Source organism: Leiobunum rupestre, chromosome 6, assembly GCF_980474605.1.
Source record: "Leiobunum rupestre chromosome 6, qqLeiRupe1.1.hap1, whole genome shotgun sequence".
Lineage (NCBI taxonomy): Eukaryota > Metazoa > Arthropoda > Arachnida > Opiliones > Sclerosomatidae > Leiobunum > Leiobunum rupestre.
In genome coordinates, this window is record NC_143389.1 from 43,180,086 (window position 1) to 44,315,174 (window position 1,135,089).

The 1,135,089-nt window shown below is 37.8% G+C and overlaps 32 protein-coding genes, 1 long non-coding RNA gene and 2 other non-coding genes across 77 annotated transcripts; 18 read left to right on the forward strand and 17 right to left on the reverse strand.

Annotated features, from left to right (window-relative positions):
- The first annotated feature begins 1,125 nt into the window (after window positions 1-1,125).
- On the forward strand, window positions 1,126-12,896 carry LOC149941074 (uncharacterized). 6 transcript variants are annotated; one of them, XM_090177356.1, is made up of 24 exons: window positions 1,127-1,309; window positions 1,375-1,426; window positions 1,504-1,741; window positions 4,095-4,482; window positions 4,829-4,988; window positions 5,080-5,243; window positions 5,323-5,370; window positions 5,465-5,604; window positions 5,684-5,841; window positions 5,912-5,950; window positions 6,024-6,188; window positions 6,260-6,444; window positions 6,510-6,630; window positions 6,697-6,806; window positions 6,883-7,605; window positions 7,916-8,267; window positions 8,338-8,586; window positions 8,687-8,864; window positions 8,931-9,475; window positions 9,540-10,673; window positions 10,734-10,950; window positions 11,023-11,166; window positions 11,235-11,335; window positions 11,405-12,895. In XM_090177356.1, exons 4-24 carry the CDS (start codon window positions 4,337-4,339, stop codon window positions 11,963-11,965), a joined length of 5,640 nt encoding a protein of 1,879 aa, XP_090033482.1. In that variant the 5' UTR covers window positions 1,127-1,309; window positions 1,375-1,426; window positions 1,504-1,741; window positions 4,095-4,336; the 3' UTR covers window positions 11,966-12,895. The 6 variants fall into 6 exon arrangements, with proteins under 6 accessions (XP_090033486.1, XP_090033482.1, XP_090033481.1 ...); XM_090177355.1 differs by having other exon boundaries at window positions 1,375-1,741; XM_090177360.1 differs by having other exon boundaries at window positions 1,126-1,741; window positions 8,937-9,475; window positions 11,405-12,896.
- Window positions 12,897-14,400: 1,504 nt separating this feature from the next.
- LOC149941075 (U5 spliceosomal RNA) lies at window positions 14,401-14,519 on the reverse strand. Its single transcript, XR_016481475.1, has one exon. It is a non-coding gene; the product is annotated as a U5 spliceosomal RNA (small nuclear RNA).
- A 926-nt stretch (window positions 14,520-15,445) lies between these two features.
- Cadps (calcium-dependent secretion activator 1) lies at window positions 15,446-38,822 on the forward strand. Of its 5 annotated transcripts, none has more exons than XM_090177698.1 (31): window positions 15,447-15,721; window positions 16,211-16,645; window positions 16,721-17,177; window positions 17,259-17,339; window positions 22,822-22,991; window positions 26,460-26,579; window positions 27,009-27,099; window positions 27,245-27,366; window positions 27,440-27,551; window positions 27,618-27,757; window positions 27,837-27,903; window positions 27,990-28,098; window positions 28,173-28,364; window positions 28,440-28,576; window positions 28,644-28,831; window positions 29,834-29,872; window positions 31,148-31,249; window positions 31,318-31,381; window positions 31,465-31,588; window positions 31,653-31,765; window positions 33,380-33,536; window positions 33,612-33,753; window positions 33,833-33,988; window positions 34,068-34,185; window positions 34,335-34,370; window positions 34,462-34,536; window positions 34,616-34,699; window positions 34,766-34,891; window positions 34,969-35,073; window positions 35,145-35,290; window positions 36,597-38,822. In XM_090177698.1, the coding sequence occupies exons 2-31, from the start codon at window positions 16,218-16,220 to the stop codon at window positions 36,796-36,798; spliced, it is 4,203 nt and encodes a 1,400-aa protein (XP_090033824.1). In that variant the 5' UTR covers window positions 15,447-15,721; window positions 16,211-16,217; the 3' UTR covers window positions 36,799-38,822. The 5 variants fall into 5 exon arrangements, with proteins under 5 accessions (XP_090033828.1, XP_090033824.1, XP_090033825.1 ...); XM_090177699.1 differs by having other exon boundaries at window positions 31,656-31,765; XM_090177700.1 differs by lacking the exon at window positions 34,335-34,370.
- A 215-nt stretch (window positions 38,823-39,037) lies between these two features.
- Window positions 39,038-41,074, reverse strand: LOC149941077 (T-cell immunomodulatory protein). Its single transcript, XM_090177703.1, has one exon. The coding sequence runs from the start codon at window positions 40,947-40,949 to the stop codon at window positions 39,171-39,173; it is 1,779 nt and encodes a 592-aa protein (XP_090033829.1). The 5' UTR covers window positions 40,950-41,074; the 3' UTR covers window positions 39,038-39,170.
- Window positions 41,075-60,480: 19,406 nt separating this feature from the next.
- Window positions 60,481-214,459, forward strand: LOC149941078 (A disintegrin and metalloproteinase with thrombospondin motifs 20-like). 5 transcript variants are annotated; one of them, XM_090180208.1, is made up of 33 exons: window positions 60,481-61,735; window positions 77,645-78,117; window positions 145,148-145,343; window positions 192,476-192,747; window positions 197,375-197,458; window positions 197,671-197,795; window positions 203,468-203,508; window positions 203,579-203,684; window positions 203,760-203,924; window positions 203,993-204,248; window positions 204,307-204,464; window positions 204,533-204,596; window positions 204,671-204,773; window positions 204,889-205,025; window positions 205,092-205,209; window positions 205,270-205,365; window positions 205,433-205,599; window positions 205,774-206,027; window positions 206,095-206,317; window positions 206,386-206,550; window positions 206,619-206,783; window positions 207,047-207,322; window positions 207,461-207,628; window positions 207,690-207,899; window positions 209,093-209,431; window positions 209,493-209,663; window positions 209,728-209,955; window positions 210,022-210,157; window positions 210,216-210,399; window positions 210,474-210,610; window positions 210,679-210,857; window positions 210,922-211,025; window positions 211,863-214,459. In XM_090180208.1, the coding sequence occupies exons 1-32, from the start codon at window positions 61,429-61,431 to the stop codon at window positions 211,015-211,017; spliced, it is 5,799 nt and encodes a 1,932-aa protein (XP_090036334.1). In that variant the 5' UTR covers window positions 60,481-61,428; the 3' UTR covers window positions 211,018-211,025; window positions 211,863-214,459. The 5 variants fall into 5 exon arrangements, with proteins under 5 accessions (XP_090036334.1, XP_090036335.1, XP_090036336.1 ...); XM_090180209.1 differs by having other exon boundaries at window positions 205,273-205,365; XM_090180210.1 differs by having other exon boundaries at window positions 205,092-205,200; window positions 205,273-205,365.
- Window positions 214,460-216,807: 2,348 nt separating this feature from the next.
- LOC149941079 (caveolin-1-like) lies at window positions 216,808-240,514 on the reverse strand. 3 transcript variants are annotated; one of them, XM_090178548.1, is made up of 4 exons: window positions 240,354-240,514; window positions 228,163-228,682; window positions 218,217-218,459; window positions 216,808-217,666 (listed from the first exon to the last, which is right to left on the reverse strand). In XM_090178548.1, exons 2-4 carry the CDS (start codon window positions 228,571-228,573, stop codon window positions 217,547-217,549), a joined length of 774 nt encoding a protein of 257 aa, XP_090034674.1. In that variant the 5' UTR covers window positions 228,574-228,682; window positions 240,354-240,514; the 3' UTR covers window positions 216,808-217,546. The 3 variants fall into 3 exon arrangements, with proteins under 3 accessions (XP_090034674.1, XP_090034673.1, XP_090034672.1); XM_090178547.1 differs by lacking the exon at window positions 240,354-240,514 and adding an exon at window positions 239,474-239,528; XM_090178546.1 differs by lacking the exon at window positions 240,354-240,514 and adding an exon at window positions 228,985-229,037.
- Window positions 240,515-242,273: 1,759 nt separating this feature from the next.
- LOC149941080 (uncharacterized) lies at window positions 242,274-250,079 on the forward strand. The gene is made up of 4 exons (XM_090178549.1): window positions 242,274-242,649; window positions 242,711-242,835; window positions 248,598-248,679; window positions 249,517-250,079. The coding sequence occupies exons 1-4, from the start codon at window positions 242,574-242,576 to the stop codon at window positions 249,684-249,686; spliced, it is 453 nt and encodes a 150-aa protein (XP_090034675.1). The 5' UTR covers window positions 242,274-242,573; the 3' UTR covers window positions 249,687-250,079.
- Window positions 250,080-268,724: 18,645 nt separating this feature from the next.
- LOC149941081 (uncharacterized) lies at window positions 268,725-279,406 on the forward strand. Its single transcript, XM_090177918.1, has 20 exons — window positions 268,725-269,163; window positions 271,136-271,362; window positions 271,422-271,809; window positions 273,810-274,100; window positions 274,167-274,277; window positions 274,339-274,422; window positions 274,483-274,734; window positions 274,799-275,136; window positions 275,200-275,337; window positions 275,443-275,531; window positions 275,618-275,855; window positions 275,927-276,107; window positions 276,167-276,289; window positions 276,564-276,658; window positions 276,736-276,860; window positions 276,929-277,200; window positions 277,263-277,332; window positions 277,411-277,621; window positions 277,756-277,927; window positions 277,998-279,406. The coding sequence occupies exons 1-20, from the start codon at window positions 269,103-269,105 to the stop codon at window positions 278,789-278,791; spliced, it is 4,260 nt and encodes a 1,419-aa protein (XP_090034044.1). The 5' UTR covers window positions 268,725-269,102; the 3' UTR covers window positions 278,792-279,406.
- A 4,251-nt stretch (window positions 279,407-283,657) lies between these two features.
- LOC149941082 (uncharacterized) lies at window positions 283,658-284,655 on the reverse strand. Its single transcript, XM_090179415.1, has 3 exons — window positions 284,527-284,655; window positions 284,136-284,334; window positions 283,658-284,094 (listed from the first exon to the last, which is right to left on the reverse strand). The coding sequence occupies exons 1-3, from the start codon at window positions 284,653-284,655 to the stop codon at window positions 283,658-283,660; spliced, it is 765 nt and encodes a 254-aa protein (XP_090035541.1).
- A 10,647-nt stretch (window positions 284,656-295,302) lies between these two features.
- Window positions 295,303-299,879, reverse strand: LOC149941083 (uncharacterized). The gene is made up of 4 exons (XM_090179416.1): window positions 299,851-299,879; window positions 296,930-297,325; window positions 295,747-296,261; window positions 295,303-295,583 (listed from the first exon to the last, which is right to left on the reverse strand). The coding sequence occupies exons 1-4, from the start codon at window positions 299,877-299,879 to the stop codon at window positions 295,303-295,305; spliced, it is 1,221 nt and encodes a 406-aa protein (XP_090035542.1).
- Window positions 299,880-305,628: 5,749 nt separating this feature from the next.
- Window positions 305,629-420,614, reverse strand: Pka-C1 (Protein kinase, cAMP-dependent, catalytic subunit 1). Of its 6 annotated transcripts, none has more exons than XM_090179690.1 (14): window positions 420,531-420,614; window positions 389,898-389,982; window positions 340,301-340,516; window positions 336,099-336,353; window positions 312,786-312,847; window positions 312,595-312,723; window positions 312,392-312,490; window positions 310,749-310,831; window positions 309,570-309,696; window positions 309,407-309,502; window positions 309,216-309,338; window positions 308,985-309,149; window positions 308,516-308,692; window positions 308,233-308,355 (listed from the first exon to the last, which is right to left on the reverse strand). In XM_090179690.1, exons 2-13 carry the CDS (start codon window positions 389,938-389,940, stop codon window positions 308,561-308,563), a joined length of 1,530 nt encoding a protein of 509 aa, XP_090035816.1. In that variant the 5' UTR covers window positions 389,941-389,982; window positions 420,531-420,614; the 3' UTR covers window positions 308,233-308,355; window positions 308,516-308,560. The 6 variants fall into 6 exon arrangements, with proteins under 6 accessions (XP_090035819.1, XP_090035820.1, XP_090035816.1 ...); XM_090179692.1 differs by lacking the exons at window positions 310,749-310,831; window positions 420,531-420,614 and adding exons at window positions 311,030-311,112; window positions 416,738-417,057; XM_090179688.1 differs by lacking the exon at window positions 420,531-420,614 and adding an exon at window positions 416,738-417,054.
- Window positions 420,615-421,092: 478 nt separating this feature from the next.
- LOC149941085 (uncharacterized) lies at window positions 421,093-443,074 on the forward strand. Of its 6 annotated transcripts, XM_090179685.1 has the most exons (15): window positions 421,094-421,331; window positions 436,153-436,291; window positions 437,879-438,192; window positions 438,250-438,723; window positions 438,806-439,009; window positions 439,081-440,987; window positions 441,052-441,210; window positions 441,296-441,383; window positions 441,471-441,620; window positions 441,741-441,839; window positions 441,906-442,019; window positions 442,080-442,280; window positions 442,346-442,444; window positions 442,514-442,608; window positions 442,675-443,074. In XM_090179685.1, the coding sequence occupies exons 2-15, from the start codon at window positions 436,204-436,206 to the stop codon at window positions 442,712-442,714; spliced, it is 4,032 nt and encodes a 1,343-aa protein (XP_090035811.1). In that variant the 5' UTR covers window positions 421,094-421,331; window positions 436,153-436,203; the 3' UTR covers window positions 442,715-443,074. The 6 variants fall into 6 exon arrangements, with proteins under 6 accessions (XP_090035808.1, XP_090035810.1, XP_090035811.1 ...); XM_090179682.1 differs by having other exon boundaries at window positions 421,093-421,331; window positions 442,346-442,608; XM_090179684.1 differs by having other exon boundaries at window positions 421,093-421,331; window positions 438,836-439,009; window positions 442,346-442,608.
- Window positions 443,075-444,478: 1,404 nt separating this feature from the next.
- LOC149941086 (tyrosine-protein phosphatase 69D-like) lies at window positions 444,479-885,428 on the reverse strand. Of its 3 annotated transcripts, none has more exons than XM_090179681.1 (23): window positions 884,768-885,428; window positions 624,080-624,382; window positions 474,441-475,085; window positions 473,582-473,875; window positions 471,386-471,688; window positions 456,501-456,622; window positions 454,585-454,804; window positions 453,707-453,815; window positions 452,169-452,312; window positions 451,882-452,098; window positions 450,220-450,374; window positions 450,056-450,156; window positions 449,801-449,913; window positions 449,068-449,158; window positions 448,924-449,000; window positions 448,591-448,854; window positions 448,373-448,527; window positions 448,018-448,303; window positions 447,856-447,949; window positions 447,583-447,791; window positions 447,379-447,513; window positions 447,024-447,311; window positions 444,479-446,501 (listed from the first exon to the last, which is right to left on the reverse strand). In XM_090179681.1, exons 1-23 carry the CDS (start codon window positions 885,048-885,050, stop codon window positions 446,418-446,420), a joined length of 4,692 nt encoding a protein of 1,563 aa, XP_090035807.1. In that variant the 5' UTR covers window positions 885,051-885,428; the 3' UTR covers window positions 444,479-446,417. The 3 variants fall into 3 exon arrangements, with proteins under 3 accessions (XP_090035807.1, XP_090035805.1, XP_090035806.1); XM_090179679.1 differs by having other exon boundaries at window positions 450,050-450,156; XM_090179680.1 differs by having other exon boundaries at window positions 450,050-450,156; window positions 454,585-454,799; window positions 456,496-456,622.
- Window positions 640,860-643,929, forward strand: LOC149941087 (uncharacterized). The gene is made up of 12 exons (XM_090177491.1): window positions 640,860-641,013; window positions 641,070-641,598; window positions 641,654-641,801; window positions 641,852-641,990; window positions 642,045-642,363; window positions 642,422-642,522; window positions 642,578-642,886; window positions 642,940-643,149; window positions 643,202-643,312; window positions 643,420-643,562; window positions 643,622-643,873; window positions 643,918-643,929. Exons 1-12 carry the CDS (start codon window positions 640,860-640,862, stop codon window positions 643,927-643,929), a joined length of 2,427 nt encoding a protein of 808 aa, XP_090033617.1.
- Window positions 651,573-652,261, reverse strand: LOC149941088 (uncharacterized). The gene is made up of 3 exons (XM_090177497.1): window positions 652,251-652,261; window positions 651,637-652,192; window positions 651,573-651,581 (listed from the first exon to the last, which is right to left on the reverse strand). Coding segments are annotated over exons 1-3 (567 nt in total). The 5' UTR covers window positions 652,253-652,261.
- Window positions 693,278-694,497, reverse strand: LOC149941089 (death-associated inhibitor of apoptosis 2-like). 2 transcript variants are annotated; one of them, XM_090178069.1, is made up of 2 exons: window positions 694,062-694,497; window positions 693,278-693,856 (listed from the first exon to the last, which is right to left on the reverse strand). In XM_090178069.1, exon 2 carries the CDS (start codon window positions 693,852-693,854, stop codon window positions 693,471-693,473), a length of 384 nt encoding a protein of 127 aa, XP_090034195.1. In that variant the 5' UTR covers window positions 693,855-693,856; window positions 694,062-694,497; the 3' UTR covers window positions 693,278-693,470. The 2 variants fall into 2 exon arrangements, with proteins under 2 accessions (XP_090034195.1, XP_090034194.1); XM_090178068.1 differs by having other exon boundaries at window positions 693,278-693,861.
- Window positions 703,133-704,898, forward strand: LOC149941090 (death-associated inhibitor of apoptosis 2-like). 3 transcript variants are annotated; one of them, XM_090178107.1, is made up of 3 exons: window positions 703,133-703,247; window positions 703,577-704,067; window positions 704,315-704,898. In XM_090178107.1, exon 3 carries the CDS (start codon window positions 704,322-704,324, stop codon window positions 704,703-704,705), a length of 384 nt encoding a protein of 127 aa, XP_090034233.1. In that variant the 5' UTR covers window positions 703,133-703,247; window positions 703,577-704,067; window positions 704,315-704,321; the 3' UTR covers window positions 704,706-704,898. The 3 variants fall into 3 exon arrangements, 2 of the variants coding, with proteins under 2 accessions (XP_090034233.1, XP_090034232.1); XR_016481230.1 differs by lacking the exons at window positions 703,133-703,247; window positions 704,315-704,898 and adding an exon at window positions 704,268-704,301 and having other exon boundaries at window positions 703,362-704,067; XM_090178106.1 differs by lacking the exon at window positions 703,133-703,247 and having other exon boundaries at window positions 703,362-704,067.
- LOC149941091 (uncharacterized) lies at window positions 829,230-830,397 on the forward strand. The gene is made up of 3 exons (XM_090178513.1): window positions 829,230-829,571; window positions 829,636-830,051; window positions 830,116-830,397. The coding sequence occupies exons 1-3, from the start codon at window positions 829,335-829,337 to the stop codon at window positions 830,333-830,335; spliced, it is 873 nt and encodes a 290-aa protein (XP_090034639.1). The 5' UTR covers window positions 829,230-829,334; the 3' UTR covers window positions 830,336-830,397.
- A 332-nt stretch (window positions 885,429-885,760) lies between the features above and the next one.
- LOC149941092 (uncharacterized) lies at window positions 885,761-888,643 on the forward strand. Of its 2 annotated transcripts, none has more exons than XM_090178930.1 (7): window positions 885,761-886,851; window positions 886,910-887,101; window positions 887,164-887,292; window positions 887,351-887,517; window positions 887,585-887,901; window positions 887,957-888,218; window positions 888,284-888,643. In XM_090178930.1, the coding sequence occupies exons 1-7, from the start codon at window positions 885,796-885,798 to the stop codon at window positions 888,636-888,638; spliced, it is 2,478 nt and encodes an 825-aa protein (XP_090035056.1). In that variant the 5' UTR covers window positions 885,761-885,795; the 3' UTR covers window positions 888,639-888,643. The 2 variants fall into 2 exon arrangements, with proteins under 2 accessions (XP_090035056.1, XP_090035057.1); XM_090178931.1 differs by having other exon boundaries at window positions 887,957-888,145; window positions 888,284-888,384.
- A 39-nt stretch (window positions 888,644-888,682) lies between these two features.
- On the reverse strand, window positions 888,683-890,032 carry RpL15 (ribosomal protein L15). 2 transcript variants are annotated; one of them, XM_090178937.1, is made up of 4 exons: window positions 889,909-890,032; window positions 889,527-889,715; window positions 889,216-889,352; window positions 888,683-889,028 (listed from the first exon to the last, which is right to left on the reverse strand). In XM_090178937.1, exons 2-4 carry the CDS (start codon window positions 889,696-889,698, stop codon window positions 888,723-888,725), a joined length of 615 nt encoding a protein of 204 aa, XP_090035063.1. In that variant the 5' UTR covers window positions 889,699-889,715; window positions 889,909-890,032; the 3' UTR covers window positions 888,683-888,722. The 2 variants fall into 2 exon arrangements, with proteins under 2 accessions (XP_090035063.1, XP_090035064.1); XM_090178938.1 differs by lacking the exon at window positions 889,909-890,032 and adding an exon at window positions 889,767-889,872.
- Window positions 889,991-892,840, forward strand: Nup62 (nucleoporin 62). Its single transcript, XM_090178932.1, has 8 exons — window positions 889,991-890,252; window positions 890,326-891,387; window positions 891,452-891,682; window positions 891,744-891,957; window positions 892,018-892,168; window positions 892,239-892,535; window positions 892,597-892,663; window positions 892,722-892,840. Exons 1-8 carry the CDS (start codon window positions 890,129-890,131, stop codon window positions 892,811-892,813), a joined length of 2,238 nt encoding a protein of 745 aa, XP_090035058.1. The 5' UTR covers window positions 889,991-890,128; the 3' UTR covers window positions 892,814-892,840.
- Window positions 892,841-892,850: 10 nt separating this feature from the next.
- On the reverse strand, window positions 892,851-896,230 carry LOC149941095 (uncharacterized). 2 transcript variants are annotated; one of them, XM_090178939.1, is made up of 5 exons: window positions 895,864-896,230; window positions 895,695-895,788; window positions 894,682-894,827; window positions 894,422-894,560; window positions 892,851-894,333 (listed from the first exon to the last, which is right to left on the reverse strand). In XM_090178939.1, the coding sequence occupies exons 2-5, from the start codon at window positions 895,711-895,713 to the stop codon at window positions 894,101-894,103; spliced, it is 537 nt and encodes a 178-aa protein (XP_090035065.1). In that variant the 5' UTR covers window positions 895,714-895,788; window positions 895,864-896,230; the 3' UTR covers window positions 892,851-894,100. The 2 variants fall into 2 exon arrangements, with proteins under 2 accessions (XP_090035065.1, XP_090035066.1); XM_090178940.1 differs by having other exon boundaries at window positions 894,428-894,560; window positions 895,695-896,050.
- Window positions 896,231-897,101: 871 nt separating this feature from the next.
- RhoGAP93B (MyTH4 and RhoGAP_KIAA1688 domain-containing protein RhoGAP93B) lies at window positions 897,102-947,640 on the reverse strand. Of its 5 annotated transcripts, none has more exons than XM_090178927.1 (16): window positions 947,500-947,640; window positions 906,849-906,950; window positions 904,664-904,802; window positions 902,600-902,695; window positions 902,433-902,531; window positions 900,825-902,175; window positions 900,501-900,758; window positions 900,194-900,381; window positions 900,015-900,131; window positions 899,804-899,956; window positions 899,506-899,732; window positions 899,195-899,438; window positions 898,972-899,129; window positions 898,646-898,904; window positions 898,379-898,569; window positions 897,102-898,270 (listed from the first exon to the last, which is right to left on the reverse strand). In XM_090178927.1, exons 1-16 carry the CDS (start codon window positions 947,511-947,513, stop codon window positions 898,258-898,260), a joined length of 3,609 nt encoding a protein of 1,202 aa, XP_090035053.1. In that variant the 5' UTR covers window positions 947,514-947,640; the 3' UTR covers window positions 897,102-898,257. The 5 variants fall into 5 exon arrangements, with proteins under 5 accessions (XP_090035053.1, XP_090035052.1, XP_090035050.1 ...); XM_090178926.1 differs by lacking the exon at window positions 947,500-947,640 and adding an exon at window positions 912,182-912,451 and having other exon boundaries at window positions 900,194-900,291; XM_090178924.1 differs by lacking the exon at window positions 947,500-947,640 and adding an exon at window positions 912,182-912,450.
- A 35-nt stretch (window positions 947,641-947,675) lies between these two features.
- Hou (GID complex subunit 8 homolog protein Houki) lies at window positions 947,676-949,721 on the forward strand. Of its 3 annotated transcripts, none has more exons than XM_090178934.1 (6): window positions 947,676-947,730; window positions 948,071-948,230; window positions 948,293-948,415; window positions 948,479-948,675; window positions 948,737-948,934; window positions 949,504-949,721. In XM_090178934.1, exons 2-6 carry the CDS (start codon window positions 948,206-948,208, stop codon window positions 949,678-949,680), a joined length of 720 nt encoding a protein of 239 aa, XP_090035060.1. In that variant the 5' UTR covers window positions 947,676-947,730; window positions 948,071-948,205; the 3' UTR covers window positions 949,681-949,721. The 3 variants fall into 3 exon arrangements, with proteins under 3 accessions (XP_090035060.1, XP_090035061.1, XP_090035059.1); XM_090178935.1 differs by lacking the exon at window positions 947,676-947,730 and adding an exon at window positions 947,811-947,826; XM_090178933.1 differs by lacking the exon at window positions 947,676-947,730 and having other exon boundaries at window positions 947,881-948,230.
- Window positions 949,722-950,004: 283 nt separating this feature from the next.
- On the reverse strand, window positions 950,005-951,260 carry Nup35 (nucleoporin 35). The gene is made up of 6 exons (XM_090179417.1): window positions 951,162-951,260; window positions 950,817-951,101; window positions 950,528-950,758; window positions 950,341-950,469; window positions 950,147-950,275; window positions 950,005-950,082 (listed from the first exon to the last, which is right to left on the reverse strand). Exons 1-6 carry the CDS (start codon window positions 951,258-951,260, stop codon window positions 950,005-950,007), a joined length of 951 nt encoding a protein of 316 aa, XP_090035543.1.
- A 151-nt stretch (window positions 951,261-951,411) lies between these two features.
- Window positions 951,412-954,913, reverse strand: LOC149941099 (nuclear pore complex protein Nup98-Nup96-like). The gene is made up of 2 exons (XM_090178929.1): window positions 954,774-954,913; window positions 951,412-954,517 (listed from the first exon to the last, which is right to left on the reverse strand). The coding sequence occupies exon 2, from the start codon at window positions 954,422-954,424 to the stop codon at window positions 951,725-951,727; it is 2,700 nt and encodes an 899-aa protein (XP_090035055.1). The 5' UTR covers window positions 954,425-954,517; window positions 954,774-954,913; the 3' UTR covers window positions 951,412-951,724.
- A 709-nt stretch (window positions 954,914-955,622) lies between these two features.
- LOC149941100 (uncharacterized) lies at window positions 955,623-959,443 on the forward strand. The gene is made up of 9 exons (XM_090177922.1): window positions 955,623-955,737; window positions 955,805-955,993; window positions 956,069-956,236; window positions 956,330-956,503; window positions 956,772-957,043; window positions 957,104-957,224; window positions 957,284-957,406; window positions 957,469-957,536; window positions 957,615-959,443. Exons 1-9 carry the CDS (start codon window positions 955,668-955,670, stop codon window positions 958,758-958,760), a joined length of 2,331 nt encoding a protein of 776 aa, XP_090034048.1. The 5' UTR covers window positions 955,623-955,667; the 3' UTR covers window positions 958,761-959,443.
- A 191-nt stretch (window positions 959,444-959,634) lies between these two features.
- On the reverse strand, window positions 959,635-968,058 carry LOC149941101 (uncharacterized). The gene is made up of 11 exons (XM_090178661.1): window positions 968,002-968,058; window positions 966,260-966,340; window positions 966,141-966,200; window positions 966,006-966,063; window positions 965,672-965,906; window positions 963,973-964,090; window positions 963,833-963,911; window positions 961,659-961,710; window positions 961,488-961,597; window positions 960,915-961,162; window positions 959,635-959,913 (listed from the first exon to the last, which is right to left on the reverse strand). The coding sequence occupies exons 2-11, from the start codon at window positions 966,263-966,265 to the stop codon at window positions 959,689-959,691; spliced, it is 1,191 nt and encodes a 396-aa protein (XP_090034787.1). The 5' UTR covers window positions 966,266-966,340; window positions 968,002-968,058; the 3' UTR covers window positions 959,635-959,688.
- Window positions 965,104-965,243, reverse strand: LOC149941102 (U4 spliceosomal RNA). The gene has a single exon (XR_016481782.1). It is a non-coding gene; the product is annotated as a U4 spliceosomal RNA (small nuclear RNA).
- Window positions 968,059-968,142: 84 nt separating the features above from the next.
- On the reverse strand, window positions 968,143-970,730 carry Aatf (Apoptosis antagonizing transcription factor). The gene is made up of 11 exons (XM_090177573.1): window positions 970,574-970,730; window positions 970,233-970,409; window positions 969,906-970,169; window positions 969,748-969,846; window positions 969,547-969,684; window positions 969,204-969,492; window positions 969,025-969,133; window positions 968,720-968,958; window positions 968,566-968,646; window positions 968,421-968,492; window positions 968,143-968,356 (listed from the first exon to the last, which is right to left on the reverse strand). The coding sequence occupies exons 1-11, from the start codon at window positions 970,653-970,655 to the stop codon at window positions 968,263-968,265; spliced, it is 1,644 nt and encodes a 547-aa protein (XP_090033699.1). The 5' UTR covers window positions 970,656-970,730; the 3' UTR covers window positions 968,143-968,262.
- A 6,583-nt stretch (window positions 970,731-977,313) lies between these two features.
- Window positions 977,314-1,030,384, forward strand: LOC149941104 (uncharacterized). Its single transcript, XM_090180113.1, has 8 exons — window positions 977,314-977,736; window positions 986,313-987,651; window positions 1,025,567-1,026,306; window positions 1,026,380-1,027,337; window positions 1,027,429-1,027,607; window positions 1,027,673-1,028,277; window positions 1,029,301-1,029,508; window positions 1,029,564-1,030,384. The coding sequence occupies exons 1-8, from the start codon at window positions 977,692-977,694 to the stop codon at window positions 1,029,648-1,029,650; spliced, it is 4,161 nt and encodes a 1,386-aa protein (XP_090036239.1). The 5' UTR covers window positions 977,314-977,691; the 3' UTR covers window positions 1,029,651-1,030,384.
- A 9,169-nt stretch (window positions 1,030,385-1,039,553) lies between these two features.
- Window positions 1,039,554-1,062,533, forward strand: LOC149941105 (KICSTOR complex protein SZT2-like). Of its 3 annotated transcripts, none has more exons than XM_090180030.1 (58): window positions 1,039,559-1,039,586; window positions 1,039,658-1,040,043; window positions 1,040,103-1,040,285; window positions 1,040,349-1,040,426; window positions 1,040,490-1,040,717; window positions 1,040,780-1,040,942; window positions 1,041,001-1,041,227; window positions 1,041,313-1,041,446; window positions 1,041,510-1,041,731; window positions 1,041,799-1,041,960; window positions 1,042,022-1,042,165; window positions 1,042,228-1,042,497; window positions 1,042,571-1,042,685; window positions 1,042,751-1,042,965; window positions 1,043,030-1,043,227; window positions 1,043,298-1,043,376; window positions 1,043,440-1,043,697; window positions 1,048,549-1,048,879; window positions 1,048,939-1,049,562; window positions 1,049,615-1,050,173; window positions 1,050,232-1,050,429; window positions 1,050,500-1,050,674; window positions 1,050,736-1,050,847; window positions 1,050,909-1,051,100; window positions 1,051,176-1,051,365; window positions 1,051,431-1,051,701; window positions 1,051,762-1,052,113; window positions 1,052,171-1,052,577; window positions 1,052,890-1,053,217; window positions 1,053,279-1,053,408; window positions 1,053,474-1,053,570; window positions 1,053,640-1,053,655; window positions 1,053,731-1,053,844; window positions 1,055,586-1,055,750; window positions 1,055,825-1,055,995; window positions 1,056,063-1,056,127; window positions 1,056,197-1,056,350; window positions 1,056,418-1,056,542; window positions 1,056,606-1,056,770; window positions 1,056,829-1,057,108; window positions 1,057,185-1,057,335; window positions 1,057,412-1,057,461; window positions 1,057,532-1,057,784; window positions 1,057,836-1,057,876; window positions 1,057,933-1,058,093; window positions 1,058,159-1,058,306; window positions 1,058,370-1,058,815; window positions 1,058,875-1,059,151; window positions 1,059,234-1,059,295; window positions 1,059,360-1,059,539; window positions 1,059,599-1,059,864; window positions 1,060,283-1,060,508; window positions 1,060,568-1,060,906; window positions 1,060,970-1,061,391; window positions 1,061,451-1,061,673; window positions 1,061,840-1,062,055; window positions 1,062,117-1,062,185; window positions 1,062,258-1,062,533. In XM_090180030.1, the coding sequence occupies exons 2-58, from the start codon at window positions 1,039,876-1,039,878 to the stop codon at window positions 1,062,402-1,062,404; spliced, it is 11,742 nt and encodes a 3,913-aa protein (XP_090036156.1). In that variant the 5' UTR covers window positions 1,039,559-1,039,586; window positions 1,039,658-1,039,875; the 3' UTR covers window positions 1,062,405-1,062,533. The 3 variants fall into 3 exon arrangements, with proteins under 3 accessions (XP_090036158.1, XP_090036156.1, XP_090036157.1); XM_090180031.1 differs by having other exon boundaries at window positions 1,057,842-1,057,876; XM_090180032.1 differs by lacking the exons at window positions 1,061,840-1,062,055; window positions 1,062,117-1,062,185; window positions 1,062,258-1,062,533 and having other exon boundaries at window positions 1,039,554-1,039,586; window positions 1,060,970-1,061,386; window positions 1,061,451-1,061,594.
- An 11,452-nt stretch (window positions 1,062,534-1,073,985) lies between these two features.
- Window positions 1,073,986-1,081,039, forward strand: LOC149941106 (uncharacterized). Of its 2 annotated transcripts, none has more exons than XR_016481231.1 (3): window positions 1,073,986-1,074,145; window positions 1,074,216-1,074,279; window positions 1,080,089-1,081,039. It is a non-coding gene; the product is annotated as an uncharacterized LOC149941106 (long non-coding RNA). The 2 variants fall into 2 exon arrangements; XR_016481232.1 differs by lacking the exon at window positions 1,080,089-1,081,039 and adding an exon at window positions 1,074,975-1,075,015.
- A 10-nt stretch (window positions 1,081,040-1,081,049) lies between these two features.
- On the forward strand, window positions 1,081,050-1,082,378 carry LOC149941107 (solute carrier family 35 member G1-like). The gene is made up of 2 exons (XM_090178120.1): window positions 1,081,050-1,081,379; window positions 1,081,444-1,082,378. The coding sequence occupies exons 1-2, from the start codon at window positions 1,081,112-1,081,114 to the stop codon at window positions 1,082,181-1,082,183; spliced, it is 1,008 nt and encodes a 335-aa protein (XP_090034246.1). The 5' UTR covers window positions 1,081,050-1,081,111; the 3' UTR covers window positions 1,082,184-1,082,378.
- A 13,721-nt stretch (window positions 1,082,379-1,096,099) lies between these two features.
- On the forward strand, window positions 1,096,100-1,099,260 carry LOC149941108 (solute carrier family 35 member G1-like). Its single transcript, XM_090177964.1, has 2 exons — window positions 1,096,100-1,096,436; window positions 1,096,631-1,099,260. The coding sequence occupies exons 1-2, from the start codon at window positions 1,096,172-1,096,174 to the stop codon at window positions 1,097,413-1,097,415; spliced, it is 1,050 nt and encodes a 349-aa protein (XP_090034090.1). The 5' UTR covers window positions 1,096,100-1,096,171; the 3' UTR covers window positions 1,097,416-1,099,260.
- Window positions 1,099,261-1,135,089: the final 35,829 nt, after the last annotated feature.

The window sequence follows — 1,135,089 nt, forward strand, 5'->3', positions numbered from 1 at the left end:
TTAAAGGTACGGATTTTTAAGAGTTCACGAACTGTTATTAGAACAGTCAGAGGTACGATAGTGTACACCGAGTTCGCGGAGTGACTAGCCCCTTGACGCAACCTAAAGTTATTCTTTCTGGAATATCCTTTTTTTTTCTCTATTTTTATTATTATTAATTTTTATTGACATTACTGTTCCTAATATAGCAAATACCTGTGTAATTATTTTTCTTCTAATTTTGAGTATTATTCGTTTCCTTTTAAAGGGGCTCCAAAGTTCGGTGGCAAAATGTGTGTAAAGTTAGTAAAGTGCGAAATTTACGGTTGACTCTGCCGGCCTCTGCCAAGGCCGAGTGAGGGGTTGGGGGGAATGAAAAGCATGCTCAAATTTTTTTTTGCCACCGAACTTTGGAGCCCCTTTAATTTAATTCGTCTGTTTTGTTGTATGTTTGTACAAACCAATAACTGCGATAATTTGTACATGGTACCTCCTTGTACGAAGCTCGTACACAAGCCCTTGTGGCTTTTCGAGCGTTCCTTTCTTGAATAAATAAATAAATGACGTTACCTGTGTCAGTCTTTATTTATTTATTTAACTAACAGGAACTTGACCTACCAAGCCGAGTCCGGCTTTTGCGCAAGCACTTACAGGAAAGTAAAGAATCGTTCGCATAGAAACGAATATACAAAGTACAATTTTTACAAAACCCCAAATAAACAAACAAATGTAATAATCGAAATGGATCAGCATACTAATATGGGGCCGAAACATACAAAGAACTAGATGCGGAGTTTTCTATGGTTGTTATTCTTCTTCAATGAAATGTACCAAAGTCACCAGGGGTCGCTTATAGGCACTCAAATGTCTTTCGAATTTGGTTTAGGAAGAGTGACTTAGTGTTTACAGATATTAAATTTTATATTTAGAGATATTATCAGAGAAATATTTAGAATTTCTCTGTGTTTTTAATTTTCTTTGATAGTGCCACAGAAGCCTCCATTGGCTTAGACACTTTGTGCAAAATAAATAAACTATATGTTGTATAGTTTATTAATCTCTTCCAAGCTGCTATGGTATGAAATATTGTAGTAAACCGTATTCTAAAAATATTGAATCTTGCAAGTAGAATTCTCCTCGTTTCCCTTCTCGGGGGCATCGTGCCATTACGTTTTAAAACCCCGTCGCATCTTCACAATTTCAAATTAAAAAAATGGCTGCCGTAAGAAAGAGCGGACGATCTGCTATAGTTTTGACTCTGAAGAAAACTATTTGTAACATTCGACTTAATTGCAATATTGACAGCTGAAAGTACTGAATTCTCCGGAAGGTTCGATTATGAAATAGTATTCGGAGATTATTTTTGCTAAAAAGTGTTTAAATATTCGTAAATAGTAGGGAAAACATGACGCTTGATTCTGTTCTTGTCATCCCGAAGACCGCCAAGGTTTAGTTGTTAAAGTTCATCTTTTATTAGTTAAGCTAAAGTTTTATTTAAATTAACATTCGCCTTATTTTTAAAAGTTCCGCTTACCGTGTAAGACGCGTATTTAGAGCGGGCAAGTTCTAACAAACTTTAAAAATGAAGAGTGGAGGCACAAGCCAAACGCTTAGGCCCAACGTTGGCGTAAGCCTTGGCATGAGAAAATTACTTTTTATTAATATAAACTAAAATAGAAGCCGTGAATCCTAAGAAACTTATTGCAAGAAAAATATTAAGACCGTTATTATTATTGGTACACTTCTTCCTACAGTCTGAATGGTGAGTTCGTTTTTAATTATGGGCTGGTTTTTTTTTGGGTTAATTTCAGTAATAATACCACAGCATTAAACTCTTTGTTATTATTACTTTTGCCGTGAACTTATTTATTTAGGTTTCAGTTTATTACATACTTTGTTAAAACTTTACCAATTATTCAGGGTCATAAGATTGGTCATCTTGAGACTGAATGCAGAAAATCATTCCAGTTTCATTGGGAAAATAATACGGGCCTAATTAATTTCAGAAGCGTTGTTGGAAGACTGGGGTTTCTTTTATAAATCACAAGGATTAAAAATGAAATTCTTGAAGGTTTATGAAAATATTAAAATGAAATAGCAATGATAAATCAAAGCAAGAAACGTGGTTGTCAAAAATGGCTTCTTGATCTATAGCTTAGATATACTGGTTTTCATTTTATTGGTTTAGGTAATCCTTAATTTTCACATTTATTTGCAATCCATTTTTGATATTATTATTATTATAACACCTGTGCTCAATATTCTAAATTTATAGACTTAAGATTAGTAATTTGAAAATTGGCGCTAGTCCAAATGACATGTAAAAGTAGGATTATCTAGCGCCCTTGTTATTAAAAGAATAAGTAGGCTTATTATTTCATTTGGTAAATGTATGAAATGTATTCCTGTGTGATGGAGTTTCTAGCTTTTAAAAACATGTCATTTAGCTAGTAGATCATTCAACACCGATCTCTGTGATTCTACATAACAAACCTCGTCGCCATGACGTCCCCCTTTCAAGCCCCTAAGTAGCTTCGAGTTTGAGGGCGCATGCGTGGCTCACAAATCGGGCAAGTTTCTTTAGGCCCCTCGTCTAGTCACCCCCTTTAATTCCATTGCTTCATACGTAAGCAAGCCAGTTAGAGTTCGGCGCTTTAAAAATGGCGACCAAATTTGTAAAATTTTTTCCATTAGGCCTATTTTATACAAACTGGGCGTTTTATCTTTTTCTGTTTACATTCCTAAATAAATTGCTTACAATAGTGGAGGAACGCCAGAATTTAAAACTAAAAAGCCGAATAAATTGAAATTAACGGTTTGATTTATATATATCTAGTTTGATAAAGTGATATTTACTAGTAAAATACTTGGCGTAACGTCTCCCAAAATCTGATATTTTAATTCGAAATTAATGGCAGGCAGCAAAGGCTTCAAAAATATATTTTCACGGTTTTATTTAAAATAACGAAAACTATCTCGGTTAAACATAGTTCACATTTTTTCATTAAAGTACAAAGATTACCTGTCTCCAGCGATATTTTCTACCTACCCCCTTTTTTTAACAAAATAATATACAGTGTAAACGCTAAAGTAGGGTGGGGATTCGATTCGGCAGTCCTTAGAATGAAAGGGGGTATCATAACAGTTGGGGAGGGCGAAAAGGCCTGATAATGCGTGGTGTCTACTGCCTATTTTCGTTCTGTAATTTTTTTTTTCGAAACAGGCTCCCCCTGTCGTTCTTAGAATGGACTGGCCCGGTTTCTTTCCCGCTTCTATGTCCCTTCCTTGGCTTCTTACTTTCCCCTTTCTTTTCCTCCTCCCTCCTGATACTACGCATTCAGTTTTCCTCTTTGGCGGAACTTCGACTCTTTGTACCCCTACACATTATTGGTTTGCACCAGCAAATCTAGGGGGAAATTCCATTGAGATCTAGTTGTTATGGCTTAGCTATCTTTACTGAGAAACACATTACATGGGAATTTAATGTTGTCAACTGGAAATAGACTTATTTGGGAAAGAATCAATCATCGCCAAATTTAAAATCAAAATTTTAACCAACATACCAAACTTTCTCTCCCCACCTTTGCTATTTTCTTTTAAAACTCTCCATGTACATTCCCCATTTTCTTTGCCTAAACTCAAAAATTATAGCCATTAAAAATGTTGGTTTTCTCTCTTCAAGGAAGAACGAGAAATTTTTAATGTCTCCTGGGCTGTCTCAAACTTCAGTGACTAATGAGCCAAACCCAATATTTTAAAAGGGAAAAAAACACTACAGCTACCATGTTATTTTCTTTGTGTGGCAGTTTTCTACAGATTGTTTCCCAATCAAAGTAAAGTGGGAGAGACATGGCACATGGTTTTTGAGCATAACATATGTTAAATACACGAATAAAACAGTACACTTAGCTTATATATAGTCTTAATGTTTTTCCATTGATTTGCTGGACTCGAATCTTAATAAAATTACATTTTAACCTAAAATTTAACATGCATTAAAATTATCCAATATTATTTTATTCTGACAATTTAGCTATATATATTACAAAGCTTCAATTCTGTGATAAGCATTGTCAAGAGTTGTTTTATAATAGTTAGATTTATATCTGTTTTAGGTGCTGATCTGGTTTTGGTGCCATGGACCGCTGGTTCACTGTCAGTAGGCAGTTTCGTGTAAAATTCAGTTTTCACTTTGGCCAAATTGTGAGCCTACCATTAGAGTATTGGCTACAAACACGAACTTTTGTGTTAAGTCGCGCTTTATGTGGCCAGAACTGGCTGGCATTTTGTGTACGCGACTGCAACTGCAGGTTTTGGGATTCAAACTTAGTTCTGCCATTTATAAAGGAACTATAACATGAGCCTCTTCATTCATATTGGAGCCTCGGGCGCCTTTGTTCCAGCGCCAGATTGCATAATTGAAACAGAAACTACTCATAATCTGACAACTTCAACCACTACATCAGCAATTATTGTAGCATCAGAGATGGGGCCTAATTTACCGTAAGTATTTGCCTTCAAAATTAATACAGAAGGTTGTAGTTATTTTAACCATATTTGTAGTTCGAAATATCAAAGTATTATACTCAAATTGGGAAATTGAAAATATTTTTTTCCTAAATAAGTGTTATTGCAGCTTGCCTTAGTAAATATTGATTTCAGCTCAGGTTGAACACTGGTCACCTGACTCATGTTCAATTTTGCGAGAAAAGAAAGTTGTGTCATTGATTAAATGTGTAACTCGATAAATGTGAGGGGTGTGTTAGTTTAAGTACTGTGTTGTTTGATCACAACTTATAGGTGTATATTTATTTTTCGACACCTTAAATTAAATATAATTACCTTGCAGACAATTACCGATAACTGCTGGAGACATAAATCTCCAAGTTGGGAGTCTCGAAGAACCATTAGCTTCAGTGCATTCTCCAACTTTTAAGAGCTCTAAATCTCACTTGAAAGAATCTTCTAAGCCGGTTGGTTACGCTAACTGTTTTGGACTACCTTATCAAGTAAGATAATAAAAGCTTTTAAAATATCAGTGTATCTTTATTTTGCTGTTAGTTACTAGATTTATATTTAACACTCATGTTCTCATTTAAGGATCATAATTACGGAGCTCCTCCTCCTCCATCACCACCGCCTCAGTCTCCAAAGCCAAATGATGCCTCAGTAGATGATGATACGAGTTTTTCCATTATTTCCACAACGTCGACCACTAATGAAGATCTGCCTCATCAGGGTGAAAGTATAACTAGGTGTATATGGTAAGTTGCAAAGATTTTGCTTTACTTTTGTTGAAATGTATAGAAAAGGTTTTACAATAACAATTTTTCATAATTTTAGCGGATTTAATCATGATGATGAATACATGATATGCTGCGACAAATGCCTGTATGTCACTTTTTTTATTAACTTTTTTTATCTTATTCTTTGAAAAGTAAAACTACTTGTTGAGAAATCTTGATATGATCCCTTATCTATGTAGGGCGTGGCAACACGTTGATTGTATGGGTCTTGATAGAAACAACATGCCTGATGTTTATATGTGCGAACGCTGTGCTCCAAGGAAAGTTGATAAGCAGAAAGCCAAGACCTTACAAACTAGAAAAAGGGAGAAAATGACTGGTATGTTCAAATTAATTATACAAAATTTTTATTGTCAGTATGTGTTAAAATATATTTATTTAACTCTTGTAAATTGAAGCTGATTCAAGTTCAGATGATTCTGGGGAAGATAATGGTTTAAAACTTGGTGGTCAACATAGAGGTGGAAGAAGAGGGGTTCGAACCAAAAAAGTTCATTTAGATAAATCTGGTCATCATGATGGTATTTGTTCCATTAAGAAGTTCAGAAGCATTAAGGTGGGTTTTTTTTATAATGATATACTAATGGTTTTAAATGTTCAAAATTATAGAATTTTTTTATTTGTAGAAAGAGAAAGATATGAAGAAGGGCAAACCAAGACGAAGGGTGTGTTTTCATTCATATATATATATTTTTTAAGTTTACCAAATTTCACGCTAAAAACATAAAACATTTGCAGACCAAAAGCCGTAGCGATGCTTCAAATACGGTTGACGAAGAGGCCCAAGACGCTTGGGTTTACAGTTTTAGTGAATCTGGAGATAAATATGAAGAAGCTTCTTGTAATCAGTACACCCCGGAAGTACAAATGCTCTTGGCATCATTGAAAATCAATGGACAACATGTAAGACTTATTATTAATACATTTAACTTTTACTGTATCTGAAATATGTTTAAAGAAAAATACATTTTCAGGATGATCATGTTAAAAAGATCTCTGAAATTTTGGATGTACGGTTATGCAGAATGGGAGCTGTGCCTGGTGGTAAAGGTCTCATAACATTGCAAGAAATTGGCGGACATCAGCCCATCACCGAGTATAGGGGAAAAGTTCTCATGCTTTCTCAGTTCAGGCAACAAAATCCAGTTTTTAATAAAAGGTAGCTATCACTTGGGTTTTTGAAGATCTTTATTCAAACAAATATATATTTTTTTGTTTCTATAGGTGCTACCCATATGTTCTGTTTTATAAAATTTACCCAACTGGTGAAGAAATATGTATAGATGCTCGAGAGTTTGGTAATGAAGCTAGATTTGTCAGAAGATCGTGTACTCCAAATGCTTTAGTAAGTTTAATAATTAGATTTGGGTTAATTTGGCCTATTTTTAAATATCGTTATTCACTGGTTCAGATACGTCACATTGTTCAAAATGGATCCCTACGTATTTTTCTGTTCTCTTGTTGTGAAATAAAGAGAGGTCATGAGGTTACAATTCCATTTGATTTCAATTACAAGGATTGGTGAGTAAATTTTCATAGTTCATTTTTAATTATTATTAAATGGAAGACTTCATAGTTTGCAAAATATCATTGACAGTATAAGTGAAATAGATTGCGCTTGTGTAAGTGACGAATGCAGAATTGCCACTTTACATAGCAAGTTATCTGGGAGAGATACTCATTGTGAAACTCGCCATCGGCGAAGAAGGGCCTCCAAAAAAAGTTCTTTGGAAGAAGACAGTAGCCAGTCTTCAATTACCAATGCTCCCACTACTCCCATCACACCAACAACTCCTTTGAAGGGCATTCCAACTATGTCAGTGAAGTCTGAATGTATTAAAATAGAAGATGGTTGCGAAGTATCTTCGACAATTGCTTCAGAAAGAACCCCTGAATTGCAAGATGAACATCAACCACAGTTTCAGACTAGCCAGCATCATGATGAACCGCAAGAGCGTGAAACTGAAAAACAGGCTGCTGAACGAAGGAAAAAAATGACTAGGGAGGAAAGGAAAATTGACGCTTACATGCGTGCTTTCGAAAGAATGGAAAAAATGGCTAAAAGACGTCAAGCAATTGCCAATCACAGAGCTCAACAGAAACAAACGTCTGAATCTGATAAAAATCAACCTTCCACGGAATGTCATGTTAAAGAGGAAGATGACGGTGTGTTGCAAATGGTTTCCAGTACCAATTTGGATAAGAATGGAAATTGCTCTTCAATCAATCAAAGTAATGCCGTAGAACTGTTAACTACAGAGAACAATACAAATGCTAGAGAAGAAACTCCAAGTAGTAAAATTGTCCGCCACAAAAAAGGGTAAGCTAATTATCTTATATGATTTGTCTTGGAATAGAGTAATTTAACTAATTTCAATTATTCAACATTATCAATAGAAAATCTTATCAAAGATTTTATTCATTCTATCTTATCATTACATCCTATTATAAAGTACATTGACTTTTGTTCACTCATACACTTTTAAATCTTGAGATAATGACGAAAAGGAGATACTTATATTTAATCCTGAGCACCTATAAAGTTAGGGATTTTGACAATTTTAGTCACAATCACTATGTAAAGTGTTATGTATATTTATAAATGTACAATGTTCTAAAAAATTCAATAGCAAACGAAGGAGGGGTTCTGGTACAGTTGCCAGGAGAAGAAATCGAACAAGTAGTGGTGGATCAGATATGCTGTCTCCTGATGAAAATCCTTTAACTGTGTTGTGTAACACTGCTGCCGCCATAGCCATGTCACAAAGTATCAGTAGTGGTGGAAGCGTTAGTGGATCTTCACCGGGAACACCCGTTCCAAGCCACCCTTTAAATGGCACTATGTTGAATTTAGTATCTGCCGCAACTACAACCTTATGCAGTAACATACCCGAACCAGCTTCCACTCCTCCTCCTCCTCTCGCTGTTCTTAGTGGGACCGTCACGGTCAGCCCTGAGTGTATCATTCCAAAATCTAAAAGGGTATATTTCTTTTTCTTCACTCTTTTCACATTTAAATCCGTTACGTTTTTAAAATCAATATTTTTAATAGTATTTGATGCGGGGCTGGCTTCAAGAAAAGGCAGAATCTTCTTTACCCTCACCAGTACCTGTTTCGTGCCCATTGTCTGTTAAAACTGAAAACTGGGCACCACCTGCGCCTACTACGTCCAAGCAACCTCAACCATGTTACATTAGATGTACAAAGGACAATACAGCACATGGAGGAATATCAGCTCATTTGAGGAGGAATAGTGCATCAGGAGGAAGACCTGCTACGAGTTTAGGTTCAGCAAAAAAGGTACTGTCTATAATTTTAAAATATTTCCTGTTACAGAAATTGCATACAGTGCTTGAGGGTTGACCATTAGAGTTTTAATTTTGTAAAATTTTGTTATTAGCGATGGTTGAGGCAAGCTATGGTTGAAGGCACTGATGTAAATGAAAATCCCTTAAATTCTTTGGTGCAACATGATGAAGTAGAAAATGGGCATTGCTCTCCAATGCATAATGGCTGTCTTAGCCCTATTCCTAACTGCCATGATGTTGGAAGCCCTAGTAGTATTTCTCCACCTGGAGGTATGTTTTTTTTAACCAACTGTTGAAAAATTTAACAGTTATTGATTGCTCCAAAATTTTTCCAAGATTTAGTGACTCCTTTGAAAAAAAGGCGATTGATGAGAGAATCCTTAGATTCAACATCAGAAATGTTATCACCCGGTTACACCACTACTGAGCGACCTGCCTCAGCATCATCATCCAGCGCCAGTCCTGAGCATCAGCCAAATACTACCTACACTCCAACAACCGGAGATGGAGAAACCTGCAATATCCCATTTAGTCAACAAAGTGAAAAAATGGGCCACAATTATACAAAAATTGATTTTCAAATTTCTCCTCGCTCCTCTGATAAAAAGACTGCTTCAATGCCTCCTTGTGTCAAACTAGTCGTTGCTGAGAACAAATTAGACTTAATTGAAATATCAGCAAATTTACAAGAAGGAACTGGGTGTGATTCATACCTACACCCTGAGGAAGTTTTCGAAATAGAGACTAAAGACTCTGTTAATATTAAAAATGAAGTACCCTCTGCTGATGAGAGTAAAACGGATTTTAAAAGGGCAATGCAAAATAAACTTCTAGAACAAAGGAGCTCTATCGAAAATGATAATCGAGAATCTGCGTGTAAAGTAAGTCCCTCTTTTTTTCGGCTTTGGAATTTAACATTGTAAGCATCTTGGTTTTTTTTTTCAGGTTGAGGCTACAGAGCTGTGGAAAGGAAGTGCAATTTGTGATAAAAGTGCTTCTGATAATTTACAAGGCTTAGCTTTGGTTTGTGAAAATATAGTAGAAACTGATCATTTAAATAGAACTAAAGATAATAGTGACGCTACAGCGATTGAAATATGTTCTGACTTGGGTAAACCTGAACTTATAGTCAATCATTTTGTAAATAATGTAAATTCCGTCGCATCGAGTATGCTACCATTTGTGCAAAAAGACGAAATTCTGAGTCTTCAGGAGAGGAGATCCGATTTAGAAGAACTGCTTCCAATTGCTTCCGCATTGTTGGAGATTCAGACAGTTGGAGAAACTGTGGAAGTATCAGATGGTGCAAAATTCAGCCCAGTTGGTAATTGCTATGGAAATCCTAATTCAGTTGATAATGGAATTTTCGAAGGACATATCTCCGAGAATGTCTTGTTGAATCAAATATGCCAAAACAATTGCGATAATCAACAAGACAACAATTTAGTGGAAGATAAACATGTATGGATCTCCAATGCCGAAGTGGCCCATGTGGAAGAAATTAGTGATCAGAATGAAATTGAATCATCAACATGGAATCAACAATCATATTCAGCATCATCCTCTATAAACCCAGTTACTCTATTATCAACATCAATTTCACCCGCATTATCAACATCAACTTTGTCTTTGGAAACAAGTACTATTCCAAATGTGATTCAAAATGTTTCACCCCAAAAAACTTCTTCATTGATACTTTCTCCATCTCAAAACCCATTGCAATTTACATCAAACCCCACTATTCTTAATTCTCCCGAGAGCTCTTGCATTTCTGTAGCCACAAAAGAGATATCTAATTCCGATCTTGCCATTGTCAATCATTCTTCACAAACAGCTCTATCATCACCATTAAACAATGAGCCCTCACTAACATTCGCATCACCAATGAAAAACATTTATACTAATGCCATAACCGCTTCTGATAGTGAAAATGTTTCGGTTTCAACAACACAGCTAAATTGCAACGATTTAAGCCCCCTAATGAGTGATAGCTCACCTCAAAGTTTATATAAGAAACCACAATCACCACCTATTACTTCACCATCAAGCGTTAGTGTTTCAACCGCCCCAAAAAGAAAAGTAATTTTGTGATAGAATGTCTCTGTTATTGCATTATCTTACTCTTCTATGGTTTTGTAGGTTTCTCTGTCTGAATATCGCTTGAGAATGAAGGAAAATGTTGGGAAAACCAGTGGCAATAATAGTATTACGGAAAGCAATGATGCGAGTTGCAGTAAAACCTATCCTGCGAAAGATAAATTGTTTTCTTCTTTCTCTACAACTCATCTGTTTTCTTCGTCTTCATTTTCTAAAAGTGAGAGCTCATTATTGAAGAGGCCATCTTCCTTATCATTAGGTAATTTCATATCAGCTTGAAATATAATATTCCTAATTGGTAATCTAATGACACATTTTGAATTTTTTTTAGGTCATTCGTCTATTCATAACAGTTTAGGTACCGTGAAAAAATTGAGCAAGGATGTTGAAAATATAAAACACATGTTTGCCAAATCCTCTGAAAAGCTCAAACGTGAAATTAGATTTGATGATCGAGAAAAGTCATCCCATTCTGGTAAGTGTTATTAAATTTAAGTGGTTAAATATATTCAGTTTCTTATCTTGCTCCATTTTAAATCAAAGGAAGCACAAATCACAAAATAAATCATTCAACTGGGGGCTCGCACTATCATTCCCACAAATCTGGCAAATCACCTACTTCATCAAAAATATACCTAATACAGGTAATATAATATAATCATTTATGAGGTTATTTCAACAATGGCATTACATATTTTTTGTTTCACCCACAGAACTCCTCCTCCCCCCTCCCACCCCCTCCTCCCCCTCCACCACTTCCTCCAGTTGGAAAGCCAATCCCAGTTTTATGTTCCTCCATAGTGGCTCCACCAACTGTTCCAAATTCAACCATTTCTCTACCACTTTCTCATCAAATTATTCCCCATCCTCCTTCGATGATATTCGCCGTCCCGCAACAGAGTCTCCGAATACCTTCTGTCTCAATTGCATCAAATCAAACTACCAGTCCAACCAAAATTTCTGGGAAAAATTTAGTCCAGAATGTACCCAAGAAACCTGGAAATCATTTTGTGCATTTGACACATCCACCACCACCCCCTCCGCCACCTCGGCAACCAGCATCATCTCATTCTATACTGATTAACTCTGTTGTTGGAAAATCATCGGATGTCGTTATCACCCCAGAAACGCAGGATGTCAGCAGCTACGCTATGGTGCATAAACTGGCCACATTGCCACCACCTCCACCACCACCTAAACCTTCCAAAAATACAACTACATCATCATCATCCTTAAATTACAAAGAAAACAACAGGCCACAGAGTAAGACGTAGTGAGTTTTTCCCTAAAACTCTTACTGTTTAACATTTGCTCCATTTTTTAAAAAAGGGTGTGATACTATTTTAATGCTAATGATAAAATTTATTAAATTTTTAAAAAAAATTCAAGAGAAAAGGGACGTGAAGAAAGCCTTTTGTTTTAACTTTTTCTTAAATGATTTTGTTTTTAAATACTGGCAATTCCAGAAAAAAAAACTTTACACATTGGCAAATTAAAAACTATTAGAGTAAAGGAGCTGTATAAATTGTTATTGATCCGAAAGTATCCCAGTTTTCAAAGGGAATTTGGGAAGAGACTTGTATATAAAAATAATGTAAAAAGTATATATATATTTTTGTCTGTGTTGTAAATTGTGGTTCTAAAAATGTTTTTTGTTTTGTTTGTAGTTGATGTAGCCGGTTTTTAACTTTCAACTATCTTTTCTGATTAAAACGCTTTATCTTTTTTAAAAGAAATAATTTTTCAACTATACTTACTACAGCTTTTTTACTGAATAACAAAAAATTCTTATATTAACCTTTTTACGCAAATACCGGTGATTAAAAGAGAAAGGTTGATATTTGATGTAGAAATGTGTTACCCGGTTTATATTGTAAGAATTTTCTATTGTTTTCTAGCTTTAACATAAAACTGCTCAAAAAAAAAATAAATTCAGCCTAAATAGCAGTTAAACATTGTTTTATTCTTGAAAGTGTCAATTACTCATCTATCCCTTTACTTTACAAATGTAAAAAAGAACTGACACTATGGTATGTGTTATATAAAAACACTATTCTCATAGAAAACAAATAAGGACAGTTCTTGTCTGTATATATTATAATTAAAGGGACTTTATCATGTGATAACTTATTTTATCATCTTCATTGTAACTTTTTGTAAATATCTAAGTCGACCTTTTTTCTTCCCTTTTTTTACTTTTTCTCAATGTTCACTCATTGCCAGAAATAGCTGTGGTATTAAACAGTGAATTTACAATTTCCTTTGCATTGTTATTAATTTAATGTAGCAGCACCGAACAAGTTTTAGGTAAAAGCCTAAATCTCAACTCTCTAATTTAAACGACGTAATTAGGCATTAGCTGATGTTTAATTAAGGAAAGTGTAATTTCCTCGGAATGCTGATAAAGGTTCGTATTTAAAGCCGACTTTTGACAGGCTTTCAGTTTTGCAGTCGGTTCGCAGCGCCACTGGAATTTTGCGGATCACTTTCAGTTGCAGTGTTGCACCAACCATGCACCAACACTGAGACGCGTAGTTTTTGCGCAGTCTACTCTAATACTACTAGAGATACATTTTGTCTTTTGATTTCAGGTATCGCGGGACAACTTCTGAAAATTATAAAAGGATGATAATTTTTATCATTTGTTAGTGGCGCCATCTAATACTAGATTTTGCAATTCTTCTAAATTTTCATTGGTCTCTATAATTATTTATGTACAAGGAAAGACTACTAATCTAAATAATCTTGTAGGCAGTCATACAGGATAAAGAAAAAATGAATAATAAAAATGTAGGAAAGGTCACAAGGTGATACAATACACCAGAGGAGGGCAAAAACATAAGATTAACAAAATTAAGAATTAGCGAAGGGTTGATAGCTGATAGGAGATGTAGCCGAGCGTGTTTGGAGAAACGTCTGGCACGTAGTACACTAAAATGTTTGTCCAGGGAGAGAATTCCAGTTAGAGATACAGCGGAAGGAAAAGTGGCACGGTCGAAGTTTTGTTTGTTGATTTTTAGTACAATGACCCCGGGTACGGCGTAGAGAGTCAAACTGAAATAGGGTCGAGGAGCTGATGGCCGATTAGCCTAACCAGATGTTCCAAATCTTCACGGCATGTCGAAAAAGCGGCGGGTCAAGCTTGAGGTGGTTGTGGCGGTCGTCAGGGGTGAGGTTATCAATACCCCTGGTAAGTTTGGTGAAACGGTTGTGGGCCTTCGTAAGGTTGGTAGGTTGAATTGGTCACTGAGGGAAGGTAGACTCCAGATCTCAGAGGCGTAGTTAATATGTGGGAGTACAAGGGCATTGTATAGAGTACGGATGAGGCGTGGCGAGCGAAAGAAAGTTTCGACGTGTTAGGCCCGTAATGGAGTTGATTCGTTTGACGATTCTGGTAGTGTGGTTCCCAAAGGTCAAGGAAGGATCGACCCAGACACCAAGGGGGCGTATTGGGGAATCCAAATGGGAAAGTGGCACTCCGGTCAAGGTATAGGCTAAGTTGGAATTGTTGCGGCCAACTAGATGGTTGATACCACATATAGTCACATTGAAGGCCATTCCAGGTTCTGTTACCCAGTGGGCTACTGCGTTAAAATCAGTTTGTAGGCAATCATGATCATCGGACGACGCAACAGGGGATGCTAATTTAGAGTCATCCTCAAAGAGGTAAATAAAGGCATGTTGCACAACGCTAGGCATTGAAAATACGAACTCTACCACCAGGTAGAATTTTCAAAAATAGCTTAAAGGCTCATGATATTGCTCATCCCCAAGGTAATCTTTAGTAAAAGGCGAAAGATTAAAGCGATTGAGGAGAAGCCAGAACATTTACCATCATTTTGACAACCGAATTTATTTTTTTCAAGCTGAACTGCTGCAGTCAATTGATATGACATTATTTGTCAGCGAAGTCATATAAATCAAGCTCATGAGGTTTGCGACCTTATCAAAGCTTGCAGCTCGTAAAATATGAGTATCCTCGTTTGAGCAAACCTAACTAACCTAGTTTAACTTGACCTAAATTAGTCAAAGCATTGAAAAAACCTAGGTCTAGTAATCGAATAGCTAATTTTAGCCCTTTTAGAAATAAATTTTGCGCGTGTAAATAAAGCCTTCAAGACCCAAACATGTAAAGGTGGACCCGATGATGTAATGATGATGACCATGGACACTGTATCTCTAACCGGATTGGAAAAGCCGCCTAGAAGAGGTACCCCCTCACTGTCCGTTTGCGTCCTACTTCGTATTAGCTGAAATAGTCGGCCGTACTCGATTCACAGGGCCGTCAAGGTCATTCGAAAGAATGGAAACCCCCATTTCAAACGGAACGTTTTCTCGACCACGTGCTGAATTATATGGCCTTGACAGCCCGAAACTTTCAAAATGATTGAACCTCCCCCTCCCCTTTACAGAGAGACGGTGCCGGCGGCATGTGATTTTGTTTGGTGGAAGTTACAGCTTTTCCCGTCCGGTTAGAGATACAGACAAGTGTCCATGCTATGACGATGGGAACTGTTGCTACGTTTAGCCGCTAATGCACACGAAGGTAGCGACTGCATCGCTAACCGGTCCGGTTAGAGATGTGTTTCCATGGTAGTTGACAGTGAATAAATCCAAAGATTTTCACCGCTAGAGAGACAGATGGCACCACCAACGAATGATAAAGTTTTCTAATTTAAAGCAAATAGGTTCCGCAATGAGAAGATTTCTGGATTTTCTGTGTAGTTCTAGCAGTCTAGCTGTACTATTCCCAACTCGATGATTATTCCATCATTTTTTCCCCAATCAATTTTATGTGCATTTCTATTTCTCACGGCGTTAGAAATAGTCCGTGATGACTATACGTTCCTTCTAAGTATGAAGGAAAGGAAAAGAAGCACAAAATAACTTTATATTTTTAGTTTTTACGCGTAAAAGTAGGCCGAAATTTGGTTGATTGCTTTGCAGTAAGCCTTGTAGTGAAGTAGGCCACTAAGGCTTTAGCTTTAGGGCAAGGGTAAAATCTATTTTCAGCACTTTGCACTTTTAAGGTTAGTATTTTTATGTTCTACAATTATTCTGTATCTTTAACTATCCTATAAAATAATTCAGATTAAATTCGCACAATACTATCTGTAATTAAATTAAGTCTTGAAAATTCACTATTAACATATATAAATTAAATTATTGATGTATAGGCTATTTATATGTCCGCTATGATATAAATAATAATTTAGTCTTTTGAAATATTACTGGTAAATTATCCTAATGAATGCTGGACCTTTACTTTCAACGTTGTGTTTTCCATTCAAATTGATATTGTTTAAATTAAAAAGAAAATTAACCTGAATGACCCTAATAGCCAACAGACGCTAGTGTCATCCTAGCTGTAAATTTGAATTAATGTTAATAGTGCCTAAATTTAGAATAACTTTTATCTCTTTAAAAAATTCAAGTCAACGTGAAAAAAATACTTTTACTTATATTCGAAATGTAAAAATTGTTTTTTGTATGTCCGCTACCTTTCCTTCAAACTTTAGCTAAAAAATGTTAGATCCATCATCTTCTGAAGAAGAAAGTGAAAATGAGGCAGTTAATGAAGATGAGGGTTCAGGATCTACTATTCATCCATCATCCGCCGCTAGTTTGGAACTGCCTCACAGTGGAAGTGTATCCCGCAGCATATCTCCTGGAGGTAGTACGGTGGATAGTCATGTTGGTGGAATATCAGGAAGCACAGGCGGGAGCTCATCGCTGTCTTCCCGACCTGGTACCATGGTGCGGCCTTCAAGTCCTAGCCCATCTATGGTTAGTGAGAAAGAACCCTCTTCCAGCAAAGATAAACAAGAAGATGCCTTTGAACGAGCTGAGAAAGAAGAAGAAGAACGCAAAAAGAGACTCCAGCTTTATGTTTTTGTACTAAGATGCATTGCTTACCCATTTAATGCGAAACAACCCACAGATATGACTCGCAGGTAACAATTATCCTGCCAAAATACAATTTTTTAACCCTACCAAATCTAAATATAAGCCTATAAACCTTTTTTCAGACAAACCAAAATTACAAAGCAACAGCTAGAAACCATCCAAGGTCGTTTTCAGTCTTTCCTAAAAGGAGAAACTCAAATTGCGGCTGATGAAGCCTTTCAAAATGCAGTTCAAAGCTATTACGAAGTTTTCTTAAAAAGTGATAGAGTTGCACGCATGGTGAATAGCGGCGCCTGCTCTGCCTACGATTTCCGGGAAGTTTTCAAGAATAATATTGAGAAACGGGTCAGAAGCTTACCCGAAATCGATGGCCTGAGTAAAGAGACTGTTTTAACATCTTGGATGACAAAATATGATGCCATTTTCCGCGGAGATGAAGACACGCGTAAACCACAAAGTAGACTTCAGCAAAATGTTGCTTCGGAGCTTATTCTCAGCAAAGAACAGCTATATGATATGTTTCAAAACATATTGGGCGTAAAAAAATTTGAGCACCAACTTCTGTACAATGCTTTGCAGGTAATTTTGTGTGATCAATAACTAATTTATTAGTTTAAAAATAAATTATAAAATTTTAAATGTCATGATGCATTGTTTAAGCTTGATTCTGCAGATGAGCAGGCAGCTGCAATTCGAAGAGAGTTAGATGGGAGAGTTCAAAAAGTAAATGAAATGGAGAAGGTAAGTATCATTTTATTTTATTTTAGTCATAAGAGGGTTTAACTGGGTATTTAAAGACTAATTAGGCCTTAGCGGTCCTTCATTCTAAATTAAAGTCCCAAATCCCCCATCCAAATTCTTGAGCACAGGAGGCCAGGGAAGTGGGTCTGAGGGGCTCCTGTCAAGAAATTTGAGGTATCTTTTTGTGATACCAGAATTAGAAATTAAGACCAGTTCTACAAATTATTTGGCCACGAGGTAGGTTACTGCCTAGGGAGGAAATCCATTTTACCAAACTTAAGTGGCTTGTGGTAAGCCATTTCATTAGAGGGAAAAATAAGAGACGTATGCCAACCACCCATTTGGGTTAATTATAGCCGTGAATATTTCTTAAAGGAGAAATTAGAGCTATATACAGAGTGGCCCTTGGAATTACTACAAGGGTGCAGGTGTGGCATTGGCTAAAAACTTGTAGTTTCCATTGCTTATTATTTATTTATACACCTTTCTAATAACCAACTTATGATGTAGATAAACTAGCGAATCAAATTGTAGGAACTGGAATTTGTAAAAAATGAATTGGGGAATAGGGGAAATTGCTTACTCTAGGGCAAAAATATGAAATTTTTTATTTATTTGCTTCCCAATTTCACTCTTATTTACACTTAGTCTGTAAACTGTTTTTTGGTGTAAAAAAAAATCAATGTAAATAGAAAATGTGTTATTGGTTTGTATTGTACTCTGCTACAGTGTGTCACCCTTAAATTAAATCAGAATATGGCATGTTTTGCTAAAAGCTTGAAACTTACAAGAAAATTTTAAGCGTGTGCTGAATTGGCTGCAATTTTGTTTAATAATCAACTTTTTTGTTGTGGAAAATCTATTTAAGCTTTGAACAAAAATTTCAACAGTATTTAAATTCTTAGGTATTGAGACACATTTATCGGATTATTTTAAATTTTACTCTGAAACTGAAAATCCTATTAAAATTCTCTTTTCTTACTAGTAATCAATAAATAATAAATTTTTTATTTCGTCAGGTAGAGAAAGCTATACACTTATTGTGCCCTGACACCTCTACAACAAAGTGAGAACAAAGTCAAAACAAAAACAAAAATAAGGAATAAAAACAATATATACACACAAAAATTAAACACAAAACAAAAACAAGATGTACACACACTAGCGCGAAACGGGCCTTAAAGGCAAACACAGACGATTTGATTTTAACGTCTGATGGAAGACAGTTCCACGTGTTTATAACGCGTTGGGTGAAGAACGTACGCCGAACCGTACTGAGACATCTTTTCTTGATAATGGTGGGAGCCTTGCTCCCTGTCCATTTGAGGTCAAAAAAGTGCGCTGCAGACACGTCATAGAAGCCATAGATTATTTTGTAGGTTTCTACAATGTCCGCCCGAAGACGTCTTATCTGCTAGCGACATAAGGTTCAGGCGCTTGAGGCGATCGGGGTATGAAAGACCACGTAAGCCAGATACAAGTTTTGTGGCCTTTCGCTGCACCCGCTCTATGTCCTTCACCAAATGAGGGGACCAAATACTGGAGCAGTAGTCGAGTTGGGGACGAATGTACGTACGATACAGGGTTTTAAACGACTTAGGGCTGAAGTGAGAGAAGGATCGTCGGAGCATGTAAAGAGCCCTCATCCCACGAGCAGACGCCACCTTACTGTGCGACGTTCCCAATAGTTGGCCAGTAAGCATGACTCCGAGGTCACGAACTACAGCTTGGGTTTCAATTGCTCCACCACCCACCTGGTACGGAAATTTTGTTTTTTTGCCCCACAGTGGAGCACCATAGATTTGGCGGCATTAAAGCTCATACCGTTGGAAACCACCCAGCGGTCAAGGGCGTCAATATCGCTCTGAAGAGCATGGGCGTCCGTTATAGAGGTGATCCTACGCCCAACTTTATTGTCATCTGCAAAGAGTTTTAGGAGAGCATCACAAACCACCAAGGGCAGGTCATTAATAAATATGACAAACAGGGTAGGCCCGAGAACGGACCCCTGAGGCACCCCGCTAGTGACCTCAGTCCAGGAGGAGCTAGCACCACCAAGGACCACACGTTGAATTGATATTCTTTTGTAAACACTGAGATAAAATGATATAACTCAAAATTTTACTTGGAGGGAAGGCATTATATTTTTATTGAAAAAATAAAGTCAAGCTAATGCTACAATTTCAATGGAATTTTTAGTTTTAGTGCTATGATGTATTCGAATATTTTAATTTTGTCATCCACCAACTGGAATCCAATATAGCTCTCATTTCACTAATAAATTTACAAGTAATTACATAATTCCTATGGTGTTAATGCTATTTGCTTGGAAAGCGAACTCTTTAATTTCTCAAGTTCCCACTGCATTTCAAAGTTTACCTTTATGATTGGCTGGAAAAATTAACCATAAGTAATGTGAGGAAGATCATAATAAATTTCTTGAATTTTATATGAAGGAAAATTTTTATAAATTCAGAAAATGTAATTTCCAAATCTGGAAGAGCTGTAAATGTCGAACCTTAATTTGGTGTATTCTACTAATATATTTAACACAGGATTAATGAAATAAAATAAAGAGGTGAAGCCTGCTCTAGAAAACATGTAGGCGTGTGTACTGCACGCAATAAAGCTACATCTAGGAGATAGCTGGCACATATAAATCAGAGGCACCATTGCCCATACCCATTGTGGCTAGGTTTTTAAGCCAATTTCATATGTCACCTGCCAAGACGATCCACCCTGTGATGATACCACTCTTTCTTTCTTTTGGTGCCTCAGACCATGACATGATTTACGTCACCAGGAAAAAGAAATGCCCTCGAATTAAAAAAATTATATCTAAGGTGAGCGACTACCGAAGGATGAATATAGACAAGTTTATAGGATCTTTAACCACAACACTAAGAAATTTCCAAATGGTCAACATTGACCACGGAGTAGGGCAATTAGAAACGATCATCCTTAAACACCTGGACACACCATTATCCACAAGCGTAAGTCGATCACTACATCCCCTTGGATCACCAACGATATTAAACACCTGATGCACACCCGCGACATGATAAAAAGGAAGTCGCATAAAAACCCTGACCTATACCACAGAGTTACTAGTTTAATCAAAGCCAGAAAAAATAACTATTTTAAGAAACAACTAAATGGTCCAGAAATATGTGGAAAGTATTGCGAACGCTCATAAAACCAAAAACCAACCCACTAACTGCCCTAGAAGTCAATGGCGTATTAATAAATGATCCATCGTACATCCCATTCTGCCTAAATGAGTACTTCATTAATCGTCAAGCACCCAGTCCATTAGGGTGTCATCAAGATCCACTGGCATTAACTGAGACCAGGAACTCTAAATTCGATTTCCAGGAGGTAAGCACCGAAACCGTGTTCAATCACTTAAAATCACTCCCCAACAGTCAGGCCATAGGCACCGACGGACTTCCAGTGTCAATAATTAAAGGACTAGCAATTATTATAGCTCCAGTCCTGACCCAAATCATAAATAAATCTTTCCAACTGGGGTAGTTTCCATCTAGGTGGAAGGAAGCTAAAGTGATACCAATTCATAAAGCCGGCGATCACAAGGACCCGGGAAACTACAGAGGCATATCAATCCTGCAAGCATTATCTAAGACACCAGAACGATGAGCGCATCATACAGCAACTCAAAGCTGACAAATATGTCGTAGTAGCATTCCTCGACACGCCCAAAGCATTTGATAGTGTCAAACACAACACTTTAATTGAAATATTAAAGAGGATTGGTCTAGAAAATGCATCACTGGATTGGTTTAACTCCTATCTTAGTGAACGAACGCAAGTAGTATCAGTCAATGGGAACACCTCTAAACCACTGTTGGTTAAAACCGGAGTTCTCCAGGGTAGTCTGCTCGGACCCCTACTCTTTAACTTATACACTAGTGATAACCACAAAGCATTAAATACATCAAAGTCAATTGAATACGCTGACGATGACACTCTGCTCAATTCAGATAAAAACCTAAATAATGCAATAGGAAATCTAGAGAATGATATCCTCATGTTGCATAATGTATTTCTTTCTAAAGGGTTACACCTCAACATAAAAAAAATCTGCTTTTATGATCTTTTCACCAAATAAGGCCAAAAAACAAATCGCATCAACTATAACGGAGCTGCCGAAAATGGAAATTCGGAGGGTTAATACATTTAAATACCTGGGTCTAATCTTTGACGATGAGCTTAAATGGTCTTGTCACATTGACTATACATTCACCAAAGTAAAACAAAAGTTCTGGCTATTTAAACCGTATATATCAAGCCTCAACCAAGAAACCCTCTGTATCTTGTATAACGCCCTGGTGCAATCAGTGTTTGACTATGGTGATATATTTTACAATGCTGCACCCAACACAAATCTGAAGAAACTACAAACCTTGCAAAATAATGGAGCCAGAGCCATATTACATATACCCCCAAGATCTTCTGCATCAGAAGCAAGAAAGGAGCTAAGTTGGATGAGCTTACAGCAAAGAGCGAACTATCACACCTTACTACTAATGTACAAAATCCATAACAAAAAATGCCCCCGATATGTTTTAGAAATATTCGACTCGTCCCTCAATCAAAGCCATAAGTACGTCACAAGAAACACTAATATTAACTTTAATACTCAGAATTACCTTAATTCATTTAGTAATAAAAGCATAAGAGTAAATTTTATAAGGTTATGGAACTCACTAGAAGCAGTGCTAAAAAGTCTGAACTCTTTTAATATTTTTAAAAAAGACCTCAAAAAATATATAATTGAAAATTGGTGACAAAATTGTAGTATTTTATTTATCCTTTCTTTGGTTTTGGATTTTAGATTTAATTTAAATTAATAACACGGACTCCTATGTAAACCAGTATCTAACTGATAGGAATATCCTGAAATAAAGCTTTTATTATTATTATTATTATTATTAATATATAGGGACATTGTTTTGGGCCAAATGCTCTTACTTCCTGGTCTTCAAATTGATTTCTTCATATTTTGCCATGTATTTGATACATCAGAAGCCATTGAAATACCTAAATTGATAACTCAATATGTGGAAAGTTATGTGATTTCATCAAAAGTGAAGTGTTCTAAAACAAATTGCACTTATATCCCATGGTGGTGATGATGGGGAAAAAATGGCCACCAAATAGATTGAGAAATTGTGTTAACATTGAATTCTGATTAATATTTATGGATAATACCAAAATTTCCGTAAGATATCCCAATACATAAGCTTATGGTAAACTAGAACAGGTTGTATGAAAATTTATTTTAGTTGGTTTATTTGCGAACTTTTCTAACTTGGAAATGGGTTTTCTAAACTTATTTTAAATTTTCTTCATAACAGCTCAATGAGGTGCTTATAAACAGACAACCTCCCACATTTATAAAATGTTTGTGAAATTCTTACTGTCACTTTGAAATTAAAATGTTTGATACTTATAATTACAGAATAGGAAATTGATGCCTAAATTTGTGCTGAAAGAAATGGAATCTTTATACATTGAGGAACTTCGTTCTTCAATTAACCAACTTATGGTAAATTTAGAGAGTCTACCCGTAGCCAAAGGAAATGCTGATGGCAAGTACGGGCTTCAAAAACTTAAGCGGTACAACCATAGGTAAGTTTGGAATATTTGATTTACATTTGTACTTACTTTGTTAGTGAAGAACAGATTTTGGGTCAGTTTAAACACAAGAACATTAAAGACAATTTTTCTTAGTCATCTTCCAAAGATTTTAGCAAACATATATACTGTGTTAATACCTAATGGAGAAAATAGTTTTATCATAGACAAAACTGATGGTACAAAGTTTCATAATTTTGATGTTTAGGGAAACAATTAGAAATAGCACCTAATACTGGAGTAACCTCCAAAGCGCTTTGCTGGTTTCAACACTGGTCTTCATTAAGTACTTCAATTACTGAAAAGGAATGGCTCTCCTATTTAATTAAAAGGTTTTTCTTTAATATTCAATAACTCAGGGAAAACTTTATGAACCAGAGTAACCTTTATCTGGCGCCTTTATTACCAGTGTATATTTAATAAAGAAATTATAATGACAAACATGGGTAAAATTATAACTTTAGAATATCCACAGCAACGGTACAATCCCTTTGAAAATTGTGTTATTTTAGCCTTAATGGTATTTTGATAAATTAAGCATACAAATATTGCTATGCTAGTGAACATGGTTTGTTTTATACTATTTTTGATTGATAATAACCATTTTTGATCCCAAATTTTGATTACCTTGGACCCAAAAAATGACTAGTGTAATGCATATTTCTTGAAATCCCTGTACATTTAATTTTTGATTTCATGGTGAATTTTTACCCTATTTTGATATAATCCTATGTAAATTTAAGCTTTGAGTGATCATTTTATAGCTCCTCTCACAAACATTGGGAATATTAAAAAAAAAATTTAAAGTATTTTCCACATAATAGAAAATATAATTCTTTACCTTTACTGGTCCAAATATTATTAAAGTGTACGTTCTTCAAGTTATGGTATAGTTTAATTTATTCTACAAGACATTTGTTATGAGACGTATTTAGTAATAATATAATAAATAGTTGGGTGCCCTTATTTATATAGGCCAGAATTTGAAGATATAAATCTTCACACTTATTTGTTTATTCTTGTAATGTTAATTTACATTCTCACTTATATCATCTACTTCAAACACCTCTTTTCTCATTCGTTGTGCTTGTTTACTATCAACCCCTTGTATCGTAAACCTGATGGTATATATCACAGTCGATCAAGGTACAGTAATGTTTTCATTCAAGTGTATCCATTTCCAACTTTTTTCCTTGCCTTAAAAAAAGGCTTATAATAGAATTTTAATTTCTTTAAATGGCAATTAGTACTTTACTTACTAGTGATAGTAATGCTATTTGTTTGGATTTTGACTAATGTGCATTTTAAATTAATCACAATTTAACAAATGGAAAAACCCACAAGTTAATTTTTATATTTAGGCGATTGACAATTTTCAGTAAAATTTAAGTGTCAACAAAAAGAATGTTATCAAGTTTGTTTGTACCTAGTTAAAACTACGCGCTCTTTCTCTATCAGCAGCGATAAATTTTAAACTAGTATGAACTACGAAAAGTACTGGTACCATAAATGTTATCGCAAAAAGGACTAGTTTATGCTCCATGCAGTACTAGTATTGATTAGGATTTTATCAAAGCTACAGGCTTTGGCCTAAATTCAATTCATTAAACCTGCATGAAGTTTTTCTTGTAATAGTGTTCTGTTATGTTGACAATTTTTTGGGTACCAGTTATTCCAATTTCCCACTTTAAATTTTTGTTAGGTTGTTGAATTGTTATGCATCCTCTGTGTCAGAATGTCAATGAATTTTCTTCCATCAACTTACATGTACATGTTATTTCCTGGTTCATGTTCTTTCTATCTGTCACTCTGCCTATTTTGGTTCCGCAATACTACCCAATATTCAGGCTTATTCGGAGGGATTACACCAACAATTAAATACCAACTGTCAAAGGTTACATTTTAAGCCGAAATTCAAAATTTAATCAGAAATAACATAATGTGATTATAGCTTTAGTTTAATATTTTTTACTGTCAACCTTTGCATGCTTTTACATCCTAAACATAATTGTTATCAAATGGAAAGTAAATTTGTTCCGCATTCTTTTAGTTTTAGGTTTTTACTAGCGAACGAAAATAGAATATAGTTTGCTCTATATGACTGATTAGAATTTAGACTTGTTTGGTTTATTTAGTTTGGAAAATGTAGGATATAAATATATTATTTTACCATGAATTTTTGCTTATTGATAGTCAAAAGATTTTCAACGTTGTTTTACTTTCATTATTTCTTTTCTCTTATTTCCATGCTGCTTGGTATCTTTTTAATATACCAGTCGGCGTCGTTCTTCGGTATTAAGGCAGGTAGAGCCTCTAATCTTAGGGGCTTGTATTACCGGGTACTATAAAACAGTCTGACTCTATTCTCTTCTTTTAATTTCTTGTCTAAGATTTTTGTGTTCCTAGTTTTACTGTCTTAAGTGCATGAACTGAAGATGCCCTGAAAAAATAAAAATTATACGCTTTGAATTAATAATAATCTTAATCAGTTGATCAATTAAATGATTTTTAAAATAATACTGAGGAACATTTAATAGCATGCGGATTGTGTATTCATCGTTGCTTATTAGCATTAATCTCGGTTTATTAGTGTCACTAAATCTTTAAATATGGCATGGATGTATATTGTTGCAATTTCATTCAGGTGCTATTATTTTTAAATATCACATTGTGTGTGAAGAAATTGCTTATATTAAGCGATAATCTTCATTCGTTCGCTGAATTCAGTGTTCCTAAAATAAAAATACATTTTTTAGCAGGTTGGATGATATTTGCTTTGTGTGGTTTTAATTTTTTTAACTAAGCTTTTATTATTTGGATACTAGAAGAAAAAAAATTTAAATGATTCCAAATTATTGGTAATCATAAAATATAATGTTTATTAAGAGCTACCGTCTGCAACTGTTTCCTCGATTTTTAACTATTCTTAGTGGCCTATAAATAATGTTTTCAATAGTTCTTAGCAATTATTCTTTAAATAATATAGCGTTGAAACAGTATATTTATGGCTACCAATAGTATGCATACTCACGTCTACATGTACAATTTTTTTGGCTACCAATAGTATGCATACTCACGTCTACATGTACAATTTTTTTTTAAAAATAGAGTTAAATCAAGAGTTAAAAAATTATCACAAATTTTTCATAATTTTAATTCATTATTAAGTTGGTTCATATCTGGTATATTTATTTACTGGTATTGAAAAACCAATACTAGTACCGAAAAAATAGTAGAAAGTACAGAACAAACATGTACATGTAAATAGAATACCCATTTCCAAGGCTGAATATTGTTTAGTAAGAGTAGAATTTTATATACATAGTTTTGTTTTTAAGACTTATGACCGTAATCATAGGATTCTGTGATTTTTTTTTAATACTGTCCAGTGAATGTTTTACTTTGAACTATTTCAAATTTATGAAGTAGAGTTTTGAGCTTGGATTTTTGTCTCGCATATAGCTCATTTTATGAAACGGAGACAACTTGGCCAACTGTCAGCTTACAATTGACGGCTCAGTACTTACAAGCACCCCTTTGGGTCTTTTTTTACGATGTGATAACGTGCACTGCTTCTTTAATGTAGGATTTTTCAAGTATTTTAATAGCATATTGGGCGTGTAGTATTTTATGAGATGGTGTTCACGTATTTAATTTTGATGCACAAAACACATAATGGCAAAAACTGCATGTGTATGCTTTTGGTAATGGCAGGGCACTACAATCTATTAACTTCTTTCTTCACTTTTCCTTTGTTTCTAACCAAAAGGCAGTATCAGAGAAGCCAGAACTATTTCATTATAATCTAATTTTAATATAGAACCATTAATAAACATTTAGTAGTTACAATATGTAAGATTTATGGTGTTATGTTTCATTTGTCAATGACCTAATTTAGATTTTCTAAATCATACAAAAAGTATTTTTGCATTCGCTGGCTTCTTTGCTACTTGTCACATCACCCTACCTTTACTTTTAACTAATCATTTTACTAACCCATTACCCTACCAGAAGTCAATCTTCGCTTACCAAAGAAGGTTTATCCGAGGATGCAGACACTACTTTATCTAAACTGGATGTGGTGCTCTCTTTTACCTTAGAAGTAAGCTTATTACTTTTAACACTACTAACACAATGGCGTTACTACGATGGATATGCTCTTAATAAATTCAGGCTCATTACTAGACCATTTTATTACTAATTAAATTATATACGCGAAATTAAAGTGATCAAATTACTATGTTTAGGTTGTGGTTATGGAAGTGAAAGGATTAAAATCATTGGCGCCTAATAGAATAGTCTATTGCACGATGGAAGTTGAAGGAGGGGAAAAATTACAAACAGATCATGCAGAGGCATCAAAACCAATGTAGGATACTAAATGCAAATATCGTCTTTGGTTTCTACAAATACACTAAACTGAAAATGGGGTTACACTTCAGGTGGGACACGCAAGGAGATTTTACAACTTCCCATCCCTTGCCAAATGTTAAAGTTAAGCTATATACAGAAAGCCCGAGTTTATTATCTTTAGATGATAAAGAACTGGGCAAGGTAATATGACAATAATTCTTAATGTCAATTGATAAGCCATCTAATTATTGTCTTTCCGTTTTTTAGGTAATAATTAAGCCAACACCACTAAGTCCTAAAACACCAGAGTGGTACAAAATGTTAGTTCCAAAAAACTGTCCTGATCAAGATCTCAGAATTAAAATAGTTGTTCGTATGGACAAGCCTCAAAATATGAAGCATTGCGGGTGTGTTTCATTTACTTTATAGACCTAAAACCTTATTGAAAGGGCAATGGACTTTATGAGTAATGAACTATAATTTTAGGTATCTCTTTGCTCAAGGAAAAAATGTATGGAAGAAATGGAAGAAAAGATATTTTGTTCTAGTCCAAGTTATTATCTTTTAAGCTTTTTTTTCGATAATTAACTTTTTTCCAAGTAAAGTTTTGGGATGTTATAGGCATATATTGTGTTTTAGGTGTCACAATATACATTTGCTATGTGTAGCTACCGAGAAAAAAAAGCGGAACCAGCGGAAATGATGCAGTTAGATGGTTATACGGTAGACTATATTGAACCCATTCCTGGTACATTTTTTAAAATAATCTTATGCTAGAGATATTTGTCCATGGAATAATCGTAACTATTTTTGGGCTTTTAGAATTGGAAGGTGGCCGGTTTTTTTTCAATGCTGTCAAAGAAGGAGATAGCATCCTGTTTGCCAGCGATGACGAGAATGAAAGTCACCTATGGGTCATGGCTATGTATAGAGCCACTGGACAATCTCATAAACCCACACCTTTAGTTCAGCCTGCCACAAACAAAAATTCTACCATTTCGCGTTTACAAGGAGGTTGTTTATTCTTTTCGGTATCTCTTAGATGCTTAATATTCTAAAGTTAAAAAGGCACAATTTTTATTTAAATAGACGCTGATAGAGCGCGTAAACATGGAATGGATGAATTCATTACGGCTGATCCTGTCAAATATGCCCACCACTCGCTCTTTCGAATGCTCCAATTTTTAACGTTAGAATATAGGCTGAATGATCCATTTTGCTCCTTGGTAAATACTATATTTGTAGAAAACTAGTAGTGTAAATTATTTTAAACAAAATATTCTATTTAATTAGGGATGGTTCAGCCCTGGCCAAGTGTTTGTTCTTGATGAATACACTGCCAGATATGGTGTCCGAAGTTGTTACCGTCACCTATGCTATCTGGGCGACTTATTGGACAGGGCGGAAAAATCAGTAATGATTGACCCCACCCTAATTCACTACAGTTTTGCCTTCTGCGCTTCCCACGTTCATGGCAACAGGTAAAAGATAATCTATTTTTTGAAAAAATTTCCATGTTCTTATTTCCACTTAAGTTAGATGCCTTTTTTATTAAAAAGTCAACTAACTCAGTCTTTTATATAATTTGCTTTAAAACCCAAAACCATATCCCTCTTTGTGGAATCTGAAACCTTCAAAACCTTTCAAGTTTTATTTCTTTGCTCGTAATTGCTTTTTCCCTATTTTTTTTAATCCTAAATAGTTATAGTTAAACTTCACAATTCATGATTATAGTGTTTTAATTGCTTCAAAGATGCGTGCTGGATCTTATTTTGTTATTCAATAGTGAATTAGAACAGCTTATTAGATATTATATTGGAGATAAAATTAGTGCTTACACATTTTAAGCATCTTTAAAACAATTAAAGTAGTGTTAGAAGCGTGTTTTAGAAAAGTAATTTTTAATGTTTGAATGAAAATTTGTGCTGGGTTTATAAATTTACCAACTAGATGTCACTTTTCAGTATAGTGTAGTATTTTGAGGTATCTCTTTCATATCTTAGTAGTTGTATTTTCTCAAAATGATTTCCTTAGTCTGCTTTTTATGTTGTGTTGCGTTTTTACCCCAATTTCTATTTTCTAAATAACTTTTTCTAAATTGACTATCGTTTGTGATATTAAACATATTTAAAAATTGAAAATAGACTATACTTCTATCCTTATATTTTAGTCTACAAATAACGGGATTTTTAACGCAAGCATATAAATGTTAATGAAATTTTCCGAGAATTTTTATTTGTATTCTATCTGATGGAAATTGGTAGGTATGATGTAAGTTTATATTTATAATGCATCACCATAAATATTAGGGATAAAGCGCGTATACCAAATAAACCATTGCCCAAAGGAATAGGGGTGGGATGACCAGTGTGTTTGACGTGTGGTATGAATGACTTGTAGTTCGTGTACCAAATTTAAGTAAAATTAGTTTCGAACAATCACATGATGCTCTCTCTAAAACCTTTTGCACACACACACTAAAGTATTGCACCAGCGTCAGGACAGGTCGCAACAGAAGTAAGGTATGTCTCTCCTCTATCTATCTCTCTCTTTCTTCATACTTAATGAGCTCTATCATCTTCATTCTATGCGCTGATCAATCCTACTTCGCTTCTGTCTTCTTCTTTTTCATGTACAAAATTTGTCCAAACTTGTCGCACAACCCACCAGTATAGCCCCTCTAACACTCTTGAATGTTTGTTATAGTTAATCTGACACAAGATATACTGATTGATTAGCCAATTTGATTGATTTCCGTTTTATCGCATAGTGTTCTTTTTCTTATTCATATGTTATTTCAACTTGAATATTGAATGATTTAGATATGTAAGTTGTTTTTAGTGTGATAGTGTAGTTTTTGATTATTTTTGTTAATATTTTAGTGCCACTGGTATACTTAGCAAGATAAACTTTTACATATTTCTGTTATTTTTCTTTTATGCAATCAATTTTTTTTAGCCTGAAGCCTGAAAATTTAGAGCACTTGAAAAGATGCCTTCTTAAGAAACTGAGTTTCGGGTGAAAAGAGTTATATTTTAATATTAGCAGATATAGGATGAAATGTTAACGAATAATTTTCATTATTATTTGTAAATTTAAAAATACAGAATTCTGTTTGTTTCCAAAATATACTTATATGCATGAATGATTAGTGAGACGTTTATTTTATAGTTTGTAATTGGTTAAAAAAAACTAGTATTCCTTACAAGATTGCGTACTACGCATTTAAAAAAAGCTATTCATAATGCGAGAAATTATATGTGATGTGTGATTATGATGGAAGAACATATCAGCTCACCTAACCAAGTGATTTTTCTTATTTCAATATCGGAAAATTTTTATGCACATTCTGTTAAGAATCCATTTCACTATGGTAAAGAAAAGAGTCAAAAGTCCATATATTTAAAGCCTGCTTTAACACACTTTTTGGTTTAACAGTATTTGAAATAAATGTGTGCCATTCTGATAAAAAAGTTGAAAGAGCATGTACTGTCAACTCACCGTTACCATTTCAAACGTTAAATATGGTACATATGATATATTTGGGCCCCAAAAGAGCTAAACCTTAGGTTAAACCCCAAAAGGCCTGAATTATTATATTTCAAGCAAATTTTTAAAACGTGAAATTTTTGGATATGAATTTAAAGTCTATTTTTAAGGGGCTGATCTACAATAATTCTTTGACAATTTTTTTTGAAGACTTTATTTGATAATACTTTTCCCCCCACCCCCCCAGTATATTAAAACATTTTTCAGTTTAAAAAATTTCATTCTGGGTTTATTTTTTTTTTCTAAAGGCCAGATGGTATTGGTACAGTAACCGTGGAGGAAAAGGATATATTTCAAGGCATTAAAGAGCGATTGCGCATATTATTAGAAAATCAAATTACAAATTTTAGGTATTGTATTAATATTCCTATAAAGTCACTTAAGTTGAAATGAAACTATAAAATGGTTGGAATCTTAGGTATTGTTTCCCCTTCGGGAGACCAGAGGGTGCTCTGAAATCAACATTGTCTCTGCTGGAGAGAGTAAGAAAGGCTAAGATTCTGTTTAATTAATCTTGCGTGTGTTTAGTTTGTAATGTATGTAATTTTGAATACGATATTGATAGGTATTAATGAAGGATGTTATGACGCCAGCTGCCCCAGAAGAGGTGCGTGCAGTCATAAAAAAGTGTTTAGAGAATGCGGCTCTTGTAAATTATCAAAGAATTTCGGAGCAAGCTAAGATTGAAGGTATCTTTCATTGCTATCTTTGTGTTTTTAATTTTTACTTGAAAGAAATTCTCCTTAATTTGAGAAGAGTCTACAAATGACGAAAGTGCTCTTCCCAGTAAAAAACTGGAAGATCTGATTCATTTAGCAGAACTCTGCGTTGATCTACTTCAGCAAAACAATGAGCATTATTCAGAGGTCAGTTTCCTTTGTTTTTTTAGATTGCCTTTTTTTTTGTCTGTTGCTTTGCTAAAATCTTATGTCACTCGCCATCATTTTATACATGTTAGATTTAAAATTTTGAAACTTGCTTTGCTTTATTAATTATGAACTACTTGGGTTAAATTGTAAGTCTTGGTCCTAGGAAAAGGTTTGTTTGTATTTTCTTATCTTTAATCAGGAGTTATAGTTTTACATGCAACAAATGTATATAAATTAGATGGCCCTAAGTATTAGTCTAAACGTGTGAAGGTAAAGTAGGAATGTATAGATGTTAAGCTTGCCATCTTTGGAAATTTCTGTAAATAGATTTTTGTAGATCCCTAAAACTGTCTCCTTTTAGTCTGATAATAGTATATATAAAAGATTAGAAAGTTGTAGATTCGAACAGTCGCAATATAGTTTTAAGCTTATTACTATATTTCCACAATGCTGGTTTGTCAATTTTAAAGGTAAGTTAATGGGTGTAGAAATTTATCCTGAAAATATCAAGAATTCACTGCATGCTTTATTGTAACCTTAAGTCATTCCAACCAAAGCAGATTGTACTTAAACTGTTTTAACCAAGTTCAATGCATGATTTACAGTGTTTAATCCTATATCATTCGTTAAAATGTGATATTCACCAGTGTTGTAATAATGTGAGGTGGTTTTTTTCTTTCCTCATGACCTGTTATCCTCATGACACCTCCTATCTTAAAAAAAATCCCATAAAATGATGTTGTTGCTTCCTTGTCATCTCCTCAATCAGGCCTTCCGATCGGTGAGTGGCTTCCTTACGTGGCTTTGCTTGAGCTTATTTATATTTTGATGCACTTGATTATTATTTACTTAATCACAGAATTACTCATAATTCGGGTTGATGTTTTTATAAAAATTCTACATATTCAAATCTCTTATGTGATAAATAATCTTACCTATTACTTTTCTAAATTACTCCTAAATGTAATATAATATATATAGGTATATTTTAATTACGGAACCATTGATCTTGCTTATTATATTTATCATAATTAATATTATTAAAAACAATATAATGTTTTGACATTAATAATTTAAATAATGGTTTTTATTCATTTTTGGCACTTTTTGGCTGCATGAAACCAATCTTTTCCATTTTTACCTTTTTTCTTTAATTTATCTGAAATAATAGACCAGATAATCCTTCCTCGCATATTATTTTAGTTGATTTAATGAAAAAGTTTTTCAAATGATGATTGAAAAGAGTTTTGCATTCTGGTCTATTATCTTAATTTAATTTTTCTTTTATTTGGTATTTCGTTTAACCGGAAAATGGTGTTGTATTTCCCCTTGCTGTCCCATAATGATCTTTCATGGTGTTTTCTACCGTCTTGTTGCCCATTTGGATATTTTAGGATCGAGTGAGTATGATTATTAAAGACTTAAAATTTTATTTTTCTTTCTATATAGTAATATAACTTAAAATAAAGGGTGTAGCAATGACAATTCCATAGTTAGATGCAATAGCTGGTTTAAAACATAACTTTTAATCTGAAAAAATAATCCTAAATACTTTTGGCTCTCCTTTGTCCCAACCCCTACTCCATCCCATACTTTTAAATTGTCAATTAGGCATTTGCTTGGTTCAGTGACCTTCTCGTTGAACATGCCGAAATTTTCTGGTCCCTCTTTGGGGTTGATATGGATGCAGTATTAGCTGAACAACCTCCAGATACATGGGACAGTTTCCCACTTTTTCAAGTGCTCAATGATTACTTACGCGTAGATGGTAATGGCATTTTAGCAAATATTAATTTTTTTTTCAAATAACCTGGTTAATTGCAATATACCCATCTATTGTTAGAAAATCTCTGTGGAGGGCGTTTTCACCAACATTTGAGGGATACTTTCGCTCCTCAAGTTGTGCGATATGTAGACTTAATGGAATCTTCCATTGCCCAGTCATTACATAAGGGCTATGAAAAAGAACGTTGGGAGCTCAAGGGGTAAATTTTAAAATTGGCCCAGTTGTGACAGGCTGTTTATTTTTTGGTCACTTGTGTTAATATCTTCTCATGATGTAAGTCATGGATGTGCGACATCTGAAGATTTATTTTGGAAATTGGATGCTCTTCAGTCATTCATCCATGACCTCCATTGGCCTGATGAAGTCTTTGGAAAACATTTAGAACAGAGACTGAAATTAATGGCTTGCGATATGATTGAATCTTGTATTAATAGGTGAATATTTTGGTTGTGAGTTACGGTAAATAAAAGGTTTCAAGCTAATTAAAAAAAAATCAATTTTTTTGTGTAAAAGGACTACGCAAGCATTCCAACAATGGCAAAAGAAAGGTAGCAAATGGACTAGTACAGATTATATGGTTCCCTCAGAGATGTGTGCTATGATAAATGTAGTTTTGGAAGCGAGAAATCAGGTACCTTTGTTGGAGGTTTTATGGTATTTTGGGTGTTAACATCAATCTGTGACTGTATCGTTTCTTTGGCCTTTTTCTAATCTTTAAAAATCTAACCCGCCATTCTGGGCATTTCGTTTTCACCTCCTTTTTACCTTTTCCTGTTTTAGTCCCTAAAACTTTGCACGGTTGAAGGTGTGGATATGGTAAGAGATTACTCGCATGTCCCCCGTGCTAATATTTCTGTCTTTTTTAAAGATACGGGTGTTTATACATTTTAAATTATCCAAAATATAGCATCAATATCACGCAAAGATTGATCAACAAGTTGAAAAAAGCTTAGTTGAAATGCAAAATGGTCTTATTTCCAAGGTAGCCCACTTACACTTGTTTCTATTATTCCAAGAATTTTGGAATTTACTAATATTCTCCTCTTTTAACTCTTTCAAAGTTAACAAGTATTTTGGATATGACTTTAAACAAACTTTCTCGTTATGATGAAGGCAGCTTATTAGCCCCTATCCTTTCATTAACGGTAAACAGTTTTTTTTGTAGTTAGTATGTAACCCCTTTTGTTTAATATATCAATTTTAAAATATAGTACCGTCAAGGTGTATCTAGTTCAGGGAAAGAAGTAGGCCAAGCATACATAAATTTTTCAAGGAACAGCATGGAACAGTTGAGGCAGAAAGTTACTGATGAACTTTGGGTTCTATCAGTTTTTGAGGTCAGTTTCCTTGGTGGCTATCTATTGTTTAAATAAGTGTTTTGACTGAATTATGTATTTATTGTAAACTTTTTTAGGTGTGGTATTCTTCACAAATGACAATGATTTGTAGTTGGTTATCTGAACGCTTGGATCATGGCCTACATTCTTTCCAATTAGCGGCTCTTGCTCATATTAGTCGGGTAAGATTACTATTAAGATTTTTAAGTGGTTACGTGCAATATAAAAATCCCATTCTTTTGGTTTCTTACAGAAATTGTATTCAGATTTTGAATTGCAAGGCATTGAGGAGGAAAAATTAAATTCTAAGGTGTACCAGACCATTTGTAGTCGTGTTCAGTTAGAAGAAGCAGCAGCATCCGTCTCGGAAAGCGCCCATAGGGAAAAAGAGGATTCCGAGTAAGTGAATTATATTTTTTGTCTAGCTATTAAGTATAATTTTGTTATTGGGAATTCCTTACTTGGTTGTTTAGAACTTTAGATATTTTAGTCGTTCTTTTAGATAATTGAAAGCTTGTTAAGGATATTTTTTTTTTTGCAGAACAGAAATTTAAATATGATTTTAGTAGTTAAGTCTGTGAGTAAATTAATCAAATTGAGGTGAAGGGTAGCGCAGCATGATAACTTTATGGCCATCTTTATTTGAATATTTTTATTTTATTTATTCACTTTTTGTTTGTTTTTAAGTTCAAAATCCTGTTCAGTGGCATAATGCATTTTATTTTCATAACAAATTTTTTGATTTTTTACAAAAGGTAATTTTTGTTTGTTATATTATAATAGTTTTATAAAATCACTTGTACTATCGTTAATTGCGTAATATTACTAGAGGTTAATTTCTTTTAAGTTCAGCACCTAGATTTAACTTGGGAATTATAAACTGATAAAAGTTAACAAGCAGTTAGAAGCTCTAACAGTATAAAATGTATGACCATAAGTTAATTCTGTTATTGGCTCTTAAAGGGGGGGAAACCTATGTCACGCATTTCAGCCAGCTAAAACTGATGGTTAAGTCTAACAACGATTAACTTAATGGCTTGTGAGAAGGCTGAAATGAGGGATTTCCGAGTGTTGACGTGGAGAAATTAACCCTAACTGACCTAGTCAGTTATCCCATGGAAAAAAGACCTGTATGCTTTTTTAAAATAAAATTTGTATAAAACTTAAGGTTTACAAGTATACGAGGGTTTAGCCTTTGATAGTTGTAACAATGAAGGTAATTTCTAACATAACATTAAGGTCCTCTTTTATGGGACAGCTGCAAAGTGGGCTCCTAAGAAATAGAACAGCCAATTTATTTTAAGTTTTATTAACCTCAGACAAGTGTAAATTTATTGAGGTAGTGCTTCATAAATAAAGGATGTGTCAAGCTATGCACCACAAAAATTTATATTATCTATGTAAAACCCAAATGTTGCTTGGATATGACACCAATTGAGTTATGTCAGTAAATTAAAAAGTTTATCTTGGTTTAAGACCAGCAAAAAATATTTAGTTTTGAGTTTGTTTAGTAATGAAGCATACCCAAAATTTTTGTTTAGTTTTTGTTCGATTAATTATTAAATGAGTAAAATGTTTCCCCATGAAAGATATTAGGTCCTCATCCACTACTGGGTCAGTGATTAGTTTGTTACGCAGTTGTGGTTTTCAAATATCTGGTAGTAATTTATTTTGATTTAACAACATGCGTTAAATGCTTATTTAGAGATTATCCTGAAGCGGGGTTTGACGATGAAGGAGCCAAAGCCAGGAGCTCCATTGTCAGGGCCGATTCGGATAGCGCAGCCGAAGGTTACGTCAGCAGCATAAAGAATGCAACTCAAAATGTTGTTGGTCGCGTTTCAACCTTGGGACGAGGACTCGGAGGATTCGCTAATAAGCTTTCCGGCGGATTTCTCAATTTCTAAGCTTTACCATATGAGAATTTCTCTACAAAACTGGGAAGAAATTTGATAGAGGACATCTCTATACTCGAGAGAGAATGATGGCAATGGATCTGGGGCACAAAAAATAATTTCTTTAACTTATTTCCACTGTGGACTAACTGGCAAAACAAATTTAACGAGTGAATCAGTTTCATAGACAAAATAAGTTAAACTAAAACTTTTCCTCATCCTCATTTTTTACTAGGTTAGTTTTACTTAATTATAGAACAAGTATTCTTTTTCACAAAAACGGGTGACTTTGGAATTTTTTAGCATATTTTTTAATATATGTACTTATATAATTTTAAAGATTACTATGTATAGCTTTTTAACGCCCACAAAACATTCCACATAGACCTATCTACCCGAAAAGAAAGTTAGTTAATAGACTAAATATTCAAAGCGAAAGAAATGATACGATTTACATAAACCTAGTCACTATGCATTTTTCTGCTCCTTATACATTATAAATATATTTAACAAAATAAGCCTAGCAAAAAATATTAAATTTTTGGATACTCTAGGAAGAACGCGTTAAAATTAAACTATGTTGTTGTTGTGTGATGTGTAGTAATAAAAAAGGGAATTGTAAAAATTTGAAAGCCTAAAAATGAAAACGGAGTAGAAATCTTAATATCCTACCAAGCTGATATCAACTTTTTTCCCATGTTTAGAGTATGTGTAGCAAGAGAAATATATTAATCCTATTACCAAGGAAAAAGAAAATTCTTATATAGGAGTTACGAAAATTAGAGCTAAATTATAGACACAAGGGGGTTGATTTATCTACTTAAAGATAATTCCGACCCTTTCAACTAATTAAACACTATCACACAAATAAAATGCCTAGATTACTGGCGATATAGATTTAAATCTCTAAGATATCAAGTTTTTTTTGTTATATTTGGGTGTAAATAAGGGAGTCTTATTTTCTTTATGTGTATTTCTTTCGCAATGTAAATTAACAAAGTTTTTAAGTCACATTTATTTAAAACTGTACAAAGCATTTAGAATATAAGCTTCACGTATATTTAAAGTATAGAAAATTTGCCTACAAATTTTGGAAAACAAATGTTTTTGTTGATAGAGACTCTTGCGAGTGTGTTATAGCTGCGAGTACTTAACTGTTAGATTGGTTCTCAAAGGAAAAAATATTGGTTAACAGCATTACTAGTTTGTGCCTTTCCCAAATGTTTAGATAATGAGGTTTAAATTCTTAACACGCTTCTTTTTCCCTCTCTTTTTGGCCTATATTAAGTGTTTTTATCTAAATAGAATTTAAGAAATTTGTAGCTATAAACCTATCTTGTTCTAAACTTTCTCTCTCGTCCTTAATTACATTAAATGGCGCTGTTTAAAAAAATATTAACTGCTGCCAGTATGATACAACGAAATAACCATTAAAATCTTCCTCTTTGGATTGGTTTTTACATGTATTTATAATAGCAATTAGATTTGCCCCTTTCAATTTAAATTTTTGGTTACATGTTAGGTACACTTAGGAGTTTTTTGACTGAAAAACGTCTCTTTTGAAACTGTCCCTATATCACTCAAATGTTGTTAATTGTTTCATTGTAAATCTAAAAGAAATATTACAAACTGACAAAAACGTTAGTCAATGCTAGACCAAGATAATAAGGAACTTTCGCTAATACGCAAAATAAAGCAATCGGTGTTAGACAAATTTTTGAACACTGATTTTAAATACGTTTTAAGGAATTACGCCAATCTTAGACTCTAAACTAGAACAAAATTACGTGTAATAAGAGAAAAATATCTGAAAGTGGTGACATTTGTAGACCATGTGATTTAAAAAAATGTGATATAGTTTATTCAAAACAGTTTCTCTAACTACATTTAAAGAGGAAATATAAAAGCAAAAGCTGTAGCTAGGCAAGTTAGTGTGCAAAACAAGTCAATGAAATTTCCTGATACCCTTTCATCATTAAATGTTACATGTGTAAATTACATCAGAAAATATCAAATTAAAAAGAAAATTAATTCTCGTGCCTTTGTTCTGAATCCTTACTTAAAAATCCTGACTTTTGAGAGCCTAGATATTTCAAACATTTAAATGTAAATCTGTCGATTAATACTTCAATTGATATAAATCTGACTTTTGTTTGAATGTATACTACCCCTCTTTTTAATTTAAGCGACTGGAATATAATCGCCCTAAGTTTCTTGTAAAATAAAAAGTAACAGTAATAAACGTGCCATATAAATTAAATCAGTATATCACATATTTATTAAGGAGATCTTGATATACAATATTTAAGCCTTTTATACAAATCAATATATATTATATTACAGCATTCTCATATAAATTACAGTAATAAAATAAGTAAGTTCTATTACATTGCGTCAAAGTGAAATCTGTGAGCTTCTAATAATCTTTCTTTTTTGTCTTGCCGCCTTTCTTTCCAGTGAAGAATGCCAATGATGAGACAAATGAAAGTGCACGTTCCAATTAAAGCTGCGAAGGTCATAAGGACTAGATGACTGGGAGTGACAAAGAGTTTTGCAGTCCAATATCTGGGCTTATCAGGTGGGTATGGTATAATTACTATTTGAGAATTTGGTATAATTTGGGTCAATTGTCTTTTACGAACCACCTTATCACTGCCAGGGACTATAACTTCTAACTCATCGACAAAATTAGGTGTTTGTCCGAGTCCAAAAACTGTGTATGGTAGTTGTAAAGGAAAGTGAGCAGACTGGGCCAACTGAGCCGCAGAACCTATTCGAGGATGTCCTTTGGGACCCAAGGTTTTGTACATGACAAATGGCCCTGGTTGATTTGTGCCATAAGGAATATGATTTTTAGGACAATTATCATAACATAGCCCACCAACTACTAAAACTTTCAAGAAATAAGCGTCAGTTGTAAATTTATTTTGAAGAGCCTTGAGTTTATAATCTTTTCCATCCTTTATGGTTAAAAGAACATCCATAATTCCGTCTTCGTATAAATCATAAGCGGCTGCCAGAATTACGTTGTCCTCATTTACGATATTCCACAATATTTCCAGTTTTCTTCCGAATGGACATGAAGAACATTCGTTATTGATTATGACCACTGCTTGGCTTTTCCCTTTAGACTTTCCAGATTTACTTTCTAATACCGCTATGAAATCAGGAGTACCATCCATATTCAAATCAGCACCCCTTATTGCCATAGGAAGTAAAATTGATCCAAATTCTTTAGATTCTCTCTTGAAACACCACTGATCTTTTTCATACTTGAAATCATCGATTAAAATTTCCCATTCTGTGCTGTTGAGGGATCTGGCAATGATGGAGCAGCTTTGACACTCTTGGTCTTTGCAAACTGGTATAATGTGTTCCAATTGTCCATTTCCATCAATGTCTAAGAAAAGGGACTGACCATTGATTTTATAGCCAGAAATATAATCATATTCCTCTCGTTTTACATATTTTTCCGCATGATCTTTTACATAATATTCAATTTTCTTTTCTCCCGTAATCAACAAGTCAGGCACACTATCAAAATCTAGATCTAGAAAAGCATTTGAATGAGGATATTTAAATTTATCATTATCATCTTGTTTTGCAAAGGGTTGTGGTATGAAGGTGCCATTCTCTTGAGCGACCCAAAAATACTTGGTCCCATTTTCAACCTCCGTGAATATATCAGGAATCATATCACCATTTGAATCAATTAAGAGTGGTTGACTACGAACTGTAAATAAAGTCACTTGCGAACAACTGATGTTGTTAAGACTACCCCAAAAAACGCGAACTTGATTCTTTCGTTCTCCACCCTGGTTTTCAACAGTAACCAAAATATCCATCATAGAATCGCCATTGAAATCTCCAGGCATGACGCTCGTAAGCTTTTCTTCGGGACTTAGTTCACATGAAAGTTTAGCATTTTGAAGAAGTGGATTAGTGGAATGTCCAATTAATATTTCTAGGGTTCTCCCGTCATCTTTGATAGAGAACACGTCAGTTAATTTGTCAGAGTTGAAATCACCAAAAGCAGCGAGTAAACCTGTTTGCTCACTTCCAAAAACCTCTTTTGTAACATCAGTAAAATGGATAGAATTACTTACGGTAAAAGCACTTATAAAAAACCAAATGAAATTTTTACTGTTGAGCCTCAACATCATGATTTGTGATAAATTAAAATAATGAGATTTAGTATGGATCGATTTAACAACTAACCGCTCGCAATCACATTACCGTGCTTCTAAATTTCGCCTGACAAAAACAAAACTCGTTAGCGTCATGGGGATTGCCCAATAACCAAAATTTAGAAGTCAAAACCAGCAGATGTCGCTAGCTCCCCATCAACGTTATTTTGCGTCCCATTTTGACAACGAACAATAGACTTATTTTTAATGCGTGTTTACAGGAAAAAGTAGATAATGGGTTATTTAATTTAACGATAAAGTATTAAGTAAAAACTACAAAATTTATAATATACTTTTCTTATGGGATTATTAAATTGATAAATGTTTCTTAAAGTTATTCTCGTCGATTTTCAAACTCATTGGCTGTCTTATCCATTCGTCTAGTTTTTGAGATTAACTAACAGAAAAAAATGTTTATTTTGAAGGGAAAACCGAGAATGACAGGGAAGCTAAGAATGGGAAACAGCTTCAACATTTTTGTCATCGTCTGGCAGGTGCGTTCTTCCTGTTAACAAGTTACAAATCCTCAACAAACACAATGGGACGAGAGCCGTTGCAGAAACCGTGAGTGGGGTGAGTGAACTTTCTTTTTTCGGCTATCAGAGTCTGAATCAATGCCCCTGGATCCTAGCTACGGAAACCGGTGATAAAAGCGGAGGTGTTACGAGCACCGAAAATCTGCTAAAAAGTCAAATTTCTTGGGGACTGAAAGGGGATGATAACAAGTGTTTGGGACGAGTCTCCCAATGCGAATTTTATTAATAAGATTCCCTTATTTCACTCGAGTGGGGAGGGCTTAGTGAAAAGGGAGGAAGTAATTAGCCTAAACGAACTAATGCCACTTAATCTAATCAGGCGGCGGAGGATTATTAGGGAGCGATCTCGCTAATGGAGCGCTTATCGCGTTTCCTCTCTTTTCCGCACACACTTTCTCTCCTCTCTCTTCATCCCCATCCCGACACGTGGCTGTTAAAATTTATAGAGCAAGGATCGTCCCTGCGGACACTACGATATAACTGTTCTCGTAGTTTACGCCGCGTAAGGAAACTCAATCCGGGCAGCGTTCGTTAATTTATTAGGAGAGGACGGTCGAGTGACGCTCGCTTTGACTTCGTCACTCTTCTCCCTTTGTTTTGGCCGACCCCTAATTACACGCCCGGAAACGAAGCCGGGGGGGGGGGATATCGCCAGTCGTTTCCGGGTTGAAGCTGTATTACGACCGAGACATTTCTCGAATAAGCCAAAGTTTTGTTTGGTTGTTTATGACACGAAATTTATTATCCTTTTATTGCTTACGTTCTGTTTGAGATTTCCAAATTTCCCTGGGCGGATAGCCCCAATCACCTGTTATAGCCCGAGATCGACTTAGAAGTTGTTAGTTCATCGGATTAAGCATTTTTAGCCTTGATATTGATGTTGATTAATAATTGGTTTGTCTCGCTTGGGGCGTCCTATGCTTAGGCACTTGACTGGTTTTATCTTGGACCGAAAACCCGCGGCGGTGAGCATAATGCTTAGTTGCCACTAACATTTTGCTTTACGGGTGTCAAAACGTTTGTACGTCTGAAAATTGAGTGACCTAGTAAGCTGGGTTTCCACTAGCACCCGTAACGACGCGTCACTTACTTGGTTTCCACTAGCGCTCGTAACGACGTGTCATTGACTTGGTTTCCACTAGCGCTCGTAACGACGCGTCATTGACTTGGTTTCCACTAGCGCTCGTAACGACGCGTCACTTACTTGGTATCCACTAGCGCTCGTAACGACGCGTCATTAACTTGGTTTCCACTAGCGCTCGTAACGACGCGTCATGGGCTTGGTTTCACCCCGAAAAGTCAGCCAACTTTGACTTTAAATTACACGTAGGGATGGTATTCATGTGAGAAAGAGTTGGTAAACGGTAGAAAAAGCAAATATATATTTGGAAATTATCTATAAACGGTAAATCAGTTGATTTTATTTGAGTGTCCCGTGATTGGTTTTCAGTGTCAATGACACCAGGACACCCCCTTTTTTGAAGTCTGATATATGACTCGCGATATACTGCATTTTTCTTTACGCCCGTAAAAACGTTTGTACATCCCAAAGTTGAAAGACGCGCCGTTACGCGCGCTAGTGGAAACCAAGCATTAAGTCTAATATTTTTTTGCGTTGACGATCACCATTACAGCGTTTTAGCTCTATTGAAAACCAGGCTTAAAGGGCAACGCAATTGGCCTTTTCGCAGAGGAGGGGGTGGGGAAAGTCGTCGGCGAAAGGAAATGTCTGAACGAGCTTCACCCCTTCCGCGGAAAAGAGGGTAATGCAAAAAATCTATCAGTACTCGGAGGCGAAATTTTCCCCTTTAACAAAATACTTCCGAGTGCCTCGGGGAACCGCTCTACGCGTTCACGTTCAAATTCGGCGTGCTTAATGTCAAATTGTCGACCTAGATTCCTCTCTTTGCATAAAGCTAGTTATTGTTCTCCGGCCGGTTAAAAACATTATCTATGAAGCGAGATATAATCACCTTTTGGAGCGATGTTGGATCACGTTTAATCATACAACTAAATTTACCGAGCGTGTATTTTTAATTTGCTCCATAACGATGAGACGTAAAATATTTTAGCACTGGCGGCGACGATATTCTTCGTTTCTCATTTTAACTTCCGCAGCCCGTGATTTGGCAAACCTTGCTAAATTTTGTTGCTTTTTAATACGCAAAGTAAGTCACTTTGAGTGTGTATGGTATGGGTGGAGCCCGGGGCGCCCGGTTAAAAAATATGGAGGCCATGGTCGCGGCTATAAACGCTTCCCGGAAATCGGAGACGGTCTCTCCTTTTTGGCAGCGAAATCGGGGAGCTACGGAGATAAAAACACTCATCGAGAAAGTAGAGTATAAATCTTATATTTTATTTTCGCTGTCTCTCCCTGTCTCGTCGCTTTTAACTTTTAAATTGCGTAAACAAAATTATCCGTACCAAAAGTACGTTTATTTTTTTCATTCTGCCCCTGTAAATTATCTTGTCTCTGAACACCAGTGTACCGCGTGTAGAACACTTCTACAGGCGTTGGTCTAATTTTGATCTATTTTTTTTTCAACTCCAAAATTACGGTTTAAAATTGATAATTCATAATTACCAGAAAGTCCACGAGGAGAAGCGTAATTAAGACAATGATTCTCTAATCCGAAAAGAAACGCGTTTGGGAAAAATTAAACTCCGAACGATTTTTAGTAGATAAACTTGCGTATCATCTTTTTTAATCTAAAGTTCGCGTGATACGTAAAGCGAGACGTATCATTTTAGCTACCTCCGCGGAAAGGATATATTTTAGTCCATATTTTATATTTCTTCTCAGTTTGCTTTTAATGCCGTTTCGCCGCCCTAGCATCTTTCGCGAACAAGAATTTCTTTATCTCGTGGAATTCTAGGTAGCTCGATCATTTTTAGCCGACGTTTGCGGGAGAGAACTAATTTTGGTAAATTATTGTTTCGCGTTTTGAGCAAGATGGACGACACTTCAACGATTCTCTTAATTTAAAGGGCGACAACGGCGTTTGAATTTTCCTAGTTTCTCGCGCGAACTCTAGAGAAATCCCAGAATATGATTGGTCGAATCTGCTATGAGGCTGTTAACAAATTACGTAACGAAAAAGTATACTTTTTTGACGCCACTCTCCTCCTCGTAAAGAAGAGTAGCATTTGGTACGACCCCCAACCCCAAAATTACGTATCAATTACTCAACCCGCCCCCCCCCGCCCTCGAATTACAATAGCACCATGAACCTTAAAATTATTAAATTTTATTCCAAATTCATGAACCTTAAAATTATCAAATTTTCCTTCAAAATTCATGAACCTTAAAATTATCAAATTTTCCTTCAAAATTCATGAACCTTAAAATTATCAAATTTTCCTTCAAAATTCATCAACCTAAAAATTATTCAATTTTCCTTCAAAATTCATGAACCTTAAAATTATTCAATTTTATTCAAAATTCATTAAACTTAAAATTATTCAATTTTATTGAAAATTCATGAACCTTAAAATTATTCAATTCTATTCAAAATACATGAACCTAAAAATTATTCAATTTTACTCAAAACATGAACTTTAAAGGGAATATAACCTCAGGTTTTAGGTGTGGAACACCAAATTTAGACCATTTCCCGCTCCCTCCTTTGACTTTAGATATTTTAGGCGCTGTTTAGTGACTTTCCGCCAAAATTGCTTACATAAAAAAGCATAAAAAACATAAAAAACGACTTGAGGTTATATTCCCTTTAATATTATTAAATTTTATTCAAAATTCATGAACCTTAAAATTATTAAATTTTATTCAAAATTCATGAACCTAAAAATCATTCAATTTTATTCAAAATTCATGAACCTTAAAATTATTCAATTTTATTCAAAATTCATGAACCTAAAAAATTATTCAATCCAGCGAATTTATTTATTTTTTACGTCTAGAAAACTAATCACACTATTAAAAACGACTTGAGGTTATATTCCCTTTAATATTATTAAATTTTATTCAAAATTCATGAACCTTAAAATTATTAAATTTTATTCAAAATTCATGAACCTAAAAATCATTCAATTTTATTCAAAATTCATGAACCTTAAAATTATTCAATTTTATTCAAAATTCATGAACCTAAAAAATTATTCAATCCAGCGAATTTATTTATTTTTTACGTCTAGAAAACTAATCACACTATTATAAATGAGTTAAATGTGTATTAAATTACTAGTCTATCTTAAAATTATTTATAATTTAGGTTCCAGTCGATGGGTTCAGCATTTCCTTAATATCTGTACACCGATTGCAGGCTTATCTTATGAAACCGAGTACCGCCTTTTGTTAATGCTAAATCTGTAATGAGTTACGTAATCACTTTATTACGGGAGTGATCAGTTTCTCGGTTAACTTAAACAATTATGAAATATGACGCAACATTTCACTGACACCCTCCCCTTGGAACGCTTGTACAAACCTTGATCCCCCTTTTACTGCGTTACGTAATTTGTGAACGGCCCCTTATAATCATCAAGGAGCAACAAACACAAGGAGAACGCAGCTAGCCTTTAAACACGCTAACGCAGTGTTGTGTACAAATTTCATTGGATTAACCTTAACGCCGAACGTTTTACGGAAAGGGGGAAGATAATTTCCGAATTTTCCCCTCAGGCCCGTACACAGCCGCCAAAACTCGGGGGGCGCTCAAATTCTTTTTGGGGTGCCAATGCCTTGAGTCATTTTTATCTCCCCACCTATGAAATTAGTAAATTGGGGATGCTCAAGTACTCATTTGGGGGCGCTGAGCATCCCCTGGCGCCCCCCCATGTACGGGCCTGTTTCCCCTTCCGACGGCAGCAGGCGCTTAAGCGTCTAACCAATGAAAATTGTACGCGAGAAAATGCAAGACTTTTGACGGGCTGCGTTCTCCTGGTGTGGGGTGCTGTGTTTGTTGCTCCTAGATAACCATGAGGTACAGAATAGAATTACTAGATTTTTACCCAGATTTTATGGCCCTTTAAATTTAAAATACGATTTTATAAACGTAAATTTTTAGCTCATTTCTTAGACTAGAATTTAAAATAAAAATATTTTTCGAGAGATGACTGTTGGGGAAATTAAGCGAGGTTCTTCAGCGGGAAGCCCCTAAAATAGAGAGCGAAGTGTAGACTCTTATCTCTTTTTCTCTCAGGTTTGACTCGAAGCGTCACGGAGCTGACATTCGGGGGGTGGAGAAAGGGGAGGGAAGGTTTGGTCGCGGGGTGCTATCCAAAAATGAACTCCATCTGTCGTTGAAACGCGATATTTTTGACCCCAGAAAAAAGCGAATATATTTGAAGGAGGCGTCTGTCTGTCAGAGACGAGAGTCTCATCAACCCGCGAAGACGATGTGTGCTAGAAACGGGCCTATCTTCCGTGGCATCGCGGCTTTCATCTCGTGGGAAGAGAAGCCGGTGTTCACGCTTTTTATAGGGCCATAAAATAGCCGGAACAACACAAATTATTGGCGAAATCGATGAAATACTATCGCTTAGAGCGTTTGTGGAAATGTTTCAAAAGAAAATATATCCTGGCATTCTTTTTATCGGTTGGGATGATGGAGTAATTACAGTGGCGGATACAGAAAAAACTCAAGGGGGAGGGCGATAAAAGACATCTTGAGCTGTGGGTGTCACATGCAAAGCATAAGCGTCAAGGGGGTGGGTGCGCACCCCCCCACCCGCGTGTTTTCGCCACTTATAAAAAGCTTCGCTACAGGACGTACTATAGATTTCTGACTTCGCGTTAGTTATTTATTCCAAAATTCGCCCTTCCATCCCCATGCCAAAACTAGACGCCCTTTCATCCCCATGCCAATACTAGACGCCCTTCCATTCCCATGCCAATACTAGACGCTCTTCCATCCCCATACCAAAACTATATGCCCTTCCATCCCCATACCAAAACTATATCCCTTCCATCCCCATGCCAATACTAGACGCCCTTCCATTCCCATGCCAATACTAGACGCCCTTCCATCCCCATGCTAATACTAGACGCCCTTCCATCCCCATGCTAATACTAGACGCCCTTCCATCCCCATACCAATTCTATTCGCCCTTCCATCCCCGGGCCAATACTAGACGCCCTTCCATCCCCATACCAAAACTAGACGCCCTTCCATCCCCATACCAAAACTATATGCCCTTCCATCCCCATACCAAAACTATATCCCTTCCATCCCCATGCCAATACTAGACGCCCTTCCATTCCCATGCCAATACTAGACGCCCTTCCATCCCCATACCAAAACTAGACGCCCTTCCATCCCCATGCTAATACTAGACGCCCTTCCATCCCCATGCCAATACTAAACGCCCTTCCATCCCCATACCAAAACTAGACGCCCTTCCATCCCCATACCAAAACTAGACGCCCTTCCATCCCCGTGCCAATACTAGACGCCCTTCCATCCCCGTGCCAATACTAGACGCCCTTCCATCCCCGGGCCAATACTAGACGCCCTTCCATCCCCATACCAAAACTAGACGCCCTTCCATCCCCATACCAAAACTATATGCCCTTCCATCCCCATGCCAATACTAGACGCCCTTCCATCCCCATGCTAATACTAGACGCCCTTGCATCCCCATACCAAAACTAGACGCCCTTCCATCCCCATACCAAAACTAGACGCCCTTCCATCCCCGTGCCAATACTAGACGCCCTTCCATCCCCGGGCCAATACTAGACGCCCTTCCATCCCCATACCAAAACTAGACGCCCTTCCATCCCCATACCAAAACTATATGCCCTTCCATCCCCATGCCAATACTAGACGCCCTTCCATCCCCATGCTAATACTAGACGCCCTTGCATCCCCATGCCAATACTAGACGCCCTTCCATCCCCATGCCAATACTAGACGCCCTTCCATCCCCATGCCAATACTAGACGCCCTTCCATCCCCATGCCAATACTAGACGCCCTTCCATCCCCATACCAAAACTAGACGCCCCTCCATCCCCATGCCAATACTAGACGCCCTTGCATCCCCATGCCAATACTAGACGCCCTTCCATCCCCATACCAAAACTAGACTCCCTTCCATCCCCATACCAAAACTATATCCCTTCCATCCCCATACCAAAACTATATCCCTTCCATCCCCATGCCAATACTAGACGCCCTTCCATTCCCATGCCAATACTAGACGCCCTTCCATCCCCATGCCAATACTAGACGCCCTTCCATCCCCACGCGAATACTAGACACCCTTCCATCCCCACGCGAATACTAGACACCCTTCCATCCCCGTGCCAATACTAGACGCCCTTCCATTCCCGTGCCAATACTAGACGCCCTTCCATTCCCGTGCCAATACTAGACGCCCTTCCATTCCCATGCCAATACTAGACGCCCTTCCATCCCCACGCGAATACTAGACACCCTTCCATCCCCACGCGAATACTAGACACCCTTCCATCCCCATACCAAAACTATATGCCCTTCCATCCCCATACCAAAACTATATCCCTTCCATCCCCATGCCAATACTAGACGCCCTTCCATTCCCATGCCAATACTAGACGCCCTTCCATCCCCACGCGAATACTAGACACCCTTCCATCCCCACGCGAATACTAGACACCCTTCCATCCCCATGCCAAAACTAGACGCCCTTCCATCCCCATGCCAAAACTAGACGCCCTTCCATCCCCATGCCAAAACTAGACGCCCTTCCATCCCCATACCAAAACTAGACGCCCTTCCATCCCCATGCCAAAACTAGACGCCCTTCCATCCCCATGCCAAAACTAGATGCCCTTCCATCCCCATGTCAATACTAGACGATCTTCCATCCCCATGCCAATACTAGACGCCCTTCCATCCCTATGCTAATACTAGACGCCCTTCCATCCCCATACCAAAACTAGACGCCCTTCCATCCCTATGCTAATACTAGACGCCCTTCCATCCCCATACCAAAACTAGACACCCTTCCATCCCCGTGCCAATACTAGACGCCCTTCCATCCCCAGGCCAATACCAGACGCCCTTCCATCTCCATACCAAAACTAGACGCCCTTCCACCTCCATACCAAAACTAGACGCCCTTCCATACCCATACCAAAACTATATGCCCTTCCATCCCCATGCCAATACTAGACGCCCTTCCATCCCCATGCTAATACTAGACGCCCTTCCATCCCCATGCCAATACTAGACTCCCTTCCATCCCCATGCTAATACTAGACGCCCTTCCATCCCCATACCAAAACTAGACGCCCTTCCATCCCCATACCAAAACTATATGCCCTTCCATCCCCATGCCAATACTAGACGCCCTTCCATCCCCATACCAAAACTAGACGCCCTTCCATCCCCATGCCAAAACTAGATGCCCTTCCATCCCCATGCCAATACTAGACGCCCTTCCATCCCCATGCCAATACTAGACGCCCTTCCATCCCCATACCAAAACTAGACGCCCTTCCATCCCCGTTCCAATACTAGACGCCCTTCCATCCCCGGGCCAATACTAGACGCCCTTCCATCCCCATACCAAAACTAGACGCCCTTCCATCCCCATACCAAAACTATATGCCCTTCCATCCCCATGCCAATACTAGACGCGTTTCCATCCCCATACCAAAACTAGACGCCCTTCCATCCCCATGCCAATACTAGACGCCCTTCCATCCCCGGGCCAATACTAGACGCCCTTCCATCCCCATACCAATACTAGACGCCCTTCCATCCCCATACCAAAACTAGACGCCCTTCCATCCCCATACCAAAACTAGACGCCCTTCCATCCCCATACCAAAACTAGACGCCCTTCCATCCCCATACCAAAACTAGACGCCCTTCCATCCCCGTTCCAATACTAGACGCCCTTCCATCCCCGTTCCAATACTAGACGCCCTTCCATCCCCGGGCCAATACTAGACGCCCTTCCATCCCCATACCAAAACTAGACGCCCTTCCATCCCCATACCAAAACTATATGCCCTTCCATCCCCATGCCAATACTAGACGCCCTTCCATCCCCATACCAAAACTAGACGCCCTTCCATCCCCGTTCCAATACTAGACGCCCTTCCATCCCCGGGCCAATACTAGACGCCCTTCCATCCCCATACCAAAACTATATGCCCTTCCATCCCCATACCAAAACTATATGCCCTTCCATCCCCATGCCAATACTAGACGCCCTTCCATCCCCATACCAAAACTAGACACCCTTCCATCCCCACGCGAATACTAGACACCCTTCCATCCCCATGCCAAAACTAGACGCCCTTCCATCCCCATGCCAAAACTAGACGCCCTTCCATCCCCATGCCAAAACTAGACGCCCTTCCATCCCCATACCAAAACTAGACGCCCTTCCATCCCCATGCCAAAACTAGACGCCCTTCCATCCCCATGCCAAAACTAGATGCCCTTCCATCCCCATGTCAATACTAGACGATCTTCCATCCCCATGCCAATACTAGACGCCCTTCCATCCCTATGCTAATACTAGACGCCCTTCCATCCCCATACCAAAACTAGACGCCCTTCCATCCCTATGCTAATACTAGACGCCCTTCCATCCCCATACCAAAACTAGACACCCTTCCATCCCCGTGCCAATACTAGACGCCCTTCCATCCCCAGGCCAATACCAGACGCCCTTCCATCTCCATACCAAAACTAGACGCCCTTCCACCTCCATACCAAAACTAGACGCCCTTCCATACCCATACCAAAACTATATGCCCTTCCATCCCCATGCCAATACTAGACGCCCTTCCATCCCCATGCTAATACTAGACGCCCTTCCATCCCCATGCCAATACTAGACTCCCTTCCATCCCCATGCTAATACTAGACGCCCTTCCATCCCCATACCAAAACTAGACGCCCTTCCATCCCCATACCAAAACTATATGCCCTTCCATCCCCATGCCAATACTAGACGCCCTTCCATCCCCATACCAAAACTAGACGCCCTTCCATCCCCATGCCAAAACTAGATGCCCTTCCATCCCCATGCCAATACTAGACGCCCTTCCATCCCCATGCCAATACTAGACGCCCTTCCATCCCCATACCAAAACTAGACGCCCTTCCATCCCCGTTCCAATACTAGACGCCCTTCCATCCCCGGGCCAATACTAGACGCCCTTCCATCCCCATACCAAAACTAGACGCCCTTCCATCCCCATACCAAAACTATATGCCCTTCCATCCCCATGCCAATACTAGACGCGTTTCCATCCCCATACCAAAACTAGACGCCCTTCCATCCCCATGCCAATACTAGACGCCCTTCCATCCCCGGGCCAATACTAGACGCCCTTCCATCCCCATACCAATACTAGACGCCCTTCCATCCCCATACCAAAACTAGACGCCCTTCCATCCCCATACCAAAACTAGACGCCCTTCCATCCCCATACCAAAACTAGACGCCCTTCCATCCCCATACCAAAACTAGACGCCCTTCCATCCCCGTTCCAATACTAGACGCCCTTCCATCCCCGTTCCAATACTAGACGCCCTTCCATCCCCGGGCCAATACTAGACGCCCTTCCATCCCCATACCAAAACTAGACGCCCTTCCATCCCCATACCAAAACTATATGCCCTTCCATCCCCATGCCAATACTAGACGCCCTTCCATCCCCATACCAAAACTAGACGCCCTTCCATCCCCGTTCCAATACTAGACGCCCTTCCATCCCCGGGCCAATACTAGACGCCCTTCCATCCCCATACCAAAACTATATGCCCTTCCATCCCCATACCAAAACTATATGCCCTTCCATCCCCATGCCAATACTAGACGCCCTTCCATCCCCATACCAAAACTAGACGCCCTTCCATCCCCATGCCAATACTAGACCTTTTCTAGCGATATTTCTTTTCGTATCCATGGTGATGGATTATCTAAAGTTTTTTTAGGGTTGATGAAGAACCTTTACCTAGAACGCATTAACTAACTAGCTTTGCTAAAGTTTAGCAAAGCTAGTTAGTTAATGCGTGTTAGGATTAGGAAGACGTATAGAATGTTACTGAGCTTGTCTTCGGTTTCTGCACAAAGAAGGCTTAATTAGTGGAAAAAACTTTTTGTTATGCACATGATTGTTGCTGAGTCGCTTTTCTCACTTAAAATCATTTTTATGTCACTAAAAGTCACTTTTTCAAACATGTATCACTTTTTAAGGTTTTGTTTTGCGTTTTTAATATTATTTGTTTTTAAAACCAAACGGAAATGAACTCCGTGTGATTTTTTAAAAATTCCGCGAGTTACTAATTTTGTAGCTTTTTCATTTTGGCGCTGCAGCTGCGCTTGGAAGGAACCTAATATTTTTTTAACTTTTAACACCTTATTTTTCTTTTTGTTTCAATCACTATTTTTACAATTGTTAGTCACTTAAATCACTAAATTTCGGTGTGTGACTCAGCAACAGGCCTGTATACATAGTTAAGTATAAAAATAAATTGTGACTAAACCTAGTCTTTTTACGTTATAAGCCGAGTTCTTTTTACTTTAAAGGTAATATGAATTTCACTTTTCAGCCACCCGGGTTAACTGAATCTAGAGTTAATTGGCGTTAGTAAAGTTAAAAACAAGTTGAATGGCGCTTGATGACTTAGGCCTAAGGTGGTGCTGATTATTATTATTTATTATTAGTTTCTACTTCCTTTAAGTCAAGCAATTCCATTTGAATAAAAGTAATTTTCCTTTTAAGCAAGACCTTGCGTAAGCCCATTTTAAAGCCTCGTATGAGTTGCGTGTAGTTGATAGAATTTCGTGACATGGTACAATCTGTACCTAGTTGGAGGTATAGATAAAGTAAAATCTATAAAATAAATCAGTGTAGCCGATGCCGATGCCGCCGTATTCCACATAACTCTCCAAGAATTAGACTTGGAAGGGCCAGGGATATCTCAATCGAAAGTAAATATGCCCTCGGTAGCCCGCTATGAATTTTGGAGATCGTTGGCCCCCAGGTTGGTCATTTGCCCATTTTAGTGCTGTTTGGTAATATTCGACTTTAAATCTACATACTTTTTTTAAAGTAAGACCGACTTGGTTGAAAATTATATTTTTAGTTAGTACTGATCATTTCTGAATTACGTTTTCGGTTGCATTAAGAAATTTTAATTTTAAGTGAGATTTCTGGCCAAGTCGTGGGACCCCACAACCCGCTATTGTCATATTTTAATTTCGTGCCAATTGATACAGGCGCCATCTAACTCGTTCGCGTTTCGCTACCTTATTTCCAAAACCAGCTAAATTGAAAAATTCGTTTTGTCTAAAGATTAATTTAAATGAACGTGTTCGCGTTTCGCTTCTTTACCAGATAATTTGAAAAATTCATTTTCGATAAAATTCCTCTTGGGTTTATGTACAAGATGATTGTAAATTTGTTCAAATTTAAATTTAATATTTAAAATATAGTTAATACATCGGGGAATTGAAAGTAATTAAATGTCCGTGACATCTTGTTTTAAGCTGATATAAATTTAGAATACTTTTAGTCTGATCTAAGATTAGGTTTAACTCTCGATTTAAAAGTTTCGGTTTGAAAAGGTCAAGTTAACAGAATATCGTAGTAGCATTGACGTCTGATGTACGTTTATATAACGCATCGTAAGATCGCTATTATTTGTTCTCTTTCTTGGGATAAAATATCTTTATCGCATCCCTCTCTACGGAGAAGCAAAATTCTGTTAACAGATGTTGGTTTTCCCAAAGCTCACCGAAGAAAACACGTGGCTCTAACGGCAATAGTTTTATTTCGTCAGTTAGATTTAAAAAAATAAAGAAAGAAAAACGTCTTTGCTGCGTGCCCTTAAAAGAATTGTAACCATATTGTAACTATTATCGTGGAATTTCTGGACGCTGGTGCAATTTAAAGGGTCGTCATAAACCGCGAAATCGCTGTACATCACGCCCGCCAGATATACTCTGTTAGTCGATTGTCCATTATTTTTGTTTTAAAAAAATACTTTTTTTTTACTATAGCAATGATATATTTATTTATACTTTGAGGATAATGACTATTTTCATGTGTTTGAGCTACTTGTATTGTTAGATGATATCGCTTAGCTGTTATTTGTTTATATTAATTAAAGATAGTTAAGAGATACCTAGTTCACTGAATTTTATTTATATCTTTACAGTCCGGAGGCTCAATCCTAACTGCCCTTTTATTTTATTCGACGGGCTTTATTTTTTTGTCTCGAGAGTCGCACGTTCATTTTGAATTTGAAAGCGTATATTTTTCCGAACAAATATATTAATAAAAACACTATAGCTAGAGAATATTACAACCTAGGAGCAACAAACACAGCACCCCACACCAGAAGAACGCAACCCCTCAAAAGTCGTATATTTTCTCACGTACAATTTTCATTGGTTAGACGCTTTAGCGCCTGCTGCCGTCTTAAGGGGAAAATTCGGAAATTGTTTTCCCCCTTTCCGTAAAACGCTCAACGTAAAGTCTCTTCCAAGGAAATTTGTACTCAACACTGTGTTAGCGTCTTTAAAGGCTGGCTGCGCTCTCCTTGTGTTTGTTGCTCCTAGTTACATTCTCCTAGTCATTCTCCATAAGTATTAATAAATCGATTTAATTCTTGATTGCATTTGTATTATATTATTTAGATGAAGTGATTGATTTCAGATTTCTGTGATTTAAATCGAGTGGATGTGATCTTAGCGTAATTAGAAATAAAGTTTATATTTTACGTGAAATTTAAACTTCTATTCAATAAATTAACCGTGGAGAAGTAGGGAAATGAGTGACCTAGTTTTGTATTTTAGACTGCACTAAATCTTCACTCTCAATAATTTACACATTGTATCATCCCTCTCTCTCTCTGACTTTCTGGCTACGCCACGAGCAGTTCAAGCGAAAGAAGATTATCCGCTTTCTAAAGCGCTGCAAAGTAACACCGACTCCAAGTATCTGGGTAGTTTTTATAATCTCAATTTGTGGAAAAATCTGGTAATCGACCTTGCCACCAAATTTTTAGGGCTTACGAAAAACAGCAAATAAAGAGCACGTGTTCGTTCGGATCTCTCTTTGGCACATCACTAAATCGGATTTTCTAGTCGGTAAATATTTTTTGCAAAGTTAGCGTCTGAACGTGGCGTTTAGGGTGTCCTTTCGTCTAAATTTAGAAGCCTTCAAAGCCTCGATTCGAACCAACTGTTACCCGACATTGTCACCAAAGACGAATAAAGGCTTTCCGTTCCTTCGATTTTACTTAGACCACCAACCGTACTCGGATGACGGTAAACCATTCTTTCCCCCGTAACTCGTATTTTACTGGTGACAAAAGTTTACAACTTATTTTTAACGACGCGACGTAAGTCGTAAATAGAGCCAATATTAACCGAAATATTCCCGTAATATTATTCTCATATTTTTGTAGTTTATTTTATAGGTCCTTCTACGAGCGGGAAAGATTTTTCCAACCAGAGCCTTGACTATTTACAAATAAATGTCAACAGAACTGAAAAGATCTATAAATTTCCCAGGGTCTCGCGAAGGACATTTTATTCGGGTCCCGTACTTAATCCATTAGCCCGAGATTTAATTGGAGCCCTCTGTAATAATTCCTGCCCCCCCTCACCGAGGAACTGCGCTAAGTTTGGTCGTTTAGGATCATGCCAGAGTCTAACGCTATTCAATGTTTCGTTAGTGTAATATTTGGAAGACGAGTAAATACGGAGGAATGGAGAGGGATGGGAATACACAAACACCGAATTATAATTTGCTGAAAGATTAGGGCTTCTACAGGGTCCGATAGAGGGAGTGCTTTTTGGGTGTTTTTCTTCTATCTCTAGGCTAGGGTATCGCCACTACGTCGTTAGTTTCTATTTTGAGAGGTTTTCCACGGAAGATGAGAATATGCCCAATTATTTAGATCCAATTTAATACGCGCATCTTTCCGACTAAAATACAGGGTGCTGCTCTACCCATTGTTTTCCAGTCTGATAATCTTAAATTTTTCGAGCGAGGCTGATAATCTTAAATATTTAGACTGATAACCTTAAATTTTAAGACTGATAAAACATTTTTGGCTGATATTCTTCAATATATTTAAAGGGTGGATTGAGTTTGATAATCTTTATAAAAATTTTAGTTTGATAATCTTTATAAAATTTTTAGTTTGATAATCTTTATAAAATTTTTAGTTTGATAATCTTTATAAAATTTTTAGTTTGATAATCTTAATAAAATATTTAGTTAGATAATCTTTATAAAATTTTTAGTTTGATAATCTTTATAAAATAGTCTGATAATCCGTAAAAAATAGTCTGATAATTAAAAAAAATCGATACTGATAATTTAAAAAAAAATTTGATACTAGTAAAATGGAAAAAAAATTCGAATCTTTAAAAAAATTGGACACAAGCACGTTAAGGGCAACATTTTACATGATGACCATGGTAGAAATGGTAGCCTGGCGAAATTGGTTCGCGTCCCCGTGGGATTTTCCCCACCTGGCCACACCGCCACTGGCGGCCCTATAGACTGCTCCGCATCCATCTCATTTCCCGATGCATTTTCCTCCGCATGGAATAGACAAAAGAGCTTTCATTTTGCTGCCGCGTTATAAATGGCTTCCGAGTTAAAAATGGCTTCCGATCCTTACGTTATCATTTGCATAAATGTTTTTCAACGGTCGGCGTTGAATATTTTACCTAGCTAACTCGTTTCACCGTCAATCCTAGATATTTTTTTCCTAAATAAGGATCCGAAATCATGGCGGTTAGAAAGTGTTTCGGTCTAAAACTAAATAAGAAGCAGTCTCCGAAGTGCAATTATTAATAGATCTAGCCGTAATCTATCCGCTCTGGAGCTTTTAATTTTGTACAACTACTTAACATATTCCGTAACGGGGTAGAAACTTAAAATCTACACGGCGGATAATTTTGGGGAAGTAACTACGTCGGATTGTGATAGATGGCGCCAGTGTCGTGAGAAACCTTTTTTAACGGATGCGCGAGAAGCTGCAGCTGATCCGCTTTTGCGTTTTTTAAACGATTTTATTATGCTAAGGAAATTTGTTCTACCCTTTTTTATTTCTCTAAAGTTGAGTTTATATTTATGTAAAAATTTTATAACCCGGCTATCCTTGGGAAGGTTTTTTTAAAGAAGTTTATAGTTAAAAATCGTCCCCCGCGATCGAACGCTGTTTGCATATTATTATAAATATATAACTGGCTCCCGGCAAAGTTTGTCCCATATAGTACGCTGGTTTTTTGTTTCACGCTTCCCGTTAAAGATGTCTGGGATATCAATGTTTGGGGAAGTCAGTACCCGTTTTTAGTAAGACCTTTTCAATCAGTAATGTGTTGGACATGGAAAATCTTCCTGATTTATATACTGGCGGTCTGTCCCACGCCGGGATATTTGTTCTTAAATAAGTCCTTGAAATGCCAAGGCCCGAGGAACTAGGAAAATGTGCCGACAGCCCATAAAATTTCAATTACTTTACCGAATTTTACGACGCGTACGCCGTTTACAAGATACTATAATTTAAAAAAAAACGTTTCTGTTTAATAGATTTTACACTCTTACGGTATTACCCTTTAGGTATTGGCATAAGTGTATAATATTATTACATAAGTGTGACACTTCCTATTATTCACTGAAAGCTATTCACAAAACATTTAGCGTCCGCCTGCTCCCGCGTCACATGTAGCAGGGCCCCCAGAGGTCCTATAATTCCTGTAAAATCCTATATTTTCAAAAATGACCTATAACATCCTATATTTTTAGCAAAATCCCCCAAAAGTCCTATAAAATCCTATTATTTTGATATTCTTCCCATTTCAAATCCAACCACGCAGTGAAATTGCTAGATTTAGCTATAGGATAAATTCCTATACCAAGTCATTCTAGTCTATACTTTTGTTATTGTTAACATGTTTAGCTACTACTATATTTTTGTGATAAAATGGTTAAATAGTTTCTATTTTTAAGTGAAAATCAAAGTTTTATTCTTCTAAATATAGTTTGGTTTTTTAAATGCATAAAGTTAGTAAATGAAATAGCATATATAGTCCTATAAAATCTTATAATTTTGTAAATATAGTCCTATAAAGACCTATATTTTTAGTAATATAATCCTATTTTTCCTATAAAAAATTGAAGATTTGAGTGGGGGCCCTGATGTAGCCTTTGACAGCGCCTCACTAGGGGGAGATTTTCATTTTGTGATGACGTCACTCCGTTACTAGCTCTCAGTAAATTATTCCCCAAAGTGAAAAACTTATGGAACAATATTATAGACTTATGGTATTGTTTAAAGGTTGGCAAGATAATAGTCCATAATTAATGATAGCCACGCTAGTCTTGCAAGCAGTGCTGCCAAATCACGAAACATAAATTTACCTTTCACCGTGTTAAAATTTCCCTTTACGAACCGAAATTTCCCGTGTTTTTCCAATCCTTACAAACAATCATATTGGCCTAAAGATTTACTATAGTAATCTTGAGAAAAGTGGTATTAATTCCTTACGAAATAAGAATCCCCATAGGCCCTTAGTTTTGACAACAGTGCCATCTACAGTCACTATATCGAATTATAAACCCCTAATTAATCTATAATATTGTAGGGGTGTCAGCTCAACCGAATTATTACTATTATAACCTTACAATCGGTTTTAATTATTAGATTCGCTTTAAAATCATCCCAGCTTCGAATTTAACTAGAATTCCCCATTTCTCGATGTGGGAAATTTCCCACGTTCTGGCATCACTGCCCGTAAGTGCTCGCGAATAAAATGCCCCTTCCGTTAGCGTACGTTCTTGTTGGAAATAACCACTTGAATGAAGTCGTTCTGAAAATTATATCTCAAGAGGTTTTAGGAGGAACTTGTAACGTGGAAATACTAGTAAAAATAGGAAATGCTCTTTCCGGTAGGATATACGAATTCCAGCAATTTGCTTAATTGCAATTAAAGGTCTGCGTGTAAAAAGGAAGTTCTAAGGCGTTACTCGCTCGAAAGAAATGGTTTTATTATTTGACTATCGGTAATCTTATCGCGAATTTGTTTTTTTCGGTCAAATTTTTGACAGGCGGTATATAAACACTCGCGAGTCTGGCCTACACTCATCACGCGTTGCAATTAAGATTTCGATCGGTTGAATTCCGACGAAACTCTCTTTAAATTAGCATACTCCTCATCGTCTAATTTGCAATCAAGCCTAACGAACTCCGAGTAACGCCCGTAACTTTAACGATAATTTGTTCGTGGAAGAGTTGGAAATTTTCTAATATTTCAACTCCACGAAGTTAAAACTTAGTATATTCCGGGAAAATTAGAATGTTTTAAAGGTAAAGTTAATAAATTTAAAATTTAAATTTAAGGAGCGTAAGCGCCATTTTTATTAAGTACCAAAAATTAGAAAAATCTGTAATATATGGAAATTAAAAGGTTTTAACGCCCTTTTCTAAGTTATTACTTTATTTAATTACCACGTTATTTATATTTCCGTTAATTAATTAGACGAATCAACGAAACTGATAAAAATGTGGTGTAGTACGGTAATTAATGAAGATTGTAACATTGAAATTATAGGCGTGGGATAAATCGTTTAGTATAAAAGACGATTGAATCGAGACTAACTGCAACGATAGTTCGGACGGTTGGTCCAAGGAGCGATCTGAGAAGGAGCGAAAATCCGAAATAGTTCTCAAAGTGGCGGCTAGATGGCGTTAGCAGTCAACCGACCCTCGGGGAGTTCCTCCCGGTAGCGAGGATATTTTTTCTCTATCTCTCTCCCTTTACGTAACGTGAACGCGTAAGGAGATTCTATAGTGTATTCACCTTCTAGGCTTTCGCTCTGGTATTTTTTCTCTCTGTAGGAGCGAATAGCGTTCTCCTTTTTTTCCCGCCGTTTCCGATTATACCCAGCCTCTATCGAGGTTCGGGGCTGGCGAGACACTACTCTCCTGTTGAACGTGCCGCTGCTGCTGGTGGCCGCGCCGAGTGGGACTGCGTGACTTTGTCTTTTGGGTGCGCTGGAGCCGGTAACGCGCGCTTCTCCTCCGCTCTCTCTCAGCCCGGTACAGTCTCCAGTCAGTGTGCCGCTAGAGTGTCAGACACCGGCCCCAAAAATTATTCTTTTCCAATACCTCGTGCGCGAGACGTTACAAATTTCGCGCGGCTCGAAAAAGCGGAGTTTTATTTTCGCGAAAAGGAATCCAGAGACGGAAAATTTCTAATTTATATTTATTATATTTATAAAGCGCGTCGTTTAAGATGGGCCGAAAAGTTACGCTGATATTTTAACAATATTTTATCTTCGCAGTCGCGGACTTTTTACTATTTATTAAATTTATCTCTTTTTTTTTTGTTGAGAAGTTCGGCTCGTCGTTTTGTGTTGTTGTTTTTCCCGAGATTCGAATGCAGTTTCTCGTCTATTATCGAAAGGATGAAGGTCGAGATACGCGAACTAACTTCTAAAAATTGTCTAAAATGAATTCCAAGGAAAAGTCGACTTCGGAGATGTCGCGATTTTGAAAAATCGTTATATTTTTTTTGTAAAATATATTTTTCTGGCTACTGCCGCCGCCACCGACCCGCTGTTCCTGTCTTCGATGTATCTTCTATTTGCATCGCGTCGATAAACGAAAAAAGAGACGATTTCTCTTCGTAATATAAAAAAAATATATATCAAACGTTTTTTTTTTTCGGTTCGAATATTTTGTCAGTCGGTCGCTTTTGACGGTAGCATGTCGACGTTACGGAAATTAAGGTGAAGAAAGTGGAAAATATTTCTTATTCGTTTTTAGCGTTTCGGTTCGATTAGTATTGACAGTAAAGAAACCCGACGGCGACCGTTCGTCGTGGCGGGTTGTTTTTTGGTTCGGCCGGAATAAGTCGTTGACCAACACCACCACCACGTTCGACGGAACTTGGTGGGCGAGTGGGTGACCCCCGGGCGCCATGCTTGCGAGGTGGCGGAGGAGTCACCTTTGGACCGCCGCGATTTCGGCCCTTCTTCTCTGTTGGTCAGCCGCCTTCGGACGCGCCGGTGACCTCGTTTCGGACAGCTATTACGATAATTCTTCGGTTGTCGGCCATCACCCCGATTCGGCCGTGTCGGACAATCGTTCGACCACCTCCTCGAAGGCGGCCCGCTCTTTTTATTCGCTGGACAGTTTAGCCTCGGACAATGGTCACTCGGTGACGTCACATTCGTCATCGTTGACCCCTTCTTCTAAGGCAGAAGGAAAGGATTTACTACTATCTGGTCAGTTTCCGTTTTTTCTTTCTTTATTTCTTTTATTACGATTGCGAGCGTCAACCAGCGGCTATTTATGGGGTGTTACGTTGTTATTTTGTCCTGTATTGGTTGTAATTTGAGTTTTTCTGCGCGGTTTTCGTGTCAAAATGTACTTATTATGAAATATTGCCATTTTAGAATTGTTTTTTTGGGGAAGGGTGATAAATTAATTTCAATAACGTAGTATTTTGGTATTTTGGAATTACCTCCCTGCCATTCCGATTTCTTAAACCACTTAGTTCGGAAAGACATTATTGAATTTATAAATTTAAATTTATCCTCGAAATAAGTGATGGCTTCTCCCCATCTACGGTGCTAAATTTGCCGTTCAAAAATACCTTTTCATTTTTCTCCTTCGATGCAACCGGACAGCGTGTCTTATGGGGAGAGGTGTGTAATTGTATTACGCAGTCCACCCTGTGGTCCATATCAAAACACCCACCAAAAGTTTGATCTCTACTGTATTTTAACCGTAACATCACTACCAACTATCGAGTAGTAAAATATCGGGGTGGGAGGGGTAATGGTCAATTGAAAAGTATGTATATGTTCAAATCTAAACCCCCTGTGTCGGCGAAAAAGGCAATTATGATGTCAAATTTTAAGGGCTTTTAATTTGTAAAACTTTGGGCAAACCAGTACCGGTCGCTGTTCAAGATTTCGGTGCGTGCCACTAAACCCGCAACAGCTCTCTTTTATGTTATTGAGTTTATCCGGTTTCTCGGCTGATTTTCTGATTTGAACCAACGCAAACGGGGGGAAAGGAAATTTAAAAAATTCATTTTAACAAATTTCGGACCAGATAATTAAAAGCTCAGATTGACAATTTGTGGACTGGCTGGCAAAGTTCGCATTGAGCGAAGTGTAATTTATTTAAAGGACTCGTTCCATTGGTTTGGTAAAGATTTTATATTTATATTTCGTTGGTTAGTTGGCAGTTCTATTAAAGGCGGGACTAGCGTATTTTCTAAGGCGTAGGTTTAACCCACGGTTTACCTTTGTTCATGTATAAAGTGTGGACTTCGTGTATGTATGCAAATGCGCGTGAATAATCAGACATTTTAATTAAATTAGATTGTACTGTCAACTGATCTGTCAAAAAGGGTTACGTGCTTTTATTTGAGGTCTTTCATTAGATTTCGAAGAGTTTTATTGCTGGTGTTTCACGCTTGGGAAGGTGGTGGGGGATGACTGTCGCGTGGACTCGTCAATAAATTGTATTCGTATCGACGCTCCCGCTTTTGTTTTGCCTGATAAATGAAAGGTGTTAGAATAAGACTGTTTTGACACTTCATACATTTTATCTCTAGTTTCTGTTTCAAATAACATTGACTTTTGATTTTGAATCGCGCGAATATTTTCTACGTTATTATAATTTAGTTCCGGAAAATCTACTCATTACGCTTAGTCAAAGTTCCATTTTAAGGGGTTAATTCCTGAATAATCTCTCGGGGAGAACTTGGCGCGGCGAATCAAAGACTTCGCTCTTTTCGGTTTAAGTATGTGAAAAATTGCGGATAATTGAAGTCTGAATTTTGGTGGCAATCGGTGTGCTCTGGTTTTTTTTTTAAAGAAGAGGGGTTGAGAGAGAGAGAGAGAGAGAGAGAGAGAGAGAGAGAGAGAGAGAGAGAGAGAGAGAGAGAGAGAGAGAGAGAGAGAGAGAGGAGAACTTGTCTTTTGGCAAAAGCCGAAAAACTCACCCCTTTATTTTCCCTCCCTCCCTCCAGAGCTTACTCTGTCTTTATAAGCAAAGAAATTGAGATCGGCATCCCACTTTTAACATCTTTCCCTACTCTTCATCCCCCCCGTGTAATTCTTAAACCCCTCCTCGTGCAAACGTCTAATTAGCTTTTTTTCGCACCCTTTTCCCTCCCTTCCCCGCTATTTTATTCATTAGAAAAATTCGCGATGGAAAAAAAATCGCGCGCCACGTGTGCTCCTGCTTTAGGAGTTCTTGTATAAATGCGAACAGGCTTCCCCTGTTGAATCCAAGCCAAAGTCTGGCAAATTCGTCCCCGGCTTTTGAACCCTCGAATTTTCCCCTCCTCGCCGCCTTCAGAATCGAGTGCGCACGCGACTTTCGATTTCTATGCCATTTTAAATTTTAGTTACACCTAGAATACTCTCTATAGCTTTCGCTTTCTACCCCCCCCCCCCAACCTAGCAGGTCTGCCAGTTTGCTGTGCCAGCTGTAAACTAATCGAGACGAACTAGGTTCGCGCTGAAAAAAGAGGACTCTCTTAAAGGGAGTATGAAGGCTCAATGAAGTTAGGGGTGATAGGCGCTAATTACGTCAAAAACAAGCGTTATCGGACGATTTTTCCATTTAGTCGCTACTCCCTTTACTTTTATTAGTTCGTACGGTAGCTCGTTTTAAATACCTGCATTAAATACAGTTAAATATCCCAACACTGACAATGGTACAACTCTAATATTTTTCTTCATAGCTTTAACTCATTCGTTACTTTCTCGTAATTACATAATTTCAGCCCCCTTTTGGGAAATTTCACGGTTTCTACGGTGGGGGGGTACCGCTTGTAGAAGAACATTCACGAACTAATACGCGTAATTCCCGTTAGTGTATTTTTTTCACGTTGGATCCACCCAAGGAAGTGACCCTAAAAATTAAATGACAAAAAAAGTAGCGCCTTTAAAATAATGGCTTTGTAAAACGAAATAACGGTACTTTTTCTTTCACGCGATGCGTTGTTAAATAATATATTTTACGCGTAATTTTGTTCGAATAATTTATTTTTTTTAAATACCCCAGCTCTGTTGAATTAATTTTAAGAATTAATAATAATTTTAATACATAAATTTAAGCCATCTGCAAATTTAATTATCTAAAAACCATTACCACATTTTTACTTAGCGCCCTAAAGTATTTTTTCTACCTTTTTTAGTAAGTTTTATTCGGGTTATTCAACTCGATACAATGTCATTGTGATGTTTTATTTATAAAATCGACTAATGCTTTTAGGATTGTCAACCTTTTTTCCACTTAGCGTTAACTCAATCTCTTAACAAAAACTATAGTAAACGCCATGTTGAATTTTTTCAGTTAGAAGTAAATTTAAGGCTTAAAAATAATGTTGTATATTTCCTGTAAATATTTCTACTAAAAACCATTTCTTCAATAAATATAAATGTAATGCGATTTGGAGGGAATGATATTTAGATGTTAAAATTTTATAAAAAAAAGTTTCGTATTAAACAGTATTAAATAGTATTGTTTTGGGAAAAACTCCATATCCCACTTAATTGTATTTACCATGAAAATATTTAATTTGGCCATGGACAGTAAATTAAGAGGACAGGTTTTCGATACCCTTCCACAGTGCATTTGATTTCTCCCCGCGTATCAATCAGCTCGAGAGACTCCGAGGGAGTCTTGCAAGGTCGTTTGTACCACGTGATCTTAAAATTTCAAAATGGCAATCTAATGCGGTAGATATTGTTACGTAATTTTATATTTTAGTAATTTTTAATTTTGGTTTTTTAATTCAATAAAAACTATCAACTGATATTTAGTATATCATATTTAATCTTTAAAAACGTGAAAAAATACCTTTTGGCGTAAAAATGTACTTCGTGTTTATCTTTTTTCTTTTTTCGAACAGTATCGTCCACTCTTAGCGATTTTTTTAAAATAACCTTGGCCGACTCCCTTAGTGTGATTGGTTTACGGGGCTAAAAACCAGGCTTTTTACTGATCCTCTAAAATCTACTATCCATGATTTGGCAAAACAGTATTATTAAACGTAAAAGGTTTTACCAGGAAAATGTGATTTTTATTCCTTTCATAGGGTAAAACAAATTTTCGAATGGAGTATTTTTAATATATTTTATCAAATATTACCCGATAGTATTTACGTGCACGACCGGAATTATTTTAAGCTAAAAAGTAATGAAAACCAAATATCTGTATTTTACACTTTTGGCGTTATAAGGTTAGAGCATGGGAAATCTTAACGTATATCCATCCAAACTCAAATCTCAGTTATACTAGTTAAGAGAGAAAAATCCATTTAAAACGAATTAGATTTTAAATTGAAGTAGGTCACGGAGCAAAAACCAATTAAAATCAATGGGATGAAGCGAACTTTTTTAATTTCGCAAAAATGGGTGGAAAAATAACTATTTTATCTGTCCAAATGACACGTTTTAAGGAGGGAGGGGGTTAGGCGTACAAGCTTGGAATTGGAAGATATTTTTAATCCCTCGATTGCCTTCCTTTATTAATGCGCGAGCATAAGCCCGCCGAGTTTTTTTTTCGAATAGAGGTTAAGTTCCCGACGTTATGAATGGGAACGCGTAATCTTATACGGCGCTTCGTAGAGCTATCGAAGAGTTTCGAAATTCCCGTTGGAACTTGTACGGTTCTTCGCTTAAGCTCACTACGAATATGTATTCCAGAGAGAGAGAGAGAGAGAGTGAAAGTAGTGGCCTTGAAGCTAATACTCGTCTCGATAGACCGTCCTGGATAAGTAACTTCGCTTATTACTTTCGTAGGAAAAAATATATCCCAGACTCCGAATATATATATTTTTTTGCCTAGAAAGTTTTAGTCGGGTATAACTTTCATTTCTCCGCGAAAGAGCCACTATTTGAATTATTATTGAAGAAGGGACGACCAATGTAGACGTAAAAAATATATTGATGACATAATTACATAGCGGGAAGTTTCTTTCAGTATAGTCTTATAGTAATATAAGTTACTTAGCAGTTCGGAAGACTTTTGGATTGGTGGGTAAAGTTTACGATTATTTAAGTATTGGCAAAGGGTTGTTCGAGAGTACGGTTAGTACGCGTAGAAGGCATTTTATTAACTCCCTACCTACCACCCCCCTTTCTCGAACTCCTTAAGACACGTACTCTTTAGTCTCGAAGATTTGCCAAGTTTTTTTTCTCCCTAGTCTCTTCTGTAATTTAGTCGGCTCCCAAAGAAAAGAGGTTTTTCTTTCTTTGAATTAAGTAAAGTTTCGTCTACTACTTTTCGTATTTAAAGGGTTTAGGGACCCACGTCTTATATCAATTTCTAAATTTAGCCGCTCACCCTTCCTTCAGATTAGGGTAAAGAGATAATTGAAATTCCCCCTCCCTCCTCCTCCTAACGTTATTTTCTCCCCTTCGCTTACCTTTGCTTGTTTATACCCCCCGAATTCTTAATTAATGAGGCGTTGATTTTTTAATTTGTTTGGTGGACTTTTGACTTGGTTTTGGCTGGCCACTGGGGGCTTTGAATCTTTATTTAATACGTTGTCGACATCCTAAGGCCAAGCGCTCACTGCTCTTCGTAACGTTTCAGTCCTAGCCTCCACGAGCCTTTGCTTCGTAACGGAGACAATTCCTTGTGAAAGGCAGGACGGATACGAAACGGAGAACCAGTGGGCGCCTAGCCTAAGGTGGAGGCTTTCGTCATGTGGAAGTGGCGATTTGGTATCGTACGGTGATGTATTCTCATCTTAGTTTGATACGATTCCTTTTGTCCGCAATTTGATATTCTTATTCCTCCTCACTATGGATTTAGGAGATCACGGTTTATTTTTTTAAAGCATACCTTTATGATTTCTGACGTCATTCTGACGTAATTTGCATCGGTTGGATGCAATTTCAGGTGTATATTATGGAATTTTTAATATGATATTGTATGTTTAAACTATAAACTATAATAAACATATTTGTGGACTATTTTTAATTGGAACACTTCGAGGTTTGTTTGTGAGCAACTCTTCACGGAAGGCATGACACTTCTAACTGCAAGTTCAGCTTTTATCTTTTATCTGGGCGGCGTGTATACTACGAGGCCGTTGGCGGTTTTTACGATCTCATTTTAAACCGTAACGTGGAAATCTTATACACTGTGTAAATGACGCTATCAAACTCCGCCCAATTGATAAGTGGCTTCTTTTTTACACACAATCCTAAGGCATTTGTGGGTACTAAGATCACGGACCGTGTTGTCCGCCGCCGTCAACCGATAGAAAAAATCAGGTCCTCAATAGCCCAATATTTTATTTTGCCACTAGGGGGCCCACTAGTTGGCAATTTAACCCATTTAATAATTTAAGTAGATTTTCGACTTAAAATGTACATAACGTTTTAAAGGCAATAAAAGTCGCAAGATGGCTTGGGCCTAAGGTGGTGCCTTGGGTATTAGCCTAGCTGATTATTATTACTATTATTATTATTAATTAAGACCAACTTGTTTGAAAATTATATTTTTTGTTAGTATAAATCATTTCTGAACTACGTATTCGGTTGCATTAAGAAATTTTAAATTTAAGCGAAATTTCTGGCCAATTCGCGGGACTCAACATTCAACTTACGCACTATTGTGATGTTTGAATTTCGTACCAATTGATACAGGCGCCTTCTAACTCCAAAAACCGTTCGCGTTTCGCTACCTTATTTCCAAAACCAGGTAACTCGGAAAATTCAGTTTGTCTAAAAGTTAATTTAAATTACCGTATTCGCGTTTCGCTACCTTATTTCCAAAACCAGGTAACTTGGAAAATTCAATTTATATGAAATTCCTCTTTGGTTTATTAAGTACAAGATGATTGAAAATTAGTTCAAATTTAATATTTGAAATATATTGTTAATGCATCGGGGGATTGTGTGTATTTAAATGTCCGTGTCATCTTGTTCATTGATTTTTTTCCTTCGACTTTTAGCCATTTTCTTAGATCAGATTTCTCGTAGCATTCCCGACGCCTATATCAATCAACGGCCTCACACCCCCTCTTCCTTGTCGTACCCCCACCCCTCCTATTTGAATAATGTCAAACATTTATTTATTTATCCGCCGTATATAATTTAATTTCCCAAATTTGATAAGAACGAATTTTCAAATTCGCCTTATAAAAATCTCGGCTTTTTTTCTAATCTCATTTTCTGTCAAGTATTTTTTTCTTTTCTTACTCTCGATAGTAATATTTTAGCGTACGCTTTACCCCCGTACTCGGCCTTACCTGTACTGTCAAGGTTATCTGGGAGACGGGGGTAATCTAGAGCGCCTTTGAAAAGGTCTAGAATTACGTAGTGTTAGTAGTTCGACGTCACTCTGACTTTGTGATATAAAATATCTTTCCGGCTTTGCCGCTAGAATTTGAAAGCAGGCTGAAAGCGCGGTGGCACTGGCCACGGACGAAGGGTAGGGCCCGGTCCCACTACGCTCGCGATCAAAATGCTCTCGCTCTTTTCCTTTTTTCTCCTCTCCTCCCTCGAGAAGTTTCTTTTAAAATATTCAAAGTTGAGGCTAAGATAAAAACTTCAAAGTGATCGTGCATCCGTGAGCTACGCAATGTGTGTGTGTGCAGCTGCTCCAGGAATTACTGACTCTTATTTTGGGCACATTTTTTTTGTTGGGTCTCAAGGGGTTAATACCCAGGCTTGGTCTGTTTCGTAATTGTCAATAGAGACTATCTTCTCGCGTCTATATTTGGAGTGGGTAGTAGAATGGAATGTCGAGAGACTGGGAATAGTATTTTTACCTCGCGTGGCGTTTTACTCGTGGTTGTCTGATTTAAATTAATTTGATTTAAATTAAATTTCTTTAACGTATCATTGACTTAAATCATATTGTACTACAATGATGTTACGCAATTTTTTTAAATTCAAAACTAACCATATTGATAGTATTTGTAAAAATTAATTAATATTAAAAAACTTTCTTTGCTGATACGAGTAAAATATGGACAAATTTTCCGGAAAATGGCATTAAATTTTAAAAATCTACCAAATGAAAATTCGATTGAAAATATTTTTTATTTATATAAATTGACTCTGCTTCTTGCCAACTTCATCTTCGACCAAAAACTACCCTATGAATAAATTATATAAGTTTTTTTCTTCACTAACAGAGAAAAAAATTAAACTCACTTAAAATTCCGACAAAATATAAATAAAACATGTCGAGGCGTTAAAATATAAACCCTCTAATCAACATATCAACTCTCTACATCCACTCGCGTCCGCGTAATAATTATTAATACAGATTATGAATTTTTTTTCGTCTGTTACGACATTCTGTTTTTTCCGAGGGGGGGGGGGGATGTCGGAAGCCGTGTAAGTGTGTCTTCTATCGAACCTTTTCGGGGTGTGTGTGTGCAGTGCGCAGGAGGGAGGGAGGGCAAAGCGGAGGCTACAAAAAGAATCAGCAAGCCCTTTTAATACCAGTAATAATAAAAAAGAGTTAATATCGTCTAGAAAATATTTCCGTGTCTTTGGGTACGTACATTCCCCTAATTATACGCGAATGTCGCACAATGCCCCCTGGCGGATCTCGTTAAATAGTCCCCTCCCCCTATTTAATACCCCTACTTACTTTTTCTTTATTTTTTTTATCCTAACCGCAAGAAGGGAGCCAAATCTTTCTGATTCGCGGTATGGCACAACTTCGAAACGAATACGTCTGTGGCGATCGATGTAAATTTTATACGATAGTATTACGGGTTAGGTTTTTCGCGGTATATAAGGTACTTGGCGTTTTTTAACCATTTGAGTGGGTGTTTTTTTCACGTAAACGTATACGTTAATAATCTTTCGCTTAAACTTCAATTCGAAGCTTGTTTGAATTTTTCATTCCCTCCCCGGTTTTTTTTGCGCGATGACTTCTAAAAGTAGCGGTCTCTATTGGATAGGAAAGTCCCTCGGGAATGAATGATCCAATATTACGCTTTTTTTTAGGTATTTTTAAAATTCGGTTCTTTTGCCGCCGCCTATGGCGCTATTTGCTTTTTTTACGTAACGATTTCGGCGGCGAGCTGATAGTTTTAAACCAAAATTATTATAATTGTTCCGCGCAGACTTAACCGTGTACGGGTACCTTCGATTTAACTGTCTACTGAATTGTACGTTAGAAGTTTCCGGAGTTATGTAACGGCAGCCACCCCTCCCTCTCCGTTTTCACAATTTGCATAAAGTAACGTCCCCCCCCCCTTTTTATTTATATCGAAGGTAAATCCTCAGCTTCTTTTCTGTTCGGAAAAATGGGATTTGTTAAGATTTTTTGTAGAAACGAAAATGTTTTTCGATTGAAGCCCAGGGTTAAAATTTCTAAAAAATATATATATTTTTTGGTTTAGTCGGTTTTAGCTGGTGTCCCTTGAGCTCGTAAAGTGATAATTTAATAAATTTTAATGCGTATTTGAAGGTATTTCATCCCCGTGAGGGAAATGGCAGCGAAAAATTAATGTAACGTAAGTACATAAGACTCGGAAGAAGTGGAACTGTGGAAAATGCGGTAAATAGGGGAGAAAACTCAAGAAATCTAAATAACTTTCTTAGGGAAAATACGTATTTTTTCCATATAAAGAGGCAGTATAGACGAAACTGTTTATTATACGGAAATATTTCATAGGATATCTTTGTAATGTTAATATTTTGAGTTGGCTTTATACCTAGCTCACTAGACCAAATAAAATATTTAAATGACTTTTTTAATTTAATTCAAAAAATGAAATTTACCCATGTTTTTTAAACTAGAATAAACGCGACTATCCACGAATTTGTCGGAAAATGAAAAATCAAGACTAAATATTTACGTCTAGGCACCTCAGATATTACTATTTTTCCAAGGATCGAAAAATATACAACCTATCCACCGAAATGAAAATGTGGCAGTTTTGGCTATATATGATAGTTTACTCGAGAAGAAAAATTTATGATCATATCTTGAATTTAGATTTGTCTAATCTACAGAAAATAAGTAAAAACGGTTTTGGTGGAGGTCAGTGACTGCGACAGATTTAAAGCGTACCCGATGTGTTGATTCTTCGATTGGCGCGGTCTTATTTTTGGGGTGTCTTGGTAGAGAATTGTATCGGAATACGCTTTTTTTTTACTCGCGGCGGTGATGACTGGCTCCTCTTTTTTGGCGATACGTGTGTAGCCGCTGCAGTGGGTAAAGTGTGTTTGGGTGGTCTCCCGGCCGGGCCCCCAAAATATGGCATTCCTCGGCGTTCCGCTCTCCGTAATTCCAACGTTTTAACAGATGTATTAATTTCTTTCATTTCTATAACAAGACTTCATTAATTCGTATCATTTCGAGGGTTGCGGCGAAAGGAGGGCCGACATACTCCAAAGATGTACCGTATCGTGGGAAAAGAAAGTCTAGCCAATTCAAATCTATTTCGCGCAATCTGTTCTATCGTTACAATTTTTTCTTTATTATTACGTTTTGATCATAATTGTACGTGTAGCTTTTTTAATTGATTTGTACCATTGGTCGACTTTTTCCAATTATCGAGCCTAAATTAATATTTGAGTTTTTTCTTGTATTGAGTTGCGATCTTAGAAAGGTATACTATTTGATGGAATTTATGCAAATATATCAACGTATTGGCGGAGTTTCGAATTTGTCTAGTATAATTTGGTTATTATAAATGTACCCGCGACTTATCTAGGTCCGGATAAACGTCAACTGCGAATTTAAAATCATTTTGTTCTCCTAAAACTCTAAACCTTCGGTCGCAACTGAGTACAGTAGCTTTGCCTTTGCGATGAGGTTTTGAAGGTTTCTCGTACAGCGAAAGAGATTGGCGAAATACGCGGCGTACTCCTCGAAATCAACTTCGAAGAATCACCACCCGGCTTGAATTTCGTGTCGCTAGTCAACCTTGGCGGAAATTGGTGTGAGGCGTTTGACGGCAACGTGAGGGTGGGCCTTGCCCCTGCGTTTGACATTGACGGAACGTTTTGTTTGTTTCTCTAGCTAGTAAATAAAGAAACTTATCGAGAATTAAGGACGGGCGTATATGCAAACTTTCTCAAAACGCGTTGTTTTTCGGTGTTTGTCGTAGACGATTTATTTTATTTTCAATCCGATAATGTGACTGAGCCCTGACAAAAGAGAAGAAACGAAATGGTTTCATTCGGGAGTCGTAAAAACGTTTTCTCTTTCGATACTAGCTTTTGTTATTTTACTACTTCCTTATAACCCTTTATTTCGACGCTATTGTTTCCGACGGATACGATCCAATAAAGCGACTCCGGAAAATCAAACGTTATATACGCGACTTTTACGGCATTTTTCGTCCCACGTCCGGAGATAGTCAAGCCGCGATTGTTATGGTTCCGAAAGGGCATCCTATTGCCCGTAAAACAAACTGCCCATAACTTGATCGCGCCCTCGTAAAGAATCCCCCCGTCTCGTAAATATACAAAATACGGATTAGTCGTAATCTTTCGTACGTTTCAGCGGCTAATATTCGGATTTATTTATTCCATAATTTGAAATTGCTCGTAACGATAAAAGAGCCTCGACTTAATTGCCCTACAGTAAGTCAATAATCTTCATAAGGTATACGGATTATGGTTTTTTTTTCTAGGAACCTTTTGATCGCGATCTAGAAAATGAAGTAGAGCCATGAGCCAATACGGCGACAAATTGGACAAGGTTTTCGGAGTCACTTAGCGGATATTAACTTCTTCGAGGCAGACTCTTTTCGCGGTACAATACGTATAGAAGAGACGATATAAAAGAGAAATTGTCCGCTGCGGGGAAGGATGGATTCCAATACCGAGCTGCCATTTATCGATGACTTATCGTTCTCTTTTATTCTTTACGGTAAACTTTCTATTAGAACGCGAGGGTCCATCGATACTATCGTCTAATAAGAGCGGCGCGTAAACTTTACCCTGAATGTCCCTCTTAACTAAAGTGACAGGACAGCCGACAAAACCTGACGTCTAGTTGAGCCTGCTAAAAATACAAAAGCGCCAGAGAAAAATAATTTTTTCTTCCGCGCGACACATTCTTGGATAGAGAGAAAAATATATCGAATCATTTTCGTCAATCTCTCGCCTATTATAGATAAACTAGTTTTGGTGGCGGAATAGTTTCCTTTTTATATAAACAGCCGTATTGGGAAGGAATAAAAGGGGGTTAGTGAAAAGAGGGGGGCGGAAGGCGAGTTGAAAACTTGTCGTTTATCGAAAATTTCGTAAATCGAAATCGATCCCTTTTTCGTAATTTTTTCTGCCTTTTTCTCTCTCTCCAAAACTTGGGCTTTTACGTCTTTTTTCCCTTGATAGAGCTTTTCAAGTTTACCATCCACTACTTCTCCCTCTCACGCTGTTAAACGGCGATTTTTTTCCCTCAAGTTGTTGCCCTTCGTATTTTTATTTCCATTAAAAGGGAATCGATTTCTTTTATCTTGGATTTTCTCAAATTCCCGCTACCGTCCTTACCTTACTTACCCGCGTTGATTTCCACAATTTCTGCGAATATACTTGACTGTCTTGAATATATTACTAATTTCATAAATCCATCCGTTTCGTTTGTCATTATTGGTGGATTACGCTTTGAAGTAATAAGGCTGGCATTGGATAATTTTAAATTGGGAAAAATGGAACTTATCATTCTCCCCTCTCTCAAAAAGTACCAGTTTTTTCTCGTTTATTAAGGAAACGGGCGCTGTTATGAACGAAATTAATGAATTTGGAAATTAGTTTGGAAGTTAATTATATCATGATTATATCGTTATTTGAAAAATGGATGATCTTGAATTGCTTTTTAGTCCGTATAAATTTAAACGTATACTGGGGGTATTAAATTTATAATATCTGATTTTTTTATTGTTTAGAAAGTTTTTTACTTCAGACTCTCTGAGAATGAAATGCGCAGAGTTGTTTTTTAAGACGATGATATTTTGTTTGGAAAAAAAATTAAATTTTAGTTATTGGATTTTCATTAATTTTTATTTTTATAGTAATTAATTTTTATTTTTATAGTAATTAATTTTTATTTTGATAGTAATTAATTTTTATTTTGATAGTAATTAAAGTTTATTTTTATAGTAATTAAATTTTATTTTTATAGTAATTAAATTTTATTTTTATAGTAATTAAATTTTATTTTTATAGTAATTAATTTTTATTTTTATAGTAATTAATTTTTATTTTTATAGTAATTAATTTTTATTTTTATAGTAATTAATTTTTATTTTTATAGTAATTAATTTTTATTTTTATAGTAATTAATTTTTATTTTTATAGTAATTAATTTTTATTTTTATAGTAATTAATTTTTATTTTTATAGTAATTAATTTTTATTTTTATAGTAATTAATTTTTATTTTTATAGTAATTAATTTTTACACATTTTATAAAAAAATTCCTTGGCGAATTATCAATTGGCAATGAAATTTAAATTAATCATAATTAATTTTAATTATTAGTTGTAATTTAGTTTGCCTATAATAGGAACTAATACAGAAACAACTTTTGTGTACCTTTTCATAAATACATTGAAGTATAATAGAAAAATTAAATAGTATGTTTAGAATTATACGGACCGTTGTAGTTAACGAGGTATTAAAGTTTAATTTTTTTTTAAATGTATTCTCGTTGAAACCCCAGTACATATTACCGAGCAATTATCGATTGGAGGTCGATTGTTCGGATATATGTTATTATTATTATAATCTGTTCAAATTATCGGCTCTCTATAATTTGTTAAAATTATATCTAGCGGGGTTTTTCCCTTTGATCCATTCCACACGCTCTCGTTCGTCCCGAGCCTAGCTCTCTTATGATCGATTCCCCTGAATTGCGAGCGCTACTCGAGACGATTTCCTTCCCCGTTTTCCCCCTTCCTGTTTTTAAATGTCGATTTCCTGGCCATTGAAGAAGAGCCGCGTGAGATATTTCAATTCGTACACTCATTTCTAGCGTTGTTAAATCAAAACCATTTTCTTTCGCGTCCTGATTTTCTTACGCGCGCTAATCGCGCGATTCTACTTGTCCCAATATGTCGCATTATATAAATTTTTTTGTAAAAACTCCTTTAGTCGTTTTTGAAAGGCGATTCACAACCCCTCCGCACGATATGCTCCGGGCTGACAACGTCATTGGAAACAGCACTCGGAGAATTGTACAGGCGTCGGGGTTTTTCTTCGATATCGCAATACATTCGTTGTAAAAGAAATAACCGACTTTACACAGTTTTATTTTAAAAACACTACATGTTTCGACGTGCTCTCACGTCGTCGTCAGGTGCTTGACTGATTTTTCACAATCGGGTTACAAACATAACATGGTGTCGCGTGGTAGGTTTTTAAAATTCTAAACATTTTGGATAATTTTTTGCGATTTATTTATTTATTTATTACTAAATCATGTTTCTTACGTTTCTCAATCTCTAATAGTTCGCGTATGTCTAGTTCAGTAGGGAAAATGATTTCCGCCAATAATTTTACACTTTCAAAATTGTAGCTACCCCCACGCGTTTTCTTATAAGATACAATCTGCTCGTGTTCAATTACCCTGTATTTGAGGCTTCTCCGACCTTCTCTTTGTTTGTCCACGGCCAACTTTGATCACGCGCTGTTCGCGCTACTACGGCCAACACATTCGTCGAAATTCCGCGAGCAAGGATTTTCCCCCTATAAACTGTACTATAATGTGTAGGAGTTCAGCGCCACGCTCGGTGGTTATATTGTCCCCAATGTAAAAACTATACTAAAAATAATAATCCGCTAGGGGCGCTGACGTCATACACATCTTTTGCTCATAGGTTAACGCAGGAACGTCAACGAATGAGATGGCCGCTGTAGCGCGAGAGATGCGCGAGAAATCAAAGTTGGCCGTGGTTTGTCCAACATAAGACATTGGAAACGAATAGTTGATTTTATAAAATAAAAAGTGGTCCTGCCCAACTTGTTAAAATGTTGCTCATACGTCACAAGACCCAGCTTTATTAGTGTATTCCTCACACGAGCGATTTGCAAGCGCGCTAGAAAAACCAATATTTCTTTGGCGACTGTAGCGCGCGCTCGTAGGCTTGTCAAAGTAAGAGACTGTGACGTAAGAGCAACATTTCAACAAGAAGGCCACGTTAGTTTATAAAAAGAACTATTGCACTCAATTTCATAGATTCCGCTCTATTGATACGACGCTAGTTTGTCTTTGCGGGATGGTAAAAACTTGTGACTTTGTTGACGGCCTTGAAGATTGGTACGAAACCAAAATTCAAAAAAATGATCCCCGATTTTTTGTGCTAGGGGCAGTACGGTTTTGTATCATTGAGCGCTAATTTGCTGTTTCCAAACTTATCAGTTAGTCCATTTTTATTAGTTGGATCAGCTCCTTTTATGAAATTCAACTCGTCGTTCAAAAGAGCTTCATTGCTGCAAATTTCAAGAGCTCAAAAGAGCGGAATCTATGAAATTGAGTGCAATTCGTGTTCAATGTGCTTTGTTGGACAAACTAAGAGAAGCCTCAAATACAGGGTAATTGAACACGAGGCAGATGTCCGCCTAAGAAGAAATAACAAAGCCATTGTATCTCATAAGAAAACGTGTGCGGTTAACTACAATTTTGAAAATGTAAAATTGTTGGCGGAAATCATTTTCCCTGTTGAACTAGACATACAAGAATCGTTAGAGATTGAGAAACGTAAAAACACAAGTAATAAATTCGTTTATCCCAAAAAACTATCAAATGTTTAGAATTTAAAAAACCTACCACGTGACACGGTGGAATTTTTTGAAACCCGATTGTGAAAAATCAGTCGAGCACCTGTCGACGTGAGCGCACGTCGAAACATGCAGTGTTTTTGAAATAAAACTTATTGTGTAAAAGTCGGTTGTTTCTTTTATAACGTATCATATGCGCCAGAAAAAACTAATTATTAATAAATTTTATATCTCTACGTGGATGACTCATAGCTTCTCCACGTGGTCGGCATTACGTTCGCTTCTCAAGAGCGAGTAAGCCTAAATTTTAAGTTATATGATGATGTCTGATCAGATATTTTTAATGTTTAATTCTCCATTTGTTATTCACCATAAGCTAATTTATTTCTAAAGACTTTTAGGATTAATGATATTACTTCGAATACTCTTTTCAATGATTATTTGTTCTTTCTAGATAAAGATCTAAATGGTCGGACTAAGGAGGACCAGGACTACAAACGCCAACGAAAACGTTCCCGTTCTGCCAGTAGTCGTCGCCAGACTGTGTATCCAGTCCTGGTTCGAAATGTTTCCTCTACGTGGAACAATATCACGAGCGGTGGCGGAGGACACGACCCGTTCAGCTGGGTGCCGTCGTACCCCGGAAGGAGGCAATCTCAGATTCCGGAAGTGCCGTTGTCCTCGATTCGCTTCTACAGCATCGCCGCCTTCCACCAGACATTCCTTCTACGCCTACACCCGGACTCTCGCTTCTTGTCGCCCAACTTCAAGGGCGACCCCCATTCGGACATCAACTCGACCGTCGCTGCCCATGACGACGAGGAGGGCGTCAAGGACTTTCTAGAGGGACCCAGAAATTGCTTCTACGTCGGGATGGTCGTCGGCGATTTCGAATCTCACGCCTCACTCAGTGTCTGCCATGGACTGGTGAGTCTTGTTGAACTATTTCGTTTAGTATTTGTACTTTTTTTTGTCGTTGTCTCGTCAAGAATTTTGGAAATTTTTATTCGTGACTAGGGAATAATAAACGTATACATTTTGGAATGTCTAAAAATGCATCGGCACAGTGCAGAGAAATGGGCGGGTCCTAATCTACGTCCGATGTAAGAAATTGCGCGTATGTTCAAATTCATTGGATGGCCGCCGTCGTGATATAAAATCTCTGCAATAAACTACGCCCGTTTTTACGATAATATCTTCCTTCCAAGTGTATACGCGTATAATTTCCTGTTTGTACTATTTTGGTTATTTTTTGTCGTATACCATATTGAAACACCGTGACTGTTGCGGTAAAAAATCTAATACGAACAGAACTGTAACCCCTTTTCGGAGCAAACACGCTGAAATCCCCTCAGGGTTCAAAGAAGGTCACTCTAAAGTATACATCCATTCACCGAATGTATAACTAAGTATCATAAGCGTAATAGCCGCCGATATAAACACTTCAGGCAATGATGGAATAGGCATAAGTGCTCGTCACTTATCAATCACGCGATCAGGGCCCTTTGATCGGTTATTCGTTGCGCGCGGTACGGCTTAAGATCGATAACCAGTTGAAACAAATTACGGGCTCCAAATGGGAAATAAATTGAAATTGAGTACGTTTGGGCCCTACACCGCGGTCGTGTAAGAGGTTAAGTGGCCCGGCCTTCCACTTATACAGAAACCGTAAATATCCAGCCCATTTGCTTAAAGTACTTTTCCATTCGAGAATAGGGATCTATATTAACGAGACCGAAAATATGGAAACCCTCGTTGGTAGATACGTCGCGTCTTCGGAAAGGCTACCGCGCCCTATGATGGATGAAGTCGTGGCGTGTGTGACGTCCATTTTTGGTACCCTTTTTATTTCGGCCCTGGACTCACTAGCGCGACCGCCAGCCCCCGATACTTGCCCGCAATCTTTTCCTATAATACAGCTCCGATATATGAATTATTCCCGAAAGTATAGGCCGATACTGGCTCTTCCGAAGAAACCTTCTTGGATCGAGCGCCCATAGTATGCGCGATCATTCCCGACCGTTGTAGCGACTCCAAATTGAATCAACCAACTCAATTTTCCACCAACGCCACGGGATGAAAGGACGCTTTGGTTTGTTTGATCTTGGATTAATAATAGTAGTTCCTACCTGGATATATCACTTGTAGAAAACCTGACCAGCAAATGGCTTTGGCGATAGTAGCGCCGCTTCGGCGAAGTTAACGGAGAATTTCCGAAACTCCCGTAACACGTAGCCTTCTACAAGGCAGAACCCGTAACAAACACTTTGCAAACGCACGCGGAAAGCTATAGTGATATATTCAGGTAGGAACTACTATTATTTATCCAAGGTTTGATTGGAATTATCAATTTCCCGACAATTATCTAATTTATTTGACTATTATTTTTTCGTCTAGACGCGGCGCGCGGACTCGAATGTTAAGAGCGTCTCGAGACGTGACGTCTTTTAAATCTAACGGACATCGGCAGAAACTTTACCCCGTTACTCGGTGAAACTTCGGCTTCGTCCGTTTTAAGACTGTTACGAATTTTACTCCCGATAAAACGAGGTCGTATACGGGAATTTTAGAAGAAAGTAATAGTAGAAATAAAAAGTTTTTTTCTTTTTGAGTGATGCACCCTCGCTCCTCGTAACCCCGGCCCGCTTTTAAAAGTTCTTTCGATATTAAACCCCCCTTATTTTGGCTGGTTCCTTTTCCATTGACGGGTTTTGGCTCGATCCGCCACTTTTTTTGGATGTTAGTGGGTGCTTTTTTTATTCCCGTGGAGGGGATTCTTGTTTCGATAAAAGCCTTAAGAGGCGGCCGCCTCCGAATAAAATGTTGCTTCCTTGTTACCAATTTCTATAAGCTTTTCGTCTCGTTGTTTTCGTCTCTTGCGCCGTCCGCTTCGTGATTTGTAGCCAATGTGTTCGCTACACTTGACCTACTGTTAATTTTTTGCCGCTTCTATTGTATAACTAGGCCGTAGCAGCCAGTCGTTAAGAGTTATAAGAGAAATACGCTTGATGTTTGGCCCAACTTTATTTTATTTTTCTCCCCACTTTTTCTCAATATCTACTCGCAGCCATACGGCTTCGGTATTGGATCATTAAATTCGCCGAGTTTTCCCGCGGAATATGTTTTATCTTGGTTTTTGGCCGTAAAAAGGAAATGACTGTACGCCCCTGTAGCGTTGTTCTCTCGCGGGAAAATATCAGAGTTCGCAGTTCGAACTCGCTAAGAGCCGAAATGTTTCCTTAGATATTTTTCCATTGTTGAGATATTTTCCTTCAATCCTGACAGAAATTCAATTGTTAGCTATTCTTATTCAATTTGGGGTTCGTTTATAAATAATACCCGAGATTTATCAAATTTTATTTGGGGGGAAAAATATATCAGATTTTCGAATTACGTTTTTATCAAAGAAAAATTCTATTCTAAGCGTGCTTTGGCCGAAATTAAGAAAATGAGATTTGGGAAATGGAACGATTGGATAAGGCCCGTAGAAAATTCTTGGAGAATGATTGATTTTTTTTTAAATGTGTTAAAACTCAAATGAGTCATTCTTTTGGCGAACCGACTAGTTTAAAGGGAATGTAACCTTTAATATGCATGAAACCCCCCCCCCCCCCCACAGGGTTCCAATATTGTCCGCTCCCTCGTATGCCTTTGACATTAGTGGTTGGCCGCGAAGTTAATTACTAAAATTGCGGGACTTTTCAATACAGGTTAATTTCTTTTGATTGCTAGAAATCTATCTTTAACATGCCGCAATTGAATGGAAAGACTTTTAGCCGTAGCCATAATCAATAAACGTCAGCGAATCGTCCCTTGTCTTTGAGCTTAGAACTCTGGGGATTCTCCTATATAGGTAAGAGATACGGAGCGGTTTTCCGGTTTTGGGGGGAATATTCTTCGATTATCTCGGAGACTTTTCACTTTTGACGTATCGATGTCTTCGGACGTGAAAGAATAGGAGAGGAAAATAAGGATTTCTCGTTATCCGTTGTTTCTTAGGCTCTTTGATTTCTGGTTTTGAGCCGGTCCCTCTTTCCCTCCTCCGATGGTGGTGCGTCTGAAGCCCTAAATATCAACCCCCCCCCCCCCCCAGCCTCTCGGTTCGACGTTGGTTCCCTTTCCAGAAGAGAGATGCTTTCGAAGCTTTTGGGGATTTCAAAAAATACCAGAAAAGAGCAAAAAGGGTTAAATAAGAAATCCTAAATCCCCCAGCAGACACGTTCCCCTTCGGAAACGAATGACCCAGATTTAGATATTTGCGCTCTGCCGCCGATTCGAGAGAAAAATATATTCGCAGCGCACTATTGTACGGATTCCATTTTCCATATGATTTATTATTAAAAAAGCGAAGGCAAACGAGGCTGAATTCAAAAGTTATACTTTCTATTTACACGGTTGTTTTTTTATTCTTTTCAAAGCTCGCATTCTTAACTAAGAGTCTGTTAAAGCTTTCTGCTTGTAATGATGTATAAATATTTGATATTTTTCATTGTCGGGTCTTAGATTTCAAAAGGGGCTCTACACTTCATCCTTGTAAACGAATTCATTTTTTTAAATTTTTATTAAACTAAGATCCCCACTTGAAATGTTACAATTTTGATCGCTTTTACTGGATTTTTGAATGCACTTTTACTGTTGGAATTTTCAAGAGGTTTTGCCTTATTAATCATTTTTCACCGGTCGTTTCTTCCGACAATTCAACGGATTCAACGTGCTACGAAAATGGCTGATTAAAAATTCTACCGATCAAAATATGATCATATTGCAATTTTAATATTTATTAAATTTCTCATCAAAATATGATCTAGTATTACTTGGTCAAATACAGTGGTTGATTTTATTTTTTTCTAAAAATCTAAATAGATTTATTTTATTTTCGTATTTTTATAAATTTTATTTTATTCGTATTTTTATTAATTTTATTTTATTCGTATTCTTATTAATTTTTATTCGTATTCTTATTAATTTTTATTCGTATTCTTATTAATTTTTATTCGTATTTTTATTAATTTTATTTTATTCGTATTCTTATAAATTTTATTTTATTCGTATTCTTATAAATTTTATTTTATTCGTATTCTTATTAATTTTATTTTATTCGTATTCTTATTAATTTTATTTTATTCGTATTCTTATTAATTTTATTTTATTCGTATTCTTATTAATTTTATTTTATTCGTATTTTTATTAATTTTATTTTATTCGTATTTTTATAAATTTTATTTTATTCGTATTTTTATAAATTTTATTTTATTCGTATTTTTATAAATTTTATTTTATTCGTATTTTTATAACTTTTATTTTTTTCGTATTTTTATAAATTTTATTTTATTCGTATTCTTATTAATTTTATTTTATTCGTATTCTTATTAATTTTATTTTATTCGTATTCTTATTAATTTTATTTTATTCGTATTTTTATTAATATTATTTTATTCGTATTTTTATAAATTTTATTTTATTCGTATTTTTATAAATTTTATTTTATTCGAATTTTTATTGATTGTTTTGGTTTTATGCCTGTTTTGTTTTGACAAAATCATTGATAATTTGAGGGCAGTGGTAATGTAAACTACAATTTTATTTACTCTTGATAAATTTAAATGTGAATTAAAATGAAATTCAATTGACATGGTTAATTTGCTAGAGAACCTACGTTCGTACATTTTATAAAATACATTGAGGGGTTTAAATCAAGGATGTTTTAAATAAATCAATTTGATTTAAATTAGGCGGCCCTGGTCAATTAAATGTTAACAAAATATTGTCCAATATTTCTTGTTGATATTTTGATAAATTAATATTTGACCAATTTTTTATCATAGTTTGATAAGTAAAATGTTTGATTAAAATTTAATCAAACATTTTCGTAAGGGTGGGGAGTCGGAGAAACTGGCCATCCGGGTTTCTGAACCTTCAAGTTTCATTTGAAAGTTCCGATCTTTCAAAGCGTATGATTCGCATTGAGCCAATTCGATTGTGACGAAGAAAGAGAAACTATTTTCCCCAATAATTGATAAAGTTGAGGTCTTAATTACTGGCGCGTTCAGACGCCTAGTTTCGAAGTCCGGCGAGCGTAAAATGATCTAATAAAAGAAAAATCATTAATTAACTGGCGAAGTATAAACGCGGGAAGTCAAAGGCGCTATGAGAGAGAACACGAAGCGCCCTCCAGCGTGCATCCCCGCGTCTCTTCCCTTTTGCTCCGTCTGGTAATTGTTGAAGCGCGGGACACTTTCCCCTTCTAGAGAACGTCCTTGCGTTGCCCCGTTCAGTAATTATTCCAAGGTAAAGTAGAAGAGTCGGAGGAGTCAAAGAAAAAAGGGATAGCGAGAAAGAGAGTGGGAATTTGCCCGCGTGGTCGCCCCGTTAGAAGTAAAAAAGACTTGGGCGATAGTATGCCAAGAAAGGGGGGAGGGGTGGTATTGTGATGACGATGAGATCGGAGGGGTGGGGGGGGGGGGTGGAGAAAGGGGAATTATTTACGCTTCTTTTGTTTCTTCCGTTGCTTTTTTCGTTCCTTTTTCCCCCCGCCTGAAAGGTTTGTGAACCTTTTAAGTTCTAATTATACAGATTCGATCGCGACCGGAGCTCCTCTCCAAGTCAAATATCAAAGAAACCTCCGAAAGTTATAAGGTTAAAAGGTGGAGTGCCAGCTTCCGGGAAAGGATGGCCTATTTGTTTCTTTTCTGGAGAAACCTAATTGGAGGTCGGGGATGGTTAACTTTTATTCAATCGATAAAGCTCTCAAAATTATTTGTAAAATTTTTTGATCAAATAATTTATATTTCTGTATTATCCGATTAATTTTTTGATAAATTTGTAAAATTAATCGGAAAAACGACGTTTTTTTTTCGATAAAAAGCTTAAATTTTACGAATAATACATGTTTTTTAATCATTTTCCGAAATATTAACCGGTAAATTTCTTTGTTTAAATTTTTTCCCGAAAAAAATCAATTTAAACATGGCTAATGATTAACTGTCCTCGACCTCTAAACCTAATAATGGCGACACGGTCCTTTTCATACTTTTTATATACTCTGAATGAGAGAATTACCCATTCTAGTTAAAGAAAAAATAGTTGATACATTCTATATTCGCGAATACCTTTTAGTAGGTGTAATTTGAATGCCGCGAATCCCCTAGAGTTTATTTTTGACATATTTGTGAAATATTCAATTTTTTTATACCCACGCATTTGCATTTTAGACTACGTATAAATCTGGTATTTCAGTGTCGTGGTATTAGTTTTATGGATACGCTTTTGGGTTTGTAGGATTTAAGCAGGTGGGCTCTTTCTCGACGTGATTCGACTTTCTCTCACCACGGCCAGTCAAAGTGGTTGCGAATCTTTCTATTCGTAGGCCTCCCTCAATTTGTTTCCAACCGCAGCGCCAACATAAAGATCGCTCTCCCGCTGTGGTTTCGAGCAGTAACACCTACCGTTCGGAAAAGCGTTCTTTCCAGTTGGGTTTCTCGTAATTTAATTCCGCTACCCACTTCGGGAGCCCTAACTGGGCTGGAGGTGACTCGATTGAGATTCAACGGGTTCTCCTCTCTTCGATTATTTATTGGCCTAGTTCGCTATTCAAACGGGCTCTCCCTAATCTCCCTCGCCGAGGTTTAGCGGCCATAAGGAATACAAATATATTCAATACTAATTAAAATAGCTAAAGATGACGTTATTATCACTGAATGGAGCTAGCGTTTTAATTTTCACGAGTTTTTATTTATGTACAATCATAAGAAACGGAATACCCATAAGTATGTCAATTGGAAAATCAGTTCGGTGATAATTTTGGCCAAGTTATCGCGCCATAAAGGTTTATTTCAGCACACAGCCCCAAAGTGTCGTATTATTCCCAAGGCGAAATATACTACTACCATGGACGATGATATACTACTCACGAGGAGACTACCCGAGGTGATAATCACCGATTTTGTTGAAACTAGGTGGGTATGTAGACCTTATGGTAACATGAAATTTCACCAAGGGAAAAGTTGCAATGGGCATTAGTTTTGCCATCGCAACCGAAAATGTTTTTGACAACACAGTCTGTATATTGTCCCATTGAAAATAACAATTGATCAATTTTTACATATTTTGATCAAATTGACCAAAATTCATCAAAATATCATAAAATTCATTTCATTTGTCAATTTTGATCTATTTTTTTTTGGTTTTGAAATTTGAATTTTTTTAAAAAATTTTCACAAGTGCTCAGATTCCCATGTTATTTTCAATGATTAAATATACATACTGTGTTGTCAAAAACATTTTCGGTTGCCATGGCAAAACTAATGCCCATTGCAATTTTTCCCTTGGTGAAATTTCATGTTACCATAAGGTCTACATACCCACCTAGTTTCAACCAAATCGGTGATTATCACCTCGGGTAGTCTCCTCGTCAGTTCAGTTCCGAGTCCAAGTCGGAACAGGTCAGGGAATTTGAAAGTGTTTCCAAAAGGTCAGGGAATTTGAAAGTGTTTCCAAAAGGTCAGGGAATTTGAAAGTGTTTCCAAAAGGCCAGGGAATTTGAAAGTGTTTCCAAAAGGTCAGGGAATTTGAAAGTGTTTCCAAAAGGTCAGGGAATTTGAAAGTGTTTCCAAAAGGTCAGGGAATTTGAAAGTGTTTCCAAAAGGTCAGGGAATTTGAAAGTGTTTCCAAAAGGTCAGGGAATTTGAAAGTGTTTCCAAAAGGTCAGGGAATATGAAAATGTTTCCAAAAGGTCAGGGAATATGAAAATGTTTCCAAAAGGTCAGGGAATATGAAAATGTTTCCAAAAGGTCAGGGAATATGAAAATGTTTCCAAAAGGTCAGGGAAAAGTCAGGGAATTTGAAAGTGACCCCAAAAATGTAAAGGAATTTTTAAATGATCCCCAAAAAAAATCGGGCAAATAAATTTTGAAAGATGTACCTGATAAATATTTTTCAAGATTTTAACTCAAATCATTCATTTATTCTACAAAAATGGTCCGGGAAAATTTGGCAATTTGTTCAGGGAAAACCTGGGAATGTCAAGGAATTTAATTCCGGAAATGTTTTACGAACCCTGATTAAAAAAATAGTAATAAATTCGGTCAGTTACCAATTATACTAGCTCGGCCGGCGCCTGAAGTAGCTCATGCCAGCAGCGCGCGGTAAGGTACCTTGGATATCCGTATTAAAATAAAATGGAGCTAATTTTTTACCGATTCAGGTGAATACCGAAACGTAAATAACTATTTTGGAGCATTTAAACGTAAATAATCCGATAATTGGAAAAATAATTAAATTGAAAAATATAACTTGAGAGTAGGCCAAAATAGATCACACACTCTTGTTGAAATGTACTGAACGCTCGCTTTTAACAGGATGTAATGTACGTCTTCTAGCCTTTTCAGCCCCATCCCCTTTTCCAATCTTGAGCGAAATTTCAAACGTGTAATAGATATTTCCCATCATTAATTTTGAAACATTAAGGGTCTCGCCCAGAATATTTTGTCGGCAACGTGGGTTAACTGTTATTGCCTATTTTCGCGGTAAAAGTATTAAAGTCAAGGGTGCTGTATTTTAATCCTCCGTCAATTGTGATTCATGACTTGTCCTCGGAGAAGTATTTTAATTTGCCGAAGAGGCTCCCCACCCAAAGAAGAGTAGGCCGGGGTATTATTCTCTTCTTTCTATTTTGTTTTATTCGGTAGCCTTTAAGACATTCGCTCTTGGCCGCTACCTCGTTAGTGAAATTAAGTCTGGGGGATTTGGCTTCTTTTCTCTCTGAATGGAAATCACGGAGGATTCCGTCGCGTTTCGTAGATAGGCGATGCTCCCTTATCGGCTGCCCACGTATATACCCTACTGTCTTTTCAATTTGCCCCAGAGAGAAGATAAATTCAAAGTCATTACGTCGTCCGCCTCTTTTAGCCATTGAGAGACGTTTTAGTGAAGAGCTGGGCCCCGGCAGCCCGCGCGATTTGGCGCTTTTTGTTTCATTCCGCGCGTCACGTGGTGGCCCGTTTTAAATTACTATTAACTAGGCCCGACTTTCTTTTAATTTACTTGGACGAAATTCGAACCGTCTTCTTTTAAAATCTCTTCGCTGAAAATCGAGTTTTCTCTGGAAAGGTTCGATTTCCTTTTCTTCGTCCTTTTCGGCGGTATTTTCTCGATAGGGCGCTATTTTCAGCCTGATACTAGCTGGCAATCGCGTCGTCTCTTCTTCACTCGTTTACTTCATTTTTTACCTCCCTCAACCTTCACCTAGATATTTTGTTCTCTGGCTCGTTTTGTTGGATTGGGCGGTATTGACTTTCTAAATGAACTTCCTTTTTCTATTCCTTTCTGCCGCGAATTCTTCGTCGGCACCTTGAGGTCACCGGATTAATAATTATTTCCGGTCGATTAGGCGTAGTGTAACTGTTCCGCCAGAGAGAGAAAGCCCTCTTTTGTCTGGTCCGCGATGAATTCTCCGAAATTATTCTTGACGATTTGGTCCGGGCGGGGCGCTCCCTTAATTGACTTTGCCTTTGAAACGGAGCGACGTTTTCAATTATAATGACGCCTCAAGATTCCGACCTAATATGATTAAACCTTCAATTCTGTCCTTCGTCTTTCGCCTCTTAAAATCGGCTTCGAGATCATTTGCGCCATTGAATTAATTACCGCTGGTTGCCTCAAACTATCCCCGTTCATATTTAATCGGAAGTCCCCAAAGAGGGAAGAGACTTCTATTTCATCACGTTTTGATACTTCAGTTCGTTATCTGTGTTTTAGGAAGTCGGTGGATCGGTTTGAGAATCACCTGAGACATTTGGCGATCTCTTCTTTGGGGTGGCTTTGTTTAACTTTGAGCATTATCAGGAAGCGCTTAAATTATAAATCTTAGTTTGAAATTTTTTTATGATAAGCTCTTGTTATACCTCAGGATTTACTATAGTGCTGTGAGCATTCTTACTAATTTAAATTGACACGAATTTTATGTTTTCTTGTTTCGAATCATTATTTAGGCCCACTTAATCAAAAGAAAATTTAGGTTACGTAATTAATTTTTCGTGTTTTTAATTATTGTACATTTATAATAATAATCAGCTATTCTAATACCCAAGGCACCACCTTCGGCCTAAGTCATCAAGCGACTTTTAAAAACATTAATTCAGGTGACCGGGTTACAATGCGTAGGAGGGTGGTGGCCTGCCCTTCATGCCACGCGAGCCAACAGCTCCCTACACTCACTATTAATGTTATGGAAGGGCAAACTGAAGAGCTCGAGGGAAAACCCCTTAAACCAGTGGGGAGAGAACTTGCAAACTCAACGCGGAAGGAGTTGTTCCGGGTTTGCACCCAGTGCCACAAGCTGGGATCGAACCCGGCTACGCTTACTGCGAGGCGCGAGTGCTTACCACTCCGCCGCTCCAGTTAGATATTTTGACACTAAAGGTTTTTCCTTCAAAATTCCAAAATATTTCCCGTTTCAATTTATATTTGTTTATTGTCGAAGTTTAAATAAGTCTTATCATTTTGAATCTGGATTTATTTCAAATTCTGACCGAGGCGTTTCAGCCTTTTGGCCCCGCTCGATTATATAACCGTGTTCCTCTGCCCACGTCATTACAACATGAACACCTCATAAATAATGGAAATCATTCAACTAACCTTTTATATCGAAACCGCGCGTAGGATCCGAACAACCAGACAAATCTCATAGACTCATACTATCTAATTTATACGGATAACGAACTCAATTTCTTAATAGTATAGTTGGTACGAAATCCCTCCAGTTTAATTATCATTATTGTAGATACGTTACTCCGTAATTAACTCGGTTAATTGATTTCAACTTTCGTCATATTTAAATTATTGGGATTTTGAGGACTAGCGTGGGTTTTTCAATTACAAAGGCTAATTAATCCGATAATAAGTTTGCAATCAGCCTCGTAAATGCCAGTATAAAATTGACGGCATAGATCTTAGCGTACACTTTACCACTGTCGTCGCCCTTGACTTAATTGTCACGTTACCCCGTTGTTATTGACTTTTAAAAAAACACGGACACGGTCGCTCGTAGACCCACGCGTCTTTCATCCAAAAATTAGCATATCCTTGTCAAAGTTAGCTAAAGCGATTTTTAGGAATTTATTCAAATTAAGCGTAAACCGACGACATCTTCCCACCCATGAGGTGGTTTTCCCCCCAATCTTTATGATTTTTAAGTTTTAGATCTCGGCATGGGGCTTAGGCCCCCCAGTTGGTATGAATTAATAAACGAAAGGTTAATTTTATTTCGTGGTTACCTTTATCGCGTTTTCATCAATAATTCTTCTTTTCATTAAAGATGTATTTTAGCTTTTAAGTTTTGCCACTAGAAGCTCGAGGCTAAACGCGTAAAACCTTTTAAGAACCCCGAATAAATATTACTCAATCATTAAAATTTAAATTCGATTTGCTATATTCTGTCGGCTCTGGAAAACCCGACGTTTTTAAATTCGAACGAATCGAAGAAGGACCCCGTTCGCACGGGTAAAAGTTGTATCGATCTAGTTCTTATCGATTTTTTTAATTCCTATTTTGTGATATAAATACGTATCGAGCCAAGACCGTTAAGCGCGAACGTAGCTGGAACGCCCGATTTTATTCGAATAAAATAGCGAAATATTTTAATAGCTTTGGTCTGTTATTTTTTCAACTTTTCTCGCTCCAACGTGTTTAAGCGTTTAACTTTTTGGAAATTTAATGTTTAAGGTATTATTTTTAGGGTGCAATAATTTATGCGGAAAAGGTTGGTGTAATTTATGGATTCTTGGAGAGAAAACTACCCGCATTTCGTAAGGTGAAGACACTTTTAAACGATTTGTACTTGAGATTTGTTTCGGAGAAAAGTATCAATGAATGATGCCTCCGGATTTACTCTCGCGAAGGAATGACAGTATAACGTATGCAAAATAGCCCGCATATCGGTAAACACCTAACAACGTCGTTACGTAACGGCTGAAAATAATCGACGTACAGAGATGGTATTCGATCGAACCGTCGTCAGCCAGCCCGCAATTCGTGATCGAACAAAAGCGGAAAATGGCACGCTCGGAGCAAACACGTCTTTTCGGCGATATCGACTCTGAGAGATACATATATCCGTTCCACCTCTCCCGCCTCGTGTCTCAATATCATCACATTTCGTTAAGGAGAAAGAGGTAGCAGGTGGAAACGTTCCGGCGCGGTCTTATCAAGCGATTTCGGGCCCTTTTCACGCGGAGAAAGAAGGAAGAAATACCGTTTTCGGCCCAAAAAGGAGAGAGTTACACTCGCGAATTGGGCATGGGGAAAGAAGACTCCAATAAAGAAGAGGGAATCCTGCGTGGCTAGAAAGACTTTTATATGAAGTTGCGAAACTTCGTGTGTGTTGGCAAATTAATTTTTCAGCCTCATACGTCCTTATCTCTCTCTTTCTGTTCGTTCTTTTCGGAGATGCGAAGCCAAATCGAGTTTTTTTCATTCTTCTTTCCTTCGGAGATTCTTCCCATCTTCGCCTTCGTTCTTTTGGCGCGAGTGGAGCCCCAGAGGTTCTTTCGCGAGATCTTTCTAAGTGGATAGGATGGCTAGTTTCCGAGGGTTGAAGGAACGAGAAAAAGAACCGTATGGTCAAGATATTAGTCGCGTTCTTATTTGATGGAGAAATAGTTCCCGTTTGATGCCGCTCGAGAGCTGTTCCGTCTATGAGAAAGAAACTTTTTTCATCCTTAATTTATTCGCCGCGAATGCGTGGTTACTTTGTCATTTCCGAAACTAATAAAAGAAATTTGACTTTGAAGTTATTCGATGACGGCGGTTCGTTAATTAGCTTTCCCAATATCGAGTCGATACAAATTCATGATCGGCTTCGTTTTATCTTCTCTTTGGGGAAATGCGAACGGATATGTTTTTATTTTTGTGGGTAGAGAAAGAAAGGGTGAAATAGAAATGAAAACGTGCGATGAGTCACTAGACTAGGAATGCCCGTTTCAGCGAGAATGATCCCCCTTTAGCCGGGTCGTGGGTAACCTGCCTCCGTTCATCCGATATCCCGCCTTCCGACTCTAGCCATAGACATAACATTCTGGTAAGGTTACGCGATAGAATATCGTCAGCTGACTGCGCGCTCAAAGGCGGGAAATAGGTTTTTACGCGTTGGCCTCAACCGTCAGATAATTGGGATTCAACCTTCTACGGTTATAACGCGCCGAAATGGCCACATCCACCCGCGTGTCATATACGAGTATAACTTCCTGGGTCTCTCTGTCTCACGACGATTTTAATAGCTTTCCCTCTTCATACCGGAGAATACATTTGTTACCTCTGAACTTACTGCCACCTATAGGAGCAACAAACGCAGCACCCCACACCAGGAGAACGCAACCCGTCAAAAGTTGTCGGATTTTCTCGCGTACAGTTTTCATTGGTTAGACGCTTTAGCGCCTGCTGCCGTCGGAAGGGGAAAATTTTGAAAGGTTCGTCCAACGAAAATTGTACGCAACACCGCGTTAGCGTCGGTTAGCGTGTTTAAAGGCTAGCTGCGTTCTCCTTGTGTTTGTTGCACCCACTCGAAAAGGCGATATTTTTCTTTTACTATACCTATAAGTCGCTATAAGCTTTCGTTGTAGATTTTGGATAGGCCTAATCCTATAAGTAGCTCTTTTTGCTTTCCACATTTTACCGTATCTACACTCGCACGTGTTTACGTATAGGATAGTTCATAATTTTTATTTCGAAATATAGAAACGCGTTTCTCGCCAATCCCCGATAGTCCGCTCCTAAACCTTGAAAACTGCAAAAACTACGATTAGGAGAGAAACATCGTTCCGAGTGATTTATGACGAGCCAACTTTCGGCCAAAACTTCTGGGTCTCCGGGATAAAATAAACCCCCTACCCCCGCTATCCGAATGATCGGGGCTGGAGAGTATGAAAGCCCAAATGGAGAAGCGTGGCCTCTTATATTAATGGGGCTGTTTTGTAAATTACAAGGTGTAATTCTTGGCCGAGCTGTTTTCCTAGCTGGACACGGGCTCTCCCTCTCTTGCAGGGCCCCGTGGGGGCTCGAACCTAGCTAACGTTTTCGGTTCCGCTACATTTCATCACGCGCGTTCTCTTTTTTCCGAAGTTGTAAAACACGAAAAAATGAGAGCCTAAATGATTCATCTACGGTTTTCCCGGATTCTCCGCGTGACCGGCCGGCCAAATCCCACTTGGTTTGACCGCCCGATTCGGACGCGTATACCGTTAATGAACGAATCCATTACTCTTTATGGAATTTTAGGGCTAGTGTAAGTATTAACGCGAGCCTTAAACGTGATTAATAATAGGGAAATACGTGCGTTTCTGAAAATTAAATTAGATTGTGGTGTATTTTGCAATTGTTGAACACAAATTTATTTTATTACTTTGTTCGTATGATTCTTAGTTGCGGTTTCTATAAAATTTGATAAAAAATTCGTAACGTATTGTATTGTATTATATTATATAAAAATTGATAACGTATTGTATTGTATTGTATTCAATTTCAATTTCAATTTTATTTCAAATCTCAGAAGACTTATTACATAGATGCTATAGAGGGCTAAGTCAACTTGGCGACTTGTAAGCCCTCGCGCCGAAAATAGACCAGCAATTAAACATTTAAATTAAATTAAATTAATAAAATAATAAATGAATAAATATAAAAACAAAAACTAATTACTAACAAAAAACAATTACACGTTAAAATTTACAATAAATTAAAGTTGTATATGATCAAGGATATTCATTAGAATACCTTTTTTAGTGATTTTTTTTGAATAATGATTCAGTGAAAATATTTTCAATATTCGGACTCATGTTATTGAAATTTTGAACACCGTTATAGAATAGAGAGGTAAGTTTCTTACTAGTTTTACAAATAGGTTCTTTTAGGTATTTTTTAAAACGTGTGTTAACTTTACTGCTATTTTTCTCAAAAAGACTGTGTATTGTATTATATTATATTATATAAAAATTGATAACGTATTGTATTATATTATATAAAAGTTGATTATGTATTTTATTGTATTATATATAAAAGTTGATTATGTATTTTATTGTATTATATATAAAAATTGAACACATATTGTATTGTATTATAATATAAAAAAATTGATAACATATTGTATTGTATTATAATATATAAAAATTGATAACATTATTTGATATAAAAATTGATAACATATTATTTGATATAAAAATTGATAACATATTATTTGATATAAAAATTGATAACATATTATTTGATATAAAAATTGATAACATATTATTTGATATAAAAATTGATAACATATTATTTGATATAAAAATTGATAACATATAATTTGATATAAAAATTGATAACATATAATTTGATATAAAAATTGATAACATATAATTTGATATTAAAAATGATAACATATAATTTGATATTGAAATTGATAACATATTATATATGATATTGAAATTGATAACATATTATATATGATATTGAAATTGATAACATATAAGAAAAATTGACAATATATGATATATATATATATGTATGTTTTGATGCACTATAAATAAATTATATTCTATATATATATATTAATATAAATTTATTAACATTAAACAATTAATTTAATGGTTAATTTATTTACATTAAACCTTTAATTTAATGGCTAATTTCAGGGTTGGCAATTTTTGGATTTTTTAAAAAAAATCAAATAAATCGATTTTTTTTATTTAAATCGGATTTTTATTGATTTTTTTATTTTTTATTTTTATGATTTTAATTAAAATTTCAAAGTTTTATATAATTTAGTACCATATTTTTACCTAAAACAAATGTTTTAATTTTTAAAGACTTAGTCTATATATATGTATAATGAATTTATGAAATTTAAGCTAATAATCATATAGAAGTTTTAATTTTTTAAAACCTATTTTGGTACTTTACAAATAAAATTCGGCGGAATCTCCACCTACAGACCTAGAATCCAATGCAACATTGGGGTAGAAGTACAAGAAAGATTATATCTTAACCCAAATTATAGCAATTGGCGAGGCTTTTTCTTTTTCAAAAATACTATATAAAAATTAATTTAAATCAATGATTTGTTTTTGAAAAAAATCGTTGATTTAAATCGCGATTTTAATCGTGACTTAAATCAAGTTGATTTAAATCAGCCAACCCTGGTTAGTTTATTAACATTCAACAGTTAATATAATGGTATATTTATTAACATTCAACAGTTAATTTAATGGTATATTTATTAACATTCAACAGTTAATTTAATGGTATATTTATTAACATTCAACATTGCTAATTTAATATTGAATTTATTGACATTAAACATTGCTAATTTATGATTGAATTGATTGACATTGAACATCGTTAATTTACGATTGAATTTATTAATATTTAACATAATTAATTTATGATTGAATTTATTAACAATAAACAGCATTAATTTAATATTAATATTAAATTAATACTGTCAATGCACAATTAATCAACTATAAAGAGTACTTTTATCTGTATTGCGTAGCATTTTAATTTTAATTCCAGGTTAAATATTTTATTTATCAACATGAGGTTTTTAGTCTGTTTTTTAGCGAACTTTCGCAAGTTATTCCAAAACACCTCCATTTTAATATTTTATAAAATTTTCACTGATTGTAACAGATACGGTGAAATATTCCCCTTTTCATCCTTCGTACTGTATAGATAATTAATATCCCGTCGAAATAATCGAAACATTGGCTTCAAGTCTTAAATTCGCTTTTAACCTTTTCTGATAAAAATATTCTAGATTGCCGTATATAGCGAATACAATGAAATACGAGTAGATTCGACTAAGCCCTCGCAATAATTTCAAATAAATCCTGGACTTCCACCCTCCCTCTTTAAATTTTCCGCGTTAGGCTGAAAAGTCGGAAAATCGTATAGACGCGTGAGGTATAATAGCGTACTTGTCGAGGGATGAAAATTCCTCTTTCGGCTCGTTATCAACTGCAATGGGAAGTGCCTTTAAACTCGTCGCCTATAGTGAATCTCTCCTTTTGGACGAGGGTCAACGGCGAGCTTGTCCCCAGATACCAACTTCCACCGAATTTAGACTCCTTACTGGAGTTTCTAGTCTGCAATTTAAAATATCGCGATAGTTTATCCTGTCCTCACACGCGGGGATCATATTCAAAGAGAAGCTGGAGAAGGAGAGATGGGGGGGGGGGGGGGGTTGTCGGAGAGGAGAGAGGAGAAATGACGGCGGAGTGGTCGGACTCGCTCCGGAGTGCGGAGCTGATGACCGTTAAGTATAAAGGCGCCAAATTTCCCTTGAAAAGAGCCCCTTCACATATTTTGCTTCGCTATTTTAGCCTTTCATTAAATATACGTCAATGGGAGAAAAAACACGGGTTTATACGCGCGAATTAAAGCGCCTCAGGCTTGCCAAAAGTTTGGAAGTGAGTCCGAATTTTGCTGGAAACTGTAATAAACTGCGGGGGAACATTGGATCGGTAGGCCGAGGGGGTAGTTTCTTAAGTAATCGTAACTTAGTAAAGGGAATTCATCATTTTAAATTATTTAAAAATGATAAGAAGTCAATAGTAATTTTTATAACGAAACGTGGCCTTCTTGTTTAAATGTTGCTCTTACGTTAGTCTCTTACTTCTACAAGTCTACGAGCGCGCGCTACAGCCGCCAAAGAAATATTGGTTTTTCTAGCGCGCTTGCAAATCGCCCGCGCGAAGAATATACTAATAAAGCCGTGTCTTGTGACGTAAGAGCAACATTTTAACGAGTTGGGCAAGACCACTGTTTATTTTATAAAATTAAATATTGGGGGAATAGCTGGATAAATCAAAAGAAATGTTATCAGATGACTGCGTCCTAGGTTTCAACGTTTTTCTGGGGATAAATAGCTTGTTGATTTTGGGTTTAGTTATTTCTATTTAATTTTTGGGGCTTTACCTGATAACCAAATTGAATAATTCCGTTTGACAAACCCGCGCATTAGGCGGTGTTCCTAGTAGGTTGGGCAACACTGCCCTTCGCATCCGGTTTCGTTGGAGCCACGCTGCCTTGTCTGCGCGATGAAGTATAGGCAGGCGACGTCAGGCACCGGATGCCAGTTGTCCTCGCTCTGTTTACGTTTCGAATTAGCCACGCGCCCGCCGAATAATTGACGCTTGGAAAAAGTGCCCCCTCCTCCCATCTATTAAAACTATAAGGCCTATTCTCTTTAAATTCCTTAATCAAGCGGGCCCCCCTCTTCTCTCCCGCTGGCATACTGCAGCCGTTGTGGCCGCCGGAGAAGGAGGAGCGACGCGTTCTCTTAATGAGCGTCAAAACGAACAGCGTGTAACGACCCCGGAATTACTATTTAGCCAGGCTATTCCATTAACGCGCGCGGCTTCGGCGTTGCGAAGCGCGTGTAAGAACGCGGGTCCATCCGGGCTCTAAAGCCTTTGCCGGGAGTCCGAATCTCGGTGATAGAGCAATTTATTAAATCCTTGGGTTCTCCGATGATGATGATGTTCTTCGTGCCGTCTCTTTGTTCGAAAGCAGACAGATTTTGGTCAGGGGTCAGGAATGGGTAAAATCGTGCGTGTTGGGTGTAGTTGAGAACCCCTCTATTTAGGAGGTACCCCTTTTAAAACTCTCCCTTTTTCGTAGTTTCGCGTAGTCGAGAGCGAATCGCTCTACATTCTTCTTTATCAAACTTTGTTTGATCCATCTCGTGTTTTTGCGCTTTGGTTCATCTCAAATAATTACCGGGTAATAACTTCTTTTGGGACGTCTATACGAGATAAGGCTAGTAAGCGTGTGTGTATTGTAAGAATAATGGTTTTTTACTCCAAATAGCGTCTACGTGCTCGTATCGGTTTGACCCGGTGACCTCCCTGTTTTCCCTCACGTGGGTAGTCTGGGAAGGGTTCTTCAAGATGACTCGGTTGGTTTGTTATTTTTAGGTGAAAAACTCGAAAATCAATTGCTTCAACGTTATGAAAGATCTGACTTTTTCTCGAACTTTTCGCGTTATCGTTTCGCAACTTTTAGAGACTAGTTTTCTGGGATAAATTTCTAATTTAATCGTAAGATTCGTTTCGAGCGATTTTGAAATTTATTTACGAGAAAGAGTCGAAGTTTTGAAATTATTTCTCGGATATTTCGCGCATCCAAACACATTTCGTACAACATAAGGAAATGTTTTCGAAAGTCTTACGTATATATGCGCCGCTTCTACTTTTTGTATATATGTTCTGGATGTGGTATTCCTGTTTACGGAACAGGACTCGAGTCGCGTATTATCTCGTAGAATCTGAACATTTAGCGATTAATATATTTCAAGGGAGGGATGCCTGTCCGCCGCGTGTATCGCGATGGCGGTAACGTCACGCGATGGAAGCGAAAGAGGAGGCTTTCTCCCTGTACATTGTCGTTATCCTTGGCACGACATAGTTCTCGCTCGCTTCCATATTAGCTTTTCGATTAATCAAGCTGGCGCAGATGTTATTCGTTAAATAAGCGTGTCTCTTCTCTCGCTGCCGGCGTCGTATCCCTTGTTAGCGAGCTGAAAGAACAGTTATGTCATCCCCAATTAATATATTGAATCTGAAAAAAATCGAGAGTGAATATATTCTAGTCTACGCTAATGCGTCCCTTGACATTCCCCCCCTATATATACTCTAGAATTTTGACTTCCCGCTAAAGACCGTAATTAAGCTCGTGTTCTTTTCCTCGCACCCGCTAAGTTTTACTATCAAATTATTTTCCGCGTTATATTTCGCGTAATTTAACAGGTTACGTTTGCTGAATTTCTTGAAAGTATTTTGAATTTATCTATCCACTTACAAGGAGACGACCCGAGGTGTATCACATCGATTTTGTTTAAACTCGGGGGTTTGGTAGACCTTCATGTAGCTTGAAAAACACTAGGGGGAAATGTCTCTATAGGAAACCGTTTTGCCATGGCAACCAAAAATATTTTTTCCCCATTGAAAATAACACGGATATCTGACCAATTTTTAGGGTTTTTCAAGTTAAATGAAGGTCTACCAAACCCCCCGAGTTTGAACAAAATCGGTGCGTTACACCTCGGGTCGTCACCTTGTTAGTTTCGTAATCGAAGACGATTTTATTTTTTCAGCAACTTGTATTTTTGTCGCCCCCTCAAAAACATTCGAATATTTGACATTTCCTCCTATGGTTTTTGCCATTTATGTAGTTTGTTTCCGAGGTAATCCATAAAATCGTTGCGTCTTCCGTTAAGATCGCTTTGGAGGTTATACTCTCTTTAGTAATTGTTCAATCACGCGACATATGCTTGACTAATCTTACTCTAGTTCCACGCGCTTTAAGTCGATTTCGAAAGATGGTGTCACTAATTTTGACCCGTAGCCAATTCAGTCCTATTTCGTCGCGAAATCTTACCCAACGTGATCCATCTCCCGATAAATTTCCCATCACACGTATGTTTTCGCCAAACGCGGGCGCCGCTTGTCAAACCAGGAAGAAGATGGATAAAAAAAACAACAATCCTTTCCCTCGAAGCGCGGAGCCTTAACCTCGCCTCTTTCAATTCTCAATTAACAAAACCGTCGTCACTCTCTCTCCTCCGTACCGCGACTCTAAACTGGCGTCCTGGTTGAAGTATTTAGTACTTGATGACCCTAGAGGGTTTTCATCGTGTTTACGTACGCGTTAAACCCTTTTTTCTTCCCCTTTTTGCGAGCGTCCAACTTTCACTGGCTCCGAAGTCATTAGGAGATTCCGGAACCGACTGAGAGAGCCCGCTCGAATGTCGAAAATCATCAAGCCATCTGACTTCCCGCGTATAAGCTCAGCTCGGCAAATCCCTCTCTTTAAGGTTTTTGGGATTTGCCCGCTCCCCTCGCGTCGTCAATCGACAGCGCGTTTAAAGGCGACGGTACGGTACCGTTTGCGTCCGGTATAAGCCGCGATGCCTCGCAACCGTAGTGTCAGGCGATGGCGCGTTCCGGGAATTAAGAGATCGTAGACCAAGATCATCTCCCTCGAGGTCGTCGTCGCGTTATATAAGATCTGTCTTTATCTCGCCTGACATTTTAAACTCGGACATCTCTGCCAACATCGAAAAAGAAAGATGTCGAGGGGGGGTTGGAAAAGCCCTTTCCGTTGTGTCGTCCGCCCCCCCCCCCCTTTCTCAATTCCAGCTCATTCGCTAATTCGACTTTTTAAGGGAGTACGCGCGCTGTCGTAGTATATACGAGTAACGAATTAAAAGGTTTTTAACCTTTTTTGCGATGTCCCATTCCTCCGCGTCACCGATGAAAGACGCCATTTTAAGAAAGCGAAGAGTTCACGTTAATTAATTCGCAATGGCGGCCGTCATTGGAAGGATAAAATTAACCGGTGAAATGAGTCTATTCGCTTTTAAATACCGTGCAAGGCCGACTTTTTGCGAAGGGTGTTGCGAGAACAGCTGCTTCGAGGAACGGTTTGCGGCAGGGAGAGCCGGGGTTTAAGGTTATATTAAAAGAAGGGGCGCGATATTTTTTATCGCCGGTTTTTTCCTACGGGTTCGAGGATGAGAACAAGGAGGTGTTCTTTGATTCGACGAATATCATCCAACGTCCTCGCTTCTCAATTTCTCCAATTTTTTTCTCAACAGTTTTTTTATTTAATGACGAAATAAGCATCAATGCGCGGTACCAAATATATCCTCTGGAGCGGAAGTTTGTAAAGCGATATTTCTTTGATAGTGTGGCGAACTAGAACGGCCTATAGATTACGGATAACTCTACCGGGAAAGATCCAAAGAAACTAGAAATCTGATTATTCCTTAATCATATTAAGAACCCTATAATATTAGATTTTTTTAGTCCTTAAAAGTAAACATTATTTTTCTTCCTGCGGTCTGTCTTTAGGCTGTCGACACCTCCGATGATAACCTTCATTAGCTAATAGTTAAGTCGAAGTATCGGGAGCCCGCGTCAACGGTTCGCGGGACTAGCGGGTAACTGTCATCCCTGGGAGGCGCCTTTTTTCTAATAGAATGAGGGCTACTTTCGCTGTCAATATCCGTTATGCAATCCAGAGATTCGCCCCTGTTTTTCCCTCAAAATACATATCCTCCCTCGGGGACTTGAAGAAAAAAGAGGCGCAAATGAGGTTTTGGACAGCGGCGCGAACGTGGTGGTACGTCCCCGTCCAATTTGACTGAAAACGACGTCTTGGTGGATTTAAATCAGGGTGGTTACCGAGCATCCGCCCTGTCGGAGGTCTCGTATTGTTACGTCTAACGCTAACCCGTAATTAGGGGAGGAAGATTCTTTTGTAGCGCTTTTACTTTTAACGCGGGAGTGAACGGGTCGCTGTTTTTGCCTCGCAAATCGCTTTTTTTCCCAGGACGAGAGACCAGCGTTACTACGTCGTGTAATGTTAGTTTTACGATATTAAAGAAAGCCCACGCGTTACCGTAAGCCTAGGTTTTCTATTGTCCAGTTCATACTTTCCCTCTCGTGGCAAAATCTCCTTCGTACCTTTTCCAAGGCCGGATGTTTTTTGGGTTATTTACGTACGTGGTGTGATCCGCGAGCCATTGGCGCGAGCGTTCCTCGAATTTATGGTCTGGCTGTCCATATTTTGTAGGTGGCGTTACCGCGTTTCGCGCGCGAGGTAAAGGGAAAGCGGCGCGAGTGGATAAAAGGATTCTCTATAACCGTGACAATAAATGTAGTGTCTAGACTGGGGAGATTTTTTATTGGCGAAAAACGCTTAAGCCTTAATCCTAACTGATCGTTTATTATCCGGCGGACATTAATCTTCTTACTTGGCGTCGTTGGCGCTTCCCTTTCCTTCTTCGTAACGCTTTCTTTCGGGGCTATCCTTGGCGGGTGGTGGCGCTGTTGTTGGAACAGCTCTTGTCGGCGATATTTATCGCGGTTACCTTTTTACATATTCAAAGGATTGTTGTACTTTTTCCCCTGTTTGTTTAACGGTACGAAAGCTCAACCTGCCGAGAATGTACACCTTACTCGGACAGTCGGCGTCGTTTCTTTGTCGATGCCGGGTTTTTGTTTACCGTAGCACTCTCCCCTAGTTTACGACCTTTTGATTGTAAGCTTGTCTGATCCTCGTTTGAAATTTATCAACGAGATTTGTGGCGAGTATAGAGTAACGTACTCCGTGACCGATTGGACCAGTCAGGGTTTTTGGTTTCTTAGCGCGTCCTTGTAGGCTTTCGCTCCACTCTCCCCTTCTTTAGAGTCTTTGGCGAACGTGGTTTCGCGTCCGCGGTAAGGTTAGCAAACGGCTGCGTTTGGATTTGATTGCGCCAGGAAATCGTTTCGGGTTCCTCATCTTCGTTGGCTCGCGGTTTTGTTGTATACGCGAGAGGGATGCGCTTTAACCGCCTCATTAGGAGGCTGGCTTCTCCTGTTTCTGACAAGAGGAGGAAAATGCCGTTCCGTGATCCTCGCCTCTCTCTACTAATAATAAAGAAAGTCCCTTTCAAACTTCTTTTTTTTTTGTTCCGCGTCTTCTCCTTTCTGGGACGTAAGCCGAGGTTTAGGGCCCCCGCGTATCATTACATATTTCCAGTCACTTCCCGAGCGCCTCTTTGAATTTGGCGTCCCGTCTCGCCCTATTTCGAATATATTCCGGAGCTCGAGGTATATTCCTTATTTCTCCGCTCTGTAGATACCTCGGGACCCGGATTTCGCGTACCTTCCACCCTGATATCCGTTTACCGGGGCTGCCACCGCCTTAATTATTCCGTCTACGGCGTTGGCCAACTCCTTAAAAAGTCCTAATAATCCGGCACGTCGTTAAGGAAGGACGGAGTTCGCGTTGTTGTTTCGTACTCGCCAACTCCCCCTTTCGCGGGCTGTCAAAGACGCCAGAGGAAGCGACTTTGTTTACGAAGAAGTTGCCCCTAATCTGACACGTACGCCCCCCGTTCGACGAGTTGTTTCGTTCTATAAGCTCCTTATTTGCCCCGCTCTGCCTCGTACCGTTTCGTGTCCCTTGTCAGTCGCCGTCACTCTAATAGGCTTGATTTTCGGCCCTGCGTGCGCGTTGTCTCGCGGTCGGGAATAATTTTGCGTACGACGAATATGATTTCCCTAATTGACAGTTTTTCCAGAACGAAACTCCCGGAAATAATTGCTCCGTAATTGTCGAAAACGCCTACGGAACTATTGCTAAAAACAAGCCTTTGTTGAGTATTTTTGTTCAGTTTGAGACTATAGTAGCGATTGTTTTCGTATATAAATAGACTCAACTAACCTAATTATAGAGATGAGACCAAATATTTAGCGAAATGATGGATTTTGATTAATACAAAATAAATATAATTTCAGTTTCCTTAACGGTAGTTTTATTTACTTAATGTCGCAATCACTATCCCCGGGCTTTCCCAAAACATTAAATTTCCACATTTTCCTTTACGCGTGTAGGCTAAATTCGTTAATTTATACGAATTTCGAGGCAAAAATACGCCACGAAAATCGATATTTTCTTCTTAATTCGCGAGCTTTGTATTGAGAAAATGAAATTAGTATAATATCATTTGCTTTTCACGGAACCGGGTCATTCATTTTTAGCCCGCGGACGTCTATTCCCAAGATAGCCCCACGAAGAAGATAACGTATACGGGGTGAAGAGTAATTCAAAGTGCCATCCCGGATAAAACTGATTTGGGAGATTGTTACCACGCGTAGCGACGTAAGAATCGCCCTGTACCGGTAAGCTAGCGTATGATAGAAATATTCCACTAATGGAATATGCCGACCTCGTCTTCTCGGGAGCGGCGCGCTGCAGCGGCGGTATTGATTATAGCGGCTGCCGGTCTGCCCCTTCTTGGCCGAGTCGGGGGCTAATTAACGCGTCATCTCTGTTTATCCGAACCCAAATTCAATTATCCAAAAAGTCCCTATTAGGCTTAGTAGGGAAGCTGCACCCCAGGCTCACGGGCAGCCAGCCAGAAAGCGGCCAATGTTGGCTATACCGAAAGGAATCCGCGGGTTAAACTTAGACCTTATAAAAATTCCAACGTTATAACTGCAATTTCTCCTTTCGGTGCCCGGCCTTCCGTATTACCCTTTTCCGACGAAATTCGGAAAATTTCGCCGATAATTGATGATGATATTATCTTAGCAAAAATTAAATTTCGTTTTTCTTTCGCGTGTGCCTGTTTTCGATTGAGCCAAGCTTTTAAAATCGATAATTAAATTAACTTAGTAATAATTATTCAACTTCATACGAATGATCTTGAATAATTACCGAGGAGTTGTGCCCTTTTAGTCAAAACTTTTAATAACAAATTAAAATATATTATACGTATAATTTGAGAATTTACCAATTTACATAATTGCGAGAATTACACCGTCATTAAAATTTAGAAATCCAGCGGTAATGAGAATTATGAGGAAATAATGGAGTCTTATTCTAACTAGATATTCTAGCCAATGTAATTTTAATGTACAGCGATGGATCGTTACGGCTAACGACGAGTTAGAATACCTTCACTGGGATCCGGGAACTAAAATGGAATAGAGTCCCTGTTGGATATCCCTATATCTGACTTTCGTAGTCAACCGGCAATGATTTACACGCCGTAGTCTTTGTAACTGGCTTTCCGCGTAGTTATAGATAGGCGTATAAAATGAAAGTCGATAAAGCTTTTGGAAATTAGTCGATTTCACGGTTGGTTAAATCGGTAAGCAATTAAAAATGAAAATCCCCCACTCGCCATTATTCTCAATTGGGCGAGAGTCCCTAATCTGTATATTTTTGGAGTATGACTTTGGCGACATAATGAGTCCCTGCGGAAATGACCCTTTCTCTCGGTGTCCTTTCTCCGCCGAGGATATTGTTACGGATCGCGCTCCCTAGTCCAAGCACGTTTCGGTCAAACGAATCTCCCCGTTTAATGCCTATTTGCTCGCCTTAACCATTTTTCGCCTCCCCAATCGCCCTTCTCCTTTAAGTCTTCCATCCCATTAGCATCGGGAAATTTGTCAAAGTATTAATCGGACCTCGGCATCTTGATTGTTTCGAAAAATCTGCCCACCCATTTCTGCTTCGTACGATTCTCTCCTTATCAGGGCGTTTTTGCCGTTGGAAGAGATTTTGCTGCTCAATAATTAGGGCTATTCTTTGATATCTGGCGCGGTTAGGCGTACTGAAAGGAGTCGTGGAACCAATTGTATTACCTCTTCCAATCCGATATGTCGGGATTATAGCTAATCCTATAAACTGTTCGAAGTTTCAAGGTCAAATTCCGCCCAAGTATATGTGTACAATGCGTCTGTCCTTTTACGAGTTTTGTTTGACTTGAAGAGCGCGTTCCAGTGTCAACCCCGAATTTAAGTCGCCGCGCGACTACTAATAATGGTCTTTATCGCCTCGAAATCCATATCCGCGATCGGCCGAATTGTAAAGCTACTTCGATGAAATGTCAAACGGGTAATTATAGTCTTTTAAATCCATTTTAATAATAAAGGGGGCTTTAACAATAAGCCTTGAAACTACGTTCTCTCAAAGGTAAATATCCCCGAGCTCCCCCGAACATGATCAATGGCGATCATTTTCGCGTGACAATTTGTTGTCGCCCTATTAGCGCGTAGACTGTACCCCGTCGTTGGCCTAGCACTGCCTCGTCGATTAATTCTCGCGGGCCTTCCGTCGCGGTTACATTCGGTTTCCTTCGTTGATTGGAAAATTATATAGGACAAAGTTATCGAACCATATTTAGCCCTGTATTGCGGCTTATTAATTCATTAAATATGTAAATTTCGCCGTCGGCGCGAATTAAACTATCCGAGCAATTAGACTTTCCTCTCTTTTTTATTATTATTATTATTCCGGTTGTCGAAATTATTATTGGTTGACGCGATAATCATCCGAATCAAATTTATCCCATTTAGTCGAAGGTGACTGTAACGATTATCGCGAGAAACTTTTAACGGAGTTTGTTCGATCCGTTAATGGTTTTCGAATGATCAATTTATGTTAAATTCGCTAATTTCGCGAGTTTTAATAAGGCGATTTCCAATCGGGACTTATACGGAAGCCGGTTCTGTATCGAAATTAACTTTTCTAACGAAATGTCCTTCCTTTATTGTATTTCGTCAATATCAAAAGCGCGATATCGAGAGATCATTCAGCCGACTCAGTTTCTAAAGTTTAACACTTTTGATGGAAGCCTAATATAGCGAAATCGGAATTTATATTTTGGTCCCGAGGAATGTGGCAAACCGGGTGTTATCTAAATTTATCGTAAAGCTTTACGTATTTACTGAAATAATTTTTATCGCTAATTAGCTTATATCGTGCTTAAGTTCATTTTCCGAAAGAATTCTTTACTTTTTTTAACTTACAACGTATATAGATAATTTTTTTTATATATATATAAAAGCGCGCAATTGCATTTCTATAGGCTATAATTTCGTGGGTACGTGGCTCCCGACATTAGGTACCCTTTGCCTTATCAATTTTATGACGAGCTTATTATTTTTCTTATCGCAATAAGCGGATCTTGCTCCGCGTGCGGAAAGCGGCGATTACTCTCGTGGCGAGCTTTTAACTTCATTCCGAATACCTAATATCGAAGAGAAGATTCTCGTTCAATTTGGACGAGTAAATTTTACTCGCTTTATGTTATAGCGAGTCCGTCGCAACGTTTTTCCATTAAAAGCTTTTTATCCGAATTTTCTCTTTCTCTTCCTCCCTTACGCCGAAACTTGTCAGGTAGGCAGCTGCTGATGTAGGTTTAAACGCTATTACCCAGTCTGAGCTATACGCGCTTCAGCCCATCTCCCCGATTCCCTTATCCGTCGAAAATGGGAAAGTTAGAGTTTGGGTCTGTCAGTTACCGGACATCGAGCTACAAGGTGCTTGGATAACGGTCGCTTTCGTACTTAGAGTATCCGCTGATCGTGCCAAAGTTTGAGCGTTATCTACCTTTAAGAACCCCGATGTCTCCCTATCTCACTCACTCTCTCTGGCAATTTTCTTCGGTCAATTTCTTTGAGAATTTTGTGGCTATCGAGCCGCATTCCCGGCCTAATAGCGCCGTCTCTATGGGAGTTTTATTCATCAGCGGGAATCGGCTGAAAATAAATTTCGCAATTTCGGGAAGGTGCGGTCGTCTATAATGTTTTTCGCCATTTTGAAAAATGGACTTTTTCACGCCAACAGACCAATAATTTTCGACTGTAGGCCTTCCGTACGAGGGTGTCTGGATCCCCCGGACCCTCCCACCCCCCGCCACGTCGACCATTTTCCACCGTTCTTAGGAATTGCTATATCGCTTCTGCCGATCACTCTTTTTCGTGATTTCTATATACAGAATGGATCGAAATTACAGGGTTACTGAATACGTTTTTTTGTTTGTTTACCTTATTGGAATTGTGTTGTATTGTTTTCCCGTTTGAAAGCCTATTGTTGTTTGGCCCCAAGTATTTGGCTCTTAGGAAAGTATTTGGTATGGTCCTCGGATGCGGAAAATGTTTGGAATTCCGCTCCGGGCTTGGTGGATCTAGATGTTGTCCTTTTAGGTCTAGTTTAGAATTGAAATTTCCACCTATACAGAACCTTTCCAGTAAAATATTTCGTTTTCTCTCGAAAATGTAATTAAATTTAAATTATAGACGCTTATGGCAACTGGTTTAAAACTTCATGCTTTAGTGGTATTAATTATTTTAACGCTAAGTTGTGTGGGGAAATTTTCGTACCGCGAATGGAATGGGCTCCACGTGAAAACTATACCTCTCGAGAACACAATGAGAAAGGATTTCGGTCCAGTAATTCCGAATTACTTTTTCTTGGACCGTATAAATAAAGATAGTCCCGTCTTCTATCTAAATAGAACTAAATTTCACCCCTAAAAAATAACGCGGACATCCTGAGGGCTTTTGTTCCTCTGTCATTTCCCTGGGAATATAACAGCCAAAAAAATAATGTGGAATAAAAATGAATTATGTTTATGATAATAAAGATTTTTTTATGTTTATGAAGTACGATTCCGATTCCAACTTCCAATAAATTAAAATTCTGTAATATAGGAAGTTTTGCGTAATAGCTCCGCCATCTTTGACAAGCCTATAGTGCATCGCCAGTTATTAAAAAGGCACGGAAAGACAAATGGGCAAAATTGTTTCGGACGCGCTCGCGCTATCAATCACGCGAAACTAAATTCCCGCGCGTTTGTAGTCATCTTTTTATTTTTCCCGATAAACCGTTATATTTCCCCCCTGGCGGACTTTTTTGATTTGAAATATTTACTTCTGGGAAATCGCGTTTCCACGTACGGCGTTCATTGTAAAAATGAAAGATTAATACCATTCTCCGCACCTCCTCTCTTTTTATAAGCTTAAGTATTGAGAGAAATAAGCTTATTTTTTTGAGAAGTCTTATAAATTCTCCCCTCCCTATAGTGGATTTCTTTTACCCATGTGTAACATGTCGCTGCGTCGAGAGATAGGAGTTTTTTTACCCTACCGGGGGCCCCTACGCTATATTCTTATCTATTTTCTTGCGCTATCAAAAATGGTCCTCCTCGCGTAGTTTTAAGTTGAGCCTCACTCGATGGTAAAGTTCAAGGCGAGGGAACTCATTGGCGCATTTTCGAGTGAACGTATCTTCAACTATGATCATATTTACACCCAACTGTAAGAAATACTTTCCTCACATTCTCAATGACATTGAACAGTGTATAAAAATGTAATCCGTTTTTTTTCCCGCGAGTTTTTGGTGGATTAATTTATTGGGGTTTTCTTTTTTGAAAACCTTTTATATCGAAATTCGGCGATTCATAAATTTAAGATTAAGGATTCCAGTGAAACAGTTACCTTGAATGCTTTATCGGTTTGTATTTAAGGAGTTTTTAAGTAGATATATAGTGTTAGGAACTGTAAAATATTGGAATGTATAAGAAAAGGTGTCTTATAGTTTTATCACGTCCGCTCAAAACGCGACTCGTATGGAAATAGTTGCTTTATCTCGTAATTTTCTATTCAATTACATTTAAATTTTACATTAACCTTGCGAATATAAAAGACCCACCTTAATATATGTCGCTTTTGACGTTGTTAATTAAAAAAACCACTATCGTACCTCAAAAAAATCTTCTTGGTATTTATTTGAATAAAATTAGTTTCAACCTAATAAATTGCGATTTTTTTGGTTTTGCCTGGGACTGCGACGAGTTATATCAGTTAGTTGGTTTAGTGGTCGCCAAATCTTCGTTTATCTCTTCCCTTGAAAGTGAAATATTTAGATCAAGGATTTATCCCTTATCTTAAGAACATTTCACTAATCATAATTGATTTTGATAGTTTTATTTCCTTATTTCTAAAATTAGCCAATATGGAGAAATGTGTATTTTTGTTTCTCAATGCTGTCTACTATCTATCAACATAAACTTATTTTCTCTATATTTGATTCCCCGTAGCTGATTTAAATCTCGGTTGAAATTCGTTATTTCTCAATTAACCACTAATCAACGGGCGGTTTTCGTTTTGATTATGAAAGAAACTGAGACAACTTCATTCGATATACGCTTAAAAATGAAGAAACGCTGATTTCGGCACCACCCAAAACGTAATTGGAATTAATTTCCACTGACGGTTAGGCTTTCGTTGAAAAAAGTTGAGAAAATATGACATTTGATTAGGAGGGCGGAACCGCGTGATTTCTCCCAGCAGACAATTTCCGATTAAATTTGCATTTAAAACATGTCGCGGCGGTCGATGATAGAATGTGAGATAGGGGGGGGAAAGCTGATACGGGAGCCTCCCCGTTTCAAAAGATTTCTTCTCATCCTCTCAAATTTTCCATACCGCGTATTGATAACGATTTCTCTATTAAAGTCATTGACGCTTCGCGCCCCTAAACCGAATCTTTTCGTTTCGTTTTTAAAATGTCTAGGCACGTCCAGAATCATTAGATTCGTAAACCGAGGCTTAAGCAGTGCCGCTTTATACAGCGCGATGAAGATAAGAGAGAGAAAAACTACTTTTTGGGAAAAAGTTTAAAATGAAAAGTCTTTTAATTTGAGCTGGGTCTAACTCAATTTGTTACTGTCTAATTACGGGCCTCCGCGAGGGTAGGTACCTGGCTCAGTTTGAAGTGTGGGTGTTGTTGTAGCGAGGTTGGGGCCCCTTCGTGGGCTCGTTCGGGTAACCTCGCTATGGGTTTTGCTGTAAATCTCCGACGCGTAAAAGCGTGGACAGAGACACACCCACGGATGTCTGCGGACGCCACCTACCGGTATCGGTTGATATCCTGTAATTAATATACTTTCCTTTTGACGTTTAAAGCTCGCTCTCGTGCCTCTCCGCCGCCACCTCGCTAACCTTCTCTAAAAGCCGCTTTTATGCCCCTATTTAAGAAAAAAAATCACGGTTGAAGATTTGATACAGGTGGGCCTCGCGTAACTAAGTTTTTACGAATCAGCCCATGCGACTTTTTACGGTGGAAGTTTGAAAATATACGCGCACCCTATCATATTTCAATTCCTTCTATTGCCTCTTGTTCTAAACGTTTTATTTTCGATAAATTTGAGTTGAATGACGGATAAATAAATACCCTTTTATTTTATTATATTTGCTCCTTTTGATTGTTCATTGAACGCGTGCAATTTCATAGTACTCGGCAATGGCAATGATCTCTTCGAAATTCACCGTGTAAAATGTAAAAATGCGTTTGTATTGAATCGAAAGTATTTCGTTTATTTGCTAAGATACTTTGCCAATTCCTTTGTCCTTCATTTTTTCCAACGCTATACAGTCGAATCTGGTGAGAGTGCATTAATGAATAAATGAAAGAAATCGCTTTACGGTCTCAATTCCAAAAAGAGGGAGAGAGAGAGAGAGAGAAAGATGTATTTTTTAGCGATCCGTAGACGAGTTTGTAACAGCCACAATTTCGCGATACCTCTGTATACTTCCAGTCAGACTCCACAGGCGAGGCTACGGAGGACTCGAACCAGTACTTGGTCGTTGAAGGAGTCGGGCTGTTACGTGTGCTGGCAATGAAGAGCGACACGACGTTGGGCCTTCCGACGTAACCGCGTCCAATAACTAACTGACAGTTGAAACGAATGCTTCAGGCTTTACCAATCCGCCCCTGCGAGCTTCGCTGCCAGATGACAATGCGCGGGTATCGCGGCAAGTTGCCAATACGGTGTCTGTCTCCTTCTCTCTGGGCTCGCTGAAGGATCATGGATGCTGAGTCAGGGCTAAAAAGGTGCCAATGTCCTCGAGGAGGGCCGCCTCTCTATGTACTCCTTCGCACGCGTTTCTCTCTTTATATTCTGGCTGCGCTGATTCTGTTTTACGGCGCGGACAAGGTCAAATCCCCAGTCACCACGCTCTCTCTCTCTCTCCCTGTTCCCTCATTCCTTCAACGATACGCTCAGTTAACAGTTCTTTATGGCTCTCCAACTAAATATTTTCTTCTTTTCTATTAATTGATTTTTTTTCGTGGTAATATCCTTGGTTTTTGTTTTATGTTGGGTGGCTTCGACGTAATGGTAATTAGGGTAGTAATGTTTATCTTTATTTGTTTTCTTAAATCATCGTTTTAAGATGTATCAAATTGGATTCGCTTTTCAAATCCGAATCCAAATTTATGACTTGAATAAATTATAAAGAAAACTTAGCTTTTATACCATTAAATTTGATATTGTCGTATCAAGCCGCCTTTGGGATTATTTCTTTATCCTTTCACTTTTTGAAAATAATGGGCCCGTTAATTAGGAATACACGGTGCGATGTAAAGAGGCGCCTCGGTTCTGGTAATCGTAGAGATACTTAACGCTCGAAACTAGCCAAACAACTGCGTTAAAAATTCTTCAGTTTCTTATATTGCCATCAGCTCGAGCAAATAATGACTCTCTTATCAAATGAACCCGAAAAGGCGTCAGTTGCCGGAGAATTTACGACAAGACAGCCGAATGAGTGCCCCAGGGAGGATTGGAAAAATATAAAACGCGCGGACATCGAAATGACGAAGACACGCCATTCATCAAACGCGTCCCTGTGTTTAAAACTACCCTCGAGTCACCTGGAACCCTATTCGAATGGAAGACTTGTTGAACGCGCCTTCGAACGCGCTATCAAATAAACTAACCTCGTTTATATCGAATATCTTTTTCCAATTAGAGGAGTTTCTCTTTCTCCCGTCCGAAGGCCTCATTGCGCACCGAGCGCTTTTCACACTTAAAAGATGGAAACGAGGAAACGAATTCATCATAGAGGATGAAAGAACGCCTTTTCTTCCTCTCTCTCTCTCTCTCTCTCTCTGTGGCCATCTTCCTTATCAATATGGTTTCTTTTTCCTCTCCTTAAGGTGATCTGTTGGTCGGCATATTAATTTCGCTCCAACCAACCCCCGTATGTTCTCTTTTCCGCCTTTGTCGAATGTAAAGCGGCGAAAACAGCGCGTACGGGGGGAACGAAAAGATGAAGTATTTTCTATTTTTTGACAGGAACCGTTCTTTTTTTCCTCTTCGCGCAGTTTTTTTTGCCGGCGTCGTTTCGCCCTCGTAAACCAGCCCCGTTTACTTTATTCATTTTTCAAATATTTCTTAAGAATGAAAACAGGCGGTTTTTAGTTTTCTTTCGGAGGTGTCAGAAAAAGATAGTTTTTATACGCGGACTCTTCGTGTTAGATCGCTTTCGTTTTCTCGTTGTTTATGAAACTTTAATCCGGCATTTCCACCTACGGCGAAAATCCCCCATTGAGTTATAGTTCTCTCGTGGGAAACGGGATACTTCGCCCCTATCTCCGCTGATAGGTGTATTTAATAGTTTAGTCTGTAAATGGTGAAATGTTAAATTTCGCGTGAATTGCCAAGTAACGATCGGAGCCGAGGTACCCGTATAATCTTGTTGAACCCAGAATGGCTGCGCTTTAATCTGTCTGTTAGACAGATATGTCAGCGGGGTCTCGTTTTGAGTGGGTATGTATATTCTTGACTCGGTGTCTGTTAATTGTGAGGTGTGGGATTCTTGTATAGAGCTTCTCAATTGTGATGTCCAATCTCTAGATGCTTAGACTCATTGAAAGCTTTTTACATTTGACTGCGCTCGAGTGCTTTGAGATCGCTAGAATCCGATCTGCGGATGTCGACAGATCAACCGATCGTGATTGCTCTCCGAACAATTTATTCGCGTGTTCCCTTTTAGTTCGAGAATAAAATTACTCGAATCTCCTAAACGTGTTCCATTCTCTCTCAATTACATCAGAAGCGTATTATCAATCAAAAATTAATGAATTAATCTATAATGGTTATATCGTACTATGACGCTATTCCGCTTTCTATACCAGTTGAGAGCCCTACTAAGTTCTATGTCAAGGCGCGTCATGGTACTTCCGAGGGCCTCAATGGACCAAATGAAAAATATTTTTGCCTCGCATTGTAGAGATGTTTGTTGCACTATACAACGAACCTTGACTTTATTTTCCCTCAGCCTTAAGCCCTGCCAAGTTTGGTGCCAATGTACTTGAGTCTTTCTCTGCCGAAACCAATCGCCGAGGACCAGCGAACCAATAGCTCGTTATCGAGGGTGTGTATACTTTTTTTATAGCGTTCGCTTTGGTTTGAGGTAAAATAGTCATACCTATGAAAATAAACAAAGGTTTCTTGCTCCTTTAAGAGTCAAGGTTATTTCCAAGTAAATCTTCCGTTGATCGACGTGTAATCCTCAACGTCACAGCTTCGTTGCTAACTTTTAAAAGCGCGGCAATAGTGTATTTGATCCCCGGATTTAAACTCGAGTAAAAACTTTTCCAAGGATTTAGGCTCTCTCAACTTTTTCTTCCCTATACCCCAACAATTTTTCTAATACAGAAAACCACTTGTTCTCTCAGAAAAAGTTCCTCGTGAATTGAGTTTTTTTCCGTCGTATTTTGATATGCAAAAGGGTTTTTATTTTTAGTTTTCATCCCCGTAATCCTTCCTCGCTGTTTTTCTCTCTCCCCTCGCTGTTAAGATATGGGTGTTAAAGACGCCGCTTTTTTTGAAAATAATAAAGGGGGGGGGGAGACTATGATATACGTAAGAACCTTGGGCCCTTGGCCCTCTTTCTTTAGCATTTTATTTTCTGTTTTCTTTCCAATTTCTTATGTAAGTTTTTTTCGCGACTAGAGTACTTGAAAACGCGCTCCTTTCCCTTTCAACTTCTGCGGGGTTTTAGCAAAAACGAAACGAAGGAAAAAAATTGAAAGCGCCAAGAATTTATCCCTTCCTTTACATGGCCCAGTTGGCTGTGTGACTTTAAAACATTTTCCTTTGTACGTTTACACTTTTTGCGCCCCAAAACTAGGCTAGGGACGAATCTCACCCCGTTAATCTTTCAAAGACGCCCGCTCTCTCCCTCTCTCTTTTTTAAAAAAAATGTTACTATCATACCCTTCTTCAAAACGCCACCGAAAGGATGGGGCATTTTTTCGACGCTTCTTAAAAAATTAAGTCTTGAAATATACGGCTCTGCTTATATTTTAAATTTATTTGGAATAGTGTACAAGCGAGGTTCATAGGGTTAAGGAGGACACAAGGGGCAACTATACCCAGGCGAAAGCCAAACAGCGCCACCCAAGAAATTCAGGGGACTTTTTTTGTGAACAAAAAATTTGAAATAGAGACCCAGTTTTGAATTACGGGGTGACCATGACATACTGCCCCTGTAAAGTTGGTTCTGATAAGCTCACATTCACGTTTTGTTTATTTACTTTAGTTTCGTTAGGATAAATTGTCCAGACCGGTAAAGTTGATAAGAATCCTAAAACAGGCACCAGCTTTTTTTAATGAGATTACGAAACTACGTTTGCGCAAAAATAGAAACACTTTTAATTAAAAAAACACTATTACGTAATATCGGTAAAACTGGAAATTTATTCGCTTTATAAAGGACAAAAAGTGATCAATTTGTGCCCACGCTTTCAACTTTTGGAACCCTTTATTTTTTTGCTCGATTAGGACGGTGGCGGCGTCGATAAGAATTTAATTCTCACTTTAACGTGTGGGGCCTTTTTTTCGCTGTCTCGACTGTAGGCTTTTAATTGATCGACCGCGCAGCATACTAATTAGAATTATTTTAATTTTTTGTCGGAAAACGCCCACCCGATCGAGCGAAAGCCGGCACGGAGAAAATGCTCGTTTCTAATAGGAATAGCGACCCATTTCAGTTTCACTTGAACGTTTTTCCCCCGAAAAGATAGATCTTCAGTATTCAAATTTTAATATTCCGATTTCGAATCGCGTTGGATTTAAAAAACGTTAGGCGGCTTTGATCAAACGCATTAGATAATTTCGATCTCTATTACGTTGAGGTGATATCAATTTCTAAACTACCGTAGGATGATATCGCTTTTTCACGAATGTGTCGGCTGAATCCCACGTGCTTACGTTCTTTTAAAAGTGTACTGTGTACGTCTGGAAATAAAGCTGGGGGTTCTATTTTCTGTCCCGCAATATCGATCATTACCGTCAATTAATAGTATACAAAAATACAACGGAATGAAGAAATTTGAAAACTAAAACCCTTCATCTCGGAACAACGCGATGCCACACACCGCATTCGACGTTCTGATAAAATCTACCGGTCATTACGTCGTTAAATTTCCCTTTCGGTCGATCATTTAATTCCCTCGAGGCATTCGTACACCAATTTACTTAATCCTTCCATGTATCCTTTTAATATCCATTGCCGACTTATCTCGTTCCCGATACACTATTAACTAAGGCCAGACTGTACCCCAGTGTTCGAATTTCGTTTTAGTGGCAGCTTAGACGTCTGTTTAACCACTTGCTAAACGATCCTAAATCGACGCGGTTGCTCTTCCAAATTCGTACATACATGTACTACTTTATTCAGTGTGGTTCAATTACCGGGAGTGTATATAGCGCTTACGCCTTCTAAGTACAATAGCGGATGCAATTTCTTTCGTTATAGACATGTATATAGAAAGCCATTATTTTGATAAAGCGGGTATTAATATTGTAATTTTAGGCGCGAAAACCGCCACTCCCTCCGCCCTGATGATTTTGGCCGTGTGTTTTTGGGGGGTTCGTGCCCCCCTTTCTCGTCAAAAGTGAGCCCACCCACTTAGATCAAGAGATGATCGTGATAGTGGCTTTTATTATAAAAGCGCTCTGACACGTCTCCCCCCCCCCTTTCCATTTTCTTTTGGTCGTTTTCACGCTTTTTTTGTTCGTATCAAAAACGCTGTGAAATCCAGTGTTTTCCCAGCGCTGCGTTGAAATAATTAATTCGCATTGTGTAAAAAGGGCTGGCAGATTGGAATTAAAATTCAATTTCTCGAATCTTGGCAGAATCCCACCTCTTGTTTGGAATATTATAGCAAAGGTTAACTGCGGGCTTAATGTATTAGACTCTTTATTTTTCAGTCGCTAACCTGACACATCAAACAAAATAAAAGGCGTGTGATAATGTTAATAATGTTTTAAAAATACCTAGTTTCAATATTTTAATGGAAAATACGGCTATTGTCTAAAATCGCGGTAAAACGTACGTCATACGGGTATTATCCTTCCCGGTTGATAATGATATTAACGCTATGTCATTGTATGACTCGCTTTATGACGCGTTCAGATATTCATCGAAATTTGTTTCATTGTTTATTTTGACAACGTGACTATGTACTCCGTGAAAGGCAATTTCAAACTATTATACAACTGTGTCTTTGTAACGTAAAAAACGCAAAACTTTTTGGTTTCTTTGACCCCTGGGCTTCGTACACCCCGTGACAAACGCCTTTTTCCGGGCCCCTTCACGAAAGATAGAAAGTTTCTTCCAACAAAGCTATTCCAAATTACGGGCGCTTATCTCGCAGATTAAGCCAGCAATGTTTTTATTTTCCTTCTCTCGGATATTTTTGTCAGTCTTCTTTTTGGGACCGTTTCTCGTTCTCCGCGTGTGTGGCCGTAATGTTTTCCAATTTATTATATCATAACAATCCGAAGAGGGCTTCCCTGGCGCTCTTCAATCCGAGATTACGACCCGATTCGGCGGGAACAAACCTCGGAAGGAAAAAAAAAACATCTTACTCCGCTGTTTGCTCTAGAAGTCGAGCTAGAGAGAAGGAATGGAGAAATAGAAGCGAAGATAAAACCTCGCTCGCGTACGGGACCCCGAAACTTAATGGTTTAGAAAGAAAACACAACTTGGTTTTATAAATAGCTAGGTGCACGCGGAAGAGAACTAGATGGAAGCTCGCCGTTCCAACTGTAAGCTGTTAAATATCAGATTAAACCGGACTAAAATTCTTTTTCCCTCGCTCTTTGTGAAAAAATAGAGAAACTAATAATACTTCACGTGGTTTTTTTTAGTTAATCTTTATTTAAGATGATTTAGAACTTTATGTAGCGTTATTATCGTTCTTTCGCCGGTTGCTTCCATTTTTCGCGGCACCTACCCCCGAATATTATAGAAACGTCTGTTCGTGTCATAAGCAAAAAGTGTTTCTGCTGGCTGCTTGCCCAATATTATATTTTAAATCGCGATCTTAGCGGGTAGTTTATGCTCGGGCACTAAATTGTAACGTCTCGTACGTGCCTGGGTATCAGGTGATATTCTTTCTACGCGTTCCTAGTCTGGAGCGAACGCGTACTGTATCGTATGATGCGTTTTACAGTTTGTCGAGTCTGTCCCTTTTTGTTAATCTTCCTTGATATTTATTTTTTGTTATTGTCTTTCTCGGCCCGCGCAGTGTCCAATTTGTCTTCGTTGGTAAGCGTTGACTCACGGCGGATATTCCTCTCGTACTATATAACCAAATTAACTAAGTGGCTCTGCGGCGCTAAAGTTATAGGTCTCCGAACCCTTCTCTTCACCGCCGCGACCTTGACAATTCATTTCTTAATTCAGTCGCAATAGACGGTGCTCTACTTGTACTTACCCGTCAGATGAGAGAGTGATAAAAATAAATTGTTTTAATTTCTCGCGTAAAATTGTAAGGCTGACTGATAGATTTCCGTCCACTTATAAGTTATTGCGTCTATTAACTGGTGTAGATTTGAATTTGGGCGCATGCATGCTCTGTTAAGGTTGCGACTATTCGACCTTGGGTGCGTATGTTTGCTCGCTTTCTGAGTCATTGTCTACGTAGTAATTTTCCCAGTGAGTCTGCTTTTTCGGATTTTGTTCTCTTTTCTTTATTTCTCGAAAGCGACGTAGGAGGGCGGTAGTTTTTTTCCATTCACTTGTCATTCATAGTTGGCGATACGTGTTGCCGAATTAAGCAAATGTCCATCTTCTCCTCGGTAATTGCCGACAAAGCTATAAGTCGCCTTCTGTAATGTTGTATTCCATTGAACCACCCCCGTTTTGTTCAAATACAATACGATGGTCCTTCGGTTTAATTTGGTTAAGTATATGTCAAGTTACTATTGCTCCTGAATGTTGTAACGCGAATTTGAAACGAATTCAATCCGAAAGTAGTCCGAAATCCTTATTTACGCGTCCGTTCCTCGGCAACCCTGGCAAGATTACCTTCCCTCGGGTGCACGCGCTCCGACCAGAACCGAACTCTCAGGGGCTAGAGGACTCGTTATTTCCTTCCGCGGTAGTTCCGGCGTATATTAATCCCCCGTATGCCGTATATTTCTTAGTAAAGCTCCGCCCGCTTTCATATTTCCTTCAAAGTAGCTTCCAGTGTAGAAATCCCCTTTTATCCATATTTCACCCAACCTTGGCAATAAAGAAAACTCTGTCGTACACGTTATAGACCCGTATTTATATAGAGATATATATTTGGCCAGCCCGCTTTTTCGTCTTGCTAGCTGAATTTAATTTGAAGGCGCCCGCTGGTCCCAATTTTTCTTCTTTCCCGAGCTTTTTTTTCTATTCCAGTATAGACGTATTTTTTATCCGTATCCGGAATAAATACATAATCATCGGGATTTATTTAAAAAATAAAGAAACATAAACTGAAGAGATTGCTTTTTCGAAATGGCAAAACATGATTTTTTTGAGCTGAGACACTTTTTAGTCCTTCCTCGCGCTGTCCCTCTTTAAATAAATTACTTTGGCTCGTTTTCAGAAACTTAACGCAGTGTCTGATTTTTAAATATTTCTTCATTATTTTTTTACTTCAATTTTTATCGTGAAATATTTTTTCTGTATTAATTTCTGTTTCCTGGAAGGGATGTCGCATCTTATAGGTCTAAAATTAAATTTAAGCGTTTTTTATTTTTGGTGGTCACGGATATATCTTCTCGAAAAATCGACATCTCTTTTGAAAGTATATTTAAACGCATTGCGAAGTTTTTGTGGGCGTCTAAAGATTTTATGAATGAGCTTCCGTTCTTGATGTTATCTGTTTCCATGAAAAGTTCATTAATGAAGTTATGTGGGTTTTTATATTTGATATTTAAAGTCAAGAGCGCGTGTTACTTTCCTGTTAAGAATAATAGTTTGTAAGATTTATATTCAGTAATCGTTGGTATACTTTGTGCATCATTCATTTCGATTCTATTTGAAGATTTATGATGGTAAATTATGCCAATGAAAAGAAGTAAATATATTTATCACGGAAGCCTACCATTTCTTGGTTCAATCGTCTCCTAATCTTATTATCTCTATTTCGTTTAAATAGATCAGTAAAATGTTAAATGGTTTCGGCGGTGTAACTTTGCGTATACCAAATTTTCACCCCCTTCTGAATTTTTAAATTGCCCGACCCCTCGTTGAAGAATATCTGGCTACGCCACTGAAGGTTTTGAATATATTTGAGGAGACTGTGGGTATAAAATGCACAAAGCAAAAGGTTCAACGACCGTGACGCGTTTATGGCGCTGCACACCAAATTTTTGGCGTATTATAAAGTCTGGTATTTTTCTAAAGGGCAGAGTCTCTCTCTCGCGGCTTCTAAATTTATTCACTTTTTTGTGAGACTGGTTGCTCTCTTAACCGTGGTTTATGCCGCCAAATTAGTTTCTCTTTCGTTTTCTCTCCCACCCACCGAAAGTGCCAGGGATTCCACGCTGTAATACGCGTGTAGGGAAAAGGGTAACCCCTGCCTGGTGCGTACTCGCAACGTTAGAGAGATGAGAATATGGCCTTGCACTCGTGCTGAAAAAAATCTTCGTTGATTAGGTGCGAAACCTTCCAAAGTTTTTGTTTGCGTACCACTGCCGCGTTCATCCGAGGAAGATGTTCCTATCTTTAGTACAGACTAAACACGTTCATTTGCTTATTTTGACAGCGTGATAGCTAGTCAAGATAGATATCCGTATGTATATTATGTAGCTCGCTTTCGAAAATTACTCTTGGCAAAATTGATGAGACTTTTCACGGATATTTTAATTGGTGTACTGTGAGATAGCTCTTCTCTAGTCCCAGGCTCACGGTAGCTTGCCTGGTATGTTTATTCTAAACCTAAATAAGTTCTTGGTCTTAACCAATAAATATTCCCGAACTGTCAAAGTTCAAGGTGTTAGAGCTGGAAGATATTTGACAGACTTTCTTATGTAAAGAACATAAATGTTTTCGACTATTAAAAAGAAAATTCAACAGTACCGAATACTTACGAGTCTACCTTCGAAAGTTAACTTAAAAAATGGAATCATTGAAGCTTTAATTTAAATCGTAATGAATATAAATATTTAGTTAGTAGATAATTATAATTATTGCAAAAAAAATTTAAAACAAGTAGGTGATAGATGACGGTATTGTTACCATTTTCAGTCTTAGGTAGTATTTCTGGCTTTTTCTTAACGGGTTGACTCGTACGATACGTTGTTGATTGCACTTTGCGGCTTTCGTCATGTCATGTCGAGTCAGGAACCTTTAGTGGAAATACTAAATTCTGCCATTATAGTTGAATTTGTCGGCAATAAGGACAAGAAGGATTTATGATAATTAAATTCTTTTCAAAAAAAAATTATTTTTGTTTACCGTAGAACAATATCCACTTATTATACTGACACTCGCGTTACATTTGTTAGAACTGCAAATATATTGAATTAAAAACAATCTATTTTTATGAACGCACTGAAAATAAAACATAAGCTGTCTATAATATACTGCTTGAATTGGAGCATTCGAAACCATATTTGAGGAAATTAGTTTTTCTATACATATATATACATTTCGCCTCCATAAATAATCAGTTGTCGGTAAAGGGGAGGATGCGTGATGTTGCTTTTCGTTGCGCATTTAAATTGCCTTTAAAAATACGTGTGGATAATAGTCCACAGTCGCAGGTGTGACTGGCGCCCCCTCTCGACTAATATACGTACTAAGTTAAGGTCCTCACCGCCGCGAGGATCCTCAACGAGCGCAGGTGTGAAAATAAAATAAGCGGGAGGCGAGAAAAACTTTGGAGAGGTTTCGCGGATGTTTCAAAAAGTAGACCAGCCGAGAGGAGAGAGAAAACCCCATCGAAATAACTTAAAACTCGTGTCGCTATCAATAGAAAAGTTCCCCAATAAAAGTGACATTCTCCAACACGCTTCCATCCCGCCGAAACATATTCTCTCGCACTTGGGGAACTTCTGCATTAATGGGTAAAAAGGTTCTCTCTTTTTTTTTGCCTTACCATTTTTTATTATATTCCCCATTGGCGAGGGGCCCTACGATTTCTTATTTCCAAGTCCCATTCTACGCTTCTTTCAACGTTTCTTTTTTAATTAGAAGCTATCTCATTGTGGAGTCAGTTTTCAATCATAAATCATTCTTTTTTATATATACATACATACTTCGGTCCCGGGACCAAGTTGATTTTTTCTCGGCACTGTAATTAAGATATCGGTAGCGAATGTCTTTTTTTTTTCTTCTTTCCTCGTTGAAGCTTTTGCGCTTTGGAATGTAGCTATTAGAGAAAAAATGTGCTGCAGTTATGACGCGGCGTTATTTAATTGTAATAATGACACCTCGATCGCCGAAATAATCGCGGAGCTATTGGGGCAACCTTAAGGTAATTGGGTTGCCATCGGAAGAATGCTAAATATTTGTAGTTTGGCACTTGTTCGAAAGCGTCTTCCCGAGGCTATAGTTTTTTAGGTATAGCGCGTTGACATTGTCGCTTCGTAGCGCGCTTTCGCTACTATTACATTTTTCAAGTTGGCGTTGAACGCTAACCGTACTATATCGCAATTTCTGACGGTTGGAGGGAAGGGGGCAATGCCGGGGAATGCTCGTTACTATCCGCTAAGACTGGGAAATATTCAATTAGCTCCGGTAATTGGGATCTTTATAGAGCCAGCGCTCGATCGTCTGAACTGGCAGACTGTACTCTTTGGCCCTCGCCACTCCTCGAGTTAATTTCTTTCGCGATATTTTCGGCCTCCAGCCCCTACCCGGTATAATTAAAATTAAAAATCAATTTCTACTTTTAATTAGGTGCTAAGATGGGTATTTTATCCCCCTTTAATATCTTCTAACTTAATAGAAGTTGAAGGTACCCGCGTAATAGAGGGGTTTAAGCACCCGGGACCGTGTAGGCTTTGACAGCGCTGCGCAGTCTTTTTGTCTAGGTAACTTCTGAAGTTCCCGTTAGAATGTTTACGAGAGCTCGCTTAACCTCACTAATATATTATATAGTTAGGTATAATTATCCGTCTACGAGTAAATTTTTGCTCGTCAACTATATTTCCCCGGCCACCCCCAAATCGAGCCCCTAAAACCATTTGTTTCCTTAATGAAGGGGAAACTTATCTCGAATCCAAATGTTAGAATGGAGAACAGAAATAGAACGGTCTCTTTCAATTTGCATCGTTACAACTAGGTATCGTCTGATGGTGATATTAGATTTGGGACTTAGATACCACGATTAGATATTACGTAATTTTGTTTTCATAGCGACGCTTAGAAGGCCGTTTCGTAGAAAGCCCGTCGATCTAAAAGAACAACATTGCAACGATATATAAAGAGGTTTTCAGAGAGATTTCCCCGAACAATGAAAGTGTTTGTTTTTTCACGAAAATATTATTACTCGAATCTCTTAGGAATTTTTATTGTTTTTTCGCTACCGCCTTTATTTATCTGGATTCCTTTTTTTTGTGATTGAGACCATTCTATTGTAGTCGGGAGTTACCTGGAGCACGCTGGATAAACTTTCCCCATAGATTAGACTATCTTTCCTTGTTTTTGAAACTCCAGGGGAAAGACTATAACCGCGAGACCGAGGTTCTCTGAAAAATGTAGTAGCTGGAAGCAGTCTTTAGATCGGAACTCCGTCGAACCGTGCAGGGCGGTTTTTATGCAAAAGAGCGCTAAAACTCATTCCAGGCTATATAAAACTGGGCTGGGCGGTCTTCTATAACTTTTTTCGGTGCCCAAAGAATCACTTTTTTACCGCGCCGCCCAAATCATCTCACCACATTTCCGCTATACTGCCGTGGTAATTTTGTCGATAGCGTAAGTCAAAGGCGAGAGGGTTGTAGAGAAAAATGTCTGCCTAAAATTCGACTCGGCTAAACCGCGACTCGAGGCGGATCCTAACTATAGATGGATCTTTCTCTTCGCATCACCTCACTTTATTTTTGCGCTCGGAAAATATTTTATACCTATCTATTAAGCTTTAGGGCAGGCACTTTTCTTAAACGCTTCCATACTAACCTTTTGACCCCGTGTTACCGGAGTCTATAGAGAACTTGGAGGGGGGGGGGAGAGAGAGAGAGAGAGGAAACTAGTTTTACTTTTTTTCTTCGGCATTTTTGCCTCCTCGGGTTATAGGCCTACCGTTGGAATTTTTGAAGTCTGACATTATCCCGAAGAATTAAATTGGAATCGAATTCTTCATATCCCGTCAACTTTTGGAGTGTGTTTAAACTAAGTTTTAAGGGTACTTTAACGAAATAGAAATTTTTCAATTGCGATATCATTTTCTACGAAATGTTTGTTTTCCGATGTTCTTGTTAAATGTGACATCATGGGTATAAAAAAAATTGTGGAATTTATATATTTTTCTAAGGCTTGGCGAACCATTAACTCCTTCAGCAACGTTGTTCGCGAGGGGCTCTCGGCGTAGCTCGTATTTCTAGGGTGACATTTCCAACGGACATTTCGTAAAAGCCCATTAGTTATAATGGGATGAATGGGTGGTTTTGTCCCGGCACTAATTACATTCAGCCGTTTCCTGCGAGGCTCAGGTAGACTGATATGTGCCTTTTTGGTTGGGTTTCGTGTCGTATCCCTTTGCAAAGTTGAGAAAAGAAAATATCCTCTGTCACTATTGTAAAAATAACGGGGTCCTTAAACCCAAGGCTTGAAATTACTAAAATAACAAGGGCAGGCCCGAGAGAGAGAAGGGAAAAAAGAGTCTGCATCATCAAAGTGATCTGGAAGATGTTTTGACTCAAGGACGGACTCTTGTCTTTTATATTTTTCGCCAGAAATAAAAAAAGAGAAAACTTAGGCCCATCTTTGAGAGCGACGGCGCCTATGTACTATCTCCTCGCGTGGAATATTTTTTTTTGGGCCTGCGGAACATAATTTTTTGAACCTTCCCTTTTGGCCCTGTAATACGATACCTCCCGCGCTCCACTGAGCTTCTTCATTTTTTTCTCCGCCTAATACCGCGTTCCGGCTTACGACATCTAAGTATTTCCCGTCTTTTCCTGTTATTTTGAGTGACGTATGGTTAGCCGCGGTAAAAATAGACCAATTCTTCTTGAAAAATTGAGCTTTTAGATTTGAGGTTTGTCGATGGTGGCGTTTCGGGTTCAACTCGCCTTCGCTGCTTAATTGACTGTTACTATTGCCATCTTATCTTTTTGGTAAAGGATTTATTTACAAAACATATAGCGGAGGAAATTTATGTGAAGAATCCGAGGAGAAAATTTCAGTTCGTTTATATAACTGTTATCTAATATAATTCAATGACCGTGAAAATCGGCCCTTTTGAACACCGAGTGCTTTTTATCGTAATTATTCTGTCGATTTCTAGAATATTTCCGGCTAGATTATAGCTGAAATCTAAGCGATAGTTTAAAGACGCGTACTGTCCTTGTAATAAATTTCCATATATCAAGAAAAGTCTAACTTTTGAGTTTATAAACTGATTCTGTAATGAATGGTGTAAGCGTAGTCTTCGGAAACAACTTTACAGGGGTTTAGCTGAAAACGTCGGCTCGATCTTTAGACACGCTTTAACGCTTAATTGAATCGTCTGATGAATCCGGCAATTAATTCGGCGGCGTCTACTGTCATTGAAATATATCCCCTTTATTACCCAATTAGTAGAAATATACGTCAAATTATTATTTATGACGCTTCTTTACGAGTTCTACAGTAAAAAGAAGCCGACTGAAATAAATCAAAGCCAGGCACCAATCCGCACCACTAGTATAAAATTACCGCCACCTTATTATGAAATTTCATTGGGTTCTGTCGTATCGTTTTCGTGTGTGGTTTTCCCGCGCTTACTAATAATGTTCACCCATTATTTTTATTAGGTTGGGCGCTTCTTTTTTGGCACCTTTTCTTAATGGTACATCGGCCACAAATTGATTTTTGGGGCCGATCAAATTATATGCAAAAGAGTTTTCTGGGAGCCATTTCTCGTGTCCTCGTTTTCGCAGACGCACAAAAGCGCGTAGCGCCTCCTCAATATTTCCCATTCCGTTTGATGTTTTCCGCTGTTTTAGTATTTTCTACGTTTACCCGAATACGGTGTCAGCCCTGTTTTGCGGGCGAAAATTAATATTCAACAGCTCCCCTTTATCGAATAAAGGTTAAATAACTCCCTCTAGTATCGAATTTTTATACTATTTTGACACCTTTATTTGGAAAAATACATGGTTTGAATTCGAACATTACTCTTATGTTGCACCGCCGATTTAGCTCTCTCGATGCTTAAATTTTATATCGATTTCGAGTAGGAAAGCCTCGCGCTTACAAACCTGTTTCAACGGGCGAAATATGAAAAAATATCCAATTGAATTTTAAAATAGCTCCAATTTTTTCTAAGTACCGTGCATTTAACGAATTACCCTTATTATGTGTTAAAGGAGGGCCCCAAATTTCTAGTTTTTTTTGGCTGATAGGGCTATTCCTCTCTTACTAAAACCCCTTAGCAATAATAGCTTTTCATTATCAAAATTTGAGTTTCTTTTTAGAAGTTTTAGAAACCCCTAATTTGCGGGATTTTTTTCTAAGAAAAGAAAAAAAAAGTCCTTTGCTTGTAAAAACGTCAATTTGACTTTCTAAGTAGTTAACTTGTTAAAATTTCGCCGCTTAAAGCTGTTCCTATTTCTTAATAAGACTTAATGGTCTGCGCCAACTATGGCGTTTTGCTTTTTGAAGAAGCGGCAGTTGTCTGTCTAATGGCGTTAATACTTTTACCAAACTGCAGCCGCGTCGCGCCAGTACCCGAGTAAACGCCTATTTTGTATAATTTCATTAAATGAGTTTACCTTTACTTTAAAACGCGAGCCTTCTTACGTTGTTTTTTTAAGAACGTGCGGACTCATTAATGCGGTTACTTAAGTCGCTATACAAATGTCAGGGCTACCGCGTTCGCGTTACTTTGTTATATTTTCCGCATATTTAATGAGCTTCTCTTACGCCCTCGTCCGTAAGATTTTGTTCAGAATTTATGGGCGAAAATTTGTTATCAAACTAGAACCCTATTCGTACGAGTCGACGACAGTTTTGCTCAGCTTTGTTAGAAAAATAAATTTATGACACTTCGTAACACACGTTGTGTTTTCGCTCACACGTTCCAAGAAACGGCGTAAATTACTCTTACTTCGCAACTACCACATATTTCTATTTATAAAGGTGTCTATTATTAATATTTTAATTTTTCTTGCACAATTCAAAATTATTTTAAATGAACTATTTAGCTTGATCTTAAAAGACCGTTCTTCACAATTTGGCCAACAAAACGTTAGTTTGCCAACGTGTGAAAATTTCTCTTCATTCTCACAGTGCAACTTGGTTTCCGACCCGTGCTGACCAGTACTGCTTTGCAAAAATGTTGGATCGTTTCACTCAGGTGTCCAATAAGCCTTTAATTTATTTTACTTATTGTGAAAAATCACGATTGATTTTTATTTTCCTAGTGACTGAACACCAAGACTAACCGAGAAAGATATATGTCATATCCTGTAGAATTTGCGTCAAGTACTATTGATTTGATTTTAAATATTCGGGCTACAGAAATCGCGGAAAATGGGTAAGAGCAGCACGGACTTGTTGCCTATAAGCAGTTAGAATACTAAATAGTTTAAGGCCGTGGATTTTCTAGCGTAATCCCATCGGTGCCATTTCGTTCCTTGTAATCCAAGTTGACAAAGCTTAATACCCCTAATTAAAATCGGTAATATTTTTGTCTTTAGCCGGGTTTGAAGGGAGGGAGAGTCTCGTCTCTGTTCTAAAACTTAATTCCGCGTCGATAATGTAAATTCTCGAATTAGCGAAGAGGGGATGGAAGCCGGCACTAAATAAAGACGTAGCTAGATTGTTAAGTTAAAATCTGCATAATTATATCTTCTGGCTTGTGTTTCGACGGCGCGCTGCTGGTTAGGTTCGAGGGGGTCAGCGAAGATGCCTTCAATTTTGGATAATTGCTGATATTGAATCATTAAGGTTTAGACTTATTAGAATATACGGCGTACAGAGACTAGTCTGTGCGCCGTCTTATTTGTTGTTGATAGATATGCGGAAACTCGTATTTCAAACTCTAGTTATATACTTCCGAACTATTATAAAACTTTAATTACACGGTAGGTATACCCTCATTTGTAGAGGCACTGTCTAGTCTCGGCCAAATTCATCGAATGTCACGTTCTAAGTTTGTAGAATCTTAGAGGTTGATTAGGCGATACAGATTTCACCCTTAAACAACCGCGTATAAGCACGCGGGTATCCCCCTATTAGATTCCAACGGAGAAGTTTCCCGGTAATCTTCCATTTTCTTCGCTTTTAGCGTTTTTGATCGATCGGGAATCCTCGCTTTTAGAAAGCGAGTACGCGTGCCGCGCGGATGCTGGCGTATCGGGTCACGTCAAAGCCCGTTCGCGACGACTCTTGGAATGAGGCTTGACAGCGGTGTTTCGCTTCGTCTTACCATAAGAGACGCATTCTCATTTGCGCGAAGGCGCGGGTCGAAGGAATAGACCATCCGTGGATGGTATTTATATAGGGATTGTACGGGTTGATGGGCTGTCCGCGTGCTTTACTCGATACCGGTAGTGCACTAGCGGTATGAGAGATCAGTAAGGGCGGATCGCTCATTTAAATAATGATTTCGACGGCTCCTTTTGGCGGCGAGAGATATTGGCGCCCCGCGTTAATCAGACGACGTTTCTCCTTTGGAGTTGATATACGGTTATATCTACATTCGTTCGAGAATTCGGAGAAGCGTCGGAGGAATCCACTTTTATCTTTAAAGTCGACGGCGTCGACACTTATCGGAAGCGCGGGGGGAGGGTATCATTTCTTTGACGCGATTTTTTCTATTCTACGACTGTAATAAGAACGACGCTGACTGGAAGGTATGGAAATACCTTTTGCATCCGAGAAAATGAAGTGCCGATGGGAGCCCGCGATTAGTCAGGTTGCTGTTTAAGATATGTTGGGAAAACAAATTCTTTAAAGTATACTTAATGTAACTTAATTGAAGCTTAAACAATTAAGAATAAAGACCACTGTTGCATAGTAAATTTATTTTTAATTGTTTAGTTTTGAATGCATAGGGTTAGTCCTCTTATACTAATAATTGGACCCTCTCTTAGTCGTAATCCGAGAACTCTCCGAAAGCGTAAAAGGAAAAGCACAACGGTTTCAGATCAATAATCTCAGAAAACGAAAGGAGGGCTATTAGCGTATAAAACGGACTGCCGGGTTTCGGTATTCGTAGGAGTAGCAATTAAGGTTGATCGCTACGAGGATGCTACGTGGTGTACGTACAGTGATTAGAAACCCCTTTACGGGGGCAAACCGAAGCGTTACTACGTTCGCTGGACTTTCCGTAGACTGTCAGGTATAATCTCCGTGATGGATGTTAAGGGTGCTTTTCCGGTTAATCTTGAGGAGTCGGCCGAACAATGCTTTGATGGATTCTCGTGTCCGATTCGTTGTTATGGTAATCTGTATGGCCACCGACCGATTAATCCGTTATAGTCGTCGTTTAGCAACCTATATCACGCGTTGCATCGTCTGTCGAGCATTTTCGAAGGCTTTGACTGCGGGCCAACAAGATCGGCGATTTCGTGCTTAACAGACACGCCGTTCACTCTTTCAATGCCACTTTGATTACATTCTCGTCGCTCATGCGTAAAATCGCCGCTAAGCACGCTCTCGACTTTATTGGGTCAAACTGATTGTTATTCGTAACCGCCCTCGATGTGCCGAGCTGTTTAAGACCTTTTAGGACCATTCGTCGGGGCTCCTATTATACTGTATACATAGTAAATTACACGAAAGGCGCATCGCACTTTAAACGATTTATTTATACTTTTATTAGAGCACAAACAGCTGCTGGACGACCTCAATTAGGCAGAACAAGAAATCAGTTTTTATTTCATTTACAAGGGGCAAGAACTTAAAAATACTTTTTAAATATGCACGCGAATAAAGTTAATATTACGAAGTTTAATATTAACGTCTTTGGTTTAGATAAACGGCTTGAAATCGAAATTCCAAAGGTTTAACTCAAAATTGTTTTCCCTGTAAACATTTGGCGAATCTGCCTCTTGCTGTAGCGAAATAAGACATACAATGTAACTGTCTGCTTGACACGTTAGTCTGGTTATGTGTTGGTCTGGTGACTCGAAAGAGACGTAGGTGAATAAAAAAAAGAGGAAAAATGAAGTGAATTATGTAACAGAATTTGCGCTTAAGGTAGGGACTAAGTCTGCCTTTCTCTCCTCCCTGTTCCATAACTTTCCTTTGACACGATAGGCCGCCGAGATATTTGTCACATTTTTCTTTGACCTTAGTCGCCATTTTTTTTCTTCAGAGCGACGATTATCGTTTTGAGTCGTTGTTGTGTTAAACATGAGTCGATCGATTAAAAGGTCGAAATTTGATATTGTTGGAGCCGGTCGACACTTCCTTCGAAGACGCGGTTTTGTCTAGAAAACTATTAATCAAATAATAGCATCGTTCGAAAAAAGAATCTACAATTACCATCTCCCCTTTTATCTTGTTCTGTGGTTTCTTTTAATCTCTTAATAACAACTTGACTTCGCGAATACTCGATTTCCAAAACGTTTTATCTTGTCGATAAACCTTAACCGGTCGTATGGAAATGAATATTGAATTTCACCTATTTTTGATCTATCCTATTATTTTCTTAGCCGTTTCCGCGTATGTTGCCAATTTAAACAAAACCTTCGAAATTAATTTGTATTTGTTAACATAGAATGATCCGCGATCGAAAGTTTAATTAACTCGATTTGTTTCCAGTCTTTGACGTAGTTACGTAATTTCGAAAATACGATTATCGTTCGCGAGTATAAAGGAATTTGTTCAAACAGGGAAATTAATTATATGAGGAATTGCATTATTTCTCTTTTAATTTCTTTCTGATCTCTTAAATTTATAATTTAATTATCTCCCAGGTGAATTGAAAAGAATATAAGAGAGCGTAAACGTTTACAATTTCCAATTTGGGCCGGTTGCTAGCGGACTTCAAAGGAATTTTCCAACCGTGCTATTTTCTCCATTTTCGAAACATCCACTATTGTATTATACGCGTTCCCTTAAAGGATTTCAATTTCGCCAAAATGGAAGAAGAGAAACGAGAAAAATATCGTATTTTCCGCCACTTTCTCGGAAATAAGACTAGACGGGATCCGTATCAAATTTTAGCCAAGTTTATGAATTGTATACTTCCAACTCTGCCTGTGTCGGCTGCATGTCAAGTTGGCGCCTTACAAACTCCGTGTTTTATCATTCTTTAAAAAGCCGAAACTACGGGGTTGCTTATTTTTGTGTTAAAATTATTTTATTTCTTAACCTTTTCACGCGAAATCTTTTTCACTTTCTCCAAGTTTTCATAAAGGTTTTATGTTATTTTATTTTTAACTTTTTTAGTAACTTTCGGCTCTTTTTAATATTACGCGAAGAGACGACGGCGCCGGTTCAGCTTCAAAGTGAAATTTTAGGTCTTTTTATCTATTCTTCTATATATCCTTCTTCGCTTTTCTTTGTCATCCTTAAATTTCCGACTGCGAACCAGCGTGAAAAAGAAGGGTTATACATTATTTATTGGCGCGGACGATCTTTCCCACTGGTCGATTTCATCGCCGCTTCTTCTTTTGATCGCGTTCCATTGTGGCAAGTCTTAACACTTTTTTCTTCATCTGAAATGACTTTCATAATAACCCTTTACATATATTTTAGAAGAGGGACGACTCTTTCTTACGTAAGAGGTACTTCTGTTGAGGTACCGGGTAGAATATGGCATGATCCGACGCGTAAAACAGTCGACTCATTCGCCAGATGGTCGTTTGTATTCCGTTAGATGGGGTTACGCGTAAAAACGCGCGCTTCAAAGCGGATGCTTAGTTGTACGACAATTTGCGTAAACCGAGGAACTGATGCGGGATGTAATTGGCTCGAGCCAATTCAATTTCGACAGGATTCAATGCCTTAACTCTAACCTCTGTTAGTCGCGAACAATGCGATTATATTCGAGAATGCGATTGTTAAACTATTCCGCTTTGTGCGGCTAAATGTTTTCGGACTATTTAGTTAAATACGATCGTATGAATAGACGCTTCCGTGAATTGAATGTACAAACGGAGTGCAATAATCTTAGTATGCTTCTAGATTCTGTAAATTTACGACCGCGATACCAATGTTTTTCGTAACGCCGAGTGTCAAGTGTTTTCGAAGCAACAACTCCTCCTTGTTACGGTAGATTTCCTTCGAAATTTAATTTCCCATCAAAGCAGTCCGGTATATTTCCATTTCAAACAAGTTATTCCATCGAAAATCTTATACACATGTTAATAAACGCTGTAATAACACATAGGCCAATGGTAATATTATTTTCCCAGCTAAATTACATATCGTCCCTAACAATTAAACGATAACAACGGTTCCCCCGCATATTCCGGTATATCATTAAACAGTTAAAGAAACCGACGGGGGGGGGGCTGAAATTGTCAAGAAACTATACCGAGTACCGGCCTCTTATCATTATCGAAATGCTTTGATATTAATTCTAGCCCTAAATCCATAATAAAAGTTATCTGGAGAGTTGACGGAGTTCGTCCCGCGAAGACTCGTAACGCTGGTTTGTCCCGCGACTGCGATACGATGTGAGGTCTACCCTGAAGGGTTGTCATAAAACCTACTTGTCCACCTGGAGAGTAATATGACTCATACACCGTCAATCGCGTAATTCTACACGCCCATACGAATTATTTAATCTTATGGCATAGTCTGTCCCTCGGGCCAGAAAGCCAGAAAAGTATACGAGAAGGAAGGAAAGAAAAAAATGTCGTCTAAAAATTGCCCTTCCCTCTTTAGCCATGCAAGACGTTGCTATTCTAGCGGTTTTCGCTCGTAGTATTTTGCCCCCTTCCTTCGTATTTTGCGCTTCTGTTTTTAAATGGACAAATCGAACTTGACTTAACCGCGCACTTTCATCGCGAATTAGAAAACGTAGCTTTTACCCGTCGCTTAACTTTCAACCGAAGTATTATCTTGTAGCAATTTTCCCCTTGATGCTGAAATGTAGGATAAATGCCTCACGAATTGTTGGGTGCTCTGTTTGTAGGCCTCCAGTCTCGTTTTCTTAAGTAGGCCTAAGCCTATTTTCTATCAATTTTTTCTCAATAGCGATTTTAATGGTACCTTTTACGCCATTATAACTCTTCCGCCTAAAGGTGTGAAAATTGTGATATGGCGGTGCGTTTCATCCGTACTTTATTATAGGGTTTCGATGCTAATCAAAGCGAAATCGGGAAGTTTTAAAGTCCGTCTGTCTTCTGCCGCTTCCACACGCGCTAATATTATTCGCGTTTCGGGGGTCTATTTACGCGGTCTAGGTGTCCGCTTTTTAAGCAGGAATTATTACGCATTATTGTACCACTTGGAAGATTTGGATTTGGGCATGTTTTTATTACCTGGTCTACCTCTTGCGCGGGGTCGTTATATTCTAGTTCGATTTTCGCAGTGTTTTTTTTTTGGCCCTTTGGTAAATTTACTATGAGGAAATTATTGATGTAAATGGTTTTCTTTGTAATTCGGTAACTTCTTAAATTGAGTCCAACGAGTATTCAGCTTTTCTCCTGGTTGGATCGGTAAAAATAAACCATAGCGAAAAGAATCGGCAATGACACGAATACAGTTCGGACAATTCTAGTTTACCTGGCATTTAGAGGAAAATAATATACTACTTTTTTAAAAATACGCCATTCGTGAATATTCCCAAAACAATATATACCTTGAAAACTCATTTCGATATATACAGAATTTTCTATAACTTGGAGCTAAAAGTAAACTATAGTAGTTTTTTTGGGGAGGGGGAGCGTTGAAGCTTTCGAGAACATTTTCAAATTTGCTTCGGATTTGGTATACAACAATTCCTTCATAGGCCTGATTTCTTTCCCTCTTTTCTTTTGAATTTCGGAATATTGGGAAGATTAGGCTCTCTTTTTTTCTCCGCGAGAGGAGAGAAGAACTTTAGAAAGCCATTTCTTGTTATTCTGTCATATTATTTTCCCAACCTTATGTCATTGTTTGGGTGGGCACACTTGGCGTTATTACTTCGTCGCTTCTTTCGGGCACGCAGACTCCTTTTCACTTTTTTGGGGTCTGCGTCCCTTTTCTTCTTTCTTTTTATCTTTCCTTCAATCACGCGATTTTTGAACCAAAAATATTTCCATCACGATATTTTCCTCCCTTTCTTTATTTCGCGCTCCCCCGTCGCCAAGACGAATTTGAAATTTTGTTACGCGCTAGGCAAGAAGGCCCTTTTCGCTCGCTTAGCACAAACTTTCGTGGAGGAGTTTCTAAAGATAGCGCCTCCTTTTGGACTTTTTAAAAAGCTTTTTTCCGTCGCTTTTTTCTCTCTTCTTCCGCCGTCTTTTACTTCTAGAGAGTATACAGCAGCTGGAACCCTCTGTTTGGATGTGAAAAGTCTCGAAAGCCCCGCGCGCAACACACCGGCTTCTTCTACTAGTACTTGGACGCTATAAAAATAAGACATAATTCTCCCGCAGACGACGGAAATACGTGAGCGCTAATTCTGTACTAGGAACCCCTGAAAAAGTCAACCTTAAAACCCACCTCTTTTTCTCCCCTCTTATACTTTTAACGCGGGCGGTGTGCCTCCTTTGTTTTCTATATTCGTTCCGATGCCTCCCTTTCCCCCGGAAAAGCTATTATTGTTGTTGATAAAGTAAACACGATTGTGAGGCCTCTTTCTCTCCCGGTTTCTTAAATTTTCATTAGGCCTTTGACTCTGCATTAAACTTATTTCCCCGCGTGCAGTTGAGAAGGGAAACGTGTTTGCCCTGTAAAGTTGGTTCTGATGAGTGCGCGTACACCGTCTTAGAAATGTTAAGCTATCTTTTATTTGTTTAAAAGTGCCACGCTGAACGTTTGAATGCGAGTTACGCTCTAACTTGGCGACGCGGTTGGAGGTGGTTCGGTTAATGTTTTACTCACTGAAAGGACCCGAGGTGATTTTGAACCAGTTCCATCGAGAGGATAAAAGGAAAAGTTGAAAACTGTTGTCTTTTCGTGCTACTGGATTTGCCACGCGTGATTAGCGGTTTTTTGCTCTTTATTATCTTATTCGGCGTGTACCCCGTTTCGTCTAGGTATTGAAATGAACTCGACCTTTTGGTTATGTTATTTAATTCCTTTTAAATCTCGGAATGATATTGAGGTAGTATTCTAATGGCGATAACCATCTTGTTACAAGCACTCGTAGATTTTGCGAGTTTTTTTCCTTCACTCCAATTTGTTAGTTTGCCACTGCCGTCTGGCGATGTTTGTCGTGATTGGATTTGCCTCTTTCACTACAAAATGTCTTTATTAAAAGCGAATTACAAAAGCCTTTCTCTTCGCTTCTCGCTCGATTTTAAACACTATTATATTATTTCTTAATTTCAAAGGGCGTACGAATACGGGAAAATTCGTGATCAATTTTTAGCGCTCAGAGCGTATCTACATTGTACTGACGACGGATGGTTTTTAAATTACCCACACTTTTGCCATAATACTTAGAGATTTAAAAGTACAGGGTGTTGTATTTTAACTCGATCTTTTACTGGCAAATGTGTTCTCGACTGGTTATTACGGGCCTACGAGAAGATAATTTCCAGTACGCTGCGAGTTGTAAAAACTCGAGAGTTTTATAAAGTACATTTGGCGGTGCGTATAACGGTCCGCTCTAGTTCCGTAAGTACCTGCGGAGTTTTGGCAAGAACAGCGTTTCCCTAGCCAATATTTATGACTTTCTGGCTACGGAGGAAGTAGCTTCCTATATCATTGGATATATTCTCAGCCTCCGAAGTATATAAAACTCTCGTATATTCCGAGCGCATTAATACCTAAGCAGTTTTGCGGCCATGTTCACATTTTTTTTTGCTCTGGTGGTTTGGTGCTATTACCCGTTTCTTTTTCTCGCTTGTCATAAAACGTAAGGGGCAATAACTCTGCGGTTATTAGCTGAATAGCTGTTATATTTCGCTTTTTCAGCAAAAATGCTCCAAGACCGTAATAGTGTAATGGGCGTCTCACCTCGCACCGTACGCGAACTTGAGCTATGGGTGAAATCTGTGATGTTTCACAAGCTCTACGCTTTGTTCGTTTTCTCGCAACCTCTATCCATCAGGGACCTTCATCCTCATCTTCTTTTACCGTAAAGCGTGATTTGTGCCAAGACTGCGGGATATGTAGGTCTATGTCGCCGGGCGTGTGGAATGACGTCGCGGTGTTTATTTTGGAATAAGTGGCGAGGAATTTTGGGAAAGCCCATATTTGTCAGTGACTTGTCCCCCAGTATAAACCAGTACGTGTCAACTAGTAAAAGGTGAAGTCCTTGGGGGGTTTGACTTCTCCATTTGACAAGTTGAAGGATGCTAATTTGAAATAAGTCTTCCGCGACTTCTGTCACCGCTTCTAAATCTACTTATAGCGGACGGTTATTGGGTACTTGGAAACCTTTTCAAGTTACTCAACGTTATTGCTTATTGACTGGTGCTATATTAAGTCTTAATCGCTATAGTGGCTATAAATTTGAATATCCTATAAAGGTTATCTTATAAATTGCGACCGTGATCCAACTTTCAAACCGGTTAAAAAGGTATACAGTCATTTCAATATATATTATTTATTTTAAATAATAGATGACCCTTTCATTGTCAAATTTGTTTGACACTTGGAAAATGGCGTTATTATGCAAGGGGAAACAATAACACTATAGCCACAGCGTGAAGAAAAAGTACCCTTTTTAGTTTATCCAAATAACTTTATCATATCCATTTACCATTTTGGCTTTCCCGTATCAATCCACGACACTGTATATGGTTTTCTGAAAGTCAAATTTGTCCAACAATCCCCGCCTCGGATACAATCTGAAATTCGAAAAGAACTTCAGCCGCGATATCCGACACATTAGTCGAGGCGTATGGCCGCCTTGAAAAATTGAGCCCAAAGCGGGTAGACTGTCATTCGCTTTGTGTTTCAGACAACACCGCGAATTCAAAGAAATAAACTGTATAAATTACGCTATAGCCCGGCCATTCCCGCCTATCGTAATAGAGCATAATGGTCACTGTTTTGTCACGATTATATGGAAACGAAAACACGTCAGATGTTGATGGTGGGCCCCTCCGGAGCGAGAGAAGGCTAATGTTTTAGAGCGCGTATACGCGCATGCACTAACAGTCTTCCACTGTCAGAAGTGCCAATCAAAACATTTTTCCTTGTTCGTTTTACGTAGCATTCGTGAACCCCGGATTTGACCCCGTCGTGTCAAAGGCAACGCCGACTTTTGACACGCTCATTTTCCTCTGCCCCTGTGCGGCTGTTTTTTAACAGCCTTCTTAAAGAGACCCGCCACTTCTATGGCGGCCCCTAAAATTGAAGACATATCTGGAATATTTCTACGACTAGACCTAGTAGTCAGTCTTTCGAAAAGAAACTGTATAAACGAGTACATGGATACTTTTTTTACGTAGACCGTATGTATTTTTTACCATCCATTTTCTCTGTTTCGAGAGATATTTCTTTTGAGAATTGTTTTGACACCCGAAAAACCCAATTGCTTTTGGGAATATGCCTATACTATCGATGATGGTCAACTGATAGTTAATTCTTTTGGCGTTAGCGCCGGAAAAATATATATACTTAGCCTTTGAGCGAAGTGTCTACTAATCCCGGATTCTTATAGGCATCCCGAACTAAAAAAGTAAGGGTCTTTCTCCAATCTTATATTTTCTGTCAGGGCTCATTTTGATTTTCTTTTCTGGCGTTGCGTGTAGTCTACACGAAAATACACCAAACAGTCCAATTTTTGAATAAGGTGGTCCTCTTTATACATTTGTTTTTCTTGTTTGCGAAAAATTCCCATTGTAATCTTGTCAAAAAATGTTCCCCCTATTATTCTGATTATTATTTTAACCTCGCCACTAGCAAAAGTAGTTTTCTTTTGTTAAAAAATACTCTACCTCTGCAGCGACTATTTTGTTTGATATATATTATTTCGATTGAAATTTCGTTGCTGTGGGAATTGTTTTATTCGGAGGGGATTTAGACATTTTCTGGCGTGGCTTAGCGTAATTATGGCTATGGTGAAGGTCACTAGCCACGCAAACCTTGTTCCTCGCCTACAGAAATATGATGGTGGTTTTAACGTGCCTTTTCTGGTATCTGCAGCTAATTTGCGTAAGTACTAAACCAAATAGTTAATTTTAATAAATAAAATCGGGGCGGCGCGTACTTGTCTTAGCGATAGATAAGTTTTCTAAATCGTTGATTTAAATCTCCTATTATATTTCAATATTATAAAATGTACAATCGTAGGTTCTCTAGCAGTGTCAATTCATCAAAAACGGAATTACATTTATTTTTTAATAAAAAAAAATTTATTGACGATCACTATGAATTTTGTTTAAAAAAATGTAAATCATTAACAACTCTCTATGTGGTCGTAAGACGATGCCAATGTTAAAAGCTAATCATTATACCTTACCCTACAGTTATTGTTTGATCGAATATCCTATAACTTAACGTAATTTATCAATTCGGAAATACTTCTGATGTGATTGTCTTAACAGAAACACGGTATAACGAGGTATATGGCGATTTTTTAGAAAATTTGTTTTTTTTTGGAAAAGGGCGTCCCCTACCTAGCGTAGGTTTTTCTTTAAAAAATAATCTGTGCCATGAAACAATTGATAATGAATGTATAAATAATAACTGTAAAAAATCATTATGGGAGATATAATAAACCTAAAAAACACCGGAATCTTCCACACTCAACGACTTGCATAATAGTCTGGGTATCAATTTGTTAAAGAACCCACCAGGCTAGCCAGTAAAACCTTGATAAATCACTGCTATGCAAATGTTGAATTAAACGTAATTGTACATAAAACCTGGGATATAACAGACGATACCCCAATTTAATTTGTCTATAATATTAATAGACCAGCTAAATAGTTAAAATCCTATAGGAATATTTTTAAGTCGTACATAGATAATTTTAGTCTAAAATAAAATCAATCGACTCGGAAAGTCTGTTTATATTTATGAGCAAATTGATGTTAACACTGCTTTTGAACTTTTTTATAGACGTTTTAAAAAAGTATACGAAGAATCTTTCCTCCATATTACTCTTAAAATAAGCCCTCTAGGAAATGGGTTTTTACCAATGCTAAAGAATTAATCAAAAAGAAAGAAATTAAAGAAAATTAGTATTCAATTTCCTACCTAGGAAAATATTAAAGAATACAAAAACCTACGAAACAGGTGTAATAATGTAATTAGAAACGAAAAAAAAAACAATTTATTACGTAAACAACTTACCGGCTCGAATCTAAAAAATGTGGAAATGTGTAAATAATTTTTTGGGGATAAATAACCGTGAAAACAGATAATGAATGTACAGTTAGCCCAAAAACATGTATTAATTTTTTTAACGCGATAGATCGAAAAAACTGATGGTATCGCAAACCAAAACACCTTTCAAAATGTTCAACGTAACTCAAATTCTATGTTTTTATCAGATATAAACGAGATTGAATTGGCAACCTGGTTTAAGAATATTAGAGCTACCGCTGCTCCCGGTCCTTATTATAAAGGAATTAATCTATATAACGAAATGTCCCCGATTAATATTAAAAATATATCGCACTTTAAGTTTGAAGCGAAAAAATATATTGAGGCGTTAAAGCAATACTCAAAAGTTATTAATTAGCTCACCCATTACACATTATAATTCTAAATTGTGTTCACTTATGCCTAAGTTTTTTTTCTAATATAAATTTATAATTATTCCTTTAACTTAAATGTATTATAATCGTTGATACCAAAGGACTACAAGTCATCCATGACTTGGCCTTGAGACCGGAATGGCATGTCAAAAAAAAATTAAATAAACCATTTTTATTTATTATTATGTCGAACCATTTAGGCTAATAATAAAAGTATTTGATTGGACCCTTTAAAATCTCTACTACGGACGTTTCTGGCTACATATTGGAATAATTAAGATATTGGAATTTCAGGGGTTTTTTACCAAAGGAAATTTTTGCTGTTAAGCCTTTGGTGTATCTCCCTATGCTTATCCCGTTCATAAATGAAGAGAGGTTCGGTCATTCTTATCGGACCGTCAGAGATAAAGCCCCTATCACGCCGCCATTTGACCATACAATTGGAAGTTATCGAGATGGTGTAGTCTGCGCGGTCATGAAGCGAAGGGTAGAGTCCACTAACGAGCGAATTCTGTATTAAGGTTCGTGGGAAGCCTAAGCATTCGACCTTGTCCCTTTAATAATTCGTCCTTGGTTTTGAAACAATTTTTGATACGCGCGGGTTCCTTAACAGGAGCACAACGCACGAAGTAAATTTAAAACCTTTTCCTTATGAAGAATTTTCGCTTATATTTTTTTAATCGAAGCTCATGAAAGTATTGATGATTGAGTTTCTTTCAGCGCGGCTATAATCCGCTTTAATTTAAAACCATGACTCACTCTAAACGTGTAATGTATCCGCCAAGGTTGATTCGTGCATGGTTGGGTCCCTCCGCGTTAAGTGTTGCGGGGAAAAAGACCTTCCCATCCCTGTTCTTGACCCCGCTTTTTTTGGGGGGTCACGTACTTTTTTTTTCGAGGTGGAATTAACAGACTCCCTATTTTTTAAACAACGTTTCAACTTTAAATATTTACTTTAATCGGTTCATTTTTTATATTTCCGAGTTGGGCAAGTGCGTATAGAAGTAATAAGTATGCATCTCCATTTAGTGTTAATTTTATTCGCAGATTCCCGTTGCTTTTTCAAAATACGTTTGGAGGAAAATTAATTGTGCGCGGAGAAAAACACTTGCAGTTTATAGGCAAAGTAAATGGGCCTACCTACAGTAATGTAATTTTTACATCATTTTTACAATTCCATGTATTCTTCTCGCGATTTGGGGGGAAATTAGCTTCCAGCCCGCTATGGAACGTTGTCCACTTTTAGGGCCTAGGCGAAAACTTATCTGCTAAGATAGTATCGAGTGGCAGATCACTTCGTTACAAGGTGTCCTAATAATCGTGATTAAAAATTTAATTATGATTTAATCATTTTTAATACGAGGTTGTCCTAATAATCATTGGAGTTAGCTGCCTCTCGGATATTATATACTTTTGCTAAGTGTAAAATTATTCAATTTAAAGACTTAAAACTGAAATGAAATATTGACAAGAATATTTGTTTATTTAAAATCCCAATAATTTCGTGGTTGCGCGATCTTCATTTGGGGTTTCGGCGCGTTGGTGGGAACGAAAACGGAGAGGCTAGATAATAAGGCAATGAAAAATATATGTCTGAGATATTTGAAATTGTATATCGAAAAGCGTTAGCCTTGAATTCTTACTTTTGACTAGTGAAACGCGCCAATATAAGCGCCTTCTTTGTGGTTTTTATGGCTACTTAGTTACACCTAGATTTTTTTGTCCCCCTTCTTTAATCCGAAAAGTTTTCTATGGCTTCGATTATATAAATACTGTAAGGGCCTTTTAGAAGCGGTAAAGGCAGAGAAGAAAAAAAACTGCATAACTGTCACCCTTCTCTTGGCGCCCCTATCTCGAACGGGCCAGTTTTCTTCAGCCCAGTGATTAATGATTATTGTTGGTTTTACGCGCATTTTTTTCGCCTCGTACAATCTGCTTGTGTACACTTACCACGGAACTATAGTCAATGCGAAGTTTTATCAGATATCACGGTCAAGTGCGGGAGTGAGGTGAAATCAGCGCGGCTGTCTTCCAACGCTTTTCAAGTTTACGTTACGTTGAGGTTTCATCCCGCTATAAATCAATCTCGTTGAAACTACAATGCAAAAAAGAAGCGTGATGCACGAGGGATTTTTTTTGTTACTTTCATATTTTTCGTGCAGTAACTTTTCGGTTACTTTGTACCTCCCCTGATAGTGCTCCCCTCTCTCTATTATTCAAGGTGCTAGAATAGATAAAAGCGGCTATTATTCATATTAGAGGCTTTTGTCATTTATTCCCCCCCCCCCCTCCCCATTATTGGAATATAGCACGATAGAAAAATATTATTATAAAACGTAATTTTAAGCCATAGTTATTTTTTAAAAAAACTTTTTTGGCCTAATAAATAATATTTATTACCGTAATTTTCGTACCGGTTTTTATACATCGTTGTATTGTATGCCACGTGGAGAAAAAAATAAGGTAAAGATAGAGCTGAAACCATTATTTTTCATTTTTCGGTCTGTATGATTTGGGTATTATTGCGGTGGCGTACGTAACGCGTTTTGAAGCTCTTAATTTTATCTGTCCGTATTTTTATTTCTGTGTAGGGCGAAAATATAAAATACGTCGTTTTTTTATTCGTATGTAAATTCGAGATAAGAGGAAGCGGCGTTTTTATCATTCGCTTTTGTAAACAGAAACAATAATCTTAACCGCGCCGCTAATTTCTACGGCGTTATTTTCTTTTTAGGGTTTAGGTTGGCATCTGGCCATTTTTACGGCGTTTTAAGGGTCATTTTGGCTTTAAAGTTGTTACATTTTTACGAAAGGAGATAAATTTCGTGATAAAAAAGCAAGCTTGAATCCGAAATTTACAATTTATCTCTTTTGGTCTTGTAACTTTGTCGCAATTGGCATTATGTATTATCCCATTAAAATAATAAACTGTGGTGTGATGGAAGGAAGAATGATGACATAAGCCTTGCCCTTCCACTATAATACATAATTACATAAAGCTCTCCAGAGCGACTGTAAATGATTTCGATTATCATATTTTTATAAAATATTTATATATAATATTTATATATATTTATATATCATATTTATATATCATATTTATATATCATATTTATATATCATATTTATATATCATATTTATATATCATATTTATATATCATATTTATATATCATATTTATATATCATATTTATGTATAATATTTATGTATAATATTTATGTATAATATTTATGTATAATATTTATGTATAATATTTATGTATAATATGTATAATATTTATGTATAATATTTATGTATAATATTTATGTATAATATTTATGTATAATATTTTTATTTTTATATATTTTTATTTTTATATAATATTTTTATATATAATATTTTTATATATAATATTTTTATTTTTATATAATATTTTTATATAATATTTTTATATAATATTTTTATATAATATTTTTATATAATATTTTTATATAATATTTTTATATAATATTTTTATATAATATTTTTATATAATATTTTTATATAATATTTTTATATAATATTTTTATATAATATTTTTATATAATATTTTTATATAATATTTTTATATATTTTTATATATTTTTATATATTTTTATATATTTTTATATATAATATTTATATATAATATTTATATATAATATTTATATATAATATTTATATATAATATTTATATATAATATTTATATATAATATTTATATATAATATTTATATATAATATTTATATATAATATTTATATATAATATTTATATATAATATTTATATATAATATTTTTATTTTTATATAATATTTTTATTTTTATATAATATTTTTATTTTTATATAATATTTTTATTTTTATATAATATTTTTATTTTTATATAATATTTTTATTTTTATATAATATTTTTATTTTTATATAATATTTTTATTTTTATATAATATTTTTTATATTCTTTATATTTTCGTATTTGTATTTTTTTACCCTTTGTTAAATTTACTATGAGAAAATTATTGAAATAGTTTTCTCTGTAATTCGGTAGCTTTGACTATGGCCGCCATTTTGGTTTTGTACCCAAGAAAAAGAATAGGTTTCTATAATGACTAAAATACACTAAAATCTGATAATTAAACTACTATAAAAGAAAATAACGCTCTCGACCTTCAAAATGGCAGTCTTTTAAATTGTAAATTTTGACACCTTTGTTTTAAATCGGATCAATTAACGAAAGTAATTCGTTTTTCTTCATTCGATATTTTTTTTAACATTTATAACACGAAATATTTATGGCCGACCCCTTTCAGGTAAATTTCTGTTTACCGAGCGTTTTTTTATTTGACATTCGGAAGGTAGAGACGAGTGGGAAGTGGGGGGGGGGGGATATGTTTTCTACCTCATGTTTACTTGTTCTAGATTGAATAGGCACGAAGTACCGGAACGACTGGTCACTTTTTATGAGTGATGGTTTTTTCGCGCTCTCCATTGCACTTGTGGCAGTTCTCGCTACTTCTTCTCTCTATATATAGAGTGGAATTTAAAGAGAGATTCCATCGGGCGTTTACTTTATTTTGCGCCCTTATCCTCTCGTACAACTTAACGGTTCTAACTGTAATACTGTACGAAGCTTAAAATGATGAGATAAAGAGAGCATCATTAAATCTTTTTATATTAGATTACGATCCTCTTCTCCCCCCATTTTTTACCGAGTTGCCGGCTGTGTCGTAAAACCGCCCAATTTTGGCGGAGTGTGAAAGGAATTGCGCTTGAAATGAATATAAACTTCGGAGGTTTCGCGAGAAATTGAAACTCAATAATTTTTACTGTTCCGTATTTTCGTTCTAGTGCAGGATCTAACTGCCATTTTTCAATAAAATGAAACCAACCTTGATGAACCGAAAATGGTTTTAATGCGAAGTTGGTTTTCTTTTCAAGAACACGTATTGGTAGTTGAAAAGAGTGCTTAAACTGTTTTCGGTGCATTAAGTTTTGTCCAGATTTATTTATTCAAAACCTTAAAATAAAATTTGCCATAAACAAAAATAGCTGAAAATGTTATTGAATTTTGTGTGCGGTATTGAAATAAATTGGGCTGGATTATTTTTCGTTTGGGCGGAATTATAATTTTACAAGCTGGCAACCACGCGTCCTCGCTTAAGAAAATAAAGAAAACCGACGTCTGCGCTTTTAGGATCCTAACCCCCTTTCCGGCACCTCACTAGCTCCGGCATTCAACAGCGTCCAACGTGAACTGTACCCATACCTTAAGCTAACACCACGATGTCAGATAAACGTCGTACTAGAAAGAAAAGCGAGGGCGGTTGATATGGAATACCGAATAGGGCAGCCACTCCATACACGGAAGCATCGCGGCAAAGTCCCCCGATCACGGAGCTTCGGGAATGGGGAGGCTACCAGCAGGGGCGGGAATCCTTATTAAGTTTCCTTTTCGCGGTTCTCGTAGGCCAAACTCGCGAGCGTCTCCCTGGCTATGGCACTCCGCGTTTAGTCCACCCTCGCCCTACGCCGAAAAATATAGTTGCGCGCCTTAAATTTAATACACTTAAGTGTGTTAGGCCGTTATTGGACTCTATATACGGCCTGGCGGGTCTCTGGGGAGGATCTCGCTCTACGGTATCGAGTTATGTCTGCGGGAAATTCCTGAAATGCTGAACCAACGTAACTTCTTTTCTGGCAAATAGTAGCAAACCCTATTTCGTGGCTACTTTGTCATTAGGTTAGTCATCTGAAATAAACTTCAGCCTCCGTACGAACCATCGCGGCTCCAAAGAAATAACATTTATATCCGCTAGATAAGCTCTTCTTTGAATATAAACCGCTTATGGCATTAGACCTAAGTGCTCGTTTTAGAGCAAATATAGACATTTAGAGTTGATTGCTTGGAAATATGGATGGAGAAAATTATACGTGTGGATGGGATATCGCGCTAATGTTATTTTTGTGAACGATAAATTGAAATTACGCTTTATGGTGGTCGGAAAATCAAATGGACGCGATTGGAAGATATCGTTTTTTTTTGGGGTAGCAATTCTCCGGTAATAGCCGCTTGGGTTGTAGGGTTATTGCTTTATTCGTACGCTTAATCAGTGGTTTTCAACCTTCAGTGGTTCCGCAAAAACATTTATAATATATGAGAAGCTTAAGAACCCAAATAACCAATTTATAATCTAGCTAATCTATTCTATTTTACTTCATATTTGTGATGTTTTGATTAATAAATTAATAATTCTGCAATTTTGGTTTATAAATAATTATAAATATTATTATTATAAATAATAATTTATTTCTTTATACCCTATAATTTAAAAAAAAAACATATATTTGAAATCTGGGGCGTTTTGGTTTTCAAAAATTGGTTTTTCAAATGCGGGTGGCTTTTCCCGCCAACCCCGGGATAATATTTGATTCGTAAAATTTCGGGGTTCCGCGGAAAATAAAGGTTGAAAATGATTGCGTTCCTTTTTGACATATCTGTAAAACTAATCAAGGAACTTCGCGCGTATATCAGGCTCATCTGTAATACCCGCTTATCAATAAGTTTCTCCACGTTTATACTTAATAGCTAAAATTTACATTTCTTTTATCTTTTTCAGTTCGGTTTGATCCATACATCCGATGGAGATTTCACGATTGAGCCCGAGCTGTTCACTAGTGGCCAGTACGGAGGAACTCGGATTCCGCACGTCTTCGCGCGGATATCGGCCAGTTCCCCCAACAGCGCCAAAGATCAACCCTCGCCAGCGTCTATCCTGGATTATCCTCCTCCCAAAGTCACGTGCGATGTTGAGGGTAAGTCTGTTGCTTCTAATTGCCAAACTTCAGAATGGAACTTAGATAGTTATCCCCGCGTAACGTTTCTAGCAGGCTCTCCCCGGTTTGGGAATTTGGAATGCATTACTATCCCGTATATCGGGATAACGCGATTGCCATCTTGCGGAGCTATTTTTCACGGGGACCTCTAGCGGGGGCTCGCGCTAGTTTGGGAGATGGAAAAGCGTATAGTTAAAATAGTCATTTGGTAGTCTAATTTTAGATTGGATTTTTAGATCGCTTACCAGGACCGCTAATGGCAGACGCTATCTGATCTAGACGTACACGGTTACCGTATTACTTCGGGGTTTAAATTGGTTACTTAGTGCGCGAATCAGCCTTATTTTCCATCCCAGAGTCGGGAATTTATTTGGCTACTTAGTGCGCGAATCAGCTTTACGTTCGTTCCAGAATCGGGACTTTATTTGCCTATTTACCCGTGAAATTTGAGACTTTATAAGAGGATATTACTAAAAGATAAACCCGAAACCTTTAAATTATAGTCGGTTTTTTTTGGGGAAAAAAGGAATAGTCTTTGTATCTAACACGAACCCTCGAAATAGCGTGGTATCACCCCTTTTATTTTCGAATAAAATAGACAATTTCTAGCGCGGGTTAGGTTCTCAATTTTGTTTTATCTCACTGACTTGAGTGTATAGACTTCGCTAACAAGCTAGGATTTACTCAATTTTCGTGACTTTTTGTTACGTTTTCTCGCGACAAAAGCTAGAGTTTACCGAGTGCGAGAAAAGCTTTTTTACTCTCCCCAAAAATCGTATCTTTTTTACGAACAAACCCAGAACCGAAGAAAAATAATCTAGAGGTTTTTTAGGAGACTGAGAGAAAAAGACGTAAAAAAACCAGCTAATTTCGACCCTAAAAAGGTCGTTGCACTTTCTCGGCGCAAACTCTCCAAACACATGTTAAAACTTCCCCACTGATATATATTTTTTTGCAATGCCTAAATACCAGAAGCCAGCACCCTTGGTGAGTTCCATCAGGTGGGTGTCTGCGGGACCTAAATCAACGCCTTAGGCGCGTTCCCCCAGACTCGCTGAGTAGTCTTAAGGTCCTTTACATAATGTATGGGCCACACTTAGCGAAGAATGTGGGCTGAGACCACTCGCGCCATCTATATGGGGAGTCTAGCACGTAATTTTTTGCCAATTTAGATCGCCCGGGTAGACAATCTTCCGATAGATTTGTGCTAATACGCTTTTTCCGTACTTTTATGGTCTGTAATTGCGAAGCAATTACTCCCAATTGTGTTTTTCCTTTGGTATAATTATATAGTTTCCTGTAGCTTGGATTATGTTTTTTCACGTAATGACAACCAACAAGCGACTTGTAGTTGCAATCCGATGCAAAGTCCTAGTGTAATTGACATTAAGATTTATAGCGACGGATCTTTAGTAATGTCGCAATGTTAGACCGTATAGTACTGGCTGTGGATAGTCTTTGAGTTTCCAACAAAATCTCAAAAGCCTGATTACTTTCTAATTCGATAACTACCGTAGTGCGAGTATGTAGGGCCTGTAGTTAATCAGAGAATGGAATAATTCAATAGAAAGCTGACCTTCCCTCAGCTTCGCTTGTACCATCACTTCACCTTCGACCCTCCACTATAGTCGTTAAATCAAGTGATTAACGACGCCATCAAACCGGCATTTACGAGAACCGAATAAAACTTTAACAATGGCGGAACTCACTCCTTTCTGGCTTTCGGGGGGGTTTTTTTTTGCACGTTTCTTACGAGAGAGTTAAAATTTCTAGAAGCCGAGTTATCCTAAAAAAACTTGAATGTAACTTTACAGCCTTTCATAAAAAGAAATGAGAAAAAGTAGGCTTATGTAACTCCTCACTCTCTCTTTCTCTCTCTCTCTCTCTCTCTCTCTTCCCAGTCTGGGTTTGAATGAATACCACCTTTATTGTGGAAAGACCTTTTGCCGGGTAAGAAGTCTATATGGCAAACCCGTTTGTCCACTTATATAACTTGTGGTAAACTTAATATGGTAGCCTATTTAAGAAACTATCGTGAGCCGCGGTTGACTTTAGGGACTGTTCATACCAAAATATTGACACTCGAATTGTATTATTCAAATTTATTATTAAGGTTCGATCCGTTGAAGAAAATCCTGACAAATGTACTTGAAACTGAAAAAATGAGAAAACATAACTTTTTTTTAAAGTTAAGCACTTGAAGTAAAATACTAATTTAACCGTTATTTACATATTACACTGAATTTCTTTATAAACCATTAGTAAAATAATCATCAAGTATTAACCATCTTCCCCTTTAAAATAGCTTCTGATCAGTGCGCTCACACCATTTCTGCCCTAGAAATACCATCATTATGATTACGATGTGGAACAAATAAGAGTGAAATAGTGACACTAGCTCGCGCCCCGTATCTTTCATTTGTCATTTTCGTTAAGATTGTGGTGGCATAACGGTTCCTTAATGAAGAATAACATGACGTAATAAAAATTGATAAAAACCGGGGACCACCCCGGTAGCGGAAAAGTCTTCCAAAGATATATTGTTACTCTAATTTGTCCCCCTTTTTCTCTATATCTCTCTACCAATATAAGAATGAACGTATATATTTTTTTGTATGAAGCAATTTAACTTTTAACCCTCGCTCCTCGAAGAAAAACGAACGTGGTCATTAAATCGACTTGTTTTTCCTCGCGCGCGTTTAATGAATGTTATTTAGCCGATCTTCTCTTACCCCGATCATTAGCGCGCCACTGATTTCGCAACGAACCTTTATGAAAATGCCCCAAATATTAAAGAAAAAGTGAGAAGAGATGGAAGTGAAAAGAAATAAAACTAGTCCGCGCACCACCGAACAGCCTAGCCTGTGAGATACGCAACTTTTACCATCCGTATACGTTAAACTTCGCTGTAGAGCGAAGTGGGATTGAACTATTACCATTATTATTCCTTTTAATTTACGGCTACTAACCCCTTCGAGCATCGACAGTTTTTTTCTTCCTCGGCGAATATAGAGACCCTGTAATATATAAAAATCCTTCAAGGCAAAAGTTGTTGGGTGCTAAATAAAAGAACGGACAATAATAAAAATTCGGCCGAGGGGCTCGTGTTGAATAAAGAGAGAGACAGAGAGGGAATATTTTTCTCGAAGGGTTTTTTTTATCTCCGGGGCTGATGGGGTCTAGTCGCGATGTCTGGGCATGGCAGTCAGCATGGCGTTTTATGCGCCGCGGTTTGGCTTTCCGCTCTCCCGAAACTAATACATAGCACTTTCATTATGCGTTTTTACACCTTTTTTTTATCACCGGTCCTCTAACACTTTTTAAAGAGTTTTTGAATGCTTTACTGGAAATTGTATTCTAGTACAGCCAAACACCATTTCATGGCGCTAACTTTATTATTAAAAGTTTTGAGTATGCGAGCTTTGATATAAAGTTATCGGTTGCTGTTACTCTTTTCAACTACCTCTCTTTAAGGGCTAAATTTCTTTAGCGCTTTTGGATCAGTCTCGTATCGCATTTCTGGTTCCATTTCTAATTGAGATGTTACGAAACTGATCTGAGTGAATTCTGGAGCGCTGAAAAGTTGGGGTTGATATCAGTCTCGTGTACGTGGTCTGATCAGAAACAACTTTACAGGGGTTAACGTTTTCCCTTTTATTGAGGCAACTAGGTCATTATATCACGATTCGTCAGAAATGAAGTGTTCGGTAAACGTGCGTGCAGCTTAACACCTATAATATTGGGCGTAAATATGTTTTCATTATATTGGATAACCCATAATTCTCACCGCTTTTCTTATTTAAATTATATATAGAATCTTTAACGCGAAAACGTGCAAGACCATAAAAGTTGCCCCGGTTTTATTTTTTACTTAATTTATTCCCTGATAATTTATCGTTTGAAAATTCCATAATTGTTAACCATTACCCTCCATAACACGTAGTTTAACTTACGCTTGTTCTTATGTAGCTCTAAACAACCGTAAAATTAGCTCGGTGTCTTAAACGCGAAGCTACATACTGCCGTGGTAGTTGCACTTAATTTAGGAACAATTCATTTAATGAAGATAAATGATGTCAACACACGGAAGTCCTTTTTACTTAACATTTGTCAAAAATTAAGAAATTCCCGTTAATGTTTTAACCATTACGCAATGTAATCTGCCATTTCTTCCAGTAGTGTTGAAAAAGCGTTGCTCGGAAGCCGAATTTAAGAATCGTCGGTTTTTCGTCAATAAATGGGTTAATTTAACTTGTTTCATTCCGGTTTCGTTTTAGTTAATGACTTGTTTTAAAAGAGAAAGAGACTAATAACCTCTTCGACGTATAATTTAGAAATAATACATTTTTTGTGTAAATTGGTTGTTATTCAACCGCCCCTACCGGGTGCTACCGGCATAATTTTATCGTTTATAGCTCAAGATGAAGTGTAGAAGTAACTTTTTTCTGTAAGATTCATTCATAAGCTGTCGGCAAATTTAAAAGCGAATAGAAAAAGGGTGCGTACAAGAGGGGAGATGTTAATGAAAACGGAATAATCAGAACGACAAATCTTTGGCGTTGTTGTTGCTTCCCGAGTACTTGGAAATAATTTAAAACCGATTCGTCTTTGACGTTTAACGTGGTTGGAAAACCAGTCAATTCTATTTCGATTGTCGTCTAAAGACGCGATAATTACCAATCTTTGATAAATCACAACTTCGACCGGCGTCTCTAATCAACCGTTAATTTAAAACTTCCGTTAAAATGATTTCAAGTGCCTTATTTTTCCGTCTCATCGACACGGAAATATGTTGTTTTCTCAATTACAGGCTTAATTCGAGTGTAATTTTATCTCGATCTTCGTTAACGAAATGCATTTTAAGTAATTAGCTTATACTAGCATCGCGCGTACGCTCGAGTGTCGTTGAAAGGGCTCTTCTGGCGCACGCAGATACGATTCCGAGGAAGAGTGGATTTAATTATTTAGGCAGCAAGCGGCAACCGGGAGTTTTCCGCAAAATGGAACTTCATAGACTTCCGCTGGCTCCTCACCGTCCTCTCTTATCGCTTTTAATAAGCCCTTCTGCCAATATCTTGTTGTCCATGTATATTATGAAGGGATTAAAATCGGGGTTGCACTCGGATTTCAGTTTCCGTTTATAAATGTAAAATTAGATTCAAAACAACTAATGCTTCGAAATATTACGTTAGAACCTAATGGGAATTTTTATTCAAAAATCCCACAAGTGGGGAAATTTCCCTGAACTTCGAAAACGTTCATATAGTCTACTAGACGTTTTTCGGTATTTGTAGATCAAACACCTCGGTTTTTTCTTGGTAAAAATTATAAATGGTGAATTTGATTTAAAATAGCTAATACTGGATCGATTTCAATTATTTTATATAAATAAAATATATTTTTATATTCCTCGAGAGTATATTTAAATTTACAATTCAATTTGGTGCAATCCCCTCTTCAATAAACCCTGGGCAATTCTACTTCAATATATGTTTATTTCAAAATTTCCATGCTATAACAATTACCATTTACATAATCGCGATTCGCAAAAAAACAGTTTCCAATCGTCTGTTGGGCCGCAAATATGTCTCGTAATGTGTCTAAAAATGTCGTTCTCTCAGTCTGACTCTGAGTCTGGTATGGTTGATTCCCAGGCTCACAATTAACCGTCGTATGTTGCGAGGTTGAATAAAAATATTTCGCTGCGCTTCTCCAAAAAAAAATAATTTCTAGACTTCAATACTTAGTTTTCTCTCCCCGGAGAAAGAAACTCGACTAGTAAAAACAAATAGAAAGAAAAATTTTGTATTTCTTGGCGCGATGGTAGCGCTCTTAGCGAGTTCGAACCTCGCTAAAATTGGCCTATCATTTGATTTCATTCGTTTTTTCTTTCCATGTTGTTTTTTTTTGCCGATGGCTAACGGTGCGTCTCCGGGGATGCTTCTAGTCTGTTTTAGAAAATGCCAGAATAGAAAATACTCCCTTAATTTCTTTCTCTTTTTGAGCTGTCTTATTATAGGATTTTCCTTAGTCGACATTCTTACGTAAATAAACTATACGAGAAATTCTCTGGCGATCATCTGGGTCTTTTGAGATCTTCCTAATTTTAAAAATAAAGCAGTAAAATAGAGTGAGGGGGGGGGGTACCAAATATAAATAAAAAGAAATAACACACGGCCCCTAGTATAAACTTTTAACGATTTGATTAAACGGTTTTACGTCATTCGTATCCGTCAGCGTGAATAGTAATGGATAATGCGAAGCGCGGTTAAAGGTGGACCGAAGTGAAAGTGGGTACCACTCCTTTGAATACACTGTCGATTATATCTTATCACCACTATATCAATAGAAACGACCTTGAAATGACGTAGACTCGCGCAATAGACGTGGGTGTGCGCAACCTCTAGACATACTTGTTAGACATTATCTTTTCTCTTATGTATATAGAAGAGAGTATATAGTTTGGTTTTCTCAACCCGCGTATGTAGCTAAGATTATTGTCTTATTTAAGATCATCTTATATAGGATGTGTGTCTGCGGAAATTGTGAACACCACACTCTCATATCGCCATCGTTTTGTGTCTACAAGCAGACTAACCTTCGCCACAAAGTATGCGAATATGATACTAGAGGTTAGAACAATTGCTTCATATTCTTAGGTACTTGAATTTATTCTTCCCCAAGTTGAACTTTTTCATAAATTTATTTTAAAGAAATTAAAGGTGACGCACCAATCTGCGTATACACTTTGGAAAACGCTGGTCTTTAAGTACAAAATACATTTAAATTCCCCTAATTAGCTATTTCCGTTATAAAATCAGCCCCATTTTGTTTTAATATGAATAGCCTAAACACCCTATCCACAGTTGGCAGAAGACAAAACTAGGTTAATGCTAACGCTAATACTGGCACTTTCTACTTCTCGCGGCGCTATGGTTACAGACGAAATTCGTAAGTCTTAAAAAAAATTCAGCAGAGGGCGGAAATGAAGAAAGTCAAACATTTAAAATTAATTAAAAGCAACCTCTTAATATTACTTTTAACACGACCGTCTTTCAGAGTGAAATTAAATTTTTAATCCGTCTAGATGCTTATGCAACTGCTTAAAGCTTGGAACAAAAGGAAACCGCATTTTTTTAATAAGTAACTTTCATTGTACCACCGCGTTGATATTCGAACGTGATAAATAGCGAATAGGAATTTGACCTCGTGCAAATTTATATTTGTATTAAACTAAATTAATTGACTAATCAATTTGAATTTAATAAATTGAACTGTCGGTGTCTTATTTCAATATATTCGTTGCTCGCCTTTATTAGACGGCACCCACTTTGATGCGCTTCAAATTTAATCGTCACCGATTGAAAATTGACTCTCTACACGAATTGGAAATTGTTTTCGATGTATTGAATCGCTTGATTTTATTTATAGTAACCGTATGAATAGGGGGAGACCCGGGAGCATGAGAAAGGTGATCTAGAACTCGTTTATTTTTTACCTAAATCGATCTAACCCTTTTTTTTTGCTACTAGGGGAATTTGTAACTGGTAATCGGTTGAAGAATGCAGTCGCGCAGACTATATATATATATATATCCGAATTCCGGCGGTTTGTCTTTTACATACTCGTATTTATGCTAATTTTAAACTTGTCTTCTTTTCGTCGTCGCTGGTTGCCGTTGCTGGTTTGCGTCAGTAACTTGTATCCCTAGGCGGGACAGTCTTCTCCGTCGAGAATTAAAGATGATAATGATGCGAGGGGGGGAGGTATCTCTAGAATGGATGTGATTGAAAGGACGGTCTCTTTTTTATTATGTTAATCGAGTAGGTTCGATGAGAATGTGGGAACTATAGACGCTGATTAGAATAATTATTGGTTTCATCCATCTACTTTCTCTCACTTTTTTCGGAACCTTTTTGGTATTCATAAATGAACCTTTTCTAAAACCTACAGTGGCTGACGTTTCCTACAAGATATAAGAATTTTAATCGAATTTTTTGTCTAATGCATTTTATATATTTTAACTTATAAATTGATATTTTGGTATATAGTTACTAAAAGAATGTTTGGGTATTTTATTTGATTGTGAAAGGATCGCTTAATTGTTTAAAATTATTAATTTAAAACTAAATATTTAATGTTATGATGTTGCTTCGTACGGAAGCGGGCCATTTTCAATTCTTTGTTACCAGTATTTTTGCTAAATTATAGTCTTGTAAAATTTACGATAGGATCTGTCTACGTATTGTTCAGTCACGGGGCCATCAGGAACTTTTAAATAAGCGAGAGGCGACCTTGTAGGTCATTCAGACAATCATTCTGAAATTATTTATTTTTAAAAAAGGATAAACAACCCTTTGAAGTTTACAACTTCAATTTGTTTTTGCGGTTCGGCCTCATTTCTACAAATACGATAAAACGAGAAACAAGTTTTTTAGTGTCGGTAAGAAGTATTTATTGTTGTTTATTCTCCTTAGAAGCTTGTCGTCGTAATTCTGTCCCACGTACGCGTCGTTGAGAGGCGATATCCCTTATTAATCATACTTATCAAGGCGATTAGTGAATAGGTACGCTACCGCCCAAGGTTCCGTCACAATTCTTACCTCAGCGTGACACCGTTGAATTCCAAGGCCGATAAGCTCTTTATAAACATTGTTGAATTGACGATTCTTGTTGTTTCAGCAAACATTCGTCAAATCTCCATTCCAACTAATCCGTCTGGGGGGGGGCTATCGTGGTGGATACGCGGACATTAAAATTTAATAAACGTTCCCGTATTGCCGTATTTGACAGATTTATCACTTCCTTTCATTCATCCATTCCCGTTATCTCTTTTGAAGAATCTCCTCGTAGCGGTATTGTCGCAACGTTTGGGAAATTTATTTTTCTAGGTTTATACCTATTTCGGAAAACATTTATTCATCGCGTTTTCTTGCTGTAAAGCAAATGGGGTAATTTGGGACGGTCGGTTGGAAATGGTACGCTGGTATTGCCAGAAAATTATTTCTTAAAGGTTAAGTGAAATCTCTTATTATTAAGCGTTGCTTACAACACTCAAAGTTACGTTTATGATACAAGGAATTTCCGGTAATTTGGAACAGCGGGGTGATGTTATACCCTGGTAAGTGAGATTGATAGTTAGAAAAATTATTTACTTAGAGTCTAGGGATCCTGATTCCTGAACATTTGCCAAAAGGTTGGGTACTCGGGGAAGAGGTTAGAAAAATGTCCAAGCTAGAGCAATGCAAAAGGGCTCATAATATAGCTGAAACTTGGCCATTTTAGGTGCAGTTAGTTATGTTTATGATACATAGAATTTGGAGTAATTTGGAATGCTGGGGTGAAATGATACGCTAGTACGTGAGATTGATAGCTAGAAAATAATTTGTCGGAGGTTAAGGATAAAATAATTTCATTCACGTTGCTTACAATACTTAGTTACGTTTATGATACAAAGAACAGAAAATATAAATTTTCGTAAGACTACGTCTCGTTTTTCGCCGACCGTTCCAAAGACTCCCCGCCATAACTTGTCTTGATACATTATTTCTATTTTATTATTCAATGGTTAGTTTTATTATTTATAGCCCACTATCTTAATCGTATCTCTCTCTTTCTCTTCCGTTCTTTTTTTACGCGGTACTGCGGGGTGGTTTTAGGTCTATTTCTTGATAAATTGTTGCGAGCCGGGAAGATATGTCCTCTAAGAACGATAATCATAAATTTATGGGCTTTTTCTGGCATCGGGGATCCCCCTATTATATTCCGGAAGAAAATGATACATTAAAAAACTTCCCCGGGAACCCATTGATGTATAGCCAAGCGTATATACCTCTTTTTAAATTTCATTTTATAGTCTCGGGGCGTAAAAATCCCGGGTCTCTTTGGTTCCTGACAGTTTTACGTGATCTTAACCATCAAGCTAAGACTTTTTTGATGGAAGGCGGGACACCGTATAAGCGTGGTCTCGCTATTATTCTCAAGAATGTATTAACGGAGAATATGAGCGTGTTCAGGAGTAAAAAAAAAGTCTTAAGAAGTTTTATAGAAATTGGTCGAGCAATTTTCTCTGGAATATAGCGGCCATGATGGTGGTCTTATTATAAATATTATTAATAATAAATGGGTCTTTTATTACGCTCTGACGCCCCACGGAAATTGCTGGTCCTCTTATGTATAGCGTGTTTAAATTTGGGGGGTGGGTAATGGGCAATCCGATGCTGCTTATCGGCTGATAATCTCAGCTTTTCATATTTTAATATTTTAATGGGCTATGAAGGGTTGGATTTATCGTATTTTAATTTTATGGATGTTTTAATTAAAACGTTCGAATTTTAGTAACGTAGATTGATTATAATACTGGCGGAAAGTGTTTTAATAAGAACTTTACTCACGGTGAATATCAACGCGACGTTTTTTTATATCTCAGTTCCAATGATAACACACTGTCAAATATAAATTATCATACGTGTCGCGTCACTTAAAAGCCTAAAGGTAGTTTAAATCAGTGCTAGTTTTCATTTATATCTATATTTTATTCAATTATTTTTGGAAATAAATCATAATTATTAAATAACTAATCTGTGTATTCCAATTGTACTTATATTAATTATATATTAGCTGTATTGAATTAGAATAACTAAGCCAACTAGCAAATTTTTGACCGGATAATATACACCGAAAAAACTAAAAATAGTGGTCATACTGCTGTAGTTTGGCTTCTTTGGTCAACATGTGTACAGGCTTGTTATTTTTAGTACATTTTATGTAGAAGTGTTCAACACGCGATACACCGTTGCTACAAGAGAAGCCAGCTACCAGGATTAGGCCTAATGCATTTTCTATATCGTGTGAATCTAACATCAGTTATACGTAAACTATGGGAACAATGCCGTGTAGATATTGTTATCCGCCCATAAATGTCCATATTCAAATATAGGGTAAATTTGTTCTTGTATAATAGAAAAAAATGTTAAATATCTTTTTTAATACAAAGTCTGTCCTTCAACTGGAAATTAATTTTCAATTCCTTTAAGAAACAGCTCGTAAACCTTTCACGCGAGCTTTCGGTATGTGGCAGAAAGACGTAGCGTCTTACGACGGTTGCGTATATCCAGTAATGTACTTTATGTAGTTTCAGAACCGGATTCTTTTGCAGATTTTAAGTACCTAGTAGGACTTTATAGTCCCCCTAATTTAAGATTTTCTGGAAGTTTATGGAATCCTCCCCCGGCCTCCGCTGTTAGAAATCGTTCTTCACAATACGCATTATTTCTCAGATATAATCTGGAAATGAGCTGTGTGTATAGACCGTATGTATGGGCTGAGAAGCGGAGGGCCCCAGCTCCGTTCAAGGTTGAGAGTCATCGCCGTAGATTTAAATGCTCTCTTCTCATCCTCTTAGAGAAAGTATAAATATTTTTTCTGCTTTTTTTCTCTCATCGGATCCTCCCGATGTAATGTAAAATTCCGTTAGATCATTATCGAAATCTCTTTTTTTTTATGACTTTTATTTTTGGAGGGAGGATTCTAGAGAGAGGGGGGTCCCAAGGAAAAGATAAGTAGAGACTGATATCTGCTTTCTATAACTAAATAACTTCGAAGTCTCTAAGCTACGTTGTTTTATAAAAACTGTGGCGCGCTGTGAAAATTTATCGACCAATTTATAGAACGACCACGGATAATCCCCAAATGTTGCCATCTTTGAAATATATAGCGCGCTTGTTAAAATCAGCGTAGCCAGTTCGCGCGTGTCTCGTTCTGTTTTGAATGTCCTAAACCAGTAATTCGAATAGATTATCTTACAACAATAGAAACGCGTATATCGTGAATTTCGATATTACATCAAATGGAACCGAATTAATCTCATTTAATATTCAATTGTTTTCGGTAAAATCTATCTTTACGCCTCTGGGCTATTGACATCCGCGGCTATTTCTGGCTGGCGTCACGCGCTACAACGGAGCTAATTTACGTAATTAAAGCGTGGAAATTGTTTACTAGCGGAGCGATATCGCAGTCAGTCTATTGCCAAGGTTTTTAATCGTAATGAACGACAATTTGTGACGTATTTCGGTTATGGTTTGTTAAATCCGATTATCCCACACACACCATCGTAAATTGTTATGTGGGAACGAAGCCTAAATAGGAAAACAATTTATAGGAGGAAAAATTGGCGCGACAAAATGATTGACCCCGGTGTCGCGGGGGGACCGGGCCTCCTCGAAGAAGAGAAAGCGCGAAATGGCGCGTCCACCCACGCCCAAAATTTCCAACTCTTTAGAACTTTTTCCTCGCGCTTTAGCTGGGTCGTCAAAAGGTTACGACGCGTTTTATCATAGCGGTACATTCTCTTTTAGCAAAAAGTCGTAATGTCTAACCCCTCGTCAACCCACGTCCCCCGAAACCCCGTCCTTTTCTACGCTTTCAGTCTTCTAGAGGGTCAAAGATTGTGGGCGAACTAAATTTAAAAGTTACATTGCTCCCGAGTACTAATGAGCCGTTGTCAGTTTGTCCTACCAGGGGTCGCGATGGCACGGATCGCGGATAATTATCGCGTCTCTAACTAGAGGTCGCACCAATCGGTATACGTCGATATGTCACTCGAAAATATTTAAATTGACGACTTAATTTTTTACGGCTAGCGTTTTCCAAGGCGGGGAAGAGGTACGTTCCTCTCTCTCTAAATTTATTAGTTTTGATTGCTTTTATATTCCAGCCTGACGTGTAAATATTTAGTATGGGTCTAAAATAATTACGGCAAGGTTATATCCATGAGACCCGGCGGGTAATTTGATCGAATTTAATCAAGTTCCTTTACTATATAAATATATTTGTAAAAGTCATTCTTTTTTGATTCGATTGAATTGGTTGTCATTTAAATTTATTTGATTTTTTTTCCGGCGTTAACTTTGTATGGCTTAAAAGTCTGTTTTTTGAGTGGCTCGTGTCCTTGAACCGGCATTTTGTTTCGCTCTTTTTCTTCCGCGAAACGACCGCTCACAAAAACTTAATTATTTTTCTCTGGCAGCTACGCGCGCGGGTCTTTTATCTTTCGGCTACAGCTTGTTAGTTTTAAATATTTTTATTTTTTTACGACCACCACTAACACGTGGCGATGTTCTTTTCGCGAACAAGACTGCCGGTGCTAAGGGTAGTTGCAAGGTCGTAAAAATGCTGACGGGGCTGCAAAGTTGGCTCATGGGGACCTGCTGGTCTCCGGTTGATGTTTTGTTTTGGGGGGACTTTCTGTAAGGAATGAAACGCCCTCTTGACGTCACAAGCTGCCGAGAGGTGGTCGACGGTGCCCGCTTGGCGCCTTCAGGAGCTAGCATAAAAGAGGTTGAGGACCAGTCGACCTTAGTGACGTGGAACGCAAATGCCCAGTTAGTTTTTACGCACCATCCTAAGGGACTTAAATATACTAAGAAGGAGAGTACCCGAGGTGTTTATTGCCGATTTTGTTTAAAGTCGGGCGTAATGTAGCAGGGGCGTAGGAACGTTCTAGGAGTTGGAGGGGGCAAAGATAAACGAAAAGGGGTCTGGAGAATGGTTTTTAATTTTTAATGGAGTGTAGCTTCTCCGAATGCATGTGTTACACTTGGAATTAGCGGGAGTCCTGGGGCCAATGGCTCTTAATAAAAATACGTGGGCTCTTAAAATAAATCATTCGAACGGGGGTTGCGGGCCACCGGGGCTCTCAATTTAATTAAAAAATATTTATTAAACATTTTACGGAAATTTCTGGAACATGATTTGTACCCTATACGAGAGCGGGATCTAGCGTTACAAATGACTATGTGTGATATTATAATATACTTGCTTGTTTTAAAGTTAATAAATGTTATGTAAGTAACGTAACCAATTTTTATTTTCCAATTTTCCCTACCGAATTTTAAATTTTTTCCCCTAATCCCCCCCCCCCCCGCTTGGGCCAGTGGCTCTCAATAAAAATAAACTTAAGGGGGGTCGGGAGCCCGCAGGGCCCCCGTAAAAAATATCACTATTTCCAAGTCTGCATGTGCCCCCCTGCCCCTCCCGGTTCCTACGCCCCTGTAATGTAGACCTATATGAGATATGAAATTTCCCAAAAGGAGACGTTGCACTACGCATTCGATCTGCCATGGCAACCGAAAATGTTGTTGACCACTTAAAACAAAAATAAGATTTTTTCCTTATTTTACCCCAAACATTGTTACAATTTTACCTAAAAAATGTTCCTATTTACCCAAACTTGATGAAATTCACCTAAATGTGGTCCAAATTACCCATTTCGTGATTTTCTATTTAAAAAAAAAATTCGTAAAACCGAGAAAATCCCATGCTTTTTTATATGGAGATTTTTTTGTTTTAAGTGGTCAAAATAATTTCGGTTGCCATGGCAATCGAATGGGTAGTACAACGTCTCCTTTTGGGAAATTGCATATCTCATATAGACATAACGCCCGACTTTGAACAAAATCGGCAATAAACACCTTGGGTACTCTCCTTGTAAGATTTTGTCACTAGGGGGCCCATTTAATAATTTGAGTAGATTTTCGACCTAAAATGTACACAATTTTCAACCAAGACTCGTGACCCGCGTACGCACGATTGTGATATTTGAATTCCGTACCAATTGGCACAGGCGCCATCTAATTCCAAAAAACATTGCTACCTTATTTCCAAAACCAGGTAACTCTGAAAATTCGGTTTGTCTAAAAATTTATTTCAATTAACGCGTTCGTGTTTCGCTACCTTATTTCCAAAACCAGGTAACTCAAAAAATTAGTTTTGCTTAAAAAAATAATTTAAATTACGGTTTTCGCATTACGCTAATTTTTTTACAAAACCAAGTAACTCAACAAATTCAATTTCGATAAAATTCCACTTGGGTTTATTAAGTACAAAATGATTGAAAATTGATTCAAATTTCATATTTGAAATATATTTAATGCATCGGTGGATTGTGTGTATTTAAATGTCCGTGTCAACATATTCATCTTAGGAAAAATGTCCAGTGAAAGGTTTTTACGGCAAAGGAGCGCCCTTTGGGGTAACTGTATGTGATGTGTTTACAATCACTCTGATATTACCAAGAATGTATTTATTTGTGCTTTGGGAGAATCATCCTCATGCTCCAAAAGTAAGCTCCTTTTGATGTCTCAAAATATCGTTATTTGGATATAATTTATCTTCCGAAAGTTTTATTTTCCTGTATTTTCCTTAAGTGTAACGATGAAAAGAAAACTATTGCCAGACTGACATACGAGTTAATTGGTAAACTTTCGAACTTTATTTTTATTCTCTTAGTCTAAAAAAAAGTTGTCTTGAGAAAGAAAGCGAGAGAAAGAGAGAGATAGAGGGAAATAAGTTGAAATTTGTTTTGGAAATTTACGAGTAGGCTTTTTGTTCCGCGTTTTGGAGTGTATAGCGCCTTTTCTCGTTTTATAATACCCGCGCCAGAAGTAGAGAAAAATAACTTATTTCCCAGATTAGAATCTTTTTTGGCCAATGCTCACCATATATTGTGACTGTCCAGAACTTGACGTGTTGACTGGTTTCTTACACCCAATCTGCACTCTCAATCTACTCGAGAAATTCCTCTTTCTTTCTCTGCCACCGAAAATAAAATAAAAACTTTCCACACTTGATACTATAAAAGAACGAGACGGCGGTAATTTCCAATAGAAGTAAAAAAATATAGAGCTTTCTATAGTCAACATATGCCCTCTCTCTAGAATTATATTGTTTAACTGAGTTTTACCGTCGTTAAAAGCGAACGAAAGAAAGACAAACAAGACAGTCGAGTGATGGCAATACGTGTTTCTCCTATAAGTACTGGTTTCTAAACTTTCTATCGGAGTCTGTGCCCCTACAATTGCGACTGCTGGGAGGATTGAAATATCTTCGCAAACGTATAGGTGTAATAATACTAAGTTAAAAAACCGATGCCGCCTTCTATTTATTTTATTGGGTTGTCGCTGATATATTTGACAATAGATTGTTTTTATTTTAATCGTTTGTCAGCTGGATATTTGTCTCCTACCGCTGTTGTGTATTTTTCAAATTTTTTTACGCACTCGAGCACTAGCTAATAGTTCGATCGTAGGCGTGGAGGTTGGTAAAGTCTACGACCATCGAAGTTGTCAGAGTCGCGATGCGAACTAGCGGGACGAAACCGGGCTTGATTTAGAGCATCCTGACAATAGCATCCTGTCTCACTAGATCAGATTCCTCTCGATGGCGATTAAAATTGAAGTTTGTCGGCGGTGTTTTTGACCTCTAGCTCCCTCGGGTCGACGGTATTATAATTTCCGTAATAACTTGAACCACTGGCCGTGTTTGCAAGCCGCCATGTCTAGTCAGGTTAAATATATTTGACGTGTTGAACTTAGAAAAGAATGCCGATAAAATACAATTGGTGATAAATCTAGTAAACCCTACTGCCTGTATACTATAGCGAACTTTTTATGTCTACGGATTACGGTTTTTTTTAAATACGTAATTATATCTGTTAGAAACGTTAATTAGCTCGTAATATTTTGAAATACATAGCACTTAAGTATAAAATATTGTGGTTTTATAGTTGTGCTGACCGGTTTATTCGAATACCTTATTACAGTTAATTACGTACAATTAAAATTTTATAACATTTTCCCAACAAATACAATTTTGTTAGATATTTTAAACACTTCCTATGATGTAAACCTTCAACAAGATAAGCCAAATTTAGATACTCATTACGTAAATGAACCGGTTGGTAAAATGGTTAATTCCTGTTTTATGCGGACAGTGAAATTCTCGAAATTACTTATTTCTTTCGGACCGTGGGGAAATGTGAATTAATTTCCTTTTGCAGCGCTAAAATGTTGCGTACGCTGGATCTCCTCATTTTAATAGCGCTCTCCGTAGTAGGCGGACTATAGCGGTTCAAAGGAGTTTTCCCGACCGGTCGACTATCCGCGCGCGCGAGGAGAATGTCCATTAGCGAATTAAAATCCACCCCCGCGTATAACTTTTCCGCCGAGAAAACGTGAGTCGACTTGAAGGAAATGTCTCATAAATTTGATTTGAACTTCGAGCTCCTCCGAAAGAAATTGATTATAATCGTATAATTTTGACGCTTAATGTGAAAATAATTGAAAGGCTACATTCGAGGGTTTTTTTTCTCCTTCCAATCCGTAACTTTTTTTTATTTGAAAAGGGTTTTGTAAGAAACGTTTATTTTAAGATGCGCGGGTTTTTGATAATAGAATATATTTGATTGAAACTATCGAAGCTACCCTGATGAAAATTTATTCCAAGGTTGCGTAAAAAAATTGGTAGATTCATTTTTGATTTTGATCGATAATTACGATCCAAAACGTGTTAATTATAACGCGTAAATTTCAACTTTATTAAAAAGTGTTTAGAATTTAAACTGTGTCTTGATTTCAGTTTGACCCAAATGTTAATGTAATTTTCGTCAGGGTATGGTTATGAGTTTTATAAGTAACGGATGTTCCTTTGCCCGAGATCGAGAGCGGAGATACCTTTACCTTGCCTTACTATTTTACAAGCGATAGTCTCGAGAGGGCCCGAATGGTTTTTAAATGAATTTTCGCCACGCCATCTGTCGAATCGTAGCTGAACAAGATTACGTAATTGCAGCCATATTTCGTAGCAATTGCTTTGATAGTGCCCGAGAAAGATAATTGTGGCGGAATCTTCGGATGTTCTATAGCGTGATCGTAATTTCCCCACCACGCTTTGTCTTTGAGCCATGGTCGTCATCTTGTCAAAATTCCAGCGAAGAGCGGCCATATCCCTCTAAACCCAAACTACGAATTGTCGCCTTCAGGGTTGGAAAAACACCGGTTTTTTCTTGAAAAGTCCACTGGTATGGTTTTTTGCCAGATAAATCCGGATTTTTGGAGTTTTATCCGGATTTTTCAAAATCATTCATTTGCCTTGTTATTAAATAAAATCGTGTTATTTTCCGTCCTCCACTATGATGCCCACCCGCTTTTGGCATCCAACACCAGCCTTGGAAATAAGTTTTTTTTAAACTGGTCCTTATGACCAGTGACCCCCTAGCTTATGAATTATAATAACAGTAAATTACTGTTATTACACTTAATTACAACAAATTTGGGATAGTTCCATAGACTAAACTGTATGTTTCCACCAATAAAAAGCTCTTTTTTGGATAAGTATAGAAACGTTTCTTAGTGATTTTTTTTTAAAACAATGAGTTTTTGAAAAGTCCGGATTTTTTCATGGATTTTTTAACGTGGATTAACCCGGTTTAATCCACGTGGATAAAACTGGACTGGTTACCACCGTGCCAACCCTGGTCGCCTTAAGAAAACGTCCTATTAGTGCGCGGAAGTTCTTCCCGTTTCTTTCACACACGCTTAACGCGCGGAGGACGCGAATTAATGCCTTTATCCGCGCTCGTGCTGGAGTTTCGCGTCTTGGAAAAAGCTAGAAAGGCGTTCTCGGCTCCGTCTCGCGCTCACTCCCTGATTCATAGCGCCTCGTAAATTACGGCCTCGCGTAACCCCCAAACAATAAAAGTGAAAGATCTTTTCGTATTAAACGTGTGGTGGATACTCGTTCATTTGTATGTGGGCGCCTTTCTATCCCAACTCTTTCACTTTCTCTCTTCTTCTGTCCTTTTGGTATTCATCCTCGCGTCGGTGGTTAAATCCGATTATGTATTTCTTCGCGTTCAATTCCCGCGCCTCATCCTTTTCTGCAATTATAGAAAGCGCCGAAACTTTTATTTCTTTATTTCAATTTACTCTTATTGGATTATTTAGAGCCTTTCTTTGAATCATTCGTGATCAGCGAACGGAAGAACGCTACGTTTGAAGTTCGTTCTTTTAGCGCGAATTGATCCTTTTTATTATTAATTCATCAGTATTCTACGAATAGGACGCCTTATTTACGTCTATCTAATTTTTGATGACTTAACCGATTTAGAATAAAGTGATATTGTTAATGGAATCATGTTCTCGACGTAATTTTCCAAATGATCCTTCGATAAATGCGAGCCCTACGGCCCAAATCTTCGGGTCTATCTGTACTCGTATCTTCATGTTTTATTTATCACGCGCGAATTAAGATATTATAAACTACAGCGTGATTAGTAATCAGTTTATCTCGCGCGTTTTTTATATAACCTTCAATGCGTTCTTTACGGAATACCCCTCAAGAATTTTAGGGATTACCTCCACCACAAACCGCTGAAAAGCGCCGAAAATCTTCAAGCCTTAGGAGGGAGCGGACAATATTGGACAGGGTGACATAATGTATTAATGGCTATCTGTAACATTCTCTACCTTAGAAAGATTGGTAACCTAAAATACACTTTCTTTTCACCAAGGCAAAGGGGAAATACACTCAAAAATCCAGCTCTGTTACTCAACTGGTGCTAAGAATAAATGATTTAGTTATAGTTTGGTAATCGTGGGTTCAATAAGTGGAATCTTAGGAAGTCAGCTCCAACGTGATCTTGGTGTACGTTTGTGGTCGACAATTGGGACAGGTTAGCAACACCCTGTATGGATTTTTTTTTGTTTGAAATGTCGTTTTCCAATCAAGACGTATGTTAGGAACAAAAATATGAAAGGAGTCGACAAGAAGAGATGGCAATTTATGCGAATTGCCCGTTGCCACACCCGCTTTTGGCCGAGCCAATTCGTATTCCGAGTGGCTTCTTCCAATTTGAAACGCTATATACTCTTTGAGTCTTCGAAACGTGAAATTACCCGAGCGGCGTTTTCTCTGATATTATATATAGAAACTAGCTTCGAATGTACACTTTTTTTTCATTTGGAAGTTCATTTCATCTTTTCTTATATAATGTCCGACAATTATCTCTTTCTGGCCGCGTGCGGATTAAGTTAAGCGTGGCTCTCTTATTTCTCTCGACGCGAATTGGTTTTAATGAAAGCCCTGTTGGATAAATCACGCGGAGGGAGTGGCTTTCGGGGGGTTTTAGGGTTTCACAGAGGGTTTCGCTTCTTCTATTTTAGCCGTAACTTGGGACTGCGAAACCTTCCGGAGTCGTTCCAAGTTTTCGTCGGGCGCCTGATTGAGGGCTGCTTTCCCTTCTGGCTAATTTCGGCCCAAATGCCCCCGCATATTACCGAGCTTCTTAAGAACTTAGTTCGTCAGTTTTCTTATTTGTCCCTTATTTTTTCGTACGACACCACCTTGCTATAGGCGTAACGAATGCGTTGAGGACTGTTGTTGTAGTACTTTAGTGTACAGTGCAGCCAACGATTAGCTGGTTTTGTCCATTATAAATGGTGCCATTTAATCGGTGGCTGCTTTCAAAAGAGTGCGGCGTAATGAGGGACATTTTTTGTATCAAAAGCTGTACACATTTGATATCAACAGTGACTTGCCTGGGTAAACAGCTATTACCACGGAAATTGTCATGTCTTGGATTTAAAGTGCCTAGTATCGTTGTAATTTGACTAGTTAGGGCGTAAAAAGTGACCAAGGTACGACTCAACAGATTTTCTAAGGCTGAATTTTTCAAATGATTCTATAACCCTTTAAATATCGATACGTATTATATACGGCAACCACTCGATGGCTATCATCTCGTAGCTAGAGATCAAACAAAATTTTGAATGTCGTAAAGCGTGGACGTAATATCTTGAGCATCTTTTTTCGAGCGCGGCGAGGAAAGAATGAAAGGGGAAAAAACTCGTATATGGCGGTTGCTCGTATGATGATACGCTCTCGCGAGCAAAAGGCAAGTGGTTGGACGTGCCGCGGAAAAATTACGGTTCCTAAAAACGATTTCGGTGTTGGGTTTTCTTTTGAAGTTCAAAGAGAATGATCTCTGACTGCGGCCTTTCCCAACAACTCCAACCCAAGCCACTCTCCACTCACTCTCCGCAGCCATCGAAGAACAAAACTAGGAAAGAAAAAGAAATATCGAAGGACTATACGCAACCCTGCAGAAGTAGGTATCCTTCTAGTCCTCAAGACGCTTTAGTCGCGTAGAGAAGAAACATTTTCTACGTTTTCTCCCTCGAATGCTAATTCGAAGAGCGCCAACGACTATAACTCGCATCGCGCCGTCTCCAAAAAAAAGTTCTTCGTGGTTTGTTTCCTTGGTACCTTTATTGTCGTTTCAACGTAGCTTCGTCCCAACTTCACCGAGCACTTCATCCGAAGTCACGACGTATTCCAGACTGCGTATCGTCTATTCGCTTGAAACGAAAATTGCGCTTGATAGTTGACCCCGCAACGAAGAGAAGCGAGTATCATCATCTTCCAGAAGGGTTATTTACTCGCTTTTTCTTTCACTCTTCTCCTTTCTTCTCGAAAGCCTCGTTGATACCCGCTTTTCGCTTATTGAGTTTGAAAAGGAATTGAAATGGACCAGTTATGTTGTTTGACCTCTTGACCCTCAGCCGTGTCGTTTAAAGTTGTTCCCTCTCATTTCGTTAATAACGTTTTTCCCCGAATAAATCTCTTCGTATTTCTTCTATTGACGCGTATTCTCTCGCGGGCCGCGCTGACTTGAAAATTGGTCCTTGGATGTTTTTCCTTTTCATTTCCCCCCAACAAAAGTAATCGAGAAAAGCTCCCTTTTGGCACGGAAGGTTAATACGCTTTTTAATCCGGCTTGTAATTTCGAAAACCTACTTTCAGTTTCCTCGTTCGTTTACTCCGTCGTTTCGACATTGTTTTTGCTCTATCTAAAAGCAATTTGTTATCAACGAAGATCGCGTGTCAAATTATCAATTTCACGATGTTAAAGTTCAAATTGATGATTATTTTCACTTTCTTTACACGTTTACGATCACTTCAATCGCCAAAATATTATATTTGAATATTTCTTGGGCCACCCTTTAGTCTCGAGAGCGCTAAAAATTTATTTTAATATCGCCATAAGCGTACTGAGACTTTTTCGTAAGTATCGTGAACTATTTCAACGCGTATGATTTTCGTTCCCGGAACTGCCAAGTCAAACTTTCAAAAGGGGTAATTGTTTAACCGAGTGCCCGTTTTTCACTTAAACTTCCATCGTGACCTTTTCTCGATTGCCAGATCTTGGTGGTCCTTTCTTAGCTGATATCCGAAGCCTGTCATTTTTAACAGAATTTTTTTCCTACTCCTCCCACGACATGTACGCCGAAACATTCGAACTTGTCTAATATATTAATCTTATTATAATTGGCAATGGGCGGCTCTTTATTAGTGGCTTATTTTATCTTCGCGTGTTTTTGGACACTGGCACTATTCCCGCGTTCGTATGTAGCTTATTACTGAAAATGTAATTTACGGTTCAGCATTATCTCGACGTCCCTGAATAAAACCCTTTATTAATTCTCGATTGTTTTCTACCGTTTTTCCCACGCGCCATAAACATAGGAACAGTATTATTACGTTACCGTGATTTCTTTCGTTGTAAACAGCCCGTATACGCAAATATGTTATTAAATAAATTACTTTCCTCACGCGTGTAAAATTATTTCCCGTATTTAATCAGTTTTGCATATTGTTTAAATAATCATAGGGCATATACTTTACACCTTTTCTTAATATCCCGGATACAATTTTAAAATTCGAGGCTACAATGCCACCGTGCTGGCAAATGTGACTGACGAAACTGGTGGGGTTTCAGCTACGTAGATTGTAAGACGTAATGCGTATTTCCAATTCATTGGCTGTAGTATTTGTGACGTAATCTATGTCGTAGGGGCCCGGGGTACGTCAAGTTATTAAGATTTCTTACAATAAATGCAAGATTTCTTGCGATCCTGCTAACTTGACGATTTTCAAAACCGGAAACAAGAACTTTTGATCTCACAAATCCTGCGAGATTCCCAAGATCGCTTTCGAGGTAGTTTTTAAGAAAATTCAAGATGGCGTCGAATGCCAATGAATTATTTGGCGTAGCTCTCAAAAGATGATATTACTTGAATAAATTATAATTTTGAGGTTTCCGCCGAAGAATTCCAACGACTTGTAAATGGTAAATATATTGGTAATTGTTTTTGTCGTTTTTTTTAAATTAAAGCAACATTTCGAACTATTTTTTCCAAAAAGGGTTAAAGTTGTATTACTTATTTTACAAATCCCGCTAATCGAAGAAAATTGATATACAACTTGACACTTTTTTTAAATTCTTTTAACTAAGAAATTGTCTTGCAAGAACAAAATCTTACGGTAAGATTTAGGTCTCGATAACTTGACGCGGCCCTGGTTCATGCGTATTTATTCTGTGTGAAATAAATGAGAATTACCAGGATCACACTGGTCTCGCTTACTAATTCCATGTTATTAGATATATAATTCCCTGATAACACTTAAAAATGTTTTTTGTTTAATTCGTTTGAAGGGTTAATCGTAATTAAGGTCCAGAAAAATACCGTATTTTCAAGTCCGCTTTCAAAAGATCTCGTTGCGGGAATTTTTTCGACATCCTTTAGGTTGGATTTCCTCTTACTTAGATACGAGCCTCGCTGTATCAAACGTATATTTATCGGCGACCGAAAAACTACGGCTTCTCTAATTCTTGGCTTTGTTGACTCGTAGCTTTCTTTCCGCTTCGAGAAATTTGTCTTTCAAGCCGAAACTTGGTACGGGTTCATTACGGGTCACCGGCATTTCGGGGGTTTTGACGGCTAAACGTATACCAACGTACGTAGCGTTCTCGGTGTCAAAGGTTATTACGTTAGTATACACCGTAGCTACCGAGTCAAACCTCCCCCGCTAGTTGTAATTTCAGTGGCAAGACGCGCCACCATTTGGGGGAAATAATCCAAGTCGCTCCTTCCGCGGTAATGGAAAGACCACCCTCGCCTCTTTTGGTTGGGGATATATTTGGCCGTGACAGGGCTTCGTAGCTCCGAACAGAATGGTTTTCGATATCTATTACTTAACTACGACGGTTTTTTGTGTATTTCCTCCTCGATTTCTTCTCTTTTTTACCGGACCAGTAAACGCGGCCCTAATACATTTTCATTGGCCGTGGAATGGGGAACGGGCCTATAGTCCGATTCGCTCTCGCTCGAACGAGTTAAGACGCCACCGTATTGTACGATATACGCGGTTACCCTTTGACTAAAGCGCGCTCCGAGTTTCCGTTGTACTACATATTAGCGGGGAGTGTTGTCGTATAATAAGAGAAAAAAAACGCCAAAGACAAAAACTGTCATAACATCAGCGACAGCTTGAAGTGGCGTTTTTGGTACATCGGGAAATTGGCGATGTTCGCGCTTCGATGAGTTGAAGTTTCCATGACAACGACTTTATATATAACTAAATAATAATATAATAATATCATATTCTAAGCCTTTTGTAAATCTAGTACGCTGATAATATTTAAATGGTCTATAAAGGATGGAAAATGATAACGCTGAGAATTAATATTTAGAGAATGAATATAAATTCAAACGGCCCATCTCGGCCGGCTCTTAAAATTTATTTTGTTTCGAACTTTGAAAGCTATAGAATTCTTTTATTAAGCCTCGCGCTAGTTTTGGAATGAAAAGATCAATTTTAACAGCGAAAACTTTTCGTAATAAAATCGAAAAATCGTCCTTCGGGGTTTTAAAATGGAGTTTTCCTTTCGAGTGTAACATCAAGCTCATCTTCCCGATTTGTAAAAAAGTTTCTCTTTTCGTATACGCCGTCGGCGTTTTCCAACTACGATCATTTTACCTATAGAGGACTCCGCAACTTAATTCCCCTACTTACACGACCCTTCACGCCAGCAAACTTCGAAAAATCTTTTACAAAAATCTTTTGAAGTTTACCGCGCGATTTGAAAATATATTTCTGTGGAAAAAAATATTAACAAAACTCGCGAAAGTTTTGAGCGGCGCCCTTAATACGGGTAAAGGGTATTGAGATTAAGCGTGTTTGTAGCTTATACGGGAAGGCTGAAAGTAAACCATATACATAGACGTTTAAAGTTGCTTATCTTCTTTAGCTTCTTTTCGGTCAAACGTCCTTGCTCGAAGGTAGACAAGGCCTCCGAAATTCAGGAAGGAATCCCTCGAGGTAATGGAAAGCCACGTATTATACTCGCCGGTTTATCTTTCCCTTTCTCTACCCCCCAAAAAGCTTTTTATCGGTTTGCGAGGGAGTTTGCGGATGAAACAAATAAGCGACTACGTTAGTTCGTAGAATGACTTGACATTCTATTCGAGGATGGAAACGGGAATTCGCTCTTCGTTGGATTAGAGTACGGTGGCGATGAGAGACCACCTTGATTTCGATTCTCGCTTTCTCCTTCTTTCGATTTGGATCTGGCGATTTGTCGGCCCAGTTTGGACTTGATGGATATTTGGCTCGGCGCGATTTCTCTTTGTCCCGCTGGCAGTGGGAGGTCTGCGGAGAGCGAAACATCAATTTCGTCCTACTGACGTCCCGCTTTTTGGGTTAATAGAAAGTCGAATCACGAGGAGCGACTCTTCCCGTCTTCGTGTTTGCCAAAGTTTTCATTTTTCAAATCCTTCCACGATTAGGCGTGATGAAATACATCCTTTGATCTTCGTCGAAAGGGAAGCGCCCCAACCTCAATCTGTCCGCTCCATCCGCGTCGCGCTTATAATTAGCCGTTTGACTTAACCCGCGCTCTTCGAGACGATCCCTAACACGAGCGAACGGCGCTTCGGGTCAATTGTCCGGTCGTGTATAGCTCTCTCGACTCTTTCTGTCGATGATATCATCATCTCAATTGGCGTAGCCTTTTTATTCCTTTTCCGTCGGGGTTAACGGCACCCGACTCCATTTATCGGGGCTTTCATGGGCCAGCTTACGAAACAAGACGGTGATTACCACACGCCGGAAGCCTCGTCGCCGGCGTCTCTTTTGGCGGCTTCAATGAAAGGGATATTGCTTCACTCGACATTCTGATACGCCGATAAGAGCAACTCGACAAGTCTCTCGCTCAAAGCGACACGCGGTACGGACTTTACCCGTTTCCCCAGTCACGAACGAACTACCGAGCTATTTACGAGACTCGAATAGACCATTTTCTCGATACGTAACTATGGGCGCCGCCATTAAGGCTGACCTAACTTTTGACGAGGGTTTCTTTCCATTCGCAATGGCGACCTCTATAGGAGGGCAACGCGGCGACGTGAAAAAGGGTCTGTTAGATCTTCATCCTCTTAGTTCGAATCGGGATGCAATTTGAAAAGGAGGACGCGTTAAAGAAAATTGGCGACTAGAGCGGGCTCTGAAAGAGAACGCTCTTCAATTTCCGAAACGTACATTTTGTTGGTCAAGGCGTAAAGAAGCGGGGACGGGCAGAGAGAGTAGAGGGGCACTCAAACTTCTACGCGGAGGGTTAGAACGCTGGCAGGCACACGCGGTTAGGAGAACACAATAGACCTAATTTGCTGAGGAGATCGAAGCGGTTTTCTCCAAATAAGAGAAAAGAGCGAAAACTTTGCGAAGGGGTTCTAAAGATAACCTTGTAACGGAATCCAAACAACAAAGGATTTCCCTCCTGCCCACTAAAATACCAAATTAAAGAGCTCGCTGAGAGGCACTATCTATATGTATATAATCGAAAAAGGGCTAGTCGATCAACAAAGGATTCCACACGCTCGTGGCCTTATACCGAAGAATGATAAAGTTCACGTGGGAGGATAATTAAAAACGTATAATAGATCTGGAGAAATTACCACGTTTTGGCGGATCCGCGGATTACCCTTGCTTTTGTAAAGAGAGAAAGTATTTTTAATTTATTCAAATTGAATTTATTATATTCATCCGATTGATATTGGTGACGGAAAATCAAAAGTTCGTAAATTCTAAGAAGGAAGCTATACAAATATATTTAGGTCAGTAGATATTTTCGTTCGTTAAATCTTGATTTAAATCAAGTGTTTGTTTAAAAAAATCATTTAAATATACTATATTTCAATGGAGAAATAAAAAGGATCCGATACAAACCAACTCTGAGCCGACTTAAATATTTAAACAGCAGTTAAATTTAATTTTTAATTTTAGATTATATAACCGAGAGTAGCAAAGTATCATTTTGACTGTAAAAAGAACTATTAATGGTTTAAAAACCACTAAGTTCAATAAAATGAAATAAATGTTTTGATTTTCATTTGAAAAAAGTCAAGGAAGTGCAAACCCTGTTTAATTGCGTTTAATATTGCCGAACTTTTTAGGTAATTTTCCATCGACCACAAGGTCCGAGCATCCGACGAAATCTGTCCATCCCACGTAATGTCCTTGTCCCGTCCAAAACCCCCGTATACCTCGATTACTGGTGGAACACTTAACTTTTATTATTAGGAAACATAATACGTTGTTAATTTAAAAATAAAAGTTGCGGATAGATATCCGGTTTGGCGTCTGCGGCGGCCCACTCTTCCGCGTTAGATGAATGTGTCTCTACTTTCTTTCTTCTTCTCGACCCTTTTGCCAAGTATATTAAAATATACTGGTCAATGATAAATGAACATTGAGTGGGCTTTAAAGTGTCAAAAACCCCAGAACGTTTTCCTTTTTCATTTTTTACATAGATAATATATAGTTTTCTACTCCCCCTCCCTCCACTCTTTATCGCTTTTTAAAATTCCGCGCGTTGATAATATATTTAAAGAAAAATTTGAAAATAGTTAAACGGTTTTTGGAGGACATTCTTTCCCTCTTTAAGCCTAGTTCCCACTTAGCGAAAAAAAACAATTTTCGCGCTGAAAATTGACGCTCGCGAATAAAATTTGCGATTTTTTTTCAAATTCGCCGCTAAAGTCGCGTCTAGCGAATGTTCCGAGGAATGTTCTATTTTTTGACGTCCACACCTTGGCGATAAAAAGCTTCAGCCAATCAGAAAACGCGTTCCCTCGGTCTATTCCGATCCCGTCCGTCACTTATTAAGCCTAGGTCTTTGGAAAAGCAGCTCAGCCAACTTGACCAAGATTCTGAGTAAAGGTAATTATCTCACGAATAGAATTTATTGAAATTATCAACAGGAACATCCATTTGGTTCATTTTGAACTGATGTTTTATGTTAGGCCTAAAACATAACTAAAACCCGCCCGAGTTGTTTTCAGCGTTTTGAAATTTTCGCGCTAAAGTGAGAACCGCTTCCCCAGCGACCAAAAAAAACGCGTCTTTTTTCGTTGCGCGAAAATTTTATTCGTCTCGAAAATTCGCCAAGTGGGAACTAGCCTTTAGAAAGGCAGCTGATATTTGTTCTTATTTTCGCCAAAAGCTATCTATACTAATAAATTTGTTTTAACCGGTTTATTTTCTATTTCCCAAAACCGCTATTGTTACTTGATTTGTAATAGGAGTTAATTTTATTAAAATCTTTTGGGAGGAGGAAAATAAATTTAAAGCAAAACACGTTGCTTGTTATCACGCAAGTTTAGGCTTTTAGGCCTTAATGGGTTGTACATTTATTAGTCTTCGAGTACTAGTACATATAGCGAGTTAGTCCTCTATATTGGAATCATTGAATCATGTTATCTTACTTTTATCTTTCAATTTTGGTTTCGAAAATAGAGAGTTGCACTTGAAGAAGAAACATTACCGCCTTTTACTTAATTCGAAATTTATCTTTACCCTTACTTAATTAGAAATTGATCTTTACCATTACCTAATTCTAAATTGATCTTAACCATTACTTAATTCGAAATTGATCTTTACCATTACTTAATACGAAATTTGTCTTTACCATTACTTAATTTGAAATTTGTCTTTACCATTACTTAATTCGAAATTGGTCTTTACCATTACTTAATCCGAAATTTATCTTTATCGTTACCTAATTCAAAATTTATCTTTTCAATCGATTACCTAATTCAAAATTTATCTTTTCAATCGATTACCTAATTCAAAATTTATCTTTACCATCTATTACCTTATTCAAAATTATTTACCATCCATTCCCTAATTCAAAATTATTTTCCATCCATTCCCTAATTCAAAATTCTTTTCCATCCATTCCCCAATTCAAAATTCTTTTCCATCCATTCCCCAATTCAAAATTATCTTTTCCGTTCATTATCTAAATCAAATAACCTTTTCCATCCAGTCCCTAATTAAAAAAACCTTTTCCATTAAATCCATAATAAAAAAAACCTTTTCCATTAAATCCATAATTAAAAAAACCTTTTCCATTAAATCCATAATTAAAAAAACCTTTTCCATTAAATCCATAATTAAAAAAACCTTTTCCATTAAATCCATAATTAAAAAAACCTTTTCCAACATTTTCCATCCAGGTCCGTAATTCAAAATTACCTTTTCCATCCGGTCCCTAATTCAAAATTACCTTTTCCATCCAGGTCCGTAATTCAAAATTACCTTTTCCATCCAGGTCCGTAATTCAAAATTACCTTTTCCATCCAGGTCCGTAATTCAAAATTACCTTTTCCATCCAGGTCCGTAATTCAAAATTACCTTTTCCATCCAGGTCCGTAATTCAAAATTACCTTTTCCATCCAGGTCCGTAATTCAAAATTACCTTTTCCATCCAGGTCCGTAATTCAAAATTACCTTTTCCATCCAGGTCCGTAATTCAAAATTACCTTTTCCATCCAGGTCCGTAATTCAAAATTACCTTTTCCATCCAGGTCCGTAATTCAAAATTACCTTTTCCATCCAGGTCCGTAATTCAAAATTACTTTTTCCATCCAGGTCCGTAATTCAAAATTACCTTTTCCATCCATGTCCGTAATTCAAAATTACCTTTTCCATCCAGGTCCGTAATTCAAAATTACCTTTTCCATCCGGTCCAAAATCAAAATTACCTTTTCCATCCGGTCCAAAATCAAAATTACCTTTTCCATCCGGTCCAAAATCAAAATTACCTTTTCCATCCGGTCCAAAATCAAAATTACCTTTTCCATCCACTCCCTATTTCAAAATTACCTTTTCCATCCACTCCCTATTTCAAAATTACCTTTTCCATCCACTCCCTATTTCAAAATTACCTTTTCCATCCACTCCCTAATTCAAAATTATTTTTTCTATCCGGTCCCTAATTCAAAATTATTTTTTCTATCCGGTCCCTAATTCAAAATTATTTTTTCCATCCGGTCCCAAATCAAAATAGCCTTTTTCATCCATATAAAGGATACACATCCGTGAGGTTCTGCGCAAAAATTGTATAATATATCTTTACCAAAAATTTCATTTACATTTCACTCGAGAGAGAAAAATCCATCTTTGACATGAGGTATTTTTTATGGGGTTTTCCGGTGAACTTTGCCATCTTACCGGGTAATACCAAGATGGGGCCTGTTTTGGGGGATTTCATTCTGCAAATCACGGGTATCTTTTTGTATTTCTATCCTTAAATATTGTCCAAAAAATGCCGAAGCCATAGAAAATAGCGTTTAATTATGGGAGGATTCTACGGCAAAAGGAATTTAACCTTTTCCCCAACCTCTGTTTGTCGGCAGAAAGAGCCGCTTTTACTTTTTTCCCGCGCTAGGAGGCCTTTCTGCATTAGTGTCTGTGTATTGGAGGGGAACTATCGGCGCGACCTCGGGGGTTTTGGGGTATATCGGTATTATTTCGCCTGAGATATTGCGTTTCTTTTGTTTTGTCTTATGCTTCGGAAGAATGTGACAAATGCTGGTCTCTCTCTTCTGGTGATAAATATCGCTTTCGCCTTTTATCATTTTGACACTGTTGACTTCTTCCCTTTGCCGCGTTTTGGGTAATATTACTTCTCTCGTTTCTTTGATGCGCCTGCTGAATTTAGTTTTGGGCCTCTAATATCACTTCGAACTCATATCATTACTCAAAAATGTTCATTTCAAGAATTTGTTGGTTTTTTTTCCCGAGGATAAGTTAATAATTTAATTTCGAAACAAATATGGATTGTTTCACGCTAAAATTTAAGCGCCGTTATTTGGTACAAACTGACTATTACCATAAGTAACACTATATAACAATAAGCGTGACACTCAATAAAAATTATAACCGTACTGATTTTCATAGTTATCGCGCAATCAAGGTTTAGGTTAGCATAATGCCCCTTAATGTCTAAGGAAGAAAATATACTATTCATTTTTTATGAGAGTCCAAGTATAAGCTGGACTAAAAATTAGCATTACAACTATAGGAAGTCTCTTACTTAAGTTATTATGTTACTTATGTTATTACGGTTGTTCATTTCTAGTTTGCGTATTTTCTTTACAACTGAGATACAGCTAGAAAAGTACTAATTAATTGGTATTTTGTAAAGGGCAATAATGTCATTAACTATGTCTACATCGAGATAGTGCGAACGAGAGCCTGAAAAGTTTATTTTTTTCAACTGCTTAGTTTTTGTCTTTCCGTTAACAAAAATTACGAGAAGAAAAAGGATTCTGTAATGACTTTTTCGCATTGAATATTGGATAGCTTTCCTTTGTTTATTATCCATCTAGGGGGAAAAACGGGTATTTGGACATTTTCACGTAACATATTGCCACTTCATTATCACCGACCGAATTTACATAATCTCTCCGCGCGTTTTCTTCGCGGAAGTCCCGCTTTTCGCCATAAATATCTCGAACGTTTATTTAGATTCTAAGAAAGATGGACTTTGTTTGTAGTTGGACATAGTTAATATCAAGAATGATTGTTCAGTACCCAGTTCGCTTCTTCATTCCAGATGAAAAACCACGCCCTTTAGCCTTTCCTAGTGTAATATTCCGCTCAGAGTAGGCAGAGAATATCATCCGGAAATCGTGAAAACAAAGGTCATAGTTGCGGCCACACATTCTCCGTTGTTGTTAATATCTTGGCTAGGTAATGGCTAGGTGCGAATCAACAATGTCTACAGTCGTGACCTCTCTCTCCAACCTTTTATTTAAACTAGTTTTATATAAATATGAATAGCGTGTCTGTGGGAGGTTTTTCAAGGCTTTTGTTTCGTCGGAGGTCAAAGTTCGCGATAGCTTCTTTAATCACGGCATTTCATGTACGGGTAATTAATGAAAAATGCTGACGTCCCTGTCGACAACTCGGTTCCAGATCGTGTATTTTTTGATGGAGGGTTTCGCAATTTTATGAAAGGAACAAGACAATTCTTTTTTAATAAATTATTTTTTAAACCGTCACTCAAAAACAGATCGTGTATAATTTTTAGTTTTTTAATAACTTGGGTCTGTACTTCGAAATTACCAAGCGCCGCGCGCTAAAACACCTCCGGGCCTTCTTCGCGAAGCGGGGATTTATAGATTAGTATCTTTTGTTGGACGCCCTCTATGGGGATATACGCAGTTGCTATATGCCATATCGTTTTATTAAGCGCGAAGAGTATTGTACGAAAGACGGGCCGTTATTGATTGTTTTCGGTCAATGAAAGGAAAGCCGCTCGTGATTCCGCTGTAGGTGACCTTTTAACCTTCATTTTTTTTCTCGTACGATTTGTACGTACGCTTTCTTTGTGGTAGCTTCATTCGTGTGTGGCTCCGAAGCGAGTCCGGCCCATCTCGTTAGTTTATTGACCGCCGTTAATTGGCATTGTACGGTATCATTGGCCATCTCGATTTTACCTTCTCCGCCGCCTTTGTACGTGGTATTACTTGATGGCAAATGTACCCGAGGAAGCTTTTTGCTTGTTTTTCGGGAGTCGCTCGTACGAAGTAGCCACGATGGGCAGGTGCTCCTTTTCTATTTAGAATATTCTATCGATTATTCTTGTACGAGAGTAACGCCTATCAACCATTATTTACTCTTATGATACGTCTTTATTAAGAGTCGCCTTGTTTTTCTATATAATTTTCTTAGACTCGACGACGGCTTGTAGACATTTTAAAACGCCTCGTGTTTATCTCGGAAGAACAGAACCTGCCCTTTTATCCTTCGCTTTCTTTTGTTTTTTTGGGTTGTATTCGAGAAATGGGAAAAGCTTTTGTTGACTTTAAGTTGGTTGTTTGCTTTCGGGCAAAAAAAGGACTCCTTTTGGACAATATATTTGGGTTTTTTTCGGGCCTTGTTAATTTTAAAATTTTAACGTCAGGTTTTCTGAGAGTGTATGGTATATACGTATACTTCTTAGAATTGTATATTTATAATTTTATAACGGGCATGTTTTCTCCTTGGCGCTATCAGCTCCTCGTATAACTGTACTTCACCCTGAACTCTGATGTGTTGCGGGCTGAACACTTCTACAGGCGTTTCGGCCTACTTTTCGTCTACAGTGTCTTAAAATTACATTCGAACAATAAAGGGGAATGAATATATTAAAGCGCACTTTTAATAATAATAATTTATATCAAATATATTATATAAACGATGTGGAATTAACTCAATTGTGAAGAATCTCAAAACTTTTTTAATTTAGTTGATCTTTAATTGGGAAGCTTGTAGGTGGGCTCAATTACTTATATCTATCTTGTTTAACATAAACTCCTTTATTAATTTTAATTTCTTTAGTCTTTAAACGGAAAGAGTTCGCTAATAGACCCCTAGCGTAGCATCTACCCCATCCGTACTTTCGACCCTTACTATCCGTTGACTCTCGACGCGCGGTTTAATTGGAGTCTAGAGACTATCTGCATATTTGTCCGGCTCTTTCGCGTATAAAGGCCTTTCTGATGAGTTTTTTCCGGAGGGATCTCGCGTAGGAGGGGAAGAATCCTTTTGTATTTCTTTTAATCTTGGCAAATTACATATAGCGCCCGAATTTTTCTAGTAATTCCTCGACTGCATTCGCGGCGTTCATTCACGCCTAAAATTAATTATTTTTAATGCGGGGCTCCCTCTTAATTGTCCAAATTAAGTTTCACCTCAGCAAAAAAAAACAATGTAATGCGTGGTAATTCTCTATAGGCTTAGTCGTATTGGTTTGGCTGTTTTTACGAAAGAGAAAAACAGCGAAAAAGCTCTCTTTTGTCGCAAAAAAGAGGGGGGAGCCGCTAATGAAATTAAATTAGTTCAGTTTCTTCAATTGCGCCGCTTTCACGTCTCGCCGCCGCGTCCCTCGCTAATTCGCTTAAGATTTAAAAATAATTTGTTCGCCAGTAAATTGAATTAATTCGGAGTATTATAAAATAAATTGGTTTTTATTAAATTAATGTTAATTGAAGGTACCAATTGAGTTCGCACGAATGAAGCACCATGACTGACGTATTCTGTACGTGTATTCCTATTTTAACACTACGTGCGTCGGTGTATATTAATATAATATAATATAATATAATATATAATTTATTGATGTCTTTGTTGTTACAAAATATAAATAAGAGTTTTTTTTTACATCTTCCCATTCCACATAAGCGAAAAAACACTTGTGCGTGGAAGGGCACAGACCAAATATTACATGTTGACTTCGAGACAAAATAAGAAAAAATGTATACAAAATTAGTAGTTACACTATCACATATTAACAACAGAAAAAATCATTATACAAAGCCTAAGAAATCATACTATTTATCATAACCATAAGATATTAACCATTTAGTAATTTTTCTCTTAAAAATATTAATATTATTAATATATTAGTGGCAAATTTTTACTAGATTATGGAATTCGGTTTTAATTGGTTTCAAAATAGCTTTCTAGTTTCGCCGACGATGGCGTTGGAAGCGTAAATATAAAAATAATGATTGATGGGGGCTTTAGTATATTAGGAATATAATTTGTACCGCGGAGAAGTCGGCACCTCATTGTTCAAATTGGTTTTTGTTGGCCCTGTCGGTTCCCGAGAATTATCTCTATTTTTATTATAGTCGAAGTAGTTTAATGAAAAGTAGGGAGGTTTATGGGGTTAGCGGACATGAACCAGGTTTTATTAAGGATTATAATAGGTTTTTTTATCTCGTGGCATTAAGATGAGAGGCGTATGTTGATATATTCTTTTCCCCTTTCTGGCTCTCGTGTCTGTCTGGCCGACACTGAAAAACTATAAAATGTTGACATGTTTTTTATGGCGCGAGACACCTGGAGAGCGTTTTACATCGTGGGAGGCCACGCATTATTTCACGGCTTGCCATTACGACTAGAACATTTTAAAAGGGATTCTTCATAAAGATTCCAAGTAAATTATCCTCGAAAAGTGAAATATCTTGCAAGGAGACATCCCGAAGTGTAACCCACCGATTTTGTTCAAACTCGGGGGATTGGTAGACGTTCATGAATCATGAAAAATCCTAAAGGGAATTTATTCAATGGACAGCCGTTTTGCCATGGCAACTAAAAATGTTTTTGACAACACAAAATATTAAATTTTCCCATTGAGAATAACATGGGATTTTGACCTAAAATTGATCAAAAGTTGATCAATTTTGATGTTTTTATTGTCAATTTTTATTTTATTTTTTGGCATAGGAATCGGTCAGAATCCCATGTTATTTTCAATGGAAAAATTTAAATTTTTTGTTGTCAAAAACATTTTTCGTTGCCATGGCAAAACGGTTGCCAATTGAATAAATTCCCTTTAGGATTTTTCATCATACATGAACATCTACCAATCCCCCGAGTTTGAACAAAATCGGTGGGTTACACTTCGGGATGTCTCCTTGTTAGTGTACGAGTCTATAGTCTCTAATCTAGGAGCAACAAACACAAGGAGAACGCAGCTAGCCTTTAAACACGCTAACGCAGATTTGTGTACAAATTTCATTGGATGAGCCTTTTCGCTGAACGTTTTACGGAAAGGGGGAAGACAATTTCCGAATTTTCGGCAGCAGGCGCTAAAGCGTCTAACCAATGAAAAATGTACGCGAGAAAATGCACGACTTTTGGCGGGTTGCGTTCTCTTTGTGTGGGCAGTGCTGTGTTTATTGCTCCTAGCTCTAATTAATTATTAGTGACACTGTTCGTATCGGTGTAAACTATGGCATTTTCTAAAATGGACTATTGTTATCGTTTCATTGGCGTAGGAACCAGAGGGACAGGGGGCTTATGCCCCTCCCAAATAATTTGACGAAGGAGGCAACTATTGTAATTGCCCGCCAACTTTATGCTCAGTTAAAAATTAAAATTTATTAAGTCAGCTAGATAGCTAGGCTAATACCCAATTCACCACCTTAGGCCTAAGTCATCAAGCGACTTTTATAGCCATTAATTCAAGGTAAGTAAAGGTAGAAACGGTTTAATAGGTAAAATATTAACTACTGTCCTTAATTTTCTTAAGAAATATTGTTTTTGTATCAAAATAAACTTGAATTATCAATTGAAATTCAAGCGGAGGGGCGTGTTTTTTCTTCCTGGAATCACAAGGCGAACAGGCTGCCACGCGCGTACATTCTATGTTTTAGTGATAATTAGATAAGAGCCTGGTATGTTTCGAATTCCATTTCGCAACAGTAACTATCCGTAAAATTTGAGAAATTACAACGTGCCGCTCATTAACTCGAACGATCTTTTTCGAGATGGTTCCGAATCCCGGATGATTTTATTTTTCGTCGCAAATAGCTCGGAAGGTATTAACTCCGGAGACATAAGGGACCGGGTTTCGCAATAACATTGTTTTCCAAACATTAGTTCCGCTTGCCCGTTTAGAGAAGGCCGGTTTTTGTTTTCCTCTACACGAGTGTTAAGGTCTATTTGCGGCCACCTTCGTTTTTTTCCATCCAGCGGAATTCCACCCTTCGCGACGCTCCTGGAATTGTAAATCGTCGGCTCGCGGCAACGCCAGCCATTCCCTCGTTGAGCGACGCTTCTTTCAGATTCCAGACCTAACTTTATATCAAAGAGGAGGCGTATACCGAAGAATATACGCTCTTAAGCGTATACGAATTCGAAGTATTTTACAAGCGCGAAACGTTTCGGAGAGTTGTCTTTTATTTCTGGAACACGCGACGTTTACCTTCATCCGGCGACTCGTCTTCGAAGACCGTATTAAGAGAAGCCGCTCTATGGTGAGGGGAAGCGAAGACAGATTCTAGGCGACTTAGGGGAGCGTCATTTTGAAATATTCCCCGAGCTCTTCTATTTATGACGATACCTCCGTTTCGTCACTGGGTTCCGACGGATTGACGGATACCTAGTAGACTTTACTCCGTTAACCTTCTTTCCATCTAACTGTCCGGTGAGTCGAGTAGACGGTTGAGAAAGCCGGGTGACTTGGCAATCTGATGACGTAACTGACGTGTCTTTCCTCTCTTCGTTCGTCGGTGGAGATCGAGAGTCGCTAACGACAAAAAGGTTCTTTCAGTCTTTTGGATTAAACTCAAGTTTTAATTAGGTTTTCATACTTAGATGACGTATTTTCGCGTATAAATACCGTCGCTTCGTCTCCGCGTTGCTAATAATCTACAGAAACAATTCTTTATCCGTAGGTATGGTAGGGTACTCGACGAAGGTTAATGAATTGTCACAACGCGAAATGGGTCGTTTTATTACATTCTAAACTACTTGGGATTGATGTAATGTTGACGAATTTCGCCAGCCGTGACTATTCGCCATCATACGCGAGATGAGACGGAGGTAGAGTTTTGACAATAGCGGAGTAAGATGCCAAAATAAGGAACATCTCCAAACGGTGAAAGCGGATAAAAATTCACACTGTCTCCTTTTTTGTTCTTTGGGGAAATTGGGATTCCAAAGAAGATGGTTGCTTTGTTTTCGTTCGTCTATAAAGAAAGCGAAGGGACGAGCGGTGGTAGGGGTCGGTGGAAGCAGGTGCGTCTAAAAAGTGGTTTGTCACGCGCTCCCGGTTGACAAGAATGAGATTCGCCGCTTTCGGAGTCTCAGGAAATTCCCCCCAAAAAAACCCGCTGAGAGAGTCCTTCGCGGAGGGTCGGCAGGCGTAAACGCGAAACGTGTTACTTTTACATAAAAGACAATTTCTTCTTTTCGGTGTCGTCTCGCGATGTTATTTAGAAGGGAGGTCTCTCCGTATTGAAATTTCATCCGTATTCCGTGAGGGGAATTCGCGCGCGCAACAACGGACTCCGGAATTTCCCAAACGTTCTGAAAGGACGCGATTTTTTTCCCTTATTGGCGACTTTGGATTTTCCGTCTCCATCCAACCTTGCTCCGGTGTAATTGTATACACGCCGTCGTGTCTACATTCATGATGGCGAAAGTGTCAAAAGCGTTTTGAACGCTATGAGATCGTTGAACGTTTTCGTATTCCGGACAAACTGCGTACAATTCCTTTTTATATACTTTTTTTACAAAAAAAGCGCGTATTAGAGTTCTTAAAATGTTTGTAGAGAAGCTTTTAAGTGCATTTTGGTTTTAAAATTGTCTCACGTAAACTCGAAATGTTGGGAGGTTGCTCCCTCGCCGATTTCTTTTATTAGCAGAAATCCTGGTTTCGATTCATTACAATGAAAGTGTGAGAGTATTTTCGCATTCCATAGTCAAGATTGTATACCGGGTAACCGGGAATACGGAGGCAGCACCCTGTTTTCCACGTGATTCCTGGATGAAAAACCACGCCCCTCAGCCTTTCTTCCCGGAAAGGGGGGAAGACACTTCGATACGACGGCAGGCTTCCACCCCCTCCCCCTTTTGTAGGCTAAGAATCTCTTCGGGGAATCATAGACTAAGAAACCTTTCTTAGTCTATGGGGGAATCGTGAAAATGGAGGCTATAGCCGGGGCTACATATTCTCCGTGCACCAATGAATATATTCTTGTAATAATGTATCCTCACTTAAAAGCTCGAACTTTTTCTAAATTGAAGTTAGCTGTAGTGACTCTAAAAGCGCGCGTTATCGTAATTTAATCGAACTTCGGGGACTTCAAATTTATTCCGGAGTATTCGCAACTTTTTCGTTTTGTAGTTTTCTTTGGCTATTTCTCCTTTTACGATGATATTTTATTCAACGTCTGAAACGATCACTTTGGGCGCAATTCTGATTTTCCGTTTCTAGAGAGAAAATCGGGGTCATTCTGTCTTTGAAGGGCCAACGAAGAGTGCGGAGTATTTTATTAAATCACGAACCCGAAATGCGTAAATAAACCTTGAAGTAATTGTTTATTTTAATATGTAATATCATAAGTGGATAACATTGTTATTATAGACTTATGGTAATACATAATATATACTTGTACCAAATAGGTGCCTGGTCTTGTCAGTAACGCGACTAAAACCATATGGCTAAACCTAATTTCACCTAGATAAATTGTCTTATAATCTGAAAATTTATCACTCGGTAATAAAGCGCTTGATCCAAATGGGAAAATTATCCCAGTCGATATATAATTTATGTTCGTACCTATATAAACGTATCAAACCGTTCCGATTTCGCCATAATTACTGCAAACTTTTAATCGTCGATATAATTATTGATTTTTTCATCAAGTTCTCGAGTATTTAATCCCTTAATGAAATTAACCTACATTTTTTTCTTCCTTTTTTCCCCCCAAATGGTTTTCTAATACGTATACCGATTTTTATTGGAACATTGATTCGATGGAATGAGTTTTGCCCCGTGGCTTTTCTAAACACGAGAAAAACGAATTAATCTGAATTTAAAATTTCGGATATCTATATAAAAAGTAATTGGAAAACTTCGCGAAATTAAATAATTATCATTCGTAATTACTATTTTTATTCTTTTAAAATTTATCGCTTCCTTCAAAATATTAATCTCCCAACCGATTAAATGTTTTTCAATCCACAAGAGTCAAAATTTACCGGTTTTAAAATTAAAGATGAAGTAAAAAGTACGAAAACATTTGTAAACTGTACGCCTGAAGAGGGGTTCCGACCCGAAAGCTAGCGTGTTAAAGTATATTTTAACCATACAATAAAAATTTTAAAACCATGAAGTATCCGTTGCGTAATATTTAAATTTTATTCTACGAAAACATTACCGTAAAAAGATGGATTCCGAAGATTCGAAGTCGCGCTATACGCCGGTTTTTCGCGTTCGAGTTTTTAATTCTCACGTCACGATTGACACGTGAAATGTCCTTGCGTGTGACTTAATTTTCACCTTGACGGACGGAGCCAAATTCGACATTTCCTTGAACTTTTTTCCCCCCAATTCTATACAGTACCACGGCTTTAATATCCAATTTAAATAAACGGCCAGATTTTTTTCCAAGAAGCAATTTATTTTATATTATACCTATTCATTAAATCTCAAACTGACGATATTGGCTTATCTCAATAGGCGTCGCTCGTAAACAGCCGTGTTATTATTATTGTTTTTCGGGCTATTTAACTGGTTTCATAATGCGTAATTTTCACCTTTTTGAAGTGTTGTTCGTAACGATAAATATATTGTATACTTTTGTGTCTGACGCGATACGGCTTGTTATAACAATGGCCTTGTCCCAAGTACTTCAATTTTAACGATATTACCGGTTTGGGATGGTATGGTTGCTTGTTTCTTATCTTAAACACCCGTTTTCAGTTTCTGGCGAAGGTGATATCTTTGACGCGTGAGCTGTAGCGGGGTATATTTCAAGAATGCATTTATTTCTCCTTAGGGAGAATTACTATGTTGAGATGATTTTGAGCGTCACTCCCAATCCCCATCATGCTCGAAAGATAAGCTCCTTCCCCTTAAAAATATCCTTAAGGGGGAAGACTACTGTAGACATTGTCTACTTTCGCGCTATTTCAAGCTGAACTCTTTTAATTTTGTATTTTAACTTATAAAATTAATATTTAAATGTAGAACAGCCTCTTATTTCGTGCCTAAAATAACTTTTACAATTTTACAATTTAAAAGTAATTAAGTTATTACGTTTTAATTCGAGCCCCCGGAGCTAAACAAGTTGGGCAAGCGCCCAAACTACCCTTTAGTTAGGACCTTATATCTCGTTAACTATTGATATTATAATTATCAAAATTATTTCAAGCACTAGAGGAAGGTTCAGCCTAATAATAAAAATATAATTCAATTATGTGATTGTTAAAACAGAAACGTTCAGCTTGAACTAAAAAGAGGCTTTTACTGAATTCTTCCCCCTTAAAACTGACGTCTTTTGAAGCGATTGAAACACACCCCCCTCTTCCCTGTCGTGCCGAGGGAAAATACGATTGTATCAAACTATTATTTTTTTTTCTAATTACAAATAAATAAATTCGAAATAATGAGTAGGAGGTAAACTTCTGTTTGAAACTATAATTTGGCCTCTGCGTGACGCGCTTGTTAATATTGTCGTTATTCCGAGAAGGTGATTTAAATTTAATTGAAATTGCTATCACTAATAAAACAAACCGCTTTAAAAAATAATAGAAATAGTTAAAATGGTTTTCAAAATAATAATAGAGGCTGAAAACTGCCAACGAACTGAGAGCAAATGTCAAGTAAGTCTAGATACGTGACTTTTGAATGAAATTCCAAATAAGAATCCTAAAGTGTTTCCACCTTAGGTTGACTCATTACTTAATTTTTAATACTTTTAAAAGCCATTTATTTACACATTTCATTTATTAGATTATTATTGATATTATTATACAGGGTGTTTCAAAAGATTATGCAAAATTTGAAGGAGTTGTAGGGGGCGAGTTGAGAAGTATGCCTGTTTTATCTCATTTCCCTACTATGAGTTAAAAGAGCGCCAGAGAGCTTCACAGTGTGGCCTACTAGACCCTGGACGTAGGCTGCAACAAGCGCAAAACCAAGCAGAAGGGAAATGCGATTTCAGGGGTATGATGAACTTGCGAATGCGTGGGAATTTAGATAAATAACAAAAATCAAATGAGTAAATAAGAAAAGTGCAATGAGTAGAGGTCGGCGTTTGAATAAGAAATTATACGATTGTTTATATTTATCCATAACCGAGAATTATTCAGAAATATTCGAAAAAATGATTAATTTTGCATGTTAAATCGTTGTTTATTCGTATAATTTATTCGTATAAAACAAATAATACTAATTTTAATGATTAATTGAAATTTTTGCGGTTAATTTATTTGTTCCGCCGACCTCTAGCAATGAGTTTAATTAAACACAAAAGATCAAAGTAGGAAAATGTGTTTCCCTGCTGCTTGGTTTGGCACTTGTTGCAGTCTACTTCCAGGGGCTAGTAGGCAACACTTTGAAGCTCTCTGGCGCTCTTTTAACTCATCGTAGGGAAACGGGGAAATAAAACAGGCATACTTCTCAACTCACCCCTACAACTCCTTAAACCTTTTGCAAAACCTTTTGAAACACCCTGTATATAAAAAATAAATTTATTTTCTCAGACATGCTTGACTTTTGCTTTCGAGTAGCGTTTCAAAACTGGCTTCGATAAAAGGCTCCGTATAGGAATAAGCAATCTGACCGTTTCCAAATGTCTAACGGATAAATATACCAATTTACATCGTGTTTTAATATTAAAATATTTGGCGTGCCTTTCATTTTTGCTTTTCTATCCGATGTACTCGAAGATTAATGGTGCCTATTTTCCATAGCCACACGATCTAAATAAATTCTCCTTGGGATATTGTCGGCTTCTTTACGTCCACGAAATTTAAATAAAGGATGAAAAATGTTTCGTGGCTTTTGATTAACGAACTGCATTCGCAACGTGTTTTACTTTTTTCTTACGTGAATAGTGGAGAAACTACTATTATGGGTGTGTTTAATCAAGAACGTATTTATTTATGTTGAGGTGATCTTTGGGAGTCTAGATTTCCCCAGACACGAGAGGGGGGAAGGAAATACGTCCCCGGTGTGGCCTTCATTCGCGTCGGAAGACGTCGATTTTAGGCCTAAGCAGAGGCGTAGCGAGGGGGGGGCATGGGCGCCGACGGTCAGGGGGTGCCAAAGAGGCGCCTAAAGTATTAAAGCGGATATTGGAAACTTGAAAAAAATTTTATACATCAATTAAATTAATATTTATTTTGTTATTGATAATGATTAGGTTTCGTTTAAAAACAAGGAATTTTATGGCGGAAATTGGGGCCGGCGTAGGAGGGGGGGCGAAAAGTTTGGAGTTTGGCCCCTGGGCGCCAAATAACCTCACTACGCCACTGGGCCTAAGTCATCAAGCGACTTTTAAAGCCATTAGTTCAGGTTGCCGGGTTATGCCTCGTTCACATTACCCGCTTTTTGTCAGCTGACAAGCTACATGACTTCGTCAGGTCAGGGATTGGTCAGAGCAACGTTCGCACTTCCCGACTTAAGTCATGTTGCCCTAATCGACAAGAAATTAAATTAAAACAATTGCGCATGCGTAATATTTTGACGAGCAAGGGCGTACCATTTGAAAGCGTCTGCTATTTCAATTTTAAAAATTCATTGATTACGTTAAAAATGGAAGATTATAATAGGAAAATAGCGTTAATTTCCATTAACCTCATTGGATATCGCCTTTCTTGTTGTCGGGGTGACTTGAATCGGGTGCCTATCCGATTGAAGTCAGACCATTTAATTTGACAAAAAGAAGGTTCATATTGCCCGACTTGTCAGATTGACTAGTCAGGTGGGCCAGGTCAGCTGACACAAAGCGGGTAGTGTGAACGAGGCGTAACAATGCGTAGGATGGTGGTGTCAGCTCCCTAGACTAACAATCTCCTCAAAGTAGAAATTAATACATTATCGGTTTAATCTTTCATTTGTATGAATATTTTATATCTACACCGATGAAATAAAATCTAATGGTAAAATACGCGCGTAATAAAACGACCGCATTTTGATTTTTCTCGATGGAGAAGCGAAAATCCTTTGTAATTTTCCATTACAATAACGAGATAATTAGTTTGTAGGCGAATGTAACGGTGTTTCGGAGCCCTAATTGGTTCGATAAAGCCTGGAGTATCGGATGTTGTAGGTTTTAGCGAACAACGACCAAACAAAGCGAAAGATTGAGGTAGCGCGGGAGAGGGCCGCTCTTTCCCCGAATAACAAACTTTTAATTAAGGCCGGAAAGTGATTTAACATTCCCCAGGAAACCTCAAGCTAAGTACGGCTTGAACCACCCTTCAAATCCCCCTACCCCCGACCCGCTTTTCTTTCTACGCCGTTGAAACCAGCGCCCTCTTTCCTCTATTTCGGCCATTAGCATTCCTGGGATGGAATAGAGTACAATCTAAAGGATTAAATCCACGCTCCCAAAACATTCCAACCAGAAATGCCGCTGGAAAACGGTAAAAGATGGATTAAAGTTGGCCTCCGTCGCATCCAACGCGTCTAGAATCGATGTTTGGTCCAACTCACCCTACTCGCTTCAATCGTAAAAATATTTCGCTAGCCCGCCTAAAATGGTAATGAAAATATTAAAGTTTTTGGTTAATATGAAGCGTCTGATTTCATGATTCCCGGTAGATAATCTCCGCCTACATTTAGAGAGAGAGAGCCCGAGATCGTACCTTAGTGTCTCCCCCCTAACCGGGTGAAAGGAGGAAAGAGTAAACGAGGAAACGTAGAGGGGCGTGGTTTTTCTTCTCGGGAATCGCGTATTCTCTGTTCACCAGAAGGCCTTCATGGTTTATAAAAAACAATTACTATTACGATCGCCATTAACTAATTCTATATCAAATAGGTGAAAATGGCAAATAAAACCGCGCAAAGGAGGGTGTTTTTCGACCGATGGCAACCCTGTTTATGGGCCATATTCGGTCTCTGCTTTCCCCTGAATTAACCCACTTATTTTCCGTTCGATTTGCGCCAGGGAACTAAAAGCGTTTTTCGGGCCGAGCTCTTTTAAGTTTCCTATCGTTAATTCGCCAGGGTTACACCCGCATCCAACCCCGCTCGTCGCAGACTTTACCCCACATCCCCGCCTTTCGCGGAATAATAGGTTGACGTTACCCCGAATTTAATGGCGAAACGTTACTCCGGCGTGTACTTCCATCACATCGACGCTCGGCCAAAATTATAGATTCGAAGACGACCCCAACCCCAACCACCCCCTCCCATCTCCCAAAGCTATAAACGTTCCGGTATCCTCTTGAAGTAGATTAATTTGATTGATGGACTGAAGATTCTCGCTTCTAGATGGCGCACCGAACTTTTTACCCCGACCCTCTTCGTTCCCTTTTACCTATCGAAAAATTTAATGCACGTGCAAAAACTTTGTTGAACCTCTTTTTTTTGTTGTAATCGGAAATTTCCCGCAGCGAATATATTTTTTGCGGACGGGGAAAATTTCATCGTTTTTCTTTTTCGACATCCTCATTTGACTGCCTTGACCTCTATATAGATAAAATAGGACCTCCTACGCTTTTCGAGCGGAATAAACTATGGGTATTTTTATGAATTGATTTTTTCCTCTCTCCCAAAATCCTCCCACTATACCTTGTACCCGAAAACTTACTTATAATTAATATTTTTTATAAATTTTATTTTCTATAAAGTTATTGGTTCTGGGGATAGGGTTTTCTATTATATCTTTGACCCCTGGTATTATATCATATTTTGATTGGGTTCGCTATAAAGGGCTATATTTTATATATTAGTAGTTCAAAGACGTTACCGACAAGATGCGAGACGCCAGATATTTTTTATCTTCAGTTAAATTGAACTAGGGTCATCGATGGGTTACCATTGTGATTTCATTGAAAAATTAATTGCACGTTAGTGTAATAATTTCCAGTATGATTTTCAAAGAATATTTTAGGTACACTTGTGAAGAGTACATATAGTAGCAATTTAAACATACGCAAATCGCTAATGGCCGCGAATCGGCTTAAATTGGCGTTGAAAATATCTCTAATTTTGGCCCTGTCAAGCGTACAATTTGTGTATCACAAGATATTGACCTTTTTTCTAATTTTTTATGGATTCTATCTATAATTTTACCCGCAGGATAATGGGCGTAAAACTCTCTGCCTACATAATTGTAGACAATAATGCCAATTTATCAGACATGTCGAAATTTAATATCTTAATTTTTAAATTGCGCCAATTAATATATTTTTTCTCCACCCAAAAAATCCACAATCTCTCGTAAACAATCTCCAAAAGTTAGATTTTCCACTCGGGGATAATACTGCCCACGTTGTACGACGATACAATCTGTATAATTCCGCGTGTCCAAAACCGTGTTTATTGCGTTAAACCCGACAATCTTCCAAAATTACAAAATTGACGGTAGAAGCGTTTTTTAGGCCATCAAATCGTATCCTCTTCGAAACTTGAAAGGCCATAAAAATCGTTCACTTTCATTTTCCGAAAAAAAAAGCGGGCCTAGCGTATTATTATAACCCCCTCCTGCTAGAAAGCCCGAGAAATTTCGGCAATTTATCTAAATTTCCCGAAGGGTAACCTCGAAATCAAGTTGAAACGGTGAATTTACTTCTTAGTTTCCTTACCTTCCCCTAGATGGAAGCGCTAACGTTTAATTCACCGCCTTACTCGTTGTTTTTACCTGTATGACCTATTGACCCTTCCCACAGTAGGAACTGGCGGTTGGGTTCGTAGTTACCTCGTATTCGTAACGCTGACGTTCGCTCATCTCTACCGCCATTGCTTACGCTATCCGGTAACCATTGGGTTTAAATAGCCGGTACCTCTCTTAATTTGCGCGCGGGAAAATATTTCATTTTGGGAGCCCCTGCCCTTGAATAGGCCCGGCATAAGTCACGAGATTTTGTTTTTATCAGTGATCCCCCGTAGTATAGTTTTTTTGGTTCGGGCCCCATCTCAAATATAAGTTGTTTTTAACGGGCCCCCGTGTTTGAAGTCTGTAGATCTTTCCGGATAACTAACGATCCAATTAGTTTAGGTATAGATAATGCCGTTAGACCATTAATTTAATATTTTGTTAAGGTCAACTTTATTATTTTTGTACAAGTTTTAAGTTATTACCTTTGAACGTAAAGCGAGAAAGTGTAGGCCGTCGCTTTTTAACGATCCGAAGGTCAAGCTATTTCGTTTTTCCTCGCTAATTAGCCTTCGTTTCTATTTTCTTCAAATGAAAATAACTGTTTGCCCTCCCTCCGCCTCCCCTAAAAGCCTCGTTTTGTTTATTAGAATATTTTATAGCTCTTCTGTGTTTATAAATATAAAAATATAGGAAGTCTGGGAAAATGTTTTACGAGAATATTCGGATTTTATGGAGAACGGTAGATCAAAAATAGGTGAAATTTACGAGCGCCCCTTTAGAAATATCGCAACCTCGGCGCTCCGGTGTTCAGGAAGAAGCCGACATTTAGAGGAGTTGTGGAGTTTTTATTCCTTTCCGATTTCTTACGGTTGGCTAGGTATTCCTAATGGATGGAAATACTTGGCCAACCGAATAGGAAAAGCCCGGAATGGTCCGCGTGGTGGTTTAAATTGAATAGAACTTCCGGTGTCTCTCGTGATGGAATTTTTCTACATTTTTTTCTCTCGCTTTCTTTCCTCAACGCAGACTCCGCGCCACCTTCTAAGAGGAAACGGAAGCGCAAGAAGTCCAAGAAGGGCCACTTTAAGGGGAAATGGGAGAATAGCAGCGGAGGCGACGACGACGACGACAAGGGATGGAAGAATAATTATCGGGAGAAGACGACTTCCGGTCGGAAGCGCGGAAAGAGATCGACGTCCAACGAGCTCCATCTGGAGTTGATGTTGGTTACGGACAAGAAAATGCAAGAACTGTATGGCAGGACCCTGGAACGATACATTCTGACGCTCATGTCTACGGTAAGAAAACTACTATATTTCGCATCTTCCTACTGCACCGTGTAAAGAGTTATTGATAGTCTGGGAGAATATTGGGCTCGGGGGAACATATTCGAGAGTCAAAGTATTAGTTTTAAGTTAATAAGAAACCATCAATGAACTATAACGCTTAAAAGTAAGTTTATTATTTTAGGCTATACTTCAGACTAGTGCTCGGATTTCGATTAATTTTTATCCATGAATAAAATAAGCTCGGCGATATTTAAATAATATTTATTTAAATAACCAATAGTTGAATACAAATTGTAAAATGTTTAAACAATCGAAAGTTAATAAGCCTATTATTTAAATAAAACAAACAATTATTTAAATAAATTCCACTTTTATTCAAATAAATGCTTGGTTGCGTAAAAAACATAATTAAATAAGTTAAAATGATAATCTTTTTACCAAAGTTTTTTAAATAAATCGGAAAATTTGTGGATAATGAATAAACAATTCCGAGCACTACTTCAGACGTTCATATTGTACAAATACTTCATTCAAAGCATTCCAACTTCACGTAAAAATACATCGCAATTAACAACCTTTAAATAGCATTATTAATATTATAAAAACTAAACGGTAAAATAGCATACATTTAGTTAAATTTATCTGTAAATCTAGGTGCATAAACTTGTCCAAAATACGCTGTATTAATACAAACTTTTAAACTAAGCCTAAAGGTTTAAAACGGGAATAAAAGACAAACTTCGGAAATTGAAAGATTAGACGATGGCGTTATTTAATTTAAAAATCATTACTAATTAAAAATACAAAAATCCCTTAATAAGAAGCCGTTAAAAACACAATAGCTACCGTGGAAAGTAATTAACCTTTAGGGGTAATTAAGGTTGGGCGGCGTTAGACGGAGGGTGAAATCGAAGGAGAAAAGCTCCGTAATTAGGAATATTATACATTGTTTAGCAAATTTTAATGATCCCAAAATCCCCTCACTCGAGTAGCTTAATGGCTCTTGCGGGTGCAAAAAAAGGAGAGAAAAGGAAGGATAATAGCACCTCACACCGGCCGAAAGTGTTCTTACAGCCTCCTTCACCTCGCGCGCCAAATTGGTCAAAGTATATAGAAAACGTGATTTTAGTCTGAAATTTGAGACACGAAGTGCAAAAGCTGATCGGCGCGGAGAGAAATAAAAAGCAAAGAAAAACCCCTTTTTCCGCTAACAATCAAGTTGACCTTCTCTTGACCCCCGTAACTCTTTCTATTCGCCGCGAACGGTACATTATGGTATTCCAAATTATTTCCTGGTGTGGGATAATATATGAATAAGTCTGGGAAAGGGCGTTCGCTGGAGGTGAGGTACGTTGTTTTGAGGTAGCCGCGTGGCCTTTCTTCGAAATCGTATTATCCGCGGTACTCGGCGGACAGTACTAACGAGGTATGATACGTGTGCTTAAAAATCCATTATTCTTGAATTTATTTTCCAGCCGAATCCCTGACCGAGATAGCGCCTATTATCAGTTTTTTTTATTAAATTTATAAAATGGTTTATTGGTCGGCTTGCCTGATGCTTCTCAAGTCGCCCAATTGCGCGGGTTCATTTTTTAAATTAATAGTTGGTTAATTATTACCATAACATAATGAACTTCTACTAGTCCACGTAAACAGATCGAAATTGAATTGTGTTTTCTAGATCGAGGCGAAATTTTAAATTAATTTAAATTTATATTTTTTGGAAAGTAATTTAGTGATTAAGATCTAGTAAATTTCGTTTTTTTTTTAAGTTTGAGAAATAGTTTGGTCGTGATATTTAATGTATATTTAATTTTTTTAAACAAACATTAAAAAATTTACTGTTTCCATGTTACGTAGAATTGGGTGATGACTAATTTGATTTCGTCAGACGGTAATTTTAGTATAATTCGGCGGAATGTTTTGGGTGACTAACTGGCAACCCTTCCGTCTCGTCTTACCACTCACGTTTTGCGTGTTTTAATCATTAATGGGCGGCTTCGATCTCGGGCCTCGCCGCTTTTTTACGTACTAATCAATCTCATTGCTTCGTTATAATAGGATTTCGGCCCCCTCACCGCGCTTCGGACCCATATACTTAATCTACTCTAAAACGAGCGTCATCGGGTTCTTCGTTCAAATACGAAGGGGAAGGTTGGGTCTGCGCTTAGGAATTCCGTACTCGGGGCGATAAAATAACCTCGTGATCGTGACAAAAACCCGGTTAAGATAGTGTTTTTTTACTGGAGTGTATTTCTTTATATTAGCGCGGCTCGTGGAAATCGGCCCTTTTCTTCGGCTCGGGATGAAAGAGCTCGTTTGGCAAACGGAGGAAATTAGTTGTATAATGACAGGGACCCTTCCCGGCACGTATTCCATCCTTCAGGCTGCGGAGGAGATTAGTTTTCTTCTTTTATATCTCGTGTCTTATGGGGACTCACGCTTAGCGAGCCATCTAAGCGCGAGCTGGCTGCGTTATTCGTCTCGATAATAGGAGTGTCTCTTCTCGGAACCAAGCGGGGGTCTAATGGCTTCGGTCTCCTTGTTTGGGTGGCTGTCTACCGTTTCGTTTATTGGATTCGGAAATGCCAAACTTGTTGGTTGAAGTCAAACGGGGTTTTTTTTAAGTCATTCTAACGTCCTTCGACTAACTGCAGTGGGAAGGTATTTCTTGGAAATAGAACTAATCTATATTCTCCGCGTAGCTAACTCGGTTTGGTATATCCTACTTTTGTAAATTTAAATTGAATAGTAACATCGTGACTGTGAGGTATTTCAATATTCATTGAATTTTTGGGAAGGTGGTTTCGCAAAATAGAGGAATTTTGTAATTAGCGTTTTTCTTACTGTCCCGGATTGCTTCCGAGAAAACCTTAATGCGAAACGGTATCCGGCGCTATTTAATGTGGAAAACATTTGTAATATATTTCTATTTAACTGCCAAATCCTGGGGGGAAAACAAACAAACGTGTTATTCCAGAAAGGATAGTGTTGCAATTTTAAAGAAACCGCGTAGACATGGCCGCAAAACGTTACTAATTTAAAGTTTATCGGGATTAATCCAAAGGGCTTCGCGTCAACGTAGTCATTTCCATTCTATCTCTTATACGCCAATAATAACAATAATAAGAATAATTGAATCTATCTTTCCCATCCTTTGGATGGGCAGCGATTACTATGTATACTGAACCCCGCCGATACATCGACATGGACCGACTAATAACAGTCTTTTCTGTTGATGATTTTCTCTGGGCGAATATTATTCGGTCGGAAGACAGCGTCATTCGGGTCTCGGCCGAGTCATCATTCGTCGACGCTCTGTCATTACCGCTTCACTACCGCCGGAATATGGCAAAGTCACCTTTTTATTATACCCAGCCATATAATAGCCGACTCTTTTCTCATTTTCTTCCACGACGCGGAAAGAAAAAACCCATAACATACCCGCGTTTCCCGTTTCGAGAAACCGCGTAACGTAGGGTTCCCGTAGTTTCCAAGAGTATAAGGAAGTACGGTAAAGAGTCGCGAACAGCGGCGGTCCTGATTGCCCGTTCGTTTTAAAAAATGTTGGTGGGCCTGGGTCCTTAATAACCGCGTCGTATAGCTTTATTATCATCGTCTCCGGGGTAATTCGGCCCTGAGGGGGACCTTGACTCTATTAAAGGACATCATCGCGTACGCCGTATCGCGTTGTAGAGTATACCAGCTTTCGTTGAGTGACGGCCGCTCTTCAGTTATGCAAACAAGGAAATTAAACTGACTCACTGAATAAATAAAGGTTTTTTCTTTCTTGTCTTTGTTATTAGGCGGCTTTGGTGGAGTTTTTTTTTCGGAACAATGTTTTTAAACATTTCCTATAGCCTTTTCTTTCTTAAAATGTTTTACGTAATGGAGTGTGAATTGGCGGGGTAGTTGATGGTGTGGCGGGTCTTCGTATGTCCGTCTGTAGGTCAGTAGGGTATTACGAGTTTTAAACTCGTATTTCTACGTTTTATGGAAATAAACGCGACTATACGAGTTTATTTGAGGTAAATTTTAAATCACAGTTTTATGAATATTTTATACGCTTATTTAGTAAAAGATAAATATTGCGAATTTAACCTCTTTAGAATATCAATATTTCACGATCGTTTAAAACACCTTAAAATTTTCTCTCGTTCCGCGGACACGTTTTGTCGCCAGATTATTTCAAAATTACTGTTTACATTTTCGTTTACAGCGAAACGTTCTTTTAATGGCCGATTCACACTTGCGGTTTCGTTTGTACGCGTTAACGGGGATAGTAAATTTTTTCCAAAAATTATCGCTGCTTCTACTACTACTACTAAATATTTCGTTTGACATTCATGTAGATTATTATTTTCATTTAGCGTTGTTACACTCCGTGGAAACCTTTACTCTATATTCGCGGAACAACTGTAAAAATGTAGTCTCGTGCGAATAGGTCTCGGTGTGAAATTTCATACCACGGTCACGTACTCATTCGCCTTTTTGTCCCTTGAATACGTATGTTACATCTTTCAACGGCGTATACATAATCCAGGCTTTTATGTAATTACGAACGCGACTTTAATCTTATTTTTAAGTAAACACCGTTGGACGTTGGTGCTAAATTGCTTCGTTAATTTGTCCCTAGGTGGCGTACGTCTACAGGCATCCAAGCATCGGCAACGACATAAGCATCGCTTTGGTGAAACACTGGAGATTAACGGACGAAGAGGTAAATGGATCGTCCAGATAGAAAGTGGAAGCCCTAACTCCGGCGATAGCGACGTTACGGAGGTTACCGGCCAGTAGCGGATAAGACATTTTGTCGCCTTATCGGCTCGCACCGTGCTGCCCGGTAACCTTCGTCACGAGCAGGAACCAGAGACCATTTGTTCGCGTCGTTGTTTATTCGCTGCCTTTCCACTCTCTCCCCGCGAACAATAGAGTCACAACATCATCGAATCGACGGCCTCGAAGACTTTGACTAATTTCTGCAAGTGGCAAAGCAACGTCAACAAATTCGACGACAACGATCCCAATCACTTTGACGTCGCTATCTTGTTGACCAGGTATAAACGGTTCCCAATCGTATTGTTCGGGCTAACTCTTTATCTATAGGCTTACGACAACGTAAATTGAAAGCGCTTATACGCGGGGCCTACTATTTATCCACCTCCCTTTGTAGTCTAAACCTAATATTAGCGATTATAATTTATCTTTCGAACGTACGCGGAACATATGGTCTAGTTATGAGGAGGTCGTAGGTCAGAAGCTTAATGAAAAGTTATTATCAAAGTTGACTTTAGTGTTTTTTTGGTAATTGTTAGATAAACCCGTTACGACAATTTCACGAAGTAATAAAAATGAGGCACGCACTGCGTACGATATTATTTTCAGCCTCTAAATTTATCCCATTAAATTCGCTTGCTACGCGAGATATATTTAGTTTTTTTCGGTAATGAAAATTTTATCATCTTCAAAAGAGAGGAGACCTCGAATTTCGGGTACATTTAAGAAAGCTGTCTAACCATTAAGATCGTCTGCTTACTCGTCTAAAATACTGGAAACCCTATCAATTTACCCAATTCCCAATCTTTTTTTTTGTAAATATTTAATAGAAATGTCGTAAGACGCCCTCGTAAATTTAACGGAGCTTCCGAATGATCTTGTGGGAAATCTACATGACCGACTTTTTTATATTTTTTGAACGATAAAAACCCGTCTCCCCCCTATTAATAACCGTCTCAAGTATTACTTAAAACTGTTAAGAAAGGCTGGAGCCTTAAACGTTTCACTAATCCTGCCTTTGGTTCCAACACCCGATTAAGTTGAAAGTCGGGGTGACGAATTAAGCGTCGACGCGTTGGGCTGTTGTACAATGTTATTAACCGCTTTAATGTTTCTAATCTGCAATTAAATTTTCGGGGGGGGGGGGTACCCCGACAGTCGACACTCGCTGTTTTTCTGGTAATTCTTATTTTTTTCCTAATTTGTTATGGCCCGTGTCTCGTATCATTTAACTACACCTAATAGTCGTCGCGAATGAAACAGAAATGTTCGGTGACCCCTTGATGATACAGCGTGTACCATGATTCGTATCAGAAGCGACGTTCGGGCGCCTACTCTATCAAACGAAATGTATACTTTTCTAATCGTAATATTACGTTTCTCTTCGGTTGATAATGTGGCGCTATATTCGCTTTGAGAATCGCGATTATTATTATTTAACACATTTGTATGGACATTTTGTAGCCCCAAATATAAGTTTTTAATTATTTGGCCCCTGAAACGTTGTTTCTGATTCATACGCGTACACTATATTTTCATTAGAATTTCCTGTGTCCCCCGTTGAAACTGGTTGTATAAGCATTATAATACATTTAGTAAGACATTACCGTCACCTAGGGTGGGTCTTTTAGGAAAAGGTGACGATTAATCAACTCCATTAATGGAAGTAAAAAAATTAAAATTATTTCATCAGCGCCTTTATAATAGCCGCAAAATAAGTACAATACACCTTTAATTAAGACGCCATAATTACAAAATAATAGATATTACGTTTGAAAAATAATTACCGGTAGCTAGAGTATAGATTACGGTAGACCACTAATTAATAACCATTTCCTTTTAAAACGTAAAACCTGCTATTGAGAACGGAGGTGAAATTAATCTGAATAGTCCAAATAAACCAGAAATTCGAGCGACGCCATTTAATTCTCTTCCACGTACAGCGAACGTCGTTTCATTAATTAGCATAAATTGTAATTAAAAAATAAATTTCAAAAGCTAGGGGGGTGGCAGGAATTTTTCTTTCTTCCGTGAATTTTACGTAACGGACTTTTCTGAGACGTTTCAAGGGGTTCGAAATGAGTAAAACAGCGTTCGGGTTTATCTGAAATAGTTCGAGAAAATCCCGCCGTACTTCGCAAACTGTGGCGCTGTTGTCTCTAGACTAGGTTTATCCGAGGAAGTGTTTCAAAAATCCCTTTAACCTTCAACGGTTCCCCCGCCTTCATTTTTGTTAATTATGCTTTCAATTAAATAAAGAGAAAGGCGTCTTGCAAATTATTAATTCGTATACAAGACACGGTGGGAGGGGGGCTTAAATTAGAGCCGAGAGGGGGGGTCACTTGCACGAGACACGAGGCCAAAGGAATGTTAATGAATGGTTGTAGATATATATTTTGAAAATGTTCGTTGACCCAAAGGCTCGCGTAACTTCGAAGAAAAATGAAGCGCGAAAAATTGAAAAGCGTTCGTTACAACCAGAAGTAATACGAAAGAAGGCTCCGAAATTGATCTTAGTCGAATATAATTGTTCGAAGCTTTTTTTATTTTCCTTACATTCTTCCAACCGATACCAAACCTACCGGTTGGGTAAAGGAATGTATACTAAAAATAGAAAAAGAAGCCCTCCAAAACTAAATTTTTGCGGTATTTTTTTTATCTCGCTGTGTAGCATTCTTTCGATAGTTTTACCGGTACACGCGACACTGAAACGAATAGATTATTTTTGCCCCTAAGAAATTTTAAATGTCTCTCTAAGAAATTTATTTTAAGATACCCCTATTGTAATTTATTATTCCAAGAATGAGTTTGGGCAGATGTCGGCTTATAGTGTCTCGCGTATTTCGCTTCTGTATAAACGTAAAAGAAATAATTTGAAAATTCCTATTACGAAGGTCGTTTTTGCCTCTTTAATCTTGTCACAAAATTAGCGGCTATATAAATTTAACTTCCAATCTTTTAAATTTTTTGGGAAAGTACACGCGAGGATCGCGTAAATCGTCCACACCCAGCGCGCAACGTTAGTTAATTATTTTTCTTGCGAAAAAAACTTAAGAATCGTCGAAAGATATTCGCGCCCTCCCTCTTGGTTAATAACCCGTTCGTTACAAAACGATGTTTTTTAAGTAGCTTTTACTCGATATTTATTTCTTTAAGGAATTTTTACTTTGAAATTTTGCTAGAAAGTAACTCGGTGTCTTTAAACTTCCTAGTTGGTGTGTGTGTTTTGGTAAAGCTTGTTATACGCGTATCGTCGTAAAGATGTTTCCTCGCGATAATGAGTTCCTCCAGAAGTCCTCCGGATGAAGAGTATATATAAAGATGATGAAATGAATGAAAGGAAAAAGAAGAGGCAGAGATACTTCGGGTTTACTTTAAACTGTTCACTCTCGTTTATCTAAATACGGCGTCGGGGTTTTCGCGATGTTGAGGAGAAGAAGAGATGATGCGCCAGGAAACGGTCTCGCGCTTCGCTCCATCGCCGAGATCCCAGCACCTTAAAAGGTCAGGCAATCGAGTAATGGCCCTAACGGCCTTGCCAAGATCCTCCGGTATATCACTAAATGGCAGGAATGGCCCAGTCTTTCAAGGACGCCTCGACATCCTTCCAGGCGCGTCTTAAATCAGCATCCGCCTCTCGGAGAAAAACTCTATTTATATCGGGAAAGTGTTTATTAAGTAGCAATTTGATTGGTGCGCGAGGGTTGGAGAGGGTGTCAGTTACGTCTTGGTTGCGCTATGGAGGAGAAGCGGATGGTTTCAACCTTACCTGCCAAAGATGAACTGAATCATTCTGAAAATTAGAGTTCGGCGTTTGGATAAAAATTAACCACTTATTTTATTTTTATCCATAACCTACAATTATCCGAAAATATAAATTATTTTTTGCATGTTAAATCGTTATTTATCGATGGATAATATCCATAAATAAACAGTTAACCAAAATATTTACGATTAATCGAAATTTTGTCAGTTAATTTATCTGTTACGCAGAGCTCTACTGAAAATATGATTACGACCCTAGTAGACGCAACGACATAGTGTAAAGAAATGTCTTTACAGATGGATTCCACTACAACGTGACGAGAACCCGTATCTCCGTTGAAAAATATAGCAAAATGCACCATTTTTTATATCCGGACCCAGGTTTAACTTAAAAGCACAGTTCGGCTTCTTAGAAATGAATTTTAAAGGTTTTACCTGAGGCAAACGAAAACGTTTTTACGCAACCGAGATACCAAGAACCTATTTATGTAACTGAGAACGTTGCGTTATATGTTGCGGACTAAGTTTAAAAACATTTCCTTAACAATAAATGGAAATCAATCAACTATTTGCCATTTATTATGAATAAAAAATTAAATCCATTAATAAAGCATTTTATTTAAATTTTGATATAAAATTTAACTAATTGTTAAACGATCTTACGGACGAAATTAGGTGGCGCGATAAAATTTTAGAAACTGGAATGTTTCCGTTTGAGAGGAGCAGGGGCGTGCCAACGTTTTAACGAGAGCGGGGGCAAAAACAATATTAGAAGCACAACTTTGTTAAATAGGCTGTGTCCGAAAAATTGCTGAGAAATAAAAAAAAATACAAGGGGTCGCGTGTTTAGTCAACTTGTCAGGTTGACTATAATTGCGACACCGTAAAAAGTATAATAATAATAATAATATTATTATAATAAGTATAAGGAGTGGATTACAACAATGCGGAAAGTCTGCCCTGGAGAGGAGCTTAATTGCCGAGAATAATAGCGGGACTGGAAGGTAGACTCGAATGTTCTCAGTACCTAAATACGATCTTGATATAACGGTATATAAAGTGTCTCGGAAAAGTTTCCAAAAATTGTTTATATGTTAACCCCATAAACGAAAAGCGAGGAAGGACGGAAGGGAACCCGTATGTACTCTTCACTCGCTGAAATGTTTATAACCCGGTTTCTGGAACTTCCGCGAATCTGCACAAACTTAGGTTTTTTTCCAATTTCCCTTTTTGGTTCTACAGACACAACTCTACACTTTACTTCGCTTTTCTTCCTTTTTTTCATGTTTTTCAGTGAAAATATTTTGCTCTTTATTTCGTTCGCTTTGGCTCGGGGTAAACTTGGAAAACGTGCAATTTTTATAACGTACAAAAAAACACCTCTAATTTTAATAATTTGATGGAAAAGTTTCCCCTTAAATTAATAAATATTCCGGATTTGTCGGCTCTCTTTGAGTCGGTCGTATTTGCCGTGTATCCGGGTGCTAAAAACGCGCCGAAATCTACTTTTGAAACCCATATTTTTTTTGACGGAGCTTGAGTTGAGTTTAGGCGGTGGAGGTGAAGGTGGGAATTTAATTTGATGTTATATTATTGACTTTTTCGAACTTCCAACTTTTATAATAACGTTTTCACTCCGACTCGGGAGAAGTTCTTCTTGAAAAGTTGCCGAATATATAATTAGACGATTTAAACCCGGCCCTTAAAAGTTATTACCATTTTTGAGAGTTTATTTTATGATTTTTCCCCACCTATCGAGCGTAAATTGGAAAAACTTGGGTACACTTTACGCTACTAACGTTAGCTAATAAGACGCTTTTCTCCGGCTCTTCCCAGTTATAAATATGGGAAAATGTCCATCGTTTAAACCTATATTGTTGCGGGATTCGAGTTATGTAAACGTAGGTTGGTCGTTTATTCAAATTGAATTATAGTAGTTTAGAACAAATAATTTTAGGGAAAACAGACGTAAAATGGAATTAAATTTTGTATAGACTTCCAAGTACGCTCGTGTAAGAGCCGGAATTTTGCAATTACGAGCTAATTTTAGGAAAATATCTTTTAACGGTGGAAGAGAATATACAAGAATTCCAATTTACAATAGTGTTGTCCCGAATGTTCTCCGGAATCGTCTCGCGTAAATGTAATCCGATTCGTTTCTAATATCTGCAATCGTTATTTTATGAAGAGAAGACTTGTGCCGGTCTGTAGCGTCATGCGACGTCCTAGGTACGTTCCTTCGAAAGACGGTCAATTTATCGCTAACTGATGTCCGTAACGCGTGTTTGGTTTCCATTAGGGTTGGCTCAAAAGGGTTTGGTCTGCGACCATTCGCACAATTGCGCTATCGTCGAAGATAGCGGTTTGAACGCTGCCTTTACCATTATCCACGAATTGGGACATATGTAAGTAGCCGAGTTCGATCGTAAGGACACGTCGTTTAGCGTACATTAACTCGCCTAAACTCTTCGCGTTATTAGTTTGAGTATGCCTCACGACCACGACACGGACAAAGCGGGCGATTGCACGTCGCATCTGATGAGGCCTGGCTCCAATCTTCACGTCATGTCGCGCATGTTGGATTCTAACAGTAACTCTTGGAGCTGGTCAGCTTGTAGCCGACATCATTTCACTAATTTATTAGAGTACGTAATATATTAACGAGTAATTAGTCGTTTGTTTAAGCGCGTTTAATCAAACTCGATACGTTTAGTTCCGGTATGGGGTTTTGTCTGATGGACAAACCGACCGAGGACATGCTTTCCAAGGCTGGCGACGAGCTGTTTCCTGGAGAAATCTACGATTTAGACTCGCAGTGCTATCTCCAATTCGGACCAAATTTCCGAGCTTGTCGGAAAGACAATACGACGTGCGAGAGGTTATGGTGTAGTCGAGAGACGGATCATTTCACAACTTGCAAAACGCAACATACACCTTGGGCGGATGGCTCCAACTGCACTACTAACCACGTAATTGCGAAAACTAGTAATTAAGGTTGTTGATGTGATATATTTGGCGTAATTTTAGCTGATGCCCATGTGGTGTCAAAGGGGAAAATGCGTCCCAATCGACAAGAATCCGAAACCCCAAGACGGGTCCTGGGGTGAATGGAAGTCAGTCGGTGAATGTTCCAGGCCGTGCGGGGGTGGAATCAAAAAGTCTGTCCGAGAATGTGACAATCCTAAGTGAGTGTTTATTACCGTCATTTCCGAGGTCTTTCTTTAACGATCTTTCCGGGTTTATTCCTTCGTAGACCATCTAACAATGGACGATATTGTTTGGGTGTTCGAACGAGGTACTTCTCCTGCCATACGGAAGTAAGCGCGTTTACTAGTGCTTTTAAGCTAACGAACGAATTAACGGCTGACGCTAAAGTTGGTTACTCTCGCAGGATTGTTCTCCAGATGCTCTGGATTTCCGCGCGTTGCAGTGCGCCGAGTTCAACAGAGGCGGAAACGCACTCGGCCAGGGTTGGATTCCCGAAACCAGATATCGTAAGTGAATAACGCGATATTTTATTTTTCGACTAACTTTGAGAAACCTAATAAGTCACGCGAATAACGATTTACCTCGCGACTTGCGCTAACACCACTGCACTTTTGACCGCAGTTTCCCATTCTGAGATCTGCAAACTTTACTGTCGCCTAGGCAGCGAGGTTCGACGATTACGAGAGAAAGTAATCGACGGAACGCCTTGCGGATCCGAACTTGGCGCTTATAGCGTTTGCGTCAACGGCAACTGTATGGTAAGAGCGTCAACGCTCGGTAAGTTAGGTTGGAACGAATTCTCATTTTGAGCGTTTATTTCGAAGGAAACTGGTTGCGATAGAATTTTAGGCTCTACGAAGAAATACGACATCTGCGGCGTGTGCGGCGGTAACAATTCTACGTGTAAGGTCATCAGTGGTAGCTTCAACCAGGGTATTTACGGTAACTTCCGAGAGAGTACCTCTCAAAGTTCGAGATTTTTTTGACTCCTACTCTTCCTAGTAGGGTATAATAACGCGGTGATCATACCAGCCGGGGCAACGTACATAGACATCAAGCAATTTGGTTACCTTAACCGCCAAGACGACAATTACTTAGGTAAGAATAGCTGTCCGGGAAACGTCTTTTCACTGGTTTTTGAGACGCGTATCTTTTCTCTCTGCAGTGCTGACGGACCGACACGGCGCGAACATACTGAACGGAAACCACAACGTGACGATGACGAAGAAGTTGTTCTATTACGGAGACATCGTCGTTCAGTACACGGGAGCGGCGGTGGTGGTCGAACACATCAACATCACGAAGCCCATTCAGAACGAGCTCATTGTACAGGTTGGTGAGTGAGAATGAAATCACCTTATAAACATTCGTAGTGCCGATTTTTTTAAGTTTGTTAGCGCGTCAACCTTCCGATTCCGTTTGTTGGGGATAAACCGTTTAGTGAGGGGTTTTATCTCATTTACACTCATCACGTTTCATCTTCTTTGTCAATTTTTACCGGGGCAGGTTTTAGTCGTGGGAGAACCGAAACCTCCGGACGTTAGGTACCAATATACGATCCGCATTCAAGACGAGAACGAATTCGACTGGGAGTACGAGGCCAACTGGCAGCCTTGCAACCGGGTTTGCGGAGGGGAACAGTTTCGAGATCCTCATTGCGTCCGCAGAGTCGACAAACTCATAATGGACGAAAGTCATTGCCGCAAAGACAAGAAACTGCCCAGGAAGGCCCAAGCCTGCAATCTCAACTGCGAACTTCGGTATTTATTTTTTTACGAAACTATACTATAGTTACGCGAAGTTTTTATCGTTTGATACGTTTTTTAGGTGGCATCAACACGATATATCCCAATGTAGTTCTTTGTGCGGACCGGGCACTCGCAAAAGAATGATCATTTGCGCCAAAATATATCCCTATGTCAAACCGGAAGTTGCCCACCCGCTACCAGACGACGTCTGCTTGCGGCATCTGGGACCCAAACCCTCGGAAGTCGAAGAGTGCGAAGGCACCTGTACGCGTTCTCATTGGGACTACGGAGAATGGTCGCCGGTAAGCTCTGTCACGCGACCGGAAATCAGAACGACGATTAACGAGTCTCTTGCCTTTCACGACTGAAGTGTTCCAAATCGTGCGGAGGAGGGGAACAGTATCGTTCGGCGCATTGCGTCAACGACCAAAGCCACAATCACGAAGACAGTCATTGCGATCAAAGCAAGATGTTCACTTCGCGGCCGTGTAACGTCGGAGAGTGCCCCAGATGGGAGACGGACAGCTGGACCGAAGTGAGTGTTTCGCGATTAATCATCGAGTACGGCGGAATGGGCCTAAAAGACGCGGATTTCTTTTCTAGTGCTCCGTTTCGTGCGGCACCGGTGAACGCCAACGCCCTTATTCCTGTCAACACGGAGGGCTAAAAGTGGCCGATCACTTTTGCAACGCCACCCCGGTTCCTGATCATAAAGAGTCTTGCGTCGAGCGATCCGGCTGTAGATGGCAGCAAGGTCCTTGGAGTGAGGTAAATCCGTCTCGATTCTTCCGCGACACCGGGCGCTTGTTGTAGTTGTATTTTGCCGTAGTCGCGATTCGGTGTGAAACTAACCGGGGATAGTAACTGGGCTTAGATTAGACGGAGAAGAGGGAGCGGTGCGGGAGTTTCTAACACGCTTTAACCAAAATAAAATAATATTTTAATTTCCGTTAATTTGAATCCGGCCAGAAGCGGGGGAGATGAGTAACTCCTAACTGATGGTTCCTTCCCCCTTGTTGTCGCCAATATAGTGTTCTGTGACGTGCGGCGACGGTATACAGCGCCGCACAGTCCAGTGTCAGTCCGAAAAGGCTCAAGCCGTGAATAGTAGCTTGTGCGATCTTTCCGAGAAACCGTCTAGCGAAATCAGCTGCGGACGAACTCCCTGCTTCGCCGCCTCTCCTTCTCCGGTGCTCGTGCACACGACGATCACACCCAACGATCAAATTCTATCCGAAGTCGAATTGGCCAAATACTCCAAATACTTTCGCGATGCCTTGGTTTGGCGGACGGGACCCTTTGGAGAGGTTAGCTTATTGAAAAATTTACTACGCAATAACATTACTTAATAGCCAAATAAAACTCCGCGACCCGCACGCCGGGCTCTAGCTCCGTCTTTCTAACCGCGACCAACGTCGTTCTCGCTCTCGCTTTTGCCTTTTCAGTGTACTCGACCCTGCGGCGGTGGCGTCATGAGGCGTCAAGTGGTTTGTTCCAACGAGCGTCATCCCGAAGAGAGGCACGCTGACGAGATGTGCGGTAACAAACCCGCCGAGGAGAAGCCCTGCAACGAACACGCTTGCTCGACTTGGTACACCGGATCTTGGGAAAAGGTAACCTTTCAAGACGCCCACCAACGTCCACCAACTTATTATTTATCGTTTGCCCACTTAGTGTAGTAAAGATTGCGGTGCCGGTGTACAGATTCGGGTGGTCAAATGTACCGATCATCAGGGTCAAGCCGTGCCGGAGTTCCACTGCGAATCGAACCAGAAACCATCGACCAGCCAGAAATGTCACGGTCACGATTGCTACAGGTTTTCAACAGCCGTTCCCACAATACCAACCAGCGTCTATCGATGGCATACTGGTACTTGGAGTCAGGTAAGGACTATTTAAAACCGTAATTGCCTCTTTAGAATCGCATTTTTCGGGTTTGACCCCAAAGAAAATGTCTCAATTTTCTTTAACTCGCGTATCTCTCCGAGTAGCTGGTTCTCGTGTACGTGACGTGTGGCTGTCTTAATAAGACTTAGACTTAGCACTTCGGTAAATTTTGGTTTGGGGACGCCTTGTTGGCAAGGTTTTTTTTCTTTCAATTTAAGCGTGTGATTTATTTGGCGTTTAAAGATTCACCTTCGCGAAGGGGTTCGGATTTTCAAAGGTATTTGCGGTTCGTGATCTTAGAAAGTGCTCGTAGTCGAAAACCAATTAATCACAATTTTAACTGGAGTCGGTAATTAAAGAAGCTAGCGAAAGGAAAGTCGTGATAATTTTCTTCCTTATCGAACGGAATTTTTGCGGGGGAAAATTCACGCTTTGGGAATTAGTCTTTAATTATATTTCTTTTCGACGAAAATTTGTTTAAAAAAACATTTTTTCGGATAAGCAACCGGCGGAATGGCGCGGTTATCTTCGCCTATATTACCCGTAGTCCGTTATTATAAAAACACGGGCTAGTTTTAATGGGCAAATGTTTTAATATGTTTGACCTCGAAATGAGAAATCCATAAAAATAGCCCCCCTTCCTTTGCCTTTTGGCCCATAATGAGCGGGGTGGGATTAGTTTATGGCCTTCTCTGTTTTCGTTTCGTTCTTTCTAGCACTCTTTTTTTTCGAAGAAATTAAATTAGGAGCCAGCTACGAGCCTAGTCGGGGGCCGGCCTCGCGGGCCATCTGGCCATTGTAGCTCAATTATATCAGTTCATCCTTCTAATAGCTTTTCGGGTCACTTCTAATGAAAGCCGCTCCGACTCCCCATCATAGATCAAACCTTACTTTCTCCGCGCCCCGGTAAAGAACGTCGTATTTTTCGCGTATTAATCCACTTACTCTTCGCTAACCCAATTTAATTAGATTTATTTGATTCAATTTTAACGAAACCTTGATTATGTTTTTCTTCGGACCACTATATTATCAAACGGTGGTTTCCGCGATGATGTTAGTAAAATACTGCTTTGAAATTAAATGTCCTTCCGCATGTTTAGCCCTTTCTTTTTTATAATTCAATAAACAGTCCGTTCGAAGATCCCTTCCTTATTACGTCGGTATTCGAACGTACTTTTTTCTTTTTACAGTGTTGTAACGGATACTCGAGGAGGCAGGTCATTTGCATTGATCAAAACGAAACTTCGGTTCCAATCGGGCTTTGCGAGGGAGAACCACCGAAGAAGCGTAGTCCGTGCAAGGCCACTCTCTCCGACGCCAGATTGTGTCCCCGATGGGTTTTCCTCGACGAATGGAGTCGATGTCACGGAGCGTGCGGGAATAGCACGCAAACTCAATCCGTCGTTTGTCGAGTTGGTCAGTCCACCGTCGACGCCGATTCTTGCGATCTGCCCAAGCCAAAAGCGGTTGTCAGACCTTGTTTGCACAAACATTGCTCCTATCGTTGGGCCAGAAAGAAATGGAACAAAGTAAATGGTCGCTAGTTAAAAAATACAAAGTTAAAGCTCACTTTCCCGCATTACCCTACAGTGCAGTCCCACTTGCGGATCGGGAAACAGGTACAGGGAGGTGTTTTGTCAAGTGGCGGACGGCTCGAGGATCGACGACAAGTACTGCCGAGGAATCAAAAAGCCAAAAACTGAGAAGAAATGTCGATCTCAAACTTGCCCGTTCAACTGGATCACTGGACACTGGAGCGATGTAAATTTGATATTAATTAATTGCCACCCGTCTTCGAGAGACGCTAATGATTCGTGTCACGTAGTGTTCGCGATCTTGCGGACCCGGAATTCAAAGACGAACCGTCTCTTGCCACCGAGGGAACGCCTACGGCTGGGTGGACCCCGTGACCGTGCCTCAGCCCCAACTTCGAGGGAATCCCAATTCCGTCGAATGGTGTAACGTCACTGACAAACCTTCCGACATCCGCTCTTGCAATATGGGCAGTTGTTTCCGTAGCGTTAACGTCTGGAAGGCTGGACCTTGGCAACCGGTTGGTTTTGATTTTTCACGCTTTTTACGTTAAATTATAGACTTAATCGTAACGTTTATCAAATAGTGTAATGTTGAGTGTGGTCGCGGGCGGCAAAGCCGTCGGGTCAAGTGTTTGGACCGAAGGGGAAGGAAATTGAACAAAGACCAGTGCGACATTAGATTAAAACCCAAGAACAAACGACGTTGCGTTATGAGAACTTGTACGTTTGCGATTATTTATTTTGTTAATTTTATTAAAATTACGTCTTCACGTAACAGGTAATCCTGTAAGCTGCAAGGACATAAAGAAACTCAGAAACGTCAAAACGGACGGGGAATACACGCTAAATGTCAAGGGTAAAAACCTCAGAGTGTTCTGCAAAGACATGCACAAAAGCCACCCCCGAGAGTACATCACTCTCAACAGTGAAAGTGATAACTATTCTGTGGTCTATCGTAAAATGTAACTTGGAAATTTTTTACCAAGTCGAGAGAAACTTTTCCGAAAAATGTTTCATATGTTTTATTGTATTGTAGGAATTCGGTAACGTGCCATATTTCGAGATACCACAGGCCTTCGGACATGTGTGGTTGCCCAGACCAGTACCTCATAGAAGAGGGTAGAACCACATTCAGAAGAATCGCGATAAACATAACTTCCCTTCGAGTATATCGTATGTATTATTTTACATTTAGATCTTATTAACTGCGTATTTTATTAAACAATATATCTGCCCTACAGCTTATGACTTTACGTACAGTCACGGCTCTGAAATTCCTTATGGGCAGTCGAATTGCAGTCATCAGTACCGATGTCCTCAAAGCAAGTTCAGATTGAATTTGCAGGGTACAGGTTTAAAGATCGCCTCAGAGACGCGATGGATAAGTCAGGGTAGAAAAATGGCCATTCAAAGGATTCAAGTAATGTTTAGTAATTTGCATTTATCCAAATATTTCCCACTTAACCGAACATTTTACGGTACAGAATGGCCAAGTTGTTCAAGGAAAATGTGGCGGAGACTGTGGTGGTTGTATTCCAAATCCGGAAATAGGTTTAAGATTAGACATTACACCACCGTGACTATAATGGTAAGATAACTTTATTTTTTACTGTTAACTTTACTGTATATGAACCGAGGATATTGAAATTGGATACATTTTCCTTTAGAGAAAGCTAGTTAAATTGAAATTGAAATTGAAATTGACGTTCAGTTCCTTTGAATTTCCCGCGTAAAATTACAATGCTGCATTATGGGTATTTTCATGCCGCTCAGCGGCTCTCTATTTTGGAAAAAGATCCTAGGTGGTGATCAGGGCTGGACGTAAGGATATTTTTTTTAGTAGTCAGCCTGACTAGACTGAGCCTCCTATCTTAATTTATTTTTACTAGTGGGGGTAAAAAGGGGGGTATACAAATAATAAGGACAGCCATAATTTTTCTTTACCCGTCAGAATTAAAATAGGAGTTCATTATCACTTGAGTTACATGATGTTATTTTTTTAAATGGGATTAATGAATGCTGAATTTATATTATTCACCATTATTTATGAATATTTAGGTAAATTTTTCACTAGTCAAATTGACTAGTGAGCCCCCAAGATTTCGATCAATATTAGTAGTCAGAGCATTTTATTTTAGTAGTTAAATGCCGTGACTAGTGCCCTATGTCCAACCCTGGTGGTGATAGTAAAGCCACGGCCAACTTTGATCACGCGCTGTTCGCGCTACTACGGCCAACACATTCGTCGAAATTCCGCGAGCAAGGATTTTCCCCCTATAAACTGTACTATAATGTGTAGGAGGTCAGCGCGAAATTTGAAAACTGAGTCTCCTAAAGAAGATGTCTCCACATATCTCTGATATCTTCGGATAAATAACTTCTAATATAATTTATATCTCGAATAAAATTAATTTGTGTACATAAGGTCATTTATAGTCACAACTTTTGCTGATGTGCTTCTGGTAAAAACAGTATGAACAATGGGGACAACAATGGAACATTTCTGTGCGTTTCCTCGACAATTCTCTCTCTATATATATATACATATATCTCTCTCTAAAACAAAGGACCATCTCGAGATTTCCACAGTTATGATAATTTAATCGTTTTATTTGTGTACAACTTTTTACCAACGACCTTAACTCCTCGCAGCCAGGCACTGCCATTTCTTTTCGTTCATCTCATATGTAAATAACATTTTGCGTTGCCCTTTCACTCCGTAACACCCTCTCAGCCCAAAAAAAACCTTTTTGCGTTTTAATTTCTCTACGTACAACTCTGTTTTCGTTGCATCAACGTTCTTATATTAGTAAGTTTTTTTTAAATATTTATGTATGATAGCTCCAACTCTTTAAAAACCTCCATCCACGACATATTAGACAAATTATATATATTATTATAGAACAAGGGCTGAAAAATTCCCTTTTTTAGATTAAAGCATTCTGTTTTCAACTGAAAAAAACTAGAAAATTAGCTAAAATACAAGGAGACGCTTTAGTTTAATGAAACTTCCTCGCATCACCTGATAATATAACCTAAAGTAGAATTATATATAAATGTAATCAAACGGAGGGGGTTGGAATAACCAACGTCGCTACTTTTCTTATAGAGCAGTGTGCGATAAAAAATCAGGTGTAAAACAATATATTTAACCTGCTGCGCAGGTATGTTACGAATCTCCTACCCCAAATAATCTCCCACCCAAAGCTTAACTAGGCTTTTTTTTAAATGACAATTGAACCCAACGAATGTTTTTTCGTGCTTATACCCCACCAGTTATCCCAAAAAATAAACAGAGTTGATTTAAATTTATTTTGGGAATAATACTACGCGCTCGTTCCTAAGAGAATTTCGAAAGAAAATTTGAAACGTTTTAAACAGTACAGTGCGGTAAAATGTGTTTTTGGCCTGATCTACTAAAAAAAAATGAAAACAAAACCAGAACGATTGTGGGACTGGAAGTGAAATTGACATTTTAACAAAAATAGGCCAAAATAATAAAGCGTAATAAACGACATTAATGGCAAATCTATATATACGTTTATAAAACCGAAAATTGTGGATAATATTAAGATATGAACACTGAACAGTTTGGTTAATTAAAAAAAACAAAACGTGTGACCAATGGCCTATAACTAATTTTTAGAAATTTGGCTTATTATTTATGTTGAAAATATCAATTGGGGTTGAAAATTTTTGTAATTTGTTTCTTACAAAAACAACCTTGGTTAAAAAAAATTGTTGAAAAAAAGTTAGTTTTTTAATTGTTTAGGATTTTCTTATTTAATCATTGAAGTAAACAAATTTTGGTTCAATGTTGAGAAGGAATAATTTACTACTAAGTTAATTTAATAGACAAAAATCTTGTTTTCTTTTTGGTAGCTTTTTTATTTACTTTCAGCCAAAATTGTACCTTTGATAAAAGTTATTTTATTTCTTTAGTAACAAATATTTGTTTAATTTTCCTGTTTATTTTTTGACAAAGCTTATAGAAGTGTCCTAAGCTGTTATGATTTTAACACCGTTAATTTATTGCTATAGCTACAAATAAATTTTCTATCGAAATCAGTAAATCGTAATGGTTGTGAAAATAAAAAAGTCTATAGTTTGAAATAATTCTAATTTAAATGAACAAATTTTTTTCTACTGTATAGGTTCAAATGTAATAATAGATATAATTTTGGCTGAAGTCCTTAAATTATTTGAATAGAGCCCCTGAGTTAAAGCTGTTTAAATTTAGTTTCCAACAAAATTATTCTGTTTTCGATTGGTTATTTATCAAAATAATCAAACAGTAAAAAAATCGAATAAAATAATCGAAAACAATATTGAAAATTTTTGGGTGTAGTTTTTATGAACGTACTTTATCAACAAACTATGGAGGTTTTAACCGACCTTCGGGTTATTAAATAATATACATAAAAGCTTCAGCCCACTGAAGCAAATAATTCATTCGGATTTACGTTGGTTGTGTGGAATTTATTTTTCTGGCCACCAGAAATTGCTTAATTATTAGAGAAAAGGTTCAACCACCTATGACATGATTTAATTTATTCTGGATGTTAGATTTATACGGATTTTTTTCCCTTTTCCTCCTCCCATAGAAATATACATTGGCTGTATTGACTAGATTTAATTCTCCGAAAAACCTTAAAAGTTAATTCCAACCATTTTATATACTTTAACATTTTTTTCACCCTGCCATTAAACTGCCAATTATTGTTTATGAAAAATAAACTACAGTATTATATTCGCCTTCGTGTTAATTTTTATCGAGCCTAAATTATTTGTGAAATATTTTTTTTCTACTCGCTTATAATAAAAAACGCAGATTAACTTTTCGGCCCCACCCTCAAGATTACTGTTGGAACAGCAGTGGTGCAAAAATTAATAACAATGAAGAAAAACATTTTTTTATTGATGTGTCAAAGAACGTTTACTGTGTACGATATTTTTGATGTAAATAGTGTGTAAAAAAATAATTTCTTCGTAATGAAAAATATAATTGTTATTGGCTGCTTATGAAGTTCATTTCTTTGTATATTTTGTGGTTAATTCGACCTGAAATCGCAATCACTAGGTTTCAAAAATCCCGCCGTAGGGTTCACTATCAAGTAAATAGATGGCGCCAGTGTCTCTGCTGTAAATAATTTTGTTTATTTCGGTTTTTATGAACCATTTCGGTTAATCCTTGGTTAAAATGGGAAAACTAAATCACGTGACTACCATATCACAGCCAACTTCGATTCGGTAACTTCGTTTTTATAGTTGGCCGTGCGACGGTAAAGAAAAAAAATATTCCTTCTAGATATTGCAGAAAGCTAATTAACTTCCACCTTTCTATTGCCAGATGTTATAAATAATAATAATAATTAGATAATTTACATGAATCGATCAAAATTTAAACAGTCATTAGCCAAAGAAAATGAATAATAATTCGTATTTCTTAGGATAGATGGCGCTGCAGTTTTCCTCAAAGTCAAGTGATTACCATCTTTTCAGCGCCCCTGGACTTTATAGTTTCATCTATTGCACTATCCCCAAAAGAGATGATCAAATCTTGGATTAATAATAGTAATTCCTACCTGGATATATCACTTGGAAAAAACCTGACCAGTAAATGGCTTTTGCGACAGCAGCAGTGGCGGACTGGCCATCAGCGTTTCCAGGTCCCAAAACTGAAATTATAGTATCGAAGCCCAAAAATTATCGAATTTTCTAGAAAATTATAGTACACAAGTACGGCCAGCTTTTATTACTCGCTATACCATGGTAGCACTTTATCATAGTTGGCTGTTACTAACATATTTCGTTTTCGTTAGGCTACAACACGCTTGATTAGTTAAGTCAGCCGTATTTTCGAGAACAAACCAAACACTCCGAGTATAATATAATAGCCTACTTAAGAAACTGGAAACGCCGTTCTTATGTAAACAAAAAGGATTTTTCTAATATTTCTTAAATTATCGCACAAATATCGGAAATATAGTAAAACTATAATACAATTATCGCAAAAAGCGTACTATATAGTACGCGATTGAAATTGTAGTACGGAAAAATTCGAAAGGTATAATTATCGAAATGTACTATAATTATAGTACGGTTGGCAACGCTGCTGGCCATAGAGTGAACCTGCGCGATGGCAGGTGGGCCCCACGGACCGTTCATGAAGCGAGTCCCATGTGGGCCCCATTAAACATGATAGCGTTATAGTTGTTAAGGCTGGGGCCCTTTGTCTCCTGGCAGTCAATAATATTAGACCCAGTCCGCCACTGGACAGCAGCGCCGCTTCGGCGAAGTTAACGGAGAATTTCTGAAACTCCCGAAAGACAGAACCTGTAACAAACACTTAGCAAATGCACGCGGAACGATAGAGTTATATATCCAGGTAGGAACTACTATTATTTATCCAAGATCAAATGCTCTTAGCGCTTTCCCTATGCGATGAGTACATCTAAATTAAAATAGGAATGTATTTATTTACATCGCCTAGAGATGGCGCTAGGGCAGAGCTCCAGTTCGCTACTTCTGCATTTAGCATAAGATGCGTCGAAAAAACTGCCTCGGCCGGGAGTAGTGGCGTACTCCTGTAATCCCAAGCGTCTGGGAGGCAGAGTTTGTGGATGGCCGTTTGAGGAAGACCACCAATACCACAACGTAATGACGCTGGCTTCTCTGAGGTAGCGCCTATGACCGAGCATCTGCTACAGACAAAAAAGACATATTTTGAAAAGTTTATTTAAAAAAAAGTTCTTATGTCAAGTAGATGATCCAAAACTTATCTTAAAATGCAAGTATCAAATTTACGAATAACAACGAGGAAAACTATTACCCGCTACCAAATCTAGGTTTCAATGGCGAACCAAAGGGGGAGTAGCGATAGTTTACAGTCGCATAAGCGTTTAACCACTTCCGGCCAGAATTCCGAAAAAATTAGCTCCAAAGTTACCATGGTAACCAACTATGGAATATGGATAAGACCACGGCCAACTTTGATGACGTGCTGTTCGCGCTCACAGCGATCAATCAGAAAGCTTTACAATTCAAAGTCCGTGATTTGATTTACCTAGATTTTGGAATGGTAGCGACTAACTTCGTAGTATATGAATGGAATACGGACTGTCTTGTACAAAAATAATAACCTATAAAATCACAATCCACTATAGGTTATGCATAATATATATCTAAGGTTACACTTTATGAAAAGTATATATTTCAAAATAAAGGAATGATATAATTAGAAATATTTTTGCAATCAATAAGACATCGCTATTCCACCGTATACAACATCTTCTTTAAACATTTTAACAAAAAGGTTTTGTGATGAAATTGTTTTAAATAAATTTATTTTACAGCAAATTTATACCTTATAATAAACATATAGCTTTATTTTTATAAACTTCAATGCTACAAAATGTGTTTTAGAAAACCACTTTGGGGGAAACGGCCTTTAGAGGGAAAAGGCACTTGTGGAGACATTTGGATGGATTTCCAGTTTTAATGTTGGGAAAATATACATTTTTTAAGAGTTCATTATTTTCTTCCGGATTACAATTTTACTCGATGAAATGGCTATAGAAATAATGCGTATAAAAAAGTTACCATACATAAATATCATTAAAAATCGTTAATATTATATTCATTTAAAACAAACGGTTCTTTTTCTAAAAAAATCTTTAATCTACAGTAAAAATAAAAAGGATATAAAAGATACTATTACACTAAAATATTTTATAATAGATTTTATAAAAGAACTATTTGTACACTTTTAAAGGGAATAGCGATATTACAGAAATAGTTTTAAATATCAGCTTTTTTTTCTAAATAGAAAAATTTATGATAATGATTTATTTTTTAAAACGTTTAGAAAATTGAGATTTTTTTTAATTCAGAGCATACTTGTGTCTATAATGAATGATTTTATGAATAAGGCGAGATATATCATTGCGATAGGTAAAAAAGTATAGATACGCGTATAACGTTTATATAATCGATAAATTTACGCTTTTCTACAGGCAGTTTTTTCGCGAGTTTTTTGAGGGAGGGGAACACCCGCAGTTTATCGTGTTTTGGTTTTTATAAAACTGTGTCCATTTAAAAATAACGATTTCAAGGTTCTTTGACGAAATCCTGATGAATGGTTGTTTTCGAAATATGTACCGACGATAGCAGGAGCCCCGCCGACTTGAAAAGGGGGTCCAATATCGTGTGAATCAATCCGCCCCAAACCTGCGGAATAAAAGAAACATTGGTCGTTTTTCAAGAGAATAGGGACCATGGTCGCACCGCGGAGGTCACGTGGCTAGTTGCCAATTATGGTTATAGTTTTGGGGTCGTGATCTCCGCGCGAGGGGTAAGACACTTATGATTTTTGTGTACACCGGGAGTTCGAACTCTGCAGAGTTCACGGGAGTTCGGGAGAGTTCGAGGGGAGTACGAGGAGAGTTCGAGGGAGTTCGAGGGAAATCGAGGGAGTTCGAGGGAGTTCGAGGGAAATCGAAGGAGTTCGAGGGAGTTCGAGGAGAGTTCGAGAGAGTTCGAGGGAGTTCGAGGAGAGTTTGTGGGAGTTTGAGGAGAGTTCGAGGGGAGTTCGAGGAGAGTTCGAGGGAGTTCGAGGAGAGTTCGAGGGAGTTCATAAGAGTTCCAATAGCAAATGTACACCTGAGTTCTTGAGTGTCTTACCCCTCGTCTCCGCGGTACGAATGTGGCGTTATGAACGAAGCTAGTCAGTGTCGTAGCCAGGGGGACACTGAGCACGGCTACTGGTCTATGGCCTTACCCTTCGAACGACGTAGAAGGCAATGTCCAAGGTGCGCAATAGAGGACTCAAAACCCAGACGTGGACGATGGTCAATATGGAAAAGATGAGTCCCCAGGCGATTCCGCACGGCAAAGCCAATAGCGCCGATAGAATGCGATAGACCCACTGCTTGGTGCCTGAGAAGACAGCGTATGTCAGTTTCCAAACGCCGTCGAAGCCCTGAGTCGAGTCCGGTTCGGCCAAGATGTCTTCGAATACCAACTACGGAAAATCAAAGTGAAAATATTAGGACTGATTTTCATTATTATCCTTTAGCGGGGGTGGGTTTGATGGCGTACGAATTTAAGGTACTAACTTATGAGAAAACTCGGTTTATATTTGGTGCGTGCATCTCGCGAAAATAGGCAAATTTAATAATAACATCGGCTCGCTTTGAAAAACGTGGGAAACTGGCGAAGAGAAATATTTACTAACTGACGGTGGGGTACGCTCGAAAAAAGTCAAGGCCCCGTCCTACGCTTTGTGTCGTCGCGCGGGGTTCCTCTTCGACCCCATTTTAATGACGAAGAAGGGTCTTTGACACGCACCGTTTTACCATTGTAATATACCAAGTAGACCTAACGCTTTAGCTACTTCGATTGAAGGCGATGAAAGGCGTAGACTCGACCCCACCGCTCTACGTTGGCTTAAAGTGTCAAGTTAAGTTTAGGATCAACCCTAACCCGCGAATCTAACCAGGGGATAAGGAATTCGTCGCAAAAAACGCATTCCAGCATAACGGAGTGGGGCTCGGATATTATACCAACGGTGGAGGAGTCGCTTTTTCTAGCCATGGCCTTTTTGTCCTCGGCCTGGTATTTGGCGGAGAGATTTCATTCCATTCTATTACAAAGATGTCTGGCTCGCCTATACCGCTCTATATACGTAATCATAATAGAAGTTTGAAGTAATTGTCGATGAATAGCCTCGCCTGAAGTTCGAGGCTTTTTCCATAACATATAATCATTCTTTCGGAAATTCGTCCTAGCTCTCTCACTCCGAAATGATCGGAATTCCGCCGAAGACAAATTAGGTTATTAGAAAAGAGAGCGCTACCACGCCGGCCGGGAATCTCTCATCTGTTTTTCGTCGTCTTCTCATCCCGCGGGAAGAGACGTCTAAGATCGCGTGCACGTAAATCTCGCTTAATCCCTCTGTCATCGTATCAGGAGTATAACTTCTTTATTTAGGAACGAATTTATGAACTCCATATATTCCCCCGGTTTGTAGTAATCCCCTTCTCTCGGTGCGCCGCGAAATTCTTCAGAGTCCTCGGTGCAGGGGCACCCGTAAATATAAATGTAGCGCATTTTAACGAAATTTATAAACGTTTTTTTTCTGGGTTAATTATGTCGGGCGTCTGAAATGGTTTTGTCTATTTTGATAATTGTAATGTAAAACACGACCCCGTGACCAGCCCTAAAAAATCATTTTCTCTTAAATACATCGTACACGTAAGCGGAAGTGTAAAAGAAATATCATCTTTAATTGAACTTGACGGTTTGTGACTGACGCGTTTTCGATTACAACCGCGGGGGGGGGGGGGGTGTACTAATATCAAAGAGAGCGGAAAAACATTTGGAAAATTCGTGGTTCGGATAAGTTCGGGGCTATTGAACTGGCTGGCAGCCCTCTCGCGATAAATAATTTCATCCGCCGCTCGGTTTAAACAGAAGCGCGTGATGCTAACGCGTTGTTCACGAATAATCTATTCGAAGTATTTGACGTATTCCGGTGCGCCCTAATCTTAGGCGAAGGAGGACCAATTAGCCCCCGACGATATTCTAACGCGGCATGAAGCGAAGATAATACGAAACACATGTCCCAAACGAGGAAGATATTTATATTAGCACCGTCTAAATATACCCGGCCTTACTGGCTCCTCAAACGTTACGTACCCAAACGTAGAAACGTACAATGTTTAAATTCATTTGTTTATACCCCGACAATAAGCCGGCGGTGTTTCGGTCTGCTAGCAAATCCCCGGCCGCTTCGCTTTGCCAAATTTTGAAATTGAAGAATGGTTCTTCTTTTAAAGGCGTCTTTGGATGGGGGACGAAAAATGGGCGAACGGGTCAAGGTCTTACCATTATTATTGCCCCCCAAACAATCGTGAACTTGTCCTCTAAACTAAATCCTTATCCTTACTTCTCCTCCTCCGACAGTTAATTTCGAAGTAAGATTAGGGATTGATTTGGTTTTTTTTTTTGGAACTTTTCTGGCGGGTCCCCGTGGTGAAACGCCATTTTAAAACGTTAGCGAGTATGACGGTCGTGATTATCCGGGGGCTACAATGTCCCTCGCTATCAAAAATGACCTTTTTGGGAGTACATCTTTTTAGACTTGACCTAGACACCGTTTTGTAATGGACTATACGAAAGACAGACTTTACCATCGTCCCCACGTCTTTGCCGAACTTTAACTTCGCCCCTCTTTTATTCTTTAGATTCCGAGCTACCGAAACGGGCCTCAATTTTTCCTCTATAATAAGAAAAGAAACTTGGGGGGACTATGCCGACTATTTGACATCGGCCAGAAAAAAAGTGAAGTTGCCGCTATTCTTTGAGGATGCGCCGCAGACGCCCGGGGGGGGGCGATTGAAAGAGGGGACGAAGATGGATTGAAAAAATTCGACTTTCGTACATAACGCGTATTTCATTATGGACTAAATATATTAAAAACGCAAAATATTTAACCTATTTATAAGTTGGGGCTCCTTTCGGAAGTATTTTTATGGTGAAATGACAACGTTATCGGTCCAAACGTAAACATAAACGAGAATGGAATGTAAACCATCTTTCGAAACGCGTAAACGTCGACCCAATATTAGAAACCTAATTGGTGAGCGTATTTTCCCCTTTGGCGCCATTCGCGAACCCCCGCGAGGACCCTCGGTCACTGACGGAGTTCGCGGGGGTCGGCCCGGGTTACTCGAGCCATTGGAATGTTGGCCAGTTTGTAAAATCCGCGAGAGGGAAAACTGGCGAACACTCTCGTCGGATATCTGTCGTTGTCGCGGGAAGCGAAAGGACACGTGCTTCTTGTCAGTTCGTAGATTCCCGCGACTCCGCTTGATACGCTCGGATGGAACGCTGACGCGCTAAGAGATACGCTACGATGCGCGTACCAGAGTTCGTTTACGGGGTCGAGACCTTCGCAGTTTCTCTCGCTCGGCGTGTAGGAGGAGGTAGATTGAAGCCAGCTGTCTTCTCTGTCGAATTCCTCAAATAATTAAACGGATCTATCTTTGGGCCGGGGTCCCCCCCATTTCGGCCTCCTATCTCCGGAACCCCGCCCAGAACGTCCGAGCCATATTGGCGAAGATCGTTTGAGCGTTAAAACTATTCAAACATTCCCGGGCTAAATGAAGAGACGCGGGAGTGACAGGCCCAAAAATGCCCAAAATTGGACGTTTTAGATAGTTTGGTAAATACGGAAAGGAATCTTAGAATTTGGTCTTATCCACCGTGGACTCTTTATCAGTCCGAAAATTGAAGATTCGTAGCTCTGCTTTTGATATGTTAATTAGATATCTACCGATGAATGTAGGATACGGTACCCAGATATCTCCAAAATATTCAACAATTAATGTTTTCCCGTATGAGATTTCCATTCATATATAGATTTTTGAAGTTAGATAATAATAGGTCGTGTATCAACTTCTTCGGAGCGAAATATTCTGCTCTTAAAAACTGTACCCCTTTAGAGTTTAGAGGGTACTTTCTACGGAATATCCGAGGCTTTTAAGAGGCTTGGCCGAATCGTGATGCGTTTAATAGTTCAACTCTCGTGAGAATCAAATTGATCGATGGCAATCTGCTCAAATTTTCTTTTCACATTTTAAAAGTTTTAAAGTTGTGAAAAGCAAAATTTCGATGTTATCTGAAGGTTCTTTTGGGAGGCGTTTAAATATAGAATGCGATAATTATAAAAAGAAAATATTATGATGATTTTTCATTTTTTAAACGTTATTAACTTGTTAATTTATAATTAAAAGAAAGGGTCTACGCTGAATTTAATTTCGCAAGGTTAAACTCGCTACACATTAATGCTAATTATTCGTATTAAATCACTAATATTAAATATGTAACCTCGACTATAACAACTTAATTTAAATAGTCAAGGCTACATTCACCGAAAATTAATGAAAATTACTTAGCCCCTAACTATAATAATTTAAAATTAGCTAACTATACGAACTTAATCAACGCTATCCGAGCTGTTATTTTGATTAACAAATAGATTACGTAATTTTTTTAAAAATGAAATAAGAAATTCTAAAGCATATATTGTTAATTATTTAGATTAACCCTGAAAATATAAAACAAACTAATTTTCTTCCAAATAAAACTGATAATAAATCACAGTTGGTGGCATTATAAAAAGTCAAGTACGCGAGATTAATTGCTAGAGTCAAAAAGTTAAAGCTAGAGCTAGCAATTGAAAACACCCCAAAATGAAAGTATAGGTGAACCGATATTAATGGTGTTTCTTTTTCCTCATAAACGCGAAAGCCAATTTATACACATCCGTTAAATATTGTACGCGGAGCCAAGATATAAAATAATTTAATATAAAAATTAAGCCTCAGTACACGAATTAGGGGTGCTAACTTGTTTTTTCTAAAATAAGCAAAGCGTCGATGCTTTCTGTCAAGGTCTGGCAAGTGGCTGCCATTATTATGGACTCTCCCGCGAGCCACAGGTGTAAATTAGAAACGATCAGTAAGAGTCGGGATGGCGTGAAAACGATTGTATAGCTAAAACCCAATTAGGGAGGGCTGGAAACCGCCGAACTGGGGGTTCCACACCCGCTATTTGAAAATGAAATGAGGTTTATCTCTCCCTCGATAGCGTTAGCACGTTTAATTAAAGATACTCCCGTGTTCTCCCATCTTCCCGCTGAGGAAACACGTTTGGTTGTTCCATCAGCAGATTATACTTCCATCATAGACTCGTATGGGCGATGTTTCATTAAGGTCTTGGATAGTCGCCCTTAATTTAATCGCTAATTGAAATAATTTGTTTCGTTTTGTATCGCGTAGAATACGGTTTCAATTATTGTTTGTGACTAGACTACGAAAATAGTCGACTTTGAGTTCATTTAAATACTAGTTTCGTGGCGTGTTCGTAGTGTTTGAAGGTCGACAGACATACACGCGATCTTCTGTACGCATTAAGTTTGGGCGTGGTCGAAAATGACTAATTTCACATCCGCTATCACGTCAAAGTTTTGATTTTGTACGATTTACCGTTGTTCCCCAAAGAAAGTAATATCTAAATTTTAAAATTAGAAAAGTTTTAGTTAAATTTTTAAAGCAATTGACGTCAACCCTCTCAACTGGTCTACGGTCTAAAATCCCTTCAAACGTAAATAAAAAAATCCTCAAAAGTTTGCTAGGGTTTCTCACCAGTCACCCACAAGAAGCCATATATTACGTCTTTGGTGTTAGAGGTAGCTACTTTTTGTCCCGCGTACAAAAGTCAAAGCGTCGAACCGAGTTGAAAATCACCCTCTGAATTATATACACTTAGAAAATTCACATGTGCATGTGCCAAAAGTTCTCTTTTATACGATTTCTATGGACGAGCGGGCGGGGGAAGGATCCGACCGAAAGCCTTCAGCCCAACCGCAACCCCCGCTGACCTCCAGGACGGATCGGTTCAACGACCTTTTCTACTCCCGAGTCCCTCGCGGCGTTCGCTTAGAGTCCAAGGAGCAATCTGGTATGCAAAACGGGTAAGGTAAAGAGCCAGGGCGTTAGCTCGTAATTAAGATAAAGCTAACCGGGACGGTACAGTCTGCGTTATTCTAATTTAAATTTATTTATTGGGTAACTGTAGCGCGTAAAGGCATATAGTTCCTGTACGACATTGTGTTATTTAAAGTGTAACCCAACTCGAAATGGCCAACAAAAAATACTATCTATCACGCACGATTAACATCGTCACGATTTTTAAAATCGGGTGGAATTCGTTAGTAAAGACGCGAGCTATTTTTTAAATCTGCGAGTGAAATTAAAGCGTACTAGATGGCGCTAGGGATGGTTTTTTTTTTAAAAAAACCTTGGTAAGAGCCTAGGTCTTAACGCTTCCGCCCAACAATGGCGAAAGATAAAAGACTGTCTAATAACGCTTCGCGGGTGATTAGGAGCGCTCCCTTAATGGCTTTAACCCCGAGCCGGAGATTAATTTTACTATTTTTTATAGAATGGCCGCTCGATGGCGCCTTGTGCCGGTGCGTTTTATAGTTCGGGGGCGGATGGCTCTCTCTCTGTCATCGACACCACAAAGCGTGTCCACCTTGACACGGATTTGGAGAATTTTAGTTAGAGAGACCGTACCTCAACTTTAACTCTCATTATTTCAGGATTTTAATAAGCGGAAATTTCGAATTTAATCGGTTTTATGGGAAGTGGGTGGTACGTGGTTGAATTTTAGTTCCGACGGTTTTTTTTTTTGGCTCGTATAACAGCCCAATTGAGCGGGGGAGATCAGGTGCTGTTCATCTAGAGATTCATCTAGTCAAATTTGAAATTAATGATTCTGTATTTATCCTTCGAACAATTTCAGATATTTATGCTACGATTTTGACGTGTAAAATACGTTTTGGTCACCTACACCTGGTAGTTAACGTATCGCCGAATACTGTTGTAGAACACTTCATCCGAATATCATTACTGACTTAAAAGGCTCCAAGCTATCTTAAATAAATATTAGAAAATAATACAAAATGTCGTTGGACATTTCATCAACAAAAGGAACTTGACGCTTTGTATAAATCCAGCCAAGCGTCTAGCTTATAAAAGGAGTGTGTTGGAAAGTAACGAATCCACTTTCTCCATTCGTCTCGGAGTGGATCGAAATATTAAGAATCTCTGTTGATACACCCACACCAATATCGTCGTCAACTTCCGGTTCTCTGGCTGCTTCTTTTGATATTAACGACAAACGGAAGTGGGCCCTTTTGGATGTCCCGCTTGAATAATTCATCCACGTAAAGCCCTCCTTTCCAGCGCACTACTGAACTACATCAGGCCCGCCAAACGGAGAAATATTTTTGGGTGCCATTAGGCTACGTAGTTTATGGCGGTAATATATCTTATTAGCGACCTCCGCGAATTGGGAGAGTGAATTATAATGAAATTAATATCCCATAGTCACCGCGTTATTTTTTTAAATCCCGCAGGCGCCTGCGGGGTGAGCTTACGAAGTGAGAGGACCAAAATTGTTCACGGCGTTAGGTTGACGCTAGCCATATTAGGCGTACGCTAAATCTGTTTTTCGAGACTCAATATTATCCAAATTGAATCTAGATCTATAAATTATTCTAAATAAGGGAGAAGAGACGAGCCACTGGGCCCACGTCTTAAAGAACACCCTCAGCACACGCCCGACCATAGATAAAAGCTTTATCTCAATAGCTTTAAATAAGAGTCGCACCAGAAGCTAGATTATAGGCTCTCTTTTTAAAACCGCCGAAACACACGCGGGAAGAAAAAACGGATAAAACGGATCAATGCCTTCGCGTCCTCTCGCACTCACGATCTTTAGGAAATTGAAAAAATAAGTTTCGTTTTTTTAATTTTCGTTTTGGTCGTTTTCGCGTCCCCCTTTTCAAAAGTTCCTGGCCACCCACCTTTTTCGTTCAGGATGACTCATGCCAGGTACCCCGACTCTCAAAAGACCTTGGTTTTTTATCGCTGTTATGGAAGCCTGGAAGTTTCTGTATATTTATTTTTTATTTTCCGAATACATCCCGGCTAAACCGGTCATTGCCTGCTGCAGACGCCGACACATTAATTTTATCATGAGAGATCCTATATTTTATCAAATCGCCGTAGCGGGTGTTTCTATTGGACGTTGGCCGCTTTAACAGCGCCACGCTATTACTTTGATACTTAGATTGTAGTAACACCCTGTACATATTTTTTAAAACTTCCAACTAGTATGAACTGTCTAGTCCTTAATTATAGCCGGGAAATTTAATATTAGCGTATTAATTTTCCTTCATAAACTTTGGTAGAAGGTGGCGAGAAACGATGTAAGCGTACTGATCAGAATCAACTTTACAGGGGCAAAACGTGTTTAAGCATTTCCACTATATTAAAGATGCGTAAACGGTACCGAATGCTCGGGCTATATTTGAACCGTTTACTAAACCGCGTGTCAAATTGGCCTCTCTTAAGTTAGTTAATAAAGCGCGAGAAGATAACGCTATAAATAAGAGGCGGTGCCTTTGAAACCGGAGTCTATTGATCCTGAAAAATATATTCGTAAACGTGCCGGGTCGCCACTGTCAAAAATACGAGGTTGGGCCGCCACTTTACAAGCCGTAGAACTTGGTTAGGAACGAGTCCTCCCATTAGAATTGTTAATATGGCGTATCATAGTCGCCGTATAATTTATGCGTCTCCTAATTAGTTCTTATTATGTTTTTGGCGTCGTTTACATGCGCCAAAATTTTAAATAAAATTGGTCGGATTGTTATTTACTCGCTTTACAAAGATTACAAAGCTTTTGTTAAAAGTAAGGCAAGAAATACAGGGTACAGTCTACAACTAGGGAAGAGGGCGTGTATTTCGAATTAGTTCCCCAAAAGTAGCACACGCCGTATAACAAAGAACGCGATAGAATATATAATGTACACGAGCTAAGTTAAGCCTAATTCGATCCTTTATCTATCACGCCGAGGGAGTTTTCCCATTTTAGGATGCTCGAAACACTTCGCGTTTTGTTTTTCAGCTTAAAACGCGGGTATTTTTCTCCCGTAGAAAATAGAATCGTGGAAACCGAAACTAATTGTTTTTCTCCACTGACGGCCCAAAAAAGGGTCCCTCTTTACGTGTATAGATAGTAAAAACGATACCCAACGTTTTCCCATCAGTCGCGATTCTTAGCTGATCAACAGATTAAAACGTTTAGATAAGTTCTTGGGTATAAAAAAAAAATATGCCCCAAACCATTCGATACCCAATACCGGTCGGAAATCCGCCAGTTTCCGCCGTCGCGGTGGTCGGTGGGATACTGGTAATCGTGTAGGCTGGGAAACGTAAACCATTTCGAAGATAGTCCTGGATCACCTAATACTTCGATGAAAAGCGTGGTGGTTTGACGATACCGTATCCGTTACGGACGAACGAACTCTCGAGTGACCCGAGAAGGGAATCCCGAAGGGGATATGTCTGTCTTAACCTCATCGCGCGAGCCAGGCCGCGAAAAAAATTGGCCCCGAGTAATTATCTCGCTTCCTGTTATGGGAAATTCGTGACCATTCCTATACGCCCACCGAGACCCGAGATCCCCCGTTCCTTTTCTTTCGATGGATTTTGTTCTGGGGTGAAAGTTGCCGGGAAGGGAGGTTAGAAAGTAATGGCCCGGGTGAGCGCGTCTTGTCTCTTTCGTCCCAACACCCTCGACAAAAAGATCCCTTGTCTACACGCGTCGTTTGTAAATTTCTTTCATCGCTGCCCCAGACACGGATATTTATGTATCTTTTCATCGTAAAACATTTTACAATGGTGGAGTTGGTTTTCCAAATGTGTGTATTGTATATCTCCCTATTGAAAGATGGCACCGAAGGAAATGTTTGTTATTTTAGGTCAGGATCTAGATTGTCCATAAGAGGGGATGGGACTCTGGGAGACGTTTTACCAGGATTCCTGGTTTTACGATTAGCCATTTGCGCGCCTTTCCATAGAAAACTTTTATCGCTTTGATACGAGTTGCTTTAACCAAAAATAAATAATATTACACGCATATATGTAATATTATTTTGCTTTTACCATAGTGCATTTGTTATTGGACGTTATTCATTGTTTAAAAACGTCCTATATCATCAAGACCCACGCGGGAGAGAATTGTAATTTTATCTCGGGGGGGGGGGGGATTGTTGGGTGGTAAAGGAAACAAGTGTAAAAACTCACGTTCACTTGATCATTGATACGTTTCTCGTCTCTGTCGAGAAGGTTGAGTCCGACGGTGAGTGTGTCGGCGCAGGACAGGGTCCTCCGGTGAGTTTTCACCTTATCCTTCTTCTCTTTGGATTTCTCCTCCTTTTCTTTCTTCTCCTTCTTCTTCTTGTCCTTTTTGCTGGTGGAGTTTCCTCCTTCCGCCTCGCCGTCAGTCTTCTCTCCGTCCTCGGCGCGTCCGTCCTCTTTGCCCTCGTCCCCCTTTTCCGTCTCGGAGCCGGACCTCGTCTCCAACTCGATCTTCTCTTTCTCCGGTGTGTCGCCCTTCATCTCGATCGTCTCCTGGTCGTCCAAGAGTGGCAACGTCGACTCGTTCAGGTTACTCTTGGAACCCGACCTGGAACTCTTATCTTTCACGCTTTCCATTCTGACGCTCGATTTGTCGGGATCGGAACTACTCGAACTGGTGCTTGTGTCGCTGGCGCTACTGCTACTTCGACTCACTTTGGGATGCGAGGCGTTGTCTTCCACGTCACTGCCGTAAAGAAAGGGAAAGCGTTTTAACATAGGTCACGAAATGGTATTATCTTCCAATCCGCCGTATACACCATGCTCAATATTAGACAAAACACCTTACTGGAAACTAATTTAGCGCGGGCCCCTAATTCGCGTAGGACTTTCATTACTTAACCTTTCCCCGACGATGAAATTTAACAAGTTAAAAATGGGGCTTTATTTAGCCAAGTTGCCTCCTCGATTAATCATCCCGGCGAAAGATGACGCTCCTTATTTTCAATATCGCGAGTGAGAAGATACCCACGATCCTCCATCGTATACCTGGATTTAAGTCTGTATCCAACGCAAATGGGTGTTGTCGACTGTTCAGTCATCGAGAGAGAGTACCACCATTCGTACGGCTAACTTCTAAAACGGGGACAACCTCGCGACCGACAACGGTATTCCACCAGCCAAAGAAGAACCGTCTTAGGATAAGAATGTTTGTCACTTGATACGGTAGAAAAAGGGACGCGAAACTGAGTAACGGTCGCCTCGCGCTCTGTCCAACAACGTCGTTTTATCTCGGTTAAAAAACGTTCTTTTCCGTTTTAATAGCGCGCAGCGACGGTTTTTCTCTTAATAGAACCCCCCGAAAACTTTGAGGTCGTTTTAATTCTTGGTAATTTTTCACTCCCATGCAGCGACGGCGGCTAGGGCACCTGGCGTCGTAGAAGGACGCTTAATAGTGTATTACGGGCCACGAGGAATAAGGGTGGCGTGTGTTGCCTGTTTTCCAAAACAGACCCCTCGACGATAGGGTGTAGCTGGCTTTTTAGTCCCTATATCTCTCACCCACGTGACCACTGAAGTCTCCCCGCACCCCTTCCTTGACTATAAGCGTTATACGGGTGTCCGCGGGCTAAGTTGCCACTACCCTGCTAAAGAGGGAAGCTGGGTAAAGATTGCGCCTCGGTTACCCTTAACTCTTGCCAAGATAAATTCAGGTTTCCCTCCCCCTATATAGCTAGCATCAAAGGATCTGTATGGATTCTTCAATTTCGCAAATCTCTTTCTCTCTGCCTACCCGCAGTCCAGATCTGGCAGCACCCTCGCAGCCCCTCCCCCCTCTTCGTTGCGAGATATTTCGCGTTCATTTTATTTTAACTTTTTATATTTTGGCTTTTTTTTTTCAGAAAGGCAAAATCTTTTGAATGGTCGTTCTTTGTTTTCGAGCTCGCTCCGTTAGAGTGAGATTCCGCAGAGGGCTGCCGGCCGTTATAACTGTAACTGCGGCAGTCGCGAGAGAAAAATAAAATTTCATTCTTATGAAACTCCACGATGAAAACGAGCGCGTATATTATACGCGACCGGGTTTTTACATTGCGACACAGAGGGTAAAAAAAATTTGACATCAAAGTTAAACTGATTGCGGTTCTCCGCGTGACCCTGTCCTCCAAAAATGAAGGAATGCGAGCTTGTGGCGAACGCGACATTTTTCGTCTATTCCAATTTCTCAGAACTGTTTTGGTAAATGAGGCGTTTCTAGGTTTTTGGAAACGGCGTACGTTTTCCAAGCGAGTCCGAATTTCGAATTGCAGACTGCACGAGGGGCCCCTAAGAGGTGGTATTTAAGGGGTCCTGGTTTAGTTTCTGGGGTCAGGGTCGTTACGACGTTGTCCTTGGAACCGCTTCAACACCTAGAGCTTAATAATTATTGATTGAGACGTACACGTTGCTGTTATCTTACGAAGGAAAAATCTCGCATTTCTGATTCCTATTAGTTCTTATGTATGAAAAACTATTAGTCGTTTTGCCTTAATAGCCTGTAGACGCGGGAAATTATATACGTATACACTGGGAATCGAATAAGGATCCATTGAAACTGTGCCGCGAATGTGTCTTGAGAAATGGGTGGGGTTTAAATTATATCGAATGTAAGACTTTGCGCTATAAACCACGCCCATTTCTAAGCGAATCATCATGCCACAATCCTCATCCTTAGACTCTCCAAGTGTATACGCGTATAATAGGCCCAACTTGTTCTTGAAATTGTTCAGTCAAGTCTATGGACAAATTCACTAGCTTAACTGTTAGTAACCGATCTTACTTGGTACTAACGATACCAAGATATTAGTACTCACAAAAATTTAGATTTTTAATTGGCAATAAAATGGACTAAAAAGTTCACATTTGAATGATTCTTGGTATAATTATTAGTTAAGGCATAAGGAAACTAATTTTCCGGCTACAGATCGGTCTTTTTCCCCGCTGTTAGGAGTAAATGACCTTCCTCCAAAACTCGATGAAGGGTGTTTTGATATCAGCTAGGCTAATACCCAAGCGCGTCATTTGGGTACTTCTATAACAAGGTTCCTTACAAGTAGTTTGGTCTAGTTTGGTTTACTCCATCATAGACACGAAAGTATAAAGAGAGTGGGGGGCTTTTGAGCTACCGTCTCCTCGTAACGAACCCACTCGGATGACCTTCTCTGTTGCTGCGGTTTGCGCATTATTTCTCTTATCTCAACCATCTTTTTAGAAGTCCCGAGAAAATGACCCCGTCACTAGTGAACCTCTTTCCCTTGTACTCCAAAAAGTGTCAAAAAGTATGTTTCTCTTTCGATAGTCCTATTCACACGAACCAACATTTTTTGCCCAACTTTGTTGGTAAGCGAAGTTCTTGACTCGAGTTCGCGGAACACGCGTGTTGCATGAAATACTGAAGTGATTTCACCGTGTTGACTATTTCAAAATATTTCAATTTACATTAACAAAGATGGGAAATATTCATATTTTCATTTAGGTTTTAAGCTCTAGTGTGGCTTAAGCGAGGGGTCGGACATTTACCAAAATCCCGTACACTTTGTCTAAAATCGCAAAATCTTTTAACTCTCTCTATGGTAAACTAACATTGAAATCCCAAAATCACTTCAAAAAGTAATGATAAAACCGCCAAAATCTCTACGAAATCCCGAAATCTCGTACAAAATAATGGCAAGTGTCCGACCCCTCGGGCTTAAGCCTCAGTTCTTCTAGCGTTTATCTGGCGAACTCGTTGTCAAATTTCTTTATCCATTCTCACAAAGCAACTAATAAAGGCCTTTTCACACGACCCAACATTTTGATCCAACTAGATGAGTCAACTTGAGTTGAGTCAACTAGTTGGTTCGTGTGAATAAAAGTTCGATGAGTTGATCCAATAAAAAAATACGCGAGAAAAAAATTGATCCATTTTTGCTGACTCAGCATTTTGATTTGAAAAGTTGGCTCGTGTTGGTTAACAATATTGTCTCGTGTGAAAAGACCTTAACTTGTTTGGAAGAAATATATGGTTGTATGAATAGCTAAAGTCAATTGTGTCCTCATACGCTTCTGAACTGATTTAAATTTCGATTCCATCTTATCAGAATTGTTTTTGTAGAGATTGGCGTTCCAAATGGTTCTCAAAAAATAAGGCGCACAAACTAAAAACCCTCGAGTGGTTAGGATCTGCGTAATTAATATTAATCAGCCTCCCAAAACTAATTATACTTGATCTACATAACTCGTACGCCCTGGTTTCTATAACATTTTGACCTGATTTTCTGAAGTGGAAGACAATTATTTTCTGTCGAATGAGAGGTCTCGAGGTCAGAAACTAAACTATATCATTTGTTCTATACCGCGTATTATAGTCAATTAGTGAAATTAGCAATTTAGTCAATTGTTTCCGAGAAAAAAGAATGAGATGTATTTCGTTAAATTGGGAGAGGATATGACGTTGTTAGAAATATCAAATGTCATGAAATATATATTTTATTTTCAATTTCTGCCTATGTATTCGTGAAATAATACCCTTATGATCAAATCAGGTGAGGATTTTTAATGGATTGAAGTTTGAATTCGTCAAATTGACATTCGAAACTTAGGCAAATAATTAAATTCTTCTCGAATAACTCTAAAGAAGCGTCTCTATAAATAACGATTTAAAAAGCTCAATCGGCCATTTTCACCGAGACGAGGCTTAACGAAAATAAATAGCGCGTATTGAAATGGCGCTGTAAATCTTTGGAACGCGGGGTCGCCTTTATGGCGAGAAATATTATTTTAGGGGTTGCGGCCGTTTCCGTTCGGGGGCGCTCGTTCGTCATCGCTTTTCTAACAAAATGGGAAACTTTGTCATCCCGACAGTCGCTTTGAAAATGTCCTTCCATCAAAATGGGGCGCGAGGGGGAAGGGGAATAAATAGATAATATTTAAGAGTGAGGCTGCCCTTTGTAGTACCGGAGGGGAGGGGAGGGAGTAAGGAATGGCCCATGTGTATCGCATTCCATTTGGAATATATAGTCGCTCTTTTTTTCTTGGTATTGGGTGCCTTTGCCGACATTTCCTCTAATGAGGGTGATAAAATCTTAATTGACGGGAGAAATGACGTAACACCAATTTTAGCCGAAATTACGCGGTCGGGAGCGGTAGGTTTAATAAAGTTCCTTCTCCATTAGTAATTCCGTCGTAGATCGTAAATTTAACGGTAATTCGAGATAGTGTTTGGCTGTCGTTGACTCGCGTATACCACAACTGGCGTTGTTATTTGCGCCCAAGTAAATAAGGGATTAAAATAGTCGTTAAGAATTTGCAAAGTTATGTTTCTTTGTACTACATAGGATAATTTTCACTATAGTCACGATCAGGGTTGAACATAAGGCACTAGACACGGCATTTGACTACTAAAATAAATGCTCTCACAAATAAAATTAATCGAAATCGGGGTGCTCACTAGTCAATTTGACTAGTGATAATAAACTCTTATTTTAATTCTGATGGATAAAGCAAAATGTTGGCTGACCTTGTTTTTGTATCCCCCTTTTTACCCCCACTAGTCAGTGACTACTAAAATAAATTAAGATAGGAGGCTCACTAGTCAAGCTGACTATTAAAAAAAAATCCTTATGTCCCACCCTCGTCACAATATATTTCAATGAATAAGTTTAGTACTGTCGTAAATTTATAATATCGTTCCATAATAATGGCACATTATTCTTCTCAATCAAAATGTTTACTGAAAGCTATTCCAAATACAGACTCTATAGCGAACTTCGTCGCAGTTTTGCGATAACGTGTTTATTGCATTGCATTTTTAATGAGAAAATCTTCTAACTGGTTATATATTTAAAAATTCTTGTAACAGACTTAATAGACACTTTGAAAAAAAGCTATAAATTTATCAATTGAATAGTAGGCGTTTAAAATCTTTTTCGGGCTGAAGGCTATGGTATCTTCTGACAAACAGGGGTCGTTGGCCGCGGAAAATACTCGACCTTTGGCGCTTCGAGATAGATGATGCACTTTCATTTAATTCAGACATTTTTACCCCCGTTTCCCGCCAAACCGATCACCCTCAGCAGTTTTCGGATTGTCATGAAAGCCGAAAAAACAGGACCCCCGCCAGGCATCGCCAACAGTTTACTCGCGAAGACGCTAGAGGTCAGCATCTTCTCGCTGACAGCGGGGTGGATAAACAACAACATCCCATGTCTGGTCGGCTCACGCACTTTCTAAAAGAGAGTCCGTGATGTATCGCCCTATTACGAGGAGCCACGCTGGCGTAAAAATGTTTTCATAGAAACTAAGTTCGGAGAAAATCCCTTAAAAAGACGCGTCTTTCTAGTACGCCGTATCCCTTAGGGTTCGCGTCTCTCCTTCAATGCCCGCGAGTGTGTACCTTCAGGATTTAGGAGGCAGAGCTGTTAGTCCTTGAAATTATATAATATATGGTACCTTCCCCCCACGGTACCCCTAATATAAGGAAAATGTGATATTCCAGAAACCACAGACAATATAATTGACTAAAGAATCTTTGATAACACCTATAATTTGCGTCGTCTCTTTCATTTTTGAAGTCTTAAGAAATCTGTAATGCCCCGCTGTTTTGACCGAGGCTTAGCCAGAGTATTTTCGCGTCCATTAGGCTTAGTAACGTATTACGGGCCTCTTAAATAGAAGTTACACGAGAGACGTTCAGGAAACAACGTTCCAAAATAAGACTTTCTCTCTTTCTCTGATAGTTGGCGAATTCGGTATAAATAATCTTACTATAAGACGGTTTGAAATTTTCAATTCTTCAAGGTCGAATTCTTTTCAGAAATTGTAATCGTGGGCCTCATTTTTTCGCGCTTAATTGGTTCTTGAGACTGCGACGCGCATTAGCGCCCCTCTTCGGGTACTTTCAAACTTCTAGTTATCAAAGAGGAAGCCAAAGCTTAGCCGAGAGGCATTCTGGGAATTCTGCCCAATGGAATTTATTTTTATTATTATTTAGTCTCGAGTGTGTCGTTGGGGGAGGAGGCCTATCTGCGCAAAAGTTTGTTTACTCCCGTTAAATTTCTGTCGCAAATTAAGGAGGCCCCCGAGTCTCAGCAATTTCCCTGGGGCTTTTTGATAGCAATCTCTTCCACTATTCATCGAGGTTTACGTTAGATGTATTACAAACACGTCGCTTTTATTATTAATCTGGCGTTTGAATTGCCCAATTAAAAGCTGAAAGATGTTGTATTAGGAGTCAAACTTATTATATAAATGCCCTGGTAAATAGTTGGATATAACATGTTAATTTTAACAGTTCAATTATTTATGTCCCTAATAAGACTTTAACATTCCTAATGATACTAGGGTACTTTCATTCAGACTTGGAAATAGCGGGAGTCCTGCTGGGGCCAATGGCTCTTAAAAAAATTAGGGGGCCCTTAAAATAAATCATTCGAATGGGGAGTTGCGGGCCACCGGGGCCCTAAAAATTTAATAAAAATATCTATAAAAAAATTTCCGAAAAATAATTTTTTACGCTGTTTTCCTACGCTAGTCGAGAGCGAAACCTCACGTTAAAGTTAACCTTTAAAGTCAATAAATGTTTGCCAAAGTAACGTAACCAATTTTTATTCTCGTATTTTCCCTCCATATTTTAAAAACTTTCCCCCCATTTCAACCCCCCTAGACCAGTGGCCCCCAATAAAAATAAACTTAAGAGGGCCGGGAGACCGTAGGAGCCCAGTTAAAAATTTCAATATTTCCAAGTCTGCTTTCATTTAGCTTATTTTATATAATTAATTAGCCGTTACTTCAAAATAAAGTTAAATTGCCATAAAGATTATTATACTTCCAATATCCTACTTAAAAGATAATATAATCACACTAAATCTATATAAGATTAGTTTAAGTTTAGGAATAAAAAATAATATACTTACAAAACCTATTAAAGTAGAAAATATAACTTATAAATCAGTAAATATTTTTAAACAGTGTAATTTTTTATTTTTTTTAACATAAGGCTGTAATGTATGCTTCAACGCAATAAAATTTTCTTAGAGCCTGCGTAAGCAGTGGGACAAGGTTGGTAGAACTGCAGCTAGCCGGGGGGAATATATAGGCGCACAACCTTTATTATTTTTTCAATTCCATGACCCCCCACCCCGACAAAAATCCTGGCTAATTAAATGCTCGTAAGATATATATTTCAAACGTCTGGTCATATTAAACAAGCCGCTATTAAAATAAAATGCACATTTAATAAACCGGTAGCCCGCAGTCGAAACACATTTTCATACATCTGTAAAACACCGCATATTTTTCCAATTCGATAAAGAACGCGAAGAATTTCAGCTGGGACCCTGAAGCCGCGACTGCTACACGCAACCCCCTACTATCGAAGGATATTTGCGACAATTAAAATATTTAAAAAGGGGACTACCACGAGGAAAAACACGCTCGTATCTCTCTAGCATCTGCCGCTGTTCGTATACATACGCCAAAAAAAAGGGGTTGATGGTTTCTAATTAACTGCAGAACCGCCGCTTCCCAAATAAGTGGGTAAGACCATTCAGAACCCAATCTCTGCCTATCTGGAAAAATCTAAACACCCCCCCCCCCCAACGAGAGAGAAAGGGGGTTTCTTATAGCGTCTTTTCGCTTCCCCCCGGCATCTAAAACGGCGCGTCACCGGAAGTACATGACCTTGAAATCTCATTAAAAAATCGGGAAATATTTTTTTATCCTCCTCTGAAGCCATTCTAATGGCGTATTTTTTACGGGAAGGTGATTCAAAAATCGAGTTTTAAAAAATATCGAAGAATCATTATATTATTAATCCTTATCGGTTTATTATTGTTGAATCTTGTCACGCACTCATCTTTAAAGTTTAAGGAGAAAAAACATGACGTGAGGAACATATTATTTTAGACAGTGTGCATTTTAAATGCGTTTTTAGGCGATTGACCATCTGATTTTTATTACCGTGAATTTTAGTCATCTAGGGTTCATAATCCTACCGATTCCTTCGTAATTAATGAATATTTATTCACTCTTTGTAAAATACTAATCTATTTTTTACCACGGAGGAATTCATTTAATTGGATCCGTAATTAATTAATCTTAATTTTCTCACTGCCCAACTTGGGGTCCTTTTACACCAGGGAGGAGCAAAGCTCGCAGGATTTTTATTATTAGTTTTAACATTAGTTACTAATTTTAACAAAATATAAAATTTAAAAATTCAAGGAAAAATATTTATAAATAAATTGGATTAAAATTGGAAAAAGCGTTGGTGTTCACGGAGAAGCGAATGTACAGGGTTTAGCCTACTAATGGAAAATTGTCGCTCACTCTAAGAATAAAACGCCAATTATTGTAAAATATAATTTCATAAAGAAACCATTCTCGAATTTATCGTTTAAAAAATTATTCATAATTCCTAGCTTGAATTACTGATAAGTCACGTAAAACAATAGCAGTAAAAAAAATTACAGATATTTTATTTAATCTATATAATAGTTCCATCCCATAATTTAACGACTATAAAATCGCCGTTATTAAATGTAATTTGCATTGATTATAAACTGCATGTGATGGAAATATGGTTTCCATTTGAAGAACCACTAATGTCGATTTGTGAAGTAGTCGCAACCATCCGCTCTTCCGGATTTCAAATCCCGTAAATGCATCTCAAGTTTGTAAAAATCCGGTTTGATAGCCGGATTGAGGGGTTGTTTAACGGGCGTGCACCCTTTTATGTTTTCATGCAAATTAGGACCAACTTTATCATTCAAAAACCCGGCTGCGTATACACACTTTTAACATGCACGCGTTTCTTTCCACAAAAAAACAACTATCGCCATTATGCAAACTGACCCAACCGGATAATAATCTGGAAAAAACGGGACTTCATCACGCAAAACCTCCCGCGATAGAGTGATCAGACGGACGTGGCAAAATCGAATTTTAAACGATATCTTTTCGCCCCTCTCCACCCTCGCTATTATGTTGGTTTTCACGGTCTATCACGCAAAATGCGTTAAACCTCGGTTATAGTTCGACAAGAACTCCATCACGCAAAATGCGTTAAGCCTCGGTTACAGTTTGAAAAGGTCGCCGAAGGCTAATATTTTAAGCGTTTATTTACGCAGCTGTTAAAACCATTAATTAAGATTCAGTTGGTGCGTTACTTATAAATATGAACTACCGTTTTTATCCCCCCGAACGTTTTCGGTAACCTTAAACGTTATCATTTGGATACGCCAGGATCTGGGGTAGTGTCGGAACCAGCTACGCAATCCAACATCCGATTATACAGGGTCCAAATACGTTCGCGAAAAAAAAATGCCGTTCTATCACGGAGCGACTACCCCCCACTTTTTGACACCACCCCTAGTCCCAACCCTGCCGTAAAACCTCCTACACCCTAAAGGCATATTCGTCGTAGGGGGAGTAACTGGCCCGTACTTGTCCCCCTCAACATGGAAGCCACCAACATGACGCGTGACGCCTGCGAGGCTGCGTCTAGCGACAACCCAAAATCGAGATGCTCCCCTAGTACCCAAAATCGTGGGAAAAAGCCTCTCGCGTTCGAACTTTTTAGACGTTGAAAAAAAACGCTTCTATATTTTTCTATTCGAGATTTTTCTGGGCCCGGGCTATGTTATTTAGGCAAGTTTATTCCGAGTTGAAGAAGAGAGGGAGAGAGAAAGAAAATGTAAAATTTGCCCCCTTACTTCTGACCCATCGTCGGCTGCTTTTTGGCCGTTCTTTTGTTGTTGAAGCTCGTGAATTTCTTTTTCGCGTTTTGTCAGAGGCTGCATTTATACGGCGCGGCTGGGTCCCGTCCGTCCGTAGCGTGGTCTATTTGGGGATTACTAATGGAGCCCCAAATGGTTCCGAATTATTAGGATCGTTTTTCTACAGGGAGTAGTAGAACTGTTTTCGTCTGGGCGGGGTTCCCTTTTTTGGGCTCTCTTTAGTAACAAATTACTAACAATGCTGCTTGAAATTTTTGGCTACGTGAAACGTTAAAACGAACGCCCTTTATTTAAGTTATTTTTATATTTTTTTGTCAGGAATTGTTTCCCTTGTTGTTTTCAATTAATTTCGAGAATATGAAAAAATAAATCTCAGAAGCTAGAAATATTTCCAAGGTTTAAATTTAAATAAATTAGTCCCTTCAAGCAAGAATAATTCTTCGGATAAAACAAAGAGTTTTAAAAACTCCCTAGATGGCGAAATAGCATTTTGGCAAAATAAAAAAAGGCATGAAGTCATTTTTGGCTTAAAATTTAAAATTTCTCCCGAGCCAAAATTTTGTAAAGAGAAAAACTCATATTACGGTTTGTTACCTTTTACGTAACCATTTTATTATATCATCATTTTAAATTATTATTTCCATCAAAACATTTTAATCGAGTTGTAAAAAAACCTTCGAATAATTCCCGATATAAAATTTAAATTATTCAAATATTGAAATTGCTGAAAAAATATTAATAATCGTTCTATAATTACTTCCATTATAGAAATTAATTCAGCGTACCTCTTTCTAGATGCCATACTAAAATTGCGAAGTTCTATCCTTTCGCACTTCTTTATGCCAGCGATACTTGGCCCGACTACGGAATTTTATTGAGTTTTATTTCTTTAAGGACGGTTATATTTTAGCAAATGATTTTTTAAGTGTCTCAAATAGGAGGAGGGAATAGGAAAATTGGCCTTAATTTGTAACGCCTCTGAAGAAATTTAAATTGGGAGACCCTTCCTTTAATACAACGCTTTACATAAATCATTAACTTTCATTTTAAAATATTTGTGGGCGTTTCGCGGATGTAAGGAACATTTCGTCCTACATGCAAATTTAAATGGCATATCTCTACCGGCTCTAGCTCTTAAAATGATAAGTATTTTATCGAAAGCGTCTCCATGGAAACTCCGCGTTACTCTATTTATCTTTTCTCCTCTCTCTTCTCTTCTCTCTCTCTCTCTGAACGAGCTTTCCTTTTCCTAATAAATAACCGACTCCCAAGTAAAAATCTTTTACATTTAAAAGGTTTTATTTAAATTTTAGTAAGAACATTTAGAATACGCATTAAATCAGATTTCTCCGAGCTACGAATCTTGTAAAAAATATTGTTTGATTTTATTTATTTGAAATAAAAAATACAAATAATTATATGTCCAAAAATAAAAGTAAAATATTTAATGATTTATTCTATCTATTAAAAAATATTTATTTTTATTTTTATGAGAGTAAAAATAATTTTAGTGGAGCATTTTATAATATTATCCACCCGTTTAAATAAATAAATTTTGGATATCGGTCTCATATTTTTATATTAATTATGTTAAAACCGATTAATAATTTGCTATAAACTCTATTCCTATATAAGGATATTTAATAATAATTTTAAAATATTTACCTGGTTCTTCGGAAAGAGGAGACGTAACTTGTCCGGGATCCTGACTATTGGCTACTGGTCCGAGAATAGACGCCGAGTGCAAGTTTGGGTCAGAGCACAGAGGGTCGGGGAAGATGCTGCTGGCTGTGGAGAGAGATGAGAGCCCAATGCAAGATTCTGAAGGCCTACTGGGATAAATAGCCCTCCCCCCCCTTGGCGGAACCCGCAGGGAGGGAGGCAGTTTGGGATGCCCTCCCCCCAACGCTCTTTCTCTCCTTATGTTCCTTCTCTTATTTCCGAGACCAGACAACAGTCTCGCAACCGGGGATCATTTATGAATGATGGAGAATTGTTTATTTGTCGAAAACGGAAAGATCAAAGGAGAAAAACGCATTTTTTATGTAAAGTCCCCCGTTCGTTTTTTCCATTGTGCGTTATATAGTCAGATATCGCACATTCCTTTTTTAACGCTATGAAATGGGGTTGATGTGATCGCGTCCGTTTCCATTTTGAATCGCTCGTACCAGAAGTATATTAACACGTACCTCTTACGAAGTAGTCATCTGGGACGCAAATAAAAAAGGAACACGCAACTTCGCAGGCTCAAGACCGTTTTAAAATGGAAGCTATTTTACTCCGCTTAAGAAAGTAAAATGTAAATATTACACTCCCTATAGAGAGTAGAGACACTAACTTATTTAGAAATTATATTTTTCCTATTAAGTAGTTGTTATAAAATCACTCTATGATATATTTCATGTATTTCATACAAAACTATTATTTATCCTTGAAAAATTAGTGGAGGTACATAGTTCAACGAAAACACCATTAGCGATATGAATACTTAAGAAATGTTTTATATACTTCTGATAGTATTCATTATTATTACTATAGTTTTTCCATTGTCAAATCCGAATCCGGTAACTCTTTTTTTCTAAGAGCCAGTTTTTAGAAATTAATTAGAAATTTAACTTTTTGAATTTATGTTCTAAAAAAAAAAGATTATTTATTAAAAATTAACTTGGTCAAACTATATATATATATATATATATATATATATGAGAAAAAGAAGAACCGTATTCAATATTATCATAAGTAAACTTAGTTTACAAACATAAAATTTGTTGAGGTTAACGGTAATAGTTAGTGTAGGGAGCTGTTGGCATGGCATGCAGGGCTTGTCACCACCCTCCTACGCATTGTAACCCGGCCACCTGATCTAATGGCTTCAAAAGTCGCATGATGACTTAGGCCAAAGGTGGTGCCTTGGGTATTAGCTTAGCTGATGATTATTAATACTATCTAAAGCCAAATACATTATCAACATTAATATTAATTAAATATTTTAGTTCCTAAGTTATATTTAACAACCATATTAAATATTATCGTACTTAAATTGTTTTAACGGGCATATTATCATAATATACCTATTTAACAGCTATATTGAAAGGAAATGTTATTATAATAAGGCTATGAATTAGAAAGAAATATCAACTGATAATAAGCTTCGTGCGTTGTTTAAATTTTGGTCACAAGTATCGCCACCTACCGACCGAGTTTTAAATTGAATATATGAAAGGTGTCAGTTCGATCAAAATTATCTCTGCACAACAGCTGTTTCAACCGAAAATCATTTGAATTTCAAAAGTCGTCTGCTATTTCTTCACATATTTAGTTCATGGATATTAAAGCAGATGGCGCTATATATCCTAACAAACATCGATATAAAAAATAGCAAACATATAGGATTACTACTGACATCTGCTGCTTTATTTCATATATTTAACTAACTAAAAAATATAGAATATTACGTAAATCATTGATGCATAAAAATTTATTTAAACATAAAAATACACTGATAAGTTTTTATTAATTTTGACTGGATGTGTTTTTGTTCCTAGATGGCGCGACTGCGGCTATTTTCTATAATTCTAGGCAGTTTTCGCGTCTTCTGCTATAAGAGGGATGTAGTCGTATGTTTTATTTGGTTACTTTAACAGTTATAATGAACAGAATTATAGGAAATAAATAATAATAAATTTACTTTTATATTCTGTAATAGAAGTACTGTCATAAAAGTTAAAGTAAAATATTCTGTATCGTATTGCAGATTAGATTTGAAGTTGTATTCCTTGCACTAACCAAGGCTTAGATTAGTTTTTGGAATGTTTTATCGCAATTCCTTCGTTAGTATATTTAAGTAACTGTTTCAATTTAGATTTGTAACAGATTTAAATTATAATGGGAACACACGTTAAACTTGGCCTTTTCGCATTCCTCTGTTGTTTGAAATTTCAAAATTTTGTAGAATGCAAAGGTGAATATTTAAGTCTATTGTACTGATTGAACATTATTTACAATGATTTTTTTTCTTTTAGAAAATCCATTGGATCACGTAAAACCTGATGGAAACAATTTCAATTCAAACTTTAAATTTATTCCTTTGATCAAAAGAGATATTCCAATAGTGATAGGGAAGGTATTGGATCATGAGCAATTTAATGTAAGTCCCTTTTGAAAGTTTTGATGAGGTTATTAGAGTAATAATGTATAGGATATAATAGGTGAAATTTCATTAATATTGCTTTTAAATTTTTTTACACCTTTCATAAACACAACCTCACTGTGAAATTTCTCCATAATAAATCCTGCATGGAATGACATTTCCTAAAGTAATTTAAATTCAAAGAATTAGTTGGAAAACTAGAATTCTTTCTGGTTTAATTTTAATTATAAATGTGATTAGGGAATATCCAAAAACCAGCCTATCCCAAAAAATAGTATATAAACCTTAAGAGATGATGCTATTAGTAGTGGTACCGGTTTTGATAGGAATCATTGTTTTCGCCTTCAACTGCCGGAAGACTCTGCACCCTTTTTATCTCAACTACTTTAATTGTCTGGTGCTTGACTCCTCTTATTGGTGGACGGATGTAATGATGTAAAGAACCTCTTTACTGGGAAAGTTGCCCTGGTAACATGCGGGACCTAACTGACTCTCTCCCGTTAAGGACAGTCGCTTGTATCTAGGCTACTCTCCCTGGCAATTATACAAATATTATACGCAATTAGACAAACTTGTTCCTTTAGCTGTTTACGGACCATCATAACTCTTAGCATTTTAAGATATTTATTATTTTGGCAATCTTTGGCTGTCCATATGATCATAAACCTTTTTAGTTGCTTTTGCTCACTTAAATAAGTGAACTATAAAAAACTGCAATAGTATTCTGGCTTTGATCTTTAAGTTTTTGCTTATTTTTAATTGAACAGTAATTCCTTAACTATCCTGTTCAAATAATAAAATTTCCTTGGTGGAACTACTTGTTTTCCTCCATGTCCTCTTTACTTTGCGCTTTGGTATCGCTTCCAAAACTCACTACTATTGACTTAATAAGTACGAAGAGCCCATCCTGAGCGAAAACTTTAACTGTTATTAAGAAAGTTACGTGGTTGGGCGGATTTTAAAAGTAAGAGGGGGGAGATTATAAGCCCACACATATTTAACCTTGGGACGCGGGACTCTCGCTCCTTTTCCACATTGAAATGACTATTTGGCATCCCCCTCTTGAGTCTCGCTTAGCATCTCCAGAGAGAGAAAATTTTCTTTTGGCAAATGAGACCTTAATCAAGTTTTGTATTGTTTCGGCTCGATTAAAATTCTTTCCAGGACCGCTTTTTTAACCTCGATTGCCGTTCAATTATTTGAGAATGTTTATTGAACGATAAACTTGGGACACTTTTACCTCGGTTTAATTTCGTTATAATTATCGTCAATTCTTCTTTTCTTTTAAACATTTTTAAGTAGATTTTGAGGCTACTTTGTGTGGTTTGGTTAATGGGCTTTTTTTTTTAGTGGGTTTTGTTAAAATTATTTCGAACATTCCCGGGTTACCCATTGCTAGTTAATTACCGCCCTCTATGAATTATTTATTTTTGTAAAGAACGAAAAAAATGTCCTAAAAATTCAGCCTCCGCTTTTAAATACAATTGTCGTTACAGGACACTAATTTAGAAAATGTCTATTGTTTTGACTAAAGTTTAATGTAACTAACCCCGAAATTAAATGTTTGTCGATTGCGAAAAGCTGGGGACATATTGCATGAAATTAGTAAGCGTGAAATTGATAAAATTCCGCAATATTTTTCTTTTACCAAAACTGTTCCGCTTGTTTGACAGCTACTTCTTTCATTAATGTCCGTGTCTATATGCCTGAAATGTTTGTTTTCGCTTAATAACTATGTATGTGGAGGCCTGGTCACAAGTTAATCCTTTGATAGCCTTATTTAAATATTCGGGGACCCTGTTGAGTGTAATATTTAAATATTTTAGGGGACCCTGTTGAGTGTAATATTTAAATATTCGGGGACCCTGTTGAGTGTAATATTTAAATATTTAGGGGACCCTGTTGAGTGTAATATTTAAATATTTGGGGGACCCGGTTGAGTGTAATATTTAAATATTTAGGGGACCCGGTTGAGTGTAATGTTTAAATATTCGGGGGCCCCTGTTGAGTGTAATATTTAAATATTCGGGGGCCCCTGTTGAGTGTAATTTTTAAATATTCGGGGCCCCGGTTGAGTGTCATTTTTAAATATTTAGGGGACCCTGTTGAGTGTAATATTTAAATATTTAGGGGACCCTGTTGAGTGTAATATTTAAATATTTAGGGGACTTGGTTGAGTGTAATGTTTAAATATTCGTGGGCCACTGTTGAGTGTAATATTTAAATATTCGGGGGCCCCTGTTGAGTGTAATTTTTAAATATTCGGGGCCCCGGTTGAGTGTCATTTTTAAATATTTAGGGGACCCTGTTGAGTGTAATATTTAAATATTTAGGGGACCCTGTTGAGTGTAATATTTAAATATTTGGGGGACCCTGTTGAGTGTAATATTTAAATATTTAGGGGACCCGGTTGAGTGTAATGTTTCAATATTCGGGGGACCCGGTTGAGTGTAATGTTTAAATATTCGGGGGCCCCTGTTGAGTGTAATATTTAAATATTCGGGGGCCCCTGTTGAGTGTAATTTTTAAATATTCGGGGCCCCGGTTGAGTCATTTTTAAATATTTGGGGCCCCCTGTTGAGTCATTTTTAAATATTTGGGCCCCCTGTTGAGTGTCATATTTAAATATTTGGGGCCCCTGTTGAGTGTCATTTTTAAATATTTGGGGCCCCTGTTGAGTGTCATTTTTAAATATTTGGGGCCCCTGTTGAGTGTCATATTTAAATATTTGGGACCCCTGTTGAGTGTCATATTTAAATATTTGGGGCCCCTGTTGAGTGTCATTTTTAAATATTTGGGGCCCCTGTTGAGTGTAATATTTAAAAATTCGGGGCCCCAGTTGAGTGTCATTTTTAAATATTTGGGCCCCCTGTTGAGTGTCATTTTTAAATATTTGGGGCCCCTGTTGAGTGTCATTTTTAAGTATTTGGGGCCCCTGTTGAGTGTCATTTTTATATATTCGAGGCCCCTGTTGAGTGTAATATTTAAAAATTCGGGGCCCCAGTTGAGTGTCATTTTTAAATATTTGGGCCCCCTGTTGAGTGTAATTTTTAAATATTTGGGGCCCCTGTTGAGTGTAATATTTAAAAATTCGGGGCCCCAGTTGAGTGTCATTTTTAAATATTTGGGCCCCCTGTTGAGTAATTTTTAAATATTTGGGGCCCCTGTTGAGTGTCATTTTTAAATATTTGGGGCCCCTGTTGAGTGTCATTTTTAAATATTTGGGGCCCCTGTTGAGTGTCATTTTTAAATATTTGGGGCCCCTGTTGAGTGTCATTTTTAAATATTTGGGGCCCCTGTTGAGTGTCATATTTAAATATTTGGGGCCCCTGTTGAGTGTCATTTTTAAATATTTGGGGCCCCTGTTGAGTCATTTTTAAATATTCGGGGCCCCTGTTGAGTGTAATATTTAAAAATTCGGGGCCCCAGTTGAGTGTAATATATAAATACTTGGGACCCAATTGAGTAATATATAAATATTTGTGAATCATTTGAGTGTAATATATAATTTTTTTATGGCCGTGTTCAGTGCAATATATAAATATTTGGTACCCTGTTGAGTGTAATAGTTAAATATTTGGGACCATATTGAGTGCCATATATAAATATTTGGTACCCTGTTAAATGTAATATATAACTATTTGGGACCCTATTGAGTAATATATTAATATTTGGGACCCTGTTGAGTGTAATATTTAAATATTTGTGGCCGTGTTGAGTGTATTCTTGAAACAAAATATAGACTAATCTTTATTTTTGTTTGTGAATTAATCCTTTAACACGACCAACATCCCCGCTGAAACGGGATGTCGAAGATGAATATTATTCACATCGAATCTGTTTTTGTCAGCGCGAACTTTTGAAAGTTGAGGGGCGAAAAGTGCCATTAGACATGGCCCGTGAATTGTTCCAACGCAGAATTTGTCGGTAAACCTTACCCCCTTAGATTTTCTACGTAATAGTTGTGGCTTTGGTTCCACGTCCGTGACCAATGACTTGGGTAAACTTTAGGGGCGCCAAACGGGCTAAAACGCTTGATAAGAAATTTTCTGCCGTTTCATTATTTATTTTAAAGTGGCGGGATTTTCCTCGCCTTTTGTTTATAGGCGCTTTTCTTCGTTGTTTAAACAGAGCCCCGGAGTTCCTTATTTCTCGGCTCGCGAGAATTTCGCACGCGCGAACCAATTTTTCCATTACGCCAGAAAGAGACGCAAATATTTGTTTCCCAAAGTGGACGCTCCGCCCCCCCTCCCTCCCCCACCACAAACTCGGAATCTTTAATTAACGCGTCAATTAATTTCCCCCCTAATACCCGCGATACATTTAACCCGAGTTATGTCTGCAATATTTCGCCATTACGGAATTTACATATTTAAATTGATAGTTTAAACTTGTACGAATACGCTAATACTTCAAATCGCGAAACTTTTCCACCAGTGTTAATAAAAAGCCACCTTAAAGTTAAAGAAAACTTCTAGCCAGTGGTTCATAATTCGCTAGAGGGGATATATTGCATTTAAAATGTTAAAAATGACTAGTTTGATAGTATTACTTAAATGATTATTGGTTATTTATGTGGTACAAATATTACAAAAACACTTAAAAAAATATTTTCAAATTTAACAAAAAGGTTATTCTGGTGGAAACTGCGTATTTAACTTTTTGTTACGTTTATTCTAAATCACTGTCGGGACTGTCTTCCAAACAATGATCCTTTGCAATCATTTTATCGCCAAACTTAAGGCAGAATGTTCGTCAAAATAGCCCAATTTAGCTATTTTACATTTATGCAATGATAATTTTTTTCAGTAAACATGATATTAGCCATTATTAGCCCTATTATCCACCAAATGGACTATTGTCTAGGCCGTTAAAAACCATTATTTACCACCATTATTGGACTCTGGCTTTTTCAACCTCGGAACACTGTTTTCCACCCAACTAGAACACGGCTAGATTTCAAGCTAAAGATATTAGGTTTATTTAGCGCTCGTGTTAAACATTTGGGTGGAAAACTTTCCAATATCGGACACGGTGGCGCTAAAAGCGGAGCCCCTCTAAAAGAACTAAGCCAGCAATGTAGATACGGGTCCACTAGTTTATTTGTTCAAGGTCTGGCCACGATTCCAAATGAGAGCTTATTAATAACGGGAAAGCGTTTTATATCTCTTTCGTTACTTTGGACCTTTCAATTTAATTAAATACATTCTTCAAAGTTATCTCTACAACCATCTGCCTTTCTACTTAACGGCGCGCGTCAAATGTTTCGAGGAACCTTTCTGTCAATATACATCGCGTAAAATTTCCAAATATTTGACTAAATTATAGGAAAATCTTCCTCGTACGTAATAGACGTAAATAATAAACAATGACCCCCAAAAAATATAGCTAGGGTTAAAAAGTCATTTCGCCCAAAAAACACTGAAGCATAAAATTTCACGGTTCCTTAAGCCCGGTCCTCTTCCCATTCTTAATTTATAAAAGTCGACATTACTTTATCACCGAAACGTGTGCCCGTCAGGGTTGTGATTTTCACCGTTTTGTGGCGCTTTATTCCCAAAATAACCCTCGAAAATGTCAATTCCCGCTTTCGCTTCTGCCGTGCATCTGTATTTACGTTTTCCTTCAAAAACTGTCGCGTTAAATTGTTTTTATAACCTTTCGTAAGATATACCTGTACCCGCGGATACCTTGACCTAAGCATTAGGTATATCAAGTATAGAATACAATATTTCAATTTTTACATATTTTTTTTTCAGAACGAAGATTCTCCGTACTTGAATAGAGTAGGCTGGCCCTCGCTCAGACCTCTAAGTAGGGATGGGCTTCACGCCGGAAAAGGTACATCAAAAAATTATTATTTATCTCTTATTTTTTTCGCGCTTTTAAAGAAAAAAAAGTGTGGGCTCTAAGAGTTTTTTTTCTTTCACTGTTTTTGAAACTTAAAGAACGAAAACATTTACTCTAACCTTAGCCGCGTTTAGGGGCCATGTAAAATTTACCAAAATCCTACGTAATTACTGTAATTTGTTTTGCTTAAAATATTGGAGGGGGGGGGGGGTGAACGCATTACCGTCACAATGGTATTTTCGTGGCATTTTAACTTAACGAAAGACCTCAAAAATCCCGTACGAAATTCCCAACTCCGAAGAAAAAAAAACTTATTTTTTCGTTAATTAATGATAACCTTAAATAAAACTATACGATTTTAACGACATTTAATTACGTTAAATATAAATTTATATATAAAATATAACGATCATTTTATTTAAAATAACCTTGTTTTTTTCTTTAAATAAAATGAAGCGGGAAAATACTATAATAATCGAATTATAATAGTATAACTAATATAATTATTATCCGCTGATTATAATTTTATTCCCATTTAAAAATGCTTCATTTTTAATGAGGTTTGGCTTTTTTCGTCACTGTTTCCGAACGTTATCCTAGTTAGCTGACAGTTATTAGAAAGCTTGTGAGGCGGGTAAAGTCGATGGTGTAAAATCGTCGAGTAAGGTACGCGATTTAAGAGGGATGTAGTTAGCGTTAATTTGAAACGTGACCTTTAATTAGATAACGGGTAATGTCTTTCTATCTCGTTAGAGAACAATCCTGTTTTTTGACGCGCCATTCTTTAATGGTCGATAATTAATAAGCGCTGATTTATTGCGTGTACAGTGGCGTATCTGGGGAATTCCCCCGATCAAACTTCGCCGGACCGACTCGAGTCTTTTTTGACAAGCAACGCCGATCATCGGGACCAGGAGGACAGTAGTTCCAGAAAATCGAATCTCAATATTTGGTTGACGTTGCTGATCGCCGCTGTGGCAGCCGCCATTTTCTCTTGAACTTCCAAAAAAAAAAGCGACATCTAACGGTGCTTCCCTTATTTATTACCATCATTTACAAAATTATTCCAAAGATCTATAAATACTCCCCATTATTTTAAACGAACGATATAAAAATCATATTTTAAAGTTATACCATAGTTATCAACTAAATTATAACCAATAATCTGGAGTTACTTACGAAAAGACCAGAACTCTGTTGTTTTTAATATATTAGCCATCTTATTTATTATTAAAGTGTCCTCATTGTAATATCTTTTAACCGCGATATTTGGTCCGTATTTTCTAGAGATGGGTTGATGTATCGTATACGGTGTACCGTAATTCAACAACTAACCCGCATTATACAGTCTAGTCACATTATAATGAAAGTTTTTACGTGTAAAAAGAGATAGCAATAAAATGTTATTCAGTATTAATGCGTTATCTTGATTTATAATATAAGTTAATCAGGGTCTGAAGAATCTTAACTGAAAAATCTAAACCAAAAACCCAATGAATAAAAATTCCCAGCATTTGGTTTTGTTTTATTTTACGTAAACACATATTAGGTGTTTCCATAAAATAAAACAAAAAATTAAAAGTTTAAAGTGTTTTTCTCCGCGTCACGAGCTTAAGCTTTTTAGTACTTTATTGGCACGCGCGTTTCGCACGTGGACTTCAAATTCCAAAATGTTTATCGACTCGAGCGCGTGCTCTATCTTCAATAACTATAGCTAAGGTTCGTAAAAAAGGGAACTATAAGGTTGCCTCGATCGCGTGGTTTTTTATCAAAATATTACGAGTTTCGCGTTGCTATGTAAAATCGTGACGTCACCCAGATGAGATCGTATTGAAAAACAACGGAGGCTCATCTGGATGACGTCATCAATTTTAACTCGTACATATATTTTTTCCAACATCTTCTTGATCGAGACCCCCTTGAACTATAGCTAGTGTAGTTGAAAAAAATATTTACACCTATTGTTATTTTATCTACATTTTTAATTTTAAAATTTGTGTATTTCTTTATTTTTCTTCTTTGAATTTCTTTGGTTGAGATTTTTCATACCTAAATTTGTATTTATTTTTTTCGACCGATTATAAGTAAAAGTAAGTAGTATCAATGGTGACGTACTGGCCGTCCTTGACGAACTTGTTTTTAAGCGAACGACTTCCAGATGCTGACGATATTGTGACGTTGATACGGGGGTTTCTTACTGGTGCAAATAATAACGTTGTCCTTAACTTCCCAAATAATCTCAGTTTGGTTTCCTGACATTTCAAAGGAATACGTAGAGTGGGGTAAAGTCACCTCTACTTATATTGAGTAGTTCGTTTTTGTTTCCGTATTAACACGAGTGTGTGCTGGAGGGTGCTGAAGGGGAAAGTTCATTGGCTCGACGGAGTTAAAGATTTTTGACGACATTTCTACCACATTGGACGGTCTATGGTACCCCAGAAAAAAATAACGATTATTCTTAATCGTTCCCAATTAAATCTAATTATTTTCTCGTCGTGTCATCAGAGAGCTCCCCGGGCGAAAATGTCGAGTTCTGTCTCTCTCCGCGTGTCAGCAACGTGGGAGTCGAAATATTGCGTTTAACTTCGAAATTATTGCGCTAACGTCGCTTTAACACTTGATTACGTTATATTCGTCAACTCGAAAATATTTCACTTTTCGACGAAAATAACTAAGAAACAGAAGATCCAAATTCCTCTAGTTTCATTCTTTTTTTTCTGTCGGGCATCTTCCTCAGGGCCTAATAGAGGCTTCTATAAATTCCTCATCAAAGACAAAAGTTCGCGCTACTGCCACTAGACGTTGAAAGCTGTCATCAAAGTTCTAGCAGGTAGGGCAGATAGTCGGGGATGATTTAATGGAACGAAGTATACTATTAGATTAGTAATTAGTGGTAGTACTTGAAGAGCTGCATGGAAACTGTTTTCAACCATTTACCACGGTACCAGGGGTTTTAGGGAATGGATGGGAAGATAATTATTGAGTTCGTTATTGGTCGGTAATGGATTTTCCCTCTGGTCGTGATAATATGAATCGGGAATAAGAATACGTCAAATGGAATGGGAATGGTTGGAAAACAAATATTGAAACAGAAATGGAAATTTCGGGAATGGACGGGAATAAGAATATGTCAAAGGGAATGGGAATGTTTGGAAGACAAATATTGAAACGGAAATGGAAATTTCGGGAATGGACGGGAATAAGAATATGTCAAATGGAATGGGAATGTTTGAAAGACAAATATTGAAACGGAAATGGAAATTTCGGGAATAGACGGGAATAAGAATATGTCAAATGGAATGGGAATGTTTGAAAGACAAATATTGAAACGGAAATGGAAATTTTGGGAATGGACGGGAATAAGAATATGTCAAATGGAATGGGAATGTTTGAAAGACAAATATTGAAACGGAAATGGAAATTTCGGGAATGGACGGGAATAAGAATATGTCAAATGGAATGGGAATGTTTGAAAGACAAATATTGAAACGGAAATGGAAATTTCGGGAATGGACGGGAATGATTTCAAATGGAATAGAAATGCTTGGAAGCCATTAATTACATGGAAATGATAATAAAACGAGTGGGCGGGAATGATTTAATGATTTCAAATGGAATAGAAATGGTTGAAAGCCATTAATTAAATGAAAATGGGAAAGTGCGGTAATGAGAATATCTCAAATGGTATAGGAATGGTAGCGAATGATATAATTTTTACGTTAATCGAATGGTAATGGTAGGGAATGATATAATTTTTACGTTAATCGAATGGTAATGGTAGGGAATGATATAATATTTATGTTAATCGAAAGGGAATGGTTGGGAATGATATAATATTTATGTTAATCGAATGGGAATGGTTGAGAATGGTATAATATTTATGTTAATGGAATGCGGATGGTTGTAAGACAAATTGAATGAAAATGTATATTGTTTGAATGGGAATGGTAACACCTCAGCTTTCAATGCAGCTCTCTTTTATAAAGTTTGACAGTAATTTTTAACGTAAATGTCTTATTAAAAAGGATATTTTTGAAGTTCTAGCGAAGTGCCGTCCGTCATTTTCCTGTAGTCGAACGCCTTTAGCGATTTGTTTTGAAAGATATCAATCATATTAAAGTGGGCTACTGCCTTCCCGAGCAACGTCTATTCCGAAATAAAATTCTAGACGCGTTGAAATTGAAACCACACCACAGACAGAAAGAGAGAGAGTTAACGGGGCTTCCCACGGGGGTTTCTACATTTTTTTTCATCTCCTGTCTTTGACAAGTTAACGGGCTAGTTGAGTCAAAGCCGGCCAGAACGTTAAACCCTACACCGGAGAATTCCACGTTTATTTGTCTTTGTTAGTGTTGTCACTAGCAAATGCGTCTTTTCCGTTTCGCCGCATCTATGATACGTCTTTAAAATATGCTCCGTCGATTATATCTTTTTTTCTTCCTTATAAATTTCCGATAAGAAGTTTAAATCTGTATTGGTAACGGACCGATGGTGGAGGCACGTTTTCGGGTTGCGTTTTACTCATCGACAAATTTTACCGGAATTTCCCGAAATAGATTCGCGCCTGTCCACGGCCTCCTTCGCCTTTTTTTTTAAGGAAGAAAATCATACTTTCTAATCTGTTTGGTATTAAAAGTGAAGGAAACCGTTTCACCGTAAACACGCGCGCGCTGGCTTTCTTTTTTGGTGGCAATGTAACTGATAGGGTTTAATGGATCCCATTACCAGATGGCGTCCCGCTTATCGGTTTTTATTGGGTTTTATTATACATGTTCTTCTATAACGCCTCCTACTTCTTGTACGCCAGCAGATATTTAATGTTGGTATAAGGCTAATAGTAGTAGTCTTATAGGAGAGAGATTTAGCGTTTTTGGGGGGTGGGCTCGTTATCCATTAGACGAAATTAAACGCGAAAGAAACGAGAGAAAAAACGTTCTAGTTAGTTATACCTGAACCCGCGGCTCTGGTTATTAAAGATATCGTTTTACGGCGCTTTTATTTGGGGCTACTTTAACCGCTTGTTTTAGATATGGAAATTTTATCGCGCTAAGGCGGTATAGCGTACCCGAGATCTGGTAGCGGCGAAAATCAATTTAATCTAACGAAGATATTATCTCTTAAGCAAACCAACGCTTCCGGCCGTGTTGTTTTCGTCGTATGGTACGCTGTAATTTCATTAGACAACGCGAGATGTTCCGGACATTTTCTCGTCCGACCTTGAAGACGAATATATCTCGTTTCCCACACTTGTTTTTTCATTTGTTGACATTTTTTGTTGGGATCTACGGCTGAATAATTTGAATGATGTCTCCGTCCGCAACTTCGCTTTCGTTCTTTGACAAAACGGTGTCCCCCCCCCCCCGGTCGCTTTTGTTCGGTAGGACCTCAATAGGAACGAAATCTATTCAGGGAATCAACGACGTAGACAAATGGTCGACTGCTCGCGTGTAAAAAAAACACATTCCCGAAATCGCTAGCTCTTTTATAACGTCAATCCAGCCATATTATTTTTGGTCTGCCGCTTTTTAAACCCGACGTGTTTCATCACGACGATTTCTCGATAGTAGAAATCGCCATTGAGACTATAGGCAGGAATCTATACCTCTATACTTGGAATGCTTATTCTGTCGTATCGCGTATGGTAAGATCACTCTGACGGCTTTGGCCCCACCTTCGAGAGAAAAAATCCCCTCTGCGCGCGCTCCCCTCTCACGTTGTTGTTTGTTAAGTTAACATAGTGACGTCAAAAAAACCGTCAGCTACATCGAGACGAAAATCTGCCACGATAAGCATTCCAAGTAGAGGTATGGATTCCTGGACTAGGCCTTTCAAACGATTGTCGAATAGGCCTCTGATTGACCCCTGTGGTGATATTAGGCAATGAAAACTAACCACGCGGGAATTTAAGAGTATAGGGCCCCCCTTTCGCGATATTAACTATTATTTGAATAGATCTTTTATCGCGTCTGCAAGATTTAGGCCAAACTCTTCTTTGAACAAAAATCCTACGTGACCGTAACGCTGGCAACTTAAGCGGGGAAGGATAACGCCAATTAACTCACTCCTACGACAGATCGTCCCGACATTGGGTAATAGTAAACAACGCCTAATAGTCCTTTTCATTGATAACGAGACATTGATATCCTCCGCTCACACCCGGCCAACAAACGCGTTATGTTAGTTTACAATTGGGCAAACGGCATCATACGCGACGGGGTTTCTTTATCTTTTTGCCCCCGTCACTTAAAGGCAAGACCCGCGTTACGGACTTTTTGGCGTCAATTTCGATCGAGTGTCTTTTCCAATGTAGGCGTCAAACGCTCGGGGATGACGCGTTTCCCCCTCCCCAGACGTGTCACTACCCAAAAACGGTAGGACCTCTCTTCTTCCTGTATGAATTTATTTTTTTCAGACGAAGGAAGTGACAGCGTTTGACCTCTTTGGCTGACCTCACCGCCGGGTTTGCGCCCACCTATCGATACTTTAATCAATCACATACCCGCCCCTATACCATCCCGTGTTTAATTGACAAATTTAATTTTACTAAGTGAATGCGCTTGTTGATTGGATGGCGCGCGCGGCTGTCTCGATGTCCATCAGGGTTACTTAAAAATTCCACGAGATAACGAATTTTTTTACACCCACGGTTGATTAATTCGAGACACGGACTCCTTTCTTCGTCGATAGTTAGGCGTAACGTAGATTATACCCTCACCCCGCCCTTGATTTAACCGCCGACTAACGTCGAAGTTTAGCGCGATAGACGAGCGTCAGTTGCCATATTTCCCTCTTCAAGGCGGTGGAAAGGTACTCATTGAGTTCGTGTTGAACGTAAAGTTGACATATCCGAAATACACCCATTTAAAAACGTGTAATTTATATTGCCTTTCGAGTTTCATTTTTTTTCCGTTCTTTAAAATTCCGGTATACGCTATACGGGTATATTTTTTCCGATAGCGTATACACTCGATACCGGTAGATGGCATTGAAATATTGAAATAAACTATAGAGAGAGATTAGAGACTAACGGCTGATTAAACTCGAGAATTTGTTTCGTGTAAGAATTCAGGTTTTTCAGAGCGACAGCCCTTCTCCCCTTGAGATATTTTTAAAATTAATTCTTCTCTCCCTTTCGCTAACGTGCATTGCCAATTAATTTTACTCTCAAAATACGTACCCGTATATCTTATCGTTTAAATATATACATTTAATAATTTCAACCTTGACTTTTCCGCGGACCCCGACTCACGTCAATGAAATATTTCATTCGCGCTAAATCTACAAATCGGGATAAAAAATATTAATTAAAACACCCGTGCTGGGAATAACAGCGTATACGTCAGAACATTTAAAATTCGGAAGAAAATTTGTCATATTATAAAATTTTATTATTCGTCCCAAGACTCCCAACACACCGAACGACGCGAAGTAATTAAACCAAATTTGGGCTAATTCGCGGTTTGTTTTTATTTAATTATATTTTTTGGCAAACATTTGGAGAAAATTAATTAGACACGGTTTTTATCGCGGCGCCTTAAATTTTACCATTTTCCAGCGAAAGTTGGGAAATAATATTTCGGGGTAAAAAACAAGGCGGTGGCGGATTCTTATCATCAAGAAGAGGGTTTTCTCTAATGAGACTCCAGCTCGAAAATGGAGCTACGATTTTGTTGAGTTTAAAGAAAAGCCCACTTCTCTCTTCTTGTAAATTTGGTTTGATTTCGCTCTCAGATAAGACTAGCCGGATTTTGATTTTTTTACGTATATTAAAAACACTTGAACTAGAAACTTCGAAATATAAAGTGTTTTGTTTGACGAAAAAGGCTCTACGTGGCTATCCTGAAGTGAAATTTTGTCTAGGTTTATGAACCTCTTTTGGGCGGCTGCGTAACGGTGAAAACCGGCTTCTAGGGGGAATACGAATTAGGGGCATAGGTAAAACGCTCAAATACGGTGTTGCTATATTAGGATCAAGATGATGATAGAAAGGTGGGGAATATATTTTTCCCCCCCGACGTTTTAGCGAATGTACGCTATATAGGAACTTTGGAAAGTTTGGAGAGAGATGTTTACTTTAACATGGATGGACGCGGAATCGAGGAGCGTCCGATAAAACCAAAAATGCCTCCTCCTAATGGAGTTTCTATGAAGTATTCAGAGATACACGCGCTTAAGCTGTTCAAACATCGTCCGCGCGTTTAGCTTTCCACTTAAGGATTAGCCGCTCGACGCGACTTCACACGGCGGATAAACGAGACGGAAGGCGGCAACCGGATGTGGTTACGCACTCGCGACGAACTGGGGAACTTTAAAACCCTAATAGTTGTTTAATTTGCGACGCTTATATCTTTATCTATAGCCCGAAGATCTATTTAATTCGGCGGAGGGATATCTCAAACATTTCGTTTCGTATTTGCATTAAATAACTATATAAACTTCGTCATTCTTTCACTCTTGGAAAATTCTAAATAGTTCCTGCCCAGATTTAGAGGTCACGCGCAGAGACTCGGAGAAAAAAGAGCCGAAAAATCGCTATTCCTTAAGGCTTATAAATTTATACGAGAGATAAATTATAACTCTAATGTTCGCTACGTGATAATGCCTTTTTCGTGTTTTAATCTCGAGTTAATACCACGTTGTAAGTCCAATCAGCTGAAGAATGTCGGATCTTAATCTCGCGCCTCGGACCAACGCCACGAAAGAAAAAAAATATAAAATAAAAATTAATTATAAAGAGGAAGCCGTGTTTTTATCTTTGTTAATTTTAAATATACAAGCTACTAAGTTAAGAATTAAAGCAATATTCGCGATTAATTATTATTATTAAAGGGTATGTTCTTCGCGTAGACGCCCTGCAGATAAAAATATCTAAAAGGGGAGAATCGTATAATGAAAACGAAATTATCCCTTCTGCTAGCTCTCGATTCGAAGTGCTTATAAATTATACGTTAGGGGGAGAAAAACCTAATAGACTCAATAGTTGATCCTAGCCTCTTCTTTTTTTAAATTCTTATTGGATAATAATGATTACGTCTCCGTCTTTATATACCCCCCAAGAACTCTAAATTCCTCCATTTTTCCAACTCCCAGACCTACCTCTAATCGTGTAATGCAAATCAATTTGTTTTAGAGGAAAGTAAAAGAAAGAAAAAAAGAGGAGCAGACGAGTTTAAAAAAAAAAGACCGAGGCTTAAGACTTCCGACGCGAAAACTAAATGAGAAATTTCTCAAGAATTGGATTTTTGGTTTGGGCGTATACCTCGGCAAAAGAAAGTTCCCGTTCCAAGGAAGGAAGAAGAAAGTTTTCCTCTTAAGTTTTCCCCACCCCCTCGTTGTTGTTCAATCTTACACAGTCGGCGGAGGTGTCCATTTATTTGTCGAGATTGCTATTATTATTGCCAAAGATAGATGGCGGCGTTGCGGCCCGCTGAATTCCAACGAGAGAGAGAAATAAAGCGGTAGGAGTAATAAAACACGGGCCGTCGAGAGTTTGCGAAAGTCCGCTTTGGGGATGTTTGAAGAAGTGCCTACAATATGTTCTTCTTCTTTTATTAGTCATGCTGGTCGGACACCGAGAATAGATGGCCGGAGTGGGCTCTATTATAGATCACGTCGTTCTCATCCGAGACCACGCCCATCTTAACTACCTGTACCCGGCGTTTATGGGCTGGGATGGGTGGCCGCGAAGGGAAGGGGGTCGAAGTAGGACGCGTTGAATCTTCTTCGGCAAAACGCGTCCTTTTACTCCGTCCCCGAGCTAACGCCCTTACGTCATCGCTTCTTTTCGGCGTTTCGAGAGACGCCGAATTTAAGGTTAACTCTTCTCAGGAATTCATAACGCTACTTGGAATAATCTATTGCCTATATTCCGATGGTGTTTTATCGCGAATCTTAAGTGGGCTGTGGCTAAGAGACGTAAAATTCTGTGACGTTGGAACTTTAACTTTCGATTGGCTGTTAAGAGGTTAAAAGAAGTCTGAACGGTGCCACGTTTATTGTGGATCACCAGGGTAATAGAACCTTTAGGGATGATTGGCGCTAGTTACGTTAAAAACAAGCGGTAGAAGGTTTTAGCAGACTCATTTTTGAGTTAGTTCATACTCTCTTTAACACGCGGTAGCCGTTGAAAAAAATTTACTGTTATGGAATCTAAAAATGGCTTTAAACTTTTACTAATTTAAGACCCCATAAACACCTAATATCATTATGTACCTGATTGCGAAGTTCACATATACGTCACAAGCGAAGTTGACACTGTGTGTAACCTCGGAGCACTAAACACAACACCCTACACAAGAAGAACGCAACCCGTTAAAAATCGTCTATTTTCTTGTGTACAATTTTCATTGGCTAGACGCTTTAGTGCCTGCTGCCGTCGGAAGGGGAAAATTCGGAAATTGTCTTCCCCTTTCCGTAAAATGTTCAGCGTAAAGGTTCGTTCAGTGAAATTTGTACACAACACTGCCGTAGAGTGTTTAAAGGCTAGCTGCGTTCTCCCTACGTGGGTTGCTGTGTTTGTTGCTCATAGGTGTAACAACGACGAGGAATCTCGGGTAATTTTTGCTTGAATCCGAGGTCTACTCTACTGAAAATTAAAATGCTTTCACAAAGAATACCGACGCTTACTACGGTGGAATAATGTCCTACAAAAATCCATACCTCTACCCATAATTGTGTCGGAACATAATATTGACTATTATAAACACGATCTTCGTTTAGCTATCAATATATAATAATAACAATAATATTATATAGTAACTCACTACCGGACGTTCTCAAGAGCAGTGGCGTAGGAACGGGGGGGGGGACCCCCCTTGAAATTTTAAAGGGGTGCCAAGTTGGTTTGAAAAGGGCTCCAAATTGTCTTAGTAGGGGCGCAAAAAGCCTGCCGATGAGGGGGGCGCCAAATTAAGCATCCAAGCTGTACCCCCCTTAATCCAAAACGTTCCTACGCGCCTGCTCAAGAGCATACCAGATCGAACTAAATTCGCTCGTGAACTGAACAATTATCTTGAACTTTGATCTCCCTGTATGTAACCCCTCCTGAAACTCTGTACTCAAGCCCTCTAACGTGAAGGGCATTGCCTTTTGCCGGAAATAAAATACTTTAGAACTGTAGCTAGCCTTTTAACACGCTAACGCAGTGTTGTGTACAAATTTCATTGCACGAACCTTTATGCTGAACGTTTTACGGGCGGGGGGAGACAATTTCCTAATTTTTCGCCTTCAGTCGGCAGCAGGCACGAAAGCTTCTAGCCAATGAAAAAGGTACGCAAGAAAATAGACGACTTTTGACGGGTTGCGTTCTCCTCGTCTGGGGTGCTGTGTTTGTTGCTCCTAGCTTAAATTCGCCAGTGTTGTGTTCGGAAAAGGGTTAATCAGGGGTGCGTCTATTTTGTTAGAATTCTAACTCAGAAGCTAAAAAAAATGCATTCTAAGTAACTAGACACTTTTTCTGACCGGAAATTAAATCATTGCTTTTTGAAATTCCGAGTCAAATAGCCAGAATAGTTTCGACGTACCTTGCCGATAGAAATCAAAATGGCAGGGTGTAGTGCTGCTGATATTGATGTGCCACTATACGATCCCGAAACAGATAGAAATTATACTTAACAAGTAAAACTGTGGGAATACGAAAGAATGGTGAATGTAAGTAATATTTCGTCGTTATTGGTCATTGATTTTTAATGTCTAACAGTCAGTGCCGGATTTAGGTGTTCGTAGGACCTAGGCACTTAGCTCTAGATTGGCTACCGTAAGCTCTTTAAACTCTTTCAGCTCTTTCGTAGGCCCTAAAAGCTTGTTCGTAGGCCCTAGGCACTGTGCCTAAAGTGCCTAATGGTAAATCCGGCACAGCTAACAGTTATTTTATTACCTACTCATTTAAAATTGTGCTCTAGAACCAATGCCTAACAGAAACACGTGCTTCTTTGTTTTGATTTTTTTATGAACTTTATGCGGCAAAGAATTCTTAGTAAAAGAAACGCGTCTGTTTCGAATCTTACGCTAAGAATATTTCCGACTCAGAAAAAATCTTTTCGTCAGAAGATAGTATGACAAACTAGACGCACCCCAGATATGCCTTTCATAACACGACGTGGGTTCCCCCGAAAGAATTTTCCACGAGGCGCTTAGATATTCTCCGCCGAGGGTGTGCTATATCCCTTCCAGCCAGTTTCTCGTTTATAACGGGACCTTCGGGATCGAAATCGAAGCTCGTCTTCGGGACTGAATACGTAAATGTCCCATTGGCGAGGTTAAAAATATTATCAGAAATAAAAGAAACACCCGTCATTACGGAGGGACGACGTTGATGGATTGTCGTGGCCCACCTTTAAACCCCTCCTTTCCCATTTATACGGCGCGTTTTTCTCTCGATCTTTTTCGGCGATATCGGCGCGTTCCTTCTCCGCTTTTCGACCAATTTTCGCTCTCATGTAGGCCAAAGCTCGCTCTTCTCATCAAGTATTCCGTGGATAAATCTCCGGCCGCTAAAGGGCAATTTCGACCTTCGAATCCGGCGTACTCTTTGCTCCTGTGGAACGATGTAACACCCATTTATTTCTCGTTCAATTCTGCCTTCTCTCCCTCTTATCTCGCCAGAAATTGTTGTGGTTCTCCCTCTTCTCTTTGTAGATCCGCGGCTTCAGATAGTGAGGGCACCCTTCGCTTCCCCACGCTCAATATACGTGAGATTATTTAGACCCTAAGAGCGCTTTATTATCAGAAATATCTCTATGTTTATGAAATGTGTTTCTATACGTGATGGAAACGTCAAATTAGTTATTGGGATTTGCTTAATTTATAGTTGGCATTTGAAAACAAATCGTTTATCGTAGTAGACAACATTTCTGGATTATTTGTCAAAATCTTAACCCGTTGGGGTTTAACTTTAAACTATTTTGTCAAAATCTTAACCCGTTGGGGTTTAACTTTAAACTATTTTGTCAAAATCTTAACCCGTTGGGGTTTAACTTTACCCTATTTTGTCAAAATCTTAATCCGTTGAGGTTTAACTTTACCCTATTTTGTCAAAATCTTAACCCGTTGGGGTTTAACTTCACCCTATTTTGTCATAATCTTAACCCGTTAAGGTTGTACTTCACCCTATTTTGTCATAATCTTAACCCGTTAAGGCTGTACTTCACCCTATTTTGTCATAATCTTAACCCGTTAAGGTTGTACTGCACCCTACTTTGTCATAATCTTAACACCTGAAGGTTGAACTCAACCCGTTTTTGTCATAATCTTAACACCTGAAGGTTGAACTCCAACCCTTTTTATTAGAATTTTGGGGTGTAGCTCCACAATTTTTGGATAGAATGTTAGGATACCCCTCCAACTTTTTTGTCACAATGATAGGGTGCAGCTCCTGCTCTTTTGTCAGAATCATATGATGCAGCTCCGCCTTTTTTGCCAGAATCTTAACCCCTTAATTTAAGGTTGAGCTCCAACCTATTTTTTATGAATCTTAATCTTTTCAGGTCAAGTTACTCTATAAGGCTAAGCTCCGCCGTTTTTGTCAGAATCTTCACGCCTTAATGTAAAACTTCACCCCTTTTTATCAGAATCTTGGGTTGTAACTCCACCCTTTTTGGACAGAATGGCTCTGATTTCCAACTGTTAAGAAATGTCAAGTATCTGCTCCTCATAACCTTAATTGTTTAATACAGAAAACCAAGCAGACAAAACATGTTCACCTCTTTTATCTTATCTGATCAGATGATATCTGTTAGCCATATCCGAAGATGGTAACTGATCTCCTTTTTAATTAAAAATTCTGTTTATAAACATTTATGTGGTGCAAATTTGTTACGTTGTCATATTACTAAATGATAAAAACATTTAGAGAAAGTTTTTCTGATTTTATGCTACAAATAAAATCCTTGTAGACAAAATTCGGCGAATCGCCTATAAGAGTGGCGTTTTTTACAAGTTCTTTTGAATACATATTAATATAAAAGTAATTATAGTAGCATTTTAGACTATTTAAAATTTGGTTGTGGCCCTGTGGGCATCGAAGAGTGGTGACAATAAAGTTAATAATTCTGTTATCCCGAACCGTTCTAAGAACTCGACGAATGATAAAAATGTTTTCCGTCGTCGATACCTTGGCAAAATCAAATGATGCCGCTAGCTAGGTACACCGGCGTAACTGCGACGAAAGATTTTTCCGCGGAAAGAAAAAAAGATTAAGAGCACACGCCCAATGTTAACCTTGGGGGAAGAAATACTTTTCCCCGCGTATGAAAATAGCCCCCTTTTTCTCCCTAGTGTTCTCTCTCCGTCGCTTCGTCGAAATCGCCTAAGTTCGAGCGGAAAAGAAAACGTTTAGAAGAAAGAATACGTCCTCTATCGTGTAGCGTGCGCCATACCAGTTAAAACTCTCCCGAAGAGGAGGCCCACTTTTGGGAATTTAAAATTAAAGAAAAAACCCGCGTCTTTGCACTCGTCGATGTTAGCCAAGTGTTTTAAAATTTGAAGGGGCCGAAAGGCAGAAGGTTCTTTGACTCGTGGTTGAACCGAAGGTTTGATCCGACATTTCGTGGCTCCACTCTGGAAGCGAGTGCAGTCACTAGGCTGACGTTAGCCCTCTCCCCCGAAACTAATAGACTGGCTGAAAGATCCCGTGATTTGGCATCGTTCAAGATGGTTCCGATTAATCAAACTTCGCCGGGACCCCAGCTTCGTGGAAGAGGGGGGAAAAACATACAGCCGGGGAAGCGTGGGAAATGATTGAACCTTCTCTCTTCCCTCCCGCGTGTGGCTCTTCTCCTTCGACCATTTCATTTTATTTCCAATTTCGTGTCGCCCGAAAGCGAATTCCACGTAACATTTTTAACGGCGTTTTCGAAAGTATTGATTTCAATATTTCAAAGAGTTTAGGGGACTTAGTCGATGCGCTTGCGGTATAAGAAAATTAATATCTTCGCGAATGTTGGTGATATATCGCTGGTATCTGTATACAATTTAAATAGCTCTTTAAAGCGAAAACCACGTAATACCCGTTACGTGGTTTTTCTACTTCCTGGTTTGGTCTATTAACCTACCAAATATTGATTTATTGAAATTGCCCGGCGGTTATTTTTTTTTGATAAGAGCCAAAATGTAAATTATTGAAGCGCCGGGTTTATTTTGGTCCCGACTCTTCTTTAACAATTTCCTTGGGTGTTGGCTGTCTAAAAATTATTATGAAATATATACTTTATTAAAGTTTAATGCCAGGGTTATTTGTTTCGCTGAATCGTTTAACCTTACGCAATATATCATAGGCATATACGAAGAAGATATTTTCGACCTAGTGCCCTCGAAGTTGACCTTTCTTTAATTACTTTTGATTAGTTGCGGCGCCAGGATATATTTTTTTAAAGTGGACCCTCTTTAACAAATTTTCCAAAACATAAATGACCTTACTTTAGGGCCTAATACATTAACTTTAGACGGCTCTACCGGGGGCCCGAAAGAAAAATGAATAGTAGGCTAGCTAAAGCCTGAGTGGCCTACCCGAGCCTACCCCTCAGTGGAGGCAAACCCTACAAAGGGGCCCCAAAAAAAATTTAAATAATCGAAAATATTCGGGGGTTAACTTTTAAAATCTTTATAATTCTACTCGAAATTATTACAAGGAGAATAGAAACTGAAATTTTGAGTATGAGGACCCAAAAATAAAAATTGAGTACCCCTCCTATACTTGACCTACTTGAAAATTCCTGGTGCCGCCACTGCAATTTACTTAGCAGAGAATGGTCATCGTCAGGAATCCATACCTCTACTCGGAATGCTTATCCAGCAGTATCGCGTAGGGTAAGATCACTCTGACGGCTTTGGCCCCGCCTACGAGAGAAAAAATCCCATCTGCGCGCGCTCCCCTCTCACGTTGTTGTTCGTTAAGTTAACATTAGAGGTCGGGGACGGTTAATCATTATCCATGTTTAAATTGATTTTTTTCGGGAAAAAAATGTAAACAAAGAAATTTACTGGTTAATATTTCTGAAAATGATTAAAAAACATGTATTATTTGGAAAATTTGAGCTTTTTATCGAAAAAAACGTCGTTTTCCCGATTAATTTTACAAATTTATCAAAAAATTAATCGGATAATACAGAAATATAAATTACTTGATCAAAACATTTTTCGAATAATTTTGAGAGCATTATCTATTGAATAAAAGTTAACCATCCCCGACCTCTAGTTAACATAGTGACGTCAATAAAACCGTCAGTCACACCGAGACGAAAATCTGCCGCGATAAGCATTCCAAGTAGAGGCATAAATTTCTGTCCTCGTATATTTTATTACTATATAGAACATTGGTTCCAGAAAAGGAGAGTACCGCGGTAGTTTTCCGAAATGAGTAACACTCGGCCGCATTTAGCTTGTTGGACCAACGAGAAATTCCTGGCCAATTGAGTTACGAGGCGCGCGTGAGGGAAAATTTAAAGTGCCACAAAAGTAGTTGAAAGCCAGTTTTTGTCGCCAAACTTTTGTACGTGCCCGGAAAAGAAGGCACGGATGGAATGAAGCTTTCGGAAGTCTGGACACAAACACCGCCGAAGGGGAAAATTAAGCGCGCTTACAAAACTCACAACACAACTTAGTGCGTCATAATGCGTCAACTTTGCTCGAAAGCGATGAAATCGATCTACGTTTAAAACTTATTTGTAGGACGAACCGCTCCCTGATGGGTTGACTTCACCCTGGACACCGCGTGACGAGGGGTCGGACATTCGGAAAAATCCCGAACACTCACCGGAAAATCCACAGAAAAATTCAAAATCTACGAAAAAATTTTAGATTTTTTTTTATAAATCCCGGTTTTTTAACATATAATAATTATAATTAACAGCCCGGTTAATACCCAAGGCACCGCCATAGGCCCAAGTCAGCTAGCCACAAAAGCAACCGAAAAAAACCACAAAACACTCAACGAAAACCACAAATACACTAAATATGAGATAAAAAACACAAATTTATCAAAATAAATCTCGTAAAATACAACTCCGTTGATTATTTAAAATTACACAAATAAAAAAATTCTAAAATCTGGTAAAAAATCTCGTACATTGTTTTGTTAATTTCCAACCCTTGGTCTACAGAACCTACGCGTCTAAAAATCCTAATCGATAATCACGTTCATCATACAATCTTTTTCTTTTCCCCGCGTTTATAAAAAACGGGCAATTAAAAACACCTTTAATCTTAATCTAAACTCGTTTAAAATCCATAAAAGTAGATCCCGGCGGATATTGTTGGTAAAGCGCGTGTGCACTCCACTCGCTCAGCCTATCAATCTTTCTTTCCATCAATAATTCCTCGTAGAGGCGCCCATTAAATCCGTCCAAACTCATTTGGGGGATAATGATGAGCTAAGCCACTTTTTACGATAGGTAAATTTGCTCAGTTGAGTCCCAGTGTCCCGCCCACCCGGCCCCTTTTATCTTTTTCGTGCTCCGAGATTTCGGTACGCGCAACGCCGTAGTCGTACCTTCGACTATTACTTTTACGTACCTGCCCGAATACGTATAGTCCGGCCGTAACTGACCACGAAGCGCGGTGAATAGCGTGGCTGAGAGTGCAATCTACGCGTGATTAAGCTGACGGGGGAAAATTCCCATTAATCGTCCGCGTGTATGTGATATTGTGGGCGCACTCTAATCCGCGACGTTGAATTAACGGAAGTGGAGATGATGGTGGGGGCTACAATCTTAACCTATATCGTTTTCGGTCCGTGGCGCGTGCCGCGGGGACCCCCTCCCCCCCGTTCTGTGTCAACTTTATTCGGGTCGAGCACGCTATCCCGTCATTGTGTGGGCGTGGCCATTGGCAACCAAAGACCTCCTAGCCGCCTTCGCTGTTCTCTCGTCCATCCTTTGATCTACGCCGATTGACCGTTCCTCTCTCCCCCTTCCCCGCGCGTATCCCATCGTTGATTTCCCTATCGAGATAACCTGCTAACATTCTCTCCCCGTCACCCCGTGACGTCCATCCAGCTTGAATGGACGCCATTTCGTGTGACAAAAAACGAATCTCCTGCCCGTTTTCCCTGGTTTTTCCGCTTCGTTTTTTCCCCGCGATATCTTATCATTTTTCGAGACCTACTAACTTCCGTCATATTTTCAAAATTTCGTTGTTTACTCGGCCTATAGTTTGACATTTTGCCATCGCTATAGCTTATTATTTGCTGTCGTTTCAAGTATTTAATTTATCAGTGGCACGAAAATGACCTTCGAATTTCAAATGCAAGTTTTGTTTTGTACTTTAAACTAAAAATTTGGTATTGTTATGGAATTTTAATAAACCTTCAAAATGTAGTATTGTTATGAAATTTCAATTTATCTTTTAAATTTCGGATTTTTATATAATCCTAATAAATCTTCAAAATTTCGGATTTTTATATAATCCTAATAAATCTTCAAAATTTCGGATTTTTATATAATCCTAATAAATCTTCAAAATTTCGGATTTTTATATAATCCTAATAAATCTTCAAAATTTCAGAGTTTTATATAATCCTAAAAAATCTTCAAAATCGGATTTTTATATTTATAAATAATCTTAAAAATTTCGGATTTTTTATAGAACTCTAATAAATCTTAAAAATTTCAGATTTCACTTTCAGCCCTTTTGACCTTGACCATCGCCTTGACCAGTCACCTCGTATTATTGATGGATCATGGACAGTGACCATAATAAGCATTTCAAATTGCATACAAATTTTAAACACTAACTACAACAATTTTAAATATTAAAATTATTATTGACCTTGGTTTTAAAATATACGATAAAATAATTATTTAAAAATAGAAGAATTACATTTAATTACATATAATTTGATCATTTTAAAGACAAATTTAAGTTTTTAAAATTGAAAATAAATAATTATTTTATCGAACAAAATTTTTGTGTAATATAAAGTAATTCCAGTCACCCATGATATTTCCAATAATTAAATAAATCGCTCAGAAAGTGGACCCACGGACAGAGCTACGGACTGATACTCAAAGCCATAAGTGTATAATATTATCACATAAGTGTGACACTTAATATTCTTCACATGCAAAAGTTTTACTGAGAGCTATTCTCAAGACAGACTGCATTACGGGCTTCTTCGCCGTTTTGCGTCCGCCTCACACGTAGCCTTTGACAGCTACTCGCTAGCGGGAGTTTTTCTTCTTGTTCTCAATAAAATATTCCTCAAAGTGACAAACTTATGGACAAAGAGTTATGACAAAGAGGATAAGATTGATTTTTTTGGCACGAGAGCGTATTTATTAGTAAGTCTTACGGGATTATGTTAATATTATCAGCGAAAGCAGTCTGAAAGCCTACTAAATAACTTCGCGAAAGGTGTTTATCAAATTCTAGACTGAAAGTCGCGCCAGTTTCCATTAAAATTCGATATGTAAGCGAGTAGAGATTCCGCTGATGACGATAAAGAAAATTAAAAAAAGAAAAGTGAGGAAAAGGGCGACCCCTCCCAACGGAATTAATTTAATATTTTTCCCAACGAGGGGAAGGTGCCAAGAATGATCAAAGATCCCAGCCTGTCCGATATACGCGTATATAAAATATACAATTTATATCAATATTTCCTCTCATAATTTACATTTCAAAGTTTCGCTAGACCCCTTCCGCGGAGTTTTTGAGTTTCCCCAAAACCAGCCGAAATGTCATCAAAGTTTAATCGTGTTTTCCAATTCATTCGGACAGGAAAAATAGAAAAGTGTATATCCTCGTTTTTTTCCCAGGCGAAATAAACGTCTTCCATTCTTCTCGGCCAAATCAAGTCAAACGCGACGACCTGCCGGATAATTTCGAGGATACGGTATTCTTATTAGACGCGCGCGTACCTAATACTTCAGACACTCTTTTTTTAACAACGCGGGAAATTGGCAAAGCGTGGGCGTGGTTTAATCGTATACCGTCGGCCAATAGGGGCGCTGTACGCTCCGTAGCAGCAGACGACGCGACGAAAGAAAACAAAGAATTTTTCGGGAGATATTCCTTTAAGCCCCCGCGTGTGGGCCGAAAGCGAGTCTCGCGCGCGATAGTCAAAATATCTAGTTTAGTTCGGAGACGTTTAGTTGCGGGTTTCGCCAGCTTTCTCTCTCTCTCTCTCTTCATTTGGCTCTCTTAAACGCGCCTCTGGAAACCAAGATTCACCGTCCGCGTTTCGCCGTTGGTGGTGTCACTTTGAGATATCGTTGATATCGGAGGACATCGACTAGTGTGGTTTTCTACGAAGTTTATTTTGTCTTCGGGCGTTTTTAAACGTTTCGCGTATTTTAGATTGTTGAAGAGAGATTGTTGGCGAGTTTTAATATGACGAACGGGTAGTTGATTTCGGTGTCGTCACTCTCCCATTTTGGATTAACGCGGGTGAAACCGAACGTGCCGGAAGAAAAAGGAAAAACATGACGACGATTTTGGTGTCCGTTCTCATTGGAATTCTTCAAATCATCGGATCAACGCAGGGTGCGATATTTTGCCGTTTCTTAATTTTGTTAGTCGCGAAAGCGACCGTTACGAGTGGTGGGGTTGCTTCAAAATGTGGATGATTTTTCAATAATAATAAAAAGCTAAGCTAATTCCCAAGGCATCATCATAGGCCCGAGTCAACTAGCCTTGAGTATTAGCCTAACTGATTATTATTATTATTAATGCCATTAATTCAGGTGGTTATACCGCGTAGAAGGGTAGGTTTACAATTTAAATTTTAAGACTTAAGGTAGATCTTTGATTACTTTAATATGGTTAAAAAGCTAATGAAGGTAATTTGAATATTCAGCTTATAATTGAAACTGTAAGACTTAAGATAGATCTTAATTTATTGTTAAAATATTAAATCTTAAAAATATTAAATATTAAATTTAAAATAGATCTTACAAGTACGCTTAAGATTCCTTTATCTAAAATTTATAGTCTTCATAAGGTTTAAGCCTCTTACAAAATTCCTCAATAAAAGAGTTAAAATTGATGAGAATACCAATATAAAGACAGGCCCGTAACCAGCCGCCAAAACTCGGGGGCGTTCAAATTTGGGGGGGGGGGGGGAGAGAGCCAATGGCTTGATACTAAAAATCGTCCTTTGTAACTCCCACTCCTGAAATTTGTAAATATACCGAAATTGTCTTTATTTTGTTTTTGTTTTTTGAAATTATGAATTTCGACTTCGTTGACAACCCAATATTTTATTAAAAATACAGGTAATATAGTTGGTACTTGAGCAATCGATTTTTTTTTGTTGGCTCGTTCGGGTTGGGGATGCTCAAGGATTCATATGGGGGCGCCCCCCCCATATACGGGCCTGTATAAAGAACCATTTCCAATCTCGACATTAGGTAGGATTTATCTTTCATTTTAGCCTAAGTAGTTTCGAGAACTTCGCCTCGTACGATATTATACGGTATATTTTGGAAACGAAAGGATTAAGTTCACTTTGAATGAAGATGAGAAAATAAATATTTCCGAATCATCTTTCGTTTTAAATTATAATAAATCCTGAGTTTAAAAATAGCATTAGAGAGTGACTTTTTCAAAGCGACACTTTTAATCTCGGAAGTAGACTGAATTACAAATTTTCCATCGCGAGAGAGAGAGAGAATCATTTGTTTGACGTGGAATAAAAAGATCAACTTGGAGGACTTTGATATAGAGGCGTTTCAGTTACGAAAGAATAATAATAATAATAGCGGTGATCAATCTGGAAGCTCCTCTTTTCCCGTTACAAAATATAGTATAGTATTAGTGCTTAGCTTTGTCAATGGCCGCCATTTTGTGCGAGTTTTTTTCTATGGGAAAAAAAGCATGGGTGACGTCCTGCCACGTGCGACTGAATTTATACTTTATCCTAGAGCTGTCAAATATTAATCCTATACTCTGACCCCCTCAAATTATAATAGCACCCATACCGTTTTTATTTAAAATTAAGTTTATTTTTGTTTACATCTAATAAACTAGTCATACTATTATGAATGAAAAACGAATATTAAAATAATTGATAATTTATAGAATTACGATATGTGATGATACAGGGGCGTGACGAAGGCTCCTGGGGTCCCCCCACAAAATTAGTTTTGGGGCCTCTTCTTATCATGAAGAACATTTATTTCGTGAGTCGTTTTGGGGCCCCTTATTTGTCTTCGGCCCACCCAAGACAGTTATTTACGCCATTACACTGACGTAACATAGTTCAGTGACCTCTGTCCTTCACCTGTAACATTTAGTTAAGGTTGGACGAATCTCAACTCCTAACCCCCACCCCCCCTTTATGAGTTAGGAAATTAGTGAATGACCCCTAATTTCAAACTGGAAATTTTGAAATTGAGATGCCGTTAGTTTTTGTCATTTTTAGACCAAGATTTCGATTAACATAACACGAAAGAGTCTTATAAATATCGTGTTTGTCTTAGCACGGTCTAATTTAGGTCTGTTTATGAAAATATAGAAAAGCTGGTCTTTCGTCAGTTGTTGCATCCGCCACGCATTTACGAAAATGCTCCACCGGGAGTTCACGTCACGACCGTTCACGCTTACGACCCCGAGTCCCCGCGAAACCAGGTGTCGTACAGAATGCTGGACGTACCGGACAGCGTCTTTTTCCAAATTGACGAGATGTCGGGCAATTTGACCACGGCCAGTACTATCGACAAGGAAGTGGACCAAACGTGCCACGTACGTCTCGAACGTCTCTCAAACTTATCGACGTGGGCTTGAGCCGCTTTCTCTTTTAGGTCATTGTGGTCGCCGTCACCCAGGGCGTAAACAACATCACCAAGATGGACATCACGGTGACCCGCAAGAACACCTTCGCTCCCGTCTTCGACCAAGCGGTTTACAAGGTGGAACTACACGTCAATTCCTCGATCGGGGACCACGTTGTCCGGGTTTCGGCCACCGACAAAGATCCGCTTCCGTACAACGCCGAAATATTTTACCGTCTGGGTCAGGACCCGTTCGCCGCTTTCTTCAATTTGGACATCCACACCGGACAAATAAAACTCGCCAAGACGCTGCGTCCCGGAAGGAAATTTCTTTCTCTAGGAGTGTTTGCGGAAGACGGGGGCTCGCCTCGCCGCTGGTCCAGGGTGACTGTCGAAATCGACGTTAAAAACATTTCAGGTATAGAAAAATCGCCATTTCAATCGTTTTAGTGCTGCCAACCGATTATCCGCCTTTGGGTTCAGATATTACCAGATCATTTAATACGGAATAAAATACAAAACAGTTAAAACCCGAAACTGATCTGAATTCATTGTAAACCGAAAGACAGAATGGTACCAGATGTCAGATGTCTCACTTTTATCGAATTTACGTATAAATTATATATACTAAACTCGGAAAACTGTTCAGATTACTGAATCTGATCAGAAGAATAGTAAATTTTGTAAAATAAAAAGTGGTCTTGCCCAACTTGTTAAAATGTTGCTACTACGTCACAAGAGGCGGCTTTATTAGCATATTCTTTGCACGCGCACTAGAAAAAGCTATATTCCTCTGTAGCGCGCTCGTAGACTTGTAAAAATAAGAGATTGTGACGTAAGAGCCAAATTTAAACAAGAAGACCACGTTACTTTATAAAAAGAACTATTATAGAAAATCAGATCGGTTAATTGGGATATGAATGAAATAATTCGAGTTCAGATTGCTGACTGAGACGAATATAAAAGATTAACCTGATCTGTCTATCTGATTATTTCAGATATCTGATAATTACGACCTGAATAAGCTGATCAGGTGGCCATTCGAAGCACTAATTCATATACACCCATGAATGTAAATCTGAATATGCCATTTACGGCATCAGCCTGTCGCAGGGGCAAGACTTTGAGCTCCACCCGGGCATTGTCACTTTGCGTAGTGGAAATTAAAACACGTGTACTAGAATAATAATCAGCTAGGCTAATACCCAAGGCACCACCTTAGGCTCTCCAATTGAGCGACGCGGCAAGACCATGTCGTTCTTGGCTATTCTCGGACCAATTGCAGAGTGGTATTTAGAGCGTCGTAACTCTGTCTCTACGACAGCCACATAAGGTGGTTTCTTTTCGCCTGTTCTCGGACTAAAAGTGTACTCTTTTTAGCCTAAAACGTTTTATTCGACTGTTCCGGGGATGAGAATTACTCCGCCCCATAAACTATTCGTTTGTTCCGGAGTGTTATAGGGCTACTCTTTTTACTCGTTCTGAAAAGGAGGTGTAAAGGAGTAAATCAGATTTGGTCGTCTGCTAGCCAGAATTTATCTGCTAAAAAGGCCACAGGTAGCCATTTTAGAAAAACGTTTTTACTCAGACTCGAGCTATTCGCCACCACAGAATAGGAATAAAATGACGTCATAGCCTTACTCTTCTTACCCTACTACGAAATCCCGGAGCAAGCGAAAATAAACCATGTACCGTAGTAAAGTAATCTATGTACGTTCTATATTCATAGGTGTTTATGAATAAATTCAGTGTTATAATATGCCTTACGAGGGAAGTATTAGTCTCCCTATAATGGCTCTCATTAATTTTTCAAAATAAGTTTCGGAAGAAACAATTATGCTAGATGAAATACTTTAATTAGAGATTTAATAAACTATTATATTGGGAAAATGTGTTTTATAAATAAGTATAATTTCTATATAATACCATAAGCCTATCAACCCTAAGTTTGAAACGCGCATAGCGCCCTTCGTAACACCACTGGACGGGTGAAAAGGAAGAAATCAGGCGATAGTATCGGCACCTGGTAGAGATAAATTGAAGCTTCTTCCTTCCCTCTTTCTCTCTCTACGCACCTCTCTCTTTCCAAAGCAGCTGGCATCATGCATTGCGAGACGCGTTACGTTTCTCTTTTCCGCCACCGGGTGGATTTAGCGCTGTACTTTCGACAGTAGTTAGCTTGAACCAACACTGCCTTTCGATTCAAACTTAGGGTTGATAGGCTTATGATAATACTGGTAAATCGCGAGCCGTGATGCGGTGTACCCATACGCGGTTTGTCGGAAAATCGTGCCCATTGGAAATGGCCTCGAACATGCTAAGGTACACGTTTCATTTTTAAAGCCTAAATGGATAATGTTTCAAAATATCTTGTCACTTTTTGGTTTAATTTTCATGATATTTCGAAACTTTTGATAGAGCCCGTGAATGTCGAGGTTGGAAATGCCAGTGATTCTACGGTGGAAATTTGTTGGTCCAAACCGGTGTACGGAAACATCTTGGGCTACCTAATCAAGTACCGAGAGGCCGTGACCTCCGAACCAGCTGGACGCGCTTTCGTCTTGAACATAACTTCGGACGCGTCTTCCAAGTGCACGGTTGTGGCCAAACTGAAACCGTGGACTGATTACCAGTACCGGGTTTACGCTTGGAATTTCGAAGAAATTGGACTAGGAAGCGCCATCGGCGTCATGGCAACTAGACCAAATTGTAAATTTAAAATTTTTAAATTCTTTCACCGAAGGCATCGTTTAAAAGCTTCGGTGTTTTGGACAGATTGTCAGCTCGACGTGTGCAAAGTGGGCATATGTCATCCGTTAAACACAGAACCCGGGTTTTATTGCGAATGCGATTTTGGATACTACGGTGGTTCTTGCGACATGTTTGGTAAATAATACTAACTAATGTTTTTTTGTTGAAAACCTTTTTTCTGACATATATTTATCAGATCCCTGTTCAACTTCACCGTGCGAGAATTTTGGAACTTGCCGCAACGTTTCGCACAACGAATACACTTGCGATTGCGTCTCGGGTAAGTTCATCCGTTAACCATCGATTTACCGTATTACGATCGCTTATTTCTACGTGTTAGGATTCTCCGGTCCAAGATGTTCCGACTTTAACCTATGCGCCACGAAGACGAACAGAAATTCTCCGTGTTACAATGGCGGTACTTGCGAAAGTATTACGAGCCACACGTTTAATTGTTTGTGTCAGTCCGGATATTACGGGAAAACGTGCAAGGAATACGACCCTTGCGTCAGTAGTCCCTGCTTAAATTACGGAATATGTTTCAACGTTTCCAGCAGCGAATATACTTGCGCTTGTCGGTCGGGCTTCACGGGTACGGTACTTTAGAATCTTACGAAATAAGAGTTGGAATTAGCGAGTATTTATCTTTATTGCAGGTCGACATTGTAGCGTAAACGTTAACGAATGTTTGTCTATGCCTTGTCAAAATGACGGTAAATGCGTGGACGGAATTGATAGTTTTAACTGCGAATGCCAACCAGGATACAGAGGATCTCTGTGCGAGAACTTGGTAGAATGCCCGACTGAAATTACGTCTTCCGAGAAGGGAATTTTCACGTGGCTCGCCACCGAACACGGGTCAATTTCCAAAGCCACTTGCCCGTTCGGACACCATCCCTCGAATACAAATACGTCGGCGCGTAGACGATGTAAACTTATGCCCACTGGCGAGGTGCTCTGGGGAAAGGTTAATGACCAAGGCTGTCGGGAAGAAGTACGTACTCTCTAGTCTTATTATTAATACACTCGTCATTTTACCATCTGTTTCATTCGAAAGGCCTTTCGATCAGCTGAAATGATGACGGAAAAGCTATCTACATTAACGGAAGATCCCCTAAATATTACGTTCTCCCAACTACGAGAAGCGGTGAGCAGAATAGCAAACGTAGTGGACTATGCCATCAAGGATAAAAAAGTATGTACAATATTAGTTTTCTTTTATTCAACTCTACTCTTATGAGCAATCAAAAACATGTGGTGGTTGTATGTTTTCACACGCCTTCATCTTTATCAATTTTAGCTCGCGGAGGGAATGTTCAATATTATCAGCAACATGTTGGCCGTCAACGACAGCGTTCTTTTGCAAGGATCACACGAATCTTCCCGAGAGTAAACATTAACCATTTCCTAATCTTATAAGCTATAAACGCGAAATGATGGAAGGTCTATATGAAAACCAATGTTTCGTGTTGTAGCGTGACTCGTCAACTTGCCGAGGTAGTCGATCGTTTTGCTTCCGAAGTTATCATCGAAAAGGGAAAAGCGTTCTCTCTGGAAACGGAGAATATCGCCATCAAGGCCCTATCGTGGAGCGTCGACACGGAAGAAGAAATGCCTCTCAGCTTTGCCATGCAAAAATCAGCCCTAAGTGATTCCAGCTTGGATTCCAACAGTGCCAGTTCCCGAGAAGCGCAAGAAACCGTTTCTAAGGATGTAAGTAACGTAATAACACCCGATTCCTACTAGACGTCTAATGCACATCGTACAAATGATCCATTTCGAAGGTGGCAGTGATAAATATTCCGGTAGAAGCCGTCCAACTGGCCCAGTCCAAGTTACGGGGCGAAGAAATTCGATTGAAGTTTGTGGCGTACAAGAACGACAAGTTATTCAGAAACAAGAACACAGCCAGAAGGAAAGAGACGTTGAGCTGTACGAGTGACGGACAAACCTATTCGATGCCAGGTACCAATTTTATTATGAATAAATATCTTAAGATTTATAATGTCAACCATTGTTCTCAGAGAGAACGGTTCTACAAGCGAGCATTCAAAGATACGACGTAAAAAATTTGAGCGATCCCGTAGTTTACGTCATAACGAGTCCACCGTGCGTTCAAGCCGTTTGCGTTTATTGGGATTCAGAATGTAAGTTTAACCCATCCTTTACGAAAATATCATCATCCAATGTCCAAAATCTCTTTGGATCTAATAATTTTGATGAAATCGGAATAAAGATACATTGTAATTGGATCAAAAATGACACATTGTTCGATCCAAATTTCGATCAAAGTAAAATTTGGGCATTAAAAATATTTGATATAGCTTTTAAATCAAATTTGATCAACCATTTTCGTAAGGGTACTTTTCTCGCCATAATTTCCGTTGTCCAATATACATCGCGTTTTCTGTTCTCTATCAGATCAAAAATGGTCAACTGATGGAGTTACTTCGTCACAATCTGGGAACGTTACCACTTGTTACTCTAACCATTTAACCGCCTTTTCGATTCTATTGGTATGGCTAACTAACGACTTGGACATTTTTCCTATCGATTTATTTCCCATTAAGTTGCTGATAATATATTGGTCTAGGATCCAACACCCGACGTCATTATACCCGAGGAGCACAAATTACCTCTTTCAATTATTTCTTACATCGGTTGTGGTCTGTCCATTTTGGGACTGTTGCTCACAATTATCACTTACAGTTTATTCAGGTTAGAAGAAAATTCTAAGAATATATCCGTGTAACGTCCGGTAATGTTTTTTTTATTCTTCTTGACAGGTGCTTGAACAGAGATCGTTCGGGAAAGATTCTTTTGAACCTTTGCATCTCCATGTTGTTGATGAACGCGGCTTTCATTGTCGGCTCTCTGCAAGGTATTCGTTTGGCCGGAATTGACGTCTGCGTGACGGCGGCCGTTCTCATTCATTACTTCTTGTTGACCACATTGGCGTGGATGTGCGTCGAAGCCATCAACATGTACCAACTTCTCATTCACGTTTTTGCGTCTTCGGAATCCAGATTTATGATCAAAAGATGCCTAATTGGTTGGGGTAAGTGATTCACTACTCATTGTACGATTAATTAAATGATTGACTTAAAATTTTATTTGAAGGCGCTCCATTTGTTATTGTGGCCGTAACGGTGTCTCTTCATATGGAAGAGTACTTGGGGAAAAATGAATAGTAAGTTTGATAAATAGCGTTTCTTTGGGAGTTCTAACTTAACTTTTCAAACTTATCGATACGATTATTGTTTTACAGCTGCATGTTGTCTCCCAACAATCCCTACGTTTATTACATATCTTTTCTGGGACCTTCGTGTTTAATTCTGTTGGTGAATTTGACCGTCTTTCTAATGGTAGCTCGAGTTCTTTTTACTCCTCGACTGGCGACGAAACCGGGAATCAGACGACATAGCGCCTCTTATCCCGTAGTCAGCTTGGCACAAGTTAAAGGAGCGTTCACAGTTATGGTAATTTAAATATTTTATATTCGAAATAGGGAATATTTTGCAATAGTTACCATTTCCGTGCGTGAAAAATTTGATTATAACTGAACTAGCGAGAACTAAAGAGTTTTTATACTTCTATTTTTGCTGAATTACAGGTCCTCTTGGGCGTTACTTGGGTATTCGGAGCGTTGGCTGTTGGAGAAATCAAGCTAGTGTTCCAATACATTTTCTGTATCGCCAACTCTTTGCAAGGTTTCTTAATATTCCTGGTGCGTTGCCTTTATTATCCAGAAGCTAGAAACGCCTGGTTACAACTTTTCCGAAATGGTAAAACGTTTTTATGACGAATTAAAGACTCACTCATCTGAGCTTGAACACTCTGTCTAATCCTTGTTAGGAACGTTGAAAAAATATCGTGGAATGGTGCCTCCAGGCGGGTCCTGGTGTGGAAACTCTAGTTCCAATCAAAAGCACAACGGCCATCATCGGTCTGTTCGCATCAACAGTACCAGTAGCGACTCGACCAGCACGGTCGTTTTTAACAGCAACTACTGGAGCCGGCAATCGCAGTACAGGGATAGTGGTAACAGAAATGTCTCTCGCCTGTCGAGCGTCAGCAGCCTCTTAAAATCGGCCAATGGAAATTCCGATTTCGGATGGACGCGCCGACCTTCCACTTGCAAAACTTTCGGTCACCACGTCTCTTTGACCAACGGAAGTTTCACCGCCCAACCGCGAGACCGCGGCTGCGTGGAAAACTCTTTGCTGCCCACCAAAATCACGTGTCCAGTCGCGGGGGTCAAGGGCAACCTAGACCAAGAGTACCCCCAAAAAATAGGCACCAAAAATATCGACCAACTTTCGACGATCGGGTTTATCGACGACGATGTCCCGGACCAATACAAGAGCGTCATCACGGTCGACGGCAATCAACTCAACATCATTCCCAAAGAAAATTCGGACAACGCCGAAGAATCTCCGGATTTGGAATCTCTCTCTTATACGAGGAGATTAACTCTGCCGTTGGTGAAACATATAAACACCGACGCGTCGCTGCCAACAGTCAATAAAGGCTACGCTGAAATCGCGGAACCTTGGCGGTCGCGTCAAAATCAGGAAGCATCGAGAGACGTCGGCGAGATCACCGTCTCGATAGTGAACAAAAGTCAATCCGAAACTGATTCCAAATGAGAAAACTCTTCGGAACTGACCCAATGCGTGTGAAACGCGCTGAGCGTCGAGTTTCGACAAAATGTACGTAACGTTAGCGGATACGTTAGTTGTTCGTTGGTTTTTTCGAGTCACATTTTCGATACGAAGTTCTAAATATATCACGTTCATTTTAATTTAAAACCGAGGATGATTTAATAAGTATGAAAAGTGCATTCCTCCCTCTCAAAATACTCAAAACAGTTAGCGCGGAGAGGCTAGCCCGTTGGTTAAGTTTCGGCATCTAATGCATTTACAAAAAAAAAGTTCCTTTTTGTTCAGCGAAATAGATTTAATTTATTCAAAATCAAAAATGGCAATTTCGAAATTTAATACGGCACTCGCGAATGGTTGGCGAAGCGTTTATTTAAAAAATTGGGGATAATATTATTGAAGATATCAATGTATTATACAAATATAAGCAACGTTTATCGAAATTATTTCCTCCAAAGCTACAGCATTGTGACTATGAATTCTAGAATGTCCTTCACCTTTTTTACCCGCGCCGCTTTCAGTGTTTATGAAGTTTATGAAGTCATTCTTATAAACTTGGTAATCAGTGATTTTGAATAAAGTGCGTTAGCGTCATCATTTTAATTTCGTCTTGATAATTTCGCAGTATTCTAATACAGTTATTGCTTTTAAAATTTGATAAATAATCCTTATTTATCAAACAAATTTGGTCTTAGCCAAGGTAAGTGGCTTACGAAATTTTTAAACATGGCCGCTGCCTTTGATATCTTACCCAATGTACGCAGTCACTGTGATGTCAATTTTTAAATGATAGAAGGATGGGTATAGGCGTTGTGCACTTGTTATAGAAATTCAGTGACATCCAAACGTTTCTTTATTTATTATACTCGAAATCATTGTTACCTCAGACTACTAAATTGTTAAGCGTTCAAAATTAATAATTAATTAATAATTATTATTAATGTTCTTCCTCTACCTTTTTAACGGCGCTTTTTTTAAATAGAGCCCCTACAAAGATCCACAAAAATATTTTTTAATACTACGGAGTTCATTTCCTTAACAGAAAAAAGTTTATCTTAAAAGAAATGGACCAACGTTTCAAATATTAGTAAAATATCGTTTATTAAACTAGTTCAGAGAAATTATTTATTTTATGTGGTATGGAATTCATTTCTTTAATATCCAAAATTAGTAAAATATAGTTTAATAAACTTTCTGAGAAATTATTAATTTGTAAATTATGGGTTAATTTCTTTGAAGAAATTAAGATATATAGTTTGTCTCCAATAAAAAAAATATTCTTATAGCTAATTGGTATAGAATATATATTTCACTATACTATGAATGCTAGAAACATGTTTCTACCGTTCCAAATATGTTTTGGCAGAATAACTAGTGCGAAACGAAATACTGTATACAGTGGCTTTCTAAAAATATTACATCAGTGAATATCCCTACGCCAGGACTGGAATAGCCATTACCAGAAGTATATAAATGAAACAAGAAGTGTACTACTTAGAATTTTCGTGCGCCATGTAATTTCGTTTGCCTTCCCCCTTTCGCGCGGATGGAAATAGTTCGGTAACGCGGCTACAACGATCACATGACTTCATCGGCCAAGTTACTAGGTACATAAGAAAAGTAATGGCGATGAGCCAAAAAAAAATTCCTCGGACGAAAGGCGATTGGTCGATGGATGGTTTTTTTAGCAGACCCCGGAATTTAGAAAAGTCGTAGTAACTAGGCCTTGGAAAAAGGTATGTAACGGTTATTTTTTTCTTATTTATATTTATTTGTCAAGATATTAAAATAATAGTAAGATTTGTATGTATATTATTACTTTTTATTATCGAAATATGGTTGACCAACCCAAATTAGGCCCAACATTTCCTGTAGACTTACGTTAGTAAATTATGATGATGAATTTTTTACAACTGATGTCGATGAACTTCATCGTAGTTTAATAAATAAGTTAGATTGGTTTTTTGGAAGTAACAGAAATTGTGCTGGATTGTTTATACATGGCATTTTAAATCGTCGAGTCTTAATGGCAGAATTAATTATGACGTAATTTTCATGATAACTAACAACTAGTTTCAACCGGTTATAAACTACCACGGTACCACCAAGGCTTAGAGATTAGTTCGAATTAAACACTGTGACAATAAAAACCTTTAAAATATAAATCGTCATTAAAATTAAGTAACACGACTTTTAAAATTATACCTGTTTACTGACCTCGGACACGGCCAACTTCGATCACGCGTACTGCGCTTTAGCGGCCCCGTCCATCGCCTCGCATCTAAAGTTAATTTGCGTGTATGAATAATCCCGATAGGGGCGCTACATACGACCAAAAAACTACTATCACCAAAGGCGGGGAATACAAGCGAAATCGCGGAAAAATGTTTTTTCTTCAGTTTTCCACTTTCCAATTTAGAAAAAACAAGATATAGTAAGTTAAACTATCTTTTCGCAATATATTTATGTATAATTCATAATTTAAAAAAAAATATTACCTTATAAATATTAAATGAAGAAAAAGAGACATATTAGAATACATAGTTTTGAAGGCTGTAGAGGTGTTTAGAGCGTTTTGACGCGTAAATAATGACTCTCTTAAAATTTATAAATCTTTAATAATAACAAATCTTTATTAATAGTATATATATATTTAGCAAATTCACGAGTTTATAACCGTTCTTAGGTAGTATTTTCTGTAAATCTAATTAGTTTTAAGAGTACGAATCTTAAAACTAATATAATTGAAGATAAAAGATGCTTAGGTACATCTTTGGAACTAAATAGTTAAAAGATAGATGGTCTTCAGCCTGCATTTCAAGGAGGATCATTTCTGTTCAGGTTTTTACCTTTATTATGGAAATAATTTCAGTCAGATAAAATTACAAACCGGCCGCGGCCCTTACTAAATATACAATATTATTCTAGGTTTAAAAAGATGGAAGCTTAAAACTTGTTGAAACCTAAAATTATAATTTATTGCGCTTATAATATATTTTAACTTAATATTATTTAATAAAAAATTTTAAAATAATATATTTACCCTGGTGTTACAGTGAATCTTCTTTTCACTTTTTGTTTTATTTATTTATTTACATGTGTTTCAAGTATTAGAGGATGTTCTTGGTTTCTGTTTAACTCTTTTATAATTTATAAACACAGTTAAAAAATTAGAACCATGAAAAATATATTATACTATTAGTTAAATATTAACCTGCATTCGGTTTAATTCAATGTTTTTTTAAATTTATTTAAAAATAATTGTTTTTTGTGGATTTTTCTTATCTGACTAACGTTAAATTTTGGTCGTAGCGAAAGCCTGGTGGGAAAATATATACACGGTAAATTCAGGCGATTTACGGGGCCGCTAAAGCGCGGTACGTGCGATCGAAGTTGGCCGTGCCTCGGAACACTACTTTTTCTAACCTCTATTCTCATGGGGACCTCTATTTTTACCGTCGTCTGCCTAACGTCTGCTTCCAAAATTTCATGGAATGCACGGGGAAGGCTAATAGTTAAGCTATGTACGTAGTACACTTCTTGTTTCATTTATATACTTCTGCCATTACGTAAACAAGCAGGTACTTATTTCATCAACCATAAGAATGCCAATTAGCAAATATTCTCACCGAACTGATTTTAAGAGTTATTGCGCAATCAAGGAATTAGTTCTCAGAGAAGAGCCGCTAGTGTCTAAAATATGCGGAACTTCCAGTTTCCGCTAGATGCGCGAGCGGAGCAATTTTCAAATTAAATTATTAGGATGTTAAAGTTCAACGTTATAGCAAAGAAGCTTTCCTATTGAATTAAAATCGAAGAATTAACAAATAAAGATGTCTAAAATTCCGAAGCACAAATACTTTCTAGAGGCGTATTATTATTATTATTAATAATGGGTGGGGAGAAGGCCCATTCACGCACTTCGACCAATCTTATGGTCCATTGTGCAACTCCAAACCTTATGACTTAAAAAGTCCGATATCCGACCAAAAACGGAGTATCCTTTTGTTTCCAACTGATACAAACCATTGAAACCAAGATGCTCGAACCTTTGGGCCGCGTTGTAATCGCACCTACAAAGTACATGATAGGAGCTTTCCTCCTCGACCTGGCATGCCCTACAGATTGGATCATCACTGACTCCAATCAAGTCAAGATGTCTGTTTAGAAGGCAGTGATCTGTTAATAGGCCAACAACCAACCTAATATTAGATTTGGAGAGCGAGACCACTCCATTGCTCTTTGCCGAGAGGGGCCCGAGATAAACTCTTTAGCCTGCCTTTGGCCATCCATCTCAAGCCAAAGCTTGGGCTGACGGTCAGTCATAGAATTAGAGATAAGGCCGCGCACTATGCCAGAGGGGATAGGAACGGCAGGTTCAGAACCAAAGAACCCAGCCTCTGCCCCTTCTCGGCCAGGACATCGGCCTTCTCATTACCATAGAACCCCCGATGGCCAGGAACCCAATATAGTTGAACTTTATTGTTGGTGCCTAGCTCCAAAAGAAGATTCAAACAGCTATAAACCAGTTTAGAAGAAATCTGAACCTGATTGAGAGCCTTAAGGGCCGCATGACTATCCGAATAAATTTGGATAACCTTGCCATGAAGCTTCTTTTTAAGACAAACGTCAACGCAGAAGCAAATAGCGGCGATTTCCACCTGAAAAACACTAGCATACACACCAAGGCTTTCGAAGAGGCCGAGATTGCTAGTAAGACAATACATTCCCGAACCTGAACCAGAGTGAGTCTTAGACCCATCGGTAAACCAGACGATTTCTCCAAGGGTTTTGTGATTAGACCACTCCGTGCGGCTTTGAAAATATATATTGAGAGGCTTACTAAAATGTAAGTTAGTGGTCCCTCTTGGCCTCGCGGATGGCCTTATGGTAGGCATTGAGGGTATGCTTATAAGCCACCCAGTCACCCGACCTTTTAGCTTTGTTAAAAAGCCTCCTAGTTTCTTTGCGAAGTCTACCAATCTCATGATTCCACCAAGGAACTAACCTTGGCTGGTTAGTACACTTCACCGGACAGTTGCGGTGGTAGGAGTCGATAATGGCTTGTTGCATGCGAACAACAGCCAATTCGAAATCCAGCACCAATGACAGCCTAGGCTTATCATCCATCAGAGGAAAATTTAAATCATCCCTATAACCAGGCCAATTGGTTCGCCTGGGATTGTGAAATTCAGTATTAACCTGAACCAGTTTCATCCTGACTGTATAGCAAATGTGTCTGTGATCCGACATTGACGGTTCACTAGACACATGATAGTCATAAATTAGAGCTGTAAATTTTGTGTGCACAGCATGAGATAAATGACCTCACTTCTGTTACGAGTAACAAAAGTTGGTTCATTGTTCTTATTGAGAATATGAAGTTTGGTACTAACCACGTATTCCATTAGTTTATCACCACGATCGTTGCAGTCACTGCTGCCCCAGATAACATGATGAGCGTTCGCATCACATCCGATTATGAGTTTCTTTCCCGACCGCTCGCAGTGGTTAACCAATTTGGTCACCTCCTGCGATGGTGGGGGCAGGGAAGTAAGCAGATGCCAGCGTGAGTTCATCATTCCCATCAGTAGTAGAGGAAATGATTTTAACCACGGCGGTGTCCCTAGAGTGATAGATTGAGACCGGAAGGGCATGAATATCCTTGCGTACCAATACACAAGCTCTAGGTGAAACGGAGTTATAGTCATAATAGACATTACCTGCACTATTAAGACCAAGGATTCCTGAATAAGAGCAACATCAATTTGCTCCTTAGCAAGCCTTCGACAAAGTACAGCGGAGGCTGCCTTGCAGTGATGTAGATTTATCTGCACCACCTTAATGCTCATGGCGACGGGCCTAGTTTGGAGGTTGACCAGTGTTGCCGCCCTCCCCAGCGGTGAGTGTAGAATCCACACCACTCCCGCTGGTTAGGTTAATTCCACCAGTCTCCTCCACTTTTGCTCGATCTGGCTGAGCCACCATGCCTTGGACCTCTTCACCGTCCAATACGCAGAGGTCTTTGATGCCCTCTGTTAGCGTGTCCTCTTCCGAGTATTCACTTAACAGAGGCTCTAAGTCCTCTAGTCCCGAAATAACCGAGTCGTTAGACTCGGATTCAGCCATAGGTGTAAGGTTAACCACACCCTATGCAGCACTTACGGCTGAGGTTTGATTTGGTTTATCGAGTATCTTAAAGATACCCTATCCAAACCTGTCTCGGCAACAAATCGTGCCTTTTTGATGGCATTGACCGACTCACCATCCATTTGGAAAATCCAACGGATGGCAGTCGGTTCCTCTGAAGTGCCCAGCACCTTCCAACAGTTGGTGTTTAACGCACCGTTGAAAGTTTGTAGACGCCTGAGAAGGACTTTAGGGTCCTTCATCCAGACGTTCCTTGTAAGGAGAGCAACCTTAAAAGGTTTCGGCAGGTCACTGGCTTTTTTAACCAAAAGCCTCGTTCCCTGAAGAACCTGTGCGTTGAGGTCAAACTCCTGAATTAACCAATTACCTGTGAAGTCATCTTTCCATAATCGAGGAAGAGGGTTACCCGAGGGTATTCCATCTATCCTCTCCAGAGCTCCACGCTGAATGGTTCCCATTTCCTGTTCAGTTAAACAGTTCGAAGGTCTGAGATTTAGACCTCTTGGCAGTCAGTTGTTGTGAGTTTGGCGAGTCGTGGTCCGACTCTCTTGATCTCTTGTTCGAAGAGGAGTTACCCTTTACAGAGTCTTCTGCCAACTTCTTAAGAGTCTTGCGGCGCTCATTCCTCTTGCAATTGCGAGCCTTAGAAGCACTTACCTTGCATCCCTTAGTCTCGGTGTTGACTACGGTAGACTCTTGCTCCAAATGCTGGGTACTACCGGAGGCAGAACCTAGAAACATGGGCTCGGTATCTTCCGAGACTGACCCTTGACCTGAACTTGTTGAATGGAGGGTAGTATCCTGAGATACACCCTTCCCCTGGCTAGAGCCGGGTGCTGTCAAAGACAGACCCTTACCCGATGTTTTTTTTGTTTTTGTTATTTTTGGAATTCATGAAGATCCCACGAGTAAAGAGGAAAGTAAAAGGTCACAGTCCTTAATCCTCTGTCCGGGCGGAAGGCTAAAATACAATGGGTTGTCACTTGTTGCCCCGAGGGGATCGTCAACGATACCGTAATTTCACTTCCCCGATACCACTCAGCCTGCTTCTCATACTCTTTTTCTAGAGTATAGGAACATTTTACCTGTCTTTATTGCTGTTGAGCGAGCTGAGTGTAGTTTTAAGCATGATTCGATTTTGGCTCGGCGACTCGATTAAAGCTACACCGGTTCGAGTTCAGCTCGATTGATTTGCTCACGGCATTCGACTCGTTTTAAGTTCGCTCATCTTTTAGCTTGCTCAAATGTGGCTCGGAATAAAATTACTTGGTTCGAGTGTAACGAGGAATTAGCAGAGTTACTGGCTTAGGTCTAAGATTAGTCTTCAAGTGTTTGTTGCCTGGAGACTGTAAATTGAGCCTTAACCCTCGTTGGGAATTCGGCGTCCAGGTGCGCCGTTCCCCGTTCGGCAATGGTGCACTGGCTTTCTCTAATTTCTTAGTTTTCCCATTATTTGGTTTAGAATTAACCAGCCTGAAGGTTACCGAGCCATTTTATTATTTGGTATCTATGTTTATCATTAGTTACTTAAAGGTTAGAATGTCGAACGTCCATCCGGAGGGCAGCGTACGGAGGGGTGTACTTTCACTTCGTAGGGCGGAGGGCCAGAAGGAAGAGAGCAGAAAGTCCATCCGGAGGCACAAGACGGAGGGCCAGAAGGAAGAGTGCAGAACGTCCATCCGGAGGGCAGAGGACGGAAGGGTGTACTTTCATTTCGTAGAACGGAGGGCCAGAGGGAAGAGTGCAGAACGTCCATCCAGAGGGCAGACGACGGAGGGGTGTACTTTCATTTCGTAGAACGGAGAGCCAGAGGGAAGACTGCAGAACGTCCATCCGGGGGGCACAAGAGGGAGGGGTGTACTTTCACTTCGTAGGGCGAAGGGCCAGAGTGAAGAGTGCAGAACGTCCATCCGGAGGGCAGAGGACGGAGGGGTGTACTTTCATTTCGTAGGATGGACGGACAAAGGGAAGAGTGCAGAACGTCCATCCGGAGGGGTGTACTTTCACTTCGTAGGGCGGAGGGCCAGAAGGAAGAGGGCAGAAAGTTCATCCGGAGGGCACAAGAGGGAGGGGTGTACTTTCACTTCGTAGAACGGAGGGCCAGAGGGAAGACTGCAGAACGTCCATCCGGGGGGGGGCACAAGAGGGAGGGGTGTACTTTCACTTCGTAGGGCGGAGGGCCAGAGTGAAGCGTGCAGAACGTCCATCCGGAGGGCAGAGGACGGAGGGGTGTACTTTCATTTCGTAGGATGGACGGACAAAGGGAAGAGTGCAGAACGTCCATCCGGAGGGGTGTACTTTCACTTCGTAGGGCGGAGGGCCAGAAGGAAGAGGGCAGAAAGTTCATCCGGAGGGCACAAGAGGGAGGGGTGTACTTTCACTTCGTAGGGTGGAGGGCCAGAGTGAAGAGTGCAGAACGTCCATCCGGAGGGCAGAGGACGGAGGGGTGTACTTTCATTTCGTAGGATGGACGGCCAAAGGGAAGAGTGCAGAACGTCCATCTGGAGGGCACAAGTCGGAGGGGTATACTTTCATTTCGTAGGACGGAGGGCCAGAGGGAAGAGTGCAGAACGTCCATCCGGAGGGCAGAGTACGGAGGGGTGTACTTTCACTTCTTAGGGCGGAGGGCCAGAGTGAAGAGTGCAGAACGTCCATCCGGAGGACGGAGGGGCCCCGATCTCCAAAATCCATAACGGACTACTGAGAGCATGATTTATCCTTTCGGAGATATCCCTAGCCCTTTTAAGCCTAATTCTTGGAGAGTTATGTAGAAAACGGCGGCGGCCGGCTACACTGTACGTGAAACTAGTAAGCACAAATCCCTACCCCCTTACTAAAATTATCGTCTTCTCAACATCACCCTAGGGAAGGGTATGAACTGGAATTGGGTGCAATGAACTGCTTGTTTTCCGGTCGGTATTCATTGTTTTAAAATTTGTACCCAGAGCAAGATTATTCAACTATAAGGTTGGATAACGATCCTATACCCGCTAGAGAAGCGCCTGTCCTACAAACATTGTCTCTCCCGCCTGAGCAGAAGAGGGGTTTTAAATTAATTTGCCAACAGCTCCATCTTTTGTAGATAAATAAAAACTCGTGAAAAGAAAGAAATGTAGTCAGGAGCCGAAGCATTTTTTAGATCGCTTTCTCAACTGTGAATAAGGTTGGAAAATCGGAAAAACAGACAAATATCAGGGAAATGTTTTGACCAACAAAATAAAACAACTTTAGGAAAATCAAGGACAACCAGTTTTTTAAAAAAAATTAAAAATTTAAAAACTATTTTATTCTTTGGAGCTTTTCTCGAATTTAAAATACTTGTTTTAAAATCAGTCTTTTGTTTAGGCAATAGCTTTTGAATTGCTCTGTCTATAGTTTCTTCAGGCAGTTGATCAAGTAGATTTTTTGTAATGGCCATCTCGCTTTTGAGAGCTTCTATTTTTTTGGTGCATTGCTAGTTTATTCTTTTCAGATTTTATTTATATATGGTTCTCTTTTTAAGTTGTTTAATTAGTTGAATTCTAATAAGTGACTTTATACATGTATAACATTCTCTAGCCTGCACTTTCTCCCTTTTCCTCCGTTTATAGAGGCAATCACGCACTTGTCTGCAAGCTGAATAGGGAATCAGGTTCAGATTTGAGTTCACCTTTTCAGCGCCAATTATTTTACATTGGTTTCCATACCATGTACCGTCGATTAGTGCTCCAGCCTTTTTAAATGAAATTGAAGGAAACTTATCTGCCTGACCAGCTCCAGAACAAACCCAAAGCTTCGCCAATTTCATTGGAATATCTTCTAGTTCTTTGATTTCCTGAATTGACTTTTCTGATTGGGGTATGAAAGTTTGTATATTAAACACACGCTTTTGTCGAATGTAGAATTTCATATTTAAACTTTCATCTATAACCAACTGCTTCAAAGGGTACCAACCGTCATTAGACTGCCGTAAATATTTAGAAATACAAATAACTTTAGCTGAAGAGGGGACCTCCATTAGGGAAAAACCATCTGGGAGAAATATTTCATGTTTTCGTGAGCATAACATTTCAAACGATAAGGTGATCTTGGAATTTCCAGTTTCTTCTGATTGATTATTTTCTATAATAATGCTTGTTGCATCGTTTAGTGTATCTGTAATAAATCGTTCCTCTTCCTGGCATTGATTGGAATTTATTTTAATTCTTTGGATGAAGATGAACTTTGTTCACTCATTCCTGACACTATAAGTTCTGGTCGGTCTACACTTGCGGCTTTGATAGGATTAGATGACTCTGGTTCGGAAGTTAGATTTTCTTGTGGAAGTTTATCTTTAAGTGGGCTTAAGCGCATTAGACTAAAAAGTTCATTTCCTACTCCAATGCATTTAAATGCTGGCCTATTATTTCTTATTCTAGGGCTACAATCGGTCGAAGCTACGTCATTTGAATATTCATTTTCTAAACATATACTAGGCACAGCACCATTACGCAAATCCCATTTGTGTCTGGGCTTATCACTAATCTGTGGTATTTTATAATATCGCATTCTTCAAAGTGTTTGTGACACACTAAAGATGATATTTTTAGTTTCTTGTCCTTTCGACCAATTGTTTCTTCCCAAACGCTAAATGAATTAGCTTCCCTAGGTGCTTTAAAACGATATATCTTTTACCCTCGCTGCAGTACAAAAATTGTGAAATAATTAATCTGATCAAAGACTTTGTAAACAAAGTAAAAGTAAGAATTTATATAGTCTTTGAATCTGATCTAGGCTTGGCTTGGTCCAAGATTCGTAAAAATTTGGCTGGGTCAAGTCTATAGTTCTACACCTCTGGCCGCTCCTGGTGGGGTCTATTAATCCCGTAAGTAAAATATAAAATTAATTTACTTTTATGTACAAAATAAAAATTAAATATTCGATAAATTTATTTGAAATAAATTGCGTAATTATATTTTGTTAGTTTAATCTAGGAGCAGCAAACACAACACCCCACACAAGGAGAACGCAACCCGTCAAAAGTCGTGGATTTTCTTGCGTACGTTTTTCATTGGCTAGACGCTTTAGCGCCTGCTGCCGTCGGAAGGGGAAAATTCGGAAATTGTCTTCCCCCACGCCCATAAAACGTTCAGCGAAAAGGCTCGTGACGCTCGTTTAATGAAATTCGTACACAACCCTTCCTTAAGGCCCATTTTCATGCTCGCTGGTAGCGGATAAAAATCGTCAAAATTCGCATCCGCCACTCGCAAGCGTGAAAATAAAGCTAAAATATCTGTCTGAAACAGATCAACGCGGAAAGCGAAAAAGTGTGTAGCGGAAGCGGATTTTGTCGATTTTTACCCGCTACCAGCGAGCATGAAAATGGGGCTTTAGCGTGTTTAAAGGCTAGCTGCGTTTTCCTTGTGTTTGTTGCTCCTAGGTTTAATTATCTAATATAGTTTGAATCGCCTAGATAGCGCTCGCGTGCAAGAACGACAAAAGCGGTGAAAAGGGGGTGTGGATAGGAAAGTTCCGTCTTACCATAGAGTGTAAAGTCGCTTCGCTATGAGAGGCTTCTCTTTCGAAAAAACGCGTAATGTTTTTTTTAAGCAAGAGCGTCCACAGGTCCCCGTTGACAGAGGGCGCCACCAGCACTGCCAGACTTTTGAAAACGCAAAAACTAAATGCGCTATTCTTTCAATGTTTTGAATAGTTTATTGAAGTTTTAAATATGCCAGGATCAGTTTGTTCAGCGAAAACCATAGAAATTGGATAACAAACTAGAACGCTTAATCTAATGGCTTAGCCCACCGATTAGGTTCTTGGCTAAAACGACAGTAACACCATCTACGCCGCGAGCACGAAACTTATTTTATCTAGTGATCAGGTCTACTTTGTGAATAACGTAGGCACTGATACAAATAACCATTTACAGGTGTTGTTGATTCATTAGTGGTCTTTTCCACTTTCTTTAACGGTTTTAGTTGTAAGTACAAAGCGAGAGAAGGCTGCAACTATCCAGAATGTGGTTTTCGGATTCATATTTTTCGAAAGGTAAATACAGCATTTCTTTGTTATTTTACGAGATGATAGATTATCTTTTGAATAATTGTTGTAATTTATCTTTATTATTAAAAAAATAGTTTACTGTATTTAGGGCTATCTGATTCTGTAACTCTTGTAAGCTAATGTTACCTAGCTAGCTCATATCCAAAAGTTAAATTTTTCTTCACTTTTTGTTAGGGAATTTTATATGGGTCTCATAGGCCTAACTATTTATAATACTTAGTTTATAGTAGGTTTTCAGTTTGCTTCTGTTAAAATTAGAGGTACTTTTGTTTAGAGAAACTGTCTTTGCTAAAGGATTATATAAGGTATTAACCAAGTATATTCTTGCTAGCTCTGAGGTCTACATTTAGCGTTGAAATAATACACAATGTATATACTAATTTAAAGTATTAAATATAATTTATGATACGTTTGATTCGCTGGAACAATCTCATCGGTGTCGTGTATTTAATCCTTACGGCAGTCAATATGAACTTAAATTGAAGTGACCCATTATTCCGAATTTCCCATCATTTTCTCTCTCACAACCTTCACAATAGCTTCATTTTCAAGCGATTTATAAAATAACAAGAGTTAGCTGGGTGGTAAATTTTAAACGTGGTTACATGAAGAGCGGCGGACGCGTTTTAAGTCAACGAAGGCGCAACGTTAAAACCGCGAATACGACACAACGATTGCTCGTATGTAAAATGTTTCTTTGGTGTATTTACTCTTACACGATTTAAATACGCAATTTTGAGCCATTCTCCAACTTTAATTAAACATAAGTCGCTTTAAATATGTCAAAAAAACCGCGTTAGCGGCTAGCTAAAGTCGGCCATTTAATCTTAGGCGAAATAGAGTGTTAGTTCACCAGTGCGACGCCGATGGCGTAACTTTCTTCGCCAGCCTAACGAAAAGCATGGGCCAAAGGCAGGGTTCATTAAAAGTTCTAATCGAACCACGCGACAAAATTTCAGAAATCGTTCTAGTTTGTTATCCGATTTCTATGGCGAAAACCAGAAACTCTCGTTTATCTTTTTAAAATTTCCGAACTAACATCGCAAACAACATTACGTCATCACATTACATATTCCCTCCAAACAAGCGTGTCTGCTGCCCACTCCACGCAAAATCCCGTATTATCCGCCCAGAAAGTAATAACAGAATAACAGGATTGCTTTGATGCCATTGGAAAGTTACCGGGCCTGCATCACATATACCTCAAGCTTAATGCCATTCCTTATGCCACTGCTGCTCGAAAAATTCCCCAGGCCTACCATCACAAAGTCCTGGAAGAATTACGTAAGATGGAAGCTGACGACATAATAAAGGCTGTTTCAAATCCACGACATCTTTCGGTGATTTTACATTTCCAATGGCGGACCTCACTGTAATGTATGTTGTTATCTTGGCTCACTCTCTCGACAGCCTACGTTCTCAGATGTCGCTATAATAGTCAAGAGTTCCTTTCCCCTCAAGCGGAGGCGAAGAAGCGCGCGGCCGGAGGCCGCCAGTGATCAGAGAGAGAGAGAGCGACTGAGTAAGAGACGTGAATAACCGTTAATAAAGATTTAAATATAAAGTATAATATGATTAATCATTAGTAGTTAAACAGTTATAATTAGTTATAGACAGGTATATTACACTCACGTCAGCGGCAGACATGCCTCTTCGGCACATCATCAACGTCCCGACCGACATCTCTAAAGGCGACATCGAGGAGTCGCTAAGGGAGCAGAACGTGACTTTTCGGTCCGTGAGACGTCTGGCTGAAAGATCAAACACGTTGGTTCCACGCAAACTATTCCTCTGCAGTTTGTCGTTTACGGTACTGGAGTACTCCGTCCGCCCACTCCAGTGCTACAAGTGTAGGCACTATGGCCACATCACGTCAAATTGTTGATTTTCAAATTGTACTGTTTTCGAAGGTGTGGAGACTATGGTTGTGAAGCTACTTCTATCCGTAGGCTGGGTGACTCTCTTCAACGTCAACGACCCAAGCGGTGTGGCCCCCAGACATTTCTTCGAGCAGCTTATGAATGGAGTGACGACTCCTTTTATTATTCTGGGCGATTTTAACGCACACAACACCCTCTGGGGTTGTGCCCATACCGACACGCAGGAACGGCTCATCCAGAACTGGTTGGAGACACAAGATAACCTGATCTTGTTAAATACGGGGGATTCCACTCGGCGCCCGACTAGAGGACCGGACTCAGCGTTGGACCTAGCTTTCGTCAGCTCTGAGTTAGCCCTTCTCCTTCCTTGGTCGCTTCTTAATAGGGGCACTATCGACCCTGATCATTGGCGTTATTCCGAGGCAGATTTTAAACGTTTCAGGATAGTTCTGGACGATTCTTTGGGGAAAGTCTCCTCTTCCAAGCGGCGCAAGCAACGATCCCCATGTCACGGGATAGTGGGGCTGCGGCACCCAGGCAACCTAATTGGTGGAACGGCTCCTGTTCGTCTCAGGACAAGGTCGTCCAGAGGGCCCAGCGCTCGGGCCTTCTTTCAGATGAGGTGGACTATAAACGGGAACGCGCTCGTTTTAAGCGTCTCGTCCTCTAATCTAAGACGGACAGCTGGAGGTCTTATTGCAACCGTCTCCATGCCCATACCACTTTGACACAGGTGTGGTCGCAGTCCATCGAAAACGGTCACTCTCAATCACGGTATGGAGGTGATTACTGATCAGGTCGCCGTGGCTGAGTGCCTGGCTCGCTACGCCAGAGCTGATGTTCATCCTCATCCGGCGCTGCGCCCAGACCAGGCGTACTTGCCCGAATTGATTTTGGAGCGTCCTCCCGTGAGGTACAACGCCTCTTTCTCCGAGGGGGAAGTCTACGATGTTCCCACCGGCCTGCGCAATTCTTCCCCGGGTTTGGGCAACGTTTCTAATTTAATAATTAAAAACTCGACCCCATCGTTCCGTACGGCGTTGCTGGCGCACTACAATTCCCTTTGGAGGTCAGGACTCATGCCCTCGCGGTGAAAGCACGCGGTTGTACATCCAATCTTGAAACTCATATAGAGAAATCTCTCTGCTTTCAAACCTGGGGAAAATCAACGAAAAACTTGTCCTTGGCCGCTTCGTTTGGTTCTTGGAGACAAACAAGGTCCTTCCTCCTGAGCAATCCGGTTTTCGCAGAGGTCGCAGGGCTACGGATAATGCTCTAAGGCTTGTTACGGCGGCCCAATGTGGCTTTTCCAGGCAGAGTTGGTACATCGCTGTCTTTTTGGACTTCAAAGACGCTTTTGGCAGCGTCCACCATCAGGCGTTACTCTACAAGCTACAACGCAACAGTCTGGAAGGTAACCTTCTTCGGTGGGTGGGGGATTTTCTGCGTGGTCGTACCGCTCAAGTCATGGTTAATGGTACCCTTTCCACGCCTTTCCCGGTCACTCGGGGTGTCCCTCAGGGCAGCTTGGTGAGCCCCATCCTGTTCAGTGTCATCCTCCAAATTTCGGATTATGGCGTTGAAGTGTCAATACAATCATGGTCTTCTCTCGTGATCAACGTATTCCGGCCGATCTCTCGCTAACCCTTGGACATACTCCTCTGACTCGGGTGTCCACTTATCGTTACCTAGGGTCTATCGCTGCTGTCGTCCCCCTAAAGCGGATTAACCTCCTTCGCTCCATTTCGGCAGTCCACTGGGGTGCGGACCGCGGGGTACTGTGGCTCCTCTACACCAACTCATCCGGGCCAGGCTGGACTATACGAGCCCTCTGTATGCTTCGGCGACTGGCACTTTGCTCCAGAATGCAGCGCTACGAGTTATCCTAGGGGTCCCACGGTCGACGGTGTTCATACTGATGGAAGTGGAGGCGGCCATTCCTCCATTGTGCATTCGCCCCTTGTGGTGCGGCTGACACTCCGGTGTTCTACCCTTTGCTGCTTTTCGATGAATTACCGCCCTTGGAGATCCTAGAGCACCGTTTCCCCTTCCTCCTTCGAGGGTGGCGCCTGGCTCAAAAACTCAACCTTACCTGGTTAAGTGGCGTAGCTGATTCAAAATCCCGTACGAAAAATTTGCAAATGTCGGCCCCTCAGTCTCGGACGATTACCTGTTCGACGCTGAAGTTTCTGGTTCTTTGGTCATTGCCCCGGTCACGTTTACCGTGCACTCTGCTGATTCCTCGCCCGTTACGGCGATTGAGCTATGTGCTGCTTTCGATTCCACCAAGGCTGGTAAGGTTGCTGATTTGCATTTTCTTTCTGAGGGTCGTTTCTGTGCTCAGCTGGTCTCCGCGGAGCAACGACAAGCCCTTTTAAGTTTTCCTGCGTCGGTTGGTGGTCCAGGAAGAGTTGCACCAGCACCTGTTTCATCGTAAGATAATTAATTTCCCGGTTTCCTATCTTCCGGATTAAGTTTTTTGACAACACGTGTTGTGTGGTTACTAAATGTTAAGGAGTGATCTATCCATAGTCCCAAATCGCAAATGGGAGCGTCCGGCTTTGGAAGGGGGGAGCCATCAATGTGATAACACTCGTGGGGGTTGTTGGTGCCCAGATGGTTGACACCACTTTTCTTTACGTTAAATGACATTCCGTGATTATCCGCCCATGTTGAAACAGCCGCCACTTCTTTCTTTAGCTGGGATCTTTCCAAATCAGACGCTACGGGATGCGCGAGTTTAGAGTCATCCACAAAGAGATAGATTCGCGAGTGGTCCAAAACGCGGGGTAAGGAATTAATGAATATGGAGAAAAGGATAGGTCCCAGCACGCTTCCTTGTGGGACGCCGTTAGGAGGCGTTAATGGGGGGGGGGGAGACCTGACCTTGAAGGACGACAGAGTGACGTCTATCTGAGATGAAGTTAGTGAGCCATTGCAGCGCCATGCCTTCGATACCGGCTTCACGTAAGGCCCCAATGAAACCACAATGCGGGATGGTGTCGAAGGCCTTGCTAAAGTCCAGGTAGATCACGTCGACAGGCTGCCCATCGTCAAGCCAGCCCGTCCAATCGGTGGTTGCTTGTAGAAGGTTGGATGTGCAGGAGTGTTTGGCCCTAAACCCGTGCTGGAATGGGTGTAAGAAATTCGAGTCGTCAAGGTGTTTTCGCAATGGTTCTTTAGCTAATTTCTCGCTAATGCGGGCGACATGGCACGTGTTGGCAATTGGCCTGAAGTTATTAGGATCATTGCCGGCTCCTCCCTTGTATATAGGAGTGATGAAGGCTTGTGCGGTACCATTCCAGACTCGAAGCTTTTGGTTATGATCGTGGAAAGAGAGAAAGCGAGGGATGCCGCCAAACGCTTGAGTATGAAGGGGTGAAGCCCATCCGGACCAGGGACTTGGAATTGGTTAAGAGCGAGCAACTGCTTAAGGACTAGACTGTGGGTGCAGGTAAATTCCAATAGTGTCGGACAGGAGTGTGTCAGAATTTATAGCCCGGTGTGCCTAGTAACAAAGACCATACCACCGGAGGCCTATCATCATAGTGCTCTACACCAGCGTCCCCAATCCCCAAGCCCGGACAGGTGACAAATCCAGCATGGGTAGCAGAACCCTACTACTGACGCTCGCACCTTAGATGCAAGCCACTCAACCCAGCAGAAGGTGCAGCAATGGGTGGACCAATCCCCACTTGGCACACAGCAGTGGGAGTAAGAGTGGATGCTATAGCAACTGCAGCCGACACCCTTTGGAGAGAGCTCCTAAAGGGGAACGACGAGCACACAGCAGCCCAAGTAACCCGGCACAGCTGGCACCGGAGATCCCGGTGGGCCCCAAAAGGCCGGGAAACAGGACCACCGTGCCCGCATATGGAGGTTCACAACCCCACAGCAGGCTACCCAATCCGCCGAGGCGGCCAGTTTGCCTGGACCCTCTCCGTTAGCCTGAACCGAAGCTCAGTATCCAGCCCAAACCTGACCGAAGTCAGTGTGCCACCGCCCTTATGGGTTACAAGAGCCGGACCCCGACTCCCCGGTAAAGCCACCAGATATTGCACACTCTAACCCATTTAGGGCCAGTGTCGGACAGGAGCTTCCCAGAGAGATGAGGGGAGGGGATGGAGCTGGGGGTGTTGCGCGGGTTGAAACAGTGACGAAATGGGTATTCAAGACGGCAGCCATATCGGGTGGCGACGAGGTTAAGGACCCGTCTGGACACTTCATATCAGTCAACGTGAATTTGACTTTCTGGAGATTGTAGATGTGACTGTAGAAGGCTTTTGGGTTTGTTGAGATCTTGTCCGTGAGATTGTTCTCAAACTTACGTTTGAAGTTTCGGGAAGCATTGATGAAGGCATTGCGTGCCTTTTTATAGGACGAGTAGGCTTCCTCAACTTGGGAATCAGAGTATTGACGGGTTTTGGCGTGGACATAGTGTTGCCAGGCTTTGGTTTTTGTAACACTAAAATTTTACATACATTCAAAGCACTATTAATATTAATAGTTGGGAAGTATTTTAAATCCATTTTAATTCCTGTCCCCAAAGTCCTCAACATTTCGACAATAGCCAAAAGCAATAATTCACAGGCAGGATGTTTTCTACCTTTTTCCCTAGTAGATTTATTATATTGTTTTCTTTCACTTTGAAACGGGTGTCCAAGCCCAGAATTTTACCATTAGCGCGAATAGCTATAAGTATACTTTCGGTACCAGGTACTACTTCGCGATTTTACCATTCCTAGAATTGGCCCTCTTTGTTATTTTATCTCTCTCCTCGTTTGAAGTGTTTTTTGCGCTCCGAAAGTGACGATATTGTGCGCGAATAATATTTTCCCAGCTCTCTCTCTCTATTCTTCAACATGGCCTCGCTAAAACACTTTGTCTAAAAAGCCATTAAAAGACGCTCCTCGGATCGTCGTTTCCCGTAAAGAAAGTTAGCCCCCACACGTGGACGTTTGACCTTGGCCTAGAGAACCGGTACCGATACCGATACCGACCTTCGGCCGTCATCCCTTCGCTTCCTATAATACAAAAACACTTCCGCCAATTGTGAAATAATGAACTAAAAGTCTAGAATTAAAAAATTGTTTAAAATTTGTATAATTCGCGTAAATATAATTTGTATAAAATTCCTCAATGTTCTATATATATATATATCTGTATAACTAATCCCAACTAACTAAATAATCAAATTAACGTAGGATAGCTTTTTCAGTCGGGCAACTCCTACAAGCCATTTAGCTCTCCCAAATATTTAAATCAAACTAATATCAACTCCCGAGCAGTGTTTCGCCTCTATCAAGCTTCGCTTAACCTTTGACCTTCTCCAATGAAAAACCTGCAGTTCTCCATTTTCAAATTAAAACTAATTCAACGGAAACTGTCACGTGCCAAGGCGAAATGACAAAACCAAGGAGTTGGACGAAAGATTCGGCAGACCCGACCTGGTAGGTCACTGTTTTTGGAAAGAGTCCCCGGGGAAAAGCAGGAAGAAGAACCCAGACCAAAGTCTATCCGCCTAGAGACAGAGGGATCCAAGGCACAGCTATCTGATCAACCCGTCTACTGACAAAAATAAAAAGGAAACAACGAGAACTTCCGTGGTGAGCTAAAGCCAATCGGCATTAACTTTATTCGAGAGAGAGCCCACGTATTCCCCCGTGTTATCCCTCGCGAACTTATTTGCATGTTCATTTTAGTGTCGTGTATATTTTTAATTAAGTGTGTATATTTTTATTTAAGTGTATTTGTTATCAATTCTTTTTATATTATATTGCTTGGACACCCGATCTCTTGCTCATTTATTTATTTAGTGTATAGTCATACCCCTAGACATTCCTATACCCCGAATAGTTTTAACGAGAATCCTTCTTGCCTTTTGCTAAAGCTATTTTTTTTTGTTCAAGAGCAATTATTATCGACATTAAGAAATTAGCGTTGCATTTTATGATGGCGTGATTTTTTCAAATCGAGTAGAGAAGAGAGCAGGGCGAGGTGGACGTAACTTTCGAAAAGGGACGTATAGGTCAATGCCCCGATTCATGACGCTGCGAAAGTTAAGCCAACAGGTTTCCACGTTCTGGGCGCTGAGCTCTTCCGACCAGTCGATTTGCAACAGGTACTGTTCGAAGTTTTCGTAGTCACCGCGAAAAAGTCTTTACTCTGACGAGTTCGGAGCTGGAGCAGTTCATGATTTGGGCAGGCAATAGTGAAAGACAGTACGTTATGGTCACTTTTGGCAAGGGGTGGTTACTGCTCTACATCATAGACCAGGTGCTCATCAAGTGTAAAGACTAGGTCAAGCGTACTAGGTCTCTGGAAGAGGTAGCCGAGACGAGTGACCTCCAAAACGGACTGGATGAGGTGATGGCCGGAGACAGCTTCAAGAAAGGATTTGGTCGCTTGGTCCGCCGGTGGGAACGTTTGGCAGAGGGTCCATGAGATGTAGTAGTAAGGGTTCAGCTCGTGTGGTTGTGCAGTACTGGACTAGGGCGGCTAGCCCTTGTAGGAGCTCACCCAGCTCGTTCAATAGTGTGGGGCTGTCAATTAAGGCGGTCCAAGGAGCGTCTGTTGTCTTTGGCCCGAGTGGGTCGCTTTCCGGTTCCAGCGGTGCTCTGCCACTTTGGTCTTTGTTCTTCTACTGATTGTGATCTGTGTCATGTGACTGGGGTCCTGTCGCATTACTTGCTTGTTTGCCCTGGCACCACTGTCGCCCGTGATATTTCCACAGATCGTTGAGGGCTATTCGTATGCCTCCTGATTTTGGCTCTACATTGTCCTCTTTACTTGCTTTTTCGTTTTTCCCCAAGGATCGCCCTTGGCTGGTATAATTTATGTTCGTTCTTTGGTGGCATTCCTGGCTGCGCTTCCAAGGTTTTAGTTTCGTTGTCTGCTTTTAACTTAGTTTTTATCTGTGTTGCTTGTTTTTACTACTCATGTTATTGTTTTTTTTTTTTTACTTGTTCTAACCATAGGGTTCTAACTTACCAAAAATTTAAATAGTAACCATAGACCATTATCAGTCTATTTTCTACGGACCTTGACCATAGACATTGTCTATGGTTACTATTTTATTTTTTTATTGTATTTTGGTGTCTAAGGCTTTTGGCCGATACAATGAATTTGTTCTCAAAAAAAAATCCCAATTCAATGGTGTCTAAGGCCTTTGGCTAACACCATGAATTGGTTCTCGAAAAAAAACACTGCAGACTGCAGAACCGTCGAGCAGAGAGGAGGTTGGAGCCATTGAGTTGGGAATATTAATCTAGAGATCCAATCAAATCTGCTCCCCGCGAAACAAGTTTTTGAAAAATACGAATGTGCCGTCTGCTCGAAGGAGCAAACGTTATCATATGACTTGTGGCGCCATCCATTATTTTAAAGAAAAACATCTTTTTGCTTGAAAACGCGTCTTATTTGAACGAACCATTGAGAGATAGACGGCGCCACGGGTAGAATGATAACGTTTTCTCGTCATTTGGGACGCCGATGGGAGCAGACGACAGTATTCTTATTTTTAAAAACTTGTTTCGCGAAATACTGAAATCCGACGTTTTGATTGGACTAAGCTTATTAAAAGATAAAATATTAATTAAATCTTTTTATATTATTAGTAAATAAATTTTTCTTCCTTTATAAATATATATTATTAATGTTAATAAAACCCATGTGATTTAAATAATTATTCTTATGCAATTTAGCAAAGGCTTATTCCTCTTTCTATTTAATTTGTACCTTGGATTAATAATATGTTACATATGAATCCAAGATTTGTACAGTATGTTTTCACAGATGCTAAAATGGTAATCTTCCTGGTTCCAACTTGTAATGAAAGTAATCAACCATGCAAAGGACAGAAATAGGCACAACTGAAGGGCCGCAATGCTTCACTTTCCATTCTGTGCCAAAACAAAGTGATATAAGAAGGAAATGGATGTGTGCAATATTCAACAAAGATATTAAAGATGATATTAATGATTTAGAATCTTTAATTGACAGTAAAAGTGAACCCAAAGTTTGCAGTAAACATTTTAAAGCTTAAGACTTCAGTATTTCATGTTAAAATGTTAAGCGTTTGTTGCCCGGAGCTGTACCATTCATACATGAAGATGACTGAGAATTTACAATCTAATCTTAACAATAAAAACAATGAGAGATGTCAGAGATTTAAGATTATCCCTCTCTCTCATTACTAGCACTGTCCTTAATAATGCTAGGCAGAACTTTACCAATACTCTGAACTCTTTAGCTGGGGTTAAAAAAATCTTATTCGAGATACCTTCTAAAGAAAAAGAGCCTTGTGATATAAATACAAAGTATGAATTCAACTGTTTTTCCTCTACCTTCAGTTGAGACTATTTTGAATGAGACGCCTATTAAACCAGCTTTTATAGATGAAGATGAGCCTTGGAAGAAAAGATCTTCATTATTAAACTTCTCAAATGGAATCAAAAAACTTTGTTTGCAGCCCATTCTACTAGTGGCAATACTGAACTAAAGTCCTCTTCTGACTTGTTCAATGATGCCATTTCATTAGATTTAAATCAAACAAATTCTAGTCAAAATGTCTTGTCAATTAATTATAGTTGCTGAATTGATACATCAACTCCTAAGCCTCAAACATCTTTAAGTGACATTATCCCCAAATCAAGAGCTACGAAAGATGCGTCCACACAAGCCAGTTCTTACCCTAGAAGAAGTTCTTACCTTAGAAAAAGAACTACAAAATACAACTATGCCAAAAGTCGTAAACTAGGAAAAGATGACTATAAGCTTAAAAAGAAAATTAAAAGACTACAAACAAAAATCAACCTGCCAACAAACTTTTCAAAGCATACCGAAACCAATTAAAGATAAAAGATAAATCCAATTAAATGAAGTGGTTGATGCCTAACCAAAGCCAATTTTCTGATAGAACAACTAATAGCATTAGGGTAAAATAGCCCCCGAAAATGGGAAATGGCTACCACTATGTCCAAACTAGAAAACTGTCAAACTGAAGACGTTTAGGAGTAAATTTTAAATGATTTGTTGCAACATCGTTTACAATCTATTTAGTAGTTTTTTAATTAACAAACATGTTTCATATTTTTCATTTTTCCAAATCCACCTCAATTTGCCAGCTCTACAAAGCTTTTGGGGGGGGGGACCTCCACACCGGTCCCCCCCCCCCCCCAAAGGTACGTCCCTGAAAACACCCCCATGGTTTTCAATTTTATTAAAAGTATTTTAAATAAATTTACTTCCTTAATAAATTTAATATTTATTTAGTGAGGTTATCTACAAAGCGACAAACGCAGACTTATGCTCAGACATACAGAATCGCGGGATTAACAATGAACAGAATATAAATTTTATTAAAAACAGGTAAAAAAATAATATAGAGATCCAGACAAATAATTAAAAAACAAACATTAAGAAAACAATGAACAAACAAAAAATGATGAGATCGTGACAAGGTCAGGTACAATTTAAAACAATGGCCACGAGTACTGGAATTGACTTGAGGGGTGAAAAACTCAGTAAAGTTAAGATTCAACGGTAATAGCAAAAGTAGCATACTACTTTTGGTAATAGTGAGTGTAGGGAGCTGTTGGCTCATGTAGCATGAAGGGCTTGACACCACCTTGGCACCTTCCTACGCATAACCTGGCCACCTTTTTAAAGGAAATATAACCTATGGTATTTCTGTCGCCCTCCGAGGTTTCCAATATTGTCCGCTGCGTCCTATGGCTTTTCACACCTGCGGCGCTGATAATCGCTGATTGTGAAGGGAATAAAGGAAATTGATAGGGTCTTCCATAACGAACGCGTTTGAGGTTCTATTCCCGTTAAAAGGCATTATAAGTTGATAGATGACTTGGGCCTGAGGTGGATCCTTGGGTATTTGCCTAGCTGATTATTATTATAAAAGAATTTGTGTTAAAGACAAAGGTTATTGTTTTGATGACGCAAGTCAACAGGCTGTTTAGTAAAAAGTTTAGTTATGCGATTCTGTGGCTTTTGTAGAGCAGATAGGTCCGTAGTTAAATGCGAAGTCCAAATATGGGTACAATAATCAAGAATAGGGAGCGCAAGGGAATTGTAAAGCTGCTAATCAAACGAGGGGAACGAAAGTTTAAATTACGGCGAATGAGCCCGGCAATAGCCGAAATACGTTTGGTAACCTTATTAGTGTGCGTAGAAAATTTAAGGTACGGATCGACAATAATACCCAAATCCCTCTCAGAGAGGGAAGAAGAGAGTGGGACACCCTTAATGCAATACGCGAAGTTGGGGTTCTTACGGCGTACGTGGAGAGCAGCACACTTCTTAACATTAAAGGAAAGACCATGAGAGACTAAGTTGCTTTATTTATTAGTTTAAAATTAAGCTTTAAGTTGTGGAAAACCGAATAGAAATGAATTTGGAATTAAAGCGAACGCCATAAAATTCAAATTATGGCGCGAACCGCCAAATATTTAAAAAGTTTTAAAGACAACGGACCTTTATAATAACGTAGGCTTCGCTTAAGCAATCAAAAGCTTCGTGAGTATCAGCCAGTGTTGTTCCGGCCGTTTTCGGGAACGTACTTTGTTCAATCACAAAACGTACTTTCCAAGTATTTTTTTTTGGAAAAACGTACTTTTTGATTTTCCGCTTAGGGCGCCATCTATGTAACAAATTTTCGTTGTTTTTCAAATTTGGCGTGAAGTTTGAATTTAAAAAAATAAATAAATTAAAGGGATGCTGAAGTGGTAAAAAAGTACTAAATATATGCCAAAAACTAACAAAACGTATTTTTATATCATAAATTTTCAAAACGTACTAAATACGAAAAATAAAAACCAAAACGTATTTTCGTATTACAAATTACAAAACGTATTAAAAAAGTACAAATGTACCGCTTAGCACAACACTGGATACTATCAGCTAGGAGCAACAAACACAACACCCCACACAAGGAGAACGCAACCCGTCAAAAGTCGTGGATTTTCTTGTGTACGTTTTTCATTGGCTAGACGCTTTAGCGCCTGCTGCCGTCGGAAGGGGAAAATTCGGAAATTGTCTTCCCCCCCGCCCGTAAAACGTTCATCGTAAAGGCTCGTCCAATGAAATTCGTACACAACCCTTCGTTAGCATGTTTAAAGGCTAGCTGCGTTCTCCTTGTGTTTGTTGCTCCTAGGTATCAGCTAGGAATATGAACTTTGGAGCTCCTTTAAATTTAATATGTGAAAGCTGTCTACTCGTTCAAAATTATCTCTACAAAGCGGCTGAAAGTTTCAAGTTTTCAACCTAAGAACATTGAAATTCAAAAGTTGTCTGCTATTTCTTCACATATTTAATTGACAGATATTAAGGCAGACGGCGCTATATTTCATAAGCTCCAAGGCTTATAATTTCTTAACTTTGCAAAATTCATAACTTTCCAAACTTTGAAAATGACTTTTACTGCCCATAACATAAAATCGTAATTTTTAACTCTCACTCCTGAAATTAGCAAATACACCGAAACTGGCTTTATTTGTTATTTTTTAAATTATGAATTTCTACTTCGTTGAAAACAGAATATTTTATTAAAAATACAGGTAACCGATGTTATATATTGGTAGTTGAGCAATAGTTTTATTTTGGGTCGGTAGGGTTGGGGATGTTTATATTAATTTAGGGGCACTGAGCATCCCCCCCCCCCTATATGGACCTGATCTACTTTCAAATTAGTACTACTCAAATAGCTCCTACGCGGCACTTGTGCATACAAATTTTTTTTATATCCATAAAATTTCAAAATTTAATTTAATACTTCGATAAATTATTAATTTTAATAGCAAATTTCAATTTTCGTAACTTAGTAATTGAGTGAATTTAGTAAATTATTAAATTTATAATATAGAACCACAGACAGAAAACACTGATAAAAGACATGGGGTACGTTCAGTAACACTCTTCGGAAAAAAACCTGATAGTTTTATATATTTAATTGACGAACTTTTTCGCCATAATGATTAATGACGTCGTGAGTTGTAGAACGCTTTTATTCAGTCATCGGTGTTTTTTTTTAAAATGGCGTTGAATTTATTGTAGTTTTACGTCAGTCATCGGAAAAACCGGCTCTTCCAGCCGATGACTTCGGTGAGCAACCCAAGACCATCGCGACGTCAAAACCAGAAACGCGAAAAAGCGTACAGTAGGAAACCGATGACAGCGATTACTAATCGGAGAGCCCTATGAGCGCTGCTGAACGTACCCAAGTACTGTGGTATTGGCTCTTAACCAAACACGCATTTTCCTGCAAACTTGACAACGTTTTCGCTAGCCATTGAATGTTTAAGTCATGGCATATAACCACATTCTTAGCTGTCACATAAGTCATACTAATTGTTATGTTACTTATGCCTGTACTTTATTAATAGTAATACTTTATATTATACTTATTATTTGCTTTATAATATGCCTTTACAAAATCATGAAACTAATTGTGGTTCAAGCAAAATTTCATAAATTATGACAGATTAAAATATTTAAATATCAATATACACCCAACTAATCTTTGACAGTACAATGAAAGTAACATGTGTGGCATTGAATCCCCATTTAAGTCTTTCTGTTAAAGTCAATTTTCGCTTTCAGATAAAGTGACCCATGAATTAATGAAGAAGCTTTGATAAAGTGAAACTAATAATTAAACCTTGATTGTGCTGTCAAAACAAAATTAAATCAACCTATAGGCACAAATTCAGAAAATTAAACTATAATGCAATAAGGTGAACGAAACAAATAGTGGGCATGATATAACAACTTTTTTAATACAAGAACATCATTCTGAAACACAAAATAACAAGTTTACATATTCTTAAGTTTAACAAAGCAAAATGTTTTTATATATATTCCAGGGGCGGTTGTAGGTTGAAATTTTTTACGTTAATGATCTTAAAATTCTGTATACGACTAGAATTCCTGGCATTTTGTGACAAGTCAAGCATTTTTGCTTTTCATTAGTGAAAAGATTGATTTTTTATATCCGCATGAAAACACTGGGTGCAGAGCATTTTAAGATTAAAAATCAAGATACATGGCTTGATCTAAGAAAAATTTTCAAATAAGGTTTTTCCCTCTGCGTTTGTTAATACTCTTAAATATTTTGGTAAATACCTATTTAAATTTTGCTTATTATTTTTGTAGTATTTTAGCTCGCATTTAGGTTTTAGTTTTATAAGATAACACATAACACGCAATAAGATGAGGTAACTTACTGCAAACTCTGAAATTAATATTATATAAATATAGCTATAAAAAAATGTGAGAATGAGGACGGGATAGTTGAGAGATTAATATAATATTTGGCTATTGCGCGACATGGTTTATAAGTTATTTTTATCATTCTCCCCTAAAACTAAAATTAACTAAGTTTGTTCTAAAGAGTCTTTGTACATTTTGTAAGTAAGAAGAACTCTGTTAGACAAAGCAAAACCCTACGAGTAAAAATTTCACCAACAGCATTGTGGCAAAACTTTTCAATTAGGGGAAGATGAAAAAACACTGCACAAAATCTCGAGTTTCTTTTTTATAATCACTTCAATTACAACAAATAACACCTAACTTTACTTTTCCGTCTCTGCACATTTTATCATGAACTAAAAAAAACCACCAGGTATCATTTTAAGAGGATAGTTTTTCTTCAAAATATTTGAAAAATCACTTTCAAGAACGTCAAATACCGGTTTTAATTGATTTTATAGTTTCCTATTTAAGTTTTAAGTTTCTGGGACGAGAAACAAGGGTTCTATAAGATCGAAGCGAAAATGTATGAATACGCAAACAACTACAAATTAACAATAGTGGGATTATTGGAGAAAACACTTGACAAATGTATCTGGCAAAATTTTCTTTAAAAACTTTCACTACTATAATTATGATGGATGTAAATCTATTTACAGAATGTAGGTGGCGTATTTATTTTTCTTTTGTCTGAAAAAATCTCCTCATGCAATATATATACGTACAGTACCTAAGATGAACTGACTTATAATGTTTAACGCTTCAGCTCTTGGACACGAACATTGGCCTATATTTGTTTTCATATATAATTAACTTTGAAAGATCCCGTTTAAATTTTACACTTTAATTATTAATTTAAAACAAAAATCCCTAGGGTGTCCATTTTTAAGGAATTTCTCCTTAGTTTTTAAATCTTGCATGGCACAATAGAATAAAAAGTTATATTACTACCTAAAAACCTTTGAAACACCACCAAATAAAAGTTTTTCATTGATTTTTTTGCATTATTAGATAAATTTTTAGGAGTTTTTGTAATCAAACTATTCATCATTATTTTTCATCTACAAGGAGGAAGGGGCAGCTTCATCAATTACGTAGACGCGATCCTTTAAGGTGTTTTTTCATTAAATAAATGGAACCAGTATAACATACAAATTTAGAGCTTAAATAATAAATCTTAAAAATTAGTTGTACATAAACGCTAACTTCATTGCACCAAGGGCTTATTCTTCATTCTAAACAACCATTCGAGAGTTAAAAAGTCTGGGATAGGGGAGGTTTTTTCACAATGGGAAATTAAAACATTAAGGAACAAGATCTTAACTCGTTGTTGATATTGTAATTTTTTCCAATCACGGGTAAACAATTTCCTTACACAAAGCATTATACAAAGAAAAATATAAGTTAACCAAAACCCAGAGGAATTACTACAGTACATTATCATTAAGAATTCTACAATCTTAAAAAAGAGAAATTAATTACCACAGAGAGATAAATTTTTTCCATCATTCTAAATACTTTAAATTTAAAGAAAAAGACCTATTTTTAGTTAATTTTAATCTTCATTAAATTAACTTCTATAAAAACAAAAGTCCAACTTATACGGGAATAACTTTTAAAAAACAGGAAAGCAGTTTAGGATTAGGAAGAACGTGAGTAAGGAGAAGTTTGAAAAAGTTTTAGCCAACAAGACTTTTTGAATAATTTTCTTTTTAGTAGTTATCGGGGGAAAAATCTCCTTTCAGCTAATAAAACCCATTTGGTAAACTTGGTATTCATTATGACTCTTTTAAGGTATTTCCATTTCATCTGATACTTGTTAAGACAAGCAATATGTTCATACGCAATGTTGACTACAATTATTAAGTCGACAATTTCTTTTTAAAAGTCTAAGAAGTCTTAAATTTCGTTTTTTTTTCCCTTTTCAGTTGATAAAGAAGACAAAAAAGAGGGAGGGGTCGTATTGTTGGTTTTTTTGCTTTTTTCCATTCAATGCCCCTACAGCTTTTCCCCTCCTCCTCTTTTCACAAAGTTTTTTCTCGCAACTCGTTCCAAGAGTTTTTTTTTGCTTTTATTCATATATATTTATAACTATTTCACTTATCTGTTTTAAAAGTCTGCAAACTCCTTGGCACACTTTTCAGTAGATGATATGCGTAGCGCTTCTTCCTCGTAATCATCAAAGTTACTGGTATCACCAGGTCCTTTGCATTTAGGAATAAATGGCGCCTCCACCTTGACAAAATAAAATTCGTTAACGTATTACTTCCGAGACCTCTAGATATGACTATAAAAGTGATGTGTGGTCTTCAAATTGAAATAGAGGGAATTAGTAAATGGATTTAAAACATTTCCATTTGCTCAATATCTTACAATTAACAAAAAGTGTGCGTACCGTTAACGAAATTTAGGGCTTTTAAAAAGATGAAAGAAAACTAATCTAAAATTCAGCAAATTCTTGAGCAAAGGCATCTGTGAGAGTTCGTCTGAAGATATTGCGTGCTTCTTCAAAGTTATCAAAATGGCGCGTGTCACCTTTGTGGTCGATCTTAGGAATTAGAGGAGCTGCGTTCTGGCACCATGCAATAATTTTTTTCAGGCCAAAACACAAAACATAGAAAAGGGTGAAAAGAAAGTGCGTTCATGCAATCATGCAAAGAAAAAGGAAAAAATTAAAATGAAATGAAGTGTTAGTAATTAATTTCATAGATTAGGAGAAAAATAAAATGTTATCCACGCATTGGCTTAATTACTGCGTTAGTTAACCAATGTGCAGATGGTAAGAAAAACCACTTCAGATTGTGAAAAGAATATCATATTGTGGAATACTTAATTAAACGAGGGAATAATAAAAAGAATCTTACTTTTTTCTGAAAAATGGCAATCCAGTCCGTGGAGGTAAACCATTTGTGATTCTTTATATCGTTGACTCCATTTTTCAAATTGCCGTACCTTTTGGTTAGGTCAACTTGGAGAAGATTTTTAAGGAGGTCCTTCAAGTCAGAAGTGAAATGAGAAGGGAAACGTACCTAAAATAAAGGTTATAATTTGTAACTGTGACCAATATAAAATAATTTCCAACAACACTAACAGACCTTTCCAGAGACTATTTTCTCATATATTTGGATGGGCTGATCGGCGAAAAAAGGCGGGTAACCAGCAGCCATTTCATAAACTAAAACACCTAATGCCCACCAGTCTACTGCCTTGTTATAGCCCTAAAATTTCCATTTATTTCAACCAATTAGATAAGTTACGAATAAATAACAGAAATGAAGATAAATACTTTGCTAAGAATTATTTCAGGTGCTAAATATTCAGGCGTTCCACACAACGTCCACGTTCGACCTTTCACCCGCTTTGCAAAACCAAAATCAGTAACCTAAGGAAAAATTCTCATAATTAGTGGTGTATCTAGCATTTAAGCAACTTTTAATTTCCTCAATTACTTTAATATAGCCCTGCTGGTCTATTAGCAAGTTTTCGGGTTTAAGATCTCTGTATATCAAGTCTAGGTAATGGAGGTATTCAAATGCCAGAACAATCTGGGCAGCGTAAAATCGCGAATGAGGTTCGCTGTTAAATGATAAAAGCATTTTAAACCCTTATTCATTGAAAAATCTAAGATAAGACTACCAGTCCCAGTATATTTGAGGTGCATCAAACCAAAATAAACTAAAAATTAAATTATTTAACATGCAATATAAAAATTTAAAATTATTATTTTCGTTGACACTAGCTACGTTAAAAAACTACTAATTCATCCCAAAACTAATTGATCAAAACATGTTTGATATTTATTAAACTTATGAACTAAAATCGAAATTAAAACATTTCTGACCGTATATAACGTTAATACCAACAAGCACACATGCAATGACAAAAGAACATGCGAAGGAAAGGCAGAAAGATAAGCTAAACTAACAAGGAGACATCCCGAAGTGTAACCCACCGATTTTGTTCAAACTCGGAGTTTTGGTAGACGTTCATGTAACTTGAAAAATCCTTAAGCGAATTTATTCAATGGGCAACCGTTTTGTTATGGCAACGAAAAATGTTTTAGACAATACAAAATATTAAATTTTCCCATTGAAAATAACATGGGATTTTGACCTCAAATTGATCAATTTTGATGTTTTTCCTGTCAATTTTTATTTATTTTTTCTTTTTTTGGCATTTTCAAAATTTTGAAATTTGTTGAAATTTTTCACAGGGGGGAATCGGTCAGAATCCCATGTTATTTTCAATGGGAATTTTCTATTTGATGTTGTCAAAAACATTTTTCGTTGCCATGGCAAAACGGTTGCCCATTGAATAAATTCCCTTTAGGATTTTTCATTATACATGAAGGTCTACCAATCCCCCGAGTTTGAACAAAATCGGTGGGTTACACTTCGGGATGTCTCCTTGTAAGTACAAAAGTATATTTCTTATCACCGTGCGAATGTATTAGAAATTAGGTGCACACTTTTTCAAGCACACATTATGGCCTTCCATATATAAAACTGGATTTATGAAATAATTTCAAACCAGTACCAGTAATAGTAAATCAAGGCTATAATGTAGTCTAATCAAATCAATCTTTTACCCCCATTTTTTTTCCATAATGGAAGAAGCATGCACCTTACCTAAACCTTCCGCTTTTCCTGAGATGGGAAAACATTTCACCCCCTGGAACATACTCTAGAACCATGTATAAATTGGAATTATCCTATAAAAAGACCAAAAGGGAAGACGCAAAAGCGAAAGAGATGTCGGGTAGAGGTACAATGTTGATGTAGATATTTCAAATGGAAGGATCAAGATGATATGATGGGAATGGCCAGGTTAAATGGGGGGACAAAGTCAGGACAGGAAAAAAGACAAAAATCGTTTAAACAAAGGCTGGCAAAATTAGAAGTGGCCTTACCTAAAACGCTTAAGTCGGCGATGGTGGGTGAACATTTCACCTCCAGGTACGTAGTCCATCACCATATATAAATTGATTTGGTCCTAAATGCCATATTTAATTTTTTTTGGATATTTTGTGAAACTTTAGTACAACTAACTCAGGCCAAATATCAGAGCACTTGGAAATTTACTTAAAAAGGGATATTAATCAAATTAAAAAAGGTACAGAAAATAGGAGGATTTTTGATAACGAAGGACAGGTTTTTTTCTTCTAATAATGAAATGAAAGTTGGATAATAAGACTAAGATATAAAGCCCTAAGGAATTTTCGTTTGATACCCGGGTTTCACGAATGACCATTTAGGGTAACATTAACTGGTCAGTGGGTTCAATAATAAAAACTATACTCCCATTAAGATGCACTTGGAAAATATGATATTTTGATAAATATAATTCCTCAAAAGGATTAAAATTCTTATATTCTTCGCGTATTTACATTACAGGTGTTTCCTCCCAACCTTAGTGTAAAAAGGAAAATATCGGATATTTTCTATATTTCTCTCCCCCCCCCCCCCTCGTAAATTGGTTTTTATTTCATTTTCAGTGGTTTAAGACTAAAACTTGAAAATATCACCTGATATATATCAAGTGTCATATCTGCTTTGGGGAATGGTATGAAATAGGGTGAAGAACAAAATCTAGCTAATGAAAGGAAGACCATACCTAAAGTTAAGCTATGTATAACATATTTATTACACAAATTGGATCACATTATCTGCTAACAGCGCTGTATTTCTAAAAATTGCTAAATGGAGAAAACCACATGACCACAAGCCACATTTTTCTTTTAAGGTGGGGTAATATAAAAGTCTGTAGTATCTATAGACAGACTAAATAGATCTTAGAATCAGATAATGGAAAGAGGTTTTTGATAAAAATAGCCTGACGTTTGAAGGCATTTAAAATGAGGCAACAAATGATAAGACAATCAAAGAAAAAACCCATTAATAGAGCTATGAAGTTTCAAAAACGTTGGGAGGTTTGGAACTTTAGATAAAATTGTAAAACTCCATAAATTAAGAGAACCTAAGCCATTTATAACTTCCTTAATATAAGCGGGTTACTTTGGCAGTTATCCATCAGAACACAGTTTAAAATCCACTTTTAATTTTTTAAAGCTGACGATTTAAATTTCTTGCCACATTTTTTTAAATGCTAATCTTCCTTTAAAACTTTAAAATAAAGGAACCTTACAAAAAAAGCAAATGCTCCAATATTTGGCCCATGTATTACGAAGAGGGTCTTAAGCATGGTGACACAGTACTCCCCATCACTCGACTTGAGTGAAAAAGCTTCGATAAATAGTGAATAACTGTCTTACCTTAAAATGAAATTCTAATTTTACAAGAAAAGGAAATTTTACAGCTTGCAGTATCCTTTTTTCATTCAGTGTGTGCTCAACTTGCTTCAATTTAACAACCTTGGAAATAAAATATCAAAATTATTTCAATTTAAATATTTAATATTCTGGAACAGATATTACACACTAAGCCGGTATTTAAAGGCCAAAATTGCAAAATATACTTTTTGTTTATCAAGAATTTTCATTGCGTAGTATTCTTTCGCTGCTTTATGTTGAACCAGCATCACCCGCCCAAAGGAACCGGTGCCTAATGTTTTCACTCGATCAAAATCATCGAGTGAGGCAGTGTTCTAAGGAAAACAACGAATTTATATGATAAAGTGACTGATAAGATTCAAAATACAAGACTTGCATGTGAAGGACTATTCCATTTTTCTTCAAACTCCTTTTTAGCTTGCTCTAAGAATATTCGAACTGCAAAGAAGGTAAAAGAAACTTCAAATCAATAACAATTTTTATACCAAAAGGTAGCCTACTGAATATTTACTAGAGAAAATTGATACGGCAAATTTAAATTAAATAAAAAATTCTTATTAAGACATTTACAGCAGACTATCTTTAACTTGCTTAAAAAAATTAATGCAAAAGATAAAAATAGCAACTTTGCAACGAAGCGCAGAAAAATAAGAAAACCCTGAATATAGACAGAAGACTATTTTACTTATATTAGATTTAAGTACAGCGGAAGCCAAAGCGCTAGTAGATACTATGTAGCACAATATTTCAATAATACGTAAAATAAACAAAAAACCCAAATTGAATTATCAACAATGGCTTAAAGTTGCATGCATTAGAAAGCATTTTGTAGGCCTTATAGTGACTTGGATTGTTTTGACACACAAATTGTGCAGCATTGTATTGTAGAGTTACACATTTCAACAGTGGGGTGAAGCCTACATCTAAGACGAATACTCTATAATATTGTTTCGAAACGCTTACCAAACAGTATACCAGAAATATACAAAAACTATACAAACAATACGACCTTGGAGATTATGGCAAAACAATAAAAACGACGCTGTGGTTCAGTGAATTTAACCAGGAAAAATATTTCTATAAAAAAGGACTGTATAGCAAATAGGCCTAAATTGACAGTAATGAATCTGAAAAGGGAGAAGCAGCCCACAAAATTATAGCCCTTAGGACTCCAAACACTTTTGTCTAAAATATTGTGGTTTAACTCACACGTACCTACTAATATGAATTAGTTTTTAGATTTAAAATTAACGCAACACTATTTGAATGTACATATCAGCAAGAACTTAATTAGGTGATACCAGTTATAATATTAACCAGTTTCAAAACAGAAATATGGGATTGCAGCTATTTTGACATATTAAAGAACAAGAACAGTTACACGTACTAGTTTGTAATACAATTAAGAGCTGTTAGTATTAGTTTATAATCAAAAGTGGCATGCAAAGGCCCCCTTTTATTTTTATTTTCAAAAGCTTCAAAAACATGGGTTAAAAATGTGCCAATGAGCCTCAAATAATAGAATTACAAAATCTGATTTTGCAAGTACCCGGTATTACATAAAAAGAATATCATGGTAGTTTTATATTGTATACATTGCACTTACAATGTACCAAATCTGTTTCCTGTGGCTGATCTGAACTAAGGTCCCCTAGAACACCAAGAACATGGGAAAAAATGCACAACAATACATCAATTACAAAAATAAGGAGCTTAATGAAACTTATTAAAATGAAATGGGAAGAAATCTATTTGTCAAAGAGTAATATTCTAGGCAAACTAAATTATAAAAATGCACAATCTGGTAAGAACTTAAAAATGTCACGAATGTCAAGATAAATTTCATAAACTATAGGTTATCTTGGATACTGGTTAATAACTTAATGCATGGGGCATTTTGGGCAGATCCGATATATACTTAAGTTTACAAAAGTAAATATACATTTAGTTTAAAAAGAAATCATATGGAAATTAAAAATAGCAATGCAGGTATGGTATTCAAAATCGGAACAGGGCAATTGTAAGGGTAAAATGGTAGATGTACTTTGTAGTACAAAGTAATATTCATTATCCCATTTGTAATGAAATGAATAGTCTAACGAGAACGTTTAAAACTAGCATTAAAAAAATTGTCAGACTTCGAGCAGATAGCAAGTACTCTGTTACGTTATTGAATTATTACGGAGAAGTTACATATATTAAAGAGTCTTAATTTTCCTAATAATTTCCCCATAAAATCGAAAGTTTGCAAGATCAGTAGATAAAGAATGAATTTATAGCTTAACAATAAGCCAAGATTTATATTTATTGATGAACAGGTTAGGCTTAAGCTTTAGAACCCAGCAACTATTTCTATACATCTTAAATGCAGACAGCATTCTAAATTGGCTTCAGATTTTAATCCTTGAAAACGAAATGGTAAGAATTGAATGTATATTAGTTTTGATAACCTCGGCGCCAAAACCCTTTAAATTCATCACATAGCGATAAAGCATTGGGTTTGAGATATCATTCTAAGGAAGCCAGTGTTTTGCAGTTGCTGTTTCAGAGTAAGCCTAGGTTAAAAACTTTACATCCTTATAGTTAAGCCTTGAGCCTTGGTAAGCACTCGCACTGAATGTGAATTTTTAAAATGCGTGCCATTTAGAAAGTAAAAAAATTTAAAGGTCAGCCCGAAAACCTTTAATTCGGCAGGAACGTGCCTAGGCTTAGCTTAAACGCTTAAGGAAATTACGAGTTTAATGTTTATTCGAGATCACTAAGTTTCGTATTTAGCGGCGCTTCGGGGACGATATTCGGCGGAATAGCCAGCACACGTTCCCCGTCTCATCGGACGATGAGGGTCGGCAAGATCGAGCTTACCATTTTCGGCCGGGTCTCCTTTCTTAGCGGTGGCGGCATTGCCCATGATTAAAGCCTTTGCCCACGTACCAGGTATTATTTCAAACCCAAAAAACGTAATCCACACAAAGATGAAACAAATCCACGTAAAAAATCATTTAAATGTCACCATAACCTAAGTTAAGAAACACTCGCGCTCCGTACCGATAAAGTAACACGCAACGCCTACAGCCTTCGCCGTGTTCCTCCGCCATCTATAGGCAAAACATTACAAAATACCGAAGACCGAGGCTACAGCGACAGACGAGAAAATCGAGAGACGACGATCTCTCCGAGAGGGGGCTAAATAAACTGGAGCAAAAATCCGAGAAAACAATCTCGTTATTTAACGTTTTCTTTTAAAAACTGAAACTTTAACAACGAAATTCGACAATCCTAAAATATTATGAGACGACGGAAACGCGCTAAACTAAAAATAGAGGGAAGAGCCTAAAGGAAAACTCGACGAACTCTTTGTAACCGACGGCGTGATACTGAAATTACATCCAAAACACCGTAATAAGGCTCTGCAAAATGGCGGTTTTTGGCTCGTGCTGCGCCCTGTCTATCAATTATTAGAATCCAAGACAGTTAACTTTCCAAAAAAGCTTTGCCATCAATTTTTTTTATTACTACTCCCCGAAAAACGACACGGTATAACGCAAGGTCGGCGTTCGATGTTTTATTACGAAACCTAAGCAAATAGAAATCGATAAAGCGACTTTTATTATTTCCAGGAAAATAAATATGACAAAACTAAAAGTCATTTATATACATATAAATATATACACGCTAAAATTTATCAGGTTCAATATTCTGAAGCAAAGATAATTTCTATGTCACGTAAAATAAAAAGGGGGAGGGAGATAAATCTAATGTCATTTTATCTTTTTACGTTCCGCGATACATTTATGAATGATAAGAATTAAGGCCGATTAAAAATATTCATCGATATAATTGCGGGGCCTCTGAGCGGAAGTACACAGAAGAGAAGGGACTACCCATAAAGACGCAAATGTTTTAAAAACATTTGAAGGAGCCGATCCAATAAGCAATAACAGGGTTGGTTTTTCGGAGCGCCAGCATTATTTCGCTCGCCTAGGGACAAGACGGGATATCGAGTTACTTAACCCTAAAGGCAAAACAACATTTCTAGCTCAAGAAATTAATTTTCTTTTGAAAGCGATAAGTAATTTACTATTTTTTATAAAAACGTGATTTTTCTGTAAGATCCTTCCTTCGGTAAAATGACTTTTTTGAAATGGAATAAAAAAATACTTCACAAAATCTACTTTTGGCGTGTTTAGAACTACCTATCAACTATATACGCCTTTAAACTGTTTATAGTGACCTTGAATAACGCGTAAATATCTGGCAATGAATTGAATTAATAGAAACGGTAAAAATACCTATTTTTGGTTCAAAGTTATAAGCTATAACAAATTTTTTATATTTTTATACGTGTATAATATTGTACAGAAGTGTGACACTTCCTATTCTTCTTCACATGCAAAGGTTTTACTGAGAGCTATTCACAAGACAGACTGTATTATGGGGTTCGTCAACGTTTTGCGTCCGCTCGCTCCCGCGTCTCAGGTAGGCAGGTAGCCTTTGACAGCGCCTCGCTAGGGGGAGATTTTCTTGTGATGACGTCACTTCGTTACTAGCTCTCAGTAAAAGCAAAGATAATTTAAACTCGTACCCTAGATTCGAATACTGAGAGCTTTCACATTGACGATTTTGTTACGAAGCGTTTACCCTTTTCCGGCATGTGACCTCAGAAAAATCGGGCTCCATCGGTTGCGGCACGGCCAACTTCGATCACGCGCTATATAGCCCGGCAGCGCGTGATCGAAGTTGGCCGTGGTTGCGGTAAGGCGCAAACCATGGAGCGAATTTTTTCTGAGTTCCGGCGGGAAGTGGGTAAACGCTATCGGCAACGCGCGAGAGAGTGATTTCGAATCTAGGGTACCAGTCTAAATTATCTTTGGTAAAAGTGACAAACTTATGAAACAATATTACAGAATTATGGTATGGCGTAGTAGTAATACCACTGACCATGGCCGCCATTTTTGGCGAAATGTTTTTATCTATCGGAAAAAGCGAAGGTTATGTTTTGTGACGTCATAGCATTAATTTAGTCCATAGAATTGTTTCAAAAATTTGGGACGAATTTCTAGTAGCTACTCCCCTTCAGTCACGTGACTCAGTCATTCATTTCTGCTTCCTAAAACAAGTTATTAGTAGCCCCACCCTCAAAATTCAATCGATTCTGAGGGAGTAGAAATTAGATCGAAAAAGCGTCTGCTAACACGCGTCACGGCGCTTTCTAATAGCGTTTTCCATTTGATTGCTCGAGATTCGCTCCGAACCTGTCTCTGATGGGATAGATCTCGCCCCAATCGACTAGAGTAAAACCGCAAATGGAACATAACATTAACATATTCCCGCGCTTTGTTGTCTTTCGTCTGCTAGTAATAATAATTTTCGCGTCATGGTCTGTCATTTTGCAAACAAAACTAAAAGGAGCACGCAAAAATATGCTCCGATCTCGATCTCGATCCGTTGATCTGTCGAAATCGGCAGATCGGTTTTGAGCGATCTCGGAGCGGGAAATGGAACACGCGAAACTTGATCGAAACAGATCCGAGCACGCAAATGGAACATAGATTGTTGATCAGATCGAACTAGAGCGCTCGAGAGCAGTCAAATGGGAAACGCTATTAATGTAATTAACGCCAGTTAACCTAATAGCGTTTTCCATTTGATTACTCAAGATTCGCTCTGAATCTGTCTCTGACGTCATAGATCTCGCACCAATCGACTATAGTAAAAAAGCAAATGGAACATTCCATCATTTCCATGAACATATTCCCGTGCTTTGTTGTTTTTCATCTGCTTGTAATTTGAATTTTTGCGTCTTGGTCTGCCATTTTGCCAAAAAATCTAAAAGGAACACGCGAAAATTTGCTCCGATCTCTATCTCGATCCGTTGATCTGTCGAAATCGGCAGATCGGTTTTGGGCGATCTCGGAGCACCCGAGAGCGTGAAATGGAACACGCGAAACTCGATCGGAGCAGATCCGAGCACGCTAATGGAACATAAAATGTTGATCAGAGCGATCTAGAGTGCTCGAGAGCAGTCAAATGGAAAACGTTATAAGTTTCTGTTAAACCTGGTGGCCAAAGTGTGAAATTCATTGATCCAACTAGATCAGCCACTATTAGTTTTTCCGCATCGTTATGGGTAAATTTGACTTTATAAATAATGATACTTGCATTTTTATATAATTTTTACATCGTTTGCTTATGTTTTGATCAGTTTATTTAAGTAAAAAACGTTCTTATGACAGTTTAATTTGTCTGTAGCAGACGCTATAGATCATAGGCACTACCTCGGATAAGCTAGCGCCGTTACGCCACCTAGACTCGTCCCGGTCGCGAATAAGATACGCAGAAGAGAGAATTATTGTTTCACGAAAGGCGCGTATCGGCCAAGGATTAGGCTTAATTAGGGTCAACGAAACGTTCGGTGGACGGCAGGGGCCATCTCTAAAGCGCTATTCGAAGTCTCGAGTACTTCCAGATGAGAAAAGGAGCTTGATCGGCAAAACCATTAGATTAGACAAAGACAAAAGGCGAACTAAACGAATGGATCGATCTAAGAATAGCCCCGGGATAAAGTCATCTTAAAAGCTCATTCAAGGATGAGGAAGACCTCTGTGACGTCATGGAATCCTTCCTTTCGCTCAATATCACACACTTCCCCCCTTTATGGCAAACACCTTGGAAATAATCCTAACGGCTCCCCTCAGACCAATATAAACGATCAAAATTTGCTACGTATACACACTCAAAGCCAGAACCTCTTTAACTACCCAATAAAATTTGTATAAATATTGGTACGTATAGCTCCAGTTAACTATATATCATTTTACACGATATTGACAGATTTCAAAATTACGTTTTTGCGCATGGCAGTACCTTTACATTGTGCGGTACAGCAGGCATATTTACCTCCTATCATGTCCTAACATGGCGGCGTATTCTCGCGCGCAAAATGAATTTTAAGATCCACCAATAGTCAAGGCCTATAAACGGAAAGTACGTAGAAACCTGGTAATAAGATTTTCGATAATTCCTATTTGCGACCGAAAACTATCGCTACGCCTTCTTTTGATTGCCTTCGAAAACTAGATAAGTATAGCCATAAGTCTATAATATTATCCAGAAGTTTGTCACTTTGAGGAATATTTTATTGAGCTAGTAACGGAGTGACGTCATCACAAGAAGAAAATCTCCCCCTAGCTAGGCGCTGTCAAAGGCTACGTGTGACGCGAACTAGCAAGCGGAAGCAAAACTGTGACGAAGCCCGTAATGCAGTCTGTTTTGTGAATAGCTCTCAGTAAAACTTTTGCATGTGAAGAATAGGAAGTGTCACACTTATGTCAGAATATTATACACTTATGGTATTATGGTTTTGCGTATAAAGGGATTGTTTATTAAATTTTTTTAAAATAAAATCGATTTAATTGATTTAAATCGGATTTTTATTGATTTTAATTGATTGTTTTGATTTTTTTAAGGATTGATGACTGTTTTCTTTAAAAATTGATAAATAATTTGAGTGCAGCGTTAACGTAAACAATATTACAAATTTATCTTTATTAAATTGGATTATTAATTGATAATAAAATTTAATTTTCTCGGAATTGAAATTTATAAAGAAGCTACTTTTGTACATTTTCATATATACATTGAAGTGTAATACGTGAATCAGACAACCCTGAGCATATTACTGTTTCGCAGCTATAGTAGTGTAAGGATTTAAGCTTTTTAGAAGGCTATGATAAATGAAATATAAACTATTCACGACCGAAAACTATCGCTACGCCCCCTTTGTTTCGCCTTTGAAACCTAGATAGGTAGTGTCTAAAGCAGACGCCATTTCTTTTTCCTCATCGTTATTCGTAAATTTGTCTTTATAAATTATAATACTTGCAATTTAATATAATTTTGGGATCGTTTGCTGATATTTTGAAAAGTTTATTTAAGAAAAAACGTTCTTATGACTTTTCAATTTGTCTGTAGCAGACGCTAGATCATAGGCTCTATCAGCTAGCGCCGATAAGTCACCTAAACTCGTTTCGGTCGCGAATAAAAGGTTAATATTTGCATTTTTATTGTAATTTTACATGTTTTGTGTTTTCTCCATGGTAACACGTTGCAATTACGACGCCCAGATATAGCAACATTTATCTAATATGACAGTAGCAGACGCTAGATCATAAACGCTACCTCGGAAGAGCGTGACGCCGCAGCGCCACCTAGACTCGTTTCGGTCGCAAATATTATAATGCAGCTTCCAAAAGTTAGGATAATGAAATATCTCAACATGTTGGGAAATATATAGTTTTTGACATTTTCCCCCGTTTCCCCACATAAAACAAAACAAATAGAATCCTTGTAGAAGACAAGTGACAGGAACGAAGTACTTCTACCCATCTCTGGATTGCGGGCAAATAAAAAAAAGTTTACTGGGGTTCGATATTGTTCGATAGTATTGGAGGGGGCTGAATTTACTTGGATTTATTTTATGAAGGATATAAGTTCTCTCTTCTTCAGCTTCTCTCTCCATCGCCGCCTATCTTTTTGGGAGAAAAGATATTCAAGGTCGCCCGCACGACGACAAGCGAGCGAATCAAGACAGAGGCTCCCCAAAAAATCGATGGCCGATCCCGAGGCAGGATACATACTCTCAAACGGGAAAAATAAGCCCCTTTATGGTGGTCTCCCGGACCTTCGTTTTTGGTTGCCTTTACTCCCCTCCCTCCCCGCAAATAACACTGCAAATAGGGGTTTATTTGTTTTAGCGCGACATCGCGGAGTGGAACGTTTTAAAACGATTATTCACAACCGAAAACTATCGCTACGCCCCCCTTCGATTCGGGATTGAAAGTTTTTGAAACCTAGATAGTTTTACCGCATCTTTATGGTTAAATTTTACTTTATAAATTATGATACTTGCATTTTAATATAATTTTGGCATCGTTTGCTTATATATGATAAGTTTATTTAAGAAAAAAACGTTCTTATGACGCATTAATTTGTCTGTAGATTGTAGCAGACGCTATAGATCATATGCGTGGAGTCATAGCCCTAGTCCTAGTCGATACCCCCAGGGAGTACGCCGCGAGATATAAAATTTTCACTTTTTTTCAGTGGTATTTCTCAGCCTTATTTCGCTGAGTAAAATGCTTTTGACTGGCAACGTTGTTTGAACCAAAACGAAAATGGCGTTCGCTGGTCGGCAGGTTGTTAGACCGTTATTTTAAATTATCGTCTGCCCGAAAATCAAACGTTGATGTTTATTTTCACTCTGTTACCGATGTCTACTCGTCGTGTGGAGGATAGTGTCATTTCGAGAGTTACGTTGGTTGGTTCGAGGCGTTGAACTGATAGGATCCCCCGAATTAATGAACTAAGGAAACCTAGCAATGTTCGGGGGAGTCTCGGCTCTCGCTCGGAATCGTGGGCGTGCGGTAATCGTCGTTGCTACAGTAGGTGTAGCTTTCCCCAGGCTGGTATAATGGGGTTGATGGCTCGACTGGTAATTATCACCCGCCCCGTAAAAGGTCAGACAACGATAGAGAGCGATGTGGTGTGTATTAAGCGAGAGAAGAAATTACCGATGTTAAAGGAGTTAAGTGGGACGTTGCTAAATACGAAAATGTTATTAGTAGTAATTAATTAACGTAGTAGAAGACGAATGATATAATAGTCCAGTTAACGCCTTTAGATGTATAGGCTTTTCAAAACTCCTTTCTCCCTTACCCAAACCAAGGCGTAAAGGGTTAACAATTTCGGGGGTCAAGTATCAAAACCGTGCTACGTTTTTCATCAGCCTTCTAAAATCGTCATATTTTGAGGCGAGTGGTAAATCGATCTTTACGAAGGGCCCCCGTTTTTCTTCGGGATAAACCTTTACCCAGTTTTGGCGCGGCAGATGTTTCAAGCTTTTCCTCCCTAAACAACACGTGGCCCTTCTGTTATTTATTAATCAAATCTTTTATTTTTAAATCCCCATTGTTGTTTTAGATCCGTAAAGGTAAATGGGGTAATTTTGAGTGACCATTGGGTGGGAATAATATTGAACCATAAGTAACGTAATAATAATTAGTATATATCGATTTATCTTGACAATGGCACCTAGGAGCAACAAACACACCATGATTGCTGTGTTTGTTGCTCCTAGATGGCACCATGAAGGTAAGCCGAAACCGCTGTCGAGTTTTTTAATAAACTTTTTAACACTTGTGTACGATAAAATTTCGTAGTATTATTTTTATATAATTTTTTTAACCAACCTTTTTTCTACACTGACACACTCGCCCAGCTTTGATTTGGACTCGCGATTGAACCGAGAAGTATATTGTCGTCCTTGGTATTAATATATTTCGAGTTGGGCATATTTGAAAACTACGGGGATCTGTGTTGAACTAAACTTTGATAGCGCAATAGCTCTGAAAATCTGTTCGGTGATAATTTTGCGATTTGTCATACTTATAGTTGACAAGAATAAATTCAGGTACCTAAGAATGGGACAGCAGAGAATCTAAGCCTGTTCTCGGACTAAAAGTGTACTCTTTTTACCCTAAAACGTTTTATTCGCCTGTTTCGGGGATGATAATTACTCCAGCCCATAAACTATTCGCTTGTTCCGGAGTATTAGGGCTACTCTTTTTACTTCTTCTGAAAAGAAGGCGTAAAAGAGTAAATCGGATTTTGTCATCTGGTATCCAAAATTATCTGCTAAAAAGAACACAGGCAGCCATTTTTACTCCGACTTAAACTATTCCCCACCAAAGAATCGGAGTAAAATTACGTCATGGCCTTACCAAGAATGTATCAGGGAGACTATCGACGGACACGTTGAGGCCCTAACCCCGTCACGCTAAGGGGGGGGGGGAAGGAGGCGGTCTTATTTTTTGCGTCCTCGCAGCAGCGTTAATCGCGTCGAAAAACGTTATTTTAAATAGCAGTTATCCTACGAGCTTCAGCAAACGAGGAGGGACTTTTTTTAAAAATAAAATGTAGGTTATTTCCAACTTATGTATGGTCACGTCACACGAAAATAAAACTCATCGGTGACGGTGTTTCAAGATTCGCCCATGTTCTAAATCCTACATGGGGGCCTACTCAACTCGAAAATAAACAAAGGCCCCATTTATATTTACGAAGTCATGAAAAAAAACTAAATAGAGAGAGAGAGAGAGAGAGAGAGAGAGAGAGAGAGAGAGAGAGAGAGAGAGAGAGAGAGAGAGAGAGAGAGAGGAGTCTGGTGACCTGGAAATGGCGACCTCTAAAAAAGCTATTTCAAAAATCAATGACTCGTCTATTAGAGAATTTAAGAGAGAAAAGGCGAGCCAGGAAGATGAGGCATGGATGGGATAAATGAATGAGATAAAAGGAGGAACCGTTCAGAGAGAAACCAATGTCATAAACAAGGGGGAGGATGCCATTTTATAGTCTAGATCATCCCACAGTCTTTACGGCCATTACCAATTTGCCACACACTAAAGTAGAGAAACAGACTATACGCTTTTTCATATTTCGACGATCGTAATACTTCTGCAAAGCCTCGCTTCGCCACGTAACGAAATAAGGCACTCTTGGCGTTGCGAAATTGCGTCGGAAGTCTAGCCTTACAAGCCCAGAGTTTTAATATTTACGGCGTGGAATGGGAAAATAGTTCTCTTTGATAAATGCGAGCGTAACGGCAAGCCTTTCTCTCGCTCGCCCATGCAATTCCAAAGAAGGGGGATACGCCAGGGGGGTGTAACAGGCCCCGTTTCTCTTCCCCCCTCTTTTTAACTATTAAGGAAGGCTGGGTGCTATTTTTAGAACGGGGAGGAAGACGGTTACAATTCGGGAGCCGAGGTTCCCCCCCCCCTTTTCAGATTCGTCTCCGAGCCCGTTCCTCTCCCCCCCCCCCGTCGGGTTCCCATCCATACAACCTCGCGCGTCACCTCTCCCTCCTTCGACTGAGGCTTTCCCTTCAGACACGCATCTCGGGATAGGCGCATGCGCCGAGCTACTTTCTTTACCCAGCTAACGCCTAACGAGTAATGTATATAGAGAGTTATATCCCGAAAGACAACTTTTATACGCAGAATGGTAGGAGGAAAGAAGCTTAAGCCTTGGCGCTACTTTTACGAGGGAATTTTAATACCCGGGTCATTCCGAAAGTGCCGAAGGAATATAGGGAAACGAATTCAGGGGGAGCGGAAGAATTTTGGACGAAAAAGAAAACATTTTGAATTAAGAACTACGCCCTTTTAAATGAGTCAATCCAGATTTAATAAACTAGAGTGCATCTGGCTTTTATTTGGTTTATTTTATTTACAACGTATATTTTCGTTCGCTTGGGAGAAACGTATTTAAAATTTTCATCGAATTCGAGCCAGGTTGATCCTTGCAATCTACGCTAACCCTGGTTGCTCGCTTCTCCCTGAACACCGGTTTGAAAACAAGCCTACACAATTTGGAGGAAGTTGATCAAAGCTAACATATTCGCCGATATAGTTCGGAATTCGCGATAAATATACATAGTTTAAACCTATTAGAATTTTAGAAATGAAATGATTAAATTAGCGTGATTTTGGAGACGCGTTTAAAATCCAGCAAGAAAAACAGGGCCGTGCGAAATGCATGGGCGAAACTGAGTGCGGCACTCCGGTATATACTTTCCTATGGTAAAATTTTTGCAGCCTTGGCGGCCGCCCACCTCGCCCCCTCCCTCTTAAGCAAGGCCCTGGAGGAAAAAATGGTTTCGTGAAAAATGAAAATTAAGCCTTTGCATTAGAATAAAAAGAAACCGGAGAAGGGGCAAAACTTCGCGTTTCTATTTATATCAATGCCAAGGCTTGACTTTCGAAACTAAATTTTAGGCTAGTTCAATCCGAGCGCTAGTGAATGGATTTCTCTGGAGAAGGAGAAGATGGGGGTAGTGGCATGATCTACCAATTATCTCGTCCTCCGATGAGATATTGCCGAATTAAACAGCGGAATAGAGCCAACGTCGGAGGCTCTCGAGTACGGGACGCAAATCGAACGTCTAAAGCTGGCTGACTGGCGGTCGCTTTAGCCTATTCTAGGGGGAATATACACACACTGTAAGGCTTGACGCATACACGCTGAAATAAGGTGAAGGGGGGTGGGACCGCGTACAGATTGATACGTGAATTGATTATCTAAAGATACGCTCGGTTGAAACCCGCGGAAGCACAGTGAATAAAGAGGAGAGGATCGAGCATTGAAATCAAAAGATATAAATAGAAGCCTTCATCCCATGCAATACCCCCGCCCTCTCAATACACCGTTTTCATAAATCGACCGCCATTTTTCACTTTTTAAAAAAAAATAGAGTTAATACCCAAGGCACCACCTTCGACCACATAAGCAATGTTGCTTGCGCGTGATCAAGTAACAGGTGGCCGGGTTACAATGCGTAGGAGGGTGGTGGCAAGCCCTTCAAGCCACGCGAGTCAACAGCTCCCTACACTAACTATTACCGTTAACCTTAGCAAGTTTTTATGGGAAGGGGAAACCGAAGATCTCGGGGGAAACCCCTTTAACCAGTGGGGAGAGAACTTACAAACTCTACGCGGATTTTCACCCAGTGCCACTAGCTGGGATCGAACCCGGCTCCTCTTGCTGCGAGGCGAAAGTGCTAACCACTCCGCCACCCCACTTTAACACACATTTCGACTATTCGAAGCAGCAACATGTTTTGCTCTAAGCCCGCGTTTTACAAAAACGATACTGAAAATCTTTACGGGCGTTGCTGTGGTTACGAGCGTTTGACGTTCAAATCGTTCTGGACAAGCTATTAGCTAATAAGGCGTGTGAGATATGATCAACCCAAACATTTCAAGGCATTATGTACAAAAACAGACACGCGTACAACATTTCAATGTCGGCGAAGAACAAACCGAGGAAAAGAGCGATTATACGCAATCAAGATAAAAGTCGGCTAAAATCAAACTATAACGCGTGCGTTCGCGAATGATTCTACGGCACATGCACTACCAATATTTGTATTCCACTTATCACGGAAGACATGGCAATCTAATCGAAAAACGGACTGATATAGAAGTAGGCGTTTAAAGGGACACTAGATAAAATAAATGGGGGCGAGAACTCGGCTCGGAAATCAAAGGTATAAAAAAATATGAGTAGTCACTTTAAATTTTCCAGATCGTTAAGCGGATACCGCTTCCCACCAAAACACGCCGTCTGCACTAGACTACCCCCCGTTCCCTTTCTTTCTGCAGGCAGAGAGAAGCCCCCGAACGACTAATATATTAAATTTATTGGAAAATGAGGCTAACGGACGAACCCAAAGGACGTCTATCTTTAGAGAGGGAGTTATATTTTCTTAAAGGGAAAGAAACTTCGAAGAAAAGAGTCAAAACGGTGCTAGGTGGTCGCCTTTTTTTAGACGCGAAGACATTTTTGGTCTGGTAATTGGGATTCTTGCCAAAGGTTAAACAGATAAGCTAGAAGCAAAAACAACGCGGAGGAGAGAAATGCGAGGCATGACGAAGTTCCAATTTTTTTAATCGCGATGACTGTGTGTAGAAAGACTAAAAGTCATTCTCATTCTTTTTCCATCTATGCTCCGATCGTCTTTCCAGCCTTTTAAGACTACCCGCCTAATACGGCGATAAAACCACCCAATTAGCCACCAAACAGCCTAAATCGTATTCTTTATTTATAGTTCCACTTACACCACACGCTGTTAATAGATTTAATTATAATAAAACACATCAGTGTTAAAAAATATGAATCATTAATGGTGGATAATTGAACAGTTTAAAATAATACCGCCTTATTATTTATATATCCCGCGCGATTGGGCGGTTTCGATATCAACGCGGCAACCCGGTTGAAAGACAGCGAACGCTAGAGTGAATGGTCCTTTTGGCTTCCGTCGACGCGATCCCCGCGTCTCTTCTCCCTCGGAATCTTCATATTAGCCTCAACGCGTTTGTAAGCCCGCAGCCAAAGAGAGCCGGGGAGGAAAGGGTTCGTTTCATCCCCTTAAATGAGATTTCATCTTTAGAATTAAGTGAAACCCCCAGTTTTAAGCTCTTCTTGGCACGAGAGCTCCCCGGAGATATTATACGACACGTCATCAGACAACGGTAGATTTTAAACGAGAGCGAGTGAAAGGAAAAAGGGGTTATTATCCAAGGGATACGAAATTATACGATTAATAAATAGTAGAATCAAGAACTTATTTAAGTTACTAAGAACGTACGAGTTTACCTTCCCGGCCCGTTAACCTTATCTCAAAGGAATACTTCATTTTTCCTATTGTATCACGCCATCTAGTAGCGGCCGTAAGAACTTATTCTTTCGACAAAATGTTCATAACTAGTTACGAAAAGTTAATTTAGTTAGTGCAACTTTTAATTTAACGTGCTGTATTTAACGATTTTATTTTATAAAAAAAAATAGTTAAAAGGCTCTCAATAAGGACTAGGCGCTACGACGTCATAGAAAGTAAGCTATTCGCGACCGAAACAGCTCTAGGTGGCGATGCGGTGCCTTAGTTTTCCCGCCACTTCTTGTGTGTGTAGCGTCTGCTAGAGCCGAAAATAAATACATCTGGGGTCTATGACGTTCTGTGTTGTATTCTAATAATAAAACTAGTAACTTCTGAGGAAAATATTATATATTTTTATATATTTCAGCGCGATTTAAAACTTTGATTGTTAGTACCGTCTGTTAATGCGCGACCTGTTACTGCTTCCGTCTGCTGCCGAATGAGGGCGTATCCATAGTTTTCGGTCGCGAATAGATAAAACATAGTATATCAACATGGAAGCCATGGCTATAAGCTATGAATTGTCAAGAATAATATTTTAAAGACAGATCCCCGACTGAATTGGTTATTATTGAAATTCGCATTGCGATTTTCAGTTATGCTTAGGGAAGACATACGTTCTCATTAACCTATATAAGTTCTTATGATCGCTGAAACGTCTGGGTAATCAAAATGAATTGGTTACATTTTTTACCTACCAAAATTAGGGTATTTCTTTTAAATCGAATGGAGAATTTATCCATTTTTCTTTTAGTAGATTCCCAAGGTAGATAGTCTATACTATATTAAAGTTTTAGGTTTGCAGACATATCGATCGAAACGTGATAAACAACCCATTTCGACACCCAATAAATTTATTCCAATATCTAGTGAGAAAAATACGGTGACCGTTATACACCCCAGATATACTATTAAAAAATATGTCTATATAATCCGGTATGGATTTTCTACAATAAGCAAATCGATCATTTATTAAACGCTATTTTCGACTATTTTTTATGAAAGATATATTGTGACATTTTTATAAACCACCGTTTTCGGTGACACCATTAATTTTATCGCAGTTTTTTTCTTTAATATTTTGCAAAATACCCACACATAATAAATAAAACATGAAGGCATATATACGATTTTCCCCACTTAAAACTAAACTCCTACGTTAAGCGTAATTTTTTGTAAGACTAATAAATTGAATTAAATTCAATAAAAATATATTTAAAATCGTATAAGTATACCATTTGATACTTTACAAGTTCGTATCAATTAAAACGTTTAACGATTAACGATTAGATTGAATTGAGTTACGAATACGATAAAAACTTGTTTTTGGAAAAGCTTTGAAATTAGGTCGATGGTTTCTCAATGGAAAAATAAGTTAAGTAACGTACGAATTTCAATAACTGGGATGAGGCTGACGGTAAAATGTTACAACGATAGCGTACCAAAAAATTGGACACTCGCCACGAAAGATAAGAAAAACCTTGACCGCAGCGCGCTTAGGGTCAACGTCTTCTCTATTAGCTCGTTTAACTGATGATCCTACACAAAAATAATACGGTAATATATAATGGCTACGCGCCGGGTAACAATTTTGAAGAGAATCAATATAACAACGTATAGCAGATTCCCAGATTATACAATGGCGTACGGCTATCAATATTTCCTCATATATAAATCTTAGAGATAAGTTATTTGGTTTATGGTTAAATTTTCCATTCAAATCCTAGGCTGGATCTGTTTTGACAGGCCCTCAAGGGGTCGGAGTGTGCAATAACTGGTGGCTTTACCGGGGAGTCGGGGTCCGGCTCTTGTAACCCGTAAGGGCGGTGGCGCACTGGGAGATGTTAGCTCCGTCCAAAGGGTCCTATCTCCGACCTCCGACTTCAGTCAGGTGTGGGCTGGATACTGGGCTTCGGCCCAGGCTAATGGAGAGGGGCCGGGCAAACTGGCCGCCTCGGCGGATTGAGTAGCCTGCTGTGGGGCTGCGGGCCTCCGTATGAGGGCACGGCGGACCCATCTCCCGGCCTTTTGGGCTCCCACCGGGATCTCCGGTGCCAGCTGTGCCGGGTTATGCGGGCTGCTATGTGCCCGCCGTTCCCCTTTAGGAGCTCTCTCCAAAGGGCTTGGCTCCCTGCCTTTGTAGGTGGGGTGTCGGCCGGAGTTGCTAGAGCATCCGTTCTCTATCCCACTGCTGTGTGCGAAGTGGCGGGCTGGTCGCCCCATTGTTGCACCTTCTGCTGGGTTGAGCGGCTTGCGTCGAGGGTGCGACCATCAGTAGTGGGGTTCTGCTACCCATGCTGGTTTTGTCACCTGTCCGGGCTTGTGGACGCTGGCGTAGGGCATTCTGATGATAGGCCTCCGGTGGTGTGGTTCTCTTTACCGGTACACCGGGCTATAAATTCTGACAACATGGATCTGTTTTGACAAGAATGTAATTATTTATGCTTGGGGAGAATTACAGGGTTGCCACAAAAATTTCAGATTAAAATTCCCTGACTATTCCCTGTTTTCCCTAACCATTTTAAGAGATTTTCCCTGACTTATTAAGGCCAAAATTTTTCTTTTATATTTTACTTTTATCAGAAGTTAATAAATTTAGATTTATATTTCAGTAAAAAGGTTATTGCAATTTTGAAAAAATTATCCAAACTTTCAAGGAAATAAATGGTAATCGTAGAATTTGTCATAGATCTAGAGTTAAATTACCTTCAACAAGTGCCAAGATAATTCCCTGACTTTTCCCGGAATTTTTACCAATTCTTAAAATTCACTGACATTTCCCTGACTGTTTAGGCCCATTTTTAAAATCCCTGACTTTTCCCTGATTTCCCTGTTTTCCCTGACTTGTGGCAACCCTGAATTATGATCACAGGCGCGCGCTTCAGTCGAGTCGGAAGACGCGAGATACTCCTTGGTTTCGTCTATGATTTGTCAACGTTACGTCGGGAATTCAAAGAGAGGGGTTTTCAATTTACGAGTTTCACAGAGCCTGAAGACATTATTGTTAACACTTTTACAACTCATCTGCCAGTCAATTTGTTTTTTTAACTTCTAAAATTGGATTTCTTAGAACGAAGCTAACACCAAATGTTAGCGATCGTAAATTTGTAAAAACGTCCGCGACTTTTATTACTTTTTGGAATGCGATAATTTAAAGCCGTCTTAAGCCTTAAACATTTGTTTTTATAAACCGTTTTATTTTGAAAAACCAACCTTGTTAAAACGAATTTTACATATTGCAAATTATCCTATAATGAACCGTTTAAACCCTATCATATCAGTAATTTTACTCGGAATTATAACCCTATAAGCATAAGTAACATAGTAATGATCAGTATGACAATTAGCTAATTTTCCGAGATATTGCGCAATCAAGGTTTAGTTCAGCACAGCTAAAAGTGTCCTATTTGATTTAATCGATTATTAACCGTTTTACTTTATCTATGATTAATTGTTTATTAAACATTGTCATGGCAAACCTCAATCCGAGTCTTCACTAGTATCTATTAAGCTAATTTAATTTAAATGAAATCCCCTAGACATCAAACTGACCATATATTGTAATTTCCTTATGTTAACTCGCCAACCCCAATAGTGGAAGTTGAGCGAGCACCCGGGCCATAATTTATTGATGTAGTCCTTACATGATTTGGCTCCTTCCTCCTTAAAGGACCTTCCCGAGACCCGATACGTCCTACCGAGGCGTGCAAAGCCTACATTTTTATTTCTCTAAAAAAACTAGAGAAATAGTACAGTTTATTAACTATTAAAAATAGAGCGTGGAAGAAGAGAAGTTGCAGACCTTTTCACGAAACATAAAAATCGTTACAATCTAAAGCAGACCGGGGATGTCTCCGAAATAGGAACGTTTGTCAACGTTACGGGAAGGGGGTGACGAAAGGTAAAATTTGGGGTTGCGAGAAAACGTGGGTGGACGCCCCCAACTTCCTTTTGTTTCCCCCCCCCGGGGGATCTCCCCGAGAATCATTTCTGAACCCCCCTCGTAAAATCTGCAATCGAAATGCAGTTAGAAACACCTTGCCGATAAAAATAAGTCGTGGCAAACTTGCACGAGGCTTTTAAATGAGTTTTCGATCGCTCTTCACCCCTCTTCTCTCAATCCCCGTTGAAACCTGGCCGGGTCGATAACTTTCATTCACTAGCCTACGTTTTAGTTTAGTCGAGGACTCATAATAACCATCGAGCTCACTCTATCCTTATTAAAGGTAGCTCGCGACCCACTTTCCTTCCTAATTCTTCACTACCAAGTTACAACGCGGAAAATATCCATACGAACAATGGATTGCTACTCAAATACTCTCATGGTAAATAATGGAGAAGATAGATCCGTTGCAATGGATTACTTTGCATATACGAGAAATTGATTTATCAGAAAACATCAACCCGAACGGACGAAAATGTTAACTGAATAGGCTTTAACGTTACAAACTGAGGCCAGTAGCGTAGCCAGGATTTTGTTTGGAGGGGGGGGGGGGGCACGCCATTGAAAAAAAAAGTAAAAAATAAAAATATTTGTACGTACAACCATACGTTTCGGGGGGCATGTGCCCCATGTGCCCCCCCCCCCCTGGTTACGCCACTGACTGAGGCCCAAATTCCTCTTTCATCTGTTAATTTTTTGACAACGCGACTTCGCATAATCCCCCATTTTCTATCTCGGAATTTTTGGGCGATGTCCCAGGGTCATTTATTATCGATTTTGATCGCAGAGGGCGTTGAAAACTGATTCATACGAGCACCGGGCCTCTTCGATATCTCTCCCTCCTTTAATTACACATTTTCTATTTTGGGAAACAATACTATTTGTTTTAGTAGAGTGTTAGAAATGTTCAAGAATTTTTTCACCCCCAACAAAAAAGTGCCGCTCGTGATAAATATTGATAGACAGGTTTTTAACTGATACGCGTCGAGTTTATTAATTTGCGAAGGAAGTCGGTGTCTGTCGAATACGCCTTTGCACCTCTTACTTTTAGCGGGTATCGTTAGAATAAAAATCCTTTTATCTTTACCGCCTTTTATTTTACACAATTACCCCGATAACTCGGTTTTGAAGGAAATTTTTTTCATATTTTTAAGAAAACTTTTTAGACAATGAAAAATATTTTTAAAAGCGTGGACAACTACAATGAAGGAAAAAATATCAAATTAATGGATTGTAAATGATTAAATCCTTATATAGTTCCATTGAAACAAGTCTTTTTTTTAAATAATCCGTTAATATAAAAATGTCGTCTTAATTTAAAAAAACTTTCACAATTTTCTCTAAAATAAAAACTAATATAAAATGGTTATGTCCTCTTTTAAAAATAAAGAAACTCGCGCCACAAAGACGAGGTTAGAAACACAGGTCCTTTCATGGACGCTAGCTGTTGCGAGTTTTGCGTCTAGTTCACGCTAGGCGATCGATGTCTTTAACTTGGCCTTCGAGAAATATTATATAAGCCTGAAAAAGGGACCTATTAGGAAAGACGGCGGTTCAACGTTAAAAGAAATTGCCGTAAACATAACACCCGCGACGCAAATACCACCAAAAATGGCTTCGTAGGCCTTGGCGCGAACAAAGGCCTAAATAGAGAGACCCGTTATGAGTTTGACAATTGTATAATAATAAACGAGTGTTCAAGCGCCATAACCCCAAATATTTTGTTAAATTCTCATACAAAGACTTATATCGAGGTGAGCGGTACGCGAAAATTAAGCCAGGTCTTAGCCAAATAACTAGGCCAAGGCTGTTTATTTAACGCGATTTATTAACGACCCCTTTTCGCGGTTCTCATTCTTTTAAGACTAGCCCGCCATCTGTAGCCGTATATCGGAGAAAAATAATTTATTTTTTAAATATTTTAAAAAGTTAATATATTTAAAGCTAGATTTCATAAAGCTGATCGATGAACGGTAGAATCGATTTTTGCGAGTAAAAGATTATGGATTTATCCATTAGAAAGAACCGAAAAGGCGAAACTACCGCCATCTGGACGGAGATTGGTAAAACTTCTAAAGGGCGCGAATTTCAATTTTCACTTTCATCTCCCAATAAAAAACCCCGAAGAAATACCTTCGTTCCACCCATTTTTCAACCCTTCTTAATTATACTTTGATAGAGCGCTCGATAAGAGGAGTAAGCTGAAAAACGCCTTACATTAAAACTGGAAATTAAGCGCTGCGGGGCAGCTTCTCCCCAAGTAACTAAAAAGAGGGCCCGAAAAGACGATCAATATTTCGATCGCATCTCTTTCCACATACCATTATAAAAAAGGTCCCCCGTTTCGGTTGCCCCCTTTTAAAGATTAGAAGATTGGAATTGCTAATATAAGCGCGGCATCTTCCAAAATATTACATCTATTATTCATCACTCGCCGCGTTCTCTTAGCTTTTCGGCGCAATAATAACTATAATTATAAATTTACCACCAGATTCGGTTTTTTTTTCGCCATTTCTTCTCTTCGATTACGAGAGAGACTTTTAAAAGGAATCAATGGGGGAAGTTTTCAGTCCGTACGCCGCGGGAGAGTCACTCTTATTTTTTACGAAGCTAGAAAACTAGAAGACACATTTTGAAAGTCCCATACCTTGATGCCAGTGTAGACATAACCTAGAATGGTAATAGGTGGCAGCGAAGGTTTCAAAATCCATCGATTCTCTAGAACTCGTCGATTTTGAACGTGGCCAAGAATTAGACTTTGAAATTACGCGAAATGGGAATAGCATTTAATCGGTCTTTTTGGGCTCAATTTTCAGATGTCTCGCGACATTTTGTTCCTCGTTTTTCAAAATAAATATCAATGGCCGGACCTCGAAGAAAATAAAAGTTAAAATTCTGGCGATAGGCTGAAAACCGGAAAAAAGCGACTACATGATTTCCGGGATGTGACGTTTACGGATCCGTTATTTTTCAAGTCATTTTAACGAATATACGGAATATGAGAAAATATTCTGAAAGGGAAACTATTTCTTTACAAAAAAAGACTAAAGTAAAGGTCACCTAGGAAGTTTAAATAAAGAACGAGATGCGAACTTTGGCCTTTCGAAACTACAAAGGGAGGTAGTTATTACACGTTTTGTAGATTCTTATAAAAATCTTCTAGCTTCGGTACTGAAGCGAAGTAATGAGAATCGAAGATAGGTAAACCCTTGTCCATCTAGGGAATCGTATTTAGTTTCGTGATGTTTCGATGGTACATTTAAATATTGTAAACAGGAGACCACTGTTTACTTATACAAATACAAACAAAGCGCGGAAAATACCGCACCTTTAGACTACATTGTTTTCAATTGAGTAGGCGTGTTGTAGAGCGTAAAAGGTCGTTTTCATCAGGGCAACACCGCACAGACGCCGAACGTCTACGCAAAAATATTGTATTACACCTAATGGGGACTTTTTTTGCGTCGACTTTAAAATATTTTATTAGCCTTGGTTTCCATTAGCGCGCGAAACGGCGCGTCACTAAACTTTGGGACGTAAAAACTTATTAATGCGCGTAGCGAAAAATATATTAAGACGGGAGTGGAAACCAAGCATAAAGCTTGGTTTCCACCAGCGCGCGTCAAAAAGCGACACTCAGCTTTGAAATGTGCAAATGTTCTTACGCGCGACAAAAAATTTACATTATGACGCGCTCTTACGCGCGCTAGTGGAAAACAAGCTTAAGCCTTGGGTTTCCACTAACGCGTCAATTAATTTAGGCCCGCACAAATATTTTACGCACGTATAGAAATACGGAGGATTTTTTCGCGTCGACGCATATATACAGGGTGTTTCAAAATGTTATGCAAAAATGTTAAGGAGTTGTAGGGGGTGAGTTGAGAAGTATGCCTGTTTTATTTCCCCATTTTCCTACGATGAGTTAAAAGAGCGCCAGAGAGCTCCAAAGTGTGGCCTACTAGCCCCTGGAAGTAGGCTGCAACAATAACAAAACCAAGCAGCGGTAAAATGCTAACATTAAGGTTTGGGTTCGTGTGATAGGTGAAAAAGGACTTTGTAAACAAATCGAGGTAACCAGCGTAAAAAAGTAAACTTAAACAAGCGCTTGGTTTTGCGCTTGTTGCAGCCTACTTCCAGGGGCTAGTAGGCCACACTTTGAAGCTCTCTGGCCCTCTTTTAACTCATCCTACGAAAATGGGGAAAAACAGGCATACTTCTCAACTCACCACCTACAATTCCTTAAATGTTTTGCATAACCTTTTGAAACACCCTGTATATTGCATTAGGTCTAACGGGAATTTTTGGTGTCGACTTTCACCATCGTGGTGTTTTTGCCCTAGTGAAAACCAACCTTAAGTTGCTTGGCATTGGCTTAGCGAAACCCCCGAAGTTAAAGCGAGCTACAATTTGCGCGCGCAGTAAAGCCCCGGACAATTTGCAAAGGTCGATTAGAAATAATAAAAGGAACTTACAATCAAAGGCTGGTTCCTTGGCATCCTTGTCCGCCTTGGTTTTTGGCATCTCGGCGGATTTTCCCAGGGGAATCGACTGTCTTCCGGGAGATTTGACCTGATGCTGGTCGCCACCGGCGCTGACCTTGCGAGGGTGGCCAACGGTCAAAGCCGAGGTGGTCGAAGTTGTCGAGTTCCTTACTTGATTGTGTTTGTGTCCAGAATGGACGTGACCCGAGGAGCCATGGTTGCTCTTCGATTCCGATCGACCAGCTCCTGCGGCGGGAAGAAGGACGACAGAGTTAATCACCATTCTCCGACTCGCAAACAATGACTTTAGCAGCCCATGAATAATAATTACCGCCATTTGAGTTTCTAAATGAAGAACCTAATAGCCTAAAACCGATAACTCACCGTCTACTGTCTAATTTCACCGTCAAATTGGAAATTGTAAATTAACTCGCGCAATCTTTCCTCCGTGTAAAAAAATATTTCACTTCGTTCTGCTCAAGTATTTTAAAGTTATAAATATACCTATTTTTAATAAATATTGTTAATTAATAGCAATTTAACTTTGTCAGTAAAATGCGAACAAAATTGACACATGGGGGCGTATCGGTCACTAGTTTTTGGGGAAAAAACATTTGGGGTTTGATATGAAACGCGCTCTTGACGTCCAGGGCTTCCAATAAGTCTTTCTATAGGGAAATATTACTCCGTAGCTTTGAGCATGGCCGCCATTGTGGGGGGAAATTTTTTATCAATAGGAAAAAGCACGTCATACTGTAAACTCCCTATAAAGTAACATTGGTCTTCTTGTTTAGATGTATCGGGCGCGTCACTCGTGGCGTTTCACTATGATAGCCAATTAAAATTCGACGACTAGCCCTTTTTAAAAAGATCTAACCTTCAAAACTGAACTGAACTCCTACGTATCTCGTGACGAAAGTGATACATTAAAACAAGTTCGGCAAACGTAATGACTTTATAGAAAGGCTTATTTAAAGGCCGACTACATAATTATTCGGTTTATTCTGTCTTTCACTGGAAGTTGGCTCGCTGCAAGACACATGTGCTATGCAAGCAACCAACTACCAGTGAAAGACAGAGTAAACCGAATAACTATGTAGTCGGCCTTTAAGGTATTTTATCACTTTTTGGGGATTTTCCGACCTCAAAGGGATTTTATTTTGGAAGATAGGCAAAAAAGGGAAATTAAGGGATTTTTCGAAAATTAAGTATTTTAAGGATTTTGGGAATTTTCCAAAATTTAACCAGAAACATTTTGGTCCAGTACTTCAAATACCGCGCCTCGACATCCGTGGAGTCCAATAAACTGAGATTTCAGAATTAAAGGCGGAGGCGTACCTGCACTTGCTCTCAGTCTCCAAACGCGCCATTCTGCCAGTGTCAGCTAGGAGCGACAAACACAGCACCCCACACAAGGAGAACGCAACCCGTCAAAAGTCGTGGGTTTTCTCGCGTACAATTTTCATTGGTTAGACGTTTTAGCTGCCGTCGGAAGGGGTAAATTCGGAAATTGTCTTCCCCCCGCCCGTAAAACGCTCAGCGTAAAGGCTCGTCCAATGAAATTTGTACACAACACTGCGTTAGCGTGTTTAAAGGCTAGCCGCGTTCTCCTTGTGTTTGTTGCTCCTAGGGGTCACAAATTTTAAGAGAACGTTTTTCGTTACATAAGGCCAAAAAATTATAAATCTTATTGTTTTAGTTTTAAAAAAAAATAATTGGGAGAAAAAACTGGATTTTTCTTTGTGAAAGGGATAAAAATGGATTTATTAGAACCGCCAGAGGGAGAAATGAGATTGTCGAAGTGAAAGCACTGTTGACGTCACAAGCTGCCGGGAGCGAGAGGGAGAGTAGGATGCCCGCCTGGCTTCGTCAGGCCTTGGATTAACAATAGTAGTGCCTACCTGGATATATCACTTGGAAAAAATCTGACCAGCAAATGACTTTTGTGACAGCAGCGCCGCTTCGACGAAGTTAACGGAGAATTTCCAAAACTCCCGTAACACTTAGCCTTCTACAAGGCAGAACCCGTAACAAACACTTAGCAAATGCACGCGGAACGATAGAGTGATATATCCAGGTAGGCACTACTCAAGGTTCGTAAAAGAAAAAGGCACCACTATTGTTAATTCAAGGTCAGGCGGTACGAGAATGTAAGGGTGCGACAACGCGCCCTCTGGTGAGGTCGATCGCACCGGCGCGGTTCACGTTTTACACACAATCCAAGGGATTGGTTTCACCATGGACCAAGAATCTAAAGAGACTCACTCTTTAGCAGTTTAGGATTTAAAAAGCACACGTTAATACTAAAAATAGGAAAATCACCGGTAATTTTAGTTCAATGTGGACAAACTTGGCGTCGCTGAAGTCGATTTCCGACGTCGTTTCGTAGAAAAGCTGGAGCGTTCACGTTCAATTTCGACAAAATGGCGCCGTTGTTGTAGGTTAAATGATTAGGCTTAGTAAGTTTTTGACCTTTTATTTTTGAATTTGGGCCTTTAAAAGTTTAAGTAATGGTAATTAACCATTGTGTTAAGTAAAAATAACCAGTAAGCCGCGTATGGCTGTAGAGTTCTTCAAATTTATTGGAATCCATTTAATTTCTAAACTTAAAAAAATTAATGAACTAAGCCTAACCTAACTTTATCGCACGTACAACCCGCAGTGATAGTTGAACCAAAGATAATTTAAACTCGTACCCTAGATTCGAAATCACTCTCTCACGTGTTGCCGATAGCGTTTGCCCACTTCCCGCCGGAACTCAGAAAAAATTCGCTCCATGGTTTGCGCCTTACCGCAACCGATGGAGCCCGATTTTTCTGAGGTCACGTGCCGGAAAAGGGGAAACGCTTCGTAACAAAACCGTCAATGGGAAAGCTCTTAGTATTCGAATCTAGGGTACGAGTTTAAATTATCTTTGGTTGAACAGAATTCTTGGGGCGCTTCAAAGCGACTGATGTACCTCAGTAAACCTTCCGATTTAGGCCACGCCTACCGTGTCAAAATATCAAGAACAGTGAGTTCACTTAAATTCTTGGTCCATGGTTTCCTGTATATATAATTTCGACTGGGGCTACCATTTTTATTATTTTCCCCGTTACGACCCCCCCCCCAAAGTCACCTTCACTATGGGTAATCCCCCCAATATCACCTTTAGTAGGATCTTTCAGTAGGATGAAAAAAGAATATTTCTTCCCACGGGAATCCCAGCTGATTACATTGTAGCAGAGACATAGAGACCACGTGAGCGATTGTAGATTCTAAGCCTTGCCATTTTAGCCCGTGTACTTTTCCTAATTTTGATCCTTTAAAGCTTTTAACTCATAAAACATAAAAACTAATTAAGCTTACCTTTAATATTTGTGTTCTCTTAAATACTAAGGAAATGAATTGTAAATCACAAAGCCCTAAAAGTGATCTCCCACGCTACAACTATTTTTTAAAACTAATAGGATTAACAGTAGGATAGTAGATACTGTATGGAAAACAGCTTTTCATCAACAGTGCTACCAGAACATTTTTACGAGCTTCAATTTCAGACGCCTGCAAAAGGTCTATAGTGTCGGCCGATTCCGCCGTGTCGTACTTAACTCTTTACCAGTTAGGGTTATAAATTTCAACGATATCTAGTTCGAAGCTAAAACCGGGCTCAGATTTAATATATATACATATATACATATATATATATATATATATATATATATATATATATATATATATATATATATATATATATTAAATCTGAGCCCAAGAAGTTAATCCTTTTTCCATTTAAGTGGTTTTTCGCGATTTTCGACTTTAAATCTACATACCTTAAGACCGACTTGGTTGAAAATTATATTTTTAGTTAGTACTGGTCATTTCGGTTCTACTTTTTCGGTTGCAATAAGAAATTTTAATTGTAAGTGAGATTTCTGGCCAATTCGCGGGACCTCCTAACCCGCGTACGCACTATTGTTATATTTGAATTTCGTACCAAATGATACAAGCGCCACCTAACTCCCAAAAAACATGGCTACCTTATTTAAAAAACCAGGTAACACGACAATTTCATTTTCGATAAAATTCCTCTTGGGCTTATTAAGTTGATGTACAAGATGATTGAAAATTTGTTCAAAGTTTAATGTCCGTGACATCTTGTTCTTCTCCTTGCCCAAATAAGTTTGGAAAGCCAAGAGGTGAAGATAAGAACTTACCGGAATTCGCGGTTTTAACTTTAGGTGAGTGATGTATGCAAGTTGGGTGGTGAAGATTCTTAGTAGTTCTTGGGGAATCCGACCTGACCGGAATTGAGGATTTGGTCTGGTTGTTGTTATTGCGGGTCTGTGGCGTGTGCGGGGAAGGAGGCGCCGAGTTGCTGTTAGTGAAGGACGCGGTGTCCGAAACCGCCCGGATACTCTTTATCTGGACATCTGTGGGGGAAAAACACATGATCTTAAGAACACTTTTTTAAACTGATAATTATGACGTTAAACCTAAGAGCGGTATTGGCCTAACAGACTTCAAATAGAGCCACGGCGATTTCGCTCTCGGCTCAATTAAGGCGAAAGATTTAATTAAAGTTTAATTACGGGAAGGCAGGACGAGCTATCCATGGGATTTCCCGGGCAATCGCTATGGGAGAAATTTAATAAGTGGAGCGTTGGTTCCGTTTTAGGACGGAAGAGGGCGCGTGTCAAATGTGTTGGCGAAATGGACGACCCCCCCCCCCCCTTGCATCTTGGTCGGTGGATGTAGAAAAGCGTACGAGTGTTGACGTACGACCGAAGCCCCTCAAAAGACGAAAGGTCGAAGGTCGCAGTCGGGAAACGAGCCTCGTTCCCCCGTCCGAGAGATTGGGCTATTGCAAAAATCGGACACGCGGGCTTTCCTATTCAAAGCGACAGACTCAATATCCCGACTTTAAATATCCTGATACAAGACTTCTTTTTTAATCGGCACTATAAGTCATAAGGAGGGCTAATTTATTAATTTATATATATTAAAATAGCCACCACTATCGCGAAAAGCGTTGTAGCTCTCTCCGTTTTGAATTAAGTACGATTTCAAAAGAGAATAGAGATTAAGCCGTAACGCGTTGAACGCCAACGGGAAGACCCTTAATCTCATTATTGACAAGGGATAACTCAAAACGTCAAGACTGGTTTTAAATAAGTATACATATTCTTCTAACTCGACGCGTGAAAAATAGTTGGTTTTTGGATCCTGGCGAAGAGGATATTGTACAGGGTGTTTCAACAGGTTATGCAAAAATTTTAAGCAGTTGTAGGGGTGAGTTGAGAAGTATGCCTGTTTTTCCCCCATTTTCCTACGATGAGTTAAAAGAGCGCCAGAGAGCTTCAAAGTGTGGCCTACTAGCCCCTGCAAGTAGGCTGCAACTTGCGCAAAACCAAGCAGCGGGGACTTTAAATACTGTTTAAGTTTACTTTTTTACGCTGGTTATCTCGATTTGTTGTCCTTTTTCACCTATCACACGAACCCAAACCTTAATGTTCGCGCATTTCCCTGCTTCTTGGTTTTTTTATTGTTGCAGCCTACTTCCAGGGGCTAGTAAGCCTCATTTTGATTCGACGTGCAAATGAATGCTGTTCCATACCGGAATTCGGAGAATTTTCCATTAAAACCGCCTCGCTCTCCGCTTCATCCCCATCTCCATCCCCCTCTCTTCATCGTTGGAACTATATTCAATCCGTTTAGACAAAGATAAAGCCCACAGGGTAATCCTCGTACATCAATCCGCGGGTTAGAATGAGCCCTTAATATATTTCTTTATCTAACACACACTGATTCGCCATCCTCCCTCAAAATTTTGCAATCGATTTCGTTTCAAAAATAAACCCGGGAGGGAATTGAAATAAATTAAAATGTCTCGATAATTTTATCGACTTTCTGTCAAATATTTAAGACAGTCGCTTTAAATTGTGTCCAAGTTGGGAGTATAGCTATTTTGCTTGTCTTTCGCGTAATAGAGAACAATAAATGAAAATAGGTCAACCTTATTTTCGATTTGCATTCTTTACCCCGGGGGAAATTTCAAGACATATTGTCCTACCTTGTTCAAACTATACCCCCGTGGATTTTGCGAAAATGTCGATTCTAGGGTTCTGTAGGAACATAACATAGAGCTCTGTGCGATTGGAGATAGTGGAAATAATGTATTTATTTTTATTATTCCATTTTCAGTAATTTTTTGGGTTTAAATAAGTTTGACCTTTGACCCCCTAAAATAGCGGTGTTTAATAATAATATTTTTTATCCGCTCGAAATTTAACGCTTTTTTTGTTGTTAAAACGAATTTCACCTCAATGATTTTGCAATTTAGTATAAGCAAATAACCATTTTAGGGGTCAAAAGTCAAACCTTTTAAACCCTCGAAAGTCAGAGAAAATGGAACGATACGAAGGGTAGAATAGACCAGGTGGTCCGAGTTAGAATAACCTGCCGGAGACCTTTTCTGTCCCATAAACGAGACTGTTTTCGATAAATGCGGGAACTATTTTAGCCGACACTAGAGTTCGACTACTTATTTTTTGCTTAGTACGCGGGTTTCTTTATTTTTGCAGCCATCATTTGTCCTGTCGCGGCATACACCAAAGCCTATTCCACTTTGCAGCATCCGAGCATCCCCATCCGGAGCTTCTCCCCCTCTTTAAAGAAGAAGCCGGTTTAGTAAATAAACGAGTTATGAGAAAAGTCTTCGCTATTTTAAAGAATCCGTCAAGCGTCAAAACAAATAGGTCTACGCTACAGATGGGAGGCGCAAAAAAACAACAATTTCAAAGGGACTCCAACCGATTCCGTAAATTAGTTGCCGAAAAGAGTTCAGAGATGGCGATAGCGCCTCGCGAAAGTTACTACACTAACCCTCGAGGATAGAAGAAGCTTTCGCCGAAGAGAATTTCAATTACGTTACGCGTTCTTTGTTTAGCCGTCATTTATAATTCATGATTGCTAGCACGGATTATATTTTATTTTTAGCATCGCGCTTCTTGACAGGTAACTTAAGTAAGAATAAGAGACTAAGGTAAATATATTTTCTTCATTAAATCCGATCCAAAATATAAGTTAATTTATACTTTACCTCCTTACTACTTTGTAAGTTTAGTAAACCGCACTCTTACAGCGCATTCGCGATCAAAAGCTAACGAAAGGTAGGTATAGAAAACCAGCGCTAAGTCAAGCGCGAAACGCGACGGAAGCGGGGAGTCTATGTATTTATTCCGTATAGAAGCTACTCTCGTCGACCGGTATTACTGCCAAGATAAAGTGACGTCCGCAAAGCCTAGTCTTTCTCTCTTCTTCCTCATCCTCATCCAGCGCTTCCTCATCCTCATCCCGCGCTTCCTCCCAAAAAGCCGTAGAGATAGATACGCAAAAGCGGAAGCTCAAGTTCGTCGCTTCCGCAGCCTGCTTTTCACCTTTAACGGGAAAAGGATGCGAGAAGGGAAAGAGGGATTTGGGGGCCAGCCCTTACCCCTTGTTCGAAAGGGGGGTCCTTTCCCGAAAAGAGGCCCGAGATTCCCCTCTCTTTCCCAACCGAATTTCCCATCTTGTCTACAAACGCATTAATATTCGGGCGAGAGGTCAAAGGTGAGCCTTTTCCCGGGCATCCGCATCCAGCGCCATCTAGCGCCGAGCTGCAGTCGGAAATAGGCGATATATTCGCGAGGCACAGAGCAGAAATAATTGTTTTAAAAATGAGCCCTGGTGTTAGTGGTTAATTCGTTTACGCCGACTGTGCCCGCCCGCCCCCCCCCCTTTCTAGAGTTTGTCTTCGCTACGAGCTTTAATAGGGAATGCGGGATTGATAAGATGGTGGAGTTTCTTTTTAACTTCCGACTAAAACGACGTTTTCACTGCCACATATTCACCGGAATCCGATTTCCGACAACGCAAAAATTAGTAACGCGGAGAGTCTGTGCCAAAATTGGGAGGTGTGAATGCGCGCCAAGCACGCTGGATTATTCTCTAATGAGTGGCTTAATGGATGCGATCGCGAAAATAGAGTTGGTAATATATATATATATATATCTAGCCTAGCTTATTGTACAGTACACGCCGGTATTCCAATTATTTTCAGCCAGTAGCTATATTTAAATTGACGTCGAAGCTCGAATGCTATCTGTCGCTCGTTCCTTGTCCTTCTGCCAAAGACTTATTCTCTTTTAAACGAATTCAATTCTTTTGCTATTAAGTGTTTCCGTAGAATTAAAATACCTCGCTTTTTCATCTTGAATAAATTTGGCATACATTCACATTTGGCGAAATAACGCTAGTCTAAAGAATGCTTAGTGCATTCCATCGAAATTATCAGTACAATTACGTTCATGATGGTAAATCCAGACTAATAATGATTTTTTTACTTAGCATCAAGATTCCTATTCGTAATTCTTGAAACGAAAATTCCGAATACGAATAATAATCAGCTAGGCTAATACCCGAGGCACCACCTTAGGCCTAAGTCATCAAGCGACTTTTAAAGCCATTAATTCAGTTGGCCGTGTTACGACGCGTAGGAGGGTGGTGGCAAGCCCTTCGAGCCACGCGAGCCAACAGCTCCCTACACTCACTATTACCGTTAACATCCACAAGTTTTTATGGAAGGGGAAACCGAAGAGCTCGGGGGAAAACCCCTTAAGCCAGTGGGGAGAGAGCTTGCAAACTCAACGCGGAAGGAGTTGTTCCGAGTTTTCACCCAGTGCCACGAGCTGGGATCGAACCCGGCTCCTCTTGCCGCGAGGCGAAAGTGCTAACCACTCCGCCATTGCGATTTAGGAAAACTAAATTAATATCAAAATAAAAATATTGTTTCATTGGCGACTATAACATTTTCATAAGAATATCACAGTTATAATAAAGATTTGGTTGGTCAAAAGGTTTAAAGGAGACTAACGGTCAAAGGTAACCTAGTCCCGGTACATCCGACTCGAGAGATGGAAGTTGCTTGAGGCCCGTACATCCCGGTTGGTCGAGCACGAAGGAAAAGCCCACTTCAAGGAATCGATCCGACGATCTGAGAGAGGAGGCAGGTAGCCCACAGCGATGGAAGCGAGAAAGGAGCCCTGAAACTGAAGGTGCGTCGTCTACGCCAGGAGGCCAGCCAAAATGAAACCGAAGTGCAGTGATGATGGAGCAGCCCGCGTTGAAGTATACGTTTCGCGACCGTACCTAGCCAGAATATGTCGTACCGCCTAGCTGACTTACACCTCGATAAGGCGTGAAAAAATACAACCCAGTCCAGGGCTTGGAGACGGTACAATCCGCGACTCATGGATGAGAAACTTTAGGAAAAGGGAAATGAAAAGAACGCTATTTTATGTGGTTTGGCGTCTAAGAACGGATGACTAACTCAACCCTATATTCCTTTCGTTATATGATTAGGAACGTACCGAAGAAATGATCCAAATCAAGATAACGTTCGTATACAAGACTCGCGTATAAATACACAAACCATCCCTCTCCATCTTCCGGTGAGCTTCTTCTCCGGGATGCCCGCGGATAAGACGATGGAGAATCCCCAAAAACGTTATATTCGGGCGCAAAATAAGCCTACCACCAAAAAAAAAAGAATATTCCCTCTATTGAGGAATATTTTAGGATTTTTAGACCAAGGCCGCTCCTCAGAATGCACGCGGCATATATATATTTTATCCCTCGTAGGATAAGACGAAATAAAAAAGGAATCTCCCCTTCAGTTTTAAGATCGAAAAGTTCTAAAAGCAAAGCCCCCCGAGAAACGGGATACGTCCAAGGGAAATATATTTCCCGGATTATATATTGCAATGAAATAACTTATCGCCAGGTTACTGGGAATTGCCCAAAAAATATCAAATTTCCCAAGTATATAACCATTGGTATTATTTATTTAACGTATTTTTCATACGTATAAAAACTTAAATTTTATTTTATATCTATCGAAATATTTCGAGGCATTAATAATATTTGTAGTGTACGGTGATTCTACAAGTACGCGGGGATATAAAAGCATTACCTTTCAAGATAATAAAGGTAGACTAGATATATGATCTCATTTGGAATGATTATTAAATTAAAGTAGATATTATGTTTAAAAAAATCAAATATAAATTGTCATTTTTTTTTTCAAACTTCGTGTTTACCGTTTCATAGAGTACATCAATAGTAAACCATTGTAATTACAGCAGAGCTAAGGCTTAAGTTTCATCTAGTTTTCTTTCTACGATAGAATCCCCGCTGTTCTACAGGGTGTTTCAACAGGTGATGCAAAAAAATTTAAAGGAGTTGAAGGGGATGAGTTGAGAAGTATGCCCCTGGAAGTAGGCTGCAACAAGTGCAAAACCAAGCGGCAGGGAAATGCGAACATTCAGGTTTGGGTTCGTGTGATAGATAAAAAAGGACTTTGTAAACAAATTGAGATAACCAGCGTAAAAAAGTAAACTTAAACAGTATTTAAAGGCCCCGCTGCTTGGTTTTGCGCTTGTTGCAGCCTACTTCCAGGGGCTAGTAGGCCACACTTTGAAGCTCTCTGGCGTTCTTTTAACTCATCGAAGGAAAATCGAAAAAAAACAAGGCATACTTCTCAACTCACCACCTACAACTCCTTAAAAATTTTGCATAACTTGTCTATTCCTTTGGGCTCAACTATCCACCCACGAAATATTTTCATTGTGAGGATTGTCAATTTCCAAGGGTGAGAGTTGTTTGTGAAAAAAAAAAGGCTCTGGGCCCCTAAAAAGAAAGATTGTGGGTCCTTTTCCACGGGGCCCCGGTGATTTTGGCTCTCCCCCCCCCCTCTGCACGGTCCTGAATAAAGAGACTTTGTAGGCATTTCTTTTTGTAAATACGTAACAGACGAAATCGTTATCTCTATGCATTTCTTACCGTTATTTTATATAAAGGTCTCAACTCTAAGAAATAGCAACAAAAATGATTTCTTACGAGAGTTCTATGGAATAGTGCTCCAGAATAGATTTCGTTTCCGCGGGTAATTTATTACCTTTTTTGTTGCTACGGAAGAAAAATTGTCCCAGTATTTCGGTGGATTCTTCAGCTAGAAAGAGCGGGCTTTGTCACCGTGGAGGATATAAGTGATTTATTGAGTTTGTGTTTCTTTACGGTTTGTGGTTCTGGATCAAACACTCGCATTCATACTTAAGAAAGAAAGCTATTTCCAACGGAAGGATTTACAAAAAGGGATCGTGCACGGAAAATACTCTTTACACTATGGATTTTACTTCAATTCGCTTAAATAGAAGACTCGTTCAATCCTAAAATGGACAACTGACGAAGGTTAATTTACAGCCGTACGTGGTTGGATTGATAAGAGCGTAAACTGGTTTCATGATCTCCATCTCAAAAAGAAAAAGCGATTTCAATCATGGTGAAAAAGATACAAAATGGAAATTGTTACACTACCAAACGGAACCCAAAATAAATAAGGGCGAGGGTTATAATTGAAAACTTTCTCTCCATCGGCATTTATCAAACTTTTCCAAAAAGAACACGCAAATCCAATTCTAGCGAGAGTAGTAGTATCAGGAGTTCATGAAACTTTGGAAGTTCCCAACTGCAGTTTAATCTTGGACGAATAATTACTGGACCCGAAACCAAATGGCGCGCTTGGTGCTTTTACGTCAGCGCCGCTTGTAGCGCCGTTGTGTCAAATATTGGAAAGATTTCTATCCAAATACTAAACATGTGCCCAATATTAATTAGCGGACGACGTTAGGCCTAGCGTTCTTAGCTCGTCCCTGTCGTCAATGCGTACACCTTTATTTCCATTTTGACTAGGCATTTTTAAATTTATAATTTATTTAAACCTTCACACAAAATATATATGCAAAAACACTTCCTATTTAAATTAATTTAATCATTACCATTTCATTTTTATTCCAATACAATTACTACTGAATAATCTGAAGCCTATTAAAATTCCGAAAGCCTCACATCTATTAAAAACAGCAGAGCAGACGACGGAACGCGGGTCATCTGACATTTTTACGCGCGTGTTTTGTATTTGGATAGAAATATTTCGCGATTCTCTCGGTAGGAGCGCTGCCGGGCGATGCCAATTGCGGAACCGGGGATTTTGCTTAGGTTTCGAGTCCAGTAATTATTCGTCCAAGGTTTAATCTTAGACGGAAACCATGCCTAATCCGCGACGTCGTGTAAATTGTAGCGTTCCAAGCGCCACCTGTTGCAATTACAGTTAAGCTAAGATTCAATTACCTATCGCGCGATGGCAGCAATTAAAAATTACGGTAATACGCCTAATTTGTTTTTAAATAAATATTTTATCGGGACCTTTAAGTTTTACCCTCTAACCAACAAAACAAGTCAGGCGCAACAAGAAGTCTGACCCCCATTTAATTCCTCCCTTACTTTAAAATATTTCAGGTATCGTCTCGCGTTGACATATCCGATATCCCGCCTTCAAAGTCTAATACTCCTAGCTCGATGAACTAATGGTAACACGGAATATCATTTACTGAGCTGGCTTTAGTAGGCGTGTTACGGTCGAGAAGATAGATGCCAAAGCGAAATTGATTCGGGACACCTTTCGTAATAAGTCTCGGAAATCCGATCCTCTCTAGCTCTCCGAGACAGGAGGGGGGGGGGGGGGGGGGGGGTTGCTGTAATGAGCGGAGCATTAGAGCCGACAGGGAGATCTTCATGTATGGACTGGATAAGGCCCCCCCTCGCGGCTGATATAGAGTCGCCGCTGAGTTGGCCCATACATCATCCGGTTCCCCGACACACCTTCCGATGCAAATCGACCGAAATGAAATCGAGAACGACGATTTTGATCGAACATACATTACGTAAAATCATAAAAGCCGAAACTATAATTTTACAACAGAGGGGCTAAAGTCTGTTTCGTAAGTTCAGATAATATAGCGAAGTTTGAGTTTCCCTCAAAATTAATTAAACTCAATTCCCTGTAATTATCACTTGGAAATGATATTAATGCGAATTTTCTCGAACACTAAACTATTATACATAGTATAACGGTAGGTTATAAAATTCCTTTATTTGATAAGCCTTTCCTTAAAGGGAGCCGGTTTAAGTTATAAAACTTTTTAATAAATAAAAATTAATACAAATATTGTTTAATATCTTACTAAGTGACCCGTTAGTTGTCATTAATTTATGTTGAGATAATCAAAGAACAATCTTATTTTTAACAAATTTATCAATACTTATTGATTTTACAATTCATTCGCCTCGGCTTCAATTAATACACTAATCGTTCACTCTCATTCTTCACTCTTCTTTTTTAAGTTTATAATTGTTAATATTATCTTTTGGGCTTAAGTTTAATGCGCCATCTGTACTATGATAAGGAACGTACAACGGCCCGCGGGGTATATATAAACCTGTCCGTTGTAATATTTTATGGGATCTTTTTGAACAATGTATTTAGAATAATTCCAGTAATATTTGCTTGTAGAGAGTCTAATAGTTGTCAAAATGTTAACAAGAATATATTTATTTACACTTGGGGATAATACCTATTTTGAGAAAAAAAACTATTAGAATTTCGGAATGTACGGAAAATCAATGTTACTATAATTTGAATTTGATTTTTAGATTTAAGATTAAAACGTTTGGATTTTTAAAAAAAAAATATTAATATTTAACGTTATTCAACGTTACTAATCCTATTAATAATCTGAAATTTATAGCGTATACAGACTGCCGCAAATTACGATACAAAATTTCCATGAAAAAACGCAAACTAAAACAACATCATTAAACCGGCGGCGAAATCTCATTTACCAAACGAATTCCTGAAATCCAAACCTACAATCCAAGCATTCCTAGCGGCTATTTTACTATTCACACATTCAAAAATACGCCCTCCGACGCCGTGAGAGCGGAAGGAAGGGTACACCAATTCCTTATTAATTAAAAGCGGCTAGAAAATTAAAATAATCCCTGGCAGGCGGCGCTAGTGTATACACGAAGGGCGAAACCGCCCCCCTCCCCACGCAACTAATAGATATGTAGAAAGAGGGGGAATGAAGGCTTTATAAAAGAGTTTAGCGAGTCCAACCGTTCCATCGGAGCGATTAAGTTTGTTTAGCAATTTCGGGAACCCCGGGAAGAGGTCCGATAGCAGCCGCTATTGAACTAAATTTGTAAGCTTAAATTAAAACCGAGTCTTTGATTATTGTTTGAAGTCCCCTCGGAAGGATTCCTAACTCAGACGCACTCTCTCAGCGAGAGAGACTGGAGAGGAGAAACTATCTCGATTACCTCAGTTTTCTAAAAATAGCGCTCGCACCTGGACACCCCTTGGTCTCTCGGGAGGCGGACGAGATGGGATTTCCCTCAGCCCGAAACCTTCGGATCAATCGAAGTGGCTCCAGCCTCGGCTTCCCCGTTTCCACCCGGTGGGAGGGGGCCTTTGCCTGCCAAAAGCTTAAAATCAATACGTCATTAACACTGACGTCCCCCCTCGCTTCCCCTTCTTCAATAACTGTCGATTCGGCCCCTCGGATAGCGTCGAATATCGCTCCTTTAAGGACAGGGGCGCCTGCCCCTCCCGCGTTCCCCAAAAACCGGGATTCTCTAGTTAGCTCTAGGCCAAGAGGTTAGGAGTTTTCGATACGGCGTCAATGAGGGTATACCTACTAAATATTCAAGCGTTCGATTTCTTTTTCCGGCGACGCGAAAGGCGGGAAAGCAATTTCGTCCTGGAAAGGGGCAACGCAATGGGTCCTCTTTGAGCTCGCTCTTTACGCCGATAAAAAGAGAGAAGCATTTATTCGGTTTGTCGCCTGTCGTAATATTTCGATTTAAATGCGCCGAAATGAAATGTGCCGGCGAGTTTGGGAGCATTTCGCGTTGAGTAAACGACTCGAATGTGGCAGGGAGAAATATACTAGTTAAATGACGCGTGGGACAAACAAAAATATTTTTAAACCGCTTTCCAAATGGTCCATTTTTGGTTAAAATTAAATAATTTTCCTATATTTTGTTCGTGAAAATGGATTTAATTTACGTGGCTTAAAATTTTGTTAGCGCGTTCTCTAGCGGAAAAATTAGTTTATTTTAAAGGATACTACTTTAAATAGTCGCGGAATCGATTTGGAAAAAATGTAATGTCAAAATTCTCAAAGATTGGTTTTTTTAGTCCTAAAACTAATTTTAGACTGCGTTCCTAAAAGGGAATATAATAATCAGCTAGGCTAATACCCAAGGCACCACCCTAGGCCTAAGTCATCAAGCGACTTTTAAAGCCTTTAATTCAGGTGGCCGGGTTACAATGCGTAGGAGGGTGGTGGCAAGCCCTGCAAGCCAACAGCTCCCTACACTAACTATTACCGTTAACCTCAACAAGTTTTTATGGAAGGGGAAACTGAAGATCTCGGGGGAAAACCCCCTTAACCAGTGGGGAGAGAACTTGCAAACTCAACGCGGAAGGAGTTGTTCCGAGTTTTAACCCAGTGCCACAAGTTGGGATCGAACCCGGCTCCTCTTCCTGCGAGGCGAAAGTGCTAACCACTCCGCCACCCCATATAACCTCTAGTATCCCCACAAAAGGTTCCAATATTGGTCGCTGCCTCCAGTAGCTTTTGAGATTTTAGGCGCTGCCTAGTGGTTTGTTGCCAAGGCGATCCTTACACTTGTTGGGGTTTTCGATAACGAACGCGTTAGAAAATACGTTCCCTTTAAGCAAAACTAACTTAACCTTTAGGATCTCATCATTGAAACACTGTATTTTGGTTTGTTACATTGTAAAGTTGTCTTTGGAAAATTGACCACGGTTATGCAAACAAAATATTTTTAACTAAAATAAGCGGAAGTAAATTTGACACCGCACACTTAATGATGTTCGTAATGGTCCAGCTTATGTTATTAGCGGTTCAAAGTACTGGTACAAAATTTACAACTTTACTGAGATAATCGAAGCGGATTTTTAAGTCGAAATAAAAACATTTAATTGCTTTCCACGAAATAATTTAAATTTCAAAACCATACGAAAAGACAACATCACGTGCAAATCGTAACTTTTATCAAACAAAGCCTGAAAACTTTCCTTATTAGCGTTCGTTTTCGTAAATCACTTCTGGGTAAGGAACAGTTAGAAATCTTCACTATACAGACAATGAATTATAAAGAAGCAGGATGTAATTTTCCAGAATAATTAAACAAGCGAAAAGCCCCCCCCCCTTAATAAAAAGAGTATATGTTTGCTAACCGCTATCAATAAACCAAGATGGCTAGTCCCTAAAGGTCAGACGAGTCTAGAAAAGTCTGGTAAAAATCCAAATTAACCCGAACGAATCGAATTCCAACTAGGGCTGCGTACAGAACCAGGGCGCCTTATTACGCGTTCAAATCGATTTAAAAATATCGAGCGACCCTTTAAAAAAAAATCCCGTACCTTACGTAATAACGCGTATCTTGCAAAAAACAAATTGTCGAAATATGCAAACCTTCCGATGCATTATTACCGAGCCGCTTAGCGAGGAACGTCATTAAGGGTAACTCATGGGACACTAAATTTAATTTATCACGTCTCATCAGTTTAAAGTTACTTTTATGTAAATACCTTATTAATTTTTGCTGATAAAATGGTAAATGCTATTATTATAAGTACTTTTAACACACCGAATTATCTTCAGTCGCTGCAGTTAGCTAACATTATGAATATTTAATATTTAAATTAAACTTTAGCTAGAACCCCGAGTAATATAAAAATATGACAATTATTAATCAGTTAGGTTACTAGTCCAAATCGCAACGGCACTTACACTTATAAGTGATGGCAGAATGGTTAACACTTTCGCCTCGCGGCCTCGCTCGCGGCAAAAAGAGCCGGGTTCGATTCCAGCTTGTGGCACTTGGTGAAAACCACTCCTGCATAGAGTTTGCAATTTATCTCCCCACTGGTTACAGCGGTTTTCCCCCGAGTTCTTCGGTTTCCTCTTTCCATAAACACTTGTAGAGGTTAATGGTAATAGTTAGTGTGGCCTGAAGGGTTGGACGCATTGTAACTCGGCCACCTGTTTAAAAGGCATTATAAGTCGCTAGATTAATTGAGCCTAAGGTGGTGCCTTGATTATTATTATTAAATGACTTCTAGCATCATCAGGTCCGAAGGGAAGCCAAACTATTCGTCATTTATTTTAATTAATAAAACAAAATACACAGAAATTGGTTGTTTATCGTGATTTACTAAACAATTAAAAGTCGTACTTATGATTATTAATTTTATTATATTACTTACGCTATTATTAATAAAAAAAGGTAAAACTATGCGCGCGCATAGGGCCCCAGATTTTTAAGGGGGCCCCATTTTATCCAAGCGATGGGGAAGAGATTGGGGTGCGAAAAACAATAAGGTCTTTAGGGTCCGTTGCAAAACATAAATCTCAAAAGGGGTGTGCGAAATCTTCGCCGAAATCACGTCTAGAGGCCTCCTTGGGCCTCGCATCATTGATAGAGAACATCAAACCAGCTTCATTTCACCGCTAATAAGTCAATATAGACGGTTATGTGGCAGGCTACGATAAGAAGTATACGGATCACGTCAAAGAACAAAAATTATCCAAAAAGCGTTGGAAAGTTCCGAAGATATAGCGTCTTTAGTCGCTGGCTTTCATTTTTGCTGCCCATCGGAAAGCTTGTGGAAACAAGAAAAGGATTTTCTCGTAAATTGCGTATAGTCCCAACTCGAAAAGATGCCTCGAAGGGGCAGGAGGGGGTTTACAGACAAAAATCAATTTCGATAGAAAAACAACAATGCGCCGAGGGCCTCGGATTTTATTTTATTTCGGCTGGGGCCCATTTCCGTCGCTACTCCGCTCAGTGGCGCTTCCGAGGACTTTCCAAAAAATCACAAGAGAAACTTACATAGACAAGTCTAACAATAAAAATAATGTATATACATATAGTTTTTTATCTAACGCACGCGGAAGTGAGTTATTCCAAAACAACAGGCTGGAAAAAACAAATTCTGGCTTTAGAGCCCCGCATTTTTGCCAAGTTTTATTTATTTCGCTCTCTTGGAGCCAAAGAGGTTTCATTCCTGGAAAAACTGCTTTCAAGAAACAACTACTCATAGATAATAAATAACTTTGGGAGCTTTCACCAAAATATAGCCATCGTTTGAACGGCTAAATTAACCACTGGGTCAAAGCGATCAGAAAAGCGTGTCATTGTTGAAGTTTACGCAGTTTCGGTGGTTTTATTTTTTTGAATTAACTGTCGATAACTGGGTTAAAAATAACACTCGGTGAAGCGTTTTGGCACGAAGCAAGTGCCATAACCTTGCCAGACAAAGAAAGGATTGTTGTTGGAATTTATAAGGGTGACATGGACAAGTTAACGAGGTTTCCCAAACAAGAGAATGTATTGTAGAAGTATAGAAAGCTCTCGCTGCGCCAATATAATGGTTTTATTCTATGGCTCGGTACTTACAGGTAATAAATGTTTTAAGTACTGTAAAAGACAATTTAAAAGGTATCTTAGAATAGTTTTTGAATATGCCAGGTAAATGACGCGTGGCTAAATTATATTTGAGAACAGTGTACAACATTTAAGATACGTTTTGAAATTTAAATAATCAACTCTATACCTAAATAGATGATTAAAAAGCTCTTACCAATTAAACATTGGCGTTAAATTACATTTGAAAACCGTGTGCAACGTTAAAATGACGTTTCAAACGAGGACTCCGACTAGGCTGAAGATGGCGCCACACAACAATAGGGAGTTTCTGGTTGCTATTTAGTACTTTCTTTCTCGCATGCTCCGTGGCACGTGTTAATTGGAACGTGGTACGGAGATGCGTCTAGCGCAGTTATTAAATAAAAGTCGCCTTTTTAAGCAAAGTATTCCTCATGAAACCAAAAGTGACATAATTACCAAAAGTGTGTCAATCGGCCCTATTTCTGAATGAATGTTACGAGCGAAATACAAGTTGGGAGGGGAGAAGGGAAAGTACGCCTTGGGGAGGGAAGGAGGTTAAAACCAACAAATAACGCCTCGTAGTGAGGAACGGAGGAACTAAGTAGCACTGGTCAAAGTTAGTGTATTTTTGGATTTTTCGTCGTTCTATGAAGATGCTATCGCCACCTACCTACGATATAATACCATCTATAGATTAAAAAAAGATCCAGAAAGGCGACAATAAATAGTCTTTTATGTGGTCGATCTCGAGACGAGCATTCATTAAACCTTTAGCGTAAGAAAAGTAGAGGGATTGTCACACTTTTGGTAATTATGTCACTTTTGATGAAACGTTATTTCACGCACTTAATACCTAAATATCCTTAAATTGAATAATGATTAAAATAGATAGTGTTGTTAATTTTCCGGAAAAATAAATTGCGGAAAAATTTCCAGAAAAACAAATCGGAAAAATAAAAAAATTACTTTTTAAAGGTTTTTTAATGTTTTTAACTTTTTATCGATATAAAATGTCTAATATCAGTAAACATACTACAAAACATTAATAGTGTTACATTGTTAATCAGTTTAAACTAGTCTAGAGGTTTAGTTTTACTTTTAGATTCGAATAAATTAGGCGAAAATGCCGCTTTATTTAAATCTGCAAACAATATATTAGACTAATCATGGAATGAAAACTTTTGTTTATTTTTTTCGGAAAAATACGGTCATTTTCCGACTTTCAACACTAAAAAAAGATTATTAAATATATTTTCCAAATAAAAAAACGACGTTGATCCAAGGTTTCCAAGTCAACAAGGTTCTAAACCTAACGTGATTATATTAAAAGAGGCGAGGCAATACGAGGAAGAGGCGAAATATTGGAATTCGGCGGAAATAATAAAACGATGGGAATTATTTTCGGTTGAAAAGGGCAATAGCGCTTTTTGGCGTGGGTTTATTTATAGGATACGAAAGGACGAGGGGACAGAGAGGTCATCAAGGGCCGCAGTCCACCGGTATACGTGACGCAGCTTCCTTCCTAATTGGATGACGGAGGAGAATCGCAACGACGGACAGAAATTGCGGATTTGCCAGCTCGTTCGCCCAGATATGCTTATATTGTGGCCGTTATCGCCGCGATTCTCGCTTTTTTTCCCGTATTTGCTTTATCAGCGCGCGGAAAGCGAGCAAACCAGCGGAGCCCAAATAATACGGATACAAAATACAAGAGCTCTCTCCTCTCCGGATCTGAAATTACGGAGGTTTCATGCCTAGTTACTCTCTCGGTATATATTTTTATCGGGGGATCTGAGCGTGAGATTGTCAACGAAAGAAAAGCAATACACGAGGTAGACTAACGTAGTTAACAATTATTCCGATTATTTTTACTTTTATATAATGGGTTTTCCCGGCCTCTCACTGTTAGTAGATAATTCCTTTAAAATTGACAAAAACCCTCTTAGTTACCTTTCTCCGAACACCGATGTAACATTTTACTACTCTAGTGGTTAATTCTTTGAAATTAGTAACCCAACACTTTGGTAGTAGGCCTTACCCTGAACACCGATATAACGGTTTTCCCTAAAAGTAGATAATTCCTTTAGAACAGTCAAAAACCCTCTTAGTTACCCTTTCTCTTTTCGAGGTTAACGGTAATAGTTAGTGTAGGGAGCTGTTGGCTTGCGTGGCACGAAGGGCTCGCCACCACCCTCCTACGCATTGTAACCCGGCCACCTGTTTAAAGACATTATAAGTCGCTAGATGACTTGGGTATTAGCCTAGCTGATTATTATAATTCTTTGGAAATATTATCCAAAACTGGTGATAGGCCTTTCTCTGAACACTGGTGTAGCGCTATTCAAATAGTAGATATTTTCTAGAAAGGTAGTATGATTTTATTTATCGGTAGATAATGCCTTTAAAACAGACAAAACTCTGTTAATAAGACGTTCTCTGAACACCGGTATAGCGATTTTCCCGGCTAATAGATTATGCTTTGAAAATAGTATCCAAAAACGGTGGTAGTAGGGATTTCCCTGAATACCTTTGTAGCGCTTTTTCCTGCTAGTAAAATTTTTTCTTGAAAATAGTAGCCAAACACCTTGGTAGTAGGCCCTTTTCTTAATTGAACACCGGGGTATATATCACCCCTGCTGGCGCTATAGTAGGAAAGTATATCGCTAGGCCCAAAAAAAAACCTATAATAAAAATAAACCTAACGTTAGACGATTGTCGCATTTCTGTATTGTTTTTATCCAGTCACACTTATTTTTCAAGTGTAATTTGGAACTTAACCATAACCAACCGCTATCCGCAAAAGAAAAAAGTTTCTATTTCTGTACACACGGGGAAGAAGAAAAGTTGAAAAATTTATTATTTATTTACGCGCTTAAATTTTCACCGTAGACAAAACACTTAAACCACTCCCCGCTTAAACCATAGACTATGCTTAAACATTTAAAGTTCTCGAGCAGTAGAGCAACGCGGAACGCTCGCGACTTATTCATTTTAGGGTTATACGCGAATTTACGATCGACGCCTTCACTATTTAAAGAACGCGCGATTTTACGTTCTTAACGAAACGATAGTTAGTCAGCTAAAAAAAACTCCAAAAGCAAAAACAAGCGGGCGTAATACGTTATAAAAAATACATAAATCTAAAAGGGGGGGGGGGGGATGAGAACCCCGACAATTGGTAGCAAAAATCCCGCAAATAGTTTTCAACAAACCCGAGGTAAACGGAAAACCTTTTAATCCAAATAAAACTTTGTCGACGCCAAGGCTTAAGTTTTCAAAGTGAAGTAATTCCTTTCATTTAATTAACTCCCCTTCCCCGTGTCGACTTAACGAACTAATTAAGAGGGATTCTTCTTCCCGTCGTCTGCTTTTGAAATTATCCGTGATGATAACTAAACGTCCGAGGCTTAGCAACTATTTTCATTCCATAGCAAAAAGGGGTTAGTTTTGTAAAGGCTGGCTTTCACTATGCAAAGGCGTTATGGCGACCGTCGACGCAAAAAATTTTCGTTAGGCCTAATAATTGTTTTTTTTGCGTCAACATTCGTCTTCGTGGCGTTTTTGACCGAGTGAAAACCCAAAACCGGCCTTAAAAGGAGCAAAACTGCGCCGGCGGTTTTGAAAAAGGAAAAGATGAATAATACTGGGATATAGATCGTCGGAGGATGGAAGATGAGGAGGAATAGTTGATTTTATAAAATAAAAAGTGGTCTTGCCCAACTTGTTAAAATGTTGCTCTTACGTCACAAGACCAAGCTTTATTAGTGTATTCCTCGCACGAGCGATTTGCACGCGCTCTAGAAAAAGCTATATTCCTCGCGACTGTAGCGCGCGCTCGTAGACTTGTCAAAGTAAGAGACTGTGACCACGGCCAACTTTGATTTCTCGCGCATCTCTCGCGCTACAGCGGCCATCTCATTCGTTGACGTTTCTGTGTTAACCTATGAGCAAAAGATGTGTATGACGTCAGCGCCCCTAGCGGATTATTATTTTTAGTATAGTTTTTACATTGGGGACAATATAACCACCGAGCGTGGCGCTGAACTCCTACACATTATAGTACAGTTTATAGGGGGAAAATCCTTGCTCGCGGAATTTCGACGAATGTGTTGGCCGTAGTAGCGCGAACAGCGCGTGATCAAAGTTGGCCGTGCTGTGACGTAAGAGCAACATTTCAACAAGAAGGCCACGTTAGGTTATAAAAAGAACTATTGACATGTAAAAAAGGGGGGAGAAGGAAGACGTGGGATCAGGAAGTTATAAAAGACGGGACTCGGCTATTTAGAGGCTCAAGTGCCGCTATAACACGCTTTGGCAACAACTGTCAAAAAGCGAGCGAAATAAAAAAGAATCGGTTGGAAGGAGTGCAGGCGCGGGTCGAAGAACTCTTGGCACATTGGGCGCATGTTGCCGACAACATCACAGGAAAAGCCGAAAAATCCGCGATAGCCACCATCCCTCTCTCCTGATGTTTCTATACTCATAAAACCGAGGATAAGGTTTATCGGGCACTGACATACATTTTATACGACTGTCTACAAAATAATTTATACCGCGTCGTCATAAAACACCTAGAAATTGAAATTAAAGGAAAACTGTCACCACCCGAAAATTGGTTAAAAACCATTTAAATTGATAAAGGACGTCCGAAAATGGTTAAACAAAAAATTTCGTGTTAATATTTCCAGTATTTGATTTATTAGAAGCAACCAAATTTCGTGTTTTATCCCCCCGACTGGAGAATCTCAGAACCGATTGGTTGAACCTACCTGCAGCGCCATCTCGTGAACGAAATATGTTTTCCCCGGTTTTATCGTTTTTCGGTCGGAACTGTCGTCTGCTACGACATTATCCTTGGCTTTTTAACCTAGTTATATTGGTAGATTGTAATTTTTAAAATACTTTTCCAATAACTAAAATTTCAGGGACATAATTATTAATATATTTTCTATCTTTCTGTAAAAAAACCTCATCAATTTTGGTTTTGGTGACAGTTCTCCTTTAAGAAAATAAGGAAAATTGTTATTGACATTTAAAATCAAATTTCAGCGTTTTACAATATAATTTACATTTAATATCGCGACTGAATTAGTTTTAGGTATTCTATACCTTAATTTACATATTACAACCTTTTCGTACATTCTAAAAAAGGGTAATAATTTTTATTTATTATCTCGAATTTAAACATTTTGTATTCCGAGTTGGCTTTTCATTTAAACGCTTTAGACGGTTCACGGGACAAGTTGGATTGTATAATTAAGTATTTAAATGTAATTTAAATACCCTTTGACGGTGGAATCCGTATACTTGGGTCCCTAATTTATGGCCAAATTATACCGCTCGAGAATTCGGGAAAAATTTTAATGGCGCCCCGAAAGTGTCAAAAATTAAAGAAAAGAAATTATTATTCGCCCTCTAGGAGCAATAAAAGGTATTAAAAATTTAGGGAGCCAGGCCTATTTTAGACCAAGGAAACGAGTCTCCAATAACTCAATTAAAAACCAGAGCTATAAAAATTACCAGTTTCTTTTTTCTTTAAATATTTTTAAAATGAAATAAACTGATCAAAATTATATTTTTTTGGTAATATAAATTCCCAATTACAATTTCGCAAATTCGCATATAAATGTGTATAAAAAATAAACAGAAAAATAATATACCGCGTTGCCCCTTTTTGTCAAATAAATATAAGAAATTAAATATACAGTTTTTCTTTATTCCAGTAAGCCACGAGGGTTCTAGATTGGGAATTTCAAGCACGTAAGTTTCACCAATATTTAATTAATCCGTCTGAATATTAGTTAAGTAACGATTTTTCCACCCTCCCTCGAAAACTGGAAGGCGTATCGAAATTCTTAATAAAAAAAATATGGAACCTACTCACATTCGATATTTTTTTCGACAAAAATTTCATTATGGTAATTTGCCGAGACTCCTTTAAAATTACGTAAATTACACGGTTGGAAGTTTCCGAATTGACTTGGAAGTCTCCCCAGACATTCCGTACTTGAATTACGAGTAAACCTTACCCGATTTTTAATTATACGTTAAATTGTCAGATGACTAGCGAATTTATCTTCAGGCTATATATTAAAGAATGACAACCGTGCGATAGAAAAATAAATTCGAGAAATTATCGCCAAATTGCGTCGATACCGGCGTTTGAATATATGTATTTTTTTGGCTTGAAAAATAACACAGCCACCACTCCCATGTCGTTTTAGCTTCTTAATACGTATTGCTAATTATCCATATATCTCGCCTCGAGTAATTTTGTTTTTTGTCAATTGGGATTTTTTTTGCGAATTAAATATTTGAAAAAATAAATCGCCCACCTACAGTTATTATCAGGTAAGAGCATATCTAATAACTTCAATGATGCTGCTAATATTGGATGACTGTACGATGAATTTCATTTTTTATTTCAAATTTAAAAATGAGACCACCCATTTAAAAAAGTTTGGTGAATTTTTAATTTTATCGCGCGATTATTAAAACAATTATCGACTATTTAAATCCCTCTCGTCTAGTCACTTATTTAGCGATTTTTATTCCATTATTATTATTAGAAATATTTTAAAATTTACATATTCACTAGGGTAATAAAATTGAACGGATTTTTATATTTTTTATATTTCTAGGTTTTTCCACTTATATTTCCTTGTTTTTTTTTCCAAATACACTTACCATTACATTGCTAACTTGATCAATATTTTTATGACGAGGTGTAGATTACTCATTTAATGATTGACGTTTTAACTAAATTGGTTACATATTGTTAAAAATTAAATAAAATCAACGTATTTAAGTGCACAATATTTCGAATATTAAAACACTTAATTTTTTAGAAACAATAGAAATATATAAAAATAAAACTAATTTAAACCGCGATGCTGGACCCGACGCAGAGAACATTGTACCCTGGACTAGATTTTTTTGATAAAAAATCGTAATTTTTTTCATGACATGTACGCGTTTTTGATACGAATCGATTTTTCTTAATCATTCCTGATGATGGCAGCGTAAGACGCAACGCCGAAACTGGTAGAGTTAATTTTAATTTTGGTTTTTAAAATTAAAGCTTTTATAGTGCACTTAAATACGTGGATTTTATTTAATTTTTAACTATACTAATGCACTAGTAAGTAGTATTTTTATAATGGTTATATATTATTATAAGGTAAGTAATAAAGGTCAATCTTTCAAGTTTGTAGTCTCAATTCAAGTCATTTTTTATTTTAAACAAAAGGTTTTTTTTTACATCGAGGCGATTTGTGCCCTTTTAAAGCAAACTTTCTAAACTAACAGAAATTTCCCCTTTTTCCGTGCTTTTTACTAAAATTTGGGAATTTCCCCTGTCTTTTCTGTCAATATTCCATTTCCCTGATATTATCTAGGTTCAGATTTTCCAGATCTGTATGAATTCTAAATTTTAAAATTTCATTGGGGTAACCAAATTGAACATTTTAAATATGGATTCTGAACTAAACTATACTAAAACTAGCTAAAATGAATTTTCCGTATTTCAGAAGTTACACCGTAAATTTAAAAGAAAAAAAATTAAATTAAAATCTATTTCTAGAAATAAGCTAGTATGTTTTTAGAAGTTTCGCTAACTAACCGCGGGATCTCGTCTCGGCCTAATAAACGCGCCAGAGTTTCCGATATTGAAAAGAAATAAAATCTTTGATAATAAGAGTAAAAAATTATCTATTTTGGCAACTACAAGATTTAAAAATAAAAACTTTTCATACTTTCTAGCGCGAATAAAAAAATGTCAAGGTAATCCTGGGTCATGCCATAAAAATACGGGAAAAAAATTGTCGCGCCTTTTTATATCAAAGTGAGAGCTAGATGATTCAGAGCCAAGAAAAAAATGTAGTCGTTCTAACACGCCCGTTTATAAGAACTTTCCTAAAAGATGAAGTTACTCCTATGGCCAGATTTTAGACAAATTACTCCATCAATCTTATTCTTAAAGCTATATATATTATTTCTTTTCCCCAACCTTGCATAGATATAAATGCGAGGTTAACTTGGCAATTTTAATAGAGGCGAGCGGAAGGTGAAGTTCGTTTATAAAATCCCGATACCGCCGCGTACTTTACGTAACTCTTAAATAACAATTTTCGACGTTGAAAAGAGACACGAAGATATATAAGATCAATGGGTGAAAGAATGTAATGAAAAATGGAACGATGGATGCTATCCTCGATTTACATCACCTTCAATAATTCCATCCTTGCTGATTCAGGGATTCTGCTTTTGGGTTGGGATGGTTTTTTTATTTTATATATAAGCTTCTATATAAGTTCGTCCCAACCCACCCTTTTTTTATCTCATTTTTTTTCGGCGTAAAAATAGACGAAATTTAGCGTAACAGATTAGTAATTCTAAAAATAAACGTCTTTTACGATGTTAAAGTCTAACGTAACATTTTGGCCCCGAGTTGTAAAGATTTCTCGCGATTCAAAACTTAATCGAGCGAGTTTTACCCAGCAATAACCCGTGTAATGTTTAATTATTTTTGTCCGCGAGCGTAATGAAAATTTTGTTACTATGTTGTATTTTAAACGTATGGGCTCAATCTTCAACCATTAAACTAATGGACGCGAATCTTAAGCAAAAAGCAAAACTCTTCAAATTGCGCCGCCCACCAACGCTCCTAGCGAGATAATCGCGAAACGTTTATACCCAAATACAAATAACATTCGTATAAATTTAAATTACGTTAATTGAATGAGATTTTATTATTTGCGTTCTTATCTTTCGAATACCGCTGTTCTTAAAGATCTAATAGATCCAGTAGTTTCATTTTTCCAGGTTCAATGCACTTTACAACTACGATAGATCTATTAGCGCCTAATATTTACATTGTAAAGATAATCATTTACAAACCTGTATAAATACGTATTTTTCCATATTTAATACCCTTATAAGTTTATCAAACCCATATTATTAATTTAACCAATAAATTTCGTTAAATTAATTACGCAATCATAACACGAACCAACGACGGCGAAAATGTACTAAGTTTCGAGTAGGCAATATTTCACCTGAAAATTTATGGTAAATTTGAAAGATATTTAACAACCCGTGCCAGTCTAATATAAATATAATAACCACTTGGGAGCTCCTGGAAGTACCAGAGTGTTTTTTCAGAAGTCTTTGAGAAGATCCAGATCACGGTAATAATAAAAGAAACAGAACCTATATATATATATATATATATATATAAAATGAAACTCTCCCCATAAAAAGAAAGGGGGAAAAATCAACAAAAACACGTAACTCATTTTCGGCAAGACGAATAAAATGTAACAGATGGAGGAGAGGATTTTTAATAGTGCGACGTATAACTAAGAAAAATATACCGATGTCATAAATCTTCCCAAGCCGACCGAGAGTAAGCGCAGACTTTACCGGCATCCCTCGCCCGCAATCGAATGCGTACCTTCGAAAGGAAAGCAAAGAACTGAGAAGAGCTATGGAGTCCCCGAGAAGGATTAAGCGAAGGTATCAACGGGAATGGAGGAAGAGAGTCGCTCATTAGTTGGAAAACAGGTCATTATCGAGACAAGCTTCCGGAAGACTAGGATAAAACGACAGACATTGCGATGAGATGAGAAAAAGAGGAGGAGAGCCGTTACGAATCGAATAAGCCTTTTCCTTTCTCTTATTCGATCTCTCTTTTACCGAGAAATTCTCAACGCCTTCAAGCCGTTTGTTGTAAACGAACTGTAAAGCTCTATTCACGCGAGCCAGTGTTTTTCCAAAGCGTCATTATTAAACGGTTTTCACGTATGAATTAATATGTCTAAAACGTGTTTGGCAGATTGAACGCTATTGTTTGGCCACGTTTCGAAGAATAGTAACACTTTTATTAATTTAAATTGGCATGTTTTGTAGTAGTAGAGATATTTAAATGGGGTTATAGGTGGATGAGTGTACCTTCCATGTTGATGTAATTTATTTTATTGGAGTAGATTAGTTTGAATGTGACAGAGGAGGACAGCTTGAAATTAAAATTTGTTAGATATTCTTACAAAATGAAATTTTATTTGGTAAATTTTATACTCATGTATCTAATGTATAAAATTATACATTAGATACATGAGTATAAAATTTACCAAATAAAATTTCATTTTGTAAGAAAAATCATTTAAAATTTATTTTATGTAATTTTAAATGATTTTTCCATTAATTTTACCAACGCATTCTTATACTTAAAGAAAAATATTAATATGGTACAAAACGACCCAAATTATATTACTAAGCCTTTAAAGATACCATAAACTGAAAATATTGATAATTTCATTCTAGGAATTTTTTTTATAAATTGCCAAATAAAGCCGTCCATCTTTAAAAAATATAAGAATTATAAGTAATATACTTTGTCGCTTAACGTGAGTAACCTATGCAACTTGTCTTAGAATTTCTGAAAAATTTTATTCCTGCAGCTTGAACAAATGAATTCCTGACAGCAGGCGTGTAGGAACGTTTTCGATTAAGGGGGTACATTGTACGCCTGTACCCCCCGTTCCTACGCCACTGCCTGACAGTAAAAAATAGTCGCGTGTATATCATAAACTTCGAAAAGTTCGCCTATACTTTTGTGAGCCAAATGCTAGTCGCCTGTACATTATAAACGTTCGCCTACGCTTTTGTGGGCCAAATGCTAGTCGCCTGTAGATTATAAACGTTCGCCTACCCTTTTGTGGGCCAAATGCTAGTCGCCTGTACATTATAAACGTTCGCCTACACTTTTGTGGGCCAAATGCTAATCGCCTGTATATTATAAACGTTCGCCTACGCTTTTGTGGGCCAAATGCTAGTCGCCTGTACATTATAAACGTTCGCCTACGCTTTTGTGGGCCAAATGCTAGTCGCCTGTACATTATAAACGTTCGCCTACCCTTTTGTGGGCCAAATGCTAGTCGCCTGTACATTATAAACGTTCGCCTACACTTTTGTGGGCCAAATGCTACTCGCCTGTACATTATAAACGTTCGCCTACACTTTTGTGAACTGCGGGGCTGGTTTTAACGGCTAATGAAAGCAGCGGCTGACTAATTCATTGGAACTAAATTAGGGTCCGCGCTAATTGTCATTTTTTTCCATTAATTTTATTTTTATCCAGCTGGATTCTTAATAAAGAATCGGGGAACTTTTGGATGGGGGTGGGGCGAAACGAATTTAATTAAAATCCGATAATTTTTTGGGGTCGCGCGCAAAGTATAAAGATTGGCGGCGGGTCACTATTAAAAAGTAATTCAGCGATAATTGGGCCAGAAACGAGGCCGCGAACTCGCGTGGGAAGCCCCCATCGCGGGGGAGACGGAGCGAGAGTTTGTTTTCCACTTCGAACGAAAAATAGTAATTAGTGAAATTAGAATATGAAAAGCTGCCGGGGAAGGATAAATATTTTTTCCTCTGCGTTTGATTTAAGTAAAAAATCGTGTGAAATAACGTACTTTTTTCGTATCGAGGGGATAACCACTTCCTTAAATACTATACACCGATTACAGTGAGTACTGCCTTTGGTAGTGCTAAATCATTAATCGATTACGTAATCACTTTAGTACAGTCAAAGCTACGGGCTTTTACACCGATTAAGGGGGAAGACTAAAGTGGCCATTGTCTACTTTTACGCTATTTCAAGATGAACTCTTTTAATTTTGTATTTTAACTTATAAAATTAATATTTTAATGTAGGACAGCTAGGCTAATACCCAAGGCACCACCTTAGGCCTAAGTCATCAAGCGACTTTTGAAGCCATTAATTCAGGTGGCCGGGTTCCAATGCGTAGGAGGGTGGTGGCAAGCCCTGCATGCCACGAGATCGAGCCAACAGCTCCCTACACTAACTATTACCGTTAACCTCGACAAGTTTTTGTGGAAGGGGAAACCGAAGAACTCGAGGGAAAACCCCTTAAACCAGTGGGGAGAGAACTTGTAAACTCAACGCAGAAGGAGATGTTCCGGGTATCCACCCAGTGCCACAAGCTGGGATCGAACCCGGCTCCTCTTGCCGCGAGGCGAAAATGCTAACCACTCCGCCACCCCTCTTGTTTAGTGCTTAAAATAATTTTGACAATCTTAAATTTAAAAGTAATTAAGTTATTACATTTTAATTCGGACCCCCGATGCTAAACAAGTTGGGCAAGCGCCCAAACTACCCTTTAGTTGGGACCTTATATCTCGTTAACTATAAATATTAGAATTATCAAAATTATTTTAAGCACTAGAGGAAGGTTCAGCCTAATAATAAAAATATAATTCAATTATGTAATTGTTAAAACAGAAACGTTCAGCTTGAACGAAAAAGAGGCTTTTACCGTATTCTTCCTAGAGGTCGGCATTTGAATAAGAAATTATACGATTGTTTATATTTATCCATAACCGAGAATTATTCAGAAATATTAGAAAAAAAATTTGCATGTTAAATCGTTGTTTAATCGTATTATTTATTCGTATAAAAAAATAATACTAATTTTAATGATTAATAGGTCTTTCAATAAAAGTTACGTCCCCCTTCCATCCCGCCCGCCGCGTAAAACCGGAACTAGGTGATTTAATTTCTGTTACACGGCTACCAGATTTTATCGGGTAGTTGTACAGCCAACCCTTTTGAAACAGCCAACTTCAATCCAAAATTTCGCTTTAAACTGTAAGCCTCGGCACACGCGTTACCGTTCTCTGTGGACCTTCGTTAAGATATTTAACGTTGGGTAAGTTAAAATTTTAATTAAATTAAATTAATCTAATGTAAATAACTTAATAATTTCTAGTTTCAGTTAAATAGAGAAATATGGAGCCACTAGACGGTAATAAAACCCCAAAACCAGCAAAAGTACAGTTAATGCTCAAATCTCCGAATATATTGAAGGAAAATTCAAAACTGATACTTTCACAATCCGGAATGCAACAAGTGTTTCCTTTAACCCGCGTAGCTTTTTTAGTCATTTTAGAAGAATGAAATCCCGACTTATTATCTATATCTATGATCCCGAATTCCAACTTAGGCCTAACGTTCACAGCGTTAAAAATATTTCCTTATTTCAGGCACCAAGCGCCCACAAGTGACGAAGACTATACAACAAGGAATCTGTTAGTCCAGGCGCGGAATGTTAATACTCCTTGGCGAGTGCTGAACAGGTTTCATTGAAAGGCCTATTGAAATTTTTGCGGTTAATTTATTTGTTCCGCCGACCTCTAATTCTTCCCCCTTAAGGATAGTGGTCAGCCCCTAAAGAGGGGTTTATAAATAGGTTTAGGTCAGATGGCCGGGTTACAATGCGTATAGGAGGGTGGCAAGTCATTCACGCCACGCGAGCCAACAGCTCCCTACACTAACTATAGACTATCCTTAAATGGTATGATTAAGTATCATGCTTATGTCCATAATGCCAACTTAATGTACCCGTTGTTTATTGTATTTAATAGTAAAAAGATCTGCCATTATTTTACTCGTTAATTCCTTGAGTTTTTAGCGAAAGTGAGGAGTTAATAAATTCATTTATTATGATTGGAATGTACCAATAACTTCAGAGGAAATTGCTTTCTGACCTTTTAATATTACATAGACAGTTTCGTTCAGTTTCAATAGTTCTCGAAAGTGTTAAAAGAGAGAAAATCCTGAAAAGAATAGCGAAGGGGTGAGTGTTTTAAGAGGGGCAGGAGAAATTCGGAAGGGGGCGCTCAATTCGTTACGTTAATAGCGCGGAAAATTATAGAGAGGTAGATATCTTTATTAAAAATCAACGATCTTATACCCGAGCAATGAACTATAAGGGTACTTTAGCCTTTGTTAGTGGTAACAGGTAAGATTTGGAGTATAGTGACCCACCCTCTGCGCCAACCAACTTCGGTACTTTCTTTTGAAAAATGTGAATGGCTCGAAAACGGTGAAAAGAAGCGAGAGAATGAAAAGACAATGGCGAAGCTAGATTGGTCCCCGCAGGCACTCGCCAGAAGAATAGGGACTCCGTTGTAGGGGCTGCCCAGCTTTACACAAAAAGAAGGGAAAAAACCAGCAGCTGCCCCCGACTAAATGATGTCGAGATAGCCAGTCTCACGCACGCCCATACATTTTTGATACTAATTAAAAACCTATTGTAGAGTCAATCGAGGCGACGCTAGCGCCCCCTTGTATTAATGGCGTCGTTAAGCCTCGCCGAACGCCCACCCGCCCGAAGCTTGAACTATACGTTCCAAATATACTTTTACGTTAGTTTGTCCAGACTAGGGTTCCGAAGAAGTTGCAAAAAAAAAGAGTCGAATTCGTCGGAGACACGAGTTCCAGCAATAAAATTTGAAGCTTTAAGAGCACTTTTTTCCCATCGCGATGGCACTCCAAAGCGTCCTATAAACTAAGGTTACCTAAGAGCGAGTTCGCGGAGTACTAGAGGGTGTGAAAACCCTTACTGGCGCTCTTAGGTAACAGTGATTAAGTGGCGATTGTAGTACTCCGGGGAGTATCGGGACAACGCTGTCTTTTTCTTTCACCTTCTCACGGCCGAAATTGTCAATGATTTATTTTTATCAAGATAGATGGGGCTACGGTAGCTTTCCCTCTTCTCCCTTCGCGTACGTCGTCTTCCGCTTCCTTCCGTTTGCAACCTTTATTAAATCGCCGTGTCGCGTGCTGCTAAAAGAAGCGACGAGCGACGCCTTATTTAGACAAGACCCGCCCGTGTCTAGCAGCTTACTGCGATTTATTTCTTATTCTCGAGTCCCGCCTCGTTACGCTGTTTCTATAGTTGGCCAAAAAAAGTCCAAAAGGCATCCGGGAAATGTTTCCAAAATACCCTTATTTTTCGAAAGAGAAAGTTTGTACCTTAGAATATACGCGTCATTAAAATTGTTAAGACGACAAAGATAAAAAGTTTCGGATTTCGTAATCGTCTTAAGTTATTTAAATTCGCTGCAAAATCAATATGGCTAAATATAACGCGAAAGCTATAAGAATTTCTTTAGAAGGTAATAGAGAGGTTAAGAGAGCACCCAAAATCGTGTAGGTGTGAACTTGTAAGAGTGCAGACGTACCCTTTGCTCGTATAGCCAGCACCTCCTACAAGTCCCCCACGTTTTCTGGAGCCGCCAAATAGCGAAAAAGTATCGAGGAACTCGTAGCTTTTTTTAGCTATCCCAACTTATGGTAAAATTTCCATAAAGCCAGGAATAAAATTTCCCTAATAAGAAACGAACTATTCCTCGGAGGAAAAAATAAATTGCAAAAGTGAAAAAGAATGGAGGAGGGGAAATAGGCAAAAGCGACAGGACGTAAATTTGCCAAAGTAACTTGTCAAAGTCTCTTTGGCTTCACTTCCGTAGTAATAGCCGAGAGAAGGTAAATCCACTCTGTCCGACCCTTTGACCCCCGCCCCTACCCTCCTGCTATAGTAGATTCCCGTTAGTTTCGTAAATCGAAGCGAAAGACATTGAATATAGGTAAAAAAATATATTCCTCTTTATTTTCACATTTTTGGTCTCCGTCGCTATAGCAACCTCATCCCCAAAACCCTTTAGCTCATCCGCAACCTAACCCGTCAGACTTGTCAGAACAGGACGGTTGCGGATCTAAATAAAGTATCAGCGGGGGAACTTTAGTCGGGAAGGTAAAAGGGGATAAAAGGAAGCTCAAGACGGGCCGCGGCGGCAGACGCAGATGTTTCGGGGTTGCGAGGGACCCATTGGGACTTGGATGGCGGAGAGAGCAAAGTTTACCCATTCTTTCCCGGCTCCATTTTTTATTCCTCGGGAACCGGCGCGGGCACCCGGGGCTGTCTGTCTGCTCAAGTATTCTATTTCCTCGCGTACAAAGAACTTTCTCAGTCGGGGAAAAAAGGTGTTGGGATATCTATACATTTGAAGCAAAGCTGATGGAATGCCAGACAAGAGTGGAAGGTGATCCGAGTTTCGTGGGAAGAGTGGGCGTGCATATTTGATAAGATTATGTATATAAGAAAGAAGGACGTAACGAATACAAATATGGTCACGAGAGAGAAGAGGAATGCCCACACGCGTAAGAAAGCCCAGGGGCTCTCTCTCTCCCATTGCGGTTGCTTGGGACCCGAGGGTTCGTTCTTGCTGTGGTTCACGACGAGAAACTGCATCGATAATTTGGACTAGACTCTCGATGCGGGTGTATGGGTAATCAAAGTTACAAGTTGCATTATTCAATACGATCAATGGTTATCGATTGAATATGCGTAATTAAAAAGGGCGAAAAATATTAAGACCAATATTTAAGCACCATTAAACACAGTTATTTGCGTGAAAAATCGGAACCACTCCTTCCGCGTTGAGTTTGCAAGTTCTCCACCCCACTGGTTCAAGGAGTTTCCCCTTTCCATAAAAACTTGTCAAGGTTAACGGCAATAGCGAGTGTAGGGAGCTCTTGGTCCGCTGGCATGAAGGGCTTTCTATACACCCTCCTGAGCTGTGTAACCCGTCCACATGAATTAATGGCTTCAAAAGTCGCTAGACGACTTTGGCCTAAGGTACTGCCTTGGTATTAGTCTATAGCTGATTTTTTCCTTTCTTTCATGGGCAAGAGATAATTTTCTTTTCTTTCATGTGCAAGAGAGATTTCCTTTCTTTCATGTGCAAGAGAGATTTCCTTTCTTTCATGGGCAAGATATAATTTTCCTTTCTTTCATGTGCAAGAGATAATTTTCCTTTCTTTCATGTGCAAGAGAGATTTCCTTTCTTTCATGTGCAAGAGATAATTTTCCTTTCTTTCATGGGCAAGAGAGAATTTTCTTTTCTTTCACGTGCAAGAGAGATTTCCTTTCTTTCATGTGCAAGAGATAATTTTCCTTTCTTTCATGTGCAAGAGAGATTTCCTTTCTTTCATGTGCAAGAGAGATTTCCTTTCTTTCATGTGCAAGAGATAATTTTCCTTTCTTTCATGTGCAAGAGATAATTTTCCTTTCTTTCATGTGCAAGAGATAATTTTCCTTTCTTTCATGTGCAAGAGATAATTTTCCTTTCTTTCATGTGCAAGAGATAATTTTCCTTTCTTTCATGTGCAAGAGAGATTTCCTTTCTTTCATGTGCAAGAGAGATTTCCTTTCTTTCATGTGCAAGAGATAATTTTCCTTTCTTTCATGTGCAAGAGATAATTTTCCTTTCTTTCATGTGCAAGAGATAATTTTCCTTTCTTTCATGTGCAAGAGATAATTTTCCTTGCTTTCGCGCGCAAGCAAGATTTTTCCTTTCTTTACTTGCAAAATTAAGAATCGTTATTGGCAATTAAGATTATTTTAAATAATTTTTAACATACAATTAAATTCTTCGGTTAACTAGCTAATGTTAAACCATTAAAAAAAGAGGTAGAGTGAACCCATTGCGAGATAAAGATCTCATTCCCAAAACAAAAACCATCTAACAAAGGATAGAAATTTGCGAATGATTCCCATTATCTTTGGAATAAACCCAGCGAATACGATATCCTTAAAGCAGGCCACACCGGAGTGGATTCCGAATTCCATCATTCATACATTTCATCCTCATCCGCAATTCAATGAGATCCCGGAAGAACAAAATGCTCTTAAAACCTTAGCTCCATTCCAAGCCCAGCAGGATGACGAGGTTAAGCGATACCTCTTATAGACGCCTTCGCGGGGACTTCTGCTGCCTCGCACTGTACTGTCAAATTAGCTCGAGGAAACGTCTGCCGGGAACCGTAGAAGCCTAGCTTAACCTCTCCAAAGCATAACCAATAAGGAACGGGTAGGCGTACTTCCCCATCAGTCGCCACTGTCTCCGCTCGCGTGACCGAACGCACCGCCGAGTTTCTCTCCAAGAACACGAAGGCCCCTTTTTCTCGGCACCAGAAATTTTCCGCTTCGAATGGTACACAGCGAACCCCCTTTTGCATCCATCCGACTGGCTTCTTCCTTTATGTTGCACTAACAGAAATCGCTTTCTATTTCCAGAATAAAAAGGATCGGAAATATAAATATAAATTTATATATATATATAGTATCACCGCAGTGCCTTCTATAGGTCTATAGAATATATTTTATTGAATTCTCACGTCAATATAAACATATCAGACGCAAAAAAGAACGTAAATTTTTTTAAAAATGGCTACCAAAAAGGAAAAGTGATATTACCGAAAAAGCTTTTTTTTGAATGAAATACGTTAAAATCGAAACACGTAGATATATATTTGGAAATAGAATACGTACTACCCTAAATTTGAGAGGAGCTCCGAACTTAGTGTTACTGTAAAGAGGCCCTTAAAGGGGAATGCACGCTTCGGAGCTAATGTTACTTTGCAGAGAAGAAAAAGCGGGGAAGTGGGGGGCTATCCGATCACTTTGTTAGTCGTAGGGATCGACTCTACAAACAGAAAACGTGATGTTGGGAAGCGCAACTCCGAGGAGTAAAAGATTAAAACATAAAAGGAAGACGATGGAGGCGGCGGAGGGGGAGATAGGGAGAGTGGAGAGCTTTGATCAACTGAGTCGGCTAAATTCTTCTTGGAGGACTAGTCCTCCTCCGATTCCTCCCTCTTTGATCAATAGTCGAGCGCGGTAAAAATTTGCATGAAAGGCGGAGAGGAGTTTTAAAGCTCGCCGAGCCGCGTGTTTTCGACTAAATTGAGTCGATATTGAAATTCTACCATTCTTAAGCCGCGTGTGTACGACTGTACTTTTTTACTCCTTATCGGGAAGTCTACCATCTTGGTTCTTTCCACCATGATACCCCGTCTTTTATTACGCAAAATCTACCGTTGATTTTAGTTAAACCATTAAGAAATTAGTTAAAATAATCAGCTAGGCTAATACCGAAGGCACCACCTTAGGCCCAAGTCATCTAGCGACTTATTATGCCTTTATGGTACTATAACTAAAGATAATATAGAATTCCGTACCCGTAGATTCGAATTCAGAGCTTTATAATTGATGATTTCGTAACGAAGCGTTTACCCACTTCCGGCACCTATACCTCCGAAAAATCAGCCTCCATCAAATGCTATATAGTTTGGTTCCCATGGTAGCTACGATAAACGCTATTGACTATATGCGCGAGGCAATGATTTCGAATCTAGGGTACGTTTTAGTTTTTAAAATAGGACTTTAATATTTTACAATTACATATACATTGTACATTTCATACGTTTCGCGGTTAATATTTCAAGGGAAACTTTTGGTTATACCAAGTTCAGGTATGTAAGTGTTCGGATTCGGTGCGCGTTCCCGGTGTGCACACACACGCGCAGTTACAATTTGTTTAACTTGTTTAAAAATTTTGGCACTTTGGACGTTAAAGTTAAAATTTACAAAACGAGGTCTATATTATCTTTGCTGTAACCTAAGCCGTATTACATTACTTGATAACTCATACAGGAGAGACAACATTACATATTCTAATACACATTTAAAATTAATTCAAGGAAAAAGTAAAAAAATAATACTTTTCTTTTGACTCGTTCATACAGTCATATATTTTCACAAGTAAAATAACTGATAGTGTGAACGAGACTTCTAGTTATCGAATAACCACGTCTAAAATCTCTACTTTTCTAAATTAGGAGAAATATTTATAGGATTTATATTTGGAGAGTAACAGCGTTTGCACTTCGAGTGGAACATTTCAATTCTAGGGGTCAAATTGAGTTAATGGAAAAGTAGGATTCTTTTAAAATGCAAATAGAGCAGAGGCAAATATTCCGCGCGCTTGCCACCAAAACATTGATAGGGAAAAAACAAGCTACAAACACGCCGGACTCGTATCTAAGTCACGTCTGGACCTAAACATATCTCGCTAAAACCCACGTGGTGAAAATGTTGCGTCCCTCGCCCGGTTTCGAGATTCTCATTCTTGGTGTCATTAAAGTGATATTTACAGTAAAACTACTCTTCCAACGCGGAACTAACTTGTATTTGAAAACTGGGAAATATGGATTAAAATATTAAATATTAAATAACTAAAAGTTCCCGTAGATTTGTCCTATACTATACTATACTAAATACAGTTACATTCATCACCGAACCTTGAGCATACATATTTAAATTAATTTAAGGTTACGCTCGTAATCTTATTTTCGTAAAGTACTCTGGATGACCCGAATTGCTTTGGGTTGCTTAACTATAGCAGTCGCGTCTCTCACATTCGCCACTAGACGCCTGGCCGTTCAAATAATTTGAGTGAAAGGAACAGAACTCCCGTTAAGAATTTAATTAAAAGCAAACGTCTCATTTCGGCCGACTAAATGGAAGAACCCAGGCTTAGCATGGACGGGAGTTTCGTACGAAATCACTTTTCCTAAAGGCTGCCACAACGTTTCCGAGACCAACCGACATTCTTACAATTTCAAAGATTCCAGATGCAATTGTGTGATTAGTAAGGATAAAAAAACCGACAGATTCTAATGATTCTATGGCCTCCATTTAATCTACCGATATTGCATGTTTTTAAAAATACGATACTATAAACTAGTGTTGTAAGTCGAAATATTTTCCGGAAAATGACCGAGACCTATTTTCCGGAAAAAAATAAAAAAGTTTTCATTCCATGATTAGTCTAATATATTGTTTGCAATTTAGGTAAATAAAGCGGAATTTTCACTTCATTTTTTCGAATCTAAAAGTAAAACTAAACCTCTAGACTAGTTTAAACTGATTAACAATGTAACACTATTACTTTTTTGAAGTATGTTTACTGATATTAGACATTTTATATTGATAAAAAGTTAAACACATTAAAAACCAGTAAAAAGTAATTTATGTTTCAATTTTTTTTTTAGCGGACGTTTCATTCTACAAATTCGAGCCGTACAAATTTCAATTTCTACGCTCCTTGTAATAAATTTCAGTAAAATATTACTTAATGTAGCAAATGTTTTCGATAAGTTTTTTTGGACCCCCTTTCGTAGGATTTAGTGCCACGATTAGATTTTCAAGGATAATTTCCTCTAAAATGGTACCGTGAAAATTGCGTAAAGTATTTTAAAATGAAATTAACTATCGATGGAAGTAGGATGCGTGTCCCGGAGAAAAGTAATTTTGCCATTTAGAAACTATACACAGATACAAAACAATTCGAAATTTTCCAAAGCACGTTACTAATAAAAACAAATGATAGCAAATATCACGCGATACCCTGGACTGAGTGGTCTCTCTGCTGGAAAAATATTATTCACGTTCGTAACAAAGAAACGGACGCATTTCGAGCATTTTATCCCGTTATTAAAAGTTCCAAGGCACGCGACATTATTGAAACGGGAAGATAAATCACAGTAAGCCGCATACTTTTCCACGCAACAAAGAGTAAGCCGCATACTTTACCCTTTCCGTGGCTTCTAGGGCGCTGTCCTTTGTGTCGAAGCCCGAAGTACTTAGCAATACACTTACATTAAAAATCGCTTACACTATTAGTTTCAACCTATTTTAAAGCCCAGCAGATATCGAGACAAAAGAAGTCTTACAAGACCTCAGATTTCTCCTCTCTCTCTCCCTTTCTCGTGCTAAGCCTAATTTTTAGTTGGCGGAGGCGGGGGTGCAGAGCGCCGCGAGTTTTTTAAACCTTTGAAAAAATCCCTTTAAGTGTATGTGACGACATAGTTGTAAGAATTTTATCCTAGCTTACAACCTATATCGCAAACCAGTTTGGTGTATTAATACACGAAGGTCGCTGGTAAAAATTATCCGCGCAAGAAAAGTCGCCTTGACCTCGTCGTCAATGCGAATAAATTATACGTTTATTATATTTTCCCTTTTTTCACGAGCAAACCTCCTTAAGACCCTCGTGTACCGCCTGCCAAGCTTTCGTTATATACGCTCATTTTATGGGAACGTATTTTTTAATATTTCACCCCTACACCATTATTTGACAATAGTTGGTTATTTTTCGCCTGTTCTGGAATTTCTAAGTAGGGTATTTAAGTGGCGTCATTTTACTACAGTTCTGTCCTGGTGAATAGTTCGAGTTGCTGTAACATAATAGGGGTAAACACATATAAAATAAATAGTGGATGCTTTATACTTTTCGCCTCTTCTGGTCGTAAAATAGGCGATTCTGAAATATAATATCGAAAAATACACGTATAAAAGAGTTATATTTTTGGAAGTATGCTCCCGATATATTAGTAGATTGTGGCTCGCGCGCTTAAAAACTTTAACCATACGACAGAAAGCAACCAAATCATGTGACCACCAAATATTTTTCGGAATCATCTATTGTACACAGTTTCGAAATTATTTAGCAGATAAACTTTATAGATAAGCGAGTTTCAATAACCACACAGCCATTCTTTGACTTTAAAAAATAACTATACTTGTCGAAACAAAGAGAAGCCTAAGCTGACGTCATAGGTCATCAAGGTCACGCTGAGGTGTGACGTCAAAGTACCATCCTCGTCTCCTTAACTGCGCGTGTGTCAGATATTATTGAAACGGGCTTATTACAACTCTTTACTCTAATTTTTGAGGTGTAATAGAAAGTGTAGTTCAAATACCAGCTACTCTCGGCTAATAGCTTAATTTTTTTTATAAAAATCAAATCAATGGCTCTTTTCCTGTATAATTACCGGATATTTTACTTTTATCAGTTAGCTAATATTGAATTAACTACAATCTTAACTAAATCTAATTATTATTTAATATTCACTATGGATTAAAATTTTAACCTAGTTATATTATTAGATTGTAGTTAATCGTGTTTTTAATATGCCTTACACGCCGCCCTTCCTCAAATTTTTGCCGCTTCATTCTTTTGGCGCTGCACGTAGGTTCAACCGCGATTTCTGAAATTTTTGGAGCCGTTTGATGTAGGTTGCGGAAAAAGTAGCGTAACTTTTTAAATACTTTTCCAATAACTATAAAATTTCAGGGACATAATTATTAATATATTTTCTATCTTTCTGTAAACAAACCTCGTAAATTTTGGTTTTGGTGACAGTTCTCCTTTAAAGGTTTAAGTAATGGTAATTAACCATTGTGTTAAGTAAAAATAACCAGTAAGCCGCGTATGGCCAAGGTTTTTTTTTACCAAATTAACTGGAATCCATTTCATTTCTCAACTTAAGAAATTGAATGAACTAAGCCTAGCCTAACTTTCTCGCACGCACTGTCGCCTAAGCCCCGACTAAACCTCTCGTAGTGATAGTTGAACAGAATTGTTCCGATTTAGTCCACGATTACAGTGGCAAAATATCGGAAAAAGCGAGTCACCTTAGATTCTTGGTCCATGACCACATTTAAGCGAAAAAATTTACGTTCCCCGGTAATTTACGCAACATAAACTAATCAAGAGCTACGATTCTACATCGCGGTGTCAAAATATTTTCCCGGAAAAGCGACATCTGGCGATATTTTTAGTCGCCACAAAGAGCCAGAGAGCGAAAATTAATGTTCTTGTCGAGTGGTTAATTTCACGCCACCGCAGTCGCTGTGGTCTCTCTCGTATACAGACTAAGCCCCATCGCTGATGTTACTGTAAGGGGATTTACCAAAATCCAGGAAAAAAAATGTCGGGGAGAAACCAGGATCAAGAAGAGAAGAGAGGGAAAGACGAGATACCAATTTATTTTCGGTAAATCCCCCGATAATTTTCGGTGCCATTATTTAGCTTTAGCGCAGTTCAGCTGCCGTACGACTCTATTTTAAAATATACGTTTCTTCAAAAAGCTCTAATCGCTCCAGACCCTTTTTTTCCGTTCTGATCCGGGAAGGAACTAGCCTTAAGCCTAATTAATAAATAATAAAGAAAAAGCGTGTCCGGTCTGCTTCCGGAACTTGTTGTGCCAGCGATTAAAGATCAAAGTCGTTATTTTGTAGCTCGCACCGAACCACTCCGTTAATAATAATAATAATTTCCGTGATAATTATTTAATAACTATAATTAAATATGATTCATTAATTATACCGGGTGATAACGAAAAATGTATACCGCCTATTAATTGGCGTATTTATAGCGTCAAATTCTTTTATAGTTAGTCACTCGCTTTGAAAACATACCGAAATTTTAATTAAGCCGAACTGCTTATAATTTGGAAAACATAAAAAGCATATTTTAATAATAAAATTTTTCCATCGACAGATACTTCATGGTACTCATACAAAATTATTTGTATTTATACAAATAATTTTGTATTGACAAGACGCTTGAAAAGAGGCTAAGGCCCGAAAGCAAGCGTAAATTTTCCCATCGACAGATACTTCATGGTACTAATACAAAATTATTTGTATTTATACAAATAATTTTGTATTGACAAGACGCTTGAAAAGAGGCTAAGGCCCGAAAGCAAGGGTAAATTTTTCCATCGACAGATACTTCATGGTACTAATACAAAATTATTTGTATTTATACAAATAATTTTGTATTGACAAGACGCTTGAGAAGAGGCTAAGGCCCGAAAGCAAGCGTAAATTTTTCCATCGCAGATACTTCATGGTACCATGGTACTAATACAAAATTATTTGTAATTATACAAATAATTTTGTATTGACAAGACGCTTGAAAAGAGGCTAAGGCCCGAAAGCAAGCGTACATTTATCCATCGACAGATACTTCATGGTACTAATACAAAATTATTTGTATTTATACAAATAATTTTGTATTGACAAGACGCTTGAAAAGAGGCTAAGGCCCGAAAGCAAGCGTAAAATTTTTTAAATGTTTTTAAATATAGTACTATGAAGTATCTGTCGATGGAAAAAAAATTATTATTAAATTAGTTATTAACCATGGTAAAAAAAATTAAACATATACGATAAAAAGCATATGTTTAAAAAAATCATTTTTTAAAATATACTTCTCATTTTAAAGTTGATTTTCTGTTAAATTAATAAAACCATATGTATATAATACATATCAGACATAGTATGAAAATCCCTTTAGCACTAATGTTATTCGCTTGAAACACGTACTTATCGCATTCTCTCATTGATTTTTTTAAATTCATTTTCGAAGAAAAATTGTGCAGTGCGAAATGTACCATATAATGAGTTTCTCAAACTATTACATGGAAAAATAAAGTTTTAAAATAAGTAACCATCTCTAGGCTGTTAAAACTTTACGTTTCACATCTCAAAGCAAACCAATGCGGTGTATACAACGGACAGTGGCGTAGCCAGAAATTCGTCAAAGGGGGGGGGTCGAAGTATGTAAATGTTAAAAGGGGGTCGAGAAGGGGGTGGAAATTTTTACAGTCAAAGGTAGGCCCAAGGGGGTGGTCTGGACCCGGAAACCCCCCCTTGTCTACGCCACTGACAACGGCAAATATATTATTAACTTCCTTACGCAGGGTCCGTACAAAATTTCCGGAATTAAATTCCCTGACATTTCCAGGTTTTTCCTGACTTAATTGACAAATTTCCCTGACCATTTTTGTAGAATAAATTTATGTTTTAGGGTAAAATCTTGAAAAATTTTAATTGTGTATTTTTAATACATTTTTCAAAAATGTATTTGCCAGTTTTGTTTTTGGGGTCATTTTAAAATTCCCTTACTATTTTGGACCATTTTAAATTTCCCTGACTATTCCCTGACCATTGGGAATCATTTTCCAATTCCCTGACTTTTCCCTGACCTTTTGGAAACATTTTCAAATTCCCTGACTTTTCCAGGTTTTCCAGGTATTCCAGGTCGTGTACGAACCCTGTTACGTCTATTAATTTTCGCAATCATTAAACTTAACTAAAAAATATCAAAATTTAATCTTTGCTTTAAATGAGAAAACTATCTCGAGGGCATTCGTTTTATTTTCCGCGTAAAAACAACGCGGTTCAAAAGCAAAATTAAAACCAGACGAAATTTTAATTTGTCGTCCCTTTTTACTCCCACTCCCCCCACTATTCGAGCCCTTTTAAAACCGCAACTACTACCCCCCCCCCCTCCCCGAGGGTTTTATTTAGAACCGCGATTACGTCCTACCGAAAACAAAATCACTAAAAGGGAGACTTAATAAATAATTTACCCCTTTTAGAACGATCCATTTTTCCAAAACGGAAGCGCAAGAGCGGGTGGTTGATCAGAGACTGGAGAAGCGTGGCGCTCGCGTGGACCCAGAGAGATAAAGTGACTTAAGCCTTAGTCGCCCCTCGCGATTAAATATAAAATAGCGAAGAAACACCTTTCGGGCGTTAGGAAAGGTCCGAAAAGTGGCTTCGGCAAGAAGAGAGACCAGTCTAAGCCGCCACTTTTACCTGGTCTGGAAAGAAAATATTATAAACTCGAGCCAAGTCTTAGTGAATACCATCGTTACGAAGGCGTGGGGAAAGGGGTGAAATCTGCGTGGATGATAGAATCTTCGGTGCATCTAGAAGCGAATGAAAGGGAACCTAAGGCTTAAATACGAGCGAAAAGTTTCGAGGCTTCTCGATTAAGAGAAGCTCAGAGATTGCATCTTACGGGAAATGTGATGACGTAAACATTCTTGGGGGGGCGGGGGAATGGGGACGGTAGATATTAAGAAAAATCCCCTAAAGGAGGTGAGGGTGAGGTGAGTTGGGCGGACGAATGAGAGGCGTCTGCCCCTTTGAAAATGAACAGTAGCGACATTCTTTCGCATAGAACGAAAAGGATAATTTTCTTGACGTGTATTGTTAAGGAGAATGAAATTGCCTGTAAAGTAAAAGATCGAGCCCGTTGAAACGCGGCTACTCTGAAGGTAATTAAGATACATTGTAAGACAAAGTGTAGACGATGGACCCCCGATGGAGAGAAGAAATATCCTGACTTTTACGTCGTACTGGTGAAAAATCCGTCACTCTTCCTTTCAGAGATGGGAAACCTAGATTGTAATTCGACAAACAGTGTAAGAATGGAAACTATGATTACAATTCTCAAATATACCCGAAAGAGAAAAGTTTGAATTGCACTCCCGCGAAATACGAACAAACTATTACGAACAAAGGATATTTAAGAAAAGGAATTAAATAATATATTCTCTGAAGATATAAAATATTTAGAGAAGCTTTCTATAAGATAAGATAATTTTATAGTCTAGCGTCACTTTAAAGTTACGATTCTCAAATGACGGATTGTCGCGAATTTATTATTTATTTTATTACGAAAATCTATATCCAAATTTCAATATTTATACAAAAATAATAAAAGATGCAATGAAATATTAAAAGGATTTGGATACATTTGTTCGAATTTCATTCGTCCGAACGGTGGTACAAATGTCCGAATGCCGGAAAACAGGATCGTATGTCCGAAAACGTATTTCATTTGCCCGAAAAAATTATCACAACTTTTGTTGGTGATTTAGTCGTTCAATTTATGTTAACTTTACTGGCGATTTTAATTTGTTCGAATAATCGTTTGTCCGTTTTTTCGAACATTAGGAATTGGTATCTTTTTTTAAATATTGTTAATATAAGAAAATAGTAACATTAACGTGAACCTAACCTAACCTAAAATATCCACAACATTCAACGCAATTCCCACTTACTATATCGGCCAAAGGAAAAATGGACATAATAGGATAAAATGATTAGACATTATTAATAAAAATCCGAACCAAAAAAAACAGCAATAAGAAATACTAATTTAGCGACAAAATTTAGGACAAGTGATGCTACCGATAAAGTATAGACCATCGTAGAACCTAACCGAGGCAGTAGCAAATATTAAGAGCAAAACATCTGAACACTTGGTTGGTTCGGAGATGGCGTTGCAAAATAAAAGTGGCATCCCGTAAAAACACGAGCGAAAAATGGGCGCGTTCATTTGAACCACGAAAACGTTCTCTCTCGATTCCGACGGACAGACTCGTTAAAGGGGATTATTTACAGCAAGGACGTCAACTACCATTAATAATCCATAAAGAACGAAAGAGGGGGATAGGAATAGAGACAAAACAGACCCCATCAGCCGATATATATCCTAATGGTCGTTCACTATTTGGCGAAGTGATCACGCTGAGTATCACGCGTCACAGTCTTATATAGCAAACCACTCAATTTTTTACGCTTTCATTTTTACGACATTCGTTATTACGCGGCAACCTGCGAAGCTCGTTTACGCCAAGCCGACTTTATCTTATTTATTGGGATTCGTGGGGCTAGATTGGCACGGGCGGACTATAAAACGCGTCGTGTCTACCGGCCGCCCAAAACAGGGACCGATAAAGACCCTGCTCTCTCACTCGCTTATGACGTAAATAATATCGTTTCAAGTGGACGAATTATCGTAATATTCTGGCTCGTTTTAAGGACTGAAGCGAAAATGTACGAGTCACTACGAGCGTCTTGATAGCGTTACGTAATTTTGGACTTTAACGAATGTATAAGCATTGAGGATGTCAAATCGAGATGGAATATCATTTGTTACGGTTAGACTGCCGCGGTGAAGCGTCGATATATCGCCTATTCTACACTTTGCAAGTACCGCGGTTGAAGCCTGATCAGCGATAATTGTTAAGCGAGGAAAAACGTTACGGCTGCATTTACTAAAGAGTCGCTGTCAAATTACAAATTCGCTCGTATAAATTCATCCGAATATATAAAATGAACTTAACAAGATACGAAAAACCATACAGGAAATGATTTAGAGTGCTGAAAATCTGTCGCGTTATAAATCGCGAAGAAAAATATCTTCCTGAAAGACTAAAACTGTAAAACACACGTAGTAAAACGCGGTAGGATAAAAGGTAAAGGTATTGATAGATAAGCTTCTAAGTGGGCTGCAGCTGACAAGAGTAAATATAGCCTTCAATAGCGCTGCCAAGTTATAGCGGATTTTACGCGGTAAAGCGCGTCGGAAAGGTAACTTTAGAAGGACATTTTCCGTAGGGTCGACGATTTTCAAATTGGAAGCAAACATCAAGTGACTTCAATCAAAAGCAACAATGTTTTCAATGTGTACTCGGGTTTATACGCATACCCCGCGCGCGTCTACCTCGTATAACTAACAATTATATCACTAGATTTAAGTTTGCTCCGATCACGAGTGCAAGTAGGCGTGATTGGCTAGTTGAGGACGAAACTAAACGTTATATCAATCCATATTTCGCGGAACTTTATCCACCATATTTAAAGCGGAATATTTTATCCTCGTTATCAGTCATTAAGATTGAAGTGGCAATTTGATCGGGTTATTTAAAAATACCTTCGTTCGGTCCACTACGAGTGTTAATATCTTTACGAACCGTGAAATCAGGTGGGTTCAGGCGGCGAATTACATCTTTTAAACCGCTATTTCGAAGTTGACCCGTATATTTTAAAGCACTTACGAAGTGAAGGGTTCATAAAGCGTATAGGACAGAAAACCATTAGCTAAGAGGACTTGACAGGATATTAAGGTCATATTTATTCTTGTACAAGCTGACGCTTTAAGTTGTAAATCGCGAACGACGCGAAGGGAATTTTAATCGGGTTACCCGGCTAAATTTGGGCTTAATTACCGACGCTTTTTAAGAATTATTGACGTTAAAAGAGTACTGTAAGAAAGTAACACAATGTATACCAAGTCTTCAAATAATAGAAACGTGTAGTGTTTTTCGAAAGTAAGTCTGTCTAACGAGTTATTAGTAAGTTTTTTTAATTTCTTCAAATTTGTTTAGGATTTAGCTATATTATCCCTTTTAATTATGGACTAATCTACTTTTTCGCGTATTTTATCATCCTTCTCACAGTCCATAGGTGGTTTCTTCTAACTTAACAATAAAAAACCACTCTATATTCGACTGTTAGCTCAAGCTCGACTATTAATTATTATAGACGGCAAAAAAAGTTCGGCGCCAAGAAATCGATGAGTAATCGAGTTAAAGCCGAGCAAGGACGTTGTTCTTTAAGGGCTTAAATTCTTAATTGGCTATGACTAATGAGTGCAAACTCTAGCTAAAATTCTTCGGAGCAAAGGTTATCAGTCCTGTACGCGTCGTGTTAAGGATATAGGTATACGTAAAATGACAGAACAGACATTTTATCACGATATTAAAATGTGTAAAATCTTACCAAATATTTAAAACCCTCTTCAAATATCACCAGCACCAAAAGTTCCGGAGAAAACACCCAAACGCACCGGGTATTCTTAGTTCGTTCAACTTCGCAAACCACAACGTTCGGCGGACACACTCCAGAAAGCGCAACTGGTTAGCGGCTAGAGCGATAACTTTGAGCCGGGGTCGTCCCCCCAAAAAGCAGAAAAGGGCGCCGGAACCGGGCGCAGAGCGTATTCCCAAAAATCCTCTTCCGAAACCCGCCGAACTTTTAGCGCCAAAAATTCCGGAGCCGCCCGCGCATAGACACACTAGGCCTACTTAAGTTTCTCCAGAGACCAAGAGAGAGAGAGTGAAGACCTCCTTGCGCGCCACAGTCAGTCTAGTTAGGCCAGCAGGCAAGGATGGCGGGAGCTGTTTGACATAGAGATTCGGATTCTACTCGGGGAATCACAACTATACGCGCGAGCAGTGTGGGTGTCAGGGCGCCTGCGCCGCGTTCTTTTTTTTCTCTATCTTGCCTTCCTTCAAAAGCGCGCGTCTCAAATTTGCGCAGAGAAAGGTGCGCGACGCGAAACCCACTAACAATTTTCCACGCTCAAGAAAATGTATTTTCGACTTGACTTGGGAAACGAACTTAACCGCGCATTTCGGTTACGCGCGAATGGAATGGTAAAGTCGGTTACGTTGATAACCGCTGGGGTAGACACGGTTTAGGGTTAAACCGAGCTCGGTTCTCTCCTCGACTACTTTTCGCGAATTACTAAAGATAGAATGTGGAAGAGAAAAAAATTTAAATATATATTCGGAGGTTCGGGACCAATTTTCTCTTTACCCAATTTTTAAATTCGAAACGCTCAATTTCTTTCTCTCTTATTTCTCTCGTAGTTACAACAAAAACAGCTTCCGCGGTAGTAGTCAATTAGAAAGATAAGACTTTTTACGAAAAGTAGATAAAGGTCCTTAAATTGATAATCTTTCATTTACTTCGTTTTTAATCGTCACGAAGTTTAAAAAGCCTATTTTTTATCGGCTTAAAGAAAGGCAAGAAATATTAAATAAACTCCATTTGGATCGTCTCAAAAAAAAAAGAGCAGACTCACGAGAAAAAACCCACAACCTCAGCTCAAACCTTCTCCTCTGATTAGAGTTTAGTGTCAAAAGTAACCGGATAGTACGTACAAAGGCGGACATTTCCCACCTTCCCATACCGAGTGGGCCAACTAAGGCGCCGGTTAACTCTTGGGAAGATTAGAAGCGGGAACGCTCCAGAGAATCGGAGGTCGCGTTCGTACATAGCCAAACTATAACTTTCCCAATGGAGAAAAACCGCGGCTATTCATTTCGGGCATCCTTTTCTCGCTAGAAAGAACGATTCCCATTTCTTTTACAGTTATTTCGGATAGTATCGGACTTATTTCGCGGATGCTCTTACTCCTAGCGCACCCTGGTGGTTAGAAATAGCGCCCTCTATAGCCTCAATCTGATGGCAAAACGAACGGAAGTAGTTTGCCGGGATGCCCAAGTCACGTGATCGTTCCTATCAATCACTCCAGAAATGAAAGTGCCATTCTTTCTAGAAACAGCGCGCCTGTGTCCACGCCGCGCACGCGCACCAACGACAGTCATTCGTTATCAATTGATAAAAGGGTGACGACGGTGGCGCCCCCGATAGTCCGAAGATAGACACTAAAAGACGCGAAAACGGATTGGAGCGATTCTAAGGAAACGGTTATTTGAGAGCTAATGTTCTTGGGCGTATCCTAAAGGTCAAATTAATGTCCATCCTTTAAAGTTCTATGGTTTTGGGTTCCAAAAACCGTTATTCGAAATTCGTCTGATATGACATCTATTTAAGTACTATTTACGAGACATCAATCTAGTTCTATCTTCTATAATGTCACAGCGCCATCTGTCGAAGCGTAGCTGAACCAAGAATGTATTTATATTAAGGAGAATGACTATGTAGAGAGGATTTTTAGGGTTGATTCCAATCTCCACCTCATGCTCTAAGAAGGAGAGTACCCGAGGTGTTTATTGCCGTTTTGGTCAAAGTCGGACGTAATGTAGACCTATATGAGATATGAAATTTCACAAAAAGAGACATTGCACTACCCATTCGATTTTCCTTGGCAAAACGAAAATATTTTTTACCACTTAAAACAAAAAATCTCCATTTAAAAAAGCATGGAATTTTCTCGGTTTCACAGGGTACTCAGATTCGAAAATCACGAAATGGAAAATTTGGACCACATTTAGGAAAATTTCAGCAAGTTTGAGTAAATTGGAACATTTTTTAGGTAAAATTGTAACAATATTTGGAGTAAAATAAGGAAAAATCTTATTTTCGTTTTAAGTGTTCAAAAACATTTTCGATTGCCATGGCAAATCGAATGGATAGTGCAACGTCTCCTTTTGGGAAATTTCATATCTCATATAGGTCTACATTACGCCTGACTTTGAAACAAAAATCGGAAATAAACACCTCAGCCGGGTATTTCATTGGTTCCCTAAAACTGACGTTTTCCGACGCGCTTGAAGCAAACGCCGGTGACGATTTCTCTTCCCCCCCTTTCGTGTCGGCGAAAAACTCGATCACGATGACCGTGGGTTAACTCAACATTGTCATTCTCGTAAATTATAAATTAATTTTTGGCTAAACCAATAAGGTGTTGCAGATTTATTCTGCAGTTAAACAGTGAAAGTTAAGTTAAATTATTGTCATTAATTTATGAAAATTAAATAAAATTATTCAAAAGTAAATATAAAAGAAACTTCGTTAGTTCCAAATAGCTGGGTTATATTTACTGCTCGGCATTCGATTAATTTTTATCCAGGAATAAAATAAGCTTGGCGATATTTAAATAATATTTATTTAAATAACCGATAGTTGAATAAAAATTGTAAAATGTTTAAATAATAGAAAGTGAATAAGCCTATTATTTAAATAAAACAAACAATTATTTAAATCAATACCACTTTTATTCAAATAAATGCTTGGTTGCGTAAAAAAACATAATTAAATAAGTTAAAATGATATTCTTTTTACCAACGTTTTTTAAATAAATCGGAAAATTTGTGGATAATGAATAAACAATTCCGAGCACTAGTTATATTTTTAGAGTCAATTCGCACACACGAGGCAGACCAAAATTTCAGGCCCATTATTTTAATTCGCCATAGCAAAATATAAAATGGACAATTTACTTGTTTGCAAACTATTTGAAAAGTAAGGTTATGCTCGTATCCTTAAATAAAAATTTATTTCAATAAGAACTAACAGGAAACAGGTAGCTATGAAAGTTTCAATAATACCGCTACCTTCAAAGATTTTTAAAAACATCTCAATCAGGATGTAATCTTTCCAAAAGGTCTAATAATTCTTCAAAGAATACCGGGTAGTCGGGTACGCTAAACATGGTTATTTCATAAACCGGGTTTCTCTTTTAAAAGGAGGATTTTTAAGAACCAATAAAATAAGTGTACAATAAAAAGTTTCAACATGAAATTTCAAGGCTTTTTTTTTTAAAATGCGTAAGGAGAACAGTCTGTGTACGATAAAAACTAGCCGTCTACAATCGATACGTTGTCGATACACGTTTGTCGGCGCGGGTTTAGCCTATCAAATCTCTTAAGGGAGGGAGAATACACGGAAAATTAGGACGAAACCGACGAACGTTCTTAAGCGATAAGCCACGTTTTGGCCAAGGCTTAAGACGACTCTGGAGACTTAACTTGCATCGAAAGAGCTCTACTAGTGTTTTTAATTTTCCGGAAAAATAAAATTCGGAAAAATTTTCCGCAAATCGGAAAAATAAAAAATTGAAACAAATGAATTTTTAAGGAATTTTAATGTTTTTAACTTTTTATCGATATAAAATGTCTAATATCAGTAAACATACTACTACTAAACATTGTAAGTGTTACATTGTTAATCAGTTTAAACTAGTCTAGAGGTTTAGTTTTACTTTTAGATTCGAAAAAATGAGGCAAAAATTCCGCTTTATTTAAATTTGCAAACAATGTATTAGACTAATCATGGAATGAAATTTTTTTTTTGAAAAATGCGGAAAATAATCCGGAAAAAGGCCTCGGTCATCTTCCCCGGTAAATTTTCAGACTTACAAATTATAGGGGTGAAATCTATATCTATTTTTTTTTCAATTATTTTGATAGTTGAAGTATGTATAGTCTAACAGGTGGAAAATATATCGCGGCTTCTAGCCAAGAAAAAACAACGCCATCTCGCGCCTAATTTACGAATTAAAAGGCGTCCGAAACTAATACCTTTTCCGGTTAGAACTATGCCGATTCGTCACGCGCTATTTGATTCCAATGAATGAATTACGTTACTAGATCGAATCCGTGAGAGAGAGCCGTTTTGATTGCAAACGATTCCCTCTCACTAGAGACAACCGACGTCATCAATTGCTTGCATGACGTCAATGGTTACAAAGCGAGGCTAGCTCGTTACGGAGTACAGTCCCATTAAACGCTTTCTTTCTAGGGTTAGACATAGTCCCTTTTTAACAACGTAGTAGTCCAACAGCATTACGACAACGAACTGGCCCCTTAATTTCCACAAAAAGAAAATTGGAAGCTTGAAGAATCTGAATGTAGTACTTGAAAAATAAGATTACTCTTAAAACGCAACCGCGAAACTGTCGTGATGATTCAAACAGAAACGGTCTAAGTTTATTCCTCTATATTATATCATAGTGTATAATTTTGCCCCCCTCGATACCTCGTTAATCGTTTACATTTTGATCATTAAAGACTGGAGTATACGTCATTTATTATAGCTCCAATATTGTCCGCCAAACAGACTCTGTTTCCGTCAATTTCAAAGCAAACTTTGCAAATTGAGGCGACTAACTGGGAATCGATAATACCTGGGAAAACTTTGGAACATTTAATGGCGTTAAAAATATGCGGGGAAGGAGATAAAGTTTTAAAATTTTAAAGCGATCAACAAATCCAGCACGATTTCGAACACTTTTATAATGGAGAGCTAGACTAGAGAGAAAGCGAGTTTATTTATAGCTCTCGTTGTTGGTTTTAGGGAAAACTAGGTTTCAAAACTTTCAATAATCGCATCGCCATCTATCAGCTTTGAAAATAACTATTAAGATGGTACTTTTCGCGATAAAAGCGGAAAGCCTACGCTGACGTCATACGTCACCGAGGTCAGCCACGTCTGCTTTTTGGCTTTACCGCGCACGCGTCAAACAGTATGGAAACTCGCTTATTGAAAGTTCGAGAGTAGAGACGGATGCTAAGAGCGAGGGAGGAAAGATAGTGGTTGTTAAAGCTCTACGAATCGAGCGGTTTTGAGGAATCGCAATTTACCCAGCGGCGTTTACCGCCATCTATGTATTAACTAGTTAACTATAAACATAATTTTATCCTCACAACGTACTTATCACGATAAATAAAGCGGACTGTAGTTCAATAGTTTTGAAACAAACGAAAAATTCGCTCACCCTTATCCCGTTTGTTGTTCTTTTTGAACCACCCGAAAGGCATTATGGGTAGTTGGCACCTCCACCAGTCAACGTCTGTTTATACCTAAACAAATAAAAATAATTAATTTTATGTCATAATACAATTTTAGAAAAAAAGGTAACCTTAGTTTTATCGACAACAAATTTGAGGGCAGTTTTATTCTTAAAAATATTTTTTTATTTGGAAAAGCTAGAACAAACAGAAAATGCAATATCCGTTGTTATGAGGCTAACCGTGACGAATAAAAATTCAACGTCGGGGTTTTCAGAAGCGGTAAAGGAAAACAATGGCTGGATGACTGACGTCAATGTTTTTAGATCCGTTTAATCTTTTTACACCGACACACCTTTAATTTTAAACAAGATGTCAGTCATGTCACGGACATTTAAGTACACAATCTCCCGGATGTTATAACTATATTTTAAATATTAAATTTAATTTTGAACAAATTTTAAATCATCTTGTACATCAACTTAATAAACCCAAGAGGAATTTTATCGAAAATTAATTTTTAGAGTTACCTGGTTTTGGAAATAAGGTATCGAAACGGAAAAACGTTCATTTAAATTAATTTTTAGACAAACCGACCCGCCGAATTTTTCGAGTTACCTGGTTTTGGAAATAAGATAGACATGTTTTTTTTGGAGTTAGATGGCGCCTGTATCAATTGGCACGAAATTCAAATATGACAATAGTGCGTACGCGGGTTATGCGGTCCAGCGAATTGGCCAGAAATCTCGCTTAAAATTAAAATTTCTTAATGAAACCGTAAACGTAGTTCAGAAATGATCAGTACCAACTAAAAATTTAACTTTAAAACAAGTCGGTCTTAATTTAAAAAAAAAGTATGTAGACTTAAAGTGATTAACTTCTTGGGCTCCGATTTCTAAATTTTTTAACGGTCTACCGAGGGCATGATATTTCCTTTCGATGGCAATATCCTTGGCCCTTCTAAGCCTAATTCTAGGAGAGTTATGAGGAATACAGCGGCATCGGCTACACTGTACTTGGACCCAGTACACAAATCCCTTGAAGAAATAAAGATTTTAAAGTGTTTAACGAAGCAAAATGTACCCTCAGACGATAATTTCCGGTAATTTTGAAATTATGATTATTATTGCTTTGTATAAAAGTATATTGTGTGAACTTCCATGTTCAAGATGGATTAACGAATCATCCGCTACGGTTACGTTAAAAACAAATCTTAGGGCACGTTAGCGGATAATTTGTTTGATTTAGTTAATACTTCCTTTGAAACGTTATATAAGGTCCAGCTCGTTCTTTATAGAAGACTACAATATTAAGGATTAACTCCGCAACAATGCACTAAGCAGCGCCAAATATGTCCAAAGACATAGGAGAGAGCGGCCAATATGGGAACCAAAATACAAGAGGTTTTATTTACAGGTCGAGGATGGTTAATCATTATCCATGTTTAAATTGATTTTTTTTTGGGGGGAAAATGTAAACAAAGAAATTTACCGGTTAATATTTCGGAAAATTATTAAAAAACATGTATTATTTGTAAAACTTGAGCTTTTTATCGAAAAAAACGTCGTTTTTCCGAATAATTTTACAAATGTATCAAAAAATTAATCGGATAATACAGAAATATAAATTACTTGATCAAAACGTTTTACGAATAATTTTGAGAGCTTTATCTATTGAATAAAAGTTAACCATCCCCGACCTCTAGGTTTTATTCCCTTTAAAAGGCGTTAAAAAGTTCCATATTTATGGTAGATCACCTATTTAAATTTCTGACACTAGATTTTAAAATCACTAACGATGTTTCGATTCAAAATAAACAACCTTTAAACGCGTCAATAAATTTCTTAAAATGCGAAAAATATAAATCTCTAACATAAGGGCTTTAAAAACACGATTTTCAGAGCGATCGGGGAGGGAACTACCCTTCCCCGGACCCCAGGGTTTAAGTTGCCTACGCCCCTGATAACGTTCAATTAACTTTTATAAAGAATATAGTAATTACAATTCACCAAGGTCCATCAAGAAGTTTTTCATGTTCAGTATGTTATAACGATTGAACAATTTATCAAATTACAGTAGCCTCGTACAATTAATTTTATTAACTATATAACATTAATAAGAAATAAAGGAAGTGAATTTTCTATAAAAATAATAAAAAATAATAATTTTAAAGTTAAGTTTTAAGACATTCCACAATATAAAATTTTCAAAAAATAACAATAACCATATAATTACAATATTTTTGTAATTATTATAGAATAATCACGAAATTTATGTCTTAAAACTCGCAACAACCGAATTGATTGCAATTTGAGTCGCTAGATGTCGATGGTGCATCGGAACTACCAATAATACGAGAGCGCCAAAACAAAACGAGAGAACGGCGCTCGTTTGTGGAACGATTGGAGAATCATGGCAAAACCATTAAGAGCTCGGCCTGCCTAACGTGACCCGCAGGTTACCTTCTTTGAAGAAAAAAAATCCTGTTAATCTCAATTTTAAGAGCCCCAGCTACTTCGCGTTGCAAATGAAAATTATTCTACATTTTTTTTCAATAAACTTAAGTTCAGCAACTCTCAAATCGTGCTCGGAATAACTACGAACGTAATACAAAGGCCCCTTTTAGAGATAAAATATAAAACCCCCAAAATATAGTTTATATTAAAAAAGTTTGAAAAAAGGACTGAAACTGTGTGCAGTTACTTAAATATGTTTTCACGAAATTTATCTTTACAAACAAGTATTAAAACATGGCCACTCGATTTTTTGGAACAAAGATTATTAAAGAAAATTATCAAGGATAGCCTACTAAAATATTAATTATACAATTTTATTAAAAGGAAAATTTAGTTTTAGCGTCTGAAATCGAGAACTTTTATAGTGGTTTAAGGTTTAGTACAAAAAGTTTAACTATGAACACTCCAAAATGTACAATTTGTGCAAAGTAAGGGTCTACACTTTTTATTTTTAATAAATCATATCTCAAAACACGAAATATGATATGATTTATTATCTAAACAGTACGGGGGATCAGCTTTGGGAATATTAAACTACTGTATGTAGTACAAGCTTCCAAGTTGAGCCTCGGTTTCAACACTTATAAAATTCTAGATAGATAATTCGAGTCTCGCACTTCGATAGCTAGGCCTCTTACGCGCGGTAGTCAATCAAAAGCGACGACGAAATAAAAAGAGAATTGGGCACCACCCCTTCGCGCGAAACTAGGCCATATTTAAGCCCGAAAAGGAGGTGGGACCATCGACCAAAAATATAGAAAATTATATTTTACTCAAAAATGCTCGCGTCGAAAGTAAAAGTGGGACGAATGTAATTTTCTGACTGGTTTTTTTTCCCTCTCACTTTCACGAAGTCGCGTTTTTTAAACGCTTTTTAAGTGCCCCAGCCTTTTAACGTGTTTAGAATTACTCGTATCATTTACTTTCGCCTATACTCGAATTTTGGTTTTCTAAGAGAGGAATAATGCCTTTAAAAAGCTTTTTCCTTACAGTAGAAATCCGGCTTTACGTTTATCGAGTTGACAGAAAGATATTAGCAAACTAATCCCAGACTTAACGATTTTTAAAAGAATTTAGGTTGAGGATGATAATTTCGCAGGCTCCATCCGTCTATATGGATTTAAGTCATCCGAGATTATCATTTCCAAATTTAAATTTTTTTTATTATTGATCGTTTAAAATATATTTCGAATAACTAAAGTGGTTGTTACAGAACGGGACTTTTTAACAACGCAAATTTCGACAGTTGAAATTGCGCTTTTAGTTATCATAATTTTAAAGACGTGGTTTTTCAAGTTAATTTTGTTGCGTTGGTTTAATTTATACCGTTCCACCTACATAAAACTCCGCCAATGCAGTCAATATCATTATGACCACGTTGGCTAAAAATATTCAAATTGGCACTATCATCAAATTGCGATATATTCTAATCGCCAAAAAATACATTAGATTTTTTTTTTTATAAAATGGCTAGTTCGTAGAAACGGTTGCGAAAACATTAAGAGTAACATCATACCGCCCACAAAATTTACATTTGAACATAAAATGACCCCGCCTGTCTGACTCCGAGAATTTCTTCTTAACGCTACGCTAGATTGGCAGGTTGTTCATTACCGGTTGATTCTCGGTAAAAGGCGATATCCATATAGGCCTAGTAGCCGAGAACTAAACACAATAATTGGCAAATCTTAAGACGCCAGCGCGGATCACTCCCGAATTGAGTAGCCCGTCATTAAAGTCCGTTTTCGCTTCGCTTAAATGGAAGGCATCTTTGATTTCGGGAAACTGGGGACGTTCGCTCGAGGCCAAAACTTGTCACTCACAGCCATCAACCAGTTCCCCCGAAAGTCTCGCCCTAAACTATCCCTATTTTAGGGTTACGTAACAGCGTATTCTAATTCGGGGAGACCGGTAAAGTCTTCGTAGTAATCTATGACGGTTGACTAGCGAGTCTTTTAGGACAACGTTATTAGTAGCTACTACCGACCGTCGCTCATGGCTGACACTCGTCTAAATCGGAATCGGGCTGCAAATAAGTGATTGTACACCTTCACGCCAATGTAGCTTTCGAGAAAGCTATTATTGTATTCTACACTCTATACATACAACTCTATAGAATTTCTGATCCGAATTATATACATTTTTCGATTCGTATCTTTAAACGAATGCTGGTATCTGGTTTTTCTACGGAGGAATTTCTCGGGGAATTATTATCTTGGAATTCGGGTGGGCAGTAGGATGTGCGCTTCATTTAAATTCAAAATACTTATTGAAACAGCGTCGATTTAATATTATGGGTTTCGGTAGTACACAGTCTGCTTCGCTATCACCAGGTATTAACGAATTATCAGTTAATGTTAATTATTTCACGGAATATAAAATAGTTGTAACTTGGAATTTGAATTCGAAATACTTATTGAAATAGCGTCGATTTTATTTTATGATTTTTATTTGTAAACAGTCAGTATGGTTCGATATATTCCGGTATTAACGAGTGATCTGTTTACGTTAATTATTTAAAATAAAATATTTATGAATTTAACGTCTCCCAGATTTTTATCGAGCAATAACTTTAAAATTATAATATTAATCTCAAACGTCCCGCGTTCAAAAATAAGTTAATTTTTATGATGAAACTTCAATAAATGGATCGTTGAATTTATTAAAGGTTGCGTTCGCATTTCAAAAAGTTAATCAACTAACGACCCGAGGTGTTACACACCGATTTCGTTCAAACTCGGGGGATTGGTAGACCTTCATGTAACTTGAAAAATTCTAAAGGGAATTTAGTCAGTGGGCAACGGTTTTGCCATGGCAACGAAAAATGTTTTTGACAACATAAAATGGAAATTTTTCCTATTTAAGCCATATCGGTTCATTTTCACCCATTTGGTTCAAATTGATCAAAATGTGATAAATTTTGATTTTTTTCGTCAATTTTTAACAATTTATTTATAATTTTGGTATTTTTTTTTATTTTTTTAAGTTTTTCACATCGGTCAAAATCCCATGTTATTTTCAATGGGAAAATTTCCAATTTATGTTGTCAAAAACATTTTTCGTTGCCATGGCAAAACCGTTGCCCATTGAATAAATTCCGTTTAGGATTTTTCAAGCTACATGAAAGTCTACCAATCCCCCGAGTTTGAACAAAATCGGTGTGTAACACCTCGGGTCGTCTCCTGGTTAGTAACTTTCTAAGTAAAATTATTAAATTGTTATTCGAAAACGATTAGAAGAATAGGATATTCCAAGCACACTTCTAAGCGGTTCATTAAATAGCTTTTCTAACAAAGAGATTCTACGTTTATCTACAAACACCATAGAAGAAAAGCGAGCGACTCCCAAAACGAGGATCAAATTCGAAATGAAGCCAGCGCACTATCCCTTCTATAACCATCAAAAATAAAGAAAAAACTCACCTGATAAAATAATATGTTTACATTGAACAACGCAAAAAAAAGTTAAACTCCGAAATAGGGAGAGCTAATTCAAATCTAAATGAAATCCAATCGAAGACACTCTTCACGCACCGTATCCGTCACCAAAAAAGCGAAAGAGAAAGGACCCCCCCTGATGGCCCAAAACTGGCCAACCCATCCGAGCTTTCGAACCGAATGAAAAGTGTGCGGATTAATTCGCGCTATTTCGGTAGAGCTCGATCAGGCAATGCCGGCGAATGACGAATAGTTCTCGAACGATCAAAGCGACAGGCTCTCGTGACTCTCGTCGTCTCGAACCGACGGATGCTAAGGTATACTACTCACTGAAATGACCCATTTCACAAACGAGTACAAAATTTCGCCGAGACCGAACGAAAACCCGTGGACCGCCAAACACCGTCGACTCTAGTTCGAATACAGAAACGGGGAGAAAATTACCTCGAACATTTGAGAGAGGGGAGAGTACTTTGTTATTATTTCACTTTCTTCCTATTTAAATGTTTCTACGGGGATTTGTAGCTAAAAGGAGTTTGGGGGAACTTCGGGTGGCGGATTTTTTTACTTAGTTTGCAAAAGAAAAGGTATTTTTATATACGGTGGAAACTAAAATTGTCGCGTCGTGACCTAGCCATTCTAAATGGTTTTTTGCAGCGTGTCAAAATACTGGACGGTAATTTTTGGTCTCCCCAATTAAGTTTAAACACGCTAGAAAATGCGGTTCGCGAAAAAAATTTCAGTGATTTCGTAACTAGATTAATTATTGGTACAATTATATTGCGGTTCAAAAAACGTATAAGAGGTTGGGAATTAAGATTACGAATACGTGATAGGTTCATTTCGAAAGGTTTTTACACGCTTAGCGACGTAGCTATTTAGCGGGAAATTAAATCCGGAATACACTTTTAAAACCAGCGAACTTAACTGATAGTACCGTCAGAGTAGGGGATGTTCGTAAACCTCCGTCAGTCTTAGCTTCCAGATGACACGCGACTAAGTTAAATGATAGGAAATGAATCGACCAAACACAATCCTACTATAATTATAATTGCAAAATTTCTTAATAAGAAAGAATTTCAAATGAAAGTAAAAATGGATGTCCCTCTCGCTTCCTTTCAAGTACGTGAACTACGGTCGTATAGTATCGCGGTGAACTCCCTACTTGGGAAAACTAGGTAGTTTTTCGAGTTCGGTAACTAATTGTATAAATTTGGGGTGGAGAGAATCATTAAGAAGTCGCCGATCTTTAATTCAACAAATAATAAAGAGAGGTGGAATATCGTACGTACAGAATCGTTTAACGAAACGGAAAATGGTTATACTAGATTGTTCTGTGGATAGAAAAATATTTATATTTTAAATATATGGAACAAAAAATGTTTTTAACGATCCGAAAAAAAATGATTTGAACGATGCGAAAAAAATGTTTTGAACGATGCGAAAAAAAGTTTTCAACGATTCAAAAAAATATTTTTTTAACGATTCAAAAAATATTTTTTTAACGATGCAAAAAATGTTTTCAAAAATGATTGGAACGATGCAAAAAATCTTTTTTAAGGATGCAAAAAATTATTTATTTAACGATGCAAAAAAGTTTTCAACGATGCGAAAAAAATGATTTGAACGATGCGAAAAAATGTTTTTAAACGATGCGAAAATAAATTATTTGAACGATGCGAAAAAAGTTTTGAACGATGCGAAAAAAAATGATTTGAACGATGCGAAAAAAATGTTTTGAACGATGCGAAAAAAATGTTTTGAACGATGCGAAAAAAAGTTTTCAACGATTCAAAAAAATATTTTTTTTAACGATTCAAAAAAATATTTTTTTAACGATGCAAAAAATGTTTTCAAAAATGATTGGAACGATGCAAAAAATCTTTTTTAAGGATGCAAAAAATTATTTATTTAACGATGCAAAAAAAGTTTTCAACGATGCGAAAAAAATGTATTTGAACGATGCGAAAAAAATGTTTTTAAACGATGCGAAAATAAATGATTTGAACGATGCGAAAAAAGTTTTGAACGATGCGAAAAAAAATGATTTGAACGATGCGAAAAAAATGTTTTGAACGATGCGAAAAAAATGTTTTGAACGATGCGAAAAAATGTTTTTAACGATGCGAAAAAAGTTTTCAACGCTGCGAAAAAATGTTTTTAACGATGCGAAAAAATGTTTTCAACGCTGCGAAAAAATCTTTTTAAGGATGCAAAAAAATATTTTTTTAACGATGAAAAAAATGTTTTCAACGAAGCGAAAAAAAAATGTTTTCAACGAAGCGAAAAAAAATGTTTTGAACGATGCGGAAAAAATGATTGGAACGATGCAAAAAAAAATCTTTTTTAAGGATGCAAAAAAATATTTATTTAACGATGCAATAAAAAGTTTCAACGATCCGAAAAAAATATTTTGAATGAATGAAAATTTTAACTATCCATAAATTATTTTCAAATATAATCGCTCAGTTTGAAGCAAAAAGCCCACACTTGTTACTTCATAATCCGGTTTTAATATAATTAATTCTATACCAAATATGCGCAGTGACTAAGAATGTTCTTCTCTATCCCCCAATAGATCGATTTCAAAATGACAGCGCTATTTAACATTACGAAAGCAATTTGATAATCACGTGTTGCGGTCAGGTGGATTTGACGTTAATTGCAGCAGACGATTTTATTATGTCTATCCATTTAGTGTAACCACCAAGGCTCGTTCCTTCTAAATATATTTATATAGAAAAAAATCAAACCAAGGGGCACTGAAATATCTTTAAATCTCGACTATACTCATGTGGCATTTAAAATGAAAGCATATACAACTGTATAGCGACCATAAATAAACCAGAAAGGCTCCGAAATAGCGCGTTCCCGCAATACGAGTACCCAAACTACGCTAATTAGCAATTCCAAAATTAAATTATCCGTCACGCTTGAATTGAGTTCTAAATGGGGTACAAGCGCCGAATGTCTATAATGTTATTCCTCGACTAATTAGTGTAGAGTCACCGCGATGAGACTGCGTTTTATTTTCACAAAGAACGTTATTCTCGAAAGGGTACGGCGGAGTCTAAAACAACCACAAAATAATAACGTAAGCCTCGGTCGCGTTAGAAAAGCCACGTTTGTTCTTGAAACCGTTCCGTATGGAAACACAATAAACAAATTTCCCATTCTCTCTTAGTAGAAAGGAAAAATTCTGAACGGTATTTTTAAAAAAGGTTAAATCCTGAATATTTAATTTATTTAAATTGTAGCCTAAAATTAATGTATTTGATTGGCACGCTGCTGTGAACACAATTCGTAACGATTTCTTTTATATTTACCTTTAAAAAATATCCTAGGTTACGCTTCAGTTATTTCGAAATTTTTAGTTCCTAAACTCGTTTCATTATTTAACAAGGTGAATGTTAGTTAAAGTTCAAAAAAGCATTGAGCGTAGAATTATGGGAACTTACGCGCATAAATACATACCAGAGTTTCTATGAAATTGTTATCAATGTCGCATTTCTAAACATAGAAATGAAGCTTCAACAGTGATGGGCATTTTTAGAAATTGTAACTCTCACAATCATCCTCAATTCGCATTTACAGAAATTGAACTCCACTGTAGCTCATCTCATAAACTATTTTCCTCACACTCCAAATACAGTTCTGGAAAATAATAGCTAATCTTACATCTATCTCCAAATGTAATTTCTAAGTATTCATTGAGTCTTGGGCCCGCTAAAGGTGGGCTTACCCGAACCGACCCGAGCCCGGGTTTGGTTTAATTTTATAATTATTTCCGGGCCGAGTCGGGTTGGCCTTTTTTTTAACGGGTCGGGCTATTTACATAAAATTGACCAAGTCGGGTCGGGCTTTTTATATATTAGTGATTGGGCCTTCAAGTTTCTATTTTATTCACAACAGCAAATCATTATCACGTGTTAATCATACTCTTGTCACGTTCAGTAATTTTTAACCGTTTCTCAAAGAGCTCCAAGCGCCATCTACTGACAACATTTTCTCGGGCCGGGTCGTGTCGGGTTTTAACTTTGGCGGGACGGGTCAATTTTCGAAATGAATAATTTTGGCGGGCCGGGTCGTGTCGGGTTTTAAATTTTTTAATTTTTTAATCGGGTCGGGTACGTTCGGGCTTTAAAACTAGCCGGTCGGATTCATATCTGCTACGTTCACACGTAAGTTGTAGGAAACGGATTGAATCGGTTTAAAATGAGTTAGGCTGAAAAGGTTTTAAAGGAATTGTATAAACCAATCGATTTGAATCGATATAAAGACAAAGTGTGAACGCGGCTTTAGATAACTATGTAGTTAAATTACGCAAAAAGGTAGAAAGGTCCAAAATTAAAAGGGCCCAAAAAAGCTAAACCATAAGAAATTTGAAGTGATGATAAAACTGACGAAATACTCGGACCAATAGGTTTTCGAGGATAAAATGAAAACGCGAAACTTGGACCAAATAGATCTTCGAATCAAAAACCAACTGCAATTAAAATAGCCAGAATGTCCAGTGGTAGACCGGTTTCGCCCTATTTGGAGCTCGATGAGCACCGTGCGGGAAATCTGCCTTGCGACTAACTTAATTTGAAAAGATAAGCTAAGCCTAAACATTAAAAATTTCAAAACGCGTTGCGTAGCAACGGAAAGTCAAATAGGCGATTCAAATTTTAGTTTTTAAAACGAAAACATTTGAGAGAGTTGGCCGTTTTCGGTCAATCGAAATCTGGCAGCCTTGCCTGCCTTCCGGCCTGTATCTCCATACCAAAAATGGCCGACGATTTCTAAACTGATCTACGGCATTTTTGACCGTTATTTTGAATTATCGACCACTTTAATTGGTGGAGAATGAAATATACGATAATTTAAAGTTAACAAAAACCACCTATGCACTATAACTTTAAATTTAGATAACCATAGCTATCCTCTCATTCCTGTCGAAAGTGAAATATCTTATGCCACCTTTTGCAAAATCACGATAATCCATTTTCCCGGAAATATCAAATTAACATCAATTAAAATAATTCAAATACGCTTTAATTATTTTACTGCTTAGTGTCCTAAAAATTAGAATAATAACCATTACTAATTTTATTTATATTATTATTATTATTATTATTATTAACATTAAACATCTATTTCAATTTAAGTTTATTTATTTATTGAACAACAACTGCTTATGTGCAGAAAGACAAATAATTAGTGTTGTTAATTTTCCGGAAAAATAAAATGCGGAAAATGTTCCAGAAAAGTTTCCGGAAAATTTTCCGCAAATCAGAAAAATAAATATTTGAAACATAAATTACCTTTTAAGGGTTTTTAATGTTTTTAACTTTTTATTGATGTAAAATTTCTAATATCAGTAAACAAACTACAAAACATTAATATTGTAACATTGTTTAATCAGTTTAAACTAGTCTAGAGGTTTAGTTTTACTTTCAGATTTGAAAAAATAAGGCGAAAATACCGCTTTACTTCAATTTGCAAACAATATATTAGACTAATCATGGAATAAAAACGTTTTTTTTATTTTTTTCGGAAAAATACGGAAAATTATCCGGAAAAAAGGCCTCGGTCATTTTCCGGAAAATTTTCCGACTTACAACACTACAAATAATCAATATAACAAAATAATATAGATAAAAAAAAGAATACAATAAAGAACATATTTTAAAAATCGACGTTGTAAAAGAGGGACAATTTTGAGCGGAATTTGAGATAATTTAACAACTAATAATCTATATATAACGAAGACCAGTTTCGAATTCATAAATGGTCAACAATGATAAGTGTTTTTGACCAGAGAGATTCACCAGTGGTGGGCATTCTCAAAAATTTAAACTCCAATTCGCATTCTTAAAAATTGAGCTGCAATAAAACTCCTCTCACCAACATAAATAATAACGTTGAAGCGCTTCTTAAATTATATTTCAATATTATTTAACTATACTCAGTTGCAGGTTAAGAAAGACAAAATATCTAGTTCATGTGGCGGATAGATATTTGCACGAATTTCCTGTAAATCGGCGGCGGGAATTTCAGATTTGGCCTGTTTACGGTTGAATTTCTAAGTATACCTCCGCGGTAATATAAATTTGGAAAATACAGTTTATCGCGTTATATTTCAAAGTGATTATTAATTAGCATAGATAAGATTAAAAAACCGTTTTAATGATTTATTTTTAGTACTACAAGTGAGGCATACCTAGAAAAATTCCGTTTGGCGAGTCCAGTGTAAGTATAGAACGGGTAATGCCGAGATTACCACGTTGACGTACATAAACTAAAAATACCCTCTAATGGAGCTTAAAAATAATAATCTACATTAAATATTTATTGATCACTTTGAAGTTTACGCAATAGACCTTAAACACGGCGTAGGAACCTTTAGGAATTCAACAGAAAATAGGTAAAATTCGAAATTCCTGCCGCCGATTTACCGGAAATTTGTTCCAGTATCCTTCCGCTAAATGTACTAGATATTTTGCCTTTCTTAACCCGCAACTGAGTATATCCTCGTTATGTTTGCTAGTCTTTCTTATCCGTTTAAGTAAGAACGCGTAGTAGTAACTAAGAACAAGGACAGTAGATACAGGGACGAGAAAGTGTATTGGCGGCCTCTGTTGGAATATATCACCTAAAACGACCTAAACGCGAGGAGAGTTAGTTGTAAACAAAAAAATGGCGGCCACCTAATTTTAGCGGTGCTTAACGAGGCTTAAGTGTTCAAAACAAATGGGCATTTTATTATTTACGCTCGTAGTTTTATTTTTAATTTAACATCAAAATGGTAAAAACTAACTACAATAATACTGTCCATAGTGAACCACGCCTTAACAATGGCCGCGATTTGTTTACATCTAACTCCTCGTGAATATGAAGACGTTTAAAATCGAATTTTTTTTCCTGCTTTCTCGTCCCTGTATCTACTGTCCTTGCTAAGAACAAGGTACGATTATATTGACCCTCAGCTGCCATGATCTTATACTTCTCAGAATGCTTACGCCCAACAAATTTGTCTGTAGCGCCATCTGGACAACGCAAAAGTAGGTTTTTTTTCACTAATTTTGAAAATTGTAAGCCAAGTTCTCACTTAATTATCATTAGAATTTAAAATTTTCTACAGCTTCGTTCCACTCTTTTCCGCGCGAAGTTTGGTTCATCCCAAGTGCTCTCATTGGTCGCATTTCTCTCACTCATCTCATAATGAGAAGATCGTGCCCATCACCAAGCTTAACCAGTTGAACAAAAACGTTCAGGGTTCCCCGTAGCTTTTTTTGTTACAAGTTTTGGATACGTTTACACCTTTCCCCGTAAAGACGTGGGGCTCAATTTCTCTAACGTCGATACGTCAATCAAAAACACCGTTATCTAATGAAATATCTGGCGAAAAATGCGATAGTATCCATACCCTTTTGTATAAGTTAACCCTGAACTCGTATCGAGTGGGAATTCATACTTATGGGGGAAATGTCTTCCACTAGAAAAAATTAAACCTGTAAAATTATAAATACATTACGCTAAATATAAAATTAAGCATTCATAATGGACAAAATAACGATCTTTGGAAAGCCTTTACATATTTTAAATTATGGCGAAAATATGACAAATGAGATAACGAGTCTTATTAGATTAAAAACTACCGAGGCGAAATTGGATTTGGGGATTTAAAAGGTCGATCGTTCCCAACCAAAATGGGACACCGCAATTTTCCAATGAAAACGCCTGAAATTTGCCCTCCACAACCATCATACTTAACAGGAAACACTATTTTCAGTGGCAACCAATTAATCGACAAAGGCTTAGTCCACGATACAGTCAAAGAGCGAGAACGCGGGTACAGTCTGTAAGGTTCAACCCCGAGATAATGGGGCACGTACTAAAATAAAATCGCGTAAGCCGACCATAGTTACGTAAAAGGGCGAGAAAAGGTGTTTTATTTTTCCCTTATCTCCGCCGGTGTATCGATAATTTTAAATAACTTTTCGCTGCGAATATAATTAATGGAAAAAAGGCTTAACGAGTATTTTTCCCGCTAGCCCAAATAATTACCGGTACCCAGCCCTCCCCGCAATTTACTCGCAGCGCAACGGTCCAAATTAATAAGCCAAATTCCCCCAGTCAGTCTCGAGGGGGCGTGACCATCGCGAACGTAACACACGCGTCACTGACCCACTTTCCCCCGCATAAACAAAATAATGAAGTTACGAATAGTGGCGCTTATTGTTCGGTACATTATCTTAATTTATTAACGGTAACTAATAAAATCATAAGGCACCCCACGCCCTAATGTCAGAAATGTCTCTTTATTTTCTGTGTCGCACTAAATGTCATTTTTCTACCTGACTAATACGTTGTTGCGCTTATCGCCCGATGATAGACAACGTCAAAGAAACACCACGCATTTTCTTCAGAAACCCACATTTTATTTAAAAAAAAGAGCACTTTACGTAATCAAGGCGTACTTAGCAAAAGTAATTACCGAAAATCAACTTAATTTTTTGGCTCAATTATATCTCGGATAAAAACGTATAAAAAGTTCCAAATTAATATCACCAGGGGGAAATTTATAAGATTTAATTGAGTGGGTAAAAAATTAAATTTTTCACGCTTTAATATAAAAAGAATATCGATACGGTCGATTGATGATCGATGAGACGCGACAATATGTCAATGTCATTATATAGTTTGGTTTATTATAAATCGATTGTAGAAGGCGACACGATAGTTTTAAAGAAGTCCCAGCATTACGTTATAAAATTTAGTACTCTTTTCACAGACTATATTAAGTGAATAAAAAATTAAAAATCGTACACAGCCACGCGCATATTTAAAACGACCACGTGCGATTACGATCTTTGAAAAAGGAAATGATTTATGCTAAAAGAAATTATTCGCTTAAAAATGAAAACCGTCTAAAGGAAGGGTTTTTAAATTCAAAACGTTTGAATCTCGATGGTGTCGCGCATTTTTTCGTCGCACGTGTAATTATTTATTCTGATCATAAAATCGAATCACGTGGGCTTAGCAATATTTAAAGGATTATAAAATTAGCGAATAAGTAGATTAGTCCATTATGAAAAGGGATAATAAAGCTAAACCCTAAAACATTTTTAAGAAATTTAAAAACTTACAAATAGCTCGTACCTATAGGTCTTCTAGCAAACAAAAATACGCAAAACTCGGACCAATTAGACCTTCGAGTGTAAAACTAAATTAAATAAAATAGCCACAAATTCCAACGGTAGACCGGTTTCGTCCTATTTGGCTATTTTATTTAATTTAATTTAGTTTTACACTCTAAGATCTATTTGGTCCGAGTTTCGCGTCTTTTTGTTTGCTCGAAGACCTATCGGTACGAGCTATTAGTAAGTTTTTAAATTTCTTCAAATTTGTTTAGGGTTTAGTTTTATTATCCCTTTTCATAATGGACTAATCTACTTATTCGCTAATTTTATCATCCTTTACAATGCAGTCTATAGGTGGTTCCTTTTAACTTAGCAATATTTATCTGCATTTGTCAAATCAATTTATTTTAAGATCTATTACGAGAAAGGAAAACGCCTTTTAAAAATACAAAATTTTATAAAATTCACTGGAATATATATTGACTTACCCAATTTTTCTTTATTCAAGGGTGATGGATTCGGCAAACCTTTTTTTGCTGGGCCGCTATTTTTAACACGTAAATATATCCTTGAATTCCACTGCGCCTATATTATGTCTAAGCCTAAAATCTTCCGACCGCCTTTCCACCAAAACGTTTCTGGATTCACTAATCAAGAATGTTTCGTCCTCGATTTTGGGGCCAAAATGTTTCGCTAAGAATAAAAAAGACAAGGGGATGCTTTGCTAATCCCCCCTCTTACGATACATTTAACTATAGTCCAAGTTCGGTAGCGGCTGATAACTCTGTTAAGAGCGTCGATACGATGTTGCACAGAGCGTATAGTCACCACAGCGATACGAGCGACTCGCTCAAAATGGGAGTATACATGTGTTATTTTTTTTCGCGTTACTATCAGTTATATACGCGTTCTTTTTCTTTGTCTACATGTTCGGTAAGGGCGAAGCCGCATTTTATCTGCGTCTATAAAGGTATATATTCTCTTCCACATCACTTCAAAAACACTCTAGGCCTAGCCAATGAACTTTCGAGCAAACATCGAGATACGCGCAACCTTTGCGCCTGTTTTTTCCCCGACAATGGCATCCCAAAAGTATATTAAACTTTTTCACAGATTCAATAATAATGTTTTGATAAAAAAAAACGAATACAAAAATGGCGTCCATGCGTGGAATGAACGTACCAATTTAACGGGAAAATATTAAGAATGTATTTATACTTGGGGAGAAGGACCATCAGCGGCCATCCTTGGTTGAAATTTCTCCCCACGAATGAGAAGGGGGAAGGAAACACGGCATCAGAGTGAACTTTAATCGGATGACGTCAGCTATAAGGAACCAATGAGATATCCGGCTGATTTGGTTTTTGTTAGAAGGAAGCAACGAGCGTGAGTGGGATTTTAGAACCAAGCTAAAAAATCGAAGATGAATTAATATATTATTTTATAATAAAGAGGTTTAGAAACTACCGTTGAAACTTTCAAAATATTTCCAACTTGATGAAAGCGCGGTTGAATTCTCGACGTTATCATACTTAATATCGCGTGCTGAACCTCTGTGTTAGAATTTCTCGGACTCCGTTTGAATATAGTACCGAGAGATATTTAAATAATTTACACGTCTAGGCTATCATTTAAAATTAATTATGTAAAAGTATTAAACCCGTTTTATATTTATTAGGTTATTATACTTTATTATAAAGATGTTTTTATCTGTCTCTCTACGAAATGAGATCGGCCGACCTTAGCCCCAAAAGAAAAAGAGGGAAAAACTGTTATCGTCGTGGGCCTAAATCGTGATTGAAGAAATCAATTTTAAAAGCCACCCGAAGACTAAAAGAGTTCACGAGAAATTCAATAAGAATTTTTAACTTGGTCAAGGGAAATTTCACTGCAGTAACTTTTACATGGTTCAATCGTATCGTCTAGGTTGGCCACATGATATTTGCAAAAGTTCATACTTGATATTTGCAAAAGTTCATACTTGATATTTGCAAAAGTTCATACTTGATATTTGCAAAAGTTCATACTTAATATTTGCAAAGGTTCATACTTGATATTTGCAAAAGTTCATACTTAATATTAGCAAAGGTTCATTTTTAATATTGGCAAAAGTTCATACTTAATATTGGCAAAAGTTCATACTTAATATTGGCAAAAGTTCATACTTAATATTTGTAAAAGTTCTTACTTAATATTTGCAAAGGTTTATATTTGATATTTGCCAAGGTTTATATTTGATATTTGCCAAGGTTTATACTTGATATTTGCAAAGGTTTATACTTGATATTTGCAAAGGTTTAGATTTGAAATTTGCAAAGGTTTAGACTTGATATTTGCAAAAGTTTAGACTTGATATTTGCCAAGGTTTATATTTGATATTTGCCAAGGTTTATACTTGATATTTGCCAAGGTTTATACTTGATATTTGCCAAGGTTTATACTTGATATTTGCCAAGGTTTATACTTGATATTTGCCAAGGTTTATACTTGATATTTGCCAAGGTTTAGACTTGATATTTGCCAAGGTTTAGACTTGATATTTGCCAAGGTTTAGACTTGATATTTGCAAAGGTTTAGACTTGATATTTGCAAAGGTTTAGACTTGATATTTGCAAAGGTTTAGACTTGATATTTGCAAAGGTTTAGACTTGATATTTGCAAAGGTTTAGACTTGATATTTGCAAAGGTTTAGACTTGATATTTGCAAAGGTTTAGACTTGATATTTGCAAAGGTTTAGACTTGATATTTGCAAAGGTTAGTCTTGATATTGGTAAAGGTTTATACATGAAATTGGTAAAGGTTTATACATGAAATTGGTAAAGGTTCATAATCTATATTTTGTAAAAGTTCATAATCTATATATTTGTAAAAGTTTATAATCTATATATTTGTAAAAGCTCATAATCTATATATTTGTAAAAGTTCATAATCTAAATATTTGTAAAAGTTCATAATCTATATATTTGTAAAAGTTCATAATCTATATATTTGTAAAAGCTCATAATCTATATATTTGTAAAAGTTCATAATCTATATATTTGTAAAAGTTCATAATCTAAATATTTGTAAAAGTTCATAATCTAAATATTTGTAAAAGTTCATAATCTATATATTTGTAAAAGTTTATAATCTATATATTTGTAAAAGTTCATAATCTATATATTTGAAAAAGTTCATAATCTATATATTTGTAAAAGTTTATAATCTATATATTTGTAAAAGTTCATAATCTATATATTTGTAAAGGTTCATAATCTATATATTTGTAAAGGTTCATAATCTATATATTTGTAAAAGTTCATAATCTATATATTTGTAAAAGTTCATAATCTATATATTTGTAAAAGTTTATAATCTATATATTTGTTTAAATTATATTATATTTTTCATATTTTTTTTTGTCGGTTTGGCGTCCCATAATTTTTTTATTCGGTGAAATTGAAAGAAAAACCAGAGTTTCCCGGGGATTTAAACTTTTAAACCAATTTCTATTTATAAATTTTGATCTATGTCGTCTTCGAGGCGCTCGACCGTTTACGTAAGATAAGGCGACTGAGAGAAGAATGAGAATTTTGTTCCTTAAAGTTTCTCTTTTATCAGGGCCCAAAATGTCTCGATAGATGACGTTGAAGACAGGGGGGGGCTGATTCTTTTCCGCCCGCCATCTTGGAGATTGGCATTGCCTTCCAGCTGAGCTTTGGCATCTCCAATTTCACTTGTCTTAACATCGCCTTCCCCCCCTTTTTATGTTCCCCTCCATTGAGAACATTTTATTATTTTATTCCCGAAACTATGGCACGATCACTGAAAAGTTTACAAGGGGGGAAATGATAACGAAATTTGGAAAAAGGGGGATGTTTTGAGTGGCACCCAACGTGTGCAATCCTCGTACAATAACTTACCCGAAATTGCCGCTTATAAACGACAGAATTAACGGGAATCGTAAATCGTGTAATTTCACTTTTCCTTCTAAACCTAATTTGAATAACCGCTATTTACGCGCAATTTTATTACGGTTTTAGCCTAAATTCCGAATATTTACATTATGGAATTAGGCTTTCCGCGAATAGCTTTGTTATTCGTATCTTCAGAAGTAAATACGTCTCTTACCACATAAGTATCTACCTCGAACGTAAAAATGAAACATTTACCTAAGCCGCGGAAACTCACCGCTTACAAGTGTAAAATGTAAATTTTACGCTGCGTGGTAATATTTATTAATAAAACATTTTATTTACCAATAAAGCATAAAACGTTTCCGATGATTTAGTTTTAGAGAGTCATTTTATTTATATATTTCCGCAGCATTATTTATTTTTCCGAAACGTATTTTGTAGAAGCATCAGGACCCTACGAAGGTCTCTCGTATTACCATAAGTAACTTAATAATTGTAAGTATGACACTTCATATTTCAATTTCAATTTAATTTATTTAACATAGTTGTTGTGTTTGTACATTTTTTGTTTTGGGGGGGGCCAAGTCCTCTTGCTCCTAATTACCTTTTTTAATGATATTCTGTTTAGCCAATGACCATATAAATCGTAACATGTCAGAGGTCTGTAAACTCTCCGATAGTCCTTACTAAACTTTGGAAATGTTCAGGTAAGTGTGCCCGGAAATCCCGCCGTCAGCGTATCAACCAAGGCCCAGTGAAATTTCAAACGCTTCTAATTATAAAAATAACGCTTACTTTGGGTAAAAGTACGATGAATTACTGAATTTGAAAGTAATCTTTCAGAGTCGTACTTATAAGTGTTACGTTACTTATGATATAGCATGTAATTTCCCGAAATGAGCTGTACCGGTAAGAAAACTCTTTAATTGCGAAGCTAACATCCTAGAAAAATTATTATAAAATATTTTAAAGAGACACCGAGGCATTTTTAATTTTTAATATAAAAAATTAAAAATCCACGCGCGTCTCTTCTTTTGAATATTTTATAATTAACTCTTTCCATGGATAATTCAAAAAGTTTTGAAATTTTTTAAATAAATTTATTAAACCTTCCCTTTTTAGTAACACACCTGTTGAATTTTCTTTAAGCAACTTGTTTGTTAATTTTTATAATATTAATCTTTACATTTATTATTAAAATATGGTTAATGATAAATATTTCTATCAACTTACATGATCAATTAAAGAATTGAAATCGGTGGATGAAAACAAGCGTCTTTATCCCATAGTGATCCCCCTCCCTTTGATGAAACAATTAGGCGACTTAGAAATCCATCTACATTTATATCCGATATTTCTGATATCAAAAACACCGTGGGCAAATTTTTACTTAGCAATTAACGACGATCAGTGGCAATTACTTAACATGGTTCAAATTCGCATTATCTATCGGCATATAGGCAACGCGTCAATTTTGATCCAATCCAAGATTTCAACGAAGTTAAGCCGGACATTAGTTTTAACATCAAGTGCGCGGTGATACTAGACCTTACGTTGGAATTGACTCGGAAAACGTACGTTACTAGTCACTGGGTACGAAGCTAATTTGTACTAATTTAAGCGGAGATTCGCGGAGAATTAAAAATGCCCGGCGAAAACGGCAATGTGGTTAGGCCCGATGATTGATCACGGACTAGGGACATACAACGCCAAGAATTTCTAATTAGAACTTTTTTGTCGGATAACGTTTAGTGTTGAGGAAAACACGTAAGTGAAAGTGCTGGATCGTGTCGCGGTGTTCAATATGACAAAGAAGTGATACTATAGTCGCGGTAGTGGCTTAAAAGACAGTACTAGCGAAGGCGGCATAGCTTCAACGTCGAGAAACCCTTTGGGCTGGGAGGGCAATCGCCCCGCACAATTTGCCAAGGCCTAAGGGTTCATTCTATTAAACGTTAAAAAAATTTCTTTCGAATCAGGCAAGTCTAATTACGAAGCCCCGTAATCTAAGTGGGTATCTCTCGGGTACAAAAATGTAAGAACGTTTCTGTACGGAAAAAAATTGAATTTTCCAACACGTATTTGATTGGTTTCTCGAATTAATTATTTGGAGTTGGAAGTAAATTAGGGGTGTAATGTGAATATCCCCCCCAACTGAGGATCTCGATCGTTGAGAAAACACGAAAGCGTTTATGGAAGCCGGGGTAAGTCTAATGTAAACTCATTTTTCAGCACTTTCATCGAAGGTAGTGATTTAAGAAGGGCCTCCGAGTAGAAAGAGTCTTCCACTTGTTTTTTTTGTATTTCATAACAAAGTGAGGTTCATATTTGGCGACGGAGAGAAGATTAAATACCGCAAATACTATATCGCAATCGCGATTATTTATAAAATCAAACAATTATACCCGAACGTGATAAACGAATTATAAGCAATTTTTACAAAATAGAGATAGTTTATAATTGGAATTCTAAATTTCGAATAAAAGTTTCGGTATCTTCCCATTGCGCCGAATCCCATTCGACCGAATTCCCATTAGACCGAATTCCGCCAATGTTTTTGATGATATTAGCTCAAAAGCGGGTTTTGAATTTTTCTAATCGACCGACGCAATATTCACAATTGAGCGACCGCAAAAAAAATAGTTTTTCTTTCTACTCCTTCAGGTTAGGTTAGGTTAGATTAGGTAACACTGCATGCTGTTCTGACAGATGCTGAAACGGATAAAACCGAATCCTAAACCCGGAGAAGTGCGGGTTTTTCGGTCGAATGGGACAATCCCATTAGACCGAATCCTAAATCCGCCAAAGTGCGTCTTTTTCGGTCGAATGGGATTGAGTTCGGTCGAATGGGGTTCGGCGCAATGGAACAGATTCAACGCTTCCACGTACGAAGGAGACTTGGCTGGAATTAAATCGTGGTTTAATTAAAGGGCTTACGAGCTTAAGCGACTGGGACAATTATCGACGAATAAACACTAGTGGAATATTTATGGAGCGTCCTTTGAATTTTAAAGCGATGGAATTGATGGACAACAACAGTATTGAAAGACGGAGAGCTTCGCGAATGACCTTGAAGGTTATCGTACTCCGAGGGTATTATACTCGCGCATAAATTATAATAAATTATTCTCGCTAGGCCTACTTTATATATCCACGAAGAGTGACGCGCCTCTATATCATTAGATGAAACAAATTCGTTTTCCGTTAACGTGCAGCCTACGGACGTACCAGTAAGGTTATCTAGATATTATTTCAAATAATTACCAATAGTCGAAACTATAAAGTAAATTTGGTCTTAACCAACTTGTTAAAATGGGAAAACAAAATCACGTGACTACCAACTTCGATTCGGTAACTCGTGTTCATAGTTGGTTGGCTGTACGATGGTAACGAGGGGCAGGTCACTTCCTTGATTAACGACGCACCCCTCAAAAGATTAAATCTGATTTAATCGTGATTATTTTGATTAAATTCAATTTAATCACGATTAAGTTGATTAGAATGTTTAAATGATTAAATCTGATTAAAATGATTAAATCTGTTTAAAATTATTAAATCCTGATTAAAAAATTATATCGTGATTAGTATGATTAAATCGTACTTTAGTTTTGATTTTAATGATAAATTCTCGATTCGACCGATTATATTGATTAAATCGTGATTAAAATGATTAAATCGTGATTAAAATGATTAAATCGTGATTAAAATGATTAAATCGTGATTAAAATGATTAAATCGTGATTAAAATGATTAAATCTAATTAAAATGATTAAATCTAATTAAAATGATTAAATCTAATTAAAATGATTAAATCTAATTAAAATGATTAAATCTAATTAAAAAGATTAAATCTAATTAAAAAGATTAGAATGATTAAATCTAATTAAAAAGATTAGAATGATTAAATCTCGTTTAAATGATTAAATCCTGATTAAAAAGATTAGATCATGATTAGAATGATTAAATCTCGTTTAAATCGTGATTGGATTTTCTAATCTTGATTAGATTTTTTAATCTTGATTACCCTGATTTAATCACGATTACCCTGATTTAATCATTTTACTATGATTAAGACGCACCCAAAATGGAAGTGACCTGCCCCTCGGATGGTAAAGAAAAATTATTCCTTCCAGATACTGCAAACAGCTAATTAACTTACACCTTTCTATTAAAAAATGTTTCAATGAATAATAATAATTAGATAATTTATATGAATCGATCAAAATTAAAACCGCCATTAGCAAAATATAATAAATAATAGTTCTTATTTCTTAGGATAGATGGCGCTGCAGTCCTCCACAAAGTCACGTGACTACCATCTTTTCAGCCCCCCTCGACTTTATAGTTTCGCCTATTCATTTGATAATTATTTCGTTTCGTGAAAATATTCATAGTAATGGTACTAGCTAGACGAAATTAATTGATAGAAGAGTTCGTGAAAGAACGATTAACAAAGTCAATGAATTCTCTTTGCTGAAAATAAAAAACTGCCGGGCGATGGCCTCTAAAGGGTCATTTTAATTTCGCCAGCGTCTGACGGCGAAGGTTTTTCAACTGTCGGAAGCTCTCAAACAACGCGTATGATCCTTCTCTGACAAGCGTTTAGATCGCGGCTCAAATTTGGAGGGAGAGAAAAACATTCGATTTCCTTGGCCATGAGTGGCACGCGCTTTTACCTCGATTATTTTTTTACGTAATAATTTGACGCGGGTACTTTGGGGATAAAAACGAAAACGGGTAATATCTGCCGTGGTTTAAGTATATTCGGTAAACGATTAGTTATCTAGTTCAATCACACTGTGGTAATTTCTGCAAATTGTTTAATCTTTTAACGTATATAGGGCCTAGATGAATTCGTTACGGGTTGCGGCGGGGAGGGAAGATAGGGGGCGCCAAGCGCGTTTAAGGCTATTAATATACGGCTGGGGCTGCCCGTGGATATTAGGAAACTCTTGTCGTTAAACTATAAAAGTTATCACGTAAAATTGTCTTATTACGCGCCGAGAAAGAATAAATATTCTTTCGTCATCGCGTTTAAATTTTTTTTTATATTCGCCTATCTTACGAAAAAAATAGGCCACCACAATGAGCGTTAAAACGCTACACCCAAAAACCCCAATGACTCCGCCTCGTGCCAATCATAAATTGGGCCCTCCCAGATGGTTCCGGATTTTCGATATTTATACTTTCGTATAACCCCCCCCCCCCTCCTTTCCAAATTTAATGATATTTTATAATCATATCCACAGTTGAAGCTTGTAAAATCATATCTTATGTCAATTTTCGGTTAGTCCTCGATGGATTAATGTATTTAGGTTGCGGGCTGGTTCCTGTCAATTTATCCCCGAAAATGATTGCGTAGTTTGACTTAGAATTAATATAGTAGTTTTCAAAATGTTTCATTGGTTAGTTTTTCCCCAATATTGCGCGATAGGATTGGTGAATGGTATAAAATTGGGTTTAGACTGCCTAAGGCCCTACGGGGTTTAGAAATACTGAGGTATAACTTTGTTTAATATAATTTAATTTATAATACACGTAACTCTCTAATTCGGGAAATATAACCAATTTTTATCAATTTAAACGGAGGAAACACATGGATGTCATAAGTAAAAATTGTTTTTATTTCAATTTTTAAATTACCAAAATCATTAAAAATTAAATAAAAACTAACTCATTCACTGGTTTAAATTTATAAAATTATTATTCTCCATGGATCTTAACAATTCTTTCAACATTTATAAATATAACCAAGTCTTATATTCCATAAGCATGACGCTAACTATATATTATTCCATAAGCATGACGCCTACTATATATTATTCCATAAGCATGACGCTAACTATTATTCCATAAGCATGAGGCTAACTATTATTCTATAAGCACGAGGCTAACTATTATTCCATAAGCACGAGGCTAACTATATATTATTCCATAAGCACGACGCTAACTATGTATTATTCCATAAGAACGACACTAGTTATATATTATTCCATAATTATGACACTAGCTATATATTATTCCATAAGTATGACACTAGCTATATATTATTCCATAAGTATGACACTAGCTATATATTATTCCATAAGTATGACACGATAGCTATATATTATTCCATAAGCACGACACTAGTTATATATTATTCCATAAGCACGACACTAGTTATATATTATTCCATAAGTACGACACTAACTATATATTATTCCATAAGTATGACACTAACTCTTCACGTGAAAACATTTTAGAACACGTTAATTTATGTCATTGAACTGAGCTCATACATATATGCCGTGTAACAATCTACGTAAAATGTTCAGATATAGATAAGCTTCGAAACTAATCGTATTGTATTGTGAAACAAAACCTTTTAACCAATAGCAAAAATCACTAAATTCTAAATCTAAAAATAATTGAGAAATCGACACTTATCTTATTTTTACCTTCGAAATAGTGGATTTTTTTGACATTCCATAAAAAAAACCGCGATTGACGGACCCGAAAATATGTCAGTTAATAACGAAAACCTATCAAAGGCGTATCACTAAAATAACAAGAAACCACTTAAAACCATTCGTATCAAAACGGGTCGCTTCACGGACACGGATATCAAAATATAATCAACGATTATTACATACAGGGTCGGGATAAAATATTACTCAATAATAATGATAGGTAAAAAAAAATCAATTAAAAGGTTACCTTTAAGGAATATAATCACCTTTAAAAGAAGAGATTCATTCCTTTATACGAGTTAACGATGGAGTATATCAGAAAGCGGAAGAAAAGTTATTTTTAAAAATACGCCCGAAAACTCGGCACTCGATTGGAATAATAATTTTGCAGCGGAAGATTTATAGAAGATCTTACTCGGATCGGGTGTATATTTCATTGAACATGTTCCCCCGGCTGCCGAAAGTGCTATTCAAATCAGCGCAAAAAGCCGTGGGCCGACAAAATAGCTTGGATTACTTCATTTTTAGCGCCTTTTAGAACCGAACTTGTATCTCCGAGACGATCTATATAACCCGCGCCGCATTCCAAAGTTCGTCTAATGAAGTTTTTCCCTTCTAATTACCGATTGAAATAATTTTCACGTGGGCCATGAAAACGAACGACAAACGTCGGGGACCACCGGCAGATTCCCCGAATAAAATATCTCGACAGCTCATAAATTAAAATTGGGGGGGCCATCTCGCCACCGGGCCCACCAACAAAAAAAGGGGGAATACGAACTAATTAACAGTCCATCTCCATTATTTATATATTTGTTACGAAAATAAAGTTGAATTTTTACTCCTCTCGCAAATTGTAATTAGCGCGTTCAATCTATCAATAATCTGGTTAACAGTAGCGGTATTACCCGTGTTTGATCTATTATTTACGCTCGCACATTTTCCAAATCCCACAGGTGTCCTATCGTTCGGTATCACGAGTACCCTAAGTTGTTTTATCCTTTCACAAAGGCCTATAAATACTTGAAAAACAACAGGTGATGGTATAATTTTTATTAGCGTTCTGGATTCCAGCTTTTACGTAGGTGGACGTTCACACGCGCTTATATTTTCCCTGGAAAATAATATTGACACGCATCAATTTTTAAACGCGTTTAAAAATAATTTCGCGCAAAGCAACCCTATACCCGGACAATATTTAAGAGGGATAAGGAATTATATTTTCATTTGCAACATACATAATTGGTATTTGTACGAGTACAGTTGCACTAAACAAATAACAAGACGTACAACGCATCTCCATACTGTACGAAATTGGATTTGGACAAACAATATCCCCGGTGTTTTTATCGAGACGCGAAAATCTAGCGTAGCGTAGGGAAATAGGTAACACCCACCTGTTATCCAAACGGCGATAAATATCCGCTTAAAGGAACGTTTTTTTTTTTCAAGTACGTCTACTCTCTCTTTTAGTGAACGCAAAAACAGCGGTGCAAATTAATTAGACGCAAATCCAACGATATACGAGCACGTGGGATCGTGAAATAGTTACCTTCCCTAACGAACCACGCGACTGAATGTTCTGGCAAAACACCTGACTTCCCAGGGAGAGAAGTCAAAATGAATCGTAAGCTTGGGGGGGCGAACCCGATAAATACACGGGAGGAAGGTCTATAAAGATGAGCGTTTTCCGCGGCCCGAATGGACTGTGTTCTTGTTTTCTCGCGAAAGTTGCGAGCGTCAGTGTTCATTTCATTATCCTATCACCGTCGACGATGGAGGGGGGAGGCGAGGGGAGGGGGGCGAGAATGACGTCTGGAGCCTTTTGTATTTCCTCGCGCGTGATATTTCAATTCAGCCCCCTCGTATACACTAATACGTCTGATAGCGGAAACTATCTTTCGCTACCTGAGAGCGCATTCAAGCAAGTCTAAAAACCATTATTTCATAGATTAACAGCGATAATAATCAATTAATGGGAATATACTAATAAAATTATTTTCAAAGTTATTTAAAATTAATTAAGAAGTCGCGTTAATGTAATAATACTATCACACCGATTTTGTTCAAACTCGGGGGATTGGTAGACGTTCATGTATTGAAAAATCCTAAAGGGAATTTATTCAATGGGCAACCGTTTTGCCATGGCAACGAAAAATGTTTTTGACAACAAAAAATTGAAATTTTCCCATTGAAAATAACATGGGATTCTGACCGATTCCTGTGAAAAATTTAAACAAATTTCAAAAATGCCAAAAAAATAAAAAATAAATGAAAATTGACAATAAAAACATCAAAATTGATCAACTTTTGATCAATTTTAGGTCAAAATCCCATGTTATTTTCAATGGGAAAATTTAATATTTTGTGTTGTCAAAAACATTTTTCTTTGCCATGGCAAAACGGTTGCCCATTGAATAAATTCCCTTTAGGATTTTTCATGATTCATGAACGTCTACCCGAGGGGTCGGACACTTGCCATTATTTTGTACGGGATTTCGGGATTTCGTAGAGATTTTGGCGATTTTATCATAACTTTTTGAAGTGATTTTGGGATTTCAATGTTAATTTACCATAGAGAGAGTTGAAAGATTTTGCGATTTTAGACAAAGTGTACGGGATTTTGGTAAATGTCCGACCCCTCGCGTCTACCAATCCCCCGAGTTTGAACAAAATCGGTGGGTTACACTTCGGGATGTCTCCTTGTCAGTGGCGTAGCTGAGAACTCAGAGCCCCCCCCCCCCCACAAAAATCTCTATGGGGCCCCCTTTTTAATGTTTTTATGGTTAGCGGGGCCCCCCGAAGCTCGAGCCCCCCCCCCCACGCCGCGGGCCCTGCGGACCATCAGCTACGCCACTGAATACTCTGAAGATTCGCATTCAGATTTTTTTTTCAAAAGTCACTATCTCGACTTGCTTAACATTTGTTGTCCGATAGCGCTTAAGCCTTACGGATCGTGCATGGATAAAAAAACAATACGCCGGTAACTTTAAACGCGCTATGGGCGCGGCCATATTTTTAAAAAGAGCGTATACGAGGGTATTTCGTTTTGGGGCCAATTTCGACAATGTTCAAATGAGGTGTGCTATTGCTAACGTTACCAGAGTAGACCAGTTATCAGACGAAAAGGTTTTTAAACGTGGGTGGTAGTGCGATAGTTTATCTTCGTTTCCCTCCCCAACGTTAGAGGATTTTGAATTGTCTTTTGTTATCGTTGAATGCCTTTTGGGATAATTCAAGGGCAAATACTTCATGTCTATAATCAAAATATTTTAAATTGATCTAGTAATTTATATGCTTGGAAAATAAATACTTCAATTTGATACAGAATAGTTATTTTGAGATTTCGTTGAATATTTTGTATGGTTGAACATTTTTACAAACAACCTCTGTTATTTCAACTGAATAGTATTTAATACCTACTCAAAATGGTAATTAATACCTGGGTTAGTACTAGACCTACTCAAAATGGTAATTAATACCTGGGTTAGTACTAGACCTACTCAAAATGGTAATTAATACCTGGGTTAGTACTAGACCTACTCAAAATGGTAATTATTACCTGGGTTAGTACTAGACCTACTCAAAATGGTAATTAATACCTGGGTTAGTACTAGACCTACTCAAAATGGTAATTAATACCTGGGTTAGTACTAGACCTACTCAAAATGGTAATTAATACCTGGGTTAGTACTAGACCTACTCAAAATGGTAATTAATACCTGGGTTAGTACTAGACCTACTCAAAATGGTAATTAATACCTGGGTTATTACTAGACCTACTCAAAATGGTAATTAATACCTGGGTTAGTACTAGACCTACTCAAAATGGTAATTAATACCTGGGTTAGTACTAGACCTACTCAAAATGGTAATTAATACCTGGGTTAGTACTAGACCTACTCAAAATGGTAATTAATACCTGGGCTAGTACTAGACCTACTCAAAATGGTAATTATTACCTGGGTTAGTACTAGACCTACTCAAAATGGTAATTATTACCTGGGTTAGGTACTAGACCTACTCAAAATGGTAATTAATACCTGGGTTAGTACTAGACCTACTCAAAATGGTAATTATTACCTGGGTTAGTACTAGACCTACTCAAAATGGTAATTAATACCTGGGTTAGTACTAGACCTACTCAAAATGGTAATTAATACCTGGGTTAGTACTAGACCTACTCAAAATGGTAATTAATACCTGGGTTAGTACTAGACCTACTCAAAATGGTAATTAATACCTGGGTTAGTACTAGACCTACTCAAAATGGTAATTATTACCTGGGTTAGTACTAGACCTACTCAAAATGGTAATTAATACCTGTGTTAGTACTAGACCTACTCAAAATGGTAATTAATGCCTGGGTTAGTACTAGACCTACTCAAAATGGTAATTAATACCTGGGTTAGTACTAGACCTACTCAAAATGGTAATTAATACCTGGGTTAGTACTAGACCTACTCAAAATGGTTATTAATGCCTGGGTTAGTACTAGACCTACTCAAAATGGTAATTAATACCTGGGTTAGTACTAGACCTACTCAAAATGGTAATTAATACCTGGGTTAGTACTAGACCTACTCAAAATGGTTATTAATACCTGGGTTAGTACTAGACCTACTCAAAATGGTAATTAATACCTGGGTTAGTACTAGACCTACTCAAAATGGTAATTAATACCTGGGTTAGTACTAGACCTACTCAAAATGGTAATTAATACCTGGGTTAGTACTAGACCTACTCAAAATGGTAATTAATACCTGGGTTAGTACTAGACCTACTCAAAATGGTAATTAATACCTGGGTTAGTACTAGACCTACTCAAAATGGTAATTAATACCTGGGCTAGTACTAGACCTCATCAAAATTGTACAACTAGGAAGTATTTAAGGGGGAGGTTTTGGGGGTTCAAACCCCCAACCGAGATGGAACAATTAAGAGGGCAGTACTTATCAATATCAAGGAGAAAGGGGGTTCAAATCGTAAGTTGGTCTTACGTCTGAAAGGGGCCGAACCCCCGAAATAAAATCCTGGTTACGCCCTTATTAATGTACGACGATGTTAAGACGTCTTCGAAATGGTAACACCAGGATTAATACTAATTATTAGTACCCAAGTTCATACTAGCCTCATTTATTTATCATCTCGCAACCAACCAAAACCAAATATTCATTGATATTTCCTTACCTCTATCTCTCAACATGACTCGGAATTCCATCGTGGTCCACAGATCACTCGAGAATCTTACAACTGAGAAAACTACTCCAGACCCAAGATAGTATCAGAAATCGTCTTTTCCAAAATAAGTTGTCTAAAAAATAAATTATTAGGTTACAAACTAATCTCTGCTTGGATCAAAATTTGGTATCGCGAAAAATAAATCCTTTATTCGAAAATTAGCGCCCTGTTATCGAAAACGAGGGAAGATGGCGACACCTACATAATAAAGACGCGAAACAATAAAAAAATTAAAAACCGTGGGAAAATATAAAATTTTGTCAAAACATAATCAATTTAAATGAATTTAATTTAATTTTGAAAAAATTAACTGAAAATTTTTAAACTTAGAGACAATGGCCGATAGATGTCGGTAAGAGCACCGAAATTATACGGGTTTAAAAAAGATGCGGGAGAATCGCGAGAAGTCGTCAAACCGGATAGGGGGGGGGGGGGGGGGGGCAGAGAGGCAACCCTAGGAGAGAGAGAGAGATGTTGTAGTATAGTAGAGTGTTGGGGCAAATAGCCGTGCCTTCAAAAAGAGCCGAGACCGTCCGCGCCGCGGTAACTCTCCAAGCGACTGCAGTGCAGCAAGCACGTTACATAGCTTCACTCCTCTATAGCATCATCTCCCAAATAACAAACAGCGAGCGGCGGGCTGGTCGGTAACTAATTGCGGTGATGGAATATGAAACCAACAATTACAATTTATAATATTCTATCACGTACAGTTTACGGTAGGGGAATAACAACGCATTAACATTATTTTGGGTAAGTCGTACCGTTTTTTTACGTTGCATCTACGGTATCTAGAATTATTTCCGTAGAATCTAGATTATTTTAGCTAATCATACGAAATACTACTTCCAAATAAATTTAGTTTTGTAAGTTCTTATTTAAGCATTACGGGAAATATATTACAAATGGCGTTGTAAATTTCGTACGTCGAAAAACCATCTATCAGCGAATATATTTTTAGTATATCATTGGGGGGAAAACGCGACTCTCGATTCTCGAAACGTTTATCTTATTTGTCAAATTGGATTTCTCAAGTTGAAATTCGCGTACTTTTGGGGCGAAATCTTTCGCAATAGTTGGGAAAAAAGGGGCCAAAAGAATCCCAAAATAAAAGCGCGCATCCTTATTATGATTGACTGCTTTTCTCTGTCTCCGAGTCTTCGGACAGTATATAAGTTCCAAGGGGGACCAGAAATATTCGAGCCCTTCTCTCCAGTACTGGTAGTAGACAGCGTGTAACGAGGGATGGAGTCGCACGTGTAATCCCGCGTTTCCTTTCGCCAATATACAATTACCGGAGCCGGAGGGTGGAGGAGCAAGATGTAGATACGAAGAAAAATAAAACGTTACGAGTCGCGGTACGTTTCTGCCAGGTTTCTGTCCTCGAGTCGAGTCGAGGGGCCCGTTATAGAATCTCGCCTCCTTAGCCCATGCCCCTGTATAAAGTAACGGTGTCTTACGTCTGTCAGCCTAATAAGCAAGCGTCTCTTCTTGGAAAGTAGAAGTCATTTAGCCCGGTTATTAGCGTTGATCGATGACGCTAAGGTTTTAAGTTGACTTTATCATATACAAGACGGGTCACGAGGACCAGACATTTTGTTCTTAGGCTTAGTTACGCCATAGAAAGGGTAAACATGTTTACTAAAAACAATACAATACAGCCATGTCGGTATTTAATTTTTTTTATCTATAGGAAAAAGTATGGGTGACGTTCTATAACTTACTAGTGCTAAGTAAAATATCTATATAGTGTAGTAGATAAATTATTTTGAATAATAATTTTTAATAATCATAAATGAGGAAGATTTTTTATTTCCACTTCCATCCACCTCATCAAAACCAATGATCTAAATTATTAACTTCCATTATATTAAAATGTAACTTCAAATGCGGGTTTTTTTTATATAAAGTTACTTTAAATATTCCAAATACTTTCTAGGTAATTTAAATTCCTTTCCAGTCTACTTAATTCGAATGATATAGGCGTATAAAACTCGAATACTCAATGAAGCGAATAACGGAAAACTAACAAGATTCCTCACGAGAGTATTTTCCGTAAAAACCGTGTATCCTTCATTTGAATACAACACCACTTTAAACGATCCTTCCCAATTAGAAACGTGCTTAAGAACACGCTAATTTTCCGTGCAAAATGCGGTAAAAAAAACTTTCGAGAAAAATTATTTTAAACCGGAAATATGGTCGATTTTAAGCGAAGACTTTGTATTTAGCGATGATAACCTCCCAAAAAAAACCTAGGAAAATGAAACGATGTCCCGAGCACAGCTGGAATTAGTCTGAGGCATAAAACAGTTACGGGAACCCCGGGGATTTTTTTTTGCTAATACAAAATTATCCAAATATTATGGGATGGGAAGAGGAGACGATGGAGACGAGAAAAGTCGTGAGGGGATTCTCTTCACGATCCACGCCCGCCCTCTGCCGATAGGAAATCGAACAAATAAATAAGATTGCGCGGGATCTTGGAGAACACCTGCGATACAATAGCATTCTTTACCCGCATGGGCTTTAGGAACTCCTTCGTTCAAATAAAAATGGCTACAAAAATTAACAGTCCCTGGTGCGGAACCCAATATCCAAAGGGCCATTTTATGATATTATTTTTCCATGAATGAAAGAGCATTTTTATTTGGGGCGATGTCGAAAAACTTGGGTGCCCGAGGAAGGAACGAAACTTATTCACGCTGAACTACTAAACGTCACCTAAGACCGGTAGCTAGGTGAGTATAGGTCGCGCAGTTATCTCCCACCCTTTTTCTTCGCGGCTCAACTTAGCTGGAAGTCGTGTCATTGTTAAATCAACGAGAGTTTCGCTTACAACCGGTATTCGGGTCAACTGTCAACTAACGCGAGGCGCCCGGTTCAAACTTTGCTCTTTTGAAAGCCCACACCGCGTAGACGCTGGCTTGTCTCGGCTTTTTCAAATAAAATGTTTGGCCTTAGGCTGTCCATCAGCCGGCAAAACCTTTTATGGTTTACAGCCAAAGACGTAAAAATGCGCTCGCTGGCCAAAAGTCGCCTTGCAAAATGGAAGCCTTTAAAAAGAAAATAAGTCGGAAATTTCGGAATTCGAAGAAATTCTCCCTTTTTTCCTCAAAAGATACGGACACGCCCCTTTCGATGACGCCTTTGTAATCTGCCGATTGGCGCCAGACCCCCTCTTTCACAAAGTCGCATTTGTTACATGGCGGTATTGTAAATGAACATGGAAATTATAATCATGCTAGAAAATGTACCTCGTGGGAAAATCTATTAAAATATAGCAAGGCACCACCTTAGGCCCAAGTCATCTAGCTACTTTTAAAGCCATTAATTCGTGTGGCCGGGTTACAATGCGTAGGAGGGTGGTGGCAATCCCTTCATGCCACGCGAGCCAACAGCTCCCTACACTTACTATTATCGTTAACCTTTATCTGATTAACGAAAGTTAAACATAATTTGGCTTCCTAAGATACCACACAGACAACGTCCCATAACTAGTTGGGCCTAACCACTTCCAACCGAAATTTGAAGAATATTTGAAGAACCCCAGAAAATGTCGAATCACGAGTTATCTGAAATTCGATATGAATTTTTCAATTGATTCAGTGAACCTTTATATATAAAAAACATGTTTATCATTTTCACTAAATAAAATTTGGTTAAGATATAAATATTATGCATCTTCAGAATATGTTAATTAACATTTTGTAAGGACCCAGGTATTTGTTTGTAAGAATTACATTTCTTCACCGGCTAATGACCATAATCCAGACAATTTTCAAATTTGAAGTTTTATGCTAAACCAATATTTAATCGCTACACCCACCACCCCAAATTTTTAGTTTTACCACCCTGCAGTTAAATTTGGCCATAAAAATAATTTTTCCCAAACTTAGCGGGTCACTTTGCGCGGATTGCGTGTGTGGTCCATACCAAATAATTAAGAACAGACTTTTTTCTATCAGAAAATATCCCAGAAAAAAAGGATTAGGAGAACGGTAGCGGAGGTACCTCGATATTTCCCAGCAATTAAAAGCTTTCTAAAAGCAGTAATTAAAGAAAACTAAACGATTTTCACTAGGAAAAAGAAACCAAAACGGGGCTAAAATTTATGGCGTTGACAGCTAGATTTTGAAAATCGTCGCCACGTCACAACAAAAAAAGACGCAAGATTATATTTAACGACGCCATCTAGTCATAATAAAAAAAAGACCTCGAAGCTATTGATATTAATGCACCGTGAACTTTAATATTAAACTCATTAAAATCTGGCAGGCAAAGATTCTTAAGAAAAAACTGTAATAAAGAGTTTGAAACCGCGTCGAATTTCGCTCTCTGAAGGGGACATGTAAACGCGCTATAATGACAGACTCAAGGACAGTCTCGCCAAGCCCAGAAACCGCCACGAACGACTGCACTGATATCTATAGTCAAAGATATTATTACACCTGGAGGACTGTGAACTATTGTACTTGTTGCTTATTGCCTCGAGCGCCGTTCGCATCCCAACGTATCTACTTCCCCCTATAAAATGCTGCGGGATGAAAGGAACAAATACGTTACGGATACGGTGGGATTGTCTACTCGAGGGATGCGTTTACTATATATAATACCCGACCTTGAAATTACAGTGAAAGCCAAAAAAATTGAATTACTGGAGAGTGAGTCATAACGATTGTTATCGTGACTGAAATATGCAAATGGGTTTTAAATTGTTTTTTTTAACGGGTTGAGGTACCGCGATTAAAATAGGCGAGCTATTTTTAAGATAATCCATTGTGGAATTATTACGATACATAGTAAGGAATTTCACTTTGGTACGAACTCCTGTAAATTTAAGTTCATTTAACTTTCACTATTTTTTAACGCATACCTTATTAAGTTATCAAAATATATCACCTGTTATAAGCGCTTGAAGTTCAATCGCGCTTTACTTTAATGAAGATAGATTATTCCAATATATTCAGTATCACGGATTACAATCTCGAACTTATAAATGGATATAAAATGCAAAGTCACGATTCAATCCCATCTCGCCAAGAGTAAAAAAAATTAAAAGAATCTTTAACAAATCAGGGGTAATTAGAGAGTTAAATTCTAAAGCCGCGAAATTCGAACCCCTCCGGTTCCGAACGCCATATGACATACCGTGGACGCACTGACACAAAAAGGGGCACAATTTTACGACGATAATTAAGATTGGCCACGTTTTAAGTCTCCGATATAACGAGCACCACCTGTTTCCGATAAATTTCGAGACATCAAGGAGCGAAATTAATACAACGACAGCGGCAATTTAAAGGAGTCACGCGGATGACTGAATTAAGTGTCACAATTAAACGCGCTGGCCATTATTAAACGTCGCGAGTAATTTATTAGATTAGCCAAGCACTAACTTTACCTTATTCCAAGACCTAAATGATATTGTCAGATTAAACTATTTAAAATAGAGCAGCTGTGTTGACTTATTCCAACCTAGCGTGCATTGACTCGATGTACTATTTCTTTAAAATATATTTTTACTTTTATCCCCTAAGGAGGGGTTGAAAGTATTGTTCTGTCAATGATGTAGTAGTTGTAGTTGCTGTAGTAGGTGTTGTCGTAGTAGTAATTGTAGGGCCGGGCTAAAAGCAGATTATCTCCCGTTGCGATTATCTTATGTTCGCTCCGATAATTTATAATTTTGGTCTGGATTTCTAATTGTACTTATGTTCGCGGAATTATATGGAGTCCAGGTTATGAGTAGCGGAAATACCTATTGTAAGCTTACCTCTGGAAGTGGATCTTATACTCTTAAAATACGAATTGGTAATTATACCACTCTTGAGAACCCCTTACCGTTATTGCTACAAGTACCATCCCTGTGTCTTATAAAACGAAAGAATAACATATTTTATTAAAAATATTAGGTTCTTCAATATTGCACATTTTCGTTCTCGGAAGAATACAGTAAAAGCCTCTTTTTTGTTCAAGCTGATCGTTTCTGTTTTAACAATTACATAATTGAATTATATTTTTCTTATTAGGCTGAACCTTCCTCTAGCGCTTAAAATCATTTTGATAATTATAATATTAATAGTTAACGAGATATAAGGTCCTAACTGAAGGGTAGTTTGGGTGCTTGCCCAACTTGTTTAGCTCCGGGGTCCGAATTGAAACGTAATAACTTAATTACTTTTTAATATTGTCAAAATTATTTTAGTCACTAAAAAAGAGGCTGTTCTAGACTTAAATATTAATTTTATAAGTTAAAATACAAAATTAAAAGAGTTCAGCTTGAAATAGCGCGAAAGTAGACAATGGCCACTGTAGTCTTCCCCCTTAAAAGTATTATTTACATTGGAAATAAGAATTAAGAGTTAGTGACGGGATTAAAGTATGGACTAGCCCATCTTGTTTGATATAAATAGGATAAAAACATTTGGATAATGGACATTGTAACCCCTTTTTACAGAGAAATAGACGCCCATGGTATTAAATTAAGTATTTCGTGCAATTAACTTGATTAATTAAATACGACGAAAAGAAAAAAAACAATGGGTGCTACGGCACGAAATATTTCAAAAAATATAACAATTAAGAATTTTTTTGACTAATTAGTAAAACGCGTGTTTCGACTACTACACGTAATCATAAGCAGTCTCCTAAAAGTTAATAACACAAATCACGAAGTAGGGGCATTATTCACGCGTTTAATCGCCACCAGGGAGGATGTTCTATAAAAAAAGCGTGGTTTTTTAAAGGGGCAGATAAAAAGTACACCCTATTGCAATTTTCATATATCTTCGTCTATTTCAAGGACTAAGTATTTTTCCAGCGTGCAACCGCAATTCTTAAAATATTAAATTATGCGAGTTACGAGTCGCTAATGACAGGGTACGCGATTTTTTTTATTACCATTAATTAATGACAGTGAATTAAATAAAAATTAACAGTGTAAAGTGACGGGCTCAATTTGGAGCGAATTTAAGCTGACTGAAATCGGTACGAACTAGAAGTAGCTACTTAGCCTTAACTAAACTTCCAGCTAACAGTATTAAACGTAATAGAGATTGCCTTTATTTATTACGCCAATTAAAATAGTTCTGTTGGAATTGTCAACACAGTGCCTGAGTATTGTTGTAAACTGCTTAAGATTTTTGTCTCGGTGCATGCGAAGACGAGGGTTTTAATTTATTTCTTCATCCGCCCACGGCGTAAATGGTACCCGCGATATTGTGGGCGATAAGACGCGGGCGCAGCTGTGACGTCACGGACTATTTTCTTACTTTAGGCCTTTTCACAATCGAGTAACGTCACCGCCTCCGCCATTCTCGGTCGAATTTTCTTCTCAAAATGTCTCGATTTTCGAGGTATCGTCGAACGTAGAATATATAAAAACTCAAGGATACCGGATGGTGGATTATACCTAACGCATTCCTACCTACGCTATTTTCGTTACCATTTCGCTACTAGAAAAAAAAATATTCGGAATAAATTTCAAGGTAAATCTACATCCTCGATCAAAGAAAAAATTGTATTTATCTTTGGTGAAATTACGATTTTGTTTATTTTAAATATATCCCACTAAAAGTCGTAAAAAAATTTTATCAGTCTGATTTCTGGTGTGGGTAAACGACTAATCGCGAATGTAATACGAGGCACGGTTCAATGTTACATTCCGGGTCAACTATAGTTATAGCCTCGTAACCGAAAGCGCTATCCGCTCGGGATCAATCCACCCCAAATGATTACGAAACATTTGTTCCAATCGCTAAGATGGGTTGGTTCTAGTTAACGTCGTTATTAATGATTCTTGCTGTTGTTTTTTTTCTTCGGAAAGTAACGATAGAACGGACACGATTTCAAGAGAAAGATCCGAAATTCGATTGCCGCTCTCTGGGAAAGAAACTAGTCCGCGTTCGACGCGATTCCTTACAACCTATCTCGGAGGTATCAACGTCCTCGTAGGCGATGGCTTGATAAAACCGCGAAGTAGAAGTTAAGAAGCGGGGCGAAACCGGATAACGTCGTCGAAATATTTCGGTGAAAGCTATAAACTCTGAAACGTACAATCCGCGTCCATCGGGGGTCTTTAAACTCATTCCTTTTATTTTTTCCAACTTTCACCGACGACGTCACTCGCCACTAAAAGGAAAGGGGGGGAGCCGGGATAAGACGATGCGCAATTGCTCCACACAAATACGTATATTACGTAATATGGCGCTCCTTAAGAAAACACTCTAGAGGACCCGTAGCGTTTCGTCGCAATATGGTCCGGCTGTAGCGTTATTCCCAATACACCTTCCAGTTGAACCGAGACGTTTGAAACGCACCAACTAAATACGTTTCCGCCTACTACTTATTTCAATTGACATGCCGATTTGGGAATTCTATATCGCACGAGCGGTGGATGAAGTGAAGAGATTCTTCTGTTTTGTAATGTTCGCCACGAAAGAAAGAAAAAAAAGCTGAGAGAGGAATGAAAAAAATTCATTCATTCATAATATTTCATCTCAGCCTCGCCTCCTCCTCATTCCATCGCCTTCTACTTATGAATAAAATTGTCGTAATGAATTCGACCATTCGCGCGGTTCTTTTGTGGGAATATTTTCGGTTCAAGTATATTTAATCGGCACCAACTAAGTCTTAGATCATTTATCCGCGGGGGAAAACGACTCTCCTTTAAATTATATAGACTAAACCACCTATTTGGCTTGGACTGTACCATCTGTTAACGCTAAAAACCGGACTTGGGTGCGTAGAAAATAAAAACAAACGCTTATGACGAACCGGTTGAATAATTCTTCTTAGACTTTGAAAAGTTTAAATGACAAAAATATTTATGTATTTTGGCAGCTAACCCTCGGTCTCGAGTTATATTTTATAAACGTGAAAAAAATTGAAATTCTTACTTACATACCGCGTTATTATATTGTCAATTGTATAAATATTTATCAAGGGAAGGTCTTCGTAAATATATACTTCAAGTTCCTCGAACTAGGGAGATATATGGTTTAAAATACAGCTCTTCATTGTCTTTACGTATAATAATAGTAATTAAATGTCCTTTTTTATTATTTGTTTAAGGGTGGAATAATTAAACAAAGATTAGCGTGCTTCCATTTGCAACTTGTATCATTACTTTGAAACGAGTTTTAATCCGTAAACCATATTTTTGCTTTTCCTCACTGAGTTCTACGACTTTGCTCTAGAAGATACGCAAATTTTGTACGTTTGAAAAATAAAATATTTTTAAACCTCCCACTAATATGTAAAACCATTTGCTACACGCTGAATACAAGGGTGTATTTGTCATACGTTGTCCCAAATAAACGTCGTCTCGATTGACTGTAAAATTAGAAGAATTAAGGAACTGAAAACTCAGTTCATCCATTTTGATGTTTGTCATATTTTAGCCCAACGAATTTATCTTTTAAAAAATAATATACTGGTCTAGCTTGTTTATTTAAATTATTTTATCCATTTATAAATTGAAAGTAGAGGAGCTGCTGCCGTTAAATGAAGAAATGTATGTCAGAAACGAGCGAGACTAACAAGTGTAAGTGAAATTAACATTCCTAAAAACCACCGACCGAAATAAAACGCGGAAAAATATTCAAAATATTTGTTTTTAATTGGATGACTGAATTTATAATTCGGTTATTTGAGAAGTTTTTGGGGGATAATTTCACGACTTTCCATAAACGCGATGTTAAATGGGGCTTGAACCGCCTCACTCGTCCAAAGAATCGAAACCCACGTACAAATTTCCAGTGTTGTTGATTTTTCAGAGTAAAGTCGATTTTAATAGATTTTCATTTGAATGATTTTTAACTTTTTATGCCTTTTTATCTTGAAAAATGTATTAATAATGTGAGGGCATCGTTTACGTAAACATTTTGAATTAATTTTAATTAAATTTAATTTTGAGTTAAAAACTAAATTAAAATTAGTTTAGTCTGCTCTGAACCGATATTGCAAATTTTGATAAATACATTGAAGTACAATAGTCGATTTAGATGAATGATTTTTTTTAACAAAATCACTTTATTCAAATCAGACAACCCTCCTAATTTCTAAGTTCAATCTAAGTAGTAGGTATATTTTAATTAAATTAAATCAATAACAATAATAAGAATTGAGAACTAGAATAGAATTCTCGTAACAGGTAAAAATATCAGCTTATCTCAAGAAATATTCGTAGAATATGATAAGCCGGCGCACCTCTTGTTTGGAAATACCCGTCAGGTGTGTACGCTTAGAAGAGGGGCCAAAGACAGAAGTGGGTGCAAAGATAATTTGACAGTCACCCGAAAATTTCATCACGTAAAAGAATAGCTCGTATCTAATGATGCATAAATTTCAAAGTAGCAGGTTCGTCCGTACCCGTAAGACCGCATCACGATCGTTACGAATTAAACTATATTCGAAAGATAAACAATATTTTTTTTTAAGGTTGATGAAGATGTAAAATAAGAGGTAGAAGAAACAGTAGGCGTTCATTTTGAGGGCAGCGCCATTGTTTTTCCTACCTACACAATGGACTTATTTTTTGAAACTAAATCGGACTAGATTTTTTTTGTTGAAACGACGACCCTTATATTTCGGCATTATTCAAATGTTATCGTTTTACATTAACATTTATTTTAGGGTTTTTGTCTCTAAGAAAACTTCACCTAAAACTTGTCTTATTTTTGGGTCTGAAAATTGAATCCTACGCGAATTTTAGATCTTGAGAGTTGCCGTCGTGTGGGCGTTTTTCGGAACCTAGTCGAGGAATGATAATTTTTTTATTTTTCCTAGATTTAAAGCGGAAACTAAAGCTTGATGAAGTGTGGTACCTGGCTCATAAAAAATGTACTGGTTTTTATCCATTAAGTGTATCGAAGTTCTCGCTCTGCAGCGCGAAAAATTGATTTGTACGCCAACCGCCAGGTGTCTCACGCTATCGTGGAGAAATATTGCCAAATTATTTCGTTAATTTGATTTCAAAAGTTACTAACGATTGTTTTTATTATTATCGCGGTATTTATAAATTATAAAGATTTTTTTTAAAAGAAAGGCGATTTTATTTTTTAATGAGGGAGTGGAATAGCTAGTATGTAAATGTACTGGAGTAATTTAATTGGGTTTTACTGTTTATAATGCGCTAATGCGCTATTTATCTCTATTTTACGATTTGGAGGTTATTTCCTTAGACCTAGTATAATCATAAGTATATATCTTAGCCAAAAGTATTCCTGTACTGTTAATGTTACTCCTTTAAACAGGCCCGTCTTAAGACCCTTGGGGCCCTGGGCTAAATTATTTCTTAAGACCTTTGCGGTCCCCAACGGTAAGCCTTTGTATGTCCGTTGTTTAAATTCAACTACACAATAATCAAACCAAAACATTTAATTTCAAAAGTATAACATATAGGCCTACTGAAAATGAGATTTTTACTGACAGTGTTAGGTTTTAGAAATTGTAGGTACCGTATGATACGCGATGAGTCAAATTACTTTAGACGTAACTAAAAGACACATAATATTAAATGAGCATCAATAATATTTAACCGACTAAACCCTTATCCCTAGAGTAGAGGCACCAAAACTAGCTGGGGCCCTGGGCTGTAGCCCATTTAGCCCATGCCTTAACACAGCCCTGCCTTTGAATCGTGATTTTACAAAATTCGTTTTGGATGAAAAAATAGTTCTGGGAAATACAGGTGATAAATTAAAGTTATCATAAAAAAATTAGGTTAAAAAATACATTAAATATAGTTTGATGGTAAAATCCCATCCATTGAAACTGTCTCCAGCCTGCGAGTGTGCCTGTTTCGTGTTCTTCTATCGTAAGCGATATATTATTTTCTTCTGGTATAATATATCACTGTAACACGGGCATTGAGCCAATCTAAATATGAACTTTACTATTATATGCTTAACGGATTAATTTTGTCGAACAAACCATGCCCCTATACCGTTATTGTTTTTGGAAGTAATTATTTATTCAAAATGATGCCATACAGGAGACACGGACTTATAAACACGGAAATGAAGGTGCAACCATAAAAACACGCATCCTAGCGAGCTCATTAAGACTGACGCCCTTATTACAAATTGCACGCTAAAAATGTACAAGAGGAAAAAATTATGAATCTCGGAAATGTAATTTGGAGGAAAATGTAAAAAAATTAAATTTCTGGCTCAATCTAGAGATCCAGATCCATAAGACCACCCACCGGAGTACGATACGCAGGAACACACAAATTAATACTCGTTTCAGATTTCTTGGAATGATGAAAAAGCTAAAAAATTAAAATGTTAATTACGCGGGTTGTGCCAAATTTTATAATGGAAATACTGGAAGAGTTAAGAGTGAACTTGTAGAAGTGTAAATTGAATGCTTGTTGAAATAATGGAAAATTTTCACCTGTACGGTATGCAATAAGTGTTTTCTTTTAACCAGGTAGCATATTAACGCTTAGCAAAATCACAACGTTCCGTTTACAGGTGAAAAGTTTCCGTTATTTCAAAAAGGCCTATATAAACAGTAACTTGCGGGTCCTGGCTTTGGGAAATATTACTTCTTGGGGATTTCCTTGAATATCTTTTATTTAAGCGCCTATTATGATACTAGGTTTAATAAGCCAATCTTTATTACCCTTGCCCGCATTCACGTAGAGGTATATTTTCGTCTTGTACACTTCAAAGAATCTAACATTCCAATCTAAAAGTAAACATTACAATCTCAAGGTATAGGAGTAGAATAATTACGGGACGTCACGTTGAAACTAATTTAAGCCCCTCCTTCTTACGTTAACCCCAGGGTCACAAAGAGGGTTTTTTCTTAACCCCGGAAAGAATTGTATTAAAAATAACCTTCGGTTTGTATTCTCAAGAGATCTTAAGTTCGGTTAATGGCCCAAATAACCCTCTCAAAAATCTTCGATGTTCGTAACGATAAACTTATCGTTAAACTTCACTTAAAATGAGGGGGGTGAAAGGGAAAAAGAAATAGAAATTTCATTAGATAACGGGTCGTTTTTCCTTCTACAAAAACTCTCAAATTCCACCCTCTATTTCATAAAAATTTCTGGAACGTGAAAAACTATATTTTCCCCCTTAAATATTATTTTTTGATAAATCCGGTTGTTCCATAACGTTTATTAAACTGAATACGATATGAGTAAATACGGAATTTTATAGTTAGCCAAATTCAGGGTGAAAAACACATGAGGAAACTGACACTATAACAGTATGAACCGGAAAATGTACGATAAATTTGCGACAAATTGTCAAGATTGGTGTACAATATTTCGCGGCATGTAATTTCAAACCAATTTAATATAATATTATAAATATCGCGTTTATCGTATTTCGTTTTTATCAGAAATATATAATATCTGTGTAAAAAGTGAAGCATCTATCCAGACCGTAAATATGGCTCAATGTGTGCGATTTTACTGCCAAATCGCGGCATTAAGTGGAAAATTACGGGTATTACGTCATCCAACGACATCAAATGGCAAACCAAAATATATTTATTTATGAAACATATTCGTGAAGTAATTTTTTATAAAATCAAACCACTATTTTTGTCTTCACGGGCCGAGGGGTAAAACACTCTGCGAACTCGGTGTACACTGCCGTACCTTGGACAGTACTAAATGGAACTCGCGAACTCTTGAAAATATGTACCTTTAACAGTGCTAAATGCACGAACTCGGTGTACAGATTATCTGAGACTGTCTTACCACTCGTCACGGGCTTCCGCTACTTTTCCAATGTTTCAAATGAATAACATTAACGGTATAAGGAAAATGATACTTATATATCTTAAGAGAGTTTTATATACTTTAGTCTTCATGGAAAGCAACCAATGGTTGCAAAAGTGCGGAAATGTCTTAAAGACAATGTAATCGCCTTTCTTTGGATATGGAAGTTACCGCGATCCTCGGAGTTGGTCAAGTGAAAACACTATTACCAACAGAGGATTCTTTATTCTGGTAGCCCTCCTGTCTTCCTTAAAAAAGTCGATTATAACGTGTAATGACCGCCTAACTCACGCTTGAATATCAGCCCGGCTTTTTTTAAAGGAGGGGGACTAAGATGGGGCCAGATACCTCCGGAACGACCCGACTTTGGGTCGCACGTGCTACGGAATATATCGTTCGAAGTTATACCCTCTCACGCCTCGACGAAATAATAAAACTACTGGTATCTTTGGATGATCTATATTCCGGAGAAAATAACGTCAGAAAAATGGATAATTATACAAATATTTATACGGAACTGTTGGTCGAGGTGCTCGGCGCGTTTTATGGTCTAGTTTCCTCGAAGATAAATTGAAAATGGGGTTCGAATTGCGACTGTCAAAAAAGTAATTTATACTTAAAAGGAAACAGTTTTTTAATAATATCATTTGTGCAGCAACCTAAATGAAATTGTTTATTATCCCATAAAAAATATAACAACCATGATTGTTATAATTACTCAATTCAATATTACGTGATTTTATTCGATTCAATAAATAAAACTCGATTTTATTCCATTCAGTAATTTGTACTTTGAATCGATTTAATTCCAATTCGGTAAATGTTTCGTACTTTGAATCGATTTCATTCCAATTCGGTAAATGTTTTGTACTTCGTATCAATTTCCTTTCAATTCAGTAAATGTTTCGTAATTTTAATCTATTTCATTTCAATTCAGTAAATGTTTCGTACTTTGAATCTAATTCAATCCAATTCAGTAAATGTGTATTTACTGTTTCGTACTTTGAATCTATTAGAATCCAATTCAGTAAATGTGTATTTACTGTTTCGTACTTTGAATCTATTTCAATTCAATTCAGTAAATGTTTATTTACTGTATCGTACTTTGAATCTATTTCAATTCAATTCAGTAAATGTTTGGTACTTTGAATCCATTTCAATTCAATTCAGTAAATGTTTCGTACTTTGAATCGATTTCATTTCAGTTCATAAACGGTAAAAAATAAATTTTAAGGGAGGGTACTTTTAAAACCAGTTGTTTATCTAATATCGGAGTTCTTAATTTCGATTTAAAATCTAAACAATTTAAAAATTTAATGAATGGATAAATCTTTTCCCAATTGATATTTTTCTTTCAAACTTATTAAAATGCGCGTTTGAATGATACTTAAAATTCTCGTGTAAGAATTTCGTTCCAACGCCGACAGGAGCGAGAAAAAATTACTTTTTCAGCACACGTAGGTCGCAGTCAAAGAAACCTGTTGCAAAACTGCGCATTGGGCTAAAGTGATATTAGGGGGACAACTCGATTCCCCATCCCCCCCCCGGTATATCATCTACGCCGCGGCAAACTCCCACAGATTCCGACGTCAGCGAATATAAAGTGTTCGGCGCTGGCGAAAATCTTCCATCGTCATGGCATGGCGATTTAAGTGCCAAAAACCGACAAAAACATCGCCTTGTATACTTTTTTAATTACCTCTTGTTGCGCGTGAGATAACCTATTTTCATTTATAACAAAAAAGGGCCCCTTTAACAGAAAATTCCACCTTCAGAAAATGTGTTTTTTTTTTAATCTCGAATCTTATCAATTTCTTTTTTACTTTGTAGGTTAATAGCATTTAACTATCAAAGAGACTGGCTACTAGCGCACGAGACAAAATGCGTCCGGAAGAGAAGAGAGATAATCAGGACCATCAAAGTCAACAACAAATATTTAGCGCCACTTTAAATGGAAACTTCAAAAAAGGTAAACAAATAGGTTTAAATACGTCACTAGCTCCGCCCATTTTCCCACTTAAACCGATAATCGGAGGTTAATTTACGGTAGTAACCGGCGCATCGAATGGTAAAATAAGCCCCCCATTATTGCAAAAAATGCGAGTGGGTTGTCACCTAGGCCTACCGTATATGTCGTAAGGCGTTGTCGTTTGAGACACCTACATAACTTGTACCGCCAGAAACTGAAACGTAAGAGAAAAAATTTCTTCCTATTAGAACCTTACGGGGTCAATCACACAAATATCGCCGAGTCTACCGCGACGTTTCTAAGTCACCTAATAGACCATTTAAAGTTACGCAACGGTGATTTTACCCTTTCCAGGTCTTTGATTACGCTATCGGTTAACCTTTAAATGCCGGGTAACAGCTGTTTAATATTTAGCTTTTTTTTCTGCGTGAATCGTAGTGAATTTATTTCGGCTTTGATTTCTATTGAAATGTCTTGTCTTTTGTAATAAATAAAGTTTTGGAAACGCCGACTGCGCATTTTTTTGGTCACGTACCTCCTCGACCCCCCAAAAATGACTTTGCGGGAAATACCGAAAATTTCACGGTACGCTGTCGCATTCATTACCTAAAAGGAAGGTTGAAAACCCATTGCTTTATCGGACGAAACGCGACTACGAAAAAAATGACATTTCGAATCGTTGCTCTGGGCGATGAGTTGGTACTTACCAAATAAAACGTAATGCTTTTAGATTACGGCGTTAAAACCTTATCCGTGCAAATTGTCTAACGTAATCGGTTTACATTAAAGAGTTAAAAGTAATTTTGACACTTACCAAGTACCGTGGATTCCTGGTTCGCGATTTCCATTGAAAAGCGTCTACGCTCGAGAATGGTTCGGGTTTCGCGGGAGCCATTCTGTCGCATTTTCTCGTTCGCCGTTATCTCGATCCTCGTGAACAATGCTAGCTGATTTCGAGCTCGTTATCGCCGCGGCATTTTCCGATAATGTTACTGCTACAAATATATTTAGAACTTCATTTGCTTCGAAAAATAACGCTCTAATTGCGTTACTCTTAAAGACTACGCGGTCATTGAGGTCCGTGGCGAAAAGTTCAAACGAGTAAATTCGGCAACGTAGAGGCCCATATCACGTGGTCATTATTATTTGTACCGTAAGTTAATGATTAATTAGGGAGTTTAATTAGAGAGGTTAAACCAGCGCCCAAAAACGTGTAGAGGGATATTGTGTGCACTTTCAACAAGTTTTCTATTATCCGCTTTCAAAGAAAGATTTCGAAAACCTTTTTTTATCGAAATCGGACATGGAAAATGTGGAGAAATTGGATATTTGTTCGTTCAACAATAGACGTGTTAAGCCAGCACCAGAAAACGTGTAGGTGTAACTTGTGGGAATTGCAGGCTATACACGCGAAGGTACGTCTACACCCGGCTACAAGTTTTCCCTACACGTTTTCTAGTACTAGCTTAACCTCTCTAATGTTAACGTATAAGACCTATAGTACAAAATATGTTATTTTTTGAAAAATATTTTTTTTGAAAAAAGTAAACCATTTGCGTGGAATAAAATTTAAAAATTTGTTTCCAGGGGAAGCGGATAATTTCCCGGTAGCGTACAAGTCAGCAACGTTGCCGGGTTACAAACCGTCCGTCTCGCGAGCGTCTCCAACCAAGCGTGGAAGTCGATGCGACTGTTGTCCCTACGGATATCACATTGACCTTGACTTCGTTCGTTACTGCGAAGCCCTGTACAACGGCGCTTACCTCGAAAAACTGAAACAACTGAAAAGAGATCGACGAAAACAAAGGAAGTCTATGGAAGCTCATTTAGGCATCTCTAATGTTCACGGAAAAGCGGCCAAAAAGCCGACAGAAATCTCGCCAGCGCCGAAAAAGACCCTGGTGGGTATTGTCTCTCTATCGCTATCTATCCAAATTAAGTCGTTGGTCAATTTTTAGTTGGAATCTCTGGAACCGTTAAAACCTCTAACAATTCCCGATCCGCCTCCGGCTCCACCGCCGGATCTCATCCACACTAACGACGCGCTCAGGGACGCCGTTCTCGACTTCGAAGAGACTTTCAGCCAAACTGTCTTCCCAACCGACGTTTCTGCCTTGAATACCTCAATTTGTTCTCCGCCACCCGAACACATCATGTCCACCAGTCTACCTCCGCCTCCCAAACCTCAGTTGGCACCCGTAGATCTGATCACCAGTACTCAGAAGACGTCCGTTTTCTCTTCTTTGCCGCCGTCTTCCTCGTCTCATGTAGAGACGCACCACTACCATTCTTCCACCGTGATCGGAACGTCGTCTCACCTTCCGCAGATTTCTCCCTTCGGCACGTACCGGGCTCGAAGCGGTTCGGCCAGCTCAATCTCTTCGCAGTCTTCCATGTCTAGTTCAGGCTTCCAAATGCATTTTTCCGCCGATGTAAGTTTTCAACGATCTTCGAGACGGCTAGTTTCTAAAAGTCTTTTCATTTTGTTAAATTTCGAACGCTTTCTCTTTAAAGTTTTCAAGTAGTCACGCGGCTTCCTTGCAGATGGCGGACACCGTCGCTACCCTCAACAGCGCGGGTCTGGTCGGATCTAACGCCTCTCCTGGTTACGTTAGTATCAGCAAAAATGCCTTGACGCAAATCAGAGAACAGATGGCAACTAGTCTTCAACGAATGAAGGAATTGGAGGAACAAATCAAAAACCTACCAGTTCTTCAAGTAACAACTTAGACGCGTTTTCGTAACCTTTTTATGGTTTAACTAAACGCTACAATTTTACGTATTCCTAGGTAAAACTATCCGTATTGAAGGAAGAGAAGCGACTTCTAATGATGCAACTAAAGAAGAAAGCCGGAAAGTACGACCAGGTGTCCTTGGCCGGTGGTGACGTCGGTTTTAGCGACAAACAAAGTACCGACGAAGAAGACGATTCCAGATTGGAGCGTTTGGGTCAACGCGGAATAGTCACGCCGAGATTGTGCCGGAGATATTTGAAGGACCTCAATGGTCAAGGTTCCGGAAGCGACGACCTAGTTCCGCCTCCCAAATTGGCCGCTTGCTTGACCGCCGCTTTTGCTCGCAAAACCGAATACGAACACTTGACTAACGGTCTTTCGGCGTATCGACCTAAAGAAGTGAAAACGGTCGGAACAAACTGCGCGACTTTAACGACCAGGGATATCGGCGTTGGACACGTCGCCGAAAAGGTGAAGTCCATCGGAGTCGGAGATCCCGTTTCGGGTTCGCAGACCGTGATATGCTCAAAGTGTAAAAGGAAATCCCATCGCGCCAGCTCGTTTTCTTGCTCTAGCTCGGAAAGCGAGAGCGAAAGTCATCCACAATCGAAATCTTCGCGTACAGCTAAACTGAAACCTCAACCGTCGCCCGTGCCTTGCTTGAGGTGCAAAGAACGAGACGCGAAAGTCTACGCTAACAAATTCGTAAATACGGAACCCCAGTCGCCTAGGTTGCCTGGTAACTTAGAAACTAGAGCCAAATTAGAATCTATTTTGCAATCGCGTTTAGATAGTCAAAATACTAAATTCGGTTTCGCCAAAGACCGCGCGCCTTCGAGGTCCCCGTCGCCGTGCTTGAAATGCGCCGAACGCGAAAAAGAGGCGAAGAGGAAACCGCGGTCCGTCAACGTCTTCACCAACACGAGCTCCATCCAAACGAGACATCAGTGTATCTGTACGGATCTTACTATGAAAGACGTTCTTAACAGAAGGGACAGCGTCAAAAAAGCCCTCGTCGTGAACAAAGGAACGGACCCTAAATTGCCCTCGGTCGATTCTATTTCGGTGCAAGTGGGATGCGCCAAACGAAGGGACGTCGGAGTTCACGTCAAAATTAGCAACGCGACGAGCAACGCCTGCGTTCAAGCGGCGGAACCGCCGTCGCCCAAACCCAGGAGGGTGTCGACTGGAATCGGGAATCTAGACATTAACGCCGTGATATGCCAGAAATGCGTCGGGGTTCAGCGACGAACCATAGCCAGCGGACATCACACGATCGACGAAAATACCTGCGCCAATTGTCTAAAACCAAAATCCAGCGTCGGAGTGGGAAGTTACGACGTCAAAGCGACGGGGTGCGCCAAATGCAACGCCAAAAATAAAGTTCACAAGGGGGTCGGAGAATGCTCCATCACGGATAACCTCTGCGATAAGTGCTCAAAGGGGAAACCCGAATCGGAAACGTGCGAAAGATGCAAGAAACATCCCATCAGTCCCCTCACTAAATCCACTCCTACCCAATCCATCGGCGTGAACACCTCAGTCGGACAATCCTCACCGGATTTGACCGTATCCAGGTCAAGCAGTACCGGAAGTGTCGGCCTGAGAATTTGCGACAAATGCAACGCGACCATTCAGAGTGTGGCGAAAGAATTCGTCGATAATAACCCAGTGGCTGCCTCGCCGGTCATCCCCTCTCGAATCCCGAGATTGAAACTACCCGTATTGGACACCGCGCCTCCCGCTATTGTCTCCAGCTCAACTACCTTGGCCACTTCGAAGGTGGTGAAGAGCTCAATGGTCAGCACCAGCGTCGTCTCTAGCAAAAAAGAAACGCAGACGAAACTAACCACGTTCGCTACTTTTGAAAATCTGCACTCTAAACTAGAAACGACCGCCGACACTAACAAACTGACCACCGACAAAAAAGCAGCGCCTCTGCAGCTACCTCAACGACCAGTGTGAGTACACTGTCGTACGATACAGTTTCCTAAGCGTGAATTGACCCCACTATCTATTCAATAGTATTAAAAGCGTCGGTGAATCTTGCACCTCCGACTCCGAGAACAGCTGCAGCAGTATAACAAGCGATGACGAGGGCGTTTTCGACTCTAGCCGAGTGAATCCGAGTGGTGCCCCGGGGGCCACCACCTATGACCCTCTGCAACATATCCCGCGTCAAAAGTAAGCGCGGCCTCTTTCAAATTCCTCCAGGAAGAAAGGAGCGAAAGTTAATCAATTTTATAATCGATTTTCCCCTCTTCTCTAGGGTCGAACTGAGTAAAGAAATGAAAGCGGCTTGCAAAGTATTGAACGATTATCTGATAAAACCCGAACGCGGAGACGGCAAGAAACTGGTAAGATTTTCCAAAACCGCCCTTACGCTCAAATTTCCACCCTATATATACTAGTTTTTATATATAATTTTCCACCAACTTTCGCAGAACTCGAGCCTCTCTATCATCCAAAAAGAATGGTTTCGAGTGGCGGCCCACAAGAACGCCAATCCGCTGATAGTCGAAGACTACCTGGACGCCTTCGAAGAATTTTCCCGACATCTCATGAACCGAGTCGTAAATTCGGGGGACGCCAACGTAATTTTTTTTTATTTTCGTTTACCAAAAACGAAAGGGGGGGGGGGGAGGGGGCAGCGTATTTTAACGCCCGAACTGGATCTTAATTTTACTTGAAAAAAAATATTTTCTTTCTCGAAGGGCAATACGGCGATGCATTACGCCGTTTCGAACGGCAACTTTGATGTCGTCAGCGTCCTCTTGGATTCCAAAGTGTGCGACATAAACAAGCAAAACAAAGTAAGGGAACCGAGCTCACGCCCATTATCATTATCGCTAAAAAACACCCACTTTATTTTCCCATAGGCTGGATACACCAGCGTTATGTTGGTCTCCTTGGCGGAAATTAAAAGTCAGACCCACAAAGATGTCGTCAAGAAGCTTTTCCATTTGGGAGACGTCAATATCAAAGCTACCCAAGTACGAAACTTTTAAAACGAACGAAAGTTCACCTCTAATGAGGCTTTTCCAACTTAACAGAATGGACAAACGGCTCTTATGTTGGCCGTATCGCACGGTCGTCTGGACATGGTCCAACTGTTATTAGCGGCGGGAGCTGACGTCAATTTGCAGGACAATGACGGATCTACGGCTCTCATGTGCGCTTCCGAACATGGCCAAGTGGAAATAGTCAAAGAACTTTTGGCCCATCCTGATTCCGACCCTTTACTACAAGATAATGTAAATTTAGAGAATTAAATTGTAGGAAATAGCGTTTTTTTTTTCAATACCGAATATCATCGTAGGATGGAAGCAACGCTTTGGCCATAGCCATGGAAGCGGGTCACAGAGACGTTGGTCTTCTGATATACGCCAGTATGAACTTCTCCAGAGGAAGTAGTCCCGTAAGCAATCATCAATCATTGTTAAAATTTCTAAGATTTCAATTTCTTATATTTTATTACCCTCAAAAGTTTTCATCCCTTCGTGGAAGACGGCGGAGTACCACGCCCAGGTCAACACCACCTACCAGGACGCCTCCACCTTCCAGAACCCCTCCTCCACCCAGGTAAAACGAGAAATCCCCGGGCGGAAATGCCTAACTGTATAAGCCTAACTTATCTATCAATTTCAGTCCCGCAAGATCGAGGCGATCTTCCAGTTCGTTGGCTTAATTTAGTCAAGTACCAATTGAAATTTAGTCTCACATTTTTTTAAAATTTTCCTTCCAGTCATCTTTAACAAACGCGCATTTTTAAACTTTTATAATTTTTTTTTAATCTTCTCCCAAAAATTGTAGGTAGTTTTGTTTGAAAAGAAGTTTGTCTTATTGTTGTTGCCTTTGTTTTTATTACGTAACAAAGAGCTAGTTTTATAAAAGGATTTAATCGTTACAGGTGCTAATATGATGTAAAATGAAAGTTGGAATATTTTAGTTGTAACTTCTCAGCTATTAAGATTGAATCGTTAAATTTTTTGACCAATATTGGCTTCAGATGTATTTTTTAACAGATATATAAAAATATTTGCCTGATTATTATCATTTCTTTCTGCCTATTCTAAACTAATTTAATTGTAATAGAATTGTATTGTATTATTTTTCAATTCAGCGTCGTGACCCACAATATTTTAGAATTGAAATTCCTGAACCCCTGACTTCTCACAGGTTTCCTAAGACCATTATAATAAACATCCTTCAAGGAAATTGCCAAGAAGTAATGTTTCCGAGAGCCAGGCCCTGCAAGGACTATTTATATAGTGCTTGTTGAAATAATGGAAACTTTTCACCTGTTAACAGAACGTCGTGTTTTCAGTAAACCTTATAATGCAAAAAAAACTACCTGGTTAAAAGGGAACACTTGTTGTATACTGTGTAGTTGAAAATTGCCATTTTAACCAGCACTATATAAAGTAACTTGCAGGTCCTGGCTCTCGGAAATACTACTCCTTGGCAATTTCTTTGATGAGGTTTTATTAAACGTTTTTTAGGCAATTTCCTAATTTACAGTTAAGGAATTTTCAACTGAAATGTTTTTAGTTAAAACTATACCAAAATATAATTCTTAAAAAAAAACGATTTGTAAACATAACTTTCATAACATTTAATTTTCAAGATATTTAAATTCCCCACCTTTTTGAAAATTAATGAAATGCCTTGACCTTTCTGTGACGATTTAGACCTGTGATAACCCTGTGCTTTTAGGTTTGCTAAATATGGAAGAAATGTAAGGGTCTGCTCACAAATAACGTGATGCAAGAAATCCAGTTTTTCAATACGCCCCTTCCTGTCTTAAGGAAGAGTAAAATTTGGTAAGAACCAGAACGCCGAAATTACCTAACAAATATCTAACCCCCCCCTAAATTATAATAGCCTCATGAACCTTAAAATTAAACAGTATTAAATTATTTAGGGTACCTTAAAATAATTGATAATTAAGGTTTCAGTGTAAAATCCTGTGCCCAGGGCCGGCTTTAGGGGGGGGGGGTGTAAGCGGGGCAAAAGTACCCCGGGCCCGGGCTTCTGAAAGGAGCCCGCCGGAACGGGTGCCTAACTTAAATTATCTGACTATTTCCAAAAAAACAAATTTTGGAGTAAAAATTACCTGGGGCCCGAAAATCCTAGAGCCAGCCCTGCCCGTTCCCCAGTAACATTTAGTAGCCCTTGTACAACTACAAACCCCCATCGCCATGGTGCGTGATGTAATATCTAAGGAGATAAAAATATTGTTGAGAGCAGTGTTACAATTTTATACACTAGATTTTTTCGTCTATTTTAATAATTTTCACTCAAAAAAAATTCCTTATTTTTCCTCCATCAGATATTTTATGTAGTGTGATGAAAAATACTATAAACTTACATCCATATATTTCATATAAAATATGAATTAGCGTAGGTGTACGAAATAAGTAACAACACTTTTTGTATGTCAACTTTTTTTTAATTCTGTATGAAAACAATTGTTTTTACTTGTTTTGCGGAGTGGGTAAAAACCGCTAAGGAAAAGGTGTAAAAGTTTTTTTTTTTACATTTTTTTGTTTAATCTCTTGGCTCCAATCAACAGTCCCCTAGAATTTAATTTATTAAACAGTTTATTTCCTTATAAGTTGAAGGGAAGTCCATTTTTTGGGTAGAATTAGGATAATTGTTCCTATTTTTTTTAAATGAAAAATTTGTCGGAAGAGTGTATAGTAATGCCTTAAATTTTCATTATATACTAAAATCGAATATATATCCTTTATCGATTTTTTCGGAGAAAAATGAAGGGAAAAACATGAAAGTACCTCTCAATTACTGACTATTCGTCTATTATACCCTGTTTTCGAATATAATAACACTTTTACGATTTAGAGGTACGAGTTAAAAAAAAAGTAAAAAGATTAAATATAAACAGATCAAACTCTTCCAACATTCGTCTCGTGAACTAAAGTAAAAAAGATTGCATCTCATTTCTCATTAAAAATAATACAAAAAATATAACGAGCTAAATCTGAATAAGGACAGGTTGGATATAATTTTCTACCTACCATACGATTTTTTTTTGTAATTTACACACAACTATTTATATTCACAATATTTTTTAATCAGGCGCCCATTCTTAACGATTGCAATTATTTTTAGACAAATTTAATAAAAAAATTCGTAATGATTATTATAAATATTAATAGTTATTGTGGGGTTTTTTGTGACTGTCAGTTTGTGGGGCTCGTTAAAGGGTGGTTAAATAATCAAGCGCCTGATATGCTATTTCGAAATGGCAACGGAGATTTATATATTTTTTCTTATTAATATCTAAAAATCTTTCTTTAAAATGGCAAAAAACGAAAAACAAGTTTCTTTTGTTATAATTAAAACACAGTTCTGTTTATACGTTCATATTTTCAGTTGTTATAGGCACAGTTTTGTTTAAATATGTATATTTAAAAAAAAGACAATTTTTATTTACTGCCTAGCTTATCTTATATTTTATAAACAGTTCTGTGACTTTGATAGTTTTATATTTTATCTTTTGAACTAAAGAAAACCCTAGCACCTGCAAAATGTAGGCACTAAATTTGTGGAGATATTACTGGGCAGTTTTCCATTACAGATTCTTAAAATTTAAATATAAACCAAAAGAAATTAAAACCCTGGCCTAATTCTACAACAAAATCATGTAAAGATTGTTTGACAGAATTAGCTGAAAATTAATTATATTCCGAGCGACTAAGTTGACAATTATATTCCTAACTTTGTGTTTTTTTAAATTTTCCTATATTTTCTTTTTCCTACATTAATTAGAATATAAAAAGACGATTAACCAACAGAACTGTCCCTTGGTTGAGCAACAAAACTTATAGTAACAACGTTTCTTCTTATTGTAGTCGTCGGTCTTATAAATTCCCCAAATTGAAGGGAATTTCATCATTTCGATCACCTTTTCAACGTTTGCCAATATAATAGTTTTTGAAAGGTACACCACAAATTATTTTTTTTAAATAAAATAATACAATTATTGTTTCTTAAATATGTAATTCTGGCACTGTTTAAAAGGATTTTTTTTTTCAATTTGCGTTTTTGGCTGACGCTACACGTATAGTCTTCTCACACTTTTAATTTCATCACCGTAAAATGAAGCACTGATCAGTTGGACGGTGGTCGACAATGTTCGGCTTCAAACATTGTCAGATTAGGGAATTCAATTTTATTTAATTTTAATATTCAATTTTTCACAAAGCGTACCGATGGCGCGTCAGAATACAGTTCACCACGCGCACTATATTTTTCCCACAGGGCTAATTACGGTACACAGTCACTTTATTTTGCCCACAGGGTGAATGAAGATTGTTGAGCCTTATTTAAACGTGAGATAGATTAAAAAAAAAACAAAACGAATTGATTCAGAGTTGGGTGTCTCCCATATCGCACAGTTTTCTTTCGGTAATATAGTCTAGTAAACCCCGGTAAAGGAAATGATATTGCGCCTGAAATAGAGTTAAAAAAAGGTTAATTAAAATCACAAGGGGAAATCACTCCCTGAAGACAGTGGTACTGCTAGGATTTATTACACGTTATCTGGTCATTAACGGGGCCCATAATTAGAAACAAAACGCTTTTTCAAAAGGATCGTTTGATTTAAGAAGAAAAATTCCAGAGAGAAGTTAAAAGAATGTTTCTTTTAATTTTAACAAAATACTTTTAAAATTAAAGTTTGGAAAAAATAAATATTTAATTATTTTATTTTGAAAATGAAAATGAAATGATATTTGTGAAAGTGAAAGCCGTTGGCACAATTTTGTTTTCAAAATTTCATATTTAAATAAATAAAAAAAATAAATAAATAATAATCAGCTAGGCTAATACCCAAGGCACCACCTTAGGCCTAAGTCGTCAAGGAAATTATCGGCCCCCATTAACCAAAATTTGGAGTCCCTCTGGAATTTGTAGCCTACTCAGCCTGGTGACACCTCTGCCCGAAGAACCAGCCAAAGCGAAGAACTTCTTACCAAGGTTTGAAGCATAGCGTGACGTTGAGACCTCGTGTACCTCGCCGCCTGGAAAAGATCGACTCTTTCCTCCGCTTTCAGTTGTTGGATAAGAACGCTGAGAGTAACGAACACGCTACTTCTGTCGCCGCCACCGCTGCAGTGCACCGTGATGGGCCCGCTGTTGGGTCCTTTGGTTTGATTCTCTTGCACGCTCTCGATCAGCTCGAGGATGCTCGAAGTCGAATCTGGCACCAGATTCGTCCAGCCGCAAAATTGGAAGTGGGTCAACGTGTGGTCGTCGTTGTTCTGTCAAAACGAAAAGGACAAGTGAGGAATGGTCAACCGAAACGAGTAGAAAAAATTCAATAAGCACCTTCGTGTTGGTCACGAGGAACTTCCTCTTGATAGTTTGAGACACTTCTTCTTCGCTACCAGCGACCATTTTCACCTTGACGTAGTCGTACTCGATTTCTTCGCCCAAATCCGGCCAGTACTTGGGACATTTACACTGGCAAAGTATAAAGTGGATGAATTAGGTTCAAACTTATTTCGCGAAAGAAAGATAATTATAAGATACCTGTCCCTCTCCGATATCGGAAAGCATGACTAGGGTTGTAATACTTTGTTCCTTGACCATCCTCCAGAATTCATTCAAGGTATTTGGCATTGGATCCTGAGTAATAATGACCGAAAGTGACCGGTCGTAGCCTTGAATAAACGAGGCGTTAATGTAGGAAGAATGGTCTCGCGAGGGCGACGGAGGAAGAATCACCCTGTTGATGTCGTCTAACCAAAGAAAGATGACATTTAGTTCAATGGTCGAGACTTAAAAAGACGTGGAATATCTTACAAGGAATGATCGTATCGTAACGATTTTTCCCTTTGTTGATATCCATCGTACCAACGCAGTACGTTTTGGGGTCTTCTATCACGTAACACAATTTCTAAAAGAAAAGTTTCAGCGTTAAACGAATGACATAAGTAAAGATAAAGTGTACGAAAGGTAACCGACTTCGTATTCGAGTTCCAGTCCCGTCCTGTTGGTGTCGCCGACTTTCTGTTTGAGCTGCTCGTAGTGATCCCGCAGATGGCGAATCTCGACTTCCGTGTCCCCGAATTGAGCGTGTTCCATTAAAGCTCGATACACAAAGATAAATTGTTTTTGCGACTGAACCAAATAGTTCCGTTGTCGGCGTAAATTACAAACGCAGGAATAAATGTCCACTACATTCTCTTCTTCTAATTGTTGCAGCAGAATATCTATAGCGACTAAGGTACCCGTTCGCCCTACTCCCGCGCTACAACAACGAGAAAGGCCGCGATTAACGAAGAAAATAACACGAGCTAAATCAACTTTGGGTACCAACCTGCAATGGGTTAATAGCGGACCTCTATCGGGAGAATAATGTTCATTCACTCTCTTGATAAATTTTAAAATCCACGAAGGTTGATCCGGAGCTAGAAAGTCTTTCCACATGACGAAGTGGAAGTGTAACAACTCTCTCTCCTCAGTAAGGCCATCCTTCGAGGATTTCGAACCAGATTTAATCAGTTCCAATTCTAAAAGAACAGCGTTTTGACTTACTTTGGTTTGTTGGACTTGAAGTCTTCGAACTATGTAGTCGGAATACATTTTGGTGCTTAACACGCTAACCGTGAAAAGCTTTTCAATGTCCTTCGGACCCCCGTCCAGCCAATAAGGGGCGCATTTGACCTTGCCGTGCTCTTCGATACCGGTCAACATGACGACGACCGTTACCCGATGCTCCCAAATCATCCTCCAGAAGTCCGTCACCGTCCTGTCCAGAGGGCCTTGGGCGCATATGAACGTTTTCCTACCTTTATAACCCTAATTTATACCAAAACGTACATCGTTAGTCGAACCTCTAACTAAAGAATGATTTAAAATTGATCTTACCAATACGAAATTGGCATTAATATAATCGGAACCAGCAACCCCTTCGATAGGTTCTAGTCGCACCCTAGTTTGGTCGTCTGTTGGAAAGATATCCCAATTAACACCGAATGGCAATTCAATAATTAAAAGGGAGTAGTTTCTTACAAGCTTTAATGTCCGGATATCTGTTTTTGCACAGATTTTCGGGGCTATCCGACGCCAATGTTGTCCTGTCTTTAAAAGCAGTTGGCAAAGCCTAAACGTCAAAGCGCTATTTAATAACAGCGTACAGAATTCACGGAATAACCCCTGTAGCGCATGAAGTCGTTTTAGGGTCGGGGTACGGTCGAAAAGTCGCTTTATAGTCGACGACCAAATGCCGACCTAAAAACGTCCGAACGTTTTTCGACACGAAAACCGTAAATCCTTTTTTGGGACTATTTATGGTCGGTATGATGACCATTATCCGACTTAAATTAGACCTTACATTTAATAATTGGATTCGACATTAACTTTATGAAACAGACCATATATATTTAGGAAAGGGGGATATTTTGATTATTTTCTGACTATTTGATGATTTTCTGAGATAATTTTTTATTAACTTTTATTTTTTCTTCAAACTTATTTGTATTCGAAAAACACGGCATCTAATAATTAGATCAGTTTTGGGTTGGAAATAAGCGTTCATATAAAATCGGCCCGACGTCGTTTCAAAGTCGGTTCTTAGGTCTATTAAAAGGGGGTAAAGAGTCGACGTTTTGTAGTCGGCCGACCCTTTTACCCCTAGGACATTTCGACGCTAAATCCAAAGGTCGGCCGACTTTAGTGTTTAGTACCTTTTGCCGACGTCGGCCCGACTAATTTGCTACAGGGGAATAGACGAAACGAGACTAACTTCAAATTCGCATTGGAATAACAGATCACTGTCGCCGTGTCTGTCAACGAAAGCGTTTGGAAGATCTTCGGCGGCGATGGGTCCCAGTCGAGGAGACTTGGAAATGTTATTCCCTTTAAAAGAATACCAGTGTTAAGAATAATGGTCCGTACTACTCGTATTCGCGGACAAAGAATGAAGAGAATAGATAATCGGAATGAAAGACGCGGAGTGATACGCTAAGACTATATTCGTGAGATGATTATTCACCTTTACCTCTCGGAACGTGTCCATTTCGGTGGATCGTACGTCTGATGATGGCCGTCAGACCCATATGACCGCCGTCTTCTTCGAAAGGATGACCATTCTTCCTCCGACTAACGACAATTACAAACGAGGTTAGCGAGGCGTACGCGTGATTAAGACGATCGTAATCTCACCTGGCGAGACACAGCACTAATATTAAGACGAGGCTGACCATCACGACTCCGCAAATTATGCCCAGAATTAACGTCGTCGATCCATCCGTGGATACTGGAGTTGGTAGCGATCCCGTCAACGCCGGGGCGAAATACGAGCTGGGCTTTGATAAAATCTACGTTGACAGGAAATAGAAAGGTTAGCAAAAATGGCGAACCAACTTCTAGTACTTAGTTTGAACCTAGGTGCAACAAACGCAACACCCCACACAAGGAGAACGCAACCCGTCAAAAGTGGTGGATTTTCTCGCGTACGTTTTTCATTGGCTAGACGCTTTAGCGCCTGCTGCCGTCGGAAGGGGAAAATTCGGAAATTGTCTTCCCCCCGCCCGTAAAACGTTCAGCCTAAAGGCTCGTCCAATAAACACAACACTGCGTTAGCGTGTTTAAAGGCTAGCTGCGTTCTCCTTGTGTTTGTTGCTCCTAGGTTTGAACTAGCGGCCAGTAAGGATGTACAGTCCCGATCAAAGGTTTCTGGCCGTTTTCTCTTGGCAGCCATTTTATTTATATTTTAGGTAGAGAAGCCGAATGAGGGCTTCTATGAAAGAACACCCTCACGAAAATAATACGCAATGACAATAAATGCCCTACCACAATTAGAGCGCGAGCAAAGCCGGAAATAGCCAAACCCCTCCATAATGACGTCATAAAAAATTAATATAATTTGTCGTGTCTACGCATGTTCGAACACATTATGAACACACGTTTGCACGAGCGTGAAGAAAAATGCTTTAAGCACTAGCGCACGTCATGATGTAAAATAATGTAAGTGTCGCCGCCAAAGGAAACCCCTCGGATGCTATTCCGTATTACATAAAAAAGACCCAGTCAAGTATCGCCCCCTTTCATAGATGCAGCGCGAAATCTTTTAAAACTCCATCGGATATTCTTAGTTTAAGAAGAAAATTACTCAACTCTTTAAAAATTGCTTTATCTCTGTTGATTAATATTTTAACTTAATAATAATAATAATAATCAGCTAGGCTAATACCCAATGCACCACCTTAGGCCTAAGTCATCAAGCGACTTTTGAAGCCTTTAATTCAGGTGGCCGGGTTACAATGCGTAGGAGGGTGGTGGCAAGCCCCGCATGCCACGCGATCGAGCCAACAGCTCCCTACACTTACTATTAGCGTTAACCTCAACAAGTTTTTATGGAAGGGGAAACCGAAGAGCTCGAGGGAAAACCCCTTAAACCAGTGGGGAGAGAACTTGCAAACTCAACGCGAAAGGAGTGGCTCCGGGTTTTCACCCAGTGCCACAAGCTGGGATCGAACCTGGCTCCTCTTGCTGCGAGGTGAAAGTGCTAACCACTCCGCCACCCCACCTTTATTTTGCTCAAACGAAAAAAATGTTTATTATACTTTACGATTAAAATTTTACACTAAGCCTCGGTCACGCGTCGATGGACGGGTTAAATTCGAGATACTAGTACTTGAATAGCGTCGCCGTACGCAAATATGCGGCAGTTATTTAGTCTCCGTTAGTGAAGCTTCGGGAATCTCAACCGATCAGACCTAATACATTAGATTGGAGAAGCTACCGAAAACGACATCTATCGAACCATCCGGGTACTACACTAGAACCACCACTCGCTTTAAGAGGAATAAAACTAACGCTTACAGTTCCATTGGGTCCGATAACGTGAACTTCGACAAAACCGGTATAATTCGTATTTGGCGAGAGTTTCCCGTCGTACACCGCTTCCGGTTCCGTCAAGTTTCCGTCAATAATCAAGTTGGACCTTTTCAATCTTTGGAGAACCGCCAACGGAGACTGATGCACGTTACACAGATTGAAATTGTCGTCGCCAATAACCACCTCGTCCAACAAATTATTACTGAGAAAAAGAAAACATGTCGATGAAATATTGGCCTGGTGTATACGGGTGATGTCGACGAAATATTTACTTGTCGAATGATTCGGCGATGTAAGCGCCGTAGGATCCGTCTTGGTGCACCTCTTGATAAGTCGACAGATTCAAGTACATTGGTAAGGGTAGATTCGAAACGTCCATCCCTTGATGGAGTTTGACGACAACGACGTGGTAACACCTACGTAATCGGAACCAATAGTAAATGGTAAGGCAAAGTGGCGAGTGTAGGTGGTTTTTTTCGCCTGTTGTCGGACTAAAAAGCCACGTTCACACTAGAGCCCAAAACCCAGTTTATGTCGGTTTGAATGCCAGTTTTGACCGCCTACGATAATTCTTGGTTCACAGGTGCGAAATCGCTTCAACCCGGTTCGCTTATAGCCAAGGCTTAACGCCATTTAAAATATGACTAAATTTTGAAATACTAAAATGTATCCCAAAACAATTAGTTAATCATGTTTAATATACATATATAGTAATATTATTTGACATTGTTTAGAATTTTATCCCCATTATTTTTGAAAATTCGAGCAATTTTACTTCCCCGCCTTGTCGTTTTGAAAGCGACTATAAGCGAACTGACTTGGACGAGTTGCTTGCTTCCCGAACAAACACGAAGCGATTTGTCACGTTGGTTTTAAAAAACCAGTTATCTAAACGAAGCGAATTTAGGGGTAAGTGTGAACGTAGCTATAGTGTACTCTTTTTAGTTTATACTAGAGGTCGGGGATGGTTAACTTTTATTCAATAGATAATGCTCTCAAAATTATTCGAAAAATGTTTTGATCAAGTAATTTCTGTATTATCCGATTAATCTTTTGATAAATTTGTAAAATTAATCGGGAAAACGACGTTTTTTTCGATAAAAAGCTCAAATTTTCCGAATAATAAATGTTTTTTAATCATTTTCAGAAATATTAACCAGTAAATTTCTTTGTTTACATTTTTTTCCCGAAAAAAATCAATTTAAACATGGATAATGATTAACCGTCTCCGACCTCTAGTTTCTACCCTAAAACGTTTAATTCGCCTGTTCCGGGGATAATTACTCGGCCCCATAAACTATTCGCTTGTTCCGGAGTATTAGGGCTACTCATTTTACTCCTTCTGAAATAGGGGTGGTTTTTTTTCGCCACAGGCAGTCATTTTGAAATAAAGTTTTTACTCCAATTCGAACTATAGACTCTTAAACGCGCCTTCCCAATCGACCGCCATTACCTTACAGGCTACGGGGAGAGTGATGAAAAAACTGGTTTCTAGGGCGTGAAATTTCTGCGGTGGAGGGCTTGCTCGTTGGTTGTCTGTACGATAATGGAGGCGCCCAGTAAACGTTTCTAAAAAGAGTGTAATTTTCGTACAGAATCGTCTAAATTGCCCAAATCTATGGACATGTCCAACTGCACCTCAAAATCCCGGAACAAGCGAAAAGAAACCACCTAGTGGTCTAAAAAACGAGAGTACGAAGGTTTCCAAATAGACAGCCAACTTAAGGAGTTATCCTCAGGGACGAAATTAGAAAATAAGGGATGGCCCAAAGAAAAGAACGTAGTAGCGTAATCCCGGAGAGATTTCTACCTGATTTGTCCGTTTCTTTGAGATATTCTCTCCATCTTCAGAGTGAGCAGTTGGCAATCTTCATCTTCGTTCCTTTTGCGCAGTCTTAGTTTGGGCAGCTCGGTGGGAACTGCGGAAGCGAAAAGAGATGATTGTTTCTTCGTTTAACGGTAAAAGACTAAAAGGCCGCTCGGAGAAAAGAACTAAGACCCGTGTCAGAACGAATGAGCGAATCCCTTCCAAGATTTGTTCACCGAATGCAAAACGTCCCGCGAGATTCCCCCAGAGGCCCCCGACAACTTAAAGCTAAGAGAGTACTCTTGTCTTCAATTAAGGAATAAAATTGGTGAAGATTTGGTGGCTATCGTGGGCTTTACCGTATTTTCGCGGTTTGATAAGAAAACGCGTATACAAAAGGGATCTTTAAAAAAAGGGGGACATCCAAAGGGGGCAAAGGCGTAAATGGGTGGACCCGACTTTTAGAAAGAAAACTAACGAGTTATTAAGACTGTTGCGGGAAGGGAAACGTCCTTCCATTTCATTTCCTTTTCCCCCGTTCACCCTGAGCGTCGGCTTCCTCTTCGCGGGTGAGATTATAATACGGGGATTAACGACGAAAATGTTCTTTGTTGACGTCTTTCAAGGTTTAATGTTTCGTAAAATTAAAATTTTTGCCTAATTAAACAAACGCGGTTTCTCGTACGTACAACGCGGCTGAAATGGAAATGAGCCACACCCTTTTTCTCGGCCAGCTCTTTAAGCGAACATTCAAACGCGAAAATGTCATCAAACGCGAACTTCCACGACCTTTATTTCGCGGTATTTAAGTAGGCGTGTAAAGAACTAACTAACGAATCCGGGATTAAAGAAAAATCGAGATTAGCCAGAACGAATATTACCGGCGGGTGGCGACGAGCACATCGAGTTAGTCGTGATGTTGCTCATAGGTCCGCAGCCACCTTTGTTAATGGTGCAAATTCGCACGATGTACTTGGTGTTTGGCTTGATAGTACCCTTGTAGGTCAAATTGTCTTTGGCCACCACGTGCGACTCCGTGAAATGGTCGTTGATCATCTTACCCTCGCGATCTTGGAATTGAGCTTCGCCTTGAAAGGTCACCTAGACGAGAAACAAACACTTTTATCAACAAACTCTAGAACGGTTGTAAATAAAAATATTAATATTCCGAAATTAGATAAGCTTCATCATGAAGTGCCAAAAGTTATAATTATTCTTTGATAATATTTAACCAAATATTTATTTAAATCGGATTTTTATTGATTTTTTTGATTTTTATTAAAATTTCAAAGTTTAATATAATTTAGAACCATACTTTTACTCAAAACAAATGTTTTAATTTTTTAAAGACTAAATCTATATATATGTATAATGAATTTATTCATTTTAATAATAATAATTTAATTAATTTTTAAATTTAAATTAATTTTAATAATCATATAGAAGTTTTTAATTTTTAAAACCTATTTTGATACTTTACTTTCCAATTAGGGATGCACCGATATATCGGTAACCGATATATCGGCTAATTTTACAAATATCGGTATCGGCCAATATCGGCTTAAGCGAGGCCGATATTAGCCGATACTTCTGGTATTAGAAAAATATTTTCAGGAAAAACTTTAAAAAAAGGCGATACTCAACTAACTAATTAATGGAAAACATTTATTGCCACAACCTTACATTTCCTTTTAAAAAGGCCAGTTGATCGCTGTTGTAGGAAATAATTATTCGCGTCCAAAACGGTCAGGAATCATAAGTGGTTTTTCGACTCCAAAAGCCATAGATCATATCATTTTTTAACAGGTGGTTACGAGAGTAAACAAAAAAGCATAATATTGTGATAGGTAACTTTGTTAATATCGGCCGATATATCGGCTATCCTAGGCCGATAAAATCGGCCGATATATCGGCTGTACCCATATCGGTGCATCCCTATTTCCAATGCAACATGAGGGAGGAAGTACACGAAATATTATATTTAAACCTAAATTATACACTCCTTTATATCCTTATTTGTGAGAGCTGCCATTTTATTACAGGTCTGATTTCAAATAGTGCACGCAAGGCCGCTTCACGCGGTCAAGTGCACGCGACGTCTCGAGCTGATGAGCAAATGCAGGCGCCCTTGCCTGTACTATTTTAAATTAGGCCTCTAATGAAATGGCCGACTTCGTAAAAGCATGGATAGCAACTGGCCAGGTTTTTCTTTCCCAAAAATACTATATAAAAATTGATTTAAATCAGCCAATCCTGATAGGAATAAATACTTTTTCTGGACCGTACAAAAATTGTATTAAGAGAAATGCGAGCCGAAAATTGGAACGACTGATTAAATTATAGGCCTTGCTCGAGACAATAGACTCCGGAAGATTAATATATACATTTAAATGTATATATATACATATATGAATATGTACATATAAATATACATATATGTATATTGATAATCATATATGTAGATACAATTGATACTGATATGTATTGCATATAGATTAGGTTTGCCAACGAAAATGGTTTAATTTAATAAACCGTTAATTTAGGGCTAATTTGTCACATATATTGATTATCACTAGAGTTTTAATATTAAAAATCGTCGCCCACCATAAACTAGATAAAATAAAGTCAATTACAGAGATCATACAATTATTGGAAAAACAATTTCCCTGATTTTTCTAGGTTTTCCAGGTCTGTATGAACCCTGAATTAAAAACTATTATAAATTGTATTACGTAATACGTTAAAATCCCTTAAAAGAAATGTCAGGGCTAAAAACTAAAACATTAATTCAGCTTACATTGTAAGACATAATAGTCCCTCTGGCGGCTTTAGGTATGTCCCACGTCACGACAATATGATGAATGTCCTTAGCCGGATCAAAATAGCATTTTAACTCCACATTCTCCGGAGGATCGGGAACTGAAAAGACGAGGTCCAAAAATAAGAGACATAAAATTATCGATGAATAAACAACGTAAAACAGAAATTCATAAGTTCCATCGTAGTATTATCAAGGCGCTAAGTAAAAAAAAAATCCCAAATACCCATTTCAGCCGCCCTCTCAGTGCGTAAAAACGTTACAACAAATCTATTCAATCATTTTAAAGTCCGCATTTGGAGAGATAAAAAAATTCAATTCTAAAAGGAAAATAAAACTAAGTGGATGCAAAAAGTGAAAGGGAGAGATTGCTGCGAAATCTACATCTTTTTCTCTTTCTGTCGAGAGTATAGAGAGGGAAAAAAAATTTAAATCCGACTTTTCTCTAGTCGAACAGAAAAAGAGAACTATATAAATAGTTCTCTATCCACATCCCGCAGTTTTCAAATGAGATTTAGAAACTATTAAAGAAAACGGGGAGTTTTTTTTTTGAATAAACCGTTACGATTTCGGAGAAAGAATTGAGATAGGTGAGATTTGGGATAGTCCTTTTTTCCCCAACGAAAAAATCTAGATTTATACATTTATTCCTATTATATAATATTATTAAAATGAAGAGGCTGCGAAGTCAAATAAAAATTCTAGTAGGTAAAACTATCAACGACAGAAGTACCAGGCCCGGACTGGCTCCTTTGGGGGCCCTCGGCTAGAGACTGAAGAGGGGCCCCTTACCGGGTGGTGGGGGGGTATGGAATAAATAAATAAATGGTTATTTATAGGACAACAAATAATGTTTAAAGTTATTCTACGTGCACATTAATTTGAAAGGTCAAACGCGACTAAAGGACCTATAGGAAAAATGTATTATAAGCAATTTGGGACCCCCTTGAGCCGGGGGCCCTCGTCGATCGCCGAACAGTCGACCTGGCCCGTCCGGGCCTACAGAACTTAAACATAAATGAATAAAATTGGAAAAAATATAAACTATAGCGCCTGGTAGGTCACTTCGCTCTTAACATCAGCGCATTGCGGTACGAACACTTCTACAGGAGCTAGTATATCAAAATAGACCGCAAAGAGTTTATTTTTTTTAAAATCCGTTAATAAATAAAAGGAAAGGCAATTCTGTCTTTAAAAACCGATAGTAATAAATATAAAATGGCATTGCACAATCCCATTGGAGAGTTCAAAATAAAAGAGCCCTCAGATTGGCGCTCATTAAAAATAGCCAAGTAATAAATCCGATATAACTCGCAAACTTTTCGAAGCTTATCAAAACGAAAAGTTGGGAAGGAAGACACCGTATAAATAAAGAAAATAAACGGACCCTAAAATCCGAGCTCAATAACGCGCGCGAGCCATCTATACGGCACTTCCAAACATTTATAAAGAAAATAAGAAGTAAAACCCATCGGACCAAAATACGCCTAAAAATATGGAACTTCTTTCCCAGAGAGAAAAAGAAACTTTGCTTTTGTTGGGAACTAGGCACGGAAACAGACAGTTTTTCAATATATAAATTCCCACACGGCGAATAAAACATATACCCATAGCGGCCGCCCCAAGTTTCCGAAAAGTGTTTCGCCAACGTACAAGGCCTAAATGGGACGCCGAGGCTTAACTGAGGGCAAAGGGTTAGGGGCCGGGCCTCTCCACCCTCGTATTTAACCGTCACGTGATAGTCGACAACACCTACGACCGTCACAGTCTTCAATAACTTTCGGCTGTTTTATTTCTTTATATATTTAGGCCTAGTTTATTTCCTTTCAAATGGTATCCGTATACTCTCGGAGGAGACAAAGCTCGCGAGGATGCCATCGAGAGATCTCCTACTACCACCGAAGTTTTTATCTATACGCTGGGAATTGCGAAACAGTTAATACCTCCGAAGGTTTTTCTCGGAAAATCGGCGCGCCAAAATAAAAGACGAGAGGAGAAACGGGAAAGCCAAGGCTTAGCGAGGGACGTTCGCTTCGAGTTATGATCTAAAACGAGCCGAAAGTATCCCATAAGAAACGGGAGATTTGGTCGGCTAATGACTTCGGAGATACCCGCTAGTTCCCGCCACATATCCTTCGCTCATTTTTATAATACACTTCAACCCCCCTCACTCGCCGACGAATTGCCAGTTGTTAAGCCCAGGATATATAGAGAAGAAACAATCGTTTTTAAAAAGTAAATAGTGATAGCCGCTCATTTTCTAGCTCAATTCCTATCTTTTCCCCGGAGCGTTAATACAATCAGAGGTGTCTGCTTTCGTCGTCTATAAAGAGAAAAAACCCCAAATAGATTAAAATGAATAACGCCAAAACGATTCACGCTTTTAATTCAGTTGCCATGGAAACTAATGCAAAGACCCATTGAAATAACTCCGATAATATTTTTATTTTTTTATTTCAAAAATCAATTTGATAGAAAAAAACCGTTAGGATTTAAAAGAAAATTCAGGGATTAGGTGTCAGGAAATATTTGGGCAAAAAGCACCGTGTAGATGGCGTTGGACGTCATTGAAGATAATCATCGCTTTAGCGCTGTTTTTCGTAACGTAGCTTAGCTACAATGATATCAAAAGACAGTTAAATACGCGATTAAATATTGGTTGACATTTAAAAAAATATTTTTGAATTTATTTTACGATATTCCTTTTATCACTCGAATAAATAAGGAAAAAGTATAAATTTGGGTCATTCAAAATCGTGTTTGAAGTTTTGTTACGAAATGAAACTACATAATCCTAATATACTTTATTCTGAAATATGATTATAGAGAATGAAATTTAGGTTCCCGAGAGGTCGAATTGGGAAAACAGCGAAAGCTTTTCTCATTTATTATTAAATCTACGAGAATTAGATCCGAAAAAAAATATCCGGAAAATATATTAGGTTCTTGAAAATTTAATATACCATTTTTTGGAAGCTCAAAATAAACCTATTTTCTAGCGAAACTGAAGATACGTACCTAATATATTAGCTTTTGTATTTGATGTTCTTATACGAAAAAAACTAAGTTTAACTATCTAATAAGGTGTAAGGATCGTTTCCATAGTTACCATAACGTTAGGTACGACACTCGACAAATAAGATTGTCCAGATGATTCGATAGACCAGCGGTTCCCAAATTTATTTTGCTATGGAACCCTAAATTATCCACATAATTCTGGTGGAACCCCAACTAATTTTTTTACTTATCTTAAAAGACTCTTGACACAAACAAAGATGGCCGCGCTGCGAATTCTCGGAACCCCTGTGATCCTTCCACGGAACCCTAGGGTTCCGCGGAACACCTTTTGGGAACCGCTGCGATAGACAATCGAATCACGAGCCTTCTTCAACCAGCCAGTCCTATCCATTACTCGGTACACTTACTACATTCCAAGAATTCAAAAGCAAACATCCTTACTTTTTTACATTTTCCTTTTTTAAAATTTAAACCAAAGTTTGCAAATGATAATATGGGTAGAAGTTTAATGTTTTGGTTAATCTAATTTTGTCTTACTTTTATAAATTTAAGAATAAAATAAAATTTGTTTTAAATGTTTGGCATAACGCCTTAAGATTTTTTTAAAGAAGATCAACTTTAACTTATTCCCAAAAGGGGATCTTACGCGGGTACAAAAAATCCCAACTTAATCTTAATCCCAAAAGGAGGATCATACGCGGGTACAAAAAAATCAAAACGAATTAAGGTCTAGGTAAACTCGATTAATTATATGAATTATCTTTTGTTCGTTAAAAATGTAGGTTCAATTTAGCGTACCACAGCTTAATCTAGTTATGGGTCCTCCCTGATTTCCCTATTCAAATTTCCGGCTTTTTATATTTTTTTTTATCCACGCTTTATTCTCGAGCAGGCTTCGGTTCCAGGCGGAGGACCGAGAGCGCTCAAATGACAATTAAAGCAGGAAACGAGTGAAATTGGGTTTGAAAGCTACTTATGTTTGGAGGGAATAACAATAAAGGAGGATGACAGCAGCTCCCCTCATCTCTAGTAATCCAATTAATTAACCTCCCCGACCTCCTGTTTTTTTTTGTTTTGTTTTTTTAAATGACGTGTACAAGAGGTGAACACTTGAGTGCGTCTTTAGAATAACGCCGTAATCGGCGTTTTTAACACCCGAAAGTTAAAAGGTATTTGAAAAATTTTAGAGAAAAATGTTTATTTGGGTAAGAATATTTTTAGATAAAGCATAAGCATAATCCTATAGCATTGCCCCCTGGATTAAGAGAAGGCCTAGAAATCGTTTTTCTACAGGGGGTGGCAAACATTTTTTACACGCTCGCGAAACACTCAGTAGATGGCGCGATTTCCAACCTTTATATCGAGACGATCAAGGCTGGAATTTTAAATATTCTCGCATAAGCCAATGCCCTTAAACAATAGCAGCCGATCTTTCGCTGTAAGCCTGACTTGATGACGTAAAAATGGAAAGATCTAGTGCCATCTTTCGGCCAACAGAGGCATAAAACTAAAATTGATTTTTCCAGTTTCAAAAATTCAACACCTGCCCATTTCTAGGCCTTCTCTTAATCCAGGGGGCAATGCCTATAGAAAGGTCCCCCCATAAGCAAAGGTATAGCCCAAATTTTTGACGATAACATACCCGTTATTAAGAGGTAGGTATTCAAAATCTGCATCTCCTAGTGGTTATATTATCAACTAGGCATTTCCCCATGATGAATGCGCAGAAGGCGTGCGCGAACGTTTTTAAGCTTAGAACCACGCGGGATAAATCTCCGCCGCGAGCCCTTAGCACCTTAGCCAAAGCTTATTCCAAATTTATCGCTTTCAATCTTAAAATTAACACTTATCGTTGCAAAATGATTCATTAGAACCTAAAACTGGCTTTTAGAAAAAAGATAACTGGTTTCTGAAGGTATTTATTTTTCAAATATGAGATTAAGACGCGTTGTGTGCGGCATTTATCAACCCGAGCGTGGCTGCTCTACCATGTAAGATAATATTTAATATGTAGAAATTTGTACGTTAATTTTCTTATCTCCAGGACAACGCCGTTAACATGGGCCCCTATGGTTGACCTTTGTTTATGGGGACCTTATGATAGGCTTATGATTATACTTAGGGAGTAAAATGATGTTGAGATGATTAGCGGGCATCACGGTCGAATTTCTCACCGGGGGATGAGAGGGGGGGGGGGCGAGGAAAAACGTCACCGGCGTGTGCTTCAGTGAAGCATTCCAAGTAGAGGTATGGATTCCTGCCATTGTGAGAGGACCCAAAAATGGGGATATAAAACGTTTTGAAAAAAAAAGGGGGTCAGTTTAGATTTTAGAAGAAGATGGAAGTTGCAGAGACGATAAATTTTAGGAAGGTCTCTAAAAATGAGACCAAGAAGAGATAGGTAGTTTCGACCCAAAAACATAAAAAAAAAGTTTAAAAAGCAGTGACCATTTTGTATAAAACAGTAAAACAAGGATTTAGTTAGTCCGTCGAAGTAAAATAAGCAGACAGTATCTTGAGGGTTTTTTCAGTCAGCCGCTCCGAATCAAAACCGTAGCTCTCCCAAAAGCTAATTATAATTATCAGCGGGAAGTTGGGGCACCAGTCCCAGCGTCCCCACACTTAATCTTCTAGCATCCGAGGGAAATTACCTCATTGCCCCTAAGATTAAATAAATATTTTCTAGATTCGGGCTTTCGACAATTTGTAAAGCCACTGTCGCACTTAATTTGACCTTTTTGTGTTCAGTGCCGCAAACCGCGATCTTCCGAGTTATCTAATGGACGTGGTTTCGAATGACCAAAATATTTGGCGTACCAGCAATGATATATCGGAAACTCTAAAACTAGATGAAGTTTGAAAATGTTAAAAATGTGTTTTTTTTTTTCTTTAAAGAAAAACGTTCGTCGATTAAGAAACCAGTGACGCGGAAAAAACTATTCTTCAAATTATTCTCGCCCTGAAAAAAGAAATAAAACCCCTTGGCGAAGGGTGGAATTGGTTTGAAGAGAGCGGTTATAAAGAGTGACGTCACATTTATCTCGAGAGTATGAGAGTGAGCCGTGGATCGCGAGGGAGGGGAACAAGAAGGGGTAGCTTCCCTCTTATTTTTTAATGACCGATCTGCCTCCTAGCGGCACCGGATGAAAATAAATCTCCATTAAGAAAACTTTTTCGTAACCCTCTCATTCTTAAGACCGGCTCTTCCTCTCGCGAGAAAAGTTGAAGATTATTTTCCATCTTCGGAATAAAATTCCAAAAAAAAACCACCCTCCGAAGTCGAGACTTAAGAAGCAATTCGCTAAAAGGCGCGGTTATCCGTTATCGCCGTGACAAGTTAAATTGACTTTCCCTGATATATTACGCGTCAGGAATCACTTTAACCTTATAGCCTTCCTTCGACTGAAATCTCTTCTTCCGACTCTATTTTCTTCTCCAAGGTTTAAAACCATCCAAACCGGCGGAGATTGCCTTTATTAAATCTATAGTCGAGTCAAAGAAAACTCTAAGAAGGGTTTCGCCGTTAACGCCATCCTAGCGCGAGTTTCAAATTAAACGTCTACTATAGGGATTGTTCAAAATATACTCGGGACAAGGGAAAATTAGAAAATTAATAACCTACTCTTTGGAGCGGTAAATCGTCCCCGCTTGAGACCGTTCACTAATTTCGAAAAAACCCTTGTTTCGCGTTAAGGGTTAAACAACCCAAAAATGGTTCGGGAGGTATGCCCCTGAAAAGGATTTACGTTTATTAGAAACAAAACAGGCGGGCGCGTTGATTTTCTCTAAACAAAAAAGGCGACTTAAGCCTTTGCCTAATGGCTATACGCTTTTAATATAAGAAATCTCTCGAGACGGTTGAGTTTATATTGTAAGAAAAACATCCGCTGAGCTCTACTTAAAATTTTCAATTACACTAGAGCCCGGAAACCGATATGTTATATAGGACCCAGATAAGCTCAGTCACAAAAACACTATATCCTATATAGGACGCGTGTTTTTAGCGCGGTGCATAAAAGATGGTGCAGAACTTATACTCTGATAAAGTGTCAAATTTCATAAATAGTTCATTAGTTTAAATTTTTTTTAACTCGAGCTTTAACGTAGGACAAGACAAGTTACGATATTATTAAACTAATGTAACGAAATTTCGTGTTGGTTGACAGCATTGCCAAAGGTAAAGCGACCTTTTTATATCTACAAACTGGTTCCCAGGATAAAGAGTATAGAGTAATATCGGCTTGACGTATGTCGACGTCACTCATGTTTTTTCCTATAGATAAAAAACTACCCAAAAAATGGCGGTCATAGACCATAGCTACAGAGCGATACTACTCTATATATAGAAAGTTTCGTCGCTGGCTGTTCTAGGAATATTGTGCCCTCTATCTAGTGGGGCTGAAGGTGAAACTTCAAGTGTAAATTTTAATTTAATTTTAAAATTAAGTATATATTAAATTAACTATGTTAAAAATGAAGTTTTAAATTAAATTAATATTAAAGTATTATTAGTGCAATTTGTCACCAAATATTCGGTTTCGCGAATGTAGATGGCGATTAAAGCGCCGATTTCTATTTTGCCTTTTGGCAACTTGTTTTAAACTCAATTTTAAAGAGATGGTTTCGTTACGAAACAAAACAAACGATACGTAAAAGAAGAATTTTATAAATGTATAAAAAGCCACGAAACGTTTATTCGAGGTATGTAACGCGACTGAAACTATTTTTAATAATAAAAATTTAAGAGGGCGGTTTATAAAGTTTTCAAGAATGCGGATGCTTTGTTACGTCTCGAAGAGGAGTCGAAGTTAGTAGTCCATTTGAAAAGCTAAGTCCCACCTGCTGCCAGGAACGAAATTTTCCATAATCAGTTTTCGAAAGAATTTGGAAAATGTTAAAAGAATCAGAGAAACAACTTAAAATGGAAATGATTTACTTATTCTCGGCGGTGGAAACGCGAGTCGAGAAAACAGTTAAAAGCGTAGATAAAAATCCTTTAGCGTCCTTTCAGTCTTAAATGAAGAAAGCACTCCAACCTGTTTCTGAAGGAAAATCCTATAAAAGGGTCTAAATCCCCACCTACTGCCGCCAAAAGTGAAAAGTAAGTAAAGCATATCTCTAAAAGAGAATGGAATGAAAAACACTCGTTCTGTCAATTTGCATTTTTCTTTCCATATCTCTGCCTATCCAAAGTCTCTAGAGGGGGAAAAATCTTAGATTGTTTTTACCTTTCCCCGCCGCAAATATGACAAAAGCTTATTTATCAGCGATTATAAATAGCTCCCCCCCAAATACACCCAAAAAAAGAGAATTGATTTGGTTCCGCGCATTGAGTTGGGAATAAATACAGGTACAACTAAATCTGTCTGGCGCGGGACCAATTTCGTTCAATAAGGAAACTTTATCAACTTTATCGCTCTACCGTGGCGACATCTGTCTCTAGTGGTGGCCACTATATTGCAATTGAATATTTTCGGGAATCTGATGCGAAATTGAAATGTATGATTACTCGTAACAAACAAACCTTTGAAATTTTTTCAAAAATAATTTTATTCTGTCAACACGATCCTTTTTAACTCAAGTTACGGTGATTTAGCTAATAATTATTTATTTTTAGCCATATAACTTTACTAAATATAGATGGCGCTACCAACTAATTATAAAGATGAATTTCGTACAGTCTTATCAGAACAGGTCCCGCGTAACCATGTCAACCGAAATCGTAATTGTAATTCTAGCAGTATTATTCCCAATTCAATGGTTCCGCGTCGAAAGTGGCAGGTTTTCCGTCATTATCTACTTTTCAATTTTCTGACTTTCTTTTTATAAATTGACGGAGACAGGGTGACCAAACTGACCACTGAGAAACCCCAAAACATTTATAGGAACATAAGAAATTCAACAGTCGATTTATGGGAAAATATAGGAGTATTATCTTTGATAATATAGGTACATATAGGGAAATTTGCATAAATCAAATTTAAATTTGTTTAAATATAGTGAAGTCAGATCATTAAGCAGACGACGATTTTTTTAATTCAGTTCAGTGCAGTTCTTTGGAAAAGCAGTTTACATTTTATCAAAGGGATTTAGTACACTGAGCGCCATCTGTATTATAAAAAGCGAACTGGGTACGCGGGAAATTCGAAAAAAAAAACCGCGCGAAATACAAAATAATATCTAATTATAGGAAACTATAGGAAAAATGGTTAAATTATAGGAAAATATAGGAAAAATGGTTAAATTATAGGAAAATATAGGAAAAATGGTTAAATTATAGGAAAATATAGGAAAAATGGTTAAATTATAGGAAAATAAAGGAAACCACGTAATTCAATATTCAGTTGCTTACGATGTGCCCTCAAAAAATGGTTCGATTGATAAATGAAACGATGAGATATTGTTTTTAAAGAACTATTTTCGTCGCCAAATGCTATTTTTTACTTAAGAAATGAGACGCCATTTAAAGTATAGACGATACGTCGCTATAATACGCAATTAAAATTTAATCGCAACCACTTAAATTTCCCATAACGTTTAGGATTTTAATGATACACTACTACCGTAATAGACCCGAAATACTTGTTCCCTTAAAGCAAATTACCGGATGGTAATTAAGATTATATAGTTAATGGTCGCTTCCTTTCGATTAAATTGGGCTTCTAAAATCACACCGTAAAGACCCCCCTCCCCGACACTAAAACCAAACTAATTTAGCTAAATTGCGCCGGCTATTCATACAGTGAACTAATGGACATACTTTCAATTTCGGTTATTTAGAGATTTTCTCTTCCATCTAAATTATAAATTATATTAATTTTTTTTTGGAAAAACTCCTCCGCCCCTACGGATTTAGAAGTTGGGCTTCTCACCCGAGCTTCGGTGCGCTACGGTCCGAACACTTCTAAAGGCGTAGCGGGTAAAAATATAGGTCAAAATAGAACAACCAAAATCAAGTGGTTTTATAAATTCCTTAAAGGCAGAATTTTCAGGGTTTTAGGCAAATTTAACGGGTGACGAATTGACGATTACCCAAAAAAAATTGAAGTATATAGAATAACAGGGAATTCGGAAGCTAGCAATAAAAATTATAAAATATTATCTCCTTAAAAAAACGAAGCTATCGGGGCTTATATTTTTTCAACTGTCTCTCAAACATACTGGTGGCGTTTTTCCTAACATGATGGATGATATCGAACGACGGATAAAAAGGACTTTAACAAAAAACCCGTATATTTTTGGGTATGGGCGGTTAGAAAAAAAAAAGAAGATAAAAAAATGAAAAAAATCTAGAGCTCTATTTACTGGCCGAGATACCTTTAAATATTGAGGGAGATGGACCACAGCCTTAGAAAAGCGCCAGAACGTTGAGTGAATAAAAAACAAGAAGACAGATCAATATTTAGGCTAAGCCAGTCCGAGAGGGAGAAAAAAACGGGAGAAAAGGGCTCCCGAAAGGTTTAGAAGCGAAGATAACAAATTATACAAAAGACTAGTCTAACAGGGAAAAAAGAATGGCATAGAAAAGAAAACAGTCGCATTTATTTTTTTTCTATCCGCCTCTCTTTCTAAGGCCCGCAGCAGGATTTGGGAGCCAGCTAAATATAAAGCGCACTTTCTAAAAGGGAGTGTTAAGACCCAAATTGTATATTTCCCTTTTATTTAACCTTAATGGATAATGAAAGGGCCGCTATATTAAAATAGACAGAATTTTTACCGATTAACGTACTGAAATATACGATAAGTTAAGTTAGAAGAAACTACCTATGGCTTTCCGTTGCTATATGCAACGCGTTTTGAAATTTTTAATGTTTAGGCTTAGTTTCTCTTTTCGTTTTGATAGTCGCCAGCCAGATTTCCCGCACGGTACTGACGAGTTCCAAATAGAACGAAACCGGTCTACCGTTGGAATTTCTGGCTATTTTATTTATTTTTAATTTAGTTTATTACTCGAAGATCAATTTGATCCGAGTTTCGCGTTGCTCGAAGACCTATCGGTACGAGTTATTAGTAAGTTTTTAAATTTTTTCAAATTTGTTTAGGATTGAGCTATATTATTCCTTTTAATTATGGACTTATCTCCTTTTTCAACGTACTGCAATGCTGTTTTAAGGTTGGATCGCGTACTTAAAAATTTCGCGAATGTTTATTCAGAAACTGTAAATGAAAAATAAGATTATTTTTCGTTTCTGTATACGTTTAATTTTTTGACACACTTAAAAATGCAAATGTTGTTCGCCATTTTAAATTCTACCGCAGCGCCATCTCAAAATCACAGTTCACACTAGGTAATATTAATAGATAAAAATAACGGCGTCACTACGATGCGGACTTCCTATTGGTTGAGGATGAACGTTGGATACGTTACGACGGATAAATTTAATTTTTTTTAAATATAACTCAATTTATAATAAATTAAAAAATGTTTTTAATAGTTAGGGATACATTAAAAAATAGTTAGGGATAAATTAAAAAAATGTTTTTAATAGTTAGGGATACATTAAAAAATAGTTAGGGATAAATTAAAAAATGTTTTTAATAGTTAGGGATAAATTAAAAAATGTTTTTAATAGTTAGGGATACATTAAAAAATAGTTAGGGATAAATTAAAAAAATGTTTTTAATAGTTAGGGATACATTAAAAAATAGTTAGGGATAAATTAAAAAATGTTTTTAATAGTTAGGGATAAATTAAAAAATGTTTTTAATAGTTAGGGATACATTAAAAAATAGTTAGGGATAAATTAAAAAATGTTTTTAATAGTTAGGGATAAATTAAAAAAATGTTTTTAATAGTTAGGGATACATTAAAAAATAGTTAGGGATAAATTAAAAAATGTTTTTAATAGTTAGGGATACATTAAAAAATAGTTAGGGATAAATTAAAAAATGTTTTTAATAGTTAGGGATAAATTAAAAAAAATGTTTTTAATAGTTAGGGATAAATTAAAAAATGTTTTTAATAGTTAGGGATAAATTAAAAAATGTTTTTAATAGTTAGGGATAAATTAAAAAAATATTTTTAATAGTTAGGGATAAATTAAAAAATGTTTTAAATAGTTAGGGATAAATTAAAAAATGTTTTAAATAGTTAGGGATAAATTTAAAAATGATTTAAATATTTAGGGATAAATGTAAGAATGTTTAAAATATTAAGGGATAAATATAAAAATGATTTAAATATTTAGGGATAAGTTTATTTATGTAACAAAAATTATTTTGATCGTAAACCAAATGAACCAGAAATACAATTTTTGAAACATCATATCACGATCATTTACTCTAGCCGGTTCTATTGATTCTTTTTTGGGTTTTACCATAAGACGGTGATATCATTGGTACGTGGTCTCGTTAAAGCAATATTTTTCTTTCATATACACTTCTAAGTTTTGAGAAGAAAGCCTTGTAATATGGGAGGGAGAACTGGAGGGCCTACGTAGAAACAAAGTCTAATAAATCGCGTTCATAATCTCTCCTATCGGAAAACAATTTCGGAGTAAGGAGAGGGAAAGAGATTTTCTTCCAAGGTCCAATATAATAAGGGAACTCCGCAGGACCCTCCAACGCATTTTCGCCACCGAAAAAGGATCCCCCGTCCCTCTAACCCTTTACCCTCTCACACACGTCCCTTCGATCCCCAGCCAGCCTCTTCCAACTGCATCCTCCTCATCTTCTCTTCGTTCTTCCCTTCTCTCACCATCGACTGGAATTTTAACCGAAGGCTAGCATGCCATTCGTAAAAGGACGCTGGAAAGGTTCTTAAAGCCCGGGGCGAAGTACGAGGTAACGTTTCCGAAGGGAACCCACCCATTCCTAGTTTTTCCTTTTATCTCGCGGAATTTATTTGGTATATCCGTTGCCAAGAAGCCAACCTAGATGGCGTTGGTAGTCCGAAAACGAAAGAGGAGAGAGCTCGACTATGGAAATTTTTATGATTTTTCAGAGGCGGTACGAGGCCAAATTTAAGCAACAAGGCGGCAGCCGCATCCGGGCCTCTTACTGGAAAAGGAGAGCGGGCGGATTTCGGATGCGAAAAAGGCGGGACGCGAAAAACGAACCAACACTAGCGGTGGAAGACGCAATCGCTTTTCAACAACTTATTATTCTCAATATAATGGAAACGCTACGCCGCGGCGCTGGTGTAACGAACTGACGAGAGCACGTACGGCGTATAGTCCGCTGAAGAATTAGTTCCGTTTTCCACCGCGTAACCAGTGGCGTCGCCGCGAAGCGTGAATAAAATATACCAAAATAGCGCGACTAGCAGTCTACATAGTTTACATTCAACCGCTCAAATAAATCCACGTAATTTAGTGGGCCAACGCGGTAAAAGTTGTCGCGGTACGCCATCTATCGCGTAAATAAGGGAACTTTCGACGAAGTTTTCTTCCATTTTGACCGTCACGGTCACTTGGTAATTCGCATTCTAAATCCGTTAAGAGCGGCGTTGACTGGAAAGTCAGTCCAAAAAATGTAGATTTTTAGACGGAGTGAAACCTGACGGGGAGTAAATGTAAATGAACGCTAATTCGCGAAAGGACGCGATTAAGAAAGTTAAGAACACGTCCGGCAAACATTCGGATATTCGCGGGACACAAGACGGAGAAAGATGGAGGTTGTACCGTTACGAAAAGCCACTTTGGGGAATTTGAGGAAATAAATAGAAACATCTTGGACTGCAGCCAAGATGGAATGGCAGCCGAGTCCCGACGGGGAAGATATTGCGACGAATCTAATAGGGAAAACATACTGATACGGCTAGAGATTCCGTTTTGAAATGGCCTTTCTAAGTACTTTATATTTGAATTAGGAATTTTTGAAAGCGATGGGGCTTAATTGGCAATCAATCCAGAAGAAACTCGCGACTTTTAACCGCCTAAATTAACGAATCACTTCGTATCGCTAATGGCTGATACTTTTAATAGGCTTACGGAGTGGTTAGTATTTTCGCCTCGCACCGGGTCTGTGTGTGTCTGTGGGTCTGTCTGTCTGGGCTGAGTTCGCATTTTCGGAATAATCATCGCGTACGCAGTTACTTGGAATTAGGGAAAAGGTTTTGTCCAAAAGAAGCCTCTTTTTGTCATTGGGTGTAGTATAACTTTTTTCAATTTACTTTAGTATCGGTCGGGATTCGAACCCGAACTCTACTACATGCCGAGCGACCGTTCTACCACAGAACCACGGATACATGATACGCTTCACTGAAAATTAGAAAGTGTTCCGAGGAGAGGTATATTTTGGCTTGCTAACTTGTTCAACTTGACGCGGAAAGAGTTCCGAGTTATCTCCCCATGGGTTAAAAGATGTTTTACACCCAGTTTTTCGGTTTCCTTTACTATAATCATTTGGTGAGGTTAACAGTAATAGTGATTGTTGGCCACCTGATTTAAATACGTTAACAGTCGCTAGATGACTTAGGCCGCGGGTGGTATCTTGGGTATTAGCCTAGCTAATTATTATTATTCAGCCTTGCCACAAAATTTTCGGATTACCTTCAAATAGTGTCAAGATAATATTGAATTATCTGACGTTTTACAAATTCCAAAATTATTCTGACTTTTTAGGCCCATTTTTATATTCCCTGACTTTTCCCTGACAAGTGGCAACCCTGTTATTATATCCCCACTGGCTAAAGTGGTTTCCTTTCCATAAAATTTGTAGAGGTTAACGGTAGTATTAAGTGTAGGGAGCTGTTGCTTCGCGTGGCATGAAGGGCTTGCCACCACCATCTTACGCATTGTAACCCGGCCATCTCAATTAAAGGCATCAAAAGTCGCTAAGGTGGTGCCAAGCTGATAATGATTATTACGAATAAGGATGGTTAAATGTAAAAAGGTAGTACTGACTTCCATCGGCGGTGGATGAATTGGAGGTATCGGACCAATTTCCGCAGCCGACTTTGTTGCAAGCTTGTACTTGGAAGGCGTAGCACTTGCCGGGAGTCAGGGTGGTGAACAAGTACATGTGCTTGCTGCGGGTGGACGAGGGCGACTCCATTCGGAAGTTCTCGACGACCACGCCGTCCTTCTTCAGCTGGACCGTGAAATGAGAGATCTGGGCGCCGTTGTCGTTGTCCGGCCGGAGCCAAGCGAAGAGCAACGTCTCGTTAGTGTAGGCCAACACGTGAACCGACGTGACCCGCGGAGGCACTGCCCGCGACAACGAAAACGGACCAAAACGACATTAACACTTCAATCGTTCCGCAATTAATTCTTCGGAGGAGTAAAAGGAACCTTTCTTTAAGTAGGATGGTCATTTCCTTCGCGCTCGGACCAAAATAACCCCTAATATTGAAAAACAAATTTAAAATTTTGTGGTGATACACACTGAGATTGTTTACTAAAATTTCATCGATTATAGAATTTTTACACTCAAGTGCTAGCGTAGGTAACATAATAACACTTAATTCTACCACCACTAATTATGTTATTGATACAGGGTTCGTACATAATTTCCTGAATTAAATTCCCTGACATTTCCAGGTTTTCCCTGACCAAATTGCCAAATTTTCCCTGACCATTTTTGTAGGATAAAAGAATGTTTTGAGGTAAAATCTTGAAAAATATTGATTATATATTTTCGATACCTGATTTTTTTGGGATCATTTTAAAATTCCCTGACTATTTGGAGAATGTTCAAATTCCGTGACTATTCCCTTACTTGTTTGGACCATGTTCAGATTCCCTGACTATTTGGAATCATTTTAAAATTTCCTGACTTTTCCCTGACTATTTGCAATCATTTTCAAATTTCCTGACTTTTCCCTGACTATTTGCAATCATTTACAAATTCCCTGACTTTTTGCAATCATTTTCAAATTCCCTGACTTTTTGCAATCATTTTCAAATTCCCTGACTTTTTGCAATCATTTTCAAATTCCCTGACTTTTTGCAATCATTTTCAAATTCCCTGACTTTTTGCAATCATTTTCAAATTTCCTGACTTTTCCCTGACTATTTGCAATCATTTTCAAATTCCCTGACTATTTGCAATCATTTTCAAATTCCCTGACTATTTGCAATCATTTTCAAATTCCCTGACTATTTGCAATCATTTTCAAATTCCCTGACTATTTGCAATCATTTTCAAATTCCCTGACTATTTGCAATCATTTTCAAATTCCCTGACTATTTGCAATCATTTTCAAATTCCCTGACTATTTGCAATCATTTTCAAATTCCCTGACTATTTGCAATCATTTTCAAATTCCCTGACTATTTGCAATCATTTTCAAATTCCCTGACTATTTGCAATCATTTTCAAATTCCCTGACTATTTGCAATCATTTTCAAATTCCCTGACTATTTGCAATCATTTTCAAATTCCCTGACTATTTGCAATCATTTTCAAATTCCCTGACTTTTCCCTGACTATTTGCAATCATTTTCTAATTCCCTGACTTTTCCCTGACTATTTGGAATCATTTTCAAATTCCCTAACTTTTCCAGGTTTTCCACATCGTGGCTAAGGCCTGTCAACTCCCCGATAATCTTTGGAACTGTCGCCAACCTTTTTTAACGGATGAACCAAGGTTTAGTGAAAATTGAACAATAATGTTTGGTTTCGAAAAATTATGCCTAAAGGTGTTTCCGTTCGTATTGATCGGCCTCAAACTAGCCTGGCACCTAGGAGCCAAAAAAAAAAAAAAAAACTACACACACACACACACACACAAGGAGAACGCAACCCGTCAAAAGTCGTGCATTTTCTTGCGTACATTTTTCATTGGTTAGACGCTTTAGCGCCTGCTGGCGTCGGAAGGGAAGGGAAAATTTCGGAAATTGTCTTCCCCCTTTCCGTAAAGGCTCGTCCAATGAAATTTGTACACAACACTGCGTTAGCGTGTTTAAAGGCTAGCTGCGTTCTCCTTGTGTTTGTTGCTCCTAGCTGGCAAAAATATTGACAACGAACGGAGATGCAAGTAGTGAGTTTCAATGTCATACATATGTGTATTACGTTACTGACGGTGTCAGGTATAGATCATTTTTGTAGGTGATAATATTTTAGTTCAAGACTAAATGAAAACAAGGCCGTATACTGACCATCCGCGGGCATGGTAAGGTTGAGAGTTTCCCATCGTCCCTGACCGGCTTCGCTGATAGCGGCGAGCTGGAAGCTGTAGGTAACGGCCGGGGCCAAGTAGCGGATGGTGTAAGTGGTGACATTCGGAGGGATCTTGTCGTCCACGTCCAGCCAATCAGCTCCCGAACTGAAATTCTTGACTTGCAGGTGAAATCGCTTCAGCGGGAAAGTGCCTTGATGCCGAATTCGCCACTGAAGAAAAGCGGTTCTCGAATCTTGCGCTTCCACCGAATACAAGTTAATTTCGGGGGGTTCTGAAGAATAAAAAACGTAGTTTGATTGATTTTTAGAATTTACGGCATTATTATTAATAATAATAATTATATTGCCAAGATTTTCTTTTCTATTAGCGAACGTTTTCCGTGACCTTTTCCGTGATAATTATATTTGTCCGCTTACAAAACAAGACTTCGACTCATGTAGTTCAGCCCCTAGACATCGACCTTCTACCATCGCCCCTGTGAGCCCGGCTCTTGGTGGGCCCCTAGGCATCGACCTTCTACCATATCCCCTGTGAGCCCAGCTCTTAGTGGGGCCCTAGGCATCGACCTTCTACACTCTCCCTTGTGAGCCCGGCTCTTGGTGGGCCCCTAGGCAAGGACCTTCTACCCTCTCCCTTGTGAGCCCGGCTCTTGGTGGGCCCATAGGCATCGACCTTCTACCCTCTCCCTTGTGAGCCCGGCTCTTGATGGGCCCATAGGCATCGACCTTCTACCCTCTCCCTTGTGAGCCCAGATCTTGGTGGACCACTAGGCTTCAACCTATCTAGCCTTATGGATAGCGCGCCACTGTATTTTAGCGAATGGAATATCAACTTACCTAATACAAGTAGTTCTTGCACGGCATAAGCCATGCTGTAATTGTGAGCGCCGACGCACTTGTAGGTTCCGTTATCGGTTCCCAAGACACCCTCGATAATCAGTGAAGTAACCAAGCTCACATCACTCACTACCGTCGTCAGAATGGTCAAACTATTGACCGGTTGTAGATCTTCCGTCGGCGGGAGGCTGCTGTTGGCGGCTTCGTCCGGGTTGACCGGGGGCTCGTGGCCGCTGGTCAGGGCGGCCGGTGTGCCGATCTCGTCAATGGAAGCCGCTTCCTCCTCCCCCTCCGAGTTGGAAGCAGTGGTCGTCTCGGAAACTAAGTCCGAAGAGTCGGCGAGCGCGGTAGTCGTCGGCGGCGATGTCTGGCTGGTGACCGGAAGCGAAGTGATCGTGATGTCCTCTTCGGTAGCGAGAGGAACGACCGTCGTGATTCCAAACCCGCTGATGTTGAGGAGCGTCGTCGAGTTGACGCTTTGCAGTTGAGCGATGGTGAGGTTGGTGGCTGGCGGCTTGATTTCCTGTCCGTCTTTCTGCCAATGGACGGTTGATATAGGATAAGAGGTGACCAGGCATGTCAAGTTGACCCTCTTCCCAGGATCCACCGTAGTGACGTTCTTCTCACTTTCGACTCGAACCGGAACTGCAATTAAAAAGTAAAGAAAAGATTTAAAACAGTTATCTTGACATTTTTATACCACAAGCGCTCGTTAAATGAATTGTCATTTCGCCAGCAATTACACTTCTGATTTTCCGCGCAAAATTATTTTCATTTTTATGTCTTATTTAATTATTTTTATTTAATTTTATAAATTGTAACGAAAATACGAGTCATATTATAAGGGTTCGTACGAAAATTTCTGATATAAAATCCCTGACTTTTCCAGGTTATCCCTGACCAATTTTTGACAATATCCATGACCTTTTTGGTTATATTTTTGGACATTTTTTAATTATTTTAGGTCAAAAGTTTGGACATTTTTTAATTATTTTAGGTCAAAAGTTCTTTGTTAATGCTGGGTTCGGTTGACTAACTAAAATCCCTGATCTATCCCTGACTTTCTACGAATTTATTTAAATCCCTGACTTATCCCTGACATTATACCTCCGTTTTACAGATCCCTGACTGATCCAGGTTTTCCAGTATATCCAGGTTCTGTACGAAAACCGAATTATACAAATATCCAATTAAATAAAACAAATATACTGTTTTAGGCAGTGACACTGGAGATTTCTGGTTCCCTGTAGTTCGTTTCGCAGGGTTGGGTCCCCCTGGCCAGAGAGAACCATTCCTTAGCGTTTCGCCCGAACAAAATTCGCTCGCTGAACTATTTGTGGATTATAGCGGACTCTTTTATTCATTTTTAAAATTCCACCCCCCCCCTTTGTCTTAAGAAACCTTAACGACGGTTGCCAAGCCTCTTTTTAATATAAATAGATATTGATTAATATTATATCATTTCTTGGCCCTTTTAGATTGTTTACATTAGAATGTGCACAAGCCACCGAGTGTGGTTAAAATTAATTTCCTGTTTAGGTTTAAGTGTAATTTTATGTCGGAATTATTTCTAATTTTATATTCTTATTAAATGTTTAATTTTTTCCATACCTCTAAAATTTCGTTTTCATAATTATTATCTCTTTATTAAAATCCCCTAGACAACTTTTCGCTAACTCCGAAACTTTAAGCGAGTTGGAGATAAAATATCTAACATAAGCTTAGGTACCTCTTTTACGAACAAATTACCATATAGAACACTAAATTTGTGTGCGAGCGAATTTTATTAATGAGATAAATTTTTAAAAGCCGCCACCTATTAGATGTCGCCACTAATTACTAGGGGGTTTAAGCTATTTCAACCAATGGAAAAGCGTTTTCATTGCTCAATAGGAAATAAGGCAAAGTGAAATAACTTTTCACCCGTCCAAAATATCAACTTTGATCCGTACATTTCTTAAACCTGGCGAAAATGTCGCTCTTGATTCTTTAGAAATAACTTTCTTAATCCACGATAAAAGAACCAATTAAAGAAGATAATTATTTCCCACAACGGTACCATTTATGGCTAAGAAATATAAGAATTATACCCAATTTTATCCTTTACTTCGCTTTTAAACGCAAATGAAATATGTATTTGGGCTTCTTTTACAGATTAGGCGTTCCTCTATAGAGACTGCGCATACATTCTCCGTAACTAATTTAAACGACTGATCAACAAAAAAACCTCTTACATTTAACTCATCCCAGAATTTTCCGCCAAACGCTCCGCTTAATTAGAAACTTCAATCGCTTAATTAATCGAGAAAGGTGGCGTCTTCGTGAAACCTTTTGAAGAGTTCAAAACAGTCTCATTCTTAGACAGTCAAGGAGGAAACGTTGATTAAAACGCAGTCTCGTTGTTTTGAAAATTCAATGTTATAAATTGCTTCGCCGGTTTGTTCTTAAGCGTGTACGCCGCGTTCGCCTTAGCTAAAATGGAAAGGTTAAGCTACCCTTCGAAAACGTGTAAGGATAACTTGTACGAGTGAATATGGTACGCACTAAAGCCGCGACTATACGCGTCTACACGTTTTGAAGGGGTGACTTAACCCGTCAAATAATTACAATATACGGGCCCTTTACCGAGTTTCGCGAGTTAACAACGCAATGTCGTCCAAGGCGCGTCGCTGACAGCTCACTTAAAGGTTCGCTAAGGGGTAAAGTTGGCGTCTCGGAATACGACAACCGCGCGAGACATTTGGCCCCTCCCCCAGTTTAGAGTTCGGAAAGCGGGCGCTCCACTTTTCGAGCGTAAATAAACTCTTTAAAATTTTAATACGAAATACGGAGTATGGTAGCGGCCATAATTTATAAATAGCTTGTTTACGTTAGACCGCTCTCGGATTTCTCCTTCTTATACACCCTTCTCTCCATTAAATCAATTTAAGACGCGCTTAAATATGGGGAATTGCATTGGCAAACTTTTATGAATTAATGAACGCGAATAGGGGGTTCTAACGACGGGTAAAATTGATTTAACTAACAAGGAGACTGACTACCCGAGGTGGTTATCACCGATTTTGTTAGAACTCGGGGGTTAGGAAGACATTATGGTAGTATGAAAATTGCCAAATAGAAAAGTTGCAATGGGCTTTAGTTTTCATATGGCAACCGAAAATGTTTTTGACCTCTCCATTTAAAAAAGCATGGGATATTCTTGGTTAACCAAATTTTGTAAAACTTTTACCATAATTGATTAATTTTACCCAAAATCCTTGACCAATTTTACCCAAAATAGGTCAAATTCATCTTTTTGGGTAAGTTTTGAAAATTTAATTTTTTCAAATTTTTTAAGTAATAAAGTACCCTGTGAAACCGAGAAAATCCCATGCTTTTTTAAATGGAGATTTTTGGGTTTTGAGAGATCAAAAACATTTTCGGTTGCCATGGGAAAACAAAAGCCCATTGCAACTTTTCCCTTTGACAATTTTCATACTACCATAAGGTCTTCCTAACCCCTGAATTTCAACCAAATCGGTGATAACCACCTCGGGTAGTCTCATTGTAAGTGTTAAAGGTCATGATGGGTAATAAGAAAAATCTGCAAAATTGCAGACGAAAAATAGCCAGATAAAATGAGCACAGACTAAAGGCCAATATTAGTCTAAATTGGACACAATTTAGCCAAATTTAGTAAGCCGGCATATTCTTCGAACCAGGCCCGGGCAGCGTCCGTTAGAAATATATTTATCCCATATAAACTGCCCATAGTTAAACCTCTTCAAAATAAACTTTGTCTTTTAATCTGTTTTTGTTCGTCCATATTTTCATTATTATTATTATTATTATTGTTAACATGTTTTTATTAGCCAAAAATTAGGTTGATATTCGAGCTATTTCTTCAACTTTCAAAGCAAATGGGGTTTGAGGTAGATTTTGTCTCGAAATTAGATCATTTTTGACTCACTTATTTCTAGTCGCAGTTTTTAAATATTTACGCAATTAAATATATGAAAAAATAATGCTCGGATAAAACCCTTTAATTATAGAGATTCTCAAAGAAAAACGATAATAAGGATAGATATACTGGTAGTAATTAGTTTGCAATGAGAGAAAATAATTACACTTAATTCGAGACTTGAATTCTAGCTTTTTTCGCCGACGAGAACAAATTCCTAGCTCGACTTTTCTATTTATAAAAGAGGCGCGTATCGAATTACACGATTTCTCTTCTCGCTCGTCTAGTAGGCTATCTATTTCCGGAGCAAAGGGCAAGGCGCCGGACAAAGAATGAAAGATATCAGCACCCCTCCCTCCCTCCGAAGCGAGCAGATTCTCTTAATTACTAGAAAGGAAATTTTTGGTGACAGAGAAGAGGAGACTACGACTTCGGTCAAAGAAAAGGAAAGATAAAGAAAATAGCGGCCGCCACTACCGCGAGAGGGAGCTGCAAACGCACAAGAGAAAAGAGATAGCGACGAAACCGAGCTGAAAGAGCCGAGTTTTTGATTCATTTCTCGGATAAAAAGAAACAATGATTAAAGTAACGGTACAACCCCCCCCCCGGCATATTGCGGTAGAAAGCGTTGGATTCTCTGGTTTCGGGGGGGGGGGGGGGGCAGTAATACACTCGTTAGTAAAACCACAGCGCCAAAGGGTTTGGGTTCACACTGCTCGAACCAATGTAAACGTCAATTTAACGTAATGGCCGAAATCCTATCCTCCTAAGGACCTTTAGCGACTTTTGTTTTGATCCATTTCCTTCGATGGTGGATTCACATTACGTAGTTTAATACCATCCAATTGATTATTAAGTGTACGTAAAAACTCGATTTAACCCAAATAGCCCATTTATAGTTGTTTTGAACAGTTTTGACCACGTTTCTGTTTACCAAAATACATCATCTGATATTTACCCAAAAGTATCATCGGATAATGAACAAATACGATGTTCTTTTTAAAATTGACCCTTTTGACCCTTACCAAAAATGGGAGTCTTACTTTAGTCGCCAATTAGTCTCAATGTACGATCAAGGATTACGTTAGCGTAAAAAACTGAGACCAGTATTGTGGCTCCTAAATAAAATCTACTTAAGTAGCACTTTCGCCTCGCAGCAAGAGGAGCCGGGTTCGATCCCAGCTTGTGGCACTGGGTGAAAACTCGGAACAACTCCTTCCGCGTTGAGTTTGCAAGTTCTCTCCCCACTGGTTTAAGGGGTTTTCCCCCGAGTTCTTCGGTTTCCCCTTCCATAAAAACTTGTATAGGTTAACGGTAATAGTTAGTGTAGGGAGCTGTTGGCTCGATCTCGTGGCATGCGGGACTTGCCACCACCCTCCTACGCATTGTAACCCGGCCACCTGAATTAAGGGCTTCAAAAGTCGCATGATGACTTAGGCCTAAGGTGGTGCCTTGGGTATTAGCCTAGCTGATTATTATTATTATTATTATTATTAAAAGAGTTTTATTATTATATATTTAAATTAAACTCATTTTAGTCTCCTTTGGGAAGACTGGATACTTGAAAGAGGTTTTATTGAGAGTTGAAATGAGTTAAAATATTAGATTAAAATAAAAGAAAGACCACTTTAATCTCATATTTGAAGACTCATTTTTTGGGATTTGAAAGAGACTTAATTGAGTTAATTATGGATTACAATTTTAGATTAAAATAAGAGTCATTTAAGACTTCACTTTAGTCTCATATGGGGAGATTCATTTCAGGGGACTTGAAAGATACATAATTGAGAGTTGCTTTTGAAGTTAAAATAAAACTAATCGTAAATTTAATGTTAAACTTTTGACTGGATCCTCTTATCTAGCTATTTTGGTAGTGTTATTTAAAATGAGTTTCGCTCACGTGCCGCGCAAATTATATAAATATATGTAGTTTTGTCCAAACAATACACCAAATATTTCATATGTTCTACTGTACTATACTTTTATAATTATATTGTAGTAAAGTTCAAACAACTGACCTCAACTTCGTGGGTTCTACTATTTATTTATTTTATTTATTTATTTGCAATAAAAAAACTACGAAGCTAGGATAGCTTATATGTAGCGGTAAGTACATTTATACAATACAGTAGGTATAGACTAAATAGTATTAATAAAAAGGGAGAAAAGGAAAGAATAAATATTAAACAAAAAACAAAAAAATACCAATAGGTATATTACAGGGAACTATGTTCGTATGTTAAAAGATGTTCACGCAAAAAAAATTGAAACTATAATAGCCCCCCTTAAGATTAATATTTAACAGGTAATGTATTGAATCTTGAAACTTGGTTACCAAATGGTCAAACGGGATTGGCTGGCTAATTTTGGTTAAGCTAAACTGACTTGAAACCCTCTCATGCTTAGAATTAAAAAGTTTGTAATAAAATAACAGTTTAAGAATTTTAAGTCAATTTACTAAATAATATACTTGATTATTTTAAACTAGGATATTTCATTTCAAGTAAAATTAATTCTAAGTACGAGTGTGTAAAAAAACTGAACTGGGTCAAAAATAGCCAAGCATCTAGCGACATCCGTGAAGTCTGGAGATTTTAAAACTTGCAATCCAACATGGCAGCTGAACAAAGTAGTCATTTTTGATTCAATATTCGAGTAGCCAGCTAGAGGGTCATTATAAAATTAGATATTTAGAATATTAATTTATTTTCTTTTTCAACAGAGCACTCTAGGTCGCTCTGATCAACATTTTACGTACCATTTGCGTGCTCCGATCTGCTCCGATCAAGTTTTGAGTGTTCCATTTCCCGCTCTCGGGTGCTCCGAGATCACCCAAAATCGATCTGCCGATTTCAACAGATGAACAGATCGAGATCGAGATCGAAGCAAATTTTTGCGTGTTCCTTTTAAATTTTTTTTTGGCAAAATTGCAGGCCAAGACGCAAAAATTCGAATTACTAGCAGACGAAAAACAACAATGGAATGTTCAATATGACGTCAGCTAATCTCGAGCAATCAAATGGAAAAGGCTATTAAATACTCCTATCTTACTTATAATAAACCCCAGGAATCCATACCTCTACTTGGAATGCTTATCCTGCCGTATCGCGTATGGCAAGATCACTCTGACGGCTTTGGCCCCGCCTACGAGTAAAAATTCCCTTTGCGCGCTTCCCCCTCACGTTGTTATTTGTTAAGTTAACATAGTGACGTCAAAAAAACCGTCAGCCACATCGAGACGAAAATCTGCCGCGATAAACATTCCAAGTAGAGGTATGGATTCTTGTAAACCCTTAATATGAGGAAGAACACGTTGACATTAAAATTACATCTGCTTATATACTTATTTTACTAGACAGTTGAAAGAGAAAGGAGGTTAAGTTAAAAGTTCCAGAATTAAATGCGAAAATCATTAAAACTGAAAAGTAAACTAAACTTTGGGAATACAGGCTACTTCTCGCCAGAATAATTACGGCCATCTTAACTGGCGAAGAGAATAGCGTGTACAATCAAAAGAGAGTTGGCCGAAAAGGGCTATTAGGAGGGAAAAATACGTTTTTCACGTTAATGGAAGTCCAACGGGAAAGTCGATTTCACAGTCAAGCCGACAAATCATTTATTTATCCAACACCAAATGATAATTACTCGGAAAACCGCGACCTCTCTAAATTATACTCTACTTTCGGTCCTATTTTCATTCACTTAGTAAACGTTTCCCATTTAACGGTCGTTTTGGCACCACGCGTGGCCGTCATTTCGTATCCTCAAAAGAAGAGCGGCAAACAGACCTTCCCAAAACCGCGATTTAATCTCGAAATAGGGGTGTCCGTAATTCTACGTTTTACCTAAAGGATAGCCGAGATCGATCGAGAGCCGTAGAAAGCTAGAATGGAAGGGTCTTTAAAGAAGTGTTCAGTCCAGGCTTAAAACGCTACCGTCTAACGCCAAGAATTTGTAGAAAAAAACGACAGGCAAAGGTCCCACTTAAACAATTACTCACCGCGCTCGGAAAATAGGTTAGCTATACTATCTTCTTAGCCAGTCATCGCCCCTAAGGTTTAAACTCGGGCTTTCTCTCGTTTCGCTTTCGCTTTAAACATTTGGGAGAGACCCGGCCATTAATCCAAGAAGTCTTCGGTTATCAGTCTAAAGTTCAGTCGAGAGGTTATCCGATATTTCAGCCAAAGGCAGTCAGATCGAACGATAGTTTGGACTTAAATATAAGGTGAGAAGAATGTTAGTGTAGTTTAAGAAAAAACGTGCGGAAAAAATACGGATTTTTTTTCCCGAGGTAGGCGGTCTTTCCCGCGGAGTACCTACTGGAACTTGAAATATATCGTGTTAAAGTTGGACAGCGGCTAAATCTCAACGGTCACTGGCGAAATAAATCACAGTGTCTCCACTTCGAGTTAAGTACCATCAAGGACGCGGTACCGGCGCTCGGTGTCTTTTGGTATTTGAAGTAGAGGTAATATCTATCTCGCTTAATATATATTTCAGATATACAAATATTTAAATAGACAATCCCGCTATGAAATTTAAGCGGCGGACGTTGAGAGTAAATTAGTTTCGCTCGAGATGTCTTGTCCGTAAAATGATAACCACCGTGACGAAAACTATAGCCATTAGAAAGAGATTTAGTATACCATGCTCGAGAAATTGATATAATTAAGATGACAATTTATGGATTGTATAAGACTTAATATATATAATAAGCGGACAAAATATACAGGCTATCATTAGTCAAGTAGTTCGTGGTAGGCAATGCCGATGATACTCTAAGCGCGTCGATGGTTTATGACGGTTTGGAAGGGTTTTATGAAGCGTCAAAGTAGTTTGTAAGCTAAATTGTAGCCTACCACGAGACGAGATGATTTTGGAAATGAAATTATACGATACTTTAAACAAAACAAGTTCGTCAAGTCGTGAAGATAATAGTTTCACATCGAAGGAAAATATTTAAAATAGCTCGAATTATACGAGTAGTTTTATACGTGTACGAGTCAAATTTCGGGGATACGTTTATGCGAAGAAGATATAACCGCGTTCTAACACTTTCGGGCCAGCACTTTGCCTAACTGCTCGAAGGAAATACGCTAGAAGCGGTTTATTTCGCAGCGGCGCGGGAGGGAAATGGTTCAAAACCACGATAAAAACTACTTAGCCTTTACTACGGAGTCAATAAAATTTTTACATAATAACCTTATCGAATAAAAACGCGAACTTCTTTTCCCTCCCGTTAGGTGGCGCAACCGAAGTTCGAGAAGAGAGGGGCGGCGCTATATACGTAAGTAAAAAAAATAGTACGAAAAGGAAAAGCAATAACTGACTGACTGAGCAACGACGTTGGAGCTCGCTTTAACGATAATCGGAAGAACGGTAAATAGAAAAGCACCGAGCTAATATCGATATAATATACCGCGTATGTAAAAAGTCCTTATATACAACTCCGCTTCTTTGGGATATTACTTTTATACAAAGAAGAAATGGCCAAGTACAATGTCCCAATCTGATAAAAGGAAGTCAACGCTCGATCTAGATTTTATTTATTTTTTCTTCTTATAATTCAGTTTGAGAATACAAGTTTCGATGAACGGTAAAATTCTAAGATCACCACGAGCCGCGGAATCAGTGTTCGCGCGAGAAAAACGGCCGATACGAAACTATAACTTTTATCTTTCATCCACGAGTTCCAAAATGGTATTTCGCTTCTGACGTGGCCGCGCCATAAAAAAAGAAAACCTAATCCATCAGTCACGAAGAAACAAAAGAGTTTTGTTTTAGACCATCCCACCGAAAGAATATCAACCAAAATAAGCCCTCAAAACCCAAACTCCGTAGAAAGGTCGAGAAACTATTTCGCTCCGATGGCAGTCACTCGTATAAGTCCATCTTCAAATTCGTTTCTTGACGACGTCGACGGACGGTTCGGTCGAAGTAGAACATGGAGGTAAAGTTATCGACGCAATGTTTAGAAGACCCGTTATAGGTTAAAGGAGTCGAGAGTTCAACCGAAATACAAAATTCCGATTTAAAGATTTTCCCCCTCCAGAAAAAGACATTATCGGTAGTATATAAAGAAAAATGAGGAGAAAAAAAACGATTTTCATTTTCAGCAAAAGACGGTAGCCGAGGCTTAAAAAGAATGAACTCTCCCGTATAAAACAGTGGCCGAGAAATAGCTTCGAAAGAAAAGAACGCCTAGAAGAGACACTCTCCGCAAATACGCGGCGGAGGAGTAAAAATAGCCTCTTATGAGACATCGAACATCTGGAGGAAATAGCTTCGAAATGGCGCGAAAAAATGTTGCCTTCCGTCGATGGGAAAGAAGAATCCGCGGCAGATGTTGGCAATCGCACGCGAGAACTGCCGTTCTCAGCCCAACGCCGAAACAAAAACGGATACGGACGAGATAGGTTGAAGTTCCGAAGCTTACGATTTCCCAAAAACCTCCGTTCGCTACTTAGCGGTTTACCCAACTTTTCGCGGGTCAACAATTTCCAACGCTATTTCGACAACACGCAAAAGTTGCGCGCGTAGATGGAGAAGAAATTTCATTTTCCACAAAAACGCGCTTACAAAATAATACGATCGGTAGGGAACTCGCGGAGGAACTTTTTTTAAAAATAGCGAAAACTTACGAAGCGCTTAAAAAATCCTTATAACAACGATAGAAAATATTTCACTATAAGCTTCGGTTCAATTTCGATTTAAACAGTATACCCCCCAAAAAAACCCGTTATTTTCGTGACGAAAAGAATGTATTATTCAGGTTCTCAAAAATCCGAAAAATAAAGTCTTTCGAAAAGTTGGTATTTTATTTTTGGATAGATGGGGGTTCGAAAGAACGTTATTTCTTATCGAGTCGAATGAACCGAGGGCTAATACGAAGATGGTAAGATGGCCCTTTTTCTCCGCGGGAGAAAAACTACTTCGACCCTGTTTCATCAAGTTTATAGTCGGGTACATTCCCCAGAGGATCTGATAACAGCGATATCCTCCTCCTCCTCATCCGCCCATAGAAAGAAATCTATTCTTCTGGGTTTCTCTAAAAGCGACCTCGAGTGTGTGAAGACACGTCGAGGAACCGAAGAGATTAAACAGTTCGGGCCAAGCTGCCGCTTTAATTTCCTCTCAAGCGTCATTTAAAAGGCTTCTCCGGAACACGGAAGGTACAGCCTGAGAGTTCAATCCGCCCCTAATAAGAAGCTCCGATCATCTGGGCACGTACCGACGCTAAAACTCTATAAAATAAGTCCTTCGAAAAAAGGTCAAAAACGGATTAGCGACGATATTTCGTCGCCGTTAAAACAAAACCACGTAACTTGAGATACGTGGTTTTGTCAAAATTGACATATTTAGATTCTACACCCCAATTTACGCATATAACATTAATAGGTTGCAACAAGAATGTATTTATTTATACCTAGGGAGAATGTCCATGTCGAGACGGTTTTTAGCCTTTCTCTCAATCCACCCGTTGGTCCCCCCAGTACGCTCCTCCGCTTAAAATAAAACGAATAGTCCCGGTATTTCATTAGCTGCTTAAAATTTACGTCACCTAACGCGATGGTAATCAAACGCCGGTGACGTTTTGTCTTTCCCCCCGCGCGAGACGGGGGAAAGGCGTTCAACGTGCCCGGCGATTGTCGCAACATAATCATTCTTCCTAAATATAAATAAATACATTCTTGGTTGCAATTGAATTTCTTTTTTTAAATCGAGAAAACATTTAAACGTATCTTTGATATTCACAACGCATTTCGCGAAAAGCACGTATCTCGCTTATTTTCCGCTCCTATTTAACTTCATGACGCAAAACCACGTATCTCTAAAAATTCCCCTTTAGCAAAATATTTTTAAATTAAAATCCTCATAAATTCAATATTGAAACGAAATTATTTAACTATAAAATTAACTCGCGTGTAAAAACCTAACATCCATTTTTCTCAAAAAGGCCACCGAAAAGATACGTGGTTTTGTTTCAACGGCGACGATTTATTAGAACTAAAGAAATATCTCCAATTCGGAACAATTGCCTAAGCTGTCGCGTAAAGTTATTCAATAAACATATTGCGTATTTTATTATTTCTATCCCTAAGTTCTTTGAAAAGAGACTACAAAAGAGACGGCAGGGAAAAAAGAGAACCAGGAAATAGAGATAATTTAGCGCCGCTCGCCAAAACAATATATCGGAGTTTTCATTTGAGCATTTGGGCGAAAGGCTTATCATCAAACGCGAGAGAACGGGGAAGGGGCGAAACGAGGGTCGAAGGGGCCGCTGCTGCCGAAATTCATAAAAGAGTGAGATTAAAACTAGAGGCAAGCTGCAGACGCGAGAAAAGAGGGAGAGGGCCGCGATGACTTCATTATTCGGACGACGAAAATGACCATTAAGATAATTTACGACGCCAAAAAATAACAAAAAAAGGTACTAGTGCGAAAATTTATTAAGGGCCGAAAACAACAGCGGACGGTGTTAGTCCGCAGTTTAATTAAAGGAGGCTAGAAGGTAGTAGTCTACATGGTTCCGAACTTGGATAAATTTCGATTAAATGAAACATCACGAGAGTGTTGTCATCGTCGTTAAATTCTTTATGTTTAAGCTAGAATTTAGATTGAATATTAATCATAAAATTTTAGGTTAGGAGTTTTTTTGAGGTCAAACGTATCTAAATATTTCTTACGATTATTCTCGCGAAATAACGTAGGAAGTTAGGTAATACTAATTCAAACGGCGAAACTCATTAGATCGGTGGGTTAGGGTAATTATACGAATATATAGAGATGATAATTTCGCACCTTTTTTCAACATTTGGCAACGTTGTAATAGCGTATATTCCGTAGAGGGAACCCAAAACCGGGGACTAGGGCTAGCTAAGACACGAGTGATACGTATATTAGGCGCGTTTTCTGTCGGCATAAAAGCTATTTTAATTAGTTAGGGGAACGCGTCGTTGTAGCGGCGGAACCGAGAAAATAATATGCAAATCGGGTGCGCGCTTCGGAAAGGCCTTCCAAAAAAGAGGGAAAAACCTTCTCTTCATTACTTCAGGGCCACTAAAACCTTCATCATTTGCCGGCGATTTCCGGAGTAAGCATCTCCAGCTTATACTTATACATTCACCCTGGGATTTCAAAGGAGAGAGGCGCGGTAATTGCGTCAGGGAAAAAAGGAACGCTTTTCCAAAGGGAACCAGATTGAGGACGAGCCGAGCTCGAAGGAAGTTCGCGGAATAAGACGATGTTTGCGCCTTCTCGGATTAAGCATTCTTCAAATGAAAGTGACGTCGTCGTATACGAAAAGAATTAATTGACTTCCACCGAGAATCCGGTATAAATCTAATTTTCCGCGCCTCGCTCGCCGGAATATGTTGGCTCGCGATTAACTTAAGCGGGCGTGCACCCGCGATTAGATTGGAAAAAGCGAAATTGCGGATAAATTGCTTTTTTTATAGCCGCCTCTCGCTTTTAGATTGCGATTTGCTACGAAAATAACATCAATTGTAGTCCGTTAATTTCGACTAATCGTATTCTCTTATTCGACGTAAACCCGCGCTGACTACATTCGCTAAATCATTTTCTTTTCTTTCGGGATTTTAACGTCGTTTTCTATTCGGTTTCGGAACCTTTTTAAAAGCGAATCCATTCTTACGTTTAAAAGATATTTCATCTTTTACGGTAGATTAACACGGCGAGAAAAAGTCTTCTAACCCTTTAAATTCGAAACGCGATATTTGAATATTTAATCTCAGCGCCAAATTCGATTTGAATAATAGATTATTCATTAAAAAAATAAAAGCGCTTATTTAAAATTCCTGTAGATGATAAAAAATGTATTCCATTTACAAGAAATGATTCAACGGAGGGAGAAGGGATTCAAATATTTTGAATATTTTAAGTTTGATTCACTCTATACCGACATTTTCGAGCGCAGTCGAAACATCAACGAAAAAAGTACAAAGATTTAAAAAAAACTTATATTTTTATCCAATAAGCTTTGAAAAAAAAAACTCTTCACGCACCCCGAAGGAAAAATAAGCAAAATAAAATAATTCCCAAAAGTTATTCTCTATCTTAGAGACAACAAACGCAAACAAGAAAAACAAGCTCCTGTCGAAAAGTGTTGAGAAAGACCAGTCACTATTTTTATCTTACGAAAACCGACCAGAAGAAATACTACTCTCTTTGGGAGAAGGAAGCTTCGCTAAAACTCTTAGTCGAAATATAAAACAAAAATGTAAGAGGACCCCCAAAGACGATTGAACAATTCCAACAAATAAAAAAGGCGAGATAGGAATTGGCGAAAGGGGGAGGAGTAGTTCGGACTTGAAAAATGCCCACCACTTTAATACCTCTTGGCTGGAAAAACCAGGCTAAATTTTCGGACGCCTTAAATGGAGCAAAACTAAAGTCAGAAAAGAGAAGGTACCCGCATATTTCAAAGCTGCTGAGATATATCTATATATATATTTTTTCTGGGGAGGGTTTAAGGTTCAGATTTTATTTTCTTCCCAGAGCGCTACTTTGAATTTATTTTCCTCTCGGTCCGGCTTCTAAAGCGTTCCCTCTAGATGCCTTCCACCCGTACCTGGCCATCCTTATTCCTTCTCCGCAGAGCTACGACTTCGCCGGAAAGATAGAAAGGCCACTTTGCCACTTTTGTTTTTTCCCTGGCCAGCTCAAAGTTAAAGTCGAAGCTTCGATAGAGGGTGAAGACTGCGTTATTTTATTTGGGTTTCCTCTCCGTTTTGAGCTTTCACGGCGAGGGATTTCGCAGCCTTATCCCGCTATTCGCGACTGGGAAGATACCTACAACTGCAGTGAAATTTAGCGTGTTGAAAACCCAAAGGTCCGATATCATCGGGTCGAGTTTAAAAGGTCGAGAGTTTTAGAGTTTCGCGTCATCTACTCGTCGCGTTAAGACACGCTTGCCCAGGTAGACAATATTTTACCTATTTATAGGACCCCCAGGAAAGGTCAAAAAAGACTAACTAAACTTGAGCGTTTCAGCTTTTATGAAATATTTCTTAAATCTTATCCGAATTTCCAAAAACGTTAAAACAATTTTCGAAAACGGACCTAAAATTGACCTACTAACCCCTGTAGAAGTGTTCAACTTTGCGCACACAGGTGTTCAAAGAGAAGTTGGCTACCAGGAGCCACTATGATTGTAGAGAAAATCTCGTTCTATTTTCAGATAATCACACCAAAATATAAAATATCTTAAAGAAGAACATACTATTGCTGTACTTTAAGTTCATAGAAAAAAAAAATCTAATTATTTAAAAAAAAACTTTTCCAAAACAGTGTCGACAAAAAAGAGAACAATAACAATTTGGCAAAATAAACGGTTAATCATTAACTAAACTAAAAGCATCGACAAAGTGAAACAATCTTAAACTTTAAAAATGTTTCATCAGCATCTTTTTCCTATATACGTAACATATTTATAGATATAGGAAGCTTGACCCTGTTTCATTTCATAAACATTGATTATCTTTAAAGCAGTTTTGACAGGCAGATATATACCAAACCGTTAGCGAAGATTCATATTTCAAAAGTGCGTTTTTTACTTCCGAAAATTGCTATTAAACGATACAGATCCTCCAAGCTATTTTTTATCCACCAATTTTTCGATACCTCGAAATGACTGTTAAAACAAAGACGGAGAACGGGTTAAGTTTGCGTTTAACTATTAACGGTACTTTACATCGTTAAGGTAACGCGCGAAGTTGGGCGGGGGTGCAAATCGGGAGCCGTTGGATAATCAGTAAGTTATCGATGAATAGGCAGGCGAGTCTTCTGGACTAGATAAGCCCAAATTTATCAAATTTTCCAAACGGATTTTTTTTAAATGTTTTTCTTTTATCATTCGATTTAATAAAAAGTGTGGGGTTGAGTGTGTGTATATATATATATATATATATATATACTCAACCCCACACTTTTTTATATATATATATATAAGAGACCAGTTGAGCTTATCGACGTTTTATGGAGATCGATACCCTGCGAAATCAGATTTGGTCATTAACTGCGAATGTTTTCGGGATCAGATTGTTGATTTAGACATTGGCTATAATCCCATTAATTGCCTCTGGCAAATATAATTCATTGCTCCGAAGCCTATTAGAGAGCTTTGGCGACCGACGTTACGAACGGGATAAAACTGATAAGCCATTTTGAAGTGGGGTCTAGACGACTTTGCTTAAGTTTCCTATAGTTTATCTTTTAAAGCCATAAATTAACACCCTAATCTCCGCCACATAAATACGCCAAATATCTTTCGCTTTTAATTACGATTTAAAATGAATCGTATTTAAACCAATAATAGGGTCATTAATTAATCAATTTTGTACACTTGCAAAATTAATATCCGTGGTTAATACAAACTCGCACCCTTACGAAAATAACTTTATCCAATGTACAAATTTGAATCTAACTAGAATCAAGACACAATGCTCTTTAGATCAAATAATTTTGATCAAATATGAATAAAATTTAATTTCGCGCATTGTAAAGGGATCAATAAGTTGAAATTCAATAGTAATTTTTGATCAGGATTTTTGATTTAAATTTGTAACAAAATTTAATCCACCGTTTTCGTTCATGGTTGTAAAGCCCGCATTTGCAATTGTAAGAGAGTCTAGAGACAACTTTAATTATCAGACTATTGGAAATTAAATATAGTACCCTAATTAGTGTTTTTTCACTGCGCCAAAAAATAAAATTGATGGAAATTACATTAATATTAATATAAAGATTTACTTATTTAAGCATTAATACAGTTACCCGCTAGTGTCAACAACCAAGAGATTTAAACGTTCTAAATTAGAGAGCTCTAAAGTATCGACGACAATTCGGGATAAAGAAGGATTTTATCTTCGAATGGAGACTTTAGCTAAACGCGAACAAACAACGCCGATCGAATTGAAAAGGCCCTCAGGAGCGATGGACAAACGAAAAACGGGGGATTAAAAATTGAAGCAACTCGCGAGTTCGCGCCGTAAATAAAACTAAACAGGCTCTTTCCAATTTCAACGGAAGAAACAAAGCAACTGGCCAGTGGCTAAATCGAAGACGGAACGAATGGGTGCGTCAAGAAGAAGGCTCCTGGAAACGTGGAGGAGGAGCCGTAAAGTATATTTCCGCAACGGGATGGTCGTACGTCCCGCCGTATATAACGAAAGTCGAGCGGGCAAAATCGAGCGGCGCTTTTCAGCCGACGCGAGCACTTCGCTAAACAAGTCCACTCAAGAGAATTGAAAAGTGTAAATGGATAGAACCCGCAGCGCCGTTCGCCGCTTAAGAAAAATCAAGCCAACGTCAGCGGAAAAACGTTTCCCGCGCCAGGCCGCTGCCTTACATTCCCGCTAAATATACACGTTTCGCGATTTATATAGGAGCGACCGACGGAACACCTCTATCAAACGGCGACGAAACCGGAGGCGCCGGATACGGTAAAGTATGCGCGGTCGATAAGGTATACCGTCTCTCCGGTGGTTTATTTTTCTGGCCCCCGCGAAAAGGGAACGGTATATTTAACGCCAGGATAAGGCTATAGGCGCGTCTAAGTGCAAAATGGAGACGCGCGGAAAACGTTCTCTGGTGTCAGAAAAACGTGTCGAGAAGATACGACGACGACGGACCCGGTGATTTTTTTCTTCATCGTATCGTTTCGAGAAACCGATTTCCCCTCCCCGCGACTACAGCGCCACCTTCGTTTAAAAATAGGAAGCGAGGGGGGTGAGAACGTAATGTTATATTGCTAAGGTAAAAAACAAGATGTCACGGACATTTAAGTACACACTATCTCCCCGATGTATTAACTATATTTTAAATAATAAATTTGAACAAATTTCCAATCATCTTGTACATTAAATGGGAACGGTCATGCTGTAACCAGTTAGATAGCCCTATAGCCCATTAAAAACTAAAATTTATGGCGAAAACCACGTCAAAAAATATTGAGTGGTTAATTTATAATAAAATAAAGAAATTTCAGGAAATCGAAAAGCGCGCGTCCGCCGCGACACCTGGTGAGAAGTCGGTGAGACAGAAAAACAACGTAAAAGCGCGCGCTGCCGAAGACGCAAAAAATTTGTTTTGCACGCGCGGCGCGTTCCAGTTATAAGAGACCTAAGCCTAAATTGCGCGATTTTAAAAGTTAGGATAGTTCGCAAATCGCTCATACGGGGTTAGGGGCGCTGGCGTCAGCCCCGAAGATGGCGGCGAAAATTCAAACTCAAACACCTGGCGTTATTTTTCGTTTCAACTTTTTGGGTCAAAAGCTATTTTTTCAAGACAAAAAAGGTGCGTGTTAGTATATTGAACGTCTTGTTAATCTTTTAATACGGAAATAAGGCCATATTTGGAAAAGCTTGGCCGTTCCCCTTTAACTTAATAAACCCAAGAGGAATTTTATCGGAAACGTATTTTTCGAGTTACCTGGTTTTGGAAATAAGGTAGCGAAACGCGCACGAGTTAGATGGCCCCTGTATCAATCAGCACGAAATTGAAATACGACAATAGCGCGTACGTGGGTTGTGGGGTCCCGCGAATATAATTTTCAAACAAGTCGGTCTTAATTTAAAAAAGGTTATGTACATTTTAAGTGGAAAATCTACTAAAATCATTAAATGTTAACAATGCCTGCGAGGGCATGATATATACAATCGATCGTGTGTTTTTGTACCTCTAACGTAGCGCATGAAACCTTACCTCAACTTGGAATGCTTATCGAGTCGTATCGCGTATGGGAAGATAACTCTGACGGCTTTGGCCCCGCCTACGAGAGAAAAAATCAAGTTATCACAGTGACGTCAAAAAACCGTCAGCCACATCGAGACGAAAATCTGCCGCGATAAGCATTCCAAGTAGAGATATGGATTCCTACGTAGCGCGATAAATCGTGCGAACACCGGCGGCGGCGGCAGCGCACACAGTACGTGAAACCAATACACACAAATCCCCTAGGGATAATGTGTGTGAAAAGACTATTTGCTTCTAGACGCTCGCCAGGATATCTTCCTCAAAATGGTTCGTACTTATACACTACCTTTCTTTTTGGGATGCAGATTCTCTAGCGGAGAGAAGGATGTATGTACAGAGAGAGAGTGAGAGAGAGAGGAAAAGATGGCTTCTAGGAGAACGGAGTGCAACGTCGAATTCGGTCGGTCGGTCGGTCGGGAGAAAGAGAGGAATGTCAAAACATATTCTAATGGAGCGAGGATGAGGAATTTTCGCCGCCCAAAAGCCAAAAGTGAAAAAGAAGATAAAAAATGTCGGAACAAGGAAAATTGCGTCCGAATATTTTTAGGGAAACCCAAGCCGCAGTTCACCATCCCTAGCCCCCCCCCCCCCCTCGTCACTCGCGGAAGAAATAAGGAAATAAATCGTGTATTTCCCACAAATAAAATGAATATGTTGAAGATATAAGCGGCCGACAATATTTCAAATAGCATTTACACTTTACTTTGCCTTTAAACAAGTACAGCGACGTTAAGATTTATACACGCGTACAGAATATATTAACAGATTTACGGCTATATTATCAGTAGCGGCGCTACACGGGCTGTAGCTTACTTTGATTTTACTTGGAGGGGCGGGTGGAAAAAAATCGATTTTCACATGCTAATTTGTGGAGCCCCAAGCAACGTCATCTACATTCTGTAAAATAGAGAATGTATGATAGAGGCATCCATTTGGGAGAAGATAATATAAGCCTACCACTCTTAAAATCCTAGCCACTGTTTATAAATAAGAATACTAATCAGCCAGGCACCACCTTAGGCCTAAGTCATCAAGCGACTTTTAATGCCATTAATTAAGGTGGACGGGTTGCAATGCGTAGGAGGGGGTGGTGGAAAGCCCTTCATGCCACGCTAGTCAACGGCTCTCTACACTTACTGTTACCGATAATTAACATCGACAAGTTTTTACAGAAAGTTGAAATCGAGCATTGGGATAGACCCATTTACCAGTGGGGAGAAAACTTGCAAACTCAACGTGGAAGGAGTGGTTTCGAGTTTTCACCCAGTGGAAAAAGCTGGGATCGAACAGGGCTCTTCTTCCTGCCAAAATCTAAAATATCGTACAAACGAACGTAGTATTGCGGTACCTTAAAGGGGAACGGCCAAGCTTTTCCAAATATGGCCTTATTTCCGTATCAAAAGATTAACAAGACGTTCAATATACTAACACGTACCTTTTTTGTCTTGAAAAAATAGCTTTTGGCCCAAAAAGTTGAAACGAAAAATAACCCAAGGTGTTTGGGTATGAATTTTCGCCGCCATCTTCGGGGCTGACGCCAGCGCCCCTAACCCCGTATGAGCGATTTGCGAACTATCCTAACTTTTAAAATCGCGCAATTTAGGCTTAGGTCTCTTATAACTGGAACGAGACGCGCGTGCAAAACATATTTTTTGCGTCTTCAGCAGCGCGCGCTTTTACGTTGTTTTTCTGTCTCACCGACTTCTCACCAGGTGTCGCGGTGGACGCGCGCTTTTCGATTTCCTGAAATTTCTTTATTTTATTAAAAATTAACCACTCAATATTTTTTGATGCGGTTTTCGCCCTAAATTTTAGTTTTTAATGAGCTATAGGGCTATCTAACTGGTTAAAGCTTGACCGTTCCCCTTTAAAGTAGGGCTCGGCGTTGGGATAAGAAATTTTCCGTTCATTTCTTTTATATCCATATCCGAATAAAAACTTATTTGTTGCATATAAAATCGTATAATAGTCTCGAATAATATCCATAAATTAACAGTTAATCAAATTTTATATGAATAATTGAAATTTTGGCGGTTAATTTATCCGTTTGCCCGAGCTCTAACAGTTCCTTGAGAGTAAAATATCTATAATTCTTTAATTCTATCATATTAAAAATTATGCTTATATATTTACACAATAAGATCAATTAAATCGTCTATATTTATAAATAAAACCAAATTCTTAATAGTTTATAAAGAAAATTAAGAAATCCTTAATATCCGGCATAAAAGCGATATCACCCAAAAAATCTTCCGATTGAAATGAGGTGTAACGAGCCATTACATGGCGTCCTTAAAATAATGGTGGACCTTCCAACATAAAAGGAGAGATAGAGCGAAGAGAGGGTTATAATGAGAAGACAATTCTCTATCAGGAGAGGCGGAAGAATCTTTTTCTTAACTTGTCGGTTATTTAACGGCGGCGTCTTGGGCGCTTGTCCAAAGAAAATCCGTTATGAGTGGTCCTTCGAGCGGAAAAACAGAGCGCCGCCGAAATTTGGCCCTTTTATTATTCCGGAGGACGAGGACAGGAAGAGGTTGAAGAGAGGGGAAGCTAGGAATTAGGGGCGCTTTAATCGTATTATCCAATCAAGAGCGTTTAAGAGAGCCGAGACGGGAAACCCGTTTTAAAAATCAAAAGTAGCAGAAATATCAAACGCATAATTAAGCGGAACGGGACGCGACGACTGCGAAACAATATATATTTATACGCGAGAAAAGACACGCTAATTAAAGCAACAAGCAAAAGTTTGGAAATCTTAGCGGCTAGTTCCTTTCTTATTTGTCCCGTTGGATTTGTTTACACCACCCCTAAAATACAAATTAGTAACGCGACGCTGAATTCGTAATTTAAAGGGTAGTTATATACGAACGAGACTTGGCTAGAGTAATTCTGCTTTAATCATTAATAATAATAATTAGTTGGCCGATATCTTGTTTCGTAGTATCAAGAATGTTTTTATATATACTTAGGGATAATAAATATTTTGAAACGATCTACGGGTACTATGGTTTCGTTTAACCAAAGAGTATACTGGCAGACCGTCCGGGGGATTGCGAGATACGCTCAAAATAGACTCAAGAAGTCGGTGTCCTTAAGTTTAAAAAATATATCCTTGATATTAATTTATACCTTTAAGTTGCAAACCTTCAATGGAACGTAAAAGAGACCCATAATTTTAATCCAAAATAAATATCCCAAATTGATACAACCCGGATTATCAATGTGATATACATTCCGAGTTCCTCCATTCGCGTAGAGAGGAAAATAAGCTAAAAATCCATTAACGGATTCTCAGTGACATTCTTAATATCTTTTAAAAACGAAATTACTCAAAAATAGAAAACTGGAGCGAAGAAACCGTAAATTATGGCAAAAAACAAAAACGCAACCACCGAGTCATCAGTCCTTAATGCTTGGTAAACGCTATAACGCGAGGGTCAGGGTACGAATATTTTTAGCTCCAAATGGAAGAAAAGCCGTTCTTATTTCGGATGTCGTAAAATTCCTCTTCCTTAAATGAAGGCGAGAAAATACTCGGCGCGAAAAAGTCATAATTATTCTCGGGTTTGACGGTCGGCCGTGGAACGACGAAGTCAGGTGTACGTCCGGGCCCTTTCGCGAGGCCCGCCGCGTAAATGGGAAAGGGGCCCGCTCATTTCCTTTCTCGGCGAAACTCTAATGGAAATGAAGAGTCCTCCCATTTAGCTAAGTAGACGAAACAGCGCGCCGACTCTCGGAGAAACGCATTATACAAATGGCCCCCGCGTGATCTTTGTTTTTGGAGCCGACAATACGCGAAACACGTTGCCCCCTTTTATATACTTTATTATTAGGAAGCTAGCCGCTAAACGCCTATACCCCCCAACTGGCCTTCGCCGGGCTTGGGAACTCGTTCGCGGAGTTTCCTTAAACGGGGCCGTTTTAAACGGGCGTAACAATGCGCGCGGCCGCGAGCTCATTTGCATTTCTAACGCTGTATTTCGCCAACAACCTATAACGAAGCAACTTTTACGAAACTTTCTTCAAAGCGTTTATAAATCAGGGTATTTCGAGTGAAATTTGTATAGTTATAATAGCCATAGAGCGTTGTTTGGAATGAAATTGATTTCGTTCAGCCGGTGGCGCCGTTTCGTTCGCGGAGTGTAAAGTAGCCGCTAGTCCGTTTCGCCGTATACCGAACGTCCCGAATTTACCGAGAAACCACCTATATTACGTAGGCTTTAGTCCGGAGGATCATTACAGCGCGGTCTAATCTTACGTAAAAATTGCCCCGGGCAGTATCGTAGTACGGTGGCCGAGAATATTAAAGTCAGGGCAGACCGAATAAATTATTTAAGGTACAACAATGGTTGAGCCCCTCTCGGCGATAGAGGTCCGGGCTACGGCCCACTCGGGTAATAGGGACGGCCATTAGATAGTCACCTTCGGGGATTGACTCCGAGGTCAGACAGTAGCCGTAAAAACCGCTAGCGAGAGGGTACAGTCCGCGGACGACGATATGAAGGACGAAGTATCGGATTACCCGGGGATGGGGCGGCGAATTCTTGGGTGAGCGAGGGGGTATAAATGGACTAGCACCTAGCGCGGCATTAGGAGAAACCTTATAGCCCAAAGCCGCTCATTAGTCGAACACCCACTCAACGGACATCCCCGAGACTAGCTAACAAAAGGGAAAAATCAACCCCCTAAGTACCGCGAGTCTCTGGCGTCTTCTTCGCCGTTAAGAGTATAGAGGAGCTCTGGAAAACGCGCGGCTTAGGCACGGAGGTGAGAGAGAATATCGGCGGGATAAGTATTAAAGAGAGTGACGAGAAAGCGCCACGGGTGGCTCAAAGGCGCCGAGAGAACGGACAACGTCAGAAGCCAAATCTGGGAGGGCCTCAAAATTGCTTCGGATGTAATTACCATCGGCTGTTGATTGGGTCCTAAAGGATTACGCTTAATGGCGGCCACCCCCGCCGCCGGATGACCGCGTGGGACGAGTTCATTCCCAGAAACGACGTCACTAGGGTCACGTGTTGATTTGAAACCGTCCGTTCTCATTAAGACGCCAATTTGGGCGGCCGTTACGAGCCCGAGATGCCTCTTGAAAGTACGCCGACTAATTTTTCAGCGCTAAGAACAAGCTATCAACTTGGACTTTAGGCCATCGAGATCTAGCTGACCGTATAGACAAAAAACGGGAAGACAATATTTCGGCCTTACCGCGGCCCTATTGTACCATTCAATTAATCCTTATTACAAAAGAGTTCTTACATAAACAAAGGGGGAACTTCGGGTCGAGGGTGGTCTTAGCGAATAAAGGACAAGAGGGACGTCCTGATAGTCTGTTCTCGGACCAAAGTCTGTTTGCGGCGAAGGGATTAAAAGAGCTCGCAGCCGGTATTGACTCTTTACTTTATTATCACAATGGCCCGGGAAGCCAGTCACGACGTATAGTGGACCAGGAAAAGAAAAAAAAACCTGCGGCAAAGAAAAGACAAACTGTTTGCATTTTATATAAAAACAGCGAAAGACGAAGGGTTGCCTGAGCTTTCTTCGTGAAAAGCAGCCGCAATTGGAAATCAATGACCACTTTAATATTAGATTGCGGCCGAGAGTAGGGGGATATCCGATTCGAGAAACCATTCCGTAAGCCTGTCAACTACACCCCGTCCCTACCTTCCGCCCGAACTGTCGGCTAGCCCCGGATACGATTCTAAAACGAGCCGCAGCGGCCCCGTATCGGAGCATGACTACGAGAGGCAGCGACGCTCGCTCGGAATCTCCTAAAAAAAGGTCACCGTAATATGTGGACAAACTTTCTTCGATGTTTGGTTTTCGGGTTTTTCTTAAAGCTAGTCTCTATAAAAGTCTCGGTTGTGGCTCGCGGCTCTTTTCATAATGGTCTTTAGCTAACTTATATATGGTTTTCTTTAAGGGAAGAAGCCATTTGAGAGAGGGGTAAATACACTCGGGTTAACTTCCCAAATGAAAATGAGCGCCCATCTCCTCCCATTTTGGGTTCACCGAGAAAGAGATATATGTATCATTTTATTACGCCATATTTTACGAGATGGGCCAGAAGGAAATTGCGACGCTAAATTGCTTTCATCGATTTCGCCCCCCCCCCACCACAGAAATTGATTTCTATTCATTTTATATAATATAAATAGGTATTCTCTGTCGTAGAATCTATACTCAAACAGGCTCAATTTGGTTATAAAATTGGATAATAGGAAGCTTCGGTACGCAAATTAAGGCTTTTCGAGAACATTTACAGGGTTGCCACAGTTTTTTCACAATCAAATTCCCTGACTTTTCCAGGTTTTCCCTGACAATTTCCGAAATTACAATTTTAGTAAAAGTTTCCTATTTGCACCCGAAATTAAATTCCCTGACATTTCCCTGATTTTTAGACTAATTTTTTAAATTCCCTGACTTTTCCCTGATTTTTATACCCATATTAAAATTCCCTGACTTTTCCAGGAATTCCAGGTTTTCCAGGTACCGTGGTAACCCTGATTTATTAAACCAGTTTCACAGTACCAAGAAAATGAGTCTTTATCAGCTATACAAAATCATAGTGAGATAAAAGTAAATAAAATAAAATCCAATGTAGTTTTAAGATCGTTGAGAACATCCCGAGGTTGATGTGCTGGTGTACTGTCACGCTAAAACCATAGATGATAAAATCGGCCTAAGGAATTGTTAGTCGAAAAGTGGGCTTATGTGAACGTGACCAACAGGGATGGATTAACACCGCTGCACCTCACCATCAGGTTGAATAATTCGTTAATAAGCGAATGGGACGCGAAACTAGTCGTCTAAGTTTCTATTCTATTTTTCTACATACAGTAGTATTTACTTTATTTATTTTTATCTCGTTATTATAACGTACAAGTGCCTTAATTTTTAAACTTACTATACAAAATCAATAATAGGTAGGGTTTAATATAGGGCTAAGAATATAGCGGACTAAAGTCATTACCGAGGCCCGCTCAAAACGGCTAAAAGCGTAGAGGTTCGACGAAGAAGAAGCGGATAATTGGTCAAATGAAATGTCCGAACGCAGCTGGCGGCGCGGCGTCGAAAGAAAAATAAAACAAAAGAGACAGAGAGAGGGTGGGGGGGGGGGGGGGCTGGAAAACAATCATCGGGCGGAAGTGATTGTTACTATCATTAAGAGAAAGGCCCGGCATCAGCAGAAGCGCGTCTCTTTCTGTTTTTGCTATTTCCGTCAGGGGCGCTCGGATTGCCCGAGGGAAGAGGGGGGGGGGGTGAAAGATTTTTGGGACGAGCGAAGCCGGACACAGCCTCCCGAGAGGCAACGAATGAAAAACCCAAAAGGGGAGAACAGAATGGTCACTAGCTAGAGGTACCGAATGTCCAGTTCGAGAACTCCGCTTCGCTTAACTTGGACTTCACGCTTCGCTGAAACTCCCAAGTTCTCCTTTATTGACAAAAATGACGGCCGACATTTAATAAAAGAAGGAGTAACACCAAACCTAAGTACGTATATCCTTTCCTATATACTTCCGAAGTCACCAGCGTAAGTCCTAAAAAAAGGTAGGTTTTTTTTAAGTATATTTTGGATCCGGTCAAATCCGGGAATGCCCTTGAACATTAACCTTCAACAATCCAAAACCAGATACATAGAAGCCATCCAAAACAATATATCAGTTTTGACAGGGCGTCTCGCGACGGGTGAAACTGAAATCTAGGACCTTTGTTTTACAAGGAAAAGGGTAAAACGAAGTTGAAAAGGAACAATTTTGTTTTGGGCCGATGAGAGAGAGAGCGAGAGATTTGGGAGGGGCGCGCGCGGAGTTATAAGACGCTCATGGGAATTTAATAGCAAAAAGCCACCTGAGGTCCTCAAAAGCGAGGGTCGGGATGAAATTGCATTACCATTCAATGGGCATGTCTTCTATCTCGAAGTTGCGTTCGTTGGCAGAGATATACCTCCGGGGATGGCGGAGAAAGAAGCCAAGAGGAGCTAGCTAAAGAAAGAGAAAAAGCCCCCATCGATTGACAATAACAACGATGAGATTTCCCCCTTTTCCTTTATTCTTTTTTCCCCTTTTTCCTCACTCTCTCTCTCGGTTGATCTCGTAAAGACGGCTTTCTCGCGACGACTGGAACCAATCTGGAGAAAATTACAAACATATCTAGAGCAAACGGGACACGTTGTTAAGTAGGAAATCTACCGAGACATCCCTACAGGGAAATTCACTAAACTATCATACATTTTCCCGACAACGACTGAAATTTGTTTTTCATAAATTCGATATATTATTCGGGTCGTACGCGAAACGGATTAAAGACGACGAAAATTACGAAATTTTATTATTTACGTAATATTTTAATTTCAAACTAACTAGAGGGGGATCGAATGTATTTATCTTAGAAAGTAAATTTATTTTCGGGCTTGCTTTGTATATCATTTGAAAAGAAAGAGTAAAATTAAAAAGATACATTTTCGCACCCTAGGGCATTGGAAAATATTAAATTGGATTAAAAAAAATCCAATAAGTCAAATTCATTAAAACTTTGAAAAGACTTTCTGGTGACAACTAAATAAACCAGTGGGGTGGCGGAGGGGTTAGCACTTTCGCCTCGCAGCCAGAGACACCGGTTCGATCCCAGCTTGTGACACTGGCTGAAAAATCGGACCAATTCTTTCTGCGTTGAGTTTTCTCTCCACTGGTTTTTGGGGTTTTTCTCCGAGCTCTTCGGTTTCCCCTTCCATAAAAACTTGTGGCGGTTAAACGTAATATTTAGTGTAGCGAGCTGTCGGCTCGCGTGACATGAAGGGCTTACCACCACCCTCCTCCTACGCTTTGTAACCCGGCCACATGAATTAATGGCTTCAAAAGTCGCTTGATGACTTAGGCCTAAGGTGGTGCCCTATTATCACAAGCCTATCATAAAATCCTCATAAGTACAGGGGCCCATGTAGAGAAAAAAATTAACGTACGATAGGGCAGTAGCGACATCTTCTTTTTCAAAATTTTAAAAAATTATCTTACTTGGTAGAGCATCCACCAAAATTTTATAAATAAATACCTTCAGAAACACAGCTCTTATTTCTAATAGCCATTTTTAGGTTCTGATGAAACATTTTACAAGGATTAGTGTTAATTTTAAGTTTTAAAGCGATAAAATAGTGAATAAGCCTTGGCTACGGTGCTCGCGGCGGAAATTTCTCCCGCGTGGTTCTAACTTGTAAGTTTAAAAAAGTTCGCGCACGGCTTGTGCGCATTCATAATGCATTTCGCGAAATTTATTTCAGAAATGCATAGTTGAGGACGTAGCCACTAGGAGGTGCAGATTTTGAATAATGGGTATGTGATCGTCAAAAATTTGGCTCAGACCTTTGCTTATGGGGACCTTATAATAGGCTTACGTTATTATTTAAACAAGCGGAAATTTAATATCTGAATAAAAATGAAGTTGTTTCAGTGAAATAACGAAAACCTCGGGCATTTTCCCGTAATAAAATATTTCCAACACACTATAACTGGTGATAAACACTAGCGAAACAATATCAAAACTAAGCAATCAACATAATGCCTTAAAAACCTCGCCTACATAGATTAAACAGGGTTGCCACAAAATTTTTATATTCAAATTCCCTGACTATTCCCTGTTTTCCCTGACCATTAAGAAATTTCCCTGACTTTTTAAGGCCAAATTTTTATTTTATATTTGACTTTTATCAGAAGTTAATAAATTTTAATGCACTTATATTTCAGTAAAAAGGTTATTGCAATGTTGAAAAAATTAGTCAAACTTTTAAGGAAGTAAATGATAATCATAGAATTTGTCATAGATCTGGTCTAAAAAATAACCCTACAAAAGTGCCAAGATAAAATGTAATATTCCCTGACTTTTCACGAATTCTAAAAATTCCCTGACATTTCCCTGACTTTTTAGGTCCATTCTTAAATTCCCTGACTTTTCCCTGTTTTCCCTGACGTGTGGCAACCCTGTTAAATATCCAAAGGATCTCGACGCGAAACGAAACGGTCAAAAGGGAAGTTATAGCAACCGGGGGGGAAGGCACTCAGTGAATTTGCACTTCAAATTTCGGTACCGCAGCGCCACTACGGCAGTATTTAGTACAATAAATAATAAAACCGGAGAAAAATGGCAGTTACGGTGTTGCGGAGGTGCTAAATTTGGCATTTTGGATATTTAATTGTCTAATATCTGTCAATTCAAAAAAGTGACAGTAATTGGTTACTGTTTCGTGATTTTTTTAGTTAGAATTTGTGGATTCGTGGTTTCGGTGTTTATTTTCAAAAAGTGAAGGCGTTTGTTCTCTAACGTTGCCAAGTCCTAAAGGTAACCAATTCCTTAAGGAATTTTCAAGAATGTTGAACTAAATCAAAATGATTGCCACTTAAAACTGCCGTAGTGGCGCTGCGGTACCGAAATTTGAAGTGCAAATTCACTGAGTGACTTCCCCCCCGGTTGCTACAACTTCCTTTACTGCTTTCGACCGTCATTATATCTCTAGGTTACGTAGTTTTTATACTCTTTGCTTGGGGTGTATAAAAAAGGGTCGAATTAAAATGGAAAAGAGAGTGCAACGAAAGAAAGCGACTTTCACGCCAAAAAGCCATGATTCACGACAATATTTCTTTCCTCCGCTTTCTCCAGTTGGACGTCCAATTTCCAGATCGAAAAGGCCACGGAGAAAGGTCCGTGACGGTCCGGGCCAGGGCGCCTCTGGACTGGACGTAGAGAAAGGAGTGCCGGCTGACGTTGGCGCGGGGCAGAAACAGCGCGCGACTTTCATTTCCTGGCCGGAAGTGGACGAGACTAATCGCACGTGACAGCCGCTACCGATTAATGGTCACGTACTGGCGCTCGCACGACCACCGTTGGACGGCGGCCTTCTTAGCGCGGACACACCATTTACTCGGGCAAGAACGAAAAAGGAAAACGACGCTCGCAAATGGAGATTTGCCGGGATTTGCCGCCAGGGGTTTATCTCTCGACTTAAATTACAGCGTTTTCTTACAGTTGCGGAATTGTAACGGACACCAACGCCTACAGATCAGGAACTCTACAGTAAGCTTATGTTTGCGAGAAAAAAAAACGTATTGGAAATCAAATCTTCAATTCGAGGGGACCAAAACCCCGTAATGAAATTCGCGGCTTATAAACCGGGGTCTATTTCTGGAGGATTGATCTACCGAGAATAAATTGAATGGCAAATAAGAGGCGAGGATTAATTAGAAATTCCCGGAAAACGATCGTTTATATTGGGAGGGGGCCCATACCGCAATTTGTCAGCCCCCTCCCCTCCCACGTCGTATACGATTTGCCTCTATTCTCAATAACACATAATTTATGGAATTGAAATTATTCTATTTCGAATGATAAATCGGAAATATAAAATTATAAATATTTCATAATCAATGTTTATATTGAGTATTAATGAATCCAATAAATAATACAAACGTGTTTGGTAAAGCTCTTAAGCCCGAAATATTTCGATAAATTAATACAAGCAAAAATATATATAAATTAAATTAATTTGGTAGATTTAACATTCATCGACGTACGCGATCTAGGTCACGTTGCGATGGGTCGAAACGATTATAAGCGAATCGATTCGGTTGATGGTGAAGTTTTCCAAGCTTCGATAAAAAATGTACTCGCGGTAATATAGCCCCGTAATATCACTTTAAAACCGAAGCTACTACCGCAAAAAAATTAAGCCGTCCAGTACATAATCATTACGCAAAAATGACCGATATAAAAAATGTAAATCGCTTTTTTACACTCACTAAAGTCGAGTGTATAAAAACAACTAGACGACTTAAATCTTTTTTTTTTCGTCGGTTAACTTTATTCCCGACCAAATATTACAATAAAAATACCATTTACGCGAACCGCTCTGTATTAATAGCCGCTCTTTCTCTTCTAATACCGCTTGTATATACAGAAAGAAACAGCTCCTGACAAAAGTCAGGCCCTTTTCCCCAGAATAGACGGCCATAATCATAAATAACTACGGAAAGTGGCGACTTCGTGTCTCGGCCTGATTACTCCGCCGGGAACAAAAATAACAGCAGAGTATTGTTCGACTAACTTTTACCCCTACAACCGAGTAAACTACGCCTAATATTTACTAAGATATCAACCTAACCATTTATTAAAACTGGTTGTGTCCCTTCCTAAATTCGAATGTTTTCCCAACACCGAGGAAAAGTTAGGCCTTGTAAAAGTAATCCCAGACGCGCGTGAATTAATTAACATTTATTGTTTCTTTGAAAAACCCATCCCAATATAACAGCGGAGAAACCGTATAACGGGATTCGCGGGTACAAACAAGTGAAAAAATTATTGAAAATATATTTTGTCATTGCGAAAATTGGGGTATCGTTATTAATTCTTAAAAATTAAAATATTAATGAAAAAATAACTGCTACTTCATAGATTATTTTATTCTTTTCCTAAAATAGTGGGAGCTTTCGGTCCATGGTCCTTCGTCAGCCAAATCCTATATCGATCTGAATATTTTAAAATTTTTACATATTGAAAGCTATACAATATTACTCCGTCAATTTTGGATTACGAAGGACCACGGATTTTAGATTTTTCCGGCACACGGTTTCATTGCTAAGGCTAGGCGCCCACTGACTCTCCGTTTCGTATTCGTCCTGCCTTCCACGAGGCATTGTCTCCATTACGAAGCAAAGGCTTGTGAAAGGTAGGACGGTAGCAGTGAGCGCCTGGCTTAACTCGGCTGGAAGAGGAAACTAGAATGAGATTTGATCGTGGATATCGGAGAGCCGCGGACACTGTATTAGGTTTCTTACTTGTCCATTGCAAGCGGGGTAAGATGAATCCACTCCGAACACAACTGATATCCATTTACCAGTCTGCAGAGAAGCTGCTCTGGCTTGAAACGATACTTGGCTACTGAGGCAATTTAAGCAGATGTTTTGGAACGAGGTACCCTCCATGGAGCTGTACAGATCCCAACTGGGATTTCCCTACTTTTTCCGCTTTCCATTTCTTTTCATTGACCTTTAAAACCCTCTTCTCAACAGCCAATTGGGACTCGCACTTAGAAAACGACCGGATAATGGCATTCCGTATTGGTCATCGAACTGGCAGTTTGGACTGGATCCCAGTACATTCACCTTCCTAGGTGGTTTAATTTACTTTGGTTTGCCGCTTTTGCGAGGTAGACCGAGCCAGTTGTTCTCTAATGGCCGGCTTTTACGTTTAAGAAAAAACACCCAACAGCCGACATTTCGACCACGCGTTGCGTTTACTCCAATTTTCCAATTGTCGGTTCCCGGAAACGTACAACATCAAGTCTACAGCCTGTTTCATATTGTTGAAGTACTTAATTGTCTAAATGAAATCCTTTGTGTTGGACAACACCAAAAAAACTGTGCCGCTTTTACCAATCGCGACTGTTCTTTAAGTAATTTTGGAAAACCGATGTACAGGGGGAAGCGAGTCAGCAGGGGTTCAATATCAAAAAACGGAAAAATTGATAATTTAAGTCGAACAAAATATGTATACAAAATATACATAAATAAAAATTGCACCCAATAAAGGTCGTTGGAAAAGGTCACCTGGAGCTGACGCTAATAGCCAAGTTTACGTTACCTAATTGACATCCCAGAATGGACATTTTTCTTTCGTTCGATAAGCTTTTAAAACTTTTTTTTTAAATAGATCGTCTGGTAATAGCCGATTCCACAAAGTATACGCGTCGAATATTTTTACGTGTAATTGCTCGTGTCCCGTCAAAGGCTTCGTATACGCGTTTGGTAAAACTGCCTTCGAAATGACGTACAACAGAGGGGTGTAAAGGGGGCAGGCAGTAGATAATTAAGGTCATTCAAAAGGGGGAGTTGGCAGTTTCATTATTCTTCGAACGAAAGATGGCGCTTTTTGTCCAGATCGTCCTTTTTTAAAAGAAGGTCGCCCACTATAATTAGCCTGAAATATTGCTCTAATTGACTACGACAAACGAATGCCAGCTTAACTTGACGTTACAATGTTAGTATTATTCCCTTAATAAATCTACACTGAAATTAAAGTGAAATATTGTTCCACTACACAACGTTTCAGCCGCAGAATTTTAGAATAAAAACCTTCATTAACCCTTGGTCGTATTAACCCCATTGTTTTTATTTACGCATGGATAGTAGATTTTAGAGGATCGGTAAAAAGCCTGGTTTTTAGCCCCCGTAAACCAATCACACTAAGGGAGTCGGCCAAGGTTATTTGAAAAAAAAAAAAAAAACAAGTGTGCTAAGAGTGGACGATACTGTTCGAAAAAAGAAAAAAGATAAACACGAAGTACATTTTTACGCCAAAATGTATTTTTTCACGTTTTTATAGATTAAATATGATGTACTAAATATCAGTTGATAGTTTTTATTGGATTAAAAAACCAAAATTAAAAATTACTAAAATATAAAGCGCAGACAATTACGTAACAATATCAACCGCATTAGATTGCCATTTTGAAATTTTAAGATCACGTGGTAAAACGACCTTGCAAGACTCCCTCGGAGTCTCTCGAGCTGATTGATACGCGGGGAGGAATAAAATGCACTGTGGAAGGCTATCGAAAACCTGTCCTCTTAATTTACTGTCCATGATTTACGCAACTAAAAATCTTCGTAACCCCAAAACTTTCTGTTATTAATATTTTTCCCAAAACAGGCGACAAAGTTGTTTTACAAACCGGCATCCAGCAGCCTGAGGCCAATTTCAATAACAAGTAGATTGTTGAATGCGGCGAGGAATTTTGGATGGATAGCGACGGAAGTATTTAGTCAACAGATTCATAATTCCCCGGAAATTATGATTGAAAATGTTCCGAAAAGTAGTCGCGGCGAGGGACAAAAGTCAGCCGGCGACCGTAAAGAGGAGAGAGTCGAGAAGCCCGCAAACTAGGCGTGTTGAACACTTCCCAAGTTGACGGATGAAGATCGATCACGAGGAGGCTACCGCGCAGTGCCCGGTAACGCGCTAGCTTTTCCTAAATAAACGCTGCCGTCACCTGAAAGAAGAAGCGGGCAACGACGGTAGCCCAACCAGGCTACCTTCCACTACTCTCTCCGTCCTTTCGAGTAACGCAATTTAGACTTTATAGTAGGGGAGCGCTTCCACCCGCCTTTGAGTCTTCCTAGACCAAAGGTATTTCAGTGACGTCAACAAACCCCCCTTCCATCCCAGGATACCCCTTGAGGTGAAAATTAATAAAACAAAAAAGAAATAGTTAAGAAAATTAAAACTAGGGTTGAATAAAGGCGCGTAGCTCCGGGCTAAAAATTGTATACGCGGAAAGATAAGGTAGAGGAGGCTGAAATAAAGTTAGGAGAGGATTTGCGGGGAAGCCACTTGCCTGAAAAATTCCGAAAGGAAATGAATTAACGGAAATGTTGGCGTGTTCTACTCTCCCCTCTTTTTGGTTTTGATATATTTGGCTCGGGATATGTTTTATTATATTTATACCGCCGGTTCGAGTGAACCCCGCGGCCAAAATCCGAAAGAGAGTCGCGGACCGGGGAATCGTGATTCGAATTTTCTCCTCTCTTCGCTAAAAATGAGTTTCTCCGGGAACCGCTTTTAGAAAACAGACCGAGTGTTACGTGCCCAACTAAAAGCTCATTTCCAACGCCGAACCCTAGCGTTATTTTAAGTTTCCAAAAATTACCCGAACCTCAGGCGTTACGCTAAAGGTTGAAATACCCCTAAGACTAACGGAATTATACAGGGTGTTTCAAAAGGTTATGCAAAAATTTTAAGGAGTTTAGAAGTATGCCTGTTTTTTTACCCATTTTCCTACAATGAGTTAAAAGAGCGCCAGAGAGCTTCAAAGTGTGGCCTACTAGCGTCTGGAAGTAGGGGCAACAAGCGCAAAACCAAGCAGCGGGGACTTTAAATGCTGTTTAGGTTTACTTTTTAAGCTGGTTATCTCGATTTGTTTACAAAGTCCTTTTTCACCTATCACACGAACCAAAACCTTAAACAGTATTTGAAGTCCCCGCTGCTTGGTTTTGCGCTTGTTGCAGCCTACTTCCCGGGACTAGTACGCCACACTTTGAAGCTCTCTGGAGCTCTTTTCACTCATCGTAGGAAAATGGGGGGAAAAACAAGCATACTTCTCAACTCACCCCCTACAACTCCTTAAAATTTTTGCATAACCTTTTGAAACACCCTGTATATACTTTTCCACAGCAGTAGGACTTAAATTCATTTCTTATCGGGAAGTCAACGAGGTCCCGGAAAGCACTTTCCCTTCTTTACCAGCGTTACTATTAGGGCCCAGTTTGAACTTTGTAAATTTGAGATAAATTCCGATTAAAAATCGTTCGCTACATTGAGGGACAGCACGAACGGAAATTCAGAGCGGTTTCTAATAAAGATGGAAACTCTGTAGAAAATATGAAGGGACTCGGTGAAAGAGAAATCCGGGAAACGCGGCATCAAAGAAACAAGGATTCACTTTCAAAGGGAGGGTTATTTCGAGGTCGAGCTGAGACCGAGGAGAAGCCGAAATATTTGGATGTTAAAGCGACAAAGACGTCGGTGGGAACAATGAGGATCAACTAGCATCCTCTCCTCTTTTACCTTTCCTCCCATTTTTCAAGAGGACGGCTCCTTCCCTTCCACTTAGGTCCACTCGGTGGCAGAGCCATCTATCTTCGGGGGAAAGAGACCTAGTTTTCAAAACATACTACAAGGACCCTCTCGACCTTTTAAGCCGACTTTATCCAAGCAGCGAATAAAAATAATTTTCAATGGGAAAGCGCGCTATATTTTCCGAAGTCCTTCATTCAAATAGTTTGAAGGCCTTCAAACGCGACGCCTACTAATGTTTAAACGAAGTTACGACTACAGGGGTTTACTTCCGTCTCCTAAACTTAGAAAATTAACATTGTACAAAACGCCCAAAATTTTTACAAAATTTTACGGTGTTGTGCAAAGTTGGGTTTCTGGAAATTAAAAGTTGTAGATAAAATGTTATCGCAATTAGATTTATAAATATTTAAGCTCGGAATATAAAACATAAAACGTGAGATGCGGGTTAAGTTTGATTGAAAGGCATTCCGCCACCAGAGGCGCCTTAATCAATCAATACGCTGTTAAGCGAGCTCAAAAGTTACAAGTTTGGCGAACCTAAAATTAAATTCCGGGAAGCTTGCGATGCCACTGAAGAAGGGGGGGGGGGGGTCATAGCATCTGGCCCTCATTAGAAAAGCAACACTAATTCGGATAATTTCTATAACTTATAAACGTATACATCACCGCGGTACCCCAAGTTCTAGCGTATATATAGACTGTCCTTCCAGCTCTCGCGTATATAGCTTGTACCCCCGCTCTCGGTTACATAGACTGTACCTGAATTCTCGCGTATATAGACTGTACCTGAATTTCCCCTCATATAGACTGTACCTGAATTTCCCCTCATATAGACTGTACCTCAATTTCCCCTCATATAGACTGTACCTCAATTTCCCCTCATATAGACTGTACCTCAATTTCCCCTCATATAGACTGTACCTCAATTTCCCCTCATATAGACTGTACCTCAATTTCCCCTCATATAGACTGTACCTCAATTTCCCCTCATATAGACTCTACCTCAATTTCCCCTCATATAGACTACCTCAATTTCCCCTCATATAGACTCTACCTCAATTTCCCCTCATATAGACTGTACCTCAATTTCCCCTCATATAGACTGTACCTCAATTTCCCCTCATATAGACTGTACCTCAATTTCCCCTCATACAGACTGTACCTCAATTTCCCCTCATACAGACTGTACCTCAATTTCCCCTCATACAGACTGTACCTCAATTTCCCCTCATACAGACTGTACCTCAATTTCCCCTCATACAGACTGTACCTCAATCCTTGCGTATGTGTACTGTACCTCAATTTCCCCTCATATAGTGTACCTCAATCCTCGCGTATATAGACTTTACCTCCAGCTCTCGCGTATGTAGATTATACCTCCAGATCTCACGTATGTAGTTTGTACCTCAATCCTCGCGTATATAGACTGTACCTCAAGCTCTCACGTATATAGATTATACCTCCAGCTCTCGCGTATATAGTTTGTACCTCAATCCTCGCCTGTATAGACTGTACCTCAATCCTCGCGTATATAGACTGTACCTCAATCCTCGCGTATATAGACTGTACCTCAATCCTCGCGTATATAGACTGTACCTCAATCCTCGCGTATATAGACTGTACCTCAATCCTCGCGTATATAGACTGTACCTCAATCCTCGCGTATATAGACTGTACCTCAATCCTCGCGTATATAGACTGTACCTCAATCGTCGCGTATATAGACTGTACCTCAATCCTCGCGTATATAGACTGTACCTCAATCCTCACGTATATAGACTGTACCTCAAGCTCTCACGTATATAGACTGTACCTCCAGCTCTCGCGTATATAGACTGTACATGAATCCTCGCTTGTAGACTGTACCGCAATCTTCCTGCGCAGACTGAACCCAAATCCTCTCGTGTAGATTGTACTACAATCTCGCCTTCAACCGAGGCTCGTTTACAGTAGAATAGGTAGCTAAGGGGGAATGGGGTAGGGAGGGAGGGGAAAATGATTCCCCGAGCTTCAAATCGACGCTGTTTGAGGATGGTCTAAATAGAGCCGCATTTGATAATGGCGGTGGGAGGGGAAGCGACACAGGCATGGCGGCGAGGAACCGCGAATCTGCGGCCGGCCAAAACTGACTGTATTGGAGGATGATGGGCCTAATCAATCAGTTAATACGACCCATTTCGAATTAGCAACAGCCGTTAATTGATTCCCGCATCGTAGTGGGGCTCACAACCGGGAAACCGCCGATATTATAGAGGTCGCTGCAGCCATTACGCTTTTGCCCATTTTAATGGAGGAATGACAACCCCCTCCTTCATTCTCTATCTGCTTTAATTGATTTTACACGTGTCTTTAATGTCTTTTCACGTACTTCAATTACGCCATCTACTAGCGAAAGGTATGACTTCAAAAAAAATCTTACAAAAATAAAATAATTAATTAAAACTAGAATAGATTTAACGAAGCAACGGTGGTTTGTGCCAGAAGAATCTGTTCTTAACGTTGAAAATCGTTGATGAAAACGCGCGGAATCTTTGCTATATACAGGGTGTTTTAAAAGATTACGCAAAAATTTTAAGAAGTTGTAGGGGGTGAGTTGAGAAGTAGGCCGGTTTTTCCCCCATTTTCCTACGATGAGTTAAAAGAGCGCCAGAGAGCTTAAAAGTGTGGCCTACTAGCCCCTGTAAATAGGCTGCAACAAGCGCAAAACCAAGCAGCGGGAAAATGCTAACATTAAGGTTTGGGTTCGTGTGATAGGTAAAAAGGGGCTTTGTAAACAAATCGAGTAAAACAGCGTAAAAAAATTAAACTTAAACAGTATTTAAAGTCGCTGCTGCTTGGTTTTGCTCTTGTTGCAGCCTACTGGCTAGTAGGCCAAACTTTGAACTCATCGTAGGAAAATGGGGAAAAAACAGGCCTACTTCTCAACTCACCCCCTACAACTCCTTCAAATTTTTGGATAACCCATTGAAACACCCTGTATATTAAGAGTCTACTTTGGATACGTAGCAAAGATATTTCAATTTTTTCGTTTTGCTTTACCTTTTTCTTCATTTTTTTTGCAACAGAATGGATTTTTTTAAAATAAAAGGAAAAGTGGTCAAAAATGGTTCAGTGGAAGCGGAATATATTAAGGTTCCCTCGGTATTATTATATTTCAAGGCGGTGCTTTTTCATAAACGGTCTTTACGCGGAGAAATTTTGGCTCAACATGTTCGCCGTCTCGAAGCTGCAGTCAGGACATCCATCATTTATTTCCCTCTTTTTACTTTTTGTTTCTTTTAGAAAATATTAGTGGCGTAGGGTGGCGGGAAAGAACGGGGTGGGGTGAGGGGTGAGGAATTTAGGCAGACCCTAGAAACTGTTTGCCAAAAAAAATCCCTTTTGCCTTTAAAAAGAAAACATTTTAAATTTTTTGTTTGACGTAATATTATACATTTTTTCCTAAGAAATGTAAAAAATGACAATTTTTACTCCAAAATATACAAAGGGGAATACAGAATTTAAAGAAGTTGACAACTTTCCAGAAAGGCGGTGGTGCTTTAGTAGTATTACCAATCTACCAGTAGGCGTAGCTTACGCGGACTTTACCATATTCCTCCTTTAAGCTTTACTTTCGAGTTAGATCGGAATATACACGTACAGTGTAATGTAGCATTCGCATCCCCTTCGATGTTTTGGAATGAAAAGCTACGCTATTTTACATAATACTCCAAAAATATCGCGGCTATAGAGGGCGCCCTTCCCTTTTGGAAATGCCTAATGGGGAGGGGTCGAAATACGTCATAGCCGGAAGCCATAAAGGCAAAACGTCGGCGCTTCCGTTTTCCCAGACTCATTCTCTCGATGTGATGTTTTCAAAAACGCCTACAAGTACATTGCAAACAGGTTATACGTTGTCGTCCCTATAGAGATGAGCCGAAAATACTCCGAGATGGATAAGTTTGGGTTGAGGAGGGCTACACCAAGGCTGGAAAAAACATTTTCAAGCGATATTTACATTCAAAGGTTATCGTTAGTAATGGCAGTTGTAAATATTATAGTTTCCTAAAGAGGGAATGCTAATTGGTTCCAGGCGATGGGTTCGACATTTGCAAATTTGCAAATAATTTCACAAATCTGAAACTTATATTGAGATTTCTGGTTTTTCAGGTTCGCAATAAACTAACATTTTAAAATTTTCGTAGAAAAATACAGATTTTGTATAACCTATCGATGGGAGTTAGGTAAAAGATCAAACTGAATATAAAACGTAGTTGACCGGGTTGCGCGTTAACGGGTAAAGGAAATGTGCGAGTCTAAGTACTATAAAGGAGACTAATCGGGTCGAACGCCGCAGCCAGGCTGCAACTAGGAGCAGCCCTTCGCTCGGGGGATTCACGGGCCAATAGGCTTCGGATTCTCCGAGTAAGTTTAATGGTCGAAGATCCACGCTTCCAAACTACCCTTCCACCCCTACTTTCCCTACGAAACGATCAATAATGAAATATCGCTTGCCAGGGACACCCGCTAGATGGCGCACTTTGGCTCCCTGATTTCCCCCCCCCCCCGGGCGTATTTCAAATAAGAAGCTCTATACAGGGTGGAAGCCTCAGCCGTGGTCCAGCCTCGGTACTTCTCCTAGTACACCAGAGTACTGCTTGTCTGTCTTTTGCTTGACCGAAACCCATTTAAGAAATCTCGAGTATCCGGAACTACCAGTGGGGTTTAATTGGAATGGCGTAAATCGTCGATCTGGAGAGAAAGTGGGAGGCGGGCTGGGTGTGATTTCGGCACCTGGTATCGAATGCGTCCCTTTATTGAAATGTCACGAACATTGTTGGTTTCAAATAACCATCGGAAAAAAATCTTTTCTTTTAGCTGTTGTCTACATGGCAACCGAAAAAGAAAAGCCAACGTGGAACGAAGCAATTTTTAGCTGTCTGAAATCTGACATTCAGGATCTTGACCCAACTGGATCATCTCCTATTTGCATCTACGGCGATTTCAATGCCCATATTCGAGATTTTAGTAATCGAGAAAACCCTACTGGCCGGAAATTGAAAGATTTCGTCTTGGAGCATGGCCTAAGTATAGGGAATTTATCCAACAAATATACGGGACAAATAACTTGGACGGCGAGGGGTCTGACTTCAACCATTGATTACATACTGCTCAACTCGACCTTTGAAAAACATCTCATCGGTATGGAAATTGATGAAGAGGGCCTTGTTGGTATTGGCACTGATCACAACACCATCATACTAAATTGGGCTATAAACATTCCTAGACTACCACTACACCTGACAAATAACACAAATAAACGATGGCAAATCTCGAACCCCCAAAAAATGGAAGCTTTCTCGGCGAATACTGAACAACAACTACTAGCGAGCAACGATCTATCGTATGATATTTTTCAGAATTGCCTAGTGAGTTCGGCGCTTAACCATTTAGCTTACCCTAAACAACTTGATAATAAAGGTGTTGCGCTAAAAGGCTGGTACGATAAGGACGTTCATCGAGCTATTCAGGGTCGAAAAGAAGCGAATAAGCTATATATAAAGGCAGCAAAGGCAGATAGTGAAAATTCACAGGATCTTTGGGCGAAGTATTTGACAAAAAAACGGGAGGTAAATACCATAGTCTCCCGGAAAATAAAAGAGGTAAATAAGCAAACGGAAGAAGAAATTAAAAAGGCTGGCCGCAACTCTAGTAAACTGTTTTGGTCGCTTTTCCGTGATGCGCTACCTACAAAGCCACCGGAGATCTTGAAAGACAATGATGGACGTTTGCTTTCTGCCCCGGATGAAATCTGCACTTTACTCACTGACAGAGTAGCTCAAGACGAAAAGGGTTTCCAGGACCGTCACTGCCAACTAAAAATTGAGGATTTCCCAATTGAGCTGACTTCGGATAACGTGTTTGAAGCCTCTCTTACTGATGAATTCTCCATGTTTGAGTTAAAAAATGCTATTAAATCTTTACCGAAAGGGAAGGCAGCTGGTGAAGACTGTATCCCAAACGAATTTCTTCAGAGTCTAGGCCAAACCGGTTTGGAGGCGTTACTTATTCTTTTTAACCGAACTTTGATGAGTAATGACATTCCCCAAGCGTGGAACCTCACGGAAATTAAGTTGATTTTCAAAGGGGGTGGTAAGGATGGCCAGGACTTCGCCTCATACCGACCTATTGCTCTGTCGCAATGTATTAGCAAATTATACATGACAATGCTAAAGATGAGGCTTGAAAGGTTCGTAGCTGATAACGTCATCCTAGGTGAACTCCAAAATGGCTTCCGCCAAGATCGCCGGGCTTCCGATAATATCTACATCCTGACTCAGATGATCGAGGTTGCACTCCTGGAAAATCGCCCTCTTTATATAGCATTTTTGGACTTAAAGAAAGCTTACGATTCCGTCTGCCGCGAAAAACTATGGGAAACAATGCTTCACTTTGAAATTCCCAAAAAATTTGTTCAACACATCAAAATGATTTACAACAATGTCCAGTATCGATACTGGTTTGGCACTTCGTCGACCGGATTCATTAAAAGTACCGTGGGCTTGAAACAGGGGTGCCCTCTGTCACCCCTGCTCTTCGCGCTTTATCTCCAGCCATTAGAAGAACGCTTAGTGAAATCCGGCAAAGGATTTCATTTGCGCCATCCTACCTATGAGAAGATCAATTTCAAGATTCCCGGTCTTTTCTTCGCTGATGATATTTTTAATGCCGCTGAAGATCACGTCGAACTCCAAGACCTACTCAACATATGCGCTGATTACGCTACTGATTATGGCCTTGAGTTTAGCGCCAATAAATGCGTTATCTTTCCAGCCAATCTTGTCGATGCGGAGCCTGAACCACAATTCAAAATCCAGGACAATCTGGTCCCAATATCAAATACCGTCGAATACTTGGGTATTACCCTAACAACGGGAAAGGATTACCTCGAAGTTCACGAGAAAAAGCTCCGAAAGAAAGCGACCTCCCTAATGGGCGCGATTAAACACAAGGGCTCACACTCGTACAATCCTTACATCGTCACTCGTACTCTGTGGAAATCAGGGGCAGTCCCATCACTCACGTATTGCAACGAGGCCATTTGCGTATCGATGGATACTATTCGAGCATTTGATCAGGCTCAGACGGGAGTTGGGAAGATGACTGTTGGTGGAAATTTCATCACTGCAAACTCGGCTATTAAGGGTGAAATGGCGTGGTCTTTGTTTCACGAAAGAGAAGCAAAAAGTAAATTGCGCTACCTGGGACGCCTTCGCTTTATGGAGGAATCTCGTCTTGCCCATTCTATGTATCAATACATCCGAAACACAGGCCTCCGAACAAAATGGGTCACTCGGACGACGTACCTCGACGGGGCGTATGGGTCCGCAGTCTCTCGCGCAAATGTCTCAAACCTCCGGGAGTGGAACCAAGCGATTGATACATCGGTGACAAAACGTTCGAACGATAACTGGCAAAAACACATAAATTCCCACCAGAGCATGAAATTATACACGCGGAAATCCAAACCCAACCTGGAGCAGTTTTATGATAACGATCGACGAAGTCATCTTTACTTTCAGGCCAGAACCGGCGCGTTACCAACTGCTAGTCGGTTCGCGGATATTTTTGGAGCCGAACCAGGATGTTTATTGTGCGGCTCGTCTGTACAAGACGTGTACCACCTGGTTATGCATTGCCCCGCGTTCGCGAGTTATCGCCTCCCATTGGATCCCGAGCGTCCTAATGACACTGAATTCCAAGAGCGCCTTGGTTTTTATTCGACATCGGAGATGGACTGGGAACGTATAAATTCCACAAAAAACATTTTGTATGAGTGGGATAAAGCCCGCATCCAAAAAACACCTTCGAACTGAACTGAACAATTCTCGTGGCCTGATTATGTTTCTTTTGAGTTGCCCCTGCTCATTCACTAGTTTTTCCATTGTATATAAGTTCATCATATCATCATCTAACGTATCTCTGTTTACATTTTACTGTTTTCTTTATTTATTTTTATTCAGTGTATTTTACCATATTGTACCGGTAGAGTCATTGACTCCTCCCTGTTAAAAAAGGGACCATTGTAATTTATGGACGGTATTAAAGTCATTCATTCATTCATTCTGCGGGTGGAACACTTCTACAGGCGCTGGTAGGCCAAAAATAGACCAATGGGAGAATAGGAAGCTTCAGCCGTGGTCCAGCCTCGGTACTTTTCCTAGTCTAAAATTAGACCAATGGGAGAATTAGAAGCGCATCTTCCAAATGCTTTTTCGGGCGACTGGATAAAGATGCGCTTATAATTATACCATTGGTCTATTTGTGGAATACCAGCGCCTGTAGAAGTGCTCAACCCGCAGCATTCTGGTCTACTAGAAGCAGTAGCGAGACTGGACCACGGCTGAGGCTTCCACCCTGTACTTCTACGACCACCAAAAATAGTGGACAGTTCGGTTTAAGGCGGATTGAGAAAGTCAACTGTTGGAAAAAACCTTACACGTAAAGTCCGAATTTTTAAGAGGAAAAAAGCCTTCCAAATTTCCTCCTCGTGATATTTGTCAAGCGAACGGAGGAGAGACTTAAAGCTTTGTTTGAATAGCGCTTTTTCGCTCAACCGGACGTTGTCTCGTCCGTAGCAGCGCCGAAGCTTAGTGCAAATAGATACGTAGGATACAAAGTTGGCAAAGTTAAACCAAATATTCGGCTGATTTATCGCTATTTCGGAGATTCTAAACGTAAAATAACGACGGATCGATGCCCGTCCCTTCAACCCGATCGTTATTTCAACCAAGGACCGAGACTAAAAATAAAATATCATTAGAGAAAGTGGTACACAGCGATCTTCCCTACGGATTAATATAGAAAAAAAAATACTTATAATGGAAATTTTTTTGACTAGTTTTCGGAACTTCGGGTCATTAGAATTTCGTAACATTTGATACCGCTAGGGGGAGACGAAATTACCATGTGTGAATGTAACTCTTTTCAAGGCACTTTTAGATTTCAAAGAGAGGTGAATAATAAGGTCGGCGTCTCGCTCTCTTTTATCCCAAAAAATACACAAAGCAAAAAGGAACTAGATAAATGAATTACGGGGGAAAAAAAGCTTTTAGAATTTTGTCAAATAAAAAAAACCCCCTTTCTTACGGGAAAACTTTTTCGAATTTCATTGCATTAACATACAATAACACCAGTCCATCGATTTTTTAAAACTTTCCACTCGTACGGGAGTAAGATTTGAATGTCAAGAAATTCCGATTCCCGGATTTGAAGAAAATATTTAAAAATAAAATTGAAATGGAAAGGGAAAAATTCATTAGGACTATACCTCGAGATTTTTTTACGGCATTTTAAAGAAATGTATTCCCCCCAGACAGAAATGAAGGAAAGATGCGAAATAAACCTATACTAACGTAATTAAAAATAATTTCAATTGAATAAACTTAACTCCCAAAAAAATATCAAAGGCTTAAAGGGTTTTCGGTTCGGTTAAGAATAGTGGAACGAATAAAATTTTAAAAGATTAATTTTGCGGGAGAGTTTATACGCGAATAACTCGAAGAAAGGTTATCATCGACGAAATAAAACTCAATTTATCCATTTGCGAAAAAAACGCGTTCTACAAAAGGGGGGACCATCGGTCGAACGAAAAATATCTCTCCGAAGGAAAGTATATTCTTCGAACATGAATAATCGTTCTAAATTTAGAGGATACTTAGGAGCGGGATACATCATCAGGCAGGCGAGAGCGTGACGTTACAAAGAGCATGATGAATAAAACAAAAGAGGGGACGGGACAATGATCCCTTTTGTCAGAACATTATAGAAAGACCCGGAACCCGAGAGAAATTAATCGAAAGGCCCCACTTTTTTGCCTAAAAAACGTTTTATCGCGGTGGACATAGGATAAGATAAGGACTATAGTCGAAACCGCGCTCGAAATACAGCGGCTTCCAAAGGCCGCGGTGGGGTACGGTCCGTCGATAAAAAGACTACGTATAGACTACCGGCGTACTACGTTGTAAACACGGTCTAGCTTATAGGGTTAACGGTAGAACCATTCGTCCGCAGGTAATTTTTGGCGATACCAACTGCTGGCACTGTCCAAGTTCGAGTAATGGGTATTTCATTCAGCCGCGGTGGCCTGGCCAGAGATAGCGAGAAAAATGGGTTTCATAACAACTTCGATCGAATAAAAGAAACAAATGACGAGAGATCCGATGAAAAATCGTCCCGGTAATAGACGAAAAAAATCGGCCCCTTTATCCATCTCGTATACTCTCTCATTCCTCTATCCTCCCACAGGGGCATCTCTCTCCGATCCCCGTCTCTCCATCTTCTCGCGAACTGGGCGGCGCCAGAACGGATAAAAGAGAGGAGCAGCTTCTCGGCACGAGCGCCAAAGAGGAAAAAGATCAGCCGGGAGGGGAAGATAGCGATGGATCGGAATGCGCCCAGCCGCTCAGGAAATTGCTACTCCCGAGCGAAAGAAAACCAAGCGAGCGACCCTCCAAACTGGACCGTGTCTAACCCCGCGCGGGCGAGAGCGGATAAGGAACAAAACGAACGGATCGGATCCGAGCTCCGGAAGATGTTCGAAGCGAAAAGCGATGGAATAAATGATACAAATGAGCGTGATCAACGTTGCGATGACGCGAGCTTTCGCGCGTTATATTCGTTTCAATGGAAAATGACCGTTATTATAGTTTGTTTACTACGGGAAAGAGAGTGCCACTTTGTCGCGTACTACGATAATTAATCGTAGCTATCTATTTCCTGGATCGAAATAATCGTACTAACTGTAAGCTATTTATATTTCGAATAAACATAGCAAATCATCCATTGTAATACCGAATTCAAAATACTGTAACAATAATAACAAACTCCATTAAATACCATTAACCTAGGGTGACCAGGAAAATTACACGAAATATTTATAGGAAAAATAGGAAAATTGAACGCGAATTATAAGAAAATATAGGATACAAAATGCGTAAAATAAAGGAAACTATATGAAACACCATAGGCAAAATAGAGGAAAATATAAAAATATGCCAAATAAAGTAAAATATAGGATACATATGGGTAAACGACGACGAAAGGTTTTTGGGTTAAACTACACGGAAAAACAAAAGTTATTATTCTTGTGTATTATGACAACTATTGTTTGGTGGAAATTCAAATTGAAATTGAAAATCAAAATAAGTACAACCGGTAAAATGAATGAAAACTGGTGAAATTATAGGAAAATATAAGAAATTAGGTAAAATTAAAGGAATTTATAGGAAGGCATTGAAAATATAGGAAAAAATAGGAAATATAGGAAGTCTGGTCACCCTGTTAACCGTATTTTACATTAATTTATTTTAATGGCATTTAAAACGGGAATTTTAAAGTACCCTAAGAATAATAAAATATTTAAATCCCGTCTTGAATTTAGTTAATGGGTTATAGAAATGTAATTATGTCAGTGAAAACCACGTAAGGAAATAAAAACATCTTCCATTAAACTGTTTTCAAACGTTAGTTTAGAAACACATTGAAGTAAAAAAAACTACTCTACTCTAGGTTGAAAAAAATCGCTTCTGTAGATTATCTTTAAAAAAAATCATCTCCTATTCCTAATTGATACTCCGGTTACGACGGTAAAAGAACCGGCTAAATATAGTTTGGATGAAATCGAGCGAATACTTATAGTAACGATGGTAAATCTGGAGGGTTCTTAACCCGAGCCCTTCTATGATATCGCGACTAAAGTCAACAAATTGGCAATTAGTAACGATGGCCATCGAGCGATTAAAAACATTTTTTATGGCTATGATTAGCTCTTACGGAAACCAATTTGGAGTACGGATGGTAACTGTTATGGTTTGGATAAGTGGCGCTGCTCGACGAATAATTGGTCCGAAAGCGGGGAAAGGGTGCAGTCGATACCGTGGCGCTTCTGGCGTCAATGGTGGCTGATAGGTGGCACCCGCGTACGGAGGGAAGGGACTGGAGGACTTCCGCATTCGCCGGGCAATTACCGTTCTTCCAGTGACGTCATCGGACATAAAAAAAAGGGCGATGGTCGGGGTCCGCGCTGGCCCGACTAAAATAATAAGAGTCGGCTTTAGGCGGACCAATGTCCGTCTCGTAAAAAAGTCTAGACAATACCATTAGGAGCGGCAGGGCTTCTTTACGACCCTAATAAAAACGACCGAGGCTTAAAAAAATCAAATAGCTCTGGTCGCCATCGTCACCAGCGTCATTGCCATTCGTCACGAGCCACTAGCGGACACCCAAAAATAGCGGACAAATCTAACGAGGAATCGCTCCACAAATCAAGTTAAAACGAATTTTATTTGGTCAAACCATATGTAACATAATCACTCATAAGTATGCCATAAAAGCATTTTCGCTAATGAAACCTTGTTCACGGGATATGACGTAAATTGCGTCACTGACAACTCCGTGACGAAATATGCGTCATCAACTTTACTGATGGGAAACGGAAGTTAGTGAGAATCCCTCGACATGGGCAAAGCCAGAAACGCGCAAGTTTAGCTCGTGCCTCGCGATCACGTGATTTCATTTCCATGGTAAACTTTTCAATAGCGCAAGGATTATAAGCATTTTTGCATTTTTGGGTCCGCTTAATGTATGTTCCGCGTGAAACAAGGTCTCATTGAATTTTTTTCAATGGAAATGCTATACAGAGGCATACTTATGAGTAATTATGTTACATATGGTCAAACGGTTGAAGCCGTACGCGGTGGACGACGTTCGACGACCTCTACCCGGTCAACCCTTGATTTCGAATTTGAACGTTAGTCCCGGTCCCGTAAATCTAATGAAATAGAACTTCCCAATTAAACTTGTATTATTTTCGGGCGTCATTTATCTCAGCCGGAACAGCGCAATAATACTAAATTTTAAAAGCCACTAATGGAAAGTTTCGGGATGCGGTTCGAAATAAATTATTAAAAAAAACCTTAATTACGAAAGGGTTAAAACGGTACGTGTTTTCTTCCAATTCCATTTCGCCGAAGCGCGATTTCCAAATTAGTAACGTTTTTATTTAGTAAAAAAAAAACTGCGCCGGTAGATTGTTCTTTAGTGGAATGTTCTAGAGGAGTCAGAATAAATTTAATGGGATATTAAACACGCCACTATCACCAGATAGCGCGACGAAACTTAGTAACATAGGGGAGAAACATTGTAGGATCTTTAAAATTCCTGTCAGAGTTAAAACAACGTTACACGAAAAAGTAGGTTTTGAAATTGAATTAAAATTCCCCGAGTGCCCTGCCCCCTTTCAAATTATATGTGTAGGCGCCACTGTCTCGTCATTCACCGTAATAGACACCAACCTTTTAGTAATGTACTAACGTCGTAAGTACTACAGATTTAGCTAAAAGGCTACCTGTAATCGTTGTAAGGAAAATAGCCCAAAATATTTTAATGTGGAAATCAAAGTTACGATGTTTTCATTCTAAGGTAAAGAATAGCAGTTTGTCAAATAATTAATCGACTTCTTCAACGTTTCCGCGGGAGAGATTTCAATATTTAAATATTTTCGAGAATCCACCGAATTTTGTCAAGCATAAATCAGAGAAAACGTAAGATTTGAAGCAATATTTGAAGCAATAACAAGCAAAAAATAAATGGAAATTTGAGATTTTCTAACAGACATTTTCACAAGAGCAAAAAAATGAAAATAATCGCTAGAACAAAATGAGGGGGTTGACTACAGTCAAACACGACACGAAATTTCTTCTGGTCGGAATATCACGGCAGGCGATTATACTAAATATGTTTTGCCAGTCCGTGGAGGGAGGGAGGAAGCTAATATTAGATCTACGCTAATATCTACAGCCAAATTATGTGCCAAAACGTCATCAAATTGGTTGAATAACAAAATAAGTAAAAATTTCCAAATCCGACCGCAGTTAGGTGATCCCGACCACACCCAAGTGGTACAAAGTTACGAAGTCGGGCTTAACGACACTTAGCTGGCCCCTTTTTAATACCCGGACGACATACGAGCCCCTCCGGGGGGGTTTGGTCGTAGCTCACGCGCTGGTCACTGCCTAGGTCGGGGAAGAGAGGGGTGGGCCGTTTTCGTCAACTCCCGAGTCCGAAAACGAGGAATTTGTGTTACGAAACGGGCTTTAATTTTCCGACTCTGTTTTCCGATTCTGGGATGGACATCTGAGCGGGAACTTTCTCGGCACGCCATTCGCCGCTCAGAGAGGGAAGCGAAACTCATTTTTCAGGGCGCGTTATAAGGGCGAAACACGCGAACACTCGATAGTCCGTCGGATGTCGGCCGACTTCCGCGACTACGCCTGGCCAAGTTCAAGCCCCGAATTCCTCCTCATTTCTACGCGCTTATTACTACCAGGCGCCGTACCAAACGTAACCACTTATAAACAATCAAAGTTCGATGAGAAAAATCAAAGAAGCATCTATCGTGATAAGACAAAACGAGACAAAACGCGTAATTATAACAGACCTGCAGGGGTACCTGCTTTTAAATATGGTCAAGAATGTACTTGACCATTAATCAGCTCCACCACCTTAAGGCCCAAGTCAGCTAGCGACTTTTAATGCCTTAAACAGGTGGCCGGGTTACAATGCGTAGGAGGGTGCCACACTAACCTTTAAACCTCTACACGATTTTTATGGAAAGGGGAAATCGAAGAAATCGGTAGAAAAACCCCTTTAACCAGTGAGGAGAGAACTTGCAAACTCTACGCGGAAGGAGTGGTTCCGAGTTTTCACCCAGTTCCGCAAGCTGGAATCGAACCCGGCTCTTCTTGCTGCGAGGTGAAAGCGCTAACCACATTTATTCTTAGGGATAATATTGGGAATTCATGGTAGAATTTTCCAGGGGGGGGGGGGAGGAAAAATGTAACAGGCATGTGCTTCAAAAGTGCTTACTGTTAGAGCATATACAAGATGGATTAGGAGCAATGCTGAGCATCGTCTCAACATAGGAATTAAAAGTCTCTAGATGACTTGGTCCTAAGGTGATGCCTTGGGTATTAGCCCAGCTGATTATTTATTTATTACTAGTGTTGTTTATTTTTCGGAAAATTATAAAAAATTTTACACAAATCAGAAAAATAAAAAATTGAAACAAATTACTTTTTAAGGGTTTTTAATGTTTTTAACTTTTTACCGATATAAAATGTCTAATATGAGTAAACATACTACAAAACATTAATAGTGTTACATTGTTAATCAGTTTAAACTAGTCTAGAGGTTTAGTTTTACTTTTAGATTAAAAAAATTAGGCGAAAATGCCGCTTTATTTAAATTTGCAAACAATATATTAGACTAATCATGGAATGAAAACTTTTGTTTATTTTTATCGGAAAAATACGGAAATTTTCCGACTTACAACACTATTTATTACTAATAAATAAATGCATTATTTGTATGATTTTCAAAGAAACCTCACCACTTTGGAGAAAGGTACGTCGGGAGACGAGAAACCACAGCGCGTCTTTCGAGTCAGTTTCTTCGCTTGATTTTTAGCCTTTGGAAGGTTTACTTGGCGATTTGATGTCGAGACTCGCGGGATAAATATAAAAGAGTAGGAAGAGGGCTCGAGAGTAATCTAAACTCATCACTCTCGAAGATTAATGACGGAAGAGCTAGTTTTTAACGGCACCTCGGAAGAGGAAGGACAGACGGATCCCGGATTTCGGACGAAACAAGCGTTTGACCGCTGTTATTAAGCTTCTTTTCGCTGGAAGCGGGAAATCATTAAACATCACTCGTAACGTCACCGGATGTCCATCTAAGAGCGCTTCGACGGTTGAGGGAGAGAAGCACGGACGAAAAGGCTTTCTAACAAGATGTCACGGACACTTAAGTACACACAATCCCCCGATGTATTAACTACATAAATATTAAATTTATATTTGAAATTATTTTCAATTATCTTGTATATTAAGAGGAATTTTATCGAAAATAAATTTTTAGAGTTACATGGTTTTGGAATTCAGGTTGCGAAATTCAAACAAGTGAATTTAAATTAACTTTTAGACAAACCTAATTTTTCGAGTTAACTGGTTTTGGAAATAAAGTAGCGAAACTCGAACGCGTTAATTTAAATTAAATTTTAGAAAAACCGAAATTTTCGAGTTACCTGGTTCTGGAAATAAGGTAGCGAAACGCGAACGCGTTAATTTAACTTAGTTTTAACCCAAGCTGAATGTTTTTTGGAGTTAGATGGCGCTTGTAACAATTGTTAAGAAATTCAAATATGACAATAGTGCGTACTCGGGCTATGTAGTCCCGCGAATTGGCCAGAAATCTCACTTGAAATTAAAATTTCTTAATGCAACCGAAAACGTAGTTCAGAAATGATCAGTTTTAACCAAAAATATAATTTTCAACCAAGTCGGTCTTAATTTAAAAAAGTATGTAGATTTAAAGTCGAATATCGCCCAAAATCACTAAAATGGGAAAATGACCAACTTGTGGGTCACCGATCACAAAAATTAACAACGGGCTATACCGAGGGCATGATATTTCCTTTCGATTGAGATATAACTGGCCCTTCAAAGCCTAATTCTTGGAGAGTTTTGTGGAATACGGCGGCATCGGAATCGGCTACACTATACGTAAGCCCAATACACACACACAAAAAAGTGGCGGGCAGGGGGAAGAACAAATCGTAAAATCTTCCCAATACATTAAACGTTTACGGTAATTTTACAGGCTTCAAAATGAGGCCTGTTTAAGAGCCTTTTTGGATCTACGAAGCGAATAATGAGGGCCATACCCTATCTCAATAAGGTTCTTCCTAACCAAAACCCATAAAAAGGCTACTATTTTTTTTTGGTACGCCACTATCAAAGCAATAGGTCAATTTACGCGACTGTATTCGAATTTTCAAAGTGTTGGGGGTGCGATTGTCACTACGCTATTGAGCGAGAAACGTGCCGTTGCAGTCAAACGGTAGATGGCACTATCGATAAAACCCTGACTCCTTATCAAACGAATAAGACCATCTAAAAACTAAAATTACGTAAGTACTTTTCTACGCAAAAAAACCCCGAACCAAATACATGAATACATAACTTAAAGGGCACGGAACCTTTCAAATTCCTAGAGGTCGGGGACGGTAAATCATTATCCATGTTTAAATTGATTTTTTTCGGGGAAAAAATGTAAACAAAGAAATTTACCGGTTAATATTTCGGAAAATGATTAAAAAACAAGTATTATTCGTCAAATCTGAGCTTTTTATCGAAAAAAACGTCATTTTTCCGATTATTTTACAAATTTATCAAAAAATTAATCGGATAATACAGAAATATAAATTACTTGATCAAAACGTTTTACGAATAATTATGAGAGCTTAATTTATTAAATAAAAGATAACCATCCCCAACCTCTACAAATTCCACTAGTTTCCGGAAATAGGGCGCTGCAAATTCCAAAATATTATTTGGTCGAATCCGTTATCACGAGGTAAGAAAGGGGAGAAGATATTTAAAAATCGGTCTGAATTTTTCAACGATTGCGCGGCCCTTTAACGCGCCTTTCGTAAATTTTTCATTCAACTAAATTCGATAAAATGAATTTCCACGCGGCAGTAAATTGATCAGAAGCGGGGAAACAGTCAGTTCATTAAAATATCTAAACTGGAAAGCGGGATATTAGCCTAGCTGATTATTATTATTATTAAATATCTAAACTGGAAACGAGATCCCGGGACTTTTCCTTAAATAATGATAAGCAAGGGAAGTGGAAGTTCCTTGAATGACGTACGTCATAATCGCGCGGAGTGACTAATGAAGACTTAGAGCCGAGGCCTAACGTGGGAAACCAACCGTTTGAAAATATTTAAATGCTTAAGCAGCGGCTAATTGGAGAGAAGGAACTCTTATTTCAAAGCAAGAGTCGATCCCGAAGAGGAACTCTTATTTCAAAGCATCCCCCCGCGTATCTTGTTGGGAATTTCTATTTCGCGCGCTGGAGGAGACCGAATGATATTTACGGACGAGCGAATTCTGGAGAGGCACTCAAGGTTCGGCTTTTGAGGCATTTCGGCTCGCGTTGCTAGATTAGATCACGAATAAGTTCTCTCCGAAAGCGGGCTAATTTCCGTTACTATTTCTCGCATTCCTCCGTATCGATGAGGGCTATTCTAATGGCGGCTGCATTCAAATATACCCGGGTATTCGTATATATACGTTCCTGGAAAAGGAAGTGTCGTCCATCTCTCGTCCCTCGGATTAAGCGAAGGGCACACCGTCGCCGTTAATCCGTTCCAATTATAACTTGAAAGCGCCGTTCTCAGGGGTGCCATTCTTGGCTTTGAAGTTCAGTCGACGCTTTCTCCGACATTCTCATTCATTTCACCGACCTCGCTTTGTACCTTTTCATTTCATCGAAACTGCCGCCACTTAAATTATAAATCCACCTATACAAGGATACACAAACATTGTATATTTATCGTTAAATTTAGGTAAGCGATTTTATTCAACAATGTATTCGTGTTCACGGATAATATTTCGAAAGTGGGTTTACGTAAGAATGTATTCCCCAAGAATGTTTTCGGGTTAACGAGGAATATTTCGGAAGTGGGTTTACGTAAGAATGTATTCCCCAAGAATGTTTTCGGGTTAACGGGGAATATTTCGGAAGTGGGTTTACGTAAGAATGTATTCCCCAAGAATGTTTTCGGGTTAACGGGGAATATTTCGTAAGGGGGTTTACGTAAGAATGTATTCCCCAAGAATGTTTTCGGGTTAACGGGGAATATTTCGTAAGGGGGTTTACGTAAGAATGTATTCCCCAAGAATTTTTTTCTGGTTAACGGAGGATATTTCGTACTGGGGTTTACGCAATAATGTATTCGGGTTCACAGATAATATTTCGCAAGTTAGCGTAATAAATAATGTATTCTTGTTAACGAATAATATTTCGTAAGTTAGCTTAATAAATAATGTATTCTTGTTAACGAATAATATTTCGTAAGTTAGCTTAATAAATAATGTATTCTTGTTAACGGATAATATTTCGTACGTGGGTTTACGTAATAATGTATTTGGGTTAACGGATCATATTTCGTACTTGGGTTTACACAAGAATATATTCGGATTCACAGAGAATATTCCGAAAGTTAGTTTAATAAATTATGTATTGTTGTTAAAGGATAATATTTCGTACGTGGGTATACGTATGAATATATTCCGGTTAACGGATAATGTTTCTTATGTGGGTTTACGTAATAATGTATACGGGTTCATAGCTAATATTTCGTAAGTTCGTTTGCACAAGAATGTATACGGGTTTACAGATTCTATTTTGTCGTTTGCGCAAGAATGTATAGGGTCCCCAGAGAATATTTCGTAAGTTCGTTTGCGCAAGAATGTATAGGGTCCCCAGAGAATATTTCGTAAGTTCGTTTACGCAAGAATGTATACGGGTTCACAGATTCTATTTCGTAAGTTCGTTTGCGCAAGAATGTATAGGGTCCCCAGAGTATATTTCGTAAGTTCGTTTACGCAAGAATGTATACGGGTTTACAGATTCTATTTCGTAAGTTCGTTTGCACAAGAATGTATACGGGTTTACAGATTCTATTTCGTAAGTTCGTTTGCGCAAGAATGTATAGGGTTCCCAGAGTATATTTCGTAAGTTCGTTTACGCAAGAATGTATACGGGTTCACAGATTCTATTTTGTAAGTTTGTTTACGCAAGAATGTATTCAGGTTCACAGATAATATTTCGCAAGTTTACGCAAGAATGTATTCGGGTTAATGGAGAATAAAATGCATTATCGGTTTCATAAAATGTTTACGTTTCGCGTGTTACTTTGACTACGGGTATTTTACATTTTTTTAAATCAATTTTCATACGGAATGAGAGACAATTGAAAATGTAATAACTTCCAAATGGAGTCCTTTGTTTAGAGCCCAGGAGGGCATTTGGAAATACAAACGCGCGATCCCACCTTCGCGGTAAGGAAGCCCAAGAAAAGAGAAGCCAAGCTAATATTTCTTTCGGGGATTTGGCACGTCGAGAAAGAGACTAAGAATAAATGGAATTTAAGAGAGAAGGTTCTTGTTAAGGGGGAAATTATTACATTCGGCGAAGGCGATTAATCAAACGGAGGCCGCCTTAAAACGGAATAACGCCCCCTCCCCCCCTTTCAAAACATGGCCGCCAAAACATCTACTCCACGTACAGGCTTCGTGATTAATGCGCTCCCCATCAGAGAGTAAATAGGAAACAATTTCTATCGTACCCTGCCCCCTCCCGGCCAGCCAGCGGCCTTCCGTCTGGGCTAATGAGCGTAATTATCATCAAACGGAATTTGGCGAATTCAACGTCTACCGGTGGATGGCTACATCGCCGGACGACGGAGAGCGGAATTGGTCCGAACGGATGCCGCCAAAGAAAGTCCAAATACGGGCGATTAATTCGAGGGAAAATATTCCTAATTAGGCAATATTTACCTTCGAGACGGACTCGGAAAATCATTAGTTTCAATTTGGACTTATCCACTATAGCGAGACTAGAAATTTCACCAAAAAAACCATTGCCATTTCGATGTCCACGAATATTCGCTATAATCAGTTATATCAACAAATCAATTGATTTCCAACGTTTCCTATAATAATGTTTATACACAAATTTGACGTTAATTGGCTGTTACGGCAAATTTTATTTACACAAATTTGACGGAAATTTTTTAATTAATAACATTTATTTAAACACTGCAACTAAGTTCACGAAGATTTGCAGGTTAGCTTACACAACTTGTTTAGTCTGCTAGAGAAATTTCATTTAAAGGCCTAGGTTTTCTTCCGCCTGTCCCCCTTTAAATTAGGCCAACATGTTTAGCGGTTGGCCTACCACCAGGGTATTTGTGCTCCACTAACGAGGAGTGTACCCGAGGTGTAAATCACCGATTTTGATGAAACTCGGGGGGTATGTAGACCATGGGGTAACATGAATTTTCACCAAGGGAAAAGTTACGCTGGGCTTCCGTTTTGCTATGGTAACCGAAAATGTTTTTGACAACTTAAAATGAAAACACTACATTTAAAAAAGCATGGGATTTTCTCGGTTTCACAGGGGGTACCCTGTGAAAATGTTTGAAAACTCAAAAAAAAAAAATAATAAAAAAATTAAAATTTCAACTAAAATGCTAAATTTGATCAATTTTATCCAAAATCCTTGATCAATTTTACCCAAAATATGTCAAGTTCATCTTTTTCGGTAAGTTTTGAAAATATAATTTTTTAATTTTTTTTAAGTAAGTAACCCTGTGAAACCGAGAAAATCCCATCCTTTTTTAAATGGAGATTTTTGTTTTGAGAAAACTAAAGCCCATTGAAACTTTTCCCTTTGGCAATTTTCATACTACCATAAGGTCAAATCTTACTCTGAGCGTGCAACACTGCTTAGTATGTTTGGAGCTCTGGTCGAACTGCGAGCGATTGTCTCTGGGTATAGGTTCTTCAACAATTATTCACCAAAACTACACAATGCAGCCGCCGTTGTTCACAGCGGGGCATTATATATCAATATATTTTCGGGCTCTTCCCTATATGAACCTATCGCTATCGTGCGAGGCCAACATTAATTTAACAAAACACTTACGAAAGTAATCACCACTCAACCCTAATTTGGGCTCGCATTTTCGAGCACTTAGAAACACACTCGTGGATCTCAACGAAGACACACCCCAGAATCATTTAATCCCTTCGGAGTGGAAGCCTTTTCTTAGCGTTCCGCTGACTTTATCAGCGACTAGGATCGAGTCGAGAACGAGAGCTTCCGATCGGACTTTTCCACGGATCGGCCATTAAACCTTTCCGCTCCTCCTGCTGGAAGCCCGCGCCGACGGCTTCATCGAACTCTGGACGTAATTAAGAAGTCTTTAAAGGTCACTTAGGGCTCGGCACGCTTCATCGCGCGCCACGCATAAATTTTCCCTCTCCCGAACTTTCGAGATCGACAATAAAAGCCCAAACGCGCCAGCCACGTTCCGCTGACGAAAAAGAAGAGATTCTCTCTTATCCGAAAGCGTCCGCTCTCCAGTTTCTCTCTTCAACCATCTTCGTCCATTTTCTATTATACTAGATTAAGAAATCACTATCGGACGCTCCTCGAAACAAGCGGGAACTTTTTCAGGAAATTCAGCGAAAATTTTCAAAAGAGGCTTAACGACACTTTCATCGATGGCCGATTTTCTTCGCTCCGTAAAAGCCAGGGTTGATGGGATAGGTGCTATAGCGCCTCTCGAGAAGTTAAAAGGCGGGGCAATCTCCCGAGGTTTTCAAATTGGACGATGAAAGTTTGTTTAAAAAGTATAGCGGACTTTAAGGTTTTGGTTTCAGGTAACTTATAAGATATATAAACAGACTAAATTTAAATCGGATTTTTATTGATATTGTGACGTATTTAATTAATAAAACGCAGTAGGCCTTAATAGGAAAGATATATTAATAGGCCAATAATAAATAACGTCACTATTTGATCTAGTCCCGGAGAGCTCGCTTAACTTCACTATTGGTGTTAGCGAGGGCATGATTAACTTTAAAGGTGTCTAGTGGAAGTCTAAGTCTAAGTTTTAAATGTAAATACTAAATCAGAAGAGTACGGTTGAGAATTGCCAAATTATTTATTGAGAAGAAATATATCAATATTTTAAATTGAAGTTTTCCATAAATCTAAATTTTATAAACATATTATCCAAAGGACACAAGAGTTATTATATACACGTCAGAAGTGATCGCCAGAAGGCAATAGTTATTTTAAAAACATAGTTAAGCGTTACGAAGTCAAGAGTCCAGTAGTTCAACAATCAAATTGTTGGACGGTGAAGACGAAGTTTAAGTGCGACACAGTTGTTGAAAGATGAGGCAGAACGAGTGGATCATGCGGATCTCTTTTGATTTACATCTTTTTATTAGCTTTTTAGATCCGCGCACAATTTTAGACTAAGCCGCACATCTCTGTGTATGCAGAGCACCTTTTTTGTGAGTTACTAACCCCAAGTGGGGCATATGGGATCTCTGTGACTTTTAGGCCGGACTTTTGGTTTTAAACCAAAGAGTTAGAGGAGGTTTTCTTAATCCGGGTCGCTGGTGATGTCCAGAGGACCCAATCACTTCTTGGCGTCCCTTTTATTTTAGCCAATCGGCCACGTTGGGTTGGACCTAGGGTTTATGACCCAGGGGTACCAGTTATTGGTGACCCCCTTTCGGTCAAAGGTTAACTTCACATCATTTCAATAACACAGTCATAAATTATCTTAAACCCTTGGGTTAAAGATAGCGAAACTCCGAAGAGTAAAATACAATAAAAATAAGAAATAAGAAATATCAGAAAATATTATTTCTTAGAAGTTATAAAAAAAAACAAGCCATTACTGGCATTTTTGGCAATTCTCAATTTTCATCTTTAAAACGAAAGTATGGTAAAGAAAAGGGGTTATAAATTAAAACTATTTTGGCATGTATGGTAAAGAAAAGGGGTTGTAAATTAAAACTTTTTTAGGATTTGAGAGTAGGTCTTAACAAAGACCAAAAGTGAAGCTTCGCGAGCACATACGGAACAAGGTCAAAAGTGACAATACGGGGAATAGGGGGCTATGGCCATTAGACCCTCTAAACCAATTTAAGAACGACCCTGCGAATATACCTGGGGGAAATACTCGCAGAGCGTTTGAAGAAAAACCGTCAACCGACAAAAAGGGGAAAGGACGGCCAGCGTCCATACCTGACGATTGATCGGTTTTAAACGAGCATGGGAAGAAAATGAATGTAAAAGTTACTGTATTCTATTTTGGAGAAAATTCTGTAGGTATTAAAGTTAGGAGTAGACTTATTTAAACTATAAATAAATAGGGATTATATGTAAAGGGGAATCAAATCGGAATATTTATAAATTGGAATATTTATTGTTACAATATTAATTAATTTTTTGATTTCTTTAAAGCTTTATGCATTTGTTTCTTGACAAAATTATTAAATAATTGGAGTAAAGCGGTAATGCAAACTAAATTTAAATTAACCTTAACTAAATGTAATTATTAATTAAATTTAGAGCCCACGTTCGTACTTTTTGATAAATCAATGATATAATATAATGCATCAATGATATAATATTATAATATATTGCATCAATGATATAATGATATAATATATTGCATCAATGATATAATGATATAATATATTGCATCAATGATATAATATAATGCATCAATGATATAATGATATAATATAATGCATCAATGATATAATGATATAATATAATGCATCAATGATATAATGATATAATATAATGCATCAATGATATAATGATATAATATAATGCATCAATGATATAAAATATATATTATATGACTGCTTTTTACATAACTCGCTTAAAAAAGGCAATTCCAACCAAAAATTTATTCAGGTTAACAGATAATATGTAGGCGTAACTATATGATACCCTGAAGATACTATCCACCTACAAGGGTAATGATATAAAAATATATATTCTATGACTGTTTTTTACATAACTCGCTTAAGTGGCAATTTCAACCAAGAATTTATTCGGGTTACCAGAGAATATGTAGGCGTATCTATAGCCTCGGTATATCCACCTACCATTTGTCGGGTAAAAGATTACGCTAGGATAGGAGGAGAGGCGTGGTTTTTTTCCCGGGAATCACGAGGCAAACCAAGTGCTTCTCGCATATTCTCTACTAAAAAGGATTTTGTTCAAAGTCGGGCGTAATGTAGACCTATACGAGATTTGAAATTTCCCAAAAGGAGACGTTGTTCTTTAGTAATACATTCTTCGACGGTACTGGATGTCAAATTTAAGCTCACCTTGGTAAGTAAACCGAAAACAAACGTCGTTGAGAAAGGATTATGGCCCGTGGGATAGAGAGCCTCGGAACGAAGCGACACTCGGAAGAGACCGGACTCGTCGTGGAATGAACGTGAGCATCGTCAAAAAAAATAAATGGGAAAGTACACGAGCTAAAAATAAGGTTCGCCAGAAGCCGAAATCTCGCGGTTCTATCGCGGAGATAGGTTTCCGGGGAACCCGGAGAAATCCTCAAAATGAAAGAACTATATGTCCCGCGGGAAGCCGAGGACGGACCAAAGAAAAGGGGCAGCGGGGAATTATCCCTAAGCCAAACAAGGCTGTTGGGGCCGAAGAGCCCCTTAAGATATTCAACGTGTAACTCGCGACGAAACCACCGAGGTGAGCCTTTTTAAAGGCGGGGACCCTTCGACTTCGAAGAGGCCAGCGTCGTCACCCGGAGTTTCAATTAGAAGGCGGGGATTGGTAAAAGCCGTATTCTAAAACTACCAGGTTAGACGAGACCCGGCGCGGGCTTCTCTTAAGGCCCCAGACTCCAATCCTACTCCAAAATCCTTCACTGGATATTTTTCTTCCTAATGCCGAAGATTTTTCTTTCGGGGCATTTGGGGCGAAAACTAGCGTAGGCTTCGGAAATAGAAGCCTCTCGAGGAGGAAAAAAACTAAACTTAGCCTTTAAACTGGGAAGATATGAGGAGCGAGAAGCCCCGCGTAGAAGCTCCTTTAAGAAATCTTGAAAGGGTTTTAACTCTTAGGATACCGCCGTCGAGGACCTTGGCCGGTACGCATTAATGGTTCTTATCGTACGAAGTAAAGGAGCAACTCGGACGGATTTCGACGGGACGCCCAATACTTCCCAGATTTTGACGGACTTTTCCCGAGGATTATCCCGAGTTTTATTTTTCCGAGACTCGAGTGCCACTGGCAAACGAGAATACTTTTTTGTTTACTTGAAACGAAAGTAATGAAACTGTATCCAAATAAACATTCTACTCTAAGAACAGGTATTGCACCTCGTTACGTAACACTTGATCGTTATTATATCGGTTAACGATCGTCGGTGTTCGTTACGATCAGGCCCGCATTGGCTCCCTTGTGGCCCCTCGACTAGAGACTGAAGAGGGGCCCCTTAACGGGCGGTGTGGAAGTATGGAATGAAAATCTAAATGGTTAACAAATAACGTAAAAAGTGTACTAGATTCTACGTGCACATTAATTTGAAAGGTCAAACGCGCCTAAAGGACCTTGAGCCGGGGGCCCTTGGCGATCGCCGACCAGCCGACCTGGCCAGTCCGGAGTAGTACTCTGTAGCTTTGGGCTACGACCACCATTTGAGAGCAGTTTTTTATCTATAGGAAAAAATACGGTGACGTCGACATAGGTCGCACCAATATTACTTATTTTATCATCCTTTGCAATGCAGTCCATCTATAGGTGGTTCCGTTTAACTCCACCACTATCCCCCTATTCGGCTTTCCGTGGCTACGCAACGCGTTTTGACATTTTTAATGTTTAGGCTTAGTTTCTCTTTTCGGTGTTATAGTCGCGAGCCAGATTTCCCGCACGGTACTGACGAGTCCCAAATAGGACGAAACCGGTTGGCATTTCTGGCTATTTTATTTAACTTAATTTTTCACTCAAAGATCTATTTGATCCAAGTTTCGCGTCTTCATGTTTGTTCGAAGAACTATTTATAAATTTTTAAATTTCTTCAAATTTCTGTAGGGTTTAGCTTTTTAATCCCTTCTCCTAATGGACTAATCTTCTTATTCGCTAATTTTATCATCCTTTGCATTGCAGTCCATAGGTAGTTCCTTTTAACTTACTCTAAAAGGAGTTGAGCAATCGAGAACTCAAATATTCGAAGTCGTCGAAATCCGACCAGCTCGATTCAAGCAACGAAGAACAGGAATAATAAAAGCGGTAAATAGGAAAAATAATAAATTGAAATATTCTTCATAATTTTTTTCTCAATTGTTTTTGTGAAGGCGCGTTCCGTCCAAGCCATCACGCGAGCTTCATCATTCTCTTTCGCTCCTCCTGGGCTGTACCCCCCCCCCCGCGCGTCTTTTTTGGGAGTATAGCATCCTGCATCCCCGAGGGAAGAGAGAAAATAAGTCGCATTTCAACCCCCCCCCCCACCACACTTCATCCGTGAACTGTATTTCTTCGAAAGGGAAAAAAGGGAGATAGATTGGGAAGAAAATAAATCGGAAGGTCGATATGTAAAACAATTCAAACGAAGACCGATATAAAATATACTACTCCATCTTTTTTCACTTCGGCCTTTCCTTTTGTAGTTGACTGACCAATCAGCGTCTTCCCATTTCTGTACCGGGCTTGTACCAGGGGGGGGGGATAATTTAAGAAGAGCCTTTAAATCGAATTAAATATTTTATCTAGGATTGATTCTGCGATAAATGTTAAAGTATTATTATCAGTTCTCGTTAACGGAGTACTAGCGTAAGTAACGTTAAGCCATAAGTTATCTCCCCACTTATTTAAAGGGCTTCCCTCGAGCTCTTTGGTTTCCCCTTCCATAAAAACTTGTTGACGTTAACGGTAATAGTTAGTGTAGGGAGTTGTTGGCTCGCGTGGTTTTCCGCCACCCTCCTACGCATTGTAACCCGGCTACCTGAATTAATGGCTTTAAAAGTCGCTTGACGACTTAGGCCTAAGGTGGTGCCTTGGGTATTAGCCTAGCTGATAATTATTAAGTACGAAGCTTGATATTGTTTTAATGCTACTTTTCTGGCCGAATTAACACTCTCGCCCAGCTCATAAACGGACTTGCAAAAAAATTGAATAGAATAATATGTTAGTAGTGTAATTTGGATTGGGCATATTTTAAACACTAGAGGGCTCGGTGTTGAACTAAACCAAGATTTCGCCAGAATTATTAAAATCAATTCGGTAATAATTTTTGGTAATTGCCATACTTATGATACTAGCTAACGTTTAATTTAAATATAATGAAATATTTATAATTTTTGGTAACGATAACAAATTTAGAAAAATCAGTAAGTTAAAATAGACCAAACGCAAGCGGCGTTCAGGGATCCACCAGGGGAGACGATTTTGTATAATAAAACCGTGAAAAACGTCGTTACATCATCAGTAGACCAAAAAATAACAACTTCGAAACCGCGACGGTGTTAGCGAAAACGTTAAAATTTGGGCAAAGCATCCTTCATGTGGCAAAGAATCGCTCGTACATTTTTGTAAAAATATGATTTTTGCTTTTGGCAAAAGATGAAAGACGGGAGTCTTGTTAATCTTCGGTCGTATAGCGCCGAAAAGAAAGAATGGAAGGGGGGGGGGGGGCGCTGAGATGGAAATTTTCGGAAAAAGAAAAAAAGAGGGAGTGGGTGGTTTATTTTTCATGCAAATTACACCGAGACTCCCTTTTCTAATTCACCCAAGACTTATATCCAGTCGCTTTCCCAGAAGCCCATTCGCTACATCTTTATCTATAAACTCCCCCACCTCATCTTGTTAAGAGACTTTCGACATTACGTTTTCAATTCCGCGACCCCCCCCCTCCCCACTCACTTGATTCTCCCCCCCCCCCCCGGCCTCTTTGTTATCCCTGAATTGGCAAAAACGGCCTCCGATATAAATTTAGCCTTCTTTCCGAAAATAAAAAATTTAAAGCCTCAACCGAATACATCAAACGATTTTCAAAGTGGAGAAAAGGGGGGGGGGGGAGCTGGAAAAAGGTTTGCCTTAATTTGTATAACCCTTACGAGAAATGGGGATAAAAAAACTGCTGTTAGAGAGTGAGTGAGAGACGGAGGCTGTGAAAGTGTACCTTTATACGATGAAAAGCTTATGCGCGGGGGGTATACACCGCCTTACCCCCCCCCCTACAAAAAAATGGGTATTCGATTCAACGGGGGTAAATGTTTCTTTGTGCAAAAAAACCTCCCTAAATTGGAAGAAAAATATCCGGTTTACTTCGAAAGATTTGATACATATCTTTTCAAATCGAAAAAAATCATCGTATAGAAAATGAAAAGGTAAAAAAAAAATGTATTTGGCTTAAGGGAAGAATATATTTGGAGTTTTGGCTCCCGTTACCTGGTTTGGGAAATTCACTTGTTGGGCACGTTCGCATTTAAGTTTATACCAATGTAAATAATCTTTAGGTAACGGAAGTCAGAACGACCAGTAAACTATAGAAATTCGGTTCATAGGTCGACTAACACTTCGACCACATTTGTATATTTACAAAAATGCGAACGCGACCATTTTTAACCCGGATGATGGCAAAAAAATCCGGAATAAGAAAAGAGTAGAGTTTCTTGGGTAACGTTACCCGGTAAAAGGCGAATTCCGAGGTCGAGATTAAGAACACGAACCTTTCAGAGGCAAATTTTATACCCTCCACGAAGGAAAAACCATCTACAATTGGATTCGATTCAAAGCGAGATGGATGGTACGTGGAAAATCCTTTGGTCGTCGTGTACGAGAACCGATAGGGACTAACGTCGAGGAAACTCGAAGAAAAGCCCAAGTTAAATAGAGCAGAATCTTTAATTAGCAAGATCCGCGAACGAAGTACGGCAGAGCGAGAAATTGAAGATGGGGGCGCGCTCTCTTATCCGCGTCGGAAAATCAATGAAAAGGACTATCAATGATCGAATTCCTTACTCTTCTTCTACGTTAGCGGAATAGAGTTTGTATACCGAAATTCGACACGAAAAAAAGGTATTTTAGCTCCCGTCCGATATATTGGACCCCTAGTATTCTCGGATTTCTAAAACGAAGTGCTTTCCCCGGCGTCCAAAAGCTATCGCGAAGGCCCCAATTAGCAATAAACAACTAATTATAAAGGGTTGTTTTAATGACAAAAGGATTCGAAAGAACGTAACTGTAGACTTTCCCAGAAACTATATCCGTTTTCGTTGAGTCGTACATTCATTAGTAAAAATTATTATTTAACAAAGGGCCGCTGTATTAAGGCGAAAAAGCAAAATATTAATTATAAATCATCTTTCTCGAAATTAAAGAGGTCGAAGTGGCCGAGAGATAACTCACGTCGCGGAGTGTAATTCCAAACCATTTGTCGTGCCGCCTTTACGCGACGAACTTTCCCTAATATTTACGCGAAAAGTTAATCTAAGCCATAATTCCCACTACAATTAATCTCTAATAAAATATTATATTTAACCAATTTAGATTTCTTTATTTGTATTCTAATTGTATACTAAAATTAAATATTTTAGTAGAACGGGCGTATTGCATTAAATTCTAGAAGTTGGCTCTAATATTTTGATTTCTATTTTAGCCGTTAACGGTGATCAGGGGATCTTGGCGAAACGAGGATGGCCCAAGGAATTAGGAATTTCCAACAGCTTTCCTCCGCAGAAATGAAGAAAACCGAGAAAGGAAGGGGGGGGGGGGTTCGGCAGGGTGAGAGAGGAATGGCGTTGTCATGGAAACGTCGCCAAAGAAGAGAGATAACAAAATATTGATTTGATCGCGCCGTGGCCGGAGCCGGCTTTTTAAGATACTATATCCGTTTCAGCCCCCTCAGCGCGATGCGCTATTCCACGAGAAACCTTCCGCCTTCGCAGCGATTAAAAGCAACTTCGTCCAAGAATAAAATAAACCCGTCGTTATTTTCAAAATTTCCAGTTTTATGGCTCTTAGGCTACAAAGCCCTTTTCAATTCTTTTCATTGGTACCCCTAACGCAAAAAAAGTAGGCCTTTGTAAAGGGAACATTGAATAATAATTATTTAACGCGAGGCGCCTGGATATTAAATATATTATAGCGACCTATTCGTAGCGCCTTATCAAAGGACGGAGCCATTCCGAGCGCGTTACCGAATAACTAAAGCCAAGCGCTCACTGCTCTTCGTAACGTCTCCGTCTTACCTTCCACAAGCCTTTGCTTCGTAACGGAGACAATGCCTTGTGGATGGCAGGACGGATACGAAACGGAGAGCCAGTGGGCGCCTAGCCTAACGCGCCATCCATCGGAGCGTCTGCGCGTAACAACTCGCTATCTGCCGAATTAGTTGCCGGCCTCTAATTGAGTCTGACCTTAATTTTGCAAATCGGTTTTGAAGATTATTATTTCAGAGCACACTCAACTTGATGAATTCGCCGAAAGCCCCTGGCGAGAGCTACCGACACTCCGATAAAATATTAAATTCCCTCCAGCCGATAGGACTACGGGTGACCAACGCGGGCGAACTCCTGGTCTATTCGCGGGCATCAATTTCGCCTCGTCGGGTTCGTCCTTTTGAGAAGGATTTCATTGAATACGCGTAAAAATGAACTCCGCCGTCTTCGCAAACCGAGACTACATTGTTTTAATAGTTTAATTACCTTAAGTAGTTTGTCCAAGCTCTTTAGCGTAATGAATGCGAAATTAAGTAGCGCTTATTATACGCGAAGCGAGCGGGGAAACCGAAGGTAATGAAGGTAAATAAAGGTAATCAATTACGACTAATGCATAATAAAACTTATCAGCGAGAGGTTATACATAATCTCATTCAAATACCATTAACTTTCGAAAAAGTATAAAGCTTGGTTCATAAAGACGTTTGTAAGGTAGAAGGCGAAGGGAAATGGCGGGAAAGGTATTACGCCCTCGGTGCTGACCTTTGTAAAGCCCACATATGCATTCGCAAATGTGGGCTTTGACCTTAACAGCTTTTCCCTTTAATTCAGAGAATTCTCTCGTTGTTTTGGGCCAACGCTGCTCATTCTCGCTCGCGTCGTCCACCTTCGGGATTCTCAGAAAGTGGCGACCCTCTGACCCGAAGGGTTAAGAGCGGGGTAAAGTTACCGGTGACGCTTACTTAGAGCTCGGCGTTTGGATAAAAATTAACCACTTATTTTATTTGTCTCCATAACCTACATTTATCCGAAAATATAAATTATTCTTTGCGTGTTAAATCGTTGTTTATCGATGGATAATATCCATAAATAAATAGTTAACCAAAATATTTACGATTAATCGAAATTTTGTCAGTTAATTTATCTGTTACGCAGAGCTCTACGCTTACTATCGCACCACAGCGAGATTTCTTGGCCAATTAGGTGGGAGACCAGTAGCGCCATCCAAGGGGACCATTGTATGAGGGGCGTCGGGATCCGGAGTGCGACTTAGCGGACTGAATATATATATATATATATATATATATATATATATATATATATATATATATATATATATATATATATATATTTATTCAGTCTGCTAATAATAATAAAAATATTATTTTACAGAAATACTCTCGTACATAATCTGAAAATTTTCAGACTTCACCTGGTAGAAATGTCTCAATCGTAAGAGAGTCTAGAGACAACTTTAATTATCAGACTATTGGCAATTAAATATAGTGGCCTTATTCGTGTTTTTTCACAGCGCGAAAAAATAACATCAATGGCTAAGATTTCTTGGTCGGCTTTCTTCTGCAACCAATTAGGTTGGAGACCGGTAGCGTCATCCGAGGGGCCCACTAATAATCAGCACCACCTTAGGCCTAAGTCATCAAGTGACTTTTAAAGCCATTAATATAAGGGACGTCGGGACACTGGACAAATTATCTTTGGTTCCGGAGTGCGACATAGCTTGTCGAATCCTTTTAGTGTGTTCTCTCTTCTAGATAAATATATTTTGAATTTTCCGTTTTCGCAATGCCGCTACCAAATTGATAAATATATATAATTATAAATGAAAGAGTATTTTACAGTTTAGGCTTAGGATATCGGATGACCGGCATGACGTCAGTACCGTTTCGCTATTGGCTTAAAATGCCACGTGATATTCCGCCTTCGTAGAAATATCAAACGGAACTAGATCCAAGTTGAACGCCGAACTCATCTTTGGGAATTATAAATTATAATTTCCATTTCGACTTTCGGTGGATATGTGAACCTCTGACTTCTAAATTTTATTTAAATCATGATTGAAATCAAGATTTGGGAAAAAATCATTGATTTAAATCATACAATGTATTTTACTAAAGGAATAAAAAATTAAAAATAGTTAAAAATTAAAACAAAATCTGAGCCAACTAAAAACAAATAGTAATTCAATTAAGATTTAATTTAATTTATGATTAGCTAACTCATAATAAAATATCCGTTAATTATACAGGAAAAGAGCCAGTAATTGTATAAAAATCAATAAAATAAAAAAATCCGATTTAAATAATAAAAATCGATTAATTTGATTTTTACTGAATGAAGAATTAATTCGGGCTAGCAGACAATAGCCTCTGTAGAAAGTATTTATTTGTAGTTAAAAATACTGACTATGTTGATTTTTATCGTTGGCTCATGCTCGAAGAAGTATAACCATAGAACCAACCATTCCCTCGCGAATAACACCCGCCTTAAAAATCGATCTTATAACCCCGAGTACAAGACATATTTTCCTTATACCGGTCCAATTTCCTTTTAAGTAGCCGACTGATCGAGCCAAGCTAGGAAGGAGGTAAAGTGAACACCTGAATATCATACTCATTCCGCGCTATCCTATCGCTAACAGCGCCGAAGGAGGCTAAATATAGCGAAGTAGTCCATCTAAATTGAATTTGCTAATCAGAGACGCGTGTACGTTGCCTCAAGAGCCGGACACCCCCCCTCCTTTCCAAGCGCTACTAATACTAATGCCACTACTACTACTACATTCTAGCGCGTTCAATTTACGAGATTTGAAGGCTTTCTGACGCTTAGAACTAAACTTCTAGAAAGTTTAGAGTCAGAAAAGCGGCAGAGACGAAATCGAGACAAGGGGAAAATGAGAAGTTGAGACGCCCGTAAATATCTCGTGTACGTTTTAATTAACAGGAAGTCGTTACTAATTAAATTACCGGTTCGCTTTATGACTGGTGTTCCGAGCGCACCGGCGTTTCAAATTTCCGAGTGACATTAACGGAGGTAAACGACAAACATTCGTCTCTATAGCGGGCCGAACGCCAAGAAAGTCGCCCAGGGAGAATTCGAGTCTTCACTGAAGAAAACTATCGACAAACAGCGTCGTCAGGCGGAATAAATGAGGACTAAACGACTCCATTACGGGAACGACGCGAGAAGAAGCGCGAGGGGATATTTAAAATTCACCGCGGGAGAGAGAGAAAACAAATTCTTGGAAAATTTCTCCCAAATCAAAACTTCAAAATCTGCCGAGCCCGTGATATGAAATTGAATCGCGGAGTGTTTACCCTCAATGAAAGCGAGTCTTTGCGCTGAAAAATAAAGTTTCGTCAGTGTTCCTGAAAATCCACTTTTTTGTAGAAAAGTCCAGACTAGTGGCAAATAGTGGCTTAAAGTGGAAAAATGCATTAGAAAGATAAAATTAATTATACTTATGTTTTTAATAATTTTTATTTTGAATATTACTTAGTTTACACTGAACAATGTTAATATTAATATTAATATTTTCCATAGAACCAAAAAGACTAATCAGAATCTGACTATCCATTTACAGGCCTGATACTCACTTACACAGTAGAATTTTGTGAGTTTAGTGACTAAAAAGTTTAAAAAAGTGACTGAAAATCTACCAAAAATGGTAAAAAAAATACTGTTTTATTGCGTTTTTTGACTAGTTACACAACCAAAATAGTATAACCATAAGAAGTTATCACTTAGGCTTCTACAAAGTTTTTATCACTAATAGCTTTTGTCAACCACTTATTTGCTAATTAAAAGTTAAAATTAAAAGCGAAGGAGTTTGATTTTGTTTTATTATTTGTAAAAAAGGGTTGTCATACAGTTTTCTAACGTTCAATGCTAAAGAAAATTCGAAAACAGTGATAAATAGTAACAAATTTTGAGAAACAGATTTTTTGGGTGACAGATTTAAAAAAAAGTAATTTTAAGTGAGAAAAGAAAAATTATAATCCACTTTTGGGCAAATTAACCACTAAATTCACTTTTGTCCAGGCCGGAATTTTCCACTTCGAAACAATGTCGAAAGACCTTGAAAAGTAGATAGTAATGGCATTTATAGTTTAAATATATATTTTTCAAGGTATTTCCTCGTGGCGAAAAGGAAGGTTGATGAAGCTTTCCTTTAAGTGAACCCAGCCAATGGAGCTTTTAAAATCAACGCGATAATTCTCAATGAGCAAAATATTGCACGACGTTAAATTGTCCTGCAGAATAAAAAAAGGTCAACGCTCAAAATAGACTAACATTTATGTTAATTCCACCAAATTATTTTAAAAATTAAGAACGGAAATTCGTAAGTCAGATTAAATTAAAAGCGGTGAAAATTTACAAATGGTAATTGGGTATCGACGAGATATTGTTTACCTTTCATCCCAGATATTAAAACAGTCTGTTCTATAAAATCCCGCAAAATCGGCCAAACATTTCACAAAGACTATTCGACTAGGTTGATGGGACTAGCAACTTTCTCTATTATTTGGTATCAAAACTTTAGCTTATTTTCGGTCTTCAGGGATGCCACAAAATTTTCCGATTCAAATTCCCTGCCCATTTTAAGAGATTTTATCTGACTTTTTAAGGTCAAAATTTTTATTTTATATTTAACTTTTATCAGAAATTATAAATTTAAATGGACTTATATTTTAGTAAAAAGGTTATTGCAATGTTGAAAAAATTAGACACACTTTCCAGGAAATAATTAATAATCATAGCATTTGTCATAGATCTAGAGTAAAATTAACTTCAAAAAGTGTCAAGAGAAAATACAGTTACCTGACGCTTCCCTCACGTTTTACAAATTCTTTAAATTCCCCGATCTTTCAATAACTTGTTAAGCCCATTTTTAAATTCCCTGACTTTTACCGGAATTTTAAAAAATTCTTAAAATTCCCTAACTTTTTAGGCCCATTTTTAAATTCCCATACGTTTGGCAACCTTCGGCCAGACGTTTTACATTTTTAGAGGTACCTCTATCCATTTTTATTTTCTTGAAACCGACCACAGGTTTAACAGATAAATAATTTTATATCCTTCGAAAATCTGGCCAAACTTTCAAAGGGGGAAGGCACTCGCAGCTGTCTTAATAGAAAGGTCTATTCGACTCTTCATAACCCCATATTTTAAAAAAAGTTCGGGTGTAAATAAAATCGGTAAGCAACAAAAAGTGATAGGTTCTTTCCGCGTGACTCGTTTCGATTTGTCGCGAATAACGACACACAGTCAAAGCTGAAATTGGAACGAGACAAAAAAGATCTTTTCAACGCCAAGACACTTAAGCATCCACATTACACTCCAGAAAGTGGAATAAAATTAACGAGGGAGAAAGAAACGTATAATAAAGAAGATTTAATTAGTGGCCCAGCAAGTTTTCAATTTATCGCGCCTACGCTTAATCAGCTAGTTAGCGAGGGATCTCAGCCCCGAGAGAGACCCAGATGTACATTTTATACGAATTCCTAGAAAACTCAACGGAGGGTGTCGGAGGCCTTTCAAGCAAACTATAATCGAAATTATGGCGTGCCGAGCTCCCAGATAGACTTCCAATTATCGCGGAACGTTGAGAATAAGGTGACGAGGTCGAAGCAAAATACGCCGGCCGAGGAAGACCGCTGACTCGGCTGTCGCGAAGAAGGTTGGTACAATTTCTCGAGCGAGTAATTGGCGCGGATGGCGGAGAAGGACGATGGAGAACCGAACCTAGCAATTAGTTCCTTCGCCAAGCTGTCCTCGAGTTTAAAACCGATCGCGGCGCGGCTGTTACGGCCGGGCATATACCGACTTAAACACGATTCCGACGGCCGAGATACGGGTAGCTTAACCCGACGGATTGATCCGAGGAGGATGGCGACCGTGGAATAGAGTTTTGGAACTCTTAAAAGGAGGAGGAGGCGTCGACGAATGGATATACCGAAGAGAGAACGAGCGCGCATCTGCTTTTGTGGATTGAGATTTATGAAGCATTTGGACATCGCTTGGCAAGGCGAGGCGTCATTGTGTTCCGCGCCCGATACAATAGGCAGTCGGGGGACACCGTTCTGGCCACGCTTTAGAATCGTTTGGGCGCCTCTAATCGGGCGCGGGCCGCCATAAAGACGTTGGCGCCTCGCGACGAGTCAACTCGCCGAAAAGGCTATCTAGCTAAGCCCGACACGCCTATGGTTCTCCAGCAGGCATCGCTACGAATTGTATACGTCGAGTTGTAGGAAAAGAGAGGGAGATAAATTGCTAGAGGGGTTTAGATAAAGCCTTAGTTTGTAGAGTCGGAGGCCGCGAAATACAGGAGTTACCGGATAGCGAGCTCGGAACTTCTACAGAGCGCCCTTCGATAGATTCCCCTCGGCTATCACCCTCGCCTATAGCGCGGACGTTAGCGCGCTAAAAGCCTCGAAATGCTTAGCCGTTTAACGACTATCGAGAAGCCGAAGCTCCGAGCCCAGATTATCTCAGCCCTTTCACTCTCTTCTCCGGCGTACGTACAGCGCCGATACGAAGCGCCCCCTAAATGGGAACTACACCGGGATTGAATGGCCGTCCGATCCAATGACACCAACGACCCCCGCTGGCTGTATTACGGGGACGCGTTAAGCTATAAAAACGGATATATATCGAGGGTCGCGTTGAAAGCCATACTCTACGAATTTAACAGGCCACGACAGCGCTATAAATCAATATTTAAAAGTCCGAAAACGGTAATTGATAACGCTCTAAGGCCCGTACGACGCCTTCGAAATATTGCCAAAAACCGTGACGAGAGAAATAACTTTAGTCCGAAAGATAAATCAGTTTTAAACCGGTGGTAAAACCATTTCAAGGGAGAAAACGGTAACTAGGACTAGACAAAGATTTAAATATTTGTAATATTTCCGTCTCAATCTTGGGTAAATTCGAAGCGAAAATCGTTGAAAATGAATCGATTTTATAAGAATCAACTTGACTTATAGAAGAGAGGAGAGAGCATTGAAAAGCAACCGCGAAAGGAAAGCAAAAAAAAATGATAAGAGAAAGTCGGGCTCTTGTTAATAACACGCGGAATATCCTCATTTCTTGTCTGGGACGCCGATACTACATCGAAAATAGGGAGGAGACAGACACCCGAAGCGCACACCCGACACCGTCATCTGACAGTCGCGACGCCAGGCGGGGGAAAGGTACAGTCCGCTTCGTTTTCGTTTCGCCGCCCACCCAATTCAAGCGGCCACGCGGGACTAAGCCTTAGCAGAGCCCCAAAGAATGGGGAAGAAGGATGGAAAGAGAATGATGAAAAAGAGAACGAGAGAGAGAAGCTAAAGATACTCTGCGGATGAAGAATGGAGGCGAAACGGGGTGAGGCTGAGCTGGAACGAGATGGGAGGAGGGTCCGCGTGGCGTTGGTGGCCATGCCGATGTGTCACGGCGAATTTGATCTTTTGTCCGGCATCCGGGATCTCGGGGAAACGTCTCTTTGTTTCGACCACGGATCGCGTTCAGCCCTCGCTGGCCGAATCGAGGACAAACGACACGGAAGGAGCGAGAGAGAAAGGCTGCAAAGCCGAAATGTATTTCGCAGGCGAACCTGACAGGCTCAACCGACCTACTTGTCCGACCAACCCGTTTCGTATTTTCCCAGCACGAGCCGCGCTCTTGCTTTTTTATTGTTGGTGTATTTTTAGAGTCCATCCTGCCCCCTTTAAAGGCTTCGAAGGGAATAAAATTGGCATAATCTTCGGCGTGGCAGTGACGAAAATAGGATCCCCCCTTCGAAGTCGTCCCGGATAAGAAAAGGACCGAATGCAAAGAGAAACCAGGCGTCAAAGGTGTTTTCCCGAAAACAAAATGCTAGCAAAGCCAGTTTATTTTTTGTTTCTATTTACGTCCACTATTGCCAAGAAGCTCCGACGGAAATAATCGTGTTAGAATTGACGGCGAAAGTCAAAATTCGTAAAACGAGAAAAGTATAGGGAAAATGGTTCGATACAAAATGCCAAAAGACGATATCGTTTGAGAAAAGTCTACGTAAGCTTTTTATAACAATAGAAGACGGTTTTCGTACTGAAGGTGGGCTGTGTCAGGAGCTTTACGTTTCAAAAGAGGACCCAGTGCGTTAATTCAATTTCGTATCGACGACCCTACCTTTACCAATAAAAAAAAATACACAAACTTCTTATTTACGTTATACAGGGTGTTAACTAAAATATGGACCAGGGCGAATATCTCAAAATGTGTTTTAGCTACGATTTTGAAATTTTAGGTTGTTATAGAGCGCTCAGGGGGTCAACCAACTATGAAAATTTCAATGACCTTGAACCATGTCTTCAAGGTCGTTCGAAAATTAACTTGAGAACCGTAAGAGTTACGAAGTTGGTTCCAATTAGAAAAGTGTTCCCCGTCTCATTTTATGGCTAACTAGCTTTGACTCGATCTGATTTGCGAAATAGGAAGTCGAGAAATGTTAGGCCAAAAACAAGAAGGTCGTTAAGTTGATAACGTGTGGAAGACGAGTTTTGGGAGCTGAAATTTTCAAACTAAAGACCCTCAACCACGATAAGGTTGTCTAACAAATTCCAGTACTCTAACAAGAGGACTTTTAAAGTTATCAGTTGAACATCGTCTTTAACACGTTATCAACTTAACGGCCTTCTTGATTTTGGCCTAACATTGCTCAACTTCCTATTTCGCAAATCAGATCGAGTCAAAGCTAGTTAACCATAAAATGTGACGGGGAACAACTTTCTAATTGGAACCTACTTCGTAGAACTTACGGTTCTCAAGTTAATTTTCAAATGACCTTGAACACATTGTTCAAGATCATTGACATTTTCATAGTTGGTTGACCCCCTGAGCACTCTATAACAACCTAAATTTTCAAAATCGTAGCTAAAACACATTTTGAGATATTCGCCCTGGTCCATTTTAGTTAACACCCTGTATCATAAGCTACATTACAAACATAAGTATGATACTGAACTTAATGATAGTCTGTCGCGGAGAGATTGCGTAATCGGAAGAGGAAACTCGTCACATCCTACTCTCGGCAAATTTACGGTCAGATTAGTGTGATGGCGATAGATACCAGCGAAAAGGCGTTTAGGTCCCACATTCAGAAATAACTACCTTCAGTGGCGAAGGGGATATTTACATTTGTACGTTCCGATTCAATAATTCATCATTGGTTATATTTCCCGTTGAAAGCTTTTCATTAAACCTTGTCTGGTCCTTCAAATAGGCTGTCAGAGGTGATATTCAATAGTACCATTACCTGACACTTCCATAGATTGGTTTAAAATACTTACAAGGAGACATCCCGAAGTGTAACCCACCGATTTTGTTCAAACTCGGGGGATTGTTAGACCTTCATGTAACTTGAAAAATCCTAAAGGGAATTAATTCAATGGGCAACCGTTTTGCCATGGCAAGGAAAAATGTTTTTGACAACAACAAATGGAAATTTTCCCATTAAAAATAACATGGGATTCTGACCGATTCCTAGGACCCCCCTGTGAAAAATTTGGAAAAATTTCAAAATTTCGAAAATGCCAAAAATAGAAAAAAAAAGATAAAAATTGACAAAAAAACCCATCAAAATTGATCAACTTTTGATCCCATGTTATTTTCAATGGAAAAATTTAATATTTTGTGTTGTCAAAAACATTTTTCGTTGCCATGGCAAAACGGTTGCCCATTGAATAAATTCCCTTTAGTTACATGAAGGTCTACCAAACCCCCGAGTTTGAACCAAATCGGTGGGTTATACTTTGCGATGTCTCCTTGTTAGCCACGTTATTATTTATACGATCATTAGATAAACAGAATCTTACTAAAACAATTAACGTCCGAAGTTATTTTTCCCAACCAAGATGTGGCTAAAACTCCGCAATATTAAATCTAGGGTTCACGTGAATCAACCGCCGATCTCAACCAGAAGCGAGGGTTTGAGAAGAGTCCATCCTTATTCGAGAAGAAGTAGGAGTTGACCCTCGTAGTCCAGTTGTCCGCCTCCTTGTCCTAACTAGCTTCGTTTAGCGGATTAAGTCCGTCCTTCCGAACTGAAGCGGAAGAAAAACGTCCCGCAAAGTCAGCGGAGCAAATACGGGAAATCAGCCCGACGTCTCGTAACAGAACAGAAGACACGCCGCAATACACGCCGCTTTGTAATACGAAGAGAAAGGAAAGGGAGCCATTACTTATTGAAAAGGTAACGGGCGCTCTCGCTTCCAGAAATAGACGAGCATCCAAAACAAGGAGCCCGTAATACGTTTGCCGGGGAAGCGGATGAAGCCGCAATTCCTTCCTGGACAATCTCCGCCGCGTTTGCATCGTGGAATTGGATATATACCAGAGAGGGGGCAACCAGGAAGCCAAGGACAAATTGGGGTCAGAGGTGGTACGGAAGTCGGGGAACTTTGGCCAGGGCTTGATTTCCTTTTTGACGCTTTGTAGCCCCGCCACCCCTGCTCAAACGAATCAAATACTACCCCCCAAAAAGAGCGAAATCAGATACCCAGGATCTCAATAAACGCCACGCGGGTACGTGGCCAATACGTAGAAATGTTCTAAGGAAACTAGTACGCTATAAAAGTATAAGTTACGTCTCAATTCAAGGGCGAGGGATACAAAGGTCACGTAACCTTAAAAAAGGGAGCGAAAGGGACAAGAAGAATAGATGACATTTATTTCGGATTCGATTTGCGTGGAGCAGTAGGAGACGCGCCATCCACCTAAAGGCTAGTTCCCACTTGGCGAATTTTCGAGTCGAATAAAATTTTCGCGCAATGAAAAAAGACGCGTTTTTTCGGTCGCTGGGGAAGCGGTTCTCGCTTTAGGGCGAATATTTAAAAACGCTGAAAACCACTCGTGCGGATTTTTAGTTATGTTTTAGGCCTAACATAAAACATCAGTTCAAAATGAACCAAATGGATGTTCCTGTTGATAATTTCAATAAATAAACGATTCTATTCGTGAGATAATTACCTTTACTTCAGAATCTTGGTCAAGTTGCTGAGCCGCTTTTCTAAAGACCTAGGCTTAATAAGTGACGGACGGGAGCGGAATAGATCGAGGGAACGCGTTTTCTGATTGGCTAAAGGTTTTTATCGCCAAGGTGTAGACGTCAAAAAATAGAACATTCGCTAGATACCGCGGAGACGCGACTTTAGCGGCGAATTTGAAAAAAATCGCAAATTTTATTCGCGAGCGTCAATTTTCAGCGCGAAAATTGTTTTTTTCGCTAAGTGGGAACTAGGCGTCAGACGGAATTTCTTCTTCTTTGAATATATAAAAGCGCGCGGGACCGGATATCACTCTCGTAGAATAAATAAAAAGAATTTAAATTTTGTTTGTTACCCCTCCACCGAGTCGGGGGGGGGGGGGAGGGGAGAAATGGGAAATAGCCGAGCGAAAGGAAAACACCCGTTCTTCCGGTGCGTGGTTACGGAGTTACTACCACTGATTACGTAGTATACGTCAAAGACGACGGACCCGTCTGGGGCAATTCCGTAACGTATACGTCCGGCTTTACATTAAGACCATTCGCGTGGCGTATATACGGCCGCACGACCTCTTTCTTTTTACGAAATTGTTACATTTGCGAATGGAAAGCACGCGAGGCTTAGCGGGGATACTTTTGTTTATGCTGGGAAGCGAGAGCTAGCCAAAGACAGAGAGATGATAAAGTGTATTTGTTCACTATGGTGGAAAATTGAATTTGCCATACCCGCCGCGTGATTTATAATACCCCGGCCGTTCGTACGCGAGATACGGATAAAGAATTAACTAAGGCTTAACGATAGCGTATACGTACTACGAAATAAGGGGAAAAAATACAAGATGAATAGTTTCTCAGATAAGATCTACGTCAACTCTGACCCATTTCCCCAACAAGTAATGGAAAATGGCTGGCCTCGGCAAACACACAAAAACAAGGACTGGGAATTCCATCATATATTTCGCGTTATTTGGCAGATGGCTAAAAAAAACACGGACGAACATTCTTTTAATTAAAATGGAGTGTTACGTAATTTATATACTTCATATTTTTAAATTTCAAAATGTTCAAACAATTACTAAATTCAAATTCAAAAATAGGTGGGGTGGCGGAGTGGTTAGCACTTTCACATCGCAAGCAAGTTCTTCGGTTTTCCCTTCCATAAAAACTTGTTGAGGTTAACGGTAATAGTGAGTGTAGGGAGCTGTTGGCTCGCGTGGCATGCAGGGCTTGCCACCACCCTCCTACGCGTCGTAACCCGGCCACCTGAATTATTGGCTTTAAAAGTCGTTTGATGACTTAGGCCTAAGGTGGTGCCTTGGGTATTAGCCAGCTGATTGTTATTATTATTATTTATTAATAAAAATTGTTTATTTCATTAGTTTTAAAATTAAGAAGTTAGAGGGCCAAGTCTTCTCGCGACTTATAGCCTTCAAGATACGTATTATAACGCTTATGGAGACGATTTTTAGCCTTAATAAGCTTCTTTACCTCCTAAAAATAAACCATACCAGCCCTAGACCAAACTAGACGGTATCTTCCCATTGCGCCGAATCCCATTAGACCGAATTCCGCCAATGTTTTTGATGAAATTAGCCCAAAGGCGGGTTTTGTATTTTTCTAATCGACCGACGCAATATTCACAATTGAGCGACCGCAAAAACAAAATGGTTTTTCTTTCTACTCCTTTTGATTTTTTATGGAAGCGTTTTAATATATTTTTAAGTCTGTTAGGTTAGGTTAGGTAACACTGCGTGCTGTTTTGACATATGCTGAAACCGATAAAACCGAATCCTAAACCCGGAGAAGTGCAGCTTTTTCGGTCGAATGAGATTCGGGGCAATGGAACAGATTCAAATAGACCACGTTGCCCATGGATTGTCAACAGTCATTCTCCATAAATATAAATAAACACATTATTGTTTAAATTTAGCCTATTTTTACGTTTACAACATTTCGCGATATTTTCAGCTATCGAAGTTCGAGCAAACCCAACAGCGGACATTTCAAAATCAACAGATATATTACATAGTTATCTTATTCGACCTCAAATAATAAAACATCCTGACTTAAATAAATCTCCCAAAAAGAATCTCCTCTCTACTCAATATTATTATAAAAAAAAAACCTAATAAACTAAAAAGTTTATTTTATAACCCCTATAAAGTTCCAGAATAAGTAAATAGGCGAAGGAAGACGTGTGGCACGAAAGAAAGTCAATATGTGAACAAAGGAATGAGACCAGGGGGGAGGTTTGATCCTAAACAAAGGCTAACCCTCCGCGGTCATTTATTAACCCTCCCTTTTCTTCGCGGTCTGAACGGGTGGGGGCTAGTCCGGGGAGGGGAAACAGACGAGCGCGAGCGAAAACCCCCGAATAAAATTTTTTCCAATTCTCTTAATGGAAAAAAACATCGGGGGCAAGGGATACAATGTAAAGCTCGATTCGGATCACCGAGGAGTAGAATTTTATATCCCAAAAATATGGTACTCTCGGGTAATATATATTAAGCTTAATCTCTTGGGAGAAAACTGGTTCGGTACCACCTAAAAAACCGCGCCAAAAAATCTAAGGGCGTTTTTTCCATTTACCAGAAATGAAAATATATTTGGTAGTGTACGGGGTCAATTGGAAGCGACGCTAATGTTGGGAATAATGTAAACTATACCCTATTCTAGAATATAATTGTATTGCGAGGTAACTTATATATCACCACAACCAGATGTTAACAAGACCCCGTTAACAACGATGAGGGGGAAATAACGGGGGGTGGGGAGAAAAAGATCATTATATAGCGCCGAGAAGGAACAGAGCTCGGGTCGTTAAAGCTATTACGAAAACACACATCCCGCTTTTTGTATCGGAATACCTACCCCGTAACCACATGTTAGCGCCACCTTGGGGAAATACCGGAAAGTAAAAAAAAATCAATCCCGCGCGATAATTTATAGTTAAGGAAGTGAAGGAAAAATAATCTATATACTGTAATGAATCCGTCATAATTAGTAAAGGCGCTTAATTAAATTACCAAATTTAGAACCCTCGACTAAGAGACAAATTAAGAAAATTGGAATATAACCCTTATACATAATTAAAAATACGCGCGGAATTAATTAATATAAACCTTAACGAAATGGGCCGAGCTATTACCCGATGGAATAGCGGCGGAATACGAGAGATTCGAGAAGGGGTTGTCGGGTTAGGCTTCTCCCAGAGCACCGAAGCGCCGCAGTCGAAACACTTCTACAGGGGCTAGTAGGTCAAAATAGGTCGTAACGCCCCCGCGGCGCAACGAACGACGAACGAAATCGATATTTCGACGGAAGAGCGGCCTCCCTTCCCCCTCCATATGCAAAATAGGTTAAGTCCCAAAAGGCCGGTCCTGTAGGAAGGAGATGGACGCTGCAGAGAGATCGCCGGGAACACGAAAATTTCTTTTCGAAAGGAACCTGAGCGTGGAAAACTTTATAAAAGTTTTGATAAAACCCGGAGATCGGTAATCCCTTTTCGAAGTTAATTCCGACGGCCCGCGATACAAACCGAAAAAGACAAGTTTCCGGCGTCAAATTATTCACAGCAGAACGATTTCGACGGATTCTTTTGGCGGCGGAACGAGCGCCGAAGTTCCGCCAGTGGAAAAACCAAAACCGTACTCCGTGGATGGCGGAACAAAGCCTATCCATTCTTTCACCCTCCCTATTTCACCATTTCCGAGTAAATCAAGGTGATGAATAGATGGCGCGATACGCCGTCACTCGCTAACGTTTAAAAATATATACAGGGTGGAAGCCTCAGCCGCAGTCCAGCCTCGGTACTTCTCCTATTACACCAGAGTAATGCGGGTGGAACACTTCTACAGGCGTTGGTAGGCCAAAAATTGACCAATGGAAGAATTGGAAGCCTCAGTACTTTTAGTAGAAGTGTTCCATCCGCAGCCCACTGTTTTACTAGGAGAAGTACAGCGGCTGGACCACGGCTGAGGCTTATACCCTGTATATATTAGGACAGGCTTTAAACACGCACTACTCTACGGAGCTTTGGACAGTAACGAATAAGCCCCGTATTCAAATTCGATCTATCCAAGAGTATTGTTTTTTGCTAAATCACTAAGTGATTAACGATCCGAGTGCCATACTACGAATTTAAATAGGCACTCCTTCGCCAAGAGAGTCAGTTTAACTATTGGAACGTAAACAGAAGGGCCCAAACTTATTCAAATGAGCCACAACTCCGTGTAGTTATTATTAGTCATTCGAAATATATTATAAGTATATTATTATTCGCGGCTTTATGAAAATAAGAACGGGGTTGTTACGTAAACGGTACGGAATAAAGATAGAGTACGGAGAGTTAAAAGGCTGCAAATTTCATTACGGAAACTGAAGAGAGTCGAGGAGGTCCCGGTTAAAGACGGAAGGGGATGCGGGGAAGCTCAAGAGCGGACGGATACGGGATGAAGGAGGGAGATGATGCGAGGATAAATCTCGTTACGTTACCCGTCACTTTCCATCGTCTACGCGTACGCACGCGCCAGTTAGTTGTCGAAAAATCCTACTTCACTTCAGTAACCATAGTTACCCAAAATACGCCAACTATAGAGAAGAGCGAGAGGGCCGCTTTTCCTAGGCAAATCAGTGAAGTTTCTCGAAAATAGCGAAGAGAAGAGACTTTACCCGGTCACTGCCGTAGCCCCTACTACGAATTTAAGACTGAAATTCCCCCCCCCCCCCGTCCTCCGATTAACTAAGTTTCCCAGTTTATAATCTGACGACATATCCGGAATAAAGCTAGAGCGTTGAAAGTAGTGAGCGGTCATTTTCGGCCGCTTTTATCAAGGATTTTTACTTCGTCCGAGACTACTTAAAATCCCTCACTAAATGGGTTAAACATAATTCGGCCCATCCGAAATTAAAATCAAAAACTTAAGACACTATACGCCAACGTAATGAACACTATATACGCGTATATTTTATAAGCGCTTCTAATCCGACAAACATCTTACTTTTGCAGTTCCTACCGCTATTCGTTAAATATTCAGTTTTAAAAGTCGAGGTCATTTTCTCAATTTCCCGGATTTTTAAGCGCGTTGCAAATTAGTAGAAAGCCCACTAACGCACGTTCTTTGGCAACCCCCGGGAATTCGGTAATGAGCTATACTCGGCGTGCTCTATGACGCGCATCTCCGTCCGACTCTTTAGCGACTCCGCCGCTGGCTTTACTCCGAAATAATGATTTATTCAAATTAGAACGAAAAGCTCTATCTCTCTCTCTCTTTCGCCCGTTAAAGAATTTACTAAAGTAGTATAAATCCTTATAAACAACTATTTACTACTACCACTACTATAGGGCGAAAATTTGTTTTAATTCTCCATTTTAAGGGGTCATTCGCGGCGGTTATCTGCCAGTTTTGCCGGAATATTTCGACTAAACTTTCCGCTGGAGGTGATAAATTAAGCACGCCACCAACCTTAATTGAAAAGTCAACGAACGAAGACGCGTATGTTTAGAGCGAATGTTGTACGCGTGTCACAAAATATGGGACAACCCAAAATCAAAATTAATACCTCTTTTCCCCAACGTTTTCGTAATTTAGAGTACTCGCCTGGATGGATCGTAAGGGATCGATAGGATTTAGCTATAAACATAAATTTCAAAATCACTTTCATTTAATTTTAAGGCGGATTCTCCGACCAAGTTACCCTAACTTCTATCAACAAAAAATACTTCATTCATAAATTATTTCGTATTTTATTATGTACATACATGAAAAGATGAAAATGGAATATACAATATGAATTAAAAATGGCGCAATGCGGATTTCGACGTTTCTAATAAAGTATTATTCCCCCCCCCCCCCCGAGTTGGTACAAACCACACCCTAATAAGATTCGAATATATCATTAAAACCGTTTTTTTTTTAAATAACAAAAACAGCGTAAAATCTTTTTCTTTCGACTCTTCTTATCATCCAATAAAAGCAACCATTATTCGTAACATTATCAAATCGTACGAGTTTAAAAAATTTTGGCAACCATAGCTTAACTCAGGAGGGGGGAAAAGGTTACACCAAAATTAAATACATCATCGCTAAAAACGGAACGAAAATAAATACAATTTCTTGACCACAAAATCGTTTGCAGGCCGATTTGCAATTTAATAAATCATTTCCGAATTAAAAACGTCAAAGAAAATAGCGGCTCTCTTTCGAATCGCAACTCCTCGACGTCAAGAGGGTCCGAACTTCCGAAACATTTCCATCCGTCCAGGAGTGTCTCGTACGTTTCCGAGTGGCGACGAACGGACGACCGTGTGAGGTGGAGAGGAGCAGCCCCGAGTGGGCAAATTTTTGTGCGGCTGCAGCTAATTCCAATTATAACCGTCGGGGAGAAACAAAACGAAATAAAAATGCCGGGAAACCCCGTTAACCGGCAACGATGATCGAGAGAGAGAGAGTGAGAGAGAGGAAATGTGGAGATTTTGAAGGCAATAACGAAAACCCGTCAAACACCGTTGCCGCGCGCGAGAAGAGATAAATTAAAAATGTCGGAAATATATATATAGATGTCCCTTACTCGAGTCGCAAACTTATTTAACGTGTCCAATGTGACACAGACCGAATATTGAACGTCGAAGCGGTTCTCCAACGACTAGATGTATATGACGAGCGTATAAAATCCGCATCGATCGGTTTCTTCATTTAAAATTGAGAAATTCAACGCAGTTGTTCCCCCTGCCTCTACATTAATAGATAATTTTAATCAATTGAATAATTTCGCCATTATAACTCTCACGCGAGAGATTTCAAGTATGCAAAATAAACATCGAAATATACTTTCGCGTGTTTATACCAAAGAAAATGGGATTGAACGCGTTAAAATTTAATCAGGTTTGGCGCGCAGTGAGCAGTTTACTCTCACGTTATATATCCATAACTTTCATTTCAACGTTTTCGAAATGGTCTTTTTGAATATTTTAAACAAATAACCAGGACCGTTGTATCTAATGCTTTCACCAAAGCAATTCCACCATAAGCAAATACCGATATTTACAGCACGAATACGAAGGAACGGTACGAGACACCACTTAAAAACTGTACGAAATGATATTTTTAAATATTTAAACAAATAGCTATTTCATATAATGGCGTAACGAAATTTCGACCAACTTTACCATACGCAAATCATTATTTACCTTTTTTTACCCCCCTTAAAAAGTGTAAGTAATTTTCATACGAATTTTTTAAACGTTATTTTTAAATATTTTAAACAAATAACTACTTTATACAATGGTCTAACAAAAATTTATAATAATTTCACCATAAACAAATATTAATTACCTTTTTTGGACAACCCTTAAAAAGGGTAAGTAATAATTATATGAATTTTCAAAATATTATTTTTCAATATCTCAAACAAATAACTTCTATATATAATGTTGTCACGAAAATTTCAACCAATTTCACCGTAAACAAATATCATTATTTAACTTTTTTTTGGACACACCTTAAAAAGGGTAAGTAATAATTATACGAACTTTTCAAATGTTATTTTGAAATATTTCAAACAAATAACCAATTTCACCGTAAACAAATATCATTATTTAACTTTTTTTGGACACCCCTTAAAAAGGGTAATTAATAATTATACGCATTTTTCAAATGTTATTTTGAAATATTTCAAACAAATAACCAATTTCACCGTAAACAAATATCATTATTTACCTTTTTTTGGACACCCCTTAAAAAGGGTAATTAATAATTATACGCATTTTTCAAATGTTATTTTGAAATATTTCAAACAAATAACCAATTTCACCGTAAACAAATATCATTATTTACCTTTTTTTGGACACCCCTTAAAAAGGGTAATTAATAATTATACGCATTTTTCAAATGTTATTTTGAAATATTTCAAACAAATAACCAATTTCACCGTAAACAAATATCATTATTTACCTTTTTTTGGAGACCCCTTAAAAAGGGTAATTAATAATTATACGCATTTTTCAAATGTTATTTTGAAATATTTCAAACAAATAACCAATTTCACCGTAAACAAATATCATTATTTACCTTTTTTTGGACACCCCTTAAAAAGGGTAATTAATAATTATACGCATTTTTCAAATGTTATTTTGAAATATTTCAAACAAATAACTTCTATATATAATGGTGTAACGAAAATTTCAACCAATTTCACCGTAAACAAATATCAATTTACTTTTTTGCACAACCCTTAAAAACTGTACGTAATATTTGTAAGAAAATTTCGAAAAATGATATTTTTAAATATGTGAAATAACTATTTTACACAATCGTCCAATTTCTCCATATTTATTTATCGAAGCAGAAACGCGTAACTATCTTAAAAATAGGCAAATAACCATCTGGTTGAATAGCACTTAAAATAGAAAGTGGTACAGTTTGAGTCCGTGTAATAGGATGGCGCGAGTGGTTCGTTTCAATCTATGGATTTGCCCAGCGTCCATATACTTTATGACCTGATTTATGTACTTTTTTGATCCGCTTATACGCGGCCCCGGAGTCGTGTAAGACAAATAAGAGTGTAAACGCGCCGTCGACCGAGAGAGCGAATATTGATCCACGTTATAACGCGGCCGTTCTCCCAAGATGTAATTTCACGTAGAAAATAAGTCGTCTTCGCGACGAGAGAGGCGCTGGGTGTCGCCGCTACACGGATATATTCGGAGGATACGTATCAAATGAGTCCATAGAGCATTATAGCGAGTGTCAAAAAGTACTTGATACTATTCTTCCTAAAGGCCCGGGGTCTCCCTCCTTCCATATATATGAATACGTAAGGCGGCCAAAAATAAGATAAGGGGCCAGGGCACCGAGAGAAAACTATCAAAAATGCTCCCCGCTAGATGTCACCCCGAGCGCTTGATACGCGACTATATATAAATATATAGGATAGAAAAGTTTCTCTTTTCAAAGCTAGCAAAGTGAGTAATTTATTCTACACATAGGACTTTTTGCCAAGATGATGCCAAGGGGGGTTGTATGGAGATGGGGCAGGGAGCAAATATATAATATATATATATATATATATATATATATATATATATATATATATATATAGCCTTCCTTCCTTCCAGAGCTAGGAAATTAATATATGCATATAATGGTAGTTATATATGTTAAAGAAAAATGAACGGATTTGAGACAAAACCTATAAAGTTATTGCTACAAAATTAGGGTAAAGTTACAACCCATTTAAACACAATAAGAAATAAAAAAATTATCGTAATTTTCTCAACTATACGCTTGTGATTGCAGTTACATAATAAAAATTAAACGTGGTAATTTGCGTAAAACTAAGAACGAACTGTGATGTTTTAATAAATAATAAAGTGCAGGTTCATTTGAACCGAATCTTCTATTAAATAAATTATAAAAAGTTTTTACGAAATTTCAAAACACTCACCGCAATAATCGCACTATCCTTCGTCCCCAAATAGAGATTTTTTTCGGAAAAAACACGTTATTTAAAAAAAAATAAAAGTGTACCGAAATTATAATAAAAAACAGTCAAATAAAACCCGGAGTTGAAATCAACCACCAGCCATTTTCTTGGAATAACCGTGGGTGTATATATATATATCTATCTCGAAAACCGTCGAGAAATCGGATAACCAAACCCGATAATTGCGGGTGTTCGTAAGACTCGGTTCAAAAGGGTTTTAAGCTCTAATCCGCCGCAAAGACGAAAACTGCGAAGAAATCGGACCTCCGAAACGTTTTCCGCCAAAAAAAATCCGGTGTGACGAAGATATCGCGAACCTTCTTTTCCGGTGAAGACGGATCCGAGTGGAAAACCGCCAGTCGACGAAGCCGGGAGCCGAATGAGGAGAGCTTGGGAAATTTTCCCTGGCGCGGCGCTCGCGACCACCAACGCGTCAGGTCCGGAACATCGCTAACGCCCTCTTGGCTCAACGCTCGGATCCATAAAACGCTCCAGTCCCGGCCAGCGACGACAAAAAATAAAATCCACAGAAAAACCGTGTTCTTAGTAAAACCGTATGATTCGGCGCGGTTAGTATATTTCCTTTACGTTGATTTCCTAATAGAAATCCATGCGAATATTTTTATTTCGATTTTCGGTTCTTACAGGGTTTGTACGAAATTTTCGGAATAAATTTCAATGACTTTTCCAGGTTTTATCTGATCAATGTTTGTAAAATAAATGAAAGGTTTGAGGTAATATCTTGCAAAATATTTAATATGTATTTTTAATAGATCTTTAAAAAATTTATTTGACTGACATTTTGTTACTATTTTTAAATTCCTCCGACTTTTGGTTACCATTTTCAAATTCCCCTGACTTTTTTGTTACCATTTTAAAATTCCCCGACTTTTTGGTTACCATTTTAAAATTCCCCGACTTTTTTTTTACCATTTTCAAATTCCCCTGACTGTTTGGTTACCATTTTAAAATAACCCCGGCCTCCTTTTTGGTTACCATTTTCAAATAACTCTGACTATTTGGTTACCATTTTCAAATAACTCTGACTATTTGGTTACCATTTTCAAACCCCCCTGACTTTTTGGTTACCATTTTCAAACCCCCCTGACTTTTTGGTTACCATTTTCAAACCCCCCTGACTTTTTGGTTACCATTTTCAAACCCCCCTGACTTTTTGGTTGCCATTTTAAAATTCCTCGAGTTTTCGGTTACAATTTTCAAATCCCCCTGACCTTTTGGTTACCATTTTAAAATTCCCCTGACTTTTTGGTTACAATTTTCAAATCCCCCTGATTTTTTTGTTACCATTTTCAAATTCCCCTGACTTTTTGGTTACCATTTTCAAATCCCCCTGACTTTTTGGTTACCATTTTAAAATTCCCCTGACTTTTTGGTTACCATTTTCAAATCCCCCTGACTTTTTGGTTACCATTTTAAAATTCCCCTGACTTTTTGGTTACCATTTTCAAATTCCCCTGACTTTTTGGTTACCATTTTAAAATTCCCCTGACTTTTTGGTTACCATTTTAAAATTCCCCTGACTTTTTGGTTACCATTTTCAAATTCCCCTGTAGCCCCTAGGAGACTATTTCTACGAGGATTTAGATTTAAGCCTCGTCAATACGTACCGACTAGTCGGAAGTAGGATGCCAAAAAGAAGACCTTATTTCCCATTTTAATTGAAATTTCGCCGGAAGTTTTCTTAAAGTCAAATCCTAGCGTGGGGGTTTTTATTCCGCCAAACGGGAAGTCTGGAATATATTTATCCGGGGAAAATTGGAAATATGCCGAGAGGAAATAAAGAATTGATAGAAGTCTACATCGGAAATAAATGTAACGAAGAGTAAATGTCAACGATCGGGTGTCGGAATGTAGAAGCGCCCATAAGGGGGGGGGGGGCGAGGGTTAAACGCGAGGTGGATGTTAATTTCGAGCGGGCTGATGTAACGAGATCACGAATTAGGTCGAAAGGCGGGAGAAAACCTCAACACGCGGGTTCGGCCGTGTAAGCGACATATTTTGAATTTATTAACCGCGATTTTACGCGCGTGGATACGCGTGAGTGAATACTATTTACGATCCCACTCACGAGTGCCAGGACCGGGTTCTACGTAGTATTTCTTCCAACTACTAAAATTGCTCTTAGAAAACTTGCCATGTTCAACCGTCAAAAGTTGAAAAGGTACTATGAATATATACAGGGTGTTTCAAGAGGTTACGTAAATATTTGAAGGAGTTGTAGGGGATGAGTTGAGAAGTATGACTGTTCCCCATTTTCCTGCGATGAGTTAAAAGAGAGCTTCAAAGTGGGGCCTACTAGCCCTTGGAGGTAGGCTGCAACAAGCGCGAAACCAAGCAGCAGGGAAATGCGAACATTAAGGTTTGGGTTCGTGAGATAGGTGAAAAACAAATCGAGGTATCCAGCGTAAAAAAGTAAACTTAAATAGTATTTAAAGTCCCTGCTGCTTGGTTTTGCACTTGTTGCAGCCTACTTCCAGGTGCTAGTAGGCCACATTTTGAAGCTCTCTGGCGCTCTTTTAACTCATCGTAGGAAAATCGGGAAAAAACAGCCATACTACTCAACTCACCCCCTACAACTACTTAACATCTTTGTACAACATTTTGAAACATCATGTATGTACTTCGAGTAAATGTCTTTGCATCATGGTACCTTGCACGAGTTAAGGGGGGGGAATGAAAAACGGGACTCGCGCGCGCTTCAAAGGCGTCTTAACACGGGAGTTTGGGGGAAATTATTATGATTTAGTTTTCCTCTATTACAAGAGGGATGGAATCAAAACGTCACCGATGTGTGTTTTATTCGCGTTATAATTGTAACTTTAAAATAATAAACTACAAATTGGTTTATTAAAAACGCTCTAAAGATGTTTTAAATAATGAATATTTTTAAATCCACGAAGTTTCAAATATTTTAAAATATTTTCAAGATACTTTGTGGAAGTACGACTTCAACATCTCATAAATTATTATTATTATTTTGTTTTACAAATAACGGTATTTCTTCAGGGTTTTCTTTAAATTAGATATTCCTTTTGGAAGCGATGACAGTGCTTTCCCCGGGTTTATTACCAAGTTAGGTTAAAAGCTCCCTACACTCACTGTTACCGTGAAAGGGAATACAACCTCAGGTATCTTGCCTTTGGCTTTAGAAATGTTTGACGCCACCGTACAGGGTAGTTTGAAAAATTGAAGGGGTCCTTGCATAAAGATGGCTTTAACCTCTACAAGTTTTTAAAGAAAGGGGAAACCGAAGAACTCGGGGGAAAATCCCTTTAAACAGGGGGGGGGGGGGGGGAGCTTGCAAACTCAACGCGGAAGTAGTAGTTCCGAGTGTTCACCCAGTGCCACAAGTTGGAATCGCACCCGGCTCCTCTTTCTGCGAGGACAAAGCGCTAACCACTCCGCCACCCATTCCTGGTACTATTGAATATACAGAACCGAAACAAATTGCGTAAATCTGAAATTTTCACGTAGTAGGGTTAACAACGCCACTGGAAGTCTAAGCTTTAATAAACTTGGACTTAAAAACGAAGCAGTCAGTCAAACCGCGGAGAATAAATCACGAAAGAGAGCGTCACTGCAAAGTTGAAAATGAAAAGAGTGTAAACAACTTTAAACTAACACGAAAAAAGACGAGCGTGGCCAATGTATTCTTTCCTTTTTGCCGGCTGACTCCACTTTCATTTCCACGCCAGCGGATTTGGAAAGGCACAACATATAAGGACCGAAAAGCGCCGGCCCCGAAAACCAAAAGAAGCGGCACTAGCGAAACCTTGGAAAATAGCACGCGCTCGTCTGCGGATTTTCTACGAGTAATTTCCTTCTGGAATCCGAAATTCTCTCTTCCTTCTTTTAGTGGTCGTCAGGTCGTCAACTATAGTACGGTTCGAGATTGGCAAACCGCGCGACTGAAGCTACGAAAATGACGAAATCGGGCAGCCTTCGACTCGCGAAATCTTTCGAAGGTCGAACGAGCTATAGACGACGGATCTGGCCTTAGCAGAAGGGGGGAAATATATTTGAAAAGGTCAAGATGTGAAAGATATATTGGTCAGATTTACACTCCATTTTACGCTACCTAGCGTCGAGGAAAGGGAAGGGGGGGGGGGGGGAACCCGTTACCCGAACTTTTCATAGCGCCACGGCCAATGGCTAAGATTCTTTTCCCAATAAATATACACCATACGCGTCTATCCACCAGAGGGAGTCTCAAAAAAATCTCAAAGGTAAGGTTTTTCCCATAGAGGAAACTTGGAAAATATATTTTCTTAACCCGTTAAAACCTCGTATAAAATATAAGGACTTTTCCGATTCTGTGTCGCAATTTTTTATCCGAAATAAAAAGGCATCTAGTTAAAAGGCGATTTTTACTTCAAATTTGTTTTCCAACTGAAATAAATATTTCTAGAAATTAATTATTTCCTTCGAATCACGTCCAAAAGATACTTTACGGAATACATTAGTCATTAAAGTTGAAACTTATCTCTAATTTAAATACATTAAATTGCGCCAATACTATTAGGATTTTAATGCCGATATTATTTTAATACAATAACAATTTATAAATAAAATTTCAGATAAGTTTAGAAAGTTGAAAACCGGCGATAGAGCGTCACTTTCCAATAACAGAAGTACCTCTAGCGGAATTAAAGCTAATTAACGTCCAGGTTTGAGAAGGTGATTAATTTATTCCCAGTTTATTGTCTTAAGTAAAGCAAGCGAGGGCGCCATATAAGGAGGTGAAAAGACGTCGATTACAGCGCTGCCGTATTGTTCAATATATACAGTTCCAAAGCGACGAATAGGCGAATTTTGATTTAATCATAACACTCAACACTCTCTCTCTCTCTCTAGCAGAATTCCCTTCTCTCTCTCATTGGAGCATGAGGGAGGGGGGAGGGGAGGAAGCTTCGAGATGGCGTCGAATGTAACACAGCGTCAAAGACAGACCTTATTGTTTGCCAAATAACAATTATCTATTCCTGGACGAACGTGTCAACGAATAGGGGTTTAAAGTGAACAGGAAATGCGGGATAATTACCAGCTCCCGGCACTAAGCTCCGATTTAAAGGCAAGGCGCCGACATCGAATCGAATGCCCCTCTTACCCATCTTCTCATTCAACCTTTTCCCTAGTTAAGGTGAAATGGTATTAGCTCGTTCGAAGCACCAAGCCGCATTTACAACGTTTTAGCATGAAGTAGGTAGTCGACGTAGTTTAATGTTCGTAGTTTTCGAGTCAATTCGGAACGCCCCCGTTAATATTCCGTACAATGATAGTCTTCTAGATTATTAAATTTAACACACGATGTAGAAAGTTACCGCCCCATAAATTCTAACGAGTCTTAAACTACTATAGATTAATAGTTAATTTTCTTAACGTCCGGAAATCTTAATAGTGCTATCAAGAATTAATTTATTTATACTTAAGAGAATGACTTGGTTGAAACGATCATCATGCTCGAAATTTAACCTGGAACGAGACGGGCACAGGCGCGCGCTTCTAACCCATCTTAAAAGGTCCAGTTCAGGAAACCAACAAGATACCGGGCTGATTTGATTTTTTTTGGGGGAATGAAACTTACTCGTTGAGCACGGCACTTAATAAGCCACTGTGTGCAATAACTGGTGACTTTACCGGGGAGTAACCCATAAGGGCGGTAGCGCACTGGGAGATCTTAGTCTTAAATATAAATAATTAAGCAAATTATGTTTTTTTTTATAGTAAATCCAACGCAATCAAACACAGATTAACGTATTTACACTAAAAATACGCATTTTGAAAAATCTCACGTGATATTAGGGGGGGGGGGGGGGTCGAGCAAAATCTCACGACATCTCACCAAGGGGGGTCGACAAATCGCCTCACGTAATTAATGGACGCTCCCTTACGTGGGTCGTTCTGTGCCCGTCGTTCCCCTTCAGGAGCCATTTCTGTAGAGCTAGGCTCTCTACCTACTTAGGTAGGATGTATTAGAAATATTAGAAATCTCGGAAATCCTAATTAAATATTAGAAATCTCGGAAATCCGAAAAAAATATTAAAAATCCTGGAAATCCTAAGAAATTATAAAAAAATCTCGTAAATCCTTAGAAATATTAAAAACCTCGAAAATCCATTGAGATATTAAAAATCTCGGAAATCCTTAGAAATATTAAAAATCTCTTAAGTCCTTAGAAATATTAAAAATCTCGTAAGTCCTTAGAAATATTAAAAATCTCGTAAGTCCTTAGAAATATTAAAAATCTCGAGAAATAAGAACAAATAGTTTCAATATTTCTTTTGATATTATTGATACAATTCGAAAATAATTAGAAATTTGAGAAATAGAGAAATATCTTAAATATCTGAGAAACATTGGAAATATCGTAAATATCTGAGAAACATTGGAAATATCGGAAGAAATCTCAGTTAATATCAGGAAATACAAAAATTCAGAAATACTGTAAAAATATTTAGAAATGAGATACCACGTGAACTTTTCTTAAGAGTAGCTAGTAATACTTTTATTATTTTACTGAGGAGCCCAACCTTTAACGGTAAGAATGCTGTTCTCAATCCAACCCACAACTTCCCCCAACTTCAAAGAGAACTTAAAAGCCCAACAACCAACCAAAGAAAGTTGGGCACAGGAAATTAAACGCTATATAAACCGGTAAAAGCGTCGTCGACCAAAGTTAAGTTTAGTGGCCAACCTATACGCGTGTACTGCTTGTCGACAGTCTATCTAATAAAATTAGAAAAACTTCCAGCGCCACATATATACACACCATTCAATAATGTAAAATAAACTAAAGTAGAAGTGGGAAGTGAGTTTTTTTTTAAATCTTGGTGAAAAGGCTTGAGATATAAAACCGTCAGCGGCGTGGACAAACAAAAACCACTCAACCAAAGCAAATTTACCTAGATAGAGAAGTTTCGCGGCCATATGGAACCCGCACGCCACCCTACGGAAAGTATATAGTCCGAGTCCGGTCTATAAACCAGGACGAAACCGTTGCCTCTTACGACTGGTACAGGGTGGAGTTTACGTAGACTATACTCGAAAGAGTAAGCGGATAAATACACTTCTGGTGGGCTGATATCGAATGCGGCCGGAAAATATGAATATACGGAGGATGGAAGATGGAAGGGAGGAAAAAAAGTAAAATAAAAGAGGGCAGACATGACGAACCAAAGATGAGGAAGAGAATGAGAGGATAGGACGCGGAGGAGAGAAATGAGAGCGAGAGGAGACTAATCGTCTTCGTCCATATATGACGGATGTTCAATTGATGACATTATTGATCACTCGCCGGCTCTATGGGTTATCTTCTCGGCGCGCGCCGACACCGACACCGACGTAAAAAGAAGACTAAAAAATAACCCCGTTCTTCAGCGATAGAAAATAGCGAGCCAGAACATCGGCAAACAGGGTGATGCTTACATGTAGAGGTCGGGGATGGTTAACTTTTATTCAATAGATAAAGCTCTCAAAATTATTCGTAAAACGTTTTGATTGAGTAATTTATATTTCTGTATTATCCGATTAATTTTTTGATAAATTTGTAAAATTAATCGGAAAAACGACGTTTTTTTCGATAAAAAGCTAAACTTTTACGAATAATACATGTTTTTTAATCATTTTCCGACATATTAACCGGTAAATTTCTTTTTTTACATTTTCCCCCCGAAAAAAATCAATTTAAACATGGATAATGATTAACCATCCCCGACCTCTACTTACATGGAGCAAAAACCGGAAACTTACTCAGACAACGAATACTGATATATTAAATTATATTTTAAATACATTTAATTAAGATAATTATTTTTAAACCGTAATCGGGAAAAATGTAAAAAGGAAAAAAATGTCCACATTACTGGCAGATAGGTAAGAATGTACAGGGAAAGAAGTACACATACAAGGATAAAATGTCAAAGAAATATAGCTATTTACATATTTGGTTTACCAAACCTAAGATTTTGGGTTACACCACGAAGAAATTGTGGGATTGTGTTTCGGCCCTCTAAAAAAATCTTCCACTAAATTTTGGAGTCGCGTTTGTAGCTCACAATAAACCCTTTTTTGACGTTCTTTGATGCGAACCCCTTTACCCTCATTTATAATTCTTGTATGAATAAAAAAAATACATTTTTACCTACAACGTAGACATTTTTTCCTTGAACAACATTTCCTATTTAAAAAATAAATAGCCATTTTTTCCTACAATCTTTTTAAACGTACGGTCAATTTATTCGAGGAAAAATAGACATAGAAACGGGTTGAAATATCGCTTCAAGAGTATAGCTAATCACCCTGTATTGTTTTAGCGCGCCAAACAAAGCGAATTATTGATCAGTCCGGCAAAAATGGAAATACGCAAATTCGAAATCGTTGCTATTATATAAGAAACAAAGGGATATCATTGTTTCTTCCGCGTGACGTGGAAATGCGGATAAAAATAACGCTACCTTTTTGGACAATATGACTTAATCGTTACAGGAAAACGGTTTAGTTTCGTACCAATGTTTACCGCGGTCTCGTAATTAACCTAGGAAGCTCATTATTTTGTTAGGATCATTTGAAGTAATGTAATGTAAAGACAATTTGAGAAAGATCCACGTTAATTACCATTTTCGAAAGAAAGTGATGTTACTCGTAAGTTCACAAATTTAAAACGAAAAGATGAAACTTGCGGGAAATTACCGAAGCTTTTTTTCCGGAAAATCTTCCGTATTTTTTCGAAAAAAATAAAAACTAAATTTTCATTCTATGATTAGTCTAACATTGTTTGCAAATAAAGCGGCATTTTCGCCTCATTTTTTCGAATCTAAAAGTAAAACTAAACCTGATTAACAATGTAACACTATTAAAGTTTTGTTATTAGACATTTTTACCTCTCCGAGGGGACTTTGTACCCTAGGAGGGGTTATACAACCACCGTGTCTGTCTGTCTGTCTGTGGGTCTGTCTGTCAGAACCACGGATACAGTTACGCTCAATGAAAATTAAAAACTCTTCCGAGGAGAGGTATATTTTGGCTTGCCAACTTGTATATCGATAGAAAGTTCAAAACATTAAAAACCCAAAAAGTAATTTAAGTTTAATTTTTTTTTTCCGATTTCTGTAAAATTTTTCCGCATTTTTTTTCCGGAAAATTAACAACTCTAGCTTTTACGTTGTTCTCAATCTTCCTCGTGCTCGAAAAGTGAGCTCTTTACGACTAAAAAAAGCAAAATAATTGAATTGGAAAATTTTGTAAATAATGTTCGAAGCTTGCAGCGGTGAAATAGTTCTGTATTTTTAGAAGTAGTTATCCTTTGTTTAAATTGGGAAAGGCTTTCGCGTGGGTATAGAATTAAAAATTATCTCTTTTGTAAAGAATGTTTGTCGATGATGGTATTGTTAGCGAAATCGTTTCTCAAACCCATTTAGGTGTGGCTTTTATTCCACACATCGAGAGATAGTCCGAAAGGCGAAACAATGAAGTTGGTCTTCAAATAAGATACTTCTTAACAAAAGCCATAAACAATACACCGATCCACAAATTGCTTACTGAGAAAGAAACATTTAAAGAGAAGCCCTTAGAGCTTCGATTTTAATGCTTTTATTATTATTATTATTATTATTATTTTTATTATGCAAGAAAATAAATACATTTTTGTTTTCTAGATACAGTTATTTTGCGCACAACCAGCTCCCACTACCTAAGCTGAGCTTGTTTTTAGTGGGAGTAGTAATTATTTATTATATTTTCGATCGCGTTTACAAATTAATTAAACGGATTAAATCCCGTTAACAAATTAGTTAAACAAATTAAATATCGTTAGTAAATTAGTTGAACAAATTAAATCTCGTTAGTAAATTAGTTAAACAAATTAAATCTCGTTAACAAGTTGGTTAAATTAAATTCCGTTAACAAAATAGTTGAACAAATTAAATTAAATCGCGTTAACAAATTAGTTAAGCAAAAATTAAAATTAGATTTTACATATTTTTTCAAGTTATTTTTAAAGATGTTATAATTTGTTTCAGTTTTTAGGCTTATATCCAAAATATTAAACCATTTTGGTCCTAAATAAACTATACTTCTACGTATCAATGCTAGGTTAGCTTTAGCATAAGTGGATCATTCGCTCTAAGTAGACAAAACGCTATGCTACATATGACTAGAGTCTTAGTCGGGGTCGGTCTGGCAGCCCTTTACAACCGCCCTATACTGTGTATCATCTCAACCTCACTCTGAATTTATACTGCCGAATCTAACGTTTATTACATCTGTTATGGTACGTTTCACGTCTGAAACGTGTCTCGAGGGCCGAGAGAGAGACATTTTGGGGGTTGGCTCCTCGAATTTTTCCCCCAAAAACCCTGTACCATATTTGTTCAAGGTCAGTTTCAGATCCAAGGGTAGAGTTTTGTTCAATAAACGCCCCTTTAGTTGCCGTCTTGACCACTTGGTGGCGCCTCCGCCGAAATATTTTCAAAAGTTTTATCTCTGGAGTTCGCTCTCTATACAAGCTCTGACGTCACGAAACCCAGACTAAGATACCCGACCGAGACCCGGAATTTGTCTACTTAGAGAGAATGATCCACTTATGGCTTTAGGTATTCTCCCGTTTTGGTTTTCCAAGAAACGAGTATAATAACTATATTTATTTAGTTTTCTGCCTTTTAAATCTGTTTCTTTATAAAAAGTCATAATAACCGATGTTATAATTGCTTTACATTGAAAACTTTGAATTCGTTATATAATTTGGTGGCAGTATAGTACCATGTTTTTTTAAGACAACTTCTTATTATTCTATTTTGGAGATTTATCGGTCGCACTACCCCAGCATATAATCCCGTAGGATAAAACTGAATTAACCAATGCATAATACAAGATACAAAATTGTTATTTATGGCAAATATTTCTAATACTATTTCAAGCACTGTATAGTTTCGTATGAAAGCTCCAAGCATAGTTTCCACTCAAAAGAAATTCGGAATACAAAAAATAATATTTTTCGACGTTTCAAGATTAGATAAAAGTTCCACGTTTCAGACTGCATGGTGTTGACGGCATCTGGTAAGACGCGGGAGCGCTTTACGAACGTTCCGCAAAAACGATGTTGAAATAATATTAGGACTTATTCAGAATTACAAACAACTTTCACATAAAAGAAGGCATTCATAAAATCTAGATCAATACGTTTTATTTACAATGATGCCGTCGGAATTTATCGTAGGTCGTAGATTCACTTCGTTGAACCATAAACTTTCAAAAAAGATAGTTTACCTTGTATAATCCTCTTATTGAGTTTTGGATAACTAAAATATGTAAAAAATTTCTGTAACTTAATAATACAAAATAATCTAATGTAAAGTAAACCAAATGTTAATAGCTATTTGGTCAGAAAACTGGATTGATTGTTTGAAAAAATTAATCAATTAATAAATTGCCCCAATAAGCTATCTTTACTATGTATTTATATAATGGTGACCTTGACCTTCAAAAGGGTGATCTTTCAACTTGAAAATTCAGAAACCGCTGAATTAAGGTATAATATATTAATATTTATATTATATATTATATTTAAAATGTTGTAACTAATTTCTAAATAACGTATATAAACAAGGTAATCCCGTCCTTCAAAATAGTGATATTAACCTTCATAAGGGTGATCTTTTTAACTTGGCAATTTGGGAACCGCTGAATTAAAGGCCGACTACATAAACCTTCGGTTTATTCTGTCTTTCACTGGAAGTCGGCTGACTGCATGGCACACGTGAATTGCAGTCAACCGACTTCCAGTGAGTAAACCGAATATTTATGTACGGTAAAATCCTAAAAATGTTCCTATTTAAAACGTTGTAAGTAATAATGAAAATTAGCGTAACAATACGAAACGCTGAGAATGGGAGGGATGGAGTGAGAGAGAGAGAGAGAGAGAGAGAGAGAAAGGATCGAAAGTGAAAAAAGGCGGAAGGCGTGACTGAAAACAGATCGGAAAAATTCCTCGTTAGGAGTAATGCAAATTCTTGTTAACCAGACTCTATACGCCATCAATTAAAGCGCGCGGATGGAACAAAACTGGAAGTGGGGGGAGAGATCTAGGGGTTTATTGCCAAAAATGAAGGGGGGGAGGCAGCCCCTAGAACCCCTCCGGTAAAGAGAAAATGGAAAGTTACAGCGGGCGCCCATAAAGGCTGGTTCACACGGGCAGTGTTTTCCTGATTTTCTCTATTTTCTCGTTTTACCACCTTTTCCCGTTGTTCTGGCGCACGGGAAAACGACTGTACACACGGACAACATTTGCCGGATTTTTCCGCTGTCAGCGCTGCCGATAAACGAGAAAACGGAGAAAAAAATGTTGAAATATCTCTACTTTATTTTCTCGGTTTTTGAAGCTCTTTGATTTCGACTAATCAGCGAGCGTTTCGCTGTCACGTGATATAAGGAGCGATTTTGAAAGTCTTTAAAAGTAGGCTTAAGAATTTTGGCGTCTACCACGTGACGGCATAACGCTCGCTGACTGGTCGAGCCAAACGCCCCTCAAAAAAAGGTAATCCGTTTCCTCGTTCTTCGGCAGCGCTCGCTGTGATAAAATCCGGCAAATTTTGTCCGTGTGTACAGTCGTGTTCCTGCGCGCCAGAACCACGGAAAAAGGCGGTAAAACGAGAAATTATAGAAAACCAGGAAAACACTGCCCGTGTGAACTAGGCTTAAGAGTGTTCTTATTATTTAGCGCGCCGGGAAAAAGCGAGGACGAAGCCTCGGCACGCTTAACGAGCAACGACGCAGACTTCACCGCGTTCCTCCGCTTCCAATTGCAATCCCGTAATACCGACACCAAAGTAAAATGGATTTCACGGAGATGAAGTGACGCCGGGTGAAGAACAGATTCTCGGGAAGGGACGGGAATAAAAGAGGCGAAGGCTGCGTGTGGCCAGATACCATTTCCCCACTTCCGAAAGATGGCGTTATTGGCGATAACGGCACCTATATATCGCGTAATTAGAGACAGGGGGCCCCGAGTACAATGACCCCCCCCCCCTCGCGGCAGCCTGTAGCCTACGCGAAATTTATAAACGCCATATTTGGACGAGTGGGAAACTCGGTCGGCGTGATACGAGTCCGAGCGAGCCTGATCTTAAACGTTCGTATTCCGAATAGGGCGGCGTGTACAATTCGAATCCGGGGATGTGACTTAAGTCGAGAATGAGACGAGTTACGCTAGGCGGAATATCGGGCGAGTGACGTGGAGCGTACAGAGATCGCGGACAAAGGCTTAAAATTTCTCTCGAAGCGCGTTTCTGAGAGAGCTAATATAGCAACACGACGCGACGGGTCCCCTACAGCCGCGCTACAACGAGCGGAGAGTCTTAATTAATGACTGAGAGGAGGATTAGCTTCGGATGTCCTCGGCCTTCCTCCACCCACCGGGCTGGCCAGCCGTGTTATAACAATCTGCCAGCTCCCGAACGCGGATTAGTGTTTAATTAACACTGATTAAATTCCCAAATAGTTAACGGGATATTGTAATGCCCACTGGCGACCTATACGCTTTCGAGAGCGTTAGAGGGCGCGCTACGACGATGCACTATTTCGCGATACCACCGCGGCACGTGGGAAGCTACAAGGACGTATATAAGGGGGGGTTTAGGGGGTTCAAACCCCACCCCCTTAGGACTCTATTCCTTTCTTGCGAAATTAAGTTTTGCAAAACAATATCAATTTTGTTCTTTGTTTTATTATCATTTTCTCGCAAATGTATTAAAAAACGTCGTTTGATACACGTGCGGAAATGTCATTGTCACTCGTCTAGCCAGTACTTTAAATATGCGTTATTGCTAACGAAAAATTTCGCGCTCGCGATTTCATCTGGTTGTGTTATAACCCGTCCCCCCCCCCCTTAGACTTTCTATATCTACGTGCTTGGGAAGCTAAATACATAATAGAAGCTTAAATAAAACCTGTTCATAGATTTGCCTAGCAGTACTTACAAGGAGAGTAAGTTTATTACCGATTTGGCTCAAAGTCGGCCGTAATGTAGACCTATGAGGTATGAAATTTCCCAAAAGGAGACGTTGCACTACCCATTCGATTTGCCATGGCAGCCGAAAATATTTTTTACAACTTAAAACCAATCTCAATTTAAAAAAGGTATGGGATTTGAAAATCACAAAATGGTTAATTTGGACCACATTTAGGTAAATTTCTTCAAGTTTGAGCAGATTGGAACATTTTTGGGGTAAAGTGGTAACAATTTTTGGGTAAAATAAGGAAAAAATCTTATTTTTGTTTTAAGTGGTCCAAAACATTTTCGGTTGCCATGGCAAATCGAATGCGTAGTGCAACGTCTCCTTTTGGGAAATTTCATCTCTCATATAGGGTCTACATTACGGCCGACTTTGAACAAAATCGGCAATAAACACCACGGGTACTATCTCCTTGTGAGTAATATACAGAGTCAGGATACACGTGTAAAATCGTTATTGATGCACCTGCGCTATCAACTTTAGCCTTACAAATACTAACATAAACTAGTGACTATTTTATTCAGTGACTCGCGCTTGCGCGTAGGTGAGAAAACGAGAGCAGCATTTATGGAAGCGTCTATTCTTCAAGCCAGACACTTTTTTTTTAAAAGCAGTTCGTGGAATTTTGTTTATATAATATACAAGATACATCCAGATATTTAAGCCGTCGTGAAACTTTAAATACAAGTATTGGGGTTAAATAATACCAAAAGTGTATAATATCTGTTAAGAGAGAAGTATCCATCCGTATAGAGTCCAATTTAATGACTTCGTCAACCCACAAAATGTTTTGTTCCCAAAACGTTTCATGAAAATTGACGAGAGCCTTCGAAGGCACATGTTTCAAGCGAATAACACTAGCAGTAAAGGATATGAATACTTCTATGGAAAGAGATAAATTATGTCCTTCTGCTAATACATAACGAGTGAAAACAGACAAAGATAAAGTTTAAGTTATCCTCGCAAAAGAAGCTTTAGAAAAATGTATTTTTGAGTTTCGGGCGACAATATGATCCTGATTAAAAAATGGCAGTCCGTCCTCCTCCGAAATAAGGTCCCCCTCCTAAAATCACGCGAAGAGCATCGAGTTAGAAAATAAGAAGGGCGAAATGGAGAAAGCGACAAGAAAAGAGAACGTGTGTATATCCTTCAATCGCATCCCAGCAAAAACGTGTGGCGTGCCATTGCGCTATTAATCCAGTACAAAAGTGTTCCCGAAATGACATTGGCAATAAAACTTAAAAAGAAGAAAGACAACGAGAAAATGAAACGAGAAGAAAAACAAGATGTCACGGACATTTAAATACACACAATCCCCCGATGTATTAAATATATTTTAAACAAAAAAATTTAAATTTGAACGACAATTTTTAATCATCTTGTACTTAATAAAATCAAGATAAATTTTATCAAAATCGTATTTTTTGAGTTACCTGGTTTTAGAAATAAGGTAGCGAAACACAAACGCGTTAATTTAAATTATTTTTTGACAAACTGAATTTTTAAAAATACCGGGTTTTGGAAATTAGGTAGCGAAACGGGAATACCGCAATTTAAATTAATTTTTAGACAAAACGAATTTTTCGAGTTACTTGATTTTGGAAATAAGGTAGCGAAACGCGAACGGTTTTTGGAGTAAGATTGCGTTTGTATCAATTGGTACGAAATTCAAATATCACAATGTTGGGTCAGAAATTTCACTTAAAGTTTAAATTTCTTAATGAAACCGAATAAGTAGTTCAGAAATGATTTATAATAACTAAAAATATAACTTTCAAACCAGTCGGTCTTAATTTAAAATGTTATGTACATTTTAAGTCGAAAATCTTTTAAAACGGGCAAATTACCAACTTGCGGGCCCCCTAGTGGAAAATTAAATATTGGGCTAATGGGGATCTAATTTTTTCTATCTATTGACATATCAATGGTTGAAGCATTACGTCAGATTCGGCAGCGGCGGCGGACAACACGGTACGCGATCTTAGTGTGTACACACAAATCCCCAAGGATTGTGTATAAAAGGCGAAGGCTTACGTAAAATCGTCCGCTTTCGTCCCAAACGGGAAAAGATAAAAACTCGCTTCCAAAACCCAAAGACCGGAGAGTAGAAAGGATAGATGGAAACGCGTCTCAACGTCACCTCGAAGCGACGTATCGAGCAGTCTTTACCCCCGTATCTCCCATTTAAGGAAAAACCAAGTGACCGCGAGCGGAAAATGTCGGCAGATCGATGGACAAAGAATCGCGTCGCGGTCTTAGGACACGCAAAGCGGAATTTTAAAAGACCATTATTTTTAAGGGAGAAAAAGCAAAAAGAACAATATTTGACGTATTGTTGAATATTAAAAAGGATTCTGTCGCGGGATCGGAAAGAAACGCTAACTTTTCCTTCCCAGAAACCGACGATAGAGAGTTTTTTTTTCCACGTCCCCAAAAAACGGCTCAAAATGGATAACCACCGTTGTTTTTCTCGCCTATGACAGATCCCTTATTTTTAAGTATTTGTTAGAGGACTTGTAACGACCTTTTATGGTCTATCCAATTAATTACAATAATAATAATAAATGCATTTAAATTTAACATTTGTAAATATATATTAAGCCTATTTTCGAAGAGAGAGAGGTTTGGGGCAAGGACCATGGGGGGTCCCATCAATATCCTCCGAGCTTCCAACCTAGGCGATTTCCTGTCATGGTTAAACATCTTAGCACCGCGGTATTGTCGCGGTTAGGGTTTTTAGAAGGGGTTTACCCCGCTTTGTGAATATATTGTTGAGAGTGGAAATATTTCCGTTTCCAACGAAATATCGTTTGACGTCACTGGCGTCAATATTCAGTCGGCCACGATTCCGAACTTTGGAGGGCGACTAAAAAAAACTGATGAGGAAGGAGAACGAGATCACCGCTCAACGAGTAAAGAGTTCGACTCTGAAGTCCTCGGCCCGTAAAGCCAACTAATCAACAATGTCCGTGTGCGGTACTTTTTACAAATAATTTGTCAAGTCGAGTTCGCGACGTTAAAGCGAGAAATGTGCACCATCTTCAGCGTAAGCCGTCGCCGCATCGAAACCAAGCCATCAACGAGGTCTTGAACAACAGTGGACTCCGCAAACTCTGAGGCTGGAGCCACCGAACTAAAACGATGAGTAGAACTTTATTGTGGCGGTAACCCGCATAGCAATTTAAGCGCGCTACAATTAGTACCTCAACGAGTGATACCACTCAGTTAGGAGGTTACGTTAATTAACATATTGTTAATTTAAATTTTATACATCTCCATAAGGAGCTCTGTAGTAGTAAGCATTCCATAAGGAATTATTAAACGTAATTATCTAGTTTGTATTAGCGACGCGATCAAGGGTTAACCCATTAAATTAAAATTAACTAAATCAATATTGGCCATTTAAAGTAAATTAACGAAAGGAATATTCCTGGGGGTTAGATTATAAGTTAGCTAGTTTAAAAGTATTAATTGGTTAGGGTTCTAGGATTTGTTTATTTTGTCATTTACCATTTTATTAGTGAAGTTCTGTTTTGATATTAAAATTAATGTTTAATCCTTAAATTAGAAATCCTGTCTTTAAATTTAATTTCTTATTACCTTAGTTAAAATCGTTTATTTATTTTAAAATGTCAACAATGCCTAGTAAGTTGGTCGCTCGAGATATTTCTCACTAAGGCAACCAAAAGATTGTTGCATTACTGGGGGTCCGTCCGGTCCAGGGGGGGTGCGTGTCCAAAAAGCTCGTTCCTCTCTCTCTCTCGCATTCCGTCAAGGGGTCTATTGTATTAGCTTTGAAGATATTTTTTTTTTTTCTCTTCGCACACCTGCCTATAGAATCATTCATATTTCACAATAGGTTATAATTTTAAACTTCTAAAAGATTTTTTTTTTCCTTCTGTTTTTGGAGCGTTTGGTTTCCTTTTTACTTATTTTGTTTTATGTCGTATGAACGGCGTACACCCTAATTGCGCGCCCGATTTGGGTAAATTTCAGTCTTGCGAGACGTGCCTAAAAGACTATCAGAATCAATCTAGATTAATTCGTTTACAGAATAGAACAATGCCTAAGAATCAGGATAGTGCAAGGGGTTCCGAGAACGTAGAGGGGGATAGCGACGAGGATGCCCCATTACTTACGAGACAAGATATAGCTACGTTATTCTCGGAGCTTAGACAATTGAGATCCGAAGTAAAAATATTGCGTGAAGCCCAAGCCGCGGGGGGTAGCTCAAATCAAATCCCCTTCACTAGCGTTACGGCCACTCCGCCGGTTTCTCAACCAACGGGATTGTTTACAACAGCCCAATTATCTGGTATCCCGATAATAAATTCCGCGTTACCGCAAACCACCCCTGTAACTTCTATAAGTTCGCAACTGTCCGCGCAGTCTCAGCCTTTTACGCCAATTTTTAATTTTCCCGGCTCGTCCGCTAATCACATGTTGGGTTTAGGAACTAATGCCCAAACCGGGGCTCTAGGGTTGGGACAAGCTACGCACGTGGCGCCACCTGTCAATAAAAATTGGCTGCCTACAATGGCACTCCCTACCTATTCGGGACGATTTTCCGAGGGGGGACCCAAAGATTTTTTAATCAAGGCCAAGCAGTTACTGCTTAGCCGGGGAATGCCCGAAGACGTGTTTCTCGCCCACTGGCCCCCCGCTATGTTTACTGGTCCCGCTCTCGAGTGGTGGCTTAAACAGACAAATATTACCACCTGGTTACAATTTGAGCATTATTTAATGGACGAGTTTTCTTCTCAAAACAATGATAACATGTCCCTAGAACAGATTATGAATTATCGACAAAATCCAGGGCAGTCAGTAAGTTCGTACGTAGAGAAAATGCAAGACTTATTTTCTGGGTTACTTAGGCCTCTCGAGGTTCACACTCAATTAAGCATAATTTACAATAATTTGCTTCCTAATTTAAAACCCTATTTGGCCCGTAACACGTATGTGACTCTTCGAGATTTAGTGTCAGACGCTACCCGTACTGAAATAGCTTTAAAAGGTAGTAGGAACGCTAGTCACGCTAATACTAATTCCTACACTAATGGGCGTAATGGGTTTTCGTCCCATAATAGGCCTACTACTTCTAATTCCCATTCAAATAATTCTAGAGTTAATAATTCGAATAACTCCAACAGAACCCAAATTCTACCGGTGAAAAGCAATGGTGATGGTACGCCTATCGTTTGCCACCATTGTAACGAAGCGGGACATAAGCGTCCAGAATGCCCTAAACTTGTTTGCAAGTTGTGCAACAAAACAGGCCATTTCCAAGATAGATGTAGCTTAGCACCTACGAAGCATCCTCAAAATTCCCAAAAATCTTCGGGAAACGGGATAGGGGGGGTTCCGAGGCCTCCCGCAAAGAAGTAAAGCCGTCCATAGTAGACGCAATAGGGGAGAGTGGTACAGTTTCCGTCGCGCAGTCAGGGGATAGAAATAATTTAAATTTAAAATTCATTAAAATTAAAATTGGTAATTTCGAATGTTTAGCATTATTAGATCCAGGTTCGTCCTATACACTTTTTAACCCCAATTTAAAAGAGCGCTTATTATCTGAGGGCTGTAACTTTAAAAATATTGATAAAAACTTAACAATAGCCGATAGCTCCTTAAAAGGCACTCAGGGGGGAGTCTCCGTTCCTTTTACGCTTCCGGGAAAAACTGTCACTCACGATTCCTTTTTTATGCCCGATTTACCGCATCCCTGTATTTTGGGCGTAGATTTCGTTTGTTTATTTAAAATTTGCGTAGATTTCGCGGATAATACTTGGTTTTGGGGAGAAAATCCGCGAGTACGATATACTTTTGACGAAATTCTAAATAATGGTCCCACAGCTTGTTTAATTTATGACGTAGATAGGGAGGGGTTGGATGCGGCTTTAGGCTCTGCCAACCTCGATCCGACACTTAAGTCTAGGCTTCGCGAAGTAATTAAACCATTCGAACACGTGTTTTCGTTGGTACCGGGTAAAACCAATTCCGCAACCCATCATATCGATACGGGAGATACCGCCCCTATCGCGCAACCGCCTTACCGCTACTCACCCGCGAAGCAGGCCGACATGGATAAACTTATCGACGAAATGTTAGAATTAGGGCTTATAGAACCGTGTAACAGTCCTTGGAGTTCACCTACTATATTAGTTTCGAAAAAGGACGGTGGTAAACGCCTATGTATCGACTATAGGAAAGTAAATAAGCATACGCGTAAGGATAAGTTTCCCATGGCCCGAATTGACGACATTTTTGATAGAATTAACAAGCCCAAATATATTACTATTATGGACCTTCGCGCCGGCTACTGGCAGGTGCCGTTGGATCCAAGTAGTCGCGACAAAGCCGCGTTCGTTACGCATTGGGGTTTATTTCACCCTACCGTCCTAATGTTTGGCTTAACCAACGCCCCCGGTACATTCCAGCGAATGATGAATTTGCTATTTAACCATTTAAAAGATTCAGGGGTTTTAGCTTACCTAGATGACCTGATAATTATATCCGACACATTTGACGAACATATGGCGACTTTAGAAAACGTATTGCAGACGTTATCCGAAGCAGGCCTCACGGTTAAGGCTTCGAAAACTAAATTTTGTCAGGAAGAAGTTATTATTCTAGGTCATTTAATTACGCGAGACGGTATCGCCGTCGATCCGTCGAAAATAACCTGCATTTCTAGTTATCCCGCGCCAAAAACCGTTCGTCAATTGCGTCGTTTTCTAGGTATGGCCGGTTACTACCGCCGTTTCGTAAAATCTTTCTCCGACATAGCTCATCCCTTAAATTCGCTTTTAAAGAAGGATGCCAAATTTAGATGGGGACCCGACCAGCAAGCGGCGTTCGACAAATTAAAGAGCGCTCTGGTCTCGGCACCGATAATGAGCGCGCCAGACCCTAGCTTCCCTTACGTCATTCAGTGCGACGCCTCGGCAATTGGCCTTGGCTGCGTTCTTATGCAGAAAAATAAAGACAATGAGTCAGGCCCGATGCACGTTATTCACTACGCTAGTAGGTCGCTTAACCCAGCTGAGCAAAATTATTCCGCCACAGAGCGCGAATGTTTAGGTATAGTTTGGGCCTTAGAAAAATTTCGCCCTTATGTAGAAGGAGCGGAATACGACGTTTGGACAGATCATTCGTCCCTGCAATGGCTGTTAAGAACTAAAGATCCCACTGGTAAATTTGCGAGGTGGATTGAAAAACTTCAAGCTTTTAATTTCCCAATCAAGTACATCAAAGGCAAAAGTAATGTCGTAGCTGACGCGTTGTCCCGCATTCCAAGCGCTAATCAGTCTCTGCTGGCAGATTCTGATGGGTGTGTGACTTTAGCTGAAAGCCTCGATACGCCAAGAGCTAGCGATGGACTTATTGAGTTAGATAGGGAGGTCATAATCGCCCATCAGTCTAATGACCCCAAAATTAAATTAATTAAAAGTTTTTTAGAATCTGGTTCGTTACCGAGTGATCGTGTTTCTAGTCGGTGGGTAAAGAGGGTCGCTCCCTTGTGTGAAATTCAGGATGCCATAGTGCATAAGCTCATAGAAGCCAGACATAGTTCCGGTTCTGATTTTCGAATTTTAGTTCCCCCGTCTTTAACTAATACGGTCTTAGCAGCGGCTCACGATATTCCAAGCAGCGGTCACCAGGGTGGGGGTAAAACTCTCGCTCGAGTGCGTAAGGCTTATACTTGGGAGGGTGTAACTCGAGACGTCCTCCGTTATGTAAGTTCCTGCAAGGTGTGTCAAGCCCATAAAAATCCAAATACCAAACCATTAGGATTAATGCAATCCAGTAAGATAGTTTCCCCTTGGGACGTCATAGGCATCGATTTAAAGGGACCCTTTCCTAGAAGCCGCAAAGGCCACACTTATATTTTAGTCATAGTCGACTACATGACCAAGTGGGTCGAGGTATTTCCCCTCAGGCACCCTACCACTAAGCTAATTGTTGAGAAACTGGTGGAAGAGGTTTTTACTAGATATGGTCTCCCAAAATCTGTAACCAGCGATAACGGGGTTCAGTTTGTTTCCAATGTCATGAATGCTACCCTAGCGGCTATGGGGGTTAAACAAAAGTTTACGTCTTTTTACCATCCGCAGCCTAATCAGGCAGAACGGATTAATTGGAACCTATCATTCATGATAGCGTGTTTCGTAGAGGAATTTCACGATGTGTGGGATGTCCATTTGCAAAAATTCGCGATGGCCATGCGTTCGGGTCTACACGATTCGACAGGTTGTTCTCCCGCGTTGCTAACTCTAGGGAGGGAACTTAGGGAACCCGGAGAGCCATGTCCAGGCCCAGATGCTCTTAACAATATAGACGTTAAGCTTACGAAGGAAGACGCTCAGGACTTAGTCAAGCGCTTCCAATCAAGACTTGGCATAGCCCAAGCAAATTTAAAAGCTGCGCGAGACAAACAGGCACATTACTATAACCAAAAACGTCAGGATATTGAATTTGAAGTAGGCCAACTAGTTTTAAAGAAAACACATATTCAGTCGTCCGCAGCCAATAGAATTTCGGCTAAACTAGCTAAGAAGTGGGATGGTCCTTATATAATTGCTGAGAAACTCTCTAAGGTTACCTATAGGCTCAAAGAATGCAATTCTGATCAAGTCTTAAAGGGCACGTTTTCCATTGACCAACTTAAGTTGTTCCATAGTCGAGAACATGATGTCCATAGCCAAGTTACGGAGAAGGCAAAGCCAAAGGCTCCAGAACCGGTTAACCATAGTGAACATCCGATGGTGTTACGTTCGCGTACAGCATCTTCTTTTAATCAAAATTAATATGCCTACATTGTAAATAAATCTGTAAATAGTAAAAATTTTTTTTTTTATCTCTCATTAATCTCAAGTATTTAGTTTTAGCTTCCTCTCGGGTCTTTCGGAACTTGTCGCGGGGGAGTGTAACGACCTTTTATGGTCTATCCAATTAATTACAATAATAATAATAAATGCATTTAAATTTAACATTTGTAAATATATATTAAGCCTATTTTCGAAGAGAGAGAGGTTTGGGGCAAGGACCATGGGGGGTCCCATCAATATCCTCCGAGCTTCCAACCTAGGCGATTTCCTGTCATGGTTAAACATCTTAGCACCGCGGTATTGTCGCGGTTAGGGTTTTTAGAAGGGGTTTACCCCGCTTTGTGAATATATTGTTGAGAGTGGAAATATTTCCGTTTCCAACGAAATATCGTTTGACGTCACTGGCGTCAATATTCAGTCGGCCACGATTCCGAACTTTGGAGGGCGACTAAAAAAAACTGATGAGGAAGGAGAACGAGATCACCGCTCAACGAGTAAAGAGTTCGACTCTGAAGTCCTCGGCCCGTAAAGCCAACTAATCAACAATGTCCGTGTGCGGTACTTTTTACAAATAATTTGTCAAGTCGAGTTCGCGACGTTAAAGCGAGAAATGTGCACCATCTTCAGCGTAAGCCGTCGCCGCATCGAAACCAAGCCATCAACGAGGTCTTGAACAACAGTGGACTCCGCAAACTCTGAGGCTGGAGCCACCGAACTAAAACGATGAGTAGAACTTTATTGTGGCGGTAACCCGCATAGCAATTTAAGCGCGCTACAATTAGTACCTCAACGAGTGATACCACTCAGTTAGGAGGTTACGTTAATTAACATATTGTTAATTTAAATTTTATACATCTCCATAAGGAGCTCTGTAGTAGTAAGCATTCCATAAGGAATTATTAAACGTAATTATCTAGTTTGTATTAGCGACGCGATCAAGGGTTAACCCATTAAATTAAAATTAACTAAATCAATATTGGCCATTTAAAGTAAATTAACGAAAGGAATATTCCTGGGGGTTAGATTATAAGTTAGCTAGTTTAAAAGTATTAATTGGTTAGGGTTCTAGGATTTGTTTATTTTGTCATTTACCATTTTATTAGTGAAGTTCTGTTTTGATATTAAAATTAATGTTTAATCCTTAAATTAGAAATCCTGTCTTTAAATTTAATTTCTTATTACCTTAGTTAAAATCGTTTATTTATTTTAAAATGTCAACAATGCCTAGTAAGTTGGTCGCTCGAGATATTTCTCACTAAGGCAACCAAAAGATTGTTGCAGACTTTAAGATTTTAGCCCTCCTCCGTGCACACCCTTTTAGCTTTTTCAGAGGCTGCTTTTTTAAACCAAAATTACCGAAGCGAATTGAGATATTTCTGGGCCCGTCTTCGGATAACAATGAAAAATATCCCAGATACCGAGAATGAATGGAATTACGTACCTTAAGGAATGGGTTTTCGAATTTCCCGTTCAAATACAGGGTGGAAGCCTCAGCCGTGATCCAGCCTCAGCCGTGATCCAGCCTCGGTACTTCTCCTAGTACATCAGAGTGCTGCGGGTGGAACACTTCTTCAGGCGCTGGTAGGCCAAAAATAGACCAATGGGAGAATTGGATGCCTCAGCCGTGGTCCAGCCTCGGTACTTTTCCTAGTCTAAAAAAAGACCAATGGGAGAATTAGAAACGCATCCTCCAAATGCTTTTTCGGGCGATTGGACAAAGATGCGCTTCTAATTATGCCATTTTTCTATTTGTGGAATACCAGCGCCTGTAGAAGTGTTCCACCCGCAGCACTCTGATGTACTAGGAGAAGTACCGAGGCTGGACCACGGCTGAGGCTTCCACCCTGTATAGAATGCATTTTTAATCCGCAAATATTGGCAACATCATTCATAGAATTATTCTCGTCGAAGGAAAGATAATTTGCAAATAAGAAATTTACTCGAATGCGCGATTTAATCCCCTCTATCCGCGAAGAAAAAAACATTTGGAAATGGATATACGGTAGAATCCTGTAATCCTATAAATCAGGTAAGCATTGGCTTTAAAGTATATGACGTATCGTCGACGCACTCCTACATACTTACATTTTCAACAGAAGATACGTTATAAGGGAAACTTCGCCTTTAAAACCCCGTAGGATTAAAATATGGCCACCCAATTTAACTCCGAAGTAGATACATCCTCCGAAGTGAAACGTAGAGAAGGAGTATAGTTTGGCGCGAGTTTCATTGTCCGTAAACGAGTCAACTCTTTAGCTCTCCCTGGCGATCGGCGCGTATAATACTAGAAGGGGAGCTTCTTTCCTCCCGTTTCGCGGGCGAAGCTTTTATTCCTCAATAATTTCCCACGGGATCGCGATCGCATTTATTCATATACGAGCCGATAGGATTTATAAGGACGGCCGCGGTGGACTAGAGCCGAGCAAACAGACGGAGGCGGCTTACAAGGTATAACACCCACTTTCGCCACCTTACCGATATGATAGCACCCTTTCCTCTTTACAATAGGGCGCAATTTATATAGCGTTTCTCATATCCCCCGAAATTCTATATCGGCGGTAGGAGGGTTGTCACCCACGTAGATAGACAAGCGGTTTAAAAGAGCGAACGGGGGAAAAGAAAAGCCAATTGGAAGCCCCAAACGTATTTCTTTTTCCCACTACTGGCCATTGGACCTAGTTAACGACGCCGGAAAATTGCTCTCTTTAGACGGAACGTCACGCAATCCGTGGCTTTAAAGACGTGACTACCATTCTAAAAGCTAACGACGGACAGTTAGCGCGATGGCTCAATCCGAAGTCGACGTTCGGCGCCGCAAACTGAACCCGCGATCCAATCGCGAACGGTACTATCCGGTAACGTTCGATTATAAATGACGGAAAGAAAACGACGAACGCGATTCTTATTATACGTTTTTCCGAACGACGAATAGAAAAGGCTACCGCTACATCATCGGTTCTAGAAAATCCCTCGTCACGCGGGAAAACTCTTTTTTTTTACTTTGTTCTTTATCCGGAACGGGGCGGTCCGAAATACGGTTAGAAGATCTTGAAAGAGAAGCCGCGATGAGTCAATTAGGCGCGAGGAACGAGAGTCATCCTTGGTAACACATTTTCCCTCAAAACGGCATTATACGTTGGCTTCTTAATAGTTAAGTTAACCGCGATAATAAAAGCCCCTCTCGATTAGAGATAACCGTATTACGCGACGAAATAATCAAGCTTCACTCGACGCAACCAGTGATGGGCACTCTCCCCTCACCGTGAGATCAGTGAGAGGTTTGAGAGAAAAAGAGATGGACTCGCTGGGAAATGAGAGAAGAGTGAGAGTAGTTGCATAGAGTATTAACGGAAATGAGAGGCGATGAGATTAGATGTATTTTTATTAACATTTATTTAGATGAGAGCGAATTAAAATGTATTTAATGTAAAAATTAAATTTGTCCAATCCGGAGTTGAAACTGAGAGGAGTTTAAAATATTTTGAGCGGGATTGAGAGTAGAGAAAAGGGAGCTAATTGAGAGTTTTCTCATTGGAAATTATTTCAGATCGTAATGAGATGAAAAATCTTTGTGAGTGAGATGCGAGTTGAGAGAAGATAGTTTACCCTAGATTTTAAAGATATATGTGCATAGTTAGCACGAGAAAGTAAAATGTTGTTTCCTTATATTTTTTTTATAATACTACATTAAATGTTAATGGGGGTTATGGAACTTTTGTAAAATGATAAGAGCCTTTTGAAAAGAGCGATGGAATTTTGGACAACTATTGTGAGAAGAGCTATGGTTATATAAAATGAGAGATAGGTATTGGAGCATGATTGAGAGAGAAGATGAGAAATTGTTAGAGGAGAGTGAAATGAGTAGACTTTCCAACTAAAACGGTGTTAAATTTGTTAGATCCGGACTGTCAGGCGAGAAATAGAAGAGTTTCGTAGATTTTAGAGTGTTTGATGCCATAAGATGGGTTTTACGAAAATATTTTTAAGAGAGAGAGCGAGTTAGCGGTTGATTGTAATTTTTGGCAAGGAGAGCGAACTACGTAAGCTTTAAGTTAATCTTTAAAAAAAATGAGTTAAATGGAGACTCGTTACTATAAAATTTACTTGAAAAGAAAATAATCTCACGAAAAAGAAACAAAATGTGAGAGGGTGAGAGGAGTTTTCAATTTTAAGAACCGAATCTGAGATGAACGAGAGCAAAGTGATGGTTTTCGAAAATGCCCATCACTGGCCACAAACTCGCTTTTCCATGATTTCATTAGCGCATAAATTAGGGCAGCAAGATGCGAGCCAAAAAGGAGAGCCAAATCGAATGTATGCCAGAATGGTTCAGCCGAGCGCGTTTGTGCGCGGAAAAGGATGATATCATTATTCTAAATATAATACAAGTTCTCGCTTCACTATTTCGGGAAGAGCGTGTTTATTCGCCTTAATAACCTTTCATTGTTTTGACGCTTTTACCCGACATTACCATAAACGCGTACAGCGAAAATTATAAATTTATTCGTTGCCAAGTTAAACGTTACATTTTTTACTCTGAAAGAAAACGATTCGTACAAAGCCGTCGGAAAAAAGTTTTTCAAGGATAAGTATTTTTAATTACAATAACCATACACAGCGTTATTATTTATTCTAGTGTTGTAAGTCGGAAAATTTTCCATATTTCATGATTAATCTAATATATAATTTAAAAGAAATAAAATTTTAACAACGACGGATACTTGATGGTATTATTTTTATTAAAATATTTAAAACTACGTGTAGTTTTAAATATTTTAATAAAAATAACCATGGTAAAAATTTTTAACCTGTATGAGTCTAATATATTGTTTACAAATTTAAATAAAGCGGTATGTTCGCCTAACTTTTTCGAATAATAAAGTAAAACTAAACATCTAGACTAGTTTAAACTGATTAACAATGTAACACTATTAATGTTTTGTAGTATGTTTACTGATATTAGACATTTCATATCAATAAAAAGTTAAAAACAGTAAAAACCTTTAAAAAGTAATTTGTGTTTCAATTTTTTATTTTTCCGATTTTCTGGAAAATTTTAGGATATTTTATTTTTCCGGAAAATTAACAATACTAATTTATTCCCTAACGCGTGTGTTAGATATTCTGGAAATTTCCTCAAACCGATAGCGTTTTTGATAACGAAAATAAATTCCGGTACTTAATTTCGAACGTAAAATAAAAAGGTCGTCACCAACGCTCTAATTATTTAAAATGGGGCTACGTTTGTCATAAGCGAAGCGAAATGAAATTAAATGAAATCTGACGTTTTAAGTTATACGCGGATTATCCTCTAGGCCATTGGCGTCACCGCGAAACCGCGGCCGCGTCACGTAATAAATGGCCTAAAATTTGAATGTCAAAACAAAGTAAATCGTCAGAACGCGTATAAGAGAGAACGCGGTCGAGCTCTTCCGAACTTCATCGTTCACGTCTTCGGAGGAAGGGGACGGGAAGCGCGATAAATGAGACAGAAAACAGTATGATTACGGACGGAAACCCTTTCCGAGCGAATATCTAAACTACGATTAGCGATCCACTATAGCTTATCAATCCCATTAGCCCAACCCCGGCTCTTCAATAACGAAGGCCCTTTCACGAAGCGACAATGCGCGGGACACCCTCTATACTCAAGATTTACGGCCTAAAAGCCGACGGAAGAAGCCAATTAAAGACAAAGTTATAAACCGGGACGAGACGCTCTTATTTATCCGATCGGACAGTCGAAGAGAAGGCGGAGATAAGGGTAAAGTCGACGACTTAAAGAACCCAACGCGGTTAAACCGCTAATATCGGAATCTAAAACAAGCCGGGGTAAGCTTTCCCAGCAGAGCGGACGGTACTTCGCCGGTTAGCGTCCTCGGTTCACTCTTTAAATAACTTCATTTACAACACCGCAAGCGCGTCGAATTCCCCCAAGTCGTCTAAAGCCTTCAATCTAGCGCTTAACATTCCCGGCAACTTCGGGACGCGTCGCTTCCGTACGGAGGACAAGCTTGATGGAACGAGACAGGCCGACGTTACCGAGTCCCTCCCTTTCTCGCTTCGACTAATGAAGCCGGAAGATTGGAAATTTAAATTACACATATCACGAGGAATATGGCCGTAAACAACCCTCCCCCCGCACTACCGGCTTTGAGGCGGCGCCAGGACGCCAGGACGGGGGAGGGGGGATACGTCGCGGCGCTATGATATAAATTGAAGGGACGCAACGACGGGAGACAGAGCCGATCCGTTCCAATCGGGTAAGCCAATCCATTCAAATCCCCGCACTCTGTCGAGGGTACTACTCTCCGCGTACATGGGTGCCTATTACGAGTATAATGTCGCGCGATTGCTATTGGATTGGATTGGCAACGCTCCGACGTCCCCGCTGAAAAAGAGAAAGTGTTGGCGTGCCAGTTCATCAAAATCTAATCCAAAGAATTAAAGAGTAGCCGAGATACGTATAAAATTGACCTTTCAGCCGGACGCGTCCAAACACGGTACTCTATTATACAGTATCCAGGGAACACATGGTTGCCAGTACGCGTATTAAACAGCCCAAAATGGCGGAAAAATCAGCAAAAACTACGGCTTTCTTAGTCATTTATTTTAAAAACCTTACGGCTTTCTTGATAACTATCTCAGATGTTGATTCGAGAAAAACTGTTTAAAAATATTAAGATATAGTTAATGTGATATTAATATTGTACCTATGCGTAGTGAAAACGAAAAAATTTATTTTAATTCTATATGTAATTCCTAAGCAAAATACCCCACTAAATGCAAACGCGCGTTCTCCATAGTTCAAGTATATAATAATAAATAATAATAATAATCAGCTAGGCTAATACAAAAGGCACCACCTTAGGCCTAAATCATCAAGCGACTTTTAAAGCCCTTAATTCAGGTGGCCGGGTTACAACGCGTAGGAGGGTGGTGGCAAGCCCCGCATGCCACGCGAGCCAACAGCTCCCTACACTAACTATTACCGTTAACCTCTACAGGTTTTATGGAAAGGATAAACCGAAGAACTCGGGGGAAAAATCCTTAAACCAGTGGGGAGAGAACGTTTAAACTCAACGCGGATGGAGTTGTTCCGTCCCAGGTAGTCCACTTCATTCTGAACACCCGTGTGCCGCGTGTTTTTCCATTGTATATAAGTTCATCATATCATCATCTAACGTATCTCTGTTTACATTTTACTGTTTTCTTTATTTATTTTTATTCAGTGTATTTTACCATATTGTACCGGTAGAGTCATTGACTCCTCCCTGTTAAAAAAGGGACCATTGTAATTTATGGACGGTATTAAAGTCATTCATTCATTCATTCATTCCGCGTGTAGAATACTTTTACAGGCGTCTGACCTACTTTTGACCTATTCACCAAGAACAATTCTAGAATATACATTTTGCAAAAAACAGTAATTCGGGCGGTCTTCAATGATGAATGGCAACACTGCGAGACGTAGGGAGGGCAGAAAGTAGACCGCGGTATTCATCCTCCGCGCGAATGTCGACAGTTCTGACTCCTCCCCGTACCCCAATGCCAAGACTGCTCTGACGTTGATGGAACGAGCCTCGGCGGTATCGTTATGTTGTCTCATAGGGAAATCATACGCCGGCCGAGCTTTCACAGCGCCTGAAAAAGGAGCGAAAACCCAGTACATTTCGATCGGATTTTTTACAGCGGTTTTCCCATTCGTTTTTTTGTATGCCAATAAAAGGGCGCTAGTAGAGAGAGAAAGAGAGAGACAGGCTTGAAAGCGAATGGAGGAGTTTCCACGATAGCTTTCACAACGAGAGAACCGATCATATAATGAAACCTTCTCTATCTTTACCGGCGCCTTTAGTGGTTTTAGGATTACGGGCAGGTGGAGGAGGTTGCGGTGGGATACGAAATCGAGGCTTTCTTGTTAAGCCCGTCAATTAGTTTCACCGAGGAGCGATTTCGATTATTATCCCCCAAGTTCCCAAAGGAGTTATATAAAATATACACTATATGGAAACAGGACCACTGCTTTAATTTAAGAGTATAAATATTAAAGCTCATTTTGTTCGTTGAGCACTCTACGGTCAAATCGATAGGTACTTCATTTTAAATAGATCTCCATTATGAAAATGTACCGTACATCTTTTGGGAAAAGTTTGGTAAGCCTACTGCACATACGTTACTTTTGACCTTTAAAATTTTGTAAAATTTAAATAAAAGGAACAACAACGATACAACGGTTTGAAACAAACTCAGTCCATTGGGATTTTCCATTAGCATTATATTTGAATTTGTATAAAATTATACCATAAGCACCATTATAACAATAAACGTGTTATCGTCCTTGGTAGTAGTATATTTCGCCTTAGGTATATTTAGACACTAGGGGGCTCTGTACTGAGAGTTAAACCTAGATTGCGCAATAGCTCTCAGCTCTGACAATCAGTTCGGTGATAATTTTTTATAATTTTCATACTTATTGTTATGTTACTTATGATATTACTATACTAAATTGTAGTATATAAACGAACGTATATGTAATATATAACATAAGTAATGTACTAAATATAAGTATGACACTTTACAATGCTTTTGTTACTAAAACCTATTTTCATCACTGAGAAATGAGTGGAAAGATAATTCTTAAGGGGGAAGACTATTCGCCACCGAAAACTACAGCTGCGCCACCTAGTCACACTGCCTAGAACTATATTTGGGTGATACGGGTAATGGCGTTATGTGAAAATGCGCGTTTTATAACATCAATTAAAACATTTTACTAACGATTTTAGCATATTTTTTAAAGCGTGTTCGAATGTTTTGTATTAACAAAGGTGTATATACGACATTTATTTATTAATTTTGAACTGTCAATAGGTATTGAATTCGTAAATATAAGTATAAATATTCGAGTTTAATAACACTATGAGTAGGCCTTGGAGAATTCATACACGGGATCAGTTTGAAAGTTTTAAAGGTATGTAGGAAATTTATTATTATCTTCACATTAGAACAAGCCCAGATTGTTCTAATTTCATAGACTAGTAGCTTCAGCATTTTGTATAATGTATAATGTATTTTAAATAATTTTATTTGGTATATGAAGCATTTTTTAAGTATATTGGAGAGTAGTCTACTCTTGATCCATAGAATAAGGTGTGCGGATGCTTAAAACAAAAGTTAAAATTTTAAGTTGGTGATGGAAAACACAGCATTGAAAGTGTCCATTGTTCATGCAATAGTGGGTAAATATATTTTTTATTAAATCCCAATTCTTTAATGTAACCTGTTTTACTTATTATTCTAGAAATTCAGGCTTTTGCAAACATGCAGTAAATTGCTGGTCTATTTTATATATAAAGATACTGAGAGCTATCCCAACTTTCTGTCTTTAGAAGTGGGGTAAAATGAAGGAAAAGAACTAACTGTGCCTTCGGTATTGTACGGTAATAAAATGGTTAGAGTTGCGAGGGTTAAATTTGGCTGGCTCAAAAAGGTTTATGTACTCTTATTTGGTCACTTAGTCTCAAAAATGTATTTCTAGCTTTTAGTCGGGATGAAATATTTGTGGAGAGTCCATTTGTAGCGAAGATAATATCAATTGAAGAGGCAGTGCCACAAAATAACTAAGTTGGAAAGGAAGGAATCTACTGGCTAACGACTGTAGAGGCTACTATGGAAAAATTCAGCTAGGCCTTTTCATTTTTTTGTCTATTCTCTCAAGGGCTATTTTTAATTGATATTAAGAGAGACTGACAATATTTGAAGAAAAACGTTGTCCAAATATATAATTTTTATTTTAGATTTTAGTTAAAGAAAAGTTAAAATTAAATTTACACTTCTAGTCAAGGAAAGTTTTATTTTTAATATGTTAAAATAGTTCCTATTTTAAATTTTGGCCAATTAGTATTTGTAGATAACAAATGAACTGAACTATTTATGTTATGAATTTTCTACTCAAAGCCATGTTAACTAAAAAGGCAAAAACAAATGTATTATAGAATTAATTCAAAGTTAAAAGCAATTAAATTCATTGAAGAAACCACTTAATTAGAAATTACAATAGAAGTGAATAAAATGTTAAGATATGCAAATAAGTATTAAAAATAAAAACCATTTGAATTTACAGTATTATTTTTAATCATATTGGGATCTGCGGCAATAGCTCGAAATGTTATTAATCAACTCGAAAACTCATACCGAACCATCAGGGTGGCAAAGATAGGAAAATTGGGGTCCAATACCAAATAGAAAAATATGCCCTTTTAACGCATAATTTTGTGGGCCTCAATGTAATATTTTCCAGCGATAATGACAATCGAACGGCTTGACCTAAAATTAATTTAATTCATTAGCATTTCCTTATTTTGCAGTATATAATAAAACAGATCACCTTTAAAACGATTGACAAAATGTAGGGTCCTCTCTTTTTATTTAGTTACATTGGGTTTGTAATAAGTCTACATGGTAAATTATTGCTCGGAATGGCACCGCATTTCATGCGTCTCTTGAATTATCTTCATCTAAATGACAGTTATTATGATATATATTTAATAATATTAACTTTAAAATCAGTAATAACAAATAAATTTGTGTCTCACCATTTCTTTCTAAAAAGTCTTTATCTTTAAAATGGGCGCTGCAAATCTGTGCCCACTAACTAATCTTCCCTGATTTTATATTAGTTAACCACACATTAAAAAGATTTTTGCATTTCGGAAAATTGTGAAACGATAACTCCAACGTTCTTTTCTCACCATTTACTCGAATTGTAATATTTTTAAAGGCAGTATTACTACAAAAAGGCAATTTATGCCACCTCTGCGCCTACAATCCGCCATATTAATCGTTTGTTTTGATCAACAAAGTACGCAGACAAACCAAGCTGCAGGGGTAGGGACTGTGGTGCCGCCTATACCCGTTTCGCTAGCGAATAGTGGCCATTGTCTAATTTCGCGTTATTTCAAGCTGAACTCTTTTAATTTTGTATTTTAACTTATAAAATTAATATTTAAGTGAAGATCAGCCACTTGTTTAGTGCTTAAAATAATTTTGAAAATTTTAAATTTAAAAGTAATTAAGTTATTCCGTTTTAGTTCGGACCCACGGAGCTAAATAAGTTGGGCAAGCGCCCAAACTACCCTTTAGTTAGGACCTTATATCTCGTTAACTATTAATATTAGAATTATCAAAATTATTTTAAGCACTAGAGGAAGGTTCAGCCTAATAAGAAAAATATAATTCAATTATGTAATTGTTAAAACAGAAACGTTCAGCTTGAACGAAAAAGAGGCTTTTACTGTATTCTTCCCCCTTAAGTCAATAATCCTTAAGTAGTCTTTGTGGTTGGACAACGAATTTCAGCCAATTTGAAAAATATAGATTGATGACGTTACATACGAGCCAATTCTGTCTTTAGAAATGGAGTGTTGTAATAATTAATTTTACGTTCCGATTCCGTAATACATTAATAATTTTTCCGACGTAAGGGTTATTTTTCGTATAAGAATTAAAAAGAGTTTTAAATTTCCCAACTCCTTTGCTGAAATGAAAACAAATGGACGGAAGAAATTACATTTCAGCTAGAAGCAACAAACAACCAATACAGTAACACACTACATCACTTTTGTAATACAAATGTCATTAGGTGTTAATATTCAAAGAGTCTTTGATACTCCAGCAATCCAGGCAGAATTATAAACGAAATCGCTTCCTGGTGGTACAAATTCGATATTATTTGACGTCACTATGAATTCACACAGGAATCCATACCCCTACTTGGAATGCTAACCCTGCCGTATCGCGTATGGTAAGATACCTCTGACGGCTTTGACAGGGTTTCCACAAAATTTTCAGATTCAAATTCCCTGACTATTCCGTTTTCCCTGACCATTTTAAGAGATTTTCCCTGACTTATTAAGACCAAAATTTTTCTTTTATATTTTACTATTATCAGAAGTTAATAAATTTAGATGGACTTATATTTCAGTAAAAAAGGTTATTGCAATGTTGAATTTGTCATAGATCTAGAGTAAAATTACCTTCAAAAAGTGACAAGATAAAATTGAATTCCCTGAATTTTCCCTGAAGTTTTACCAATTATTAAATTTCCCTGACTTTTTAGGCCCATTTTTAAATTCCCTAACTTTTCCCTGACTTTTTAGGTCCATTTTTAAATTCCCTGACTTTTCCCTGTTTTCCCTGACGTGTGGCAACCCTGTTTGACATCGCCTACGAGAGTAAAAATCCCCTTTGCACGCGCTCCCCTCTCACCTTGTTGTTTGTTAAGTTAACGTAGTGACGTCAAAAAAAACCGTCAGCCACATCGAGACGAAAATCGGCCGCGATGAGCATTCCTGATTCACACATGACACTTACGCGAAAATAAACGGAAACGAGAAAAAAAAAGAATAGAATGACTTTAACAAATTTATTTTTTCAACAAAATATAGACGATCATGAAAGTACGATCCGTTAGACATTTGAACTTAGGCCGCCATATATTTATAACGGTATAACTCGATAAAAATTGGAATTCGGAGAACGTCAGACAGAAAGCTTTCGACGGAATTTCGTCTCGTTTCGCTATTTTTCGGTCGTGTGAGACGCGGAAAGTAGAAACATTCTTTCAAATTCGCCGAGTGCCGCAGCGGGGTTAACCGCCGTAAAAATCCGATCACGTCCGCCGAGGTTATTTGCTTTAAAAAATTATTTCCGCGAGAAGAAGGGCGGAAGAAAAATTCAAAAAGATTCTCTATACTCAAATATATATTAATCTCATCACCGCCACGCGCGTGCCAATCGTCAAGTCACGATTCTCCGTTCTTTCTCTTAATATAAACATTTTACAGATATGAAATTAAAGGTCGAAAGTAGGGCTGTGCGAGTACTCGAAAATCGCGAGTACTCGGTTTCGAGTCCGAGTCGGGTACTCGGACTCGGGACTCGAAAATCATATTTCCAGTACTCGATCGGGTACCCGAGTCCTTCGCCAAGGCTAAAAAATTACTCGAGTGGACTCGAGAATATTAATAAATACCCGGCGAGTCCTCTATTTCCCGTCGAGTCTTTTTCTATGAAGGCGAGCCTCATTTCTAGTAGCTTGCTTTGCTTCCAAATATTACGCAAACGGCGTGGCAATAGTTTTCTTCCAGACGGCCAACTTCGATGTGCAATCAAAGTTACGCACGATCGTAGTTGGCCGTGGTTTCCCTTAATATTCTTGACTCATTGTTTGGTTGCCAAATCCCACCCGATTAGTTTTACTTTTACTTTCAAAGTTTTTAGTATTTTCTAGAGTAGAGTTGAGGCGGGGTGGCCATTGGTTAATTTTAGATTTAAGTTACTTTAAAGTTTTAACTTTAGTCATTAGTTTTTTCGGTTATTTAATAAAAATAATTTCCAAAAAATGAGTAAAATTAAAAAACAAAAGCCATTTCAAGAGGAAATTTTACCACCAGAAGGAGAAGGACATAAACAATAATCATTTAAAAAATATTTTTTTCTGATTTCAAATGGTTAGTATAAATTTTAGGGCTCGAATTGGACTCGCTCAGAAAATTTGGACTCGCATTGGACTCGAAAGAATTAAAATCAACTTCTTATGGACTCGAAGGCTCGAACGAGTATTGAAAAATTGGACTCGAAGACTCGCAAGTCCAATTTTACAAGACTCGGGACTCGACTCGAAACCCAAAAAACAGGACTCGCACACCCCTAGTCGAAAGATATTCGGAGCTTTAACCTTCGAGTAATTAATACGGGGTTCATACAGAATTTTCGGAATTAATTTCCCTGATTTTTCCAGGCCAATTTTCAAAATTTTATCTAACCATTTTTGTACAATAAATGAATGGTTTGAGGTAAAATCTTGACAAATATCTAATATATTTAATTTATTTGCGTGACGTTTTGGAACAGTTTTCAAATTCCCTGACTTTTTTTAAATAGTTTTCAAATTCACCTACTTTTTGGAAGCATTTTTAAATTCCAGGACTTTTGGAACAGTTTTTCAAATTCCCCTACTTTTTGGAACCATTTTCAAATTCCCCTACTTTTTGGAACCATTTTCAAATTCCCCTACTTTTTGGAACCATTTTCAAATTCCCCTACTTTTTGGAACCATTTTCAAATTCATCTACTTTTTGGAACCATTTTCAAATTCCACTACTTTTTGGAACCATTTTCAAATTCCACTACTTTTGGGAACCATTTTCAAATTCCACTACTTTTTGAAACAGTTTTTCAAATTCCACGACGTTTTGGAACAGTTTTCAAATTCCACGACGTTTTGGAACAGTTTTCAAATTATAGGAATTTTTGGAATAGTTTTTCAAATTCCATGACTTTTTGGAAGCATTTACAAATTCCAGAATTTTTGGAACAGTTTTTCAAATTCCACGACTTTTTAAAATCATTTTCAAATTCCCCGTCGTTTTGGAACAGTTTTCAAATTATCTGTTTTTTTGGAACAGTTTTCAAATTATCTGTTTTTTGGAACAGTTTTCAAATTATCTGTTTTTTGGAACAGTTTTCAAATTATCTGTTTTTTGGAACAGTTTTCAAATTATCTGTTTTTTGGAACAGTTTTCAAATTATCCGTTTTTTGGAACAGTTTTCAAATTATCCGTTTTTTGGAACAGTTTTCAAATTATCTGTTTTTTGGAACAGTTTTCAAATTATCTGTTTTTTGGAACAGTTGTCAAATTATCTGTTTTTTGGAACAGTTGTCAAATTATCTGACTTTTTGGAACAGTTGTCAAATTATCTGTTTTTTTGGAACAGTTTTCAAATTATCTGTTTTTTGGAACAGTTTTCAAATTATGTTTTTTGGAACAGTTTTCAAATTATCTGACTTTTTGGAACAGTTTTCAAATTATCTGACTTTTTGGAACAGTTTTCAAATTCCACGACTATTTACAACCATTTTCAAATAATCCGACGTTTCCAGGTTTTCCAGGTAGTGTACAAACTCTGTAATAAAAACTTATCGTAAAGCGAACCATCCGGATAGACGTCTTGTATATAGACGCTAGAAATAGAAAGGAGGTTCTTATCTATTTCCGGTATATTGGCAAACGGAAGTTGAAGGATGGGGTGAAGTTTTTTTGCACATCACACAAATAAAGATTATTAGTTCTTTTCTTATCTTAAAGGTTGATTTAAGAGAAACTGTTGGGCGTAATAAAAGTCGTCTTCAAGATACGCTCTACATTTAGGAGACCGATATGCCGTACCGCGTTTGAACGGAGCCGGGAAAGACGGGTTAGGGAATGGCTAAACGGTCTTTTAACAGAAAAGCTCTTATTATCTCTGGCGAAATAAAATAGACCAGAAGAGCCAATCGACTGTAAAGCCCTATTCAAATATTTGAACCTCTGTTGGGGAACGTAAAGAGCGCTTCAAAACGAGGCAATAAAAATTAAAAAAGCGGCCGAATTAATTCTGTGTTTATTTTTAGCGGCGCTGGCCGTTTTCGGAGGGCAAAGAAACACGGAAAAGCTTTCCGTAAAACGCTTCCATTAGGAGGGAAACAATATGTCACGGTTGCCACGCCGGGAGTTAGCGCCATTTGATACAAAATTTGCGTAAAATGTGTCAAGAACGGTCGGTTCGAATAGGCAAATGCCGACGGCCGCTAAAGGCGACTTACTCTCCCCTTCCCTTCGCCCTCTAGCGGCCCACTCCGTAATTAATGGTTTTTGTCGGCTCCGGACGCAAACACCAGGGAAATTCGGAGCCAACGTCTGACCGGATCAATTTTTACTCCTCCGAGATTTCGAGGCTTTAGAGAAAACTCAAAAACAAACAAAAGCGGCTGGCTGTTGGCCTACGCCGATTCGAGAGCGCCTCCTATAATCGAACGCGACCGAAATAGCCACCACCGTCGAAGGTCGAGCGAGGGGTAAAGTGAGTATTAGTATAGCGCTACGGCGTTCCGCGTGGTGACGGGATCGCGGTAAGTTTGTTGGGGAGGGCTTCGTTATCTAATGGTATGTCGAGTTAAACCGCGAGTAACAACTCCGAAACTGCTTTCCATTTACAACAAGACCGCGAGAGCGGAGTATAAACGAAGACGACGATGAGGATGGAGAGGATGAGGATGGAGAGGATGGTTATGGCGGGATGAGGAGGAGAGACTGGCCACCACGCCAGCATTCCCCAATAAGCCGGATCCGTCCGAGTGCTCTCTTTCTCCCCCTCAGTCAGAGAGTAAAAATGCTTTTGCCGAGGAAGAGCTTGAAAGCCTTCTAACGAGCTGCGCGGCCCCTTCTAGTTTTGTTTCCGCCAAAGTGAGAGAGAGTTGTAAAGGGCCACCACACACGCCACTAAAGAAGAGAACGAAAAAGCAGAAACGCCCGGGTTTTTTATATCTCAGGGAAATGTTTCAAACCGAAATACGACAGACCGGAACTCGGGGGTAATGATACAGAAAAAAATCAAGAAGCCGAATAAAAAGCATCTTTTTCCTGGACAGGAGAGACGGGAAACGACGCGATCGAGGTTAAAAAAAAAGTTTTTCAATGAAAGATATACTTATCAATGTCATGGTATTACGCGGATATATATTTGGCTGGTTTTTAGGTAATTGCGACGGGATATTTCGTTACCTTAGTTAAAAACCATTGTAACTCTAGATTTAAATATAGCCCAAGATACCCCAACTCGGGTAAGGTTAAGCGGTATAAACCATCCGAGTGTCAATTTTATCGTGTTATTATCAAACCAAGTTGGCACTTTTTTTTTAATAAAAATCATATAAATAAATTTATTTTATTTTATTGAATACAATTTTTTTTTTACAATTAATGGCCTGTATAATCAACCGATATTTTACTTTCATGGGTTAGCTAATCTTGAATTAAATGAAATCTTAATTGAATTTAATTACTAATTAATATTTTAGTTTGCTCAGATTTTCTATATATTTTATTTTTTTAAGAAACTATTTTGGTCATTTCTTATTTCTAAATTAAAATACATTGCATGATTTAAAACAATGATGTTTCAAAAAAATTAGTTGGTTTTATTCATGATTTAAATAAGCCAACCCTGTTATCAAACCAATATAAATAATAACGCAAACAGCGACTTCGTAACGTATACCGATATCCGTCGACAACCTATTATTTTTTTACGGAATAGGAGACTAAGACCAGGCGCTCACTGCTCTTCGTAACGTCTCAGTCTCCGTCCTACCTTTCACGAGCCTTTGCTTCGTAACGGAGACAATGCCTCGTGGAAGGCAGGACGGATACGAAACGGAGAGCCAGTGGGCGCCTAGCCTTACGCGAAGCTTAACAGATACGGTATGAAGCGTCAATAAACGGCTATAGCTTAAACGTTATCGGAATAAGAACTTTTGGAGAAACAAGAGGAAAACTTTTCGTGGCAAAGAGGTCGGCTAACTACGGTTTGTAGGCCGTAAAAAGAAATGAAAGCGCGGTTTCTTATAGTACGATAGTAGTGGTTCCCTTAGCTCCACTTTCTCTAAGCGGTCGGCCCGTATAAACGTCCGAATCGATCCGTGAAATCACATTAAGTCAATCGATTAATAGATATCGGGCTTCCGAACTTTATTCAATTACCGAGTTTGTTTCGAACTATATCAGGAACCACGCGGGGATACCTCCCGCGAAATAAAACGGAGATCACGACGGACTATCTTTCAAGGAGCTCCTAAAAACACAAAAGACGGAAAAGAACCGCGCCACATAAATCTCCGAGGCGCGTTCTTCAAAAGGGGTCGGCCCATTCTGCCATGTACTCGCCTCAAATTGGTTTAATGGTGTCCCGCTAACGCGGGAACGATGGCTCTCTCTCCGCGAAGACTCCGAGGTCAAGAGCCCTACCTAACCCGTGACACGATGTCTCCGGAATCATTAAGTTTTTAAAGGTAGCCTTAGCGATGTTTCTCAACTGTTTAATGACGGCTTAACCTTATACAAAGCCTCCCGAGGGGCGCTCTAAATTGAATTTAAGTGAAAGCTCTCTATGTCTTTCTCAAAGAGTTTTACGTATTATCAGAAGTATATAATATTAAGTATCCATCGCGGGCTCGAGGTGGTTTTCAAAGGATGCGCCTTTTCCAAACTTTTTACGCGGTATTACTTCGCCTAATTATGTACACTTTTTGAGCCATACACTTACAAGGAGAGTACCCGAGGTGTTTATTGCCTTTTTTGTTCAAAGTCGGCCGTAATGTAGACCTATATGAGATATGAAATTTCCCAAAAGGAGACGTTGCACTACCCATTCGATTTGCCATGGCAACCGAAAATGTTTTGGGACTACATTACCCCCGACTTTGAACAAAATCGGAAGGAAACACCTCGGGTACTCTCCTTGTTAGATCATAGCGCCGCCGTGTCATTTACTTTTCGGCGCCGCCGCCGCCGATAAATTTTGATCCAGCCGCAGAAACTTTTTTGAGCTTTTCTATGTAACTATATTTTTTCTCTCAAAAACATAAGAATTTAAAAAAAAAATAATAAGGGGGATAAATTTTGCGCTTTCTTTAATAATAAGAAAAGGATTTTAGTGCTCTTATTTATTGTAGATGGCGCTAAATTAAACATTTTGGGAATAATTACTTACGGATTTATTACAAAATGTCTTGACAACATTATAAGCGATGATTTATGTAAAGAAACTTAGGTCAATTCTGGCAATGTTCTGTATAAAAAAACACGGAAAATTGATATTTTCCTTTTAATATATCCACGTTTGAGACGGCTGGCGCCATCTGGTAAGACTTCGGACATTTTAAAAAGGCTATTCCGAGAGTTTTATAGGCGGACGTAGAAATGACCTGCTCAATTTTTATTTAATGATTTAGTAATAAAAATTAATTTTTAAATTTCAAACGCTCGAATGTTTGAAATATCAGCAATGCGATGACAGTTTTATAATTTCTTTACGATGATTTCTCTTTGCTAGATCTAATCAAAAACTCGAAGAACTGTCTCAATGTGCTAGTCCGAAAATAGCGAGGGAACGCGAAAAGGTGATCACACGCATACGCGGACATCTAGATAATCGGACTATAATGGTAAAATTACAAAGCGTATTTATTTCAATGTAATAATATGATACTAACATACAGGGAATTTCGGACACACTATATTTATCAAAAAACATCAAAGGAAGCAGGGTTGGCATAGAACCAGCCATACCGGTTATAGCCACCTGGTTAAAACCGGTTATAGCCACTAGAAAAAATCCAGATTTTTGTGGCTTTTAATAAAAAAAAATTACAATATGAATATTTTAGTAAATTAATAGTTTTTATTTAGAAATTTTGTTCAGTTTTTGTTTCATATTTAGAAACCGGTTTACTTTTACCAGTTTTTCGGTAGGTTTAAAGTTCCAAAGTTCGCTGCCTCGCTTCTGTCATACACAAAAACTAGGGGGAATTTCCCGAGGAAATCAAAATAATTCAGTTATTTTATATAGTTATTTCGCTTTATTTGTTTAGTTTCTTATTTACGACAATAACTGCAGACAATTTCTACTTACATAAGTAAAAGGTACTGTTTATATTTTAGCCGGTTATAACAAACTACTGAAACGTAGGCGGACGACTTTAAAGTAACAATACACGGTGAATACCAAATCAATTGGCAACTAAAAATCTTCAAATTTAAGAATTTTAGGACGACGATATAAACAAGGAGGATAGGAAGAGAGGCGAAGTAGAAGGGATGAAAGCGCCAGCATCCTTGTAAGAAGCTTAGCGTGCACTCGGCGGGAAAATTTCGGAAAAATGGCGGCAAGATTGCGGCCGCTACGCTACGTGTTACCGCCATTTTTCCGAAATTTTCCAGCTGAGTTCGCGCTAAGCTTCTTACAAGGATGCTGGCACGTACATCCCTCCTACTTCGCCTCCCTTCCTATCCTCCTTGATATAAAATTCATCCGACCATTTCCGTTCGTAATACCGATCAAATATTTATAAATTGGACTATAATTAAATAATTACAATATTTCGAAATATCCATTTGTAGACTCCTAAACCCTAAATTGATTAGCGAATCTGGGAAAATTCGTCGAAATAGCATAAACGCCAACATCATCAATAACGCGTTTAGGTGGACTCCGGCGTTTAATACTATACTTAACTTTATTCCCCATTAGCCTCGTTTCGCTCTGCTAAGGCCGAAATGGACGCCATTTTTACGGAAACAAATTTTGACTACGGAGGAGAAATTAAGACGCCTTCTTTAATAAGCGGAGAGCGCTCCCTCTGCCGGATACATCCTTAATTAAACTAATAAATGAACCTAACTCGGGTAAAATCCCCAAACTGGCTTAAATTCTAAACCAATATACGAACTACTTAAAGATTAATATACGCCAAATGAATTTCGATGGACGTAACGAAATTAGAATTCCGAATTTGGTTCGTCTCGACGATAACTTCGATTGGTAGGACTCTAATTCCTATAAATTACAACGTTTTAGGTAATAACTCTATTATGCAATATTAAAATTATCAAAGGATATACAGATCAAAGCTTGAAATGGTGAATACCACTCGTATTAATAATTAAACTCATTAAAAGAAGCCTTAGTTTATTTTGGGAGTAGCTACGATAAATTTAATAAAGAGTCGAGAGGGAAGTTGGCAGTAGAACGTCAAGATGGTAAATACTGGAAATCAAAACGTCTCGAGACCACCAGGGGCTTATAAACCCTTCGAAATGAAAACTGCCGAAATCGAAGGCATCAAAAATAATCCCCGATAGGAAATTCGAAAGGCCAGACGAAATAAATTCTTCAGCAAAGAAGTTTGTTCCGGAGCGCGTATAAACAATTGCGCGTTCCAAAAATCAAAAGAGCGAAACGGAAATATATTGGCCGCCTACCGGAGGAAAAGTGAGATACGCGCTTATGTAAGAAATCGACGTCACGACTGATTTATAGACATTTTCTGTAGCAGAAGGAACCGGCGTAGTACTGAAATACACTCCTTTTCTTTTGGCTGTCAAGCAATGACCGATCGCGAAAGAAACCTACCAATCCGAAACAAAAACATTGCGCGAACGACTGTAGCGGTATTTCCTTATGCCTTATACCATAAGTCACATAATAACAATAAGTATGACACTTCCTATTGCTTTAATGCTAATTATCTAACCGAACCTTTTTTCGGCACTGATACTCTCTTCAAGCTGTGACTTGGACTCGCGACTTACCGTTTTGGATGACTACTTTTTGATACAAATTTAAGCCTAATATCGGAGAGCAGTGTGTCAGAATTTATAGCCCGGTGTAACTAATAACAGAGACCATACCACCGGAGGCCTATCATCATAGTGCCCTACGCCAGCGTCCACCTAGCCCGGACAGGTGACAAATCCAGCATGGTTAGTAGTACCCTACTACTGATGATCGGAGAGGACGTTCTGGAGCCGCGAGGGGCTTTGGCTTTGTTTTGGAGCCCGCGTGCGAGTCATGCGAGAAAAAAAACATGAGCTCGTGGCGCTGAGAAAAACGTTTTTAATTTTAATCATTTTCGCCTAATATTCCGCATATCTATCAGAAGCCTGATATTTCGGCTTAGCGGAAATCTCACGTATTTTAGACACTAGAGGGATCTGTGCTGATAAAACATCTTGATTACGAAAAAACTATGAAAATCAGTTTGTTTGTAAATCTCGTTAATTGCCATACTTATTGTTATTATGTTACTTATGCTTATACCGATAATGTATTTAAGAGTATCTTTCAGGCCTTAATCGACTAAGCTCCATCTAGTATCGACCGTAAGAAAGTATTATATCATCATTCGAGATAATTTATATAATTAATATAATTAATTAAGCAAAAGTTCAATTTAATCATTAATTTAATTCACGGAACTTTAATTTAAACGGAATTTTACGATTTATTTATTTTTAATTCACCATAAATAGTATTTAAATAATTGGTAAAATCCTTATTATTAGATCCAACATATTAAAACCAGTTTCCAACAGATGGTGTTACGGTTTTAAATTTAGGTAGAATCAAAAGTAAATGAGCCGCAGTTATAAAACTGCTATACTACCCATGTTGAAGGCATTTACCTTATGAAGTTACATTTTGATCTCGAATTTGACATTTTGCTCGCTGCTAGGCAGAACAAAGTTTTTGTTCTTATGAAACTATTTTTTATGCATAGAAATAGCTATACACCCAATTCCCAAGTGCAATTTATCGCGTCAAAAGACTGGGATGGAAATTAGCTTTTATTTGACTCGATTTTCTCATTATTTTTATAAGGAAAACGCCCTCCGATTCTGAGCGCTATTTCGATGACTTCGGTTCATTTACTTCTGGTAGAATTAATTTTGCAAATGGGACGACTTACACGTTCTCAGAAACGTAAATATTTTCTTGGTTATACAGAGATTTGTGATGGTAATTTATAAGGTCAAAAGGTTAACGACATAATGTAATTAGGAGCGTTAAAAGCGCTGAGTCTCCGCGACGTTTGGAGTGAATAATTAATTCGTAAGTAAAGTCGTTCGAAAGATTGTTCGTGGGAGAAACTTTTCGCCACCGATTCGAAATGTGAAGGGAACAAACCAAGACGAAAAGTGTAAATATATAAAGACTCGCGTAGCTGTAGAAGTCGAGTTAGAAGAGTGTCCTTCCGACGATCAACCAGGGATGCTTAGAGTAGAAACAAAAAAAATAGTAGGAAAAGGAAAGTGTATAGGAAGATATTTCTCCGCTGACGACGATTGAAAGTAGCGCCCGTTGAAAGCGGCTGCCCGATATGAACCAAGGCGATGGTGCGCTTGGGACTGGTTGGATCCACTGAATAAATTTCCCGCACAAGCAGACAGCGTGTAACAAAGTACCGAATGAGTAAAGTATATTTATTTTTATACTATAAGCTACTCCGTAGTCGCGGGGCCGGCAGCCAGATGGCAAATTGAGTGCGTAACAAATAAAACCATATTAAATTAAGAAAGCAAACCTAAAGAATCTTTGGAAAGATGTCCGCTACCCCATTTCGTATCGCCGCGTTTACTTATCGATCCAATACGAGGATTGAATTAGGTCAAGAAATATAACTATAGAGGGGGAAAGGGGATAGGAGCACCTTAATCAGAGTACAGCCGCTCTTCTTTATCATCCGGCGAACATCCGAAATGATCAAAGACGGGATTTTGCAGCTGCTACCACTCTCTACGCTTTACAAATTAAGCGCCGACGCAATCATATTGATGGCCCGCGGGGTAACAAAAAAGACGCCTTTTGTTCTTTGGATTTCAATCGGTTTTCACGCTTATTAAAATCCGAAGCCGTTCAAATTAAGGCATCGAAACAATGCCTATTAAAGGTTAAAACACGACATGTTTCGAAAGGTTTTATCAAGTTAGTGTAGGGAGCTGTTGGCTCGCGTGGCATGCAGGGCTTGCCACCACCCTGCTACGTATTGTCACCCGGCCACCTGAATTAATGGCTTTAAAAGTCGCTTGATGACTTGGGCCTAAGGTGGTGCCCTGGGTATTAGCCTAGCTGATTATTATTTATTATTATTTAACAACAACTTATCTTTAAAATAATAATCGATATACTTGATTATGAAATTAAAAACGACTTCGTTACATTTGCCTATTTAATACAAGATAAAAAAATAATTACAAGTTCGACTAGTTTCGTCGTGCCTAGCATGATATCCTGAGTATGTCATGCTAGGCACGACTAAACTAGTCGGACTTGTAATTATTTTTTTATCTTATATTAAATATGCAAATGTAACGAAGTCGTTTTTAATTTCATAATCAACAACGCATATTGAACTTGCAATCATCTAAGCCTTAATCGATATACTATAGAACCATTCGACTTTACTTATGTTAGCGTTTTCTTGATAAATCAAAATGTTCGACTTCCTTGGGCAAATTTAAATTTAATTCGTAGAAGCCTGATATATTTAGGATCAAAATGGTTTAGCAGCCCAACCAGTGAGTTAAAATTAGAGTCAAGAGCTGGAAAGATATCAAATTCTTTCTATACAAATTTAAAAAAAAATGTTAAATCTTATCAAAATATATTTGATTATCGTTTATATAAATGTAATATATAGTAAAATTTAAATTTAAATGTATATGCATATGTAAATTAATAAAAAGTACGCGACCAATTGTATAAATGTTTTAATAACTTCCCCCTAAATACAAGCTCAGGGGGAACCATTGTGTGTGCAGCTTATTCAAATGAGCAAAATAAAACTGTAGTTTTTTTTATTACACCATAAAAATAAATAATACAAATGTACGTATTTTTATCTTCAAAAATGATTGGGATTTATTTCGTTACCGATAATTTTTCTTAAAATCGAACAATTCTCTGTATGTAAGAATTGAATTTTCTGTTAATGTCGTTTACAATTTACATACATGTAAAAAAAGGGATTCAAACGAAATGGTGAACATTATAGGTACTTAACATATTCCTAGAAATACTAATAATCCCAAACAAATCCAATTTAATTTTCGTGAAAGATTTGAAGGCTGGAAGAAATAGTAAATTCAATGGGCGCTAATCTTTTAAGAAATGATTGAAAGACAATTGAATTGATATTTTCGGAAGCGTAGTCATAGCAACCATATATGAACTATTCCACGAAACTAATTATTTTCAACGGAGCGTCAGAAAAAACGTTCTAAGAAAATATACCACTGGCAAAAAAACAATAAATATCCAAATCAGATGCCGGTGAATGAAAATAAAAGTTTTCAAGATAAGGAAGCCGAGATCTATTACGATGGCAATTTCATAGACACAACGCCACTGTACTGGACGTACCAACTTATAATAATCCCAAATATTATCTTAATAGTCTTTTTCGACGGGATAAAAAAGACGCTTTCATAGCCCCATATCGAATAGCCATAAATCAATATATCACCTCTTTCCAGGATAATATCCACGTATTTGTCGCTCTTATCAAGCGTGACTCCGCGAGATACCCATGTCCGAGAAGTCTAAACGCGTTCTTCGCGGAGAAAATCGGCGCTCGGGCTTCTGGCTAATGCGAGATAGAATAGTTGATGTATGTAAAATACGGTTGAAAGGCGGACAAACGGAAAGGCAGATGAGATAGGCGCTCTGTGTATTTGTCATAACAGATATCAAGCGACAAGAAAAAGGCAGAGTGATATCATTCCTCCGGCGGACGGAGAGAGGATAGCAATCACGGAAAGGAAAATGCCGCCTTTTAAGAGGCGGTGACGACCACCCAAACCTCGCGCGCGCTTAACTCGAATCGCCCAACCGGACGTTTATTTTTTATATAGACCTCACCGTGGCGTTCACCGAAACCCCCAAATGGAAAAAGTGGGTTAGAAATTTTTACAATATGGAATCAAGAATATTCTAAACTATAAAAGATACCTACTTTATAAAGAAATTTAAATAGTGTTGTAAGTCGGAAAATTTTCTGAAAAAAATTAAAAAAATTAAATTTCATGATTAGTCTAACATATTGTTTGCAAATTCAAATGAAGCGGCATTTTCGCTTAATTGTTCCAATCTAAAAGTAAAACTAAACCTCTAGACTAGTTTAAAGTTTTAAACTGATTAACAATTTAGCACCATTAATGTTTTGTAATATGCTTATTGATATTAGACATTTTATATCGATAAAATGTTAAAAACATTAAAAACCCTTAAAAAGTAATTTAGATTTCAATTTTTTATTTTTATTTTTAATGTTTTTAACTTTTTATCGATATAAAATGTCTAATATCAGTAAGCATATTACAAAACATTAATGGTGTTAAATTGTTAATCAGTTTAAAACTTTAAACCAGTCTAGAGGTTTAGTTTTACTTTTAGATTGGAAACAATTAGGCGAAAATGCCGCTTCATTTAAATTTGCAAACAATATATTAGACTAATCATGAAATTAATTTTTTTCTGAAAATTTTCCGCAATTCGGAAAATTTCCTGGAACATTTTCCGCATTTTATTTTTCCGGAAAATTAACAACACTAAATTTAAATATATTTATTTTTACAGCGGGAAAGTGGAGCTATAAATGGGGTGGCAAAGTGGTTAACACTCTCGCCTCGCAGCAAGAGGGCCCGGATTCGATCCCAGCTTGTGGCCGTGGGTGAAAACCCGGAGCTACTCCTTCCACGTTGAGTTTGCAAACATCTCTTCCCACTGGATTTAATCCGTATTCTTCGGTTTCCCCTTCCATAAAAACTTGTTGAGGTTAACGGTAATAGTAAGTTTATTGAGCTGTTTTCTCGCGTGGCATGAAGGGCTTGCTACGGAATTTAACCCGGCCACCTGAATTAATGACATTAAAAGTCGCTAGATGACTTGGACCTAGTGTGGTGCCTTCGATATTAGCCTATCTGATTATAATTATTATTATAATAATAACAATAATAATAATTATTATTATAATTATTATTACTTTATAAGCATTATTATTATTATTATGCTTAATCTCATCCTACAAATTATTATGTTTAATCAAGAATGTATTTATTTACACTTAGGAAAAATGACTACGTTGAGACTACTTTTAGCGTTGCTAAATCAAATAAGCCCGGTATCCTTTTGGTTCCTTAAAACGGACCTCTTTTGAGACCATAGAAGCCATTCTCCCAAACTATAAATAAATACAGTCATAAAGAGATAAAAAAGGAGACATATACTTAAGATTCTAGAAGTGCTCGAACCACCGGACTTCTAATTATTATTTATTATTACTATTCAGAATTTACTTCTAGCCAGCCTTTTCCATAAGGGCTAAGTTATGTCGAAGACCTGCGCACACGTAATTTTCAGAAAACTGAAACGGAGTTAAGTTTCAACTCAAGCGATTTTGCAGGAAGGAGGAAAGGGTGATTCTGGGGGTCGAACGTGCGTAGGAAGAAACCTATAGAAAGGACAAAATCAGCGAGAGATACTTGGTGAAAATCTAATTAGAAGGGGATTAGGTGCTCAAATGAAAACATTTCCGCTTACCACCGGAGCGCCCCCCCCCCCCCTTTCTTTCGGTATCAGAAGAAATATAATTAAAGGCGCCCGCGAAGAAAGTTTCTCTTTTTTAATTAAAATTATTTCCCGCCGACGTGTTGGTACCCCTCCTCAACCTCGAGTGGCGTCGCGACGCTCGAGAACATAAAACACCGATTTAATCATATTTTGCAAAGATGATTAGCGGAAAGCTAAGTACCCTCCCCGCTTCTATACACGAGTATCAATTATGGAAATTTTAGACACACTGGTCCGAAAAACAGTCAAATTATTGCGACAAGTCTTTTATTGAAGTTTTGGGCTGTGCGAGTAGTGGTTTTAGGCAATCGAGTCGGTTATCGAGTATCAAATATTTTTTCATCGAGTAATATTGAAGTCGAGTAATATTGAAGTCGAGTAATATTGAAGTGGAGTAATATTGAAGTCGAGTAATATTGAAGTCGAGTAATATTGAAGTCGAGTAATATTGAAGTCGAGTAATATTGAAGTCGAGTAATATTGAAGTCGAGTAATATTGAAGTCGAGTAATATTGAAGTCGAGTAATATTGAAGTCGAGTAATATTGAAGTCGAGTAATATTGAAGTCGAGTAATATTGAAGTCGAGTAATATTGAAGTCGAGTAATATTGAAGTCGAGTAATATTGAAGTCGAGTAATATTGAAGTCGAGTAATATTGAAGTCGAGTAATATTGAAGTCGAGTAATATTGAAGTCGAGTAATATTGAAGTCGAGTAATATTGAAGTCGAGTAATATTGAAGTCGAGTAATATTGAAGTCGAGTAATATTGAAGTCGAGTAATATTGAAGTCGAGTAATATTGAAGTCGAGTAATATTGAAGTCGAGTAATATTGAAGTCGAGTAATATTGAAGTCGAGTAATATTGAAGTCGAGTAATATTGAAGTCGAGTAATATTGAAGTCGAGTAATATTGAAGTCGAGTAATATTGAAGTCGAGTAATATTGAAGTCGAGTAATATTGAAGTCGAGTAATATTGAAGTCGAGTAATATTGAAGTCGAGTAATATTGAAGTCGAGTAATATTGAAGTCGAGTAATATTGAAGTCGAGTAATATTGAAGTCGAGTAATCGAGTAATTGATTAAGGAGAAAGTTTCTTATTCGAGTAAAAAAAACCTCGAGTAATATTTTTAACGAGTCGGGTTACGAGTACTTGATTAGGAGCTGGTGTCATTATGAAATTAAATTTAAATGAAGTATAAAGTAACTTTCAATGCTGAAAAATATTCCTTTCATTTAAATGAACCACAGTTTCCACAACTTGGTAGGTGCAGCTTATTCGAGTAATCGGGTACCCGAATATGCAATTTTTGGTACTCGGTAATCGACGAGTATTCTCCAATTACCTATTCAGGGTCGAGTTCAAGTACTCAACCTCAAAAAAGGCTGAGTACTCGATGATGTTCGAGTACTCGCACAGCCCTATTGAAGTTCCGTTAATTAAAACGTCACGCGTTGTCCGTTCGGGGTTCAAGTTTCCTTTGAAATAACGGCTCCCGTTTTCCCGTAGCCTCCAACGGAAAAGCGATTTTGATATCAACGAATCGAGGATACCACTTATTTTTATTCACGCGTGTAAGGATAAATTGCGGAGTGGACAAAAAGGGACCGAAAAACAAGGAATATCAGATTTGGCCACGATTAGGGGAATAACAACGTCAGGTATTATCCTGGCGCCGGACAGTTTGGTCAAAGGGCGGCACGTAGGGTAAAATCTACGACCTTTGTACCCGAAAGCGAGTGTCGGATTGAGGCTCGAGACAATTTCTTTATCCAGTGGAAAGGTATAGCTACGAACGGGAGGAGGAACGTGCCGCCGGACGTAGACACGTTTCGAACGGTGGCCTCAACGAGGGCCGAAAGCGGATAAAAATATCGTCCGGAACGTGATATAAGGATGGAATTACAAGCTCCGATAACGGCTCGACGACGTACAAAAAAGATAATTCCGAAATCATCATAATAGAATGAGAAAATTCTTGGTCAGCGTTCTTAAATGGATAAATGCCTAATAGGAACACTTGGGGCTCCGCAAATTGAATTTTAAGCCTAATAAATGACGAAAACGATCAGATCGCCGAACAGTCACTAATGGTATGTATACGAATGAATAATTTCTTTAGCTCTCTCACTCTCTATGGGAACTTGGGAAGACTCACTTAATTCGCTCATCGCGTGCGCAGCGTCTCTTTTTTGGAAAATTCCACGTACGGAATACGGAAGGAAGCACTTTTTATACATTGCCTTCGCCTTTGTTGATTAATTATAAAGCGATTCGGTCAACGATAACAAATTTATAAAGAAATTTCAAATCCACTTTACATTAAATTTCGGTTCAATCGGCAAATATTTATATTTATAGTTTATTTATGGTTATAGTTTGATAACCATAAATAAATAAATTCATTTGAAGTAAAGAGAGACAATCGATTTTTCTTTTAAATTATACGTTAATTTGAAATATATTTGTACTTAATTAAACATAAAATATTTAATTTACTTATCATAAATATAAGTTATATTTATTGTAATATGTTTCGTTTTGTATTGTACATTTTAAAATTCTTAGATGAATTTGTAATCTTATTTAAATACGAATACTAATATTTCACAGTGTATCTCACAGAAAATTTACATAATACATATTTATTTTACATTTAGACAACGAACTAAAAAGCTTTTGAAAGGAAACAAATTTATAAATAAAATCTGGAAGCAACGTTCCCTTTCTCGCACACACCTAACACTAATGACGAAAAGTATACGGAGAAAAAATAAAAGATTAACTTACGCTCGACGTACTATATGATATAGAAATTTCCATCTTCCCTGTTATGCTAATATCCGGGGATAATTACCATTGTAAGTGGAACGAGAAATGAGTTATAGCGCAAAGAAAAAACAGAAGAGAAACTATAGGAAGAAGAGAGAACGGAGAACAGAATTTTCCGGCATGAATAAAAATTGGAGGACCGGAAAAAGGAGACTTTAAGCCGCATTTAGGGAACACGCCGTCGTGGAGAACGACGAGTCACCTAATAGTTCCGGAGCGAGTACGAAGCCGCGATATACCGGTATAAATGGGAATAGCCGATAACTAGGGGAGGCTAACTACAACGAGGAAGGCTGCTTCTCGTTTTATTCTTTTTTGTCATTTTGTTCCTCGCATAAATTTACGTCAGTCGCCAAAAAGAAAACCTATTTGCTCCGTAGCGACGAAAAAAGTAAACGGCTGCTATAGCTAGTAAAGGGCCAATGTCCTACAGAATGGTTACAAGGATTTTAATTCGGAAAGGGAAGATGGAGAATAGTGAAAAAAAAATAATTATTTAATTAGGGAAGAGTTTTCTTACTCTTTGATTAATCTTTTCACTCTCGGAGGCGGCCATCGTTACGGACAGAATTTCGGGAATTAAAAAAATAAAGGCATATTTAAATAGATAAATTGGTTTCTTAATCGAAAAGTTCCGTCAAAATAAACGAATTTGCTTGATTAGTTCGCGCGAATAAAAAAATTAGAACCGATTAATTGGCATTGGACTAATTTAAATGGTCAATTTTGTTAGTTCAATACCAGTATCCTAGCTTCCAATGGCGTTACCATTAACTATATTTTTAGTTTTCTTATTACGGAAGATATACTAGGATTTACTAGTACTACTTTCCGCAAATCGGAAAAATAATAAAAATTGAAACGTAAATTACTTTTTAAGGGTTTTTAACTTTTTATCGATATAAAATGTCTAATATCAGTAAACGTACTACAAAACATTAATAGCATTACATTTTTTATCAGTTTAAACTAGTCTAGAGGTTTAGTTTTACTTTCAGATTCGAAACAATGAGGCGAAAATGCCGCTTTATTTAAAATTGCAAACTATTACACTAATCATGGAATGAAAACTTTTTTATTTTTTTCGGAAAAGTACGGAAAATTTTCAGACTTACAACACTATTATAAAGTCAAGAAACCATGTTATCCTGACCCTTATTTCTCCTTTAAGCTTGTAAAACTGTTCCGACTAAATTTGTTTATGTCGAAAGGAGTCCTTATTTTCCCCTCGGGTTCGCGTGGTTGTTCTCGCGGGGAAAACGTGATATACAAGAGGTATAAAGTTTATGACAAAATCACAATGCAAGAAACGCGAGGTAGCCGCGGATATAACTCACTGCAAAATCAACCCACAGCTAAGCCAAGCCGGAGTATCTGGAAACTGAACAGCGTGGACTTTCGTTGCCATAGTTTCCGAATCTTGTATTTCAGCTACGCTACGAGAAGTAAGACAAATCCTGATTTACAGAGGGTAAAAGGTTTATATAACAGGCTGACTTACACGATTGGGAGTCGCAAACCTACAGTTAAAGCGGATAAAGTTTCGAAGGTACAATGAAATATTTACATATTTTTATATTAAACAAGACCATTGTGGAATATTTTTAACAAGATCGTGTAAAAGCGTGGTAATCTTAAAGTTTCGAAAACAATATTAAACGCGTATATTCGAAATGCGGTTAGATAAAATAGCTTTAATAGCGCTGTCAAAATGAAGAGATAAGCGACGTTACAATACGTTTACTTTGGCAGATACAGCTCTTTATTTCGCAGACAAAGTTCCTAAGACTCGGAAGAGTAAAAGGATAATATTTGGAAAGAGCGAGAGGAGTAAGCGTTTTTTCAAGCATTTCCCGTACGAAATGAAAATTTAATCAGGGGTGTGTAGGAACAAACGGGGGAGGAGGGGAACAAACGGGGGAGGAGGGGTCAAATACTAAATGTGGGTCACGTACGGTCCAAGCTAGTCTCGGACGCGAAAGAGATTAAAATTTTATTACCGGCTGGCGTAAAATAAACAGCGAAGGAAGGAAAAAATTCTCCGGCGAACCACTTTAGAGCTATTTTCCATTTTCGAAAAATAATTTATTTTTAGGATGAAGAGACGAAAGTTGGGGTACTCGGGCGCAATAAAATTTAACAAGCGCCATTTTAAACCGTAACACGGGGAATAAAACTCGACGAACATTTACGCGTGTTTGTTTAAATTCCGCCGAATGACCTACGCGATTTATCACCATCCGCGTACGACCGTTACAAAGAAAACAACGAGAATAGTCCAAACGGAACCGTAAATTTATAAACCGTAAACCATCGCCAAATTAAAAACAATAGAACCGTTCCCTCTTACTTCTTTCGCGGAATAATATCAAATGAAAGAAAAATAGGCACTAGCGATATACATCTTTTTTAATTTAAGGGATGAAAATCTCATTTCAAATTCCGTTCATTCTAACAATAGCGAAATGAAGGGGAAAAAATGTCATCGTAATAAAACGGTTCGCCGAAAAAGAGGGGCCAAACGTTTCACGGACTAATAACGGAGTCGGCAAAAATTCGAGCGCCCACGAAAAAGAAATTTGTGAACGGCGGAAAAGAAGTTGGAATTCGGGTGAAGAGGAAAAATTGGTTTCGTCGCGAATGTTCAGTTACAAAAATTAATTCGCGACGAGAAGTCCGAACCTGAATGGCGAACTTGGGATTTTCAACGCGATCGAGTTCGGGGTCAATCTTCAGCGAGTGTCTTTTTCTCTTCCCCTTTAATAAAGAGATACTACCGTCCCATCGAAACTACACGGCTCCTTCGACTAATTTCAATTTCCGTCGGTACATACAGGTGTCAAGTGGATTCGTACCCAATTCCACTCTCTCCCTCCCTGTAGTAGTTTCCAAGAACCCAATTTTTTTCATCACCTTAAGCCAGCGCAAAAACTCTCCAAACTGTACGTTTAGTTTCGGCAGACACCTCTCAAATTGATTTGGAAAGGAGGAACTTTAATTTCTCTCTCTTCGACTCTGTCTATCGAACGAAAAAGGCGCCATTTTATTTTTCGTCTTAAATAAACGGTGAGCCTAAACCAACACCCAAATGGAGTGACCCGACTTTCATTTACTTTTTCTTCCGCGATACGGCAGTGTTCTAAGCCGTTCTCGACTCCAATGTTGATTTTGACGATCCGCCCGCGTACCTAACCCAGCCTAGGTGAAAAATAGGCGAGCGAATTTCAGTTCATCCTCCAGCCGGGAGTGGCGCTATACAGGGTGTTCACTAAAATATGGACCAGGGTGAATTTCGAGTTAATGGTAATGTGACGAAGAACAACTTTCTTATGCGAATTTTTGCTCTAAACCTAATGGTTCTCGAGATAAGTCTAGTATGACCTTGAAGACATGGTTCAAGGTCATACAATTTTCCTAATATTAAAATCTCCCACCACGATGAGATAGTCTAGCAAATTTCGACAATGTAACACGGCTTGTTTTTGAGTAATTAGCTCTTTCTCGCAATTTTCCCTTTTAGGACCTTTGTGATTTTGGTAAATTTATCTCGATTTCCTATTGGTCGAATCCGATTGTGTCTACGCTATTTAGACCTAAGACGTGACGGGGAACACTTTTCTAATTGGAACCAACTTTCTAACACTTACGGTTGTCGAATTTTTGGATGACCTTGAAGACACGATTCAAGGTCATCGAAATTTCCATAGAAGGTTTCCTCCTACACACTCTACGCGACTTAAAAATTTCAAATTCGTACCTAAAACTGTTTTGGAGATATTCGGCCTGGTCCATATTTTAGTGGACATCCCTGTATAGGTGAAGGACGAAGAGGAGAAGAGACATCATTCCTTCTTACGTTCCCGGCTCAATCTATACGAAGTCAAAGGAAAGACAATCGTGACGGAGGAGCTTATTCCAAAGTCGCCGGAGCGAAGGCTACTTGGGACGGCGGAGGAAAAGTGGATGAAGCTTCCTAACCCCTGGAATCCCGTAGAAGAAACGCGCTTTAAAGGCCGCTCGATACCACCTCGCGCTACGATAAAGGCCGCTTAAAGAGGTAAAGTCAGCCGGAGTGCCGGGCCGCGTAAGTCGTCCGGTGATCGTAACGAGATAGCGCTGGCTAAAACTAAGGTTGGCGCGCCAATCGCTTTCCCATCTCGGACTTTTTTCAATTTAACTCGGAAAGAGACGGATCCCATTAGAATGTCGTCATTTATCTCCCTTTGAAGGCAGACCCGGATTGGGGCTGGGACCCCGACGAAGACAAAAAGTGTCGCGACATCAATATCGGTCCTCGGATTAACCGAGGGAGGCTGGGAGTCGTCCAACGCGGCCATCCTCGGGTGTCGTCTCTTTCGACTCCGCGGGGATTTTTAGAAAGACCGGGATTAAGCGGGCTAGATAGCTTTAGAGACTTGGCGGACAGATAAGATAACCTACACACTCCCGTATCCGCTTTTCTCCCGGAACCCGCTACTTCTATACGTCATCGGCCGCGCGGACGGTAGTATCACGGAGTTCGCGTCTTGTAATGGCGACGGACTCGTCCGCTAACGGGGGCTCAATCTGGGAATAGGGCGAGTGTAGGGTTTAAACGTCCGTGTCGTATCCAGATAAGACCGTAAAGTAAATGAATCGCTACGCCCATAGAGCTTCCCAATTTCGCCATATTTTAAGGGGCGGACAAGGGGAAATGTTGACTTCCAAAACCACTTCCTATATTACGCATTTAAAAAAAAACAAGATGTCACGGACATCTAAGTACCCACAATCTCCCCGATGTATTAACTGTATTTTAAATATTAAATTTCAACAAATTTCCAATCACCTTGTACATAACAAGGCGTTTGGATAAGAAATATCCGTTTTATAACCGCTAATATTATTCATAAACAGTTAACCGAAATTTTTATGAATAATTGAAATTTTGGCGGTTAATTTATCTGTTCCGACGAGCTCTAAACAAACCCAAGAGAAAATTTATTGAATTAATTAAATAATTCTTCGAGTTACCTGGTTTTGGAAATAAGGTAGCGAAAGGCGAACACGTTAATTTAAATTATTTTTTAAACAAACCGAATTTCTCGAGTTAGCTGGTTTTGGAAATGAGGTAGCGACAGTTTTGGAGTTAGAGGGCGCCTAAATCAATTGGTACGAAATTCGAATATCACAATAGCGCCTACGCGGGTCGGTTGGGTCCCGCGAATTGGCCAAAAACCTCACTTAAAATTAAAATTTGTTAATGCAACCGAAAAGGTAGTTAAAAATAATCAGTAATAACTAAAAATATAGTTTACAAATAAGTCAGTCTTAGTTTAAAAAAGTTATGCACATTTTAAGTTGAAAATCGCCAGAAATTAAATTACCTTTGTATCTCTACCCTACCGCTAGAAATCGTGCGAACACCGACAGCGGCGGAAGACACCATACCTTTAGGATTGCGTGTAAAAAAGAAAAATATTTTAATATTTTAGCGAAATAGAAAGTTTCTTTTTCGTATTAATTTATTAGAGCAGTGTAAGGACTCGCGTACAAGTAGAGACTTTTAAAGTTCCGAAGAAGATTTTTATCAATAAACGCCAATTTTAAAAAGGAGACAAGTTGAGCCGCTAGATAAAAACATCCCCGAAACTAATCTTATTCACGTGAAGAGGAAATAGAGTTCGATAAAGCCTTGGTCGGAGCTTTAGCAACAAATGATCAAAATAACCGCATTCGTCTGTTTACGTTAAGCTATTTACTTTCGAATAGTTTACCTCCTTTAGTAAATAGCTATAGGCAACGGAGAAATACGAATTGATAAAAGAGTTAAATTTATGGAATTTTCTCCAAACTTATGTAAATATAATATACGGGTTAAGTCCGCGCTAGGAAACGTATACGGGGAACGTGGGAATGTAGACGTTGCTTTTTCTCCTCATGCTGTTTATTCTACACGTTTCCTCTACGCGTTTTCTAGCGCGGGCTTAATATCTTTACGACCTTCACGGTTTCTGAACATTTCTGAGTAATTTCGAGTTTGCATAATGAAATATTTTGACATTAATTTGTCTTCTTTTCATTTACGAGAATGAAAACGGGGGAAAAATCGATAGTAACTATATGACGATATATTCTTGTCATTATCGAAAAATGCGCCGCTTAAAAACGACGATTTTAGAGCGTTGAAAAGAGTCGGGGTAGGCGCCAAAAAAATCACCGTCCATGTATATAAAGAAATCAAAAATTCCAAATTTACCGCTACCGAAAAACTATTTCGATTCGGGTCGCAAAGCCCTAAATCCTTTAATACTGAAAACGTGTCCGATTTTTTTTTAAAAAGGAAAAGAGGCAGAGAATATTGGGGATTTATATATTTTAGCTTTGTACCCCTCTCGAGAGAGAGCTAGAGATGAAAAATTCCGCCTCTAAGCTCGCGAAATTTCCATATTTATGCCGATATTTTTATATACGTATAACTCGGAAATGCGGGAAGTTTTGTCTAAAATTAACCTACCAGCGGCTGTAGAAGTGTTCGATTAGCAATACACCATTGCTCTGGGAGAAGCTCCCTACCATGGACACGATAATTAACGAGAAATAGATTTTTAATTATACAGAAAAACGCCCAGGAGCGATAGTAAGTTGGTTAGAGAGAGGATTGCGAATACATAAGATTCCCGCGAGGGATTTATAGGAGGCTTAAGTACCAAATGCATCACTATAAGTCGCGACGGGGACAGAGAAAAAAGTTGCTATACATGCCAGGACCTATTTTGCTTGATTGGCAAACGTCGCGTAATACGCAATTGCATCGCATTCTGTAGCCTTTAAGAGGAGCAGAATATTGCTGAGAACGACATAAGGGAGCCTGGGCCCAGTTGAGAAAGTATAACGAGCTCCGTTGTACTCTCACGGCGGAAGAAGATGAGATGGGGAGGCCCCTAGTGGCCACCGACTGCACTACGCGGTTGATAAGAATCTCACCAGACACTACGTCCACGTTATAAAGGCCATAAACTTTACCCTCCTCGCGATGATCGAACGAAGGGAGAAGTAATTCGAGCGAAAGAGGTAGGTCCCTTTTCCTAATGGAGAAAAAGGGAAGATATTTCGGCGTCAGCGATTGTTAGACGTTTCATACGTCAAAATCGCTAATAATGACGTATAACGGAAATAATAGCTTTCCCTTTCTATCTACCAAAATGGCGCGCCTCCAAACCTTATCGCAGTCCGCCGCACCAGCGAATCAACTTACTTAAGGGGTTCGCGAAAGCGGAAGAAAACAGATTGCTAAATAGTAGGATTCTCCCAACTTTAGGCGCTCCCATCCCATTATACAAAGAAGCAGACTGAAACTTCCAAAGTTATGACAATTCTCAACAGAATTTTCGGATTTCAAATCCCTGACTTATCCAGGTTATCACTGACCAATTTATGGCAATATCACTGACCAATTTGCGGCAATATCACTGACCAGTTTGGGGCAATATCACTGACCAATTTGCGGAAATATCACTGACCAATTTGCGGCAATATCACTGACCAATTTGCGGCAATATCCCTGACCAATTTGCGGCAATATCCCTGACCAATTTGCGGAAATATCCCTGACCAATTTGCGGCAATATCCCTGACCAATTTGCGGCAATATCCCTGACCAATTTGCGGCAATATCCCTGACCAATTTGCGGCAATATCCCTGACCAATTTGCGGCAATATCCCTGACCAATTTGCGGAAATATCCCTGACCAATTTGCGGAAATATCCCTGACCAATTTGCGGAAATATCCCTGACCAATTTGCGGAAATATCCCTGACCAATTTGCGGAAATATCCCTGACCAATTTGCGGAAATATCCCTGACCAATTTGCGGCAATATCCCTGACCAATTTGCAGCAATATCCCTGACCAATTTGCGGAAATATCCCTGACCAATTTGCGGAAATATCCCTGACCAATTTGCGGAAATATCCCTGACCAATTTGCGGAAATATCCCTGACCAATTTGCGGAAATATCCCTGACCAATTTGCGGAAATATCCCTGACCAATTTGCGGAAATATCCCTGACCAATTTGCGAAAATATCCCTGACCAATTTGCGGCAATATTCCTGAACAATTTGTGGCAATATCCCTGACCAATTTGCGGCAATATTCCTGAACAATTTGTGGCAATATCCCTGAACAATTTGATAATATTCCTCGGGAAAAGGTGCCAGGCACGAGAGCGCGAGAGAAGAGACTTCATTTTTCGCCAACTATATTCGGAATATTCTCTGCGATGCAAAGTTTGCTGACTAATAAAATCTCTTGACTATTTTCCCCAATTGGGAAATCCCTGACTTATAAAGGTTAGTCAGGTCCATTCTCCGATCGCCCACATGCATTATTGATTGTATTTAATGTTAATATACAATAATCACGCAGTTTTTAATAGTGGGTTCAAATAGGCTTTTGCAAATAACAAGTTTACGTAATAAAGTCAACATCTCTTATGAAATTGCCATCACGTCGAAAAGGGCTAAAATAAGAATTCGAAATTAAAGTTCAAAGAAGAGTTCGTCTCGGGGTTAAATATTTCATAAATATACCTTTATACCTTCCTGGCTAGGTAAATATTTCTTTCGCTTTCGGGGAGTTAAAAGTCCACCGAGATTGGCGAATACAATTATTTTCCACAAAACAAAGAAAAAAATAATCAGATTTATCTTTCTGGCGGATTAAAAGAGTGGGGATGAGCGAGGAACAATTAAAAACGGGTCGCGGCTCTCCGGGGAATTACGCCAAAGAGCGCAAACGAGAAACTTAAAAAATTAGTCAATTATTTTATTTGAAGAAGCGCCAAAAATTTAAAACCGAAAAAAAAACGGACGCTTTTAAAAAATGGCCATCCGGAAGTACTAGAACCAACTCGTTTTAGTCGAGTTCGAAATTAATCGGGTAAGAGAAACTAAGCGAATAAAATTAAGATTAATTTAAAACACAGTAATTGAATTTAAGGTACACGTATTCACCGTAAATGGATCATCACTCAATTTTGTTTGCTTCGCTAATCGAAATAAAACAGTTAGACACACCCAAAATTAATTACGGTTATGTTTAAACAATAAAGTAGAACCCTAGTGTGGTGAAAAACAGTTCATCAATTTTCCACAACAGTAAAGCACCTCCTTCCTTTTACATTTCTAGTGTGGAAAAACGGTATAAAACTACACGGTGTTTTTAAAGCTTAACCAAAACAGCAACAATAATTAGTTACGTTAAATATTACCTACACCAAATTAGGCGAAAAATATAAGCTTATTACTAATAGATACAAAATGGACAATCGCATTTATTAATATCATTTACCAAGGCCATAAAATACCAAGTTAAGCTGCACGACGAGGTATATAGCCTTGATCAGAGTGGCGAAAATACCGAAAACATATTGGAATGGTGACCGAAGTTATCGAAACAGCGCTCAAATCGAGTCAAATAAAAGCTAATTTCCATCCCCGTCTTTTGACGCTAGAGGTCGGTAACGGTTAATCATTATCCATGTTTAAATTGATTTTTTTCGGGAAAAAATGTAAACAAAGAAATTTACCGGTTAATATGATTAAAAAACATGTATTATTCGTAAAATTTGAGCTTTTTATCGAAAAAAACGTTGTTTTTCCAATTAATTTTACAAATTTATCAAAAAAATTAATCGGATAATACAGAAATATAAATTTATTGATCAAAACGTTTTACGAATAATTTTGAGAGCTTTATCTATTGAATAAAAGTTAACCATCCCCGACCTCTATTTGACGCGATAAATTGCACTTGGGAATTGGGGGTATAGCTATTTCTATCTATATAAAATAGTTTCATAAAAAACAAAACTTTTTTTCGGCCTAGGAGCGCGCAAAATTTCAAATTCGAGGTTAAAATGTAACTTCATAACGAAAACGCCTCCAACATAATAATACATAATAACAATCAGCTAGGCTAATACCCAAGGCACCATCTTAGGCCTAAGTCCTCAAGCGACTTTTGCGGCCATTAATTCAGGTGGGCGGGTTACAAAGCGTAAGAGGGTGGTGGCAAGCTCTGCATGCCACGAGATCGAGTCAACAGCTCCCTACACTTACTATTACCGTTAACCTCAACAAGTTTTTATGTAAGGGGAAACCGAAGATCTCGGAGTAAAACCCCTTAAACCAGTGGGGAGAGAACTTGCAAACTCTACGCGGAAGGAGTGGTTCCGAGTTTTCACCCAGGGCCACAAGCTGGAATCGAACCCGGCTCCTCTTGCTGCGAGGCGAAAGTGCTGACCACTCATTATGGTCAAAGCTTGGTACGCACCTCGTTATGCTTGGTATTTTAAGACCTCGAGTAAACAGACAAAGCAAGAGCCAAAATCACACAGCGGGTGACGCGCGCTAGAAATATAACTCGGTACTGACCGTAGACTGCGAGGTTGGCTTCCTTCCGATAGACGAGCTCGCTGTCATTCTTGCTTTGAGCGTTGCAGGCGTAGGCACCGGCTTGGTTGAGAGTGGGACAGAAGAGTCGCAGCTGCCAGATCCCTTCGGCCGAGCGCTCCGTGTTGAGCACCACGTTGGGCAGTTTCGAGGCGTTTTCCCCCCGAAAGGTCCACCAGACTTCCACGCCGGGCGCCGGCAACTCCAGGCGACACGTCAAAGTGGCATTCGTGCAGTTGGAAACCAGAGAGGGCTCGGCTATGTGCTCCAAAATCGACAAGGCGTCTGAAAACAAAACCGTAAAAAAGTCTTTAAAATTGAAAATCACGAATTACAGTACCTAACCCGTTAATTTCGTACAAAGGCGTTATGGATACTAAATTATCACAATTTTGCCAAGGGTGGGAAAAACCTATTGTTTTCCTGTTAAAAACCGTGTGGAAAATCGTACTTCCATGGATTTTTCCCACCTCTAGTGGCAAAATTCAATAAAAAATAAATAATAAAAGCAGTATATTCTTCTATTCTATTCACTCTTCTTCTGGCCTTTTTTCATCGCTCCTATTTGCAATGACCAAATTAGTAACTTATTTTTTCCGGTTTTTCCCAGTTTTTCCCACATGTCCCGGCAAAAACCTGTTTTTGCCAACCCTGAATTATACCCATTAAGATCACGCAGTAAGAAATAAGAAGGCCAATTTGTGCATTCGACCACAATATAAAAAGTCACCCAAGCCGTAAAAATAAGTTTCGCATCGAATGTGTCTGGATATTTGCCTAAGCACCCAAGACCCCGAAGAAAAGATGGTTCACGTATCATTGCTTTACTTGTCAGATCGGTTTAGCGATAATAAATGCCCAATGTCCTAGACTCCCAGGTACCCAAGGCAAAAAAAAATTGCCCAAGACGCGAATTCATAAACACCAACTTCGCTAAGTATACTTTAATTTACAGAACGAATATATATCTATACTTTATTGGTAGATTGTAAAATTTACGGAAAAATGTATAGAAATAAATATAGCAGATAACGTGCTATAGAGGTTTCAGTACAAAACCTTGCAAGGCTTGCATTAGATTTAACATTACATAACATGTTTTCATCACATGAACAGCAAACAGCCCTTTCATTTTTCCTTTTCATACCTAATTTGGTATGAAGTATACCGTTTAAAGTAACGTTTTCCAATGTATTGCATTTGTCCGACTGTTTTTCACAGCACTAAAAAGTGGCTCATAAGGCCTCCTAAAAAGTCTTTCCGTTATTGAATTTGAAATTTTTAAGCAAAGAAAAAAAGTTAACAAATATCTTCAATTCTTTATATTTTTTAGAACCATTTAATGATTCTGATAGAAAAAATACTCTCTTATAATCAGGGTTCACACAAAATTTCCAGAATTAAATTCCCTGACATTTTCAGGTTTTCCCTGACCAAATTGCCAAATTTTCAAATAAAAATCCCGGTTCTAATTTTTAAAGTTTGAAAATTCCCTACAATTGGAAGCACTGTATTTTATACTTTCTGCGTGTAGCAGCGTTTGAACATTTTTATGAATCGCGATTTCCACTCGATCGCAAAATAATTTACGCTGGATTCCTATTTCATGGCATTGAAGACGGACGCAATATTTTGGCGTTCAACGTTTTATGAATTTCCCCTATATCAACGGCCGTCAATGAGACATTAATACCAAAGCGACAAAGAAATATTTCCCTAAAACGAAATGATTATTAGAAAGAGTGACGAGTAAAAAAATACAGCGTCTCCACCCTATTACGCGAGCAGACTTATTAAGGGAAAAACCAACTAACGAACTAACAGTGCCTTTCGAAAGAGGGCAAGGAGTGAAGTCTGTTTGTAAATAAGGTCGTTAATCGGATGAAAGTAGACTATACCTTACTCGGCTCGAGCCAAACTGTCAGTTAACTCGGTACTCGATCGTAGAAAACACCGCGATACGATACCGATAAAGTGAAAATCGCGGGCTTACAGCTCCGGTAGCGTCGATTTAATAGAAAAACTTGGATACACCTAAGCCGATGGCGGACAAAAACAGGCGGGCCATTGTTCGGCGAGAGAGACTAAAGACTTCATTACGTAAGAGGACACGGAGGTTTGGTCGGTCCAAATCAAACAGAAGGCGGCGTCGGAGTTCGCCGAAAATCCCCACAGGGAGCGTTGTATAGCGTCGATCTCCTTTTAGTAATTAACAGAAGCGCTTTAATTATTCAGAATAAACGTTGCGGAGGGGGTCGGGCAGCCTTCAGCGGGCGACTTAAGTCCCGAAAGAACTTGCCGGGGTGTCTTTCATTATGTACGCTATCGCCGGACCAGACCGCAAAGACCCCGAAGGATTCCTACAAGTACGTACAATGGAGGATCGGGGCTGCCAGAAACGAGGGCTGTTGATCTAATGAGAGAACCCGCCGCCAGGGGGAAAGTAATCCATCCCGTCCTCATTTGGAACTCCTCGCTAGCTTTTTCTATTTATATTTCTTTCTCATAAATGACGTTCATTTAGGCACGTGGAAAACTAATAAACGCGCTCGAAGGCGAAGAAATGTATTAAGGGATTCTACACCTGCCAATTAGGATCAATTTTATTTCTCCCCCCCTTTTTTTTTAGTGGTACGTTTCCGATGCTAGGATGAAATAAACAGCTGCGGCGGATAAAAAATGGTGGCGCTCATCTAGGAAAATTAAGGGAGATAAAAAATAGCGAAGCGTAATTTTCAGAGCGAGTTTTAGTGAAAGCTCGAAGGTGTCATCATTTCTTCACTGATAAGAGCGATAATGTATTTATTTACGCCTAAGGAGAATTACTGTGTTGAAATGATCCGAGGGCATCGTGCTCCAATTTTCCTCCGTGAAGAGGGAAGGAAAACCGTCACCACCGTGTGTTTCAATCGCGTCAGTTTTAAGGAACTAATGAGATATTTGGCTGAAGGTGGTGAATGGCGGTTCTATAGTGTTGTATAGAACAAGATGTCACACTATCCTCCCGATGTATTAACTATATTTTAAATAATAAATTTAAATTTGAACAAATTTTCAATCATCTTGTACATTAACTTAATAAACCCTAAAGGAATTTTATTAGAGTTACCTTGTTTTGGAAATAAGATAGCGAAACGCGAACACTTTAAATTAATTTTTAGACAAATCAATTTTTTTTAGTTACCTGGTTTTGGAAATAAGGCAGCGAAACGCGAACACTTTAATTTAAATTAATTTTTAGACAATCCAAATTTTTCGAGTTACCTGGTTTTGGAAATAAGGCAGCGAAACGCGAACACTTTTAATTTAAATTATTTTTTGGACGAACCAAATTTTTCGAGTTACCTGGTTTTGGAAATAAGGCAGCGAAACGCGAACACTTTAAATTAATTTTTAGACAAACCAAATTTGTAATTATTTATTATTAATTTCCTAAAGACAATCTATGAAATCTTTACTTTTAAAGACAATCTATGAAATCTTTACTTTTAAAGACAATCTATGAAATCTTTACTTTTAAAGACAATCTATGAAATCTTTACTTTTAAAGACAATCTATGAAATCTTTACTTTTAAAGACAATCTATGAAATCTTTACTTTTAAAGACAATCTATGAAATCTTTACTTTTAAAGACAATCTATGAAATCTTTACTTTTAAAGACAATCTATGAAATCTTTACTTTTAAAGACAATCTATGAAATCTTTACTTTTAAAGACAATCTATGAAATCTTTACTAATTTCATAAAGACTATGAAATCTTTACTAATTTCCTTAAGAGAATCTATGAAATCTTTAATTTCCTAAAGACAATCTATGAAATCTTTACTAATTTCCTAAAGACAATCTATGAAATCTTTACTAATTTCCTAAAGACAATCTATGAAATCTTTAATAATTTCCTAAAGACAATCTATGAAATCTTTACTTATTTCCTAAAGACAATCTATGAAATCTTTACTAATTTCCTAAAGACTATGAAATCTTTACTTATTTCCTTAAGACAAGCTATGAAATCTTTACTAATTTCCTTAAGACAAGCTATGAAATCTTTACTAATTTCCTTAAGACAAGCTATGAAATCTTTACTAATTTCCTTAAGACAATCTATGAAATCTTTACTAATTTCCTTAAGACAATCTATGAAATCTTTACTAATTTCCTAAAGACAATCTATGAAATCTTTACTAATTTCCTAAAGACAATCTATGAAGTCTTTACTAATTTCCTAAAGACAATCTATGAAATCTTTACTTATTTCCTAAAGACAATCTATGAAATCTTTACTAATTTCCTAAAGACTATGAAATCTTTACTTATTTCCTTAAGACAAGCTATGAAATCTTTACTAATTTCCTTAAGACAATCTATGAAATCTTTACTAATTTCCTTAAGACAATCTATGAAATCTTTACTAATTTCCTTAAGACAATCTATGAAATCTTTACTAATTTCCTTAAGACAATCTATGAAATCTTTACTAATTTCCTAAAGACAATCTATGAAATCTTTACTAATTTCCTAAAGACTATGAAATCTTTACTAATTTCCTTAAGAGAATCTATGAAATCTTTACTTATTTCCTTAAGACAATCTATGAAATCTTTACTTATTTCCTTAAGACAATCTATGAAATCTTTACTTATTTCCTTAAGACAATCTATGAAATCTTTACTAATTTCCTAAAGACAATCTATGAAATCTTTACTAATTTCCTAAAGACAATCTATGAAATCTTTACTAATTTCCTAAAGACAATCTATGAAATCTTTACTAATTTCCTAAAGACAATGAAATCTTTACTAATTTCCTTAAGAGAATCTATGAAATCTTTACTTATTTCCTTAAGACAATCTATGAAATCTTTACTTATTTCCTTAAGACAATCTATGAAATCTTTACTTATTTCCTTAAGACAATCTATGAAATCTTTACTTATTTCCTTAAGACAATCTATGAAATCTTTACTAATTTCCTGAAGACTATGAAATCTTTACTAATTTCCTTAAGACAATCTATGAAATCTATACTAATTTCCTAAAGACAATCTATGAAATCTTTACTAATTTCCTAAAGACAATCTATGAAATCTTTACTATTTATACTCAAGTTCTTTTTAACAATTTATCTACTAACATTATATAAAACCGCTTTAAAGAAATGTCTATAGAGAGGTTTTATAAGCGTAACACGACAAGCTCTTAACTAAAAACTTGGAACCGGCACAGTTTTCATTTGCATGTAATTCTACCAAGTTTTATTTTGTAAGAGTCAAATGACGTACATCTAGTGTGAGCAATCGAAAGTATTAATAATGGCAACTTACGCAAATATAATATTTAATTTTTTTAGCTACTTCTACATATACTTTTGGAAAATGCTATAACGATAATTATTTATAAACTGAGTTATTTTTATAATATTAATTAATTACGAGTAAAAATACATTATAACTAAAAGCTACGAAATAATTCATAAACATAAATTTAATTTATACGCGATATGCAAATATTATAAAATATAATGTATTCTAAAAAATATAATTATAATAATTAAAATAATACTTGAAAAAATTTATGTATCGTGTTCCGTTTAAGAGATGGCGCTCTAGACCTAAAATCAAGGTGGACCTCGAAATAGCGAAGCTATTAGATAGAGTCTCAGGTTCTTCCTCGCGTCTTAAGCTATTAAAAATTCCACTTCATTGGTGAGCGTTAAATCCGGGCCATCTAAAAACCAACCGGATAATTGTATGAATTGTATGTAAAGAAAATACGGTAGACGCGCTGCGTATTTTTCCAAATAATAGCTCCGATAAAAGTAAGAAGGCGAACTAATTACAGTTCGTTGGAAATGTAGATTAAATCCGCGTTTTTCGTCGTTCCGTCCATACACGGAGAAACAATGTTGTACAAAACTCATGAATATTATAATAGAGGGGTTTATATCCATATCGGACTATACGCCTATGTAGGCGGTCATTCGGAATCTATTATTCATCTTTAATTTCTTGGTTCTGGCTGCAAAACAAAGAGAAGCGGACGAATTTTGAAAACAAGGGCAGCGAACGTACACGGCAAAAACTAGCAGAGCGGAACGCCAAAAATATTAAATATTCAACAAAAACGGGGGTAGAAGAGATACGTACATTTGCGAGAGCTCTTTAGAAATATAATAAGCTTGGATACGAAATTGTCTTCGGGAGAATTTTTCCGAATATGAGTGCGAGGGAAAAGCACCTCTGGCTAGACAACTATAATTTAAGGAAAGGGTTGAAGATCGTTTCACCAAATTCCTCAATATTTAGGTTAAAAAAATAGACCAATCTTGGAGCGATGAATATACGGTTCTATTACAAACTGGAACACACTCACATTTATATATATGTATAATTATTTTACATATAGTATAATATATAACATATTTTGGGCATTTGCTCACTTTCAATAAGGGAATGTTTAAGAGATGGCGCCACTTCCACGAATGGAAAAAAAATTTACGTCTATATATAAATAGATCCATTATTTAAATATTTTTTATGCAAAATAATTTAAATATTTTTTATGCAAAATAATTTAAATATTTTTATGCAAAATAATTTTAATATTTTTTATGAGGCTTAATATGTTTGCACGTACAATATGCGATTGATAATTTATGAAAGGATAAAAACTTCGTTAAATTTGCATATTTAATAAACAAAGATGTTTTACTAAGCAGAACGAAACTAGTCGGACTCACTCATTGTAAATATCATCATTGTTTATTAAATATGCAAATTTAACGAAGTTTTTATCCTTTCATAAATTAAAATATTTTTTATGCAAAATAATTTTAATATTTTTCATACATCATAATTTTAATATTTTTAATACAATAATTTTAATATTTTTAATACATAATAAATTTAATATTTTTTATACATAATTTTGATATTTTTTATACATAATAATTTTAATATTTTTATACATAATTTTAAAATTTTTATACATAATTTTAATATTTTTATACACAATTTTAATATTTTTATACATAATTTTAATATTTTTATACATAATTTTAATATTTTATACATAATAATTTTGATATTTTTATACATAATAATTTTAATATTTTTTATGCAAAATAATTTTAATATTTTTTTTGCAAAATAATTTTAATATTTTTTATACATCATAATTTTAATATTTATTAATATTATACATAATAATTTTAATATTTTTTAATATTATACATAATAATTTTAATATTTTTAATACAATAATTTTAATATTTTTAATACATAATAAATTTAAAATTTTTTATACATAATAATTTTAATATTTTTAATACATAATAATTTTAATATTTTTATACATAATAAATTTAATATTTTTTATACATAATAAAATTAATATTTTTTATACATAATAAATTTAATATTTTTTATACATAATTTTAATATTTTTTATACATAATTTTAATATTTTTTATACATAATTTTAATATTTTTTATACATAATTTTAATATTTTTTATACATAATTTTAATATTTTTTATACATAATTTTAATATTTTTTATACATAATAAATTTAATATTTTTTATACATAATAAATTTAATATTTTTTATACATAATAAATTTAATATTTTTATACATAATAAATTTAATATTTTTATACATAATAATTTTAATATTTTTTATACATAATAAATTTAATATTTTTATACATAATAAATTTAATATTTTTTATACATAATAAATTTAATATTTTTTATACATAATAAATTTAATATGTTTTATACATAATAAATTTAATATGTTTTATACATAATAAATTTAATATTTTTTATACATAATAAATTTAATATTTTTTATACATAATAAATTTAATATTTTTATACATAATAAATTTAATATTTTTATACATAATAATTTTAATATTTTTTATACATAATTTTAATATTTTTTATACATAATTTTAATATTTTTTATACATAATAAATTTAATATTTTTTATACATAATTTTGATATTTTTTATACATAATAAATTTAATATTTTTTATACATAATAAATTTAATATTTTTATACATAATAAATCTAATATTTTTTATACATAATAAATTTAATATTTTTATACATAATAATTTTAATATTTTTTATACATAATTTTAATATTTTTTATACATAATAATTTTAATATTTTTTATACATAATAATTTTAATATTTTTTATACATAATAATTTTAATATTTTTTATACATAATAATTTTAATATTTTTTATACATAATAAATTTAATATTTTTTATACATAATTTTGATATTTTTATACATAATAAATTTAATATTTTTATACATAATAAATCTAATATTTTTTATACATAATAAATTTAATATTATTTATACATAATAAATTTAATATTTTTTATACATAATAAATTTTATATTTTTTATACATAATAAATTTAATATTTTTATACATAATAAATCTAATATTTTTTATACATAATAAATCTAATATTTTTTATACATAATAAATTTAATATTATTTATACATAATAAATTTAATATTTTTATACATAATAAATTTAATATTTTTTATACATAATAAATTTAATATTTTTTATACATAATAAATTTAATATTATTTATACATAATAAATCTAATATTTTTTATACATAATAAATTTAATATTTTTTATACATAATAAATTTAATATTTTTTATACATAATAAATTTTATATTTTTTATACATAATAAATTTAATATTTTTATACATAATAAATCTAATATTTTTTATACATAATAAATTTAATATTATTTATACACAATAAATTTAATATTTTTTATACATAATAAATTTAATATTTTTATACATAATAAATCTAATATTTTTTATACATAATAAATTTAATATTATTTATACATAATATTTATTATAAAATATAATACATGATATAAATATTTTTATATATAATATGTCATAATTATTATAAAATATAATACATATAAATATTTTTATACATAATGTCATAATTATTATAAAATATAATACGTGATATAAATATTTTTATACATAATATGTCATTATTATTATAAAATGTAATACATGATATAAATATTTTTATACATAATATGTCATAATTATTATAAAATATAATACATGATATAAATATTTTTTATACATAATATGTCATAATTATTATAAGATATAATACATGATAAATATTTTTACACATAAAATGTCATAATTATTATAAATATAATAAATGATACAAATATTTATATATAATGTCATAATTATTATAAAATATAATACATGATAAATATTGTTTACACATAAAATGTCATAATTATTATAAATATAATAAATGATACAAATATTTTTTATATATGTATAATGTCATAATTATTATAAAATATAATACATGATAAATATTTTTTACACATAAAATGTCATAATTATTATAAATATAATAAATGATACAAATATTTTTTATATATAATGTCATAATTATTATAAAATATAATACATAATAATAGATAAAGCGCGTATCAATGGCACGTACACTTTTCAGGGGAATGGCCGAAAAAGGGTGAAAAATGACGCGGAGCAATACCGTATGTTATCTGTCGGCGGTTTGATCGAATCGCGACGCTGCTCGAATTAATAGTAAATCAGAGCAAGTTGAATAGGTGAGGCCCGGCGTAACAACAACACGGCGGCGCGTCATCTCTGAAATAGACCGGAAAGCGGAAACGAATTTAAACTGGATTGAATTACGACGCGACAGAGTAAATATTTGGAGAGCCAGAGGAAGAGTATGGTACGATTAATTCGTTCCCGATTCGCTTTTGCAGCGTGAGCGGCCAGGAATTCAACGCGATCGCGGCGAAGAGATGGAAGATTCCCAAAATAACCCCGACATTAAACTATTAGGTAACCATCGATCCCGCTATAGATCAAACGGAGAAAGAGAAAGGTCGAAAGAGAGGGTTTTAAAAGCGGGGATTAAATAACAACAAACCCCGCATCACCCAAATTCCCTTTCGACAAGTTACAGGGAATTCTACTCTGGACACGACCCCCGAGGTCGTTTCTTCGGCTCCGAAATAAGAGGCGACATTGAATTCGATCGCTTTAAGAACACGGAGAGAAAGGCCCCTTCTTACAAACAGAGACTGATGTCTCTTCCGCTCGACGCGCAAATCACCTTCGTATAAAAACGTGATTTGAACGGATGCTAGATATCATTCCGGTGGAAAAAAAAGACTCCGTTAAGGAAAAAGGTTTCTCGGAAAAGGCATCTTGTCCTTCGGCCCTTTATAGTAATATCCTAAAAATGGCGCGTCACACTTTTGGTTATACATAGACTCTACCGTCCTTTAAGCCTTTCGCGGAACTATTAGGTCACCCTTAAACCAATAGCTTCGTACTAGGATTGCTAACAAGCAAGAATTTTGCGTAAGAAACAAGACGGTGAAGGTGTATACAAGATTACACCGACAGTTTTAAAGCTTAAAGGGGAACGGCCAAGATTTTCCAAATATGGCCTTATTTCCGTATCAAAAGATTAACAAGACGTTCAATATACTAACACGTACCTTTTTTTGTCTGGAAAAAATAGCTTTTGGCCCAAAAAGGTGAAACGAAAAATAACGCCGGGTGTTTGGGTTTGAATTTTCGCCGCCATCTTAGGGGCTGCCGCCAGCGCCCCTAACCCCGTATGAGCTATTTGCGAACTATCCTAACTTTTAAAATCGCGTAATTTAGACTTAGGTCTCTTATAACTGGAACGCGCCGCGCGTGCGAAACAAATTTTTCACGTCTTCAGCAGCGCGCGCTTTTACGTTGTTTTTCTGTCTCACCGACTTCTCACCAGGTGTCGCGGCGGACGCGCGCTTTTCGATTTCCCGAAATTTCTTTATTTTATTAAAAATTAACCACTCAATATTTTTTGACGCGGTTTTCGACATAAATTTTAGTTTTTAATGGGCTATAGGGCTATCTAGCTGGTTAACGCTTGGCCGTTCCCCTTTTAAGTCAATCAATTAGATTAATAATAACCATTAAATTAAAAAGTTCATTCGGGGGAGTAAACGCTTAACACTATAGACAAAATAACCTAGCGTTACGCCGATTACTAAAACACTAAATAAATCCTAAGGCGGATAAATACACCAATGTATAAGTATTCTTATATGTACCGAGCGCGAGGAAAAAGTGTGCAAAAACCATCCACTGAGAAAATGGTGTAAACGAGCCAGACTCTCGAGTATTTTATTTGGGAAAGTCAAGGAAGAATAAAGAATAAAAAGATTGATTGAAAGAGATTTGTTTCTTCAAAGAGAGAAAGAAAGGATTCGATTTAACAGAGAAAATCTTTCGGATTTATAAGTTCAACTATCGACTTATATTTTCCCCAGTTCTTATAAAGAGACGTATGCACGAGGAAAATAAAGCTATCAGTACTTAAAAACCAAAGATACACGTACCAAAGTTATTATAGGTTTATCCGTTATTAGTTATCGAGTAGAGAATTGATTTTTGGAAAACGAAAAAGCCACGGATCACGCGACTAACTCGATCCTAAAACCAATACACACACATTTAGTGTTGTAAGTCGGAAAATGACCGAGGCCTTTTCCCCTAAAAATTTTCAGTATTTTACCGGAAAAAAAAGTTTTCATTCCATGTTTAGTCTAATATATGGTTTGCAAATTTAAATAAAGCGGCATTTTCACCTCATTTTTTTGGAATCTAAAAGTAAAACTACACCTCTAGACTAGTTTAAACTGATTAATATATAGCACTATTAATGTTTTGTAGTATGTATATTAGACATTTTATATCGATAAAAAGTTAAAAAGTAATTTATGTTTAAATTTTTTACTTTTCCGATTTGCGGAAAATTTTCCGCATTTTATTTTTCCGGAAAATTAACAACGCTACACACATTTAACTGGCAAATGTTTAAGAAAATGACGAAAATCCTGAAAAAACAAGCCCTTAAAAATAGAAATACTACGTAATCCTGGAGGTCGGAAACGAGCTAGCACCGTTGTTATCAATATGCAAAACAACGCTCCTAACAACTTAGATTAATTAAAAACGTACCAGGAAAATAAATTGAAAAAAAAAACAAAAAAAAAACAGAATTATCCTCTTCAAAAAAAAGAAAAGAAAATAGTGAACAAATTAAGCCTTTAAACGTAGACAACTTTTATAAATGAAGTTATAAAAAAGGAACGGGAGCGACACGAAGCGGAGAAACAAAAATCGAGAGTGTTACTGAAATTTAATTATCTCTTTTATATTAAAAGGAGAGCTATCGCATAAATTAAAAGAGCCCCGGGACCGAGAACAACCCCCGATTTTACGAGGATGGAGGAGGGGTCGCTAGAGAGACACAAACGGCTCTTTAGAAAAACTCCCCAAAAAGAGGGTTTTGACATTATTCCAATAAATAGCGTTCTGGGCAGTCAAGCCGTGTGTAAAATCAACATCTAACGGGCGAGCGGGTCTAAACAAAACGTCGCCATCGGCAGGGCCGTGCAGAGGGGGGGGGGGCAAAATCCCCGGGGCCCGGGTGAAAAGGGCCCACGAGGGGGGCCCGTAGCTGTAGGGCCCATCGAAGAAGCTCAAGGGAGGGTGCAAATCAAGATAACTTGGGAGAAGTTTTCAGGGCTCAAGGGGGGGGGTGCAAATCGAAGGGGCCCGCGAGTAAGTTTGCCCCGGGCCCCAGGATACCTCTGCACGGCCCTGGCCATCGGCTCAAGAAACCAGGGGCGATCTAGCCATTCCAAAAAGTCAAACAAGACAGTCCGTACTGTTGGTTTAGTTGCACATTTTCCCATATTTAACAATGCCTTAAAAATAAAGTAAAATTTATCCCTTCAAGCCGTAAGGTTCAAATAGGCTAATTTTCTCATATTTCATTCAATTTTTTTACAGAATAGTTAAAATTCTTTAGAATGAGAGGAAAATTAAAAAAATTGCAAAAATATTTTCGAAAAGACCAAAAGGTTGAAGACACCTTTAAGTAACGCTAAAATTCGAGACTACAAACCGCATTAGAATCAACCCTCCCAAAAACCCTGGGGAAAAAAGGGAGAGTACGAAACCGAGAAACGCCTGACACGCGCATTCCTTCGAACCAATAAATTCCGGCAAAGAAAGCGAACAACTAAAAGGTAAAAACGAAGACAGGCGGCGTGGTAGTCGGGATCTTAGACGAGCGCGCGCCGAATTGCGAGCTCCGTAGTCGAAAAAATAATAGAAAGAGAACCGGGAGAGAGTGAGAAAGAAAGATATAGGCGAGGAAGGAGTGTATCTCTGGCATAAACCAATCTTGAGAGGCTCGCCTAATTAAATTTGGCCCTAATCAGTAACCTGTTCTTCCGTAACAATCGACTCCCAAAGAACGTACGTAGAAAAAGAGCGCGAGAGAAGAAAGGCAGCGAGTACGTCGCGGTCTGCGCCACTGTTCAGACTATTACCAGGTATTCTCTCTCCGTAGCAAAGCCAGCGTCCTTTCAATATCCAGGGATCTAAAAGACGCCGAGTTAGAACCAATAAAAAAAGGGGGGATGCGGAAGAGGAGGATGCGGAGAAATTTCTCTTTTCTTATTCCGAAGACGACGGCTCCTCCCGCGAGACACGAGGGGACCTCCGCCAAGAAACAAAAGGGACTGAATAAAGGCGAGCAGATTCGCGGGAGGAACGACAAAACTTCAAATACCCGCGCTGGTTGGTATAAAACTGCGCTACGCTTCCCTTCGAATCAATACGGCCACGGTCACACTAGAGCTTAAAACCCAGTTTAGGTCGGTTTGAATGTCAGTTTTGACCGCCCACGATAATTCTTGGTTCAAACGCTTCAAACCGGTTCACTTATAGCCAAGGATTAACGTTATTTCAAATTCTGATACAGTAATATTATTTGAAAATATTTAGAATTTCATTCCCATAATTTTTGAAAATATTTAGAATTTCATTCCCATTATTTTTGAAAATATTTAGAATTTCATTCCCATTATTTTTGAAAATATTTAGAATTTCATTCCCATTATTTTTGAAAATATTTAGAATTTCATTCCCATAATTTTTGAAAATATTTAGAATTTCATTCCCATAATTTTTGAAAATATTTAGAATTTCATTCCCATAATTTTTGAAAATATTTAGAATTTCATTCCCATAATTTTTGAAAATATTTAGAATTTCATTCCCATAATTTTTGAAAATATTTAGAATTTCATTCCCATTATTTTTGAAAATATTTAGAATTTCATTCCCATAATTTTTGAAAATATTTAGAATTTCATTCCCATAATTTTTGAAAATATTTAGAATTTCATTCCCATAATTTTTGAAAATATTTAGAATTTCATTCCCATAATTTTTGAAAATATTTAGAATTTCATTCCCATTATTTTTGAAAATATTTAGAATTTCATTCCCATTATTTTTGAAAATATTTAGAATTTCATTCCCATTATTTTTGAAAATATTTAGAATTTTATTCCCATTATGTTTGAAAGCGATTCTAAGCGAACCACCTGGGACGAGTTGCTTCCCGAACCAACACGAAGCGATTTCTCACGCTGGTTTTGAAAACTAGTTATCTAAAACCAAGCGATTTTAAGTGTGAACCTGGCTTACGTTTCAAAGGTTGTTGTTTCGGATACATCCATCGCGTAGTATAATTTTTTCCATCCCTTACGAAACATCGCTAAAGTAAAAAATATATATTTTTGAAAAACTAAACTATAAAAGATGCAAACTTTGCCACACAATCACGTAATTATTAAGTAAACTATAGCATCTACAAAATCCACTTCGCATTGACTACTTTAATTCGATTACATAAACTATACGTGCCGAATTATATCCTACCACATTATTCTTTATGCCAATAGAAGTTGACATTTTAAAAAATCGTGATAAATAGAGAGAAAAAAGTTTTTTTATTTTATTTTTAAAGTCCACGTTAATTTTCCTCCGGTATACGTACATGCCTGTATAGAATTTCTTTCGGCTTTTATAAAATGTATATGTTTATCGGGATAAAAGCGGATTTCGCCTCCAGGGATGCTCCGAAAACTCTGATTGTTGGAAAGTTACCGTTTTCGTTAGGTTTTAGGATTCTTCTACAAAGTTAGTAGGGATGGTGGGTGGAATTTTTTCCTAACAGTGGCTCCATCTCGTAAGTGTACGTGAAAAATTTCGAAAGAGTACCGCGTGGGCGTCGTTCTAACAATGGCCGGGCGACGCCGTGCGGATAATTCCACGGAGGCCTCGGGATAAGCGCTAAACTACAAAGCGAAAACGACAAGGGGGTTAAAAAGAGAGACTCCTTTGATTAGCGGATCTAACCGACTATTAATTAAGAAGGAAACCCGTCTGAAGTGGCTACCTCTTCACTTTTGAAGAGAAAGTTTCTCATTAATAAGATTCGTTTTCCTTGTGATCAAAATCGGTCAAAAAAAATAGGTAAATTTTTCGACGTAATTGGAAATTATGATTAAAGCGCGCTTAAGACAAAAGAACCGAGTAAATAAAAATTAAATCCAATTTTTGAGACTTAGCAAACACGAGGGGAAAAGCTAGTAGTAGAAGGAAAGTGAGGGTGTGGCATCGATCCCGGGTTCGGGTTTGGGTTCGGGATCGAAATCCGGGATTTAAGGGATGAAATGGGGGTAAAATCATCGAAAAGTCAATGTATTTAGGGTATTTCTCGCGACGATTTGTTTTCCCGTATATCAACATATTGTGTCCAGGCCAACTTGTTCATTTATCTACGCTTATCTCGAAAGATACTTGAACGTATATCTTATCAAGTTTTATCGTACGGAATAAGTTGAAATGATGTAAAAATTGATAACCTAGGCGGCGCGTGCGCAGATTCCCCGGGAGGCGCGGTTAATTTGAATTGAAGTGTTTTGACGTCATGGAATATTTGTTGTTAAAGTAGAATGGAAATATTTTTAAACTTCATTTTAATAGCATTAACGCGTAAGTAGTACTTAAATATGCTTAACACTTGAACCTATCTCACGAGTATTTCAAACGAATATTTTAAGTATGAGAAACGTATTGTTCTCAAATGATACTTGAATATACTATAAAAGAGGTTGTATAGCGTTGTAGGAGGTCATTCCACGGTTAACTGCGGTAGCTATATTCAAGATGCCTAAAGCCCAACATATTTGCCCTACGTGCGCGAAAAGTTTCACTACCAAGTCCTCCTTAAATCGGCATGTTAGAGAAGTACACGGTGATAGACATACGTTTGTCTGTGAAGTATGTGGTAAGAATGTTGCTAGATTGGAACATTTCAAGAGCCATCAACGAACTCATGACTTGAACGCACCCGGCCCTTCCGAACCCATGGACCTGTCTCGCACACCGTCACCAATGCAACGTTCGCTAGCATCTTTCCGTCCACCATCGCCATACCGTCCACCTTCACCTAGTCTGCTTCAAGAAATTCAACTGGAATCTATCCAACCATCTACAGCGGATTTACCCAACAACCCAACGCCATCACCTGTTCCCGCCTCATCAATACTTGATGAAACACCACCAGCATCTCCAAGTATGGTCCAGGCCTTGAATGATACGTTAGCATCTATCCGTTACAATGCTGAAGACTATGATATTGATGCGGGGATGTTTATCGGACGTTACCGAGCCGCTTTCAGTAAATTTCTAATGGAAAGACTCACCAGTAAACGTGGAATTAAATGGTTCCTACTCGTAAGATCGGTTTATATGAGACCTTTAGGGGGTGAGGAACAAAGAGCGGAAGTACGACCCTATTTCCGGAGCACTATGCAAACAACATTAACGCCCGATGTCATTGAAAGCCAGCTGAATGAATGTCTTGAAACAATACAGTCAGCAGCGGAAAACTTTGAAGCGACAGGTATGTACTAAAATTTATAAGTTATATTTTGAACTAAAACATTATATTTTTGATAGGATCGGGTTGGGTAATTGACCGTGTTCTGTATGTAGAATTAAATGTAGCATCTTACCAACCGTTGCGAGGGTCATCGTATATGGAACTACCTGAAAAACTATCTCGACGTCACGCGATTCTTAATATTAGAAACGAAAATGACGAGAAATGTTTTCTCTGGTCAATTCTCGCTAAACTTCACCCAGTTCCTCGGACTCAAAACGCTAATCGTGTTTCCAAATATACACCTTATGAAAATGAACTTGATACCAGTGATATATCTTTTCCTTTCAAATTAAACGCTACGGAACTTAAAAAATTTGAATTAATGAATAATTTATCAATATCTGTGTTCGGCTTTTCGGGAGACATATTCCCTCTTTACGTAAGCGCTAACAAGTGTTGTAAGGAAAGGGAGGTTGATTTGCTATACATCACCGACGAAACTAAAGATATTGACGATGGGAATAGACATTACTGTCTTATACGAGACCTAGGAAAACTGCTACAGCATCTAACAAAACACAGAAATACAAGTTATTATTGCAGGTAATTTAGTTTCCAATATATTAGTTTGAAATATACTAATTATTTTCTGTATTAGAATGTGTCTTCACCGATTCAGTGGAAGCAACGCTGAACAGCGACGTGATGCGCATATCGAAGAATGCGCCACTCACGGCGTCCAAAAAACAGTTTTCCCTACTAAGAAGAAGACGGTTTATTTTGATAAATATGAGTGGACAGAAAAGGTAAAAATAAAAATTATTTAATTTAACTCTTAATGAAATGAAATTATTAGGTGCAGTATGTATTTTACGCCGATTTTGAAGCAATCCTACCGAGAGTTCAAGGATGTGATCTAGATCCCGATATAAATACCAGCAAAGTAAACATGCACATCAGCTGCGCGTATTCGTGGGTGTTTGTTGGACCTGACGGTAAGTTATTTGACAAAATTCCCTTTTAGATATATTACAATAGGATACTTATAGGTGTACCTGTTCGAACCGATTGCTATCGAGGACAAGATGCAACTCGAAGATTTCTGGAGTCTATTCTGGAATTAGAGAAGGAGTTGATGGAACTCATTGAGACAAATGTACCAATGATTATTACCCCGGAGGAGGAGGAACAGTTTCAAGCTGCTACGCATTGCTACATTTGTCAGAAGCAGCTAAATCAGGGAAATATGCCCGCTGTTCGAGATCATTGCCATTTCAGCGGCAAATATAGGGGGCCAGCGCATAACGTCTGTAATCTTCAAAAGAAAGTTCCAGAATTTATCCCTATTTTCCTTCATAACCTTAGCAGGTGAATTTATTAAGTTAATTAACCAGGAAATAAACCTAATAATAATAAATCTTCATAGATACGATTTACATCTTATATGTCAGGAGATTGGTCATTTTAAGGAACAGACACTTGACTGTATTCCTTCCACTAGCGAAAATTATATTTCGCTGAAACTAGGTAAAATATATTTAATTATGAATTTAACCTTAACATTAATTTTATTGTTTTTTAGGGAGATTTCGGTTTTTAGACTCTTATCGATTTCTAAGTGATAGCCTCGATGCTCTAGTATCTAATCTCGTTTTGGAAGGAGCCAGTAAATTCCAGATTGTTAAGAAATATTTTGAAAGTGAGAAAGTTCAACTGCTTTTGCGGAAGGGGGTCTACCCATACGAGTATATGGACGATGAAAAGAAATTTGACGAGACGATGCTGCCACCTAGAGAAGCGTTTTTCAGTTCATTGAAAAATCAAAATATTTTAGAATCTGATTATTTACACGCCCAAAATGTTTGGACAGCGTTTAATATTCAAACATTAGGTAAAATTACTATAGTATAAATATTTCAAATCTCTTAACCTCGGTTTTCGTAGGGGAATACACCGACCTCTATGTGAAAAGCGATGCGTTGCTCTTAGCCGACGTTTTTGAAAATTTTAGAACATTATCTATAACCCATTATAAATTAGATCCCGCTCACGCTTACACCGCACCAGGTTTAGCCTGGCAAGCAGCTTTGAAGATGACCGATGTTCGCCTCGATCTCATACTTGATATAGATCAACACTTATTTATTGAAAAGGGTAACGCTTTTGTGATATTTTAAATATTATTGTATTTACATTGAATTTTTAGGGATTCGAGGCGGTGTTTCAATGATCTCAACTCGTTATTCTGAAGCGAATAACAAATATATGGCCGACACATATGATTCGTCTAAAGAGAGCAGTTATATATGCTATTTAGGTAATTTACATTTTTAAAAAAATAAATAATTTTTTTTATTTTTATTTTTTTATTTTAATTATTTTAATTTTAATTATATTAATTAACTTAATTTAACTTAATTGAAGATGCTAATAATTTGTACGGTGCTGTTATGTGTGAACCACTACCGCTAGGCGACTTCCAGTGGGTTCAGGAGGATGATTTGCAAACACTCAGTGAAAATATTCTGAGTATTCCCAATAACGTTGAAAACGGATACATTTTAGAGGTAAATAACAAGTGTTATAATTATTGAATTATATTTTTAAAGAATTGTTTCCTTTGCAGGTGGATCTTGAATATCCTCCAGAGTTGCATGACTTACATAACGATCTCCCAGTAGCGGCGGAATCTAAAGTTATTACACATGATATGCTATCTCCATACTCCAAAGATCTCTTAGGAAAATTAAATATTAAGGAGAATCAAAGTCTACCAAAACTTCTTCCTAATTTAAATAATAAAGAGAAATACATAGTACATTACCGCAATTTAAAATATTATGTAGAATTAGGTTTGAAAATAACCAAGGTTCATCGAGCTCTAACCTTCACTCAAGGAAAATGGTTAGAAAAATATGTTAGATTCAACACTGAACAGAGGAAATTATCCAAGAGTTCATTTGAAAAGAATTTCTGGAAACTAATGGTTAACTCTGTTTTCGGGTAAATCAATTTAAATAATTTATTGCTGTTTTTTCCCTTACTTCATTTAATTCTTTAGAAAAACAATGGAAAATTTACGGAAGCATATAAATTTCGAGTTGATTCATAAACCAGAAAGAATGTTAAAAGTTACAAGTTCCCCGCAGTTTGAACACTTTACCATCTTTAATGAAGAGTTAGCCGGCGCTCATAAGAAGAGAGCTAAAATTGTTCTTAACCGGCCTATATTTACCGGATTCACCATTCTAGATTTATCCAAGGAGCTCATGTATCGGTTCCATTATGGATTCATAAAAAATACGTACGGGGACAAAGCATCACTATTATTTACAGACACTGGTAATTTAATTTAATATGCATTTTTTATTTAAATAGTACTAATATATAAAATATTTACAGACAGTTTAACGTACAACATTAAGACGGATGATGTTTATAAAGACTTTGAAGTTCATAAAAACCGCTTTGACTTCTCTGATTATCCACCTTCGCATTTCCTTCATTCTAATCAGAATAAAAAAGCTCTCGGTTATTTTAAAGACGAGACAAATTCGCAGTTAATTCAAAGCTTTGTAGGACTTCGTCCAAAGCTTTATTCTATTAAATTGTACGGGGAGTCTAAGACCGCTGAAGAGATAGAAAAGGAGTTGCGATTGGGGAAATCTTTAGAGTCAATTTTAAACCATAAAAAGGTTTGTAAGGGCGTTGCCATGAACGTTATTAGAAACGTCATCCGCCACGAAGACTATGAACGTTGTCTTTTTAATCAAGAAACCATGTCAGCCGAGATGATGCGTATAGCTAGTTTCAAGCATGAACTATTTACTATAAATACTAGAAAACTTTGTTTATCACCAAATGATGATAAGAGATACATTCTACCCTGCGGGGTTCGTACATTAGCGCACGGTCATAAAGATATTGAAAAATTATAATGAATGCTTGTATTTATGTATATATAAAAAAAAAACTGCTATTGCTATAAATTGTAAAAAATTATTTTATTGAATACATTTTGCACATAAACTCTTTAATCATTTTATCGTTTACATATTTATCTTTCTTAAACCTAGACACAATGTTATACATTTCTATTCCTTTACACCTGTTTATAGCAAAATAGATACAGAATGCTCCACACGTATTACTAGAATTACTCTGTAATTGATTAGAATTAAAAGTTACAGTTTTACTGTTTCGTTCAATAAAGTCATTAAATTTAAAATAATCTGGCGGGTTTCCAAAGGAATCCATGAATTCACAATTTTTATGTTTAGAAAAATATATTAGAACCCAGTGTTCTCCAGGTTCAGCACTCGTATCGGTATTTACAATAAATAGAGAAGGGAATATTTTTACGTATTTAGGTAGCTTGTCAGCCGCGAACACGCCTTGAAATATACTTTTAGTACTTAAATCTTTTTCAAGTATTTTAGTTATCTGTAGCGAATCCATTAATTACTGTAATCGAAAATCACGGTTCGATTTTTATCAATTTCAATCAAATTTTGAAACTCGGCGTAAATTAGAATGGAAATCGTCTCCGGTAACGGTTTTGCAAATTTTAATTCTAATCTCAGGTTACTGTTTTTTACAAGATGCAAGTGATTAGCGTTGTTATTAAGATCCGAGGTTAAATTGTACGCGAATAAACAATTTCCGTTAGGGTAATCTTCCCGACTTATCTGATTCCCTTCATCTACGTTCCACTGATTAGTTTGAATGAAAAGATTGCAATACGCTTGAATATATAGATTTTCCTCAAAGTTTAGAGATAACGCCTTATGAGGGACGCTGCTACCGTCAATGTACAATCCAATGCTTGATAAATCGAAATGTTGAAAGTTGTACGGGGATTTTTTCAAATCTCCTAGAAACGCTTTTTGTTCCACAAACCCGATAACAACTTTCTTAGGTGCTTGTCCGGTAAATAAATGATCTTGCACACTAGCCATAAGTCCAGCGGGTATAGAAAATGAGGTGCACTCCGAACGAGTTACAGGATATTTAGCGGTTCCATATTGTAACGCCTTGGCTTGAGCGAGCGATAGTTCCGGTATCACTTTAACTTTCCTCAGATAAAGGGAAGCTGATAAAATCTCCACTTTACATTTTACGTCGGAATGAACGCAAAAAGCTGCTCTATTTTTATCGAATTTAAATTTCAAATCAACCATATTTAATAAAAAGCGTGGTTGTTGACATAAATCAGTATGGACTACGCCTAACAAGTCAATCGCCCCTTTTTGCGCTAAACTCGCTCGTTTAGAGAAACCATCGTTATCGAAAAATGAATCGAACTTTCCAGGCGTATCCCGATAGAAAAGTGAACTCGTTAAATAACTTTTTTTCGCAGAATCTCCGAACGTTAATAAAGTTTGTATCATACTTTTATAAGCGTAATTTTGACTGGAAGGTGTTACTGATCTTTCATTAAGAAATACGTGGACGTCGCTAAAAAGCGAATGAAGAAACAAATTCTCGGGGGCGATATTGTCAGCTGGAGTTCCGGCGGCCCCACCCGCAACACCTGGAACCGCGGGTTGCGGTAGTTGACCATTATCTTTAGTTACCTTAACTCGAACGTGCAGCAAAGTTTGTGAAAGGTCTATATACGTTTCAGAGTTACCGTTGATAGAAAATGTAATTGATGCGTTATCAACTATATTTGATATTGGATTATACTCAACCCATTCTCCACCAATAATCGAAGATTGTGTCATAGGTACTTGAAACAAATCTAGCTCGGAATTTATACACTCAACTGAGTGCGGGTGTAAAAGGGACATTATGAGAATATATCGGAACGTTTAGGGAACCGTCCTTTCGCTATCCTGCCTGCTGTTGAAATGGCGCTTTTCGATTGAGTTCGTTTCCTTTTATTTCCGGAACCCGTCATTCTTTTAATATGATCCGTAGCTGAAGATGTTAGTCTCATGGCTTCATCAGCTGCTGAAGCTAAAGTTTCCCTTCCAGCGTTAATAGAATGCGATTTAAGCGCTGTTTTAATTGGGACTCCGCTAACAACATCGGTCGCTACTTTCGCTCCGGTACTTAAAAGTTTTTTTCCCAAGTAAGTAGCGCCTTTCTTCAGTAAAGGTACCGCGAATCTAAACGCTGAAGATAATATATTTCCTAGTCCATGTCCTCTTTGCACGGCTAAACCTCTATATACAGGTATTCCACCGAAACCAACCTGGTTTAAATAGTAACTTTCATAATCAGTTCTTGAAGGTGAATATTCAGACCTCATGATGTTAACTGTTCGCTCTCTTAAGCTAGAATGAAGGTGTGTCCTGAATGATTAAAGGTTTATAGTGAAGTCCACATTTTACGGGGTTTAAAATGTAATACAACGTGAGCTTTTCCACTATGAAACTGTATTGGCTCACCTAAATCATCTGTTATATTAATCTCTATAGTCTTAATATTATTACACACGACTGGTAGGTAATGAGGTTGTGAAAATATTTTTGTAGTTGTTTTCCCATTAGACTCGGCTTTCTCTTCGACGCTTATGATTCTTAATAGAGGTGCTAAACTATCCCCAACAACGCTATTTTCAACCAGATCGGAATAAACGAATAAGGAATGTAACCCAGCGTTCATATCAACTGGGTAGGGGGTTATCATTGAATTTAAAATGGTGAAATCATTATCTCTTCTATCCTTAAAACCTAGTAAAATCGATAGATCGGGGCCAATTACAGCTCTGATTTTCGGTTGCAATTTAACTTTAATTCGATTAGAATAATTTAAATAAGCGAATGTAACTTGTTCTTCTTCTTGGTTGTGGACGTTCATAACATGTAATAGTTCTTCCGGAGTTTTATAAAAACCCGCGGGAACTTCAATTATTTTATCATATTCGAGAGGGTCTTTAACTAGAGGGTTATCAGTCATTTTATCATATTCGAGAGGGTCTTTAATAACCAATAGATTAGGTTTTCGAACGTTATGCCATGTCCGAGGATAGCTTATTTCCGCTAACCCAACTTCGTACTGTTCCTCAAATCTTAACGGTTCAGCTAAATACGTTCGAAATTTACCAACGCTATTATCTTGGTAATATAATGACGAGGAATCTGAAGGTAGCGTTACGTAAAAACTCATTTTAAATCCACTTCTTGTATCCAAGAATTAAATGTAGGGTCGTAATCTTGCCACTTGACATACAGTTCTACGCGACCGTCCGATTTTTTCCTCTTTTTTATTACTTTTTCGATTATGAAGTAACAGTCTTTTAAATCTCGACCAACAATCTGAACCTCCTCTCGATAGAATACTCCTAAAATGGGGTTAGAATTTAAATCCATCAGCTTATATACAGGTGGGTCACGTGGTAGTCTCTCAGCTATTTTAAACAATTCTGTAGTAAAATTCGGGTTATATTTCTTATCGAAAATTGATAAATTTCTACTTATTCTACAAATATCTCCAATTTCAAACGCGTATGTTAACGGAGGAGAAAAATTTACCGAACCGTAAAGATTTTTCCATATTTTAGCAGAGTTATCTAGAGTAACTTCCGCGGGTTTACATTTAATTGATCTATGATAACTATTGTTATAAGCGTTTATAATATCATCTAAAACGTCGATATATTTAAGGGTGTTATTCTGCGTGAAATAGCGATATAAACGAGATTTAAAACTTCTAATGAATCTTTCAATAATGGACGCTTTCATTTCCGATCGGGTAGCGAAAAATTTAATGTTCCTTCTTTCTAATTCACTCTGCACTTCTTGACAGACAAATTCGTTTCCATGATCACTTTGAATTCTTTTCGGTTGACGGCCTTTTTCAAAAACGTTACGTAACGCTTCTAAAATTGTTACACCTTTCTTATTTTTAACCGCTACAGCCATAGCGTATTTGCTAAATATGTCGATAATACATAATACGTAGCGAGATCCTGAATTATATTTAGACAGCTTCTGAAAATCTGCCAAGTCCGCTTGCCACTGTTCGTCAATTCCATAAACAATAGTTCGATTTCGTTTGAATCGTCTTCTAGCAGGTTTATGCAGCGTATATGTATCCTGCTTTATTAGAAATTGTTTTACTTTTTCCAATGAAACCTTTAAACCTTTATGTCGAGCTGAATTATAGAGCGCTTGAACTCCAGCGAATGACCCTGGGTCTGCGGGGTTAGTATAGATCTGCTCAAGTTCTTTCTCCATATTGGGTAATATTTTGATGTAATGGCATGTAACGCCAAAAAAGGAAATTAAATAATTCTAATATTATAATAACTATGATAATTAATACAGCTGTGATAATTTTCGGTGATTTTGAAAATGATTGTGATAAATAGGCTAAAAGTCCTAAAGAGACCGTTTCTGTACAACCTTCCATTGTAGGCTTATACTATGAAATGAGAACAAAATTATCAGGTTAATATATTTTATTTAGTATGTATCCAAGATCTTAGAGGACTAGGTGAAGATGATGATAACATTGAACTACTTGGTGGTGTATGAAATACAGCGAATGTTTTTAACAGTGTCAATCTTACAGGATTTTTAATTAAACGTTTTGAAATATTTGACTTATGAATGCCCTCGTAAAACTCTGTAACTCCTATAGGATCAATCGCTGTTCCAGGCGTTTTTCTCACAGCGTCATACAAAAGATCGATTATATTAGATCCTCCAATCACTTGTCCTCGAATAGAAAGCTCTCCTGAGTTAGTCCATCTAATATATCTCGGATCTTCCGTAGTCGCTCGGTATAATGAAATCGCATCACTAACATAAGTTGCAGGTAGAGAATAAGATATTTGCGCGAACCAGGTTTTAGGCCGTTCAGAGTTTTCAATAACGGGAGAGATTTGCTCTTTACGTACGTAAGTTAACCGTCGTTGGAGAGTTTGATTGTATAATGCTAATTTCTCTGATTCGTTTAAATCTGGATTATCTAGAATAGATTTCATTTCATCATCGAGTGTCTTCTCTTTTTGAAGTTCAGGTGTTTCTTCTGTTTTGGAAGGTGGAGTGTTTTTTAATCTCTCCATTACATCTTCAGGTACTAGAAGCATTTTTCGAGCCATCATCGGTTTATAGCTCGGCTTATTGCACTTCCGGCGACTGAGCTAACGATAGATAGCAGTGGCGCTAATAAAAATGGAAGAAAACCACCTTTTTGTACCAGTATCTTTCGTCGTTTTGATATAGGATTCTTCTTCGACACGTTTCGTATAACCGCGCTATGTTTCTTTAACCGCTTACGATGACGTTCTGACAGTTCAATTGTTCCGTGTAATACATTTATACAACATTCAACGAGAGCCAGTATAGCTTCCTTGCTAGCGTATTTAATAGCTGTCTTTCTTTGATTTAGATTACAGGATGTCAGGAAACGTAGAAAGTCTAGGTTTTCCTTTACTCGTTTTGAGACATCCATTTAGAGATTTTCTTAGCCTTTCTTAAAGCGCAATGAACAGTTTCGGAATGAAAAGGGCAGTTTAATTCAACGTCTTCTAGTTCTGATAATTTAGGACAACCGGTATCTTCGATGTTAGTTACTGGAACACCGAGGAGTGTCGATAATACTGCAGCTTTTTCTAAACCTTTGGTGAAAAACGAAGTAGCTTTTTCCGCTATCTGATTGCAAATGTCACGTCTCGTTCTGTAAGGACGTTCGCCGTCATCCCATCGAAGATGACAAATGTTATGAGATATCCATCTGCATTGTCTTTTATTTTCGTTTGAAAGCTCTTTGAAAGGGCATGGAGATTTGAAAGTAAACACTTCCGATTCTTCAGTTTCTAATACTACGTAAGCTAATTCTTTAATAATCCACTCTCGATTAACCCTAAAAAAATTCCCTTCTATAATACACTTCATTTTGGAATAAAGACAGCCGATTCTTCACCCGGTATTAAACCTGTTCGTAGTAAATACTGATCTGGGGTGTGAGGTTTCAAGTCAACTAATAAATACCCAAATTTCCGTGACGTAGCTTGTTGAAACGCATCAATAACGTATTTGCTATTGGTTGGAGATATCTGCCTCGCGAGATGATAAATTGTTGATTTATCTCGTGGTGATTTAAAAATAAATAGATAATGAGCATTTAAATTTAAAGTTCTTATTTCTTTTCCGGGGTAATAAAGGTTTTGCATTAAAATTAGTACGGAGGTGTTTCTGTGATGAGATCCACGAATAAATAAATTAGTTACATCTTTATTATTAGATATCTCGCATAACAAATCGTCTAAAATAACTAAATTCCTAATTTGCGGGTTTAATATATTAACATCGAGTAACCCTTCGTGAAACTCGACTGAAGGTGTGTGTTCTAATATTGATTGAAATAGTTTCGGCTGATACTCGGTATAACACCATATTATCCTCTCCGGAGGAGGGGATATACAGGTCTTCTTATATTGAATCAACCGTCCCACCAGGAATGACTTTCCGCATTGGGTGGACCCGGCTACAAGCCCATTCATTGGATGTTGTAAGCTTAAATCCATAATGGTAAATGAGAATCGGAACATTAGTGCAATCAATTTTATTAACTTTTTAACAAGTTTTTAGCATTGCATATTATTAGTGACATTATATTATTTAAAATTTCTTTCGACAATTCACAGCGAATAGTAAACATTTCAATAATATTTTCACAATCTACCGACATAATTATTTCATAAAAATGCAAATCTACGCGCTTAGAATAATCCGTCATGATACAATCATGCTGGAGTTGAGATGGATGATCAATTTGACAGCCATTGCACGCTTTCTTAAGAGCTTCGTGTAATTGTTTAATTACAACGTTAGTCATCGCCTCCTTTATTTCCTTGATTTTCTTTAAACACTTCTGAATAGACTTGTACTGGTCGAGGAAATTCAACCAAGAAGATTGAGCGAAAGCTACCCCCTCTTTAGTCGGTAACAGTTTTCCATAGTTTACTCCATAACCATGGTACATTTGTCTAACATCTAAAACCTTTTGTTCGGCAAATCTATGAACCGAAAACCGTTTAGTTTCAGAACCTGTGAAAACCCACGAAGTTTCAGCTTCGTTATTGAAATAAGCTTCAATGGCATCTTTCTTTGTCCATAGCTCTTGCAGTTCCGCTTCTGTTAGTTTGATACCCTTTGTTAAATCTAATAGACCGCAGTAGATGGTTTCATCTGCATAAACGATTAACCCTTTGTCAGCAGACACAGGAAATGAACAATTCCTATAAAATAAATACATTAAGACAAAGTTAAGAATTATCACTGAGTATTCCTACTTACATTTTAAGGTTCCTCGAAGTCACTTCCAATACAATTCAGATGGTGAACTTTCTAAATATGGTCTTACTATTATACGGTTTTCCCTTTTTATACTCTGAAATTATTTATCTTCGATATCTTATTTTTTAAAATGGAGTTTAAAATTAATTCCATTCTACGTATACGCATTTTGAAGTGTATCGCGTTACGTATATAGGAATTTACCCGGTCCTCATACGGAATCACGTGTACAATTACAATACTTGAGAACGATACGTTTCTCATACTTAAACTTTAGATATTCGTTTGAAATACTCGTGAGAAAGGTTCAAGTGTCAAGCATATTTAAGTACTACAATGATATTAAAATTAAGTTTAAAAATATTTCCATTCTACGTCATTTTAACAACGAATATTCCATGACGTCAAAACACTCAAATCTATGTTTTAAATTCAAATTAACCGCGCCCCAATCCGCGCACGTTAACCGCGTCCCATATTCCATGACGTCAAAAAACTCTTAAATTCAAATTAACCGCGTCCCCCGGGGTAATCTGCGCACGCGCCGCCTAGGTTATCAATTTTTACATCATTTCAACTTATTCCGTACGATAAAACTTGATAAGATATACGTTCAAGTATCTTTCGAGATAAGCGTAGATAAATGAACAAGTTGGCCTGGACACAATATGTTGATATACGGGAAAACAAATCGTCGCGAGAAATACCCTAAATACATTGACTTTTCAATGATTTTACCCCCATTTCATCCCTTAAATCCCGGATTTCGATCCCGAACCCAAACCCGAACCCGGGATCGATGCCACACCCTCACTTTCCTTCTACTGCTAGTTTCTAAGGTAGGTAAAGAAAATTTAAATTTTAAACTGAGCTTTAAAAATAACTTTGTATTAACACCACTCGAGATACTAAGTGTAATATAATAAAGAAAAAATGGTAGTTTAATTTTATAAGAAGACCCTACAGAGACCCAAAAAACAGTCATGTCTGTCTGAGACGGCCATTTTCTCACGACATAATTATAATTAAAACAGCCCCCCATCTTTCCCGCTTAAAATTTCCATGTATAAAATATTATTCAGTTTTTAGTGAAATTTCTTTCTTTTCTCCTCTGATCTTAAGAGTGGCAGAAGGCTACGATGGCGGAGGGCCATAATAAATATTAAAACTTTATATTTTTTTTTCAGAGGAAGAGTTTTTGGAAGGCACATCGTATACTTTTTATTCCGTCGTTCCTAAACAGAAAACTCGATGATCCATCACTCCTACGGTTGAACTTTATTTGCGGACGTAAGAAAAATTCAAGCCGTAAAAGAGCGGGCTCATTTTCAACAGTCAACTTCGAATATCTCCTAACGCTCGTCATCCAACACCCATTCCGTCGTTCTCTTAAAAACTAAGTTTTCTGGGTCATTTTTTAGTTTTTTACTCGTATTCCACATGACATCGTGCCATCGCATTCCGTACGTAAGGCCCCCTTTGACGGCACTATCAGCTAACTACCTTACAGCCCTGGAAGTCGGTTTGTCCCGGCACCTCGAAGTGCGTTGGTTGGAACACTTCTACAGGGGCTATATCTATTTTTGACCTACTACTGCAATATAATAAAAAGAAGAATTTGTGTAAAGTAAAAGTTGATTTATAAGATGATAATTTTATCGATCATGTTAGTCAGGTCGCAAAACTTAAATTATAGAATCAAAACCCAAAAAATTATCGAATTTTCTCGAAAATTATAGTACACAACTAGGGCCAGTTTTGTGGTAGCACTTGATCATAGTTGGCTGTGACTCATATTTATTTTGTAGTTTCACGACCATTTTCGTTCCTACAACACGCTTGATTAGTCAGCCGATTTTGCGATTCTAAGAAGGTAAAAATCAAATACTCCAAGGAGGTTAATATTTTCTTTCTTAGCCTACTACGTGTAATATAACAGAATGGAAACTGCGTGTTCTTAAGTTAACAGAAAATAACTTTCTAATATTTCTTTAATTTTGGCGCAAATATCGGAAATATAGGAAAATTATCGCAAAAAAGTACGCGATTGAAATTATAGTACGGAGAAAATTGAAAGGTAAAATTATCGAAATGTACTATAATTATAGTACGGTTGGCAACGCCGAGTGGGAAGTAGAAAGTGTAACTGCCAACTAAGCAACGTAGGCGGAATGATATCGTAGCAGAAAGCTTATTTATCCACGTATAGCGGCAAAGTTGATAATAGAGTACATCTATAGGAGAGATAAAAAGAAGAGCTATTGGTATGCGCCTTCCGAAGTCCTCAGCTAGCAACAACATCAAGCTCCATTATCAGACGTGACTCGCGTGTTCTTGTTTTCGGACGGAGAGAGCTACACGTTAGTAGCCTTGTCGAAAGAAAGTGACTCGGAGGGCTAGCCTAAGAAAGGGGGATTGCGCGCGCTAACAAGGCTGTTATGTAGCTGACGATTGTGACGGCCAACTAAATAGAGGCCAGAAGCGGGACACAATTGGGGCCGTATCCCCAGAGAGCGCGGACACAGTCTTTCCTAACCCCAGTCAGTTGATGACCATTTGCTCAGGTTTTCCGATTGGCCAATCAAAGGGACAAAAAAGCAGCAGCGCGCATGACGGGGGGTAAGGCGTTCTACGTAAGAGCCCCGACTTATTCTTATAAGAATTGCGCGAAATTTGGCGATTATATTTGAAACAGACCTATACCGGGTTCGTACGAAAATTTCTGATCTAAAAGACTTTTCCAGGTTATCCATGACCAATTTTTGCGAATATTCCTGGTCTTTTTGGTTATATTTTTGGACATTTGTTTTTATTAGTTAAGGTCAAAAATTCTTTGTTAATGTGTGGTTTGGTTGACTAACTTATCCCTGACTTTCTACGAAATTATTTAAATCCCTGACTTATCCCAGACTTTCTACGAAATTATTTAAATCCCTGACTTATCCCAGACTTTCTACGAAATTATTTAAATCCCTGACTTATCCCAGACTTTCTACGAAATTATTTAAATCCCTGACTTATCCCAGACTTTCTACGAAATTATTTAAATCCCTCACTTATCCCAGACTTTCTACGAAATTATTTAAATCCCTCACTTATCCCAGACTTTCTACGAAATTATTTAAATCCCTGACTTTCTACGAAATTATTTAAATCCCTGACTTATCCCTGACATTTTTCCTCCATTTTACAGATCCCTGACATTTTCCCTCCACTTTACAGATCCCTGACTTATCCCGGTTCTGTACGAACCCTGCTATAATTCACTACAAGACGGCAATTGGTTATCCGACGGTGCGATTAAAAGGTAAGGAGATGGTAAAGTTTGCCACAAGGAAATAAAAAATGGAAGACTTCCAAGCTCGATTCCCGGAAAATACATTAATAGAAATTTCTATACTAGGCCGAAAGTTTTTAAACCGCGGACGGCGCGGAGAAATAGCGTATATATGAATATCTCCATCAAAGATACTCTTTGATGTAATATAAAATAGCCTTAGGGACTAAACTCGGAAGTAAGGTTTCCATCAATTATTAATCTACTGATCTAAAAGGGAAGTTATTTATTCCTCTAGTACTTTTCTCGTAGGACACCTGAAATATTTCAAAATGACAATGAATAATTTCTGATTTGACGATTTCCACTTACAAACGCAAACGTAAAAGCCCATAATTTATTCAAAGGAAAAAAGAACGAGAAAGATTTATAGTACAACGGATGTTTCAAAATGCTAGAATGTTTAAGCTAGGAGCAACAAACACAACACCCCACACAAGGAGAACGCAACCGGTCAAAAGTCGTAGATTTTCTTGCGTACGTTTTTCATTGGCTAGACGCTTTAGCGCCTGCTGCCGTCGGAAGGGGAAAATTCGGAAATTGTCTTCCCCCCCGCCCGTAAAACGTTCATCGTAAAGGCTCGTGACGCTCGTCCAATGAAATTCGTACACAACCCTTCGTTAGCGTGTTTAAAGGCTAGCTCCGTTCTCCTTGTGTTTGTTGCTCCTAGGTTTAAGGAAATAAACAATAACGTTATGCCAAATAAAAGGAAAACTCGCGTAAAGGAAGTTCGGCAATCCACTAAGGCATCTCCGTCCGCGCGACTTATACTTGTAAACGTATATAGAGGAAAATAATGTTAGAGGAAGCGGACGTGAAGGAAAACCGTTGCCATGGAAACGCTTCGGTCAGCTTTGGTATTTTGTTTCCGGGTTTTCTTCCTATTCACTTACAAAAGAGTGAAAGAATGATGAAAGCAAAGCCCCGCCGAATAAAGTCCCAAACTGATCACAGTAAATAAAAAACACTTTGATCCTTAAATAAGATTTAAAAAAAAGTAACTAGCGCAGTTCTTTAAGCTTGAAAAAAAATCCGAATGTAGTGCCAATAAATTGTGTATCGGAAGAAATAATAAAACCAAATTAACAGTCCACGTTTTCCAGAAAATCGGTTTCGCGACTAAGGATGCTTCTAATTAAATCCGAATCTATACCAATTAGTCGATCTTCGAATTAAATGTGTTCGTCACCTTCAATAAATTAAAGCGACGTTAAAGTTTCGCCGATTTCGCCATAAGTGACGAAGATGGCGGAAAACTCTTTTAATAAGTTCAAAATCAACGGTGGCGAAGGATAAAGGTCGTAAATTGAAAATAGAGTCAAGGTTGACTAAAAAGGGGAATATAGAAAGAAGGTAGAGTTTCTTAAGAAACCAATTTCGCGGAATTACTCCCTTTTTCTCTCTCTTTTTTTAAGCCTTTCTATTTCATCCATTATTGAAGCGCCATTAGTTTCATTTCGGGCGCGAAAAAGTCGACCCCCCCCCCCTTTTCCCGGCTTACTTTGTTTTCCGCCGCACCATCCAGCGGTGACCTCACCGAGCGGCGAAAAAAAAAAGAGAAAATCTGGCTTCAGCTTTTCAATTGGCCGGGAAAACGTCCACTGTATGAGCTGACGACAAAAAAATAAAGGCTAGAAAGGAGGAGACGACTATGGCATACCAAATTTAGCAACGTCGTTTTCTTCATGAACAAATCTTAATACTTGACTCCGAAGTCCAAGGCCGGACGTACGGGTTACATCGAAGCGGATATTTCGCCTCGTATCCAGCCTTTGACGGAATGGACGGGTAACGCGGGATGGCAAGTATAGTTTAGCGACAGATGAGAAAAAGAAAAAGAAAAATACGTGATTCGTTTCCCAAAAACCCGAAATCCAGAAGCTAACCCCGAAAGAGGGAAAAGTAGAGGAAAGTAGTTTAATTAATTTTCAAGCGGGAACTTTTTCCAAAGCGCGTACGTGTTCCTCTAATTGGAAATGAAACTCGCGATTTCCAGAAAGGACACGGCTGCGCCAAAACGAGCTATAGGTCTACGTTACGAAATGTCTATAGGTCGTTTCAATTTCAATTACTGTCCGTAATTCCTCGCGTAGGATTATTTCGCTATTAATAATAATCAGCTAAGCTAATACCCGAGAAACCACACGGGCCTAAGTCAACTAAAGACTCGCGAAGCCAATTACAGGTGGTCGCGTAGGAGGATGGTGGCCAAGCTCTTCAAACCACGCCAGCTCCCTACACTTATTCTGACCGTTCACTTCAGTAAGTTTTTATGGAAAGGTGAAACCGAAAAGCTAGAGAAAAAAGTCCTCTAACAAGCATGGATAACTAACAAACTCAACGCGGAAGGAGTGGTACCGAGTTTTCACAGGGTTCGTACAAAATTTCCGGAATTAAATTCGCTGACATTTCCAGGATTTCCCAGACCAAATGGCCAAATATTCCCTGACCATTTTTGTAGAATGAATGAATGGTTTGAGGTTAAAATCTTAAAAAATATTTTCTTAAAAAAATTATTTGCCTGACTTTTTGGAATTATTTTTAAATTCCCTGACCTTTTGGAAACCTTTTAAAGTTCATTGACTTTTCCCTGACCTTTTAAAATTCCCTGACGTTTCCCTGACCTTTTGGAAACCTTTTAAAATTTCCTGACCTTTTGGAAACATTTTCAAATTCCCTGACTTTTCCAGGTCGTGTACGAACCCTGTTTCACCCAGTGCCACAAGCTGGGATCGAACCTGGCCCCTTTTGCTGCGAGGCGCGAGTGCTAACCACTTTGGCATCCCAGAACTATAACTTCGTCACCCCCACTAATTTGATTGAAGATTCCACGTAAAGAATCTTGTTTGGTGGAGAAAGTGAATTTAAATGTTTATGGGGTGTGATATTTTATTCCCGAGTCATACCGAAAGGGAGAGCTAGTTAAATTGCGAATCACCACCGACTGAAAAATGATAACTCGCGCGCTTAAGACTACGGAATAATTATAATCGAATCGAAGTTAAATTGAAAAAGTAAAAGAATATTTAATACAAAAAACATTTAAATGGTTGAGAAGGGTTACAAAAATATTTATAAATTTTTCCCATGAGCATAAAATACACAGTGATGCTCGCTCTATTTTGAAACCTCTTTTCGTCCCTCGACTTTCTTTATACAAAAGCCCAAAAAATACCCCGATTTCCAAGCAATGTGAAATCGGTCGGCCACCCGCACTTTTCCAGGTCCTGAGGACATTCAGAAAACGAACTGACCAAGGAGATTTGAAAATTTTCAAACGGCCAGCTCGCCTCCGACAACCCTAGAAAGGAATGCGGGATTCCCATAGCATTTGCACAATGGCTCTGCGCTCGACCTCAAAAGTAATCCCCAATATCCTCTTTCTTTTAAAAGCGAAAGGGTAGTAAATATACAAAACAAATTTAACGTTACACACACATAAAACACTGATATAAAAACGTCTTAACTCAATGACCAACTTCCAATTAGATTTACACTCAAGTAATAACGGACAAACAATTAAAATTGACACATATTTTTACATGGGGCTCATTTTGCAAGTTACACTCTTATTTTTTAGTATAGTATAAAGCTTCTTAAAACGGTGAAAACTTTATTAGGGCGCTCTATATTGCTTTTTCTAACTGATGCGAAGGGAAAGGTAGATTTAAAGGTAGACAAGAAAGGAGAAAGGTCGGGGTAGTTGCTTCCGTTTTCGCCTTCAATAAATTTTCGCCGTAGGATGATCGATCCGAACTTGGCGAGAGAGAGATAGAGAATAAGAGTCTAGGGCATTCTTAAGTTACAAATTGCATTACATCAAAGGACCACTTTCGGACCAAATTTCCCCCGCCGTAAACCGTCAAACTTCCTTTCATTTAAAAATAAGAAACCGGCCGTTCTTTCTTCGTAGGTACGTCGATAAGAGACTTCAGAATGACAAAACTAATTATCCCTTTAATTTTACAAACTGCGACGCGGTAGAGGAGAGCTACAAAGGTTAAAGATCAAAATATTTTGGACATACTGCCAAAATTGCTACTCTATCCATATTTTAACCATTCAAAATGGTACGATTGCCCCTATTAAAATTAACCTAAATATTTATAACAATTTCATAAATTTCGTACTATCATAAGTAACATAATAACAAGAAGTTCGACAATTAACGAGATTTACAACGAAACTGATTTTCATAGTTATTGCGTAATCAAGATGTTTTCTCGGCACAGAGCCCTCTAGTGTCTAAAATACGCGAGACTTCCGCTAAGCCGAAATATCATGCTAAAATGATAAAAATTTAAAAAGGTTTTCTCGGCGCCACGAGCTCATGTTTTTTTTATCACACATGATTCGCACGCGGGCTTCAAAACAAAGCCAAAGCCCCTCGCGACTCCAGAACGTGCTCTCCGATATTAGGCTTAAATTTGTATCAAAAAGTAGTCATCCAAAACGGTAAGTCGCGAGTCCAAGTCACAGCTTGAAGAGAGAATCAGTGCCAAAAAAAGTTCGGTTAGAAAATTAGCATTAAAGCAATAGGAAGTGTCATACTTATTGTTATTATGTTACTTATGGTATAAGGAAATACCGCTACAGTCGTTCGCGCAATGTTTTTGTTTCGGATTGGTAGGTTTCTTTCGCGATCGTTCATTGCTTCATAACATTGTTATTATGTTACTTATGGTACTATGAATAATGTATTTATTGAGACCATTGTTAGTGTTGCTAACAATCCCCCTCGTGCTTAAGAAGTACGTTCCTTTCCCCTAAACAAACATTCAAATCAAACCGGTTAACTCATTGGTTCCCTAAAACACCATTGAAGCGCGAGTCAGTAACGATTTTCCACCCCCATCCGTATCGGGGGAAAATTCGACATTGACGCCCGTTAATCATTTCAACATAATAATTCCCCCTAAATGTAAATAAATACTTTACTCAAACAATAAATTAATGAATACATTTCTTAAAGAATAAATTAATGAATAAACTTCTTAAAGAATAAATTAATGAATAAATTTCTTAAAGAATAAATTAATGAATAAATTTCTTAAAGAATAAATTAATGAATAAATTTCTTAAAGAATAAATTAATGAATAAATTTCTTAAACAATAAATTAATGAATAAATTTCTTAAATAATAAATTAATGAATAAATTTCTTAAAGAATAAATTAATGAATAAATTTCTAAAAGAATAATTAATGAATAAATTTCTTAAAGAATAATTAATGAATAAATTTCCTAAATAATAAATTAATGAATAAATTTCTTAAAGAATAAATTAATGAATAAATTTCTTAAAGAATAAATTAATGAATAAATTTCTTAAAGAATAAATTAATGAATAAATTTCTTAAAGATTAAATTAATGAATAAATTTCTTAAAGAATAATTAATGAATAAATTTCCTAAATAATAAATTAATGAATATATTTCTTAAATAATAAATTAATGAATAAATTTCTTAAAGATTAAATTAATGAATAAATTTCTTAAAGATTAAATTAATGAATAAATTTCTTAAAGATTAAATTAATGAATAAATTTCTTAAAGATTAAATTAATGAATAAATTTCTTAAAGATTAAATTAATGAATAAATTTCTTAAATAATAAATTAATGAATAAATTTCTTAAATAATAAATTAATGAATAAACTTCTTAAATAATAAATAAATGAATAAATTTCTTAAACAATAAATTAATGAATAAATTTCTTAAACAATAAATTAATGAATAAATTTCTTAAATAATAAATTAATGAATAAATTTCTTAAATAATAAATTAATGAATAAATTTCTTAAATAATAAATTAATGAATAAATTTCTTAAAGATTAAATTAATGAATAAATTTGTTAAAGAATAATTAATGAATAAATTTCCTAAATAATAAATTAATGAATATATTTCTTAAATAATAAATTAATGAATAAATTTCTTAAAGATTAAATTAATGAATAAATTTCTTAAAGATTAAATTAATGAATAAATTTCTTAAAGATTAAATTAATGAATAAATTTCTTAAAGATTAAATTAATGAATAAATTTCTTAAAGATTAAATTAATGAATAAATTTCTTAAATAATAAATTAATGAATAAATTTCTTAAATAATAAATTAATGAATAAACTTCTTAAATAATAAAATCATTAATAAATTTCTTAAACAATAAATTAATGAATAAATTTCTTAAACAATAAATTAATGAATAAATTTCTTAAATAATAAATTAATGAATAAATTTCTTAAATAATAAATTAATGAATAAATTTCTTAAATAATAAATTAATGAATAAATTTCTTAAATAATAAATTAATGAATAAATTTCTTAAAGATTAAATTAATGAATAAATTTCTTAAAGAATAATTAATGAATAAATTTCTTAAATAATAAATTAATGAATAAATTTCTTAAAGATTAAATTAATGAATAAATTTCTTAAAGATTAAATTAATGAATAAATTTCTTAAAGATTAAATTAATGAATAAATTTCTTAAAGAATAATTAATGAATAAATTTCTTAAATAATAAATTAATGAATAAATTTCTTAAATAATAAATTAATGAATAAATTTCTTAAATAATAAATTAATGAATAAATTTCTTAAAGAATAAATTAATGAATAAATTTCTTAAAGAATAAATTAATGAATAAATTTCTTAAAGAATAAATTAATGAATAAATTTCTTAAAGAATAAATTAATGAATAAATTTCTTAAAGAATAAATGAATGAATAAATTTCTATAATAAATTAATGAATAAATTTCTTAAATAATAAATGAATGAATAAATTTCTATAATAAATGAATGAATAAATTTCTTAAATAATAAATTAATGAATAAATTTCTTAAATAATAAATTAATGAATAAATTTCTTAAATAATAAATTAATGAATAAATTTCTTAAATAATAAATTAATTAATAAATTTCTTAAATAATAAATTAATTAATAAATTTCTTAAATAATAAACTAATGAATAAATTTCTTAATCTGGAATACAGGGACATCGCATTGAAGGGATGAAGAAATGAATAAAATTTTTTTTAAATCATTATTTCATCAAAGAAAAAATTAGGCTAGAGTTTGTTAAGAAACTCGATAAAATTGTTATCAGATTCAATAGGCCTTTCTATAAAATAAGCTACGCTTGCGTAACTTGTTATTATGTAGCTCATTCGCCACGAAATACGTAGTAGTTGAGTTTAGGTGATGCTTAAAAATAGGGTGCCTCGTCGAATTTACCCTTATGTCCAGGGCTTTTCGTAGTAAAACGTCATCGATACGTCACCCGTGACGCAGTAGCAACATCAAAACAAGAAAGCCAATGTTACTTTAGAGAAAGGCCTATTGAAATATTTGAGAGTGGGTAACTTTCCAGAGTTGGGTTTTTTCCATAGCTGGATCAGGAAACGAGCTAGGTTTGATACTGAATTGGAAAAAATACCATTTATTCAGTCTTCAAAACATACGCTACAAAACTCAAGTCGCTCTCCAAATGAGACACCCTTTCCAAAATCAAGCTTATTTCAATTCTGTTATTTTCAATTTTAGTTTTTTATAAAAATTAATCTTCATTACATGAAAGTTTGCCAATTATTCCGCGATCACCACCACAACTAAAATTAACCAAATTGTTTCAGACCGGTTAGTTCAAATAAAAGCTCTCCCACAAGCAAGGAACCAGTCCCAACGAAAAATAACCATAGATATAAGAAATTTATATAAAGGTCTAGATAAATTTCGGGGCGTCTAAGCCTAACATAAAATATGGAATTGACACCTAACAGACACCGAGGAAGGCACGTGACCAAGAGCGCGAGCTCTCTTAGCATTTTAGTACTAAGTGCTTGACCTTTCCGCAGGCCGTAGGCTTTATACACCATCTGTTGGTGACTTTTAGTATACTTTTTACCGATAAATAGCGTCTTATAAGGTTATCCAGCAGAAATTACGCGTTTCTGCTAGCTGTCACCTCCGTATTCACTCCCTTTGAAACATTTTATCTAGACCTTTATATATGTTTCCTATATCTATGAAAATAACCCAGAACCACCATTTCTTCAGAGTTGTCGAAATAAGGTTTCTGGCCCAGAATACCCTTCGGTACACCGTTGCTGGAATAACACAAGCATACGGTCTTTCAATTTCCCAAAAAGTCTGGTGTTGTTTTACGTCAGCAGTTCAGACTTTCTACTTAACGTATTAAAAGAGGGACTAGTACAACCTTTATTCGGCGAAGGTTTACTCCGTCGTACGACGCTCATAAAAGATAGAGTAACGAAACAACAAAAGATAACGAAGGTATAGCCGTGTTTGTTTCGCCAGCATGGCATATCGGCCAGATGACCGTCTATCAAAGAGGGGCCTTTTTCCCTCTGCCCTGTCGTACCAACCATACACTCGTGAATTGTGTATATGGCAATTTTCTTCCATCGTAAAAGAAAAGAAGGGGAAAATAAATGGAAGATGATAAAAAAGTGCGCAAGGGGGGTGGGGGAACCAGGTTAAGGGGGAGGAAAATAAAATAAAAACAATGGCAGCGGTGACGTTTATACCCGGAGTCGCCGGGGGTAAAAATTGACACCACTTTTAGGAATTTACCATTTTTGGAAAACAAAGAAAAAACGAGAGTCGATGGGGCGCTTCAAGATTTATATTCCCAGCTCTCCTAAAAAAACACAAGACGAGAGAAAATTCAAATGGAGAGAAAAACAGAAAGAGGTAATAAAAATTCTTTCCATCTCACACTGTCCCAAGAAGTTGAGTTTCCCTCATTATCCTTTGTTTTTCTCAAATGACACGCTCGGAAAATTCTCTAATTCATTATTTAAGAGAGGCAGCAAAACATGTCTTTCATTACGAATAAGCTACATTTTACCTCATTCAACCACGAATTTATTTCGAACGACTACATTTGACTGAACGCTGAAATTTTTTAAAACCTTTTAAATCCATGATGTGATAAATAATAATAAAAATAAAGTCTTTAAAGGAAGCATCTCATGGTAAGCTTTCGATGATCCCAGCGGTCTTGGTCAGGCACAACAACGTTAACAAAAACATTTTATTCGTTAACACTCTCCACAGTTTCGCCTCTCCATTCCCTTCTAAATTTAACTTCCCACTCCTGCACAATTGATAAAAAAAAACTTTCAATAAATTTTCATCTGAAATAATTCGACTCCGAATAAACAAGTTCTGGGTTTTCCCAATCTACTGTATGTTTAAAATCTGTGGCAATCAAATGTTTCGCGACACCATTTAAACTATCTTTTTTATTACACGCATATTTGTGCTCTTTTAATCTGACTTTCTGATCCTTTCTTTAAAGACTTTATTATTATAAATTTATCGGATGTCAATTTTGAATAGAATACGTGTCTCCATGAATCTATTTAACCCATGAAGGGTGTTTAAAAAAAATGCAAATATCGAAATGTTTTGGTGCACATTGATTTTCTTGTTCATTTTGGTGGGAAAATGTCCCAGGAAAAATTTTACGTAATTTCATTAATATTTAGGACTGCCTCAACGAGCTAAAGTTTTACCATTATAAACAAACCCATTTATAAGTAAAAAATAATTATGTTACTCAAATACTTTAAACTGAACGAAATATTTAATATTTATTACTTACTTAATTTTACACAGGGTTTATTATAGTAATAAGAACCGGTACACAATAAAATGATTGGCAGAAATCCCCACAAAACCAGGTCCTAACTGTTGATTTTTGTTGAGGCAGTCCTAAATATTAATGAATTTACTTAAAATTTTTCGTGGGTCATGTTCTCATCAAAATGAACAAGAAAATCCATGTGCACAAAAACATTTCGATATTTGCATTTTTTTGAACCACCCTAATGAATATTCAACTGTAATACCCTAAGACACCTCCGGCGACGCGTGGGGCGAAGCAAATTTAGAGTGACGTAGTGGAAGTAGAATTCAGCTGCAGTCGAAGCGTTAGTTCATAAAATGGCGCGTTATGTTTGGTTTCCTTTTTGCAGTATTATCATTAATTTATTTAATTAAATAGCTTCATGTATTAATTTTATATTTATTATTAGAAGTTATCATTATAATAAAAATATAAGAGCATTTATTATTTAATAATAGTATGGCTTCTGTTAAAAACCTCAGAGGTACTCGATAGAATCGCTTTCAAAAGTTAGATTCCTTCATTTTGTATTTTTATTCTAGAAATATTTAAAACTTTAAACCTTATTTTTAACAAAATAACGCGAACCGTACGTGAGAAATTATTTCGCGGTAATTCTGCTCTCGTAAACGTAGCGCTAAATTTACATCATCAGAGCACCCAGAGGTCCTATAATTCCTATAAAATCCTATAAAATCCTATATTTTCAAAAATGTCCTATAACATCCTATATTTTTAGGAAAATCCCCAAAAAGTCCTATAATTTTGATACTCTTCCCATTTTAAATCCCGCCACTCAATTGTCAATTGAATCGCTAGATTTAGCTATAGGATAAATTCATATACAAAGTCATTCTAGTCTATACTATTTTTATTGTTAACATGGTTATCAACTAGTATATTCTTGTGATAAAATGGTTAAATAGTTTATATTTTATAAATAAAAATCAAAGATTAATTAAACTAAATATAGATTTTGTTTTTAAATGCATAAAGTTAGTAAATGAAATAGCATGTATAGTCCTATAAAATCCTATATTTTTAGAAAAAAATATTCCTATATTTTTAGAAATAAAATCCTATTTTTCCTATAAAAATTGAAGGTTTGAGTAGGAGGCATCATTTACTAATTCGTTCTTATTGACTATACCGTGGCTATAGAGTGGAAAATTCATGGTGTCACGTGGAAAGGATTCACGTTACCACCAGCGACACTAACTCTAACTTCTAAATACGGTTACCGTCCGGAAATTGTTTACCAGTTATTTATGGCCAACAAACTCGGAGTAACAACAATTTGGTTTAGCCTCTATACGTACAGGGTGGAAGCCTCAGCCGTGGTCCAGCCTCGGTACTTCTCCTAGTACAACAGAGTGCTGCGGGTGGAACACTTCTACAGGCGCTGGTAGGCCAAAAATTGACCAATGGGATAATTAGAAGCGCATCTTTATCCAATCGCCCGAAAAAGCATTTGGAAGATTATCCCATTGGTCTATTTTTAGACTAGGAAAAGTACCGAGGCTGGACCACGGCTGAGGCTTCCAATTCTCCCATTGGTCTATTTTTGGCCTACCAGCGCCTGTAGAAGTGTTCGACCCGCAGCACTCTGGTGTACTAGGAGAAGTACCGAGGCTGGACCACGGCTGAGGCTTCCACCCTGTATAGCAGAGGATGACGAAGGAGCAATTCCTAGCGGTACAATTCCCAGAAACCAAATCGGACACGAACGAGTTTGCTATACGAAACAGCAGCGATCACAAAGTAAGCAGCAACATCAACCCAACAAATATATATATATATATATATATATATATATATATATATATATATATATATATATATATAATATATAATATATACAGAGTCGTTTCCTTCGAACGCTTGTCACGATATTTATAAGGCAGAAAAACCTTTGGACGCCCAAAAAAAAAGGTGGTCCAGCGTCTCTCTCAGGACGCGCGCGAAAAACGGATGAAGGTTTCTTCTTCCGAGGCTGAAGAAGGAAAAGAAGAAGGGCTCTCTTTTCTTCCGCCGTCAATGCCATCTAGCGGACAGCTCGGGGCGGAATCTCGCTTTCGTGGGCCGTTGCAACTCCCGACCCTAGCAGGATGGCCAGCCATCAAGAGTCCTTTTATAGAAATGTAGGTACGTATATGTCGGTCCCCTTAAAGAGAGATTATTCGCAAAAAAAGAAATCCCGTCGGTGTGTGGAAGCGACATTTTTGTCGGCTTATTATAAGAGACGCCACCGCGAGGTAACTTTCTCTCCTTTCTTTCGTGTCAAAGTTGGCTTCTTCCAAAGAGAAGTTTCGTCGCCTCCGTCCCGTCTTCTTATATCCGACCTCTTCCCTACACGCCCTCCGATCGCGTTCGGGACCCGCGCGATTATGGCACCCGCACGCGGACTTTACTCCCTCGAGCCGCCTAGATCGCGGTGACGGGTGGACTTAGTATCTACTTTTAGAAGGATAAGGGGCGGAAAAATCCCAACCCCGAAAGATGGCGATGAGCGGGAGGGGTGAGAGGGACGTTGAAATTGGCGGCGGCAGCTGTCATCGGCAGGAGGAAGCCGCGAGCCTCTTCGAGATGACCCTCTCTTAAAATCGCGCCAAAAAGTGGAAACGGAAAGGTTTCCGAAGGTGCCGGATGTTCCCATAAAAATATTCCTTGGCCACACACGATCCCCGCCTTCTATCTACATATAGACACGCTCGAAAAAAACCGCTCCGTTTCAATCGTAGTTCCTTTATAGTTTAGGATATCGCGTCTATACGCAGGGCTCCCACCAAAATCTCAAAAAAAAAAATAGGGAAATAAGAACCAAATATTTTAAAGTAGGAACCAAATAGGGACCATTTTAATAATCAAAAATAAGATCTTTATTTAAACTTTTAAAAGCAGCAAATTTTTAAAACTGACTTAGTTATAATTTAAAAAAATGTTTTATCACAAAAATTAAGTACTTAGTTTTAATTTCTAAAAAAACTTTTATCAATCCCAAAAATGACTAAATTTTTTTGTAATAATTCTATCACATTAAATCGGGTTTTTTTCGCTTTTCTACGAAATATTTTAAGCCGATGGTACTTTTCACCAAATGTACTAGAAATAGGGTGATTTTAGTGACCAAATCCCGATTTTATGGTGGTTTAGGGACCTCGAAAAAAAGTAGGTGCTTTTAGGCATTTTAGGGACCTGGTGGGAGCCCTGTATACGGCTTAGAGACGCTCCAGTTGATCGTTAGCGTGGGTTAGAATTGGATGATATATTTTTGAGTAGATAACAGTTGATCTTCCCAATCCGTATCGGAACCTATTCTCTTCGTAAAGCGCGCGGTGTTCGTTCTCGATTCTCCGCTCAGTAGGTAATTTATCCTCGATATAAATCACAAAGTATACGCGGCGAGTGCCGGATTGATATTAAATCTGTAATAAAGCAACATTAATATACATCAAAAGATACAGAGGCGAGGCTTAGGGTTGCGAATCTGCCGGGGAACTCGGCGGTAAATCACGATGACTAGGCGAGAGAGCCTAATAGGTTGCCGCCATTTTCTCGCTATTTTAATTAATACGGATAATAAAATTCCAACATTATTCCTGATTATTAGATAACTCGGAGAGGCGGGTCTAATATGCGGGCTTGATTTCGCCGAAGACGAGATCGACGAGGCTAACTCGGGCGAAAGTGCTAGGGTCGGAATCAGCCGCTGAAAAGGGATGACTCGACACGGCCGGGAGAGATCGATTACCAATTAATAAGCCGTAATAAGCAGAAAAGAGGCAGCCCGGGAGAGCGGCGAGGTAAGCCAGGGAAGCCTACCTTCTCATCCACCCTCCAGCCACTTAAACACGGTTATTCAATTAGTACACAGCTCCTTTTCAAAAACAGCTTTCCCGAGGTTGATCCCGCAGCTGATCCGCTACCGCCGTGGACAGCCGGAGCCCGGTATAGTCTGCGCGGTGACGTCCAGTCACGAAACCAAACGTCAGTTAAGCCTTGGCTCGACTGTTGGATGAACGCGGAGGGTCCTGGGGCCGGACGAGGTGATCCAATTTCATCCTTCCTCTTCTTTCCCGCTGCCGTGATCTTTACTGGACGTATCTCTCTACGTCCAAAGAGCGGGGCGCGCTGGAAGGGGCCAAGGGCCGCGGGGGCATTGCCAATGACATCCATCTTTGTCGAAAGTCAACGTCCACTTTGAAAACTCGGGGGCCCATTCGAAGAGATTTTTACCCGCAAAGCTTCGCCGTAACGCGGAGAAGCGAGAAAAAGGGCGGATCAAATATAAACAAGAAGATGCCACCACGAAACTCGCTATACGGGGAAGCGCGACGTGTAGGGTTCCTCGTGCGAAGGCATTTGGAAAACTCAAGAAAGGATAAAGAAAGGTTAATTTGGGCCTAAGGGTTATTAGGTTACGCTCTTATTAAGGAAACAGCGCGGGAGGGAAGTCACCCCCGACTTGTTAAACTGTGATTATCGTGGCTAGCGTTTTTTAAAACCGATACTCCGCGCAGCTTCAATCAAATACAGTGGCCATGTTGGAAAACAAGTTCGCCAAGAAGTTATCATAGTTTTACATCAGTTCTAGTCTAAACGCTTGGGTAACTAAATAAACGCTATGTTTATGCAATTTTTAATCCTTCCAGTAGTAGTATTTCAATGGGGAGCAGTTTCAGAAAAAAAACAAAGCCTTTGCCAAGAATGCGGAACAAAATGAAAAGCACTCTAATTTTAATTTTACAATATACGAAATTAAACATACTTCTAGAATGACAAAAATAATCAAGAAAAATATGTTGGATCGATATAAATATCGCGCGTTCTATAAAATGAACACGACCCTAGAATTTAAATCAAAAGACATTAAGAATTAAATGATTGCGATTTCAGTTGAGGATAGAAACAGCTTGACCGTGAAGGGAACGAGAATGGGGTCCTAACTCTAAACCCGGCCGACGTTAAGAGTAAAGGTGTAAAGGCATACAGACAGCGGCGACAAAACCTCATTCGAGATTCGGCTGCTAAAAGTGTCGACGAAAGAGAGAATATTCGACAAATGGAGAAAAGGAAAAGTCATTCATTCACCAAAAACAATCGAGGAGAAAACAACTTTTAGGCGCTCGCTTCTCGAGAAAAGGCCACGACAGAGGCTAAGATACCCGAATTACGAGAGGGATTAAAACACACGATCTCGAAGATAATAAAAGACGGAGAATGGAAAGGGATAAAGCCTGAGAAATGGTTCCGACGAACCGCGAATTGGGGAACGAGGGGGGGAGAATAAGAAGGAGCACCCCGACCGACATCAGAGACACCTGGTGATTTCAGAGAGAATTAAAAGATGATTTTAAATCGCTGACTCCACGTTCCTATCGGAAGGTAGAGAAAAATCTTAACCGGGAGGGGTTCTAGGAAACTTAAGACACGACCGGAAGTCGTTTTCGAGAACGAAGAAACAAGAATATCAACTATTAACAATAAATTGAAGTGGAATGCAACGAAAAATATAACATATCATACCCTAAGCGTAATTATTAATATTAAAGAATGGGCGGGAATAAATCAACACGTCAACGGGAGGGAAGTATATAAAGCGTTTTTAAAAGGGTGTTTCGGAATCAAAGTGCCCTTTGACCCGCGAAGAAAGCCCGATAAAGAGGGATATTTCCTCATCATTGATCAGGAAGATATATCAAAGAGCCGCGGATACCGGAAACCATTCATAAAAGTAAAATATATCATCGATATATATAGCACCACCTAGTCAAGCAGCGTAAAACAAAATCTAACGTTAAAAATATAATGCCTATTTTATTTTTTCCCCCAGTTACGACAAGTCAGAAGGGGAGGGGAGAGGGCGAAGATAAACTTGACAGCTATCACGTTACGAGCCGTTTTTTTTAACTTTACTTTCGTTTGTAAAAAAATACGGCAGGTCAATGACAAAAGAAGAGGAGCAGATTCTTCGAGGCAGAAAAGAATTTGACAGACGCTGCTGAGACTTTACGAGCTTCAATCCTTTCCATCCACCCACGCCCTCGACTCATTCCCACTTCTACTACGACTAGAAGGGTGAAAAATAAAGCCTGTAAAAGATGTTGTTCTTATGTACTTCTTATACTGCTAGGGTGCGTATCGGTTGAAGGCGGGGATAAGGTAAGGACTGTTTTCGCGACTACGCGATAGCTTTTCGAGTAAGTATTGACTCGGTGAAGAGTAAGTACTCCATTCGGAAAAGAGCTCGAGAGGAAAAAGTTGGTCTTATACGCTTGGCAACTTTCCCGCATTTAAAACAATGGAACCTAACGTCGCTTTTTCCGAAGTGAAATTATTAAATTACTGTTTATTCAATTTCAACGTTGCCAAAACAGTTTTAATGGTTGACGTCAACTGTTTTCGCGGGAAGGAAAAGCTATAATTACATTAAACAATCGTGACATCCGTGTTTTGGACAGAACATTTGTTTTGTTACGAATTAAGCGATAAAACACGCGAGCGAACAACGAATTTAATGATCTTCTTAATCGCGCTAGCAATGTTGACGTATATAATTCCCGGCACTTTGTACCACGAGGAATACGTGACCATCGAGATCGCGTGACACTATTTCGGAGAGTCGGTGATGGAGCACGCGCGCACCGTGGCGACAGCGAGGGAGAGACAGACAATGGTTTCATTAATACCAATAAAGGCTAAAACGAAAAGGGGCCAGCCCTTAATCTCGAGAATTAATTTAGGGCATTGTTATAATATCGGAGCGAGCGCGCGATAAGCAATTCTATAATCACTCGAAGGCGTGGATATCCGCGTTTTCATTTATACGACATTTTAACTCGTAGGACATTAGTTTTCGAGTAACAAATGCAAAAGCGTCACCGAATATTCTTACCAAACGTAATCCGAACAAACTTCGCTAATCTTAACCTTCGCGCGAAGTGGCGACGGGAATGCAGTTAAAATGAGGGAAAAGATGGATTCTCCCGCGCGTACTGGGTTTAATTAGTGTCATGTCGTCGGAAACGCGAAAGCGGCGCGTCCAAATGTAGTCTTTAATTTATACGAATAATACACGCCAAGAAGCAGTCGCTTCTTAACAACGGGGACGTTCGTTCTCCGGGAAATCCAAATCGAGTAAGCCTTTGGCTTACCACCGATGAATTCCAATAAGATAAACCACCGACCGAGAATATTTTAATACGCGTTTCAAACTCTGAAAACCCTCGGATTAGGCACCCCATCATTTAGCTTTAATTAAATCTTGACGAAACGTCGCTTCGTTTATCGAAATTAATGAGGTATTTCGAATTTTAATCGCGCGAGTGTTTAACTAGAACGTCTAAAATAAATAAATGAGTGAGTGAAGTGGCTTTATTGGAAAAACAAGAGTACTTTTTCCCGATAGTCGACTAACTGTACAAGGTCGATCGCAACAGGATCGGAAAATTGCCGGGGATCAACTTGACCTTTCGCGACTCGGGAACTAGCCCCGGTCATCCCACAGTGACCCCTATGGGACCTACTCGTAATTATCCTCCCTACAGCGAAATTAAGTATCGAAAGACAGCGCGTTCAAGCGGAGGAAGTCGGTATAGTCAGCGTGTCTCCTCGATTGTCCGATCCTGGTCGCTATATCCCGGCGCAACCCGTCCATCGTTCGTGTCAAATTGCAATTCCCGCTCTCAGCCAGGCCGCTTCGAGAGAGGGCGCTCTTTCGTTACAAACGCCAACTGGAGACGGCGAAAGAAAACCCAAAGGAGGTCGCCTTAATTCGGGGCCCGGACCAAAGCGGTGGTCAGCCGACCTCGCGATTAAGGTCCGGGTCAGCCCTATTTGGAAGGGACACCTTCTCCCGTTCCTTCGACGCCGTCACATTGGCCTCGGCAAAGGGGACGTTGGGGTATACGGTCCGTTGATAAATGCAACCGAGGCCTAACTCGGGGGTCTGTCCTCGGCTGTTTGAGTTCATTTAGGACGGGCTACATTCCCTCTAGTTTTGTTTTCGGAGTGAGGGAACCAGCGGTGTCGTCGCCGGAGCGAGGAAGACAACCCCGGGAAAGACAAAGTGCCTTTATAGATCATCATTGGCCGAATGAAGGAAAAAGTTTCTCCACCATCAATCTTGTTAAGTCTTTTCTGAATTCTCCCAAAGCACGCTACTCGTCAAGTAGCCTCGCCCCCCCCCCTTCCCTTACGAAACTAGCGACACGAAGTATATCTACCGGGAACTAAGGGGGCCGTTCCCAAAGCGCCATTTCCTCCCGAGCAATCCAGCTTCCATTATCCCTAGAATCTCGGGCGGAGGACGGCTGGGGCTCAACGGAAGGGGACGCGGGGTTTTCGACTTGCCAACTTTTCGGCCATCAACTAGCGACAGTATCTTTTGTTTTCACTTTGGGCCGCTATTTTAAAATAGTTTAGGCTGCGCTTATAATAAGGCGACTGGAGGGGCACTCGCCCACGTTTCCCCTCGTCGCGACGGTGGCGTCTTTTTATTTATTTTGCCCCCGAGACGTGACTGCTGGCCAAGACTTAAATTCGTCTGCCGCGAATAGATTACGCCAAATTGAAGACTCTCGTTCTTCTAAATTCTTCCCGCGCCGGAATTAAAAGAAGCTAATTGGAATGGCTTAAACCGTTAAGCGAGAGGAATTTCGATAGGCTGATCTTGATGTATGGAAATTAGACAACACTTTTTCCCAGCTTTGTTTGTTGGTGAGCGTAGTCTTCAAATAAGAATTGGCGTTTACGTTCACACACCGCAAAAACAAATTAACGAAATTTACCACGTTCACACGCGAAGAAATGTTTCTTAAGAAATATGTTTTCCGAAGGCGTATTCACTTAGGTAATCAGGTGTACAAATCGACGGTAATCAAGGGAAATTGCTTAAGAAAATCACTGGAAATCACAGATAAATTGTGAAAAATCACTGGAAATCACAGATAAATTGTGAAAAATCACTGGAAATCACAGATAAATTGTAAACAATCACTGGAAATCACAGATAAATTGTAAAAAATCACTGGAAATCACAGATAAATTGTGAAAAATCACTGGAAATCACAGATAAATTGTGAAAAATCACTGGAAATCACAGATAAATTGTGAAAAATCACTGGAAATCACAGATAAATTGTAAAAAAACACTGGAAATCAGATAAATTGTAAAAAAACACTGGAAATCACAGATAAATTGTAAAAAAACACTGGAAATCACAGATAAACTGTGAAAAATAACTGGAAATCACAGATAAATTGTGAAAAATCACTGGAAATCACAGATAAATTGTGAAAAATCAGTGTAAATCACTGAGAAACTAGCGACTTTTATAATAATAATAATAATAATTATAATAATACTATAATTATTATTATTATTACTTTGTAATCAGGTATACAAAAATTTTACGAATTACTACCCCCTCGATGTTTTCTACTACAAAATATGCAAATTTACATTAACAAACGTTATTTCACATTATGATATCATATATGTAATTAAAGGGATGTGTACGAAAAACCAGTCGTTCTTCAAATCTTGGCCAACACGTTGTGAAAACATTTCGCACGAATGAACTCTGATCAATTATGTTTTGCAAAAATGTTGCCTCGTGTGAAGTCCTTATACGTACATCCTAGCTGGTCACTTCTATACGGGCTTTTTTAGAAAGAATAATAACGTGAGAAGCAAAGACATTACTATATCCAATATAACTTCGAATAAGATTGAACCATCAATTTGAAACTGTAATATCTTATACGGGGCACCGGGGGAAACATAAATACAAAGAACAATGGAATTTGCAAAAATGGAGAGGAAGGAAAGAACGCTTTTGCGCGTTGTAAATTATACGGGTCACCGAAAACTGAGCAAAACACCGGCGAAGAATCTAAAAATAGCGTTATGGAAATTCGCAATCTACGGCTAAAAAGAAAACACGACTATTTGGGAAAGAATAACAAAAACTAGATAGAAAGTGAAAATTCTATCTCAAAAAGGGACAAAAAGAGCGTGTAAAAGCTTTTCGTATTTTCCTACAAAACAATGCAATATACGGGAATATCGTAGGTTTTATCTACTATTGGAGGCGCCATTATCAAAAAATTTCCAGATGGAAAATTTTCGTATTCGATATACATACTATCTTTTACCAGGGTTCGTACAAAATTTCCAGAATTAAATTCCCTGACATTTCCAGGTTCTCCCTGACTAAATTGCCAAATTTCCCTGTCCATTTTTGCAGATTAAATTTATGTTTTGAGGTAAAATCTTGAAAAATGTTAATTATGTATTTTTAATACATTTTTCAAAAATTAATTGGCCGGATTTTTTTTTGGATCATTTTAAAATTCCCTTACTATTTTTGACCATTTTAAATTTCCCTGACTATTCTCTGACCATTGGGAATCATTTTCAAATTCCCTGACTTTTCCCTGACCTTTTGGAAACATTTTCAAATTCCCTTACTTTTCCAGGTATTCCTGTTTACCCGCCTTTCAACTTTGTGCAACGGGTCAATGAAAAACCAAAAGTAACCGAAGGTAAAAATTAAATTATGACCGATAGTGTCAAAGTGCCAAGTAACTACGCGTGCTTAACGAGATGGTTTGATTGGCGGCTAATTCATTTTCGTTCCGAAGTGAATAAATTAAAAGGATTAGAATAATCTAAAGGCGAGTGTTTAGAGTTGGAAATTTGCCGACGTGTTTATCATAGGAAACCTTCAAAAAAGGATGAATTGTTGTGGAAACGGCAAAACAAAGATTGTCATACAACGTTGTGGTTCGAACGCGTCATTTTCTGTGAGGAGGGATTTAGCACGCGAACCGTGAAATAAATTAACATTTTGAAAAAGATTCGACACTGGGCTCGTTATCAATCTTTCATCGATACATTGAGTAATTTTTTTTTTAAATATTGTGGTTATATTAGAACTCGAAAATAATAATCAAAAGACTTTTAAAAACCACTATTAGCGCTTTAAATATTTTTTAAATAATCTACAGCTATAAGAAAAATAAATTAATTATTGATAATATATTCAAAAGTTGGAACGTTTTCAATAAATTAAGGTCCATAGATTTAAAAAATATTATAAAAGATTTTACATTGTATCAAATAGCGTAAGAGTGTCTACTGTATAACGCAGCGTGGGAAAGATTTACGAAACAACTTGATTTTTTACCCATATTCAAATTCCCTGACTTTTCCCTGATTTTTATACCCATATTCAAATTCACTGACTTTTCCCTGATTTTTATACCCATATTCAAATTCCCTGACTTTTCCTTGATTTTTATACCCATATTAAAATTCCCTGACTTTTATAACCATATTCCAATTCCCTGACTTTTCCCTGATTTTTATATATTCAAATTCCCTGACTTTTCCAGGAATTCCAGGATATCCAAGTACCATGGCAACCCTGATAAACCAGCGGTGTAACGAATTCCCCCATAAAAAAGTGGTTCTTAAAAAGGTCGTCAAAAACTGGACCACATTGGGGGCGGGGTGGGCTGTTCCTCCATAAATAACAAAGGACTTAAGAAAGTAAAAAAACCTCCAAAGAAAATGAGAAATACCATTAATAACATGGATAAAGGTCAATACATAACGATTACTTTGGCATCCCCGTCGTAATGGCGCACGGGCCCGTTTAGAAAGAGCGAAATAAAACAAGGCGAATAAACCGATAAATGAAAAAAAAAACCTTTTTATTTATTTAACTCCTAGAGATTATATCACCGACGCGGAGCGAGAGAGAGAGGTTATACTTCGAGAAGAACAAATAACGAGAGATTCCAACGAAGGCCTTTAAAAGTAATTGATTCCCAAGGTAGGAAAGAGAAAGGTGGAGTTTCATTTTGTAGAACTAAACGCGGATGGAAGGCGGCGAGAGAAGTCCCAGAATCCAGTCCGTCTGATTGGGCCTCGGAAAATAGCGAGAGGAAGAGTAAACAGAGAGGATATAGTTTTCGGGATATACGAGCTAAAATGTCTCGCTAACTATAGCGCGATGGCAACTTTGAAACTTATCCATCTCGACCCTATTCCACGAAACCACGCCGCCGGTTGTCTTTGTACGTTAAGAAGTTGAAGAGCAACGTCGGCAGTAAGTAAAGGGTTTTCCGAGAAAGTTCAAATGAAACAAAAAAGACAATTTGAGATAAAGGTCCCCTTTTTAATGCTTTTTCAAGATCGTAAAGTCTTGAGCCAAGGTGGAATGAAAGGAAGACAGCCACTCTCGCGGTAACCTGGGTCTAAAAACGTGACGATACGGAGATACCCCCCGCTTTAAAAGCGTAACGAGGTAAGGAAGAGCGAGCAAACACGCCGGATATAAAAGCGGGAGACGTACAAATGTCGGACCCTTTAAATAAGCGAGAAACAACGGATATCCGCCCGTAAAATTTTATCCCTTTACTGGCGATCAAAAGCGAATAACTCCGCCAATAGATAACCCCTTCGCCGGCCGAGATACAAACTGTACCTTCGCCTCGGGCCTTCGGTACAAATACGAGGTGCACCGAGCGTATAATTGAAGTATACTAGCGAACAAACAACCTTACCAAGAGTCGTAATCAAAGATATTATATTTTATAAGGAAGCGGCAAAGCCAATACGTTTACGCTTTCGGGAACGGGAAAGATAAATTTTAAGAGTTTCGTATTTCGGGGACCATCAAGACACGGGCTCAATTAGATTTCGGGCCGAGTAACTTTAAAAGTTCCAGCGAGAGCAGTAAAATCGTGACATAAAATGGTCCCCCAAGTATCTTTCCGAAACTACTCGTGTCCGCGGAAGTGGTGTAAGCGTTCTCTTTACCCCGTTTGTCTTCCTGTTGGAGCGCTTTGAATTTCCTCGTTCGGAGCAATATCGGAATCGCTTCAGCCGGGGAACACTCTTCGTTCATATTTACATTTATTTGAAATCTGCGTAACTTTGACTATTAAAATTTGGTCTAATTTATTTTATTCTTTAAATTACGACAGTTTCGCGAGGGACTATATAAAACTACCCTCACTAAGCTTATCCAATAAGGTAGTCAGTATAATAATAATAATAATAATAATAATAATCAGCTAGTAAGCCCAAGTACCGTTTACCGGGTTACAACGCGTGGGATAGATGTTGGCAAGCTCTTCAAGCCACGCGAGCCAACACCTCCCTACACTAACTATTACCATTATCCTCTACAAGTTTATAATGCAAGGGAAAACCCCTTAAACCAGTGGGTAGAGAACTTGCCAATTTAACGCAGAAGGAGTTCTGAGTTTTAACCCAGTGCCACCTAGGAGCAACAAACGCAGCAACCCGTCAAAAGTCGTGCATTTTCTTGTGTACATTTCTCATTGGTTAGATGTTTTGAATTTCCTCGTTCTTAGCAATATCGGAATCGCTTCAACCGGGGAACACTCTTCGTTCATATTTACATTTATTTGAAATCTGCGTAACTTCGACTATTAAAATTTGGTCTAATTTATTTTATTCTTTAAATTACGACAGTTTCCCGAGATCAAATTTGCGAGGATGAAGAACACGAGGTAAATTATAATATACCGAAACATAAGGTTGGTAAAAGAAACGTTTAATAACGTCTGGAAATATCCTTTAGGAAAAACTAATTACTAACTTAACTTGGAAGTAGGCCTAAAACGTTATTCTATATAATAACTCTTCGATGAATAAACGGGGAATTTCAACTTTGTAGGAAAAATGAACCGTTAGGAAGAAAAAAAAAAGATCCAGCGACGAAAACAGGGTTGTAGAGGTCGGCATTTTTCCAGGTAAAACTCTCCGCTCTAATTTTCTCCTTTCATAGAATAGTCTATAGTCGATTCGATATCAAATACGCGATTCTGTCAAAGGTTAGGACAGAGTGAAGTCTGCTTATCGGAGCATCCGGCAGTAAGCCATAACCGGGAACGGATGCCTGCGCTATAGGCGAGAGAATTTATTTTGTCCAGAAGCGGCGAGAGCGTACAACAAATTATATCGTCCGGGACATACTATTAAACTTCCAGGGTGCGTTCGGAAAGGCTTCACTCGAAAATTAATAGCCGCGTCCACGGTCGATTTCCAGTGGGCCAAAGCCCTCTCTATCGATTTTTGGCGGCTTTAATCACTAATAAACAAAATTAAAGCGCGAGCACGCTTCGGGAGAAGGGAGGGGAGGGGAGGGGAGGGGGCACGCGGGTGAGCAAAAATGCCACTAATTCCAAAGCTTCGGGCAAGAAATTCTTTGGTCCACGTTGCTCGAAACGCGACTGGGTTGAAAGAAAAGAAATAGGCGCCGGTGTGTCATCGATTTTTCGTACAGCGCGGAAGAGTCTGGATTGAGTCAACAACGAAGCCTGCCGAAAGTCTTCATCCTAATTGCTGTCGTCTTAAAAAAACGATTCCCTTCTTTAGCCTATTTCTCTTCAATATGATATTAACCCCTCTTCCATCTGGTTCCAATAAGGCCTGCGCAGTGTAAAATTGACGATTTTATTTCATTTATTCGCGTTCTTAGCGTTTCTAGAGGTCGGGGAAACGGATAAATTAACCGCCAAAATTTCAATTAATCATAAAAAATTAACTGTTTATTTATGGATATTATTCGCGACTATTATACGATTTAATATGCAACATATTAATTTTCGGATAATTTTTGGATATGGATATAAAAGAAATGAACGGAAAATTTCTTATCCGAACGCCAAGCCCTAAGCGTATCTAACCATTTCCCAGTTTTATAAATAAAGAAAAAAATAAGATACGAAATATCAAAAGTGATTTGAATTTACCGGTACAAATAAAAACGGTAAATTTACCATGATTTTCTTTTATTTAATCAAAATAATGGTTTGTCACAATAATTATTAAAATAGTATTTTTATTTTAACATAGCCTTAGGTTACATTAAACTTACAAGGAGAGTACCCTAGGTGTTTATTGCCGATTTTGTTCAAAGTCGGGCGAAATGTTGACTTTCATGCGATCGAATGGATAGTGCAACGTCTCCTTTTGCGAAATTTCATATCTCATATAGGTCTACATTACGCCCGACTTTGAACAAAATCAGCAATAAACACCTCTATAGATAACCCCTTATAAATACATTTATATGTATGGAACGCAAAATCACTGTGCCGGAAATTCGGAGTCTTTAACGTGAAAATGATTTGGTCGAATGAAAAATGTTTAACTACATATTTTTGGGTGGTTTTAGCTTTATAAAAAATTTACCGGTAAAACCACTCGGTAAATTAACCGTAATTTTACCATTACCGGTAAATTTACTATAGATATCAACGTTAAGTTTCGAATATCCGACACGAAAATGCGCGAACATACTCGTTCAAACGAACAATCACAGTTTGACGTTACTTCGGAACCATTAAAAGCACGCGTCCGTATTCGTATTTGAATGACATTTTTATGACAACTTTGATTTTAATTATAGGGCATAATTCTATTAGGTTCGAGAGGCACTTGGCGGGTACGCTTGCTAGAAGACATTTCGGACATTAAAACATTAAGAGGCCGGCCATATGACACGCTCGCGGAATAAAAGACAACTTGATTTTATAGCCTCCTTCAGCGCAATAAGCTCGGGCGCCGCGGCGTACAAATACAATGTCGGAAACAATAGGCCGTTTCGCCGAAATTCCCAGCTATTATTCCCACGTTTTATGGCTTTATGATTATATTTATAGCGAAACGGAACCAGAGTCCCGATTCCCCAATCCGCTCGCGTTACGTTCACCGCACCGCCGGAATTACCTCAGCAAACAGTTCAATTAAAAATAGGCAGCGGGTACGAGCTACGCGCCGTTTCGCGGCTTCTCGGCGACTCCCGATTAGAGCCTGGGTTTCACTTTATAAAGGTACCAGGTAATAAATACGTCGTTAAGGAAATTGTTTGGAATATTTACGCCTTGACGATAATAGCTTTTGGGTTAAAATTTTGGCGGCCTCGCTTCAAAGATACCTACGCAGACTCCGATGATTCCGAAAACCCGTACGTTTCCTCTATCGCAAATATATGGCAGGAATATTACTACTATTAATATTAGTATATAAGTATAGTCTATATATAAGTACATATACGTATAAATATATAAGCGATGCGCCTTTGTTTGGTGTTTGCCCGCGGGCTCTTTGTTTAGTTAGTTTCACTCCCGTACGGGGAAAGCCACTAAATAAAGGAGGTCTCCGTGACTGATTCCTGAGGGTCCGTACGCGTCCGCCATAGCGAGGAAGGGTGACCATCCGCCTCCCCCGAAAGCCAACTTTACGTCCGTCTGCTTTGTTTAAAATCATTTCGTTATATATTACGCTCGCCGAGTGTTGGCGAAGTTTCTAAGCACGTGCAGCCGGTTTCGTAATTAAGGGCTCTCTGTCTCGAAAGTTGAAGCGGATCTGGTTTGGCCTCGAAACAAGCGGAAATATAATACTCTTAGGTACAACTTTGCCGAAATAGCGTAAACAGAACATTGTCAGGGTGCTAAGATTACTTCGCGTCAAGAACCATTCTTGTAGGGACTATATAAAACTACCCTCACTAAGCTTATCCAATAAGGTAGTCAGTATAATAATTATAATAATAATAATAATAATAATAATAATAATAATCAGCTAGTAAGCCCAAGTACCGTTTACCGGGTTACAACGCGTGGGATAGATGTTGGCAAGCTCTTCAAGCCACGCGAGCCAACAGCTCCCTACACTAACTATTACCGTTATCCTCTACAAGTTTATAATGCAAAGGAAAACCCCTTAAACCAGTGGGTAGAGAACTTGCCAATTTAACGCAGAAGGAGTTCTGAGTTTTTACCCAGTGCCACCTAGGAGCAACAAACGCAGCAACCCGTCAAAAGTCGCGCATTTTCTTGCGTAAATTTCTCATTGGTTAGATGTTTTAGCGCTTGCTTTCGTTAGAAGGGGAAAATTCGGACATTGTCTTCCCCCCGCCCGTAAAACGTTCAGTGTAAAGTCTCGTCCAATGAAATTTGTACACACCACTGCGTTAGCGTGTTTAAAGGCTCCCTGCGTTAGCGTGTTTAAAGGCTCCCTGCGTTAGCGTGTTTAAAGGCTCCCTGCGTTAGCGTGTTTAAAGGCTCCCTGCGTTAGCGTGTTTAAAGGCTCCCTGCGTTAGCGTGTTTAAAGGCTCCCTGCGTTAGCGTGTTTAAAGGCTCCCTGCGTTAGCGTGTTTAAAGGCTCCCTGCGTTAGCGTGTTTAAAGGCTCCCTGCGTTAGCGTGTTTAAAGGCTCCCTGCGTTAGCGTGTTTAAAGGCTCCCTGCGTTAGCGTGTTTAAAGGCTCCCTGCGTTAGCGTGTTTAAAGGCTCCCTGCGTTAGCGTGTTTAAAGGCTCCCTGCGTTAGCGTGTTTAAAGGCTCCCTGCGTTAGCGTGTTTAAAGGCTCCCTGCGTTAGCGTGTTTAAAGGCTCCCTGCGTTAGCGTGTTTAAAGGCTCCCTGCGTTAGCGTGTTTAAAGGCTCCCTGCGTTAGCGTGTTTAAAGGCTCCCTGCGTTAGCGTGTTTAAAGGCTCCCTGCGTTAGCGTGTTTAAAGGCTCCCTGCGTTAGCGTGTTTAAAGGCTCCCTGCGTTAGCGTGTTTAAAGGCTCCCTGCGTTAGCGTGTTTAAAGGCTCCCTGCGTTCTCCTTGTGTTTGTTGCTCCTCGGTGTCACAAGCTGGATCAAACCCGGTACCTCTTGCTTCGATGAGCGAAAAGGCTAACCACTCTGCCACCCCACCTTCCAAGTATCTAAAGTCGAAGTGGACGCCGCCAAAAAACGGTTCTTAAGCACCGAGCTTAAGCGGCGATTGTCCTCGCGACCTACAGGACAGTCCCAGCCCGGTGATAGTTAGCCCGGTTAGTTTCAAAGTACCAAAAAACATTTGCCTAACTATTACAAATATTAGTCTCTAAATCATATAACCTCCGTAAACCAACGCCTTCTGTAAATATTTATAAAAAAAAAATAAATGCCTTCGTGTCATCGATAGTTCGCATTTATAAGTGTACATTTTCAACGATCGCGAAAACGCGCCACAATTCGAGAAAGATGATGCCCGGAACTGAGAGCTTCTTTTCCATAATACATTTCCCATTAAAGATCAATCTCTATCTCTCCTTTTGGAATCCTTTTCCACTTTTGAATTTCCTCCCCTCTCCTCTCCACGGCATCCTCATCTTCTCTCTATTCCAACATCCGACTTTCTAACCATTTACATCTCCCCGCCATTGAATATATACAAAAAGAACAGAGAGAGAGAGCGAATCTATCCCGAAGCGCCGAATGGGAACACAATGCTTGGAAAAAAGCAATTTGCATAACGGGAGGAAAGGAGACCCCGAAAGGAGAGAGGGTGAAGAAACGTCTACTAAAAAATTACCACTTGAAAGAGCTTTGGTAGTACGACCCTGGTCGACCCCTTAATCCAAAGAACTCCACGAAGATTCAGCGGCGAAAAAAAATCTAAGGTTAAGCTTCGACGGAACCTTATACCGGCGGACGAACGTTAACGGACAGCGTCGCTATAAGCGCGAGTAGGGTCTAGTCTTCGATCTCAACTTCTAAATGAAGCCTCTACAAAAGTGTCGAGTTATAAGCGACGCCGCTATAGTCATCGCCGCGAGAAAGATCCACGGCCAAGCCTACATCAAAGAAGAGAAATGTTATAGTCAGTAGCTTCGCCGAGAGTAGCGATTCTCGGTTCCTCCGAAAGCGGAAAAAAGGGAGGCGCGAGGAGGAGAGGTCCGTCTCCTATCGAATTCCGATACAAGCTTTTCCTCGACGAGTTTCGAAAATCGCCGGGGTTGGAGTCTAAATCCGGAAAGGGAGGATGAGGTCAGCGCCGGAGACGGTGACAAAGAAGACACGGATAGCGACGCGGACCCGAGAACGGAAGGAAGCGAATATAACGTTCCCCGAACCGAGATTGTAAAAATTTGAAACCAGGTCCGAAACGAGTGTCTTTAAGTTTTATCGCGTATTGGAAAAAGATGTTGAACAACAAACTACCCTTCTCGGTTGGCGCGAGGCGTTGGACCAAACCCGTCGAATGGACGAGAAAATGACCCGCGTAATTTCGAAAAGTGCCAAAAGCTCGCGACTGCGTACCATCGTATAAGCAATAAGACGACACTACTGGGAATATTTTGCCTCGTAATGGAGACCATTCGCCGAATATTTAAATAAAAGTAGTATATAAAGACTCTTTTCCGCTCATTTTAGATTGATGACTAGACGAGCGTCTGTTTTTATTACTCAAAATATACTTTTAAAACAAGATGTCACCTAGGAGCAACATACACAGCACCCCACACAAGGAGAACGCACTCCGTCAAGAACGTGCATTTTCTCGCGTACACTTTTCATTGGTTAGACGCTTTAGCGCCTGCTGCCGTCGGAAGGGGAAAATTCGGAAATTGTCTTCCCCCCGCCCGTAAAACGTTCAGCGTAAAGGCTCGTTCAATTAAATTTGTACGCAAAACTGCGTTAGCGTGTTTAAGGCTAGCACGGACATTTAAGTACACACAATCCTCCCCATGTATTAACTATTTTTTAAATTATTAAATTTAAGTTTGCACAAATTTTCAATCATCTTGTACATCAACTAAATAAACCCCAAAAAATTTTAGTCGAGTTACCTGGTTTTGGAAATAAGGTAGCGAAACGCGAACGAGTTAGATGGCACCTGTATCAATTGGCACGAAATTCAAATATGACCATAGTGCGTACGTGGGTTGTGGGGACCCGCAAATTGGCCAGAAATATCACTTATAATTAAACTTTCTTAATGCAACCGAAAGTAGATCAGAAACGATCAGTACTAACTAAAAATATAATATTCTACCAAGTTGCTCCTAATTTACAGTATGTAGATTTTAAGTCGAAAATCGCCAGCAACCACTTAAATGGAAAAATTATTAACTTCTTGGGCTCGGATTTAAAAAAAAATGTATTGCGATATCGAGGCCGGTAAATAATAATCAGCTAGGCTAATACCCTTGGCACCACCTTAGGCCTAAGTCATCAAGCGACTTTTAAAGCCATTAAATTAATAACCCTAACTCGTAAATAATTATGTAGGATACGACACGGCGACACCGGCGGAATCGGCTACACTGTACGTGAAACCAATACACACAAATCCCTTGGATTGTGTGTAAAACTGAAAAAAAATTCCAGTGACGCTATTGTCAAGTAGAAGTAGTAGAGTGTTACCAAGACAATAAAATCAGCCAACGTTGGGAAACATCGGCTGAAGCAGTACATAAGGTAGGCGATAGAGGGGGCACGTGGAAAACAATGGTCGTACTTACAAAAGAAGGGGGTCGATCGAGGGCCCCTCACTCATTGAGCGCGTACATCGACGACCCGCTCGTAAATAGGCCAGGGCAAAAAACTAAGAGGAAAAACGTCGCTGATAATCCGTCCGTCGGGAGCCAGAGTCGGGACGAAGCGGAAAAGGACGCCTTATCTTTGGGACGAAGATTCTATACGCGCAATATGAAAGGAACCCAGTGATTTGCTGACTGCAATTTGCGAAGGCATTCTCTCTCCGCTACCAACGACTGCCGAACGGCCCAAGCTCGCGACAGGCTGCGAGTCAAAGGCGCCGCCGCTTCCCGCTCGTTTCGTGCGGCTTTGATTGAAATGTTTGGTGATCGTTAAGTCCCCTATAGACCCGGGAGAGAACTGCGAGCCGACCGAAGCAATGGCGATATTTTATCAGCAGCGGCGGCGGCGTACCATTCGTGCATAGGGCGCCATCTACCGTACGAGCAACGAAACAGAAACGAGCCTCTTTTCGGGTAATAAAGAAAAACGCCTCCGCTTTTTTTAGCAGGGAAATGGGAAACGATAAAAAATAGTTCAATACACAGAGCGCGTTCCATTTTTTTTTCAGTGTTTTTTCTCTCAGGGCGCGTATGCAGGGTCATCCATTAATTAGCCTGATACTAAACAGGCCTCTTGCCCTCGCGCCATCCAGGTCCAGGAAACAGACGACTATAGCTCCTTACACACGTACACTAACACAATTAGAAACGGGATTACTACGCTAATATCCCCATTAGAAAACTCGCATCTACAGCGAGAGAGATTTTATTTGACAAACTACTAATTAAAATAACTAGGATGATAAAGTTTACCCAACCTAAATTTAGAAATACACCTTTGCGCGATCCAAATAAGAAAAACAATTTCATTATTTTGGTTACAAAAAAAAATAATCGAAAAAGCGAAGTAAGGTACATATACCATCAAGAACTTATTCAGGTGAATAGAAAATCAGAGTCCCACTCAAATCTTCAATTTTTTTATAGGAAAAATACGATTGTATTTCTAAAAATATAGGACTTTATAGGATTATTTTTACAAAATTATAGGATTTTGTAGGACTATATATGCTATTTCATTTACTTACTTTATGCATTTAAAAACAAAATCTATATTTAGTGAAATAAATCTTTGATTAAATTCACTTAAAAAATAGAAACTATTTAACCATTTTATCACAAAAAATATAGTAGTAGATAACCACGTTAACAATAACAAAAGTATAGACTAGAATGACTTGGTATAGGAATTTATCCTATAGCTAAATCTAGCAATTTCACTGCGTGGTTGGATTTGAAATGGGCAAAATATCAAAATTATAGGATTTTATAGGACTTTTGGGGGTTTTTGATAAAAGTATAGGATGTTATAGGACATTTTTGAAAATAAACGATTTTATAGGAATTATAGGACCTCTGGGGGCCCTGGAAAATATATCCCCTTTTTGACGGTAAGGGGGGAAAACACTCCGCTACTATCGGGAATTAAAATATAAATCCCGCGCATTTTATTATTTACTAGCTGTTGTTATAATTAGTGTAACCAAATCTTAAAATTATAATGAATTTTCATTGTAAATAATGTTATTTAAAATAAAATGGGTAGAGCGATTTCATAATTTCCAATGTCAAAACGATAGAAACCTCGTACAGGGGGACATTTACTAGTGTAAAATTGAATGAACTTGAACCAGGTCTTGAAGGTCATTCAAAAATTAACTCGGGAACCGTTGGGTTTAAGGATTTGGTTCCGAGAAATTGTGAGATAGGTTGTCATGGCAACAAGTTTTTTTGAATGGCCTTGATGACATGGTTCAAGGTCATTCAATTTTACACTTGTAAATTTCCCCCATAGAAATTCGAAATTCAAAAAAAAAAATTCAGTTATTTTTCATTTTTTGTTTTTTAGTGGACACCCTGTACGAATCGTTGGGATTTCCTACGCGCGTTTTCAACGGGATAAGCGAAGAAAAAGTTATAATTCGAGAGCTGCAGAAGCTAAATATCCCGGGATGTAGTATAGACAGCGTACATATTCGTAGGAAGATGGACGGGAGAGAATTTATCGGATTATTAAGTCCGGGATGGCGTTGGCGCGATCGAAATCCCAGTTCGCCAATCGGAATATTTGGGCCTATAATAAATTCGCAGCTCGCGACGGGAAAAGTTAGAGGTAGGCCAAAGGAATCCCAGACATAGTTAGAGAACTGGCAAATTTATTCCGGCAGAAATTCGGGCGCCGAAAGAGGGAGCTTGTCCCGATTTTCCAGCGCGGGATTACATGGCCCCTCGAAATTGGCATGCAAATTTAGGCAAATCTTCGGAGCCAAGTTTTCCGGAAGAGTCTTCAAAGTCTTAAAGCGCAACGCGTGACGTAGCCACGCATCACACACACACACACACACACACACACACACACACACACACACACACACACATAGACAAGGTCGAGCCCATATATATTCTCTAACTACCAGATAAAGTAAAAACTTTATATTGAAAGGAAAAAAATAAGTATACCATTTCTATCGTTAAAATTAGCGGTTAAATTATCGGCGCAGTCTTTCAATGTTCCTAAAAAGTCACCTTTTTGGAGAAAAGTCCAGGACAGTGGCAAATAGTGGCAAATTGGCAAATAGTTGCTAATAAAAATAATTGCATTTCAAAGCTTATAAAAGTAATTGGACTTAAATGTTTAAGAAGTTTATTGTAAAAATGTCTTAGTTTACACTGACCTTATACAATGTTGGAATTAATTATACCAAAAAATTAAGACTATTCTAATGCAGGAATCCATAACTCTACTTGGAATGTGCTTATCGCGGCAGATTTTCGTCTCGATGTGGCTAACGGTTTTTTTGACATCACTATGTTAACTTAACAAACAACAACGTGAGAGGGGAGCGTGCGCAGAGGGGATTTTTTCTCTCGTAGGCGGGGCCAAAGCCGTCAGTGTGATCTTACCATACGCGATACGCCAGGATAAGCATTCCAAGTCGAGGTATGGATTCACGTCTGATGTTAATCAGAATCTGACCATTCCTATGCATACATATTTGTCTTAAGTATCCCAAATCTGAAATCTCTGTGTTAAAATATTTTTGTTATTATTATTTTATGATTTTCTGTGCTAAAATATTTATTATTATTATTTTATGATTTTCTGTGTTAAAATATTTTCGTTATTATTATTTTATGATTTTATGTGCTAAAATATTTGTGTTATTATTATTTTATGATTTTCGGTGTTAAAATATTTTAGTTATTATTATTTTATGATTTTCTGTGTTAAAATATTTTTGTTATTATTATTTTATGATTTTCTGTGTTAAAATATTTTTGTTATTATTATTATTTTATGATTTTCTGTGTTAAAATATTTTTGTTATTATTATTATTTCATGATTTTCTGTGTTAAAATATTTTTGTTATTATTATTTTATGATTTTCTGTGCTAAAATATTTGTGTTATTATTATTTTATGATTTTCTGTGTTAAAATATTTGTGTTATTATTATTTTATGATTTTCTGTGTTAAAATATTTTTGTTATTATTTTATGATTTTCTGTGTTAAAATATTTTTTTTATTATTTTACGATTTTCTGTGTTAAATATTTTTGTTATTATTATTATTTTATGATTTTGTGTTAAAATATTTTTGTTATTATTATTTTATGATTTTCTGTGTTAAAATATTTTTGTTATTATTATTATTTTATGATTTTCTGTGTTAAAATATTTTTGTTATTATTATTTTATGATTTTCTGTGCTAAAATATTTTTGTTATTATTATTTTATGATTTTCTATGCTAAAATATTTGTGTTATTATTATTTTATGATTTTCTGTGTTAAAATATTTGTGTTATTATTATTTTATGATTTTCTGTGTTAAAATATTTTTGTTATTATTATTTTGATTTTCGGTGTTAAAATATTTTTTTATTATTTTATGATTTGGTGTTAAAATATTTTTGTTATTATTATTTTATGATTTTCTGTGTTAAAATATTTTTGTTATTATTATTTTATGATTTTCTGTGTTAAAATATTTTTGTTATTATTATTATATGATTTTCTGTGTTAAATATTTTTGTTATTATTATTTTATGATTTTCTGTCCTAAAATATTTTTGTTATTATTATTTTATGATTTTCTGTGTTAAAATATTTGTGTTATTATTATTTTATGATTTTCTGTGTTAAAATATTTTTGTTATTATTTTATGATTTTCTGTGTTAAAATATTTTTTTTATTATTTTACGATTTTCTGTGTTAAGTATTTTTGTTATTATTATTATTTTATGATTTTGTGTTAAAATATTTTTGTTATTATTATTTTATGATTTTCTGTGTTAAAATATTTTTGTTATTATTATTATTTTATGATTTTCTGTGTTAAAATATTTTTGTTATTATTATTTTATGATTTTCTGTGCTAAAATATTTTTGTTATTATTATTTTATGATTTTCTATGCTAAAATATTTGTGTTATTATTATTTTATGATTTTCTGTGTTAAAATATTTGTGTTATTATTATTTTATGATTTTCTTTGTTAAAATATTTTTGTTATTATTATTTTGATTTTCTGTGTTAAAATATTTTTTTATTATTTTATGATTTGGTGTTAAAATATTTTTGTTATTATTATTTTATGATTTTCTGTGTTAAAATATTTTTGTTATTATTATTTTATGATTTTCTGTGTTAAAATATTTTTGTTATTATTATTATATGATTTTCTGTGTTAAATATTTTTGTTATTATTATTTTATGATTTTCTGTCCTAAAATATTTTTGTTATTATTATTTTATTATTTTCTGTGTTACAAATATTTTGGTTATTATTATTTATGATTTTCTGCGTTAAAAATATTTATTAGCCACTAAATTCACTTTTGTCCAGGCCAGAATTTTTAACTATTTTCCACACTATTGTCCACCTTGGAACACTTGTTTTCTTGGCTCTGTTCCTCTGATTGTTTGCAACAACATTTCTCCATTTTTGACATCCTTCGAAGATGTGTACGCTTTAGCAATTTATGATGAAGTCGGTTCTTCGCGGCGTTTATCGTGTTTACGAGAATATTTACATCATCTAAATAATTTATGTAATTTAGTGCCTGTATTATATTAAATGAGGCCTTTTCCAAAATGGACTAATTAAAAGACGGGGGAATATAGGTTTATACTTCCGGGTCGTGAAGATAGCAAAGTAGCACAATGTCTGAGGATTAATTAAATTATAAATTAACTACTAAGAGGTCATTGTATGTATTACGCCCTTAACTGTCCCTTCCGCAATATACGAATTCATAACGCCCGTGTAAATCAACTAAAACAGGTTCGATACCTTTTAAAAACTATGAGGTATAAAGTGATAATACGCTCTCCGTACCAATTGATCCGTCGTACATCTTCAGCTTACAGTGACATCTAGGGTGCGTGCTAGGAATCAAAACCGACTATTTTATTTTGGTATTTAATTTAGACAACGAAGGTTGTACGCGTGGCGACTGAGATAGAAAAATCGCACTATATACATGAAAATGAATGAACGTTCTGCAAATTAGATAAACGGGAATTTACTGCAAAATTTAATTTTTTCTCGTTGGTTGAACAGGGGAAAAAGCAGGCGTGTACTGTATTTCCAAAGAACTGGTTGCCTTTGTACAAACTGCAGATAAAATCAGTAAAATCATTTAACTGGTTGTAAACTGTAGATAATACAGAGGATCGGAACTATTGTTTTAACAGGGACAATAAATAGTTTTCCCTGTAATGACGGAAAACCGTTCGCTTCTGTAGAAATTATAGGTGAAACAGGTAAAATAATTTAACAGGTTGTAAAAGCCTAAATACAGAAATCGTGATTTTAGTTGTTAAATTTTATATTATATAGGAACAAAGATATTGGTTCCCTATAATTTCGAAAAACAAATTGAAGAAACTTGTTTTTTGTAAAATGACATGATGGTAGAGTCGGTTTTATTAAATAAAGCGATTTTTGAACCTACTTTTTTCATTCGATGCGTGCAGATCCGTAGGGTATTAGTAAGTTTTCCATATAGTAAAGAATTGAATCTAAACTTGAAGTCACGACTGAGTATCTTTTAAAATATACACATCTTTAAAAGAAGCCCCGGATTTTAATGATATTCGAAGTAGCTAAATTTGAAAGGAGCTGGAGCTACGGAATGCCTAATGTGCATAATGCAAATTGAAGCACTCCGCTTCTCGCATTTCAATTTTGAAAGCGTGGCAGCTAGGAGCAATAAACACAGCACCCCACGCGAGGCGAATGCAACCGTCAGAAGTCTTGCATTTTCTCGCGTACAGTTTTCATTGGTTAGACGCTTTAGCGTCTGCTGCCGTCGGAAGGGAAAAATCGAAATTTGTCTTCTCCCCTTCCGTTAAACGTTCAGCTTAAAGACTCGTCCAATGAAATTTGTACGCAATACTGGGTTAGCGTGTTAAAAGGCTAGCTGCGTTCCCCTTGTGTTTGTTGCTCCTAGGCGGCACTAAGTAGCGGTGGATAGATTTCATATAGTGTACCACTACGTAGCATGGGTTAAGTGCTCCTACTGAATAGAAAACTGCATTCTCATTTCACGTGACGTCATCATCTCTATAGTGGTAGGTTATTGTTCACCCTTACGGTCTGCCTTTAGACCAACGTCACAATATAGACACTTCGCCCTCTATAACAAAATTATATCAAACCAAGAATGAATTTATTTGTACTTAGGGCAGGTTTGGCTGGTTTAACCAACACTGGCTTAAACCAAGGTTTAAACTAGGTAGTTTAAAAAAAATAACTTAGGTACAATTATTTGTACATTTTCTGACCAAAACGCTACGAAATTAAAAGAAAAACATCTTCTGTAAGCCTTCAAATATAGTCCCAGAAAATGAAAAAGTTATTTTTTTTTAACTGGGCATACAATGTTGGTATTAGAGAGAGAAGGGTGTCTATCTGGTGATTGAGAATTTCATTCTCAATCACCAAATAGACACAAAGCTGTAGCTTGGCTCCCGCCGTTCACCCGCGCCTATCCCGTTCCTCCCCCACCCGAGCCCCCATCTCAATCACCAGAATTTCCAATCACCAGAATTTCTAATCACCAGAATTTCTAATCACCAGATTGCCGCAGCAGTTTTATCTCTCCGAAATAATTAATGTACCCAAAATTGGACAGCCAGTTTATTATTCTTTTTAGGGGAATCTCTATGGGAGTTTAACATTACAATAAAGCTAAAAGGTCCAGTTTGGGGTACATTTGGTCCGAAATGGGGTACATAGGGCCGAAAATGGTGACTTTGGTCGTTTTTGGGGTACATTTGGTCCATTTTGGTCCATTTTTGGGTACATCCCTGCTTTCCCCCATCCCCATTCACTGGATACTTTATCTCTCGTTCACCAGCTCCTTTTCCCCATTGCTATCCCCATTCACTGGATACTTTATCTCTCTCTCTCGTTCACCCGCTCCTTTCCCCCATTGCGTTCCTCCCTTAATCACCAGAATTTATAATCACTAGATTATCTCTCCCGTTCACCAGCTGCTTTCCCCCCATCCCCATTCTCCAAAATTAGTTTTTGCTCGTGCAGATATCTGGAGATTAGATTTTTACCCGTTTGCTTATCGCTTCCGAACTCCATAATTTCTAATCTCTAGGTAATAAAAACAAGTTATTTACATTTAATTTTTTATTTTAGAACTTTGTTTACATGTTAGTAGGTACTATCAGATATTCCATTAGATGGTTATCTTGTACATTACTCAATTAAAACAAATTAAAGTAGTTAAGTTTACAGGCATTTAAATGGGGTGAAACGATCTCCTGCAACTTAATTTAATTAAAAGTTCTAACTCACGTATTTGTAGTGTTTAGCAGCAGTATCGTCTGACATACAGTCACAAACGTCTTCTTCTTCTTCAGGTACAGGTGAGATGTATTTGTCAGTGACCGTAGTTGCTTTTGGCGTCGGGGGAATGTCCCATTCTAGCGAAAGGTACTTTTTTTCCGATGGTGAATTATCCCTCGACGGACAGTTTGGAAAGCATCTGGCGTGTTCAAGTTCTGGTACGTCTCCTGATTCCCATCCTTCTAATACGCCATGGCACTTGTAACATCGTACTTCATCGCCCCGCTGAATATAGTAGAATCCAGCCTTTGCTAGTTGCTCCTTAGTGACGTGCGGATTTTTCCAGTGACGAAACGTTTCAAGTCGATACACTTCAATATCCATAGCTGATCTAGACCAAATACGTTCTATAGTTTCAAATGATACATTCTCTAAGCCTACATTTACCCATAAGTCTACTAAACCTAATTTTATCAATATGGTTAAATTTCTACGCTAAAATTCTCAATATAAACGCTTTTTTCAATATGCAAATTGTTTTAAATATGTCTAAAAATATAGTCTATTACAAAGAAAAAAATAGTTACTTACTTTATGGGTAGAAATCCTTTGTCGAGCTGTAGAAAAGACAGCGATCCGTCAGCAGGTCTTTACTCGTCAATGCGCCGTAGAGAAATGACGCATGGAAGATTAATTTATTCCTATCTTGTTGAGAATAATTCATCACGTGATCTAAACTTCAAATAACCCTCAAATTCTATTGGCTGTCTCTCTCTGACAGTTTAAACTGCCTCTAATGATTGACGGCACATATTAACCCACTTGAGTATTTGGAAAAAACCCTTTGCTACTCAAAGGAGAGTTTTGGAAATACCACGTTGACGATATCAAAATCGAGCTCTCACTAGAAAATGTTTTGACGTCACCCAGATGAGATCCTATTGAACGAGATATTTCCGAACTAATAATTATCACGTGATCAAATCTGCAACTAATGATACTCATTGACGTCACATAATTTTACCCACTTGAAAAAAAACCCATTGTAGATTCCTCTCGGGAGCTTTTGATGGAATCATATCCTAGAAAACAATACAATTAATAGAAATTTACATTAAATTAGTATACTATTAATACCATTTTGCGAACTACAGTGAAAAAAGTTACAATTTTACGGTAGAAACGTTTTCAATAACTTAATTGTCTAAAATGTATACTCTACAACAAAAACAAAATAGTAAATTACTTTCTACGCTAATCTTGGCCTAAAAAAAAAGCAAAATACTAAAATTCATTTTTAACTCTAATTCAGATTCCTACCTGGTAAGCCTAAATTTGATATACTAAGTATAATATGCCTTAAAGTTCAAATACTGTCTAATACAATAAATATTCATGAAAAATTCTTACTTTGTATGTACAATGAACGCTCCAAAAGGCTGAAAATGTAACATGGGACAAGACAGAATTTCTACCCAAACCTTTCCGATTGTATCGTCAAATAAAACAAAGTTCAGCTATCTTATCAATGGTACGCGCGCGCTCGCTCGGAAAAATGAACGAGTCACGTGAGAATCGGTACGTCACGAGCCCCTATGCATAAATGTTAGGGCGTCTTACTACCATTAGATCTAATCGCACTAGCACATTCTCGAAAAATAAACCAGTTCTTGGGAATAAGAGACGGTTTTTTTTATCAAAGATAAGCCAATTTATAGTTTATTGTATGAAAATATTAATTAATTCGGAAATATATTCGATGCTTACTGTTTTTTTTTTATAAGAATACGCTGAAATACATTTTCCAATACGTAAAAAATTAAAGCTAGACCTAAAAACCTGTAAAGTGTGAATAGTTAAGGCTAAATTTCTAACCCTAACCCATGAAAGTACATTTTCCATAAATCATATCCTAACATGAATGCATTTGTTAAGAATACATGTTTTTTTTTTAAAAAAATACGCTAATTAATTTCGTAAAACAAGCATAGATTTTAGTTAGCCCTTCCTCCAAAATGTCCAATAGAGCTAGTACATTCTCGATAAATATACATGTTCTTGGGGAATAAGAGACGTTTTTTATCAAAGTAAGCCAAGTTTAAAGCTTATTGTCATTGGTTCCATAACAAAAACCACATTGTAACGTGATAATGGCTGCTCACTAATCCCAATTCCATGTGAAACTCTTCCAGTTTCTTTAAGTTCCTTTTGAGTTACAAAATAGGGTTTTAGAAATAGATTTTTCCTATTTCATTAAATATAAGTATTAAAATTAGAATTGCTTCATTAAATTATGCATTTGTACTGTACTGTACACAATACCTGCATTTGAAATTGTATAACATAAAAACACAGTTTTTAAAAAAAATATATCAAGGTTTTCAATTCAGTTAAAAATAATTAAATTAGTTGTATTGTGTTTATATTTTTAACTTAATTGCATTGATGTTTTAAAAGCAAACCTCGGGCCTAAGAAACAGGCAAAGTGTAAATTGCTAAGACTAAATTTCTAACTCTAATAATGTGTAAATCAATTATACAATTATCTATTCATAAGTGTTAGAGACTTTATTACAATGAAATAAAACCATGTAGAAATGTATATGTTATAAATTTAAGAAAACTCAAACATTCTGTTTTAAATCAACAATTTTATTATTCTTTCTTATCATTTTTTTATACAACCATTTGTTTTTATATAGATAACCTGAGGACGGCTATAATATGAACATATACCTAAAAAAAATCGGGAATTAAACAAAAACAACCTTAAGTTTACTATTTTTATATATTCACACGTCCTCAATTATGCAAATTTTATATAAACATTTCTACTATACATATTTCATAATTAATATTTACATAAATAATTATTTTTTATATAAAATCGTACAATTCTATCAGAACTTAAACCGGAAGATTCAGGCATATAATTTCCAAAAACACAAACTACATTTGGAGTACTAATATTTATACTCACACAATTATATTTCGTACTAACAATTTCACCATCTTTTAAACTATCAAATACTGCCAAGTGTTCGTCGCATATTTTTGTACTTCTCAAGGTGTTAAAGAAAAAGTGGTTCACACCAGAGCAAACTTTTTTCAATTGAAAAAGCATTTCACTCCCCGAAACTGTCACTTGCTGACAATGTACAAAATTGGGCTTACGGGATTTCAAGTAATTTAACATCCACGATTTTCCTTCATTTCCATCTTTTCCTATTACAAATATTATTTTTCTGTCTGAGAGAATTAAATGTTCCAATAAACTTTTTTGCCATGGTCTAAGTTCTATATCTTTGTTTATTCGTTTAGGGGTTTTCATTTGTTCCACCCAAGCACTTGTCAAATTTCCAAAGAGATGCGATGGTAGTCCAGATCGAGCAACGGCTTCTGCGCGGACTCGTTGTTTATCAATTTCCGCTTCTACTTTGCCTAAGTTTACTTTGTGTGGGCTTATACTGCAACGTCTAATATGTCGACTCAGTTGTGATTTAAACGATTTATTGCACGTTGTACACGATGTACGTTTACATTTATGGGTTCTTAATCTATAGCTACGTATTCGTTTCTCGCAACTTGGACACTGAATATATTTGTTTCGACCCATTTTGAATATATTCAAAGGAGACAAACACGTACGTTTTACTCGAACCGAGTTTATTCATAAACTGTTATCGATTTTTGTGGGATCTCCGTATATAAAGTATAAAGTATAAAATGTGGGTTCTGAGGGTAGAAATAATATCAGCCCTATTTTGATTTTCTTCCAAATTAAGTGTTTCAGATAACGTTTACTTATTCAACACCTTCATTCCATTTTTTTTACATTAATTTGATATAACCTTGTATCTTCCAACAATTCAGTTTTATGCTATGTACAATTCCCTTATTCATTACATCATTCCAAATTTAGCCTAATTCATACACTGGCGTTGATCTTCTGAAATGGATATTCCAATAAAAACCTTTTCTTATATCATCGCTTCTAATTAATCTGAATGTTGTCAATATAAAAAACATCATATGCTTTATTTAAATATAAAGAATAAACACTGGTTAGGTTAAGGTTAGAGTGAAATGGAATAATTAAGTAAATAAGCATAAATTTTAGATCGCCTTTCCTCCAAAATATCTAATAGCTCTAGTACATTCTCGATAAATATACAAGTTCTTGTGAATAAGAGACGTTTTTTATCAAATAATCATAGACTAAAAACTTTGCTCAACGAAAAACTAAATAACGATAAATAATGTACAATTAATTTATTAAATAACGAGAAAATGTCTTATGGTAATAAAAAAAATAAAACAAGCGATTAATTAAAAGTAAATTATTATCAATTTGATGATTGTTTAAGGATATCGATTATGATCAATGTTTGTACTACAGTGTTCATATCCGAAATGAAGTTAAATGAAATAATTTCGTAAACAAGCATAAATGTTAGATCGCCCTTCCTCCAAAATGTCCAATAGAGCTAGTACATTCTCGATAAATATACATGTTCTTGGAGGAATAAGAGACGTTTTTTTTCAAAGTAAGCCAAGTTTAAAGCTTATTGTCATTGGTTCCATAACAAAAACCACATTATAACGTAATAATGGTTACCTCTATCTGTAAACTTATCAAGATAAGAAATGGCATATAACTAGATAATTATGTATTAATTTTTTAATTAGTTAAGAATCATTAATTTTAGTTGGTCTATATTTATTATGCAATAATAAAATATATTTATTTATTTTTCAAATTATTAAGGATATATTTAATCATAGACTAATGTTGACTTATAACCCTAACTTAATAATTTAAGCAATTCTTTCTCTCTCTCTCTCTCTTAAAGAAATCTTATTGTAATAAGCTTAAAAATTTAGGAATAAACTTATATTATAGGATGAAGAAAAGTCAATAGACATTTATTTGTAAATTATTCGCAATTTTATTTATTTATTTATTTATTTATTTATAAAACGAACTACAGTTTGGTCTCTGGGAGGCTTAGGGTAATGACAGCATCCCATGAAATCGAACTCCACGCACTCCTCCTGTCGTCGGCTGCTCTTTAACCCTCTTCTTCCACAGTACGTACAACGAAGATGGGGCGGGAAATCCGTTATCAGATGCCCGGGGATGTGTTTGGAATAGACATTACCATGACGAAAAATTACACTCCTTTGATAATGCTAGCACTCTCTGCCCCAGCAAAGGAAGAGTCCTCCGCCTCTTACAGTCAATTCTTCTGTACATTCGTCACAATGAAAGCAAATCATAGATTCAGTTGTCGTACCGACGTACTCTTCTCCGGATGCCAATTTTATGGAAATATGGTCCATTTACTATACAAATAGAAAAAATAAAATATAGAAAAAAGGCAAATTTTACATATATGGAAATATTGTCCATTTACTATACAAATAGAAAAAAGGCAAATTTTACATAAATTAATTCAAATTTAAATTCATGGTATTAATTTTTAATTCTACCATAAATTATACTGCCAAGAAAAAAGAGAGAGAGAGAAAAGTATATTTCTCAAGTTATGAAATGTGTTTATGAATTAGTATAAAAACCGATACTGCTCTCCAAATTTATTCATTCTTCTAGTCTCTCTAGAAACGTAGAAACAAAACTTGGTAAATATACTTTTCTCTCTCTCTTTTTTCTTGGCAGTATAATTTATGGTAGAATTAAAAATTAATACCATGAATTTAAATTTGAATTAATTTATGTAAAATTTGCCTTTTTTCTATTTGTATAGTAAATGGACAATATTTCCATATATGTAAAATTTGCCTTTTTTCTATATTTTATTTTTTCTATTTGTATAGTAAATGGACCATATTTCCATAAAATTGGCATCCGGAGAAGAGTACGTCGGTACGACAACTGAATCTATGATTTGCTTTCATTGTGACGAATGTACAGAAGAATTGACTGTAAGAGGCGGAGGACTCTTCCTTTGCTGGGGCAGAGAGTGCTAGCATTATCAAAGGAGTGTAATTTTTCGTCATGGTAATGTCTATTCCAAACACATCCCCGGGCATCTGATAACGGATTTCCCGCCCCATCTTCGTTGTACGTACTGTGGAAGAAGAGGGTTAAAGAGCAGCCGACGACAGGAGGAGTGCGTGGAGTTCGATTTCATGGGATGCTGTCATTACCCTAAGCCTCCCAGAGACCAAACTGTAGTTCGTTTTATAAATAAATAAATAAATAAATAAATAAAATTGCGAATAATTTACAAATAAATGTCTATTGACTTTTCTTCATCCTATAATATAAGTTTATTCCTAAATTTTTAAGCTTATTACAATAAGATTTCTTTAAGAGAGAGAGAGAGAGAGAAAGAATTGCTTAAATTATTAAGTTAGGGTTATAAGTCAACATTAGTCTATGATTAAATATATCCTTAATAATTTGAAAAATAAATAAATATATTTTATTATTGCATAATAAATATAGACCAACTAAAATTAATGATTCTTAACTAATTAAAAAATTAATACATAATTATCTAGTTATATGCCATTTCTTATCTTGATAAGTTTACAGATAGAGGTAACCATTATTACGTTATAATGTGGTTTTTGTTATGGAACCAATGACAATAAGCTTTAAACTTGGCTTACTTTGAAAAAAAACGTCTCTTATTCCTCCAAGAACATGTATATTTATCGAGAATGTACTAGCTCTATTGGACATTTTGGAGGAAGGGCGATCTAACATTTATGCTTGTTTACGAAATTATTTCATTTAACTTCATTTCGGATATGAACACTGTAGTACAAACATTGATCATAATCGATATCCTTAAACAATCATCAAATTGATAATAATTTACTTTTAATTAATCGCTTGTTTTATTTTTTTTATTACCATAAGACATTTTCTCGTTATTTAATAAATTAATTGTACATTATTTATCGTTATTTAGTTTTTCGTTGAGCAAAGTTTTTAGTCTATGATTATTTGATAAAAAACGTATCTTATTCACAAGAACTTGTATATTTATCGAGAATGTACTAGAGCTATTAGATATTTTGGAGGAAAGGCGATCTAAAATTTATGCTTATTTACTTAATTATTCCATTTCACTCTAACCTTAACCTAACCAGTGTTTATTCTTTATATTTAAATAAAGCATATGATGTTTTTTATATTGACAACATTCAGATTAATTAGAAGCGATGATATAAGAAAAGGTTTTTATTGGAATATCCATTTCAGAAGATCAACGCCAGTGTATGAATTAGGCTAAATTTGGAATGATGTAATGAATAAGGGAATTGTACATAGCATAAAACTGAATTGTTGGAAGATACAAGGTTATATCAAATTAATGTAAAAAAAAATGGAATGAAGGTGTTGAATAAGTAAACGTTATCTGAAACACTTAATTTGGAAGAAAATCAAAATAGGGCTGATATTATTTCTACCCTCAGAACCCACATTTTATACTTTATACTTTATATACGGAGATCCCACAAAAATCGATAACAGTTTATGAATAAACTCGGTTCGAGTAAAACGTACGTGTTTGTCTCCTTTGAATATATTCAAAATGGGTCGAAACAAATATATTCAGTGTCCAAGTTGCGAGAAACGAATACGTAGCTATAGATTAAGAACCCATAAATGTAAACGTACATCGTGTACAACGTGCAATAAATCGTTTAAATCACAACTGAGTCGACATATTAGACGTTGCAGTATAAGCCCACACAAAGTAAACTTAGGCAAAGTAGAAGCGGAAATTGATAAACAACGAGTCCGCGCAGAAGCCGTTGCTCGATCTGGACTACCATCGCATCTCTTTGGAAATTTGACAAGTGCTTGGGTGGAACAAATGAAAACCCCTAAACGAATAAACAAAGATATAGAACTTAGACCATGGCAAAAAAGTTTATTGGAACATTTAATTCTCTCAGACAGAAAAATAATATTTGTAATAGGAAAAGATGGAAATGAAGGAAAATCGTGGATGTTAAATTACTTGAAATCCCGTAAGCCCAATTTTGTACATTGTCAGCAAGTGACAGTTTCGGGGAGTGAAATGCTTTTTCAATTGAAAAAAGTTTGCTCTGGTGTGAACCACTTTTTCTTTAACACCTTGAGAAGTACAAAAATATGCGACGAACACTTGGCAGTATTTGATAGTTTAAAAGATGGTGAAATTGTTAGTACGAAATATAATTGTGTGAGTATAAATATTAGTACTCCAAATGTAGTTTGTGTTTTTGGAAATTATATGCCTGAATCTTCCGGTTTAAGTTCTGATAGAATTGTACGATTTTATATAAAAAATAATTATTTATGTAAATATTAATTATGAAATATGTATAGTAGAAATGTTTATATAAAATTTGCATAATTGAGGACGTGTGAATATATAAAAATAGTAAACTTAAGGTTGTTTTTGTTTAATTCCCGATTTTTTTTAGGTATATGTTCATATTATAGCCGTCCTCAGGTTATCTATATAAAAACAAATGGTTGTATAAAAAAATGATAAGAAAGAATAATAAAATTGTTGATTTAAAACAGAATGTTTGAGTTTTCTTAAATTTATAACATATACATTTCTACATGGTTTTATTTCATTGTAATAAAGTCTCTAACACTTATGAATAGATAATTGTATAATTGATTTACACATTATTAGAGTTAGAAATTTAGTCTTAGCAATTTACACTTTGCCTGTTTCTTAGGCCCGAGGTTTGCTTTTAAAACATCAATGCAATTAAGTTAAAAATATAAACACAATACAACTAATTTAATTATTTTTAACTGAATTGAAAACCTTGATATATTTTTTTTAAAAACTGTGTTTTTATGTTATACAATTTCAAATGCAGGTATTGTGTACAGTACAGTACAAATGCATAATTTAATGAAGCAATTCTAATTTTAATACTTATATTTAATGAAATAGGAAAAATCTATTTCTAAAACCCTATTTTGTAACTCAAAAGGAACTTAAAGAAACTGGAAGAGTTTCACATGGAATTGGGATTAGTGAGCAGCCATTATCACGTTACATTGTGGTTTTTGTTATGGAACCAATGACAATAAGCTTTAAACTTGGCTTACTTTGATAAAAAACGTCTCTTATTCCCCAAGAACATGTATATTTATCGAGAATGTACTAGCTCTATTGGACATTTTGGAGGAAGGGCTAACTAAAATCTATGCTTGTTTTACGAAATTAATTAGCGTATTTTTTTTTAAAAAAAACCATGTATTCTTAACAAATGCATTCATGTTAGGATATGATTTATGGAAAATGTACTTTCATGGGTTAGGGTTAGAAATTTAGCCTTAACTATTCACACTTTACAGGTTTTTAGGTCTAGCTTTAATTTTTTACGTATTGGAAAATGTATTTCAGCGTATTCTTATAAAAAAAAACAGTAAGCATCGAATATATTTCCGAATTAATTAATATTTTCATACAATAAACTATAAATTGGCTTATCTTTGATAAAAAAAACCGTCTCTTATTCCCAAGAACTGGTTTATTTTTCGAGAATGTGCTAGTGCGATTAGATCTAATGGTAGTAAGACGCCCTAACATTTATGCATAGGGGCTCGTGACGTACCGATTCTCACGTGACTCGTTCATTTTTCCGAGCGAGCGCGCGCGTACCATTGATAAGATAGCTGAACTTTGTTTTATTTGACGATACAATCGGAAAGGTTTGGGTAGAAATTCTGTCTTGTCCCATGTTACATTTTCAGCCTTTTGGAGCGTTCATTGTACATACAAAGTAAGAATTTTTCATGAATATTTATTGTATTAGACAGTATTTGAACTTTAAGGCATATTATACTTAGTATATCAAATTTAGGCTTACCAGGTAGGAATCTGAATTAGAGTTAAAAATGAATTTTAGTATTTTGCTTTTTTTTTTAGGCCAAGATTAGCGTAGAAAGTAATTTACTATTTTGTTTTTGTTGTAGAGTATACATTTTAGACAATTAAGTTATTGAAAACGTTTCTACCGTAAAATTGTAACTTTTTTCACTGTAGTTCGCAAAATGGTATTAATAGTATACTAATTTAATGTAAATTTCTATTAATTGTATTGTTTTCTAGGATATGATTCCATCAAAAGCTCCCGAGAGGAATCTACAATGGGTTTTTTTTCAAGTGGGTAAAATTATGTGACGTCAATGAGTATCATTAGTTGCAGATTTGATCACGTGATAATTATTAGTTCGGAAATATCTCGTTCAATAGGATCTCATCTGGGTGACGTCAAAACATTTTCTAGTGAGAGCTCGATTTTGATATCGTCAACGTGGTATTTCCAAAACTCTCCTTTGAGTAGCAAAGGGTTTTTTCCAAATACTCAAGTGGGTTAATATGTGCCGTCAATCATTAGAGGCAGTTTAAACTGTCAGAGAGAGACAGCCAATAGAATTTGAGGGTTATTTGAAGTTTAGATCACGTGATGAATTATTCTCAACAAGATAGGAATAAATTAATCTTCCATGCGTCATTTCTCTACGGCGCATTGACGAGTAAAGACCTGCTGACGGATCGCTGTCTTTTCTACAGCTCGACAAAGGATTTCTACCCATAAAGTAAGTAACTATTTTTTTCTTTGTAATAGACTATATTTTTAGACATATTTAAAACAATTTGCATATTGAAAAAAGCGTTTATATTGAGAATTTTAGCGTAGAAATTTAACCATATTGATAAAATTAGGTTTAGTAGACTTATGGGTAAATGTAGGCTTAGAGAATGTATCATTTGAAACTATAGAACGTATTTGGTCTAGATCAGCTATGGATATTGAAGTGTATCGACTTGAAACGTTTGGTCTAGATCAGCTATGGATATTGAAGTGTATCGACTTGAAACGTTTCGTCACTGGAAAAATCCGCACGTCACTAAGGAGCAACTAGCAAAGGCTGGATTCTACTATATTCAGCGGGGCGATGAAGTACGATGTTACAAGTGCCATGGCGTATTAGAAGGATGGGAATCAGGAGACGTACCAGAACTTGAACACGCCAGATGCTTTCCAAACTGTCCGTCGAGGGATAATTCACCATCGGAAAAAAAGTACCTTTCGCTAGAATGGGACATTCCCCCGACGCCAAAAGCAACTACGGTCACTGACAAATACATCTCACCTGTACCTGAAGAAGAAGAAGACGTTTGTGACTGTATGTCAGACGATACTGCTGCTAAACACTACAAATACGTGAGTTAGAACTTTTAATTAAATTAAGTTGCAGGAGATCGTTTCACCCCATTTAAATGCCTGTAAACTTAACTACTTTAATTTGTTTTAATTGAGTAATGTACAAGATAACCATCTAATGGAATATCTGATAGTACCTACTAACATGTAAACAAAGTTCTAAAATAAAAAATTAAATGTAAATAACTTGTTTTTATTACCTAGAGATTAGAAATTATGGAGTTCGGAAGCGATAAGCAAACGGGTAAAAATCTAATCTCCAGATATCTGCACGAGCAAAAACTAATTTTGGAGAATGGGGATGGGGGGAAAGCAGCTGGTGAACGGGAGAGATAATCTAGTGATTATAAATTCTGGTGATTAAGGGAGGAACGCAATGGGGGAAAGGAGCGGGTGAACGAGAGAGAGAGATAAAGTATCCAGTGAATGGGGATAGCAATGGGGAAAAGGAGCTGGTGAACGAGAGATAAAGTATCCAGTGAATGGGGATGGGGGAAAGCAGGGATGTACCCAAAAATGGACCAAAATGGACCAAATGTACCCCAAAAACGACCAAAGTCACCATTTTCGGCCCTATGTACCCCATTTCGGACCAAATGTACCCCAAACTGGACCTTTTAGCTTTATTGTAATGTTAAACTCCCATAGAGATTCCCCTAAAAAGAATAATAAACTGGCTGTCCAATTTTGGGTACATTAATTATTTCGGAGAGATAAAACTGCTGCGGCAATCTGGTGATTAGAAATTCTGGTGATTAGAAATTCTGGTGATTGGAAATTCTGGTGATTGAGATGGGGGCTCGGGTGGGGGAGGAACGGGATAGGCGCGGGTGAACGGCGGGAGCCAAGCTACAGCTTTGTGTCTATTTGGTGATTGAGAATGAAATTCTCAATCACCAGATAGACACCCTTCTCTCTGGTATTTAATTAAATTTTAGTTAATAAAGAACACAATCGAAAAAATAGTTTTCAAAGTACTATAAAATAGTGTTTAAAAAAACAGCCTGGTTTTAGCCTAAAACAAATGATTTAAACAATAAAAAAACGGATTATTTTAAGTATATGTATAATTTTAAAGCCAAAGCTCAAATAATTTTAATTGCACGTTTATTAAGTTAACACAAAAAATTTCACTTTCAAATTCCCCGACTTTTTCTGTTTTCTCTGATCCCTTTTATAAATTTTACCTGACCTTTTTTAAGACAAAAATTTGTTATTTGGAACTTTATATTTCACTTTTCTCAGATATTAATATTTTTACTTGAGGTTTTATTTTAGTGTAGGAGACTCTTCCGGTTGTAGTTAAAACTCCCTGCCTTTTCCCAAATTCTTAAAATTCCGTTATATTTGCCAGACTTTGGAGGCTTACTTTCAAATTCCCTGCCTTTTCCCAAATTCTTAAAATTCCGTTATATTTGCCAGACTTTGGAGGCTTACTTTCAAATTCCCTGCCTTTTCCCAAATTCTTAAAATTCCGTTATATTTGCCAGACTTTGGAGGCTTACTTTCAAATTCCCTGCCTTTTCCCAAATTCTTAAAATTCCGTTATATTTGCCAGACTTTGGAGGCTTACTTTCAAATTCCCTGCCTTTTCCCAAATTCTTAAAATTCCGTTATATTTGCCAGACTTTGGAGGCTTACTTTCAAATTCCCTGCCTTTTCCCAAATTCTTAAAATTCCGTTATATTTGCCAGACTTTGGAGGCTTACTTTCAAATTCCCTGCCTTTTCCCAAATTCTTAAAATTCCGTTATATTTGCCAGACTTTGGAGGCTTACTTTCAAATTCCCTGCCTTTTCCCAAATTCTTAAAATTCCGTTATATTTGCCAGACTTTGGAGGCTTACTTTCAAATTCCCTGACTTTTCCCTGACCTGTGGCCACCATGGTTAAATTAAATAACACTACTATATTAATTTTTGTGTAAAAACTAAATTTAATAATTTAATAAATTAAATTTACCCAAAGTTATTTCCTCATTATACACTTTAAACAAGGCTTTTAATCAGGGTTGTTTGATTAAAATCAAGTTGATTTAAATCAGCGATTTAAATCGCGATTTTAATCAAATGATTTTTTTTTAAAAATCGTTGATTTAAATCTGTTCCTATAAAAGATTGTTTAAAAGGTATTAACTTTCCATAAATGAGAGATTTACTATTGAATTATTATATTTTAGACCTGTTTTGTCATTATATTACACTATTACCTATCACTACCACGATCCCTTCCCAACCTCATTTTTGGTTTTTTGAAAATAATAAACTCTCGGAGGCTGAGAAATAAGGAATTGTTATAAACTGGACCTGTGGCCAGTAGAGCCTAGGTAGTTTAATTAAAAAACTGGCCACTGGCCACTTACCATTTTTAACCTTCAAAATCAGACTCATAATTTATGGTCAAATTATCTACTCTTGACAATATGTGCTAGGGCATAGGCTTAATAGGTTAGTTATTATGGGTATTTCAAAATTTTGGAGTGTTAAATAAGGAACTATAAATCTTGAACGGAAAAACTTTGAATTAATTAAGTTTTCACCAGGGCCACTAACACCCCAGGCATTTAATTTTTTCTCACACTGTTTAGTTTTACTTCAAGGTTACTCCTGTGATACAAATATACTTATTTCTTGGAATAAATATTTTTTGACATGATAAAACTGTCTACTATTGAATATTATTTATACAAAAATAATAATTATATCAATAAGCTTATATATTGCTTTTAATAAGTGACAAAAACCCAAAATTAATAAAAAATAAAAAAATCGATTAAAATAAAAAAAATCGATGTTTTTGATTTTTTTTTAAAAATCAAAAAAATCAACAACCCTGCTTTTAATACTTAATAGAGCGAAAATAAACAAGTTGGGATTGTACACGATTTTATACGTCTACAGCCCTATAAGTTCATTATAGTCGTTTTCTATCAGGAGCTTAAGCTCTCTAATAAAAAAAATATAAAACTCGTACCCAAATCATGTTTGCACAATACAAAAGCCGCCTAATTCTATACTTCATTATATCCCTTTTCACATCATTTCATAAGCGTGGACAAAAACTCCCTAAATTGAAGAAACGGTGGCGAACGACAAGCCTGGCTGACAGTCAATTAGCCCTGAACAGTCGCCGTCACTACAAACAGTCTAGGCTCTAATGAGCTCCCCTTTGGCCACAAAAAATATTCAATATTTATCGTAGTCTAGCGAAGGCTCGCATCGTTGCAAGACGAAGCCTTTAATAACTAAAAAAGGACTTTATAAAATATTGGGTTTTTACTTACAGAAACAGTTTTCCCCAACGTCGAAAAAATCATTCTTTCAGGAATTTATTAAAAATCAGTTTAATTAAACCTAAATTGGTTGTATTTAAACGGCTGATAAAAACAATTTTTTTCCCGATAAATAAGTCCAGATAGCGAAGAAAAAATTACGGATTAAAAGTGCACAACTTTATTTAAAAATAAATACAAATTTGCCGATTAAGTTTTTAACCGATTATTTTTAGTCATTTAAAAATACAAACCAATTTACGAATGTTTCAGTTTATCATTAAAACCTTTGTTGATTTTGTAGCTCGACCTACTTTTCTTTTAACGCCAATAGGTAAATTTTTGGATTCTGGCGGTAAATTAAATAAATTCTGAATAACAGCTAAGCCGAGTATGTGGTGGCCAATTAATTTTTTCATAAACGGTGGGCACGTACAGCTCGATTGACTCCTCGAAATAGACTTATTAGCAATGTCAACTGTGACCTGCCACAAGCGATAAGATATCTAACCTAATTGCTATTATCCATTCCCCTTTAAAAGACAGTATTCCCCCAACATATTAGTGAAAATGTTATATTATACAAAAACAGTTCTTTGAATTGAAAAAACGGCGTTTATTCTTTTAAATATCACGGCTAAGAAGGGACAGATATTAACAATTTATATTATATGAATATTAATTTAATACGAGTTTTTCAATTCTTTCTATCAGTATTTTTGTTAAATATTTATTTATCAGCTAGCCTGATAACTAAATTTTCACAAAAGTATTCCACCCCCGCTTGTTCCCTTTACTCCCGTCCCGAAAAGCTACGTCTCTCTCGAGCCGGTTGTTTTTAAAGCGAAGAAATTATTAACTGAATTTGTATTCGATGATTTTATAACTAAAATTAACTGGAATTGACTTGAAATATAGCAAAGTCTGACGATTGAAATGTCAGAAGTCGAATGGTGTTTTCCGATTTCCCCAACGATAAGTAGTTTTTTCCCTAGACCGTACTGTATACAAAAGTGTCGAAATGCGATCTTTTTGCTTTGAAGTGTAAAATCGGGTCTTAGCGATCGAATATAGCCCAATGCTACACGAGAGGGTACGAGATAAACTGCCAAACGGGGATGGAGTGGAAGGCAGGAGTCGAGGGTAAGAATAAACAGTAAACCTATCGGTTTCAATAGCTAGTATGATATTTAAACGTTGAAGAAACGAGATTATTAATTAAAATTACTCGGATAATAACTGTACTTTATTTGATGTTTGTAAGCAAGAAAACTTTATTAAAACTGCAGGAAGGATTGTAATATTTTTCATCCTCAATTATGTTTAGATTAAATTAAATGTACAAAAAATAATTTGAAAATTATTATTAAAATAAAATTTCACAATTGAAATATAAATTATAGTATTTAGATTATTGGAAGTAATTAATTCGCGTGATTTAGTGCTTTCTGTGTGCTGAGAAACGTAAATACCGTACTAATTACCCAAACTGAAATTGCCTATAGCGAGAACACTCGCAAGAGGGCGTAGTTGAGTTAGGGCAGGGCAAAAAAGAATACAGCAAGTGGATAGAGAACTTTATTCTGTCAGAAAAGTCGTCGAAAAAAAGAAGAGCTTAACTGTGGCGGCCCCCTGGCGAGAGTCGATTGAACCCTGGGGGCGTCCACCCAATGAGAGCCAATTTGACCAGTGGCCCAAGAAAATTCTTTTAGGCCGCGACAACTTTTCCCCCTTTTTCACTGTTAAAGAACAGAAGGAATACGTTAGAGAGGACGGCGTGTGGGAAGAGGCTGGACGAAGCGACCGTCCAGTCGAACAAATGTCCAACTTTTTGACCAGGAAAATAAAATTGGTGCGCGGCTATTAGGTGGGACGGAACCTTGTCGAGACGCGACGCAATGACACATTTCCTTGTTGCGATCTTTTATTATATATACCGCCCCCCATATTTATTTTCGGTCCGAGGCTACCCGGGCCTTCCGCGTCTCCATCGAGGTCATCTTCGTAAAAGGGAATACGCGGCCAGTTTTGATCAAATTTCCGCACTCCAGTCACGAAAAGCGGTGAAACAGATGGCGCTAAGTGACGAGAAACGGCGGGGAATAAAATAGTGATGGCTCCGAGAAAGCTCCCAGTTAGCCGTTTATCTAGAACTCCATAACGCCACGACCGACTCAACAACGAAAGATAGTTTTATAAAGATTGGAAGAATTAATATTAAACGATAGTTCCAGTGAAACACTCTTTATTCCGAAGGAAACACTAGGGCTGCGCGAATACTCGATCAGCATCGAGTATCCGTCGATTTTTGAGTTCAGATACTGGAACTCGAATAAGAAAATTTTAAATACTCGTCGATTATCGAGTATCAGAAATTTGCCTCAATCGGGTACTCGAATACTCGAATAAGCCACCTGTAAAATTCGCCGAATTGTTTTTCCCACCGGCAATATTCGGGTAATCGACCACTCGTCGGGTAATCGACAATAATCTGCGTTATAAGTCGCTTGATGACTTGGGACTAAGGTGGTGCCTTGGATATTAGCCTAGCTGATTATTATTATCTCTTTGGCATAGCCAGTCGCCTTGGCAGAATAATGGAGAAAATAAATCCAAACGAACATCCCTTTACCTTGAGTGATTGGCTGCCTGGATTCGTATTGAAGTTTTTTAGTTTTGGTTTTGAAAGAGATCAGAATTCTATCTGCCGTTAGTGTCTGAGTAATGTTCTTTAGTTTAGCGTTTTGTTAATTATTTTTATCTTTTTTAACTTGTTAGTTGTTACCTAGCATCCATTTAAGTAGTAACAAGTGGGCTATTATAAATTTTTCTTAATTACTCGACGAATAGAACTCGTCGATTAATAAGTACCCGAACGATTTTTCTAACTACTCGGCTACTCGAACAAGGAAAATTTGGAAATAATCGAATACTCGACAACCCGACTCGATCAAAATATAACCCGACTCGACTACCCGATGAAAATGTATTAATACTCGAAAACCGACTCGATTGCTTGAAAACAATACTCGCACAGCCCTAGGAAACACCGTTTAGAATTATCTCTTCCAGGGCGTGTTTAGCCATTTAGCGGATAAACCTTAACGTTGTCTAGAAGGTAATTTGTTGCTAAATAAGTCCCCTAAGAAAGTTCCGAGTAACGAACGTGTGCTGTTAGCCCAGTACCCCTAATTTAACAGGATAAAAATGAAAAGGATTTTAGAGACCAATTAATCATTATATTTCATCAAGTAGAAAACTATGGTAGAAAAAAAACCCAAGTCCAAAAGTGGGGCTTCGTAACCCCTTATCAGTAGCTTCTCTCGGAGTTTAATATTAGGACCCCCCGCCCACTAAAACACTTATCTCCCTCCTAACACGTTAAGTTAACGCTTTTTGGTAAAAGAGGAAGGGTTCGAAGATTTGGACGCTGGATGGCGCTGGGATCCCAAGGGAGGTGATTTGTTAAGGCACTGATAAGGTTGGTTTCAAGGGCCTAATTGTTCGCCGCCTACCCCTCCCTTCTTTCCTACGCAATACTATGCAAATATCCTCTATTAAGAAAATTAGCCATGAAGATTTTTTCATACGGTATATTACGATAAGGTTTCCGCTTTAATAAGGCGTACTGAATAGTCGCTCTCAAGTTATCGGAGAAACTTGTTAAAAACAGATTAGACGCTCGTTTTCCTTCGGTTAAATTGCGAGCAAAAAGTTCGCCTTCATCAATTGATTTGTTAAGTCCCAAAAACTAACGAAGCGACATCTGGTTTACGTTAAAATAAATTTCCCAAAAACTTTCACTAAATTCCTACCCAGAATCTTAACTATATAACAAAATTAAAAAATGTCGTATTAACGATCAATTGATTTATCATTAAGTAGGTCAAAAATAGACGAAGCGCCTGTAGAAGTGTTCCATCCGCTTCGCACCACGACGCTGCGGGTAAGTAACCATGCCCCTTTTAAGAGAGAAGATGGAAAAGCGGATTGTACGAGGGATGAGAAGTCCGTCCTTTCGAAAGAGGGAATTTCGCCGTATCGCGAGAGCATCGATTAGGTCGGCAAAGGGTACAGCAGCGTCATCTAGCGTCAATTCATTTTAGATACATTGTCGCTAAAATAATTATGGTCATAAAACAATTGAAAATAAGGATTAGCAAGAACGTAAAGTTATAATATTTCCTAAAGATAATCGAATAAGCGTCGAATAAAATTAACTTTAAATTGTCATAGATGGCGCTATATACGCGACGCTATGCTGGGAAATCGATAAGAAGGGGGAACGCGGCGTGTTCTAGTATGATAACGAATTTTCAAGCACAACTATTTACGGTTTATGAAGGCCTATTTTAAGTTGTATTTATGAAATAACGGTGGAAAATATTTATGTAAATAAAGATATAAAACGTGGAATGACTTCATCAGAAGTAATGATGTACTTTATATGATAATTTTATGCGTTTTGTGTATTTCAATCGGGGTTTTAAACGCCGTACTTGTAGTGAACTGCGTAAGGCATTGCTCTACATAGCATAAGAAACAGCAAAATATATCGTTTTAAACCATGGAATAAAAATAAATAATATGACCAAAACATATTTACCTAAAATACAGACCAATAAAAAACACAACAAATTCGAATAAATATTTCAAAAAATGTCCGGAAGGGGGTGTGTCAAAGGGGTATTCAAAGACAGAGATTAGGCTAATCTTAACTAGCTAACGAGTCCGGTAGTTTTCGCTCAAATCTTCAATTTTTTTATAGGAAAATTATGATTATATTTATAAAAATATAGGACTTTATAGGACTATTTTTTACAAAATTATAGGATTTTATAGGACTATACATGCTATTTCATTTACTAACTTTATGCATTTAAAAAACAAATCTATATTTAGATAATAAATCTTTGATTTTCACTTAAAAAATAGAAACTATTTAACCATTTTATCACAAAAATTTAGTAGTAGCTAAGCACGTTAACAATAAAAAAAGTATAGACTAGAATGACTTGGTATACACTCTTTTAAGAAGTCGGCCATTTCATTACAGGCCTAATTTAAAATAGTATAGGCAAGGGCGCCTGCACGTGCTCATCAGCTCGAGACGTCTCGTGCACTTGACCGCGTGAAGCGGCCTTGCATGCACTATTTTAAATCAGACCTGTAATAAAATGGCAACTTCTCAAATAAGGATATAAAAGAGTGTATAGGAATTTATCCTATAGCTAAATCTAGCAATTTAACTTAGTGTTTGGATTTGAAATGGGCAAAATATCAAAATTAAAGGATTTTATAGGACTTTTGGGGGATTTTGCTAAAAATATAGGATCTTATAGGACATTTTTGAAATAAAGGATTTTATAGGAACTATAAGACCTCTGGGGGCCCTGTTTTCGAGCTTTCCCCGCGAGCTACGCTCGTCCGATTTCCATAAGCGAGAAGAAAGGTATCCTACGTTTAATTAGCGTCACTCCTGCAGGAGAGCAGATTCCGAGGCCGCTTAATTAAACTCGGGATAATTAGCCTTACGGGGAAATTATCATTCAACTTCTCGTTGACAACTCGGTTAATACGAAATGCCAAAAACCGTCGAACGAAAAATAAAATTTCCCACCGCGCGGGGGCGTTATTGTCTTCATTATCTGTCGCCGCGAGCTTTTAGTACCACACGGGGTTCAAATAAAAGGTTTTACCACTTTAACCAAAAATGTATTTTTGTCTCGCTCTCTCGCTATACGGATAACCTATATAGGATTTATATTTTCAGCGGGGAAAGAGTCTCCACTGTCGCTTAATCCTTGGCGACCAAATGCTAAAAGCGACGTCGAGGCTAATTAAAAGAGCGGCCGACCAACTCACCATCGAAGAGCCGAAAAGTTTTGACTGCGGGCGAAATAAAAAAGAACGTTATAGAGAGTTCGACGAAGGCTTTAAAAGCCACGCCAATTAAAAATAAAGGCAATTTTCATTGTGAATAAATGGCTTATAATAAAATTTCGGGTATATTTCGGAATCTAGAAATAAGAGCTTTTATCCTAATGTTTCCGGGAACTGCACTCCCGAGAAAACTAAATAAAATTTCTAAAGCAATATTTCCAAAAGGATTTGATGGAATGAAATTTAGTTAAACAGATAACTTTACGTCAATACATTTTGAAATAATCCTAAAAATATTGAATTCGTTAAATATTAAGGTACTTGATTAAACTACGATAAATTATTCATAAAATTTCTACACTGCCTGAAGGGCTCTAACGACCAAAATTCCTAAACCGTTTTACGAATACTTTCAAGGTAGTTTCTTGATTATATGAAAGGCGTTCCGTGCTTTCTAAAAAAAGGAATGTTAAAAAAGAAGTACTTTCTCAACAATTTCAACAAGGATGTAGTAGAAAAGTTACACTTTTGAGCGTTTAGCTTAGAATATCTTCAGGCCTGAATAACTCCTCCAAAAAGGTCGATCCCCAATTACCGAGACTAGCTTGTACATTGTAAAAACTAAAGCGCAAACTAAAGGGGAAAAAAACGAAAAAGATGGGGAGCTGGGGCGAATTTTAAAAAGAGTTAATCGACTGATTAAATTCGGGGACGCCGGAGGGGCAATCGGGGGATCGATCTGGACGGGCTACCAACAACTAAAAAGTAACGCAACAAAAAAGTACGAGAAAAAAAAAGAAAAAAAAAACATGGCGGAGGAGGCTTTTTATGGGCGCACTAAACAGACAAATAGGGAGAAAAGCAAAATGAGTTCTTCACAGGTTAATCGAACCGGAAAACTAATCGATAGGAAATCGATGGCGATTCTCGCGAACTTTTTCTCCACTCATTCCCAACCTTTTTCATCCTCCAGGATTTTATTTTTTACTCTTGGTCTTCTTTCGGGGATAGAGGATGGAGAGAAAAGATGAGGAGAGCTCTATTTAGGTGAGAGAGTAACTGGGAGCCGAACTTTGGCCGTAAGTCATCTGGTAGCGCCGTTATAGGCTTTCGATAAGGTCGAGTTTGCGTAGTTTCTAGCTAGGCAACGGCTGTAAGACGAGGGTCTCGGATGCCATATGGCGTGAGGCCATGTTTTCTTCTCTCGTGGCTGTATTGGAAGAGGGGGCTTCCACCTTTGGCCCGTGTCATCGCTGATGAGAGTCGAAGGGCCAGAAAAGAAGGCCTCGCTTGTGTCGGACCTAACTACTATAAAACTATCCTACTTGGCTTCCCCGTAAAATGCCCCTTTCGATGGAAAAAATAATTGCTTTGTTGTCCCCGATCGCCGAACAAGGACGAAAAAAGGATACTGTAACGATTCAATTAGAAAGCCCTCCTTAACCCTTACTAATAAGGTTGTTCGGGGAAGACTGTTTAGAGCTTGATAATGACCACCGGGACTTTATATGACCGATTGACAACAGTGGCTAAAACACTCCGAAAACCCCAGAAGTATTGAAACAACCCCTTCCGTGCGTAGTTTTAATTTTCTTCAGATGTAACGTCGAATACCGATCATGTTTCAAATCGAATGTATGAAAGCTGTCTACTTATTCAAAACTGTATCGATACAAAAGCTGTATGTTTCAGCTAAAAACATTTATCAGGGTTGCAACAGTTTTTTTTTTCAGATAAAATGTTTCTGACTTTTCCAGGTTTTTCCTGGCCATTTCCTCAGACTTATTCCAACATTTGAACACATTTTTGTAATTCCCTGACATTTCCAGGTTATTTCTGGCCATTTCCCGAGATTTTCTCTGACGTATGCCAACATTTAAATATTTATTTTTGTAATTCCCTGACATTTCCAGGTTATTTCTGGCCACTTGCAGATATTTTCTCTGATTTATGCCAACAATTAAATTTTTTTTTGTAATTTACTGACTTTTCCAGGTTATTTCTGGCCATTTCCGGAGGTTATCTCTGACTTATGCCAACATTTAAAATAAAATAGTAATTCCCTGATTTTCCCAGGTTATTTCTGGCCACTTGCAGAGCTTTTCTCTGATTTATGCCAACAATTTAAAAAAAAATTGTAATTTACTGACTTTTCCAGGTTATTTCTGGCCATTTCCGGAGGTTATCTCTGCCTTATGCCAACATTTAAAATAAAATAGTAATTCCCTGATTTTTCCAGGTTATTTCTGGCCATTTCCGGAGATTGTTTCCGACTTATGCCAAAATTTGAACAAATTTTTGCAATTCCCTGACCTTTCCAGTAATTCCAAATTTTCCAAGTACTATGTTAGTTTATATCCAATCTAATCTGCAATTTCTTCACACATTTAGTTGAGAGGTATTAAAGCAGATGGAGCCATCCTTTCTAAGATCGAATCCTATGTATATTCAAAGTTGAAAAAAGGTATTTGGAAGATATAAATATGAAAAGTGAAATTATGAAGCGTAAACGAAGCTCAAACTACCCGTCAGTTTCGTATGACTTAAGACAAACCTACATAATCAAGAGCCAAATTGAACGAACGGTTGGCTTAAAAGTACCATTAAAGCTTTCCCCATCAAAATAGACTGTAAATATTGAAGAGAAGAGGAGCTTCAAGACGCGGCCAACTGCCCCATCTATACGAGAATACGGAAAACAAAAGAAAACAGGCGGGACAAAATACCAATAAGTCTTCGAGGCGAAACGACCTCTACAATGAGAGTGAGCCGTAATTTACGAAAGAGCGGGTATATATAGACAGGGTTCCCCCTCATTCATTTCGCTTTCAGGAATTAATAGACGTGCCGCGGCGAGGGCCTTCCCAGTCAAGAAGGGAAAAGTGGATTAACAGCGCGGAACAAAAATGCTTTTAATGGAGGCGAAAACCTCGTAAAAGCAAAAAATAGAGAAAGTTGTACACGCGTATAGGAGCCCACTTTACGTCTCTCCGGAGGTTTAAGAGCGCTTGATAAACTACGCGAAAAGAAATTACTTTTCATTGAGATTTAATCAATTCCCGCTTCTTTTAACTACCTAAATTGACTTAGAGCGAATTAGTGTCGACCGATTAATTAAAACGGTGACTTCTATTCCTTTCCATTGATTTATTGGCCATCAAACGTTTTACTTTTAAAAAATTGAATACACGATAAAAAAAAATAGACCCTGTTTATCGAACGGTATGACGTATTTTGGAGTTTTATAAAGACGCGCGATATTCGTAGCGTTAGGTAGCCACGTGCGTTTATTCGACTAGTTCCGCGAATAGCCCATAGATGGCGACTCGGTCCCAAGATCGATTTGGCGTGTCGCGGGAAAGCCCACAATCCGCTTTTCCAATTCATTTTCTCTTCCCGCTCGAGATAGGAGAGAGAGAGAGAGAGCGAGGTCTTTCCCGCGAATTTTCAATGGAAAAAGGACAGAAAAAGCAGAGGGAGAGAGAGAGAGGATAGAAATACGCCAGAAAGAAGAATAAAACGAACGGAAATCCTTAAAATCCCATACGGATGGAGGCTGGCTCGAGTAGATCCATTGCCAAAAAAAAAACCTCCGCCTCAAACGAAAAGAAGGAGAGACGAATACCAACTTTATTTTTTATCCTGATTTTGCTATGAAAATAAAAGTGGTTACTCCTTTTTCGATCCTTTGGACAGGGTTCGTACAAAATTTCCGGAACTAAATTCCCTGACATTTCCAGGTTTTCCCTGACCATTTTTGTAGAATAAATGAAGGGTTTGAGTTAAAATCTTGAAAAATATTTATTATGTACACCTTTCAAAATTTATGTGCCCGATTTTTTTCGGGGTCATTTTAAAATTCCCCGACTTTTTGTGGTCATTTTTAAATTCCTTTATTTTTTGGGGTCATTTTAAAATTCCTTTATTTTTTGGGGTCATTTTTAAATTTCTATTTTAATCATTTAATTTAATGTATAATCTAAAGAATTTGTAATTAGTATATTATTTTAATAACATTTTAGTATAAGAATTTAGGATAGCGTTTAGCGTAGGGACTTTGGCCATTTAGCTTTTAGGTTTTTAGTAGTGTTTTAATTGTCTTGTAAGTATTTTATGTTAATATTAAACGTGTTTTTATTCTTAAAACCTTTGCGTTCTGAATCGCCCTTAATCATAAAACAGTTTTGATTAGATTTATTTGTAGCGTTATGGATTACGCTGGTCAGGATGGGTAATCTGCTATCTTAACCAGGAAAACGTTACACTACAGAGTTCAAATTAATATCAAGTAACGGAAACTTTCTTTCAATATAAGGATATCACATTTTTGAAGAATAAAGGGATGAGTGAGAGAAACAAGATTCCGCTCGGCACACAGACTTCCGTTTTTCTGTTTTTGGAATCCTCCAGAATGGAGTAGTTCCCCCCCCCCCCCCCTGGTTCCAAAATCGAGAGCTAGTAAACTGTAAATTCCCATTTTTTCGGGGGAAGAAAAATAGAAGGGGTTCAAAAAGAAGCGCAACAAAACGACGAGTTTATTCGACTACAAAAGATTTGATGTAGACGTTATTCGAAAGGATGGATGCTGGAGAGATCGTGAAATACAATCCCCCCCCTTTATCGCCAAGAGCTTACCGAGCTTCCAAACCCGTTGAAAAAAAATACTAGGACAGGGAACAAAAAGAACCTTTGAACTTTTAACGTTAAATACTTAGTGGATTATACGGATTATTTGAGCTGTAGTTCTATTTTTAGCCGAACGCGATGGAGTAAAAGTCGCGAGGATTTTCAGACTCATTTGACGCGAGTTAAGAAAGGAAACTGGAAAATATAAGTATATACAGAATGGATCATTAAACTCTTCGTGACATTACGACGAGAAAGACCAGTCGAGCGAGGTTTCGTATAACCATTCGGTGGCCTTTACGAGTAAGGCATCTCGCCCTAAATTTCAAATCCTTTATCGATAGTGTACTATAACGGTTCAAATTCGGTACAAGGATTCCCGTTATCCAGGCAGGCACGGATATAAAATAACCAAGGCAGTTAAACCCAAATTGAGAGCGAATAATTCCTCAAAATGACCTCCTTTCCAAAAGTAAACAAAATGTACGCGCATATTTTGGCAGCAACCGTTTATCGTTTAACAAGTTACAAACGAAACTACTTCCGAGGTTACGAAACACGAAAGGTGTAAAATACAGGGTGTTTCAAAAGGTTACGCAATAATTTTAAGGAGTTGTAGGGGGTGAGTTGAGAAGGATGTCTGTTTTTTTCCCCATTTTCCTACGATGCGATAAAAGAGCGCCAGAGAGCTTCGAAGTGTGGAAGTAGGCTGCGACAAGTACAAAACCAAGCAGCAGGGAAATGCGAACATTAAGGTTTGGGTTCATGACTTTGTAAAACAAATCGAGGTAACCAGCGTAAAAAAGTAAACTTAAACAGTATTTAAAGTCCCTGTAGCTTGGTTTTGGGCTTGTTGCAGCCTAATAGGGGCTAATAGGCTACACTTTGAAGCACTCTGGCGCTCTTTTAACTCATCGTAGGAAAATGGGGAAAAAACAGACATACTTCTCAACCCACCCCCTAAAACTCCTTGAAAGGTTTGCATCACATTTTTAAGCACCCTGTATACCGTTGTAAAAAGAAAATACAAGTTTTCAATCGCCGACACAGTTCATAATGCAAACCGGGGATGAATTTACTTTAACAGTTCTCTTTTACCGTATACTAAACTCGTGACGTACAATTTTATACCCTCCCCTCTTTAATAGGAGGGTCCCTGGGAATTTTAAAATTCTGGGACCAGATTAATGCCTTCGAATTAAAAACCGGGAGTGCGAGGACCACGCGAGCCCAAGAAGTTAATTATTAGAGACTAAAATGTTTCACCCCTCCCAATTCGTGAATGGTGTGGGGAGAAAAAAAGGATAAAAGATTGGGAGGATCAAATACAGTTTAAAGAGTTGGCGGGAGATTGGATGGTGACTAAGTACAAAAATCGAAAGGAGCGAAAGGAGGGCTCAGACGATATAAACTTTAATTAGAGGGAATGACATTAAACCAGGGTTATAAATAACCACTTAAAAAGCGTTTTAGAGAAACATTCCCACGGAAATACTTCCCCCTTTCCGCCGTTAATATCTTTTGGGGCAGACAAAAAAAAAGGCATCGGTTGCCATAACGACCACACGTTTTTCACTCCCTCTCTCGTTCAATTTTGATCAAACTAGGCGAGAAACGGCCACGGAAGGAATATGGCCATATACAGGGTGATTATGCCCCCCCCCCCCTCCGTGGTTTTTTTCGACTAGTTCTAACAGGGTGCGTCATATGGTTCGATACAGCAAACACAGTCGGTTTCAGTAAGAAATTGTTAAAAACTAAATTATTTTCTTTCCATCAACCTTTCGGAACAACGATGAACAATCCCATAAAACGTTTAAGTAGTTAAATTATCATTTACCATTGAACCAAACATCGTTGAATAAAGAAAATGTTAGATAGGGTCTGATAATTCACACTACCTAAAGCAGGGTTGCCACATTTTTTTCACAATCAAATTCCCTGACTTTCCTTGATCATCTCTGAAGATTTTCCCTGACTTATTTTGTGCCAAGATTTTGTATTTTTTTAACCTATATTTTAGTAAAAGTTTCCTATTGGTAACCGAAATTAAATTCCCTGACTTTTCCAAGATATTTAGACTAATTTGAAAAATTTCCTGACTTTTCCGTGATATTTAGACTAATTTTAAAAATTTCTTGACTTTTCCGTGATATTTAGACTAATTTTAAAAATTTCCTGACTTTTCCCTGATATTTAGACTAATTTTAAAAATTTCCTGACTTTTCCCTGATATTTAGACTAATTTTTAAAATTTCCTGACTTTTCCTTGATTTTTTAGCCCATATTCAAATTCCCTTACTTTTCCCTGATTTTTATGCCCATATTTAAATTAGCTGATTTTTCCAGGAATTCCAGGTTTTCCAGATACCGTGGCAAGCCTGTAGAGCAACAAGAATTAGGCATAACCTTGCGTAATGGGCAAAGTTCGGTAGATACCCGGGAGAGCGGGAAAGATATATATATATAAATCTAGCGGGGGTCTGGATATGTCCGCGCCACGAAGGCTTGGATTAAGGGGTGGGGGGAAGGGGTCCCGCAGTGTCCGGCGCTTCAGTGACCCTTCGTTAAGCCGCTAAGAACTCGTTCCATTTCGCGATTAATGGCCAGAGAAGGTCCACGACGGAGGGAGAAATTTCTGTCAAGTATGGTCTTCCTTTCCGTTTCAGTCAGACGTTGTTGGCAGGCTTGTTAAATAGACGCGACTCTTCGTATCGCGATATAAGATCGAGACCGACTGAGCGGACATTAGGATAGAAGGGCGGCGAGACGGTGCAGTCTTACTCGGGACAACCAGGCCATTTCGCCCGGAGAGACTGTTATTCGGAAGAGGCACGACTACGTAGCGCTAACTTCGCGAACGGGAAAGGGAGGAAGAAAACGAGCTCCTCGAAACAGACACAAAGAGTCTGGGATTTAGTAGCGAGCGCGGCAACGGCTGCTATAAAGACGAAAGGACGACGCCAGAGAGGGGATTTTGAGAGGCTGATTCTCTTTTGGACGTTCGTTCTTTACGGAGGAGCGGAGAGAAATGGTCGGGCGTAAAAGGGTTAAATTTATACACGAATGGCGTGTATACGGCGGGGAAGAGTTAGTTTGCCCCTTAGAAATAAGATATAAGCAATGTCAGACGAAGTTACGGTGGAACCCAAACAAACCCGCGCGACCGTTTTTTACTGGCAGTCCTTTTGAAAAAGACTGACAGTACCAGAATGTCGAGTGCCCGATTTCAGCCTCGCGGAAACATTGATTCTTCTCCGGAGGGAAGAAATATACGACTCGTATTTACCAAACGTGTCATTCGCCGGAAAAGAAGCACCGTAAATTAAGTTACGTTTAAAATACGACAATCGCGATAGACAATTTCTATACGAGCTTCGATAGAAGTTCCTACTACAAATCAAGAACAAAAAAAAAGGCAACGAATCTTTGATTCCCTTAAGAAAGCAACGAATCTTTGATTTCCTTAACAATAGAAAATTTCGCGAAAGTCTGTACCCCGTCAGAATTACAAAATGTCAAAGAATTTCCTTCACGAGTAAAGCACTCACGTATTTAAATTTATTCTTTTAAGTTTTCATATAGCACCCTCATTATGTCGAGAGATATAATTTTTCCCCGCATTAATCGAACCTTCCCTCAGAGATGGGCGTAAAAACGACGGAATTACCGAGTTGAGAGAGCGGAACGCGAGACATATCCGGGAGATAATTTAGCATCATTAGTAAAATAGGGGCACGACCGAAGATTTAAAATTCTTCCGAGGTATTTTGTTTTCACCAAGTCCAAGTGAAATTCTAAGCTTAATGGAACTTAATGGAAAAACTCTCGATGTGTATTTGAGGAAATTGAAAAACAGCATCAAAAAGAGTGCCTCTCCCAAAGGCAATCGGAACGAACTGTCGGAGAAAATCGAAAGTGTTTAGGCGAAGGCAAGGGCCCCAAAAAAAGCGACGGAAAAAAGGCTAAATGATGTTTGCGCGGCCTCCGTCCCAGAACTAAAGCAACATTGCCAGCATCCCAGGTCGCTCATTAACTTTATTTTTCAACTTCTCCGGGCGTTTCCCCATCAGCGACTCACGTACAAACAACATAAAGAAACGCTTTCCCGCTCCGTAGAGACAATCTCTTACATATTTCACGCTCAATACGCGCCAACGACCACTTGGAATCGCGTATAGCCCACGTATCAACGCTTACCAGCCTTTATACCGACTACGAGGTAAGGGGCGAGGTCAACCGGAGAAATAGCCCTTGACAAGGCTCGGGAGTTCTATAGTGGACGACGTCAAGATGGTTAAGCCGAGTGAAGTGGCTGAAGATGTAGGAGAGGGTGAAGTCTGCCCGTATACTCTCTAAGGTTTTATTCCGTAATTTAAACAATCGAACTTTTCGGGGATTGAATGAGAGCTAATTTGAAATCCCTGGCGGACTTTTTACATAAATATAAGTGGAAATAAAATAGACGCGGCGTATTGTAGGCGCTATAATATGACGGCATTGTTCCGCTTGCCGGGAATAATATATAAAAGAGGGGCAAGGGCGCGGAGGGGTACAAAAGTAGTCCGCTAAGCTTATTTCCCCACTCCGGAATTCGATGAAGCGTGCGTCGCGTGAGTAAGTTTCCTAGAACCCCTCCCCGTTTGTGGCACGTCTTTGTCCTATAGCAGCGCCACGAAGCGGGAGGAGTTAGCCCGGCGATTGGGAGGACATCTATATTGGCAATCTGTCTGGCCCGGAAATAGCATTGTTAGGAAAATAGAGCGCGGGGGGGGGGGACGCCGGACACGAGCCTATAATAAAGAGCAGCGGTGCATGCTGCGTTGACGTCAGTACCGGGGATGCCCAGGGACCCAAACAGCCGAACTAGTTACCGAAGCACCCCCCCCCGTTCTTTCCCACTACCGCGCCTGAGATGTTGTTATTACGTATCAAACAATAGTCAGAGCTAATCTTTCTTTCGTTACGTGGCGATGTTGGCAATAAACCCGACGTTTCCAGTTGCAAATTGCTATACATTCTTTATACAAAACGGCCAATTGTTTTGGTTATTGTATAAATTTATAACAAACGAGTTATTAACACGGTCTATTTCTCATTATTTCATTCTTTAAATTAGAATAAGCATTGTCCAATGGTTAATATTAATTTTTTTTCATTCGAAACATTATGTTAGTAGGTGAAAAATAGACCAAACGCCTGTAGAAGTGTTCAATCCGTTTTACGTCGAAGCACCACCTGAAGAGCCAACTACCAGGGATCACGTGTTAACTTATCAAAACTAAAAATTCTGCGAAACTTTAAAGGGACACTAGGTCCTTGTACAGGGTTGTCACAATTTTTTCAAAATCAAAGGTTTTTCCTGACCAACTTCTGAGATTTTCCCCGACTTTTGTGCCAAGATGTTGTATTTTTAACCTATATTTTAGTAAAAGTTTCTTATTTGCAACCGAAATTAAGTTCTTGACATTTCCTTGATTTCTAGACTAATTTTTAAAATTCCCTGACATTTCCCTGATTTCTAGACTAATTTTTAAAATTCCCTGACATTTCCCTGATTTTTAAGCTAATTTTTAAAATTCCCTGACATTTCTCTGATTTTTAGACTAATTTTTAAAATTCTCTGATTTTTAGACTAATTTTTAAAATTCTCTGATTTTTAGACTAATTTTTAAAATTCTCTGATTTTTAGACTAATTTTTAAAATTCCCTGATTTTTATACACATTCAAATTCCCTGACTTTTACAGGAATTCCAGGTTTTCCAGGTACTGTGGCAACCCTGTAGTAAAATGTGAGATTGCTAAAATGGATAACGCCATCTGTAGCCTCAAGAAAAAATGAAAATTGATGGAATATGAGTATATTTAAAGTTGTTAGAGATATTTGGAAACGATTTCTTGGGGGAATAGAGAAATTCGATTTGGGAAATGAACTCGCTCCCCGCCAGAACGAGCAAGTACTAAGGTATCTAAGATTCCATTACAGCGACCAGCGTCTCGCGCGGTAGATGATATATCCTATCGCGATATCTCACCTAATCCGGGAATAAACGAGAAACAAAAAATCTGTCCGTAGAGATATTCTAGTTACAGCGGCGAGGAGATTGGGATACGACTTATAGAAAAGAGATTTGCTATAGATCTCTCTCCCGGTTGTAATCTCTCTCCCACATCCAACGAGAATGGACGCCCGGGAAAGCTGTAAAGGAAAAAAAGTGAGACCAAGATTTCTCTGGTCTTCTCAAATGATTCGCACGATACAGGCACGCGGTAATAACTATAGTTCATTCACGGTTTAGTTCGCAGTTTAGTCGCGGCTGCGGCTTTAGGAGTGACGCGAAACCGAGAAAATATCCCACCAGGGAAGGCGCTGGTAATAATGTCTACAAAATGTACTTTGGCTCGACACTAACGACCCGGGATTATATCCACGACACCCCCGAGAGACATTTTTCACCCCTTCAATCGCGCGGCTCGGGTTTCTTACGAAATTGTCCGCTTTACGGAAACTCCGAGAAACTACTAAATTCGGCGACTAACTCGAAAAGATTTGCGAATTTTTGGAGACGGAAAAACCGACTAAATTTATGAATTCGCGATATTCATCCTTTCCCTTTTACGAAAATTAAAATTTCAAATTGGTAAAATAAATATTACACGAACAAGATTGAAATATTTATAGCCTTACTTCTCGTGTAGGGGAATTTAATCATCCTCTCAAGGTGACGCCAGCCACCTCAAAACATCGTAAAAATAAACGACTATACGTAACCAGTGTATAAAGTAGCTATCTCAATTTAATCATCCGAAGGGGACCAAAACCGTATTATGAAATTCATATATTAACGACAAGAAGACGGGCGCTGTATAAAAGGCGTTTCTAAAATACACATTGAAGCTTAATAAAAACAAGGACTCTCCAGATGGCGCCGGAATAGCATTTCGTAGCGAACTTTCGCTACACGGACGTGTTAGTCTTCGGTTTTATAAGCTCTCTCAGCGTGTTGTAAAAAGCTTCGATAATCCCTACACTCGCGAGCTTAAACCTAGCGTGCGTAACCGACGTAGAGCGTTATTCCTTCAGCCTCTCCGAAAACTCTGATGAGGATGAGTCAGCGGATAGAGAGAGACGATCGGCTCAACTGACAGTTCGGTAAAGCGTCGATTCGGCGCAGACCGCACCCGACTGTCGTCTTCGGAGAAGGCTATCTGATGAAAGGCCGTGGGCGATCCGAGGAGCTAGAGAGGCAAAACTAAATAGCTTTTTACTCCGGGGTCTCCGATGGCGCGGATTCTCCGTTCGCTCGCTGCGAGCGAAGGCGGCAGAATGTAAAATATTTTACGTCTTTCATTTTGGAATGGCGCTGGTGAGGCTTGGGAAAAGTATTAAAAAACTTTCGCGTACGATAGCAATAACCCGCTTCGTTAATAACGCCGCTGTAAATTAGAGTTTCGACGTGTCTCTATTAAACGGAAACGGCGAGTGTACGCGATAAATAACGATGTTTTTGTTTCAAAGGCCGAACAAAATTTATCATCGAAATATACCTACACTTTTACGATATTTTTTTTATTCCAAAGTTCATTCGAAAATTACTCGAAGGAATAATAAAATTTTCCATTATTTTAATGGGCAAAAACGTCTAGAAAATAATCAACAGTTTTCAGCTCAAGGCATTAGAATTATCAAATTTTTCTTTCCACTGGTCTTTAAGCACATCTTTGTAATAAAAAGTAATAATAATCATAATAATCAGCTGGGCTAATACCCAAGGCACCACCTTAGGCCCAAGTCATCGAGCGACTTTTAAAGCCATTTATTCAGGTGGCGTGGCCGGGTTACAATGGGTAGGAGGGTGGTGGCAAGCCCTTCATGCCACGCGAGCCAACAGCTCCCTACACTAACTATTACCGTTAACCTCTACAAGTCTTTATGAAGGGGAAACTGAAGAGCTCGGGGCAAAACCCCTTAAACAAGTAGGGAGAGAACTCAAAGTTGTTCCGAGTTTTCACCCAGTGAAAACCCGGCTCCTCTTGCTGCGAGGTGCAAGAGCTAACCACTCCGCCACCCCACCTTAGAGTAGAGGATCGATCTTTTTATTACAAAGATCGATCCTCTACTTTTTATTACAAGGTAGAGGGTCTCAAAATCGTATATTAAAGGGACAAAAAGTAATAAAAAGTAGAGGATCTTAAAGGGACACAGAATCATTTGAAACATTCAGCCCCAATTTCAGGTAGCTCCTCCCTCGTTCGTGCCTCGTAATAACAATTTGTCATTTTTCAAATGCCTATTTCCGAAATTCAAACGGTTCCGTGACCCTTTAAGCCGGGCCAGAATTTAAAGGACTTTGAAAAAATTAAAAAAGACGAGAAATCCATTTTGGTCTACTATCATTTTCGAGTGTCTACAAGGACTCGAGAGGTATGGAGAGTTTTTTCTTCGAAGTGGTTGGCGCGTTTCGTTACCTTAACTAACTCGCGCGGGCTACTAGCGTTGAAGGGAAGCCAATACATAATACTAGAACCGGAAGAAGCGAGAACTCGAGGACGGAAAATTTATGGTCCCGAAGTCCTCTTTTGCATATGAAAAAATCCCGAGACGTTTTTTCTTCTCGTCTTTTAGCACCAGCGGCGAGTCAAAAGGCAACTTAAAACGGGCACCCTTTCTTTTCGCGGCGAAAGTAAATTTATCAAAAAGTTCTTATTAGAGCCAAAGAAAAGGAGAAGATGGTGGCAAAGAGGAGAGAGATCAAAGAAGACAAACTGGCACAAATTTAATTTGCAAAAGTCAAGAGGAACGTGCCATACCGAGCGAGTGTTTCCCTTTAAAGATAACAGTTCTTTTCGGTTGCTATGGAACTCTGTTGCCACGTCGGCGCGCTTACGCAAATTGCAGTTTACGGTCGCTAAAAAAACTCGAACATTGTAACGAAGGTACAAAGTTCTTTTTGGTGGAAATTGAAATTAGAAAATTGTAACTCTTATCGACTTCGAGAATTTACGTTTCGCGGTTTGGGAGTATTTTTGTAAACTTATGGGCTTCCTAAAAAATTATAAACTTATGAGCTTCCAAAGAAATTATAAACTTATCGGCTTCCAAATAAATTATTAACTTATCGGCTTCCAAAAAAATTACTAACTTATCGGCTTCCAAATAAATTACTAACTTATCGGCTTCCAAATAAATTACTAACTTATCGGCTTCCAAAAAAATTATTAACTTATCGGCTTCCAAAAAAATTATTAACTTATCGGCTTCCAAAAAAATTATTAACTTATCGGCTTCCAAAAAAATTATTAACTTATCGGCTTCCCAATAAATTATTAACTTATCGGCTTCCCAATAAATTATTAACTTATCGGCTTCCAAAAAAATTAACAACTTATCGGCTTCCAAATAAATTATCAACTTATCGGCTTCCAAATAAATTATCAACTAAAGGATTTTCAAAATTTTAAAGACTGATCGGCTTTCAAAAGATTTTGAACTGATGGGCTTCCAAATTTTTATAAAAATAACGAGCTTCCAAAAAATTGTAAATTTATAAGCTTCCAATCACTTTTAAAATCATATTGGGGGGTTCACAGTCAATCAATAGAATAGCCAAAGCCAAAGCCAAATAAGGGTGCACCCAGAAATTAATTAACAGTGGTGGGGCTTTCAAAAGGCTTTTATAACAAAATAACTAAAACAAATATTGACGTAACTTCGTACATTCCGGAAAGGCCCCAAAAACGTTCACTTAAAAACATCAATTCGCGGTATATATATAAAAAAAAGAGTGTCGCTACTATTTCTAGATGTTTAAAATGCTTACTGGGCTAATAAGAAAGTTGCCTTAAGAGAAAATTCTTTAGAAAAGTCCGCGGCGTATTTCGACAAAAAGAGAAATGAGGCGCGAAATTTCTCTACTTAGCAGAAATGAAAAGCGCGCCAGAAACTCGTATAATGCGTAGCGCCTATAATGGCGAATGAAGCTAAAGAGAGAGAGACGGGAGGTTTCATGCAAATTTACGACATCATTACCTTAATAACGACCCCTTTTAGAAGAAACCCTTTCAACACCTCTCTCTCTCTCTCTCAAAGCTTTGATATAGGCAGATTTCGTTATACTGCTGGAGATTGCAACAGCAACATTTTCACCTTTGAAAAGATTTTATAAAATGTCTGCAGGAAAAAAATTAATCTCGAATGAAAAAAAAGGTGTTGAAAAGCATCTCACCCCCGCTAAAACCAACTTCTTTTCATATACAAATATAGCAGATTACTTCAAGATAATTATACGTGTGGATTCAGTTATTTAGTTTCGAAAAATGCAATTAGCCTTTTTATTGTATATAGAGCCACCTAGTGGCCAACGTGAGTAGCTTATAAACCGCTTGATATACGTCTGCTAAAAAGATCTATCGCGTTTTACAATAGCAAATCGTCTACTTAGTAGACGAAAATCCGGAAGTTGGAGCTTCTCACGTTGGTCGCTACGCGGCTCCTTGTTCACTGAAAAGGCCAATTCGAGGGGGAAATAACTTGAGTAATCCCTCAGGTAATCCCAGGATAAAATGGTAATCTCAAGTAATATCTGTAATTCCAAAATAATCTCGAGTAATATTCGGAATTCCATAATAATCTCAGGTAATATCCGTAATTCCAAAATAGTCTCAGGTAATATCCGTAATCAGTAATATCATATGTAACATAATCACTCATAAGTATGCCATAAAAGTATTTTCGTTAATGAAACCTTGTTCACGGGATATGACGTAAATTACGTCACTTACAATTCCGTGACAAAATACGCGTCATCAACTTTACTGATGGGAAACGGAAGTTAGTGAGAATTCCTCGCGCGTTTCTGGCTTTGCCCATGTCAAGTTTAGCTCGTGCCTCGCGATCACGAGATTTTGTTTCCTGGGTAACCTTTTCAATAGCGTAAGGATTATAAGCATTTTTGGGTCCGCTTAATGTATGTTCCGCGTGAAACAAGGTCTCATTGAATTTTTTTCAATGGAAATGTTATACAGAGGCATACTTATGAGTAATTATGTTACATATGGTAATATCCAGTAATCATTATGAATAGCGATGACGTAATCTCTTTGAATCTCGCGTAATATCAGTAATATCCAGTAATCATAATGAATCAAACGTAATATCAGTAACCTCGCGTAGTCTCTAGTAATCTCGCGTAATCTCCAGTAATCTCATAATAATCTCTAATAATATTATTTGGATTACTCGAAATTTCTGTAATTTTTTAAGTAATTTCTTAAAATATGTAATGTGGTGTGTACACATTTTCAGCGAGTTATTTCCCCCTCTGGCTAATTGGCATTATTCTCCAAACTGGATCAAAATATTGAATCCTTTTCAAGGACGACAAAATAACAAAATCAGTACAACGTAATGCGTTGTAACGGTGCCTGGGATCGTTCATAAGTTATTGCGTTCTTGGAATGCCGCGACCGTGCTCGGAATACGATGTGAAAGAATGGCGGGAACCGGACATTCCCAAAGAGCCACGGGCGGAAAAAATCCGCCCATATTCCCTGGCGACATCATTCATAAGCAAAGATGGCGCGTACACACGCATTCTTGCCCTCTCCTCCTTCAGAGAGAGAGGGCAGCTTTCCCACAACGCGCGCTGATGAATCTGCGAAAATTATTTTCATTCTCATGCGATCTCGGATATTTCTCGTACCGGAAAATTGCCGTAATAAGTCAGAGGGGCCAACGAATAAATCTGGGTTATAGATCCACCCGCGTATCAGATCAATATCGGCGTAACGAGAGTACGCCAAAGTTTTGAGTTAAATATCTAATAACGGTAAATCTAATTACGTTTCGCAAACAACCGAGTAGCGAGTGTGTTTTTCATTAAGTCCACCCAACCGGAGATAAATATCTAATAGCGATGCCCTTACGAGTCTATACCAGAAGACATAAATATAAAGAACAAGGTAACAATTGCGAGCAGACGGGAAATAAAGGTGGTGTAGAAATTCGGGTTTTGTTTTAATCGAATTCTATTTTTACTGGTTCTGGGAGAGCTATATTTTTCTAAATATCACCGACTGAAAAATGATATTTAAAGCGTTGTAGTGGTTTTGTTTTGTTTTAGTTTGGGAAGTTTCTAAACGAGCCTAAGACTTAATTAAATGACGACAAAGTTTTAGTTTGAAAGTTTTTATTTTATGTTTGGCATGGTAAAATTTTGGACCATTCCAAACCGACCTCTTTCTCCGAGCGAGAATGAATTTGAAGTAACATGTTTTTACAATACAATACAAAAGGAAAGCTCGGTTGCAGCGTCAATGGAGTCGGGGCCACCGAGTGAAATTGAGTTTCAATACATTGAGAAATATATTTTTGGGCTAGTCCGCGAACGGTCCTAACCCCTTTGGGTTTTTACGTTTTGAAACTTACATACAATGAAATATTTTATTAGAGTATTTTACTATCTAGAATTATTTTAACAATGGATATTTTCTTAAAGTTTAATTTTACTAACATTACTAATTTTAATTTTTAGAAGATTATAAGATTAACATTTTATTTTATGGACATTTTTAACAGGTGGATGCGGCGACATCCGCCTTTCAGGCCACGCATCGGGAGGTCAAGATTAATCTTAAGACAGAGAAGCAACCAACGACGACGGACCAGACACGACTTAAACAGTCGCTTTATTTTCCTTTACTAGCTTAACGTCTATAACCGGGTTGCCACAGGTTTTAAAAAATAAAATTTCCTGACTTTTCCAGGTTTTTCCTGACCATCTCCGGAGATTTTCCCTGACTTATTTTGTGTCAAGCTTTTGTATTTTTTTGCCAATATTTTTGTAAAATGTTCCTATTCGTCATCGAATTTAAATTCCATGACATTTCCCTGGTTTTTAGACTAATTTTTAAAATTCCCTGACATTTCCCTGATTTTTAGACTAATTTTTAAAATTCCCTGACATTTCCCTGATTTTTAGACTACTTTTTAATATTCCCTGACTTTTATACCTCTATTCAAATTCCCTGATTGTTATACCCATATTCAAATTCCCCGACTTTCCCCTGATTTTTATACCCATATTAAAATTCCCCGACTTTTCCCTGATTTTTATACCCATATTAAAATTCCCTGACTTTTCCAGGAATTTCAGGCTTTCCGGATACCGTTGCAACCCTGTAGAACCAGAAATATACAGAAACGCGAATAAATAATTTGAACCCAAGCGAACCGCGAGACTCGAAACGCCCTGTACACGACCCATGTTATTTAAATAAGTAGTTTCAATCGCGAAACCTTTTCCTCGGAGAGATGACGCGTTGTAGCCCTCCGCCGTAGATAGGAGCGTATGGTAAAGCGCGCTTGAAAGGAACTTTAGTAGCGACGGCGATTGGCTCCGGCAGCGTATATAACGAGTGATTTGCCCGAACGGTTATTTAGAGAAATGATTACCTAGAATTCGAAATGGCTCGCTTTATACTCGATATGGGGCCCTTTTATAGCAGACGCCTCTCTAAACGACGCCGCTAAGCCTCGGCATTTGACGTAATAATGGCTCCTTTTCTATCTATAGCCAGAGCCCGTGTAAAAGATAAATCCATATTCTCAATATTTCACCATTATTTTTCCGAAACCATTTGGCTAACAGAAAAAGGCCCATTAAGGCCTTAAACTATAGTATCCCCGCCATCCTTTCGCGAAAGCATCATTTTAGACGATTTCCTAACGGTAACCCCACCCTTACCCGACATTTTTGACACAGTTACGTCCGTCCAATCCGCGGCTTCCGAAGGCAACGCGAGGTAGCCGAGGCATTCGCTAGAACCGAGGGACTATTATTATCCTTCTATTTTCAATATTTCCCACGTACGTACGATCTAGCAACGACAAGTAGAAGCGATTTCCCCACTTACGATTGGCCATTCGTCTAGTGACGTCAGCGCGTTTTGTCCACGAGGCCCCAAACCGACCATTTTGCGGCCTGTTGGTGCGGCGCCGGGCCCCCATTCGTCTTCATTAAGGGCCAAAATACCCCCTCTTTCCTCCCCGAAACTTACGGATAAAAGTCGTTCTTTTCCTCCAGCCGCCATTTTGCGAGGTTAAAACGCTGTCATACTTTTCATCCGTAACACGGTTACGCGCTGATTTATAGAGACGTTACCATCAACTCCCAAGTACGCGCCCCCGTCTCAACAGTTTCCACTATATACAAATAGAAATATTTTTCATACCGTATTCCTTTAGAATTTAGTTCACTGATATAAACTAGTGGCGTAGCCAGGATATCATTTCGGGGGGGGGGGGGGGGGGCACACCATTGAAAAAAAAAGTAAAAAAAATATATATTTGTACGTACGACCCCTAGCTACGCCACTGATATCAACACCTTCAAATTTACGGTAATGAGATGTACCCCCAACTAGGAGAATATTGCGCACATTTTTACATAAAAGGTCATTGTCAAACTCGTATAGAGAAAACGACCATTAAAAACACTCTTTCTGGGCGAAATGATAACGCGGCAAATTTAAGACTCAAATTATTTCAATGACAAAGAAACGAATTTCTACAGGGTTGCAACAATATTCTCAGATTCAAATTCCCTGTTTTCACTGACCACTTTAAGTTATTTTCCCTGAATTTGTAAGGCCAAACTAGGTGGTTTCTTGTCGCTTGTTCCGGGATTTCGGAGTAGGGTAAGAAGAGTAAGGCTATGACGTCATTTTACTCCGATTCTGTGGTGGCGAAGAATTTGAGTCGGAGTAAAAACGTTTTTTACAAAATGGCTGCCTGTGGCCTTTTCAGCAGATTAATTCTGGCTAGCAGACGACCAAATACGATTTACTCCTTTACACCTCCTTTTCAGAAGGAGTAAAAAGAGTAGCCCTAATACTCCGGAACAAGCGAATAGTTTATGGGCCGGAGTAATTATCATCCCCGGAACAGGCGAATAAAACGTTTTAGGGTAAAAGAGTACACTTTTAGTCCGAGAGCAGGCGAAAAGAAAACACCTATTACGACAGTTTTTAACTTTTTGATTTAATAATAAAATAATAATAATAATCAGCTAGGCTAATACCCAAGGCACCACCTTAGGCCTAAGTCATCATGCGACTTTTGAAGCCCTTAATTCAGGTGGCCGGGTTACAATGCGTAGGAGGGTGGTGGCAAGCCCTGCATGCCACGAGATCGAGCCAACAGCTCCCTACACTCACTATTACCGTTAACCTCAACAAATTTTTATGGAAGGGGAAACCGAAGAACTCGGGGGAAAACCCCTTAAACCAGTGGGGAGAGAACTTGCAAACTCAACGCAGAAGGAGTTGTTCCGAGTTTTCACCCAGTGCCACAAGCTGGGATCGAACCCGGCTCCTCTTGCTGCGAGGCGAAAGTGCTAACCACTCCGCCACCCCACATTTATCACAAGTTAATAAATTTAATCAACTAATATTTCAGTACGAAAGTTATTTCAACCCTTTCGAGGATCTAAATTATAAAAACTGAATTTCCCATAGATCTAGATTAAAATTACCTTAAAAAAGTGTCGATTAAAGGCCTAGGATTACTTCTGCCAGTTTTCCCCTAAGTTTTCTTCCCGCCGCGCAAATATCCTGGTGGTAGGCCAACCGCAGAACACGTTGGCCTACCACCAGGATATTTGCGCGGCGGGAAGAAAACTGGCAGAAGAAATCCTAGGCATTTAAACTGAATTCCCTGACTCTTTACAAATACCCTGATTTCCCTGACGCGTGGCAGCCCATTTCTATCTGATATATCGTATCAAAAGCGGCCAATTGGCTCTAAGAGTAGTGTTTATATTAGGGCAGGGGAGGCGGGGTTATTAAAAAGAAAACTGCCATTAAAAGACGAACTATAAGAAGGGAAGGAGAAGGGGTGACGGGTATTCGTGTCATAAAACGCCAAGATGAAGGAAGACCGCTAAAAGCTTGTACAGTAACGTGAAAAAAAATAGCGCCAAAGAAAGAGGCTGAGTATACGTCCATAGCGGCAGGAGCGGGGAAAGGATGAGAGAAGAAGATGCCGCGCCGAAGAAGCTCAAGATGAGGATGAGCGAGGAGAGAGAACAAAAATGATTGTATTTTTCGTGATTCTCATCTCCGGTTTGACAGCAGTTTATCAAGAGAAGCTCTCGCCCGTTTCTCTTTAGCTTTCAAAGGGACATCCATCATCAACCGCGAAGTCCCGGACCCACCCTCCGAGCCAGCGCCTCAACCCAATGAACCGTCTACCCACGCCTCCCTTCCTTACAAAAAAGATACGACTAAAAACTCCGAAGAGAGAGAGCAAAAGGGTTACAAAAAATGCCCCCGAGAAAGCGAGCCATTTTTCCATCACACCGCCTAGCTATACCGCCCCTAGATGAAACCGAACTAAAGTTACGAAACCGTGTAATTAAACGTTTACTAGATGAAAAAATATAATTAAATATCAATAAAGATAGTTAATTATAGTTCCGTAATCATCAATCACAAAACACTCTTATACAATATAAAACCTATTTTCAAAAACTTTGAAAGGTATTGGTTTAAAATCAGAGCTAGTGTATCAAACATTTTCGAAATAAGTTTGCAGTTCAGCGCGCTCGAACGCGAGCTGACAAAAATTCTAAAAATAGTATTAAATTAGGATGACAAATATCTTAATAAATTACGGCGGAAGGAGCAAAAATAGGCTAACGGTTTCACCCATGCCTCTTCCAGGCGAAAATTTTATAATTAATTATTGTTGGGACTCGTACATTAATTTTTCTCTCGTTTTCGAGTTGGCGAATCTCTCTCTTCTCTCTGGGGATATTCCGGCCGCTCGCGCAACAATCAACCAACGTGTAAAGCCAACCCTTCCTATTGTCTCCCCAAATTTCAGCGCAAACTTTCCATTTGTTTCAACTAAGCCCGCGACTACGAGATCGACTTAACAACGGCTAAGCTCCCCGTCTCCTATCCGTTCGGATCACGGATATAAACGCTGTTGGGGAAGCGCGTGTATCGACGTTTCGGAGTGGTACGAAACTCGAACGGAAGAGTGTGGAGTTTAGGCGATTGATTTTCTGCCTCCCCCTACTTTCACTTTAGTTCCTCTCAGTGGCACTAGAGGGCGAGCCTGGCAAACGATTAGTTTCGGCCGTTGATGAATGAGCATTTAGTCAGTTCCGAGATTTTAATTCGTTTCCTTTGCATAAATCTTATTTTAATCAAATTGTTTCATTTTTGTTGACACCAGCGCCGAGAATAGCGTATGCTTCGTTTTAAATTAGAGCGACGTTAACGGAAAAATATAATCATTTTAATTTTAAAATTCATACGCGGAATGTTCGGGTCTCTATATTGTAGACAAGGGCCAGTGTATTGTGATTATATAGTAAATTATCAGAGTGAAATATTTGAAATATCGTCAGAGTGGAATATTTGAAAAATGGTCAGGGTGGAATATTTGAAATATCGTCAGAGTGGAATATTTGAAAAATGGTCAGGGTGGAATTTTTGGAAAAATGGTCAGGGTGGAGTTTTTCTAAAAATGGTCAGGGTGGAATTATCTTAAAAATGGTCACGGTGGAATGTTTGTAAAAATTGTCAGGGTGGAATTTTTGTAAAAATTGTCAGGGTGGAATTTTGTGAAAATGGTTACGGTGGAATTTTTGGAAAAACGGTCAGGGTGGAATTTTTGGAAAAACGGTCAGGGTGGAATTATTGTAAAAACGGTCACGGTGGAATGTTTGTAAAATGGTCAGTGGAATTTTTGTAAAAATGGTCAGGGTGGAATTTTTGTAAAAATGGTCAGGGTGGAATTTTTGTAAAAATGGTCAGGGTGGAATTATTGTAAAAATGGTCAGGGTGGAATTATTGTAAAAATGGTCAGGGTGGAATTATTGTAAAAATGGTCAGGGTGGAATTATTGTAAAAATGGTCAGGGTGGAATTTTTGGAAAAATGGTCACGGTGGAATTTTTGGAAAAATGGTCACGGTGGAATTTTTGGAAAAATGGTCACGGTGGAATTTTTGGAAAAATGGTCACGGTGGAATTTTTGGAAAAATGGTCACGGTGGAATTTTTGGAAAAATGGTCACGGTGGAATTTTTGGAAAAATGGTCACGGTGGAATTTTTGGAAAAATGGTCACGGTGGAATTTTTGGAAAAATGGTCACGGTGGAATTTTTGGAAAAATGGTCACGGTGGAATATTTGGAGAAAAGGTCACGGTGGAATTTTTGGAAAAATGGTCACGGTGGAATTTTTGGAAAAATGGTCAGGGTGGAATTATTGTAAAAATGGTCAGGGTGGAATTATTGTAAAAATGGTCAGGGTGGAATTATTGTAAAAATGGTCACGGTGGAATTTTTGTAAAAATCGTCACGGTGGAATAGTTGAAAAATTAATCGGAGTGGAAGTTTTGGAAAATTTGTCAGAGTGGAATATTTGAAAACTTTTTTAGAGTGGAATTGTTTAACATTTGTCAGAATGGAACTTCTGAGTCAAGTTTTTGGAACCTTTGGAAAATTATCAGGGTGTTGCATTTTTTTTAAAATTACCAATACTTAAACCAAAGAGAACAGAAGCATCTGTAATAAATAGGGTCTTTACTTCTTAACGTACTTGTTTCAAGCCATTAACATTAGTAGTATAAGAATATATTTTCCTAAACACATTGAAATATAACAGGTGATTTAAATCAATGATTTAAAAAGGAACTTGATTTAAATCAGTCGTATATATAAAGCTACTTTAAATCAGGCCACCCTAAATTGAATAATCTGGTTTTATCACTAGAACGGGTTACTGGCCAAAAGCTGGGAATTTTAAAGCGGACTAAAGGATTAAAAGGTTCATAATGAAAATTACCTACGCTGAATAAATGAACGGTATACACAGAAACCTAAATGTAATTAACATATATAACTTAATATTTAATCCGTATTTATCCAAGTCGTATAGTAGCTACTTAGTAGGTTTCGCCGGCAAAGCGCAAATCTTGTACAATTCCTGGAATAGTAAACCTCAATTATCGCGTAAACGCTGAGCGCGTCAAATTAATGTTCAATAGTTCCTATTTGCGCCTTAACTAATTCATAGTCATATAATTTGCAGTTTCACTAAATTCGGACAATTAACGTACAAGTTAGCGAAAACAACTTACTAAGTAACGCAAACCCTTAGTTTAAACGTATACGCATTAGCAAAACCTAAAGCCATAGAGAAGATTGGCAAAAGTTAATGATCCGTGCGAAACGACGGGGCCGTATGTCCGCTCTGCCCTCCTCCGCAATTTAATAAGAAGAACATCTTAAGCCGGATAAAAAAAAATTTCCTTAATATACATAAAAAAATATAATCATAAAAATCTTGGCCGACGATGTTGTTTTTATTTTTTTCCCTCATTTTGACTCTAATAGCGCTAAAACCTGGGAAGAGAAATGGGACGCTTAGGACGGGGAAGCCTAATTTATTGGCGAACATATCTGCAGGGAAAACATCCATCCACGAGGAGTGGAATTACGGAAATTTAGTCGAGACGTATTCCGCAGTGAGGTGGAGACACGGCAAAAGGATTAGAGCTAATCTCGGCCGATTCGAAGTAAGAGAGCATTTTCAAGGGGCGCCTCAGTCAAATTAATGGCCCTGCTTATGCGGAAAAGAAAAACTGAAATGAGAGAGAGAGAAAGTAAATAAATGAGTGGTGGGCCAACGGAGGCAGATGCGACCGTTCTCTCTTCGGATCCGAATCGCTTTGTTCTCCGAAATGAGAATCGCTGCCATTTTCCGAAGGGCAATTTGCCTATATTATATCTTTCTTATTTATATCGTATACGCCCTATGAATATTTATAGTGTTGTTAATTTACCGGAAAAATAAAATGCGGAAAAATTCCCATAAAATTTTCCGCAAATCGGAAGAATAAAAAATTGAAACATAAATTACTTTTAAAGGGTTTTTAATGTTTTTAACTCGTTATCGATATAAAATGTCTAATATCAGTAAACATACTACAAAACATTAACAGTGTTACATTGTTAATCAGTTTAAACTAGTCTAGAGGTTTAGTTTTACTTTTAGATTCGAAAAATTGATGCGAAAATTCCCCTTTATTTAAATTTGGAAACAATATATTAGACTAATCATGGAATGAAAACGTTTTTATTTTTTTCGGAAAAATACGGAAAATTTTCCGGAAAAAAGGCCTCGGTCATTTTCCGACTTACAACACTAAATAATTATATTCCGAACCAAATGGAAACGGGTAAATAAATTGCTTTAAACGGATAAAAGCTAATTCGGATCCGCGTCGAAAAAATAAAACGCGAGCTTCCATCCAAAGACTGATTGTAAATAAAAGCGCTTGTTCGAAAACAAACCCAACTAAGCGCGCCTACGCGTTAAGTAAATAAGTGTTGAAAATTTAACGACAAGTTCGTAAAGCTAGCCTAGACCTTTCCCCGTTCGCCAAGTCGTAGATTAAGCTCTCAATTGAAAGTAAGTTAGCCCCGACTACATTTACATAGCGCCAGACTGCAAAATATAATTAACAAGCAAAGAGTAAAATTGGGTAACTTACGCCCGTGCGGTACACTAGCGCGAATTTAATCTTAGTCCGTGAATAAACGCGTAAACATATGCAAAATATTTCTGGGATAAAGGGAATCCCTGACGCGTTGTTATTGACCAATAAGGCTAATTTGGGAATATCACAACAAGGGCGCGTACATATTTCCATTCGGCAGTCGCGGATTATTCTCGAGGAATTTCGCTCTCCGCCGCGGGAGGCGCCAGCGTCGCGAAGGTGGTGAAAGATCAATAATGGCGAGCGTAGAGTTCAAAAGACGGTACTTAATAAGCGTAGCAACGAGCCTAAATGAAGAGAGAGAAAAGGAGACTATAATCGAGGCGCATATTCATGAAGGCGTCCAGATTACGGAAACTTAACTGGAACTGACCGAATCGGAGGACGCGGAAATTATTCAAGAGCCGTCGCTGTGACTTATAAAGATCCCCGCCCGCCCTTCGTAACACGAAAATTAGGCGCTGTTGGAAAACTCGCCGTTTCCCGATGAGAAGGATAAGCGGCGCGCGATGATGAGCCCAGAGATTTTAAGAGCCATTTCTAAGACACGGTGGTGAATTCGGCTCGATCTCCGGCTTGGGATTTAGCTGCCCTCTTTCCTCCTCCTACTAGGAAAGAGATGCTAAAGGATCAACTACGGTTAAGGATTCCAAGGGACTTTTAAGCGATTAACTATTAAAATTCCGCCGCCAAGCTCTAATCCCCTGTTGGACATTGGAATTAATAAAGAGACTCCGCCTAATCACAAACAATTACTTCATTTGGCCCAAACCGATATTGAAGGTTCTTCGATAATCTACGCGGCTTATCGAGTTTGTTTTGACCTTTTGAGGCGTAGGAAGGTCTCGCGGAAAAAATGATAAAATCGATGGATAGCAGGGTTGGCTGATTTAAATCAACTTGATTTTAATCACGATTTAAATCAATTTTTATTAAGTATTTATGAACAAGAAAAAACATCGCCAATTTCTATAATTTATGTTTAAATATAATCTTTCTTGTACTTTCCCCCAATGTTGCATTGCATTCTACCTGTGGGTGGAGATTCCGCCGAATTGGTTTTGTAAAAATACCTAAATAGGTTTTAAAAAATAAAAACTTCTATATGATTATTAGCTTAAATTTAATAAATTCATTATACATATTAATCTTTAAAAATTAAAACATATTTGTTTTAGGTAAAATTATGATACTAAATTATATAAAACTTTGAAATTTTAATTAAAATCCAATAAATAAAAAAATCAATAAAAATCCGATTTAAATAAAAAAAAAACCATTTGTTAAATCAAAAGATTTCCAACCCTGATGGATAGGGTTGATAACGTTACCAGGGTTCGTACAAAATTTCCGGAATTAAATTCCCTGGCATTTCCCGGTTTTCCCTGACCAAAACGCCAAATTTTCCCTGACCATTTTTGTAGTATAAATGAATGTTTTGAGGTAAAATCTTGAAAAATATTAATTATGTATTTTTAATAAATATTTCAAAAATTAATTTGCCTGATTTTTTTTGGGTCATTTTAAAATTCCCCGACTATTCCCTGACCATTGGGAATCATTTTCAAATCCCCCGACTTTTCCCTGACCTTTGGCAAACATTTTCAAATTCCCTGGCTATTCAATGACCATTAAGAAACATTTTCAAATTCCCTGACTATTCAATGACCATTAAGAAACATTTTCAAATTCCCTGCCTATTCAATGACCATTAAGAAACATTTTCAAATTACCTGACTTTTCCCTGACCTTTGGAGAAATATTTTCAAATTCCCTAACTATTCAATGACCATTTGGAAACATTTTCAAATTCCCTGACTTTTCCCTGACCTTTGGAGAAATATTTTCAAATTCCCTGACCTTTCCCTGACCATTTGGAAACATTTTCAAATTCCCTGACTTTTCCAGGTTTTCCAGGAATATGAACTCTGGTTACGTAGAATTAACAAAATATGTCCAAGGATTATGCATTTCCCCTTAGGGAGAATTACTACGTGGAGACGATTCGCGAGGTAAAACGTCACCTGCATGTACTTTCAATCTCGTCAGAGATCGTGACTGCGATTGGGACGAAGCTAAAAAAATCATCTCAAAATAGTCATACTCCCTAAGGAGGAATAAAAACATTCTTGATACGCATAAATATTATTATTTCATAAATATTAAGTAGCAGTATATGTTAAGTATAAGTATCAAGCTTACGTTGTAATACGTAAAACCACGCGCAATCTGTCAAAAGACACGACGCAAATATGAGGATTAAACATAGAAAGTATACGTCGAAGAAAAGCAAAACTTTTCTAAATATAGTTTCCCCTGTACGGATTCTTTAGAAATTTATAAAAAGAAGAATTGCCAAAGGGCCAAATTTGGGGTAAGATTTCTCATCGAAATACAAAGAAGCATACGAAGAAAAAAAATCGAAAAGAGGGGGACGAAATAAGAGAAGCACGCTGCGACAGAAGCAAAAACGTAAAATGTCGGGATTGTTGGGGGAGGATGGAGATGAGGGATGGGGATGAAAAAGTCGAGTCGGAAAATGAAGGGATCACGGATGGACGGAGATGGGAGCACCGAGAGGAAAAATGGTATTCTAGTGGTAAAAAGGGATAAAATCCCAAAAGAGGGGAAACAGAGAGGAAATAGCGATACAGGGAGGAGAGAGTTCCGACGTCACTGTAGTTTCCCGAACCCATCCCCACCCTCCCTATTATACACAACAGGGGGTCATAACCACAGATATCAAGGCATCAAATACAACTGGACTCAAAAATTTTTACAGTACATGTAAGCAACTCGAATATCTACACATTTTATTGAAATCTTCGGCACTCCTGGAAATACTATATTTTCAAAGAATAAAAGTAAAATTTTAAGGCAGGGCGATTAACCGAATTAACCGAATAATTCGGTCGAATATCGAGACGAATAACCGTCTCTATATTCGTTTAACTTTTAGTATTTGATCGAATATCGAATAGCATTTCTATTCTTTGGTCTTTATTATTTGGTAAATGTATACTGTACATAACAGACTATGGCAGGGTTCATACAACATTTGGAAAATTAATTTCCCTGATATTTCCAGGATTCCTCTTGGAAATTTCCCTGATATTTCCAGGATTCCTTTTGGAAATTTCCCTGATATTTCCAGGTTTTCTCTTGGAAATTTCCCTGATATTTCCAGGTTTTCTCTTGGAAATTTCTGATATTTCCAGGTGCTAAAGCACCGTATGTTTTCGTTTAATCGAAAAGAATTATATATAATTATTGAGGCGCTTCCAGACTCAAACGAATTTCCCTGATATATCCAGGTTTTGGTTAAATTTTTCAAATTTCCCTGATATCTCCCTGATTTTTTTGGAAAGAATCTGTTTCACTGATATTACCAGGTTTTCCAGGTTCTCCAGGTTTGTATGAACCCTGTATGGGATGGTTGAAGCCAAAACTTGTTTTTGGGGGAAGAAATTTCTCTGGTAGAGCTCACACTTGGCTGTTGACGGCTAGGAAGGTGGCGCCCTATAAAATTTAAATAAAATTATCTATTCTATATAAAAGAACGTACGTCATTGGTCAGTTGGCTCTCAGCAGATAGTTTTAGTATTATGTTTACGTCATAGGTCACCTATGACGTCATTAAATAATTCAGTTCTACCATTTAGATATTAAAATATCAAATATATCGACTATTAGACGAATGTTCGGGATTATTGTTCGACGAATATTCGGGGATATTGTTCGACGAATATTCGGGATTATGATTCGACGAATATTCGGGATTATGATTCGACGAATATTCGGGATTATGATTCGACGAATATTCGGGATTATGATCCGACGAATATTCGGGATTATGATCCGACGAATATTCGGGATTATGATTCGACGAATATTCGGGATTATGATTCGACGAATATTCGGGATTATGATTCGACGAATATTCGGGATTATGATTCGACGAGTATTCGGGGTTATTTTTCGAAGAATATTCGATAAGTTAGTATAGCCTAACTATTCGGTATTTTGTTCGAAAACTACTATTCATCTCGGTAGTTGATTAGAAAAAAATTGTATATTCATTATTCGTCTCGATAGGCTAAAAGTTATATTTGCCCAGCCTTATGTAAAACTCGGAATATCAATGTTATTTACACAATATACAAACGATTCCTCCAATCACCAATACAAATAAACTTCCGTAACAATATTCATATAAACGCGCGAAAGGTTCAGACACCGTTAATATAGAAAGCGTAAAAATGATGGTACCGTAAAGTGAAGTTATAGCGGAGATAAAGAATAATTATTTCCGGGAAAAAAAGTTACGAGAAGGAAATCCTCCAAAGAACAAGCAACGGGGCAATATACGAGTAATCTTCGCGAAGAATTACTAGAGATTTCAGTCCCTAAAACGGAGAATAAAAGAAGGTAGCGAAAAAATAACAATATGAGCAGCTGGTAGCCCTCAGATCTGCTTATTGCCAAAACCCAGAAGAAGCGAACTCTTCACAGAGCAAAAAGAAGCGACTTAGAGGGGGAATATGAAAAAGAAGTACACGAGAGATGGAGAAGATGAAAAAATCCAGGAGTTCATCCCGGCCTCGTCCATCCCTCCCAGCCTCCGTATTATTGAATAAATCTTTTTTTATGCTAGAATCAACGCTTCGGGGCTTCGTAGTGGTCGCGCAGGACGTTTAGATGGTGAGTCGTCGTCTGCTATATAAATCCCCCCTCCCTCCCCCCCCTAACACCGAGGAAAAAATCTTTGGGAATATTTTAACAGAATTTTGGGAAAAGCCACTGAAAAGAAAACGAATCTCCAGAAGCTGGTCTAAGCAAGGAGATGAGCTTTGACGTGACTGGGTTGCGTAGATAAAGGCGCTACTGGGGTAAAGCCCGCCTATGTTTTGAGCTAAAGGCGGTGTTAAGTAAGGCGTAAGACTTGTCGTAGTGGGTCGATAACGCAAACTTTGTAATAGGAAATGAGTTCCATTTAAAGATATTATACTAAAACTACGTTCACTCTTTTTCCGTATCCGAGAAATTTATCAAATCGATCAGAATCAGAAATTGGGTTTTACAAAAACGCTGTACTAAAAAATTTATCCGGAAAACGGTGAGAGGGAAAAAACTAAATTATTAATTTGCCAAACCGATATTGAAAAAGAAAGGTCTTTTCCATTTTTATACACGGATCACTTGGGAAAACAATTCGATTGACATTAATTTTTAACCCAAAAAATACACAAATATATATTTTGTTCATTTATTTATAATATTTATTTATCGCAATAAAAACTCAATTCTTAGGAAAATTGATGATTTCATCAAACCTTCTAGAGTTGTTAATTTTCCGGAAAAATTAAATGCGGAAAAGTTTTCGGGAAATTTCCCAGTTAATTCCCACAAATCGGAAAAAATGAAAAATTTAAACATTATTTAAGGGTTTTTATTCTAGACTAATCTAGTTTTACTTTTGGATCCGACAAAATGAGACCAAAATTCCTCAAAACTTAAATTTGCGAACAATATTAAGTTAATAGTTAAAAGTCTAAGTTTATTACGGAATGCTCACGAGGCGATTTGGATTTAATTAAAATTTATTTACAAAACTGAAATCAATACAAAACATTAGAACCGTCATGTTTTGTATTGATTTTAGTTTTATAAATAAATTTTAATTAAATCCAAATCGCCTCATGAGCATTCCGTAATAAACTAGACTTTTAACTATTACTATACCATGACAAAAATTAGCGAATCTATTATTATTATATTAAGTTAATCATGGAATGAAAACCTTTTTTTTAACATACGGAGAATTTTCCGACTTACAACTCTAAAACTTTCTAAATACGATAAATCATTATAGCAACAACAGCCGCTGAAAATCTGGAAACATGATTATTTCCAATTTCCGCGGGTTAAAGTGTCAACCTCAAATGGAAAACGTTGAAAGGAACCCGCTATTAATGATGCCAACTGATTAAACAGCGACATATTTCAGTCACCCGATCACGGTTACTGCAGACCTCATCCGTCAACCTGGTTCGTACGTTGAAAGCGGAGCGTCGTTATGGAATACCAATGGAGTAGGAAATTGCCGCCTTTACGTACGCGCGATAAAGCTCAGCTGGCTGCGAATTTATAGCTCATCGGGAAACACCATATAAGAGTCAACAAAATAAGTCAACGGTGATACAAGAACCCGATTCTAGACGAGGACATATGAAGGAAAAATCCCGCCAGGTCGTTTTTGAGAAAGTCGCCCAAACTTTATTTCAAAGTAGCCCAATTTGTCGCCCAAATTAAATTCAGTCTTTCTTAAGTAGCGAAATTTGTCGCCCTAACTAAAACATTAAAAAACAAATAATAGAAGCTCACTTAACTAATTTTTTAAATCAGACCAATCATTTTATTAAAAAATGTGCAGGTTACATTAATTAGTTATACATTGATTGGTTAAATGCATCTAAAAGTTTAGTTGGCGGAACAAATTCCGAACATTCCGGGTTTTAATGCGTCGCTGTAAGCGGTCATTAATCATTTCCTTACCCCTAACGGCAGCGTTGCCAGTTCATTTTTGAGAAAGTAGACCAATTTATCGCCCATTTATTTACTTAGACTTAATTGTAATTGTGATACAAACTTTACAAAGTTAACTGGCTTGTTAACTTGAAACTGATAACTTGGTACTTGGTTCAGATTTGCAATATCTGTATACTTTTACATATCATCTAATACAAATATGGAAATTGTATACTAAAATAAAAAACCCACCCAAATGAAAAACCCCATTAAAAACCCACTGTGTTTGGGCTGTTTTTTTGTCTCCAATCAGTTTGAAAGTAGCCCAAATTGGGCGACTTTTCGGCCCAATGGCAACCCTAACTTCCGAGATACGGAACGGTATTTTTGGTGAAAAGATGGAAAGGGGGGGGGGGTAGTCACCAGGTGTTCCTCGGGGAACGTCCAGGAGAAAGCGCCTGGGCGATTAATGGGGAAGTCGCGCCCATTGTCAATTCGGAGGCTCGAGAACATCGCCTTCCAAATTCAATTATTTGGCTGGCCGCTCTCGTAAACCTACCGGAATTAACGGCGAACGCGTTCGCGAATTAATCGCCGCCCCTCTTCGCCCCCCCCCTGTCCCCCGGCCATTCCTCTAAGCTCGTTTCTGGCCGCCCGATACGCAGCCTCCACCCACCCCGCCCAAGATAGAGCTGAAATAATTTCGCGGCCTACCAAAAACAGCGGCCAAGGAATGAGAAAGAGTTCGAAAGTGAATTATCCCCAAAAAAAAACGAAATTACGAGCCAAGGGTTAAAAGAGAGGACTAATTATGAGCCAGATGATTAAAATTTTCATTTCGGATACTACTACGGCGATAAATGTTTACCTTTTTATTAATTTTATTATTTCAACATAATAATGGCCTAGAATTATTAAGTTAAAGAATTAACGAAATGCATACTAAATCCTAAGTGCGTGTGCCAAAAATAAACACGATTTCGACAGTCAGACGCTTGTAGAAGTTTGTCAACGGCAATTAATGAATTAATATTTATACAATAGTGCTCAGGAAGAAGAAACCCACCAGGAAAACGAAATTTAATAGTATTTTAATGCGGGTATAGAAGTTAAGAATTTAGAAGGATAAGAGAGTTTGAAAAAAATTGGGAGAAAAACTAACAAGTTTTTTTTATTTAAGATCAATTTAATTTCAAATACTGCTTTCAATTAAGTGTCGTTTCTGTAAGTTCTGTTTAATGGTATATTCTTTTTAAATACTTTAATCTGCTTTTTAAACTCCAATTAAACTCTAGCAAAATTTTGTTTTTATACAGCTTTTATTTTCCTTGAAATATCGGCGCTACTCTCTTTTCGCTCTTTTTTGAGCGGTAGAATCGGCGCTCCTCTCTTTTCGCTCTTTTTTGAGCGGTAGAATCGGCGCTCCTCTCTTTTCGCTCTTTTTTGAGCGGTAGAATCGGCGCTCCTCTCTTTTCGCTCTTTTTTGAGCGGTAGAATCGGCGCTCCTCTCTTTTCGCTCTTTTTTAAGCGGTAGAATCGGCGCTCCTCTCTTTTCGCTCTTTTTTGAGCGGTAGAATCGGCGCTCCTCTCTTTTCGCTCTTTTTTGAGCGGTAGAATCGGCGCTCCTCTCTTTTCGCTCTTTTTTAGAGCGGTAGAATCGGCGCTCCTCTCTTTTCGCTCTTTTTTGAGAGGTAGAATCGGCGCTCCTCTCTTTTCGCTCTTTTTTGAGAGGTAGAATCGGCGCTCCTCTCTTTTCGCTCTTTTTTGAGAGGTAGAATCGGCGCTCCTCTCTTTTCGCTCTTTTTTGAGCGGTAGAATCGGCGCTCCTCTCTTTTCGCTCTTTTTTGAGCGGTAGAATCGGCGCTCCTCTCTTTTCGCTCTTTTTTGAGCGGTAGAATCGGCGCTCCTCTCTTTTCGCTCTTTTTTGAGCGGTAGAATCGGCGCTCCTCTCTTTTCGCTCTTTTTTGAGCGGTAGAATCGGCGCTCCTCTCTTTTCGCTCTTTTTTGAGCGGTAGAATCGGCGCTCCTCTTTTCGCTCTTTTTTGAGCGGTAGAATCGGCGCTCCTCTCTTTTCGCTCTTTTTTAGAGCGGTAGAATCGGCGCTCCTCTCTTTTCGCTCTTTTTTGAGCGGTAGAATCGGCGCTCCTCTCTTTTCGCTCTTTTTTGAGCGGTAGAATCGGCGCTCCTCTCTTTTCGCTCTTTTTTAGAGCGGTAGAATCGGCGCTCCTCTCTTTTCGCTCTTTTTTAGAGCGGTAAAATCGGCGCTCCTCTCTTTTCGCTCTTTTTTAGAGCGGTAGAATCGGCGCTCCTCTCTTTTCGCTCTTTTTTGAGCGGTAGAATCGGCGCTCCTCTCTTTTCGCTCTTTTTTGAGCGGTAGAATCGGCGCTCCTCTCTTTTCGCTCTTTTTTGAGCGGTAGAATCGGCGCTCCTCTCTTTTCGCTCTTTTTTAGAGCGGTAGAATCGGCGCTCCTCTCTTTTCGCTCTTTTTTGAGCGGTAGAATCGGCGCTCCTCTCTTTTCGCTCTTTTTTGAGCGGTAGAATCGGCGCTCCTCTTTTCGCTCTTTTTTGAGCGGTAGAATCGGCGCTCCTCTCTTTTCGCTTTTTTTTGAGCGGTAGAATCGGCGCTCCTCTCTTTTCGCTCTTTTTTGAGCGGTAGAATCGGCGCTCCTCTCTTTTCGCTCTTTTTTGAGCGGTAGAATCGGCGCTCCTCTCTTTTCGCTCTTTTTTGAGCGGTAGAATCGGCGCTCCTCTCTTTTCGCTCTTTTTTGAGCGGTAGAATCGGCGCTCCTCTCTTTTCGCTCTTTTTTAGAGCGGTAGAATCGGCGCTCCTCTCTTTTCGCTCTTTTTTGAGCGGTAGAATCGGCGCTCCTCTCTTTTCGCTTTTTTAGAGCGGTAGAATCGGCGCTCCTCTCTTTTCGCTCTTTTTTGAGCGGTAGAATCGGCGCTCCTCTCTTTTCGCTCTTTTTTGAGAGGTAGAATCGGCGCTCCTCTCTTTTCGCTCTTTTTTGAGCGGTAGAATCGGCGCTCCTCTCTTTTCGCTCTTTTTTGAGCGGTAGAATCGGCGCTCCTCTCTTTTCGCTCTTTTTTGAGCGGTAGAATCGGCGCTCCTCTCTTTTCGCTCTTTTTTGAGCGGTAGAATCGGCGCTCCTCTCTTTTCGCTCTTTTTTGAGCGGTAGAATCGGCGCTCCTCTCTTTTCGCTCTTTTTTGAGCGGTAGAATCGGCGCTCCTCTCTTTTTGCTCTTTTTTGGGCGCTTCTCTCATTTCCATTTCGTGCTCTTTTAAAAAAAAAACATTTTGCCGTTCAATTTCGCTCATAATAGCAAAAGCGCTCACAATGAGGAGCGGTGCCCATCACTGACCACGTGTAAATAAACGATCTTCATTTTAACAATTAAAGAAAGTCGCTATTCAAAACAACCAATAACTTTCAAGGGCAGCTCGAAAACATGGCTAAGTATCCAAACCAAAATTAAAGAGTGAAATGACTAAACGATCGAGTAATCCAAAACCTGCCGTCGAGGCGACAGACAACCCTCTGGGGGGAGACGAGTCTAGGGCTCCAGAGTACACGCGAAGAGTGAGCCAGAGAGAGTGAGAGAGGGAAAAGGTAGGAGCAGTTGTTCGTCCGTGTCTCCCTCCGACGATTTCGAGCGGTAGACGACAAAAGATTATTACACTTAAAAGTCGAAGGAAGGAAGAGGACAGTAAAGCCGCTTTGAAAAATTGACCCAGGGAGGGGCCGCAGACAGGCGATCGTGCCGGGGAGGGGGGCGGGCACGGTTAAGCGTGGGCTGTAAGGATGCGGGGGTGCAGGGTGAGGCTAAAGACGACCCAGGGCCTTTGTTTGCTTCGGCTCTTCCCGAAAAGAGAAGATGGGAGGAAAATCAATTTTGTTTTTAAGGCCGGGACGGGCTCATAACGACATCTGATACGATTTCACCGGGAATTGTTACGGAGGGGGGGGGGGGGGATTTCCGTCTACGCACCCCGCTGCCAACTAGAAGGGGGAAAGTACCCGATAGTTCCGTCAGGGATTCGGAAACGGGAGAAGTTCTCTTCGCTACCCCTCTGAACGCCAGAGTACTACTGAACTCAATTTTACGTCTCCTTCAGTTTCTCTCTCTCTCCCTCATGTACTTGGCAATTTTCTCTTCGCGAGGATTTATGCGCATTTCCCCAATCTTCTTTCTCGCTGCGGCGGATTCTCCATCTTTCGCTCGGATCGTCCGACTCTTGATAATCGCCCATTTAGCCTTACTCCATCGCGATACACCAAAGATTTTTAATATTCGTTAAAAATACACTCAAGACAAGATTTTGGTCAACTACTATTAATATGAAATTTTACAGCGTTGACATGATATTCTTAGATTCAAATACCCCGACTTTTCCACGTTTCCCCTGACCAGTATTAGATATTTTTCCCTGACCTTTTGAAAGGCCTAAATCTGCTTTTCTATTTTACTTCAATCGGAAGTTAATGAATTTACCTCAACTATATTTTAGTGTAAACTGTGTAAACTTGATAATACGGTTATGTTTTAACTAAACCATTTTTAACTTTTTTTTACATTAGAACAAAGAACTAAATAATAATCACGGGATTTATCACGGATCTAATGTAAAATTACATTCGTTAAATTTTCAAGATTAATTTTAATTCGGCCCTTTTGATAAATTATTAAAATTCCCTTACTTTTCAACCCTGCTCTAACATACATGCAGGATGCCCTCGAACCAGTAAGTCACTCTAACGCTATACGCGACGCGTATTAAATACGTATGAGCTTTAAGTTGTTCCATTAAAATATTTATTGAAACGGAGCCTCTATCGTACGTTGATCCTATACACAATGAACGAATAAATTAATTTTTATTTATTAACTCTTAAAAACCGTCCCTTTTAAATCAGGGAGGAACATTTTTGAAAGTTCGTGAGTTACAAATTTAATTTAAATAAAACATATTTACAAAACCAATATCAACTTTTCAGAGATGGAAAACAGGAGTCAGTCACATATCTTTCCCACCTTTCAAAAAGTACTTGGGTGGTTTCCACAATTTTGGTATTTTTACAGTCCGTAAAACCGAGATTCAGGGCAGTTCATAATTATATGGTTTATATATTCCCATAAATCTAAACACATGGGACCAGGGTTGTCAAGAACCAGCCAGACTGGTTTAACCCACCCTGGTTTTAACTAGATTTAACCACCTTATAAAATCCATTGTTAAAACCATTTTTTTAAATTAAAAAAATATTGAGAAATGAATTAGAAATATTGAAAAAACTAAAACTTAACCTTCACTTTTTGTCGTAAGTAATGAGAGCTAGATATAAGCAATTGGGGGATCTTAAAATTCATTTTGCGCGTGAAAATACGTAGCCATGTTACGTTGAGCATTTTCGAAGTAATGAGGGCTAGATATAAGCAATTTGAGCATTTATCTATTAATGGTTTTAACCATTTTAAACCACCGGTTACACCAAGTTTTAACCATACTGGATTTTAAAATAAAAAAGACGGTTTTTTGCCAACCCTACATGGGACTGAAACCATGCTCATCACCAAATTGTTTTGTCAATCTCGATGCAGTTGGTAAAAAAGCTGATCTAGCTTGGAACAGGAGTCGGCTTGAGGCTGGGTTTGAATATATGGCTTATCTTTATTACAATTAGTGCTAAGACTTTGGTGTTTATTCAAATCTCTGAGCCATCTTCCTTGAGATCTTATTGCCACGGACTGGTCTACGAGCAGGGTTCATACGGAAATTTCTGATCTAAAATCCCTGACTTTTCCAGGTTATCCCTGACCAATTTTTGCCAATATTCTTGACCTTTTTGGTTCAATTTTTTGTCATTTTTTTTATTATTTTAAGTCAAAAATTCTTTGGTAATGTGTAGTTTAGTTGACTAACTAAAATCCCTGACTTATCCCTGACTTTCTTCGAAATTATTTAAATCCCTGACATTTTTTCTCCATTTGACAGATCCCCGACTTATCCAGGTTTTCCAGGATATCCAGGTTCTGTACGAACCCTGACGAGGTTATACGACGTTCTCAAGTCGTCAGCAGCACCAGACCTGAATGTCGCGCAGTCAAATTATCTATCCAAGTACTATACATTACACCGAGGGGTCGGACATTTACCAAAATCCCGTACACTTTGTCTAAAATCGCAAAATCTTTTAACTCTTTCTATGGTAAATTAACATTGAAATCCCGTACAAAATAATGGCAAGCGTCCGACCCCTCGCATTACACGCACTTAGGATTGTTATACCCCCGTAATGTATTGTAGCGTGAAGGAGAAGTACGGGCTGATCGTAGGGGCTAAATGCCATAAATAGTATCCACTTTATGCATCGTCCCACGGGTGGAATAGAATCAACCACCGTATACGCGCAATTAACGATAAAACACGCATAGTCAGATTAGTCAAACCAGAAGGAGGGTCGAAAGCATACGGTGTGGAAAAACCTTTCAGTCATAAAGATAAGAAAATAAAACAACATAATTGGTTGGCACGAGGAAGAAGAGGGGGGGCGGGGGCTTTTCCTCGCGGAAAAATTAGTTTTCATCAAGACTTAACCGTCGAAAGTTTTTAAGATCCGCCATAAATCAGACCTCTCGCGCGGGTCGAGGATTTGCTGAAGTCTATATCAAGTTTATTACGGCTTCCTCGCGAGGCGTGAACAGCCGAGATCAGCCTTATCTGGTCTGGAACCCGAAAACCCTTGCCTGCCCCTCTCCCCGTACACGCAAAAGTAGCCCTACCCCCCATCCCGCCACTTTTATCTCTCACCCCATTTTCTTAACGTTACTTTTTATAGTTCTATATCGTTTCTTCTTTTATACAGGGCGAACGGGGGCGGGCAGGGCACGGTTTGGGTGCGATACGGTTATAGGAAACGATAGGCCATAGCGTACATTCAGGGAGGTAATAAGGTCTTAGGAATGGACGAAAGCGAACACGAGCCTGCGCGGTAAAAGAGAAAAACGTGTAGGGGTCCCCGGGTTGTAAATATTATAAATTATCACTTTGGACGCGGAAAGAAAAATCTCTTTAACAGCGCATGCAAGCCCCCCCGCGTAGATATTTCTTCTTCCGGGCGCCGTAAAAGAAACGACACGCGGGGACCGAATGTACCGAAAGATCGGAGCCCGAGGAAGAAAAGCAAGTTTAAATAAAATAGGAGCCCCAGCCTACGTTGGGCCAACTGCTCGTAAAATTTCGGGTCGTCGGATTTATGGTTAAGCAAATATAAAAATATCAGTTTTAATATTTTAGAGGACCATGTTGCGACGGGGAAAGGGTGAATTTATTTCTCAGAGGGTTAAATTGGATTGGACCCCATACTTCGGCTAAAACTATATTCTTAAGACCAGGAGAAAATGGCAATATTTTCCCTTCACTTTTGGTAACGCGTTTAATGTACGTATTTTTTTTATGCCAGACTGAAGGTTTTGCAATTTTTATAGCGTTTCTAACTAACAATAAAGAAATAAACGGGCAATTTCAACGTTGAAAAAATGAAAAACGCCATAATTTATGATTACATTTGGGCCTCTTGAGATTATTTCATATTCAATCAGCGTTTAAAGTGTAATTTCGGCAATTTTATCAAGTATACGAATAAAATAAGAAGTAAATATTTGAGTACATAAATAAAATGTAAACGTAAATGTTTGAAAATCCAAAACAAAACAAGATATGCAGCGCACTTTTTATCAATTTAATCAAGTGCTTAAATATAATATGAATGTCAATGTGTGAAACCCAAAAAAAACGAACTAGTAACTTCCTAAATCTGGAGAAACAAAATTACTAAAGAAAACATTTTCTCGGAAATGACGCCACAAACTAAACACGAAAACAAGCGTAATGGTAATAGGTCCTAACATTCCATATTTCGGGTGTTGGCACGATATGCGGCAAAACAAAAAATCCCCGAAATTATGGCTAGTACGTCCGCATTAACGTGATTAGAAACCAGCAAGCAAATGGAGTTTTCAAGTTTTCTTCCTCTGACCAAGTTCCAACAGTATCGTCCGTCGTAGCCTCCGCAAATAAGGCTCATTTAGAATTAACGCGGTGTCATTTCGCCTTTCTGAAAGAATCATATCCCAAGGTTGTTACGGAAACGTATCAAAATGACTTTTTTCGAGTTAAAGTTCCCCCTCTCAGAGTAGCGACCGCATTAATCTAAATGAATACCGCTCGGCGGCGCTAGTAGTAGTCAAAAAAGAGACAGCGTTGAGATATCTTAAGGCCGGGTTCCCTTTAAACATACGCCAGAGGGGAAAAAAATGACCTTAATTATACGTCACTTAAACGCCGTGAAAAAAAGGATACGGATAACCAATTAGGGGAAGGGTTCCCGGAACAAAAAACAACTTGAGTTATAAGAGAAGAAAGGATTATACTACAGAGTAGCGCGTATTGTAACCGCGCATCTACTACAGAGTAGTATTTTTAGTCTACAACCTTTTCCTGACAAAACTTTTTACGCAAATATGCCGAAGTCCTAGAGAAAGGAAAACAAAAAGAAAACGGGTGCCGCGGACTAATAAAAAGACTGTCACAACTCGCTAAAGAGGACCGCTGACTGCCCCCAAGAACGGAAGAGGAAGTGACAGAGGTGAAGGGAGGGGGAGGGGGTAGGAGCAAAGACGAGAGCTAATTAATTACGTCACTGGCCAAGGAAGGGGTTCCGAAAAGTGGGACAAAATAAATATCAAAGTTATTTAGATTGGGACCACCGCCGCGTTTGGATTAAAGTTTGAACGAGAGGGAAGAAGTTAACTACCAGGTTCAAAGTCACTCAGCCCGCGGCTGTGGTTGCCCACCTTATGTTCAGGCAAGGTGCTTCAACTATATAATAATGACAAACCTTATTGTATTTATTACGTAGTATCATAAGTGTATAACATTTTACATAAGTATGACATAAAATCAGGGTTGCCAAAAACAGGTTTTTGCCGGGACATGTGGGAAAAACTGGTAAAAACCGAAATATATCTATTAAGTGACTAATTTGGTCATTGCAAATGGGAGAGATGAAATAAAGCCAGAAGAAGAGTGAATAGAATAGAAGAATATACTGCTTTTATTATTTATTTTTTATTGAATTTTGCCACTAGAGGTGGAAAAAATCATGGAAGTACGATTTTCCACACTGTTTTTAACAAAACAATAGGTGGAAAAACCGCGGAAAAATCTAGTTTTTTCCACTCTCGGCAAAGTTGTGCCAACCCTGCATTTCCTATTCTTCACATGCAAAAGTTTTACTGAGAGCTATTCACAAGACAAACTGCATTACGGGCTTCGTCCCCGTTTTGCGTCCGCTTGTGAACGCGTCACACGTAGCCTTTGACAGCGCCTCGCTAGGGGGAGATTTTCTTCTTGTGATGACGTCATTCCGTTACTAGCGCTCAGTAAAATATTGCCCAAAGTGACAAACTTATGGAACAATATTATAGACTTATGGTAGTATGTAAAATATAGGGATATATTAAAAGATAATTTTACGTTCAGTTGAACCAGGGGCGCGTCAAGTTATCGAGATCTAAATCTTACCGTAAGATTTTGTTCTTGCAAGACAATTTCTTAGATAAAAGAATTTAAAAAAAGTTGTTTATCAATTTTCTTCGATAAGCTGGATTTGTAAAATAAGTAATACAACTTTAAGCCTTTTTGGAAATAATAGTTCGAAAAGTTGCTTTAATTTAAAAAAAACGACAAAAACAATTACCAATATATTTACCATTTACAAGTCGTTGGAATTCTTGGCCGGAAACCTCAAAATTATTATTTATTCCCGTAATATCATCTTTTAGAGCTACGCCAAATAATTCATTGGCATTCGACGCCATCTTGAATCTTGTTAAAAACTACATCGAAAGCGATCTTGGGAATGTCGCCAGATTTGTGAGATCAAAAGTTCTTGTTTCCGGTTTTGAAAATCGTCAAGTTAGCAAGATCGCCAGAAATCTTTCATTTCTTGCAAGAAATCTTAATAACTTGACGTACCCCGGGCCCCTACGACATAGATTACGTGGGTGTGCAAATGGGCTTACGTCACGCAAATAGTAAAGTTCGGGTAGTCATCTGCTGTAAATTCGGTGAAGCGTAAATCGATGTAAAAAGTCAAAATCAGCCTGGGCGCTACCTACCGTGCAATGTTGGAATAAAAATGCACGGGCCCATGAAAATTGAGATAATAGTTAGCCAAATAAAATAGTAAAAACAAAAACAAATTTAAAAATGATAATTTTATCTTCAATAAAAAATATGGATTTAAAATACAGAAAATTAGATAAGCGAAACATAACAAAATGAAACAAATAGTGATAAAAATGCCATACCATTTTACCCACAAGCCAACGGGACGAAAACCAAACAATTCGACTAAAAACCCCATTAAATTCATACCCTCATACTTCCAACTGTCGAATCCAATAGCTGAACACTCCAAGTCCGATGAATTCATGGTTGCAGTAAGGGTCCATTAAGTTGGCCCGCGACTTCATCAAATCAAGTAGTTAAATAGCCTATCATGTTGCACCCATATTGCACTATTTTGCACCGTTAATGCCGAATTTTGAACCGCAACAGTTTATTAGAATGATTCACTAACCTATCATGTTGCACCATAAGGCACCACAAAAATTTTAATTTTGCACCATACGGTTCTCGAGTTATTCAAATTTTAAAATGTTGGTAAATTTCAAATTTTAATAACTCGAGAACCGTATGGTGCAAAATTAAAAATTTTGTGGTGGCTTATGGGTGCCGCATGATAGGTTAGTGAAACATTAAAAAACCAGAAGTCGCGAGCTGCATTAACTTGGCCCGCGATAATTAAAATTTAAATATCCCGAGAACCACATGGTGCAAAATTAAAACGTTGGTGGTGCATTTTAGTGCATTTTGGGCGCAATAAGATAGACTAGTTTAATGTGTATTAACCAAAAACTCGCGGGTTGCATTAACTTGGCCCGCGAAACTTAATTATTTTAATTGCTACTAAACTGTTTGGGTGCAAAATTCGGCATTAACGGTGCAAGATGGGTGGAACATGATAGGCTATTAAACTACTTGATTTGATGAAGTCGCGGGCCAACTTAATGGACCCTTGAAGGCTTTAGGAATACAAATATACAAAAAATGTATTTAATAACAAAGGCTTCTGAAGGTCAACACACCTCATAGAGGACACGCGTGGTAAAATTATCATTTAAAATCAGAACGCAGTTTATTTTTGGAATTCTGAGGATTTAAATAACGTTGGAATTACGTTGGCATTTGAATGCTTTACGGGCGCTAATTTGGAACGTAATAGGAAAACTACATGAGAGGAACGCAAATATTTATCAGCTTTGATATAAAATTAAAAGCATTCCAAACATACTCGCCCGATGATGACAAGGAGCCCTACGCTAGGCAAAGACTAATTAAACAACGGAGTCAAAGGGCGCTGGGAGAATAAACTAATTTAGCGAAACAAAAACAGCGCTACGAAACAAACGGAATTCGGAGTACAAAGCTTAAATCACTCCGTTGAAAACCCAATAATCAAAAAGGTTCAAACATTAAATCCACCCGCGCCGCGAATAATCTTTAAACGCCAATTTTAAAGTTTTAAAGTCGGGAATTAGCGGCAGATGGCGTTAACGTAATTAAACAGCTAATTAAAGACGGAAGGAAAGGAGACCAAAGTTAATTCGCGCGAGGCATTAAGGTAGGGAATATATCCTCATTACCAGATTGCTCGTTCCAGTTCTAATTAGCCAGACCTACACGGGCCAATATTTTTTTCTATAGTTCCCGAGTAAGACGCTAGAGGGCCAGTTAGAGGCTAAAGAGGAAGAAAAAATGATTGATCGCGAGCGGCTCGTATAAAGGAGCCATTTGTTTAATGAGCTTTCTCTTCCAATAAAGCAAAAAATGTTTCCGACCAAAAGTAAAGCGAACTCGAAGCAGGTTGACAGCGAGTCAAAGATTATGTACAATAATAGACTGTTATTGCTATTGAACTTGATAAAATACTACGCCAATCGCGAGAGTACTCTAAAAAAATTATAATAAAAACCTCCTTTCCTCGATATAAGAGCTTCAGAAAAAAAAACAGAAGAAAAAGAAATGGGGTGTAGCTGCGACTTCAATTAACAGTTTGGTCGAGCTGGAAAAACGTACGGTTAATCATCATTAGAGCCTATTGCTTAATTAACCACCCAATTTGTTGTCTCGTTTTTATATTAGCCACTTTTCAGAGGCAGAATCAGGATACGATTGGTTCGACAATTAATTGGATCAACTAAACCGTGTTAATATAGACTAATTTAAATTTTACAAAAAAATATCAGGAAAAATAATAATAATCATAATAATAATCAGCTAGGCTAATACCCAAGGCACCACCTAAGGCCCAAGTCATCTAGCGACTTATAATTACTTTTAAACAGGTGGCCACGCGAGCCAACAGCTCCCTACACTAACTATTACCGTAACGCTTTATGCAGGACCTTCATGAAAATATAGGAAGAAAATTAATTATACAATAAGATAAAACGGTTGTCAAAATTGTTTGAAGGGGGTATAACATTCAAAATAAAGTGGATAACCGATAGAAATAGTCCAAAACTATCGTCGAACTGACGACGTGAGGGTTGGAAATATGTTGTAAGTCGGAAAATTTTCCGCGGAAAATGACTGAGGCCTTTTTTCGGAAAATTTTCCATATTTTTCCGAAAAAAATAGAGTTTTCATTATCTAATATATTGTTTGCAAATTTAAATAAAGCGGCATTTTCACCTAATTTTTTCGAATCTAAAAGTAAAACTAAACCTCTAGACTAGTTTAAACTGATTAACAACGTAACACTATTAATGTTTTGTAGTATGTTTACTGATATTAGACATTTTACACCGATAAGAAGTTAAAAACATTAATGACCCTTATGAAGTAATTTATGCTTCAATTTTTTATTTTTCCGATTTGCGAAAAATTTTACGCAATTCGTAAAATTTTCTGGAACTTTTTCCACATTTTATTTTTCCGGAAAATTAACAACACTACTTGGAAATAAATTTAGTTCAAGTTCAAGTTTATTGGTGAATAAAACAAAGCAATATCACAGGTTTTATGGGCTAAGTCAAATATGACTTATAAGCCCAGCTTGGTTAAATAAATATTAAATTAAAAAAATTAACATCTTAAAAACAATAATAAAAACATTAGAGAGAGGTAAATTACACGTTTTAAAGACTTCTAAGGGTAAAACATTAACTATTTTAATTTCTTCAGATTTTTTCGTTAAAATATAGAGTATTATAAGAAATTAAAAATATTATAGAAAGAAAAGAAAGGTCGTTAAATTATAGGAAATTATAGGAAAAAAATAGAAAATAAAGGAACTGTGGTCAACCTGCTTTATGTTATAAAAGCGATTCCTAATGAAGATTCAGAAACCGGCATAACATAGTACCGGGTAATTGCTAACGACAATAAAAAAGAATAATGTGAACGGGTTACGATTTATAAAAGATTTCTCCTGAAGGTTATTAACAAAGCTAGCCTGTAAGCAGTGGCAGCGTTTCTTACTAAGTCGAAAAGCCCCTCGAAAGTGAGCCCGGAAAATCCCAATTACGACTAAAAGTGCAGCTTGTAAAAAAACCGTATTCATTACGAAGGACAAGGGGCACTTTGAACCATTGCATACAGTAAAAAAAAAGATAAGATACCCCCTTCCCGTTTATATATCTCTCTTGAATCGATTGAACAAAAGAAGTTTAAAAAGAGAGAAAAAACCTAATTGAATTAGATCCCATCTCTATATCGAGATGAAACGAAACGGGCAAGAAAAAAGTAGAAAGCTTAAAAGACGGGGATGCAATTTTTGGCCATCTTTTTTCTCCACCTTGAACCATCAGTTACCTCAAGAACGTGTTTAGGTTACAGAGAACGTACGTGTCGACCCGTTTACCAACGATAGACTAGATATCAAAAATCAAATCGAAACAGTAACACCATCTCTCGATTTCTCGGTTTAACATATTTTTCTTGGCGCAATAATTACGACTAAATCAAATATTTTGCTATTTGTAAATAATTAAATCGTTAAATTAAATTTAAAATTTATTAAAAAGTTGCAATATTAACAGTGCAAACGAGCAAATACACGTTTACTACTAAACCGATATTAGAAAATGGTGTGTTTTAGTTTGATAAAGTAGCTAGAGTTGGATCGTACTATTCGGCCTGTAAAGAAGGCTCGTACGTTCTCTGAAATTTAAACACGTTCTTAGTTAAACAGTTTGTAGGAATCAGCCCGCATTTTTTCCCTTTAAAGAAAATGATAATCGAAATTGATTTTTTTTTGGCCACGGTTAAGTTTTTACGCATGCATAATTCATACCGAGATGGATAAACTGAAAGAAACGGCCGCTAATCCCGAACGAAATCGATAGATATTTTTAACAAGCCAGTGACTTTAATTTCCCCCTTATACTTTCAAAGTTTTCCTCGCATCAACTGATTTTATCGGCAAAGGTCCTAAGCTAAGCTCAAAATAAATACTTTATCCATATACACTAAATAAATTATAATGTCATTACAGAAGAGTAAAAAAGTCGAAAAAACGTTATTATTGAATTTGGCCTATAATGAAAAATAAAATAGGTCAAAACGCCTGTAGAAGTATTCCACACGCGCTACTCCGGCGTTCAGAGTGAAGTCAACATTTAGGGACGCGGATACTTTATTTTACCATCGCCTAAAAAACAAAAAATACCAGTAATTTATTATCCAATACCTCACCCTAGCAAAACAAAATCTCCAAAACACCCCTAGGGAGGAAAAATGGACCCTTCCTAGTAGGCGCATACCTCAAAAAGTGGGTGTTATCCGCGTAACTTTTGATGGAAGTGAGAGAGGTGGAGGGGGCGCGCAAAAAGAGAGAGAGAGAAAGAAGCGGGAGTGGCAAGGATTGAAGGAGAGAATGGATTACGTCGCAGCCTTATAACACTTATTCTCGGGATCGCGGTGTCTCCCCGAGTAAAAGTTATTTCTTTTCCTCAAGTTCCTCTCTCTCTCTCTGGATCTGGCCCTGGTTGGTATATAAGAAATCGTGGTGTCGGGGAAAGAAGAGAGCGCCAATACAACAGCAACGGAGCTAGGCGATCGCGCGGTGAAAGCGACGGACTGGGGTAGGGGGTTCCAAAGCAGCTATACACGCAAAATCAATGACGAAGGGGAAGCTAAAGATGAACGCATTAGGAGAGGAGAAAAAAGCGGAAGTTGGGGCGGGGGTGCCAGCGAGGGATGATGGGATAAACACGGAATGCTTCCACGCTTCACTAGATGGCGGCGTCAACGTAAACTTGATCTAAGACGAGGAAAGCGTAAAGACAGCGAACGAGTTAGCCGTCCTCTCACGGTTCCTACTCTCCCGAATATGACGTTCTTCTTCTTCTTCCGCAACATTTCTGCCGTTCGTTCCCACGCGCCTATCAACAATTTTTGTTCTTCGTTCACTCCGCACGTTCCCTACGCTTCCCTAAACCAATAACTAATTCTTACTTCCAGAACCATTACGCCTGGCGCTTAGAAATTTCTTCTAACGTCGGCGCGGGATACTGGACGAGTTTTGGCCGGTCGAGACGCGCGATACAAAAAAACCAAAACAACGGGAGTAAAAGAGTGTATGGAGAATAAAAGCTATAAATGTCGCTATTTTGTCGGGGAAAGATCGTCTGTGTTTGAGCGAAAGAAAAGGTTTATTTCTTTCTTTACGAAGGGAAAAAATCAATTCCCGCATCGGCGCTATATAAGGAGGGGAGAGAGAGAGAGAGTTTGTTTCGGACCGCCAACAACGAACGGGCTCTGACCGTCCGAGTGTTCTTTACGGCGGGCACACAGTTTATTAAATTAAATTCGCGCGGTTAACTTCTGGAGGAGCACGATTGAAAGGCGCAGTTTTTCTTGGTCGAGGGAATTGAGTTTTGACACGTTTTATCGCTCACCCCCAACAAATTCCAAACATTTCGAGGGTTAGTTCGATACTTCAAACAAGTCCTTCTTATAGGAACAAAAACTGGTCTGAACTAGAAGCCAGACGACAAAACATGTCCGTTAAAAAAATAAATGGGGGAAAAGGTTTGAAGAGGTTATTGCATAGAGCTAGGCAAATATTTTCTATTAAATTTATATATTCCTTTGTTATAGTGCTCGGCAGTCGATTAATTTTTATCCATGAATAAAATAAGCTCGGCGATATTTAAATAATATTTATTTAAATAACCAATAGTTGAATAAAAATTGTAAAATGTTTAAATAATCGAAAGTGAATAAGCCTATTATTTAAATAAAACAAACAATTATTTAAATAAATACGACTTTTATTCAAATAAATGCTTGGTTGCGTAAAAAACATAATTAAATAAGTTAAAATGATATTATTTTTACCAACGTTTTTTAAATAAATCGGAAAATTTGTGGATAATGAATAAACAATTCCGAACACTACTTTGTTACTGGGCTATAGAAAAAAAAATCATTGGATGCTAGTAGTATTAGTTTCTATGATTACGTTTGCTAGTAGTATCAGAAAACTATAGAGGTATACACTTGGAATGTCTAAGGTTCCATTGGGACGGTGATACGAAAGCGCGTCGAAAAAATGGCGGGGCTTAACTACGTCAAATGTAAGCCGTAACACGACATTTCAAATTCATTGGCTCAAGGTTTGACGCGAAAAGGATGCGTCGTCATGGTAACAAATAGGCGATCATCCCGCGCAAAAAAAATAAGCTTATAAAACAATGGATTTAAAAACCTCAATTTGATATCGTACTTCAAATTTTAAAGTAAATATAATGTTATTCGCGAAAGAAGTGTAGTGATACCTAATTTCAGGTATTTGTATGGTTATAAAAGAGATAATCAGATAAGCTAATAATATAATAACTATGAGTAGGCTTAATGACGAGTTTTCGTCGAATTAGGGTAGCGAGAGTTTTTCGCGTGAGTTTTCCCGCTTTAAGACTCGCCCGTTTCTAAGAGCTTCATCACGGCCGTAAAAATCTTCCTTAGACATTCCAAGTGTATACCTATATAATTTCCTGGTAGTATTAGTTTCAATATCTTTATCCATCGTCTATGATCACGTTCACCTAAGGCTAGGCGCCCACTGGCTCTCCGTTTCGTATCCGTCCTGCCTTCCACAAGGCATTGTCTCCGTTACGAAGCAAAGGCTTGTGGAAGCTAGGACGGAAATGTTAGGAAGAGCAGTGGGCGCCTGGCCTAAGAGTCATTTATATCCGGAGCCTTTTAAACAAAACTTAACAATAAACCACAACTGAAAAAGGGAACGAGAAAAATAAGATTACAGCTTCGCGACAATAAAAAATAGGAAAATAAAAACCCGGATACAATCGAAACTGGAGATACCTATTTCTGGTAGCTATAAATAAAGTAGTAACTATTCTTTAAGACAGCTTGTGGCGCCACGTCGAAGGCCAAAAGAAAAGTACATAAAGCCCCCCGAAGAAGACGTAAGAACCCGGGTATAAAATAGGAAAAAACTTTTTGGATTTCACGAATGAAAAGACAAATCTAATAGAAGGTGAAAACCGATAGGACGAGTTGCAACTCGAAGATACACCCGCAGACTCGCGAAGAGCAACACGAGAAGTTGAAGAGCTTAAAGAGTCGCGGCGTACAGTCTAAAGTAGTTGTCTACGAGAACGAAAAAGAGAAAGGTTATTCCGTTGAAAGTTTTAAAAGTCCGTTTGGTCGCGGAAGCGCGAGAGAACTTACAGGATAAACAACAAAAACCACCCCCCGCCTCCACCCTGCCTTCTTCGAGCTCGTTGTAAATCCGCTTACGTCCGTGTTAAAATTTAACCCCATAAAAGCAAATGGTCCAACAGGCACTTATTTACAGGGTGCTGTTGGGACAATTACTTCCAGCCTATAAAGCGAAATAGAAGAGCGAGAGCGTCAATAAGCAGCCACGGCGACGACGAAAGGCCAAAAAAATCAAGACCCTTCCTCTAACGTGACGATTAGCTGATAGTTCACCAAAAGGCGGGGACGCGATAAAAACTCTTCGACTTCGAGCCCTTAGACCGCCTTATCTATCAATGCTAAGTGGGGCGCTAGCTAGAGTCTCCACCACGCCCTCAGTTTTATCCGTAATCCTATCAGCGACAGAAGACACCAGATGGAGTTAGTCTCAGGGAACCGACACGTTACGGTTCTTTGAACTTGTATATTAACCCTTTTTCATACGCGAGCGCCATCTATAGGCGGAGGGCGCCTGAGTTTCGTCAATAACAGACGCTTCGGTCGGCGAGGGATCCGATATATCTTTGTTGTCGCATTCGTCGTAACAACCATCGGTGGGTTCGCGAGAAATAATAAAGTATCTCTTTACCTTTGTACGATTTCTTAGCGCCTAGGAAAAGTTTCTCGGTACTTACCTAGAAAAAGGAAAAACAAAAAGTTAGTTTCGTAAGAATGGTCAATATTTGAACAACGTCAGAAACAAGAACGAGCAAAGGGTTGACTTTAATATTTAACGCCACTATCGTCCGAACAAGATCATTAAATAATAAAGACGGGTCAAACGACCAGTATCAGATATTGTTTCCTTATCATATCAACAACTAACTATACAAGAACTCTTCTGGGACAACCACGACGATTCCGCAGCGAAACAAGTCGTAAAACGAGACACAACTCTGTTCTCTCAGGCATTTGCGGTTAAAATAAAATTTAACTTACGATGCTATTGTCCATCGACCAATAACTCCTAGTTTATACGGACTGTTAAGGGACCACGTCGAAAAGTTTTCCAATTTACGTTAAGACTTGTTTCGCGAGCATAAAATTAGTATATTAGTACCTTTAATATATTTACAGTTAAAATAAAATTAAACTTAGACCAGCGGTTCCCGAAAGGTGTTCCGCGGAACCCTGGGGTTCCATGGAAGGGTCACAGGGGTTCCGAGAATTCACCGCGCGGGTATATTTGTTTGTGTCAAGAGTCTTTTAAGATAAGTAAAAAAAATTAGTTGGGGTTCCACCAGAATTAAGTGGATAATTTAGGGTTCTATAGCAAAAAAAATTGGGAACCACTGACTATTATTGTACCATTAACTTCCAAAAGTTTATTTAACAGCGACATAAAGGGAAGTCACTGAAAAAGGTTAGAAATTATCTTCCAACTTTAAATAATTATCAATGATATTCTAGACATAGGAAAGTAGGACAGTTTAAAAATTGAATTGAATTTAAGAGTATTTAGAAGTTATTTTGAGCTGGTGAAGCCGTCACGACACGAAACATTTTTATGATCTCCGTTGACGAAGTTTCAGCAGGATTCTTGACGACGAAATGTGTTGCAATTAGCCTGGAGCTAACTATTCTCGACCGAAAAGGGAGGTGGTGCTGCGGCGCCAACACTGCTAAGATACTGATCAAATTATTCTCAGATTCAAATGAAGTATTTTTTATGTATATCATTTCAAAGTGTCAATTTCCATTTCGTAAATAATGTTTAAAATGTAGTGCATAATTTAAAATGTAACCCGTATTTGTCTCGGGAAGACTTGCTACGTGTTGAGAGTGGGTATTTCCCATTCCAACGCGTGGCCTTTTTTCCGGAAAAATTTCCGAAAAAATTAAAAAAAAAGTTTTCATTCCATGATTAGTCTAATATATTGTGTGCAAATTTAAATAAATCTAAAAGTAAAACTAAACCTCTAGACTAGTTTAAACTTATTAACAATGTAACACTATTAATGTTTTGTAGTATGTTTACTGATATTAGACATTTTATATCGATTAAAAGTTAAAAACATTAAAAACCTCTAAAAAGTAAATTACGTTTAAATTTTTTATTTTTTCGATTTGCGGAAAATTTTCCACATTTTATTTTTTCGGAAAATTAACAACACTAATATTTTTTGTACCTTCAGACTTCAGTAAGTATATAACTCCCTCTCACGAAAGTGACGAAACCCAGTATATACTATCTCAACCTCGAAACTTGTATATCTTATTCATCAGTCGCCGAGATGAGGTCCAATAATGGTTAGTTCAAAGGCTATCTAGGAAAGCAAGCCGGTACAGATTATAAGCGGACAAAGACTTCGCCTTATCAAACTCGTTAATATAGTCGTAGTTGGAGTACAGAGTGTAGGAGGTAGTTGGGCGCGAATTAATCCAACTACGTTAACCAGTGGATCGAAAAACGGCCTATTAATATACGGAGGAGCAAATACCAAAAGGGACGGGCCGGAATCGATGGAGAGACAATAGTGTCAGGAACGGCGCTCTAAGCTGGTATACATCTAGAGGAACAAGATCATTAAACGTATTACCGGACAAGTATAACTATACATTGCAGCGGGAAGAGCCCGAGTCAGCGTTTTCTATGACGCGTCGGCCAATACCCGCGAAAGATGGTGAGACACCGGCATCGCGCTCTCCAAATTAATTACATTACGATTAATCTCTATGGAAACGCTAGTCCCAGGGGCGACTCCTACATTCGATTCAATAGCGAATCTAAATACTTCCGACCAATAACAATGGCCATTTAAACGAATGGCCGATGATACCGGGAGAAAGCGAGGGTCAGAAAGGCGTCCGAACAGGAAGCCAGTTCGAATTATGAGGTCGTAATTTAGTGGAAGTGATCTGGCTCTCCTCCGCCGCCTACCTTCCCCGATCCGCTATATTACTATTGTCTCGGAATTCGCTTTTCCCGTTGCGATTCCGCGAAGGATCAGGGCGTACGCATTATCCCGGGTAATGATAGTTCAATCAGTGGCGCACCTATAGTCCAACCAACCAACGGCGTGGCTGGGATTTAAGTTCTCAATTCCGCGTCTTCCAAGAGTAGCGACTGACGTCGACTATAAACATTGTTCCAAAACAGCTGCGTTCGACTGCGGGAGAGTTATCTCCTTCGACCAACTGTACTGGTGGCGGCTAGGCTATTACCGTAAGACGTTATAGTCGCTTTCGAGGGAGTAAATTCTAAAATTAGAATTTGTCGAGACGCGGAGTTTATAATACGGCCGCCCGTTGAAACTACGTAACGCCTTCGTATTACCTTCAACAACGCTTATCAAAAGCGTACCGCGACAGTGCCTCTAGAAATTAGGACACAATACGTTCGGGAATTTTATAGCGCGGCCGGCTAGTAACACGTTGGTCGCGACTAAACTCCGTTGGAGGCTCGATTGCTTCTCCCCCGGAGGCCTTTAAATCCATCAAATATTTCTTACGAGGGAGGGGGGGGGGGATCTGCCCCAGACGATTGGGCGGGGACCTTCTAAGCCTTGTATTCTACGAAATTATACCGCGTTCTCTATATTTGCAAGAAGGGAATGTTTCGGAATTTCGCAATCTGAGGAACCGTGTATACCAATAGAGAAGTACCAGCCTGTTTTAACGAATGGCTGGGAAAACTTTGAATTGTTGGGGCGTTAAAATTAGTATTATATACGAGAAAAGTTGGAAAATTTCCTCTTTCTCTCGGGCATGGAGGATATTAAGCGCGCCCCTTTTGGTATCTCCTCCGCAAAGCATCGTGCCAAATTTAGGGTCGAATAAAACTAGACGACGCAACCAACTGAATATTTTGCCGGCTCGAATTTTTACGGACTTTCGGGAAGCCCATTTTACAAGTGAATATTTCGAACTGAAATCATTTTCTAAGAAGCTCGGATCTTTTAATTATTTAACTATCGAGAAATAATTTCAACTTTAATTTTTGTGTTCGAAAATATTATTTAAGTGTTGGTTGCGCGAAATTTTAGCTATGGATAATTAATGATTCATTAGAAAGAGCAAACATTTTATAGGAAGTACAGAAAATTTCATAAAAATCGGTTAAGCGGTCTTTAAATTATTATAAAAAGAAGTCAAAATGGTGGAAATCGAGTTTTTCGGCGAATTTCCAGACTTTTAAAATAATTGTCGGCACCCGTGACGTCAGAAAATTCGAAGCTTATCATTGGCTAATTGTCTGTAATACATTTCTTTACTTCTGGGATTAAAAGCGGGTTGATTTAACATCCAGGAAAAAAATTCTAATTTTTATAATATATAATACCTCGTTACAAAACGACTGTCCCATGGCAAAACCTTTTAACCAACACGATCGTAATTTTGAGATATTTGACTTTTTCAAAAACTAAGTTATAAGATTTTAACGTGGTTTTTAATGCGAAAATTATAAAATCCAAAACCATTTTTTTAAGTAATAAATAGTGAAATATTTATGACTTTTACCTAAAACTTTTACAGTACTTTTGTGCATGCCTTAGTAATACTGATCCGTAAAAATCTAATTTTTCAAAAATTTGTTGGTTATAAGGTTTAGCATTGTAATTCATCTTTTAAAGATGAATTACAATGCTAGATTTAACAAATTTCGTCATAAGAAATAAGCGTAGGATATAAGCACCACGATTGGTTTCCTAACCGAAAATTGTCTAGTTATCTTCATTTTAATATTTTCCACGGGGGAAATAATGATAAATCAATAATAAGGCGTAAACTGCGTTTGGAAGGGATTCCGCAATTCGAACCGCGAAATAACGTCGAGGAAAGAGGAAATATCAAAACAATAATTAAAACCATTTAATCCGGGACCGCAGCGCCATCAGACGCGGGGGAACAATTTCTAATTATCCGCGCAATCAGAGAGACTCCTTATCATTTATCCCGTCAAATCGTCGTCTACAGCGCGGGTCCCGACGCCAACTACGTAATAATAGTATACGCAACAACAGCACTCCGGAATAGAACGGCCAAGGCTCCAAGGATGCCTATACATATTCAAGGGGGAGCTCGCGCGTAATTGCGAGCGCCGAGTCGGGAGGTAAGCGCCGTCCTCTCCCGTACCGCGCGGTAAATAACGCTTCCCTCTCTCCCCCCGCATTCAATAACTATAGGCTGTTAGCTTAAATTAGTAAGAATCTCCCAGCAGCGTTCGCTCCGACTGCGAGCTTTTCAATCTGAGCATCACTTATGAAGTTGCGACTTCCCCGCTGCTCTCCCTCCATCTCGTTCCCGAGCAACATCCCTTTTAGATGCCTTTCGCTCTTCAGCTTCCGCGGATGAACTGAATGAAAGCGGGCGCGAGGATGCCGCCGAAGAGAGACCCTTTGTGCGTGCTTAACAACGCTATGATCAATAACGCAAAGAAGCCGCTAGAGCCAACCAGGAAAGAGGGACTTTACAGAGGGGGGAGGGAAGTATGGATGCGGGAGGGGGTTATGGACAGAGCCAGGGAATTTCGGTTCGGTTACAAGCGAGGCGCGTACCTCTTAGATGTTGGGATTTTCCCAGCAGAGGGAGCTAGTGTGGCCATTTCACGGCCCTGTTTTCAATAACTAAGTAGGGTCTCTGATGGATACGAGCGATGGAGGATTAATGATATTAGGGAAAGTCTAAAAGATGGCGTTGGATTAGGAAGCGCCCGACAACATTGTCACCTGAGAGTTTGAAATAGCGGGGATTCAGTCCTCGCCTTCCTTTCGCTAAGCAGCCCCGGTAAGGATCCCGATAATGAGAGAACGAGTGTGCCTGGAGGGATTTTCCAAATATCACCAGAACGCTATATACCCCGACTGAAAGAACCTCCGGTTTAAAAAAAAATTTGCTAATTTCGAGTAGGTCAATTCCCCCACCGTATCGTAAACCTCTTACATTTGACAGTGCGTATATTCGGATGAACGTCGTGCTTGAAATGATGACTATGAAATAAGGGGTTATAGCGGTTGATATCGTTATTAATTTCTGTTAAATTTGTTCACTCCCTGATGAATTTATTTGAAATATATCCCGCAATATCGTTGTTAGAGTTAATGTCCCAATTTAAGTAATTAATTTTTATCATTTTCGGAAAGGTTTTGGAAAAATAGCCACCAGGGACCACTGAAATTTTAAAAATTAATAACCTCGCTGACTTTAAGTGGTATAAGTGGGGGTTAAGCCTTAACGTCATTAGTCTAAGCGGGAGGTTGGGCGGTTCCCCTTTAAACGCCACCCCGCATTAAGTCATTTATATAACGCTCGGGGTATTAACATTAAAGACGCCCTAGCAAGTGCTCCGTAGCAGAATCGACAATTAAACGGAAATTAACGCCAAAGCTTCACGACAAATCCTATTAAGCCATCGTTATGACAAGTTTAATACTACGTTTGTTAGTTAATATTTAAGTCCAATAATCCTCGCTGTCTCTGAATTTTCAACTTTTCGCGGCCCGTTTTGAACGTGATAGTACGCGAAGTAAGGGGAAACGGTTTAAGCAGATATCGTAGAAGAACCATAGGCCCGCGCTGGGCACCCATAATAGGGTTCAACTCTATTGGGTGCCTGCTCATAGGGGCATCACGTTCTTGGGTGCTGAACCTGCTATTCAAATACCCAATGGCCTGGTTCGCAGCCTTATGCGTGGCACCTAGGAGCGACAAACACAGCACCCCACACAAGGAGAACGCAACCCGTCAAAAGTCGTGCATTTTCTGGTGTACAGTTTTCATTGGTTAGACGCTTTAGCGCCTGCTGCCGTCGGACGGGGAAATTTCGGAAATTAGCTTCCCCCTTTCCGTAAAACGTCCAGCGTAAAGGTTCGTCCAATGAAATTTGTACACAACACTGCGTTAGCGTGTTTAAAGGCTAGCGGCGTTCTCCTTGTGTTTGTTGCTCCTAGATGGCACTATGGCTGAGAGACGGGTCAAGCTTTGGCTTGAGACGGATGGTCAGAGGAAGGTCAAGGAGTTTATCCCTGGGCCTTCTAAGAAGAGAGCAGCTGAGTTGCTCTCGTTCTCAAAGAGTAATATCAGGGTGGTTCCGGGCCTACTTTTAGGTCACTACCAGCTAAATAGACATCTGCATGTGATTGGCACCAGAGAGGCCTCTCGTGTTCTTTATGTCTGTGATTTTTATGCGGCTCAAAGGTTTGAGCATCTTGGTATTGTTAAGATAAAAAATAATATTTAGACTATCTGTAAAGATGAATAACATTTTATTGGTAAAAATATTTTTTAATGAATTGCGTGCCCGTCCCGACCTTCCCGCTGCGCCCACACTCGATATTAATAGCTAGTGTAATTACGATAGGGCGGAGAGCACCGACGCCTTCGTTCTACAGCGATTCAATGCCTAGAGACATAGCCTGATGTCTATGCCTAGCGATTTTTGATTAGTTTCACGAGTACGAGTGTGGTTGGGAACAGGATCTAAGGATTTTTCACAGTTAAACTTAGAAACCGTCTCATATTTTCTGAACAGTATGCACAGGTTGGAAGCGAGCGATCTTTCCAATATCTCAGCGAAGCAAATCTTGCGCTTCGTTTCGGATAGATATCGGCGGAACAAATAAATTAACCGGCAAAATTTCGATTAATCATACAAATTTTGGTTAACTGTTTATTTATGAACATTTTATACGAATAAACAACGATTTAACATGCAAAAATAATGTGTTTTTTTTTTCGATATTTTTTGGATAATTGTCGGTTATGAATAAAAATAAATAATTGAATAATTTATCATTCAAACGCCGATCTCTAGTTTCGGTGACTGGGTTTTTCCATGTCGAAAAGGCTGGTGCTGCACAAGGTTCGAAAAGACTGGTGCTGCACAAGGTTCGAAAAGACTGGTGCTGCACAAGGTTCGAAAAGACTGGTGCTGCACAAGGGTCGAAAAGGCTTCACCCTCCTCTGCTAATAATTATAATAATAGGCTTTCACATCATTGTCACGAAGAAAAGTGAATACACGCGACGAGACCTCGATGGAAATGACTAGCAGGGTGTGAATTAAAGGCAGGTTACGACAACAAAAAAGTGCTCGGGGACGAGATCAACTCTCGCTTGCGAGCGTTCGCCATCCCTCGAGGGAGATGATCCCCCCTTTAGCTAAAGGAGCCCATCACGCTCGAATGAGCGTGTAGAAAGCGACCATTCAAAGCCACTAATTAGGGCCACACAGCGAATCCCCATCAACCCGCGAAAACGAGGAGTCAAATAATTAATCGGGCCACGTAAAAAATCTCTTATTATCCACCACCCCCTCCTCGTCCTTGACGTTAAATTAGGGGCGTAAACTAAGGAGTAAAATGTAAAATTACGAATAGACCAGGGTTCATTTCCAGGTGCTAAAACACCGTATGTTTTCGTTTAATCGAAAAAATATATATATATATATATATATCATTATTAAGGCGCTTCCAGACTCAAACGAATTTCCCTGATATATCCAGGTTTTGGTTAAATATTTAAAATTTCCCTGATATTTCCCGGATTTTTTTTAAAAGAAGCTGTTTCACTGATATCTCCAGGTTTTCCAGGTTCTCCAGGTTTGTATGAACCCTGTAGACAGGGTTCGCTTCATTTTAAATGATATTTATCAGGGTTCGTACAAAATTGAATTCCCTGACATTTCCTGGTTTTCCATGACCAAATTGCCAAATTTTCCCTAACCATTTCTGTAGAATAAATGAATTTTTTTAGAGGAAATCTTGATTATGTATTTTTATTACATCTTTCAAAAATTTATTTGCCTGATTTTGTTTTTGGGAATCGTTTTCAAATTCCCTAACCTTCTGGAAACATTTTCAAATTCCCTGACTTTTCCAGGTTTTTCAGGTCGTGTAGGAACCCTGTTTATTTATTTTCCAAAAGGTATATTAAATTAATATTATATTTTACGTAAAAGTAAATTTATTTAAGCCGCAAAATAAATAAAGTTGTCAACCACCACTTTGGAAACTGTACGTTAAATTTCCAAACTTTTAGTTGGCTTCACCAAGTACAATTGAATGAGGCGGTTGAAACACTTCTACAGGCGTTTGACCTATTTTTCGCCTATTTTTAGGATAGTATCGAACACTCCATTTTTTTCTTTAAGACTAACGCGGAAAATCTCCTATCTATATATAAACCTAGAAATTTACAAAAATAAAGTTCTTATTTTGAAATTTACGAAAAAAACCCAAGGAGAAAAACGTTTTAACGCCGAAAAAGCATCCATTCTTTTGGGAAAAGTCGTAAAAACATTAAAATATCCCGAAGCCATATTGAAAGAAGTATGAAATACAACCCTGGCCGGCGTAACGTATAAAATACCAATGAAGCCTAAGAATAGATTGCGTGGAGTAGATAAATCCTAACATTTAATATTTTAGACGCTTTCCACATACCCCGGATATATGAAAGGTTTTTTCCACTCTTTATAAATACCGTAAAACTATTCCGGGAATTTCGAAATAAGCCACATAGATCACTAAAAGGCGAGCGAGAAAATGAAAACCGAGACAAAGTTTTTTAAATAAAGCGAACTTCTTCCGGCGGGTCCTTCCGAAAAAAAATTGAAAACAAGCCGGTGCATTTCTTTACCATAGCAAAGGGAGTGAGTGAGGAGAGCATTTTATAGCCGACCATACGCCTCATATTTACATCAAAATCTTCCTCCTTTCCCTTTATGTCTGTAAGGCGCCTCGGGATAATATATACGTACAAGGAGCTGGGAATCTCACTCTAAATCATCCGGCTACAAAATGAGTATAGCGCGTTCTTCGCTAGCCGGATACTGGCAACTTTACACCCGTACACGGAACGAAGCGTCGCGTACAAGATGGATAGGTTACGTAGTGGCATCGAACGCGTGAGCTCGGCTCTTTGATGTTATGCAAACTAAGAATATAAACGCGTAGAGAGTGCTACTTTCGGAGGGCCGAGCGAGTGAGAAATGATTAAGAGAGCTAGAGAGTATGGAAAAGAAGCCAAGGTAGAAAGCGTAGTGTCTGATGGGTCTCAAAGGCTCGATTTGCTTATCTGCGACGGACACAAGTAGAATATTCCGCGCTTTAGTGAACCATAAGGAACAGTCGTACCCGAGGTGCCTCTTAATACCCGCTAAAATATTTCGCTTGGTGCTGGCGGAAATCGTCCCGAGACCAAACAGCGTACGCAAAAACGTACACTAGATCGCGCTATCCGAAAGATATATTTACTACGCAAATACAATCGTATAGTTCACATTTGTTTTTACTCGTGAGATACCAAAATCGATCCCATACCTAGCCCCCCCTAGGCACCAGATCGATTTGGTATCCCGCGGTATTTACCAAAATCGTAAATACAAGATCAATTTCGGCTGCAAAGGTCAGTATTTTAAAATAGCCTCCCACTAAGGAATTCACCTGAAAATTTAAAATTACTATTTTATTGAAGAAATGTCCCGGTTTTAAATATCATAAACAAGCATTTATTTATACCCGCGTTAATCACTTTGGAAGACGTATAGGAGGCGCATACTAGAAGACCGAGAGATGGATTAGGACAAAACGCTCAAAACCATCAACGTATTAATTATCACCAGAAGTAAATGAATCGAAATTATCGAAATATCGCTCAGAATCGGAGGGCGTTTTCCTTATGAAAATGATGAGAAAATCGAGTCAAATAAAAGCTAATTTCCATCTCTGTCTTTTGTCGCGATAAATAGCACTTGGGAATTGGGGGTATAGCTATTTCTAGGTATAAAAAAATGGTTTTATAAAAACAAAAACGGTTTTTTTCGGCCTAGGAGCGCGCAAAATTTCAAGTTTGAGGTCAAAATGTAACTTCATAAGGAAAACGCCTCTAACATGGGGAGTATAGCAGTCTGATAACTTTGGTTCATTTACTTTGGTTTTCACTAAATATAAATAAATACTTTGACTATCTTATATACAGCATGGGTTCATTACTAATCGTATGAGTCCAATACACGTGGGCACTTTCCGTTTGTTAATAAACGAAAACGGTCCATGCGCGATTTAATCTCCCTATAAATTCGATTTCGCGACAAAGCTACCGAAAACTGGTGAAACTATTTTCTTGTGGCGTTTAGAATTTTACGAGTAACTATTGGACGTGGTCGCAAACGGGTTAGAAGAATATAGTGACTGAATCCTTACATAACGAAATCCCCTTGAAAGGGGAGCTTATCCTAAGCACTTGGGAGTTTACCCGTTCTCCATTCTAGGAAGTCACCCTGAAGGTGCCCGCGACCGAGAAAAAGAAGGGAATAAAAAAGCTGAAAAACACGCAGTGAACGGCGTCTGTAAGGAGATTTTCTGGTAAAAATCTCGAATATACGTTATATAACGTCGGGATCCAAACACTAAGGTATAAGAGCGAATATTTACGGCAACATTTTATAGACCATTTCTGTCAAAAGATGGCTCTCGCTCCCGGCTTATCTAGTGACAATAAACCCGCGAGGGGTGGTCAAATTTAATATAAAAAGCTTTGTCGCCTTACGTAGACTGATATATTTAAAATTGCCTTAGGGGTTCATAAAAGAATAATAAACCCCTACGGTATTTCCAAAAGTTAACATGTATTCGGTATTCGGATTTGATACTACGAACATAAACATAGCTAAGAGAAATAACTTTTCTCTTTAAATATTCTATCAATTCCAACACGGCGGCCGAAGAGAATATCGGATGAGACGTCTTAGGATCGGTTTTAGGAGAAACGGATAGGCGTTTTAAGCGGAATTTGCTCTTCATCCTCATCGAGGTGGATAAAGGCGAGGTTTCCTTAGAAAATGGATACGCAACTTCGCTTTAGCTCGCAGCTTAGATTGACGGTTCCGATTGGAGACGGCCACTGGTAACCACCGTAACCCCCGACTGATTCGCTCTAAAGTGGAAACACTTTCTTCAGACTCTTATAAATTTTAACTGAAGATAGATATATATCTATCGGCAGAAACGAATAAAAGTTTCACTCTCTCTTCGGCCCTTTTTAGGACCCGGATCGCGCCGGAAGCTTCAAAGGCGTTAGATGCCGGCAAAAGAGGATTTAGACTCTTCTATTTCTGGGCCCAGTTTAGATAAAAAAACCCCGGAGTGTATCTTTTTAAAGCCGCTTCAAGGCCCCACAAACTGAATAGAAAACCTCCGAAGAGGACCCGAAAAAACTTTTAGTCTTTTAACCGTCTATTGCCTCACTGAGTACAACCGGCACTAGTCCTGACCTTAAAGCGAGTCCGAAGGCTGGTACACCCTCCACTTTTATACACTTTTTGTCCGCGGTAAGGTTCGTTTTATATTGAAAAAGTTTTAAAAGTTAGCCTTCGTTATTTCGTCCACTCGGACTTTAAACGTAAAAAAACATCTACTACTTACAGTATATCTATCTAATAGCTTCGTAACTCATTATAGGGTATATTTTACGGGTGAACGAAAGTAGATCAGATCAAAGAGTTCCATCAATAATATACGCAATTAAAAATGTTACTCGAGCCCGAAGTGGCACTTCAAACGAAAAGTATGCCCACGACCAGGCTCGTCTGATTTCCAGACTTAATTATAGACCAAAGCAAACACCCTATGTTGGCTCGTTAATTAATCAAATTTGTCCGCTTATACGTGTAATAATTAAGCGAAGTCAAGACGCTTTCTCGAAACAGAGAAAAATAAGAATAACTACTCGACTTTAATGAAGGAGCGAGTTCACGAAGGCGCGAGTCTGATTTAATTTCCATTTCAATTACTCTTTATTCCGCCATCAAAAACGTCTAATTAGCCTACGGATAACTTCAAAAAGGAAAGTACACCCCTAATTGAGAAGATCAAAAAAAATCACGAACGAAACGAGTGAAACCTCCAACCAGAACAGGTAAATAATATTGAAAACCAACAGCGGGAAAAAAAGCCCAATTCCCCGAAAGAAACTTTTACCAAACAAACACTCGAAGGAAATAGGAAGCTGACACTCGGGGATTACGTTTCTCGAAATAAGAGAAAATAAATTCTCCCCAAAAAGCCTTTACAGGCACCACACAGAAACACACTATATATATAGTGATATATATAGTATATATATTGTATATAGAAGAAAGGAATTCCCCGAAGGGAGAGCACGCGCCCGCGCTAGATAAAAATCTCTTCGATCAGGGTTTGATAACAAATTGATTTCCAACCCCGAAAAACTTGACTATAAAAAGTGGGAGACAGGCGCGAATGTGCCGAAGGAATATATACGAGAGACCAGCTCCCGTAAGAGAGTGGCGGCTAACATTACACGCTTATAAGGGGAGCAATAAATGTGATTGGGACTTATTGAGGTCTTCGAGAAGATGTTGAGAGGAGGATCGACGCGGGGAAAAGAAGAGAGCCTTTCAAATCACGGAAAATATTGAGCTTTAATCTCAAAGTTTCCCAAGCTTTAAAAAAGGTTTTGATAGCCAAAGAGAAACCTAATAAATTGATTTAATTTACGAGTGAAAGGGGGACCACCAGATCGAATGCCAAATCAATTTTCCTTCGACTACTTTCATATCCCGAACAAGAGGCTACTAACCGTAGAAAATGTATCACGTAGTATTTGCATATGTAAGCTTTATTATTTTATAGTTTCGTAAATTTCTGGCATATTCCGTAACCTTTTCTCAATGCCTAAATCATAAGCATATCATAAGGTTCCTCTAAATAAAGCCCTAGGCTTCATATACTACTGTATAGTAAATAGTTTGAAATTTTCAATCCAACTAGTTATTTTTTGCTTTTTACGCGCAATATTAGAGCTCGGTGGAACAGATAAATTAACTGGCGCAATTTCGATTACTCATAAAGATGTCGGTTAACTGATTATTTATAGATATTATTCGCGATTTAAAACTATTTAGTATGCAAAAAATAACTTTTAATTCGGATAATTTTCGGTTATGGATAATATTAATTTAATAGTTTCAGCAAACCGATTTCTAGGTGTTTACGCGAACGTCTACCAATCTCCAGAACGTTGTAGACGTTCGCGTAAACGCCTAGAAATGGGTTTGCTGAAACTGTATTAGCCACTAGTGGAGATCTTTTTGACCGATTTTGCCACTGGTCTGGACTTTTTTTTAAAGAAGTGACCATTTAGCAACACTGTTTATAGGCTTACGAGAGCATAGACTGTAAGAAAGTTTCGAAAATAAACAAGATTTAATACAAGCGGGAAGGGGGTGGGGGGTTATACCAGGGCAAAACTGGGAAAAAGTGGGATTTACGTGTGACGTTTCTATCTAGGCGCGGGTTTTAGGAGAGGATTTAAGAGCGGGGTCAAAGGTGAAAGGGCTTCGACGGAGGTTAATCCCGGGAAGACGACCTCTAGCTAGAGAGCTCTTGGCCCCGAACGTGGCCGGACCGGAAAAGATGAAACGTGACGTGTATTAAGGGTCACGTGACACGGATTCTAAAAGGAGGCGCCGGAGATAAAAAAAAAAGATGCGGGGATGCCGTTAAAATTTCCGAGGAAATAGAGACAAATTCAACTCACAATACTACCACCAATACAATACAACATACACCAGGCTTTAAATAAATGGAATTTACATGGGTTTTCAAAAGTAGCAACATATTGCATTTTTTGGGATATTAATTTCATCATTCAGTTTTTAAACGCTTAGAATACGCAGAGGATCGTCAATTTTCTAGGAAATAAAGAAGATAAACGAATATTAATTAACAGGGTGACCACTGAAAAACCCCAAAAAATTTATAGGAAAATAGTAAATTCAACACTTGATTTATAGGATAATATAGGAGTATTTTCTTTGATAATATAGCAACATATAGGAAAATTTGCATAAATAAAATTTAAATTTGTTTTAATATAAAAGGAACTGCTTTTAAGCAGACGACGATTTTTTTAATTCCGTTCAGCGCAGTTCTTTGGAGAAGCAGTTTACATTTTACCAAAGGAATTTACTACATTGTGTTACGAAAAGCGAACTAGGCACGCGGGAAATTCGAAAAAACCACGCGAAATATAAAATATCTAATTATAGGATATATAGGAAAAATGGTTAAATTATAGGAAAATAAAGATAAGCATTGAAATATAGGAAAAATTCTAAAATAAAGGAAGAATGGTCACCCTGAATTAAGGATAAACTATATTCCCCAATGATATTGGAAGAATGACGCGAAAATACAATTCAGGGGGAAAATATAGTAAAAGCCAATTTAGAAAATTTCGAGAAAGGGTAAAACCGAAAAACTTTTTTTTTATATTTCAAATTTCGATGGAACATTCCTCGTTCAGGGGGACATTTATTAGTGTAAAATTGAATGACCTTGAAGACATGGTTCAAGGTCATTCAAAAACTATCTCCATTACTGTTGGGTTTACGGATTTAGTTGCAATTAGAAAGTTGTTGCTCGCCATATTATTAGTTCAAATAACTTTGATTTGACCAATCAGAAGCCGAGAATTACTATTTACCAGTTGTAACATTTTTTATACTCCCTGAACTTATAATGATACCTCGGGCGTATGGTATCGTCAAAACTTTCCTCGCTCCGGGAAGGAGGCTACCACTGATTTCGCAATAGCCATCGTAGGGGTTAAACCTCCGACCCGAGCGAGGAAAAGACAGAATTGAGAACGCGACTAAGAAGACGCGATGCATTTTTTAGATGTGTGACTTTGGCCCTCTCGGACAAGCTTCCGCGAGACGGACATGATTTTGTAAATATACTATCTTTGTGTTCGTGTAAATATATTTCTTTGTTGTACATACTTCTGACTTGCTTCTTATGTTTATTTATTATTTTATTATAGTAACCATTTAACTCCCTATTTCATTTATTTAATGTAACACTTAACCCCAATCTCAATTATTCTAATTTATTAACCCTAGAAAACTTAACCATAATTTAAAATCCCCACTACTTTACCAAAATATTTAAAAGTGTTACACACAAGGTTGGAAAAAAGCCGGCTTTTATTTGAAAAAATCCAGACCAGTGGTTTTAATTGGCTATAACCGTTTTTTTTTGTTATAACCGGCTAAAATATAAATAGTACCTTTTACTTATGTAAGTAGAAATTGTCTGCAGTTATTTTCGTAAATAAGAAACTAAACAAATAAAGCGAAATAACTATAAAAATAACTGAATTCTTTTGATTTCCTGGGGAAATTCCCCCTGGTTTTTGTGTATGACAGAAGCGAGGCAGCGAACTTTGGAACTTTAAACCTACCGAAAAACTGGTAAAAGTAAACCGGTTTCTAAATATAAAACAATAAATAAACTAAATTTCTAAATAAAAACTATTAATTTACTAAAATATTCATATTGTAATTTAAAAAAAAAAGCCAAACCTGGATTTTTTCAAGTGGCTATAACTGGATTTAACCAGGTGGCTATAACCGGTATGGCTGGTTCTATGCCAACCCTGGTGCCACACAGTGATATGCAAAATATTCCAAAAAAGTCGTATATTAATAACACTGATTGAATCCGAAAACTTTAAACGCCGCTTTAGTAGCGTGGTAAATAACATTTTGCACTTAGAAAGTTGCGGATCAAAGGCTTAAGATCAAAGTCTCCATAAAACCAACACAACCTAGATAGTAAAGAGTGGTAATCGCGTCACTGCCAACAAAGCGAAAGAGTTCAGCGGGCGCGGCTTTATTAAGTAGACAGACAAAAGCCCCTAATATTGCCAACAACCAATAGAGCCACCAGACACGTCAAAAACAATGCCGCGGAAGGACCTCTGAGAGGAAGCCAAAGAAACCAAACTGGCAAGACAGTAAGTAAAATGGGGGGAAAACAACAAGCAAAATTTAGCGAAGCGGGAATCATTCGGATCTTGTTTCACATCCTCTCTCTCTCTCTCTCTCTCGAGGAGAATAAAGAGCGAGAAGCGGAGACGATAAATCATTCTTCGGGAAACACTCCGGCGCTGTAGTAGACGTTCCCGAAGTTCCGAAACAAACGCAATTAGGGAGAACGTAAAAGCCACAAGTATCCCCCACCCCGTCTCCGCATTCTCGAGCTAGGAATCCTTCGAGGAAAAGAGTCTTCACAAACAAAATATCCCAGAATCGGTGGAAAGACGGCAGAAACGTGGAACTCGCGGGCATTGACAAACACTCCGCAGACACGAATCGATGCGTGCCGCCACAAAGAACTATAGACTGACGATCCGGGTCTGGAAGAAAAGAAAGCCGATCCGGAATGCGTGTACAACTTTTTTTCTTACTCGTCAAGTAGTCTTTATGAATAATGCAGAACAGTATACCCATCGCGATCTCCCGAATATTTTATTCCCCCATCCCGTTCGTAACACCCAAGGGCAATTTTACCATAGCATTTCTCGGTACAACGCTGGCTGCGGAGTGCGGATAGATAAAGCGATTGCCTTACAACATCTATACGCGCTCCATACGTATAAGTTCTTGGACTTCAATGAAAATCGTTATTAATTTTACATATACAGGGTGTTTCAAAAGGTGATGCAAAAATTTGAAGGAGATGTAGGGGGTGAATTGAGAAGTATGCCTGTTTTTTCCCCATTTTCCTACGATGAGTGAAAAGAGCGCCAGAGAGCTTCAAAAGTGTGGCCTGCTAGCATACTTCTCAACTCACCCCCTACAACTCCTTCAAATTTTTCCGTAACCTTTTGAAACAGCCTGTATAAAAGACACGGCTCTATTTAAAACTCGAAAAGGGGAAAATATCCATCGACGAATCTCCGCCATCGTCAAATCCGCGAGCAGATCCATTATGGATCTCTTCCAATATCCATTAAAAGCGTTTAGCAAACACTCCAGTCGAGTCTTAGACTTTCGAAGCGTACTATAGCGATATTTTATAATCCTCGGAATGTCAACTGAGTAAACCGACGTCTTCCAAGCGGAATATACGGAATGGCGGAGGGGCACTGCGCCGATGGAAGGCGCTCGTTGCTTTACGCGACCACTCGGACGTCGACGGAGACTCTCCAAAGTCCGGCCTAGGTAAACGTAATCCCGCTTAGAAGTGGGAAGAACCTCCGCGATATATTAAGCCTAGACGTAACGTATGAGGAATGTTCCCCACACGCCGGGGGAGTCGAGATGATTCAGCGACGGAAAACAGTCTACGAGAAAAAGACTGGAGGCCACTCTAGGACATCTCCTAAGACGCCCAGATTTAGAAATAATACATTTATCAAAGCGCAGTCTCTCTCTCTCTCTCTCTCTCTCTCTCTCTCTCTCTCTCTCTCTCTCTCTCTCAAAATCGACTAGGGTTCCGTCGAGGCCGAGGAGATCGGGTTATGGTCTGAACCAACAACCCGGCAGACGATCGGGCCCGGGTGTAGAATTACTCATTTTGGGATGATACTTGGCGGATATATTAGACAAATGAGAAATTGCCGCTACAAGGCATCGCACGTTTATCTCGAGTCATTGAACTAAGATAGTTCGCTTATCATTTCAATAACGTTCCCACTGTCAAGTTTACAATATAATATAGGCCTGGCGCAATAAGACGCTTGGTTTCCCTAAACCGGGAGACGCGAGAAAGATCGATCGCGCCAAGGACCCGCAAAAAAGGCAATATCCCTTTTTTGGCCGACTGTGACGATAGCGTAGAAGCCGAGGAAACGGACAAGAAGGCTCTAGAGCGCCGGCCATGGTGGAAATATGATTTTCATTTTCTTTTCCTCGCGTTGGTCGCTGTCTCCGAGAAGACACGCGGACGGAAAAGAAGAGAGCCTCTCCCAGGAGCTGATAAGTAGGTGGAAAATCCGGAGGAGCGGCTCGGTGGCCAGCCAAGCGCGCGAGAAGGCGAGATGCCTACATGGCGCCGAAATCATAGCCGTGAAAGTCGACTCAGAGCCGAGAAAAGAAGAGAGCCAACCCAGACGAAACGCGAGTCTTCCTTTGCCCGCGACAACAGCGCCCAAAGAAGCCCCAACATTCCCTCGAACGAACGCGAGCATCCGTGGTTGGCTTATTTCAAAACAAAAACACCACTAAGCGATATTCCGAATGATAGATATTGAATATACCGTCGCCGTTAAAACAAAACCACGTATCTTTTCGGTGACGTTTTTGAGAAAAATGGATTTTTAATTTTGCAGAGACTTTTGAAATCGCGTGTTAGGTTTTTACACGCGAGTTAATTTTATAGTTAAATCATTTCGTTTCAATATTGAATTTATGAGAATTTTTATTAAAAAATATTTTGCTAAAGGGGAATTTTTAGAGATACGTGGTTTTGCGTCATGAAGTGAAATAGGAGCTGAAAATAAGCGAGATACGTGCTTTTGCGCGAAATGCGTTGTGAATATCAAAGATACGTTTAAATGTTTTCTCGATTTAAAAAAAGAAATTCAATTGCAACCTATTAATGTTTTTAATGTTATATACGTAAATTGGGGTGTAGAATCTAAATATGTCAATTTTGACAAAACCACGTTTCTCAAGTTACGTGGTTTTGTTTAAACGGCGACGATACGCGTTTTGTACACGCGGCCAAGAAACATTGTTACGAAGTACTTCAACTAAAAAATATTTTCATCACTTACAAGGAGACTACCCGAGGTGATAATCACCGATTTTGTTTAAACTCGGCTATAGTGTACACCTCCGTGTACCTTAAAAAACCTGTAAGAGAAAAGTTGCGACGGGCTTTCGTTTTGCCATGGCAACCGAAAACGTTTTTGACAACATGATTTGGAATTTTTCCATTGAAAATAACATGGGAATCTGAAGGATCAGGGGTGATTAGAATCGAAGATCAATGAAAGGTCTAGGACATGACATCTCCACCCAACAAGAAAAACGACTATTAGTGGAGCGATCTATCATCGTTAAATTTAGTAACGAGTTTTTTTTAGAAGGTCGAAAGTCGTGTCCTGGATGAAATCATTTATTTTCCCATATTAAAGTCACCTAGTAACATACAAGTGTTTAATTACCGTCATCGTGTTGCCAAAACAGGTTGCCAAGTTATATTCGTAGCGTGATAAGTGGTCAACGAGTCGTTGTGACAGATATTACACCTATTGTAAAAAATACCATGGGACTACTATTTTGTTGTCGTGTATTCTGCTGTAGCAAAAAATACTAGGATACGGCAACTCTGGATCCTGTAGCAAAGGGTGAAGCTATGGGGAGCTCTAGTTTAATGTGTAGCTACACTTGTTAGCAGTTAACCTACGTACGTCTAACCATAGCTAAGCAAATTAACCCACGCTATAACCCACGGGTTTCGGCAGGCTTTCATTATTGAAGCCTGCGATGAAAGAACTAAATAATAAAAGATGACTTGAAAAGGAATATTTCATTATAAAGCTATTCGTTATAATTTAAATTTACAACCTACTGTATGGTGCCCCGTTAAGAACCCTAACTAACTTACAAAATAACAAACACTTAAAGAAAATTAAATTGAAGATAGCGTAATATTATAATAAACTTAACATTATATAATTTGGTGTAATTAGTTTTAAGTTAGACTGAGAATAATTAGATTAGGATTAACACAGATTAGTTACGACACTCGATTTAACAGACATTGTAGCGCGTCTCGAAGATTTACGTGGAATTATGGACACGCAGGATTCCATAGTTGTTCGCGTCGAATCTGAAGCGGCTTGTAATCCATGGATATTGAAGGATGATGGTGAATATACCACACCAGATGATGAACTCTTGTAGAATTACTCTTTACGGAAAGGTTAATACAATTTTTCATATTCGAAAGCCGGCGACTATTTTCACGCAGAAATTAGTGTTAAGACGGAACTTACATTGTTAGTAGATTCGGGTTATCTACGATCGACCGTCCGATTTTTTTAGGCCTTTATTTATAAACGACTTCTCTTCCGAAACTCTTTTCGAAAACTTTCTTTTCAAATTGCATGATTTACGATCTTTTTACATCTTTATCCAGCTTTTGAATTTAACCAGTTTCACGCGCTGATTTCCAGAATATGATTGGTCGTAAATCCGGGCCGAATGGTGTCAAACGCCAGTACAGCAATCACAGCTACCTTCATCCGGAACTGGGAGTAACCGGGTACAGCGCAATGTGACGTTACACTAGTCATTGGGTGAATCTATTACTCAGTTTTATCATTCTTTTCCCTTGTCGAAAAAATATTGGTTTGAAATAATAATGCACCTAATTTGCATGCACCATAATATTTCTTTGAATTTTATGTTTATTTTATCGTACTTTAAAAATTATCACGCTTCATAATACTGAATTGAATCAGTCAAACCCACCGGACTCACCAAAAATTCATTAAGGCTTTCTTTCGCAATTTGTTCTAGGTTACGAGAAAGTTTCACCGTAAAAGGACATCGCACTTCTTCTATGGGATTTGGATTTTTTTCAAATTGAAACATGTTGTTGGGCTTGATCAAAGGAGCAAAATTGTCCATTCCCATTTTTTCCTAGCGCCTATAGTTTGGCCAGTAGCAGCGGTCAAAAGTGGACGAAACTTATTTGTTAGTGTAGTCCATTTGTTAAAAGAAGTCTCGGCCCATCGCTAGTCCGGGATCACTATCAATAGAGGTTTCTTGCCGAAATTCCGGGTGCTTCCCAAAACCGAGCGTCGTATTTGGTTCCGTTCTGTTCGTACGACGTTCTGATCGCACGATGAACGAACTCAGTAGATAATTAGTTAAGTATTGAGTCTTAACTGTCGTGTGACCGTGACTTTAACCGAGTATGTGCTGTATCGATAAATAAGTGTTTGATCTGTTGTTGAGTGACTGTTTCTTACCTATGAGAAAGTGTTGAATGTGGGATTCAACGAAACGGTTAATCATATATATTCTGATTTCTTTAGTATTTCTTTTATTTTATTATTGCTCATAAAATATTGAATAATAAATAATTCCACGTACGAAAATTCATCGAATAATAAGTTGCGAGAAAAGAAATAATGAAGTAGAGGTGTAAAAATCTTGGCAAGAAAACTCTATTGATAGTGAGCCCGGACTAGCGACGCGCGAGCGTAGAGCGCTAACCGATGGGCCGTGACTTCTTTTAACAAATTGACTATACTGAGTTTTGTCTACTTTTGACCGCTGATACTGGACAAACTATAAGAGCTTGGGAAAAATGGCAAGAGACAATTTTGCTCCTTTGATCAAGCTTAGCAACATGTTTCATTTTGAAAAAAATCTGTCGAAAGCCAAATCCCATAGAAGAAGTGCGATGTCCTTTAATTTCTACATTCAATAATAATAATAACAATAATCAGCTAGGCTAAAACCCAAGGCACCACCTTAGGCCCAAGTCATCGAGCGACTTTTAAAGCCTTTAATTCAGGTGGCCGGGTTACAACGCGTAGGAGGGTGGTGGCAAGCCCTGCAAGCCACGCGAGCCAACAGCTCCCTACACTAACTATTGCCGTTAACCTCAACAATCGGTTAAATATTTACTTAAAGGGGCTATACTTTCGAAAAAGGGATGAATTATTAACAACGCGTGTAGTGAGATAATTAAATGTATAAATAGCGAGTAGTTGTTTTTTAAGGACGGCGATTACGATAAGATGATAGGGCCCAAATCAGCACCACACGGATTAAGTAAAAAGAGGACCTTAAAGTCTCGGCTACTTAAGGCTGACTGAGGCCGGGCCATTAAACGCGTCCGCCAGATCCGCAGCGGCAACTTTAATAATAGCTGACTTTAGCGAATGGGGAAAACTTTTTAAATTAAAATAAAAGGGACTTTAAATAAGGAGGAATGGAGGGCGGAGATTCGAGGGACACAATACGTTCAGTCTCGGCGTCCTCTCATTGTTTCGTTTTAAGGCGTGTGGCGGCGAAGCGCGATAAATTCGAAGGTAAACATCGGACGGCTGCAAGGTGGAGTTCATTAATTAGGCAAATCCGAACCTTCAGCCGCCTTTGCGTTGAGCGCCATCTGCCGGCCCCGCTAAAGTTGTTAAGCCGATACTTTAAAAACTACCCTTTTTACAAGATTGATCGAATCCGCCCGGCCGCACTTAACTATTTTAAATTGTTTAATTAAAAGAAAAGGCGGCCACTGGCGGGAGTACTAACAAGGAGAGTACCCGAGGTGTTTATTGCCGATTTAGTTCAAAGTCGACCCGCCGTAATGTAGACCTATATGAGATATGATATTCCCAAAAGGAGACGTTGCACTACCCATTCGATTTGCCATGGCAACCGAAAATGTTTTTGACCACTTACAACCAACATAAGATTTTCCCCTTATTTTACCCAAAATTTGTTACAAATTTACCCTAAAAATGTTTCAATTTACCCAAACTTGATGAAATTTACCTAAATGTGGTCCAAATTACACATTTCGTGATTTTCAAAAAATTTCAAAATTTTCGTAGCTAGGACCCTGTGAAACCGAGAAAATCCCATGCTTTTTTAAATGGAGATTTTATTGTTTTAAGTGATCAAAAACATTTTCGGTTGCCATAGCAAATCGAATGGGTAGTGCAACGTCTCCTTTTGGGAAATTTCATATTTCATATAGGTCTACATTACGCTTTGAACAAAATCGGCAATAAACACCTCGGGTACTCTCCTTGTCAGTCCGTCGCCCGTCTTCAACAAACACATTTGACATTTCTAATCTAATACAAGTTTGTCCTTACCTTTAAAAAACGTTTCATATCAGCTTGTTAAAACTTGTACATTTTCAATTTGGTTCGCGACACTTAAGCTACGTTAACACGTAAGCGGTAGAAAACCGTTTGAATCTGTTTAAAACGATTTAGCCTGGTTCACGCAACTACTTCGAAACGTTTTAAGTCAATTTGAATCGATATCAAAGTGTGAAAGCGGTTTCATTCCGCAGTTCTACGTGTTTTTTACTATTCGCCTATTCCGTGTTAACTAAAAACGATACAGAGCTAATAACTCAAAATGTGTTTTAGCTAGGAATTGGAAATTTTCAGGACACATTGAACGCGCAGGGGGTCATTTGACAACGGAAATTTTCAGGACACATTGAACGCGCAGGGGGTCATTTGACAACGGAAATTTTCAGGACACATTGAACGTGCAGGGGTACATTTGATAACGGAAATTTTTGTGACCTTGAACCATGTCTTCAAGGTCATTAAAAATATATAAACGAGAACCAATAGAGATACAAGGTTGGCTTCAATTAAAAACGTGTTCCCCGTCACATTTCACGTCTAAATAACTTTGAGTTCACCTAATTTTACAGAAAAACAAGAAGTTCGTGATGAAAATACTGTACCAGAGACCAGCTTGAAGGGTTAAAGTACTCATGCTAGAGTATCAAAATTTGTTAGCCCTACTCATCTGGTAGGGGGTCTCTAGAATTTCCAAACTCGAATGACCTCCAACTCCTGGCTCAAGGTCACAAACTGGGACAAGCAAAGGTTAAAAGCAAACTTCAGACTCGACTCGACGATTAGTTTGAAATTGCATTTAAAGCGCGACCAATAACCGGATACATTTTCTAAGTCAACTAAACACAATTTAATTTGAAACATTTAAGTTTGAACTTTCACGAACTGTATTTTCATTTGAAAACATCAAAACTAAACTCCTACTTATGTAGTGTTTCTACTAAAATCCGAGGTATACGCTACTTTAGTTCCACTATAATTCCAGCTGGGCTGGGTAAATAATTCCCATCAAAATCTTCGGACGGTTATATTCCCTTTAATTGTAAGTGCCTTTCGCTGTCCAAACCAAAACTAAAAGTAACGGTGCCTTAGACATTCTCGGCTACTTTATAAACATGAAGCTCGTTTTCGTGAGAGCTCGCTTCAAAGCGGACGCCTCGGAATATCAATCTAAATCAGGCTATGTATATATTTTGGCGATAGCGCGTGAATTTTCATTAGATAAATTCCTATTTTGCATACGGGGTTCCAAAAACTTCGGAAGCCATCCTTCTCCTCCTATCATAGCGAAAATGTATCCTTTAATACTTCAAATTCATTCGTTACAGTCTCCTCGCCTTCTTTAACTCGAGATCTTTGGCGGAGCGGGATCGATAGAGCCGCAACAGCTTTTCTCGAAACAGAAAAGACAGCCCAAGAGAAGGGGTAAATATCTGCCCCCCTTTTATAAATTTCCAACAGAAAATTAACGGAAGGAGAAAGGGACGTCAATTCAGTTGCCGAAAACGTGCCCCTGGATATTGTCATCTCCCGCCACTTGTCTATGAATAATATTAATGAGCTAAGTAAGCGACATCATCAAATATATGCATCGAAGGAAATCAGATTACGGCACGAGACGGTCGGTACGTTAGAATAAATTGGGTCGTTCTAAACTGGAAATTTCGGGTGCACGCGGTCGGTATACCGTTGTTGAATCTTGTTACACGCAATTCCTAAACGATTTGTGTGTACTGGTGCAGCCGATGCCGCCGTATTCCACATCACTCTCCTAGAATTAGGTTTAGAAGGGTCTGCGATATCATAATCGAAAGTAAATACAATGCCCTCGGTAGCCCGCTATGGATTTTGGGGATCGGGCGGCCCAATAATTGGTCGATCAGGGCCCACAAGTTAGTTATTTCCCATTTTGGTACTTTTTGGCGACATCCGACTTTAAATCTACATACCTTTTTAAATGAAGACTGACTTGGTTGAAAATTACATATTTAGTTAGTACTAATCATTTCTGAACTACGTTTTCGGGCGCATTAAGAAATTTTAATTTTAAATACGCACTATTGTGATATTTGAATTTCGTACAAATTGATACAGGCACCATCGAACTCCAAAAAACATTGGCGGTTCGCTAAATGATTTCCAAAACCAGGTAACTCGAAAAATTAATTTTTCGATAAAATCCCTCTTGGGTTATTAAGTTAATGTACAAGATGATTGAAAATTTTATATTTAAAATATATTAATACATCGGGGGATTGCGTGTAATTAAATGTCCGAGACATCTTGTTTTTTAACAACAAGATACATAAACAAATACCACAAGCATCTTCAATTTAAAACTGTGCCCATGTTAAAAAGATGGGAATTATTATTTCGGTAATTTTTTTATATATTTTTTTGGTAATTTTTGTTATTATTGTATTCTAAAATATTTGCGATCTTTGATTTATTTTTAAACTCAATTGAATTTGTAAATTATATGAATTTTAACTAAAATAAACAATGAATGAAAACATTACCTTTGAGGAAATATTGCAACACACGTGAAATAAAGAAAGCATAAAAGTATGTCGCGAGAGGGAAATATGATCATCCCACCTATTGTAAAACGGTCGCCTTTGAAAGACGAGTCGTACCGGGCACAGTGTGTCTCATGCTTGGCCAGGCCGAACACCGTCCTTCAAGGTCATTTTACCCAGTCCACCTAAAATTTACCAAAGCTCAGCCCCACTTCAGATGACATTTCGCGTTCATAACCTTTCCATTTTTGAGACTCAAATTCTCGAGACAGCTGACCAAAATGCCGCGAGAGTAAGTTTTCGAAATTGAATGGAAAGTGCACTCGAATCAATCGATGGCGCATTTTTTGATGACTATAGCGAAAAGAGTTAGTCCACTACCGCGAAAAATTGACGCATTTCAAAAATACTCCATCTTAGGCTATTTTAAAGTTACTTGACCAAGGGAAGGTTTTGCGTGGTGGATAATAAAAGTACTACTTCGTAAATTACAAAGAGATAAATAGATAAATTCAATAGATTGGAGTGCGCTATTTCGTTCAATGAAAATGAAAAACCGCAGCGACGTTAACGCAAATAAAATGAAACAAGACCGTCGATTCGAGAATTATTTAGAAAGATCGATCCTACGCCAACATGTATAAGTTAAAAAATATTTTAAGTCTATCCTACACTGCGGGAAGACTTACGGGATTTGAATAAATCAACAATTTATTCCAGAAAACAAAGTGATAAAACGTAAACAAGCGGACACTGTTCTTTTTGGGGTTTATATTCCCGCAGTTTTTCCTAATAAATCTTTCACACATTGGCTTTAAAACTCGTCTCAGTCCGCGGAAGGCAGTCCGCCGGTAATTTGCATAATGAACCCGGCCATTGGCCTTTCAATAAATAAACCAGCTCGTAGCTGGCGTAAAAGTAATGGTATAAATCAACGTCTTTTTGGACCCTCCCTTATACGCGCGTAAATAAACTAGCTCGCCGGCCGTCCATTAGTTAAGTACGAAATAAAAATCAATAACATTCTAGATTATAATACAGACGAATAACTCGTAACACTAAAAATAAAGTATTATACGTATACAAAATAACGGTATAAATTACATTACGTAAAGGCTAAAAATAACGAAAGAGGATGCGCGTCCCTAAAATATTATCAAAAGAATTTCTAGAAAAGTTTCGGAAACGAGAAAGAGAAGCGTGGTTCGAACAAAAAGTTGACTCTAGTCGCGGGGAAAATTTTTATCTTAAGTTGATTAAAAGGCTTCAGTAAGCCATTTACGAAGCGGGCCGCGATGGCATGGGATGATGCCAATAGAGAAACGCCTCCTGAGAGGCTTCACTGTACGCGCCCTACTCGAGTTGGCGAGGCGAGAGGAGAGAAAAGATGCGAATAGCTAGGAAAAAGACGAGACCGAGAGGGATTTCGGCCGATCCCCGAAAGCGCCGATGCGGGAACCGCCGACAGAAGAGAGGGCCGAAGCTTCTAATATCTATTTGATTAAACAGTTTCGAGGGAAAAGAGAAACAAGAAAAAAGGAGATAGTTCATTACTACTCCGAAACGTATCGCGTAAAGCTTATACTATCGTACGGGGATAGGGAATTGCGGAAGACAAAAAGGATAAGTTACGGAGTCAGAATGGACGTCGTATACTTAAGCCAGTAGCGGCGTTCGACTTTGTAGCGTTCTCGCGCTAGGGCCGTCGGAAGGCTTAGCGTATACGTTTCGCAATTTCGAGGGTAGCTATACAGGGTTGCAGCCTTCAGGTGAACCCTCACTAATTAATGGATCCCGACTAAACCGCTTTCACCGGCGCACGCAACATCGCCGTCGTTGGCCGCTATTCCTGGAAAATTTCCGATAACGGCGTCGACTAACTGTACGACCATTCTCCGGAATACATTGAAACAGATCCCGAGACCGAGTCAGTTTATTCATTAACATCTCTAATTGCATTTTCTATCCCCCAAAAAAAGGAAGGATATGGGGGGGGGGGGCTACGTGAAAGGCAAGACCAGCAATACGAGAGTAGGGAGGAGAGTAGGGAGGAGGGAATGAAAAAAAGAAACGAAATGAGATTTTTTTGGGGATGGGAATTTGAAAATTCCTTTTTATTTTTTTACGCCATTTTCTCCCGCTTTGTATAGAGTTTTGGGGATAGTGTCTTACTGGTATTACACGGCGGGGCGAAGCTGAACCTTAATTACCTTTACAGGCGGAAATAAGCGTCCCGGATAGGACGACAGAGAGCGCGGGAGGTGAAAACGCATTAAGAATGAGAGAGAGGAACGAAAACGCGTCGAAAATGTTGAAACATTGTCATTAACGCGGAACGTCGCGATTCTGGACGAAACAAAGCCAAACTATCCCGTTAATTTCGATTTGCACGAAGCGCCAGTTTAATCTACACGTGTCAGCGAGGATTAACGGCGGCGTCACAGACTCGACCCTGTTCCTACCTTGCTACGGAAATAGCGGCTGGATAAGGGCGAACGACAAAAGGGAAAGATCGAGTTTTCTATTACATTTGGTGGCAATGATTCGACGCGATTCATTAAACGCGTATACATCCGTAGACGTCGCCTATTAAAGAGATTAAAAGGGACTCAAAGCGTCCGAGCAACGCGCCCAGATTAGGTTTCATTCAAATCAAATAATAGCTTTAGTGGACGTGAAAGAGGAGGCGAGAGGTCTTACATTTTTAATTTCGACGAAATTTGGCCACAGACGGACGGACCGACAGAAATACACTGTTTTTAGATCTTTGGTAATACGGAGTCTAGCCCACGCTGGGTTATAACATTTGGCGGAGTGGATAAATCTGTTCTAAGGTCAAGAAGGGTGGTTCGCTCGTTCCCCGCAGGTTGGGTTTGTAATTGAAAAGGGTCGTTCCGCTGACCTCGAACGTGGCGACGGCATAGGACGCGCGAGCGCCATGAGAAATGGTGGCTTCCACTCGCGACATCGATCAATTACCGCCGGAGAGGTGACTGATACGACCAGTTCGGCGTCGCCACCAAGTCAACCTAAGCTTTCCAAATTTCTCACGCGCCAAATACTCATTACTCGCGACGCTACTAAATATACGTCTATTAATTAAAGAGGGCAATTACCGGGTTAATCACATTTGATAGATGGTAATAAATATATATAGAGAGAGGTATATTATAAATTTAAATTGATCATTTACTTTAGAACGCCTAGACGGCTATCTAGACTAAACTTGCCAAATTCGGTTAACAGCGCCAGTGCATCCGCAGCAAAACCACCGCGGAAAACAATGAATCACGATCAATAAGTTTTGAATTTCGGTAATATTGATCAGCGTCAATTTACGCGATTCCCAAAGAGCGCTCGTAGAAATGTTAAGCCACTCATCTTGAAAACCAGCTAGACCGTATTCCGTAATCGTGACAACGGGTTTATTCGGCTTAAAATGGAATACTCCAGTTAATTTAACCCTCTCTTTAAGACGGGACATGTGGGAAAAAACCGGAAAAAACCGGAAAAGAGTGGAAAAAACTCTTTTCATGCTAAATTAATCATTGATCTATCTATTAAGTGACTAATTTGGTCATTGCAAATAGGAGAGATGAAAAAAAGGTTAGAAGAAGAGTGAATAGAATAAAAGAATATACTGCTTTTATTAATTATATTTTATTGAATTTTGCCACTATAGAGGTGGAAAAAACCATGGAAGTAAGATTTTCCACACGGTTTTTAACAGGAAAACAATAGGTGGAAAAAACCGCGGAAAAATCCGTTTTTTCCACCCGGTTTTTATTAGAAAAAAAAACAGCGTATTTTTCCACCATTGGCAAAATTGTGCCAACCCTGCTTTAAGATAACAAACGCAGTTAATTTTAAAAGTGTGAAACTCCTAACAAGACGATCGCACTAAGATCGGGGAAGAATGAAAAGTCCTTTATTGCTTCTTAAATTCTTATTACTACTAAACTCGAGAACAACGAAGAAATGGAAAAAACCTTTTGTATTGAAAAGGGATTTATTTCCTCTCAGCCAGCCGTTCATCGCATTCCCGCCCATCTAGTTCGTTACCTAGTTTCGCATCGACGGATTTTACCTCCGCGCAGGTGACGACGATTTCAAAGATAAATAAAAAAGTTTGCCAAGAAGAAGAGTAAAAGATGGCCCCGCAATGAAAGGAAAAAGTTGGGAATCGAGGGAGAGAGATGGGTGGAAATAAGCAGCGTCGGCAGCGCTACGGGAGAGACGTTCCCTCTTCCGCCGATAGGAGGAGCTCGCGTTGTTTGCGAGCGCTCAGCCGAAAACTCAATTCTTCCGCCAAAAACCTATTTGAAAGTCAACAGGGTATACACACTGAGCGAGAGGTGGCCGCGAAATGAAGGTCCGAGGATTGCAGTTGGGCCCCGAAATTTCGAATTGGAAGGCGAAGAAAGATAGACGCGAAAAGAGCGCGCCACCCGAGAAGTAAGAATAAGTGAGAAAATAGGATGAGACTGCCGCCTTTTTCTCAAAAGATGGAAAACAGAAAATGAGTTAAGGGAGACGGGGATTCGCCCAATATATATTTCCTCTATTTCGAACTTTTTCCCAACAACCTTTCCGACCAACCCACTTCGCGCGTAGATTTTCCCATAGTCGATTTCCGCATGCGCCAAATCGAACCCTATCAACATCTCTAGCTCAACTATCCGCTATTCGAGTACATTTGAAAATTGTTTCGTTCGTCGGTTTCAAGGGGGTTAAAATCTTTTAACTTTTAATCCGTTCGACGCGCTTCGTTTGATTCCCACCCGAGGGCGTCGACTGCAAAGGGGGAAAAACAGTTTATAATTGAAAATGGTGAGGGTTTGAACTATAGGGAATAAACCAATTTTAAAACTTGCAAGTTGATATTTAATTCGCTATTTGAATAAATAATGAAAAGGCCAACATACTTTCAAAGTTTTTTTTCGCGATAAAACTAAAATTCTGCTTTTTATTCTCACGCAGAGTGGGCGCGTAGTTAATAAATAAAATCAAGTATAAAGAACTTACAACTTCTCTCACGAATAAGTTATTATATTAAAGGAAATTCCGACAGTTGAAAAAAAGAAGAGGATAAATTCGGGGAATTGGAGAATATGACTGAGGAGGAAAAGGAAGCGCGAGATGAGGACAGGGATGGGGGACGGAGGAAGAAATATATACTAACTGTCACAATTGTGTTTTGGAGAGGAAGGGAGGAAAAGAGATAGAGTCAAAAATAAGGGGAGCCATCCCGCGTAGGGCGGGAACTCGCGGGGGGGGGCCTAAAGTCCCGAACGATCCTTATGAATACGTTATAGGAGCTTACAAAACGCTAAGCCTAAATGCAACCCCGCGACATTTTTTCTCTCTCGTTGAACTAAAGGGACCAAAAAATTCCTTCAAGCAGAAACTCAATTTCTATCTCTCTTTTTCGCATTTTTTGAAATATGGAGGGCACGTGGGACGTACCCGAATTTCCCTTTTTTCGCCAATACGTCGTGTTTAACAAACTTTACCCATTTCTTCGCTATTAAACGAACTGTCAGTTAACATTAGCTATTCCTAATCCTACTTTCAAAAAGCTATATAGCTAAGGCTAAAATAAAAAGCGGGCTACGAATCGTCTTTGTCTATACTGAAAAAGAAGGTCAAATCGCTTAAGCCTTCTTTAGAATATTCGGATTTAACCAAAAATAGGTGTAATAGATGGCGCGACGACCAAATACAGACGACCTTGGATTTAAAGCTGGCAAGAGATTTCGACAGAAATAAACTTCGCGAGCCTAAGATCCTTTAAAATGGTATAAAAACGATTAACATACAAAAAACCGGTTATTTTAATAAATTATTACACTTTACGTATAATTTAGAAAAATAACTAACGCCAAAGTAGGCTAAAACGTCCGCGGTGCAAGGCGCCGGAGTAGGGCGGGGAAGCCAACGAAGCTCCTTAGAGAGCAAATTTGCATATAATACCGAGATTACTTTGGCGGGGCCAGGCACGCCAAGAAATTCGCGGCAGAAAGGGCAAATCGCGAAACGATAGAATATTAACGACGCCGCTTTATCCTCTCCCGCTTTTTCGCTATCCAAGCGGATAGAATGAAATAGAAAAATCTATAGTTTATAAAAAGCCGGTCCCTTTTATTCGCTTCGAGGCGAAAAATAGCGACGATAGCCTTCAATTAAACTCTCAACTAAGCTGGCGAGTGACGAATTGTGAAACTCGGCACGCCACGTTGGCCTATCGGAGCGTGGGGACGACGTTTCCACTTTAAATTACCGAAGAGTGGACAGGAATGAGTTTAATTTTCGTCTCCAAGACGCCATAAAGCGAAACGAGGTGGCGTGTATTGTTCGACTACTTCGATTGAGAGTGACCTGTTTGGAACGAGGAGGTAACGGAATTTCGAGATTAAGGGGCTAATTTAGGCGCTACAGCCCCTTCGGCCGAGGTGGGGGCGCTTCTATTATAGAATCAGATCGACCCCCTTTTATTTAAGGCGGGAAGAACGGCTAATGTCGAACAGCGGAGAGAGAGAAGGAAAAGTGCTGATCCAAGCGCGCAACACCGAAAGAGAGAGAGAGATTGCCTATATTCTTCCTTCCTGGTCGCGCCTCCTGGCGACGGATGGATGAGTTTACGGAACGAAGAACATGACTTTTCTCCTTTCGATCCTCCAGCTTTGATTCCGGGGTGAGCCATAACAATGCGCCCAATCACCGAGTGAAGCTCATTTCACGCGAATTCTCCTCATCAGACAAATCAACGAAAGTTAAAAGTTATTTATTTCAAAATCAGAGTAATTTAACGTCCAGTCGAATCAATAAAATTGTCCGAGGACAAAAAGTGTTAACTTTTTACCATAAAACGTTTTATTCGCCTGTTCTCGGGGTAAGATTTACCCTGTCCCGAATTTTGTTCGCTTGTTCCAGAGCTCTAAGGTTACACTATTTACTCCTCCTCGAAAGGAGGTGTAGAGGGAGTAATCTAGCTTTGTCGTCTGCTTAAACGAAAACATGACTCGTTTAGACCTCTTCACATGAGACAAGCTTTTCGTACATAACCTTTAAATTACTCCCTTCTTACTCCAACTCGTTTTTTTCGTCAAGACAGGATTGAAGTAAAATGACGACTCATCTAGCTAAATAGGTGAAACTATAAATTAAATTTGGTCTTAACCAACTTGTTAAAATGGGAAAACAAAATAACGTGACTACCATATCACAGCCAACTTCGATTTGGTAACTCGTGTAAATAGTTGGCAGTGCGACGTTAAAGAAGAAAAATATTCCTTCCAGATACTGCAGACAGCTAATTAACTTGTACTTTTCTATTACAAATTGTTTTAAATAATAATGATAAATAGATAATTTACATAAATCGATCAAAATTTAAACCACCATTAGTAAAATAAAATGAATAATAGTTCGTATCTCTTAGGATAGATGATGCTGCAGTTCTCCACAAAGTCACGTGACTACCATCTTTTCAGCCCCCCCTGGACTTTATAGTTTCGCCTATTGGTTATACCGCGTAATATTATTAATTTTAGAAACTTTAATTTCCTTTTCCTACGGTATATTTTGGCCGATTTAAGTATTTTTCGGTAATGAAGTTTAGTTTCTCCACTTAATGTAAGCTGGGTTTAGACTGGTGTTTAAAGATTTAAATATCGTTTAATAAGATTTCAATCTGAAAAGGCTACGCGCATTAAAACCAATGTCCTACGACCGTAAGATAAAGACCGACTTAAAAGGATCAATACAATTTGAAAGTACAAAACCGTACGACACCCTGGGCGATACCCAAATTAGCGATAAACGCCTTCTTAACCTTCACGAATATAATCGAAAATGTTGAAGTGGGGTACGGTTTAAATTAGTACCTAGGGTGTTCAACGTAACTATAAGTCACAATAATTGCGGGCTAAGAATTTCGCGCTCCCCCCCGCCCCCACAATTCTCAATCCCCCCCACGCGACTTCCTTAAAAAGAACGGCAGCTGACAACGTTCATCTTCCAACGGTGGGGAGTGAGCCCCTCTCCCAAATGTAAAACCCTGACCCCCACCCTCACGCCCTTAGAAGCGAGAGAGAGAGCAGTAGCCTTCTTTCTCATTCCGGAATCGATCCTCGTACGAAGAGAAAATGAACACAAAGTTTCGCATTATCTCTTTCTTTGCCTCGCGCACACCATGGCATCCCGCGCTTCTATCCCAAACATATTCTGAGAAGGGAAAAAACCGAAGGAAAATCGAGAGGTGTTTCTAGCAAAAGAAAAGCAGAGAGACAGAGGAACTCTGGGAAAATTGAGACGCCCAGAAAAGTGAAAATTAAAAGGTATTACTGTTTTGGTTTTTTTTTAACTAGCCGCGTGTTAAAAAGAAGAGCAGGAAGAAGATGCTAATGAAGGGACGAAATGAAAGAGATGAGCCGAAGCTTCTTGATTCAAATTCCCCGACTATTCCGGGTTTTCCCTGACCATCTTCTGAGATTTTCCCTGACTTATTTTGTACCAAGATTTTGTATTTTTAACCTATATTTTAGTAAAAGTTTCCTATTTGCAACCGAAATTAAATTCCCTGACATTTCCCTGATTTTTAGACTAATTTGAAAAATTCCCAGACTTTTCCAGGAATTCCAGGTTTTCCAGGTACTGTGGCAACCCTGATTTACCTGTCGGGTCCGTTTCGTAAGATTTTTTTTTTCAAATAGAGCTAATACCCAAGGCACCACCTTCGACCACATAAGCAAGAAGAAGATCTTACATTTATGGTTTCGGATATTGCGAGAGCTTAATTCCTATAAAAGTCAATTCGGTTCAAACCCCCGTTCGAGATTCGGGCAAAGATAAATGAGGTTAAAGGGTACAGTCGGATTCATCGAAGACATTTCGAAAGTCATAAATAACCAATGGTAAATGCTCGATAAAATACTCCTTAACAATCGAAGGGTGAATCGGAAGGTCGTCGATGAGCGGACTTAACACTAATAGAGAAGTAATGGCGAGAAGACTGAGAGGAAGCCAGCGGAATGATTAACGCTTTTCGAAACCAATAAATATTAATCGACGTCATCGATAGAAATCGATCCATCTCCAAAAGTGAAATACGCATTTCCGTTCCGCGCCGGGAAAATAAATCGTCTCCCGCTGTTACGTTTGCCTACGGAGGAGTGAGGCTGCCATCTCGAAGGCCACTAGAAACAAAGGTAGGTGATAGGGTAGAGTCACCGCCTTCCAACGCGGATCCGAACAATACGCTTCGGTTGGAAGGTAACCTATAGAGAAACTGACGAGCGTTGCGGAGAAGCGAAGGAGCGGAGGGCCGAGAGAGAGAAAGGAAAAGTGTCATTTACAGGCGCTATTGTGTCTGCGCAGAGGCGGGCGGCCGATAAATTTCTAATAGAGAAATGGGAGGACCCCCAGAAACTAATATCAACTCTAGCGATGATAACTTACAAGGTAGGAATTTATCGACTATGGAGAACGGAGGCTCGAAGCGAGCACCTTTTCCATTCCTCCATTCCATCCTGCAGGCGCACTCTCATCCGCCTCTCTCCGTCCAAGCGTGCGCTATCGCCTCGGCGTCGATGTCGAATAGGTCTCGTCGAGATAGGAGCCGTGAACTGTCATCCGTCAAGCCCATTCTTTCCTATTCTTATTTTCTCTATCAATAGAGCCCCCCCCCCCCCTCGATCACCCCTTCACATTATCACTACCTGATAAAAAAACTTGACGATCAAGTAGGCGCGAAAAATGGAAATTGTATCTCGTACAAGTTCGATAATAGATTGGTACCTATTCTTCTACGAGAGCGATCTATACCTCGTCGTAACGCGCCAAGAGCTTCAGGTAAAAATAACTAATCATTCAGTCACTCAATAATAGTGCTCGGCAGTCGATTAATTTTTATCCATGAATAAAATAAGCTCGGCGATATTTAAATAATATTTATTTAAATAACCAATAGTTGAATAAAACTTGTAAAATGTTTAAATAATCGAAAGTGAATAAGCCTATTATCATTTAAATAAAACAAACAATTATTTAAATAAATGCCACTTTTATTCAAATAAATGCTTGGTTGCGTAAGAAAACAATTAAATAAGTTAAAATGATATTCTTTTAAACAACGTTTTTTAAATAAATCGGAAAATTTGTGGATAATGAATAAACAATTCCGAGCACTACTCAATAACGCGGGAAAACTGCGGTATACTTAGGATTGGAGACGTAACCTATCTCGGGTAAATTATGGAAGGACAAAGTAGGTCAAGTATTAGTTAAAAATGGGCGTAAGAGAAAGTTGGGCGAGCCGTAGCGTCGAAGACGGCCCATAAGGGGTGTCGCGGCGGTTTGAATTTTTGGTTGGGTTGTTAAACGGGGATTCCAAACGCTTCATAAATTTCCATCATATCGGGCGGCACTCGTAGAGATAAGAGGCGCGGCTCGGATTCTATTAGTTTTCGTTTATTTTTGTTGTTAAAATAACGGCGAAATTAACGGCGTTTCCGAGAGAATAAAGGGCCATTTAATGATCGACTCTGTACATCCCTCGGACGTTCTTCATTGAATCGGATAAGGTCCGTTTTAAACGGCTAATTTATCGTTAGAAATTCCGGGCAAAACTGTGGCCGAGTATACAGGCGAGACGTCACCTAATGCGTTTCAATTTGACAGATAACGTAAATTATGGCGATGGAATTTCGATAAAGACTATAATAATATATTATTATATCTACACTCTACCTTTTATAATTATAAACGATTAACTATAGAGCTAATTTTTGGGATGCACCGATATGGGTACAGCCGATATATCGGCGGCAATATCGGACGATATTAACAAAGTTAACTATCATAACAGTAGTGTATATGATAAAATCATTGTAAAAGACTGTTCATACCATTTTATTCTAATTTTTCATGAATAAAAGTTTCTAAGAGCATATACGAATATGTTGTCTTTTCATTTTACATGATAGATATTTTCTATCACAATTCGAATATCGTTGTTTTTTATTTGTTTACACTCGTAACCCCTTGTCTAAAAAAAATGCATGATCTAGCTTCTGAATTCTGGCGTACGTGGCGCGGCCAATCAAATAAAATATTATCATTAGTTAGTTAATCGATTATTTTCTAATTTTTCTGAAAATATTTTTCTAATAGCGGTATCGGCCAATATCGGCTTAGCTTAAGCCGATTTTGGATACCGATATTAGAAAAAAAGGCCGATAAGGTGCATCCCTAGCTAATTTGGAATTTTATATATACAGGCGAGCGTAGAAGTGAAAACTTGTATTTTAACGTTCATAACTGAAGAGTTACACCAATACGAAAGCGACGTACCTTTATCGTTAGATTGTCTAGGAAAGACGCTGACGACAAAGATGAGCGAGCCTTGGAGAACGGCGACAGACATAGTTCGCGAACGGATTAAACTCGTAAGCTTTCCCGGCCGCTTGATAATCTCTTCTTCCGAGCGAAAGCGCGGACAGAAGGGCAATAAAAAGCTTCCGTTTAGAATGAACAATGCGGTTTTTTAGCCGCGTAATCAAGAGATCGACCAAGCGATTAAGCCGCTTAAGAAAAAAACGGCTTAGTGTTCTAAGTTCAAGCCGACGATCCGCGGGGGTGTCGCGCCTCCGACGCTGAAAAAAAACCTAAAGCTCTTCTTAAGCACTCTATTGTTATGTAAATTTTCGAAACGAAGGCTGGTGTTGGTGCGATGGCAAAATCAAAGAGAGAACGAAGGATCGTATTGCCGGAAAAAAAATATACATATCGAACCGCGAAATTAAAGCCAGATCGGCTTACAACAGGAAACGGAGAAGGTAGAAATCTTTTCCCTGAGGCTCCGAGCGGACGGGGCTCGGCTTTCTGAATTTTGATCCCTGCCCGATTGGTATTCGCGCTTTCATTTTCTCGATCCATGATTCATGGATCCTATTATACGGCCGTCTATACCCGCTAATGGAGTAGTTTCGGCTCAAATTCGGGATACACTTATGTTAAAGGTTAACTATGATTGTTGACTTTGTCTGTCAATGTTAACTAAAAAAACGATACAGCGGTAATAACTCAAAATGTGTTTTAGCTAGGAATGGGAAATTTTCAGGACACATTAGCTGAAAACTATTCGTGAGTTCTGAACCGTTCAACCAGTCCCCATGCGCACTATTCGGCAAAAAAATTCTAGAACTACCCAAATGCAAACTATTAGCAGACAAGAACCTCTTGTTGAACCGTTCGGAACCGTTCTAAATGGTACCTGCTCAAGACCAAGTACTGGCCGGAACTCAAGGTTGAAATCTCTAAAATTCGTCTGCACATCGGGCTGCGTACGTCAAATCGTACGATTCTAATTTGAATGACAACTATTCGTACAAAAGTTCTGAACTATCCAGAACTTTTTCGTGACGTCACAGCTCAGTCCTAGGCCGTTCTCTTAACGGTTCAGAACTCACGAATAGTTTTCAGCTAGTGAAAACGCGCAAGGGGTCACTTGACAACGGAAATTTTCGTGACCTTGAACCATGTCTTCAAGGTCATTAAAAATATATCAAGAGAACCAATAGAGATAAAAGGTCACATTTTATGTCTAAATAGCTTTGAGTTCACCTAATTTTACCAATAACAAGTCGAGTGATTTTACACAAAAACAAGAAGGTCGTGATAAAAATAATGTACCAGAGAAAAACTTGAAGGGCAAAATTTATTACCCATACTCATCTAGTGGGGAATCTTTAGGATTTTTAAACTTGAACGACCTTCAACTCATGGCTCAAGGTCTTTCAAAGTTTATCTCGAGAACCAAAGGATTTAGAGAAATAGTTCTAATTTGAAAAGATTTGAATATGGTGTTTTGTTAAAGACATTTATACTTAAAATTTCCATTCACACACTTTTATAATTGGAATCAACCCTGTATCTCTAATAATATAACATATCACTTGTACATAAAATCCTAAGTATAAGTATAAGTATAAGTATAAGTATAAGTATAAGTATAAGTATAAGTATAAGTATAAGTATAAGTATAAGTATAAGTATAAGTATAAGTATAAGTATAAGTATAAGTATAAGTATAAGTATAAGTATAAGTATAAGTATAAGTATAAGTATAAGTATAAGTATAAGTATAAGTATAAGTATAAGTATAAGTATAAGTATAAGTATAAGTATAAGTATAAGTATAAGTATAAGTATAAGTATAAGTATAAGTATAAGTATAAGTATAAGTATAAGTATAAGTATAAGTATAAGTATAAGTATAAGTATAAGTATAAGTATAAGTATAAGTATAAGTATAAGTATAAGTATAAGTATAAGTATAAGTATAAGTATAAGTATAAGTATAAGTATAAATATATATATATATATATATATATATATATATATATATATATATATATATATATATATATATATATATATATATATATATATACAGGGTCTTTTTTTTGCTCGGAAAAGTGTTTTTTTTCAAAAACTATTTATAGTACCGATTTCAAATTTGGAAGGTCAATTCTCTATACCGGGGGACATCAGTTTGAGAAATTTGAGCGTTTTCGGTAATGTTTTTCACCAATTTTGAAAAATTATTTTTCGACCACTAGGTGCGAGATAAAAAATTTCTATTATAAAGTTGTAGGCCGTCATCGAAAACCCTTAAAAATTGTTCACTCGACGAAAAACAATTTATTTATCAGTGAAAATTCGAGCTTGAAAAATTTACAAGTTGGTGAAGCCAAATTACGATTGTTTGAAACGATAATTGAAACCGAATTACCTAATCCAGTTGAAACTTTGGTTAAAAAAACGACCGGATTTAAAAAAACACGAGGCTATAGGTCAATCCTAAACATGCATTGGGTATTTAAAGGAAAACTTTGGGAGATTATTATCAGCGTTTGATAATATTTCGAACAATGCCTCGTTATTCAGTAGCTGAGCGTACCGAGATAGTTGCCATTTACTATGGAGAAGCAGCGCAAAACCTTAGAAGAGTGACTGAAATCTTCGCAGAAAGACATCCAAATGGAGCACCATCTGTAAATACAGTAAGACGAGCAATTCACGATTTCAATCAATTTCGTAACTTGCAACCTAGGTTTCGCGGATTGGGTCAACCGGATTTAGACTTCGAGAACAATGTACTCGCGTACTTTGTGGCATATCCTCGTCACAGTTGCGCTAACGCCGCTGCTGATTTGGGTTGTTCTGCAAATCGTGTGTGGAAAATTCTTCGCAAGAATCGCTATCACCCATACAGAGCTACGCTCCACCAAGGACTAATTGACGGAGACCATCAAAGACGTTATGAATTTAGCAACTGGTTACTAAATGCTGTCCAAGAAGATAGACAATTTTTGCGCCATGTTTTGTTCTCCGACGAAGCGTCATTTTCTAGAGATGGGCCCTTTAATCATCAAAACAGCCATCTTTGGTCTGACATCAACCCACATTGGGGTTTTGAATATCATCACCAGGTTCAATTTGAACGGGTCAATGTTTGGGTTGGACTTGTTGGAAACCGTTTGATTGGTCCCTTTTTCCTGCCGACGAACCTCAACGGCCAAAGGTATTTACATTTTCTACAGAACGAACTGAGTGACGCAATCGACGACCTTCCATTGGCTGAAAGACGTCAGTTGTGGTTTCAGCAAGATGGCGCCCCTCCGCATTTTTCCCGGCAAGTAACTGAGCACCTCAACAACGAGTTTCCTGAAAGGTGGATAGGGAGAAATGGTCCAGTGCATTGGCCAGCAAGGTCACCTGACCTAACACCGCTGGATTATTTTCTCTGGGGATTCGTTAAAGCAAAGGTATACGCCACGCCCATTGAAACTAGGGAGGAACTCATTAGACGAATAATCAGTGCTTGCCGAGACGTCACACCAGAAATGGTAGAGAAAGCGTTTGAGAACTTAATTGTCCGCGCACAAACCTGTGTTGCAGCCAATGGTGATATTATTGAAAATGTTTTGTAAAAATTTATGTGAATAAAATATCTGCATTTAAAAACCAAACGTGTACATTTTTTCAAGTGTGAAAACTCTACTACGTTTGTATTAGACTTGTTCCCTTTTCAATTATCGTTTCAAACAATCGTAATTTGGCTTCACCAACTTGTAAATTTTTCAAGCTCGAATTTTCACTGATAAATAAGTTGTTTTTCGTCGAGTGAACAATTTAAGGGTTTTCGATGACGGCCTACAACTTTATAATAGAAATTTTTTATCTCGCACCTAGTGGTCGAAAAATAATTTTTCAAAATTGGTGAAAAACATTACCGAAAACGCTCAAATTTCTCAAACTGATGTCCCCCGGTATAGAGAATTGACCTTCCAAATTGGAAATCGGTACTATAAATAGTTTTTGAAAAAAAAAAAACACTTTTCCGAGCAAAAAAAAAGACCCTGTATATACGTAAATATTGAGAGAACTAACAAAAGTATTGGCCAAAAATTATTATTATAACCTATTTGGGGCCTAAACTATTTAATAAATTAGATAACAATTTAAAATCCCGTAACTCTGTAAACAGGTTTAAATCTAAAATTATTAACTGGTTAATTAATGTTGATATAGAGGAATTGTATAATAAGCTTGATAACTAACTTCTAATAATCGCACATTTAAATTTGTAATTAATAATTTCAAATTTATTTCTTGTAAAGCTTCAGAGTGATCATAATTATTTAAAAAAAACGAAAACTGATTCTATTCTAATTTAAAAACGACTCGGGGCCCTTTTAAATACCACCGATTTTAATCATGAACGTTTGCCTCCCCCCCCCCCGCGGGGGGCGCTATTTACGCCACTGCTTAAGGCTGTAGATTTTCTCCAACTCGATACGTGAGCCCATACCTCCAAAGAATTTAGTCCCAGACCATGTATGTAATTTAATAAATTGAATAAAAATCTGTTTACTTTAAAAAAAAGTCGAAAAATGTCGTCATAACTCATCCCAACATAAAAATTAAGCAAAGAAAGGGAGCTATGAACAAAATTTCCAGGAATCCCAACGAGAAAAAGGGCGCGAAAAAAGTCGAGAATGAAATCAGGCCGAGGGTCTTTTTAATAACGCCCAATTCGTCTTCGTCTCGCTCGTGACGTCAGAGTTTCTGTCAACGTACAACTTTGTTCCTAAACTCTCAGTCGTCAACAGTAGTAACGAAGGGGGCTCTCCCGCCATACGTGCAAATATTATCGCTCTCTATCAGACGCTAGCACCCTCTGGTGGACGTGTCCCGCACTCCTCGATATAGCGAGAGTCGACCGTCCGAGCAGAAAACCAATATATGAAAAGGCGTGCACCGTCGGATGAAGAGCGGGAGCGTGGACGGAACCCTATCAGGAATTCGCGTCAACACGCCTTGTTGACGAGCTTTCCCTCGTGGCACCATCACCCGGCGACCAAAAAAAACAAACTCGGAAAAAATAGAAACGTCTAGAGAATAGAGGAAATACCAAACTTTCGACGAAGATAAAATTTCCTCTCGAAAATGGGAATAAGTAGGGACAAAACCCCCTCTTCGCTTGTTTTAAGATTCCCCGGAGCGTTTTTCGGGTCAAAAGGATTTTAAAGCACGAGTTCACCTCGACGCTAAGGCTCAAAAGCGGCTAAAATATTCCTTTCTTATTACTATTATTATCAAGAAATGTTTGAAAGGTGTAACGGGGAGCGATAACCTACATGAATGACTCTGTATTCAGTCGTATTAGCGCTGAGGGTTGTATCTACCCTGGAGGCCTACGCGGATTACATATACCCTGGAAACCTCCCCGTACCATCCAGCCGCTGACTAGAAGGGCAAAAGTCAACGGATCATATCTACCCTGGAGGAATCAGCGGCTTACAGCTACCCTGGAAGGCTCTATATTCACCGCTGACTAAAACGGCATCCGTCAGCGAATCATGTGAAATAAGTGAATTTTGTATTTATTGATCATCGTCATCGGAAGATTTCCGTCATATTGTAACGACTGGATTGTGGAGCAACTCGTTCCCGGAGGTTCGCGTTGTCCCCCGAGACAACGCTCTCCCCCCATCCCCCCGAGGCAGCGCTCACCCCCCATCCCCCAGAGGTGGATTGTGGGACGACCGCTTCTCTGGGAGCCGCGCTCCGCCTACAAATGCCGGGGCAGCAGCCGACGAAGGACAGACCAGCTGCAGCGACAGACCAGACCCTCGCCCAGCTCTCGTTCCTGATCCACTGACCGTTCCTGACTCGACCCCGCCGCTACCACTAGATCCAGCCCCGCCGATCACTGACGCATCAAGTCCTCGGTATTCTCTCCGTCCACGCACCCATAAACCAAACTACTGCTGTAAATAGTTACTGAAATAAAGGTTTTTATCATCAAACCCAAACTTGTCGTCGCATTGGTGGAGGCGCCGCTTCGAACCCAGCGTTACCATGCCGCTCACTCTACCGCCTTTCACCGGAGCTCCTTCCGACGACGTCGCCGTATGGCTCAGGCGTTTTTCCCGAATCGCCACGCTCTCTAAATGGCCAGCCGCCGATTGGAATACGTACCTGGCTCTCAACTTGGAAGGTACTGCATCAACGTATTGGGAGAATATCCTCGAAATCTCTCCTCCGCCCGATTGGGACGCCGCCACCGCTCTTCTTAAAGCCACGTTTGGAAAAGAAATCGACATCGCCGAGATCGAACACCGCTTATTCACTCGCCGCCAAGGCCCGGCCGAGCCTTTCGAGATATACTGCGCCGATATTCTACACCTCTGCAAGCAGTTGGGCCGCACGGTGGAAGAGGCAGAAAAGGTTCGATGTCTTTTGCGTGGCCTTCGCTCCGATCTCGTTCAAGACGCGGTGCAGTCTGAACCCACGTCTGTGGTTGACCTCGCCGCTACGATATCATTGCTGACAACCGCGAGAGACGCCGCGACCCGTAGCCGGACCGTAGAAAGGCAGATTCAGCCGCCGCAACCTCGTCCCGACGCCGCCCGGCTGATCCAGTACCAGCCTCGCTCATTTTCGCAGACGCCTGCTCTACCAGCTATTTCTCCTCGACAAGCAGTTACGCCAATTCCCGGGCAGTTCGCTCTGCCGCCCCCGCCCGCTCCGCAGCAGCCGCAACGTCCGCTTCGCCGTGCCGATCAGATGCGTACTCCGGAGGGTCGTCCGATCTGTTTTCTGTGCCAAGGCGTGGGCCACGTCGCCAAGCATTGCGACTCCCGTTCCGTCCATTCCGTTCACTCTGCGGTAAAGGGAAACCGACAGCAGCGGTCATAAAGACAGAGGGTCCGATCGCAGCCTTGTCACAAATTCCCTCTGCCAACGACGCTTTAATCCGCCGATTATGCCGTGTTCACGGTCATCCCGCTCACGCACTCATCGACCCCGGCGCTGCTGTTTCAGCCATCAGTCAAGATTTCGTCTCCGCACATCAACCCGACCATGACGACCACCAACCCGACCATGACGACCACCAACCCGACCATGACGACCACCAACCCGACCATGACGACCACCAACCCGACCATGACGACCACCAACCCGACCATGACGACCACCAACCCGACCATGACGACCACCAACCCGACCATGACGACCACCAGCCCGACCATGACGACCACCAGCCCGACCATGACGACCACCAGCCCGACCATGACGACCACCAGCCCGACCATGACGACCACCAGCCCGACCATGACGACCACCAGCCCGACCACGAAGCAGTTAGACCCGAGGCGGGTCTTCCGGAGGGAGGGGGCATTGTAACGACTGGATTGTGGAGCAACTCGTTCCCGGAGGTTCGCGTTGTCCCCCGAGACAACGCTCTCCCCCCATCCCCCCGAGGCAGCGCTCACCCCCCATCCCCCAGAGGTGGATTGTGGGACGACCGCTTCTCTGGGAGCCGCGCTCCGCCTACAAATGCCGGGGCAGCAGCCGACGAAGGACAGACCAGCTGCAGCGACAGACCAGACCCTCGCCCAGCTCTCGTTCCTGATCCACTGACCGTTCCTGACTCGACCCCGCCGCTACCACTAGATCCAGCCCCGCCGATCACTGACGCATCAAGTCCTCGGTATTCTCTCCGTCCACGCACCCATAAACCAAACTACTGCTGTAAATAGTTACTGAAATAAAGGTTTTTATCATCAAACCCAAACTTGTCGTCGCAATATATAAAGCCCGACGGCGACGTATTTCGGGAGTAGATAGACATCGGGTCAACATGGCCGTTGGTTTTAATTGTTTGTATTTCAGTTTAATGAGTTTATATAATAAGAATGATTTTAAAGGTAAGCTAAGCCAGCCTTGTACTTCTTTCACACGAAACTCGCAAGTCGCAACATCCTTGTAGGAACTAAAGCGAAAAATTGTCTGCTTAGACCTTTTAAACGTAATTAGAGCCAATCACCCTTAGCTTCGTGGTAGCAGAAATATGAAATTCGTTGACCCGCCATAAATATGGAAGTTCAAAGTCCCTTTAATAGGGCAATACAGATAACGCTGTTCAACCTTTTTAATTCCCACCGAAAAGTATCCATTTAAATTAAGACGAAAAAATACCAAAACGAGACGAAACACGCCAACATTAGTTTACTTTTGTTAGCTCTTTAAAGGGGAACGGCCATAGACATAATATGGGAACGGCCAAGCTTTTCCAAATATGGCCTTATTTCCGTATCAAAAGATACGTTCAATATACTAACACGTACCTTTTTTTGTCTTGAAAAAAATTCTTTTGGCCCAAAAAGTTGAAACGAAAAATAACACCAGGTGTTTGGGTTTGAATTTTCGCCGCCAGCGCCCCTAACCCCGTATGAGCGATTTTCGAACTATCCTAACTTTTAAAATCGCGCAATTTAGGCTTAGGTCTCTTATAACTGGAACGCGCCGCGCGTGCAAAACACATTTTTTGCGTCTTCAGCAGCGCGCGATTTTACGTTGTTTTTCTGTCTCACCGACTCTCACCAGGTGTCGCGGCGGACGCGCGCTTTTCGATTTCCCGAAATCTTTTTATTTTATTAAAAATTAACCAGTCAATATTTTTTGATGCGGTTTTCGCCATATATTTTAGTTTTTAATGGGCTATAGGGCTATCAAACTGGTTAAAGCTTGACCGTTCCCCTTTAAGCTCTAAAGAGATTAACCAGCGAACGTGTCAAAATACAACTTCGCAGGCGTTATGATTTCAGTATTTTGAAGTTCCCGTTTAACTACTTTAACTCTTTGCTTAACTAAATTGCTTTAAAACAACCTTTTACAGTATACGACGACGCGTTTCGCCTAACGTCAAATATTTTTGTTTGGTTGAGATGGAAACCCTGAAGCTGCTTATTCCCGGTCTGATGCGGAAATAATTCGCTATTTCATTAGTATAAGAGCGCGCGAGGCGGCGAAGTATCATTTAAGGGGAGGGGGAGCCCGCGAAACGTTCCAAGTTTTCGTCCCAATTAAAGATAAGGAGAGAACTGGGACATAAGACATCCCTCTTTGCCGGCGTAAAAAGGACGCGTGGTCCTACTTGATACGCTTTATCCAGCCAACTTATGATTATATATATATATATGCCTAATTTTCATCCTCCGGTTTTAATTAAAAGAAATTCCCTGGCCGAGACGCCGACGACAAAGTCGAGCTGCAGAGAGAGAGAGAGAGAGAGAGAGAGAGAGAGAGAGAGAGAGAGAGAGAGAGAGAGAGAGAGAGAGAGAGAGAGAGAGAGAGAGAGACAGAATCCAAATATAGCGCGGGGAAAATATTCATTCTGTAAAAGGACAATTAGATGTCCTAAATTCCCAGCGACGGAGGAATATAATTATGCTCGGCTAAGATAGCCCGAGATAACATCTCAGAATAACGCTAAATTAACCTTTCTAAGGCAAATTCAAGCTATTATCGGTTCTGTATAGTTTTCGGTTAAGAACCATCTCGTCGAATCTCGCCCCGACAGTTTCGCGCGCACGTGAGGCGCCACCTCGTCGGATGTCCATTATCAGTGAATGCATGGCGTACTATACAAATTTCAGAGCCAAGGAAAACCGAACCAAAATGTGGTAAAGGGTTTTACGACATTGAATAAGTAATAAATCACACCTTTCCAACTTTCTTTTATACACAGTTTCATTCTCGCGAGATTTCGCGGGTGATGCAATAACAAAGGCTACGCTTTTAAAGAACGAAGAGTGAGGGATAAATCCGATATAAAAACCTAAAGTAAGGGTCGTATCACCCAACACGGGGAAAAGATACTTAACGTCAAACTAAGGACCACGTCGGGTCTGCCCTTTTTTATAGGTAGACCCTTTAGGGCGATAAAACGAACGCTTTATGAAAAAGGTCGCGGCCGAGGTATATGCCTTAAAGGTTATAAACTTATGATTCCTTCCTTTTTACGAGGCCAAAACGTAGAGACAATATTACCCCAAAAACTAAAGTAAAACAAAATCTTGTTTGCATTACGGACTATATGTACGCGGCGAGACCCTTCGCGGGAAACTTCGACGTAAGAATCGGCGGTTGAAGTCATTTTTATCGCGTCATAAATAATATTTTCGCGATCATATAGCGCGGAGTAGCGGGCTTTATCGCGGGACTCGAAGGTCCAAACAATGAATAGAGAAAAGCGTTTATTTTCGTCGCGATATCGACTTTTGTCGGTAAAAGATTAATAATGAAAAGCGGTTGGTTCTGAGATTAGTTCGATCACGCCCGACAAAAGGAGAAATAGGAAGCGTCGAAACAACAGCTCCCACTGGCGGCGAAAAATTAGATTTTCTCTCCCAATTAGGAGGACACGTGCTCGAGCGCGCGCCGGAAAATAAGCTCCAGTGGAGCGGACTTCTTCGGCAAACTTCCACTCCCATTACGCCTTTGTGTCTGCCCTTCCAAAAATAGCGAAATTTGCATTTCAAACCGCATCTAAAACTACTACCCCCGCCATTTTATCCAACCTCGCGGCTCAGTGGCGCTCACGCCAAAGAGAACAGATCACTAGAATTTGTTAGATACCCTAAGATTGTCGAGAGGGGGGGGGGGCGCCCTAGGCTGGCGAGGAGGAGATTGCTGGCGCGCGTGAGTCCACGTGGCGATCGATCTCTCGCAAGAGCGCGCTCGTCGACGGTGATCCCCGGCCCCGCGCGAAGACATCTCCCAGAGGACGCCCAAGATCACGATTCCGAAGAGGAGGGAGGTTGGGAGAGAGCCCACTCCGAAACCGCGTCAATTTCAAAACGCTCAAAGTGGGCGAGCTCCGGGGACAACGGGCCCGAAAATTACAACCCGAACTTCCCGGTTTATAATTAAATATTTAAGCAGTTTTTGTTAACTATTTTCCTTTATATAGTTTATTTTGGTCCGTATATACGCGTTAGAGTTCCCGATCCCTCGGGGGGGGGGGGTGACGAGGGGTCGCGTTCTTTCCCCTCTCGGGGATCGGTTCGAAGTTGGATGCGTGGGCGGAGGTTGGAAATGCGGATTGAAGAGCGGGATGGGTCAACCTGGGGAGGATGATAATGGCGCGTCCCTCTTACGTTCGCTCCCTCGAGGACGGCCAATATCTTCGGCCAACCTAGAAAACTATCGGAACGAGGAACTACGGGTTCCTTCCGTATTAAAGAAAGGCAGCCCCGTCGTCAAATGCCAACTAAGGCTGTCGCCTTTGGGGGCTCTATAGCCGTTGCAGCGGCGTTGAGTTCAAAAAGGAGAGCGAGCCTGCCCTTCGTCTCGCGAGGGCTCAGCGTGGACAACAATGGTCCCGGGTATTCGATAAGAACACCTTCCCGGCAGTTGTTCTAACGCGGAAGACGGCGTCAGGGAGAACTTTCCTATAACCGCTATAGCGTCTCCTCTCGAAGAATCGCAAACCGCAGCTTCGGCGAAGGCGGGGGTTGGCTCAATGGCCGCGTCCAAATGGTCAATAAGAGAAAGGTCAATAAGCGAAGATTTGTTGGAGAGGATGCGCTCGCGGCCGGGCCTCCGGAGATCCATTCCCGGACGCCCGGGTGTACTCTTTTTCGGCTTCTTTTTATTATTTTGGCCAAGTTAAAAAATAAAGGAGCTAGCCATCCCCGTAAGTCGACCCGAGGCGTTTCTCTTTATTTACTCGCCGTGTCTTCGAGTCTTTCGGCGACGCTCTTCGGGGAATTAATGATCGGAATATAAGGCGCAAACAAAATCCCAACCTTTCCTCTCTCTCCATTATTTCACTCTCTTTTCATATCGTCCTCTTTTTCTGGGTTCGCTTCTTATTTTCGGCTTACTTAGCGCCAATATTTTAATAAAAGTCATTTCCCCAGCAACTATCTGCCCCGGGTTTTTAAGGATGAAGAGCGGCTTCAATTTTATTTTTCATTTTGTTTTGAGAAATGAAATGAACCGTGTAATATTCAGCTTATTATTTGACACGTTAAAAGAGTACCAAGTTTGAATAAGATTTATAAATTATTAAATAAGGGGGGGGGGGGATATTAAAAAAATGTTGGAATCAAGGGGTCAAAGAGTCCCGTATACACTCACCAAAATATCCGCAGAAAAAATTTACGCACAACATTCTCGAAACAAATACACGGATTTAATATTCTGGTGTATTTTTCTAAAATTTACAATATACAAGCTAAAAATCCATTAATTCCAAAAACCCAAGATAAAAATCCATTAAGCCCAAAAACCCAAGATAAAAATCCATTAATCTCAAAAACCCAAGATAAAAATACGTTACTCCCTAAAACCCAAGATAAAAATACGTTACTCCCAAAAACCCAAGATAAAAATCCAATAATCCCAAAAACCCAAGATAAAAATCCAATAATCCCAAAAACCCAAGATCGATAAGGATCCATTGATCTACAACCACAAATATCAACTGGATTTTCAAATCTCTTACATATTTGTCCAGCTTCGAAAACACGAACTATAAAATTCCTAAATTTCAGGAAGTCCGTTTTTGAACTAATCTTTTGTAAATATTTTGTACATCTCTTTTACTATTCATTTATTTCATTCTATTTTTATATATATTTGTAATAATGTAAATAATCCTGTAAGCTGAACTTTTCTCTGACGTAAAAGGTACCCCAAGTTGTGGTGGGAAAATAAAGATTCATTCATTAAATTCGAGTTAACAACCGCGGTAGTTGGACCTATTTTTGACCTACTACAAGATGAAACAACAAAATGGTTTTTAAAATCTGTAATGGACAACTAAAAATATACCCAAAATAGACCAAAAAGGAATTGACGTCTCATAAATCTTCCGAACAAAAACCGTTAAAAGCAGTCGGAAAATGCAAATATCAAAATTTTGCCGAGGAAAAAAGGCGAAGAGAAATCAGTCTCAATTAGAATCGAGTGAATCTAGAAAATAAAAGCTTAATGCCTTTCGACATTGAATTTCCATAAAATCGCGTGGGAAAGTATACCACTCAAAGTATCCGACGATGGTCGCGAGATGATTAAAATATTCTAAATTAGCTCCGTTCCATCCAACCACCCCGAGCAGCGTGTATAGGATAAAGCTAACTGGATCTCGCCATATAGTTAAATTACCAGAGAGGCAGAGAGAGAGAGAGAAAGTCAGACACATCCAAAAAGGGCCGTTTCGTCGTCATGCCAACGCCATAGGAAAGAATAAAGTTACAAATTCCAGCAAAACGCCACTCCATAAACGCGAAAACGACGCGCATTTATCATTGTGAATTTAAATTAGTAGTTCGTTACGGAGTTTCGAGGAACGCGAAGATCGAGGTAAAAGGACAGCGCGAGAAAGGTGTATAGGGAAAACGAGTCTTTAAACGTTGAAGAGCCAATTACGAGGTAAAATATGCACCGGCACAGTCCGAAGCCCGATTTTATATAACACGGCGGCGGCGGCGACCAGACCGGTATAAGTCAAACCGTAAAGGCCCCTTTCGAAAGACCCTAGACGCCCCCGCGGTAACTTAAAAATGAACCGAAATCGGCATTCAAATGTATTCAGTCTCCGAAAACAGCGCGTACAGACGACTTGTTGAAGTACATAAAAAACAGAGCCCTCTCCATTCCCAAAACTGCTTAATATTCAATGTCTGCCCTCTCCCCACCACCGCGTCTCCTCCATCAAGTCGATGTCAGCTTCATTTGGCAGCGAAAAGCCAATACGGGGAGGTTTCGCTTCAACTAAACTACCGCTGCTTAAGCGACTAGACGTTAGCTATCGATAGTACCGAGAGTAACCTTAAAGTTGAATCCGAGGAATATCGAAAGGGTAAAATCTATACGTTTTAAAACGGCGAGCTTCTAGTAATAAAAACACCGCCATCTACCAGACGGCGTTTCAAATACTAAAATAGACCACGTGTTACTGGGGAAACTAGCGGTAATATTTTCCCTCGACTCCCTTCCCGAGTAGAGAAGGGAGAAGGGAGAAGGGAGAAAAATCCTTCGTTTCGTTAACGAGGCACGCTACTAAAAAGGAAAAGTCGGCGAGGAAATGGAATTATTAGCCAAATTGCCACGACCGGGCCTAACTAAGTCGCCCCTCATTTTGTCAGAAATTAGATTGAAAAGGAACGAGAAAAAGTATAAAACAAGGATGGTTCTGACGCCAGCGCCGCGAAGGTGACGCGAGCCTTAAATTGCCATAACAATTTCGGGGGAGGGGAGAGAAGAAGCGGGAGAATGGATGTGTTAGGACCACGGGGGATGGCCGACTCGCAAAGCGTAATAATGACATGGGTGGTAAATTTAATTTCGCGCTCGCCGAAAAAAGAAGAAAAATAGAATTGAAAAGAACGAGAACGACGGCGGAATATTAATTTTTAGTGTCTTTCGCAACCTTTACCAGTAAAAAGCGCTTTTCCTCCGGGGATCGTTACTCGACAAATCTCTAACGTACGAGTCTCTTTTCACCGTTAACAGCGCTGTGTTCGCGGCATCCGAAGTTGCAATAAGCGAAAACGTGGGTACAATTAACGATAGCCGAGATGAGTGGGCAAAAATTAAAGCTACATTTCTTTCTCCAAGCCGGTAATCAACTTATAAGAAAAAAAAGATAAATTCCGGAATCTTCTTGTATTTTACGCAGCCTTCGGATATTTTGACCTAAATATTTGGGCCAATCGGGTATAAACAAGAGAACCTTTTTCTTTCGAACGAAGCTCGGGCCATATGTCATAAATCTGACAAGGGATGCGAAGGGAGGATATTTTTTTTCTTTCATATTTGGCATTTTTCTTTCAAAATGAAAAAAAAAGCCGGAGGACCTTTCAAAAAATAGAAATCACTAGGAGGAGGGGGAGGGGGCAGGATAGCCGCCGCGTGATCTATATCTGTAACGGTTACGCGATTTATCGACATCCGAAGAATTGATATACACCCTATACTAACTTTCGTAGCGAAGAGGGGCTGTGAGAAAAGATCCTCCCCAGGCGCTGGTCGCGTCCGTATCGGATATATCCTTTTCGTTCTCACAAATCTCGAGACTCAAGTTTCCATTCGATACCGAGACAGAAGGGTTAGATCCGCGAAACTTGATGGATCGCTTTCGAGGAATCACTTTACGGTGGACGCAACGCCAACGCGTTTTTACGCGCAAAAACGTGACCAATACGCCTAATAGAAGATGGTTTCCGATTTTCAATATTTGGATAAATAAATAATGATCGAGGTTTCGCGGGACGATAATGATCGAGGTTTCGCGGGACGATAATGATCGAGGTTTCGCGGGACGATAATGATCGAGGTTTCGCGGGACGATAATGATCGAGGTTTCGCGGGACGATAATGATCGAGGTTTCGCGGGACGATAATGATCGAGGTTTCGCGGGACGATAATGATCGAGGTTTCGCGGGACGATAATGATCGAGGTTTCGCGGGACGATAATGATCGAGGTTTCGCGGGACGATAATGATCGAGGTTTCGCGGGACGATAATGATCGAGGTTTCGCGGGACGATAATGATCGAGGTTTCGCGGGACGATAATGATCGACGATTCGCGGGACGATAATGATCGACGATTCGCGGGACGATAATGATCGACGATTCGCGGGACGATAATGATCGACGATTCGCGGGACGATAATGATCGACGATTCGCGGGACGATAATGATCGACGATTCGCGGGACGATAATGATCGACGATTCGCGGGACGATAATGATCGACGATTCGCGGGACGATAATGATCGACGATTCGCGGGACGATAATGATCGACGATTCGCGGGACGATAATGATCGACGATTCGCGGGACGATAATGATCGACGATTCGCGGGACGATAATGATCGACGATTCGCGGGACGATAATGATCGACGATTCGCGGGACGATAATGATCGACGATTCGCGGGACGATAATGATCGACGATTCGCGGGACGATAATGATCGACGATTCGCGGGACGATAATGATCGACGATTCGCGGGACGATAATGATCGACGATTCGCGGGACGATAATGATCGACGATTCGCGGGACGATAATGATCGAGGAATCGCGGGACGATAATGATCGAGGATTCGCGGGACGATAATGATCGACGAATCGCGGGACGATAATGATCGAGGAATCGCGGGACGATAATGATCGAGGAATCGCGGGACGATAATGATCGAGGAATCGCGGGACGATAATGATCGAGGAATCGCGGGACGATAATGATCGAGGAATCGCGGGACGATAATGATCGAGGAATCGCGGGACGATAATGATCGAGGAATCGCGGGACGATAATGATCGAGGAATCGCGGGACGATAATGATCGAGGAATCGCGGGACGATAATGATCGAGGAATCGCGGGACGATAATGATCGAGGAATCGCGGGACGATAATGATCGAGGAATCGCGGGACGATAATGATCGAGGAATCGCGGGACGATAATGATCGAGGAATCGCGGGACGATAATGATCGAGGAATCGCGGGACGATAATGATCGACGATTCGCGGGACAAGAACGGCCGACTTAACTAATATCCATCGAGCGACCTCGGAAAAGAGGCACCGCGTAAGGTCGAAATTTCCAAGTCGAGTAGTGCGGGAAAGACCTCCTCTTCTCTCAACGTATCCATTTATCTCGCGGCTAGAAGTCAAAATAAAAATGACTAATGGTATACGGTTAGGTGTTACGCCGAAGGGTAAATTGTTCATCTTTTATAAAGAGCAAATATAAAAATGTTGGGCCGCAACTCCCGAAATTCGGGTCGGGCAAACATTTTTATTACTTCGCGTACCGAATATAACCTGAAGTTTCGCGCATTCGCTTCATACTTTCAATAAAAAAATGTAACGCGCTTTATAACGCATTCAAAATGGATGTTAAATAGTTTTAAAGGATTTATGAATAAAGGGCTGAAAAAAGACGACGCTTTTCTATTATTCATAACCCGACGAGAGTCCTTTCAAGCTAAAAATATGTGTTTTAGCTGGTTATGTCGTATACCCGCGTTAGGACGCGATCTCCCCTATCAGCATCAGCCGATTCCAAAGCTTTTTTGAATATTCAAAACAGCCCTCGTGCAGCTGCGGCGCAAACATTTATCAAATATTCAATGAATAACTTCGCTATTAGATTTTTAATGCATTTTCTACGGTACAAGATTAAGACGAGTAAATTATAAGGCACGTCGCGAAGATTAGAAAATTCGTGCTGAGTAACTTAATTTTACGTGCGCTGGATACTTACATTTCTTATTAACACGACTAAAACGTTAGTAATAAGATTACTAAACTCGCGTAAAAAGCTTTTACGTGGTTACCAAAAAATGTTTAGATGGAAAATTCATTTACTTTCCATCTTTTCGTTACATTTTTAGAGATTTTCCATTAACGCTTTAAAGTCAATATTAGAACATTTTAATCTTCACTTTTTCATTTTTATCATATGTTAATGAAATTACTTCAACTTATATTTTCGTAAAAAAATTTATATCAGGTACTATTTAAACTAAATATATGTTACTGCAAAATTTAAAACCTTAGTTAATTAGGATAAAATTTTCAATATTAATGCCATGACCTTTTACAAATACCTAAAATTCTGTCTTTTTATTTCGGACTATTTAATTTTTTGTTTGTTTCCTGTTTCCTCTGATCCGTGGAAACCCCATTTTATAGTTAATAAAAAAGTTTAAATCTTTTGCAGCGAAATTTGGTCTCCTTATAATTTGTTCGAAAAATCTGAAATATAAATTTCCCTAACAATGGAACAAGTAAATACTAAAACTAAAAATGTTTTATAACTTTATTCGATGAAAAAAATTGCAAATAAAACCAAAACCACCCGTTTTAGTCTATTAATCAACCTTTAGCCATTAGAAATTGAAATCCCGCTCGAAAAAATAAAAAGCACGCCTTTAATTTATTTCAAACGACAATTGATTGACGTATCATGTCTTTGTACCTCTAACGCACCGCTTGGAATCGTGCGAACACCGGCAGCGGCGGAAACCATACGTGAAACTATTCCCCCCAAACCTTTAAGATTGTGTGTAATAAAAAGTGGAAACCGTTGAACGTTATTTGGTCTTCTTATAATTATTTTTCGAGAACCTCAAGCATAAATTTCCCTTACAATGGAACCAAGTAAATACCTATAAGGGAATGATGCTAAATTTGATAAGGCAATTTATGGTTTTGAGGTATAAAAATTGTAAAGCCATACGCAGTAAAATGGCAATGTAGGTATAAACTTTCGGTTCGATTTCTAATACATTTTCGAAAAAGCGAGCCGAGTTACCATACGTCTTTTCTCAGTTGAATGTTGGTAGCCACGAAGCAATCGATTAACCGATTAATCAATCTGACCTTGTAAAGAAGGGCGATTACGGCGATTTTACCCCATCTCTAGTTCTCCGTATAAAATCGATTACCTTTTCCCAACGACAATATCGGGTCGATGATCGACTCAAAAGTCCCGTGTACGATAAAGCGGCGCAGACTTCGCCCATTTCCCCTCTTCAATTCGAACTGTCAAGTATTAGAGTATTCGCGGCGTGAAGCGTTGAAGAGATTCCAGGGCCTTTCAAATACATTTCGCTAAGTTCGGCGGAAACGGCGAAAATATCAGGGTCAAAATATTTTCCCTTTCGGCCATTCAACCCCATCCTCGCCAAAAAAAAGGACAGAAACACTTTTTACGTATACTCTACTTACTTCGTCGCTTTCAAAATTTAACGGTTCATAGAAAAAATTGGGAGGGACGGGACGGTATCAGGCGGAGGAAATACACCGGACTGGGTTGACTATATAGGGTTAGACAAAAAACGGAGATCGCTTCTACAGCCGGAATATCGTTTCCGGTAGAGTTTCCGGTTCGGTGTATTCCTCTTCCGGCTCTGGCCTCCTTTATCCGCGAGCGCATCTTCCGCCCCCGCATCCTCCCCCCTCTCTCTATGGCCAATTAAATACATCAGCGGCCAACAAGAAATCCCCTTTCTGCACTTCTGTTTCCACAGATATTAGTACGGGAAATTTCAGACTTTCCTGGTACATTATTTGGGACAGACGTTTCTCAACGGAAATGTGTTCTGATGGATGTCCTAAGTTAGAGCGCGAAAGTTTGGAAAATTGCAAAACGGTACGAGTCTAAAAAAAAGCCTTATTTTATATTAATTCTAATTAGTACATACCGTTTTTTAATATTAAATATATAGTGATAGCACCACGTCTATAGGTCGGCGGAATGAATAAATTAACCAGCAAAATTTTTATTAACAATAAAAAGTTTGGTTAACTGTTTTTTATGAACATTTTTATACGAATAAACAACGATTTAACATGCAAAAATATTCGGTTTTTTCGTATATTTTTCGGATAATTTGCGGTTATGAATAAAAATAAATAATTGGATAATTTCTTATTCAAACGCCGATCTCTAACCACGTCATACATGAGCAATATTTGGGAATCCTTGTAAATTCGTGGATTATAAATCGCATCACATTTAGATGAGAAATTCACCCAAAGTATTAAAACAAAGTAAGCGTGATATTAGGTCTGTAACGCCGCTAGAGTGCTCTGCAATCGAAAATGTCGACGTGCATAATACTACACGGTTTACATAAGAACTCGTGATATGAAGAATTTCTATTTTAATAGGCTTTTTATTCTAAATTTATGGCCACAAGACATTCATTACCACCAAGAGAAAAATTTCATAGCATTTGGTAAAAACTTAGGTAATATTTCAAAAGCAGAACGCCATGAAGGCGATAGTATTATTTCGTGGCCAGTGTACCATTTAAATAGGGCAATATAATATATAACCGTAAGCCTTAAATTTGAACGGTATTTCCCGTACAAGAGCGACCCTTAAAGGGATAGTTGAAAGGAAGACTCCTAGGTTCTTTTTTAGTGTTATGTTTTTTTTTTTTAATTTTCGCGTAGAATAAAACGAACCCTGTAAATGATTAACAACTATCAAATACACTTTAATCAAAAGCGCTTCAAAAACTTTAATTCGAACATACGTAGTCTTAGCCAAACATTAAAGCAAGAACTAGGCCTAACACCAGAGTTTCCGGCGGCGGCAGGCAACCCAAAATCCCCCTCCCCCCCCGGGGGCAGCAACGAAATAAAAATGAATCGATGGCAAAGATTCCCTTTTACACACAATATTAAGCGATTTGTGTGTACTGCGCCCACGTACGATGAAGCCGATGCCGCCGTTGCCGTATTCCACATAACTCTCCAAGTATTAGGTCTAGAAGAGTCAGTGATACGTCAATCGAAAGCATATGGCATGCCATCGGTAGCCTGTTATCAATTTTTGGAATCGAAGAACAAGAAGTTTATCATTTTCCCCATTTTAGTGGTTTTTGGCGACATTTGCCCTAAATTAAGAGCGACTTGTTTGAATATTATATTTTTAGTTAGTACTGATAATTTCTGAACTATGTTTTCGGTTGCATTAAGAAATTATTAATTTTAAGTGAGATTTATGGTCAATTGGCGGGACCCCACAACCCGTGTACGCACTATGGTCATATTTGAATTTCACGCCAATTGATACAGGCGTCATCTAACTCGTTCATGTTTAACTACCTTATTTCCAAAACCAGGTAACTCGACAAATTAGGTTTGTCTAAAAATTAATTGAAATTAACGTTTTCTTGTTTCGCTGCCTTATTTTCAAAACCAGGTAACTCGAAAAATTAATTAAAATTAACGTGCTCGCGTTTAGCTACCTTATTTCCAAAACCAAGTAACTCTAAAAACTCATTTTTGATAAAATTCCTTTTGGGTTTATTAAGTTAATGTACAAGATGATGGAAAATGTGTTGAAATTTAACATTTAAAATATAGTTAATACATCGGGGGGATTGTGTGTACTTAAATGTCTGCAACATCTTGTTCTTATCGCGAGCTAATGCGCATAAAACCTTTTAGCTGATAAAGTTTTTAAAACTTAATTGAATAGCTATTATAGTAAACCTAATAAATAATTAAAAGTAGTTCGAAAGTAAGTGAGGAATCAGATTGTGGAAAATCTCAAGGGTTTGCAAGTTAAAACTAAGCCTTTTTCAAGTTTCAAGCAAACCCTTTGAAGATGCTAAAATGCCTCTAAAGTTTTTGAAAACTCGTTAAAGCGTTCACCCAACAATTCCCAATTCAAATTTACGACTTTCTAATGATAACCCCCATTGCTATACCCCAAAAATCTAAGGAAATGGTTCTATGAATTATGGAACCAATTTCACGTTTAGATATTAAAGGGGAACGGCCAAGCTTTTCCAAATATGGCCTTATTTCCGTATCAAAAGATTAACAAGACGTTCAATATACTAACACGTACCTTTTTTGTTGTCTTGAAAAAATAGCTTTTGGCCCAAAAAGTTGAAACGAAAAATAACGCCAGGTGTTTGGGTATGAATTTTCGCCGCCATCTTAGGGGCTGCCGCCAGCGCCCCTAACCCCGTATGAGCGATTTGCGAACTATCCTAACTTTTAAAATCGCGCAGTTTAGGCTTAGGTCTCTTATAACTGGAACGCGCCGCGCGTGCGAAACAAATATTTCGCGTCTTCAGCAGCGCGCGCTTTTACGTTGTTTTTCTGTCTCACCCACTCTCACCAGGTGTCGCGGCGGACGCGCGCTTTTCGATTTCCCGAAATCTCTTTATTTTATTAAAAATTAACCACTCAATATTTTTTGACGCGGTTTTCGACATAAATTTTACTTTTTAATGGGCTATAGGGCTATCTAACTGGTTAAAGCTTGACCGTTCCCCTTTTTTTTCTCGGGTTTTAGGGGAGTTTATTAAGGAAAACTCAACACCGTTTTAATTTAGTCGCTTGCCCCGAATGACGATTTTTGTATATACCCGTGAGCTTTTTTTAAATTACCACTTTATTAATATTCAAAAAATGTCCATTAATTTAAACGATTTTTTATAATATATTAGTCGGTAAAAAGAGGAGCATCGTTGAATTCTTCAAGAGTGAAAATAGCGGGTGCTTTGCCATTTTTCGTGGTGGTATAGGTCATAAATATGTCAAGTTTCAGGGCAATATCTTAAGCACAACCACATACATCGTAAATAACGCTAGTTAGACTTAGCTCTATTGTAACAAATGATGTAGTACATCAGAAACATGTTTATTTAATATGTATATATAAAGTTTCAATGTAATATCCCAAAGTGGACCGAGCAACTACGTAAACAATATGGGCTAGACCTTAATATACTTTCACCATCTCAAGTTGAACAAAAACTCGAGAAAATCGTCATCGCAAAGCTTCGATCGGTGCACCGTAATAAATTCTTGCCCTAACAGTTCCAGATATATCACATGCCCAATTTTATAGGCCCAGATTTCCCAAATTTATAATACTGGATATTTGCTATTGATTAACGTTTTAAAACCATTTATATTAACATTTATCACAATCTAAGTTTCGGAGACATCAAAGGTCCAATTTTATGGGACCTCGATTTCCCAAATTGAAATTGTTAACGAATTAAGGCTCCGGCATGGCTAGATGCGGGAAACCGATACCAAGCGAACGACGCGACGTCTCAAAGACTCGGTTAAATTTCCATCGAGTGCCATAGAAGTGAAATCGACGTTTCGCGGGGGACTCATTTTCAGCAAGCGGCACCATCGTCAACGACAGCATCGAATATAACAGCTTCTTTCCTTCCAGATCTAGAGGCTACGAGGATAAAAAGAGGAAGTTAACCATTTATACTTCTCTGTTCCTCATTTATTTGTAACTAGAAGGTACGAAGTACGAAAGTAACAGTGATATTTAATTTATATATTGTATAATTTATAATTCTAGAAACATCGCAGTTACGAAATATAATTTGTTGTTATTAACGGGATATTTGTAACGAAAATATATTAAAATTTCAAATATTAACGGTCAGACTTGAATATTTTGATGTAGCTTAAAATTAAAGTTAAAATAACAATTATAATCAAAACATTTAAAAACTCATTTAATATTGTATAAATAATAAACCTAAATCTATAAGATTAGAAAATCAGTTCAATTGACATTTTATACCAAATATCACCCCCCCCTTTTTTTATAAAACTTTACTCTTCCCCCAATCGTGAGGAAGTCCGTTAGAGAAGGTCACCGTGATAAGCAGTAATGGTTTTAATCGGATGCCGTCACAAACGGTTTATTTTAAATGAAAGCTCCAGTTCAGCTTATGTAAATCTTTTGTCCATTAAAGATGCCTTTTGTTAGCAAAGAATTTTCAGTCGAGTTTTGTTAACATAGAAATTTAAGTTCTCCCAAACAAATGTTTAAGTTGCGTTAAACGAAAAGCCCAACAAGACTACTTTTTGTTTATCACTTACAAGTTAAAATAGATAGTGGAGTATAAGGAAAACTAAAACTTACTAAGCTATCAAAACAAAACAAAACACTGAATATAAAGTTCGTTAAAAACGTAAGACAGACGTCGGTTGCGCGTTCCGAAGTGGTAAAGGATAGCAACCCGGCTGTACGTGGATGCTGTACAGCAGAGCAGACCCTCTAGGGATCGGGCCCACAATCGCGAGTTATAATTGAGTGGGCTTTCAGTTGGTAAAAATAGCAAAACGCACCTCGAAAGAAAGGATCAATAATAAAAGTCGGGGGAGGAGATTTGGGAGTTGGTATCCCACGCGGCCACCCTCTCGCTGTTTTAAAAGGGCACTGAAACTCTCCCACCTCCTAGTTGGCGCTTTTGTTAATAAGCTTCATTTATATTCATTGGAGTGAGCCGAAGCCCCTCCTGATATAATATTAGCGTCGTTTCTTCATCGTTTGAGACAGACAGGCAGGCAGATACAGCCGCATTCGTTGCGCCCTTCATTTGTCACAACTCCAGACAGCCTGATGTCTTTCTTCCCGCGGGGCAATACGCCGCTGGTATAAGCTTTTCACTCCAATGACAACTAACGCGGAGATAAGGTACGGCCGAGCGCGCTATTCTCGCCAAGGTGGGGCGAATGGTGAAGTCCGCGAGTTTACAAGAGGGCTCCCTGGCCACACTATACAGACGCGGAGTCGGATAATAGGTCTGGGGTAAAAGAGCGGCTATCCCGAATGGCAAACAAGAGTTAATTGCTCTTTATGATGTATCGCGCGTCACTTTGGCTCTCAGCCGCGCGGCCTAATTTCAATCACACCCGAGTTAATTTCTTAGCCTCATTAACAAGCGCCGTTTTCTCACCCACACTAAGGAGCGTTTTCTTGTTTTTCTTACATACCACCATCACCATCAGCCTGTACTGGCGGAAGCGGAGGTCCATTCATAATTGGATGTCTTGTTTTTCCCTGGGACGGTCATACTACCCACCGAACAAACCGAAAAAACCACGCTTCGTCTCTTCTTACGAGTAAGGGAACGAAGCGTTAATTAGATTTTTAAATGAAGGCGGCCTAAGTACCCAAATAAGAACGAGTTTTCTCTATCGTCGGGTTATATCTTGGCCTACGCGTTCGAGTAAATCTTAACCGAGTATATAACCTGCAAAGAAGTCCTTCGTCTATGGTATTTCTTAAGGAAAGACTATGGGGCAAATAGCTATATTCTGTCAATGGTAAAATTGTTTCAGAGACTACTTTAATCCATTTATCAAATACTACGACTACTTTACCTCGACTAGCGAATCTAATGTGGCAAATAGCTACATTTTGTCAGTGGCGAAATTGTTTCAAAGACTTCTTTAACCCCATTAGAGGCGCTTTGCCGACGGACAAACTTTAGATTAAATTCAGTGGCGGTCTCGATGAAACGAAACTGTAGAGCGGAGGAACGAGGTGGGCGATATCGAAGACGTGATTATACAGAGCGGCGGAGGTGCGCTCGCGGTAGATGGAAGATCCCCGGGTCGCGGCCACCGAGAATGATAATTAGGCGAGAAAATCAATTAGCAAGAGTATGATCGTCAGTCGACGTTGTCAAAACACGGAGCAGTAATAGAGGCCCGCGGAGCCAGGACTGGGCGCGCGGTGGCTAATTATGATCGGCTCCATTATAAAGTCTTCAATACACGCGAGCCCTAATGACTTTCTCTGGTCCTCCCACGCTGCTCTATAATGTCTCCTTGTCGCCAAGAGAGAGAAGAGAGGAGAGCAGCCTGTTAACATTGATACGCCGCATTTTTACGCGCCCCCTAGAGGGTAATACGGAAAGTTCAGAACTAGTAAACAGAAACCTCCACATATTGCGCTCAACCTTAAATGACGTCGGAATACGCTACCAAATTTGCGGCGAATGATTATGGCGACCATTTTTGACGCCGCACAGAAATTGTATCTCCAATATACGATAAAGAAAATATATTCCGGCGCACGAAGTTCGCGCGCAGCTGCTTCACCTCAGAAGCCGCCACAGACTCCGTTACCAAAGGAAACAAGATGCTTCTAATTCCCGCCCAAATCAGAGCCCGTTCTTCAACAAGAAAACCATTAAAATCAATCTCTACAGTTGATTCGTTTAAATTAGCTCGGTCAATATTACATCGTGATAGCGCGTTAACTACTTTAAATTCGAAATATTCAAATGGCGATCCTAAGTACGGACGAAAAGAACGGTACCACTGGACGTCCGGGTAACGTTTCGAGACACGATACGGGGAAGGAAAAACCTCAACACCGATATAGATATAAACTCCGACAAAAAGGAAAAAGCGTGTCTTGGTGACGACGAATATTCAAAAGAAAACAATTTTGTAACTGGAAAATGTAGGTCTCGTTTTTGGGGTGAAATAGGGAGAGAAGTATTTTAGACCATCGCCGAGAAATATACACTTTATGGAAAATAGTATAGGAACGAAACGGCTGGGCGGCTATTTTGACGGTGGTGCGGGACTGGCGAAGAAAAATAACAGGATAAAGTACTTCAGCCGGAGGAGGAAGTTGAAGAGACGCTGGGGAGGAGAGGCATGAACGGAGTAGTAAAGATACGGCGAAGAGTGAGCTGGCCTATTTAGAATATAAAATATACATGCAAAGCCTGGTTGCTGAGAGAGAAAATAGGGGAACGCGATATTTCAGATGGACCTCCTCCGCCCTTTTTTGCCAGCCCGCGGAGATCAGAAAGAAAACCGAGAAGGACTATAAGAGGCACGCTCCAAAAAGAGATTCCCGGAGTGGAGGAGCAAACATTTGCTGAAAATCGCCAGCGAGTGGGCGACACTCTGATGATATTGGATCCCCGTCAAAGTTATCGCGAAATACGCTGCCGCTTAAGGCGGGTTAACTATACCCTCTATCTCTCCTTGGCCACATTGTACTTCTGGTTGTCATTCCCGTATAAACAAATGACGTCGTCGTCCGCAACATTTATCGTAGTATAAGATGATTTATATTAAAATTACCGATCTGGACAAAAAATAACTAAGCTATAATTGAACGAATATGCATATTAATAGGGCCAAAGTGAACCAAACGTCTAGTTCGGAAAAAAATTGACGAAAACTATTTTACGCAGATACGCTCAGAGAGCCTAGGGCGTTTTTATTAAACAAGAAATGACGGCCTTTGGCGAACTTTAAATTGGCTTTGCAAGAAAAAGTTATTTAACATTTTTGAGGGGAAAAAACGATTTTTCTTAAACCAAATATATCTTAAGGGTCAACAAGATGTCACGGACATTTAAGTACACAATCCCCCGATGTATTAATATATTTCAAATATTGACAAACCTAAAAAACCCAAAATTAATTTTTCGAGTTACCTGGTTTTGGGGAAATAAGGTAGCGACACGCGAACACATAAAATTAACTTTATCGAAAAATTCATTTTTCGAGTTACCTGGTTTTGGAAATAAGGTAGCGACACGCGAACGATTTTTTTTTGTAGTTAGATGGCGCTTGTATCAATTGGTACGAAATTCCAATATCACGTACGCGGGTTGGTAGGGTCCCGCGGATTGTCCAGAAATTTCACTAAAAATTAAAATTGGTTAATGCAACCGAAAACTTAGTCCACAAATAATCAGTACTAACTAAAAATATAATTTACAACGAAGTCGGTCTTAACTTAAAAACAATTCTGTAGAAAATCGCCAGAAATTAAATCGCCAACAATTACTAAAATGGGCAAATGTCCCATTTTTGGGGCCCCGATCTCACAAATGTTAGCAGGGTGACCAGGGAAAAGCTTTGAGAATTTTATAGGAAAAATAGGAATTTTAGGGGCGAATTATAGGAAAATACAGGAAACTAAATAGGCGAATTATAGGAAAATATAAGAATCTAAATAGGCTAAATATAAAATGGGAAAAATAATTAGGTAATTATTGCACATCGGTATACTTTGACTCGAATCACTTAGAATATTGATAATGTTTTGTACACTGCTTTTTTGCATTATTGGATCACTTCGCGGATATGCAAAGCTCGTATATTTCAAGATTTTGTACGAAAATGGCAGAATTTACAGTACATGATGACATGTACAAAAAGGTTCTTTCATTTTCCAAAGACCGTGAAATTATAGGAAAATAGGTAAGAATAAAGGAAATTATAGGAAGGCATTAAAAATATAGGAAAATATAGGAAATATAGGAAGTCTGGTCACCCTGTGTTAGCAATGCCGGGGAGAACATGATATTTGCCATTGATTGACGTGTCATGTGTCTTTTTACCTCTAACGCGCTGCTAGGAATCGTGCGAACATCGACGGCGGCGGACCCCATACGTGAAACGAATTAAAAAGTTATTAATATAAGCAGAATTTCCAACTGTAGACCGGTTTCGCCTTATTTGGGGAAATCTATTTAAATCATTACAAATTTCCAAACTCATTGCTTAGCAACGGAAAGCTAAATTGGGGGATTGCGGTAGAGAATAAAATCAAGGAGGATAGGAAGGGAGGCGAAGTAGGCGGGATGAACGCGCCAGCATCCTTGTAAGAAGCTTAGCGCGCGCTCGGCGGGAAAATTTCGGAAAAATGGCGGCAAGATTGCGGCCGCTACGCTACGTGTTGCCGCCATTTTTCCGAAATTTTCCAGCCAAGCGCGCGTTAAGCTTCTTACAAGGATGCTGGCGCGTTCATCCCGCCTACTTCGCCTCCCTTCCTATCCTCCTTGATAAAATGTACGAAAATAAATAGTTTATTTATTTATTTATTTATGACAAAAAAGAATTGCTCAATAAGCCTCAAGTGGGCTTTTGTTTGAACATCGCTACAGAAAGACGCAAAAAATACTGCGATTTCATTTTATTAAATATAAACGCGCGCGCAAAATGAAATAGCTCGTGAAATGAAAGCAAATGTTACGTCACGCTTTTAATTTATTTCAAACAACAATTTGAATTTATCAAAATTAGGCATAACCGTGGATAACAATTATACTGTGAAAAAAGATGGATTTGGAAGACTGCGAGGGGATATTGGAGGAATTTATATACCCGCCCCCGCCGTGCCACGGTTGCCATTGGCCGGAAAGAACGATCGGCGAGATCGAGAACTACGCGTTCTACTTGACCTTGGTTCTCCTTAAGATATACCTGATATTCTCCTGCGGAACACTCATCGACAAGATGGTGACGAACAGAAGACGACGGGCCCATCCCCACATCAACCGAATGCTCCGCCATTGGGTAACAGACTTCTTTTAATCAATTTTGGCCACGTTTGAGGCTTATAGTTGCGCTTACATTTCAGGTTTCCAGATACTTCTTCCGTTTCTACCTTCCCATCCGGGTCCTCGCTCCGAACATTATCCCCGAACTAGGAGCTTTAGCGGAGAGTCCTATGGAGCTTCTTCCCTGTCGGCTGGAAAACCTTTTGATCGACAGCATCGACAAGATCCGCTTCCTTTTCGGGTGGCTGGAGATTCTGTTGCTAATTGCCGCGCTTCTGTTCCTCACGGAGACCAATGTTTCGTTGGGGTTGGTTCGAGTTGGACGTTTCTTGCAGAAAAAATTCCAAACTTTGAGTCAACCCCGGATCCACCGACACCACGCTAGACGCCACTCTAGACGCTCAAGTTCAACGGACACGTCGGATTCGAGTCATTCTAGCCACAGACGACATTCAAGCTCTACTATCCAACGAAGACGCGCGAGTCCAAAGATAAGGTATTGCTAATGGCATTCGTTCGTACAAACTGTTTTTGTAAACGTCTAATATCTCGTCCGACAGTCACCTCGACCAGCAATTGATGGTCGCGGAAAACAACGCAATCGCCAACGAACTTCTTAATTTCCCGGTCGAGCAACGTCTTCTGGAAGAAGCCTTTGAAGAAGTGTCGGACGTGAGGAACATTCTCGACGATCTGGTACAAGAGGAAAATGACATCGAGGAGATCGCTTCCTCACCACCGACGAAAGGCTATTACTTGCGAAAACGCAAACAAAATTGATTTTTTTATTACTTTTGGAGAAAATTGTGTTCCGAATAATAAAATTATACATTCCTTTTAAATGACTCGCGATGGTTCAAGTTAAGTTTCTAATTGATCCGACACAGCGTCTTTCACATCTCTTGCCCTCCAGATGTCAGGGCATACTCACAAGGAGACGACCCGAGGTGATAATCACCGATTTTGTTCAAACTCGGGTATAGTGTACACCTCCATGTACCTTAAAACAGCTGCTAGGGAAAAGCTGCAAGGGAAAAGTTGTGACGGCCTTTCGTTTTGCCATGGCAACCGAAATCGTTTTTGACAACATGATTTTGAATTTTTCCATTAAAAATAACATGGGAATGAAAAAAATTTCAAATTTCAAAAACGCTAAAAATACATTTAAATTGATTTTAAAAATTAAATTTAATCAAGTTTAAATGCAATTTGGTCAATTGGGGGTCCCTAAAATCCTTCAGATTCCCATGTTATTTTCAATGAAAAAAATCGAAATAATGTTGTCCAAATACTTTTCGGTTGCCATGGCAAAACGAAAGCCCGTCGCAACTTTTCCCTTGCACGTTTTTCATGTTACATAGAGGTGTACATTATACCCGACTTTGAACAAAATCGTTGATTATCACCTCGGGTCGTCTCCTTGTCAGTTACAAGAGTAGATAGAAATAAAGTACCGCTACTGTCCCACCATCTGCAAGGACTCCTCGCCACGCAGCTGCGAGATCGCCCGACAGGAAGTTTCAGGACACCGTCACGCATCAAGACTGAGCTTATAATTGAGTTGACCAGAGAGCTAAGACTTTCCCCGTAACTCGTTAATTGATTTTTCATTGTTTTATTATTAAATTCATTTGGACCTATCTAGTTATCGATATGTCATTTCATTTACTTTTAATGCTGACACTTAACAATCAAATAAATATATTATCCTAGACATGGTAGGTAGTTCAGCATCCCCCGGGTGGCGAAAGCTCAAGTTCAAGCTCAAAGAACGGAGCAGAGGAACAGGCGACGTATACGCTTTTTTATTAAAGTACATTTTGACACCCGTAAGCTAGCAGATGCTAGTTCCAATAAGGCGAAATCGCTCCGGAAAAAAAATATATCCACGATTCACTTTTCCGCTAACTGCAAACGTTAGGCGCTTCATTTTTCGTAAAGTGCGAATACGGCTTAAGCTGAAACAATACCCTCGTTTGAAAGGCGTGCGCGAAATGAAGCGGGCGATGTGAGAGGGAGGGCAACCGTCGATTTTTATGGGCCGCAGCTGTCTATTCACGCCATTTACAGTTAAAGCCAGAACTGGAAGACGCGCGTAATGTCTCCAACAGAAAGAGGCCCTTTGGATCGCTTTCCTTTCTTCGCCTCCTCAAAATAAAACGCAAACCACTACCACCCACCTTTTGTTTATTGGCGCATTTAAACCCCTCTCGCTAAGTCCTTCCGCCGTTGTCATATAGGTCAGTTGTACTAGCACAAATCGATGGCTATCAAGAGCCGAGTTGATAGTCAACTGACATCGCGGTCAAAGGCGAAATCATCGCGACTCGTTCTTAACCCTCAACTGAGCAATCAGTGGCGAGCGAGGAATGACTTTCCTTAATTCCTCGGATCAAACCGCAGCGATATAGGCCCCCAAAAATGGACGTTAAGGATTTCGGGACGTACACGACGCCGTATTTATCACTGGTAAATGTCCTCGATCAATCCGAGTGGAATAGCCGAGCTTTTTCGAGGAGATAAATAAAGATCGCTCTCGACGCGTAGATTTGGGATGTGACGAGATCGTTGGACAATTTCATCCCGATTCAAGAGGCGAAGTGCGCGCGAGGAGGTCCTCCATCGAAGTTGTAATTACGAAGCACTTAGTCTGGCAGATTCGCTCTAGTCTATAATCTAGTTTACACTCGATATAATCAAACAGCAACGGCGACCAAACTGAAATTCGCGAGAGTAACCGAGCCGCCCTAGCTCTCGAGCCTATATAAATAACGGATTTTAGACTAAAGTTAATTAAAACTCGTAAGCCGAGTCGCTACTTGGTCGTGTCGCGAAAGACTCTCGTCTCCAAACGTTCCCGGAGTCGCCCCCGCGCGGTATAAAGAGTGGGATACTCGGAAAATTACTCGGGACCATATATAAGAGAAGGCGTAATCTAATTCATTAAAAGAGAACTACGACGAGTGGGTATGATAGCGAGTCGATTTAACAGACGGAGAACGTGGAAAGGGCCCTTTAAAAGCGGCTCATTCCCTTTCAAAAGTCAGCGAGCCACTTTCTCCGATATTTAATTAAGTTTAAATTTCTATTGAAATTCCCGGCTATCGATCCCCGATCAAACTCGCTTTTGACGCTCGCTTCCGAAATAACCATTATCACGATCGCCCAATCTTTCCACTCGCTGAAATATTTAAAGACGGAAAATTCCTGCAGATCTCGAAGAGATCAAACGGCGTCGATGTCCTTATAACCAAGAACAAAGGTGATAAATATTGTAAAATGACGAAGGTACGAAGAAACGACCAAAGAACGCCGAGAAGATTATTCGAGCTTCGATTGCCTTCGAATTTAGTTTCCCGAGCGAGCGACAGAGTAATGTCTCGGATGATTCGGTTTTCAGATAAGACACTAATTAACAGAGAAAATGGGGCCAGCACTAAAGTTTTCAACGAATTTTGTCTGGGACTTAATAATTGTAATCAATAATAATCAGCTAGGCTAATTACCCGCGGCACCACCCTAGGCCCAAGTCATTTAGCGACATTTATTGTCAACTTTACCTGTTCGAAAACTTACAATTAAAAATTATATCAATTGCTGGACAAAGTTCCTAGCCTCAATAGGATTGAAATTACAGTAAAATGAATGAACCATAGATTTTTAAATGGAATTTTTAATAATTGACTGAGAACGCAACAATTTCTAATACGGTGAAAAATATTTTATTTTTAATTTTCGTGACGATATAACTGACGTAATTTTGTCTGAAATGGTTTCAAACTGTATAGTTGTCAATTGCTATCTGTATCGAAACACGTAATTGCTACGCTACGAAAAAATCACCCAAAATAAGAAAAAATATGTGAATAGTAATTACAGATAGACATGGAAAATATGGGAAAAATTATAATAATAATAATCAACTAGGCTAAAACCCAAGACACCTTAGGCCCAAGTCATCTAGCGACTTATAATGTCTTTAAACAGGTGGCCGGGTTACAATGCGTAGGAGGGTGATGGCAAGCCCTTCATGCCACGCGAGCCAACAGCGCCCTACACTAACTATTACCGTTAACCTCGACAAGTTTTTAATTAAAAAAAAATAAAATACAGGAGATATGGTCACCCGAGTAGCGTCCATATAGATTACCTCAAACACATTAGTAAACTTAGGGCAGTCACACACTTTTCCAGTTGACACATTGTCGTATATTAGTGGTAAAGACCATAAATTTGTAAGTCGATTGGGGCCAAACAAAGCTACTATAAAGACACGTCGATCTCGCGAAACTAGGGTACTAACGAGTCTTTGAGTCAACTCTTGGAAGCCAACTTCTTTATTTTCCTCTTCTTTTTTAGCCAACGAATAGTGTTTTAACCCTTCGGACCTCGGACAACACACTGCATCTAAAACTTTCTCTCCCCTCTCTGTCTCAATAAAAACAACATTATAAACAATGAGAACGACCGACAACGTAAGAAAAAGACAAACGCTTTCTTCTAATCTCGTTCTTTTTTCTCCCGTACGCGAGTGAGGTGGTTAAGAGTTCCTCGGCGGGCATCCAGGACCTTCGGGGAAAAAACAGTTGATGAGAAGGATGAAGGCTGCCTAGAGACCACGGCTGGGGGCGAGAATAGCTAGAGCTAGCCAAGAAAAATAAGCTATAATGCCGGCGGAAAAAAACGTGTATGAACTGCCGAAAGTTACGTCGCGGAGAAGAAAAGAAACTGCGGCTCCAAGGTTGATTTTTCTCTCCAGATTACGTCGTCGAGGCAACGCCGAAAATGCCGAAGATATTTTTTTAGTCGGTGGAATCAAGAAGTTCGAAGCTGGTGACTTCCGAGGCAGACTTTACAGTCAACTCAACACGCGTGAGCGGCGTATGTTGGTAAAGAGTAATCAGGCTTGATCTTTAACGGGACGAGAAACTCGGCCATTGTCCGAGAGCGCCTTGCCAAGACCAATTACGAGCCAATCACCATCCAGAGGTGACGATCAAACAGATTGCCGGCTTCTTCTTTTTTCCAGTAGCGTCGCTTTTTCTTCATTTTTTTTTGGTCGTCTGGGGGACGCGCGTTTGCGACAGCGCATCGCTGGCCGCCGACAAAAAAGAATCCTTTCTTGTCGTTTTCGCCACTTTCGTGGGAAGAGGAAAAAGGTATTAAGTCTTTTTCAAACAAAAGCGATACAGCGACGAAGCTTCCCAATTCAATTTAGGATCGTATCAGAAGTTCGTTAAGCTTACAAGGAGACATCCCGAAGTGTAACCCACCGATTTGGTTCAAACTCGGGGGATTGGTAGAATTTCATGTATCATGAAAAATCCTAAAGGGAATTTATTCAATGGGCAACCGTTTTGCCATGGCAACGAAAAATGTTTTTGACAACACAAAATATTACATTTTCCCATTGAAAATAACATGGGATTTTGACCTCAAATTGATCAAAAGTAGATCAGTTTTGATGTTTTTTTGTCAATTTTTATCTATTTTTGGCATTTTCGAAATTTTGAAATTTGTTAAAATTTTTCACAGGGGGGCCTAGGAATCGGTCAGAATCCAATGTTATTTTCAATGGGAAAATTTAAATTGTTTGTTGTCAAAAACATTTTTCGTTGCCATGGCAAAACGGTTGCCCATTGAATAAATTCCCTTTGGGATTTTTCAAGTTACATGAAGGTCTACCAATCCCCCGAGTTTGAACCAAATCGGTGGGTTACACTTCGGGATGTCTCCTTTTCAGTGATATTGGAAAGCGAAATAAAAGCTCGCGAGGGAAAAACACCTGAACATTTCCGAAACGTAACCATCTTCTACAATTGAACTTTAATTCTTGTGATTTATGCGGATTTATCTATTCCAATATTAATCGACATACAAAATCAGCGTATACTCGGAAGTTATTTAACATAATTTAAAATTCCAAAATCGAGTCATTTTAATATTTCAGCGGTTTCATCGAAATATATAAATCCAAATTATATTTCAGCCTAGATTTCAGACACCTGTGCAAATGTGAGACTCCGTATAAAAAAAAATAAATACGAAATTTTTCACAGAAGATAATTTTTCATCTTAAATACAATTTTCTTGGAAATCGGAATGAAAAACCTTTACTATCAGGCTAAATGTGCTAAATGGGCATAAGGATATTTTTAAAATGTCAATTTATAAATTATGGAAAAGGGTATTTGATATTGATAACCCAAAGAGTATAAAAAGACTAATTTTAGAGCCACATGAAAGTTAAATTAGGATATAACAAAGAGAGATAGTTTTCAAAAACACTTTAATATTGAAAGGGATACATCGAGTTGTTGAGAACGATCGCTACAGCCTTCTAATTTAAAATTTATTAATATTTATACCCAAAGTCCAATTCAATTACTCAAACTAAAATTAACATTAAAACGATTAACTACATAGAACACATAGTATATTCGGTCGCTGCCTATTCTCGTTGGAATTTCCATACTGATTTGAGTAAACCATTTAACACCTGGCTCAATCTAACGGCCGAACTGTAAATTTAGTGATTAGTACAAACTCCTCATTCAATTTAAAAATAAAAAAAATATAAACTAGTGATTGTATATTACTAAAATCTATTTGGGAATGCCAACAAATCCTCCCAAACATTCAAAATTATCTTTCCGCCAATAGGTAATTTTAGGCTCCATTAACCTGACCCGCCCATGTGATAAAATCTGAAAAACGGGTGCATATTGATAAGCATTATTTATGTTGGAAATTTCTAAAAGGGAGGGCTACCATTAACCAGGCCCACCCAATTAAAAATTTCATTTCATTAAAAAAATGGTGGTGCATCATGGATACCTTTTTGATAGGATACGTTTTTTTTTTTCAATTTTATCACATGGGCGGGTCAGGCTAATGGAACCGTAGTTTTACCCATATGACGTCATAAGCGTAGCAGCAGCGCGGAAAGACCATATTGCCACCGCTAAATTAAAAAATTTAAAATTAGGTAAAAATGGTTTTTAACTAATTGTTTTAGCTAAGTACTTATAAATTACGTACTCTAGCACTATTGTATGTATGAAACCATCATTGGTTTAGGATTCACCAATTTATATAGAAGAGTGATCCAAAAACTAAAATACGGCACAATACAGAAATAAAATTAGAAAATGGCATTAACTGGAATTTTTCTTAATCGTCGAAAAGTTCGTTCAAAAATGACAAAAGATTTGGCGCTCGAAAGAAAAGCGTTTAGTAGAATGAAAATTTTATACGGAACGCATCGCGTTAAAAAAACTATTTCTGCGGCTAAAAATTCCGCTACTTTTAAGCGATACTTTCCGTCCGCTCCAACAATTCTTTCCCTTTCCAATTCAGCAGTTGAAAAGTTCGCGGTTCAATCGTTACATACGCGCAACCCGCGAGAAATCACTAAAATGGGAGAAAAAGGGTGGATGAAATGGAAAAAGTAGTAAGAAATATATATATATATAGCTCCGAAGATAAAGACCAGCCGGGATTAGACTAAAGTCGGCGTGGTCCTCTTATTTTCAAGTTGCAGACTGTACCTTCCCTACGCTTCGAGCGTCACCAGCTATCGTCATTCCGGCGAAGCAGCGGCCAATGGAGGCGAGTATGTCCCAGACCTCGGGAGTCGCCTCGTACATCGGCACGAAATACGTTAGGCGGTAATGTACATTGTGGCGAATAAACAAGCTATCACGATGTCCCCAAAAGATTGCGAGTAACCAATGTTGATCCCGAAGCGTCATTGATCACGATATATTCTTCCTTCTCGGCGGCTCTCTTCAATGGCAGCGCGCTTCAATCCTATCCCTTTCTTACGGTCCATCTTTCTTAGCTAGGGGATCTCTACGCGAATCTGAAACAGGACACTCTCGCGACGCGGGGGAGCCTAAGCGCGTGTAGGGCGAAAAAGAGGGCCCGCCAATAATGGAGCGGCCAATCTCAGTTGGTCTAGGCAAGAACAACGAGAAAATAGGACGACTACATCCGATACGACAAGGGTCACCCGCCACTAGGGCGCGAGTGAGGTAAAGGGGTGAAAGTGGCGCACGAAACACCGGGTGATCGCGAACGCGCCTATAAACACTCCTATTTTCTTCTTCTCCATACCGTTAATCTTGTCAATCGCCACAGTTCCGTAACGTCTCGATCGCGCGTCGGAAAGCGGTCGGGTAAGCGCCGCGGAAGGCGGGAGTAATACGTTAAGAAGACGCAACAACCAACGGTATATACCTTGACTCATTCGACCCCATTTCCGATTCGATCGGCGACTATTTGTATTAATGGTGTCCTGGGATATAACATTCCACTCCGAAACCATTGTATCATTCCTTCTAAGCGGTACAGACTAGGCCGCTCTTCTCCAGCACACGATAACTATCCGCGAAAGTAGGTCTAGGCTAGCAGATCCGCTCGCCAACCGAAAAACGCTCCCCCCTATTCTTCCCATTTTTAGGATGAGGCCCGGAGAATTCGTGGGAGGGGGCGCGCTATAGCCCCCGGGATTGATTTACGGAGAGATGGATATCGCCGAGGCAGATGAGAATCATCCCTTCCTGCTCAGCCTCCCAATCCTCATCCCCATCTCTTCCGAAAAAATAAATGGTCCGAAAAGACGCGGCTTCTTATCGCTCCGTCGCTTTAAGTTTTTTCCCCTTCCACCCCCTCCCCCTCCCTACCATTCCTCGACGCACCCTTGGTCCGTCGTTCCTCCTTTTTTGCTGTACTGCAGGAACGATAACACGAAGGAAAAAAAAATTAAAATAAGAAATATTGGGGACAGTAGCCCAAGGGTACCTAAAATAGAAACTATACGATTAAATCCCAAAGCTATATAAAATTTATAATCGTATAAAATTTGGTACGAAAAAAAAAACACCTTAAAATGTCGTAAGAATTAATTTTGTGGACAACGCGATAAGATCAAATTGACCACGATTTTTTACAGGAAAATCAATAATCGTTCTATAGGAATTTATAGTAATAGTTTTTAGATAAATATAGGAAGTTCTAGGAACGTTCAGTGAATTTATAGGAAGTTCTAGGAACGTTCAGTGAATTTATAGGAAGTTCTAGGAACGTTCAGTGAATTTATAGGAAGTTCTAGGAACGTTCAGTGAATTTATAGGAAGTTCTAGGAACGTTCAGTGAATTTATAGGAAGTTCTAGGAACGTTCAGTGAATTTATAGGAAGTTCTAGGAACGTTCAGTGAATTTATAGGAAGTTCTAGGAACGTTCAGTGAATTTATAGGAAGTTCTAGGAACGTTCAGTGAATTTATAGGAAGTTCTAGGAACGTTCAGTGAATTTATAGGAAGTTCTAGGAACGTTCAGTGAATTTATAGGAAGTTCTAGGAACGTTCAGTGAATTTATAGGAAGTTCTAGGAACGTTCAGTGAATTTATAGGAAGTTCTAGGAACGTTCAGTGAATTTATAGGAAGTTCTAGGAACGTTCAGTGAATTTATAGGAAGTTCTAGGAACGTTCAGTGAATTTATAGAAAGTTCTAGGAACGTTCAGTGAATTTATAGAAAGTTCTAGGAACGTTCAGTGAATTTATAGAAAGTTCTAGGAAAATTCAGTGAATTTATAGAAAGTTCTAGGAACGTTCAGTGAATTTATAGGAAGTTATAGGAACGTTCAGTGAATTTAAAAGATATACGAATAATTTTAATAAAGATAAAACAAATTATTTTAAAGAAACTTTGGTTTAATAATAATATTACATTTAATATGAATTTAATATGACTAACTAGATACATGTAATTAAGTAATATTAGATTTTCCTTTTAAAACCGCAAACAGCCGTAAAAGCCAATAAATTTAGTGCTTTAGCCAAAGGCTGGCTGTTTTGAGCGCTTTCTATCGAACTTTAAAACTTTATTGAAAGCAAAGTACTAAAAATATATTGAAAAATATGAAAATGTAAGAAAATTATCCAATTATAGGAAGTTATAGGAAGACAATCGAAATATAAGCAAATTATGAAGTATAGATATATTGTCACCCTGTAAGACAAGCGCGCCTGATAGTCGGCTCACCCGAATGGCACCGGTGTTAGGCGTGTAGAACACTTCTACAGGCGTTTGATCTAATCGCAGTAGGCCAAAGCGGAATTAAATTACAAATCAGACTTTTACTACCTAAATACATTTACAAAAATTTGTAGTTTCATTAAAAGTAACTTATAGAACGGCGCCAATCATCATTGAACTCTCAACCGACAGTTCCCTCCGCGTTATAAATAATATACGTTGGGGATAAAAGTTTAAAAAGCGGCCGGGTTTTTCCCCACTGTTGTCAGTGTTTAAGGAGAGGTGACAAGGACAAGCAGGCGGCTGCCCGGATTGAAATAGCGATAAAATCCTCGGCTAAGCAGAAATGAAAAAAAAAGAGGAAACCGGGGGGGGGGTGGACTTGCGGGGTTAGAGAATGCCCCTTTCAGCCTGCATCCCCGAACCCCAACCGGGGGGGGAGGCAGGCAGAGAGAGAGGGAAAAGAAGATAAACGCATTAAGCGATCGAAAAAGTCTTTTCCAAAAGAAATTCGTTTTCCTTCCACACAACTCGCGAAGTTAGAGAGTTCGAAAAGGCGACCAAAAATTTCGTATTGACGCGAGGCTAACAAATAAAAGCCAAGGGCGCAAATTGAAAGAAATAAACCCCATAACCCCTTATCTAAAAACTAGAGCCACACAAAGAGGAATAAAAGTACGCGAGACTAAGCGACAAAGTCCACGCCAAAATTACTTTTCCCACGCTATACAGTCTTCTTTTTTCCTACCGCATTACAGAATTTAGAAATTTATTTTAGTATAAGCTTTAGAAAAAACAATTTAAATCTACTAAAAACGAGTATTTTCACCCTTAGCAAGCGAAACGCAAGAATTCTGACTAAATACGTCGATTCTAAATCCGCCGATGAGATATTTCGCGTTATAAGTCCAAATTTAATACGTCGTCATACAACGCGAAACGCGTCTCAATTTTCGTTCCACATTGTATTGTCCGCATTTAGCTCGGCAGCTTAACGTCATTAAGTGAAATTCAGCGAAATTGCCATTAGTACAAAAGCGGCTCCCTCTGGCGATCGTTCCGAGCAACGGGAGTCGCCGCGAAACGGTTTATATATAGAAACTAAAACGGTCTCCGAATACACACGGACAATAAAGTTATAATAGTCCGGCAAACATACGGACGGCCAACCTAGATAGGAATTTTATCACTCGAATCATGTCCGTCCAAGTCGTAGGTGCGAGAGGAAACCGAGTGCGTTTTCCACGCTTTAATCCTTTACGCGATCAGCTCGTTAACAAGAGTTGATCCTGGCCATAACAATGACGTTCACCTGGAAAGCGAGCTCGAAGGCTTCCCGGCCGGACGTACGGTATACGTTACTACACTAATATACCGCCATCTATACGTCATCCGGTAAAATCCCCCCTAATTGGCTGCAGCCATTTCGGACTTAATCCCCTATTCTAGCCTCAATTTCGCGCCAGCCTTTCCGAACGTCATTCAATTATACCGCCAAATTAGGGGGAAATCTAGCCCAAACTTTAATAAAAACCACCAAATGACATTCGTTACCCAAATAACAACGGTTATATACTAAATACTACCAATTGTATTTGAAATTATACCACGAAGTATTTCAATTTTGAGTCTAGTCCAATCGAATTAAAGCGAAAGTGGCGTATAAAAAATTCGAAAAACCGCCAAATTGGCTATTTTTGTAAGAAAACGGCAACGCGGTTCATCTGACCACATGGAAACAGTAAGCCGGCATCAAAGGGCTGTAACTTATACTCCCAATTAAAAGAGTTGATATAGAACGCGAGTGGAAGTGGCAGCGAATCGGAATATACACGAGCCCTTTTATCTTCTCTTTCCCGCGTAGGAAGGTCAGGATTAAAAACTCCAAGCCGTGAATCTCCTTTATCGCATCACCGCGCGCTGAATCTCCCCGACGCCACCGCCGCCATCCACCCTCATCTCTCTATTTCGCTTTTATCTGCTCCGGAGGCTCAAGAGCAACGACTGAGCTCTCTCCATTCCCTCTTCTCCGTCTGTGCAAATGCGCGTTGTCCATGCCGCACCATGCAGTCCAAAAGAGAAAGCCCTATAGACTCTCTATTGTCGCGGAGATAAGGGATTCAAATAGAATGCCATTGGCCCAGAGCTTCATCCTAAGCCCCTCGTCTTTTTTGCATCCCCTTATTTCGTATTCTCTCTCTCAAATACGAGATAACTTATTTGAGAACGAGAGAGAGAGAAAAAGAGTTACACTCGTGTTCTAGAAATCGGTTGTTTGTTAAAAATCGACAGAACTAAATAGAATGATCAAAATTGATAGAAATCGTAAATAGGGCCTAATTTTTCTTATTATTATTATTATTAGGTTTTTTAATTTCTTCAAATTTGTTTATGGTTTAGCTATATTATCCCTTTTAATTATGGACTAATCTACTTTTTCGCGTATTTTATCATCCTTCGCACAGTCCATAGGTGGTTTCTTCTAACTTAACTTATCGTATATACTATTCTCTCCACCACACTTTCCGAGTTTTGAAATTTTTAATGTTTAGGCTTAGTTTCTCTTTTAGATATAACAGTCGCCAGCCAGATTTCCCGCACGGTACTGATAAGTTCCAAATAGAACGAAACCGGTCTCCCGTTGGAATTTCTGGCTATTTTATTTAGTTTTTATGTAGTTTACTACTCGAAGATCTATTTGATCCGAGATTCGCGTTTTTTGTTTGCTCGAAGACCTATCGGTACGAGTTATTAGTAAGTTTTTTAATTTCTTCAAATTTGTTTAGGGTTTAGCTATATTATCCCTTTTAATTATGGACTAATCTGCTTTTTCGAAGCCGATAAATTAGAAAAATATTTTCAGAAAAAATTATCGATTAATAATTTATTCGACTGGCCGCACCACGCACGCCAGACTTCTAAAGCTAGATTAGACCTTTTTTTTAGACAGTGGGTTACGATTTTAAATAAAAGACAGATTTGTTTTTTTATAGAAAATATGTATCAAGTAAAATGCCAAGAAACATATTCAAATATAATAAACATTCAGAGTGCCCTATATAAGAGCAGTCCATTGCAATTTATAGTGAAATGTTTATTAGTTTTACTGATATCGGCAGATTTCCGAGTATAGCCAGAGTTCCTACACAGTACTGATGAGCCCCAAAAGGGCGAAACCGGTCTACTGTTGGAATCTCTGGCTGAAATTTTGACTTTTTATATATTCAAATATGCTCTTGCAAACTCTTTTTAAAGAAAAATTAGAATAAAATGGAAGGACAGTGCGCTGAACCGTATTTGAAAATGTTTTTATCATATTCAATTACTGTTATAATAGATAACTTTGTTAATATCGGCCGATACATCGGTGCATCCCTAATCGTAAAGCGCTTTGTCTTAACAGCACTTTGTCGAAATTAACTAGAAATCTTGCGGAAAAGCTCCCGAAACCTTTGCGGACATTGTAACTAGACTTATAATCATTGTTCAATTTAATGGGGTGGAGGAGTGGTTAGCACTTTCGGAGCAAGAGGAGCCGAGTTCGATCCCAGATTGTGGCACTGGGTGAAAACTCGGAACAACTCCTTCCGCGTTGAGTTTGCAAGTTCTCTCCCCACTGGTTTAAGGGGTTTCCCCCCGAGCTCTTCGGTTTCCCCTTCCATAAAAACTTGAGGTTAACGGTAATAGTTAGTATAGGGAGCTGTTGGCTCGCGTGGCATGAAGGGCTTGCCACCAACCTCCTACGCATTGTAACCCGGCCATCTGAATTAATGGCTTTAAAAGTCGCATGATGATTGAGGCCTAAGGTGGTGCCTTGGGTATTAGCCTAGCTGATTATTTATTTATTTTATTTTAATCTCTTATTTCATGCTACTGTAATTTTCCTTATTCTAGGCGTGGTTTATTTCTCCTCTATATGCTTACTCGCACAAACCGTAACTCCATTCCAGAATGAGAAAATCTTAAAATACAACCTACAACCCCCCCCCCCCCCAAGAACTCTATATTTACAACAAGCCCCCCCCCTCCCCGTCTAGCGAAGCATCCGGTTACTCTTAAAATGCCACACCAGCGTTTGGAAAATTCGGCCAGAATTGAACACGTGGTAGCAAATACGACCAATCCTATTCTGGAAACTAGAACGGGAAACGGGTCCTATTCAAAGGCCGGTTGGACCCTTTAACAACAAACAACTTTCGTCAATGCAAATCAGGACAGGTCAGCGATGCTATTAGATATTATTTTGGGTCGTGTAGACGAAGCCGCGCGAAATTGGAGCTGTGCGGGGAAGAGGAGACGCAGGGGGCGGCGAGGATGAATGAGCGGGGGGGAGAGAGAAGGGGATGGAATTAAAGTCAATTTGCATTCCGGTCGCCACAATATTCCGGCGATTTGTTCATATCATTACGTTTAAGCGAATAAATAACCATTAACAAAAGGATCGTAAATCAACATTCGCGAATTCCAATCGGTTTGCTCCGCCGATTTGACGATGCGAACCCCCTCCCCCTATATATTTAATACATTGCAATTGTTTGTATTACGCTAAACGGGAAACTTCGGTTGTCGGTAAATTTCGCATATTTTACATTACGCAATCTGATTGTTTTGTCACGTAAAGCTTGTTTCTCAGCTTTGAAACGTTCAAACGTTTTTACGCGCGTAAAGAAAATAACATTATGACGTGGAAAAGAAGCTTTACAAAGACGTAAACGCGGATAATAATGAAACACATTCTTAAGGGTAAAATAACGTGTAAGTTAATATACGTCTGTACAAATTAAATTGAACAAAATGAACCAACACAAGTTGCTGCCACCTAGGAGCAACAAACACAAGGAGAACGCAGCTAGCCTTTAAACACGCTAACGAAGGGTTGTGTACGAATTTCATTGGACGAGCGTCACGAGCCTTTACGCTGAACGTTTTACGGGCGGGGGGAAGACAATTTCCGAATTTTCCCCTTCCGACGGCAGCAGGCGCTAAAGCGTCTAGCCAATGAAAAATGTACGCAAGAAAATCCGCGACTTTTGACGGGTTGCGTTCTCCTTGTGTGGGTTGTTGTATTTGTTGCTCCTAGCTGCCACCTAGTAGCAACAAACACAGCACCCCTCACAAGGAGAACGCAACCCGCCAAAAGTCGCGGATTTTCTTGCGTACATTTTTCATTGGTTAGACGCTTTAGCGCCTGTTTCCGTCGGAAGGGGAAAATTCGTCCAATGAAATTTGTACACAACACTGTGAAAGCGTGTTTAAAGGCTAGCGGCGTTCTCCTTGTGTTTGTTGCTCCTAGCTGCCACGTCACAAAACCGAGCTTAAATAGTACAATCTTAGCACGCGCGCTCGAAAGTTCGAAATACCTCGCGACTCTTGAAAAAGTAAGAGACAATGACGTAAAAAGGAAACTTTAATTAATTTATAGAAAGAAACGTATATCAAGAAAACCAATAGTTTGAAAGGAAAAAAAACGTTATTTCGTGGCAATACGCGAACATTCCGAAAGATTTAGGCTTCAATTTAGATCGGAGCGGATAGAGAAATACGGGTGGGAAAAATAGGGGCAGTGGGAAAGATTCGATCGAAGGAGATTGCTTATTCGAAAGACGCGCGCGCCAGCTCATCTAAATGCGCGAACTTGGCTGGAAACGTTTCTCCAATTCCCGTCTCATCTCTCACGCGGCGGACGGACGGAAATCTCCCGAGGCTCGCGCCTCCTTGTCAAAAAATATTTATATCGAAAGTACATTTTGGCCTCCATAAGAGCGAAAATAGTTCGATGACGGAACGACAGCGAGCCTAACCGCGGAAGTCCGAAGTTAGGTCAAAGCCCAGATGACATTCTATACGCTTTTCAGAGTGCCGTCAACCGAGCCTGTCACGAAGACTATCCTCGAGAGACTTCGACAATGAGATGACGAGCATTCGCTAAAACATCAAAATATTTCTGGAATGGAATCCTTTACGCTTATACCGTACGAAAAATGTCGCGTTTTCCAAACGAAGTTTCGTAAGGATTAGTTTCTCTAAAATCAAGTACCTCGAGCTTCCGGGGAATTTTCACTATTATAAATACCCGGAAACGAATATACCCCGAAGACAATTCCTAGAAATATCTCATTCCAAGAAATACTTTGGATTTCTCGAAAATTTAGCTTCAATTTGCATGGATTATTCCGAGAAAATCGCGACAATTTCGGACCGAAAAGTGTTCAGCCAAATTTGCATTGTTTCAGTTTCCATTAGTAATAATAAATTTAATTCCATTAATTTTATTTTCAGAAAACGTTTAAAAATCTCTTCTAAATCGTGGTAATTTCGGTTAATACTTTTTTAATACATGCCACGAAAAACATTGTGATTAAAAGAGTATCCTATAAATTGCAGTTAATTTTATTTCTAGGAAAAGGAGAAATTACCATAATGGAATCTTATTCCGTTTTGTATATATTTTCCCCCATTTTCGATCAATAGCCACAAAATTACGCCCCGTTGTCATACGACAAAAATACCACGAATTCCGTTATAAGAAAGCGTACTTGTTGAGCCGAGAAGACCTTCCAAAAAATCTCGCAGTTATAGCTCGAAAAGGGGTCGATTCTTTCCCCTCTCCTAGGAAGTTGGTCTAACAGACACACATACGTGCATTGATTTTTCAATAAGCCTTTCTCTTTCAACGCGAATTTACCAGCCGTCGTAAGAGACAAATATATATATATATATATATATATATATATATATATATATATATATATATATATATATATATATATATATATATATATATATATATATATATATATCTCCCCACCTTACCCAAAAAAACAATAAAATAACCGGTAAGTAAAGAAAGCGTAGTTTAAAAAAACTAAAGCTTCGCGTATATTTTCAGAAAGTAATCATATTTCGTGAGAGATGAGAAAGTGAACAGAGGAATGAAATACAACAGGGGGGGATAGAGAGAGTGACGATTACCGACGTTTATTTAGGGGTGATTACCCACCGGAGTGAAATTTTAGGAAGGCGAGCAAAAATATTAAAAATAAAAGAGAAAGTTAATTAAAAATCATCTCCTTTTTGGCTTACGAACGAAAATGAGAAGGGAGGGGAGAATTCCCGAGAGATTGTGTCATCGCTTATTATAAAAAAGCGGTTTTGCCTTTTTACTAGGAAAAAAAGATAAACATGTCAAACGAATTTGCTTATTCTTTACGTCTACCAAAAATTTATTAAAGATGACTTGGCTTTTTTCGGGGAAATTTTATATTTTGGTAAAAAGAAAAAAGATGGCGACTGTTTTTTTTTTTAGGCTTTGTTCAAAGTGAAGAAATTTTGCAATTTAGAGTTAAATTTTTCAAGATGGCGGTTGAGTAGGATGTGATGGGTGTAACACTAACGCTTTAGAGTTGATGGCGTCATGTGAAATGTACCTATAATGAATATCCTATTAACGCCATTCTTATATTAGAGATAATCTCAGATAATAAATAATGGTATATAAACAGGGAGACCACAGAAAACCCTTTTTGTAATACGATAAATAGGAAATTTATAGGCATTTGAAAGGAAATTATAGGAGTAATTTTTAGGTAAATGTAGGAAATTATACGAACGTTCACGTGAATTTATAGGAAATTATAGGAATAATTTAAATGAAAATAAAATAAATGCTTTTTAAATGATACTAGATACATGTATTTAAGTGATATTACATTTTCCTTTTAAAACACAAGCCTTCCGTAAAGGCCAATGAAATTAGTGCTTTAGTGAAAAGGCTGGTTGTTTTTGAGCGCTTTTTATCGAACTTTAAAACTATATTGAAAGCAAAGCGCGAAGTACGAAAAGTATATCGAAAAATAGGAAAATATACGAAAATTTACAAATTATAGGAAGTTATAGGAAGAAAATCGAAATATAGAAAAAAATTATATATTATAGGAATTGTGGTCACCTTGTATAAATAAACAATAAACGAAAACCTCAATTACGACAATTTATAAACCAATATTTGAATAAATATACTTTATAAAATTTATGGGTAACATAAATTACACCTTTTCTTTATAGTTAGTGCAGTTTATGTGCAAATAAAAATACTTTGTGGTAAATGAATCGTAATTAATACAGGCCCGTACACCCAAAAAAAATCGATTGCTCAATTACCGAAAGATATGATCTAAAATATTTGTATATTAATCAAAAAGGAAAATTACTTTTACTAGCGAGCTGGTATCATTAAATATTTGAAACCATTTTACTAAAGTTTATGAAAATTGCTTTCGCGCGTCTCACTGCACCAGAAAAACATTTCAATTGTAGAAATATTGAACTAGCTTATCAAAAATGTTTTGACGGATATTTTAGGGCTACAACCGGATTAGTATATTTACCAATTTCACAGGTGGGGAGATAAAAATTACTCAAGGTATTGGCACCCCCAAAAAGAATTTGAGCGCCCCCGAGTTTTGGCGGCTGTGTACGGGCCTGAATTAATAGTCGGATAACAACCTTTAATTTACGGGAAGAAGGAAGGGAATTATACCGATATCTCATAAACTGGAAAGATAAATGCCAAAACAAGACGAGAGGTTCTGGTGATAATTTCATTCAGTCAAGAACGGGGGGAAAAGGTCCGAAATAATTAAAACAAAAATAAAGAACGCATGCGTAGTTTCTCGATATCCGTCGATATTTATTCGATTATGAAATATCCGTAATACCATAAGTAATATAACTATAAGGATGAAAATTATAACTGAACTGATTTTCAGATGCTATTACACAATTCAGTTTAAGTTCGGCACTGAGCCCACTATTATCTAAATATGCACAAGGGTGATATTAAACTACTCAGTTGAAGCTGGGAGAGAGTGTTAGTCTCGAAAAAATATTCAGTAAGACTTAGGCCTAGAATGGTGCATTGCGCATTATTATTATTAATTTTATTGATGCTCTATGTTAACACAAAAATAACAATTTGCGTAACACATCAAACCAAAAGCTACATAAGTAAGGTCTGCTTGTGCGTGGCTGTGTTTTTTCTTAATTAATACTTAAATAAATTATTATGATTATTTATATTATATAAATATTAGCCTAGCTGATTATCATTGGCGGCGGAAAGAAAATATTTGGTTTGGCACAAACGGAAATACGCGGGCAGCCCACAATACCGAGAAAACTACGTTTTTTTTAAGCTTAAAACGCTGATGATTTCGGTTTCTAGTTTGTTTTTCTAAAGCATGGCATATTTGTAGTGTTTAGCAAATAGCAAGTCTAATTCAATATTTAATTAAATAACTTTCTTAACATATATATATTATTATATATTATGTATTATTATATAGATCCTCGGCTAACTTTTCTATGGGGAAAATTAATACAGCCAAAAGGTAGGAAAGTTGATACTCGGACCGCTAAAAAATTAGACTTAACATTTCACTAAGCATTTTTCAAGTTCAAGATACAATGCTACGGAATATAACAACCTTAATTACGAACGTATAACAATTGCATTACTTAACGAAGGTTAGTTGGCAGTAGATACATGGTCATCTAGGTGTTGTGTTTGTTACTCCTAGATGGTCATAGTGTAACATGTTTGACATGAAAGGCTTAATCTCGCGCCTACGCAGTTCGTTAACAACTCCGCCGAAAAATGCCAAAATAAAATTTTGTCCGATTCGCACTTTACAGTAGGAAAAATCCTTTTGTTGTGGGTAATTTTTGTTGAAATTTATTTATTTCTACCTAATTAAATATTTTTAGATCAAAATTATCATCACCTTTATTAATGTAATTGTAATCCAAGCCTCTGCTTTCCTAGAAACAATTAGCCCATAAAATTATATTAGTTCATACATTTCGAGGTTCACTGAGTCTGTAGAAAACTAATTAATTCTGGTACTATAACCCAGCTTACTGGAGGTTGATTGGTTAAATTTAGTCTAAGAGTGATTATAGAGTTAATTTGGTATGCTTGAGATTGGCGCTTCATGGAGCAGAATGTAATGCCATCTCTGATCTTACCACATTATTTATAACGAACTGATTTTTGTATATAGAGACCTACATTGCGACAACTATTTAGATGTATGATGTATCTAGGATTAATTTCCTTAAATCTGTGACTGTGTTGTGACATTTTTGGAAGGTAATCAAGGAAGAGCTTCTGAAGAATCACTGTGTAAGATATCACAAAAATTATTAAGCTTTAGGATTGGTTTCAAGTAAGACTTTTACTAAAATTGACATCAAAAATTTGTTCTAGGCCACAGAAGGGTTGTTTAAAATTACATTCGCAGTTGAGAATTTTGCTTTAAATTCAAATGAGGGGGTTAAATTTTAACCTTTTAATTTTCCATGTATAAAATTGTGCTTTAGGTAATTCTATGTACATAATTTTAAAATTTTTAATTAGTGCGATGAAATATACTAATTATAGAGTAAATTTCAATCAAGTTTTTGGGCATTGAAGCGTAACCCAGTAAAGATATTCACTTTTTTAAGGGTAAATGGCTCGTAATTATTTAAAATGACTTTTTTTTAAATAAGCTAATACCCAAGGCACCACCTTAGGCCTAAGTCATCAAGCGACTTTCAAAGCCATTAATTCAGGTGACCGGGCAAACCATTCATGCCACGCGAGCCAACAGCTCCCTACACTAACTATTACCTTTAACCTCAACAAGTTTTTAGTTGAATCTACTATACAACTTATGGGCCAAGCGAGTTAATCTTAGCCAAATGATGAAGAAATGACAAAATCTACAAACAAAGTTATCTTAAAAACTCTCATAAGCAATATTTCAAGTCTAATAGTAGTACCTTGCTTCGCTCGCTAGGATTATTACTTGAAATAACTATTATATCCAAGAGAAACTTCAAAAAAAATTTTAATTTCATCTTTTGGTTATTTAAAAATAAATTCGATGCAAACAAGCTTATTAATAGTGTAGTAAAACCCATTTTTCTCGATTCTCAGGTTTTTCACTGTTTTCGAGTGAGCTGATCATATTTTAGCATGAAAGCTAGAGAAAGAATGCGGCTTAATGGGAAATTCCCTTCCACCATTACCACGAATAGAAACTTTAATTCTTAACTCTCACAATATTTTCTATTTTATTTAAAATTTCCCTGGCATTTTTCAGAATAATGACAAAAATATGACTTGTCGGTCAGAATAAAGAGATAGATATTAAAACTTGAATGTTTTTACCAAAGAGATTTAAAGGCAGATTTAAGGGAGGGGGCTAACAAGGAGACTACCCGAGGTGGTTATCACCGATTTTGTTGAAACTCGGGGGTTAGGTAGACCTTATGGTAGTATGAAAATTCGCAAAGGGAAAAGTTGCAATGGGCTTTAGCTTTCCTATGGCAACCCAAAATGTTTTGACCTCTCCATTTAAAAAAGCATGGGATTTTCTAGGTTACCCAAATTTTGTAAAAATTTAACCAAAATTTATCAATTTTAGCCAAAATCATTGATCAATTTTAGCCAAAATCATTGATCAATTTTAGCCAAAATCATTGATCAATTTTAGCCAAAATCATTGATCAATTTTACCCAAAATAGGTCAAATTAATCTTTTTGGGTATGTTTTGAAAATAAAATTTTTTCAAATTTTTTAAGTGAAACTGAGAAAATCCCATGCTTTTTTAAATGGAGATTTTTTGTTTTGAGAGATCTAAAACACTTTCGGTTGCCATGAGAAAACTAAAGCCCATTGCAACTTTTCTCTTTGGCAATATTCATACTACCATAAGGTCTACCTAACCCCCGAGTTTCAACAAAATCGGTGATAACCACCTCGGGTAGTCTCCTTGTAAGTTGGGGCCTATAAAGGATCAGATAGATTTAGAGATATTTTTCGGGGACTAATTTAAACAATTAATTATATTTTAGTTTATTTCATGAATGTTTGAAAATAATAAAATTGTAAATTTTCGTCCCTTTTTCTTAAATTGATATACATATTTATCAGACATAAATTTATATATTTTAAAACCCTTAACGGCCTTCTTGATTTTGGCCTAACATTGCTTAACTTCCTATTTGGCAAATCAGATCGAGTCAAAGCTAGTTAACCATAAATGTGACGGGGAACAACTTTCTAATTGTAACCTACTTCGTAGAACTTATGGTTCTCAAGTTAATTTTCGAATGACCTTGAAGACATTGTTCAAGGTCATTGACATTTTCATAGTTGGTTGACCCCCTGAGCACTATAACAACCTAAAATTTCAAAATCGTAGCTAAAACACATTGAGATATTCACCCTGGTCCATATTTTAGTTAACACCCTGTATACATTTCCCTCTGATAAATATGTATATCAATTTACTAAAAGGTGACGAAAATTGACTACAATTATTTTCAAACATTTATGAAATAAACTAAAATATACTTTATTTTTTAAATTATTCCCCAAAAACATTTATCTAAATCTAAAATGTCTGATCCTTTATAGGTCCCCTCCCTTAAATCTGCCCATAAACTGCTTGGGTAAAAGCATTTTTGTTTTAATAAAATTATTATTTCTGAGGATTTTGGATAGACCAATGTGATATTATAATAATTTTTATGACAATTTGGGGGGTACAAATACATTTATTTATTTATTTATTCCACCACCACTGTTGATAATTATAAATAAGCATTAAAACCACTGGAAGTGATATATTTAAAGTAACGATACTTAAAGAAATAATTTCCCACTTAGTACGTCATATATTGGCGTCGAAATTTGAATTTTCCGAGATAGACCCCCGAAGCGATTACGTTCAATTTTTCTAGGGTATTAAGCCAAGGCTCGCCAGAATTCCTAATTTAAAGGCAGGATAGGGACCGTTAACCGAACTAGCAGGTTGCCCACATACTCTTCTAATACTTTTTAAAAGAAAAAACATTAAAAAAAATATCTTCGAAACCGTTGCAATATTTTCTTAGAATCACGGTAATATCGGTCAATACCTCTTTAATACGGGTCACGAAAAAATTCCGAGATTAAAAGAGCATCAAATATTTCGAAAAAAAATAGGAAAGGTGCATTCAGAATTAATCGACCTTGAGATTAGGCGATAAAACTAGCTAGAAATGGCTGGGGAAATATAGCTCGGAGGAGGCATTTTTACTTTACTTGAAATCGGAATTCAAAATAAACATTTAAAATAAAAAAGCAAAAACGAATAGGCTACCTCAAGCGAAACTCGACAAATAGCGGTTATTATACGAAGCCAATTATCAGGTCGTGAAATAGTTACGATCAATTGGTTTTAAACACATATCGTTAGTGCTGAAATAAGTCGTAGCGTTAGAAGTCGATATTAGGGTACCCTCGTCGAAGCCTCTAACGTAGCACCTTCTGTCCAACGCCGCCGCCGATATTTTCTTTATCGTTGAACCGACACCGCTGAACCATTTTTTAAGCCACGCCGCCGAATTTTTTTTTTACACAACTCATTTTTTCAAGAACATTTTAATTTTTTTTTTTAAATAGTCAAATACTCAAAGGGGGAAATTAATTTTTCCCCTTCGCGCCGCGCCACCAAAATAGTTTTTTTTACGCAACTCATTTTTTGCAGAACATTATTATTTTTATTTTTAATTATTTAAAAAATAGTCAAATACTTAAAGGGTAAAATTAATTTTTCCCCTTCGCACCATCGCCATTAAAATTTTATCCAACTCCGTCACAGCCCCAAATCAAATCTACACTCTGAACTTGAGAAGACAGACATAACAGGTTAATACCATTAGCAAAGTAGCAAACGCGGTAAAAGTAGCGAATAATTATAACCAAATGTTTTAAGATAAACAAGTCAGAACTTGAACGATCGCGGTGGACGGATCTCAGTTTGTATAAAGATTCTAAGGTCATACAGAAAACGCCTACGATTTAACACACCCCGCAAAAAGAAACAGACAAAAGACGGAAGGAAGGGTGAACCGAAAAACTTAATAAAATACAAAAACCACATCGTTGGCTACAGTTACACGTACCGCGTTTTTACCCTTTTTTCAGTGTTGGACTAAATTATAATTAGTTACGCAAGATAACCGTAGCGAGACGTTTTAGGGGTTTATGGAAACCGACGACTGAGTCGTTGGCCAATTAAACTCGCACTTTCGCCGTACGGCTAAAGCTATAAAACGTCGAAAATTTTGTGTAGAGTAATCGTTAAATATCGGTATTAAAAGTCGAGATAATTTTAGCCACCAACACGATAATTTCTATTTTTAGTAGGGTCTATAATCAAATATAGGGGCCTTTTCTTCACCTTTAAGTAAACCGACACCTTCGGAAATATTCCCCCTCGCGCCGGGGTGAAACGGGTCTATCGTAACTCGGGAGAGAGTGTATTTTTGCAAAACGAATAAGAACTAACGAGGCGAGGGAGGACAGAGAGATGGCGCTGGAGGCGGCGAGTGGCCCCGAGGATTAATAACCAATTAGTCGCTGGCCGAGGAAGAATTTTGATGAAAAACGAACGAAACTAGCTGGCGGCTGAATAAGGCGGAATTAATATAAATCGAATGACGAAACGATGAATCCCCTCAGAGCTAATTTCATCCCGGAACCTGGTCAGGGGCGAAAGGGGGGCCTAACGTATACACCTATACGGATTAGGCAGCGTTACTACCACCCATTGTACATTGTACCTGACACGTTTTCGCGCGGAAGTTGGTGAGAGAATTTTTTATTCGACCGGCGACGACAAAATGGCAAAGTAATGGTTCGGGCGAACGAAAGTAAATTGGGCTTAATATGAGGTTTAGGACAAAGATTCTAACAGCGTTATTTCTAATTAAAAACCAAATTAGAGCCGTACAAAGGTGTCGCCAAATAATTGAAACTTTCCTATTGGGGGCATTTAACTAAGTTTCTTTTCCGCGTGAATAAATATGCAAAAAGAAGGAAAAAGCAAACTGAGACTGGAGTTACGCGAGCGTTAAAAATATATCCAGAAATCATCAATTTTCACTTCTCTCGAAATGTGTAAGGCCCAGGGGAGTGGGGGGGGGGGGTATTCAGGGTGCTACAGGAAGCGAACATTCGCGCTAAGGAGGACACTTTCCCGTACCGCGGCAACTTCGAAACTGACGCGCCCTTCCACAATTATTCTAAAGGGCGAGGTTACGGAATCGTCACCGAACGCCTAGCTTAAGATGCAATCGGGTAAAGGTCTTTTTTTCCAGAGTCGACGTTAAGAAACTCACGCTTGGATCGCTTCGATGGAGTCGATCTTCAACAAGACGTAAAAGAGGGGGGTCCCCGACTAACTCTAATGGTGGAAAAATTGCCAAAACAAAGAGGGATAACGAATAAATGACGGGGCATCGTCTTTTCGAGTTTTAGGGAATTAAAAGAGTTTCTTCGATCGCGAGTAAAGGTTACCTTTCGTATAATTGCTACTCTTATTATTTTAATCCCGTTCTTTCGGGTGTGGCCTTCTGATTTGATTTTAGTCTATTATAACAAGGAAACAGTGTTCCTAAAAAGCCACCTTTTTGGAGAAAAGTCCAATGGCAAATAGTGGAAAATAAAGAAAATTTGCATTTCAAAGCTTAAATTAATTGGAATTTAAGAAGTTTATTGTAAAAATGTCTTACAAGGAGACATCCCGAAGTGTAACCCACCGATTTTGTTCAAACTCGGGGGATTGGTAGACCTTCATGTATCATGAAAAATCCTAAAGGGAATTTATTCAATGGGCAACCGTTTTGCCATGCCAACGAAAAATGTTTTTGACAACAACAAATGGAAATTTTCCCATTGAAAATAACAAAATGCCAAAAAAAGAAAAAAATAAATAAAAATTGACAATAAAAACATCAAAATTGATCAACTTTTGATCAATTTGAGTTCAAAATCTGTTATTTTCCATGGGAAAATTTTATATTTTGTATTGTCAAAAACATTTTTCGTTGCCATGGCAAAACGGTTGCCCATTGAATAAATTCCCTTTAGGATTTTTCATGATACATGAACGTCTACCAATCCCCCGAGTTTGAACAAAATCGGTGGGTTACACTTCGGGATGTCTACTTGTTAGTTTACACTGAATTTACAATGTTAAAATTAATCATTCCAAAAAATTAACAGACTACTCTAAAGTTAATCAGAATATGACCATTCCTATGGCCTCAAGTAGCCCAAATCTGAGATTTCTGGGTTAAAATATTTTATAATTTTCTGTGGTAAAAATATTAATTGGCCATTTTTGGCCAGATTGGCCAGTAAATTAACTTTGGTCCCGGCCGGAATTTTTCAATATTTTCCACCTCCGAACACTGCAGAGAAAAAGGTGTAAACTGAGACGTCATGTTTTAGTTACGCTGCTTTAAATTTAGTTTCGCGGTATTTGCTTATTTTAATCCGCTTGGAAGGACGGTTTTAATTTCCCCAAAAGAGAGAGAAAGGAGAGGAGAGAGAGGTTCCCGAACCGAAAACGGGGTTTGTTTGTTTGCGAGAGAAGGAATTCATTAAAATAGAAGCGCGGTTGTTGACCGAGATGCCTTTGAAAATTTTAAATTTTCCAACAATGCTATCTTATATTTATTTCGTTATCAGTTAGTATTAAAGCGCGTAATAAAATTCGATTATTAGTAACAGGGCCCCCACTCAAATCTTGAAATTTTTTATAGGAATAATAAGATTATATTTCTAAAAATATAGGACTTCATAAGACTATTTTTACAAAATTATAGGATTATATAGGTATTTCATTTACTTACTTTATGCATTTGAAAAACAAATCTATATTTAGAGAAATAAATCTTTGATTTCACGTTAACAATAACAAAAGTATAGACTAGAATGACTTGGTATAGGAATTTATCCTATAGCTAAATCTAGAATTTTCACTGCGTGGTTGGATTTGAAATGGGCCAAATATCAAAATTATACGATTTTATAGGACTTTTGGGGGATTTTGCAAAAAATATAGGATGTTATAGGACATTTTTGAAAATATAGGATTTTATAGGAATTATAGGACCTCTGGGGGCCCTGTAATAAACTAACACGTTATCGAGTATAATTTGAGTTTTCGATTGAAGAGTAAAATCTGTACAAAATGAAATACGCGGGTGAGCGACCAAAACTTTAAATAAGCTATTTGAATATAGGGTTAGCTCGAGGGTGCCAAAAATCCAATATATAAATCGGGAGGGGGAAAAAAGTAAGCGTAGATTCTTAGTCGACCTTGGCATCGCCCTACAGGTATGATCGCGAGCGCGGGAGAGGATAAAAATCATTCCCACCCCCCTTCCATCCATTACCGCGTCTTCTACCCAATAAATAGTTTTCCGAAGCATTATAAAACTCCCCGCAGACTACGAACGGGGAAAATGGGTCAAGCGAACTCGTTACTTGGGACTAAAGGCGAAGGAAGATTTCACCTCATCCTCTCAAGGATTTTATTCCTTTTTCATTCGGCGTATTTTGAAAGCGCGCCCCACCATTGGCCAGTAATGGTCGAATCGCGTGACTCCCGCGATGCCGCCAACGGAAAAGATACCGACGGAGGAAAAATGAACAACCCAAGGCTTAATTACGATCCGAGTTTATTCCTCTTAAAAGCTACGGTTTTTTGGCAATCGAATGTTGTCCGAGAAGATTCGTGGGAGCGATATCATATCGGGGCAATTGATTCGGGAGATCGATTTTATTTTACAAACAATAAATGGATCGAGACGAAGGGTCTTTGTACCGGTATATAATTACGTTCACCTGTCCCTTACTTAAACGATTATTTTACGTCGATTTTATTTACATTAATACTATAGGGAGTGGGCAAGATGACGTCACGCCGTACCTTTGGCTATGGCCGCCATGCTGGTAATCTTTTATTTCCAATTGAAAAAACCCGGGGGTGACGTATTATATACGTCATGCTGCCAAGTCCCTATTCGCAGAAAAAAGGTTTTTTTGGCGAGATCAATAAGAATATAGATAAAGTATGTTTTTGGTTTTTTCTAGTGTTGTAAGTCGGAAAATTTTCCGCGGAAAATTTCCCGCTCGGAAAATTTTCCGGAAAATTACCGAGGCCTTTTTCCGAAAAATATTAAAAACGTTTTCATTCCATAATTTGTCTAATATATTGTTTGCAAATTTAAATAAAGCGGCATTTTCACCTCATTTTTTCTAATTTAAAAGTAAAACTAAACCTATAGACTAGTTTAAACTGGTTGAAATGTAACACTATTAATGTTTTGTAGTATGTTTACTGATATTAGTCATTTTAAATCGATAAAAAGTTTAAAACATTAAAAACCCTTGAAAAGTAATTTATGTTTAAATTTTTAATTTTTCCGATTTGCGGAAAATTTTCCGCATTTTATTTTTCCGGAAAATTAACAACCCTAGTTTTTTCATAGAGAGCTGGATTTGAGGGCGAAACATTTCCATTTCCGTTAATATATTTGTTAACCATCCGTGTTACTATTTCATTTAACCAAAGTTAACACGAACGCGAATGAGCGGGAATGAGATAACTCAATATTAACATTCCGTCCACAATTTGTTTTTTCATCCATTTTAGGACACCCACTCAAATCTTCGATTTTTCCTCTGAAAAAATGTGATTACATTTTTAAAACTATAGGACTATATATGCTATTTCATTTACTAACTTTATGCATTTAAAAACAAAATCTATATTTAGTTAAATAAATCTTTGATTTTCACTTAAAAAATAGAAACCTTTTAACCATTTTATCACAAAAATATTGTATGGGTCTTTTTTATATAGGATGTTATAGGACATTTTTGAAAATGTGGGATTTTATAGGAATGATAGGACCACTAGGTGCCCTGGCATTTCCTAATAGAATTCGAGAAACAATTTGAATCCCGCGGGAGTCCCGCGGCTAGCGTGAAAAATGGTAATAAACCCGTTTCCACGCGCCTCCCTAGTTTTCGGATAAGATAATTCCTCTGATTGTGTACAGAAGCGTTAACCGGGGCCCCTAGTGGTTTCCCGCTCCGCCGTACTCGACCGTTAGGCGGGAAGGTCAACTAACAAATTTTGAGCGGGAAATTTACACTTCAGACCTTCAAAATCTCGACGGCGCTGTTACTAACAACAAACCTCGAATGGCGTGCGCGTAGAAGACAATCCGTTTCTCCTACCAGCTAAAAACTCTTGTTTATACAGGAGGCAAACAAACAGGAAGCCCAAAAATGGGGTAAAGCGCTGTAGTTTTTAATTTTCCAGAAACGTTTCCGGAAAATTTTCCGAATTGCGGATTCCGCAAATCGGAAAAATAAAAATTTAAACATAAATTACTTTTTAACGGTTTTTAATGTTTTTAACTTTTTATCGATATAAAATGTCTAATAACAGTAAACATACTACAAAACATTAGAAGTGTTACATTGTTAATCAGTTTAAACTAGTCTAGAGGTTTAGTTTTACTTTTATATTCGAAAAAATGAGGCGAAAATTCCGCGTAATTTAAATTTGCAAACAATATATTAGACTAATCATGGAATTAATATTTTTCACTTTTTAGGAAAAATACGGAAATATTTATGAAAAAAAGGGCCTCGGTCCTACGTAACGTAGACAAAACATTGTAGAGCACACGCTGCAGTCGCGAGATGGTTCGGAATCTGAAACCCGCGTGTAAAACTCGCGTGCAAGTAAAGGACTGACATAATTTGCGATCGTGACGCAGATAAAAGCATTTTACATTTCTAATTTTTATAGTTTTATTTTATAGAAACACCTATACCTATACAGGGTGTAGTTATTTGAACCTAAAATATGAAGGGGAACAATTTTTTAATTGAAAGGGAGCGTCCATTAATTACGTGAGGCGATTTTGGCGATTTTCCGACCCTCCCTCCCCCCTTGGTGAGATTTGGCTCGACCCCCTCCCTCCCCGCTAATATCACGTGAGATTTTTCAAAATGCGTATTTTTAGTGTAAATACGTTAATCTGTGTTTGATTGCGTTGGATTTATTTAAAAAAATATAATTTGCTTAATTATTTATATTTAAGACTAGTTAAGTTGCGAAAAGGTGTTTTTGTGTAGGATTTAGCTATATTTTAGTGGAAAAATTGACATGTTTTACTTAATTAAACCCAGAATTATCACGTGAGATTGGGTGAGATTCAGCTCGACCCCCTCCCTCCCCTAAACACCTCACGTAATTTATGGACGCTCCCAAACCAACTTTGTATCTAATGCTTCTCGAGATAAATTTTAAATGACCTTGAAGACATGGTTTAAGGTCATGTCAACTGACCCCCTGAACATTCTATGTGTCCTGAAAGTTTCAAATTCCTAGTGGAAATATATTCGGAATTTATTGGCTTTGTAACGTTTTTTAATTAACACCCTGTATGTGCCGAGAGAAATTGCGCATCCCGAGAACAGGAAGGGAATTTCGACGAAATAATTCGCGTGGTACGCGTACCAGCGATTGTTCTTCGAATTCTAAGCAAATTAACAAATGGAAAATTCGACTAAGAGATAAAATTGAGGAAAGGTCCGTGACCAGCCAAAGTTCGACGTAAAAACGTGAAGAGTACCAGCGGGAAATTTTTCGAATTGGTAGTGGTGATTCTTTACTAAATGTGTGTGGGGGGGGGAAACTGAGATTTTCCTATATAAGTATATAAAAAAGTTTCCTATATAAGTATGTTAATAAAAAATATTTTTCCTATATAAGTATATTAAAAAAAAATTATTTTTCCTATATAAGTATATTAAAAAAAATTATTTTTCCTATAAGTATATTTAAAGAAATTGTTTTCCTATATAAGTATATTAATAAATTTATTTTTCCTACATAAGTATAATAAAAAACTGTTTTCTTATATAAGTATATTTAAAAAAATTGTTTTCCTATATAAGTATATTTAAAAAAATTGTTTTCCTATATAAGTATATTAATAAATTTATTTTTCCTACATAAGTATATTAATAAATTTATTTTTCCTACATAAGTATATTAAAAAAAATTGTTTTCCTATATAAGTATATTAATAAATTTATTTTTCCTACAAAAGTATATTAATAAATTTATTTTTCCTACAAAAGTATATTAATAAATTTATTTTTCCTACATAAGTATATTAATAAATTTATTTTTCCTACATAAGTATATTAAAAAACTGTTTTCCTATATAAGTATATTAAAAAAAAAAGTTTTCCTATATAAGTATATTAAAAAAAATTGTTTTCCTATATAAGTATATTAAAAAAAATTGTTTTCCTATATAAGTATATTAAAAAAAAATTTCCTATATAAGTATACAGAAAAATATCTAATCCATGGCGTCGAAAGATTCTAGCAGAAATATACACGCGTTAGTAGTTAGACAAGAGTTTCACCCCCGCCACAACTTTTGACTATATCGTATTCTGACCCTCGTAGACAAAATGCACCGAGGGGAAACTCAGTTGCTTTTGTTAATGGTGGAATTAAGCTTTCCACAAATGAACGCGAAAACAAAACCTCTCCGAAGAACGAACCAAAGTCAGACGCCGGCGTTTTGGGTACGGTTAGGGCTGAACTTCGCTAATGGCGGCAGCCTGCAAGAACATTAAGTGAATTACGCAGGGAGCCAAGGGTCACTTTTAATTAGTCGGTTGCAGCGCGGAAAGAACGAGGGGAACGAGAGCGGCGTCTAGCGGGGAAGAAGAGAACTACATTATAGCGCTAAAATTCCCTCATCTGGGGCCCTCGCGAGAAAAAAAGAGGCCAAAAGCGAAAGCAATGGCGGCCGCCAACGATAGGAAATACTAGTAGGAAAAAGAGAGCGAAGGAGAATTAAAGAAGGGGGAGACCAGGGGATTTGGACCCGCGTGGGGCAGAGTGGAGAGGTGGATACGGTTCATGGGCTGACGAGCATTCCTCCACCCCCCCCCCTTTCCGATTGATCACCCTTTATCATCGGGGATCCCCCCCAAAAGGAAGGTCTCGCGAGAGCATCCAGTCTTTAACGGTTATCGGCACACTATTACAAATTGGAAGAACCTCATCTTTCCATTTACTACTTAAGCAAGATACAACCCAAATTACTTTTGGCCCCTTTTTAAAAAAGGTAAAAAGTCGATTTGAAATTTTCCAAAACTTGGATTCTAGGTAACGGCTGAAGTTAACGAGTTTTTTCTTTTAATCGCGCCAATTTGTCTCGTCAACAACGTCCCACTCGCAAAAAAGGGGAGAATCGTTATCAAATGAAGTGGTCAATAAACTCAATATCGCGAATCGAATAAAACATTTATGGATATTGAAATTTTAACGTCCATGTTACTGGTAAAATCTCATCGATAAAACCTATTATGTTTTTATTGAAACTTAGGCAGGGCCGGATTTACACTATTGGGGGCCCTGTGCAAAGTAGATTTTCGGGCCTCTTAAAAAAATTCTGACCTAACTTTTTGACTTTAAATAATATTAAAAACAAGATACATTTAAATATACACAATCCTCCCGATGCTATAGCTATAGCTATATTTTAAATATTAAATTTAAATAAACTCAAAGAGGAATTTTATCGAAAATTTATTTTTTGGAAATAAGGTAGTGAAACGCGAACACGTTCATTTAAATTAATTTTTAGACAAACAATTATTAGAGTTACCTGTTTTTGGAAATAAGGTAGCAAAACGCAAACGCGTTCATTTAAACTAATTTTTAGAAGAAAAAAAAACGGTTTTGGAAATATCAAATCGTAGATGGTAGAATTAAACGTATTTAGTCATTCTGCCTATGTAGAAAATATGTTGCGATGACCAAAATATTTTTTTTCCAACCAAAATAATTTTTCCAAACAATTTTTTTATTTTATTTTTGAACTATAGCCTTTATTTTCAGAATTCCGGGGATATCTTATTCGCATACACGGAGAGTGAACCAGTTATCGTACCACAGTGCCTTCCCTCTTACCGAGGAAAAAGGGGGATGAACTACACGAGGAAAGGCGAAGGGGCGCGGTTTATCTTACGGGAGTCACGAGGCGAACACGCCGCTGTCCCCATTCTCGGTTAACCCGAATACGTTCTTGGTATGGAAGAAATTTAATTACTAAACGAACTACACTATTTAAAACACCTCAAAATGGAACGCTAAAACCGAGTGAGGCGCTGACAATCGAGTGATTAATGAAACAAAAAGAGGACGATACAAAGGGAGAGCGAGAAGGATCGCTCCAATTTGTCATCGCGCGAGAGAGGCTCTCCGTTATCAAGTCAAGAAATTCGAAACTATAAACGGGCGGTGCCGCTATTAAAAGCTCGTTAATTAGTCGTCTACTTAATTCTTAAGAGAGCCAGCACGAACGAGTGGGCGAGAAAGAGACCCTTTTCTTTCGAGTCACGAATGCGGAGAAAACCGGTAGAGATGGAAAGTATCATCTTTCCAGTTTCTACTTCTCTCGCGGCTCTTTTGAAGAGACGACTGAATAAATGAATGAGTAATGGTGTCCCATTGATTGAAAATATGACCTACTCTATAAAAAGCCCCCCTCCTCTCCCTGTCCTGTCCTTTGTGTGGCGGTCTCGTTACGAGGTTGGAAAAGGACCCACCCCCGCCGAAAATGTACGTTATACATTATTACGAATTCAAAACGGGCTTCCCGAGAACCATTACGGAATAAAGTACGCCTTAATCATTCTTCGAGACCACCTCTTTCGAGCGTAAGCGCACCTACGTAAGCACCGCGAATGTACAAAATATAAACGTAATAGCATAGTTTAACAGCTACAAATCGCTACCTGAGCTCAAACGTTAAGCGCCTCTAAAAATACCATTTTCGCCGAAACCGATTTTTGGTTTTTATACCTATAATAATTGCAATAATATCTAACGAGTTATTATAATATTGTTTCGTAAGATTATCACTTATTATATTAATATTTTACTAAGAGCTAGTAACGGAGTGACGTCATCACAAGAAGAAAATCTGCCCCTAGCGAGACGCGTTAGCAAGCGGACGCAAAACGGCAACGAAGCCCGTAATGCAGTCTGTCTTGTGAATAGCTCTCAGTAAAACTTTTGCCTGTGAAGAATAGGAAGTGTCACACTTATGTAATAATATTATACACTTATAATTGAAATATACTAAAAAGAAAGTTAAAACCATATTAAAATTAAATAATGAGTTAAGTCTAATGTAAAAACACACATGAATTCTTATTTCAAATTTCTTTCACCACTCGCTTGACGTTCGCTCCCAGGTTAAGTAACTTGAAAGTGGTAGCAAAAGCGTGGACGAAAAAAGTTTCGCGGCGTAGGATAATACGTACTATCAAGTAACTGTCTAAATCTATTTCGATGGTTTACGGTCAATGCCCAAATTGTCATATTGCGGGAGGGATGGATGTGATTCTAACGAATCGGTAGCATACGGGATATGGCAAACGGCATTTCGACCGACAAACGATTCCCACCACAGTTTGTCTTTAGCATAAAGATATATTAGAACCGCGCAGGCAGACGGACGGGCAAGGTGGCAGGAAGGAAAATACTGACGGAACGATGGATTCGACGCATTCCGAAGACACGCGAAAAGGAAAGTAACCAGCGAAAAGATATACGTTTTCGTCAGACCTATCAACAAAAAGCAGTAGCTTATTTGAAGTCGGAAATCCTCTACGGAGCGAAGCGGCCAGAAAGAAACCTTACCGAAAAATAAAAATAAAATCGCTCAGACCAAAAACAGAACTTTCCCAATCATGTCTCTCTCCATCTTCGACGATTTAACATAGCAAAAAAGCTAACACTTCCCCCGCGTTATCGACAAAAACTCCCCGCTAATCGATAGTTCTAGTATAGTCAATACGGCCGTCTCTAAAGCCGCGTTCACACTTACCCCTTAAATCGCTTCGTTTAGTTTTCGAAACCAACGTGAGAAATCGCTCCGTGTTGGTTCGGGAAGCAACTTGTCCAAGTCGGTTCGCTTAGAATCGCTTTCAAAACGACAAGGCGGGGAAGTCAAATTGCTCGTATTTTCCAAAATAATGGGAATAAAATTCTAAATAGTGTCAAATAATATTACTGTATGTATAGTAAACATGATTAACTAATTGTTTTGGGATGTATTTTAGTATTTTCAAAATTCTAGTCATAATTTGAAATGGCGTTAAGTCTTGGCTATAAGCGAACCGGGCTGAATAGATTTCGCACGTGTGAACCAAGAATTATCGTCGGCGGTCAAAACTGGCGTTCAAAGCGACCTAAACTGGGTTTTAGGCTCTAGTGTGAACGTGGCTTAGGAGAAGGATAAAACCACGCTACTTTCGATAAGCATCGTCCCAGCATTTGACAAAACGGACGGATAAGCTGGCAGGTAAGCCAGGTAACCCGCAAAACGCGGATGGAGAAAAACAAATCACGCAGAGACAATTGCGGTTACGTAAAAAAACGTCGGAGAGACGGGTTCGCGGCATTCTTTCGCTAGAAAACAAGGTACTCGTTAAATCGACTGCGGAGAAACACATACGCGATAGTCGGTTAGATTCCCAAACGATTGATGCGTTTGGAATACCGTCCGATTGCGAGAGCGGGAGGAGGGGTGTCATGGGCAGAGCGGCTGAAGGAAGGGCAGAGTTTCGCATTCCCCACGTAACCATGCCCACGGAAGCGGCTAATTTCGTTTGTAGGATGGGATGCTGCCGGGTGCAAAAAAGAGGAGGGAGAGAACATTGAGTATACTTAGGCGTTTCTATTAGACAAGAACCCGGCTCTTTTTATTTAGGTCAATTATTTCCTAAGAACCTCACCTCGTTTCGGGCCGTTTGGGAAATTAACAAAAAAAAAAAGCACGGGGCTTGGTATAAGGTCTATTTTTCGCCTTTTCTTGGAAACAAAACCTTCTGATATTTGGAACATAGGGCTTAATTTTGTCTTCTTTTTGGGGTCGGTTTTATGAGACAGAATCCCCGTTGCAAAAGCGAAGAAAAACGACACCAGGGAGAAAAAGTTCGGGGAATACGTTAACGACGCGGAATGCAACGTGATCCGAGGCTCCCTGTCTAATACAATTCCGTAACGCGTAAACCAAGTAGAAATGTCGCGTAAGTTCATCTGATCGGGAAGACAGTAACTACGAAGTGTAAAGATCCGAAGTTTCGTAGGACTTGGTGGGGTTAAGCGGTGGATAAAAACAATACCGATTAACGGAGGTCAGACGGTTTCATCCGGATAGCTTGATTAGGATACAGCGCGTAATGAACGGGATTAATTAATTCCGGCGGAATTTTCCCATTAGGACAGCCAATGACGAACGTTGACGTCACAAGCTATTTCCCCCCCACGACCGGAGCTTAAACAAAATCCCCGGAGAAAATAGAGAATTAGGAAAATGGCATTTCGATTCGAATTAACTATTAAACGAGCCCAATAACGCTTAAAATGCTAGCCATTTATTATTTAAATCTGCCAAAACTATCCTATTTCGAAAGTCGGCAAGATATACCGTTCTATATAGGGGTCATAAAATAGAGCTTAAACCCAACTGGGAGAACAAATATCGTGAAATATATTCCAAATGTCGTTCGGCCCTTAGAATAGCGGAAGAATCTATTCCGCGTGAAAGGCCAAAATCGGCCGAATCGATGAGGAAGAAGGGAAAGAAATAATTTAAATTTCAAAGTAAATTCCGAATGCCCATAAAAATTCGATTGAAAAACTTTTTTTTGAACCACGGCTTTATGCTTTCCATTTCATCTCTACTTCGATTCTTCTACCATTCGAATTCCACGTCTATTTCGGTGGTTAAAAAATGCCCTATTTTGCCCGTTCTAAAGTATAAGGAGAAAATAATTCCTAAAGTCCATTATTTAATTTATGGTAATTTTAGATACAAATTGAAAATCTTTTACGATAATGATTTTACCCAAGGTCCAAATTTGGATCCAACTGGAATCGTAACACATCTAGTTTAAATTCGGTCGTATTTCTATTCAAATCTGAATACATGGAACTCAATTAGTGCTCGGATTTCGATTAATTTTTATCCATGAATAAAATGAGCTCGGCGATATTTAAATAATATTTATTTAAATAACCAATAGTTGAATAAATAAATAAAATGTTTAAATAATCGAAAGTGAATAAGCCTATTATTTAAATAAAACAAACAATTATTTAAATAAATGCCACTTTTATTCAAATAAATGCTTGGTTGCGTAAAAAACATAAATAAGTTAAAATGATATTATTTTTACCAACTTTTTTAAATAAAACGCAAAATTTGTGGATAGTCAATAAACAATTCCGAGCACTAAACTCAATCAAATATAACACATTAGGTATTGTAATTGTCGATAAAAATCAAATTTGGATCTCACCAATTTCGGATATTGGTTTGATCCACTATAAAGTGTTTTGAAAATTGAAGCTAGTAATTATAAAGTAGTAAAGTTAGTTCCTAATTTCCATTTCAAACTCGGGCTAAAGTTATTTCCGGTATGGTTTAAGATGAGTTTTTTCCACGTGTTTACACAGGCTGCGAGTTAGTCATCTACTGAATAGAAGTAACGGCGCCGTAAGAGAATCTTAATAGACTAATAGTTTTTACGCCCCATAAGTTAGTTAACAACGCTTCGGGAGAGAACAACATTCGTTGAATCATCATCAACTTTATTAAAATGGTTTCGCGTATGGTTCCCATATTTAAACCTTTGATTTAACGCTTAAGTATTATAATGCATTTATTAAAATGTACAAAAGATTTCAGACAAAAATACATTTCTAGTATAGAAAATATACAAAATGTGTATAATTAAGTATATTTCAATCTCCATTCTTCAGATAATTTATTATAATAGTATTTAGGGAAATAGTAAGGGGTGATCACACTTACCCCCTGATAAAAAATACTATTTTTTAGCAAATTTAAATTTCGCAATGTTTTTTAACATCTTATTTTTTTTAGATTTGGGCTTTATTAAAGAAACGGTTTTATCATTGGTTGCCGAACTAACAGATACCGCAACGATTTTTCGCCTACGAAATTGGCTCGCAACTTTTGAAGTTAAATCCAGTCAAAGATGGCTGATTTTGCGCATTTTGAGATGGTTTTAGTTTCGTATCTTTATATGCGAAACATCGCCATTAAAAAAATACTACGTGTTATGAATTGCTTATTCTATCCAATGTAAAAGTCAAAATTGTCCAAAACGCAATAGGAAGCTAACTTGGCCGCTAGGGGTCGCGTGAAAAAATATTTAGATTTGACAAATCCAGGTATTCTGAATAAATGAAATATGTAAAAATATTTATTATATGCAATCTCTAGAATTTTCGCCCAAAACAATTGGGCTTTTGGAACACTGTGCAGCCACGCTTAATATAAAATTTGTATTTCTTAAAATAATTGTTTATTTTTCTTTAAATTTTTAGTTGTATTTTTCTCTATACTCGGTTATGGAAAATAATAAATTTGGTGTAACTTTATATTTTGTTGAATCAACGATGTATTTATTTCTAGTTAGCGTTAATTTCAATACCCCTTACGCTCCGTTACCTTAAAACTAGAGTTGTTAATTTTCCGGAAAAAGTCAATACGGAAAATTTTCCACAAATTGGAAAAATAAAAAATTGGAACTGAAATTCCTTTTTAAGGGTTTTTATTCTGGACTAGTCAAGACGTTTGGTTTTACTTTTGAATTCGACAAAATGAGGCGAAAATACAATTTGCGAACAATATTAGGCTAATCGTGGAATTAAAACTTTTTTTTCTTTTTTGGAAAAATACTGAAAATTTTCTGAAAAAAAAAAAAAGCCTCTGTAGTTTTCCGGAAAATTTTCCGACTTTCAACTATACTTAAACCAAAAAGATGAGCTTCGTATCTCATTGATTCCCCAAAAACTGGAATCTTCCGACGCGACAGAAAAAGACGCTCAATAATAACACGCGTGGTATGATAAAAGAAACCTGAAAAATAAAATTAGCCTGAAATACCACGGATTGTTTTAATATACTAAAAGAAAAGTCCATGCATAAAAATAGCGTTTTCTCCTGGGCTTCCCAAATGATAGCAAAAGTGGAAAACTTTCAATGGAGAGATTTAAAAAAAAACCCAAAAAGTAAACCAGGTTTATTCTACATAATGGCGTCACGTACCTTCGTGTTGAGTACCATAGTTAGCCGACACTTGATTCGAGGCTGAACGCCTCCTTTCCCAGGCTTTATACGAGCCACCAGGTAACGGTGTTATCGAGCCCGTATAGTTATGGATTCGCGCACTCCGTCCGCGGGACCTTTCGGCGTAGATTCATTCCAATGGGAGGCCGGCTTCGAATCCGATTAAGCTATTACGCGGAGCATCCCGTCGAAAGGAGGGCCGCTTTATCGCGTTACCGAGAAGCCGGGGAGGCAGATTAAGAGCGAATGAAATATAGCCATTGATATTGGAACGCGCCGAAACAACGTAATGTTTATTGTTGGGTACACGTATAAAGATTTTTCTTCGCTTTATTTCTTTACTTAGACTTTTTCTTCGTAAAAAAGGAAAGAAAAACATTAAGGTTATATTTGTGCCCTTTTTTCTCTCAAGGGGTGAGGGGTACATAGCGTACCAGTTAAGCTACTGTTCGTAGTATGGCGTGCCCCCCAAAAAAGGAAGGACTCTAGACATTGAAGAAATTGACTCTATTGATTTCGTGTATGTAGTAGTGATTCTTTATTTATGAAATCATAGTGCCGTTGCCACATGAAATCATCACGAACAGTACTATGATTTTAAGGATCTAAATTGGCGTTTCTATAAAATGAAACCATAAAAATAGTTCTTTTTATGAAGTAACGTGGCCTTATTGTTTTGATGCGAGTCTTACGTCACAGTCTCTTACTTTTACGAGTCCACGAGCGCGTGCTACAATCGCGAGAAATACAGGTTTTTATATACTAATAAAACTGAGTCTTGTGACGTAAGAGCAACATTTTAAAAAGTTGGGCAAGACTACTTTTTATTTAAAGTATAAAATGTTTTTATCTACGACACGAGCGCAAGTTATTTAAGTGCTTTACTTGCACGCGGGTTTCAGATTCCGAACGGTCTCGCGACTGCAGCGCGTGCTCTCTACCTTCAAGAGCTACAACTAAGTGACGTAGACAAAATATTGTCACATGACCTCCCGTATTTTAAAGAAACACCAGTCCTATGGGTGCTCGATAGTCATTCTAGTTCGTTTGAAACAAAAACGTATTTATTTAAACTACTGGAGAATTTATCCCAAACCACCTCACCCACTACCAGGATACCCCTCCCCTTTAAAGGTCAATCAAATTAGCGCGTTATCACACTGGGTCCCTAAACACACGCGGGTGAGGTTTAGTATAAATAAATTAATTCTTAAGTTCAGCAACTACTCACAAGTAAATAAATTAATTCACAAGTCAGTGTTGGTCCGAATGTAAAGAAATGTCTACCAGGGTTGCCACAAAATTTTAATATTCAAATTTTAAGAGATTTCCCCTGACTTTTTAAGGCCAAAATTTTTATTTTATATTTTAAATTTTATCAGAAGTTAATCATTTTAAATGGACTTATATTTCAGTAAAAACGTTATTGCAATATTGAAAAATTTAGCCAAACTTTCAAGGAAATAAATTATAATCATAGAATATGTCATATAGATCTGAAGTAAATTTACCTTCAAAAAGTGTCAAGATAAAATTGAATTCACTGAAATTTTACAAATTCTTAAAATTTCCTAACCTTTCCCTGACTTTTCAGGCCCATTTTTAAAAATTTCCTAACCTTTCCCTGACTTTTCAGGCCCATTTTTAAAAATTTCCTAACCTTTCCCTGACTTTTCAAGCCCATTTTTAAAAATTTCCTAACATTTCCCTAACTTTTCAGGCCCATTTTTAAAAATTTCCTAACCTTTCTCTGACTTTTCAAGCCCATTTTTAAAAATTTCCTAACATTTCCCTGACTTTTCAGGCCCATTTTTTAATATTTCCTAACCTTTCCCTAACTTTTCAGGCCCATTTTTAAATTCCCTGGCTTTCCCCTGACAAGAAAATGAGAGATGAGAGAGTGAAGTTTCGCTTATGTCCGTGGCCCTCTTATTTCTCATCCAGGGTCTGGGGATTGTAATAGCGATCCATTATCCATGGACATCTCTCCTACAAAATAGCTTTACGATTATAGCAGAAAGAATAATAAATGATCTTCTCCTGGCTCTTCCTCGACTTTTTTCAAGCCGAACTCCTTTTTCTCCTGGCCGCTTCTTCCGCGCAAATCTATCGAATTTTTTTTCCGTTATTTTATTTTTCTTATTTCCCCTCGTTCTATATTTTTATATTATTTTCGTTCCAACATCGGGAAGAGGAATCTTTCTGGCGAAAAGGGGACAAAATGAGCGCTATTATTTCCAAATCTTCCCTTTCGAAAGAAATTCTTCGCTTAACCGAAAATAAAGAACGGAGATCCACCATGATTTACAGTTTCTTATAACTACCGAAATCGTTTTACAACGCGACGAAAATGCCGTTTTGCCTATAGACGAAATTGGTTATAGATTTACATATTTCAGTGTCAGTTTTGCGGTGTAAAATATGACTAGCGAAACAGTAGCGAGGTAATACTTTATCCCTAAAAATTAAAAATCTTTATTGGAAAAATATTATAATTTTTCAATTTATAGGATTATATGGGACGCGACATTGTTACACAGGATCATAATATAGGACTAATATTCCTCAAATACTGGATTTTGCAGGATAATATAGGACTGAATTCGATAAAATTCTGGATTTTGCAGGATAATATAGGACTGAATTCGATAAAATTCTGGATATTACAAGATAATATAGGACTACATTTTGTAAAATACTGGATAATTCAGGATAATATAAGACTAAATTTGATAAAATACGGGATAATGCGGGATAATATAAGACTAAATTTGATAAAATACGGGATAATGCAGGATAATATAAGACTAAATTTGATAAAATACGGGATAATGCAGGATAATAAAGGACTAAATTTGATAAAATACTGGATAATGCAGGATAATATAGGACCAAATTTGATAAAATACTGGTAATTGCAGAACAGGTTTAAAACTATAGGATTTTAAAGAAATTATTACAGGTCCGCCGGGTTGCTTGGAGTAACAGTATATTTTATGTAAGAAGTATCAAATCTGAAAACACCTAAAAGCTATTTTACAAACTTACTCTTACAATTGTTAGTGAACTAAACAAAAATAATTTTCGAAAATTTAAATTTCAAAACAATAACGCTGGAAGAAAGATTTATCTGTATTACCTGCAACGTCTTACGTACAAAGTTTACTATTAAATAATTATTCAAATACGCCGTAGAAATCAGAAACGTCTTACAAATTGAGAAAATAAGAATTTAATTTATAAAATGTAGATATCCCTTCAAAGATCAAGATAAAGGTTTGTAAAATGTAATCCTCGAAATTCCGGCAGCTGGGGGCAATTTCCGATCACAAAAAGAATGATATGAGAATTATAGTCGTCGAGGTTACGAAGTAACGAGGAACGGGATCCATTTTGTTCGTGGCTGATCTTCGGGAGAAAGAGCGGAAGGATAAAAAGGAGAGGTCGAAAAGTTCCTAAAAAGTTGGGCTTAACGAAGTAGATAAAACACACGCTCGGTTTCAATCGCGAAAGACAAAAAAAAACAGATCGGATTGAAAAAGACGGAAGGATATAAGGTATCAAAAAAAGGCTCTAGAAGTTGCAATCGAAATCTCTTTTCTTCGGTAAAATCGCCAATAATTTAAAGGCCAGGGTCCGAAATAGAAAGATATTGGGCCACGGGCCGCTGTCTCAGCAAATTTCGAGGCCCCTTTCTATATTATTCCCGCCCTTTTCAATCGCTTTCACTCGACCCGCGGAACAAAAGGTAAAAATCCCAAAGTGAGAAAAAGACAAAAGTCGCCACCCTGATAGATTGCTAAGGTGGCACTTTAAGGGCGTTAATTGAGATAAGTCAATTTATCAGAGGGGTAGATCGCTCCCTTAATTATTAGGGCACCCTGGTATGAGTAAATCATGATTAAAATAAATTATGTAGCTTCGACAATATTTAGATTAAAAATAGTTAAATCATGATTAAATTAAAATATGTAGCTTTGACAATATTAAGATTAAAAATGGTTAAATCATGATTAAACTTTAAATCATGATTGAAATAAAATATGTAGCTTTAGCAAAAATATTAAAAATGGTTAAATCACGATTAAAATAAAATATGTAGCTTCGACAATATTTAGATTAAAAATAGTTAAATCATGATTAAATTAAAATATGTAGCTTTGACAATATTAAGATTAAAAATGGTTAAATCATGATTAAACTTTAAATCATGATTGAAATAAAATATGTAGCTTTAGCAAAAATATTAAAAATGGTTAAATCACGATTAAAATAAAATATGTAGCTTCGACAATATTTAGATTAAAAATAGTTAAATCATGATTAAATTAAAATATGTAGCTTTGACAATATTAAGATTAAAAATGGTTAAATCATGATTAAACTTTAAATCATGATTAAAATAAAATATGTAGTTTTAGCAAAAATATTAAAATGGTTAAATCATGATTAAAATAAAATATGTAGCTTTGACAATATTTAGATTAAAAATAGTTAAATCATGATTAAATTAAAATATGTAGCTTTGACAATATTAAGATTAAAAATGGTTAAATCATGATTAAACTTTAAATCATGATTGAAATAAAATATGTAGCTTTAGCAAAAATATTAAAAATGGTTAAATCACGATTAAAATAAAATATGTAGCTTCGACAATATTTAGATTAAAAATAGTTAAATCATGATTAAATTAAAATATGTAGCTTTGACAATATTAAGATTAAAAATGGTTAAATCATGATTAAACTTTAAATCATGATTGAAATAAAATATGTAGCTTTAGCAAAAATATTAAAAATGGTTAAATCACGATTAAAATAAAATATGTAGCTTCGACAATATTTAGATTAAAAATAGTTAAATCATGATTAAATTAAAATATGTAGCTTTGACAATATTAAGATTAAAAATGGTTAAATCATGATTAAACTTTAAATCATGATTAAAATAAAATATGTAGTTTTAGCAAAAATATTAAAATGGTTAAATCATGATTAAAATAAAATATGTAGCTTTGACAATATTTAGATTAAAAATAGTTAAATCATGATTAAATTAAAATATGTAGCTTTGACAATATTAAGATTAAAAATGGTTAAATCATGATTAAACTTTAAATCATGATTGAAATAAAATATGTAGCTTTAGCAAAAATATTAAAAATGGTTAAATCACGATTAAAATAAAATATGTAGCTTCGACAATATTTAGATTAAAAATAGTTAAATCATGATTAAATTAAAATATGTAGCTTTGACAATATTAAGATTAAAAATGGTTAAATCATGATTAAACTTTAAATCATGATTGAAATAAAATATGTAGCTTTAGCAAAAATATTAAAAATGGTTAAATCACGATTAAAATAAAATATGTAGCTTCGACAATATTTAGATTAAAAATAGTTAAATCATGATTAAATTAAAATATGTAGCTTTGACAATATTAAGATTAAAAATGGTTAAATCATGATTAAACTTTAAATCATGATTAAAATAAAATATGTAGTTTTAGCAAAAATATTAAAATGGTTAAATCATGATTAAAATAAAATATGTAGCTTTGACAATATTTAGATTAAAAATAGTTAAATCATGATTAAATTAAAATATGTAGCTTTGACAATATTAAGATTAAAAATGGTTAAATCATGATTAAACTTTAAATCATGATTGAAATAAAATATGTAGCTTTAGCAAAAATATTAAAAATGGTTAAATCACGATTAAAATAAAATATGTAGCTTCGACAATATTTAGATTAAAAATAGTTAAATCATGATTAAATTAAAATATGTAGCTTTGACAATATTAAGATTAAAAATGGTTAAATCATGATTAAACTTTAAATCATGATTGAAATAAAATATGTAGCTTTAGCAAAAATATTAAAAATGGTTAAATCACGATTAAAATAAAATATGTAGCTTCGACAATATTTAGATTAAAAATAGTTAAATCATGATTAAATTAAAATATGTAGCTTTGACAATATTAAGATTAAAAATGGTTAAATCATGATTAAACTTTAAATCATGATTGAAATAAAATATGTAGCTTTAGCAAAAATATTAAAAATGGTTAAATCACGATTAAAATAAAATATGTAGCTTCGACAATATTTAGATTAAAAATAGTTAAATCATGATTAAATTAAAATATGTAGCTTTGACAATATTAAGATTAAAAATGGTTAAATCATGATTAAACTTTAAATCATGATTGAAATAAAATATGTAGCTTTAGCAAAAATATTAAAAATGGTTAAATCACGATTAAAATAAAATATGTAGCTTCGACAATATTTAGATTAAAAATAGTTAAATCATGATTAAATTAAAATATGTAGCTTTGACAATATTTAGATTAAAAATAGTTAAATCATGATTAAATTAAAATATGTAGCTTTGACAATATTAAGATTAAAAATGGTTAAATCATGATTAAACTTTAAATCATGATTGAAATAAAATATGTAGCTTTAGCAAAAATATTAAAAATGGTTAAATCACGATTAAAATAAAATATGTAGCTTCGACAATATTTAGATTAAAAATAGTTAAATCATGATTAAATTAAAATATGTAGCTTTGACAATATTAAGATTAAAAATGGTTAAATCATGATTAAACTTTAAATCATGATTGAAATAAAATATGTAGCTTTAGCAAAAATATTAAAAATGGTTAAATCACGATTAAAATAAAATATGTAGCTTCGACAATATTTAGATTAAAAATAGTTAAATCATGATTAAATTAAAATATGTAGCTTTGACAATATTAAGATTAAAAATGGTTAAATCATGATTAAACTTTAAATCATGATTGAAATAAAATATGTAGCTTTAGCAAAAATATTAAAAATGGTTAAATCACGATTAAAATAAAATATGTAGCTTCGACAATATTTAGATTAAAAATAGTTAAATCATGATTAAATTAAAATATGTAGCTTTGACAATATTAAGATTAAAAATGGTTAAATCATGATTAAACTTTAAATCATGATTGAAATAAAATATGTAGCTTTAGCAAAAATATTAAAAATGGTTAAATCACGATTAAAATAAAATATGTAGCTTCGACAATATTTAGATTAAAAATAGTTAAATCATGATTAAATTAAAATATGTAGCTTTGACAATATTAAGATTAAAAATGGTTAAATCATGATTAAACTTTAAATCATGATTGAAATAAAATATGTAGCTTTAGCAAAAATATTAAAAATGGTTAAATCACGATTAAAATAAAATATGTAGCTTCGACAATATTTAGATTAAAAATAGTTAAATCATGATTAAATTAAAATATGTAGCTTTGACAATATTAAGATTAAAAATGGTTAAATCATGATTAAACTTTAAATCATGATTAAAATAAAATATGTAGTTTTAGCAAAAATATTAAAATGGTTAAATCATGATTAAAATAAAATATGTAGCTTTGACAATATTAAGATTAAAAATGGTTAAATCATGATTAAAATAAAATATGTAGCTTTGACAATATTAAGATTAAAAATGGTTAAATCATGATTAAAATAAAATATGTAGCTTTAGCAAAAATAATATTAAAAATGGTTAAATCATGATTAAAATAAAATGTAGCTTCGACAATATTAAGATTAAAAATAGTGAAATCATGATTAAAATAAAATTTAGCTTTGACAATATTAAGATTAAAAATGGTTAAATCATGATTAAAATAAAATGTAGCTTTAGCAATAATAAGATTAAAAATGGTTAATGGAAATGCACAGATTGATAACAAATTTTAAAAATTTCGTTCAGATACTATTATCAAATTTTTAAAGAATTCCGTGAAAATTACAACAGTTATTTGAGGTCAAAATGTTTTCGACCCGCATAAATAGGTCAATTAAATTCAATATGGGTTTTTAACATGTTAAAAGATTCCTTTACCACCCATAAGCAATGAAATGGTATAAACGACACTAGCCACGGCACAAATCGTAAAATGATAAGAACCCATAGCAAAAACGACCCCCATCATTGGCTTACACTTTTACTATTAAAAACTACTTTTATCATCCATCAAATTTGATGAAAAAGGAAATTTCGATTTCACGATGATATCGCTTTATTAAAACACCATAACCCTGGATTAAATTACGGTTTTAGACGACACCAACCTGCCGGAATAGTTACGTTTTACGGCGACAGGTGGCAGCAAAAACGGGACGACTATTTTCTTCCTGAAAATCACGTGTCTCGCTAAATTGGGTAATAAAATGAATATCGTCTCGAGTGAGGGGGGGGGGGGCTTGGGAAGAGATGAAAACTGGAAGAAGTGGTTCCCGACGAGTCCCAAAATATACAGACATTAAGTTAAGAAGGGGGAGTCGGCGAGGAAGGTCGGGAAATGTGGAAAATCTGGAATTTTTCGCGGGAGTCGCGAGAATACGAAGCGACAAAAGCAGACACGCGGCGACGGTTTGAATGAGATGAAGTCCACGCGCGCGCGCCGGGGCAAAGAGGCATAATTTATAAGCAAAAGAGTCACACCCCCCCCCCCCGCCAGTGCCGTCGCTATATCCCCCCCCCCCCTTCTAACACGGAGAGGGGGGAATAGGGGATAAGTAGATGGATCACGTGGCCGACACGCTCGAATGGCGGTATTTTTCCTTCGGGGGGCCAAATATAAATATTGGATTCAGCCGGGATACAATTTAATAAGAGCCGGCGCCCCCTTCGCCAGACACACTTCTCGGGTCAAGTGCGATATCCACCGTTTTATTAACCCTCGTACACCCTCCTAAAGTTAGAGAGGGGTATTTTCATATCAAAAGTGGGTTGCTTAGACTATAACATTAACGAATACCTCGAACATTAAGCGAATGAAGACTTAAATTTCTTAATTTTGAAGCTGGTACGTTAGGAGCATGTAACTTACACCACTAGCGAATGAGCGAATATTTATTAGCTCAATGTACTGTACATATCCCTTTTAAAACAGGGAGGAATCAATCCGCGAGCAGTTTAAAACCAAAAAAAAAAACGATATTCATTTTTTTAATGGAAAATAAAATTGCACTAACAATATTTACAAAAATTTCCACATTTTATAACTACGATAAAAATAAAAGGGGTAAAGCGCGTGTCAAAGGCTTAACAAGAGATGGCGACGTGCATTACCAAGAGCGCCTTACGTAACCGATTTTTTAAGAGCAATAACTGAGGAGTACCAAAAAAAAGTCATTATATTTATACTACCAGCATTAATTAATTAATGGTCAAATAAAATTTAATACTATACCATAGATATCATAAGACAAAATAAAAGATACGGAATATCAATAAAGCTATTTAAAAAAATCTATAAACCAAAGCATTCTAGAAAAGCGAATGGCATTTCAAAAATGCGCATATTTCAACAAAAAAGTATTGACAATTTTCAAGGCGGATGACGTTGACGGGAGGGACGGGCCGAAAAGGAGTCAAATCGGGTTTGCACGACTCCTCCTTTCTGGGAGGGGGGGGGGGTGGAATATAAATAAAAGTAGAAATATCTGGGCCACGAATCCCTTTCCCTCAATATGGAATATTGACAGCTGGGTCGAACGTATAGGGCGACCCGAATAATACGTACAACGAAAGTGTCGAAAAGATGCCCGGGGATTGTTCTTTTTAGTCCGGGTCAAGTGCGGGTCCCGACTGAATATTTCATTTCATAAATTTAAAAGTTTCGTCATATTTCGACGAACACATTTTATCACGCTTTTAGCCTTATAAAAAGAGTCATTTTTAGAGACTTGAATCTTTACACTATAGCTTCGATGAGGGGGTAACCAATTTTATATATAGATCTAACGTCAGCCATTTCATATGGCTTATTTTTTTTTGCAAGTCAAATAAGTCTAAAGTCGTACCGGAAGTGGATATAAATCCACCACTCCCCCGAGAGCAGACCTTGGAACGGAGAGAGCGAAATATAGGATATAGTCGAAGTTCCAGCGATCGGGGGAGTTGGAAAGCCGTTGGGTAGATGGGCATTTTTGAAAATTTTGCGATAACTCTCACTCCATCTCATTCTCGTTTCTAAAATTTTAAGCTCAAACTCATCTCCTCTCACCACCGTAAACTAACTTTTTAGCTCATCTCCTCTCATCGATTTTCGCTTATTAAACCCTATGGATGAAATAAAATATCTCCTTTCACTCTCCTCTCTCTGGAATACATACTTGGTGAAACACTTCTCACGCTCCTCTCCTTTTCAAGTTTTGCGCATATCACCTCCTCTCAGATTCTCACAGGGATAACAACGACCATCACTGGCCAGTGGCAACGTTAGATTTACTGTCTTTAACTACCTTATAACCTTCTAAACGTCAGCATATTACGTTAGCTAATGGTACGTTGTGGCTTCGATATTGGCCAAAGTTACATTTATATTTACTTTGTTTTGGTTTTCTTACATCTAAACCCACCGTAAACTAAATTTTTAGTAGATCTCCTCTCTTCGCATTTCACTAACTTAACTAACCTAACTCACTTCAAATACTTAAAATTTGTTAGTAAAATCATATTTCCTCTCTCTCTCACTTAAACGCGTAGCTTGGAAACTCGTATCACGCTCCATTGAAAGCGGCGAGTATCTCGCCTCCTCTCAATTGGAGAGTGCCCATCACTAGAGAGTCGCACCATTTCCCGTAGCACCGACTAAATCCCTCTCCGATTATAGATATGATGAGGAAGATGCCAAACCATATCTCCTTCATCTCCATCAGAGCAGTCTCAAAAAAAATCTTTTCTTCCCAAAACCAAAATCTGACGAAAATCGAAAAAGAAAAAAAAAACAAATATGGGAAAAAAGAGGGAATAGTAAATGCAACCCCCATTTCACTCCCGAAATAGCACGCGTAATATAATAGGACGAATAGATGCGAGGGAGTCGAGATATTTTTAATTCAAAACTTTTAACTCCATTCCCCTCTCTTTGAGTTTAACGTCGTTTCAGCCCTTGATTTGAGTATACGTTAAAAGAGCCCCAGTGGGAGGTCGCCCCACCTACCTTTAACCGACCCCGCTGTCAAAAACTTCGGCACTGGGTGAGGATAGCATCATTTTCTCCAAAACGCGTACCCAATTAGAAGAAAAAAGTAACGTTTGGAAAAAATCAGCCCATGAGAAATAAATATTTCCGGGGCTGACTTCCGGCGGGGAAAAACAGAAAAATACCTTCACAAAAACGTTTACATTGGTTTGGGCTAATTTCGGATCAGAAATAACGGGATATTAATTAAGCATTTATTTGATTTCAAATGAATTTTATTATTTAGTTTAAACAAGAATGTATTTATTTATACTCAGGGAGAATGAAAATGTCGAGATTATTTTTAGCGTTTCTCCAATTCCACCAGTTGGGGCCCCCGGTATGCTCCTCCGGTTTAATAAAATCAAATAATACTGCAATCTCATTGGCTCTTAAAAATTACGTTTTTCGACGCGATTAACGCTGCTGCGAGGACGCAAAAAATAAGAACACCTCCTTTTTTCCTCCCCCCCCCCTTAGCGTGACGGGGTTAGGGCCTCAAGGTGTCCGTCGATAGTCTCGACATATTCATTCTCTCCGAGTATAAATAAATACATTCTTGGTTTAAATATTTTACGGGAATTAATGGCCAAATCATATACTTAATATTCAAAAACTGATTAATAATTTAATTAACGGTAAAGTAAACCAAAATTTATATTCATTTTAATTAAATCTAATTACTATTTAAAAAACTAAATTTAATTTGTTCTGAATTGCCATTGCTAGATAACCTACTTTTGTAAATTTTGAAAAATATAATGATCAAAGCATAACTGCCGATTTATATCAAATTATTTAAAATTTAACAAGCCCAATTTGTGTATAGGTAAACCAATTAATTTCAATAACGGATTAAAAAACTGCAGGGTGACCGGGGAAAATAAACGAAAAATTTATAGGAAAAATAGGAAATTTGGACGCGAATTATAAGAAAATATAAGAAACACCATAGGTAAAATAGAGGAAAATATAAAAAATGGGCCAAATAAAGTAAAATATGGGATACATGTGGGTACACGACGACGAAATATTTTTGCCAACGTTATTATTCTTGTGCATTATGACAACTCTAGAATACTATTGTTTGGTGGAAATTCAAGATAATATTGAAAATACCTTCCTAGCACATTTTCTTACCGAAATGATTACATTTCTAAATCATTTACAAAGTGATCACATTTCCTATATTTTCAATACCTTCCTATAAATTCCTTAGGTTTTCTCATGTAGTAAATTAGTATATAACCCGAAAACATTCCGTCGTCGTCGTGTACCCTTCTTCAACCTATATTTAACTTTATTTTAGCTACTGATTTTCGATCCTTATTTTTGCTTATTGTTTTTCCTATATTTTCCTTTAATTCGCTTGAAAATTTCCTATTTTTTCTATAAAATTTTAGAGGCATTTTCCTGTTCACCATGCATTTATACAAAATCCAAATTGAGACTAAAACTAAAACTTCGTTCTGGTGGAACTTAAAAAAACGAAACCAAAACTAAAACTTTGTTCTGGTAACGTGAGGCTCGTAATAATACTCATTAATTTTTAGTTGATTGGTAATTAGTATGCGAAAAATAGATTAAAAGTAAAATAAAAAAACCTGGTTTAAATCAAATGAAAACCTGGTTTAAATCAAATGAAAACCTGGTTTAAATCAAATGAAAACCTGGTTTAAATCAAATGAAAACCTGGTTTAAATCAAATGAAAACCTGGTTTAACCCCCAAAAAAAACCTGGTTTAACCCCCAAAAAAACCTGGTTTAACCCCCAAAAAAACCTGGTTTAACCCCCAAAAAAACCTGGTTTAACCCCCAAAAAAAAACTGGTTTAACCCCCAAAAAAAAACCTGGTTTAACCCCCAAAAAAAAACCTGGTTTAACCCCCAAAAAAAAACCTGGTTTAACCCCCAAAAAAAAACCTGGTTTAACCCCCAAAAAAAACCTGGTTTAACCCCCAAAAAAAAACCTGGTTTTATGGGGTTTTTTTTTTCTTCAACAATGGAAAATATAGGAAATAAAGTAAAATTTAAGGAATTTATAGGAAGGCATAGAAAATATCACCCTGAAATGGTTAAAAATAACCAGAAAAAAAGTCAAAAAATCTAATCCGCATAGCATACCCAACCTTTAACCTGAAGAATCGGTAATATATTAAGAAGAAAACATGAAATAACATGCCTTGGCAACGGGTATACGAGACGGAGAAAGTTTCGGCAAAATTATCCCCTGGTTCGACGAAGTAAATTCTAAAGCCTTTATAATTTCGTGTCATCATCTGCGACGAAGAACAGACAGAAGAAGGAGAACGAGCGTAGTTCCGGCTCGGAATCGCGTCGAGGAAAAGGCACGTTTTTGTCTAACACAATTTAATACAAAAACTCCTCTTTTTCGTGCTCTTTTCAATTGGCAAGAGACTGTGGAAAGACAACGTTTGTCGCCACTAAAAAAATTGTCAAAAGTCGAGAAGAGGGAAAACGTCGTCAGCGAGAGGGGGGGGGTGGGGGGGGCAAGGTTAAACAAGCTCGAAGCTTTTCGGGGGACGACGGAAATTAAATTCGAAAAGGGGGGGAGGGGACTTAAAAATTTGAATAAAAAGACTTCCCGAAGAGAAAGAGAGGAGTCATGTCTCCGAGTTCGTTCGGTAATGGCAGTACCACTTTGAAGGGCTTTAAAGCCCGAAAACGTGAAGAATTTCCCCGTTTTTCAACTTTCGGGCTTTTTGTTGGTAACACCTTTGGCTCGGTGGGTGCCGCAACTTCTCAACGTATCCCACACCGCTATTGGGGTGGTTTCATTTTCCTCAAACGCGTACGTTTGGTAGTTGCTCCTGGCGTGTAAGATTTCCTTCGAAAACAATTGCAAATAGGCTAAAATGCAGTCGCACGTAAAATAAAAGGCGGAGGGTTACTATTTTTCACTTTCACCCTCTATCGCAACGTTGCAACTCGACGTAATTACAGCTATATTCGCCATTTCCATTAACATTAAAACGAAGTTTAAATTTGAATCTGTAGAATATTAGTATCCACCTCAATATTACAGCTTGTCATACCTCTACTTCTTCCATGGTCATACGACATAAGTTGGTTTCTTTTCGCTTGTTCCGGGATTTTAGAGTAGGGCAAGAAGAGTAAGGCTATGACGTAGTTTTACTCCGGTTCTATGGTGGAGAACTGTACAGTTTGAGTAAGAGTAAAAACGTTTTTCCAAAATGGCTGCCTGTGGCCTTTTTAGCAGATAAATTCTGGCTAGCAGACGACAAAATCCGTTTTACTCCTTTACACCTCCTTTTCAGAAGGAGTAAAAAGAGTAGCCCTATAACACTCCAGAACAAACGAATAGTTTATGGGGCGGAGTAATTGTCATCTCCGGATCAAGCGAATCAAACGTTTTAGGGTAAAAAAAAAGAGTACACTTTTAGTCCGAGTGCAGGAAAAAAGAAACCACCTACAATAGGCTCACGTTACGAATTTTAATATCTAGTGGCCGTATTAGCAAAACTTGCAATTAACTAACGGTTACCTCGCTCTCAATTACAAATTGTTTCCACGAAAACTTACAAAAGGTTTCATTCAAGTTGAATAATTTTCATATGGTATGTTGAGGTTATGGGGATGGCAAAAGAGTTCGCCCCTCCCCGCAGTTGGCGACTAGGACCGCAAATGAAGAGGCTACTCCACTTATTAGAAGAGCGTTTAAGACCGAGAAGGACCCATTAACGTCAAAAAATACCGGGCTTAAAAGAAACCCGAGTATTAACCAGACTAGTCACACGCGTCGTTCATTCCGAAGTAAATTGGTCTTGGAGACAATGGAGTTCGTTTAAAACCCATTTCGTAAAATGCCATTGTCTTTCGGTGAAAGGTCTAACATTATCCAAAAATAGGCTAATGCGAATTCAAGGTCACCCTTAGTCTACTATTAAATAAATAGGATTAGAGAATAGCTAAGCTCCTTCCAAGACAGCGATTTAAAGAGGTTTCAACGCAAATTCGCGGTTCAGTATTTAAAAACATTAGCGGCTTGATAGGTGTACATTTTCAAGTAGTACGTTTCTCGAGATTTGGTTGGTTGGTTCGGTAGGCGACCGATACGGCGACTTTATAAAATAAAAATCTCCACTTGCAAATTCGTAATCATTTATGCGTGTAGCGCTTAACGCCAGGCTTGAATAGCGAGATATAATACCGAAGAAACAAATCTGACCCAAGGGCCACTACCTAAAGACCGTTCCGTAAAAACAGGTTGCTCACATAATTGGAGAAAAAACTAGAATGTAAAATTTAAACGGAATTTTTTTACAGTAGTTTTGATTTTAATATAAAAATATCGAAGTCAAACGCGTTCAGGGAGAAATAGACGTAAAAATTCGCGGCAAAATTTCCATTGGGTTGTCATCGTTTCCCACCCAGTTCGTACTAACCTTTTGGAAAAGGTCCAAGAAACGAAAAAGAAAACTTAAACCATCGACCCAAAATATTTCCCTCCAAAACAACCGTTTATTATAATTCATTGATACCAGATTTTCGGGTTCAAATTAGTCGAATTTTATCGAACTTCGAAGGAGTTGCAATTGGGAAGACGCAAAAATCGTGCTGGAGTTTTTCGGGTAAATTTTTGGTAACGATATTAAATTGACTGACGCAGACCTCGTAATATGCATTTGCATTAAATCGATATTGTTGATATGATTTGTCCAATAAACCGCGTGAATATTTTAAGCCAACCGGGTCTATTTTGCGGAGATAATTGGGTCACCCTTTCAACGTCTACAGTGTAATTTGCCAGGCAATCTAATTGCCTTGTGCCCAAACTAATTAAATTAGAATAGTTGTAAGCCTACTGACAAGACACGCAATGGTAATATGAACGCGAAAAATATTTTAAAATACACATTTTTATCGCGAACAATAAAAAGAAACAATGAGGAAGACAGACACGGTATACGTCTAAGCCTTGGATAGGAATTTGGTATGGGGGGTTTTCTTTTCACTCACCGGTTCGGTGAACTAGAAGAAGCCACGAAAGTAGCAGAAAAGTTGTTCCGTGCCATATTCGGATGGTGTTGCGAGTATTGAGAACGAGGTTGCGAAAGAAATTAGCCCACGAATGACTTTTCCATCTTGCGAAACGAATGATATACTTGGAGAAACGTTGGTTTTCTTGCAGACGATGTTTATGATTTGGCAACGCCATTAACCTCTTGGACAGTTCGTGTTTGGGATTTTTTCTTGTCAAACGCGTCTTATTCTCGAAGACCGTTTCCGAAGGATAACCCATGTGGACGCGAGTCCTCGCTGAACGAGATATGTCGAAGATATTTCCCGCCTATTCCTACTTTAATAGGAATTCGGTATATATAGTTGTTAAATAAAATTTACCTCGACTTCTCGGGGGTAGACCGCCAGTTCTTGGTCGCGCACAAAATCCAAATACCCCGAAGGCCTATAAACCCGCCCGCCTTTGTCACGGCTTATTCAAAATATATGACGTGCCCAAACAATCTGAAATACTCTGGTGTTATTGACACTTACCAAGGAGTATTGAATAAAATCGTTTATTAATACCGACATGGAGATAAAGGAAGGTTTATCGCTGATAGATTAATCAAGGCTTAGCGGAGCTGCCCTAACATTCGCACCTCACGACCACCGCGGCTCATACAATTAACCGGACAACCGGCAACGCAAAAATAAGCCTCCTCCGTTTGACGCTAGAGGGCGTTCGCTTACGGCCTTAGTTCAGAGACGCCACCTGGCATTGACACACGGCAATATTATTTCTCTTGCTCATGCTGCCATCTAGGAGTTACTGAAACTGAAAGTAGGTTAAAATGTGACCAAATTTAAGCCTTTCATAGAACGCTGAAACTAGTTTTAACCGGTTTGTTTTTAAATTTTAAAACTTGAATGAATGTGAGATTTTGTATTATCAAAATATCTGAAATATCTATATAATATAAATAATATTCCTTTCTATTTTAGAAAATTTGCCTCTTCATGAAAATTCTTGGCATAAATATTTTATGGGATTGTGCAGGACAATGTCAGTGATAGATTTAGTTTCCTTTAGAGATCACATTTATCTTTTATGTGTGTTAAAATCTGAAACAGATTCTTTGGTTGTACTTGACATATACAAATATAATCTTACCCAGCATTCAACCCAAAATTTTGAGAAAGTAACACAACGAAGGACAATTTCTTCTTACTCTGCAAAGCAAAATGTGATTGGTATTTGTGCAGGTGTTACTTATGAAAGCAAAGACTGTTTTAAAGCAAGATCTTTTTTAATGGCAGTTGAATTAAAACCAGAATCTGAGCCTTACGAGTTTCTCATTCAGCTGTATCGTGCAGAATTTGTATCCATATGCGAGCAAATACCATCAAAACATACTAAAATTGGAGAATATACATTCAATAGACCAGTGTTAAAGTGCGGAGTGGCCAAACCACAGTTTCTCCCAGGACCTTCTTTACTTTGGATGAGCAATTCTAATATATTGCTATGGTCATGCAATGAATCTGTAAAAAGCTATCAGATAAGCGAAGATCCTTCGGTGAAATTCCTTCTACATAAAGCTCAATATGTGAAATCTAACAGTAATTGCGATAAACACGAACGCTTACTTTTGACCTGCCAAAAAATGTATCATAAAGTGAGTGAAAACTATCCAGCTTCATTGTGTTTCTTAGTAATGTGTTTCAACAGCCAAGAACAAAAGTTTAATTCCGTAGAGATGATTCCCATCGAACATTTTGTTCCTTTAGAATATAAAGATCTCATTTTAAGTATCACCGTGACATTGAATAGCCAAATATCCCAAGATCCTTGTACCACTGTAAAATGTAACAAAAACTTTGAAGCTTTAAAAAATAATAGCTCCTACGTGGTCACAACCAATTTCCAGTTTATAGTTTTCATTCAAGGAATTATAAGATACTGCTGTGAAGTGCCCACTATGAACTACAAACTTATCATCAAAGTCCCACAATATTCACCTTATTCTTGTTCATTTGTGTTACAATCCCCAAAAGGCATTTGTATCATTCAAAGAAGTGAGGAAAACAAAAAAATCAAAGTATAGAAACTATAATTTTTTTTGCTAGAATACAAATTATTGATGATATTTTTTGCAGGTCAGAGAAGTTTGGGATAATGCATCGCATGCTGTATATGGTGATTTTGTTAGAAATGGAAAATATCAGCTTGTAGTTCGCATGAAAAGTGCCAAAAATAGCCCAGAAAACCTGTTTTTAACGCATCTACATGCGGATGAACCAAGTACACGTTTGGATAAAATGCAAGAGGCTTTACAAAGAAAATTACTGGTTTGAAATTTTTAAATTAACACTAATATTTGGTAATATTTTAAATTCTTTCACCTTCTCAGTTAGGTCAAGCTAGTGCCAATAAGGTGGAAGAGGGGTTGCGAGACAAACAACGGGTTTTAGAATCTGCTTTGTCAAGTTTGAAAATCTTTCAACGATGTGGGCAACTACCAGAAAGCCTGAGAGTTCCAGTAAATTAATATGGACTTGATTGTTTTTTTGAGTCTTTGATAATTTGTTTATTTTCAGGATTATTTAACATATTTTGACCAGAAAGACATCAATCCTTCTAATACTAGATCCAAAGAATTAACTCAACCTAATCCAAACATGTGCCTCAAAATATTATCAAGATGGAATATTGTCTGGACTGATTTTTGGATTATAGGAATCACTTTAAGAAACGATTCACCCCAGTTAGTTTATTCCACATAAAATAAAAATTTGTAAATGATTGTATAATCATAGTGTTAATATTTTCAGTATAGTTTCTGGTTTTTCTGGAGTCATTTTATCAGAGGATCAAGATTTAGATATAAAAACAAAATTATTTAGTCATCAAACTTCTGAAATTCCCTGCCATCCCATTTTACTTGATAAAGGAATTGAGTCAATAGAATCAAATCAAATGATTTCTATTGCATTTTCTCTTAAAATCCCCAAAATGATTACTTCAGAACTACATGTAAATGTAGTCCTTAAATGGATCCCTCAAATCGATTTGAATCAAATGTATCAACAAATACCCTTATCATTTAATCTTTATGTGGATGATATTGTAGAAAATCCAATCTTCGAAGGTATTTTATCAATATTGAACATTTCGAGGAGGGATTAATTGTTTTGGCTTTTCAGATTTGCCAGTGTTCCAAAAACTGATGTCACTGCGAATTTGCCAAAAACGCACCAACATAACTATCTTGAGTGCCGATATTCTTGCTATATCACTGGAAAATATTCTACTTCAGAATAATACTAATAAAAGTTTTCCTTATCTTTATGATTTTGGTGGCCAAAAACATTACATTTTTTCAAATCAAATCGGTAATTTGTGCGGAGTCAATTTTGATATCAATGCCATTTGCGGAACAGAAGTTGATATTAGCATATTTTTCAGGTTGGTTTTAAATTCTCCCATTTGCATATAAAACAATCAGAAGTAAATTTTTTTGGTTATTTAAGGGAAGAAAATCAACTATTAATCTTTGCACATTGGCTTTATAAAGTTCTACCGAAAGGATTCCTAATTCTTCCAAATGAAGAAAATGAAAATAATTCCACATGTCTGAAATTATGGGAAGCTATGAAAGCTGAGCTTGAATTTATGATAATTTCTTTAAACAAAACTCAGATGGAAGTAAATTTCCATGAAAAAATTGAGAAAGTTCAAAGACGAACGAGCCATATGATATCGAAATTAAAAGATCCAGTGTTTAGAACTTCTTATAGTGAATATTCTAAGTTTCGAAACATATTGATTGAACTGGAAGTTACTACAGACAATATTCTCAAGAAGATATTAAGTTTTTCTACTTAATGATAATAAAGATTAATATAGATAAAAAAAATTATGAGACTTCATTTGCGTTGTGTAGTTTTATTATTATTTATAACATTTCTTTTATCGTTTACGACGTAATGACAAAGTATTGCGGCGTTTCCAATTGGCACGCCTAGAACCACCCACAGTCTTAGAGAACCTGTGGCCTTTGCCCAATCCTCTGGATTTGCGTCCCGCAGATGTTAATCCTCTTAACTCCCTATGTTTATGTACAGGATTACATATCCAGTTAATTTTAGCATCACGACGTATCGCCTTGTGGAAGGTATCGATCAGTACAACTTCAAAAAATTTATACGTGGCATCTTGGGCAACCCAGTATGAACCTAAGACCCTTAAACCTCCGCATCGTCGTCCAACTCGTTCCTAGAAATATCATAACCCATCAGGAAATGAATCAATATTTATACATACATTTGGGCCATTATGTTATTTATCATTATCAGACAGCCAAGGGAACATGGGTTTATTTCAAAGATAAATCTCATAGCTTGTGTTATCATCATTATAGCTTTAAGGCAATACAAGGACATTGTGTATTAAGCATATTTACCTCTGCAATCGATTGATGGTTACGGGTAGGCTTGAGTTGGTTAACTCCGTGATTCTTGGGCTTTCCATATGTGCAGCCCTTTGGTACCTGCTTCTTACGACCACCACGGCGAATACGAACTCTATATACAACATATCCTATAAAATAAAAATTCGTTAATCTTTAGTTTTAAATTAGCCTTATGGCCCTAATATCCAATGAACATCAGACATCCAAGGAAGATAGAAAATCATTGTGATTCTACACTCACATCTAATATAACTATCATCATGTTAAAAAATTTGGAAAAAATTACTAAAACGTGTCATTACCTTGCTTGGCCCTGTAGCCCAATCTCCTAGCCTTGTCTGGTCTCGTTGGTCTGGGAGCTCTATGAACCGCGGAAAGTTGACGGTAATACCAACATCTCATTCGCAATAAAAATTGTATTACATCTGATTGCTTCTTGCGCCATAACTCTTGCATGTATTTATAAGCTCCCATGATGACGCAGTGTACCCCTAAAAATGTACAGTCAAAGGCTTAGGAACTCGTATGAGAAACCTCAATACCTTTTATGGTTCGTTATATGTAATAATTTAAATAAAATAAAGATTTCAATTAACAAGTAAGATGTCCTTTAGTAAGTCTAGCAAATGTTTATTATTAAACTACCTAACAAACACGCGATCATACTAGATTAATAAAACTTACCTTTCCACGTCAAATACCACAAACTTCTAAATTTCCGAGCGGCGTGTTGAAGAACAAAAAAGAGAAAAAGGACTAATACAATCGCAGCGCCACCTCGCGTTACGAAGCGAAGCTACCGTTGACCTAAGTTCAAAATTCAACAACAGTTTTATTTTTACTCATCCGTGTTCTTAGTAACTTAGCCCTGAATTAATTTAAACATAATTAAATAAATTATAAAATGGCTTTCAACTTTGGAGGGCAACAGCCAACGGGTCAAACCAGTACGTTTAGTTTTGGACAACCCCAACAAGCAAATACAGGTTTCAGTTTACCAGCACCAACACAACCACAAGCACAACCAGGTAACACTATAACAGTTCTTCACTTATAGTTGCTTATAAATTCGAAAATCTGATTAAACGTTTGTCCATTTAGGCTTCTCTTTCAACACTTCAACCCCAAGTTTCAGTTTTGGAGGAACAGCTACATCCGCTCCAACTTTTACTGCCTTTGGTGCATCTACCCCAGCCTCGACACAGAGTACCTTTGGATTTGGGACAACAACCACCCCCGCAACAAGTGGTCTTTCTTTTGGTACACCCACAGCTGGGGCTACACCAAGTTCTTTAGGATTTGGTGCTCCAACAAGCCAAAATACAGCTCCAGGCTTTGGACAGATTCCAAGTTTTGGAACTGCAGCCACTTCCACAGCTGCGCCATCATTTAGCTTTGGTGCACCAGCAACAACATCTCAAACTGGGTATAATTTTGGAACTGGAAACACGGCCACGATTACTCCTTCTTTTGGACCAGTAACTGCTTCATCCTCTTCAGTATTTGGTGGAACAGCTACCGTAACTCCAGCCTTTGGAGGTACTGCTACCATAAATCCTACATTTGGTGGCAATGTGACTGCAGCCTCAGCTTTTGGAGGTGCCACTCCGTTTGGACAAAAAGTCAATGTGGCTCCTACTTTTGGAAATACAGCAACTGCTACCCCTCCATTTGGAAATACTCCTACTGTAGCTCCCACTTTTGGAGGAAATACCGCTTCTCCCTTTGGGGCCACAACATCTACACCATCATTATTCTCTGGTGGATCAACACCGGCTTTTGGAACCTCAACAACAGCATCACTCCCCACTTTTGGGGCCATAACAAGTAACACATCAACAGCTCCACCTTCCTTTGGATTTGGAGATGCTCCACCTCCTCCTTTTGGGGCTGTCACTACTACCTCCACAGCAAGTAGTCTCCCCTTTGGTGCTGTTCCTGCAACAGGCTTTGGTTATGGAACTACTGCAACATCAGCTACAACAGGAGCACCAACCTCTCTTGGATTTGGAGGTGCAATAACAACACCATCTCAGACTAGCACCACTCCATTTAGTGGGTTGACTAGTTCAGTGTCCACTTCCGCAAATCCACTATCATTTGGGGGCTTTGGGCAGACCAATACAGCATCTGTCGCTCCATTTTCATTTGGTCCAGCTGGAAGTAAGACTCTTGGAAAACAAATTTTTATCATTTTCAAACACTAAGAAGTAAAATTCTATTTCAGCTACTACTTCCACTACAACAACCGCTCTTTCAGCCCCCACAACTCTACCATTTGGGGCTCAAATAACCACAGCCACTGCCTCCACCCCCTCCAGTACAGCACCTTTAGGCGGTATTAATTTCAGTACCCCAACTTCAGTCGCCAAAACAACCGCAACTACAGGCCTTTCTCTAAATTTTGCATCTCAAACTACAAAACCATCAACTACAACACCAGCCCCCTTATCTGCTGGTATTTGTATAAACTATTTTTCTACATCAACCTATTTAATCAAATGATAATAACTTTTTAGGATTTGCAATTGGATCTGCCTTAAAAACCACAGCGCCGGCCCCAACTACAACAACTCCTTTATTTGCTATACCTAAACCCTCAGACTCCACTACAAGCGCCACAGCAACTATAACCCCATCCGTTTCAATAGCTCCTTTAAGTTCCACTGGTTTTTCCACCCCATTTTCATCAACCTCAACAACTACTGTTCCGACATCATCTACTACTGAACAGTTAGTTTATACAAATATTTCCTCAAAACAACTAGCTCATTAAAATTCTTACGTCATCAGATCTTCCACAACCTCAACCTTCACCTTCCGTCAATTGGAAGATTCTATTAATAAGTGGAATCTGGAATTGTCCGAACAAGAGAGAATATTCCTTAACCAAGCCACTCAAGTCAACGCTTGGGATCGCCTTTTAATGTCCAATGGGGAAAAAGTAATTTGTCCGGACATGTTATATTATAATACAATATAATAAAGGTGAATAAATGCAATATTAATAACAGATAACTGGCCTGAATGAAGCCGTTGAAAGGGTGAAAATGGATCAGCAGAGGCTAGACCACGAGTTGGACTTTATCGTGTCTCAGCAAAGAGAACTGGAAGAGATGCTAGTTCCCCTGGAGAAAAGCGTGGAAATTACTCCCAGTTTATCTATTCAACAACACGCAGACCTCGAGAGGGAACATACCTACCATTTGGCAGAAAATATTGATGGCCAATTGAAAAGAATGTCCGAAGATATCAAGAAAATTATTGAACATTTAAATACTACAAATTTGAGCCAAGATGATAATGATCCTGTAAGATTTGAAACTCCACTAAGTCGTCTAATAAAAATTTTAACAAATTAAATAATTACAGATGCAACAAATTTCCAAAGTTTTGAATTCTCATATGGATGCTTTGCAATGGGTTGATCAGAATACAGGTAAAAATACCAAGAGTTCTGTCAATGATTATCAATTACAAGATGATTATACTTTCAGAAATCTTGCAAAAGAAAATTGATGATATCTCGAAAGTTTTTGACAATACCAAAAAGGATCAAGACAAATTAGGTAGAATTCCTTATGATTAAAATATTTTGTTAATTTGATAATAAAAATTTTTTGAAATTTCATTTTTGTCTTTTTATTTTTGTACATTCCTCCTTAAAAAAACTGTAATGTTAGCACCTACTTAAGGTCCTAAAATAAACTCTTTATGTAAATTGATACAGTACTTTCAGTTTGAGATACTTCTATTATGGTACAAAAACATTTTGGGGGTATTTAAATTTGATTAATTTCTAACAAAATTGTATAGATAGAATGTTATATACAAATGGAATGATACTACAATGGTAAACTATATCTATAATGGTTTTACTTTTTTTAAGGAAAATGGGGGAAGGAACTAGAATCAGCTGTACATAATACAATATAAAAGTATTCTGTAAATAATATGGCAAAATCAATACTTTATACATATCTAAACTATTCAAATAAAATTAAATAATGCTGTTTCTAGCATTTAAAGGGGCCCTTTAGAAATATTTCAAAACAGGTTTAAGTACACTTCAATAACTAAGATACTTTTTAAAAATGAGGGTTTCTCTAGCTACAGTTTTAGCAAACATATCTTGCAATGTTGTCCAGAATTACACGCTACGTCCATAACAAAATTAGTAGTTCAGTAGGCAAAAATAAATTAAGGCCACATTTTCCTATGAAGTCTTTGTGAAATTTTAAAAATCTTACATCAAATTTTACCCATTCATTTATCATTACTTTCACTTTCATCTTTTTCAATAATATTTTGATTTCAAAGTAAATTTTTCATTTAATGGCGTAATTGACTGAACAACTAGTCAAAATATATTTGGCATGTCAAAGTGCAACTTTATTGCCTACAAAGACTTTTGCACAACTTACAATATATTGTACTGAGATCATGTAGGCTACATGATAAATGCTATCAAAAAAGGGGAAAGAACAAAATATGTACAAATATTTTTCTTTGAAAATTTTTCAAAGCTATGTACAGAAAAATATGGTTTAACAAAATGGGATTTTTTTAACAAAAACAAAAAGAGAAAGCCTAAAAAATGTAGAGAGACTGTTGAAGTTAAATGGATCACAGATTAAGCATAGTTCGATTTTATATTTATATATATAAACTGTTCTGTAAGTTCGTTTTTTGTTATTTTTTCATCAGTACTACAGGCTTAAGACTAACATATAGGTGATGATATTATCAGTATAAAAAAACTGTTAGAAGGAAAAAAAATCCCAGCGTTGTTCACATTTTTTAAAACCTTCCTTTTTCTTCAATGAGGATGAGATTTATGATGAAAGCAACCAAAGTTGATGATTTTGACTTTTCTTTACAACACATCTCTCCTCCTACCACCAAGTTGATTTCTTTGCGATCTTCGAGTTAACAGTTTTGCTTCTTTACACAATTGACAAAGAAATTCTTCTGGTATATTGTTGCGTCTGACCTTTGCGCACGATAAATGTACCCATGTTAAACAGGAGGAACACTCGATCATTGGTCTACCCGCAAATGGTTTCATACAATAACACGTAATTAAGTCCCATGATTCGGCATCCCCTTCTGTAAAAAATAAATGGAAGAAATGAAAACCACTGATAAATCTTGCATTTTAAGCAGAAAACATTAGATAATTTGAATAATCTCTCACTCTTACCAGAGTCGCTATCAGTTGACGTTTTAGGATCTTGAGATACCGTACTGCTGCTACTACTACTACAGTTGCTATCGGAAAGAAAACTATCGGCAGTACTTCCCATGGGACTTGAACTGTTCTTTAAACGCATCTCCTATTAAAAATTATTGGTAAATATAAATTAAAAAAAAAAATAAAATTTTAAGTAAATTTTGTATTTTTTAAACTACCAGGTGCTCCCAAATAATTTGATTCCACTAAACAAATAAACTTACTTCAGCTTCTTTCATAGCTTCATAATTTTCATATTCCAAAATAAATTGACAGAAGCTATGGAAATCTTCAATCGTTCTTTGTCTTTTAACCGGAGGTTCGTTGAATTCAACTTTAATATTATGTTTTAATTCCCTCTCATTCGATTCTATAGATAGAGGTGAAAGAATATATTTGTTAGGCTTAATACCAAATAATGTTTATAATATCAATAAAACTTTAAATTATGGAACCTACAAGGAGGCTTACTAATGGAAAAACATCCAAATTGAAATTATACTAGTCAATTGTCTAGTTTGGCTACTTCCCAAGACTCTGTGAAATGTTCGATTGTAAAGAAAACTGTCATCTTACTATTTGTTTTTCAAACTAATTTCACTGTTCTTTTTTCTCAATGATTAAAAAAGGCTAATATAAGGGTACGGATAATACAACATTTCAGACAAAAGTTTTGGGTGGTAAGTGGCTGCGACTAAGCTAAAACAACCACTAATAGACTGAACACCATATGGTTATTGCATATATATTAACAACAATTTTGTAAATTTAAGCAAATATAAAACAAGTTAAACAATATGGAATTAAAGCATGGGAACTTTAAGCATTGAATTTCAATATAATTTAAAGGTCATTGAGATCATAATATCATGCTTCTTAATCCTGGATTAGAGCTAAGAGTTACATCAAATCAAATTTCAAATATTGTATACTCAAGGGCTTTAAATCCAATCGCGAAAGGCGAAATGTTATATTATAAAGGCATATATATTCTTATGAAATCAGATATAACTTCTAAACTGGTAATCATTCTTTACCTATCCCTTTGGTATCCCATGAAGGAGGGCAATGAGACCCTAGGGCTATTCTATCTAAAAACCGCTACCCATACAAAACGGTACAAATAGAATATCATTGGAAATTTTTTAAACTTATTTAATACTTTTGTTTGAATTATTCCTACGTTACCATTAAAAAATGGGGCCCAAAAAAGTAACAAATGTTGCTATGGACTCACCTTTCAAAGCAGTCTCCATATTTCAAACCATTCACCCAAGATATTTAGGGGAAATTGCACGTAAATAAATTCGAAAAGATTATATTTAACTAAACTCTAATGACAAAAAAAATCAATTGTTTTCAAAGATTAACAATAATCTATGACATAAGGCAATGCTTTTCCTTACTAAATATTGGCGAGAACCAATTTAACTCTTCGCGTCGATGTCTACCTCTTCTCTAGCGTTATCTCTGCTTACTAGACTTTTCATACCAATAAAAAATCCAGAATGGAATATTTTCTACTGAAAAATTCTTATAGTAGATTTTTTCGTTAGCCTTAAACACACTAGTATTCAACTTCTCTCTTCTAAAATTAGAACTAAACCGCTAATAATATTATAAATTTTTTTCGATAGTATAATAACTCCTACAATTTAGTAAGAAACTGAAACACGCCTCTAAAGAAATGGACGAGTTCATTTTGGGGGTTTTGGGGGAGATAGTACAAAATGCTTGAGTCATATAAATTTCTTAACGTTAAATATAAAACCTTTGTCGAGTTTTAACTGAAAATAACCATATTAAAACTAATAATTTTTCCATTGAATGCATCAGTAATTTAAGGATGATTAAAATCGTACACCCCTATTAAGAAAATGGAGAGCGCTCTTTCGCACAACTTGTCCACCCAAATAAACTGGATTCGAATGGGAGGGGATTCAAATCAGTCCTTCGGCGCGAAATTTAAAATAATAATTAGTAAACTTGAGATTAAAATCTAAATTTCGCCGTTTCTTATTGAGACGAGAGAAAAATAATGAAAGCACCTACTACTTGAAAATAGTATGCATTTTACTTAAGAAATGGATCAATGATGGACGTATCCTGATTTAATGAATGAAAGGAAGCAAATAGTATTTCAAAATTGTATGAATTCTACTTTTACCCAATTCTTCACTGTGGAGTGTACAGCTATTTCAACTAATTGACATATAATTCTAGATTTATGCTTATCAAAAAAGTCGAAGAAACAAAATCTTTTAAATTCTTCATTCTTTAACTCCAAGTACAATTAGCCCAACCTACAAAACTTCAAGCACAACCAACTATACAATTTCATTTTTCTCATCTTACAGAATGTTATAAACTTGTTAAGATGCTAGTCTCAGTTTAAGCAATATAGCCTCATAAATAATTTTCATGGTTATTTTTCTACAACCATAAAAACGTTCTTGCAATATAAAAAAACTAGTACTAAATAACTGAAATTAATTGGTTCTTAATGTACGGATAAGAACATTTATTTTCTATTTAATGACTAGCAAAAATTAAAATGCATAGAAAATCTAAATCTGAAATGTTTGAAGAAAGAAACTATGATTAATAGTATAATTATAATGTACTTAAGGTTTTTTCTCCCCCCCCCCCCATTTGATGTGTTAATCGCTTTGTCCTATCTAAACTAATTCTAAATGGGTTTTTCACAAGAACATTTTATGTGCTTTTAAAGTATTAACATTATTCACAATATTTAAATTCTAAAAATATTAAATAAATCAAAAGATTTATTAAATCGTACCTTCTTTCAAAATAATCATACTTATATAACACGAAAACTTCCACGAAGCTTTTTGCCTTTGTTCATAAAATTGTCTTGCGAAAGAAAAGGAATAACATTACACTGCAGCTATGGGCCAAAATAATAGAGGAATATATCTCATAAGAGCACAATGCTAATATTTATAATATAAAGAACCAATAAATATTATACGCTGGTGATTTATAAAGAATTGGATGTACAAAACGTAATCATTTTTGTACCATTTAAAAAATACACATATTTACAATAAAAATTTCCTTTTTAAGCACAAATTTATAGGCCCAGTATTTTTTTTTAAGACAGTGCTTCATAGAATTTTTCAATAATATTTGAAAGAGGGTAAGATGTACACGAAAAATTTTACACCCCACTTATTATTACTGATATTATTACAAGAGGCATTATTTTCTTCTCAATTGACACAAAAATGTATATATATGTACAAGATATTTTGGATTGTGAACATGCACTGCGAATCTAACGATATTTACGATTTTCTTCAAAGCATGACTAAAATAATACAGTTTTTTTTTAGTTTTATGTTAAGGTCTACTTTACTAGGGCTACATTTATTGTGATTTGAGAAAACATTTCATATTCCTTCTATTAATGTTGCGCGGTACGAGTGGGGATAATATATCAGGGAAATAAATCAAATATATATAAACAGTGTAGAAAATGACTGATAAGTTTAAAAGCGGGTAGAAAATTCAGTTGAAAGTAATATCATGGGTACTATTTAGGTTATATAATAAATTCATAAAATATAAAGTTACTATAATTTTAAAATAATGTCCAAATAACACAATATTTGGAGAACCGGTATAAAATTATTATATTGGTACTTATAAAAACATGCTTTTTTTGGCACCTAAGAATATATAAGGAAAAAAATTTGTTTTCTTTCAAAGTTTTGTTTTCGAGAAAAGTTTTAAATTAAATATTAGCCTTCAATTGTGTTTGCTTTTGGAAGGAAACATCAGAAGAGAGAACTAAAAGAAAAAAGTCAAATAAAGGTACGGAGTTTTATCGAAGGCCCAATATGGTGGGAAAGTTAGAATATCTCCCTAAGAAATTTTTTAACTATATTTGTTTTTTACATTATCCCTTCCATGTAGCTGGTATCCAAATGTTGAATTAATATTCTCATAAATGCCATCTCCTTCCTCGTGTTTTCAAAAATTACTCTGGGGTCATCTGACATACAACGGAGGCAGTTTGGTGCCATTACCATCGCGAGATTACTGGCATCCATTTTTGTTACGGAGGAATTTGCTTCGGCCGCAAAAACCTGAAAAAATAAAAGGAGTTTGAGTAAAGATAAATAAATTCAATCGGGGAGGTAAAAAATCGTAAATCAATCTGACCTGAAGAAATCGAACTAAGTAGGAAAGAACCAGTCTATTAATTTCAGGCAGTTTTTGTACAATTTGAACCGCTACTTCGGGTTCATTGCATTGGTCTATGCATTCTTGATAAAATATACTCGGTATTAAAGGTTCGTAGAGCTCACGATACCACAATTTCATAAGAGAAGCTGGAACATGAGGATCATTGGCTTCGACCTCATCCCATTGGTCCATTCTTAGTTTCATGGCATTTACTTCGTCAATATCACCTGGAACTCTGTGGGTTAAAAAAAGTCAATTTAAAAACGAATTTTCACCACTAAAATTGTCTTTTATTGTTTTACCTAAATATTCCCTCAGTTTGAGCACCATTTAGTTTAAGCACGGCTTCTGAGAGTGTTGTTTGAATCCAAGGTAATTTATAGTGAGGGTACCGATTTTTCTGTATTGCCATTACTTCATCAAGCGTATTACCAAACATGGAAGGCCTGAATATTTGGATCTATTGATTGAAAAGTTAATAAATTAAATCATTTAACTTTAAAAAATATGCTTAATGAAACGTACCCTAGATTGGTCGATTTCTTCTAGAGTAGGTTTTCTAAGACCTTTTTTGGCACCACTTTGACCAATTCTCTCCAAACGTTTGCTACTTATGGCAGCGTAGTGACTAATTTTCAACTCAGGAGTGTCAAACGTGGTATCTTTATGTCTACCAATGTAACTTTCTAGGTAAGGTTGAAATTTAACTGACGGTGGGAAAAAGGTCAAACATATCGACAATAATTCCCAGCCCAAGAGTAATGACTCTCTGGAAAAAACAAATTTTCAATAATTTAGCTCTAATTTTAAAAATCAGTTAAATTCTTCTATATTACTTTCTAGGATTATCTGTAGTTTGCCTGCATATCTGAATAAATAACTCGTCTCTAACTGCAGCTTTACTCCACCCCCGAGTAGCCAGATCCAAAGCTACAGCGTCTCCAGTTTGATTTCCTTTAGCTTTTCGGTCCCCCATGTAAGTCAAAATGAGCTTGAAGATTTCGCAGGCTTCCCTCTTAAGAGATTTATCAGTTGTCATAATCATTGGTTTGCGAATTGGGTCCTACATGAAAAAAAAAAAAATTGTCAAGCACATTTCATAAGTTACTTTTTAATTTTTTAGTGTATTTTTACCTTAGACCAAGATAACAATTCTTGGATAGTAAATTTTTTCCTAAATATTCCTTTTTTATGACGATTAAGATTATCCTGGGCATATTTCTCAATATCACTCTCCGAGGGTGGTTTCTTATCCTTAAACAATGCATTCCCAACTGGAACTCCAGGCTATTCAAATAAAGACATAAGATTTTGGTTGAAAGACTTAAGATTTAAATCTTTGTACTTGTCTTTGTAAAGACCCTGTTACAGGGTTGGTAGACACATTGGATTCCGTAGTACTAGTTGCCATTAATGATAAAGGACGATGTCCACCTCCTTGACCCATGTCCGGTTGAAATGACTATTTCAATAATTTAAAAATTTTAATAAAAATTATAAGTAGGACTTACTTCAATAGAGTACCTGAGATTTTTCAAGGGCAGGAGATGGCCCAGACTGACTTTCAATTCTTTTTCTCCTAAGAGAAGCATGCTGCGTCGAAATATTGCCACTCTGACTTACTGCATTGCGAGGTGGAAGAACGGGTGAATTGGAAAACAGACTGCTATTATCACTCTCGGCATAATCTATGTCTACTCGGGGATCTAAGCCTGCATATTGTATGAACCAAAAACAAAAAGTGCAACGCCAAAATAAAAATTGAACATAAATAAAATAATGCAAAGCAATAGCAATAGACATAATAATGGAAGAATTAAAAACCTCTTACCCATTTTATGACTAGTTTTGCTTCTATGTTGCGGAGGAGGACTGACAGGCTCGCAGTAAGTTTGTTCTTCTTCCTCCTCGTCCTCATCATCATCTAGGAACCTAGAGTCATCGAGGTATTCTTGCGACGAAGAATCTTGATGACTCATACCCTCATCATCAGCAAAATCGTCATCTTCATCACGATGCCCATCAGAATCATCATCACTTTGTGACAATGAATCTCGGTCATCACCAATGAAGTCACCAAACCGACATCCTAAATACAGTAAACAAATAAATTGATAATAAAAGCCACAAATATCAGTATCATTATTAATCTCACCTGATAGTTTAGCTTGTTCTAATAGATAATGTTGCAACGGCAATAAGTAACTTTGATTGTCAGATTTTCTATCAAACAGATACGGATAATCTAAGTTGCTGTAAAGTGGCGTGGGTTGTTCATTTAACCTAGGGGAATCTCCATTTGACGTTCTGTGAGGTTTCTGAGCGTCACTGAAAATAGTATTGTGAAAGTATGAACCAATCGACACCTCGCTGCCTTCTCGACTATGAGTTTGCTTTCCTCCGCTAATGTTCATTTGGCTATCTCTTTCGAAAGACTTTGAAGAACTTCTAGCAATTCGATTAGCTGGAGACGTGGCATTGTGATTGGGAGCCCCCATTCTTTGTTGGCTCTCCATAGAGGACATTCTACTTTCCAAACCACTGTCCATATTTTGTTGAGAAGAATCCAGAGACAAAGGAGAACTGTCCTCTGACGCTTGACGATTGTTAGTGTTAAGATTCCCTCCTCTCCCAGAATCGCTAAATGTCAACACAGTGCCATCCGCATCACGCACAACTTGAACATTTGGCATTCCCAAAGGACTTTGAGGACTTGACATACTTGAGTCAGTGCTCCTTGAACTGCTTCTTGCCCAATTTCTCCTATTTGAGACTGGCGTTGATAAAGGATCAATGACTGTCCCTCCATGATGTCCATAATCCTGGTATCCCAAATTATCTTGAGCACCTGGAGATGTGTCGTGAATTCTCCTTTGTAACCTCGGTGTATTTTCCACAGAAATAACTTCGGGCATACGACCACCCATGCCCATCCTCATTGAACTGCTTCGAATAACGCCAATTGGAGAATCAACACTATTCTGACGCCACATCAATTGATTACCGCCTCCCACCGTACCAGGATGCTGGTCAATATCTAATGACCTTTGTCTTCCAGATATACCAAACTCACTAGCATGGCTGGATCGATGTTCAATTGACGATATCCCATTCTGATCAGATCCTCTTCCACGAGTACTATTTTGAGCACCATCATGCCTCTGAGACTGATTGGAGCCTCCACTTTCATTAGAGCAACAAGAGTCATGACGTCTGAACAATACCGGCCCAGGTCCATCAAGGGAGCTTCGACTTTGATATATGGTGCTAGAGTCGCTCGAGCGACTAGAGCTTTTAGTGCCAACGCAAGATCCCCCAACTTGTTGACTTTGATTCTGCTGCCATGGGCCGACAGGAGGTTGCGGAGTTCTTGCGTGCAAACGATTTTCACCATTAACAATGTTGTCTTCATTCTTTTTTGTTCCAGGTGGTCCGCAACTTGGTGATGAAGGACTAGAGCCCCTTTTCAAATGATGGTGGTGGTGGTGGTGATGATGATGATGATGCTGAAAACAAAATTACAATTAATTTTTGGGAGTAAAAGTTAGAAAATTAAAATCTTAGGAATTCTACCCCGTCAAAAAATGGTTCAAACAGTGACATGGGTAAAGTTCACAAAACCTTAGTATTGCCTGAGTGAATATTTTTTTCTGAAATTTTGAATGAGAAGAGTAGAAAAATGAGGGATGTAAGAAACGTCAACGTGATTAAAATGATGGATGACTTGAGTAAGATTATAAAAGAAGAGGAGAAATCAACTTACTTTCCGTCGTTCTCGTGGAGATGAGGCAGGGCTGGTCTGGGTTGATATAGTAATGGATCGCACACTTCTATTGCTATTGTTTGACACCGCCTCTCTCACCTTGAATAATTTAGCAAATGATATGTAACTAATAAAATATATACTAAAACTATTTAAAAAATATTTACCAGTCCTTTTGTATTAGTCTGTGTGGCAACAGTTTCTTTTTTAACACAAATTTTATTATCTTCTTCATCTTGAACTTCTGTGTTTTGTTTGAGAGTCTAAAAAATTAAATTAAATTTAAAGAAAAATGGTCATTGAATAGCTATGATATAAGAATTGGCTTAAATTGCTAAAATGCCTCTTAAAAACTGACAGGGCCCCCACTCAAATCTTCAATTTTCTTATAGGAAAAATAGGATTATTTTTCTAAAAATATAGGACTTTATAGGACTATTTTTAGAAAATTATAGGATTTTATAGGACTATATATGCTATTTAATGTATTATCTTTATGCATTTAAAAACAAAATCTATATTTAGAGAAATAAATCTTTGATTTTCACTTAAAAAATAGAAACTATTTAACCATATTATCACAAAAATATACTAGTAGCTAACCATCTTAACAATAACAAAAGTATAGACTAGAATGACTTGGTATAGGAATTTACCATATAGCTAAATCTAGCAATTTCACTGAGCGGCTGGATTTGAAACGGGCAAAATATCAAAATTATAGGATTTTATAGGACTTTTGGGGGATTTTGCTAAAAATATAGGATGTTATAGGACATTTTTCAAAATATAGGATTTTATAGGAATTATAGGACCTCTGGGGGCCCTGAACTGAAAAAAGATTGCTCTAATTGCGATAAAAAGTTTCAGAGGGCTAAAATAATTTCATTAAGTACATACCACTTAAGTTATTAATAAACTCAATGTTCAACATTATTATATATTCCACAGAATTTACATAATACAAGTAAATGCATGAAGATGAAAATTTAATAAGTCAGTAACTCAACAATCCCATCCCCCTCAACAAAAAACCTCATGGGCCACCCAATGACGAATATTTCAATCAATTTTCATTATTTAGGCAAATTATGTTACCAAAAAGTGTCTTTCTTGAGGGAGTTATTTAGAGAAAATGGGTTTTCAAAAAAAAAGAAAAAAAAAGAAGAGATGACACATAGGAAAAAGATGAAAAATAGCTCTCCTGTAATAATCCCAGGGATAAAGCCTGCGAGGCTGACTTGGAGTGGGAGTAAATTCCCCTTTCTGTTTTTCTTTTAAGATCCTAATGAGAATTCCCAAACACGCTAGGAACTCGGGGATCACTTTCACTCCAACGTGATCCAAATATAAACTTTTTCTTTCTTGTTCTTTCCCTGAACTTTCTCCCATCGCTCTCTACAAGCTTTCCCTTTATTTTCCATCCTCTTTGATCCCGCTTCTCCTCCACAACCCCGCGCCTCTTTCGGAATCCCTTGGACCGGGCTTGGACCGGGACGGAGGTATTTCAATCAAAATTGCTACGAGGAGAATCAGCCCCGAAGGATGAAAAGACAAAACCGAAACGTTTTTCGCGGCAGTATCTTTTGAGGCGTGTCTAAGAAAACCTCGAGAGAGAAAAAGGGAACTGTTAACGGTAATTGACAGGTGAAAAACGGTAAAATAATAAATACTTGTATTTGTATAATATTTACCGTAAAATACATTTCAGACAAACTCGCTTATGGCCAACCGATAAATCGAATAAATTCCTCTTCAGGCAGTAAAAACAAAAGGGAAGTTTGATGAATTCACGGATGGTTGCGCCTTCAAAAACCGTTTTCCCGCATGATTTCGGATTGCGTAAGGGCGGGGTAAATTATTTTTATAGCCCAAAGGTAAGTCAGGGGAGGAAGGAGTTTTGGCGCTTCCCTCAAACGCCACCAGGGGGTGGACGGGCGGCCGGGAGGGTATTTCGCGGTGAACCCACGAAAGCGGTTAAAGCACGCCTATTCGGTTACTACAGCGTCAAAGAAGGGAAAACAGATGATAATATAATAAAATAGGTCATAAAACAGCTGCGAAATTGTGGTAGAATGATATGCAACGGACAGGCAACAACGTCCTTTTATTTTATTGTTCCTTATTTAATTAAATGAATAAATTAAATGTATTGTGTCATTTGTAGAAACGATATCGAAATTTAAAAAAAATGATTACGGAAAATGTAAGAAAACAAAGTAGCGTTTTACCTGTAATTTGGCGAGGGGAATGATATCACAGTTCTGCGGCCGATGCCAAACTGTTTTCTGACTACTGGCATTATAGTAGTAAAACCTGGCGGTATTCTGGTCGTAAAGTTCCCACCACTGGTTATCGTCCGTCTTTTTTCTGCAAAAAAAAACCACGGCGAAAAAGGACCTAACGTTTTAAAAAAAGCCATGAAATGGAGGTAAATAAGGCAGTAAAAACGCGACCGCTAGAAGAAGGGTCGTAAAAGAAAACACCACCCCGTTATAAAGAAAAAACAAATACCCTACAGAAGCACGGAAAGGAAATCTCATCTCCAAATACAATTTTTTTATACTCATTTGTTTGAGTGCAAATATACCCCTTTAAAATTTAATCAGAAATGCGCTAGCGACTAACGACAGTATTCATTCCTTGTAAAAATTTCGAAGAGATTTCATTCGATTATTATCGAAAGTTCAAAGATGGGCCTAAGTTTATCGTCTGGAAGGCACTATACGCAACATGTAGAAATGGGGGTAAATAATGGAGTAGCCACTGCATCATCAATATTGGGGCGCGAAAAAGAACAATTTATCAATATCATACACCATAAGGTAATCCCAAGGAAACGATATAAAAAGTTAGTTTTTTTCCCAATATTATACACCGGTGCAATAAAATAACAGCGATATGGAAGACCCCCCCCTGACTCCCCCACATCTCCATCATCTCGTAACAAAATAATGCCCCCCTAGAGACAACCAACCAAGCCAGCGTATCTTAAGCCAATAGAAGGGCGATTGCCGGCGTCTTTCGTATAAGTGAATAAATAAAGAAAACCGTTAGAAGGTTGTTGAATCCCTAGGGTGACCCCTGACCTCGCTTCGTTACGTCAGAAAACCCCCAGCCACCTTCCGTAGTACGCGGGGTTTTAGGTTAGCCGCCCCGACCCAACCCCGCGTACCATTGATTTTTTTCCCCTCTCAGACTGTCGTCTTTAACTCCGAACGTATTAAATTTGATGTCTGCCCTTTTTCAAACTCTTCTACACGGCGTGTTAAAGAAATGGGATCTACGCGTTACAAAACCAAAGCCCCCTTAAGCGTCATTGCCAAGAATACAATTACTCTAATAACGAATAGTCGAGATATTTAGCGAAGGCTTGGAATAATAACGGCGACGATAGCGAAAGGTCGTACGATGTTAAATTTAAACCGTAGATAATGGAGTCGATGAAATGGGAGGGGAGGGTGTCGGAGTCCCCGGGGAGTCAAACAGAAAAAGCCCCTATTAACTCGTTGAAATAAAAGAGACTGTAAAGCCTTTTCCTAAAGAGTCGGAGATAAACTTCGTTTAAAAGGGAGTGGATGAACTCTGAATGCGAAAGGAGGAGGTTTTCGCGAGAGGGTGAACGCTCTTGTTTTGCCTATAATTACGTAATTATCTCGCGCCCAGGGTGCGAATATTTCGCGAAAGCACGGGTACCCTGACTCAACGCGGCTGCTTTTAACAATTTAACATTCGGGGATCGTTAGTTTGCAGGGGCACTTTTGTTCTGTTTGCCGCATATTATAATAAACAGCTAGGCTAATACCCAAGGCACCACCTTAGGCCTAAGTCATCGAGCGACTTTTAAAGCCATTAAATCAGGTGGCCGGGTTACAACGCGTAGGAGGGTGGTGGCAAGCCCTTCACGCCACGCGAGCAAACAGCACCCTACATTTACTATTACCTCTATAGGTTTTTAGGGATAGAGCTCGGGGGGAACCCCCTTTAACAAGTGGGGACAGAACACGGGGAGTAGTTCTGATTGCCACAAGCTGGGATCGAACCCGGCTCCTCTTGCTGCGAGGCGAAAGTGCTAACCACTCCGCCACCCAATTTATATTCCAGATGCGAAAATATTTCCCAAAATATGAAGTAATTTTCATTACCGTCCGCGTTTCAACTCAATGGCGTAAATAACGGCCACGTAGGGCCTGCGACGCGGGCATGCCCTCGAATAATATGCCCCCCCCCCCCCAAAAAAAACTAAAAAACCTTAGTTACGCCACTGTTAAAACTTCATCGTCGCAAACACGATCAAACCTGCTTTTAAAACCGGGACGGACGCGAAGTGGCAAATAGTCCACGTTTCCAACTAAATGTAACTTCTCATTACCGGTTCAGAAACGAACGAATTAAGCGTGTTAATGGGCTACTTACACTTGAACTCCGGGTGGGGGATCCCAGACGCATTCTCCAGTGGTGAGGTTAGCGTACATGTGCTCCTTCGTCTTCGGCTCAATGATCTCCACCCACTCCACCCTGGATAGCGAGAGCGAAGAGATAAAAAATTACGGACGCATTAGCGAAACATTACTCACGTATATGTGTGCTTAAACGTAAGATACACGAGAAACACGAATACGGCAGGGAACGGTAAATATCGCGAGTCGGTTATTCTTCGTGGAAGGCCGCCGCTAATAGAGAGAAAAATCCATTTCGGAATTCTTCCGGGAAATGGGTGCATGTGCGTATTAAATTTGCTTTCCCAAAATAAACACTAAAAACGAAGCGCATAAAGATCAAAATGGACGTAGCAAAGTAAGCAATATTATATTCCAGAAACAATTCCGACTGAAAAAACCTCGATACCGAACGTAACGTAAATAAGGCAAGGGTTATAAGAATTCGGAGAAATGGCAAATAAAAAACTGGATATTAGTCTTTCATTGACTTCGCTGTAGTGTGCTCTGCTACTCAAATATATAAAATATTTGAGAAATAAACTTCTCGATATATAGATACTTAAATCTAAAAACATGTTTCGATATAAGCCAGAAATATCGTGGAAATATTCATATTTTATTTAATGGGGAAAATATCTTTCCGATTCTATTTCACAAGCGGGAGTGGAAACGTTTGGTGATATATGTATGAGGGGGTGCGTTGGAAAGGGGACAGACATTAACCTACTATCGTCATCGTCATAAAAAGACGTCGCGAAAGACAGTGACACGATTAATTAACTTCGTTTCGGAACTACAAATATTTTGCCACATGGAAAATTGGGTCATTTTAATTGTTAATAATGGATTATCCAAGGATAAAATGAATTGAAAGCAGGGTTAATACGATAGTACCACCATATTATCTACATATAGACTAAGGATAAATCCAGTAATACCACCCCATGTCATCTTCACATAGACTAAGGATAAATAGAGTAATACCACCCCGTGTCATCTTCACATAGATCCAGGATAAATACGGTAGTAACACCATGTTATCTCCATATAGACAAAGGATAAATACGGTATTAACACCTCATGTTATCTTCACATGACGAAGGATAAATACGGTAGTAACACCCCCTTCACATAGACAAAGGATAAATACATAGTAATAACACCTCATGTTATCTTCACATAGATGAAGGATAAATACGGTAGTAACACCCCCTTCACATAGACAAAGGAAAAATACATAGTAATAACACCTCATGTTATCTTCACATAGATGAAGGATAATTACGGCAGTAACACCTAATGTTATCTTCACATAGACTTAGGATAAATACGGTAGTAACACCTTATGTTATCTACAAATACATCCCAATACAATCAAAGACCGGGACCTCGTATTACTCTATACATAATGAAAAGGGGAGTTGTACAACGGTGCCGTTTGTCATATTTAGATAAAGTAAGAATTTAGTAGAAGTTCATTTAAAAATGTCATTCAACCAAAGTCATTCCAATGATAGCTATCATCATCTATCAAGTATCGCGCCTACAGACTAAAAGCAAATTTAAAACCGTAACACTACTAGAAATAAATAGGTCAACGCAGCTTATCTGGATGGGAAACTGCGTAATTCAACGGATCATAAAAGTAGCGGTACATTTCCAGCGTAGATAAACGCAAAAACCCTTACCGAGTAAACATACTCCACAACTTTTTAATTTCCACGAGGTTCGGAGATAATCACGCTTTATCACAGTCGCGATTGCCCGTCACACACGACGTATACCAGCGTTTGGGAGCGTCAAAACAAGTCAGGAACGTCACCGATTACGCGGTATATATCCAGGGGGAAATGACAGAAGAGGCGAGCGAAAATTTAAGTTAGTTTGTCGAGACACTAAGGGCAAACCTTTCTTCGATAATTGCTTAAAGGCTTCTCCCGCAACCAGCGGAGGAGCGTGAGACGAGCGAGTACAGGATTCTCTGGCAGGAAGTGCCGTCATTAAAAGACGGAATGCTCGTGTGACGTCACGCCGAAAAATGGCTCGGAAACAAAAGAAAAGGGGGGTTTCTCGCGTGTATGCCCATCGGCGAAAAACGCCACGAAAAAAAAGGTAGAAAAAAGGTTTTACGTTTCTCTGGCTGATGGAGAATAATAAAAGTAGAGAGAGGCGCGACATTAGCGTGTCGGATATTTCGTGGTTTCCAACGAAAGTAGCCGCGGAGGGGATGATTCCATTGTTACAGAATGCTTTTAGCCGAACCGCCAACTTTCTTCTTCGTTCCAATCTCCATTAGCGGAGTAGCTTCCTTCGACGAAATTCTCATTTCAAGGTTAGTGGATATCGGGGTTAAACGTAGCGCGACGCGGACTTTACCAACGCCCCTCTATTTACCGAACTGTCTATTAAGATCCGGCTTTGCAACGACGGAGTTAATTCGTCCCAATAGCGGAGCTCCGTATTAAAACGAACTGTCGAGTTAAATTGACTTCCTCGTACCCTAACGGAATCATCGGACAGTATAACGTGATAGTGCCGCGTTCACCTATAGAATCCTAGATACGATGAAAAAAGAAACGATTTCATCCGTATAAAACTTTCAAAACTTATCAATTTTGGAACTAGTATATAACGTTGAATTTCAAAGTAGAGACGCGGATGAAAGTGATCAAATATTAAATAAAACGATGCTAGGTGGGGAGAAAATTCGAGGGACCCCGTCATTATAAAAAGATAATAGCCTCTGGGAGTGACGGAAACGACTGTTTCCGGCGACTTTTTGACCCCCTCTCCAGCCCTCCTCGACCACCGAAAGAATAGTATTTTTACTTCAATAAAAACTTTTTCGCCCTCCTATTATGTAAACGAGTTTGACTCGCGCAACGCTTCTTATCAATTTGGGGAGCTCCCTCCCTCCCCGCTTTTCACGGCAAAATTGTTCTTGTTAGAAAGCAATTAAAAATCTATTTTATTTTACTTTTATCACGGCCAATTAAATTTGGTTTTGGAAAGTTTTTTTTCTCGCGGTTAAGGAAGAATCCCACGTTAGCCCACTTTCGAAACGATTCGATCACGATACGCGATGAAAATAAACAGTGAATACAGTACAATTCCTATTTCGGCGTATCCTTCATCAACAAACAGAGATGGGAATACGGTTCGCCGTCATCAATATTTTAATGGTCAACGACCCAACTATGGGTTCGCGAAAGACCCGCACACGTTTGACGAGATCCTTTCACGGCAGTAAACACGCCATTAGAGGTTGATTTTTAAATAACTAAAGTCTAACCAGATGGCGCCGGCAGTCTGAATCGTAGAAATTTTTAATTATCCAAAAACCGCGGAAAATATTTTTGTGTTTCTTTAAATTTTTTTTTATAGTTTTTACATAAAAATGATAAAACTTCAGTCTAAAATAGCGTACATTGTTGTATTTATTCCTTCACCGCCAAAAAGATTAAATTGGCGACTCCGCACCATCTAGTATAAACCAAAGTATTAAAATCGACCTCGTAATGGCTTCACTCTAAATTTTTGGTTTCAGGCAATTAGTGAGTCGGTCTATTTTCGCAAAAGGACCCCAAAATTTCGCAAGAGTTTGAGCTATTCTACGGCACGAACCAAAACTTTATTGGCACTTTCTCTGACCAGTTTCGAAGAATTTTTATCTAATAAATTTCATACACATTGAGAAAAACTAAATGAAAATATCGACCATGGCCGTCCTTATTAAATTGTTAGAATTTGTAATAGTAGAATTTCATTTTTTTAATAATTACGATAATATTTCATCGCCGATTAAGGCTTAAGAGCCTAGTTTCAAATAATTTCGTCCCCCAGTGCCGAAAAAGGGTTCAAACATCTTTTTGCTTTTCCCTTCGATATCCCCGTATTGATAGCGACGGTCTCCTCGTAATTCGGACTTCTCAAGGGCATTGTAACTGCTGACAATTTTGACAGCGCTAACAATGCCGGACTTAATCCTTCCACATGGAGAGGTCGGGAGAACGAGCTGACCCGTCGCTATCAATGGTGGGGTTTCGAGGGGGAAGTAAAAATGATATTTGAACCCTTTTTTGGCAAAGAGGGGTGAACCTAGGCCTTTAAGATGTGTCATGACAAATTAGTCAAAAACTAACACATCACCGACAAAATTTCGGAAAACTATTGGCTCGTGGCAAAACCAAATGCCTTGATAATTTACCAACGCTATCCCCTACGTAATCTTAATAGACGTAAGCGAAAAGTCAACTTCTCCGAAAATTTTAAAAATTCCTTTCATAATCTCCCAACAGCGATATCCAAACTAGCATTTCTTCGCAATTTGCATATTCGCAATCGAGCTCGAGAACTTCCGACTTTCCCCCTCGAGAGGGTTTTCCATAAATTCGAGGAATAAGAAAACGCGAAACTTTCGCGGAGTAAACTTTAAAAGCGCGTGTCGCGAGTAGAAGCGCAATTCCCTGGCAGGATCAATTTATGTTTTGGTGATTTTCCCGGGGAAATCCCGCGATGATCCTTTTTCGGAATCGGACGGAGCGATAGATTAGGGACGGGGACCGTCGGAACTACGTAGGTATACACGCGCGAAAAGGGGAGGAGGGCTACTCGACTTTATAAATGGATTTCCAAGTTTCTCCCGAACTTGTGAATTATAAAGAGAGGCCCGCGCGTTGCACCCAGCAGCGGGAAGGGGGCGGCCGAGATGAAATGGCGCGTGGCGTAACCCGCAGCTGTCCCGTGATAAATGGGGGGACCCACACCACTTCTCTCTCTAGTTTTCCGCTGATGCGCCACTACGGTGGGGTTACGCCAGAGAGAAAGAGGAATGGGCCCCATAGGCCCCCGCCCACCGCCCGAATTAAGCGCTGTTGAAAATTTCTACACACGGAAAGACCGCGAAGCGGTGTCGTGGAATTTCAATTCAAAAGTAGACATGAGCCTGACGCGAGGAGTGTTCAATTACGCGTTATATCTCCAGCGCTGCTATGTTGTAAGCATTGTTAAAAAAAACCACCCCAACACTATGTACTTGTTACGGGGTGAAATTTAGATTTATCATTTTTCTATATACGACAGTGTAAAACCCCGCGTTTCCATGACAACTAGGTCGGAGTGCGGAGCGAAAATGATACACTCGGGGATTTAAGAGGATGCGAAAAGCCCCATTCAACATTGATCGCGACACAAATCTACGATAAATAAATTTATCACTTTTAAAATTCGGCGATAACAATCACGAAAATAACGCAAGTACCTTAAAATTGCAATTGGGACAAAAACCTCATTATTAACGACACCAACCTGCCAGTGTTGACATTATTATTATTAATATTATTGCCATTAGTTCGCCCGTAAGTCCGACAACAATTGAGCCACATCCAAGAGGATGACCAAGTCCAACTTTCCTGAGTGTCGAAAGCGTTCGACCAGGTTGACCTACGACCGGAATTCCACCAAGCGGTCAACATGAGAAGCGAGACGCGCCGTAAAAGATCAGTCTATTCCTCGCTCGACGAAATACAAACAATAACAGCGACTCGAAAAGGAACCAAACGCGAGTCGCGCTTCGAAGACTTCGAAACGAACAAACGAGCGAGGACGCCTCGCAGAAAATAAACGAACAGTTTAGTCGGTCCTCCGCGGGGTACCACCGCTAATCGGAAATAAAAACATCTTCGCGATTCAAACTCCGGGAATAATCGCGGCCAGGCAAATTCCGATTCCCTTTCTTCTTCTTTTTCTTCATAAGCGCGTCGTCTTCCTCGTCTTTAGTCCTCGTCAAGTTGTCGTTCCAACAGCGAGCAATATCGTCCCCAGCCAAGAAGAACGAGGGGCCCTCCGACTTCATTTTAAGAGCTCCAATTTGGTGGCATTGGCGTACCCCACCGCCACCGTCACTATCAAAATCCCCAACTTTATCTATTCCCGAAATAGAAGAGGAACCAGCGCGTATACTCCAATTAAACAGCGAGGCTTAACAAACCACTACGTATCTACGAAGAGACGGTGAAGTCCGCGCGTCGATGGCACTAACACGCGCTATATCGTGTCGCCGACGAGGTATCCGATATAGAACCGTACTTTAAAATATTGAATCACGTAAAAAGCTTACAATAGGAAACGGGAAGAGGATTTAACACCACTTCCGGTTTGTTAAAAAAAAATACAAATTTTTTTTCCAGGGATTTTGCGAGCGACAGAGAGAGGCGACCCTAACCAGTTCGCTGGGAAACAACTAACATATAAAATAATATTAACGAGGCGAGTAACATCGCGGGAATATAAATATTCAAATTCAACTTTTTTGGTCACGCGAAACGGCTTATCTTCTTAAAAAGGCTTTCAAAAATCTTAAATAAACCCCGGGGGGAAGCGGAAAGGTGATCATTATTTAAATAAGCGACGTATCTATGGAAAATCGGGTCCTCTTTAAAGCCAAGGTGAAGTCTAAAGAGACATTAAGACGCGAAAGGGTTGGGGGAAAATGATTAGAAGGTGCTGAATAGGCCTACCTGGAAAAGTTGATATTGCTAACGCGATGATTCATTTCGTGTGTTTCCGTACAGGTAAACAGAAATACTGGCGGCGTCCGAGACTCCAGCGTACTTCCTAATAACGCGGCCGAGTTGCCCGCTCTTCGATCGAAGTGAAAAAGTCTATTACCCCTGAAAGGGCTTTTCTTTACAATACAGAGCCGTACAGCGGCTGAAAGGCTCTTACAGGGGCGGCCACTATTCTCTCCCCGAAAAAAAAAGGCGCCATATAGTTGTAAAAGTAGCAAATCCTTTTTAGGAAGGAAATTAAAAAGGAAGTTTATACGCTAGAATTAACTCGCGCTGATCGCGAGAGCGTATGAAAAAAAACAGACTGCTTTGTTTATATACACGTACGTCATACGTATAGAAAAAGATTGATCAAAAAGTGTTATAGTCGCATGCGCTTCGAATTTCTGTTCCTTAGTAGCGTGGTCTTTCTTTTCTCTCTCCTTGTGTTGTTGCATGGTCGTTAACACGCTAGCCAACAATGATTCACCATTGTCTACCATTGTTAGGTAATTAGAATAGGCTACAAGAACCGCGCCCTCTATTTTTAAAACCGGGAAGCCCTCCAGTTATAAAGGTTTTACACAGGGTTATTCCCTTCTAACTTGCGCAATTTATGAAAACTTATCAGGGAATTTTTTTTTTATTTACCAGGGATTTTTTTTTAAATTATCAGGGAAAATTAAAAAAAAATATCAGGGAAAATGAAAAAAAATATCAGGGAAAATGAAAAAAAAATATCAGGGAAAAATTTATAAAAATTATCAGGGAAAAATTTATAAAAATTATCAGGGAAAAATTAATAAAAATTATCAGGGAAAAATTAATAAAAATTATCAGGGAAAAATTAATAAAAATTATCAGGGGAAAATTAATAAAAATTATCAAGGGAAAATTTATAAAAATTATCAAGGGAAAATTTATAAAAATTATCAAGGGAAAATTAATAAAAATTATCAGGAGAAAATGTATAAAAATTATCAGGGGAAAATGTTTACAATTATCAGGGGAAAATGTTTACAATTATCAGGGGAAAATGTATAAAAATTATCAGGGGAAAATGTATAAAATTATCAGGGGGAAATGTATAAAATTATCAGGGGGAAATGTATAAAAATTATCAGGGGAAAATTTATGCAACTTAAGTGGTAATTTTATAAAATAAAATAGAGTATATTTCTAAATATGTAGTTTAATATGTCTGCATAAACCTTTACGGTCAAATTAATATATTTTATAAGGTAAAATTGCCATAGCTGCATCTATAAAAAAAATATATAACAACGCCAAGCTGTTATTTTGCCAGAGATAAAACAGGTAAGATTCACCCTGTACACCGTAAAAATCCTCCCAAAAAAGGGCGGCATATTTTTATCTTTTTCCAAGTTGAAAGAATGGGAATATAAAATTAACGATCTTAACGAATTAGAAATAGCACGCTCCTCGCACTTTCAACCTTTTACAAATTACAATCAAACTTATTACCATAAAGGTCGCTCTCAGAATCTTAAAAAGATTACGTAAGACAAACGTTACACCTTGAAATAAAAGAAAATGTGTTTGGCCGTTTCCTAGTCGTAAAGGGATTATAACAACAAACAACGGCGAAAGAGAAGCGAGGGGGTTACCTTCGAAAATCCTGCCCACGTGAAATTTGACACCCACTAAGCCTCGGCGACCGGGAGGGGGGATACTCGTTGAATTAAATTTATTATTCTAGTACCAGGCCGCCCATTTTAAACGCTACACGAAGTCACGCTTTAATTCCGTTTCGTAGAAATTAATTAATTAGCGAATCGCCTCTTCGTCGCGTACTCCTCAATACTCGTACCTAAACGCGATGGTGGCCCGCAATATTTGCCTAACAAATGAGTCATTCGGTTTGCTTAATTCGTCCTAATGTAGCGCGCGTATTTCTCCGTGAACGAAGACAGTCACATCCTAACGGAATTAAATTTACATTTAACCCGCATTTGGAACCTATCGATTTGGCGACGGCAAAATGTACTCCGATATTATTCGTGTAAGGCTTTATCATTTGTTGACGTGGCCTTACTGGGGGGAATGTTGCGTTTCGGTAATGAAGCGTAATTACCCTTATTAGCAATCCTGGGACGGTGAGACGCGGAGATTTGGGGGGGATGGGATGGGCCAAGTTCGTCCAGATGAATGAAACGATAATCTCATTCGATCGAGATTCGGATTATTTCGGGGAATCGCGAATTGGGAAGCCGGAATGATTAGGAAAGTGAGTGGAGAGGGCGGGGAAATTAATTGGCAAAGTTGATTGTTTCGTTTCTTCAACGAGACAATGAAGCTCGAGGCTTAACTTACAATTAAGCGGAACGAAATCCAGAAGTCGTGTTTATATTGTATATATGCACTGGTAGATCATTTTTCCGGAAAATTCCATATAATTGGGTTGTCTGGTTTTAAATTAGAAACGCGAATGAATCGCAGCACGCGAGCTGTAGAGTGTTTTATAAATGCAACCGAGAACGTATTTAGACAATCGAGAACGTTTTTAGACAATCGAGAACGTTTTTAGACAATCGAGAACGTATTTAGACAATCGACAACGTATTTAGACAATCGACAACGTATTTAGACAATCGACAACGTATTTAGACAATCGACAACGTATTTAGACAATCGACAACGTATTTAGACAATCGGCAACGTATTTAGACAATCGACAACGTATTTAGACAATCGACAACGTATTTAGACAATCGACAACGTATTTAGACAATCGACAACGTATTTAGACAATCGACAACGTATTTAGACAATCGACAACGTATTTAGACAATCGACAACGTATTTAGACAATCGACAACGTATTTAGACAATCGACAACGTATTTAGACAATCGACAACGTATTTAGACAATCGACAACGTATTTAGACAATCGACAACGTATTTAGACAATCGACAACGTATTTAGACAATCGACAACGTATTTAGACAATCGACAACGTATTTAGACAATCGACAACGTATTTAGACAATCGAGAACGTAAGAAACAACCCGTTCGCAGAAGCACAACGTACTAGAAAGGTGAAACTAAAAATTACAATTATAAAATTGAAACATTAATGCTACCTTATCGGTAACTTGATTAAATTGCCAAATTCAACTTTTTAAGAGATAAATAGAACCCTCCCGAAAACATTTTATCGAAAGATAAAAGAAAACATCTTACGACCGATATTATGTAGTGCTATGCAATTGTTAAAAATGGAAAGAGCAACTTAGGTTAGAGGTCATAATAGAGGGCCCGAACGCTAGACTCATACGTTCTCAGAAACCTAAATATGTTCTTGTTGCAACGTATAAGGCGGTAATGTACGAAAAGATGGATCAAAACTGTAATAAGAAAACGTAATGGGGTACTTAATAAAATATACGACCTAGCTAGTAGCGAAGGAGGGACCGGACATTCAGAAAGAAAATGAACCGAGGATTTTGCGGATTTGTTAAAAGAAAACCTTTTTACACACAATTCCTAAACGATTTGTGTGTACTAGGCCCCCGTATTCCACATAACTCTCCAAGAATTAGGCTTAGAAGGGCCTGGGATATCTCAATCGAAAGGAAATATCATGCCCTTGGTAGTCCGCTATGAATTTTGGAGATCGGGTACCCACAAGTTTATTGCTATATGGCCATTATCGACTTAAAATGTACATACTTTTTTTAAATTAACACCGACTTGGTTGAAAATTATATTTTTATTATGATAATTTCGGTACTACGTTTTCGGTTGCATTAAGAAATTTTAATTTTAAGTGAGATTTCTGGTCAATTCGCGGAACGACGCACTATTGCGTACAAGATGATTGAAAATTTGTTCAAATTTAAATTTAATATTTAAAAATTTAGTTAACACATCGGCGAATAATGTGTACTTAAATGTCGGTGATATCTTGTTTAAATACCAAATATTTCAGTGAAACCTGGATTTTTCTGGGCCCTTTTTACAAATTACATAACGTAGTTAGAAGGAATTACAGGGGGGTAAAATTACTGAAATGTTACGTAAACTATACTAATTTTATACCAGAAACAAGCTATCAATTATTTTAAGTAGCAATTTAATATTTCTATTTTCACCAATAATAGTAGGATTAATTTTCTATAGGTAATATCTCAAGTAAGTCAGTTCAATTTTGAATTCAATTTAATAAAAGGTTTACGATTAAGGTTTAATTGCGGTGGTTAGAATATTTGTAATTTAGGGGCGGAGGTCTTTCCAATTGCAGGGCCCCCACTCAAATCTTAAATTTTTTTATAGGAAAAATAGGATTATATTTCTAAAAATATACGACTTAATAGGACTATTTTTATAAAATTTTAGGATTTTATATGACTATATATATGCTATTGAATTTACTAACTTTACGCATTTAAAAACAAAATTTATATTTGAGGAAATAAATCTTCGATTTTCACTTAAAAAATAGAAACTATTTAACCATTTTATCACAAAATATAGTAGTAGCTAACCATGTTAACAATAACAAAAGTATAGACTAGAATGACTCGGTATAGGAATTTATCCTATATCTAAATCTAGCAATTTAACTGACAATAAGTGGCTGGATTTGAAATGGGCCAAATATCAAAATTATCGGATTTTATAGGACTTTTGTGGGATTTTGCTAAAAATATAGGATGTTATAGGACATTTTTGAAAATATAGGATTTTATAGGAATTATAGGACCTCTGGGGCCCTGCAATTGTTTTTCTTTATTACGAATGGCAGGGATTCACATATTTCCTACAGGGAAATATTCAAAAAGGGGCGAAATCCACCCGAGGTACCTTCCTGTTTGAGGTCGATGACGACACTATATAAAGTTTATTAAAAATAAACTTTTTTAAAATGTTATTAATTAATTACTATGTCGACAAAACCGTTAAAACTGAAAACTTTCAACCAATCGTTGAAAATCAAAATTATGACGTCATGTTGCTATCAGAGCGCCATCTACTAACAAATAACACCATCACCACGTTAACTCGGATGAATTTTACCCCTTTAAAGTCGTCTTTACCCGTTATAAATTGTAAATCGATCTATATCGCACAGGTAAACATGGCAAGTGACGTATAATTAGCGAACGGCTCCGCGAGGAATTTTTCTGAATGTCCGACCCCTAAACCGAAGAGAAATGATAAACGAGTACAAAAACATTCCAAGGTCTTAATAATAAATTTAAAAATCTCGACCAAATTTAATATTCATACCATTCAACGAAAGAGCGTAGATGAAAATCCGATGATCCGGCAAAAGCGACACTAAATAAAAACTTCTTTTTTTTTCGAATCTAATGATAATAAAGTAATTTCAACCCTCCGCGAGAAAATAAGTCACTTTTTGAAGCATTTACGAAATAAGAAACGCATTGAATGAAATTCACGAGGCGACGAAATGTCAACTTTTGGGGAGTCGCGCTAGCGGACTAAATGAAAATGAAGCCCAACGGCGTCGAGGCCATCACGGCGACCGAAACTCTTTCTCAATAAATGTAATTCAGAAAATGGTTTTGATAAGCGCGGGTCTATACGTTATTCCTCGGAAATGGTTGAAAACTCTGGAGTAGAAACGAGTGTTGTTGCCGCTTCGACGAATTAAACAAAGATTAGCGGGAAAACTCGGAAGAAAGCTCGCAACCACAACGTATAATCGACTCGTTGAGCGTCGAATATTTTTTCCCTCATGGCAGAGAGTAAACTATAATAACACCAGGCGAACGAGGAAGGCGAGGGGGTCAAATATGGAGCGCATTCCCCGCACCATGATCCGAGTTCCCATGCGGAGGCTGCCGCTTCCAATGTACAGCGGGGTCGGGATGATGAGAGACTGAACAGAGACAGGGGGCCAACCGCCGCCGAAAACAAGGATCCCTTAGCGACGTAAAAGTCGAGAAATTACATTCACACTAGGAAATATTTAAGCATCAAACGTGTTAATTAAATTCGGTTTAATTTTAAAATTTAACCGAACCTAAATTCCAACGGAATCTAAAAAAATGTTACTTTAAAGCAATACCACCAAATTGACCTCCGAATAAGTCAGCTACACGCGTAAGAACCCGGCACCATATGTATAAGAGCGGTGAGGGGGTATGTTAAACACGGGGGCAACCGGAAAACACCCTCGTCCGCAGATGTCTTCTAATTTCTACAGCGCCACCGCTAGTAACTGTACAGTGGGCTGCCGATTGTTTTAGCGACCACATCCCGAACACGCAGACCACGTATAAAACGTATACCGTGTAGTGCCAAGCGTCACAGTCGTGTCCTTTAAAAAAAAAAGACAGGAAGAAGTTTGACACCGTAAAGCTCCTCTCTTATTTAAGGTATCCTATGGCTCTAACATAAAGCATGGGCCCGCGCGGCCAGAGGTGGTTAGGGGATAAAGCTTTTTCATCAGTTTATCCCCCAAGTCATTTGAAATTGGGTAAGCTCGCCGAAACACGAAGCCGAAAGTAAAAATAGCGGTTTAGTTACCATTGACGTCAATGCATCGGTACCCGTTACGTTTTCGATAAAAGGAACCGTAATAAAAATAAGGAAAAGAATACAACGTCTTATTAAAGATTTAATCGCCTCGAGAAACGTTTTACAGTAAACAGCGCTAACGATATCTAATTAATATTTTAATCGCAGCCCATAATTTCGTCTAGATGAAGACATAAAATCTACAAATTTGATTCTTCCCCGAAACAGGATATTCGTATAATTCGTGCGTGTCAAATACTATCTTTTTTTATTTCAAAAGTCAGCGCTATAGAAGACAGGAAGGAAGGTAGGGTCTGCGTGTTTAACCGCGAAATTACGTTTACGAAACGGGAAATTTATCTTTTACTGTTATAGGTAAGGAAATGGCAAAATGAAAAAGGAAAATAAAAAATTAGTCCTTCGGAGAAAATGACAAGAAAGGATATTTTGTGTGGATTTTATGTATTTCACGCGTAGTCAACTTTCCGGTTTTGAAAATACGTTCAGGAAAAAATGAAGTCTATCAACCTTTTTTTTTCTTCTTTTTGAAACAAGGATTTTTTTGAAAGTTTCTCTTTTGACAAAAAAGAAATACACCAAGGTTTATTGTTATTGCCTAAAGAGCGAAGCAGAATGATGAAAAGAGGGGTAGCCAGCAGGGCGGTACTCGGTGATCCTTCGGAATATTTACTGTATGGAAGTCTTCAGCGGTGGCATGGAAGCAAATACATAAAACTTTCCCGTTTTTGACAAGCGAGAGCCCACGTTCAAAGAAAAGCTAAGAAATTGGGAGGCTTAAAAGGAATTAAAATGATTTTAAAAATCCACCAAAGAATTTGGAGTCGGGAAGAATAACGAGCTATTTATTACGTGTTGTCAGGGTTGGCAATTTTTTAATTTAAAAAAAAATCAAATCAATTTTTTTTTAATTTAAATCGGATTTTTATGATTTTCATTAAAATTTCAAAGTCTTATATAATTTAGTATCATAATTTTACCTAAAACAAATATGTTTTAATTTTTAAAGACAATCTATATATATGTATATATGTATAATGAATTTATTAAATTTAAGCTAATAATCATATATAGAAAAAAAATCATCGATTTAAATCGCGATTTAAAATTTATTGATTTTAAATATTATTAATATTATTGTTAGAAAATAAAGATAAAGAGCTTAGTCCGACATTTTGAAGAAGCGCCTGCAGAAGCGCTACAAGGGCAGAGCAGATACGTTCGAGGGAGAAGATACACTTTGGGGTCATCGATTTATTTCGCATCTTGTTCGCGTTATTTCCGGATTAAATAATTTCCTGTCTATATTTTGTTTTATGAAAACGGCGAACGGAAATTGAACGTCAGCTTTCAAGCCAAGATCCAAAAAAAAATATTGTTTATCGCCTCTCTATAGGCTTTACGATAAATTCCTAGAAACTTAAAATGTCCTAGTTATCGATTAACTCCGAATAAAAGAGAAGTATAGCTTTCACACATCGAGCGAGCTATCAAATAAGCTTATACAAAATTCGCAAGCTGACCACAGAAACGATCAAAACATTTTAAAGGGAAAAAAATGAAATTTGTAGTCTATATATAAATAAAAGTAAAAATATACGATAATTTGTGATGAAATAACAGCAAAAAATAGCTTTCAGATACTTACGAAGCGAAATTTTTTTGTTTTTAAAGATAATATGGCGTAATAATTGATTGAGCAAGCGACGATTTCTAATAGTGTGGAAAATATATGGCTACAATCTTCGTTACGCGATAACTGACGTAATTTTGTTCGAAATGCTTTCTATCTTTAAAGATTTTGATTGCCATGCATCTATGTTAAAACACGAAATTGTAACGAGTAAAGTACGAAAAATTTTATAAACTAGGAAAATAGCGTAACTATAGAAATACATGGAATATATGATTAAATTTATTAAATACAGTTGTGATCACCCTGCTAACAGGACCACCGAGAGCGGGCCGGGCCCTGGCAAAACAATACTTTCGGGCCCCAAGAGCTACCTTATTTTTCTAATTAACAATGTTTCGCGGGAGAAGTATAGTAGAAGGGCTCAAATGCGGGGCCCCAAAGCTTGTACGGGCCCCGGCGTAGCTGATGGTCCGTAGGGCTCTGCTCACCATAAAAAATTGAAAAGGGGGCCCCCATTGGATTTTGGCGGGGTTCTCAGCTACGCCACTGGTCCCGGTAATTTGTACCGGCTTCCCCCTCTCTTGTCAGGCCGGCCTGCTAATTCAAACCGACGTGGTCATTTTATAAGCATCAGGGTTGAAAAAAAAACCTTTTTTTTAAACACTGCTTTACTTTACTGTTAATCTATTTTTCGCTTTCGTTTAACCGTGCATACATATTAAAAATCACTAAAAATTAATATGAGTAATAAAAAATATGCCTAGATTAAACTCTGCCAGTGCAAATAATTTATTACAAGTCTCGCCAGAAACCAAGTTTTAGTTTTGGTTTCGTTTCTTACAAGTCTGACCAGAACGAAGTTTCTTTTTTGATTTTGACCAGGGAAAATAGGAAATTTTCAAGCGAATTAAAGGAAAGTATAGGAAAAATCATAAACAAAAATAAGGATTCTTATCGAAAATAAAGGTAACCTAAGGAAAATATAGGAAATGTGGTCACTTTGTAAATGTTTTAGAATTGTAATCATTTCGTTAAAAAATGTACATACGTTTTCGAATAATTTTTATTTAATTAAAAAAAATATTAAAAAAACCATTGTTTTTTAAATCACTTGGTTTAAACCATGATTTAAACCAGTGTGGCTTAAGCCAACCAACCCTGATATGCATTGAAATGATTTGTTGGGAAGCCAATGGAATAGGCGGAAATTCCGCCGGCAGCTACAGATTAAACGATGGCCCAAAAAAACCCCGCGCAAAATCCTTCAACATTGCCAAGGGTTTCAGACACACGTACAAACGCCAAAGACGAAACGATAACATTTATACCAAAATCGTTACGGCGAGAGGAAAGTGAAAGGGTCTGCGGGCCCGGGTTCTCCTCTTAACCCCGATTCCGGGGTACAAAATAATAAACGAAAGGCGCGCTGGTGACTCAACACCGCCCGAGAGGGGAGCCAGCCTAAAAAGAGTCCGTAATGAGTCCCGTAGGCAGGATCGCCCTTAATGCCAATTTCCAGGTTAAATTGACGGATCAAAGCCTAATAAGACGGCCAACGATCCAGGCGGAAATGGAAGCGGCTAAGAAGGCATTTCCTCCTTTTAACCTTAGACGCAATTTCCGGGTGACACGATACAACCATCGACTGGAGCGGGAGACCGGCGTGCATCGAAATTTCGCCCTTATGACGCGGCCTGGAGACCGGCGCGGCCACAGTTCGGAACTTTACCGTAGAGTCGATCGTAGGCTAACTTGCGAGTAAACTGAAGGGCGGAGATAGGGTAAAGTCTTAGCGCGCGAAATAAACCTTGACGGTTCTCGGGACGGAAAGAGAGATTGAAATTTGAACACAAAAAGGTAGTGGGGTGCTGTTGGGCCGGGGAAGAAAATAAAACGAGAGAGGAGAGCGACCTGAAAATTCCTATATATATTTTATCCGCGTACATGTATGTTTCATGAGTCACGCCCCGCCAAAGACTAACAATAGGATAGCGGACGCGCAACGCCACTCTTTTTTGTCCGTACCTTAATACTGGAGGAAGGTGAGAGAGGGCAATCAATCGCCCCGACGAAATGTCCCCTTTCGCACAATGGGTTTGTGGAAAATGAAAATTGACGTTTTTTTCTTCCTTAAAAGACATTTAGGTTTTTTGTCGCGCAAGTCCGGACACATTTTGCAATTTCAAAACAGATTTGCATCAGATTCGGTCATATGTAAATATCCCAAGATATAATTTCGCTTATTTTTCGTTAGTAATTATACAGGGTTCGTACAAAATTTCCGGAATTAAATTTCCTGACATTTCCAGGCTTTCCCTGACCAAATTGCCAAATTTTCCCTGACCATTTTTGTAGAATAAAAGAATGGTTTGAAGTAAAAACTTTATTTGCCTGATTTTTTGGGGTCATTTTCAAATTCCCTGACTTTTCCCTGACCTTTTGGGAACATTTTCAAATTCCCTGACTTTCCCCAGACCTATTGGGAACATTTTCAAATTCCCTGACTTTTCCCTGACATTTTGGGAACATTTTCAAATTCCTTGACTTTTCCCTGACATTTTGGAATCCTTTTCAAATTCACTGACTTTTCCCTGACCTTTTGGGAACATTTTCAAATTCCCTGACTTTTCCCAGACCTATTGGGAACATTTTCAAATTCCCTGACTTTTCCCTGACATTTTGGAATCCTTTTCAAATTCCCTGACTTTTCCCTGACCTTTTGGAATCCTTTTCAAATTCCCTGACTTTTCCCTGACCTTTTGGGAACATTTTCAAATTCCCTGACTTTTCCCTGACCTTTTGGGAACATTTTCAAATTCCCTGACTTTCCCCAGACCTATTGGGAACATTTTCAAATTCCCTGACTTTTCCCTGACATTTTGGAATCCTTTTCAAATTCCCTGACTTTTCCCTGACCTTTTGGGAACATTTTCAAATTCCCTGACTTTTCCCTGACCTTTTGGGAACATTTTCAAATTCCCTGACTTTCCCCAGACCTATTGGGAACATTTTCAAATTCCCTGACTTTTCCCTGACATTTTGGAATCCTTTTCAAATTCCCTGACTTTTCCCTGACCTTTTGGAAACATTTTCAAATTCCCTGACTTTTCCCTGACCTTTTGGGAACATTTTCAAATTCCCTGACTTTTCCCAGACCTATTGGGAACATTTTCAAATTCCCTGACTTTTCCCTGACATTTTGGAATCCTTTTCAAATTCCCTGACTTTTCCCTGACCTTTTGGGAACATTTTCAAATTCCCTGACTTTTCCAGGTCGTGTACGAACCCTGTTATATTTACGGAGAAATTCAAATGAATTTCCTCAAGACGATATTTCGTTTATTTTTCTTTAGTAAAATTAGAAATTTCCGGATAAATTCCACTGAATTAAAATCGATACTTTTGGTATGTTTAACGGAGGCGGAATCCGTTTCAACAACTTGATTGCGTTCTTGATGCGAAAATAACTCCCACGTTTTTTCCACTTCCATTCAAAGCTTATTTTTAGAATATTAAGACTGATAAGGGGCCTGTAATCTATTCATAGAATTTTAAGTAGACTTTTGCTCGAAACACGGAGACAGAAAATATATATAAATTACATAGGAGCCGACTCTTATCTTATTTAAACACCAGGCGGAACTACTCGTGATTCGCGTCAATGCGAACTCGACTTTGTTGTGCCCGAGTTCCAACTTGCCAACAGTACAATCACGAAGAACTAAAATTCGAGAGACACTTCCAGGGGCCCAGCCTCCCACTCAAATCTTCAAAATGTTTACAGCAAAATTGGATTATATTTCTAAAAATATGGTACTTTATTGGACTATTTTTTTAATTATAGGATTTTCACTTAAAAAATAGGAACTAATTAACCATTTTGAAAAATATTTTTTATTTATTTTTAATACATCTTTCAAAAGTTTATTTGCCGGATTTTTTTTAACCATTTTCAAATTCCCTTACTTTTTTTTAACCATTTTCAAATTCCCTGACTTTTCCAGGTTTTCCATGTCATGTACGAACCCTGAATGACTTAGTATAAAAATATATCCTATAGCTAAATCTACTTAATTTAACGGCGGGATTTGAAATGGGCTAAATATCAAAATTATAAGATTTTATACGACTTTTGAGGGATTTTGCTAAAAATAAAGGATGTTATAAGACATTTTTGAAAGTATAGGATTTTATAGGACTTTTTGGGGATTTTGCTAAAAAATATAGGATGTTATAACCCCTTTTTGAAAATATAGGATTTTACAGGAATTATAGGACCTCTGGGGACCCTGCACCTCACTTTCACCTCGATTTTAAAACCCGCGCTCTACATAGTGAATTCCCAGTATGGGAAAACGAGTTATTAGCTATGCATGAGATACCCGACAAGCTATATTGAGATTAAACGGATGCGATTAATATTGAACGAGAAAAACCGGGGAATATTTTTCTAGTCGTCGCATTTTCGGTTGGTGACGTCATCGTACGGCTCGACTACAATTTGTTAGCTAATGCCTATGCATGATGTCGGAAAAGCGCCCAGAGGATGAGGTAAGACTAGTCGGACGACCAAAATCGTGAATATGTCATTACACCGTTCGCTTCCAAGAGGAGAGAAAATGACGTCACGATGAAATCACCTTAAATGCGCACCCTGGTGAGAAGTAAAGGATCCGTACATGGTTGCAACTTTTTTTCACATTCAAATTCCTCGACTTTTCCAGGTTTTCCCTGACTAATTGTGCAAACATTTTGTATTTTTTTACTCTAAATTTTAGTAAAGGTTTCCTATTTGCAACCGAAATTTAATTCCCTAACATTTCTAGAAAAATTTTAAAAATTCCCCGACTTATCTCTGATTTTTAGACCCCTATTCAAATTCCCTGACCTTTCCCTGATTTTGTGACCCATATTCAAATTCCCTGACGTTTCCCTGATTTTAGGAATCATATTCAAATTCCCTGACTTTTCTCCGATTTTATGACCTATATTCAAATTCCCTGACGTTTCCCTGATTTTAGGAATCATATTAAAATTCCCTGACTTTTCTCTGATTTTATGACCTATATTCAAATTCCCTGATTTTAGGAATCATATTCAAATTCCCTGACTTTTCTCCGATTTTATGACCTACATTCAAATTCCCTGACGTTTCCAGGAATTCCAGGTAGAACTCGGCGGAACAAATATAATAATCGCCAAATTTTCGATTTTTAATAAAAAGTTCGGTTAACTGTTCATTTATGGATATTATTCGCGGTTATAAAACGATTTTATATGCAAATAATAAGTTTTTATTCGGATAATTTTCGGTTATGGATAAAAACCAATTTTTTCCTCAAATTTTCAATTTTTTTATAGGAAAAATAGCATTATATTTCTAAAAATATAGGAATTTATAGGACTATTTTTTACAAAATTATAGGATTTTATAGGACTATTTTTACAAAATTATAGGATTTTATAGGACTATTTTTACAAAATAATAGGATTTTATAGGACTATTTTTACAAAATAATAGGATTTTATAGGACTATTTTTACAAAATAATAGGATTTTATAGGACTATTTTTACAAAATAATAGGATTTTAAGGGACTATTTTTGCAAAATTATAGGATTTCATAGGACTATATATGCTATATAATTTACTAACTTTATGCATTTAAAAACAAAATCTATATTTAGAGAAATAAATCTTTGATTTTCACTTAAAAAATAGAAACTAATTAACCGTTTTATCACAAAAATATACTAGTAGCTAACCACGTTAACAATAACAAAAGTATAGACTAGAATGACTCGGTATAGGAATTTATCCTATAGCTAAATCTAGCAATTTAACTGAGTGGCGGGATTTGAAATGGGTAGAATATCAAAATTATAGGATTTTATAGAACTTTTGGGGGATTTTGCTAAAAATAAAGGATGTTATAGGACATTTAATGAAAATATAGGATTTTATAGGAATTATAGGACCTCTGGGGGGCCCTGTAAATATCCACCAACGAAACAAAGTGAAATTTAATTTGTAAACTATAGGCTGCGAGGAAATGTAGTTACGAATCGAGGATTTCGGTAGAAGTAATACAAGAGGCGCATTCACGCTTAATCAGTCGGAATGGCGGCGCGAAGTATTACCCAACTTGACGCCACCAGGGGGAAATAGAGGCGATATCATCTGTGACGTAGAACCGGGGCGCGAGCGACAAACCTCGCCAATTGCGGCGTGGGTATCTGATTAAGCCTTTAAAAAAAGTTTAAACTGCCAAAAACGGTGCCGCCATTGGAAACCCCTTTTTCCCCGTGTGGGCGCATTTTACCATAAACACTTATTATTATACGTCTCCAACGTGTACACTCCGTTATTAGAAAACGAGTATACGTTTTCTAAACTGGTTTTATGGAGCACGATGATCAAGCTACGTTCTGTCCGCGGCCACTCTTCCTTCCCCCGTCGACGTCGACGCCGAAACGTTAGCGGGTCTTTTCAAATAAATATTAAATATGAAACAATTCGCTGTTTGCTTAGAATTTATTATAACATCGTTTCATTTCGTCCACGCAACGATTCGCCAGCCGGAAACCGTCCTCTCGTAAATATGACTGGATTGGGTAAGGACGCTTGAAAGGAGTGTACGCGTACACATTTTGGCGGATATTAACATAGAGTAACGCGGTGGAAATTTAAGGCAAAATAAACATTAATAGACTCCAGAATGACAGAAATCTTTTCAAATGAAGCGTTTAAATTGGTTTATATCTGTACGTACTTGATTTATACAGTCCTTACTTCCGCGCGTGTTTGTTGCGTGACAGCGCGTAAAATTATCAACCTCGAAAACTTCATTTGGAAGTATTTGTCCGAATTTCAAAAGTCCGAAAAATAACGTTTTTTACCGCATTTCAGAAACAGATTTCGAGATTTCAGGGCACTATATTTCGTGTTGGTTTATGTTTTATTACGCTGATTGGGAGATTTTTACGGATGTCGGACACGTGGAACGAATTGGTCATTAAATTCGGACATATATCCACGCCACTTTTTTTTTACGGAATCCAACATGCAGGTCCAACCAAATCCATAAAATTTGGATTTAGGATATACAAACTACTATATAGTGGGTTTAGCATACTACAGTTTTCGAGAAATATTACAACTTTGAAATAAATTCTTGATTCGTCATGGGTGGTAATCTTAAACCATGTTTTACGAATGGGTAAAATTTCACTCATCATTACCGAATATGATAGTCAGTGACGGCGATTCCGTGGGGGCTCTAGAGCTCGAGCCCCCACAGGGAAAAGCAAACGAGAGCAGAGCCCCCACAGAAATAAAATTGAGGAAAAATAGCAATCAGGGAAAGGTTTATAACATCACTGCCTTTATTTGGGTCCGAATTCAGTCTTTTTACAGAAGTTATTTTGAGATACGAGTAGCATTAAGATGATATAACCGTAAAATTGATTTCGATAAATTCATCCAAACAGAAAATCGCCCCGTCGTGTACCCTATTTTACCTATAATATCTTCGTAAAGTATGTGGCCAAAAAAAGCTTAATTATCTAGCCATGTACACAGGTATTTTTCTAAAGATATAGACTTTACTTTTATTATCAATGTATTCATTGACGGATGAGATATTAGAAAGAACACTTTAAAAAAATATATATAGTAATAAAAATTTAGAGCTGTACATTTTCTTGCTTAAGATTTAAGTATATGCATTTTTGGATAAAAAAATAATAGCCCGTGCCCCCACAGAAATGCTTTCCGATCGCCGCCGCTGATGATAGTTCCTTTTTATCACTTTTCTAAGCCTTTTCCCATTTCGGCTTATAGAAACAAATCTTTGGCATTTCGCTGTTCTCTTCTCCTTTTAGTCATGTAACTTTCCCTTTAAATCAACATTTTACAGATATTTTACCGACAACATGCACAAGCTAAGTAAATACAGCAAAGGACTAGCATATTCTAATTTTTTCTGTGGAAACGAAATGGCGTCTAATGATATTATGAAATTGCTCAAAGTACTTTGCAATATTCGGGGTCATTCCACGACAAATGGTCGAGGGTTTTTTTTTTGAGAAAAAGCCGATTTCCATAATATTTTTGGCATTCGATGAATAGTTTTTGAGACATTAGACCAAAGGGAATTCTTTATTCTCTTTGATTAGACATTGAAAAATTGCAAAAATGGTCTTGACCAATGAATTAGGCAAGTAAATATCTTAAGTATCCGATTTTAATGATTGAATGAAAGACATTTTACTGCGTGACCCATAAATATTTTTATAAATTTTGTACATTTGACCCTTGACATCTTCAATGTAGGTTAAAATCTTTGACCTTTGACCTTAACCTAGGTTCTTTTTTATTTTATTTTATTATTAATTTTATTTCGAATTCCCTGGATTCAGTAGAAAATGCTAAATCCCAATATAATATTTTTTAGTTCTCGATAAATGTAATAATTTATATAACCCCATACCACCACGTTTTTTTCTTTAAAATCAAAGAATGAAAACGGTTTTGATAAGAGGGTCACTACAAAATATTTAAATTATATTACTGCCATTTTGGAATTTTATAGTAAAAAACACGAGTTGAAATATTTTTGAGTTGAAATATACTGGTAAAGGTCGAGGTCAAATATTTGAAACTGCATTTAAGGGTTAAGGAAAATTAATTTTCTTAAATTTAATCTGAAAACACAAGAAAATGAGCTTCACCACAATAAAAGCGGTCAATTATTGAAAAAGTTATTTAGGGGCCAAGTTCATTTTCGACAAATAACGGAAGATTAAATATTTTTTTGGTATGGGGTTATATTATATTTCTCGAGAACTAAAAATATTATATTGGAATTTTAGCATTTCCTACTGGGAATTTGCCAGGGAAGACGAAATAAATAATAAAAATAAAAAAGAACTTAGGTTAAGGTCAAAGGTCAAATATTTTAAAGTAAAAAAGATGTCAAGGGTCAAATGTACAAATTTTCTCAGATTATTTATGGAACACGCAGGAAAATGTCTTTCAATCAAGGTTTGTTTCATTACAATCGGATAATTTTTCAAGGGTCAAGGCCATTTTTGTCATTTAAAAAAAACTTAAGTGTCTAATATCTTGAAAACTATTCACCGGATGCCAAAAATATTTTGGAAATCAGATTTTTGGCAAAAAAGTACCCCAAAATCGAATTTTAAAAGAAATCGGAGGGGGTAGGGTCGACAACCTCTGACCATTGGTCGTGGAAGGACCCTTCGGGTAATATTCAGATTTTAACGTGACATGTAAAATTGTTAATTCCTACCTTTAAAATATCGAGTTTCTCTGGTATTCTCGATAAGACCACCCCCATATATGTATTAATATAAGTTCCCCTGAAAATACAGATCAAAAGCCCATCGGAAAAGGAGTTTAGGGAGGGGGAGCAAAATCTGTTAATACGTCCGTCGTGTCATCGCGCCTCCCTCCCTTACCCCTTCGTTGCGTGTTTCTCCGTAAGGAATTTGTAAAAGTGTCTTAAAGGAATCAAAAAATGACCTGACATTTAATACAAAAGCCAATAAGGGGGTGAAGTCTACGTCTTCCCGGTCGAGACAATCGCGAGTTAAGCCGGGTGCTAAGCCCCGAACAACTAACGCGTCGAAGTTCCTTCTCGGTAATTTCTAGGCTGAAAGTTTTCGCGCGAGAGGGGAAATTTCCGAGAATTACAATCAATAATTCACGAAAGGAAACAGTCCCGAGGCTCGATAATCGGATTTGGCCCAGCATCACCTTTCGATTAAAAGTTACTTCCAGAAAATAACGAAAGTCTTAAAACGAGAAGTCGTTGAAAGAAAAATAAAAACACGTTGTTTCTTTTTCGTCTCTTTAAAATGAAATCAAACAATAAAGCCACGACTCCATTTCAAAAAACGACCTAAGAAGCAAGACGGAAATGAAAATAGCGAAACTATTCACGAGGGGGCATCATCGCGAAGTTACTTATCTTCGAAGGAGAGTATTAGGGCAAGGACGACGCCGAAAAAGGGAAGGTGAACCCTCCAAATCTGCGCTATTTCGCTTCCGAAAGAAGACGCGTGGAGTGTCGAGATAGACCTTTCGAGAAAAAAAAAGAGATACGACACGCAAGCCCAGGAAATGGCAGCGGGGGAGATTTTGGGTTGAGAAGCCAACGGAATCAAAATGTTGCGAACGGGTTTGTCGGGGGCGACAGTTTTATACAGTATTTCGGAGTCAACTTCAACGGAGAGTTGAGGCAAAGGCCACTAAGGGGTATCTCCGCCTTCGACTCGACTGCCAGATAGCCTTAACCTTCTCGCCCGCAACCGTGAGAGCGTTCAACCGCGCTCGAGGAGGAGGTCATGGACTGGAGAAAATATCGAACTCATGCACAGACGACTTTACAGGGGCCGAAATGAGTTTCTTCTTTTCTTATCGAGGCTTGCTTCCCCCCCCCCCCTCCAAGTCTCTCTTTCTACGCTCTTGTTTCTTAACATCTTTCCGTTTACAGGCTGATAAATACGAAGGGGGGGGGGGGAGAACTTTCACAAAGAAAATATACCGACATTGTTTCCCCCCTCCCGGGAAAAATAATAAAAACTTTGGAATAAATCGATATTTTAGTCGTAGTGCATATTCTGAAATCGGTTTTGCTCTCGTTATTGAATTTTCCAACACGTATTTGGTACTCGATTTCGACACGGGAGGGCGGTGAAGTAAACAAGGGTGTACGAAGCGTTATCAGTCGCCTCCTTAAGCGACCTAATTTATATAAAAAAAATGCAGGTGGTAAGCCGGTAACCATACTGTAATCCTTCAAATAAATTTCTACGGACCCAAGATGTTTTAGAATTTGAGAAATACTTTTATAAAATGAAATATTTTTCTCTCTCTCTCTCTCTTTGGGTAAAATGGGGTGGTGTTGCGTATGGATTTAACTAGTGTTGCAAGTCGGAAAATTTCCGTATTTTTCCGAAAAAAATAAAAAAGTTTTCCTTCCATGATTAGTCTAATACATAATAATAATAATATAATATTTATTTTGCAAAAAAACAACTTTGCTGGCAACCACTGAGGCAAAGCCTATACTTAGTGGATACCAAGACAATACAAACATATAAAATAAAATTATGATTAGAAAACACTAAATATTGTTTACAAATTTAAATAAAGCGGAATTTTCGCCTCATTTGTTTCGAATCTAAAAGTAAAACTAAACCTCTAGACTAGTTTAAACTCATTAAAAATGTAACACTATTAATGTTTTGTAGTATGTTTACTGATATTAGACATTTTATATCGATAAAAATTTGAAAATATTAAAAACGTTTAAAAAGTAATTTATGTTTCAATTTTTGATTTTTCCGATTTGCGGAAAATTTTAGGCATTTTATTTTTGCGGAAAATTAACAACACTAGATTTAACCATCTTGGCAGGAATCCAAATTGAGCCTATTACTTATTGGAAGAGAGGTTAGTGGCCGATCATTACACACGTTGTAGGTCAGATTCGTCCAAAACAGTCGAAAAGAGAGTAAAGAACCTGGTAGAAAGAAATCCAATAAGCGAAGGGATCTAGACGCTAGCCGAGGCTTAGGTGAGGTTTAAGGGCTAAGCTGACCGCAGACTTTACCCTTTAGAGCCGCCTTTGACCATACTGTCCGCGACGGGGTCCTTGTTTCCCATCTGGTATCGGGAACACGGGGGCTTCAAATGGAATCTAGGGAACGCAAATCGACCTCTTTCCGCCCGCAAAACCTCACTCGACCAGAGAAATCCCGAGGACGAAAAAAAAGGATAATATTGAGATCGAAGCTTGGTTCTTATCGGGCATCCGACCCGGGAAAAAAAGAGCAGAAACCGCGGACAATGGCAATTTCCCGAGGGAACAATATGGCGAAAAGTGCAATTTTTCGGAAAATCCGAAGTTAGAAATAAGCTCGAAGGAGCCAAAACAAATAGCCTTTGACGCCCGAAATAATGAATATTTATTATATCTTTGAAATACAAATCCCTTTTTCTAAAAGAACCGCGGGTACAAGTAAATCGTACCATTTTAAAATATTATAGAAATAAAATGAGGTAGGTAAACAAACTAAAAACAAGATCTTTATTGAGCAAAGAAAATATGAACAAGATCTATATTAAGCAAATAAACTAAAAACAAGATCTTTATTGAGCAAAGAAACTATGAACAAGATCTATATTGAGCAAAGAAACTAAAAACAAGATCTTTATTGAGCAAAGAAACTATGAACAAGATCTATATTGAGCAAAGAAACTATGAACAAGATCTATATTGAGCAAAGAAACTATGAACAAGATCTATATTAAGCAAAGAAACTAAAAACAAGATCTTTATTGAGCAAAGAAACTATGAACAAGATCTATATTGAGCAAAGAAACTATGAACAAGATCTATATTGAGCAAAGAAACTAAAAACAAGATCTATATTGAGCAAATAAACTATGAACAAGATCTATATTGAGCAAAGAAACTAAAAACAAGATCTATATTGAGCAAAGAAACTATGAACAAGATCTATATTGAGCAAAGAAACTAAAAACAAGATCTATATTGAGCAAATAAACTATGAACAAGATCTATATTGAGCAAAGAAACTATGAACAAGATCTATATTGAGCAAAGAAACTATGAACAAGATCTATATTGAGCAAAGAAACTAAAAACAAGATCTATATTGAGCAAATAAACTATGAACAAGATCTATATTGAGCAAAGAAACTATGAACAAGATCTATATTGAGCAAAGAAACTATGAACAAGATCTATATTGAGATAAAACCAAAAATCATGGTAAATAAATCAGAATACCAGGAGCCCAATCAGCCATCGCCCACTATTCCAATCGCCCAAGAATCCTTTCGGTGACAGATAAGTCTCGCCATCCGCCACATCCAGGACCTAAGCCTCGAGGGAATGGCAAACACTCATTTGAGCTACGTAACTCTTCGGCATAAATGTAGTTTTTCCTAACTACGGCATTTTGGGACAGTTAGAGCTCAGGGTTTGGATCCATAACCGAAAATTATCTGAATAAAAACTTTACAGGGTTCGTACAAAATTTCCGGAATTAAATTCCCTGACATTTCCAGGTTTTTCCTGACCAAATTGCCAAATTTCCCTGACCATTTTTGTAGAATAAATAAATGTTTTGATTTAAAATCTTGAAAAATATTTATTATATATTTTTAATACATCTTTCAAAAATTTATTTGCCGGGTTTTTTTGGGGTCATTTTAAAATTCCCTGACCATTTGGAAACATTTTCAAATTCCCTGATCTTTTGGAAACATTTTCAAATTCCCTGACTTTTCCAGGTTTTCCAGGTATTCCAGGTCGCGTAAGAACCCTGCTTTATTTTTTGGCATGTTAAATCGTTTTATAACCGCGAATAGTATCCATAAATACAGTTAATCGAAATAATCGAAAATTTGTCGGTTAATTTAACTGTTCCGCCGAGCTCTCGGGACAGTCAATTAAGATTTGTGGAATATCCTCCACAGGCGAAAAATATCGGCCGCTGTCGGCAACGCCCTCAAACAAGCGAGAAATAACAGAGTCCGCGAATATTCGTGTCCGGGGAGAAGTAAACTTACAGGGCACGGTTAACTAACGCATATTTCAACGGTGGAATGTATTCCTCTCGTTACAACTATGATTTAGAAAGGCTTACGATAAAACCCACTAAAAATTAAGAATTGGTTATCATTGCGGAAACCACTAGGGTTACTCGTAGATAGAGCTCAGCGGAACAGATAAAATAACCGCCAAAATTTTAATTATTAATAAAAATTTCGGTTAACTGCTTATTTATGGATATTATCAGGAATTCAAACCTCTACTTGGAATGCTTATCCTGGCGTATCGCGTATGGTAAGATCACTCTGACGGCTTTGGCCCCGCCTACGAGATAAAAAAATTCCCTTTGCGCGCGCTCCCCTCTCACGTTGTTGTTTGTTAAGTTAACGTAGTGAAGTCAATAAAACCGTCAGTCACATCGAGACGAAAATCTGCCGCGATAAGCAGTCCAAGTAGAGCTCTGGATTCCTGATATTATTGATATTATCATAAGTTAATGATACCTCATTCGTTATAATTTCAGTCACATGAGAGAAATAAACCAATAGCAAAAAAAAAAAACGTTTTTCTGCCTTTGCGGGGGGAACGAATTTTCTAAGGGAATATCGAAATTTACCTCTTTTGGGGAAGTTCAAGTTAGCCTTGCACCAAACAGGATTAAAGAAACGTAAGCTTCGGCAGTTCCAAGTGTATGTTAAGGCTACTTTGATACGCAGTACGGAGATACATAGGTCGATTTGGACAAGCATTTCCGCCATAGGCAGCATAGCCATTTGTGTACTTAGAGGTATCATTAACTTATGATATTATAAATGTAGACCAAAAGAAAATAAAACTAAAAATAATGAGTCGCGGCAAAAAAATGAAAACCCGGAAATTTCTGTGGCTGGCCATTTCCTCTTCGACAGTAATCTCACACCCACCACACTACAACAACAAGGCGAACGGAGAAAATTATCCATAGACGCGTCTTGTAGTGGCGGCTGGTGGAAACCGACGCTATAGCGACTTTTCTTCGTTCCCTTCGGGGAATAAAGTCGACTCATCTATCAAGGATTAGCGGAAAGCCACGCGCGCAAACATTGCCCGTCCTACGACGTCTCTGTTTGTTGGTCTTTTTACTTTGCGGGGGCACGACGAACGGGACACGGAATCCACGTAAATGATTTCTTTCTCTCTCGCTACTAATTAATATCCGCGTTAAGCGACAATGTCGCTTCTAATTGTTTTTAGCAATCGCAATTCGCGTGCCTGTAGGCCTGTCGTCGTTAATGTAGCCAGCGTAATCCTTTCCAGAAATTGCTGGGATAGCGTAGAGCCCCTCGTTAGCCGTGTCCCGGTGTGCTAAATACAGGGTTCGTACCAAATTTCCGGAATTGAATTCCCTGACATATCTAGGTTTTCCCTGAACATTTTTGTAGAATAAATGAATGGTTTGAGGTATAAATCTTAAAAAAATTCTTTCAAAAATGTATTTGCCCGATTTTTTAAAATTCCCTTACTTTTTAGGACCATTTTCAAATTCCTTGACTTTTCCCTGACATTTTGGAATCATTTTCAAATCCCGTGACTTTTCCCTGACTTTTGGGAATCATTTTCAAATCCCGTGACTTTTCCCTGACTTTTGGGAATCATTTTCAAATCCCGTGACTTTTCCCTGACTTTTTGGAAACCTTTTCTAATTCCCTGACTTTTCCAGGTTTTCCAGGTCGTGTACGAACCCGGAAATACCACCTGACATTTATTGTGGTAAATAGTAGCAAAACGTGGCATGGCAAATAATGATTTTTAGTGGAAAATTGACAAATATTAGAAAAATGTAAAAATATAATACATTTTTCAAAAGAAATACAATTTTTGGCTGTTTCTGTAAATATCCAAAGCAGGGTTGCCAAGAATTGGGCTATTTATTATATTTTTTCCGTAAATATATGAAGTATTTGGCTATTCACGGTCAGATGATTGAAAGATTGAAACAATTTGTGAAACAATAAAATATTTTGATGTTATATTCATTACTAAACGTTATAGCAATTACCATGTAATACATATACAAAAATAAAATATTTTTCATATTTTCCACTATATGCCAAATTTACCATTATTTACCACTGACATGACCTTTATTCCCAAAAAGTGACATTTTAGGAACACTGCTTGTTAGAGACGGAAGGGCCCTTGGACTCGAAATATATTTGTTTCCCGAAGAGGGATGGAAGTGATGTATCGCCTCGCCGCTCTTACCACTCGGACAAACCGGTCTCCGGTTTAACTCTTATAAGAAGCTTTTCAAAGAGTCGAAACCAATACAAAACATACGGGTATTTACGTTGTTGCAAATCTTTTTTTATTATAATCCGAAAATTATCTTTACAACATTTCTTCCGATTTTATGACAGGAAACGTAGACAGCCGTGAACTTGTCGTAATCTACTGCCGAACGGAAAAGAAACACGCTCATAATTTGGGGCCAGTTTTAAAATCTAGGTCAATTAACGGGGTGAAAAAATCAACAAACACGAAAAGAGTTTTTTTAATCTCGAATTGGAAAAACGTGAAAAAAATAAATTAAATATATACGCATTGAGCGTAAATAAATCGATCTTGAATTTTTGTAAGATAACGAGAGCGATAAAATAAATTCGATATTATGGAAAATTGAAGGAAACTATTTTAAAAATGCGACTGTGCGTTTTGAACCAGTTTTAAAATCCCTACGCGGAACTGGTTTTGACGACGACCAGAGAGTAACTCGGAAGTCCCCGCGGCCCAACTTCGTAATTAGAGTCCTCATAAATCGCCGCCAGGTATCGAGCAAATATATCTTTAATAATAATCAAACCTATAATCAACCAAGCGTGACCTTCGGTTAATTAAGCTAACGAGGTATAGTTTAAACCAGTCGCCAAACGAAGCTGACGTAAAAATAAGCAGAGTTTATTGAAAATGAACGTATTTATTTAAGTTGAGATGATTTAGCGTTATTGACAATTAAATCACCCCAGTATCTTACCAGGGCTCCCACCTATTTTTTTTTAAATATTATAGGAATTATAGGAAATTTCATAGAAAATATAGGAATTTATACGTACATTTTAGCTAAAAATAGGAATGTATACGAACATTTTTACTAAAAATAGTGATTTATAGGAACATTTTAGCTAAAAATAGGAATTTATAGGAACAATTTTGAAGAAATAGGAAATTATAGGAGTATATTGAAATTATAGAAATTTATAGGAACTCTGGGACCCCAACCGTTGATGTTTTCGAGAGTACCGGACCTAAGCCAGAGCTAAGCTCCATTTACCAAGAAGGCAAATTTTTTCCAAACGTTAAGTCTGTTTTCTAATACATTATTTTTAAAATTATAGGAATTTAACAATTTTGAAAAAATAGGACATTATAGGAGCATATTGAAATTATAGGAGCATATTGAAATTATAGGAGCATATTGAAATTATAGGAGCATATTGAAATTATAGGAGCATATTGAAATTATAGGAGCATATTGAAATTATAGGAATTTATAGGAATTATAGAACTCTGGGAGCGCTGTCTGACCGATTCATTAAAAAGTCCGTCGTTCGACGTGATTGAAACACCTTGTTGCGATGTGAGAAAAATAGAATTACAAAATTACACCAGCATAAAACATTTTTACGAATTCACTATTGGGTGACATTGATTACAAAGAAAACCCGTGAACCGGTAGTTACAAAAATACAACATGGTTACAGTAATTTTATACTTCCTAAATACTCAGTGGCGTAACTAAGTTCCTCGAGGCCCCCCCGCGAAAGTCTTTTTGGGGGCCCCTTATGTGACTCTTTTTGAGAGGCTATTGTTTACTATTAATAATCAATGGCGTATTTAAAATGAGTTTTGGGGATTTAGCACTTTCAAAGATATTATTTCTGCCAACCTTCCCTAATACCTAAAAACCACTCCGAAATGGATGTCCCGTAGCTACTCAGGGCAGGACACACTGCCTATGTGAAGGCAAAAATGGAGAATTGTCATATGGCACATTAAGAGAGGGAATATAATAGGTGCACTATGAACAAAATAGCCAGGAGAGCTGGTAGTTGGTTTCATTTTATAAATATGAAGTAGACCAGGGTTTTCTAGGAAGCACATTTTTCATTTAGCCCTTTAATTAAAATTAAATAATTTTGTAAAGTAGGCGATTTTAGCCACACTCTGGGAAATATTCACGATACTTATCACACCAACAATTCTAAACACGTAACAACTTATACTTTTCAATTTACTTACTTTGCGGGAAAAAAACGATTTAAATAAACTTTGACGTTTTCAAGCGAAAAAAATTTATTTAACGTCGGAGTAAGTATGTTTATTTAATACAGTATCAGTAAATTGAAGCTACGGTTACACTACGAGGTAGAAAAAGTTTCGAACCATTTAGAAACAATTCGAAACGGGGTTGAGTGAACCGTCCCAGTAGCATAACTATAGCTTTTTATGCGCCCGGTGCGAGCTTCTCTTCTTTGCGAGCGCTCGTTGAAAATGGGGCACCTTCGCCATCTTCTTAACTTCAGGTACAATATTACGTTTTGTGAAAAATGCGGTGTTGCCAAAACTGGGTCCTAGTCTGGTCATTTCTGCGCCCCTCCAGGGTCTGCGCCCTGTACCAGGGCACCGCTGGCACCGCCCTAGTTACGGCACTTAACCGCCCTTAAAGTTATTGATGTTACAGTTTAACACTAAAATTGCTCTTATTTTTACCCGTCGCGTAACCCAAGTTGCCTTGCATTTTATTATTTTTCCTTTCATCAGAAGCGGCGGTTTAATTTGAACAAAATAAGCAGTGTTACCTAAATGTCACATTTTTAGAATAAAGTCCATGTCAGTGGCATAAAGTGGCAAATATGGCTAAAAGTGGCAAATATGGCAAAAAGTGACAAATAGTGACTAATAATCAATAAATGCATTTAAATGATGTAAATAATATCTTTCAGAGATGTAGCATCACTTACATGTGAGATAATGTTTCAGTTTTTCACAAAAGAACCATTAAAAACACCTTAAAGATATATAGCAGACGAATTCAAACTCAGGAAAAATCGTTGAAAAATAGCCAAAAGAAATTACTAGATTGGGCTATAATTGAGTATCTAGAACAAAACCTGACAACTAATACAGTATATTTGTCTAAAATAGCACAAATATATTTTTCCTTTCGTATGTTTTTTATTTTTATTAAAATTTATTATTTCCCACTTTTTGGCATATTAGCCAGTAAAAGTATTATTCGCCATGTCGGTATTTACCACTTTTGGCCACATTATTTGACACCTGACATTTACCACTTCGGAACACTGAAAATAAGATCCAATCAAAAAAAGTAGGAATTTAGTTAATAGAATTTTGGAGCATAATCATGATTTATTTATTATTATTATTATTAGGACAAAAAGAATTGCTCAATAAGCCTCAGATGGGTTTTGTTTGAGTATCGCTACAGAAGGACGAAAAAATGCAATCTTTCAAAATAATTTAGTGACTGTGACCAATCATGTTAATATTGACTACCGTAGAGATTAGAAGACATTGGGATGTTTATTACTAACACCCAGTCACAAGCTTAAGTATATTTTAATATTATTAGATAAAAAATTAACTTACGGTTTCATACAAAAAGTTGAGTCTCGACATACTCTCTAAATCGAGAAGTGAAGACCTTTCACGAACTGCACTTACTTTGATCCTTCGAACTAGACTGTGCCTGAATATTTCCCTAATTCAGCGTAGATCGGAACTCTGCCGTTATATTACTAAATAAAAGCTCTTAACACGCGTCGACTAAATACGCGAAAATTATGAGACATTGCGATTAAAGGCTGCGTCCGTTAACTGCCAGGCAGAAAGTTTGGTAATTTAAAAACAAAATCTTCTACCTAGCAATTTTTCCAATTATCATTTATAATTGCCGTGCTAGAATAGAACCAAAGCAAGGTTATAAAATGAACTAAAAAGGGGCCCCTTGGAACTCCGGGGCCCTATTTACGCCACTGTATATACTTAACTTAATTTTTCATACCAAACCAATTTTTCATGTACAATATCGACTGGCCGGAAGAGAATCGGGGGAAAAACTTGAGAAAGGAGAGTAACTATGGTAACGGGAACTTTGAGTATAAAAAGACATACTAAAAGAAATTGTAATTACCGCAAAAAAAACGGATTATGACATAAGAATATTAATGCGCTCTTTTCGAAATGGACGAAGCCTCGGAAACGGGAAAAGAACGCTTACTTTCGAACAAGGGGGGGGGGGGGGGATACAAGGCATTTTTATCGACCGTGACCTTACCACGGACAGAAATATTTGCCTTTAATCTCTAGAATTCTGCATGGGAGGCCATTGACGATTGTTTATTCATAAAGCAATGTGCAATATCGGAGGGGGCGAGAGAATAGGGGTAGCTTGTAAAACGAAACACGCGACGCTTAGCTTTTAGGAGTCACCACAAAGCCCCGCGATCCCCTTCAGGTTCACTTTTCCGGCACGACACGTGAATCACCCTCTCTCTCAAAGTGGCGCCCGACGAGGCCGCCCATAAACCGCGCTTTACCGGGCCCTCTTAGAAAAACGTTAGTCGGATTTTAGGTTTTGGTTGAGTTATACCTGACAATTCTGACTAAGCAAGGAGGCCCCCTTCTCGATCGTCGCGACTCGAAAACTACGGGTGACATCATTTTTAATTGTATTTTTATAACGGTACTGTTTTACAATGATTTAGAAAATGGCAGGGTTTTTGAGACATGGCGGAGTGGTTAGCATTCACAAGGAGACATCCCGAGGTGCTTCTCCCCGATTTTTTTCAAACTCGGGTGTTAAGTAGACCTTCATGTATCTTGAAAGCTCCGAAAAGGAAACTTTTCAATAGCCATTCGTTTTGCCATGGCAACCAAAAATATTTTTCACAACTCAATTAAATTTTAACTTTATCTACGTAAAATAGCATGGGAAAATCACGGATTGTATTTAATTGATTTTACCCAATTTTATAAATTTCACCCAATTTTATCCATTTCACCCAATTTTATCCATTTCACCCAATTTTATCCATTTCACCCAATTTTATCCATTTCACCCAATTTTATCCATTTCACCCAATTTTATCCATTTCACCCAATTTTATCCATTTCACCCAATTTTATCCATTTCACCCAATTTTATCCATTTCACCCAATTTTATCCATTTCACCCAATTTTATCCATTTCACCCAATTTTATCCATTTCACCCAATTTTATCCATTTCACCCAATTTTATCCATTTCACCCAATTTTATCCATTTCACCCAATTTTATCCATTTCACCCAATTTTATCCATTTCACCCAATTTTATCCATTTCACCCAATTTTATCCATTTCACCCAATTTTATCCATTTCACCCAATTTTATCCATTTCACCCAATTTTATCCATTTCACCCAATTTTATCCATTTCACCCAATTTTATCCATTTCACCCAATTTTATCCATTTCACCCAATTTTATCCATTTCACCCAATTTTATCCATTTCACCCAATTTTATCCATTTCACCCAATTTTATCCATTTCACCCAATTTTATCCATTTCACCCAATTTTACCCAATTATTTTGCCAAAATTTTAATTACAACCTGTGACTTTCCAATTCTATTTTACGTCGATAAAGTTTAAATTTGAGTTGTGAAAAACATTTTTGGGTGTCATGGCAAAACGAATGGCCATTGAAAATGTTCCCTTTCGGAGCTTTCAATGTAAATGAAGGTCCACTCAACCCCCGACTTTGAAAAAAATCGGGGAGAAACACCTCGGGATGTCTCCTTGTCAATTTATGGCAGTGGGTGAAAACCCCGAACAACTCCTTCCGCGTTGAGTTGTAATATATCCCGGTTATCAGGGAATCAGAGGCTATAGTTACGACTTCATATTTTCAGTTAAACAGAGTACAGGGTTGCCACATTTTTTTCTCAAATTCCCTGACCATCTCCAGAGATTTTCCTTGACTTATTTTGTGTCAAGATTTTGTATTTTTAAACCTATATTTTAGAAAAGGTTTCCTATTTGCAACCGAAATTAAATTAACTGACATTTCCATGATTTAGACTAATTTTTAAAATTCCTTGACATACCCCTGATTTTAGACTAATTTTTAAAATTCCTTGACATTCCCCTGATTTTAGAATAATTTTTAAAATTCCCTGACATTCCCCTGATTTTAGACTAATTTTTATAATTCCCTGACATTCCCCTGAGTTTAGACTAATTTTTATAATTCCCTGACATTCCCCTGATTTTAGACTAATTTTTAAAATTCCCTGATTTTTAGACTAATTTTTAAAATTTCCTGATTTTCAGACTAATTTTTAAAATTTCCCGACTTTGCCAGGAGTTCCAGGTACCGTGGCAACCCTGGAGTATACCCTGGTTTTTACTCAATGTTTCAATATACCAGGACTTGGAAGCAACTATAACGTCAACTTTATTATTCACATAAACTGGCGATATTTTATGTCTAGATTTTCATTTAAAAACGAACGAAAAAGTCAACACTTTTGGAGCGGTGGAAAAGAAAATTCCAGGTTCCGTATATAGCTCGGGAAAAGTCATTTCATTTCCTATCAAAAGTTCTCTAGGAAAAATGAACGCGCCCGGAAGATAAAGTAGAAAGCGCGAAACGCGGTGGAATATGTCTATATTTAACCCTAAAATTCCCTCTCCACAGCGGCGACGCGCTAGCAGGCTGTGGAATTCTTCATCTTTAAGGAACTGCGAGATATAGAAATACTTTAAAACTGCCATCCACCCGAGTCTCTGCGGATTTCGGGCGAACTCCGGGAGAAAGAGAGAAACGGACGTATCCATTCGGATCTGGCCATAAATTATCAGCAAATACTACACGAGCGTATATTACGCGGCCAGAAATAGGGAACGTCACGAAAGAACTATAGTTGAAAGAACGCTTCGGGAGACGTTACAAAATAATCGATAAGCCGGCTCTCTTTAAACAAAAACTCTCTCCAAAAACTAATTAGCTGCAAAATTCGATCGTACAAATTTCGGAAGATAACAGATCGCGCGCGCCTAATCAATTAAAGCGAAAGGCACTTTTTTAATTAGCTTCCGCTGGATATTTCAGTCACTTTCTTTCAAGCTAATTTCTTACGTCATACCAAAAGTAAATAGGGGGAAAAGTCTACCACTGCCTTCAGATTTTACCTTCCACCATGCTTGACACCCTTTTTAAAGCGCTAGTGAGCACGTGATATTTCTAACCAATAAGGATAGCACAATACGCGCGCAGTAGTGCATTTTTGGTATTCCGGTCTGCACTCAAGATGAAAATTTTGAATTTTATTCCCTGGGAACCATGTCACCGCCTCGCGATTTCAAATAATCTCTCTGTCAAATGCTGACCATTATTTCCTTTGATAACGGTTGATTTTAATTAATAATTACTATATAAATTGTAAAATAAACAAAAAAGCTCGTAGCTATAGCTATTATTTCAGTTAAACTTGCAAATTTTTAGGCCTTAACATCGTAGATTTACCAGTTAGTCACGATCTCTGCTCTTAGATGGCGCCACGCTCTCCACGATTTAAGTGAGCGTTATTCTAGTTACGATTTATTTCTTTTCAAAAGTCGTGTTATTATTTTTAAATGTCGCATTTTATTTTCTATCATATATCTACTTTATTTAGTAAAAGTTTAATATTCACGTATTTTATACAGAACTATTTTTCATCGTGGCGGAGTACAACCGATACCTTTGTGTCCCTGTAAAGAGGCGAGGGGGAAGTCATTTCCGAAGTCCAAAAATTTTACCCCTCAAATAAGACGTCGTGCGGTTGGACCCAAGTGACAGACTTTCTCCCCCTATTTACTTTTGGTCATACAAAGCCGAACACGTTCGTAGGCCAAAGCGCTACCCCTTCACTCACCAAATAGAAAAATATCTCGCCAAACTTGGTCGATAATACGTTAGGGCGTCTACAGGTTATCAAAGGATCTACAGGAAATTGATAGGACTAGACAATCTATACATATTCTTGCCGTATAAGTTTTATAAATAATCGCGCGGAGAGATGCCACACCCTCGGCGTCTGGATTTATTAGGGACACTACCCAGAATTTATGGATTTAGAGGTAAAAATATCCCACTTTCCTATTAGGGAACGGTAATCGGGGGAGTTTCGCCTAAAATTGAGGGCAACTTTGCCGAAGATAACATTATAGGGAAAAGTTTCCTTCGTCAATCCGAACGAAACCCCGAAACTTTTAAGATAAAATTCGGAATATTTGAAAGGCTCTTGACGGGGACTGTCTATTAAAAGAGAGGGATAGAAAAAGACTTTCTTTAATAAAAAGGGTTCTTGAACGACGTCTGTCTCCGGTCGCCCATAATCAAATACTTCGATGGAAAGCCGGCGAAAGGGTAAAGTCTAAATCGTCGTTTCGGGGACGGCGATGACCGATGAGAGGCAAATTGAATACGTATAAAAGCCCCAAGAAATTCGAGGCACCAATCTACAACGTCAACGGTATTACGCAAATGCGAAGATAGTTAAGTAGCCTAAGGTATCGTCGTACCAACGATTGGGCGAATGAAACCGACGTACCAAAAAATTATACGCAATTGAAAGCAAAGCCCCGAAATGAAAGTGTAATGGAATGAAATCGTATAAGGACTAAAAAAGGTACCCGGAATTGAAAGAGCGAGCGATAAAGAAAAACTCCTTTTCCGATTTGGTGGATATTTCATTACTAAAATTGCGAGAGCATCGCGCAATATCGTTCTTCCGTGGGATCCGAGATTGTACTTATTTTTATGGCCAAGGAAAGAAATGGTCTACTGAACTCTAGAAAATTAAAACGGAAAAGAAAACATATAGGAAATTTAATATAACGCAATCGTTTATTTTATTTAGTGCGCGTTGCTTTTACGTAATATACAGGGTGTTAAGCGTGTCGTGGACCAGCACCCCCCTCTCTGCTCGGGACGAGTCCCGATTGCTAAAAGGGCGTTCGACCTAATAGCGATTGAAGATAATTCCCTGTATACAGAAAACGGTTTATTTAAACGAACTACGGTCCTTTTTAAAGCTGGTCTTTTACTGATAAAAGGGTCTACGGGTCTGGGCAGAACGGGGAAAATTGACGCGAAAGAAGTCCAGATGTTTTGGGGAAAATATACACCTAGTTCTCCCTCAGGCTGGCAAAGAAAGACCTACAACATCCGGTATCGCGATGTAGCAGGTCTGTTACAATAATAACATCACTGGCATCTCGAAAGAAACAAGTTTTTTCAACGAAAAAAAAGGTTATTTACTGGAGTTTTATAAATAGACAAACAATCGCGAGAGTCGGCGCCAATTAATTTAGCCATTTATCAACTACGACAACAGATGGTATACCTTCGAGAATTTTCAATTTCAAATTCATCGGTTTGGTTTATTAACTCGGTGTAAAACTTCGTGGAGGGCCTGGGGAAAACGCGAGTCCCTTAACTATCTGACCGCCGACGCCCACGCGTCTGTGATTTCTCGCCACGTAACAAATTGGGGGATACAAGGACCGGAACTTCTTCTCCAGTGTTTAGGGGAAGACGGGGTCATAAAGCCATCATCAAAAGCCGCTTGGGGGAGGGGGGAGTGGAAAGGTCAATGGCTAACCTCAACGCGTTCGGGGGTGTCAAATTATTTTCTCTTTCGACTCGCCTACTTTGATGGTCGAATACACTATCATCCGCCCTGACCCTATGAGGGCACGACTAATTCAAATAAGTCGTTCGTGAATTTTCTATCTTGCTCAAGTCCCATTTAACCGTTAACAGTTAAATGGGGCTTGAGCAAGATAGTTCTACTCGAATGTGGGTTGCCATAGCTAAATTTTAACCGCGGCAACCCACATTCGAGTAGAAATAAACGTAGAATAATATAAATTTATTTCAACCGATTGATGGTCGTGCACTGTGCACATAAGATCATTTTAATCAAGTCCATTTAAAACATTTAAAATTGAATTGTAACATTTTACAAAATGCAGCGATACAATAAATCGATAAAATCAATTAAAGTTAATAATGTTAAGAGGTTGATATTTAGAAAACCAACTCCAAAACACTCCTAATGGGAACTTAGCCGTTAACCAGCGAAACCCCCTCAAGACGAAGCCGAGGCTTCCAGAAACGAATCCATGCTGAAGTTGAGGGTGCAATTTGTTGCGTTTAGGGGTTGTTCAGCGATACTTTTTAAAATGTAATAGAATCTGGCTTACCTTTCGGTCGACATTTTGCACTAATCCCCATAAAAGATAATCCTATCCAGGTGAAAAAGAAAAAGACATGACTTGCCCGCCCGATTTACTTGCCGAACCGTTCCATTTCGCGTCTAGACTCTGGACAAAAATGTCAATAATTATTTTTTAAAGGTTTTAGTGAAAGGTAATCACGACAGGGGTCACCACATGTAGGGGCCAGGGAAAAAGAAACAGCTGACTTTTAAAAAAGTATTTTCTTGGATTTTATGATATTTATGGATTAAATAATTTACTTTAAAGGCTCAATATCGGTTAAAAGAAATATTTTTAGGTTATCCGAAAGCAGTAAATAGCTGAATATCAATAAAATAAATATTTTAGCATAACAAGGTGGCAGCACTCTACGGGACCCGGTTTTGGCGTTGCTGGCCATGATCGCGTTCCTGGTTTTTGCTTTCCTGGGAAAAAACTTTTCATTTCAATATTTGGCACATTTTAATTTTTCATAGTTTATTAAATATTTTACCGGAAACTTATCAAATATTTTATTAACTTATTTTAAATTGTCTTCCAACTGACGTTTAAGCAGACCCGAGACTTAAGAAGGAACCAAGACCACAAGAAAGTCACCAAAACATCCCAGGGGCACTGAAATAACCAATGACACCTTGATCTGTCAAGCAGCAGTGGCTCTCTATTTGACATCAATTCTATTTTTTTTACAATGACCACGCAACACATAAAATCCCGTAAAAAAAATTTTTCTTATAATTTGTACCTAAAATTTATATTAACTTATATTACAATTAAGGCTCTAATAACAATGTTGAGAAGATGGACGATATCTCAGTCGAGGGGTGGCAAACTAAATTAGAATCACTTCACATACAAAGAGCTGACATGAATAAACTCATAATGAACTACTTAGTAACTGGTAAAAAGTTTTTGTATCCTGTAGAGAAGATAATAATGACTAATTGTAAATACCAATTTTTAGAGGGTTTCAAGGAAGCTGCAGAAAAATTCCGTGTGGAATCGGGTATTCAACCGTCTGTGGAATTAGATACTCTGGATGAGAGGATAAAAATAAGAGACGCAATACAAAATGGGAAAATTCAAGAAGCAATTGCGCTTGTCAACAGGCTACATCCGGAACTCTTGGATAATGATCGCTATTTGTTCTTTCACTTACAGGTATACCACATACCCATTCCCTGATACAAAGAAATTGGATAATAATAGTTCGTTCCTTTAGCAACAACATCTTATAGAGCTTATAAGGGAAAAAAATACGGAAGAAGCTCTAAAATTTGCTCAGGAAGAACTTGCTGAAAGAGGAGAAGAAAATCCAGATGTTCTTGCCGAGTTGGAAAGGACTTTAGCCCTCTTAGCATTTGACGAACCAGAAAAATCTCCTTTCGGTGATTTGTTACATCGATCACATCGCCAAAAGGCATAGTTTAAAAATATTTAATACCTATTTTAGTAGTAAATTAAAATAAGATTAAAACTACTATTTACGTAAGAAAATATTAATATCCATCCAGTAGCGGCCCTAGCAAGTTTTTCAGGTGGTGCGAGATCCCATTGTGGCGCCAAAAAGTAACGTTTCGATTTCACTCTGAACTCTCCACACAATACACATGCATTTTTAGCACCCCGTTATGATGGCGGTCAAACCTTTCGCACTTCCCTAGGGCTGGTGCTGTATCCATCACCAGTGGCGTAAATAGCGCCCCCAAACGTTTATGATTAAAATCGGTACTATTTAAAAGGGCCCCGAGTAATTTTTCGCGGGGGGCCCCCGGAGTTCCTAGTTACGCTACTGTCCATCACTAAAATTACCATGACTAGTTTCACGTTCTGCTCAGAGGCATCATCAGGACTGACCGAACACAAAACTAGTTATAATTTATTACGTAAATGAAATGATTTAAATTTATTTTAATTTAGTACCTTATACGTAAGAAACTATCCTTGATTCATTATCAAGTCTCATAATAACAACATTTATAAATTTAGGTTGCCAGTGAAGTTAATGCTTCAATTTTGGAAATGGAAAATAGGGAATCTACAACACCGCGATTAGCCATTTTGTTAAAATTATTATTGTGGGCGCAAGGTGAATTGGATAAAAAGAAAGTGAAATATCCTAAAATCACCGATTTGGCCACTGGTCAACTTGAAGAACCAAAATAAAACTAAATGCAATTCTTAGGAATCTTGCAATTATTTGTCAATTCGTAGCCCATTTTTGTACAGTGTGTAACTCTTATCAAGAACTTATTTATGTTTTGATCAAAACCAAAATAAGTTCTTGCCCATATTAAGTGTATTGAACTTTGTCTATAGTAAAGAACTTTGTAAATTATAACTCTTTTTCTAAGGCATAGTAATAACAAAAATAAGAATGTGTAATAATTTTTCATTAAAATTTTTTACTTACCACAAAAGAAAATTTTAAAATTTCATAATTATCTCAAGAAAAAAATTAACATTACAATTTAAAACTATGCAGCCTAATTACAAGCCAAACATATAATCCATAGTACGAGAAAATAAATTGCTGCTTTTAGTTGGAGTATTTGATGGTTGTTGAACCTACGGTCCAGATTTATTTTTTTTAGTATCATAGAAATGGGGGTTATTAATTGCTTATACTTACGTTTCTCTCGCTGGCTGAGACCTTATACGCTTGCGCTAATGGTCTAATACTACTATTCCTGGATAAATCCTCAGATTTATTTGCCTTCCAAGTCATTGAATTCTCTTTTCCAGAGTCATCCATGATTTTCTATAAACAAAAAACGTTTCAAGTTACCTTTCCTTAAACTATCAAGATTCAACTTAATATAGTACCTTTTCAAGACACGGTTTTACTCCCACCATAACCGATCCACCAAAAATCCTGGCATTTTTACTCAAAGCTTTTTTTGCTTGTAGTTTTGTTTGATAATGAAGATGCATCCAATTTCCATTAGGTTCAATCTGAAATATTTAAAGTATAAAGAAAGTGATCTTCCAAAGAAGCAATTTAAAAGTTTACTTTATGTTCTAAAATTGTGCCGTATTGAGAAAATTGTTGTAAAATGTAAGATGCTGCGGCAGATGGAAATCCAAAGACAGTAACCCAAGTCTCGTCCAATTGCTCTTCCGAAGTTAAACTTTCTCTTTGGGTATAAAAAGGATCCAATTGAGCGGGAGATGTTACACTTTTATTTAAATCTTGGCCCATTTCTTTGTAAGGCATCAATGGAGAGCCGTATGACTTGTTTAACTAAAACAATTTTTTTTTTAAGATAAGGCATTACAGTAACGTATAAATATCTTAATACAAGATTTGAGTCATCTATGAAGCGTCCATCTTTGTTAACTCCACCAATGGGAGACATCATAGTTTCCAGAAGCCCAACTACTGGAGGTCCACTGGGTTTGTCCCCTGCCAAACGACTTCCACTAAATGTCCTATTGGGTGGACGCGTTGATGCTGAAGATTGTTGATGTTGTACCATTTGATGGTTAGTTAAACTACCCAAACCAGAAGGACTTGGAGGCGACCCTGCGAAGCTTTTCCTCTGTTTAGTCGGACTTCCAGCAATCGGCCAAATACGAGGACTAGACTGTAAAATGTTTTTGTTTCAGGAAAACATTTATCTGAACTTTTAATAATGCTTTATTACTGGCGAAAATCCTGCAGCAGGATCTCCAATCAAAAAACTAGGGAGGTACTGATTTACAGGGCCTGTTGGTGGGCTACTGCTACCAGGTGATAAAGTCATTGGTTCTGCTCGGGATGAATTTAAACTCTGATTCCCTGAAATTAAAATATTATACTAAACTTCAACAATATATTAAAATACAGATAAAAACAAAACTACATTAACATCTCAAAAGTTGTTGCAATATGGTTGAAATTAAATCAAATCAGAATGAATTTGTCAAGATTTATTATTTCAGAAACATACTTCGTACAAAGGTAATCACTATTAATAGTAAGGGTTTATAACAGAGTACCATTTTGGTTTTAAATTTTTAAAGCAAGGGGTTTTTAAGTTTTAAGTTATACAATTATAATACACTTTTATCAGTCCTGTAATTTAATGAAATTTCGTAAAAATTAACCTTTTTTGGTTCTCAACTAATAAGAAAATACTCGTCACTTTATAAATTTTTTTAAAATTAAGATTTTTTTACCTTATTTCTTATTCACAATCAGTTAAAAATAATGAACAACAACTTTCATTTAAAAATTCGGCACTTGAAACACCCACGAGCCGGTCTCGGGTCTATATTCAATAAATTTAGCACCCAGTTTCAATGAAGCTTTCTCCAAGTTCTCTTCAAATTTTGTAGTTACAATCTTCTCAGGGCTGGTAATTGGCAAATGAGTTGTCTTGTCAACTGGAAATACGTGATCCAAAGTTACTTGAGCTTTCTTGTTAAGGCCTTCCCCAACTGGTGGTTTGTTTTCATCATCCAAATAAACCACTACTTGCTTCCTTTGAAAATGAACTATTTCATCCAAGTTCAGATTAGCCACATTGGTTATTCCAAAGAAACAAACATTGCCATAGTTTTCCCTTCCAACTGCAAAATTCTCTACAAAGCAGTTGCCATCTTTGTCAACCAGGGTGGCTAACGTATCCATGGATGGAACTGTGTAATATCCCACTCTAGTTAGAGTTATGCCAGTGGGATGAGAGGTTTTCTCCATGCTATTGTTATTTTTATCATTTAAATTATCACTGGCATCGTCGTTATCATCATTTTCAGTGTGATCTGATGAGATGGACTGGGCAACTTCAAAAAGTTTAGTATTTCTAGGTTGAAGTTCACTTATAGTGTTTTCCAGGGCAGTTAAATTTCTACCACTGTTCAAAAGATCATCATTATGTTTTGGAATAAAATTATCTTGGTTAATTGGAGATTTTGAAGTGTCAATAATTGCTGGACTTAGGAGACTTTCATCGAGTTTTTGACTCTCTGAAAACAGTTTTGGTGTTTTGATGGTCAATTTTTTAACACTCGGTTTCGGAACAAATATGTCATTGGATAAAGCAGCAGCTTCTTCTTCCAGACCATCAAAAAGGGAAACCGTACTTTTCCCATTAATAAGTGGTTGTATTGGTTTCGGTTTCAGCTTTCCAACAGGATGGGCTTCAATCTTAGGGCTGCTCATCATGGCTTTCTGTGCAGATGGATTAGTTGGTTTCATTATTTCTTCTCTTTTATTAGTGTCCCTGATCAAATTTCTGAAAAGGGGTGAATCACTAAAGGGATAGTTGGCTAATGCCAGAACTTGTTGCTGCGCTTGAGTTTGATTAGCTAGATTATTGGCATTAGCATCTACTCCTAAAGGTACCCCAGTACCAATTCCAGTTGGATTGAAAGGAGCTAATCCACCTGTTGCAGATGCATTTCCAAAAGAGAATGGTTGGGTTGTAGCTCCGAAACTAAAGTTTAGTGGTTTGTTCATAGTTGAAGTGTTTCCAAATAATGAAGTTCCTGTTGTGCCACCAAGAGTATTACCAAATGAACCGAGACTAGATTGTAAACCTCCAGTTGTTCCAAAAGCTGGAGTAGCCCCAAAGCCAGTAGCTGGTTTATTCTGATTGAATAGACCAAGACCAGTACTTGGAGTTGCTGAAAACCCTTGAAAACTAGTTGAAGGAAAGGTAGCAGCGGTTCCCGTTAGTTTTGGACCGAAGAGACTACTTCCAGCTGTACTTGTATTGGTACCAAATGAAAAGGGAGTTGCTGTAGCTGTTGAAGTGGCTCCAAATGCTGGTTTCATTCCTAACAAACTGGTTCCAGTTTGTTGAGTTGGTTGTCCAAAGCCACCTCCAAATGCTGGAGCAGCTCCAAAAACATTCGAGGCCTGTGGTTGCGCTGGAGTTCCGAATAATCCAGTTGTCTGTGGCTGAGGAAACATGGTTTTAGGCTGAGCCTGTTGGCCAAATAAAGGGGTGGTAGTTGCACCGCCAAAACTAAACGGAGCAGTTGCAGCCGTAGTTGTTGGTGTTCCAAATGACAATGGCTTATTGAACAAGCCAGTTGTTGTTTGCTGGGTATTTTGACCAAACAAACTATTAGTTGATGTTGTTCCAAAGGTTCCAGGGGTTGAGCTACCAAACAGGGATGGTTTATTTTGATTAGCATTGAAACTGAAAGACGAAGTAGCCGGTGTGCTCCCAAATAGGCCTCCTCCACTGGCTGGTATCGTTGCTCCAAAACCAACTGTTTGAGGGCCTTTGCGATTAGCATGGTAATCTTCTACCCTCAGTTCCTCCAAACTTTTGTTCTCGTATTCTTTCATACAAGTTATGCATTGATGCCGAGTGTTAATATTTGTAGACACACCATTCTTCATCATAGTATCGGTTCCAGTTGGTGCGTTGAATTTTATCGTAGTTCCTGAAGTTGTTGTAGTTGAAAAGCCACTTGATCCAAAAAGTCCACCAGCGGGTACTGTGTTTTGTCCAAAAAGTCCAGTAGTTGGCTGTGCTTGTGTTTGTCCAAACAGACTAGGAGTGGAAGTATTGAATGTTCCACCAAAGGAAGGTCTTGGAGTTCCAAAAGCTGATGTTGCGGAGCTTCCAAAAAGACCCGTACTAGTGTTTGGTTGGGAAGTTGTATTGCCAAACAAGGTAGAAGCTGTAGTGGTTTGTCCAAAGCCCCCAAATCCAGTACTCGCTGGTGTTGCTGTTGCACCAAAGCCAGTAGTTTGACCAAAAAGGCCTGTACTAGCAGGGTTTGTGGTGCTATTAAACATATTACTAGTTGCTGAAGTAGGGGTTGCTCCAAACCCACCAAATACTGGCGTTGTTTGCTTGACTCCAAATCCTGGAGTACTCTGACCAAATGTGTTAGCTCCAGCTCCAAAACTGGAAGACCCAAAGGTAGATGTTGTTCCAAATTTATTTGCTGTGGTGTTTCCAAACATGGTTTCAAATTTCCAGTCTATGCAAGTCCAATGCGGTCTCTTCAATCCAAGTTTCGTGTATGATTAAAATGAGACGTCAGTTGTTGGCTTCTCCTATAAATCAGTTTTAGAAGAAAATTAGGGCTCAAATAAAACCGCCCAATTTTAGTGAATAAAAAAATCCAATGTAAAACGATGGTAATAGCAATTTAGATTGTTATTAACTTAAAACGCAATTGTTTTTCCTTCTGGGACCCAGAATCTGGGTTGAAAAACAAGCCAAGTCTTAGCAATTAGGTCTCATTGTGCTTATTTTAAATTAAAGTTATAGGCTTTATATAACCTTCATGATAGTAAAAAAGTATTATACCAGCAAAAACAGAATCGTAATTTCCAGGAGAATACATGGGCGTCAAGAATATGGTTTAAATATTTCGTGAAAAGAACTGTATTAAAATTACCAAAGCGATGTAACGAAAAATGGCGAACTAAGTCTTGTGGAAGAATTTTGTATGGCGTAGCTGGGAAATTTAAAGTAAATAAGGACTAAAGAGCAGCCAATCAAAGAGTGAAATAGCTACGTCACTACAGGCTCTCATTGGGCAATTGTTGAGCAATTCCTTCAAAATTCACAATCAAAATAATAAAAATAAAATGCGGGAAATTGAAATTTGGACTATTGTCATTTTATTCTAAACCAAAACCCCTTTTTGGACCAAGATTAAGCCCTGGCTACGATACATCCTCAGTGGGTAAAAAATTATTAAGGCAGATATCCCTCTTTTAAGGTTTAAATTTATTTTACAAGGGGATAACCATAATTTCAACATTGACGTAGTAATATTTAATTAGGAATATAGGATACGTTATTGACACTAACAACTGCAAAATTATTAGAAGGACGTCAAAAATTGTTCCCGTGAGTTCCGGGAAATATGGTTATTTCTAAGATAAGTTATAATCTATCGGAAATCCGCTCGCTTTACTTCCGAACGGCAACGAAAAAGCACTTAAAGGCCTCAAAGTTTAATACAATCGGTTCTGAGTCGAAACTCTCCAATCACTCCATATCGCTTTCTAGAAAGTATTTGAATTTGGAAATAATTTTTAGATCGCGCTGTTAGAGACTTTACAGTTACGGTCATTAAAATCTACCTAAAATAAATGTTATTATCTAAGTATAGTATTGATTTAAATATTAATAATGAAGGGCGTTCTACACCTGTTGCGATTGGCAATATTACTTGTTCTTTTAAAAAGTTTCATGACACTGAGTATCATGCGATCTGATTTTGATTCGGACCACTCTACAGGAAATCAAAGGATGGTTTTAGGTAAGGATTTGTAGTTTTCATTTTAAAACTTTGATTTATTAGACTTAAATATATCTTCGATTATCAGGTAGTCGAGTAGGATCACCTTTTATTCGGTGCAGCAGGATTGGTAACATGTTGAAAAACGGATCGGTCAAGCTTCGTAATCGTGGTCGAATCGCCAAGTTTACTTGTTACCCTGGCTACATTATGCACGGAAAGACCTTCGCCACCTGTCTGCGGGGTCAATGGAACAATCCTCTTCCAATATGTTTAGGTATATGTTAAAGGCCTTGTTATTTATATCGGCCCGATTCAAATGCGGTTGCTAAAATCTCGTTTCCTTAAAAAGCCGTAGGATGTCCTCTTCTCGGGGTACCGACTAATGGTCGGCGTACCTCCCTTTACAATAATGGCATGTTGAAGTACTCTTGCGATCCCGGATACCTTCTCGAAGGCTTTCCCTCGGTTTACTGTGACGGACATACTTGGAACAGTTCTGAAGTGCCGAAATGCGTCGGTAATTGTAAAATGGGGTTAATAGTTTTCATAACCCTCTTGTTATAAAATTCTGGGTTCAATTACATTAGTATCTAATTGAGTTCTTCTATAGTTGCTATCGAAAATCCACCCTTGAAATGCTATTTCGAAGAAGAAGACTTGTGTCATTGGACCAATGATGATACCGATCATTTCGATTGGAGGAGACACCAATTCACGACGCCCTCCGGTCACGTGGGAACTGGACCGTCACACGATCACAATATGTGGCCTGCTAGTAAAGCCGGTGAGATTCTTCTATTATTTATCACGATTTAACTTTAAAAACATTTGTTAAAAGGTTAGGGATTGTGTTGCGACGCAATTTTAAGACACCAGGTGTCCAGGTCATTTTCGACGACGTCAAAGTCACAAATTCACGTTGTAGTTTCCACGGGCCAAAAACACCCAGTGTTTACCCCTTTTTGTTAGTCGTTATTTTCCCACTGGCATCAAGGAGTCGCGTTAAAATAGTTTTACAGCACGACGTAACTAACGTGTTTGGACATTATCAGGATACTACCTATACTTGGAAGCGTCAGCACCAAGAGTTGAAAACGACAAAGCGAGGCTATTTTCACCCGTCTACTCGCCGAATCTGACGCCCAGCTGCTTTGTGTTTTGGTACCACATGTACGGCATAAACACGGGTTCTTTGAATGTTTACATCAAGACCGAGGAACAGGTGTTCAACGAACTGCAACCCGTTTTACAAATACAAGGCGAACAAGGAAACCAGTGGTTTCGCGGAACGGTAGATATACATCGTTTAACGACGAACTTCCAGGTAAAATATTTTGGAGATCTACTTTCACCAGGAACATCTAATTTTACCAATTTCATTTAGATCGTCTTGGAAGGAATTATAGGCAATGGTTATGTGGGTGACATTTCAATAGACGATGTTAGCGTAAGATATACCACTTGCTCTCTCGTTATACAGGATGAATCCAGTGAAGAAATGATGGGCAAGTTTATTTTATCCGTTGGAAGTATTACGAATTTTTAACAATTGCCGCCTTTATAGGTACTTGCGCGGGTCGTTGCTCGGACTATCCTTCAGGCAACGCCAATGACACGTGCGAATGTAACCAGGGGTGTGAGATTTCCGCGAACTGTTGTAGAGATTACTGGAGAATCTGTGTTCGAGGTTCCTATTTCAATAAATTAAAATAATTTTATTCGTATAAGTTAATTGCGTGATTTTTTCAGAAAAGGGATCGAAAAGTAGCAGCGTGGATCCCAACGAAGGCTTATCATCTGTCACCGGATCAACAACGGTAACGATATTTTCGTTGAATCTATTTTAAAACGTCATCACAATAGTAGGCAAGACATTTAAATGGAATATTTTAAAGGAACAATCGGTTGAGGCACGGTCAACTATCCAACCGGAGTTATCAACAGCGCTTCCGATTACAACCACAATAATAGTACCGTCCACAACTGTATCAACGACTACAACCCCCAAACCAACTACAATTACTTTGAAACCTACCACTACGACTTCACCAAAACCCAACACAACTACACCAGCGCCCACCACGACTACCCCTAAGCCCACCACAACTACCCCTAAGCCCACCACGACTACACCAGCGCCCACCACGACTACACCAGCGCCCACCACGACTACACCAGCGCCCACCACGACTACACCAGTGCCCACCAAGACTACACCAGCACCCACCACGACTACCCCTAAGCCCACCACGACTACACCTAAGCCCACCACGACTACACCTAAGCCCACCACGACTACACCTAAGCCCAACACGACTACCCCTAAGCCCACCACGACTACACCAGCGCCCACCACGACTACCTCTAAGCCTACCACGACTACACCTAAGCCCACCACGACTACACCTAAGCCCACTACAACTACTCCCAATCCTATCACAACTACGCCGGAGCCCACTACAACTACACCTAAGACGACTACAACTAGCCCAAATCCCATCACAACAACTATATCTACAGCAATTACTACCGAAAAAACTCTTCCAATCACAAAAACAACCAAATGGACAACAACGATTCCAACCCAAAGGATTACAATTACAACCAAAGGTCCATTTGTTCCACCCATTGAAATTACCCGAGGCACCCCAACTACGAAGATCCACAGTGATTCTGACGAAGATGATGATTCCGAATACTACCATTCTTCTAGGGAAGAGGAACGAGATTCGAATGTAAATATTGAAAACCAGGGGCAGCAGCAACCGGAAATACAAATTACGCCGTTCGTAATTAATCCACGGTCGAAGGATTCTTCCTCGACTAACAGCGCTAAGGCATTCCCTTCAACGAAGAATATAAAGCCGGAAGAGGATAAATCCATCACGATATGGCCCGTCATTCTGTGCCTTTTGCTGCTGTCGGTGGCGGTAGCGTTAATATCCATACATTCGTTCAGGAAATGGAGATTGAACCGAAAATCTGACGATGAATTGAAAACACGGTTCTTAACTGAAAGAGAAGAAGTGTTTTTTTCTTAGCCCGCCGTTTTAAAAAGAGCTTTTAACTACGCGATTCTTCTTCGGCTGGTGCGGAACGAACATCTTTGGAAGGCTTTTATACCCAGAACAAAATTTACTCGTAAAATGTGTGATTTTGGATAACCTTTCAATAATACTGACTCAGAAAGCGCCGAAATAACAAAACCATAAGCAACATAATTTACTTAAAGGCCTAGGTTTTCTTCTGCCTGTCACCCTTTAATTTTACTTTCCTTCCAAACAAATACCCTGGTGGTAGGCCAACGTGTTCTGCTGTTGGCCTACCCGGGTATTTGTTTGGAAGGAAAGTAAATTTAAAGGGTGACAGGCGGAAGAAAAACTAGGCCTTTAAGCGTGACACTTTTTCAATGATAGTCTGTTTCACCAATGACCGCGTAAATGGCTGAGGACTGACAACTTTGCGCTGGTCGTTGGAACTGCTAGGTATAACGACGACCAAAAAGTCGATGTCCCCAGCCTTTTTAACGGATCAGCCAAGGCTTAGGGATAATGAAACGCTTTTAAAAGTAACAATTGTTCTAAATTTGGTATAATTATGTTGAATTATTGAATTGGAACCCAAAATTGGCTAATAATAATTAACGCGGTTTCGCTCGTGTCTATGGCCATCAAACTAATCTGGCAGTAATTTTGCCAGTTAAAGGAACAGTAAGGAACTTCAAAAACTTCCGATTACGTAATCACACTGTGACGGACTATAATAATTAACGGAAATCTTTCAATGTCATACTTATGAGTATTATGTTACTTATGATAAAACTTTAAATTTTATTTGAAAGAAGCTACTGAATGGTAAATAACACGGAAACTTTGATAGAATATATTTAAAATGTTTAATTTCAATGTTTGTCGTAACAGTTTTATAGATAAATAATAAATATATGAACTAAAATGGTTATGGATAATATTAAAACATACGCCTCCTGGGAAATTTATATTTCGGACTCGGGCTATCTTGATTCTGGCTTCCTACCAACGATTCGGCAGCGGACAAGTACTTCCTCAATCGCTGGGACGACGAGTCGTCACTCCCGGAAGACGTATCCAAGAAGAGTTTTCGTTCACATTGGCGCTCGTCACGAGGGGACACCGAGTTCAATTCCGAATGCGCTACTTCCGGAAATACCTTCTCCTACGGAAACATTCGCTTAAGAAGGGACCAAAAATCGCGATGCAAACTAGCAGCGCGGCCCCATGAGTTCACGAAATGCATTATGGATGTTCGCAAAAATCGTTTTACAAATGAGTCCTGAATGTTTCGGTATCTTCTCATTGCGCCGAATCCCATTCCACCGAATTCCGCCAATGTTTTTGATGAAATTAGCCCAAAGGCGGGTTTTGTATTTTTCTAATCGACCGACGTAATAAGTTTTTATTTCTACTCCTTTTGATTTTTTATGGAAGCGTTTTAATATATTTTTAAGACAGTTGGAAACAATTTTTTGGTCTTCTTTTAATTAAATGTTTTTTATTAATACTATAAAATTTGAAGTATTTTTTGTTAAAACGTAATACCTTTATGGTACGCTCAGTTCGCAGTTTGTTGAAATGGAACGTATAGCAAATAGAGGTGGATTTGTCTACTTGAATGTAGAACCGGTGGTTGTAAAGTTAGAATAATTACTTTGGTTGAAGATATAACTCAATCAGGTTAGGTTAGGTTAGGTTAGGTTTGGTAACACTGCATGCTGTTCTGACAGATGCTGAAACGGATAAAACCGAATCCTAAACCCGGAGAAGTGCAGGATTTTCGGTCGAATGGGACAATCCCATTAGACCGAATCCTAAATCCGCCAAAGTGCGGCTTTTTCGGTCGAATGGGATTCGGCGCAATGGAACAGATTCAATGTTTCACCATGATTAAATGTTCACAGAATCGTTTCCATTTTGAGGGTTGAGCTTTAATCGCGTGTTTTGAGAAGCTGGAAGGGACGCCTGAGTCACGTGACGAAATGGGGAGGAGCTACCTGATATTCGGCCCAAACGATTCTATGGACCTTTAAAGAGACTTGTGGATGCCAAACTTTGGCTAAACTACGCTTAAGATTAGATATATTTGATTAAACTGATGACCTTATGACGCAAATTTGCATTTAAAACCATATAGTGCAGCGCGGATAGAATGTTACTCACAATAGCGTCGTAAAAACTTTCATCGGAACTGTTGAGAGTTTCCATGCATTCCAAACTCGCGTATGTGGGTTTGCCGGCGGTTTTAGAATCGTAGATTGAATCGAAATGTAACGCCGCAGACTCGTTATTAGCTTCGGGTGGAAATAGCAGATCCGTGTCTTGATGGAAGCTGATGCCGAAGATGGAATTCTGCGAGTGACGCGAAGAATACACCGGAGTGGAGCCTGATGATGACAGGTTCAAAATCTCTGAAAGAACGGCAGTTCTTAGAAGTGTGTTCTCGGTGGAAGCTAGGAGCAACAAACGCCAGGAGAACGCAGCTAGCCTTTAAACACGCTAACGCAGTGTTGTGTACAAATTTCATTGGACGAACCTTTACGCTGAACGTTTTACGGAAAGGGGGAAGTTATTTTCCGAAATTTCCCCGTCCGACGGCAGCAGGCGCTAAAGCGTCTAACCAATGAAAACTGTACACCAGAAAATGCACGACTTTTGACGGGTTGCGTTCTCCTTGCGTGTGGTGCTGTGTTTGTTGCTCCTAGGTGGAAGTAACTAAATTAATTAATAGCGTACCATTTGCCAGCTCGACGGGGTCGTCGCGTTTTTGCCTGAAGTCTTCTAAAAGGTCGCGAGTGGTAACGGTGTCGAGTTTCTCCTCCGTTTTAACCGGTGAAAAAGTGGTCCTTGGAAAACAAATAAATCCTCATTCATTTTCAAATACTTATTCCTACCCGAGAAACGCACCCTTTGTAACGTTTACGGTTCAGTTCAGTTACTATAGTTTCTTCCAAATCATCTGAATAAAATACGACGAGACACCATTTAAACTGTTTTTAATAAACCTCTTCATGGGAAGTATCTAACTTTCTATTCCGCCTATGGCCAAGCGCTCACTGCTCTTCGTAACGTCTACGTACTACCTTCCACAAGCCTTTGCCTCGTAACGGAGACAATGCCCTGTGGAAGGCAGGACGGGTACGAAACGGAGAGCCAGTGGGCGCCTAGCCTAAGTCAACGACGTGTCTTTTTATGGCTATGACTAAAGAAATCATGGATTGACCAATAGGAGAGTTAATGGTCTAGAGTTGTTAGTCAGAAAATTTACCGGAAAATTTTCCGTTTCATCCCGAATAAAGAAAAAAGGTTTTCATTCCATGATTAGCCTAATATTGTTCCCAAAAATTAAATTTTGCGGACATTTTCGCATCAGTTTGTCGTACCCAAAAATAAAACTAGGCCTCTAGACTAGTCTAGAATAAAAACCTGAAAAAGCAATATATGTTTCAATTTTTTGCGGACAATTAGAAAACTTTCCGGGAAATTAACCACTCTAAATGGTCTTTGTTGGCCTATTAAACGTAGATATTCTTACCATCTGCCAGTTTGCCGTATTATCTATACTCGGGTTATTTATAACTTGATTGTAAAATGGACAGTTATCGAGGGTTATTTATAACTTGATTGTAAAATGGACATTTATCGAGGGTTATTTATAACTTGATTGTAAAATGGACATTTATCGAGGGTTATTTATAACTTGATTGTAAAATGGACATTTATCGAGGGTTATTTATAATTTGATTGTAAAATGGACAGTTATCGAGGGTTATTTATAACTTGATTGTAAAATGGACATTTATCGAGGGTTATTTATAACTTGATTGTAAAATGGACATTTATCGAGGGTTATTTATAATTTGATTGTAAAATGGACAGTTATCGAGGGTTATTTATAACTTGATTGTAAAATGGACATTTATCGAGGGTTATTTATAACTTGATTGTAAAATGGACATTTATCGAGGGTTATTTATAACTTGATTGTAAAATGGACATTTATCGAGGGTTATATAAAACTTGATTGTAAAATGGACATTTATCGAGGGTTATATAAAACTTGATTGTAAAATGGACATTTATCGAGGGTTATATAAAACTTGATTGTAAAATGGACATTTATCGAGGGTTATATAAAACTTGATTGTAAAATGGACATTTATCGAGGGTTATATAAAACTTGATTGTAAAATGGACATTTATCGAGGGTTATATAAAACTTGATTGTAAAATGGACATTTATCGAGGGTTATTTGTAACTTGATTGTAAAATGGACATTTATCGGGGGTAGGTACATTTGTTCGAATTTCAATCATCCGAACGGTGGAACAAATGTTCGAATTTCATTCGTCCGAACCGCCGAAATAACAAATGTTTCAATTGTTCGAATTGGACAACTTGTTTGTTTCATTCGTCCGAATCGGTAGCATCACTTGTCCGAATTCTGTCGCTAAATTAGTATTTCTTATTGCTGTTTTTTGGGCCTGTATAGTAAGTGGGAATTGCGTTGAATGTTGTGGATATTCTAGGTTTGGTTAGGCTAGCTTAGGTTCACGTTAATGTTACTATTTTCTTACATTAACAATATTTAACAAAAAACAATTCCTAATGTTCGAAAAACGGACAAACGATTATTCGAACAAATGAAATTCGCCAGTAAAGTTAACATAAATTGAACGACTAAATCACCAACAAAAGTTGTGATAAATTTTTCGGGCAAATGAAATACGTTTTCGGACATACGATCCTGTTTTCCGGTATTCGGACAAATTGTCATTCGGACATTTGTACCACCATTCGGACGAATGAAATTCGAACAAATGTACCCAAATCATTTATCGAGGGTTATTTATAACTTGATTGTAAAATGGACAGTTATCGAGGGTTATTTATAACTTGATTTGTTTATGCTGAAAATACGTAATTTAAGGGACATTTATCGACCATATTTCTGTCTTTTTAAATGTGCACATCCGCGATTGACAGCTCTTCAAAAGGATGTTAAAATGAAAATACTTAGATACTTCTCCCTGAAGGGGTTCATTTAAGTTTTGGTAAAACTAGCAAATTAAAAGTCTACCCAGATTTTCAAACATGCTGGTTGATTTTTCATCCATTATGGTTAAAAACTTCTCGGCTATTTCCCGGCATTTCCGTCTCTAAGAAAGCGGTTTTTCTATGACATTTTTCATTCAAAATAATCAATGATTTGGTGTTTACTTCGACCGTATCCAATGTTTTCGTTGGAATATCGCAATCATCATTTTCGGAGTGGGAAGCTTCCTCGGTAATTAGATCGTCAAAGCGTTGATCTTCCAGGACGCTTGTTCTCGATAATCTTCGAGGACAAAGAGGAATATACGTATTATTAGGTGTAAATATTTTCGCCTGTTCTGGAATTTCGAGCTACGGCAGCTAGCGAGGGGTCAAACATTCAGAAAAAAAAACCGTACGGGATTGGCAACTCACTCCAATTATTATTAGGATACCCTCGTAAGATTAGATCATGATTAGATTAGATTAAAATTAAATCGGTAGCTTTGGCTATACAAAGATTAAAAATGATTAAATTTTTAATAATGATTATTAAGACAAACTGTAACCTAGGAGCAACAAACACAAGGAGAACGCAGCTAGCCTTTAAACACGCCAACGCAGTGTTGTGTACAAATTTCATTGGACGGGCCTTTACGCTGCACATTTTACGGAAAGGGGGAAGACAATTCCCGATTTTTCCCCTTCCGACCGCAGCAGGCGCTAAAGCGTTTAACCAATGAAAACTGTACACAAGAAATTGCACGACTTTGACGGGTTGCGTTCTCCTTGTGTGGGCGTAGCAGAGAGGGAAAGGGGTGTTAGACACTGTACGTGAGAAATTCAGTGTTTCCACTTTGCGGCGAAGACTGTCTTGGTGAGCACCAGAAATTTTTAAACCGGTGAAAACCATTGAAAACGGCGAAAATATTATCAGTCAGAAAAACTAAAAAAGCATCGTATCTGTAGTCCCCATACTGTGCCCCCAATGGTAACCCATTAATTTTTTGGCAGAGATAAATTTTATCTAAAAAAAATTAAAATATATTTTCTATATTTAAGATTGAAAATGAAGAGAAAAACATTATGCAGTGACACTAAAGGAAATTTAAGTAAATCTATGGGAGGAAATTTCAGAGAAAACGGGGGCGAAAATCGACTATAGGAGTTAGGACCGGCGAATACTGGTAACCTCGCCCGCAGAGTGGATATACTGCGTGAAATAAATATAAGACTTACTAGTAATCATTAAACATCTGGCTAGTGATGTTTACTGAGTTAAATAAGAAGTGTGTTTAATTTTAGTTTAGAAATTGAACCCTGTAGGTTCTTCAAAAATTGCTAGAGCCGACGGTATTGCACGTCGTCACAGCGGGGTATTGGGAAAAGTTTTCAACTAGCAATAGTCGCACCTCGGTTAGACCTCATTGGTTACGACACTGCCTCTGCGCAAAGCTAACGGTAGTGGGGTTTGAGAAGCTATCTAAAATCAAAAGCCAAAGCTAAGAGACGCTATATTATACATTTCTATTTAAATTTTAAACTATAATTAAATATTATTTGTATAATATCGATCAATTATTAGTTAAACTAGTAATAATTCTAGATTTCTTTCAAAAGATTTTGTAACTTAAGTTGTTAATTAGTTTAATTGAAGCGATTACCACGGAGGTAAAATAGCTATGGATTTTTCTAGCTCTTCAGTTCAGTTCAGTTCTATCCCGATCCCGGGTAGGTCCATTTTGGTTCAGGGAGGCTCACTACGCTTCGCGTTAGGGGATATAATATGCTTTTTGGTTTTCTAATCGACCACGATTTATTAAGAAGGTTTTTTTGGCCGTAGCCGTAGCAAGGCTGGCACTATAAGAAATAAGAAGTAACTCACGGAGAGATTCTTTCGAAGCGCGTTTCTTCTTTATCATCATTAGATTTATGTGGAGAAAACGAAAAGTCAGATTTCTCTTTCGAAGTAGATTCTACTGATTCGTCTATATTATTTATGTCGTGGGAATGCCTATTTTCTTGACATTGTGTAGTCTGTTCTTGACGTTTATTAGCTAAATTCACAATTCTTTTTAAATCGGCATCCGTTCTCGCTCTAATTTCTTTAGATATAAGCCCTGAAATATGTTTTAATTGATATTACGAATGTATACATAGTTTCTTAATATAACATGCCGTTATTTGAATTTTATTAAACAGTTTTAATAGAGAAATACCTGCGTTTCTTAGAACGGTGTTGCACAGTTTTCCGTGGTTAAAAATTCCTCCGTTTGTCTAAAAATGCGGGAATTTTAAATTGTATAAGCTTTGTTCATTCCACATTTTTTAATATAGATTATTTTAATAAATACCGTTAAACGACGATTCTTATTTACATTTTCTGGAACCCAAGTTGATTTATTGAATGATTTCTAAAAAAATGTATCACCACATAGAGTTATTTAAAAGCAAAACTTCTCATTAGGCTTACCATCATATTTGAATTTTTTGACTTTTCATAAGTTTTCCGAAATACCGATTTCTCTACTTTATCAGCTTTTCTGTTTTCTTCCTATTATTATGGAAACTTGAAGACAGTGCTTAGTAGGAGCGATCGGAGATTTGCCTCTTTGCGTATGAAATTTGGATTCTCAAAAAAATCATGGATTTTCTTTTATGATTTGCCATATTAAGTCTATGGTAAGGAAATTCTGATATTTTGTATTTAATGCAAAATTTTGGGGTGAAGTGTAGTACAGCGGCCTCATCGAATTTGATATTAATTTTAGTTGCGCCTGATAGACCTTGTCACGTAGATGTCGAGGGTATTTTTTATTTTGGCCGCAAATGATTATTTAATTATTTAACTTAATTTTTTTAATTTAAAAAATTTCTCATTTTCATTGAATTTTATATTAATTTTGGTTGCGCCTGATAGACATTGTCACGTAGATGTCGAGGGTAATTTTTATTTTGGCCGCATATGATTATTTAATTGTTTAACTTAATTTTTTAATTTTAAAAATTTCTCATTTTCATTGAATTTTATATTAATTTTGGTTGCGCCTGATAGACCTTGTCACGTAGATGCCGAGGGTAATTTTTATTTTGGCCGCAAATGATTATTTAATTTTTTAATGTAATTTTAAATTTCTAATTTTTGGGCATTTGCACGTGTTTTGTTGTACTTATTTCCGTCGTGTGTTCGCCGGCAACACAGTTTCGGTGTCCTAATGAATTCCACGTGATATTCCCTTTTTGTATAAAATCAGTTACAGTTTTTGTTCATTTTCTCGGTGTTTTGTATTTTTGGGCCACAAAGTGATATTCCCGTACTTTATCAAATCTTTTACAGTTTTTGTTCATTTTCTCGGTGTTTTCTATTATTGGGCCACTTTGTTTCTGGTTGAGATTAAAAGTATATACTTGATGCGTAAGGCTTGGTACTGTCCTCTAGGTCGCGTTATAGATGGCCCATCGCTTTTTTTAGTATGGGGTTGGGGAGGCGCTGCGCGCCCCCAGCGCTTGAGTTTAGTAACGTCTTTTACGTGTTTTGGAAGTAATTATCTTCGTCGGGTTGTCGCCTACACCACGGCTTGTTACTGTTTGTTTAGGTTTCCACTCTACTAACCTTTTAACATTAAGTTAATTAATTTAATTATCATTTTCGACCCAAAAACAAGTTTCGTAATCAACGCGTCAAGTGCTACATTCTCCGCCACCCAAAAATACAAAAACACGGTAATTTCCTACAATTAGTACATTTTTAACATTAAGTTAATTAATTTAATTATCATTTGCGGCCCAAAAAAATTGTTTCGTAATCTGCGCGTCACGCGTCAAGTGCTACATTCTCCGCCACCCAAAAATACAAAACCACGGTAATTCCCTAAAATTAGTACATTTTTAACATTAAGTTAATTAATTTAATTATCATTTGCGGCCCAAAAAAATTAGTTTCGTAATCTACGCGTCAAGTGCTACATTCTCCGCCACCCACAAATACAAAAACACGGTAATTCCCTAAAATTAGTACATTTTTAACATTAAGTTAATTAATTTAATTATCATTTGCGGCCCCAAAAGTTTCGTAATCTACGCGTCAAGTGCTACATTCTCCACCAAAAAAAAACACGAAATTACATGAGGCCGCTGTAGTGCAATTTTGCCAAATTTTGTACATGATTTTGGCAAATATCCTATCCCTTGTAAGTTAGCGGCTAAAAACATTACCTTCTTTCTTCGTTTCCTAAGAACACGTTTTCTTCCACTAAAATGTTTGTTATCGATGGTTTTATCCATCAATAAATTTAATGACAGATCAAATTATTAACAGAAAAGATTTCTTAAAACTTCCAAAAAATTTCATTCATTTTCCATTATTTATTTCGTTCACTTTAAAACAGACGCGTTTTTAAAAATACACGACATACTAAAAAAAAATGGTTCATAGCGCCATCTCTGTAAAAAAACGGTAACTAAAAACAAAATATTTCATTTTCGGCTTGAAAAAATTGTAAATTGATCTGACGCTTGAGGACCAAATGATAAATTTCTTTGGCCAAACAGAGATCCAAAAAGCTCAGTTCTGAAAATAAACCAAATAAAATGTTACCTTTCAATAAAAATAAAAATTGTGACTTAACTCTTACTTGGCTTCATCAGACATTTTGGAATTATCAACAGGCGCCATAAAGTTGATCAATTTAGTATGTACATCATACCTGTGAAAATATAAAATATTTTCTAAAAGAATTCGCTTTTTCAAAGGTTGTTTTCCTTAAAAATCCTACATACCTAATTTTTCTTCCTTTACTAGCTTTAGTATCTACTTTCTTTTTCATCCGACCTCTTAACCTTTGAATCTCTAACCATTGCCTTGAATTTAAATAAATAACAATTGATTTAGATTTCCTACCAAATATATAACGAAATTAGAAATAAAAAATACCTGCTTAGAGCTATCGGATCAGTAACATCAGCAGTTTTTCTTTCAATCAATTCCCTTAACAATTGATGATAAAAATCACCATCATCAAATATTTCGGGATCATAATCTTTGAAATTATCAACGGGATGGTTTTCATTTATTTCATTATCAGTAGACCCTTTATCGGCTTTCCCAAGAATGTGATATAATGATCTTTTCAGTTGAGTTCTTTTGATAAGACGTTCTTTATCCATTAAAATCTAAAATACAAACCAAAAATTGTAATAAATGGCTTGAAGATTTTGTAAATCAGCTTATGTACTAACTTGATCAATTTGTTTAAGAGCAGACTGTTCAAAAGCTGCGAACGATTTTTGATTTAGTTTACCCGAGGCTATTCTAGTTTTTTCATTCCACTTCTGTATCGTAGTATTTCTGTTAGAGTTACACATTAAAAATTAGGGTAAGGATATTTACAATCAAATATCTTAAAACAAATACTTACCGATATGGTATCAACGCCTTAAATCGTTTCTCTAAAACCAACGGGTAATCTTTACTGTCTAATTTTCGTTTATTTTTTCTCTTTTCTTTGTGTTCCTCAATAATTGTATTATCCATTTCATCCTCAGTGTCACTTGGAATTTCTTCGTTACTATCATGTAAAATTTGGCCCTTGCTGGTTTTCTGTATCAGATTAGGGTCTAAAAGTTGTCTCGTCTCTGTATGTTGGTGCAGAAGGTCTTCCTGAAGGTGCAATAGATTGTCCAACAGTCTCTTAGTGTTTTTCTGTCCTGTAGTGAGACAAGGTAAAACACTGCAACCATCATGAAACGACAAAATTATACCTTTAGAGAGTTGGTCTGCATATTCCTTTCCACCAAGTTCTTGGAACGTTTTATGTACATCAAACTGCGGAAGTCTGTTGGTTATTGCTAATAATTTTTGAAGCTTGATTCTCACTTCTAATAGTCTATCCCAAAGAGCTAACATAAAAATTACATTTATTAAATAAACTTGAAACGTAGCTTTCTTAAGGTAATAAATACCTAATTGAGCTTGAACAGCTTTTCCTTTTTGAATTTCTTCATTAATATCAATTTTGGAGAACTTCTGAATCATATCCTCCTTGTCTGGTACTAAACTTACTAAATATTATAATAATTAGATTAACTCGATTAAATAGATTTAAAATTATCCAACTAACTGGAATCTTCATCCTCTTCATCATCATCGTTATCCACTTCAGAATCTGAATCACGCGCGCTAATTTCACTATCATCTTCATCATTGAGATTGGCTAAGCTTTCATCGTCATCATCAGAATTTACAGACTGATTTTCAGCATCATCTTCATCATCATCATCTTCCGAATTATCATCACTTTTCCCAACTTTTATCTTTTGTGCATTTTGCAGTTGGTTTCTAAATGAGTCTATTTCCAAATCACTATCTTCTTCACTTTCACTTACTTCAAATGAAAAACATTTATATTAATTAGTGAACTACTCAACTGTTAAAGTGAAAGGCTTACAAGATTCACTATTCAGATTTTTCCTACTGACTTTCTTTCCAGCATAACGGGGGTCAAAATCTGACAAAAGTAAGGCTGTATTTTTTCGTAACTGACTATGGGTAGACTGGGTAGTTGATCCTTCCGCTTCACCATCCTTTTGCACATCATTTACTGATACAACTTGAGCAGCAGTTTCTAAAATATTTTTCCAAAGTATTAATTTCCTTTTTAAGAATGATACCAGCTAAACAAGTTACTACTGAAACTATTTCTGTGAAACACGTGAGACGGCGGCCACAAGCCGTCCACAACTCCACGTGGTTCTTCAGCGGTTCCAAATGTGAATAAATTACAATTACCAGAATCAATTTCATCTTCTGGATCTTGAAAAGATGGTGTTGTATTGGCTAACAATGAAAATCTTTCTGCTAAGGAACTCATATTTTATATAAATTGCGGCTAGCCCTTTGCCGAGCCCATCACTTTTATGAGTGTCTAAGTGAGAAATGCGAATAATAAAAAGTTTTTTTTCATATGTTACTTTTTGAATTAATAGATGGCGATAGCGTCCCCAAAATAAGAAACTGTATGGATTGATTCAAAGAATTTTGAAGGTAGAGTTCTAATTTTTTTAATTAAATGTAAGAACTCTGGTTTATTTGGTTAGACGGGTAATTATTGAATATTGACGAACAATTGTCCAGATTTTCCGACATGGATGTTTCCAAGATCTAGCCACGCTTCTTCTTTAGTAAATGCGCACTTCAAAATTAGTTCCTTCTTGCTAATGTAATTAAATTTGTACTTATTAACTAAATATTCCGTATCCATTTAAATGTTTCCTGACACATGGACTGACCCTTACGAATTAAACAGACCGATAATTAAAAGCTGTTTAACAGTATATCCCAAAATTTAAAGACTACGCGTATACAATAAAAGTATTTAATTTACATAACATCGGCGTAAAGATGAACCGTAGTTTTCTGTACATTCAAAAAGCTTCGAGACGTTTCACAGTTTCTACAGGAAATTGAGCGTTGTTGCGTGCATAAAAAGAGTGGCAGAACGTTTTTCCGCAAATGGTTAATGGCCGAGACACCCTTTTTTTAATGATTTAATAAGAAATAGAGGTGAAAGAGCCAAACAGTAGAGAGTTTTTGTACAAAAAAAGCTCCTGTCACGCTAAACTGAGAAGTTAAAAAACTCTCCAAGCGTCACGCGCGTGCCCCCAGAGCCAGGGAACGCGTTGACCAAGAAATTGGAGTAGACCTCCGAGGTGCTCCAAGGTTACCTAACATTTGAATCAAAAGGAGGAATAGTAAAGCCCATACGGTTACTAATAGACAGGTTAAACCAGCGTTAAAAACGTGTAGGGTAAACAGTCTGCGAGCGCTAAAGCTACGTCTTTCTAGCCCGATGGAACACTTAGTAGCGATGTTTTGCCGTGTTTCGAGTGGTATCGCGCTTGTATTCGAGAGACCAGCGTTATTATAAAACTTGTTCAGGGAAAGTACGCTGGCATCGAGACCCCGCGGTACTTTAGGACCCTCCCGTCCGAACTCTAGCCATCCTGTTACCGCGGAATACGAGTTTTGCTTTTTCCCAAGTATCTGACTCCTCGCTGACTTTTGGCTTCCGAAAAACCTTGATTCGTTTTTTCCCCAAAAAGTACCGACTGCGAGTAGCATTCGGAAAAAACGGGTGATACGGAGAACTTGCTCGGTTTCCCTCTCTCCATCCCACAGTACCTTAGACAGAGAACAAAAAGTGGGTTTTAGGAAAGAAAACACAACAGCCACGCGATTGTTTACCGCCCTTTCGGTCTGGGTGAAGGAAGCCAAGGGCCGGATCACGGGGGGGGGGGGGGGGGGATATAAGGAACATTTTGCTTTTTGGTTCTTCCTTCCGAATAACCATCCTCATCATTATTCATTCGCGAACTTTCACATTACTGTAAAGACTTAAAATTGCCTTAGCACCTGGTATGTACCGCTTTCGCATGCTTTTCACACATTTTTCATATTGGACTTTTTACAAAATTATTTTTCTCTTAAGTTATATTTTGGAAATTATATGTTTTTAATTTAAGTTTAAATTTGTTTAATACCCAATGGTTTTGGCTACGAGCCTACGATATCTTTATGAGTAATTGCTGATAATTTTGGCTTCTGTCAAATCGAATCGCTCTCCCTAAACGTTTCATCGCCAGGCTTAAGCCTTTTGTTTGAGCTAAATAATGAAATCAAGAGTTAACTGAGATTAATACTAGGGCGTGAGATAAACTTCACACACATAACGCAGCGAGCCCTAAATCGAAAAATCGTCTTGGTAGCGAGCTTCTGATAAATATGGTGGCAGATATGTTAAAATTAGGTGATACACGATAAATATGGAACTTGCTACTAATTAGCCATAACTACGAAATGTGCTCTCTACTCACCGATTTTAGCAGTATTCAAAGTTAAAATTTAAAAAGCTGGAAGACAATTCGGTATATGACCCTTAAATAAATTCACGAAATCTCGCGGTTTTCATAACCACCTACGTCCATCCAAAGGAGTTGATGGTCGGAGCTCGGTGATATCTATATAAAAGTTCGTTCACATCCTTTCGACTTTATTCGTAGGCGATTCAGACCCGGTAATTCTAAAGCCGCAAATATATACGGCAAAAATTCGGTGAAGAAATGCCATCAATAATCTCTCCGTTTCGCCGCCAATTCCGAAAACTTTATTTTATCAAAGGGAAAACAGAAAAATTCCGTTTTTTTTTCTTATATTATTTGCAAATAACTTCCCCGAATTGCATGACCTCTCGTCTGTCTGCGGGTTATTACGGACGCAAACACGCGACAAAACGGAATGATCAAAATGAAACTCTCAATTGCGAAACCTGTCCACGCTCCACCTTCACGGTTGGACGACTTTGCGTTTTATCCGTCATATTATAAACAAATATTTCAGTCTTAAACGCGCTTAGGAATTACTCCTTGGAAAGACAATAATTTCGAGCATCCGTTTAATTAGTTCAAGTTCGTTTATTACTCGTTCGGGAGTATGAACTTCCATTAACCAGTTTCACATTTCCGCCCACAGGTTTAACAGAAGCTAGTTACGTTAAAATAAGTCCAAGTAGCGCAATTTTTTGATTTAGTTCCTAATCCCTTTAAGGGCCAATTCAAATTGTAACTTACATCCAGTATATTATAAACCTTTAACTTTTCGGTCGTAACTATTTTAAATTGAAAGCTACGTCTCAATTTGGAAATAAAAAATTAAAAATTCAGAAGTATTATATTAAATGATCAATTTGAAAAAGTGTACTGGAATGTATATAGCCCGGGGATTTTTGGAATTTCAAGTATGCCGTGTCCCTGCTAGTTTAATCCTTAGATTACAACCGTAGATAGCTCTGTAAAAAATGTACGGGTGTTTGAATAAGACGCTTTACATTTATGTAACTTAGTTTCAGTAACGATAAAGAAATGGAATTGCAACCTTTAAAGAAAATATTTATTTAATTAAATTCGTGGGAAACTTTTACTATCTGCGGGTTATTTCCCACGACGATTGTTTAGTTTAGAATTATGATCTCGGGATGTCTTTCGTAAACAAATTTGTCTGTTGAGTCTACAATGTTTCGCGATTGTGTCTGAAGCGATCGGGTGCTACTGAACCGTAGGATGAGTTTTCGTCGAAAGTAGGAGAGAACTGTAGAAAGTTTTTACCGAAAATAGTGTTGTCCAGCCCGCGGCGGGACACCACCAGTCTCGAAAAGAATTTTGTAGGGGCGAAAGAAGACCTCCTGACCCCCTGGCAAATGGTATTTTTTAAATGCCCCAAAGACGCGCCGCGGAAATATATATATTCCGTAACTTCGGGAGGTTAGCAGTCGTAACAGGTACTCGGCGACTATTCGAAATGTAAATACCGGTAGGTTCAATGATAATGAAGGCGTAGCGTTTACCTTATTCGTAGCGTTAACTAAACTACGAAGTAATGACGGACCGAACGAAGTTTATAGTTAGCAACAGACCTCGGGAACAGTAGGGAATGTTTTCGGAATTTCGGAAAACAATTTCGGTTGTTTTTTGCGCTATTTAAAATCGTCTTCGGGCTCTCGTGTCTGATTTTATAGCTAAATTATTTTGAACTTTTATTTAGCCATCATAACGTATTGGTACCGGTATATAAATGGCTCTTAATTTTAATATTGACGTCCCCTTTAGCTACTACAAATATTTATAACTTCTAGTTTATTTTCAAAGACGAAATAAACCAGTTTTCGGCCCTCCGTATTATAAAGAAAATTCTATTGATTGATTATTTGTAAAATCATTTCGATGATTCGACAAAGGCCCGCGTGTTTGACGTTAAAAAAAGACCCTTTTTTATCCTCGGATAAATTGCAACAAAAAAACTGTTCGTACGGAAAATCAATCGAACCAAATTCTGGTTTCGATCGTTTCGAAGATAATCGCGAAAGTTAGAACATCTTTATCTTATAAGACCTTTTTACGACCTTTACAGTATCAGAGGTCGTTTAACCCGCTGTACGACTTAATATAGAGGCAATATTTTACGAGAAAATTTTTTAAATCTTTGTCAACATGTCTCCGCGTACGATTAAAAAATGGCCGAAAAGTTGATTTAAAAATGTAACTCGGAGCTTTATCCGCGCAAATAATAATAATACTTTAGTACGTATACAGTATGTCCAAATAGATTTGACGATAGCTTGGTTGCTGGGAGAAACAGAGCCCGAGGGCGAGCTTGTCAGTCTTCTACTGGCAAAGCAACGCTCCACCTTTTCTGACGCTGATGGGGGCCCTCCGAGAACGTTACAGGATTACGGATTTAAATTTCGCGCACTGGCTTTGTGACACGCAGACTAGGCCGTTTTCCATAGCTTCCCTATCGTTGTCAGACAACGTGGTGATTACGTTAAGGGGCGCATCTTTTTGGGAGGCGGGGAGGGGCGGCATAGGTGTGGTTCGGCGGGACAATTTCGTAGCATATATGCCCAAAATATTTCGTGAGGGAGAGGATTCTTTCTTTTCGATTATGGAAAATGATCTCAAAGAGGTGTTGAGAGCTAAAGGCTCGTTTGAAGAGGTAAGTCACGCGATCGTGAGGTTGGTCAAGCGATCATAAGCGTTCCGGATTTTTTTGTCTAAATTTCACCTAAAATCACGTCCGTGGTAGAGAGATGGGTTATACAGGGTGTTTTAAAAGGTGATGCAAAAATTTTAAGGAGTTGTAGGGGGTAAGTTGAGAAGTATGCCTGTTTTTTTCACATTTCCCTACGATGAGTTAAAAGAGCGCCAGAGAGCTTCAAAGTGTGGCCTACTAGCTCCTGGAAGTAGGCTGCAATAAGCGCAAAACCAAGCAGCAGGGACTTTAAATACTGGTTTTCTCGATTTGTTTACCAAGTCCTTTTTTACCTATCACACGAACCCAAACCTTAATGTTCGCGTTTCCCTGCTGCTTGGTTTGTGCTTGCTGCAGCCTACTTCCAGGGGCTAGTAGGCCACACTTTGAAGCTCTCTGGCGCTCTTTTAACTCATCGTAGGAAAATGGGAGGAAAACAGGCATACTTCTCAACAGTACTCACCCCCTACAACTCCTTAACATTTTGCATAACCTCTTGAAACACCCTGTAGATAATCACCGTAGCTAGATCTTGTTTAATCGGAGTTGTAGGTCAACGTGGTTATGAGTATTTGGAATTGGTATTTTGGGGAATTGACAAAATTAAAGAATATGGAAAAAATAGACCTGCTCTTTCAACGCTGAAGGTTTCGCAACACGGGAAGGGCGTTTATTGGGTGGAAATATTTACAATTGCGGGATAAATACTTAGCGCGCCGGGATGTTCTTGGTAGAGCATGGCTAATTCGTCCTCCGTGCCTATTCCCACGTTTCAATACTTTCACTCTTCCACGGGAAACTGAGAGAAAGGCGCGGCCGAGGGACTAGGTGGCTTGACAGCGAAGGAAAAGTCTCCGTCAAACGGTCCACCCTTAAGCTTTAGGTGTCAAGTTTATTAGACACGCGCCGTACTTAGAAGCCAGGTCGGAAAAAGGATGACCCAACCCCGCGCGCCGTATAGCAACCATTTTGGAAGCTTTCCTCTTAACTACTTCAGTCGGGTCATGGGCGGGGCTGGCGTCTTCGGCATGGCACCCAAGTGAGAGTGGAAATCTCAACGCGCGGGCAAGAATCTTCCAGCTTCGAGCTTAGCCGATGATTTTAGCTATTAATAAATCCCGGAATATCCCTCTCTGGCCGACGAGGGGTATCTGATATATTATGCAGAACATTCCGCCCTGGTAAAAATTCGTGATTGTTAGCAGAATGTCGAGAGACCAATGAGTGCTCGCACGGAACATCACGTGACGTCGCACCCCAGAAACAATTATTTTCCGACGAAAACTACTCGGCAAATATTAGGCGCTTTAAACTGAACCATTTCCTACCTCAATTACGAATGTAATTGACGATAGGAAGAGTATTTTCCAATTACGCAAGTTAATCCGAGGCTTATGAACGCCATGTTTAAAATTGCGTTCGTTAAGGTCTCAACATAAATTAAGGGAACGACTAAGCCTTCCATAATGCCGAGTAGGCGTTATGTCTAATTTTTTTTTAAGTCTGTAGTTCTACCTTGAACGTGTTCTATTGTCGTTACAAGCCTCCTAATATGCAAATTGCGTTGAAATATTTTACGAATTGAGCTGACATCACTCGAAGCAAAGTCGAAACGTGAATTAGCATTAGTTTCTTATCCGCGTGTGGACGATAACACTTTTGTTTATTACCTCAATATTTTCAATTTAAATAAACGTTTACATCATCATTCTAGGGTGTGAGGAACCATATTTTCGCTTTTTAAGTTGGAAACGGCGTACTTGAGAAAAAGGAAGACAAAGTCCATCCTACTGACAAAAAATACACTTTTTTTGAGAGGCAAATGTACGTACGTACTTGAAGCCCGTGTTCTCCAATATACTTCTTTATGGAAATATTAGAATCCCATCTCTCTCTTGGCCCTTTAATTTATGAAAGTCACGTGTTTTCGATATTATCCAATGGGGAAAGCTGGCGGGTGTCGAGGTTTGGTTCGAGTGATGTCAGAACGAAAGTGAAAACTCCGCTGTGGGGAGAGCGCGCGAACGTCAAAACATTTATTCTCATTATTCTCAGCGCAAAATTAGAGCTATTTCCGAGGGAAGTTATTAATTACGGAAAGAAAATGAATAAAACTGGGAGAATAATTTGAATCTAAACGTACCAGCGCGTGCTTAACATTTAACAGGCGGCATATTGGAAACGATGCGCTTGTTTTCGGGATTAGTGTAGTAGTGTCATAGCCTGTTTGTGATACACTTGCCTAGCATTACAACGTTGACGCGAAACGCAGGTGTCAACGTGAATTCTGAAATAAAAGAAAAACGAAGGTCAATATATAGGTGATGGCGTTGGATAATTTCAAGATCGCCGTTAAAATCCACATGAATGTGAGTTTTCTTTCCATATTTAATTATTCGCCTTAATTTCGTTCCTCGCCTAATTTATTAAACAAAGTTATCGAAGGTTTGTTAACGTTTCTACCTAAACCTCGTACGGTCAATTTAAAAACAAACTCGTTTATTATAAGTTTAAGGGGGAAGAATACAGTAAAAGCATCTTTTTCGTTCAAGCTGAACGTTTCTGTTTTAACAATTACATAATTGAGTTATATTTTTCTTATTAGGCTGAACCTTCCTCTAGTGCTTAAAATAATTTTGATAATTCTAATATTAATAGTTAACGAGATATAAGGTCCTAACTAAAGGGTAGTTCGGGCGCTTGCCCAACTTGTTTAGCTCCGGGGGTCCGAATTAAAACGTAATAATTTAATTACTTTTAAATTTAAAATTGTCAAACATATTTTAAGCACTAAACAAGAGGCTGTTATAAAATTAATATTTAAGTGTAGAAGTTAAAATACAAAATTAAAAGCGTTCAGCTTGAAATAGCGCGAAAGTAGACAATGGCCACAGTAGTCTTCCCCCTTAAACCGATTATATTATGATAAATATTTGGTAGAAACCATTTTTCAGTAGTTTATTTTAATTAATCAATCGTAGCGCTACATGTCGACAAAACTTGATCAAAATGTTTGACGCCACTCCGATCCGCGTTAATTTTTTTATATTAACATTAAACTTTTACACGTTATCAAAACAAACGCTAAATGTATTTAAATTTTAGGGTTTTTTAAATTCCATTTTTACCGTTTGTTAGTTTTAAGTTTATAATATAAAGCCTTCAATATATAAATATATAATGTTAATGAATAAGCCTTGGCTTCTATATAAACGCCAATAACATTTCAGACGCTCTCATAGACGCTTTTAAATAGAGGCAGATATAAATCGAGGATACCACCCATTTTTTTTAAATCTATCAATTTCTTTCTGAATAAAAACTGAAGAAACAATGCAAGACTGACTATTTGTGTCTCGCGAAACTGTGTAATGAAAATAACCGTCTTCATACGCGTTTTTTTCTTCGATTTTAAAAGGATTACAGTATCCTCGCCCAAAATCACACACCCCTTTAATTAGATAGTCTACGGACGAAAAAATATTTAGCTATTCAGTACGTTGATTCGCGTTTTTTCCTCAGCGCTCCCTTTTTAGAAAAATATTTTCCTCTTTATTTCAAACCTACACGGCCATTATCTTGACACTCTTTTTTTATTATTTTTTATTACATTTAAATGATTAATTTTCAAGGTCGCGAATTTAAACTGTAGGAACAATTTTGTCCTGTATCGTATTTTTTTTCGTCTGCGGCGACGAAATCTTTAATTGTGTAAAGATCTTATTAAAAAGCAACAGAAATAGCCTAGTTTCCAGGCTCAAGTGGTCAATTGGGCCATTACCGAGTTATATTGAAAAGTACATTTTTCGTTTATCCTCCTACAATTTTTGTTTATTCGCCCATTTGGCGAAAAAAATTCTAGTACTGGGATATTAAATGTTTAATTGACCTTAAATGTGTAGGAAAATTAATACTCGAAGAACGTTAAAAGAAATTAAAAATTGAGAGCGACAGCGTTTTTAAATTGTACTGAATCGTAAATTTTTGATGCTATCGAAGCCATTTTAGGTTACGTTTTATTGAAAATTATTCGTGCTTAAAGATAATCTTTTTTTTATTATTTATCGCCCATTTCGAGAAATTGGGTGGCTAACAAAAAATACTATTTAATTTAGTATCTGAAATTAGCATCGTAGTTCGATCAGCTCAATTAGGGTAAAAAATAATAATAAATATACCATTTCAAAATGTCATTAGTAGATTTTCTTTTAATATAAATAATGCAACGAAAATACCTTAGGTATATAGGTATATTTTTAATTATACCACAACGTAACGTTTAGAGGCCAAAATATCGTATCTATATTTGGAATTATATGGACTTCTTTTACGTGATAAATAGTTTTTTTTTAAATGATATTAAAGTTATTAAAAGAAAGTCCTTGATCTTCAAAAAACGATATAAACTGGCTCTTAAGTTCTAAGAACTGAGTTTAGCGTTACTTGGCAGTGTGCTTAAAGGCGGGAATGGGTTTGCCATCCCAAGCTTCTCCTATAGCTTATATTAACAGTCTGTTAACTTTCGAAATGGATATAGCGTAAATCCATTAAAACAAGACGGCACGGCTCATAATAGTAGCCTCATCCCCGGTCCAACCAGAAGCACACTCCACTACTAAATTCCATAAGCCTATACCAATTGTCATGTACTACTTCATAAACATGTTTTTCTATCAAATATACTAACAAGGAGACGACCCGAGGTGTTACACACCGATTTTGTTCAAACTCGGGGTATTGGTAGACCTTCATGTAACTTGAAAAAAGGGAATAGGCGATATTATAAAGTAAAATGGCCTTCTTGTTTTGATGGGTAGGACTACCTTCCACTATGCTTCCATTAGCTTCCCCACCAAAGAGCCTATGAATTCATCCATAGGCTTTAACTGTACTATTTCGTCGTCCCATTTTAACAAGTTCAGCAAGCATATCCGACTTTATACTAGCGCCTATTTATTGAATGGGCAACGGTTTTACTATGGCAACGAAAAATGTTTTTGACAACATAAAATGGAAATTTTCCCATTGAAAATAACATGGGATTTGGACCGATTTCAAGGGTCCCCCCCCTGTGAAAGATTTTAAAAAATTTAAAAATTTTAAAATACCAAAATTATAAAAAAAAATTTAAAATTGGCGAAAAAAATAAAAATTGATCACATTTTGATCAATTTGAACCAAATGGGTGAAAATGAACCGCTATGGCTTAAATAGGAAATATTTCCATTTTATGTTGTCAAAAACATTTTTCGTTGCCATGGCAAAACCGTTACCCATTGAATAAATTCCCTTTAGGATTTTTCAAGTTACATGAAGGTCTACCAATCCCCCAAGTTTGAACGAAATCGGTGTGTAACACCTCGGGTCGTCTCCTTGTAAGTTTCCCAAAATATATAACGAAGGTCCACATAGAACGTTTGGCTCTATCGAAACGAGTCATGTGATACAACAGAAATATGATTTTAATTCATTTATTTCAATTTAGTAACTTAAAGTGAACATAACTACTACATAAACAATGTAGGCTATCCAATAATAACAATAGCTCGATTTTTCTTATCGACTGACGTATCATTGTCAATTTTTACCCAACTGGTTTCCGAGAAATCAAATTCCCAATTTCCCAAATTGATATTGCGATCGCGACTTGTCAATATTTCACGGACCCTCTGATTTCACAAATGGGTATTGCGATCGCGAGCCCTCTGGAGCTATGGATTGATATAAAAAATTAATTTCCTTACTTGTTTCAAAAATATCAAATACCCATTTTTATGAGCTTTTATATCTCTAAATTGACATTGATACGGAATTACCTTTTTCAGTTTACATAGATCCACGTAATCTGCTGGATTTTTGTCTGTTATGCAGATTATAAATCAGAAAACGTCTGCTTAACAAACGAAAAACCAACAGTTTATGAGCTTAGAAATAAATTTAAATTGAAAGACAAGATACTTCATCTCTAAAATCTTTTATTTACATAATAAAAATGGCGATCTTTCGAACCGTGGTTCCTCGTAAAGCCTCTAATACTAACTGAAAAAGGTTTTACATTTTGTGTACACGACAATTTATTTCTATATATTAAATTCCATGGCTTATAATAAGTTTAAAATTTATGATTAGTTCATGAGCTTCTTGCGTTGTCGGTTACGTGGCTCATTTCCAACTAAAAAGGCTAATTACGGCACGAGCATGCTTAGAAAGTGATACTAATAATGAATGAAATTACTGTACTAACAATGTTTCCCGGCCTTTTGGAGCCCACCGGGATCTCCGGTGCCAGCTGTGCCGGGTTATGTGGAGGGTGAGACCATCAGTAGTATGGTACTACTACCCATGCAGGATTTGTCACCTGTCCGGGCTTGTGGACGCTGGCGTAGGGCATTCTGATAAGACCACCGGTGTAGTAGGCCTTTGATTGGAGCACCGGTATATAAAGTTCTGACCACATGTACTAACAACGTAAGTGCTGTTGATGAGAAATTTACGTTTCGTGGGACCCATTCGAGTTGTATTTACCATCATCTACAGCAACGACAACAGCCTCGAAAATAATAGCGCGTTCCGTCACTATGGATATAGATGATGTGTCTAAAAACAGCGAAAAAGGCTCCGGTTTTCGTTTGTGTCGTTATCGATTCAAAACACGTTAGTTTTCTCTAATGTCATTATGTAAAAATATCGAACATCCCTCGACAAAAAAGGACCGGGCACCCTAATTTTATCATCTTCTATTAAAACGCGCGGTAATTTGCATATTTGGTCTTTTCAACTGGAAAATCTACCCTTAAAGAAGAGGGCTTTATCGTTTTCCTTTCTCGGATTTTTAATTTTTGTGTCGGGAGATTCGGAAAAGCGAGAATACCCGAGGCTCTGTCTCGAATTGGCGCCTCGCAACCGCCATTGTTTTCCGACGAATTAATTAAAAATATAGATTATAAGTGCGCGTCTAGAAATATATTTATCGCTTTCCGGAGTAAGTTAGTAGAGAGTTTGCAAAACGACGATTTGATAATCATTCTAACGAACAATGGAAGAATCTTGCGATAGAACAATAACAAAATGACTTTAATGAACTTAACGAAAGAAATTTCAATTATGTCGTAGAAATATAATTTTACTTGCGATTTTTTTAATGTTGGTGGTTTTTACGAAACTTAAATCTATTCTCAGTCTTACTAAATTACCCTCTCTTACGAAGTTTGATTGGTAATTATAGTTTTAACAATAATGTATCTCGGGTTTACAGAGCACTGTTCGTCGAGTGGTTTTATTTTTAGGGATTTTTCGAAAATTAAGGGACTTATTGGTATTTTAAAAGATTTTTGGGAATTTTTCCAAATTTCCCCAGAAATATTTTGGTCTAGTATATACTTCTCCTTGGTTCAAATACCACGCCTCGACCTTTATTCGACCCCACGAATGAAATTAACTGGGATTTCGGAATCCCACGCGGAGGCGCACTAGCATTTGCTCTTCGAGAGCGCCATTCTGCAAGTGTCACAGATTTTAAAAAGATTAAAAAAAAAAGATTTTTATTTATATAAATTACAAATCTTATTGTTTGAGTTAAAAAAAATTATTTAAATGCGAGAAAAAAGAATTTTTTCTTTTTGAAAGGGATAAAAAGGCTTTAATTAGAACCATTAAAAAGATAAATGAGATTATCCAAGTGGAAGCGCTGTATAAATTTCCAATTTCTGATGCTTTTGGGAACGGGTCTTCGATAGAAAAAAGTCGTGAAATTATAGTTTCCTGTCGCGAAATTGTTAATAGAAAACAAGTTACAAATCATTATATTTGGGCTACAAAAAGAGGCCTCTTTTAGATAGTATTTCAACTCCAAAGAAAGAACTTGTTATGAAAAATATCAACCAAGGCCCCGCTGTATACATTTTAATAAACATCTTTTTCACTCTCTCTCTCTCTTTTGGATATAACTGAAATGTCGTTGGCTTTCTCGAGTTTACTTTTTTACGACATTTTAGGAGATTAAAGTTCTTTAAAAAATTTCTAATTTTTTTAAGCAAACGTTCCAGAAAAAAAACTTGATACCTATTTTTGGATTACGTTCGGAAAAGATAACGAAACGGAGACATTTTTATTGGGGGGGTTTATCGGAACCAATTAAAGGTTTAAAACTTTTTCAAGAATGTCACCAGTTTTAAAAAAGCGTGATGTACGAGGTTAGAGTAGGTTCTTGAACTTTTAAGACCTTTTGGGTTAACGCGGAGTTTGCTAACCAAATTTCACCTAGCCCGTACCCGTTCCTATAATTATAATGAAGTAGCCGATAGGATATTTCTTTCACATACTATTAAAACCCATTAATTTTAAAAAGTAAAGAAACTATCCGTTATCTCGAGTTATCTTAAAAATGATCTTTGAAATTTGTCTCAGTTAAAGGTTATAGCCTCGACAAATTTCTTCCTTCCTATAAACTTATGTCTAAAAACGGTTCACGCAATTATAATGTTTTATATTGGGACATATTCATTTTTTTCCAGCGAGACATGTCAAATCGCCGGAAAATATTATAAACAAAATAAAACCTATAATAAACGACCGTAATTAATAATTTAGAGGATAAATATTAAGGAAATGCTCGAAAACTATATTTTTCCCAGGTCAGATTTAAACGACACTAACGATAATTTTTAGCTGTAGCCTTAGGAACTATGAAATATTTTTTTCGCTGTGTAGGACTAACGCTAAAAGTTAAAGCATAGGGGCGCTGGAAAATTTCATTAAAATGCTATAAATCCTAAAATACCACACCCACACCTTTTACTTATTTCGGGAAAATATACCTGAAAAATAAATATTCATGAACTTCAATATTGTTTCCCTCGAATTAGTAACGTAAATTCTAATTCTTATTTTCCTCAACGTTAAGACGTTTCTAATAATGACTTTTTCGAATTACTTTAATAGTAATATTTATAAAATAAATGTATACGGAATAGTGATTTAATTTGGAACGTATCAACCGTACGCTATTTTGAATTGGAGCCAACTAAATTGCTATAAACAGCCAAATTTCTGGGTCTCTTAAAATTCCTAGTAATAATTTGTCTGGGAAAAATTGCAATTTCCTTATTTACGAGTCTGGGGGAGAGATGAAAGAATTTCCGCTATTTTTAAAGCGATGGAGAATTTGGGATGTAAAACTAAAAATATAGTATTGTTAAAAAACTGATCGTTCGTCACTGATGAACGTTAAATATATTTAAGGTTATGTTTAGGATGTTTTCTGCAAATTAGAAACGAAGTTGAGTTAACCATCATTCTCATTTATTATCATTGGCGTGGAATCTAATCGCCTGCCCACTTTTTACAACTCCCGAACCTAACCTGACAGTTCAACCGAGGATGGGGCTGCGATAAAATCTACGTTTATTTGGGCACTATTCGCGTTGTTTCGAGAAGTAAGGTAACCCCCTCCGGGATAGCCTCATTAGAATAAACGGGTAACGTAAACAAGTACCCCCTTTATTGGGCAATAGAAAAATATTCAAAATAAGAAAGATATCAAGCATCACCTCATCCCATTGATACCCGAATGTAAAATTGCAACCGTTTCACGGCCTGATGGAGAGAAACCCCCCTCCCTAGAATCGAAGGCCCCGGGGGCTATTTGCAGAAAGGGGTAAACGCGCTTCTGGAATTGTTTGACCATTCATACGGCACGACTTTATACATTTTTTACCCAAAACTATTAAATCCGAAGAAAGATGGGTGCCGAGATTCACGCTGCTTCTTCAAACTGGACCTTTCCAATATTTATAAAAAAAAATAAAGATTTCCTCAAATAATTGGACACGCCTTTACCCCAGCTAGCTTTGCAAAAGGAAATTTTTTGTCGAGTAAGTTTCCATAGCGCGAGGAGCGATATATGCTCGTATTTACGTTCCAGGGTAATTTGTCCCCACGTACGTAGTCGATGGTCTGTACGGTCGTTTACGCGCTTCGAGGGACAGGTTATAAACGAGGGGTGTGAAGTTTCGCCCACCCCTGGATGGGTTCCCCCTCGCTCGGACAAACGGGCGCGAAGTAGGAAGACGAAACACGCGTCGCGAAGCTGATCAAGCGTTGTGCCCAAATGGGTGATATATCACCCCCCCTGAAACCTAGCCTAAACTTTCGGACCAAAACGATTTTGAGAAAAATTATTTATCCACGCGATAGCCGCAAGATTCGCCGCGATAGTTTTTTCTCCTCTTTCGAGATTGAGACTTCGGCCGCTTTTTCTTAGCATTGGTCATTCATAACCGTCGTACTCGCCCGGAGCCTGCTTCATTTAAATTCCAACGTTAGCCTAATGAAGACGCGTCTAGGAATCCATTGATTCTTCGCTCTCTCGGTCATTCGTTGGCGTATATTTTTACTCTTGAGGATTATTTCGTTTTCGTCTTCGTATAAATTGTACGCGAAGTTCTCGGTGCGCGATGGAGAACGAAACCGTGAATATCCAAGACGTTGTAAGTTTTGTTTATTGAGTTTCCGAATGGGGTTCGTTTATCAGCCCAAGGCTTTCGTGTTACGGTTTATATCAGTACAATATTGTCTAATAAGAGTTGCTCAAGTATCTAAATTATACGGCCTTTGAAAAGTTAATTCTTTGTTTAGATTTAATAAAATTTTGAAAGGAATTGAAACTTTAATAATAATAATAATAATAATAATAATAATAATCAGCTAGGCTAATACCCAAGGCACCACCTTAGGCCTAAGTCATCAAGCGACTTTTGAAGCCTTTAATTCAGGTGGCCGGGTTACAATGCGTAGTAGGGTGGTGGCAAGCCCTGCATGCCACGCGAGCCAACAGACTTAATATTTTTCTGTATTGTTTCTTTGTAACGTGATGGGCATCTTCATTTGCCAGCTTAATAAACTTAAGAACTTAAAACTTAACCTGAAAATATTCTTCTCGTTTCAGACTCATCAGGATGCTTTGACTTCCGAGAAGCCTTCGATCCTTCCGAAACCGAATCACTTGGTACCTCCGGCGGTCATTCCGGACCATGAGATAAAGCTGGAGTCAGCGGAACGCAGTGGGTCACCTGGTGACCAGACGTCCCGTTACGTGGCTCTCATCACTCCGGCGACCTTTAACCTGGGACTCAAACCGGCCAACGGCAAGAAGATTTACACGTTGGACATTGACGTTGACGATAAAACCTTGAGAAGTAATATAAACCACAATAATAACGAAGACGACCCCGAGAAGGACGTCAATGGAAACGACGAAACCTTGCGACAACTCGACGACAAGATTTTGATCGAATCCTGCGAGAAGAAGTTGGACGATAACTACCGGCAGCTGGAGTCTGCCTTCGCCGAGACCGACGAAGAGCTGGAATCGGACATGTCCCAAGAGCTCGAGCCGGACTCGCTGGAAGAAATCATTCTCAAAGTGCCCGAAAACTGCTCCCGAGCTGCTACCGAGGTTGTCGATGATAAAGTGGACGTCGTTCTGACTTCTTCGAACGCCAAGGATCAATTGGATTACTCGGATGACGAAAGTGATAAGCCTAAAAAGGAATTAGTGGTGCCCAAGATTGTCCTCGAGAGAGTTGACGTTGACGGAACTATCGTGAATTGCCCCGTGGATGCCATGGATAACCCACCCGAAACTCGCGTTTCGAACATTCAAATAACCTTGAAAACGGACCATGTGATCGCCAGTGGCGGAATTGAGAACTTGAATGGCGGGCCGGACATCGCGTTTAAAGATAAGGACGATTTGGTTTCGGTTCAAACTGTGGTGGTGCACGTTGAAGGGAGCCAACCCGTCAGATCCCCCAAGAAACTCTTTGACGACGAGAGTAAAGAAGTGGAGCAACCCCTGGAGACCGTCAAAGATTTAGAGGCCCGAAAACTGCGGGCTTTGGAACGCGAAAGACGCAGAATCATCGATAATCAAGTGGTCCGAAGGAAAAAGATTGATTACTGGGCTTTCGCCAACACTTCGCCTCCCGAATTTAGCGAGGATCAGCTCAAAGCGCTGGCCCACGAAGAGGGTGGTGTTGAAGTCCTGGCTCAGGTGGAAACGTCGGAGGCTCGAGATACGGCCCACTCTCCACCACCGGCAACACCGCCACCAGCTCCACCGGCCAACGCCGCGATCAACGAATGCCAAAATACAGAAGCACCTCTCGCAGTCGATATCGAATTTCCCGCTACTCTCGATGAAGACGACCAGGAAATTCTACTCAGCGCCCTAGCGTCCGAAGAAGGAATAATCACGTTTGACGAAGATGGGATGCCATCTCTCGGTGAGTTGTCGAACTGCTTGGTTACTTTATTTATTAATCTTATAAAACGTGTTTTCATAAAAAAAAAATAAAATTTTTCGGAGCTTCGTAAACGCTAAACCTTTAAAAACAATTTTGAAAAGTTATTTCCATAAACATCTCTAGATGGCGTAACGTCCTTATAGATCACTCGATGCCGTAAAAACCAATATTTAATTTAAAACTTTCCTTAACCGTCGATAGATGGCGCTAAGTCCTCGTAAAACACGTTATATTTAAACGCGGAGGGAATTTCAAACCCTTGATTTCGACGACAAAACCCAGCTGCTAGTTAAAGATGGTTACTATTCAACACCGATGGTGTGTAACTTTGCGTCTCGCGATCAAAAAAATAATTTAAGCGGCAAATTTCATTCCAAATGAAACACACTATTAACCTTTCTAATTACGCTATCAAAAATATGAATCTAATTTCTCTCTAGACTCCCCTTCCCCTGGAAAAGCGCAAACAATGTAGAAAAAGTTAATGAAAGCGTGAATTTTTAAACTAGTGGCGTTTTTGAAAGGTAGCGCTTTTGATAGCGGCGCCGGGGCTAAATAATTCCGAATGCTTCACTGATTTTCTGAACTTCTAAAGAAAGGAGTCCAAGTTCTTTTCATTAAGTTTATAACAATCTAATATTCCTTCGGTCTTATTAAACCTAGTGGTCCAAGAAGAAATAACATTTGCCCCTTTGATCGGGAAGTACTTTAAATATAATTCGAAAGAAAAAAGAACATGATAGGTTAAACCTTGTCGCGACTGTACCGCCTCCGTAACTATAATCCTAACTGTCAGGTTATATAGTTTGGGTAATATCTAGAGTTTTGAGGATTGGGAAATATTAGAATCAGTTTTTTCCTCATCGATATTAAGAAGGAAAAAAGCAGCCTCCGGCTTTTGTATAAATTTACGAAGCGATACCAAAACACGTACAATTTTATACCCTATGATAATCTATACGAAAAAGTCAAATAAAAAGTGCCCCTAAATCGTTCGATCGATCAAATGGGTCGAAAAAAAGGGTTTCAAAGGCTTCCACGTTTTTCGAGAATTGTGACAAGCAAAATAAATCTGCGCCTTTTCGAAACAACACGTTTCGATGTTCTGGAATCCTCGTACTATCTACAATTTTTTTTTAGAGGTTGGTCGTTAGCGTCGCGTAAACTTTACCCTATCCCGACGTTGACTGAACGTAACCCCTAGTGTGATATCAAAATCATTTGCTAAATCGACATTTTTCCTCAGCTTTTATCTACTGTTTTCGGGACATGACCCTTTAGAGGGCAGACATTTATTTGGTCTTATTTTGACTGTTTGCCATTTGTCTCCCAGTTTTAGATTTTTTCAATATATTTCGTAATATCAACCTCATTTTTTATATAACAATTTTATAAAATTGTTTGTGCTGAAGGGTTATAATATTATATTTTATATCTGGCTAGAAAAACGTATTTTGTTTTATTTCACAGTAATAAATAATAAGTTGTGTTATTTCGTAATTTATTTGCTTTTTAAATTCCCTGGAATTGGGTGTAAGACATTTTGAAAAGCACTCCGTATAATTACTACACTAAACCCCGAAAGTCAGCTTCTCCCTGGACACTGTGGGCTTTGCTCCTTCCTGTTCGAAAAGGAATTTGGCGAAAAAAGATTCATTCATTCGGGCGAAATTCGACAAAATTCTAACTACCACTAGAGCAAGGTTGTCCCAAGACAGGTGATTTTGAAAAATAGGCTTAAAAAGTGAGTAGAAGCTATGAGCACAAACACAGCACCCTACACAAGGATATTTTTTTGTGTACAATTTTCATTGGTTAGATGCTTTAGCGCCTGCTTCCGTCGGAAGGGGAAAATCCGAAATTGTCTCCCCCCCCCCACCCGTAAAACGTTCAGCGTAAAGGTTCGTCCAATGAAATTTGTACAGAACACTTGCCTTGGTGTGTTTAAAGGCTAGCTGCGTTCTCCTTGTGTTTGTTGCTCCTAGGTGGAAGGTCCAGGTAATTTTAAAATAGGGCAAAAAAATTGAGGAATTATGAAATAGGCGTAAAAGGTCGGGGAAAGATCGGACAATTTTAAAATAGGCGTAAAAGGTCGGGGAGAGATCGGATAATTTTAAAATAGATCTAGTAAGTCTAAGAATGGTCATAGAATTTGAAAATAGGCCTAAAAGATCTGTGAAAGACCGCGATCTTTAAAAATAGGCCTAAAAGGTCGGAGAAAGATCAGGGCATTTGAAAATAGACTTTAAAGGTCTGAGAAAGATCAGGGACTTCGAAACTAGGTATAAAATATCGGGGGAAACCAGGTAATATTAAGAATTAATAAAAAGTAAACAAAAGGTCAAAAATGTAAATTAAAAATTTATGAAATTGAGTTGACGAAACCAAAGGGTTGTAAGTAATAAAAAGCTTCAAGTTCAAATATAACTAAAATACTAAAATATAAAAATCCATCAAATTCTGATGAAAGTAAAACAAAGATAAAAACTGTCTTATTAAAAAAGATCAGAAAACCGAGTGGCAGCTCACTCCAATGATTATTAGTACAATACAATCATGATTAGATTCAAATTAAATCTGTAGCTTTGGCTGTACAAAGATTAAAAATGATTAAATCATGATTATTAGGACACCCTGTAACAAAGTGATCTGCCCCTCGGAGAAAACCCCTCAAAATGGTTAAGGAATTGGAATGTGAAAGTACTGTGACAAACCTGTATAGTAGAAAAATCGCTGTAAATAACTAATAATTATTCTGTTAAATTGCCTACAACATTGAAAAAAAGGTTTTTTTTTCAGAAGTTTCGTTTATTTCGAAATTAAAAGCCACCGAAGCAAAATTTCAAATAGGAAATAACCCGTGCCAGCTCATCCGTTAAACTCGCCTGAAAAAAAATAGTTTACACGCATATGTTCGTGTAATTAGTTTTTATAATTACTTCAAAAATTAGACGTTGAATTATTTCCCTGGAAGATAAAAATCTATCATTCGGGAAAATAAATTCTCGACACTCTGGCTCAGACTTTCGCGTAAACGACCGCCTATAAATCCTGCAGAATCCCAACAACACCCGACTAGGAACCGAGAAAAAGAAATATTTAAATCCGCGTTTTGCCGCGGAGAAAGAAATATGAAGAAAAAAAGTGAAAATTCCCTTTTTTTGTACGTGGAAGAGAGAGAGAGAGAGAGAGAGAGAGAGAGAGAGAGAGGTCATCAACTTTACTGTTTTTTTTTTGTTGGTAACTTGGCATTGGAGATCGCCCTATTGCAGAACTTGTATTTTTTCTTCGAGCACGAAAATATTAAATTTTATTCGATTTCCACAAAAATATCACATCCTAACACACCTTTGCCTTCAAGAGATGGAAGCAAATGGAATCGGTTTTAAATTAAAGAAACCAGCCCTATTTATAGGCCTGGAATTTCAACGAAAAAAGGGTTAAAGAATTTGTAATGTATGAAGTTAAGCGTAAATAAGAAACTGCTTCGAAGTAACTAAACAATAGACTCGACTGTTTTAAGGATGCCGTCTGAACATCGCCGTATCTTAGATTAAAAAGAGATTACTGGCGTATTCAAGTATTAGCGCGATATTTATCGTCCTACCTGAAAGCTTATCCGTAGTACGGCTATGGTACCTCTAATACCGGTAGAAATATCAGGTCGTTTTAAAACGGACCATTTTAACAAAAGCGACTATAGAAGGCGCCATTTTGCTTTACCGTTCCTTACATAATGTTCATAATCAATATGGCTGCCGCCTTAAAATCTCCGTTGAAGGATTGAATTCGCTAATTCTATTTTATTACAAGTTTCAACAATATTATTATTCTTTCATTAGATACAAAGATAACGTCGTGAAGATACCTTCCGCGACTCCGTAACGTATTCGTTCGGGTCTCGTAGGAATCGGCCAATACCAGTTATGGAATCGCCAAATGCTTATAATTACGTAATGCGCGTGAATGTTTTTGCCCCCTCTCATGGCTGATATCGCACACGCCTGAAAGAGAACCGACGCGTAATCTGTTTTATAAGACACTTTTAGAAACATCTCTTGGACGAAATGCATTTCCAAAGAGACCCTCTATACCACTAAGAACTGATACCCCGAAACGATTGCTTACTTTTTTCACGAAAGAATGCTCATGGACTCAATTAGAGAGAGAGAGAGAGAGAGAGAGAGAGAGAGAGAGAGAGAGAGAGAGAGAGAGAGAGAGAGAGAGAGAGAGAGAGAGAGAGAGAGAGATGGGTTGATGGCGTACTCAATTCGTGCAGGGTCAATCAGGCGGGCCCGCACGCTTCATTCCCAGTTCCTGACACGACCACGCTATCCCGCTTTGTGACGTCATCCGGGGTCTCGAATCTACCAAAATAATATCCTCCTGTATTTTATTATACCTCTCTCTCGGGATTCTGTCTCGACTGTAGTATAGGTCCTGTATTAGTAACGGAAGCGACCCCATTAACTGTTTATTTTAGTGAGATCGCGTGCGTTTGAGAACTGCCAAAGGTTAGCGCTCTCATATACCTTTACATTTTGACCATTTGTATATATTTTTAAAGACTCTAGTTAATAATGGAGCGGATAAAAACGGAGCTAGGATTATAGGGCTAATATTAGACAGATGAAGCCAGCACCAGAAAACGTGTTGCGGGAACTTGTAGGAGGTGCAGGCTATACGCAAAAAAGTACGTTTACACTATTATAAGTTCTCCCTACACGTTTTAGGGCGCTGGCTTGACCTCTCTATTGGCCTGTTCAATGGGGCACTAACGAAAGAGACCGAACTAATTGGGAGTCTTGATTTTCCCCTCTCTATCAATAAATGTCCCCGCTCTATCAAAAAATGTCCCCGCTCTATCAATAAATGTCCCCGCTCTATCAATAAATGTCCCCGCTCTATCAAAAAATGTCCCCGCTCTATCAAAAAATGTCCCCGCTCTATCAAAAAATGTCCCCGCTCTATCAAAAAATGTCCCCGCTCTATCAAAAAATGTCCCCGCTCTATCAAAAAATGTCCCCGCTCTATCAAAAAATGTCCCCGCTCTATCAAAAAATGTCCCCGCTCTATCAAAAAATGTCCCCGCTCTATCAAAAAATGTCCCCGCTCTATCAAAAAATGTCCCCGCTCTATCAAAAAATGTCCCCGCTCTATCAAAAAATGTCCCCGCTCTATCAAATTTTGTCCCCGCTCTATCAAATTTTGTCCCCGCTCTATCAAATTTTGTCCCCGCTCTATCAAATTTTGTCCCCGCTCTATCAAAATTTTTTCCCGCTCTATCAAAATTTTTCCCCGCTCTATCAAAATTTTTCCCCGCTCTATCAAAATTTTTCCCCGCTCTATCAAAATTTTTCCCCGCTCTATCAAAATTTTTCCCCGCTCTATCAAAATTTTTTCCCCGCTCTATCAAAATTTTTTCCCCGCTCTATCAAAATTTTTTCCCCGCTCTATTAAAATTTTTTCCCCGCTCTATTAAAATTTTTTCCCCGCTCTATTAAAATTTTTTCCCCGCTCTATTAAAATTTTTTCCCCGCTCTATCAAAATTTTTCCCCGCTCTATTAAAATTTTTTCCCCGCTCTATTAAAATTTTTTCCCCGCTCTATTAAAATTTTTTCCCCGCTCTATTAAAATTTTTTCCCCGCTCTATTAAAATTTTTTCCCCGCTCTATCAAAATTTTTTCCCCGCTCTATCAAAATTTTTTCCCCGCTCTATCAAAATTTTTTCCCCGCTCTATCAAAATTTTTTCCCCGCTCTATCAAAATTTTTTCCCCGCTCTATCAAAATTTTTTCCCCGCTCTATCAAAATTTTTTCCCCGCTCTATCAAAATTTTTTCCCCGCTCTATCAAAATTTTTTCCCCGCTCTATCAAAATTTTTTCCCCGCTCTATCAAAATTTTTTCCCCGCTCTATCAAAATTTTTTCCCCGCTCTATCAAAATTTTTTCCCCGCTCTATCAAAATTTTTTCCCCGCTCTATCAAAATTTTTTCCCCGCTCTATCAAAATTTTTTCCCCGCTCTATCAAAATTTTTTCCCCGCTCTATCAAAATTTTTTCCCCGCTCTATCAAAAAATTTCGGCCCCATTCACTGTGCCCCCTTGACTTAGCCTCGGATCACCATTGTCTAATTATTGTATTTTATGTATTTTTTTGGTGGCTATTATCGAAAGTTCTAATGATTTTCCGTGATGACACGTAAACACCACTGTTATAGAGTAGTAGCACTCCGTAGCTTTGGCCATGGCCGCCATTGTGGGCGCGAATTTTTTATGAATAGGAAAAAGCATGGGTGACGTTGTGTGACGTAGCACTGTCATTACTATATAAGGAACTTTTACAGCTTAAGAACGATTAAGTAACCGGAAAAAAATCAAATATAGTGTAAATTTGTCCGGAGCAAAAGAACCGAGATACTGCGGGTTTATCTCTTCAAATCATCGTTCCACTTTCGAGAAATCTTCCGAAAAAATCGCGTAATTTTGTAGTAAACAAATGATTTTTTTAAAAGGGAAACCTCGTGTCCTACAAGTCTCGAATATTTTTTCAAAGTAACTTATCTATATGGCCCATATCCCACAAAATAAAAGACGAATACGAGAAGATCCTGTACTTGTTTGTATCGGTTTTCGTCTCGAAAACTCTAGAAAACATCTAAAAAAGTCCGCACCTGCGGCTTCAACTTCTCCTCGTACACCGACGCTAAACCACAAAGTACCCTTCACGCCTATCAAAAACGCTTTTATCATATTAATGAATACGTTTAAAATATAATAAAGGATAGTCGAGGTTAAAACGATATTCAAAGCAATCATTCCAAAGTATCCCTCTATAAATAGAAATTAAATAAATATTATTTTTAAACGCTATGGAGACCATATAATACGCACCACGGGGGAAATTAATATAATAATTCTAATTCTGTTTATACCCGAGGGCTGCCCTTGGCGCTCGAGTTTGACCTAGCTGCGCAAACAAATCATTTAAGTACATCCGTGTGGCTCGTTTTTCTTCGCTAGATTTTTTAATTATCCGGTCTCCATTGTAATTTAAATTTCTCATTTTTTACGATTTTATAAACCATCTCGCCCCCCTGCCTCCCCCCTTTGCCCTTACCCCCCCCCCAGTTCGAATTTAATTGTCTTTTTCATAGTAAGCGTTTATTTTCACGCGTCTGATATTTTTCCTCTGTCCGCCTTTTTTTGTCCGCTGGTTCCCTCGTTCATCCTTTTGCCCTTCATTCTATTCCTCGGATACGCATTCGTGATTACGCGGTTAAAGAAATTAACGAAAGGTTCCTTGGTCAGTGGTCATTGAAGTTGCCTATCGTACTTACCACGACGGAACGCGTCGGCGTTGGGACAAGTTACTTCGGCGAGTCAATTTGGGAAGAGTCTCCATTTCTAGGCGTGAATCGCGCGTCGTTTTCAAACTTCTTATATAGAAATATACCTTTATTTTGACACGCTTGACGGTTTCTCAGTGACTTTTTTGCGGGGTAATTTTTTTGCCCGTATAGAGGAGTATTAGTTGGGAAATTATGAACTTGAGCGGCCTTAATGTTACACCGATTTTAACGGTTTAAACGCTTTTTCGTGACGCTTTCGCGCGATATAATTTTACGAATTACGGTGACAGCGGACTCATCCCAGCGCTGCACGAGCGTATCTAAGGGTGTGTGGGGTTATGACACTAGAAGCGAAGAAATAGTTCCGATTAAAATTGCGGACAATATATACACTAACTTCATTAATTTAATTTTAAAAATTTACGTAATATTAGTTTATTTAAATACGGAAAATTCCAGTTTATATTTGCCTGTAATTTCCATTAACTATATATAGGGTATGGTTTTATGTGAAAATTTTATTTCAGTAATTTCTAGAATACCAAATAGTAGAATAGCATATCGAAAATTTTGTAATTACATACTAAGCCACAAAACCCACTAACTACTTACACAAAATATGCTAATTTGATATAAAAAAACCATAAAATATAAAGGTACACAATAAAATTTATTTTAAAATAAAAAATAATCTAATAATAATCTAGTCTAATCTAATCTAGTAATAACGGCTGACGAAGGACCGCGGTCCGAAAGCTACCGATAATAAATTTTATTTTATTAAACCTCCATGTAGTAGCAGAACTTTTATTTTATTTAATTTTACATCAAGTTATATCGACCATGGAACGAAATTTTAGTATTTATAAAAATAATCTAACCTGACTAGTTCCCCAGATAATTATTATATTTATTTCAAAATAAATTATCCAGCTCTCTTTTAAAATTCGGTGTACTGATTTCAAATCAGTAGCGATTACGCTCGCGCATTGAATAAACTATAATATCCTTAATCGCGCATTTAATTAACTATATCCTTGATGATTTCAATATGGCCCGTACAACGTCATCTGAAAAATGGTATAACAGTAGCCGCTTAATGATACGTTTAATAGATGTTGTAGAGGGAGATAGCAATTAGGCAATTTTGATATGGTCTATAAATCTGAACTCTTAGGCTCTTAGCGCGTCCGGCTGAAGGAGGCTCTCACCAATTAAAAGTTTCAACCCGACCCAGCCCTTCTTCGTTATTTCACGCTATCGAAGTCTCCGTCATCCATAAAATATACTGACCTTGAGCGCGCCATTTTAACGATCGATTTTAACGAGATACACATTTTCTCTTAAACAAAATCATCAGGAATATAATGACTATTTTTATCCATACATTTTTTTCAGCCATAGAAAAAAAAACGAAGTGTGGATGACTGGTTCTCGAAGCTTCGTACATTATCGATAGATAAAATCGTTACCTGATAACTTATGGAAAGCCCCGTGGTAGGGTAGAGTTTGTTCTCGTCATTATGTCAAAAAACTGTCCTAAAAGCGTCAATATCCATACGAAATTATCGCCAATTATACCAGACACTGGTATGAAACCCGGGATTCGGTAAAGTTTCTGTCGTATTTAGCCCCAATACTCTATCGCCTAAGCAATAACGCCCATCCCTCGATAAAATGTCATTAGAATAAAAATCACTTTTTGCGGTTGTCTCGTTTTCCATCATTACTCTTGGGTTTATTTTACTAAAAGATTTTCAAGGTAAAAATATCCCTTGACCCACTGATATCATTTTCCTTCAATTTTTATCTTTGATTTCGGTGGGCGAGTAAGGGGGTATCCAAAGGGTTGAACTTGACATTGGGGAACTTACAGCGACAACTCTCGCTGATTTGAGGAAAACCATTTTGGAATTTGAGACGAGCTTTCTCCGGGAAATATTTACGTATGTAAGGGTATATTCAAATAGAGTTCGCTTATAAAGGAGTAGCGTGTGGTTTTTTGTAAAAAAAAGATAGTTATCATTTCGGGAGCTTTTGTGGGATAATTTTTCCTCCTTACGCGATGATTGTAGGAAGGGAAGGCAGTGTAGATAGATGCTTGAGCCGCGTCGTTGAAAAAGTTGGTGTTTCAGAATTTCTTCGAAAATAGCGAAATCTAAATCTATTTTAATGACTAGCGTAGCGGATCTCTTCATTCGAATTCTCTTGGTCGCTTACTTGAAATTCCATTCCTTCATCGCGACTTGCGCGGTACATTGCGAATATCTTTGGAACAATATCGTATGTGAGTAATTTGATATATTAAATATATTTATAGGGAATTTAATTTAGAGCCTACTGATATAATTTATGTAATTTGCGGGTAAATGTTTTCTAAATAATGTATCCTGGAAAAACCTATTTTGTTTTACAATTTAAACCGAATTTATACCATACCAATTTTTAATTTTATATTTTTTCAACATTGCTGTTGTAAACGTGAACTTTGCGCTTATATGAAAAAATTATTATTTTAAGAAACGACTCAAATTAACATTGTTTTCTAATAATAATAATAATCAGCTAGGCTAATACCCAAGGCACCACATTAGGCCCAAGTCATCTAGCGACTTATAATGCCTTTAAACAGGTGGCCGGGTTACAATGCGTAGGAGGGTGGTGGCGAGCCCTTCATGCCACGCGAGCCAACAGCTCCCAACACTTAACTATTACCGTTAACCTCTACAAGTTTTTATGGGAAGGGGAAACCGAAGAACTCGGGGGAAAACCCCTTTAACTTACAATCATTCTCAAAGATATTTGTGTTGTCTTGGTTTAGCTATACATCATCTTTTCCTCGACGTAGCTGAGCATTTTCTTAAAAATTTCTACGATAAAAATTATTAATTTAGATGTTAACGTTATCATTAATATCAACAATTCAATTCCAAGTATTAGCGAGGTTATGGGAACATGACAAACCAACGTAACACAGGGTTTTATATTTGACCAAAATATTTATTGTATTTAGAGAACATCTCGAGGGGAGGAGGGAGGGCCATAGAGAAGAGAGAGATGAGTTTTTATGTTTGGCCAAGGCGCGTTACAGGTTTTACAGGTAAACCGGACTCTTAAAAAAAAAAAAAGATGAAGGGCCAAAACACGTAGCGGCTTCAGCCGGCGCTTTTCGCCGAGAAAATAAAACGGGGAGGGGATCGAAATACACAAACCAAAGTCGCAGTACGATCTGAAACCTCGTATTTGGTAAAGTCTACGCGTCGAGGTATTTTCTTTAACTAGCGGGTAAGCCTGGTTTCGAGCCGGGGAGGGCAGATGGAATCGTTTTGGGTAAAAAAAGTTACAGCGAAGGTAGGGAACAGGTGGGTCATGGGCCGATGGCTCGAGTCGAGACTACCAGACTTTTGAATGCGCCGGCGTTCCAATAGCGAAGGAATGAGAATGGGGGGGGGGGGCAGAAAGTAAGGGGGCGGAGACCGGGGGGGGGGCAAAGCGAAACTTCAACGAAGCCATTTTTTATTCGGAGAGGGAGATATTCCTTTTTGTGTATTTTTTGTTGGAGCATTGGAGCAAAATGCCGTGGGCCGGAAACTGCTTCGGAGCGCCAAAAAGGCCGCTCTGACACACCGAGAAGGACGCTATCTAAAGTCGGAGTTTCCAACACCGTCCGCCAGGTGTCGGCCTTTCCTTTCTTTCCAAACTTTAACTTCCAACTTTTTCTCTCCTCCCGAAGAAGGAATTATTTTATCTTTTGCCATTTGAGAGGTCGCGCCGATATATAATTAAATTAAGTCGTGGAAAACTATATATATATATTGGAGAATTAATTAGGACGGATCAGAGTTTTACGTGATTTAGTGAAAATATATCGGCTACCTTTCTAAAAAGACAGTATCACCAACAACGCCTTTTTCTCGATAAAGGAATATCTATATTGTTTGTGAGAAGCTTTTTTACGAGACACGTAAGTTTGCTATTTTGTATTCCAAAATTTAATATTTAAATCTAAATTTAAATTATTCTGGTAATTGGGAAAAATTTCAATTTATATTAAATATCGTTAAATTATTCCGGTAATTGGAATCATTTTTATTTATATTAAATATATCGAAATACTAGTGGGTGTCTTAAATCATTTCAGGACTTAAGAATTGAAATTTATTTGTAATATTTCTACTTTTACTAATTTCGGGCTAATCGGCTAGTCCCCTTCTGATTAAATTTGACTTTTGACATTAGTAGGTAATTATTTGACTTTGGACATTAGTAGGTAATTATTTGACTTTGGACATTAGTAGGTAATTATTTGACTTTGGACATTAGTAGGTAATTATTTGACTTTGGACATTAGTAGCTAATTATTTGACTTTGGACATTAGTAGCTAATTATTTGACTTTGGACATTAGTAGCTAATTATTTGACTTTGGACATTAGTAGCTAATTATTTGACTTTGGACATTAGTAGGTAATTATTTGACTTTGGACATTAGTAGGTAATTATTTGACTTTGGACATTAGTAGGTAATTATTTGACTTTTGACATTAGTAGGTAATTATTTGACTTTGGACATTAGTAGGTAATTATTTGACTTTGGACATTAGTTGGTAATTATTTGACAAAATCATTCCAACGCGGAACTACGCGAAACCGTTCTAGTTAAAAATAGAACGCGTCAAACTATTCTTTTGTGTTTGGTGGGTTTCGCGCGAACAAGGCGATTATAAAAGTCGGTCTTTCTTAGACGAACGTGAGAGAATGCGAAGAATCGCTTCTAATTTAAACTGTTATACTTTCCTAATAACCGGCGCTAAAATGCGCGAACATTTCAATGCCTTTTAAAGAAGAATATGCAAATTAACTTGGTTCTCCGGCCATGGTAACCGCATTGAAGTCTGCTATGGAATTATAAAACTGCCACTTTGTCTTTGTAAGATAGAAAAAACCCTTAAAAATACTGGTGTTATTACGGTTTTCCACTCCTAGGTTTAGCGTTTCTTTCCGAGCTGGGATATAACCCCTATTGTTTTCATTTTAAAAGAAATAGGTCGAAAATGAACACCAGCATCTCTTGAAATGTTTAATTCGCCCCTTTATCGCGCGGTTTTTCCCATATTGTAGGGTACCAAAATGAAGTCGGGCGTACTTGCCATTTTATTATAGTACCGCTCTGGCAGAGAATTACCCGTCTAACGGACTATCAACTTAGTTTGTCATTGTCTTTACCCTACGAGTATATAAATCCGGGAAATGGCAAGGCCCAAATATAGATGAGGGTGGCTGTAGTCACTTTACTATTTAGCATCTCCTCCGTGCAGGAAACACACTTGAATTCCATTCAAGCAAACCGCGCCATTTAGACCTTTGCACGTACAGTTTATTTGCCATAATATACACTGACTAATTCCATCCTCCGTACACGCTATATTCAGCTCCGTACGTCCCTCGCGCAAACTTTTGCTTTTGAGCGTTTGGGTGAAAGTTAAATATTCAGGACGGCTCTATTCAACTCTTTTGTCGTTTTTTTTTGTATGAATAGGCCACCGGAAGTTGATACACGGTGAGGTAGTTTTTATTATTAGGTATTAAAAATAGCTAGCCCAAAAAAAGGAGGAATAAAGACCTACATACCGTTAATTATGTAAAATTCGTCATTGAGGTGTGTGATTTGTGGAAGGGGGAAATTTTAAAATACCTGGAAATAATTTTTTTATATATATTTTTTTAATTGTAGGTCACTTTGCTTGGGTTTGAATTTTGGAATTATTTATAGGGATGACACGGAATTTTTTATTACAATTCCATAATGTTTAATTTAATTAGTATTTGTAGTTATGGATTAAATAATTTATATAACCAGGGTGGTCTGATTTGAATCAACTGTATGATAAGTCGCGATTTAAATCACCTATGATACTTCTATGTATTTATGAAAAATGTACAAAAATGGTTGTTGTCGCAATGAAAATTCGGTGCAAAATAATTACAAGTACTAATTACATTCAATTAAGATTTATTTAATTTTGGTGTAAATTACCAATGAATGCAAATTATCAATAAAAATTCAGAGGAAAATCGACATAAAATATTTAAAAACCACAATTATAATAAATAATAAAATTCAAATATCAATTTAAATCAAATAAATTTTTTAATATAGTGAAAAAATTGACAAACCTGTTCTACACAAACCCTTTACAGAAAAGCCAGCCCTTCGTCTGGGCACTTTCGTTTAAAAAAACCCCTTCAATTTCTACCTCAAAACTAGGAGTAGTAAAAACAAAAGTTGTTTTTACTACTCCTAGCTCAAAACAAAAGAAACTACGATTTCCAGATACAAGATGGTACCAAAAATTGCGTATAAAAAGTGTTTCTTTATTACTTTATCGCGAAACCATGTCGAGACACGCGTGTTAACTGGAGTGTAAGACCATTCTTTCGGCTTCGGTAATGACGAAATCTAGTTGGCAAATTTCCATACATAAACAAACTTGAATAGCGTTAAATGAAAATACGTATTAAAGGGCAATAACGCGATCAACAGTGTGAAAATGTTTGTGCCGGTATATACAAAAAGCTGATCGCTCTTGAATGTCAACGTGGATCAACATTAGGTGATGACAATGATAACTGTACTCGTAATTACAGATGGCGCTGTTTAATTTCTAACTTTAAATGAAAATATGACGATATTGTGAAAGCAGCCGAATGATTTAAAAATAAGGAAAGTCAATTTGACTTAACATTTCGGAGGGAAATCCCTTTAAGGGTCTAATAATTTTATAAATATTTCGCCATCCTTAAAAACGTATCCTTGTATTAGTATATATTTTAATAAACAATAGACGAAGGTAATTTTCTAACGGCATTAATTTCAACAATTATCGATGGCCGGGTTTTTATTTCGGGGGTCATTAGCTGAAGGAAATATGGGAAAACCCTTGGTCGATACGCTACGTACATATCGAACGAATCTATTGTATTCGAAAATGAAAATGATTTAAAAAGTAATTTGCAGATAGCATATCAATCGACCTTAGCGTTAGCTAACTCTACATCGCGTTCGATTCTTATAAAGGTGGGAGTAAGAAAATCTAGGGATTTCATGGCTGGCAAGTTGGGAAAGCGGCTCGAAATATGATTATCACTTCATCAATCACGATTTCTCGTTGAGTCGCCATAATTCAAAAGATCAGAAACTCAAAAGCGGATGATACATTTACTGGTGCGTGAAGGAAAATTTACATTCCCGCCATTCTTTTTCTGGGTCGAAGGTGAAGTTCAGTGGAACTGTTTTCGCGGGGGGGGGGGGGGGGACGCGAGTTCAAGATATTCAAGAACAAGGACATCGTCAGATCGCTATCTGCTCTTCTGAAACTCGCGCTGCTGAGGAGAAATATTTAGTCCACGCTGAAACTGTTTCCTCCATAGATTAACTACGAGGTTCCCCGTCATTCTCCACGCTCTGAACAGATCTAGTTTGTCTGGTCAGCTTCGTATCGATCAAAATAGTTCTAATTGTTACGAAGACGCATTCCATTCGACAGAGAAGTAGGCAATGCCCTTTAAGCCGGTTTGGAAAACCGCTTCTCTGATTAAGAAACGCGATGGACCGATGAGTTAGTTTCGAACATCCGTGATGCGTAGTGAATACAGTTTACCGATCGAAGATTACGTTTTTAGAAGTTAAGGGAAGCGAAACAATTATATACGGCACGTATGAACGGGGGGAAATTTGTTTTGGGATGAAATTTACTTAAAAAAAATCAATATCGGAAAAATATTTTAAAGATTTATATTAAATTTGCCAGTTTCAATAACATTACCGCCATCTATCGGTTAAAAGATTTCTTAAAATAAAGGAATTAAAATTAGTCTCACTCCAAAGTACCATCTGGGCCAATTGCGATAAAATAAAAGCGCGTGTCAAAACTATTGAAGTTGAGGATGAAAAAATTAGCGAATAAGTAGAATAGTCCATTATGAAAAGGGATAAAAAAGCTAAACCCTAAACAAATTTGAAGAAATTTAAAAACTTACAAATAGCTTCGACCAAACATAATGACGCGAAACTCGGACCAAATAGATCTTCGAGTGAAAAACTGAATTAAATAAAATAGCCAGAAATTCCAACGGTAGACCAGTTTCGTCCTATTTGGGACCCATCAGTACCGTGCGGGAAATCTGACTCGCGACTATTACTACGAAAAGAGAAACTAAACCTAAACATTAAAAATTTCAAAACTGGTTTAACTTAACTATTGAAGTTGGCTCTACTTGTGGTATTTGAAAATACCTTTACATTATTGAAATTGGCGAATTGAGGCAGAGGGGAAATTGAAAGTATTTTTGGTTTCAACTAACGGTTTATTAATGTGACGTTGACAAGTCTTTAGTGAATTTACGTAATCATAGCAATATCGAAGTTTTTGCCAAATTTAAAATTGGAATGGAATTCTGTATTTTGAACAAACACCATTTTAAAAACTTACGTATCGTTAAAGATGCTTCGATGGCATCGAATTAATTGAAGACGGAACTTTCGGAAGAGGTATTTTGGAAAACTGCCCAAGGGCTGATAATACATTCAAGTATTTTAACGATTTTCTAAATCTTATACACCGATACTGGAGAGTATTTAAATCCTTTGATTTATAGCTCCTGCCTCCGTTCTGGTTTTATTGCTCGCAAAATTTAAAGGGATAAATAAACGGTTTGGAATTTAAAATCCACCTAGTATTTACGAGAATGACAAAAACGATAACACCGATGTCTCGGAGGGGAGGGGGGAGGAAACTAGGATGTTATTTAGCCTTCGAGAGGGGATGAAAATGTTCAGACATATCGTTTCAGATGTTTGCATATCCGGTAACTTCAGGGGCGTAGGAACGTTCTAGAAGTTGGAGGGGGCAAATAGAAACTAAAAGGGGTCTGGAGAATGGTTTTGAATTTTTAATGGAGCGTAGCTTCCCCGAATGCACGTGTACATTTTACTACTATGTCAATTGGAGGGAAAAGACTGAAATTTAAACACAGTTGAGGTTCTATAAGCTTTATATGCTTTTAAAATGAGAATTTGAGCCTTTTGAAACTAAAAAGTTGGAGGGGGCAATAACATTAGTTGCCCCTCCCAGCAAAATTCTAGGGAGGGGCATTGCCCCCCTTGCTCCCCTGGTTCCTACGCCCCTGGGTAACTTAATACTTAAATAACAATCGACAAAGTCAATAGTTATTTTTTTTAAATAACGTGGCCTCCTTGTTTAAATGTTGGTTCTTACGTCACAGTCTCTTACTTTTACAAGTCTACGAGCACGCGCTACAGTCGCCAGACGAATCACGGCCAACTTTGATCTCTCGCGCTACAGCGGCAATCTCATTCGTTGACGTTTCTGTGTTAACCTATGAGCAAAAGATATGTATGACGTGAGCGCCTCTGGCGGATTATTATTTTTAGAATAGTTTTTACATTGAAGTCAATATAAAAACCGAGCGTGGCGCTGAACTCCTACACGTTATAGTACAGTTTATAGGGGGAATTTCGACGAATGTGTTGGCCGCTGTAGCGCGAACAGCGCGTGATCAAAGTTGGCCGCGGATGAATATAGCTTTTTCGTGTGAAGAATATACTATTAAAGCTGTGTCTTGTGACGTACGAGCAACATTTGAACAAATTGGGCAAAACCACTTTTAATTTTATTAAATAGCTATTATCGTTCCATTTTATAAATTATTTATATTTTAAAAATTGTTTATACTTTCAAATCGGTATCGTCAAACCGATAAAATTATACGTTTTAAATAAATTTAAATGAAAAATAAGTTTATTCGTTCTTAAAGAAAAAATTGCTTATCATTTACCTTGTCTCGTAAAAAAAATAATTTTATTGCAAATTCCAAGTCTTTTATTTGCTCATTAAAATTTATAGAAAATAACAAAGCAAGGACGAGGAAATTCACAAGAATTAATGGTTATAAATCTATAGATTAAATTAGCAGAAGGTATAATAATGTTCATCGGTGACACTCTGGGGAAAAACCTGATATAATTAAAATCATTTTATAGACAATATTCCACTTCCATTTTCTATTTAAATGCCTTTTATAGTAAAAAAACCCTCTAAGATATTCGTTCGGGGAAAAACATTGTAATATCTTAAAAAAATACCGGAGATATGCAAAACGAGGAAATAGCTTTAAGAAAATATCACATTTAAAAAAGAAAAATATTGTTATCTTATCAAAAAGCCTTAAAAGTTGGTACCTAAATAATTTTTTTTATTATGGCATTCCGAAGTTTCCTAACTATGGAACGATTCAAGAATATATCTACTTGCCATAAAAATGACACAAAGATCTCTTCTCTAGAACATCATTTTAATCATTTGATTTACCAAACGTTTAAAATGATATTCTGGATGAAAATCATTTTAAACATTTGATTTGCGAAATTTATAAATAAATGCTTTCACGAAAGACTATTTCATTGAGATTTCGTAAATTCCCACCACGATTTGAAAGACCCCCAAAGAGACGCGTAGAGAAGACAAACAAGACACCAGATTGTACGATCGCGTTATCTTTTTCGAATTACGCGAATATTTGAAGTCGGCGATTTCCCGACGACATTTGTGTTGAAAGATAGTCTTTATCCGTGACTAAGCAAAAGAGAGTAACGTAATACTTGGAAGAATCTTGATTTCTTTATGACGTTCCTTAATTTAAATCCTTCACAGTGAAATATTTGTTTATCTGACTCATAGATGACGCTCGCGGGATTATTCGTAATTCAAGGATAAGGGCGAAGTTTCCTTCTCGGTCGTTTCACCTGAGGTTCCACCATAAACGAGTTGTATTAACGAGCCTATCTTTAAAGATCTCGATATACGGAAAAGCAAAAAATAAGTTAAATGATCAATTTTACACCGGATTTGCGTTTACAATTACTTTCATTCCATTAGTATTTTATCCTACGCAACAAGTGTCATATAGACGCCTACGTTTTGAAAATGCATTATGTAAATTATTCTCCTAAGCTTACCTTGATTTAAATTTTTTTATGACGAAATAAGACATTTGTCACAAGGGGTGGTAAAAATTTCAGTGACGTTATGAAACTGTATAATATGATTGTAAATCAAATTTGGTATTCGGAACAAATAAGGTTAAATAATTTTATAATAATTTATTATTTAAAAAAGTCAGTGAAATATTGTATGTATTTATATTTAATACAGGTTGATTAATTTATTTTCTTTAATATAATAACTATGCAAAATGTTATAATAATTTTAACTGTAGATCAAAAAGTTAAAACGTCCATCAGTGCATTGTCTGTTAAACGGACAATCGAAAAATCGTCTGCTAACAATGGTTTTTGACGTAACTATAGTAACAATAGGCCCTAGCCTGTGAACCTGGTTGGATAAATATGAAATTTCTTGACTTTTATACTCCTTTTAAACAAATCTAAAGAAAGTATGCATTAAAAGCCATTTCTAAGTAAATTAGCTTCACCTTAGTCCCCGGTGTGGCGAGTATAACACAGGGTTGCCACACGTCAGGGGAAAGTCCGGGAATTTAAAAATGGCCTAAAACCACAGGAAAGTTTTAGAATTTGTAAAAAGTTAGGGAAATCAATTTTATTTTGACCCTTTTTTAAGGTAATTTTACTCTAGATTTATGCCAAATCATATGATTATCATTTATTTCTTTGAAAGGTTGGCTAAATTTTTCAACATAGCAATAACCTTTTTACTGAAATATAAGTTCATTAAAATTTATTAATTTCTGATAAAAGTAAAATATAAATAAACATTTTGGCCTTAAAAAGTCCGGGAAAATCTCTTAAAATGGTTAGGGAAAACCGGGAATAGTCAGGGAATTTGAATCTGTAAATTTTGTAGCGACCCTGTAACACCTCTACAGGATTTTTGATCTATTTTTGGGTCTACTACAGTATATAGAATCAATTTCGAATATAAAAATGAAAAAAAAAAACTTTTCAGGCTAAATTAAGCATTGATATATCTATTAAGTGAATAATTTGGTTATTGCAAATAGGAGAGATGAAAAGGGCCAGAAGAAGAGTGAATATAATAGAAGAATATCACTGCTTTTATCATTTATTTTTTATTGAATTTTGCTACTAGATGTAGAAAAAAAAACGGTTTTTAACAAGAAAACAACCGGTGGAAAAACTATTTTTCTCCACCCGGTTTTTACCTGGATAAAACCGAGGTTTTTCCAACCCTTAACAAAATCGTGCCCACCCTGACACCACCGAGTGAATCCAACTTTTAAAATTCCATAAATATTAATACAGACTTATTAAATTTAACCTAAATTAAGACTGAACACTAAAGATTTGGTTCGATAAAGAGGGCAAAATTAAGCTGGCGACAATATTATACATTTTAACATCGAGCCCCAGTTCCATCAATAAACGTGAAAAATGAGGAGAGCGCATGAGGCTACGAAGAAACAATAACGGCGCGCTCAAAACCTCCTCTTCGTTATTAAAAGTTAAATAACAATGAGCAGAGCGTCGCCACTAATTGATGAGAGAGAATGCCATTGAAATGAAAGAGGCGACCATCTCTCTTTCTCATTTTTAGTTCCACATCTATATACATATATATATATATATATATATATATATATATATATATATATATATATATATATATATATATATATATATATATGAGTGGAACTATTGGTTTCGTCAGATAGATGTGAAGTGTTGTTGTGGTTGTTGTCGTCCCCATTTGCAACACTTTCTTTATTTTTATCCAGTCAACATATCAACACCATATTTTTCAGATATACTAAATAGGGTTTCCTCTACCAGCTGGTTAAAAGTAGTTAGCGGCGATTTGTTAGGCCCTTTCATCCGACCCCCCCATAAACACATTTTTAAAGAAATACGCAGTCTTATAATTTTGGATCCGATTGACTTTTAAATTCCGTTTAATTTTTACAATGGTATATTTAATTTCAATATACCCAAATATCTACATGCCCGATGTGGAACTATTATAACGGCCTTGGCTGACTTGTTATTTTTCATAATAAATCCTTCCCGGCCCGCAGCTACGCCGATGGCCTTCAAAACGAGGAGACTGTACCACCAACCCCACCTTCAACTTAATTGTCCAGTAATTGAATCTGAAATAGGGGGAGGGAGGAAGGCGAGAAATTGTAAATTCTATCCTAGACTCATTTGATCTTGGCAAAAGTGGCGGGGGCTCCCCGAAAGTAACCTATATCGTCATTATTATAGGGATATACGAAAGAAATACGGTTTAAGATAATAATAGGAAGCTGCGTTAAGGGGGGGGGGCGACGGAGGGGGGAAGGGCAGATCAACTTTTGTTCCACTCTTCTTCCCTAGCGAGATATTTATCAAGATCTTTAGACGGTTGGGTTACTTTAATACGGTATTTTTTCAACACAGTCGAGCGACTAAAAGCGCTACCGTTATTTCGCCTTGGTTTAATCTGTCGGGAATTTTTAAAGAGGAGGTATTATTTTCTACCCGCGATCGCTACTATTAAACCAGAGTTGGCTCTTCCGCCAACATTTTGAAAGATTTTTCACTGGAGAGAAAAACTCGATATACTTCTGATCGTAATGCCCAGGGCTACGAAGGATAGATTCCACTCGGCCCGAAATAATTAAAATGTCTTAGAGAAAATTATATTCCATCTACCGGTTGGAATTCGTGAGAGCCAGTGTCTTGGGAAAAAAGGCTGTTGAGGTATTAAAGTTTTCTCGGTGTTCGCGAAGCCCAGCCGATGGAATTTCATAGCGTTGCGTCTGTGTTGATTTCCACCACCAATATGCCTGGTAAGAGTCCATTTTTATTAAATTGCTTCAAGGTCATGACTGTCGATGACCCTTTCCATTTTTTTTTGAAGTTTGACTACGTTTAAACTTAAAAGTCGTGACGTTTGCGGTAATTTCGCCAAAGAAATGGCCGGGATTTTGACGGACAATGCGTTTTAAATTATCAATTGAGATTTAATGCGTGTTTAATTTCGCGGTTACGGTACGTGAGCTTTCCGTTATCTCAATTGCGTCATTCCAAAGGTCGAAAGAAAAGGGGCTTTTTATCTAATGTAATCCGCGATTTCAGTACGGATGAAAGCCTCGGATGCCTATAACCGTCTCTGACAAGTAAAGCGTGTCTCGCTATTGGAATTATTTAAGTACTTGACGTTTTACTTGTCAGTGCTATTCAAAGCGTTCGCGCGTGCGATGTTAAGTGTCAAAAAATCGCGCGGTTACTTTGGTCAAAGACGCGAATCAAGTTATTTGGTTTTTAAACTTGCTAGTCGTCGTATCATTCTTCTAATTTCAACGGTTTATATTCTTCTAATTTCAACGGTTTATATTCTTCTAATTTCAACGGTTTATATTCTTCTAATTTCAACGGTTTATATTCTTCTAATTTCAACGGTTTATATTCTTCTAATTTCAACGGTTTATATTCTTCTAATTTCAACGGTTTATATTCTTCTAATATCAACGGTTTATATTCTTCTAATATCAACGGTTTATATTCTTCTAATATCAACGGTTTATATTCTTCTAATATCAACGGTTTATATTCTTCTAATTTCAACGGTTTATATTCTTCTAATTTCAACGGTTTATATTCTTCTAATTTCAACGGTTTATATTCTTCTAATTTCAACGGTTTATATTCTTCTAATTTCAACGGTTTATATTCTTCTAATTTCAACGGTTTATATTCTTCTAATTTCAACGGTTTATATTCTTCTAATATCAACGGTTTATATTCTTCTAATATCAACGGTTTATATTCTTCTAATATCAACGGTTTATATTCTTCTAATATCAACGGTTTATATTCTTCTAATTTCAACGGTTTATATTCTTCTAATATCAACGGTTTATATTCATCTAATTTCAACGGTTTATATTCTTCCTAGCTTACCAAAAGGGAATACCAAAACACGAACGAAAAGTCTCGAAATATCATCTAATTTACTCGTACAGTCTTCTCGAGGGGTAAGACTGTCTCAGATAACCTGTACACCGAGTTCGTGCATTTAGCACTGTTAAAGGTACATATTTTCAAGAGTTCGCGAGTTCCATTTAAAACTGTCAAAAGGTACGGCAGTGTACACCGAGTTCGCAGAGTGTCTTACCCCTGGATTCTTCATACGGTTTATATTCTCCCTAGCTTACCAAAAGGGAATACCAAAGATCATCCAATTTCCTCGTAATCGCAGCCCCCGGGCGGTACCAAATGAAATTTTATACTTCCAAACTACGTAATTACCGTTTAAACCAATTTCTCGTTAAGCCTCGTTCAATCCGGAACGTCCATTAGAGATAGTCAATATTTTGAGTGGTTTTATCGAACTATACGGGGTAAGTGTCCCGGTAGTCGCTTACGTGAGTTTCCAAGAGGAACGAAGACCGCGAGGGGCGAGAATGTGAAAACTGTTTCCCAAAAGTTGTTGAACCGGCGTCATACTACATTTGCTCGAGAAAAATCCACGGTTGATCTTCGGGGCCTCCCAATCCCGAATTTTCATCCACCGAATCTTGGTTATCGCGCGGCTACGATGATGGCTGAGCGAGAAAAAATCTTCCAACTCTGTTCATCAGACCGGTTTAATATACCACTTTTTATCTATTTTAACGCCACCAAAATATCCTCATCAGCTTCCATCTTCCGACTCTTCTCTCTCGTTATATCACCTTTTATTTCTTAGTATAGATTTTACCCTCTGCCTGGTTTTGTTTCTAGTACTCCGTAACCTTCGGTTTGGTTTTTGCGTTTCTGAGCGTCCTCGTCCTCCCCTTTTCCAAATCCCTCGAAAGGAGGACCAGTCTCTCGTTTTCGCGTGACGTCACGTGGTCACCAACCTCTTTAAAGAGAATGTCTATTTGATGGAAGATGCCTTACCTAATAGTTAGAGTCGAAGGCCGGAAACCGGAATTCACTTACTTTCCATCACTTTCTCGCCCTTTGACTAAGTTGCTAGGTGACGGTATCCACTCTACCATCGCGCAAATAACCCAAAGGGGACGACATAATGAATGGTTGTTTGAGAAATTCCAATAAAGCTTCTATATACCTACAAAATTTAATTTTATCAATCAAGTTTGAACATGAAATGTACGTTAAATATACCTTATTTTACAATGTCCCACAGTTCGAATGCTGAAATATTTTACTCGTAGCTTTACGCTTTTGACTTTTCTACGAAAAATTTTACAGCTCAAATGTTGTGTAAAATGTAAAATATAATATATGATCCGGCAGTTTTAATCTAGAATTTAAAAAATATTTTTAACATTTATCAAACTTCACCCTTTTATTGATAGATATTTAAAATGGCAAAAATTAATTTTATCATTAAATTCCGAGCCACGTTTTTTGACATATCAAAAAAACACGCAGTGCCGTATTTCCGCCTAGGCCGTGGCCTAGGGGCCCATCCTTGGAAGGGGCCCTCCAGTGACCGTAATTACTGTATTCGAAGGCATAAATATATAATATCAATCGTAATTTATATTGGAGAAATTCCTAGGTAGAAGATTTTGTTTTGAAATTACCAAAATGTCTCCCTGGAAGTTTACGGACGCAGCCTTAAATCGCAATGTTACATAATTATCGCGTATTTAGTCGACGATTGTTAAGAGCTTTTATTTAGTAATGTAACCGTAGAGCTCAAACTTCTACGATGAATCAGGGAAATTCAGGCACAGCCTAGTTCCAGGGATAAGAGTAAATGCAGCGCGTGAAAAGGGGGCCCAGATTCCTTATCTGCCTATGGGCCCAGGATCTCAAGTCCGGCCCTGAAAACAAGACATTATCCTCAAATTAAATTCCGATGCTAGAGATGTTATATATAACACGCGCAGTAACTGAAATTCCTGAACGCTACAGAACTTGACTGCCATACAATAAACAGTCGTACGCGTTATGTCATAACGCAAAAACATTACGGTCTAACAAAAAATAGAGAACAGTCGGAAAAGGAAATCCTGTTGAGGACAATGAGACGGATTGAATTCGGCGTTGCCTTTAACGAGTGGCCGCAGGGGCCAGCCCCGTATTTATACACTTCTTTTTTACGCGTATCAAGTCATACGGACGTGTTCCGAAAGACAGACCCAGAGACAGGCTGCTGGTTGTGCCGAAAAGGTTTATAAATGGATACCAAAACATTGTAACCGAGAACTAGTTTTTTCTCTAAGTTAGAAATATGAGTCCATTCTTTTCATTCGCGTTTAAACCATTACGAGGGGACAATAACTGAAAAACAACGAAACAATAGGCGTTATTCGCTTCTAGAGGAAGTTACGCATTTTCTTGCAAAACGAATGACCTGACGAGCGCCCAATTCAATTATCAACACGTTGTGTATAAGCTTAAGTTGTTAAAGCATTCGGAAGGTTTCTTAACAATTAAAGTGTATCGATTTCCGTCATAAATCGTGAATACGTAACCGGAGGCGTGTCCGCGGAAATAACTTAAACAGAAATATATTAAATTACGTACAATGGTCACAAAGGGTTAGAATTTCAATATATTTCACGGAGATTTACGAAGATAAAAGGAAAAGTATTTTCTGCAAATTTAAATTCACAAATTCAAACGTTTTCGGTGAAAGGAAAGGCTGGGATAAACTTGGAAATTTCCAATGCTCAGTTATTTTTAGGAATTTCTAATCCCTTGTGGTTTCCTCGGTGCGTTTCAAATCGCACCTTAAACATACTTTCATTCGCATTATGATGCATTTTTCGACCCGACTATGCAAATTAGCGAGGAATTTGTGTATAATATTATTGAGAATTCATTCGTATTTTTCTTGGGAATAATACATTTTTCCATCGCTTAGATTTGTATTTATTCAAATATTTTCAGAGTCGGTGGTGTAGAATCAGGAATAAGGATTTATCTTTGTCAATCGTGATTTCGTAATTGTTCTATAATTCATTGTTAAAACTTGTGAGTCAGCCCGCAATGAAGAAACGACTAAACTAATAGTAATTTAAAAATACAAATTATTACTTTCCAACATTTTTCAGTTTATATACACTATAAATGTCATTGTTCCAGCCGTTTTTAAAAGAAAAATTAATATTGAATTATTATAGGCGTTGTAGGTCAGTTATAGTTCAAACTCCTGTATTAACATTAAAACACGAATTTAAATGGTTTTCAAGCTCTCGCGAGAAAGTTGTTGAATCGGGTTCAAGTATATAGTTAAGAGTATAAAATGTTACGTGTAATCAATGGCCAGATAAAATATATATATATATTACGATTTCAAAAGTGTCTTTCAACAAAAAAATCGATCACGTCCAGTTTAAATTTTAGGTGTGTCCGAGACACCGGGGTCGTTTACGAAATATCGTGACAGACAATAATTTACTTAAATCTTTTTTTTCTGCTTCCAGACTAAACAAAAAAAAAAGCTTACAGCTCAGATTAAGAGTTTACCAATTGATCGTAAAATAATCCCAACAGTTCCTTTCAAACGACTGAACATATTCGGGTCAATTATTTATCAATAATAATTATTTATTTTCTAAATAAAAACCACCCCGAGGAGTCTATACACTTATATACCTTGTTTATTCCTCCACCCAAAGACCAAAATAAATCAAATTAATTTAAAAATTATATATTTTTTCCGTTTTGTCACTTAGGCTATCCATCATGGCCCACTTTTGTTTTGAAACTTTACAACAAACACGTCCTTACAATTTTCCGTAATATCTGATTACGAAAAATCATCCCTAGCTTAGAATTAATTTACTAATTATATCCATCTTTACATTTATCATAATATCCTCCAAGGCACATATAGACGCAACGCTCGCCTAGAAGAAATGTAATTATAGACTGAGGAAAGATATACCCCGTCTTAGCTTAAAATGGAGGGAATGTGGTGGATATTATAAATACCCTCAATTCTGGTTATCAAGGTCAAGATTTTCTTCTCCGTTAATTTTTGACATGTCATCTAGGGTGTACAAAATTGGATGATATTAAAATTGACGTATATAGAACATAATTAAGCGATAAATTGGCCCGCGAGTAAAGGAAGAAAGCGAAAATTGATTTTAGGGAATTATCGTAGAATAGCAATGCATACCGGCATCCCGAAGTAGGCCACTGGGCTGGTCAATATATAGTTAGCGAATATCTGATGTTTTAGCCCAAAATAAGACTGGTACGCCTTAATCTCTACAATCAAGTGACTATAATCTCGGTATTTGGGCGTGGGATAATTTCAAGATCAATTTTGGAGGCATTTTTCTCGTCATTTCCATTATTACTGAAGTATGTAATTTTGTTTTCCTCCCAAAGACTATGGCGGCGCGGAATACATTTCTTCCCCACTCGCGTTTGCATCACGATGTAGAGGGAAAACTATTTACCAAAATCAGCTTAGCGTAACACCAATGGTTCCTTTTGTCTCTAGCCCGCTTCCAAAAACATTTCACAATAGAGTCGTATCCTCGAAAACTCATATAATACTGGCGACCAGGGCTTGGTTCAGAAATCGCCGAAGGAGACGGCTTGTCGGTTGTTGGTCCTTTTGATAAAAATGACTTGAGAGTCGTTTCATCATGGTCTAAATACCTTTTTGATTGACTGCCCGAGGATTCGACAAACTCCTAATTTAGTTTTTAAGGTTTTGCTATCCAATTCGGTCGCGCGGATATCGTCTTTCTGGGATTATCAACTATCGAACGTTCCGTAATCGATAATCGTGGTATTCTCGATAAATCTCCTTATGTTTTTCGGTCGTTGTTGGAAACGGGAGAATCGCGAAGGTGGTGACGCGATGAAACCCCTGTGGATCGTTGTCTGGAACAATCGGATCAGGTTGTTTTTTCGGGAATGGCTTCGAGGAGGTTCCGAGAAAGAGAAAAACGATGCTAAAGATGTTGGTGAGTGATACTGATCTCTAATTGCAATCTGCGTTAATTTCGAGTCTGATAAGCGTCTCCCGATGTTTATTTGGCGACTTGATCTTTTAATTGGTAATCTTAACCGTCCTTTGAGGAGATGGTTATAAATTGGACGTCCTTGCCCGATTTTCGGCGCGTTTGCTGTCCCAGTATCCGCGTTGTTTACATCGTTACGTTAATTGGGTATGTCGTGAAAGAGCAATCATCTTTTATATTATTATAAGTTAATAATATATCGCTTACGATAGAGGTACGATAGTAGAAATGAAACGTGCCTTCGCAAGCTTGAGGCAGTTTCGAGGGGTTCGACATTCGTACAAATCAAGTACACTCTAGAGAAAATGATTTTAGAAATTTTGAAATCAATCTGAAAATCCCGAAATCTGGACAATATTCAGTTTCAAAGTCTCGAAATCAGCCTAAACAAGATGTCACCGACATTTAAGTACACACAATTCCCCCGATGTATTAACTATATTTCAAATATTAAATATAAATTTGAACCAATTTCCGATCATCTTTTACATTAACTTAATAAACCAAACACGAGTAGTTGGTGCCTGTATCAATTGGCACGAAATTGAAATATGACAATGGTGCATACGCGGGTTGTGGGGTCCCGCAAATTGGCCAGAAATCTTACTTAAAATTAAAATTTTAATGAAACCGAAAACAAAGTTCAGAAATGGTCAGTACTAACTAAAAATATAATATTCAACCAAGTCGATCTTAATCTAAAAAGTATTTAAATTTTACGGCGAAGATCGCCAAAAACCAGTAAATTGGTAAAATGATTCTTTGGGTCCAATTTTAAACGTTTATAACTGGCTATCGAGGACATGATAAATGCTTTCGATTGACATATCATTGACCTTTCTAGACCTATTTGTTGAAGAGTTATGTGGAAATCAGTTTCTGATTTCTGATTCAAAATAGCGTGCGCAAAATTTGCAAATGTCGGAGCCCTCTGTTCTTTTACGCAATTTAAAGACTAGAGCGGATTGCTTTTAGCGCGCGCATTTTGAATAACACCGGGTAAGCATAAATATCGCTTACTTAACCTGTCATTTCACCCCCAAATAGTCGTTTTAACCCTGGGGCTAATCAATCAAAAGTCCCTATCCCCTCTTCAAGAACTCGATTTCCCCCTTTGGGGCCTCGTATCAAAACTCTGGTTGGTTTTTCTGCCCCACGCGTGGGTATGTTCCGAAATACCTTCAATTTTAACCGCGGGAATAGAATGCGCTATCACGAGCCTTAAGGCTTTCTTCCTATAATAGCCAGCCAATATTCGAGGGACTTAGTACGCGTCCCACACCATAGTATAGATTGTTCAATGAAATCTGTTTCGCTTTTGTCCCTTTGACAGCTCGATGGTGGCTCTAGTCAATAAATACCTCCCACTCTACCGCCGCCATCGCTACTATTTTTTTTTAAACCGTTAAAAGTGTAAAAACGAACCCAATTTTGTAAGATAAAGATACAAGGTTTTTTTTTTGAGAAAATAATTGAAAATATTTCTGTGGGTAGTTATGGGATCTTAAGAACTTAAATGTGTGTTTAGAGGGAACGTTGATAGGCCAACCACGGCCACGAAAGACAATACGTTTATTTGTCAGACCCTTATCTCCGGCATCCAACCACGATTACAAACAATAAACAATGGACTCATTGGATTCGTGGCGCTACCATACGCTAATGAGTCTTCGTTGACGTCTACCGTGGATTTCAGGTTCAACAGACACTGGTAGCGTACTTTGATGTTCCGAAAAAACACTGTTAAAATGAGCCAAGGCCTTTGTCCTCTTTCCTAACATTTCGGGAGTCAAGGTCTTATCCGCGTGGCAATCGGATTTTAAATTTTCTTTTGTTTCATAAACAAACGTATTATTCTTGATTTAATATCCAAGAATGTAAGCGTTTTTATTGGTGCCGAGTAAATATGAAAATTACCCTTTAGACCTATAGAAGCAAACGGGGAAAATAATATAAAATAGACCCGAGATAATAATATACGGGTATAATATCATTTTGAAATGACGACAACTGTGGCTTCATATATATCTGAAACCACGTAATATGAAAAGCCATTTTCAAAGCGGCCCGTCATTCCGGTTTTCGGTTGAGGAGAAACTGAATTTATTTTTATTTTTTGTTACCAAAAATCTGGAATCGTGTGATGATTAATGAGAGTATTTCCCCATTACAAAGTTCAGCGGTTCTTTCGGCTCCGCTCAGCTGGTCCAAATGCTAGCCCGCAACTCGCGTTCTCTTATAATCAATTAATTATCGTGGCTTGTTTTTGGAATGAGTGCCCCCTCCCGTGGCTTTCCCTTTACCGGGTTAATAGGAGAGAGTTTTCGCGTGGTGCCTACCCCCCGCCCCCGATGGGCCCCCGCTTCGGACTGCTATATTACAGACAATGGTCGAAGCGTCTGTTGTAATGGGATGATTTAGGAAGTACCCAGAAGTTTCCATGATTCCCGGGATTATTTTTCCACTTACACGCATTGGTGTCGGTGTGGCCCCTCCCCCCCTTAACGTGATAGAGGGGGAAAGGTTACTCGAGGAAAGGCAGAAAAGCCTGGTGTTTCTTCGGGAAATCACTAGGCGAAACTCGTTCTTGCTAGTACTTGTGATAACAATATGGAATCGTACAAGCGTACATAGGAGGCCGGGTTCGTACTCGACCTGGAAAAGTCAGGGAATTTGAAAAGGTTTCCGAAAGGTCAGGGAAGAGTCAGGGAATTTGAACATGATTCCAAAAGGTCAGGGAATTTGAACATGATTCCAAAAGGTCAGGGAATTTGAACATGATTCCAAAAGGTCAGGGAATTTGAACATGATTCCAAAAAGTCAGGGAATTTGAACATTATTCCAAAAGGTCAGGGAATTTGAACATTATTCCAAAAGGTCAGGGAATTTGAACATGATTCCAAAAGGTCAGGGAATTTGAACATGATTCCAAAAGGTCAGGGAATTTGAACATGATTCCAAAAGGTCAGGGAATTTGAACATGATTCCAAAAGGTCAGGGAATTTGAACATGATTCCAAAAGGTCAGGGAATTTGAACATGATTCCAAAAGGTCAGGGAATTTGAACATGATTCCAAAAGGTCAGGGAATTTGAACATGATTCCAAAAGGTCAGGGAATTTGAACATGATTCCAAAAGGTCAGGGAAGAGTCAGGGAATTTGAACATGATTCCAAAAGGTCAGGGAAGAGTCAGGGAATTTGAACATGATTCCAAAAGGTCAGGGAAGAGTCAGGGAATTTGAACATGATTCCAAAAGGTCAGGGAAGAGTCAGGGAATTTGAACATGATTCTAAAAGGTCAGGGAAGAGTCAGGGAATTTGAACATTATTCTAAAAGGTCAGGGAAGAGTCAGGGAATTTGAACATGATTCCAAAAGGTCAGGGAAGAGTCAGGGAATTTGAACATGATTCCAAAAGGTCAGGGAAGAGTCAGGGAATTTGAACATGATTCCAAAAGGTCAGGGAAGAGTCAGGGAATTTGAACATGATTCCAAAAGGTCAGGGAAGAGTCAGGGAATTTGAACATGATTCCAAAAGGTCAGGGAAGAGTCAGGGAATTTGAACATGATTCCAAAAGGTCAGGGAAGAGTCAGGGAATTTGAACATGATTCTAAAAGGTCAGTGAAGAGTCAGGGAATTTGAACATGATTCCAAAAGGTCAGGGAAGAGTCAGGGAATTTGAACATGATTCTAAAAGGTCAGGGAAGAGTCAGGGAATTTGAACATGATTCCAAAAGGTCAGGGAAGAGTCAGGGAATTTGAAAATGGCCCATAAAAGTAAGGGAAGTTAAAAATGACCCCTAAAAATTCACGCAAATAAATTTTTAAAAATTTTACCACAAACCATTCATTTATTTTACAAAAATGGTCAGGAAAAGTTTGGAAATTTGGTCAGGGAAAACCTAGAAATGTCAGGGAATTTAATTCCGGAAATTTTGTACGAACCCTGTTAGACGTACCAAGTAATTTCACCGCGAACGTTCGATTTCAAATTTCAATTGAAGTTTATGAGTTACTAGACGCGGGTATTTCCCGTTGAATATAATCCTATAAGAGGCGTGAAATTAATGATTTTACGAAATGGAAAGGCCGCGCCAGATTGGCAGTCACGAGCTGTATATTACGCGCTAGACCAAATTTCTATTCGTAACAGAAGCGCGCTTGCCTTTTTGTAAACAAAAATTCCGGACTTGAAAAAAAGAGTAACGCGTTTAAGACGCCGAAGCCATTTTGCATTTAATGGTCCGGAACGTAAAGTACGAAAGTCAGCTTGCGCCTACAGAGACGATACAAGAAGAGAGAGAACTGCTTTTCTTCCAGCTCGTGTTGAGCGGGTTCAGGGGGGTATTTCTTGGGCTACAGGGTGAATGAGCGCCAGCGATCTTTCGGCGAAAGTTGAAGGTCAACGTCGTATACTACATAATAGGCTCCGTCTTAAATTGGGGTGCTTCCAGTCTCAAAGGCGGTGATAAATTTTACCCCTCCTCTTGACTCGGTCGTAACTATCGGTTGGCGCTCGACCACCACTATAGTACTTGACACCTATGACCGTTTCTCCCTAGTATAGAATTTCTACCTTGTGATATATTGTTTAATTTCTAATGGACCCAAAGGCTTCTCATCTATTATAGCGCGCTGAAGGCTACGATGATGTAGAGGGCTGAAAATCATCGAAATAGTCGAGTCCGAACTCTTTTCGCCCCGTGGCGCATTCCATCTGGGGAGTTGTAGAAATTACAAGCCATTCATCATGGAATATATGACCCATAGTTTAAGGCGAATCCGACACGCACCGAGGCATGAGAACATTTCCACGTACCAATCGTACAGTTATTTATTGTTAAACGACCTCCGTAATTTAAGGAACAATTAAAAAGTTTCCTCTTACAAACAATGAGATTATGTACGTAAATCGATATTTAATCATTCAAGGGTGTTACGATAATATTTAGGCTGCGATTGTTGGCTATATTGATAAAACAAAATTTAGATAAAACATATCTGTGAAAGACAAAAAGAACTTTTAATATGAACTTTACATATTTAATAGATGGTTTTGCTATAAATTGTTTCTCGAAACTCGACTTCGTAGAGCATTATAAATTCTTTTACAATTTGCGCAAATTATCGTAACATCCGCAAATTAGTCATGCCCAGTGTAAATACGATAACGTCAATCCGTTTAAAATGAAACTAATTTCATCCGAAAAGCGAGCGATATTGGATAAGAAAATATGAGCGAAACCTAAATGATATGGCGTGTTTCGAATAAATATTTGCCGAATTAATCTGAGCCACGAAACGATAGAGGCGGGAAACAAGAAATGCTGAAATCACTTAAGATAAGAGACATTTTCGTGGCTAAGCGAGCCCGCTAGAATTACAATGGAACGATCAAAAGTGTATTGGAAAGGGTAGAAAATGAGTGGGAGGTGAGATCAACTGGGCGGGTGGCACTCGACTTTCGAGAAACCTGTTGTGGTCGTGTGGCTCTCGCATTCTCGAGTTTGACGTCTAACGCGACTCCGTACCCTCGCCCACCTTGTCTTGTACAACGCTCGCGCTACAAAAAGTTTCTCGATGGAAAAATGATCGAACCTCCGTTCTCCTACGCGATAAACTACACCGTACAGCTTCTCTAGTTTCCACTGCCGCGTACAAAAACCAGAATTGGAGTAGAGGGGGTAGAATAAGCTTTATCCTTCTCTATAACCTAGTCTCTTCCCCCTCTCGAAAAGTAACGTGGGCGCTAACCAGATGTCGCTTTAGTCGAGTTGATCCAATTATACCTAGCGCTATACCCCGAGTTAGAAGCCAGTATAAGTCGCTCTTTTGGGCTAACTTTTACAACTCTCTCTTTCTCTCGCGCTTTTTTCCTGGCGTCTATATCAGATTACTCGTATTAAACAGCTACGACAAAGGAGTAATCTTACTTCATTCGCTGGTGGGCTCAACCTCTTGACCAGACATGGATTTCCAGGTAGGATACACTCCCGCGTAAATCCCGATATTTTTTTTTTGTCCAATTGCATGATTTGCCTTGATTAGCGCGGTTTCGGAATAGCTTTTAAATTCGTTTACTTTAATTTATTAGACTCTTTAAATTGATTTAAATATGTTGGGTGCTAGGTAACTCTTATCTTTCTACGTTCGTTAAAAATAATAAAATAAAGTTATATTAAAACTAATTAAATTTAACAATATACGCCATCTCCGTTGGAAATATCTAAGTATTTTTCCCTACCCAATTTCCAAGCTCTACCCGAGGGGTAAGACACTCTGCGAACTCGGTGTACACTGCCGTACCTTTGACAGTGCTAAATGGAACTCGCGAACTCTTGAAAATATGTACCTTTAACAGTGCTAAATGCACGAACTCGGTGTACAGATTATCTGAGACTGTCTTACCCCTCGGCTCTACCCTTATCATAGACTAAACTGAATAAGGAATAAACCCAATAAAGGTCACAATGTCAATTGAAATTTTCCACCGAGAAATAGGTTACCGTTTATTTATATCTTAAATAATAATTTATTATTCGGATGTGTAAGTTGAAGTTGACCCAACTACTATACTGACAGGCGTGACTCGCTTCCCGATATAATCGATATTTACCTGGTGCAAAGCCAACGTAAAGACACCGTACCCCCGTCTCATCCCCTGAAGCCCAATGTACCCGTGCAGTGTCTATTTACGTACCGTCGCGAGACAAAAAGCACCACTGGCCGCGTCCCGGTGCTAATATAAGGTAACTATTTCGTATTTCGTAATAACAACAGCTGTGTTCTTATTAATGCAATTGTATGTATAGTCTACGTGTATTGCGTGGCTTAAAGCCGCGGAGAGACAGCGCCGGTGGGGAAACAACATCAAACGGGGATAAAACATTTCTACATCTACCCGAGGTAGTCGGACAGAAACCTGAATTCACCATTTTTGGAATCGCCCTCCTCCCCCTTCTCCACTTTGAGCGAAAATAAATTTTCTATAAAAAGGAACGGAAGAAAAATATCGTAATAAATTTGCGGATGAATAGCTCTGTAATTTGGAAAGATTTAAGTCTTGAATAATTTATTATCTTAAACTTATATACAATGTGGAAAATCTATCATTTTGTTAAGTTGGATTACGCGAGTTACGGGGGATTTGCTTTGAAGTTGATTTAAAAATATTTAAATACTTAAATAATCCCTGTAATTAATGGATGTTACACGAATAATATTCAACCCCTGGAAGTTAATTTGTCCCTAAATATCATTACGTTGTTTGTATTTTAAGTTTAAGTTATTATGGTAAATAACCATTAAAAAGTGACGGTGTACGCGGTATTCGTATAAAAAGGCTCGGCAGACCAGTTTAATGGTAATTCGTGGAGGCGTTGTACTTTGACGTCCCGCGGTGTAGTTATATTGAAAACGTGGCGACTGAAAGGTGTGGTTGAAAATAATAGCGGAGTCCTGTTCTATATCTTGACACACTTCGAAGCTAGCTGCCGATGGGAGAAGTACGAAAAACAAATGAGCGGAAAAGGTGTGTTTCGGCCGAACACAATGGACTAGGATTGATTTCCGTTGGAATTTATCAAAAAAATCTACGATTAATCAAACGATATTTGCCAAATAACTCTAGATCCTCGTTAAAAGCGATAAATATTTGTTTGGGAAATGGCGGGAAGGAGAGATAGGGGGAGTTTTTGGTGTAACAATACACCTTAGCAATTTAAGCGAAATTATTATTCAAAACACGTATTTTTGTAAACTAGGGGCTTAAACTGTTTGTGCCTATTATGAAAGATTAAAGAAGGGTATTATATTTTTATTTATTAAGGTTAGTTCCGCGAAGAATTTACGGAATGATGAAAGAGCTTTAGACGGTAAAACGTATAATTTTATGGATCATCTGCTTATTTGATAAATTTAGGCATATTATAAATAAAATCAACTTAACCATGAAGTAGGGGAACTTTTATTTAAAATTAATTACAGTAAACTAGAGTTGTTAATTTTCCGGAAAAATAAAATCCGGAAAATTTTCCGCAAATCAGAAAAATAAAAAAATTGAAACGTAAATTACTTTTTAAGGGTTTTTAATGTTTTTATCTTTTTATCGATATAAAATGTCTAATAACAGTAAACATACGACCAAACAGTGTTACATTGTTAATCAGTTTAAACTAGTCTAGAGGTTTTGTTTTATTTTTAGATTCGAAAAAAGAGGCGAAAAGTCCGCTTAATTTAAATTGGCAAACAATATATTAGACTAATCATGGAAGGAAAACGTTTTTTATTTTTTACGGAAAAATACCTAAAAATTTTCCGGAAAAAAGGTCGCGGTCATTTTCCGCGGAAAACTTTACGACTTACAACACTACAGTAAACCATGTAGTGACGTAGTCAGAAATCCTTCAAAGGAGGGGGTGAGATTTTAGTAAAGCAAAAAGTTACACGGAAACCCTCCTCTTGTTTACGCCACTGAAACCATGGTAAAAAGAGAAAATATAAACGATAGGTATGCTGAGGTTGTTCTTACAAATACCAGTTTCGTATAAGCCCTCAATCGAAAATGCGAAGGACACGTGACTTAAAAACACAATTTTGAATATTTGTAAACTACGAAACCATAAGAAGCGGATTTAATTTTATTAGAAAAATTAACTTTAAAAGGTGTAGAAACTAAACGAAAAATAGTCTGCTAACACGTGCTACGATTTGTTCTTCACGTAACTAGCGCCAACCACCCTTAGCTTCTGTTAAACCTGTTGGCAGTCGTTGATGCACCTGAAATATGGGACTTTATACTCCCTTTTAATAGCTTAGTAGTATAAGGTTTTCCTGTAATTTGCTAGAGATTGCGTTGAAGAGCGGTAATAATCAAAGACAAGGTTTTCTTTTGTTTTGGGAATATCCAAGTTAACGACAGAGTGAGCCTAAAAGAGTGTTTTTCTAAAAAGAGGCCTTGCAAACTATATATTTTGACATTTTTCCCTGTAGCCAATAAGTCGCCAAGTTGAAGTTACATTTAGTCGGGGATTATTATAGCCGGGCAGTTGGCGTTTGAATCATTGAATGTGGTAATCTTTTCAAGATCAAAAACAACATTCTACGCCTACCACTTTCTCTTTAACATTAAGCTTGTTGGGTTAGCAGTCTGTACTCTGTAGTTTTTTTTATTCTTTCGGGTTTAGTTGCACAGACGCGGGCTTCAATTAATAGACCTTTATTTTTCAAATAAAAGCTTTAAAATAAAATGTATTATCTTTACCCCTTAATATTCCGAAAGTGTCTAAATCAAAAGGCTAAAACGTTGTTATTGGAACAAATGTTTAATCTCGAAACTTCAAAAGAAAGGATCTTATAAGAAAATAAAATTTTAAATTGCAGTAATTAACGTGATTCATCAATAATATTTAACATTCTTTGGAAAGTAAAATATGAAAATATTATCTCCGAATTATAATCTTAGTCTGCAATGTATTGTTTAAGTTTAATTTTTTACGTAGTTCTAGAGAAAAAAAGAGCTAAAATAAAGCTTAAAGGCTCAAGATTAAATTCTGGCACGAAAGGTTCAAGAAACCCACTCTTTATAAAATTATATCTTGTCACGTTTTACCGGACAATTATAAAATATTAGGATGAAGGGTAAAGTCAACGCTAGCATGATGCGTTTCGAAACAATCGAGATTTTAAGCTCGTATTTGCCTTCAACGGAACAGTCACGTAATCATAAACTTCAGTATGAAAGTTTGATGTTAAAAACAGGGTTGTAAAGGGCGGTATGTCTTTATGGGTTGAAACATTCTTCCGTCGGAGAATATCTTAAGATTCGAGGAGAGATTTTCTACAGCAGCAGCCACGAGAGGAAACTAAGCTAATTTCGTCGTGGGTGGATCCCTCGTAAAACTGGGCGGACATTGATATTACAAAGATAAATTTTGGGAAGCCATATTAGAGTAGCTTCGTCTGGAAACGTACGGAGTCTGGGACAGATTTCCTTATCCTTTCAATTATGACGTTTTAGGGCAAAGCGTGACACCTAAATATGCGAATTTAGGTTGAGCGTTATATTTATTTGAAATTTTATAACCTTCCCCAACTTGGCGATGGACAGTACTGATTTTCAAGATAATGATACCGGTTTCGTTACTCGAAAAAGCGTTCTGTTGGTTTTAAAGCCTTGGATACAGGAATTTTCATACGCTATTAACATTCTTTAAGTTCTACGGTATTATCAATACAAGTACAGCATTGCAAAGATAATATTTAGTCCTACACGTGTTGCGATGAATCATCCACGGTTCAATTATTTCGAATTTTACAAAATTGTGGCTAAATTATTCAATAGTTAAAAGTTCCTGTTCAGTAGTGCCTTACCTATACTCGTCAAACTACGTCGACAGAAGAGTAAATTACACTAGGCTAAGCTCGATTGGAAGCAATTATTAACCTCAGTATCTCTTCTGTAAATTTCCGTAAAGTTAATTTAAGAAACTAGTAAACAGCTGGGTTGTTTTTAAGTTTTTTTTTCGTATATTTCAGGGGCTGTGGACAGCGCCTCCATCTTGGAAAACAAAGAGCGCCTTCGTAGTTTCTGGGAGCAGCGCATCATGGCCGACCAAGAACTGAAGGAAAACGGAGTCTCGCCACCGGTTTCTCCAATTATAGTCAGTCTCAACGGAGAGAGCAAGGATTCAACCCCGACCAAAGCTAAGAGCCAAGAGGACATCTTCAAGGAGGCCGCCGTACTCGAAGACTGCGAACCATCCCCACCCGATTCTCTGAACGATAGCGCACCCGTCGAGGAACCAGCCATCACCAAGGAAGAGGTCAAACAAGACACCTCAACCCCGGTGGAACCCGCTAACGTTACCGAAGATAAATCCGAAAATTCGGTTCCTACACTCGAAGCCGCCAAAGTATTAGGCGTAGACGAAGGACAAGTTGAAGAGAAGGTGTCTGAGGAGAAATTAATCGAGAAAGAGTCCGAGAATTTCATGGAAGAATCTGCCTTGGATCGTGAAGTACGTTTGGCACTCGAAAGAGAGGAACAACTGAAAAAGGAGCACGCTGCCGTCGCTGAATCCAGCCCGGAATCTTCCTTGACCGCCGAGTCCGAATCGTCGGAACAGCCCGAAGACTTTCCCGTTCATCACGTCGCTTTGGCGCCAACAGTGGAGGTTGAATCCGAAGAAGAAAGAGAAGAGGCTGCTAGCAAGGTTGAACAAGTTACCAGCGCAGCAGTAACAACAACAACAACCACCGAAATCATTCAAATTGAAGTAAGTTGTCCTTGAATTTTAGATTAAATCTGTATTACTAGTATATAGACTTAATTTAATGTGGTTTTTGTAGCGAGAAAGCTCGAAGAAGGTCGTCGAAGAAACGGTCGTTACCGTAAAAGAAGAAACTTTTCTAGAATCTTCGGAATCTATCAAAGAAATTAAAGGATCTGATTTGATACCCGTCGTTTTATCCCAAGAACCGTTCAACGACGAAATCGTGACAGTTGGTGAAGTTATCTTCGTCGACGCGGACGGAAACGCCAAACCAGTCGAAGATATAGTGCAGCCCAGTAAACCTCAAATCATCGGAGAAACGTACCGTCAACAGATAAAAGAAGAAAATACCACTGAACCGGTTGAAGTTTCTCAATCTGCCCGAGCAATGGCTGAGGCCTCGACTCCAATCACTAACGGGATAGCGTCGCCAACAACCCCTACTAGCACCACAGCGAAGCCAGCGGAGTCGCCTTTACTGAAAAACGAGAGGCCGACGTACAACCCCAACTCCGACTCAAAAATAGCCTTGGAAATACGCGAGATGAAAGAGCGCGAAGAAGAACTTCGCATCATGAGAGAAACAATTCTGAGAGAGAATCAAAACAACGCCACTAACAAAGCGTCGGTCGGTTCCGTCTCTTCTTTGTCAAACTCGTCGAGACAATCCGAACAGGGCTCCGTACATTCGGACGACGGTCACGAGGCGCTCAAACTGAATAACGGACAGAATGGGATCAGCGGTTCCAGCAGCCCCATTCAAGCGCCCATCTCCAGAACCATTTCTTTGGACAACCTGCATCCCGGTCAACCGTACAACATCGGATACGCTTTCGGACATCGACGCAAAGACGGAATCAAAGTCAAACCCTTGGCTGATTCCGAAGAGGACAAACAGGTATTCAAAGTGTTGAAGGAATCGCCCATTGAGAGGGAAATTCGTCTGACCAAGGAAAGGGAGGAGCAGCTGAAACGCGAAAAAGAAATCATTCAAGAATCAGCTCAGAGACCACAAACGCTGGACGTTACGACGAGTAAGACAAGTCGCATTTTGCCGTCGCTCGATTCGCGTTTTTAATTTATCTTAGAATTTGTAATAAATTATGAAAAACGTTGTCGTTACAGCACATGGTAAACTGCCCGCTTCTAAAACCTCTCCTTTCCAAGTGCCTTTGAAGTCCGGAGTGACTAATGGTGATACGCAACGCATCCTCGCTACTTCCCGTATTCAACAAGAGATCGAAGAACAAACCGAACGCGAAAAGGCTTTGAGAGCTTCCGGAAAAATTCAAACCATTTCTCAAGTAAATATTGTACTTTATTTAGCATTTAGATAGATAAACTTACTCTAACGGTACTTAATCCCTAGGAACGTACTGACGCCAAAGTGGCGGGTTCAAGACTCCGAGAATCTAGCGGAGGATCTCCAGACTCGGCGATCGTTCTGTCTTCCTCGGGACACACTCCACTCAGCCCTTCGCCGTCCTTGTCGGACAGCGAAAAATCTTCAACCAATTCTACTCCAGCCGTTACCAACGGAAACGGCGCGTATGTGAACGGAAACCAAGCCAAAACGCCATCGCCGGCCAACTCCACGGCTTCCGGAGGGGTTAAAGTCAACGGAAATTTCCCAGCCGCTCGCCGATTCAGCAATCCCCAGAATGGAAGGAATATCAACATGCAAAGGTTCATCGCCAGCAAGGGCAAGGAAGTGGTCTCGGCCTTTTCGCCCTTCAATTCGAGTTCCAAAGAGAAGAGCAATTCCATCCTCAGTCTTCACCACGTCAACGGCAGTGCCAGTGATGCCTACCAAATGAAACCCCCTAAAGTGCCCAAAGACCTTAAAAACGGAACCGTGACTAACGGAACCACGTCTCCTTCGACCCCCAACGGGGTCCCTAAAAGATCTCTCACTGCCGAGAATAAAATCCAGGAGGAATTGAAAGAAATGCAAGCCCGAGAAGACGAACTCAGGTAAAGATAAGTTTTCATTTCGTTAAAGACCCGTTTACGTACCCCGGAAGTGTAATATAACGCGGCTAACTTAAATAATTTCGGGTTCAAGGTTATTAAACGAATTAAAAGGATCAGGGATTCGCTAATGGCTTCTCCGAGCAGCGACCGTAGCGATAGCGTCGATTGCAACCTTGACCGCTCGTACGCTTCTTTAGGAATACCCGAAACCCGTAATTTTCTTAAAATGTTACAAATCATTGACTGAAAATATTATTAAAAGCCCTGCCGGTAACTCGCTGCCGGTGTCGCTTTCCTTAACCGCGAGGATTTCATTCGTAATCTCGAGGATGGCGTATAAAATTGGATAACCAACTGGAAGGCTATTATATAAAAAGCATACCCCATTAGCCGAGTTATTCGCTTTATAAACAAAGGGATGAATGGAAAATGACGCATCTCGAACAATTATGGCTATGGAGAGGCAACGAGCAAACGTTTCAAGGTCGTCCTTTGAAAGAATAGCAATTAAGGGGACGACGGGAAATGGGAATTGATTGTTTCCCTCATTTATTACGGCGGTTAAAAATTTAACGACTTTGTCTAAATGACTTTGAAAGCTTATGGTCGAAATTGCCAGCGTGCTAAAAGTCAAACTTTGATGAAGCGTAACTTCGTTTGCGAATTCACTCCTAGATAAAAACCCTAAAGCGTAATCGCGTTAGTATTTTTTTAAAAAATGATCCCTCCAAGATCAACCATTTCTTAAAGTCAATAAAACTAAAGCTGGCGACCTTAACATCGGGAAGATGTAAGCTCATTTTTTTGCGAGCGCGATGAATGCAACGGATGGTTAATCAAGCGTACAAAAATTAAGTTCCAGTTTACACTTGGGAATGGGCCGTTTTAACATTCCAAATACGCTATGGCCATCCCGAGGAAAAAACCCTTGATTTATTTAGTTATTTTTGTAATTTCCACGATTATAATTCGTGGTGTCCGTTTCCGTTCAATACTAATTATACATCAATAACTTAATTACAGGCAACAAAGAGCTAGATTATTAGGATTATCGCAGCCCAATTTAAGCGCGCTCGACGACGAAGACTTAACCGATGGATCCCAACAAACCACCAACGGACACGAGCATCCAGCGACTAACGGAACCAATGGAGTCCAAACGCTAGAACGTGCCAGTAGCAATCCAAACCTTCTCGACGACAGCGTTGAGTTTGTAGGCAGAAACAAAAAGGTAATTATTCTAAAACTATCTTTGCGAATTGTATTACATTGATTTTCTTCCGCAGAATACTAATTACGGAGGCCCGCGAAGACGGAGCACTCTAATCGAACAATGGGAGCAAAGGATTCAGGGTTCAGAGGCCAAATCGTGAAATAATTGAGCTAGACTCGACTGATATGTTTTGTTGTTTGTATAAGACGCGTTTTCGATACTTGCCATAGAGAGACGATATAATTCTCTATGCGGATTGCGCGATTTTTTTTTTATGATAACGAATCTCAACGAAATAATGCGTTTGAAAACATAGACATTTTATTTCAGCGAATCTATTTCCCTTCTTCCTATGGTTATTATCTTTTTTTCTATCATTAGTAGCTTTAGAAATGAAGCAAATTCTGATATGTATTTGAACCATTACTTCTCGCGTACCGTTAAGGTAGTAAAATATTTTGTTGTGTTCATCTTCTGAAACGTCAGTTTTGTGCCCTACTTAAACGTTTAAATAATAGTTCAGTTACGTTAATGAATTGTAAACGTATAAAATAGTCGTTATAATATAGTAGCCACCAATCCTTCCCGTTTTTACTATTCAACGACACCGGCTAATTAGTACGTGTTGTATTTGTGTGCCACAAAATTACCGTGGTAAGGGCTCTTGTAATTGACAATATTTTTAAAATTTTCTATAAAACAAATGTTTCAACAAGTCGCGATTTATAAAAATCATAGTTTTTGGTTGCCATAATTTAAGTGGTTTTATATTATTGTTTTTGTCGTGGTTTGTGAAACGTCAAGTTGTCAAATAAGGGTTTGTATAAAATTATGCTTTTCTGGGTGTAATGATGGATCATTATTGAGAGCCAATAAAGAACGTGTATCTACGTATTTCGACGTATAATTCATTCGTCATTTTTTCACGCCTTAAAAAAGGGGCTCTTCGTTTTTTTTTTCGGAGAAGTTTAGTGGCGAAGCGAAGTGCCTCTTGTTTGGGAGGTGGCAGGTGAACTTTAGCCTTTGGAGTTACAATCTCAAGGAGATGCAGGTGAGAGCTTTTCGAAGTTTGCGAAAATCTACAATATTTTCGTCAAAATTTCGATTTTTGTCAATTTGACTAAAATTTGCCTACTCTAAGAAAACGTTAGGGATGATAACATTGCCCTGCAACAAACAAGGAGAGCAAAAGTGTAGCAGTGGTCATTTCACCCAAATCTGTATTGGGAACCGTGTATTTGACCTTAATCCGAGGTATGTCAGAATTTCTACTATACGGATGAGCTTCAAAAAGGTCTACTGTTATAAATTTGGCTCATTATCTTGATTTTGGCAGGGAGTGCAGTAAATAGAAAAGCTGTTAGGTTAGGCTGGTCAATTATCGGTTATAATAATACTTAGGTCACATCCTATGGTCTTTACTTAAAAAATACATTGGATTGTGACCAATGAAAATTTAGAACCCTTGCTATGTTTAGTTACGTGTCACGTGTGTGAAGAGGTCGCAAGTGGAGACTTTTTTAATTTCACCTAGAAATATACTTAGAGTGAAACTACTGATTTTCTCGAAGTGTAGTTAGGCGTTGTTATTGTTGAGGTCACAGTCGTCACCTTCGATAATTATCGATTAGGTTAGTCTATCGATGTCGCTCCTTTTCTTAAATACGTATACGGCATTTTTCTACCAGCCACATCAAGTAGAGCTCTGGCGGCACTTTTACTCGGACACTCCCTTGTAATTTGCGAACGTTCACGCAAATGTTACGCACTGTGTGTACGTTCAACCCGATTTTCACGAGAGACTTACTCGTAAAAATAGGCGAATCAATTTCTGGAGACAGGCCCGCTGAATTACTGAAATTCAATTGATACTGTGGCCTTTTAGACGAGTTTAGAAAATTATTTGTTCAATACGGCTGATTCTATTTACAAAACAGTTGCGTCCACTAGATGATGTTTAATAGGCTGTTCTAATTTAATTGCATCCCAAAATGATTTTTAATATAGAAACAGAGCGTCGAGCTCAGATAAATTCCAAATATTTTCAGTAGAAAACCTGTCAGATGCTTCCGAAATACAAACTTCGATTAATAGTAATCGTTTAATCGTCTATTTGAGCTGATTACCAAGTTCTTTAAAGAGTTATATTGTATCTATCAGAGCGCCAAGGATAGTTTTGAGAGCCTAATTGCTTATGAAAGTTGTGTTATGGGTGAATTAGAGACGTGTTTTTAGCTGGAGGAATTGTCTATAACATCAGTTGCACGACACGGTAAAGAAAGTAACCGTCATCTCACTCATCTGGGCCGGGTGCAGTGGGTTAATGGCGATAAGATCTTTCCTAGATGTCGGTTTGGCAGCAACGGCTTACGGAGCAACTGTGAAAGTTAGAGGACATTGGAAGTTTGGAATGACGTGGACGGCGAGTGTCCCGACCACGGGACTGTTTTTCACGGTTTCGTTTTAGAACACCGGTCGCGATTTTACCTCCTACAGTGACTTCATTAACACCGAAAGACCCCTCAATACCTTCCTCATACATTGTTCGCCAAGTACTTACGCAGCGATGCCGAACATTTCCACCTCGTGGATCGCGTCAAGGTGACCTTCCACACAATTCCAAAGTCCGCCAACTATCCCAGTTGCTTCTAGGCGAGATTTTATCGCCGGTAAGCTACTGAACCCGTCCCCGATTACTGCTACTTTCTTCATCAACTGATGTTATCAATAATTTCTATGGAAAAACTTGGGTCTTTTATTTGCCAAGACGCGTAGCCAGCCGAGCCAGCGAAATGAAAGGAATCGGGACAGTTAAATTCTCGTACTTTAACCTCCATGGCGCAGAGATGGCACCAAGGTCGATTTAATTCATGTTTGATAGCTAACTTTTCGTTGTGATAAAAAATAATCGAACCATTAGCATGAAATGGACCAAAAAAAATTCAATATTCTAGCAATTATAGTTTTTGAAAAAAAAATTAACATTTCGAGCAAAAAAAAAAAAGAAAAACCTTGTATACTGGTACTACGAACAGGCCAAGTACTGAAACACTTTTACAAACATCGATAATTCATTCAAATTTGATGTTTACAGGTGTAGTGTAATGCTTCTTTTCTGTTAGGACGCTGCTAATTGTAAACAAAGAACTTCATAAAGTAAAAAAATGATACAAATTAAAAAATTGCGATTATTTTTCATCATTATTCATATAGATTAATGTATTACAAAAATGGCCGCATTTAACAATAATTTGGAACATAATTTAATCAATACAGGATGTCTGAAATGGCTATGACATTGCTTAATTTTCTAAAATTGTTGTAATAGACGCTTTAATTGTTAAATCTCAGAAAAACGATTTCATTATTTTAAAAAATGTATTTCCTCACCTTTAAGGGGAAGAAAAACTTTTTCAATGAGAAAGTTGTGAAGCAAACTCGGAAATGTAAAAGCGTTGGTTGGGTGGGGAAAAGGTCTTTTTTTCACTAAGATATGGGTACATTTATAAGAAAAACAAGTTCGTACAAAGAGGAAATAGCTTTTTAACCAAAATGTGCTATGTGTGTCCATATTATTTAGCGTAACACAATTATTTTGCTATTTTTTTATGATTTGCGCATTATTCTGTTTACTATTTAGTATTTTCAAAAATAAATAATTTTACATATCTAATATTATTTATTTTTAATATTTGATATCATAAGATTAAAAAGCTAAAATAAAGATAAAATATAATGATCTAGTTACTCATTCAAATTAAATGTGCGTGTTTATTATTATGAACAGTGCAGTTTAATGGTAGAATTATTTTTCGGTCGGAGCTAATTATAAGGTTACTAGAGCTATCCAATTGCTACACTGACAAAGTCATAACACCGTTCTCTCCGCCGTTCGCTGGAAATGTCTGATGAAACCCTTAATTTTTTTAATATGTTGACCATTCAACAAACAAATAAAACCAAGCCTACGTGGAGTTATGTAAGTCTTCATTGGGGATTCGCCCAATAGCACCCAGTGAAATTTTGACCAGATGTATGGACAGGTCTGCTCGGAGATCCCATAATTTTCCATATTTTTGTTTCTGACAAATCATCATGTTCTTTTTTGAAAAAGGTACACGTACATGTGAATGATCATTGAACGACATTCCTTTGGAAAGTTCAGACAACTACGGTTTCAAAATAACGCGCATCACCACGTCAACCTCTAACTGTTGTGAAGCATCTTTACACTGATTTCCTTCAGCGATGGATTGGAGAGAACTGTCCCCGAGACAGGCCCGTGGCCAGGATTTTTCAGTTGAGGGGGCCTGGAAAATTCGTAAGGGGGCTCGCTCAGTGTCGTACCGAGGGTTTGTGGCACCCGGTTCAAAATGTGTATACGGCGCCTTCAATTAAAGTAAATTAGGAAGAAGTATTCTTTACACACTACTTTAAAGCAAGTGTTGGCTCTAGTTGAGTTTCGTTCTGGCTCGACAGTTTTCGCCACCGTGCAAATTTAAACAAGTTGATTAGGCACATTATCCAACATAATTTACCTATATGGCGTGGGCCAAAAGCATGCTTTTAGGTCATTGGGTATTCTTACTCACGTATCAGAAAATACTATTTGTAATCCCGTGCTCAGTCGACCTCGCTTGGATTACCTTTTCGGCAAACACGAAATTGTCGACTTGAAAATAAACGATAAATCGTTTTTGAAAGTCGATACTACGTGGAAGCACCTTCCCGGCGATCTGAACAACCATAGCCATCTTCGATACATAGACCCAATCCAAATTAACGTAGGCAATGATAGAGCCGACACATGGACTTCGATATAGATTTCATTCTTAATTAACGATTTGGACTAATTTCACAACAAACAAGTTTCTTTTCTTCCTTACTTCTTACGTCGTTGGTTCTGTTAAATTGCCAACGAGATCGAATAAAGATAAGTCCGTTCTTCGACAGTGTTTTTTTAAAGCCGTTGTAAACTGAGAAACACGCGGGGGGAATAAAGTTAAATACGCGCCATTAATAGTTGGATAACTTGGATACAACTGAGTACACGACGACGACGACCATTAGCAGTTAGACTACAGTGCTACGGGAAATTAACCTTAGCTAGTATAGTCAAATCAATATTAGTACCAGATTACGTCTCATGTTATTGTTTCTGCTACAGCATAAACTTTCAACTTGGCGCACGTGGAAGGGAACTAATATAGTAAAGCGAGGTACACGAAAGTAAATAATATATATTATAAAGTTGGATTGAACTAAATATAATATGTAAATAGGACATAATTTATTGATTTTGTTTACTTATTTTGAAATTTTTCTAGGGGCACAATAATACTTTTAAGGGGGCACCGATACTTTTTGAGGGGGCACCACGGGGCATTCTCAGATTTTTTGAGGGGGCACAAATTATTTTTGAGGGGGCCAGGCCCCCTCAGGCCCCCTCGCTGGCTTGCCCCGAGAGGTGGCTTAACCTGTCTAATATAGACCTCGTACGCTAGATTCGAAAACCGAGCTTTCTGATTGACGGTGTTGTTACGAAGTGATTACGCACTGCCCTCACGATATCTTTCATTCAGTGGCGTAGACAAGGGGAGGGGTTTCCGGGTCCAGACCCCACTCCCCTTGGGCCTACCTTTGACTGTACTAAATTTCCACCCCCTTCTCGACCCCCCTTGACGAATTTAGGGCTACGCCAATGCTTTCATTGCTTGCGTACTGTCAGTAGTCGGTTACCTTGGTTGCTATGGAGCTAATGTTTTTCCAGATCCAGCAGGAAATGCGTAAACTACGCTCTAGGGTCTGATTTAGGATCTAGGGAACGAGGTCTATTCTATCTTTGCTACAACCCGCTTACTATTTGAATTTATTAACAATTAATTGTGAGGGCGCTGAATTCAAATCTGGAATCGGTTTTCTTTTCTATTATTTTTCGCAGTATTTGAAAATTGTGAGAAAAGTTTATTTTTCACATTTAAGACGGGAAGATATTTCGTAGCTGGCTAGAATTATCATGGAAATCTCGTGGTTCTAAATGCTTTTACTCTTTGTTCTTTTTCAAAAGTATCAAATAATGCGATTTACAAGTTGCTTTATACCATCATGCCAAAATTCGATATGACTTCGTAACCCTTCAGTTTTGTACAACAATATAAACTTGACTTGGTAATTTAACATCTGCGACGACATTCAAAATCCTCATGCTAAACCAGTGAATTACAAACATTCATTAATTTCCAGTAAATTCCAAGTAATTTTCATTGCTTAAATAATCTTCAGCGTAGCTCCCTAAGAATTCAGTCCAGATGAACACAAAATTTGAATATGGTCCTCTGACATTTGTAAGTTTTCAATGTTAGTTTTTTTCATTCTTAAGAAAAGTAAATTCAGGCTTCTTGAACTTTTCAAATGTTAAAATATTGTTTTCCTCTGTTCTTCTACCGAAAAAAAATATATTTTATTTCACCTAAGATTTAATTTAATTCCAGGTTTTTAGGTAAAATGATTAGCCTCGAGGCGGGCTCGGGTCGGTTATAAGCCCGCCTTTAGTGGGTCCAAGTCTCTTAGACTCATCTCTAGTAATAAGAAAATTATAGTAAAATACGTTTTTCACATTTTCTAATTTTTAGTTAAGTTGTTTTATTTAGAATTTATAACACCAGCCTGTGAAAAGATATATTTTTGTTTGACTAATTACTCTTACAAGATTTAATAAAAAACCACGATTCAAAATTTCCAAAATAACCATGCATGTTCTCGGGTTTTAATAAAACTTCGAAAACGAGTCTAGCGACGAGCTTGAAGCCGCCAAAAGTGCACTGCTTTCGTTTGATACGTTTTTGCAAACGTGTGACTTCACAGTTGCATACATCGGCGGCTCCGACCTCCAGTCTCCAGTCCTCTGAGGCCGGAGACTCAATATTCCTGCGGAGACTGGAGGCCTGGACACCGGAGGTCCATTAGTTGCTTCGGAGGCCGGAGGCCTGGAGACGGGAGGTCCCTTAGTCGCTTCGGAGGTTGGAGGCCGGAGACCTTAACCGCGGCGGAAAATTGTCGTCTGCCATCTCATTCCTCAAACTGAAGTCGCTGCGTCAAACTCATATAGAAGAGTATCTAATTTAATGATGCCGTAGCGTCAACATACGTCGATGTAAATAATATCAGAAATTTATAAGATACGTCTACAAGAAAAGACACAAGTGTCCAACTCTATTAGCTTGAATGTTTGATACATATACCGGCGCAGGCTCCCGCTGGTTTTCTAAGCAGTAGCAGCGCTAAGGGTGGGCTGAAGTGGGCTTTAGCCCCCCCTGCATTTCTGAGAGGGGCCACATATTTATATTAAAAGGGCCACATATTCTTAATTAAGAGGCCACATATTTTAATTTATGAATTTTCATTATCTCTAGAAATTTGTTTTATTGCCAAGAAACCTTTTTTCTGGAAAAAATCTTTCCAAATCAATTTGTTTACTCAAAAAGGTAGTAGACCATAAACATATGGATTCGGGAGGAAGGTAGCGGAAATTGAGATAAAGTTGAAAAGAAAGGGGCTTATGGGAATTTAGGGAAATATCCCAGGCATACACGTGTCCCCTCCATGTCAGATACAAGGTCAGTAGGGTGTCCACAAAACGCGACGAGAGCCGCAACAATAAAACGACCTTGCTCTTCTCGCTTCCTGGAAAATTTTGGGTTTTTTCGATTTCACCACTTTTCCGAAATATGGTCAATCCAAGGTTCCCGCTAAGGGCCACAAAATTCTTAGGGGCCACAAAATAATTAGCCCACCTGTGAAAAAACCTTAGCGCCGCTACTGTTTCTAAGTCACGTTTGGAACGGAACAATAATGCGAGGCTCAATAAGTCGTCATAGATACTTTTTAAATAAATAGATAGGGAAAACATTTTTTTAATATATATATTTTCAAATTATTATTTTTTCATTTTACATTACACATCCACGGTTTTGTGCAGGAAATGCGTGTAAAATGAAAAATTAATTCGGTCTCCAGCAAACGAAGGTACACGTATGATTTTTATGTCCTAGATAAATACTTTCGTCGTAGTATTACTAACTTCCTAATTATTTTAAACTTCCGTTAATACCAATAAATATAGGTTTCGAATGTTACAATAAGCAATGGTAGTGACGCAGCTTGCAAAAATGGGCCCAAATGCAGCAAGATGGCAAAATGGGAAATCTTATAAGTTATAACGTGTATGTTTCATCTCGTCTACTTTGGAGTAATAGAGCAACAATTTAAACTAGTGACCTTCAGGGTAAAAACGAGGGTGGAACAGTTAACTTCGAGCATTCTCCGCCGTCTCCGGGCTGTTACGAATGGATTAGTCCTACAAACCATCTCATCAGCATAGGGTTAAAGTACAACCCACATACTCCAATGGACCCCTAGTGATTGGAAACCAGATCTTGCAGTGATGAATGGAGGAATGGAGACCGGAGACCAAACTTTCTGGTAGAGGTCTGGAGACTGAAGACCAAACTTTCTGGTAGAGGTCTGGAGACTGAAGACCAAACTTTCTGGTAGAGGTCTGGAGACAGGAGACTAAATCTTCCAGTGCCGGCTGGAGGACTGGAGACTGGAGACAGTGACGGCGATCCTGTGGGGGCTCTGGGGCTCGAGCCCTTACAGGGAAAAACAAACGGGGGCAGAGCCCCACAGAAATAAAATTGAGGAAAATATCAATCAGGGAAAAATTTATAATCTCACTGCCTTTATTTAGGTCCGAATTCAGTCTTTTTACAGCAGTTATTCTGAGATAAAAACCAGTGGCGTAGCCAGGGGGGCACATGCCCCCCCCCCCGAAACGTATGGTCGTACGTACAAATATTTTTCTTTTTTTACTTTTTTTTTCTATGGTGTGCCCCCCCCCCCAGAAACAAAATCCTGGCTACGCTACTGATAAAAACACGAACAATTAAATTTCTCGCCTTGAAGGCCTATCGGCTCAAGTACCGCGTATTTTTCCCCAATAAAGCTTAGTTTTCTCCCCCTCTTCGGTCTCTTTACTTGTTCGCGTTTTTACTCCTAACTCTCTAGAGAGTCTAGACCATTGGTGGTTCTCGTGTTTTTGCATTAAGATGATATAACCGTAAAATTGATTTCGATAAATTCGTCCAAACAAGAAATCGCCCCGTCGTGTACCCTATTTTACCTAAAATACCTTCGTAATGTATTTGGCCAGGAAAGGCTTAATTATCGACTTAACTTTTATTATCAATGTATTCATTGACGGTGAGATATTAGAAAGAATACTTTAAAAAATATTTATAGTGAGAAAATTTTTGAGCTGTACATTTTTGTGCTTAAGTTTTAGGTATATGGATTTTTGGATAAAAATTAATTGCTCGTGCCCCCACAGAAATGTTTTCCGATCGCCGCCGCTGACTGGAGACCAAAAGTCTGGCCAACCTATGCACAGTTGTAGTGTTCAACGTGACCGCCATGACAGTTACCGGTTTTTCTTAATTTTTTTTTTGAGATACACACACATCGGTGTCGACCCGAGGCCTTAGACACCAGCACACACACAATAACTGATTAATCAGGGCGAGATATGTGTAACGGCCACGCCAACGGGGGGATACGTGGGGACAGGGGTGGGGACACCCTTGGCGGAAGTATTCCGACCACCCGTTAGGGGATTGGTGGTCGTCCTCACACGGCCATCCACAAACTCTGCCTCCCGGACGCCTGGGATTACAGGAGTGAGCCACTACTCCCGGCCAGTTTTTCTTAATAGGAGAGTTACATTGGTGACGTCATGAGTTTCAAATTGAAAGCACTCTATTACTTTGGTTTTTTTGAAGACATAGCTTTTAGCTAGACGCGATGGAGATGGCATTACTGTCGTACGCCAGCTAACGAAAAGCACAGGCTAAAGGTACGGTTCTAAACTTCTAATCGGCGCAAACCGAAATATTATAAAAATTGCTCTAGTTATTTCTCCAATTTTCTTGGTGTTTAAGGTCTTTGGCCAACACCATAAGCAGATTTTAATTCAATATCCAATTTCAGTCCAAAGTAAAATATGTATTTTTTTGATAATGGAGGACAGTATATTTTATACGTACGAATTATATCTAATCGAAATGCATGCTACTAGATAATATTACTCTAATGACAGTCTCTTTTATTTAGGCGTTTTGAATTTTAACAAAATTAGCGGTAAGCCTTGTCTGCTAGCTCACTACTAGACAAGTTCTGTTCATGGAATCATGGATTAATTAATGGTCTGAACCAGAAGTCGATCTTCAGAACTGTTCAGTGTTCAGTTACTGTACAGATTTTATGAAGATTGAGGCCGGCGCCTGTGAGAGGGGTGACAAGTTCCAAAATATTTGATTTACCCCACAGAAATGGAACATCCATTAGGAAACGAATCTGTTTCTATTCCTGAAATTTTGGAAGCTAGTTACATTTTCCTTCTGATGAAAAAAGAGTATAGAATATCAAGGAATATCCGTGCTCAATGGTACCTTAGTCATTTAAACAAATGTGTCACAACACAACATCGAAAGAACATAGTATATAATTTTTTCACAATTCTATGTAAATCTATATTGATATTATATATCTCATTTAGAATGAGTTTACAGAAGAAATTAGTGTGGTATCAGCAGTTCCTAAAACAAAGCCAACAAGTTGGAGTGTTGAGACAAGTGATGAGTTTCAATACTTAGTTTCTCCCGCTACAAGAGTGATTTTTCTTTCAAGATGTTATCGCCTTGTTTTTTGCCTTGATCTTAGCCCATCCATCGCTGCAGTGGTACATATTTTCATTTAAATTTAAATTATATAATAGGTAATATGGATGATTTTAAATTTTCAGGATATTCAAAATGGTTGCATTTTATTTGACGAAGTGTTTTTGGCTCTTCAAACTAGTCTTTCTAAAGTTGCTGAACCTGTATGTTATTTATGGTTTAAAATTAATTTAATGTTCAGTGATACAATTTAAATGTTTTTACAGTTTTATGTACCAAGTAGTCTGTTTTTATTTCAACCTGAAATATATATAACAGTAATTGCTCATATGCCATTCTCGGCCCATGGTGGTCAGCAAGTATTAGTTCAAGGCTGGTGTTTAAAACCTGAAAACGTGAATGATTTGTTAAAGCACGCTTGCAACCAATTTCAAGTTGAGAAAAAGATTGTTGAAGCTACCTCTATCATGAATGTTGAACGTGCCAAATTAAAGGTACTAGTTTAAAGAAGTGAGAATAGAGCTAAGGAACAAACTGTAGCGTTATTCTTGTTTAGGCTCCCCCTGATAAAATCACCGGAGATTTATTTGATGAAGCCAAAGATGTAGTTCCAATACTTCCACCACAGATTACAATTACAACACCTGATATTAACACGGTCAATATGCTACGTTATGGAATATTAGCCCTTCAACTTCTTCCGGAAAATACTAGTGCCGGTAAATGTTTTCAGTTAAAAGATATGACTTAGGAATTTAATTAAATTATTGGTTTTAGGCATCATAGTAATTACCGATGGCATGTTGACATTGCCTAACACGGTTATGTTGGAGTCTCTGTTGACTCAACTACGTAATAATACAATTGCATGCTCCTTTTTACACTTGGGTAGCAGCTATCACCCATTTTGTTCACTGGGTTTTGTTCCATATATTGATTTGATGAGATTCATAGCCACGGCTACATTAGGCGCTTATTTGCCAAAGTTGCCAGAAGATAATGGGGTAACAGAAATTTAATAATTTTTGCTTTTACCTCTAAAAGTTAAGTTTGCCGAGTAATTGATATTTTTTCCCTTTTTTTCAAAAGAAACAAGAATGCAATCGTGAGATGAATGTTTATCATAAAGCATTCTTAACGTGGAATTTTCAAGGTGGAATTATCGAAGAGGAAGATATTTCTTTTGTTAAATGGGGAAGAAGACTAGATAAATGGAATGTTTTGTGAGTTTTATTTAAATGGTTAAATAATTTTACAGCTGTTACTAATGTTTCGTTACTTTATAGAAATCAGTATTTTGGAACAAAATTTGATCAGTTGATGGTGAGAAAAAGGCAGAAAGAAGGCAGTTTGAGAGTCTCTTTATCAAGTGTATTGTCTTGTCGTTTGAGAGAGGGGTATACTGTGAAGTTGGTTCGTTTAAAAGGAGAGCATGTTGAAATCACTTTGACTCTACCATGGAAGTTTAATGCTTCGATCGAATATACCTTATCTGCCCTAACTCCCAGGTATGCAAGTTATCTTTATGTATTTCCATTAACTTTAAAAGTTCAATCTTAATATTATGTTTTACAGTGATGATGGTAGAGAGAAAACTAAGCATCCGAGTTGTAAATATGAAATTGTCGTAGAAGGTAGCTATGATTTCCTTCATGACGTGACATGTAGTTTGAAAAGAAAAATTGAGAGCCCGTATAGAGCAGCAGTAGTGAAGCAGTTTTGGAGTACAATGAAGAAGTAATTTCAAAATGTACATAAATTAAGTTATTTATAACCATTGAAATTTTTTGAATGCCAGTTTAACAGACACTGATCAACTGCTAGTCCATTTACAATCTTTTGGTCACAATTCCACTTATTTCACCATACCTGAAAGCGTGAAGAATGGCTTGCCATTGTTTTACTTGGCTCCTAATGCGACAAGCCCTTCCCTGTCTTCCAAGTATACCATTCGTATGATAGAATTAAGAAAACTGAATTTTGCTACATAATTTTTCTTGATAGAAACATGATTCACCATCAATTTGCCAGTTTCTGGAGGCCTATCTGTATGCTGGACATAAATATTTGGCAAAAATGGATGCATACACATCGTATAGGCATCATTTTGGAACATGACAGACCATTGTCCAAAAACATACATATGCCCAATTCATCTGGCCGTTACAATGTGGTTGCATGTAGACAGGCCTTGACTTCCTTAAACGCCCTTTTAAGGGACTTCAGCTCTTTTGTGTTGATTGAAAATCATTCGTATATCAAGTTCCTAACACTGTAACTTTTTGTTTTGCACGTTCTTTTTACTCTCATATAGCTAAATACTTAAATAGTAAATAAAAAATTTCAGAGAGCCTGACAAACCTCCATATTCTTTCTACATTATACGTGTATCTTCCAAGGCACCTTGCATGGTCATCAGATTAGCTTTTCTTGGTGGAATGCCTGGAGATTTGAGGAATCAGGTTGGGATACTTTTGCGGTTCATGTTCTTGATATTTTATTAAGCTGTGGTTATTTTCTTTCCTAGATTGTACAAGAGTTAAGAACCTTGATCATTGAGTTAAAATTCCCTCCACGTGGTCCTTCGAAGGATTCCCGCGTAGTTATTGACTCTGGCTCTTGCGCAAGCACTCACAGCTCCAATTCTTATGGATATACAATTAAATCACCCTTACAGCGTGATTGGATGGATGTTAACTGTTGCATTCTTCTTCAGAAACCTGTAGAAAAAATACTTATCAAGTACGAATTCTATCTTATGTTATGATTAATTTTACATTTGCTTTATACTTTATGAAATTTTCAGGTATTGCAGAGTGCCAAATGATTTTTTAAGTCCCATTTCTAGTCAGCTAGCCACTGGCAGTGATCCGCTTGCCACAAATATGCTAACCACATTAAGTTGCTATTTGCACTCTCAAAGGTGGATTTATAACATGCAAGCGGGACAAAATTATGCCCTTCCTTTGACTGCTGTTGCTGGAATTTTGAACACTTTATTAAAGTAACTATTTAGTTTTATCTATCTTGGAAACTATCGCTTTGTTTCAAATATTTTATACTTCCCATAATAGACTACGATTACAAGAGGGTTTTCATTTTGCCCATTCCCACTCTGGAATAATTAATTTAGTGCTTGAAATTGATATGGAAGTTAGTATTATTTTTTGCGAAAAGGAGAATGTAACAGAACATATATGGTTTCTTTTTTAACAGCATTGTACTGATTCTGGGAAAATGGAAGTCCATCCCTGTGTTGTCCAGTACATTGTGTTTCCCCCATTTTCAAATACATCTCTACGAGATAGTATTTCTGAGGATGATGATGGTGACTTGGATTCAACAGCTGAAGCTGATGCGGAGCTGCAGATCATAACTGAATGTTGGATTGAGCCACAACATGGAAAAATGTGCGGAGGATTTCCCAGAGCTGAATTTATGAGAGGATACTCTCACCAGCAAGTTGCCAAATCGGTGAGCTTTATTTTTATTTGTTTGAAGGAGGGTGGGAAAATAGGGTTAAATCTAGGGCTGCTCGAGTACTTGAAAATCGCGAGTACTCAGTCTTGAGTCAGAGTCGGGTACTTGAACTCGATACTCAAAAATCTTTTTTCTAGAACTCGATCGGGTACCCTGGTCCTTTGTCAAGGCTAAAAAAATTACTTGAAGTGGACTCGAGTTTTTAAATTAAATGAAAAATACCCGACGAGTCCATTATTTTCTGGAGAGTCTATTATTTACGACAATTCTTTTTTTGCTTCGCTTCCAAATATTCCGCCAATAATTTTTATTTAGTAGTGAATATTTATCACAAAAATTCTCGAAAACTAATTTTTATTAAAACAAAAGCGATAAATCCCTGATAAAAGTGATAATAAAATTTAGTTTTAGAGAATTTTTGTTATTTTTTAATTGTAAATTTCAAATTAGTCATAATAGTTTAATAATTAATTAAGTACATATTATTATTTTTTTCTGATTTTAAATAATTAGGATAAAATTTAAGGCTCAAATAGGACTCGATTATAAAATTTGGATTCAAATTGCCCTCGAAAGAGTTAAAATCCATTTCTTATGGACTCGAATGAGAATTGCATAATTGGACTTGAAGACTTGCAAGTCCAATTTTCCAAGACTCGGGACTCTACTTGAATCCTAAAAAACAGTACTCACACACCCCTAGTTAAATTGAAGTCTACTGAACTTAAATGTGCACAAAAAACGTAAGCAATTTAGGCATTAAGGAATAATGTTTTCAGAATGTTGTATACATGGCTTATACAAACTTGGAAATATCAGGGAATGAGCCTTTTCACTTAACATAGATCCACCTAAAGTCCAATGCTCACTTAGCTCCTGGATTTTGTAAATTGAAATCCTGGCACTAATACATTTCTAATGTTGGCCATTGCGTAGCTCAATGTATAAGAAAAGTAGGGATGTGCGGATAGTTGTTTTTGGTACTGATCTAGTTATTGAATAACAGTTAATTTTCAAAATATAATTCACTTCGGTTATTGGTTTATTTGATTTTTGGTGATCATTTTTGGTTTTAAACATCAAAACATTTCAGTTTCTTATTGGTAATTCATTTTTTATAATACTCAATGATTAACTGAGAATTTAAAGAAAAATTAAATGATTGATAAATCCTTAGATGTTAGGGAGTGTTTGCTTATTTTCTTAGCAAAATTTTCAATTCTATCAAATATTTAGTATCTAATTTACCCTGCTTGTTTCTCCTAACCTATTTATTCTAACTGTTTTCCGCAGTCTTAATCTTGAAATCTTCAATTCATGAAATAGGCACCACCTTAAATAAAAGGCTTTATTCACCATTTTAGTTTTAGTTTTACTTTCTATTCTATTGTGAACTGATAAGCTTTTATTTAATTAATTCGTCTGTTTAGCCATTCCCAGCTAGTGTAAAGTAATTAAGCTGGGAAAATTATAGAATGAGGGAGAGTTCCAGTTATTTATGACACTATGGGAAAAGGAATTTAAACGGGTAGCAGTGATGGCCCTGGGTTTAGATAGTTTGAGGGAATGACCTCATGTTATTGACCATCAATTAAGGTGAAGAGATCAGTGAAATTTAGAATAAGGTTATTATGAAAAAATTTGTGTAAGAGGCAAATATGGTTTTTTTATTTAAGACCCTTATTAGTGAGACTAGAAAATTTAAGGATCAGGTCAATAATAATCCCAAGGTCTCGTTCCGAGAGAGTGAGCCATCAAGATATGGTTATCTTTACAACATCATTGAAAAAGCTATTTAAATTTTAGAAAAAAAATTATGAATAATCTAAATATTTAGTATAAAATGGGGAGAAAATTTGCGCTTGTGAGGGAAGCCAGTGGTGAACCTAGAGATTTTGCCACTGTGTTAGCGACTTTTTTGATGACCGTCTCAATACTTTTCTATAAGCAAAATTGCACCCAAAAAAGTGCTGCCCCTGGCTAATTTCCCCTACCCCTGCTTTGCTATAGAAAATCTAAATTAACGTTGGAAATATGAGAAAAAACACGGAGCTATTAGGGAAATTGGTTTTTGATACTTTATATAATCATATTTATTGCAATCTTAAAATTTACTGTTGAAATTTGGCTACTTTTATTTTAGCACATACTAAATTGTGAAAATGATTTGTCTGTAAAAAACCGTTACAAACAAGGATGTAGCTTAAATTGGTTGGTATTAATCTTAAGATTCAGTTTCATTGCTGATGATAGCTTTTTGGAATATTCAGGAAGTTGCTTATCTTTTTTAAGTATCCTCATAACAGGATAGGTTAAATTCATAGAAAAAGGTGATATAGTTTGGCAGTTACTGGTAGGTAAGATTGTTAGTTTTAGATAATTTTTATCTTCAATTTCTATGGTTCATTCTCATTCAACTTATTGGTAGGGTAGGTAGCGTGGGAAGAAAAATTAATATAATAGTGCTAAAATATAGTTTTTGTAAAATATTTAATTTTGGAATACAACCCATAGTGTATGTATTAAATTGAATATGCGCAAAATAAATTGCAAATAATTAGGAAATTTTCTCTAATAACCTTGTCAGTTATCACGTAGTATCTCAAGTTAACATTTAAAATATTGTATAGTTTGCTTATCAGTTATTCTGAAACCATCTAGGTAATGGAATTGTATTTCTTGATTTCATAAAATTCTTTAACTTCTTCTCTCTATATTTCTACATTGTCTGAATGTAGATTGATATATATTCCCAGTAAACTTTGAACCCACTCGAAAAACACTTGAAACGTGGACTTTAGGTGACTAGAACGAAAACAGGATAGATTTCTCTTATCTGCGTTCCCTTGGAACCTATGGTATGGGCTCAACCATGTATCGCATTTAGAGGGAGATCTACTTTCTTGGGCCATCTTTCCCATGCCTTACTTGCATTATTATTTTTAAGTTTCATTCAGTACATTTCTTGGAAAAAAACCCCCACAATAGTCAAAGAGACAACCTGGTTTTACCAGGGATTGGCTACTGATTAGGAGTTAGAATTGTTTTCTCCCGTAAAAAGGAGGCTCTGTACCTTTGAATTTTCCGACTGGATGGTAGGATTGTAACGAGTTTGGTAATCGTTATCAGTTACTCCACCTCCTCCTTGAATTGATCTTACCTTTCACCCCGCAGAAGTGATAACTGTAGTTTTCTCGAAATTTTTTCTCCAGCCATATATAAAGCCAGATGCCTCATTTCCCACACATTTCTTTGTGCGTGACAATGAAAGATGTTCGTGAAATATTTTCCTAGTAGTTCTCTTCGAAAGTTGTAAATTTAATTGATGAAAATTAGAATTAGATATTGAATTAGGCATTGAAGAGTTGATATATTGGCTGAGAAATGTTCTTTCGAGTTAACTGTGAGCTTCACTACTGCAAATATCTGTGAAAGGATCCTAGATTATTCAAAAAGGACTTGAGACTGAATAACTTCATAGTTTGAGTTGGAAGTGGGGATCTCGACATTTCTGTTTCTCTAGTGCCAGATCTAACTCTTCCAGCTCAGACAGTGGTAGTTTTGTTACCCATCTCTTTGGAAGATTTTTCAAAAGGTACAGAGGATACTTAGAAATGATTGACTAAATCTTTGTTTAAAAAATATATTGCCTGGTGAATGTAATTTTACGTGACTGATGTTTTAAAGTGATTTTGGAACAAGTGGAGTAGTGGTCTCTTCACTCTGTCTATTCAGTGAGATTCAACTCCTCCAACTTATTCCTTCTCACTTTTACGCACCAAAACAAAAGTATTGATTTTTCCAAATTTGTACTGTCTTGTAACTAACTGGAACTTGAAAGTTTGAATTAAAAAGATCTGTTTATTTCAAATGGTTTTTCTTGCTTTGATCTCTTTAAGCTATGCATGGTTGGGTTTTCTTTTCATTAAATTTATTAATGTTGCGTTAAAATGAAATCTCATCCTCACTCTAATGTTCTAATGAAGAATTAAAATATGTTATATTGTATATTAATATATATATTAGAATGACAAAACTAAAGTTATAAGAGTACCTTTTCGAGATGCTTTTTGATTCTCGGAAAGTACGTATACTTGGTGATTAGATAATAGAAATTTTATCTTATTCAAACAATGAATTTCTCAAGTGGTTATATTACTGCCACATTGATAAATTCATATTGTCTTAGTTTTGTTGAAATGCTATATATATATAATACATTACATGAAACCACTTTTACCCAAATTAATTTTTATAACTTAATATGATATTTTAAACCCTGAAATAATATAGGATTATAATAGTTCATTGTTACTAAACCAATTTTGAAATTAGAATAAATGTACATGTACTTCTATTTAGAATCGAATTTATATACAGTCTTATAGTTCAATTAATTGGAAAAAATGTGGTCTTCATTTGAATACCAAATATTTTAAAAGCATTTTATATTTTCAGTTTATATTAAATGCATTTCTTATTTTTCTTATAATACATAGTTTTGGCCTTTTTGACCTTTCTTTAGTGAGAGTTAAAATTTTAATCTGAAGCCATATAAATTTTCCAAGTCAAGATTGTTATATCAAATAAAGTCACTGATAACAGTTATCTAAAGGAAGGACAAAGTATAATTTACTGATTCGAAACAATATTACATTTGCTTTATTGCAAAAGTTACAAAGTGATTTGACGAAAAAACTACCTGAAAATATTTAGTTCTCAGCGACACAAAAACCAACACTAAATAAATTAATATTGGCATAATAATATAAAATGACTTAAACTACTTTGAAATTTTTTTTAAACACTGTATCATTTAATTAATTTCTTACCTCCTATTTTTAGTTTCTCAATATTGACATGGTATGCGTCTCATCTATGGTCACGTTTCACCACTTGTCCTTAATGTGCACCAATGAAAAAGTGCCATCTCCATACATTCCATACCCACCAACTACAAATGATACCCCCATGGTTACACCAATTGTCTCAGATTTACACTCTGTACACTTATCTGCGGCAAGATCAACACCAGATTTTAATCTGTCCCAAGCTTCACTTCACTCTCATTTCACGATAGAAGAAAATATCTCCAATAGAAACTTTCCTTTTGACCTCATGACTTTATTACCATTTTGTCAACAAGCCGAACTTATATTTTCTACATTTATTCAAGGTTATTTTCAACTAAAGCTTAAATCAAGTGCCTTTCCTAACTCTCTTTATGTTTTGTAGATTTAATTCCCACTTACAATGATTTTAACGGGCGACTGGGCCAAGATGCACCAAACACAGTTCTATACTCTCAGTTAATGGAGATGCTCAAAGAAGCCCATCACAGGGAACTGAACTTAACAGATCATGATAACATCGCTTTTCCACAGCATGTGTTAGATAGGGACCGCCCTCCTAATGTGTACAGAGTTCCATTTCCGATAAGTGACTTTTACTCAGATACATTTCGAGACTTCACATCAGAAAATCAATTTTCATCTGAGCATTCAAAATTTAAAAAATCTCCGTCTAAATCAATGGACAGTTCACCTCAAGGACATAAGGGGAGCCAATTTGGAAGCAGAAAAGAAGATTTTTACTTTGACCCTCTTCCGAAATGGAAATGTTTTGTAAAGTTTCTCAGTGAACACCACCTTTTAATCACAGTTCTACCAGCATCATACGAAGATCTAAGATTATTAATATTAGGATCAGCAGCGAGTACTGATATGCCTAATTATCTTGGAAGTTTACCATATAAAGCTGTTAGAATTGTCAAAAGGGGAAATGAGGCTGAGAATGCCCACTTAGCCGATGAATCTCATCAAACTTCTGGTGGAGAAAATGCACATATTTCTTCTGCAGGTATTCATGAGCCCTCTTTTTTTTTCTCATATTAAAATCTGGTTTTAATTAGGTGTGGATTCAATTGATGGTTCTGTCTTCTCCACTATCCAAAAACCAGCACCCCCAGTCTCCCCAGACTCAAATATTACGCCATTTACCTTAAGAAATGTACCTGAAAAACCTCTCAAAGAATGTGTCAGTGTTGAACCATTGACTATACCTAGGATAAATACTGTTGCTAACTCTGATGGAACAGCCAGCGAAGTAGCTGAAAGACCCAAAGACCTTATCCCTCGAAGAAATTCAAACCAGATCTATGGGTCTCTCACTCTACCAGTGTATTGTTATCACTGTTCGTTAAATAATATCACTTCACACTTGGTGTTTAAGAATGATGGCAAGAAATGGAAAGATATTTACCAAGACTTCTCGTACAAAATGGATGAAGTCAGTTACGTTGGTGAAGATTCAGGCACCAATAAATGTAGCAATGTTAATTACGAAGATTCAAAACATACTTCTCCTGAATCCAAAATAAGTCACGAAGGAGAATCTTTTCAACAGCTGAAAGAAGTGGCTAAAGTCATTGAAACCATATATTCTAAAAGCTTTGTTCAAGGTGTCTTTAAGTATGGTTATTTAATTATTAACACATGATTAAGAAACTAATTTTTTCTTTTATAACAGGTGTTTACAGCTTGGCCATCATGTGGATAGTCAAGATATTGAAGCTGTTGTCGACAGCATTTGTGTAGAATCGATTCTCGAAATTGACATCAATCCATTTTTACAAGTTATATGTGGACACGTTAAAGATTTTCATTTGAGGACTATTCTTGAACACAACTATCAAAATAATGAAAATGAGGAAAATAGTAGAAATTTGTATGTTGTTCATACATAATTTTTATTTGTAGTTTTCAATTTCCAAAATTTTCCAAAATGTATGTTATAGAATTAAGGAAAAACCAAAACAATTTCCATTAGAGCTGTTACAGAGGTATCTTCCATGTGAGCAATTAAAGCAATTGCACTGTTCCATAAAAGAGCAATTCTCAGAGATAATTCAACAGTATTTCAAACCAATAAATACACATCCTGATTATGCATTTTTTTGCCCAGTTGAAGATGTAGGATCTTTTTCCTAATATAATTATTGTATTCTTTTGTTTCAAATGGTTGCTCTTTTAGTCATCGGAAGACAATTTTGAAGGAGAGGATAAATTTATGGCAGAAGAAAAAAACGCCAATGAAGAGGAAAGTAATCAACTTCTAGATGATATTGAATTCACTTCAGAAGTTGGTATGAAATTTACAGACTATAATTCTGTGTTTGAAACAAAATATAAATATTTTCTTAATAGATACAAAAGAATCTGAAACGGATGTTAGTTCACCTCCAAATCATTCTCAGTTCAATCCAGAAAATGATGAAGATAATGGCTCTATCATTGAAAATGAGTTGGTTGCACCATTATTTGTACATTTGATTTGCACACTAAAATACAAATCCTATGTTGGAAACTGCTCTTTATTATCTTTACCAACATGCCTTAGTAGGTTTTAACATTCAATTATATCTTGTCTTTTACCTTTTAGCTAAACATTACTTTGACAAAACACTCTATTAGGTGAAATTATCAGCTCTTTGGAGGGTGATTGTACGGAAATTGATCTGTCGAATTTACAAGTTACTCTCGATTTTGTTTGTCTCACATTGGATTCAGAGAGTGATAAAACTCTTCATTTTGCGGAAGCTAGTTTTAGAACTCTTTCATATTGCAGCTCTGCCTCACCCATTCTGGAAACTGAGCCTTCGAAGTAAATATTAGTTGTGGTTTAATTTAAGTGTTTGGTTTTTCTTATGATTTTTCTTTATATAACAGCTATACAGATCATTCTAGTGACTACTTGAAAGATTTACCGGCCAAAGAATATGAATCTGTGCAAACTTGTATCCAGAAGGTGAAGTGGCTTCTTCAAGATGAAATTGCCTCTGCTGCTCTTCAGAATTATCCACTTACAGAAGCGACTCTTGCAATGGTTATAGAGCATGTAACTAAGTCAGTAGGAGTTGATAGCTGTAGTTGCCTACTTGAAGATGTACCGCTTAAGTTTGTCTTTGGCTCTGAGGCTAGTTTGGAGAAATTTAAATTGGTAATGATTGTGTTGAATTTTTGGTGTTTAAATAGTTTTTAATTTCAGAATTTGTCTTAGGAATTTGATAGGTCCTGGACTTCTTTACCAGGCTATCATCTGAACAAAGAAAATGAATATTACTACTTAGTTCGTGACAAAAATGCAGAGTTGCTACCTGTGACTCAACAACAACACCAAGAACAAAATAATTCTTTGTGTTTTAATTCTCCAATGGACCAGAGGAGAAGTCCATTTATCGGAGATGACCCTGAGTTAGCTGAACTTTTCAACAAAAAAGGCTTTATTGAGGGCCCAGTGACATTAGGGTTGACATCTTTGGCCCAGTATTCGGAACTAAGAAATAGCTCCAGCAGCTTTATCAGTGAAAGGAAAACGTTTGCAAAAGAATTGAGTAAAATTCCTGAATGTAGTAAGTTAATTTTTTTTATTGCATTAGAAATTTTTAAAATTTTTGCTCTTGGTTTAGTAACCACTAATGATGAAGATGAGCTTGATGAGGCTGAGAATCGCAAAAGAGGCAGATCTAAACCTCCCAGTAGAAAAACTTCAGCTCGTACTTCTCGTGAGCGGTCTATTTCTCTAGGAAACGAACCCCCTCAAGCTTTCACTGATAGCAATTTGAAAGATGATGTGATACTTGTCAAACCAAAAAAAATGGGAAATTATTCACCAAAAGGAAGAGTTTCACTAACTCCAGAGTCACCTAGTACTATTAAAAGAACTGAAATTCAAGCTGATAACTCAAATTTTGTTAAAGTAAAAACACTTAAGAGTGAACTTACTGAAAGCAGTGAAGTGGACTCAAGGGAATTTTTAAGTAGCCTTACTATTTCTGAATCCAATTCCACAACAATACAAGCTAATACGGTGGAAGTAAGTATATTCGGTGCCTCCGAAATTAATAATTTGTTTCGGAGGCACCGGTATTATTATATAATCCACGAAAAATGATCCAAGGCTAATAATTGAAAATTGGTTTTGGCTAATAATGGTTCTTAAAATAATTTTTGAGTAACTTTGAAGACATTTTGTTTTATTATCCCAGGACCCAAATCCATTAAATATGAGAGATGAAAGTTTCAAACTCTTAGCCAAAACAGATTTTGAATAATTAGCCTTTAATTTTTTTTTTTTTTTTGGTGGACCCATTTTTATTGTATAATGTGCTTTTAATATTAATTTCAGTTATTGGTCGACAATTTGGTGGAAAATGCTACTACTACTACTACTATTTCTACTGGTACTGAGACAAGTACATCGGATGATAAACAGAGTGAAGGAGGGTCTACAGTGGCGATGTCTATAGTAGCTTCGAGCCAGGCTGTTTCTAAAATATCTACTGGAATTGAATTTTCTACACTAGAAACTAGGGAAGGGGCTGAAAGTGTGGAAATGGCTAAGATTCAAGAATCAGTTGAAATGAAAGAAGTCTCTTCGCCCTGTAGAAAAATGATTCCAGGAAAAACTGATTCGTGTAATTCTACTCCCTTCCTGTTCAGCAACAATGAGGATGGTACGTTTTCAGTCTAGCATTTCTACTAGAGTTATTGGCCTACCATTTTATTTCATTTAAGGCTATGAGGGAGACTCTAGTGATTCTGGTAGCGAATTTGGTTGCCTTAACATAAAACACCCTTTACTTCCCAAATTCTGGCTGATTTTGAAAATTCAAAATGACAAAGTTTCTGTCTATTTTCATATTAGGCAAGTATACCTATATATTAACAATGATTTCCCTAAAACAAAAGTATTCCTTTTATTAATTCAAGGCATAGAAAAAATGGGGATGAGGAGCTTCAAAAAGCTCATGATTTATTTAGAAAAGCCATAAAAAATATTAAGAATATTTGCAAGCTGATCAATCAGGTACTTTGAAATGTCTTGTTTTAATGTTCACTTTAGTTTTTTTTTTAATTTTCTGTTATTCTTTTTTAGACTATGCTACTTTCTGGTACTGTACACCTGGTTTTGGAATTAACAAAAATGTTTACTAAAAGTTTTAAATCTTTTTTTTTACTGGGGATAGAGCTACACGAAACTCATATATGTCATCAGCTTCTGGTTCCAGAGGCTAGCGAAGACATATGGTCTCAAGATTCCAGAAATGCTGGTACCTCTACCAGACTTCATTCCATTGACAGTAAGGAACAGTGTCTATTTAAATTTGTATATTTATATACTACATTTTAAAAATTTTAATCTTATATATAATCCTCAATGTTTGTGTGTTTGTGGCTTTCGTGGACCGATCGACGACGGTCCCCTAAGTTTTCTCCCCCCCTCGCTCTCGCTCTCTCTTGAACCCGTTGCATTTGTCCCCTCCGTTTTCGCCCTCCCGCAGCCGCTAATTAGTCCCTGGCCAACAATTATTTTGTACCGTATTATTTTTCGGTTTTCTTTCGCGTATAGGAAGTTAGCGAGTTTTGCTTTTCGCCCGTACTCTTTACCGTATTATTTTTCGGTATTATTTCGCGTATTGAAAGTTAGCGAGCTTTGCTTTTCGCGTACCGTACTATTTTTCGGTTTTCTTTCGCGTATAGAAAGTTAGCGAGTTTTGCTTTTCGCCCGTACTCTTTACCGTATTATTTTTCGGTATTCTTTAGCGTATTGAAAGTTAGCGAGCTTTGCTTTTCGCGTACCGTACTATTTTTCGGTTTTCTTTCGCGTATAGAAAGTTAGCGAGTTTTGCTTTTCGCCCGTATTCTTTACCGTACTATTTTTCGGTTTTCTTTCGCGTATAGAAAGTTAGCGAGTTTTGCTTTTCGCCCGTATTCTTTACCGTATTATTTTTCGGTTTTCTTTCGCGTATAGAAAGTTAGCGAGTTTTGCTTTTCGCCCGTATTCTTTACCGTATTATTTTTCAGTTTTCTTTCGCGTATTGAAAGTTAGCGAGTTTCCCTTTTCGCGTACCGTATTATTTTTCGGTTTTCTTTCGCGTATAGAAAGTTAGCGAGTTTTGCTTTTCGCCCGTATTCTTTACCGTATTATTTTTCGGTATTCTTTCGCGTATTGAAAGTTAGCGAGTTTTGCTTTTGGCCCGTGTTCTTTACCGTATTATTTTTCGGTATTCTTTCGAGTTTTGTTTTTCGCGTACCGTATTACTTTTCGGTTTTCTTTCGCGTGTTGAAAGTTAGCGAGTTTTGCTTTTCGCCCGTATTTTTTACCGTATTATTTTTCAGTTTTCTTTAGCGTATAGAAAGTTAGATAGTTTTGCTTTTCGCCCGTATTTTTTCCCGTTTTATTTTTCGGTATTCTTTCGCGTATTGAAAGTTAGCGAGTTTCCCTTTTCGCGTACCGTATTACTTTTCGGTTTTCTTTCGCGTGTTGAAAGTTAGCGAGTTTTGCTTTTCGCCCGTATTTTTTACCGTATTATTTTTCAGTTTTCTTTAGCGTATAGAAAGTTAGATAGTTTTGCTTTTCGCCCGTATTTTTTACCGTATTAATTTTCGGTTTTCTTTCGCGTATTGCAAGTTAGCGGGTTTTGCTGGGTTTTTAAATCTTAGTTAGCTCTTCAGTCTTCCAATTAAAGAACAAACTCAAAGTTAGCTCTCCCAAAAGTTATTAGGAAGAATCGTCAGAAGGAAATAAAAATTAGAAGTTTTCTGAACAAGGTTTTGTTATTTTGCCGTAATTTTATTACGTACAGATCAAAAAGACCCCGGGCGAAGCTAGTTTTATTATAAAATTTTCAAAATGACGAGCTTTCAAACCATAGTTCCTTTTTAAACCATTTGGAATTTACTAAAAGCTCGCGGTTTTTAGTAAAATAAAAATTTTAGGTATTACCTTGTCTTGTTTATTAGTTTACAATTACTTGCAGTGTCTGTTGAAGTCAATTTCTTGTATATCAATATTAAATTAATAAATTTTTAACATTGAAGTTGATCCTGAAGAAATGTTTCACAATCAAAGTATGAGTTCGGGCTATTTAGAAGCGGAAATGAAATTTAAGCCTGGAGCCTTTGATTGCCCAATTGTCTGGTCCACCCATTTCCACTTCCACCCTCGTTTGTGCTCAGGACCTGGAAGGAACACCATGTCCAAAGGTGATTTTTAGGTCATTTCTCACTAATTTAGGTGTTTTAAATTAAAGTAATACGTCAACTCTATTATTTCAAAGGAATACAAGCTTTAAGATCAGCACTCACTTCTCTATCTGTCAGTAATCGTAAAAATATGTTCGTGTACAAGGGTCAAACAAATGCCGTTTTCTACTTAAGGCTTCATGAAACTGTTTGCTATGGTCATAAAAATGGTGTACCGAAAACTGAAGAAGAATTTAATCTTGGGGGTAATTACCTTATAACTTCTAAGTTTCAATTGAGCTTTTTAAATTATAAAAAATTCATTTCAATTAGCATCAAGAAGTTCTTCAGTGCACAGTTTGCCTCAGAAAAAAACTCCAGTGGATGTAGATGATGATGTATGGCTATAATTATAATATTCAATGGGTTTAGGAAATTTCTGATGTATTATTATTATAACTTTGTAGTTGCCTGAATTTAGGCCAAGACTTAGTTCTGCTTTATCTGATAAAGACCAAAACATTTCCCATGATTCAGTTTCTATTACATCTAAAGTCTCTGCTAACCGAAAGGTTAATCAACAGTGTATAGCTCTAAATTTTCACGGAATTGGAGAAGTTGGTAGGCAATTTGTTTTTCTGCTTGACTTTAGTAAGTTTTTAAATTTTATTTTCTTAACGTGGTATAGACCCTAAAAGTAAAGAAGAACTAGAAAAAGTTCTGCAAAATGAGTTAGATGAAGCCGTTTTGGAAGCGATCACTATTATGTTAGCTAGGAATCCTAAATCAAAGCTGACACCTGAAGATGTTCAAGTAAGTGTATTGAAATTTGATTTTTCTGTGTTTCACTTAGCTTAATCCTACATTTTATTTCAGTTTATTCAAAAACCTGGAAAAGAGCCCACATTTGTTTTACATTTTACAGTACATTCTAACACACTTCACCTATTGGGTCCTTTGATTTACTACCTACGGCAAAATTTGTTAAGCTTCTTACATAATCCAAATTATACCGATTACAAAATGGAAAACCATTTCCAGGTAGAATTATAAAACAAATTAAAGAAAGCTTTATTAAACTTACATTATATAATTTCAGCCATACTGTGGTGATCAAAATCAGAATTTTAATGCTTCGCTAAATTTTTCTGACGAAGATGTCTTTCTGTTCTCAATTCAACAAGCATTTGGAATGTCTGGAAACAAGGGAATTGCCTGTATAATTCTGTCATTAGTCGATTTTCAAGGGCGAACTGTTCAACACATATCGTGCCCAGTTCCATCTTCCACAGCTTACCAAGACAGCCTTTCAAATCACGATTACGAAGAGCTTACTACAACGACGCTCTTCCAGTTAAATCCCAACAAAAAATCACCAGGTAGGGTAACGTTTTTACTATTTTATAATAAATGTTTTAGTTTCTTCTCTTAAAGTGTTTTTTCAAACCCAAACAGGACCAATTGCATTGATTAGATTTCAAATTTGGTGTGTTGGAAAAGTACAGCAAGAAGTGTTAACGGGAAATCTATGTGCAGCGATACGGCATTCCTTGTGGGACCTTTTGATGGAATTCAGACTGTTAACATCTCCTTTAGCTGAACCTAGGTAAAACTGAAGAGAAATTTAATGTTGGGGTTATTTAGTTATAAGTTTTAAGATAAACTTTTTACATCTTTTATAGTGACGTAGAGAGCTGCGGAAGTGTCAGTGAACCATCAACTCCAGTTAAAAGTATACACTTTTATTGAAGAACATTTAACTCTTAAGGTATTTTAGCTAACTCAATACACAATCAATCTAGGGCGGAGAAGAAGTGGTAGAGTCATTACTGAGCAAACCAAAGAACTTGATGCAGCTGCGAAGACTTATTCTCCCACTTTATCTCCTACGGATAGTTTGTATTTCTTTAAGTATGCTGGAACAATGAATGCAGATACACCATCTAGTATAACAAGTAGCTTTAGTACTTCTAAAATAGTGGCTTTACTTCAACCTGAACCAAGAAATATTGCCTATGACAGTGGAGATCGTGGCAGATTAACTAAAGTTTTTAGGTGAGTAATTGGTTTTATTAGTAAAAAATGGGTGTAATAATTTTTTTTTAGTTCCAGCATGCAAGGGTTTTTGAAATATGGACTAAGCATTGGTACGTACGTGCATCGAAAAAATATTATCAAAGAAAATAATTTAAATAATTGTTAGGTGTTCCAACCGTTATATCAAACGAATATACTTTGAAAAGTCAGCATCAAGTACCATTTTTATTGAAGCAATTCCAAGCTCAACTTCATGATATAGCATCAGACGTTGTTTCCAAAGTGTTTTACAAGCATGGTTTGGATTATTTGCCTTACAACACTCAGGTATTTTAGTTAAAAACTATAAGGGGGTTTTTAGCTATAACTTATGGGGGTTTCATTAATGACAGATTACCGCTTTGAGCTCTGGTGTTAGACTTGAAAAAGTACCTGGAAAAACGGAGAATTTCATAGTTGTTGGTCGCAACTTGAATTTGTGGAAAGCATTTGTGGGGGCACCTGAATATTCAAATTATTTGGAGACAACGCTTCTGAAACGTATACATTTTCAAAAAATTTGTTCTTTAACTCATATTCTTATATTTAACCATATATTTACAGAGCAAAGAAATTACCAAAAATTTCAACCATTTGTTCAAGGCTCCGAATCTGGAATAAATTCATCTTCAACTAGAACAGCAAATGCCACTCCTACTTCCTGCCTAGGAAGTCCAACCCAACAAACTGCATCTACTCCCATTTCTATTGGGCCTTTTTCCAGTTTCAACTCTCAATTACTCAGTGGGAAGTCATCAGAATCACTAGTTACATTTATCCCATTCATACCACGTCAACGTCTTCTCCTCATTGTAATTGAAGGCCATACTATGGTCTTGTACCAGTACAATTGGCTGCCAGATGTTGCCTCTACAGTTTCAAAAGCACTAGCAACGCTTGTTGAATGGTTCAACCAAAGAAATTCCGCGGTTTCTAGTTTCGTTTGTCAAAAATTAGGATTATTTCATAATCAGCCTTTGTTTAGAAATAAAATTACCAAAGAAAAAAATGTGAGTTAAAATTTTTTCAATTTTGTTGAATAATGGTGATAATTATATTTTGTTTTCAGAATCCAGTTGGAGTTTTACCAAACCAAATCATGCTGAAGCATATGGAATCTCTCTTAGCAAACACAGCCCCACCTCCTTCTAGTCAAAATCAAATGGGTGAACATCAAGTTGCTGTTAGGAAATCCACAAATTTCATAGCTGGAGTTAGCATAGATTCTCTCAGAGATAAAAAGCCCCCCAAACCCATTCAGTGTTCTGAATATAAGACTAATCCAGATGTAGCTACAAGATTCAGTCTCCAGCTTAAAGACATCCAAAACAACTTGGATCGTAGAGGTAATATTGCTGTTTCATTTCATATTTCAAAAGAATATATCAATCTTAAATATATAAATTAAATTAACTATTAAATAAATAGTTATGGATGATTTGCACCGAATTTGGAAATCTCGAGACCCTCATTTGAATATTCCATACTTAGTAAGCAGATAAATTTATTGCGTTATATTGGAAGTATGGTTAAAAATTATTTCTCGTTTTAAAGGATAAAGTCATGCATTCAATAAAAAATTTGGCTCGCTTGTCACATTTCTGTTTAACTCCAATACTATTTAGTCCAACTTGGAGATGGAAAGTGGCTCCAGTTAGGGATCACACTTTAGAGCCAGTTAACTACCAAAGTAAAGGGGATGCCAAATCGTCTTCAGCCTTTCCAACTGGCATGGTCAGTTTTGCACTATTTACAGATGTTTGGGGATTTGATTATAAATATTTTCTTGGTAGCGTTCTAGACATAGTTCAGGATCTAGTATCAAAAGCTCGATTGATACATCATCAAGTAACAATTCTCTGGGCAGTAGTTTTGGTCGTTTAAGACGACAAAGTGGAAATCCCTTACTATCATCTTTAATGCCCAAACCTAGAAGAAGTCAGATAGATGAAGAAGGCCATTTTGCTATTTGCACCACGTATATTAAAGAATACATTGAATACTTGCAAACATTGGGTTTCGTAGCTATTCAAACTGGAGCACAGTCTCACCGCCAAATGTAAGTTTAGCTCATCCAATAATAACAGAAATTAATAAAAAGGAGTGGTTGAATAGCAATATCTTTCATGTAAAAGGCATTTTCCCTATGTGCCCCCTCTTTCTTGCTCTTTTTTCCCCCCTTTTAGCTAAATCTCTAAAATTTATTCTATACACGCCATAAGAGAGGGGATGAAAATTTCTGCAGTAGCAGAAAATAGCAGCTCCTGGCGAGACATGACCCTTTCTTTTAATGTGCAGAGAAGCACATATGTAGGAACCGTCTCACCGGTTAAAGAAGGGAGATGATAAACAGCATGGCTCTAAAACTGAACACTCCCCATTAGGGAAAATGCCCCTTAAAATAGAAAACTCTCTGATAACTTCTAATAATAAGTAAAACTTTTTCCATTTGTGTATTGACATTGTCGACGATTTAGGAAAAATGGTCCAGGTAAAAATACTGAATTGAAGAAAAACTCGCAAGATTTTTCCAAAAAGTTTCGTACGAGTAACTGCAAGGGTCTTCCTGTTTTTCTTATTAAAAATCTTCTGGGAGGATTGTTGATTATTGAAGTAGGATTCTGTGAGCCGTACGCTTATTGTCATCTTTACTCATTGGAGAGTAAACGGCTATCCATGACGTCTCCTGCGCAAAGAAACCAAGTATATTATCTCCAAGAGCTGTGATAATTTCTAGGCTATTCACATACTTTTAATTTTAGTTCACTACAGTTTTTCTGGATCAACTGGACAAGATAAAGATCACAATGCATTTGCATTCTTTCACTTACGATTTCCATTTGAGGACAATTTATTCTTATATATCTGGACGTCACCTGATATTTCACCAGGGGTATCACATCTCCAGTTTTTTGGATGATTTCATAAAATACTATCAAAAATCTCCAAATTTTGCACGTAACCTTATAAGTTCTGGAACTTTGATCATTCCTAATACGAGAGTCGAAGGAGCTCAACTTTATGATTACATCATCAGTCATAATCAGCAATATGGTATGACAGTTGTTCGTATGGATCCAGTCTTCAAGGGCTTTGATATGGTAATTTAACGTTTTTAGCTATTACTCCAAAAACTGTATTACATCTTTTTGTTTGGTGTTTAGGACATTACGGAATTTGCCCTAGTTGAACTAAGTTCGTACAAAGGTTCTTATAAGGATTCTAATGACATAAATCATGTGGATAATTTCGATGTTGGATTGCTTGTAATTTATGATAAAGAAGCCAACTCTCAACAAACCCAACAACATATTCTTGTTTTGAAATTTTATATTCTCTTAACAAGTCAGAGAGATTTGTACCCCAAATTAGTGTTGGGTTCTATGTTGGGGTCGTTTCAACCAGTTCGAGTGGGAATAAGTGGCAATAAAGGGGGCTCGCATGCTGGATCCCAAAGCTCCAGCAGAGTGCCTTCTCGTAAAACTAGCAACATAGCTTCACCAAACCAAGCAGAACTAACTTCTTCCACTGAAAAAGACTTTACTAATAGAGATTCAGCTACAGCTTCTACTTTGGATGATGTTAGGTACCACTCCTTTATTATTTTATCAAGAGTTCCAATTGTATTTTCATTTTGGTTTTCAGTCGGAAAGTTAGTGCCATCATTCCACCAACAATGTGTGATGAAGAAGTGACTTATCTGGGGTACTTTAGTAGTCATGAAACCTTGATGCTTAACATTTTAAAAGACAGAACGAAAACTACTCGGAAGCATTTAGAAGCTATAGTTGGTAGAGCTGGAGTTCATTGTTGCCGTGATTTTCTATGGAGTTGCCTATTCCCTCGAGTCGGTGACAATAAAGAAGTGGTAAAGTCTTATCAAGAATGTATTCAGCTTAACAGAGAATATGAAGCTGCAACTAGAGCCTCTGTTTTCATGGCCCACATATTCACCTGAATACATTCTTGGTCTTATTTCATTAAATCAAGAACTGATTGAAGTACCTAAATACTTACTTTTCAAACTTTTTTAGATTATACAGCAAATGTCATTCTCAGATTTTACTGAACTTTTAAGTCTAGTCACTAGTGTACCAATAAATGATATAGATAAAAATTTGACACCATTCCTAAATATGCATAGTCAGTGGTACCAGAATCTCTCTAAACTGCTTCAATTGAAGTTTAACAATGCAACATCGCAGAATTTTCGACAATTCCATTCTCCAGACGGCACTACTCAACATTTGGTAATAGTATTCTTTTTGTATTTGTTTGGCAGCATCATGATAATTAATTAACTCAATTTAGGTGTTAACGGACATAAAATGTCCTGATTCATTTATTAAGCTCTCATTGAATCAACAAATCAATCATGCAGTAAGTGGTTAATTAAAATTGTTATTTAATACTCTCTTAAGATGGATATTAATTGTTCTTCCTTGAATTTAGGAAATTAGCCTAGTTTTCAGAGAGCCTTTAATCAATCAGGAACACAGCCCTGAGAAACCAAATTTCAGAGTGTTAGCCCTTCAGACTTTTGTTGAAGATTTCATAAATAATTGCTGCTTTCATTTATGGACTGGATTACTCAGTTAAGATTCTATAGAGTTAGAAGTTCTGAACTTCTGAAATAATGTATATTGAAAGTTTTATTTTTTATATAAAATTAAGCTGTGATACGATTGTCAAGCTAAAGAACCTTTATGTTAACTAGCACAAAGTGAATTAAATTTACATAATATATCTAAGAAGGTTTTCTCCTACATATAGCAAAAACACAATATAATAATAAGTATAAAAATTAGCAAAATGCTCAAGGTGAAATATACTACTTATTATTATTATTAATAATGAGTGGGGAGAAGGGCAAGATATATGCCCATTCCTGCACTTCGACCAGTGGTCCATTGTGCAACCCTAAACCTTAAGCCTTAAAGAGTTCCATCAGCCTCCTAAAGGGATGACAGTGGGGGTGAAATAGCACTATTTTTTAATGCAAAGCGGGAAGGAGACAAATTTTTGGTAATACGAAACTTTACGAAACACGTGGTTATTTCGCGGGAATTCGGATTTCGATATTGGTTGCAAAGGACGCAGTTTTTGTCACCCTGGCCTAGTTTGCTTTTATTGGAATTTAAAGGGCAACGCAAGCTCTGTGGCAGAAAAAGAAAAAGCATGGTGCTTTTTAACCCCCTCCACCCCCACTCGATACTGGCGAGGCCATGCAGAGTTTACCGTAAGTTTCGCACTTTGCATACATAGGCACACAAAAATGCCAGCTCACTTGCGTTGTCCTTTAATTAGAATTAATATGGAAAGTTGTTCTTGTTCAACGAATTGTCTTAGTGATTGATTTTCTTTTCGTTTATCATGTATTACCATTAATTTCATTGCTCGACATTGTTAAAACCGAAAATTTTAAAGCATACTGGCGAACTCGCCGAATAATACTACGCGGTCATCATACATTCGTTTAGCGTGACGTGCGCCCTCTAGTGGCGGTAATTGAAATCAAAATCCGGACTGGCTAGGGGGGGCGCAAGTTTCTCCCCTTACGAGGCTGATGGAACCCTTTAAGGCTAATATAAACTGGGTCTTGACCCAAATTGTTTAAAATTCACGTAAAATATAAAGTTTATATTTGGTTGAATTCCATGGGTTCTTCTTTATGGATTTCCTAAAAATAAATTTCAAATTGAAGCTATTTAAGCACACGATACAATGACCTTTAAAAGATCTAGAAATAAAGTATCATAATTTAAATATAACTTGACAAACTTTAATTGAAATGAACAGCATTTTAAGTTTTATGCACAATGTATTATTCTGAGAATCTTGAAACTTTTATTATTTACGTTTGACAACGTTGTCTATCCATTGTTTTTCGAATTTTCTTCATATCTTAATTAGTTTTAAAGATAATATATATAAGGTTAATTTAAATTAAAATTGGACACTCTTAGAAACATGAACTTTTAAATATTTCAAAATTAATACATTGAAACTTTCTATAGCTTTTTTTTAGATCTTTACAAAGTGATTTTGTTATGTAGTTTTCCCATAAACCTTAAAATAGGGTATATCGCTCGGGGTAGATCATTGAATTGGGAATAATACTGCCAACTCAATGGGGTAGATTGGGGGGGGGGACAGAATAACAATAGTAGCGGGGATTGGTGTATATAGCAACGAGGCCTTCACACCAGGTGCACAGGGAGAAAAGTCCGCGAACAAACGTTATTGAGAAAGAACAAACGCGCTGAAAGGGATACACACCAGAAAAATAAATACAAAAAGAACAATAATCACAATCATCGCGGAAAAGCTTTACGAAGAAGTTTACAAGTGTCCAAATCACATCTTGCCAACCCGCGTGAACGGTGGTGAGAACACCCACCACGGAGTCCGGGAGACCCCGCGCCTGGAGCGAAAGGTAGAGATTCCACCGAGGGGTCGCGAAGGAGGCACACGCGAACAGGACGTGTTCGGCGTCCTCTCGTACCGCACACCGAGGGCAGGAGTCCGAGTTCCGAAGCCCGAAACGATGAAGAACCGCCTTCGTGGGAAGTCTGCCCCAACCAAGCCGCGCGAGAAGAGTGTCCTCCAGTCTAGGAAGTTGAACGGCCAGAACGGCTCGAGAGTCAGGGTTCGGCTTCGCAGCCAGGAGAGGCCACTGGGCTGCGAGAGACCGCCAGGTGCGAGTCCACGAAGAGGTGATCGCTTTCCCACAGACACTCTTTAGCTCCGAGAGTGTCGAGGGAAGGAAGAAGTGCACCCCCTGAGGACGTTGAAGCTGGGTGACCCCGGCCAGTTTGTCCGCCGTTTCGTTGCCTGGCACTCCCACGTGAGCTGGGCACCGAAGGAAAGTGACGGAGCGGGGATAATTGTCACATAGATCATGGATTATTGAAACAACCAGATCAGAAGAGCGCGTCAGCAGTTGTGTGATTGCACTCTGAGAGTCGGAGCAAATAACCAGCTCACCAGGCACATTTGTCCCCGCGTATGAAAGAGCCATCTGGATAGCGAGGAGCTCAACCCGGTTGATAGGATGCCCGGAGTCCACGAAGGACCTCGCGCCGACGCCGAGGGCCGGAATCGCGAAAGCGCACCAGCAACACCCGAGTCCGAGGAGAGCGAGCCGTCCGTATAGATGACCGTAGCATCTCTGGCGTAAGGTTCGAGGGTCGCGAAAAAGAGCTGCCGAAGCGCGTCAGATGGCAGGTCTTCCTTGGTAGAAGAGAGCCAGCGAGGAATGATCGTGGCCGCTGGTGGTTCCCACTCCCGTGTTCGCAGATGAGGGAGATGGGCCCTGGAGTCAAGGCTCGAACCGAGCCTCGGCCATTTGGAAAACCCTCGGGCTCGGTCCGAGGGTCGTCTAAATATAGCCGAGGAACCGAGGATTTTTTCACTCTTATTAAAAACATGAATAACTGAAATTTTGGCCCATTTTCTACCTTAAAATTTATATCTAAGGAGAATGAATATGTGGAGACGATCGTCCGGCTACCGGCACCTTGAACGCTTTTTCCCCTCTCTTGCGCGGAGGAGGAGTCAATACTCGAAAGTTTTAGTTTTAGTTTTGTAACTTTTGTTTTAGGTTCTTTTCGTGGGAACCGTCGAAAAGCGAAACGTGAGGGGGTGGGGCTGCTTGGAGAGACGAAACATCTACAATATTTGATATTAAAACTTTTATTTTTAAGCTTTATTTATCCATTTGACGGTTTTGACCATTAAACCGTTGCCTCGGCCTCGGTGCCGAGGCCGAGCATTTTTGAACCCTCGGCCTCGGCCTTGGCCCGAGGCAGTTTTTCGACCCTTGTTCGATCCTTGCCTGGAGTAGTTGAAAAGCCAAGTGAGATTGTACTCCTGTGCAAGGCGCCACGTTCGAGAGGGAAAGGGAGTCGGCCCGGTGGGAAACGGTCCTCGATGAGTTCCAGAGAAGGTAGGGTCGATCGCAATAGGGAAGGATAGAAATCGGGTGTGTCAGACGCTCCGCATGGAGCGATGTTAAAGAGATCCATGAGGTCTCTCCGAAAACGCAAAGGAGGAATGGCTGCTTCGGATTCCATGAGCCGGATGGGAGTGGACTGTGGAACTCCTAGGATGACTCTGAGAGCGGCATTTTGAACCTTGTAGAGTTTGCCGAGCGTGGTAGCTGTGGCCGAGGCGCAGAGAGAACTAGTGTAGTCCAGCCGAGAGCGAAGGAGATGCGTGTAGAGAAGGCGAAGGACCTTCCTTCCCGCCCCCCAACGTGTCGCGGAGACGGCTCTCAGAAGGTTAAGCCGCTTCAGCGAAGAAGCGACGAGGACCTCGATGTGTGGGGACCAGGACAGCTTGTCGTCAATCAGGGCTCCGAGATACCGATAGGACGAGTCCCGAGAGAGGGCAGTGCGCCCGAGCGTGAGGTGAAGGCCGGCCTGGATCTGCTTTGATTTGGTGATGATCATGAATTGGCATTTCAGTGGTTGGAAATTTAGATCCCAGGTGATTCCATAGCTCGAGATATTATCGAGAGCAAGCTGCATCGCAGGGAAGAGGCGGCTGAGGTTTGGACCGCAAATCCACGTGCTGATGTCATCCGCATGTCTTGGTCAACCGGCCTCGGACACAGCTCGGGAATGTCGTCGAGCATGACGCAGAATAAGATTGGGCTGGTAACTGAGTACGGCTTTGAGAGTTTGCCATTAACTCGGACTCGGAAGGTACGGCCGTCCAAAAAGCTCTCCACCCAGCGGAGGAGTTTTCCCTCAAGGCTCCGGCGTTGTAGCTTATAGAGTAGCGCCTGATGGTGGACACTTCCAATTACGTCGTGATTTAATTAATGAAATTTGAAAAAAAAATACGAAAATATTTTGAAAATCACACAGCGCCAATTCAAGCCGATCTCTTCCTACAAAAAAAAAACCTTATTGCGTCAACGTCCTTGTCTTCCTTATCTAAAAAAAACATTATTGTGTCAACGATCCGTCCTCCTCTTCATCGTATTCTTGTAAAATATATATATAAAAAAAAATAATTACTCAAGTCGTCCACGTCTTCATAGTCGTCTTCCTCATCGTAATTTTTGGCCTTCTTCGAGTCGTCCTCGTCTTCAACATCATCTTCGTCCTCGTCATAGCCCTAAAAAAAATATCTACACACATTGAGTCATCGAGTCGTCCTTGTCACTACCGCGCTTCATCTTTGGGTCGTCCTCGTCCTCTTAGTCATCTTCTTGATCTTCCTCTAAAAAAAAACCCTTACCCCATTAGCCATCTTCGAGTCGTTATCAATGTCTTCATCGTCGTCCTGAGGGAGGAAAAAAAATCACACTTCATCTTTGAGTCGTCCTTGTCTTCATAGTCGTCTTCTTCATCGTTATGCTAAAAAGAACTAGATGATAAAAACAAAACATTTCTACATCCAGCCTTCTTAGAGTCGCTCTTTTCTTCATCGTCGTCTTCGTTTTCATAGTCTTCCTGCAAAAAAAAACAAACAAACATTACCACACTTATCGTCGTCTTCCTACAAAAATATGCTCAGTTTCCAGCCCATTCCTGACCGAAATCGGAGGTGGATATAGGACCATTTGATCAGAGCTAACATCTCCCAGTGCGCCACCGCCCTTATGGGTTACAAGAGCCGGACTCCGACTCCCCGGTAAAGCCACCAGTTATTGCACACTCCGACCCGTTCGATTAAGCAGCAGTATAGAATTGAAAAGCAGCGTTTCACAACGTTTCAAATCTTGACAATTAAATCAAAAATTCGCGTTTGATATTCAAATTAGGAATGAACAACATTTTCAATAATCTTCGTTTCATCTCCGTACATACTGCTGAATACAAAATGTATCGTATTCTGATATCATTCATCCACAGGCATTTAATAATAGCATAAGTAATGACCAAAATCATACTAGATCTGGACTCAAATGCCTGTGACCAAAAGTCACAATGGAGTATTATCCACTTTTGTCGCGACACTCTGTTCTTTGTACTGTCAAAGTTCTGGCAGCATTCTCTGTGGGGATGATTTTGGAAAGAAATATTCTAATAAATTTAATAAGTTAATTATCTATTATTTTACTTAAAATAAATCCTTTATCCAAGAAATAAATCTGTCTAAAAAGCATCGTCCTATACCACACCATCAAGAAAACAGGGTCATTTCTTATTTAGGATTTCATTCTGGTAATGCTTTTTCCTCGCGCGCGGCCGGTGGGGGTTGGGGGGACACTTTAATATTAAAACGAAATAGCGAGGAATTGCCTTTAGGAACTAAAATGTTTGGGATTTGGATTTAAAACAGCTCGAATCCTGTTCAAATTAACTCTTTCATTATTCAGTATCCAAAGAATTACGAATGACGAGATCCGAAAGCTTCCAGAAATACTTTTATTGATAGAATAACTAAATTTTAAATGTTATAACGCCGCTTGGGAACGGAAAGAAATTTCATCTACTTTTCAAACGTACAATTTACCTTCCAGCGAGGGGCAGGTCACTTCCTTGATTAACGACGCACCCCTCAAAAGATTAAATCCGATTTAATCGTGATTATTTTGATTAAATTCAATTTAATCACGATTAAGTTGATTAAATCACGTTTAATCATGATTAGAATGTTTAAATCTGATTTAATCATGTTTAAATTATTAAATCTGATTAAAATGATTAAATCTGTTTAAAATGATTAAATCCTGATTAAAAAAATTATATCGTGATTAGTATGATTAAATCCTGATTAAAATCATTATATCGTGATTAGTATGATTAAATCGTACTTTAGTTTGGATTTTAATGATAAATTCTCTATTCGACCGATTATATTGATTAAATCGTGATTAAAATGATTAAATCTAATTAAAATGATTAAATGTAATTAAAATGATTAAATATAATTAAAATGATTAAATTTAATTAAAATGATTAAATCTAATTAAAATGATTAAATCTAATTAAAATGATTAAATATAATTAAAATGATTAAATCTAATTAAAATGATTAAATCTAATTAAAATGATTAAATCTAATTAAAATGATTAAATCTAATTAAAATGATTAAATCTAATTAAAATGATTAAGTCTAATTAAAATGATTAAATCTAATTAAAATGATTAAATCTAATTAAAATGATTAAATCTAATTAAAATGATTAAATATAATTAAAATGATTAAATCTAATTAAAATGATTAAATCTAATTAAAATGATTAAATCTAATTAAAATGATTAAATCTAATTAAAATGATTAAATCTAATTAAAATTATTAAATCTAATTAAAATTATTAAATCTAATTAAAATGATTAAATCTAATTAAAATGATTAAATCTAATTAAAATGATTAAATCTTATTAAAATGATTAAATCTAATTAAAATGATTAAATCTAATTAAAATGATTAAATCTAATTAAAATTATTAAATCTAATTAAAATTATTAAATCTAATTAAAATTATTAAATCTAATTAAAATTATTAAATCTAATTAAAATTATTAAATCTAATTAAAATTATTAAATCTAATTAAAATTATTAAATCTAATTAAAATGATTAAATCTAATTAAAATTATTAAATCTAATTAAAATGATTAAATCTAATTAAAATGATTAAATCTAATTAAAATGATTAAATCTAATTAAAATGATTAAATCTAATTAAAATGATTATATCATGATTAGAATGATTAAATCTCGTTTAAATGATTAAATCCTGATTAAAAAGATTAGATCATGTTTAGAATGATTAAATCTCGTTTAAATGATTAAATCCTGATTAAAAAGATTAGATCATGTTTAGAATGATTAAATCTCGTTTAAATCGTGATTAGATTTTCTAATCTTGATTAGATTTTCTAATCTTGATTAGATTTTCTAATCTTGATTAGATTTTCTAATCTTGATTAGATTTTCTAATCTTGATTAGATTTTCTAATCTTGATTAGATTTTTTAATCTTGATTAACCTGATTTAATCACGATTACCCTGATTTAAACATTTTACTACGATTAAGACGCACCCAAAATGGAAGTGACCTGCCCCTCGCCTTCCAATCAAGTTTTGAGCGCATTAAACAATTAATAAGGACCAAACGAAATTTTGGAAGAAACTCTGTAATGTTTGACCGACTTAAGGGAGCAATATTTTCCTTATATTAAACATTAAGTTAATTTTAAACAAAGACTAAAGAACAGAACTAACACGATTTGAAAATAATAATGAAAAATTTACAAAATGCCTTTTCGGGGTGAAAATTATAACCTGAATAATTCCATACCAGTAAACATAGGGCAAGGTCAAATGCAACCAAAAGTATATAATACACTACGAGAGATGTATACATATAAGACATATAGGACATATGTGCCATTGTACCTTCATAGCTAGGAGCAACAAACACAAGGAGAACGCAGCTAGCCTTTAAGCACGCTAACGCAGTGTTGTGTTTATTGGACGAGCCTTTAGGCTGAACGTTTTACGGGCGGGGGGAAGACAATTTCCGAATTTTTCCCTTCCGATGGCAGCAGGCGCGCTAAAGCGTCTAACCAATGAAAAATGTACGTAAGAAAATGCACGACTTTTGACCGGTTGCGTTCTCCTTGTGTGGGGTGCTGTGTTTGTTACTACTCGCTTCATAGGCGGGAGGCTAGTTTTCAATGGGCGCGTCAAACCGCTGAAACATACATATTAAGAGCCGCATTATCCGTAAGGTTGAATAGGGGCCATGCTATGGGTTAGTACGGCACTGTACACCGTAGCGTATTACTCCGATTAATGTAGGAATATTTACTTATTCATTAGCCACATTTTCCAAATTAAATAGTTTTAGAATTCATCATCCCGAAATGTATTTTGAACAATCAGTTGGAGCGTGTGAACTTACACAGTACTGATTCTGCGTACTTCTCTCTAAGAAAAATATGAGATACTTGTGATACAACGAAGGCTTTTCTATACCGTGGAGGTCAAAATAGTTTCGGGAATCCGTGTCGTAGCGTTCGAGATCGGGATCGATAAACGAGCGAAGCGGACTGACCGCTAAGTTTGATTTGACCATTGACCGCGGCGATGGAACAGATCCGTCCATTGGCAATCAACGTGGGAAAATTCCAAGCGCGCAACCAATAAACATTAGAATGACCTGGAAGCATTTAGCCAGAAAAATCGAGCATTCTATATCGAACATCCTTGACTGCGGCGGCAAAAGGGCCGAAAAGGACGAAGCATCCCGCCGCTTAAGCTATAGAATAATCGATTATTAGAAGAAAGTTAAGCGGCCCCTCTAGAAAAGGTAAAGACTGTATCTCCATCTATCGAGCGATTGACTAAACTAGCCGGTAATCGACAACAACCTTTGCCTGAGGATTTATCTTTTAACGATCCCCGAGCCTTAAATATCATTTGAGCCGAGAGCTACTCTTCGAAACGGGAAAAGCAAATATCGATCCAGTCAGATTTCTTTTTCGTTGAGAAGAGAACGAGTTAGAGACCCAATCAATCTTTTTTTTTCGCTAATTAATCGAATCATAGTCGAATAACCGTCACTTCGAGCCTACACTGCGGAGAGCGACTCTCGATGGAGACAGTAGCGACAATGAAGAGCGTCTCTCGCGACTTAGTAACCGATCGAGTCGCTATACTCTTACCGAGAACCCTAACCCCGGGCAGAAACGTGATAGAAACTAGGCCGTTCGCGTACGGAAGTTGCGCCGATCCATTCCCTACCTCCCGTTTCGATTTTTTCCTCTCTCTGGTACGAAGACCCGGAGAGACGCGTGTTTTACTTCCTTATCCGCTACTCTTTATAAATGAGTCTAGAGTGTTTAATGGGGAACCTGGCTCTAATGTCTCAGTGTTCTCTCTCTCTCTTCTCTCCATCCTGGCTTTATAAACGACTCGGAGACGGGCAGCGGGAACAACTAACTTTGATTTAAAGCTTAAAGAAGGGGAGGAATCAAAATAACGATGTACAGGGGTGACTCTCGTAGGGTTACAAATGTGTGCGCCGGGTAAACTTTAAAAACAGGGTTTTCTTCTCACATATATTTTTTTAACCGGAAAACTAGGATAAGAAAAATAAGGAAAATCCGAAAGTCTTTAAAGACCTCATTTTACTTTAGGGGGAAGCGTCAAGGTTTGAAATAAAAGAACAGTTTTCCAACTGTTGGAAATGTAGGCGAAAATAGACCGGAGCGCCTGTAGAAGTGTTCTAAGGGCAATACACCCGTGATTAACGTAAAGCGAACTACCGTAAGTAAATTTGGGGATGAAACTTGTAGCGACGGAAAAGGATGGAAGAGAAAGAATTATCCAATCGGGGCAATTGAATCAGACGCATTTTCCGTCCGTCCTCTATCTGATTTTCTTTCTTCGTTTCTTCTACTCTATTATGTAACAGGTTCTTTTGATCTCTACATACGCTCGATGGAGATCCTAGGGTTGACATAGAACTCTCCAGCTCGGTTTAAATCAACTGTATTCAGTTGAATAGATCCACTTAGAAAATACAGTTTTTATTTTTATCATTTTTGACAACTTTTATACACTTAGTTAAAATTATTTCGTTTCAAGCTCTTAATACAAAATGATGATAAAATTGTCCACTTGAACAACTTTCTCGGTCTTTTCAAAATCAACTGAGTTCATAAGTTAAAACAAATATTGTTTTCTGGCCATGGTACAAGAAGGGACGATAAGAAATGGCAAATTATGTCTTTTTGAAATACGTTTTTATTCAGTTCCATAGCAAAATTACTCGACCACTTTTATAGAAAAATTGTTATTATATTTAATTTTCCAGTTCTAGATTTAATATCAAAACAGGAGTTAAGAAATGACGACCCTACACTAACGATTTTAACGAAATTGATACCAAATTACACGAAAATAAGTTTCAACACAGAGTAGCCGGATACATTGGTTAATAAATTCCAAACGAAGTACCAGAAGACGGTGTCAAACCTGAGTTAGTTTTGATGCAAATGAAAAGCGCTAACTGCTAACCACTATGCCCATTAAATTCGCGGATTTTTTATTTTTAATTCAATCAAGTAGCGTAAGGTGTTTCAACTTAAATTTATACTATACCCCCCACAAATTAATCAGTCAACACAGCAAATAAACCAATTTCTGAAGAAATATACTTTACTTTAGAGCAAAAGTCAAGCGAGTGTAAATACCCCTATTTGAGAAAATTAGTATTTAATTTTAAACCTTTAATTATGACTATAGTAAACAAAAAATGAAAGTCACCCTAATGTAGAAATACTCAAGGATTCGTATTTCGAATTTCTTGGAAAAGTCACGTATTTTGGCTTGCTTGACTCTAGTTCTCAGGTAACCTTCTTCCGCAATTAGCGTTTTTTCTTCCTTTTTGTGAGATAAGGTAGATAAGTCTTTTGTCCATAAAATTATATAAAATTTGTAAAATTTAGGTAAATACTCCATCCACAACTAATAAAAACGTTACCGTGGCGGAAAAATATAATTTTTTCAAAATTATTTTAAATTAGTGTTGTAAGTCGGAATATTTTCCGTATTTTTCCGAAAAAAAATAAAAAAAGTTTTCATTCCATGATTAGTCTAATATATTGTTTGCAAATTTAAATAAAGCGAAATTTTCACCTCATTTTTTAGAATCTAAAAGTAAAACTAAACGTCTAGACTAGTTTAAACTGATTAACAATGTAACGCTATTAAGGTTTTGTAGTATGTTTACTGTTATTAGACATTTTATATCGATTAAAAGTTAAAAACATTAAAAATCCTTAAAAAGTAATTTATGTTTCAAATTTTTATTTTTCCGATTTGCGAAAAATTTTCTATAAATTTTTCCGCGTTTTATTTTCCCAGAAAATTAACAAGTCTATTTTAAATGAAATAATTATTATTTTTAATAAAATTTATTTATTTTTTATATAATATCTTAAAACATTTTTAGACAATTAAGTATGAGGTACTTTCAAAGACTAGACGGGACCCAAAATTGGGGTGAGCAAAAATTAGGTTTATACCAAAAAGATCCAGCTTAATGTAATTTGTACATTTTATGAAAAAGCCTTATTTCTTCCAACTCTGAAAGAGTCGGTACTATTTTCTCAAGGATCAGAGCCTAAAAATAGCTTTGTACCTTCCGTTGTTCCGTCTCCAGCGTAATGACGTTTGTTGGACGTTTCCGCGAAGGCAAAAAGAAAAAAACAGAGAGAAAGCCTTATTTCGTACGAAAAACGTGCCAGGAGACTAGCAGAGGCTGAGAAACATATTTCACCTTCAAATGGGCTGAAGAGGAAAAAGCGAGGAAAGACACTTTCAAAAAGTCTTTATCGGAAAATATGACTCCGAACTGGATGAGTAAAAAAAACTTACTGAAACGTGCTAGATTTACACACGCGAAAGCCTCAACTATAATTATATTCTTTAGGAAAAAAGAAACTGTTTGGGGTTAAGGCTAAGAACCTCGATAACATCAGTCACTGCTTAAAAAAGTAAGCCTTCTTTGTAGATTTCAGAACCAATTTCTTTGTTGTATAGATTTCCTAACTAAGACCCTCTACATTTTAATTAAAGAATGCTTCGGTAATTTTAGTGATAATATTACAAGGATATAAGGTCTCTCTCACGAGAATATACATATAATAATATATAATAAAATATAATATTATATAATAATATAAAATAATATAATATATAGTAAAATATAATAATATATAATAAAATATAATAAAATATAATAATATATAATAAAATATAATAATATATAATAAAATATAATAATATATAACTAAATATAATAATATATAATAATATATAATTAAATATAATAATATATACTAAATTGTATTATAATAATATATAATTAAATATAATAATATATAATTAAATATAATAATATATAATTAAATATAATAATATATACTAAATTGTATTATAATAATATATAATTAAATATAATAATATATAATTAAATATAATAATATATAATTAAATATAATAATATATAATTAAATATAATAATATATAATTAAATATAATAATATATAATTAAATATAATAATATATAATTAAATATAATAATATATAATTAAATATAATAATATATAATTAAATATTCAATTCAATTCAATAAATGTTTATTTCCTATAGCATAACATGCATTAAAGCACTTTTTATAATGTTACAGGTTATAAGATTTTTGTCACGAACAATCAAAAACGTTACATGTAAAAAACAAATTGTTTACAATCTAAACATTGTCGAACAATAGAAAATGTCTAAAAAATAAAATAAAAATTACATTTTGCAATAAAGTCACATATTTATAGGGTGAAAATTTTACACATTGTCAAGAGAGCGATATATTTATTTTATCCCGCATTATACATTTTTAATTAGAATTTTTATCTTTACGTTATTTCCCCATTGCCTTTTTTGTTATTGTTATATTACACCAGTATATATTTGCTAACGTGGCAGTATTATATTATTTTGTTATACTTTTAAGTTTTCGTTACATAGGTTGTGCGATTTTATCTTTATTTTAACAATTCTTCCCTATTAAGTTTTTCTATTACATTTTCATTTTAAATTTTTTAATAGCGTCATTTAGAGTTTTTTTAAATATATTTAGATTTTTCTCGGAAAAATCTATATTGTTACGTAGTGTGTTGCATCTCTTTTGAATTCGTTGTATAGGATTAATATTTTTATTTTTAAGGTCATTTGTATAGAATATATCTCTCGAGCGGGTAATTTTATTGCGAGTTCTTAGTTTTATAGCACTTACGTCGTTAGTAGTTCGTTACAATCTGTTCGATTATTTAATAATTTATAGATAGTCATGACTTCATGGTAGATTATTCGATGATGTATGGATTGTAAATTACAGTTTTCAATGACAGTTTTATATCCATAGTTTTGGACGGGATAAAAGTTAAGATAATATAATTTAGCGAACTTATTTTGAATTCCCTCAATAACATTGTGGAGGTAAGTGCTGTAACTAGCCCATATCATATCTGACAACAATATTCTATTTTGGAGCGTATGAGCGATTTAAACAAGATTAAGAAAATTCTCGGAGATCTTAAATTTCGGGCTATTTTCAGGATAGCGTATAGTTTTCTTGTACAATCGGTCTTTAAATAATTAACTTGGGCCGTAAAATTCAGTTTTTTGTCGAAATATATCCCCAGATCCATTAAACATGTTTTTCTCTCCAATTTTTCACCATTAATTTCGTAAGGGTATATAATATTTGTTAAAGTTTTTCTGGTGAATGACACTACTACTGTTTTAGCACTGTTTAGAGGCATTTCATTTTGAAGGTCCCACTTGAAAAATTTTAGCACATTAACATTGAGGGTTTTACAGTCTTCGATTGTTTTTATGCCTTTGTAATTTTTGTTATCATCAGCATACGCCTTGATTTTACATTCGTCACCCACGCATATGGGTATGTCATTTGCAAATATGTTGAAAAACAGAGGTCCAAGGCAGGACCCCTGTGGTACCCCGCGATTGGTTGAGTACGATATATCTGTTATTAAACCATAAATTTTTATTATATTTAAGCGATTAGATAGGTAAGTTGCGGTCCAATTTAAGATTTGGCCCCCCAGCCCGTACTGCTCTAATTTTCTGAGGAATATTTTATGGCTCATGCGGTCAAACGCCTTGCTAAAGTCTAAGTATATAGTATCGACTTGTCCTTGGTTCTCAATATAAGGCATAACGTCGTTTAGAAAGCACATCAGATTTGTATTTGTGGATCTTTAAGAACAAAAGCCGTGTTGGTTAGTATTTAAGAGTGGCTGAAACCATGTCGAGAGGTATTTGTGCGTTATAGCTTCAAAAGTTTTGGAAAAGATACTTAGCACTGAAATGGGCCGATAATTTATTATGTTGCCTTTATAGCCTTTTTTAAAGATAGGAATAATTAGAGCAGTTTTCCAAGACGTGGGGAATAGTCCGTTTTTTAGAGAGAGGTTATATAGATGACAAAGCACTGGTATAAAAATATCTTGACAACCTTTGACGATCACCGCAGGGATTTGGTCAAAACCCGATGATTTTTTTGGTCTGACTTTTTTTATTGCTTCCTCAACGTCAATTTCTTCTATTTCAAGGGTACAGAACGTATTGCTATTGGGAATTTTAAAGTGTAAATCATTTCTGTTGGTTGCATCACTTGGCGACGTAGGAGTTATTTGGTCTTCATTGATACCGCCTAAACCCGAGAAGTAGTTTTGAAATTTCTCTGCTAATTCAACGGGGTCCGAGACAAATTCACCATTTTCTTCTAAAACTATGTTGCTATTCTCCCCTTTAATTCTGTCGTTAACGTAAGTTTGCTAGGATTAGAGAAAAGATCATTTGCGATTAGATCTTCGTGTATTTTCTTGTCCAGTTTTAGTAACACCTGACACTTTTTACGTGATTGTTTGAAGGCGTTAAGGTCGTTTAAGTTTCCTTTTCTGCGAAATTTTTTGTGGTAATAAAGTTTTCTCGATAGCTCTTTTTTCCAAATCGTCGCTGAACCATGGTGGGTAGCGAGGTTTTCGCTTCTGATACTCCGTTGTTTTTTTCTCTTTACGTTTTGATATATTTTCGTAGATGGCCTTGTTAACTAGCAGTTGAAAGTGAGCCACAGCTTCGTCAATGTTAGATATTTTTAATAAAGTTGACCAGTTGGTATTTCGTAGAGCGAGGTAAAGATTCGTATATTCTGCATTTTTAAGATCGAGTTGTTTTTCTATACCTTTTGTACTGTTATAATCACGTAGGAGCATATTTTTGGCTATTTTTATTTCCAGCGGTGGGTGAAAAATATCTGCACTAAGAATGTCAGCTACGTTTGGGCACATAGTTACGGCGCTACTATTCGCCAGTACCAGATCAAGAATATTGCCACAGTTATTTTTCTTATAATTCAATTGCGATAGGTTAAGAGTTGTGGCGAAATTTACTAAAGCTTCGGCCCTGGGTTTGACAGCCGAATTGCAGTTACTATAATCAAGGGTGCTCCAGTCTACTTTCGGAAGATTAAAGTCGCCAAGAATTACAATGCTCTGAGAATACATTTCTAGTTTCGGTATGATTTCGTTATAATAGTTCAATACGGTATCTAGAGGTCTTGTTTGAGCAAAATAATGATTACCGATGAGCAGTTTCCGCTTTTTTTCCAGTTCGATTTCAATCCAGACGCATTCTGAGGTAAGCTCCAGGTCCATTCGTCGGATGCTACTGTAACTTCGATTTACTAGTATCAAAGATCCTCCCCCTCGAGTGAAGGCGCCTGATCCGCCGTATCGGTTAGCACGGTAGCAAATGTAGTTTTCAGGTACGAAGTCTTTGTCATAGTGGTAATCATTAAGGAAAGTCTCGGTAACGCAGATGACGTCAAGGTCAGAATTCGTGAAGTTCGTGTGGAATTCGTCTAATTTAGTCCGAAGGCCACGAACGTTTTGATAGTAAATTTTTATTAGGTCAGAGTTTTGTCTTGCCATACTTTGTGAGGAGAAAAAGATGAGTCGTTGTAGCAACTCTTGCTAGAGTTAAGATATGATAGCTGGATCAGATCCTTCTTGAGTGATTTGTTGAGATTTTAGTGGTCCTCGGAATTCTTTGATTAGAATATTTCTCGGCCATTTCTCCGGATTAAGCAAAGCGTCGAAGTCGGCCGCAGTTCCCGAAACGTAGAAAGAGGAGTAAGTATTAGGGTATCTAGTGTTTAATTTGTAGATGTTGAAATTTTTCATATCATGTGTTTTTTCGAACCAGTCCCTGAGATCTTTCGAAGACCGGTTTGCGTCAAACCGTGTGGCAAAGATCGCCCTTTTCCGCAGTAATTTCATTTTGCTTCTATCCAGGCCTTGAAAAGGAGCCGCTCACTATTACCTACCAACACTTGTAGAGTACCAGAACTCCGCATATATAATATAATTATAATATATATAATAATATATAATTAAATATAATAATATATAATTAAATATAATAATATATAATTAAATATAATAATATATAATTAAATATAATAATATATAATTAAATATAATAATATATAATTAAATATAATAATATATAATTAAATATAATAATATATAATTAAATATAATAATATATAATTAAATATAATAATATATAATTAAATATAATAATATATAATTAAATATAATAATATATAATTAAATATAATAATATATAATTAAATATAATAATATATAATTAAATATAATAATATATAATTAAATATAATAATATATAATTAAATATAATAATATATAATTAAAAATAATAATAATATATAATTAAATATAATAATATATAATTAAATATAATAACATATAATTAAATATAATAATATATAATTAAAAATAATAATATATAATTAAAAATAATAATATATAATTAAAAATAATAATATATAATTAAATATAATAATATATAATTAAATATAATAATATATAATTAATTATAATAATATATACTAAATTATATTATAATAATATTTAATTAAAAATAATAATATATAATTAAATATAATAATATATAATTAAATATAATAATATATAATTAAATATAGTAATTATAATTAAATTTAATAATATATAATTAAATATAATAATATATAATTAAATATAAAAATATATAATTAAATATAATAATATATAATTAAATATAATAATATATAATTAAATATAATAATATATACTAAATTATATTATAAATTAAATATAATAATATATAATATATACTAAATTATATTATAAATTAAATATAATAATATATAATAAAACGTAACGTAACATAATGGAATGTAATATATTGGTAACTTTAAGACAGCTAACCTTAAATTGTCAACTTACAAGGAGAGTACCCGAGGTGTTTATTGCCGATTTTGTTCAAAGTCGGACGTAAAGTAGACCTATATAAGATATGAAATTTCGAACTAAATTTTCCTTGGCAACCGAAACTTGAGGACATTTACCTAAATAAGGTTCAAATTACTCATTTCGTGATTTTAAATTTTTTTTTAAATTTTCGTGAAACCGAGAAAATCCCATGCTTTTTTAAATGGAGATTTTTTGTTTTAAGTGGTCAAAAACATTTTCGGTTGCCATGGCAAATCGAGTGGGTAGTGCAACGTCTCCTTTTGGGAAATTTCATATTTCATATAGGTCTACATTACACCCGACTTGGGGAGGCACGAAATAAAAATGAAAAAACTTTCCTTATTTTAAAATCTCGTGTTAATATAAATTCTTTCTTTTACGACAAATTTGGAAAATATAGGTTTTCTAAAAAGACCGTGGGCTTGAGCGACTGCTATAAATAATTAGGAACGATTATTTAAAAAAAAGGCGTATCCATGGAAATAGAAAAGAAAGAAAGAAAGAAGGCAGAGATCTGGTCATTGTCGGGAAGGTCCCACTGGGAGGAAAATCGTAAATCTTCATTTTCTATTTTTGCGCGGGTACTCCCGACGCCGAAGCCGTCTTCCAAATACAGAGGTCCGTTTCGTGGGCGGATAGTCTCTACTAAAGACAAAGGGCACTAGAGGAATCTGGGAAAAACACAAACTTTTGGGCTATGGATAACGATTAGAGAAGGACTCGTTCGCACCATCTCCGTAATCAAAGCGCGAGCAACCGATTATTTGGAAAGAAAGGCCTAAAATAGAGCTACGATCGATACGGAACAATCGGTTTCTAAGGTGATCCCCGCCTTAAATTAGCTAGGATCAAGTTGAATTCTTCGGTCTTAAGAGAAGTCATTCCTCCGCCGAAGAGGACCCTTATCATCGCGGATTAGAACGAGGTAACGGATCAACGGCGATTGATGACCAGTCTCATCTCCCGAACTTCAGAGTTGTAATATAAAAAAATACGTAACCCTCTAAACTCAACGAGAGCCTGCAAAGGATAAAGCGACGAGCGAGTATTATGTACACGAATAAGCCAACGATAATAGCAACTTGAACATGTACGTTTGTTTTGCCACATGCTATGCCTATATTATATGGAAAATAGCGCGTAGTTGGAAGTAGGTCATACAAAGAAAAAATGGAGTCTAATATCGATTGGGTGACTTACAAATAGCGCGCTCTTTATTTCGCTTGTATGTATCTCATTAAGAAAGTTTATTTCCGTAAGGGAGGGAAACACATGTTTTACGTTTGTAGAAAACAACTGTAGCGGCGTGAAAATCCAATACGCGTAAAACGCGTTCAAACCGCGTCATAAAAGAATTCGTAATGCCGATACACCGCGACGCCGTCACTACCCAAAACGTCTACGGCGAATAGCGGCGTTCGACATGGAGGACGGATCAAAGTGTCTCGGAATGATCACTTCGAAGCTCAGCCCATTTACCGGGGTCAGCTTAGCCCTGCTGTCCAGTCTACTGTGCGGAATCAGTACCATTTTGGTCAAAGTGAACGTCGACGCCTCCGCAGTCGCCTTGACCATCTGCGCCTTCTGTTGCCAAGCCACTTTCTTCTTACCCATTTGTATCCATCGAGGGAACGGCCTCGTTACGGACAGAAGCGAAAGGGTTCTTTTCCTGCAGAGGGTATTCTTCGCCGGTATATTAATCGTTGGGATACGTTACGAGTTAAAATCCTCGATGATATTTTTGGTATTTTTCAGGGTTTAACATATTTTCGACGGCCCAGAGCTTACGTCACATTTCGGCGTCGGACATGACGGCCATCGTCTTCTGCGCTCCCATCCTGACCTCGCTGCTGTCACCCTTAATGACCAAAGAAAGGTTTCAAGTCAAAAACCTCTTCCTGGCTTTGTTGGCGGCGGTCGGTGTCTTCCTGATATGCCGCCCGTCAATCGCGTTCTCTAACCACGCGGATAACGACCAATTTCCGGAAAAGGAAGAAAGCGACAAATTAATCGGCGTCGCTTGGGCCTTCGCTTGTTGTTGCAGTCAGATTTACTTAATGGTAATCGCGTCCAAAATGACCCGAACGCCGGTGCTCGTCGCCATGTTCAACGTCGGGTGCGTGGTCAGTTTGACTTTCGTCGTTTATTGGTTCGCGACTAGAACTAACGTTTGGCCAGAGTGCGGCTTTCAATCAGTGACGTTGATGTTCGCCGGCATCACCGGAATCATGGCCGCCATGACCGAAAACTTTTCCATTCGCGCCGAGAAGCTGAGCACGCTTTCGACGAGTTTAACATTGCAAATTATCTTCATCATGGTGATGGACGTTTACGTCTTGAAGGAACGCCTCTTCTGGTCCGATTATTTGGGCGCGGCCATGATATTAGCCTCTTTGATATGTATTTTTTGCCTGAAGGCCAGGAAAGTGCGAAAAACGCCCGTACCCGTTGATATTGAACTGGACAGGATCAGTTTAAGTCCAATAAACTCCTAGTTCATTGTTGTTATACGAGTGACGTTAATAATTTAAAACCGAATTCATTATAATATATATACGTAATATATATTATAGAGATAAGTAAGAGTGTTCCTGTAGAGCTAATTTTATTCTCGTGAAACGTCTACCTTCGCAGACTACATCTGCATTTTAAATAGTGCTTCTAACCGAAGTTGTTACGGAAATTTACCCCCCCCCTCCAAAAATGGTTATACCACAAATGACAATTTTTCATAAATAAAATTATTAGAATTTAAAATCTTTAAATCTGTCCTAAAGACGTCAATTTTAATAAAGGGAATATAACCTCAGGTATTTAGTGTGTAAGACCAACTTTTGCAGCTCTGGTCGCTCTTGTCTTTGGTGCCACTGTACAGGGAAACTTGAAAAATTTAAGGGGTCTTCCATAAAGATTGCTTTGCAGGTTATATTTCGTTTAACAATTCATACTTCTCGTTAATGAAATTTCATACTAGCCCACTCTTTTTTTTAATAAGTACGGTGCGTTATAGTTGATGCCTGCTAGGAGCAACAAACACAACACCCCACACAAGGAGAGCGCAACCCGTCAAAAGTCGTGGATTTTCTTGCGTAATTTTTTCATCGGCTAGACGCTTTAGCGCCTGCTGCCGTCGGAGGGCAAGTAATTCAAAATAATGGGCTTAAAGGTGAACCCATTTCATGGCCATGGGTTCACCTTTAAGCCCATTATTATGTAATTCCTTTATGGAAAATTTTGAATTACTTGCCCTCAGTTCTGCCCCCAAAAAACCTAAATGTTTTTTCCTATTTTATGACGATACCTTTTGCGTTTGGCCCCATAGCTTAGCTTGTCTTTCTGAATTCCACAATCATTTAAACTCAATCAATCCAGCCATTCAATTTACCATAGAAACTGAACAAGACAGCAAATTGCCCTTCCTTGACATTCTCCAATTTCAAACATCAGTTTATCGTAAGCCTTGCAATGCCTTATCTTATTTACACGCGAAATCATGCCACCATCCTTCCCAAAAAATAAGTGCTCTATCAACATTAATTCACCGCGCTTTCACCATTTCCTCCAATTCTTCCTTCCTTTCCTCCGAATTAAAATTAGTTAAATCCACAGCTTTAAATCATTCTTTTTCGGAATCCAATTAAAAAATAATAACAATCAATTTTATCTTACAGTTTTTCTTGACAGCTGACTTGAGTTAGTTTACAATTACTTTAACACTTTCAGTCTTAAACACGCACTGTTCATACACTTAAGTCCATTCACTCACGTACCTCATAACTTTTGACCGACACCAGGACCCCGTCCTGTAGTAGTTCGTCTGACAGCCAAGAACTAAGAAAGACTATATCTATCTATCTATATTATCTATATTATAAGGAGCGCTTGGTACGTTGGTCGTCGTCGTCGGTCGTACGTCCGAGCTTTCAGGAATGTTTGCTTAGTCTGTCACGAAGCCAAAGGCGGGGCGGCGAGGAAAAAGCGACCCGCGGCACAGAGGGAAACCGAGACTGCCTTTCGCTTCGTTACTGAGATGGTTCGACTATCTATTTTCTCAAAATCTGTCACCCCTGAGAGTTGGGCCGTGTTTGTCCCAACACGCAATACACCCGAAATTTTCTCTCTGTTTCCGCCGCGAATTTCGGAGTGGTGGGGGGTTTCGGGGTCGTTCCGGTTTGAACGTCCCGTGGCTCTCTCGGCGTACGTTAGTCCCGTGGCCTTTATGCATCAGCCATTGGATACAGGGGGTTTAAAGGGGTACAGGGGGGTTTGGAAATTCTCGAATTGGAAAAAGGGGGAGGAAAGATCTTATTGGGGGTACCCCGGTAATTATCACATGGGGGAAAAGGGGAGGTAGGGCCTTACTGGGGTGGTTCTACTTTGGGGAAAAGGGTACCATGGAGATTATCGCCTGGGAAAAGGGTAAGGGGCCTTACGAGGTGAGGTCAACTACGGGGTTAAGGGTACCACGGAAATAATAGCATGGGAAAAAAAGGGAGGGGCCTTACTGCGGTGGTTCGACTATGGGGAAAAAGGTACCACGGTAATTATCACATGGGGAAAAGGGGGAGGAGATACCACGGTAATTATCACATGGGAAAAAGGGGGAGGGGTACCCAGGTAATTATCACATGGGGGAAAGGGGGAGGAAGGGCCTTACTGGGGGTACCCCGGTAATCATCACATGCGAAAAAAGGGGAGGAAGGGCCTTACTGGGGTGGTTCTACTTTGGGGTAAAGGGTACCATGGAAATTATCGCATGGGAAAAAGGGGGAGGTGCCTTACTACGGTGGTTTGACTATGGGTTAAAGGGTGCCACAGAAATTATCCCATGGGAAAAAGGGGTTGGGGGGCGTACTGGGGTGGAGTGCCTCGAAACACACAACTAGCTGAGGGCCCGCCCGTACGTTAGTCCCGTGGCCTTTATGCATCAGCCATTGGATACCGGGGGCTTAAAGGGGTACAGGGGGGTTTGGTACGACTGCGAGTTTGAGTTATTTTTGCGGGGAAAAGGGTACCACGGAAATTCTCGCATTGGGAAGGGGGAGGTGGGTACCACGGTAATTATCACACGGGGAAAAGGGGAAAGTGGGTACCACGGTAATTATCACACGGGGAAAAGGGGAAAGTGGGTACCACGGTAATTATCACATTGTAAAAAGGGGGAGTTGGGTACCACGGTAATTATCACATGGGAAAAAGGGGGAGGAAGGGCCTTACTGGGGTACCCCGGTAATTATCACATAGGGAAAAGGGGGTGGTGGGTACCACGGTAATTATCACATGGGGAAAAGGGGGAGGTGGGTACCACGGTAATTATCACATGGGGAAAAAGGGGAGGAAGGGCCTTACTGGGGTACCCCGGTAATTATCACATGGGGAAAAGGGAGAAGTGGGTACCACGGTAATTATCACATGGGTAAAAAGGGGAGGAAGGGCCTGACTGGGGTGGTTCGACTATGGGGAAAAGGGTGCCACGGAAATTCTCGCATGGGTAAAAGGGGGAGGGTGCCTTACTGCGGTGGTTCGACTATGGGGAAAAGGGTGGCACGGAAATTATCCCATGGGAAAAGGGGGAGGGGGCCTTACGGGGGAGGTCGACTATGGGGTTAAGGGTACCATGGAAATTATCGCATGGAAAAAAGAGAGGGAGCCTTAATTACTGCGGTGGTTCGACTAAGGGGAAAAGAGTGCCACGGAAATTATCGCATGGGTAAAAGGGGTTGGGGGGCGTACTGGGTTGGAGTGCCTCGAAACACACAACTAGCTGAGGGCCCGCCTGTAAGGCGGGCTTCTCGACTAGTCTTCTATATTGACGGCAACGGCCTTATGTACTTCTATTTTGTGTTTTTTTGACCAGTCGAGATTTGACTAAAGTTTGAAAAATTGAAGAGATTATATTTTCTACCCGGTTTGATTGATAGTTCTCCACACGGTGGCACTATATTATTACTTTGATATAGTTTCCGCGGGAGTTTTGAATAATTATCCTTTTTGTAAGCGTTATTAAAAGGTAACAATGAACTACTTTTTGTGTTTCAACGAAATTTTTTTAAGAATTGAACAAAAATTTAAAACAAAACAAAAAACCGTACCAAAGAATAAACAAACAAAGTTCAATAAACAATATATACAGATATTGTATTAATCCGTTTAGTAAAAAAACCCGCCTTATCATAATAATATAATATAATATAATATAATATAATATAATATTTTCCCTAAGGAAGTCAATGGCTCGGCGGTGAACTATCCGCATTGTTACAATGCGACCCGAGTTCAATTCCTGATCACGATCAAATTTTACATTAAAATACTAAAATATTTAATTAAATATAAGATTAATATAATTTATAAATATTTAATGAAATATAAGATTAATATAATTTATAAATATTTAATGAAATATAAGATTAATATAATTTATAAATATTTAATTAAATATAAGATTAATATAATTTATAAATATTTAATGAAATATAAGATTAATATAATTTATAAATATTTAATGAAATATAAGATTAATATAATTTATAAATATTTAATTAAATGTAAGATTAATATAATTTATAAATATTTAATTAAATATAAGATTAATATAATTTATAAATATTTAATGAAATATAAGATTAATATAATTTATAAATATTTAATTAAATATAAGATTAATATAATTTATAAATATTTAATGAAATATAAGATTAATATAATTTATAAATATTTAATTAAATATAAGATTAATATAATTTATAAATATTTCATTAAATATAAGATTAATATAATTTATAAATATTTCATTAAATATAAGATTAATATAATTTATAAATATTTCATTAAATATAAGATTAATATAATTTATAAATATTTCATTAAATATAAGATTAATATAATTAATAAAATCATTAATTAAGTTAATATTAAATTAAAATTATTAATTAAGTTAATATTAAATTAAAATTATTAATTAAGTTAATATTAAATTAAAATTATGAATTAAGTTAATATTAAATTAAAATTATGAATTAAGTTAATATTAAATTAAAATTATGAATTAAGTTAATATTAAATTAAAATTATGAATTAAGTTAATATTAAATTAAAATTATGAATTAAGTTAATATTAAATTAAAATTATGAATTAAGTTAATATTAAATTAAAATTATGAATTAAGTTAATATTAAATTAAAATTACGAATTAAGTTAATAATAAATTAAAATTATGAATTAAGTTAATATTAAATTAAAATTATGAATTAAGTTAATATTAAATTAAAATTATGAATTAAGTTAATCATAAAATTAAAATTACGAATTAAGTTAATGTTATATTAAAATTAAAATTATGAATTAAGTTAATATTATATTAAAACTAAAATTATGAATTAAGTTAATATTAAATTAAAATTATGAATTAAGTTAATATTAAATTAAAATTATGAATTAAGTTAATATTAAATTAAAATTATGAATTAAGTTAATATTAAATTAAAATTATGAATTAAGTTAATATTAAATTAAAATTATGAATTAAGTTAATATTAAATTAAAATTATGAATTAAGTTAATATTAAATTAAAATTATGAATTAAGTTAGTATTAAATTAAAATTATGAATTAAGTTAATATTAAATTAAAATTAGGAATTAAGTTAATATTAAATTAAAATTATGAATTAAGTTAATATTAAATTAAAATTATGAATTAAGTTAATATTATATTAAAATTAAAATATAAATTAAGTTAATATTATATTAAAATTAAAATTATGAATTAAGTTAATATTATATTAAAATTAAAATTATGAATTAAGTTAATATTATATTAAAATTAAAATTATGAATTAAGTTAATATTATATTAAAATTAAAATTATGAATTAAGTTAATATTATATTAAAATTTAAATTGTGAATTATTCAATTCAATTCAATTCGAGTTTATTACCTGCATATAAAGATGTTTACAAAAACACTTTTCAGATATATACAGGGTGTTCATATTACATTACATTACATTAAAGGTTTATATTAATAAAAGAAATTGTCGACTTTTCCAGCTTCGTTTTGACATAAAACATATTACATTCGTTTAAAATATGAAAATTTTAAGATATTGCACAAAAAAATAAATAAAAGAGACTTGTATTGAATAACGTATTTGAAAATTATGTAATTTCGCAATTCTTATTTGTTATACCGAACTGGTCAGAAGTGTTTTTTTAAGAGCGTTTCTAAACAATGACTTATTATTACAGAAGATATCTAATTTAGTACAAACATGATTATAATCAGTCTGACTGCGTCTTATTGCATCTAGTCTTGATTTGACATTGTATACATAAAATGTTTCAGTATTTCTAGTTTTACATAGGTTTGTACTTAAATTCACACTTGCAATAAATTCCATACAGTCTATATTATTATGAACGATGTTACACAGGAACATAATTTCTATAAATTTCAGTCTGATAGGTGTCGTTAATAAGTTACATTTTTACCTCTCCGAGGGGACAAAGTCCCCTAGGATGGGTTATACAACGACCGTGTCTGTCTGTGGATGGGTCTGTGGGTGGGTCTGTGGGTGTGTCTGTCTGTCAGGACTGCGAACGCGTTCGCATTTTCGGTGCAAAGTGTAATCACTGCGTACGCAGTTTCTCAAAGGGTTGGCAAAACCACCGTGTGACGGTGAGCGTTAACGTATGCATTTGCGGTTTGGTTTGGATGGTGTTTTTTCGCTCACCGTCGTGACGGTTTGGTGTATTACGGTTTTTGTAATGTTTATGCGTAGGTTGTGAGTGTTGAATTTGTTGTGTTTGTGTTCTGATGGATGTGCATGTTGAGTCTGTTGTGTTTATATGGGCGTTTTCTCTCCAACTTCTTCTTAATGACTTTGGGACGGACCTCTCAACGTCCAATGGCAGGGTTTCCACCAGTTGTACACGGTATTCGTCTTAGTATCAATTTGCGATCGCATCGGGCGGGATTTGAACCCGAGACCTCCTGATTGACAGGCGGACGTTCTACCACAGAACCACCGACACTTGTTACGCCTTATTGAAAATTAGACCTTCAGCTTTATCGGAAGCGTATTTAATAGAGTACGAAATTTTGGTTTAATTGCAATAGAATTGAAATTGAAATTATTGCATCGAAGAAATTCTAATTTAGCGTTTCTCTATTGATTAAAAACAAATGCGCCACCCAGGTTTCGAACCCAGACCATTCGGCTTGGCAGTCGAGCGCTCTACCACAGAACCACCGATAGCTGCTTAGATTCACTGAAATTAAGACAGGCATCGTAAGCATAATAGGTAATAAAGTCTTTTTTTATTAATGAATTTATGAAGGCCTAATCTGGTATTTTTTAAAGGTTAAATCTTGTTTTAGCGCAGTCAGCCGAGATTAGAGGGTTAAAGGGTAGACCCTGTGGGTGGTCCACTTTCTTAACGACCTATATATAGTTCTGTTAATTCAAAGGAGATAATTTAACGTTAATTGCTTTAAAAGCTGGCGGTTAGTCAAGTGGCTCTCTGTGCTTTGTTGATGGTAAGGTTTTTGCTTCTTGTAAATACATTTGGTGTGGATATTTGGATATCTACGATTTCTAACGCAGTCAATGATTTCTTGGGTGTGCGAGTCATTATATGATATTGGAAATTGGACGGCATTGGTCTTTTTCATGTGGTATGCGTCACAACGTCAACAGGAAGTGAACGAGTCGTCCACTACCAGATATCTACGGTATCTTCATCAAGGGCGAGTGTTGAAATAAAATGAGCGTTAAAGATGCGGCAAGTATTTCGTAAGCGAGTAATTCCAAAAAGCCTCTGTAGATATTTCATTAAAATTTGCTTCGTATTATATTTAACTGATAAACTTGTTCTGTAAAAGGGTTTAATTCAATTGTGCATTGTTATAGTACGTCTAACTTACTGTTGTAACTACTTAACTTATGATATTCTGAATAAATTAAAATTGGTCGTTTCGTCTCAATTATTTTAATTATAATTAAAATTTTATACCGGGCGGGATAGAAATGGGTTAATATTTTTAACAAATAACTCTAAATTGCGGAGATATATCTTTAAGGGTTATCTCGAGAAATTAATACCACTAGGGACAATTCTTCCGAGGAGAGGTATATTTTGGCTTGCCAACTTGTTTTAATATGTTTTCATAGTCATAGTTTTTGTTTTTCCAAATAGTATTTTCCCAGAAATAAAAATACAACAATCTAATAAATTTTCGCTGAACTTTGTCTATCTTCGTTATATTTTCACTGCTGCAGCCACCCCATACAATGCTGCAATACTCTAACTTTGGTCTGACAATGGTTTTATATAGTTGGATAAAAACTTTAGGATTATTCAAATTCTTTGCAATTCTTAAGATACCATGTAGCTTACGTTTGCTTTCAAGTACGACTTTTTCAACATGATCGTTGAAATACATTTTGTTATCTATCCAAACACCTAAATCTTTTATTATATTGTTTTTTTGTATTTTAGCATTGTTAATTTTATATTCATAGCATATTGGATTTGTTTTTCTAGTAAAGGTAGTTACAAAAGTTTTGGACGTGTTTAAGGGCAATTCGTTTACATTACCCCACATACTTATTCTTTTAAGCTCGTTTTCTAAGTCTATACAATCAGACAAATTACTAACCTCACGAAGTGTTTTATTATCGTCCGCAAAAGCGCGTATGATAGTTTGATCTTTCGGCCTGTCATATAAGTCATTTATAAAGATAACAAATAATAAAGGGCCCAATGAAGACCCTCGGGGAACACCTCTAAGTGTTGAATAATATTGATTTGTTAGTTCTCCATTTATTTTTATAACATTAGTTCTGTTACTTAAGTAGCTTTTAAACCACTTTAGTAAATGACCTGAGATACCATAATTTTTTAATTTTCTAAACAATAATTCGTGGTTCATTCGATCGAATGCTTTGGACAGGTCCATGAAGATACAATCCACTTGTTTCTGATTATCGATTCGAGGGGCAATATAATTTAAAAACGATATTAAGTTAGTACTAGTGGATCTAAGTTTACAAAAGCCGTGTTGTTCGGTAGCGAGTAGTGGTTGAAACCAATTACTTAAATATTTATGTACGATCATTTCAAATATTTTTGACAGAATTGATATTAGAGATATGGGGCGGTAGTTATTGCAATCTAATTTTGAACCTTTTTTATGTATCGGAATTATAATTGACAATTTCCAGTTGTCTGGGAAAACACCGCTTGAAATAGACAGGTTGAAAATGTATCCCAATAATGGAACGAATACATCTTGACAACCCTTTATTAGAAAAGCAGGTATCTCATCTATGCCGGTAGATTTCTTCGCTTTTAATTTCTTAATAGCTTCAACCACATCGTTGCTGGTTACCAATATATTGGAAAATGAGTCATGGTTCGCTTTTTTATTATTGGTATAGTCTAGATTCGAATCTTCATTACGCGCTTTTCCATGCATGCCCAATTAAACTGAAAAACTGGCCAAATTTCAATGCAATTTTCTGGTGTGATGTAATTAACAGGCTATTTTCATCAGAAATAATTAGATCTGTCATTTCTCTTGGCTTGAGCCTGTTGTTAACGTAACCCCAGAAATTTTCTGGTTTTTCTTTTAAGTCAGATACAATTGAGTTAATATTATATTAAAATTATGAATTAAGTTAATCATAAAATTAAAATTACGAATTAAGTTAATGTTATATTAAAATAAAAATTATGAATTAAGTTAATATTATATTAAAACTAAAATTATGAATTAAGTTAATATTATATTAAAATTAAAATTATGAATTAAGTTTATATTATATTAAAATTAAAATTATGAATTAAGTTAATATTATATTAAAATTAAAATTATGAATTAGGTTTATATTATATTAAAATTAAAATTATTAATTAAGTTAATATTATATTAAAATTATTAATTAAGTTAATATTACATTAAATTATTAATTAAGCTAATATGACATTAAATTATAAATTAAGCTAATATGACATTAAATTATTAATTAAGTTAATATTACTTTAAATTATTAATTAAGTTAATATTACATTAAATTATTAATTAAGTTAATATTACATTTAATTATTAATTAAGTTAATATTACATTTAATTATTAATTAAGTTAATAATACATTAAATTATTAATTAAGTTAATAATACATTAAATTATTAATTAAGTTAATTTGAAATTAAATTGTTAATTGAGAATTGAGAGTTGAGAATGAAAATTAAAATTAAGAATTATATTAATATAAAATTAATTACATTCCGTTTCTCACCAAATATTCGATTTCGTGAATGTAGAGGGAGATTATGCACCGGATTATATTTTGCCTTTTGGCAACTTTTTTCATTTCACTCTGTCGTCATTTGAATAGTTTTTATTCGGTGATAGAAAGAAATGGATTTTTATGTGACTTTTTGGATACACTTAAGAACCCTCAACGAAATTCCTTTTTTAAGACTGTTTCGTTTGTTACGCGCAACGAATAATCTGCAATTTTTTTCATCTGATCAGATTAACGGGTTTTGTAATCCATCTGTCTTCAATTTTCCTTCGCAATTCGTGATCGCCTCAGTTATAAGAATTCTCTATTTGAGTTGGAGGAAATAAATAAATTTTCTGGATAGACAAAAATAAACCAATAACATATATTTAATTTCAGAGAAAATGACCTTGGCAAGACTCTCGCGTTTCGCTAAAAGAAATTTTATGGTTTAAAAATACAAAATAAAACCGGAGAATGTTATTTTATTTGTACCATACAAAATTTAATTTTAGTCCATCTCACCCATGTTATTTTAAATTTGCTGAGGATTAAGAGCTCTCGGCGAAAAATCGCCAAGGCTGATTTAAAATTGAAAAGCTTTCATCGGTAGATATAACGTTCACTTGGAAAAATAGTGATACATTATGGGAACATAATATTGACTGTTATAAACGTATTCGATTATGAAGTTACGCTTTTTATAAAATGGTGGGTTGTGATCGGGTTTTTCGCCGCTAGATTCGCCGAACAGCTTCGGTCAGTAGCGGCGCCAGGATTTTTGGGGAGGTAGGCCAACCATTTGGAGGCCCCCCAAAATTATGGAGGCCCCCACCACAATCTTTTCAAATCCGTCCACGTGGATTATTTAATTTTTTTTTAAGCAAGTGGTGCAATTTTTAGGTAAAATGGGTACGCGACGAAGAAATTAGAATTAAAAAATAAACTACTGTCAAATAAAGTTACTCGTAGCTTTGAAAGGAATAAAAACAGCAGTGTCGTAAAGCTAATCACTCGCATTGAATATTGAAAAATTAATAAATAAATACATTATTTAGCAAACAAATTACAGAATTTTCTGATATTAAATAATTTGGAGGCCCATATATTAAATTTTGGAGGCCCCTTAAGACGACTTTTAGAGGCCCCTACCACAATTTCAAGTAGGCCCAGGCCTACCCCGGCCTGTTGCTGGCGCCGCTACTGGCTACGGTTCTCTAAGCAGATAACGCGTCTTTTTTCATTCCGAAATAATTGGTTGTCTACTTACAGAAGCTCTAGCTTTGACGCGAAACTATAGGCTAACAACTGTAAAAAATTCTTACTTTCTTCACCCATGTTAGTAAAAAATATAATATTTATAACCTCTGGTTATATTTATTTTACGAGTTAAGGTACACGTAATAAATCGCTACGGTGGTTTTTCCTTCGAGTGTGAAATCATCTTTAATTATTTTAAGACCAAAAATTTCACGTTCAATATTAGAGATGGTAAACCCTTTCTAGAAATCGAGAAAAAGAGAACGTGTAAAAGTTCGACCGAACTCTAATACCGTCCCATTCAGACGAATCTAGTTAAAATGTGCGGTTTTATTTATTCAAAAAATATATACATTTTTATACAAATTAAACGATTCTTGTACAATAAAGAGTAACGTTTAATATGTGTTATATTAAGTTAGGCAGTTATTATTTATTGAATGCCACCTAACCTACTCTAACCTAAACCAACCGAACCCGACATTGGTTTCTAGAAATATTCGGTCGAATAGGCCTACATACCTAAACGTTTAGGCTGGGTGTATTAAAGCCACGCCTAGACGTTTACCCTACACGATTTTAAAGACCGCTTAATCTCTTTATTATGGCCGTTAGCACGGGAAGAAAAACTCGAATTCAGACTTGCGAATTCCCGATTTAGATTTCGAGCTACTTTCTTAGAGCTGTAATTTCCAACCACGCCTAATATTTTTAATCCCACATTTTAAATGCAACATAAGGTCGTTTACTTTCTTTTAATGAGGTGTTAATGAAATGGAATTTCTTGGTGAAATCACGTGCTAAAACGTTGTTAACATGAAATTAATAAATAAATTGATTTTCCAGGCTTATAGGAGCTTACGCCGGAAACTTACAAGTTTATTTTGAAAAATTATTAAAATTAACTTTCTTTAAAAAAGAAATGTGTAAATATCCAGAACCTATTTTCGTTTCGATAAGAACAAGCTACCGTAGTTTCGAGGTTGGTTTGTATTAACTACTCTGTAGCTCCTCCTTCTTTAAATTTTACATATCGAACGAAATCTACATAGCCGTGCTGAATACATTTTAGTTATAGATAAATAAGGTTCCTTAACTTTGGATTTAACGAATAAATGGGGCCGTGCAGTGGAGAGGTGCAAAAGCTTCGGGGGATGGCGTTATATTAAGGGCCCTATATTATTTTTGAGGTTCCAGCGAGACCACGAAGTGCAAGGCGCGCACCTAGTTCGTAAGCCGCCATGCACTTGGGGCCACTACGATTGGGGCCCACCGCCACGTACTTCGCTAGCACCCCTTTCTTAGAAACGTGCAGTCAGAAGGGCCCGCAATCTCGTAATTTGTTCCGGGCCCAAAGTCTCTTCTCCAAAAAGGGTATTTTTAGAGCCCTACAAGCCTGTAAGCCTTAGATTACCGCACCATTTCTATATGAATAAAAAAATTCCTTCACCTAATATCGGCTTATCACCCGAATAGCCCTTAAAAAGTCTAGTATCTTCTTTTACTACTATTGACATAGGCAGTGGCAATATCATTTTCCTCTCATTACCTAGGGCAGTAAGTAGCCTGTGAAGCCACTATTACGCAATAAGTTCAAAATTTCCTCAATAGATGACGACGTACTTCACTCCAACTAAATATTTCCTGTAGTCGGTTCTTATAAGTTCTTGATAGTTAAGCGACGTAGCTTTTACAAAGGTAGTCTTTTGAAATCATTATATTTAGAAATACGAGAGAGGAAGAAACCTCAACTACACTAATAAATCCGTAACATACATGTATAGATTTAGCGATAAAGATTCAAGGTCTTAAAGAATAATTTACAACGCTATAAAACGAGAGCTTTCGAAATAAAACAATTTAAACACTATCACATGAGTTCGGATAAAAATTAGATTATCCCGTGATTTTGACTACAGCCAACGAAGGCCGAAACGAAGGGTAAAACTAAAATTAAGGTTAAACTTCAAATTTGATGCAAATTAATGAAGTACCGGTATTCGTGAAAATATGGGCGAGCCATTATGTCGCTTTCAGCAATATTATTTTTCTTCTTTACTCTTCGCTATCAATTTTAACGGTAAATTTAGGTATTATTAAAATTAATACCTAAATTGACCGTTATAATTAATAAAATTAAAACATGATATATTTTGTTTTAAGCATGTCTTCTAGTTTGGTATTACTACGGCCACATTCATACTTTATTTCATCACCGTTCACTTAAAATGAAAAATTAAGGGTGTAGGGTAAAACGTTTGACATATAATTCCGAGTGAAATTAAAATCGTCGATTGACATCGATTTAGTTTTCTATCTTTGGCGGAACTAGCGAAGGGTGAGATCTTTGTTTTAGTGTGTACATATAAAACTAAACCAACCGCGTACTTTGTTCGTAATGAAACGACACTTTTTTCCAATAAAGCAGATAAGATTTTTTAATTCCTGTATCTCAAATTAGATATAAACCCATACGCGTGGAGTGAGATAAAGGTTGGGAGAAAACGCTCTGAAAATAGAGCAGCGAGTGCTCGCGGAATAGGAAAGTTCAAATGAGCGTAAATAAAAACGGTATTCATTGAGAGGAGAAAACGGAAAATTCAATAGTTGCGTAAGAGGAAAACGAATTCGTTGCCGGAATATGAGCAATGTTCGGCTAATTTATTACGATTCTTCGTATCTACCTCTATACTCGACACCCGTGTACGAGAACGGCTAACTCGGCAAGTGCACTTTTTTGAATACGTATACAATAGAATGCCACGTGCCAAAAGCCTCGACAGAGAATGATCGCTCGAAACGGGAGGAGAGAATTTATTCTTCGAGGCGTACAAAATAGTCTATTTCGCGAAAGGCGGGAAAATTCCTTTCGCTATTAAAATATACATCTATAATTCTTCGTAAAGATAGCCACGTAACGGCGTTCTCCATGGATAATCTGATTAAAGGGTTCGGAGGACTAACGAGACTGACGCCGTTCTACGGTTTATTTTTGGCCATCGTGTCCTGCCTAATGGCTGGAAGCGCCAGTTTGGTCATCAGGGTTCGCCCCGAGACCAATCCTCTGGTCATCAATCTTCTACTTTTCGCCTTCATGACCTGCACAAGCTTGTCCATCTGTTTATTGAAAAGACATCCCATCCAGTGCGAACGAGACGAGCGCGGTTGGCTATTGCAAAGACTCTTCGTCGCAGGTTGGTTCCTCCTCGTATCATTTCATCTATTTCCGCGATTTAATAACAAACGGCTTCCAAAATATACAAATAAATATAGAATATAAGATAACGTAAGATATAAGGAGTTGAGAGATAGAAATTCGTTTGTTTTTAACCTATCTACGTTTCGCGATTCTCAATCTGAATCTTTTGTTTTTTTACGTCACTGGCAGCGATCGCCAATTTTTCGGTGGTAGCCGCTCTTCAGTACATCTCGGCTTCGGACATGACCGCCATCGTGTTCTGTTCGCCGGTGGTGATGTCGCTCATCTCTCCGATCTTCACGTCCGAATTGTTCCGCTTCCGCAATATCCTGCTGGCTCTAATCGCCGTGGCCGGAGTGTTCTTCATCTGCAGGCCGCCGTTACTCTTCGGCTCGGAAGACGCCGAGAGCCATCATCCGAGAGAAGATCGGATTATGGGCGTTATATGGTCGATCGTCGGCTGCTTCTCGCAAACCTACCTCTCTCTAATCGCCTCCAAAATGCCCGTCACTCCGGTTCACGTCTCCATGTTCGTGGTAGGATTAGTTCTGGCGGCCGTCTTGGCTATAATAGTGCCTCTCTGGTCGGTGGTTAGATGGCCAGCGTGCGGTTACGATTCTTACGTCGCGATGGCTGCCTCTCTACTAATACTGTCCTCAATCACCTTGGAAAATTTTTCGATTCGCCGAGAAAAATTAACTACCCTTTCCATTAGCCTGACCGTGCAGCTGATTTTTATCATGTTCTTCGAGGTCTACTTCTTCCAGGAGATTCTTTACTGGACCGATTTTTTGGGGGCCGCCATGATCCTAGCGTCCATTTTCGCGTTATTCGCCTACAAAATGCGCGACGATAAAGAAACGGAAAAAGATCGAGATTCGGATTTTAAAAATCGCGCCCAGAAATTCATCGCGGTTAAAAATGAACGCGTTAAGCCGTATTTGGACGAAACTCTGCTCGAATCCAGGGTGTGAAAATAGCGTGGCATTTCAAACTGACGCCACAACCAGAGTACCAATCTCCTTAAAAAGTAAAGAGAGGCAATTTTCTTGGAAGAAAATAATGGCGGACAAAAGAGTCTTCATTTGGGGCTCTAATATATAAGAAAAAAGAGGTTATTTCGTCCCAGCAGCTTCCGATCGTAATATGATTCCGAGAAAAAAAACCGAAAATACTCTCTTTGAGATTATTTTTATCTCAGTCGGTCAATCTTCTCAATTCGGGACATTAGAGAAACGGAGAGACCTTGTTAACGCGGAGATGGACATATCTCTCTTAGCGGTGCCAACGATGGGGTCAACTACCAACTGGACTTATAACGTCGATTGAAGAAGGGAGAGAGAGAGAGCCGTTGAAAAAGAAAGAAACGGTAACGGCAGCTCGTCTTCAGGCGCGGGTGTCAATGACCGTTCGAGAAGTTGGAGAAGGGATTCGATGAGGACCACCGAAGAGGAGTACACCGTGCCAGCGGGACTGAATAATTCACGAAGACGATCCATCCTGGCTTTCAACCTAATCGAATTGTAGGCAGACAGCAAAAATCGACTCCTGTTGTGTATTATTATAAGAGGGCTGGCTCACTGGCCGCTCGTACTCGCCGCGACAAGTAATCCCAAACTAAAAAAGGCAAAAATCGATCTTTATCCGGAGTCAAACCCCTTCGCGCATCTGTTAAAGAACGAAACCTCCAACATCTGGTATGCAAGAACGTATTAATGTAAAGACGTTTCTTGATAGTGCCACCATACGGGAATCTAAACAAAGGTACTCGCGAGTTTGACCCCTTTTCGCCAAGACAGGTACCTTAACTTTTCGCAGGAATCCATACCTCTACTTGGAATGCTTATCGCGGCAGATTTTCGTCTCGATGTGGCTGACGGTTTTTTTGACGTCACTATGATAACTTAACAAAAAATTACGAGAGTGGGGAGCACGCGCCGAGGGGATTTTTTCTCTCGTAGGCGTGACCAAAGCCGTCAGAGTGATCTTACCATAAGCGATACGGCAGGATAAGCATTCCAAGTAGACGTATGGATTCCTGCTTTTCGGTACACGCGTCACTTACGTTCCAGCGATGAAGTACAAGAGTCTTCGGCTAATGTCAGCGAGCCCGGAAGGATACCTACAATACGCTTCACCAGGATACCACTTCTCTATATTTAATCTATTAATATAATTCGATAATATAGAATTTGTAACCGCAACAGCAACTATCTAAACACCGCAGTCAGCTACCGGAAAAGTTTCTAACGTATATAAAGTAAAACAGCTTGTAGAAGAATTTTTATTTTCGGTCGTCACGAAAAAGAAATTCCAGTAGCGGTCTGTGTACTAGTTTTCTATTCCTTGTTTTAAAGGGAGTCGCCGCCGGGTTCGGATGAGTGGAAAGAAAAACATAGAGCGAGCCATACGTGATAGGAAAAAGTATCGGAGTGGTCGTCTAAAGTAGGGGTTATTTGGCAACTCCGGAGGGAGAGCGCTACGAGGTTGAATGCGCGATGGCGGTTGGCCACTCGTGGATCATTCGAGATGGATCGCCGCTGACACTGCGAATCAAAAGGGGACAAGAAGGAGACACAAATTACGGAACAAACTGACTGACTACCCCGCCATAGAAACTATTCGGAAGAAAATAAATTAAGGCGAATGGAAACAACGTGTTAGTTTGTTATCAAAACTTCTCTATAATTAGACTGGTCTATATTTGTAATAACATAAGTTAAATAATATCTATAAGAATGACAATTAGCCTAAATTTTCACCGAACGCATTGCGAAATCCAGGTTTAGTTGAGTACAGAGCCTACTAGTGTCTAAAATATGACCAAATATAAATAAACTAATGTTACTTATGATAATAATTAGGTTTTTTTGCCTACAATAAACAGTTGCGTAACGCCTCTAATCTATTTATCCATTAATTTAAAAAGAGGTATATTTCGGCCAAACTACACTTTAAGGAATTACCGTAACTTTTACGGTCAAATGTACAATTGATCATTAAAATTCATCGCTATTTTAAAGCAAAAATTTACGACAAAGATACGTTGAAAATGACTGAATTACTATTAAACATAACCGTCTATCAAGTGTGGATTTTTATGGTAAAATTACACGAAATTTTACACTGATTATACCGTTAATTTAACGCTCAAAAATACGAAATGTGGCTTAATTTAAGTATAGACTTTTCGTTAAATGAAAAACTATGATTTGACCTTTGATTTTGCGGCGATGTTTGAAACGTTCCTATAACTGTAAATTTTATAGTTATATTACTGTACAAATACCGTAATTTCTTAGAGTTTATCTCAATAAAATTGACGCTCTAATTAAACTTTAATTCTGTTAATTGAAACCGCGAAACGTAGAAAGCAGCTCGTCAAAGGCGAACCATTTCACGGGCAATTAGTGAGCTCGACGACGCTGGCTATTGAAGACTATAGCTTTACTGGGGCTCAGCGGAGGCCAACAAAGGGTACCTTCTCAATTAGACGTCACCAAAAGGTTTACACGTTTATTATAGGGCAATTATTAGACAACAGCGGGATATAAATCCGAGTGTGGCCTTCGCTGAGCAGAATCTCGTAGAAAGGGAAAGCGAGGACGACGCCAAAATTTTCGCGCGAGTCCTCCTTATCTAGTCTTGCCGAGAATCTCTATTCATGGCCACACGACCTAGTTCTTCATCAATTGAGTAGATTAAACCCCTGTTGAATATTAATCGCCGAACCAAAGTCTAATAAATCCGCTAGAGCGGTCGCGATCAAAGACAACGTTTAAATACGATTGTTATGTATTTACAGCGAACTTATAATAATTAATTTTCTAACAGGACGAGAAAGCGAAAATAATAATCAGCTAGGCTAATACCCAAGGCACCACCTTAGGCCCAAGTCATCTAGGGACTTATAACGCGTTTATACGGGTGACCGGGTTACAATGCGTGGTGGCAACCCCTTCATGCCACGTGAGCCCGCAGCTCCCTACACTAACTATTATCCTCTACAACTTTTTATGGAAAGGGGAAAGTCCTTTAACCAGTGGGGAGAGAACGTGCAAACTCATTACAATTTGGGCTCGAACCCGGCTCCTCTTGCGGCGAGGTGAAAGCGCTAACCACTCCGCCACCCCACAATGTCACCGTAACTCAAAGAGTTTGTTAACAAAGAACATTATAAAACCAATTTTGATCTTAGGATGTCGTGGAAGTTAACGGAATTTCATTGGGAGAGAATCGCCAGACGGTTCAGGCTTTAAAATAATATAAAATACACGTAAGCGGTGAAAGCCGAGTTCTTGATTTCTAGTTGTGTACAGAATTTCATTCCAATTACTTTATGGTTCCTATGTATGTAGTTATTTCTCGTTAATATAATATAAAATACACGTAAGCGGTGAAAGCCTAGTTCTTGATTTCTAGTTGTGTACAGAATTTCATTCCAATTACTTTATGGTTCCTATGTATGTAGTTATTTCTCGTTAATATAATATAAAATACACGTAAGCGGTGAGAGCCGAGTTCTTGATTTCTAGTTGTGTACAGAATTTCATTCCAATTACTTTATGGTTCCTATGTATGTAGTTATTTCTCGTTAATATAATATAAAATACACGTAAGCGGTGAGAGCCGAGTTCTTGATTTCTAGTTGTGTACAGAATTTCATTGCAATTACTTTATGGTTCCTATGTATGTAGTTATTTCTCGTTAATATAATATAAAATACACGTAAGCGGTGAGAGCCGAGTTCTTGATTTCTAGTTGTGTACAGAATTTCATTCTAATTACTTTATGGTTCCTATGTATGTAGTTATTTCTCGTTAATATAATATAAAATACACGTAAGCGGTGAGAGCCGAGTTCTTGATACTACTACTACCACGGATTCGTATTACCTCGCGTTCTTGTAACAGAAATCCCTCGCATCAGGGTCGCGTTACTAACTAAGCGATATAGAGCATTGCTATAGCCCGCACTTTCCAAGGGCCCGGATTCTAAAAAGGTAGGTTTTCTTACATATACAGTTATTTTAGGAAAAAAAGTGAAATGCTATATTGGGCTTGGTTAGTAGAATTTACTGACGTGGCCCATTTCGTTAGCGATAAAGCCGAGGGGTCGGTCATTTGGCCAAATCCCGTACAAAATTTGGAAAAAAATCCACAAATCCAAAATCCAAGAATTTGGCTCCTATAGACTTTGTATATGACAAATCCACAATAAAAAATCCTGGATTTAAAAAAAATCCAAAATCCCGTCCACAAAACAGGCAAATGTCCGACCCCTCGGATAAAGCAGCGGCTACAATACACAGTGGTTCCACTTGAGATTGGATATGTATTATAAATTGCACTAAATCAGTACTACCCTATCTCCGATGAAATGTTCTATTGTTTATGTACGATTCAAATGTATAAAAATTCCTAATTAAAACTAACGTATATTTGAAAGTGCCCGAGTGGAAATATTCCCTTTGGATGGAGATCAACATAAAATATTCTCTTTTATAGACAAGCTATCCGCAAAGGTACGTTAATAAAAGATCAAAAAACGGGCGTGTAAGGCGAAACTGGGATAATATTATTTATTCAAAATTATGCCGCGTCGTAACTTCACCCGGAGCTCGCGAACGCGGAAACTTCAAAGGGAATTAATTAAAACAACTCGGCGACTTCGTTAGGACGCGCTCCGAGAATAGGAACTATAATTAGTAGCCAGTATATACGCGAGGAGAAACGGGAGGAGACGCGATACTTTGGCAACCCACGATAGCGCGATGGCAAATTGACAATGCCGGTGTATTCCTAAATATACAAAATCTTCCGAGAGAATTTATGCGTTACGAAATAAAAAAGGCGGAATTATTCGGTAAGAAAAATGAGATACGAGCTAGAATGTACCTGGAAAAATCTTTCCAATCGGGGTAAAATGGAGAGATCGGATGCCCGAGGGCCGAGAAGGGAGCTGGCGGATCGGACGAATGCGAGAGTAGCGAAACCAATTTGGGAGAACGGCAATCCAATTTGCATCTAATCATCTTCCGAGCTTTTAAAGTGTTCGGGAAAAATCTTCTTTCATGGTGGAACGCTCTTTCTTCCGTTCTCATGGGATTCGTCATTTGACTCATTTCGAATATTTAATAGCTATGACTAATACGCTAAGAGTTGTTTCGCTAATGCTCGACAAAAGTGAAGGCGCAGTTAGGAGAATCAGCGTCACTCTTCTCCCCTGAGAAATTTCATATTCGACAAGAAGAGGATTAAAAATTGTATTCATAAATGATTTTATTATAAAGGTATTACGCGCGAAATTAACTCGAAATTATACTTCTCATCGCAGATATCTATTCAATTCAAAAGCTCCTTTTAACAAAAATGAACTCGAAAGAAACTCAGTCAAATAAATTAATTATAAGAAATAATTCCTTTTTTTAAAAGGCATCACCCACCAGCACTCCTATCGACATTATCGTTCAGCCTTTCCAAAGAAATACAAAGCACACGCTTAAAAATGCTACATTCCGTTTGAATTTTTGGAAGGATGTTAGGCCTTTCGAAAATGTTTGAAACAAATGTTTGTCGCAAGAATGAATTTACCTTCAATATGTTATTGCATTTGGTGATTTATAAATGTATAAATCTTTCCAATATCGAACACCGTGGCGCTTTAAGAATCGTATAATCTAGATTGGAATACAGTAGCTTTTCTGTCCAAACTTTGGAAAATTAACAATAAAAAACGCCGAAAAGGTAACAAAGACCAACAACGTTTGGGGAAACTAAAATATATTTATTTATTTATTAATTTATTTATTAAAAAACCCATACGCGGTACTTCGGCCGATAGGCCTTCAAGGCGAAGTTCGAAGTTGAAGGTCTATCGGCTGAAGTACCGCGCACCGTTTTTCTTTTAATAAATTAATAAATAAATATATTTGAGTTTCCTCAAACCTTGTTGGTCTTTTTTATCTTTTCGGCGTTGTTTATCTCTAGACCAACGTTGGTTCTCGTTTTCTTGCATTGGAAAATTAACCAAAGTTACTTTGGGGGTAATAAAATATGGATGGAATAAAACGGAGTAAAACTGTAGCATATAATCGTGTCGAATAATAACGGTCAATCCTTAACCTTAAAGACATTTCGAACAGACGGAACGACTCTAGACATTGTTGATAGGGCTGTAACCCTAACGCGGATGTCAACCCCTCCCCCGACTTAAGTCTCTTACATTTTTCATCTCATATTTCTTCAAACACTATGAGAAATCAGCGTAAACATTTTTTAAGGAGCCCTTTAAGCGGTAGAGAAGAGAGGTCTGGAAGAAAGCCCTCCGATCCTAAACGCACCCTTCCTCTCTCCATTCAGCGAGTCGGCCAGCCAGAAACCAAATGCTCGAAGACGAAAGGGAGGATGGAGGCTAGCCTTTCTCGCGGGACCAACGATTCTTCTTGATGCCATATTTTTTTAATATTTTTTGCAGGTTCTTTTTTTCGGGTTCCGTCTCTCCATCCTCCGACGTTGATGGATGGGAAGGCAAAGCCCCAGTCCCGTTCCAGCATCCCTGAGTTATGGTCAGTCGGCTTTACTTCATCCATCTCCTTCGCCGCCGCATACCCCAACAAAAATCAAAATTTGAAAGGCGCTTTCATTTTCGCCGCTGTTCAGACTGCCGCTTTCCTTTCTGTCTTTGGCCGCCTCTAACCCGCCCTCTTTTAGCCCTCAGGGTCTCATCCAGCCATTAGCATTTTGATCCCAACAGGGATGGAGTGCTTGACTGCTGTAAATATCCGCTATTGTGCGCGACTAAAAATATACAACCATCCTTCATCATCCGCGATCAGTCAAATCAGATTTCCAAGATATATCGACCCAAATAACCATTAGAGGATTTCACCGTCTGACCCGGCTTTAAGTATATCCGCTGATTTACGCCAATTATTATCACGCTTACATTTCCCCGAGATTTATATAGTTTAATATAGAGTTGTTAATTTTCCGGAAAAATTCAACGCGGAAACTTTTTCGCAAATCAGAAAAACAAAAAATTGTTTTATTGTGTACTAGTCTAGAGGTTTAGTTTTACTTTTGTATTCGACCAAATGGGGCGAAAATGCCGCGAAATTTAAATTTGCGAACAATATTAGGCTAATCGTGGAATTAAAACCTTTTTTTCTTAAAAAAAAAACAAAAAATTTTCTGGAAAAAAGAACTCGGTAGTTTACCGGACACACAACTATAGTTTAATACAATAACATTTCGTATGGTCGTGTTGTACACTAAAGAGAAATATTTTAGTTTAAAATTCAAATTTCAAACAATTTAGAACTGAAAATTTAATTAAAAAAGTAAATGAATTAAGCAAATATATTTAATTCCTAAATATATTTCGTATTCTTTTCAATACTGGTCTAAACTCTAACATAATTTAGGTAAAGATAGACATAAATACGCTTAAATTTACTTAGTACGAAACGCGCGAAAAATTCAAGACAGCGTGGCGAGAAAAAAACGTCCGTGGCTCAAAACAAAACGGCCCGGATAAAATATTCAAAATTTAAGTCGGGGAGGAGAGAAGAGATATAAAAATTGAATTTAAAAGTACGCGGTTCACGCGTCGAAAAAAAAGCCGGCGTATCCCATCCCTCAAGAGAGACGTCCCTCTCCACCCAAAGTCGTCTTCTCCGCCGTCGCGCGATTCAAAGAAAAACGGGAGAAAAACCACACAAAGAAGAAACGACACTTAAGGTTTTCTATCCAAATTGTACGCGAAAATCTCCAGCGTATATATAAAAGAAAGGATTGGATAATGTCCAAAAAAATGGAGAGTGTGAGAGTGAAACCATTTTTTCCCCCTCACTCTCGAGGCGCTGCCCGCACTCAATTTGAATATAAAAATCGTAAACTGAAAAAGTAGTCCACGCGCCGTCTTTATCAAGTTTATTTTTGGAGGGGACGCCGAGGCTATAAAGAGACGAGAGACCGCAAACGCAACGTCCATGTCAATGCGCTCTTTAGTCGGCAACCTGTATAAATATATATTGTAAAAGAGGCGAACACTTTTGTTGGAAGACTTGGACGCGAAAGAATACGGGGATGCGCCGAGGATGGCGGACTTTGTAGCTTGGAAAGATCGAAGGCGGGTGAACGCGAAGAAGCTAGAGAGAGAGATGCCGAGGAAGATGAGAAATTGCCAGCCGAGTGTGTAAGTCATAAAAATAGAGGAAAGCCGTAGAAAGGCGAGGGATGGACTGAGGAAAGAGTCGCTTTTGGATCTACTAAAGCCGAAAGAAATATTTTCCCATCGTGATGGACTCTTTTCAAGCGCCTATATTCGAAAATGGACAATAGCCCTTCCACCCTCCCTCTATCGAAACTCTTCTTCTTCTTCCAGAGGGCTATAGAATAATATCTTTTCAGTTCCACTCGAACTGGGTCGAGTTCACTTTTACGTCAGGCAGATTCGCGAGTCAGATTTGTATAAAATGACTACAATTTGATCGCTTTTGACCTCGTTCGCGGGTCACGGCGTAAACTAAACAAACCCTTTTTTCTTCACGAGGCTAAAACGTTTAACATCGACGCGTTAAGCCCAGTGTAACGTCAACGTTTCTTAAAAGCTTATCGGCGACCTAAATCCAAAGTAACGTTTTTAGACGGGGAGCGAAATCTCCGAAAATCGAGGACGAATCTGGACGCGTCCTTATTCTCCGCCTGGATGAAATTAGAAGATTAGAGCGAGTTGGGATTATCTACAGTCCATTATTTTCATTCCTCTACGTCTCCCTCGAAAAGGGTGACGAGGGAGAGCTCTCATCCCGGAAAAAAAGGGAAAACGGGAAACGTTCCCACTTCCGATTAAACTCCCTTCTCATCCGTCGAGGCATCCGCGTATGCCACGAGCCACCGCTCCGTAATCCGGTAGAGATGGGAACGGAATCCCCCCCCCCGTTTCGCCAGGCCCCCCTCCCCGCTGTAGATCGCCGGTTCGATACTTAGGAGCCGCTTATCGATAGAAAAGGCCGCGAAGGGTATAATGCTTCTAGAAGTCGAAATATCAGACATCCACGCGGCTCTAGCGACGGAGGGAAAGAAGGGAAGCGCCCGCTACGAACTGATAGCGAAGCGGAAAGCCTAGCAGGGGGTAAAACCTAAAAGTAAAATGGCGAATCTAGATGGGTTTATGGCGAGAAGAACCTCCCATCAAACTATATACGCGGAGAAAGAGCGCTCCTACATAAAACCACTAGGCTTCCGAGCGAAAGGAACCGGGCCGGACTTTCGGCCAAAGATTTTCGGCTTGGATGAACTCGGTAGAGGGATTTTCCCGTTCGGGCTCTTTCGCGCGGGATCCTAGATAGGATCGATGCCTTATCCAGCGGTGGCGCCCTCCCTCGCCAAACAAGCGGGTTCTCGAGGAGGCGAACCTTTTATAGTCGTGATAATTCGCCCAATAGACTCGATAGAGGGAGTCGGTATCGCTTTCTATATTCCCGTATAGCGTCGACACCTCTACGGTTCGCTTGACGCGGAACCTCCTCAAATCGCGAGGACGCTACTTTTCCGGCAGCCGTTTCGCTTCTTTGACTGCCCGCGGAATTATTAGACGCCCGTTTCCTGTCCCGTTAGAATAGGGACTATTTCTTCACCTTCGCCGATAGATGGAGCGAGTTCGTTTTGATGCGAGGCTAAAATTGGAGGAGAGGGAGACTGGGGAAAATGTCGGCGAAATACAAGATTTTGAGTCGGAGATAAGCGCGCGAGAATCTTGTTTGCGCCATTCGCGATTCCAGCGCCCGTTGGATTATTGTTCGATCTTTCTACTAACGAGATGTTTCGTCGCTCCGTTCGGGGTTACAAGCGGGGGAGGGGGGGGGGGGCAGTCTCATGATGCCCGATAAAAGAAAAGCCAGCATCCGATAAAAAGGACAAGGACCGGCTGGTGTACCGTGAAAGGCAATCATTTCGCGACCGAAACTGGGTTAATTGTTGTTATGATCGGGAGGAATTTGAGGGAGTTCTAACACACTCCGTCCACGCGAAATGTAAAATTTGATATTACGCCTACGGGAAGGGATATGTTTCAACTTTGAACCTGAGAAAAAAGAACGAGATAAAGGGGAGTGGTTGAGACGTTTTTATACGAGTATCTGGGAAGCGAAAGGTTAAACGTGGAAGGGAAAGAAGAATATACTACCCAAGAATGGGCCACAAATCTCGCTGGCTTAGAGTGCCCTACGGAGATGGACCCTTGACTTAGGTCTTAGTTTCTTTTTTATTATTTCGCCAGGGGTAACCATGGTAACCACGACGTCACTACTGGGGTGAAAAACGGTTGGTTATCAATCGTACCGCTTGGGGGGCTATGGGGTTGAAAAACACGCATTTTATAAAAGGTTATAACGAGTTTGATGCCCTTCGCGACTTAGAAACTGAAGCCCCCTTAAGCTTCACCTTTCCCGCAGTACCGCTCTAATGCCGAAGTTTGGGTAGCGTGTATTGTAGATTCACCCTTAAACCAAACACACACTGTAAAAGAACCGATATATCCTATCATAATTTATTCGACGCGTATCAAAATAATCTTAAAAGTATCTCGTCTGTTTACTCGTTGTTTACCCGCGGAGTATTTCGGATCAATATCGCGGAAGCGTCTACGAAGGTAAATAGTCCTAGGCTTAACTCGGAGAACACGTTTTATAGTGTTTGCGAGGTCATTACGAGATTATCTAGCTTCTATAGTGGCAAACTACGCTCAAATTCGAGGTCTTTGGATATCTGAGGGAAGCAAATTAATTTAAATTACAGTCTCGAGCGCCTTGACAAAGTATAATTTTGTTTGCCGCTTTACAAAACTGGGAATAAATTGGAACGTCAAACACTGCCAGTGGATTTATGATTACAGCAGCGTACAAACAACTACGGGGGATTCGCGTGTAGGCGCTCAAGCTTTCCCGGATCTCTTAAATATTAAACGACGCCGTGCATAAATATTTTTGTCCGGCGGATCCGAGTTTCGAACTAAAGTGACTGTGGTTCAAAGCGTAAGCTCATGTTTATTGTCAAATATGATGAATTATTTTACATAAACATATGGCTAACAAAAACAATCGCGATTAACCACGATAATTTATTTAAAATCATTTTGTAACATTACAAAACAGAAGCGCCACACAAAACACGTATAAGCTGAAGCATAGGATGAATCTCTATAAGAAGATTTATTTAAATAGAAATTTACCACATTTTGATCGTCGACCGTCAAACAGATTGTCAAACAATAGAGCGTTCTCTAAAATCGGCCCAAAATCGGCCAAACTTTCCATACAGACTATAGAGCTAATTCAGCAGGACAAACAACTTTTGTTATTCTTTGGTTTAAGAGAATTCGGCTTATATCCTGTCTTTATATGAATATTTTAGAGACGTAATTTTTAGGAGTTGTAGGAGGGACCCAAGGTGTTGAAGTATGTTTGGGGTTATGAATATTTTCATGATCTTTTTAAACCCGTGGATTTGGGACTAGTATTTTGCTGATTTGCCATCATACATTTATTACAAAAATCATTTAAAATAAGAAAAACGGCGCGGAAAGCCGGAAATTAGTGAAGCCTAGGCTAGCAACTACGCTACTCCTAAAAATCGACTGCTCTCAATTTCTTACGGGTTTGCCAGGTAAATATTTTCTCTCACACGAAAAACCTTCACCTCCTCCGAACTCAAAAGGGGGAAAGCACACCACGCCGATTTTATAGAACGCTCTATTCTTGACGCCCCCTTTATCGTTGCGCCGCCGGTTTGAAGTTGGCGTCTGCTCTTCATACTGATAATGTTGTTTTACTGAGATTTCAAAATACGTTTCGAAGGAAAAATAGTGCTTGTGAAATACGTTATATATTGATTTTCTAAAAAATAATACACAGGGAAATATGCTTTCTAAATCAGTAAATATCTTTACGCAGCGCAATTATTATATTTTATATCGTTATGCTTCCGCGGTTTTGGTGGGAAAATAGTTCCCGTTGGTAATTTCATCATCCCCCCGCAAGACATTTTTTTTAAATATTTGGTAAGTAATATGATATATATAAACCTTTTATCCTAGTAGTGGGCTTGACCCTGGACAGTGTAACCTGAAAACCGGTGTTATCCAATGTAGAATTGATGTTTGCTAGGACTAAGGCCCTTAAACAGCAAACCATTGGTTTGTCATATTTGCCGATGTGTCCTTTACGCGATGAAGAGGCCCACAAAGACACGGAAAAGGTTGTTTTGTCCTGCACTTGAACATCTTCGCTATATTAATACTGAAGAAACGCCCGATTTCAAATATGGGACTCTGTAGCCATTTCCTAAGACCTGTTCAATTTGCACTTGCATAGTTTTTAAATTGTACAACCTGCAATTTTCCCGAGAAATGATAACCTGCAGGTTATTTAACCTGTCAACTCAAAACCTGCAGGGTTAACTTAAAAATATATTGCAAAAATATACTAATAAAGAAATAATAGCTTTGACTGCGTGCTCGACCTTCCCGAAACTTTGTCACACACAGTGAGGAGATAATGCGATCTACCTGTCCAAGCTACACAGGCCCGTACACAGCCGCCAAAACTCGGGGGCACTCAAATTCTTTTTGCGGGTGCCAATACCTTGAGTAATTTTTATCTCCCCACCTATGTAATTAGTAAATATACTAATCCGGTTGTAGCCCTAAAATATCCGTCAAACAATTTTGATAAGCTGGTTCAATATTTCTACAATTGAAAAGTTTTTCTGGTGCAGTGAGACGCGCGAAAGCAATTTTCAAAAACTTTAGTAAAATGGTTTCAAATATTTACTGATACTAGCTCTCTAGTAAAAGTAATTTTCCTTTTTGATTAATATACAAATATTTTAGATCATATCATTCGGTAATTGAGCAATCGATTTTTTTGGGTCAGTCGGATTGGGGATGCTCAAGTACTCATTTGGGGGCGCTGAGCATCCCCTGGCGCCCCCCCGTGTACGGGCCTGAAGCTACAACCTGCTAAAAATCAGCCCAGATAATCTGTATAGTTCCTACCTTTGCAAATCATTACCGAACTTCTTGGTTTTTAAAATGACCTATACTGAAGAGTAACCCTCACTAAAATCTGTAAATATTGCAAATAAATAAATATTTTTATAACTGAGAGGCTTTTGTTCATCTTTGCTTAAAAATGAACAAAGAACAATCGGATAAAATTCGAAGGTGGAACTTGAAAGATCTTGATTATATTAAAATTTGAACTGTACAGGTAAAGTCTAAGTTAATTCTTGAGCAGTAGTGGAAACATTTACTATTGTCTAAGTCTATATTTACCCCGTTTGAGGTATGTATGAAAGCTTGAACATCTTCCCTTTTAAAAATTGAGAACAAAATGTTTTCCCCTTAGCCTAGAGAAAACTGAAAATTTAAACTTTAAATCACGATTTAAAATGTATAATTATAATTATGTTTTTATTACAGACATAAAGTTTTAAAGAACTTTTAAAAACAAAAATTAAAAATATTCATTATAGTCAGGGCCCGGACTTTAACCCTCTACAAGGCGTACGCGATATTACAACGCTTAAAAAACCGTAGACGTCAGCTACAGTTATGTAGTTTGGCCGGCCCGAAATGCAGTTCATCTTATGACATCAGAGGATGAAATATCCCAAATGGCTGATAACCTTTTTCATAATTGACGTCTACGGCGGCTTATTTGTGTTTTAATTTGATAGTATATCTACCAACTCAGAGCTGTAGCTAAATAATTAGTTAAATCTGTATATTTCTGATTGCAATATCATAAATAATCCAGATGGCACTGGCGTCGCCATGAAAACCCATACGAATATAGGGGGTTTCTTTTCGCTTGTTCCGGGATTTAGTAGTAGGGCAAGGTTCGTAAAAATGCTAGCCGCACTATAAGGTTGGCTCACGCGGACGCGCTGGGCGCCGGTTGTGGGGGGAAAACCTTTGGGGCGGGAAGAAGAGGCACGCCTCGAGCTTTTGACGTCACAAATTCCGAGAGAGAAGAAACAAGATCACCCCATCCGAATCCACGCGACGGCCGCCGGCAACGCGAAAATCTCCGTTAGGCCTAATATTTTTGCGTCTATGCAAACAAAGCCGCAGCACGATATGAAATAAACTTTTGGAACTCTGGAAGATAAAAGGTACGTTAAATAAATAATAAATATAATATATAGTACAGAAATAAATATTTATTGTTAATTATTCCTCAGTTTAAAATATGTAATTGTTTGAGAACTGTAAAGGTATATTAATCCCAGATAATACTTTTTTTAACAAGTCTAAAACAATTCTTAGCTATATGAATCTTTAGGCTTACCGTTAATGATTTTTATAATTATTTTTCATATCAGGATAAATATGGAATAGTTTGCGCTATTTAAAATTTCAATTATGCCAATAATGAAGTGTTGCGGTTGCGTATTGGGTTGTAACAACTCCAACCAAGAAACTAGTGACCAAGATACTACAAATAACAACTTCCATAGAGATATAAATACTAGAAATAAGTAGTTAGAACAATGTGGTAAACCAGAAGGCATCAATATTAAAAATGCTAGAGAGTGTTCAAGACATTTCTATGATATCATTTGTAATAGTTTTTAACAAAAAATATGTATGTTTTTAAACCATTTGAAATAAAATAAGTACAAATTAATTAATAATTTATTTCTTATGAATTTTAAATAAGTCTTACACATTTTATGTACTTATCTAATGAAATTAAATAGAATGATAAGTAAAAGAATAAAAATAAATATAAATTGTAATAAAACAATTAAATATAAATTTTAATGAAAACAATTAAATATAAATTTTAATGAAAACAATTAAATATAAGTTTTAATGAAAACAATGAAATATAAATTTTAATATAAAAGTAAATATAAATTGTAATAAAAAAATAATACAGTTAAAAATTTATGTTTGTTTTATCATAGTGGTTAAAAAAAAACCTGCGGCAGACAGACAATGAGACAAACGTAAATATCGCCTTAGCCCTCCCGAATTACTAGCTCCTCAGAGGACTGGGGAATTTGTGACGTAGTACGCTCCTGCGCGCGCAGGGTTTTTCTCTCACGGCCAAAATGAGAGAGACTAACGTCGCGATCCGGCGAATGCGCCCCCGTTGGTAGTAGGGTAAGAAGAGCAACGCTATGACGTCATTTTATTCAGATTCTGTGGTGGCGAATAGTTCCAAAATGGCTGCCTGTGACCTTTTTAGCAGATAAATTCTGACTAGCAGACGACAAAATCCGATTTACTCTCTTTACACCTCCTTTTCAGAAGGAGTAAAAAGAGTAGCCCTAATACTCCTGAACAAGCGAATAGTTTATGGGGTAAAGTTATTCTAATTTCCAAAACAGACTAATAAAACGTTTTAGGTTAAAAAGAGTATACTTTTAGTCCGAGAAAAGGCGAAAAGAAACCACCTTATATTGGTCACTTCTCTGTATAACACTGAAATATAGCTGAGTAACGCGTGATATTTATATTTGAAAATTTCGCAGGTAGCGGTTTTTTCAGTTTATTGACGTAATAATAGTAATAGAAGTTATGGTATAAAAGTGGTAAAGAGCTTTTTGGTTAATTATTTTAATAGCAGAAGGAACAGCATCCTGCTTCAAGGAGTACCTATTTCTTGGAAGGTGCACATTTTTCCCTTCAATAGTGCGCGAAACTTTTTAAAACAAATTTGTCCTCAAAATGAAGCTTGCAAAGACGATTCTTCTTGTTTAAAATAAGTATCGTATCACTAGGAATATTCTTCCCTTCTCTTTTTATCTTTTGCTTACTTGAAAAAAGTGAAATTTTCCGCCAAGGTTTCGCGAAACCACTTTGAAATTACACGATAGTATATAACAAGTCATCTTTTAAAATCTTTATGTATTTTATAGAATGATTAAATACGCGAAAAGGTAGAATAGTCCATAATGAAAAGGGACAAAAAAGGTAAGCCCGAAACAAATTTCAAGAAATTTAAACGCGAATCTCGGACCAAATAGATCTTCGAGTAAAAATATAAATAAAACTAAATAAAACTAAATAAAACTAAATAAAACTAAATAAAACTAAATAAAACTAAATAAAACTAAATAAAACTAAATAAAACTAAATAAAACTAAATAAAACTAAATAAAACTAAATAAAACTAAATAAATCTAAATAAAACTAAATAAATCTAAATAAAACTAAATAAAACTAAATAAAACTAAATAAAATAGGCAGAAAATTTTGTTTCACCCTAAGCCTAAAAATATCAATGTCATTATGAAAATATAACAAAGTACTTTATCACTTAAACCATTTTTGTTTGTGAAAATATCACAAAATACTTTATCAGTTAATATATTTGATTTAAAAAATATTAAACCAGTGAATAGAGTGAGTAATAATAATAATAATAATAATATATGTTTTTACAAAATTTCAACTAGGAAATGCTTACTACAAATACGCCGATTTGCGTCTAAGTTCAAGGTAACTGGTTTATTTTCATTGTCATTAGGAATCTTCTCTAAAATTGTCCGTTCCCATTTCCGTCGAAGTTTTTCATTTTGAGGAAAACTAACTTCAGTTAAAGCAGCGTCAGTTTGCTTTTCAGTCGACAACCAATTTTTGATCAAACAATAATGAACCATGTTGGAACTAAATAAAAACAGACAATTATTTCATGTCAATTGCATTATTTGCGTAACGTTATCATAGAAAGTAAACAAATAAGCCTTAGCATGATGTATTTTTTATTCCGGGGTTAAATTATACAATGAAATTTATAAGTCATTTACAAATCTGATATCTATACGATCAGTGAAAAAAACCATAAAAAACTACGTTTTAAATTTTGACTAGTTTAATTGTTTAATTTTATTGTTTAATTTTTTTGTTTTGTTTATTTACCAATGTTTAAACTATTTACTCCTATCTAAAAAAGAGGGCTATAAGTCGCAAGATGACTTGGCCCTCGAATTTGTACAAAACTATCTAAAGATAATTAAATAATTTGAATTTGAAATGTATTAAAACGTTTGAAAAATCACACACGCCACCGTTTAAATGCAGCAGTTGACTAGCAAGCTGACGTCACACTGGTGGTTTTTTTCTCCATATTACCGACATTTGGCAGTTATCAAATGCGGAAGCTAAGAGCCAGATTTAAAAAAAAATTAATGTTCATAATATGGCCTGTATTACAGACGGCTATGGTTAGTTCCATAACACCGAAAAGAGAAACTAAAAATTTCAAAACGCGTTGCCGAATAGGGGGATAGTGGTGGAAAATGCTGATCAGCTACTGATAACCATAGCGAACGCCATGCCAACAGGTGGGAAATAACAGTATTAAAGACTAGAAAAATCCCAGTTTTTTAACCATCTCTCTACAAACCTTGGTTTTATTGTACTTGTAAAGATAAGAGCGCGTGTTATGTTATTATTTTAGAGACCGCGAGTCAATTTATATTAATAATAATCAGCTAGGCTAATACCCTTGGCACCACCTTAGGCCTAAGTCATCAAGCGTCTTTTAAAGTCATTAATTCAGGTAGCCGGGTTACAACGCGTAGGAGGGTGGTGGCAAGCCCTTCACGCCAAGCGAGCCAACAGCTCCATACACTTACTATTACCGTTAACAGCCACAAGTTTTTATGGAAGGAGAAACCGAAGAGCTTGAGGGATAACACCTTAAACCAGTGGAGAGAGCAGTTGTTCCGAGTTTTCACCCAGTGCCACAAGCTAGGATCGAACCCGGCTCGTCTTGCTGCGAGGTGAAAGTGCTAACCATTCCGCCACCCCACCCTCAATTAAAGAATTGAACAGCACGTACCAACAAAAATACCACTTTTATACATGTTTTGATTATATTATATTATTGAAATAACTATTTCAGACGCCATAACGTGTTGAGTGTAGTTTGGTTTAAAAATGCTCACGATCGAGGTATGTCCTTGTGTTTACACCTTTTTAGTCGAATGAGCAGCTCCCATAGTGTAGTTTCCAGTGAGGACAGTTTCTCAAAATTCTCAATTTCTCAAAAGCTTAATTCCAAAAATTGCAGTTTCTTAAAAGCTTAATTCCAAAAATTGCAGTTTCTTAAAAGCTTAATTCCAAAAATTCCAGTTTTTTAAAAGCTTAATTCCAAAAATTACAGTTTCTTAAAAGCTTAATTCCAATAAGGGCAGTTTCTTAATAGGTCAATTCTGAAAATGGCAGTTTCTAAATAGGTCAATTCGGAAAATGGCAGTTGCTAAAATCAGTAGCGGCGCTAAGGTTTTTTCACAGGTGGGCTAATTATTTTGTGGCCCTTACAACTTTAGTGACCCCTTATAAATTTTCTAGGGAGCCAGAAGAGTAAGGTTTTTTTTATTGTTGCGGCTCTCGTCGCGTTTACTGACCTTGTATCCGACCTAGAGGGGACACATGCATTCCCGGGTTATTTCCCTAAATTCCCTTAAGCCCCTTTCTTTTCTTTCTATTGTCCATTCAACTTTCACTCAATTTCCGCTCCCTTCCTCCCGAATCTATCTGTTAATGGTCTACTTTGTTCTTGAGTAAACGAATTGATTTTCAAAGATTTTTTTGTCCAGAAAAACGTTTCTTGGCAATCAAACAAATTTCTAGAGATAAAGAAAATTCATAAATTAAAATATGTGGCCTCTTAATTATAAATATGTGGCCCTTTTAATATAAATATGTGGCTCCTCTCAGAAATGCAGGGGGGCTAAAGCCCACTTCAGCCCACCCTTAGCGTCGCTACTGGCTAAAATAGACAGTTTCCTCAAAGCTTAAGTTCTCTTAAAAAGCAGACCTTTAAAAGTGCCTTTCCCCCAAATGTTTCTAAAAAGCGGAGCTACCAAAACAGCTCAGTGCCCAAAAGCGGAGCTACCAAAACAGCTCAGTGCCCAAAAGTAGAGCAACCAAAACAGCTCAGTGCCCAAAAGCGGAGCTACCAAAACAGCTCAGTGCCCAAAAGTGGAGCTACCAAAACAGCTCAGTGCCCAAAAGTGGAGCTACAAAAACAGCTCAGTGCCCAAACGCGCAGTTATCAAAAGTAGGTCTGAAATTCATCTACTTTCTTAACCTTTTCCATACATTCTAAATCATTGTTGCTTATAAGAATATTTAAGAACGAAAGGAGCAGGAATTTTTATCCAAAGAATGACTACCAATTTTAACAACGTTCCAAAAATGAAGTTTTTTATTTCACGAGATTGAGAGCGAAGCGTACGAGCTGCGCAAGCAACGTAATCAAGCGAAACAGGTGTTGTTCATTTACGTGATAAATCAGGGAACTGGTAGGCCATTCTAGACTTAGGAAAACAGTTTCAAAACTAAGAGAAGATATTCGACCTGAATATGAGCTACGATTCCTATTAGTCAGCTTCCCAGATGCAAGATAACGATAGTTATTCCTGGAAAAAATAACAAGGACCTTTCATCTAGTTAACAAGTACCATGAAAAATATTAGGTTTCTTAATATGTGCAAGTACTATCAGGTGTCGTCTGCAGTATAATTGTCTTACGTTGTCTTCATGCCTTCATTTGTATAAGCACCGCGAGACAATGGCGTTTTACCGAACCAAGAATGTATATATTTCTATTGTCGGGAAAATGACTATGTTGGGAAAAGTTATAGCGTTGCTCCGAATAAATCTCACCAAAAAATTAATGAGGTATCTCATTGGATTCCTAAAATTTACATCGTATGAAGCGGTTAAAACATACGACGGTGACGATTCTCTGTATAAATAAATACTTTCTTGGTCAGAGGTTATTATAAATGTAATACAAAATGATTTCTAAATAAATTGCTTTGTAAAATCATTTTTATTCCTTAAACCGGATAAAAACAAATTTGTTAAAGCGAGTTACGGTTTCAAATAAAACCCCTTGGATGCTTTCTCGTATTACACGAAAAGATCCAAAAGTTGTTGAGGCGGTATATGGGAAAATAAGTAATTTTGGGATCTTCTCAAACAACTTATCTCAACTCGGTCTACTGTTAAAAGTTCACGTGGCTATCAGGCCCGTCTTAAGACCTTTTGAGGCCCTGGGCTAAATTATTTCTTAAGACCTTTGCGATCCCCAACGGTCAACCTTTCTATGTCCGTTATCTAAATTCAACTACACAATAATCAAACCAAAACTTTTAATTTCAAAAGTATAACATAGGCCTACTGAAAATACTATTTTTACTGACAGTGACTCGCTGTTAGGTTTTAGAAATTGTAGGTACCGTATGATACGCGGTGTGGCAATGAGTCAAATTACTTTAGACGTAACTAAAAGATACATAATATGAAATGAGCATAAATAATATTTAACCAACTAAAACCTTATCCCTAGAGTAGATGCTGTATGACCGGCCTTTCCGGGGCCCCAAAACTGGCTGGGGCCCCTGGGCTGTAGCCCATTTAGCCCGTGCTTCGAGACGGCCCTCGTGGCTATATATTCGTACGCTTCGCGAGTTCCCCGCTTGAGTATAATTCTTTATTGCATTCAAAATGTATTAAATGGTAAAATGTAAATATTACTCGTGAATCTCAAATGATGTACTTTTCCCTGACCTTAAATAAGAGCAAATAAAAACAAATTCATCATCAGGTTGTTATACTTTCGTAAATAGTGCAAATACTACTTATACGGTTTTCGTATATTTCAAGTCGTGGATTAAAATTTATTTTCTTATTTTCAATTTACTCGTTACGCGTTACACAGTTAAGGGTTAAAGAGAATCGTAATTACAAAGAGTAAATTAATTCCTAACATAGTTGGAAACTTCGCGGTTGACCTATTTTAACCTATTTCTACTAAGAAAAGACGTCTGATGGTTTTTAGGTAGCGTATATAACATTTGTATTCGTACCGCAACAGCGCTAGAGAAGTAATGAGAAAAATCACTAAGTGAAACGGCCATGATTTTATTTCTAGTCCGAAATAAGCGAATTACGGCAAGGAAAGGATATGACTCCATCGAGTTTCTACAGCTTAATTAGCCGAAACTCAACTAACATTAAGGTTAAACAGGGAACAGCCGTGATGAGGTCGAATTGGGGGGGGGGGGATACCCGAGCGGAGAAGGAAGGAGAGAGAGAGAGAGATAACATAAAAGAGAGCGTAATCTAAAAATTAGGACCCAGCGGCGATTAGAATTGCACCCCAACAGTTTGTCCTTGATAGAGAAGTGTTCCGAGTACACACGGTGCTCAACTAGATAGGGAACTCTCGCGGGCTTTACCTTTCACTCGCCTTCGTCTTAAGGACGAGGTGACATTGGTTCGACAAGGCGGAGCGAGGACAGTACGCGGGTAGGAGGGAGGAAGAGGAGGTAAGGGTCCGGGGGCCACGTGAAACGCCAACTCGGAAAGTAAGCAAAGGGTTCCCTAATAACGGTACACACGCAAACGGGGCTTTCGAAACAATATACTCGGTCCTGAGGGTGGTGGCCGTGGGGACGTCGTCGGTACCAGAAAACGACTCTGGGCTGGCCTCGCGCTCGTAAGGAGAGAAAAAAGCTGAACGGCGTCGCGAGATTGGAGCCGCTTTAATTTGTACAATTTCCCCGGAGAAAAGACTTCCAGCGGCGAAAGGTAAGCGCTCGCTAGAAGCTGTACGCCACTGCTGGAATTCGGAAATCGAAAAACTTCCCCGTTTGTTGGTGGTCTAAACTCGACTCGCCAGAGAAAAGAAAATACGGAAAACCAATAGAGTGACAAAATGCGAGGTAACCGCGGTTGATTGGTTTAATGCTAATCCGAATAGCGTTTCCATTAATGGAGAACAAGCTTTGAAAACAAACAAAGAATACGAGTAGTGTGGCGTAGTGGATTGCGCTTTCGCCTCGCAGCGAGAAGAGCCTGGTTCGATCCCAGTTTGTGGAACTGGGTGAAAACTCGGAACAGCTCCTTCCGCGTAATGTTTGCAAGTTCTCTCCCCACTGGTTAAAGAGTACTTTAAAAACTTTAACCCCTTCAATTTTTCAAATAATAATCAGCTAGGCACTACCTTATTCCTAAGTCGTCGAGCGACTTTTAAAGCCTTTAATTCAGGTGGCCGGGTTACAATGCGTAGGAGGGTGGTGGCAAGCCCCGCACGCCACGCGAGCTAACTATTACCGTTAAGGGGAAACCCAGTGACACAAGCTGGGATCAAACCCGGCTCCTCTGGCTGCGAGGCGAAAGTGCTAACCAATCCGCCACCCCACCCAAAAAAATCCACAAATTACCCTGTACAGTGGCGCCCAACATTTCTAAAGCCAAAGGAAAGATTGGCCAGAGCTGCAAACGTTGTTGTTCCACACCAAATACCTGAGGTTGTATTCCCTTTCACGGTAACAATGAGTGTAGGGAGCTATTAATCTAACTGGTTATTTTTACCCGAGGGGTCGGACATTCCCAAAAAAGCGTACGGGATTTCGAAATCTCTGTGATTTCGCGGTCTCGTCGGAGATTTCGCGATTTCATCAGAGATTTTGTGATTTCATCAGAGATTTTGTGATTTCATCAGAGATTTTGCGATTTCATCAGATTTCGCGATTTTGTCAAAGATTTCGCGATTTCATCAGAGATTTTGTGATTTCATCAGAGATTTTGCGATTTCATCAGATTTCGCGATTTTGTCAAAGATTTCGCGATTTCATCAGATTTCGCGATTTCGTCAAAGATTTCGCTATTTCGTCAGAGATTTCGCGATTTTATTAGAGATTTTGTCGATTTCGTCAAAGATTTCGCGATTTCATAAGATTTCGCGACTTCGTCAGAGATTTTGCAATTTCGTCTAAGATTTCGCAATTTCGTCAAAGATTTCGCGATTTCGTCAGAGATTTCACGATTTCATCAGAGATTTCGAGATTTCGTCAAAGATTTCGGGATTTCATAAGATTTTGTGATTTCGTCAGAGATTTTGAAATTTGGTCAGAGATTTTGCGATTTCGTCGGAGATTTCTTCTGAAGCGTACGGGATTTTGTCCGACCCCTCGTTTTTACCCCTCGTAAAATCTCTAAATTGGTAATAATCCCGGGGAAAGCACTGTCATCGCTTCCAAAAGGAATAACTAATTTAAAGAAAACCCTGAAGAAATACCGTTATTTGTAAAACAAAATAATAATAATAATTTATGAGATGTTTAAGTCGTACGGTTATACTTCCACGGTATTACCACCAAAGTTTCAAAGTCCGGGTTTTTGCCCCAAAGCCTTGGAAACATTTACCAGTATAAGAAAAGATTCCGTATAAGAAAATATCATTAATTCATCCCGAACTTCATCCTGTCCCACCCCCCAAAAAGAAAAGCTTCGAAGTTCAAATATTCGCGATATTTTACTTCGGATTCTCTATACTTTTCGCTAATACCTTATTGGAAAACCTCGCCGACCAATTAGATATTTATTAAAATATCCTCCGAACTAAGTATACAAACGTCGCGTACCTGGGGAAAAGAAAGATTACCAGTAAGGTATACGACGACAGAATGTTTATCGAAGGTTATAAATAATTTTAAACTTTTCCACTAGTTCTTGCAAGGAGATCAAACGGTAAACTAAGAATTGTATAAAAATTTAACAGGCAGGCGGGGGAATGATTATACGAGTAATGGAAAAGGAGAACTATTCAAATAAAGCGAGAAAATTGAGTTCTACTAGTGTAAACCCGGAGAGAAAGCAAACTTGTATCTTCGCTTCTCATCTCCCTCTGAAATTATTCAGGATGTTTACGGGCTCCAACATTCCCCGAGAGAAACATTTCCATAATTAATATTATAGGAATAGCGGACGAAGATACGCGGATTCGAGCTTTGAACTAAATTCGCCATTAAAAACTGTCCAATAATTTATAATTCTAGGAATCGAGAGAACTTTAACATCAAAAATTTATTTTTTGGTTTAAACGGGTATTGTCGAGTTTAATTAATATTAAGGATGATAAAATTGGACTAATCTACTTTTTCGCTAATTTTATCATCCTTTGAATCGCATTCCATATGTGGTTCCTTTTAACGTTAATTAATATTAAAAGTGATAAATTTTGTATTTAAAATTGAGCAAATCCAAATGAATAACAGGGGCTTCGCCGCGGAGCGAGGATATAAGCTATTTGCTAGGTAAAATTTTCTACCGTAAATTATACGGTAATAAAATTTACATTTGTAAAAAAACGAGAAATAGAAGGGCGAATCCCAAAGTATATTATTTGGCCCGAAGGCACGGAAAATATAATAAGCCTCTTAAATTTATCTAATATTTGTCGAAGTGGGAAGTGAATAAAATTGTAGATATCCAGTCTAAGAGGTGACTCGAGGCGTTCGAAAACGCCCGTTCCCATTATCGTAGCAAACATTACGCATTTACAAAGATCGCGCGCTTCTAATCCGACTATCGCGGAGCCAAATAGCGTCGTTGGAAACCGCTCGAGGCTGAGGCTACTGAAGTTAAAGGAGCTGGAGTGCGCGTACAATTCCTTTTTTCCCCGCGGACACGGAAGCCTCTGGGGTATCCGCGAGAGGAGTGGCCCCGCTCGCCTTATAACATCCCCCACCAAAGAGGACACGGGCTTCGAGCCTAATCCGGATATAGAGTAGAGAGAAGAGCAGTTGCTGAGAGCCGCGACGGTGTACGTCAAGGAACGTCATTGCAAATCCTCTCGCTGTCTCGGAAGCGTGAACACCGGAGAAACCGCTTCTCAGAAAAACAACGTTTGCGGGATTTGCCGAACATTTTTACATTAGTTATAGTAATACTTAAACTGCCCTGGAAAAGAAGAAACAGTTCTTTCGAAATTTTGGATTTTTTAATAAAATATTGCGAATTCAAAACCGAGTTTTTACATTTCATTATTAATTTTGTTGCGTTCACAACGCGCAGCTTCGATAATAAATAAAAGACGCGAAACTCGTATCAAATAGATCTTCGAATCAAAAACGAATTAAAAATTAAATAAAATGGTTGAATGAAATCTGCTAAATGATACAATAAATTTTGAAATACAAAATCAAGGCAATGAAAATATATAAGCGCATTACTTAAAGATGGCAAAGCTTGGTTGGTAAAATGAATGAATAACTGTAAACTTCAGCAATATAATTACATCACACTCATTCTTCCGCTTCTAATTTTAGTCCAATACCTTGCAACGATTTTTTTTAGTCGTGTAAGTCGGAAAATATTCCAGAAAATGACCTAGGCCATTTTTTCCGGAAAATTTTCAGTGTTTTTCCGAAAAAAATTACATTAATGTTGCAAATTTATTGAAACTTTTATTAAATCACTTACTAGGGACATTACTTTCTCGGGACATCGCTTATAGTTACATCGTACATCAGGACACAACCTTATTTAACTTTTATCTAATGACATCGTGCTTAATGACATCACACTCACTGACCCGCTCCCTAAAGATCTCATTCCTGTTATTGATTTTTTCATGCCTTTTGCTTAAATTAAATGAAGCAAGATCAGGTGAGCAAATATGTTTAGAGACCTTACAAAAATGACATAACGCGGTATGACGTAACATTTTATATTTTTTGTTGTAACCTAAATAATCAAATATTTTCCGTTATAATCAGATTTTAGTACTTCAAAATATAATTATAAATTGTTTAGTAGTAAAACAATAAAAATTCCTTTTTATAATTCTAAGTTTTACGGTGCTATGATATTTGAGGGTAGGTTTGAGTATTTGTTACGTTATGTAGAAAATGCCGGTATTGCAATTATTACTCTTTGTTACGGGGAGAGTGGAGTGTCGAAAAAGCGTATATTTGGGGTAACGTTATATGTGAGCCACTTCTCATGACAATCATGAATTATGAACAGAAAGAAACGTACTGGTGTTAGTTAATTGTACCATTGTATTAACTTGATGGTATTTGTGCCGTTTTATGCAACTGATATTATTCGTTCTCTGGAAGCAATTCGGAAATTTTCTGGAAATATTTCCGCATTTTATTTTTCCGGAAAATTAACAACACTACTTTGAACAATAATAATATTGTTTTATTTTAATTTTTATAAGAATAGACAACATTCATTAAAATTTATTTTCAAGCTTAGGCTGTTTTCACTGAAAAACTAACACATGGACTACAAACTAATTTTATGAAAGTAACATTCAATCGCATGATTTTCCTCATCGAGATTGACGTACCAAGCCATGCCCTTTCACTGATCAAGTACTAATTTTTTTAAGAAAAGGTCCAAGGCTTAGTTTAAAAATAACTCGAGCTTAGGTCAGCCATTTATTATTAATTATTGATGGACTACGAAATAAAACCAATCAGCTCAGAACAATAATGTTAAAGATTTTGGCAGCGGTAGAAGTATCGCCATCTGGTTTATTATATTTACAATAATTATTTTCAAAATTCGTTTTCCGGGCCCTAATTTTATTTAAAATTCATATAATTATCACAAGGACCACCCCAATACTCTAAAGAATATCCATGTAAAATTTCAAGCTTATTGATAAAGCCGTTTTCAAACTATCGCTCGCGACAGACATCCGTCATTTCCCCATAGCGTGAACCCCATGTTATTTTCCCATATATCAGTCACCCTAATGTAAAATAGTATCGTTACCTATATATATACTAGCCGAGAAGCCCACCCTACGGGCGGGTCCTCAGCTAGTTATGTGTTTCAAGGCACTCCAACCCAGTCAGAATTACCGGGGTACCCTTTTCCCCCCGCAAAAATAACATAAAAACTCGTCTTTCTCTCCCGTCCCAAACCTCCCCAGTAAGGCACCCCTCCCCCTTTTCCCCATGACAGAATTACCGTGGTACCCTTTTCCCCACAAAAATTACCCAAAAACTCGCCTATCTCTCTCTTCCAAACCCCTCAGTAAGGCACCCCTCCCCCTTTTCCCCATGCCAGAATTAGACCGAGAGACCGCCTCGCCTCGCAAAACGGCGGAAAGACCGGGAGTGTCGAAAAGCTTGCCGCATTCCCCCTCCCAGCTTTGACAATGTTACCTACTGCTTCCCCGACTGAGTATAAAGACTCCGAGAGACCGAGCTAATAGGTTTTCTCGACCACAGAATAGCGTGGAAAAAGAGGGGCCACTACCCATACGCGCAGACTTTACCACTCGGCTGGCTTAACAGGGTTTTCGATTACAGAGGCCAGGAAGACGAAGCTCGGACGACGACGACGAAGTGCTTTTTATAATATATATGTTGGTGCGCACTATTGTGATATTTGAATTTAGAAAATTAAGAAACAAATATTTCCGACGAAGAAAATTGATATACTACTCGATTGGTGATATCGTGTTGTCACTGTATCCATTTGGGAATTTGGTGACCAAGAAAATGGCCATTGGCTGTTCCTCATACTGTTTGAGATAGAAAAGAAATGATACATCAATCGAAAGGTGATACCGTTCCATCACAGTCATATACTAAAATTGGGGCATTTCGCGCCACAAAATTGCGCATTGCCGGTCCTTTGCACCATTTGGGATTGAATGGAAAATAATACAATTATCGAAAATTTGGGCAACAAAGCAAAACATTTTGGCATTTGCCTTGCACCATTAGGGATAGCAAGTAAAATGATACTTTATATTTAACTCGGGGGCCCAGGTGTTAGTAATTTTCCCGGTTAATGATATTACAGATATTCCCAACACATAGGGGTTGACATCTTTCCTTTTTAGTTCCACATCGAGATATATATATATATCGAAGTGGGACTATTGCTATGGACGGAATGTCGTTAAGTGTTGTTAGTTCCACATCGAGATATATATATATATATCGAAGTGGGACTATTGCTATGGACGGAATGTCGTTAAGTGTTGTTTGTTTGTTTGTTTGGTGTGGAAAGCAACGACACGGTAGATGGAGCTGCGAAAAATAAATTTTATAAATTAATTTATTGGCGGCGCCGGGACTCGAATCCAGATAGCCCGTGGCCGCGTTATCTCTAATACCGACGAATTTACCAACCGAGCCACACCGCTCTGTTCAAATTTCACTCGGAACTTCTGGTAGCTTTTAGCGACGCGGGGGGGATTTGTCTAGTTAAGTTGTCGCAGATCTCGTTCGTTTTTCCGGGTTATTTTACGTATATTTACGGCGTTTTAGGGTCAAGTTAACCTCAAACTTCGCCTCCCCCCCAACCCAGTGGAATTTCACGAAGGGTGACATGGGCGTGGCGGGAAGTTTGAATTACAGTGTGGGGCTACACAACTTTTCCCGATGGCCAGTTTCAGGTCTGTCAGGTAAACAGGGGGCACAATTTCGACCCCCTTATTGAAACCGTGTGTGGACAGAAGTAACAAATAAGTGTGGCACTTTCTTATCGAAACCGTGTATGGTCAGAAGTAATAAGTAAGTGTGGCACTTTCTTATCGAAACCGTGTATGGTCAGAAGTAATAAATAAGTGTGGCACTTTCTTATCGAAACCGTGAGTGGTTAGAAGTAACAATTAAGTGTGGCACTTTCTTATCGAAACGGTGTATGGTCAGAAGTAATAAGTAAGTGTGGCACTTTCTTATCGAAACCGTATATGGTCAGAAATAAAAAATAAGTGTGGCACTTTCTTATCGAAGTCGTTTATATGTGGCACAAAATAATATTATCGCCTTCTTGGCGAACTTGTATAGTTTGTATAGTTGGTCCAGAGATTTTATCTCATTCGATAGAACTCTTTGACGCGCACGCAGTGCCGTTAATTTCCGCCCCCTCCGACCAACCCCCTTAAAGGGAGAGTGATCGAAAAAAACAATTTGGTCTCATAGAACAATAAAAGTAAAAGATTGGAATCGTCTACGCTAGCGTCTACTTGAAAGAGTGAGACCAAAAAATCCAAAGCAGTCGAACTTAGGGCGTGTTGCAAAAGTCTGCTTTGCTAGAATCAAACATGTTAAATTCAATGGGCTAGCACTTTGGCTAGGGCTTTGGCAACAGGCCCTTAAGCTGAAAAGTATGCGACCATGGGGACAGAATCTCCGTCTTGCCATATTCTTAGTACATAAATACTTTCTTGCAATAATATGATTTATGCAGTTGTTAATAATCCATATTAAATATCTGCTCTAAGAAAATACTAATTTAATCACCGAGATAATGTAAAATCACATGGCCTGAACAGCTTTTGTATTGGTTTGCCCACCCGGGTATCCTGAGGGTGGGCGGTTGCCACTCTTTAACATAGGATGGTAAATTATATATCAAACGCTAGGAAATCATATCGCCTCAACAGCTTTTGTATTGGTTTGCCCACCCGGGTATCCTGAGGGTGGGCGGTGGACACTCTTTAACATAGGATGGTAAATTATATATCAAATGATAGGAAATCACATGGCCTCAACAGCTTTTGTATTGGTTTGCCCACCCGCGTATCCTGAGGGTGGGTGGTGGCCACTCTTTAACATAGGATGGTAAATTATATATCAAACGCTAGGAAATAATATCGCCTCAACAGCTTTTGTATTGGTTTGCCCACCCGGGTATCCTGAGGGTGGGCGGTGGACACTCTTTAACATAGGATGGTAAATTATATATCAAACGATAGGAAATCACATGGCCTCAACAGCTTTTGTATTGGTTTGCCCACCCGGGTATCCTGAGGGTGGGCGGTGGACACTCTTTAACATAGGATGGTAAATTATATATCAAATGATAGTAAATCACATGGCCTCAACAGCTTTTGTATTGGTTTGCCCACCCGATAATCCTGAGGGTGGGCGGTGGCCACTCTTAAACATAGGATGGTAAATTATATATCAAACGATAGGAAATCACATGGCCTCAACAGCTTTTGTATTGGTTTGCCCACCCGGGTATCCTGAGGGTGGGCGGTGGACACTCTTTAACATAGGATGATAAATTATATATCAAATGATAGGAAATCACATGGCCTCAACAGCTTTTGTATTGGTTTGCCCACCCGCGTATCCTGAGGGTGGGTGGTGGCCACTCTTTAACATAGGATGGTAAATTATATATCAAACGATAGGAAATCACATGGCCTCAACAGCTTTTGTATTGGTTTGCCCACCCGGGTATCCTGAGGGTGGGCGGTGGACACTCTTTAACATAGGATGGTAAATTATATATCAAATGATAGTAAATCACATGGCCTCAACAGCTTTTGTATTGTTTTGCCCACCCGCGTATCCCGAGGGTGGGCGGTGGCCACTCTTAACATAGGATGGTAAATTATATATCAAAAGATAGGAAATCACATGGCCTCAACAGCTTTTGTATTGGTTTGCCCACCCGCGTATCCTGAGGGTGGGTGGTGGCCACTCTTTAACATAGGATGGTAAATTATATATCAAACGATAGGAAATCACATGGCCTCAACAGCTTTTGTATTGGTTTGCCCACCCGGGTATCCTGAGGGTGGGCGGTTGACACTCTTTAACATAGGATGGTAAATTATATATCAAATGATAGGAAATCACATGGCCTCAACAGCTTTTGTATTGTTTTGCCCACCCGCGTATCCCGAGGGTGGGCGGTGGCCACTCTTAACATAGGATGGTAAATTATATATCAAAAGATAGGAAATCACATGGCCTCAACAGCTTTTGTATTGGTTTGCCCACCCGCGTATCCTGAGGGTGGGTGGTGGCCACTCTTTAACATAGGATGGTAAATTATATATCAAACGATAGGAAATCACATGGCCTCAACAGCTTTTAAATTGGTTTGCCCACCCGGGTATCCTGAGGGTGGGTGGCACCCACTCTTTAACTTAGGATGGCAATTTATATATCAAACGATAAAAAATCACGTAGCCTCAACAGTTTTTGTATTCGTTTGCCTACCTGTGTCTACTAAGGGTGTATGGGTTTGCCCACTCGAATACACTGATGTGGAACTAATATTACGGCCTGGGCCGACTTGTTTAGTCAACGAAGGTTCAAAATAAAACTACGTTTAGGCTATAACATTTAACTCAGTTTTGCGCTTTCGATGAAGAAAACGGGACAGCGCTATCGCTAGCGTTTCTGGTTTAACAATGAAACTACGATTGGAAAGAGCAATCGCTCCTTTGATAAATTTTCCTTAGACCTTTTTTGTAGAGAGTTGTTTTAAAGCTGTAAATTTAATATGAAAGTAGAATTTAGCAAAAAAAACTTATATGATTAGCCTTGGTAAATTTTAATTTGAGGTTAAAATTGAATACAGTTAGAGTAAGGCACCAGGGGGAGGTTCAACAAGAATCCCCCTTCATTTAAATAAATCTCATAAAAAATTTATCGCTCCGATAATAATTTAAGAAACTCTACGCCTAAGTTTGGGGCAGTAGCGTAGCCAGGATTTTGGTTCGGGAGGTGAGGGACAAATTAAAAAAAAAAACAAAACAATAAACAATGGCACATACAACCATACGTTTCGGGAAGGGCACGTGCCCCCCTATTACCCCTGGATACACCCCTGGCTACACCCCTGGCTTAGGCCCCCCTTTGTTTTCCTAAAGCCAAAATATGGTGATTACCCGTCTCAGTTCTAATTTTATTCTTGCAATAAAAAGTACATGTAATTTTCGGGAAGTAATAAATATGCTAATTGAATCCTTAGTAGGATTTTTGGGTCCCCTTTTAAATATCAATCTAGGTGTTCCCAGGGGCCGCCCCGGATTGGGCCAATAACGTTTTAAATATTTATTTTCCTGGGGAAGTCCCAAGAGGGGCCAATTCCAAAATGTTGACTAGCCGCTTTAGTCTAAAAAAATAGAAAAATAAACGAATATTAACAAGATTATTTCTGTAGCGGTTACACTGTTGTGTATTAAACATCGAATAAAGCGAAATTAGAACAACTTAACTTAAAGGAAGTATGAATTAATAGAAAATTGTCTGCGATTTGATTATAATATTATATTATATTATGTATAATTAGCGCCTATCATCCATAAGTTCTGTTAAATGTAATTCCACGATAAACATGGAAGTTCCTACTCCCCGTAAACTATTAATTATGGATTTTGGATAAGATGACAATTATTTATATTCAAATCATTGTTTTCCGTTATCAATTCGGCGTCCCATGACGGATATTTTGATACCCCATAAAAAGTAAAGATGGGTGGTTGTGCAAGCTCGTTCCAACGCCACTAATTCGGATTCATGATCACAGTGTTATTAGGCTTACTAGAAACAAATTTAGGATACCTCAGTCAATAATAACGATTGACCTGATTCGTAGCGACAATGTAGGTGAACTGGCTTGCGCTTTTGTAAGCACTTGTGACTTCGTATTTAGGTTTTTAATCATTGCAGTTGGTCCATGGTGTACGTACATACACAGCCTATAGCCATAACAGTAAATTAACCGTTAGCGGTAACAGACTAACAGTATCGCCATCTGATGACACTTTGCGTAGTAATGTTTAAAATTCATTTTCTAAGCCCTGAGTTTTTATTTAAAATAATATAATTATGAAGAGAGACTATAGCTACATAAATAAATAATATCAGTGTAAAACACCAAGCGTAGTGACAGGTGCGCGAAAAATTAAGTCATATCACAAATATTTTCCCATTGCGAGCAGCTGAAATTTTATCGCATTGCTTGAACAACTCGCTCTAATAGGCGATATAATAAAGTAACGTGGCCTTATTGTTTTGGTGGGAAAGGCCCCCTTCCACTATGCTTCCATTAGCTTTCCCACCAAAGAGCCTATGAATTCATCCGTAGGCTTTAAGTGTACTATTTCGTTATCCCATTTTAACAAGTTGAGCAAGCATATCTGACTTTATAATATCGCCTATTGAAACAGTGACATATAATTTTATATTTAAACTATTCTTTGGCGATCTGGTATAATACGAGACAATGGACAAAATTAATCGTTAACAGCCACGAAAAACATAGGATTGCCAAATGGGATATCATCATGCATCGACGTGAACTCGCTATGGATGTATATCGGAGTGTATGCAAGGATGTAGTGCGTTTGTCTTCGAATTTATGAGGGCCAATTGAATTTCTGTACATAATTTCATTTAAATTTCTAGATCTTTGTGCCTTGAAGCCAAGTTGGTGGGACACCCGTCCAAAATTTTATTTTTTGGTCCCCTTAGAAATATTTTGGGGCCCCTTTATTTTTCTAAGGTTAGCAAAATATGGTAATTACCTATCGAATTTTAAATTTTATTTTAATAAAATGTAATTTTAAACGTAAACATAAAAGGGTATCAATAAATTTTTAATTATTTCGCGTTCCCTTGATATGATTTTCGGTCCTCTTTGAAATATAAAGGCACCACCACCCGTTTTATTTATTTTTGAAGGCAGCGTATGAATTGATAATTTCGACGCCTACACTGTTTCAAATAAATGTTATTTTTTTCTACACGAGAAAAGTTTAAGCGAATGACGGAAAGTCGGAAGGGATTCGTGGATAATGCGAGTTTGTCTGGTGTCGTCTCGGTTGGCGGAAGACGATGTACCCGGCAGTCGCGTCGCGCCAAAAATGAGGAAATACAAAAATAGGAGAGAAAGTCATGTCCGGTAACGCCAACTTCCGGTGAATGTCAGATTCGCAGTTAGCCTAAACACGAAGAGCGGAAGTTCAGCGTCGTCGTCGAAAATTCTTTCCTCTCCTCCTATTCAACAATTTCGGAACAGGCGCGTGCATATTCGAATCCCGATCTTTCCCCGTTCGCCTCGGTACCTCGCGGGCCCGGCGATTTCGCCAACGCGCTGAAAAAGATTGCGTCATCCTTTGTCTTTAGCCAATAGGACCATCTTCTCCAAACACGAACGGATATCGCCTCACAAAACACCACGGAAAACAAATCATTTACAATTAATTTTTTGGGTTTAAACGGTTCGGAAAAGTTTTGAAGTCCGTAGCCCGGGTTTGATCTTGGACTCGTCCAAGGTTTGATTTTAGCACAAAATAAACGTTATAAACTTTAAAGTAGTAAGTCCATTTGAGGCTTGCTGTGGCAGAGTTGGTCGCAGTCTTTCAAATCACATTTGTATCGCTGCGAAAAAGGACTTCTGGCCTAATGTAACGCGGGTAAAAAAATGGTATTAAAGACTAAATGAGCGAAGTAGACTCGAAATTATTTCTTATAGTCCAAGAGCCCATGACAAAATAAGCACGTGATAAGGTACACGATGGGTCAAGGTATTTTTGAATTAGGTTAGTGATTTTTAACAAAGAACGGTTTGTCGTACGGGTCAAAGTGGGGGCTTTCCGGAAATACGAACCACGTGACGTCACTTCCGGTGACCTTGAAAATTGATATGACCTGATATTGGTATCATTCGATTGGTCTCAACGTGCTCTTACCAAATCCAAATATCGCTAAATTAACCTTCAAATCTGAACCAAATGGCGTATAAGACTAAAAAGGTAATTTTGTCTTATACCTGTAAATTTGGGAGGGGCTCGAAATTAGTTTTACAAGTCTACGAGCTTCCGCTACAGTCGCGAGGAACATAGATTTTCCTAGCACTATTAAAGCTGAGTCTCGTGACGTAAGAGCATTCTATTTTTAACTTTTTATTCATTTTATTCTATTGATATCCCTTTCTGTGCTTTACAGACATTGATGTAATACTGTAACATTCTTTTAGGCAGTGCCTCTAAAAATGTTTTCTTTTGTGCAAAGTAAAATAACTTCGTCTAAATTTTTTTTTAATCTTAGAATAATTATCTTCGTCGTTTGTCTTACATCAAAGTTTTTTATTCTTCTACTGAGCTGTTAAACCCGTGCCAATAAAGGCATTTTATATCTACAATAAGCGAGTTTCAGTAATATCTGACGCATGCGAAGTTAGGTGTAGTTAGGTGAAAAAGCAGACAAGGATGGTCCTTTGACGTCATACCTAAGCATGACCTTGGTGAACTATGACGTCAGCTTAGGCTTCCTTTTGTTCTGAAAAGTGCCATCCTAATAGAAATTTATAAAGTCGATAGATAGCGGTGAGGTTATTGAAACTGGCTTATTCCATCCACTAGTTATTTTATATCTGGACCTGCGATAGCATAAATTGTTTTGGTCTTAGCTATCTTGTTAAAATGTTCCCGGAAATCCGTCATAGAACTGCCAAAGTCTTCTATAACGAGCTTCCGCGATCGGGGTTGGTCGTGGTCAAAACATAGGGGCTGCTTCACTAAGCCTAGGTTAAAAACGTGTTCTAGTCTAAGTCTTTCATTTTTTTCCCAATTTTCTAGTCGGAGACTTAACATAACTATCACAATAATAATACTAATGTCTGAGTCGTCGTAAGATTAAGATTAATAAATTAATCTTTTTTCTATATAAAATATAAATATTTGAAAACATAACTTACCACAAAATTTTAAATATGACTTTAAAGATTGGTTCCATGAAGTTGTAAGTCACTGTTAACGGTTAAAATTCAAATTGTTTGGCGTTCTACTAATTAACTACGAAACGGAAAGCAACGATAGTTTATTTTTGGTTATTTTAAACGTAAGCGCTCCGTTTAATAACAAAATAACGAATAATTTGCAACGTCAAGGTTCTGTGGGTTGGAAGGAAAATGGAAAAATAGATCCTAACCGGGTGCTGCCATGGGTGCGTTCAGCAGCGCTCATCGGACTCACCGATTAGTAATCGCTGACAACGGTTTGCTACTGTACGCTTTTTCGCATTTCCGGTTTTGACGTCAATTTGCTCAGCGATTACTCATCGAAGTCATCGGCTCGAAGGCTCGATTTATCCGATGACCTACGTAAAACGCGTCATTTTTGGCGCGAAAGTTTTTGTAGTTGTGTTTTGTTCGTCGTCGAGATGAGTTCGTTAGAAGGGTTAGTTAAAGTTTCTTTAATTGATAAGTTTTTAAAATATGATCATCGTAGAATAATGTCAGGTAAATAAATTGCTTAAACACATTCTACTTTGATGATTATAATAATATGTTGTGTTGTTAATGTGAAACGTTAAACAATAGATCCTGTGTTCGCCAATTATTGTTTAAATGAAGCAATAAAATTGGCAATTCCAGCAGAACCCATTAAGCAAAATATTTTAACTGCCCAAAGTGAAAAACCTACTAGTGAAATACCAAAAGAACATGTACTAGATGAAAGCAATATCAGTAATGTCTCTAAATCAACAGAACCTTCTACTGAAGAAGTAGAAGAAACGTCTTTCAATGGTTGGTAAAAACTAAATCTGTAGAAACTCCTCAATGGTTTACCGATTGGAGTAAAAACACTGAAGAAATAGAAAAACAAAACCAGGTGCAAAGCAAAGAATTTCAAGATGAATCATTAAAAAGGATGGATGACAGAAATGAAATTTTGCGGGAAATAGCCAACGCTTTTTTGCAAATGTAATGAAAAAATTCAACTATGTAAAGGGTTTTTAGGTTCCTAATTTTTAATTAAATAAAATGATAAAATACATGTTTTAATTTTGAACCAATTAAGGCATTAAATGCCTAGTTTCAGATAATTTCATCCCCCAGTGTCGAGAAAGGGTTCAAACATCTTTTTGCTTTTCCCTTCGCTATCCCCGTATTGATAGCGACGGTCACCTCGTAATTCGGGCATTGTAACTGCTGACAATTTTGACAGCGCTAACAATGCCGGACTTAATCCTTCCACATGGAGAGGTCGGGAGAGCGAGCTGCAGGGCCGGATTAACCAATAGGCCGAATAGGCCGGGGCCTAGGGCACCAAGCCTACAAGGGGCACCAAGAGGGTTCGAAAAAAATAAAAGTACAAAACTTTCATCATTTGCTTTTCACAAAATATTTTCCGGAGTTATTTTAGTAAATGCGTCCACCCCTATGAACCAAAAACGTTTGATTGCCACATTCTTTGACGGTGTGACGGACTGCCGTCTAGCCCCTGACGTCTGACAACATACTAAATCTGGCAGCAAAATGAATTTTCCTACCACTTCTCAATTATAAATTGAGGAAGCGCCTAGCTCGCTTCGCTCGCTATTGAAAGGGGGGCTCCAAAATTAACTTGGGCCTAGGGCCCCATAAAGTCTTAATCCGGCCCTGGCGAGCTGACCCGTCTCTATCAATGTTTGAACCCTTTTTTGGCCAAGAGGGGTGAACCTAGGCCTTTAACCCACGCGCAATATATAAACGTTTTGTTTTAGCAGCATGTCCATTTTCATTTTCATCTTCTTCAGCAATTGGAGCAGTTACATCAACCAAATTTATTTCGCCAACATACTCTTCAATATCACTCTTTCCTTCTTTAATTAAAATAAAATAATGCAAAATACAAGCTGTTATTATAACTTCCGATATTTGTGCCACCAGCAACATGTCCAAATATTTCAGGCTACGAAAGCGTCCTTTAAGCAGGGCAAATGTACGCTCAATCATTTGCCGAGCTGAGCTATGGGCTGTATTATCATTTCTTTCCATAGCTCTTAGATGGCCATTATCCTTGAATGGCGTCAAGCAAAATAAATCTAAGGGATAAGCACTATCCCCCAGTATATGTCCGTTTAATACACTCCGGGATGAATTTTTTAAACAGGTGTAGATAGCGCTAGACAGGCACATCCTGGCATCATGCACCGAACCGGCCAACCTGCGCAAGCATCAATGAACATGAGTGATTCATTGCAGGACATAGTTTATATTTTTTTTTAAATTTTTTTAGGTCAACAAATAACAAACACCTTGCAATTAAATGGATG

Bases quoted from the DNA above. Each gene is read 5' to 3' on its own strand.
- LOC149941074 (XM_090177353.1), top strand. From the start codon at position 4,337: ATGAGCCTCTTCATTCATATTGGAGCCTCGGGCGCCTTTGTTCCAGCG. The intron at 5,842-5,911 runs GTGGGTTTTTTT...TTTTATTTGTAG, and splicing joins AGAAGTTCAGAAGCATTAAG to AAAGAGAAAGATATGAAGAA. The intron at 6,807-6,882 runs GTGAGTAAATTT...TATCATTGACAG, and splicing joins GATTTCAATTACAAGGATTG to TATAAGTGAAATAGATTGCG.
- Cadps (XM_090177698.1), top strand. From the start codon at position 16,218: ATGTTAGATCCATCATCTTCTGAAGAAGAAAGTGAAAATGAGGCAGTT. The intron at 26,580-27,008 runs GTAGGATTTTTC...TTACCCTACCAG, and splicing joins ACGTGCACTGCTTCTTTAAT to AAGTCAATCTTCGCTTACCA. The intron at 33,754-33,832 runs GTAAATTTTAAA...TCATGATGTAAG, and splicing joins GAACGTTGGGAGCTCAAGGG to TCATGGATGTGCGACATCTG.
- LOC149941077 (XM_090177703.1), bottom strand. From the start codon at position 40,949: ATGATGTTGAGGCTCAACAGTAAAAATTTCATTTGGTTTTTTATAAGT.
- LOC149941078 (XM_090180208.1), top strand. From the start codon at position 61,429: ATGCTTGCGAGGTGGCGGAGGAGTCACCTTTGGACCGCCGCGATTTCG. The intron at 204,249-204,306 runs GTAATTGCGAAA...GCGTAATTTTAG, and splicing joins CCAACTGCACTACTAACCAC to CTGATGCCCATGTGGTGTCA. The intron at 205,366-205,432 runs GTAAGAATAGCT...TTCTCTCTGCAG, and splicing joins CCAAGACGACAATTACTTAG to TGCTGACGGACCGACACGGC.
- LOC149941079 (XM_090178546.1), bottom strand. From the start codon at position 229,037: ATGACTGAACAGTCGACAACACCCATTTGCGTTGGATACAGACTTAAA. The intron at 218,460-228,162 runs GTGAGTTTTTAC...GATTTTCCGTAG, and splicing joins GTATCAATGATCAAGTGAAC to TTGGTATTCGAAGACATCTT. The intron at 217,667-218,216 runs GTAAGGCCATAG...TTTATTCCGCAG, and splicing joins CCTTCTACGTCGTTCGAAGG to GTTTGGGGCGGATTGATTCA.
- LOC149941080 (XM_090178549.1), top strand. From the start codon at position 242,574: ATGGGAACACACGTTAAACTTGGCCTTTTCGCATTCCTCTGTTGTTTG. The intron at 242,650-242,710 runs GTGAATATTTAA...TTTTTCTTTTAG, and splicing joins AAATTTTGTAGAATGCAAAG to AAAATCCATTGGATCACGTA. The intron at 248,680-249,516 runs GTACATCAAAAA...TTGCGTGTACAG, and splicing joins TGGGCTTCACGCCGGAAAAG to TGGCGTATCTGGGGAATTCC.
- LOC149941081 (XM_090177918.1), top strand. From the start codon at position 269,103: ATGACGACGATTTTGGTGTCCGTTCTCATTGGAATTCTTCAAATCATC. The intron at 271,363-271,421 runs GTACGTCTCGAA...TTTCTCTTTTAG, and splicing joins AAGTGGACCAAACGTGCCAC to GTCATTGTGGTCGCCGTCAC. The intron at 277,622-277,755 runs GTAATTTAAATA...GCTGAATTACAG, and splicing joins AAGGAGCGTTCACAGTTATG to GTCCTCTTGGGCGTTACTTG.
- LOC149941082 (XM_090179415.1), bottom strand. From the start codon at position 284,655: ATGAGCATTAAGGTGGTGCAGATAAATCTACATCACTGCAAGGCAGCC. The intron at 284,335-284,526 runs GTAATGTCTATT...CCACCATCGCAG, and splicing joins CCTTGGTCTTAATAGTGCAG to GAGGTGACCAAATTGGTTAA. The intron at 284,095-284,135 runs GTGAGGTCATTT...CAAAATTTACAG, and splicing joins TTTTGTTACTCGTAACAGAA to CTCTAATTTATGACTATCAT.
- LOC149941083 (XM_090179416.1), bottom strand. From the start codon at position 299,879: ATGGTCTATGGTTACTATTTAAATTTTTG. The intron at 296,262-296,929 runs GTTAGAGTGTGC...ACCAATTCCAAG, and splicing joins CCGACACTGGCCCTAAATGG to TCCCTGGTCCGGATGGGCTT. The intron at 295,584-295,746 runs GTCAGGTCTCCC...CGCATCCCGTAG, and splicing joins TCACTCTGTCGTCCTTCAAG to CGTCTGATTTGGAAAGATCC.
- Pka-C1 (XM_090179690.1), bottom strand. From the start codon at position 389,940: ATGCCTTTCGGGTGGTTCAAAAAGAACAACAAACGGGATAAGG. The intron at 312,491-312,594 runs GTATATTTTGCA...TTTATTTCCAAG, and splicing joins AAATTCTTGATAAACAAAAA to GTTGTTAAATTGAAGCAAGT. The intron at 309,339-309,406 runs GTATTTATCTTC...TGGAAATTTTAG, and splicing joins CTGAAATAATTCTTAGCAAA to GGCTATAACAAGGCAGTAGA.
- LOC149941085 (XM_090179682.1), top strand. From the start codon at position 436,204: ATGCGTCCGGAAGAGAAGAGAGATAATCAGGACCATCAAAGTCAACAA. The intron at 438,724-438,805 runs GTAAGTTTTCAA...TTCTCTTTAAAG, and splicing joins AAATGCATTTTTCCGCCGAT to TTTTCAAGTAGTCACGCGGC. The intron at 441,384-441,470 runs GTAAGATTTTCC...CAACTTTCGCAG, and splicing joins GCGGAGACGGCAAGAAACTG to AACTCGAGCCTCTCTATCAT.
- LOC149941087 (XM_090177491.1), top strand. From the start codon at position 640,860: ATGAGACCTTTAGGGGGTGAGGAACAAAGAGCGGAAGTACGACCCTAT. The intron at 641,014-641,069 runs GTATGTACTAAA...TATTTTTGATAG, and splicing joins GGAAAACTTTGAAGCGACAG to GATCGGGTTGGGTAATTGAC. The intron at 641,991-642,044 runs GTAAGTTATTTG...GGATACTTATAG, and splicing joins GGTGTTTGTTGGACCTGACG to GTGTACCTGTTCGAACCGAT.
- LOC149941089 (XM_090178069.1), bottom strand. From the start codon at position 693,854: ATGGATATTGAAGTGTATCGACTTGAAACGTTTCGTCACTGGAAAAAT.
- LOC149941090 (XM_090178107.1), top strand. From the start codon at position 704,322: ATGGATATTGAAGTGTATCGACTTGAAACGTTTCGTCACTGGAAAAAT.
- LOC149941091 (XM_090178513.1), top strand. From the start codon at position 829,335: ATGGATTTGGAAGACTGCGAGGGGATATTGGAGGAATTTATATACCCG. The intron at 829,572-829,635 runs GTAACAGACTTC...CTTACATTTCAG, and splicing joins ACCGAATGCTCCGCCATTGG to GTTTCCAGATACTTCTTCCG. The intron at 830,052-830,115 runs GTATTGCTAATG...CTCGTCCGACAG, and splicing joins CGCGCGAGTCCAAAGATAAG to TCACCTCGACCAGCAATTGA.
- LOC149941086 (XM_090179679.1), bottom strand. From the start codon at position 885,050: ATGGGTTATCCTTCGGAAACGGTCTTCGAGAATAAGACGCGTTTGACA. The intron at 453,816-454,584 runs GTAATATTCGTT...TCGCTTCCGCAG, and splicing joins GTGCTCGTCGCCACCCGCCG to TTCCCACCGAGCTGCCCAAA. The intron at 448,855-448,923 runs GTAAGATCAATT...GGTATAAATTAG, and splicing joins TTAATGCCAATTTCGTATTG to GGTTATAAAGGTAGGAAAAC.
- LOC149941092 (XM_090178930.1), top strand. From the start codon at position 885,796: ATGGGATTGTGCAGGACAATGTCAGTGATAGATTTAGTTTCCTTTAGA. The intron at 887,902-887,956 runs GTATTTTATCAA...TTGGCTTTTCAG, and splicing joins AGAAAATCCAATCTTCGAAG to ATTTGCCAGTGTTCCAAAAA. The intron at 888,219-888,283 runs GTTGGTTTTAAA...TGGTTATTTAAG, and splicing joins GATATTAGCATATTTTTCAG to GGAAGAAAATCAACTATTAA.
- RpL15 (XM_090178937.1), bottom strand. From the start codon at position 889,698: ATGGGAGCTTATAAATACATGCAAGAGTTATGGCGCAAGAAGCAATCA. The intron at 889,353-889,526 runs GTAATGACACGT...TTTATTTTATAG, and splicing joins GGGCTACAGGGCCAAGCAAG to GATATGTTGTATATAGAGTT. The intron at 889,029-889,215 runs GTAAATATGCTT...TGATATTTCTAG, and splicing joins ACCATCAATCGATTGCAGAG to GAACGAGTTGGACGACGATG.
- Nup62 (XM_090178932.1), top strand. From the start codon at position 890,129: ATGGCTTTCAACTTTGGAGGGCAACAGCCAACGGGTCAAACCAGTACG. The intron at 891,958-892,017 runs GTTAGTTTATAC...TTACGTCATCAG, and splicing joins ACATCATCTACTACTGAACA to ATCTTCCACAACCTCAACCT. The intron at 892,536-892,596 runs GTAAGATTTGAA...AAATAATTACAG, and splicing joins GCCAAGATGATAATGATCCT to ATGCAACAAATTTCCAAAGT.
- LOC149941095 (XM_090178939.1), bottom strand. The intron at 894,561-894,681 runs GTAAGTTTATTT...AATTTTTAATAG, and splicing joins AAGCTATGAAAGAAGCTGAA to GAGATGCGTTTAAAGAACAG. The intron at 894,334-894,421 runs GTGAGAGATTAT...TATTTTTTACAG, and splicing joins TGATAGCGACTCTGGTAAGA to AAGGGGATGCCGAATCATGG.
- RhoGAP93B (XM_090178924.1), bottom strand. From the start codon at position 912,348: ATGTTGACCGCTTGGTGGAATTCCGGTCGTAGGTCAACCTGGTCGAAC. The intron at 899,957-900,014 runs GTACAAAGATTT...TTATTTGAATAG, and splicing joins CAGGGTCTTTACAAAGACAA to CCTGGAGTTCCAGTTGGGAA. The intron at 898,570-898,645 runs GTCAGATTGATT...TTATTTTTTCAG, and splicing joins ACTTAGTTCGATTTCTTCAG to GTTTTTGCGGCCGAAGCAAA.
- Hou (XM_090178934.1), top strand. From the start codon at position 948,206: ATGACCACGCAACACATAAAATCCC. The intron at 948,416-948,478 runs GTAAAAAGTTTT...ACCAATTTTTAG, and splicing joins AATGAACTACTTAGTAACTG to AGGGTTTCAAGGAAGCTGCA. The intron at 948,935-949,503 runs GCATAGTTTAAA...TTATAAATTTAG, and splicing joins ATCGATCACATCGCCAAAAG to GTTGCCAGTGAAGTTAATGC.
- Nup35 (XM_090179417.1), bottom strand. From the start codon at position 951,260: ATGACTTTATCACCTGGTAGCAGTAGCCCACCAACAGGCCCTGTAAAT. The intron at 950,759-950,816 runs GTATTAAGATAT...AAATTGTTTTAG, and splicing joins TCATAGATGACTCAAATCTT to TTAAACAAGTCATACGGCTC. The intron at 950,083-950,146 runs GTAAGTATAAGC...TCTGGACCGTAG, and splicing joins TCTCAGCCAGCGAGAGAAAC to GTTCAACAACCATCAAATAC.
- LOC149941099 (XM_090178929.1), bottom strand. From the start codon at position 954,424: ATGTTTGGAAACACCACAGCAAATAAATTTGGAACAACATCTACCTTT.
- LOC149941100 (XM_090177922.1), top strand. From the start codon at position 955,668: ATGACACTGAGTATCATGCGATCTGATTTTGATTCGGACCACTCTACA. The intron at 957,044-957,103 runs GTAAAATATTTT...AATTTCATTTAG, and splicing joins GTTTAACGACGAACTTCCAG to ATCGTCTTGGAAGGAATTAT. The intron at 957,407-957,468 runs GTTCCTATTTCA...TGATTTTTTCAG, and splicing joins CTGGAGAATCTGTGTTCGAG to AAAAGGGATCGAAAAGTAGC.
- LOC149941101 (XM_090178661.1), bottom strand. The intron at 964,091-965,671 runs GTGAGTTACTTC...TTGTCCTCGAAG, and splicing joins CGCTTCGAAAGAATCTCTCC to ATTATCGAGAACAAGCGTCC. The intron at 963,912-963,972 runs GTAAACACCAAA...CCGCTTTCTTAG, and splicing joins AAACATTGGATACGGTCGAA to AGACGGAAATGCCGGGAAAT.
- Aatf (XM_090177573.1), bottom strand. From the start codon at position 970,655: ATGAGTTCCTTAGCAGAAAGATTTTCATTGTTAGCCAATACAACACCA. The intron at 970,410-970,573 runs GTAATTGTAATT...AAAATATTTTAG, and splicing joins AGAAGATGAAATTGATTCTG to AAACTGCTGCTCAAGTTGTA. The intron at 969,685-969,747 runs GTATTTATTACC...TTTTTATGTTAG, and splicing joins AGCTGTTCAAGCTCAATTAG to CTCTTTGGGATAGACTATTA.
- LOC149941104 (XM_090180113.1), top strand. From the start codon at position 977,692: ATGGCGTTGGATAATTTCAAGATCGCCGTTAAAATCCACATGAAT. The intron at 977,737-986,312 runs GTGAGTTTTCTT...TTCTCGTTTCAG, and splicing joins CCGTTAAAATCCACATGAAT to ACTCATCAGGATGCTTTGAC. The intron at 1,029,509-1,029,563 runs GTAATTATTCTA...TTTCTTCCGCAG, and splicing joins TTGTAGGCAGAAACAAAAAG to AATACTAATTACGGAGGCCC.
- LOC149941105 (XM_090180030.1), top strand. From the start codon at position 1,039,876: ATGGAACATCCATTAGGAAACGAATCTGTTTCTATTCCTGAAATTTTG. The intron at 1,041,961-1,042,021 runs GTAATTTCAAAA...TTTGAATGCCAG, and splicing joins TTTTGGAGTACAATGAAGAA to TTTAACAGACACTGATCAAC. The intron at 1,042,498-1,042,570 runs GTAACTTTTTGT...AAAAAATTTCAG, and splicing joins TATATCAAGTTCCTAACACT to AGAGCCTGACAAACCTCCAT.
- LOC149941107 (XM_090178120.1), top strand. From the start codon at position 1,081,112: ATGGAGGACGGATCAAAGTGTCTCGGAATGATCACTTCGAAGCTCAGC. The intron at 1,081,380-1,081,443 runs GTATATTAATCG...GGTATTTTTCAG, and splicing joins GCAGAGGGTATTCTTCGCCG to GGTTTAACATATTTTCGACG.
- LOC149941108 (XM_090177964.1), top strand. From the start codon at position 1,096,172: ATGGATAATCTGATTAAAGGGTTCGGAGGACTAACGAGACTGACGCCG. The intron at 1,096,437-1,096,630 runs GTTGGTTCCTCC...CGTCACTGGCAG, and splicing joins GCAAAGACTCTTCGTCGCAG to CGATCGCCAATTTTTCGGTG.